At 43.7% G+C, this 1,153,433-nt stretch overlaps 8 protein-coding genes and 1 long non-coding RNA gene across 28 annotated transcripts in view; 3 read left to right on the forward strand and 6 right to left on the reverse strand.

Moving 5' to 3' along the window:
• The first annotated feature begins 41,879 nt into the window (after positions 1-41,879).
• Positions 41,880-142,220, forward strand: PASD1 (PAS domain containing repressor 1). 11 transcript variants are annotated; one of them, XM_083595709.1, is made up of 20 exons: positions 41,880-42,339; positions 91,518-91,574; positions 92,859-93,013; positions 94,400-94,491; positions 97,487-97,576; positions 101,025-101,145; positions 102,647-102,760; positions 104,917-105,035; positions 107,072-107,154; positions 113,360-113,466; positions 116,410-116,557; positions 118,364-118,445; positions 126,364-126,487; positions 126,900-127,009; positions 128,335-128,433; positions 130,349-130,507; positions 132,199-132,417; positions 133,551-133,804; positions 135,978-136,176; positions 136,416-142,220. In XM_083595709.1, exons 2-20 carry the CDS (start codon positions 91,543-91,545, stop codon positions 136,581-136,583), a joined length of 2,475 nt encoding a protein of 824 aa, XP_083451835.1. In that variant the 5' UTR covers positions 41,880-42,339; positions 91,518-91,542; the 3' UTR covers positions 136,584-142,220. The 11 variants fall into 11 exon arrangements, with proteins under 11 accessions (XP_083451835.1, XP_083451836.1, XP_083451837.1 ...); XM_083595710.1 differs by having other exon boundaries at positions 133,557-133,804; XM_083595711.1 differs by having other exon boundaries at positions 133,560-133,804.
• Positions 142,221-143,768: 1,548 nt separating this feature from the next.
• On the reverse strand, positions 143,769-199,041 carry TBC1D8B (TBC1 domain family member 8B). 4 transcript variants are annotated; one of them, XM_083595689.1, is made up of 21 exons: positions 198,352-199,041; positions 187,095-187,205; positions 185,064-185,182; positions 184,057-184,282; positions 180,446-180,686; positions 179,160-179,367; positions 177,621-177,788; positions 176,719-176,868; positions 175,646-175,796; positions 173,803-174,017; positions 172,232-172,349; positions 170,036-170,321; positions 166,293-166,422; positions 164,001-164,099; positions 161,838-161,906; positions 159,186-159,426; positions 157,803-157,868; positions 157,018-157,101; positions 154,610-154,666; positions 152,581-152,678; positions 143,769-148,696 (listed from the first exon to the last, which is right to left on the reverse strand). In XM_083595689.1, exons 1-21 carry the CDS (start codon positions 198,479-198,481, stop codon positions 148,283-148,285), a joined length of 3,381 nt encoding a protein of 1,126 aa, XP_083451815.1. In that variant the 5' UTR covers positions 198,482-199,041; the 3' UTR covers positions 143,769-148,282. The 4 variants fall into 4 exon arrangements, with proteins under 4 accessions (XP_083451815.1, XP_083451818.1, XP_083451816.1 ...); XM_083595692.1 differs by lacking the exon at positions 198,352-199,041 and adding an exon at positions 194,440-194,532; XM_083595690.1 differs by lacking the exon at positions 185,064-185,182 and having other exon boundaries at positions 198,352-198,585.
• A 5,658-nt stretch (positions 199,042-204,699) lies between these two features.
• RNF128 (ring finger protein 128) lies at positions 204,700-240,097 on the reverse strand. Its single transcript, XM_083595747.1, has 7 exons — positions 239,390-240,097; positions 218,421-218,668; positions 214,274-214,345; positions 211,568-211,650; positions 208,393-208,489; positions 207,762-207,930; positions 204,700-206,122 (listed from the first exon to the last, which is right to left on the reverse strand). Exons 1-7 carry the CDS (start codon positions 239,829-239,831, stop codon positions 206,004-206,006), a joined length of 1,230 nt encoding a protein of 409 aa, XP_083451873.1. The 5' UTR covers positions 239,832-240,097; the 3' UTR covers positions 204,700-206,003.
• Positions 240,098-263,441: 23,344 nt separating this feature from the next.
• RADX (RPA1 related single stranded DNA binding protein, X-linked) lies at positions 263,442-285,941 on the reverse strand. The gene is made up of 14 exons (XM_083595702.1): positions 284,363-285,941; positions 283,420-283,580; positions 280,110-280,302; positions 278,238-278,343; positions 276,399-276,490; positions 276,191-276,313; positions 273,695-273,802; positions 272,650-272,817; positions 271,153-271,445; positions 269,764-269,873; positions 268,377-268,432; positions 267,115-267,387; positions 265,276-265,434; positions 263,442-264,258 (listed from the first exon to the last, which is right to left on the reverse strand). Exons 1-14 carry the CDS (start codon positions 285,168-285,170, stop codon positions 264,152-264,154), a joined length of 2,757 nt encoding a protein of 918 aa, XP_083451828.1. The 5' UTR covers positions 285,171-285,941; the 3' UTR covers positions 263,442-264,151.
• A 5,608-nt stretch (positions 285,942-291,549) lies between these two features.
• On the reverse strand, positions 291,550-424,157 carry NRK (Nik related kinase). Of its 3 annotated transcripts, XM_083595685.1 has the most exons (31): positions 423,531-424,157; positions 413,714-413,779; positions 398,213-398,269; positions 391,266-391,391; positions 388,172-388,282; positions 386,885-386,975; positions 385,703-385,833; positions 384,189-384,243; positions 382,757-382,835; positions 381,591-381,766; positions 380,086-380,158; positions 378,610-378,817; positions 376,924-377,085; positions 376,206-376,370; positions 371,163-371,315; positions 361,244-361,375; positions 360,413-360,480; positions 359,560-359,675; positions 358,926-358,999; positions 356,814-356,938; positions 353,816-353,909; positions 342,212-342,391; positions 338,142-338,271; positions 335,829-335,987; positions 324,635-324,778; positions 320,959-321,093; positions 317,742-317,842; positions 315,752-315,901; positions 308,412-308,571; positions 297,638-297,777; positions 291,550-294,373 (listed from the first exon to the last, which is right to left on the reverse strand). In XM_083595685.1, the coding sequence occupies exons 1-31, from the start codon at positions 423,585-423,587 to the stop codon at positions 294,290-294,292; spliced, it is 3,702 nt and encodes a 1,233-aa protein (XP_083451811.1). In that variant the 5' UTR covers positions 423,588-424,157; the 3' UTR covers positions 291,550-294,289. The 3 variants fall into 3 exon arrangements, with proteins under 3 accessions (XP_083451811.1, XP_083451812.1, XP_083451813.1); XM_083595686.1 differs by lacking the exons at positions 391,266-391,391; positions 398,213-398,269; positions 413,714-413,779; positions 423,531-424,157 and adding an exon at positions 389,468-389,525; XM_083595687.1 differs by lacking the exons at positions 385,703-385,833; positions 388,172-388,282; positions 391,266-391,391; ... (1 more) ...; positions 413,714-413,779; positions 423,531-424,157.
• On the forward strand, positions 347,088-349,302 carry LOC310754179. Of its 2 annotated transcripts, XR_014543657.1 has the most exons (3): positions 347,088-347,669; positions 347,803-348,482; positions 348,776-349,302. It is a non-coding gene; the product is annotated as an uncharacterized lncRNA (long non-coding RNA). The 2 variants fall into 2 exon arrangements; XR_014543658.1 differs by having other exon boundaries at positions 347,653-348,482.
• A 36,629-nt stretch (positions 424,158-460,786) lies between the features above and the next one.
• IL1RAPL2 (interleukin 1 receptor accessory protein like 2) lies at positions 460,787-951,866 on the reverse strand. Of its 4 annotated transcripts, none has more exons than XM_083595723.1 (11): positions 951,401-951,866; positions 924,115-924,215; positions 678,240-678,513; positions 658,338-658,524; positions 649,221-649,374; positions 578,495-578,569; positions 494,260-494,389; positions 488,642-488,787; positions 480,450-480,593; positions 476,817-476,987; positions 460,787-463,501 (listed from the first exon to the last, which is right to left on the reverse strand). In XM_083595723.1, the coding sequence occupies exons 2-11, from the start codon at positions 924,194-924,196 to the stop codon at positions 462,801-462,803; spliced, it is 2,064 nt and encodes a 687-aa protein (XP_083451849.1). In that variant the 5' UTR covers positions 924,197-924,215; positions 951,401-951,866; the 3' UTR covers positions 460,787-462,800. The 4 variants fall into 4 exon arrangements, with proteins under 4 accessions (XP_083451849.1, XP_083451850.1, XP_083451848.1 ...); XM_083595724.1 differs by lacking the exon at positions 951,401-951,866 and adding an exon at positions 949,561-949,665; XM_083595722.1 differs by lacking the exon at positions 951,401-951,866 and adding an exon at positions 926,482-926,689.
• Positions 951,867-1,104,684: 152,818 nt separating this feature from the next.
• FAM199X (family with sequence similarity 199, X-linked) lies at positions 1,104,685-1,116,828 on the reverse strand. Its single transcript, XM_083596718.1, has 6 exons — positions 1,116,433-1,116,828; positions 1,113,017-1,113,236; positions 1,112,602-1,112,751; positions 1,111,927-1,112,088; positions 1,110,085-1,110,345; positions 1,104,685-1,108,718 (listed from the first exon to the last, which is right to left on the reverse strand). Exons 1-6 carry the CDS (start codon positions 1,116,633-1,116,635, stop codon positions 1,108,548-1,108,550), a joined length of 1,167 nt encoding a protein of 388 aa, XP_083452844.1. The 5' UTR covers positions 1,116,636-1,116,828; the 3' UTR covers positions 1,104,685-1,108,547.
• Positions 1,116,829-1,122,343: 5,515 nt separating this feature from the next.
• The window catches only part of COMMD5 (COMM domain containing 5), a 32,429-nt gene continuing 1,339 nt past the window's right edge, over positions 1,122,344-1,153,433 (forward strand). Inside the window, exons 1-6 of the mRNA XM_083595760.1 lie at positions 1,122,344-1,122,591; positions 1,137,530-1,137,690; positions 1,138,916-1,138,944; positions 1,142,541-1,142,591; positions 1,143,388-1,143,483; positions 1,148,318-1,148,393. Coding sequence (XP_083451886.1) covers positions 1,122,426-1,122,591; positions 1,137,530-1,137,690; positions 1,138,916-1,138,944; positions 1,142,541-1,142,591; positions 1,143,388-1,143,483; positions 1,148,318-1,148,393 — 579 coding nt within the window. The 5' untranslated portion in view covers positions 1,122,344-1,122,425. The remainder of the gene's footprint in view (positions 1,122,592-1,137,529; positions 1,137,691-1,138,915; positions 1,138,945-1,142,540; positions 1,142,592-1,143,387; positions 1,143,484-1,148,317; positions 1,148,394-1,153,433) is intronic.

Genomic DNA, 1,153,433 nt, shown 5'->3' on the forward strand with positions numbered 1-1,153,433 from the left:
CCTTGTGGTCTCCTCCAACTCTATGATTCTATGATAAAATTACAATAACAGAAAATGGCCAAAATAAAGTAATGCAGTTAAATAATGAAAATATCTGAGCAACGGGGGGGGGGGGGATGTGAATAAAATCACAGGCAGTGTGGTGAAAGTGCTTAAGAGTGTCAGGCTCAAAACATGAGAGACAGAGATTCAAAGCAAAAATGTTGTGTGAATCAGCCCTTGGACTGCATATCATCCATTGTTTAGTAAGCTCTAGGGATCAAAAGTTTCTATCCCTGGAGCTCTTTGCCTTTGATCTTCAGGGGCCAAAATGTCTAATGCCAAAACTGCAACCTACGTAAACCAGACTGGCTTATATCGCACACTGAAAACATCTTTAACTTTTATGAACACCATTTGAACATTTAGGAAGCTGCTTTATACAGAGTCAGACCATTGCTACATCTAGCTCAGTACTGCATGCACTGACTGGCAGTAGCTTTCCAGGGTTTCAGACAGAAAGTATTTTCCCAAGCTCTACCTGGAGATGCTGGGGATTGAACCTTCTGCACCCAAAGCAGCCCCCCACCCTTTGGTTCTGTCAACTTCATGATTACTTGCAAATCTCTCATTTTGGAGGAGCTTAGCACATCCTTTTCAAAAACAGCATGTGCAATTTCTCCTCCTGCATCTGCTGTGAAAGAGCTTTCGAGTGTTCTGTAGTTGGGTTGCCACCTCCTCTCACTGCCAAAATGCAGAGGTGATAATGATGTAGGTCATTGTGGCCTTCCTGACCTACATATGTCAATGCTCTTCTGGGGTGTTACTCACAGTTACAGATGTAGAACAGACTGAATGCTGTTCTACATCTGGACCTATTATCAGTTAATGAAAAGTCTATTTGTGTATTACCAGGTTATATAAAATAGAGAGCCTGTGAAATACAATAGTATATTCACTTGTTTCACTCTTCACCATAGTACTTGGACTGAATTTTCCATTCAACAGCATTCCATTTTAAACCAATTTCCATCCAGAAAAGAAGGGCTTCCCCCTTCTTATGCAGACACAGTATCTATCCCAAGATCTGGCCTGAGGCAGATGATGTAGAAAGTTTGCTGAACCAAAGCAAGCCTGGTTCTGTTTCTGTCTGGAAGGTAGATCGCTGGATAACTCCTATGGTTGCTGCCCTCAAGTTCATAAAAGAAAGAGAGGGAGAGAGAGAGAGAAAGGATACAATTTTCTCTATTTTTGATATTCAATTGATAAATTCCAATGATTATATCACCAAAGTGGCACCACCCACATAGTAGGAGAAGGTATCAGCTACCTCGCAGAAGCTTCAAGGTTTGCAGAAGTACAAACAAATATTTCAAACGTTCCCACCCATGACCATAACACAGCCCAATTAAGAAGCTATGGAATGCTGAGTGACTGTCAAGAGTGGGGTTGGAATAGAAAAATGGATGAAGAGAAATTGAGTGGCTGGTATCTTGGACACTTGGTGCTTCACACTGCAACCTTTTGTTATAGACCTGTGTTATAGACCTGCCTTTCTAAAACCAGTAGAACCAACAATGGGAGGAACATGCCCCCCCACCCATTCACAACAAAATGGAAGTGGAAACAGATTTCACCCTGACACAAAATAAGGCATGCTTAGAATAAAGTAGGAAAAATATAGCAGGCACCCTATTTCGATCAGGGAAGATGCACTGTACCAAAACACCAATAGTTTCTCCACTGCACAATCATGAACAATAGGAGATTTGGGTTGTAGTCTATATTTCCCATTCGAAAAAGCTGAGAGGAAAAGAGTGGTGATTTTAAACATTGGCAGACGTTTGAGTAGAGTGAGCAGGAAGTAACACTGGTGGAGGGAGGAAGTGGCAGGCTTGAGTACAGTGAGAAGGGAGTTTGGAAAAAACTGTTGTGTTGGCTTTCTGGTGTTAGTTTCTGTGATGTCATCCTTTACTAACAATCCCTTAGTTCTAGTTACAGGTAGGTAGCCATTTTGGTCTGCCATAGTCGAAACAAAATTAAAAAAAAATCCTTCCAGTAGCACCTTAGAAACCAACTAAATTTGTTATTGGTATGGGATGAAGTGTGCATGCACACGAAAGCTCATACCAATAACAAACTTACCATATTGTTCGCTCTATAGGACGCACTTTTTCCCCTCCAAAAATTAAGGGGAAATGTGTGTGCGTCCTATGGAGCGAATGCAGGCTCCTTGGCTTCAGCGATAGCAACGCGAAGCCTCCGAAGCGCAGAGGGAGCGCTCCCAGTCCCACCAGGAGATGCTGGGGACTGAACCTGATGCCTTCTGCATGCTAAGCACTTGTTCTACCACTGAGCTATGGCCCTAGCTCACAATATTGCTGTCAGGATAAAATGGAGAAGGTGGAGGCTGAAGTGTGTATGCTCTGTGGAGGAAAGGTGGGATACAAGCATAAGAAGGAATAAAGTGTGTAAATTAGCCTATAAGTGAATAAACTACAGTATATTTTAACTTACTCTCCTAATAATTTGTATATAAATTATAAAAGTGGTATATAAAGTTTGTTAAATAAAAAAAGAGGAAATGTTCAGACTTTCAAACAGTATGTTATTCCTGAGCCTTCATTACTGAAACTCCCAACAGCATTTTCATGCTCACAAACACCTGATGAAGGAACCATTGTGACATAACCCATTCAAGTAGAGTGAAGGGGCAACAGGCTGTCAACAGTGGCAGTAGTTGGGGGCTCCCATCTATGAAAAGGCTTGAGGAATTAATCCCTTATTTAACATTCATAATTGCTGGATCGATTTAACAGGACTGGAGCTAACATTTGCTTGGATTTGGCACCATTGATAGGGAACTGCCTGCTGCATCCTCCGCTTTGAAGTCACCCTGGTCTTTGGGCCTCCAGCACCTTCTTCAGCATGTCCAACCCATCTAAGAGGCGTATGATACTGGTGTTCCACTGGGTTAGCAAGAAGCCCCTGACAGAAAAGCCGTGCTCTACCATCTCGGCCAGACCTTCTGCCTCTGCACCAGCTTGCAACACTCCTCACATTTCACCCTACTTCACGAGGAGCAAGACACAACCCGCTCCACTCAGGAGGTCCAGCAGGCGCAAGGTGCTGCAATTGCCGAATCTCACCGACCCCAAGTTTTTAAGATCTGTCATTGACAGCGTTGGCCGGAAGAGAGCCCACAGGTGTGGCAAGCAAAAGAAGACTCCAGCGGGAACAGGAAAAGGGGTGAGGGCTAGGCTAGAGGCAAGAAGGCTCCAAAGCTATTTGTGGGGTGGGATTGCTTTGGAAGATGCCTTCTCACAATCTCTACCCTTGAACCACGTAAGGACATAAGAAGTGCCTGCTGGATTGGCCTGTCTAGTCCAGCATCCTGTTCTCACAGAGGCCAACCAGAGGCCTGTGGAAACAAGAGCATTCTGTATTCCCTTCCTGCATCTTCCAGCAACTACTATTCACAAAGGTTACTGCCACTGACTGTGGAGGTAGAGCATAGCCATCGTGCCTAGTGGCCATTGATAGCCTTTCCCGCATAAAACCATCCAAGTTGGTGGCCGTCACAGCTTTCTGTGGGATTGAGCTTCCAGAGGGGTAGCTGAGCATGCCTGCTGCAGGAAAAACAGGCATTAAAAGCTCATTTCTCCCAAAGAATCCTGGGAATTGCAGTTTGTAAAGGGTGCTACAAATTGTAGCTATGCGGTAGAAGGGTAATATACAGTTCCCAGGATTCATACAGGGGAGAAGCGATAATGCTTTTAATGTATGGTGTGTACACAGCCTCAAATTAGCTCCACCAGCCCTGTAATACTAGAGCAAAGATTATAATGTTGTTGTTGTACTTTTATAAATATTATAAAACCCATTCCTGCAAGCCATGTAGTCTGGAATAAACTCAGTCACCCCTCCCATCATTAATTGTTTCTACTAGGTGGGGAGGGGTGTTGGATCTGCTTCCCTGCCTTGAAGAAAGGTGCAGGTCAGATGTGTGCCCAGACCTGGCCACGCTTCGCAAGAGAGGTGTGTTGGTTCAAGGTGGCCACGCTGCCTGCAACTTGCACTCCTTCCTGACGTGTCTTCCCCAAACCCCTTCTTCCAGAGGCTGTGTTGAAGTTTTCCATCACGTGGAACACAAACTGGTGGAACTACCTCAAGACTCAGGCAGTGGTGGAAACCCTCCTCAAGCATGAGACGCCAGAGAGCCTCTTGCAATACGAAGGGATCAAAGCAGCTGTGGAGTCTCTCCTACTATACACGGCACTTCCAGAGGCTGGGCCGGTTACTGCAGGCCTCCATGTTCCTTGATTTCATGTGACAAAACATGAAGTTGCCTGACGCCGCCAAGTGGGACGAGGAGATGGACATGTGATGAGCTGTATTTATTATTAATTTTATTGAGTACAAATTAGAAAAAATACAAATATACAAAAAAAGGAAAATACGTGTAACCAATAGAAAATTAGAAAACATTTTACCTCTTCTCATAGTTACAATTATTTGCACCTCTACAAAACAATATTCACAATAAAGAAAAGAAATGAAAGGTAAAATATAAAAGAAAAGAACAAGAAGAAGATAAAGAAAAGGAAGAAATAAGATCAAGAATGAGAATTTTAAAAGTAGATAAGTATTCACTATACACAGCCATTTCCAGTCTATATTTATGTTCAGTTATGTCATCATATCATTATCTATCTTAATTAAAATATTTCTAAAAGACTTCCACTGTTTGCCTCACGCGTTTTTGGTAGTCCATTTGTCAAAACCTTAGTGTTACTTCACCCCTGCTTTACTCAAACCTCTGCTGCTGTTAAAAACTGTATGAGATAAGCAGTCCAATCTAACAATGCATGTTCTTGCTAGTTAGCATGTGGAAGGGTTAACACCATAGAGATGTATTGTTGATAGGCAAACTCAGACCATAGAAATGAAATTGGTAGAGAAGGCTCTGCGTGATGTCCTTTCCCCTCTGCTTCTGAGAAGGAAGAAGCAAAAGAAGTATTTCCTGTTCCTTCCTTTTATCTCTCTCTTTTCAACCAGCCAGAGAAACAAATGTCTGTCCACTTGCTCCAGTAACATCAGGCACATGCCTGAAATGGTTTTTGCTGTAAACACAAGTATTTTTCCTGCACTTATTTGTACTGCTGTTGCTGCTAAAGACAAATACTTGGCTGTAAGTAAACTATATGTTTGAACTTACTTTTCAGTCTGTAGCCTGTTTCTTTGATAAACAGGCTAAAAAAAGGGGGAGATCAGCCTTAATGGCTAATTCCTATGCCTTCAATTAATAATAATAATAATAATAATAATAATAATAATAATAATAGTAATAATAATAATTTATTATTTATACCCCACCCATCTGGCTCGGTTTCCCCAGCCACTCTGGACAGCTTCCAACAGAATATTAAAATACAATAGTCTATTAAACATTAAAAGCTTCCCAAAATTAAACTGCAGAAGATGGAATTTAAACTCTGCTTGGCCCCACGCTTTTAAAATTGATCCTTTTGTCTGTTCACCCACACATGTGCGTCTGTGGAGGAATAAAACATAGTTAATTATATTTCCTCACCTACCTAATAAAGCCCATACAAACCAAACACTTCTTTCCTCTCAGTGTTTCTCCATTGTTGCTGTACTCATATGTCTCCCTCTTCCATTCCTCAGTTGCCTTATATGAGACAGATAAAGGATGCTGAAGCCCCAAATATTATACAGTACCTTCACAGAATGTATTTCACTCCTGGCACCATGTGTTGTTTTCGATATGGAGTTCCAGATTCAGCGTAGTGATTCAGAAGAGATGTTTTATTAACAAGCAACACCCATATATGTGTAACATCCATCAACTGAACAAGCTGACAGGCTTGCTGTTAAAGATTCTATTCATCTTAAAGATGCAGCAACATATATCAGCATGGGGTGTTAATGCAAATAAAACTGCAGAATAGACGAGAGGGTGAGGCATGGAAAATAGGGGTACCCTGTGTGCAAGGGACAGCTGAGAAAGGTAAGGAGTAGGGGACAAGGTAAAGGGGGTGAAGGTGAAAACGGGAGGTGCAAAGTGGGTTACAAAAAGGACTAAATAGTTTGGGGTGAAAAATGAAGGCAAGGGCATCAGAGGGTCTGGAGAATAGGAAGGGACTGTGGCTTCATAACTGGACAAAATATGAAAAAGGTGTTTAGCAGTTGCGATGTGTGGGAGGAGGAGGATGCAGGAGGTTACCATAGGGGTGCTTTGTAGTGAATGGAGGGTTGCACAAAAGGAGGCACAGACACGGGTGAAAGTGGAAACAAGAGTGCCAAGTGAGGCCGCAGAACAGACTAGAGAGGCAGCTTCAGAAATGTGGCTGGGAAGGTGGCAAGGAGTTGCACAGAGTAGGAAGTAAAAGCTCTAAGGCAGAACTTTCCAAACTCTGTGTCACAACACATTAGTGTGTCAGCTGCAGTGTGTTGTACGAACGCTCCCCGTGCTGCTCCCCGGGCTGAAAAGGGGTTAGTTTAACCTCTGGTTTGCTAGTAAAGCTGAATTACTGTGTCACGAAATGATGCATGTCTAAAAAGTGTGTCACCAACATGAAAAGTTTGGAAAGCTCTGCTCTAAGGGGTTAGTGGTGGGTGGGGAATGACAAGGGAGTTGCCAAGTGGAATTATTATTATTATTATTATTATTTTGAATTTATATCCCGCCCATCTGGCTGGGTTTCCCAAGCCACTCTGGGCGGCTTACAACATATAAAACACAACAAAACATCAAACATTAAAAAATAAGATATCCTATACAAGCAACAAACAAACCAATAAATCAAGAAAAACCAATAACATTAACAACAACAATAATAAACAGTTTACAGTTATACCCAAATTAAAGTAACCACCAACCCCAACTAAACATTCAACCAACCCATCCCAACAAAAATGAAACAGAGGAACCTAAAATAGAATTGTTTAAAACATTTTAAAACAGCCAGTTGCCCCAGCCCAAGAGTTGTTCCAACAATGTCCCAGTGGCCTTCCGGGAGCCTCTTTTAGCTTTCCAGGGCAAGTCTGGGCTCCACCCCCTAGGCCAGGTGGAAATGGGTCTTGCAGCAGGGAGTCTTTCTTCCAGCACTCCCAGCAGCCGCAAGGAACAAGCAAGGGAAGCCTGTAGTGCATGTGTATCTTCTTCTTCTTATTCTTCTTCTTTGGTGATCACTCATAGCTGAGTAAGATTGTCTTTCATAAACATGGTTTTAACAATGAGTCCGTAAGTGACTGTGGAGGCCAATTCTGGATCCACACATCCTTCCACAGTGGGGACATTGGTTTCTGGGCTGGAGATGATCATAGTGAGGGCTTGCCAAATGTGCTTTCCTCTTAGCATGTTTCTCCCTTTCATCCTGAGTTTGAGCGTCTTCAAAGTCAATGACCACCTTCAATAAAGGCTGTTCTCCCATTGGAGCACTCGCAATTCCATTCTAATCTATGAATAGCTGGACAAGTTTCTTCTTCCATCCAGGACACACTCAATAGGAAGCCACAGCAGGGTTTCACTTCCCAATATGTGGACATGGAGCAAAAACCTCCAAATCTAAATAAAGAACTAAAACAGCAAGAGTCACTCAAAGTGTCCTTTTTTCTTTTTATTTCTATTTCCTATATTTTCCCAGTCACACTTTCTAACTTCTCTAAACAGAGCTTAATAAAACTCACAGCTACCTCTTTTATAGTTGTGTGAGCTCATTTGTTTGTAAAGTGTGTTGAAATGGGGCAATCTGAAATGCATATATATGTGTGTGTGTATATATATGCACTGTTGTAAATCTTAACCTCATTTGGCGAATACCTTTATTCACACTTCTCAAACTGTTAAAGCTGCAAAAATCAGGTGCCGTTATTGTCTTGTTTACTTTTTCTTCCTGTGAGATTTATTTTAAGGGATAGCTTTGGAATGCCACACTTCAGTGTATTTCCCTCTTGTTGCATACACTGTGAGAATTTCTTAAAAGACACAAGATGGTCCCTAGCCAGTCCACTGGTGGGGGGGAGCCTCCCCCACAAGCAAACCATAACCCCAAATTGCCAGCTTTCATTTTACAAAGAGTATGTTCCAAAAATGTGTTGTTGTTGTTGTTTAGTCATTTAGTCGTGTCCAACTCTTTGTGACCCCATGGACCAGAGCATGCCAGGCCCTCCTGTCTTCCACTGCCTCCCGCAGTTTGGTCAAACTCATCCTATGCAATATTTTTCTTTACAGCATTGGACTTTCCTTTCACTTCCAGGCATATCCGCAACTGAGCGTCCTTTTGGCTTTGGCCCAGCCACTTCATCATCTCTGGATCTACTTGTACATGTCCTCTGCTCTTCCTCAGTAGCATGTTGGACGCCTTCCGACCTGAGGGGCTCATCTTCCAGCATCATAACTTTTATATGCCTGTTGTCTTTGTCCATGGAGTTTTCTTGGCAGGGATACTGGAGTGGCTTGCTGGTTCCTCCTCCAGGTGGATCACATTTGGTCAAAACTCTCCACTATGACCTGTCCATCTTGGGTGCCCTGCTCGGCATAGTTCATAGCTTCTCTGAGTTATTCAAGCCCCTTCACCACGGCAAGGCAGTGATCCATGAAGGGGCCACCTGAGATTTCAGGAAAAATGTACACCTACTATTCTTCTCCTTCTTTTGTGAGAAACTGGCCTGTTCCACCTTTCAGTTTTTCACTTTGCTGCCCAGCCCCGGCACCAAATCATGCAGAGGGGTTGGATGACTTAGAGTTAAAGGAATCCCAAGTTATCTTTTAAGGGCACAAAACAAAGGATGATATCCAATGCTAGTCATACTCAGACTAGATGAGAAACAATGGGTTGCAGTAACTTAAATAATTAATTTCAATGGATCTACTCTGAGAAATGACTTGGTTAGATGTCACTAAAAAATAATAAATTGTTATTACCCTCCACTGCATAACATTTCAGGCTGCTGAGATGCCTCTCATTGGAAAGGCTTTCCAAAACTTGGGTATCCAGCTACAATTCCCATCATCCCTGACCACTGGTCCTGCTAGCTAGGGATGATGGGGGTTGTAGTCCAAAACCAGCTGGAGTTTGGGAAATCCTAGTATAAGGAGAGCCCATTACTTATAGAGAACCCAAAACACTTAGAATAACACCTTACTTGTTGGTTGGGAATATTTCAAACCCATTTGCTTCATGTACATAACACTTAGTACGGCTGAGCATGGACTCACCCTAGGCCCATATTCTGATATTAAAAGGAAATTGGAGTATACAGGCATTTAACTTTTTTTAAAAATGGAAATGATTAAATAATGACCCTGTAAGATTATTAGTTATTGGTTCCAAATTCTATACGTCAAGAATCTGGCCAATGGAGACTAGATAGAGGAGATCATAGTGATGGGAGCCCCTCTGCTTTGGACGCCAAATGGAAGTAGCTGGGAGGATGGAGAGAGAGGTTCCACCAAAGACGATTTGTCCACCTAGCCCACTGTTGTCTACTCTGACTGGTAGTAGCAGTCCATATGGACATAGGAAGCTGCCTTAAAGTGAGTCACACCAATGGTCCATCTACCTCCCTACTGTACAAATTGACTTCCAATGCCTCACCACAGTTTCATTCAGGAGTCTCTCCCACCCTACCTGAAAATTCTTGGGTTTGAGCCTTGGACTTTCCACATTCAAAGCATGTACCATCTTCCAGTGTCTGGGGATGCTAAAAATTAGATCTGGGGCCTTCTGCAAGTCTTTCAACACCTCCATCTCTTTGTCCCCTGCTTAATCAACTGAAAACTTTCCATCAATGAATATCACCATTTTAAGTGAATGAACACTGTAGCCCTACTTTTAATGCAAGGGTTGCCCTGCAGTGTCATGAGGCAATTGGTGAATATATATTGTTAGCATAAACAGAACTGAGGTCCAGATCTGGAGGTGCCTCCTGCACCTTTAAGAATGGTACAGAATGGAAAATTCCACAGGGTGTGGCTTCTCCACCCACTGCACCACTTAAGCATTTAAAACGCCCAACAACCTTCTCATGCCTATGCAACACTTAAAGGCACTGGAACTTAATCCAGGTCTGGACTTGGCAGCTGTGCTGAATAAGCATTGGGATGAAGAAGGGGCAGCTGCCTCCCCAAGCAAATGAAGGCAAGAGTAATTGAAGTTGTTTGGAACAGGCTGTATGCAGGTTTGGAGCAGGATCATGGGCACATTCCTTTCCTTTGGGTCCCCTCCTACCTTGATGGATCCTGACAAACTTCCCTGCTGCCAGGGACAGCAGCAGTGCTCTGAAACACAGGCAGCTGGAAACCATTTAAATTACCCACATGCCCTAGACCATAGGTCTTCAGCCAGTGAGTCAGGGCCCCCAGGTGGTTTGCAAGGCCACACTTAGACTGACCCAGACCAAAGGAACATTGCATGCATGCCTGGACTAGGACATGTTATTCTGGTGAGATGTTTATTTTACCAGTTTCCATGGCAGAAAGAAAGGCACAAGCCGTATATATAATTCAGTATATTCAATATATATAATTCAGTAGTAGTGCTAAATCAACACTATGGATATTGCTATGTTAATATCCATTTTAGGGTTAATAGTGTGCCATCTCCCGGTATGCCCCACAGAGAGCCTCAAGGTCCATAAATAACAACACCCTAGTGGTCCCGGGCCCTAAGGAAGTTAGATTGGCTTCACCCAGAGCCAGGGTCTTTTCAGCACTGGCTCCGGCCTGGTGGAACGCTCTGCCTCATGAGACCAGGGCCCTGCAGGATCTGATTTCTTTCCGCAGGGCCTGTAAGACAGAGTTGTTCCGCCTGGCCTTTGGCTTGGAGCCAATTTGATTCCCTCCCTCTCTTTCTTTTTTCTTTTCCTTTCTCCTCCTGCGATGAGGCTACATTTTAATATTTTAATGTTTCAATATTTTAATTTTGTTTTTAAGTTGTAATGATTCAACTTGTTTCTTGTTTTTATTATTGCTTGTTAGCCGCCCTGAGCCCGGCCTTGGCTGGGGAGGGTGGGGTATAAATAAAAATTATTATTATTATTATTATTATTATTATTATTATTATTATTATTATTATATTAGCACTATTAAATGTGAATCAAATGTGGAAATGGGCCCCATGTTTCAGCATTGAGTTAAGTGGGTGGTCTTGGGTCTGGATCAGTTGAGGACCACTGCCCTAGAGCAGGGGTGGGGGGTGTTTTTCGGCTCAAGGTCTGCGTTCCCTTCCAGGGCCTACAAACCAGTGGGGTGAGGGGGAAGGTGCTGGCTGGAAAGGTGGGCAGAACATTGTATGCGACTCTTTCCTTTATAAAGAAGGTTACATTCAGCCGTCCAAAAGGCAGAGATTTCTACACTCGCACATGCCTCCATCCACCTTTTGAGCCAGCAAGAGGCATTATCCCAGTTTAATGACACATTCCAGGAAGCTGTGTGGCCTGATGGAATCCCAAGAACCAAGCAGAGAGGCCTGGAGGGTTGCATTTGGCCTCTGGGCCTGAACAATGCTAAGCCAGGAGTGTTGTGGAAAATTAAAATGGCGGCTTCCCTATCCAGATAGTCTAAAAGAAAGGCAGGGCTGTTGCCTGCTAGTGTCAGGGTGCTAACACTGAGGCCAAATCCACACCATACTTTTCATGCAGTATCCTACCACTTCAGGCAGTCATGGCTTCCCCCAAAGAATCCCGAGAAGGGCGTTTTGTTAAATGCGCTGAGAGATGTTGGAGCAGCCCTATTCAGATCTACAATTCCCAGAGTGGTTTAATGGTCAATCCCTCTTCTCAGGGAACTCTGGGAACTGTAGCTCTCTGAGGGGAACAGAGCATCTTCTAACAACTCTCAACACCCGTAACAACCTATGGTTCCCAGGATGGTATTATGCAGCCTAGATCTGAGGAGAATAGGAATGTTCTGGACCTTGGGATGCTGGGCTCTAGGCCCAGAGAGGGGACAAGCTCTGGACAGTTGCCACCTATGGCCTCACTGGCCAGGTGCGATGGGAGTCCAGGCCAAACTGACACTTGTTGCTTTGTGCATAAAGGATGTGCACATGTTTGCTTCAGTGCGAACAAGCCATCTCCTTGCTGCGGTATCCATCCCACATCTGTAAAAGCTGTGAGACATGGCAGGCTGCTTTACTGTAAGCCTACATTTTTTCCCCTTTTAATAAAGCACTAGAACTGATTGCTCTGGTGCTTTTGACATCCTTCTTTAGTATCCCTGCACTCAAACACTCCCACAAGCCCTTCTTTGGGCTTAGTGGATCAGGACAATCAGACATAATAGCGCCTCTGCTTGGGGAGGTAGCAGCATTCTTTCTGAACTCCCTAGGTATTCACCTCTGTTGGAGGGAAGAGGTGCGTGTGTATCACAGATCCTGTTTTGCACCCACTTAGGTATCCTGCTGCTGTTTGCATTAAAGAAAGAATAACCTTCCAGCCCAGGTGGCTTCTGTACTTGGGAAATACGGGGGGGGGGGGACACACCATCTTGTCCTTTGCTTCAGGTAGCAAAATGGCTGCTCACAAGTTATCCAGAAGCAAATGAAACTGAAATCATTTTACCACAAGGTTATATATGAATTTATGGGTTTAGTTTGTACCTATTAAAGTGTACCATTGTTTGCATTTGGGGTTCCAGTTCTCACACATCAGATGCCTCTGAGAAGGACTGTGTTATCTGATTAGACTTTGTTCACAAAGTTGTGTGTTTACTCTCAAAGTTTATGAGAAAAAAAGGAAAAGTACAAGTTACGTGTTTAGAAGTCATGGCAAGTCTTATGAAATTAAAATGGCCACAATCCAATGGAGAATTAAGTATCCATAAGTCTTTGTTGGATTGCGGCTGTTGCTTCTTGGATTTGTTTTCTTTGAGAGATCAGGAGGACAAATGTCTCTTCTCTGTGAATTGCTGAAGTCTTTGACTTGCGCATGCCTCACAGTTGCATATGCCAAAAGTTAAATAGGTGTGTTCTAGTAAGGGATGAAACCTGCTCATTTCACTTTCTGTGTCAGTCTTGAAATTCTAGAAAGTCAAGTCTTCAACCTACTATACAATAATAATCATAATCTATGGCCTGGTAGCTAATCAACTTACTGTCACATGGTTTTAAGAAACTAAACTTTGCACCGTGTGCTCCTGGAAGTGATTTGCATGTGGTTAGCCTTGGGGAAGTAACAGAAAAGGGGCTGTCTTTCTCATAACAGCCCAGTGCAGGTGCAACAAACCTTGCTTGCCTAACCATGGTTAGCTAAGTAGGAGTCATCCATGTGCTCCTCCCCTTTCCTTTCCTTTCCTTTCCTTTCCTTTCCTTTCCTTTCCTTTCTCACAGAAATCCCTACTTCCTTTTAGCTTCAGAGCTAGCTTTGTCTTATAAGCACATTTCCTTTTGGGTTGGGTGGGTTTTGTTAACCATGGTTACCTCCAAACTGTTTGATTAGGTGCAAATCCACAAGCCATACTTTCAGCTAACTAAAGTTAGCAAAAACACTGATGACAGTGTTACACTCACAGTAACTGGCTGCAATACTGAAAGTGATGCAGGAATGTCCCCTCAAGAAGGGAGGAGGAAGGACTCTGCAAACCCATTGGGTGTTTTTAAACTGCAGAACCATGGTTAAGCAGAATGATGCCTGCATTGGGCCTCTTCTGTGTGAATGAATTCCTGGGACAGATTCTGCAGAACCTTGGAGAGCTCCCCCCAAAAGGCAGATAATCCTGGTTTGAGGCCATTTCTAGAGTGGTCTTTCAGCCAATCTGTATAGGACAAGATTGTAAAACTTTGAAATCCCATTGCTTTCAATGTATTAGCATTCCTGTGTTAGTTTTACTGGTTATAATTCTAGTACTTCTGTCTTGCATTCTAGCATTTCTTTTACACTGCAGTGTTACACTGTTGTGTTATGGAACTGTGGCTTTTTTTTATTCATATACCGCCATGCCATGCTAAATTTTAAATTGTGACAAATCACTGTATGCCAGAATAGTGCTGCAAATTTCCTTTTGGGAGCAGCAGTGGTGTGATCATGAAAACTGTGGGGAAATTACAGTGTAGAACTCCTACAATTTTCTGAGTTAACCATTTTTTCTCTCTTGAAACAATTAACATGAAAATTTATTTATATTCTATTTATTTTCTATACCTCCCTTCATCCAATGTTCATAGGGCAGTTTCCAATATGAGCACTAAACTTCTGCTAGATTCCACTAGATTCCAGAACTGCTTATACATGAAAAATCACTTAAAGCACAAAAAATAACACATAAGGAACTAGGAAGACTGAATAAAGTGCTGTCTGAATGCAGCCAAAGTAAAGCATTATTCTATGTGCTTCACTCTCTTTCTATCATCATATTTAGTTGGACTGAATAGCACTTTCCTTTGGGCAGACTTTGGCCATATTTTTTACACACAGTAAACATTTGATTGCATTTCATTCATCAGGAAAATGCAGTAATGAAAAAAAGAAGTTGCAAAATGCACATGAAAATGGATGATATTTTAATGGTGCAATGAAACATTTCTATTTACTAAGATGGTGTAAACCATTGAGAAAAAAATAATTTAAATAGTCTGTATCTGTGTGTGTGTGTGTTAAAATAAATAAATAGCATTACAAATGGTACCTGGAAGATTCACAATGAGAGAGAGAGATGTAATTATTACTTGTTAAAATTAGGAAAACATTTCTGAGGCAAAAAGAAACACAATTAGTTGTAGGTAATGGAAGGTAATGGAACTGCCAACCTAGCAGTTCAAAAGCATGTCAAAGTGCAAGTAGATAAATAGGTACCACTGCAGCGGGAAGGTAAACGGCGTTTCTGTGCACTGCTCTGGTTTGCCAGAAGCGGCTTAGCCATGCTGGCCACATGACCCGGAAGCTGTACGCTGGCTCCCTCAGCCAGTAAAGCGAGATGAGCGGCGCAACCCCAGAGTTGGCCACGACCGGACCTAATGGTCAGGGGTCCCTTTACCTTTACCTTATGTAGCAAAAGCAGCACTGGCTACACACACAGGAGAGAGAGAATTGTCAGCACTCAGTCTTGGGGCAACCCCAGACCACCCAGTGAGGGCTGAGCATGCTCAGTAGCCATGGAACACTGAACGTCCCAGGACAGGGGACAGACTGGGGAGGTACCAGGATGTAAAGGTTTGCCATATAGAATACCTGCTGTGTATCTGAAGGCGACCCATGCTCTCATTTTTCAAACCCACCTAAAAAAAATCCCAATCACAACCATTCTGAATTGTTTTAATTACTTTTAAAAACTGTTTTAGTTGTTATGACAGGCTTGTTTCATTGTATATTTTAATTATGGATGTTTTTCATCTTTTGATTCAATGCTTTATTCTGTGTTTTAATTATGTGTGGATATTTTACAGTTGATCCTTGCGCGGCATCTTGGCATGTAAGTGGTATTATTACCATTATTGTTGGGTTGTATTTAACTAAGTCCTACTCAGAGTAGACCCACTGGGAGCATTGAACCTTAGTCATGCCCATTAACTTTGTTGGACCTACTCCGATTAGGACTAACGTTGAATACCACCCTACACAGTCAGTCATTTCTGGTTAATAGGCCTATATCAAATCAACATCAACTTTTGGTTTTAATATTAGCTGTGGTTAATCACAGCGGTTCCTACTTTCTTCACCAGAGGCTGAATTGTGTTTCTGGAGATGAATAAGCTTGTCAGTGGGCTAGGTTAATGACCTGACATCTCATTCTGAGTCAGACGAGACTTGCTAGCTGCATCTCTCGCAATAAACAGAGGCATTGCTCTGGGGAACAAAGCAGTCTGCTTGTAGCTTTCATTAAGAGAAAAGTACCGTTTTGGCTCCACTGTGTACTCCACAGAGGATTGAAGTCAATGGCTCTTGCACTGTCGTTGAACTGGCTGGAGGTAGTTGTGATGAGATTATATATATATACTCCAGACAGTGAATTGATCCAGGCAATAAAAAAAGAGGTTCTGTGCCAAGAAAAGCCAATTTCTGCTATCAGGATAGATAATGCTGCTAAGATATGCTTTGAATAAATTTTGGTTTTGCAGGTCATGGGGCATCAATGTTAGAGCCTATGCAGAGCCTAGGAAAATTAATGGGGTGTACACATGATGGAGCAGGATAAGGTGGTAGAATAGACTCACCACATCAGACTACAGGTGTGAAGTGCCATTTTTAACTCTTGTGCATCATTTTAAAGAACCCCCTGCAAACTAGCATGTCAGAGAGAAAGGTTCTTGACCATCACTTTGCCTGCTCTGCTGGCCTTCTAACAGAAGGGAGTTGCTCACACACACATAGGGACATTAAAAAAGGAACCATTCAGAACATTAGCTGTCTGAAGTAATCCATTCTACCACCTCAGCTTCTGACTATTTCATTCTTCTGCATGTGTTGATCAGGTTCATCTTTGGTCACCTCTCACATGGCTTCTGTGATAGTACCAAAAATAGTCTGCACATCTCTTCAGGTGTACCTTAGCAAGCATAAGGGACTTGTTTTCATTTAAACATTTGTTTTAAATGAAAGCTGAGATTCTCCAGGAGATCAGTTCTGCACCGGTTATTGCTTTCTGCATTTTCTTTTCCCCTGCACTGGTGGTTTTGCAGCATGCACACTGACCTCAGACAGCTCAGTTGATTAGAGAGTGGTGCTGATAATGCCAAGGTTGTGGGTTCAATCCCCATTTGGGACAGCTATATATTCCTGCATTGCAGAGGGTTGGAGTAGATGATTCTGAGGGATCCCTTCCAACTCTATGATTCTGTGATTCTATGACTGCTTATCACAGTCAGCCTTCCTCCCTTAGCTGAGTATGTGGTTGAAATGGGCTGGAAGATCCATTCCTTTGAAGGGGACCCGGAAACTACAACTAATCCAGAATGCAGCAGCTAGATTGGTGACTGGGAGTGGCTGCCGAGACCACATAACACCGGTCTTGAAAGCCCTACATTGGCTCCCAGTACGTTTCCGAGCACAATTCAAATTGTTGGTGTTGACCTTTAAAGCCCTAAACGGCCTCAGCCCAGTATACCTGAAGGAGCGTCTCCTCCCCCATCATTCTGCCCTGACACTGAGGTCCAGCTCTGAGGGCCTTCTGGCGGTTCCCTCACTGTGAGAAGCGAAGTTACAGGGAACCAGGCAGAGGGCCTTCTTGGTAGTGGCGCCCGCCCTGTGGAACACCCTCCCATCAGATGTCAAAGAGATGAACAACTACCTGACATTTAGAAGACATCTGAAGGCAGCCCTGTTCAGGGAAGTTTTCAGTGTGTGACATTTTGATGTATTTTTAATCTTTGTTGGAAGCCGCCCAGAGTGGCTGGGGAAACCCAGCCAGATGGGTGGGGTACAAATAAATTATTATTATTATTATTCCAAAGCCCTGTATTACCAACATTGCTGGGTAAAATGTTGACATTACACTTGTGTGACAGAGCACAACTGTACTTGGAATCCTGATGCCTCTTCCTTGTAATATCTCCTAGCTGTCCTAAGAGCATGAACCAGCTGCAGCAAGGGAAAAGAGAATACTCTTCCTTCTTATTCCCTCATGTATTCCAGGACTGCTTCAATCTGCCCAACCCAAATTTTCTAAGGCTGCTTTTGCAACATGCAACTAAGCCATCCAAAAGAAGCCACCAGCTATCAATTGTGACCTATCAGGATATTGATGAGCCCCAATTTTTTGTAGTCCCTGTTTATTAAGGGATGGTTATGCATGACACTTTCAACCATCCCCAAACCCCCTCAGCCATCACTCTCTCCTTCTTGGAGATGTTGTACTTTCCTGAAAAGTTAATTGAGCTAGCAGAAAAAGGAGACATGCAATTGGGTTTTTTTTTGAGAGCTGTAGATGAAAATAGCACAAGAGCCCCTTTAGATGAGAACCATCTTGTTCAGCATCCTGATCCAGTGGTCACATCCACACTGTACATTTAAGGCACATTTAAGCTTTCCCAAAAGAATCCTGGGAACTCTCACACAGTTTCAGCACTGGGAAGCATGAAACTGTGGTCTGCAGAGACGAGAGCAATGGGGAAAGGGCACTGCGATCAGTGGAGATGCAACCGTCAGAGGGCAACCTGTTTGACGTACTCGAACTCCACACTGCACAGTCCCCAGAATAATGCAGTTGTCATGGCAAGCATTTGAATTTCCCTTAGCAACTGCGGTGCTAAACAGCAGGAGAAAAGTGCTCCAGCCAATTCTCACAGGACATCCCTTGGCATTTTTACAACTTTGCTTTTCTAAAAGAAATCCATCTTTTCTCGATATTGTGCTGCAAAACTGTTGTTTTACATTTCCAGTATAATTCATGAAGTGGCAGCCAAGCCTAGAGAGGTTGCCACATGGAGCTGCCATTGCTCTACAATTGCTGCTCAACACCCCCCCCCCCCGCCCCACCAAAGCACACACTTTTGTAAATGTTGTGTTCCCCCCACTCTTTCTTTTTTCCCTGGGCATCCACTAGGGTTTGTGTGCTTGTGCCATGCGTGCATGGATGCATGAAATAGTTGCCTCCAACTCTGATTCCTGTGATCCAAAGACCCCTGCTCCATTTTCATGCTGGATTCTTCTGTTTCCATTTTAATGGGTGCTGCTGCTGAAGGACCTTGGACTAGATACCCTTATTGCAGGATGGAGAAGCTTTTAGAACCTGAGGGCTACATTCCCTTTCTGGCAAGCTGCCAAGGGCCACAAGCTAGTGGTGGGTGGAACCAAAGGCCAAAATGGACAGGACAACAAATGTAAATTTGTACCTTACTGCAAAGCACTACTTTCTACACACACTCTCTATTTCTCCAGAGAAGCAAGAGGCATTTTGGGGGGCTCAAGGACTTTTACCAGCCAATCAAAAACGCTCAGGTTGCAACGCAGAGCCAGGGAGTGGCGCAACCTGGGGACAGTTCTGAGCACATGGAGGTGCTCACATTTGCCCTCCTGCGGTTCCCCACCCAGCCTTATTGGGCCCCCTCCACAAGCAGGGTCCATCTCCTCCTCACCACTGACATCACTGCTCCTTTCATTCACTTTCTTCCTCTGGGACCAATCCATGTGGCAGCCAATGGGGAGGGAGGACGAAGCGAACAAAGGGTGCCGCCCCTTTCCCATTCTCCTGTTGATCACTGCGTGCTTATATAGAGAGGACTGTTGAACAGGCAACCAAGGGCAGCCCAAGATGTTTTGGCACCTGAGGCAAAACGCCTTGCTGCTGCCGCCATAATTGTGATGTGGGTGTGGGTGTGTAAGTGTGTGGGTGTTCTGCATGGGCTTCCCCATAGCCAGTAACATTATGTGTGCTTGGCTTCAAATGCAAGAGGTGGGAGTGTGCTGGAGCTGCAGTAAGCTGCAATGTGTACACAGCCTTAGTGTTGCCCTTTCAGAACTTGTCTAAAAAGAGGATGGGGGTAAAACTGGAATTAGCTGCCATTGGCTTTGGCTCTGGCTTTTGTTGCCTTCCTAACCTTCTGCCTCACCAGTTCCAATAGACACCATCACCACCACTGTCCATTGCAAGAGGTCCAAGGAAGTTAGTTGTCCAGTACAATTTTCATAAACCTGGTGACCTCCTGACGTTTTGAATTGCAACTCCCAACAGCTCCAGTGTTGGCTGGGGCAGATGGGAGTTGTTGCCCAAAGCATTTGGAGACTGCCAGGTTGGCAAGGACTCAGTCAGTGCACAAGTATTTGCCAGAGTTTCCTGCTTGTTCCTCTGTGCCACTTGTGTTGAAGGGTGGAGTAAATTCCTGTAGCTGGTGGCACCCAGAAGTATGCAGATAGACAGTTTTTATTTAGGACCAATAAAGCAGCTGGGACAAAGAACAAATGAAGGAAAGGTACACTGCACCAAAATATATGCGCTAAAATAGAACCAACTCTTAAAAAAATATGTATTTCTAAGTTTTGAAGCAGGGGAAAAAATAAACCCTGAATCTATTTACCTTTGGTTTTTGTGTGTGTACAATGAGGTTATAAGAGCACATAATTATAACCATGCAAATTAACCACAATCCTATTTCAACCCTAGCCCTGCCTTAATTAGCTCTTGACCAACACTGCTGATCCTGAAATTCCTGTTTAGGTGGGGATATGCCTATAAAACTTTCTCAGAAATTCCCTGCTTGGTTAGAAACAAAATAAATACTCATAGAAATATAAGGACTCGTTGTTTGCACAGCACAAAGTGGACTAATTGTGGCAATGTTTTGATGCGAATCTGCTAATTCTTATGAACACAGTACAGTGGTACCTTGGGTTAAGAAATTAATTCGTTCCGGAGGTCCGTTCTTAACCTGAAACTGTTCTTAACCTGAAGCATCACTTTAGCTAATGGGGCCTCCCGCTGCCACCGCGCCGCTGCTGCACAATTTCTGTTCTCATCCTGAAGCAAAGTTCTTAACCCGAGGTACTATTACTGGGTTAGCGGAGTCTGTAACCTGAAGCGTATGTAACCTGAAGCGTATGCAACCTAAAGCGTATGTAACCCGAGGTACCACTGTACCTTTGTTGACATTAGCAGTGAAATGCCATCTGACTACTGAAGAAAATTCTGCTTCATTCATAAATGGCTTTCAACACCAAGGTTGCAGCATTTGGGACTTCTTAGTTTACAGAAAAAAGCACGTTGGAGGTGACAAGATAGAAGTTTATAAAATTACGCCTGGCATGGAGAATATGGATAGAGAAAAGTTTTTCTCCGTCTCTTATAACACTATTACTTGTGGGCATTCAGTGAAGCTGAAAATTTCAAAACAGATAAGGGAAAGTACTTCATGTAGCACACAGCTAAACTATGGAACTCGCTCACATATTGGAGAAGTGGAGAAATTCACGGAGGATAAAACTATTGATGGCTTTATGCTAGCCATGATGGCTCTGCTCTGCCTCCAAGGTTGCAGGTGAAGACCCCCAAACCCCCTCCAAAATAAATCACACAGGACACAGAATATTTGTTTAAGATTTTTTTTTGGCGTTAATTTGGCCACAACTTTATTGATTACAGCATGGGAGTGGTTGCTTAGGCATTGGTTCGGACTACCTGAACCTGTACCGGCAGGAACAGGACTGACAACTGGAACCTCCAGAGGTCAGTAAAGGAAAACATACTGGGGGAGCACAGAGGTGGATTTCCACCTCTTAGTTCACCCCCAGATGCTCCCAGGAACTCTGGCCTGGCCCTACCCCTGAGAGGGGATTGGACAGAGCAAATGTAGCCCATGGATTCCTTTAACGGAATTCCCTAGCAGCAACAACAAAAATGAGGGGCAGGCACAGCCAATCCATAATCCCCTCCACCAAAGAATGAACCAATGCCTAACCACCAAACTTACAAAGTTGTGACTATCTGCTACATGGTAGGCAAAAACCAAACGGCACCAGCCAATCATCCAAGTGGCAAAATTCCTACTGGGCCCCTGCTCCAAAAACAGATGACCCCTAGACAGGCATAGCAAGGTCAAAAACACAACCTTAAATTATAGGGAGGGAGGGAGATCCGCTGCACGATGAGAAAGAGCAAGTACTTCACCTCGTGCAGCCCCTTAAATAGCCCCTTAGTTGCCAATCAAACCCCAGAAAAATTTTCCCAGCAACAAAGAGGCAACCAATGAGGTGCGGAGGTCATCCAAATGGGCCCGCCCCAGCAACAAGAAGGCAGTTGGGTGATCTCACCACAACACGTGGCTCTCCATGATTTCGAGGACACGATTTGCTGGAAACCTCAGGAGGGGAGAGGTCTCTTGTGCTTGGATCTTGCTTGTGGGTTTCCTACATGCGCAAAACAACAACAAACCTCTGGTTATTTGAAACATATTCAATAAACACACAAGACGTAACTGGCTGTATGTTTGAAAAAATAATATACCGGTATAGTAATCATTGTATTGAATTGTAGATTTCAACAAAACAGCAGCTACTGCTATGCTATAAGATCCACTGTCCCATGATATCATATATGAATTTGTACTACTGATGAAGCCCAAGATGGCGAAACAAGGCTAATATTCCAGAAATCCTTGTCTTAGACTCTTTGAAAGGATTTCTGTGGAACTGCAACAACCTCATGTGGTTGTTGGACTCTATGAACAGACAGGTGGAATAGACACTTTCACATATGGACCTTATGCATAAACTGATTAGAGAATGTACTGATCCATTGGGTCTTCTACTTTTTTTGTTGAACTTTATGAGCTACTTCTGTTGAAATCTACAATTCAATACAATGAATAGTATATATTATTTTTTCAAACGTACAGCCGGTTACGTCTTGTGGGTTTATTGAATGTGGGTTTCCTACAGGCATCTGAGAACAGGCTGATAGGCTGGATGGGCCCCTGGCCTAATCCAGAAGGGCTCTTTTGTTCTTACCTCCTCCGATCACATGGGAATGATGTGCTCTTTAGTGTTTCTGAATGGCTGCACAATCCCCCTCCACCACATGCACCCCTGGACACAGAGGGCTTCCTGCACTGGTCGTTTCTTACGTTTGTTGCTTTGTTTTTATTTTGTATGACACCCAGAGAGCTTTTGTTAATACAAGGGTAGGAAACCTTTCTTCATTCCAAAGGCCACATTCCCTTCTGGGCATGCTTTCAAGAGGAACATGTCAATGACAGGTAGGGCTGAAAGCAAAGCTGAGTAGAAGAACGGATGCAAATGTTACTTTTCTACAGCAGGCTAGCTTCTTTGCTAGACAAACATGAAGCTTTATCAGAATTCAATGACACATTCCAGCCAGGAAATAACATTTAGGGTGTGAAGTAGAGCCAATAAGGGATGTGGTTTGGGGACAGATCCGGGAGCCAGATAGGGAGGCCTGGGGCCTAATGGGCCTGAAGGCTCCCATCCCTGCATTAATACAATAAATAAATAAACAAACAACATAACACTGGGCTACTTGTGAAATGTCTCTATAGCCATCCCACCCTCTTCTGGCAAGCTAGAGAGGGATGCACTGTGTGGACTGTGGTTGCTGAAACGTGACGGACTTATTTGAACAAACTGGTGAAGCAGGGTATAAATTGCTAAGCAAACGCCATATAAAATGTTCCTGGTGTCTCCACACTTGTGATCTACTCATGATGTCACAACTAAAATAAGCACACACCCTTGCCATTTCCCACCAGTCATCAAATACTTTTCTGTGCCAGTGGGTTTTTGCTTCATTGCCTTACATAAGAAGTGGTTTTAGGGTGGCACAGGTGGTGCTGTGGCACTGGGCATTAGCTGCAGGGGCACCATAACAATGCTGTGGAATGGAGCGAGAGGGGGGGGGACACACACCTAATTTTAGCATCAAACAGGGTGCTGCTGAAATTTGAGAGCCCAATGTGCGCCACCACTTAGGTTAAGCTTTGCATGTAGGATTGTTTGTTACCTGCCACGCTTGTCTTTTTATTTTTGTGCTTTACCAAGATGTTTTATTGTGATGGCTTTTTGAATTTACGTACGTTATCTTCAACAGACCTCAGAAAGGTGGGACAGAAACCTTGTTAATTGTTTTTTTTTAAAAAAAATGTTACTGTACTAGAAGCATACATTGCCACAGTAAAAACCCATTAATAATAAATTGCATGTACTAAACAAACAAACAAACAAACAAACAAACAAACAAATAAATAAATAAATAACAGGGAGGGAGATATGAATTATAGCAGGAGTGCCCAAAACATAGTTTGGGATCTACTGGGTGATTTGCAGAAGATGAACAAAGGTTTCTGGTTCTTGAATTGCTGAACTACAAAATTATGTTTTCCACCCAAATTAGGCTACCGTGAAATGCAGAAAGGTAGAACGAGGAGTAGAATTTTATGTAGAAAGGTTCTGAACGCAGTTCAGTTCTGGTTCAGAGGCACCATGTTCTTTAATTCTAACTGAATGCCTCTTGCTCTGGTTGGCAGACCACAGAGCTCCAGTAGGAACCAAAGTCTGACCACCCCTAAAATGCAGTATCTCATGAGATTTAGCTGAGGAATGAAGCAAAAACTTAGACCTTAAAAAAGCAGGGCAAATGTTCTGCAATATATCAGCAGGAGGGGATGCAAAAACAGGAAGGGAATACCGTAACACATAGTTTACACGACTTAATGTCAAGGCTTTAATATTTTGGTTCCACAGCGATGACAGAGTTGATTTCCAGCAGCTGCTCCCATGCTCAGCTTACAAAACACTTGCATGTAAGTTCTAGAAGATCCATTATGGATTCCCTTTCATGGGTGTACGCACTTGAACTTTGCATTTGCAGTCATTGTTTCTGAGGAAGCACACTCTCACTTTTAAAGAAGCCAAAGGTACCTTTGCCTCATGTTTTTGTTACCTTACCTTACCATACATTACCTAGCTTGTGTTGGCTAAAATACCTGCATAGACAATGCCATATGAGGAAAACTGTTCTGTACAGAGGAGGCTTCCAACCTCTCAACATTTTCAGGTTGGAATTCAACAGCATGCCAGTAAATTCAGGTCTTGCAATTATAGTTGATGGGGGGTGTATTTTAACAAAGCCACTTCCCCAGAAGATCAGGCTTTTGGTGATTAGGCAAATAAGGGAACTGCAGTGTATAATGTGAGGTAATGCTTGCTTTGATGCAATGCCGTCTAGTCTCCCCACAAAAAAATCAGGATGAATTCTCAGTAAGCAGGTTGTCTGGAAGCATGCTGAGTCAAGCTACAAGGTCATCTAGTCAAGTATTATCTACTCGGGCAACATCTCTACAGCACCTGCAACTTTATAGTCAAGGCCTTGTGCCCATTGGTTTCATTAGGACAGTCCCAGCCCATATTCTGCAGTTGCATCGTGGAAGACACTCCCTTATGGGCAGGTTTCATAACACTCCAGTAATAACGTCTGACTTAGGTGGAGAAAACAAGGCAGCTTTGTCATCTGGTTGATAAACATTGGAGGAGAAATTAACAAAATCAATTGTCACAACCATGTGGTTCTTTTTTGCATTGGCTGTTTTCCTTCTTCCAGATCATGTGAGAAACCAGGTAATTCACCACATCCAAGCAGTTCCTCCATCTGAAACATATAGCTGGGGAGCCTGCGGTCCTCCAGGTGTTGCTGGATTGTAATTCCCATCATCCCTGACCATCGGCCACAATGGCTGGAGAAGATAGAACTCAGAGAACAACAAAATCAGGAGAGTCACAGGTTCCCCATAACTGATCTAAATGTTATGACTGTAGAATTGGGACATGGAGAGAAATTAAAGGTCTGAATAGGCAGCCACCTGCACAAAGGGCTCCCCCCCCCCCCGGAGATGTATGCTTAGCTGAATAATACAATGGTACCTCGGGTTACATACGCTTCAGGTTACAGACTCTGCTAACCCAGAAATAGTACCTCGGGTTAAGAACTTTGCTTCAGGATGAGAACAGAAATCGTGCGGCGGCACCGGGAGGCCCCATTAGCTAAAGTGGTGCTTCAGGTTAAGAACAGTTTCAGGTTAAGAACGGACCTCCGGAACGAATTAAGTACATAACCAGAGGTACCACTGTATGGCACATTCGTACTGAGACAATGGCAAAATAAGAGTGGACTGGACTGTATATACTGCAGCTTGCTGCTGTGATTTGAAAAAGAGCTTTGTGATTTTCGAACTCAACATGTATGCTTGTGTGATACTCCAAATCCCAGTGCTTGGGCAGCATCCCTTCAGACCTCAACTTCCCCAGGGAGGGGAAATTGCCTGCAATTGGATGCATCACCAGATGGATCTGTCATCATGTATAAAACTTTGCTTTCGAAGACCAAAGTAAATGGAAGTGGCAATTCAAATTGGAGCTGACTCACTGCATGCAAGTTGCAAGCAAAGGAGATAAAGCTATTTGTTCAGCAGCTATTTGTACACTAAATGAAGATGTGGGGGTTGGAGAGGGTATTCTAGCAAACAGAACACAAGAAATATTAAGTCACTGGAGAAAAAGTGACAACAGTGTTTGCTAGTTTGAAACAGTTAGGACCAGTCTTCTCAAATGTGCTGGCTGGGGCAGACAGACATAGCAGTCCATAGCATCTGAACAGCACCAATTTGATAAAGGCTGTTCCAGATTATCTAAGGGGCAAACTAGAAATTATGCTAAAAGTGTCACTTGCATTCATCTCAGACTTTTTTTTAAAAAAAATACATGTTGGAGAGCTGAATTCTATTAAGACTACAGTGCACAGTGGTGAAAATACCCCCACCCCCACCCTGAACCTGATACTATATTCTGGTATCAAAACCTTCATTTTCTGTTTCACAATGAATCTGCTTGCCATAGAATCTTAGAATTGGAAGAGACCCCAAGGGTCATCTAGTCCAACCCCCTGCAACGCAGGAATCTCAGCTGAAGCATCCATGACAGATGGCCAGCCAACCTCTGCTTACAAATCTCCAAGGAAGGGGAGTCCACCACCTCTCGTGGGAGTCTGTTCCACTGCCAAACAGCTCTGACTGTCAGAGAGTTTTTCCGAATGTTTAGTTGGAATCTCCTTTCTTGCAAGTTGAAGCCACTGGTTTGAGTCCTACCCTCCAGAGCAGGAGAAAACAAGCATTCTCCCTCTTCCATGTGACAGCCCTTAAGATATTTGAAGATGGCAATCATATCTCCTCTTTTCCAGGCTAAACATGCCCAGCTCCTTCAAGCGCTCCTCATAAGGCTTAGTTTCCGGACCCTTGATCATCTTGGTTGCCTTCCTCTGCACACGTTCCAGCTTGTCAACATCCTTCTTAAATTGTGTTGCCCAGAATTGGACACAGCATTCCAAGTGTGGTCTGACTAAGGCAGAATAGAGTGGTACTATTACTTCCCTTGATCTGGACGCTATACTTCTGTCGATCCAGCCTAGAATAGCATTTGCTTTTTTTGCTGCTGCATCACACTGTTGACTCAACGTTAACCTTGTGGTCCACTAAGACCCCTAGATCCTTTTCACATGTTTCGCTAGTAAGCCAGGCATCCCCTATCCTATATTTGTGCATCTGGTTCTTCCTGCCTAAGGACAGAATTGGACACAGCATTCCAAGTGTGGTCTGACTAAGGCAGAATAAAGTGGGACTATTACTTCCCTTGATCTGGACGCTATACTTCTGTTGATGCAGCCTAGAATAGCATTTGCTTTTTTTGCTGCTGCATCTCACTGTTGACTCATGTTAAGCTTGTAGTCCACCAAGACCCCAAGGTCCTTTTCACATGTACTACTAAGTATCCAGGTGTCCCCATCCTATATTTGTGCATCTGGTTCTTCCTGCCTAAGAACAGAACCTTACATTTGTCCATATTGAAATTCATTTTGTTAACTTGCGCCCAGTTCTCCAATCTGTTAAGGTCATTTTGAATTCTGTCTTCTGCAGCATTTAGCTACCTCTCCCAGTTTGGTGTCATCTGCACATTTGATGAGCACCCCCTCATTTCCTTCATCCTAGTAATTTATAAAGACATTGAACAACAACGGGCCCAGGGCAGAACCTTGTGACACCCAACTTGTCACTTTATTCCAGGACAATGAGGAATTTGTAGCTGGTTCAGTCAGTCAAGCAGCTACAAATCCACTTAACAGTTACCTTGTTCAACCCACATTTTACCAGCTTCCTCGCTAGAATATCATAGGGGACTTTGTCAAAAGCCTTACTGAAATCAAGATACACTGTGTCCACAGCATTTCCCTGATCCACCAAGTTTGTAATTCCACCAAAAAGAGAAAGAAAGAAATCAGATTGGTCTGGCATGACTTAGTTTTGAGAAACCCATGCTGGGTCTTAGTAATCACAGCATCCTTTTCTAAATGCTCACAGACTGACTGTTGAATTATCGGTTCTAGGACCTTCCCTGGTATCAATGTCAAGCTCACCGGTCGGTAGTTACCTGGGTCTTTCTCCCCCCCCCCCTTTCAAAATGGGGACAACAATTGCCCACCTCCAGTCTATAGGGACCTCACCTGTTCTCCAAGAATTGTCAAAGATAATAAAGGCTCTGGAATTACATCCGCAAGCTCCTTTAGTGCCCTTCGATGCAGCTCATCAGGCCCTGGAGACAGTGGCGTAGCGTGGGGGGTGCAGGGGGGGCGGGCCGCACCGGGCGCAACATCTGGGGTTAGGGCAAATCCATGGGTTAGGGGGCGCAAATCCACGGGTTAGGGGGCGCAAATCCACGGGTTAGGGGGCGCAAATTACTTGCCTTGCCCCGGGTGCTGACAACCCACGCTACGCCACTGCCTGGAGATTTGAATTCATTTAAAGTGCCGTATTTTTCGCTCTATAGGACGCACCCGACCATAGGACGCACCTTGTTTTAGAGGGGGAGAACAAGAAAAAAAAATTCTCCCCCACTCTGCACAGTGCCCCTTCAGCGAAGCGGCAGGAGAAATGGAGCCCCTTCCATTTCTCCTGCCGCTTCGCTGAAGGGGCGCTGCGCAGAGAGGGGGAGAATTTTTTTTCTTGTTCTGCCCGTCTAAAACAAGGTGCGTTCCCGCTGCACTCTGGAGGCTTCAGGCAGCTACCTTGGAATCCTGGAGAGCGAGAGGAGTCGCGGCTCACTGACCCCTCTCACTCTCCAGGCTTCAGTGAAGGCAACCCAAAGCCTCAGGAGCGCAGCGGGAGTTTCTGCTGGGCTCCGGAGGCTTTGGGTTCCTTTCGACCTGCTCTTTGGGGCTGGCGGGGGGGGGGAAGCGCTGCTCAAAGACCGCCAGCCTCAAAGACCAGGTCGGGGAGCAGCGCAAAGGCTGCGCACCGCCTTCCCGCTGCCCCCCGAGCTTGTGGGGCTGGCAGTGGGGGGAAGCGCTGCTTTGCCCCACCGCCAGCCTCAAAGATCCCTGAAGCCTTGTTTCTTCTTGTTCTTTTCTTTTATATTTCACCTTTCATTTCTTTTCTTTATTGTGAATATTGTTTTGTAGAGGTGCAAATAATTGTAACTATGAGAAGAGGTAAAATGTTTTCTAATTTTTTATTGGTTACATGTATTTTCCTTTTTTGTATATTTGTATTTTTTTCTCATTTGTACTCAATAAAATTAATAATAAATAAATAAATAAAGCTCATCACATGTCCATCTCCTCGTCCCACAACTTCATGTTTTGTCACATGAAATCAAGGAACATGGAGGCCAGAGGCCCAGCCTCTGGAAGTGCCGTGTATGGTAGAAGAGACTCCACAGCTGCTTTGATCCCTTCGTATTGCAAGAGGCTCTCTGGCGTCTCATGCTTGAGGAGGGTTTCCACCACTGCCTGAGTCTTGAGGTAGTTCCGCCAATTTGTGTTCCACGTGATGGAAAACTTCAACACAGCCTCTGGAAGAAGGGGGTTGGGGAAGACACATCAGGAAGGAGTGCAAGCTGCAGGCAGCATGGCCACCTTGAACCAACACACCTCTCTTGCAAAGCGTGGCCAGGTCTGGGCACACATCTGACCTGCGCCTTTCTTCAAGGCAGGGAAGCAGATCCAACACCCCTCCTCACCTAGTAGAAACAATTAATGATGGGAGGGGTGACTGGGTTTATTCCAGACTACATGGCTTGCAGGAATGGGTTTTATAATATTTATAAAAGTACAACAACAACAACAATATGCATTATAATCTTTGCTCTAGTATTACAGAGCTGGTGGAGCTAATTTGAGGCTGTGTACACACCATACATTAAAAGCATTATCGCTTCTTCCCTGTAAGAATCCTGGGAACTGTAGATTACCCTTCTACCGCAGAGCTACAATTTGTAGCACCCTTTACAAACTGCAATTCCCAGGATTCTTTGGGAGAAGTGTGCTTTTAATGCCTGTTTTTCCTGCAGCAGGCATGCTCAGCTACCCCTCTGGGAGCTCAATCCCACAGAAAGCTGTGACGGCCACCAACTTGGATGGTTTTACGCAGGAAAGGCTATCAATGGCCACTAGGCACGATGGCTATGCTCTACCTCCGCAGTCAGTGGCAGTAACCTTTGTGAATAGTAGTTCTGGAAGATGCAGGAAGGGAATACAGAATGCTCTTGTTTCCACAGGCCCCTGTGAGAACAGGATGCTGGACTAGACAGGCCAATGTGGCCTCATCCAGCAGGCACTTCTGATGTCCTTACGTGGTTCAAGGGTAGAGATTGTGAGAAGGCATCTTCCAAAGCAATCCCACCCCACAAATAGCTTTGGAGCCTTCTTGCCTCTAGCCTAGCCCTCACCCCTTTTCCTGTTCCCGCTGGAGTCTTCTTTTGCTTGCCACACCTGCGGGCTCTCTTCCGGCCAACGCTGCCAAAAACTTAGGGTCGGTGAGATTCGACAATCGCAGCACCTTGCGCCTGCTGGACCTCCTGAGTGGAGCGGGTTGTGTCTTGCTCCTGGTGAAGTAGGGTGAAATGTGAGGAGTGTTGCAAGCCGGTGCAGAGGCAGAAGGTCTGGCTGAGATGGTAGAGCACGGCTTTTCTGTCAGGGGCTTCTTCCTAACCCAGTGGAACACCAGTATCATACGCCTCTTAGATGGGTTGGACATTCTGAAGAAGGTGCTGGAGGCCCAAAGACCAGGGTGGCTTCAAAGTGGAGGACGCAGCAGGCAGTTCCCTATCAATGGTGCCAAATCCAAGCAAATGTTAGCTCCAGTCCTGTTAAATCGATCCAGCAATTATGAACGTTAAAGAAGGGATTAATTCCTCAGGCAGTCTGAAAAGACTTTTTTTGGCTTTTGAATAGATGGGAGCCCCCAACTACTGCCACTGTTGACAGCCTGTTGCCCCTTCACTCTGCTTGAATGGCTTATGTCACAATGGTTCCTTCATCAGGTGTTTGTGAGCATGAAAATGCTGTTGGGAGTTTCAGCAATGAAGGCTCAGGAATAACATACTGTTTGAAAGTCTGAACATTTCCTCTTTTTTTATTTAACAAAATTTATATACCACATTTATAAATTATATACAAATTATTAGGAGAGTAAGTTAAAAATATACTGTAGTTTATTCACTTAGAGGCTAGTTTACATACTTTATTCCTTCTTATACTTCTATCCCACCTTTCCTCCACAGAGCATACACACTTCAGCCTCCACCTTCTCCATTTTATCCTGACAGCAATATTGTGAGCTAGGGCCATAGCTCAGTGGTAGAACAAGTGCTTAGCATGCAGAAGGCATCAGGTTCAGTCCCCAGCATCTCCTGGTGGGACTGGGAGCGCTCCCTCTGCGCTTCGGAGGCTTCACGTTGCTATCGCTGAAGCCAAGGAGCCTGCATTTGCTCCATAGGACGCACACACATTTCCCCTTAATTTTTGGAGGGGAAAAGGTGCATCCTATAGAGCAAAAAATACAGTAGCTGGGTGGTCCCTTACTGGCTCTTTCCCTATAGTGGGCTGCAGCTCCCTCCTTACATCATTTATTTAGTTATCACCAGGTTGGGCATCACTTTCCTTTTGGGTGAAGACAGAGGCAAAGTAGCTGTTGAGTAGTTCTGCCGTTTCTCTGTCACCCAATTGCATTTCTCCATCTTCCCCACACAGAGGACCTACCACTTACTTGTTCTTCCTCTTACTTCAGACATAGTCGAATAAATCTTTTTATTTTTAACCTTTCTTGCAAACTTGAGCTCACTGAGCTTCAGCCAGCCTGACTTTCCCCCTGCAACTGTTGGCTGCTTGTGTATACCCCTCCTTTGTGATTCTCCCTTTCTTCCATTTCTTATACATGCCCTTCTTAACTCTCAGCTCATCTGTAAGCTCCTTATGCAGCCACACCAGTTTCCTTAGATGCCTTCCACTTTTCTTTCTTGTTGGTTTTGTCTGCATTTGGGCCTTCAATATTTCTCCTTTTAGAAACACCCATCCTTCTTGGACTCCCTTCTCATTGAGTATTTCTGACCATGGACACACACCCAGTAGCTCCTTCAGCTTTTTGAAACTGACCTCCTTAAAGTCCAGAGTGTGTGTCTGACTACACTCAGTTTTCCCTTGCCTCTGTATCCTGAAACCCAGGAGAACATGATCACTTCCTCCCAAGCGCTTCCACCTCATCAATCACTTCCTTCCTATTGGTGAGAACCAGGTCCAAGATAGATGATCCCCTTGAATGCCCCTGTTTGCGAGGTCTGGTCACAAGCTCCCAGGATCTGCACTGAGCTAAGTTTGACCGCTGCTGGTTGCTAATTCCTCCCCCTCAGATCCTGTGTTCCCACAGGGCAATCAGCCACACACACCCTCAGGCCTGCAAGGAAAGGAAAGTAACCAGGAAAAGTAATCAAGCCTCTGGCAGAGCACTCAGCCACTCCCTGAGTCCTGCTATCAATCTATCAAACTTTTAAAGAGCTCAGAAAAAGCAAGCAAGCAAGCAGCCTTACTCCAAAAGACAAGCTCACCCTCTTCTGTCTCCTCCAGCAATCCTTGTCCCTGTTTGAGAGGTCTAGTCACAAGCTCCCAGGATCTGCACTCAGCTTATTTTTGACCACCTTTATCTTCCAAGGATCTCAAGGTGGTGTACATGGTTCTCCTCCTCCCCACTTCGTCCTTGTTAGCAGATATATGCTCATAGTAAACTCATTATTCACGTATGGATCATTATGTAACCAAAATGCTACCATCAATATGCAAAAGAGCAGTATCATCAGGCTTGAAGAGCCCCAAGATATGAAGTTGAAAAAACAAAACTGCAGAAAATAATAAATAAGAGAGGAACCCCTTCTGAAACAGCCAGATGAGGAGTGAACATGCACAATACCTGTTTGTGGGTGGGAAATGGGGAAATGGGGTGGAATTAGAGGGGAGAGAATAAAGCATTTTGGGAGACAGGATGGCTGGAACTCTTAACAGGAGCATTCCACGCTTCAAAATTTCATCGCACTTATCACTGCATTGAAGATGCAAGAAAACAAATTGAGAGATAGCACTTTGCCAGCAAAGGTGCTTCAAAATTGGGGCTTCATATTGCAAACAGATCCGCCAGATATTACGAGCGAGTTATTGGCAGCAGTCCCCCAACACTTATTAGATTTTCCTGTGAGAAAAGATTACATGGTGGCTGTAGGAATATGAGCTGGCATTCTGATCGCTAAGGGATGGTTTGAAAAACTTGTATGTATGAAGAGCACGGACCCCACAGTAAACACTCACAGAGAAGCAGCCAAGAGAGTTCACAGTTGAGACTTCCCATATAGCACTGTCCAAACCATGTTTCAATGGGACATACTCCCATGTTCATGTGCTTGATGTCGCAACCATGCAGCAGAAATCTAACCATGTCTGCTCAGAAGTGCGTAAGTTGCATTGAAGTCAGTGAGGCTTCCTCCCACAATTACAACTGAGGTCAGGATTCACCATGATTCTGAACCAGCTTTTGCCTGGTAATCTTTTTGCCTAAGGGAAAGAATTCAAAATAAAACAAACTGATAAATATGTTCTTTGTTCATAGTATATAATGCATTTATTTTTGTAAAGGATGGTGCCATTATTTTTTGGAGGGATAGGTTGGCTGTCTGTGTTCCTTCCCGAAGTACTTCCTAGTTGAAAAGAATCAAGCTGCCACATTCTTCTTTATTCCACCTGTTTGCCCATCTACTCATCTATTTGAGAAACAGAGCTCTCTAAACAACAAAGGCTAACATTATGCATAGCAGAAAGATGCACAGAGGAATGTATGTGCTGCAGGGGGAGAAATCATGACAATGGGAGGGGGAGAGAGTAAAAAAGGGCGCTATGAAGAAGGAAGGAGAAAATGTTAAGTTAGTGACTCATAACGCTGTGTGACTAATAACCTAGAACAGCTTGTTTCAAGGGTGGGATCTGTAGAAAATGTCTTGCTGAAGAAGCTGAGAGGTTATAGGAACTGATGTGTGGGTTCAGCTTGGGCAAAGAGTCCCCATGCGCCATTGACCGTGAAGGACACTGCTTCCTTTTCTATGCCAGAGTCCTCCTGGGTTCATTTGAGCAGATTTTTCAGTAATGACATCACACACACAAAATCTTTGGGAGATGCAGTTTTACAGCCAGAAGGGAAACAAAGAAAATGCTTAGAATAATGTTGCTAAATTGATGTGCAGTTCCATCCTGTTCGTGTTTAGTTGGAGGTGAGATCCATTGTGTTTAGTGGGAGTTTACTTCATAGTAGGTTACATGTTTAGGACTCAGGTAGGTAGCCGTGTTGGTCTGACGCAGTCAAAATAAAAATTTTAATTTATTTTTTTTAATGTCCAGTAGCACCTTATAGACCAACTAAAGTTTGTTCTGGTATAAGCTTTCGTGTGCATGCACACTTCTTCAGATAGTCTGAAACAGAAGTCACCAGACCCTTATGTATAGTGGGAGGGTGATATGCTAAAGCTATTTTTGCTCATCTGCATGCTATCCCTTGCTTTTTCCTGTTGGACTAATTGCAGTCGTTAACAGTCATCAACAGGTTTACCATACCCATTGAGTCAATCACCCATCTCCTACTACCCTTCTGAGAAATACTCCACCCCACCCTCCCACTATATATAAGGGTCTGGTGACTTCTGTTTCAGTGTATCTGAAGAATTGTGCATGCAGATGAAAGCTTATACCAGAACAAACTTAGTTGGTCTATAAAGTCTACTGGAAAATTTTTAATTTTTAAAAAATGTTTAGGACTGCAACCCAAGAATGCAATCTTTAGGTCTCCTGCCCAGTTCAGGTGTGTGGCTTACAAGGGAAAGGATACACTGATTATGAATTACTTTCCTGTGGGATAGTCACCTACCTGGATGTGATTTCAGTGACAGGAGACATTTTTATTATTATTTCCCATTGTGGTGCTGAAACATTTCCGTTTTGATTTGTTTTATTGGTCATTTCTGCCCTGGGAACCTCTTGAGGAAGTAAGATATAAATCCTCTACAGAACTAACCTAGGCAGGCCTACTCAGAAGTAACTGCTACTAAGTTAGTTTTAGTTAGCTGATTAGTTAATTTATATACTGCTTAGTGCCATAGTTTCAAAGCAGTGTACAATGGGGGGGCGGGGTTCGCAATAGTGGAACACCATAAAATGAAGCAGAAAGGCTCACTTGAAATTCTTGCTGATATAATTATGATGAAGCTAATGATAATATAGTCTTCACCAAGAGCTGTAAGTTCAACCAGGGATAAGGCCTATTTGACCTCAGTAGGGAGTCTTGCTCCCAAGTTAAGTGTGGACAGAATTGCAGCCTTAAATAAATAATAAAATAGATAAAACCACACAACTAACCTCTGTTTGAACTCTCCTAGCTCTCATAAGGGTTTTGTTGTTGTTTTTAAAACAAGGCCTTAATAGTGGGAAATTGGGTCCTCCCTTAAAGAGGGCACCTGAGACCTGGAAAACCGACACCCTGTGTTGTGGGTGCGTACGATTGGTCAGCCACAACACCCGATTGGTAGGTCCCTCGTAGCTAGGTGCAATCTGGCCAATGGGACGGAGTCCAAACGGTTCGAGGGACCTATTTATACCCATGCACGTGACCCAGAGCTTCCTCTTTTGGTGCGTGCATTTGGAACACCAACAGAATGCCCTCTGCGAGCCGAGAGAGCAAGAGCGATTTACCTTCGACGGACCGTCCTGGTGATAGCTTTCCATTATCCCTTCTTTTAATTCCTTTCACCCTCTTCCTTTTCCCTTATTTTGATTTTGATTTAATCTTCCCCATCCTTGCCCTTCCCTTACTAAGAGGGGCTTTCGCCCCACGGGGCTTGCAGCCCCTTAGCGCTCCGTTTCAGAGCTTTTCGTTCCTTTAATTTCTCTACATTTGTCTTTAGGGTGTCCCCTGAGCACTCCCTTTTCCAATTCTGCATTTGTGGCTTGTGTAGCGATTGCTATTCCCTTAAAGTGCTTTAGCTCTCGAGCTTGTTGATCCAGGGACTCCCGGTGTGCGGTGTTGCTGCAGTGTGGAAAAAACCTCTGCTCAGTAGCACCTCTTATTTGTTTTCAGAGGAGATTTTGCCCACAGGGTTTTGGCCTTTAGCATTTCTGGCTGTGGAGTTTCCTCCATTTCCCTGGGCTGGGAGCAGCAATTTTGAGCAGTTATAGCCGCGTCTTTATTTTAAAGAGCCTTGACTTCAGTTTTAGTGGGGCAAAGATTTTGAGTTATAGTGATTGTTTTGTTTGCTGTTTTGGCTTTTGAGAGTTCCCTCTCTGTAAGCTTGGTGAATTCTGTACCCCCCTCCCAATTGGCTTAAGGTTGGTTGGGGAAATTCCTGGGGCTGGCAAGCATTTTCCCCAGCTTATTTTGGCGGGAGCGCCATCTTGTGCCGCCATCTTGTTTTGGCGGGAGCGCCATTTTAACGGCTTAAGACTTTATTTATATATTTTGTATTTTGGGAGAGCTTATTGAGACGCCTGTTAAAAGGAACCCTAGTCCTGCTTGCCCTTCGAAAAGGGTAATTAGAGGCCTGTCTCAGTCGCTGCGTTCAGTGCAAGCCCCAGCAGTGCCTCAGCAAATGCTGGATCGTCTGTGTGCTATTGTGGCCAATATGGGCTCAGACCCTGCGGCCTTGACAAGGTTTAATTCGGAGCTTGAGTCATTGGCTCAGCAGTTTGGGAGGCAGCCTGATTCCCAGCCTGGCCCCTCCTCATCTTCTACTGGTTATGAAGCTCATGGTCCCTCTGATGCGAGTGAAGGGAGAGAAGCTTTTGATTCTTCTGGGGCTTTGTTTTCCCAATTGCAGTTTTCCAGGATTCCAGTCCCAGCGGTCGTCCCAGGAGTATGGGTGTCATGGTTTAGCAGGCCTTTCGGTCTGGACTGCCACATTCACAGTCGGCACCCCTAGGTTCTGAGAGTCCAGGGCTTCCAGCAGCGCAGCTTATGGGGAGAGGAACTTCTTCTCAGCCAAGCACCGCACATGTTTTTACTTCTGTTCAGGTGCAGCCGGTTCATTCGAGGGAGGCGCTCAGCATCCACTCTTCCAAGGAGGATCTTCCGGTGCCCATAGTGCGGCAAAAGAGTCGTCGCTCCATGCGCAGGGCCAAGAGGCGCAAAGATACCCGTACTTCTACGGGTACGTCTTCTGAGACATCTGATGATGAGTCAGATGTGGTCCTTGGTCTGTATTAGGGCCACGGCGAAGGGGCTTCGGGCCTTCCCAGGTGGGCGTGGCAGCGTAGAGCAAATTCCCACAGGGCTAGGTACAGCCTTCCCCTCGAATGTTTAGATGGCAAACCACTCAAGGATGTTAAAGTCTCAACCAAAGCAGTCAGGGATATTATTCCTGGTGTGCACTTGCCATCTAGGATCCGGAAAAGGATTCTCGATGGCCAGTATGTTGACATTTTCAAACTCCTTCCCCCTGAGGAATGTCCGGATAAGGATGAGCAGGTGGTAGGGAAAGGTAAGGCCGGCTTCCTTAACGCTGAGAGGTCTTTTGAGAAATGGCTTGATGCCTTTCAGGTATTTGCTGGAGTTATTTCTGCAGTGTATCCTCAAAAAAGTTTGCACCTGTGGATTTACCAGTCGTTGGTGAGTAAGGATTTTGCATTGGCTGGTCAGGCGGCAGCCATAAGAAGAGTTTTAGATGTCATGCCGCCAGGATCCCTTCTGCTCGATGGGATCAAAAAGACCTCGATGTGTGGACTACTTATGTCTCTCCGAATTTTGAGAGCAAGTCCACTGAGCAATCAAAATCCAAGCAAGAGGTTAAGAAGCCAGAAAGGTGCCTTATTTGTTGGGAATATACCGCATTTTTCGCCCCATAGGACACACTTTTCCCCCTCCAAAAATGAAGGGGAAATGTGTGTGCGTCCTATGGGGCGAATGCAGGCTTTCGCTGAAGCCTGGAGAGCAAGAGGGATCGGTGTGCACCGACCCCTCTCGCTCTCCAGGCTTCGCGCAGATCTCCGCAAGCCATGGAAGCCCGGCGCTGGGCTCCCATGGCTTGCGGAGAGTTGCCTGCATGCCAAAGGCTGGGCGCGCTGAGCTCAGCGTGCCCAGGCTTCGCACAGCTCTCCCCAAGGCGCGGGAGCCCGGCACCGGGCTCCCACGGCTTGCAGAGAGTTGCCTATTCTGGGGGCTGGGGTCGGGAGAAGCTCGGGCTTCCCCTGCCCAGCCCCACGCCTGGGGGGGAAAAATATTTTTTTCCCTTTATTTCCCCCCCAAAAAACTAGGTGCGCCTTATGGGACGGTGCGTCCTATAGGGCGAAAAATATGGTAATAAAGGATCCTGCTAGCGTCAAGGTTGCAAGTTTTCCCACATTTGTGATAAATGTTTTGGGAGCCATTCTGCCGCTTCCTGTGGAGTCAAGCAGCCCTTTCGTGGGGCAAGTAGAGGTTCTCAGTGGGGTCAGAAAGGATCCTCTCCTCCAGCAGTCCACGATGTTAAGTGAGGTCTTATTGGCCCTAGCTCATACTCCCATTAAGTTGCCCGCCTTATGGGGGCAGGTGCCCTGATACAGCTGCTGCTTCCTATTTGTGGCTTGGATTTTCTCAAGGCTTTCATATCCCAGTGGTGTTCCCGCCTAGGGCTACCGAAGTTGAAAATCAAAAATCTGTCAGAGAGTTGCCTGTTGTCTCTAGGAGAAATATCAGGAAAGAACTGGCTTTGGGTAGGATGGCTGGCCCATTTGCGTGCCCTCCCTACCCAGATTTGCATCTTTCTCCTTTGGGTGTAGTACCTGAAAAGGCCCCAGGTGATTTTCGCTTAATTCCCAACTTATCTTACCCACAGGGTTCATCAGTAAATGATGCTATCCCTCCTGAGTTGTGTTCTGTTAAGTCTGCCGTCTTTGACCAAGTGGTCAAGTTGATCAGGAGTTTCGGGAAGGGTGCAGTTCTGGCAAAGTGCGACGTAGAAGCTGCCTTCCGCTTACTTCCTGTTCATCCACGATTTTAAGTTGCTGGGGTTCCAATTGGATGGAGCTTATTATGTGGATAAGGCTATGCCTATGGGCTGCTCTATATCCTGTGCAGCTTTTGAGGCCTTCAGTACATTTTTGGGACTGGGCTTTGTGTACCAAAACAGGTTTTAGGGGCGTCACCCATTACCTCGATGATTTTTTATTAAATTCTACAGCCAATTCAGAGGAATGCTTGCTTCTTTTGCATTCTTCTGTTTCCGGCTTTCCTCTTATCCAGGTGTTCACCCTTGGCTGACCTATGCTGGAACCCTGGGTCAACGCTACCTGCATGGCAGGGAGCTAGTTGAACCAGAATCTATGCAACCATTCACTTTGTGTAATCAATAAAGTTGTGGCCTAAATTCTGCCAAAAACAAACAAAAATTTGAGCCATGTATGAATTTATTTAGGGGGCAGGTTTCTGGCTCTGAACATGCAAAACACTGATCTTAGAGCATAGATGACAGACATAAAATGCTGTTTCTTGGGTGACTTCCTCCACATTCAGTAAGAACACACCTCTTTCTGTCTTGGTTCAAACTCTGAAATACCAGTTCTGCTAGTTTTCAGAGTGGCTCAGTTTGAATCTGAGGGAAAGCACCTATTGGCCTGCACCTGTGCCATCCCATAAAAAATGTTTTTTTTTATGACCTCCCTAGGGAAGCCTACCTGGTTCCACCTTACCTCACTTTTCTGCTAATTGTTAAAGCATAGCTATTTCAAGCTCTCTTTTTTCCCCCAAGGCTTCATTCTAATCGTTTTTGAAGTTATGCGCTGATGTAGCTTCTTAATTACTGCATTCTTTGGTTGCATTGTTTAATGTGTTGTTGTATTATTAATAATACAAATCAAACGGGTTATTAGCTGCCTTGTATACTAATTTTTAAATTTTCCTTGTATACTAGAAATATTTTAAATAAATAAATAAATCATACTTACTGACCTTCAGGGTTTGTTGTACAGTATAAATTATAATGGAGTGTATTTGAAATGGTTTGAACACCTTGAATGAGTTAATTACGATTAGTTACCATGCCTACACGCAGAGCAATACTTCACTCTGGTCAAATTTCTAGAAAGAAAAATAAATTAAGGTGGCATCCCTAGCAATGAAGGAAAGGGGAAATTGCTGTCTCTGACTGTTCACAAAAATAGATGGGGCTTAACTCAGTCTTTCCCTGCTCTGGAATATTTTCTTCCTGTGAAAGAGGGACTTTTTGTTAAGAGAAATGGCACTTTCCATCCACTGCAGGGCATTCCTCCCCGCCCCCGCCCCCGCCAGGCCAGTTCTTGTATCGTGTTCCAGGTTTGAGAAGTGGCATTAACAACTTATCCTAATATTTACCTTTTAACAATATTTAAGTTCGGAAAGATTTCATGTGATTGTGTCTGCTAGGCTAATATATGCAAAGTACTGGAAATGAGCAAACAACTTCAAAGAAAAAGTAATCCAGCATTAAAGGAGTGGGTCACAAAATTGGAACATGTCTGAATGAAACTGAAAATGATTTACATCTTACTGGAATGTCAAGACGAAAAAATACTGTTGTTGTTTTTTCCCCTTGCTTAGAATGGGAGTGTTAAACCACTCCCTCAATAAAACGGTGTGTGCCTCTGCTTAAGTTATTTGCTTATTTTTGTGATATTATTCTCCTATTTTATTATTTTGCTCATTCACCCATTTCAGTGCTTTAATGTTTGCAAGTTGCTTTTAAACAGAAAAGATGCAAATTATATATATTATGTATATATAATTGTATTACATATATACAAGTGAAGCCTGGGCACACTTTGTACATGCTTGGAGGAACTGTTAGCCCAGCAAGGTTGTGGAGCTGTGCCATTTGAAGGGAAGGCTTTGTAGCTCAGTGGCGAAGCACCTGCCTGGCATGCAGAAGGCCTCAGGTTCAATCCTTGGCATCTGCTTAGTTGGGGCTCAGTATATTAAGCTGAATAAAATCAGTTTTCCCTCCTCCTTGGTGTGCCAAAAAGCAAGAGAATGAGAAACAAATTTTGTGTGGGTTCTAATGAAGCCATCACAAATACACACAGAGAGAGAGAGATTCAAAACGGCGGGAAAGGAGCAGCCCGTTTGTTCGCCTCGTTCGCGCGCGCGCTACCTTCCCGAGCGGCCCTGGAGCGCTTGGGCTCTCTCTCTTCCTCTCTGCCTATGTAGCTGTTGCCACCGACGCTCAGCTCTCGGGCTGACCTACTTTCCACGCCAGATTCCCAGCGTGCCAACCTGGGGAGCGCGCAGCACAGGAGCGCGCAGGAGCGCGACAGAGAGAGCACCGGGAGCCCTTGCTTGTCAACTCTCCGCGGCGGCAGCTCATCCTCGGATGGGACGCCCTGCTACGCGGCGCTGCCTGCTTGATGCTGCTGCCGCCGCCGCCACCGCCGCTCCTCGGTCCTTTGGAGTTTGGCTGCCATCACCACTTCAGGAGGGATGTTCCTGAAATGTGTTCTCCCTCCTCCTTGGCTGTGCCAAGCGAGACAGATAAATAAATAGCGCGCGTGCACCCACACTTATACCAGGGCTCACTTTCAGCGCTGGTGGCACTCTCTAGCCACCTCCGCCTGGCTGGGCATGATTGGGATGGCTTCAGTTGAACCCTTCCCCGCCTCCACACACACCCCCCATATAGCAACCCGGCTTCCATTACTATCCAATATCTGGACGGGGTGGTGGGGTGGTGGTCCGGCTCTCTTCCCATTAAGGCGCGCTCCGTGGGAACATTTCCCCCTCATGCCCAGCGAGTTCCTTCTGCCGGTGCCTGAGGATGCGCTCCTCCTCTCCTTCACGTGCACGAGTACTAGGTCTCTCAGCCTATCTACCTAAATCTCCCCTCCTCTAAAGTAAGGGAGCTCTTCGTTATGCGCGTCCCACAGCACAGCAGAGGTTCGCTTCCCCGAAGCGCGCCGCCGCCGCCGCCCTACTCAGCGCTTCTCGCTTTTGGCACAGCTCTTGGCAAAGCGCGCGCTCTCTTCCTTCCTTTCCTCCAGTCCCGTCCTCCGCCTCGGCCCTCCCTTCAAAAGATGTGGCTGGCTGACTAAACTGACTGGACTTCTCCGCGAGCTAGAGGCGCGCGCACGCGCTCCCGGGTCCTACTGACCCAGGAGGAGCGGCGGGAGCGCGCCCGCAGCCCGGGCGATGATGCCAAGGGAGGACGGGCTAACCCCAGCAAGCCGTGCATGTATGTGTGTGTGTGAGTGTGTTGGGGAGTTACACAACCAGTCAGGGCAGATTGCGTGCTGCAAATGTGAGTTTTCCCCAAGTAAGCCAAAGCTCCCGTCTATCTTTCTCCACCTCTTACTTGGACCAACCCCGTCTTCTTGTTTTTATTTCTAATTTTTTTGGGCGCCCCTTCAAGTGCCCTCACTGTTACCACTTTCTGGAGACGTTTCCCTCCGCCCTCCCTTAAACAGTTTTCGTTTTTATTACGGCTGTTGTTGTTATTCTGCTTGGGAAGGCGAGAATCGAAAAGATGATATGTGGTTCCTTCTCCTGGAGGCTGGCACCAGAACTGAGGACCCTCGCTGCTGTTGGTCGGGCATCTTCTTAGAAGAGAAGCTGGGTAAGTTCTTGCACTGGGGGCAGTTCGACTTTCTTTCAAACCGGGGTTCTCCCCCCCCCCACCCCCACCACAGCGCGGTATGTTTGTTTTGCATATTTGCCTGGCATGTGCAGGCAGTCTAGGTGCCCGATGTGGGTGGCAACTTACTCTGTGAGGCATAAAAGTTTTGGGTTCTGGGGGTTGTCGGGGTTTATTTGCTCCCCTTGGTTGCAAGGCAATTGTTTTGTTTTGCAACTGCCTTTCCCTTTAATGAAGATGCCTGCAAGGTGAAGGAAACGGATGTGTTGGAAGATTCCCGGTCCGTCCTCGTTTCCTGATCTCCCAAATCGCGCTAAAGTCCTGTTGGTAGGACCTTTTTAAAACTCGCAGCAATGTGTTTCAGTCTGAAAAGTAATTTTCTTTCTTTCTTTCTTTCTTTTTTCTTTCTTTCTTTCTTTCACAAACCAGTGGAATGTGACAGGTTTTGACATCCAGGGAATCTTTAGCTAGACCAGGGCAGATTGAAATGGTCTTGCTAGGTGTGTATTATAACTTTGAATCAAATCAGAACCATGGAAACAAATGGAGAAGCATCTTTAATTTAAAGTCATCAAGGCTTACCTGTGTCCGAGTAGATTTTGGTGAACAAATAGCATAATTAATTAAAAATTCTATGCATAGTTTGAGTTACAAAGGTATCATATAAGGTATCATATAAGGAAGAAGGCTGTTCCATAGTGTGCCCAGTTTGCTGTAAAAGAGAGTGATTTATCCTAGGTACAGATGAATGTGGTTGTGATGGATGTTGCCAGCTTTCTCAGTCTTTCATTGCAGAAGTCTATTAGAATGGTCCAACAGCAAAGAGGGAAAGCTAAGTCATATTATGGTATATAGATGTTTGATGCTAGGTCAAAAAGTTACTCCCTGTCTGACTTTGCAGACTGCTTATAAACAGGGAATTGTGGAAAACTGCTTATCAGCTGCAAAAACTGTAAATTGATTGTTCTTGTGAGTGGTTTGTATTAGAAATGTACAGCTAAGCCGTGCCCAGGTGACTCAGGCAGTGTCATAACCATCTTACAGAATGCCTGGCCTTTGTAAAATTACACAATCCCAAATGTCAGATCTGAGCCACCAGATATCCCGTTTTACCAGTCTACCTTAGATCCACCGTAAGTAGATTTAGAGAAGCAGCCCTGCAATGAATTGGAGAAGGAGGAGGAGGAGGAGGAGGAGAGGGGCAGTTGAGATGACATGATAATTAGTTGGGCTGTGATCTTCAAAACATACTTGGGAATAGTGCCATGAGCTTTAGTGGGAATAGTCAAGAACAAGTGGACTGAAAACTACAACTTTAAACAATTGAACAAACATCCTCCTGTTTCAGGAGAGATTTTAGGGGGATGGGGTTGGTATTAGCAAACCTTTTTAGCAAGGTGCACTTGAAAACAGACATCATTATCCTCAGACATCCTTAAAAAGGGTGCAGTAGGAATATGCTAAGAGGGAAGAGATTTATTACAGGGAGATTATTTTACCTTGCCCAGTAAAAGCAGTGTTGATCTAATTAGTGAGACAAAATGTTCCATTTGTTCAGACTCTGAAATGTCAGGAGTCATTCTGTTTCTTAAAAACAACACCAAAAACCCATACTGTTAATTCACCTGTAGTTGCCTACCCTAATTTATGGGATTCTTTTCTGCTAATACCTGGGGCTTTGGACAGGTCCATCACCTGATGAAATATATCTTAGCTGATTGGTTGTATGAATTTTAATTGATTCACCAATTAATTAAAGGCAGACGAATCTGCAAAAATGCGCATGCAAGGAAATCAATACCGCTGCAAAGAAAGTAAGTAAAACGAGTTACTTAAAAAGAGGGATTAGCTCCTGTGTGAGGCAGAATAATGTGGTATCTAATAGCAGATTTTTTAAAAAATAGATATTTTAATACAGAAACTGTGCATAGAGTGTTTTGCAATACATAGTTTTTGTAAGCCCTTGTAACACTTTTTTTTCAAAAAAAGTCTGCTGTTAGTTAATCAGCGTTAACATATTTTTAGTAAATCAAGTTTTTTTTAAGAAAAAAGAAAAAACACACTGATTAATGTTAAACCATTTAATGGCCTAATAGTGCACATCTATGCTCAAAATAAAGGCATGCTGTGTTCCTTGAAAGTAAAGCCCATTGAACTCAGCGTAATTTACTTACAAATGTTACAGCTCTAGTTTTGGATTAGTAAGCAGCTTTTAAGATCCAATATCAAAATTGGTACGGACAAGTTTGATGCAAACACTGTACCATCTTATGGGGGGGGGAGGAAAAGCACTTGTACAGTATAATAGGTGTGGGGAAATCTGAGGCGCCAAATGCAGCCCCCCAAAGTCACTCTATTTGGCCCTTGAGATTTGCTCCAGGCCGCACCCTTTTACAAGGTCATGCCCTTGCCATGTCAGGCCACATCCCTCTCTCAACCAGCCCCGCCCTGCACTCTCAAGTCGTTTTGACTGACTGGAGCAGGCTTCCTCAACCTCGGCCCTCCAGATGTTTTGAGACTACAATTCCCATCACCCCTGACCACTGGTCCTGCTAGCTAGGGATCATGGGAGTTGTAGGCCAAAAGCATCTGGAGGGCTGAGGTTGAGGAAGCCTGGTCTGGAGTGTATCAGTGAAATGTAATAATGCCTCTTGCTTGCCTAGATAGAAAAACAGTGTGACTCTAAGGGAGACTATGAAAAGATGTGTGTGGTGTAAAAAAAAACAACCCCTCTGACTATACAGCCCATGAGCTATGAACATCCTTGTTTCCTTAGATTCTCAACCTGTGCACAGCGGCGGAGGAACCCGCTCGGGTGCCTGGGGTGAGCTGCCCATAGGGGCGGGGTGAGCCATCCATAGGGGCAGGGCGAGTTGCCCATAGGGGTGGGGTAAGGGTGGGGTGAGCCACCCATAGGGGCAGGGCAAACCACAGGGCCTCTGGAGTCTGCCTGCTTCCTCCCACTCAGCCGCCCTACAACTGGGAGGGCGGCAGCAAGTGGACCGTTTGGGCAGGAGAGACGCATGGCTCGGGCACGCTGCAGGCCCCGCAAGTGCCACCCGGCATTTTGTCACCCCACCTGGGGTGACCCGCACCCACCACCCACCCCTTCCTCCACCCCTTCCTGTGCATTTCAAAGGCTCAGAAGTGATTTATTGATAGAAAATGAAGGCGTTGGCATGTTCAGATGCTTGGACACTGGTGCAGAGTGGTCCCAGAGACCCATAGCCATCAGGATTTGAGCTATTATATTCATCAGATGCTGTGGCCTGTGTGGGGTAGTGGTTAGAGTGTTGGATTAGTGCTTCAAGTTCAGAAGGGGATTTTGGACTAGTCAATACCTCCCAGCCTAAGTTACCTCCCAGGGTTGTTGTGGGAATCAAATGAGGAGGTGAATCATGTGCGCCACATTGGGCTCCTTGGAGAGAAAAAAGCGGGATATAAAAAATAAATATAAAAAAGCACAGGTGGGCAACTTTGTCACCCAAAGGCTGCATGCATCCCTGATGTCATTTTATGTTGTCTTCTTAGGATCATAGAAGGCTTGTCATATACCAAGTTAAATACAGATGGTATTTAACACCCACCAGATTGGCGAAAATGTCTTTAAAAAGTAAAAAAAGGTATTATGTTAGAAGTGTGAAGAAAATGAGGGATCCTTTTGCCACATTGGTGGTCCTGTAAAGTAATTAAGGAATATTGGAGAACTATATATAATGAATTGAAAAATATATTTTTTAAAAAAACTTTCCCCAAAGACACCTAAGATTTTCCTCTTGGGGGTGGTAACAATGGACATCTCCCCCCCCAAAAAAACCGAAAGAGTTTATTACTATACCCCATTGCCACAGCTAGAACCTTATTGGCACAAAGGTGGAGAACAAGTCTAGTACCCACTAAGGAAGAATGGGGGGGCACTAGGTGGCGCATCGGAAGATGGCTGACAATAACATCTCTCCGACCCACACGAGGTAATTTGGAGGCTATGATGGGGGTAATTAGCCTCCTTAACCCTCCCAGGATTGTGGGGGAGATGGCCCTTGCCTGCTGTGCCCTATACCACCCCTGAATTTGTGGGGGTGGGGGCACTAGGCACAAAGCCCTCCTGTGGGATTCCGGCACTTCTGGACGCCGTCCCTGATTCACGCCGCTAGTTGCAAGCATCTTCAAAAGAAACAATTTGGACGAGATAAATTGCACATGCTTCAAGGAAAAAGGGGAGTAAAGACTGCTGACAGAAGAGATCTCTGATAACAAGACAAGAATAAAATATGAGAAGATACGTCAAGATACGGTATGACTGAGGGGGAAGGGGGGGGAAACCTGCCTTCCTTTTTCTTATGTGATTTAACAAGAATCCCCTCCCCTAATGAGTCAGAAACTAAGGACTTAAGCTGTGGATTTAAGGCTGTGTGGAGATAAACCAAAGCAATGTTTCAAGATGAAGCTGGAAAGCTAAGAGTTTTGGAATGACGCAGTTAAAAATGCCGTCGCCATTTTGGGAGGCATTGTTGGAGCTCTTGGGTCTGGGAGGAGAAAGAGAGAAATAGAGTTGTTTACATATCGTGGATCAACTTCTCGGTGGGACTTAAGAGCGACAAATGCCAAATTTATGATGGAAAGAGCGATGCTATCTACAAAGGAGATATATGGAAACCATCTGGACTTAGTGGAGGAACGGGAAATCCACACAGGATTATTATTTTGCTTATCGGCTTAAGGAGACTAACAGAAGAGATCGTAAAGGAAAAATAGAAATTATATGAACAAGATATGATGTGGAAACACCAAGATAAGACTGGATAGAATTATGAATTTTGTTTGGACTGATTGGGACTGATTTGGACATTAACGCAGTAATAAGAAGATGATCTGAATCCCCCTTTGGATCTTGAAGTATGGGTTCCCCCAACAAAATTTAAAAATTTGGCTTTGTAATTTGGAATTTATGTGATGTGATTTAATTTGATGTGATTGGCCAGTTAATAAAAATTCTTTAAAAAAAAGAAAAAAAAGAATGGCAGTGTAAAATGCTCTAGTATGCTGAACTGTCTGGTCTGATGAACAGGATAAGAGAAAATGAAGATAACGATTACAAGGAGGAATAGATAATGTTTATTGACTATTTCAAGAACTAGTATAGACAAATACACAGCTTAGCAGCTCTCGAGTAAATCCAGCAGAGTTGAAATATATATTTTTAACAGATAACAAATTGGATGATTAAAAAGGTGTGGATTACATGGAGTAGCAGAAAAGCAAAGGAACCAGGAAAAGTGTGGAAGGGAAGTCATACGGTATATGTATACATACTGTATTTGGTACGAAGATGTAAGTGGGACAGGGGGAGAGAAGGGGGCTTAAAGATGCTCTTTGTTCCTGTTTTGGAAAATGCAAATTAAAAAAAAATGGAAAAAAGAACATTCGTCTTTGTGCACTGTACACTGACTGGCTCTCCAGGGTTTTAGGCAGGAGGCATTCCCGGCTATACCTGAAGATGCCAGGGACTGAACTTTGTACCTTTTGCAGGAATAGTAGATGTTCTGCTACTTAGCCGTGATCTTTTCCTATTCCTACATCCCATCAGGGCAGCTTCCTTCCCGTTTGCATCCTTATTTTCCTGGACTTTTAAAAGCTTTCCCTCACTCTTTCTGTGCAGTTTTAGATCGGTTGGAAGGGGCAGTTTTTCGCATCATGGAAATAGACGGTTTTTGATTAAATTATTGCTTGTGTGGCTTGTATATGTTTTATTCACCAGCTGTCTGAGAAAAAAAGTGCATAGGCTTCTACCATACATGTGTGAGTTACTACTTTCACTTGAAAAGCAATATACATATTTGAGAGTAACTGCTTCAACCCCAGTGGGGCTTACCTCTGAGTAGAACTTCGTAGGATTGAGATTCTCAGTTAGTCATAGAGAAAACTAAAGCAGAGTTCCTTCTCACTCCACCCATCATTAGCTCTGACTCTGCCCACTATGGAATGGGTTCCTAGAGGAAACAATCAATCAATCAATCAATCAATGTTACCCTTCCTGATCCAGACCACTCCATTTAAAGTACATTACGGCAGTTTTGTGTGCAATCCTAACCATATCTACTCAGATGTGAAACCTATTGAATTCAATGGGTCTTACTCCCAGATAAGTGGGACTAAGATTGCAGCCATTTTTATTTTTATTTTTATTTTGGTGAAGACAGCTTGAATCAGAAAGCCTTTTGGGTGGAGTTGGGGGCAGGGATGTCAACACAAATAAAATACTGGAGGGGGGCAGGTAAGCCCCACCCCACATAATTGATCACAAGATGTGGCATTCACACCATTTGAATAGCCATGCCTATCGACTTTGGGGGTTTTCTTTTGGGGAGCGGGGTAGGATGAAAGGACCTCGGCCTCCAGGAGTTGTCATAGCAAGTAGGCCTGATGACCACTCCGGTGTCTTTTATATTCTTTATTTATATTCTTTATTAAAAATAAAAAAAAGAATTATAAGACGAAAGAAGAAGAAAAGGGAGAGGGAAAACTTATAAACTTACAAGATTGTTATTATACTCATCCTAAACCTGGAATAGGGGACGCGGGTGGCACTGTGGGTTAAACCACAGAGCCTAGGACTTGCCAATCAGAAGGTCAGCGGGTCAAATCCCCGTGACGGGGTGAGCTCCCGTTGCTCAGTCCCTGCTCCTGCCCACCTAGCAGTTCAAAAGCACGTCAAAGTGCAAGTAGATAAATAGGTACAGCTCTGGCGGGAAGGTAAACGGCGTTTCCGTGCGCTGTTCTGGTTCGCCAGAAGCAGCTTAGTCATGCTGGCCACATGACCCAGAAGCTGTACGTCGGCTCTCTTGGCCAATAAAGCAAGATGAGCGCCGCAGCCCCAGAGTCAGTCACAACTGGACCTAATGGTCAGGGGTCCCTTTACCTTTTAAACCTGGAATATTGCACCACTTGGAGATTGCGGTGGTATGCAACACTATTTTAGCTTTCTCTTTAACTAGCCAGTTTTCTGCCTTGGAGGCCTTTCCATCCTTCCATGCAGGAGCATTTGGGCATCTTGGTTCTAGTCGGAAGTTGCACAGTGATTTTTTTCCTTCCCCTACTGCGTAGTAATAACAATCTACGGTTTTCAGTGGTAGCTTTCTACTTTAAGCCCCCCCTCCCTTTTTCACCTGACAACTGCCGGCAAATATTGAAGTGTTATTGAACCAAGTATCTTCTCCCCATATGCATTGCTCTTAATTTACTGTCCTTCGTATGTATTTATGGTGGTGTAAACGCCAGCAGGATCTGCCCGAATGGATTTCAGTTTGCCAGTAACATCCAGGCTTGTACCATCGATGCTGGAGAAGACTCACCATTCTGTATCACAGCTGTACTGCCAGCCTCTGAGACAGAAGCATGCTGTTACAAGTATTGCTCTTTGCAAAAGCACTTTAAGGAGGAAATGAAAGTTCATTGAATTTAACAAAGTTTTCTTGTTTACTTCAGTGACTAATAATGTCCTGAACCATATCCTAAACCCATCAGCTCTCTTACAGCGGTTGATATGTTCAGGATGCTATTAGGGACATAGAACTAGAGAACATTTACCTCTGTTCTATTGCCATAGCTGTGTTTCCTCCCCTATGTTTTTTACACTCAGTGGGTTGTAGTCAAGAGTAAAACCCACTGAAACTAATGAACATAATTTACATGGGCATATCAGTTTCAAGGGGTCTACTCTAATTTAGTTAAGCACAACCCCAAATCTAATGCCAAATGAATTCTGATCATGTTTAAGTAAGCGTCTGGAGCCAAGATTACAATCTGAATCACTGGGACTTACTTCTTCTTAGATGTGCATAATTTTGTACTTTTAAGAACATGGAGAGTGACCTTTTATCTGATCAGACTGTGTCTGCTCTGCTGGGTTTCAGAAAGAGATCTTTCCCATCATGTGCTAACCCAGTGGATGCCTTGAATGATGGTCAGGGGTGCCGCGGGCAACACTGGCCTCTGTCCCTCTTTCCTTCCCTCCCTCCTCTGATGCCCTCTTGCGTCTCTGCCTCCCAAAGACTTGCACAGTTGTTTGTTGCAGCAGCCCTTGCTACAAGTGAATGGTGCCTCTGGGGCTGACCAGGGGGTGCTTCCCAAGCCCCTATGGGGCAGTGTGAGGAGACACCTCTCTATGGGGCTGGGCTGGGGCCAGCTTAGAGACCAGGGATGGCAGCAGCGACTGCCCAGAGGACTCCCAAGGAGAGGAGAGAGGAGAGAAGGCTGAGGGAATACTCCACAAGGGAGGGTGCTCAAAAAGGGGTAAGGGCTTACCAGCTCTGCAGGCAAGGGGTGACTTAGCTGGGCTCCTGAACCCCAAAGGGGTGCCGTAGAAAGAATGCAGTTGGTCAAGGGGGCCGTGGACTCAAAAAGGTTGACAATCTCTGAGATGCCTGGGGTTAAATATAGAACTTTCTGTATGCAAGCGAACCTTTTCATACCACTGATCTATTACTCTGTCTTATTGGTTGGCTGCCCCCCTGCTCACCACCACCTTTGCCACTCATTTTCAGTTCCGTATGGGACTGGACTTGGATTCAAGTGGCTCTAGTATTCTATTTTAATTTAGTGCTGTGGCCAATCATTGTGTGTGCATGTGTATATATATGCATGTGTGTCTTAAGGATCTGAATAGTAAGGCTATTGTACACATTAAAATGCAGTGGGGTTGTTTCCTCCCACTGTGTTGCAAGACACATTTTTATGTTTTTGCGCATACCAGAGAGGGGGCAGGGAAGTCTTCAACAGACGCACATTACTTCTTTGGTTTTCCCATGCTTGCAGCCCTCCTGAACTCCTTTTCATAGAAGCTGCTATCTGCACATGTGCAAAGGCTGTCTCAAATGTACACACCTCAGCCTAACCACAGCTTACATCAAGCTGGTTTGAGGGAAAGCAAAGCAAACAAGAGTGTTTCTCAAGAAATTGCATATGGATTGTAGCTAACATCATGCGTAGTCACCAGCAGTAGCAGCACACTGGAGCCAAAGTTAATGATAATGTGTACACAGCCTATATCCTTGTCAATGTGTATACATAAATTACTAATCATGAAAATCTACAACCCCCTTTTCTCATTTGCATGCCCACATGTGTCATTGTGGCACATCAGTGGCCTGGAACCAACTCTGTTCTGGTTTAGATAAGCTTCATTGCTTTAATTTGCTGAAGAAGAAGGCTTATTCACCGTAAGCGATCACTTGAGTGCTCATTCATTCATTTCACGCATTTCTATCCTTCCTATCAGTTTTAAGCTGTTCAAGTTACCTTCCAACATTAAAACCACACATAGATTGCAATTAAAAACACAGGAAAGAATGTTGTGAAAATACAGTCCATAAAATAGCATTGGCGGTAATAAAAATGCAGAAATCACCGTTCATTAAAGGCAAATGAAATTGTTTTGCATTGGTGTCTAAAACCCAAAGGATCTGGAACCAGGCATGCATATCCTGGAAGCCAGTTCTGTAGACTGGGTGGGAGTAAATTAAAAAATGTAATTTGCAGTTGCCACCCCAGTTTTTGTAGTCCCATCAGCACTCCCCCCTTCCCTTAAAGCAAATTCCATCTTCAAGAGAGGGGTTTCTACAGGACCTCAACCATAAATCACCACACACATACCCAGCTGATGCAATTTCTTCTTTTTTGTTTTAAAGAAAACCCTGCATGTTAGACACATTTAATGGTTGGTTCTTCCTGCCCTCTGCAACTCGTGTGCAGTTTGCCCAGAGATGGCTCTCGTCCACTTATTTCTGATCATGAACCAGCTGCACAGACTTGTTATTTACATTTGCATAAGGGAGGTGTTTAATACACCCCCTCACCCCCTCCATCGTAGTCCACCATGTACTGATGCATTCTTCTGACCCCCATAACAAGGCTGTAAATATCTGCAGAAAGTAAAGGTGGGGGTGCATGTTAATTGTTTGGGCTTGTTTTGCCTGTGTGTGAGATGCTTCTGTCAGACCAGAGGTGAATGTGTTACTCCTCTTCTAGTGCACATCAGGTCCTTTAAAAAATGGGCAAAGGGAAGCACACAGCACATAAAACTGCACTAGGGTGTGAAGTCTTGGATGTTCTTCCTGCAGAGGAACAACTGTTTTTTCAAAGGAATTGTGGATGTAAAATATACACCGCCTCCTCTTTCTGCTAGGAACTGAAAACAATTTAAGATTCTTAGCCTGGAGCATAGATTTGACAGCTGATAAGCTGTCCTCTTCCTAGAATTTGAAATAGCAGTGCACTCTCAGAAAGTAATAAAAGAGGAAGTCTGATTTACCTCCCTCTGGTAAGTTATCTGATCTTATTTTGCTTCTCTTACTCTTGAAGTCAGGGGCAAGGCTTCCAAGTTTACATTTTTACTATGTGCCTCTCAGCAGATGCAACACGTGTTATTAACTCTTCAGTTACCACGACGACTTGCATGAGTCAGCATTTTCTTTAAAACAGTAAATCTGATCTTCTCTTTTGCAGCGGACAGCAGTTTAGAGACTGTGGTTGATATTTCCTGTTTTCTATATTGATTTAATGACAGGGAGTCAATGGGCAAAGAGAGTTGCCAAAAATAGTAATTTATGGCTGCTGTCTGCTGATTGATGTTTGTATTGAACAAGTCACATTTGTTAATACTGGAAGATTGCCGGACATCTTAATTTAGGAGTTCTCTACTAACTGAATAATGAGGCACTTAATTTTGCAAAAACCACAAGGCTATTATTATTACAAGTGATTGTTTTGATACAGTAATCTCTCTTCTTCGGCAGGGGTTTTGTTCCAAGAGTTCCACATACAGTATACACAAAAATCATGTATAGTATACTGAAACTTTTGGAGCTGCCCCATGGCTAGCTGTTGAGGGGAATAAACAGAACATCTTTAACACTGCCCAGCCAGTGTGCTGAGCCAGCCTTGGCCAGCAAGCAACGTGGAGAGCTTAAAAGTTCTCGCTTGGTGTTACCCAGTGCAAAAAGAGCTTTTAAACTCTTTGCCTCGTCCGCACAGCATGCTGGCTCTTGGAAGGCTAGGGATGCTCATGAGAGGTCTCACCTGGATTGCCCTGCAAAATCTCATGAGAGCATCCCAGAGCCAGTACACTGAGGGGGGCCTTGCATTTGTGCTGGTTAACCTAAGTGGACCCCATGAAAATAGCCTTTAAGCTCTCTGCTTTGCTTAGCATATGACTTGCACAAATTCAACCAGCCCATCCTCAACTGCATTATCAGAGGCAGCATGACCGGTTCCCCCACAGTGGGTACCTCACCGAGGGGGGTGCTGCAGGGCTTTGCAACTATGATGTAGTAGTAAGTGCAGAACAGAAGGCAAGAGGTGGGATGGGGAGCACCAAATTTTGGCCTTGCACAGGGTGCTGCTGAAATTTGGAAAACCAAATGGTTGAAATTGTGCAAGACAGGGGGTTGGACTAGATGACCCTCAGCGTCCCTTCCAACTCTACACATCTATGATTCTATGAAATTGAATTTTAAATTGTGCTTTGTTTTTTAATTAATCTGTTATAGTTCTTATTTGCTTATATTATATTTTTCTGATGTGTGTGTGTGTGTCTTGACATTGATTTGATTTTGCTTTGTGAACTGACCAAGGGATTTATGCTATGGGATAGGCAAATATATATGCAACGGGAATCTTTGAATTCAAGCCTGTGGTATAAGGTTGCCAACTTAACTTTGTACAGTACTTCAGGAATGTAGTTGATTGCAATTAATAAACAGGATCATATGAGTGAAGGTGGTTCTTTAGCTAGCTGGGTCAAAAATATTTAGTGCATCTTCTAGAATTCTCAGTAGAGCTCAAGTTGGTGCCATCACTTAGTGGACAAAATAGCACACCTATAGAGGGCAAATATACTTTCTTCTTTGGTTACTTGACTACACCTTGTGTTTGCATTTATTTATCTCCTTCACAGCTCTTTCTCTGTGTTCTTGCCAGGTTCCCCCATCTGTTTTGTTTTGTTTGTATTTTTACCATGTGTCCAATTCCTTAAGGCAAGAGCAGGGAATCCCTGTCATTCTGAGAGCTGCATTCTTTTATGGACAACGTCAACCTTTTGGAGGCTGCATGCCAGTGGTGGGCAGAGGCAGAAACTGGTTTTAGCCAGAGGCAAAACGTTTGTGAGTGAGTGAGCGCAATGGTTCAGGACCAGTTTTTAGACTGAATTGTCCTTGGTCCTCAAGATAGATGACTCTTCAGGAGAGGGACATGGGGAGTGCAATGCTGTTGCTCTTGCTTTACATCTCAGTGACTTTCAGTACTGTTGACCATGGTATCCTCTTGAGTTGGTGGCACTGTTTTCAGTGGCTTCACTTCTACTTAAGGGGCTGACTCAGAAAATAGTGATGGGCGATTATTGGTTTGTCCCCTGGCAGTTGTGCTGTGGGATGTAGCAGGGCATTATTTTGTACCCAATATAAAATAAATAAAGCTGGTGACAATGGTCATTATGAGATTTGGGGCATGGTGTCATCAGTATGCTGATGATACCCAACTCTGTTTCTCTGTTAGATCTCATTCAGGAGACGCTGCAACTTTTCTGAGCTGGTACCTGGATGCAGTGGTGACTGGATGAGAACCAATAAACTGAGACTGAATCCTGGTAAGACTTCATGTGTGAGCAGTTCTCAGGATCAGAAGTTGGGGAGTTTTTCAGTTCTGGAGCACTTCCTCTGAAAGAACAGATAGGTAGTTTGGGAGTAGTCCTAGATCTGCCTTCATCACTGGATGCTCATTAACCTCAATGGTGAGGAATGCCAATTATCAATCTAAGTTGGTACACCAACTGTGATTTCTTCCTGGACAGGAATAGCTTGACCACTGTGAATTATGCATTTGTAACCTTGCAATTAGTCTTCAGTAAAGCACTCTGTGGGTCTTCCCTGCACCTTGAAAGCTGGTGCAGAATACTTCAGCCAGGTTATTCAGTGGTGAACCTGGAGTGCCACCTTTTTCATCTGTGCTAAGAGAACTGTGTTGGCAGCCAATTAGCTACCCAGCAATGCTCAAGATCTTGTTATTAACATACAAAGCTCTGAACAACAAACCTGCAAAATTGCTAGAGATCTTATTTGGGGGAGATTTTACTTGTGGTACTACACCAGTGACCTGATACTGTATAACATAGCTTTCTATTTTTGTATATATAATGTCCCTTTAAAAGCAACCCCCATTCCCCACTTATTTTTCTTCCCTTAGAAAGCTGCCTTATAACAAGTCACACCAATGGTCCAAATAGCTCCGCACTGCCTACAGCATTGGTTCTCAGGCTCCCCCCCACCCCCGGCTCACATTTTCAGAATATAAATTTGCTCATGCCACTCTGCATTTCTTATTGATAAGAAGTACATTGGAAAGCAAAAAAAGAAACAACTTCTAGCAGTGCTTGATTTTGAAAAGGTATCTATCCATATTATGCAAATAAAATAATATTTTGATGCGATACCATATTACACTGAAATGTTTCTTTGTTTGTCCCTGAATCTTCCTGCCACACTTGCAATCCTCTCCTGCCAACCAATGTGGCATGCCACAACCTTTGAGAGCCATGGGTCTATGGTGCCTGAAAGTAGCTCTCCTAGGTTTCAGTCAGCCCTACCTGGAGATGCTAGGAATTGAATGTGGGTCTTTCTGAACACCAAGCAGGTGCTCTGGCACTGAGCTACATTCTGTTGATTCGAATAAACCCTGCTTCAGACCTGCCAGGGAACTGTGCATAACCCTTTAAATAAACCCATTATATTTACTTAATGGGGAACGACAGACAACAAAGGTGCCACCTTGTCCTAACCTTAACAACTCAGAGAAGGAGGAGGTGGTGGTTAAGAATTCTTTGGCCAACAACCCGTTAGCCCCTCCATAAAGTGGCCAGTTGTCAAAATCCTTGTTGTGCTATGTGGCTTAGCAGCCTTTTGCCAGATGTAATGTCGTTAGGGGGTGCGGGTGGCGCTGTGGTCTAAACCACTGAGCCTAGGGCTTGCCGATCAGAAGGTCAGAGGTTCGAATCCCTGTGACGGGGTGAGCTCCCGTTGCTCGGCCCCAGCTCCTGCCAACCCAGCAGTTCGAAAGCACGTCAAAGTGCAAGTAGATAAATAGGTACCGCTCTGGCAGAAAGGTAAACGGTGTTTCCGTGCGCTGCTCTGGTTTCACCAGAAGTGGCTTAGTCATGCTGGCATATGAGCTGGAAAAACTGTCTGAGGACAAACGTTGGCTCCCTTGGCCATTAAACCAAGATGAGTGTTGCAACCCCGAGTTGTTTGCAACTGGACTTAACTGTCAGGGGTCCTTTACCTTTTTAAAGTTGTTAGCAAAGACAAGAGGCCCAGAGCCACTACCAAAATTGATGCTTTAGTCCACATATTTTCTTCCCATGCAGATGTTGCTAACTGTTAAGAAGGCCATCTAGTTTTGTCTTAGTGATTCTGGGGGTGGCTTGCTGCCCAGCTCTGTTTGAATAGCGAATATCTAACCATATTCCACTTTCTGCAATTAAGCAGAGAGAAAGGTGCAAAGCCCTTGCAAAATAAACATTCAAAACATGGGTGTCATTCAGATATACTGATCTCTGTGCAAATCTTTTTATCTTTATTTTTACTGCCAAGTCTTAATGTAAGGCAAGGAGATAACATAAATGCAATGCAAGTGCTAATGCAAGGAGATAACATAAATAAAGTACCTGTTTCATTACTGTTTTCCAATTTCACATGTAAAACGCTGGGAATGATGTTCCACAATAATGGAGTGTGGCTGGAGTTTATTTATGACTACATAGGGCAGGCTTCCTTACCACCCGAGGAGACAATTCTTGCTTCTTCTGAAGCTGAAAAGACACATGTGCATTCCTTGAAGTCAGTCTGCTTTTCTTTAACTGTGTGTGCGCATGCGCAAGCACTGTAAGCCCTGCGAGTAAGCTCCTTGAGGATTTCAAGCTTGTTTCATCACCATGGGGCTCCATTCCAGCTATTAGAAAAGCTCTGCTCAACTTCCAGAGTCACAATTTACATACAGTGGTTTGCCAGGCACCATGTCTTAATGCATTTTTTTCCAGCAGCTGTAGTATGTTATTAGAGCATAATGGTTGATGCCGTCGGTATCGGGTTCAGGCAGTTTTGCGGCACTATGATTTATATATATTGCTACCAGGCAGTTGTCAATGCCAGTATCTTCGCCATCTCAGGGACACGTAAGATTTGTCCAAAGACAAGTTGGAATGTGGTTAAGTGCTTTAATTAGCTGATTGTATCACTCTTCAGTTTTGCCGTCGATTTTCCAGACACTTTGTAACAACAGATTGTTTTTCGTTACGCACCAGGGTGTTCAGATTATTTTGCCGTTCTCAAAACACTGCCAGGAACCCGAGAACCTTCCTAGCTTTCCACTTGCAGGCAGGAAGGAAATAGGAAAGCTTTGTTGAATGTCTTCTGGGCCTTCATGCAAGGCAAGTAGGTTTGTGTGTTTGCTTCTTCTTCTTTTTTAAAAAATAATGTTCCCAAAGATGGGAAGAACATGCAATGAACCATACACTTGTAAGGGCATGCAGAGAACATTTTGTGAGCTCCACCCTGGTGCAAGAATTCTCATTTCACGTCAGAAGTTGGCAACCCTATTTAGGTAATGTACCTGTACCAGGATGGCACTGTGGTGTGACATATGACTTGTATTTTATGCTGCTTTATTTCAGTGTATGCCTTTTACTGTACAGCGGTGTAACACTTTGGGATTTTTAGCTGTTTGTAAATGCTTTTAATCATCCATTCATCTTTATTTAGTTAGCTTAGTTCAATTCTATTCCATTTTACACTTTTTTTTGGGGGGGTGCCCTGTAAGCAGCTTATAGCATGTCTTAAAACAAAACAAACAGAACATTGTAAAATATCAGAACATGACAAAGCGTGTTCTCCTTCATGGAGAGCACGTGTTGCAGTGGGGGCCGCCAGGACACTCCAAAGTTGTGGGGCAGGCTGATTGACCGTTGGCCATTGATGCGATTGGGGCTTCCCTTGTCGTTGGGAAGAAGTTAATGTTGCCATTTGTTGATTGACATCCAGAAATGCTAAAACTTCTTGCACAAGGCTAGGGCTTCCTCTTTTCGCCCATGCATCGGATTGCCTGTCCCTCCCTCCCTAGAATAGGGTTGTTCGCTCTGACCTTGCTATGCCTGTCATGGGGTCGTCTGCTTTGGAGCGGGGGCCTGGTAGGAATTTTGTCCATCTGGCTGATTGGCTGGGGCCATTTGGTTTTTGCCTACTGCGTAGCAAATCGTCACAACTTGTAAGGTTGCGGTTTGGCATTGGTTTATGGTTTGGTTGGTTGAGGGGCATGGATTGGCTGTGCCTGCCCCTCTAATGCTGCTGCTGCTGCAAGGGATTCCGTTAAAGGAATCGGGGGGGGCTAACTATTGCTTGTCCACCCTGTCAAGGGGGCTCGGGCCACTGCAAGAGCTCCTGGCTGCATTTGGGGTGGGCTGAGGGCAGGTTCCCTGCTCCATCGCTAGCCCCAAGTGTATTCCCCTTTCCTGACTTTCGCAGGCATACGGAATGTCAGACTGTCCCCCACGGTGGGGGCAGCTAGTTGCAACCAATGCCTAAGCAACCACTCACATGTTTGTATTTTAATAAAGTTGTGGCCAAAATTATGACAAAAACCTTAAACAAAAAATTTGGTGTGATGTGTGAGTTATTGGGGTGGCCCTGGGGACCTCGACACGCAAATGAAAATCAAGTGCAAAACCCCACCATCACATTTAATGCAGCATAATTAGCAGCAAAATAGAATACCCCCTTAAACATCAAAAACACTGCAAGTAGAAATCAAATACAATATTTTAAAAAATATCACGTGTTAAAGCAGGAGTAGACAATAGGCTAACTTCCAAATGTTGTTTGAAGTCCCATGTCCAATTGTCCATTCTCTGTTGCTTGCTTCCTGCATCCACATAAGCCTTGCTGTCAGTTTTAGATCATCCACCTATCACATAGGTCTCCACCCCCTTAGTCTTTTGCAATTTTAGGGTCTCCATACTGACACTGCTTTATTCCATTGGTCTGAACTGTCTCTTGTCACATGTTCTTCATACAGCAGCGTAGCGTTGGTTGCAAGTGCCCGGGACAGGTGGTCATGTGCTGGGTGGGGTGTGTGAGAGCCCAGCCCTCACCATCAATGCTGCCAAAGCGACCTCACCCCCACTAGAGCAAAACAGGGCCACGATGAGCTTGCCTGCCCACCCGTGCAGAGGGGAGCCCAACTTTGCCAAAATGGCCCTTGACGGACAAAGAGGAGCACCAGGCCAGGCTGTGCTGGGGGGGGGTGCCTGGTCCGCGCCCAGTGCCATGCCCCCCCCAGCACCCCCATGCTATGCCCCTGTCTTCATATGTTCATTTTAACTTTTCATGGCCTTTCCCACTGTATCCGTAACTTTTGATTTTTGTCATATCCAATTATTTGTTTTTCTATCCTTTAATGTTATTCCTAACATTGCATGCCCCATGGCATATGGTGGTACTCTGTCGTGTTTCTCTGCATCGTGATCTTGTTTTCTGCTCCATAATGCATCACAGGTAATGTACATGTATTGACCACTTTAGCTTTCAAGTCTAATGAAACATTTTTAGTTTTCATTATAAAGCTGAGTTTTCCAAAGGCTGCCCAGGATTGTTTTATTTCTCTGCTTTATTTTCACTGTTTGATTTTCTGTGCCCAATATGACTTTTTATCCTGAATCCTCAGCTGCAGGGCCATCTAATCTTTTGCCATGATAGCTGCGCTGTACCTGCATTGCTGTGGGGCAATGCACCTCTGAATGACAGTTGCTAGGAACTGCAAATGATTATAGATATATTTTCCTGCCATACATTTAACAAATTGAAATGCTGTTCACATGCTGGCCAATATTTTTTTGTTTCGCTTCACACTTCATGGGTGGTTTAATGTTGTTGTTTCATTTATCTCGTTATAATTCATATGGCTTTCTTGTTGGTTTAACAATCAGCTTGCTATAAATGAATACCGGTAATTGTAATTAATCACACCATCATCTCTATAAATTTTGCTCTGCTCTGTTGAGATGAATCGGATAATCTTTTTATGTTCTGAGTCCTGCCCCATCCCAGAAGTTACTTGAGGATTAGTATACGGGAAACATTTCAGGGCCAGACAAGAAGAATGCTTTTTGGGCATTGAGATGATGATGATGATGATATTTATACCACACCCATCTGACTGGGTTTCCCCAGCCACGCTGTGCAGCTCCCAACAAAACACTAAAAACAGAATAAAACTTCAAACATTAAAAACTTCCCGAAACAGGGCTGTTTACACCTCCCTCACAATAAACCTCTTCTTTGGCATCACTGAAAGGTCAGGATCTATATGTGATTTTGAAGTAAAAGGTAAAGGGACCCCTGACCATTAGGTCCAGTTGTGGCCTACTCTGGGGTTGCAGCACTCATCTCGCTTTATTGGCCGAGGGAGCCGGCGCACAGCTTCCGGGTCATGTGGCCAGCATGACTAAGCTTCTTCTGGCGAACCAGAGCAGCGCATGGAATCTCCATTTACCTTCCCGCCGGAGCGGTACCTATTTATCTACTTGCACTTTGACGTGCTTTCGAACTGCTAGGTGGGCAGGAGCAGGGACCAAGCAATGGGAGCTCACCCTGTCGCGGGGATTCAAACCGCCGACCTTCTGATCGGTAAGTCCTAGGCTCTGTGGTTTAACCCACAGTGCCACCCGCGTCCCTATTTTGAAGTAATGTAGTACTATTGAAATGGTTTGGTTGAAATCATAGAATCATAGAGTTGGAAAAGACCACAAGGGCCATCGAACAGCTGACAGTAAGAGCTGTTCGACAGTGGAATTTGCTGCCAAGGAGTGTGGTGGAGTCTCCTTCTTTGGAGGTCTTTAAGCAGAGGCTTGACAACCATATGTCAGGAGTGCTCTGATGGTGTTTCCTGCTTGGCAGGGGGTTGGACTCGATGGCCCTTGTGGTCTCTTCCAACTCTATGATTCTATGATTCTATGAAATGGAGTTATAATGGTTCACTTTCAACAAAGTTGTGTACTTTCTGTTATTTCATTTCATATTTGGCTATCAGGACATATATTTATGGACTTAAGCTGGATGGAGGAAGCTCTCACTCAATATATTGCCATCCTATGTTCCTAAAGACTAGGGAGGGACTTCAGCTTAGAGGTGGAGCTCATGTTCTGCTCAAAGAAAGTCCCAGATTCTATCCTATGCATCTCCTGACAGGACTGAGAAAAAAAACCTCCGCCAGATGTTTGGAGGATTGCTGCCAATCAATGCAGACAATACTAAGCCAAATGCACTAATGATCCAAACTTGTGCAAGGAAGTTTCCTATGAGTTATTGACTCCCAACTTGTGATCATGATGAATGGGGTTCACTCAACCAACCTGCCAATTTCTGTCTGGTCCCTAAAGATCCACAGCAAACTATGTGGCCACATTGGTCAGTGATGTGAACTGGATCTTCAGGAATTTGTGACTGCACACTGACGAATTCATACTCTCTGGACATTTTAACTGTTCCTTCTCCTCTAGCTAGGTTTCAAGGGCTCTAGCTAGGTTTCAAGGGCTTCTCCTCTAGCTAGGTTTCAAGGGAGCACACTTGTTTTCTCCTGTTCTGGAGGGTAAGACTCAAACCAGCTGCAAGAAAGGAGATTCTGACTAAACATTCGGAAAAACTTTCTGACAGTCAGAGCTGTTTGGCAGTGGAACAGACTCCCACGAGAGGTGATGGACTCTCCTTCCTTGGAGGTTTGTAAGCAGAGGTTGGATGGCCATCTATCATGGATGCTTTAGATGAGATTCCTGCATTGCAGGGGGTTGGACTAGATGACCCTTGGGGTCTCTTCCAATTCTAAGATTCTATGATTCTTTTTATACTCTGAACTTTGCACAGGTTTCTTTTCTTTTTCTTTGCAAAGGCAATAAATAAACACTTACAATTTAGAGAGAGATGATTTAGAGGGGTGGAGGAGAAGGTTCTAAGTTACATTCTCTTCCCTGGCATTGTGGAATCTTGTAGAAACCAGGACTCTTTAGTTAAAGGTCACAGACATTTTTAACTACTGCTTCTGGCTCCTTGCTATACATATGATTGTCCACTATCTCATTGACCTTGACAGTGCTATGCGGTTATATTTTCACACAAATGAACTCTTTCTGAACCGTTTCTCAAGTTGCATGCATTCATTGCACGAAAAAGGGCCATAGCTCAGTCGCAACTGCATGCTCAGCATGCAGAAGATCCCAGGTTCAACCTCTTGGGGAGCAGGGCCGGGGAACACCCTGCCCTAAGACCTTGGAGAAATACTCCTGAATTAGACACTGGTTGTGTTTGCATGGAACACTAGGTGGACTATATGCACAAGCAGTGTGCAATGGCACACAGGGCCTTTGTAGCTGCTATGTGCCTCCAATATGTTAGTGGCTAATAAGCTGAGATCCTAGGGTCCCATCTTCTGGGAACCCAGAAACCATGGTCAATGGCTTCGAAGCAAGTGAGGGTATGAAGCCATGGTTTAGAGATGACCCACTATCCTAGGTTGTTTTCAGTCTATAATTATAGTTCCTGGGCTCACACATAATGGCTGCATTTGCAGATTCCAAGAATCTGTGGATGGCTCTCTCCCAAGCAGGAGCAGGAGCAACAGGCCACAACCCCTGACTTAGCATGATTTCCAAAATGGAGATCAACATTTGTTTTGCTCTAAAATGAACCATGGTGTGAAGCCAAGGTTTACCAAACATGGTTTGCTTGAGTGAAGCTAAGCAGGAATCCCAACCTTGGAGAGTTATGAGCCAGGGATTGTGGTTTCATGCTTGTGCATGAAGGGAAGAATGAAGCAGGAGCAATCTCCGCATTCAGTGTAAACCATTAATTATGGTTAATCATGACATGCAAACGGGAACACTGGGAAGCTATGGTTAAGTACTGATTTCTGGCTTGTTCAGCCACTCATGCAAAGGAAGCAGTCAAGTGGCTGTGAAGGAGTTCTTGAGTATCTGAACAAGCTTGTGTATATTTTCCTCCTTATTTTTGACTTAGCTTTGGATGCAGATAGAGGGAGTGATGGACTAGAGAAGGACCAGTGGTTTAATCAGTAAAAGGCAGTTTCACAAAAAAAGTATATTCATTTAAGGAGGAGGACTTGGTATACATTTGCATGGCACAAGCTAGGGTTTGGTCATATCATTAGTTGTAGCTGACACAATTCTTACCTCCCCAAGCATTTTCTAAGTCCTAACCAAGGGAACACTGGGTTATAAACATGAGTTGTGCTTTACAAAATGCACAAAATGTGCTTAATTTACATCATTTTTTTTTTAATTTCCAGCCTGAAATTTGAAAAGATTTTCAATGAACAAATGTAATGGCAAGATATGCTTGGTAACTTTGGAGCCATCCGTGATGATGGCTGTTAAAGAGTACCCTATTTCTTTCTTCTTCCTTTATGGGCTCCTTGCTAAAAGCTGCAGTTTTGTACTTTGGGGGGTATAGTTATAAACCATAAATGCATGCCAATTATGGTTAATAATAATAACCATAATAACAACAACATTATTTATACCCTGCCCATCTGGCTGGGTTGCCCCAGCCACTTTGGGTGGCTTCCAGCACATATAAAAACATAATAAAACATCAAACATTAAAAACATTTTTAAAATAGTCTTTTAAAAAAATAAATAAATCAGAAGTTCCTGTTGATGCTGCTCCCATGCCGAGTCATACATTTTGTTAGTTCAGTGGTCTGATTAACCACCCAGCCATGCAAAAGAGCTGTAGAAAGAAAGACATGTATAATTTAAATAAGGCTCATCAAAGCCCAAGGTCTTTCTTATATAGTATTTATGGTAACAATTAGGCATAATGAGTGGTCATTATTCCAAAAGGTTAGCTTAAGTTGAGTTTACAGATGCTTGTAAGACAATGCAGCTTTTCAATATAGATGTTTTTGGTTTTTTTACAAATTTTGAGATAAAACTGTTCTGCCTTTGATCAGACATACGTTAATCATACGGGCAGGTGGAGCTTAGAACTCCCATATTATTTAAACTGGTTATTGATTCATTTCGAAGCCTAATTCAAAATTCAGGTTCTTACCTTTAAAATTCTAAATAGCTTTTGTGTGTGTGCTTGTGCGCGCCAACCCCCTGCCATGAAGGAACCTTTCATCCAACATGGGACTCAAACCCATGCCCCGGAGATTCAAAGTCTAATGCTTGACCAACTGAGCTATTACCTGCATGCACTTTTCAGCTCTGGAGGCCCAGTTTCCTTTTGCAATACAGTGGTACCTCGCAAGACGAATGCCTCGTAAGACGAAAAACTCACAAGACGAAAGAGTTTTTCGTTTTTTGAGTTGCTTCGCAAGACGAATTTCCCTATGGGCTTGCTTCGCAAGACGAAAACGTCTTGCGAGTTTGTTTCCTTTTTCTTAAAACCGTTAATACCCAGGGAATCCGTGCTTTGCAAGACGAAAAATTCGCAAGACGAAAAAACTCGCAGAACTAATTAATTTCGTCTTGTGAGGTACCACTATATGAGATTCAGCACATAAGACAAGGCTTTCTCAATCGCTACACCTCAGCTGCAAATGCACTCTCCACTCCCAAGCTGGCCGAATTGTTTAGAAGCACAGTAAACTGCCATACAGCTCAGCACTGCATAATCTGACAGGCAGCAACACAGGCAGAGATTTAATTTGGCATGGAAAACAGTAACTTTACTGCTAAGCTAGTACGGCTGCTCCACCCACTATCTCTATATTTTGTGTGTCGAGGTCCCCAAGCCACCCCTAAATAAATTCACACTTCACACCATAATTTTGTTTACAGCTTTTGGCATAATTTTTGGCCACAACTTTATACAATACAAACAATGTGAGTGGTTGCTTAGGCATTGGTTACGACTATCTGTCCCCGCCCAGGGACAGAACTGACATCCGCAAGCCTGCGAAGTCAGTAAGGGGAAACATTTTATGGGGAGTAAATGGAGCTGGGTACCAGACCCTTACCTCTCCCCAAATGCTCCCAGGGGCTCTTGTGTGGCCCTATCCCCCTTTACAGAGGTGCAGACAAAAGCATGGTGAGCCCCTGGATTCCTTTAACAGAATTCCCTTGCAGCAGCAGCATTGGAGGGGCAGGCACAGCCAATCCTTACCCTTCCACCAACCAATTTTTTAACCAATGCCTAACCGCAACCTTACAAGTTGTGACGATTTGCTACGCAGTAGGCAAAAACCAACTGGCCCCAGCCAATCAGCCAAATGGACAAAATTCCTACTAGGCCCCTGCCCCAAAAGCAGACGACCCCATGACAGGCATAGCAAGGTCAAACATGACAAATGCCCTAAAATTAGGGAGGGTGGGTGGGTGATCCGATGCGCGTAGCGAAAAGAGGAAGCTCAATGCTGCACACAGGAAATATATTCAACCAAGGCTGTCAATCAAAATTGGCAACATCAAACTCTCCCCAGCAACCCGAGGAGTCCAGTCACACTGTGGGCCAACCAAACCAACTTGCCCAGCAAAAGTGTGTGTGGGGGGGGTCTGGTTAACCCCACCGCAACCTGTGCTCTCTATGAAGGAGAACACGCTTTGTAAGGGATGCTGCATTTTGATTGCTGTTGGGGACAGGACTGGTCCAAAACATTTTGACACCCGAGGCAAACCACAAAATGCCACCTCGCTTCCCTGCCAGGAAGAAGGGGTGATTAAAGATCTATGTCAGGAACCAGGTGGGTATAAAGATCTACATTAGGCTCTGCTGCCCCTGTCGAGGCTGTCACCTTGCCTTGCCTCTTCGGTAAAGGTAAAAGTAAAGGGGCCCCTGACCATTAGGTCCAGTCTTGGCAGACTCTGGGGTTGCGGCGCTCATCTCACTCTATAGACCAAGGGAGCCAGCATGTGGCCAGCATGTGGCCAGCATGACTAAGCCGCTTCTGGCAAACCAGAGCAGCGCATGGAAACGCCGTTTACCTTCCCACCAGAGCAGTACCTATTTATCTACTTGCACTTTGATGTGCTTTCGAACTGCTAGGTTGGCAGGAGCAGGGATTGAGCAACGGGAGCTCACCCCGTCGTGGGGATTCAAACCACCAACCTTCTGATCGGCAAGCCCTAGGCTCTGTGGTTTAACCCACAGCGCCACCCACCTCTTAGGTAGACAAGCCTTATTTGGGGATATGATTGAAACGCTTCTAGAATCTCCATTTATATCTCATGTTTTCTTTCATATACTTGTTTTATCATTTGTTTTGTTTGATTATCTAAAGAGATGATAATGTTTACCACCTTGAATATCAAGACGTATAGAAGGGTGGGGAATCTTTGTAATAAATAAGTTTAATATTTTTTTATCTGTATAGCTCTATATAGGTAGAGACAGGCATTGTTAATAATGCAAATACTTTATATATAATTGAATAGCCTACCCACAGGAGTTTTTGAAGTAACTTCAAATAAATCCACCTCATGAGCAGAGATTAATGGGTGCATGAGCTCAGAGGAGGGGAATTCTTTTATTTCTCACACACTTTTAACCATGCAGTCCTGCGCATGTTTACTCAGAAGTAAATCCCTCTGGTTTCAGTGGGACTTTATAGTTATCCTTAAGACTGCAGCCTAAAGCTTAATTACTGTAAACGTGTGTGTGTGTGTGTGTGTGCGCGCCTCTGAATTTAATTGGGTTACAATTAAAGCTAGAGGCATCAGGGGACAAGTAAATCAGTGGTCTTTGTGTCTTTGAAGCCCCAAACGCTTACCCTATGTAAGACATGATGGCTGGTTGTCATCAGCGGTGAGCAAAAAGCATTATTTGTTTTTGCAAAACATTATCCTTTGCAGAATTATTTGAATTGTGTTTGAAAAGTGAGGCAGGGGTGCCTATTGAGACACCATGGTGAACATGCATGTCATGCATGAGTTATCCTGCTCCTTACATTCATTGCCATGGAATCTTATTTTTGAAATACTATTAAAAATTCAGGCAACTGTTTTCTTTCTTTCTTTCTTTCTTTCTTTCTTTCTTTCTTTCTTTCTTTCCAGTGCTTTTTTTCTATAAAAAAAATAATGTTTAGGGGTACTTTCATTTTCCTACTCATATTGAGATACTGCTCCTCAATGAGGCCAAACTTAGATTCACAAAATGTTTAGGGATATGCGTACTCCTGCGTCCCCCCAGAAAAAAGTACTCTGTCTATCTATCATCTGCATTTAAATCGCATTTAATATTTCAAAAAGTATCTAAGCAGTGTATCAAAAAGCAAATGTATATGCATTAAAACAAAAACACAACCTGACTTACGATCAAACCTAATTAATCAGCAAATGCAATAAGTAAAAAAATCAACACACACACATATATATATGCACCGTGGTTTCTGTTTATTTCCTGTATGGAGGCCAATTGAGCTTCCAATCAAATTCTAATCAAGTACAGTTACCTATATATTTTTCTGAGTTTGTGGCATATGTCATCTGTAATTTATATATGGCCTAGTCAGTAAACTTGTTGTACCGCAAGCATGGTATATTAAGGATTGTCATACAGTGGTACCTCGGTTTATGAACAGCCCTGTTTATGAACTATTTGGGTTACGAACTTCCACAAAACCAGAAGTCTATGAACTTTACCTCGGTCTAGGAATGGAATCCGAATGGTGGAAGGGCACCAACGATGGGAGACCTCACTAGGGAAAGCGAGCCTCGGTTGAAGAATGGCTTCGGTTTCAACCTCTTTCACCACCAAAGGAACACAAATGAACAGCAGAGAACCTGCACGAGCAACACTGACACCAAACCCTACATACATTAAGCAAAATAGAAACATCGCCGCCTGACCCCCCCATCTCCACCCCTCCACGTCTCAACAAATGAAACTGATTTGTAAAAATGTTGTATGGAAAAAATATGAGAGACATTACACATACTTCTGTAAAACAAGAAAATCTTTAATTAAAAGAAAAGAAAAGAACGGACTTCCGGAACGGATTAAGTTTGTAAACTGAGGTACCTCTGTATTTACTCCTTTAGTGACTTTATTGTATTGCTCTCTGCGTGCCTGAATCTTTAATTCTACTTCAGAATAAAATCGCCCCATTAAAAATTTTAAAAAATAATATTATAAGAACAAACAAGAAGAATGCTGCATGACAATACAGCAAGATCGCTAATTAAGGGGAAAGGTAAAATCACTATATCCTTTGTAGGCTTGTGGGACAAAAAGGCTCAAGTATTAACTATTACTTAACATTTTTTTAGGGCTCGTTGAGCTAAAGCTCAGTTCTTGGATTAAGCCCTGGGCTAATGTCTTATTCAGCTTTTTGAGGCTGCACCACTTATATGACCCACATATTACAGATAAGGTTTATTTTGACTGTGACATTTTCATTTGCTATATTTGTCACATGCATTTGTCAAGTCTTGTTCCTGGTAAATAAGAAAATGAATCTTCCAGGACCTGGTGGCCACAGGAAAATCAAAAATACTATTTCTTATTGTAGATCAAGGGCAGGAAATCTGTGGTCCTCCAAGTGTGGCTGAAGAGCAGCTCCCATTATCCCTAACTATTGGCCATGCTGGCTGGGGCTGATGAAAGCTGGAGTCCAGAAACTCACAGAGATCATGATAAAGTTGATTTGCGATTTACGTGTGTTGAACATATGTGATATCAACATTACCTGGTTGAAGACTAGCCAGTTGAACTACACAAATTACCGTAAATGCTGAGAAGGCGGAGAGCTTAAAAGCTCTTTTTGCGCAGAGTTTTCCCAACACAGAAAGAGCTTTTAAGCTCCTTTGCTTACTGGGCTCTGAAAGGCTCTTGTGAGATACTGGATAGGCCTGTGAGATCTGGCAAGAATATCCCAGTGCCTGGTAAGAAAGGTGGAGAGTTGAAAAAGTTTCAGCCTTGCTTGGAAGGTAAGATCCATTTGGTGCACCGGCTCCGGAAGGTAAAGATTGCTTATGTGGGGGCTGGTTCCAAGGGGTTGTCTTGACTTTTTAATATTTCAGCTTTACGTGCTCTCCCTGGGACCCAACACCATGCAGAAGGTGAGAGTCAACTGCAACTCTGGGTTTATGATGCGTGCATAATTGCAAGTGTGGAAGTTTATCCACGTGTGTCATTGACATTTTACATTTCCAAGTTTATACTTGAAACACCGAGGGGAAACAACGTGTGCCTCACCACTTAGGAAAGTTGGTTCACAACATAGGAAGCTGTGTTATGCCTTGCCAGAACATTGGTTCGCCTCCCTTGATGATGCCTGCACTGGCTGGCAGTGGTTCTCCAGGGTCCCAGGCAGGAGTCTTCCCCACCTATACCTGGGCATGAACTTGGCACCTTTTGCACACAAGACCACATGCTCTGCCACTGAGCTATGGCCTTGCCCCTTGAGGCATCACTTGACATTTCATCACCAAAGGACTTAGGGCATATCCACACTTAATAATAATTTTATTATGTACACTAGGGTTACCAGATTTTTTTCAATGAATCCGGGGACACTTTTCAAAATCAATTGAAATTGATTTTGTATGGGGACTGATTTGTAAATCTGGGAACTGTCCCCGGGAAATGGGGACGTCTGGTAACCTTAATTTACACCCCACCCATCTGGCTGGGTTGACCCAGCCACCCGGAGTGGCTTCCAAAACATATAGAAATATAATAACACATTAAACATTAAAAGCTTCCTGAAACAAGCCTGCCTTCAGATCTCTCTGAAAGGTCATATAATTGTTTAACCCTTTGGCATCTGATGGGAGGGCGTTCCAGAGGGAGAGTGGCACTGCTAAGAACGCCCTCTGCTCCTCTCTTTCCAGGCATAGATTCATACTTAAAAGCTCTGTGTCTGCCTCCACGAAAAGCTGCTCTTTAGTGCTCAATTGGAGTTTTCCACTTATGTGATTGAGCACTAAAGGGCAGGTTTTCATGAGGAGCAAAAAAGAAAAGAAAATACACTTGGACCCACAGCTTTAAAACATGAACCAAGCCTGGAAAGAGCGGAAGAAAGGTTAAGTGTGGCTATGCCCATTCTGATGAATATTTGAGCTGGCCACACGGGCATACTTTCTTTCAAAACACTCCGTACAGTTCTTACATTTATCATAATGATTTGCAATTAAAGAGGCATGATATAAAAGCCGAGGAAAGGCAGTGCGGAAGGGAATTGCATTCTGCCATGTAATCCAGTTGCAAAATGTCCAGGTGGAATGGACAGGAGTCTTGAAGAATTCACCCCCCACCCCACCCCATTTCCCCTCAGTGCTTAATTTTTTCTGCAGGAAAACTTCTGTCTCACAAATTCATTAGCGACAACAATTCAATGCCAATCGCAAATAAGTATTAGGCAAGCTTGGCTGTTGCAACGCTTTTACCTTTGTTTGATCCAAGCAAGTAAAATAAACATTCTACATTAGATCACTCTCTAGAGCATTAGAAACATTCCTGATGCAATCTGAATTTTTTGTGATGCATGCGCACAGCTAGTTTGCATAGGGTAATGTGAATCACAATATTATCAGTTTGCATCTGGAGTGGCATGGCCTAGTTTTCATAGTACAATCTTCCAAATCAAAAATTTCTGCAAAATCCACACCACTGATAAGCAGTGCAGGGGATGTTTTCAGGAGAGGGGAACTCAAATAGCAACTGGTTCTAGCCACAAGCCAAGGGAGTGGGGCCTTGCTATCACCTCTCAGAGGCACCCAGGTGGAAATGACAGCTGATTAGAGCTAGTTTTAGGAGGGGAGGAGCCAAATAGCTCTTGGTCCCAGGTGGAAAAGTGCCAATGGAAGGAGATTTGGGAGGGGAGGAGCCAAAGGACAGCAGTTTCCCCCACCAGGCTGATATGAGGGGTCTTGCTGTCATCAAAGATGTGTATTCGATTGCTGAAACAATTCTGAGCAATGAGCTTCCTAATAATAGTGTTAGCCGCCAGCACTCAATCATTACACTTCAAATAAGTGGGCCCAAAATGTCGGGGGGGGGGGGAGTGAAATTACTTATTGAGATTTAAATCGTAAGCCAAGAAGAGGCTTGATCAGATTAGTCAGGGCTGAATAAAAATAGCACTAAGTAGAATCAAGTAAATGTGTTCAATATATTCCAGACTAGGAGGACTGACAGCTACAGGGTTTGGATCTTCGATGGTGTAGCAGAGGGCCTGTCTCTCAAAACAGTCCAGCTATGGTTGGGATTTGTTCTTCAGCCCCGCACTACCTGGGAACCAAAGCCAGCTGATTTTTCTGCTATCATTTCAACTTCTCAGCAGCCTTTGTAAAAGGAGGCAAGAAGAGGCTCTGGGCCTCTTGCACTTTTAATAGTTACACAGTAGAGAGAATTTCAACATGTGTAGCTTGCATAGCAATCAACACCTACTGAAATTATCCCTTTTGCAACAACTATTAAAGGAGTATAAACTCTGTCCATTTTTTTTCATTTGGCCACAGCTGCGATAGACAACCAAAGATGTCCTCAGGCTTCCAATAAGCACAGACATAAAACAAGAACAACACATCCTTTTATCTGGATATCAATCAATCAAGGCCTAGAGCCTCTAACCGTGAGACTCGAAGCCCAGAACCTCTAACAGCAGCCAGCCATGTTATCAAATGAACATCCAGCATTTCGCATGCTGCCTCTGAAACAACCAGCCCTTTCTACGGTTATTAACTCTTTAACTCTGGTGCATGCCTGTTTGCACAGCCAACAGCTGATAAGAGTTGCTGATGGTTTGGCCTCCTTATACCCTCAACACTTCTCTGGAAACAGCTTTGGCTGTTTACCGATCCCATGCCAATATTTCTGATCCAGCTTTGGTGGGCCACCTCGTGGCTTCTCTCCCACCAGTATGTACCTGCCCCTTTTCCACCGTGGCAGAGCAAATGTGGCAAGAGAACAGCAGTTGGGAACAAGTTCTTGCATGCAAGCGTGCCTGAGGAATACAGCGTCGAATCCTCCAGGCAAATTGCTGCATGCATGCCCACAGAACCCAAAGCAACATATGTGGGTGAGTTTCTTCTCGATGCGAGTGTTTTGATTTCCTTCTAGGATGTGTGTATGTGTTTTCGAAGCTTGTGAGTGACGGAGCGCATTAATGCCATGGCCTCCACTCCCCTGGGGAAGGGGAAAACCTTTCCATCCTGAGGGCCACATTGCTTCATGGGCAGCTTTTCAGGGGCCACATTTGCCAGAGGCAAATGGAGCCGGCTCTTACTTTTTGTGAAGTAGGCTGCATTCCAGCCACACACAAGTCAGGTGTCCCTACATGCGTGCATACGCACGCACACACATCTCTCCATGGTCCTCCAGGCAAGCAAGGGGCATCGTCGCTGTCCAAGACACATTCCAGGCAGGCACAAATACAGAGCAAGGCTGGCGAGGGATGTGGCTTAGTAAGAGTGGTTGTGGCCAGGGAGAGATGCTTGGAGTGCCACATTTAACCCTTGCTGTAGAGGAGCCTCTAACAGAGAACACTTGGCACCTCATCACAGTACACTTACCACATTTGTAAACCACTTTGAGGTTTACAATCAATCAGCGGCAGAAATAAATAAAATAAACAAATGATTCTTTGGAGGATCCATGACAGTTAAACATGTGCCAGGGTCCAGCTGCACACTTGCATTGTTGATTCTTCATTTGTGGTTATCTGCTGGGATTCTTATAGCTTGGAAAGTGATACGATGAAACCAATTAAGATATACCCTCCAACATCTCCAACATTTCTCTAGTGAAAATAGAGATGTCTATTATTATTATTATTATTTAATTAATACCTCATCCAGCTAACTTGGTTGCCCCAGCCACTCTGGGTGACTTCCAACAAATAAAAAATAATAATTTAAAATTAAAACTTCTCTATTCAGGGCTGCCTTCAGATGTCTTCTAAAGGTTGCATAGTTACTTATCTCCTTGGCTCGGTGTTCACATGACATTTCTCTGATGAAAATCAGGGCATCCTAAGGAAAAGTGGGACATTTCAGGATCAAATCAGAAACCAGGACAGCTTCTGTAAATCCAAGACTGTCACTGGAAAATAGGGACACTTAGAGGGTCTGATAAAAGTTTGTAGCAAAGGCATAATACTAGTTTTCCTCTGTGTTTATAATATCTTGGATCTGCTACGTTGGCTTTTTCACCACTCAGGGCTGCGTGTGTCCCTTTCTCTCTCATCCCCTTTGCATGGAGATTGATGGGTGGGGGTGTGGGTGTGGCTGGAATGTGGTTTGTGGGTTGTTGTTGTTGTTTTGCTTTTGTTGTTTTTAAGGGATGACATCCAATTTCGTTGCACTTGTGCAATGTTGCACGTGTGTAATGACAATAAAGAATCTATCTATCTATCTATCTATGCTAAATACTTTCAGGAGTATCATGGAATGACTCCGCAAGATAAGAATGGCATGCCTATAGGAAGGATGGCATAGCAGTGTCCTTAAGCTATCAATTTCCTTCCTCTGCCTTCTGACACTCCATCCCTGCCATCTCACCATCAGCTTTAAGATTATTTCTGTGGCATCAGTAAGGTCGCTGGGCCATGAATGGGGAGCTCAGCTGCAGAACAGATGTGAACCGGATCATTTCAGGATCTCTGAGCCAAATGAGGTTAACAAAGAATTGTGAGCTGTAAGGCTTTATATTCTTTCAGGCTTCTGCGCTCATTTGTTGTACCTGGGTCAGGATAATGCAGTGCTATGTGTGCTTTTATTTGGCTTGAATTAATATGCACAGAGCTTAAAAATAGAAGATGAAGCCAGTTAATTCATCCCTGCTGTGACTTCTTTTGATACTCATTTCAACAGGCAAGCTGATAAAAATCTGTGGGGAGTATCTAAACTTTAATCCTTTGAGTTTTTATGGTTTTGTGGCGGCTCCTTCTGATCACCTCCTTCCGCTTGCTTTGCTAGTGTAAGGATCCAGATGCATGTTTGCACTAAGTTCATTCTCTCCCCCCCGCCCCCGCTTTCTCTATATGGCTACTTGCCAGGCTTTAAATATTATTTAAGATAAGCTTTGAAGTCAGTGAATGACTTCCTGGTTGTCAAGAGTTCTAGGCATTCCACCGCTAATACATGCACATGAAGATCAGATAGCAAAAAAGGAATTGTTGAGTAAGTTGTTCAGCTTTTGGGAATTACTAAGGCATTAGAATTGTTTCCCTCTTCCCCAAGTATTTTATTCTGTCCAAAATCAAAATATATTTATTGTACTGACCGTAGGACAAAAAACCAGTTACATATAAACAGTGTATACACAATCATTTTAGTCTGGCTCTCTGTTGGTTAATATTGCTACGGGCCACCACAATCTTTGATGAGCAGTGCAAGATCCTAGCCCTCTTGGTGCACATTTCCTTTGGAATGAGGCATGACAGAGACTGCATACCCTCCAACAGTCATCCGGTATTTTTTTTTTTTTTTTTATTGTATTGAACTTTATTACGGCCATTGGCCCATCACACAACAGTTTCCCATACCAACATAATGTACTTAAAACTCCAATTTTAAAACCACCAAAACTTACAAAAAACAGACAAGAACCAAAGCAAAATAAAACAAAAGACCAACATCATACATTACACTAAATTTGTAACATAAACATCGCCCTCTACTCATAAATTAGTAGAAGACATCAATGGTGATATCACCTAATTACATCCTAAAACATAGATCATAGTTTAGAGGGATTATCCGAGCCGCACAGGAGTCCGTTTCTCTTCTTTAGGGATAGAACGCTGATCAAGAATCTGGCAACCATGAGTGATCTTAAGGGGTCATCATCATTTAGTAGATATCTCAGTTTGGCTTCATTTGTATCATCGGCAATTCCCTTTAGATATTGAGCAAGAAACTTGCTCCTGGCCGATGAATGAAATGCACAATCAAAAATTATGTGATGCAACGATTCCGGTGCCCCACAATTACAATCACATAAGAGCGATATCTGTCCATTGGAGAATCTATTTCTCAGCACGTTCGATGGGAAGGTGTTGAATCTTGCCTTTACAAAAGCATATCTATGAGGCATGACAGAGACTGCATACCCTCCAACAGTCATCCGGTGAAAACGGGGACATCCTATTCCATAATAATGATAATTTTATTATTTATACACCATCCATCTGACTTCCCCAGCCACTGCGGGCAGCTACCAACATATAGAAAAACATAATAAAACATTAAACCATTTACAGGACTGCCTTCAGGGGTCTTCTGAACGTTGTATAGTTATCTCCTTGGCTTCAGGATCCTCCTTGGCAGGATCTTAGCACCCAGCACTCTCTGCTCCTGTGGTTTCCAGCAACTGGCATATGGGCTTTAAATGTACTTTTATTGTGTGGTGCATATGCAGTCAATGTTTCTTGTATCTGTTTTATTCAGTAGACTATTCTGAATTCTGGAGGGATGGAGAGCAGTAATAAAGTGAAACTGCTTTAAATTAAAACAAATAGAATAATAATACCGACCTACCTACAGGTTTGAAAAGATTGCTGAAACAAGGCATATGAAGTGCTTTGAAACTCCGAGAGCCGAGCATTTGTTCAGAGAGGGCATGCCATATTGGAACGCAAACAAAATGCTTTGCATCTGTAAGTGGAAAGGAAACCCCACTGCAAGGAATAGCAGGGTATTGGAAGAGACAGACTAGATCTGCTCAGTGCCAGCTTATACAGTGGTACCTCAGGATACGAACGGGATCTGTTCCGGAGCCCCGTTCGCATCCTGAACAGAACGTAAGACACGTCTGCGCATCGCGTTTCGCCGCTTCCGCGTATAATGTCATTTTGAGCATCTGCGCATGTGCAAGTGGCAAAACCTGAAAGCATAGCTGTCAACCTTCCCCCTTTTTGCGGGAAATTCCCTTATTCCATCGCCGTTTCCCGCTGCTTCCCGCTGCTATCCCGGATTGTTAGATATCCCGTAGACTGTCCCCGAGACAGGTGAGGCTGCTGATCCCTTATTTTCGAGGCTGCTGATCCTTTATTTTCAAATCTGAAAGTTGACAGCTATGCCCAGAAGTAACACGCTCTGTTATTTCCGGGTCGCCGCAGAGCGCAACCTGAAAATACTTATCCTGAAGCGTATTTATCCCGAGGTGTGACTGTACTGAGTTTTCCTCAAGAGGGACAGTTAGAATTGGGACTTCCAAGGATGCATTTCCTATCTCTAAACCACTTTCTAGCTATTAAACAGTCTGATACAGGAGTCCAGTAGTGGAGACAGCACTGCAGGGGGAGTAGGCCTCAGGGGACAGCGGGGAGGAAATTATGTCCTTCACTCTTTCTCTGGTGTCTGAACAATAGCACTCTTAAGATTCCTATTCCAGTTTATCATTTCTTCATGTCTGGAGCCAGGAACAGTGTTGTGAGATGGAAAATATTTCCAAGGAAGCACTTTTTTCCATTCCATAAGTTCATTAAGTAGCAATGAATGTATGCTATTTGCAAATAGAATTGCTGTATTACGCAAGCTTGGCAGTTTCAGAGTTTTTAGCTCTGTTTACTAAATACAGGATAAGTAAACATGCTAAATTAGATCACTTTCTAGGGCATCAGAACATTTTTTGATGCAAATTCCCCTGTGAAAACAAGTCTAATTTGCACAGCGACATTTTCTGGAAATCACTCACTCTGGGGTGGGACAATACTGCAACATTTTGCTGCGGGTACTATTTATATTTATTAGTCCAGTTCTGATTCCCGACCCCCACCCTTATCGTGTGAAAATACCCAAGCAAAAGAACAACCCTGAAATTACTACTTCTCCTTTTGGATCGGTTAATAATCTTGACGTCTTCATTTTTGTTGCACCCCCAGAATTCTATGAAAACAAATCAGCGGAAGAATTAATTTCATAAATATTTCTTCTGTTATGTAATCCCAGAAACCTTCTTCATAAATAATTGCTTCAACATTGGTGTGGCAAGAATTCTCCAGCCTGCTTGGTGAGGATATGGCAGGCATATCCAAGCTTTCCATTATTTGCAATATCCATGACACTGTCTCTGTGTGAGTGATTGATCATGTGCTGGTGTTGATGGGGAAATGGGGAAAAAACAAGGTCCGGCTGGGCCCTATAGGACTCATTAGCACATGGGCACTGCAACTGCCTTTGAATGGTCAGAGCCCATTGTGGGGATGGGTGAATCTGTCCATTTCAGTTTTATTCAGTTTCCCATTTTTACAATCTTAAGTTCAGCTCTCCATGTTTCCATATGAGTTTGCATTATTGCATGGCAAGACCCCCAAGCCGACCCCCCATTAGAATAAAGAAATTCACACAGACACGGATATTTTGTTTAAGGTTTTGGGGCAAAATATTGGCCACAACTTTATTGATTACAGGAATGAGAGCGGTATTGGCTTAGGCATTGGCAAGACTGTATCTGACTCCTGCCCGCTTTGCAGGAAGTCTGTAAGGGTAAACCACCCAAAGGGAAATTGCCGCTTAAAGTGACAGCAGTGTTCCCCACCAGGCACCTCCACTGCCCTCTCATTTGGATCAAATATTGTCTGCACAGGCAAGCAGACGCCGGTGCCCATTCCCATGGCAGTATGTGCCCAGGAGTGATGTTGCAGCAAAGCCCAAACAAAGCACTTTACCATACTGGATAAATTGTAAATATAGAACATATATAAGGGATTAGAAGGAGATAGAACCACTCCTTCCAATAGACTGCAGTAAAGCTCCAAAGCGATGCCCTTAAAGCCTAACAGATGAAAACACGTGTGAGCGTGCGAGTGATAGTGTGTATGTACAAACTATTATTCACCTGTTGAGTTATTTTCATGAATATATGTATCAAACCTATTATCAGTACTACTACTACTACTACTACTACTACTATTATTATTATGTAAATTCCATGCAATGTAAGCAACCCAAATTGATTATGCTAAACACGCCTGGTCAGGCCAATGCAATTAACCAGGAGCTGATTGCTATAAATTTACTCGTTAATTTGACCCAAAGTGTGCGCTTGCAGCATCATCGACACCACTCCAACCCGCTAAGCAGGGGTGGGAAATAACCCAAACGGCCCTTCAGAGTAGCGCTGAACAACCAGCGCCAGTGAAAGAAAACAACAGAACAATTAAAGGAGCCTGCAGGCCGAGAAATGTCAAAAAAAGCAATCAGTAAAAGTAAGCCCTTAAATTAAGTTACTTGTATTCGGTACACATGTACAGCTGTCAGCGCAGAACAGAATTATTTTTCTACGCAATTTCACCCAATGCACACTTTTTTTGGAGAGAAAAATTTCCCTAGTACAATGCATTTTTGTATGTTGTTTTTACCAGCATATGTTTTACTACACACACTTTACCCAGGTTTGTGCATTTTTGTGCATTTGGCTGGAGAACTGTACTGCAGATTTTGCAGCTGTGTGAGTTTTGAAAGATGGCTGTGTTCAGTTTGCATATTGTTGTGGAATACTGTACTGTATTGCGTTCTTTTGAGTTTACCTAGCAAATACTGATCCAACGCATACCCTTACCTATTGCTCTGATTGCCTGAGATATATATTTTAAGTCCTTATACTACATACAGTCAGGAAGTGTAGTATGTTCCAATCCAGTAATGTAGTAGTTCTTACATGGTTATGTTTCTGCAAAGTCTTCCAAGTTTTCTAGAGCAAGGAAGAGAGGACTGAAGTGCAGCAGACTCTCTTGAAGGTTCTTTACGCTGCTGCTGCTTGTATCTAGGTTAATGAAACAGGCTTGTGCATGCAATAAGTTAAGGAAATGTGTTACTGGGGCACGAGAATTCCTGTCTACCTCTCCGTCCCAGAAGAGAAGCAGCAAAACTGTACATCTTCATTCCTCTTTGACATGGAGACATGGCAACTTTGGCCACCCTCCAAAAGTGTCTGTGAGTGCATGCTTTACTTTGGCTAGCTAAATGTCATTCTGAGTTTGCAACAGTCTGCCAACAGCAGGAGGCAAATTTTAATGCTGCATGTATAGACTCCTTAATTACCGCATTCTCAGTGCTTAAACCAGCCATAAGGAATATGGAAGCCCTGCCTGCTGTTGAAATGTCATCTATAAAAATGAGGCATAATTGAATCAGTAACACTTTACTGGAAAGGTTAAACTCACACTTTTCTTTTAAAGTCGTTGTGCATTCAGATGTCAGACGCAAGCTGTTTCTTTCTGCCTATAGTTGAGCTTGAATGGCAGACCCTGATTGATACTATAGATGTGTGCAGCCATAGCGGTTCAGAGAGCTGTCCTCCCTCCCCAAATGTAGTTTTAACGGTATGCTTATTGTAAAGGAATTGTGGCAATCCCGTATGTGCTCTGTTGCATAAGCTCGTACTCGGCTTTATGGTTCCATCATTGGAAGCCACCCAAAGACCAGGAAACCTCAAATTGCTTTGAAAGAAAGTCATGAAAATGGGTTTTTGTTAAGGACCCATCAGAATGAGAGTTAAGCTTTGCCTAAAATTCTGTGGATTGGAATGAGGCATCTGGGAAAATTATAGTACTTTGCTCAGGAAATAACCTTCGTTCAGAGGTCTCCTCCTAGCTGTTACTAAGGTATGAACACTTTCCTGAGTATTCATGCCGTCCCCTCTGCTCGTGTATGTTTTTATAGGGCTAGGATGAGTACCTTCTTCCTCTGTGCTTTGATGGATGGTGTGAATTAGATTGAGAAGCAAACATTGCTACTACTATTTAGCGCGTACATGCTGCTGACAATTTACAAAGTGCACCACAATCTTTCTATCATATATTTGCCATCACAGTAACCCTCTAATCTGGTTGATGCGACTTCTACTTTGCAGTCAGGAGGCAAAAGGTCAAGGGCTAATGATATATAGGACTGAGTCAGATTTTTGTCGAATGTTGCATTTAGCCATGAAACATTGTTTTGGGGGAAGCATGAGGTTTTCTCAGGGTCATCCAAAGGGCACAAAGATCAGCTTTTGCTGTGAAATTAGAACATCCCGCCCTCGTTGGCAGAGCCTTGCCAAGAGGAAGGAAGCTATGCCACTGAGCTTAGCTGTTGGCATAGTTCGACACTCCTAAGTTAGTTTATACAGCAACTTTAAAGGGAGGCAGTTCACAGAAATATATTCAGAACCCTACCCGCTTCTCTTGGTAAGAGGGAAATTATATTGCTGCACTTTGCTTCTGTTAAAATGTCTGTTACAGTTGCTCCCTTTGGCAAGTTTGGAAAAGTTAGGGGACAGCAAAGGGAGAGCATTAGTCTCTCTTGTGCCCATCATGACATCATCAGTGGTGCAAGTCGTGGCTGATTCAGCAGAAGTCCAGTTTTGAAATCAGAGGCATTTAAGTTATCCAGACGATGCCATCCAAATTGTTTTCCATTTAAACAGCCCCATTCCAAACTGGATGTGGGTGGGTCTTTCATTACTAATTGCAGCATGTTGCAATTCTGCAAGCGTGCTAATGGTTGCCAAAGTAGCTTCTCATTTTGCACATAGTAAACTTTTGTTACACCTGCAATCTGCAGTTTACAAACAGAGAGGCTATCACCCTATGACCTATGTGCACGGAACATGTTAATTCCCCTGGAACTAGGTAAAAATGCTAATATCTACATAGAAATGCTTCTCTGAATAATTTGGTAATTAGTATTCTTTTTTATTATTAATTTGTGTACCACCCTTCGTCTGAAAATCCCAGGGTGGTTCACAACAGAAAAATACAAAATTAAAATACAAAATACATAATAAAACCAAACCAAAACAATAACCCCCCAAACACATTTGAAAAGCCATAGAATGTTAATCAGCCAAACTCTAAGCAGTCATTAGTAAGCCTGTGACTTTAGGACAAAATGCAGGAAATGCATATTACAGATCTTACACTGCAAAATTTTGCTCCATATTGCAATTTTTTCTTTTGGGAGAATTACAGTAGCCAGTCAACATGCTCTTATTTATTAATTTGCAGAATTTGTATACTGCTTTATATCCAGAAGTTGCAACAATGGGGTTTACAATATAGTTTTAATTAATTAGTTAATTTATGAAGCATCCTGAGTAAATCAGCACAGCAAGATGGAAGCAACCCCAACAAAAGCCAGTATCAACAAGAATGGAAAAATAAGGCTGGGAAGACCAAAAGCTTTCCTAAATTAAAGCGCCTTTTCCCACTTTCTGAAAAGCAAGCAGGAAGGAGCATTGAAAAGCCTCTCTGTAGGAAGGGCATTCCAGAGAATCGTAGCCACAACTATGAAAACACTTCCTTTTCAAGGGCTTAATTTTGACTGGGTTGTTGATTGTTTGACTTCTGTTGATTATGCAGAGCAATAAAAGCAGCACTATTTTTCTAGAAAAAGAGGTCCCTTGTTTTCTTATACAGTCATACCTCATGTTACGTTTGCTTCAGGTTGCCCCTTTTCAGTTCGCATCCCACGGCAACCCGGAAGTACCAGAAAGGGTTACTTCCGGGTTTCGCCGCTCGCGCATGCGCAGATGTGCAAAAAGACGCCACGTGCATGCGCAGAAGTGGTGAATCGTGACTCGTGCATGCGCAGGCGCAGGTTGCGTTCTCTTCAGGTTGCGAATGGGCCTCCGGAACGGATCCCATTCGCAACCGGAGGTACCACTGTAATGGCAATGGTGCCCACCTGAGAGGTTATCCCTGTTTTCCAGGGGCAGTCCCAGATTTACAGAAACTACTGGTTTCTAATTTGATCCTGGAATGTCCTGCTTTTCCTTCGGATGTCCCTGTTTTCACCTGAGAAATGCTGGAGGGTATGCAGTTGTATGACCCCCAAACCAAGGAGATGAGTAACGATACAACCTATAGAAGACCAGAAGGCAGCCCTGTATCAGAAAGTATTTTTTTATGTTTAATGTTTTATTGTGTTTTTATATTTGTTGTAAGCCACCTAGAATGGTTGGGGCAACCTGGTCAGATGGGGAGAGGTATTAATAGCAAAAGTGTTGTTGTTGTTGTTGTTTGTTGTTGTACAGGACATCCCTATTTTCATAGGGGAAATATTGGAGGGTTAGGGTGCAGGGCCATCCCCATGTTTCGGGGAGCCCTGGGACACTGGGAATCTGTGGGTGCCTTTGCCCGCTCTTCTTTCTCAACCATTCCCCTCCTGCCTATTGGCCTCAGCCCTTTCAAGTAAAACCAAGTACAGTATTGACCTATATGTCAGCCCGTTGTCAAAAACCTGCTCAAATCTGCTGCTTTTAATGGTAGTTCAAATTTAAAATATACAGTGGTACCTCGGTTTAAGAACAGTCCGGTTTAAGAACAGTCCAGTTTACAAGCTCTGCAAAACTGGATATAGTATCCCGGTTTGAGAACTTTACCTCGCCTCGGTCTATGAACGGAATCCGAACAGTGAAAGGGCACCGACGGCGGGAGGCCTCATTAGGGAAAGTGAGCCTTGGTTTAGGAACGGTTTCGGTTTAAGAATGGACTTCCAGAACGGATTACGTTTGTAAACCAAGGTACCACTGTATATGTTTTTAATTGCCTATTATTTTACATTTTAAATGTTTGTTTCATATCTGTTATTCAGTTAGAGGTTCTAATTACAGTCAAGCCATAAAGAAATTATGACCAAGATAGGTAATACAAAAAGAAAACTAATCATTTGAATTGCACTGATTGCTTTTGAAAATAATAATTAGCAAACAGTATAGCTCGTGGTGCTTTTTCTCTAAAAAAATGTTTAGGGGTACAGTGGGAACTCGGGTTGCGAACGTGATCCGTGCAGGAGGCACGTTCGCAACCCGCAGCCCCGCGTCTGTGCATGCACAAAGCACGATTTAGCGCTTCTATGCATGCACAAGCATCGAAACCTGGAAGTAACCCGTTCCGGTACTTCCGGGTTTGTTGCGGTGTGCGACCTGAAAACACGTAACCTGAAGTGTCTGTAACCTGAGGTACCACTGTACTCCTATTTTCCTACACATATTGAAATACTGCCCCTCAATGAGGCCAAACTTAGATTCACAAAATGTATAGGTGTATGTGTCCCCCTGCATCCCCTCAGAAAAAAGCACTGCTCAGAGGTATAACTTAACGTGCAATTTTAGGCACAGTCACCCAAGAGTAAAGTCAATGGGAGGACAGACATGTCATTCATTGAGATTATCCCCCCCCGCCCCAATGGCAAGGGTAGCTTATCTTTGATCTAATCCTTTCACCTGGACTTTAAATGGGCACAGCACAGGTAGATGGGCAGGTGGATAGAATCACACAGTTACAAGTTTGACCACATCTTATGAAACTTTTCTGACGTATCTTGAATCGATTCTATTTAAAGATCCAGCTTAAAACAAGACAGCGAACACTTTGCACTCAATGTAGCCCTAAACTGTTTAATCCAGTTAAGAATATTTTGACCTTATTTGTACCATCTAGGCCGATTCTTTTTACAGCTCAACATTCTGCTGCATCATGGCAGAAAAGGCTGTGTGTGTTTTGGCAAACATTTTTACATGCAAAGCTATTCCCCCCAACTTGTGCTTCTAGCCAAGTAAATGTTAACTCCAGCTTTCTCATTTATTTAGCTGTTCTGCTCTGGCACTCAGACAGTGCAAAGTAATTTGAACACTTGAAATGAGCTCTAATATATATATATATATATGCTGATTATCATTGTTGTTAGCACTGGAGCCTTAAAAATTAAGGATGCAGTCCTAACTCCCTGGTGCTGATGGACTCAAGGAGCATTGCTTTGCCATAAAAAGCCTCTATCAACCTGTAGCCCTCAAGTTTGGAACTGGTGCCCCACACTTCGAGAGCCATGGTTTCCCTATCCTTTCACTGGGGCCTGCTCCGAGACGTTCTCAAATTCTGTGCCCTCCAGATGTTTTAGACTACAGCTTCCATAATTGGGCATCATCTGAGGTGCACAAGGTTGAGGGAGGCTGTGCTGGAGCTCACATAGGGCATACCCAGAGATCCAGTGTTTTATAAAAAAATTGTCAGTGTGGTCAAAGCGTCAAACTTACTTAAACCTCCCCTACTGCAGCAAAACTTACTATAGGTCCTTGGGACACTTACACTCTCTCAGCCTAGCCTACCTCATGGGGATGTTGTGAAGTGAAAGTGGGTTGGAGGTGGGGGGACGACGACAATGACCACAAACACTTCCATGAGTTCTTTGGATGAAAAGCAATAAATACATGCAATAAATAAATATATATATATATTCATTCAGCTTTTTTGATATGCTATTTTAGTCTTGCATTTCTTGCTTTAGTGTCTTCCCCACTTTCTGTTATGTGTAAAAGTACCTCTGCAAACATGTAAAAATTGCAGTTAGCCATCGGCTAATTAAATGATCTATGGCCTTGTAAGGGACGCTGGTGGCACTGTGGTCTAAACCACAGAGCATAGGGCTTGCCGATCAGAAGGTTGGCGGTTCAAATCCCTGCAATGGGGTGAGCTCCCATTGTATAGTCCCAGCTCCTACACACCAAGCAGTTCAAAAGCATGTCAAAGTGCAAGTAGATAAATAGGTACCACTCTGGCAGGAAGGTAAATGACGTTTCTGTGCGCTGCTCTGGTTTGCCAGAAGCGGCTTAGTCATGCTGGCCACATGACCTGGAAAAACTGTTTGCGGACAAACGTCAGCTCCCTCGGCCCATAGAGCGAGATGAGTGCGCAACCCCAGAATCGTCCGTGACTGTCAGGGGTACCTTTACCTTTACCTTTTATGGCCTTTTAAACTGGGGTGTGGGTGTGTGTGTGTATGTGATAATTCTATGTATTTTTGTGCTTTTAAATTGTAAACCGCCCTGTGACCCTGGAATGAAGGGTGGTATAGAAACATATAACATACGTGGCTTTTTAGTTTAGATTAAAGACGACATCACAGGCATGTATAAAATCATACATTGTGTGGAGCATAAACATAGAATTGCAGAGTTGGATGGGACACTGAGGGACATCTAGTCCAACCCCCTGCAATTTAGGAATCTCAACTAAAACATCCAGCGAAGGAGGGTCCACAATTTCCTGAGGGAGTCCATTCCATTGCCGAACAGCTCTTACTGTCAGAAAGTTCTTCCTGACGTTGAGTCGGAATCTCCTTTCTTGTGACTTGAAGCCATTGGTTCAGGTCCTACCCTCTGTGGTCTACTATGACCTCTAGATCCTTGTCACATGTACTACTAGCAAGCTAAGTATCCCCCAACTTATATTTGTGCAGCCGGTTCTTCCAGCCAAAGGGGAGGTGGCGCTGAGGTCTAAACCACTGAGCCTCTTGGGCTTGCTGGTCATCAGGTCAGCAGTGTGAATCCCCGTGATGGAGTGAGCTCCCGTTGCTCTGTCCCAGCTCTTGCCCATCTAGCAGTTTGAAAGCATGCCAGTGCAAGTAGATAAATAGGTACCGCTGCAGTGGGAAAGGTAAACGGCACTTCCATGCTCTCTGGTTTCCGTCATGGTGTTCTGTTGTACCAGAAGTGGTTTAGTCCTGCTGGCCACATGAACAAGAAGAAGAAGAAGAAGAAGAAGAAGAAGAAGAAGAAGAAGAAGAAGAAGAAGAAGAAGAAGAGGAAGAATTTGGATTTGATATCCCGCTTTATCACTACCCTAAGGAGTCTCAAAGCGGCTAACATTCTCCTTTCCCTTCCTCCCCATCAACAAACACTCTGTGAGGTGAGTGAGGCTGAGAGACTTGAAAGAAGTGTGACTAGCCCAAGGTCACCCAGCAGCTGCATGGAGACTCGAACCCGGTTCACCAGATTACAAGACTACTGCTCTTAACCACTACACCACACTGGCTCTCCAGAAAGCTGTCTGTGGACAAATGCCATCTCCCTCGGCCTGAAAGTGAAATGAGCGCCGCAACCCCATGGTCGCCTTTGACTGGACTTAACCGTCCAGGGGTCCTTTACCTTTACCTGTTACCTCTTCCAGCCTAAGTGTACACAAGTGGATAGAGAACAATTTATCTCCCTTATATCGCAGTGCCATTAAATTATGGAATTTGCTCCCTCCACAATCTGCTCAATGGGTCAGAGAGGACGTTCCTCTCAGGAGCATGCAATTCCTAATTATTTTCACGGTGATCAAGATTGACACTGACCTCAGTGATACCTAGCTAAATCATTGAGACTCCAGATGTGCCTATATGTCCCTGTCCTCTGCTTTTCCTGCAACTCCCCCCCCAAAAAAACCCCCACTCCCGTCTTAATAATTTTAAAGTGTGGGCGTTTTCAACATGAGTAGAGGATGCAACAAAATTGGCTAATTAAGCAACTGCTTCAGAGAAATGATACGTCTTACAGATAGACAATAAAATGATTTGGGGCAAGGAAAGGTCCTGGCAAATTAAAGCAATTAAAGATTTAATGTAACATGGAGAATCTTATAGATCAGTGGGTGGTACTGCCTCCTGGGGGGCAGTGGGATTAGCTGGGGGGCAAGGAGGCGGTGGGAGGTGGGGACTGGGGGTGTAAGTGACTACCAGGCTTTGAAAAACTGGTGACACTGAAACAAGTTAATCAGTTTTGTTGACTTAATTCAGCTAAATAGTTTTAATTGGACATTGAATACATGTGCAATTAGTTGTTACGGTTTTGAATTCTACTGTGCTGTTATTTTCCTTAGAGGGTTGTACAAACCGCTATTCTGAATAATGCTTTTTTATGGCTGCAACCTAGCAGTCGGGTGGGGGGCACCAAAAGTAGCATTGTAGCAGCACTGAATGGCAGAGTATAGCTGCCATAGTGCCTGAGAGGAACATTACATCATAGAAGTGGGGGGAACCAGGGCGGATTTGATTTAAATCAAATCAATTTAAATTCCCTTTTTTACAGAAAGGTTCAACCTTGCTGGCGTCCTCTTAGTATTGACAATCGGAGCAAGGTTTCATTTTTGGTATAATAAATTTTCAGAATAGTATTTACAGTTCTATCAAAAATTACTGATTTGGTTCTACTATTAGAAATACATAGACAGATAATTATGAAATTATTGTGAGGTTTAATAAGTTAACTGTTTATATTTCGACAACTTTTCTGCTGTACTTTGTTGGAAGGAGAAAAATAACCATTTCCTTAATAACAATTTAAACAATTAACTAAAACAGTAACATTATAGCATATGCAGTGCTTTTTTTCCTAGGGGTACACATACCCTAAAACATTTTGTGAATCCAAGTTTGGCTTCATTAAGGGGGGCGGTATTTCAATATGAGTAGGAAAATGAGATTTTTTAGGAAATATTTTTTAGGAAAAAAACACTGAGCATATGTATCCATGTTTGTTAACTGATGTGGTTAAACAATTATTATTATTATTATTATTTTAAACTTAGACTGAGTTTGGAGAGGCTGGCCTTCTTTTTCTAGCGGGGAGGAGAGATACACTTGGTAGGCGTAGGCTGCAACAGGCTTGCAGAAAGAACAAGGAGGAGGAGAAACAGGCTGGTGGAAAGCTGGAAAAGGGGAACCAGGGACTGGAGCAGAGAACTTCAGGGATTCCTGGTGCAGGACTGAAGTTCCGGGTAGAGACTTTATTGTTTGGACATTGCCAGGCGAGCCCTGGGAAGAAGGGCCTGGAAGCAGTGAACTCTTTTATTAGTTGACTGGCAAGCACTTCAAGGTCTCGCCAAGGACTTAGAGATCCCAGTTACTATTTCCACACACCCCTTTGGCTTTGCTTCTACATTCAGGTGCCCATTTTGTACAGTTAAGTGTTAGTGCAGTTGTTGGAACCCAGTGCGACTGGGGAAAGGTTGCACTTGCCTCAAGTCTGAGTTGCACAGACATGCAACTGACCTGCACAATTATTACACAAAGATCCCAAGACTTGTGGAGTATTCTGCTCACAAGGCTGCACTTTCATTTTTACTGCTTCTCACTTAGCTACTTGTGCAGATCTATTCCACTCCAAACAATCTATTCATTGAACCTCTTGGAACTTAGCCTTTAAGAGGTAAAGGGTCGATTCTGTGTACATAAATTTGCAAAGGAACAAAATGGGATTAAGGTTTTCCCCCCTCAACTCTGTATGTTTATTATATAACATTTTTCCTGTGAAGAAAAGGCATGTTACCTCTGCAGACACTGTTTCACACTTTTGAGAACTGTAAAAACAAGCATCTGTGAAATATCTTCTTGTTAGAAAAACTGCCTCAAATAATCTTACAGAAACCTCTGGAAGAGCATGACATTGTGAATGGATGAATGGAATTCATTTACCAAAAAATTTAAACATGGCATATAAAGCCTCATAATTAAAAACACTGTCCAACCATCTCGTCCTCTCGTCTCCTTGTGCCCCCAATCTTTCACAGCATCAGGGTCTTTTCCAGGGAGTCTTCTCTTCTCATGAGGTGGCCAAAGTGTTGGGGCCTCAGCTTCAGGATCTGTCCTCCCAGTGAGCACTCAGGGCTGATTTCCTCCAGAATAGATAGGTTTGATTTTCTTGCAGTCCATGGGACTCTCAAGAGTCTCTTCCAGCACCATAATTCAAAAGCATCAATTCTTTGGCGACCAGCCTTCTTTATGGACTATAATGTAACCTTATAGCCTTTGGTCTATAATGTAACTTAAATAAAAAACTATCTTTAGAAATATTTTTTTCCTCCAAAAGCATTCTATTTTTAAAAAGCCAATTTAAATAAATTTTTTGATTTAAATAAAAAAATCCAATTTAAAATTTAAAAATCCATAATTTATTTATTTTTTTTAAAAAATCATTGATTTTTATCCTCCCTGAGGGGAACTGAAATGGAGGCTAGTTGCCTGAGCTTCTTGCTAGAACCCTGGAAGTTGCTTAAGAATGCCAGGTACTAATGTCAGCCCTGTCTATGCTAACCTAATCTAATTCAGCGTTTGCATGCAATTATTTTCAAATAGGTTGAGATTTCTTACTGTCAGCCAAATTCTCAAATATTTGCCTATTTTTAAACCAGACATCCTTTCTAAAAAATTTTTTGACTGCTTATCCATGTTTTTAACCAACATCTTGGTTTTATCTGAATTTATTTTGAAACCTGCCACTTCTCCAAACCTTTTAATTTCTTCTCATGCTTTGGGAACACTCTCCAAGGTTTGTTCTAGAGTCAACAGCACATCGTCAGCAAATGCCCTTAATTTATAGACTCTAGGTCTCAATACCTTTAATTTTCCTGTTTTCCCTTATATTCTGAAGCAGTATTTCTAAGGTCATAATAAACAACAGCGGAGCCTTTTCTTCACTGCTATTTTTCTTTTTAAAAAAAGGAATGCTGGAACTCACCATGTTCTCTTAAAATGGCAACAGTGCCCACCTGAGAGGTGCCGGAACTGAGTTCTGGCAAGTTCTGGCTGAAAAAAAAGAGCCCTACTTTTCTTCCATATTGTTCTCATGAAGTTTTAAAACTTATGTAGCTGTTAAATCATTTGAGGTGGCGGTTGCCATGCAGCAAAAAATATTTTGCTGCACCCACCTAAAAAATTTCCTGGGGCGCTAGGCGTGGTCCTCTGGACGCACCGCTGAAAGTGGCTTGTGAGTTCCTGGGGTTGTGATTGGTTCATTACAGTCACTGATGGAGGATGTTTCTGATGGCATGGCTGTGATTAGTTCTGGTTGGGATTTTTTCAAAAGGGAGGATCATTCCCAGCAGTGTAAACGCTGGTGAAATCAAAAGGGTGTGGAGACAGATTGTGGCTTGGTTTGCCTGCCACAGCCCATCTGTCAAAACTGGGATGTGATTTCTCATAATCAGTCTGAACCGATGGATTTAATGCAAGTCGTCAGCCGAGAAACAATTTGTTACATAGCTGTTTTCAGTGAGTTCCATTGAGCTCAATATGTGATTTCACCCCCCATTTTTTTCTGTGGTTTTTGAACACGTAAACCATGTTCGAGATTTGCACACGGATTTAGCTTTCTGATATAGAAAAGCAAACTTCTCTCTATCTGACATGGGTTGCACTCACACGCCATACTAAATCAAATCATGGACTAGTGTAAATGCACCGGCTGCTGAGTAAGAGATCTCATCTGCTTTGCTCTTCCCTGCGCTTTAAATCAATGTGGTGTGGCAATAAGCAAAGCTGTGAACCCCGGATCGTGGTTAACCATGATCTGTAGCCAAGGCTTGTTCTATGGCTAACTGGTATCAGCTGTGCAATGCTAACATAAAAATCGCAGAGAGGGCAATGCACTTGCAAGCTCAGGCCTATCATGATGTGTGAACCAGGTTGTTGTGTTTTCCTTTAGGAGAGGCATTTTTAATGGTTCCCTATACACCTGAGGTGTGGGTGGCGCTGTGGGTTAAACCACAGAGCCTAGGACTTGCCGATCAGAAGGTCGGCGGTTCAAATCCCTGCGATGGGGTGAGCTCCCCGTTGCTCGGTCCCTGCTCCTGCCAACCTAGCAGTTTGAAAGCACGTCAAAGTGCAAGTAGATAAATAGGTACCGCTCCGGCAGGAAGGTAAACGGTGTTTCCATGCGCTGCTCTGGTTCGCCAGAAGCGGCTTAGTCATGCTGGCCACATGACCCGGAAGCTGTACGCCGGCTCCCTCGGCCAATAAAGCGAGATGAGCGCTGCAACCCCAGAGTCGGCCATGACTGGACCTATGGTCAGGGGTCCCTTTATCTTTTATCCACCTGATGATGGGCCGTGGGTGGGGCTGTGGTCTAAATCACTGAGCCTAGAGCTTGCTGACCTTAACTGTCAGGGGTCCTTTACCTTTACCTTTTTTTATACACCTGAGGGCCATATTATGATCTCTGTAATCCTCATCTGCTGTACAGAGTTTTCAACACTGAAGTAAAACTTCTTTGTTTTCAAGGGCTTCATTGAAAGGTGACCCAACCATTCTGAGGTAGTTACTCTGATGTTTTATTATATGTTTATTTTATGATTTATGGTGTCATATTGTTTACTGCTTTGGTATTTTAAAATGTAAGTTATATGCAGATGTTTATATGTAGATAAAATATTGAAAATGGTGTAGTTGGGTGTTTTGTTTCTATCTATCCTGAGCTTGGGTCAGACAGGTTATTTATCTAAATGAATCAGCCAACAAATACAGCAGCATCAACAATTATTGGTTGATGAAGCTGCCACCTTCATAGCGTTGGGCAATTGCCACCTTCAGAGCATTGGGCAATGTTTCTCATGCCTCTCGTATTCTCCTTGTGTTCCAGAACTCTGTATTGTGTAAACGAGCTGATGGACGAAGATGAGAAGGACAGGGCAAAGAGGTATGGATATAGGCGCATGTCATTCTCCAAGCTCACCTGTCCTTATCTGAAAATGCAACAATAGTTAACTATACCACTTCTGATAACAATGACTCAAAGCCCAAAGGCCCAGAATGGAGGGTCATTTCTCACTCTTGTTTCTTATTCTGTAGTGGTACAGATTTGTGTACCATGCAAGATGGCATCCGTTTTCATCATGGCTAACAAGGGTGAAATTATCAAAATTATAAAAGTTTATTAAAGGATAAAACTATCAAAGTTCATTAGCCCCAAAAGTTGCTACATGCAGCTTTTTGATGTTTTAGAAACTGTGGGTGAATAACTGAAATGTGGATCCATGTCATAATTATTCCACCCACACTTTCCCCTAGAATTTGGTTCTGCTGGAGTCAGGACACTGGGCTGGAAATAACTCTTTCCTAAGGATGTAAGATCTTCACAATCCTGTTGGGTTCATGCAAGTACAATTGGCCAACATTGTGTTTCCAATAGGGGCAAAGCCAAATGACTGCAGTAGGCTTCCCCCTAACATTTAGTATCCAGCTGTGCAGTGCCTAAGGTCAAGTGTAGTATCTGTTCTTATCAGTTTAAAAAAGCACTTATTTCATATTAGGTTTCCTGGAGATTGCACCTGTAGACCTCCTCCCAAATTCAGGGAGTTGCCTCCCAAAGTGGTTTACAAACCATACACCAACACATACACAATGAAGCATAATATTAAAACCATTTCAAACATCAAAACAGTGTTAAAAGCCAACATAAACCATACAATAATACTTACCAGCATAGATCTAATATTCCAGAGCCAGAGAACAGTATCGTATATATGTAACCCAATCACAGGTTGCTTCCAGATGACCTGTTTCTTGAGCACTTACCCTGATTTGTTTTCGCAAAGTTTGCAGAGAGGTTAGATGACACTGACTACTTATTCTTACTTATTTTAAGGGAGGTCATATAATGTTACATCAAGCAATTGTTACTTCATTTTCCAATCTGTTTCCTTATTGCAAGAAACTCACTTTTGTGGTGGGTGGGAGTGGGTTTGTGCAGAAGAATGCTGTATCAACTTTAATTGAAGCACCCGAATATGCCAGTATCTAATTGAATCCCACCTAAAAATAACCATAGTCTGGAATCTAGCTGTGAAAGGCTACGGTAAGAAAACAGGTTTTTATGGCTGTTTTTAAAATGTTGAAATGATCACGACCTAAACCTCGATTTCACAGTTCTTTCATTATCCCTTCATTATTTTCAATGCATTTTTGTGTTTTGATTGACTAGGGCATCACGCAACAAGTCAGAAAAGAAAAGAAGAGACCAATTCAATGTCCTTATTAAGGAACTATGTACCATGCTGCAAGGCCATGGACATCCACTCAAGATGGACAAATCCACAATACTGCAGAGGACCATCGACTTCTTACAGAAACAGAAAGGTACCTGAATTGCCTGCAGGCTCCTTTTCTCTGCCTCCCTTCTTAGTAGTGCCATTGCTATTTTTACTGTTACTGAAGTATATTGCACTACAGACATCTTAAAATGCATATCACAAGCTTTAAAAGGTGTGCAATGCCTTGCGATAACCCACCCCACCCAGTTAGCCTCTTTTTAAAGAGCACAAACAAACAGGATATATAATCTCTAGTTTGGGGAAAGAGGGAAGAGGGCATGTATTCCCAAGGCAAATATATTTTATAATAAGCTTTTGAAATGACAAGGATGTGGCTCTTAACATGGTAAGGCATAAAAAAAGGGAGAGCCTTGAGCTTTTAAAATAAATACTTTAAAAAGAGCTGCATGAGTACTTATGCAAATTAACACTCAACCTTTGCATTTTTTCCCCTTACAAACTTTGTAAAACCCTTGTATGAACACATGGAGCTGCCTTATGCTGATTCCTAGCCCTTTGTGCCTATTCTGTTTGGCAAAGACGGAACTGTAGTACTCCAAAACATGTTGCCCTCCATATGTTTGGACTTCCACTCCCATCATTCCTGACAATTGGCTATGCTGTCTGCGGCTGATAGGAGCTGTAGTCCAAAGCATTTGGCAGGCTTCAGATTGGGGAAGCCTCAGACAGAGCTTACAGAGCCTCAGTCAGAGGTCTTACAGAACATCTGTTACGTGGTCTTTCTTAACTGGAAATGTCCAGGACTTCTGCATGCAACTCCTTAGAAACTGTTCCAAAACTATAAGGGCGTTGAAGAGAGGGAGATTATTTCATTGTCAAAAATGTCATGCAACCAGTGCTTTTCTTCTAAAAAAATGTTTAGGGCTACTCTCATTTTCCTACTCATCTTGAAATACTGCCCCTCAATGAGGCCAAACTTAGATTCACAAAATGCTTAGGGGTATGCGTACCCCTGTGTACTCCCCAGAAAAAAAAAGCACTGCATGCAACTAAAGAGGTTTCTGGATTGGGAATCATGGACACCAGTAAGACATGAACATGATTGAGGATTGAGTATATTTATGGGATGTGTGTTCAAATGCATGTTTGCCTCAGCGGTCTTATGCATTTGGTCCCATGCCAACTAAAACTGGATTTGGGCCGTGGCATTATCTGCATTCTCCTGTTTCCTAGTCAGATAAATAATTATTTCTAGTCATTAGAGATGATTGTCAGGTTTTTCATCACTGTTTTGTCTATAGTTAGATTATCTTCTAGTACAGGGCTAGAAGATATATAATAAGGGGTGATATATAATATGTCTAATTTTCTGATATTGCTCCCTTTAAATGGGCTTCATGTTTCACAGTGTTTGATACTCCTGTGCTGCTCAAAATCATAACTTGCCTGCCCTCCTTGTTTTCTCTTTTAGAAATCACAGCACAGACTGAGGCCTGTGAGATTAGGCAAGACTGGAAACCTTCATTTCTTAGCAACGAGGAGTTCACTCAGTTGATGTTAGAGGTAGGATAGAATTCAAATCGTACAGAATATGGGGGTGGGGTGCTGATGTTCAGTTCTCTTTGTCACCAGGTCATTAACCTGTTGTCCTTCTGAAAGGTGCTAGAAAAACCACACCCAGCGTAATACGGAATGCCATCTGCCAACAGCTTTATACGTGTGACAGTCTGGCTGTGAATTTCACTTTTCACAAACAACTTGGCTGGCGATATGAAGAATTAAGATTTGAAGCATCATTCTGGTTTCCAAAGCCTGACATCCAGTTGTTTTGGCAGTGAATAAAATGCCTAACAGCCCCTCTGCAGTTTGTTTAACCATATGTTCCCAACTATTTCCTATGTTTACTGCGGGAATTGGGAAGTTCATAAACCTTACACTTGAGCCACCCTAACTACAGATATATTTGGACATTCGCCAAATGATTTTTTTACGTGTTCTGTGAATCATCCTATTTGGGTTTCCATTCTCAATCAGGCTTAGTGGGAAATAAGCACTCTGCACATTTTTATATATAAAAGAGTCCATCTATCTGCCTACTAACTTACCAACCCGTCTTGCTTTTAATTGTTTGTTAAAGCAAGGTTTCCCGTTGTTTTCAGACAGTTCTCCGCTTTTGTTTCCCCTGCCAATGTTTAAGGGTGTGCACTGCCCTAGAATTGCAGTCTCTTGATTATTTCCTTCTCATAGAGATGTGATGACTCACCTTCTTTGGAAAAGAAGGTATGTTTATCTCCATCTGCAAATGCCTCTTGATGAGCGAGTCAGTCCATTGCAGTTCAATCAAAACAGGCTCCTGCCTGAGACGAGACAAGCTCTTCGCAGGCTTCATTTGCAGATAGAGGACTATTTAATGAACCTTCTCTGTGCTGAGGGTTCTTTATTTTTGACATTATTTTAATGATTTCCCCATGAATGTGAGGGAGCAGAATAAATTGGGGAGTGGGAAGGAAGGGTACTGGATCCCGCCCCCCATCCAAGCTGCTCGTCTTGGCTCCCTGCTGACCTGACAACAACAACACTTGATCTCAAGAATATGTTGCCATGTGTGCAGCACTCATCAAAACTCCAAGCCTTTTACCGCACTGACATAAATAAGAAACATTGACTAGGGAGAGAAATAATGAAATTGAACGAATTAAGTCAGAATAAAGGGAACAGAAAACTTTTGCTGCTGTGGACTCCCAGGTCTCTGTGTTGCTGTTTCAAATAATACGGCTGGGACTTTTCCATGTGGCTTGTGAAAACCTGGTGTTTTTTAATTTTTAAAATACGGTGATGTTCTGGGGGAAACAGATACATGGATGAAGGTAAAAAGGAGCAAAGGTTATTGAGTTCACTAAAGTTCTTACCAAATAGCCTCTGAAGTAGTTCAGGAATAAACTGCTGAAAGGTAGTTATTATCCCACCTGAACTCTTTATTCGCCTTCATGGCTTTGATTCTAAAATGACAAGTGGCACTGAAGAATCTGCGGAGCAGACAAGCACTGGCTCCCTCGGCCTGTAAAGCAAGATGAGCGCTGCAACCCCAGAGTCGTTCGCAACTGTACTTAACATGCACATAATAGCCTTTACTCCCAAGAATGTGTAAATAAGATTGCAGCTATTATCGCAAGGACTTACCACTGAGTAAATGTACATAGGATCAAGCTGCATAGCTGCAGTATTATACGTACTTGCTAGTCTTCCATTGAAGACATACTTTTAAATAAATGTGCTCACAAAACTTTTCGAAATCAGTGCACAGATGATTTTGCATGACATTTAAAATACCTCATGTTAAAGGAACAAAACCATTTAATTGCTAGCAGGGCCTCTTTATAAAAGGTACATATTGTCACATATGGTGGAGTTGCCCCAGAGTTTTACCTTTCTGGAACAATGCTTTTCATGTAGTGGGGGGTGAGGATCACAGATCAAAGTGTTTCAATTGCATCTTTAGCTTTATTATATATACTAAGAACAGCATGATAAACCCAGATTAAAGATTATATTAGTTATATATTTCTGACTGCTAATGACATTTATCTAAGGGACATGGGTGGTGCTGTGGGTTAAACCACAAAGCCTAGGGCTTGCCGATCAGAAGGTCGGCGGTTCGAATCCCTGCGACGGGGTGAGCTCCCATTGCTCGGTCCCTGCTCCTGCCAACCTAGCAATTCGAAAGCACATCAAAGTGCAAGTAGATCAATAGGTACCACTCTGGTGGGAAGGTAAACGGCATTTCCGTGCGCTGTTCTGGTTCGCCAGAAGCGGCTTAGTCATGCTGGCCACATGCCTCGGAAGCTGTACGCCGGCTCCCTCGGCCAATAAAGCGAGATGAGCACTGCAACCCCAGAGTCGGTCACGACTGGACCTAATGGTCAGGGGTCCCTTTACCTTTAATGACATTTATCTATAAGCATATATAAATGGTATTCTAAATTACAGTTTATTGAACTAGCAGAAAAGGTAACACAAAAACTACAGTTAGATAAAGGACAAATAAGACATCCTTTCTGAAGGATGGTCTAACTATTATTTTTAATGGAAATAAGGCAGAAACCAGAAGAACACTGACTGTAGAAATGACTGAAATCTCAACAATCTCACAATAAATCAAAAATAGCTTTTGAAAAAGATCTCCAAGTAATTAGAAGACCCTGTGGGGGGGGAATCGATGAATAAAGCAACATATATAAAAATAGAAAATGTTTGTAAATGTTTGTGGCAGCAACAGACAACTTGGGGAAAGAATTGCAGAATAAAAATAACAATTGTATTTGTTTCTAATTTATATATTTTGCTTATTATATTATTATATTAAAAATCCATACCCAAATAAATCATATTCAGAGTAGACCCATTTAAATAAATGGATTTAAATTGCTTATGTTCATTGATTCCACTTAGTCTACTTTGAATAAAACTAACGTTGAATGTCACTCAATAATATTATTTCTCTCACACACAGGATGGAAGCAGGGTTTTTCTCTAAATTATTTCTTCTTTTTCCATATAGGCATTAGATGGTTTTCTCATTGCACTTACCACTGATGGGATTATTATTTATGTATCTGATAGTGTCTCTTCTCTTCTTGGGCATTTACCGGTAAGTTCTCACAACATAATGTCTGAAAATCTTACTATTTTCCTTAGGAATGTCAGTATGGATGAAATGCGACAACCATGCATGCAAAGTAATTTTTCAGAGACGTGGATTTAGTTTAATACAACTGTTGTTGTCCCTAAGTAGATATATTTGGATGTTGCTGTCTTTTCTAACCCATGGTTTTCTAGAAGCATGACAAAAACTTGCAGACAAAAACTTGTTTGGTCAGAAATTGCAGGGGATAATAATGGGTTCTTACCCCATGCTGTCTTTAAGTCTGTAGAAAAACTGTCATCCTCATCCCAATATGTACAGTGATGTTCTGAGATTTTGCACGTAGAACTGCCATAGTGTAGTCTAGGGAATAGACAAATCGATAAATTTTGGTCTCTCTTGGTCTCTAATTTTCCCATTCTTAAGTGCACTTTGCCTGAATTCCTCATGAGGAGTGTGCATTGCTTTTTCTTAAAAGTCCACATGACAGTTTGTGTGCATTTTCAGGTACATTCCCTCATATGGGTACATTAGGCAAATTTGGTATCTTTCAGGACATATGGTTTATTACACATATATACAACCTGACCATACGGTAGAAGAGTTCATAGCATTGATGCCCCAAGATGGTCTCGTTTCTCCCATAGCCAGCAGAAATCAGCCATGGCTCTGACCCTCTCTCCAGCTTGCCGCCTTTTCCAAACTGCAACCTTTTCACTCCAGGTCACATCCCAGCCAACTGATCTTTTCCTTCTCAGAGCCAGAGGGGGCCCCCTACCCACTTGCCATTAGGCACAGAGCCCCTCTCCATGGCTTTCTTGATAAGCCATTGCCTTTCCTTTATTTTCTTAATGGTTTATTTCCCAGGCGATTAACCCCTCAGGAAACTGGCCTGGCTTATATTTTGCCTTGTCTAAAACCTGACTCCCGCTGGATCCAGGAATTTAGGGGAGTCTGGTACCCACAAGCTCATAAAGTGGGTTGTAATACATAAATGATATAAAATACCTGGAACATGTAAACTATGCCTATAATAAGAAATACAACATGATACTTTAAAATATGGAAGTTAAGAGGGAGTTGAAGAAAAATAACCAGATTAAGAATTGTAATATATGAGAGAACAGCAGCTAGACAGGCTAGGTTTAGCCAGGAGAGGCTTCCTTTTGTGTTTTTGCTGCCAGAAAGAGAACTCTAGCTACAGTCTCTGTTAATTGTTTGAACCTGCCAAAAGGTAGTCCAGATACCAGATGTTAGCGTCTAAAATGCCCACCAGATAGTAATGCAAGATACTCCTTAGAGAGAGTGCTCATGTGCTTGACGCCACCTCTCTTAAGTAGGCGTTTTGTTTGTTTCGCTCTTTCCCTGAGTGTATGGGAGACATTTCTCTAATTAACTGTGCTCTAGACTATTCTCTTTTCCATAAGGAGTGCAGATGGCTTGGCTATCTTTTGCAGCTTTGAGCAAAACTGACTGTTTTCTATGGGTGCTTTTTAAGGCCATCACATTAACACCACCACCACCACCATCATCATTAACGTTGCGCAGCCGAAGGCCCACTTTTTTTTTTGCTGGTGATATTCAGTTGGGTTCTTCTTTGCCTCCTTGTTCTCTTTGCTTTAGAACAGCTTTCCCTCACTGTCGGCAGAGACCCAGGGTAAATGCAGAGTCAAAATGCAGTCGGCACATTCTAACTTGGCCTTTTCATTTCTGGCCTACCAACTTCCACACTTCTTGTGTTCTGTTCTGCCCTGTGCTGAAGCGTTTTCTACCGTGGTTCAGTTGACAGCACATTGGCTTGAAATAGATCTGTGTTCTTGGCTGAGAGACGCAATTTTTTCAAGGGTGTTCCCTCCTCCCCCATTTAAAGCGTTATCACTTCACTCTTTAGTCAAAAAAGGCTCCAAGAGAGGATTATAGATCAGTAAAAACAAGACAGACCCTCTTCTCTGGCTTAACAGTGTAAAATTCACAACACCAAAGGGAAAAATGGGATGCAGAGGCACTACTTAAAGTTGCAGCTATTATACAGGGATAGAAACTGGTCTGGCAGCCTGATGGAATAGCTGCTGCTAGGTGACACCTGAGCAGCAGCTAAAGAAACCTGGTCTCTCAACAGAGTGGATAGCATTTCCTCTGCTTTATTTCTCCCCTTCTGCTTTGCAGCCTGATGGAATGGTGCAACTATGGTGGATAGTTGAGTGAGAGCCAAAGGCACCTGGTCTCTCAAGAGCCAGCTGAATAGTTCTGCTTCCTTTTTCTCCAGCCTTTTCCTAGATATTCTTGGGCAGGCTACTCTTTCCCAAGGTTATAATTAACAGGTCATAAGCCTTGCATGGAAGGATGACGGTACTGACTATGTCTCAAGGGACTGAATGCTGCTCCATACAAACAATTCCCCTAAGAGCGAAAGATAGAAATCGGGATGTATTGCGTAGCCTTCTCCCTGACATCTTGTTTTCTAAATGTTTGAATGTTTTCCCCCCTAACGGGAGAGACATTCCGTCATGCACTTTGTTGGCATCGGTCTGTCTCTAGAAAAATGGAGTGTACCTCTGGGGGTGAAGTCACACTGCTGGAGAATCACAGCACCCGCTGTGGCTGCAGAGACCAATTAACTCACAACCGCTGCCTCTGATGCTGTTTTTGCTGTGTTAGCAGCACTGAAGTGACCTCCCCGGGGCACAAGCCTGGGCAGCGTTCATGGAGGTCCTAGTTTTCCTTGATGACAAGACCCCCCCTTGGCCTCCTTGGACCCCTTGATGTGGTCCTAAGGAAATCAGAGCAATATATTTGGCACCAGGTTGGCTGCAGGAGTTGCTGGAAGGAGGTGTGCAAGATGACATCAAATAATATCACATGGACAATGGTTTACTACCTCAGGTGCTGTTCATGAGCATTCGGCCTCAGTTTTCCATATGCAATTTGGCAATAGTAGTACCCCGAGTAAATTGTTGTGAGGATGATAGGGAAAAAAGAATGCACTATGGTTGTTGGCACATTATTAGGGTTAAAACCCTTTCCCTACATACTCACTACATACGTAAACAAGATTTATTGGCACAGAGGTTATAGCATCTCAAAACTGTTATTGTAGTAATTAATAATCATCCTCTGTCTTCTAAATCTTTTTTCAAAAGACTTGTGTGTACATGTCTGCCTCTGAACCAGCTCGTGTGTGTGTGTGCCCATTATTTTCATGCAGCATCATTGGATGGCTTGCATATGTGAACACACACCAGAGATCTAACAACACCAGCAAATCATTTATGTCACCTGATGTCAACATAAATCCGAATTCCTTACAACAGAAGCAGTTCCCATATTTGGCTGAGGGTCTTCAAGTTTTGAGTGACTATTCAGTGCTGTTTTTAAGTGTGAACCAGCCCTTTCATATGTTGTGATCATTTAAACACACTGCCATCGAACATGACAAAGTGTTCTTTTGTATCAGTCAGATTTGGTGGACCAAAATATATTAAACTTTCTGCCTGAACGTGAACAGAGTGATGTGTACAAGCTGCTTTCTCCACACATGCTCATGACGAACGCTGTGGCGACAGATTTCCTGAATGGTAGGTAGCATTTTGTTTATTGTCTCTTTGATAGGAAAGAGAAGACCTGCACAGCAAGGGCGCATCCACAGCATAAATGTTAAGCACTGTGATACCACTTTAACAGCCAGCCTCTGAAATTCACAGGTCTCTGAATTTTGCAGTGCAGTTCTTGCAGTGCAAGAAAATAATACAAAACTACAGAGATAATGGTGTAAAATTTGCATACAAATACACATAAGAGCAAAAACAACATACAAAAATCCATTCTTTTAGGGAAATTTGCTTTGCAAAAATGCATACATTGGGCAAAATTTCCCAAAAACATATGTTAGGATGAATGTATACTAAAATCCTGTTGAATTTTCGTGATGACTATTTCTCTCTTTTTTTAAAAAAAATCACAAATTGATGTGGAAATGTGAAGAACTGAATTTAAAGTGGGGAGAACGGGAAACTGAAATAAAATAAAATGGACAGATCATATCTGCAAGTTCAGTAGTGTTCATCTGCCATGAATTTGTCTAATCCTCTTTTAAAGCCACCCAAGTTTGTGGCCATCACTTCTTGTGTTACCCTAGCCCCATAAGTAGGACAGAACACTATGCAATGGCTTTAATTCTGCCAGGGCAATGTAAGAACCTCTATTAGGTTTTCCTATCCTTGCTGAAAGAACCGAATCTCTGTCCAGTGATTCTACAGACAGCTTAATTGTCATGTAAGTACTGATTAAGCTGGCAAAATAAGCCTTCACTGGGACTTAAGAGGCACACACGGCTTCGTATATCTTGTGCCCTCTGCCCTATTTCAGCCTTGAAGAAGGTTGCATGATTGAATGATTCAGGTGCAGGGTTAATCTAGAAGTCTTATTTAATTCCTGCAGCATGCTGTTATTAACGTGAATGTGCTTTGGAGAAAGGTGTTGGCAAATGCAGACCAGTAGTTCTCAATATAACTGTTAGTCCTATGGCAATCAAAGGAAGAAGCTACACAGGCAAAATGATCAGATTTTAAACTTGTGGAGATGTGTCACTTAACCATAGTTTGTTTTTGCTGGCCGTTATTAAGCATTGCATCCAATTGTCAGAAGTCAGAGTTCAGGATGGGCTCTAAACCTGAAGGCAAAAGCACGGTTGAAGTTTTTCCATAGTGCAAAACATCTGAATAGAGCAAACTGGTTGTAGTGACTGGAGGGCATTTGGGTTCTAGTTTGTACAGTGCCAAGCTACATTAATTGCTGCTGTTGTTATTAATGCTAATAGGATATTTGTTGTATTTTATTTTTTTTACTTAAAACGTTTCTGCAATGCTCTTTGCTAAAATTGGTTCAAGAGCAGTTTACACAATTAAAATTTGTTGCAAAGAAGTGGCTTTTTCTTGCCATAGAGTGCTGTCATTTTGTGCCCATGTCATTACATTTCTTCTAAAATATTTTATTTTGGGGTCGGATATCCAGAGTTTTCTGAAGGGATGAAGTTACTATTGAAACTTTAAAAACATTTTCTCTCTCTTTCTCTTTCAGCTGAAAAACAGATAGAATTTTGTTGTCATTTAGCCCGAGGAAATTTAGATCCAAATGAACCCATTACATATGAATATGTGAAATTTGTAGTGGAATTTAAATATTTTACTAATGGTAAGCCATTGTATTATCACTGTCCCTCTCCCCCCTGCCCATATGCTCATAGAGTTGCCTTAAACCTGTTGAACCTCTAAAGTTTCTGGTGCTGACAGTATGTTAATCGGGATATTATTATTTTTTAGTGCATGTGGGGGTCATCATTTTTTGCATTGTGCAATAAAGCCAGGGCATGGCATCACAGTGGACATCCACAGTGGACAAAATCTTTCCCCACTTTCCTTCTGTTTTCTACCAGATCGTTTTAGGTCTTCCAAATGTTTTTATTGTTATTGAGCATTCATGATGGTTTGTGCTCATGATGACGGTATCAATACTGTTTGCACATTTAGAGGTTTCCCAGTGGACCTACCGCTTCATTCGCAATCAGTTTATGCTTCATAGTTTCCTGCTGAAATCTTTTAACATTCTGTATCACTGATGTTCTAGTTTATTGCCCCCAACTTGTGTTGCACTGAATGAATGAACTTTATTACGGTCACAGACCAGGATAAAAAAAACAACAACATATAAATAAAATAGCAGTTAGGATTTTTTTTTTTTAACTGATAAATGTTGGAGCAAATAAGAACAAAGAAACAAGCATAGGATAAAACATCTGAATAAAATACAAGATTAAACACGGATAATGGATGGATAAAAACTGATAATTAAAACAGATAAGAACTAAAAACAAATAAAAACATGCAGTTAAAACAACTGTAAGAGCGCAAGAACTAAAAGACTCGCAGTTAAAACAACTAGAAGAGGCTGCAGAGTAGAAGCCTCTGAAATAGATGACACTCACAGCATTAGAAACTGATGTGCAAATGTGGTTAAAACAGACAATTAAAACAATGTACAACAATAAACTATCCCAGGGGGTTGACTCAGAGTCACCCATGGAACCGAGTTTGGGGATTTTCATGCCGGACTATTTTGAGTTGGGCGATGGTCTGCGCCTACAGATTTGTACACAGAATCTGGCGACCATCCAGGTCGTCTTCTGATCTTTGCTTAGCAGCAAAAGGTCAAATTTTTGCTTTTGTGGGAGGTTGTGCTGCACTGTGTAAGGCAAGAGTTCCCTTCCAGACGGTAATAATTTTAATGGAGTAATAATGGAGTAATTTTGGAAAAGCATTTCAAAACAACTAATAAAGCAGAATGATGTGTGGAGAATCCAAAGTAAATTAGCTACTAATGCTCTATGATTGCATCAGGGACATACAGCCCTTGCCCCTGCCCCAAAGAATCCAGTCAGGGTGGGGGGAGGTCCCTATTTTAGTACTGAATAGAGTTGTTTTCTTTTCCCTGTCCAAGGTCTTCGTGACCTTTTTGCAGCTCCGTTTCACAATCTTTTCCAGTATAACAATGCTACGCCAACATTTCTGAAATAATCTCTCAAATAAAAGAAGTCTTGTTATGCTGGATGTTCATAAAGAAGAAAGTTTAGCTGGCTTGGTTTTATTGGCACTGGGTGAATATTGAGGGGGATGACAACCAAAAGTAGACAAGAAAGTTTTGGAAATGCTGTCTTTACTTAAGAACCTAACAAGAGCCCCAGTGAATAACACCAGAGGTGCAAATAGTTGAGCGTTCTGTTCTCACTGGGGGCAACCAGATGTCTGGCACCCTTCTGTCTCGAGAGACAATGGAGTGTTCCTCCCAGGGCGAAGTCAAATGACTGCATTAGCAGAATCAAAGTAGACCTCTCTGGGGCGCAAGCCTGGCCAGCAGTGTGCATGGAGGTCCTGGGCTGCCCAGACAACAAGACCCCCCTCTCGACCTCGCTGATGGAAAGCAGAGCAAGGTGTTTGGCACCAGCTGGGCTGCTGGAGTTGCTGGAAGGAGGCGTACAAGTTGCCGTCTTAGGGACTCCACTCTGGATTTGTGTAGGGTTTACTCCTTAGCCTTTTCTTCTCCCAAAGATGTCCTGCAAGGCAGAGAAGCTATAGGGTCAGAGTTTTCCATGTCTTCTGCCTTCCCCAACTGCCCCACTGTAGTCTATGGGAAGCCCAACAGCACTCCCGTCAGCTCTGATTCCTAGCACCCACTGTCTGACAGTGGAGGTGGAACATAGCAATCATGCTAGCCTTACCCTCCATGATTTTGTCTCATCCAAATAACAATGAAAACTCAGCTTCTGAATGATCGTTTTGTGCTTTTGCTTTCAGTGCCTACATCTTCTTACAATGGCTTTGAGTCTGCCATCGCACGAGCGTTCCGATCGGCCAACGAAGAGCAGATCTGCCTAGTAGCAACAGTTCGTCTCGTCACTCCACAGTTCTTGAAGGTATGCAGTCTCTCTGATTAGTGCAGTGTTGTCATAAACCAGGGTAGGGAACTGTTTTCAACCCCGGGGCTGGGGTGGGGGGCTGCATTTCTTTCCTGGGCCACTTAGTGGTGGGCAGGGCCAATGGGAAAAGTGGGCTGGGGCAACAAATGTGAGTTATACCTTCGCATTTTTAGGCTGGTTTCTTCACACAGTTGCACACTCCTCTCTGCCCTCCATGCAGGCAAAGCAGTAGGCACTATTCCAGCCAGGCAAAGTCACTCAAGGTGTGAATCAGTGGAAGTGAGCAGCGTAGCCAGGGGAGGCTTCTGAGGGCCTGACAGGGAGCCCCAGAGGGCCACATTGGCCTGCTGGAGCCTGAGGACCCCCACCACTGTCTTAAAGGGGCAGGCTCAGTGGGTGAGAGGGGCAGAAGAGAGCTAATGAGTTTCACAAGATCAGCATCTGTTTGTTAATTTTATTTAAGCTATTTGTATACTGCTTAATTACCAAGGCTCCTAACCCAGTGTACATAAAAAATTACTGAAACATCTCAAAAGTCATATGAGAAGCTGTGGAACTCTGCCGCTTCAGAATGCACATGCATTTTTCATATAACAACTGGCAAAAACCAAACTTCCCCTGATATCCTGGTTTTCCACATAAGCAGGAAGGTTTTGCTTTTGTTTTAGTATGGGGCAGTACTCCAGAAGTGGTACCATCCCAGAATGACTCTTACATATGACTTTTTATGAATGCATAGTCCAGTTATAAGCCCAAAGAAAGTACTTAAGACTTGAAGCCAATTCTCACAAGCAGCAGATGAGCAAAACCATTAGCACTTCTGGACTTGCATGACTGAATGCTCATCTAAATAAACAGGTACACAAACAAAATCCCCTGTACATAGAAAACATACATGCAAATGAGAAGAGTTCTATCCTAGCCATCTGCCTGATCTGCTAGTTTTCTTTGGGGGGGATTATTGAACCCCACTTCATATGAGCCACACCTGTAGCCTGAAGTGGAATAGTCCAGATACCAGTTTAATCACCTTATCTGCTGAAAGTTGGTTTTGACTGTAGAATCATGGGAACTTGACTGAATTTTCATACCTCATGGATTCAATCCCCACAGTAGAAACTGGGGCTTAGTTATTAAAAAAAATATAAAATTGCTCAGTGCAAGGCCTGCTGTGTAACTGAGGCCCTTCTTCCCAGGAGTATCAGACATGCCCTTCTGTCTTCTGTCAGCTAGAGTTCACTCATATGTTCATGCTATTCGCTTCCTTAGCTATATACAGCAGCCTGGTATTTAGGCTCAAGCCTGGTAGCAAGAGGTGAGAAGGAATTCCATGCAGGGAGGAGAGAGAGAGAGAGAGAGAGAGAGGGAGAGAGGGAGGGAGGGAGGGAGGGAGAGAGAGAGGGGGAGAGCACTCCATCCCTCCTAAATGGCCAGCACAGGAATACAGCAGACTGTTGCAGAACAGACATAGTTCTCCATCCCTTGCTCATCTGGCTAGTAAAGGTTTTGGCAGGCTAGTGGAATTTGTAGGCTTATTTGCAAGGCTGTAGGTAAGGGCCAACACATGGCTACACAGTGAATCTATATGTGGGATTTCCAATGCCGGTGCAGAAGCATCAGGTTGCATGATGTTTGTGACAGAATAGCCATGTCCTTTGCCAAGTGAGCCTGCAAACCTTCTCCATTATCATGTTCACTTGAGATTTCTCATCCTTGTTGTTCAGCAGCTTTGGGCCAATAGGTTGTAATGCTCTCTCTTGACACTGACTCATTTAACAACCTTGGCTAAGTTAATGCAGCCTTTTGGTCTGCACCCATAGAAAAATAAAATAAGCAAGGAACGTAGAGGAATGTAGTTGGGAGCAATTTTCATCAGGTTTTTTCAAAGGCCTGCAAACCCAGAAGCCTCATTCACCATATGGCCCATGTGTTTGTCAGAAAGATGTATTTGTTTTCCAAGAGCTGCATTTATAAAATGGGGGGGGGGGAGGAAAGAGGAGGAAAAAACCTTGTCCTACCATCTGTTTCTGCAGGAACTTTGCAATGTGGAAGAACCGTGTGAAGAATTCACATCGAGGCACAGCCTGGAATGGAAATTTTTGTTTTTAGACCACAGGTGAGATGGATACGTTTGTTTTAAATTAATGCATTTTTAAGGGGAGGGGAGAAACCACCTCAAGGTGGAAGTGGGGGGGGGGAAGAGTTGGAGAAGACAAACTCATCTTAATTCCTAACCAGGATTTGGATTCATAGTCGAATTAAGTAAATTTGAGAGCATTAAAATTGACACAAAATTAAAATTGGGTCAAATGTTTATTAGTTCAGCATTCTCTCCTTTCACAACATCTGCTATTGATTCCCCAAGTTATAATACTCAGATGTTAAGAGTTGGTTCCAAAGATTCCCTTTTTATAATAGAAGGGCTTCCGTAACCCAAGGAATGTATTTTTTTTAATCTACCTTATTTTGTTGCAGAGTATGGAGGTTGCATTTGTGACTACCATTGCTCACAGCCTAGCAGACACAGAGCTATGCTTCATATGCTTATCATAGCATTTTAAAAACACTGTGTGAATGTGTGCATGACCTTTGCAGCATCTTGTGGCCATGAGTACCATAGGTAAATTGCACGCTCGGTAAATAATTGCTCCCGTTTCTGTAAAGGAAACAATGACCAAGTTTGGCAGAAAGCTCTGAAGGGGGGGTGGGGCTTCTTGAACACATTTAACTAAACACACTTAGAAATTTCCATGCACTTGTGATCTCTGACTTTTCAGGATTTGTGCCTAATGCACAAAGGCCTGAGAGAAGCCCTGTGCATGCAGTAGAAATATGCCTCCTTGCTCCTCTACACATGTTTAACGCTTGTGTATTCTGGCAAAGCATTTGAAGACAACTCTAATTAAGGTTTCACCTTGTGGTTTATATGCACAACCTGTTGTTTGACTAATGAATGTGCCTTTGGGGTGAAGCCAGACCATTGGAGAGCTAAAGTACCTACTGTAGACCAATATGGGAGAGACATGTTTTGTTGCAGCTGCGGCACATGAATTGCACAACCATCATTCTACAATATGTGGGAAAGCAAGGGTAGTTATCACTCACGGCTGCACTTGTACTTCACACCCACTAAACCATGGTTTAACGAGACATGTCGGAGCAGGAAAAGAGAAAATGAGAGTCTTGAGAGTGCATAGTTCTGCCTCCCACACAGCCAGAAGTAGAACATGGGTTTTGGCTTCTGTTTAAAACAAGCTGAAGAAACCATGTTTTGAAGTTAGCTTCTGTTGAAGCTGTCCAGGGTTTGTTACTAACTGCATCCTGTCTCTGTGCAAAACAAGCCAAGGGAAAATGAGAAAAACCTGCTAAAATCTTCCTCTTGACCACATGGGAGGAGGAAAGTGGAGAGGTTGACTTACTATACTTCAAATCAGATCCTTAGCTAATGAAATTGATGTGGTATGAAACTGGGCCAGAATTTTTTTATATTCTTATTAAAAAGATCTAGTCGATTTATAGACCTCTTAGTATGTTTTTCTATTAAAAGGTCAAATCTGCCAAGACAATACAAGCAATTAATTTGCAATAAAGTAGTAAACCAGACACAGGCAGCCTTAAATAATTTACATGGAAAGGGGAGAATTACAAAGACAAGATATGGATTGTATACAGTGCTCTGGGGAGGGGGAGTATTATGGGAAACTGTGTTACTATTTTAAACAAAAAAAGTCACAGGAAATCCTACCTTGAGGCAGTGGTGTGAAACCACTCATATACAGTGGTACCTCAGGTTACATACACTTCAGGTTACAGACTCTGCTAACCCGGAAATAGTGCTTCAGGTTAAGAACTTTGCTTCAGGATGAGAACAGAAATCATGCGGCGTGGCAGCAGCAGGAGGCCCCATTAGCTAAAGTGGTGCTTCAGGTTAAGAACAGTTTCAGGTTAAGAACAGACCCCCAGAACGAATTAAGTTCTTAACCCGAGGTACCTCTGTACTCAGCCTCTCCCAGTTGGATGCATATTATTCATGCTGTCTAGGCATGACTATCCTAGCTTTCAGAATCCACAGGAAAAAGTCGTGTATATTTCAAAGTACAGTTGTACCTTGGAAGTCGAACAGAATCCGTTCCAGAAGTCCGTTCAACTTCCAAAACATTCGGAAATAGGATTGCCATATTTCAAAAAATGAAAATCTAGACACAAAAGTTGTTGAGCTTTTTAAGGAAATTCAGCAAAATAATAGGCTTCCTGGGCATTTCAGCGATTTCCAACACTGCTTCCAACTGCTATATTCCGCTTATGTCCAGGAAATTCCGGACATATACCAAACCTGATCCTCCAGACTAGAAGATACTGACAAAGGGCTGTGGCTCTTTAAAGCTCGCTTTGAAGCCATAGTTTCCAGTTCATGTGCAATGGGAAGTTATGGTTCACTGTGGTTCCTGGTTTGTTTTGATACTCATGTGAAGGGAGGAGCAAAGTGTCAGCAAAGGAACTGCATGCAGGCGTACAGCCTGACTTATAAAGCTAGATTTGGTCGGGTGAACGTGCGTTTTGTGTGGGATGGGGCAGGTTAATACTGTGTCTTTGCAGACTTGTGTACGTGTGTGCCTGGATGTGCAATATCCTCCTTTAGCTGTTTTATTTGCATTACTTGTCCTAATTCTCCATTTTCCCAATAGTACAATAGGACACTGCAATTTCTGTGTTACTTATTCTTGCATTTCATACCATGCTGAGTCACCAGTTTCCTATTCGGAAATCCTAAGAAGAATGTCCAAATTCCAAACAGCACAGGAAGTTACAAGCAATGAATAACCTAAAAATGAGGGGGTATGCTTTTCAGCTTGTACTGCTAATACGCCAACTCATTAGCAGATCACAGCTAGGTAACTGTTAATACTTTTGTTATTACTTGAAGGATCTGTTCTCCTTCAACAGTACAGACAGTTCTGAAATCACTTTACGATCTCTCCACAGCATTTTCTGGCAATTTGTTAACAACATGGCCCTTGTATTTATAAGTGCTGGACCAAAAAGAAAGTTTGACTTTTGCAGCGAATTAGGGGATTTCTTTGGGGGGGGGGAAAGATTTTTAGTGAGGTAAAAGAAATGCTACAAAATTTGGGAACCTGATAATAATAGCTAAACAAAGTATAATCAAAGACACTTGTAATTCGTGATCCTATGCATGCGTACTCAGAAGCCTCTCTTAGTTTTCCTAGGACTGCAGCCTTGATAAACTTCTCTATGGGAAATAATTGGCTTTGCATCAGAGCAACTTTCTGCAACCTGGTGCCTTCCTGGTTTTTTAGACTACAGCTATGTACACACCCCACCATTCAAAGCTTTATGACTGAGTAGGGGTTTGAGCCCACATCTCCCAGGTTTTAATCCAACGCAAACCACTATAACACAGTGCCTCTTTATGCAAAGATGCATAGGATTGCATGGTTAGTGAGATAGTCCCTCAGGCAAATATGGAAGCACTCAGTAGTTTTGCTCTGGTGTTCCATAAACATCTATCGATATGCATTCCATTGCCAACATAAGAAGAGTCGTGCTAGATTAGTGAAGCCCAAAATCAGGATGGAGACAAGCAACTAATACTCATTGAGGTTGAGGTCATGCTGCCTCTCAACCTGAATATTCCATTTAGTCAACCTATGCATGTATTCCGGTAGTGAACTTATTGTCCCAAGAGTGGATCCCTTCTGTAGCCGAAACAGCACCATGCACGCACAAGGGAGCCCCAAGACTTTCAGAAGTACAAATAAAAAGTTTAAGGGCCCTAATGGAGGGAAATCTTAACATCAGCCCTGTGAGGACTGACCATGCTAAATAGCCATGGAATGTCTAGCTGAATGCTGAAGATGGGAAAGTAAGGCAGGTGGAAGGGAACAACCTGGAAAAGGGCATGGATGGCTGGAAACCTGAGCAGGAACAGTTTATACTGCAATGTTTTGTTCAGATTTTGCTTGTCAATGTCTAGCAGCTACTGATAGACCTTTCTTTCCTGTGTGAAGCTCTGTTTCACACATACAATAGGATGGCTCACATGTTGTGAGCCACAGTTTCCATCATTCCTCACAACTGGCCATGCTGGGAAAATCTGGAGGGCCACTGGTTAGGCAGTCCTGTTATTTAAAGACAACCCACTCAGCCAATCGTAGGTCTCCAATGAGCATATCTGTGTGAAACCTTTGAAAATATTAGGCATAAACCTAAGAAACACACATAATATGCCTTCATATTTCTTGTACCATTTTTGCAGGGGAGGGGAGTATTCACTTTGGGTTGATTCCTGTTGCCCCAATACGTAGCACATTTTGCAACGCACCGCCCCCCCAGCTGAATTCAATCTCACTGGTTTTTATAACCTATTTGTAGGTTGCTTTGTGACACTTGCCTTTCCTCATGCGAAAAGCATACTGAGAGTGACTAAAAGGAAGGAAGATGTTATTCTGTTATGCAATAAAAAGCCTCCAGCTTGTTCTTGTGAATGCCGTAATTTCTAAGAGCATTAACTATTTCCTCAGTGCATACACACACATCTCTACCCTGAATTGTTTGCCCAAAATTGTGCAGAATTTGCTGTCAACTGTTCCTTCTGAGAGCTGACACAAGCTCTTTGTTGAAAGAGTGTTTGCAGTCCTGTGCATGTTTTTACTTACCTGGGAGTGCAAAGCAAGACTCAGGTTTTAGTAAACAAGTTTCGGCTTGTGCTGAAAGGCAGGACTGAGGGCATGAATGTGTAGATTGCCAAATTATGCCTTATATAGAAGGGAAGGATATGTTGTTCTGCTTGTGACTTACTTATATATTGGCCTGTTCTTAGGTGTAATCAGAACAATTATGCAGGAGTCATTGTATACATTTTGTCACACAGCTGTTCGAAGATGATTCTCTGACAATAGGAGACTTGGCTTAATGAAAAGCTTTCCCCAGTGGTGGTGGCTGTGCTCACAGACAAGTTTACTGTGTTTTGTTGAGATTGGGGTTGGTGTGGGAAGTGGAGAAACAACCCAGCCTACTAGTCTAGTATGCCCTTAACAGCAGGTTGATTTGATAGGTGGCCATAGATGAAGCTTCTCCAGGCAGGGACAAATCCACGGCTAAAGCTCCACTAGCGCTGGTTCAGTCCGCATTTGGGCCAACTGCATATTCCTGCATATGTAGGGGGTTGGACTAGATGACCCTCAGGGTCCCTTCCAACTCTATAATTATAAGATTCTATGAACAGCTGGGGCTTCTGGGAATTGTAGTCCAACAGCATTAGGAGGGCCATAGGACCCCCACTGCTGTGTTAAAAGGTGATTGTTAGATTAATTGATGGAGGGAACCTCTATCAATAGGTGCCAGCCATGATGACTGTAAGCGACATTTAAATTCAGAAACAGTAATAATAAATTTAATTTATTAAAATGAAATTTAAAAATTAAAAGATGGTTCAAAACAAGTATCACCTGTTATCATGATTTACCCTTACTTTGCATGATTTCTTTATTATTATTATTATTATTGTTATTATTATTATTATTATTATTAAAAAACAACTTCACATAAATTGTTCCTTCTCTGCTTTTCATGGGGGATGGGCGGACAAGGAGCTAGGGAGGAAACGGAAGCCCCAGACTTCTGACCACATCAAAACCCCTGGTTTTGGCCATGTTCTTTCAAGACTATGTGCTCATAATGGGTAGAAATATGATTCTTTGTTTAAACAAAAGGGTTGAGAGTCTTAGGAAGCAACTTCTATAATCATGGCATGTACACACAGCACTAACCGTAGCACATAAATGGTTAGGTTCCCTATCTGGATACCCTGAGCGTCTGTCAACTTATAAAACCTCCCAGGCATTTGGTAACGAATGACTCACTTCCCTCTCCCCATTTGCTGCTTAAATCCCAAGAAGTGAGTAAACTCCTTAACAACATACGTAGGAAGCTGACTTGACATCGGCTCAGGGCATTGGTCCATTTAGACTAGTAGGGTGAGTTCTGATTGGCTCTCTCAAGGCCTAAGGCAGGTTACTTTTAACAACAATAATTATTTACATTGCCATTCATCCTCTTAAGCAATCTCTCTTTAGCGCTAGCTAAGATATGGTGCAATCCTATGCTGTCTATCCAGGAGTAAGCTCCACTGAATTCAGTAGGACTTGTTTCCAAGCATATTGCAGATAAGATTGCAACCAACACATCTTTCTTGCAAGACAAGATAAAATAATTTCAGGATAATGCTCCCCCCCCACTCACTAAAGAGCAATCAAAACGGCAAACTTTGTACTCACAGCTTTCCTCCCCTCTTGTTCCAGGGCCCCACCTATTATAGGTTATTTACCCTTTGAGGTGCTTGGGACTTCAGGTTACGACTATTACCATGCAGATGACCTGGAACTTCTTGCTCGGTGCCACGAACACTGTAAGTGTCTCTGTTCACTACATGCAATGGACGGTCAGATGTGTGTATTTTAATTGCATTTCTTGTTCTCCCTCTCCACCCTAAGCTTAGGACACCAGTGCAAATCACTGCAGCCATACAAAACCCATTTGTGATGTGAAACTTAACTGTAAAATGATGTCAACCCAGAGCCAAATTAGACTGGACATTAAACCTATTTTCGCATTTAGCATGCAGGGTTGTTTGGCTGTTGTTGTTTTTTAAAATGCAGATTGTATTAGCTTGGGAGTACCGATAATGAATGGAATTAGAACAGGCATAAAGGGAATTTACTCTGCTGTGATCCCAAGGAAAATGCCTTATTTGAAGTTAGTATCTTCACTGGGAGGAAATATCCCTCCCCTGCCGCCATTGGGTTTTTCTGGAATTGGGAGAAAACCCCTCACTGACTCAAACATAAATAGCAGTTTCAAAGGACGGATGGAAATCCATATCATTATCAGCCTAAACCCCCAGATGGAGCTGCTATTATAATCGTAATGGGTTTATTTGTTTTAAAATTGCCTCTTCTGTTGTAACCTTCCCTGGGACCTTACGGTGAGGGGTGTGTACGAAATTGTGAGAGGCAGGAAAGAAATCATGTTTTAAAAAAAGGAAGAAAATGAAAACACACAAACAAATTAATATTTGCATTTTTAAAAGCGTTCATGCTAAAAGCAAAGATGTATTTAACGTCAAATCTAGTTTGGGACTCAGCCTTCTTATGTTACCTCTCTACCACCTGTGCTTTTGAAGCTGTTTCAGAGGACTAAATTGAAGAGACATAGCCTTTATTATTAATACCTTACTTTGCTCAGTGGTTTACAAGGCACATGCTCCTTTATATATATATATATATATCTTCATACTTAGGATGATTTCTCTTGGATCTTGTAATGATGGACCAAAAAAGCCGCACCAAGCCACGGCAGCATTTGGTTTCCACATGAAAACTCCAGCAGGCCAATAGATGTATTTTTGCTGCAGGGACTGGAGGGAGAAAAATTAAACTGATCTCTGCCGCAGTGCTCACCCTAACTCCTGGCAGTGTCTGGATTGCATGACCTGTTACAGAGTGTGCTGGATGTTCTCGTTAACCAGATTAAGAGGCGTACTTAACTCCCTGCCAAGTTTTGTTGTTCGTTTCTCTTTTAGGTCTCCTCAGGCCTCCACAGACCCTGGCTGTCTCTCTGTAACTGCAGAGGTTCTAGGCTGCTTGCTAATACTTTGGGGTGGAGTGGCTGATTCCCGCCCCCCATTAGTGCTGCTACCATGCCTCTAACAGCAGCCCAATGCATGTAAATTTAACAGGTGGAACTAGATGCCACCCAAACCCCAGGATGCCAGACTTTTGTCTATGCCAAGCTGCTATTAACATATAAGAGGAGAGCCTGTAGGAAAAAGGGGCAGCTCTCACTTTGGGGTTGAAGCTGGAGGAGATAGAAATATATGAACATCTTGCATTTTGTTACTTGTCATTGTTAGGAAGCTTTTTGATATGTTTGTTTGTTTGTTTGTTTGTTTTGATCAGGGTGTGGGGTAATTGCAGCATTTAGGAGCTTCAGATTTCAGCTGCTTCTCTCAGGGTTCTTCACTTTGCCAGTGTATTGGGGAATTGTTTCCTCAAGTGCATATCCCTGCAGTGCTAACACAGGATTCTTCCTGATCAACTCTATGTAGAGTTGCCTGGTTGCAACACAAAGATTTGTGCTGAAGCTTTAGAATTACAGTGGTACCTCGGGTTACATATGCTTCAGGTTACATACACTTCAGGTTCCAGACTCCGCTAACCCAGAAATAGTACCTCGGGTTAAGAACTTTGCTTCAGGATGAGAACAGAAATCGCACGGCGGTGGCGTAGCAGCAGTGGGAGGCCCCCATTAGCTAAAGTGGTCTTCAGGTTAAGAACAGTTTCAGGTTAAGAACGGACCTCTAGAACGAATTAGGTTCTTAACCCGAGGTACCACTGTGCTAGTTAATTAGGACTGCTGGAGTGAGTTGGGCCCCAATCATTTCAAAGAAGCGGAACCTATGGCTCTCCATGTGTGTTGGACTCCAACTCCTGTCAGCGTTACCAATAAACACAGGTGATGGGACTTGGAATCCCCAACTCTGCCCAGCAGTAAAAGGGGAAAAAGAGTGTACAACACAGAGACAATAATAATGTTGCAGCGCTCAGGGAAGAAGCACCAAACAGCTACTTGTTTTTCAGGTTCTTGAGAAGTCCTACTACCCTTGTTTTTTCAAACAAACAAGCATACCCCAGACTTGATTTTTCTTGAAACCTTGGAATTATTTGAGTTTGGTGGGTCACAAAATGTACAAGCCCCTTATGGAAGGACAGAGCAACTTGCCAGTGTGCAGTCTAGCAACTGTGCTTCTGTCTTTCAGCTGGTGTGGGAGGTGAGGGGGGGCAGGCCTGTTTACAATTTTCGAAGTGCGAAAGCTGTGAACATTTTGAATTAGCAGCTATGCTTTTGCTTTTCAGATCAAATTTCTGCCTCTTTCCATTTTCCAGCTCTGAAAATAGACAGAGGTGTACTTAGATGGTTTGAAAAGGAGGCAGTGAATTTCTGACAGCAACAGCCCGCCCCTGCCCCCCGCTGAAAAACAAGCTTAAAAGTCAGAGTGCAAAAGCAGCCCCAGATATGGCAGGGCAGGGATAGAAGTGGAGCCAGGAGATATTTGAATGTACCGGGGGGGGGTCAGAATCCCACCTGACACATTCAAACTCTTTTAGACAGGCCTTTTATTCACTCTATATGAATTTTGGCCCTTACAATGGGTGTTATTTTGGCATGCACAGAGATTATGCACAGCTTTTTATGCACATGCCCGGAAGAGCATTAATGTTTCTCTAGATCAAAGATTACGAAAAGCCTAATACGTTGGTGATGTTAACTAAGTGGTTGTTTTCATATGCAGTGATGCAGTTTGGAAAAGGCAAGTCCTGCTACTACAGGTTCTTAACCAAAGGCCAGCAATGGATATGGTTACAAACACAGTACTACGTCACTTATCATCAGTGGAACTCCAAGCCTGAGTTTATCGTGTGCACCCACACGGTTGTTAGGTAAGAAACGGCACACAATTTCTGCTGCCATTTATCTGCGCCTTCAGCTATGTCTGCTCAAATATTTGGCTATGTGTATTGGCTCGATAAGGCGCTCCGTTATATAAAATGATTAGGGTTGGGAAGTGGGGGAGAATGTCACTGTATTTTTATTACTCTTTTATTTTTGGCAGCCGAGAGAGAAGCCTAGAAACAGTATCAGCTGCCAATTTTACTCTGTTCTAGAGGGTCCCCTCTCCCAAGCAATTTAATGGGTAAATGAGAAAAACTGATAACAGGCAGCAGCACAATTAGCGACTTTTAAAGCAAACGGTTCTTTAGAATAAAATCATTTCTCCCTGTCTGTCATCGTATTATATATTAATGATGGCTGTATTCAAATGCAAAGGTAGAATGTGATTTAGTGTTGTGCTGCTTGAAGAATTATAAATAATAAACATTATGACAATGAGCAGCAGCAGCTCATATACTCTCCTCCTCATGAGTGAGGGGGAGATCAGAAGCTTTTGCTTCCAGTTTAGGCTAGTGACAATTTATTCTGATGCCTGAAACCATGCAGACTGTGGTTAGGCTTAGCTGTGATAAGTGGAAACAAACTGGCTTCAACCATAGTTTACAAAGCAAGCTCCCCTGCCCCATAACCATTGTTAAGATTCACTATAGTTTAGGATTTAGACACAATCTATAATGGAAGTGGAAGCTTCTGATCTCTTCCTCATGACTTCACCAGAATGAGAAACTGTGTAAGTCCAGTGCTTGCCACAGCACAAACTGGCTATGGTAAACCATGGTTTAGCGTTAATGTGCAAACTGGGGCAATAATTGGCAGCCCAGCTCTCCAACTGTAGTTTTCAAATTGTGTTTGAGCCTATGTTCAGGAACACATAACAGGGAACCCACCTAACCCATCTCCCACTTCCCTTCTGCTACCAAACTATGATGTTGTTACAGCAGGCATTTGATGAGTTTTGGGCAGATTTTGCCTGATCTCCCTTTGCTCTTACACTTGCTTTTATAGCATTGGTTTTTCAGACATGTTTTATAATTGCAGATTGTTTTAAGCCACTCTGAGCACTGTTCTTACAGTGAATGGGTGGGATATATAATATATATATATATAAAATGGGATATATACAGGTCTCTTAAAGCCCTGTAAGTCACTCCGTTTAAAGATTTTAGATTACCTAAGAGAGCCGCTGCCAGTCAAACTGCTGGGCTTGATGGACCATTGATCTGACTTCTTATGAGACAGCTGTCACGTGGTCCCATTGCTCTGATCCAAAGTCAGTGTTCACCATAGGAAAGTACTGTGCTAGTGGTGAAACTGGGTGGAATCATTAATGGCATACAAGCTTCTGCAAAAGGCAACTTTGCCTACCTCTTCGTCTGATCTTCTGCTGAAATGTATAGTCACTGAGGGTGATGGGTGAGTTTTGGTGACAATCCTATATGACGAACTGAGTGTGCACTCTAGAACATCATTTCCGAACCTGGTACCCTCTAGATATTATGGACTACAGTTCCCATCATAGTTCCTTGCATCCCCAGTGGTCAGGGATAATGAGAATTGTAGCCAGCAACATCTGGAGTGCCACAGGTTCATGACAACCAAACCTGCTGTGTGGATCCATTCAGCCTTTATGACCAGATCTTGAGTGTGTCATTGCATTCCAAGATATGGTTGGCATCATGCAAGAGGGCTGTCTCTGAGGTGGTGCCCCAACTGTGGAAACCCTAACCCAACTTCTCTATTCTTTTCCTTTCCTATGCGATATATACATATATATCACACACACACATATATAGTTATGCTGAGGTTCGAGCTGAAAGAAGAAGAGATCTTGGCCTTGAAGAGTCATCCATTGAACTAGCATCTTCGTCTTTGAAGGTATTGTGTGCTGGGATGAGCAAGTAAGAACTGTTAGAAATGTGTTTTTGCTCTTGGTGGCAAGATGGCATTTTGGGGACATGAGAACCATCATCAGCATCAACATCATTAGTTCCTCCAGGTGTTACTGGACTCCATCGCTCCCACCCAGTCAAGGATGCTGGGAGTTGTAGAATAGCAACTTCTGGAGGGTGCCAGGCTTCCCATCTTGGCAGCAGCTCTTCCAGGTTTTGTTAGGATGCAATTAGTCTTTTTCTAAGCTTCCCCCTCCCCTCCCCCTCCCCCTCCCCCAAAATATTTTGATATATGATGCCAGGGATTGAAGGAGGATAGGAATGGCCTAAAAAGTTACATTTGGAACCTTTTTTTGGGGGGGGGGAGACGACATTTGGGTGAGGGACTAAGGTGGGGAGAAAACTCTGGATTCCAAAGTTGGGTGAGCAGGGGTGGGCATTCATGTGCGCCAGGGTGTGTGTGTGTGTGTGTGTGTGTGTGTGTGTGTGTGTGTGTGTTACACATGGCAGTGGTTACAGGTAAAAGCTGGTCTATGGAGGAAGCCAGATTCCACTGATTTAAGTAGCTTCAAAAAGGAGGGGAGATTTGAAAGTCTACCTGACAGCTCCCGGAGTCTGTTACTGATAAAAGTTGGCAGTTACTTTCATGGGTTGAGCCTTTTTATCAGAGTCATTTGATAATTAGAGCTCCTACTCACACGGCAGAGACTCAGTGGAGACTTGACCAGGTGCCATCATCTCCCGGAAGTCTGTTTAATACTATGTTTTTTAAAAAACAGAAGAAGAAGGAAACTTTCTCCCCTCCCTTACCCACGTGAATGTTGCTGATTTTCCTACTCCTACTGTTGAAAAGAAAGATTTGTTGAAGGTGGGACAGGGACCTTTGTGCCGGGAATGTTTTAAGGGCACAGGAAAAGCCCCTCTGGGTCAGATCCATGCCCCACCCAGCCTAGCATCCTGTTCTCACGGTGGCCAACCACATGCTTGGAGGAAACCCACAAACAGGACCTGTTTTCTGCCTCTGAGCTATGGACAGCATATAATGTGTACAGTCCCATGCTACCCATACGTGGAATGAGACGACTGGAGGCCAGTTGGCAGCATTTCCAGAAGCTACATCTGTAGGACTTTTATGCTGAATCACCTGTTCTAGCCAGACAAAGATTGGAAGCGAAGGAATGATTTATTGATCTGTTTTCTCTCTGGATTGCTGCTGTGTTTTTAAAGGCTAGGCAGAATGCTGTCCAGAGGGTGGGCAGAGCTGTGGTCATGACAACAGTTTCCATTGCCTTTTTTTTTTTAAAGAAAAGAAATCAATCGAGCATCGTCATAGCCTGCCCAGTTAATAGGGTCAACTCAGTTAACATTTTAAAAATAAACCTCGCCAGGATTTTCATAATGAGATGCCGAAGCAGCATCAGAAATAAAATCCAGCGAAATGGATCCACGTATCCAACTACCAAGTTGTCAGGTGATGTGCTTGCATGTTCGAATTGGCTCTGTGGCTGCCCCTTTGCCATATCATCACAGAGGCATACATTAGGATAGGGGGACCTTCACAGTCGTGGCAGTTCCTGCGCTGCGTCACACTAACATACAGCTGACCCACAGAATTCACACTGCCGGCTGGCACCATCACTAGTCTCTGTGTGATCAGGATCATTAATCTTTTATTCTGTTTTGTTCAGTGGTTAAACACAGACACCACCCACTCTAGTGTTGTCTACAGAACCCCTCAAAGTTGTACTTTTGTTGTGGAGAACAGCCTTAATGTTTTGTACTTGCGAGGTAATTGCATTTCCCCAAGGTAATGGAATCAATATTGTGTTTGCTACGTGGGCGGTTGTTGAATGTGATTGTACGGGCAACATGATGTTCGAATCCTATACATTAACTTAAATGGAGGGCTAACTAGAATTGGCTAAATACAGCGAGGCCATTTTGCTGCTACGTCTGATGGGAGCTACCAATTAAGGGGCTAATGAAGCTCACGAAGGATATTGCCAGTAAACTGACCGATTCCTTTTTCACCTTCCATACTCATTCCACTCTCCGTAATATGTTTTTTTTTTTTATAATATATTTATTAAAGTTTTCAAATAAAACATATATCAAATAAGCACTTATCGTTGTCCATTTAACATCTTTCAATTGTTACATGGGACTCCCCCACACCTCCCGCATACACTTACATCATTATTAAATTATTTTCAAGCAAATTATCATTTAACTCATCTTAATTAATAATCTTAATTTGGTTTGACATATAATTCGACTTTAAATCTATTTTAATGGTAGACAATTGTCTGCACTGGCATCCTATTCAGCACTCAGCCAAATTACAATATTTTTGTAAATAAGTCTTAAATTTCCTCCAGTCTTCTTCCATCCTTTCTTCTCCCTGGTCTCGAATTCTGCCGGTCATCTCGGCTAGTTGCATATAGTCCATCAGTTGCATCTGCCATTCTTCCACAGTGGGTAGCTCCTGAGTTTTCCAATTCTTGGCAATTAATATTCTTGCTGCTGTTGTTGCGTACAAAAAGAATGTTCTGTCCTCTTTTAACACACTCTGGCCGACAATACCCAGGAGAAAGGCCTCTGCTTTCTTAGTAAAGGTGTATTTAAACACCTTTTTTAATTCATTATATATTTTCTCCCAAAAGGCCTTCACTCTAGGGCAGGTCCACCAGAGGTGAAAAAATGTTCCTTCATTTTCCTTACACTTCCAACATTTGCTATCAGACGAATGGTATATTTTAGCCAGTTTGACAGGGGTCATGTACCATCTATACATCATTTTCATCACATTTTCCTTCAACGCATTACATGCAGTGAAGTTCAGCCCAGAGGTCCACAACCTTTCCCAATCTTCAAACATAATATTATACCCAATATCCTGCGCCCATTTTATCATTGTTGATTTTACCATTTCGTCATGTGTGTTCCATTTCAGCAGCAAGTTATACATTCTTGAAAGTACCTTAGTCTTAGGTTCTAACAGTTCAGTTTCTAACTTTGACTTTTCCACTTGGAATCCTAACTTTTTGTCGTTTTTAAACACTTCTTTAATCTGAGCATAGTGTAACCAGTCTCGCACTTTGTCTCTCATCTTTTCTAAACTCTGCAATTTCCAGTTGTCACCATCCTTTTCTATTATCTCCCAATATTTTGGCCAATTGGCCTCCATATTGGCTCTTTTCCGAGCCTTAGCCTCCAGGGGTGACAGCCACCTCGGAGTTTTATTCTCCAGTAAGTCTTTATATTTTGTCCAGACATTAAAAACTGATTTTCTGACAATATGGTTCTTGAAGGCCTTATTTATCTTAGCTTTATCATACCATAAATATGCATGCCATCCAAACGCATTATTAAAACCTTCCAAATCCAAGACATCCGTATCTTCAAGAAGTAACCAATCTTTTAACCAGCAGAAAGCTGCAGCTTCATAATACAACTTTAAGTCTGGCAGGGCAAAGCCCCCTCTTTCTTTCGCATCTGTTAATATTTTAAATTTGATTCTGGGCTTTTTGCCCTGCCAGACAAATTTAGAGATATCTTTCTGCCACTTCCGGAAGCACTCTGTCTTGTCTACAATCTGCAGTGTCTGAAACAAAAATAACATTTTTGGCAATACATTCATCTTGATGGCAGCTATTCGGCCTAGCAATGAAAGTTTTAATCTTGACCAACTATCCAAGTCTCTCTTAATCTCTGACCAACATTTTTCATAATTATCTTTAAATAAACTCAGATTTTTTGCTGTTATGTTTACCCCTAGGTATTTAACTTTTTTAACCACATTTAGTTCTGTCTCTTTCTGAAGCTGTTCCAACTCAATATCTGTCATGTTTTTCCCCAGAACTTTAGTTTTTTGCTTATTTAACTTAAATCCTGCCACTCGACCAAAGTTTTGAATCAGTTGTAGTACTCTTTTCAAACTAGACTCCGGCTCCTGTAATGTCAGAACTAGGTCATCTGCAAAAGCTTTAAGTTTATATTGTTTCGCTCCGACCTGAATCCCCTCCACCAACCGGTCCCCCCTAATCATATTCAGGAGCACTTCCAGAACCGAAATAAACAGTAATGGGGAAATCGGGCAGCCTTGTCGTGTACCTTTTTCAATTTTAAACTCTTCTGTAACCACATTGTTAACTATCAGTTTAGCCTTTTGTTCTGAATATATTGCCTCAATCCCGTTCTCAAACCCCCGTCCCACTCCCATTTCTTTTAAGTTCCCCTTCATAAATTTCCAAGAAATGTTGTCAAAGGCTTTCTCCGCGTCTATAAAAATTAAAGCTGCTTTGGTGTTTATGTTTGTTTGTAAAAGTTCCAATATGTCTATAATGTTCCTTGTGTTAGTAAACATATGTCTGCCCGGGAGAAAGCCTGCCTGGTCTTTATGGATTATCTCACTTAAAACTTTCTTAAATCTTCGTGCCAAAACATCTGCAAATATTTTGTAATCCACATTTAAAAGGGAGATGGGACGGTAATTCTTAAGTTGTGTCTTTTCAGTTTCTGACTTTGGAATCAATGTGATAAATGCTTCTTTCCACGATTCAGGCGCCTTCTTCCCCTCCATTATTTCATTACTGACCTCCAACAAAGGTTGTATCAAATAATCCTTCAATGTCTTATAGTAGTTAGAGGTCAGTCCATCTGGCCCTGGTGATTTGCCCTGTTTCAGACTCAGGATGGCCTGTTCAATCTCTTGTTGTGTTATTTTGCCATTTAAAATTGTTCTGTTTTCTTCTGACAGCTTTGCTAATCCATTTCTCTCCAAAAATTGTGTAATCTCTATTTCATCTTGTGGCCCTTGAGTATATAACTTTTTAAAATACCTCTGGAAGCACTTTCTAATCTCTCCCGGGTTCTGAATGTTCCTTCCTTCAACCTCTAAGTTTGTTACTGTATTTAATCTTTGTCTCCTTTTCAACTGCCAAGCTAGCAGTTTCCCACATTTATTTGCCGATTCAAAAGTTTTTTGTTTCATTGTTTTAATCTTCCATTCTATTTCCTGATTTATCAGCTTGGAATATTGCGCCTGATAAAGTTTAATTTCTCTCAGAATCGGTTGGGACTTCGGGTTAGATCTTAACTTCTTCTCCAACTCTTTGATACTTTCCAGAATTTTATCTTTCTTTTCATTTTGCAGTCTTTTCTTTAAGGAATTCTGTTGGATCAAGAACCCTCTCATCACAGCTTTACTTGCATCCCAGATAGTTCTTTTTTCCACCGTAGTGTTCAAATTAATCTCAAAATAGTCCTTTAAGGTTTTTTGGGCCTTCTTTACAATTCTTTGATCTCTAAACAGGCCATCATTCATCTTCCATCTAAAGGAGCCGATTGGGATCAATGTCATATCCATTCTCAAGGCGTTATGGTCGGAGCATGTTTTGGGGCAGATTTCCACCTTCCTCACCTTAGGTGCCAGACTTCTAGTTATCCATATTTGGTCGATTCGTGTCCAAGTCAGTTGAGCTTCAGAAAAGAATGTTCCTTCTCTTCCCAAGGGGTTTCTAACTCTCCAGATGTCAACCCAGTCCATATTGTCAGTCATTTCAAAAAAGGTCTTAGGTAGTCTTCCCTCTTTAGTAATGTTCTGGTTCTGTGACTTATCCATATTTGTTGATACGACCCCATTCATGTCCCCCATCATGATGACGTTGTTGTAATCCAGATAGTCCAGCATGATCTCGTGCAACTTCTTATAAAAATCCGATTTTCCTTCATTTGGAGCATAAATTCCTAATATCAAAATTTTTTCTCCTTGATACTGTATTTCTATTGCGAGGATTCTTCCACTTTCGTCTTTAAAGAGAAATTTTGGTGAAAGGCTCTCTTTTGCATAGATCACTACACCTCTCTTTTTAACTGTATCCGATGATATAAATTCTTGACCAAGCCTTTTATTTATTAACACCTTTCTATGGAGCCTAATCACATGCGTTTCTTGTAAGCATATAATGTCCAATTGTTCCTTTTTTAAAATATGAAAAATTTTAGACCTTTTTTCGGGACTGTTACAGCCATTTATGTTCCAACTCAAAAGCTGCAGAGACATCCTGGATAGATCTGGTTATTCTTTCTGGGGTGGTACCTTGTTCTCCGGTCCTTGAGGATCCGAGGGGGCGGGCTCCCCTGGAGGTTCTGGCGCTGGCAATCCAAGTCCTTTGTGGAGGTCTTCTCCGTGTGCTCCCAAAAACTTGTCTCTATCTTCCACTGTTTTGATTTTGATCTTTCTCCCTCTGTAGGTAAAGGATAATCCTTGTGGAAACTCCCACCTGAAGATAATTGCGTTGCTTCTCAACAGTCTTGCCAATTCCGTGTAGTTAGATCTAAGGTCCAGCAACTGCTTAGGAATGTCCTTGTAGATTTCAATTCTCTTGCCCAAGATGTCTAGTGACTTTTCGTAGTGCAGGCCCAAAATCTTGTCCCTTTCCTCCTTTGATCTCAATGTTATCAAACAATCTCTGGGCTTCTCTGTCCTTCTGACTCTGCCAAGCCTGAAAGCAGATGCAATTTTAAAGTCTTTTTCCTCTAACTCCCAAAACTTGGCAAATTCCTTAGTTAGAAATTCAATAAGATTATCTTCTTCCACCTCTGGTATTGACCGTATCCTCAAGTTGGTCTCCCTGTTTCGCAGTTCTGTCATCAAAAAGTAAATCTGATGTTCTCCAACTTGTTTGCTGAGTGGTCTTACTTCTTTCTCAAGTTCTTCCAATCTTTGACTAGTATCTTCAGCCAGTTTACGATTTTCACCTACAGCCTCCTTTAATTCTCCAATGGATTGGGCATTCTGTGCAACTTGTCCAGTCAGCTTATTCAAACTTTCTGTGTTCTGTTCAATTTTAGCTGTATGCAAATCAGCCTTCTTGTCCAGAGCCTCCAGTTTCTCCAAAATTTTCTCCAAGACAGAGCTACTTGTCCCTGAAGCCATATCTCCCAGGTGCAGCTCCTCTGTCTCACCCTCCCCTGCCTGTATTAGGGAGGCCGCCTCTATGTCTGGAGGCAAAGTGGAAGGCAAGGCCGGCACACTCTCCGTAATATGAGTCCTCAGCAACCCTACTTTTCTAGTCGGCCTCCCTAATTTGGCCATTTATTCATTAATTCTGCATATACTGTTGAAAGCCTGTGACATGTTGAGAGAAAGTGGGCAGAAGGGAGCTAATTATAAAAGAGTGTTTCTATTTTTATGCACGACTCTGTCGTCATACGGCAGTGATGGGTAAAAGCGATAGGGGAGCAGAAGGACAGAAAAGCCACAATGTTGTACCATGGAAAATGCACCTGGTGCTTGGCAACAGACAGCCTTTCCACCTACTTCCCATAGCAGTGATATGAACCAGTTCACCTGCATATAGCAGGTTTCTATTCTTGCAGATATACTGCATTGGCATGGATTCACAGAGAGCTTTGTTGCTTTACCATTGGGGTTATGTTTCCGAGAGATGCCTATGTGTCAAGTAAAACATCAGTAGATAAACCCAGGGCACTCCCCCCCCCCCGCCAGAACTCACTGCGGCTCAGTTCCGGAAGCTCTCAGGTGCACACCATTGCCATTATAAGAGAACTCTTTAATTTCCTAGAAAAATAGCACTTAGATAAACCTAAGACAGGAGTGAGGAACCTGTGGCCCTCCAGATGTTGTTAGATTCCCAACTCCCATCACCGCCACCCAGCATGGCAGAGGTTGGGAATGATGGGAGTTGTAGCCTGGAGACACACTTGGGAGAAGGTGGAAAGAGGAATTGAAAAATCATTTGCTCCAAAGAGGGCTATCTACCTCCGTGTTGGAAGAGCAGAGCTTTGCTGCTTTTGCTGTTGTTGTTTGTTAAGCATGTGCTGATCTCCGCTGCTAACGATACAATGCTTTCTTTTTGCCTGGGCTTGCCTCTTTCCAGAGTCACGGTAGCTACATTGATATCCGGCAATGTGTAACCAACCAAGAAGCCAGCCGGGAAAGGGTGTCGGTGTCATCTCATAGCTCTCGGCGATCTTCTCACACAGCGCTCTCGGACTCTGCATGTAGGTATCACGTGGGACAGCTGTGATACCAAGGGGTGGTTGTGGTTCTGATGCAGCTGGCCAGTGTTCAAGAGCAGCATTGGAGTCACCCCATCCTTCTCTGATTCTGTTTGCCACTCTCCATCCTCTGTAAAAGGACGGAGGCTGGCAATTGGGTATAGAGCAGATGGGTCAAGAGCCTTGGATCTCCCAACCACTTCAGAGTATCCCTTGGCAGCATGAAAGCTTTGTGCCTTGGGCTCATTTGCACATCCGCTCTCCCCCTGCTAGGTTGGGAGCAGAGACACTGGCAACAGCTCTCCCCCATGTTTCCCGCCTACTCTGGATGGAGAGGCTAATTTCTTAGTTCCTCGGGAAGGGGTTTTCGGATGCTGCCTTCCATGCATCCTTGAAAGATGCTTCTTTTTTTCAGCCACGTCATCTGTACGGCACACGGATGCCAGCACCCCTACTAGGCAGTCGTTACCGATGGGCCAGTCGGACAAAGCACCTCTAAGACTTGCCTCAAGTAGCAGCACACAGGTAAGGAAGCAGCAGCAGCAGCATCGCTCCCGAGAAAGGAAGCCAGGGAAGGGGATTCACCCAAAGAACAAGAGTGCAGATCTTTAGAACACGAGGAGGAAAGCATCAATGTTTCCAAAACTTCTAATCTGAATTGGTACGGTGTATCTGAGCAGTCGGCTACAGTACCTATCCTGGCATTCAGGTAGTTAGTGGGCAGGTTACCTACAGGTTATCCAGAGAGTGAGGGGGAAATGACCTAGATCCCAGGAGTTGGGATTGCTCAATCAGTAGTATACAAGACTCTTAGGGCTGTGGGTTTGAGCCCCACTCTGGGCAAAATATTCCTGCATTGCAGGGGGTTGGACTAGATGACTCTCGTGGTCCCATCCAGCTCTTCTGTTATTCTATTATTCTAGTCTGAATATGTGCCTTTAACAAGCAGCTTGATATTCAGAAATCAGCATTTCTGACAGAGTTAAAGCAGGCATTATTGCCTGTAGAATAAGCTGCTGTTGAAAGCACATGAGGAGAGAGAGAGAGAGAGAGAGAGAGAGAGAGAGAGAGAGAGAGAGAGAGGCTGGTAAGAAATAATAATAATAACTGTCAAGTATTGGCTACAGGGCTAGTGGTCAGCTGACCTGCAGAAGTCTCTCACACAGGTAGGTTTTGGGAGTTTTAAGGGCTATATAAAGGGACTGAAAGGGGGGGGTTCATAGGAACATTGGGGATTGCCTTATGCTGAATGATAAAGATAAAAAATAAAAAATAGCGCCAGTTGGTCAATCTATCTCTGGCTGGCAGTAGCTCTCTTGGGGTTTCTTCAAGCTGTACCGCAAGAGGCTGGAGATCAAGCTTGGGACAGATGTTATACCTCTAAGCTGCAGCCACCACAAGTTCTGTAATGAATACTGGCCTGGGCTGGGTGCAGAAGTTTAGTCAACACTTTTAACAGGTTAGGAAGGAGATGGGGCAGGGCAGATGCTGGGCATCTATTCTAAGGTCTTTTGCTTATCAGATGCCAAATAGGAAGGGAATCTTTTGCTTAGTTCTCAACTAACATGGTGAAGCTGTGGACTGAACAATTGTCAACTGCAGGTTTCTGCTTCCATAATTGAATGCTGCTCCATAAAACAATTTCCCTGTGTATAGAAGGGAAACTTCTTCCTGACATGCTGACACTACTTTTGCATGGAGGACTGTCCAGTCATGTGCATCTTTATTGCCTTAGTAAGAACTAGAGCTTTGATTAACAAGGAAATACTGTGGCAAATGTTGTGGCTAGATAATCATATTCATCCTTGCACTGGGTGCATTATGATCCCCTATTTCCCCCCCTCCTACAGGGTATTATAACTCCTCAGACGCCCACTGAACATCTCACTGAACATCTCGCACAGCACCATATGGCACAGACAAGTGTCCCGGCCCAGCAAGCGGTTATGGTATGTTGGGATGGGGGAGAAACTCCGCAATTTGTTTCGCAATTTAATGCAAGCCTACCTAATTCACACTTTGCAGAACAATGTGCTAACTGAAACACAGCTATCCTTTGCAGTTCACATTTTCTCCAACCAATGCGTGCAAAAATAATCTGGGTCTTTGGGAGTTCTTTGTAGGTGCTTCCAGTCAGCATCTCCTTTTAGATGAACTAGATCTTCACCTGCCCCACACATAGTGTCATGTTCCCTTCAGAGTGTCAGTATTTTGTAAGAGGGATTCAAGTGTATACCGAATCTTCAGGTTTGCTCAACTGAAGTGGATTAAAGGGGGTCTGCTTGCCTAGTGTTACACATCCACTTTTTAATATACAGTGGTACCTCGGGTAAAGTACTTAATTCGTTCCGGAGGTCTGTTCTTAACCTGAAACTGTTCTTAACCTGAAGCACCACTTTAGCTAATGGGGCCTCCTGCTGCCACTGTGCCGCCTGAGCCCGATTTCTGTTCTCATCCTGAAGCAAAGTTCTTAACCCAAGGTACTATTTCTGGGTTAGCAGAGTCTGTAACCTGAAGCGTATGTAACCTGAAGCGTATGTAACCCGAGGTACCACTGTATATAAAAAGAGATGCACTGCAAAGCATAGCTTGGATGAATGATTGACAGGAAGGCATGTTACACCATACAAGTGATTTGGGATGAATGCTTGTTGTCATTTAACTTCCCCACAAGCAAATCTGAATGCATGCTCAACCTCTGCATGAGGCTTGTGCAAGTAAATGAAGATGAATGCGCAATAAATAGATGATCTGCAAGAGATCATATTGTCCTTTCTACATATGAATGTACAGCTTACTATCTGAAACAGTTCCCAAGCATCCCCCCCCCCAACATACGGCTAAGGTTAGCTTGACATATATTCTTTAAACACCAGTCAATTTGCACGTATCTCCATTCATCTCCTCACAACAGTCCCATTTTCCTTCTGATCTATAATTTGCTCTCCTTATATCTTAGCCCCCTGCTGTTGTTAGGTTTGCATTGTGTAAAATAAAACAAAAATGCAATAAAAGTGTACTTAAAAAGAAACAAAACACCATCAACCCAGCAATACCAGGTGAGCCCCATAGGCGACTGGAGGGCTGCAGTGATCATGGTGTGATAGAGATTGCTTAATCCTGCTTGCTGCAGACAGAAGATTCTGACCTTGACATGTTTTTGCATTTGATTTCAAACGTTGCAACAATTAGTTTGGAGACCATTTTGGGTTTTTTTGTCTTTGGTATTATTTATAGCCCAGTAAAATGTTGGTTACTGGTTTGTTGTAACCAAATCCTTAAAGCAAAGTTTTAAAAACAATGACAATGAGCCCAATGAGTGGTCTGGGATCACCTGACACTGCAAAGTTGCTAAAGCTCAGCAGGTGACAGATCTCCAGTGTCTTATAGAGGAGACCACAGGTCCTTTGAGGAATGCCTGGAACAATAAGTTACATTTTTAGCATGGAGAAGAGGAGGTTAAAGGGAGACAGGATAGTGGTCGTCTTAATATCTGAAGAGCTGTGGACACACAGCTGGACGATGGAGCAGACTTCATTACTCCAGAAAGCAGGACCAGAACCCAGTGGGTTGAAAATTGCAGGAGAAGCAGATTTCGGCTGAATGTCGTTAGGTGTAAGAACTGTTTGATAATGGAACAGACTGGTGGTTTCTTCTTCACTGGGCATTATTTAGGCTGAGGCTGCCTGGGTCAGCGATGCTGTAGTTACCTGTTGCATTGCAGATTCTTAGGAACATAGGAAGCTCCCTTTACACTACATCAGGTCATCGATCCGTATAGCCCAGTTTCTCTGAAGGTGGAAATAATAACTGCATGTAAAAGTTGCAGATTGGGTAATGCTCCTTTCTCATCTATGCTTCCAGCCAGTGTATCACTTCCCAACTCAGATAGGGATGATGCATCATTTGAAGGAACAGCTTGAGGAGAGAACGCGCATATTGCAGGCTGACATCAAGACGCAACAAGAGGAACTGCATGTGATCAAAGAGCAGCTTCAGCTGGTGCAGGACTCCAATTTGCAGGTATTTCCTATATAGGGAACCTCAGGCACGGGGGCAAAATGTGGTCCACAGATATTTTGCAAGTCCATCTGTCCACATGTGTTCATGTCAGTCATTTATTGTGAAAGAAAAAAAGAAAAAGTGGTGGGGATATCAACTTTTATAAAGCTTCCCTGACTGCGGGTGATTATTACTTGCTATAGATGCAACTGCTGAATGGCCCACACTACAAACCTGAGTGTACTGAATAAACATGCTTAAATCACACAGAGTTGCACCCCTCTTTTATAAATTGCTTGGGTCACAGCCAAAAGAGAGGGCCTTTTCCATGTTGGAATATAGAAAGCTGCCTTTTATTTCTTTATTAAAATATTTATGTACTGCTGCGTCACAACAATATATCACAGCGATATAAAAGTTTGGAATAGAAAAACAATCAAACCAGAGTGTAATATCATAAAAAAGTTTTAAAGAATTTTAATGGAAAAGCAGCACTGTATACAAGTATTTTAAACAAGTAAATAAATATACTGGCAACGCTCTGCAATCAGGCATGCTGGGTCCCTCTTTTCTTCAGCAGGAGTCACTGTGCATACGTTTGTTCCATAAGGCTACACAGCAATTCATTCACCTGACCTTGCAGTATTGCTAATTATGTGCAAAATAACCTCTGATTGCTCAAGTTATTTCTTCCCCAAAAGCCTTACATTTTCTCTTCGGAGTATGTTGGTGTAGGGAAAAACAATGACCTGCAGCGATTTGGAAATTGGGGGTTATAAGAATAGAGTCCCATGACACCTTAAAGACTGATGAATTTAGTGTGGCATAAGCCTTCCTTATTCATCATATGTCATGTAGGAGCTACAGTTTGCTCTAGCCCTTTCATTTCAGCATGAGCAAGACTCGCTGTCTGTTAGACTGAAACTACCAGAGACCTTTTTCCCACCAGCCTCTGCTGATACAAGCAGCATCCTGCTTAGATAGATGCCCAACTCCACATGAGCGTCGAGGGAAAGTGGTTATTGCTTGACAAGTAGAGAAAAGGGAATTTCCTTAAAAGTAACAGTTCTGGGTGTGTTTTTAAAAGAAGTTTAAAAATGCGTGTTTGCGTTAAAATATAACCCATTTCCCCCCCCTGGTGTGCCAACTCTAAGTTTTAATCACTGATGGGTTAACATGAGAATATGTTTGATGCTTGGGTGACACCTAATGGCTGTTCTGGATGTTGCTGCCCTTGGCGAATTCTTTTCACAGCACTGTGCTTGCCACAAGCTTAACAGCCCCTAAGGTGTTTTCTGCAACATGGACACAAAAATAGTGCAGTAGTGGTGGGTTTATTCTGCCAGAGGGGCAAGAGTTGGACAAAACTAAACCAAAACATTTGTTGCATAGAATGTTACAGGAATCCAGCTGGAAGTTACGGGGTTTGCACTGCTTGGAAACGAAACAGTGTGACAGCCCCAAAACAACAGTATTGAAAGCAGAATTGAATGTGACTGCAGCAATAGCATCAGGAGCATGAATCATCGCAAGTGCACAATAAAAATGATGTCTGGTTGGCCAGCATCTACAGAGGTTACTTTATCAACCTCTGTGAGCCCTGTTTAGTTTGTGCATGCCAAATTTCAAGCCACCATCTTTGTAGGCGTTCCCATGTGTGCATTGCTAGTGACAACCCCCAATGTCTCTCCCCACTCCCGCTTTTCCGATAGATGCTGATGCAACAGCCTATGCCCATGGTCTTCAGCGGAGTGCAACACCAGAACCCGAGGAGGCCTTCCCAGCAACAAGCAGCAGCAGTTGCGAGCAGACCAGCCGCATCAAAGAAATCCCAGCAGCAAGGCCTTATGGGATCAAAGCAGTTCTGCGGCACACACCTGGCATCGCCTCAGCAATTCCTCAGGGACCCTTGTGTCACATCATCCCAGGTGGTGGTTTTTGTTCAACATTGTGCTAAGTGCATCACCATTTTAAAGCTGTATAACCTGGGGTGGATCTACACACCGGGGGAGTCAGAAATTAAATAGTTAAAACAACAGAAAAAACGCTATGGAAAACCACTTAGAATTTTATTTATTTATCTTGCTCTCCAGCACCATCTGGTGTTGCATGTTCATAACACATTCAAAACACTGATTTTTTTACTGATATAGCTGAGTCCCTGGTTACTGCCTGCTCCGCTATAGACCTACTACCCTGACTTTGTAGGGCCTTCATAAGACTTGCAGGGTCTTCTCGGGGGCGATACTGCAGCTGTGGAACCCACCCCCATTGTGCTGATTCTTGTTCCTGTTTCTTAGATAAAAAAGTGTTTTTATTCTAGCAGCCTTTGTAATTAGGTTGTTTTGGATATTATATTGATTGCTGTATTTGATGGTTCTTTTGATTCTAGCTGATTACAGGGTTTAGTGACTGATAGTTGAACTTAGTTCACAATCACCACATTTTTCACTCCATAAGACGCACCTAGAATCATAGAATCATAGAGTTGGAAGAGACCACAAGGGCCATCGAGTCCAACCCCCTGCCAATAAGACCTGACCATAAGACGCACCTAGTTTTTAGAGGGGGAAAGCAAGGAAAAAAATGTTCTGTGCAGAGCATGTAAGCGGCTCTCACTTTTCTTGCTTTAAAGCAAGCAAAGCGAGAGCTGCTTACATGGCTTCTCTCCCGCTTTGCGCAGCTCTCACTTTGCTTGCCCATCCCTCCTCCTGCCTTGCTGTAAAAGAGGAGGAGGAGGAGACACCGCGACAGGTACTCTTTAAAGGGAGCGCTGAGCAGAGCCTGTGTGCGGCTCTTGCTGGCTTTTCCGGGAGGTGGGGAAGGGACGGAGGGCTGCCGTCAGGGTGCAAGGGAGCCTGCTTGCGCCCCTGCATTGGAGATGGTATTTTGGCTGCATTAGGCTCAACACTCAAGAAAATGGTTTTCCTATTCGTATACCAATTTGCATGGTTGCAAGCTACTCTGAGCCCTCTGTGTAGCGGAAGAGAAGGATGTGAACATACCAAACAAACAATGTGCTCATTCTGACAAAGGGGTGTGTGCATTTATGTATCAGGTACAGCAGCAGCAGCAGCAGCAGCAGCAGCAGCAACAGCAACAGCAGCAGCAGCAGCAGCAGCAGCAGCAAAAGCAGGCCATGAGAGGAAAGCAAGTCCAGCAGGCCTGCTTGCCAATGCAGATGAGCATTGCGATGCCACTGTACAACAACCCAATGGTGTTCTCTCAAGCGCACCCTATCACTGCCTCTACTCCAATGTCAGCTGAAATTGGTGAAAGGCAACAGCAGTCCAATTACAACCAAGATCGGACTCTAAGGTACGGATGCAGGTATATGTATGCTGAGAAGTCCAAGTAGGGGACGTTACTGATGGTATTATTATTGTTTTTGCTCTCTCCTGGCGATGAGCGGATTCCACTTCCCTTCGCAGTTCGTTCTGGCAGCCCTCCCCTACTGTGGCTCTCCACATGTTGCTTGACTACAACTCCCATCTTCCCTTGGCTGTGGTGTTGATGGGAGTTGACATCTAGAGGGCCACAGGTTGGAGAAGGCTCCATTGCTTTGCTTCTCCTGGGCTCATTTGTATGAGTGGTCCTTCCAATAGCCAACTTTCCAAGCCAGATTGTGAAGTGTTAGGTACGTCCTGCACTGTTTCCCTGCCCTCACCCAAGGCAAATAATATCAACAGTGAGGTGTGATTGTGGGGAAGGGGCAACCGTTTCTGCCCCTGCAGAAGCCCAGATGAAAATCCCTCCTGGAAGCTGGCATTTGCATTGGGAGGAAATCCCTTTTTGACACTGTGCAGCACCATTTTTTATTTTAGGAGAGATTTTACTCTTCAGCCTCAGCAGGGGAGGAAGGGTTTAAAGCAAAACAACAGCAACAATAAGCACTTCAGTGCTGGTTTGGTCCCAGTGGAGGGCAAATGGGGCCCTGCCCCATCAACTTCAGCTTGTCCTGAGCTAGCCCCAATTTGTCTGCCTTCTTACTTACAATTGGTCTGGTAGAGTGACTCTGGCTGCCAGCTCCCTCCTTCCCTGCCTTAGTGCTGCGCCCTTGAAGAACTTACAAGGGAGGAGGAGGTTAAGTTGTGGGTGACCATATCAGATGACACAGTGATTCTTCAAACAGCTCTTGTTTATTCAGAGACCAGAACAGAACTGAACTGAAGGGTTCAGTCAGCCTGCTTATATAGAGCTCCAGTACACATAATTGTAACAACTTTCTAAAACTATCCAATCACTGAACGTCACTTTCGATCCCTTATTTGCATAACTATCTACAGTATCCCCCTGCTGGCCCAGGGTGAGAACTTCAGTACATAACAGAGGATGCAGGCAAAATTAGAGTGAGTTGGCTCTGCCTATCATTGGCTCTGGCGCCACCTTCCTCTTCCTCTCTTCCTCCCTATCAATCCCAGTGTGCACCACCCACCAGTCTTTGGTCCCTGGTCTCTGAAGAGACAAGCAATGGCTCTGAAACTGTGCTGGCAAGAGGCTATCGAACCTGCTCATTGCCACGTTGTTAGGTCAGCCTGTGCAGCCTGCAACATCTGGTGCGCATGGGAGCAATCAGTCTTCACAGATCAATACTGGCAGACAGAAGGCAAAAAAAGCCTTCCCACAATTAAAACCAAACAATTTCAGGGTAAGAAGCCTCTATATTAGAGGCTGCCTAGTCCTTTCCCCTGCCTGGCACAGGAATCTTTTAAACTAGGATTCCCTGACATGTGGCTGCACAGCATCTTCATAGCTACTTCCTCCAGCTCCCAAGATTGCTCTGCTCTGTTCCACTCTTGAACAAAACCAAAGCAAAGAGGGGATGTCATGGGAAGCATGTAGAGGACGCATAGGCTGGGCTGCCTTCCTGTCAGAAGTACAACACAAAAAGGGAGGCTAGTACCTCTAAATGGGCAAACCTGACCCTAGACTTCCATTTTCAATTTCCACAGTAGTTAAGATATGAATGCAGCCTGGGCTATGTGCCCTGCATGCTGAACAAAAGATTATGTACCCAGGCAACCTAAACTCTCTGCCATGAAAAGTTGGATTCTGCCAGCAGCATACATTATGCAGGAGAGCTCCCATTTCTGACTTTGCCTAAAGTATTCTGCATTTTTAGAATAGTTATAGCTGATTTTATTCTGTGGTTTGGTGACTACAAAAAAAGGGGAAGGAAGAGCACTGAGCCTTTGCTTGCTAGCCGCATTAAACCCTTGTCCTGCCATCACTCCTGCTTCCGAGGGTTCAGAGAGCATTGCCACATCTTTCAAGCAGATTGTCACAGCAGTGAGAGCTGGAAAAGGTTGCACCAGGGGGTGGTTAACCAGTGGGCACCCAGATGTTGCTGGGCTCCTGGCTCCATCAGCACCAGATCTAGTTCAGCGACATCTGGACGGGGCACCGGTCGGCCACCACTGCTGTGGAAAGGGTTGCGTTTTGAGGCAACCTCCGGTGGTTTTTGATCTGTTACCTGCTACCTGTGTTGCAGATTTGCTCCGGAGCAGCAAGGGCTGCCTGCTGCAATACAGATGCAGCCAATCACATGCACTGCCACTCCGTCACCCGTCTTCACCTCCTCTGTGATGATTCCACGCGCCAACATCGCCCCGCAGCAGAGCCACCCTCCTCCCAACACCCTCCACCAGTGGCAACCGCAGCCAGTTCAACAGCATCACCTCTACCTTCAGGTAACAAGCTACTAGTTTCCAGTGAGATTGTGGAAGGCGTGATGACTGATAGGAATGCCAAGGTGGGAGGCAAGGTCTATAGCTTTAACTATGCACTATGTGAAAGATTGCTTCCTTTTGCTAGTCCTCAAGGCTCAGCTTTACTGGGTGACCCAGTCTTCCAGTATTATGAGAGGAGGGGTACATATGTGGGAGGGCTGGGCGTTCCCAGTGCTAAAGGCTGTTGCATTATCCCGCAGATGCAAGGTGCGGCTGAGCCGGGCCAGAACCAGCGCCTGTTCCAGCAACCTCATGTACCGCCGCAGAACGCCACCATGGGATATTTTCACCACCCGCAGCCGCAGAGCCAGCACCTGCAAGGCCAGCCTTGCAGTTTACAAGACCTGCCTGAAATGCAGCTGCCTTGAGGCCTTGGTGGTGGAGGCAGTCTTGGGGGTAGCGGCTGTGCTGAGCATAAGTGAGTGGATGGAGGGGCAAAGCACAGAGGAGATGAAGGTCCTTCCTTCCTGGTACGCCTGGAAGGTGAGGAACATGCCAGAGCCGGGGAAGGGCCCTGGCTGGAGTGGAGAGCAGGTTGGGAGTTTCTTGCACTTACTTGGAAGGAAAACAAACAAAGGAACCACCCAGGAGTGACACTACTCCAGCAAAGTGGGATCAAAAGCCAAACTTGGCATTTCTTAACCGCTTAAACTGTGTGCAGCTAAAGCATCTCATCTGTACATCCTTTGGCTAGAGATGGGGGGGTGAGTGGAGCTCGGGGGCAAGGCTGATTCATTTTTGGATGCTTCTGTCTGCCAGGAAAGGTTCGCTGGCAGATAGGGTTCCTTGCTCACCTGCAATAATTAAAACAAAAATGAACTTAACTTGCCCAAGTGAGGGGGAAAGGATTATTTTTCAGGAGACCAGCCGCCTTTGTGTGCTGCAAAGCCATATATATGAATATTAGTTATATTTATAAATATGGTAGATGGAATTCTAGCCTGCAGGTTTTTTGTTTTTTAAATAAAATATTAGTAAAGTTTACACGCTGATGCGTTATGCGGCAGAAAACCACACACCTGTGCAGGAGGCAGCCAAGTCTTATTTTTTCCTTTTTCTAAAATAATCGTTGCTGAAATTCACTGTGAATCACTGTGAACACAGATGGAACTGTAAGCATCAACCCACGACCATATAACTTTTTTTTCTTTTATGGATGTATTTGTGTATATACAGATTTCATTTTTGTGTAGTAGTTCATGTGTGGATTACTGAACATATTCCCCAGCACTCTATCCCATTACCCAACCATTTCCCTATATGTGAATCCCATAGTTTCTTTGAATAATTGGGTAATGCTGCTGCTGCTGTTTATGACACCACTCTTGCCTGAATTTCTTCTTTTTGCACCAGCCCCTTTCACTGTTAAAGAGTTATGAGAGTCATGATGTGTCTAAGAGTTTCTCTTATTTTGTTGCAAACTCCAGATATATAAACCTACCTATTTCTACTGCCCATTTAGCCAAATATATATATTTTTCAGGGGGTGCAAGAAAGAGATCCTTCCCTTTCTTTCTCTCTGTGTATATCCAATGAACCTTTCTGTGGGGGAGGTATCTTGATGCCCAAAGACAAAAGCAAACTTTGTGGTTTTGCTACTTAGTAGGTAGAATTTGGCAAAGTGGAGTTTCTACCTAAACAACACCTACGATGTTACAAGTCAGTAGCGTTAGCAATAAATTGTATTTTTTTAAATGGTCACTTTAAGTGTGTTTATATATTTATGAACGTTTTCTTTAAAAAAAAGAATATATTCTTCAGTGGGTGTGTATACCAAAGTGTCCCCTACTGTTTTGTGTGTTTCCAAAGGAAAATTAATAATTAATTGTTAGGGGCATTTTTTGTTTTGTTTTTGCAAATGTAAGTGTGCTCGACTTGTACATTTTTTATATGCTGGGTGCAGAAGGCAACTTTCACTAAAACTTCTTTAAAGAAAAGAAGAAATGAGGTTGCATTTAGGGATCTGGTTAACAACAACAACGTCCACCTGTTGCTGGCTGTTAGGAAGAGGGTTTTTCTACCTGCAACATCAGAGTAGATTCATTTAGTAAAGGTTCAGGGCCATAACTTCAATGAAAAACAAAGCTACAATCGTTTGAAGCATAGTAGCTCTGTATTCTGAAGATTCTCAGGCAGCACTAGAGATCAATCACTGTGTACAAAGGGCCTTTTCCCCTTTACTTACCAGTACAGTGGTACCTCTGGTTGCGAACAGGATCCGTTCCGGAGGCCCGTTCGCAACATGAAAAGCCCGCAACCTGAAGTGCCGTATCTGTGCAAGTGCGCAGCATGATTTGGCGCTTCTGCGCATGTGTGAGCGTCGAAACCCGGAAGTAACCCTTTCCTGTACTTCCGGGTCGCCGCGGGATGCAACCTGAAAAAAACGTAACATGAAGCAAACGTAACATGAGGTACCTCGGGTTACAGACGCTTCAGGTTACAGATGCTTCAGGTTACAGACACTTCAGGTTACAGACTCTGCTAAGCCAGAAATAGTACCTCGGGTTAAGAACTTTGCTTCAGGATGAGAACAGAAATTGTGTAGCGGTGGCAGCAAGAGGCCCCATTAGCTAAAGTGATGCTTCAGGTTAAGAACAGTTTCAGGTTAAGAACGGACCGTTAATTCTCTACTACTGATGTGCAAACACACACAACTAAAATTTCACAGGCCCTTCGAAAGTGTACAGGTGTACTTTGCTTGCTTTAATTGCAATACATAGTCCAAACCTGCAGAGAGTCTACGGGGGGAAGTGGCCCTCTCAGCTTGTCCCGTGTCTTTTAAGAGGAGAATGTAAGACATTTAAGAGGAGCTTGGAACCATCTTGCTTTCAAGTGTAATGCACAATGTATTGCTTTGCATTAGGAAAAGATGGGTGGGTACCTAAAGGAGAGCTTATATCTCTCTCCAATTCATTTCCCCCAGTCAGTCTAAGGAAGGAAAGGCAGAGCAGTTGCCAGAGCTTCCTCTGGCTGGTACTTCCCAGTTTTTAGTGGCCCTCCCTTCTCCACCAAGGTGTATGTGTGAGAACGGAAAACACAATAAATCTGGAACCAGCTCCTCTATTTGTTCCTTGGCAGGCCCAGGGTATAGTAGACACCTAGGCCAAAATGCCAGTTTAGAAAACAATCAAACAGCATTTCAAAGAATGTAGAATATGGTTTTCTTTATCCCCTTAGTAACTGCAGGAGAAAAGGCTGGAGCAACTCTAGGCTTGTCATTATTTCACTGATAGCTGCTCCGCCACCCCAGCAAAATGTTGAGGCTTGCAACCAGCTACAGGGAGCCTGTTTCAAATGTTCGGATTTGTGGCTTTTATTTTTTGAAATAATAAATGTATTAACCACATGTAAGAAACCTAAATGAGAACACACTAAGCACCAACAATGTCAGCTTGTCTGCCATTTCTTGGAAAAAAAGGCGTAGGAAGGCATTATTAAACAACAACAGCAGCTGTCTGAAAAGGGTTTCACATGTGGGCGCTGTAATGTTGTGCCGGTCTCTGCCAACGAGCTCAGCACTGATGCTCATTTGTTACAACTACAGATGCAATGGACCTAAGGCATTATTAGGCCAGGGTTTGGAATCCAGTGGCCCTCCAGCTGACGTCTGATTCCAGCTCTCATTAGCCCCAGCCAGCGATCATGCATGAAGGGAGTTGCAGTTGGGAGTCAAAGGTTAGCCACCCATTATGTAAAGCTGTGTCTAGTTCTAAATGGGCACCACTGCCATTTCAAGTTGAGGGTTCTCTCCCCTCTCTAACCTGGAATAGGGTCACTTTGCTCCTGTAAGTAACTGGCTTTTGGTAGTGCTAGCTCTCCCTTCAGAAAATGCTACTGAAATCATCCTACGCAGGGGAGAAAGTTTCCGGTGCCAGGTACAAGGCAGTGGGCATCTGCTTGAATCACTGAATCATAGAGGTGGAAGCGACCTTGAGGATCATCTAGGAATTTGCAGCTGGATCAAACCTGCAGCCTTGGCGTTATCAGCACCATGCTCTAACCAACTTAGCTATCCAGCTGAGACAAGAGACATCAGTAGGACCACTTTTAAGAGGGGAGGGGTGCACATTAGCTGGACACCCAGTTCTGCTGTGTACTTGTATCAGTAGTGATGTCAAGGCCACAGCAATCCAGTCCCCCAGCGGGATAAATCCACTCCCAAGAGTAGTGGTATCAACACTTTCGGTGCGAGTGAAGGAGCATCCTCTGTCACTCTTAGGTCCTTTGTTCCGTTGTCACTTTGAGCACAGGGATAACAACCTGCAGAGGTTGTTGACTCTAACTCCCACCATCCCTAGTTAACACAGCCAATAGTTGGGGGTGCACAGCCTCTTTCACAGAAACACACCAATGTTACCTTTCTCCCCCTCCCATCCCCTATCTTCATGCACTTTAGAACACCTGGGGGGGGGGTCAACCTTAATAAGTTTTTGCAGCAAGTTGTCAACGTGACATCCTTCCCCACTTCCATTTTTTTTTTAATGTGACAGACTCAGCAGAGGCTGTGGAGAGGAGGTCTGTATGCCCTCTCTGGCATCTACAGCTGGCTCTTTGTCTCTCTCGCAAGGCACTTTGGAATTTGAGGGACAAGAGGGAGCTCCTCATGCAAACCCAGTAAGTGGGAGAGCTTGACTGTCTTATTTTAGCTATCTGCACTCAAAACTTTAAATCCGGATTTTGTGGAGAAGGCTGGGCATGTTGGTGAACAAAATTAGTTTTGGAAAACACCCCAGTCAAACAGAACCAACATGGTTTGGCATGTCTAAGGAGGGATAATTCATGGATCATCTTACAGTCTTGCAGGGCATTTGGATTTCCCCCCTCTTTTTGAGCCTGAGTTATGCCCGTTTCCCCACAGCTATACAGACCTATATGAGACTACCGTTTGTGGTGGGCGAGGTAAAACCATGCACTTTATTAGTAAGGAACTTCTTCCTTCATAAAACATTGCACAAGGTAGGAAGGTCGCTGCCTGGTGTTGATTCATTGCATGCACTGTTCAGGGGAGGAAGAAACAGTATGCCAAAATGCACGTTCCATTTTATTGTGAAGTTTGAACCAGTTCTCCCCTCCCCTGACAAGAGAGAGAGGGGCCATGATCCGGCACCTTCCCTTCAGTGTTTCTGCAGTGCCTTACTTAGGCAATTGCCTAGGTCAGCTCTGCATTGAGGACTTTAGATTTAGCTGCCACCCACCTTCAAGCTTTCTTTCTTTCTCCCCATCCCAAAACAGATATATTTTTTAAGAAACTGATGCTATCCAATGGTTTACCTCTGTGTTATGGGAGAGAAGAGTTTGGAATTGGATAGAGTTAATTAGCCTGGAGAATCCAAGGGGACAGTTCTACTGGTTAACAGTTCCATATTAGATATAATGGGCCCATGGACTCTTCGCTGGTGTTTATTTACAACTCTGGCTCAAGAGTTTCCCATGGCGCCTCGAAATACAAATGTGAGAAGGCTATAGCCTCATTTTGATGTATAAAGAGGATTTGTTAACGCAATTACAGGCTTCAGAAAACAAAGGCACATTTCTGAAGCCTTGCACTTTTAAATGCATTTTGTACATAGATATAAATATATATAAGCTAACGGCTGGTTGATCTGGCCAGGTTTGGTTTGACAGATACAGATTCTTCTAACGTATGTTGTCTATATCGTGGCATATTAACTATGTAAAAAAAAAAAACCACATGAAAAGAAAGGACAGAAATGAAAAGATTTTTAAAAAGCAGCAAAAGCCTTAGAATTGAATATTTAGTTTATTTTATATGATGTCAAAGATAGATACATTTATAAATGTTCCTATTCATAAAAGTATTTTGTAAAATGGGCAGGGAGGGGGTGAGGAAGTGTCTTATGGGGGCATTTAAGAATTCTAGCCTGGAATACTCACGCTGTTGTGAAGGTCCATTGGCCAAGAATCAACATGTCTCCCATGTGCTTTAACAGATTTGTACATAGTATTTTGAAAGAAAAATAAAAATGTACTTTTATGAACTCTTACTGGGTGTCTACTCTTTTGTACTTGGTGAAATGCACAGAGTTTCCCCCATTCACGAGAACAGAGCAAGCCGGCTGACCGCTGAACAGAAGTCATCAAAAAAGACCAATTCAGGATTTCTAGCATATTACTATAGACAGATTATTTCTACCCCATTCTGCTTACATTCTCGTCAGTTTTCAGAGTTTGTTACTTGCGCTTAGCTCAGTGATGGTTGACCTGATTATCTTTTTTTTTTGAGAGAGAGAGAGAGAGAGAGTTAAAAGCAGGTTTATTGGGGGACGGACGTGGTCGAGGCTGCCATGTCCAGGCAGCACCTCTGCGGAGAAGAAGAGATGAGTTAGGATTTGATATCCCTCTTTATCACTACCCATAGGGGCCTCAAAGTAGCTAACATTCTCCTTTCCCTTCCTCCCCCACAACAAACACTCTGTGAGGTGAGTGGGGCTGAGAGACTTCAGAGAAGTGTGACTGGCCCAAGGTCACCCAGCAGCTGCAGGTGGAGGAGCAGGGAAGCAAACCCGGTTCACCAGATTACGAGTCCACCGCTCTTAACCACTACACCACACTGGCACCGACTGCTTCTCTGGCCTAGCGGTACTTGGAGGTCAGCACAACGCCGATGCAGCGGCTGCCGATGGAGACGCTGACGCCTGGACCATTGATGTCCATTGCCGCCAGGAGGTATTGGTTCGGCAGCCTGAAGTTGACGGGGTCCGCAAGCAGGTTCTGGGTGGGCAGGGCACTCAGGTTGCCAAGAGCGCTGGCGATGTTGGTGGTGGGGCTGGCCTCGAACAGCCTGGGCACAGCCTGGACACCAATGTCAGCAGAATGGGACAGGATCTCAGCCCAAACGGGCTGCAAGTGGCTCTGGTTGGCTCTGCTCAGCACTATCCTTGCAGTTCAACCTCTTCGGTGCTGTTGGAGTGCGGGCAGCCATTTTATCACCGTCCACCCCGGCCTCCCCATCCCCCCAAGTGGCCTCTCAGTGGCGTCTCTCTCGGGCTCTTCCTTCCATTAGCACTGCTGCCTCTCCCGTGTCCCAGGCTCCCACGGCCTTGGCTGGGATCCGGGACCCCTGATTACCTTAACAGGGAGTAGTAAAGGGGGGGGACACAACCTTGCCTCTGCTTCTTGATCTCTCTGTGGCTTCCAGTACCATTGACCATATCCCTTTTCCAGGACCAGATCTGTGGAATGGGAACTGGAGGCGCTGTGCTGCAAGTCCAGAGCAGGATTTTGAGTGTTGTTTCTGGACTCCAAATCCCATCAGCCCCAGCTAACATGGCCAGTAGTCAGAGATTATGGGAGTTGTGGCCCAGGAACCTCTGTAGGGCACTAGGTTTTTTAAAAAATTAAAAGGCTTGTGGGAGGGAAGGGGGTGGGCCATCTTCCTTTTCTCTAACAACATCTGCCCCCTAACCACCACCCAGTCACCCAGTTCTCTCGCATTCCCAGCACCTACTCCTTTACAATGTGAAGAGGGTCTACTCTGAACATCTCCCCTCTGCCTCCCTCCCCAAGAAAACACTACTGAAAATCCTACCATCAACATTTTAACCATGGACAGTCAGAGGCATATTGTGAGCCAGGTTTCCACCTGCCCTACTTCCATGAAATGATCGTTTATTCATCTCCTCTCATTAAAGATACAGTGAATTTGCTGTGTACAGAACATGGTCATCAAAATACAAAACGCCAGCACATAAACATATTTTATTTCCTTGGTAGCAAAAAGGATAAAATAATCCAGTTCCTCTGGAAAACATACCATATTCATCTTATTTAGAAATTTATTCTTAAAGACAATTACACGCGTATTTTTTTGTAAGCTTATTTCAATATCTCTCTCCATAAGTTGTTTGTTAGACAGCCATTAAGATGAGGAACTTTGAAGAAGGCAGATAAATACATCTTTTTTTTCTCTCTTTTTTTTTGTTCTCCCTAAGAAATTACAGCTGCATCTTTGGCAAACTGTATTATAAAAGTTGCAACTTGTGAGGCAACAGCACATGGCTATACACACTACAGCAATGAACAATCATTGCAGTTGTTAGTGAAAATTTATCTCTGGTCAGGTGACCTACAGTGAAGTCACCTGATACTACCCCCACCCTTTAGTGGAATCCCTGTGCAATCAGATCTTACTAAAAAGGCTCTCTGCCCACCAGACTTTTCTACCTGCGCAACAGGTAGAATCCCCCCACCCCTGAAAACTTTGCTGGAGTTTGCAATAGTGTGAGAAATCTTCGCTTTGACAGGTATTTGCTCAGTAACCTGCTCTGAACAGTAAATGGCAGCTGATAATCTAACCCTCTATGCATCCCATCATCCCCAGTGTTATGTGCCAAATGACCTCATTATTTTGCAACTTAGCCACCATGGATCTAAAGCTTCACTGCTCTGTTCTACTGCCTCTCAGCTACAAATATTCTATATTCAGCTGCATAGAATGCCTAGAGCACCTGTGTGTGATAGAGAAAGAGAGAGTGCATGCATGCATGCTCTGGTAACTGCAGAGGCAACTCTCAGGAAGATATTCAGATATTTGGATTGCAGCAAGTACCACTGGAAAAAACAACAACAGCATGGCACAAACATGAAACCCAGACCCAGTGGACTTCCACCATCTAAGCACACTAAGAAATGGATGGTAGACTTTGATCAAAACTAGTGTCAAGGAATTCAATCCCTAGAGTAGGTTTAATAGAAAAGAAAAATGCTTTTCATGGAAGGTGTTGATCCCAATTTGCCCATTCAGAGCCCTAGGGATTGCTTTAAAGTTCTGTCTTAATAAACTTCTTTTTATGTTGTGAAGGAGAGACTACAGCAATCCCATCCAACACAAAGCCAAAATACTTGTTTTTTTACCAGAGTAAAGGGACTGGAGTCCCTATGTTAGAAACATCCTCTCCAAGGCTAGGTGCATGAAACAGACTGTGGCAGTAGAATAGACTTCCTCACCCTGGCAACAGGGTGATATCATTTCTGCAAGTTCTCCCACTTTCTGTTTTTAGAAAAAAAGGAAAACCTGCAAGTAGAAAACTAATGCATCAGAGTGAAGCTTTTAAATTTTTTTTCCTGCTAAGCTTCACATTAATAAGGAGTCTTTCAAAAATGTCACTTCCCAGCTTGCATGCATAAAGCTGAAATAGATATGCATAGGTATAATGCTGCCTGCTAAACAACAGCTGTGAGGTCCTGTTTAATTCCCAGGTCAGGACTTCTGTTGCTTCCTGGAAAACATCGACTGAATGTTTCATTTCAGGCAGCCAAGTGGAAAACAACTGGATTTGGGTAAATAAGAGTTTCCTGTAGGAACTTAAAAATGGAGTATTTTGAAAGGGGTGTGGGGAGAAATCAGGCTGCATGGTTTGCCCATATTGAACTGAGCAACTGTTTGGAAAAAATAAATCCAGAATAATATTAAGAAAATGGATCTTTTTGTTTTGTTCTCATCCCTGTGGATGAGAACTCAAGATTCCATCCTTAAAGAATGGGAAAGAGATAAGGGGAAAAGACGCGTAAGCGTGGAAAACAAGTTTGTAAAGAATCATCTGCTCCAAATATCCAAGCTGCATTCATTGGCAAGGTGTGTGGGTTGTGATCTAAAGACCCACCTCCCTGGGCAACAGAGACAAACAGAAATCAGTCCCTTTTAAAAGGCAACATACGCCTTCCACAGTGCTGGTGTATTTGCATAGAATTTAGACCGGCGGAAAACTTTGGACTTGTTTCAAAATATTCATAATTAAGATTAAGCCTTGTCAGGGATGCAGATAGAAAGGTCCAAAGAGGCTAAGACTAAGTGGACTGATTTCTCCTCCTCTGCCTTGCCAGTTGTTAAAGCTTTTTCCTTCAGAGCTGGAAAGCTCATTCTTCCTTGTCTTGAGCAAATATGCCCATTGCTAGCAAATATCTACTTTGCACATATCACCAGAGGCTGTTTGGTTAGATAAGAAGTTTGCACATTTCAAATGCTTTTTTTAAAAAAAAAGACCTGAGGGGAGACACAAACACAGAGAGAGAAAGAACCCTAAACACAGTACCTCTGTCACTGGTAATCAAAATCTGATTAGTACCTATAATATGTATGCTGGTCATTCTGCATATAAAAGATTGTACCTACAAGGTTCTGGAAGATAATTTGCTTACAATTTGTAAACAGATCTATTGGATGACATGCTTTGAAAATAAAAAGAAATTGGTCCACCTGAGCCATGGAGAGTTATGGATTCGCGAGGCTTTCTCATCACTCAAACTGCACTAGGAACATAGTTCTGAATTGGAACTGCCCTTTCCTCTTCTAGCATCAGCTAGCTCCATTTGGCTGAGAAAAACCCTGCAGGGACACTGGAGATTATTTGGGAGGAAGGGGCATGTTGAAATTTTAGTGCTTCCTATAACCATTATGACATCAGCAATGTCAACAAAAGAGAGACGAGTGAAGAAAGAGACCATAAGCCCCATGTGTGCGCACGCGCATGTGTGTTTCAATTTAACAGGTACTAGAAACTGGCTTAGTCCTAAAAGCCTACAGAGATATACAAGACACCAGCAGGGAACAGTTCTCCACAACAGTGTTCACCTTCACTTCACAATAATCCTTCAAGTATCATGCAATCTGTATTACAAAACTGCTTTGTGATGGCCTTATTTCTACCTCAAAAAGGAAGCAGATGATTTTAAGGAAGGCTGCAGCCCCAGGGACCTGATGCAACCTCTGTCCCAAGCAATGCACCCCCCACTCCCCACACCAAGACCACACCAGTTTGGGCAGTGGCAGCAAAAAGAAATACACACTGCAGACATGTTAGCCAGGGTGGGCAGAGACGTTTAAGCCCCTCCATACGGTCCAGCACCCTGATGTGGATGCAAATCACCCAATTCTTGGTCATGAGATGCATCATTTGTTGAGTGGACAGTAACCCCCACCCCACCCTCCCACCCTCAACTGATCAACATGAAGGAGAGGCTGTGTGTGTGAACATTTTAGAGTGTGGGGTGCCTACACTTTGGGCTACGCAGTGGGATTTGGCCCCTGGAGCATTGTCCAAGGGTGAATGTGGCCCTGAGTAGAAAGATAAACTAAAATGTTAAACGCCCCCGATCTAAAGCCAAATCCACAGACTAGCGCTGCATCACAGGAGCACGTCTCCTTCGTTCTTCCTGGGGGCACCTGAGTGGAGACACCAGGCTGCAGTTCATGTCTATTCTAGCGCCACCTTCACTAGATGATGTTGACATGGAAAGAAGCCATGACATCTTCCCTTTACCAGAGTGGATTTGGGAAGGAAGCCGCCATCGCGATGTGGCCTCCATGCCGCTGTGAACTGGGCTTATCTAGGGTAAGCATGGTCAAGGAACCACAGGACTTCCCACAAGTAAAAGGGTCTAGGGCCAGAAATTAAAACAGTGGGGAGGTGAACTGGGTTTGGAAGCTCCCCAAGATTGTATCAACTTGCCACTTTTTAAAAAACAACAGCAACAGTAATGATCAAAAGCAGCACTTGGTCCCATTCACAGAAACAACACAGCTCCCCCCCCTTTTAAACAGCCACGCTCAACTGACCATCAAAAAATATCTCTCCCAAAGCAGGAAACAAATTCTACATTCAGAGCTTAAGAAGCAATTCTTTGGAAATCCAACCAACAGTTACAACAGAATAGGTAAAGGCCAACACCACTCTGCAGCAAAAGTGGCAGACATTACATTCAGCGTGAGAACTATTAACACGAAACGGTGGTTTGGGAAAACAACAGCCACGAATCACCCCCAACTTTGCCCCTGACAGACCAGCTTGCTATTCCCTTCCAAGTTGGCTTGTGTTGGCTGATGTGGTTTAAGTCTCCCAGGTGTACTAAAAATGCAAAATTAGGTGCAAATTGTCCTTCAAGCTATGCTTATTTTAACTTTGCAAAAACACAGACAACCCTGCCTATGGCATAGAAGGGGATCAAGCTGAATCTTCAAACCCCCCAACTCCTGACTAAGTCAAGATGCTGAGCTCACAAATGGCCCTCCATCTTTCCAAGTGCCTCTGTGCAGAGCATCAGGCAGGTGCTATACTCTGGCCTTCGCTTTCAACTGAGAAACTTTAGCATTTTCCAACTTGGCTGAGACATCTACTGGCTTCTCGAAAAATCTCACCAAAGCAGGTTCATTTAGTAAAGACGCCAGCAGTTGCTCAAAGGCAAACGACCATTCGTCAGGTCTGCGTGGGCTCTGAGGTCCACCTCTTTCAATCTGTGGGGTAGGCTGAGCCTCTGGGGGCTTCTGGGCATCTTCTGCGCCCAAGCTGGAGGTGGAAGGGGCCATGCTCTTGGCTGACAAAGTGGGGCTCTGGAGTCTTCGGCCAACCTCCTCCATCTTCAGCAAGAGACTGGTGACGGTGGCAATGGCGCGATAGAGCAGCTCCTCTTCTGGGTCTCCGTGAAACAAGTTATACAAAGTCTTTGAAAACTGGATGAACTGGGACTGGGGTGGGTGGAGAAGGGAGAAATAAGAAGGTATATTTTACAACCTCCTGTTTCTTTTTCTAAAAGCCTCTTAACATATTTACAAAGAGTGCTTCTAAGTGGGACATGCTAGCACGATCTGACAAGTTGGCAGGTACCAGAAGTGTAGCCATATTCAGCTAAGTTTGGCTGCCAAACAAGGCCTTAAGGACCACATGCAGCCCTCGAGCCAAGTGTCGGACCACCCTGGTCTAGATGTTTCAAGCTGCTTTAAATTGCTGCTGGTTTTATATTTTACAGTTACTTTTTTCTTTTACCAGCTACTGATGCTTTTACTTGATTCGGAAGGTTATGCTAATGCAGTTTTAGTTAACTGTGCGTCTCTGTGGGCGTTCGAGTGTCTCTATGTTTGTACATATTGCACAAACACTTAAACCATTTTTCATGTTTTTATTTTGCAAACTGCCTTGCAAAGATTTTTTTTGCCACGGCATAAAAAATACTTTTAAAATGGAGCTGTAAAATAAATAGAGTGCCAATAACTGAATGGCTTTCACAATGAGGACGTGTTCTCTCTCCTGATCTAGAGCTAAAGTTGTAGGATGGTAGATTTCCGCAGAACATGAGGATAGGCTTCTTGACAGTAGGGCAGTTTGACAATGAACTGATTACTTTAAAAGAGACAGTCATGCCTTGGTTGTCGAATGCCTTGTGACTTGAGCGTTTTGGCTCCCAAACGCCACAAACCCGGAAGTGAGTGTTCCGGTTTGCAAATATTTTTTGGAAGGCTTGGTTTTCGAAAGTTTTCACAAGTCGAAAGGACTTCCAGAACAGATTCCATTCGAGAACCAAGGTACAACTGTACAATAAAATAGGATGGATTAAAAGAAGCAATACAAGTACAATTAAAAATTGATATGGATATTTAAGGTGGACTGCATGAACAAAGCTCACAGACTACTAGTGGTCCATTTGCCACAGTCTTGGAACGCCTTGACTAGGACTAGTTTGGGCAATAGTACAATATATGAAAATTAGGGTGCATTTCCCTATTAGGAGGAAATACAGTGGTACCTCGGGTTACATACGCTTCAGGTTACATATGCTTCAGGTTACAGACTCTGCTAACCCAGAAATAGTACCTCGGGTTAAGAACTTTGCTTCAGGATGAGAACAGAAATCGTGCTCTGGTGGCATGGCAGCAGCAGGAGGCCCCATTAGCTAAAGTGGTGCTTCAGGTTAAGAACAGTTTCAGGTTAAGAGCTTCCGGGTTAGCGCCATCGGCGAATGGCGGAGTTCCTCCGACCGGAGGAACTGGCTCCGTGGAAACTGGGTCTTCCCGCCGCGGCGAAGGTGGGGACCCGCTAGAAATCCCAGGTGGAGGAAGCCTGGGAACGTGGGGTTCGGCAGGGCACCAGGAGTGCCTCCCCTACTTGCGGGGAACCCCATTTGGGGGCTCCGGAGCGAAGTGGGGTGAGCGGCACGGTGCTGCGAACTGACTGCTATTTTCACGGAGGGAAGCTGCATAGCCATTGCCGGAGAGCGCTGACTTTTTCCTGTGGACAATTGGACTCTAAACAAGTACCCGTGAGTAGAAACGGAAAATTGGATTAAGAAACACTCTAATTTGGCACCGAAGCGGGAAGGTTTAAAACAGGAAGTCCGCCTTCCGCTTTTTGTAAATAGACTGAAGCAAAAACCTTGTAAGCTAATAGCCTGGAAAGTCGTTTGTAAAGGTCGAAATCTCCTTCATTTATAACCACTAAAACCCCCTTGGAAGCAGGAGAAAAGGGGGGGGGGATTTTGACTGTTCAAGCCTGCAGGAGAGAGAGTAAAAGAAAAATAAGTTTCCACCATCTCGGACATGGCAACGGGGTGTCAGAGACAGAAATTGTTGGAGACGTTCATTGACTGTGAATGGAACATTTTGACAGGTAGCTAAAAAAGAGAAACAAACTGATTCCGATGTTGCCTTTTGCATTCTAAAGAAACAAAATATTTGAAAAATGAAAGTAACTTTCCTTTGTTGGATATGTTTTTTTAAAAAATGGACACAAATAGAAATTGTCTCCTCTAGAGGGAGCTTGTTAAATTGTTGCTGCAGTCCACTAGGGGACTTTACAGCTGCGAGATTAAGATCCTGGAACCAGTCTTCTGACCTTGAATAAAAATGTGTTGGGAGGAAGTCTTGGTGCAGGCTTTCTGTAAAACAAATGCCTTGCTGGAGCATCTGCATGAGAAGATGGATCTGATGAATGAGAAGTTGGATTTGATGACTGTTGTAGTCAGTAAATGTGGACAAACAGGGAATGCTGACACAGAGATCATACAGGGACCAACTCAGGAAACTGGTTCGACTGGGCAAATGCAAGGGCAGATGATAATGGAGGAGGTGGCGGTTGCACCTCAAGTAATACAAATGGAGAGATCCGAGGCCCTGCAGGAGCATAAGCCGCTGTTTTTGAAGATTGAATTTGGAGTGGGCCAGGGGGAGCCTGGAGCTGAGGAGGCTATTAACTTTGGAGGGACTTTGAAATATGCTGTTAATTATTTTTTGGATCACATTGATGACTGCGGGGAGTGGGACTGTGGGGAATGGGTTGGTCTGATGAGGGGAGATGGAAATAATTATCGGCTGGAATCCCCCAGAGATCTACTCCTCAAGGAGAAAGGAAAGAAATTAAGAAAGAGACCAACAAAAGACAAGGAAAAGTGCAAGTATAAACAACAAGAAGAAGATCTGCAGAAGGGGCATGGAAGAGATTTAAGGGCCTCGGACATAAGATCACCAGGTTGATGGACTGGATGGAATGGACAGTAAGGACTGACATGACCCGAGACCAGGAAGAAGGGACGTTGGATGAAAATTGGAAGAAAGTTTATGAAGAAAAATTTTTATTTTGGGAATTAGTGTTAAAATTAATGAATATTAGGGAAAATGTTGGAATGAAACTATCTGGCTTTAGTAGAAAGGATATAAGGAGTTATGCATAAATAAGTATTAAGTTTTTAAGTTTTAAGGTATTTTATGGTAAAATAAGGTTAAACAAATTAAGGCAGATTGAATAACAGAATGTGGTGAAAGATGGAAAGGATTTGCTGAGTTAATTAATAGGTTAGACTGTCAAGATAAATTATTCAAATAATAATTGAGAAAGATGGAAAGAATTTGCTGAAATAACTAATTAAGTTAGAATACAAAAAGGGAGGAGGTCAAGGAAATAAGCAAATGAAAGATGTAATATGGGATTTGTATTTTTCTTTTTTGTTGTGGTGTATTGGCTTTTATGTACTTTTTCTTATTTTTTCTTCTTTTCTTTTTTGTATTTTTGAAACTCTTAATAAATATCATTTTAAAAAAAGGGGAAAAAAAAGAACAGTTTCAGGTTAAGAATGGACCTCTGGAACGAATTAAGTACTTAACCCGACATGCCACTGTACAGATAAATGAAAACAGGGAAATGGCCAAGCAGCACAATCCATGTTTATCCAGAAATATGCCCCAATGAATTCCACTTACCAGGTAAGTGAGTAGAGAATTGCGCCCAATCATATTCCAAGGATTCATGCCCAAGCCCCACCTACACACGTATGTACAAGCACACAGACAGATGGGCATAGCTGGGAGGGGGAGAAGTACAACTGTACTGGGCTTTCCTGGACACCTTCGAGCAGTGGCTGGCCACAGCGGTCTGCCAGGGATGCCTGAACTCTGAATTTCCTGCATTAAGAAAGGAATTAGACTAGATGCCCCCACCTTCCTACTCTATAATTCCTTCTTTATTTTAATGACCTGTTACCCTGTTAGCATGTGTCAGGCTCAGGGGTCATTGTTTGCTCCTACCAACGAACCAAACCCCAGATAACACCCCCCTTGCAAGTTCTCCCATAGGTGAGTTTTACCTGGTCCATGCGGGGCAAATCCTTAATGCTTTCTTCTTTTTTTAGCAATTCATCCTGCCACTGCTTCAAATAGGCCTGGATGTCAACCTTTCCTTTACCTAATTGGAAGGCAACAAGACACAAATGAATAGTGAAATCCTCACTCTACCCACAGCAGTCTCTATGTTGCTCTTGCAGGATCACACTGGGGCTTTGCAGCAGGGATGAGGACTCCCAAAACCCTCATCAGGGATGGTGGGAGCTGCAGTTCAAAGATATCTGGAGGACATCATGTTGGCATGAAAATAGTTCTCTGGGTGCCATCGTTTACATAGCCAAAGCAGCACCACTCAGAGGTTATCCAACAGCCTCGAGGGAGACCCAAGGTTTACAGAAGTGCAAAAATAAAATGTTTAGGTTTAAAATTCTGGGGTGGGGAAGAGACAAAAGCGTCCCAATGAAGACTGAGTATGGTCGGTGGCTATGAAATGCTGTTTTGCAACAGGCAAAAAGGTGAATAGGGGAATGGAACACAATGGAACATAGGAACCTGCCTTATCAAAGTCAGGTTATTGGTCCACCAAGCACAATACTGTCCACACCGACTGGTAGCCGGTCTCCAGGATTCAGGCAGGGGATGCTCCCAGCCCCACCTGGCGATAGCAGGGATTGAACCTGGGACCCTCTGCATGCAGGTAAAATACCCTTCACTCCATGGAGTGCCTAGAATTCTCAGCATCTGGGTCCCCAGATGTTGCTGAACTACAACTCCCATCACCCCTAGCTAGCAAGGCCAAAGCTCAGGGATGATGGGAGTTGTAGTCCAACAACATCTGGGGACCCACAGGTTGAGAACCACTGCCTGATTGCTGCTACTGTACAGACTTTGGTCTTCCAAAGTGAGATTTCTGTCTTTTTCCCCCCTGGGAGGAGCAGAACTTCCCCACCCTCGCTGCCTTTGCCACCTGGAGAACTTGACCTTTGGTGGGCAGCATATGGACTGCCCCCATCCTACATGCTACCCTGAGATCTCCAGAGGACAGGCAGGACTCAAACAGAGGAAGAAGGCTAGGTAGATCAATAAAACAACCCAATTTCTCTGCTCTCCCACACTTTCTATATTGTCAGCTGCAACATCTGGAAGAGGAATTTGGCGGTTCAGGAGGGCATTCAAATTTCACGACAGCGTGCTGGCTGGAGGGCAATGGAAGCTGAGTTTCCAAAAACTGGAGTGCAGCATGTTAGCTGCTCCCAAGATCAAGGGTCTGGAAACCAAGTCTTATGAGGAACGGTTGAGAGAAGATTCTAACTCAACAGGAGGAAGAACGTTCTGTCAGTAAGAGCTGACAAAACTCCCTTGGAAGGTGGTTGTGGACTCTCCTTCCTTGGAGGTTTAAAGCAGAGGTTGGATGGCCATTTCTAATGTGTGCACTAGGTGAGATTCCTGCATTGCAGGGGGGTTAGACTAGAGGATCCTTGGGACCCTTCCAACTTGAATATATATATTATCATAACTTAAATATTACAGCACAGAGTAGAAAACAGCATCTTCCCTGCATGATATGTGTAATGGTTATAGGGGTTGCTCGTGCGTAAGCTGCCACCACTCCTGGCTAGGTTGCCTGGTTAAACCTTTTCTGTCTGGACAGCCATTCACTTCGTGGCTGTTTCAGTCGCTAGCAGAATCCGTCAGTGGGCGTTTCTTTAACTTCTTCCAGCAAAGAAGTTCTTTGACGCCAAGTCTACGCCTACTTTCCCTGCGCGGAAGTCTTCTGCGCAGGGTGGGTGTGGGCAGCGGAGGACCCGTGCTCTCCCCGCTGGTCTCCGGCGAGGAGTCCTGGAGCCCCCTCGCCGATTCCCCCATCTGCCCCCCTTTATCCCTGGTGTTACGCTGATTTCCTTCCCCAGCGGATGAGCTGCCTCTCTCCCTGCTGGGCCCTTCTCCCGCATCGCTTGGGAGCCTTGCCTCCGCCTCTGGCTCTGATGTCAGTTCCCTGACAATATGTATAGATTGACGCAAGTTCTCTGGATATTAATTAAGTTCACCAACCTTTTTCTGGGCTCCTGTTTAAAGCATCAGCACCTTCACGGTCCTCAGGAGAAGAAACTAGGATAGAAGAGGAGGATAAAAATGGACATAGGAAGCTGCCTCAAACCAGAGAGTTTATGGGTTGGTTTGGACAGAATGCTAAATCATACAAGAAAGAGCTGCAATGAGCACTGGGCTCATAACTTTCCCACCCCTCCCCGCAACCTGGCCACTTTTGCTTCGATCTTTTAATTACAGTATTTTTTCATAAATATTTTATTTATTGTTATTCAATTTTTTCCTAACCTGATAATAAATCTGTTCTTAATTTTGACAATGGTTTGCTGAAACAGGCCAATATCAAACCATAGTTTAAGAAGCTGGCTTGTTTCAACAAACCACTTGGTTAAGACAGAGGTTTTCAACATTTTTGGGTCCACACCCCCCTTGACCAAGTACATTCTTTCTGCGGCCCCCCTGTGGGGCTCAGGAGCCCAGTTATGTCACCCCTTGCCTGCAGAGCTTGCAGCCTCTCACCTCCCTTGTGGAGGGTTCCCTCAGCCTCATCTCTTCCTCCTCTCCCCCCTCCTTGGGAGTCCTCTGGGCAGCTGCTGCTGCCGCCCCTGGTCTCTGAGTTGCCCCCTCTGCCCCAAACAGAGGTGCCTCCTCACACGGCCCCACAGGGGCCTAGGAAGCACCCCCTGGCCAGCCCCAGAGGCACCATTCACCTGGCGAGCTTGTAGCCAGGGCTGCTGCAACAAACGGTTGTGCAAGCCTTTCGGAGGCAGAGATGTGAGAGGCCATCGGAGGAAGGGAGGGAAGGAACGAGGGAAGGCCAGTGTTGCCCATGGCACCCCTGACCATCCCTCAAGGCACCCTCATGGCTAAAGCACACTGGTTGAAAACCACTGGCTTAAGATGAACTACAGTTTAGAGTTCAGATGTTACACTTAACTTAAATTGAAGTGGAAGCTCCAAGCTCCTTCTCAAACCATGGTTTAGTGTTATGTGTGAATAAGTTTTATTCATCCACCTAGCTCAGCACTGCCTGTGTTGACAGGGTTCTTCAAAGCCTCAGCCAGAGTTATTTCACAGCAGGTGCTACTTAAATCTTTTTTAACAAGAGATGCCAGCATTTGAACCAGGGACTTACTGCGTGGAAAGCATACAGTCTGCCCAATGAACTTTGGCTGTAATGTCTGAATTTTTTACAACCTGAATTTTTTATAGAAAAGAGAAGCACTGGAAAACTACAGGGTCCGTCCCCCCCAGCTGTGATGCATCAAATGCCTTTAAGTTCTGAAAGGCAGCTAAAGAAAAGGGGTCTCAGTTGCAGTCCACTCTATTTTTCTGGTGTCTGTTTCACATCCTCAGCTGTCTATTGCTTAGAAAGATATGAGCTGCACACTTTAAAAATTCTCATTTCCTCCCTCAATGGGACAGGCAAATGGTTGCAAATAGTTTAGCTATTACCAAATACAATTTGCTGCATTTTTTTTAAAGGTAAAGTTTATTAGTGGTTCTGAGCCACTTTTGCAAAAATGGAGCACCCTTGCCACTTTAAATTACCCCTTTCTCCCAATTCTGTTTAAAAGAAGAGAGGGAACGAGGAGAGAGAACAGGATATAACAAGTCCTGATAAAACAGAATAAACGGTATTGAAGCAGGATCGTATAAACCCACCCTGATACTGTCATGAACACAAATCATAATGAATGCATGATTTTTAAAAAGGACACCTGGAGGGTCCCAAAGTCTAAACATGCTGTGAGCTTTGTACAAGTAAGGTAAAGGTAAAGGGACCCCTGACCATTAGGTCCAGTCGCAGACGACTCTGGGGTTGCGGTGCTCATCTCGCTTTATTGGCCGAGGGAGCCGGCATACAGCTTCCGGGTCATGTGACCAGCATGACTAAGCCGCTTCTGGCAAACCAGAGCAGCGCACGGAAACGCCATTTACCTTCCCGCCGGAGCGGTACCTATTTATCTACTTGCACTTTGACGTGCTTTTGAACTGCTAGGTTGGCAGGAGCAGGGACTGAGCAACGGGAGCTCACCCCGTTGTGGGGATTCAAACCTTCTGATCGGCAAGCCCTAGGCTCTGTGTTTAGACCACAGCGCCACCAGCGTCCCACACAAGTAGTTCATGACAAATGCTTATCAGGCAGTCTGGTGCAGCTCTAACAGTCTCACTTCAGTCAATTCTGGTTTCGGTACCTTTAAATGGCAGGGTTCAGTGTGGAGGCAGCTTCTATATGAAACTACAGACCTGAACATCCTGCTTCTTTTGGCTCTCAGAAGTTGGAACCTAAAATTCATTTCTTGGCACTTCAAGTTGGAGTTCTGCTGCCGGTCCCCTTCCCAGCGGAATGGGTGGGGGGAGGATTAATCTCCGCCTGCTTCTATAAACAGAGCATGCTTGAGGCTTACCATTTAATTGGCTAAAGTGGATCAACTCTTCTTTAGATAGCTGAGTCCCTTTGGAAGGGCTTAGGGATTCCACTTCAGTGAAAGCTGCAAAAAAGGAAACAGAATTTTGAGGATAGCAGAGAACCACTGTCGCTAGAACTTTGCATTTGCAAAGGACGGTCCACACAAAAAACTTTTGTTTAGTTTATCCTTGCAGCCCATTATTCCCATTATACAGATGGAGAACTGAGTCTGAAAAAGATCATTCTTGTCTCAGGCCACCCTGCCATACAGCAAGCAGCAAAATTGTTATCCTGTTCTTCCTTGAAAGAGCTCGGGGATATATCTCCCCCCTCTGCCACTCTCATTTTCACTACAGCCCTGAGAGGTAATTTCTTAATGAAAGCAACCTACTTTTCTACACAAAATAGTCAAAGCAGCTAATAAGGTATAAGCATAAAACAATAAAATAACTGACATATTAAAACAACATGATAGCCAGCAGTGATAGGCTAGGACCTGGGGCGGGGGGGAGGGGACGGGACCAAGTTTCAAATCCAGATTCAGCCATGAAGTTCACAAGCTGATCTTGGGCCTGTTAGTGTCTCTCAGCCTACCTTGCAAGGTTGCTAAGCAGATAAAATGAGAGAGAAGGGGAACTACGTATGCCACTCTGAGCTCCTTGGAGGAAAGCAATGAAGCCAATAAAATTGTATTTAATAAACACAGAAAATGCAAGCGAGATCCTTCACAATCCCAGGCAGGCAATGGAACAACTAATACATGATCTCCCAAAAGTGACTCACCTGGAGGTATGTGCAATTTGAAAAGCAGCTTCAGCTTTTGGGTAAAGCTCCCATGATACATGACATCTAACAAACAGAGAAGGATGGTGGGGGCGGGGAGAGAGAAAGATTATTCATATTCAGAAGTCTCAGGTGTACAGGGGAGCGTTATCCCCAACTCTTGCTGCCTGGGTGTAATGAAACTGATGGTAAGCATCTGCTTTGCATGTAGAAGGTTCAATCCCCGCATCTCCAGGTAGCCCTCGGAACTGGCCACTGCCTAAGACCCCAAAGAGCTGCTGCCAGTCAGTGTTGACAGTACTGAGGTACATGGGCCAATGAGTCTGGCTCAGGATAAGGCAGTTTCCCAGGTTCTTAAGTGGACAATAATGGGCATTATGGACAAATAGTATAACCTGCTAAGATTATTAGCATATATAGAAACAGCTCTCTAAAAACGAACAGTGGGTCACAATATTTGGTTTCAAATCGAATAAAAATAAATTCAAATCATTTTACAAAAAATTATATACAAAGGAAAACTTGAACCTGGGGGGGGGGGGTTCAAGCTGACAATACTTAGAAACTAAAAGGTCAGAGAAAATTAAAGGTAAAGGGACCCCTGACCATTAGGTCCAGTCGTGACCGACTCTGGGGTTGCGGCGCTCATCTCGCTTTATTGGCCGAGGGAGCCGGCGTACAGCTTCTGGGTCATGTGGCCAGCATGACTAAGCCGCTTCTGGCAAAACCAGAGCAGCGCATGGAAACGCTGTTTACCTTCCCGCCGGAGCGGTACCCATTTATCTACTTGCACTTTGACGTGCTTTCGAGCTGCTAGGTTGGCAGGAGCTGGGACCGAACAATGGGAGCTCACCCCATTATGGGGATTCGAACCGCCGACCTTCTGATTGGCAAGCCCAAGGCTCTGTGGTTTAACCCACACAGATGAACAAAAACTGTCCTTAGTAGCACCAATAAAGCTGAAAGATATAACTAAAGCAATAAATAAATTTAAGCCACGTAAAGTGCCAGGCATGGATGGTATACCTAGATATTTCTATAAAAAATTATCTGAGACGTTATTGTCCCATATGCAAAGATTGTTTGACAGCATATTGGCTGGCAATATAGTGCCTAAGTCATGGAAAGAGTCTACAACTGTTGTTATTAAAACCAGGTAAAAATCCAGAATCATACAGGCCTATCTCATTAAAATGCAAAAAAACAAATCACTGGCATTTTAGTGGATAGAATGGCAAAAATACTACCAAACATAACCTGTTGAGGCTGCTTCCACTGCCATTCTTGCCACCCCAAATGGACAGCGAGTCCATTGGCAAATATAACCAACCCAGCCCAAGACTGAGGAGCACATGACCCTATGGTATGCATTCAGCAGTGTACCCAGAGCAGAGGCAAATTCTTTGAAGTTTATAAGCCCATCTAGGTTCTCATCCAGCAACCGGAACGTCCACAGAGCAAGGGAGTCCCTGTTTGCACAATGCGCCCAAGGGCTCAGGAGATGGTAGAGGACACGGAACTGCTGGCAGTCGATGCGATACTGGTCCAGGTAGGGGAGGCTGGGATCATGGTGCTTCAGGGCTGGGCTGTCCATGCTCCAGTAGCAGGAGAGAAAATGCTCCTTCTGCAAAATATGCACAAAAGCCCATGTGTTAAATAAGAGCAATACTTGCGGGGGAGAAAGAACAAGGATAAGAACACATTGCTTCCGTGTTGTCGCTCAGAGGTAACAGCGACAGGTAATTTCCTATACCTACAACTTTTTGTTGATGTCTTTGCTGCATACAAAAACATGTAGCCATCCCCCCCCCCCAAAAGAAGAGAGATGGAAAGAAGACACAGTCCCTACCAGAGAAGAATGGCAGATTGTACTGATTCTCGGTAGTGGCACCCGCCCTGTGGAACACCCTCACACCAGATGCCAAAGAGAAAAACAACTACCAGATTTTTAGAAGACATCTGAAGGCAGCCCTCTTTAGGGAAGGTTTTAATGTTTAATAGACTATTGTATTTTAATATTCTGTTGGAAGCCGCCCAGAGTGGCTGGGGAAACCCAGCCAGATGGGTGGGGTATAAATAAATTGCTATTATTATTATTATTAGGACTATGAAGAAATGGCAAAAAACGACCGGAAGAATTAGGAATCAGGAAGACCAAAATTTTAATAAGGAATGGGGAAAATATGTAATTTATGTTGAAAATCGTTGTAAGCAATTTAAATTATTAGTAGGACTTGAACGTTGGACTATGGTTGCAATGGAGATTTAATAGAACTGGATCAACAGAGAAGATGCAGGAGGAAAAAAACTTAACATAAGGACCCACAAAGGGGAGGAACGAAGTTCATGGGAATTTATGGAATTCATTTTTATTTTTATTTTTTTTGGTTGCTTGATGATTGTTTGTAAATTTGAAAATTAAATATATATTTTTTAAAAAATAAAGCAAAGAAAAAGAAAGAAAAGGAACACAGGAATGTCTTTTTAAATTTATTTTTACAACTGAAAACCAGCATACAAAATTACAATCTTACTTCACTGAGTATCTGGTGGTATTTATTAACCATAACGAAGAATGAGAAGCTTGGGGAATATGGAGGTATCCTGCCCTGTTAATATAGTCAGAGGAGAAAAACAAATATGCCCTGAAATTGTCAGACTGAGTCTCTCTCCAGCATCCATCTGTGTTCAGGTCAAGCACCCTGGCAAACTGATGTTCCAGACATTTGTGAACCATGTTTAACATAGTAAAGCATCAGAGATAACACTGAAAATGTCTGATGGTCAGTAGAAACACTAGTTGTGCATTCAACTAGTAGTGTTCTGCCTGAAATCACAGGTCGTAGTTTGTGGGGAGTGCATCTTTAAAATGATATTGCACACGCACACACACACACACACACACACAAAATATCATTTTAAAGATGCACTCCCCACAAACTCTGACCTGTGATTTCAGGTGGAATGCTACCAGCTGAATGCCTAGTGCCTAAACTGGGGGGGGGGGGGAGGAGAGAGAGTACACCGCCTAGAAATTATAAAAATATGAAGTGACTTGATAAATGCTTTAAAATAAGTAGCACTGCCTATTGCTCAGGGACTGCAGAAGCAAAAGGGGAGGAAGAACAAAAAGTTGCTGGTTGCTATCCAAGCAAACTGGAAATAAATGTGCATATTTACAGCTCCTCACTTTATTCCATCCTTGAAGCACTAATTGCACTTCTCTACTTCTTCTTGTGTCCCTTGTCTTTTCAGTTTCCAAGCCCTTGGCAGGGCCTGTATCATCTGCTCGCAGTGTCTTTACACAGTGGTACCTTGGTTCTTGAATTTAATCCGTTCCGGGAGTCTGTTCGACGGTTCGAAAACCAAGGCGCAGCTTCTGATTGGCTGCAGGAACTTCCTGCACTCGACTGGAAGCCGTGTCAGACGTCCGGCTTCTGAAAAATGTTCGCAAACCGGAACACTCACTTCCAGGTTTGCGGCATTTGGGGGCCGACTACCAACTACCAAGGTACCACTGTATTGATATCGGCCCCTTTGGGAAACTATGGTTTGCGGTTTGTATCCAACGGAGCACTACGTCACCAACCGGTCGATACAAGGATTTACACTTGCACAACTGGACTTCTGTTGCCTCTCCTCCCTTCTGCACACACCCCAAACTTGTTCTAGGGTTTCCCAAACTGCCCAGAGATTTGGAGAGAACATGGAGTGCATGAGGGACGAGAAGAGTGTTTGTGGGGGGTGGGGGGAGTCCCTCTGTACAAGCACAATTCTTTTCACTGACAGATTGGTTACTTAGCACTGTATTGGATATAAACTAATAACTGATTCGGGGGAAATACAGTACAAATAAATAAATGATATTTATTATTATTATTATTATTTTAAAAAGAAGATCAAGAAGAGCTAGCCAGTTTCTAGGAGTTAATCAATTCTCCTCTGTTCTGTCGGAGGTGTGTCACAGTAGGATACTCAAGGGGGAAACAAAGAAATTTTGGGAAACAAGCACATTAGGCAAAAACAGCTTCTCACCTTGAATAATTCATACAGCTCTTCCAGGTTGCTAGGACTTATTTTCACATCCTGGGAGATAACACGCAGCTACAGAGGACAGAATGAGAGCAACCAAGTTAGGAGGATGTAAATCTCATTTCCCCCTCAGTTCTTTGTGCTTTGACATTAGCTGATTTTCAGCTCGTAAAAGAAGAGGCAGATTTCATCAGGCACAGAAGCAAAAAGCTGAGAACCTCTTGTGCACTTGGGTCGAAACACTTTTAACTTAACTCTTCCATGTCTCCTTCAACCGCTGAATGCAACCGCCTCAAATTTCTGAGCAAAGCCATTTTAGGGTGGAGACAAGGTGCATCTGTGTTCATTAGGAACCCCAAGTACCAATGCCTCTCTGTCTGGCCCTGTATATCACTACACCTGTCTTCAGGCGATGTCCCTCGCAGACCCTGCTTCACACTCTCTGTAGAAAAGGAAAATTCTCCTTTGTGGCCTGTAGCCCTTGGGAATGTGCCCCTCAATATGAAAAAGGTTCCCTACTTCCTTAAGAACAGAAACAAACCAATAAAGCCACTTCCGAGCTCGAGAGGAGGTGGAGTTGCGGGCCCACCCCCTCCCACACATGCGGGGGCTGGTTTTAGCCCCCGAGAGAATGAGGGAATCCCCGGGCGTGTCTGTGACCCGGCCCGCCAATCGGCGGGCTGGGGAGGCGTGGCCTAGACCATTTAAGGCCGGCGCGCCCGGGGACCGCCCTCTTTGCCTCCATTCAAGCTGACAGGTTTTCCCGTCCCATCCTCCCTCTAGGTTTAGCTAGCTTTGACCTTGCTATGGACTTCGGTTGGTCGCCGCAAGGGGCCTGGTAGGAATTTTTCCACTTGGCGCACTTCCAGCCATTTGGTTTTTTCGCCTACCTCGTAGCAAACGTCACAACTTCCTCGGTATTGGCGGTTAGGCATTGGCAGGGTTAATTGTTATGCAAATGAAGGGGGAAGGAAGCGCCATCACCTTCCCCAGGAGGAAAGGGTAGTCCAGTAGAGGACTCCGGGGGGCGTTGCCCTGTCCGAAACCTAGGGAGGTGAGGGCCTCCGGCACGCCCCCGAGCGGTGACACCCGTGGGATCCTAGTTGGCGTACTTCAACAGGACTCCCACGGCTGGTGGATAACCCTTCCCGGTCCCCATGCCGGGTAGTCGATAGGAGCCAATGCCTAAGGCCAATACCTTCCAATTCCTGTAATCAATAAAGTTGTGGCCTTATATGCCCATTAACCTTAAATAATGTATCCAGTGTCTTCATTTCACTTGGGGGGAGGCGACTCGCCACGCAACCTTCCACCACACACAGTTTAAAAGGCAATAGCTTAATCAGCCAAAGGCCTGGGAGAAGAGGAACATTTTTGCCAGGTGCCTAAAGGTGTACAATGAAGGCGCCAGGCGAACCTCCCTGGGGAGAGCATTCCACAGACGGGGAGCCACTGCAGAGAAGGCCCCGTTCTTGTAGTGCCACTTTGTGGACCTCATGTGGAAGGGCCTCAGATGATGATCTCAGAGTCTCAGGGTCTGGTTCGGTTCATATGAAGACAGGCGGTCCTTGAGGTATTGCAGTCCTGAGTCATTTAAAGCAGTGTCAAGCCACTTTAAATAGCCACCCCAAAGAATAGGCTCCCCCAAAGAATCCTAGGGTGCTAAAGGTGCTGAGAGTTGTTAGGAGACCCCTGTTCCTCTCACAGAGCTGCAATTCCCAGAGTGGTTTCACAGTCAACCCCTCTTCCCAGGGAACTGTGGCTCTGTGAGGGAAACAGGGAGGTGTCCTAACAGTTCTCTGCACCTTAACAAGCTACAGTTCCCAGCCTTCTTTGGAGGAGGCCATGACTGTTTAAACTGGTACGATACTGCTTTAAATGTATAGTGCGGATGAGATTTAAGTCTAAGCACGTGCAGCTGAAATAACCACATAGTTGCCCTCTGCTTCCCTTATTGGATTTCCGACTGTAAGCGCCTTGAGGCAGAGATCCATCCACTTGTACTCTTAAAATAAAAAAGCAAATTATTATAGCAATAATGCACAGCCAGCAAATAAAATGACGACAACTACGACGAACACATTGTGAAGTTACCATACAATGAACAGGATGGCTAATGTTCTTGTTCCACACAGCTCAAGGTATCTGAGCATGTAGTTCACTCACCACATTTTGCTTCGTAGTGACCTCCAGGGTCTGAATGACATACAGCCTGTTACGGCGCCGCATGCTTTCTACTTCCTCAAATCGGATGTCACCATATTTCTAGGAGAAGAGCAGGAATCCATCAGGCTGCTTCCAGGGGCAGAGCTAACTGGATTGGGATGCTGTAAGGTTCTGGCTACCTGAACAGCAGGATGCAAGACCCGCAATAGGACTGGTAAGCCTCTCCTACCAGGGAAGCATTGGAAGTGCAATAGCAAGGATCATTCTATTAGGAACTAAAGGGTTAATTCTGTTATCTGTAAGAAGGCTAACCAGGGGGCGCGCGGGGGGGGTGTGTTGCTTAGCAACCAGACAAAGTGCCTTGACGTTTACTGAGGTAGGTGCCCTGAACGGCTGTGCAGTTCTGCAGGAGCTTTTCCTCTGTATGTTTAGTTAAATGTCTCCCAGCTTTGTACACTGCCTAATGTCAGAAAGACAAAACCACTCTGTTCCTTTCCCCTCAAATTATGTAAAGGTTTTGTTCAGTTTTCCTCAGTAAAATGCTCTCAGAATTTCTTTTCTCTCTGGATTATGTCTGCGTTATTTACGCAACTGTACTATCAGGAAGCAGTTTCTAAGATGGGAGGGAACCCCCAGCTCTCATAAAGCCTGGTTTACTTTTGGGGCTAGGGTGTCCAACTAGGACTTGAGGGTAAAGGTAAAGGGACCCCTGACCATTAGGTCCAGTCGTGGCCGACTCTGGGGTTGCAGCACTCATCTCGCTTTACTGGCCGAGGGAGCCGGCGTACAGCTTCCGGGTCATGTGGTGAGCATGACTAAGCCGCTTCTGATGAACCAGAGCAGCGCACAGAAACACTGTTTACCTTCCCGCCAGAGCGGTACCTATTTATCTACTTGCACTTTGACGTGCTTTCGAACTGCTAGGTTGGCAGGAGCAGGGACCAAGCAACAGGACCTCACCCCGTCACGGGGATTTGAACTGCCGACCTTCTGATCGGCAAGTTCTAGGCTCTGTGGTTTAACCCACAGCGCCACCCGCGTCCCTAGGACTTGAGAGACCAGGGTTCAAATCCCTACTCAACTATGAAGCTCACTGGAACAGTCACCGCCTCTCAGCCTATCCTACCTCACAGGGTTGTTTTTTAATTGATTTATCATAAAACATACGTACAAACTGACACATAGCCATACAAACAATAACAGAGCCATATACATAGCATATTCAGCATAAAAAGCAAATTATTGAGATGCAGTTAAATATATTGCCAAGTTTTAAAGATGTGTCTATATAGTCCAACCACAATGAGGAGTCATGGGATGAGTACTTATTTGACTCTCCCTATTTATATAATCCAAAAATGGAGACCCTTTTGGCTTCACCCCAGACTACCCATCTACATCTGAACCAGCGGTTCTCAACTTGTGGGTCCCCAGATGTTGTTGGACTACAACTTCCATCATCCCTGAGCTCTGGCCTTGCTAGCTAGGGGTGATGGGAGTTGTAGTCCAACAACATCTGGGGACCCACAGGTTGAGAAAGGCTGATCTGAACAGACGTTCAGATAAAGCAAATGTTCCATACAGGTTTCTTGTGGGGATTAAATAAGGGGCAGGACCATGTGTTCCACCCTGAGCTTCTTGGAGAAAAAGTTGGGATATAAATGCAGTAAAATAAAATAGTCCTGAGGTTCTGCCCCAGGAGGTAGAAGGATCTTTCACTGGAGGTATTTAAGCAGAATCTGGAAGGCTATCCCATTAGGAATGCATCCTAGAGCCTGTGCTGAGCAGTGGAGCTAGATTACTTCTAAGGCCCCTGTTATGTACTGAGTTGAATAGGATCCAAAATGCAGCAGTCTGATTGGTCCTAGAACAATAGGATCCAAAATGCAGCAGTCTGACTGGTCCTAGAACAATAGGATTCAGAATGCAGCAGTATGATTGGTCTGCAGGAGCCACCCAATCCAGCTCCAGGTGGAAGTGAATCCACAACCTGATTGGCCTACAGGAGAATTCCGGAATTAGCCAATCACATGCAGCCCATTGTGTAAATAATGTATATAAAGCAGATACTTTGGGGGAGCTTTCATTCCTCGTCCCACTATGAGCTGAATAAAGAGCATGAAATCCACTCTCGACTCCGAGTATATTTCAGCCCCTTTCATTCTATTATTAGATACCTTGAAGGAGAAAACAATTTTACCCACAAGAGGTGGCTTGTTGAACAGGCAGTGGCAATGCAGGAAAGAGCAAAAAACACCCCCCACCCCCCTGAAGCCAAATGACTTTACGAACCTCGTTTGACTCTAGAATCAAGTCCGTGATGTCCACTTTGGGGTGAGGGCTCTTGCCTTCATTCGCACCCAAGGCCTGCTGCACTGCTGGAGGCAGAGGACTGTCCTTGTTGGTAACACTGTCAAAAAACCTTCATTTGAAATAAAGGGGGGGGGCATGTACAAAACATAGTGAATTAAAAGTGAGTAGAAATGAGGGACTAGCAGAAATGACCGGCAGAATCCGCGACCAGGGAGAAAAGTCAGCAGAAGAAGATTGGAAGAAATTTAAGGAATATCTACAGAAATATTACAAAATTAATGAACTTTGAAAAGATGTTGGTTTGAACTTTGGTGGTCTCTAGCTGTTATGATAAAGATAATGGGGACTATAATTGTTTTTGTTATTAAATTTAAAAAAGTTGAGTGGAAAATAAGGTGATATTCTAAAAGGAATGTTAAGAGATTAGGATTTGCTGAATTAACAAATTGAACTAGAGAACAAGAAGGGGAGGTATGAGGAAGTCAAAGAAACATGTGATTGAAAAACTGTTATTGAAACTGAATTGTTTTTAATATTTTTCTTTTTCTTTTTCTTTTTGTGTTTATATAAAATTGGAAAATTTAATAAATATTCATTTAAAAAAAAAAAGAAATGAGTATTTAAAAAAAAAAAGACTGCAAAGAAAAACCTTGTTGTGCATGAATAATAATAATAATAATATAAATGTGCCAACCTGCTATTTTATTTATTAGTGTTGAGTAGTGCAGCTGTGGATATTTTATAGTTTTTGTTGAGGAGGGGTTATCAGCACAGCGCCTGGGGGTGGGCAAGCCAATACTGCCTATAGAGCCCATGAAATTCCTCAGTAAGCACCTCCTCAAAAATGGATAGTGCCGGAAAGACGGTTTGCTCTTCCTTCCCACAGTTCCTGTTTGCTAACTTTTCACTGGATGCCAGGAGGGAAAACTCGCCCACGCTTTTGTTCAGAACAGAGGAGTAAAGAGTTTTTGCCCGTAAGCGAGTGATTTTTGTCTCTTTATTCTGCATTTTTATGTTGTGAACCACCCTGTGATCTTTGGATGAAGGGTGGTACACAAATTTTAACAATGATAATTCTGATTGTAGGTGCCCTTCCCCCCAAGCCCCACCATAAAGCACATTTTGTAGTCCAATCTTTTAGATATGGCAGCCATTTTGTGTTACACTGAGGCATCTGATCAAGATCTGTATTATGAGGCATCTGATCAAGATCTGTATTTTAAAATGAGCTTAAAAAATATATTTGCAAATGTTTGTATCTCTCATGCCAGGCATAAAGCAGGTGGCTGAATACTCTGGCAGATGTTTATCTTCCTGTTCAAGGGCCCCATTGATCTATAGCAGTATTTCAGGGTTGTAAAAGGAAATTACAGGCTGGGAGCAAAAGGTCACACTGACCATACAAATTATAGAATACAATCAAGCTACAAAAACACAATTAAGAATTGGTAAATAGTAATAATTATTGTGCCTCCCATTAAACTTGAGCCACATCTTCCTAAGGTTAAAAGGGAAAGAGCTAATAGAAACAGCAGCTGGCTTGAAAGGGGGGGTGTAGATCTAAGGGGTTGCTTTCAAAACTGTTTTTATTAAGTTCCGTTTTTACTTTGAAAAGGCCTTTCCTTTCCTTCTAAAAAGCTATATATGTTAATGTATGAAATATATTGGCTTAAATGTAATTATGCAAAAGATTTAGAAAGTAAGAAATGTTAGATTCTTATTTCATAGAATCATAGAATCATGGAGTTGGAAGAGACCACAAGGGCCATCGAGTCCAACCCCCTGCCAAACAGGAAACACCATCAGAGCACTCCTGACATATGGTTGTCAAGCCTCTGCTTAAAGACCTCCAAAGAAGGAGATCTTTCATTGATAATGTGTGAGAGGAGAACCCAAGATCCTTTTAAGATAAAAATTAAAAAACCATGCACCATCTGTTTAACCATCTGTTTTGCAGTGAATAGGGCAATAGGGCAAAAGGTGAAATGTTAATTAAGGTATAATAATTAAGGTATAATAATGTTAATCTAAGATATATGACTACTTATTTGCCATTTATAGATAGAAGGAAATATAGCTCTTTGTCTCCCATAAAAGGCAATAGGAAATGGGTGTATCTTTTATGATTGGTTCGAGCAAACTGCCAATAGGAATTTCAACCAGGCTGATTGGACAGAGGCAGCCAAAGGAGGAGCAAGGGGGCTGAGCTGAGGAAATATAAGTGCTGACCATCAGGGCTGGAGTGGGCAGAGCTTTGGTAACCATATACCACTGTGTCTCTCATTTATTTGTCTGACAAATAAATTATTATTTTAATTTCTCTATTGCTGTGTTGAATATTTCATTCCAGCTAAGCGTTAACCACAAGCAGGGTGCTACAACACCACACACACAAACACTGCAAGCACAACACATAATGTGTCTTGTGTCAGCCATTTTGTGATTGGCGCCCACAGCATTTTCTCAAAACTCCACTGCCTTGCTGCTGCTGGAGCTACATTTTTTTCACAATGTAATTCACCCAGTTTTTATTGTGTTTTGCTGCTTTCGACGGGAAGCTGCATTGTGCTGCTCTTCAATTAAAACAGAAAGCAAAAGGTTATTAGAAATTCTGGCGGGGTGTGGTTGGGGATCCTAGACAGAGGCCTAATCTGTATAGGAGAAAAATATTCACATTACTCCAGTTGTATTCAAGTTACAATCCTATATCACTGGATTCCACTGTGGTGTCGTTTCTAAGGTGGCAGTGAATCACCCTGTGATCTTCAAATGAAGGGTGGCTTACAAATTTCAATAATAATAATAATAATAATAATAATAATAATAATAATAATAATAATACCAATTGTTGTTGTTTTGGGGATAAGAATGTTGGACTAGGACCTGGAAGTCAAGGGTTTGAATCCTCACTCAGCCACAAAGCTCACTGGATGACCTTGGGCCAGTCACCATCTCTCAGCCTAACTTAACCTCACAAAGATAAAATGGTGAGCAGGGAACCTCTATGCTACCCTGAACTCTTTGGAGGGAAGGTGGACAATGAATGTAATTGTAAATAAATTCAGCCCAGACACTGAGGTCCAGTTCCGAGGGTCTTCTGACAGTTACATCACTGAGAGAAGTGAGGCTACAGGGAACCAGGCAGAGGGCCTTCTCGGTAGTGGCGCCCACCCTGTGGAACACCCTCCCACCTGATGTCAAGGAAATAAACAACTATCTGACTTTTAGAAGACATCTGAAGGCAGCCCTGTACAGTGGTACCTTGGTTCCCGAATGGCTTAGTTGCCAAACAAATCAGCTCCCAAATGCCGCAAACCTGGAAGTAAGTGTTCCAGTTTGCAAACATTTTTTGGAAGCTGAACGTCTGATGAGGCTTCTGTGGCTTCCACTGGAGTGCAGGAAGCTCCTGCAGCCAATTGGAAGCTACGCCTTGGTTTTCAAACAGTTTCAGGATTCGAAAGAACTCCTGGAATGGATTAAGTTTGAGAACCAATGTACCACTGTATTGGGAAGTTTTTAATGTTTGATGTATTGTGTTTAATTTGTTGGAAGCTGCTCAGAGTGGCTTGGGTAACCCAGCCAGATGGGCAGCATATAAATAAATTATTACTGGTAGTAGTAGTAGTAGCAGCAACAAGTTGAACCAAACAGCACTTATTTCTGAGTCAATATGCACTGACAGGTCAAGCATTTTAGGTTTTTTTTTAAAAAGGCTCTGTTACCTGTTGAGGACAGTCACAGCTTCTGCATCATCCTTACAAGTCAGCAGCCTGTCCATGTTGTAATCTAGCACAGCCAGGCCCAGCTGCAGAACGGCCTTGATCCCGTCGTAGAAGAAGCAGTCGACCACATTGACCGCGCTCTCGATGGGCAGCACGCTGATGAACAGAGTGAGGAACCAGGACAGGGAGACGGAGGAGAAGAACGTCATGTCTGTCATGTGCTCCGTCAGCTGTGGCAAATAGTTCCTGATCAGCTCCTCAAACACCGCTTGGTCTACCAAGGCACCTGCAAGATATGATAAAAAGGTAAACGGACCCCTGACCATAAGGTCCAGTCGCGGACAACTCTGGGGTTGAGACGCTCATCTCGCTTTATTGGCTGAGGGAGCTGGCGTACAGCTTCTGGGTCATGTGGCCAGCATGACTAAGCTGCTTCTGGCGAACCAGAGCAGTGCACAGAAACGCCGTTTACCTTCCCGCCGGAGTGGCACCTATTTATCTACTTGCACTTTGACGTACTTTCAAACTGCTAGGTTGGCAGGAGCAAGGACTGAGCAACGGGAGCTCACCCCGTCGCGGGGATTCGAACTGCCAACCTTCTGATCGGCAAACCCTAGGCTCTGTGGTTTAGCTAGCTAGCTATAAATCGGATGGTTGTGGGCAGAGTTTTGGAGAAGCTCGTGCACGGACTGATGGCCATGGGGCCGTGCAAACTGAGGCTACCTGAGTGATTCACTTTGCCGCTTCTTGAGGGCTTCCAAGTGGCAGGTTGAAGTGCTTGCTTGGTACATATATAATGCTTGCTGTATAGAATAAAATTTTTAATCTTCTCACGCACTTGTGTTTTGTATGACTTCTGAATCTCATTTTAAAAGAACCACCTTGTACTGGGCAAGTCACCTGCACAGGGCACTGAGACAAGAGGGTGCCTTCCTGCCTCCTTCCCAAAGCCTAGTAAGTGCTTAGTTCAGAAAAGAGGTCCTAGAATCCTCCTGCCTCTTTGCCAAAGCCTAGTTAGCACTTGTCCAGCTTTAGGAAGGAGGTAGGACCCTGCCAGAGCCTCACACCTTCTTCCCAAAGCCCAGTATCTCACTTAGCTGGCTTTGGGAATGTGGTGCGAGGGCTGAGTGGGTGGGGCATCAAATTTTGGTCTTGCACAGGGCACCATATTACGAAATTCCTCCCCTGCAATGGATTCAAATTAGAAGGAAGGAGATTCTGACTAAACATCAGGAAGAACTTTCTGACACTAAAAGCTGCTTGACAGCAAGTTCCTCAGAAGGTGGTCGACTCTCCTTCCTTGGAGGTTTTTGAGCGGAGGTTGGATGGCCATCTGTCATGGATGTTTTAGCTGAGATTCCTCCATTGCAGGAGGTTGGACGATGACTCTCGGGGTCCTATCCAATTCTATGATTCTAAGAGAAGGGGAATGACTGGGTTGTGTTCGGGAAAGTGTATTTAAGCTGATTGAAATACCAACTTATTTTTTTTATTTTTTTTGCAAATGCCCTACAATAAAATGATAGCCCTGCAAGAGAAGAAAGCAGAATCGACAGCAGGGCCTACTTCAGCTTATCTTTTCCCCTCACGCACATGGCCAACCTGCACAATCTTCCCTGTAAGAAGGAAGAAGCATGGGAGGCAGGCAGGAAATTCAACAACAGAACCAGCTCCGGTTTGAATGTCCTCTTCCCCATCAAAACACAGGACCAACTGTACATTTTATTTATTTGTGAACTGCATGGGGTGCCTTTGAATTAAGGCATCACTATAAATGGAAGGAAAGAAGGGAGGGAGAAAGGAAGAAAGGGAGGGTAGGAAGGACTGGGACTGTCCAAACGCCCAAAGAGTCACTGCTACTCTATGGAAGCAGCACTTATCTGGATGGGCCAGTGGCCTCAGCTCAATATAGGGCAGATTCCTATAACCCAAACATGAAGTTCTGGCTCCAGATGTTGAGAGGCCCCTTGGACAAGGAGCACTCCATGGGTCCCCTTCCCTAAGCAGGCACCCTGCTATCTCTGCGACCTGTTCCATATGAACTGCCTGCAGCACCGCTCGTTCCAAGAGGAAGGCTCTATTGCCATTGGGACTTATGCACTGGGAATCAAATGCTGGCATCTATTCTTGCTGCACAGCACGTTCTCCTGCCTATTCCTTTCATGTGCGAAAGCGATCATTAAAGTGAAGCAGTACCAATGATTCGGCGGTTGAAATAATCGGGCAGCATCCTTTCGCACACAGCAACCAGGAGCCAGAAAGCTTCTTCCTCCTTGGCGTAAAGGAGCAGCACTGATGTCAGAATGTTCATTGCCTATCGAGCACAGTAAGCAGCGTTAGGAGGGAGAGAGATGTACGTCATTTCGTAAAAAGGACATCAAGGACTCATTCTACTCCTTGCAAAGCCTGCTTAGCCCTGAGTGTGGCACTTCCCGAATGCACAACAACCACCTGATTCTTGAGCGTTTGGGAAGCACTGTAAAGGTAGGTAAAGGTAAAGGGACCCCTGGACGGTTAAGTCCAGTCAAAGGCGACTCTGGGGTTGTGGCGCTCATCTTGCTTTCAGGCCGAGGGAGCCGGGGTTTGTCCACAGACAGCTTTCCAGGTCATCTGGCCAGCATGACTAAGCCGCTTCTGGCACAGTGGGACACCGTGATGAGTGCCAGAGTACATGGGAATGCCGTTTACCTTCCCAATGCAACGGTACCTATTTATCTACTTGTGTTGGTATGCTTTTGAATTGCTAGGTAGGCAGGAGCTGGAACAGAGCAACAGGAACTCACCCCGTCGCAGGGATTCAAACTGCTGACCTTACGATCTGCAAGCCCAAGAGGCTCAGTGGTTTAGACCACAGCGCCAACTGCCTCCCACTGTGCGCAGGGCTGAGCAGGTTATCTCCCAACAACCTACCACTGGCCAACTTTGACAGGTGTCTACATTCCGACATCACTGCGATGTCAGGTGATTGACAGGTGGGTGTGTCAAAAATCATTCTCCTTACGTGGCCAAAAGCAGCGAGAACCTAAGCACAATCCCTAACAGGATTAAGGGAACTCTAAGGTTTGCAAAAAATAAAAATAAAAATGTGCTTTGTACCCCAAACAGCTTGGTGGGGACTGAGCATGCTTTTTTGGCACAGAATGCTAAGTAACTGGTTAAGAGAGGAGAACAGAAAACGAGGGGGAAGGAGGATGAAATGGAAAGGGGCATAGCATCCCTGGACAGGTGCAACCAGTGTGGAACTGGTACCATTACAAGCTCCACAAAATACTCCTCCTGCACTTGCAAGAGATTGACCTTTCCTTTGTGCGGTGGTGCCCACACTCTGGAACTCCCTGCCGATTGATATCAGGCAGGTGCATTCTCTGTAGTCTTTTCTGCACCTACTTGAAACATTTTTGTTTAGGCAAGTCTACCCAGACATATAGAAGTTACATGTGTTTTATTTTTTAAGCTGATTTTAATAATCTTTAGAATGCTTCAAATACACCTTTCTACTGTTTCTGCCCTCCCCACCCCGGAATTTTAATGCTCTGTTTTATATTTTTGCAACCCCCTTAGAAGGTTTTTAAAAAACCCCACAATCAAATAGTATATACTTTTTTTGTTAAACAAAACAAAACCTCTGCTGCCAGCCTTTTTTCTCCAGGTCCCACTTGTACATATACTATGAACAAACAAAACAATTTAAAAAGAAGAAGAAGAAAAACAAAAGTTAGCAGTTTGCAGACTATACAAGGATGGCCGGGGTCACAGGCAAGTCTCACCTGGCAATATCCAATCTTGGGGTTCCTGTAGGCGTACGCCGTGAGAACCCTCCTCAGGGCAGAAATGCCTGTGTCACTCTGGAAAGCTGGATGCTCGGGCAAGGAGCGGCGCAGATCACGTTCGATTTCATCCGTTGCCAAAGTGCAGGTGCCGAAGGACCTCTCCACCATGTCGGTGTAATAGCCAGGGTTGGTAGCCATGTCATTTACAGCGCCTGCCAAGGTGTTTAGGTCACACTGTTACAGAACAACCAGGAAGAGGACATTTGCATTTCCCCTGCAACAAGCTGCGAGTGTCCTTATTCCAGCCACCATGTCGGAATAAGGGCTCAAGGCTGATTTGCACCCACAGATTTGCTCCCCACCTTTGATGCAGCCTTTGCCTACCTGGTGCCTTCCAGGCGTTCCAAACTATAACTCCCATCAGCTCCAGCCAGCACAGGCCAGCACTAAGTTGGCAAAAGCTCACCAGCAGGGATCATTTTAAGCAGTCTTCTAGGAATAAACTACCTAGGGCCAGTGCTACTCAAACTGGGATCCTGACATGCAGTGCTCCTGCGTGGGTCACACAATTTTTCTTTCCCCATCGTTCCAACCCTCCACTTTAACTGGGCTAGCACCAAACTATTAACTGCTCTGCAGCCCCTCGAGACACAGGCAGCGCCAGGGGGCTGGTGTACTTGGGGGGGGGGAAGCATCCCTCCAAAACAAGGGGCTCACCCTCTATTTGCACCCCCCCCCCAATTCCTGCATTCCTATCATCAGCATATGCTGATATTTTTATTTCTCGCTCACCTAAAAATATACTTCGCCCGTTCTGTGCCCCCACCTCGATCCCCTCCACTGCCTTTAGAAGACAGCATCGTTCTCTCCCATGCAAAGCTTAAATTCTGTCTAAATACGTATTGCCTATATATATATACACACATATACCTTAATGTTTAGTATGTTACATGGTTTTTATCGGACAGTTTTACAGACAATTGTTGCAAACTGCAACTGGACAATTTTTAATTTTTTAAATTTTTTTATTTTGACTGTGTCAGACCAAAACAGCTACCTACCTGAATCTCGCTGCATTGTGGTTGTTTTTTTTTTTAATGAATACTGTATGTAGATAAATAAACATAACTGAAAACCTTCCGAAAAGCAAGAAAAATCCAATACAGTAGTACCTTGGAAGTCGAACGGAATCCATTCTGGAAGTCCGTTCGACTTCCAAAACGTTCAGAAACCAAAGCGTGGCTTCCAATTGGCTGCAGGAAGCTCATGCAGCCAATCGGAAGCCTTCGAAGCCCCGTCAGATGTTTGGGTGCCAAAGAACGTTCGCAAACCGGAACACTCACTTTCGGGTTTGCGGCATTCGGGAGCCAAAACGTTCGAGTACCAAGGGATCCAAGGTACAACTGTATTAAGAACACTTGATTCCTTAACTTTGGAGGCAACCTTGTATGTTGTATTTTCAATACTATTTTGTTTGTAAGCTGCCCAGGAAATATTTATTGATATCAATGTACGGATGCCCTCCCTGGCGAGGCGAGCCTGTCTCCCTCACTACTGACTTTCGGGGAAAATTGAAAGGCAACCCCATAAACCCCAGGCTTTTGATGGGCCCATAGATGGCAGCCTTGAAATTAGGGTACGGGGTTGCTTTTAAAAGGTTTTAGATGGTTTTAATTGCTTTTATATTTGTTTTATTTTTAATTGTTTTGTTTTAACATTTTGATGTCTGCAGCCTGGGCTCCTTTGGGAGGAAGGGTCGAATACGACCTGAATAAATAAAATAACACTGCAATATAATAACAACAACAATGCATTGCCATGAGAACACAACCGATAGTACCTGAGAAAAGAAGCCAAAGGTCTCCTCGTAACACCTCGGGTATCCCTTTGACAATCAGGTCCCTCGTCCTCCTCGTCCGAAACATACTCACACCACGCCCACATTCTACGAAAAGGATGTTCCAGGACTGCTCCTTCATTTTTTCTTTCAACTAGAAAAGCAAGGTATCATGTACTAGCAGTACATGTGAAAAAGATCTAGGGGTCTTACTGGACCACAAGCTTAACATGAGGCAACAGTGAGATGCAGCAGCAAAAAAAGCGAATGCTCTTCTAGGCTGGATCGACAGAATTAGAGTGGCCAGTTGAAGGGAATTATAGTCCCACTTTATTCTGCCTTAGTCAGACCACACTTGGAATACTGTGTCCAATTCTGGGCACCGCAATTTAAGAAGGATGCTGACAAGCTGGAACGTGTGCAGAGGGAGGCAACAAAGATGATCAAGGGTCTGGAAACTAAGCCTTATGAGGAGCACTTGAAGGAGCTGGGTATGTTTAGCCTGGAAAAGAGGAGACTGAGAGGCGATATGAGCGCTATCTTCAAATATCTTAAAGGCTGTCACATGGAGGAGGGAGAATGCTTGTTTTCTCCTGCTATGGACCAATGGCTTCAAGTTGCAAGAAAGGAGATTCCGACTAAACATTCAGAAAAACTTTCTGACAGTAAGAGCTGTTTGGCAGTGGAACAGACTCCCACGAGAGGTGGTGGATCTCCTTCCTTGGAGGTTTTTAAACAGAGGTTTGATGGCCATCGGTCCCGGAGCACGTTCTGTCATGAGCACATTCAGGGGGAACAGAACAGCTTGGGTGGGGAAAGGGATGGGACACTGGGTGGGATGGAATGGAGTGTCCTAGAAGATGTTGCCTGGCTGCCTCCCTGAACAGGAACACACCACAACTGCAACATTTTGTTGCAGATCCCATTTTGGGGGAGGGGGTGGAACGTGCACAAGAACGATGAACTCTAGGTGCATAAAACAAAACCCAATGCGAAGTAAGCAAAGACGACAAGTTGGGGTGCGGGGGGATGGAACAGATGTATTTCCATCAACAGGAGCTGCTTTTCCTTCTTACCATTTTAGCGTCCAGATTCTCCGCATCCTGAGGGTGGAAGACGGTCATGAGGGCTTCGGTACTAACCATCTTGCTGTTGTCTTTGTGGCTTGCTATCGGCTGCCCCTCAAAATAGTCTGTGAGAGGCTCAGCATTCGAGCCAGCAGCAACCTGCAAAAAGCGCATTTACGACAGGAGCTGTGTTTTAAGAGAAGAAGAAAAAGAAGGCGCACCTCCGAGTGACCTCCTAAACCTTCTGAAAAGTCCCCCTGTTCTGGCATTAGGTGGTATATGAACTAACAACAAGCTCCTTCAGTTTGCAAACATGTGCCTGGTCCCCAAAAGTTTGCTAAAGGTAAAGGTAAAGGGACCCCTGACCATTAGGTCCAGTCGTGGCCGACTCTGGGATTGCGGCGCTCATCTCGCTTTATTGGCCGAGGGAGCCGGTGTACAGCTTCCAGGTCATGTGGCCAGCATGACTAAGCCGCTTCTGGCGAACCAGAGCAGTGCACGGAAACGCCGTTTACCTTCCCGCTGGAGTGGTACCTATTTATCTACTTGAACTTTGACATGCTTTTGAACTGCTAGGTTGGCAGGAGCAGGGACCGAGCAACGGGAGCTCACCCCGTTGCGGGGATTCGAACTGCCGACCTTCTGATCTTCCCTGACTCAAAGGAACATAAGGAGAACTCTGTTGGATCAGCTCAATGGCCCAACTAGCCCAGAGTCTTCTTCTTACAGAGGCCAACCCAGGTGCCCATTTTTTGGGAGGCCCACAAGCAAGGTCTGAGAAACTATCCTCCCCTTCATTTTCCAGCAACTGGAGTTCAAAAGCATAGTGTCTCCAATGAACGCAGCTGTCATTAAAGACCGCCCTCCCCACCCCAGAGTCCTGCAATGAATTAGACAAACAGAGCCTTTACCTCTGTGCTCATGCTATGCTGTTGGCTTGCTGTGGTATCACATTTCTTCTTCAGTGTCACCACCAGTTGTTCAAAATCCCGCACTTCGGAGAAACGGAAGGCTCTCTTCCCTCTGGTAGCGATGCTGACAGCTTTGCTACCAGGATCAGACACCTCGACTGATACAACCTGCAAGTGTTTGCATGCACAAAGATGGCAGTAAAATTCCACTCTTACAAGGCTCGTTCTCACTAAATTTGGTCAAGCGGTTAAGGCTTCAAAAGCCTCATTCACTCCGAGGACAGCTAGGGCCTACACTACAGCTGAGTCCAGGAGGTTTGCCCTCTTTTAATTTTGCTTTCACATCAGAATCATACCGCTTTAAACAACCATGGCTTCCCCCAATGAATCCTGGGAGATGTAGTTTGTTAAGGGTGATAGGAGCTGTAGCTCTCTGTGGGGTGAACTACACTTCCCAGGTGTCTTTGCCAGGGGCGAGATATGCTTTAAATGTATAGAGTGTAAACCCACAACTCACGAGCACATTTGACTTGTGCACATTCAGCTTTACGTGCTTGGCAAAAAAATTAAAATAAAATAAATAGGGAGCGGAAAGGGGACGGGAAAAAAGACTTCGGCAATCCCACCCGCCATTGAATCCAATGTTTTGATAATACATGGATTTGGCTTTAGGCACGATCCCCGGAATATAGCCCTCATGTAAGTTGCCGGCTTGCTGCTTGTAGCCATACTCGAACATAGCTCAGTCGGTAGAGCATGAGACTCTTAATCCCAAGGTCGCGGGTTCAAGCCCCACGTTGGGCAAAAGAGTCCTACATTGTAAGGGGTTAGACTAGATGGCTCTTGTGGTCCCTTAAAAGGTAAGGGACCCCTGACCATTAGGTCCAGTCGTGACCGACTCTTGGGTCATCTCGCTCTATAGGCCGAGAGAGACGGCATTTGTCCGCAGACAGCTTCCGGGTCATGTGGCCAGCATGACTAAGCCGCTTCTGGCGAACCAGAGCAGCGCACAGAAACGCCGTTTACCTTCCCACCGGAGTGGTACCTATTTATCTACTTGCACTTTGACGTGCTTTCGAAGTGCTAGGTTGGCAGGAGCAGGGACCGAGCGACAGGAGCTCACCCTGTTGAGGGGATTCGAACCGCCGTCCTTCTGATCAGCAAGTCCTAGGCTCTGTGGTTTAACCCACAGCGCCACCCGCGTCCCCTTGTGGTCCCTTACAATTCTACTATTCTTTTGTCTTTTGGAGGGGCACCAGGATGGGGCCATCTGGCACCCAGAGCCAGAAAGTACCAGTCTGATTTACTGAGTGCGTCTCCACCTGGCTGCCAACAATTTCAAAAGGACTGCAAAAGTGTTGTTAAGATCCTAGCATTAAAATAGTAATAATATCACAACTTCTGGTAAAACAATAAGATGAAAAAAAGCAGTTAAACCCAGTAACAAGCCCCTCGACTTGGATGTTCGCTAGACTGCAGTTGCTTTGATTCTAGAAGGGGAGGCAGACTTAAGTTAGCCTTGGCTCCCACCTGACTCACCTCTCTCAGAGGGATGATTACGCAGCACAGGCAACCATCCTGGCTGGCAAAGCAGACGTAGTTCTCCGAGATGCACATTTTCCCCAGAGTATTGTAGTGGCTGAAAGGCACCCATAAGAAACACTCGTGCACTTCCCGCAGACACTCCTCCTTCGGCAGCCTGAAGAAGGCATTAAACTGCTCACTGTGGGCTCTGCTCTCAAGCCCTCTGGGGAGGAGAAAAAACAAGGGGGGGGGTAAAGAAAGAAGTGTGGTGAGTTAATTATGTTTGCCTTGCAAAACAGAGGCAGGAAGAAAACATGGTTCTTTCCAAGTTACCTGTGTTTATTTTGCTTTTGTTTAGCGAGATTTATGCACTGTTCAATCAAAAATATAAACAAACTTATAAGTGGTTTGCATTTTAAAATGCTGTAAAATATTCATTTAAAAAAAAAAACACACCACCAAAAAGAGGCTATACAAAAACAGTAGGCCTAATAAAATGATCAAAAAACAAGGGCAGGGGGGCAGGTTTTTAAAAACTAACGTCCCTACATAATAAAATTACACATCTGGACAGAATTAAGTTAGGTGGGGAGGCTAAGTGGCCTAAACAAAGCCCCACTGAGCCTCTGGACTCTTCGGGCCTTCCTTCGCCCTCAATGAAGTCCTCTTCTGAGCTCCAGGGAGGGTCTCCTCGTGAGCCACAAGGGCTCTCTAGCTCTCCTGCCATACCCTGGTATGATTCCATTTATTACCCCGCTACACATATATGTGGTTGCACTCGAATAGAAGTCACGTCAGAGTGTGTGTGTGTGTGTGGAATGCCTGTAAATCTCTAGGTAGTGTACAAAAATAATATAAAATCACCATCATAGGAAGATCACATGACACTGTTTTATGCAGTGTCAGACAACTCAGTATTTCCCAAACTTGGGTCTGTTTTTTGGACTACAATTCCCACCATCCTTGACCACTGGTGCTGTTAGATAGGGATGATGGGAGGTGTAGTCCAAAAACAGCTGGAGACCCAAATTTGGGAAGCACTGATCTAGCTGATATGGTCTACACAGGCTGGCAGTGTAGGGTTTCAGGCAGGGCGTCTATCCCAGACCTACCTGAAGATGCTGGGGATTGAACCCAACACCTTCTGCTCACGAAGCAGATGCTCTGCCAATGAGTTGCAGCCCCTTACTAGAATATCATCCCCAGCTCAGCTTTAGAAGCGAGCAGAAGCAGAAGGTCTTTTTCATTATTATAATACACACACACACACACACACACACACACACACACACACACATTACCTCTTAGTGATTTGCAGGGGATCATGGAGGACGGGATCATTATCGAACGTCTCCTTGTCAAAGAGTCTTCGAACAGCATACAGAGCCAGCTGCTCCATGAGAAGGAACGTTTCAGTGATGTGCAGGAACATGGAAAAATAGTGGTCCTCCCCCCGGGAGCAGACGTGGATGCTCTCTGTCAGGATGACGTTGGACGACTTTTCGAGCACTGAGATTTCATCCCAGGATAGGACAAGTTTTACTGCAGGTGGGAACAAAAGAAATATGTTCATGCCTTTCGGCTTCACGGTGGCCAGCTATTTTCCTTCGACCCTAAAGGGAGCATCCCATGAAATACTTTGTGTTTCCACAGAAAGATACCACTGCTTCACATTAGTCTTAAAACATAACAGCATTAAATTTCCTCTTTTAAGCGCTACACGTCCAGCTTTGACAGCCTGGTGTTTCTGGCCACATTCAGACCATACATTTGAAGGACGATGATGCCACTTCGAACAGTCATAGTTTCTCCCAAAGAATTCTGGAAGCTGTAGTTTCTCAAGGGTGCTGAGAGTTGACAGGAGACCCTCCATTCCCTTCCCAGAGCTACAATTCACAGATCAATCCCTCTTCCTCAACAATGTTCATTCGGCATTCCAGTCTCACTGAAAATGCCCAATCCTCATTGGGCTGTTTTTAGGAGTTTGGGGGTGGACATACTGATTTCTCCAATCCAATTTTGATTTCTCCATTGTTTTCTATGGGCAACATACACTCTCATAGTTGATGAGATTTTAAAATAGCTTCTAAGGTAAGTCCTTCAATGGCTGCGCTCGTTTCTCTCTGGTCGGGGACAGAGGGTGGCGCTTGGGGGGGAATTGTCATCGCGCCACTCCTTGGTGTGTGGAGTACCTCAGGGTGCGATACTCTCCCTGATACTTTTTAACATCTTTATGCGCCCCCTCGCCCAGCTTGTCCGGAGTTTTGGGCTGGGCTGTCATCAGTATGCTGATGACACCCAACTCTATCTGTTGATGGATGGCCATCCTGACTCGGCCCCAGACACACTGACCAGATGTTTGGAAGCTGTGGCTGGATGGGTACGTGGGTGCCGGTTGAAGCTAAATCCTTCGAAGACAGAGGTCCTGTGGCTGGGACGGGACGATATGGGATTGAGGGGGCAACTCCCATCTCTTGCGGGGGCGCAATTAGTGCCAGCACCGTCCGTTAAGAGTTTGAGTGTAATCTTCGACACCTCCCTTTCCATGGAGGCGCAGATTACAGCTATAACAAAGGCGGCATTTTTCCGTCTCCGCCAAGCTAAGCAGTTGGCTCCTTACCTCTCTCGCCCTGACCTAGTCACTGTGATCCACATGACGGTCACCTCCAGACTGGATTATTGTAACTTGCTCTACGTGGGGCTGCCCTTGAGACTGACCCAGAAACTCCAGCGGGTGCAGAATGCTGCAGCGAGACTCCTTACAGGGTCTTCGCTGTGAGATCACATTCACCCGGTGCTATACCAGCTGCACTGGCTCCCGGTGGAGTACAGGATCAGGTTTAAGGTGCTGGTTTTAACCTTTAAAGCCCTATACGGCCTAGGACCCTCGTACCTACGGGACCGCCTCTCCTGGTATGTCCCACAGAGGAACTTACGGTCTGCAAATAAAAACATCCTGAAGGTCCCAGGCCACAGAGAGGTTAGGCTGGCCTCAACTAGAGCCAGGGCTTTTTCGGCTGTGGCTCCGATCTGGTGGAACACTCTGTCACAAGAGACTAGGGCCCTGTGGGACTTGACATCTTTCCGCAGGGCCTGCAAGACAGAGCTGTTCCACCAGGCCTTTGGCCAGGGCACAGCCTGACTCCCTCCCTCGGTAATCTTCGCGGAGCTCTGGCCCAATGGCTGCCAGTGGCTTGATTTGAATTTTATAATGAATGGTTTTAGAGTGTTGTTTGTGCTGTACTTTTGTACTGTTTTATTGTTGTTAGCCGCCCTGAGCCCAGCTTCGTCTGGGGAGGGCGGGATATAAATAAAATTTATTATTATTATTATTAAAGGTAAAGGGACCCCTTAGGGGTTTATTAAAGGTAAAGGGTAAGGGGATCATTAGGTCCAGTCGTGGTTGACTCTCGGGTTGCAGCACTCATCTCGCTTTATTGGCCGAGGGAGCCGGCGTACAGCTTCCGGGTCATGTGGCCAGCATGACTAAGCCGCTTCTGGCAAACCAGAGCAGCACACGGAAACGCCGTTTACCTTCCCGCCAGAGCAGTACCTATTTATCTATTTGCACTTTGACGGGCTTTCGAACTTCTAGGTTGGCAGGAGCAGGGACCGAGCAACAGGAGCTCACCCCATTATGGGGATTCAAATCGCTGACCTTCTGATCGGCAAGTCCTAGGCTCTGTGGTTTAACCCACAGCGCCACCCGCGTCCCAAAAATAGCTTCTAGAAAACAGATTTAAGGACAGCACAAATATCCAGGACATAGATTCAGCAGCTGGAGAAGGTTGTCAGGACAAATATGTCTCTATATGTTTCCAGAAACTACAAGGAGTGGGGTACCTGTTGTATCTCAACAGGGAGGCTGTCCCACAAGACGGGGCAACCACAATGAAAAGCTCTGCTTCAAATGCAGAGACCTAATGGGCATGTGGAAACAGCTTTGACTGGCTGGCTAACCCAGATGAGGGTATCCAATGGGTCTCAAACCTTCAGCGAGTTACAATAGCAGGTCCAATGTCAAGAAGGCAGTTTCTGCATTCTTAAGAAAGCAGTTACAGTGGTAACTCGGTTTTCAAACAGCTTAGTTCCTGAACAACTCAGAACCCGAACACTGCAAATCCAGGTGTTCCAGTTTTCGAACTTTGTCCCAGAAGCCAAACGTGCTCCTGAGCTTCCGTTTTTACTGTTGCACAGCAAATTTGAGTCCCCCGCATAGAAATTAAGGCTTTTTTATTCCCATTTTACCCTTAAGCAGCAAATTTGAATGCCTCCCCTCTCATCGTAATTAAAGCATTCCATTTCTGATTGCAGTGTTCTGAGGTGATATTTGGTGCTTTTCTTTTTGCTATTTTTTGTGTTTTTGTTTGTGTGGCTTTTTCATTTTTGTGTCTGTGGCTTGTTCTTCATTTTATGATTGATTGATTGATTGATTGTGTGACTGTGGAAATGGATAAAAGCCCCCCATCCAAACAATGACTATAATCAGTGCAGGTAAGAAAAAAATTAATTTTAATTTTTATCATCTACAATGCTGTCTTATTTATTTTAGAGTTCAGAACATTGATTATTGCTTTCATTTTATGGATCAATGATCTCGTTAGATAGTAAAATTCATGTTAAATTGCTGTTTTAGGGGTTGTTTTTAAAAGCCTGGAACAGATTAATCTGTTTTGCATTACTTTCCATGGGAAAGTGTGCCTTGGTTTTGGAACGCTTTGGTTTTGGAATAGACTTCCGAAACGGATTAAGTTTGAGAACCAAGGTACCACTGTACTTCCCTTTATCTTTATGTTATGTTTTTTGATAGACAGTTGTCTTTTAAAGATAAATATTAATTAATCCACTGGTAGCTTCAGACATAAAGCTCATTTTGAAAGGGAATCACGGCGAACGGCAGGACTCCACTTACTTTCAGCTCCCAGTAGGAAGGAGTAAAAGCTCAGAAAGTTGGTGCTGAGATACAGCCATCCTTGGCAGGGCACCCGGCCTCTCCAGTAGCTGCATGAGTAGTACGTCACCAGCTTCTCTTGTTCAGGTAGCCCGAAACACTTCCCGAACTTCAGGTGAGCCTCACGGAACTTCTCGGGATCCTCCTCTCTTATTAAGGACCCTTTTCCTTCTTCGGCAATCAAACCCTAGGAAAAAAAGGTGAATGAGGTGATGATTGCCAGGTAATCTACCCAAGTCACTCCCCTGAAGCCAAGAGCCTCGGGCCACTGCTTTGTGATGGGGCCAGAGGCAACAGCAGGCAGAGCAACAAGTATGGGCAGTAGGCTTATTTCAGAACCCCCTTGTATAGCTTCTCTATCCTGTACCCAGAAGTGTTGTCAGAGCAGAAAAGCTCAGGTCCAGTTAGGGGTGCAGCATAGGGAGGGTTTTGAGGGCCAGGCAGCAAGGCCTAGAGGTCCAGATTCAGTCCCAGAGCCTTTCAACACCCTCCCCTCTGCAACTTTTCTGCATTCCACCATGGCCCCTGGATGCTGGGTAGACATCTGGTTTTCAACATCTTGATATATCACCAACAAAACATCGTGATCCACCAATATATTACAATGTCTAGAATAAGGAGGGAGCTATGTAGAGGCACTGTTTGGCTTCACTGTCCCCCGCCCCCATATTGTGATTTTTGCTGGTGCCGCTGCCCCCTCCATGAGGCAGGGGAGAGCTAAGCCAGCAGAGTTAACAGGTGTTGCAGGAATCAAGAGAAGCATCGGCTGGCTTCATGGTTTTCCCCACACTGTGATTTTTGCATAGCACACACGCACACACATCATGATTTGAAATATATTGCCCGGTCAAAAATTATGAAACTGTTATCACGGTGTGGATTTTAAAGTCGTTTTGGACGATATATCACCCAGCCCTAATACTGGGTGCAGGAGTCCCAAAGTTGCTTCGAACCAGCTTCTAACGTACTCTGATCTTCCCATGCACAAAGCTGGTGATGTCCTCACTGGAATCGAACACAGAGAGAGTCGTCATCACATTCTGCTCTAGCCAGTCCCAGTGCGCTGTTATTTCTTCTCTGCTGGCTCCTGATAGAAAACATTAACTAGTATTAAATAAACTTCACTGGGTACACTAGAAGATCCTCCACCAGCTGGGTAAACAAGAGTTCCCCCTTTTTCCCCCCAGCGACAAACTCCTATCTTGTTGCAAAGTGAGAAAAAAGAGCACTGAGTATTCTGCTGATATTATTCTCTATTAGCCCTTCTGTCTTTTTTAGTGCAGTTGCCCCAAGAAAAGGGACTTGGGGGAGAATCAGAAGTAATTGAAATTGAGTTGAAAATAGGCTTATGATCACAGGGGGCTGCCTTACAGCAAATCAAATGTTTGTCTTGCTGAGTATCATCAAGGGCCCCATCTGTACTATGCATTTAAAGCAGTATCATATAACTTTCAGCAGTCATGGATTCCCTAAATTAATTCTGGGAGTTATAGTTTCCTAAGGGTGCTGAGAGTTGTTAGGAGACCACCTATACCCCTCACAGTGACAATTCCCAGGGTGGTTTCACAGTCATTCCCTCTTCCCAAGGAACTCTGGCGATTGGAACTCTAAGAGAAGAATTGGGGGGGTGGGTCTCTTAACACCTCTCAGCACTACAGTTCCCATAATTCTTTAGCAGAAGCCATGACTGCTAAAACTGGTATGATGCTGCTTTAAATGTATAGTGCAAGCAGGCCTTACATCAGGGATGGAGAACCTATTAAGAGGACTTGAGGATGAGCTTCAGAAAACAATTTCTCATTGGCTTTAGGGTGACACGTCCTTTGGTAAACAGCTCCCAGGTACTGCAGGAAGACAAACATGATTCTCGCTGTGCTTCTGAACAAAAAAAACAATAAAACGGATTTCTCTCTCTCTCTCTCTCTCTCTCTCTCCTTTGTGTGTGCTTTCTTGGAGTCACTGAACAATTATCTGCATGAGGTTCCAGAGCACACAAGATTCAAGTGTCAGCAAGGCAAGCATTGCACTTAATATAATAGCACCTGGTTTTCTCATGGAGGGGATACGGTGCGGGGGGGGGGGCATGGATGGCTTGGAGGACCCTATCCATAGCTTCACGCTGAATCCAAGAGAAGCACATGCAAACAGTTGTAAAGGGAGCATAGGAAGCTGCGTTTAGCCCTCATTTGCGCTACAGATTTAAAGCACCATGCTACCGCTTCAAACGGCCATGGGTTCCACAAACAATCCATGCAGATGTAGCTTGTCCAGGGTGCTAAGAATTGTGAGGAGATCCCCTATTCCCCTCACAGCATAGCTGTCAACTTTTCCCTTTTGTAAAGGGAAATTCCCTTATTCTGAATAGGATTCCTCGCAAGAAAAGGGAAACGTTGACAGCTATGCCTCACAGAGCTGCAATTCCCAGAGCGGTTTAACAGCCAAGCCTTCTTCCCTGGGAACTGTAGCTCTGTGAGGGGAATGGGGGGGGTGTCTCCTCACAATTCTCAGCCTACCTTAGCAAATTACAGTTCCCAGAATTCTTTGGGGGGGAGCTACGACTGTTTAAAAAGTGGTATTGTGGTGCTTTAAACATAATAGCGCAAATAGAGCCTGAGATTATTTGGTCCATCTAGCTCCATACTGCCTGTTCTGGCTGGCAGTAGCTCTCCACAGTCTCAGGAAGAGGTCTTTCCACATCATTTGCCTCCTGACCCTTTTAACTGATGAGGCCAGGGACTGATCCTGGGTCCTTCTGCATGCAAAGCATGTTCTCTACCACTGAACTACCCTCCTTCCCAAAGAACCGGGGGGAAGTGATGGGAACCCTGATCTGACCCAAAGGTTTGATGTCCCCCTACCTCCCCCCACCTCCCCCATGCTAAACTAAGTGAAGTCTTGGTTCTGTATCAGGCAGCATTTCTTCCCCACAATGACAAGGCACCCCAAGTTATCACTGCCATCCTGCTGAGCTCGGCTCAGTTCTAATTGTATGTACTCACCACATGCAATAGACCAGTAGACTTGAGAATCTGGTGTCTGGTGCAGGATGCGAAAAGGGGCAACTTTTGACGTAGAGTCCAAAACTGCATCCAGGGTCCCCACCAGGATGCCTGTGGGAAATAGGACAAAGCTTGAGAACACAATATATACAGTCATACCTCATGTTACGTTTGCTTCATGTTACGTTTTTTCAGGTTGCGTCCCACGACGACCCAGAAGTACCAGAAAGGGTTACTTCCGGGTTTTGCCGCTCACGCATGCGCACAAGCGCCAAATCGCACCGCGCACCTGCGCAGATACAGCGCTTCAGGTTGCGGGCTTTTCATGTTGCGAACGGGCCTCCGGAACAGATCCCGTTCACAACAAGAGGTACCACTGTACAAGGTATGGTTTGCAACGTCTGTTAGAGGCCGGGTTTTGCCTTCCATATGGTCCAGAGAATGATGTATACTCTGGAGCAAGGAAGATGGCAGCTGAGTGGTACATAGGGCCAGCTTTGGGACTGGGCTAGGGAACAACGGTACTGGAAGAAGGTTAAACAGCAAGCTTGCAAAGATTTACCATTTGCCTGATAATAAATGTTGGAAATGTAAAGAAAAGGAGGGTACATTTTTTCACCTTTGGTGGACGTGCCCGAAGATTAAGGCATTCTGGGAAATGATCTATAATGAACTTAAAAAGGTATTTAAATATACTTTCCCTAAGAAACCAGAGGCCTTTCTCTTGGGTATTGTCGGACAGGGGGTGTTAAAGATGGATATAACTTTCTTTTTGTACGCTACAACAGCAGCTAGAATGCTTATTGCGAAGTACTGGAAGACACAAGAACTACCCACACTGGAAGAATGGCAGATGAAGGTGATAGACTATATGGGCCTGGCAGAAATGACGAGCAGAATCCGAAACCAGGGAAGAGAAGCAGCGCAAGAAGAATGGAAAAAGTTCAAGGACTATTTAAAGAAATTCTATAAAATTAATGAAAGTTAGAATGATGTTGGACTGGAAAGTAAATGGTTACTATTAGCAAGGGTTAAGACAAGGAGAATAAGGAAGATTAGATTAAATTTAAATTAAAATAAGGGAAGATTTGCTGAGTAATTGATAAGAATTTGGAATACAGAAAAGGGAGGCATGAGGAAGTCGGGGAAGAAAGGTATAAGAAATTAAGATATGAAATGGTACATGTTTTTTGTTTTGTTTCTGTTTTTGTCTGTTTATGTATTTGTTATATGTTTGTTATTGTTATAAAAACCTTTAATAAAAAATTACTTTAAAAAAAAAAAATAAACAGCAAGGTAGGTATTATCTATAGATACATATACAGCTATAGCTAGGGAGGGTGGGAATCACGGGTGTCCTGGCTGTATTTGCATTCCCTGGCTTTCAAGGACTGGAGTATAGAGTAGAACAGGGTTTCCACAACTTGGATCTCCAGCTGTTTGGGGACTACAATCCCCATCATCCTTGACCACTGGGTCCTGCTAGCTAGGGATGATGGGAGTTGTAGTCCCAAAACAGCTGGAGACCCAAGTTTCGGAAACACTGGACTAGACCGTTCTCCCCAATTTGAAGAAGGTAAAAACTTTTTTTTACCAGAGGGGAAGGGAGAATAAGTTGCAAGTGGGCATTTCTAATGAAAAAAAAAGTGTGCTGAATCCCAAAACATTGGGCTGCATTTTTTGTTCTTATTATCTTGGTGGCCAAGTTGGAACATGGCCACCAATTTTGGTTACTGCGTGCAATCACACCTATCTGCCATAGGTTGTCATATCACATTTTGTAGCCACCTTCACTAAGATTACTGAAGAGTTTACATTTTAAAAATTGGTCCATAAACAAAAAAGTTAATGGCATTCTGCCCCCCATGTTGCCATTTTTCCAACTTGTGAAATTCACGAAAACCCACTTGCAACCAACTCTCCCAAAATTCATTCAAGCTTTTTAAGAGGCCTTTTCAGGATTCTGAACCAGTATAATGGTCAGCATTGCATTGCATGATTCCATGTGTGTATTACCAATGGTGCTTTGTACACCTTCTGACAACTATTCCAGCCAAACACCTTGCTCTGCTTTCCTTTGGACCACATCAGTGTCAGGATGTCCATACACACTGCCCAGGCTCGCATCCCAGAGGCGTCATTTCGGTGCTGCAAATGCAGCAATTTGAATTCACCCCTCAGAGGCGCACTCCGTTGTCTCTCTGGATACCAAGAGCAGTGTTGAATTACCACTGGCAGCTGGGGCCCATTAGGACTTCTAGAGTGGAAAGCAGGAAGACCAACCATAGGTATAGCCAGAGCTAATGATGGACAGAGCCACCCCCTTACTGGTTGGTTGGATGTAAGAAGGAAGGCAAGTGAGTCTGGCTGAGAGCAGGCTGAGATTGGTGGGGCAGTACCCTATTAATGGACCAGCTTCCATGGTGCGTTACACAAGAGGAAATCCTAAAACCCCAAGTGTTCAACTTGACGACACCATGAGTCTGCTGAAATGCAAATCAGGAACCAACTGTTGCTTAACCAGCCAGCATGGATTGTTCCCTACATTTCATTGCCACATAGTTGGCCTTCAAATTACAGATCACAGGAACGTAAGAAGAAGAAGAAAACCCTCCTCCTGTGCTGGATCAAAGGTCTATTCAGTCCATGGTTCCTGTCCTACAGCTGCCAACCAGGTGCCTTTAGGAAGGCTATAAGCAACCAAGTTCAACGTCCGTCTCTGAAAAGGGAGGTTGCATGTAGTCAACATGACTAACAGATCTGGAGTGACCTGCCCTTGTGGCATTGAATTCTGCAGAATTCTGTGAAAGGAGCACTAACATTTTGCCTACCCTGAACTAACCAATGACCAGGTACACTGGATGAGCCCGAACTCGTAGTGCGAGGGGGTTATGGGTGAGAGCATCTTTTCTCAACCGATTCTCCCCCACCACTTCCTGCTGCTCATGCCAAGATGCACGCAGCACACAATGAAGCCCAAAACTGGCTTGCTAAAAGGAGGGAGCTGCAAAATGAACTCCCCCCCCCCTTCACCCCACAACGATGCACAGGAACCACAGATCAATTCCTTAACATTTTAGAATAGCCATTAGTTGCTAAAACGAATCTGCGGCTCTCTTAAACGTTTGATAAGGGATGAAACACCCACACAGAGGGATCAATAAGTTGAGTCAAGCAGACAGACCTCATCCGGGACGGCGTCAGAACTTCGTATCGCTGGACGGGGTTGCCAGGGCTCCAGCCAGCTGACTCTCCAAGTGACCTGACATAGCATCACTCCAGGGGATTGTGGGAAATTCGTCCCAGCATTGCTCAGAATGCTAGGTAGTCATCAGCAGTAGGTTGTGGAGGAGCCATTGGAGGTTGCCCAGCAAAGCCAGGTACCAACTCTGGCTCTAATGTAATCTACTAGCTTGGCTTGTTGCATTGCTCAAATCTGTCATTGCCAGATAAACCTAAGGGGGCCTAGCAGCAGGTGAGGGTGCCCAGCATTAGAGGAACGCGCTCCTCAAACACAGAACCAGATTTGAATTTCATTTCAGGGAGGGAGAGAGATAACGCTTGCAGTCCGAAAACTAGAACTATTGCTTTTCCTGCATGTGTAATCTAATCTTCCCCTCCACTTCAGAGCCCTTAACCGCGACATTACGGATTACATCTAGATTCATTGGAAGAACGCTTCCTTGCTGAATTATTCATCTCGCCAGGCGCGTTTTGCAGCTGCCTCCATCTTCGCAGAGACTTCTTTTATCAGAACACCTTCTAATCTATTCCCGTTGCCCAGTTCCCATAATGATCATACTATAGGGCAGTGGTACTAGTCCACGTTTCTCAGAATGCAGAACTCCCAAAGGCAGCTTCTTACGGCAACGTCTCGGGAAAAGGAAGTGTTCTTGAAACACCAAAACATGCTCTGTATCAAATCAAGAGGGGCGACATTTCGTCAGCATGAAAAGGCGGCTTGCAAATTACCTCGCAAACTTATGCACTGCCTCTTTCCCTCACACATGCCTGCTTCAGCAAGGGGAGGAAAACCAATTAAAGTTGACAAAAACTTTCCTGTTTGCCTGGTCAACGAATGATTGAAAATGGCATGGTGCTGGGTTTGCCAGGCAAGCTGTTCATTGAGCAATCTATCCTGATTTGCTGGCGCAGAGGTCAAACTTGTCCACATCAATCAATAGTTTATCCTGTACTCTTTAGTTTATCCCAGAGGCTCCCAATCTTATTTGGTCTACCGCCCCTTTTTCAGAAAGAAAGAAAGAAATTACTCAGTGCCCCCCTGGAAATCTACCTTCTTTAAGTAAACAAACAGAAAGATGCAGCGACAAATTTGCGTTCTTTTTATGTACCGATATTTCTGCCTATGTCCTAGTAGAGAAAGATGTTGTAAATAAGACACCTTGAAACTTGAAATTATACATTTAAAAAAAATTTAAAATCTAACCATAGTAACATTTGCATTGCACACAGAAAATTAAGGTAACAAAGGATAATATTAAAATAAAAATTACAATCTGCTGGTGTTGCAGCCCGCCTAAAGGTAAAGGACCCCTGACAGTTAAGTCCAGTCGCGAACAACTCTAGGGTTGCGGCGCTCATCTTGCTTTATAGGCCGAGGGAGCCGATGTTTGTCTGCAGACAGTTTTTCCACGTCATGTGGCCAGCATGACTAAGCCGCTTCTGGCGAACCAGAGCAGCGCACGGAAACGCTGTTTACCTTCCCACCATACCTATTTATCTACTTGCACATTGACGTGCTGCTTTTGAACTGCTAGGTTGGCAGGAGCAGGGACCAAGCAACGGGAGCTCACCCCCGTCGCGGGGATTCGAACCGCTGACCTTCTGATTGGCAAGCCCTAGACTCCTACCTGCCATTGGCCAAATAGGCATGCAAGCCTTGATCCACTTCCCGGGTGAAGCCGAACAGGGTTTACCCAAGCCCGGGGGAGGGGGGGAAACCCCCCACCTCCAGCATGACAGCTGGAACCAGGGGAGGCATTGCCATCATCCCACAACAGCATCTGATCTGGCGGTCAACGTCTTTCTTTCTTTCTTTCTTTCTTTCTTTCTTTCTTTCTTTCTTTCTTTCTTTTATTTTCATTTCTATACCACTTTATATTTTTAAGAAAAATCTCAAAGCGGTTTACAGCATATTAAACATCAATAAAACAATCCAAGAACCAGAGGTGGGGAGAAATATGAGCCTCCAGATTTTGGGTTCCAACTCCTGTCAGCCCCCAGACAGCAAGCTCAGAAATAATGGGATTCCCCACAACCTCAGGCCTAGACACTGACTCTGTCTCACACAACATACTTATCAATGAAAAAATTGTGCAGAGGGAATAGTTAAAAGATGTGATGTTATTTTCTTTAAGTCCCAGAAGTGAATATCCTATATTAATATAAAGGGTATGAATTTTGGCAGAAAGCATTTGCACTGATTACCGGATTACCGCCTTTCACCAGATAAAAACACAGTTTCTAACTGCAATATTAGTCATAAAGCAAAGGGGGGAGGGAATCTCCGTGAGTCAAAGCTAGCTACAGTGCTTCCAGCTAAATTATTCTTTCTACATCCCCTTTGGCACTATTCAATATAAAACAAACTGCAAACTCTAAGATCCTGGCCTCACACCAACAGGCAAGCTCATTAAAGTTTCAAAAGCGCGGAGTAAAATATCATAGCTAGGTATCCCCCAAAGCCAAAAAGGGACGCTAGCAAGTGTGTCTGTACATGTGCATATGTATGTGTATAATGCATTTGTGATCATTATGTTACCTGAGATAAACGGTTGCTTTATTAAGGCTCATGCTCTGGGTCAGTCTCATCAGCCTTGCAAATGCCCACTTGCCTGGCAGCCTGTGGTGGGTATCAATTGCTTCCAGGCATAGAAGAGAGTTTGTCCATTAGAAAAGGACAGGTTCCTACCCCTCCCCAACCCACGCCCTATTACAGGCCATCAATCTGCTACAAATGACTAACACAAGCGTAGGTTGCTGTGCCGATGGGCTGGTGACGCCTTTGGACGGATCCGCATAGCAGGCATAACCCTATGCACGTGGCGATTGCAAGGACAAAAACCGGGCAACCCTCTCCACTGCTTATAGGAAGCACAGCACACAAGCAAGATGCATGTGGCCCAGTTCAACAGCCTCCTGGGGGTTGCATCAGCAGCAGAAGAAAGCCATTTTTTTTCTGACAAAGCACGCTGCTGCTGCCTCACTCAAACAACCACCTGCTTTGAGAGCAGGTGTTGTGCAGTGGATTAAGGTTGAAAGCCAGGAAGAACTGGGCCATCAGTTGCAAACTCTGTGGCAGCTTCAGGGCACACCCCCCCCCCAACAAACAGAGAAGGCAATATTGGCTTACTGGAAACTGCCTCAGACCAGGTAAGGCTCTTTGTGCAGGTAGCTCAGGTTGTACCCCGAGATTGGCAGCAGCTCTCCAGGACTGCAGGCAGAGGGCGGTTTTCCACATCACCTGCAACCTGATCTTTTCTTTTAAAACAACAACTTTATTCATTTATTTATTTATTTATTTAGAGATGTACAGATAGTTAGCCCTAATATAGAGGCAGCTTTCTCTTTAACCTATGACTAATGGTTCTTTGTGTTTGAACCAGAAGCTGCAGCTGGAGAAGAACGATGGCGAGTGGAACAATTGGTCATAAGCATGTTGCTTAAAACATTGCACGGGCTGCCAATTTGCTAACATGCCAAGTTCCAATACTGTTGAAGACAAACGAATCTCCATAACGACCTTGGACCACATTGTCTGGGGGAATGCCTTTCCCCAGTATAGATGGCCTGATCACTACAATTGTTAGATCAGGCCTTCTAACTGTCCTGCAGCCTGTGCAGATCCATCTGGAGACAACCAGGAGAAAGGTTGTGTTGGCACCCACCTTTCGGAATAAAGTCTCAAGGCGACCTTGCTTGGGCTTCGACTCAGAATGGGGAACATGCGCATCTCCAGTCTCCCAAGTCCCATCATTCCCAACTACTGGCCAGGCAGGCTGGGGCTGATGGGAGTTGGAGTTCAACAGCATCCAGAGTAGTGCAGGTTCCCCTTCTGTGGTTTAGATGCTCATTCAATACCTATTTACTCAAGTATTTGATGCCACTGTTCATCTACTGCGGATAATTTGCATTTTCTGGTTTTACTGTACTGGCCTTAAGGAGATAAGCTTGCACACTTGCCTGGGATGTAAGGCAGTGGTATAAAAATGAATTATGAACAAACAAACAAACAAACCTTTGCAATGTACTGAATGGGGCTGGCGTTTCTTATGAACAAGCATGTTTAGCAAGTGTGTGCTGGGGTGTGTGCGATGTAACTTACTTTTAGCACCACAGTCAGGCCATCCTGAGTCTACATGCTACTTTTGCTTCTCAACATGCTGTTTCTGTTGCGGATGCAATCCCTAGGAGGCAACTGACCGGGGCACAGGTATTTAGGTAGTTATCTCACCTGCAGGCTTTCCAGTGGGGAGGGCTATACCCCAAACATAGATAACATACTGCCTTATGCTGAGTAAGACCATTGGGCCAACCTAGCTGTGCATCACCTACACTGACCGGCAGCTGATCACCAGGGTCTCAGGAGGGAGTCTCTCTCAGCCTTACCTGCAAACTGACCCTGGGATCCTCTGCATGCTGCGCTTGAGCCCTGCCTGGGGGGGGGGCTACAGCTCAGCACAGAAGCAGAGGCATTTCCGCAGAGGAAGCTCCAAGTTCATTCTCCTCCACGCATGATGAGCCGCTGCAGCTGCTGACCCTACTGGTCCATGCAACAAAACTAATGGGTGGTAGGCAAGCAGCCAAGTAGATTGACAAAAGAAACACATTTCCCCCACACACAATGCATAATCAGCTCATGGAATTTCACCAGCACCAACTTAGATGGCCAGTAACTCTTTTGTGTGTGCAGGGCTGTGCTTTTTTTAAGCGTTTATCAAACTGAAGGGGGCGCGGGGATTCAATTATTAAAGGCTCTTTGCTTTGTTAGCTTAATTGAACCTTCACATTCAGTGGCCATGTATCTCTGAACTCACCAGGTGCTGGGGAAGAACATGGACAGTCATCAACATCATGTCCAGAACATGGGAACAGAACACTGAATTAGATGCGGGCGGGTTTTTTTTAATCAGGGCAGGGAATGTGAAGCCTGGGGGCTGGTGGAGGCTCTCCATCCATCTCCATTTGTATCCTTAGATCAATCTCAAGACCCTGACTGGTCCGGCTTCATACCACAAGTGCTTTTTTGCCTGGCTGGAATCACAGAATTGAAGAGTGGGAAGGGACCACGAGAGTCATCGAATCCCACCCTGTGCAATGCAGAAAGAACTTTTGCCCAACATGGGGCTAAGATTAAGAGTCTCAGCTTCTTGCTTCCCGGGATGGATGATGGAGTGCGTGAAAAAACTAGCCTACCATGCAAAGTTAAAATGCACTCAACTTCTCCACACCTGCATGTGGCCCTTGAAGGATGTTGCAGAAGGGTATGTTTCCTGCAGGCTGGACAAGGATTCTCTGCCCTTGGTTTTTGTTATTCTTCAGTCCCTGTTCCACACTGTAACTAATCCTCAGTACACACCACAGAAAAAAAGATGCAACTGGAAAATTGCTTTCCCTGCCTCCATTTGGCTCTCCTTTCTCTGTGGTTTGTCCTACAGCAAATGTTCTGATTGTAAATGCCTTGGGGCAGGGGCCTGCCCTCTTGTGCTTTGTGAAACTGCCATGCAGATTGAAGACACACTTATGAGTAGTTATAACAGGAGTTTTAAATGTTGCCTTGAGCTCATTTGGAAAAGTGAGGAAAGCGTAATGACAGGAACAGCAACAATCAAACAGAACGAACAACAATTAAGAAGAATTTCGCCTGACCAAGAGAAGCAATTTATTCTACACAGCTATTATGAAAAATTGTCTCACCCCTTATATACTCAATCAACCACCATGGTTGGGCCTCCTGCAGGGCCTCCTGCAGACACCAGGTCTTATCAGGGGATACATTCCACAAAATGTAGGAGCAGGGTCTTTAGTGTAGTGGCTCCTACTTGGTCGGTAGAGAAGACGACTTAATTTCATGGCCATGGGTTCGAGCCCCATGTTGGGTGAAAGATTCCTGAATTGCAGGGGGCTGAACTAGATGACCCTTATGGTCCCTTTCAACTCAACAATTCTATGAATTTTCTTTGCTTGACTATTCAGCGGACACTGTCTTTTTGGCACCTGCTGAAGACCTTCTTCCAACAAGCCTTTTAATAGCAGAGTTCCCTCCCCAGACTGCATCTGTATTGGAACGGCTTTTAGATGTTTCTATTGTTTTATCGCTTGTTTGTTTACCACCCTGGGCTCCTTGGGGAGAAAGAGTGGAGTATATATTTAATAAATGAATGAATAAAAGCATAGGAACCCTTGTCCTCACTTAGAATCAGGGGTTACCAGGTATTCTTTTATTTTGTTCATTTGTTTGCTTTGCTTCCTAGGTGTTTTAAGAGCTGCCATGCTACGGAAAACGCCAGCAACAGAATCTATTCTTGACCCGGAGATGCAGAAATGGGGGGAAACTTCGGCTGCCCACTGCGACCTTTCACACATCTCTGCAAGAAACCAGTTGCCTGCCCATTATTATTATTATTACTATTATTAAGAAGGTGGCGACACCCCGTGGTCATCTTAGCAAGCTAGAACTTTTAAGCACACCAGAACACAGCCAGTTAAAAATGACGGCAGCAGCAACACCATACCAAGCTGAGAACTAGAAAGTGTTTTCTTTTGCAAAGGTTTGCTAATCTGCTCCCTCCTGTGCTCTTAAATGCACCTGCTTCTCCAGACATTAGCAGGTAAGCAAGCTTTTATCCCACAGTCCAAAAGCTTCACCTGCTGGTCTCTTCACTTCAAGGGCAAAAAGGCGGTACCAGGCTCAGAGTGGACAAGAGGCAGAATAAAACACTGCTTCACACCAAGCTAGTTAAAACCTATGGAACTGACTGCCACAAAACACTGCAAATAGCCAATAAATTATACTGTTCCCCCCCACTTTTTTTTTTAAGAAAGTAGATTAATTCAGAAGTGGTCTCCACCTTCGGCAGCAGTACAGTGGTACCTCAGGTTACATACGCTTCAGGTTACATACGCTTCAGGTTACAGACTCCGCTAACCCAGAAATAGTGCTTCAGGTTAAGAACTTTGCTTCAGGGTGAGAACAGAAATCGTGCTCCAGCGGCCCGGCAGCAGCGGGAGGCCCCATTAGCTAAAGTGGTGCTTCAGGTTAAGAACAGTTTCAGGTTAAGTACGGACCTCCGGAATGAATTAAGTACTTAACCTGAGGTACCACTGTATACCTCTTGAACAGCAAGTGCTTGAGACATACTATATAGAAAACCATTAGGCACAACAGTTGCATAGAGCTTCCCCGTTCAGGAGCAGTCAGTAACCCCTCGCAACTACCAGATGATGGCTTTGAACCCTGTTTCTGGGCTTTTCCTAAAAATATCTGATTGGCTACTGCTGAAAACAATATGCAGGGCATAACGAGGTGTTGCATTAGGCCATGTGTAGGGGGACCTTTGGTCTTCCAGATGTTGATGAACTACAGCTCCCACCATTCCTGGCTGCTGCCCTTATTTGCTGGGGCTGGTGTAAGTTGAAGTTCAGCAACATCTGGAAGATGAAAGAACCCCCCACCCCGCATATGCCCTAGACTGGTCCTTTGGTCAGATTCATAGGTGGGACTGTTTTTGCCTTTCTGGACAGCTGACCACCTCATCTGCACTCAGAACCCCACCACAGCCAGGGTGCAAAAACAACTGGTGCAGCGAAGCGGACTAGGGCACCTCAGGGCCAAGAAGGGGGACACAGGTTCGAATCCCCCCTGCATGTCCAAGTATCTTTCAGCATTAATCTACCTGCCTCGCCAAGGTGGTTGTTGGAATAAAATCAGGTGTGGAGGGAAAGACCCATACCCGGATCTCACCCTAGAGTTCACCTGGTGTGTGGCCTTAGCTCTCAGCCTAACCTACCTCTCAGGGCTGTTGTGGAGGGTAGGACTCGAACAGCGCGCGTGGGGAGGGGGAAAGGGAAAGGGAGGGAGAAGACCCAAGTTGAAATCCCAGCTTGCCCTTGCAGGCGCAAAGCAATAACTCTCAGTCTAGCCCGGGCTCCCTCGCAGGGTTGTTGTGAGAATGCAAGGGAGGAATCTAACCGGGAGGGGCGGAAAAGAGGGAGAGGGAGGGAGCCGCTGCCTTACCGGTGAGCCCTCCTCCGCCTTCCTCCCCACAGCCTCTCCTCCTCTGCAGGACGAAGTACCGGTTGGAGCGCTCCAAGACCCACAGTTTCAGCGCGTTCTTTAGCAGCACCTCCTCGGGAGTCAGCCACATTATTGCTGCTTGCAGAGGCAGCTCCGCTCAGCCTTCCATGCCCGCCTCCCGCGCTGCGCGCTGCTCCTCCCGGGCTCCCACGTACGCAGACAGCCGGCCAGAGGCTCCCCGGGAGAGGCAGAGGGAGGGGGCGGGCAGGCGCGCGCGAGCTGCCCGCTGGGGACTGTAGTTCCAAAGGCTGCTCCTCTTCACGCCGTGCGCCTCCGTGGCGCACTACAAGCCCCGGCAAGCCTTGCGCAGCCAGCTCCCCCCCCCCGGGCTGCTGACTCTCCTCTAAGGGGCTGGCCGCCTTTGCCTTGACAGCTGGAGAGTTGGGGAGGGAAGGTTCCCCCCGCCACCGCACCCCAGCTCCCTCCCTGCGGCTTCTGTTTGTTTTCAAAAAGTGTCCGACTTCTGCGGTTTGTTTTCTTGGCTGAAGCCCTCCGGGGAGTGTTGGCCAACTCCGTTGAGGTGGTTAAGTTTGCCCCCCGCCATGCACGTCCCACGACATTGGCAGGGCTGGATCGTGTGCAGAGGAGGGCGCCCAAGATGGTCAGGGGTGTGAATACCAAGCCTGATGAGGAATGGTTGAAGGAGCTGGGTGTGTTTAGCCTGGATAAGAGGAGACTTGAGAGGAGATAATGATAGCCACCTTGAAATATCTTAAGGGCTGTCACATGCAGGAGGGAGCATGCTTGTTTTCTCCTGTTCTGGAGGGTAGGACTCCAACCAATGGCTTCAGGCTGCAAGAAAGGAGATTCCGACAAATAGGAATAACTTTCTGACAGTAAGAGCTGTTCCGCAGTGGAACAGACTCCCATGACAGGCGGTGGTCTCTCCTTCCTTGGAGGTTTGTAAGCAGAGGTTGGATGGTCACCTGTCTTGTTCTCTTTTTTGTTATTACTTGTAAGATGGAAAATGTGGTATTGTTCACTTGCAAAAATCCAATAATTATACAGTGGTACCTCTGGATGCGAACGGGATCCATTCTGGAGCCCCATTCGCATCCTGAAGCGAACGTAAGACGCGACTATGCGTCTGCGTGGGTTGCGTTTTGCCACTTCCATGCATGCGCATGACATCATTTTGAGCATCTGCACATGTGCGAGCGGAGAAACCCAGAAGTAATACGCTCCGTTACTTCTGGGTCGCCGCGGAGTGCAACCCGAAAATATTTAAGCTGAAGCATATTCATCCCGAGGTATGACTGTATTAAAAATTAGCCCACACTTTTATATCTTTATTATTATTATTGCCTTTATATCCCACCTTTACTCCAAGGAGCTCAAGGTGACATATTCCCCCCCTCCCCATTTTGTCCCTCCCAACCAGGGGTGCATGACGCAGTGCGGTGCATGCACACAATTTGAATGGCAATGCCCATAAACTTTGGGGGGGCAGCTGAAGACCCCTTGGCCCCTAGGAGTTGGCTCCTATGCTCACAACAGCATGTAAGGTAGGCCACACATTCTAGTCATAAGGAATCTAGTCCAACCCACACCATTGAAGGATGTCTGCTGCCAGTGATAATAACCCTGTTGACTTAAGAGCAAAGGCCCACCTCATTTAGCATCCCCCCCCCAAACAGTGCTTTCCCTGCTTGTGGCTGTCCTCCAAGATATTTCATTGGAGGGCCACATTTTCTCACAGATAATCTTCTGAGGGGGCCACACAGCAATGATGGGCAGTGCAAGCAAATGCAACCTCTGCCCATTGGTCTTCTAACTGGTGATTCTGGATCTGCTATTCAGTATTCCAGATTGCCATTCAATATACAGTAAAATATCAATAAATGGGTTCCCAAGTGCATATTTAAAAGTGGGTACAGTGGTACCCCAGGTTACAGACGCTTCAGGTTAGTCTCCGCTAAGCCAGAAATAGTACCTCGGGTTAAGAACTTTGCTTCAGGTTGAGAACAGAAATCGTGCTCCGGCGGCGTGGCGGCAGGAGGCTCCATTAGCTAAAGCGGTGCTTCAGGTTAAGAACAGTTTCAGGTTAAGAACGGACCTCCAGAACGAATTCTTAAGCCGAGGTACCACTGTACTGGCTCTGAGAAGGTTGAAGATACTGTATTTAGACTACCCTCCAGCCAGAGACCCATGCAGGCATGCAAGCCACCAGCATGGAGCATGCCCACTGAAGGTTGCATCCTGGGGAGAGTCTCAAGGACCAGAGAGGCCCATATTAGTGGGGCAGGAGAGCTGAAAATAATGCCAATATATTTCACTTCTGGCAACCAATGTGCCCCCTTTGGTTTCAAATAATACGTGGGTAAGCAGTCTAAAAAGCCCGGGACACTAATTTTCAAGGCCCTCTAGTGGCTATGGTGGCTCATTTACCAGAATTAATGTGTTAATTCTGGAAGTATATACTCAATTCTGACCAAACTAAGCCTCCTAGAGCAAAATATACAGGGGTGGGGGGCTTAGTTTGGTCCGAATCTACACGATAAATGCAGTGGTACCTCAGGTTACATATGCCTCAGGTTACACTCTGCTAACCCAGAAATAGTACCTCGGGTTAAGAACTTTGCTTCAGGATGAGAACAGAAATCGTGCTCCGGCGGTGCAGCAGCAGCGGGAGGCCCCATTAGCTAAAGTGGTGCTTCAGGTTAAGAACAGTTTCAGGTTAAGAATGGACCTCTGGAACGAATTAAGTACGTAACCAGAGGTACCACTGTACACTTCTGGTAAATGAGCCACCATAGCCGCTAGAGGGCAGTGAAAATTTGTGTCTCAGCTTTTTAGACCCCTCTGCCCATGCACTATCTGAAACCAAAAGGGCACATTGGTTGCCAGGTGTGAATTGTTCTTGCCAGCTCTCCTACCCCAGTATATCGCCATATTTGGCTCCCAGATGTGATGTTCCCCCACCCCTAGGGCCAGAACTCTCGATTAGGCCTAGGAGACCAGAGTTCAAGTCCTGACTCAGACAAAATGCTCACTGCATGATGTTGGGGCCAGTCGCTGTTCCACAGCTTAACCTACCTAGATGAGGGTGGAGAGAACCATGTACAACTCCTTGTCATAAAAGTGGGATATGAATGTATTAGTAAGTAAATAATCCCTTTTAAACACCGTCTAAGGAGGCATCAGCCATGGGTGGCAACAAATTCCATAGCTTTTGTGTGCGTGCGAAGGCCTCCCTTGTGTCCTGAAGCTTCTTGCTTAGTTATTTTAGGGCAGAGGCATCCTGCCAGAAAACAACTTGGGCACCTTATTTCCTTTGGGGGAAGAAAAGGCCATAGCACATTGGGAAAGTGCGGACAGAGGAGTTCAAAACCTTGTTCAACCACCCAAAGGCTCAGTGGGGTTTAGCATCAGGCCTTGGCCATGTCGCTCTCTCTCAACTTAACCCACCTCAGAGGAAATCTTTCTAGGACAGGGTTTATTCCACTTTATCCAAAGCCTAATGGAAGAAGGGTATTAGAAAAGCAGCTGAGTGTTCCTGCAAGGCTAAAGGGAGAGGTTTTGTTTTTAGAATAGCCAATTGCCCATAGTTGTAAGGGAGAACTAATGCAGAAAAGCCAGAACCTAGATACAGGTAGAATTGAAACCTGCACAATATATATGCTGACATATATAATGGTACCTTGGTTTTCGAGTATCTCAGAAGCCAAACGTTTCAGTTTTCGAACACCAAAAACCCAGAATTGCTTCCGTTTTTGAACGCGCCTCGGAAGTCGAACGGCTTCTGTTGAGTGTTTTTCAGTTTTTCCAACTGAACTTGCAGCCAGCCCTTTGCGCCTCGGTTGTCAAACATTTTGGAAATTGAACTGTCTTCCAGAACGGATTATGTTTGAGAACCGAGGTACCACTGTACACGCTTAATCATATTAAATATTGTTGCAGTGCAAAATTCTGTACTTTAAAAAATGAAACCTAAGAGCTTGTGAGTTGTCTAAATACTTTTAGGGTCACTGGCAGAAACACTGGAAGGTAGAACAGCTTACCTAGGCAACTAAGAACAACATACATTTTCCTCCCCTCACACCCCAAAGGAAGAGTCTTTTAAAATAAGAACAGTGAAAACTTAACATGCAAGGTAAAAGTCCTGGGATATATCTGACCATTAAAACAGCACCACCACACCCACCAAAACAAGAAACCACCAACACCAATGCCTCAAAACAAGTTTTTGCATCAAGGTGCTGCTGAGCAGGTCTCTAAACCTTGGCATGGTTTATTTGGAAGGTAATTTAATACCTGCTTTCACAATCTACTGGGAAGTCCCATTTCACTAATCCTTCTTTTGAAACATACCAGCTACTTCCTCTTTCATCCATGCTTGTGGCATCCTAAGTGCAATAGGAGGAGCCCAGTGGTTGTTGTTTTTTAAAGCGAAAGCAGTATCAGTGATCTTATGGCAACAGCAAGCCAGACATGCCCTCCTTTTGCAAGTGAAGCTAGCAATTTTGCAACAAGCTGCATCTCTCCCCCCCCCCCCCCCCCGCAAAGCAACCATTTAGCAACTCTCTTTACTAGCAGAGTTAGATTTCTCCAACCTTTTAAACTAATGGACCATTAGGCCTGGATGTTGCTGTGGATTTCCCCACGTGAACCGTTATGTTAGCTAAACTTTGTTCTTGACACTATATAGTGTTTCAAGGCCCAGTAATTACAGAGAAAGTTAATCAGTTTGCAGCAACATGATTTACAAAAAGAGCAATTCCAATTCAAGCACCAAAATTAGTAATTTGTTAGATTTACAGCCTACACCATCCTAAAGATGCATAACACAGGGATATAATCTCCAGCAAAACAAGTTAATGTCCATCATATGAAGTAATCTCTTTACATCTGTCTTTGGACCGATTTTCAGGGGCTACTACATAAGGGGCTGCATCTCCCAGGTGGATTTTCCTGAATAACTCTCGCATGTTAGCATGGGGTACAGACATTTCTGTCCCAAAGGGGCCAGAGGTGGTGGACCAGAACTGGAAAAAGGCACTGCTGGCCACAAAGCCTACCCAGGCCAGCAGTGGATGTTGAATCTAGGAGTATCTCAAGCTGCCCAGCTGCTCCTTCCAAGGGAACACAACCCTGTCCAAAAGAGGCTATCTCCTGGATGCAACAACTCAGGTCCATAACAGCTGTCCCTTCAGGATCAAGTACAAGTGGTTAGGCAACTGAGCCTTCTCCCATCCAATATCATTAATATATATATATTCACCCTTAATATAGTCCTCATAACAGTAGCATCTTGCTATCTGTTATCTCCCTGTTGCAGCTGTGCCAGTTAGTCTCTCTCCATTGCTGAAGGCACAAAAGTCTTATATACCGTATTTTTCGCACCATAGGACGCATTTTTTCCCTCCTAAAAAGCAAGGGAAAATGTGTGTGCATCCTATGGAGCGAATGCAGGGGGGAGGCAGGCAGGAAAAGCCCCCAAGAGCCGCACACAAGCTCCATGCGCGCTTGTGGGCTTTTCCACAGGAGGGAGAAGGGACTGACTGGCCGCATCAGTCCCTTCTCCCACCTCCGAGAAAAGCCAGGAGAAGCCGCGATCTCTTTAAAGGGGTTGCGCGGCTTCTGCGGGCTTTTTCGAGAGGTGAGGGAATCCCCCCCACCCCCCAGTAAAGCCAGGAAAGCCCTGCGCAGCGTCTCCTGGCAAGGAGAGGCTGCATGGGGCTAAAGGGGAAGCCAAAACAACGAGCGGGATCCATCCCGCCCCCTGCCTTGGCTTGCTCCATAGCTGCGCGCAACCCCTCCGGCAAGGAGAGGCTGCATGGGGCTATGGATTCTTTAGCCCGACGCAGCCTCTCCCGGGAGGGGGAGGCTGCACGGGGCTAAAGGGGAAACCAAAACAGCGAGCGGGATCCATCCCGCCCCCTGCCTTGGCTTGCTCCATAGCTGCGCGCAACCCCTCCGGCAAGGAGAGGCTGCACGGGGCTAAAGGGGAAGCCAAAACAGCGAGTGGGATCCATCCCGCTCGCTGCCTTGGCTTCTTCCATAGCTGCGCGCAACCCCTCCGGCCAGGAGAGGTTGTGCGCAGCCTGTACGCTGCTCTTTGGGGCTGGGGGGGGGAAGATTTTTTTTCTTGACTTCCCCCCCTAAAAACTGGGTGCGCCCTATGGTCCAGTGCGCCCTATGGTGCGAAAAATACGGTACTTGAGATTATTACACATTAAGTTAACAAGATGGAGGTTATTTAACACTCTTAACTGTCTGAGGTTCCCCATGATGATGATGGTGGTGATGCTGATGTCATTCAAAGAGAGTTAGACTCTGAGACAAACCTGCTTATAACACAACTGCTTTTATTTATCAAAAATAAGGGAACATCCTAAATGGGCATTAGAACAGCGTCATTTACATTTTGTATCCAACGCGGTGTTCTTGTTTTTAATAGAAATCAAATATTTACAGCTTTATTCAACATGATGCAAAAATGAGGAGGGGAAATGTACTGTTTTCTCCTGTTAAAAATCAAAACATTAAAAAAACACAAACGAGAAAAAAAACACACAAAAGGCCACTTCTGCTAGTGCTAGGCATTAGAAACAGAACCACAGGAGATGCAAAATAAACAATAAAGTGCATTATTCACTTTAGCAGATGAGTGGATGAAGTTCCACGCTCCATCCTAAGGCACCCTGAGTACCCCCCCCCACTTAGCTTCATATCCAAATTGCTGTCTCACAAATCAGAAAAAAATAATAACAAAAAGTTCACCCATTCAGTAATTGCCATCTTAGCCATGTTCTCACCCGACCAACACCATTTGGGAACATTCATTTAACTGTTCCTTCAGAACAATGGCAACAAAAATTCCCTCTGAGTTAGAAATCTTCAGCCTTCATAAAGGCTAAAAGCAGCAATATCTAAAGTGGACAGATTTCTGGGCTACGCCCATGTGTTTGCACCAGTTAATTGTAGTCCACAGTAACCTTTGGTGAAGTATACGACTGTATGTAGCTATTTTTTTTCTGTATAACGTGCAGATTAAAGGCATCTTAACTTTTTAGTCAAGGACAGCTCAAGCATTTTTGCAAATTTTAACCCTCAAATCCCATAGAGTAGGTGCAGAAAATTCCTGATATATTTTATAGGTACATCTGACTGGTCCCAGTAATTTAATAAATCAAGAGATGCTGCACTGACTATAAGGCCACTCTTGTGGTTTTATATATAAAAAATACTTAACCTAGGCTCATTAAAATGAAAAGAACACACCCTACTAGTTAACTAAAAACATACGTTCATAAGAAAGCTAACTATGAGACTTAAAACAAGCTAATTCAAAACCAAAATGAAACAAATGAAATTCTACTGTATCAAAAGTAGCTGAGCTCAAATGGCTTTGTGTTAAGATTCTGTCTTCCTTGTTTGCACTAAAAAAAAACCTCCTCACAAATCTGTACTCGAGAGTACTAAAACTAATCCCACAAGAAAATAAGGAAATGGTCAGGTCACTCAATTTAATTGCAACCTTAAAATTTATCTCAATATCAAAGTAAAATTGCTGCTACAACAGTCTTATCGGTTCTGTCATTGTTTGATGCTGGTTATGTCAAGTAGATAGCAGGTGCTGCAAGAGCTGCTTAGGCTTTCTCTTCACGTACTTCTCCTTCGTCAGCCTCAAAACCTGGATTGTCCAGGTGTGGAAGGACATCTACAGGTGGAGGTCCAGTTGCGTTGTTCACAAGTTGCAGATTATCACCTTTTAAAAAGAAAGGGAGGGGGAAATAAGTTTAGAAAAAAAAATCCCACCCAATCACAACTTATCAAGTTTATATTTTTGTGACATTTCTATGCCTTTGGAAAGTCGGTTCCAAGAAGTTATGCTAAATTGGCTCTTTTCTGAAGCTTTCAATTTGGGCTCTGTTTTGGCAACATGTCACTTTTCCAGCCCACAAGTTACAAGGCCGCTAGTAGAGCATAAGTGTCACAGAGAAGGAGCAGCAAGCACTATTGAAATTTCACCAGAGGGGCCTGAGGCAAGCCAATTAACAACGGATATACAGTGGTACCTTGGGTTATATATGCTTCAGGTTACAGACTCCGCTAACCCAGAAATAGTGTTTCAGGTTAAGAACTTTGCTTCAGGATGAGAACAGAAATTGTGTTCTGTCGGCGCAGCGGCAGCAGGAGGGCCCATTAGCTAAAGTGGTGCTTCAGGTTAAGAACAGTTTCAGGTTAAGAGCAGACCTCCGGAACGAATTAAGTACTTAACCTGAGGTACCACTGTATCGAGTACAAGTTTTTGTTTTTTTTTTAAAAAGCATACTTAGCTATGTGAAGCTTTAAAGCAATACAAAACTAAATTGAAGCCAATATTGGAATTGTTGCCTGTAGAGACAATGGAATGTGCCCCTGGGGGTGAAGTCAAACTGCAGCACCAAAGTGATCTCTCCGGGGTGCAAGTCTGGGCAGTATGTCTGGAGGTCCTGGGCTGCCCAGCCAACAATACCCCTGCCTTGGCCTCGCTGGTGTGGTCCAAAGGAAAGCAGAGCAATACGCTTGGCACCAGCTTGGAAACCCTATGAGATATTTCACATGTAGCATCTGTGTCCATTGAGTCTATGAGTATGACAAAGTTAACTAACAATAGAAGAAACTTGACACCTGACTGTTTTTATGTACAGTGGTACCTCGCGTTACAAACACTTCGAGTTACAGACTCCGCTAACCCGGAAGTAGTACCTCAGGTTAAGAACTTTGCTTCAGGATGAGAACAGAAATCATGCGCTGGTGGTGCGGTGGCAGTGGGAGGCCCCATTAGCTAAAACGGTACCTCAGGTTAAGAACGGTTTCAGGTTAAGAACGGACCCCTGGAACGAATTAAGTTCGTAACCAGAGGTACCACTGTACTTGCGATGTAGAATTAGTATTTAATCATTTCCCCAGATGCATATATAACCAGGCAACTTTTTGAGTAGTACCACCATTAGCTGTGACCCTGCCACCTTAATGCAGTATTTTTGTCAGAAATGAAGTATTTTAAGTGGGCACAATCTGCTAAAAAAGGGAAGAGCTCCAAGGCTCATGTTGGAGGACTGAAGAGAATACACTGGAGTTTACTGGATGTGAACCTCCAGAAGGTGGCAGCAAACACTAGTATTTCTTCATCATTTTTAACGCATGCCTGCAAAAGCTTAGGGTTCACACTCCAGTGCAGATAATTTAAAAATAAATAAATAAATCATGGTCCTTTTTGATTGGAACAGTGAAGTATGCAATTACTAGTGATATGAAGTGCACAACTGCTCTGCATTGCATTGTACTTTGTACTGTTGTTTAATGTTACCATAAAAACATAAGACTCAGAAGTGCTACTGCACAGCCATTAAAATACTTACTTTCTGAAGGGGCCACTTCCTCTTGAACCGGCTCGTCATTCCCCTGGACAGAAGCATATCCAGATGATCCTGTCTCACTAGGATTCTCCTCATCGGTGTGTGAAGGCATGTTAGAGGGTTCGTTGGAGACAGTGGCTGGGAGAGACTCCACTCTCTCCTCTTCATCCACCTGCATCACACAGACTTAATGTCAGGGAGCCTCTACTGTAAAGATGCCACTATTTCTAACTGCCAGCTATCCTCCCACCCTTTTCATGTATCGCTGCTGTTAAGCGGTTTGCAAAAGTTGGGATGTTTTAATGCCCCACAACGTAGCTGCAAATGTATTAATTATATATAGATTTTATGGCTGTAAATGACTTAGAAACTGTTTTGGGCAGTATATAAAGAAATAACGCAAAGTTGCTCAGCACTGACAAGCCAGCCTGGAACACAATGAGGAGATGCATATGAAATATGCATATTTTGTTTAGTAAATTGGTGGTGGAGGAATTTGTCTCACTGCACCTTTCATTGGGCCCAAATGCCTTCACAAACTTACTACAGCAGCCAAATGTTCAGTTAAGCTGCCGCCTCCTGTCTAGAAGCAGCAGCAAGCCACATGATTCTTAAGCAGGAACTGCAGAGGTACCTCAATTCCCAGTGCCTTGAGTATGTCACATTTACACATGGGGCATGTCCTGTGCTCCAGCAGCCAAGGATCAATGCAGATCTTGTGGAAGAGATGACTGGAAAGGAAAACAAATATTTGTAATGTGACTCAGCAGGTTACAGTAAAACAGTGCTTGCTGAAAAAGAAGACGTTTGAAGCGAATGACATTGTTCAGGAGTGGCCCAGAACCTCAGGTAAATATCCTAAGCCACACAAACACTAAACCATGAAGCATTTGCCTTTTAGTGATACAGCAGCATCTTATTGGGAGAAAAGAAACTGCACAAGCTTTGTGGAATTTTGGGGAAGTGGGGAAACACGCGTAGCTAGGATGCAAACTTGTTGATACAGAACCTTGATGGGAAACTTTGGCTCCGAGTAGGGAAAGGGCTCTGTGTGCTCACATGGAGGGTGTGCTCACAGGAGGGTGTTTTGAGTGTCTGCATGTCTGTATGACAAGACCTAGAACAAGTATAAGGGACCTCTGACCCTCCAAATGATGCTGAACTTCAACTCCCATTCTCCCTGGCCACGCACCATGCTTGCTACGCCTGATGGGAGCTGCAGTTCAGCAGCACTTGGGAGAGCCACTCCTCACCCAGAGACAGCAGAGACAACGATGTAGGGCAGCCCACCACTAGGGAACTACAGAGGACTACTTCTACATTCTGCTTCCCTATTCAGCTTCCCACCCTTGTAGACTCTCAGTTGATACCACAGAGCTACAGAATGCCACTGCAGGCTCCTCTTCTCTGGTTCCTCTTTATGGCATTCCATGTGCCTGAAGAAAATGGTTTTGCTTTTGAAAATTAGCCCTGTATGCACGCACGGGAGTGTTCATGAGTTTGCAGGTTTCCATTTCAGTTTTGATATTAATCTGTCTGCCATTTAAGGTGGTTAATCTGTCTTTAGTCCCCACTTTCGGAGCAGGACTAAAATAGCACATGCAGAATGCTAGGAGAAAATGGACTTCAGTAATATGCAAACGGGCTGACTTGCATCAGAGCATCTGAACAATTTCTCCACCCGTGAGAGGCTTCCACCGAGCTATCCACATGTTGTTAAGATGTGAAGCCATGGTCATTTTCTAAGCACTGAAAAAGTGTAATGCAGCCTTAATGTATAGCTACTTTTTTTACAAATACTACGCATGAACTGCTAATCTGTTAAAAACATTGTCTCTTTCAGATTTTGTTTATGTGCATGCACCTGATTAAGGGGAGTGCAGAAGTCATTCAAGACATGTGCAACAAGTCATACACTTTGCCACAGGGTATGGTTTTGCTGACATGGTTCGTCTCAGTGAGTAACATTGTACTCCTGAACTTTTGATAGCAGAGGCACACTAACACCCAAAAACTTTTACTTGTGGAATGTGCAAGAGAAAGAACAAGTTCAGTCCTTCTGTGTCTGCATTACTCATTTTCTAAGCATGCCTCCTTCTCATGGTGGGCAATACTGCCACATCACTGCACAGGGAGTGACAGAATGATTGAGTGGCATCCAATGCAGACACACAGTAGAATTACCTTAGCTGACTGGAAGGAAGAGAATGCTACAACACTCTTGTGGCAGGCTAGTGTGCTCAACAGAGTGTGGAAGTTACTGAGTTGGCCAGTTTTACAGGGGCAGGTTTACAAATTCTAGGAAACAAATAATATCTGTCACTATTTAAAAGCTCTCTTTTCTACATATGGTAATTTTGTTAGTGAAAATTTTACTTAATTAAAAATTACCAAACAATTGAAGCAAGTTTTCTTTTATGAATTTGCAGCTAAAATATTTACCATTCTTGAGTGCGCTCAAGGTTTTTTGATTCTTGTTTTGGTATAACCACCAATCTGCTGCCTTAATTCTCACCCCCATCAATGTCACATCTGCCAGTTCTTTTAAACATACTCAACCAAGGCCTTGTGCCCTATTGCTGCATCAAATTGTTGCTGCGATACACCAGAGATGCAACATCATTGCTCAAAGCCAACTGCTCATATAATCCTTGGTTCCTTTTAAAAGCTTAAAGCCTTAATCCTTTGAAAACATTCAAGGTCTTGGAATTAAAGCATGATAGTAAATCAGGCAGCTGTAAACCAAGTCTGAAAGTAGCTAGAGCAAAGCTAGCAGGTAAATTGTCAAGTTAGCTAAATCAGGTTCCATCTGTAAAGTGCAGTAAAAGTTATTGTGTTTGTTGTTTATTCAGTTTATATACCACCCTTTCTCTGAAGATCCCAGGTAATAATTTACATAGCATAATAATAATTTTTAAAAATCATAGAAAAAAATTTAACAGTCCCTTTTAAAAGACCATAGATTGTTTAACAGCCGAAGGCCTGGGTAAACGGCAATGTTTTCATCTGGTGTCTAAAGTTATGAAGTCATCACCACCACCATCATGCTTTTCCTTCCCTACTCACAAACTGCCAGCAGCAAATGGGAAAAGGAAGATTAACAGGGGTTCAGGTGAACTTTTACTACTTTTTCCACAATGTGCATCCCTGAGTCAGCAACCCTGTGCTACTCATAAAATTAAGATATGCCTTGAGCTACGGACAAGCTGCTATGTAATATAAATGCCTCTGGCAGCAAAACTATCTGGCTTGCCTGAAAGATTATTTGGGCTGGAAATTTTCATCATTGTGTTTTAGAAGCTAGGTTTCAACAGGAGATACAATAAAGGAAGTTCCTGAACTGCCATAAACATCACACCTATAAGAATCCTCCTTTGGGAAGACGCCCAATGATGCCAGCAAATAACTGGACTCCTGTGCAAACCCAACTTGAGAGCTGTAGAAATATGAAATAAAAAGCCCTCACAATCCTACCTTTTTGCATTTACTTCCTGGCTCTCCTGGCAGAAGAACATGATTGAGAGCAGGGGAGGCCCATGCGATGCTTTCCAGATGTTGTGGGTTCTAACTATGTTCACTGAAGAGTAAGAGTTGTAGTCCACAACATCTAGAGAACAACATGTTGGCAGCACCCACTGATCTACAGCTTTGGAAAGTTAACACTAACCCTGCTCATCTGAAGAGTGGAATAAAATAAATAAAAGCCTTTACAACTTCAGTGTATATAAAGAGGGACGAAGACAGACATGACAAAATGGTCAGAATGTTTTAGCATGAGAATGTAACTGGGGGGTGGGGAATTAACCTACTTGCACGTTAAAATTCGCACAACATCATTTGGCTTGTACACTTCAATGCACACAGCACAGGTATCAGCATCAGCACCGGTTTCCTAAAGAAATGAAGAAAAAAAACATCCTTGTTAGAGACCTTTGTTTTAAACAAGCATGATAGCATTTAGCAAGTGTGGTAGTCACAAAACAAGGAGTGGAACACTAGACTTGCAGTATTCCAAAATACTATTCTACAGTTGTGGTGAGTTTTAAGAATACATTTTTGCTTTTTGTCTCCAGAGCGTTAAGGGTAACAATACAGTGGTGCCTCCGGTTAAGTACTTAATTTGCTCCGGATGTCCGTACTTAACCTGAAACTGTTCTTAACCTGAAGCACCACTTTAGCTAATGGGGCCTCCTGCTGCCACCGCGTCGCCGGAGCACAATTTCTGTTCTCATCCTGAAGCAAAGTTCTTAACCTGAAGCACTATTTCTGGGTTAGCGGAGTCTGTAACCTGAAGCGTATGTAACCTGAAGCGTATGTAACCCAAGATACCACTGTATCTATAAAACGTGCTTTAGCAAAAAGGAAGACCAAAATATATGTAATTCCATCTATTCCATCAAAGCAATTTTACTTTTGCAGTCTTGTAGAATTCAGTCTAGTATAAAAATACTGCAAAAAGCCAGAGTTGGTTCTAAAACTGAAGCATGGCCTTTCAGTGTTCCTCCTCCAAACAAACTATAAATGTTGTCTATCATTTCCACCCAACCTTTAAGTAAGGACTATTCAACGGCGTTAAAAAATGTGCAAAGCAGTTTTAACAGGCTCTTATCCTTTTATACCTATTTGGGAAATTCATGGCTACAAAAACATCTCTTTGCTGCGGATAAAGAGGGGTCACAAACTGACCTAGTGTTATATTAATCTTTCTGTATTATAAAACAAACAATTTCTGCATGATTATATTAGGAATGTCATTAGGATTAACAAAATATTTTAAGACCAAGAGGAGTTCTAAGTAAGCAGTTTTATACCTATGGGGCACTCAGAGGAGCTTCACAGAATAAGAAAAGTAGAACAAAAATTATTTTTTAAAAACCCCCAAGAGATTTAAAATGTTACCATAACTAAAAAACAGCAACCTAAAATGCAAACGTGGCAACAGGAGAATATTAAACACTAGCTACTTGCTGAAGTTTCCAAATTACTGTGAAGGTAGGTCAGAGAATGTGCACGGATTTTCAGCAGGATATTCTAGAGCATGTTCAGGCTTGAGTCTCCAGATGTTGAACTACAACTCCCAACATCCCCAGTCAGTTTAGCCAATGGGTGAGTGATGATTAGTTTTAGCCCAGCAACATCTGGCTATCCTAGGTTGAAGAGCACTGTGGCATCACCACTGATAGTTTTTGTCTTTCATGTTCTCCCAACAGACATCCTAATATGATGGGACAGGGAGAAAGAAACTCAAAGTTGATCTTAAGATCTGGTACGTGGGGAACCTTTGGCTCTCCAGATGTTGCTGAATATAGCTCCCATTATCTCTAGCCATTAACAATGCTTGCTGGGGCTGATGGGAGGAATTGTAGTGCAGTAACATTTGGAGGGACCAAAGGTTCCCTATACCTTGCCTAGCAAGTCTGCATGGGAGCAGAGGGTCCTTAAGATAGCTAGGCCCTAATAAGACAGGAGTGCCTGGCGTGCTCTGGTCCATGGGGTCACGAAGAGTCGGACACGACTAAACGACTAAACAACAACAATAAGACAATTTAGGGCTTTAAAGGCCAAGACAAGCACTTTAAATTGAGCTCAGAAACAGGAAACCTTCAAACAATATGGGACTGGAACTATATAATCCAATTGATGGTGCCAGACACAACTCACGTCTTTGTATGTGGACTGAAGATTAAGGTATAATTTTGATAGAGGGCTATATACATATAATTTTGTGTATTATTATTATTGTTATTATTATTATTACTACTACTACTACTACCCTTACTGGTGTTGTCTATGTTTCTTATCTCTCTGTTCTGTCCGCCCCCCCCCCCTTTTCTTTTTCTGTTCTCTTTCTCCTTTCTTTCTTGTCTTTTTGATTCTATTTGTTCCAGATACAGTGAACGCTCGGGTTGCAAACGTGATCCGTGCAGGAAGCACGTTCGCAACCCACAGCACCGTGTCTGCGCATGTCAGGTTGCAATTCAGCGCTTCTGCGCATGAGCAAAACGCTTCTGCGCATGTGCCGAAACCAGGAAGTAACCTGTTCCAGTACTTCCAGGTTCAGCACGGTGCGCAACCCAAAATCGCACAACCCGAAGCGTCTGTAAACCGAGGTATGACTGTAGTATTTTATTGTATTGTGAAAACTTTAATAAAAATCTTGGTGGGGCGGTGAGAGAGACACAAGTCTGGCTGCTATATTTTGGAGTAGCTGAAGGTTGGGCTATTTTTAAAGGTTGCCTTATGGGGAAAGCATTGAAGTTGTCTGTTCTGGAAGAAACTAAAGTGTGGTTAACGGAGGTAAGTTAGTCTTTGGAGAGGCCAAAGGAGGTAAGTTAGTCTTTGGAGAGGCCAAAAGCAGAATAGCAGTACAGAGTTGGTAGAAGGGTCTACAGGCCACTGCCAACAGCCGAGCACTCAAAGAAGGTGACAGGCCTGAGAACCCGCCAAATTGTTCCATCAGTAGAAGCGCAACCCCACCCAGAGCACCATGAACCACTTTCTCTCAGTTACATTACCTTGTCTCCCTGCTTCAGTGTACGTAACTGAAGCTGTCCAATGGCTTTTTTGGCATCTGCTTTCAGCCGTCTCTGTAACAGACAAGCACTAGGTCAACACGAAACTTGCTCTCCCATAAAAATCTATAAACACCAACTGCTACACAATTCATTAACGTTGAATGAGGTGTTTCCATAGGCACATGGATAACTCTTGCCTAACAGTGGCAACCGGAAGATAATTATGAGCCAAGATATGCATGGATGTTTAACTGAAGTGTTTATTTAGCATTCCTAAAGAACACTGGAGTTTATTTAGCAGGCAACTAAAGGACATCAAAGTTCTCAAACACAATTCCAATGTTTTCAGAAAGTACTTCTCATTAAAGTATTAAAAAGTCCTGCGGAGACTGAACACCCCCCCCACTTGTTTCAGAATCTCTAATATTCCTTGCATTGACCTCATGTTGGCTATACACAAAACAGATGCAAACAGGATCTTTTTGTTCCAGTCATTAGCTTGCAATCACACTCTTGCAAGTCTCTACTGTGTGTTGAACTAAGCCTGTATATCAGTTAAACAAAGTCACCCACCGCCCTTAGCTTGTTTGAAGCAATTTCTAATTGGAAAGGGAAAACGTGTGCATTTGATCTAATCTGGAAAGCTGCAGGCTTTTCTATTCTCTTAATGACAGGAATACTCAAGTATCATGGAGTCTGGTTTGAAATGCACGAATGCATCCTAGCCACCAATCAACTGGAATATTGTGACTCTCTTCCATTTAGCTGATAAGGAAATTGTTACTAAATTTATCGCCCCACCCTTCACCAGCAGGTACAGTAATAGGGTGTTTACAACAATGTAAAAATTTAAAACAGTTAAAGCAGATTACACTCAGAGGAATAGGCTGGGTCACAGTTGCCACAATGTCAGAAATGAAACTGGATAGGTGGCATTCTCCTCCTCAGCCAACAGAGACTGGCAGATGAGCACAGGCAAGCTAATCAAGTAACTCCTATTGTCCTCAATTTTTGTTTCAGTAGGCCAGCTCCAATCAAAGCTCTGCTTAATTGCCAGGAATGCTACAGCCTTACAGCCTAACTCACCAGTCTTTTATCAAAGCTGACACAAACCACTCCCAGATCTGCTCTGATCGGATACAAGCCATAGAACAGGAAAAGATGCTAAAAGAACAAGGAAGTTGTTCTCAAGCCTCATTCATCTGATGCTCATAAAACTTCAAGGAAATAGTAAGCAATATTTGAAAGAGCATCATATTAGGAGCTTTTGGAAGCCTACAAGATCTGCTGGCAACAGGTTTCCAAAACATGCAGGCGCTGAGGTGTTCAGGATATTTGCAAAATAAATTCCTATATGAATGCTGATGCAGTCTTCCCTGCAAATTGCTTCTTGGTTTCTAGCACCTCTCCTAAAACCGAAAGCCAACAAGCAAACACAAAGGCAACAAATCACCTATGGGTTCACTGCTTAAATTTGCCACTAACATTAACTGAATATACAAGATGAGGTCCTTCCCTGATACAAGAAGAGTCTTTCAGTGGCATGTGGCAGAATGGAAATTGTCTCTCATTTACTTAGAGATTAATTGTCATAATGAGCCCTAAAGATTCACATCCTTTTAGGAGGCTATAAATACTGATGAGCCACAATGAATACATTTTTGCACAAATACGACTCATTTATCATCACAACTCGTAATTTCAGCTAGGTTGGTAAGAAGCAAGGGAAAGGCTGTAATTATGCACTAGAAGAACCTGAATGGTAGCTAGATGCCTGCAGTCAGTCACACTGCTGTCTCTCAAAGAGGAGTCAAACCCATTTAGGATGGGGAGGGCACTACAAATTGGACACTTGGCCTTGGCTCCTATCATTGGAAAGATGTGGTACCAGGAACAGTTGCTCTTACTCCTGCAGTAACTCAAAAGATACTGTTTGAGCATTTCCTGGCAAAAACACATCAAAGAACACCAGGCATTCATTAACAGTCCTTGAAAAGTAGGTGACTGCTTGATACCTACATATATAAAAAAAGAACATAAGTTAGAAGGTAATTGATTTTCAAGAGAGGAGCTTATTACAACAAGGTTATTTTCAGCCAGACCAAACTGATCAGTTAAAAAAATTATCACAAGGCAAATACCCTTCTCTGTCTAAAAATCAGGAAGCCTGAACAGTGTAAATTTCATCTGCCAAGCAAGCACTCTAGTCCCTGTTGTGGTTTGTATTTCCCACATTAGATATTGCATGAATAGAATGCTTGAGAGGGGACCTTAATTACCAACACAGAATACACAAAGCTGACTAGCCAGGAAATACTAAAGAAACACAAAATAAGTGGGAATATTTTATCCCTTTCAGCCTCTCATCATGATAATGCTAGGCATACAAAAGAAACTGTTATGCAGTTGTAGCAGTGAAATCTACCATAAGCATTCAGATTTCAGTAGAATAGAGGTGTGGAGATGCAGAAAGAAAAGCCAAATGGAACCACTAGTACATTTCCTATACTGGTGCCTTTATAGGCAAAGGAGTCCAAAAATTAGTAGGAGGGAGTCTAAGTACTTCACATCCCTATCACCTCTCAGTGATCAAGCTAACCTCCCTTGTCCAAGATAAACGACTGGGCTTGTCAACTTTTGGGGGCCTGTGGGTACCTCTGGATTAGGATTGATGTCCTAATCAATTTTCCTTCCCCTATCTTCCCTGGAACTTTTTGCATATAAATTAAAGTGTATTGCAATAATTGCTAGTCTTTATTGATGCCCCCAAATAAACTTTCCCTATGTTCCCATGCCCAGCGGCAGTCCTTACTTGCTATGGTCAAGTAGCTATAAGACTACAATAGGCATTCCCGGTTGTCACATCCTACCCCTTGTAGCGGGATGCGGGTGGAGCTGTGGTCTAAACCACTGAGCCTAGGGCTTGCCAATCAGAAGGTCGGGGGTTCGAATCCCCGCGACGGGGTGAGCTCCCGTTGTTCAGTCCCAGCTCCTGCCAACCTAGCAGTTTGAAAGCACATCAAAGTGCAAGTAGATAAATAGGTACCGCTCTGGTGGGAAGGTAAACAGCATTTCCATGCGCTGCTCTGGTTTGCCAGAAGCGGCTTAGTCACGCTGGCCACATGACCTGAAAGCTGTAGGCCGACTCCCTCGGCCAGTAAAGCGAGATGAACGCCGCAACCCCAGAGTCGTCCGCGACTGGACTTAACTGTCAGGGGTCCCTTTACACTTTACCCCTTGGAGCACCCAGAATCACATTACATGAAGAATTCACTTTTCATATAAGGAACTTCAAACAAATATTTAAACCATCTATTTATTAGAAGCACAGCTGATTGGGAAACTGGGAGACACTGCTTACTGGGCTCTGCATGGGTGATAAAGAGCTCTAGAGAGACTACTAGACTAATTAGCAATTCCCTGCATAGACTTTGAAAATCCAAGACAACACTCTCAATGTGTAAACATCACAGAACAGAGCTAACTTGTTTAGTTAATGAGATTCAAGCCTCCTTCTTAAGTTGCATATAAAGAGGTGAATCCACCATTTAAGACTCATGGAACCATGATTAATCTTAACACAGATTTTATGTAGCATGCTGGCAGAAGTGAGTTGTGATAAACAGCAGCAACTGACCCCCTGAATCCAGCATTTTCTACACACCTGAGAAAAGTAAGCTTTAGCAAATGTCTTCACATGTCTTGAGGAGTAGGGGTGTAGATTTCACCATAAACATGAGGCTGTGAGAGAACCAGTGTCTACTAACAAGCAGAGGCAAGTTGGAGCAAAAATACTGGGACAATAAAGCCCAGAAAATGCCCTGTTGGGTCAAACGAAAGGCCCATCTAGTCTAGCATGCTGTTCGCAGTATTGAACCAAAGGCCGACTACATGTGTGCATCAGAGATTCCCAGCAAGTGGAATTCAGAGGCATCCTTCTGCCATCCTGCGAGGGACTATTACTGAGGCATCCGTAAGTCCAGAACATTGCCTGTAAGGCCTCAGCTGCTAAAGCAAGATCAACTATAGCATGCTGGAGCACTTAGCATATGTTATGTCAGTGTTACATCAGAAGGCCAGTGTTGATTTTGCTATGTAAATTGGCACATCCAGACTCTCTAGTGAAGAATGCATATGAGAAACTCACCTGTCTCCTGTTCTGAGCCCTTGCAAGTCTAAGCCTCCTTGCAGAATAAAATATAAAGTACCCGACAGTGGCTGCTGTGACGATGAAGAAAGACACAGAAACAAAGAAGATGGAGTAGTTATTCATCCATGATCCGTGTTTTTTCCCCACTTCAATAACCATGGTCACTTGGTAGCCTTGTTCCAGCCTACGGAGGATTTCAATGCCTTTTGAATGGCTAATCATAATGGCCACAGTGTTTCCCGTACCTGTGAGAAAAAGACAGAGGTCTGAGAGTTAGATTTCCCTACCAAAGTTGAGTATTAACCTATAAAAGCCTATTTATAAGTGTTCTATATCTTGTTCTCCTTTAATTTTAGGCAATATACGTAAGGACAGTTGCCTTGAATGAAAAACTGTGGCAGGCATGTCCAACTTTCAAGAGACTGCAATCTACTAAAAAAACTGGCAGTGGTACATCCATTAAATTGACCAAAGTTGTTGAGGTTTTTTTTGGGGGGTGGCAGGTCCCACAACTGACCACGATCAACCCCAGACACCCCCCAATCAGATTGTGATTGACCTATTGGACACTCCTGAACTATACCCTCCTCCTCTGCCAAAAAAACAACAACAAAAAAACCTTAGGGCATTTTTATGGGATCTGCTCCTGGATTTGTTGGAGGGCGCACATGGGTTTTTTTTTTGGGGGGGGGGGTTGTCAAAAGCCAAGGTGGCATGTTACTGACTCTTGGCATATTTTTGCACTGAGGCTATTGATTGGAGGGCCAGGATGTCTGATAGTTTAGTCCAGGGTAGAAAAACCTTCCTTCTGTAAAGTACACCACAAGACTCAACATCTATTTTTGTGCAAGGTTGCTCACACTGGAAAAGAACATAGCAAAGCAGCAGTTTAAAACAATGGCCAACCAACAGTATCTGCTGGGGACCTTGGAGAGCTGCAGCCATGGATCTCTCTAAACAGAAGACAGTCTTGTCTACTCAACTGAGAAAAAGTGTGCTCTTTCTAATATATCACTATTTAGTCTGTGCACAAGCAAGGTACATGCTGATGCCTTTTATTTATTTACTCTGCCATGTCGGCGTGGGATTACTTCTTACACAGTGCTGAGTACTGTTTTACTTAAGAACATTATTACAATTGGAAAGGTCAGCTATTGTTATGAAAGTCAAGCCACAGACCTGAGGATATAATGAAAGAGCGAGATGACTTTAAAAAAATAAAATCCCACTGTGGATCAACAGAAGCACAAACTGTCTGAAATTGTGATTGAATTGCAACGTATCTCTGGCTGCTAAGAACTAAGCTTAAACTCAACAGAATACAGAAAGGGGCTCTTCTCTGATACATACAGAGAAAATATACAATAGCAACATCTAACAAGGACAAACACTTCATGGGAGCATAATTTACTGCACAATTATGACAGCAAGTAAACCCAGCAGTGTCAGAATAGAACCACAAAACATTACAGTTCCTCTTACGACAGTCAAAGTCAAAGGCGTCAAAAGGGTTTCAATACAGTGGTACCTTGGGTTAAGTACTTCGTTCGTTCCGGAGGTCTGTATTAACCTGAAACTGTTCTTAACCTGAAGAACCACTTTAGCTAATGGGGCCTCCTGCTGCCGCCGCACCGCCGGAGCACGATTTCTGTTCTCATCCTGAAGCAAAGTTCTTAACCTGAAGCATTATTTCTGGGTTAGCGGAGTCTGTAACCTGAAGTGTATGTAACCCGAGGTACCACTGTATATCTCTTTTCATATTGCTGCATATTTGTTAATAGAGACTGAATATGTATTACTAATTTGTGATAATTGAACCACCATTTTAAGTTCAAAGAAGTTCTTTAAAAGTGCAGCTGTGTTAATATAATCTTTGACCAATATTGTTTTATTAGATTATTAAGAGACTAGACCTAAGCAGCTCAATTTTATCGGCAAGTATAGAACAGCTATTCAGAATTAAACAAAAGAAAAGCCCCACAAAAGCAGCTAAGGTAACCGCTTCCATGAGAATGTAGGAAAGAAGGTTAGCCCAACATGACAATTTGATAAAACATTTCCTTGTATACCCCATTTAAACTCTATACACTAATCACCGATTAAATTATACAGCATGAGGGCTAAACTATGAGTTTTGGTATATGTTTTGAACAGAAACGCAATAAATTTGATTTAAGCATTGGTCAGCTGGGGACTGAAAAAAAGGACATTTAACATTTCCTGGGACTGCAAAGCTGTAGGGAAGCAAACTAAGGAACAACTCGGAGATCCACTCTTGCCTCCCGGTAATAAATGTCATTGCAAGGGGGAGACCTGCCGGGTCTCACCCAGAAGCAGCAGCAGCTGACTGGTACTGGCTTCCCCTGTCTTTGCCCACAAGAATACTTGGCTCCCAAATGTTGCTTGCACTGAGATACAGAGCGCAACAGAAGCTTACTCTACCACTATCAGCCAAAGAACAAACAGCTATCATGAGGGGCTGCACATCGCTTCTCCCAGGAAGAACGCTCTGTCACAAGAGACTAGGGCCCTGCGGGACTTGACATCTTTCTGCAGGGCCTGCAAGACAGAGCTGTTCCACCAGGCCTTTTGGTCAGGGCGCAGCCTGACTCCCTCCTTTGGCAATCTCCACAGAACTTTAGCTTAATGGTTGCCATCAATTTGATTTTAATTATTTTTTATAATGAAATGTTTTTAGAATGTTGTACTATGTTATTCTTGTTAGCTGCCCTGAGCCCGGCTTTGGCTGGGGAGGGCAGGATATAAATAAAATTTATTATTAACATAGTAGCATGATAAAAGACCAGACAAGTTCAATGTTTGGGACAAACAATGTTTGGGACAAACTTTCTGTGCTTTTTTCTTTCTTCCATCCTAAAAATGTCAGGCCCTTTAAAAGTATTATTTCAGGAGTATTATTAAGTATAATTCAGAATACAGCAAAGGTGCCTGCTTAAAACATTTTTGTTCAGGCAAGTCTATCCAGACATGTAGAAGCACCTACATGTATTTTCTCTCTTTTTAGCTACTGGTTGACTTTAAAAATCTTTTCACTGTTTTAAAATATCAATTTCTAACCGTTTTTCACTGATAATTTATCTGTAAACTTAAGAGCTTTTCTTATGGCTATAAGAAAGCAATATAGTGGTACCTCGTGTTACATACGCTTTAGGTTACAGACTCCACTAACCCAGAAATATTACCTCGGGTTAAGAATTTTGCTTCAGGATGAGAACAGAAATCGTGCTCCGGTGGCACGGCAGCAGCGGGAGGCCCCATTAGCTAAAGTGGTGCTTCAGGTTAAGAACAGTTTCAGGTTAAGTACGGACCCAACAGTAGTCATACTTTGAGCAGACGCATTGAAAGCAATGGACCTACCGTATTTTTCACTCAATAAGACACACTTTTCCCCTCCTAAAAAGGGGGAAAGTATGTGCGTCTTATGGGGCGAATACAGGCAAGAGGCTCTGCTCAGTGCTCCCTTTAAAGAGCCGCTTAGAGTGTGTGTGCCGCACACAGGCTCCACACACTTGGGGGGAGTCTTAGCCACGCGCAGCCTCTCCCGGGCAGAGGGAGAATTCATCCTGTTGCCCAGGAGAGGCTGTGCACGGCTATCCCAGAAGCCAGGACAGCAAGCGGGATCACGGAGCTGTGATCCCACTTGCTGTCCTGGCTCCTGGGATTCAGAATATTTTTTTTCTTGTTTTCCTCCTCCAAAAACTAGGTGCGTCTTATGGTCTGGTGCGTTTTATAGAGCAAAAAATACGGTACTCCAAGTTAGACAATCATGTATTATTCAGTTAACAATTTGCACAAGGTGAACAAAACTGGAGGCATCAAGTCTACTCTAATAGGAAGTTCTTTTGGGGGAAACTTGCCACTAAGGGTTCCTGAACACTTCACAGCAGAATGTATCTGGGAAGCAATTCCAGAAACTGATTTTCTCACTGAACAGCTGTAAAGCAGTAGGGAGGAAATAATTTGCAGCAGAAGAGCAACCATTCCCCCTTGCAAGCCCCTTCTTTTAGCCATTTCCAACTGCTTTGCAGCAAAAATGTTTGAAATTGGCAGCAGGGGAGAGGTACACAGAAAGAGTCAGGATAAGCAACCTTTCCCACCCAGGCACTTCAGCGCTCTAGGGCAGGGGTCAGCAAACCTTTTCAGCAGGGGGCCGGTCCACTGTCCCTCAGACCTTTGGGGGGGACATACAATATTTTTTTTGGGGGGGGGAATGATGCAAGAGAACCACAAGCCCCGGTGGCTGCTTACCTGTGTCTTGCAAGCATCAGGGGCTGGCGGCGGCGGAGGGACGATGAGCAGAGCACGAAACGGCTCCAGAGAGGGGCTGCTTAAAATGGCGGCCGCTCAAGCACTTGCTGCTGCTGGCACCAACAAAGCCCAGCCCCCTCCATCCTCTATGCAGGGCAGGGAGAAGCCAGGAGGATGGAGGGAGGAGGTGCCGCCGCCACCATGTGAAGGAGAGGGAAAGAACACATGCACTGGTGATCCACACAGTGATTCCCGGACCGTCTGCGGGCTGGATCCAGAAGGTAATTGGGCCTGATCTGGCTCGTGGGCCTTAGTTTGCCTACCCATGCTCTAGTCCAGGGGGGCATACAAGACTGGCAATCAACACTTGCTCAACCAAGAAATTCAATAAAATTTCAAGGCAAGCTCCTAGACTCATCTCCATATCTTTCAGCCCATAGATTCAAGAGCCAATACCAAGAAGTTCAAGAGTCTTCCTTGAGACTTTCCTCCTTTTGAACCTTTGCCCCCGACACAAGCTCTGTACTGTGTTGTGGCAAGTAAGCAGCTACACCAGCATAGTTCTTAAACAATGTTGAGAGGCATCATGCAAAGACACCTTTGTAAAATGCCCCGTTATCCTTGGATGAATAGTGGTACTGTATAGAATTTTTTTAAGTAAAATAAAATATAATATATATATGATGCCTTACCTAGGTGTATTCACTTAATTTTTAGAAGGGGCCATGCTACCACTACAAAATGTGCGTTTCACACTTATAACCTCCTAAACTTCCAAGTAAATACTAATTTTCGTAGCACTGCATTGTACTTCCAGCTTAAATGGTATCGTTATTATCTGATGTAAATACAGTCATACGTTGGAAGTCGAATGGAATCCATTCCGGAAATCCGTTTGACTTCCAAAAAGTTTGCAAACCAACGAGCGGCTTCTGATTGGCTGCAGGTTTTTGATTGTTCGGGAGCTGAAATGTGTGAGTTCCAAGGCGTTCAGCAACCAAGGCACGACTTTATTGCATTCAGTATACCTAAGAAGAGCTTGGGACTAGAAGTGATACCTTGCACAACTCACTTTGGATTCAATGAGTCTGCATTGCTATGAAAGTGTCTTAAAACTATCCAGCTGAACCACAAATTATTCCTTTAACCCCGTGATTTTCAACCAGTGTTTCCTGGCACACTGGGGTAGCTTGAATAATGATCAGGGGTGCCATGGGCAACACTGGCCTCTGTCCCTTTTTCCTTCCTTCTCTCCCTCCTCTGATGCCCCCTCGCATCCCTGCCTCCCAAATGCTTGTGTGGATGTTGCAGCAGCCCTGACTACAAACTCCCCAGGCTGGCCAAGGGGAGCAAGCAAGCAGGTGAGGGAATGCAGCCAGCCAGTCCTTGCTCTTGGGAATGGACAGACAAGTCCCAGGCCCTTGTGGGGCAGTGTGAGGAGGCACTTCTCTTTGGGGTGGGGTGGGGGCAGGAAGCTCAGAGATTGGGGCAGCAGCGGCGGCAGCTGCCCGGAGGACTCCCAAGGAGAGGGGAGAGGAGGCTGGGGGGACTCTACAAGGGAGGGTGAGAGGCTGCCAGTTCTGCAAGCAAGGGGTGACATAACTGGGCTCTTGAGCCCCACAGGGGTGCCGCAGAAAGAATGTAGTTGGTCAAGGGGGCCGTGGACTCAAAAAGGTTGAAAACCTCAGCTTTAACCACCTTGAAGTAAAAACTGAAAGGTTGTTCCATATGCACAACGATATAGTTGGCTCCCATCACCATCACATATTTATTGAACAACTACCAGCAGCTCTGACTTCACAGGTCGCTATTCTAACAGCACTCAGTGCCTCTTCTTAGACATTGTTGAAACTAGATTAAACAGCTGATCATTAAACCTAAATATTCCTAGTAATTAAGCCATTGAACAGTTTTTTCATAGCCTTAGCAAACATTTGTCACCCATCACTCAAAACCAATCACCCACCCCATATCACATACCACAGAATAATCTAACCTAACCTCTCTGGTAAATTCTCTCAAGAAGTTAGAGGAGAATCAAACCTCATCATTTTTTATTACAGCTACTGTACATATTTGAAAAACGTAGAGTAGCCAGTCTCTGCTGAATACTGCAGAGGTAAACTTTAGGCTTTGCTACTTCAGATGGCAGATGGCACACTATTGCACATATAAAGCCCAATGTCATGCAAATGAGCCTGCTCCAAAATGTTAGCTTTCTAATTGAAGGTTTTTGGGGTGTTTTTTAAACCAAGGAGCATTCAGACATGCAAACCCCCAGCAGCAGTGTGAAGTTGTTCAACAGATATCTGGACAAAACCAAATTATAAAAATGGTTCATTTAACCATTAAGTAAACAAACGGTGTTTCCGTGCGCTGCTCCAGTTTGCCAGAAGCAGCTTAGTCATGCTGGCCACATGACCCAGAAGCTGTCTGCGGACAAATGCCGGCTCCCTCAGCCTATAGAGCGAGATGAGCGCCGCAACCCCAGAGTCGTCCGCGACTAGACCTAACGGTCAGCGGTACCTTTACCTTTTACGCCTAATGCCAGTTGCCCTATCAATGTAGTAGCACAAACATGCTATCACGGCTGCTTCGAAGTTAAGAAAAAGGAGGTGGTGTCATGTCTGCTTTGGCCCTGATCATAAGACCTAAGTGACAAAATGGTGATTACTGGCAAAATGGCCAAGCAGCCCTATAATCCCCCAATGGCAACTCTACTCTTGGTTTTTATAGGTCGGATGAAGATGAGCAGGATGCATCGGCTCCAGCGCGAAAGAAGCGCAAGAGAAGTATGTGTCTTATTCCTTGAAACCTATCTGAGTGCCAGCCTTTTATATTAAAATAAGCAGCACCGGAAGCCTTAGCAAACTTAATATGCCTTCCTAACCTTTTACAGTAACGTTATATGTTGTTTAGTTAGTAAAATTCTATCTAACGTGTTGTTTTTTAATCCTGGCTTAGTTCCCTAATGCCAAACGGAGATGATGGAGGAGAGATAACCTTGCTGCTTCAACCAAAACCTTTCATTTTAATTTCAGTGAATCTTCCTTCCAGAGGCCCATATGCTACAAGGTCTTATGTTACAAGGTCTTACCCTGTTATTGTGAATAGCAAGGTGATTTCAGTTACCGTAGCTAAATTGCATACGTGAATTATCTAGCTTGGATCTTCTACATTTCCTGCTGGCCACTGCTGCTGCCCCATTATGGAACCCTAGATTTTAATTCTAGAGTACAAGGCAGCTGCTTTTAAAAAACAACAACCCAGTGCCTGCCAGAAAGAAAATTAATTTCTAGAGCTCTGCTGAGCAATAGCAATTTTAATCAAGTAACTGATGTTTACCACATCGTTGCTAAGCTGAAACAACTATTTTGGTTTTCTGATTTTAAAGGTAAACGTTTGCCTCCTAATTCAAAATTAAGTGAATTAGAGTAAAGGGCCAATCCCGGAAGTTTATCAGAAATAAATCTTGTTTTAATGGGGCCCTTGCTTGGGGTGAACAGTGGTTTAGAAATATATCTATAAATAATTTAATGTCAAATACAGAACATAATTGTATTGATTTATTTGGATTTTTAGCCTAATCTTGGTGAGCCCCAGTATACATAAAAAGTTAACAGGAATAGTTACATAGCATAGATGTCTGCTGTCAGGATAATAGCACCACTCAAATTAAAATCCTGGTTTCTTAGCTCTAGTATTGAAATCAGATTATCACAGAGGAATATCTAAACTGTTAGTCTGGACACTCATAAGTTCTGTAACAAAGTTGAACATTAGAATTATCACATAGTAAAGGTAAAGGTACCCCTGCCCGTACAGGCCAGTCGTGTCCGACTCTAGGGTTGTGCACCCATCTCACTTAAGAGGCCGGGGGCCAGCGCTGTCCGGAGACACTTCCGGGTCACGTGGCCAGCGTGACAAAGCTGCTCTGGCGAGCCGGCACCAGAGCAGCACACGGAAACGCCGTTTACCTTCCCGCTAGAAAGCGGTACCTATTTATCTACTTGCACTTAATTGTGCTTTCGAACTGCTAGGTGGGCAGGAGCTGGGACCGAATGATGGGAGCTCACCCCGCCGCGGGGATTCGAACCGCTGACCATACGATCGGCAGGTCCTAGGCACTGAGGTTTTACCCACAGCGCCACCCGCGTCCCAGAATTATCACATATGGGCAAGCTAAAAATCCATTTATCCCAGTCTCCAGCTGTAGTCAGCCATCTGCTTTGGATGCAAAGGAAAGTTAAAACACTTGAAAGTCAACTGGGCTTTCAGAGCATCCTTTGATAGTGAATTTGGTTTATCCTGAACTCACAAGGAGAATTTTCTGGTACACTGAAAATGCATATTCTGTGCTGTATTTCAGTATGGAAGGAACATAGGAAGCAGACTTATTCCAGGTTAGACTTCATGCCCATAGTGTCCACTTTCGTAGCAGCTTTCCAGGGTCTCTGGAAAAATCTTTCCTGCCTCACCACTACAATGAGTCCTCACAACCATTTATTTAATTAATTGCTAAAAACCAAGCTACAAGTTTCCGGAAATACTCAACTCTTAAAGGTAGACAGGCTTCCTTTGAAGAGAAGACAAGAACAGAGAGCAATTAGACATGATGGGGGGGGGATGTTCACCTCATAATTTTGTAGCTCAAAGTAATTTTGGTTATACCCATTTCAACTGTGCCACCACTATTATCCCCCTTCTCCTCATCTTAATTTATTACCGCCCTTCACCCTAAGATCCCAGGATGGGTTACAACAATTTCAAAATACAACTTGAAGCATATCCTACTGCATTGTGGGCAATATGAGCAAGCAAGGGATCAACTGATCAAACTCTTACTGGCAAATTTGCCCGGAAAATCCGAAGCCTCCCATATTAAATATCTTTTGGAAGACAGGTCAAATGGTATTACACTGGCCGTGGCAAAGTTTCTTTCTGAGGTTATAAGAAACAAAGATCATTATGCCCTAGATAAAACAAAATGACTGCCTTGGTTTCTTCCATCTGTCTGTCTGGTCGTTTTAACTGTATTTAGTTTTGAAATTGTTTTGTGGGTCTTTGGACCGCAATAAAGATTTGAATTTGAATATAACTTCAAAAACAGTTTTAAAACCAATTATACTTCATTAGACAAAGTAGATGCAATGTCGGGATATGAGTGGACTACCTGTGGCCTGCATGCATGACCCCCACCCCCTTCTTTCCCCAATCCAAGTCTAGAAAGAAACTGCTCTCAAGCAAAGTTTTAGAGCAATGTGGGAAATTTGCACACAGCTTTTTGCAAACCAACCAATTTGTTCTCTCTCACACCAATATGGCATCACTTCCGGGGTTAAAATGAGTAATCATTTACTGCTCATTATAATCAAAATGCTCAAGTCTTGTACAATAATCCATATTTGAGGAACGCAATATAGCTAATGGGGAAAGTGCCTTAGAAAAAAACACACTTTGTTCTGTGGGACTGTTTTTAATCCTTACCAATACAACAGCTTGCTTCTGAAGGTCAATACAGATTACACAAGAAGGGCAATTATCATAGTTATATACTTGGAGACCTGCCGTAGAAAGGTACCATCTTCCCTCAGTAAGCAGGTGATAAGATTCTGCCCTTACAAGTTCACAAAGCAAATATTTATTCTGAATTTGTTAAATCCTGGGCATCTTGCCCTGAAAAAAAATGTATTATCATTATCAGCCAACATTTAATAGCATTTTTTTTTTTTTTATGTTAGAGATTTTAAGTATCAGGCTGGACAAGTTATGCTGCTTCCGGACACTCGACTCAAAACAAACTGTAGTAATCATCTAACTATTGTAGTAGGCTAGCAAGCCAAGTTACTATCCTAAGACAAAGGTTCACATTATTATGACTTCATTTGGCCTGAAATGAGCAACATTCCTTCTGAAATGGGTGCTGCATGTAGCTATATCCACTTACCAACTTGCTTGGGGTGAGGGTCCCTGCTGAGCATGACACAAGAAATCTCCCAGAACTCTAGAGATACTGACCTGGGCTTTGAAGCAGGAAGAAGCAGTGAGAAAGATTCATGCTTTTTCTGCTTGCTCCGAAACCCCATTGTAGCAAAGCTCTCTTTGGCATATAAAGAAAGGTTTGGAAGAAGGAAAAAAGGAAATGCTAAATTTCAGCAGGCTGCTGATGCTCCACTATAAACAAATTTATGTATTATAAACCCCTCAATTTACTGGCACAATTTCACCCATACATGGTTGAAATTGCGCAACTCAAATCCCAAACAAGGCAGAGAACTTAAAAGTTCTTTTTCTTCTGGGTTCATCTGGGTTTAGCTCTTTAGCTCTGGAAGGCTTAGGGGTGCTATGTCTCCCTTCCCCCACCCACTCCCTAGCTATGGGGTGGCTCCAAGGGTTTGAATATATGTTATTTTCATGTATATATGGAACCCTTAGAACAGTGTTAGAAACTCAGATATATAATCCAGGCGCCAAATGGCTCCTTAAACCAAGGGTTACAGTTGCCAAAACGGAATGTCTAGTTGCCGTTTTTGGCTCTAAAGTCGTATTTATCAAATGATGAATTGACTATGATTGATTATCAGTTAAACATCTGACTAGTTCATATGACAACCCTGAGCTAGGTTAAGAACTTTGAGAACTTAAAGAAAAGTTACTTGATCCAGTGACAGTCCACATATACACTGGCTTTTTCCGACCTCCTTGTCTTAAAAGTGACTGTTCCTGCTGCACAGAAAAAGCATTTTGGTTCCAGAAATTCATTCTAATTGTGCAGATAAACTATAACTGATAGAATTCTACAGAATGGGGTACTAGTGTGTGAAAACAGTCCATATCCAATGATCACCAGGCATGCACCTCCCGATGATGGAGGTGTGAGGCACCATCCTGGCGCTCAGGCATTTTCACCTGGTCCAAAGTGGTCCAAAGCCAGGTGCAAAAAAGCCACCTGACTAATTTTGAACACTGCCTTAGAACAGAACTGCTGTGTAAGGTGAAGGACTACTGTCCTTCAATTCAGAAGATGGTGATTTTCTAACAGTGGACTGATAGTCTATTCTGTGAATAGATTGTTGCTTCAAATGTCAACACCTCCTGATATCAAAACCATAATAAATACAGTGGTACCTCGGGTTAAGACCTTAATTCATTCTGGAGGTCCGTTCTTAACCTGAAACTGTTCTTAACCTGACGTACCACTTTAGCTAATGGGGCCTCCCGCTGCAGCTGCCGTGCGGTTTCTGTTCTCATCCTGAAGCAAAGTTCTTAACCTGAGGTACTATTTCTGGGTTAGCAGAGTCTAACCTGAAGTCTCTGTAAAGTGAGGTACCACTGTATTATCCAACTGTTTAAGTGAGGGGTGGGGAACCTAATTAGGCCAACCAGTCCTCCCCATTTGCCCCATGAGACCATTTTGATCAGGCCACACCCACCTGATCTAAATCAGACATCATGTACAACATCAGATGTAGGGAAGGTAACTGCAGGGCTTGTTTAAAACAGTGTTTGCAGCTGATCAATAGTGTTTGCAAATCATAGGGCAATATATCACTTTGAGGGGAGCTTGATCCTCAGAAGTCCAGTTCAAAGTGATGCAGAAAGGTAGTCCGGTGTCATTATAATGCCAGGTGACTGACAAGTGAGCAGCTCTACCCATCATACATGGCCCATCAGGGTAGGGGAAGAGAAAAGCCTATCCTACCAGGCTACTAAGGAAATGCCGTGTTCCCTCTTCCGCATCTTACCTTGACAAATTCACCCATTGCTCCCCAAAGCAACAAGAAGCTAGTTAGTTTCCTTCCCTGGCCCTGAAAAATGAAAGTTAATGGAACTTGGACAAAAATGAATTTTTGTATTCCTAAAGGAAAGCAGTTGCTTTGGTTTCTACCCTACCTTCTAAGAACATCCAGTTTTTCACCATTTAGCCCAGTAGCAAGTGCTGCAAACAGTTGCTCTTGAGAGTCGCATAGGATTTTATAAACTCTATAAACTCTGCCTTGTGCTTTGACAACAACCTGCTTAACACAAATCCCAGACTCAAAAGAGGTTTATAGTGTAGCTGCCACCTTAAAGGGGGACCCGATCGTCAAGTTTCTGTTGACACAGCAAGACTATGTACATTAGCTGAGAAACAAGTTCCGCCCCCACATGAGAATGCCTTTAGGCTATCCATACACTAGCCTCCTGATCTTTGAGCCACCAACAGCTGGCTCAGCCAGTGCTAGCCTCTTCCTCCACCCCCAATGCAAATAGGAACCTGTGTAATTTTCCCACAGTCATTAGACATCTGACATGCAATGAAAACACAGTTGCCCACCAGGCACCAGCAACATTGGCACATAAGCTTGCTGAAAAGTCTGCAGAATTCAGAGGTTTGCATTGTGACCTAGGCAAATGAAACACATTTCTCCTTAATTTCATTTTCGTCTTATGGTTGATTTTGTTTGCTCAATGTGGTTTATAATTTGAGAGGCACTAGAAGTTACCTGCTGAGTTTTGCAGCACAAGCAACTCCTCTCCTGACGTGGGAGGAGTAGCAGTATGCAACACCTCCCGGGCAGCAGTATGCAACACCATTAACAAGGAGTCTGCATGCTACCTCTCCATCTGGAACCTACTGTATTTTTCGCTCCATAGGGCACACCTGACCATAGGGCGCACCTAGTTTTCAGAGGGGAAAATCAAGGGAAAAAATATGATTTCCCCCCCAGCTCTGGGAGCAGCGGACTGGCTGCGCTTCTCCCAGACCTTCTCCCTGCTTTTGCAGGAGGTGGGGGAATTCCCCCATCTCCCGCAGAAGCCCACAGGAGCCACGCACCCTTTAAGGAGCGCACGGCTCCTGCGAGCTTTTCTATGAGGAGGGAGAAGGGACTGACATGGTCAGTCAGTCCCTTGTCCCCCCTCGGGGAAAAGCCCCCAAGAGCGGCACGCTCTTTAAAGGGTGTGCGGTTCCTGCGGGCTTTTCTACGAGGTGGGGGAATTCCCCCACCTCGTAGAAAAGCCAGCAGAAGCCGCACACCCTTTAAAGAGAGCGCGGCTTTTGCGGGAGTTGGGGGAATTCCCCCATCTCCCGCAAAAGCCCACAGGAGCCGCGCACCCTTTAAGGAGCGCACAGCTCTTGCGGGCTTTTCGACCAGGAGGGAGAAGGGACTGACATGGCCAGTCAGTCCCTTCTCCCTCCTTGGGGAAAAGCCTCAAAGAGGTTGGGGAGCAGCGCAAAGGCGGCGCGCCGCCTTCCCGCAGCCCCCCAGCTTTTGGGGCTGGCGGTGGGGGGAAGCGCTGCTTTCCCCCACCTCCAGCCTCAAAGATCCCTGAAGCCTTTGGAGCACAGCGGGACCTCACGTTGCGCTCCAAAGGCTTCGGGTTCCTTTCGCTGACCCAAAGCCTTTGGAGTGCAGTGCGAGTTCCCACTGCGCTCCAAAGGCTTGAGGCTTCTGGGACAGCCTTTGTAGCCTCCGGAGGGCAGCAGGGTGAAGGCACCCCGCTGCTCTGAGGAGGCTTTGCGAAGCCATCCCCAAGCTAGAACAGCGAGACAGAGCGCTCCGTCTTGCTGTTCTGGCTTCGGGGGCAGGCTTTCTAGCCTCAGAAGGGCAGCGGGGTGAAGGCACCCCGCTGCCCTGCAGAGGCTTTGCACAGCTAACCCCAAGCTAGAAGAGCGAGACGGAGCATTCCGCAGCGCTCTGTCTCCCTGTTCTGGCTTGGGCTTATAGGACTCACACACATTTCCCCTTCATTTTTGGAGGGGGGAAAGTGCGTCCTATAGAGTGAAAAATATGGTAATTTGGTTTATAATACAGTGGTACCTCTGGATACGAACGGGATCCATTCCGGAGCCCCGTTCGCATCCAGAAGCAAACGTAACTAGTGACGGCACGTCTGCCCATGCACGCGTCGCTTTTCGCCGCTTCTGCGCATAACGTCATAGGGAAACTTCTCTCCATAGGGAAATTAAAATTATAGAACTCCAGTATTTAATTTACAGTGGTACCTCTAGATGCGAACGGGATCCGTTCCGGAGCCCTGTTCGCATCTAGAAGCAAACGTAACCCGTGTCCGCGTGTCACGTTTTGACGCTTCTGCACATGAGCGTAACGTCATTTTGAGCGTCTGCGCATGCGGTGAAACCCAGAAGTAACGAGCTCCGTTACTTCCGGGTTGCCGTGGAGCGCAACTCGAACGCACTCAACCCGAAGTGCATTCAACCCGAGGTATGACTGTATAGCAAGTAGCCAACTGCTAGCACCCCAATGCTGTTCTTTTAAAAGCCTGTCCCTCTGAAACACCCAGTCAATCAGAACAGCCACACCAATACGATTTGGAAGTTTTTTTTTCAAAACACAAGTGTTATTTCCTACTCACCATGCTTCAGCTCTCCAACTAAAGAGGGCCAAACAAACCCTCAAACATACATATGCATCTGCTACCTCCTTCAGCAAATGTAGTATGCATGGCTGTCTTAAAAAAAATGTTCAGTTCTGGACATGCTAACACTCGGTAAACATGTGATCACATTTACCTACCTTTCAGATTTCCCCATCTACCTCTGACACTCATAGCCTATTTATGCCTCCTGGGCTCAGTGGACTTCCAAGGTCTCTTAGCAGGAGCTAAACATGCAAAGCTCCAGTCTGGAGTCCACAAATGTTGGTTTGGCTCTCTGGGTAACCTTTCCTTGCTTTTGCCACCACCAGCAACAATTCATTTGCACAATTGGGGAAGGGGGCTAGGTGTTGCTAATTTTGCATAAAGGGAGTAAGGCGACTCTCCTACTGCTTCTTCCATACCAGCATGCAGCCCCTCACCTGTCCCAAAGTTCTCTGAAATTTATAGGGAGGAGGGATTTAAGTCTGAGATAGTTCATTCGGTAGAGTACAAGACTCTCAATTTCAGCGTCATGGGTTCAAGTCCCATGTTAAGATTCCTGCATTGCATGGGTGACCGTCATCTGCCCCTCCAACTCTACAATGCTATGATCTGGCAGGGTCTGTGGGACCCTGCTCTGGTCCTCCTTTTCTTCAGCTCAATAACTACAAACAATCTCTCAACACTGCTTTTCAGGCTCCCGCTTCCTTTGCCCCATTCCTTTACTCACTTGCCCCTTGACCAGGTTTCTTAGAACTCCTTTGCCCCTCCTCCCCAAAATAGCATACAGCCATTCCTCACCTTAAGAATGATGCAGTGTCTTCAGAGATTCCCTGCTGCTTCACTTTTCCATGCCTCCATCATTAGCCTCAATTCTTCCCTTCTGGCTATCCCCCCTTAGTTCATTGACTATTCACTGGCCTTTCCCAAAGTTCAAGATTCCATTTCAACTGTGTAGCATCGTTTTATAGGAGAGGATGCAAATGTTTCCTCAGAATTGTTATGATGGTACCACACTCATAGTCATTCTAAATAGCCCAAGTCCTGCATGCTTCAGAAACAGTATTTTTCTGTGCATGCGCAATCACTTTAGCATTAGGAGAAGGCTTGCTATGGTCCCTTCAATTCAGGAGACGCAGGAGAGTTCTCTGCCATAGTCCCCACTCCTCCTCATCAACTCTGAGATACAGTGGATTGATATTTGATGCTTATCTTGGTTTAATTGCATGTCAAAGTACGTTTGATAAGATAAGAAAAAAGCATTTGGCTTTGCCCTGGAGTGGCCCTTTCAAGGAACGCTGCCTGCCACTACTGATCTTTTCAGGGAGAAATGCTTCAAATGAACCCCATAAACCTCCATAACTCAATCTGAAATCTCAGTGGCTTTATAGATCAATTCTATGTATGTTTTATTCAGAAGTGCCCCTGTTGTATTCAGTGGAGCTTACTCCCACAAGTGGATAGGGTTGGGGCCTGCACATACACATGGATCAGAGCCTAGGATAGATGAAAGCAGTGTAAGTACCGTAACATTAACACACAATACAATCAATTACGTTCTCCTTTCAAGGCAATTTAACCGTTCTGCTCTACGCTGACTTTTTGTCTCGGCCAAAGCCAATCAATTTATTTAGCATCTGTACAGCCAATCAATTTCTTGTACTATGTAGGCCCTCTAAATGATGTCAAGGGAAACTGATTTTCCGACTAGCTATTCATTAGCTGAAGCACTTGTACTACATTAGGGGATCTGGTTTATTCAGTTCGCAAGGAGCAGGCGGCAGCGGGGGCGGGGGGGGGGGATGCAGAGACGTCAAAGGCATGCAGCAGCAAACACAAAATATATTTTTTTAGTAGTGTTGATGTTTGTGCACAGGCATGGTCCTCACAATAAATGGATTTGACATTTGATTTTTTTAGTCCACTAAAAGCCACATCAATTACCCACATTTGTAAGCTCCACCCACATTCGAGGTTCATGTTAACTAGAGTACAATAATCCCATGGCACATATGTTTTAATGCCCCTCCACAATGATAACATGGAAACACTAAATAAATAAATAAATCAGTGCATGTTTAATAACTCCCAGAAGATAATAGGCATCTTTTCAGTATTGTTTCATAGCCGTGAGGGACATGCTACAGAGGGAAGTGAGGCCAAGTGTGTTGCTTTCTTTTCTCAAAGGAAAACATTACTACGCAAGACTATTGGTGTCCCTGGAATTCTTAAGTGGAAATTGTTTGTATATTGCTTTTATGCATATCCCCGTCACTGCAACAAATAGCAGCACAGTAAGCATGTAACTAAGACAACTAACTCATTCACAGAAAAACGTGAGGCAACAGCATGGCATTAGCACACTAGCATAGCAAACTCAGAAGGAAGGATGGTCAGAATGTTCATACTTCTGTGATTCCTAATCATTCCTACCAATATACAAGGCAATCCAAAGAACTAGAAAATTAGAATTATTTTCCTTGTTCAAACAAGTGATGAAATCCTTCCAGAGCTTGTCAGTGAAAATCTATGAAGAGCACTGCATATAATTAAAATGCACTGCATAAATGCAAATTATTGTAATCCATATTTGTAATGTTAACATACAAATGAGATAAGCCATTGCAACTTGATTAAAACAGAGTACTAAAGGTTGAGCTGCCTTGTAGACGTGGTGCAGGTGATACCAGGGTCATGCCCAAGTTACTACTATCTCTCAAACCACACGCTTCACATGCAAACATGGGTTAGAAGAATGATTTACTACTACATTAATATTGCATATGACACATGAGCAACAAGGGTTTCTACATATTTTCTGGAAGAGCTCTTATGCTTTAGGCAGATGCACATTGTGTAGAATTTCAATCACAGCCAATGTGAACCTATTTTACTTACAAGAACTCTCATCTTGGACTGAATGCTCTTGAACATGTGCAGAGCACCTTTCAGGCTTTAAATTTTCTTCATCTGGCAAGCAGTTAAGATACTAAAACAGAATCATTAGTGGCCAGTACAATCATCAGAATGTACAGTGGTGTCCAAACTTTTTTCAAAGAGGGCCAGATTTGATGAAGTGAAGGGCCCCGAGGGCCAACCAAAGAACCAAAGGGCCAACCAAACTTGTTAACCTTTTTTTAGAATTGAAGATGTTGAGCTTTTTTTTTATTATTTTACCCCAAAGTTGTTGAGATTTTTTTAGGACTGAAGTTGTTGAGGGTTTTTTTTTTTTTTTAGGATTTAACTCCAGGAAATAAACTGCCACAGGGGCCGGATTAAACCAACAGGCAGGCCAGATTAGGCCCCCAAAATGGACTTTACACATGCCTGGTTTCAGAGGATATCTTATCCAATTTTTATCTGTGCAGCTCCAAAATGACGATTTAAATTTCTACTATCTTTTTCGTATTTGTTAATATATTTTTAGAATGTCACAAACTGTTTGCAGATTTCACCAACATATGATGCAGTATATAAATTGCCTAAACAAATAAATGATACAGAAGCTTCTTAGATGGCTTTTACTCACTGCAAGCAATAAAGCAAGGAATTGTTTGCTGCCCTTTTGCAACTGCTTTGGAGTACCTTCAACTTGTATATAGTGGCAAGACAATTGCTTTATTCAGGATGGTGAGTTGAGTTCAGTAGGAACCAAAACTTGGGAGAGTATCTCCAGTTAAGATACCTGCATTTTGGATCTATATGCTATGCAGAAGATAATTTTGTGCTAGCTGAAGTGAAGTAGTGTGGACAATGGAGGAACAGCATTAATGCTTTTGAAGATAGCGTGTGCTCTAGGTTTTTTCCAGGGATTATAACCTCAGGAGCTGCCCAAATTGTTCTTAGGATCTTCTGCCTACTAGAAGTACCAAAGAACATAAGAAGAGCCTGCTAGATCAGGCCACTAGTCCACCAAGTCCACCACACTATTCTCACAATGGCCAACCTCTTTTAAAGCCATTCAAGTTGGAAGCCATCACTACTTTTTGAGGGAGTGAGTTTCAGGATTAAAAGGATTTCCTTTTGTCTGCCCTGAATCTTCCAACATTTAGTTAGTTACTTGCAAAGTGTATTTATGACTGGAGTCTAACCCTAGATGCAAGGTGGTGTGCTCCACTCAACTTACTGGGACACTTCTGTGTATGCATGTGATTGCAGTGAGAACCTGGTGGTGCTTCCCACACCAGGGGGAGGAAGGAGTTAAGTGGAGTGATTCACAACAGTAATATAGCAACAGCCATGGTCAAGAGAAGCCTTTGCAGTAGACAGTCTGATCCTGTGGACTAGCATCTTTAATAGTCAAGCAACTCCTGGTGCTGTTTTACAGCAACTTCTGCCTCTGGAGGAGAAAGCCTAGAAACTATACACTTCTTAAGATAGCACACCCATTGCACACTTAAAACCCACGACTTTGCTCAAAGAGTCCTGGGAACTGCAGCTTTTTACGGGTGCTAGGAATGTATTAGGGGGAAGCTACAGTTCCCTGGATTCTTTGGGGAAAGTCATGTGATCAAGTGTGTGGTGTACGTCTGCCCTCAATTTTCAATAGCCAAGGACAAAAGTCTCTGAAGCCGAATTGGAGAAATACTTCTGTGGGTTGCCATCTTCAACATCAGTGGTCCCTTTAACCCTCTTGCTGCACCTTTCTCTAGAGACTTGGACTATGATGTCACCAACTGCCATGGCCCACAAGAATACAATACCCCCTTCTCCGTCTTTTCCCTCATATCACACCTTCCAACAGATTTTAACTAAAAGCAGCCCTGAGAGCTAATCTCAGCTAAAAAGCAAGATATAAATTTCATATACGACAGCAGAAAGGTATCGAGGCTGCAATCGTATGTATCCTAAGATGGAAGCAATACATTAAGGACCCACAGATATATGCAAGGCCCAGATAAGACATACTTTACAAAGCAACCACACATCAGACAAGTGCTTGTACACCAAGCGCAAAAATGAGCAATTTTCTTATCTGATTATGGCAACTGAAAACTGCCAATGCCACAAAGAGGCTGTAGAATACTTAAGCAAAAAGAAGAGAAGCTAGGAAATGCTTCTTTCTACTTGGGTGTTCAAACACAGAAAAAGAAGATGGATCATATCTTCTGAGTCAAGCAGAGCATACTTCATATGAAAGATTCCTGCACTGCAAGGGGTTGGGCTAGATGACCCTCGGTGTCCCTTCTGACACCCTCTGAAGCTCACTCTGGGCCAGTTCCCATCTCTTAGCCTACCTCCCAGGGTTGTCATTAAGGATGAAACGGGGAGGAGGAGAGCCATGTTCCCCCCCCACCTCCCCCGAAATATAAAGGTGTTATATAAATGCATTAAACAAGCTGCATATCTACACACAAACACACAATCATATCTATATCTCCCAGGGTAGCTCTGTTGGTTAGAGCGCGGTGCTGACAAACGCCAAGGTGGCATTTTCCATCCCCTTATGGGGGCAGCGGGCTTATTCTTGCGGGCTGGACTAGATGACCCTCGGGGGATCCCTCTCCCCAAACCCCACCAATTCTGTGCTATGCAATACAATGCATTTTTTTTTATATAAAAAAAAGCCAGGTTTTCAATCTCGACCCAGAGGGACCCGATGCCCAAGCGAGGGGTGCGTCCCGGAAACTGTCAGGCTCCCTCCCTCCACCCCCAGGGAGCCCCCCACAGGGTAGCTCTGTTGGTTAGAGCACGGTGCTGACGAATGCCAAGGTGGCATTTTCCATCCCCTTATGGGGGCAGCGGGCTTATTCTTGCGGGCTGGACTAGATGACCCTCGGGGGATCCCTCTCCCCAAACTCCACCAGTTCTGTGCTATACGATACAATGCATTTTTATTTTTTAAAAAGCCAGGTTTTCAATCTCGACTCAGAGGGACCCGATGCCCAAGCGAGGGGCGCGGCCTGGAAACTGTCCGGCTCCCTCCCTCCCTCTGCCACCCACCCCCAGGAAGCCCCCCACCCACCTCCCCCGACCCTCCCTCGGAATATAAAGGTGTTATATAAACGCGTTAAACAAGCTGCATATCTACACACAAACACGCAATCATATCTATATCTCCCAGGGTAGCTCTGTTGGTTAGAGCGCGGTGCTGACAAACGCCAAGGTGGCATTTTCCACCCCCTTATGGGGGCAGCGGGCTTATTCTTGCGGGCTGGACTAGATGACCCTCGGGGTTCCCTCTCCCGCAACTCTGTGCAATACAATACAATGCATTTAAAAAAAAAAAGCCAGGTTTTCAACCTCGACTCAGAGGGACCCGATGCCCAAGCGAGGGTCGCATCCCGGAAACTGTCCGGCTCCCTCCCTCCCTCCGCCCCCCCCCTTTTCCTCACCCGGGTGGGTCATGGGGTGGACGTCGTTCCCGGACCCCCCAGCGTAGTTGTAGATGACGGCGGCGGAGGCCTCCCTGGCGGCGGCCACGGCAATCTTCTCGGCGAAGGTGCAGCCGCCTCCGCGCTGGATGAGGGCGACCCACGGGGTGGGCGGCGGCGGGCTGCTGAAGTTGGTGAGCGGGCTGCAGGCGTTGGCCGCCCCGGGCCCTTCGGGGGCCACCACCAGCCCCGCCGCCCGGCGCAGGGGGGAGTCCTGCCCGTAGATGCCGCTCTCGCCCACGTTCCAGTAGCTCTCGTTGCTGCCGGGCATCCTCCACGACACGTTCAGCCACGCCGTCCACACCGACTGGGCAGAAGCCCCGTGGCGGAGGCTGCCGGGGCCGCCGCCGCCGCCGCCGGCCAGGAGCAGCGCGAAGAAGGCCCACGAGGAATGCCGCCACATCGCCTCAGAGGAGACCCGCCGCACCACGGAGAAAGAGACGACGCGGGGGGAACAACAACGCTCCCGCCGCCGTTTGCCTCAGGCGAGCGACTGGCCGGACTGCCGCGCTCTTTACCTGAGCCCATTCCCCGCCCATTTCTGGAGGGCGGGGATTCGAGGGGAGGGGCGGGGCACGGTGGACGGGAGCGGGGGGGGGGAGAGACAGACACGCCCCTCCACACTCCTCCTCCTCCTCCGCGGCCGGCCAGGGAGGCCCACGTGCGCGCAGGCGCGCCGCCGCCGCCGCCGCCGCGTTCCGAACCTTTGTCCCGGGATCGAAGCGCGTGGTTGGTATCAGTAGTACTCAATAAAAATGCCTAAGTAACTGAAGTTCCGCACACACACACACACACACACACCCCAACAAGAGATTTGTAGTCTCATGCTGTATGGACTGATCTATTCCAGAAGTTATCTTGCAGGAGCCTACTAGTAAAAGCTGTCACAGTGTCCGTTCCAAAACCAAGGTGCGCTTTCCCGTAGAAAGTAATGCAAAACGGATTAATGCATTCCAGACTTTTAAAAACAACCCCTAAAACAGCAATTTAACATGAATTTTACTATCTAAAAAGACGGTTGATCCATAAAATGAAAGCAATAAACATTGTACAGTGGTACCTCAGGTTAAGTACTTAATTCGTTCCGGAGGTCTGTTCTTAACCACTTTAGCTAAGGGGGCCTCCCGCTGCTGCTGCCTGTTTCTCATCCTGTTCTGTTCTCATCCTGAAGCAAAGTTCTTAACCTAAAGCACTATTTCTGGGTTAGCGGAGTCTGTAACCTGAAGCGTATGTAACCTGAAGCGTATGTAACCCGAGGTACCACTGTACAAGGTTAAAAATGAACAATTAAGGAATTTACAATAACACAAAATATTATAATAAACTGTGTGCTCTTAAGATTGTCATCTGTTGTTCCAATGGCGAGTCGGGGAGGGGGGGGACGACATGCTTCAGCATGAGGGTGGGGGTCATAGCTGTCAACTTTTCCTTTTTCTTGCAAGGAATCCTATTCGGAATAAGGGAATTTCCCTTTAAAAAAGGGAAACGTTGACAGCTATGGTGGAGGTAGGGGCTAGGATTGCAGTCTTAGCAGCCCAAGTTTTAGCAATTTACTCAAGAGTAAGCCCCATTGATTTATGTTAGATGTAGGTTGCCTTGCAGTGCTTTGCTCACCTGGTTTGGGAGTTAGCCCCACTTACCCATGTAAGGGGGAGGGGAATAGAATTGCATTGCCACTGTTTCATGTTATTGCTTGTTTGTTTCTTTATTCATTTGTCTGGCCAAAGCCATTACAAAATTGTGCGTGTGTGTAAAATATACACAAAAACAAAATACACCACACAGTTAAAATAAGGCATTTTGTCATATACAGTCACATCTCAGGTTGAATGTGCTTCGGGATGAGCACGTTCGAGTTGTGCTCCGCGGCAACCCAGAAGTAACGGAGCAGGTTACTTCCGGGTTTCACCACATGCGCATGCGCAGATGCTCAAAATGATGTCACGTGCATGCGCAGAAGTGCCGAAACGTGACCCGTGCACGCACAGACGCGCAGACACGGGTTACATTTGCTTCTAGATGCGAACGGGGCTCCGGAATGGATCCCGTTTGCATCTAGAGGTACCACTGTAATAGTTTGCTACCCTGAAGAATTTAACCTATCATCCCCACAAACATTCCTCCTTAAAATTGATACTCTCAAATTGCTAAACAGGCCACTTTTTCAGAAGTGTAGGGGGACCTGTCGCCTAATGAAAAATTAATTAGATACCCAATCAATCTCCCAACTGGAGATTTACACCTGTGAACAAAGCCGCTCTTAAGTTCTTGTAAATAGTGGAGTAAGTATGGGGGTTAGTTCTACTTACTCGCAGGTAAGGGGGAAAATACATAGAACTGCATTGTAGCTATGCCAGCATCTCAAGTGTGTACTCAGAAGGGATCTCCAATGATTTACTAATCTTGAATGTACCTACTTGTTCTGTGAAATCAGCTGGTGAAACTAATCATAGCTTTAGTTCCACTTATTTTTAAGGGAATGAAAGTGCAACTAACTTCCTTATTATTGAGGCTTTTTGCAGCTGATTAGTGTGTATCATCTGAGAGATTTCCTTCCCCGCCCCCTTATCAAATGATTGACTTGGGAAGGGACAATTTATATCCCCATCAGCTATAAACCTCTCTGTCTGCTCCAGTGCTGTGTCTACCTTGAATGCATTTTGGTTTTGCTACCACTGCCAAAATCAGTGAATTCTTTTTTGTGAGGGGGGACAGAGAAGAAAAAAATTGCTTGAGAGGCCACACCAGGCTCCTTGGGCTAGGGGTTGACCACATCTCGTCTAGATCAGCTTCCCCAAACTTGGGTCTCCAGCTGTTTTGGGGCTACAGTTTCCATCACCCCATCATCCATGACCACTTGTCCTGCTAGCTAGCGATGATGGGATTTGTAGTCCAAAAAAAGATGGCTACCAAGTTTGGGGAAACCCTGATCTAGATATTTTATTGAAGAATTTCTGTACAAGTTTAGCCCAGCAAACATTTGTGAAGGGAAAAAACAACAAATGGCTGTAGGCTGATGGTTTACACAAAACAGCACACCTAGCATCCTGTTATTGTCTTGGGCCACAAGCACTGAGACAATTCATGAAACCAAGTGTGGTGTAGTGATTCAGCAGCCTTTCTCAAACTTGGGTCGCCAGATGTTGTTGGACTACAATGACCATCATCCCTGTCCACTGGTCCTGCTAACTAGGGATGATGGTAGTTGTAGTCCAACAACATCCAGGGACCCAAATTTAAGAAATGCTGGATTAGAGTGTCCTGGGCGTGTCAGTGCCTCTCAGCCTAACCTTCTTCAAGAGTTGCAGGCATTAAATGAAGAGGATGAGAACCATGTATACTACACTGAGCTCCTTAGAGAGGTGGGCTGTAAATGCAAGATGTACATTACTGGCTGAAGCTGGTGCAAAGTTACCATTCAACTGTCTACTCTGTGCCCAGATGATGTGGCTCACTATTGCACCACACATGGCACAGAGTCAGTTTATACATGCATTGGCATCATTTGCTCACCAACCATTTTGGACCCAAGTGCACACTTGCAAACTGGAGAAAGTGTTGTTGTGGAAGCAGCATGCACTACAGCCTGATCTGCTATGATGGCTCGCTCACACACACACGTGCCAGTCACTTCTCGATACTGTGGTCCTTGAAATATGATGATACTTATATGATCCAGTCAATGCTAAGCTGGCAAAGAGCTCAAGAAATATGGCAGCTGCTCACTTGTGCTCACTGTCAGTGCAGTAGCAAACTTCACAATGCATTAAAACGTTTGTTCTCCTACATCTGTCTCAGTCTCATTGACTTTAGAAATTGTGCTCTACGGTAAATGGGTTGTAGATTATATTTTGAGAGAACCGCAGTGGCGTGGCTGTCTATTTAAAATGAAGCACTGTTGAAAGTTCAATCAACAGAAAACAAAATATGTGCATAACATTAAAAAGTAATAATTTCTAGTAGGGTAGTTGTATTTGTATGCCAGTTGTCTTTGTCCATGGAGTTTTCTTGGCAGGGATACTGGAGTGGCTTGCCGGTTCCTGCTCCAGGTAGATCACATTTGGTCAAAACTCTCCAGTATGACCTGTCCATCTTGGGTGGCCCTGCATGGCATAGCTCATAGCTTCTCTGAGTTATTCAAGCCCCTTTGCCACGGCAAGGCAGTGATCCATGAAAGGGAACAAAGGTCCGCATAGTTAAAACTATGGTTTTCCCAGTAGTGATGTAAGGAAGTGAGAGCTGGACCATAAAGAAGGCTGAAGAAGGCTGAAGATTGCCGAAGAATTGATGCTTTTGAATTATGGTGCTGGAGGAAACTCTTGAGAGTCCCATGGACTGCAAGAAGATCAAACCTATCCATTCTGAAGGAGATCAGCCCTGAGTGCTCACTGGAAGGACAGATCCTGAAGCTGAGGCTCCAATACTTCGACCACCTCATGAGAAGAGAAGACTCCCTGGAAAAGACCCTAATGTTGGGAAAGATTGAGGGCACAAGGAGAAGGGGACGACAGAGGACGAGATGGTTGGACAGTGTTCTCGAAGCTACCAGCATGCGTCTGACCAAACTGCAGGATGCAGTGGAAGACAGGAGTGCCTGGCATGCTCTGGTCCATGGGGTCACGAAGAGTCGGACACGACTAAATGACTAAACAACAACAACAACAACAGTTGTGTTCGTATTGCAGGAAAACCAACGAAGAGTCATCTGGTAGCTTAAAGACTAATACGTATGTTGTTTGGGATAGGCATTTGTGGACTATGCTACACTTCACAGTCATCCTATCCATGTTTTGGTGACATCTAGAATTGACTGATGCCATGTATATGTCAAAGACTGCTCAGAAACTGCAGTTAGTTCAAAGTACTAGGCTACTGACTGGCGCCAATTAGTACGACATATATTATGGATATTGAATGACCTTCACTGCCTTCCAGTCCATTTCTGAGCACAATTCCAAGTGCTTAGGAGGACTCAAGAACCTAGGGGAATATCTGCTACCATACCAACCTCACAGGATGTTAATATAATATTTGGAGGCTCTCCTCCAGGATAGTGACCAGAGAGAGAGAGCCTTCTCAGTGGTGGTTCCCTCTTTGTGGAATTCCTGCCCCAAGGAGGCTTGCTTGGTACTGATATTCCTATCCTTTTAATAATCCCAGTCCTTTTAATATATTCGGGTGCTTTTAAAACGTTGCTGTGATTTATTGCACAGCTTGGATGTTTTCTTTCTTTCTTGTTTTTATAAACCACACTGGAAACTCTATAACCTTTTAAATCAGCCAAATAAATAAAATACAATATCAGGAACAACCAACAACTCCAGTATCAGAATATAAATGCTGTCTACCCTACCATACTACAGATCAAGACTGCCACATGCTATAAAGACTTTATGGTGACAAACAGATATCCCACAAATGTTTAAGTCATGGAGACCTGTGGCTGAAATCTCACTGCCTTCAAAAGAAAAAACTGTTGGAAAGTTTGCTCTGATTGTTTGGTAAAGTCAAAGATGAGCTGTATTAATGGTGCTGGAAAAATGGGGCAGGGAAATTCCAACCGATAACATTCATTCCAGCATGAAATTATATTTGCTGGCAGATAACTTATGTTGCTCCAGGCTCTATTTGACAACAGTTCTAACTCCCAGTGACCTAGTCCAAAACCCCCACGCAATCATGAATAGATCTTCTTCCTTATGTTACACTTAAGTAAACCAATTGCTATTGAAACTGCCTGCCTGTTGCATAAGATGAATGAGAATCAAGAACCTCTGAGCATGGAAGGAAAACTGATTGACGTGACCTGTTTCTTGCACAGAGATGTGGGCAAGGCTTGTGCAATGGAAGAATTGTCAGCTCACTTCCTCGTGTGTCCAGCTATTCATGAAAACATATTTACTAAGCAGGTCACAAGCAGGACAGGGAGCTTGGTGCTCGAGGAAGCAAGCAGATGGGGACTTTGCCACCCACCAGTAATCAATAATTTCTGTAGCAGTTGCACAGGCAGTATGCATTTTACTACAACTACTATACATCAGCCTAGGGCACAAATGATATGCAGGACAAAAGTAGGGAGCAGCCTTAATAAAATCAACAATCCCTGAACCCCAACTCCTTTCAAATTTTCCTCAAAGGATGTACACATTCAGGGCCATCTTTACCTGGGGGTGCAAGGGGTGCAGGGCACCCGGGTGTTGATTTCTGGGGGGCATGGGGCACCCGCTGCCCGCCACTGAAGCCGCCTAAGCTCTTAACTATCTACCTGTTATGAAATAATAAAAAATTTTGATCAGGCTAGAAAAACAAAATACATATATACCTAGGTATTACCGAAATGTATATCTACTGTTTCTCTGAAGGACTTTCGACTTTGTGTGCTCATTTACCAAAGACGCGCCACACCAGCAATAGCGCTTGTCATTCCCAACCGCGGCGCTTGACTCAATGACGGCACTTGTCATTCACAAAGCGGCACTTGTCAGACTCAGCAACGGCGCTCACAACTAAATTTGGGGGCGCTGGGCGGATCTTTGCACCCCAGCAGTGCATATGCTAAAGACTTGCCTGCACACACTTTGCTTTTGCTAAGCAAGGCTGAGTCGGGTTGGTGCCTAGATGAGAGACTGCCAAAAATCCCTGTAAAACCAACTTGTCTGCCACAATAGAAGAAAAGCAGGATATAAATCTGCTAAATAAAAGCACCCCTTTCCTAGCCTTAAAAAAACAACAACAGCTAAGGAGACTGTCCCCATAGGGAGTGAGATCAAGCCCGCCTCTCAAACAGGGCTGTACCCAACTAAGTTCTAACAGTAGGCCCATTGAAGTTATTGGGTCTAAGACAGTCGTGCCCATTAATTTAAATGGGTCTACTCTGCATGTGACTAATGCTGAATACAACCCCTGGTGATTCAAGCACCGTATCCAGTCTTAGGGGCATGTTAGGCTGAAATACAGTGACTTGACGTATAGGATAGCCAGTATATTGGGGGGGGGGCTGGATTTGAAACTGGGCTTCCCACCCACAGCACCAAACTGAGCACTCCCATTTCAATGCAAGTTTCTTCACTCGTAAGGCTCAACGTTGTTCTGGCAGAGGCAGATTTTGGGGCACATGACTGGTTGGGTTGCAATGGGCACCACAACTATGATGCAGAATGGAAGGCAAGAGGCAGGGAGCACACCAAATTTGGGCACTGCACAGGGCCCTGCTACTGAAATGTGAAACCTCAGGGTCCATCACTGGTCCTGGGAATGCACATGGGATTGTGGGGAGGAAAAGCCTGGTGATTCTTTTGACCATTTTAATGGCAAAATTGCTGCCTAAGAATAATGGGTTGGATCCAAACTAAGGTGGCGGGGGGGGGGGGAGGAGAGGAGCAGGAGGCAGCGAGCAGCACACTCTTGGGGGGCCCAGATCTGCCCCCTCTTCCAAATGTCCCCAGCCAGCTGCCTGAGCTCACTGACCCTAATGGATGGGGTGGCAGAGCCTCCAAGTGTCCCTATTTTCCAGGGATGTCCCTGGTTTAGAGAAGCCGTCCCGGTTTCTGATTTGATCCCGGAATGTCTCACTTTTCCTTAGGCTGTCCCCATTTTCATTGGAGAAATGTTGGAGGGGATGGAGTTATCTGACCCTTGAGCCATCTAATGGAAATCCTGTCTAGGCAGTGGCGTAGCGTGGGGGGTGCAGGGGGGGGCGGGCCGCACCGGGCGCAACATCTGGGGTTAGGGCAAATCCACGGGTTAGGGGGCGCAAATCCACGGGTTAGGGGGCGCAAATTACTTGCCTTGCCCCGGGTGCTGACAACCCACGCTACGCCACTGTGTCTAGGGAAGTTTTTAAACAAACATTTAATGTTTTATTATGTTTTTATAAATGTTGGAAGCTGACCAGAGTGGCTGGGGGAACCCAGTCAGATGTGTGGGGTATAAATAGTAAAATTATCATTACGGAATGAGGTGTCCCTATTTTCATCGGAGAAACATTGGAGGGTATGGGCTGGCGTTGACTTAGAGCTGGTTTGGGCTAAGAAACTATTTGGAAGAAGCCTTTGGCTCAAGCTATTATCAAGTCAAATTAATGCTTCTAGAAAACAATTAGATGTGTTCCTTGCTAATGTGTCTCCTTTTCACTGTTTCTGAACTCATGGCAGTTAATTTCCAGCTTTTATCTGTTAATTTAGGTGCTGTGCATCAAACAGTAATGAATGACCTTGGCTGGTTTATACAATCCGCTTCCACAAGGTAATTTACTGTCCTTGTAAAGCTGGTCTAATTGTATTTCCAGGTACATTTAGTAATAATGGCTTTACTGAGAATTTTGATTTGAAAGCCCAAGAAATGTTTGTGAGCAAGGCACTGCAGATGAGCATGTCGCAAATTAATTAAAACAGGGTTGAAAAAATAACAGCAGGATTTTTTTCACCATGGAGACAAAGACATATCCACTGCAAACCAGTTGAGTGGTGGTTAACCTCTTAAGGAGGCATACTATGGAAGAGTTTGCTCTCAATTTGTTTGACATTTCAAGAGGTTATATAAATGATATTGATTTGTGTAGTTTTCCTTTGGCAAAGGAGGGAGTAAAAATGCCATAAATTACTATTTGTAGGTAACCCAACAGTGTCTTTAGAGTTAATTATACAGGAACCCATTCCTCACTGAATAAAAAAAAATCTCAGACAGTTTTCAGTCAGCTTCAAAGAGCAAAGTTGTTAGCATTGAGGAAAAGATCGTGGGAAGAGATTGTTCGCTTTTGAACATTAATTAGCTGCTAGTCTTTTCCCCTTTCTCTTCAAATTAGACCTGATAGTCCACACCTGCACATAAGAGGAGGAACTTTAATCTTTCGCATTTGTAACAGCTGGCCCTTCCTTGTAACGTGCAGTTTCTATACAGTATTGCCAATTAAGTCCTGACAAGACATGTGGGCAGAGAGCTGCGCACCCCTTGTTTTTAAAAAAGAATTCTGCAAAAGCACACAGCCAGGGAACTGCAAATTCTCAGCAAGTTTTTAGGCAAATCTGATGAATCAAAAGAATCTCCTCCATTCATGCAGACACCTCCTGAATTTAGGAGCAAATCTAGAAAAAGAAATGAAAGCAATTGCAAATGATCAGAATGCAGTTTCCAGATTGCTGCCAATGTTTGGCGTAGGAATTTTTTTTATGTGGTTTGCTCATGCAATTCCCTGGTTTTTGTGCAAAACTATGGGATCAAAAGAGGAAGCAATAGCCACTTTTGCTCAGGAGCACACTGGAAATACTTACAAACACAGTTGGTAAAGAAATGAAAGCACTAAGGAATAAGTGAGTGGAAAGGGGAGTAGCAGAAAGTGAGGGATGATCTACCCATTCAAAAAGAACTGTAACTATTAGTCTGTGATCCGGAGTGGTGATATTTGGACCCCAATCTTTCCCATTTTATTAGATTATCCCTGTGCTGGATAAGGAGGTTAGATTGGTTTCAACTAGGGCCAGGGCCTTTTCAGCACTGGCCCCGACATGGTGGAATGCTCTGTCACAAGAGACTAGGGCCCTGCGGGATTTGACATATTTCTGCAGGGCCTGCAAGACAGAGCTGTTCTGCCTGGCCTTCAGCTTAGACCCACTCTGGAAGTGGCAAGCATCTGCAAACACACAGTAAACTCTGGTGTGGACAAGCCCTACGTTATGATTAATGGTTTGACACTCTCTCTCTCTCTCTCTCTCTCTCTCTCACACACACACACACACACACACACACTCATACACACACTTTAAGAAATAGGAAGCATAGTCCAACCCTTTTCAAGTAGAAATAGAACAGAACAGAACAGAACAGAACAGAACAGCGAGTGCCCCGATAGTCCCATCCTCTGAGCTAAGTTAGCCTGGCAAAACGGTGCACCCTGCACATGATGCACAAACAATTCTATGCCCCATGGTTGTAGCCCCAAAATACAGCACTGTGACCTGCACAGTGGCTGGACAGGAGTTTCAAGGCAATTTGCAAGGACATGTCCTGTGAAAAGTATAGCCATGCATATCATTTTAAGGTGTGGAGGTGGACAGAGGCACACAGCTCAAATTTTGTATAGGAAAAGGTGCAGCAACTGCAGCTGTATGTTAAAGGAACCACTTCCTCTTCTCCTTTAGCCTGGCACCAATCAAAAGCTCCCTGATCGACTTATATAGCAAATGGCCTCTTCCCACCCCCGCACTCTCAGTTGTGCAGATGTAGTGCAGTACCCAGTGGTAAATTTGCTGACTCATTACAATACTTACTTGTCACAGACTGGCTGGGTGCAGAGGTGGGAGGCATCAGCTGGGGAACCCCCCGAGGGAACCCCCTGGGTAGAAGGCTCAGAGCCAAAGGATTGGTGGTGCGATGATGATGTGCGGTTAGAGGAAGCAGACTTTGCAACACACAACTATAACATGAAGCTGTTGCTGATCCCCACAATATTTACCAGTAGTGGGTCAAGAAGGTGGTTTCTGCAGATGGGGCAGGCGGGGCTCGTCAACCTGAGAAAGTAGCCTGTCTAGGAGAAGGAAAACTCTGATCCTAAACCTCTGCTGCCTTGCAGGATATCTTCTAGAGAAGAAAAGGGGTAAACCCTACACAAATCCAGAGGGGAGTCCCTAAGATGGCTGGATGGTGCCTTGTACGCCTCCTTCCAGCAACTCCTGCAATATGTCAAACATATTGCTCTGCTTTCCTTTGGACCACAGCAGTCAGGCCAAGAGTGGGGGCAGCCCAGGACCCCCAGACGCACTGCCCAGGCTTGCACCCCAGGGAGGTCACTGAGAGGCTGCTAACACAGCAGTTTGACTGTGCACTCCATTGTCTCTCAAGACAGACAGATGCCAACAACAACAACAACATGTGCCATGGCTGTTAGGATATGTCCACATTACCTCTTACTACACATCGAAATTGAAGCTGTTTTGAGAAAAACCATCCAACAGAAGCTGCAGGATTGATTTGGATTGTGGCTATCAGTGTGAATGCGGTTTCAAAAATTAGCAGTGGGAGCCCACTGGATGGGGAGTAAATGGCAATGTGACCATGCTCAATTGGTTTTCCACTCACCCCTCATTATCACTGCTTTTAAATTCCCTTTCCTCTCCCCAGTGTTAAAGTTTGGGGCGGCATGGGAGTTTATTTTGCTTAGGTTGCAAGGAACTGTGTACATCTATAACACTATATTAAAATGCAATGTTCAAGAATGAGAGGAATTTCTGCAGAGAGATGAGATATTTATGATTTACTACCAGAGGATATGTGTCCAAACATGTTTGGATGGAAAGACTGGATGTGTTGATTCATCAGGGTCTTTCACTCAAGTCTGGTAGAGTTTCCGTTCGCTGGGGCTGAATCAGAAAGTCTTGTTTCCCTCCCCTCTTCCCCCTTTGGGGAGCCGATTACACAAGAGTGGAGCTCTAGGTCTCCCACATGATCAAAGAAATGACACAGTAGACTGGACAGCTCAGAAGCATCAAGTAACTGAAAGTTTGCAAATGGGAGGGGGCATGTCTGGACATGTCAATATGGGGCTATATATAATATGCACACACACACACACACACACACACACACAATATGCAATACAATTGACTAAATACAGGCATGTGATATAAAGGCAATCCACACTGGGGAGGAAATCACCCAAATTCCAGGGATGCACTTTAGATATATATTCACCATTTTGTAATATTTGCATGCAACATTCTGGGTCTGCAATGTCGGGTTTCCCCATCTCCCTTTATTCCCTAAAGTACGAAGGGGTCAACACAAGGTTTGAAGTTTATAAGATACTAGGTCCTTCTGGCGGTTCCCTCACTGTGAGAAGCGAAGTTTCAGGGAACCAGACAGAGGGCCATCTTGGTAGTGGCGCCTGCCCTGTGAAAATGCCCTCCTGTCAGATGTCAAGGAGATAAAAGAAAAAACCTACATAACTTTTAGAAGACACCTAAAGGCAACCCTAGAAGGGACGCGGGTGGCGCTGTGGATAAAACCTCAGCGCCTAGGACTTGCCGATCGTATGGTGGTTCGAATCCCCGCGGCGGGGTGCGCTCCCGTCGTTCGGTCCCAGCGCCTGCCAACCTAGCAGTTCGAAAGTACCCCCGGGTGCAAGTAGATAAATAGGGACCGCTTACCAGCGGGAAGGTAAACGGCGTTCCGTGTGCTGCGCTGGCTCGCCAGATGCAGCTTGTCACGCTGGCCACGTGACCCGGAAGTGTCTGCGGACAGCGCTGGCTCCCGGCCTATCGAGTGAGATGAGCGCACAACCCTAGAGTCTGGCAAGACTGGCCCATACGGGCAGGGGTACCTTTACCTTTTAAAGGCAACCCTGTATTGGGAAGCTTTTAATGTCTGGTGTATTTGTGTGTGTGTGAATACTTTATTGTAAGCTGCCCAGAGTGGCTGGGCAACACAGTCAGATGGGTGGGTTACAAGTAATAAATTGTTGTTTTTGCAATATCTGAAGAAATGGATGAGGGGAGAGGGTATAAAATACTGTATTTTTTGCTCTATAAAACTCACTTTTTCCCTCCTAAAAAGTAAGGGGAAATGTGCGTGCGTCTTATGGAGCGAATGCAGGCTACGCAGCTATCCCAAAAGCCAGAACAGCAAGAGGGATTGCTGCTTTCGCTGTGCAGTGATCCCTCTTACTGTTCTGGCTTCTGGGATTCAGAATAATTTTTTTCTTGTTTTCCTCCTTCAAAAACTAGGTGCGTCTTGTGGTCTGGTTTCTTATAGGGCAAAAAATACGGGAAATGGGGGCTTGAGAATTCTATTCTGTGATACCTCATGTTCTTACCTAGTGCAGCTCCACTCAGAAATCCTTGATTTTAAAAGTACTGTATTTTCATTAAGCTGCTGGGGGTAAAGTAAGTGGAAAACAGGAGAGCAAGCGCAGAAAGAGGGGCGCATGCTTTCCCTTGAGCACTCTTCACAATAAGGTCTTAACAGCTGGTGACTTGCAGTACCATGCATGCTTTGTAAAGAGGAAAGAGCACTTGCGTTTTGAGAGCAGAACCGACTGGTTCCAAGCTGAGTACAATCTGATAAGAGAGCTTTAAACAAAAGTAAGTGACAAGCTGCAAAGCAGTTCAGTGTGTTGCCTGGGTGGGGGTGGGGAATTACCGAGCAGCATAACCTTTCCCTACCCCAAAGTCATTTTACTAGAGCTAATTATATTAGACAGGACCAATCCTGAGTTTGGATGATGCACTAAGCCACAAACTGGTGGTTTATTTACTGTATTTGTATCGGCCACTGAATAATATACGCCTGTTCTCTGAGTGACTTAGAAGAGTACTTACTGCAAGAGTTTATTTTTTAATTCAGTCCACGGTGAGCAGATTTCCTGTCCCTGGAAGAAGCTTGTATGAATGGAACAATGGACCTGGCTTCAGCTGAGAGATAAGAGATGAGACACTCCCTGCCTTTTTGTTCCTTCTCACAAATGTCTCTGCCATTGGCCAATCTACCAGGATGCATTCAAGGGAGAAATGAGACAGCAAAATTATTCCAACAGCTGGGACTCGCTGCCCTTTGGTTCTTATTAATGCTTACCCCTATGACATTATGAAATCCAGGGCAACCGAGTATGTGTTCAGGATCATAACCAGATGCACAGATATAAGATGGGGGACACCTGGCTTACCAGTATGACATGTGAAAAGGACCCAGAGGTCTTAGCAGATAGATAGATAGATTTGAAAAGTGTTGATGATCAACTCTAAATTTATTGTTTTTCCATGTGTGAAGGCGTTGGCTCTGAAATGATACCAGGGTTCAAGAAAAAAATCTATCAGTCTGCTGCAAGTCCACTGTGTGATTGTATTGGCTCAGCTTTAAAGTTCTTTTTTTCCACACAGGATCAAACTGCACTTTGAAAAACAGAGCACAGGACATTGGTATTTATTATGGTGCAATATCAGACTAAGCAGTTGAGATTGCTGAGGAAGATGAGGTCAGAATACGCAACCCAGGAAATAACAGCAGCCATAAATATATCTGATAATCTGGAAGATTTTTTTTTTAAAAATGGAATATAAAATAATTAGAAACAGAACTTCTCAGGACAACAGAGCAAAGTTTGCCATCTGTCTTCAAAACAAAAGATAACGTCAAAGACGAGCGGTGCACAAATGCAGCCCGTGCACCGTTGTAGCAAACTAATAAGGGCCTATCTCGAAAAAGGTTGAGATAAGGCAGAAGGCCTGAAGCACAATTTAAAGATTCAGTACCAGTTCTCCCTTGTAACTAATGGATGCACTGTACTGAGTTTTTACTCCCCAGTTTTTTCAAGGATTTTTCCTTTTTTTAAACTCTGAAGTGTGTTAGTGACTGATGTCTCTGCAGCAATGCGTTCTGCAATGCAGATGTAGCATTCCGTGTGTGGATCTGCTCCTATGGAGTTATAACAAGTTACAGTGGTACCTCGGGTTAAGAACTTAATTCGTTCTGGAGGTCCGTTCTTAACCTGAAACTGTTCTTAACCTGAAGCACCACTTTAGCTAATGGGGCCTCACGCTGCCGCTGCGCCGCTGCCACACGATTTCTGTTCTCACCCTGAAGGAAAGTTCTTAACCCGAGGTACTATTTCTGGGTTAGCGGAGTCTGTAACCTGAAGCGTATGTAACCTGAAGCGTATGTAACCCGAGGTACCACTGTATATTGCAAAGGGGAACTCCTATTTCAAGCAGCTTATACCCTAAGGTTTGGGGCTCAGCTATAGTGGGGTCCAAAACCAAGGGATTGTCAGGCAGGTAGTCAGTCTGTTCCACTCAGTTACAAGACAACCAGGTACCCTAGCAGCCCCTTGAACCAATGAGCCAAACTTCATGACTCTAAGCAAGTAGGGGCAGAACTATGCATGTATTTTATAACATTAAGGAAGGGTTAAGAAACGGTTACCACAACGTATTTGGACATACAGTGATACCCAGGAAGTTGAACGGAATCTGTTCTGGAAGTCCATTCGACTTCCAAAACGTTTAGAAACCAAGGCGTGGCTTCTGATTGGCTGCAGAAAGCTCATGCAGCCAATTGGAAGCTGCAGAAGCCGTGTCGGACGTTCGAGTTCCAAAGAACATTCGCAAACTGGAACACTCACTTCCGGGTTTGCGACATTCGGGGGCCAAAACATTTGACTCACAAGGCATTTGCAAACCAAGGTACGACTGTATTACATTTTGCTTGTAACATTAATAACACGTTATTAAAATGTGATGCCAGAGAGCGCTGCAGAGCAACCAGGAACCAGCAGTAAGGGAACCTGCACTGTTGCAGAGGAAACAGGTAAGGAACATTTTTATTTACCAGTATGCCCTGTGACGTTTTAGACATATCGTTCTAATGGCATTAAAAGGGTCAGTGTAGATCCAGCTGGGGTTTCTGTTTGCCACTCCCTCTATCTCGGGCTACCTTCAATGGCACACTAGGCTGGCCTGGCAACCTGGAATGGTAGGTTCCTTTTACCCTATGCATCAGATCTGTTCAAAGCAAAGTTCTGCTTGTAATTCACTGGATCAGCAAGAGTCTTACAACACCCAAGTTGTTGTTGGCATCCATCTGTCTCGAGAGACAATGGAGTGCACCTCTCCAAAAAGCTGTGCCAGCAGCCCCAAAGTAGCCTCCCCAGGGCGCAAGGCTGGGCAGTGTATTTGGAGGTCTTGCCCAGACAACAAGGCCCCCACCCCACCTTGCTGGTGTAGTCCAAAGGAAAGCAGAGCAAAATATTTGGCACCAGCTTGGCTGCAGGAGTTGCCGGAAGGAGGCGTACAATGTGCCATCCAACCATCTTAGGGACTCCACTCCAAATTTGTGAAGTCCATCCCTGGCTCAAGTGTGGCAGAAAATCCTCAGGGCTGGGAGTTTGACAGCACTATGCAGAAAAGGTGTTACGGTCAACCTTCACCAAAGAGGCACCATGAACTCTGAGCAAAACTTAATTTGGAATGGGGGGATATAAAAACACGAGGAAAACCACAGGTGTACAGCAACTCAATACAGCAATACGGCGTTACATACGTCGTACTGGACATTTTCTGGCACCGCTGTCGTTGTAAACATTGTTGAACACTCTGTGGAGAGTAGCAGTGGAGAATGCCCTTTCTCCTGTCAGAATGAAGCACACTCTACCACAGAGAGTTCCATTCAGTCTCTCTTTCTCCTGCTTGTAGCATCCAATTCTTCTCTCCTCTCAGTATTCTTCTACTATCTACTTGCTAGTCAGAACGTGGCAGTGAAGGGAGCACTAGGCCTGGAGAGCACTAGGTAGACCTATTGTTTGACTGGGCTGCTCCCAGTGCTTTTTCATTCTTTCTGGGGGTACTCAAGGGTACACAGTACCGGCATATCTTTTTCTAGAAGAAAACCACTGGCTGCTGCTATCAGTGATGCCTTTGCCTGCTGCCATCAGCTGCTTATGCTGTAATGGGAAAGGAACGCCACCCACCTACCGTATTTTTCCATCTATAAGACACCCCCATGTATAAGATGCCCCCTATTTTCAAGGACTCCAAATTAAGGAAACATCCCTCAGCACTACCCGTGTATAAGACGAGCCCCAATTTTAAACCTAATTTTATGGTAAAAAATCCTAGTCTTATACACAGAAAAATACGGTGATCTGAATGATGAAGCTCAGGTTGGTAGGATTCTGGGGGGGGGGGAGAAGTTGCTAATAATCCAGCAGTGCCCATGTTGATGCAGTCCTCTCCATGTGGGGGCCCAGGGCCATTGCTCCCAATGCCCTGCATTGAAAAGAGCCTGCCAGCACCCCCTCCCCACCTCCAAATTCAAATTAGCTGAGAGGTTGAATATTCAAGGAAGGCACTTTTGGAGCAAGAGTATTCATACTCAGCATGGTGGGTAAAAAAGGTAAAGGGGCCCCTGACCATTAGATCCAGTCGTGGCCGACTCTGAGGTTGCGGCACTCATATCGCTTTACTGGCTGAGGGAGCCGGCGTACAGCTTCCGGGTCATGTGGCCAGCATGACTAAGCCGCTTATGGTGAACCAGAGCAGCGCACAGAAACGGCGTTTACCTTCCTGCCGGAGAGGTACCTATTTATCTACTTGCACTTTGACGTGCTTTCAAACTGCTAGGTTGGCCGGAGCAGGGACCGAGCAACGGGAGCTCACCCCATCGCGGGGATTCGAACCGCCGACCTTCTGATCGGCAAGTCCTAGGCTCTGTGGTTTAACCCACAGCGCCACCCGCGTCCCACCGCATGGTGGGATCTTGATGCAAAAGACGAGCAGATGGATTGTGATCTTGTAAAAGTTACCAGGAACTTAAGCAGATGTGGAGGAGCAGAGGAGAAGAGAGACGAGTGGAGGAAAAGCATTGCTGAACTTCTTTTCTTCTACCTCTGTTGAACCACATACACAAGTGTAAAAGACTGATCAAATGAGATGCTTATTTGCATGTTCATTACTGGGATGCAATTACTGTGGCCTATTTGGTTTTAGCAAGCGTGTTTAATTTGCATAACTAAAGGTGGCCAGTTGAGGGCGCTATTGCACCAGGATAGAAACCAAAGGAAGAGAAAGTCAAAACTTACTTTATTTATGAGACCCAGGTGGAGCTCAATGGCTTTTTTCTTTTCCAGCCTCAGAACTGACCAATAGCAGAGCAGTGTGGAAATGCTCTTCTGCAAAAAAATCAGTACCTTTGCCACCCAGTGTTTTTATTTTTTATTTAAATGAAAGAATGGATGGATGAAACTCCAGCCAACATCATTTTTTCTCTGCTGGACAGGTCACATAATGGGAGGTTGTGTTTTGCATGGACAAGAAACAGGGGCACGAGGGTCAGAGGCAACGGATGAAAATTATTCAGGCATGTATATACACACAAACAAAACTCAAGGATCCCTGATGCCAGAATAGCAGCTGATGGTGGGGGAAAGGAAGGAGAAATAGTTCAACTTCACAAGGTCATAAAGGAACATTTATGCAGGAAGCCATCATCTGCAAAATAAATAAAAACAAGAGCAGCCGTTGGAAGCTTCAGTGGTCAAGCTGCAGCTGCCATTTCATGTCCTCGGCCTTTTTCATTTTGATAAAATTCAGCCACCCAGGCTGCAAATTAAAGATAGTTAGATGTATATTGTATCTGGTGAGGGGGAGAGATGGGAATACAGACTCTCTCCATCACCTCTGCCGAAACATCTTCCTCTCCTTTTTTAACAGCTGGTCATTCCAGCTTCTTTTCCTGTTCTTTCCCCTAATTTTTTCCTTTTGTCTCATGACTTTTAGACTATAAGCATGAAAGGCAGGGACGTAAGCAGCTCTGGAAGGCTTTTTCAGCCAAACAGCATGATATAAATCAGGGTTCAGCAAACTTTTTCAGCAGCGGGTCAGTCCACCGTCCCTCAGACCATGTGGTGGGCCGGACTATATTTTGGGGGGAAATGAACGAATCCCTATGCCCCACAAATAACCCAGAGATGCATTTTAAATAAAAGGACACATTCTGTTCATGTAAAAACACGCTGATTCCCGGACTGTCCGCGGGCTGGATTGAGAAGGCGATTCGGCCGAATCTGGCTCCTGGACCTTAGTTAGCCTACCCATGATATAAATGCTTTAAATAGATAAACAAATGTTTTCTTCAAGGGGTTTAAGGTGGCAAACAACACCTTCCTTCCCACTTTGTCCTTACAACAACACTGTGAGGTAGGCCAAGGCTAAGAGAAATGTGACTGATTCAAAGTCATGAAGTAACCTTCATGGATGACTAAAAATTTGTTGCTGGTCTCTACAATCCTGGTGCAACATTCGAACCACTGTGTGCCCTCAGTTCAGACCAAAGCAAGGACCTAGGTAACTTTTTGCCTCACCAGGAAAAAAAATATGTGGTAAGTTGTCACCTCAGACAAGAGACAAGCCAAGCTTAATTAGCTTTTGGCACTCCAAGCCTTAATCAAATTATAGCGCCTACTGGACCAAGAAATTTAAGGGAGTCTTAACTCATAACAATATATCGGTGAAAAGAACACACACAAAATGTATTATTTTAGGAGAAATTGCTTGCCAAAATAAGGGGGGAAATGTACACTGAAATTTTGATAATTTTTTATGAGGACTTAAAAATAAATCAATCACAAATTGATTTTAAAATGTGCCAAATACAATTTAAGATTGGGAAAAAATGAAAAACAGAGAGAAGCTTGAATTGAAAACCTGATCCGCCCTGAGTGGTGGCTGCTGATTTTGGCAGCAACCCCCTATATGCTTATCTGAGAGTAAGACCCACTGAAAGCTACATCAGAATGAAAATGGACCGGATTTCCGCTCAACAGGCTTGGGAGAGGAACAGATGGATTAATGAAAAGTAGATCTATCTGTGACTAGTCATCTTTAACAGAAACCTATGGAGGTGGTGAGCAGGTGCTTTTCATCAACAACAAGGGATTTATCTACAACCTTCATCTCTTGTTCCTGAGCATCAGGAGGTGTCAAGCTGACTCCTTTGCGATCAGAAAAATAGATTAAATGGACAGCAGGCGCACATAACAATATGTGCTTTTATATACAGTTAATCCCTTGATGTTTTATCGCTGAAGGTTACTGGGAATTTGGAGGCTTCATCAAACCTTGAACTAATCCTGTGCAGCAGTTCACAGGTGTTCAATTTTTAAAGGCCGTTTAGCTCTCTTTGAGTCTCCTGTGTTTTCATCTCACGGGGTTGCTTCTGAATTTCCAGTCTGTAAGTTTTGATTATCCGAGAGAAACGATTCGAATCTGCAACAAAATGTTGCAACATGGGAGTGCTTCCTCTTCCTGTCACGCACCCATTGCCAATTTTCTGCCCTCCCCCGCTCCCAACAGTGTGTCAACATTCTATCGCATCTGAGGATACACAATCCCCATTGGACTGCTTTTGGGTCTCCCTAAACCCCAAAGGTTATTTCCCCCCCCTTTTTGGGGGGGTAATTCTCCAAACCTGCTCCTGCCAACCTAGCAGTTCGAAAGCACGTCAAAGTGCAAGTAGATAAATAGGTACCGTTCCGGCGGGAAGGTAAACGGCGTTTCCGTGCACCGCTCTGGTTCGCCAGAAGCGGCTTAGTCATGCTGGCCACATGACCCGGAAGCTGTACACCAGCTCCCTCGGCCAATAAAGCGAGATGAGCACCACAACCCCAGAGTCGGCCATGACTGGACCTAATGGTCAGGGGTCCCTTTACTTCTGCAAACCTTAGCTGCCCAGGTTTGCTCATACCCACCCTCCCTCTTATGTGTGGGTGATGTGTTTTTTTATAGTTTTCATTAAATATTTTCTTGTGCTACAAAACAAACAAACGGAAAGTACACCATTTGTCTCCACTTTCAATTCATAGAGTCTTTTTCACAGTTCGCTTACATGTAGTGAGAGAAACTTTTCTAATAGACATCTTGCGGTTGGGGGAAAAGAGAGGGGATATATATCTATATGGGGGTTATTGTTCTTTCATTCTGTTGCATAGTGCTAATGTAGGGCTTTTTGTCAGCATCATGCGGATTTATCCTTTGTTTATATATATGTTTGGGGTGGGATGGGGGATTAACTGGGTGATGCCATTTTAGCTACATAAACACTCATAGCCTGAACAACAGAAGGATTTATGCTAAGAATATATTTCAGTGGGATCCAAATGCACATTGCTGGCTACCACCCAAAGAGAGAGAGAGAGAGGTGTGTCTCTGTAGTTGTGGGTGCAAAGGTATACAGGATTACTCACAGTATCTAGTTCTCTGTGGAACTCAGGACATAGGAAACTGCCTTTTACTCCAGCCCAATACTGTCCACACTGATTGACAGCAGCTCTCTCCCGGGTTTCAGGCGGGGTTCTCCCCCAGTCCTAGCTGAAAATGTTGAGGATTGAAACTAGCACCTTCTGTGTGCGAAGTCTACTACCAAGCCACAGCCTTTCCACCAAAAAAATCATTATAGCGGGGTTACTGTATTATTATTTTTAGAGGACAGAAGGCAAACAGAATGTTAAACTTGGTCTGCAGGGAGCTGCGCTCTTATGTCAGCTCCATAATGGGTGAGCTTGGGGACTGTTCTATCTCAGCCTCAATTCCCCATCTGTAAGAATGGGTTCTAATTTCACATGGTCGTTGAAAGTGTAAGGAGCAATGGGGTAGAATGCAGAATACATCCATCTCAATAGGAATACATATTTGTTTGGAAGTCCTGCTGAGTTCAAATGGACATCCCTAAGGAAGTGTACATTGAGGCCACTTCTCTTGCATACTACAAGTGCCATAAAAATGGTTGATAATCACAGTGATCTATGAATCCACTCAGAGTTGCTCAAGCAGACACGGTCAACAACAGAAGGTTATCTCTCTGCCACCCCCAATCAGAATCCATTGGCTGAATCTTATTTGGGATCCATCTGTCAGACCCCAGATAAAGGGGGGTCTTCTGCTTTAAATTATTATCTGAAGCGATCATTTCAGATTGATTTGGGAGCTGCTAATTTATGTGCTCCTGTTACAGATGCTGAGATAATAACTTTCCTAAATGGAAAGCATGTGTTTATCGGGGCAGAATATTTCCTGCATGGAGACATGATCATAACGGGACTTACCGGGATGTGCCATGGAAGCTGTGCGGTTACCATGCGAAGGGGAGTTGTAGATTACAACAGCTTCTGCGCCCTGCGCAGCTGCACGGTTGATCTTCTCTGAAAAAGTGCAGCTGCCTCTTGCGATCAAGGCAACCCATGGTGATGCGGCGGCAGCAAACTCAGTGTTCCAAGTGCAGGCTTGGTGGTTGGTGGAATTGGGAATGACCACCAACCCCCTCGCATCTGCCACAGGAGAGTCCACCCCAAACTGACCGCATTCACACCTGTCACTCTCTGAGGTGTTGTTAAAGGCGTTGAAATAAAGCAAGCTCACATTGGCTTTGACCCCAAAAGCATGTGCAGCTCCCAACAGGCCAGTGAGAACCAGGAAGCAGGCAGAGCTGATTTCCCCCACTTCCTTCATTGCTTGATCCCTAAAGCATTTGTAGGTACTTTCTGTTGTTGTCAGTCTGCTGCTTCTCCGAGCGGTCTGAAATTTCAATCCGAGGCAGGTAAGCAACACCACTCCTTCTAGCTTCATTAGATCTTTCATTGCGTCATCTCCATTTCAGTGTACTGTACTTATCTCAGGGGAATAAGCTGCCTGATGCTAGAGCCATAGTGCAGAAACCTGGGTAGGTAGCCTTCGCACACATGCACACACACCTATATTTCTGACGCTTTTCTCCTCTACACTGAATCACATCCCTCCTCACCCCCCTTCATTGCCACAAAGGGGCTTGCTATAAAGTGGTTTGGGTTAAGGGTTCTACACAAGGCTTTTACATCCTGCCTATTCTCTACTCCAAATGAGACAGAAACGTCCGTTTTTCTTTGGGGAATTGCCAGCAAGCAACAAATCAGGTGGCTACAACTGAAAGAAGACCACCAGGTTGGATCTGGGGTGGAGGTCGTGGTAGATTAAGCCTAAGATAAACCATTCGGAATAAACTACTGTATTTTTCGCTCCATAAGACGCACTTTTTCCCTCCTAAAAAGTAAGGGGAAATGTCTGTGCATCTTATGGAGCGAATGTGTGTTCCCTGGCAGCGGTGGAGCTGGGAACTTTGGTTACGGGAGTGGCAGGGGCGTGGCACATTGCCCATGTGAGCATCCTAATGGCGGCACCCGCGCAAGGGGGTGGGGAGAGGCGAGGCAGGGAAAGAGGGCTTTAGAACACTCTTTAGAGTTTGATCTGTCTGAGGGGCTCTGTGACTTGCATGAGAGCAGCCAGGAGCCAGGGCAGAGGGAGTTCTTTCTCCCTCGCACATTCTGTCAAATTGGGATGAGGAGCTTTTTTCTTGCTTTCCTCCTCTAAAAACTAGGTGCGTCTTATGGTCAGGTGTGTCTCATGGAGCAAAAAAATACGGTATATAGCCTTATGGTCTTGCAAGCACAAAACAAGGTGAATGCACCTTATGCAGTACGGTGGTACCTCGGGTTAAGTACTTAATTCGTCCTGGAGGTCCGTACTTAACTTGAAACTGTTCTTAACCTGAAGCACCACTTTAGCTAATAGGGCCTCCAGCTGCCGCCGCGCCACCACTGCACAATTTCTGTTCTCATCTTGAAGCAAAGTTCTTAAGCTGAAGCACTATTTCTGGGCTAGTGGAGTCTGTAACCTGAAATGTATGTAACCTGAAGCGTATGTAACCCGACGTACCACTGTATTTAGGAAGGTTAACAAGACTTGGGTCCACCCTCCTGCCCCCCCCCCCGTGGTTCTGTTAGGTAACTCTAGACTCTGAATCTATATTTTTTGGGGGGGGGTCAGGCATGTGTGTGTGCCTTAGATGCTAATATGCATTACTTCCCTTATTTTGAAATGTGGGAAGATAGACCTTCTTCAAAAATAATAATTTCTGCCATGCATTCCCTCCCCTATCCCTTTAAACCCTCATTCCAACTGAAACAAGCCAAAGTGCACATAATTTGCATTTGCATTGTACCATGCTCCTGGTCCCCACCTCACCCCGTTATTTCCTCCATTAACCCTGATGTATGGGAATCCTTTGCAGATGATCTCAGTGGAGACAGTCAGTCAGTGACCAGACAGCAGTGACCAGAGGAGAAATGACTGCTGGGAGGAGCACAGAGAGAAGGAACACCATGGTGCATCTGCATCAGCACAACCAGATGCCTTCACCTGCCCCAGCTGCAACAAAACATGTCTCTCCCACGTCAGTCTCTACAGCCACAGCAGGCGCTGTAACTCTCCATCAGTTTGACTTCACCCCCAAAGGCCCACTCCTCCATTGTCTCCCAAGACAGAAGGAAGCCAATAACAACAAAACTGCTGCATTTAATGCTAAATTTTATTTTATTAAAGATAGAAGATACAGATAAGTCCAGAAAAGATGAATATCGAAAGTATTAAGTATCATTTAATAACTTGAAAATTTCAATTTGAGAAAAAAAAACAATAAGACATTTTTTAAAAATCTACCTTAACTATCTTATATTTCTATGAAAAGTATAAACCTTAATACTAAAGGGGGGGGGGAACCAGTACTAAGTATTAATGCATTGTATAATTAAACTAATTTGTGAACCCTCCCAGCTGTTTTCTTTAAATTTAAATTAGTTTTCTCTCACTTACTGCAAACTGCTAAAAAATCTTAATACAAGGAAAAACCCACCACCATATGTGCAGTTCTGAAGTAAATGTATTCGTACGTGTTATGTACTGAGTTGAATAGGATCCAAACTGCAGCAGTCTGATTGTTCCTAGAACAATAGGATCCAAAATGCAGCAGTCTGATTGGTCCTAGAACAATAGGATTCAGAATGCAGCAGTCTGATTGGTCCTAGAACAATGCAGCAGTATGATTGGTCGGCAGGAGCCACCCAATCCAGCTCCAGATAGAAGTGAATCCACAACCTGATTGGCTTACAGGAGAATTCCAGAATTAGCCAATCACGTGCAGCCCATTGTGTAAATAATGTATATAAACCAGATACTTTGAGGGGACTTTCATTCCCTCCTTACCACTATGAGCTGAATAAAGAGCATGAAATCCATTCTCGACTCTGAGTATATTTCAGTACGATATTGTACTTGTCAGTAAAATGCAATACAGATTTGCAAAACAAAGTGTAGCAACATGGAAAACTGTGCTCTCCCAAGGCCCAAAGTTGAACGTTCCACCTGTCTTGTTAAATTACTCTGTGGCCAGATACACTTTGTTAAGAAAGACTTCAACTTTGTCTTCTCCCAAAGAGCAGACATCCAGGATGCAGATCACAGGTTTTCTCACCAGCCCACCACCTAGTATGCAAACACAAAGATATGGACGTTAGTACTAAAAAACAAATGCTTAACAGTTGCTTTGTTGTTACGTTCCCAGGAGTATCATCAATGTTACACCCAAAACAGGTAATAAAGCAGAGTGGGGAAGGCAGAGAATCAATCCCTCCTGCTTCCAACATGATGGCAAAGGAAAATACTCTCACAGAAAACCAATCCCCTGTGCCTAAAGCAGGGAACAAAAACATCTGGATGAATCCTCCTCATCCAGGTTACTCAACAGCATGGATAAAATCTTCAGAATTTCAACTCATTTCAGTGTTTGGCCAATAAATAAATAAATAGGAAGAAAAGGGGGGAATTTCACTCTTGTTTGGAATTATTAACTCAGCATGAAGCAAAATAAATAAGTAAGTAGCAACTGCTTCCATTTCAGAAGATTACTTTAACACTGGAGTTTAGGGTGTTATCTAACAGCCACCCAGCATATCTGTAGGCTTCTAGTTTCTGAAGATACAAATTCTAAGATTGACACAATAAAGAATGCTTCCAGTTCCTTTTTGTTTCACATATCCAGGAAGACAGCACGACACAAGGAAAGCTGGCACTAATAAACAGAAAAGCATAATTTGCAATCTTCTATTAGGTTGCGGGTCAAATATTCAAAACCAGTTCCTTTGCAGACACAATTATGCAGGCAAACACATGCAGAGAAATATGCTCATTGAAGCATTTGTGCACTTTATTGCTTACTGTAATTATTTACAGTTGCCAATTAGCAAGTGGTTGGAATTCAGAAGAACCACCATTTAACAGTGTTTCTATCTCTTCAGGGAAGAAACTATGCATTTAGACATATACTGTTTAATACTGCAACAAGGCTAGGCAAACCGTACTAGATAACAAGCGATCCAGGAGGCAATTCTAAAATAAAGGTTTTGTATTAAGGTCTGTTACGTGGCAAACCTTCATTTACAACTACGCTTGCTTATTTGGGGGCATGTAAGCAAACCATCAATATCATCTAGAAGTTCTTACGAGAAAGTGCCTGGGCAATCGTCTTCTGACTTGAGGTCCCACTTGTGTTGGGCAAATCCACTGTAGCACACTCCATGCCCGCTGCTTGAAGTAAACCTGAATTTTCAGTGTAACACACAGGCAGGAGGGCAACATCTATAGCTGTGTCACGATTCATTCCTGTACAAAAATGGATATATTTTGTTACCATCAGCTAGCATAAAGAACTATTTAGTTGTCTTTAACAATCCTTTCAGCACAGGGAAATCGCTCATCCAAATACTGGTGTCTACTCTTTTAATGGCAACCTGACAAAGAGTTGAACCAAAGACTTCAAACTTAAACATCAGAATCTTGATTCGCAATGGCCCAGACATTTCCCTGAAAACCTATAAAAAACCACCACTTCTATTGCATTCCTCACTTCTATTTGATTCTATTTGATTCCCCCCCAACATACAACACTAATCATTGTGTAGGTAGATACTGCAGATAGATGATAGATAGATAGACATGGATCGATCTGTTCATCTCCCCCATAGTTGTCTTTTAAACAAGTCCAATTTAGGTTGAGATGTGACTTAATTCTGGCTCATGCCCCAACAGCTGATGACCCAACATACTGACTACGCACACAAAGTTTCATCGGCATGCTCTTCCATTTACATACTTTAATACCCTCACAGGTTTTCTTTGTATTATTTCCAACAATATCCTTCTAGGACCAAACAAAGTTCTCTGAGTGATATACTACTGGTGTCAAGCGAAGTGATAATCTCTCTCCCCCTGCTTCAAGACTTGGAAATTGTGCTCTTGTTAATATAGGGCAAGACAGCATTGCCCTTCCACCCCACCCCACCCTATCCATATTCCAAGCTCTTTAAACACACACACACCTTAATACTCAATTTAAGCTCAACACCTGTATTGAAAATGCTGCCATCTAATCAGATATTCTACCTTCTTGTTCTTCCACATTTGGACCCTCTTACAAGCATATAAATGAATGTGTCCTTGTTCAGTTTCCTCCCCACATCTTTGCACTGTTCTGCATTTGCTATGATTTTGAAATTGCAATCTATCTAAAATCATTCCACTAAAATGCAGGGCTGGTTTCTTTGGAAATGCAGAGGACGTTATTTATGTATTCAAGAAGCAAGTGCTGCAAGTTTGAAAAAAGCATACTATGGCTGCTGTCCAAAGAGTTATTTTTTGGGGGGGGGCGGGGGGGGAAAATTTCCTGAGTTTCAGCAATTACTTACCATATACAGTATGAGAGGCCTGCTATTTGAAGAACACAAATCCACCCCCCCTCGAATGTGCAGAAGTAAAAGCAGGTTCTTTGGATCCTAGACTATTCCCCTTACAGTTGCTCTATTTATTCTTCATTAACTATGTTTTTATATCCCATCTTTTCTCCCTGCTCTGTCCATTTTATCCCCCAAGCAAACCTGTGGAGTATGTTACACTGTGAGATAAACACCAGTCCAAAACCGCCAAGTTGCCTTTGAACCCAGATACCCGCAAACTCTGACCTCTTGCTCTCTCTAACAAAAAACCAACCACACCATTAGATACATTATCCATTCCCTCTTAGCTCTGTGCAACAACCATTATTCTTTCAACACCCAGACAAAACTGTTAACATTTCCCCAGTGGCATAGCAAGGTCAGGTGGTACCCGGTACAGAAAATTTCTTGTCACCCCCTCCCCCCACATTGAAATTTTTTTTTTTTGCCTGCAAAAATGGTTTGACTTTATTTCATATTTTGGGGGGGAGCCAGAGTTGTTGAGCCTGCATGCCCCTGCACTTCCCAATGGGATGCTGAATTTTGTTTTGCAGAGATGGTGGTTACTTACCGACAATAGTCACTTGATAGTATTCATAAGGACAGGCATACTCAGTTTGATCTTCTTGATTTGGCACATATCTGTATTTGGATGCTTGGAGATTGCACAGTTGCATGAGAAAATCTCCAGTTTCATAATTAAATTTTGATGGAAAGCTTTCGGGGAAAACTCTGCTGTAATGCAAGTGCTGCTCCAAGCGGTCTTTTATTTTATCCCAGAGGCTACTTTCCCAGGAACCTGGTGAACGTTTTGCAGACCAACCGTGCTTCTTTTTGGAAGCTCCTAATATGAAGATAGTAAGTGTGTTGTTAATCTCCATTTACTTCTATAATATTATTCTAGATTTTCAATAAACCAGAAAAAACCCTCCCCAAATTGTGTGCATGTGGAATTAGTACAGCAGCACAGTGGATATAGGCTTTTATTATATACTTTCAAAAGAAAATAAATACAAAGTAGCATTAGCTAGTGTTTCCTGCACTTTTCAAGTTGTAAACTTTCAGAAAATCCAAGTTCAGCAAAATGATTACTATTCCAGAATGGATTTTTTGTTTATTTCACTCAGTTTATTTCACTCTCTTCCATGCACTGCATTTGCTGAGTTTACATGTATAATAAATGGGAATCCTATTTCATTTAATTTATTTTTTTAATGTAGGCTTCTTCATTTTGTTTTTTCTTTAAAATAAGTACAATCATACCTCAGGTTACAACCACTTCAGGTTGCGGTTGTTTTGGGTTATGAACCCGCCGAAACCCAGAAGTACCAGAACGGGTTACTTCTGGGTTTTGGTGGTCGCGCATGCGCAGAAGCACTAAATCAGCTGCCTTGCACTCTAGAATTAAAATCTAGGGTTCCATAATGGGGCAGCAGCACTGGCCAGCAGGAAATGTAGAAGATCCAAGCTAGATAATTCACGTATGCAATTTAGCTAACTGAAATCACCTTGCTATTCACAATAACAAGGTAAGACCTTGTAACATAAGACCTTGTAGCATATGGGCCTCCGGAAGGAAGATTCACTGAAATTAAAATGAAAGGTTTGGTTGAAGCAGCAAGGTTATCTCTCCTCCATCATCTCCGTTTGGCATTAGGGAACTAAGCCAGGATTAAAAACCAACACTTTAGCTAGAATTTTACTAACTAAACAACATATAACGTTACTATAAACGGTTAGGAAGGCATATTAAGTTTGCTAAGGCTTCCGGTTGTGCTTATTTTAAAGTAAAAGGCCGGCACTCAGATAGGTTTCAAGGAATAAGACACATACTTCTCTTGCGCTTCTTTTGCCCTGGAGCCGATGCATCCTGCTCATCTTCATCCGACCTATAAAAACCAAGAGTAGAGTTGCCATTGGGGGATTATAGGGCTGCTTGGCCATTTTGCCAGTAATCACCATTTTGACACATAGAACTCTCAGGTTGTGGCATTTTATTTTTACTGACTAAAACAGTCACTTAGGTCTTATGATCAGGGCCAAAGCAGACATGACACCACCTCCTTTTCCTTAACTTCAAAGCAGCTGTGATGGCATGTTTGTGCCACTACATTGATAGGGCAACTGGCATTAGGCGTAAAAGGTAAAGGTAAAGGTACCGCTGACCGTTAGGTCCAGTCGCGGACGACTCTGGGGTTGCGGCGCTCATCTCGCTTTATAGGCTGAAGGAGCTGGCATTTGTCCGCAGACAGCTTCTGGGTCATGTGGCCAGCATGACTAAGCTGCTTCTGGTGAAACCAGAGCAGCGCACAGAAACACAGTTTACCTTCCTGCTGGAGCGGTACCTATTTATCTACTTGCACTTTGACGTGCTTTCGAACTGCTAGGTGGGCAGGAGCAGGGACCGAGCAACGGGAAAAATCCAATGAAATCAAGAAGTTACTGAGAATCTGCCACTTGTGCTATTTTCTTGCTTGCTGCACTAGTGAAGTATGAATAATCAGTCAGGCAACATTTTATTTAGTAGGCAGCTTTGGTTTTCTTTTGATAAGTTAAGTAGCATCATATGACACACAAGGGCACTTTCTGGAGCCACAGTCCTATCTAGAAGCTATATTGGATTCTGCACATATTCACATGCACCCACAAAACATTAAAAAGTTAACTCATTGTTAAGAGCCATCTAAAAAGAGGTGAAATAAATTATTTCGAATCAATCAATCAATCATTTAAATGGTCTCTTTGGTAATGCAATCCTGATGCTTTGAACCTATTCCTGCCCAGGTCTAACTACCTCATTTAGCAAGGTCTTTCCCAAATATCTATCCACATCTAACCGGTGGGAACATGGTGCATCTGCCATGGTGCATTTGCAACAGCACAACCAGATGCCATCCTCTGTCCCAGCTGCAACAACTGTATCGGTCTCCACAGCCAAAGCAATCACTGTAACTCTCCAGTGGTTTGATTTCACCCCCAAAGGAAAACACACCTCCAGTGTCTCCCAAGACAGAGGGAGGCCAGCCATGGTATTGCAATGCAAAAGTGATTTCCTTTGCAAATGATAACCTAAGGCATTTTAGAACATTGATGCAGCTCATTTGAAAAGTACACAATTCCTCTTGCTCAGAGGGAAGTCAACAGAACCAGGATTGTGGCCTAACGTAGACAAATGCCAACAAAAACGGAAAGGGAATTCCATTTTAGAGAAATAGCTTACTCCACAATCCTATTCTTTCTCTTTGCTTTACACTTTCTGGGTCCTGTAGGTTGCTGTTCGGGTGGCTGGGAGGTTTGTGCAGAAGTGCCTGCTGCAGGTTCCTGGCTGACCTGTAGAAAATGAACAACAGGAGATATATTGCCTTATTATTCAAAAACAAAGAATTCAGCAACTTCTAGGTAGCCATTCTTCACATATACACGAAAATATATATGAAGTTGTTGCATACATAAATAACCTTTTCTGACACCTGGGGATTTCAGTCCGAGTCATCCCCAACAGAAAGGAAAGTTATTTTGAACATGTTTTTTCAGTTCATTATAAATCATTTCCCAATACCCTTTTACCATTTTAAAATGTCCACCAAATATGAAAGAAAGTTCTCTCCACCTCTTTACACTTCCAGCACTTATCTGATTCTGTCTTGTACATCTTAGCAAGCCTACTAGGAGTTAGAGACCAACTATGAATCATTTTCAAATAGTTCTCTTTCAAAGAGTAGCATGCTGTAAATTTCAAGTCACTTTCCCAAAGTTTCTCCCAGAGGTTAGAAATCTATGTTGTGCCCTATATCTACTGCCCAGTGTGTCACTGGGGCTTTAACTAGCTTGTCTTTTGTTTCGCATTCTAATAACAAGTCATTTTAGACTATTCTGTCTACCTAATTTAAACATATCATGTAACTGATGATATTGCAAACAGTCCGTAACTTGGCTCCTTAGGTTTTCCATTGATTTCAATTTGGGTTCCCCCCTGTGAAATGCAGCAATTCCCTGTAGGTCGCCCATTGTCCATCCATATTAACTCTCTTAATAGTACAGTGGTACCTCAGGTTAAGTACTTAATTCATTCTGGAGGTCCGTACTTAACCTGAAACTGTTCTTAACCTGAAGCACCACTTTAGCTAATGGGGCCTCCTGCTGCCGCCGCACTGCTGCCGCATGATTTCTGTTCTCATCCTGAAGCAAAGTTCTTAACCTGAAGCACTATTTCTGGGTTAGCGGAGTCTGTAACCCTAAGCATCTGTAACCTGAAGTGTCTGTAACCCAAGGTACCACTGTATTTTAAATCCTAATCTAGATTCAACTCCAGTAACAGAACCATAGGGATTAGTTTATAGGATATCTATAGTCTTTCAAATATGATCTACTAAATAAATTGTTCTGCCTACCCCCCGTTTAGTTTCTCGATTCATTTCCACCTTTTTCTCACATGTAGAAAGTTTTAAATATCAGTTTGAATACTCTTTTTCTTAAAAAATGGAACATCCACATTAAACCTTTAAAAACCTAAACTAAGCCTTTCAAACTCTATTTCTTCTATAAAAATGAAAAAAAAAGTAAAACATAGTATCCAAATACTTATACTGTTAATTCTCAAGCACCATACCTGTTCTGGTGCCTCAACTGGAGCCTCAACTGGCGCCTGAACTGGCGCCTGAACTGGCACCTGAACTGGCACCTGAACTGGCACCTGAACTGGCGCCTGAACTGGTGCCTGAACTGGTGCCTGAACTGGCGCCTGAACTGGTGCCTGAACTGAGGCATCAGGAGATACGATGGTGCAGTCGACATATTTTACAGCACCAATTATCCCCCGAATAGCAATGCGTTTGTGCTCCCTGTAGTGCAGTTTTCCAATCTCTTCCCCAATTTCATTGACGGTATTCAACACTGGGTCAACTGCAAAATAATAATAATAATAATCATCATCATCATCATCCCCCAAAACTTAGCTTTGAACAGAAATGCATCCAATCCACCACACAGTGAACCACTATAACTAAAATGTATTAACTGGAAGTTGATTTGAATAATTGTATTAATTGGGAAATAATGGAAATTGTTATAATTTGGCTAAAAATAAACTTAGTTTTAAGGAAACAATACTACCAAAAATTATGAATGTGGGATTCAAAAGATTCAAATGGAAAAGCACTTAATGTTAAATTATTCCTTTTAAATTGGTACAGATAAACCTCTGATTGATTTTCATTACTGACCACCCTTAGATACAAACAGGAAATAAAAGTCCCCACTGCTCACCCACTATTTCAGCACTGCAAGTCCTTGGTACATGTGAAATGTGGGGGGCCTTGAGATCAGAAGTGTGTGTTCATCTTAATCTTGTACTGGAATAATTTCATTTTACTGACTCACATATATATTATTGAATTCTACCCCACATTGTGGTGCACACATATATATGTAAAGAGCTGGGGAAACTATATAGAAATCTTTGTCTAAAAACCCTGCTAACTGGCTTGCTCTGATAGTTTAATATTTTTCTTCTTCGTCAATAAACTTCCCAAACAAATCCCCCATTCCTCCTCTATCTTTTGGTTTAGTGTATGACTGTTACTGAGACGCGGGTGGCGCTGTGGGTTAAACCATAGAGCCTAGGACTTGCCCATCAGAAGGTCAGCAGTTCGAATCCCCACGACGGGGTGAGCTCCCATTGCCCGGTCCCTGCTCCGGCCAACCTAGCAGCTCGAAAGCACGTCAAAGTGCAAGTAGATAAATAGGTACCACTCTGGTGGGAAAGTAAACGGCATTTCCGTGCACTGCTCTGGTTCGCCAGAAGCGGCTTAGAAGCGGCTTACTGGCCACATGACCCGGAAGCTGTACGCTGGCTCCCTCGGCCAGTAAAGCGAGATGAGCGCCACAACCCCAGAGTCGGCCACGACTGGACCTAATGGTCAGTTGTGACCATTTACCTTTACCTTTTTATGACTGTTACTGGTATAGTTTGTTGTTTAGCATTGTGATCATTTACTAAAAAGTACAAATAAGTGAATAAAGCTGCACAGAAATATGTCGTTTAATAACATGACTATTGCCAAGTGGCAAGCATGACTGAATGAAAATGCAGAATAAAACACATCACCTCCAGTAGTTTTACAGCACTTCAGAAAAGTGTCTGGGGCTGGTGGCAAAGGATAATATCCGCCAATGAAAGTTTCGTTGGCATGCGAAGATCCCTCCTGAGTTCTCCTCCAGTGAGCAATGCTTCTTACTCTGACTTCATTTTCATACGGCTGGCCTCTGTGCCACTCTGTTAAGAAAAAACAAACAAACAAAAAAAGGCTGTGAAAAGCCTAATAAAAGTATCAAAATATTAAAGCAACAACTTTTTATAAGTGACTGTGCCAATAGAATTATAGAATCGCAGAACAGGAAGGGAACTCAACAGGTGGTGGCTCCGTGAAGAACATTATAGAATTAATAAATGGTATCGGGAATGTTGGTGATGAGGATTCTAGAGACCGTGCAGGGATAGGAAAGAACTGCAGCAGTTTCTAAGCTACCTAAGAGGCTCATTGCACGCAGACCAGTCTGTGGGATAGCTCAGTCAGTAGAGCATGAGACTCTTAATCTCAGGGTTGCGGGTTCAAGTCCCACCTTGGGCAAAAGATTCCTGCATTGCAGGGGGTTGGACTAGATGACCCTCACGGCCCCTTCCAACTCTACAGTTCTATGATTCTAGGAAGTTATCGTAGTGCACCATTTCACCAGAGATTTAATATTCTTCTGCAACTTCTCTGTGACCCTGGCTTTATTTCCAACACCAGAGATGCAGTACTCTTGCTAGAATCCCACAGATACAGACCTAACATGAGACCAGGCTTCCTCAATCTCAGCCCTCCAGATGTTTTTGGCCTACAACTCCCATGATCCCTAGCTAGCAGGACCAGTGGTCAGGGATGATGGGAATTGTAGTCTCAAAACATCTGGAGGGCCGAGGTTGAGGAAGCCTTTAAAGCAAATAAAATAAAATAAAATAAAATAAATTACAATCAAAAATGAAAAACAAAATGGCTGAAGCCCAAAGGTAAAAGGAGAACCAAAAAATGTGGTTAAGATGTACATGAGCACTTGAAGGTGTATGTTACAAATTGCATGTATTAATTATGAAATTAGGGTTTATTTACCGCAAATAAACATTTGACTTTCATTAGTAGTTCTCAGGTAAGATGGAAAGGAGCCATTCCCTGCAATCTCTCGGATCACCTTCAGGTGTGTACATACGAAAAGTGACCCTGGAGATGGAGAAAGGATGCATCATTTTTTCCATAAATGTTATTTCATTTCATTTATTTATTTCACACATACTATTCAGTATTTATGTATGTTCAGAACTATCAGGTTTTAAAGCAAAAGATACAAATGGCAGCATTTTTATTGTTATTTATTATTATTATATCATTATTATTGCACTTCCTACAATTCCTAGCTCAGCCAAACTAAAACTTTTGTTCTACCAAGCAGTTTTTTTAAAAAATATTTTATTAAGGGTTTTCTTGTTTTACAGTGTGAGTGTAATGCCTCGTATTTTTTTCTTCCATGTAACATTTTTACAAATCCGTTTCATTTGATGAGGCATTAGGGAGAGAAGAAAAAAGAAAGGAAAAAAGAAAGGGGGGTGGAGGGAGGGGAGATGGATGGGGGTGGGGTCGGGTAGCGGTGTTTCTATTATGCTTAATGTATGTAGAGTTTGGTGTCAGCGTGCTTGTGTTGTTCACTTGTGTTCCTTTGGTGGTGAGAGAGGTTGGGGCTGGCCTAGGGTGTGATTGTTTGTTTGTGGTTGGCTGTGGTGATCTTTGTTTTCGTGTGTGAGTGAGGTGGGTGTTTTGGATCAGGTTAGCCATATTGATTTGTATGCTGTTGGTGGATTATTGTCGTTGTCCTGTTGGCTGTGTATGTGATAAAGGGGAGCCATACCGGGGTGAAGGTGTCTTCTTCTGTTTGTCCCCGTGTCAGTTTCAGTTTATTAGTTAATTTTTCTAGTAGGGCTGTTTCCCATACTATTTGGTACCATTGGTCCATGCTTACTCCTGACGGGTCTCTCCAGTGTCTGGTTATGGTGTTTCTGGCTGCTGAAAGTAGGTGGGTTATGAGTTCTTTGTGGTGTAAATGGGCATTGTTGTCTTGGAAGATGTTTAGCAGGGCCAATTCTGGGGTGAAGTCTAATACTTGTTTAGTTATTTTACATATTTCTTGTATGGCTGTTGTCCAGAATAGTTGGATTTTGGGACACTCCCACCACATGTGGAGGTATGTGCCTGTGGAGGTGCACCCTCTCCAGCATTTTGGTGAGGTTCCTGGGTGTATTAGCGCTAGTTTCCTTGGTGTTAGGTACCACCTGTAGGTGATTTTCAGTGTGAGTTCTACCAAGCAGTTAAAACTATGTGACTTGGTTGTCGTTCTCACAAACAGCAGATGAGGAGAAAAACCAGTTACTGGTTTGCATCACTTTAGATTGCATGCATGCCTCCTTTGTGTTGAAAATAGTTCTCTGTATAGAAAAATCAAATGTCAGAGGTGTTCTAGTCTAAGCATCTTGTGGATGCAAGAGTGTTTTTGTGTAGCAATAGTATCTGCAGAGATAGTATTCCAGCACATGAGCCCTCACCTGCAGTTTCAAATAGTACTCACCAGATCCTAGTTTATTACATTTTCTGCTTGGAGAGAACTAGGTAGCTGAGGTGGAAGATTACAGATTAATTGTGGGCTTTGCAGAAGCATTTATCTGTCCGCTGTAGGGACCCATATCCAGTACTCAGTCTACTCAGAGCAGGCAGTGAAATGAAGGAACATGACTGACTTAGGTCCATTAATTTCAATGGATCTACTCTGAATAGAATTTAATTGGCCCAGGATGTTGTTGGACTATGTGGACCCTTGGTCTGTTGCAATATTGCTCAGGCCAAAGCCTCCACATCATCTCCGACTTTTAACTTGCTATTTATTTTTTAAAAGGTCAAAAGTCTTGCTAAATTCCCAAATCCTGCTACACACCTAAACATAACTCTTTGGATTATGATTTAAGGCCATGAAATTTACACCAAAGCCACTCATAGATAAATGCTAGAGAGTACTTCATATATACCGTTTCTCGAGCCATAAGACGCACCAACCATAAGACGCACCTAGTTTTAGAGGAGGAGAACAAGAAAAAAATATTCTCTCCCTCTCTGCTCAGAACCTCTCCAGCAAAGTGGGAGGAGAAATGGAAGGGGCTCCCGCTGTGCTCAGGAGGCTTTGCGTGGCTATCGCTGTGCGCAACGATCCCTCTTGCTCTCCTGGCTTCAGCGATAGCTGCGCAGTCTGCATTCGTTTCATAAGATGCACACACATTTCCCCTTACTTTTTAGGAGGGGGAAAGTGTGTCTTACAGAGCGAAAAATATGGTAGTTCTCCCTTCAGAAACAAGGGAGAAAATATATATAAACCTGCCTGAGCACCATCACATGCAAAGATGCGCAAGTTTCAGTTCCTCATTTCTACTATTCTGTCAGGGGCTTTAGAAGGAGCTGCAATGGTATTGTCTGCCAATACCCAAAATTAAAGCAAACTTTTAAGGAAAAGGGTATTACAAGATTTGGGGTGGGAGAAATGCAGAGATATTTTTTAAAAAAAACAAATACTTGGGTGAATTCTCTCAAATATTTCAGGCTGAGATGAAGAAAACAATTGCAGGATGAGATTCTTATCTGAGGTTCCATCAGCAACCAGCACCCAACGATAGATCAAAAAGTCTTCTCCATGCTCTGTAAGGACAACAGAAACGTTGAACATTTTCAGAAAGTATTTTTAAATTAATTGTTCATTAGCACAAAAATATTTAAAAATAACCTGTCTTCCTTGTGCGCTGAGTCCTCCCCACAAATTTCACAAGCCCAACTACATCACAGTGTTCAGTGTATGGTGTGACAAGCAGCTTGGATCTGTAATACAGAAAAGTACAAGTGATATTTGCAGCACACAGTAATCTCACCATGTTTATGAACACAGTGCTCCATCTCTCCAGTTAACCTGAATCTGGACAGGTTGTTGAAGCTGTTGGACTGGTATCTGAAAAAAATGGCTTCATGGGAGCCAATAAACTGAGCCTAAATCGTGATAAGACAGAAGTGCTGTGAGTAAGCAGTTCCCGTATCTAGGAATTAGGTGAACAACATGGCTGCACTCCTTCTAGAGGAACAGGTTCATAGTCTGGAAGTGCTCCAGATTCCAATGGCTCACCAGATTCCCAAGCATTAAGGAGTGATGATGACCAATGTATGTAAGTTGTTTCACCAGCTATGACTTTTCCTGGACTGGAAAAGCCTGGCCTCAGTTGTCCATGCTTGAGTGACCTTCCACCTGGATCATTATAATCCCCATTAATTTATTTAAATCTTTATAACACTGTTCATCCAAAGATCACAGGGTGGTTCACATCATAAACATGCAAATTGGGAACACAAAATACATCATAATAAAACAAAAATGAACCAATAAACACTGCTTCCACAAAAACATTGAATGCCAAAGGCCTGATGAAGAGAGATGCTTTCTCCTGGTGCCTAAATATATGTAATGAAGGTGCCAGGTGAGCCTTCCTGGGGAGAGCATCCCACAAAAAGGGAGCCACCACAGAAAAGACCCTTTCTCATGTTGCCACCCTCCGGACCATTCGTGGAAGAGGCACACAAACATGATTAGTTTTATCTTTCCTGAAAGGCATGAGGGCTTTGGTCTAGTCTTGAGAGTTCTTGTGCCTCCAGCTCAGGGGTCTGTCCTTTAAGACACCCTGGAAGCTGCAGCTGGTGCAGAGTGCAGCACCCAGATTGCTACAGCCTGACAAGGCCAAGTGTAAGTAGTCCTGCGGGTGATGCACTAGCTAACAGTGAGCTACTGTGCCCAACTCACAGTGTCAGTACTAGCAGGCAATGCCCTAACCAGCTTGGGATCAAAGTACCTGGAAGAATGCCACCCCTGTTGCCAATGGGTTACACATGGTTGATACTGTCCCATAACGGGGCCTTCTTGGTGACAGCTCCCCATTTATTGAATGCTTTCCCTGTTTGAGTCTTCTTCCTTAATGGCATTCAATTTTATTTTTTATTTTTTAAAAATCCTATTAAACAAGGCATTTGATGTATGCAAGATACTGTTCATGAGAAGCCATAAGGATCAAGTTGAACTTTTAAAATGCTATTAAAACTTTTAAATGTTTTTATTTACCGTATTTTTCTGTGTATAAGACACCCCCATGTACAAGACGACCCCTATTTTTTTGAACCCTGAATTAAGAAATAAATATTTCTTGAGCCGTTGAGCTGCCAATCCCTCACTCGCCCACCCGCTCGCCACATCCAATCACCCCCCACTGCATTCACTACCCGTGTATAAGATGACCCCCCCCATTTTTGCCTACAAAATTTTAGCAAAAAAAAAAAGTCTTATACACAGGAAAATACGGCATTTCACTTTCAATTGTATTGCTCTTCTGCCTCGTTTGCTGCTACTTTGGTAGCAAAAGCAGGATAGAAATGCAATAATAAATAGATAATGCTTAATGACAAAGCCTTTTTTCCTCTGTTACTTTCCCCCTCCCTCCTCCATCCCACTTTTGTTACATTATTGATTCCTGCCTTGTATATTGCTACAACACATTGTCTCCAAAAAAGAGAACATATAAAACCTAACCTTGTGATAAACTGATACTGAATGTTGGGCAATCTCCATTGCACTTTAACGTCATCTTTTGAAATGATGGTAATTGCAGGTCTTTGCCCAGCGTTTAGTGTTAGTTCTAGAAGAAAAAGAAATTAACCGTGAGAACACACACTGAACAACTGAGATCCTGGCTGCCTAAGTAGTTCTGCTACTCCTGTATGTATAACAAACACTGTTATCCCCCAGACTCAATTCTTTGGGTAGCACAAGGGATTTAAAATCAGATAGAGTGCCACTACGTTTGGAGCTTTTCTGGACAATCTTCTCACTGACAAACTATTTAACAACTGCCTCCCTCGGTTTTGCCTTCCAAGATCAACCATAAATAAATAATGTGAGTGGTTATATCAAAGGGAAGAAGCCTGAATCCTTAACAGCAGAAATTCAAAACACAGGCTGAATAGCATTTGAAGATTGAAGATGGAGAAATGTTAGACTGGAATTTCTTCAAAAGAGCTTCAATGTTAAAAATGGTTTCCCCCCTCCCTTCAATGGAGTAACAGAACATTAAGAATCTAGCTAACACCCAAGAATGGGTGTACTGTAAATGTTTATGGTGTTCTCTAGATTAAGAGGAGGGACCAAGTATTTTGTTTTATGTAGCTCGTGGGACTTAACAACGGGTATTTGAAAAGCCAGTGTCAGGGCTACCGACCTAGTGTCTTTTACAAAATGGGGGTCTTTCCATCATGAGCTGCAAAGCCCTAATATCTATTTCTGAATCGATACAGATATCTGAAATATCAGCTGAAATAGTTACGCATAAACTTCACTCAGTCTTAGCAACACAGTACCAAGGCAGAAGCAAGGTTTCACTTTCAGTATTACTCTTTAAACAAGTGAGCAAAGCAGTACTTCTCAAGTTACACAAAGAGAGTTGTGTGTGATCTCACAACAGGAGAGGGACACCTGTGGCCCTCCAGATTCGTTGATCTGTTGTTTATGTGGTGTTATAAAATAATGACATTTTAAAGTGAACTTTGAAACAAAATTACATGCTAATTACAAAATTACATTCCAAAAAGAACTATAAATCTGGGAGATTATTTCATGAGCTTTCCATGAATGCTGTGGGAAGATCAATTCTTCTGTCAGAAATTTTCATTATTTAATTTACATTGTTCCTTGTTAGTTTCATTTGGCCGTTTTCCCTCTCCCCTATATTATTTGTTATCTCTTCATGATTACACAGACTTATTTAAGATGTGTAAAAAGAAGAAACTTTGTTTCATCAGTCCACTGAGAATATGTTTGTAAATAATAATAATAAATGTCTTAAATTGACAAATTGTGACTTGCACTTCTCTTTCCTCCTAGCCTGAAGAAACATCTCACTTTCTCCCCAATGCATTATATATACATATGTAAAGCAAAATAATTTGAAGGTAATCATACTGGTTACAGAAGGCGTGATGGGGGTATCAAAGACTTTTGTGGATTTAAGGAACAACAACTGAAAGTTACTATTACACAGCAGATGAAAAGTGTGGTTGACTTGGGACAGTAAGGAATTTCATCTTTTAACACTTTTGGGGGGGAAACACCAAAATGATTAAAAAACCCACATTTTTTACACCTTAGTTCTGCAGCCAAGGCAGTAAAATTTTACTTTCTGTTCTAGGGGCAGTTGATTTTTTAAAAAACGATAGTGCTATTTTCCCCTCAAAGTGGTCAATGTATCCCTTCATGAACTAGGTATAGATTTCAATGTGCCTTAATACAGTTATAATCAATGAACAGCCATATGCTTTCAAATGGTCAGTGAAACTAAACATACGTTGCCACCTACTGCAAAAAAAACAACACATTGTTGAACAACAATTAATATTCAAAATACTTAACCTATTGAGAACAATTTCTTCACGCCAATGGATCCAATAATGTGCTGTGTTTTAAAAAGGCAGCTTCTTTTAACACCATAGTTTTCAAGAAGCAACACAGTGCCAACGTTCATACTGTTGTACCATTCAAGACACAAGTCGTTCCACAGCACCATGGTCATAGAACCAGAACGATCAGCCACAATGAAAGATGCCTAAAAGAGATTAAGAATATGAGCCACAAGATCTCAGCAACACTGTGGAAGAGTGAAAAGTATTGTTGAACTGCTCTTTCAAAATGCCTGTGGCTAATCTGTACTTTTCTGATGGCATCCTCCTCCTCCGTTTATCAGCTGTGCATAAGGTGCTGCATAGGAACAGAAGCAATGCTTCCCCCATTCAGAAGGCTTAAAGTCTAAGGTGGCAACCCTATGGACATCTGCGCAGTAGCAAACCCCATTCAGTGGGACTTGTATGTGGGCCCAAGTTCTGTGCAGTAGTGCGGAAGCGGTCAAAATAATGGCATACACAAAGTGGAGTTGGATTAAATTAGGCTGCAACTTTATTGCACCAGGTTTGGCACATGGTCAGCCAGCTTGCTGGCTGGCTCAACAAGCTGTCATTGGACAGCTTGAGCAAGCCATTATTGAGGTCCACCATGGTGTGAACTGTTTCTGGAAGAGCTCATCTAGTCCCTGGCAGGGGACATCATGGCCTATCAGCCCTCGACTAGGCTTCTGAACAGAAAGCACCACACTCCAATATCCCTTATGGGGGTCCTCCACTGGGCTGAGGCATGGTGCCCCTCTCTACTAAGGATCCAGCCCAATGCCTCATCCACCATGTGAAAGTTGTGACAGTTGCTATGAGGTAGGAGAAAGCCCATAGGACCCAGCCAATAAATGTGCAGGTGAAATTCCTCCTTGGGGCCTGCATCCAGCGACTGACCTCCATCTATAGCAATGCACTTACACCAAAAAAATTCAAACAGTGTGAGACCAACACAAATGGTGAGAATGCATATTATATGCATGGGTGGAAAATTCAGGCAAAGACTATAGAGGGGAGGTTGGGAAAGCCTGCCTTAGATGCTGCTAAAGTATCTCTTACAACTCTACAGTTATATGAAGCAAACGGATTTGGAAGTACTCACTTCCAGCCATCTCTGGAGTCTCTCTCCTCCCTCCCACCCCCCACCCCCAGGAGGCCAGCAGTAATTCATTCCCAGCTCTCCAGGTAGACCCTGCCCACTTTCCAGCCTGGGTCTGCGTCGTGCCAAAGGAGCCAGAAGCAGCCCCACCCCACCTGCACCGAGCTGCAGAGACCTCTCTGAGTAAGCTGAGAATGGCACATTCTGAACAAATGAACAACAGAGCTGGGAGGCAGCACTGCAAATCTAAACATGGAAGTTACACAGAAACTACATTTTTGTTATACTTTTGAGTCAGTATAACAGAATCAGAGAATTGTTATACTGACTTCTACAAAAATAACAAACCCAAACCTGCACAAGAAATGTAAGACAAACTAGGGGACACCCAAATACCCTGGCTAACACACCACCAACTGCACGCCTTCCTAAACAACCCAGCAGAAACGGCAGCAGCGATTACGCCTTTGACCACTTCCGAAAACCTTCTCCTGACAGCAGAAGGACATGGCAAGGGCATGGTACCCACAATATATAAAATACTGCTCCATAATCCTACAACACCCGCCCCATCTCAATCAAAAAAACAATGGGAGCATGACATAGGTTACAAAATAAACCTACCCAATGGACTAAACTGTGGTCTAAAAAACCCTTTAAATTCATCTCAGCAAAAAGAAGGGAACTCACATTGAAACTTATCTATAGATAAATCTCTTTCACTGCCAACAAAAACCAATAAATGAATAGAAATAGAACCTACCCAAATAATGACACAAACACCTTATACGTACACTATGTAGAGGAATGAAAGTTTACTACCCCCTCTTCTTCCCTCCCTCTCCCCCAAATTTATACTGTCTATATAACATCAGTGTCTCACACTGAATATGAATGAATTGTGTGAAAGAACTCTTTGAACTGAAAGCAGAGACGCTGTATGTACTTCTGTAACCCAAGAAAATATTTAATAAAAACATTTTTTTAAAAACCACCATAGAATTGTAGAGTGGGAAGAGAACCAAAGGGTCACCTATTCCAATGCAGGAATGGTATATAAGCGAAGGCTAACAAGTGAAAATAGGAAGGGAAAACAGGTTAGAGAGAGTTATGGCTTCATAAAGTTGTAGCAAAGAAAGTGGTGTGTAAAACTGGTAGCAGAAAGCTTAACATATGGCTTCGTAATAATAATAAAAAATAAAAAATAAAAAGTAAAAAAATTAAAAAGTAAAAAAATTAAAAATTAAAAATTAAAAATTAAAAATTAAAAATTAAAAATTAAAAATTAAAAATAAAAAATAAAAAAAATAAAAAAAAATAAAAAAAACCCTGCTGTTTAGCAATCGGAAGGTGAAAAGAAAGGCAACACAATAGGAAGTGAGGTTTTCTTCCAGCCACTAGAAACAGCAAGGGGGGGGGAGCAAGGAAAAAGGGCCTGTGAAAGATGGGTTTGTGTGCTATAGACAAGAGTAATGTAAAACCACAGAATCATAGAACTGAGGAGTTGGAAGAGATCACAAGGGTCATCTAGTCCAACCCCCTGTAATGCAGGAATCTTTTGTCCATGGGAAAAACCATCATTAAAAGGGGTTAAAAATAAATAACGTAAGTGATTCATGGGGAGCCACGTAGGGCAGTGTGTTCTGCAGTCTGCATGTTGTTTCAACAGAATTAAGAACACTTTTAAAAACTTCCATTAGCAGTGGCATCATGATTCAGAATTATGAAATTTTGAAAAGCCTTTGAAAGCCGTTTTTGTGTGCTCAGGATATTGAAGAAAGTCTAATCAGAGTAAGGCTCCACAAAAATCAAGCCATTATTTCACAGGTAAATTGTAAATTAGTACAATATGTATTAGCACAGTGGTATATTCATCAATAGAACTGTTTCCATTTCTACCTATATCAAAGCAACAAGATACTCTCGAGATACAGTCAATGAAATAAACAAGGAGATACATTTAACTCAGTTCATTTTGACTTTAAAAAACCAAAAACAAAGCCTGAACTCTAAATAACTGCCATAACAAAATATAATTATATTACCATTTACAATTGTATTTCATTGTGGCTGTTATTTAGAGGAAGGATTCAGAAATAAGAATTAAGGTTTTTATCAGCATAGCAGATTTAAATGGACGCACAACAAGACGTAAGCATGTTAAGATCGGTAGATAGCCTACCTGGAAGGGCTTATCAACAGCCAGACTGGGCTTTCCGTAGTACTGAAGTCTCCCCCTGTGGGTTATTTTAATGATAATAGGATGGGTGCCAGTTTTAATCCTATTGCCTGTTTTGTGGCCAAAGTCTCTCTGCAAATCTCGCAGAGTTTTAACTGCAGAGTCTAGGAAAGCAAAAAGAGATTCAGAAGTGTATAGGTGACATAGCTGGTTTCATCAGCACTGCCACCACTACAAAACATATTGCCGCAAATGGATAAGTTACAAATAACCAAGCACTGCTGATCTTAAAAACTGGTCCTGCCAAGTTGGCTACTCCTAAAGGTTGCTCTGGTGCTGCCTCAGAAGAAAACAGCCCAAGAATTCCAAGGTGTCATAAATAAAACGAATGAAGTGCACAAGGTGAACACAAATGCACAAGTACATAAACTGCACGTCTAAAATGGTGCAGGAGAGCATATTGACTCTTAATGACCCTAACACCCAGAATATGCGTATTCCGTACCTATTCAAAGCCTAGAACCGAAAAGCTGTACTGTAAGCCTCCCGGAGTGGCTGGGGAAACCCAGCCAGATCGTTAGGGTATAAATAATAAAATTCTAATAAAATTATTAAAAGCACACTCTATCAGGTTTGGGTCCCGGTGCAGTGACACACAACACAAAAACACACCTAAATAGCCACCATGTTGGACCAAAATATACCTGAATAAGACAATACACGACACCAAACATATTCCCTCGAATTCAGCTTGTGCAAACCAGGCTCTCAACCGAGAATCTGACTGTTCACATTAAGCCAGACTATAGATTGTCAGTGCTTAAGTCTAAGAGACAAATTTATTGAACCCAGTAACAACAGCGGTATATCCCAGACCATCCTACCCATTGGTCCCATGCGTCTAACAACCCACTATTGATGACCCACCCTGCAGCAGTCAACTCACCATGCGCAAAGTCAGCTTCTGGATCCTTTTCCCCCCGCCATCTGTCCCCACACGGATCTTCATTATTCCACAGTGGAAGATAATACTTCCACCTCCCCATCAGCGGCACGGGCGGCTTCCTTCTGCGTTCGGGAAGCTGTTGACCCCGGACAGCATCACTTCTACTGGCCGCGCCAAGAATTTCGAGCTGCTCGATGCACATAATCCAGCTATCAAACTTCTGAACGAAAGCGCACGAAAGCTCTGTGATTTGCACCCGCAGGCCACAGCGAAGGGCATTTGTCTGCACCAAGCGGTTCAACTCGGGGGCCAGAAAGCATCTCTCCCGGTACACGCCGTCGGAAATAGTCATATCATAGAGGTATTGGAAGCCAGTACGCTTGGGTACCTTGATGAGGGACGAGGCACGAAGGCGCACCTGCCTGGCGAAAGGATCGGGCTGCTCGGTGGAAGGGCCAGGAGTGTCAGCACGAGCGGCCACTTCTCCGTAGGAAGAGGCACGCGTGGATATATTGCTAGGAGAAATGTAGCTGACGCGTGTCTTCTGGCTGGCATCCTTCAGATACCTCTCCAGAGATAACACGGTCACCGGCGGAGCAGCTACGAAGGTGGTCACATAGTCGTGAACCACGGCAGCTCGGCAGCACGCCACGAGTATCCAGGAGAGCCGACCCGTCCCGTTTTCCATGTTCCTCCTCCGTTCGTGTGTTTCGGAAGAAGCGTCTTCAAGCCATAGCTCCAGCACATCTTCTTCTTCATCACTTGCAATGGCATCCAGCCCGTCCCTTTCGGGGCTGTATGTCCCCATGATCAGACTCTCTGGCCCGCCACACACAGACCCACAACAGCTGCCCAGTCAACTTTAGGCGAGTAAGGCGGAGAAGGTAGCTGTCGGTCTGTCTGCAGGTCCAAGAGCGCAAGGAGAGAACTTCTTGCCGATTTTGAGAGCGAGCGGGATAGAGAGAAAAAAACCCGAACAAATCTGTCCAATGAGCGGGCTCGAGGCGGAGTTTCTCTGATGCTGAAGGGGATGAGGGGCGGGGGGAGGGCGGGGATTCGCGGTGGAGAGCGCCTGTTGCGCTTTATCAGAAAAAGAAAAAAACCCGGGCGCGTTTGTTCTTCTGTTACAGTTCTGTGATTCTAAAAAAATTAAAATAAAACCACACACAAGAAGGCAGCAGTGTGCTGTTACTGGGGAGTAAGTAGTACTGAACACTATGGGACTTGCTTCTGAGTTGTTTTTGCACACATCTTATCAGAAGTAAGTCTTCTGGAGTTCGGTGGAACTTGGCCCCGAATCAGTTTCCACGAGGTTATTTCGCTTTTTGCTGCTGATTAGCTCAACTGTCTCCTCTGGAATATAAGAAAGGGATGTTTTAGACACAACAGCATGAAGCGCTTGGGATCACTGATTTAAAAGTGAAAGGGCTTAAAACCGTTTCGGTGTCCTTCAACTACTGACTAGTTTTTAAAGGCAAATGTTTAGTTATACGGAGGTGTATTTAATATTTTTATTTTTTTTAAAAAACCACACAAACCAAACACGATGTTGCTTCTTGCACTTCGTCCTCGCGTTTCATCTTAGTTTTGCAAACTGCTCTAGAGTCATTTCTGAAAGGTGGCACAAAATTTTTCGTTTCGTTGAAGTCAATTAAACAAATTTGTACACTATGTACAAAATATTAAACGGCCGTTGATAAGAAAAACAGAAAAGCATGTTTTAAAAATAAAAATCTAAGACTTTATTCTATCCACAACATTAAAAAGAAGACTATTACATAGCTGGCATTTGTATCTTTACATTGCCTTGAAACCCGCCCCCCCCGCAAATTTTCCCTATACTGATCACTCGACAAACAAATGAACTGAGTTAATCTTTTTCAAAATAACACCAAAGCATGTTTTCTGCAGCTATCTTTTTACAGGTTCATTATGACATATGTTTTGCTGATTTGGTGCCCAGTCAGGTGTATTTTGCCTCATTTGGATATACGTATTATATGTATTTGTGAGTAGAAAAACGGGAAAATGCCAGACACGGGGAACAAAAACGCTATTACATGCAAGAGAGCCGTTTTGTGATATATCTGTGTACAGTCCCAGTGTGTACAGGGTAAGCAGAGCGACTATTCTCAATTACTATTGGTAGTAATAGAAGGAGACCTATTCCACTGGCATAGTAAGTGGAACATAGGAGAAGATGCAGGGTCCATTCTCGTGGAGGATCTTTATGCATGTTCTTTGAATGCCTGGGAGGGAATATGACCTTTCCCTGCTTAGAATCTTCCTAACTTTGCTTTGCTAAGGGTTTATTTAATTTGTATGCTGCCCTTCACCCAAATACGAAACAAAAACAAACCAATACCCCACCCCACAAACACATTTTAAAAGACATAGGATGTTAATCAGCCAAAGGCTATGGTTAAAGAGGAATGATTTTTCCTGGCACCTAAAGGTGTATAAGGAAGGTGCCAGGCACATGTCCTGGAGGAGAGCATTCCACAAGCGTGTAGCCACTGCAGGGCTGTTCTCATGTTGCCACCCTCTGGAACTCTCATGAAGGAGGCACATGAAGAAGGATGCCAGAGGATGAAAGCAGGGTCCAGGTAGAAAGGTGGTCTTTGAGGTATTGCAGACCTGAACCAGTTAAGGCTTTGCAGGTCAAACCAGCACTTTGAATTGGGCCTGGAAAGTAACTTTCATCCAGTGCAGTCAGGCCAGGATTGATGGAATGTGCTCAAACCATTTTGCCCTGGTGAACAATCTGGTTGCTGGATTCTGCACCAGCTGGACATTACTAATTTAATACTCTTAATTTTAATGGTTTTATCTGAGTATACACAATACTTTTAAGCACATAGCTTCCCCCCAAGAATCCTTGGAGCAGTGGTTTGTTAAGGGTGCTGGGAACTGCATATTTGTGAAGTGTAAACTACTGTTCCCGATATTCTTTTGAGGAGGAGGAAATGACCTTTAAATCTTGGAGATAATTGGTACAACTCGGAGAATGGGAGTAATTTCTGTATTGTTTTTTCAAAGCACTGGCTCATGTTGAATACTGTGCTCTTTCAACAGAAATAAAATTGAAGGCAACATCAGGTATGCTTAGCTCTGTGGTGCTCTAATTATACTTGACATTATATTAGTTATCACCAGAATGTAAGGGTTAAAAGAAATCCAGTTTTCTGCTCAGAATATTGCTTTATTTTTGCTGTTACAAATATACAATTTGGACATTAAAGAACAATTAGTATAAAATAAAAAATTCCCAATGACATACAGTACATAGCATTTATTGTTTTCACTTTCAGGATTCACAGGTTTGGGCTAGAACAATGCAACTTGCAAAATAAATGTAAGTGCACAATTTATTGCTTTCATTACTTTTTTTACAACAGTAAATTACAAATATGGAGAATTCTTTTAAGAAAAGCAGTTGTGGGAATGACTAGGACATCAGTACTGCTGGATTATTATTAATAATTATATTCTCTCCCTAGAGCATTTTGTACTGAATAATTATTTCACTTGAATTTTGTTTTCAAAAAGCAAGCAAGCAAGCAAGCAAGCAAGCAAGCAAGCAAGCAAGCAAGCAAACAAACAAGAGCAGAGTTTTTAAGGCTGCAATCCCAACTCTGGTGGCCTGAAAATAAGCCCCATTGAATTAAATAGGGTTTAGTTCTGAGTTAGAATTGCATTAATCTTTTCAGGGCTCCCTGTGCATGTATCCTACCTGACTTGCTTACACAGCGGCTAGATTACGCCTGGTATCTATAGAACATTCATTCTGATTTGGTAGCTGGGAGGTTATAATGATAATCAACAGTTATCCTGCTTCACTTGCTTGTAATCTTCCCATTGACCTTAAGTCTTCATACGTCTTCCTGTTAATCAATTCTCAGTATGTTTCCATGCAAGTAACTGCAAAAAGTCATAAAAAAGGGTAAAATTGTTGGGCAAGGACTGGGAATGTTGTGTCTCTGAAACCCTGAAAGGCTGCCAGCTGTCAGTGCAGCCCATATTGGTCCAACTCAGTGGAAGGTCGCTTCCTGTGTTCCTTTTGTGTGCAATTTTACTCAAAAGTAACTCTAATGGAGTTGAAACTTGCTTGCAAGAAATTGGGTATGGAATCACTCAGCAACCTGATAGTTCACCAACATTCGCCTTTCTATTTTCTTCTTCTTACTGACATTTCACATACCCTTTGTGACCATTTACCGTATTTTTCGCTCTATAAGACGCACCAGACCACAAGACACAACTAGTTTTGGGAGGAGGAAAACAAGAGGGAAAAAAATTCTGAATCCCAGAAGCCAGAACAGCAAGAGGGATCGCTGTGCAGTGAAAGCAGCGATCCCTCTTGCTGTTCTGGCTTCTGGGATAGCTGCGCAGCCTGCATTCACTTCATAAGATGCACACACATTTCCCCTTACCTTTTAGGAGGGAAAAAGTGAGTCTTATAGAGCAAAAAATACGGTATTCATTTCTCCCTACTGGCATTGATTGACTCTCACAGCGTTGCTCTTCCTAACTGTTGCATTAAGTGTGAACTATGAAAAAACCTCGGCTTTTTGATCTACCATGCTTAGGAATGACCGATCCCTATCAACTAGCTTTTGTTAATCCCATACCAAAAGAATAATGTCTAAAGACTGCTTATCCCACGGCAAACTAATAATAAAGATAACAGTACATATTCTTACACTGCAGTTCTATGTGTTTTCTGAGGCATTGGTTCTGCTGTGGTCAGTGGGGCTTCCTCCTTGGTAAGTGTGTGTAGGGATGCAGCCGTAATGTCCAGTTTGTGTTCTCTGCAAGACCTCACAGACTACAGTTCCCATCAGCCACTGCCAGCATTCAGTCAGATATTTAGTCTACTAACATCTGTAGGGTGCCATGCTGGCCATCCCTGCAATAAACCATCATTAATTATTTATCATGAGTGTACAGATTGCTCCTGTCTTGCTAGTGCATGGGAGCAACAAACCACGATTCTTAGCTTAGCTTGGCAATTGAGCCAGGGCTCATGGTTTGCTTTCCCTAAAGCAAAACCTGATATGCAAGCCAAGGTTTGTTCTTGGCATAACCACTGTAGTTTGCTTGGAGCCAAACAACCACAATATCTAGTTCAGATGCAATCTCAGCCAAGGGTTGTGGAGTTTTTTTTCCTCCCACTTGCAAAAAGGAGGGGAGCGAAACACAAGCAATCTGCATGTTCTCAATGAACCATTAACCAAAACTTACAGTGACACGTGAATGCAACATGGAGAGGTGGCAACTTAAATAAAATATTGGGTGGTGTGTGGCAGGTAAGCCCCACCCCACAAAATCAATCACGGAACACAGCACACACATACCATTTGAATGGCAATGCCCATCAACTAGGAGGGGGGAGGACTGGCCCCCTCAAATAATTTATGGAGGGAGCTGAAGGGACCTTTGCCTGTAGGAGTTAGCTCCTATCGCAGCCTGTATATCTGCTGTTTTTTGGGCGAACTTTGAACCATCAGAGACTTGGGAGAGAAAAGCTGGCATCCCTACACACCCTACATAACCTTTGCCACACATCCCCATACCATCCTATTTTCTCTACTGATAGTTCTGTAATTCAGGAGGGAAATTCTGCTGTTGCTCTTTGCCCATCCCATAGATACACGCTTATAAAAAAAAGAAAAGAAAAAAGTTAGCAAACCAACGGACTGAGCTACATAGGAAGCTGCCTTAAATCAAGTCAGGCCAATGGTTCATCTGCTAATCAACACTGGCTGGGAATGGCTCTCCAGGGTTACAGACAAGGGTCTTGCCCTAAACATACCTGGAGAATTCACAGATTGAACCTAGAACCTTTTGCATGCAAAGTGATGGCCCAACTACAGAGCTAAGACCCTTTCCCAGCCACGTAGCTCAAAGTGGAGGAATCATTTATCTCATTATGTATACCTGAAGCCTCTGAAACTTTTATATACCAATTACAACTGATGATATTAAATCAACTGAAATTTCCCCTTTTCATTTTAACACATTTTTTAAAAAAGCATTATAAAAACAAGTTGGATAAGTGCTGATGAACACTTGGCTTTCAGTGATGACCATTTGTTAACTTAAAGTACCGTATTTTTCGCCCTATAGGACGCACTTTCCCCCCTCCAAAAATGAAGGGGAAATGTGTGTGCGTCCTATGGGGCGAATGCAGGCTTTCGCTGAAGTCTGGAGAGCGAGAGGGGTCGGTGGGCACCGACCCCTCTCGCTCTCCAGGCTTCAGGAGAGCCTCAGCGCCAGCCCCACAAGGTCGGGGGACAGCGGGGAGGCGGAACGCCGCCATCCCGCTGTCTCCCGATGTGGTTTGGAGGCTGACGGCGGGGAGACGCGTGCTTCTCCCCGCCGCCAGCCCCGCAAGCTCCGGGGACAGCTGGGAGGCGCAGCGCGTCTTCCCACTGTCCCTGGACCTGTTCTGCATGCGGGCAGCGGGGAGAAGAGCGCTTCTCCCCACTGCCTGCTCCGCAAGCTCCGGGGACAGTGGGGAGGCGCAGCGCGTCTTCCTGCTGTCCCCGGACCTGGTCTGCAGGCGGGCGGCGGGGAGAAGAGCGCTTCTCCCTGCTGCCCGCCCCGCAAGCTCTGGGGACAGCTGGGAGGCGCAGCACGTCTTCCCGCTGTCCCCGGACCTGGTCTGCAGGCGGGCGGTGGGGAGAAGAGCGCTTCTCCCCACTGCCTGCCCCGCAAGCTCTGGGGACAGTGGGGAGGCGCAGCGCGTCTTCCTGCTGTCCCCGGACCTGGTCTGCAGGCGGGCGGCGGGGAGAAGAGCGCTTCTCCCTGCTGCCCGCCCCGCAAGCTCTGGGGACAGCTGGGAGGCGCAGCACGTCTTCCCGCTGTCCCCGGACCTGGTCTGCAGGCGGGCGGTGGGGAGAAGAGCGCTTCTCCCCACTGCCTGCCCCGCAAGCTCTGGGGACAGCTGGCCCCACAAGCGCCTGGGGGGGAAATAATTTTTTTTTCTTTATTTCCCTCCAAAAAAACTTGGTGCGTCCTATGGGCCGGTGCGTCCTATGGGGCGAAAAATACGGTAGTTTTCTAAAAGAGAAAGCAAAAGATGGTTTCAGAATGTCAGGGTGACTTGCAGCTCTGCTGGTCCTTTGACTGAAATTGACAAAATGCTAACAGATTTCAAGCCCTTTCTTCACAAAGTACCACACTGATTTCCATGCGGTTTATTTGCAGATGATAGTTTCAACCAAACAAGGGCCATTGCAAGCAAGTTCAGCTAAATATCTTAGGAAGTTAGAGGTTTTTGGCATTTGATGATCTGTCTCCCGAAGTTCACTTTTGTGTGTGTGTGTGTGTACAACTGCCTGAGGCAGTTCCCCCGACAGTTGCGAGACATCTTTTCGCATCTATTTGCATCCAAATGCCCTGGAAAATACCTGGATGATCATGGATAAACTCCTTTCTTGAGTCTCAGCAACTGAGTTAGAATAGTGGACTGACTGACTCAATTAACTCAGTCAGTAGAGCATGAGACTCTTAACCTCACGGTCAAGGGTTCAAGCCCCACATTGGGCACAAGAGTCCTGCCTTGCAGAGGGTCAGACTAGATGGCCCTCATGGTCCCTTCCAATTCTACAATTCTATGATTCTATGAAATCACAAAAGGCAGGAACACAAACCATGTGACAACACAACTGGACTCCCCTTCTGCAAGTTAAAGGTACTGCAGCAAATCACAACTTCACAAGTGACCTACAGCCCATCCTTGGGAATACTGAGAAAAGCAGTTGACGGAATACCAAGACACAGACAGCTACCCAGCTTGAAATTACCACTTGCTGGCAATCAGTTGACTAGGGGACACATCAAGGGGTGGGATCCTGTAGCAAACCAAAGAGCCCTTTTAAATAATTAGATTTTAAATCATTAGATAAGCTCACAAACCACTTCCGGTCATTCATATATATGTGTATATATATATATATCTCCTTATGTCAGTAATGTTCAGATGAGATCCTGATCAAGAAAGAGAATGACTTGACACAAATAGCAAGAAGGCCAACCAACCAACTGATGGGTGAACCTTTGACTACTCTAGCCATTCCATCAAGGGCCTCAAAATGGCTATCTCCTCCACCAAATTCTGGGAGGAAGATACAGTGTGAAATTGTGCAATAGGAGCAGATGCAAAAAGCAAACAAACGTGCAATTTCATGAAGCAAAGATCACAGTGGGGAGTTTTCGCTTCTTGTAAAACACGATGGAAGAAATAAAAGGGGCATCGCTTTAAGGTGGAAACTCTAACAATGAATATTGCTTCAGCATCAGCTTCCTTGCAGTTGCTTAATCTGGTGTACTTAGCCGCACTCAGTCAAAGCTTCAGCTTGTAGAATAAAATCAAAGAACTTTCTCAGACACCTGAAGTCAACCTGATCAGAACACTCCAATATCTGTTCTGCATATTTTAGCAATTACCGGTAACTAAAATTGCTATAGCTTTGCATAGGTACATACATAGGGAGTTGCCTTAGTCAGGCTAGCTAGTGCAGTATTTTATGGTTTTGACAAACATTATCTCTCCAGTTTTTTCCAGTCATACTGCTGAGATAATGCCAAGGACGGAATCTGAAACCAACCGCAAACATAAAATGTGTTACCGAGTCACAGTGTCCTTTGAAAATACATCTGACTGAACACCATCTGAAGGCCATCTTATGTGACCTTGCAGCTTCTGTTCTGGCACATCTCTATATTAATTTTAAAATACTTAATTTCCCCAACCTCCTATTCCCCTCCACCCCCACCCCAATAAAGACTGCTGTATATCTATCTTGGATAAAAAATATTTTGTATCAAGTTTTCAGTTATTATATAATCATAGTATGTAGTACTTTTTATAGTGCTTTGCATTTTTCAAAGTATTGCATGAACTTTAGCTAAGTCACAATTGCACATGTAAACCTGAAAGCTGAAGTCTAGAGTAGCCCAAAATATAAACCCCTGAGAATATAATTTCATGGTGGAAAAACACCAGTGTGTCACTATTGCTCAGACATAATTCATACACAATGCGTATCAGGAGTTTTCTTGTTTTTAAAGGCTAATCAACTGGCAAATTCTGCTGTGTTAAGCTCCCACTGAAATGAGCAGGAACCACCCCCATTTCAGTAAGAAGTCCCCAGTGAACTGTGGCCCTTGTTCCTTTGGGTTGAGAAAAGAACATATTTACAGACTTATACATAAATAGCAATTTCTATTGAAACCAGATTATGTCACCCAAAAAACTAGAAGGAGCTTGGATGCTGCACTTGAAGTAAGGGCCACGAGTGCAAGCAAAGTTTGTAGGATCCATCTACAAACACCCCATGTCTGTAAGCAATACATTGCTGTTTAAAATATCATTAGAAATACATTATACAGTAATAGTGTATATAGCAGTGTACTGTCATTACGTATACAAGGTTTCAAAACCTGATAAAAACCAGGATGTCTCCAGGAGAACCCAGCAGCCCCAAATGACTTACGGGTAACAGATCACTGGGGACTTCTCCTGGACTTGCCCCGACTGAAAAAAGAATCCAATAAGTCATTTTTGCAGAGAAGTAAAAGTTATCACTTGTAAGTTCTGAGATGAAGATGAATACTTCTGGCTAAGATTTTTCAAGAAGAGCAAAAGGATACAAAACCAATTTAACATCAAGTGGATTTCCAGCTCACAGCAAGAGATATATCTACATATTGTTGTCCAGAATGAAAAAACACTTAGCAAAACAACATTACAATATTTATGTGAAAAGAAAAGAAAATCGAACTTTTCCACAGCTGAAGGACGGTATAATGATGGTAGGGTTCTTGTTACTCCTTGTGGAAAAATATGGAAACGTCTGCAACCGGCTTCCTTTTTACATCCAGTGGGAAAGATCAAACAATATTTCATCCTGATGTGATTTACCAGTTGAATAGTATGTTCTGGCCAAGTGTCATAAAGTATATTTGACTGCTGCCTCCAGACTGCACAGATGCAAAGAACACCTTGAGAAGAAATTGGGGGGGAGCTAATGTTATTTTATGTTGATAAGAACATTTTAGCCATATCTGAGAATGTGGCATATACATCTACACACACCCACACACGCACACACACACACACTCCATGTTAATTCAAAGAGATATGCACTTCTTTTACTGTTTTAAAAATACAAAAACTGTCTACAGTGGTGCCTCGCAAGACGAAATTAATTCGTTCCGCAAGTTTTTTCTTCTTGCGAGTTTTTCGTCTTGCGAAGCACGGTTTCCCATAGGAATGCATTGAAAATCAATTAATGCGTTCCTATGGAGACCGCCTTCAGACCAGGTCCGGGGACAGTCTGTCCCCGGACCTCTTCTGAAGGCTGGCGGGGGGAGAAGGACTTTTCTCCCCACCGCCAGCCTTCAGAACAGCCTTCTGAAGGCTGGCGGTGGGAAGAAATGCCCTTCTCCCGCCGCCAGCCTTCAGAAGAGTTCCCCCAGGGCTGCCTAGGCTGCGGATAGCAGCCTGCTGCCCCGCGCGAGGGGCGCTCTTAAGCAGAGCGCCCCTCACGCGGGGCAGACATTCGCAGCTTGGCGAGCCCTGCAGGAGTTCCCTGCAGGGCTCTCCAAGCTGCGGATAGCAGCCTGCTGCCCCGCGCGAGGGGCGCTCTGCTTCGGAGCGCCCCTCGCGCGGGGCAGACATTCGCAGCTTGGGCAGCCCTGCAGGACTTCCCCGCAGGGCTCTCCAAGCTGCGGATAGCAGCCTGCTGCCCCACACGAGGGGCGCTCTTAAGCAGAGCGCCCCTCGCGCGGGGCAGCAGGCTGTTATCCGCAGCCTAGGCAGCCCTGGGGGAACTCTTCTGAAGGCTGGCGGCGGGAGAAGGGCTTTTCTTCCCACCGCCAGCCTTCAGAACAGCCTTCTGAATGTTGGCGGTGGGGAGGAAAACCTTCCTCCCACCGCAAGTCTTCAAGACAGGTCGGGAACAGAGGAGAAGCGCTGCGCACCTTCCCCTCTGTTCCCGGACCTGTCCTGAAGGCTTGCGGTGGGAGGAGGGCTTTCCTCCCCACCGCCAACATTCAGAATGCTGTTCTGAATGTTGGCGGTGGGGAGGAAAAACCCTCCTCCCACCGCAAGCCTCGGGAACAGAGGAGAAGCGCTGCGCGCCTTCTCCTCTGTTCCCGGACCTCCCACCGCAAGCCTTCAGGACAGGTCCGGGAACAGAGGAGAAGGCGCGCTGCGCTTCCCCGCTGTCCCCGGAGATTTCCCTGTGGGCTTTCGTCTTGCGAAGCAAGCCCATAGGGAAATTCGTCTTGCGAAGCCGCTAAAAAATCGGAAAACCCTTTCGTCTTGCGGGTTTTTCGTTTAGCGAGGCATTCGTCTTGCGGGGCACCACTGTAGTTGAATCAGACCAAATTTCACCAGCTCCAATGTTCTGCATCTAACAGCAGGAAGCCCAATGAACCTTGGTGTTTACAAGCAATACATGAAAGTTTGTCCTAAGGATCTGGCATAAAGATGTGCGCTGCGGCAAAAGGAGATTCAACTCAGTGACCAATACTGGTCCTAGGCATCTTTGTAATTATTATTTTTTCCCTCATTCATTTTTTAAAGACGTCAAAGTAATGAATCTCATAAGTTAATTACACAGAAGCACTTCCTTTTGTTTGTCATGCTGATTATTATTAAAAGGGCTACATTAATTGTCACTGCATGATGTATTCTCCATTCACACGCATCAGAAAAGAAGATACCTAGAACCATTTATCAACGGTTTCAAGTGGGCGGTATGGAGTGTGGCTAACGTCATGTGTGCACAGGATGGATTCAAAAGCCACTGGTAGGAGTAAATGGTTATGTGCACAGATAGCTCTGACGTTCAGCTTCTGGATCTTCAGCAACAGAGTAGTCTGCCCAGACCACAGGGCTGTCTGGGCCTGATAGGAATTGGAAGCCCAACAGCTTATGGCATCAGCTTCTAGAAAGCTGGCTTAGACCCTGCTAGACTTGATGGACCAATGCTGGGATTCAGCAATTGACAAATGAGTGTTAATGGTGGTTGATGGCTTTTCAATAGATCAAAGGGCTAGAAGAACATTATTGACTGATTTATTGATTGGACTTATTAGCTGCTTGTTACCCAAAGGTCTCCATGCAATTCACAGCACATTTAAACATAAGCAAAGACAAATTATACCATAATCAGGCACACACAACACTCCTACAATTCATTTGCGTATGGATGTTCCCCCCTGGGACCATGGGGGAAAAGAAGGGCAAATAATAAATTAAAATAACATGACACCACCACCAAACAACGCCCCATTAAAATCGGGAAATTTCTCAAGATGTTCTGATTTTTATTTATTTTTTTAAAAAAGGGAAAGGAAATGTGATGCCTTTCCCAAGCCTGAGTGTATTTGTGTAAAATAACAGAAGCAGGTTTTTGGATATTAAAACAAGACAAAACAAAACAAAAGACAAAACAAAACTGCAGTTTGAGAGAGATTCAGAGAGAGCTGAGTTGGGAGGTGTAAGCTGAAAACATCTGGGGATGTGATCACAAAAAGCAGTGGATCTGCTACTTGCAGGAGTGCTTAAGTTATTCGTGCTCTGCCTGTACATGTGTGAAAAAATCCAAACATTACAAAACACCAAGAGGTTGGCAGTGATCTTGGCTTTCTAAAGAAGCCAAACTCAGGCAACATCTCACTGCTTGGAAAAGTGGAAAGTGCCCAACCAGAGCCGTCTTACCCATAGGTGCTAGACGTATGGGGCACCCGGGAGCCAGGCTCTCAGGAGCGCCAGGCCGAGAGTCTGGGGCCCGAGAGTTGAGTCTGGGGAAGAGCCTGTCTGCCTGTCAGAGTGCTGTGGTGGGCTCTTCTGCAGCAGACGGCTCTGCGCCATGAGTTGGGGGGCGACTGAGCCAGCGAGACACTGAGGCGGCTGGCCGGCTCTGCCCTCCTGCGCACCTGGGACTGGGCAACCGGGGGGCGGTCACCGGGTGGATCTTTGCACCCCGGTGTCACATATGCTTAAGACAGCCCTGTGCCCAACAATAGGTTCCCCTTTGCAGGGATTTTTCAGGCAGGCAAAGGTACTCCAACAATACCTTCTGAGAGCAGAGCTCCCTCCCTCAGCAGCTGTAAACAACTGGCAGCTTGCTGATCCTCTCCCAAGCCCCCTCCCCAATCTGATGTAGAGCCCTGCCTCTCATGAAGAAGAGAACCAACACAACTAATTGTTTTTCTTACGTTGGCGTGTGATCTTGCAGCGTTTAGCACACGTACCTTATCGTTCCTTTCACAAAGAAACTTCAGCTTCTGCGCTTTCTTGTGCATAAACACACCTTCCAGGCTTCCCGTCTCCACTGAGCGCAGTTCAATAGCTTTCTCTCCCCAGCCCATAACTTGGTTCGATTGAAGGTAGGCTTAAAAAACACACAAAGGAGCGCATGTTAGTAGAGTAAAATGAAGAAACAAAGAAGGCAGGGAGGGACAAAAAGAAGAAGAAGATCATTCTTAGGGTTTTTTTTTTAAAGGGAGTTTGTCAAGGATGTGGGAATGTTGTGGTTGGGGGTTTTTTTTGGTAAGCAATATAAAACAAATAACTATAAACTATACAAATTGTGCATTATGTGTTGAATATGAAACTATGAATTATGTAGACCAGTGAAAGTTCAGACAGGGTGGAGGGTGAAAAGTTACCTGAGAAATTAAGATTAATCATGGTTCTGATTGGTTCACAGTGCTCATGGGAGCACAGAGTCCATTGATGTCAACCCAAAAGCCCAGGTCTGTCCCGATACTGGGATATGCAGTTATTGTAGCTTATAGTGTCCAAAATCAGGCATACTGTGCTGGCCATGCAATTATTCTGTTTTATCATTGCTCTCACAGCTGCATGATGCCAGCAGTGTGGCGAGGGGCAAACCATAAAAAACAACCAGAGGAAATTTGCAAGCTTGGTTTAGTCCCCTCCACCTACAAGCTGATTGACCCGTTGAAATTAGGCCATCCTGCCAGGCCACTGTGGCTAAAGTAGGGGTTGCCAGGCATCCGCTTACAGCATGGTCATGCGGGAAGAAGATGGCAGTGGAACTGGGCTATGGCTGGGGGGCAAACATCACTCCCCGGAGCCCCAGGTGAGCAGAGATTAATGTAAAATAATAATAATAATGCCAAGTTGCATAGAATGAGCCTGCACCATCGGGTCCCTTTATAACTCATAACTGATGTCTTCATTTTCCAGAATGCCTTTATTCTGACCAATCAAAACATCTCAAAATGGTCCTCAAACATTTGAGTTCACCAGAACTCTTCGTCAGGTCCAATGTTAAGCAAAGCAGTGTGCAAGTATGACAAGGAAGCTGCCTTGGAATTGAAGCCATAATGTCTGCATTGATCAAAGGTTTGTTCTTGTTGTCTAGTCTTAGAAGGGGTGTGGCTATGGACTGTCTGTCAGAATTTATCTCTGCATCGCACTTTCCCAATAAGAGAGTCTAGAGGATGGCTCAGCTCACTAAGAGTTGGCATTTGCATTGCTTCCTCCCTTAATATGCAGCCAGAGCTTCATATGCTAACAAACAGAATTTTGGGTTGGTCAAGATTCTTCTCCTTACCCATCTCCCATGTGTGTGGAGAAACTATTATGAATCATGGTTCACCTCCTGCTCCCTTGCCCTAGGCAGGACACTTGAAACTGGTTTAGTGGTACAGTAACAACATCTCCCAAGGGAACAGTAAATGTGTTTGCATTGGTATTGTGGAGGAGCCCTTATATCTTTAACTGAATTCTCATTGCCTTCAGCAAGTAGAACTCTCAGGATTCTTTGAGCAAAGGTGTCACAGTGTTATACTAAATTTTCCAGGTTAAATATAATTCTCAGGGAGGCTGCAACAGTTTGGGCCAGGTTTCTTCCATTTCTACAGAACAAGGCTATAGTTAGCTGACATTTCTAGAGAGCCACAAAGCATCCTCAGAATGTGCTGGCAACTAGAGAACACGGGATGTGTGTTTCCTCCAGGGCAAGTCTGAACTTGCCTGATCTATTGTTAATGTTGTAGCTTGGTCTTCCTATAAATATATAGCTAACTCTGTTGTTAGATGCTTGAGAATCAGTCTCCGTACCAAGAGATTCTGGATTTCTAACCCAGAAACTTCTGGGTGGGTTTGTTTTTTACTACAATTCTCCTGCAATGAAGTGAGATACAATCTAGTTGCCTATTACTCCAGTTTTTGCTGATACAAAATTCTGGACATTTGGAGCACAGGAAACCACCTTACACTGGGTCGGACAAATGGCTGTGCAGCTCAGAAGTGCCTACACTGACTGGCAGAAACTGTATGGTGCAGTGGTTAAGAGCGGTAGACTCATAATCTGATGAACCGGGTTCATGTCTCTGCTCCTCCACATGCAGCTGCTGGGTGACCTTGGGCCAGTCACACTTCTTTGAAGTCTCTCGGCCCCAATTACTTCACAGAGTGTTGTTGGGGAGGATGGGAAAGGAGATTGTTAGCCACTTTGAGACTCCTTCGGGTAGTGATAAAGCAGGATATCAAATCCAAACTCCCCTGCTGCTGCTTCTTCTTCTTCTTCTTCTTCTTCTTGATTTCAGACAGGGGACATTCCTAACTCTACTAGCAGATGCCAAGGATTGAACCTGGAATCTTCTGTATGCAAGGCAGATATGCTACCACTGAACCATAGCCTTTCTCCATGGTGACCCTGTTAGGACAATTCTACTTCCTTTGTGCATTTGTAAATTTCTTCTTAAAGTAAATCTGTGCATTCCATTATTTTTGCAAGAAAATAATATGGAACATTTTAATCAAATTTATCTGCCCACTTGTATTTTCAGCCACATTGCTAAGGAAATATAAGAGGGATATGCAAAACTAAGCATGGTTTCAAACTGGAGGGGGGAACCATGCGTTGAGATTCCTGCATTGTACAAGGTTAGACTAGACGACCCTAGGGGTCCCTTCCAACTCTACAATTCTATGATCATATCCCTTCCCACTATTTTATCTTCGCTACAATCCTGTGAGGTGGGTGGGAGACAGTGAATGTCCCAAGATTTCCCAGTGAGTTTCAAGTTTCCCCACCCTAATCCAATGCCTTTAACTACAATATTATACTGGCTCTAACTGTTAAAACTCATTACCAGTTTTGATTTCTTAACGAATGCCGCTATTCCTGATAGTAAGAAGAGGAGACTAAGAGGAGATATGATAGCCACCTTCAAAAATCTAGAGGGTTGTTACATGGAGGGTGGAGCAAGCTTGTTTTCTCCTGCTCTGAAGAGTAGGACTCAAACCAGGACAATGAGAAGTAAAAACTCTCCCACGGATTCCAGAGACATTATAGAAGCCATGACAGTTAACTACGATAGCTAGAATAAAACGGATATATGCTTGTAGTGTAGATTTGGATAAGGTAAATTTCAAACTTTCAGCTTCTGTTTCCATTTGAGAGGGGATGTTGTGCTTCTAAAATATCATCCTCTCTTCCTGTCCGACAAAGCCCTGTCTTTTAGTCGTACACCTCTAGAATAGTCAATAAATTAAATACTGGAGTTCTATAATTTTAATTTCCCTATGGAGTCAAGTTTCCTCATTCCAATTACTAAATTGGCTACATACCTTCTGTCAGCTTAAAATGAGTAAGATGGGTTTTCCTTGACCTGCATCTATAAATTATATTTCATCCCTTACTAATTTTTGCAAAGGCCTAGACATTTCTTTTTCTTCCTAACATTGTGTAAGTAGCAGCTAGTTGCAATTCAGAGCTAGTCCATATTCCTACAAACTTCAAGACAATTGGGTGGCTATGGGGATCTGTCAAAAAGAACAATTTAGCCTTTAAACGGCTCAGGGCGGCAACATCTCAAAGACTCTCTCTTCCCATATGCAGTGACCCAAGACTTGCAATCGTCATCTGAGGCCCTTCTTCATGTGCTTCCTCCATATGAGCTAACGCCTAGGGGCTGTGGGGGCTCCAGCCCCCACAAAGAATACTGCAATACACTCTACACGGGGCTACCTGTGAAGGTGACTCGGAAACTACAACTAATCCAGAATGCAGCAGCTAGACTGGTGACTGGGAGTGGCCACAGGGATCACGTAAAGGATCTTCACTGGCTCCCAGTACATTTCCGAGCACAATTAAAAATGTTGGTGCTTACCATTAAAGCCCCAAACAGCCTCGGTCCTGTATGCCTGAAGGAGCGTCTCCACCCCCATTGTCCAACCCGGATATGAGGTCCTCCTCTGTGGGTCTTCTGCTGGTTCCCTCACCGTGAGAAGTGAAGCTACACGGAACCAAGCAGAAGGCCCTCTTGGCAGTGGCACCCGCCCTGTGGAATGCCCTCCCATCAGATGTTAAGCAGATAAAGTATTACACAACTTTTAGAAAACATCTGAAGGCAGCCCTGTATCTGGAATTTTTTAATGTTTGATACTTTACCATGTTTTCTATATCCTGTAAGCCGCCCAGAGTAGGAAACCCAGCCAGATCGGTGGACGGGGTATAAATAATAAAATTATTATTATTGTTTATTATTAGTATTATACAGGGTTTATTGTCTGTCTCTTTGGTTATAAGTCACTTTGAGTGGCCCTGGGCAAGACAAAGCTATTGAGAAACTTAACCACAAATAAACAAGGAAAGAAAGATTTCTCTTGTTGGAACCTAGTCAAGCCTAGTAAACCCCATTAAATAATGTCAATGGTGCAATTTACAACACATCATTTTGCATTGTTGTTGTTTTTTGAACAAAGGAATTTAAGAAGAGATCTGCTGGGTAAGACCGAAGCCCATCTTGTCTATCTTCTTCTCGCATTGGCCAACCTGATGTTATTATGTTATTGTTATATCTACAGGAAGCCTGCAAATGGGAGTGAAGTGCAATGTGATTTTCCAGAAACTGGTATTCAGAGGAGTACCACTTCCAATATGGGAGGTGGTCCACAGCTGTGGTTCATGATTAGTTGCTATTGGCAACCTTATCTCCATGGTCTTGTCTTAACCCTCTGTTAAAATCAACAATGAACTAATTCTCACAACATTCTAGCAAATTTGGTTGATCCATGACACCCTCCAACATTTCTCCAATGAACATAGGGATGTCCTATTCAATTAATAATAATAAGGATGATGATGATGATGTTATTATTTATACTCTACCCATCTGACTGAATTGCTACTCTGAGCAACTTCCAACTTATTAAAAAAACACACAATAAAACATTAAGCATGAAAAAAACAACAACCCTTCCCTATGCAGGGCTGCCTTCAGATGTCTTCTAAAGGTTGTATACAGTAGTTACTTATCTCCTTGGCTTGGGGGTTGCATAACTCCATACCCTCCAATGAAAATAGGGGCATCCTAAGGAAAAGCTGGGCATTCCAGGATCAAACCAGAAACCGGGACACCTGCAAATCTGGGCCTGTCCCTGGAAAATAGTGACCCTTGAACTTCCGGTCAGCGCCAGCAACGGTAATGGCGGATTTCCTCCGATCTCCGGAGGAAATCTGCTTCGTGGAGCTAGGGTTCTACCGCTACGGCGAAGCGGGGACCCGAAATAAATCACAGGCAGGGAAGCCTGTGTACTGAAGGCTCGGCGGGCTCCATTTGCTTCCCCCCCGCTGCAAAGGAGCCTTTTTAAAGGCTCCGGAACAGACCGGGGGTGAGCGGCGCGGAGCTGAGAGCTGTTTACCCGTCTCCGCGAAGCGAAGCCGCATGCCATGGTTGGAGAGCGCTGACTTCTTCCTTTGATCATTTGGACTAAAAGTAACAACCCGTGAGTAATATGGAAATTGGATATTAAAAACTTCTTTTTTGATTTGGCATGAGCGGGGAAGGCGCAAAGAGGAAGTCCGTCTCCCCCTTTTGTAAACATTTTAAAGCAAGGACTAGATAACTAAGGTTGAAAAGAACGTCTTCTTCGTGAGAAGTTAAAAGTAATTAATTTCACGTTTTGGCAGTATAAGTGAATGTGCTGGAGGATAAGAGTTAACTTTGAGAGTGGAATTGCTACCCCCCCCCCCAGGACCCGGGAGCGATCCGTGAGGGAGCCTGTTGAAGAGATATAGAAGACTTTGACAGCTGTCAAACTAGCTGTCAAAGCTGAGAGGGAAAAAAAAAGAGAGAGAACTTTGTTTCTATTGCCTCGGCTGGCTATATTTGTTACATTTAGGCAACAAATTGTCGAAAACAAAGGAAAATAAAGGACTTTTGGATTAGAACTGGAAGGAATACTAAGTAACCAGTACTCCCCTAGAGGGGGCTCTGGGACATTACAGAATGGCTGTAAGTGGAAAAATACAGATGGAACTGGAGAAAATCTTTCTTCGTCTGGGAAAATTTCAAGAACAAAGCATTGTTTTGGCTAGAAATGCTACAACATTGAATGAAAAAGCAAATAAACTTGCGGAAATTGGAAGGGACCTGACTCAAGCCTTTGTACCAGAACAAAAAGACTTTGCATCTGAGCTAAAAACTCTTGCAGCTGAACAAGAAAATAAATTTGAGAAACTTGAAAAAGTGGGAGAAGATACACATGACAATTTAGAGGGAAAGGAAGGAGGAGCTATAATGCAGCAGAGGATTAAAGAGAGTCAAAGGCCTGCAAAGATGGATATAAAGGAAAAGACAAACCTGATTAAAGTGGAAGCAGGAGTTTCTGAGACACTTGGACTTAAAAGAAGTAAAAAACAAGATTTGGATTACAATTCTAAATATGGAGGCCTGGCAGGCCAAAGGCCTGTAAAGATGGATTCAAAGGAAAAGACAAACCTGATTAAAGTGGAAGCAGGAGTTTTTGGGACTCTTGGACTTAAAAGAAGTAAAAAACAAGACTTGGATTACAATTCTAAATATGGAGGCCTGGCAGGAAGAAACATGGACCTTATTGGGACAGAGCTTCTCCGAGATTTGGTGTTTATCATAAAGGACTATCAAAAAAACCGGCAGAGAGGAAAGGAGAGAGATTTAAGGGCTTCGGACGTGAGGTCACCAGGCTGACACCAGATGGATTGATGGACATCGGTTGGAGATTGAAACCGGGAAAGGCGGGGAGTGGGGTTTTGGGTATCCAAAGGCGGTACAAATATATTTGGTTGGGTTTTTTTTGTAAATATTTTGTTTTGTTACTTAGATTAAAATGGGGAATTCGTGAAATGGAATTGGGGTTGACTTTAGAAAAAGGTATTAAGAATAAGTTTTGATGCATAAAGATTGAGGTTTATGTTAAAATTGGTTAAGTAAAAGGATTTAAATATAATAAGGTAAAATTTGGGGATAGGAACTTGTTGAATTAAAAACTGAATTGGAATACAAGAAGGGGAGATGTGGGGAAGTCAAGGAAATATGTGATTGAAAGTTATATGTCTGTTTTTTGTTCTTTTTTTGTTTTTTGTTTTTCTTTAAATTTTTTGAAAATTTCAATAAATATTTAAAAAAAGAAAAAGAAAATAGTGACCCTTGGAGGGCCTGCATTCTTTATATCAAAATCAATTCCAGGAAAACCTTGGCTATACTTTAGAACCACAGTAACCTCAAAGATATTGTTTCATGTGATATTGCAGCCTACTAGGGCCTACCCAGATTTTTTTTGTTTTGTGATTTGGGGGTGGGGGGAAGCCACCAATATGGCAGAAGATGGTCATCAGGTGGGGATGAGCAAGCAAGCATTGGACCACATTCGTCCTCACATCTGCCATTAGTTTATCACCAACCCCTTCTGGGACAGAGGGAGACCAGCTGGTGAACAATGCATATGGCATTGGTAAGAGAAAGGAGGTTCAGGGAGGTCTCAGTTGTGGGCTGACTGTTCTGACCCCTCAGTGCCGGTTGGCTACCAGTACCAGGCAGGAGAGGGGAAACTTATGATGCTGTGATACCAAGGGCATAGGTAAATTTATTATTCTTATTCACCCTCACCACCACCACCATCATAAATTAGCAGCTCAATGCCAACCTAGACTTCTAAGCAGTTTATGAAGTAAACCCTAGTAAGCATCCTAGTTCCACTAAAGCAACATACCAATTTAAGCAGAAGACTCAGTTGGAAATGAAGGAAATGCTTCTTTAATTGTACTAGAAGGTCACAGAGTGAGTTAATTGGATGTTGCTATTAGAACGCCACAGCTGCATCATATCAGTTTGAGGGTGTTTTATGTGGGAACAGATACTAGAGTAAAATAACTTCAGAAACAAAAGCCATCTGTCTGTGAAAAACAAGTTTGTTTTCTCAGTCATTATCATCAGGTAGTGTCAGCAATGTAGGATGGACTGAATTGGGAAATGTTCCTTATAGGGGGAAAAACGCTGTCTGAAACACTTCTGGAATAAAATACCTTCTTGTTTTTTCTTTCTTTTTAAAGAGTCCTTCAAAGAGTCTTCTAAGGATGCAGGAGGGTTGTTAGGAGACACCACTTCTATTCCCCTCACAAAGCAACAATTCCTACCAGAGTGGTTTAACCCTGGGAACTGTAGCTCTGGGAGGGAACTAGATGTCTCCTAAAAGCTCTCAGCACCCTTGACAAACTACGGTTCCCAGCAGTGGGGGTCTTCATGTTTTGCTCCCTTTCTTCTCTGCTGCACCACAAACACTGTCATATATTCCTAATTTAGGCCAATGTGAATTAGAGAAAGATACCACAGCACAGAGTTTGCTTAGAAATGTCGGCCGTGGCATGGGGCTGGGGGAGAAACCAGCTTGCACTGCACTGGAAAACCTTTGGAAAGTGGATCGCAGCCTGCAGATTGGTCCATTTCGTTTGGGAAACAGTTCCAAGAATACTGACAGAATCTCATTAGAGCATTGGGTGGGGAGCAACAGAGTGATCTTGGCATGGATTCGGGAGCCACCAGTATGATCCAGTAGATGAGAACTTTGGTATTTTCCCTAGAATTTGCAACACTAAAGCAATGATGGCATACTAAAGGAGACTCTGAGCTACTCTGGTTCATAGGGATTAAAAAAAAAATCAAAATGCCGCTGATGCAATGTGGCTGCAGCTTTGTGGAGGAAGCAACATGTATGAGACAGGGCTTGGAAGCTAATGCCTGAACCTTAGGAAATCACATTTGCATGGTTTTTTTTTTTTTTTAAAAAAATTTATATCCTGCCCTCCCCAGACGAAGCCGGGCTCAGAGCGGCTAACAACAGTAAAACGATAAAACATTCTAAAATCATTTCATTATAAAATTAATTCCAATCAAATTAATGGCAACCATTGGGCTAGAGGTTCTGTGAGGATTGCTAAAGGAGGGAGTCAGGCTGCGCCCTGACCAAAGGCCTGGTGGAACAGCTCTGTCTTGCAGGCCCTGCGGAAAGATGTCAAGTCCCGCAGGGCCCTAGTCTCTTGTGGCAGAGTGTTCCACCAGATCGGAGCCACAGCCGAAAAAGCCCTGGCTCTAGTTGAGGCTAGCCTAACCTCTCTGTGGCCCGGGACCTCCAAGATGTTTTTGTTTGAAGACTGTAAGGTCCTCTGTGGGACATACCAGGAGAGGCGGTATCTCCCTCTGAAAGGGAGGCAGAAATAGAAAGAGCGGAATGGCAGGGACACAGAACCTGTGGCCTGTGTATTTAAAATATATTTAAAGAGTTATGGGAACTGTGGGTTCTCAAAACTACAATTCCCAGCACCCTTAATGAACTACAGTTCCCAGAATCCTTTGGGGATAAGGCCTGAGCTTTAAATGTGTAGCATGTACATAGCTCAGCTACCACTAGCTCAAGTCAGCTTGTCCCTTAAGTCAGGAAAAATGGAAAACGGAGTTCAAAAACAACATCCATAGTGCCACAGGTTCCCCATCTCAGCTCCTCTGGTCCAGGCTTCAGTGCAGACACCTCTGGCTCTTACATGGCTTTCCCACATGACTCTGGCAATGGATTTTTAATGGGGGCTTGGTGATAGTAGGCCCCTGAGAGTGGGGGAGAGACTTATCAATGCCTGTAAGCAAGTATCCTGATTCTACCCAGCCCTGGTGCAGATGACTGATGCTATTTCAGAGAATGACTGGGCTTTTATGTGCACAGTCCAATTGCTCCATTTAGTCCAGCATGCTATTCCCACAGTAGCCAACCATGACTTTACATGCCCTAAGTCTCATACCTGTCAGATTTTAAAAAAGGGATTTATGTTGTTACCATTCCCAAAAGAAAGGCTTCTGGTTTCTTGGGAAATGTTCTTTATTTTATTTTTAAATCATTATAAATGAATTTGTTTAATCCTCTTTTAAAACCATCCAAGTCGGTGACCTTGTGGGAGTGAGTTCCACAGTTTAACTGCGCACCGTGTGAAGAAGGAGTTTCTTTTGCCCACCCGGAGTGTCCCAGCATTCAGCTTCTTTGGTTGTCCCCGAGTTCTCACATGAGAGGGAGATAAATGCTCTCCATCCATGTGCCGTGTGCATTTTCCCCAAGCAGAAAAGCCGGTGTACAGACAATAGGAGCAGGATGATCTGGGGCACCTTTCAATTTTCTGTTTTGTTTGTTTAGAAAAAACAGTGACTTACAGGAAGCATAACAGAGGTTTATTGAACTGTTCACGGAGTGGAGAAAGCAAAGCAATGTTTTTCTCCCTCTGTTGTAATACTGGAACTCAGAGGCATCCATACGTTGTGAACTACCCTGAGATCAACAGCTGAAGGGCTGTATGCAAATTTTAAATTAATAATAATAATAATAATAATAATAATAATAATAATAATAATAGGCATACACCTTCACTGTCCTCTTTTGGGAACCAGCTAAAACCATTTTCGTTTAGGCAAGCCTTTCCAGTTATGTAGAATGTTGACATGTGTTTTAATCTGGTTTCAGCTTATTGTTGGATTTAATTATTATGTTTTGATTGTTTTAGATAATTGCTTTTGCTGATAACTTCATTGTTTTGTTCTTTTTGAGGTAGCTGTTGTTTAAGGATCAAGTGGCATATGATTCAGCTGGCCACTGTGAGAACAAGATGCAGGATTAGATGGGCTTTGGGCCTGATCCTGCTTAGTTTTCATTTTCCCTCCCTCCCGGCAGCTGTGTTCTTTTCATACTTACCTACAGATGCTGGCATTTCTCCCCACTGCAAAACATTTTCCTTTGAGAAACGTCCATATATGTTGATGTAGACCCCTTCATCTTCGTAGGTAAGAAGTAGCTCCATTCCGCTGGTATTAGGGAGTATGATAACAGCATGAGGGTGGATATTCCCTTGGATCTGAAACAACATTTTATCGAAATTTATATCATGGAAAACACTGTCATTTTAGCAACCGCAGTCCACCAATCCTGGCTGAGCACTAAGACCAATGAAGATTCTAGAAGCCACAATAATAATAATAATTGCTTGAAAAAGGTCATTATGCTCCCCACTGCCATTTGGTGATCTAGACAGCATAGAAATAGCAATAAATACTGAGCTACCAAGTGAAAAGCCAACATGGATGGCTTCAAAAGAGAATAAGAAAATTTATTGAGTGTAAGACTATTAATGGCAACTAACCACACTGGCTATCTTCTACCTCCACTGCCAGTATTTAAAGGGGAAAAAATATTTAACTATCAAAAAGCGTACAATAGTCACTGTCCAAGTCCAATATTTCACTTTGTATTCTGTGTCTTGTGAGCAAAGAGTGATTTCAACGCAGTAAGACTAATAACGGCATTATAGAAAAAGATTATACATTATACTTCAACGTAGTGATTGTCTTCTTTAAAATATTTGCAAGCAAAATTTTAGAAACCAAACACTAAACCACATAAAACAAAGTCTAAGTTGACAAAGTAATATTAAAGCTATATAGACAGATACAGATAAATATAGATATGAATGGACAAAGAATAAACTTTTGTTTTTCTTTTCTCTTAGTGTTTTTCACCAGCATAGCAGACATACTTCCTGCTTTACAAAAAGTGAGGGGAAAACTTGGATTAGAATTTGTTAGGCAGTGTGCGGATTTCACATTATCTGACCAACATTGTTTCCTTTCCAGAACTAACCACTTGGGTGGTGACAGTGATCTAAGGAGGATTTGGAGAGTCGACTCACTTGGCTTCCCTGTTTAAATAAAATTCTGTATGCATTGCATTTACTCATCTATGAGCTAGAGGCACAACGAAGATAAAAAATTGGTGCATTAAAGCTTTGCAAGAGAGCTCTGGATAGTCTGCATATATTAAAAGAATTCAGCATCTAAACTTGCAAATATGCAGACAGTGCAATAACACAGCAAAGCTCCCATTGCGTGTCGAGACCCCGCAGCCACCCCCATGTTGGGAATAACTCACACAAGGACATGGATATTAGGTTTATTACCTTTGAAGGTGACTCGGAAACTACAACTAATCCAGAATGCGGCAGCTAGACTGGTGACTGGGGGCGGCCGCCGAGACCACATAACACCAGTCTTGAAAGACCTACATTGGCTCCCAGTATGTTTCCGAGCACAATTCAAAGTGCTGGTGTTGACCTTTAAAGCCCTAAACGGCCTCGGCCCAGTATACCTGAAGGAGCGTCTCCACCCCCATCGTTCTGCCCGGATGCTGAGGTCCAGCGCCGAGGGCCTTCTGGCGGTTCCCTCATTGCGAGAAGCAAAGCTACAGGGAACCAGGCAGAGGGCCTTCTCGGTAGTGGCGCCTGCCCTGTGGAACGCCCTCCCATCAGATGTCAAAGCGATAAATAACTACCTGACATTCAGAAGACATCTTAAGGCAGCCCTGTTCAGGGAAGTTTTTAATCTGTGATTTTAGTGTATTTTTGGTTTCTGTGGAAGCCGCCCAGAGTGGCTGGGGAAACCCAGCCAGATGGGCGGGGTACAAATAATAAATTATTATTATTATTATTATTATTATTATTATTATTATTATTATTATTATATTATGTTATTGGGCAAATTTTGGCCACAACTTTTTTGAAATTACAGAATGTGAGCGGTATTGGCTTAGGCATTGATTGGACCTGACTACAGTGGTGCCTCGCAAGACGAAATTAATTCGTTCCGCGAATTTTTTCGTCTAGCGAATTTTTCATCTTGCGAAGCACGAAATCCCATAGGAATGCATTGAAAATCAATTAATGCATTTCTATGGTCAAAAAAAGTCCAAACAAAGCCAAATTTTGTACAACAAGAGTTTATTAAGTGCTCTTTAAAGTCACACATACTGTAAAGAGCATTTCAAAATTCAAACCCAGAATTTTTTTTAAAAAACAGCAGAGTGGCCCAATGGTCACAGAAAATCATAAAAATGCAGGAAAAAAAACAAGCTTCCAGATTCTTGCAAACCTCTCCCCAACTGTTCCCCCAGCCACCCAGCACACAGAAATTCAAATCCAGATTTTTTTTAAAAAAACAGCAGAGTGGCCCAATGGTCACAGAAAATCATAAAAATGCAGGAAAAAAAAACAAGCTTCCAGATTCTTGCAAACCCCTCCCCAACACCAAGTCCTTGAATTCCAAACACCCCAACCCAAAATCCAACCCCCCCAAAAGTTTTAAAAGCTTAACTTACCAAATGGCTGCAAAAGAAGTTTTGGAAAAGCTTCAAAAATCACCAAAGTCTTTAAAAACCTCAAAAAAGGCTACTATGTACACTGCGTTCTATGAGTTGCTCCTCGAAGTCAAGTCGCAACTGTATTAACGGTGTTAAGAAAAAGGAAACAAACTTGCAAGACGTTTTCGTCTGGCGAAGCAAGCCCATAGGGAAATTCGTCTTGCGAAGCAGCTCAAAAAACGGAAAACCCTTTCGTCTAGCGAGTTTTCCGTCTTGCGAGGCATTCGTCTTGCGGGGCACCACTGTATGTCTGACTCCTGCCCATTGTGCAGGAAGTCCCAGTAAGGGTAAGCCACCGGTAGGGGGAGCCCTGTTTATGTGAACCAACTCAAGCTCCTCCTGGTGTTCCTGTCGGGGTCGTGTCAAGGCCTTAGCCCCCCAGCCAGGCTTCAGACTAGATCAACATCCCCGGATTCCTTTAACGGAATACCCTTAAGCATGGAGGGGCAGGGGCTGGCCGGGCTCTGATGTGGCCGGGATCCCCCAGGCGACGGTGTCCCCCGCCCCCCGTGGGGAGTGGGTGGTCATGCGGTCCACCGCAACTCCTCCCCACTGGGAAGTGGAGCGGATTTGTTACAGAACAGTTTACTAGTCTGGCTGTCATATTTAGCACGAGCTCAATACACAGTGTAGCACTATTTATTTTATTCTAAGCACCATTTCCTATTATTCAACCTCTTTCTTCCACTTTGGAGGGAGAGATTGCCAGCTCCCTTTTCATTGTTAGCCTTCGGCCCTGATAGCTTTTATCTCAAAAAAATTCTGCGCTATCTTTAAAAGATGCACTGCACAAAGGTCGATATATCTGTGAGTCAAGTTGGCTACTGCGTGGGAAAACTCTCTCAATCGCCTTGGGAAGGAAGGAGAAATCAAGCAGCCTCCTACACACACCTGTAGCAAATAGCAGTGTTCAGATAAGAAGCACTTAAATGAGGGTACATTAAATGGGGTACAGTTAATCTCCTTTTCTCAGCATCAAGGCCCTCATGCGAATGTCTCCTCAGAGGTTTGTTAACCAGAGAAAGAGCCATGTTTACATTCCCCTCTATCTGTGCTGTTTGTTTGGGTCTGCTCCAGATGTTGGCTACAAATTCCATCACCCCTGACTATTGTCTACGCAGATGGGGTTGATGGGAGCTGGAGTCCCAACAACATCTAGGTTGGGGGAGGCTGCACATATTGCTCAAAGGTCATTCAGAAGCTTATGTTCAAAGCAGGTCAAACACACACACACACAAACAAATACAGAGGAAAAGCAAGCAGTGTTGAAGAAAATATACGCATTCAACTCACTCTCAGAAAAACCTGGTGATTCATACTGCAAAATATTCAAATAACTTTAAGCAGTTTAGAATATCTCAAACCCCTAGCCCACTTCCTGAGAAAGATAGGGAGAGAGAGAGAAAGAAAAATGATTTGTAGTACATGCACATGAAAGAGGGCTGTGCTTTGTTTTAAGAAACCTTGAGATAAAAACGCATACTGAAAACAGTCCTACCCCGTCTACGGTACCAGGAATAGGATTAACCTGAGTATCTAATTCAATTCTGAAAGATCCATGCAATTAGCATTTTCACAAGGAGAACAAACACCAGAACTCCCCTATTGCTTTTCATGAAGTGCAAAGGCACATGCAACTCGAAGGACATCCATTTCTCTACCACCTCAATGCCACGTTTGACCCATAAGGGAACCACAGATGCTTTACTTGCCAAAGTGAGTATACCCATTCCAGCCATGCAGTCTGGTGTCTCTGCAGCCACTATCCGTAGTACCAGGACAGGTATCCAGAGCCGGAGAGCAATTTTGATGCGTTGCCTTGGTATTACTTGCATGACCAATTGATGCGAAAGACAGACAGACAGAGAGAGGGAGAGAGAGAGAGAGAGAAAGTGGGAGCCAGACGCAGATGTGTCTACACCTAGTCTGTTGCCTTTAAAAGAAGCCTAGGATGCTGATTCCAGAAACCTCCTTGAAGAAAATTATATAGCGAACCTCTCACATTCGGACCCTTCCTGGAACAACAAGTCCCAGCAGCTGCAGGAATGACACACTTATTTAAGTTCCTGCACTCTTGGGGGTAAAGTGTATTTTTAGTGCACTCTGTCTCATGGTGGACGAGTGAGCAGAATAGTCACAACCATCCATGGGGAGCTCTCATATTGAGGGCATTGAGCTGGGAAATATTGCTTCTCTACATATCTAATTAAATTGGAGGCTGCTGCGACCAGCATCATTTATTTTTTCTGAGGCCTTGTGACATTTTCCCTTCGCCATTGTACCACCTTCTGCTCAAAATGTGGTGTCACCTCTCATCCTCTCTTTACAAACTTTTCTCAAAACTCATTCATGCCATACCCTCCTACAGGTTGCAACAAAAAACCAGGACACCATCTTCTGGGGCCACACTCCCATGTAAGTCACGTGACCTATGCGAGATTGTGCCCCCTCAAAAAAGGTGGCCCATGTGAGATTGTGCCCCTCCCCAAAACTTTTTTTTTTGGGGGGGGGGGAATCACAGTGCAAAATTGTGCAAGATCACAGCAAGACAAAACAGGATGTCTTGGGTTTACCAGGGGATTAACCATATGCGCAATACACAATCTTGTTTTTATTAACACACCCTTTCGACAAAATAATAAATTTAAAACATCATGGAGGCACCCTCAGCTGAACCACTGGCATCTCTTAGACTATGTAATTGTCCAAGCTGAAGATCGCCGTGATGTGCTCCTTACCAGAGCTATGACGAGTGTTGACAAAAGCAACAATCGCAGATAACAACAGCTCTCAAAGTGAACCATTAACATTAGGATCAGGTGTTTAACAGGGTTGTGTTAGCATCCCAACTCTATTCATTATTTTCATTGCCATGATTCCACACATTGTCAAATGGAAACTCCCCACCGGAGTAGAAATCATATATCGAACAGATGGAAAGCTTTTCAATCTGAGTAAGGTTACCGTAACTTCTGTCAGAGAGCTTTAGTATGCTGACGACAATATAGTGTACACACTCAGAGGATGATCTCCAAACCATCCTAAATATCTTTGCAGAAGCTTACGGAAAGCTTGGCCTATCTCTCAACATCCCAAAAACCAAAGTGCTGCACCAACAAGCACAAAACAACCCCTCTGCAGCACCACAAATCCAACTTGATGGTGTAACGTTGGAAAGTGTTGGTCACTTCTCCTACCTGGGCAGTTATCTTTCCACAAGGGCTGATATTGATGCCAAGATCCAGCATCACCTGAGCTCTGCCAGTGCAGCTTTCTCCTGATTGAAGTGCAGAGTGTTTGAGGACCAGGACATTTGCAGGGAAACCATAATGCTTGTTTACAAAGCTACTGTACTACCAACTCTACTGCATGCTTGTGAAACATGGACTACTTATAAACGCCATCTCCAACTCCTTGAAAGATTCCATCAACGGTGTATCCGAAAAAATGTACACATCACTTGGGAAGATAGGCAAACTAATGCCAGTGTACTGGAAGCAGCAAAGATCACCAGTGTTGAAGCAATTATTCTTCAACATCAACTTTGTTGGACGGGTCATGGTGTTTAGATGCCTGATTATCGTCTATCAAGCAACTACTCTATTCTGAACTTAAAAATGGAAAGCGTAATACTGTTGGTCAACAAAAGAGGTTTAAAGATTCTCTCAAGGCGCATCTAAAAAAATGTAGTATAAACACCGACAACTGGGAAACAGTGGCCTGCAAGAGCTCCAATTGGAGAACAGTCTTTACCAAAAGTGTCATGGACTTTGAAGACGCTCAAACTCGGGACGAAAGGGAGAAACATGCTAAGAGGAAGGCATGTTTGGCAAACCCTCACCGTGATCAACTCCTGCCCATAAACCAATGTCCCCACTGTGGAAGGACGTGTGAATCCAGAATTGGCCTCCACAGTTACTTACAGACACACTGTTAAAACCCTGTTCATGGAAGACAATCTTACTCAGCTACGAGTGATCGCCAAAGAAGAATGAGGGGGGGAAATGATAGCAGGCCGCCTTAGAGTAGAAGGTCCTTTTGGGCCGGTCCCTGTTCTATTTTTCCTGTGCAAATTCATTAGCATTATTCGCTCATGGCACTATTAATTAAATGGAGTAGGTGTACTAAGATCAGAGGAGCTTAGGCTCAAATCTCTACCCAAATCTTGGGCCAGACACTATCTCTTAGCCTAAGCTTTCACAGGGTTGTTGAGAGGAGAAAACTGCATCAGTGGGAAGGGGAGAATCGTGTATGCTGCCCCCAATATATTGGAAGAAAAGCAATGGCCAATCAACCAATCAAATAATTAAACAACAACAATACCCAAACTGCATGCACAGAGAGGACCAACATAGATTTATAAAGCTCTGTATATCTTGAATGGTGCCACAATCAACAGGGAAACTAGATGTTAAAATATTTTTCTTTAAGTATATTTTCTGTTATCTTGAATGGTTCCAAAATCAACAGGGAAACTAGATGTTAATTTTTTTTCCTATCCAGACATGTAGACATTACCTTGTTCAAACCTTTTACTGCTAATTTTAATTATCTTTTAAAATGTTTTTAAATTTCTCGTTCTTAACTGTTTCTACTTGATGGCTTTAATATTTATTGCAAACGACTTGGAGTTTTCGTTACATTTATTGCAATAAATCTTGTTAAACAAATGAGAATTTCTGGCTTCTGTGGACCCACATGGATGGAAATGTGGAGTAGAAAAAAATATTCAAATAATGATAATAATCACGGCATTAATAGTGATGAGACCCACTTTAACTGTATAGGCTGAAGAAGAAACCCCCCCCTGCAAACTGTCATGATTCCTGAAGAATGATGTATCTTACATGTGTGGGAAGGTACAGGTCATACACTGAGCCAGAGTCCACATCAATAGCATGAAATCCAACTGGTGAGCCATAGATCACTTTTAACCTCTGTCCATTCTCAACCGTCAAGTCAACCAACAGTGGTTTGTGGTGAAGTGAAGTGAAGGACTGCAAAAAGAAGAATCAGACACTGTGCATCTTACTGTTAATTAAACATGTAACCAAAAAGAGTCCTGATTAGCATTTCCCTTTGTCTTTTCACACAGGTAAGGTAAAGGTAAAGGACCTTTGGATGGTTAAGTCCAGTCAAAGACGACTATGGGGTTGCGGCGCTCATCTCACTTTCAGGCCAATGAAGCCAGCGTTTGTCCACAGACAGCTTTCTGGTTCATGTGGCCAGCATGACTAAACTGCTTCTGGTGCGACAGGACACCATGACAGAAATCAAAGCACACAGAAACATGTTTACCTTCCTGCCACAGTGGTACCTATTTATCTACTTGCACTGGCGTGCTTTTGAACTGCCAGGTTGGCAGGAGCTGGGACAGAGCAACAGGAGCTCACTCCGTCATGGGGATTTGAACCGCTGACCTTCTGATCAGCAAGCCCAAGAGGCTCAGTGGTTTAGACCACAGCGCCACCTGCATCCCTTTTCACAAAGAATGACTGCAGTCATGGACTATGAGTTATGAGAACAGGATACGATGAATAGCTCAGTTGGTTAGAACACAGTGCTTACAATGCCAAGGTTGGAGGTTTGATCCCCATAAGGGAAAGCTACATATTTGTGCATTGCAGAGGGTTGGACTAGATGATCCTCAGGGTCCCTTCCAACTCTATGATTCTATGACATATCTATGAGATAGCCCAAGTTATGTGAGCTGAATTCATGTTCCCATAAAGCTCCCTATCTAACCCCACATCAAAATAAATGAATGAGAGAAATAGTGAGTTTGGGCAAACACATTCTACACTACAAATTTATAGCAGCCTTAGACCACTTTCCTGTCATGGCTTCTCCCAAATAATCCTCAAGACTGTAATTTGGTAAAATGCTGAAAAGCCTCTTGTTTGAAATCTCTAGCCTACCTTCACAGAACTATGGTTCTCAAGTTTCTCTGGAAAGAGGGAATGGGCAGTGAAATCAGTTTAATACCATGGTGCAAATTAGGAAGTGCTGCAACCTTTGCCTGATTAATCAATGAGATTATGAGATTATAAATCATTCTGGTCAATGAAGAAGGCAGCAGATTCTGATTATTCTGGTTTTTTAAAGAACTATTTTAATGCACCAGAACATATCTGCCTTTTACCAGGCTAGTCTGTTTTCCTATCTAAACCGGTGGTAGTGGCTCTCAGGAGGTGGATCTAGACACAGGATAGTTATAAAAAAAGAAAAAAGATCTCTATGGAAAATTGCATTTTAAAATTTTCTGCTGTCTGGCGCAATCTTGTGTTGCGTGTTTATAGTGCATTCAAATCACTATTTCTTTACTAAATGTAGCTGAGTCCCAGGATTTCAGGCAGAGAAGGGTCTTCCAACTCTACAGTTCTATGATTCTAAGTATTGAATCCCCAAGAAAGCACTCCTGTCCAGCATTAAAGGCAGCATAAGACATGCCAGAGACTAGGTGATAACCTAGTTTCTGCCATGTTTGGCTTACCTGGGTTTAGCAGTTACACTATATAAGGAAGGGAACAAAAGCCTGGAGTGGGCACGCCTTCCTCTGCCTTCCATTACATTGCCTTCATGTTCCCCTTCATATGCAAATTTATGCAACTTTAGTTCAATTAGGTTACTAAAACTAATATAAGCAAACATAAATATTTGGGCACCACCCCATAGGTTATTTGCCACTGGGAGTCCAGTAATTGTCAGACAATGATCTTTTATCCTTACAGGATGAAACAGGAACATGATTAGAACTCTGTTCATGTGTGTGTTTTGGGTGCACATGTGTAGAGAATACTATGGAAAGCAAGCATGAATCTCTTCATATTTACTTACCTTGAATGCCATAAATTTGTGATATGGTTTAGGAGCCCAGGCGTAGACTTCAACTGAGTTTTTCACAGCGATCACAAGAAACTTGATCCTCTCGTATTTCACTGAAAAGTAATAGTTTTCTTTTTTTAATGAGCTAGGCACAGAAATTGGGAAAGGTTCTCCAAATCATTCTTTGCACAGCGAAAGTGCGAAGAACAAGTTTTAAAAAACCCAGTTTTCCAACAACAGCAACCACTATTCAAATCATACAAGCTAAATAATAACTAATCAAGACAACGTGTTCTAAGGGGGAGGGGGAGGGGGAGGGGTGGTGAGAACAAACCCAGAGCCCAGACATTTAAGCAAGTAGACCTGTATAAGAAGTCCGTATATCAGACTGAACATAATGAATTTGGCTTACAATAATCTTACATGGCTTGAATGTTTACATAGTTATCTATCCTGATATTTCAATCCCAAGACCAATCATAGTCTTCGATTTATCCACACACTCAGGTTCACATTAGAGATGAGACGACAGTCATAAACCCTCTACCAGAATTGTTATGTAACCATTTAGTATATAATTTTATTAAGTTTTCTGTTGTACAATTTAAAACAACTCGTTTTACATTCTTAAGATATCAATGACTTCCCTTCTTCTCTTTCCATGGGTCATTTTACATATCATAAATATCTGTATATTTTACAAAAACAAAACCATTCAGTATTCCATTATTGCATCCATCAAAACTTGTTTACACTGTTTAATTTATCTTAATGCTGCCAGCGTTTTCAGCTGTGCACAATTATTTCCCATAAACTTTTCCCAATCTTCTTTAAATGTATGTTCTGCTTGTTCTCTTATTCTATATGTTAAATCTGTGAGTTGTGCATATTCTGTCAACTTAAGCTGCCATTCTTCTTTGGTTGGAACCTCGCTCGTTTTCCATTTTTGGGCTAACGAAACACAGGCTGCAGTAGCAGCATACATAAACAACCTTTTTAGACACCTGGGAATTTCAGTCTCAATTATCCCCAACAGAAAGGACTCTGGATTTTTTTGGGAAAGTAATAGTAGTAGTAGTAGTAGTAGTAGTAGTAGTAATAGTAATAATAATAATAATAATAATAATAATAATAATAATAATAATAATTTATTATTTATACCCTGCCCATCTGGCTGGGTTTCCCCAGCCACTCTGGGTGGCTTCCAACTGAATATTAAAAACCATACAGTGTCATACATTAAAAACTTCACTAAACAGGGCCGCCTTCAGTTGTCTTTTAAAACTAAAATAGTTGTTTATTGCCTTGACATCTGCGGGAAGGGCGTTCCACAGGGTAGGTGCCACTACCGAAAAGGCCCTCTGCCTGGTTCCCTTCTCGCAGTGAGGGAACCGCCAGAAGGCCCTCGGTGCTGGACCTCAGTGTCCGGGCTGGATGATGGGGATGGAGACGCTCCTTCAGGTATACTGGACCGAGGCCGTTTAGGGCTTTAAAGGTCAGTACCAACACTTTGAATTGTGCTCGGAAACGTACTGGGAACCAATGAAGATCTTTCAGGACTGGTGTTATATGGTCTCGGCGGCCACTCCTAGTCACCAGTCTAGCTGCTGCATTCTGGATTAATTGCAGTTTCTGGGTCACCTTCAAAGGTAGCCCCACATAGAGCGCACTGCAGTAGTCCAAGCGGGAGATAACTAGAGCATGCACCACTCTGGCAAGGCAGTCTGCAGGCACGTAGGGTCTCAGCCTGTGTACCAGATGGAGCTGGTAAACAGCTGCCCTGGACACAGAATTAACCTGCGCCTCCATGGACAGCAGTGAGTCCAAAATGACTCCCAGGCTGTGCACATGGTCCTTCAGGGGCACAGTTACCCCATTCAGGATCAGGGAGTCCTCCACACCAGCCTGTCCCCCATGAACAGTACTTCTGTCTTGTCAGCATTCAACCTCAATCCGTTAGCTGCCATCCATCCTCCAACCACCTCCAGACACTCACACAGGACCTTCACTGCCTTCACTGGTTCTGATTTAAAAGAGAGGAAGAACTGGGTATCATCTGCATACCGATGAACACCCAGCCCAAACCTCCTGATGATCTCTCCCAGCGGCTTCATATAGATATTAAAAAGCATGGGGGAGAGGACGGAACCCTGAGGCACCCCACAAGTGAGAGCCCAGGGGTCTGAACACTCACCCCCCCACTTTCTGGACATGGCCCAGGAGAAAGGAGCGTAACCACTGTATAACAGTGCCCCCAGCTTCCAGCCCCTCAAGATGGTCCGGAAGGATATTATGGTCGATGGTATCAAAAGCCGCTGAGAGATCCAGCAGAACTAGGAAACAGCTCTCACCTTTGTCCCTAGCCTGCCGGAGATCATCGACCAGTGCAACCATGGCAGTTTCAATCCATGGTGAGGCCTGAATCCCGACTGGAAGGGATCCAAATGGTCCGCTTCTTCCAGGCGTGCTTGGAGTTGTTCAGCAACCACTTGCTCAATCACCTTTCCCAAGAATGGAAGATTTGAGACTGGGCGATAGTTGGCCATAGCCATTGGCCGGGTCTAAAATTTTTTTTGAGAAGCAGTTTAATGACTTCCTCTTTCAGTGGGCCTGGGAAGGCTCCCTCACAGAGGGAAGCATTCACCACCCCACAGAGCCCATTGCCCAGTCCTTCCCGGCTTGCTTTTATCAACTAGGATGGACAAGGATCAAGAAGACAGGTGGTTGGTTTCACTTGTCCAAGCAGCCTGTCCACATCCTCGGAGGTAACAGACTGAAATTGATCCCATATAACATGACTTGACAGGACTCTAGCACTCTCCCGCTCCTGCTCCTAGTTGACAGTGTCTGTAGTGTATGTTGTTCCACACGCAAATAACCTATTTCAGCATGTGGATCTGAATAAAAGGCCTTAGAAATCTTGCTCATGTAGACAATAGCTATATTATCTCAGTGGTGTCAACCTCTGAATCTGGTGTGTTCAAATAAGCCCTCAAAGAAGGGGTGAGGAATCTCCACTCTGCAGGCCCATTTTGCTGGAAGGAGGTGTACAAGATGCCACCCAACCACTCCAGATTTTCACAGGGTTTACCCTTAGCTTTTTCTCTTCCTGAATTAACAGGAAACTAAAACATTATTTTAAAGATCTCGAAGTGAAACAGAGTAAACAACAACAACAGAAATCTTGTACTGAAATTGGCTATTAGCAGCCCACAAGGGGAAAACTCACCAACTTTGTAGTGTATGCAGCCTTCTAGGTCACCCACAGACACCCATCCTTGTCGCTTTTCCACATCTGGATCATTCCGCAATATCTTATTCCTCAGCCAGGATAGATAGTACACACGTAGCTTGTTCTTTTTGCCTGCCAATTTAATGGAGCAGAAATAGAAAAGGAATTTTGTTTAAAAACTTAACTTCTCTACATGACTGTGGAGTGCTAGGCTGTATCACACCACCAACTTGGCTGAAAGTAGTTTTGAGGGTGGCGCTGTGGGTTAAACCTCAGCGTCTAGGACTTGCCGATCGTCAGGTCGGCGGTTCGAATCCCCACGGCGGGGTGCGCTCCCGTTGCTCGGTCCCAGCACCTGCCAACCTAGCAGTTCAAAAGCACCCCCGGGTGCAAGTAGATAAATAGGGACCGCTTACTAGCGGGAAGGTAAACGGCGTTTCTGTGTGCTGCGCTGGCTCGCCAGAGGCAGCTTGTCACGCTGGCCACGTGACCCGGAAGTGTCTGCAGACAGCGCTGGCCCCCGGCCTCTTAAGTGAGATGGGTGCACAACCCTAGAGTCGGACATGACTGGCCCGTACGGGCAGGGGTACCTTTACCTAATATCTTAAACTAAGAGGAAAGATGCCTAATATCAAGCCAGTACAGTGGTACCTCGGGTTAAGAACTTAATTCATTCCGGAGGTCCATTCTTAACCTGAAACTGTGCTTAATCTGAAGCACCACTTTAGCTAATGGGGCCTCCTGCTGCCGTGCCGCCAGAGAACGATTTTTGTTCTCATCCTGAAGCAAAGTTCTTAACCCAAGGTACCACTGTATTGCCTATTCTGGCGGTGTAAGCACCATTCCATTAGGACACATTTAAAACATGTAGCTTCCTTCCCCCCAAAATCCTGGGAACTGTGGTTTGCCCCACACAGAGTTGCAATTCCCAGCACCATTAACGAAGCACGGTCCCCAGGGTTTTTTGGGAGCAGGGGGAGCGGAAGCCGAGTGCTTTAAATCTGTGGTGTGCATACCAAACCTCTGTCTTGCAGCTGTTTCCGCAAAGACTCGGGCAGAGGTCTTTCTGATATCTACTTGACTAATATCATTTTTAGCAGAGATGTCAGGCAGCGAAGCCAGGGTTTTTCTGTGTGCAAAGCTCACGCTCAGTGACGGATCTATGTTCTCGGATCATCGCAGTCAGACAGAAAAGCAATAGCACCACCTTGTGGTGAGAGAACGTATGTAAAAAAATAAACGAATACTTGTGTATCTGTGCCCTCAGACGTGTTCCTAGTTCAGTTAAGCTTTCGTTGTGTGAGCCGAGCCTTCTGAAAGGCCCCACTCCTTAGTATCACTAGCACAACTGCAGCTCAGGGTGACATTCCAAACAATCTGTTTTGCACCCCAGATCTGTTTGTTGGATCTCCTTTGTTTACTTTGTAGTAGCTCCTTCACTCCACACCCTGTAAGGCGAGGGGTGGTGAACCTTCAGCCTGGATTTGTATTCATGTGCAGCCCAGTGCTGTGGTGGAGATTAAAATTGCCCCATCTCAGCACTGGGCAGGGTGGCGTGGTTTAAACTGTAATGTGTGGTGCATCTATGTGCTTGTGTGCATGTGTGTGGGTGGTGCTGTGGGTTCAACCACAGAGCCTAGGGCTTGCCGATCAGAAGGTCGGCGGTTTGAATCCCTGCAATGGGGTGAGCTCCCGTTGGTCAGTCCCTGCTCCTGCCAACCTAGCAGTTCGAAAGCACGTCAAGTGCAAGTAGATAAATAGGTACCACTCCAGCGGGAAGGTAAACGGCATTTCCGTGCGCTGCTCTGGTTCGCCAGAAGTGGCTTAGTCATGCTGGCCACATGACCCGGAAGCTGTACGCCGGCTCCCTCGGCTAATAAAGCGAGATGAGTGCCGCAACCCCAGAGTCAGTCACGACTGGACCTAATGGTCAGGGGTCCCTTTACCTTTTATAGTATATTGCCCTATATCATGTGTGGGCAGGGCAGAGAGAGGGCGTGTTGCTATGTATTTATTTATTTCCAAGGTGATGTAAATGGTTGCTGTGTGGTCTGCCTGTGTGCTGAGTGCGTCTGCTGCACACGTGTGTGCATGCATGCATACATGAGAGTGTGCTTTGTAGCCCTCAGTTGGCAAGCATTGAGCATGGGCCCTCGTGTGTGTGTGTGTGTGTGTGTGTGTGTGTGTGTGTGTCTGTGTATGTGTGTGTGTGTGTGTGTGGAAAGCCCCATTACTTCATCTTTCAACAAGTCTTATTTACTCTGTTTCAATTTTGTTGGTTCAAAACATGTCTTAAAGGTTGAGGGCATTCTGTTTTAGTGAGTCGTCCCCCCCCCTTTCTTTGGTCGTAAGCCATAATCTTTGTGCATCAGCATTGTTCAGAACAACAAAAAAATATGGCCACTCCTGTAGCTATAGGAGATAACTTTGCACGGGAGAGTTATGGGTCTTATCATGAAAAACCACCTGGATGGGGTTAATACCTGTCTTTCCATGCTTTTGACATAGAGCAGTTCGTAATGTGGAAGTCTGAACACTCTAACAGTTTGTTCCCATAAAAGTTAGTACTGTATATAATTTGCAAACTTTAGTGGAGAGTCTAGGGCTAGATCGAAACCCACCTTTTAAACGTTATTAGAACAATATTAAAAATATCATTCTAAAACGTCAAGGCATTTGGTTTCTTCCTTCGCTTCGTTTCCCACAAAGTTTACCAGGTATTTTTTGGGATAGAGATAGGTCTGCAGCGCCCTCTGGTGCCACATTTAAACAGCACATCACTAATGTTTGAAAAGAACTTCCTATGGCAATATGGTTATCAGAAATTCATTTTTAGCATCAAAAACCATGAGTGCACATCCACCCTAGGCCACACCTACCACCATCATGATCATAACTATTAATGTTAAAAATGTATATTGTGCTTCCCAGTGCCCAGGTGTCAAAGCAGCTTGTACAGGTACAAGATGCAAAATTTAAAACATAAATTAACTTTCAGAAATTTAAAGCCTCAGAAATTTAAAACCTCAGAAATGCAAACAAACAAAAAGATTCTAAAGCATCGGAGAAGTACTCATGATGCAAAACCCTCCTGAAATAAAACAGTTTTAACCAGACGTCCAAAATCAGCAGCGATGGTGCCTGTCTGACTTCTAGTGGCAAGGAGTTCCACAAGAGTAAGACTCATAAGACTGAAGGCATCTCTTCTTGTTGGCGAGAGTTGTGCTAACAGGACTCCCTCAGATGATACCAGTGATCGAATGGGGATGGCCAGGGTAAGGTGGCTGTGACCCATAATTTCAGAACACTGGTATCAGACATATACATGCCTAGCCTGTGCCCTGGGAGGAATAATTTAATGGTTGCTGCCATCAGCTTCCAGGGCAGGGATGGAAGCCACATTAGAGAAACAAACACAGAGAGATTGATGCTGTTAGACTCAGAAGCCAGCTTTAAACTAGTTTTAAGTATCTGGTGTACTCTATAAATCTTGCAAACCACTTTGCATACTAAGCAGGCAATGAAACACCCTGAATCACATCTGCCCTAGATACAAGGATTGTAAGCATCAGGAGGAGCCGACGAGTTTTTACAACTCAATTTGCAGTCTGATCTTCTTTGTAATTGCTTCTGGTCCTACTGTAGGTCAGATGGTTCTAGGTACCAAACAAACCTGAGATGGTAATTAGCACGTTGAGTCCTTCGAGCACATCCATCTGTTGGAACCGCCTCCTGGTTATCAATGAGTAAACTCTTCCTTGTCCGCTTCTGTCTAGAAGCCACAATCCATTCTCAGTCCCCACAAGCAAATTCACCCCTGTTAAAATATGGAAGAACACCAAAATCAGCGCAAGTAATCCTGACAATATAAAACCATCTAAAGGCAATTTGGACCACTTCCTCACTGGAGAGTGAATGGATGGAACAGCACTTTGGTTACTATATTGGTATTCAACAGCTCTTACTAAAGACAGGTGGGACCTGCAACGTAGCCTGGGAACACATTACTGCCTTTAAGCACTGCTAGGCTGTTTTCTCAGTTCCTGTGGAAGCTGGTTTTGGTGGGGAAGTGCATCAAAACACAGCATTTAATACTCATCAGAGAATCGTTGGAAGGGGTCACTGAGGGTCATCTAGTCCAACCCCCTGCAATGCAGGAATAATAATAATAATAAGTTATTATTTATACCCTGCCCATCTGGCTGGGCTTCCCCAGCCACTCTGGGCGGCTTCCAACAAAATATTAAAATACAGTAATGCATCAAACATTAAAAGTTTCCCTAAACAACTAAATCTTGGCTTCCGGAGGTGGCGCCAACGGCAATGGCGGTCTCCTTCTAAACTGGAGGGAGAAGCTCCGCGGAAAGTGGGTCTGTCCGCTACGGCGAAGCGGAGACCCTTTTGGAAATCACAGGCAGGGGAAGCCTGTGAACGTGGACTCGGCGGGCACCCTTAGCGCCCCCCGAATTGGCGAAGGAACCCCGCAAGGGGCTCCGGAGCGTAACGGGAGGTGCGGTGCTGAGAGTCAATTGCTCCTTCCGTGGGGTGAAGCTGCACAGCTGTTACTGGAGAGTGCTGACCTTTTTCCTGTGACAATTCGGCTGCTAAACAACTACCCGTGGGTAGGTGAAGCTTAAGAAATTGGGACTAAAGGAAGAAAAAAGGGATTAATTTGGCACTGAAGCGGGAAGGCGTAAACAGGAAGTCCGCCTTCCGGTTCTGTACACAGATCAAAGCAAAGACGCTTCTAAGCTAAGACCTGGAGAGCGGTGCTTTTAAAGCTCTAAATCCAAACGTCAAAGTGAAAGAACTCCCCCCCCCCAGGTTAGTGGAGGGGGGGAAGAGTGAAAAGTGACTTTATTTCTTCTGGGAAAAATAGAGACAATTATTTAACTCCTGGGAACGGACTGCCAGGTTCACTAGAACTGTTGCATTGAGAGTCGCACTATTTATAGACATTGTAACTTTTTTATGGTTAACTCTGCAAAGGAGATACTTGTTGAAGGTCTTCTCTGGACTTGAAACTGTTGCTTGTTTTTTTTGAGGGGACTTAAGAAAGTTGGGAAAGATTTTTTATTGTAACTTTAATGACTGCTACAGTGTCCCCCTAGTGGAACATTGAAGCTGTACACCCAGCTGGGGGATTTTTCCACTCTGGACTTTGGGGATTTTCCATGGCAAAATTTGGCCGTGGGAACGACCTTGATTCATAGACAAAAGTGTGATGATGGATAGGACAACAAGATCGGGCAAGGCCAGAGTCCAGCAGCCCAGTATAGTTTCCCAGCAACGCAGATCATCTGTTCCCGGCCCTCCTGTGACACAGGGGGAAGATTTTGCACAAGCTGAGTCAAAAGGAATGGCTTCAGAAGGGGATTTTACTTCTGTGTTAAATAAAATTTATGAAAAATTGGAAGGCCTAAGCAAACAAGTTACGGAACAATCAACCAAAATAGATAATCTGGGACAGAAGGTGAACTCCAATACAGAATCTATTGGAAAATTGCTGGAAGAATCTGCGTCTAATCGAAAAATAGCTGAGGAAGCAAAAGAAAAAGCAGTGGCTGTAGAGGAAGAAATAAAACCTATGTGCAAACAGATTGGGGATCATCAGTCACTTCTGTCTATGATTGAACTGAGGGAGAAACAGACCAATCTGAGGATCAGGGCAGTACCGGAACTTGAAAAAGATAACCTAATTGACTTTCTTACGCAGGAATTTGGAAAATTTTGGAATTTGGAGCTGGAGAAAGACTTCAAGATAGTAAGTGCGTTCAGACTTGGAAGAGGAGGGAGAAAAAACAGGGTGAGAGACTGTTTGGTTACCCTCCGAACGAAAGAAGAGAGAGATAAAATACTGAGTGCGCACTTCCAGAAAACTTTGGAGATCAACGACTCGAGAGTGGAAATTTTTAAGGATATACCGAAACATCTATTGGATCTTAGAACCAACTACGGAGATCTGGTGGCCCTACTGAGAAGAAACAGAATTGTTTTTAGGTGGGAATTCCCCCAGGGACTATCTTTTAACTTTAAAGGGAAAAAGTTCAAAATAAGATCAGTGGAAGATAAGGAAAAATTTTTGAGAGACCACGAGGAAGACCTGCAAAAAGAAGTATTAGAAGAGCTAAGAGCTTAAGATCAGGAGTACTAGACATAGCACCACCACCTTTGGGACTGGACAAACAAAAAAAAGCGGTACCACCGTCAGAACAAGAAGAACTTTTGGGAGCAGTTGGAGGAAAATAGAATAACCATATCATGTCTCTGCAATTATTAAGTTGGAATATTCATGGATTTAATTCCCCGGAGAAGAGGAAGAAAGTCTTTCATTTATTGAAAAAGGAACAATTGGACTTAATTTGTTTACAGGAAACTCATGTGATAAGGCTGCACAGGAAAGTACTGACTAATAAAAGATTGGGTCAAGAGTTTATTTCATCAGACAAGGTTAAAAAGAGAGGAGTTGTTATTTATGACAAAGAAAGCCTATCACCGAAATTTGTTTTTAAAGATGAACAAGGAAGATTTGTGGCAATTGAGATTCAATCACAAGGAGAAAAATTTTTGATTGTAGGAGTTTATGCACCAAATGAGGGGAAATCTGAATTCTTCAGGAAATTGCATGAGACATTGCTTGACTACATGGACTTTAACATTATTTTGATGGGAGATATGAATGGAGTGGTATCTACAAATATGGATAAGTTGCAGAGACAGGTTGTAACCAAAGATGGCAGACTACCAAAAACCTTTTTTGAACTGACTGACAGTATGGACTTGATTGACATTTGGAGAACCAAGAACCCCCTTGGAAGAGAGGGAACATTCTTCTCTGAAGCCAACATGATATGGACAAGAATTGACCAAATATGGATAACTAGAGGACTGGCACCTAAGATTCGAAAAGTGGAAATTTGCCCAAAAACTTGCTCCAACCATAATGCGGTGAAGATGGAGATGAAACTAACACCAATCGGTTCCTTCAGATGGAGGATGAATGACACCTTATTTAGAGATCAAGAGGTTACCAAGAAGGCCCAAAAAATCTTGAGAGATTACTTTGAGATAAATTTGAAAAAAGAGTAATCTGGGACGCAAGCAAAGCGGTCATGAGAGGGTTTCTGATTCAACAGAACGCAATAAAGAAGAGAATTCAAAATGAGAAAAAAGATAAAATCTTGGAAAAAATAAAAGAAGGAGAGAAGAAATTAAGAGCGAAACCAAAGTCGCAAGAGATTCTGAGAGAAATAAAGCTATATCAAGTACAATATATGAAAATGATAAATCAGGAAGTAGAATGGAAAATTAAGCAGATGAGACAAAAGACATTTGAATCGGCTAATAAATGCGGGAAACTGCTAGCCTGGCAGATGAAAAAAAGACAAAAATTAAACACCATTACAAATTTGGATGTGGAAGGAAAGAACATTCAGAATCCATTGGAGATTAGAAAGTGCTTCCAGAGATACTTTAAACAACTATACACACAAGGGCCACAGAAAGAGACTGATTTAGACCAATTTTTAAGAACAAATGGATTACAAAAAATCTCTCAAGAAAATAAGATAATGTTGAATCACAAAATTACAGAACAGGAGGTTGAAAGTGCCATCCAGAACATGCAGTTGGGTAAATCTCCAGGGCCGGATGGTCTTACCTCCAAATACTATAGATCTCTGAAAGACTGGTTAATTCGGCCACTAAAGGAGGTCTGTAATGAAATTTTGGAGGGGAAAAAGGCGCCAGAGTCGTGGAAGGAAGCTTACATTACACTTATACCGAAAACTGAGTCTGAAAAGACACAACTTAAGAACTACCGCCCCATATCCCTGCTTAATGTGGATTACAAAATTTTTGCTGATATCTTGGCTAATAGATTAAAAAAGGTATTAGTTGAAGAGATACATAAAGATCAAGCCGGCTTTCTCCCAGGTAGACATCTGTCTGACAATACGAGGAATATAATTAACATTCTGGAGAAGCTGCAAGTGAACATCAATACCAAAGCAGTTTTAATTTTTATAGATGCGGAAAAAGCTTTTGATAATATTTCTTGGAATTTTATGAAGAAAAATCTTCAGGGAATGGGGGTGGGCCAAGGGTTTGAAAATGGTATAAGTGCAATTTACTTAGAACAAAAGGCTAAGTTAATAGTCAATAATGTGATGACAGAGGAATTTAAGATAGAGAAAGGGACACGACAAGGCTGCCCAATTTCCCCATTGCTTTTTATTTTGGTTCTGGAGGTTTTGCTGAATATGATTAGAAGGGACCGTCTGATTAAAGGTATTCAGGTCGGAGCCAAACAATATAAATTGAAAGCTTTTGCAGATGACCTAGTTTTGACGTTACAGGAGCCAGAATCTAGTACGAAAAGAGTATTAGAATTGATTCAAGAATTTGGTCATGTGGCAGAATTTAAGCTGAACAAGTCAAAAACTAAAGTTCTTGAGAAAAACTTAACACCGATTGAGAAAGAGAGGTTTCAGAAGGAGACAGGTTTAACATTAGTTAAGAAAGTAAAATATTTGGGGGTTAATAAGACTGCTAAGAATTTAAATTTATTTAAAGATAACTATGAGAAATGTTGGATAGAAGTGAAAAAAGATTTGGAAGTATGGTCAAATTTGAAGCTTTCCCTGTTGGGTCGAATTGCAGCTATAAAGATGAATGTATTGCCAAAAATGTTATTTCTGTTTCAATCATTGCAAATTTTGGACAAGATGGACTGTTTCAAGAAGTGGCAGAGAGACATTTCCAGATTTGTCTGGCAGGGCAAGAAGCCTAGAATAAAATTTAAAATATTAACTGACGCAAAGGAAAGAGGTGGATTTGCCCTGCCAGACCTTAAAATTTACTATGAATCAGCAGCATTCTGCTGGTTGAAAGACTGGCTGCTTCTTGAGAACACAGACATTTTGGACCTAGAAGGTTTTAACAATGTTTTTGGATGGCATGCATATTTGTGGTACGACAAGGTTAAAGCACATAAAGCATTTAAAAACCATATTGTCAGGAAAGCATTGTTCAATGTCTGGATAAGATACAAAGATTTACTGGAAAATAAAACCCCAAAGTGGTTGTCACCAATGGAAGCGAAGGCTCAGAAAAAACTCAATATGGAGGCCAAATGGCCGAAATATTGGGAAATATTGGAACAAGAAGGAGACAAATTGAAATTGCAGAGTTTTGAGAAATTAAAAGATAATGTGCGAGACTGGCTTCATTATTATCAAATAAGAGAGGCCTATAATTTGGATAAAAAAATTGGCTTCCAGGTGGAAAAATCAAAATTGGAAACAGAACTGTTAGATCCCAAAACTAAGATACTTTCAAGAATGTATAACTTGCTGTTAAATGGAATACGCAGGATGAAACGGTTAAATCTGCTATGATCAAATGGGCACAAGATATTGGTCACAACATTATGTTTGCTGACTGGGAACAGTTGTGGACCACCGGTATGAAATTTACGGCATGTAATGCCTTAAGAGAGAATATTATGAAAATGATTTACAGGTGGTACATGACACCAGTCAAGCTTGCAAAAATATATCATTTGCCCGATAATAAATGTTGGAAATGTAAAGAAGATGAAGGTACATTATTTCACCTTTGGTGGACGTGTCCAAAGATTAAGGCTTTCTGGGAGATGATCTACAATGAAATGAAAAAGGTATTTAAATATACCTTCCTGAAGAAACCAGAGGCCTTTCTCCTGGGCATAGTCGGCCAATTGGTGCCAAAGAAGGACAGAACTTTCTTTATGTATGCAACAACAGCAGCAAGAATACTCATTGCAAAGTATTGGAAGACACAAGAGTTACCCACCCTGGAAGAGTGGCAGATGAAGGTGATGGATTATATGGAATTGGCGGAAATGACTGGCAGAATCCAAGACCTGGGAGAAGAGTTGGTGGAAGAAGACTGGAAGAAATTTAAAGACTATTTGCAGAAACACTGTAAAATTAATGAATGTTAAAATGATGTTGGATTGAAAATAAGTGGCATTAGCAACAAAGTTAAAAAGAATATGCAAAAATGAATTGATAATGGATGAAAATATAGAGCTATAATATGTTAAGATATAGAGTTAAGATAAATGAAAGAGGGTAAGGATTTGCTGATTTGATTATTTAAATGGGAATACAAAAAGGGGAGGTGTGAGGAGGCCAAGGAAACAAGCAAATGAGTTTAAAGTTACAAAAAACGGATTTGTTTTTAATTCTTTGTTATCTATTTGTTTTTTGTACTTCGTATTTTTATTCTTCTTTTTTCTTTTTTATGTATGCTCTCGTTTTTGTATCTTTTTCTTTCTATATGACTTTTTTCTATTTTGTAAACCTATGTTTTTGTAAAACCTCAATAAATATCTTTTTTTTAAAAAAATAAACAACTAAATCTCAACTAAGATCTCAACTAAAGCATCCAAGACAGATGGCCATCCAGCCTCTGCTTGAAACCCTCCAAGGAAGGAGTGTCCACAACCTCCCAAGGGAGTCCGTTCCACTGCTGAAAAGCTCTTACTTCCTGATGTCTAGTCAGAATCTCCCTTCTTGTAACTTGAAATGGCAGGACAGATATGGATGCAGCTAATGTTGTGTGCATGCCGCTTCCCAAACCAGCAGCAAGAGTGCACTGGATGCAGATTCAATGGGAGTGTGTGCACGGCCTTAATGTTGCAGTGTGTGGCCTGTTCCTATTCAGGGTGCCAGCCAGCCAGCCAGCTGACCAGCTGTGACCTTTCCTAGAATGCTCCATTCTCTTCCCCCCTTCTTGCCATCTCAATAGAGAGCATTCCATGGTCACTGAGTATGCTCAGTCCTCATTAGACTGTTTGGAGGCTGTTCTACTCCGCCCCCAAATGATTTTGATTGGGTTTCGATAACAACAAGAAAAGCAGTGTTAACAAAAACTGAACTAAGCTAGCAGAGACATCTTATCATATGGGTCTCACAATGCACATATTGTGAGTCAAACTACTCTTTGTCCATTTGAGTCATTTCCTCCCCTTAGTAAATCTCTCATTTGTCCATCAGGAAAAGGGCACTTTTAAAATATAACCCGTCCACAGATTGACGACTCGAGTTGTTGGAAGTTCTAGTAAATTCCGATTCTTATTGACATATGCCAGAAAAGGCATCCAAATCACATCAGATTAGTGATTTTTCTGCCACCCCTCCAATTACTGTTTGCTATTTTTCTGCCATCCGTCTAATCATACTATTGTGGTATGTCAGCCTTTCAAAGAAGGCCAAGACTTGGATATTATCTAGCTACCCTTTGGCCATAAATCCTGTTTTCCGGTGACTTGCCAACTCAGTATGTGCTGCCGCAAACAATAGTGCTACCCTACTGATTCTTAGAGAACTCTACAAGAGGTTCAAGCCTTGATCCCCCTCCTAAAGTATTTAGAACCTTGGGGTTCCCCTGGGCCTGCTGGTGCCCCACTGTTGTGCATGGGCATTCTGGTTTTGGCTATATTAGTATATTCAGTGAAAGTTTCATTCAGAGGTAGCATGCCAGGGAATAACCCCTGCTGTGGGGCAGATGTGGGGTGGAGCAATCTGTCCTCATGTTCTGCTTTGTGGGCATCTGGTCGGCTACTACTGTACTAGAATCAGGGTCCTGGACTAGATTGTTTGCTGCACTGATCCTGCAGGAGTCTATGTTTGTTTTTTGTTTATATTTATTTAATTTGGGTTGGGTTTTTTTGTGGGGGGGGGGGGAGATTATTTGCATTTCTCTAAAAGGGTGGCACTGTGAGTTAAACCACAGAGCCTAGGACTTGCCAATCAGAAGGTCAATGGTTCGAATCCCCGCGACGGGGTGAGCTCCCGTTGCTCGGTCCCTGCTCCTGCCAACCTAGCACTTTGAAAGCACATCAAAGTGCAAGTAGATAAATAGGTACCGCTCTGGCGGGAAGGTAAACAGTTTTTCCATGCGCTGCTCTGGTTTGCCAGAAGCGGCTTAGTCATGCTGGCCACAGGACCCGGAAGCTGTACACCGGCTCCCTCAGCCAATAAAGCGAGATGAGCGCCGCAACCCCAGAGTCGGCCACGACTGGACCTAATGGTCAGGGGTCCCTTTACCTTTACTAAAAGCATTTAATAGGGACCAGTTTACCTACGAGACTGCCTTACTCCACATGCACCCAAATGACAGATCAGTGGAATTGGCATTGCAGGTGCCAAATAATACCGTTTCTGCATTTCTAAGAACTCATTTAGTGTGGCATCACTTGCACTTTGGAACTCCCTGCCTATTGAGATCAAGCTGGCGCCTTCACTGTACTCTTTTTGGCGCCTGCTAAAAGTATATATTCATGTTTAGATAAGCCTACCCAAATTCTTAGAAACACTGGTGTGAATTTTAATCTGTTTTAGTATTTTAACTTCTTGCATGTTTTAATGCATTGCCATGTTTCCTGATTTTATAGTTTTATCTTTGAGGGTGTTCTTTTTGTTTTTTTTTCTACAATCAAGCAGTGTGTAAATTTTGTTAAACAAACAAACAAACAAACAAACAAACAACTTAATATCTAAACATCTCCAAATGGCATGTAAAAATGATATGAAACAATCAAAGTGCCATAAAAGCTGCAAAACGACACTATGAAAACAGATTTTAAAAAGTAAAAAGATGATTTCAGAAAAAGTAGGGTTCAATTTCATAGGTCAGGAATAGTCTAGGCAGAAAGAGATGCCTTCACAAGATGTCTGAAGCAACTGATGGACGATGCTTCATGAATGACATTCCACAGAGCAGAGACAACGACATAAAATTCCAATTTTTGGGTCATCGCGCAGTGATAATCCATAGAGTGATGGCCTAAGTCAAGACCCAGGGGGAGCAGGCAATATGTGGCATTTAAGGCTTACGTCTGTCATCCCAACCCATGAACCTAGGATTAAGTACCACTGACTTCAATAGGACTTACTTCTGAGTAGGCATGGTTAGGATTGCTCTGCCAGTTAGCTTTTGTGGGGAGAGAAGGGCCCATTGCAAGGTAACAACTTTTGAGTTCCCATAGATTTGTCATGAAATGTCACTTGGAGTGGGGTAGCCACTCTAGAGAAACATCCTAAGAAGTTAAACAAGACTTTCAAAATTTCTCTGGGTGAGACCCTCAAGTATCTGTCTACAGTTAAATTGTTTTCAAGCCAGAAGAAGTGCTGAGGGGACTGCGGATTCGAGCTGACACCCAACGGGCGAGGCTTCCATTTGGTTGCCATGTTTGATAAGCTTTCTTATCGAAGTGTTCCTGGCGGAAATAATGAGATGGCATAAGGTATTACGCAGCACAAAAAAGAGAGAAAAAGCAGTGGAATGCTAGCAATGGGCTGGTAAGAACATAGCGTTCTCCACCTCAGCACACATATCATTACCAGCTTTGCTATGGTGCTCTGTTCTTAATTTAAAATCTTGGCCTCCTCCAAACATACATCACATGAAACCCAGAGAGCTGTAAACTGTAAATCTACATTTCCTGGGATAATTTCTTCCGGCATTTCATTCATTTATTTTGTTTCTCATTTAAGGCTCGAATCAAGGCAGGAGGTGTGGGTAAAATATTGTATCAGCTCCATGGAGCTTGTCGGCGTGCTGTCTGGTGTCAGGAAGATGGAAAATTAAAGCTGATGGGGAGCAAAGGCATCAATAATGAGGATGGATCTTTAAGTGACAGGCAGTGCAGTCCATCCAGCATTTTGGTATATCACACTCAGATGTAGGAAACTGGGCTTCATGTCAAGGCCAGCTCAGAGGCAGAGAATTGCACTGAGGATCATAGTACATTCTAAGACCAATGGTAGCTGAGATGCACTGGTGGACGCCACAAGGCTGCGATCCTGCAAACCTTCCAACACCCCTTCCAGGATTTCTGTTGCAGAGTGTTCTCCACTTTAGAAAGTGATGGGCTCAAGTTACTGCCCAGGACAGAAAATGTACTGGTATCACAAGACCTCCCATCTCTGGGCATGACTTGAGAGGCAGAAAGAAGCAAAAAACTGACACATGCTCTAGACCATGTCCCTACTGATGCTCCAGAAATGGGTAAGACTGGGTTACGAAAACTCAGTTGCTACCTAGCTGTTGCTTGAGCAACATCTCCTTTTGGACAGTTTCTCTGATGCTTTAGTGCACTTTGTATTGAACCTGATCTTGCCTTGCTAGTAAGTGCTCCAGCTGTATTCAAGGACACCCCAACAATCAGGCTGAGCAGGAACGGGGCAATTTACTGAATGGGAACAGAAACAGGACTGCAATACCTCAAGGACCGCCTCTCTCCCATATAAACCGTTCTGGACTCTGTGTTCACCCTTCTTTGTGTGCCTCTTCCATGAGAGGTCCAGAAGGTGGCAACATGAGAACGGGCCTTTTCTGTGGTGGCTCCCTGTTTGTGGGATGCCCTCCCCAGGGAGGTTCGCCAGGCACCTTCATTATATATATTTTAGGTGCCAGGTGAAAACGCTCCCTTCTAACCAGGCCTTGGGTTGATGAATATTTCAAATGTGTCTGTGGGAAGGGGGAGGTTATGGCTTTGCTGTTGTGTTTGAATTATTTACTTGTTTCTATCCGGTACTTTATTCTGTGAACCGTCCTGTGGCCCTTTGATGAAGAGCAGTATATAAATCTCACAAGTAATAATAGCAACACTGGCTACACTGACTGGCAGCAGCTCTCCAGGGTTTCAGGTGAAAGTCTTTCCCAGTCCTACCTGGAGTCCTACCTATGATCATGCAAAGTAAGTGCTCTTCCAGGGTGCTTTGGCCCTTCCCCCTATATTTTTAAAGATCTGAACAAGCCTCTAAGAACCTCAAAATCGCAAGCCATCTATTCCTGCTTCAGATAAACCTTCTTACCCCACAACGCGGAACACAAGATCTCAGAGTTGAACTTCTTTTTGTATTTGCGGATTTCCGGGCTGTCACTCTGTGGGCGGATATTGGTGGGGTTCACGTTGACAACGGAGCCTTTCCTTGCGTTTTGCCTGCTGGTGGGCTCTGGTTTCACACTGGATGCTGGGGAAGAGAAGCAGAGGGTTTTTATAAAATGATTATTATGTTTTCTTGCACAACACATGGCTTGTGAGGCAACTGTGCCCCACACTCTATGTGTGCCCCTCATGAAAGCAGGATTTCTAATCTCTTTTTGAATGACATCTAATATGTCACATCCACAATATACATTTAACGCACATTGCTTCCCCCAAGGCATCCAGGAAGCCACAGCTTTGTGAGAGAGCATTTGCTTTAAATTTATGGTGTGGATGTGACCTAAGGGCCAGACCGCAAGTGATGCTATTCATTTGCATTTAATGTGCACATTTTAAAAATACAAATAGCAACTACTGGAAGGAGCCTGATAATGTTTAGGATCAGAACAGGTGGGGTACAGGGAGTTTTGTCAGTCTTGACAAAAATCATTCCTTTGAAGCAACTATTTGCATGGTATTCCCTATGCAATGACATCCCATATTGGCACCAGTAAATGTGACAGACCAGTGTATTCCCCCCAAAGAACAAAGAATTATCTAAGTAAATAAGGTGCTTGCCTGCTGGGAGAAGGTCACTGGAGTCTGCCTTCTACCAGGCGAATTTGCAGGTCACAGAAAACCACACATAATGGTTTACCATTCATGGTTCACTTGAATAAACCATGAATGGGAAGCCAAAACCGAAGTTTGGCTTGGAGCGGAGGTGGATTAGAGTAGTGCGACCAGTTCTGCCGCACTGGGCACTGGGCCTAGGGAGTTCTCCGGAGTGTTGCAACTATGATGTAGTGAATTGAGCAGAACAGTAGGCAGGAGGTGGAAGGGGCATCAAATTTTGGCCTTGCATAGGGTGATGCATAAATTTGAAAGACCCAAGTCTACCCTTGCTTGGAGTGGAGCAAGCCATGATCCTTATAAGGCTAAGACAGGGATTCGGATGGGTGACTATGTCAATTTCAGTTTCTCCCAGTTTCTCATCTTTCTAATCTTAAGCCCAGTTCTCTGCATTTCCACATCAGTTTGTGATTTAAAAGACAACATTTCAGTTTAGTCCTGATATACACCTTTTTGTATGCATTTTTGCCTAACGTACATATTTTTCTCAAAGCAATTTCCACCATATGTAGTGCCTTTTTGTACGTCCTTTTCACTAATATATGCATTTATATGCACACTTTTGTTGTTCATATGTGTATTTTTGTACACATTGCTTGACTGGAGTCCTGGTTTGTAAAATTTGGAGAAGGGCACATTATGAAGGATGTCTGTGCTTTGGTTCATGCATCGTTTCAGAAAGTGCAAATTAGGTAAGTTCATCTTTAGATGTGCAACCAAACTCAATTTCTCCCTTATCCCTACTCAGGAATTGCGGTTTGTTCCACTAGTGCCAGGGGAGAAGCAAAGTAAGTCACCTGATTATGGAAAACCATTGCGCTTCATTTACAAGCGAATGCTACCATTGAGGACTAGCTCCCTGCCATGCAGGTAGCGCTGACCCAGGGCACCAGCATAGGTCAGCCAAGGCTGAACACCTGGATAAGTGGAAAGCCAGGAACAGGCTATCTCCGTCACCTGTATGTCCCCCTGGACTCCAGCACGGGCACAACCCCCTCTCAGGGGTTGACCAAACCATCGAGTCACTGGATTCTTTTAATGGAATACCCTTCACATAGGGATGGCGAGAGCGTTCTCCCATCCCTATCACTTGAACCAGAGCCTATTTGCAACCTTACAAGTTGTGACGATTTGCTAAGCGGCAGGCGAAACCCAAATGGCAACAGCCAATCAGCCAAGTGGGGGAAATTCCTGCCGTGCCCCTGTCCCAATGACAGATGACACACGATGGCATAGTAAGGTCAAGCGCAAAGCCCTAAAAGTAGGGAGAGGTGGGCGGGTGTTCCGAATGCATGCACCGAAAGAGAAAGTTCTGGGTTATGTGCATGGGCATAAATAGGTCCCTCAATCCATTTGGACTGCGCCCCATTGGCCAGATTACACCCAGCACTGAGGGACCTGCCAATCGGGTGTTGTGGCTGACCAATCTTACTCACGCACAACAAAGGTGGTCAGTCTCCAGGTCTCTCCGCCACACATGCCCTCTTTAAGGGAGGACACTATTTCCCTCCTCCCCTCCAAAAGAGGCAAATATGGCATGTTCTGCAATTAAAGCAACTGTACTCACGAGAACCACAGTTTGGTCCAGTTGGACTTGAAGGAGGTGACATTTGTAGAAGCCTAGGATCTATGAATGATGTGAATGATGTCGTAGATGAGGAACTATTTTTTGAGGGAGTGTTGTTAGTGCTCGGTGCCTAAAATGGAAAAAAAAATTAAGATGAAACAAAGGAACTTAATCACAACTGACTGCATTGATGGTGCTACATGTATACTATACGGTGACCTTTCCCAGCCTTGGACCCCCAGATGCTGTTGGACTACAACTCCCATCATTCTTAAGACAGCAGAACTGGCAGTCAGGGATGATGGGAGTTGTAGTCCAACAAGATCTGGAGGCCCAGGGTTGGGACAGGCTGCTGTCTCTGGGATGGATGGTTCTACTTCAACACCCTCCTTAAAAAAAACCCAAACGAAACTAAAACCTTGCTTTGAAAGTGATACCACAACTTAATTACAGTGGTACCTCGGTTTACGAACTTAATCTGTTCCGGAAGTCCATTCTTAAACTGAAGCTGCACTTTCCCTAATGAGGTCTCCCACCACCGGTGCCCTTCCACCATTTGGATTCCATTCCTAGACTGAGGTAAAGTTCATAGACTTCTGTTTTTGTGGAAGTTCGTAACCCAAAGAGTTGGTAAACAGGGCTGTTCGTAAACTGAGGTACCACTGCAGAGCTTATGCACGTTGCATTCTACTGGGTTGCTGCACTAAGGTACCCTGCGGCCAATGCTACTAGAAAGCCACCTAGGCTGTGAAGAAGAAAGTGTGGTAATATGGGAAGGAGCAGTAGATCTGACCAGAGTCCTAGTTGAGTGGACTTCCGGGTTAGCGCCATCGGCGAAATGGCGGAGTTCCTCCGACCGGAGGAACTGTCTCCGTGGAAACTGGGTCTACCCGCCGCGGCGAAGGTGGGGACCCGCTAGAAATCCCAGGTGGAAGAAGCCTGGGAACGTGGGGTTCGGCAGAGCACCAGGAGCGCCTCCCCTATTCGCGGGGAACCCCATTTTGGGGCTCCGGAGCGAAGGAGGGTGATCGGCGCGGTGCTGCGAACTGACTGCTATTTTCACGGAGGGAAGCCGCATTGCCATTGCCGGAGAGTGCTGACTTTTTCCTGTCGACAATTGGATTCTAAACAAGTACCCGTGAGTAGAAACGGAAAATTGGATCAAGAAATATTTTAATTTGGCACCGAAGCGGGAAGGTTCAAAACAGGAAGTCCGCCTTCCGCTTTCTGTAAATAGACTGAAGCAAAAATCTTGTAAGCTAATAGCCTGGAAAGTCGCTTTACAAAGGTCGAAATTTCCTTCATTTATAACCATTAAAACCCCCTTGGAAGCAGGAGAAAAGGGGGGCAAATTAAACTGTTCAAGCCTGCTGGAGAGGGAGTAAAGGAGAATAAGTTTCCACCGTCTCAAACCTGGGAACGGGGTGCCAGAGACAGAAATTATCGGAGACGTTCATTGACTGTGAATGGAACATTTTGACAGATAGCAAGAAAAAAGAGAAACAAATTGATTCCACTGCTGCCTGTTGCATTCTAAAGAAACAAAGTATTTGAAAACTGAAAGTAACTTTCTTTTGTTGGACATGATTTAAAAAGATGGACACAAATAGAAATTGTATCCTCTAGAGAGAGCTTGTCAAATTGTTGCTGCAGTTTACTTGGGGATTTCACAGCTGCGAGATTAACATCATGGGACCAGACTGTGATCTTGAATAAAAATGTGTTTGGAAGAAGTCCTGGTGCTTGCTTTTTTGCAAGACAAGTGCTTTGCTGGAGCAGTTGCATGAGAAGGTGGATTTGATGAATTAGAAGTTGGATTTGATGACTGTTGCAACTAGTGAATGTGGACAAATAGGGAATATTGACATAGAAATTATACAGGGACCAATCCAGGAAACTGGTTCGACTGGGCAAATGCAAGGGCAGATAATAATGGAGGAAGCTACGGTGCTACCTCAAGCAACACAAATGGTGAGACCCGAGGCCCTGCAGGAGTATAAGCCGCTGTTTTGGAAGAATGAACTTGAATTAGGCCTGAAGGAATCTGGAGCTGAGGAGGATCTCAACTTTGGAGAGATTTTAAAATATGCTGTTAAAGATCTTTTGGATTATATTGATGACTGTGGGGAGTGGGACTGTGGGGAATGGGCTGGTTTGACGTGGGGAGATGGACATGAGTATGGATGGAAATTCCCCGGAGACCTACTCCCTAAGGAGAAAGGAAAGAAACAAAAGACAAGGAAAAGTGCAAGCATAAACAAGAAGAAAAAGATCTGCAGAAGGGACATGGAAGAGACTTAAGAGCCTTGGATATCAGACTACCAGGTTGATGGACTAGATGGAATTGGATAATAAGGACTGACACAACCCGAGACCAGGAAGAAGGGATGTTGGATGAGAACTGGAAGAGTCTATAAAGAAAAATTTTTATTTTGGGAATTAGTGTAAAATTAATGAATATTAGGGAGGATGTTGGAATGAAATTGTCTGGCTTTAGCAGAAATGATATAAGGATAAATAAGTATTAAGTTTTTAAGTTTTAAGGTATTTTACGGTATTTTATGCTAAGATAAGGTTAAGGTATTTTATGGTAAGATAAGGTTAAATAAAGTAAGGTAAATTGAACATCAGAATATGGTGAAAGATGGATAGGATGTATAGAGTTAATTAATTGGTTATAAGATAAAATATAGAAAGGGTTTGCTGAAACAATGACTGAATCAGGATACAAAAAAAGGGAGGTGTGAGGAAGTCAGGGAAATAGGCAGATGAAAGATAGGATATGGAATGACTGATTTGTTTTTAACTATTTTTATTTTTATTTTTCTGTATTTTGTATCTTTTTGTCTTCTTTTTTTCTTTTTTTTATATTTTTGTATTTCCTCTGAAATTTTAATAAATATTATTATATTAAAAAAAACACAGAGTCCTAGTTGAGTGAGTAGTAGAGTCTGGCCCACTGCTCTGAAACCCCTTCCAGACATCCAGTAAGACTGGATACTTATCAGGGCTCTGGAATGGAAGGTGTGCAGAAGTTCCAGCTGGGGTAGCTCTGTTGGTAGAGCATGTGGCTCTTAATTTCAAGGTGATGGGTTCAAGCCCCATGTTGGGCAAATAGATTCCTGCATTTAGACTAGATGATCATTGTGGTGCTTCCTAACTCTACATTTCTGTGATTCTCTGATTCTAGAAGGTGGAAGTGGATCTAACTATTAGAAATCTGGATGATTAGAAGTGGATTGTACTCTAAAGCTTCATTGGAAAGGAAAACAAAAACAAAGGGTAAATAAATCTAGTTCTTTCACATCTATAAAAATTATACAGCAATAACATGTGTTGGGCAGGTTATTTCTCTTCACCACTACACAGACACCCATGATTCACCATTAAATCTCCCTTCCAAAACAGCTGAAAGGAGAAGACTGAAGTAAATGAACATAAATGCTTTCCTTTAATTTGGAACGTATAACAACCTCAAGTAACTGGCACAGCCTCCCTGCAGATCCATAGCAATGCAGACCAAAACTTCTGGCAAGATGCAATGGAATGCTAATGGCCAATATCTATCACCCCTCAGGATAAAACAGAGTTACTACAGGGCTTCAAAATATATGACATTTTAGACACTGCTGGACATCTAAAACTAACAACATCATCAACAACTCAATAGTCACGTTGTGCGACATGCTCACATAACTTGCGCAGCATGTGCATAATATGCCAGGCGACATGTGCAAATGATGTCAGCAAGTCATGTGGAATATACACACAGCATGAGCATGTTGCAAGGCGGTGACGTCAGCACATTGGTGGTGCTAGTCCCCCTCAATCACAGGGTCAAGCCAGCGCAACTGTCCTGAGATAAGAATTTTTGCACACAACTTCTCCTATTACACATTTTTGCAAGGCATTTCCCCTAGTAGTTTTGTATGTTATTTTCATTACAATGTGCATTTTTTGTGTGTATACTTTTTTGATTGGAGAACTGCATCATATTATTCAGAGAAGTTTGAATCTCAAAAGAAGGACTGCATTTCAGTTTGTTTATTGTCATAATATGTGACATTTACCTTGTTGGGAATAGGCTGGCTCTGAGGTTCCGGAAAGTGGTTCTGAGCAACTTTCAGCTGGTTTGCTGAACAATTCGAAACCTGGCTCTGTTGCAACAGGTCTGGGAGAAGATAGTTTTGGTTGCTCATGCCCCAGAATCGTTCCTGAGAACTGCAGCTGAGCTTTCCTGCGACACAACCCTGCACACAACGACAACTTTTTAAGAGCTGTTCTGTGACCAAAGTCAAGCTATTCTCCCCTCCCTTCCTCCCAGCATGCAGCGCTGCTCACTTGTGGTAACACTTATGGTAACAAATGCTGGTGAATGTTGGAAGTCCAAATCTCTGTAGTACATCACAGCTAATGAAAATCAGATTATGGCAGGAAAGTCAGCGCATCAGGAAAAAAATGTAATAAAATAAAATGACACTGGAAATGGGATTCTGATGGATGGGAGCTGCTTAAAGGACACTAGTAATGCTCCATGTTTATACAGTGAAGTTCATCTTCAAAGCACTTCGCAAATGATATCTAATCCATCCTCTCAGGCCCCCATGACACAGAGCCAAAGAAGCATTAGCATTCCAGCAGCAGGGTAATGAGGTGGAGTCTCTTTAAGAAGCCAGCATCAAAACTAGAAGAAGGGTGAATTTCAGAGATTGCTTCACCTTGCAAGTGCGCCTCTTACGATCTTCTACTAGGGAAGCTCTACCCACAACCCCTTTCTTCCAGATGAAGCCAGAAAGGTGGCTAGGAGGAGGAGGAGGACCTTTTTATTTGGCAGTGGTGCTGAGGTTTGGTAAAGGTAAAGGCAGTGGCGTAGCGTGGGTTGTCAGCACCCGGGGCAAGGCAAGTAATTTGCGCCCCCTAACCCGTGGATTTGCGCCCCCTAACCCTAACCCCCAGATGTTGTGCCCGGTGCGGCCGGCCCCCCCTGCACCCCCCACGCTACGCCACTGGGTAAAGGGACCCCTGACCATTTGGCTTACAAACAATAAATGACAATGACATGATAGAACATCACAAATGCAACATGAAGCAGACAACATTAATCTTATGTACAGGATTAGTCTCCATGAGGCTGAGCCTCAGTGCTGGGAGAACGGCTGAGTTTTGCTTCACTTTCAAAGCGTCTCTACTTATCCCTACATTCCAAGCAGAGATCTTCGTTTAAAAACAAATTCTTAGTCAGTTTTGTAATAAATCGGCTTATAACCGTGATTCATGAAGCTGGTTCCTCCACTGAGAATATATGTGCTAAAGGTGGGGGAGAAAAGACAGGGTAGGACCACAACCAGCAACTGGAATACTGGAAGATGCTGTTTTCAACAAGAAAAAAGGAAAGGAGCAGAAGTGGAAACCAGACCTGAAGTCCTACCCTCTGATCTGAAAACCCAGGTCCTTGGTTCCAGATGGTAGGAGTAGGTGGGCTCACTATTGGGGGTTTTCCTGCATAGAATTGGTTAAAAATACATTTCACTGCCAATGTGTTTAGCACTGCAACATGTGAGCAGATTTGAAGGCTCAGCCCTAGGAAGTATTATCATGACATAAATTTGGGAGTACTGCAGAGTCTTTTGGTCTCAGGACTGATCCTGCTGATGGCTTCACTCACTGCCGTTTGTTTATTTGAAATACTCAAAATCTTTCCAACAACTGCTCAAGATAGCTCACAGCATCTATTTAAGACCATTTCATTCAGCAAAGACAAACCTAAAGCTGAAAACATTTTTTTAAAAAAAACTTTAAAAGAACATAAAGTTGTACCTTGGATCTTAAATGCCTTGCGACTCGAACGTTTTGGCTCCCAATTGCCGCAACCCCAGAAGTGAGTGTTCTGGTATGCGAACATTCTTTGGAAGCCGAACGTCCAATGCAGAGCCGGATTTAGGTTTGATGAGGCCCTAAGCTACTGAAGGTAATGGGGCCCTTTATATGTCCAGCTGTCCTTTGTCAACAACAAATTGCCACTGTTTTTTGTGTTGAATATATGCTACATGGTAATTTATGGACCTCATAGGTATCTAAAGCCGTTTGCACATAACAAATAGGAGCCTGCAGAACACAAAACACTCTTGCTGTATTTTGTTTTTTATCTTCTATTTTGGCAATGTACATCCAGGGGAGGCAGCCAACTTTTGGAGCAATATTTTATCCCCCCTGCTCTGTGAAGTCATCCTCTTAGAAGCACTTGAGCTTCCCATTCCTGGTTCCTAGGAAATTGGGGGAAGTCAGCTGTAGGTTCTCCTCTCTGTTCTAAAAAGCAGGTGTCTTCCCCCAAAGGATCCTGGGAATTGTAGTTTGTTAGGGCTTCTGGGATTTGTAGGTCTGTGAGGAGGAGGAGGAGGAGGAGGAGGAGGAGGAGGAGGAGGAGGAGAAAAAGAAGAGTTTGGATTTGATATCCTACCTTTCACTCCCCTTAAGGAGTCTCAAAGTGGCTAACATTCTCCTTTCCCTTCCTCCCCCACAACAAACACTTTGTGAGGTGAGTGGGGCTGAGAGACTTCAGAGAAGTGTGACTGGCCCAAGGTCAGCCAGCAGCTGCATGTGGAGGAGTGGGGAATCGAACCCGGTTCACCAGATTACGAGTCCACCGCTCTTAAGCACTACACCACACTGGCCTCTCTGAGAGGGAATCTGCAATGCCCAGGATCATTTGGGGGATGTCATGTGCTTTAAATGCTCACTGGATGCACTTTAAATCAGAGGATCCTAGAATTGTCGAGTTGCGAGGGACCCCGAGGGTCATCTAGTCCAACCCCCTGCAATGCAGGAATCTCAGCTCAAGAACCCATGGCAGATGGCCGTCCAAGCTCTGCTGAAAAACCTCCAAGGAAGGAGAGTCTTACCGCCTTCCGAGGGATTTCCTCCCACTGTCAAACAGCTCTTGCTGTCAGAAAGTTCTTCCTGGAGTTGGAATCTCCTTTCTGGTCACTTGAAGCCATGGCTTCAGGTCCTGAGGGCCTCTGGAGCAGGAGAAAACAAGCTTCCTCCCTGTGACGCCCTTGAGATATTGACAGGGCTCTCATATCCATGTACGGAGGGACAGGGAGCAAAACATCTCTCTCCCCCCTTTCCCCACCCCATGCAGAATGGCAAGGGGTCTGTGCATCCGGCAGGTAAGAAGGTGGTGGGAGTGTGGAGCCCAGCCAGGGGCTGGCAGTGGACAGGATCCTTGCACTGCCGGGGGTTGGACTAGATGACCCTTGGCATCCCTTCCAACTCGACCATGCTAAGATTCTCTCGAGCAGCTAAAGGAACGGGCGGGGGAGCAAGGTGCAGAAGGGGAGGCACAACGACACACCCCAACAGCCCCCTCTGGCCTGACCCACGGTGGCCTCATCCCAGCACACTTTGACCCCCCTGGTTTTAGTTTTCTTCATTCAGCTGCCGGACAACCCAGCAGCCTGGCCCCTGTTTGCCCACTGATGTCACGAAGTGCTGCTTTGCAAGCAAGCCTTATAGTGCCCTGCAAGGGGGATGCCTGTCAGATGACAGTGAGAGTTGGTAGAGAAAGATGGATTCTCAAGATAGGAGGCCTAGAGGAGATGAGTGGCAATATTATTATTGTGAGGTGATGCTATTACAATTCCAAAGGGAATGTCAAGCAGGGAGGGAGGGGGAAGAGAGAGAGTGGAATTCTGGTAGAGACGGAAGATGGAAGGAGGCTTGGAAAGGGAGTTTGAAGGGGGGGCAGGTGAGAGTCGGTTGAAAGCGGTTGGTTCTAGAAGGGGGCACGAGGGGGGGGGCTGAAGCTGAGCTGGACTTAGAAGCAGAGCACAGCCACCATTGCTCTCAGCATGTGGCCATTCAGTGCTGAAAAAACGGGGTCTCTCCCAACTTGGAGGCAAGAGGATTTTCTTAACTCAGGTGAGCCATGGAGCCAGGGCTTGGCTTGTACAGAAATAGTACCTTAGGTTAAGAACTTTGCTTCAGGATGAGGACAGAAATTGGGCGGCGGCAGTGGGAGGCCCCATTAGCTAAAGTGGTACCTCAGGTTAAGAACAGTTTCAGGTTAAGAACGGACCTCCACAACAAATTAAGTTCTTAACCCGAGGTACCACTGCACTGCTAAAACCCAGATGCCTCATCTCCCCCTCCAAGCTTCACAGAACTGGGCTATGCCTGATTATCGTCTCCCAAAGCAACTTGTTGTTGTTTATTCATTTAGTCATGTCCGCCTCTTCGTGACCCCATGGACGCCAGGCACTCCTATCTTCCACTGCCTCCCGTGGTTTGGTCAAACTCATGTTGGTAGCTTCGAGAACACTGTCCCACCATCTCATCCTTTGTCGTCCCCTTCTCCTTGTGCCCTCCATCTTTCCCACCACCAGGGTCTTTTCCAGGGAGTCTTTTCTTCTTATGAGGTGGCCAAAGTATTGGAGCCTCAGCTTCAGGATCTGTCCTTCCAGTGAGCACTCAGGGCTGATTTCCTTAAGAATGGATAGGTTTGATCTCCTTGCAGACTCAAGAGTCTCCTCCAGCACCATAATTCAAAAGCATCAATTCTTTGGCGATCAGCCTTCTTGATGGTCCAGCTCTCATTTCCATACATCACTACTGGGAAAACCATAGCTTTAACTATACGGACCTTTGTTGGCAAGGTGATGTCTCTGCTTTCTAAGATGCTGTCCAGGTTTGTCATTGCTTTTCTCCCAAGAAGCAGGCGTCTTTTAATTTCGTGACTGCTGTCACCATCTGCAGTGATCATGGAGCCCAAGAAAGTAAAACCTCTCACTACCGCCATTTCTTCCCCTTCTTGCATTTCCTTCTCATTGGAATGATTTTCATTTTTGTTTTCGTTCTCGGTCCACATACGGCTTAAGCCTGCCTTGTAGAATTTTAAGCATAACTTTGCTAGAGTGTGAAATGAGTGCAATTGTGCGGTAGGGGCTGTGTTGGTGGTTGCAGTCCCGTCTCACCCCAGCCCCTCGCCCCCCTCCTTCCAAGCCAGGGGTCAGGCGCCCAGGCAGGAGCAGGTTGGCAGCCTGTGGTGATGTGGACATGGGCAGCCTGGCAGGGGTGCTTGTTCTGCCCCCCTAGAGAATACAATGTCCTTCTTTGCAGGGCCGTGGTTTGGGGAACCAGCAGCAGCCCAGCGGTGCAGGGAAACCCAGCAAAATCCGGAGGTATGTTGTGACCTTGTGTGGCAGGGGAAGGGTTTCCCAGTGATCTTGGGGGTGGAGGAGGAAGGCCTGATTTAGAGATCCCTATAGTTTTATGGAGAGGGTTTCTCTGTGGTCCAAGCAGGGCCCTAGCTAGGGGGTGATGAGGTGGGCCCCCGCCAGGGGCGCAGGTGAGGGGTGGGGCACAAAATTGGCTCATAAATATGTCTAAATATATAGATGATAATAATGAATATTATCATCTATATATTTATCTGGTTCCAAATCCTCCAAGCAATCTGACTAACAGAGCTTGTTTCTTCCTTAGGTGAGAGGCCCGCCAGAATGAGGGGGGGAAAGGCTCCCACTTCAGGTAAGTGGAAATGCCAACTGAGTGCCCCATATATTAGGAATGTTTCCTTCCCGTGTCCCCCCTCCCTCATGCGCCAGACTGGTGCTGTCATCTGGGATCCAGGCGCTTGCTGATTCCTCCATTTCCTTTGCAGGGAGGGAGCCTTTCCCCAACGTCTACTTCATTCTGGCGAAATCCCTGGAGGGACTGGTGAACATGGCGAACATCAGGTACTGGGACAGAAGGAAGGAGCCCTTGTGGAACTTCTTTTGGGGGGTCATCAAAAATGGGGCAGTAGTTTTTCATCTGCCCCAGACCCTTCTCATCAGATGCTTCCTGCTTCCTCCACAGGACCACGCCTCCAGGGATGAGGCTCCAGCACCTGCTCCCGGGACGAAGAACCGGGACGACCATCACGGCGGTTCCCGGCCCCTGATCCTCGCCTGCCTCACCCTCCATCTGTTCCCCGTGCGGGCATGGCTCCTTCCCGGCCGTACTTGGTGCAGACAAGGTTCCCCCCCCCCATCAATAACACCTCAAGAGTTATTCCGGAGCCGGGGGAGACTTTGGCTGCTGCCTCTGCGCCAGGCCGGTCGGGACGGAGCCCAGACGCCCGCACGGAGGAGTTCAGGGTGGGCCACTTATAAGATCAGGTAGGATGAAACACCCCCTTCCCAGGTCCCCACCCTCCTGTCCCAGACTGGGGCTCGCGTGGCTGGGAGCCAGGCGTCGGCTGAAGTCTCCCTTTGTTTTGCAGCAAGGAGAAGGTTCAGCCTGGGAGCCGACGCATCCCAGGAGGGACTGGAGCTGAGACAACGGCCTCTTGCCTCACAGGTAAGGGGACAGGTGGATTTCATTGCTTTGCTGCTCTATGCTTTGCCGCTCGTGATTTGCGGGTTTGGGGGTGCGGGCAGGGGGCGCATTGGAATGTCACCCCCCTTCAGGATGGCACTTGGGGCAGCCGCCCCCTGCCCCCCATTGGGACGGCCCTGGCCACAAACAGGATTCGAGCCCAAGAGCCCTCTGCTCACCTGGGACTTCCTGCAATGGCTTCTTGAAGCCCCGTCCCTGGTCGTTTGGTCTGTGACAGACCATTCACACATTCAGGGATTCCTTCTTTCTTTCAGGGTATGGCTTCTGCACCACTGTGGCTGCTGCTGAAGCCCCCTCCTCACAAATAAAATAGGTAAGAGGAAGAAGGGAGAATTTGCATGGAGCGGGGAGAACACCCTGCTCCAGACTTCCAGACCAACTCTCTGACTTAAAACCAAGGCGTTCCTACAAGAGCCAGTATCAAAATAACATGGAAGCAGTACAGAAATGGATAAGGCGGAGCTATAGCTGATAAGGAATGCAGTGCTCAAGATTTGAGCAAAGGAGGACAGACCTGGGATAAAATGAGTCTTCTTCTCCCACAGGCCACGTCATGTATGCATCTTTGGAAAGACTCTCTGAAGAAAGCAAGTAGTGCTGATAACTATCTGTTTCTCCTATAGGAAATATTCCACCTGGAAACTTCGGTGAATTTCTGAAAAGATTTTTTGAGGTTTTTTCCTTGGAAAATGTACAACTAGACCACGAGTCAAACCAAAACCACATGTCTTGTATGAAGTCGATGTCTATATTAAAAGTGTTCTCTTGTGGCTTACAAAGAGTCCTGTCTAGGTTGTCACTGTGCATTTTGCAAAACTGATTTGTGGGCAGAAGCTTCATGCCAGTATTTGAAATTAGCCAGGCGCATTTTGTACCTGCCTGTTGGCCACTGGTGATTATTTAATGGCCAAAGGCCTCGGCAAAGAAACATGTAATGATGGTGCCAAGGCGAGCCTCTGGGGAGACTCCCCCGAGCTGTCAAAACAAAGGGAGAAGGGGGGAAGACCGCCGGCAAAACAGCACAGCTCGCCCCCTTATCCTGATGGCTTGGGGTAGACTTGGGAGTTGCGGGCGGGCGGCGCGCCAAATGTTGCCCCCCTCAGTCTGTGCGTGTGGCTACGCTTGAAGATGTGCTGCTGCTCATGAGGCAAGGAAGGCCCCGCCCAAGGGCGGGACATGGGCGGGGAGAGCCTGGCCTATCGCCGGGAAGGGGACGCGTCGCAATGCAGCTCAACCCTGCTCTGTTCCACAGGCAGCTTGAGTTGCATTTTGTCACCCCACTGTTTATCAGCTCTATCTGGTACGCAAGATGAGACCCTCCCTGCCCGTAGTGGTGCATGCTCTGGTTATCTCCCGCTTGGACTACTGCTATGCGCTCCATGTGAGGCTACCTTTGAAGGTGACCCGGAAACTGCAATTAATCCAGAATGCGGCAGCTAGACTTGTGATTGGGAGCAGCCGCCGAGACCATATAACACCGGTCCTGAAAGACCTACATTGGCTTCCAGGCTTCTGTCTATACATAGAGCCTCCATCAGCGTGTCTGCTCTCTCTGAGCGGCTTAGTCATGCTGGCCACATGACCCGGAAGCTGTATGCCGGCTCCCTTGGCCAATAAAGCGAGATGAGCGCCGCAACCCCAGAGTCGGCCACGACTGGACCTAATGGTCAGGGGTCCCTTTACCTTTACCTTAATAATAATAATAATATGGCGGGACCCGCCAGGCCTTTATTTTATTTTATTTATTTATTTACGGCTATTAGCCCATAAAATATGTACAAACATAAAAACACAGGGACATAAAAACAGTTATATCCGACAACAGAAGGTGAACACCACGATGCAAGGGTGGGTCATTGAGCAGAGCCAAGTGACCGCCAGGCCTTTCTGCGACTACAATGGCCCCCCCAGGCCTACCTGTGGCTGTGGCAGGCCTTGTAGGGTAGGCCCCAGTGAGCCTCCCTGTGGCCCCCAAAGTTGGGCAGAACCCTGTGTGGGTGCATGAGCACAAATGCGGAGCCAGTTGCAAAGCTGGTAGGTAATTAACCTACTGCCACCTGTGAGGATGTACAATGTGCAAGCTTATTTTAATTAAAAAGCCCTTTTTTAAAATTAAGATTTGCAATAGGAGCAGGCCTCTTCTTATTTTCTGAACTCCAATGCTCTGCCACATGGATCGTTTATGGCGAGTGCATGCCATGAAATGAGTGGCTATGGACCTGGCTGCCAGTAGGTGATCTCTGACCTCTTCCAGTCCTCTGGTCCCATGACAGCTGGAATGCTCCAGATGCCTGTGAAAGCTGCAGTGTTTGAATGCCTGACAGTTCTGGGAAGGACGAGGCTCCTATTAAGAACCAAGATGGATGCTGATAGCCTTTGCGCAGCCGTTCCCCCTCTAAGCTCTGCTGAAGCAATAACCCACAGAGATGTGTTTTATGGCTGGCACCAAAGATAGAAACCAGTCTTCTGTGTGGTTTGCTACAAGAGATAAACAATGGACTGGAGCTAAGCATCTGCGGGTGCCAGCCTGTATGTTTGCAGGCAAACCGTGAATCTTAAGTAGGAACAGCCTGATGTTTCAAAAGCCAAATCGCTAATTGGAAAATGTGGAAATGAGAAGGAGGCCAGGAATCATTTTGCCTCCTGCTTAGCATTAAGAAACCACAAAAGTAAAACATGAATTGCAATTCTTTCTCTCTTACGAGTTCTGCAAACCTTCTTACAGATTCAGCTCTTGGAATAGGAGCAGGGAGGAGGAGGAGGAAGAAGAAGAAAGGGAAGAAGGTTTGTATGCCTTCTCCTCTCCTCCCCCCTTGCCATGCTCCGAACTCTGCTTCAATCCACTGGTGCCTTTTGAAGGCTTGGGCAATCTTCACACCCCCCGACTTTAGGACCTATCTACATCACAGCCAAATTGGCTTAATAGCCATTCTCGAAACCCTGGAAATTGTAGACCTGTGATGGGGAAGGAAAGTATCACTAACCAAATTCTCAGAATGCCGACCAAGCTCCAATCCTACAATTCTTTGAGGAGATAATACAATCCCCTTAAATTTACAAAGTAGGTACAAACTCAGCATTGTGGGGTCCATAACCTATCATCAAATGTTGCAGAGCCACCTCGCTCTCAAACAACGGCTAAACAGAAGAGCAAGCTTAAGTGATAGTTACAGAGGAGGGCTGGTTTCTTGACAACCACAGAATTTGTTTCAGAAACTGGTGCTTCTAGAAGAATTGAGATCTTCTGCAATAAGTGGTTATGACCTAGGTCACATCCACAGCATACATTTAGACCATGGGTGGGGAACTTTTCCTCCCCTCCACAGGCCAAATTTGACAGGTGAGTGAGGCCACACACCTGCCTGTCACCTGATGTCACTAATAATGTCAGGGGGTGGGGTGCTTTGAAGTCCTGGAGTCAGACTCTGGATTTCACCACAAGGGGAGGATGTACGTCTGGTCGAAAAGGCCTCAGTCTGCTTCCAGCAGACTGGGACTTCCTGGAACAAGTTGCTCACTTGGACTTATCTGTGGTCCTACAACTTCTGACCCGCCTTGCCTTCTTTTCCATGGGACCCAGAATCAGCCAGGGAAGACAACAATGGCTGGCTGGCAAATTCCTATTTATATAGGCCTGTGGGCTTAATACTTTCCTAGGTTGTCTTGCAGGGATTCACCTTAACTGGCTGCTGCTCTGTTTTCATTGGAACATCAGCTGCCTCTGAGACTCTTAAGCACAGGATCATGGGCTTGAGTCCCATGTTGGGCAAAAAGATTTCTGCATTGCAGGGGGTTGGACTAGATGACCATTGTGGGCCCTTGCAACTCTACAACTCTATGAATTTTTAAAATACCTTTTCAATCTGATTACTCCAGTTTTCACAAGTCAGGGATGAGAACACATTTCAGCCTGAGGGATACACTTCCTTCTGAGCATCTTTCTGAGGGCCACGTGCCAGTGGTGTGAAGGGCCAGGGTCAAAAGCGAGTGGAGCAACAGACATACAGTTCAGAAGGCTAGTTTATATACATGCTCACACAAGGTTTAAAGCAGCTCCATTTTAAATTCAGGATGCTTTGCTGTGCCACGGAAGTGTAAATGAAGCATTGATCTAATAGACATTTAATCTGGTTTAATAACCTTTCATAATTCCCTCCCTTAACCTGATTACTCTAATTCTCATAAAATGTAAGGATAAAATATGGCTAGCACGTTTAGCACGTTCATTCCAAAGTATGAGTAATTAGGGGTAGAATCCAAATGTACAGACTAGCATGCAGAAAACTGGAAGTACAGTGGAAGCTCGGGTTGCGAACGTGATCCATGCGGGAAGCACGTTCGCAACCTGCAGTGTCCGCAAACCGCAGCACCACGTCTGCACACACGTGGGTTGTGATTCGGTGCTTCTGCGCATGCACAAAGCACGATTTAGCGCTTCTGCGCATGTGCAAGCACTGAAACCAGAAAGTAACCCTTTCCGGTACTTCCAGGTTTAGTGCAGTGCGCAACCCGAAGCGTCTGTAACCCGAGGTATTACTGTATCAGTTCCTGCTTTCCAGCCAATGAAGACAGTGACTGCAAATTATTATGGGATGCAAAGCTCACCTGTAACATTAGGGGTCAGTAGAAACTACATGGGAGACTGTGGGACTTTAGAATGGGTCAAATGAAGTCATCAATTTGTCTTGGGTCAGCCACTATTTTTCTGCCTTAGTACTTTCCCAGGGCCAGTTTCTATAGCACTCCATCCATGTATGATGTTTGCAAAGGGTAATATTAGCAATATTACCACAGAAGATGGCAGGATCCCCAAGGGCGTGCTCTATGGGGTGCTGGATTCGGGCACTAGGTCCATTGGCAGACCGACTCTGCATTACAAAGATGTCTGCAAATGTGACATTAAAGCTGGCAACATCAACCCCGCCATGTGGGAATCCCTTGCGGATGAACACAGTGCCTGGAGACAGAAAAGTTGTGCAGCCCTAGTAGTGACCAGCGGAGGAATGACCACTGCGAGGAGCGAAGGGGGAAGAAACGCCATGGCACATCTGCAGCAGCACAACCAGATGCCTTCATTTGCCCCAGCTGCAACAAAACATGTCTCTCTTGTATCAGTGTCTACAGGTACTGTGCAGGTGGTATGACCTTCTGACAGTTTGACTTCACCCTCCATTGTCTCCAAAGGCAGATGGATGCCAACCAGCATGGCTGCAATATTAGCAATCAGAATTTGATCTCTCTAGTTCTATGCACAGAGGGATGCCCCTTTGAAATGGGGGGGGGGGTTGAATTACCTTCTGATCCACTACAGAACTCCGAGGGTTCGGTTCAGTCTCATCTGGAACTCTTGCTCTTGAGAAACCCATCATTCCATTGCTGGGTAGTTGCCTAGTAACAAATGCCAATTAGTGAACAGAGATGGGGTAGGGCAGGCAAGAAAGAAAGAAAGAAAGAAAGAAAGAAAGAAAGAAAGAAAGAAAGAAAGGGATGAAGGAAGGAAGGAAGGAAGGAAGGAAGGAAGGAAAACTCAAAAGGAAAAATCCACATGCATTCTAAGCAAAAATAAAATAAAGTTACTCAATAGGAACAAGTGTCTTGCCTTTCTTTCATTCCCTACAGCACCAAGCCCATCAAGAGTAAAATTCACATTTTACTTTTAAATTTTTTATTGATTTATACAAATATTTGTATACCACTATTCACAATTTTTTATATATATAAAAAAATCAAATATATTCTCAGAGTAGACGTACTGAAAGACATGGCTAACTTAGGTTGGACAAAACCACTAATTTAAAAAATGCAATATGAATCGCCTCTGATCTTGGATGGTTGAGATGTGAAATCAGATATCGAGGGCTTCCTGAGTCCCATGAAGTTTGGAGGGGCTCTGCCTGCTTTCAAACAATCATGGCAATTTGGGCAGCGATCAATAGCAGTTAAACAGGATTTGCTCCAAAGATATACAGTCCTATCAACCAAAAGTGCCTTTCAAAAGGAACCAAGAACAATGTTCTTATCTTTTGTTTCTCTTGGTCCAGGGGTGGGAAACTGGATCCAGAAAGATGTGACTACTGACTTTTCAATCACTGGCATCATAGGGCATCAGGTGAATAAGACTTTGGAAGGAAGAATTGGGAATGTACTCAAAGCTGCCTCTGAATTATTCCATGAACCCCAGCTTTTGTTTACATTGGGGATGCAAAGGAAGAAACTATACAGCTGTGGGCTTGAATTCAAGCTAGGGCTGTAAAGATTCCCACTGAAGTGGGGCATTGGTCTCAGCATGAATTCAAACCCAGCACTGACTGCAAACACAGCCTTCTGCAGGAGGTCTCAAGTGGAAACAGTCCCACTGAGGCTGGCATTCAGGCCAAATTTAAAAGGCACCATAAGCAAGCTCTGCTTGCCGAAGTAGAACCATGAACATGCTTTAAGGTTCCCAATTGCTTCCCTTTGCATTTATGGAGCAAGTGTGGGACAGGTGGGTTTGGCCAGAGGAAAAACAATACCGTGAGACAAATCAGGACCCTTAGCAAGCTTATTCCAGCCCATAGGCTGGAGGTTTCCCATGCATGTATTAGCCCTATGCACCCAACAGGAAATGATCCCATGGTGAGGAAGCGGAATCTAGCATTTAACTTAAATGGCAAAAGACACTGGTGGTGTTATCAATTGCAACTGACACACATGCTTTCAAATCTCTGGCTGCAATATGTATGAACATGGTTATAAAAGGATAAGTCCTTCCATGTTTGTTGCTGGGAAGTGTTTGTTTACCATGTACCACAGATGGTGTCACTCATTCTTTCACCATTTCAGTTCTGAACAGGCATTTTACTGAGAAGCACAAATATATGGATTGTTTCTTCCTAGGGCTTTCTAGTTTTTTGATGCAGCACACCGAGACCAACAGTCACGTGAAAATTGTGCTAGGAATGAATGTTGGTGGTCAGTGTTGACAGACGGTATGTGAATAAAAGTCACACGGACCCTCCTGGTATGATATAACACCTTGTCTTTGCAGGAACACTAAACTGAAAGAACTAGAAGCCTTTAGACTGGAATAGGGTACATTGGAACTACAATACCTTGCAGAGGTATGCCCCTGGTATGCCCCACGGAGGACCTTAAGGTCCACAAATGACAGCATTTTGGAGGTCCCAGGTCGCAAGGTGGTTAGATTGGTCTCAACTAGGGCCAGGGCCTTTTCAGTACTGGCCCCGACTTGGTGGAACGCTCTGTCACAAGAGACTAGGGCCCTGTGGGACTTGACATCTTTCCACAGGGCCTGCAAGACAGAGCTGTTCCGTCTGGCCTTTGGTTTGGACTCAGTCTGACCCTTATGTTTTTCCCTCCCCTTACGGTTTTGATCTACGGGCTACTTTTAAAATGAGGCTGCATTTTAAATTGCATTTTAACCTGTATTTTAAATTGGTCCCCCCCCCATTATGTTTTTATTTTACTGGTGTTAGCTGCCCTGTGCCCGGCTCTGGCCAGGGAGGGCAGGGTATAAATAATAATAATAATAATAATAATAATAATAATAATAATAATAATTACAACAAGTGCATCTTAACTACCCTCCTTAACTACCCAATTTTTATGGAAGTTTGTTCTCCTAGTGCAATATGAGACTAACTCCAACCAACCATTATGGAGACAGTTCATATCTTTTTTTCCCCATGCTCCAGGGGTATATAATAAATGAAATTAAAATTATAAGAGTGCATTAACTTCTGGTTGATGCATTAAATGTATTATTTGTCTATATAAAGGGTCTGGTCCCACCAGTGGATGAGTTAAGTATACATATTCTAACTGTTGCTCCAGTAGCAATATCCAATAACCTTAAAAAATCATGGGCACTTACCGTATGTTGTAAACCCCGGGCTGAATATAAAGGGTGTTGGGGTTTGCATATAAGGTAAAATTAAGCAACATGGTCAGAATGAGGGAAGGCAGGCAACTTAATAATTTTTTTAATTAAAAATAGATTCTTTAAAAAATGCATAGGTAAAACAAGATGTAAGAAAATATCTGCCCATTTGTACTGCTGGAAACACAATATGAAAGAGTATTTTTTAATGAAGTCTCTGACCTTTTGCTGGATTATGGAAGTGTGTTTGTGTTTATGTTTTTATACATACTGTATGCGTATAAACACCTGTGGGATGTTTCTTTATGCTTCATGCTTGCATTATGCTCTGATACAACAATGGGGGGAGATGGAAAATCTAACTAATCTTCAATTTACAATGCATGGACAAAGGAAAGAGTAGAAAAGCCAACCGTATCTGATTGCCATCGTTGTCATCGTCGTCACTGCTGCACACCTCATCACTGGAGGATGAATATTCTGATGATTTCTGGAGCAAGCTGCCACCATCTCTCCCCTTGCCAAAAAAGGGTGGACTCTGGAAAAAAAAGAAGAACTTGATTGATTGCTTCTGTCCACACTGGAACTCACATCATATGAGGAGCCCAGTTTAATTTTTCTTTCAGGTTGTCCTAGAATAAGGGCGATCATTCTAGAATTATACTGCAACCTTCCTCAACCTGATGCCGTCTTCATTGGGCTACAATTCCCACCAGCATGAACACCATGTTGGGGAAGGCTGCCATAGTGGAACCAGATGCTTCTCAGGGATTAATCCACTCAGGAGGAAGTTTTGAACCCAGGACAGAAAAGTCCACTGGATTCAGTGGAGAGCTAAATTAAGATTAAGCTTCTCGCTGAAGAGTTAAGATTAAGAGTTAAGATTAAGCTTCTCGCTGAAACCTGGAGAGTGAGAGGGGTCGGTGCGCACCGACCCCTCTCGCTCTCCAGGCTTCAGGGATAGCCACCTGAAGCCGGGAGAGCAAGACAGAGTGGCTTCAGCAGAGAGGGAGAGCTGCGCAGCGCCCCTTCAGCGAAACGGGGGGAGAAATGGAAGGGGCTCCGTTTCTCCTGCTGCTTCGCTGAAGGGGCGCTGAGCAGAGAGGGGGAGAATTTTTTTCTCTTGTTCTCCCCCTCTAAAACAAGGTGTGCCCTATGGTCGGGTGCATCCTATAGAGCGAAAAATATGGTATTTGTTTAAAACTCAGCTTGTGGCAATCATGTATAAATAGCTTGTGCCTCTCCGGTTTTTAAACAAAATGAATGCACAGGTTAGGTTAGCCAAACCATCACTCTTCCCACTGCTTATCACCCCAGTGCCTTCCCCAGACCCCCGTTGTCCCCACTCCCAGACAGGTTCCCTTACAATACTAGAGGCCACCAAGGCAGAGGGAATAATACTGGGCTGCAGGGAGGTCAGCTATGAAGAGCTTGGCACCTTATTTGCTCAAAAAACATCAATACCTAGTTGCCTCAACCCCTGCTTTATAGGCGATTGGAGAAGATCCATATTTAAACAAATAGGTCTGTTGCTTCCATGTGTAAGGTAAAGGTAAAGGGACCCCTGACCATTAGGTCCAGTCGTGGCCGACTCTGGGGTTGCGGCGCTCATCTCACTTTACTGGCCGGGGGAGCCAGTGTACAGCTTCCGGGTCATGTGGCCAGCATGACTAAGCCGCTTCTGGCAAACCAGAGCAGCACACGGAAATGCCGTTTACCTTCCCACCAGACTGGTACCTATTTATCTACTTGCACTTTGACATGCTTTCAAACTGCTAGGTTGGCAGGAGCAGGGACTGAACAACAGGAGCTCACCCTGTCGTGGGGATCTGAACCGCCAACCTTCTGATCGGCAAGTCCTAGGCTCTGTGGTTTAACCCACAGCTCTACCTGTGTCCCCTTCCATGTGTAGGGTGACCCTAAATTAAAATGGCAGAATGGTAGAGAGCATGCTTTGCATTATCAAGTGCCTGGGTTCAATCCTTGGCATCTCCAGGAGGGTCTGGGAAACTCTGGCAACCTGGTGCCAAAAATCATAGACACCACAGAGCTAACTTGGTGTAAGGCAGCTCCACACATCCACATGATTGGCTTCGTCTAGAAGGGGAGAGTGGCTAATTCTTATCAAGATATTTATTTTAAGCACATAGCTCAAAGGTTCCCTTGTCTACAATCCTCTCTTTGAAGATAATTTGTCACTGCAGCAATAAAAATAAAATCTAATTTGCTCTGCATGGTAGTCGAAGCCTCATGATCTAAATCTTGGAATATTCAAAACACCAACTGAGAGGCAAAAAAACAAATGAAGTATGCTGCTTGCTTTTGATCTGTGTTACACACTTACACACACCACACACACACACACACACTGCCCCATTGACTGATCTATTAAAAAGACAAAAAAAACCATACAATCAATTAAGGGTGTGTTTTACTTTAAAGGGCAACAAACACAATCCTCAGAAGGAGATGAAGAAGAATTGCAATAGCTGAAAAATATGCTTACAGTAAAAAATAAAACCTACTGAAATATGAAACTGATGAGATGCATTTCCAGGTTTCATGTACGACTGGTGGTGGCTGTTTAGCCTGGATGACCCTGGGTGTCCCAAAAAGAAAATTTCAGAGAGAGAGAGAGAGAGAGAGAGAGAGAGAGAGAGAGAGAGAGAGAGATATTAGTTCATCAATCATATCGAACATGTAAATAAGAGGATCCAATCTCAAGGCATGCAAGGGAGGGCTGGCCCAATGGCCACTGCTGCATCTTGTGAGAGCTGAGTCTGTTGTTTGACTATTCACTGTGTGAAGAAGTGCTTCATTTTGTCCCTTAACAGTCACTTCCATTGGATGGCCCCAAGTTCTGGTATCACAAAAGTACTTTCTCCATAGCATAATTTTATACACCTTTATCATGTCCTCCCTTACACATTTCCACCACCACCCCATACTAGAAAGAAATAGCAGGTTGCTGAAACTATATATAGAACTATATATTTTAAAAATCCCAAAGAAGAAAACCTGTATCAACAAACAAGAGGCGCTTAGCAAAATTATATTATGAATAGAATGGCCTTGCTATCATACCCTGTCCCACTGGGAATGGAAGTGCCTCACAATAATTGCTTGTGTGGACAGAGAAAAGTGTGACCTGTGGATTACCTGAAGCCGATCGCTTGTTCTGATGAGATGCCGACTCCCTTTGTCTGCTGCTGCTGGAGTTGCAGCAGCTGTTGTTGGTTTTCGTTGCGGGTCCCCCCAGGGATGGTTGCTGTGTGCTGTAGAGAACAAAGACCAGAAAATTGTGGGGGGGGGGGAGCAACAACAGACGATGAGAACTCCCACTGCACATTGTTCCAGGGTCTCAAAGCCACTTCTAAAAACAGCCCAACCAATGCTCACAATATCCTTAGGTGGTAGCTATTATAATATCCAGGTGGAAACTTAGCATTCCTGGAATGGCATTCACGTTTAAAATATGCAACAATATTAGGGACACTTCCCCACTCCCCAGACATGGAAATAGGCCTCTTGGGGACATGTAATGTTTGACTCAAATATTAGATGAGCTTCATGACCCTTCAATTCTTCTCTGGCTTGGATTGCAATCTGAGTTGGGGGGGGGGGAGGGAATCCACTTCTCTCTTCCACCTACCCAGTCCCTATCAAAATCCTCTCAACTCTTTCTGTCTCTATCAAGTGGTTTAGGGACACTGATGTTTTCTACCTCTCCCACTCCCACTAGCAGCTACCATTATTGGATCAGCAGCAACACCTGTGCACAAGGGTGGAGCAATGTAGGAGGCTTATCCATGCATTTATTTATTTAAAGGATCACTGGGGAGTGATCAGGTGGGATGGCCTCAGAAAGCAAAGCAGAATGCCTGTTATGCCATACTGTTCCCTGATTATTTGGGGGAAATGGCTCATAGGTGGCATCTGCCTGCTACACTGCAATGAATTTGTACAGATATATATCAAAGTAAGTTTAAGGAGGAATCACCAAGGAGCTTACCTTGATGGGTAACTCTGGTGACCAAGATGATCTCTGGTATAAATTTTTGAGGTTGTCCTTTCAGGAACCTTAAGGATCAAAGCAAATATGCCTGTTTACTGTTCTTATATACACACATGCATAAAACAGTGCATAGCCACCTGCCTATAGTCAGTATAGGCACAGAGTATTAAAAATGTAGCCCATCACAATCATTTTACTGATATTCAGAAAACCTAGTCCCCAAGACCCAAACGGAAAATATGTGAGCAATGTTTGGTTTTATTTAAAAGGGAAAAGGGGGGGAAAGCACAGGGACTTCTAGTGGGCAATGAGTAGGAATTCAAGGTTCCATAAGAAGATCTCAACTGGATCAAACCAAAGGACCATCTGTCCCAACAACCCGTTCTCATAGTCACAAGCCTCATGCCTATGCTAATCCTACAAACAGGCTTGTCTCTTGCCTTGGCTAGTGTACAAAAAGTAAACTACATAGAATAGGCAAATCACCTTCATGAACTTTAGAATCCTACTATTTCTTCATATAGAACAGTTTTGGCCAACCAGTGGTCCTCAAGATGTTGCTGGGTGACAACGGAGATGATTAATTTGGTTTATTGCCTACCCTTCAGCATATAATCCCAGGGAAAGTCACAACAAATGAAAATTCAGTTCCCATAATCTCTGACCATTGGTCATGTTGGCTGGGGCTGATGGGAGCTGGAGTCTAGCAACATTTGGAAGGTCACAGGTTAGCCACAGCTGACAAAGGACTGGGTTTACTTGGGAACAGAAGTTTTATATTTTTAAACTCTTATTAATCTATGGACAATCCAAAGAATTTCCCAATACCTTTGGAGGTTGCTCTTCACTTTGACATATACTCCAGAAGACATCGTCCTGACTGGGGCCCGCTGGGGTGCCAGCCACATCAGACAACGAACTGCTGTGATACATATCTCGACTGGCCCGTAGGTTTTCACTCTTCAAACAAACAAAACATACATCAAGTTCATTTGTCATGGGTTGCACCCAAATAGTTTTTACTCAGTGTAGACCGAATGATGGCCCAGCATCAACCAGAGCACCAAAGGTCCCCCATCCCTGAGGGGGTTACTTTCAGGGCAGGCACCAGGGTTTGGAAGAAACTCAGCAGGATGTAGTCTAGCGTGCCTTGCTAGCTAAGAATCTGAGTGGAAGACCTCCTTAGTCAAGAAGGTTGTGTTGGAGGTTCCCTGAAATGCAGTACAGTATAATGCCTGATTGGTTGTGGCTTTTTTAAATCATTGTGGGTTTAAAAACAACCATGGCCACCATCTCACCAAAACAAGGGTTTCAGGAAAATAAAAATGGTAGCCGGGAGTGCCAATACCTCAGGGACCAGAATGCAGGGTTCAAGCAATAGTAGGTGTTCTCATCGTTGGAAGGCTCTGGCATTTACTAAACCAACATTCATGATTGTACTGTGGCTGATTTAGACAAAAAGCTCCGCATGATGGGGGAGATTTGAAAGAAAAGAGCTTCACGTTGGTGTTCTGGAGGCAGCTCAGTTCTTAGAGCCAGAACATGCCTTCTTTGCCAGTGTTTTTGCACCGACTGATTTGAGAAGGTAAACCTTTCCTTATTGGGCTTTCTCCGCTTTGTACATTGGTGTAGTTGGGGAGATTTGGGCAGGTGCAATTTGTCACAAACTTCAACTGCTGAAATCTCTCATTAATAGGTAAAGGATGGAGTTTTGACAGAGCAAATACAGCATTTTGCAGAGCAATACTCTAAGGTTGTTTCTGATAGTTTAGGGACAAAGCAACCTCAGAGCAGGCCTGGATAGCTTGCAGGCAGCAATACATTGCTCAAACTGAGGAAATGGGCCATAGCTGAAGGCTTTATGGAGCTGGTAAGACTCTTATTAACCGCTTTAAACCACCTTATAACTAGGGATGGGAGAGGAAATTAGATACAGATCACAATGAAAGGTGAATCCACTTAATTCACACTTGGTAGGGGGGGGGGAATATGAGAAACAAAACCCAGCCATGTTTCAAAAGTCACAGCTATCTGAATTTTTCAACCCAGTTCTCCAGTTCTACAAAAATGCATGAAATGTCCATAAAAATGTGCACTGAAAATAACAGGAAAAAGCAATGTATCAGAGGAGATTGCCTTGCCAAATTGTGTATTATGCAAAATTGCACACAAACACAAATATTAGGAAGAATTTGCGGTAAAATGATAATGAATTTTTATGACTTTCTTTTTTAATCACAAACTGATATGAAAATGTGGAGAACTGAACTTAATGCTGGAGAAAAGGAAACTGAAATTGCCAGATTTCATGGGTCATAGCACCCATGAAAACGTTTGACTGGTGCCACTGGGCAGGCACCCTAGGAAGAAAGTTATGGTGCAAAATGTGGAGGTACCTTCTAAGTGATTTCATGAAATGTGAGCGAGTGTGATTTGGTTTCCTTGTATATTTTTTCCTCTCATAATAGCACCTCTCTCTGTGTGTAATGAATATTGTGCGATCCCCACAGTCAGGGATACTGGGATGTAGCTTACTTTCCAAGGTAAGCATAAGGCTGTTGTTGGTAGCTTCTCTCTGACTTTTTGGTTATGCCACTCCCCACTCTACGGCAGCCATTTTGTGACTGGCACCACCAACACTTTCTCAAAATTCAAAATGTGTCCTCTGGTCCAAGAGGGTTGGTGACCCCTGGTCTAAGCACAACAGAGGACAGGTCAGCAGATGTGGTGACACTGAAAATATGGTGCTTGAGACTGCCTGCCAGAGTCCAACAGTGAGAAAGCAACCTCCTTACCTGTCAGGGACTGGGCAGAGGAGGACTGGTGGAGACCACCTCCCCATCCTGACCCTTCCAGGGAGGAGGAAGAGGAAGAGAGTATAGATTTACAACAGGGGTTTGAGGGAGGTCGCAGCGCAGAGGCAGATGAGGGGACAAGCTGGGAAGTCATGGGAGAGTTGGAACAACACTCAGATGACAAGTTGTCATTAGAAAACATTTCAAACCCTCCATCTCCCAGAACCCAGTAAGCCTTAAAGTAGGAGAGCAAAGAGCTCAAAGACAGAGGGCACTTAGGAGCACCCATAGAGGAGGTGATGATGATAATGAATGAGGAAGTGGGAGGGACGGGGCGTGGAGATTCACTCAGGACAATGCCATTATCCAAGAGGCTGGGTTCTATAGCCTCTCTCTGTAAAGATTGAAATAAAAAAGGACGGTAAGAAACTTTCCCTTGTCTTTATACTTTCTTGGGCAACCAGCCGGGAGCCACTGACAGCATCCTGAAACTACCTGTGCCTTACAACTTACAGCTTATTCCGCAGCCTTGGTACATAAACCACTTTATACTTAAATACAGTCAGGGGTAGGGTGGGGGAAATATGGCATGCAATTGCAAAATAACACCAAGAGAAGTCTTGTCTTCCTACCACATAGAAGCCTTTTATACAACACACCCTCAAGCAGGGCTTGAGATGCCAGGCTTCTGGCTCAGCATGAAACAGGACTACTTTGAAATCCATGCATCCATCAGGTGATGGGGTTATGTACATGATTTAGATACTTCAAAGGAGAACACCAAAAAAGAATCTGTTCAAGAGATGTCAATCAACATTCCTGGATTCCAGAAATGAATGGTAATATGAGGGCCATGGTCTGGCTGCATTTTTTGATGGTATGTGCTGCTAGGACAGCCCTCTTGAGTGGGCTGATATACAGGGGCTGGGTTTCAGGCACTGTGTGTGTGTGTGTGTGTGTGTGTGTGTGTGTGTGTGTGTGTGTATGTGTGTGTACCAAAAGCCAGAATGTCTTCTCCAGTTCAAACCCCTGGAAGTGAACAACTTTAGCTTGAATATACAGTGGTGCCCCACAAGACGAATGCCTCGCAAGACGGAAAACTTGCTAGACGAAAGGGTTTTCCGTTTTTTGAGCTGCTTCGCAAGACGAATTTCCCTATGGGCTTGCTTCGCAAGACGAAAACGTCTTGCAAGTTTGTTTCCTTTTTCTTAACACCGTTAATACAGTTGCGACTTGACTTCGAGGAGCAACTCATAGAACGCAGTGTACATAGTAGCCTTTTTTGAGGTTTTTAAAGACTTTGGTGATTTTTGAAGCTTTTCCAAAACTTCTTTTGCAGCCATTTGGTAAGTTAAGCTTTTAAAACTATTTTGGGGGGTTTTGGATTTTGGGTTGGGGTGTTTGGAATTCAAGGACTTGGTGTTGGGGAGGGGTTTGCAAGAATCTGGAAGCTTGTGTGGTTTTTTTCTGCATTTTTATGATTTTTTGTGACCATTGGGCCACTCTGCTGTTTTTTTAAAAAAATTCTGGATTTGAATTTCTGTGTGCTGGGTGGCTGGGGGAACAGTTGGGGAGGGGTTTGGAAGAATCTGGAAGCCTGTTTTCCCCCCTGCATTTTTATGATTTTCTGTGACCATTGGGCCACTCTGCTGTTTTTTTAAAAAAATTCTGGGTTTGAATTTTGAAATGCTCTTTACAGTATGTGTGACTTTAAAGAGCACTTAATAAACTCTTGTTGTACCAAATTTGGCTTTGTTTGGACTTTTTTTGACCATAGGAACGCATTAATTGATTTTCAATGCATTCCTATGGGATTTCGTGCTTCGCAAGACGAAAAATTCGCTAGACGAAAAAATTCATGGAACGAATTAATTTCGTCTTGCGAGGCACCACTGTAGGAGCTTATAGGACAGCTGATAGCAGTTGCTAGAGAGCAGGGGGTGGGGAGGAGAAAAGGCTGCCATCGCCACAGCCCAACCCCACACTATGTGCCAGCTCTTTCTAAAATTTATTTATTGTTGTTGTTGTTTAGTCGTTTAGTCGTGTCCGACTCTTCGTGACCCCATGGACCAGAGCACGCCAGGCACTTCTGTCTTCCACTGCCTCCCACACTTTGGTCAGACTCATGTTGGTAGCTTTGACAACACTGTCCAACCATCTCGTCCTCTGTCATCCCATTCACCTTGTGCCTGCCATCTTTCCGAACATCAGGGTCTTTTCCAGGGAGTCTTCTCTTCTCATGAGGTGGCCAAAGTATTGGAGCCTCAGCTTCAGGATCTGCCCTTTCAGTGAGCACTCAGGGCTGATTTCCTTAAGAATGGATAGGTTTGATCTTCTTGCAGTCCATGGGATTCTCAAGAGTCTCCTCCAGCACCATAATTCAAAAGCATCAATTCTTCGGCGATTATAAATTAAATTTGATTATAAATTAAATAATCAATTTATTTATTAGTGTATGTTTTTCTTTTTGGAAATATAAAGGTAAAGGTAAAGGTACCCCTGCCCGTACGGGCCAGTCTTGACAGACTCTAGGGTTGTGCGCCCATCTCACTTAAGAGGCCGGGGGCCAGCGCTGTCCGGAGACACTTCCGGGTCACGTGGCCAGCGTGACAAAGCTGCATCTGGCGAGCCAGCACAGCACACGGAACGCCGTTTACCTTCCCGCTGGTAAGCGGTCCCTATTTATCTACTTGCACCCGGGGGTGCTTTCGAACTGCTAGGTTGGCAGGTGCTGGGACCGAGCAACGGGAGCACACCCCGCCGCGGGGATTTGAACCGCTGACCTTTCGATCGGCAAGCCCTAGGCGCTGAGGCTTTTACCCACAGCGCCACCCACGTCCCTTTTGGAAATATACCAAAGAATAAATAAAATTGGGATCCATCTCAGGATGGTGGAGGGTGTGTTCACTGTGTCCCATTGGTGGCACTCACCCTTCTTCTGATAGGAAATGCTCTGTGGGGGGCAAAAATGGGGGGGGTCGAGGGGGGTCAGTCGGCGGGGAGTGAGACATGTCCCTATTTTCGTCTGAGGAATGGTAGAGGGTATGGTATCCTCCAGTTGGAAACTGAAGGACAGGAGAGTGCTGAGAAAAAGGCTGCAGGACTAGATGGGCCACTGCCCTGATCCTGCATAGCTTTTCTTATGCTCATGGCTGAAACCCAAGTCTCTGACAGACACCACAGCCCTCAGAACAGCACAATGCAACAACTCAGGGAAGTCCAAGATCTGAATCTCTAAAGGCCCCCTTCTGCTTCACTCCAGGAGACCCAGTGCTGCCTTTGCATTCCCTTGCCACTGCTGCTGTGAGCCTGGTTCATACAGTTCCTATAACCTGATGTGGCCCTGACAGAAATATGGAGAGGGATGCCCAGAGCTATACCATCTTGTTCTGCTATTCTGTCAGATATCACATGCTGAGAAGGAGCGGAGCTCTCAAAAGGGGTATTCTTTATTCATTAGCAGACATTTCCCTCCTCTGAGTCACAACCGATTCAGGGTCACAATGCGCTGATAACTGCTGTGCTTCAAACTCACTCCTTCAAATGCAAAAGAATAAAATATTTTTTATGAAGATGCCCCCCCCCCCGATCCCCTGTAGCTCTTAAAGATACCCTGGCAATTTTTGCAAGAATAAAAAAAGAGTTTAAATGAATGATAATGCTACTAACAAAAAATAAAAAGCCCTTCTGTGGGGTGTGTGTTCTTTTTTTTTTTAAAAAAAAGAAAACACCTGGGTGAATAATTCGGCAGAAGCTAGAGTCCTAAGCACACTCAAGACATTCCAGTTTCAATATGCAGCGTCTGTCTCCATCCCCCCAAGATAACCTTGTAAGGAATCACACAACTAAACCAATTTGGAAACAAACAAACAAACAAAGTAACTAGGGATTTCAAAGTCTGCAATGCAATGTACGTTTAATTTGGAGTAACTTCTGCTGGGACTCCAAAGGGATTCATTTTTGAGAAAATGTGCTGTGTGGCTGCTAGACGTCCATAGGGAAGTGAAGACAAAACTACAAATTGCATGTAGCCCCACAGTTCTTTGGGGAAGTTTGCTCTGCTTTTAAGTGGAACACTGCTGGGAAGGTAGACGGGCTTCTAAAGCCCATTTTCGTTCAGACTGTATAGCTCTTGAAATTCTCTCCCCCTTCCCCGAAACATTTACCCCCTCCTGGGGAAACGATGGGAGTATTTCTGGCCGCTTCCAAACTACCTGCTCATTGTGAGTTCATCCTGTTTTGTTTGCTGGGTGGCTGGACAATGCCAGCTATTTACTGGGCATTAATTCTGATTTGTTTGTTTGGAGGCTAGGTGACCTTGTATCAAGCAAAAGTTGCCCCACGCTTTCTAGTGCATATCCTCTCAGTTTCCTTATTGCAAAATAAACACCTCTGGTTTGGGGTGGGGAGAACTGGGCTCACTGCACAAGAGTTCCGAATCAACTTGAACAGGGTACCCTGAATTTGCCAGTATGTGATTGAATTCTTACCAGAAAATAGAGACGGACCGGAAGCATCCTGTGCCTTTCCTCCAGCAAAGACCTGGGGGAGGCGTCTGTCCCTGGAAAAATAGCACAAAGGCGAAGTGTCCTTTGCCCTTGTGGTGTTTTTTCAGGAAAAGATTCCATGTGTGCTCATGAAAGTACTGGAGGTCTTTGAAGTCGTTCCTTCACCTGTGTTCCAGAAGGAACATAGCAGAGTGCTGATGGTAGAAATGTGAGTCTTTACTTCCCTGCACTTGCTGCAATGCTAAGTGGGGCAGGAGGGGGGAGAGAGAGAGATCTGTTACTACAGACTTCTGCTCTTGCCTCCTCATCCAGCAAGGTGTTCAGCTGTTTTATCTCAGTTCTTGGCAAATATTTTATCTTTTTCCAGCAAACAGCTTTTTCAGCAGGAATGGCATCTAATAATATAGTACTTAAAAAGACTTGTTTTCCTCTTTTTTTGTCCAATATGATTGCAACTAATGATAGTATTTATTTAACCAGACTAGTTTGTAGTGTCAAGCTGTTCTCAAAAAGCAGCTAACCCTGGTATGAGAAGGTAGGCGTTATCAAGCCTGTTATCAAGATGCCTGTCATTTTCCCAGAGCCTGAGTCAGCAAAAGGCTTAAAGCATTTTCCGAACTGTAAGCCGTTCCAAAGGAACAACTGAAATCAGCAGAAGGAGCTGCTTGCATGCTTGAAAGTTCGTGCTGCCAATAACTACCTTGGTGACCTGGATGGGCAAGTTGAGCGGCATCTGGGAACAGCCCATGAAGCATCCAGCAAGCAGCAATTTGATGAGTTACGAAACAAGGGCTGAGTGAAAATTGCTGTCGGTTTCACTGCCCCACTTGCAGGTATTGTAATGGGGGAGCCCTTCCAGCAATTTAAGGGGTTGTTGTTTAGTCGTTTAGTCGTGTCCGACTCTTCGTGACCCCATGGACCAGAGCACGCCAGGCACTCCTGTCTTCCACTGCCTCTCCCGCAGTTTGGTCAGACTCATGCTGGTAGCTTTGAGAACACTGTCCAACCATCTTGTCCTCTGTCGTCCCCTTCTCCTTGTGCCCTCCATCTTTCCCAACATCAGAGTCTTTGCCAGGGAGTCTTCTCTTCTCATGAGGTGGCCAAAGTATTGGAGCCTCAGCTTCAGGATCTGTCCTTCCAGTGAGCACTGAGGGCTGATTTCCTTAAGAATGGATAGGTTTGATCTTCTTGCAGACTCAAGAGTCTCCTCCAGCACCATAATTCAAAAGCATCAATTCTTTGGCGATCAGCCTTCTTGATGGTCCAGCTCTCACTTCCATACATCACTACTGGGAAAACCATAGCTTTAACTATACGGACCTTTATTGGGATGGCAGATAAAACTTAGCCAGGAGGGAAGTTCAGGAGGCTGACAATTGCCATTGCATGACACAGCAGGATAATGAAGAGCGCGTCCACATAGCAACTTCCTGTGGACTGCTTGTGCATGCGGGTTTTGCATAGCATCCTCACAATATCATCCTTTGGATGAAAGATGCAAGGGACTGGTTCATAAGATTTAGCACCTTCAAGTGTTCAAAACACTTCACAGCACTGGAAGAACCCCAAAAGTATCTTCCTCGGGATGAACATTTGGGTGATTTGCTTGCTCCGCTGGGGGGCTGTGTCTTGAGAAAAGCTGAGATCCCATTTTCAGGAGACAAGCCCACAATGGTTCTTGAACTGGCGGCCCAGGAGATAATCAGGCAACAGGTCAACTTGCCTGCCACCACCCACCTCAGGCCAAAAATGAGGGAACTTTCAGGAGTTTAGCCGTGCTAGCAAAGATACCTCTTAATTCTGATGGACTAAAGTGGGTCAGGTGGAACCTCAACACCTTCTTATGCTTCCAAGTCAGGAAGTTTACCAGTCTGAGATGCAACTAGCAAGCTTATATGGAGTCAGAGCATTGGTCTAGCTAGTTCAATATTGCTTAGACTGACTGGCAGCAGCTGTCCAGGGTTTCAGGATGCAGTCTCTCTAAGCCCTACCTGGAGACACTGGGAACTGAACCTGGGGCCTCCTGCATGCAAACAGATGCTCCAGCACTGAGCTACAACCCTTCTTCCGCTCCTCAGCTCACTGATGGGTGCTGCTTGTCTGTTTTCTAACCTCATGGGGAGCAGAGTCTGACACAGGAAAGCCACAGCCCAAGCAAACAGAGACAGACCCTCCTACCCAACCTCCCTCACAATGACCTCTGTAACTTGGCCCTCTGGGCAGAGAACCTTCCTTCATTCTTGCTCTGCCAAACACAAAGATACATTTATTGTGCACTATGAATTATGCACAATAAAATATTTCCAATGGAAATACAGCAGATATAGTGGGCCAAGGCTTTTTGTGCAACATGCAAGAATAATATCCTGAAATTTATCCAGTCAGGCATTAATGTCATCACAAATAACAGTCATCTACGCAGACCTTGCTAGGCCTGCCTTGCATCTCTCGCTTATCGTTCAGCAGGAAATGGAAGTATTAACAAACAATTGATTGTCACAGCCCAATTCTGTCTGAGTTCTAGGCCAAAAGTGGGGAGAGAAAAAGAAAAATATAGAAGGGTTTCTTCTCCATTTGGCCACTGCAGAAGCTGACACGAATTTCAGGAGAGGGCAACTGTATTTCTGGAAAGGGATTTAGTGGAACAACATCTGCTTTGCATGCAGAAGGTCGCTGGTTCAATATCTGGCATCTCCATGCAGGAAAGACTCCTAGTTTGAAATCCCAGAGAGCTGAAATTGATATAGACTATAGTGAGCTAGATGATCTGATTCAGTACAAGGCGGCTTCCTGTGCTCCTGTATCACCTGATTTATTTCCTTCTCTGTAGCACAGAAAACATAAAAGGCAGAGAAACTGGACTGCGCCATTGAAAAGAGGACCTTTTTAAAAGAAGAAGAATTGAAACATATGTTTGGGGAAGAAATATTGTTTGGAGAGGGTAACAAACCAAGCTTTCGCATCATGCCTAAACCATCTCTAGGAAGAGGGGAGAAATTTGATTCCATTTACATTTAAAGGAAACTTACCTAACGTAATTATTTCCAAAACAAGAAGCAAAACAAACCACAAAATTCTTCAATTTTTACAGCGCAATTCCCCAGCCAAGTAATATGTACAAAAATGCATAGAGTAGCATATGCATATAAAGTGTGCATTTAAATTAATAGAATATTGAAAACAGTGTAGAAAAATGCATTATATTTGGAAAAAATAGCTTTGCAAAAATGTGTACATTAGGCAACAATGCCTGGAAAAATGTAGAATAAATTCACACTAAAATGTTAATGAATTATCCTGAAGATTTTGTGTGTGTGTGTGTGTGTGTGTGTGTGTGTGTGTGTCAGAAACTGATGTGGAAATGTGAGAGAAACCAAAATTGACAGATCATCTCATCTCATAGACCTCTACACCTGTAAATAACCTCCAGTGGGGATCTCCTACCTGAGCCACCACCGCTCTTTGCAAAGCTGGAGTACATGGGCTGGAGTTGCTTCCAGAACCTAGTCGACCATGTGAGGTGGCATCATGCCCAAGAACGGCTGCCCAGTTGAGATCAGTTTGGATACCATCACTCTTCTCACGCTTGCTCTCAGTCTGGAAACAAACCAATAGAGACAGACATATTCAACAAATTCAACAATGAGATGGGTGTCTGTTTACCCCTGTTTTTGTTGAGTTGCCCTGTGTATAAGGAGATAAGGTGCAGACATCTGCAACATTTTCTTGCTTGTGTTTTCTATATTTGCTGTTAAATCAACAACGTTAAAATTCCAAGGGCTATCCGACAGCACTGGGTATGTAAATGAAATGGTGGCTTTGTTTGCCTTCACAGCGGAGACTCCCCCGCACCATGGGCATGTCATGAATTGTTCTAATGATCGATGACCGTATGGGTTTTGACATCCTGTGCCCATTTTATCAGATTATGGTTTTCACCATGACCTATGGTTCAGACAAATCCATATATGATGTACCTGTGCAGGCCCCTGCCATTTTGGATTTTATTTTGCCCTGGTAGCTCAGTACTGTTGTTATGGCTTAAGGCCAAACCAATAAATCTACTTACTTCTGATATTGCAGCTAGGTCTTATGCGGTATGATGTACGCCTGTGTAGATACAAAGCCCTACTTTCTTCAGCTAGACTTCCCTGTGCATTTTCTTCTGGCTTCACCCCCTCAACCCGGTTTTAAATTCATTCTTCACTAGTTACCACAACTCCTCCTCCTATTTTATAATGATGCCAATTGAAAAGGGACTGCTAGATCAGTACTAGAAGTTAAGTAGCAATCATGGGATTCCCAGTTCTGTATCTGCACCTACCATGATTGGAGGTGGAGCTGTTTGGAGGGGAAGTGGAAGGCAGGACATTGTGCATAACCCTTCCTTTCTGGCATTGCTGCTGACTGGTGTGTGTGTTTATGATGGAGAAATGGCTAAGGATGAAGGAGATGAGGTGGAGAAGCATCAGGCAGAGGAAAGTGATATATTCCTTCCACCTGCTGATTCTCCCTTGCAGTCATCTTGAAAGGCTTCTCCATGCTCACCTTAAAGGGTGAAACATGGGGTTGGGAATCCAAGAACTGGTGAATAGCTTTTGCTTCTGCCCTTGGCTAGGCTAAGACAGGGGTAGAAAATCTTTTGCAGTCCAAGCATCTCACTCTCTTATGGGCAGCTTTCTGAAGGCTGCATGGCATTGATGGGTGAAGCAGGGCAATGGGTGTGATTCCTACTTTTGTACAGTAGGCTTCATTCCAGCCAGTCAAATGCCATCTGTTTCTACACTTGTACACACCTTATACACAGCAAGAGGCTTTATTGCTGTTCAAGGACACATTTCAGCCACCCAAAAGCACTCAGAGTGGGTGTGTTCTCCTCACATATCCTCCAACATTTCTCTGATGAAAATAGGGATGTCTTTGCCATCACCATCCCTTTATTATGTATACCCCACCCACCTCGGAAATAAGCAACTATCCTACTTTTAAAAGATATCTGAAGGCAGCCAGTTTTTAATGTTTTATCATGTTTTCAATATTCTGTTGGAAGCCACCCAGAGTGGCTAGGGAAACTCAGCCAGATGGGCAGAGAATAATAATAATAATAATAATAATAATAATAATATGCCCAAGAGCTAGACAGAGAAGCCTGAAAGACAAGGCCTGAAGCCAGACTGTGGCCTTTAAGGTTTCTCTATGTGGTCCTTGTGATTTTCCACACCCCTTCCTTCCCAAATGCCTAATGGCTCTGCTTTGCCCCCTGAACGTTTCCACCAAGCTGGAATGTATCCAGAGACTCTGACAAAGCCCCTAGCTTGTATGGATGGAGGACAGAAAGTGATGTGTGAGTGTGCACAGAACCTAGCCTCCTGTGCAAAAGTAAAAAATTGCATTAGTTCGTACACCCACTTTTGCCTCTGACCCCCCCATAATGTTGCCCAGACAGGAATGCATCCATGCATCTGGAGAAAGATGATATAAATAGTCACTGAATAACTTCTCTCCCCAAAAAATGCAGGCCCACATTTTATTTTATTTTTCGACATGCAGGCTGCCATGCTTTCCTCCAAGCAGATGGCGACAGCTTCCTTGTTAATATAACGCCAGGAGATTCACCTAAATGACAACCATCTTGATAAGAAGTAATTATTATTTCACTGGGGGGAAATGGTTTGAGTCAATGATTTTGTCCCTGTGAATCCTAACAACTCCCCTCCCTCCCCGAGCAAAATCGACATGGTGCCAAATGGGATTAAAGGAACTGAACAGGCAGAACCACAACGGCGGCGGCATAGTGTTGGAAACACACAAGGCACAATCAGCACTTGCAAGAGAAACTGCGTATTTATGTCAGGCCCAATTTGCTTCCTTTTAATGCCGCACACTTCCAACAGAGACTCACTGCCTACAACTGCTAATGTCAGAAATCCACAACAGTACATTTCGATTAAAATTTAACAGTAATGGCATGGACTAAATTTTACAATGCGTTTCATTCCAGTACAAAGAGGTCATTTATGGAATACATGTCAGCGACGCAGATGAATATTGGAGCTGGCATTTTGCGATGTGTGTTTCCCTCCCCTCGGGCTACAGATTTAAAAAAAAAAAAAAATAGAGGAGAAAGTTGAAGCAATGAAGCAGAGCAGCATTTCCCATCCCTTAAAGCAGGATTGGCTAACCTGTAGTCCTCAAATTATGCCTGTATTTCCAACTCTTACTATCACTGACCATTGGCCTTGCAGACTGGGGGATTGTGGGAACTGCAATCTAGCAATATCTAAAGGGCCAAAGGTTAGCCACTCCTGCCCTAAAGCTTAGAACAGGCATAGGCAAACTTCGACCCTCCAGATGTTTGGGACTACAATTCCCATCAACCCTAGCTAATAGGACCAGTGGTCAAGGAAGATGGGAATTGTAGTCCCAAACATCTGGAGGGTTGGAGTTTGCCTATGCCTGGCTTAGAACTACCCAACTACCCAACCAACCTCTAATAAGTCATTTATACTGACTCTTTGCTGAACTCATGATTTTGGGGAGCCCCCAAACTAGAGACCACCAGTGGCCTTTAACCAGAGAGCAGATCAGAGCTTTCCAAACTTTTCATGTGGGTGACCCACTTTCTTGATGTGCATCATTTTGTGATGAAGTATTTCAGTTTTACTAGTAAACCGGAGGTTAAACTAACCTCTTTCCAACCCTGGCAGGAGCACGGGGAGTGTTTCCATGACACACCAAAGTCATTCAGGTTTACTAGCAAACCGGAGGTGCACAAAATTCCTGAGCATCATCTACCCAAATGACTTCTGCAAGGAAGCCGAGCCATTCATCAAATTCAGTTCCCACCTATCTGTAGTATCTAATGAAAGAGGAGTTTTGTCATTCTCAATCCTATTGCTGGCTAAGAATGGTGTCTCTCAGTCAGCTGCATTATCTAGACAAGATGCCCGTCTTTATATATTCTGCACTCATTCACTTGAACACACACCCTGGATGCATACTGACAAACATCAACAAGGATTAAAACCCACAACCCACCTTTCAGTATGCATTGAAAGTATACTTTAAAAAATTTATTACCCTAACTGGGAGTACAATAAGATTGTTCACTTAGTTCTCACTGAAGCGGTAAATTTCTGTCTCAGCTGTAAAATTCAGACTACTTGGGATGGGCAGGGCTGATGTTTGTTTACTTATTTAAAACATTTTTTTTTTAAATCCTACTCTTCATCTGAAAAAAGGCTTCCAGAGCACCTAACAATTATCAGTAATAACATGGGCCCTGCCACCGGTCCCTAATATAAAAAACACAACATAAATGGAAAAGGAAGAGGAAAAAAGTTAACATAGAAGCTGGAATGGAAAGCATTCAAAGGGAGGAGAAGTAAAAACTGCTCGTTTCTTTGCAGGCCTATCTCTCCCTCTGCTACAGCCTGATTAATGCTCTTCTATGTGCACACAAAACACTCCATGCACTTAGAAATATAGCATATCAGGGATAGGCTTAGGCAAGAACACTTCTCCATGGCATGCTAGTTTTTTCTAGGCAGATTTTTTTAATTTCTTGCACCGAGGAGCATCCAGTCACTTCAGCTCACACTGAAGTGGTTGAATTCACACTGGTCTGAATTTCTACAGTTGTTCCCTCTAAGGCTACAACCATGAGGAAAGCAACAAAACTCCTTAGCTTTTGTTTAAAGGTTTTAACCAGCTTCCTTTAGCTTCTTCAGAGGATGCCTGTGGATCTCAAGACCCAGATAGCTGTCCTTCTTCCTCACCCCTTAGAATCCAGGCTCCTAGGGCCTTCCATGTATTTGCAGAAAATGGCAAGCTTAGCTACCCACAAATGGTTTCTTCTTCTTTTTTTTAAGCACCTGCTTTTTTTTTTTCCAAAAAGAAAACCAAATTCTTGGTTGAATTTCTGTACAGCCCAAACAACAATCCATTTGTCTGCAGCCTTGAAGTAGAAGCAAATGGTTACCAACCATGTGATAGCTTAAACCAGAGATGGGGAACTTTTTTCCAGTCTAAGGGACAGAGTGTTTCCCAGGCAAACTTCTGGGAGGGTTGTATGCCTATGGTGGGCAAACCAGAAGCAAATGTGAGTGCTGTAAGGGATGTGATTCTTACCTTTGCACAGGCCAGCCAAGTCAGAGGTTGCTGCAAATGTGCACATACACACATTCTCCAAACTGACATGCAAGGGGCATTATAATGGCTCAAGCTAAAAGTATGTGAGGAAGGTGCAGAGGAGAGCTAGAGATGCATAGGGCTTGGGGAGAATCCCAAAGGCAATACAGAAAAACATCAAGGGCCATATTTGGCCCCTGAGCTTGAGGTTCCCCACTCCTGGCTTAGATAAACAGAGAATCTAATGGCTTCCTTTTTCTCCAAGTGAAATTTTGAGCATGTTTTAAAAACCCCACCTGCCCAAGCAGATCATTTTCAATCCAGAGAACAACCCATTCCCAGAGAGCTGCAATGTACCTCTTTGCTTGCACTGTTCGATGGGAGACGGGTTTGGGGGCTGAGGAGCTTCGGGGGATCTTTATTCTTCTGCTTGTGGTCATGTTGGAGAGAAAGCAGCTGTGTTTGATCTTTAGGAAGAGTCCGATGAAGCTTCTTGCCATGATGCACTTCTTCAACTTTTTTCTAGGGTGGGAAAGAAGCAAGAAAACACTGTGAGGAAAGAGGAACCCAAAAATTTATAAACCCAATGGACTTTTGGCTAGGTCTGGTGAACCATCTCTTCCCTCTAAGGACGAGTCCAAATGCCTGAATCAGGTGCAGGGTTTGATTCAGGCATTTGGAACCATGAGAACATGGTGGCTCAGAGTAGACATAGTGAGGACATGTGCCTAGTAGAATTCAAATAAGTAGGACCCACAACTAGGGATGTGAGGAAGCAGCAATTTCTGTCCTGCCCTGGGTTTGTTGCAATCAGCATTGCTTCCATTCCACTACAGTTTAGCTTCAGTTAAAACTTATGCTAACTGTCTTGCTACCCTCTGTGACTGAAACGTACGGAATAACCTGGAAAACCACCACCACCTGGGTTCCTCTTTTTTTTCTGTTCACCCTATTTGCTTCTGAACGATTGGGAGAGGAACAGGGTTTTGTTTTTCCATTTTTCTTTCAGGCTTTACATCTCACATTTGCCACAGAAAATGTGGAGATTTTCTCTTCTGCAAAACTACATCCACACCTGATAATTTTCCAGTTTCTTGTCTCCTTCCACTTTGCTCCACTCATCTTCATGACTTTGCAGGACATCTTTATCCTTCTCCATTTTGTTTTGCGCTGCCTTGATCTCCGGACATCTCCTTTCGAAGTCCAAATGCTTCCGAAGCTCTTCTCTCTTCTGGTGCTAAACACATGCCAGGAAATAATATTGGTTTCATTTCATCTCCCATCATAGATTGCTCATAAAAGGAATTGCTATTAAAGTCAAACTGCTGCTATGGCTAATTCTGTGCAAACATGGCTTTGAAAACAAGGAGACCCATGCTCTACAATAGCTACTAATCTACAAAAGCTGGAAATGTCTTCTCATCTTTATTAACTTGTGTTGACAAGCTAACTAGTAAGCGATCTGAAAGAAATTGCCCTGAAGTATCCCAAAAGAGAACAGCTTCGCTGGGAACATCAAGATGCCAATGAACCCTTTGCTCTTGCCTTTGTGGTGGAAGCAAATACACCAGTAAGCCTTCCATCAACCAAAGTTTCCTGTTTCATCTGATCTGGGAAACTAGGGTTATTGGCTCCAAAACAAGCTGGGATATGGAGGTGTTGAGTTGAAGTTGGCTTCATAACCTTCATTAACCAAACTTTCCCAGTTCAGGTGAACTGTAGTCAGCTGAAGTGATCCTAGCTCATTTGCTTCCATCACAAAGTAGGCTACATTTGTGGCCACAAGATTCATTCATACATTGGCTGGTTAAACCAAGATGTGATAGTTTAAACTAGTTCATCGTCACTCATCAAAAAGTGTGAGCACTAACAATAACATTTATAAAGATAGGAGTTCAGTTGTGTAAGTGACCTACCTCAGCCACCAGTAGCCTTGCTCTAGAACAGAGTTTGGAACAGGGGCAAATTACACCAGCACCATTTACTCTAGTGTAACCTGCACTTGCTTCCTATATTTTGGATGGCTCTGCACACATCCCTCCAAACTGAGACAAAGTTTATACACATAAAACAGCATTCCCTGCTACCTCTGTCCAGCAGTGGAGAACCTGTGGGCCTCCAGATATTGTTGGACTAGAACTTCCATCACACTTGATTATTGGCCATACTGGCTGGGGCTGATGGGATTCTACCTGGAATCTGGAGAGCCACAGATCTGCCACCCCTGCCTCTGTCTTTCTCGCCTCCACCTGCTGCCTTGCCAATATCAAAATGCAGACCATAAGCACCTTGGGGTCCACGGCCTGGCCTTTTTGCTATGATTTGCATAGGGTTACACTTAAGCCACTCTTCATATGTGCACTGCCAACACTAAATAATAGCAGGAATCTGTTTAAAAACATCTGCACTGTACATTTAAAGAGGCATTGTACCTATTAAAATGGTCACAGCTTCCTCCAAAGGATCATGGGAACTGCAGTTTTTAAAGGTGCTGGAAGTTGTTAGAAGATCCCTCTTTCCCCCTTCACAGAACTACAATTCCCAAGTTCCCTGGGAAGAGGGGCTAATTGTTAAACCACTCTGGTTTACAGTTCCCAGGATTCCTTAGGGGAAGCCATGGCTGTTTAAAGCATCAAGATGATGCTTGAGATGGAGTGCAGATGGGGACACAAGAAACATGGCTTCCTTTCTTATTTGATATTTGTAATGCAGTACTACTGTCATGCAGGAAAAAACAAACAAATCTGAATCCAAATCGTACATCCTCCAACTTTTTCCTCTGCAGCTTTTGTTCCACAATCCGTTTCTGCCTCTCTTCCGAGAGCTGCTTTTTGTACTTTTCCTGGTCTTTAAGCTGCTGCTTCTGGATCTGCTGCTGTCGCTGAGGTTCGGAATGGCTTTTGTTCTCTTGCTGAAGCCTCAGGAATTCGCGGCGGAGGGTGGATTCACCAGGGAGATTAACAATGGAGCTTAATTTTTTTTTCAAAAAAAAGAGGAAATATCTGTTTGACTAACCATAATATTAAGGCGACAGAGCAAACACAGTGCCACTGGGGAAAAGCTTGCTGTCCTAGCTTACAGAAGAAGAATGTTCCGGGGGGGGGGGGGGAAATCACAGAATCTCTCTCCCCCACCAGCCCTCCTCTATATTTACAATGCCTCTGTTTTAACAACACTTCAGAATCCAGGCTAAAGCTGATTATCTGTTTGTTCACTGGAGATTTTACTTCACTGTTGCCTTCCCAAAACAAATTTTAGCATCTGTTCACACTTTATATTCATCAGCAAACACTGAATGGGAACAAGAGACAATTCAGAGAGATATATATATTTGAGTTTTCATGGAATTCCATTTCGATGGCAAGGGACAGGGGGAGCACCAGGTCAACGCTTCAAACTCTAGTGGAGTTTCCCTCAGATTTTAGCAGCCGAAGTAAGTAAGATATGCAGCATGATTATTTTGTTTATTAGGAGTAAGAGCTGCTTCCTCTATTTCCATAGAATCCTAAAACTGCTTACCTGATAGTAAATGTAATTTAACTTAGTGGGATTTGCTTCAAAGTAGGCATAGTTGCACTGTGAGCTTTTAAAGTCTGGCAAGCACAACCCCAGCCTCCTCAAGTCTTCTGCAATTTCCTCAACATGGCAAATCATTGGGGCTTACTTCTGAGTAGGCCTATTTGGTTGAGGAGGTTGGGTGGCTCACAAACTCTGTGTCTTCCTTTCTCAGGAAGAAGAGAAGCTGTAGCTCCCTCTTCTCTGAGTGAGATAGATATGATTGCTGTGAACCAGCCCTGCTCACTGCATCTGTATCCTTCAGGGAAGAGGGAGAAATAGTGACCAGACGTGGCTGACAGGTTTGAGTGCCTTTTCAGCCAGCTGCCTTTCTCCTCTTCCCAGTGGCAGCGGCGCACTGTGGGTGGTGGCAGGCGTGGACCACAGCCTGCCACCTGAGATGGTAGCCTTATCAACGGGCCTCAGTGAATGCCCAAACATGCCAACTCCTGATGAAACATGGCCCTATGTGGCTCCTTCTTCCCAGGGTAGAATTTCCAGGCCCCCTGTGCAGGGAATCATGCATGGGAAAGAGCAACTTAATTCTGCCACTCTATCCAAAATAAGAATGCATCACAAGGAAATGACTCCAAAAATTGCTCTGGAAGTGTACAGATCAAACTTTGGAGTCATCTCTCTCCTGGGTGCAACCTAGATCTTATCTACAAATGCAAAATGTAACCTTGGTTCTCCTTCATCTTCATTCAGCTCATCGGCTTCTTCCTCACTTCCACTGTATTCATATTCTGTTTCATCTGAAAGAAGAAGGAAAACCAAATCTAGCTAGGAAACTTTGTGTGTTACAATCTGCCCCCACATTTATTGCAACGAACGCTGGAAACTGTCAAACATTTTAAACATATGAGCAGCCTGACATTCACTTGTTTTCTGCTTAAATGCAATATTATCTGATTTTTGATCTTACTGATCTGTAATGATGATGAAGTCTTGTAAATGCCTAATTGCCTAATCAATCTTTTACTAATATGTATATGCAGCTATAGTCAGCTCTCAGTGAAGTCCTACTTCAGTTTAAAAAAAAACAGCTTCACACACAAGCTATTTCAGGTACACAGCTAAAAATGCAGTATGTGAATGCTTTGAATGCAACCATCACATTTGCACAACTGTCTATCAGGTTGTGTGCTAATCAGGGAGCCAGAGTTGACCGAGGCTCCCTTCTGAATGTACATTCAGGGGCAAACCCAAGTTGGTCAAAGATAATGTGTGAAGGTAAAGCTGGGACAGAATCCTGTCTGAAATTCTGGAGAGCTGCTGCCGTTCAGTGCAGACAATACTAAGCTAGATGGACCAATGATCTTCCCAGTATAAAACTGCTTCTTATGTTTCTTTGTTCTCTTCCATGCAAAATTTTGCTAAGGTTAACAGGGAGGAAGCTGGCAGCAATGTATTTATTCAATTAATTAATTTCATGAAATTGACACCCCTCTTGATTGTAAAAAGCCTCAAAGCGTTTTACAAAAGATAAATCAGTAAAGTCAAGAAAGAAAAAATTAAAACCCCGCTTTAAAACATACAAAAGCTAAAATACTAAAACAAATAAAAATTACCTCAACTTCTTAAGCACCTGGGCAAAGGTAAAGGGTAAAGGGACCCCTGACCATTAGGTCCAGTCGTGACCGACTCTGGGCTTGCAGCGCCCATCTCACTTTATTGGTCAATGGAGCCGATGTTTGTCCGCAGACAGTTTTTCCAGGTCATGTGGCCAGCATGACTAAGCCGCTTCTGGCGAACCAGAGCAGCACACGAAAACACCGTTTACCTTCCCGCTGGAGCGGTACCTATTTATCTACTCGCCCTTTGACGTGCTTTCAAACTGCTAGGTTGGCAGGAGCAGGGACCGAGCAACAGGAGCTCACCCCGTCACAGGGATTCGAACCGCCGACCTTCTGATCGGCAAGTCCTAGGCTCTGTGGTTTAACCCACAGCGCCACCCGCATCCCTCAAGCACCTGGGTAGGTTTGTCTAAACAGGAATGTTTTTAGTAGGCACCAAGGGAGTTCCAAAGTACCACACTAAAATCTCATTCTAACAAATGTGGAACAGGTATTATGTAGTCCCTGCAGCAGTGCCAATTCTCCCAACTGAAGTGGTTGAATTGGCACAGGTTCGCTAAGGCGATCCCATAGGTAATCTGGTCCCAGGTTATTAAGCTTTAGTCCTTACCTTTCTCTCCCTTCTTCTTCCTGGTCCTATCTAGATGGTCTTTGAGCAAGATGCGCACCTGTCGTTCATTCTGCATGTCTCTGATAAAGGAATGTTTAAGCAGGGTATCTGTTGCTGGGCGATGCACGTAATTCTTAACCAAACAGGTGTCCACAAAGTTCAGAAATTTCTTTGACCTAAAAACACAACAACAACCTAAAGACTTCTTTTCACTCAGGACTTCTCCCTTGCAATTCCTCAAACGGTTTAGAAGAATATCTCAGCAAGTCTAAACTACTGCAAGGCACTTTATGCAGGGCTGCCTTTGAGACTTTCCCGAAGCTGCAGCTAGTGCAAAATGCAGCAACTGGACTATTCTATCGCATCTCCCATCATGTGCGCATTACATGGCTCCTAAAGGAGTTGCATTGGCAGCCCATAAGCTGCTGGGCTTTGGTTTTGACCTACAAAGTCCTAAACAGTTTGGGACCAGGATCCCTAAATAAGAACTCTCCTTCCTTACTGCCTTGCACTATTGCAATGATAACTGATGAGGCCCTCTTGGCTGCACTGTAACCTTTGGAAGTTCAGTTGGCGGCAACCAGAAAGTGCCCCTATCATGGAGCTATCTCTCTTCTGAGCTTAGGAATGCACATCAGATTGGTGTCTGCTACTACATTCCATGTTGCCTGCTAAGGAGATGTCAGGGATTGACCTTGGGGCCTTCTGCATGCAAAGGGTCATCTACACTGGCAGTCCTGTACTATACCCCTGAGTCACTCCCTTGCACTGCTTTAATGTAAACCCTGTATGCACAGAGGCCGTTGCAACAACAGACAAAACTTCCAGTGCAGATAAGAGCTTGGAAGGAATCAATACGATCACAATATCTGGGACGCGTAGAAAGCTTTCAATAGTCTGAATCGAAACAGCTGCCAAAATTGTGCTCCAAGCCAGCATATCAATGACTACTAGCCATGATGACTATACAATACCTCTGCTATCAGAGGCAATATGTTGATGGAAACCACAGGTGGGCAGAGTGCTGTTGCACTCATGTCCACGATGCAGGTTGGTCCCTGTGGAAACAGGAAGCTAGACTAGATGGACCATTGGCCTGATTCAGCAGGCTCTTCTTATGTTCTCCACAAGTTAGCATTTATTGCCATTTAAGGGAAGCCTCTTACCATTTTCTGGATTTCAGTTTTGGGGGAGGGTTCCGTGGAATGAGAAACAGAGCCCTCATGGGATGCATGTCACACAATGCTGCAAGAAGACGAGGAAGAACAAGCACACATATGCAATCTGTTAAAATGGATACCTTCAGCCTGGCTCTCCCAATCCTGCCATCATTTGATTTCTCTATATTTGATTGCATTACATGCTTGATGAGAACATGTGAACAGACTTTGCTGAAAAGCACTGGGTTGGATCCAGACTTAATCGTACTTGCAACAGCACCAACGGGGTTTAGGTTAGTCATGACTCACAAGTCCCATTGATTTCAATGGGCCTGCTTTAGGTATGACTAAGTGTGGTCTATTGTGTACAAGGCAATCTGAAAATGCTATCTATGTTGTTCTAGCTGTGATGTCACCTTCAGACAAATGCAAGTGCCTTGTGAGTTAACAAACAGCACACAACATTTCATGAGCAACTCGCATGCCTTAACTAGCCACTGATGACAGCAAGATGAATGTATAAACTGGCTCTACTTATAAGGCTTGAGTTTCTGACTGTGTGACATGATGCGAAAATCGTCACTGTGGTGCTTGATCCATGTTGTCCCGAGTCTTCACTAGATGTTATAGCTATCATGTGATGAACATGCATATGTGAGCCAGCCCTTCCTCTCGCTACATGCTTGGCTCTTCTAGCAAGCCAAATGCATTTCCAGTTCTGACTTTCTGCATTTTACTCCATTGGCTGGAGTCTTGTTATTTTGTAAGATTCTATGTATCATTTATCATGGAAAACCACAAGCCTTCACAGCTCCGGGAGGGGTGGGTGGGAGAATGGGATTTGTGGAACAGGCAAGTATGTTGCCAGGGGTGGATTTAGGGCTGTGTGCTGGGCTTTGGGAAGGAGGTGTGAGGCTCTAAAAGGGGTTTAGAGTCCTTCCATCTCATTCCCAACGCCTAGTTAGCACTTTCCCAGCTTGGGGAAGGAGGTGGGAGGACTCTAGGACCCTGCTAGAGCCTTTGTGCCTCCCTCCCAAAGTCAGACACCTCCTTACCCATCTTTGGGATGGCAGTGTTAGGGCTGCTGGTGGGAGGGGGGAGTCTTGGCCTTGCATAGGGTGCCATAGTACCCTAGTCCACCACTGATGTTGCATTGGTTTTCCATCACACAATGGCTTCAAAAGGGTTGGATGGAAATGGGCTGCATGAATGAGTAGCAAAAAGTCCCTTGCTTTGAGCAACAGTGCTGCTGCTGCTATGTGTGTGTTTACCTCTAGATACAAATAAATCTATTATTCGGTTTAGTAACCACAAGGACAATTTACTGGAGGCTATGTAAACTTGGAAATACACATATTCAGCCAATGTTCTACATTCAACAAGGGCACTGACATTAAGACTGAACATGTTATAGAAGGCAAAACAAAACTAAACTTACGAGGAGCCCCTTCGGCCATCTCGATAGCTGTGATTCCCAGTGACCACAAGTCACTCTAAAGGAAAACAGACAATGCATAAACATAAAGGGACAGTAGAGAGCAGGTTGGCACCACTTAGGGCCTACCAAGTTGAATGCAACTCAACCATTGCATAGGGATGGGCAAATGTGCTGATTTCACTTTCTCTTTTTCTCATCTTTCCAATCTTAAGTTAAATTAACCACATTTACACATCAGTTTGCATTTTTTTCAAAGGTCCTCATGAAAATTATCAGCATTTTAGTGCAAATTTCTTCTAATAAATATATTTATGAATGCAATTTTGCCTAATATGCACATTTTTGCAGATCAATTTTTCCTAATACAATGCATCTATTTATGTTATTTTCATTCATTTATGCACACTCTGCTTTAGTGCATCCATTTTTGTACGCTTCACCTTTCTGGAGAACTGCACTGCAAATTTCAGAGAAGTGCAGATTCCAAAGGATGGCTGTGCTTTGGTTTCTGAATTGTTTCAGAAAGTGCAAATTTGGTAGGATCAACTTTAAGTGTAAACTAAAGCAATCCTCTCCCATACCTACCAATGTATGGGTATAGGGATAGGTTTAAAAAAAATAAAAAAATTGTCCAGTAGCAGCTTAGAGACCAACTAAGTTTGTTCTGGGTATAAGCTTTTGTGTGCATGCACACTTCTTCAGATATAGGGATAGGTTTCAATCCTTAGCCGCCCTGAGCCTGGCTTCAGCTGGGGAGGGTGGGATATAAATAAATAAATAAATAAATAAATAAATAAATAAATAAATAAATTATTATTATTAGCCTAACTTTCACTGGCAATTACTTAGGATTAACCCCAGACAGTGTTTAATTAAGGAACAATAAAAATAAATTCTCAGGTAAACTGAAATCTCTGATGAACAGGATCAGAGCTACTAATTTCCTAAACCCATTCGCACCCAAGCAAACCACTTCCATCCTCTCCCAGTTGTCAACTGTCACTTCCCAACTGTTGTAAGTTTTAAAATGTTATACTCCAAGGGCTCTTCTCCTTCCTTTCCCCTCTCATCCAAACTCAGTCTATTACAGCAACAAAACACCTGCTTATTTTGTTCATTGGCCAAGGTTTTAAGTGAGAGCAAAGTGACCAAAGGGGAATCAGAACTGAGCAAGAAAACAGAGGGAGAAAACAGCAGTGAAGGTGTGATGTGATCAAAACAAAAAACAGGGAGCTGACTTTAGATACAGAAGGGATGCTGTGGAAGAAATAGCAATGGTCTGGAAGGCGGTGTAGGGGACAAAGGAGGGCTGGATACAGAAGAGTACATAAGGCAATATTTATGAGGTGGAAGACTGTTGTGGTGCAGATCACAGTGGTTGATTTCAAGAAGTGGAGGAAAAAACCAAACATCTTTGTTTCCAGAGCAAAGAAAAAAGTGAGAACAAAGCATGTTTTGGCCAAGTGCTTGGATAGGAGGTGGGCAGGAGGTCAGCCAGCAGCAACAGGACTTACTCTGTAGTCATATGTTGACTCTGGGTTTTCATCACAAGCAATGACCTCCGGTGCCATCCAGTAGGGGGTCCCAATGAATGTGTTCCTTCTGCCAATTGTCCTGTCTAGTTGGGCACTCACTCCAAAATCCACTGCAAAAGCCAAGCAGGCACAAGCAATGAAGCAAGCGAGGGGTGCGTGGAACCACACAGCTGGTTGCAAAAAAGCAGAGCACGACCACAGGGAAGGGCCCTCATACACTCCTGGTGACGTGCAGCTGAATGCATGAACGGAATCCAGTCAAAACATTGTGCTTGAGGTGATGAGGGGGAATAAAATGCTCAGTTGATCAAGCAATTACATTGTGTCACGTCCAATGTACTGCTAAGTTAAAAGTCATTCAGCGATATGCTTGCTCTGCTGGTGAAATGCTTTGCACTAGCGAAACACCGTTGCACAACCAACCTAAGCAGGTTGCTGGCAACTTTGTTGTGAAATAGATTGCACAATCTGTTGCACCAGTTTCTGATAGTGCAGCTATTGCAATGCAGCTATTGTACTGGTTTCTGCTCTTGCACAACAATAAAACTTGCATTAGCTGAAAATGAACATTGGATATAGCCCATTTAATTGAGACTGATTAAAAACTTGGTCCAAGTGGATCAGGAAGGTGTTTGTTTTTTTTAAAAAAAATGTTAATGCTTTTTAGAAATGTAAGTAAAGCTCCACATTCTAAGAAGAGTCATTCCTCTTCTCTTGGGCAGGAGGGAATCACTTTTCAAATACCCTCTTAGAATGGACATTCCTAGTTCTTCATCACACAATGATGCTTCTTGCATGTTTTTGAAGGGTGAGAATGCCTCTTCAAACGCCCTCCTTTGAAGAGGCATTCTTCTTTTGCACATGAGGGAGTGTCTCTTTAGAGATGGTGCCTGCTATGCTAAGCCTTTTGGAGCTGAGAACTACACCACAGAATTCAGAGATATGAGGAACCTGATTATATTCTGAGCCCCACATTAGTCTGGGTGCTGTGGATCAGGGTCTGCTTGCCCCAAAATTCACAAATGTGAAATCCTTCAAGTGTCCCTATTTACAACACTACAGTTACCTCTGAAGCTTTGCTACTCGTTGTGCGTTGTAGTGGCAAGGGATGCATTCAGTAGCACATAACAGTCCCCATCAAAAAAGACAAGGAACACATACCCAGCTTCACTTCAGCATTTTCTGTCAGGAGCACATTCTGCCCTTTAATGTCTCGGTGGATAACATGATGAGCATGTAAGTGTGCTAATCCCTGGAAGATAAAAAAAAACCACACTGAGCTATCTTGCCCCTTCCTGCTTCTATTCAAACTAGACAACAAAGCTTGTATCTTGGAAGAGGAAATGACCTCTCTCACTGCCTCATTCATTCATCATCTAAAGATAATCATCCAGGGTGGATAGTGGGAGGGAGGTCCTTGAAATAAAGAACATATTGCAATGCAGTTGACTGTATGGTGACTTGCCCAATAGTGTTGACATTGTGCGCTGTCTAGATAGGCTAAGGATAAGGACCTAAAAACATAAGAAGAGCCCTGCTGGATCAAGCCAAGGCCCATTTAGTCCAGCATCCTGTTCTCACAGTGTCCAGCACCAGATGCTCTGATGGGAAGCCCACAGTCCTCAGCAAGAGGACCAATAACTCAGGGAGATGACAGCAGCCACGGCACATGCTGGCACCACTTACGTTGAAAAATACAGATTCTAGAAGCAAAATTTAGGTTGCTAGGTAAGTTGTTTGTTATGTACTGAGTTGAATAGGATCCAAAATGCAGCAGTCTGATTGGTCCTAGAACAATAGGATTCAGAATGCAGAAGTCTGATTGGTCCTAGAATAATAGGATCCAGAATGCAGCAGTCTGATTGGTTCGCAGAAGCCACCCAATCCAGCTCCAGGTGGAAGTGAATTCGCAACCTGATTGGCCTACAGGAGAATCCCGGAATTAGCCAATCATGTGGGGCCCATTGTGTAAATAATGTATATAAAGCAGACAGTTTGGGGGAACTTCCATTCCTTGCACTATGAGCTGAATAAAGAGCATGAAATCCACACTCGACTCTGAGTATATTTCAATGTTGCAGTTCTCTGTGGTTTAATTTTAAGAAAGGGTGCTACCTCCATGTATGGGGCCAGCTGCTCTTCTAACATACTGTCTGACTTCTGCCTCCCCTCCTCACAGACTGCCATTCCATTACCACAGAGCAAGCTCACTGGGCTACATGGAATCCCCGCTTTCTCCTCTCTTTCCTACTTCCGAAAACATCAGAATTCCCCTGAAGAGTTGCTGATAACTTTCTCATTTTCCAGTAGCTCCATAGGCGAAGTCATCATAGCACAGCTATTGAGTTCACACTTAGAACGTATGATGGTGTCAGATGCATGCCATCCCAAGTCTGACTCAAACAAAAATTAATGTTTGCTTCTGTATTTCATGGAGGTGACTCCTACCCTGAGAACTTCTCTGCATATATACGCAATCCAGTCTTCTTTGAAACAGTTTCCTTTTGTCTTCTTCACCAAATCCGTCACAGAACCAGCTCCACAATATTCCATCACCAGCTGGGGAAGAGCAAAAGCACAGTTATTATTTATTGCTGAAAAGAAGAAATTTAAGTAACAGGCACATTATTATTATTTACCTGGCTGCAGTTAAATGCAACATTTTATTTATTTATTGGTAAGATCCTCCCCCTATTGTGTGGGCAGGTGGTCCCTCCCCCTACCTGGCCTGATCACCTTGGCAACACCTTTCCAGGTGGGATTGGGCAACTGGCTGAGGTAGGCGGAGACCTCCAGGTATCCCACCTGGGGGGAGGCGAAGCCAAGCCTGAGCTAATGGTGCCACATAGGGTCCAGGGGACTGTGCGCGACCACACAAAGGGCGCCCCCATTTAATGTGGGGAGCGGTCATTACTTTAATTTAAAGCAATTTGCTTAAGGTTTGACCAGTGTCAAATTGGTTTACCTGCCATGGCTTCAATATTGTATGCTGTTGGGTTTTGTGGTTTTATCCTGTTTTTACTGTTTTCTCATATGATGCCCAGAGAGCAATAGCTACTGAGTGTCTAATACATTTAGAAAATAAACAATCACTGTCCCTGGGAGACAAACTGTGGTTTGGGCATGCCATCTGAACTGAGTGCATGTTAGCTTCCTGTGCATGTATGGCTAAATAATTACTGTGTTCCTAGCACTTGCCAAGTGAATCTAATGGCTGGCAAAAGGGTGGGGACCACTATGTTGTTATTCCATGCCATCTCAAATAATGAATGGGCTGGATCTGCTTTAGAAAGTGACTGTTCAAGGATGGAAGAAGAGTACCTTGAAGCTCCTGTTAATACTAGAATTTGACCAGTTCTTAATTTTGGAGTGTCATCCACTTGGTCTTTAGGTATCACTTTTGCCACAGGTACCAATCAAGCACACAAAACAAACCCTGTAAACTAATTGGCAATTATTTTCAGCAGTGGCGTAGCGTGGGTTGTCAGCACCCGGGGCAAGGCAAGTAATTTGCGCCCCCTAACCCGTGGATTTGCGCCCCCTAACCCGTGGATTTGCGCCCCCTAACCCGTGGATTTGCGCCCCCTAACCCGTGGATTTGCGCCCCCTAACCCATGGATTTGCCCTAACCCCAGATGTTGCGCCCGGTGCGGCCCGCCCCCCTGCACCCCCCACGCTACGCCACTGATTTTCAGCACATTTACCAGGTTTATTTATTTATCAGCAGCAATTTTTTTACCATGCCTTTTAGCCACAAGAGCTCCCAAAGTGACTTGTCTAATATCAGTTAAAAGAAACACACACAAGCCAGTTCCTGCTTGCAATCTAAAAGACACGACACATAAAGAAGAAAGGATGAGGAGGGAAGAGGAAAACACACATATTCAGACCCCAGTTCGTAAAAGCTCCATAGCAGCTCTTATAAAGACCATCTGGAATGGAAAATGTTCAGAGAGAAGAGGAGGGACCAAATGAAGCTGGTCTCTCAGCCAAGCTGATGGTGAGATCTTGCTTTCCATCTGCCTGAAGAAATGGCTGTTGCTAGATGACAGCTGAGGACAGAAAGAACCAGATGGAGCAGGCGCCTTGGGAGAGCCATTGAAATTGCCTTGCCTCTCTCTCTGCTACAGCCTGATGGAATGGCTGCTGGTCAACAATAATAAAAACAAACATACTCATGCAGACACACACTGCATTAAGTTGCTAATGTTCCCGTTGTTTCCATCTTGCCTGTAATAACCTTTTAAAATATGTATATATAACTAAAGCACCTTCTAATGCCACAGTCAACATTTGCATCTATTAGATTCCTTTGCTCTGGTCACAACTGCTAATTTCATGGACAACTGTGCAAAACGGCAATTACAGTGGCCATCAGTCGGCTTCCAGATGGTCGATAACCATGGCTGATCTCCCTATGCAGCCACAAAGTTACAGGCATGGAGAAGACCTGAAGGCCAATGAGTCCCATGTTCTGCACTAATGTATGATCCTCCCTAACAAAATATTAGCCCATGTCTCCCAGATAGTAAACTGCAGGCAGGATAAGCCAAATAGCTTCCTGATCTATGCACTGGTGTCCCTTGTGAATAGAGGGAAAATGGAAGTGTTTCGCTTCCCAGGACAAGCACGGTTCACCCACTCCTCATTCTCCTTTCCTTCCTTCTGACCTAGATTAGTTACAAGCAGAAAATGTGGAGTGCCTCTGCTCACCTGTGACTGCTGCTTGGCCAGATTGCTGCTGCTTGCTGGGAGGTGGAAAGGAAAGGTCAGCCAATGGGGAGGTTGGTGCAGTGCAAGCCAGTGTGGCCTAATGGTTAGAGTGCTGGACTAGGACCTGGGAGAGCAGGGTTCGAACCTGTACTCAAACCATGACGCTCTCTGGGTGGCCCAGGGCCAGTCATCATATCTGAGCCTAACCTACCTCACAGGGTTGTTGTGAGGGTGAAATGGGGGGGGGGGAGACCTTGAGTTCCTTTGAAGATAAAGGTGATATATAAATGCAATAAATAGAAATAATAATAAATAATAGGGTAACAATCTCCACTTAGAAGACTTGCTGAAAGAGGAAAGTCTTCAATAGGTGCCAAAAATAATAGAAATGGTTCCTGTATGATACGTTTCAAATGGTAGGTGCCACCACACGAAAGGCCTGATTCTCATTTCATGCGGAACAGACTTCCTGATAAGATGATATTTGCAGAGTGCAATGAGCAGCTGGGTATGTAAAGGAATTTTCGGAAATTCTTCTACACCCTGATTCTACAAACTGGTCCCAGTAGTGGAAGCTTCTACCAGTGCAGTGGAAGGGGAAGGGAATTGTTCTGAAATGCTTGCCCTGACAGAATGTTGGGGAAAGTGTGACACCGAATTACTCTCTTAGTTCAGGAATAAAGGAATGAAGAGGGGAGACGGAGAGAGAAAAAGAGAGGATATAAAGGAGCTGAATGGGGGGGAAACCTCTATTCCCTAAATGGGCACTGAGAGTAACTGATTAAACAGGGACCTTTAAAGATGCACAAAGAGAAAACTGGATACCTACCCACAGCTGGTCATCCTGACCCACAGGACTTTTCTTTACAAATGCTCCATAATATGTTGCAATGTTCCTGTGATGGGAATATTTCTTCAACATGTTTATTTCCAGTTTGATTTCCTCTTCTTCATCCTAGGGCAAAAAGAAGGGTAGGGAGATTACAGGGGCATCAATATACAGAGAGAGTTCTCAGAAGCCTGACCTGAGCCCCGTGAAGAAAGACTACTCAAGGCAGTGTTTGTGGAACTCACTGCCACAAGCTTGGAGAGCTTTAAAACGAGACTGGACCAGTGCTTGGCAAACAGGTCCACCAACTGCTAAGGGCTTAGTTGCACATGACTGTTATGTACTGAGTTGAATAGGATCCAAAATGCAGCAGTCTGGTTGGTCCTAGAACAATAGGATTCAGAATGCAGCAGTCTGATTGGCCCTAGAACAATAGGATCCAGGATGCAACAGTCTGATTGGTCCTAGAACAATAGGATCCAGGATGCAGCAGTCTGATTTATCCACAGGAGCCACCCAATCCAGCTCCAGGTGGAAGTGAATCCGCAACCTGATTGACCTACAGGAGAATCCCGGAATTAGCCATTCGGGGGCCCATTGTATAAGTAATGTATATAAAGCAGACATTCTGGGGGATCTTCCATTCCTCCTCACCACTGTGAGCTGAATAGAGAGCATGAAATCCACTCACGACTCTGAGTAAGTTTCAATGACGTTAAATGCACTACTTCCATATGTCATGATGTTGATGGAAATTGCTCTCCAATGCAATGAGGATCAAAGCACCCAGAATTTGCTTAGGTAGTATCTGGCCTGTAAACAACAGCAGGACCAGTCCAAGGCATTTTGCTGTCTGAGGGAGAGAACCAAATGGTATCTTACACCTCACCCATCATGGTGGTACATATTGCCCAAGGCTAGCCAAGTTACTCTGTAACCTTGAAGCAGAAAATCCTACAAGCACCTCCCCACCTCCCTGGCAGTAAAAAATACTTGGATCTTTTAAATGTTGGTCCTTCTCAAATTACACCCATTAATGGATATGCCTCACTTAGGTCCATTAATCTTAACTGTATGCTCTCTGCTCTTCCAGAATCAGTTTTCTGAGGCCACTGCCTCATTTTGCCCTACGGCAGAGCCGGCTTTGAGCAAACTGTTGTTCAAAGCAGCTCTGACATGCGAAGGAGATGTTGCTTGCTTGACATGTGTTATTTCTTGGGTTGATGTTTACATTCAGAAACCAATCTGAAACCTACCCAGACCTAAGGTGCAAAGCACACGCCTTTAACCTCAAAAGAAAGACATTCACATTATCGCTAACTTCATTTCCGATGACCTCCTCTATAAGTATTATTATTAGTATATATTTATTCATACCCCACTTTTTCCCCTGACAGGGACACAAGGCATCTTACAGGTAAAGAAAGACAGCTAAAAACAGACAAAAAAAACCCCAAATCATAAAAAACATATCTATCATCTATCTATAATCTATCTATCATCTATCTATCTATCTATCTATCTATCTATCTATCTATCTATCTATCATCTATCTATCTATCTATCTATCTATCTATCTATCATCTATCTATCTATATCTATCATCTATCTATCTATCTATCTATCATCTATCTATCTATCTATATCTATCTATCTATCATCTATCTATCTATCCATCATCTATCATCTATCTATATCTATCTATCTATCTATCTATCTATCTATCTATCTATCTATCTATCTATCATCTATCTATCTATCTATCTATCATCTATCTATCTATCTATCTATCATCTATCTATCTATCTATCTATCTATCTATATCTATCTATCATCATCATCATCATCTGTCTGTCTGTCTGTCTGTCTGTCTGTCTGTCTATCTATCTATCTATCTATCTATCTATCTATCTATCTATCATCTATCTATCATCACATGACAACATTAACTGGCAACATTAACTCCACCATGTGGAAAGCCTTGCAGACGATCACAGTGCCTGAAGACAGACATTTAAGTTATGTATCCACAGCAGTGACCAGAGGAGGAATGGCCACTGAGAGGAGCACAGAGAGAAGAAGCACCATGGTGCATCTGCAGCAGCACAACCAGACACCTTCATCTGCCCCAGCTGCAACAAAACATGTCTCACCCATACTGGTTTCAAAAACTACTGCAGGTGCTGTAACTCTCCAAATGTTTGACTTTACCCCCAAAGGTACATTCTTCCATTGTGTGCTGAACCAAAGGTGAACTGTTCTGGAAGCTCTGCAACCGCCATCTTGGTAGTCAAGATAACCCCACAATTAATTGGAAGGTGTTGTAGCAATGAGCTCATATATGTTTATATGTGCTTGCTTTGATACAGGCTAATTGGCTTGCTTTGAAGTTATCCTTTTCTGGGGGCTTGGGGTGTTGGGCTCTGAGCCCAGAACAGGGAACAATGTGCAAGATTTGGGTATTTGCCACATGCCCTCATCTGGTCAGGTGCTGCTTTGTTTTCTAAAGTACTTATAAATGTTGCTTAGGTGTGGACAAGCTATCCCCTTACCACAGTGTCCTTCTGTAAACCTGGCAGGGTAATTTCCTGTAAGTCTACACCTTTTTGTAGATGCTACTTTTTTTGAGAGCCTTTTTCTGGTATACCTGCACCCAAGCACTCCCATGAGCCTTCCTTTGGGCCTGCAGTTCAGAACGCATTGTCTCCTGAGACAGACAGGTGCTAACTCAGAATATACTGTTAAAAAATATAATCACCACAAAAACAGCATAGCACCAGACCCCTCATTAAAAGCACATACCCTCCAACATTTCTCCACTGAAAATAGGGGCGTCCCATTCCATAATGATAATTTTACTATTTCTACACCACACATCTTACTGGGTTGCCCCAGCCATTCTGGGCAGCTTCCGACATACATAAAAACATAATAAAACATTAAACATTTTTTTAAAAAAACTTCTCTATAGAGGATTGTCTTCAGACAGCTAAGAGGTCAGATACCTTCCAATATTTCTCCAATGAAAATAGGGACGTCTTAAGGAAAAGTAGGACATTCCGGGATCAAATCAGAAACCGGGACGATTTCTCTAAATCAGGGAAGTCCCTGGAAAATAGGGACACTTGGAGGGTCTGAAAACAGTCAGTTCTTAAAACCACATTGGAACAAGAAGGTCTTAGCCTGACAGCAGGACAACAATGAGGGAGCCAGTCTAGCTTCTCTAGGGAGGGAATTCTAAAGTCTGAGAGCAGCCACCGAGAAGGCCCTCTCCACAGTGTGGCTGTGGGTGGCAGAACTGAGAGGAGGGCCTCCCCTGAAGGTATTAGAACCTGGGCAGGTGCATATGAGGGAATACAGTACAGTGGTACCTCGGGATGCGAACGGGATCCGTTCTGGAGCCCCGTTCGCATCCAGAAGCAAACGTAACTAGCGGTGGCACATCTGCGCACATGCACATCGCTTTTCGCCGCTTCTGCGCATGTGCGTGACATCATTTTGAGCGTCTTTACATGCACGAGCGACGAAACCCGGAAGTAACACACTCCGTTACTTCCGGGTTGCCGCAGAGCGCAACTTGAACACGCTCAACATGAAGCATATTCAGCCCGAGGTATGACTGTACAGTCTTTCAGGGAGCTTAGACTTTCAGACTGTTTGGACTTAAGTCATATAGGGCTTTATAGGTCATAAATGGCACTTTGAATTGTGCTCGGAAACAGACAGGTAGCCAGCCAGTAGAGCTGTTATAACAAGGGAGCTGCATGCTCCCAAAGCTGAAGTTTCCGAGCACTTTTCAAAGGCATTACAAAGCATTACAAATCTTTCCCCAATTTTTCGAGAAGCAAAAGCTGTGCTTCGCATCCACCATAAACTCGCTAGGTGGGCTGGATTTAGATTCGCAAGAAGGCTACCCAGCAACCACCTGGAGCACAGGGCTCAGAGGGGTACCTGTCACAGGCTATCAGCTCAGCTTTCTGAAAAATAGTACAAAGCAGCTGGTCTTCACTTGAAAACCTGGCACCCATTCACTGCGAAGCCATTGCTGCGTTAATGTGCTTGTAAAAAAAAAAAAAAGGTGTGAAAATCTACCACAGATTCAACAAACAATGTAGCTGATCCTACTTAGATGCTTGCACGTTTATATGGAAGGGATAAACTGTGCATGCAAATTGTGCATCTGTGTTGTGAAATGGACTACACTAGCAGCATTAAAATGCTCCCCCCCCAAAAAAAAGACACCTATATGTAGCTATTTGGAGGCAGATCATAGTTCCATCTCACTTGGTATTGTTTACCCCAGGAGTCAGCAATCTTGGGTCTCCAGATACTGCTAGACTTCAACTCCTAACACCCCATCCTTCATTGCCAGAGTGATCAAGGGTGGTGGGATGTGTGGCCCAACAACATCTGATGACCCAAGATTGAGGAAGGATGTTCTACAACATGTGACGGCTGCTTTTCCATCCCTACATGGAGTTGCTGGAAACTGAACCTAGGATCTTTCAAATGGAAAGTGTGTACTGAACAACTGAGCTATTGTGCCACCGTTATCTCAAACGCAACCTCCAACTACACTTTAGGGCTACTAATCTTGGGTATCTTACAGAGCCGCTCTTATTGACATAATGCATATAATAAAAAGCAGGCACCTTCAATCTTTTCAGGCCCCAGACCCATTTAGGGTCCAGATATGCCTTTGAAGACCCATCTCTTAATCTTCTACTATACATTTGCATGGTGGGAGTGCTCCTGTTGCAACCCACCTTGAATCAGGCTACGATCCACTGGTGGGTCCCAGCCCATCAGTTGAATAGCAGCCTTGAAATCCACTGTGTGAATTTACGATTAGTTTGCAGTACTTATCTGGCATTATGAATGGAGGAACACAAAGGAATAAGAGCCGAATGAACTAGAGTGTCTGGCAGCTGCCTTCGTTATATCCGTTTCCCCTCAAAAAGAAGAATGCAACCGAGACTTTGATCTTGTCGAAAAAGCGCCCTGCCCAGTTAATTCTGTCAGATAACAGGAAGTGCGGGCGCTGGGGAGATGCTTGCAAAAAACCACACTGACTCTCATATCCAATGCAGCAGACTGAAAGTTCCCAGGCCCCTCCCAAAAGCTCGACACTGAAGCAGCTCTTCCTGACAGATGGGCAAATCGTCCCAGGGTGATCACCACAGCATCCTGCTGCCTGAGCAGTTTACAATGAAGTGGCTCAAGATCAAAGCTTAAAAATGAAGGGGGACCCAGAGCCACTAAGCTGCCATAGTCCTTCAAACAGAGCAAACTACACTTCACAGCCACTTTAAAAGCCGAGGGTGCAAAAAAAAAGGAAAGAAAAGAAAAGAAAAGAAAAGGCCTTTTCAATGGCAGCACCTCAGTGACAGAGCCTTGTACCCAGAAGATCCCAGGTGTTGATCTGGGCCCTGCTAGGCCTGCAATGTGGACCACACTCAGCAGTTATGGTATGTTTTGTGCACACAGAAGAACAGCCGTGATGGATCGAAACGGATGACGCTGTGCAGTGTCTGTCTCCCCTCTACAAGCTGATCAGTTTGCATTTCTGCTGCTTTTGATAATGGCTCACAGAGACCTTGGCATTATGATTAGAAAAGCAGCCGTGTCGCCTAATCAAGAGTGAGAGCATAACTTGTTTTGGCAAACCAATGCAAAAGGTCCCTGAGCAGGGAACCGCTGATGCAGCAGGGGGTCCCAATTGGTCAGATTTCTCCCTCCCAGGTCAATCATGGTAATTCATAGTCCATGTTTTATTCCTTCTTTTTTTTTTGAAAAAAACTTCAGTACAAAACCTTTGACAGCTACCACCAGTCAGAGAAGCCAACACTGGGTCAACCATCTAGCTGGTAGAAGGGAGCCCAGCGTATCCACTCAGATTTGTAGTCCTGCCACACCAATTTGCAAGCTGGGCGGCAGCAAATAAAAACTGTCCCCCCCACCTCTTTCTTTTTTAAAACAACTGGTGGGGTGGGGAATTGAAAGATGTATTTGCATCAGCAACTTGTGGGTTGCCGGCCTGTCTACAGTGGCCTAGATTTCACCGAGCAAACGGCTGGTATATGCAGGGGGCAGTGATGTTATGAAAACGCAGCAGGTGCTGCGGTGAACCGACAGGAAATCTTCTATTTGCTATCTCTGGAAACAGATAATCACCCAGAAATAAGTAGGAAGAGGCTCCATTGCTTCATTATTATAGACCAGAAAAATACACACAACTAAGCATCATCCATTGCCATGCCCCAATTGCACAAGCATGATTGAAAACGGGACCAGCTGCCTATATAACCATCCTCAGTTGCCTTTGGAAAAGGGATGTGTGGTGCAAAGAACTGTATTTATACAAGCAGATCATTTTCTCCCATAAAGAAGCCATAATTTTAACACTCAGGGACGGGTCCCTTATAACGCCCCTCTTGTAACTTGTAGTATTAACCAGTAAACTCCTAACAACTCTCAGTTCTCTGGGCAGTTAAAATGTAGGAAAAATGGCTGTGCTAGAGTTATAAGCATGCATATAAATGCATATATTTGTGAAAATGGCAAACAGAGATGCATTATATTAGGAAAAGATTGCTTTGCAGAAATGTATAAAAATGAATATATTAGGAGAAACTTAAACTAAAATCTTAGGAATTTTCACGAAAGCTTAAAAACAAGCCAGAAAGCCAGCAAACAAACAAACAAACAAACAAACAAACAAACAAACAAACCCATAAGCTGTTAAATTTGGAGAGCTTAATTTAAGGCTGGAAAACCAAGGCTGGAGGAACCAAGAGAAACTGAAATTGCCAGATGTTGCCACCTCTAAACAACCTTCCGTTCCATTTCTTCTTCAAGCTAGAGTGTAACAGAAAGCTAGAAACTGCTTCTTTTCCGTAGAACCCCCCTCACCACTTCCAGAAAAGCCTGGTGATCTCTCTGCTCACCTCCGTCACATTCATAACCTTGATTGCTGCAAGCTGCCCAGTCTTCACATGGCGACCCTGGGAAGGCGATAAGAACACAATACAGGCAAATAAGCACACAATGCTGGCATAATTATGCAGATTAATGACCTGTGTAAGCCAGTGAATCAAAGCACCAATTTTTCAGCAAACACAATTTTAAAACTGCTCAGCTGAGCGAAAGTCATTTGTACAGCATCTGACAGTGGACACAAAAACTTCTAGGATGATAGTCCATGACGTGGCTAGCAGAAGCTGAAAGTGAGGATGTGAAACCCTCACCCTACATCTGCCTATGTCCTGTCCTTTGGGTGATACTGAAAGAAGATTAGACAGATTTCTGGAGGTAAAGGCTGTCAAAGGGGACCAGCCATGATGCCTATGATCTGCCTCCATAATCAGTTATGCTTCTGAATGACAGCTGCTGGAAACCACTGGAGGGGAGAGCTGCTGTTGCAATCAGGTCTTGCTTGCATGAGCTGGGTTCAAGGTTCTTGTATTGATTTATAAAGCCCTGACAATTTGGGTCCAGGATATCTCAGGGATTGCCTGAAACCTTATATGTCACTGAGTTCATTTGCAGGAGTGTCATTGGTCATCCCCCAAGTTGGCAAGGCTCATTTGACAACATTGAGAAATCAAGCTTTTAGTGTCATTGGCCCAGCCCTGTGGAACTCCCTGCCAATAGAGATTCAGTGGGCACCTTCTGTGCCAACTTTTAAAAGCCTGCTGAAAACGTTTCTATTCCTCCAGGACTATGCAGCTAGTTAAGAATGCACCCCCCACAATGGATCTACAGTGGTACCTTGGGTTACAGACGCTTCAGGTTACATACACTTCAGGTTATAGACTCTGCTAACCCAGAAATAGTACTTCGAGTTAAGAACTTTGCTTCAGGATGAGAACAGAAATCACGTGGCGGCGGCGCAGCGGTAGCGGGAGGCCCCATTAGCTAAAGTGGTGCTTCAGGTTAAGAACAGTTTCAGGTTAAGAACGGACCTCCAGAACGAATTAAGTTCTTAACCCAAGGTACCACTGTACTGATGTTTGTTTTTAATTTCCTTTTATCTAGTTTTTAACCTTTTATGATTTCATTGTCTGGTTTCACGCTTTTATATTGTTGTAAACAGCTGTGATATATTTTTCATGATAGAGCAGTATATGAATATATTTATAAATAAATAAAAATACAGCCTCCCCCGCCCACCTCTAAGTCAGAGTAGCAGACAATGCTCTGATTGGCAGATTGTTCAGATAAGTAAGGAGTCTGAAAAACCAGTATACTCCAAATTCCAAGAACTCAGGAAACTGTCTGATACCAGGTCAGTCTACTTTGTCCATCTAGCGCAGTGTTGTCTGTTCTGACAGGCAGCAGCTGTCCAGGGCAGTAGAGTCTGTGGCTGTTGGGTCCCCAGCAATGGCAAAGATGGAATATCAGGTCCACGTAAATCCTGCATCCCACATGCAGACAGGCCACACAGAACAAGCTTCCATTGACAGTGAGACTGAATGTTTCCTAGGATTCCAACACCCAAAAAGTGCTCAGCACCCTGACACCACCACCAAAGCTTCTGCCTGATTTTGGGTGCTAACGCCCTTCCACCAGCAACCCTCCATGGCCCATTCCTCATTGTAATGCTTTGGAGAGGCTTCCTGGGGGATGCAGAGAGAAAGAGGAGATGGGAAACATTATTTCTATGAATCTCCTCACACACACATACTTATCAGTGTGGCTGTCTGTAGCAGAGCTACTCCTACCATTGGGCTAAGTGAGGTGACTGCCTCAGGAAGCAGATGCTGGGGCAGGGGAGGTGCATGGCAATAGACCCCTTGCTGATTTTAAGTTCCCATGACCTGTCCTGGCCACCCTAAACTAGACTGCTACTTCAGGTGCAGGGGAAGATGCTAACACTTCACCGGTGCTGTGTAATGGACACATCAACACCATAGATTTAAAGTACCAAGGTACCATTTTGAAAGTCATGGGAACTGCCACTTCTAAGGGTGATTAGATACCTCTCAGAACTACAATTCACAGCACCCTTAGCAAACTACAGTCACCATGGGTTGTTGTTGTTTTTTGTGGGGGGTGGGGTGGAGGGCCATGACTTTTAAAGTGGTATAACAGTGATTTCAGTGTGAGGTGTGCATGTGACCTGAGATTCCACTGCCATCCTGTATGTATGACTTCTGTATCTAGAATGGAAAATGGACAGCACCATACTTTTGCCCCAAGCAGCAAACTGCAGTTTTGCAGAGTTGGCTGCTGTCTGAGACAGAGGAGATCTGCGCTTATTTTGTACCCAGCCAATGCCACTCACCTCCACATTGCTTCCTACCACAGCTCCTGCTCCTTTATGGAAAGCCATTGTTTGCAAATGTTTCCAGGCATTGAAAACTTCACAGTATAGTACGAAGCCCTTCCAGACAGGCTGGCACCCTCATTTAAAGCCCAAACTTTCCCTGGCTATTTTCCCTGGAACTTGAAATGGTTAATATTCTTTTTCTTTGAACACACACACACACACACACACACCAGGCTTCCATTGCAATAAATGGCCCATTTCTCAAGGATCACACCATTTTAAACCCAGAGCAAATGATTCACATCGCCCATTGTGACAGCTGGGCTGGGGGTGAAAATCCATCACTCCATGGCAGTTAATTAGCAAGGATCTTTCACCATAAAGTACCCAGATGAGTCCTTGATGGGTTTATGCAGTTCTGATGAAGGACTGTCCCTTTTGTTTTAATCACCTCCTAAGAGAGCCTGGGAAGGAGGGAGAGGGAGAAAGAGATATGCTGGTATTATAAACTCCCAACGGCAGGCTCCTATTGTTTGTGTGTTCTTTGCTTTCTTGATTCAGCATAATCAAATCAGAACAGAGAGATTGTGTTTATACCATCACTTCACGGATGCAAAGCACAGGTAAAGTTTGTAATTATAACAGGTGGTTTCAGTTAGGGAAAGGGCCTTAGCTCAGTGATGTTCTGCCAGGGTTCAATCCCTGGCAGATCCAGGTAGAACTGGAAAAAACTCCCCATCTGGCATCCTGGAGAGCTGCTGCTAGCCAGTGTGGACAATAGTGTTCAAAATTCTCATTGTTCGGGTGCATTTTGCGACAGGGAATTTCATTAGCACGAGCAGTTTCTGAACTCTGGGAACAGTACCGCACCTAAGATTTCAGATTAAAACTGCAGAGTGGAAGGAAAGAAGGAGCTATTTCTGCCTCCCCGCTTCCAGCTATTCTCTGAAGACTGGAGAAGAGACCCTCTTATGAATATTAGGTGGGTGGGCAGGGGAAGGATTAGACCATGTGAAAAATGAACATAGTATTTCAGCTGCAGTTCATTCATCTTCAGCTTCGTATTCTTGTTATAAAAAAGTGTGCTTAGACATTCCATTGTTGCACCCATAACTTAGGTTTAAGCTCCTAGCTAGCTCCTAGCTTTCATATCTGTTTCTAACACTAACAATACTGAGCTAGATGGACCAGTGGTCTGACAATTATAAGGCTGCTTCCTATATTCATAATCTTAAAGGACCCCTGGATGGTTAAGTCCAGTCAAAGGCGATCATAGGGTGCGGTGCTCATCTCACTTCAGGCCGAGAGAGCCGGCATTTGTCCACAGACAGCTTTCTGGGTCATGTAGCCAGCAGGACTAAATCACTTCTGGCACAACAGAACACTGTGACAGAAACCAGAGCGCATGGAAACACTGTTTACCTTCCCGCCACAGCGGCAGTACCTATTTATCTACTTGCATTGGCATGCTTTCGAACTGCTAGGTTGGCAGGAGCTGGGACAGAACAATGGGAGTTTACCCTGTCACGGGGATTCAAACCGCCAACCTTCCAATCAGCAAGATTCCAAGAGGCTCAGTGGTTTAGACCACAGTGCCGTCCTTCATAATCTTACTATGCTATTACTATAGAACTGAGTGGTCCATAATAGACATTGTAAATCACGAACTGTGGAGAGACTGAAAATGTCAGTCTCAAAACTGTAAGAAGCCAAAGTTTGACACAGTTGTATCCCAAAGAGATGATCTGGTTTAAATTTAGCAAATGAGCACAGCAAAGTTCAAGCTGCTAAAAACTGTTTCAAAGCAGATTCTGGCCTGCTTCTCAACAATTAACATGAGTCACCCATCCTACAAGTCAACTAGGGCTGCTTTTCTCACATTGCCATTGTGTCAGAAGCATGTCAGTATTCAGAACTTTACAGGTTTGTGAAGACTGAGTGCATTTAGGCAAGGCAGGAGCAGATGCAGCATGGAAAAAAATGGGAAGGGGTGTAAAAAAATGACTTGGTCAGGAGTACACAGTAGGGTAAGCAACCAAACCCGAAGAAGAAGGAACCTACCACCAAGCTTGGCTAAGTATTAAGAATGCCATGGCATTTTAATAGGACACAGGAAGGAATTCTCCCCAACTATGATTTTGGTTTCCCCACACACACTGTATGAGACAGTACATATGACCACAACTGAAGATGGAAAGAGTTGACAGAGGAGACTTATACCATGAAATTAGAGGAATTGGTTTTGGTGATGCTGTATCCGCCTCCCCCAACAATAGGCAGAGGAACCACGAAACTTGTTTTGCATTAGGTGTTGCAGTTTGCATCTTTGTAATGACATTGTATAAAGAGGGACTACCAGGTGGCCTAGTGTCATAAAATATTCCCCTGGATGCTAAATTCCCTCCTTCTCTCTCTCTCTCTCCCCCTCTCTCTCACACACATTTTAAAATTCAGGGATTACAACACATTTCACTCTAACATATTAAAATAGCCAGCATTTCCCACATAAGAATACGGTTCCCAAGGCAGCAACAAACACTGGCTTATGAGGGCTTTCCTCTTGTCTCTTGTGCTTGCCTGAGGATGTTTAACCTTAAAGAAAGGGGTGTTGATGCTCTAGGGGCACGAAGACCAGATTCCTTTAAGGGCAACTTTCCAGGGGCCACATGCCAGTAGTGGGTGGGGCCAGAGGCAAAAGTGGGTGGATCAATCAATGCAAATTTTACCAGGGTACACCAGGCTGCTTTCTTCACACTCCCCTCCTCCTCCTTGGGATGTCTGCATTTGCCCCCTGGCCTGCCTTGCCCTATGGAAAGAGGATAAAAAGGTAAAGGGACCCCTGACCATTAGGTCCTGTCGCGGACGACTCTGGAGTTGCGACACTCATCTCGCTTTATTGGCCGAGGGAGCCGGCATACAGCTTCCGGGTCATGTGGCCAGCATGACTAAGCTGCTTCTGGCGAACCAGAGCAGCGCACGGAAATGCTGTTTACCTTCCCGCCGGAGTGGTACCTATTTATCTACTTGCACTTTGTCGTGCTTTCGAACTGCTAGGTTGGCAGGAGCAGGGACTGAGCAACGGGAGCTCACCCCGTTGTGGGGATTCGAACCGCCGACCTTCTGATCGGCAAGTCCTAGGCTCTGTAGTTTAACCCCCAGCGCCACCCGCATCCCATGGAAAGAGGATAGTCCCAGGTAAAAGGGCAGCCTGGCCCTGAAGCTACGTGCCTTGCAGTGTGTTCTGGCACAGAGGAGAGACCTGTGGGGAAGGTGGCAATCCCTGTGCTGTTCTTTCTGTGTGTGAGATGCATAACTTGTATTGACCTTCAGTGAAGTTTAAGCAGCTTAACAGCGTCTAGAGCTGCAACATCTGGGCCCCAAAGCATTTCCTTCCATTGTAGAAGTGGAAATGCAGAATGTGTCCTTTGCTTAAGGTTTCTTGAAAAGAGAGAGAGGGGGGAAAGCACAAGCAGAAGGGAGTATGAAGAGGAAGGAGTGGAATGACTAGAAGATTCAAAACATCACCAGCACCAAAATGCGCATAATGACACTTTGCATGGGGTAGCAGTGGGGGACAGCCTCTATCATGTGCTTGCTGCCACATCAACTATACATCTGTCAATATATTTGATTTAGCATTTCAGTTTTAAAAGGCTGTTTTTTTAAAGGCTGAAGAGAGGTTGTTAAATAGCCACACCCACTAAAATCAGTGGTGTTTTAATTCCGATAATGATTAAATAGGGACAGCCCATGACATTTCGCTGTCTCCGATGGAAAACCCATCTATAAACTGAATGTGGAGCATAACCCAGTTGGAAGTTCTCCCAAACAAGCTTTTTTGAAACGGTCCTGGCACAAAAGTTGTAATTCCACTGCCCTGCTAAAGCTAAGCAGCAGCAGGGCTTATCCACATCATAAATTTAAAGCCCTTTCAAAGCACTTGGCTTTCCCAAGGGAATCCTGGGAGCTGTAGTTGGCTAGGAATTGTAACTCTCTTTATTATGAAGTAATAGACCCAAACAGGTAAACTACAGTTCTTTGGGGGGATTCTTTGGGGGGAGACCATGTTTTCCAAAAGTGTGTTCAATGTGCCAAGGGCCTTCTGGCGGTTCCCTCGTTGTGAGAAGCCAAGTTACAGGGAACCAGGCAGAGGGCCTTCTCGGTAGTGGCACCCACCCTGTGGAATGCCCTCCCACCAGATGTCAAAGAGAACAACTTTTAGAAGGCACCTGAAGGCAGCCCTGTTTAGGGAAGCTTTTAATGTTTGATGGATTATTGTATTTTGATATTCTGTTGGAAGCTGCCCAGATGGGCGGGGTATAAATAAATTATTATTATTATTATTATTATTATTATTATTATTATTATTATCATTATTATTAAAAGATATTATCAAGGCGTTTAGAAACCAAGTCTTATGAGGAACGATTGAGGGAGTTGGGTATGTTTAGCCTGACATAAAGGAGATATCTGAGTGGAGGGCTGTCACATGGAGGATGAAGCAAGCTTGTTTTCTCTTGCCCCAGAGGCTTCAAGTTACAAGAAAGGAGATTCTGACTAAACATTGGTAAGAACTTTCTGGCAGCAAGAGCTTTTTGATAGGAGAGCAGACTCCCTCAGAAGGTGGTGGACTCTCCTTCCTTGGAGGTTTTTAAATAGAGGTTGGAAGGTCATCTGTCATGTATGATCTAGTTGAGATTCCTGCATTGCAGGGGGTTGGACTAGACCAGTGTTCCCCAAACTTGTGTCTCCAGCTGTTGTTGGACTACAACTCCCATCATCCCTAGCTAGCAGGACCAGTGGTCAGAGATGATGGAAACTGTAGTTCATAAACAGCTGGAGACCCAAGTTTGGGAAACACTGGACTAGACCCTTCCAACTCCACAAGCCTATGATTCTCTGTTCCTGCCCCCAAAGAGTGTGTTAAATGAGTTTTAAATGTATGATGTGGACACGTCCGTACAGAAGAATACTATACTGAGAACTGAACCTTGCTCTAACAATGGTTGCAGGACAGTATACACCACTGCACCTGGGGGCAGCAGGATCGTTCAGAGATTAGCAAGGCAAAGGACATGGTACACACAGCTCTAATTTCCAGCAGAAAGAAATAGATGAGCAGCTGAAATGAAATGAGTGGAGTGGTTTGGCTGCCACTGCCTGCCACTCAGCCATGCACCCACCCCAGCAACTTCTGCTTAAGGCAATTAGAATTCTCAAGAGGAAAAACAGCTGACTGGGCAGTTCCAAGAAAACAGCTAAATATACAATGGCAGCAGCCTGACCTAATGACTAAACAAGAAGAGAAAGAGAGAGGGAGAGAGAGAGAATGCTGCTCTTTCTGGCAGCATTAAAGGAACACAAACAAGGAACACAAGCTTTGCCGAGACAATAAATCACATACTTGGGATGCACGTTTCTTGGTCCAAACAACAAAATGACTTCCCCAGATTTTGCAAGGCGAAAGTAAAACTTGCAACCTGGAGACTGATTTGAAGATTTGGAAGCCAGTCTTCACCAACTGCTGCCTTCTGGATGTTTTGAACTACAACTCCCACCAGCTCTGCCCAGCACTCTGGGGGCTGATGAGGGTGCCCCCATCTGGAGGGTGCCAGGCTGGGAAATGTTGCTTTGAATTGAGTTGGGGGGTCCTTGGCCATTGAGACATTGCTGAGCTGCAACTCCCATCTGGGCTTGGGTCAAAAATTCCCCACCTTGGCTTTAAAAGCACCCACTGAATGGGGAAATATGAAGGTTTGTGACATCTTCCATCTACTTTCCTACCTTGCTATCCAGATGTGAACTGCAATCCCGCCCCCCAAATCTCTACCTTAAATAATTGCATTTTTGTGATCACTTATCTGCAGAAGCAGTTTGGCCTTTCTTTTTTGCAAATGGACTGCTTGAACAGATTTAATAAATCTTTTATGTTAAGATGGAAAGGGCAAACATTACAGGAATGTTATTTCTCTTTCAGCTTCTGTTTTTTTTAAAAAAAAATTGTCAGGCTCACTGCAAACTAGATGTGTGGACACTGCACATAAATAAATCACGGAGTCTGTTATCTAAATTAACAGTAAATTTATTTTATAAATGTGGCTTTCCTTATATATTTTGGGGTGAATGTTCTCAAGAACAAAGTTATAAAAGCAAGATGTCTGAGCGAATGCAGCGTAGCAGAAATGATCTGTAAATTGTTTATTCATTGTTATTTTTTTCCATTTAAATTCCCAAGTTTCTTTTAAAGAAAACAACAGAAGAGAAACCCTCATAAAATTTTACTCAACAGAGCCAGAAGCTTTCTGGCATCAAAAGAATGCATTGCTTTTTAAAAAAAAGAAAAAAAGAAAAGAAAAGAAACTAGAGAGAAAAAAGTATTTTATCATATGATTTTCTCCAAAAAGAACTACCCCCTCTCTGACTAAATTACTTAAGTGCTACTCAAGATGCATTTGTAAGGAACAAATCAAGTTCCTGAGTGATGATATAAGCAATATATGTGGATTCCCTCCCCACCCCCACCCCCCTAGGACAAAATAACGTGTTGTTATTTTGCAAGCCAAGCAGAAGTCAATGAAGGGCTGATTAAACTTGAACATATATCTTGTGTGTGGCTTTGGTCATAAAGCATGGAGCCAGGGACCAATTTATAGTGAGATTGGCATGGCACTGTTCTACGTTTTCCATGAGAGACAATATGCTTCTGAATACCCGATGCTGGGAATTGCAGGTGGGGAAGAATGCTGTTGTGCCCTGGTCCTCCTTGCAGGCTTCTCAGAGGCATTTGGTTGGCCACTGTTGAGAATAGGATGCTAGACTAGATGAGCCATTGGCCTGACCCAGCAAGGTCTTGTTATGTTACTATGAGAAAAGCGCATCTTCAGCCAGAACAGGTTGCACCTTGCATGATGCTGCAGATAACCAGTGGGGAGCAGTTGCAGTTTCCAGGGTCTCAGACTGAGTCCTATGCTGGAAAAGTACATTGCATCTGCTTTTCCTCTAGAAGATCCCTCATTCAATCAACAGCATTTCCAAGGAGCAGTAGGGAAGACTTCTGCCTGAAACCCTGCTGCCAGTCCGTGTAGACATAACTAAGGTAGATGGAGCATACTAAGCTTGTGAGCATGCTGAACAGCAAACAGGCACAGGCAAAACAAGATTAAGATGAAGAACAAGATATCCTTCCTTGGAGATTTTTTAAGCAGAGGCTGGGTGGCCACCTGTCTTGGTTGCTTTAGCTGAGATTCCTGCATTGCAGGGGGTTGGACTAGAGGACCCTTGGGGGTCCCTTCCAACTCTATGATTCTAAGTCCTGCCATGTGCAATGGGTTTAATTAATTTTGGTTAAAGACACTAAAAGCTGCAGTACTTAACTCAAATTTACCTGGGAGGAGTAACCTTCATTTAACTCGGGACTTGCTTCTGAGTAAACCTGCAGAGGAGTGTCCTGTGGCTTTGGTTGGATCACACACAGGGTAGTTTTAAGTGACTCATTCCGTTAGGGCAAGGATTTCGTCCCTGTACAATTACAGAACTTCTGCCTCCTCCCTGGGAACTCCCGGAAAGCTCCAGATTTGGGGAGGATGCATTGTACATGCAGGGGGAGGAGAGTCCCAACGCACAAGCATGAATCCTTGTGCTAACGGAACGAGTGCATTGGGTCCCGCCCACAAAGCTATCTTATACTGCTCTCCCTGTGCATAACGGTTTCTTTTCTGGCTTGTGGAATAAACAGGGTTCTGTGGATTTGATGGAAAATAAAGCTGTCCTCTTCCACCACAAAAGGATGCCAAATGGTAAAGTGGCTATATCCATAGGACTCTGTGGGAGCCCTAAGACCCCTACGCTGATCTTGCCCCAGTGACTGTGGTGGGATTGAGACCCTCCGGTCCAATAGGATATGTGCCATTAATAGGCCACATAAAGGGCCTTCTGATTATATAGTTTCTGGATGTGTTGGCAAGGAAAGAGTAAGAACCACTTCCAGCAAACCAAAGGAGCGGAAATGCTACATGGTTTCCTCTGTGTGTGTGTGTGTGTGCGGTTTCCTCTAAGTTGTTTCCGTCTACTGGTCCTAGACATTGTTGGGAAAGGAAAGGAAAGACACACACACACACACACACACACACACACACAGTCTTTAAAAGCTGTTAATAACTATGCTTGAAGAGGAAAGCCCTTGTATTCAGGGTTTGACACATGCTAGGACAATTAGTGTGGCCATCTGCAAAGGAAGACCTAAAACTGTGATGTACCATTTTTTACATGGCATGAATGTCTATGGGGGAAACAAACAAACGCTAAAAAATAAATAAATCAGGGTTGGGCAAACATTTTACCTACTACTGGGTTTGGGAGGGAAGGAGACAATCAACCCCACCACCATGACTTTCTTTGAGCTGCCATTGTGGCTAGAATCCACAGGTGCTCTTGGCCTCCATGAATTTGTCTAATCCTCTAAAGCCATTCAAGTTGGCGGTCATTACGAGTAGCTCTTGTGTATGAGCAAATTCCATAGTTCAGCTCTGTGCTACTTCCTTTTGTCTATTCTGAATCTTACAACATTGAGCTTCACTGGATGTCTAAAATAAGAACCCCTTACTTCAACTCCATATGAGAAACCCGCCCCCCTTTTTCTCCAGGATCATTAGGAGGTTTATTTGAATTGTTGCTTTGGGAGCCATTTTCAGACTACCAGACAATGGTTTAAAACTTTTAAAACACCGATTGGATGGTTGACGGGGGCTTTTGACCAAAGCAATGTAAAGGAGCCATCTAACTTTTGTTTTCTCCTAAAGGTCACTGAGTGGCATAAATCAGCCAGTCGTCTCCTACTGTCCCTCTTGGTAACTCCACAGCTGTCCTCAGTTGGAGTGCTCAGTTGCAGGAGTGCTTGCAGCTCTGTGGCCAAACCTACACTTTGTTTGCAAGGGAGTGCCTGGTTTGATCCCTGACATCTCCACTTTAAAGCAGATCTCAGGTAACATACCTGATAAAGTTTTTGGAAAGCTGAAGGGACCCAGAAGACAGAGCCAGAAAGATGGACTGACATTGACATTAAAATGCTACTTAGGGCCCCTCCATGCAGATGTTTTATTATGGGTATATTGGGCAAAAGGTTCTTGACGCAACCATGGTGGGTCTATTCTGACAGAATAGCTGTTCTGTGGTGCTTCCCCAAGCTACTGCATTAGCCACATTTACACCATCTTTTAAAGCACTATGATACCACTCCAAACAATCATCATGGCCTGCAAGTGCTACAATTGGAGAGTAGCCTTCACCAAAGACATCATGGACTTTGAAGAAGCACAAATGCAGGATGAAAGGGAGAAACGTGCTAAGAGGAAGGCACATTTGGTAAACCCTCACTGTGATCAACTCCTGCCCAGAAACCTACGTCCCCACTGTGGAAGGACATGTGGATTCAGAATACAGAATATGACAGTCATGTATAGACACACCAACCATGTTAATGGAAGACAACCTTACTCGGCTATGAGTGATCACCAAATAAGAAAGAAGTAGTTTATTAAGAGTCCTGAGAGTTGTCAGGAGTCCCATATTCCCCTCACAGAGCTACAATTCTCAGAGTTCCTCATGAAGAGGGATTGGTTGTTAGACCACTCTGAGAACTGTAGTCTGTGAAAGGAATGGGGACTGCCTAAAAACTCTCAGCACCCTTAACAAACTACAGTTCCCAGGGTTCCTTGGGGGAAGGCATCACAAGTGGTATCACAGTACTTTAAATGCATGTTGTGAATGTGGTAATTATTGCCGCACAACAAAAGCAGGGCAAAAATAAATTAGAAATATTCTTGGTAAACTTCGCAGGTGCAAAAGGTATTCAAACAAAGCATGATCATGTATGGCTGCCCCAATAGCACCATGAGCACGAATCATCATGAATGTGCACTGAAAATGGTGTCTGGAGGGGCCACAGTGGTAGTAGTGTAGGCACCCACAGGACTTAACCCTGGGATCAAATGCTTTCCAATAAACCAAAGCTGAGACCATATGAGATCAATAGGCAGGAAAAGAGAGGGGTGCAGGGCAGATGAGGCAGCAGTGGAGAGAAGGATGGAGTGGGGAAGGGGAAGGAGACTGAAGGATGTGGTGGTGGGAGAGGAAGGAGGAGGAAGTGGTATTGCACCAGCCCTGAAGAAGTATTTGTTTATTGCAAAGATTTCAGGGATTACAATACAGTAAGTCTCTGTGCAGCAAGACATATATTTCTGCCCCTTGTGGTCAAGGTTGGACAGAAGATTTTGTCCTCCCCAAAACAATAGTCACAAGTGCAGTATTTAATGTTTCTCTGTGCAAGAGCAATGGGGCACCCTCACAGACACAAGGGTGCAAGCTAAACCTTCTCTCTGCCCTTGGGGACTACAGTGACTATTAAAAGTAGCCTGTTCTGTTTGCATAGCCCCACCCCTTTCATTCGCATAAAATTGATTCCTCTCCATACACCACCACACTTTAATAGGAAACAAAGCTGTCTTTTCCACTGTGAGCTTGGGAAAGCTTTCTTCAGTCATGGTAAAGAACAACAACTTTGGAGAGGAAGATGCACAGTATCTGACTAGGGACAGAGTAGCAGTTTTAAAAAATAAAAAAGTAAAAGACTGCTGGACAATTAAGTCCAATCAAAGGCAACCATAGGGTGTGGCGCTCATCTCGCTTCAGGCCGAGGGAGCCGACGTTTGTCCACAGACAGCTTTCTGGTTCATGTGGCCAGCAGGACTACACTGCTTCTGGTGCAATGGAACACTGTGATGGAAACCAGAGCACATGGAAATGGCGTTTACCTTCCCACCACAGCGGTACCTATTGATCTACTTGCACTGGTGTGCTTTTGAACTGCTAGGTTGGCAGGAGCTGGGACAGAGCAATGGGAGCTCACTGCATTGCGTGGATTCGAACTGCTGACTTTCCAATTAGAAAACCAAAGAGGCTTGGTGGTTTAGACCTCAGTGCCACCTGCTCCTTTACCTGGCTCATGAGTAAAAGCAGGAGATCAGGCAAAGGAACATGCAACTCTGTCTTATGCTGAATCAGACCATTAGTCCATCTAGTTCAGTATTATCTGAATTGAATGACAGCAGCTCTTGGGAGTTTCAGATGTAGAATCTTTCCCAGCCCGAACCTGATATGTCAGAGATTGACTTGAGGATCTTCTGCATGCAAGATAGATGCTTTACCACTGAGCCACAGCCCTTTCCTGAGTGAATGAATATATGGGAGGAGCTTAGAGAGGATGCCAAGTCAAAAGGGCGGAGCCTAATGATTCCATCACAGCACAAGGTCAAATGAAACCATTTTCTAACCCCTCGAAATACTGGATTTATTCAAGAAAGTACTCAACACTGAAGGTCAAAATGCAAAGTGGGTGGAAAATATACCTGGCAGTTGGTAACGGTATCTAGGGGAGGCATGCAAGAAGTTTAAGGCTCAAGACCACAGCCCAATGCATTTGTCCTTCCAGCCTGCTCCCCCCCCATTCTTTTTGCTCTTGGGCGTACATGTTTCTTAAATTTAGCCTTCCAGTAATTGCCTCCGGTGCTCCAATCTGCTCAGGCTTTCTGCACGGCACACAAGCTGCTTTCACACTTCATAATTTAACAAGGCCATGCGATCCATTGCACTCTGCCCATATTTCTCTCCCCCCCCCCCCGCACCGCTGCCCAAACAAAAAGATAGTTTTATTTATTTATTTCTCTGCTCCAGAGAAAGGCTAGTCTCTCAGTTGGCTGCTTTTACACAGCCCCAGAAACACCATAAGTGGGGGAAAGAAAGTCCTTTCCGAAACAAAAAACCAAGAGCTCAAGTCTTTCCTTCCCAGGATCAAAGGACGGGTCTTGCCATGCTAACTGTAAAAGTCTGCCTGCTTCAGACAGGACAGTCCTCTATTTGAAGGCACCCTCTAGTTGAAGAGCTGTCCAGTCTAAGGCACTTCTTTCTGCCCAAAGGAGGGTTTGTCCAGTGCTGTTGTGCGGCCAAGCTAATCTGCAATTAATTTTAAATTGCTCACAGTTCATAACAGAAACAGAGAGAAAACAATGCAATGTCAACAGCAGCAACAACACCACACCCTCAAAAGACAATGTTCCAAGTTGTTGTGGGTTTTTTTAGTCCACTGGCAAGCATCTATCAGGGATAAAAATGCATTCTCATCATGACATGCCTGCTCGCTTGATTTGTCTCCCAACTGTAAAGGAACCTGGAAGGATAGTCACGAGACTGGGACTAGCAGAGAATGAACAACCAAACAGCCAGGGTGAAAGATCACCTACCAATCAAAGAAGCAGGGAGGAAATGACAATGAAACCAGCAGTGCACACAACAGCTTTGTTGTGGATCAGATGGAAATCAGTTACATGACACCTTGCAGGAAAACACAGTTAACAGTTTACCATGAATGCACAGAATGTTCCTGCTTTGCTCAACAACATTCTAGCCAGCAGGCATAACAAACCATAATCTCTAGCTTGGCATTATGACTGAACTGGGGACTATGGCTTGTTTGGAGTAAAACAAGCCACAATCCCCAGTTCAGACATAATGCTAAGCCAAAGTTTGGTCTTGGCTTACCAAACATGCAGAGCCAATCATGACTTCTGGTTCATAAGGAATGCTAAGCCAAAGGCCATGGTTTGTTGCTCTTGCTGGTGAGAAAGGAGGAGTGCAGCAAGAGTGAGTGCCACATCCACAGGCCACCATTAAATAGGGTTTACCCATGGGCCATTGACTCAATTCAGACTTTACTCCAAATTGTGGTTTGTGATATTTAGAACCCACACCATGGTTTGAGTTTACAAACATATAGAAGGCAAACCATGGTTTTGATGTATCTGTTTAATTATTTTTTTTCTTTGGCTCAGAGCTCACCTTCATAAGTTCACTCCTGTCCCCATGGTGCGGCAGCTCTTGACGCACAGCAGTGGTGTGTCTGTGAATTCAGAAAGATAAGCAAACCACCCCTAGCACAAATGATGGCTTTAAAACCAGCTTTGAAACATGGTTTCAGATCTGGACTAGGGAAGCCCTCATGAACTATGGTTTGTAAGCAGGCTGGCTTGCCAGACCAAGGTTTGGTGTAATGTCTGAGTATAGCCATTATGTCCAGGATTTCAGTTTTGTCAATATGCCATGAAATATATTGAGTTTTGTTCATTACCTTATAGACTTGCCCGTACGTCCCATTTCCAACAACTTGTACTAGTTCAAATATCCCTGCTGGATCCTGAAAAAAATAACAATAAAGAAACACGTTGATTAATTTTACTTAAAGAACCAAGCTATTTTCTCCTATATGATTCCATCTCTTGGATTATGAAGAATTAGGGGTACAACTTATTTGGAAGGTCTCCTGCACAAGATTATTTGAAATGAATGGGACCTGCACCATAGCCAGTTGGGCACATATGCACACATGGTAGATGTGTTCTATTGCAGTCCTATTGCAGCCCTACCCAATCTGGTGCCATCCAGATGCTTGCATGGCCCATGGTCAGGGGTGATGGGAGTTGTAGTCCAGCAACATCTGGAGGGTGACAGGTTGGGGAAGCCTGCCTTTTTCAAACTCATTGGGGTGAAGGAAGCATTTCCTCCAAAGAGTTAATGGCGTAGCTATGTTAAAAGCCATGTGGGCCAAAGCAGGTCCTGGAATGTGGAAATGCCAGTGTAAGGGAGCCACAGCTATTCTTGTAAAGCATGGAGAGAACAGAAAATTAAACTGTGCTCAACCTCACCCAAGCCAAAGGCAGGCAACCCAGTTTTCTAAAAACAAAAAGTTTGGAAGGAAGATCATGGGGAAGCCTGTCCAAAATCACAGAGGAGCCAGTGCCAAATTGTTGCAGTACAAATACTCTGGGGTTTCAAAGGGCAGTGCCTAAAAACTTGACCAGCAAATGTTGCTTCATTTGAGACTGCAAAAGAGGATTGTTTAAATTAAGGCTACCAGATCTTTTTCAATGAGTCCGGGGACGCTTTTCAACTTCAAAGGATTTTGTAGGGGGACTGATTTGTAAATCCGGGGACTGTCCCCGGGAAACAGGGACGTCTGGTAACCTTAGTTTAAATATCACCTCCTGAATTTAGAAGTTGGATCTACCTGCTGCTTCTGTCAAGGTCACCAGCTTGAAAGTAAAAGAAAACTATCCAAAAACAGTTTCGGTGCTTGAATGCTTACATTTCAGCAAGACAGCAAAGCCAAAAGGACAATCTTGATAACTAAAAATGTGCTTTTGTCCTGATGTGGTTGATTTCCAGCTATTATCTTGCAAAGTCTAAACCATGCGTAGGTAAACTAAGGCTGGATCAGGCCCAATTGCCTTCTGGATCCGACCCAGGGACGGTCCAGGAATTGCTGCATGGATCACTAGCGCGCACATTCTTTCCCTCTCCCTCCCATGGTGGCGGCAGCAGCAGGACCTCCTCCCTCCCTCCTCCTGGCTTCTCCCCGCCCTGCCTAGAGGAGGAAGGGGGCTGGGCTTTGTTGGTGCCAGCAGCAGCAGTGCTCGAGTGACCGCCATTTTAAGCAGCGCCTCTCCAGAGCACTTTCGCGCACCGCTCATCATCCTCCCGCCACCAGCTCCTGCCACTTGCAAGACACAGGTAAGCAGCCACCTGGGCTCGTGGTGCTCTTGCATCATTTCCCCCCAAAAAATATTGTCTGGCCACCCACAAGGTCTGAGTGGGACAGTGGACTGGCCCCCTGCTGAAAAAGTTTGCTGACCCCTGGTCTACACTAATGTGCAAGAAACCCTTGACGTTCCATCGTTCATTTTATATACAAGAAAGTTTACCGGTAAAAGAGTTTTGGAACAGCAATAACCTTCAAGTCAGAGAGAAAATACTTAGCTGTTTTATCCTAAGAAATAAGAGCATCCTGATTACATCTAATTATTTAACTTGACAGATTATTTGGGAGGTGCAGGGTACTCTTTACAAAAGAGAAAGTAGGTTGTTTCCCCTTTTAATGTTGTTGAGTTTATTTGCATTTTATTGTAAGCCCCCTAAGATCTGATGGACAGATTGGACAATCCAAAAACAAACAAGTTAATGATAGGATTTTATTTATTTATTTTTAAAATCAATTTCTCATGCTTTCAAGCATAAAGAAAACAAAACCAAAACTGCAAAGCCTTGGCTTCCACCTGGTTTAAATATAAAGGAAACACAGTATGCTCTGGTTTCCTGTACAGATTTCTGTCTTACAATTTTACAGAGGAGCATGAATATGGCAAGTTAGCTTTCGTGGCATCCAGGTCAGCTGCCTTGCTCCAGCCTTTTGGACTCCTCATCCAATGATAAAGACGAAGCAAGAAGAGCAGCATATGGTACAGTGCATTACAGTAATTAACCTCAAAGTGATTAATGTTTGGGTCAGGATTTTGGCATCTGCCAAAGGAAATGTAGCAAACTTGGCAGTAGCTGGATAGCAAGGGGCCATACAGACCCTGGAATACCAAATGCTGTTGGAGAGGAAGCTCTATATCAAAGACACGTCCAGCTCTGAGACAATTAGGAACTTGGCCTGGTTGGAAGGCTAAGCTGTAATAGACCACAGAGTGCTCCAATCAGAACAAGGACAGATCCAAGGACTAAAGTCAGAGCCCAGCATAAGGTGTCTGCCGTCTGTAACACAAGGGCCAACGGATGGCAAAACGTCATCTCCATTTTCAAGCAAGCTTGTGCGCAGTGACTTGCTTATGATGAGTGAGAGCTGGCCTCTTTGCAAACAGGAGATGGAATTCCTGTGTACTGTGAGAACTTCGGTTCCTTTCTTAGCGAAGGAACTATGTCCAAGTGGTAGAACATAAACTGAAGGCCCAAGTTAGGATGGGTCCTTCCATGATGGGTAAAAGGACACCCCTTCCATACTGATGCCAATTAGACCATGAGTAAGCAAACTAAGGCCCGGGGGCCAGATCTGGCCCAATCGCCTTCTCAATCCGGCCCGTGGATGGTCTGGAAATCAGCATGTTTTTACATGAGTAGAATGTGTCCTTTTATTTAAAATGCACCTCTGGGTTATTTGTGGGGCATAGGAATTTATTCATCCCCCCCCCAAAAAAATATAGTCTGCCCCTCCAAGGTCTGAGGGACAGTGGACCAGCCCCCTGCTGAAAAAGTTTGCTGACCCGTGATTTAGACTGACAGTTCAATCTTACTTCAGCGGGTGGAAATAGGACAGCATCTTTCACCTGAGTGCAGAAGGATCGCTTACCTCCAACACCTTGCTCCTTCTCACATTGCTCCACCTTGTGCCTGCTCAGACAAATTCTGCCAGCATCTGTCACATGGACAGACCAGTGTGTGCTTGCCTGCTATGTTGGCCAGGAACCTTTCCCAACACTGTCTTGACTACCCAAGACAGCTAGATAGCCTAGGTCAGCAAAAATGAAGCATCGCCATTGTCAGGTGCTGGCACAGGAGGATGGGAATGGTTCAAGAGAATGGCACTCAAGCATCCACTAGCTGCTATTTACACTTAAAATCCACCTTTTCTCCAAGAAGCTCAAATTGGCATCCATGATTCTCTCCTTCTCCATATTATCCTCACAACAACCTTGTTTCAGGGACCTTGTTCCCCGGAGACCCACAAAACACATTATGCCAATCCGTGTTCCTGTATGCACCACAACTTATAATAGTACACATCTATAAAACACACACTTATTAAATGATCCACAAATTAGTCTAAGCCATGGGAAGTGGTCTTCAGTTTCCTGGAGAATTTGTAAACCAAATGAAGCTTCGCCATTCTCCTGCAAAGTTATCTTTGTACTTTGATGCACTTGCCAATCTTAATTTGTGAGTCAATTTAGCAGTGAGGGCAATATGCCATACTCTATTGCATCAAGCATTTAAGTTTACACCTTTTAAGTCCTTCCAAAATGTGGGTATAACCATACATGCAACAGTTAAGAGAAATCCAATTAGTAGCACATCCACCAAGTCCTGATTCTTGTTTAATTACAGATTCAGTAATGCAAGTTCTGAGGTCTTTGTGACATGCTGATGTGTAATTGTACTTATCTCATTAAACACTCACTCCCCAAAATTGGCCACCTTCAGGCACGTCCACCACAAGTACCTATAGCTGCCTCTCCCCACACCCTCACCAGCACATTGGTGAAATATGCTCATGCATAGCTGAAAGTTTAACTGGGGAGCAGGGGCAAAGTCCTGCAGAACAGAGGTGTGTGTGCCCTCCTAAGCTAGCCTCCTTCCCTCCAGATGCTGTGGATGATACAGATGAAGTGGAAAATTCTTCATAAAGGCAAGCAAAGAAACATAATTAGAGTTCCAGGATACATTTCCAGCAATGCAAACACATTCAAGGATGCTGCAAAGCAAAACTGGGGATGTGCATGGCCTGGGGAGAAGGGGAGAGTCCTGCGGACCAGATAGAGAGGCCTGGGACCTGAGGTTCCTTATGCCTGCCCTAGTTAAGCATCCTTAAGATTGCAGTCATGCCGTGCACACCTATATGGGTCTTTTCAGAAGTGAGCCCGATTGGGTTAATGGGACTTCTCAGCAAGCATATGACTAAAGAACTGATGTCATTAGTTTTGCAGCAAACTCTAGCTGGACTGAAGCCACCTAGAAGAGACGGGTGGAAATACTATGCAAAAAGCGAAACAGCAGTGGAATCAAACTTGGACAGATTGTGCAAAAAAAGCTTCAAGGTGATCAGCTGCAAACATACAGATTGCAAGGACAGGTGCTGGAAAAACGACCTGCAAAATTAATCCTATTTCACAGAAACCTCCAGCGATCTCCTCCAGAAGAAATTAGCAAGAGTGATAAATTATATAGCCAGAAATCAAGGAATTGGACTCTGCAGGTTATAAATATATACATAAAGTAAAGGTACCCCTGACCATTAGGTCATCCACGACTCTGGGGTTGCACACTCATCTCGCTCTGTAGGCCAAGGGAGCCAGTGTTTGTCTGCAGACAGCTTCCGGGTCATTTAGCCAGAATAACTAAGCCGCTTCTGGTGAGCCAGAGCAGCGCACGGAAATGCCGTTTACCTTCCTGCCGGAGCGGTACCTATTTATCTACTTGCACTTTGACGTGCTTTCGAACTGCTAGGTTGGCAGGGACCGAGCAACGGGAGCTCACCCCTTTGCGGGGATTCGAACCGCCGACCTTCTGATCGGCAAGCCCTCAGCTTTGTGGTTTAGACCACAGCACCACACGCCATATGTATATACATACATACATACACACACACACACACATCTCCAACAAAATTTAACTGAAGTGATGGACTTTGTACTAGATGTACCAGATGTTTCTTCCTGGCTGGAAAAGTCTGCAAGATGTGTGATGGAATCTTTTTATTTAACATGATGAACAAAACACAGCAAGAGTTATGGTGGTTCCACATTGCAGGGTGCATTCATATGACCAGTTTTTTTCTTTTCACCCATGGGGCGATGCTTATTGGAATCCCTTTATGACGGAAACCCCTTGTCCATCCCAGTCCTGGGAACGACTCGATATGCATTCAAATCACAGGACTAAGCAGAACTTCAGCCAGGTTTTCTTTTTATATATATGTAAAAAAAACACAAAACAAAACTCTGCCAAACTCATGTTTGCTGATGATAAGGTGGGAAAGCAAACCTCTCTTACAAACCCAACGGTTCTCTGGCCACCACCCTTCTCAGTGCTTTTGGCCAGGGATTGGTTGAATAAATAAAGGGAAGGACTAAACTTTGGGTGGACCCCATCTAGAAACTGCTCTGGAGCTGCAGAGCAACTGAAGTCTGTTTTCTGGTGTGTTTTTTTTAAAACAAATACAAAGTCGCTATTCTCCTGCCAAAAGATCACGGGTGGGGAGGGCCGATGAGCTCTTCAAACATACTGGCAAGGCTCACCTTCAATATAACAGGACCCCTGAATATCTTTCAAAAGCACAGCAGGTGTGGGGGAGATTGGTTGCCCAACTACGATGTTGCTGTCACCCCTGGCTCCTGGCCTGGTGTGTTTAATGGGAGTCGTAGTTCAGGCTCATCTGGAGGGCCACACAACTGAAGAGCAGGAACCTATCCTGTGTTACTCATTCTCAGAGGACACCTATTGAAATTATTAACACAACTAGCTTAAGCCTTTTTTGCACTTGCCATACGAGGCCCTTCTCTATGTCCTCCATCCCCAAGAGGTCTGGAGGGTGGCAACACGAGAACAGACCTTTTCTGTGGTGGCTCCCCATCTGTGAATGCTCTCCCCAGAGAGGCTTTATATGTTTTTTTAGGCACCAGGCAAAAAACATTCCTCTTTACCCAGGCCTTTGGCCATGAAATAATCTATGGCCTGTTAAAGGTGGTGGCAAGGCTGCTATTGTGATTATTTTCTTATTATGCTGTCTAGTGTTATGCTTTGCATTCTGTTTTTTATTTTTATTATGGTCCACAAAATATGTTTTCAATGTTGTACACTGCCCTGGGATCTTTTGATATAGGGTGGTATGTAAATCGAATAAACAATAAATAATAACAGCATAATTTTGAATGGTCTACATGGTGTGGAACTTAGTTGGAGGCATCCCAAAGCCTTTAAAGACATAGAATCATAGAATCATAGAGTTGGAAGAGACCACAAGGGCCATCGAGTCCAACCCCCTGCCAAGCAGGAAACACCATCAGAGCACTCCTGACATATGGTTGTCAAGCCTCTGCTTAAAGACCTCCAAAGAAGGAGACTCCACCACACTCCTTGGCAGCAAATTCCACTGTCGAACAGCTCTTACTGTCAGGAAGTTCTTCCTAATGTTTAGGTGGAATCTTCTTTCTTTTGGTTTGGATCCATTGCTCCGTGTCCGCTTCTCTGGAGCAGCAGAAAACAACCTTTCTCCCTCCTCTATGTGACATCCTTTTATATATTTGAACATGGCTATCATATCACCCCTTAACCTCCTCTTCTCCAAGCTAAACATGCCCAGCTCCCTTAGCCGTCCCTCATAAGGCATCGTTTCCAGGCCTTTGACCATTTTGGTTGCCCTCCTCTGGACACGTTCCAGTTTGTCAGTGTCCTTCTTGAACTGTGGTGCCCAGAACTGGACACAGTACTCCAGGTGAGGTCTGACCAGAGCAGAATACAGTGGCACTATTACTTCCCTTGATCTAGATGCTATACTCCTATTGATGCAGCCCAGAATTGCATTGGCTTTTTTAGCTGCCGCGTCACACTGTTGGCTCATGTCAAGTTTGTGGTCAACCAAGACTCCTAGATCCTTTTCACATGTACTGCTCTCAAGCCAGGTGTCACCCATCTTGTATTTGTGCCTCTCATTTTTTTTGCCCTGACATACACACCAAAATGTGTTGGCTAAGTCTGCTTAACTTTGAGAGTTCAAAGCTTCGGAGAAAAGGTGGTGAAAGGCGTGCCTGCAAGCAGTGCTGGTGGTGGGGCTTAGGCAAAAAGTGAGTGGCGCTAGAGGCAAAAGTAGGAGGAGCAACAGTTGTGCCTGTTGCCTTTGTACAGTAGGTGGCAATCCAGCCACGCATACACCAAAGCCTTCCATATATACACAAACATCTCCATCCGCCAACCTGGCAAACTAGTGGTATCGTCTCAGGACATATTCCAGTTGAGCAAAAACAACTGGGGGAGGGCATGGTGCATGGCAGTGAGGGCCATGGCCTGGATATTGGGTGTGGCCTCTGGAGCACCCCAAGAGCTGGAGAAGGAGTCCTGGGGTGCACAATCGGAAGCATCTGTTATGTATTACCAGCAAGTCACTACTTCTCAACCTCAGTCCCACCCCCACCATCATCTGTGACTAGACAATAAAAGTTTTGGACTAATTTATAAGATACTGTACTTGAAAGCATTAGAAAAGCAACACCTGCATGAGCTGCTTTGACCATATGAATTCTAGAATCTATGGCTGAAAGCTTTTTAAAATATAATTAAATATATTTGCATTGAGCCATGATGAGAACTGGAATGTTCCAGATTCATGTCTGACCCCAGCTATTAGTACATCAGATGGGATATGGCATGCTAATGTTGCCTCAGCCCCCTGAATCTGCAGAATGGGCTCAAGAAGGAAGCAAGGTTGGGCAATTGCTTGGGTTCCCAAAACTGGTCAAGAGCCCAGTGGCATGTACCAGCACTCTAACTGCACCCAAGAAAGTCAATGTGTTGGATTTCCCAGTCTACACACTGCACCTGCTCCAGTTGCCTATCGGGATAACCACACAGGCTACATTTCAGGGCTGTTGTACAGATCACTGAGATAATGTTCGTGTGAAAGGGCAAAGAATTCTCATAGCTCGTTTTGCCTCTTCTGAGTTTATAACAGGCGCTTTATCCAAGTTTCATCTCTCTACTCCATCCCAGATACAGCAGGGAAAATAATCACAAACATAGAACCCTACCTTTCAGGGCTGTTGTGAAGTTTTTAAGAAAAAGCATATAAAGCATGCAGTCAACTTAACTGCAGATGCCTCCGCACAGGTCCCCCCAGCCCCTCTCAGAGCATGCACAGCTCATTTGCAATAAGGTGGCAGGAAGATGGCTTCCTTAAACCAGGTCACACCATAAGCCCATCAAACTTAGTATTGTCTACTCTGACTGGCAGCTGCTTTCCAGGGTGTAAGGAGGTTCAGGTTGTCAGAGTACAGGGTTCAGTCTCCTGGACCTTTTAACTGGAGATGCAAGTGATTGGACCCTGAGCAAGAATCCTTGCTTTCCAAGGCTGAGATGAGGGGCTGAATTCATACCGAGAGAAACTCAATCATGTCTTAGCTCAAATCCCACTGATTTCAATATAAACTAGGTACAACTTGGAGCCTGAGGTAATCTTTGTGCTTTCCCTCTGTGCCGGTTTCTGTGTGGGTCCCTCCACAAATTGCTAGGAGAATCTTGACAAGAAAATGGGTCTTCTCAGTGGTCCCTCCACCCCCATCAATGAAGGCTTGTGTGATACCAATGTCAAAATCTTTCTAGCAGCAGGCAAAGACATTCTGGTTCTCCCAGGCCTTTGTATATAAATTTCATTGCTGTGCTGAACTAGTCTATGTTGAGGGGTAGGTTATGGAGGCATTGTTTTCATTGTTTTATTACTTTAATACATATATACCGGTATAATGTACAACTTGTTTCATTTTGTAGACTGCTTTGAGAATTTAATGTAATGCAACTGATAAGCTGAATAAATAACAACAACTTGCAACAGGTTGCAATCCTGAAACCATTCACCAGGGAGTCAGCTCCACTGAACTCAGCAGGCATTACTTCTGAGTAGACTTATATATAGGCATATGCTGTTAATATCCAGTCCAATGCATGCAAAGCTCTTCAAGCCCTAATAATAATAATACCCAATTATTTTTATTTTATTCAGCCGAACTCACGAGAACTCAGTTCCAGCACCTTTCATGTGGGCGCCATTACCATTCTAAGAGACCAAGGGAAAAATAGAACTGATAATACCAACAAACTGGATTGAGACTAAGTTAGTTACACGTAGTTCTCGCTCAGGTCTTAAGTCATGGTTAACTTGCTTGTTTCAACAGTTCACCCAACTTAGCCTCCATCCAACACCATGCCGCCAACTAAGAGACCCAAAGCATGCTTTGTAAGAGCTGAGCTGCCAGATTACAGCAAGAGATCCTTGCAAGACCACTTCTCCCTGAAGAGCAAAAGTGACATCTAGGAAGTGACATCTTTTTGCTGCCGCCAGCCCCCTCTGGAGGCTTATGAAGGAGCCAGCTGTAAGCCCTCTAAGAACACAGAAATCTCAGACCGTTGGGTCCATCTAGTTCCTTAGTGTCCGCACTGACAGGCAGTGGGCTCTCAAGGGTTTCAGGCAAGGGGTCTGTCCAAGCCCCTACCTAGAGATGCCATGCGGGGTAGGCACCCAGGACTTTCCGCATGCAAGGTCTGCCGCTGAGCTGTGCCATGTCTCTCCCCATGGCTCCCACGTTCCAGCTCGTCTCTCCCTTCCCAGCCAGGACATAGGCACTTACCCTGAGCGCAGACAGGTCGATGCTGTCCAGGCTCCTCGCCGTGTAGTCGCTGGCCATGACTTCTTAACGATGCGGTAGCGGCGGGTCTCTGCGCTGCGCTTGCCAAGCGCTCCTGGGGCACGGAGAGCCGTTGGGGACGCAGCTGCAGTTGCTAAGAAAAAGAGAGGGTTGTAGAGAAAGTCCCCGGGCACGGGATGCTTGCTGGGGTTGAGGACTTGATCGGCTCGCAATCTCTTCTTCTTCTTCTTCTTCTTCTTCTTCTTCTTCTTCTTCTTCTTCTTCTTCTTCTTCTTCTTCTTCTTCTTCTTCTTCTTCTTCTTCTTCTTCTTCTTCTATTTATTTCTCTCCTTCCCTTGCCAGTCTAACGGTCCCAGTGGCTCAGCCCTTGCCAGGCAGCCTGTCCATACTAGCCGTTCGTTTGTGACAAACACAGGAAACCTGACATGCAAATCCGAGGGGGAAAAGCGAGAATGGAAAGGAAAGGGGGGTGAGAGAGAGAAAGGTCCTTCTCTTCCCCCGCCCCCCGCAGTCAGAGGGCGAGGAAACAGCCCCACAGCCTCCAGCCTTTGAAGACAAACAACTTTTGCACGGGCATATTCTCGGGAAAGTTTGCAAGGAAGTGACGTGCCACGGAGGATGGGCTCAGCCGGACTGAGCTGGAGAGTTGAAGGCGGGTGATAGTGGGGAGATTGATGCAACAGCTGGATCTGGCGGGAAGAGGGGGCACAAGGGGTGTCCGTGCTGCAGGAAACAGGTCGGGTATTCTGGCTCCTTCTGCTACTGCCCAAAGGGGACAGAAAGAGTGCGTTTTCCCATACCCACTGACACCCAGAACCAGATAGTTGGGGGATGGGGGAGCCCTAATTCAGATGTTGTTGAGCCCTAAAGCAAAGAAGAGCAAGGGTGAAGGATGAGCCATGTATCAAGGGCCGTCGTTTTAGCGGGTGAAACTTAATTTTTGCAAATTTGCAAATTTAGATGTGAGCAATTCAAATCTGCTATTACTTTTGTGATTGGACAACATTTAGCTTGGTAGGTCTGTGTTTGATGGAAGAAGCACATTAGCTTTTGGAAAACCCAAAAAACTTTAATTTTACCTTCTGAAAATGTCAGATAATGATAATAATAATAATAATAATAATAATAATAATAATAATAATAATAATATATTAATATATAATATAGCTGCAAGTCCTTGGCAATCGTTTCTAATGATTTCTATGCAACATTGCACACTTTTTTTTACCAAGCAAAATTAATTATATTAATTTAACCAAAATAACTTTTCCAAGTCATGTCACAACTTTTTAGCACCCCTCATCTTTGGAATGTGAAAATTGAAAAAACTAAACACACCCTAACCAGGTATTGAAGTGCCAGACTAGGACCTGGGAGAAACAGTGTTCAAATCCCCACTCTGCCATAAAGCCTATTGGGAGTGACTTTAGATCAGCCACTGCCACTCAGCCTCACAACATTGCTGTCAGGATTCAGTGAGGAGTGGACAAACCATGTACACCACATTGAGCTCATTTGGGGGAAAGGTGGGATATGTATGCCCCAGGTGCCCAACCCATGCCTTAAGGACTGGCAGATTTGGTCTAGCAGGAGATTTGCAGTGGACTAAATGTATAAAGCGTCCTCCCTGTTTGACAGATTAGTTGTTGTTGTTAATTGCAGTTTTATTGCCCAAGTTTATTCCAAAGATAGCAAGGCTGTTCTTACCTTCTGTCTTCACAAGTAGAAGTAGAAGCTGCAGGCTCACAGCCACCCAGTGACTCAGCTCGCCCTGCCATAATTTCAGCATGCTAACCACTAAAGCCTGCAAAGAAGACTGTAACCAGTGGAGGTTCTGCTTGGCCTGTTTCTACATAGCACTCAAATGTATACAACAGGCAAAGCTGACACAAGCACCATAGCTTCACCCCCCCCCCCCGCCTTTTCAAAAACCTACAATTTTCCTTCTACAGGGCTTTTTACAGTAGGGTTCCTCAGATGTTTCCACTGCAGGGGCTTAGCCTTGGAACTTACAGAACGAGAACCCACAAAACTGCCCCCTGAGCAAGCACAGAGTGCATTTCACTCAGCACTCACTCACCACTCCAGGGACCTCGATAGCTCAGTTGGTTAGATCCCCATATGGGACAGCTGCACATTCCTGCATTGCACGGGGTTGGACTAGATGACCCCCAGGGACCCTTCCAACTCTACTTTCCTAAGATTCTATGATATAGGGTGCCCTTAGTTTCCACGCATTTGTTTCATCCTCTTTTAAAGCCATCTAAATTGGTGGCCATCACTAGGGGCTGCATGACACACACACCCCCTACAGAATCCTGGGAAATAGTTTGTCTCATTGAGCTACAATTCCCAGCACCCTTAACAAACTATAATTCCCATTATTCCTTGTGGGTGGGAGGGGATGTGCTTTACATATTATGGTGGGCCTGCAGCCTCAGCATGTCTCTTACAATGCTGAGAAGAGGCATTCTCTACTCTGTGACTGAGGCTGCCTCTCCTAAGATAGCAACCACCATGGGTTTGGATGGCCTGAAGGAGACACCTACTTGTTGAGGAATGCCTGCCCGGTGCCTTCGGGTTCAGCCTGTATGAACTGACTCAGCACATCAGATCCCCTGCAAGCCACAGTTTTTCTTCCATGTTGTGATTTTAGCGAGAGGCTTGAGCCTGAGTCACGAAGTGTGTGTCAGCTCTCTATTAACACACATGGTTGTGGCTGCGGATCCAAACAGCTGTGGGACAGAATGCTGCAATAAATCATGAAGCAATTTCCTTAAAAGAGATTCCAAGAGGCTTCTCCGGACTTCAAAGAAATCCCGCACTGTCACTCTGCACACACACACACACACAGCATGCTCAAAAAAACCTGCACAAACGACACTGACACAAAAACCCACACATACAAAAACCCACACATCCCTCACCCACCCTCACCCACCATGGCCCCCTCCACCTCCCCCCTTTTTTCTTCCTAATGTAACCCTAATGTCTCAACAAATGAAACCGACCTATGGAAAATGTAACTTGAAAAAAGAGACATTGTGCATACCTTTGTAAACCAAGAAAACTTTAATAATTTTTTTTTTTTAAAAAGCAGCACTGGTCAGGGTGGGTTTTCATACCCCCCCACACCATCTTTGTTCTAGCAAGTAGCACCACAGATGAACCAGCAAAAGAAGAAACCCACTTAAAAAAAATAAAAGAGAAACAACAACAACTCCAGACTTATTTAGAAGAGGAGAGAAATGATAAGAACCCCCATGTTCAAAACTATAGCAAGAAAAGTTACAAATATTAAAAGAAGATGCTAAAAAGAGAAGCTGTAATCCTAAAAAAGGGAGGTCATTGGAATTATTATTATTATTATTATTTCCTCATCCTTCACCAGCGGGTCCCAGGATGAGTTACAACAACTTACAGTTTAAAATTATAAATGAAGCAGATTATAATCACAGTAATAAGAGTGGGTACTGAAAACATACTTCTCAGGTCTCAAAGAGGTTTGTCTTCCCTATACAAAAGCTGTATAGTGAAGAAGTCAGGTGCACTGCTGTGGGGAGGGAATTTTACCATTTCAGAGCCACCAAGTAGCCACCTAGGCCACTACCACCACCTGAGCTACCAAGAGGTGGAACTTCAAAGAGAAGAAGAAGAAGAAGAAGAAGAAGAGTTTGGATTTGATATCCCGCCTTTTACTCCCTTTAAGGAGTCTCAAAGCGGCTAACATTCTCCTTTCCCTTCCTCCCCCACAACAAACACTCTGTGAGGTGAGTGGGGCTGAGAGACTTCAAAGAAGTGTGACTGGCCCAAGGTCACCCAGCAGCTGCATGTGGAGGAGCGGAGACGCGAACCCGGTTCCCCAGATTACGAGACTACCGCTCTTAACCACTACACATTTCTCTCTGGTCGGGGACAGAGGGTGGCACTTGGGGGGGAATTGTCATCGCGCCACTCCTTGGTGTGTGGAGTGCCCCAGGGTGCGATACTCTCCCCGATGCTTTTTAACATCTTTAAGCGCCCCCTCGCCCAGCTTGTCCGGAGTTTTGGGCAGGGTTGCCATCAGTATGCTGACGACACCCAATTCTATCTGTTGATGGATGGCCATCCTGACTCGGCCCCAGACACACTGACCAGATGTCTGGAAGCTGTGGCTGGATGGTTACATGGGAGCCGGTTGAAGCTAAATCCTTCGAAGACAGAGGTCCTTTGGCTGGGACGGGACGATATGGGATCGAGGGGGCAACTCCCATCTCCTGCGGGAGTGCAATTAGTGCCAGCACCGTCCGTTAAGAGTTTGGGTGTAATCTTCGATACCTCCCTCTCCATGGAGGCGCAGATTGCAGCTATAACAAAGGCAGCATTTTTTCATCTCCGCCAAGCTAAGCAGTTGGCTCCTTACCTCTCTCGCCCTGACCTAGCCAGTGTGATCCATGTGACGGTCACCTCCAGACTGGATTATTGTAACTTGCTCTACGTGGGGCTGCCCTTGAGACTGACCCAGAAACTCCAGTGGGTGCAGAATGCCGCGGCGAGACTCCTTACGGGGTCTTCGCTGCGAGATCATATTCACCCGGTGCTATACCAGCTGCACTGGCTCCCGGTGGAGTACAGGATCAGGTTTAAGGTGCTGGTTTTAACCTTCAAAGCCCTATACGGCCTAGGACCCTCGTACCTACGGGACTGCCTCTCCTAGTATGTCCCACAGAGGAACTTACGGTCTGCAAATAAAAACGTCCTGAAGATCCCAGGCCACAGAGAGGTTAGGCTGGCCTCAACTAGAGCCAGGGCTTTTTCGGCTGCGGCTCCAACCTGGTGGAACGCTCTGTCACAAGAGGCAAGGGCCCTGCAGGACTTGACATCTTTCCGCAGGGCCTGCAAGACAGAGCTGTTCCACCAGGCCTTTGTTCAGGGCACAGCCTGACTTTCTCCTTTGGCAACCTTTACAGAACTTTAGTTTATGGTTGCCATCAATTTTGATGTTAATTAATTTTTATAATGTTTTTAGAATGTTGCACTATTTTAGTGTTGTTAGCTGCCCTGAGCCCGGGTTTGGCTGGGGAGGGCGGGATATAAATAAAATTTATTATTATTATTATTATTATTATTATTATTATTATTATTATTACACCACACTGGCTCTCTGAGGGCCACGCTCTGCCCACATCCTTTTGCCTCTGGCCCATCAACCTTTGGCAGGTGACACATGGAAAGTTAGCCATGAGGACTGCAGCCCTAGGACTGAAAAAAGATTTCCTGCCTCTTCCTTACTGGAATTCAGTGGAAGATAATTCCTCTGCAAATGTCTCATTAGATGTGGCTGGACCTTCAGGCCATCTTCAGAGGTTCTTCTTTAAGCTCAATTTCTTTCCAAACAAGGTGCTGGAGGGTGACTACATAAGGAAGGGCCTTGTCTATAGTGGCTCCCTTGTTTCACAGCTCTTCTCTATGGTCAGGTCTTTGAGTGCTAATTTTGGTTTCTCTCTCCTGCTGTGGCTGGTTTATGCTTGATCTGTGTTATGCTTTACTGCAGAGCTTTCCAAACTTTTCATGTTGGTGACACTCTTTTTAGACATGCATCATTTTGTGACACTGTAATTCAGTTTTACTAGCAAACCGGAGATTAAACTAGCCCCTTTCCAGCCCCGGGAGGAGCACAGAGAGAGTTCTCGTGACAGACCTATACACTGCAGCTGACACACTAATGTGTCAGAACACACAGTTTGGAAAGCTTTGCTTTACTGTGTTTCTGTTCTGGTTGTTGTTGTTGTTGTTAATGTTCATTTTTTTCCTGTATGTATAATAATTGAAATTTAAATACTTATTTGTCACTTGTACAACTTGTATACAGTGAGATTACACGAGCACCCTCCACTCAGCTCTCTTAGTCTTAATTCCCCTCGTTTACTGAGGCACACCCACCAAACCCGAAAGTCATTTGCTTGTTGTTATCTTTTCATTCAGCAGCCCACGGATAGAAGCTGTTCTTTACCCCGTTGGTGCGACTAATCATGTTTCTATATCTTCTGCCTGAGGGCAGGAGATCAAGAAAGTGCCGGCCAGGGTGTGAATCATCCCTGAGAATTTTCCTCACTCTCCTGAGGCAACGTTCTTCCTCTGTTTCATCCAGCAGATTCACGGGACAGCCCATAATATCTTGTGCTGTATTCACCACCCTCTGTAGGCACTTCCTATCAGATGGTGTCAAACCAGCGTACCACACCGTGATGCAGTATGAAAGGACACTTTCTATTGTTGACCAGTAGAAGGAGATCATCAGAGGTTGATTGACATTGTTCTTCCACAATACTCTGAGGAGATGGAGTCTCTGTTGGGCTTTCTTAACCACCTGGGTTGTATTTATTTTCCAAGGTCTTCACTGAGATGATGATGATGATGATGATGATGATAATAATAATAATAATGATGATGTCTGGTTGTGTGGTTAAAGGAAAGAGACAGAGAGGAAGCAAGGAGCCGCTGGCGCCCCCGCCCCCCACCTCATTTCATGGCAATCCTCAGAAGAACGCACCTTGTGCTTCCTTTTGATGATCGCCAGGGCACCTTCCAGGAAAGCTGAGGTCCCTTTGGCCCCTCCAATGAAATATTTGAGGAAGCCCCCCCCCCAAGTTGATGGGCATTGCCATTCAAATGGTGTGCATGTGCCATGTCTTTTGATTGATTATGCCAGGTGGGCCTTATCTGCCACCCTCCCCAAAAAATATTTTATTGAAGTTGGCACCCCGATCTTGGTTCAGATTTTCTTCCAGTATGAGAACATGCAAACAAGTTTTACTCAGGGCTCTTCCTGACACCGTGATTATTTGCATTCATGATGTGTATCAGGGTGGTTATATGGGATTCAGCGTTCATTACCGTTTGTGCCTGTGAAACCTTTGGGTCTAGCATACTGGTTCATTCCCAGTCGGGGCATGTCCCCTAACTTTCTGATGAAATCCAGTGATTTGCCATACCACTAATGTTCAGCTTAAGTTCGTGTCTTGCTTTTGTTGCCCTATAGTGCAAGACTCCCCTCCCCATAGATGGCAATAATGCAACAACATTGGGGAAGCATCAAAATTAGCAATAACTAATAATATCAACTGATGTGTGCATGGTCTAGTATAAATTCATGACGAATGCACTATTACTGTGTCAAAGACATGTTACAGTATACACTCCTGCTGCAAACAAAAACAAACAGAAAAAACCCAGTGTGCAGGGGCCCATAAAAGTAAATACCACTGAGGCCAAAGAAACTTCCTGCCAAGTAAATGTGCATAGGATTGCAGCCAGAACTGTAATAAACAACAATAATATATACATGGGAAAGTCACTGTAGTAAAGCACGTCATGGGAATGGTTGTCTTCTACCTGAGACCCTGGAGAACTGCTTCCAGTCAGAATAAAAATAAAATAATACTGGGGTATATGGAAAAATCATCTGTCCTGGTAGCTTCCTAGGTTTCTATGGCGAGGCCAATTTTTGATTCATGTTCTCTTTGCCTTCCAGATGCTGTGGGTTAAACCACAGAGCCTAGGACTTGCCGATCAGAAGGTCGGCAGTTCGAATCCCCGCGACGGGGTGAGCTCCCGTTGCTCGGTCCCTGCTCCTGCCAACCTGGCTGTTCGAAAGCACGTCAAAGTGCAAGTAGATAAATAGGTACCACTCTGGTGGGAAGGTAAATGGCGTTTCCTGGTTCACCAGAAGCGGCTTAGTCATGCTGGCCACATGACCCGGCAGCTGCATGCCGGCTCCCTTGGCCAATAAAGCGAGATGAGCGCCGCAACCCCAGAGTCGGTCACCACTGGACCTAATGGTCAGGGGTCCCTTTACCTTTACCTTTACCATGCAGGTAGTTTTGACTTAGGGACAGTGAACCACAAGCCTGAGGGCTGAATGAACCCCTCCAGGACTTCAGGAAACTCCCCAGGCAACCTCCCACTGTCCCTATTCTACACTCTCCATGAATACCTTTTGCGTGGCTGGAGCTGTGCCCTTGAACTGCTGCAATACCTCTTGCTTGCCTGTATTGGACAGGGCTCAGCCAATGCAAAAATTTAGCAAGCAAAGATGCCCCTCCTACCCCAAATGTTGTTAAAGTAATAGCCAGAACTTGGCCCACATTGAATTTCTGTTTCTCCAGCCTCTGTTAAAGGTTAAGAGCAGGGGCAGTCAAAAACAAGTAGGCAAAACCCATGATGAATCATTTTTACAGAAATGCAGAATGCTGGAAATAGATTTGCCAACCCCCATTGCATGATGGCTGGTAAAAAAAGGGGGGGGGGAATTCAATAAACCCTACTTTAAAGCTAAAGGATGCTTGCATGGAAAAGGGAAGTGAGAAGAGGAACTTTGCTTCGTTCAGCAGAGGAAATGTGATTTTGCCCAAGGATTGGCAGGGGTGGTGGTGGTTGGTGGTAGAGAAGGAAGAGAAATCCAGTTCAGTTTGTACTTAAAGGCAAAGCTACCCAATTCAGAGTTTCCAAAACAATGTGAAGAGCAAACATAGCCGTCCTTTTGAAATCTGCACTTCTTTGAATGTAGCAATGAAGTTAACCAGCCAACTAATGTGCACAAAAATGCTGTTTTAAATTGTTTTTAATTGCAAATTTTGTTGCTGTTGTTTTTAATGTTGCAACCCGCCCTAGGACCTTAGGGTGAAGGACAGGTGATTGATGATAATGATGATGACACTAGGGTAAACACGCATTGTGTTAGAGAACATTGCTTTCCAAAAATGGGTATATTGAACAAAGCTGTGTACAAAATGTGTATACTGGGACAAATTTGCAATAAAATGCTGGCAAATTTTCATGATGAGTTTTGGGGGAGGGGTTTTAAAAAAATCCAACTGATGTGGAATGTTGTTACCACTATTAAGGCAGGAATATATTTGCCCCTCGCTACCCTGCAGTAAGAACGTAAAAAAGAGCCTGTTGGATCAGGCAAATGGTCCACGTAGTTCAGGTTCCTGCTCCTACAGTGGCCAAACAGATGCCTATGAGGAGCCCCAAAGCAGGACCTGAGCACATGAGCACTTTTCCTTCCTGTGGTTTCCAACAAGTGGTATTCAGAAGCATTTCTGCCTCTGGCTATGGAGGCAAAGTACAGCCATCATGGCTAGCAGTCATGGATAGCCTCTCTTCATCCATGCATACACACCACTGAGCATGAGAAAAGTCTTAAGGATTTATGGGAGTCTTCCATCCCAAAATATGTCTGGAAAAAAGGTACAAAAGTCACTCATAATATTAATCTACCAACAGGTTATTATTGCATTTATTAATTTAACAAGCTTTAGATACCACCTATTTTTTTTAAAAAAAATCTCTAATCAGTTTACATAAAACAGTGTAGAATGTTGATTAAAATAGCAATGAAAGCAGGCTCAAAAACTGTAATCAATAAAGTGATCAAAATGTAAATAAAATCAATAGATTTTTAAAAAAATGTACAAAAAGAGTTACATGTTTGGGTGGGTTTGCCTTAAAAAAACTTTTTAGTGGGCATCACAAACTGCAATGAACACAAATGCCTAATATCTATGGACAGGGAGTTTCATTTTTAATTTTGAAAAGGTGTTTAATTTATTTTAATAAAACACAATTTAAAATAATGAAATTAAAAAAGTGGCTAGGCAGAATCACCCCACTACAGCTTCTCCTTGGTTCTGTACTGGAGGTTTACCCAGTAAGGCCTTCCTTGGAACTTCAGGCCCAATTCACACCCATTCTTAACTCATCCAGGTGGGTTGGAACATGGGCTACAGGCCAGAACAAGTCAAGCCCTAATACAAGTGCAGCCTGGTCCATTAGTGCAACTGCCCCATTGCCCAGTCTGTCCTCAGCCAATCTCCACCTGCCTGTCTTTTTTCTTAAAACCAGTAAGGGTGTTGCTCTCTCTGCTGCTGGCTCTGCCTGCCATTGGCTCCAGGCTCCACCTACTGTGGACTCTCTGCCTTCCACCTTCCTATACCTAGTGAGAACAAACCAGCCCTGCTTAAGACTGGATGGATGGATGAATGGACAAACCAGAAGAAAGAGCCAAAACCCAGCACAGCTCTATTATACCTTGCTGCTCAGACAAAGCTTCACTAGGAAAGGAAGACTATTTCCTCACTTCTGGGGTATAAGGATCCAATGGTCAGCTTGGGTGGGTGGAGTCGGCCCAGAATATTCTTCACTGACAAGCTGCCACCCACAGTTCTGTAATTCACACACAAGTTCAATCAGCTGCTAGAAACACCCTGCATTAGGCAATCTAAAAGGAAGTATTGTGGTGCTAGTTACATTAAAGTCCTCTTCTGTTAGGTGGATTGTCATCTCCATATGTAGTTCCTGCAGACACGTTCTCACATACTGGTCACACAGGCACAGAGTGTGTCATGCCAGCTGGCATGTAACCAAATATCTCTGTCTCTACAGACTTAAAAGAGCTGCCTGATTAATTCTCTCCTGCTTGAAACAGGATGAAGAACCCACCATGAATGTTAGAAGCACCCATCATAATTCTCATGATCTCACAGTGTTTTTGGAGTGGCTGGATTTGCAATGATGGTGCCAGTCCTGTGTAGATCTGCAGGCATGTGCACCTTGAAGCTCCAAAATGCTTAGTGTAAAACCCCAAGAATAGGGGGTTGGAAACCATTCAGACTTTTTAAACCATGCACTTCTGCAGACTCCAGGAGACCCGTGGAACAGTTGCTTCATTAGACAGGCAATTAAACAGGACTAGCACTAAGGCCCGCTTGCTCAGAACTGAACTGGCAGAGGGCTGAAAAACACATGTGCACACAACATAAACCCCATCCACTGGGAGAACCAATGTTTGCAGTCAGTCTCCTTTTAACCCTTTACACACCATATACCACAAGGTATGTTCTTACGTGCACATAAAGCAATTCAAGGGAATTCAAGGGAACCATGTGCTGTCAGCCACAGCTCTATGAGATATAAATAATAACAACAATATGTTGTGTTTATGCTTTTCTTGCCAGTTCTTGTGTGTACATCTAAAAATGGAACAGGTGCATTGGCCTTCAATATATTCGGCTCACAGAGAATTCAAGCAGAAAGTACACAGGTAAAGACTGTACACAGGTACAATAATGTGTACAGCCTATTCCTCTAAAGCACATTCAAAGCACTTTCTTTCCCTCAGAGAAATTGGGGCACTGTAGTTTGGTAAAGGTTGCTAGGGATTGTGACTCTGCAGGGTAAACTACAGTGTCCAAATTTCTTTGAGGAAAAGAATGTGTTTCAAATGTGCTTTAATAGGGTGTACACCACCTGAACTTCAAAACCACATGTGATTCTAGAATTTCCTGCATCTTAGAACATATCTTGGAGTGAGGAAATAGCACAATCACTGATTCAGTAATAATTGTTGAGCAGGCTGTTTAAAAAACAAACATATTTTTCTTCTGCTAGATCCTGGATGTAAGGATACACAGGATATCCAAAAGGAGATGATAAATGAGCAGCTTCCTCTCTCACCAGTTCCTGAATGGCCAGACAAGGCAGGAAGAGCTGCTCCTCAGCAAGTTAATGATTGAAATGCATGTCTGGTGACTCTACAGGACTTCCCCTCCAGTACAGCAAATATCAGTCTGAGGTTGTTTGCAGCATTACCTATTACTATTAGGGATGGGTGGGAAATTGGATGCAGGTCATGTTTAAAGGGGGACCTACTTGATTTGTGCTTTCCAAAATAATGCACACACCAAACACAGCCAATATTTGAAATTTGCACTTCACTGAATTTTGCAGTGCAAGTCTCCAGCCAAGTAATGTGTACAAAAATGCATATACTTAAGCATGCATAGAAATTCATACGTACGTAAGTAAAAACAATGCCAACAAACGCATTATATTAGGGAAATTGCTTTATAAACATGCACATATTAGGCAAGATTGCAGACCAAAATGTACCTATTAGGAGAAACATACACATAAATGCTGGTTAATTTTCATGTTGACCTAAGAAAAAGGATTGCAAACTGATGTGGAAATGTGGAGAACTCAACTTACAATTAGAAAATGAGAAATGGGGAGAAATGGAAATTGACAGATTTTCCCATCTCTTTCTCTTATTTTAGATGTTAGTTGAGATTCCTGCTTTCCAGGACATTAGACCAGATGACCCTTTGCATCCCTTCCAACTCTACAATTCTATGTTTCTATGGGTTTTAGGCCTGTTTGGATTTGCCCATGACCATCTAAATGACATTTCAGTTTAATTTGAATTCTGTCTTCCTTGAAGCAGGATAACTTTGCAAGAAGCACATTACTAAGCAGAATATTATTTTTTTTTAAAAAAACATACATTAAAGGGGAAACCTGCCAATGGAGCTCATCAAAAGTATTTTTGAGCAAGCATGCTTAGAGCTGTTGTAAGAAGCACACATATTATCGCAGATGTCTTTACTCAATAATTAGGCTTATTTCTGTCTCCTGTGTTTTGTTGCAGACCCTATGCAAGGGTGAGGACCCTGTGGTCCTCCAGATGTTATTGAACTTTGAATCCCATCATTCCTGACCATTGGCCATGCTGGCTAGGGCAGATGGAAGTTGTAGTCCAACAGCATCCAGAGGGTCAAAGTTTCTCCTACCTCTCCTACAGTTCTTCCCTAACAGTTCAGAGGTATACACTGAGGTTCCAGTTACATTTCCTGGCTAATAGCCATTGATAGCTATCCATAGGTAGTCAACATACTGCCCTCCAGATGTTGGAAAGCTTCAATCCTCTGCATACCGACTTGGCTTGCTGATCATACTGCTCATCACTGGATCTGCCTCTGCCCACAATCAGCTACAGACTGATTGACTTTTCTTGCGGGTCCTTGGACACTTTATAGGATAAAGATTCCATACCTCTACCTTAATCCATCTTGAAAGGGTCAAGATATTCCATTTACTAAATGTGCATGACTGCCCCCTCCCCCACTTTCTCACTCTCTCACACAATATCTGTTTCCTTTCTCTTTCTTCTTATTCTGTGGTGGGTACTTCTGAGACACTTCCCACTTTTAAAAAAATGATGAAATGGAGGCCAGTGCAGAAACACCACTTGGGTTAGCTCTGAAATAGTTACCTTTTACTTTTTAGGATGGGGGTTGGTTTGAGGTTTACCCTACAGAGACTGATTATTGTTTTGCAATGGCATGCCTGCTTGGACAGATGATATTCTGCTTAACTTACAGTATATAAGCAGCTGTGGGTTTTCCCTTTACACTGCTGTGAAGAAAGTTCAGTGGCTTGTTTAGCAATCATTCCCTCTCCCCACCACCACCACCACTTCCCCAATTCTCATGGATTTTCACTAGCCTCCACTGAGCTCAAGGGCAACCAGGGATGCAGGGACAACTCTCAAGGTCATATCTACACCACACAACCTTAATACCTGCTTAACAGCAATTCCTGCTCTCCAATGATCCTGGGGTTTGTGAAGTGGTCTAGATATCTCTAACAGAGAATTCACAGCAAACAGTGCCATTTCTATCATTAGGCAGAGTGAGGCGACTGCCTCAAACTGTTGATGCTGAGGGTTGCAGAGCAGGAGGGTGTCTTAGGAATAAATATAGAAAGCAGTATAGAAATAAATGGAGGAATAAGAGGATAGAACTGTAGGGGCCACATGATCTGCTTTGCATCCTCTAAGCTAGGGTGCTGCTCCCCTGTGCAATGGAGGTCCCAGTCCCATTGCCAATAATTAAGTAAAATTCAAGTACCAATCTGCTTGGCATGTATATGTGAAATGTGGGGAAGAAACCTTTTCAGGTTTTGCCTCAAGTTCCAAAATGTCTTTGGTTGGCCCTGTCAGAAACCTACACTTCCCAGAGTTTTTGGGAGGGAAGGATATAACAATTAATTTAGGGATGGGGAGAATCACACAAGAATTTGGAGTTAACCTCCCCAGACTACATCTGAAATTGTGCCCAGATCAGAACACAGACACAGAGATCAGTTTACATGTCTACAGACCTTTCTGAGAATGGTCAGCTCCTATTTACTGTTTTGCTGCTGCTCTTGTATAGCTATGAGTGAAGCCATCTCTTTCCCTGTACAATGCCCTTGGTATACTAAGATTTTAAGTACTGTATTGGCCCGAATATAAGCCGCACCCGAATATAAGCCACACCTTTAAAATTCAAGAGGGAAAAAGAAAAAAAAGACAATACCCAAATATAAGCTGCTCCCTTAAAATTCTGCAGGCACTCACACTTGTTCCATTTTACTGTATGTCTGTTTCAACAGCAATACCGTAAAAGCCAATTTTTGTAAGGTCACAAATTTAAGCTGCATTTTAACTTTTCATGGTCAGAATTTGGGGGTGGGGTGGGGGAGTGAGGCTTAATTCAGGCCAGTATAGTATTTGATTGAATGAACTACTCATGTGCAAGCAAGGGACATGAACCAGATTAAGAAAGTTCCACCCAACCATAACAGCAATAACAGTATATACTGTGGACATTAAGATTAGATGCTTTCAAATGTTTTTAGATATTCTAAATGGTTTTAACTATGTTTTTTAAAAAATATATTTTTAAATGTTTTAAATATGTTTTCAGATTTCAGCATTGCTTAAACATTTTGGTGTTTACTGCCCTCTGCTCCTTTGGGAGGAAAGATGAGATACAAATGTAAAAATAAGTAGGTAAGTGAATGAGTAAATCAAACAAATGAGATTCCTCTGGCATCCTAATAATTCCGAATAATTCTCCCACATTCCAGCCTACAAATGATGCTCCAGTTCATGTGCCAGATCTAGCCACCCTTTCATTGGCAAGGCAAGTGGAAAGGATTCAGACACCTTTCCACCAGGGACTGAACTGAGATCAACAACTCCTTTCCCCCAAAAACCATTAGATTGTAATTACTTTGGGCACTTATTCCATTGTTCTGCTTGGCAGGATGGAAGAAACCACTGATTTGGAGGCAAAAGGCCTGTGCACATTTTTCTTTTTTTAAAAAAAATTAAAAAAATCCTATTAGGGCTGACTTGAGCCAAGTCCCCACTGGATAGACTTAATGAAATGAATTTTGCCAGTTGTTACTAAGCCCCTGGGAGGTATGGTTGTTTGAGTCCTCTCTGACCTCTTTCTTGGCTGTCTCAGCTTGATGTTTTCTATTACAATCCATTACAAATCACTTTTGCTTTCAGAACAGAGGCCAGCAGTGAGGCCTGCTGGAGAAAAACAAACCACAGCCCAGCTGCGAATCAATGCACAGTTAGAGTTATCTGATGCAGATCTGAAATGCCAGCGGCATATATTTGGATACAAAGGTTGTCGGATCATAAGGAATTTTACAGCTGAAAAGGACTGCGGTGGAGTGCCTGCAGGATCAGGCCAGAGGTTCATTTAATGCAGCATCCGGCCAACCAGACACCTACGGGAAGCCAGTAAGGAGGACCTGAGCACAACAGCACTCACCCTACTTGAGACTCTCTGCAAATGGTATTCAGAGGCATACTGCCCCCAACAGTGGAGGTAGAAGGTAGCCTTCGTGACCAAGAGCCATTGTTAGCCTTATCCTCCATGAAGTTGTCTAATTCTTTTTTTTAAGCCATCCAAGTTGGCCATCTTTATCTCTTGTCAGAGCCATTTCCACAGTTTAACTATGTGTTGCCTGAACTTTTGCTTGTCCTATTTTTCCAACATTCAACTTCATGGAATGTCTCCAAGTTCTAGTGTTATCAGGGAATAAAAACTTTTCTTTCTCCACATTATGTGTGATTATGTATACTTCTATATCGTCTCATATTCCTTGCCTTAACTCTGAACTAGAAAAAAAAAGCCCCAGATGTATCCTTTTTTCATAGGGGAGCTGCTCCATCCCCTTCATCCCTCCTTCACACCCAACTATTGGGGGGGGTGGCATTCCCATTCTGTTGGATCATAATGACTCAGGGTAGCTTTATCATGTCACATTGTGAAGACAATGGATGATTCACCCATGTGGCGTTTCTATCACAAAACATCTCAGAGATTGACTAGGTCTATTGCCAACTTAGCTATTTGCTTTGGAATTGACATCATTCATTCATCCATCCATCCATCCATTCAGTTGTTGCAAAGAATCCGGACAACGCTGCTGCTAAATTATTGCATGCCTATTATTTCCTTTCTGTGTTCCGATCTTTTCAAAGATCCAGTCTGTGGCAATTTTTCTGACTATGAATACAATTGCAGTGTGCTCGATTCAGCAGCACATATCCTAAAATTGGCAAGATGAAACCATATTGCCAGGAAAGCATTGTTTAATGTCTGGATAAGATATAAAGACTTACTTGAAAATAAAACCCCAAGGTGGTTGTCACCAATGGAAGCAAAGGCTCAGAAAAAGCTCAATATGGAGGCCAAATGGCCGAAATATTGGGAAATATTGGAACAAGAAGGAGACAAATTGAAATTGCAGAGTTTTGAGAAATTAAAAGATAAAGTGCGAGACTGGCTTCATTATTATCAAATAAGGGAGGCTTACAATTTGGACAAAAAAATTGGCTTCCAGGTGGAAAAATCAAAATTGGAAACAGAATTGTTAGATCCCAAAACAAATATACTTTCAAGAATGTATAACTTGCTGTTGAAATGGAACACCCAGGATGAAACGGTTAAATCTGCTATGATTAAATGGGCACAAGATGTTGGATATAACATTATGTTTGCTGACTGGGAACAGTTGTGGACCACAGGCATGAAATTTACGGCATGTAATGCCCTAAGAGAGAATATTATGAAAATGATATACAGGTGGTACATGACACCAGTCAAGCTTGCAAAAATCTATCATTTGCCCGATAATAAATGTTGGAAATGTAAAGAAAATGAAGGTACATTCTTTCACCTTTGGTGGACGTGCCCAAAGATTAAGGCTTTCTGGGAGATGATCTATAATGAATTGAAAAAGGTATTTAAATATACCTTCCTGAAGAAACCAGAGGCCTTTCTCCTGGGCATAGTCGGCCAATTGGTGCCAAAGAAGGATAGAACTTTCTTCATGTATGCTACAACAGCAGCAAGAATACTCATTGCAAAGTATTGGAAGACACAAGACTTACCCACCCTGGAAGAGTGGCAGATGAAGGTGATGGACTATATGGAACTGGCGGAAATGACTGGCAGAATTCGAGACCAGGGAGAAGAGTTGGTGGAAGAAGATTGGAAGAAATTTAAAGACTATCTGCAGAAACATTGTAAAATTAATGAATGTTAAAATGATGCTGGATTGAAATTAAGTGGCATTAGCAACAAGGTTAATAAGAATATGTAAAAATGGATTGATAACGGATGAAAATATATAGTTATAATATGTTGAGATATAGAGTTAAGATAAATGAAAGAGGGTAAGGATTTGCTGAACTGACTATGTGAACGGGAATACAAAAAAGGGAGGTGTGAGGAGGTCAGGGAAACAAGCAAACGAAATTTAAAATATGAAAAAAATGGATTTGTTTTTAATTTTTCCTATTTACTTTTTCTGTATTTTGTATCTTCTTTTTTTCTATGTATTTTTGTATTTTTTGTATTTTTCTTTTCTTTTTTCCCTCTTGTTTTCTTTTTATTCTGTAATTTTCTGTTTTTTGTAAAACTCTAATAAATATTTTATAAAAATAAAAAATAAAAAAATAAAATTGGCAAGATGAATGCAATTGTAGTGCCACTGTGGACTGATCATGTGCTATTGATGCACTTGGTGGGAGGAGTGGTCTAGGCTGGTGATGCTCTGCTGCTCTGCATTGTGTGGGAGTCATAAAGCCATGGCAGAGGCTTGTAATACTGCAGGGTGCCCCCTGACCTCGGCTGACTCACACTCTGTGCCTTACAATGTATTATAATGTATTGACCTTATATGGTGATGGGCGTAGCAAAAGCCATGACCGGATGAGGTAACGTGAGACATTGGCAAACGGCCATGCGGCTGGGGAAAACAAAGGAGAATAAATCGGAGGAGAGCAGAGAAAGGAGCTGCTCTTACCATCCTGAAAATATAGCTGGCTCTCTGTGTCTTTTTTCTATGCTGTGCGCCATTTAATGACGGCTGGCCTCCGTCAGCATTGCTTGCCCTGCATTTCCTGACTTTACTGTGGACTGAACTTACCTGGAAGACTTTGGAGATTCGTCTTAGGAACTATCAGTCTAAAGGGAGGCTCCTTAATAGAATACTAGAGTGGGTGGAGAAGGCAGCACTGGCAGTCTGCAATTCAGGGAGTTTGATCTCGGGAGGAGAGACACCCAGAAAGGTGCCAGCTGACATTATCCCCTCCAGTGACATTTATTAAAGCAGAGAAACAAGAGTAAAGTTGAGAGTTTAGCAAGTGCTTCTTCCTTCTTCCAGCATTTTTTGATAAACCTGTCAGTTCGGCCCTTCCCACACCTGGAACTTGGACCCTGGGTGTATCAAGTACACTGCCAGCACCCCTGAAATTCCCACCATGGGACCTGGTTGTTTGGGCTCCTGGGCAGCTCCTGAAACTCCCACCCCACCCCTGGGGCCACAGAAGCCAGGCAGGAGATCTGGGGTGTGTTTGCTCAAAAGTAAGCCCCATTCGGCCCTTGAAAATGCTTGGAATTGCAGCCTTCAATGGTTTTCCCCATTTGGAGAGGATTAAAATGACTTCAGTTTGTCCCAGCCACTGGCCTCACTGACATTAGCCCTTTAATTAGTCATTTCCTGAACCCATTCCCTACAAACCACTGGCATGATCGAGATCAGCCCTTTAATCACTCATTTCCTCTTTGTAGCCAGAGGAATCCTACCATTTTCTTAGCTGTTTATTTTAGGGCTCATACACACTTCCCGACATCTTTTCTTATTTCAGGTGTGAAATGTGTCCCCCCCCCCATCCCCTTTGCTGTTTGCTCTGATTAAAGCCTGGATGCCAGCAGCTGAATCAGGTTTTATGAGTCCCAGGGAAAACCTGTAGAGAGATTTGCCCCACTTCCTAAACCCTTCCAAAAATAGCTCCAGAATGGGATTCCTTTTGGCTTTGAAGACACATTCTTCCATTGTCTCTTGAGACAGATGGATGCCACAAATGGTCTATCCCTCAAAGATAATTTTTTTCAGTTGTCTTTCCAGCTTCTGGAAAGTGTGCTTCCAGTTTTCAGTGCTGCTGATGTGATCTAAGGATTTTTATATATTTATTTAAAGATTCCCTCTTTGGTTTAGTGTTCATATGAAAACTTTGATCATATGATATGTGCACAAAAGCACAAGTCTGCTGCCTTTGCAGTTTATTGTTTCTTCTGATTTTATGCTTGTTTGTTTTGAAGATATCTCTGTTATTTGCATGGCTCAAACCAAGCAGAAGACCAACAACACTGCTGTTCCAGAAGCTGGATCTGCAGGTGCTTCTGGCCTGGCAACAAATGCAATGGAAGGCAAAATTGCAGTGGGTGTGAAAACTGTGGGGCACAGCTGCATAAGGTACTGCTGACATCTAAATGGAGACAGCTCAAAGTGTTTTGGTGCCTGAGGTGAAATGCCCTGCTACCACCCCATGATGCAAGAGGTGTGAGGCTCTGCAAGGGCTTTCTCTCAAGGGCCCAGAGTGGAAAAGAACAAACTCCACTAGGGCTTATCCTCAAGGAAGTAGCTGCTTCACATCACTTCATCTATGGCAGGGGTGGCCAACAACCAAGAGACTGTGATCTACTCACAGAGTTAAAAACCGGCAGTGATCTACCCCTTTTGGGGGGTTCAGGTCAAAGTTGTTGAGGGTTTTTTAGGCAGGAGGAAGGCCTGTTTCTGAGGGATCCAGGTCAAAGTTGTTAGGCTTTTGTTAGGGAGGAGGAAGGTCTGTTTTTCAAGGGTTCAGGTCATACTTACTGAGCTTTTTTTTATGGAAGAAGGAAAGCACAGTTTTTTTTGGGGGGGGGGTGCAGGGCTAAAATGTTGAGCTTTTTTAGGGGAGCCAAAGTTGTTGAGGTTCTTTGGGGGAGTCAGTGATCTACCAGTAAATCACGATCTACCTGTTGGACGTGCTGATCTGTGGGCTCTGAATCAAAAGAACTGGTGTTAGCTGATTCAGAGCTCAGAGTGCTGGCTGAAAGCAGTTGCAAGAAGGCAAAAACAAAGTACCTATCCAGGTTATTATTTCCAGTCCCCAAACAGCAAAAGCAACAGTAACCATTCTTGGAACTCTTCCTGGAGGTTTGAAAGCAGAAGCTTAATTTTTTTGGGGTGGGGGTGTAGAGTGTGTGTGTGGGGGGGGAAGGGTTGGTTGAATGTAGAACCATAAGGCAGGGTGCCACTAGTGGGCACACTATTATTTTTTAACTGCACTAGGGGGCTTGGCTTATCTAGAGTAAGGGTATATCTATACGCCACTCACAGCACTTGTAGGAAGGCAGAATACCTCAGGTCTCACTGCATTTGGTATGAAGACAGAATCCCTCCCTCAGCCTTTGAATGTAGCAAGTGATCCAAACACAGCACAGGTGTGAAGTGTAGGCACCTTCCCGTAGACCCAGGACTTCTGGCCTTACCACAAGTGCAGTGAAAGGCAAAACCCTGAAGGGTAAGGGGAAACTGTTTATGACCTAGTAATGCCAGGACAGCAGTGCCAGCCATTGTGACCAACTGGAAAACACAAAGAAAATGGTGGCTAGGGACATGAGAAGGTGCAGGCACATGCAGAACTGTTGGGGCACAAGGGAGGTGTCAGGAAACAGCTGGAAAGTTGCAGGAACCAATGCGACAACCCAGAAGAGCCTTAGAGCTAGGGAGATTTCTATTTAAATTGGGTTGTTCTTTGTAGCCCCCAAAAGCAGAAGCAACCATTCATTGAACACAAGGGGAGACTTTATTCTTTACAAAAGCAAGCAAGCAAGCATAAGGGTCTGCATGCTGCTCCTGCACAGGTGGCACATGATAGCTGAACACACCTCCTCCCCACTGCATGCTCCCAGATGCTTACAAATCCTGAAGGGCTCCCCACAGAAGGCAAGCTCCAAAGAGCATGCACTTCCAGTCCTGCCATTCAGGGCCTCTTTTGTAGCCTTGAGGCATCTGATCAAGGCCTGTATTTTAAAATGAGCTTAAAGATTTGCAAATGTTTCATGCCAGGCAGAAAACCAGCTGGCTAAGTACTTTGGCAGATGTTTATCTTCCTGGACAAGCCCCCCCCCCCTGATTTATAGCAGGAGCCAAAATTCTCAAAGTTGTAAAAGGGAATTATAGGCTGGGAGCAAAGGTTACACTGACCCTACATATTACAGAATAAAATCAAGCTGCAAAAACACTAATTAAGAGTTAGTAAATAGTAGGATTTATTGTTTAACAGAAAATAATACCATGTGCCTCCCGTTAGAGACTAGCCACATTTTCCTAAGGTTAAAGGGCAAGAGCTAATGGGAAAAGCAGCTGGCTGGGAAAGGGGGGTGTAAACTGAAGAGTTTTACTTTGCAAAGGCCTTTTCTTCTAAAAAGCTATCTGTGTTAATGTATGAGATTTGTTGGCTTAAATGTAATTATGCAAAGGATTTAGAAAGTAAGAAATGTTAGATTCTTATGTTAGATTCTTATTTCATTGATGGTGTGTGAGAATGTGAACCCAAGATCTCTGTTTAAGACAAAATGTAAGACCATGAGCCATCTGTTTTAGCCATCTATTTTGGAATGGAGGGGCAACAAGGGCAAAAGGTGATCTGGTAATTAAGGTGCCTTGTCGAGGCAAATGTAAGATATATGGCTACTTGTCTGCCATTTATGGATAGAAGGAAATATAGCTCTTTGTCTCCCATAAAAGGTAATAGGAAATGGGTGTATCTTTTGTGATTGGTTCTAGCAAACAGCCAATAGGAATTTCAACCAGGCTGATTGGACAGAGGCAGCCAAAGGAGGAGCAAGGGGGCTGGGTTGAGGAAATATAAGTGCTGGCCATCAGGGCTGGAGCATGGGCAGAGCTTTTGGTAACCATATACCACTGTGCCTATCATTTATTTGTCTGACAAATAAATTATTATTTTAATTTCTCTATTGCTGCGTTGAAAATTTCATTCCAGCTAAGCGTTAACCACAAGCAGGATGCTACAGTCTCACACATGTTATGTAGAATAACATGTGGGCAAACAGCAGGCCAAGTGTCACCTGTGGCTCTTTAAACATCTGAGTGCATGCTCTGCCATGTTATGGCACCGATTAAAATATCTGCTTTAAATGCAGTTGATTCTCAACTTATAGAGGGCTTGCATTCTGGGGAAAGTACATAATGTCAAAATCTTGTACAGTCATAACACACTCTCCCTGCATCTCCAAATGCTCTCCCAATGTAGGTGCAATGGCAGATGAGATTGTCCATGTTATCTGCCCCGCTGGACACTGACCCCTTTTTATTGTTTTCTATTTTTTCAGCAAAATGCATAAAGCTGAATGCACACAAATTGCAAATGACCTGTATGGTGGAGCCGCAACTTATTCTCACTTTACAGCTTTGCATTGGGGGTGGGGGTAGGAAAATAAACAAATGGAGAGTGGGGGAAACCTGCCATGGAAAGAGCTTCACTTACTGGAGCTCTTGCGTGTTCCTCCCAAAAACCAGTAAACAGTCCTCCAACTCACTAAAGATCTTTGGGAAGGTTCCTTTGATTCTGATAAAGGTGGAATATAATCAAACTTCCATGCAAGTTTTGTGCAAGCAAATCAGGATGAATGCTTAATAAATGGATTGTCTGGAGGAATCCCATGTACATGGGCACAGTTGCCCTCTCAATAAACCCTCCCAAGTTTTGATGGCTGATATGTGGTCTGAAATAGTCCAGCTGATTTTATGATTCCATTTATATACCATATATATATAGGGGCGTGGGTGGCGCTGTGGGTTCAAATCCCCACGATGGGGTGAGCTCCCATTGCTTGGTCCCTGCTCCTGCCAACCTATCAGTTCGAAAGCAACACAGTGCAAGTAGATAAATAGGTACCGCTCCAGCTTGAAGGTAAACGGCGTTTCCGTGCGCCGCTCTGGTTCGCCAGAAGTGGCTTAGTTATGCTGGCCACATGACCCGGAAGCTGTACGCTGGCTCCCTTGGCCAATAAAGCGAGATGAACGCCACAACCCCAGAGTCGGCCACGACTGGACCTAATGGTCAGGGGTCCCTTTACCTTTATATATACTGTACCTAGAACCTGCCTCCCAAAAACACAAGTTTTCTCTCTCTGCTGTGCTATAATGACTCCAGTGGCCACTTGGCCTATGCTTGTAACCTCATTCCTCCAAGAAAGGCAAGTCCTAGGCTCCCTTCAGTGCCTGTAACTCACCTGCCCATTTGGAAAAGGAAACTGACTTTGCTGGGTTCAGCAAGATCTCTGGATCTGATCTATAGACTTTTCTTTGCTCTCTGGAGGTGGGAAGGGACAGAGAGCATATATTCTTTCTGAAATACATCGTTTTGACTGCCCAGTAGGGAAATGACGAGTGAGCCCAAAGGTTATTTGAGCAGGCTTTTGCAACAGTTATGTCTTTTGCAGCTTATATTGCTGATTCTTGCAGATTTTTGGTAACATTCCCACACCCATTTGTACCATATGACTCTGGTCTGTGCCAGCGTTGTGTGTCAGGAGACGCTGTTGTAACAATATTCTATTTTCTCCACTTTCCCTGTCCAATAGTTTGTGGCTGAAGGTGTTTCGCAGCCATCTGGATGTGCAAAATAACAACAGGCAACTCAGTCCTTGATGCAACTTTGAAGACCTCAGTCTTTTGCTTAACAATGTGACAATGCCCTGAATTGAAGGAAAATAAAAAACAACAGCAGCTGCTGCTTTGTGTCTTGGAAAATCTCCTGCAACGTTAGCACACCAGACTTCCAAAGAATGGCAGAATATGTTGGCTGTCAAGGGTAGCAGTTAAACATTAAATAATATTGAAGTAATTCGTGACAGGACGTGGGTGGCAGTGTGGGTTAAACCACAGAGCCTAGGACTTGCCGATCAGAAGGTTGGCGGTTCGAATCCCTGCGATGGGGTGAGCTCCTGTTGCTTGGTCCCTGCTCCTGCCAACCTAGCAGTTTGAAAGCACGTCAAAGTGCAAGTAGATAAATAGGTACCGCTCCAGTGGGAAGGTAAACGTCGTTTCTGTGTCTGCTCTGGTTTGCCAGAAGCAGCTTAGTGATGCTGGCCACATGACCCGGAAGCTGTACACCGGCTCCCTCGGCCAATAAAGCGAGATGAGCGCCGCAACCCCAGAGTTGGCCACGACTGGACCTAATGGTCAGGGGTCCCTTTACCTTTACCTTTAATTCGTGACAATGCCACAATACTTTATATGAACTTCATGGGGGCTGGCTGTTCCCCTTTCCCTGAAGACATTTTGAAAGAGAGAGTTCATGGTGTTGTGGGCATCACACCTTCACATCTGGAAAACAGGTTTTGCAGTTGTGTGTGTGGGCAGGGTATTTGGTGCTCTTTCAAAAATACACCAAACCTGCTTGACCAGCGGCAGTTTTGGGACAAAAGAAAAATGGCACTACCTCAGGGCCTCTCTATCACAGCTGCAAGTCTATAAAGGACTGGGCCTGGGGAAGACTCCTGAGGAAGGCCCACAGAGATAGCAACAGTTACAGGCTAAAAAGCTTTCCCAAAATAACCACAGACAGCCCAGCAAATAAGTGAGAAATGGATGAATGGGTTAATATAAGAAGGTTGCCAGTAGATGGAAAGGAAGAATCACATATATCTCTCCAATCATACCTGACCATTGGCCATGCAGGCCGGTGCTGATGGGAGCAGTAGTTCAACATCTGGCAGCTTGAATGTTCCCCATCCATGGCCTTGAGAGAGATGAGGGAGCATTGCAGGTAATTTTAGACCCTGGATAAATTTTAGACCCTTGGCCATCTTTAGATGGTGATGTGCATTACTTCACTTAAACAAAGATGTTGTAACCCAGACCTCCTGAGACAGGCAGCCGAAGACTCTGCGCTGCCTCAAAGGAAAAGATGGCACTGCCTCCCATTCCACGTACAGAAGCAAACTGAACTGGCTGATGGACCTTCAACACTGGGCAGCATCTTCTACTGTACCTGAGAGCCAGGCATAGCACAGGGCAGGCCACTCCCAGCTCTGTGATCCAACGTCTTGCCATTCTCCTGGATCTGCTGCTTGAGGCAGACCTCACTCTACCTATTGGAAAGGTCGCTGCCTGCTGTATCTAGGGACCCTCCTGCTTTAGAACAGAATAGCAACCTGCTGGATCAGGCTAATGGCCCATCTAGTCCAGCATCCTACTCTTACAGTAGCCAACAAAATGCCTATGGAAAGCCTGCATACAAAACTCCAAGAACACTTTGTTGGAGAGAGAGGTTTGGAAGAGAGATTCTTACTCTCTTGTAGCACAGTTAGCTGAATGGATATTGCTCCAAGCACATTAAAACTTTGTTAGATGTACATCTGCCCTCATTCACCTTTAAGCAATTGTTCCCCATGAAAATACTTAGGCTAGAATAAATCAGACACTTGACTTTGCAAATAAGTGTATGCTTTACTCACAGAGTTTCAGAAGTTACAGCAAACGAGTCTCCATTGGCTGGCAGTAAAGCAAAGAAGAAAATGTTCCAAATGACTTGGTTTCCTTACAGAAGAATCATGCAGTTTTTGTGTTAGCAAAGAAACAGGCTGTAAAAATCTCCTTTAAGAGAGATTCATGCACTTGGTTTACTACATGAGCTGGGAGCCATGCTTGGCTGCAGCTTCAAAGAAGCAACAGAGAGAGGTGGGGAATCAAAGGCTGCTGGGAGCCTGCTATGTCGCACCCATGGTCACTTGAGCTCAGGGCTCAGGTTAACCATTTCATGCACACAAGTGTAAGCTAATAACTGTATATTACAATAATTGCCCTTCTCTGATGAGCACATGCATAGATATACAAAATATAACATGTTAAGAACTCCCAAATCCCATCTTGACCTCTTTTCTTCTTTTTTCTGTCTTTAATTTTTTTATTTATATGCTGACAGATAAACTTGACATACAAACATAACAGTTAAACATAAAAAGTGAAAAAATCATAATAAAAATATGTTAATACACAAAACAGAAAAAACCCAATCTTAACAATATTAACAAAAAGAAAAAAGAAGAAAAAGAAAATAACGATTAAAATAAACACATATCTTAAAAATAAGCGATATATGTAACCAAATTTCATATCCATTTTCTTTGTTGACTTCCTTCGTCCTCTATGGGGGGGTCTAATATCAACTTTAGTAATCTGTTTCCATTTGTCTACTTATTATCTCTCTTTGTAATTCTTTTTAATTATCTTTTTTCTAATCATATATCAATTTGCAGAAGTTAATTGAAACAAATCCAAGCAGGGATTTGGTTTTTGAAGAAATGAAGAAAATCTTTAAAATCTTTGACTTGCAGGTTCTCAAAGCTGTCTCTAGGTAGAGGTTTGGTCAGTGTGCTGGCTGTCCAATCTCTTTCACTGAGAGAACCTGTCTTTCGGCATAAGATTCCCACTGTGTCTGCAATGCTTGGTCTACAGTTGTAGTTAAGTACAGGAGCTTCCCTAGGGCTGATCTGAACTCAGTGTTGTCTGGCAACAATGTGGATTCATCCTTCCCCTTTTCAAAGTCCGTGGTCATGGGTGTATGTACTGGTTTAGTGTCTTTCAGTCCAAGGGTGTTTGGTAGATCTATGATCTTCTGTCTCTGGTTCAGAAGAGAAGATCTATCTCACTTTTTTTCTGTGTGAACCTCAAAGTAGAAATTCACATTCCCTAACTATTTGATTTCCACTTGTTTATTTAAATAGTTCACAAGTTCTGTGTAATCTTTTCAAGCACATGCACAAATCAGGTTGTCAGTGTAGCACTCCATGCTATGCCAGAGCTCCAGGGTGGCTTCATCCTTCCGCTGGGTATGAGAAACACCTGCTACCTCTTGTCAAGCGATTTGCTTCATAGATGCCATTACAGTGGTACCTCGGATTACATATGCTTCAGGTTACAGACTCCGCTAACCCAGAAATAGTACCTCGGGTTAAGAATTTTGCTTCAGGATGAGAACAGAAATTGTGCTCTGGTGGCGCGGCAGCAGCGGGAGGCCCCATTAGCTAAAGTGTTGCTTCAGGTTAAGAACAGTTTCAGGTTAAGAACGGACCTCTGGAACGAATTAAGTACTAAACCCGAGGTACCACTGTAGTTAGGTTTGTTTCAGCATATAAAGCATCATCTTCAACTTGGCATTTGCCCTTCTCAAAGTGCACTGCAAACCCTTTCTTGTTCAATGCAGAAACATTTAGCCTATTGCAGATCAGACTTGGAACATGTAAAACATCAACCACATTATTGCCTCTTGGATCTGCATCTTTACTCTGCATCTTAAAGTGCTGGATCTCTTGCCTTGGATCTACATTGCATTCACCCTTAGCAATCACAATGTTCCAATTTGTGGCTTCTAGACTGTTAAAGACTGCCACAGTCTGTTTTGGAATTTAGTCTTGGCCCAAGAAGTTCCTTCACCCATCTGGGCTGAAACCGCTTCCTAAAAATGCCAAATGCAAATTCCAGTTTCCTTAAAACCTCATTTGCGGATTCACATTGTTTAGTCGCAACAGGGGAAAAGGTGGGGTATAGATAATTAATTAATAATAGCAACAGCAGCCACAACAACAACATGGATCTGCATGGATTCTCTAAGCCAGGGTTTCCAAAGCTTGGGTGTCCACCTGTTTTTGGACTACAACTCCCATCAACCCTAGCTAGCAAGACCAGTGGCCAGGGATGGTGGGATTTGTAGTCCATAAGCAGAAGGAGACCCAAGTTTGGGAAACCCTGCTCTAAGCTTTGTGCAATGATCCTCATGGCAAAATAACTTTCCCTAACATATTTGCATGCTTCCTCATCATATGTGGGTCTGGGAATTCTTAATGCATTTTAATGCCCCTTTAACAGGATCTCCAATCTCATTTTCCATTGGGCATATGTGGAGTTAGTAAGCTTTGCAGGGGTGAAGCTATGCCTACTCATTGGATTCTGGGATGCTTTGGTAAAAATACAAGTTACCCCAAAATGCACAAAAAAATCCAACCAAAACTGAAAAAACAAAAAACAATGCTGAAAAAATATATTTAAAAAGTGTATAGAGACTAGATTAGCCTAAATTGGGACACAAAGCTGGTAGATGGGGAAAAGAAAAAAGAAAGGGGGGATGGGTCTCTAACCTCCTTAGCAAGAACAAAAGAGCAAAAAGAAGTCTCAAAACAAAACTCAAAACTCAAAAGGCAAACCATGTCTCTCAACAATCTACATACTGCCTGGGCCCCAAACCTGATGTTAGAGAGAGTGATTTGGAAAAGATATTCTTACTCTTTCATAGCAGAGTTAACACAGTGGCAATTGCTCCAAGCATACTAAAACTTGGTTAGATTTACATCTGCCACCATCCACCTTTAAAGAAATGTTCCCCATGAAAATACTTAGGCTAGAGTAAATTACAGACACTTAGCTGTTCAAATAAGTGAAGATTTTACTCACAGAATTTCAGAAGTTACAGCAAACAAATCTCCATCCATTGGCAGTAAAATAAAGAAGGAAAAGGTTCCAATCGACATAACAAGAAATAACTTGGGTTTCCTTACAAAAGAATCATGCAGTCTTTGTGTTTTTGCAAAGATGCAGGCAGTAGAAATCTCATTTTAGAGAGATTCATTCACTTGCTTTTCTACATGAGCTGGGAGCCGTGTTTGGCTTCAGCTTCTTGGAGAAAGCACAACAGAGTGGGGGAGAAGAGAATCAAAGGTTGCTGAGAGCCTGCTTTGTCCCATCCATGGTAACTTGGGCTCAGAGCTCAGTTTAACCCTTTCATGCACACATGTGAGTCAGTAGCTTTTCCCTTCTGTGGTTTCCAGCAACTGGCATTTGGAAGCATGGTACCTTCAAGCCTGGAGACAGAGCATTGCTTCTTCTTCTGAGGGGGCTTATGACTTCTACCCCCAAATTCTTCCCCGGTAGCACTACTGGCTGCCGGGGGTATAGGAGAACTCACGAGCCCTGATGATTCCCTGCTCTCCAGGTGGCTGGGTCTGTGAACCACAATTTACTTTAAAACACACACACACACACACACTGGACAGTCAAGGTCATAGTGATAAATTAAAACAGCACCTTCTAGCCAACCTTGGGGAACTGCTGCCGCCAGGTATATCCAAGGGAAACATGCCTTACACCAATTCCATTGACTGGTGGCAGTTCTCCAGGGTTTCAGACTGGGTTCTCTCCCAGACTTACCTGGAAATTTGTGGAACTGACCTGGGGATCACCTGCATGCAAAAGTGCATGCTGTACCACTGAGCTGTGCTACCTACCCAAAGCTTATCCAAAGCAGCTGTCAGAGAGTACTTTTCACAGAGTGTCATTGAACTTGGAGACATCCTTGGCTGTAGTTCATTCCTTCCTCCATAGAATTCACAGGAACGGTTTAGCCTCAGAGAGCCCCTCTGAGGTGGTTATTAAGCTAAGAGAGCATGACTTGCCCAAACCACTTGATAAAAATGCCCTTGTTTTATTAGCTGGCCTACTCACTTGCAACTGGATGCAAAAGCATATTTCCCCATATTTTTATTTCTAAGTCACATAAATCTTTATATGCTAAATATTGGTGCAAGCACTAGGCTCTATTTTAAATTGTGGTAACCTTTCACCACCTAAATTTCCTAATCTGATTATCTCCTGATCCCACTACCTTTGTAAAACACTTATTTATATTCCAGCTCGGCTATATTGCAATGCAATAAAATGCTGGCAGCTTGTTATCTGCTTTTATTGGCAGGTTTCCCACTTTACAATTTAAATCATAAATGGCTTGAGGGGAGAGAAAGAGAGAGAGAGAAAGAGGGAACTTCTGATTGGCTTCAAATATTTTGAGTTTTCCCTTCAAAGTGATCCCATTAAACTCTGCTTTAATTGTCTTCAAGCAGGTTGAATGAATGTTACATCACCGTCTTTGTGAATATTAAATGCTCCTTTCTTGTAATTATGTGTGCATGAGAAACCTGGCATTTTTCACTGTCGTCTAAACATTGGACTCAAATTGGTACTTCAGCCCAACGCTTAATGAAGAAAGGGAAGGAAGGTTAAGTGTTCCTCAACAGCAAGGAAAACAGAATCAACATTCCTCACTTGTTTGTAGGAACACAATGAATTACTGCACTCTCCCATCTCTTTTCATGTTTCCTCTGTAAAGTATTGTGCAATTTTCTCCATCACTTATAAAATATTCAAAAGCCCTGTATTCTCACCATTCATTTTAGTGATTGGCTCTGGCAATGCCATGTTTGAAAATCTATGGGAGCTAACATTTCTGAGGAGTTAGTAGAGACAATTGTCCATTAAATGAATTCTGCGAAGTGGGTGACAGTGCAACTCTCCCAGGCCAGGTGAAGAACACTGAAATCCCAATCCCTCTTGTGAGGGATTTTTTGTTTACAGTGTATTTCTGCACACTTCCATTTTTGGTGAATTTTAGAATCCACCTTCTATGAATAATAAAATATCTATCTGTCTCGCACCCAAAGGAACCTGGAAATATTATGAGGATAATTAACAGGATTACCTATGGTAAGCTTAAAGCAAATGAAAATTGAAAAAAAAAATCAGTATGACAAGGAATTGAATATACAGCTGTATAAATCAACCTTGAAAACAGGTGTTCTGCCATTTCCCATGCTGGAAAACAATGGGTGACATTCAGTGTTACAGTAGGTGCATTGATTACGGCGTGTCTACTCTGAGTATGACTTAGTTGGATATCACCCATAGGTTCTCAAATGCATATGAAACTGCTTCACACCAGGTCAAAGTATTTGCCTCCTGCAGAGCTTGTCTAAGGCCCAGGGCAGGAAACTTGTTAGAATGAAACCACGAACTTAAAAAAAGAAAAAGAGAAGTGGCCAGTCCCTGGTGGGGTCCCCCAGTTGGTTAACCCCTCTGAGGCCTGGAGCAAGTGTACCCAGCTGTCCCCCAGCCCACTCTGTACAGGCCCGGCAGGGCACATGAGACCTCAGGCTGGGAAGCTAAGCCTCTCCAGCTGGCTCTCAGGACTTTGCCCAGGCTACAACCCTCACCATTTCTGTTTAGCACCCTTCTCAAGTGTTTTTGCCTGGCTTGACTATGGCATTGGATTGATAAGCCTGGAAAGGGAAAGGTGTGTTAGTGAGTGTAGAAACTTGGCTATTGTACAAAGGTAGAATTGACATGTGGTTCTTTGCCAACGTTTGCCTCTAGCCTTGCCCACTGCTAGAATGTGGTTTCTGGATATTGCCCATGGGTGAATGTGACCTGTGTTGTAGTGTCTTTTCCTCACTAGTTGCTATGCAAGCCTTTTAACCCGAGATTCTCTTGCAGGATCCAAGAGTACGCAAAACCTCTGTGCTATGTCGCTACCAATTGGGTGGGTGGGTGGGGGAGATGTAATCATATTTTAGTTTAAATGGCTGGTAAGTCATGCCCATAACCTTCCATTTGGTTAAGAGAGTCCTTGCCAAGTGAATGTCATGGAGCCATTTTGAGAGGAAGAAAAGTCCTCTCCACCCAGTCCTCCCCACCCTCAAAAGCAAAAGGGGAAGTGTCATGCCAAGATCCCAAGTTATGTATACAGTGGTACCTCGGGTTACAAACACCTTGGGTTACAGACTTTGCTAACCCGGAAATATTACCTCGGGTTAAGAACTGTGCCCCAGGATGAGAGCAGAAATAATGCGCCGCTGGCGTGGCAGCAGCAGGAGGCCCCATTAGCTAAAGTGGTGCTTCAGGTTAAGAATGGTTTTAGGATAAGAACGGACCTCCAGAACGAATTAAGTTCATAACCAGAGGTACCACTGTACATTGTTGAATTATGCAATACACAACTTCGAAGTCTCTGATGTTATCTAGATCTAAGGTATACAGAGATACAGAAGACAATCATAACAGTGAAAATGGTAAAGGAAAACTATATTCAAAGAGATCACTGTACAGTAGTAAATGGATGGATCAGGCAATTTCAGTTCTTTCCATTTCTCATTTTCCCATCATAAATTCAGCTCTTCACATTTCTAGAGCAATTTGTGATTAAAAAAGAAGAATCGTCATGAGAACCCATCAGCATTTTAGTCTGAATTGCTCCTAATATACACAGGTCAATGTGCACATTTTTCACGAACAATTTTTGTATATTTTTTTCATGAAAACATTCCATTTTGTGACCCTTTCTCCAATAAATGCATTTATTTTTCATAAACATTTATTGGTTGGCAGACTGCATCATAAACATCACATAATGCAAATTTTGAAGGATGGCTGTGTTTCGGTTCTCATCCCATTTCAAAAAGTGTGAATTTGATAGAGCCACCTTTAAATGGAAACTGAGCAGAATTTCTCCACCAACTCTACCAAACATTGCCAAAATATACTTTGCAATTGAAGGTCAACTTAATGGATCATGGCCACGGCTCCTGAAATACAGGATGCTCACATTCTGATCATTGCAAAATAGAATAAAATAATTGATTAATAAAGCAGAAGTCCTTGCATCTATTTTCATGCTCAATATAGTGCTCCATGTTCCTTGTGAAAGAACCAGAGCTTAAACAGTGCGGAAATGAAAATGAATGAAAAACACAGTTTCATTTAACCATATACAGCTCTTTTCATAGAGAGTTCCTCATCTCTCCCAGTCATTATAAGCTGCACATTTTCCCATTTACAAGAACATAAACCAGTGTAAATACATTTTGGGGAGTAGGATTCTTAAAAAAAAAAACCACAACAGTGAAATTTTTGAAAATCTCATTTCTCCCTTGTGATATAGGGGTAATAATGGCATAATGATCTCTTTGACACTCCATAGAAAAATATATTATGCAACCTAGCGTGCCTTGGGAGTTTGACTACAAAGGTTAAGAGTTCTGTGCTGTGTAATAAATTAAAATTAATTTCATAGTTTTGTGTTGGGATAAAATGAATGCATAGCAGACAGGAAACAGGGAGTGGAGGGGGAAACTTCCAACAATTCTAGCAACAGGAAAGGTGAATAGCATTTGAAAACATATTTTAAGGATTACAGGATAAGACCTGGGAAAGTAGCTACAGAGGAGCACAGGACTTGAGTGGATGGATTATTGGGGTCAGTTCTTATGTATCTTGGGACAGCAGATTGATTTGCTCTTCACAGCACACACTGGCACTTGTTTAATATTTTAATAGGTGGGTGATGGAAAAAGCCACTTGAGACCATTTCAAAGGGGATTCAGACGGCTATTTACTTAGTGGCAGTGACTTATACATTTACTTGTCAATACAGCCTGCAAAATACAAGCATCTGAGTCCGGATGCAAGAGAGGGCTGGGCCCCTGTACCTTTTGCAGTTGACTAGAAGAGTTTCAGCAGAGGGAACTTGGCACCTGGAAGCTGCCTCTCCCCTAATCCTAGGATTGCTAAAGCACATGAAGGGAGATGTCCCATTCAAAGCCCATCTGCCATGTTCCATCTTCAGGCAGGTTTCTGGCTGCTATCACAAATCTCCCTCTTCCTCTCAAGCGAGTGATGGGTGAACTCTGACTGGCCATTCTGTAGCATGTGCACCTTGGCTCACTGGTGTGCTGGCCAGTGTCACAAGGCCAGCTTCGTAACCTAGGATGGGGTAGACAACATGCACCGAAGGGTGCCAGTTTGCCTCCCAGTACAGCCTATGATGCCTTTGAAAGGTCTTACTAAATATCCCCTTAAAAATCCACAGAGCACATGTGACTGCTTGTTCTTCCTGCTTGAACCCCCCTGATGAAACATGACCAAATTTCATTCGATAATCCCAGGACTGGGCACCCACCATTGACTCTGTTCTGATGTGAGGAGAGGGGCAAAGAGCTTCTCCCTGTAAGCAGTGACTGGTGAAGTGTTTCTTCACCACTGTTGATGGTGGTGGTGGTGGTGGAGATACCACAGCAATTTGTGCTTCTGTCTCATTTACTGCTCTTTTAGACATGGCAGTCATTTTGTGCAGTGGCGGAGAACAGGCGGGGGTGGGGCTGGTGCGCATCCTGGGGACATGTCGTGCCACCCGTAGGGGCATGGCGCCCAGCATGGGCGGGGGAGCAGCTGCGATGGCAGCCTGCTGGGATTGCACTGCCGGGGGCGGTGCACTCTCCCCCCCCCGCATGCCTCTTCCTCCACCAGTGATTTTGTGGTATGCTGGGCCATTCATTTTGTGACTGCTGCCCATGCCAACTCTTACAGAGGCAGCTTAACAAGGTGATAAACTTCCTCAGTAAATTGGCAAGAAGCAAATGTCTTGTCCAAAGCAAAAAAGTGTGAAAACAACTGGAATGCCATGGAGGGCTGTCTTCTGCAGCTCCAGGCATGCATTTCCAAGCTTTTGCATGCCTGATATGTGTTTGGATATAGGCAGCACAGTTATGTTTGCTAAACCAAGTAAGAGATGCTGAGCTGGATAAATCTGTCCCTTTTGGTTTCTCTTCATGTTTCACTTCCCCAGCCTTAAGTTCAGGTCATCCTATTCTTAAATGCTCGGCCTTACACCCCCACCCCCAAACCCCACAACAACTTGCATGCATATTATTGTGCATTTTCATTTTGCAATTTCATGCACATTTCTCTGTTTATATGCATTTTTGTACACAATAATGCCTGGCAAAAAACAATTAGCAGGCACAATTCCCCCTTCCATAGGATGCCCTTTTGTATGTTATTTTCACTAATTATTTATTTTTGGCATTCTTGTGGTTAGAGAACCTTTTCAGAAAGTGTTTGGTGAGCTCTCTTTACGTTGTAATCAAACTTCTCTCTTGTCCCTAAGTAGATGCCGCAAGTGCTTTCTATGCCATTCTATAGTTATATGGAAGCTAACAACTGAATCTATTGCTTGGCCCCATCTGCACTATGATACCACTTTCAACAGGCATGGCTTCCCCCCAAAGAAGCCTGGGAAATGTAGTTTGCTAAGGGTGCTGAGAGTTGTTAGGAGACCCCTATTCCCCGCAGAGAGCTACAGATCTGAGAGTTCCCTGGGGAGAGAGAATTATTGTTAAGCCACTCTGGAAAATTTTAGCTCTGTAAGAGGAAGCATTGGAGAGTCACTTATAGTTAGTGTAGACAATACTAAGCTGTACATTGTGATTCAGTATTGGCCAGCTCCCTATGTTCCTGTGTACATGTATGTAAAAGTGCACACATTGACCAAAAATGCCAGGTTTGCATCCCATTGTTACTTCCTTTCCAAACAGGAAACTTCCCAGCTGGCTTTGCAAAGTAGGCACATACTTGCACAGGGGAGGGGGATCTCAGAGTGTGAACCATTCTGTCAACACAGGGGAATTACAAGTACATAAGAGCAGTGGCGTAGCGTGGGGGGTGCAGGGGGGGCCGGCCGCACCGGGCGCAACATCTGGGGTTAGGGCAAATCCACAGGTTAGGGGGCGCAAATCCACGGGTTAGGGGGTGCAAATCCACGGGTTAGGGGGCGCAAATTACTTGCCTTGCCCCGGGTGCTGACAACCCACGCTACGCCACTGCATAAGAGACTCCCAGTTTTCATTGTGACAGTAGTTCTTTCTGGTAAGCATTGATAGTTCTCTGCAGAAACTAAGCATGCACGATGAGCATGGAATTCATTGCAGCATATGCACACCACCCAACCAAGGACATCAATATAAGTTCTACATTTGCCAACTAGGAGATGCATACAAGATGGTGCATTAAACATACAGGACACAAAGTTAGTATCTGGTAAACGCCAGCTCTTACATTAATGGAGCAAAAGAGGTGTTCCTCCACGCAAGCTGATTTGCGCTGCAGCGCCAAGAGACACTCTTGCTGATTTTCATTAAAGTAATGTTGGAGGGTATGTGGCTCTGCTCCACAACTTCACACAATAGTTTTTGCTTGGCTGCTTCCATGGAAGAAGGACAGAGGGGTGTGTGTGTGTGTGTAAGTTATCCTGCTATACAAAAGTTACATTCACATTCATTGCTCTGCCCACTTTTGCCACTGGCACAGGTGCTCTGGAAAATTTTCCAGAAGGGAATGCTGTCCTCAGGCTATCAAGCTTCCCCACCCCTGACCTAAAGGTTAGTGTAATGGTGATGAGTACCCATCCCACTACAGTTGTGCTGGGAGTAGAGCTCAGGCCAGCGTCAGAAGACCCTGTCTCCTTACTTTGGAGACACATCAGGGTCATGGTGACAACAAAGTTTGACGGGCTACCTAGGCAAGCCAAGATCTGCTGAGCCCCACCTTCAGGTAAGGTAAGGGCAATTAATTCGTATTGTTTTGATTCATAAATTTATTAAATTAAAACATAATTCATATCCTCCAACACTTCTTAGATGAAAATAGCGACACATCTGAAATATCCTAATTCTTATGCTAGCAATTGTTTTGTAGGCTGCTCTGCAGTTTTTTTCACACATTGCTAAAGGTTCTGGTCTGCTGTGTTACTTAACCCTACAGTAGCCCTGTCCAATGAGGTGTATGTTTGGTTTAGCAGTAGCAGTAGCAGAGGGTGGGGCAGCAGCATTTTCCTGTCCGGGCAGCAAATTCATTGCTGCGTACTAGGAAAGTGGGAGGGGCAAGGTGGTAGAGACGTTAGCGTTGTGCAATCATACTGAAGAGAACAATTATGTTGCACAGTGCTGACCTCCCTACCGTGTTGTCCCTCTCCCTCCTCATAAGCAGCAGTGACCCGCCTACCTGGTCAGGTAAGCACCACTGCCCTACCCAACATCCTATACTAAATATGTTATATCAACAATTCAAAACATACCTCCGCTGCTGCAGCACATACTCTGCTGAGGTAACTATGCCTTAGTGTGTATTAGAAATACATATGTATTTCTTTGCATGCAGGCTAGAATCAGGGTACCCCCAGCACAAGCACTCATTTAAAGGCTGAACTTCTAAATCCTCAAGAGTGATCATTTTAGTGACTCACACGAGCTTATTGGAACAAGACATCCCACAGTGGCAGGAAACAGGGACAAAATAGTGGTTTACAAGGGCCAAATTAAAAGAAAAAGAAAAAGGTGTGCAGTCTTTGGTTGGGCAACATGTTAACTCGGATAACCAGAAGTGAAGAGAGATGGATAATTCTCTCATGCCAGCTCTGAGATTCTTAAGTGCTCAGTGCAAAGCCAGGTGGTGTTGGGGGAAGTTATCCAGTCTTGGAATACTTAGTATCACTGCCCTCTAGAGCCTATCTTGTGAGAGTGGGAGAAATCACGTGGGACAGGTAGGAATGGGGGACAAAAGTTTATTCAGTTTGTATTTACAGGTGAACCGACCTAATTCGCACTTTCTGAAACAATATGTGAACCTAATACACTACCATCCTTTGAAATGGGCACTTCTCTTGTGTTTTGCAATGCAGTTTTCCAGCCAAGATTTGATTTGTACAAAAACACACATACCAGGATAAAATGTGGGTAGAAACACATATATTAATAAAATAAGATACAAAAAGGAGAAGCATACATATTGGCGGCGGGAGCGGCGGCGGGGTGTTCTGCAAAAATGTGTATATTAATGCAAAATTGCACTAAGCAGCTGATGGGTTTTCAGGAAGATTTAAAAAAGAAACGTGTAAAAGTGTGGAGAACTGAACTTATGACTGGAAAAATCTGAAGCTGAGAGAAACTGAAACTATCAGCTCCACCCACTCCTAAGGACAGGCCACAGGGTTCCTAGCATGAGGACACTCTGAGTCTGCACACTGCCGAGAACAGGCGATACCGTTGCAGGATGCGGCCACATTGTCGGTCCTTCCCCTGTGATGAAACTCCTCATAACATTATTGAAGTGGCATGGGATGGAGCCACAATGGAACAGCAACCACGTTGCTCTTGTAAAAAAAGAACCAGTGGTGACTGGTCCCTTGGGGCAAAAGGGGCATTGCCTCACCAACCTGCCTGCCCTCAGCTAGCACCTGCCTGCCTGCCTGCCTTTTTACAGGCACCCAGTCAGGAGGTGGCCAGTCACTGGCTCTGGTTTCACCTGCTATCCATCTTCTTTTCTTCCACCCCAACAATCACAATGGGCACCAGCCATCACTGATCCTAAGTAGCCCACTGAAAGCAATGCAATGGGACTTGCTCAGAACAAATCTTTTACAGGGTTGTACCCAAGGGATGCAAATTCTCCTTCTGTTTTAGATGATTATCAACATGACTGAAGTTATACCACTGGTAACCCGAACAATGCAGCACTTTTGTTTGTGAGTATTGCTGTATTTTTTTCTTTCTATTGCTGACATTCTCTGTCAAATGTCAATTTGTAAGCTGTTACACCTTTAAATCTGGAAAACAGAGGGAGGGGGGAATAATAATATTCCTGTGCAAAACTTACATTACCATTAATACAAATTTTACAAGGTCAAGAAGTCTAAGAAATGTTCCAATCGGCAGCTGGTTAACAAGACAATACCATTGGTACATAAAATGCAAAAGGGAGAAAGTTCTTAAAAACCTGCAAAGCCAGTTTAAACAAGTTTAAAAGAAAAAAACCCTACAGAAACAAAACTGTTGTTAAATGTCCTAATTTCTTTAAGAAAAACACAATGGCAGCCACTCAGTTGAATCGAGAAATATCTTGAGGATGAAATGATGGAGGAAGTGAAGTGGACAACGTGTTCTCCAAGCGTAGGATTTGCTGAATGAAAACTAGAGGCTATCACCTGCAAATGTTCATTCACCTGGACCACCTTCCAAAACGTATTGGTGATTATCTTATAAGAAAGATGTCCTAAAATATTTCCTTTACAGGAATGTGTCCTTCAGGCATGATTTGAAAATACAATAATTCATTGTAGCTTGTTATGTTTCAAATTTTCAAACTGTGTTGTTGTTCTTACCTACCTATGTTCTTTCTATTAAAAAAAAATCCATTTATATCTCTGAATTACTAATATATAAATACAGACTATCACATATAGCATTAAATGTCACTCCATTGTCAGGCTGTAAACTCTACTTCAAAATACTCTCCAATGCCCTCATATATATATATATTTCATATAAAGAAGCATTAAAACTGTACATTAAAAGATATGAACTTATTTGTGAACTACAAAAGTAGGTTCCTCCACCACTTGCTAATAATTTTTGAAATGTAAACAAAGAGGTTCAAGTACAAAAAGTGTGTTACTTGTGACTTGGCAAAATATTTTGGCACCTGATGTTATATGGGTTCAAGGTCCTTTTAATAATTTGTCTCACTGATGCTCAATAAATCAGTTTCAAAATGCTTATATCTTTGCTACCATATATCGCTGGTGAAGCTAAGCTCCCTTGTTGACAATGGTAGCAGGGGGTTGTTCCTATGGAATTCCTGTGTTTCTTTCATGCTGCTATTAAGAGGCAGCTGTCCATTGAATAGCGTCAGGGGTATGTTACAGTAAGTGTGGTGATTACTGCTTATGGCAGCTAACGGCAAGGTTGCAGACTGCATGTCATACTCATATCCTCTGCAGTAATGTCTGGTTTGCACTGGATCCGGTTGTTGGTAATCGGTCAAGTCGGCCTGAGAGGCAACCAAGGAAGCAGAGGTGTCCGTCACAGCAATGGAAGGCACCGCCTGAAGATCCCCAAAGAGTCCCTGTTCAGCAGAATCTAGGACCTGGCGCCGAGATAAAACCTCTTTTTTCTTTGCAGGCATTTCATAGAGCAAGGTCTTCCAAAACTTTGAATTCAGTTTGTTGCTTTTTGGGCCACTCCACTTGATGACTGAGGAAAGTTTAATAGTGTGCTTTAAAGATTCCACTTCCTGGTAATTCACTTTGCTTTTTAATTCAGGGCATTCAATGAAAATCACTTTGATATCTCCACTGACAAGCATGTTATGCAGTCTGTTTTCCATCTCAAAAATACTCCACCCTCTCCTGAGAACGTAATCCGGAGTTAGGATGATAATGAGTCTTCGGCTTTGTTCTATGCATCTGGAGAGATCGTCAAGGTATGCTGTAAACAGGAAAAGCAGAAAGACAGTAAAATAGAGAAAAATATATACTGCACCAAAGTAACAATTAAAAAATTAGCCTTGCAATTTAAGTAGGGGCTAAGCACTCCCTTATACCTTGGTCAGCTCTACAGTCTTTCTAGATTATCCAAGAGAACTCAGGAGATGACTGTGCCTTCTCTATGTCTTAAGCATTCTCTGTTTTCACATATCCTGTGGAGAAGGCATGAGCTTCTGCCCAGGTAGATCAGTCATCTCTTGCTTCACAGATATCCTAGTGGTTTACATGTATTTGTTGCAGTAAAATGCCTCAAATGCAAAGAGCAAATGCACATCTCCAAACAGGCCATGGACATGTGCATGGGAGTCACAGAAAATCATAATTTACTAGTGCATGTACTTTGTGTTGTATCCAATGAGGTGATGTCACGTAGTGGTATACTTGTTCTGATGGAGAAACATTTTGAGCGAGTGGAATGCTGTTGTGCAATGAAATACACAAGCAGATTGCTGGTAACTTTGTTCCACAATAGACTGTGCAATGTGTTCCACAACAAGTTACCACTAGCACAGCTGTTGAATTGGATTCCTCTGTTGCACAGCATTAAGACTCCTGCACAATTAGTGCATGAAACAACTAATTCTACTTTTGACACCACCTTCCTCTCTGCTGAGTTCTACACGGATTAAGGAGGAAGAAGCTGACAAGCACCACCACCCCAGGGCCATCCATAAGGAGGAGGGCTGGCGGAGAACAAACTGGTAGGGCAGTGCCCCATTTATGCAAGTAGACCAGACTCCTCTGCTTTTCCTTCAACCACAGCAAGGTACTTACTGGGTCTAATCCCTGGATTGTCACTTCTGAGTCCTTCTTCCTGGCTCTCTCTTGGCAGTTTTCTGGGGCCCAGTTTGGAGAGCTGGCCACAAGTTGAGAGCCACCATGATTATAATCAGGAAGCTTTCAACCTGCTGCCTCTTGCACTGAGCTGATCAGGGCTGCAGACTGAAGAACAGCCTGGAAGAGGATGCCTTCCTCTCCCACCCCTCACCCCCCAGGCTGCAAGTTTGTCTCCTTTGGCTTGGGAAGGCTCCAAAATGTTCCATGTAAGCTCTGGGCTTTGCCTGAACGTTGGTACCCCATCTCTGGCACTTATTCCACCATCTGCTAGCTTCCCCTAAGATATGGGTCCCAGGAATTTAGGCCTCTGGCTCCGTAGCCAGCTGTGCCTCAAATTCAAATGTGGCTCTATAAGCCTGATTGCCCTCAGAACTCTCCTTAGACCACAACTTTACCCAGTCACACTACTGACCCTGCTCTGTTTCCTTTCCAGGTAACACACCTTGAGTGTTTTACCTGGTTAGAATTGCTTGTCTGGATGGATGATAAAGGTGTGTGTGTACAAACTAGCTGACTGCCGAAAATAAAATTTACATTAATTGCCCTGCTCACTTTCATTTCTAGCCCCACCCACCACTGGCTTGTGGCCCCTGGAAGGTCAATCAGTAGGGAATGTGGCCCTCAGGTTGAAAAAGGTCCACCCCTTTCAGTTTTCTAGTCTTCCTACAAGCTCAGGATCATGACACCACTTCTGCTTCATTGCTCCTCCCTGCATGACCAGGAACTGCAGAATAAATTATGCAAACAAAGGGAAAATATATACATTTGCAAAATTTATTTGTTTGGAAATATAAAGTTTATTTCTTCTAGTTTTTCTTGGTGCACAGTTTCAATTTAATTTGCTTTTTTTAAGAAAAAGCACAGGAGTACACATTGCTTTGCTGACATATCAATATAATGCTGGTAAGGCATATTTATTGTAAGTCAAATGAGAATTTTGGAATGCCAGCTCAGGCAACCATTTTTGAAAATGCTTCTGACACATAAGATAAGAATGTTTTAAGGTGTGTGCATTTACACTGGAGATGGGTTCAGGGAGGAATTATCTGGCAATACAAATGCAGGTGGCATTTTATAGATATTTTATGAACTGCTCTTGCCTAGGATAGGCCACAATGGGGAATTTGCTCTTTATGATGATCCAGTGATACTGTCCAAATCTATTCTTTTCATAAGAAAGAGATTGAAGGACAAAGAGAGAGCCAGTTAACCAAATACACAAAATATTAAATTTTCCTCCCCGACTACTATTGACAAGACAATCACTCCCTTCCACTGCACAGAGTTTTGGAACTCAGACTTATTGACTCAGGTCATATCGGGGAAGGGCCATAGCTCAGTGGTAAAGCACCTGCCTTTCACACAGAGGGTCCCAGGTTCAATTCCCAGCATTTTCAGGTCACGCTTGGAGAGATTGCAGGCAGAAACCCTGGAGAGCTGCTGCCAGTCAGTGTAGACAACACTAAGCAAAGTGGAACAATGTCTTCCAATGTTTCTGTTCCTATATTTAAACTGCAGATATATTCCCCCAAAGAATCACAGGCATTGCAGTTTGGTGGGCAGACAGAGAGTTTTATTAGAGATTCCTAGCCCTACTCCACAAAAATATAGGCCGGTACTTCATGCCAGTCATACTCAAGAGTACACCCACTGAAATGAATGGACATTACTAACTTAGGTCCCTTTAATTTCAATGGGTTTGATTTCAATAGGCCTGATTTTGACACAGAAACTGCTTGGGCCGTCTTGTTTGGTGACTTACGTTGGGAGAAAGACAAACACAGCCCACTTGTGTAAGTATTAACCTGGTGTTGAAGAGCTTGTCACAGCAAGGCCAGCTAAAGCTCTAAAGGAAGAGCACTTCCAAGAAAGCCACACCACTCAGGGAAGGGCCTTAATTAAGATCTTAAGGTACCAATGGTGAAGGACAGTATGGGAACATGCACTGTACTCCAGCTATTTGGGTCCCAAGCTTTTCAGGGCTTTAAAGGTAAACATCAGCAATTTGACTTGGGCCCAGCAGTTAAGAGGCAAGTAGTGTAAGCCTTTAAGAATTGGTGAGTCTTGCCACATATGGACTGTTGTCTAAGGTCACCAGACGTCCCCGTTTCCTGGGGACAGTCCCCGGATTTACAGCTTTCTCAGTGTTCACATGTACATAGCGAACAATAAGTGTCCCTGGATTCATTGAAAAAAATCTGGTAACCTTACTGTTGTCAGGCTGTTGTCTTGCCACATATGGACTATATGAAAGCAAAGAAACTGAAGTTCATTCCAGGTAACACTGTTCCCTAGACAGGATGGGTGGGAGGTGTCCTACTCTTGATGGGGATACATTCCCTCTGTGCAAGTACATAGCTTGGGGATACTGTTGGATCCTTTGCAACTGCATGAGGTTCAGGTGACCTCGGTGGCCTTCCATCAGCTTTGGCTGGTGGCCCAGCTATGCCCTTATCTAGATAGGCGTAGCCTAACTTCTGTTGTCTACACTCTGGTAACCTCTAAATTAGATAACTGCATTGTGTTATATGTGAGGCTGCCTCTGAAGATGGTTCAGAAACTTCAGCTGGTTCAGAATTCAGTGGCTAGGTTGCTCACTGAGACAAGAAAGTCTGAGCACATGACACCAATCCTGGCCCCACTGCACTGGCCACCAATCAAAGTGCCCCAATTCAAAGTGATGGATTTGCCCTATAAAGCCTTAAATGTCTTAGGGCTGCTATACATCAAAGACCACCTTTCTCAATATAAACCAACATTGACCCTGAAAACATCATCTGAGGCCGTTCTTCATGTGCCTCCTTCATGAGAGATCCAGAGGGTGGCAACACAAGAACAGGCCTTTTCTGCAGTGGTTCCCCATTTGTGGAATTCTCTTCCTGGGGAGGCTTGCCTGGTGCTTTCACTACATATCTTTAGGCACCAGGTGAAAACAGTTCTCTATAACCGGAATTTTGTCTGGTCTTTTAAATCTGTTTGTGGGTTACTGGTTTGTTTTTGTTTTGGTTATATACCTTGGGATTTCATTTTGTATTTTTATGTTGTAAACCACCCTGTGATCTTTGGATGGATGGCAGTCTACAAATTTAATAAATAATAAATGAATAATAACAAGAATTACTCTGAGTAGGACTTGGTTCCCAGGCCAGAGGAGGGACGAAAAACAAGTGGGGTTTTTTTTTTTTTTAAAAAATTGCACCCTATATTATTTCCATATATTGTGAAATTTATTCAAAATAAGGCCTCAAAAGTTCCCCTGCATCCATTTAGGTTTTCATAATAGCAATAAAACTGCATGGAAACAAAGTTGGGTTATGTATGAATTAAGAGCAAGCCATTGCCCAGCCTGATTGTTGCCCTCCATTGGATTGTAAATATGACAGGAAATGGAATCTTAAAGCCAACATACTGAACCAGTTTTGTTTCATATTATTATTATTCTTATAAAGCACATGGCAAATATATTTTCCAAATGTCAAATAATTCCCCCCCCGCCATGATCCAGACAGCTTCACTGTACTAGTGACTTGCTGTCCCCACAGATACCTCTTTGGCAGGAGGGCAGACAAGAAGAGCTGGGCAGACAATCCCCTCCCATTTCACCCATGCCCCCTGGTGGAGAGGAGGACTAGCCAAAGTCCTTCTCTACTTACTTCTTTCAACTCTCCTTCCATTGGAAGATAGGGGCACCAGTTGGAAGAAGAGCCTGCAGAAGAAAGAGCACATTGTAGGGGTTGTTCCAGGTGGAACTCATCCCACATACAGTTTTGGCTGTGCGGTTCAGCATATAATGATCATGATAATAAATGGTTTGGTGGTTTTATGGGCTAGTAGGAGCAAGCCTCAGGGATACCTGTGGGCTTCAAGATGTTGTGGCTCCCATCAGCCACATTCCACATGGCCAATGACACAGGGTGATGGGAGTTATAGTCCAACCACATCTGGAAGGACAAAGGTTCCCCACTCCTGCTTCATACCACTGTTTTGCCGAATTATTGGTGTAGAAGACTCTTAACTGCTGCACCATCATCTTGATTCATAGGATGAAATGTACATCAATATTCAATTCTTTTTATTAGATTCTTATCACAAAGAAGGATGGGAGAGGGAACCAGCGAGCCTATCAAAACTCTGGTGAAAGCCCTAATGATTCCACTGAATTTTAGGGTCCATTCCAGTGCAAATATCAGTTTGCCATTGAAGCACTGCCTTCAAACTGCATTATATACACTTTGTATGAAGTGGAGAGTAACACAACCACATGCTAAGATGCAGCACAAATTGCCCACATAGATTCATGTGCATCTGCTTTGCTTTCCTCCCCAGAAGAATAACATGGTGCTGGAAGCTTGCAAGCCTTATTTAATGCCTCACTGTGACACAAGAGATTAAGGATAAATTCTCAACCTTACTGACTTCCCCCCTTCCCTGACACCTTCCCAGGGTACTGGACAAACTGCAGCACAAAAACAGGGCCTATTTTCTTAGCAAAGGCACAGAAATAAACATAGGTGAACAAAGGGGGGGGAGGGTTGATCACAAATGGATCAATCAGAATTAATGTGGTGTAGTGGTTAGAGTGTTGGATTAGGATCTGGGAGACCAGGTTTCAAATCCCTACTTGCCATGAAACTCACTGGGTGACCACGGGCTTGTTATTGCCTCTTAGCCTAGCCTATCTCACGGGTTGTTGTGGGGATTAAATGAGGAGGAGGAGAACAATATACATCACCCAAAGCTCATTGGGATATAAATGCAATCAATCAATCAATCAATCAATCAATCAATCAATACTAAAAATCCACATCATGGCTGAAAGCTTGTCCACACTTATGGGGTTAGCTTTGGATATAGACGAGCCACAGTTTCATCTGTGATATAAATGCATCTTTTCTGGTGCCAATTGAAAGTGGAATTCTAGCTGCTTAGGCAAATTTTCATTAGACTGCTTGCTAAATTTCAGAACAGCCTAGATCCTTTATTTTCCATCTCTGTGATCTTGGTGGACTTTGAAGAGCCACCACTATTGCACAGGGGGGAATTCCTATACAGTATTTCTTGCAGCTGCTCCAACCTGTACTTGGAAAACCTGCCAATCACCCATTCCCACCACCCTTCTGAGTAATACCCCTCCCCACCTTCTCACTATATAGAAGAATCTGGCAACTTCTGTTTCAGTGTATCTGAAGAAGTGTGCATGCACACGAAAGCTCATACCAAGAACTAACTTAGTTGGTCTTTAAGGTGCTACTGGAAGGAAAAAAATTTTTTTTGTTTTGGAAAACCTGTGTGACAAAGTTTCCCACTCACTTCAATGGAGCTGGCTCCTCAGTTGAAGTGAACAGGAAAACTCAGCTACACTGGTGTTCTATCACATATTTATGAAGCTGTGCAGAGGGAAAACACCTCCAGCAATGTGTCTGATGTTAAAGCACAAGTGCATCTCGAGCTGCTTTGTAGTAAACAAAATCAAGTGGGCTGCAATGGACCACTCTGTTCTTATGGGGGCAAGGACAGTATGAACAAGCTCTTGGGAGCACAATTATCACTTTGGAGAGTATTGTACTCCACCAGGTTCTGAACAAACACTGCAAATAGGAGTGGGAGTAGAATGTTGTTAAAATTGAAGATATTGGCATGGAGATTTGGACTCCATGTAAGCAATTTTTTCATGTGCTAACCCCTTTCCAGATCAGATACAAACAGATTAATTGCTGAATGTAGCTAATAAATGGACTGGGATTCAGAGGCACCATCTTCTGAAGCACACTGAGGGCGCCTGACGGAACGTCCTGACATCACATGTATAACATCCTGACGTTACGTGTGCAATGTCACACATCGTCCTGACATCGCTCTGTGCCTGGCTCCAACAATGGGGGGCCCTGCCCCCCAAAACCCCCATTGAGGAGGCCCACAGTTCCTCGGCCCCTTGAATTCAGTGCCTATGCTAGGATATATGTTGCCCTAAAGAACAATTTGACAAAAGGTATGTTAGTACCATCAGCAGTATAAAAACACAACACATGCTTACACTTTTCTAAATTTATGAAGATCCATAAGCCATTTTAACATTTTCTCCACCTTTATAAAAAACAAAATAAAAACCATTAGTAATTTGTTGCTGCGAGATGTGGAGATGGTCACTTGTCTAGAAGGCTCAAAAAATTAAATGGTGAACAACCACCATGCCTCTTTCCTCATAGAGTTTTCTTTCCAGTGCGTGTCTTCCAAAATGATTATGTATGATCATGGATGTCCATCAGTAATTATAAACCATGACAGTTAAGCAGAACCTCCATATTCAGAAATGGGATACCTCTGAATACCAGGTGCTGGGGATAAACAAAATGGAAGGGCTATTCCTCGCCATGGCATAAAATTTATGGCAGTTCTCAGGAAGTTTTGCCAGTCCAGAAGTTGCTGGGCTACAACTCCCACCATAACTGGTCATTGGCCATGCTTACTGGGGCTCATGGGAGTTGCAATACAACAAGATCTGGAGGACCACCAGTTCATTATCTGTGCTATTAAAAAAGATGCAAGAATACTTTATACTGTAGAGGGTAGTCTATAAACATACCAAATAAAATAAAATAAATAAAATAAAAAAGACTGACTTTGACCCTTAAGTGAAATTATGACCAATTATTTGACAGCACTGAGATTCATTTTTGGTAGGGATCAGGAGCAGCCCCATAGTGAGCCAGAATGAACTGTGTGGCTCAGGTGGCAGATCAAGAGGGTGTGTGGATAGCATCTCCCCAACCCAATTTCCCACCTGCAAAGCTGCCTTTTCTCATCACCACCACACCTGCTGGTTGCTGTTTCTGCGGACAGCTGTGGCACAGGTGCTGTCTGAGGCTATCTGACTCACAATGCCTTCCTCAGAGTGCAGCCCAGATAGGAAAGTGTGGTCCTGGGAGGTGGCAATTGGTAGATGAGTGGCAGCTGGCTGGTGGTGGGGAAGCAGTGGCAGAAGATGGTGGCAGCAGGTGGAGAGAGAGAACTGGTGTTAAGAGTACCTGGGAGACAGGGGTTCAGATCCCTACTCAACCATGAGGCTCAGCCTAACCTACCTCACAGGGTTGTTGTGAGGATAGAATGGGGAGGAGAGACACATGCACCCCACCCACTAGGAGCTTCTTAGAGGAAAAGGCAGAACAAAAATGCAATATAAATAAGAGGGCAGCAGTGAAGCACCTCAGGTGGCACAGTGTCCCGTGCAAGCCCTGAAGGTACAGATTCACCACCAGCACATTATGCAGCTCAAGATTTTGTGCTGTGGTGGCTACAGCCATGCAGTCTGCTTCCACTGTGTACACCTCTATGCAAACAAGAAAAATGTTACTGGACACTGAGACAACCAAGGCATATAAGGCTTCGGCTCAGCATGCCTTTCCCCAGGGCTGGCACTGCAGTCAGAACTGATAGCTTACTTTCACTGCTCTTCCCCTTCTTGCTGAGCATCTTTCCTCAAGGGTAGCAGGTGGAACCCAATGCCCTGTCTTTTGTCACCCTGGCCAAATCCACAGGCTTGCAAAGAGCAACAGGGGGAAGCTCTGGCTGGCTTGTGAGGCCAGACCTAAAGGCACAATCCGACAAGCTTAACCTTTCCTTTGTGAGAAAGAATTAAGTCATTGGTGTGAACAAGATGGCAATGCCTGTTTTTACAGATCACGGCAGCTTTAGAAAAGGACCAGTGCACCAGCCTTTTCCTGTCTTCCATCTTAGTGGGCACGTCTTTTTTCTGTTCTTTTAAAATAGAGTTTGGAGTAGCATTGTTTACCCTAAGCATCAGGTATCAGAAGGTATACTGCTCTGAATGTGGAGGTTCTACTTACCGAATCGTTGGCCTGTCCTCCATGAATAACTGTGTAGGCACCTCAGGTATTGACTTAGAAAGGAAGTTTTATTTCTCCACTAGAAATAAGGGGTCTATTTACTGCAAACTCAGGGTTTTTCTTTAAAAAAAATTTTAAGAAACCCAAAGCAGCCTGCTTTCAAATTCATATTCTGCATTGTCATCATTTGGTGGAGATTAAGCATTCCTTCCGTTCTGCATGAAAGAATCAAAATCCTTTCAGAAACCATGAATCGTCCCAGTTGCAAGGGAGGGAAGTGACAGGATATATCACTCAATGCTTCGCAATGAGAACTGACGTCCTCAGGTAGTGTATATTTCTGATGATGGTTAATGACTCTCTGAAATTATGCTGATGAGTCTTTGCTGCAGTGCCTGAATGACAGGTGGACACAAAGAAAAATGCCATCCCATCTAGAGAGAGGCACCTGCAAGGATGCCGATTCATTTGAAGCATTTGTTCTCTTCAGAGAAAATAATAATAATTGTGACTTAAAATACTTTGATTCTGCTCACTCCTTAAAAAACAAAAACAAATTACGCCTGGGAAAAACAGCAGCTGTACATGAAACAAAAAATAATTGTTCCCATAATTGGCTTCATGGAGTGTATAGTTATACCTCACGTGTGTTTTAACTTGTTATGTGTCTGCGTCTAGATAAGCAGTTGTGATGAACCAAAGGTGAACTGTTCTGGAGGCTCTGCAACCACCATCGTGCTACTCAGAATAACCCCACAATTAATTGGTAGTTGCTGTGACAATGAGCTCAGATATAATTATATTCACTTGCTTTGATATAGGCTAATTGGCTTGCTTTGATGTTAATCTTATCTGTGGGCTTGGGATGCTGGGCTCTGAACCCAAAAAGGGGAAACTATCTGTAAGATTTGGGTGTTTGCCACCTATGCCCTCATCTGGTTAGGTAAAGTGATGGGAAGTCTAGGCCAAAGTGGCGTATGTTGCTTTGTTCATAAAAGATGTGTACATGTTTGCTTTGATGAGAACAAGCCATCTCCTTGCTGCAGTGTCTGTCCCGTGTCTGTAAAGGCTGGGAGACCTGGCAAGCTGATCTGCTGTAAGTCTACACCTTCTTTTAATAAAGCACTAGAACTGATCAATCTGGAGTTTTCGACATCCTTCTTTGGTATCCCTGCACCCAAGCTTTCTGACAAGTCCTCCTTTGGTCCTGTGGTTCAGAACAGCAGTACACCAATAATGAGGAACAAGTGCCTCTCTGGATGTTGCTAGACTACAATTCTCCTCATCCTTGATCATTGGCCATGCAGGATTGGACTGTTGGGCTACATCAGGGACAGGTGGCTCTCCAGATGCTATTGCACTACATCTCCCATTATCCTGGACTATCCTGGATGCTGGCAGGTGAAGATGGGAGGTGAAGTTCAGGAACATCTGAAGGACACATGGTAGATTTGGGGAAGAAATTTGATTCAGTTTGTATTTAAAGATGGACCTACTAATCCACCTTTTTAAACACGATTTGAGAACTGAACCATGGGCATCCTCTGAAGTCGCATGCCTCTAAATTTTGTGACGCACTTCTTAGGGGGCAGTGTGTACATTAGCATAAGTGCATATGCAAATGTGTATATTAGGAGACAATTCACTAAAATGCTGATAAATTTGCACAAGGAGTTTTTTCCCCTAAGGAAAAACTGCAAATTGCAGTAGAAATGTGGAGAATTGAATTTACAATTGGAAAAATGAGAAACTGAGGGAACCAAAAGAGATCTGTCCAACTCTCTTCTGGATCACATCATTGCTTGACCACAATTCCTACCACCTTTTGCCATTGGGCCATGATGACTGGGGCTGATGGGAATTGGAGTCCTACCACCCTGGGAGGCACCAGATTTCTCATCCCTATCATAGTATGTGACAGGGACTGAGGATGAGTCTGAAAGACCTGCTACATAGGCACAGGGGCAATGGCCTTTCACCATTCCAAAATATGAATGGGATACCAATACAATAAAAATGTACATACATACAATCTACTTCCCTTCATTAAATGTTTCTGCAGCAAGGTGGGAGGGGCAGGAGGTGCTTCACACAGTGGTTTAGCAAGCTGCTGTGTGAAGCACCACTCTGCTCCTTTAAATGGGTGTGGTGCCTGGGGCAGGAGGAGCTTGGGACAAGCTGTTGGGGATATCTGAGGGGTGGATGAAGTGTAAAGGGAGGAGGTTTTGATCAGGTGTGTGGGAAGGGCAAAGGAGCAGGCAGAGTTGGCTAATGGAGTGAGCAGGGGTGGCAGCCCCTGGTATGCAATACATATGGTGCCTGGTTTCCCCCCCTTACAAGAAAACATGTCTGCAAAACTTTTTTTTTTTTTAAATGCAACCTGATTTGGCAGAGCCACCAAGAGCCAAATGAAATTACTCTGGAGGCCTGAATGTGGTCCATAGGCCATGAGAACTCTAGTCCTGAATGAATTTAGTAGCATTTCCCAAGAAGGTAATGGGCTAGTCTTGCACAATGGCATGCACATCAGTGTTCACTTGAACAATGGCAGAACAGGTTGTAACACTTCTCTTCCCTTGGCTCCCAAAATCATGTTGTTAACTTAATTTGAATGCTATAGAAAAGGCAGAAAGACAACCTGTTTTCTGCATGCTATTTGTGCCAAAATCCATTGGTTGCTAAGTTCCAGGGACAAACAGCTCGACTTCCAATTCATTTGGGGTTAATTAGGATCAGTGCTGCTACTACCTTCATCAAATTAATCTACCCAATGAAATTTAGAGAAAGGGTATTCGCAAATAATAAAGTAATAAAATCTTTGGCTAAGCTATTAAAACATACCCTTTAATACTAACAAATGTTTGGGGGTGATTTCTCCTGTTGTTAATTCTTTTTAATGTCTGTTTGCATTTTATAATTGTTATCACAGGCAGAGTGCAGATAGAATATTCTCAATTGCCTAACTATGGTTAGGAAGTTTGCTATGTTGTTATAAGCCCCACAAATATTTTCCCTCATGCAAATCCTCCACAGTTTCCAGTATTAAAACGAACAATGGTGCATATTACTTCTGTAACAGCACTAACCAGATTCCCTTGAAAACACACTTTAAATCCTAGTTTAAAACTTTCATCCTGAGGAGAAAACCTGATCACTATGTCTTTGTGTCAGTGGAAATTAAATGCAAAAGATGTAAAGGAAAGGGACATTTATTTGCACAGTAGAAGGGTTAGTGGATGGAAGCCATTCTGATACCACAGAAATTCACAGGGTCTAATTGCCTGCTTTTTCTTTCTGGTGTAACATGATTGTAGAAAATATACTGGCCTGGACATTGCACCTGCTCTGTGTTATTAGGACTGAAACTCTTAAGAACTTGTGTCTGAGCTTCTCCCTCCCTTTCATTCCTCCTTCCCTGTGTGCCATGGCTTTTTTAGATTGTGAGCCAGATGCAGGGACCATCTTACTACTGATATTTAGAAGGTGCTTCCTTGGCTAAAGGACAGGGTATAAATACTGCAAACAAACAAAAAATTGAATGTGACAAATGTAAAAGCAAAAGCAAATAAGAGCTGCATTTTTGCTAGACCTTGGCACTGTAATTCTAGTTGACAGAACTGATTTCAGAGGTTGACATCATTGGGCACCTTCCAAGATCCACACCTCTGCAAAGGGCCCACTGTCAACTCCCAGAGTCTCCAGGCTCTGCTTCTTCTCTTTGCTGTGCTGGTCACCAACCAAGCTTGCATGCAGAGAGAGGGGCAGGTGAAGAGGCAGGGACAGCAATGAGTGGCAGACTTTACACTTTCTCACTGGGCAGGTGTGCAGCTTGGGCCCAAAGGCAGCGAGGACACCAGTGAAGAGGAGGTAAGCTCATGGGTTACCTCGTTCCACAGGGCCCTCCAAAACCTAGAGCTGGCATGGCCAGTCACCAGGAGATTGTCTTCTCCAGAATTTCCTTCCTTACCAAGTAGCCTTTTTCTGACCCAGAGTCTCTACCTTTTAGCTTTGCCAGCACGTTGTGTCGAACCTGTGCCTTTCCAAGTGTTGTTGGATTCCAGCTCCCATCAACCCTAGCTAGAATGGCCAATGAATAAGCAGGGGCGATGGGAGTTGCAGTCCAGCAACTTCTGAGAGCCACAGATTCCCTGGCCTTGGGTTAAAGCTGAGCCCAGCAGCTACCCCTTTTGTAAAGCTCATCAGTCATGCCTCGTTGTTGTTGGGACTTTGTATTTCGTTTTGGAGAGGGCCATACAAAAAGGAAGCGGAAGCTTATGAATCAGCATGCACTTTTTTTGTAGCATGGCTGGCTATGCCTGAGGTGAGCAGTTGCCTCAGGGTGGCAGACTCCAGACAGCTGGGAGCAGCTGCAGATCTGACCTCCCTGGAGCGTGCCCTGAGATTGTTGGCCTCCTCCTTCTGCCACTGGTGGGGGGCACACAAGGGCAGGCACACAGTGGAACTGGCAGTGGTGGGGAGCCAGCAGTTTTGTCTTCAGCAGTCAAATGTCTGGGGCCAGCCCTGCTTAGCAGAATTGCACAGGTAGTCTCATACCCCAAGGTGACGGGTACTTACTCCCAGTAGGGATCAGGTCCCTGTCCGGAATGAAGAGTTTGTAACCGTAATGCTTCTCCAGAACATCTGGCAAGATTTCAAGGGCAAATTGTTCCTCTTCACTGTTGTCGCAGTCCAGTGTGTCTGGATCCACTTTTGTGTAAGAGAGATAGGCATCGTATTCCTTGTTGTCTGTAAATAAAACCACAAATCACTTTTAAGAAAGAAAAAGAAAGAAGAAATACCCTTGTACTGGTGAGTTATGTCCTTGTACCGGAGAGATAATGAAGAATGCCTGGGTCCGGTGCTAGCTAGCAATATAGGCAGCTGCCTCGTGCCAAGTAAGATCACTGGCCCACCCAGCTCAGCATTCTCCACACTGACTGGCAACAGCTCTTCAGGGTTTCAGACAGGGGTCTCTCCCAGCCCTCCCTGGAGATGCTGCTGGAGAATGAACCTGGAACTGTTCACATATTATGTACTGTCAGTTTGTATTAAATATATTAAATATTGATAAGTTGTCAATGAATGTCAAGCATCACCATGTGTTTCTTCTCCACCCCTGTACTTCTACATCCAACATTCGTAGCAAGTTTCAAAGGACTGGGAACTTTGTAAATGAAACCAGCAGACCTAAACAATTACATTGCCTGTATTAACGCACAACTACATTGTACATGCAACTGGCTTAATGTATATATTGAATGCATTTATTTACTGGAGCTTTTAATGCAGAGGCACAAAGCTTTATATCACTTCTCAGGTCTGCTGAGGGCAAAGACGTGGCTGAGACAGGTAGTTCTGATAAGTATTTGTGAGAAGCTACCATTATTAACAGAAAATGAAAAATGGAACAGTTAATGCAGTGAAGATAAAAGTACAGAATGCTCAGAATGCGGCCTAGGACCCACGTACCTACAGGACCGCCTCTCATGGTATGCCCTGCGGAGGACCTTAAAGTCCACAAATGACAACATTTTGGAGGTCCCAGGTTGCAAGGTGGTTAGATTGGTCTCAACTAGGGCCAGGGTCTTTTCTCTACTGACTCTGACTTGGTGGAACGCTCTGTCACACAGAGGATCTTAAGGTCCACATATGACAACATTTTGGAGGTCCCAGGTCGCAAAGTGGTTAGATTGGTCTCAACTAGGGCCAGGGTCTTTTCAGTACTGACTCCGACTTGGTAGAACGCTCTGTCACAAGAGACTAGGGCCCTGTGGGACTTGACAGCTTTCTGCAGGGCCTGCAAGACAGAGCTGTTCCACCTGACCTTTGGTTTGGACTCAGTCTGACCCTTATGTTTTCCCTCCCCTTATGGTTTTGATCTATGGGCTACTTTTAAAATGAGGCTGTATTGTAAATTGCATTTTAACCTGTATTTTAAATTGGGTTTTCCCCCCTATTATGATTTTACTGTAATTTTACTGGTGTTAGCCACCCTGAGCCCGGTTCTGGCTGGGGAGGGTGGGGTATAAATAAAAATTATTATTATTATTATTATTATTATTATTATTATTATTATTATTAACAATCATCAACAACAGCAACTGGGGATGGAGGATAAGAAATCATTAGCAGCAAATCTAAAAGAATACTTTGCATTAAAAAAGGGAGGCTAAATAGCCACTCATATGTGTCCCCCAAAGTATGGCAATTACCCAAATTTTCATCAGGTGGATCTGGCTGAGACTTGTGAGGAGAATCAGGGAACATGCAGGCATTTCTTTTCTCAGCTAGAGAATTGATTCCCCTGCTCTTCCTATTGAAGAAAACAAGGTGTTCCAGTGAGCTGCTACTGGTTTTAGCAGGGTTGGCATATTTCAATATGAGAGCAAGGCTAGATGATGGATGGGCCGAGGTTGGATCCTGGCATGGTTCGCTTAGCAAAAGGAAATCAGCTTTTAAACCCCCAAGGAGCGTGAAAGTCTTTCGCTTTCCTGGTAAACAATGGAGTGTGACGCAGCAACTGCATGATGGAAACTCTGGTTTATAGGAAGAATATCCCACCCTGTTGTGCAATTAGATGTATGGTACCAGTAGTGGGTGGCTCTGTGGTGTAAACCACAGAGCCTAGGGCTTGCAGATCAAAAGGTTGGTGGTTCGAATCTAGCAGTTTGAAAGCACATCAAAGTGCAAGTAGATAAATAGGTACTGCTCTGGTGGGAAGGTAAACGGCGTTTCCGTGCGCTGCTCTGGTTCGCAAGAAGCGGCTTAGTCATGCTGGCCACATGACCCGGAAGCTATACGCCGGCTTCCTCGGCCAATAAAGCGAGATGAGCGCCGCAACCCCAGAGTCGGCCATGACTGGACCTAATGGTCAGGGTCCTTTACCTTTTTAGAAGTAGAGGCTTGTGCCCCTTGGGACTACTAGAGCAGAAGGAAGGGAGCCAAAGTCAAGGGTACACAGTGCCAACTAATTCTAGTTTTGTCATAGAGTTGTAAGGGGGCTTCTAGTCCAGCCCCCTGCAATGCAGGAATATGCAGCTGTCCCTTATGGGGATAAAACCCATGACCTTGGTGTTATCAGCACCACACTCTAACCAACTGAGCTATCCCTTGCCCTCATCTTCCTCCCTGCTGAGTTCTACAAGGGCAACACAGAGACTAAGGAAGAGGCAGATGACAGGCTGGGCCACTCAGTTTCCAATCCTCTTCCCTTTTGCCTGTCCAGCCAACCTCAAACCAACAGAACCCATCACCTTTCCCCTCCTGTCCACTTACTTAGTTGCTGCTGCTGCCCCTGCTTAGTGTGTGGCTGCTGCTATGCAGCATGTCAGACACCAATTTTCCCCAAGGAGTTTGAGACAATGGAGTTTCCCCCAAGGATTACTGTCCGCATCCGAAGAAACACCTGTTCCCGCTGAACTCCTGACCTGAACCTCCTGTTTCAATTGCTGTGTGCTGTTTTAATGGGCTTGTTTCACTGCACATCTTAATTGCAGGAGGTTGTTTTAATATTTTGATGGAACTATTCTGTTGTGCATTTAAATTATTCTTGTTTATATTCTATCTAAGTGATATACCTAAGGGACCTATCTAAGCAATATACCTTGAGGGACATCTTTCATCCCAACCCTATCGCTGGGGTATTCAGGGAAGTTACTGTTAGTGCCCCCCAATGGCTCCGATGCACACCTCATATCTACCAAGAGCTGTGTGCTCAGTATTGTGGGTCCAGTCTTGTGGAACTCCCTGCCAGTTGATGTCAGACAGTCCCCTCCCCCTGCTGAAGTTCCTACACCTATTGAATGCATTTTTTTTAAAAAAAATATTCCAGCAGGCATTTTAATTTAAGTTTGATGTCATAGTTTTAACTGATTTTCATTTTTTGTATTGTACCTTTGCAATAAAGACCACTGCAGTTAAGTGGTACATAAGTAGTTTAACTAAATAAATTGTGGTTATTATTTGATTCCTAATACTGTGCTTTTTGCACAACCCCTGTTAATGTCAACGGTGCATCTGCAGACAAACTTCCCAGTGGATTGTGCCTGTTGTTGTTGTTGTTGTTGTTGTTGTTAATCAATCTCCCCCAAAGCCCTTAGTACATTTCACATCTATTCTCCATTCCAAAGGAGACAATAGCTATTCAGCATTCTGGATGCTCAACAGAAAACAACAACATTTGTCATAGTTTTCTGGAAGTGCACTTACCATCCATTGCTTCGTCACCTCCAAACATCTGTCTGTAACATAGCATCAGCTCTATGTTGTAGCATTTGTAGATCGTTATAAGTAAAACCAGCACGAGAAGGATGGCTCCCAAACCTCCGGCAAGTTCAATTTTTGATATCAGATCTAGAATAAAGCAGGGAAAAGATGGATGGGCTAGAAAATGGAAGGTTGTTTCTGCTGCTGTTGTTTGCCTTTCTATCATGCCCTTCCTCCGAGCAGCTTAGGGCAGCATTCATGGGCTTTGTTTATTTGATTTATAACCCACCAAATCCCCAAAGCAGGGGTCAGCAACCTTTTTCAGCTGTGGGCCAGTCCACCATCCCTCAGACCATGTGGTGGGCTGGACTATTTTTTTTGGGGGGGGGAATGAACGAATTCCTGGGCCCCACAAATAACCTAGAGATGCATTTTAAATAAAAGCACATATTCTACTCATGTAAAAACACGCTGATTCCCAGACAGTCCATGGGCCGGATTGAGAAGGCGATTGGGCCATATCTGGCCCACGGGCCTTAGGTTGCCTACCGCTGCCCTAAAGCTTCTGGGAGGGTGGGGGATCCCTAGCACAATGGAATACAATTCAGCTGAAATCCCCCACTCCTTTCCTAACTTAACCATAGTCTCCAAAGGTCAGTCCAGACAAGGAAGTGTTGCAATGCTTATGAAAGATGCTCAGGCTTGGACATGAGTGAGTCTACAGGAGAAAGGAGTTCCATAACTGAGGAAAGCCACCAAGAATACCTGTCTTTGTGCCTTTACGGTCTGCATCTGACACAAGGGTTGTGTATTTGTGCATCCGGTTATTTGTGCATCTGGTTATTCATGAAAATGTCCACGACACTGCCCTCCAGAGGAATGAAGCCCAAACATTAGGCTGGTGGAAATTTGTTGTGCAACAGATGGCACGATTTGCTTTGCTACAAAGTTACCAGCAACCTGCTTATTATGCATTCTCTTGCGCAACAGCATCCTGCTGGGTCAAAACATTTTGCCAGTAGAGAAAGTATCCCACCCAATGACTTTTAAATTAGCACTACAAACCAGATGCACCCCAATGCACACCCAAAAGTAACAACAATGCAAAAGCAGATGAGACATTTCATTATAGTACACAATACTACTAAAAACGAGTGCCTAAAGACAGTGCCCAGCGTGGGATGACTATTCCAAAAGGCAGATGACATCTTCAAACTAGCCCCTAAAAGAAACCATAAAAAGTAGATTTTTAAGGCCAGTCCACCTCTAGTTTCCAACACCAATTGTCAAACATCAACATGATTCACTATGACCATATCTGAATGGCACTGAGAAGCACTTCTTAACGGACTGACATGCCGTTTCAAATATAGCACAGGCACCCGATGCTCTTAACCTTGCTTTTCAGTTCACCCAGCCATTAAAAATCACGAGGAGCCTGTCTAATACTATGAGAGATACTTCCAAGAAGATGTATTAATTTACACCCTCTGTCAGTGCAGATATTTATTGCTATGATAAATAAGCATTGGAAAAGGCATAAAACTCTGGCGATGTAGCGAATGAAAAGAGGCAACGTGAAGCTTTCCAAAAGCACAGGCGATGCAATCGGTTTATACACCATCAACGTCGCCTTAAAGTTTACCCAGAAAGTTCAGGAGTCAACTTTTCCCCTTGCAACTTATCCTGCTTCTGTAATTTACGTCTGAAAGTATTTGTTTATATCACGGTATCAGAGAACAACAGAACAAAGAGATAGAAATGCGTCCTCGTGGTAATTGTTTCTGGAGCCCAACCATGGCTCTAGCCCACTGGCTATATTTTCCCCCTAAAGCTTTCTGATGTGACTGGGCAATTTCAATTTAAAGAAAGGACAACATGCAATGTGTTATTAATCCATGGAACCTGCTGCCACAAGATGCAGTGTTGGACATTAGCTTAAATGGCATTAAAAGGGAATTAGAACCTGGCAGGTAAGTTTATCAGAAAGGCTATAAGGAACCTAGCAGCTTCATATATATTAGGGGCAGCCAACATGGTGTTCTCCAAATGTCATTGAATTAAAACTTGAAGCATTTCTGACTATTGGTATGATATCAGAGTTAAAGTCCATCAACACTGGTATGTTGGCCAGCCCAATATGTTTAATTCATTCATTCATTTAAAGTATCTACAGCTTGCTATTCAGCCAAAGAGATCCCAGAGCAGCTCATTTGCCAATAAAAGCAACACAAACAGGCTTATAAAGCATGATATCAAAGGAAAAACGGAATGGAGAAGGAAGAGGAAAGAGGAAAGCAAGCAAACAAATAGTGGACTCATTCTCTTGCCAAAATGGCAATATCAAGCAGACTTGAGGGATTCCTCAGGGAAGAAAGGGAACAGAATATTCTGGAACAGGGCAATTTCTAGAGTTCCTTGGGGAAAGGGATAGACTATTAAACCACTCTGGAAATCGTAGGGGGGTGTGGGTACTAGGGGTCTCCGGACTCTCATACTCTTGACAAATGATTCCCAGGATTCCTTGAGGGAAGCCATGGCTGTTTAAAGTGGTATGATACTGCTTGAAATGTATAGTTAATATGGGCCCTGTGACAGTGGTAGATGCCATTCACATTTAAAATGGAGCTGAGCTTGTAGTTTAAAGGCCACAGGGACACATGGGTGAATTGTGTGTGCTGAACCTCCATTTAGCCATGTCTAGACACTAGACAGCTTTCCTGACAGCCGGGATCATGTCTGGTATTGAAACTGGGATAAGAGAAATAGTGCAGACCCTCCAAGTATCCCTATTTTCCTGGGATGTCCCTGATTTAGGGAAGCTGTCCCGGTTTCTGATTTGATCCCAGAATGTCCCGCTTTTCCTTAGGATGTTCCTATTTTCACTGGAGAAAGGCTGGAGGGTATGGAGTTATCTGACCTCCGAGCCATCTGAAGGCAATCCTGTATAGGGAAGGTTTTTTTATGTTTAATGTTTAATTATGCTTTTATATATGTTGCAAGTTGCCCAGAGTGACAGGGGCAACCAAGCAAGATGTGTGGGGTATAAATAGTAAAATTACCATTACAGAATGAGACGTCTCTATTGGAGAAATGTTGAAGGGTATGAAAGTGCAGGCAGTGGGAAAGTCCAGCAGTTCCAACCCATGACCTGCTTTGATCCTTGTGATGAACCAAAGGTGAACTCTTCCAGAAGCTCTGCAATCACCATCTTGGTAGTCCAGATAACCCCACAATTAATTAGCAGTTGTTGTAACAGTGAGCTCATCTATGTTCACTTGCTTTGATATAGGCTAATTGGCTTGCTTTGATGTTACCCTTATCTGTGGGGTGCTGGGCTCTGAGCAAAGAAAGCAAATCTGTAAGATTTGGCCATTTGCCACCTATGCCCTCATCTGGTCAGGTGAAGTGATGGGGAGTCCAGGTCAAAGTGACATATGCTGCTTTGTGTATAAAGAATGTTTGGGCATGGATAAGCCATCTCTGTGATGTCCATCCCATAAAGGCTGGAATACCTGGCAGGCTGATATGCTGCAAATCTACACATTTCTTTAATTAAGCACTAGAACTGATCTCTCTGGTGTTTCTCACACCTTTCTTTGGCATCCCTGCACCCAACCACCCCCACAAGCCCTCCTTTGAGCCCTGCAGTTCAGAACTACTCTTCATATTTTACTCCCATCCCTTGATCTCTAAATACCAGTTGCTGGAATTTTCATGTTGGGAGAGTGCTACTGTGCTCAAGTCCTGCTTTTGAACTTCCCATACAGTCGGCCACTGTGAGAACAGGGGACTGGATTAGATGGGACCTTGTCCTGATCCACCAGGGCTCTTCCTACATTCTTAATGTCTGATGGTCAGTAATAAGCTAATGGTGTACAAGCATCCCTAAAACCAGCTAGGAGCCTTGTATAAACCTTCCTAGAGGAGTTGAGCCAGACACTCTTCCAGCATGTAAAAGATGCTTTGCTGCTTTCAGCAACTTGAGCAAAATGTTGAAAAGATACACCTGTTATAAATGACTGCTTTGTGGTCATGGGGATGTGAGGAAAGTGGATTTTTGGTGGGGAGGGGTTGTTGTATCTGCTCAAGTTGTTACAAAAAAACACACAAAACAAAACACTGATAAATTGTTTTGTTTTGTTTTTAATCAGAAAAAGAAGAAAAGAAAATATGTCTCTAGGATAAAAATCCTGGAGTAATCCCATATTCTCTCATCTTATTTCTAAGTAGTAAAAAGTAACACAAAAAGTTTCCTTATACTGAGTCAAACCATTGGTGCCTCTATCTCAGTACTGTATACACTGACTGGCAGTAGCTATCCAAGCTTTCAGAACAGGAAAGCCTACCTGGAGATGCTGGGGATTAAACCAGGGACATTCTGCATACAGGCCAGATGTTCTACCATGGAGCCATGGCACTTCTGACACTGTATTTCTACTTCTTTGGGATATGGGTGAACAATGCAATACTTATTATAGACTGGACGGTAACAGCATTAACTCTCACGCAAGGGAGCTTTGGCTTTATACTTTAGGCCAGAGGTTACTAACCTAGAACCCTCTAGATCAGCCTTTCTCAACCTTGGGTCCTTAGATCTTGTTGGACTACTACTCCCATCATTCCTAGCCATCATGGCCAGCAGTCAGGGATGACAGGAGTTGTAGTTCAATAACATCGGTGGTTCCCAAGTTTGAGAAAGTCTGCTCTAGATGGAATACAACTCCCATCATCCCCACCCAGCTAATGGTCAAGGATGATGGTCCGACACATCTGGAAGACACTGCAGACAGAGCAACTACTTCCTTTAGCCACCTTGTGGGGAGCAACTACATTTTCAAAAGCTGAGAGGTTCACAATGAATTCTAAACACTGATTTGAATTACCAACAGTTCTTTGCCAGCAGACTTCTAGAAGTAATATATTATTTGGAACACTAAGGTGGTTTCAATATTTTAGTGTACAGGATAAGCACTGAGCCGAACACCAGATGATTAAAATGCAAAAGGTAGATTCCTGCTTAGAATATGAAGTCCCCCAAAAAACACTTCACTCTTGTCTTGCATGAAGCAGACATTCTCAAGCGCAAGTGCTAAACTGACACTGATGTCTTACTTCCTTTTAATCTGCAATGTGTAACTTGTCAGGAACTGGCGGAGCAAATCAGCCTGTACTCTTGAACTGAAAGACAAGTTGTTCCTCTTGTAAGATGTTTATAGAGTAGTTAGAGTTATTTTTTTTCCTGCATTAGGGAGAAAATGTTCATAAGAGGCTAACTAGTAAAGGTAAAAGGTAAAGGTACCCCTGCCTGTCCGGGCCAGTCTTGACAGACTCTAGGGTTGTGCGCCCATCTCACTTAAGAGGCCGGGGGCCAGCGCTGTCTGGAGACACTTCCAGGTCACGTGGCCAGCGTGACGAAGCTGCTCTGGCGAGCCAGCACCAGAGCAGCACACGGAGACGCCGTTTACCTTCCCGCTATAAAGCGGTACCTATTTACCTACTTGCACTTAGGGGTGCTTTTGAACTGCTAGGTGGGCAGGAGCTGGGACCGGAAGACGGGAGCTCACCCCGCCGCGGGGATTTGAACCGCCAACCATACGATCGGCAAGTCCTAGGCGCTAAGGTTTTACCCACAGCGCCACCCGCGTCCCTAAGAGGCTAACTACACCCTGCATATATTTCCTGAAGCAAACATGGTTTTGAAATCTTGTGGCAGTCGTGGTAAGACAATTAGGGGTGGGGGAGAGGTGGGGAAACAGCAATTGGCAGAATGGGTGGCTTGGCAAAGGGTTAAGCACTCCTCCCCTTCACTATTTCGCCACTCTAAATTCTCCCCTGAAACAGCTTTTAATTTTAACAACAACAATAATGTTGGGGCTCAGTTAAATCTATAGGCATATATCATGTTGCTAGCTCCTAAGATTATTTTCTCCTTCTCCTCATGGAAGTCTTAACCAATTTCCTTGTTCTGTATGGAGTGGAACTGTGACTAGGTAGATGGGCAACAGCAGAAGTGGTTGCTCTGCATGACCCCAGCAAAAAAGTATGTTCAGGCAGCATGGAAGCAGAGACTAGGTAGAAAAATCATTTTTATAAATTGACAAAACCAGTTTTTTAAAAACAACAACCAAGTCCTGTGAAAGATGCTAGAAGGGTTGCTGACCGTGGGGTATAGAATATGAACACCATGATACAATCATTTGGTTTATTATGACTCCAAGTCTTTGGGGAGCAAGTGCTGGATGTGTGCGATCACCCAGCACTGAGTGCAATGAGTCACAAACAGGTGGCTGAATTGCTGGGAGGAACTCTGAAATCCTCAGAGTCCGGGGAAAGTCTGTACCTGGAAAAGAAACATCAGCATCACCTTAGCTGGCCAGCATTTGTGGCCCTCTTTGAGGTACAATCTTAGCCAGAGCTACCAGCAAATTTCAAAGTTCTCATGGCAATTTTAAAATGCATGTATGGTCTACGTAAAATATTGATTCAGTGGTTCAACAATATAAAAATCACACAAACTACGTTGCATTGTAGTCTCAGTCAAATACCTACAGACAACCATAATCTGGTATTTCCATATCCTTAATTATTGCAAATCCCAGGCTGCATGTAGTGGTTTGGCTTCACCCTCAGAAGCACACTCCATTGTCTCTCAAGACATATGCCAACAACTCACCCATCTATATTCCAAACAGGGGTGGGGGAACCTGTTGCTCCCTTGATGCTGTAGGACTCCAACACCCATCAACCCAACCAGCATGGCCAATAATGAGGGATGATGGGCTCTGTAGTGCAGTAACAGCCGGAGGGCCACAACTTCCTCACCCCTGCTTTAGAATATGCTTCACTTGATCCATATTTCTGAGGTCTGTTCTCTCCACCCAACCCTGTGAGATTAGAGTGCCCATATGCTTCACTATTTAGAGGACACTATACAGAGTCCTCTATCCAAGTCCAGTTTAACGCTTAAGAAAAAAAAACATAAGGGGCTGTGAAGCGACCCACAAACAGTAAGATTGCAATACAGTTGTTGAGCAGGCACATTGGCCAATTTGCATCTCTACATGTAAGTTAACATATGCACAATTTATGCAAATCTCTGTCCTCTTTAATCCTCTGTTTGGGTGATGCATTTCCTCTTTATTTGGCAGCCTATAAGCAGCTACCTTAGTAGAGGCAGCCTGTTTACTTAGATGCTTGTGAACATGCCAGTTCCTTTGTAAATCAAAGCTTATCACTCAGAAACAGACACCTTCTGAGCCTCCTCCTTCCACCCCGTTAGATAAATGATATTAACAAGTGTGAGTGACCTGGGAATGGTTAAAGGAAAGTCTGGCATGTTGGGAGGCTGTGCTGTGTGTGTAAGTGTAAAGTCCAGGGGTACTCAGAGAAGGGCCTCTGAAGATGACCTGATAAGCATGTGAATGATTTTATAAGGGGTTTGATGCACTTTTAACAGTGCTAAATTTTGATGGGTTGACAGCTGGTTAAGCTTCTTGCACATTTTAGAGGTCCCTATATTCTCATTTGCTATAGTTCTTCAAAATTCTTTGTACAGTGGTACCTCGGGTTACAGACGCTTTGGGTTACAAACTCCGCTAACTAGGAAGTGGTTGCTCCAGGTTAAGCACTTTGCCCCAGGATAAGAACAGAAATTGTGCACCAGCGGGAGACCCCATTAGCAAAAGCACGCTTCAGGTTAAGAACCATTTCAGGTTAAGAACAGACCTCTGGAACGAATTAAGTTCTTAACCCAAGGTACCACTGTAATGTGTAGGGATTCTGTAGCTTGGTTGATGCCCAGAGTCATACAGGGAACTTGACAGCAGGAAATACCGCTGTGCCATGATGGCGAGTTGTACTGGTGGAATAAGATGAAAAGGTGGTGAAGCAGGTTTTCATCAAAGTAAGAAGTGGGTCAAATGTCTTCCCCATTTCTGCTTAAGGAGTAGCCGCGAATGTTGAGAAAATGAGATGGAGAAGACTGGGAGGAAAGCAAGATGGCAAAGGAGTATATAATGGCTCAAGAGTAGAAAATAAATTTGTGTATTTTATTTGCTGGGCAGTAGAGCTCTGGAAGAAATCACTGGAGATATTAGTTTGTAAATACTGTGGTGGGGGAGTTACCAGCTTAGTTTCTTCCAAAATCATGGTGTGGCCACAAAACAGAAAAAGGAGTAACACCCCCCCAATACCTCTTTTACGCAGAATGATGCTTGCACGTTTCCGTCCATTTCTGTTTTCTACGTGGCATGTATAATTGGCCAGATCTGGCTCCTTCACAACGTCAAAGATTAATGCCAACTCCACTATTTTTTCTCCAAGATGCTCTTTGAGAAGCCTAAGAGAAAGAATCATTTTTAGAAGATTGTCAGGCTCACATTGGCAGGGAAACTGAAGATGGATTGGATTTATTCACAAAGCATCTCTCTCCCTCTCCCTCTCCCCCCCCCACTTCCTCTGGATTGCATTATAGTATGAGTGCAAAAATTATCTTGTGGTGGAGGGGAAAGTGGGTCAAGGAAAAGAGGTAGATGAAAAAGAAGGGCAATAACATGCTTTCATGCAGAAGGTTCAGTCCTTGCCATTTCCGGTTAAAACAGGCCCACCAGATGTTTCTGAAGTATAATTCCTATCATCCCTGTCCATGGGTCATGCTGGCTTGGGCTTATGGGAGTTGGAGCCTGGCAACATCTGGTGGGAGTGATGACTGTTTCAGATTCTGGACAGCTGCTACCAGTCAGAGTAGATGATACTGGGCTAGGAGAAGATATAGTCTGACCTGATATAAGGCAGCTTCCTCTTTTAGTTATGCAGTGACCCTTTCCCACAAATATGCTGGAGGAAACTGCAGTGATCTAAGAATGTGATCTTCAGAACATCAACTCCCATGCATATCCTGAATTATGATTGTGGAATTGGAAAACACACACAAACAGTGGGCCGGATTCAACTAATGAGTCCCACTTGCGGAAGCCCCACAATAACATCTGTTTGAGCAGTAGGGCTTTCCGCCTCCCTCCATATGCCCTACCCAGCGCTGGGGGGTTGGTAGAATCCCCCCCAAAAAAAAAACAGTGGGGAGAGAAGAGGGGAGATCATTCTGTCTGGCAATCAGAAATGCTTGAGCTAATGGTAGGATTGCTGTAATCCTATGCTGAATTCCTCTTGGAGTTATATCATAAATTACGACATTTCACACAAAACTGTTGTGCTTCTTGACACAACATTTGGCAGAAAAAGACATTGGGTTGTATCCTTAATCTGGTACCCCAGACTACTTGGGTACCCTAGTAAAGGGGTCCACGGATAGGGTTCTGTCTGAAAGCCCAGAGGTGGGCTGCTGGCCCATAGAACTTCCCTGAATGGCATCCTGGTGGGATTTCCCCATTAGATATGCATCAATAGATGGTGTCCATTTGCCAGGATTGCCCCTGATGGAGATATCCACCAGCAAAAGGTTTGGCTGATTCAGGATGCTTGCCCTGTGCCTATTCCAAAATCCAGTTTACATCTGCAATCAATAAAGCTTTGGCCACTTTTATCCCAAGCTGGTGTCATGTCTTGTTACTGCAATACACAGTTGTCAATCTCCTCCCTTGGTAACACTGGCCTGCTGCACTGTGGCCCTTAATCAGGTCTTGAGTTTACAAATGCATGAATGGTAGGGCCAGCCCTTGAAACACAAGCCTTGGGAACAGTGGCAGAGCAAGACTGGGGTGCCTGGGCCGTGTGTGTGCCCTGCGCCCAGGGGCGGGGCCAGCTACCCGTGGTGCGGGGCCAGCTGGGGTACGACGCTCTGCGGGGCCTCCGAGAAGTCTGCCTGCCTCCTTCCACTCAGCCGCCCTACAGCTGGGGGGGAGGCAGTGGGCGGACCATTTGGGGCAGCGCGGAGCCTGCGGGTGCCCACGCCACCATGTCACTCCCAGGAGAGATGTGTGGCTTGGGCACTCTGCAGGCCTTGCGGTGAGTTCCTCCCAGCATTTTGTCACCCCTCTCAGTGGTGACACCCGGGGCGACTCGCCCCCACCACCCCCTTCCTCTGCCCCTGCTTGGGAACATGTTCTTTGTATCCAAACCAGTTATGAAGATGTTGATGAGACCTGGTTTCATATATGACTAGCAACGACAGAGTGCCACATTTACATCTGTATCAAATTTAAGCTCAAGGCCTTTAACAACTTTGATACCTTCCCCCACCCCATGACTGAGTCATACAGATTTTGGTACACTTAGACTGCATATTTTCTACTTGCACCTGAAAGCTTCCCATGGAAGCATGGCCTCTTCTCAGAATCTAACAAACCATCTATGTAACAGCAGTGATAAGTGTTCTCACTTTGTTGCTTTGCTCCTTCCTATAATTCCTCACGCTGTTGGAGGTTTCACTATCCCCCTCATTATCTCATGTGGGTGAGAGTGCAAAGAGGTAAATTAATCAAGGAGGGGTAAAATAAGGGTTTAATTCAATGTGCCTCCATCCTCACCCTTCACGCAACCCAGTATGAATCTCATTTTTTCTTATCTTAAAATAAAATAAACAGGAAACATGGTGTGCGAGGGGGCGGGTAGGGGACCAGAGATGGATAGGAAATTTAATAGTTTCTGGAAAAGCCTCTTGAGAAATTTGTACACTGTTTTATGGGCTCAACCAAAGAAAGAGAAAAATTAGCAACTGATAGGGTGATTTATATGCAGTAAAATTCAAAACTGAACAATTTTCCTCTGTTACAGCAGAAGCGGCAGTATTGAAATTCATTGTGGGTTGCTTCCCAATCAGACACAATTCACAACCCTCCAGGCAGGCTTAAAGACTATTATTCCTTGTTTAAGAGGACCAGTTCGATTTACACAATGTTTTTATTACAGCTCTTAAAAACCCACCTGGCAAGGAGATTTCATTCTTCCCTCTTCCATGCTCCCCCCACCCCTCCCAATCAGCCATTCCTTTCAGCAGTGGATCAGCTTGACCCCACCATGTCAGGGAAAGACCTCAGAGTTGATCCCACATCTTGCTGGATGATGGCAATATAGGCTGGGCTTTTCTCTTAAAGAGTCAGACTTCTTGCCTCTGTGCTACTGGTAAGACAGGTTGCTGGTTTTTACTGTTACTTTAACAGTTAGGAAGCCAAAGAAAGAAAGAGGGGTGTGGCTAAAAAGAATGGGTATTGCACTGGGTCTGGGGCTTTCTTCAAGGAGCAGATGATTCAACTGGGGGAAAGCATAATACTGGTGCCCATAGCACTTCTCAGGAACCCCAGGCTCTCAACACAGCTTGGGATAGGGGGCAGTCCCCTACAGACTGCTCTCTTCCTTCTTAGCATTCCTTCACTTCCTCCATCTAAGAGTGAATAAGCTTGTAGTAAGTTACCTGTACCAGTGGGAGCTGATAGACAAAAAGGCAACCTCTTCCCCCTCTTCCCTGATTCCTTCTCTTCCAGTAACTACTTGCTGGTAAAGTAGATCACTTCCTTTAAGGCTTTGCTTCTTGCTTCTTCTCCAAGTTTAGTTTGCTCAAGTCAGTATGTATGTGCCAGCGTGTGCTGTTTTTAACTTCTTGACTCCATCTTGGCAGCATGCAAGACCTATACTCAAGGCCCGCAGTTTTCTTTCTTTATTTCAACCAGCGGTCTTATCAGACTATTCCACCCCCACCCCCTGTACACTGCTGCAATATATTTACCATGCTCCGACACTTTCCCAAAGCTGCAGATCCACTTGAATGCATCTAAATATCCTCTACTCCTGCTCCCTCCTTCCTCTTCAGGCCTTCATGCCCTCCTTGTTACAGTGGCCCCTGCCACCCGCTCATGGTGAGGCAGGGCTGGGGTGGAACAACCATTCCTCTGGAGCAAAGGTGAGGCATCTGTGGCCCTCCAGGTGTTGCTAAAACTCTAACTCCCATCAACACCAGCCAGCAGGGCAAAGGGTTGGGATGATGTGAGCTGAAGTTCTGCAACACCTGGTTCTCCACCCCTGCTCTGGAGGCTGGGAGTTAAAGGCTGGGAGGGTTTTATGAGACTTCAAAGCCCCACCCAGAGTATAGTTGTAGGCCTTTCAGTTGGTCATGAGGAATATCTTACTTGTGAATAGCCCAATGGTGGGGAAATTCTGGTCAATTCAGGCAAGCCACATCTAGCTTTCCTCCACCTAATGCAATACCTGATGCAACTGGGCACTCTGCAATTCCAAAAAAACAGCTGATCTTTGGGGCTTGCATAAGATTGTGCCTTTACCTGCAGGGTTTGACTGCAAACGGCATGTGCAAAAAAAAAAAAGCTCATTTGATGTCATTGTGATGTCAGGTGGCTGACAGATGGTCAAACCCAGCCAACAGGGCACAGGCAAGATAAAGACCCATTGGCCAGATTCAGTTACCCATTCCCATTTTCCCTAGTCTTTCCAGCTCTTGCCTGCCTTCTACAGATCCCGAAAACCAGTCTCCCTTTAGGGGCAGATGAATATGTCAATTTCGGTTCTCATTTTCCTATCTTAAATTTAGTTCTTCACATTTCAGTTCTTCATATATGGACCCTGACCATTAGGTCCAGGTTGGCAGGAACAGGGACCGAGCAATAGGAGCTCAACCGAGGATTCAAACCGCCGACCTTCTGATCGGCAAGCCCTAGTCTCTGTGGTTTAACTCACAGCGCCACCCATGTCCCATATATATATATATATATATATATATATATATATATATATGAATGAGAATGCAAATGAAAATTCAGCAGCATTTTAGTGCACATCACTTCTAATGCATGCATTGTTATATGCAGATTTGATAGTTTTGCAAAACAGTTTTCTCTTAAACTGTTTTGTGGGGTGTTCTCATTAATATATTGACTTTTAGGCACATTTCACCCTAAGCTTTTTTCCAAATTTACCAAAAGCTTTTTTTTTGTACATATTGTGTCTTTGGACAACTGCATCACAAAATATGGCAAAGTGTAGATATTGAAGGATAGCTGTTTTTTTGGTTTGCATGCAAAAGTGCGATTTAGGTGGTTTCTAATAAAAATGCAAACTAAACTGTATTTCATTTCCATCCCTATCTGCCTATGGTTGCATCTACTTCCTGTGGCCTTGTGAGTGCTTGTTAACTGAGACAGAACCAACCTTGCCACTGCTACCACCCCAGGTATGGCATGCTCCTGAACTTGGCCAAGGTCTGACATGCTATCTCTCCCTGCTTTCAAAATCACTTTACAAAGACATGCTTGCCCTGAGTGAGAAAAAAAAACAGGAGAGGGCCATGCTGAGGCTGCAGAGATTGCAATTGTTCCAGTGCAACAAGGGATATTCACCACCCATGCACCACTTAATAGCAAAGCCAACAGAATTAGTAGATGTGAAAAGCACAGATTAGATGGTGAAAGCTGGGCACACAGTTGCTGAATGCAACATGTGGGTAGCATGCTTAGTTCAGGGGCAACTGAAGCTATATTTTTCTCAAAGGATGCCATCCATCTTTCAGATTACATCGATACGGTGCAATTAAGACAGTTTCCCAAGTGTTGTGGCAGAGGCCAACAGCAGGCTGTGTTAAAGGCTAAAGAAGGTCCCCAAATCCAAGTAGAGATGCATTGGCTTTAGACAAGGGACTCCAGAGACATCTTTGCAGAATCTCTACAGTTTCTTCAGGAACAAGAAGGAAGCACAAGCCCAAATGATGCTAAGGAGTTAGCCATCTATCAATCAACAGCTAGACTAGGGAATGGTTCTCTGTTCAACACAAGCAGCCTGCTAAGTACACAATTTTGAGATACATGGTTGTTGTTGTTTTGTTTTATTTTGGAGTGGTGCCATGTACCTGATTTCCCCTTCTTTAATGTGATTTTCAAGCTCTTCAATAAATCTCTCTCCTCGTGTCCAGTAGATCATTGGACCAGACTCTCCGCTGAACCCAAAAAATGCTTTGCAGGCAACTGTTAGTGGTTGACCTGAGAAAAGACACAGAACAAGGAAAGTTAGATGGATGGTTGTAAGGATGAGAGCACAATGGTCTATACATTTCTTCTTCAAAGAGGTTTTTTTTAATTTAAAAAAATCAGTTTTGGGATATAGCGCTGATGAGTTTTCCTTAAACCAATGAAACTTTCTTTTAGCCTGAGGCAGGCATAGGCAAACTCGGCCTTCCAGATGTGTGGGGACTACAACTCCCATCATCCCTAGCTGACAGGACCAGTGGTCAGGGATGATGAAAGTTTTAATCCCGAAACATCTGGAGGCTCAAGTTTGCCTATGCCTGGCTTGAGGGCTGCATTCCTTTCTCAGCAGCCTTCTGGGGGCTGCATGTAAATGATGGATGGGGCCTTTGTACAGCAGGCTTCTACAAATACACATCCCTCACTGTCTTCCATCCAGGGAAACAAGAGGCATTACCAGAGTTCAAGGACACATTCCAGCCAGGCAAAACCACTCAAGGAATGTATGAAACAGGGCCAGTGGGACTAGGGAGAGGCTGAGGAGAGTCCTGAGGATCAAGCAGAGAAGCTCAGAGGGCTGCATTTGATATAGCTGTGTGTGTATGTGTGTGTGTTTGGCCTGAGGATAGAAATTTTGTGACACTTCTCCACACATTAACCCTATCAATTGGCTCATGCATGCCCCATTCTTTTGCCCCATGCTTTCTAGGCAGAGGTTTCCAAGCATTTTTGTTTTGCCTCATTGCTTTCCCCAGGAAAACTCAGTCATTACTGCTGAATTGGAGTAAATTACATACTGAGTTTCCTGCATATTGCCAATTGCTCCAATTTAGTGATAAAGAGCAAATTTTCGATGGAGGGGTGGGGATGCTGTTGGACCTTGACCTGGGAAGCCTGGCCCTGTTCCTAGAAATGCAGAGCAAATGTAAGTGATAGTGAACTCTAAGTTTTTGTTCCACAGTCTGCCTTGAACTAACAGAGGGCATCTCTATAAGGTTGCAGTTTTGTGCACAACTACTTGGGTGAAAGCTCCCTTGAACACGGTGCAATTTCCTTCTAAGTAATTTTGTATGCAGCTGTGCCAATTAATATGCTTTTTAGAAATGTTTAACATGTGCTCATGAGTGTATATACAGCTCTTCTTTGATTTTTTAGGGAGAGGCACTTATAGCAATGTGAGAAAGGAAGAAAAGCCCTGAGTGGTGGTCAATCAATATTGACAGCATCTGCCCTTTCTACAGTATATCACACTGGGAGGTACCAGTCAAACAGCTTAGGCTGCATGTTTCCTATTAACTGACCCACCAAGGTTTCTTTTTTTAAACCAAGAATTCAATGAGAGGAAATGGAAATATTCCAAAGAGATGTCTGATTTCTACAAAAGCAGAAAACATTTCCTGAAGGGATTCACACTGTTAGAAGAAATAAAATAATGATGATGATGATGATGATAAACATTATTATTATTATTATTATTATTATTATTATTATTATTATTACTAACACAAAAATGCTGTAGGAATAGTTCGCCCCGTTTGCTAAGCAGACAGATTTGCAATCTGGCATGGAAATTCACTTCCTGAAATGTTTATTAAGTGCTGAATTTAAAGTGGTTAGGGCAGGGGGAGTGAGCAGACGAATCCTACTCATCTTCATCTGGAGGTGATATTGCTGGTTTCAAATGGACTTTCTGGTTCAGCTCTAAACTGCATTGAAAATGCTTTATAAGAAAACCTATCAAGTTTTTAATACTTGTGTGCTGAACCATGCTTGGGGTTTGTGAATGGAGGAAATTGGGGATGAAATTTATTGGCGTAAGGAATGTTGAAAATTTCGGGGAACCTGGAATGAACATGGAATGGGCTGGTGGATGGAATTTTATCAGTTGAAAGCTGGAAGAGGGAACAGGTTGGAAGAGAGGTGGAATTAGCTGATTACTAGGTCTAGCAGGGTTCATCCAAGACTTCTCAGTTTTCTGCGAATTTTTCATGACTCCTCAAACACTCTGGGATTTGTGGGCAAAGGCACTTAAATAATGCAGCTGAAATCCAGAGAGAAAAGAAATCCTGATAACACTTTACAGATCAAAACTGAACAAAACCTGGTGTATAGTATCTGGAGAGACAGAGAACCTTTGCCTTTCTTAAGCCAGTCCTTGTACATAGCAGAGTGACATTTAACCAAATAAACAGAAGGAGACTCTCTCAGAACTGTACAGTCAATCAGGGCATGTGCTTACTTGGCAAATATCATGGAATTGCCTGGTTGCTAAGCAGTACCCCACCAGTGGTGGCCCTTGTGCTCTCAAAGCACCCTGTGTTTTGGCACCCCCTGAAGGGTAGCGCCCAATGTGATTGCACCAGTCGCACTACCCTAAAACAACCTCTAATCCCAGCCTAGGTTAGCTGATGTTCTGTAACCCTTAAGTTACAAACATAATGATCCCTGCTGCACTTTCAACAGGGTTAAATCAAAGCAACTCCATGCTTCAGACAGGAAGCTGCTGGTGGTGCTTAGGATTGAACAGAACTAGAGAGGAAGCTCTTTTCTTTCCTTTGTTGCTATGCAAGAAGATGACTTCCTGTGCAGAGTAGCTTCTGCCTCTGTGCTCAACAGAGGTGGAGATGGGTGTGTGTGTGGGGAAGAGCACATACATCATGCACAATCTTTGGGGTGCGCCCCATGGGGGCAATTTGAAAATTGGGAAATGCTGCTTCGACAAAGGTCCTCTTCCCTGGCTCTTGGGGCATTGTCCAAGGTTTCACATGCAGTTTAATTGCACTGTGTATTAGAGGAAAGCACTTCGCAGCACTCTGGTTTTAATTACTTTCCTTTTAATATCTCCCTTGGTTTATCTAATTAAGCATCAAAGGCCTGCAGAATGCATACAGCATCTTTGTCTCAGATCGATGTCCCTTTTGGCCATCAGAAGTGTAGTCCAATAGTTTAAAGATGCACTGGAGGAAAAATGGGAGCAGAGTCGGCACATTCCCGACGCATTAACATTTAATAGGATATTTCAAGTGGCAAAAAGGAAAGGTGGGCTGAGTAGAGTGTTAGAACGTCATTAATTCTCCACTTTAAAGTGGGGTCACCTTGTTACATGAAAGGCCCTCAGTTCCCAAGCTTGAAAAGTCTTCTTTAGCTTTCCTTCTTCTGTTCTGTCAATCAGGCCTGTTTGTTTCAAACTCCCTGCTGATAAGATCGTGAAGGGCCTCCTCACTGGCTAAAATGACTTCTGATAACTTGATTGCATTATGCGTGCTTTGCTGGGGCACTTGCTCGGTGAGTTTGTGCGACTTTTTGCGCAGCGCACGATGACATCGTTCATAAAGAAACAGGAAGAAAAATGGAGTGCCAAAGAATTGACAGGTCTTGGATGCAGGCGAAATAACCTCTGCTGATTTCGTAACAGGCTCAAAACAGAGTTTGAAATGATCCTATAAATATTATATCACTTATCACATCTGTAGCTTAACTATTGCTAACTGACATCACCCATTAAAAAAAGTGACAATCTCTGGAAGGCTGACCAGGTATTCTTTTCTATTGTCATCCTTTTGACAAGTGATGCCAGGTAATTTTCAAATACTTAAGCATTTGGCACAGAACGGGGTGGAGAACCTCAGGCCTGAGGAATGAAGCAAGGTTTGAATTTGTGCTGTACCCTACAACTATGCCCCCTACCCCACCCATTTTTACAACAATCTGCAAATGAGGAATTTCCCCCACCTAAGTGCAGCAATACCGTCCCTCCCTCACTGCATCCCCATTTATTTTTGCTCAATATCCAGCATAAAAAAATATGCACTGGGAGTTGTTAGGAGACTCCTATTCCCCCCTACACAGCTACAATTTCCAGAGTTTTTTAAACAGTCGATCCCTTTTCTTAGGGAACTTGGGATTGGAGCTCTGAGAGGGAAATAGGGATCTGCTAAGAACTCTCAGCACCCTTGATGAACCACAATTCCCAAGATATTTTAGGGAAGTCATGACTGTTTAAAGTAGTATGATAGTGCTTTAAATGTCTAGTGCAGATGAGGTTTCAAATGCTTTCTGATGCTCTTGTGGCTTTTTACGGGAGAAACATTTTTATTTACTTGGTCCTAATAAAGGAATTGTCCTACACTTAAACTTCGGGGTTCTATGATGAATATCAATTTCCATGCAGCTCATTTCAAACGATAAACTATAGGTGCAATAAGTCAGCTGAAAGATGCTGATCCTTAAGCAAAAGACAGCATATTTCAAAATATAAGCCATGGAACTCAGCAACTAAAGAAGCAAAGCAAATGAAACCAAGGATGCCACAATTCAACATTTGCAAAAAGTGAGGTGGTGGTAAAATTTTGACGTTTGCAGGTCAACATATCCTTTCATCGCAATCCACACTGAAAAAACACTTAGTTCTAATTCCTTACATTCTGAAATTAATGGTGCTTCCAGGTGGTTACTAATTTTGAAGTTGGATTCAATCACATTTCAGCAAATTCAAGTTGTACATTTAAAATTGGTCTGGTGCTCCTCTGCAAGAAACAGCTCCCCTCCCCCCGACTTTTTGTAATCAATAGGTAAAGCAACACGAAAAAGCACTGGAAAGTGTGGGATAACAATTGCTTGATATGACATCATATAACCTCCCTGCAAGCTTTGTGCAAACAGATTAGGATGAATGGCCAAAAACCAGATCAGCTGGAAATGACCTTTGCTTACATTCAGAGCTTGCAACTTTATGATAAGTGGAACCTTATCATAGTTCCACTCCCTTGATTAACCTTCCTCCTTGCCACCCAGTCTAGGCTGCAAGCCCCTAGGAGCTAAGAACCTGCCTCTTGCTTATTTCACTCTGCACTGCACCATGAGCACATATAGATTTATTTATTTTTTGCTAAAAATCCACTTGAGTTTAGAACGATAAAGTGTGGCATATATTTAACACTAGAGGGTGCCCTTGCAATCTAAGAACATCCTAGATGCTGAGAGAAAGGATGTGAAAGCTGCTTCTCTGCTCAGCAGGTTTAGAGAGCTGCATGTAAAAGAGACCCTACTAATCACAAGTGTAGACAGATGATTTCTGCTCTGCAAAATAGACGCTGTTTAGCTATACAAAAATGTTTTTTGCTATTGCCATTAAAAACACACACATTATTGCTGTTGTTGTTTTATTGCTGTATAGAAATGCTAGTCAATTAATTGTACACATTTTTGTCAGTTAATAAATGGATTAAATCACCCTATATTTGCATAGAGATAACAATAGTTCTGGGAAAGAAGAGGGCATCCCAATGAAAAAAGAAGAATGGCTCGTGAAGATGATGGAATAGATGGCTAGACTAATTGTGAGAGTTAAAGAACAGAATGAAGAAAAATTTCTTGAAGAATGGAAATATTTTTCAGAATATTTGAAAAAAAAGTCATGGCTATGTTAAAATGTTAAAACGCATGATTTGAAGTACAACAGCAGATGAGAAGTGGTAGTTTAATAATTTATAATTAGCACATATAATGGGTATAATTATATACAGCAGCTTTATAAGGCAAGACAGTGGTTTTCAACCAGTGTGCCATGAAACCCCTGAAAGATGGTCATGGGTATCGCAAGCAACACTGGCCTCTGTCTGTCTTTCCTTCCCTCCCTCCTCTGATGCCCTTTTGCATCTCTGCCTGCCAAAGGCTTGCACAGCTGTTTGGTGCAGCAGCCCTGGCTACAAGCTCCCCAGGTGAATGGTGCCTCTGGGGCTGCCCGGGGGGTGCTGGTTGCCAGAAGATGAGGTGGCCTTGGAGTAAGCAAGCAAGTGGGGGAGGGAGCCCACCCAGCTAGTCCACCAACCCTTGCTGTTGGGAATGGACAGACAAATGGGAGGCAGGCACTGCGTTGGCTTTTCTTGTACTTGCTGTGTGCAAGGCCTGCTTGGGAGCTAAGTGTCTGGTGCTGAAGGGGAGCCTTTCCACCATGCAGGCCAGGCAGTGCCCATTGCTGCCACTGCTGCCTCCCAAGGTGAGTAAGGTGCTAGCCTCACATTCACCTTCGGCCATTCTCTGTCAGGCCACTAAGGCTGAAGGCATTCTCTTCCCAGGCCCCTGTGGGGCAGAGCAATAAAGCACCTCTCTTTGGTGCAGGGGCAGCAGCTCAGTGACCAGGGGCGGTGGCTGCCCGGAAGACTCCCAAGGAGAGGAGAGGAGGCTGAGGGAACCTTCCACAAGGGAGGGTGTTCGAAGAAGGTTGAGAGGCTGCCAGCTCTACAGGCAAGGGGTGACATAGCTGGGGTCCTGAGCCCTACAGAGGTGTTGCATGAAGAATGTAGTTGGTCAAGGGAGCTGTGGACTCAAAAAGGTTGAAAACTTCTGCTTTACAAGAACTAAGGTAAGGTAGGGCAATATTATTCCCCACCCCCCATATTGCAGACCAGAGTGTAGGAGCTAAGGCTACTTTGCCCAACTCCACATAGTGCCATGGAGTGAGATTTCACCTGTGGGCGTATGTGATCCAACTTTTCTCTGCCACAAGGAGTGGAGAAGGAATTTCCCTGAAAACTGATGAACTGAAGAGGCCAGTTCCACACAGCCGTACCTATTGGCCCTAATAAAGGCACTTTCGTATGAAATAGTTTTGCTCCTCTGCCTTCCGGCCTTGTTAAATCAGTTTAGCAACACTTAAGAATATTTCTGCAAGACGTTCAGTGGCTCCATTCCTCTCGCCAAACTCAGCCAAGCAGTACTATAAAAGCAGCCACTGAAAGTCAGTCCGTAGTTCAAATGACATTTGAGTTAACACCATGCAAATGGTACTTTTGGCAGTTGTGTCAATGAGCATGAAGTATACAATGGGTTATTAAGTTACAAACCTGTACATTTGCTTGCATGTTAATTTACACACACACATGCACACACTTTAAAGCATCAGCTCTAACAAAAGGCATGCAGAAGTTCTTGGCAAGAGAAAGAAAATGCAAAATAGCTTGTGCTTGCTTGTCCTGCTTTGACCTGCACTGCTTGGTGGCTTAGCAACACGTTACTTCGTGTGCATACAGTGGGGACGGGAGCCCTTAAAAGCTCCCGGGCCTTAAAAGAAATCTTGTGTGAGATGCAACTGTAGAGTTAGAAAGGACCGTGAGGGTTATTTAGTCCAATCCCCTGCAACAATGCAGGAATCTTTTGCCTAATGTGGGTCTTGAACATACAATCCTGCTCTACCAACTGTCTCAGAGAAGAGAGCCAGTGTAGCATAGCAGTTCAGGAACATGCTATTGCACTCAGGTCCTGCATGTCAGCTTCCCATTGGAATATGGCTGGCTAGTGTGAGAACAGGATGCTGGACTAACTGGGCTACTGACCTGATTCAGTAAGGCTCTTCCTCTGTTGGACTAAGACCTGGAGACCAGGGTTCAAATTCCCCTGAGCCATTCACCAGCTCTCAGCCTCTTATAGGATTGTTGTGAGGATAATATGGAGGTGGGGAGAGAACCATGTAAACCCTCTTGATCTCATTGGAGAAAAGTTGGACTATAAATTGTTACCACCAAGGTCTCCCGGTGATTTATAACACCTGTGTAGGTAAACACATGTGACTCTCAACCCTGAGAAAGTTGCTTCGGATGCTCTGGTACAAGGCTGTCTTAGGCGTGCCCCTAAAAACATGCAATGTGTGAAACAACCATCCAGTTTTGTATTCCCAAGTGGTTCCCCACTGCAGTGTGTGACATGCGAGAGGAAAGAAGTAGGGTCAATTTAATGTTGCAGAGGAGTCATACAAGTGCAAGCTGAGATTGTGCTCTCAAAATGTTACTCCACTGGAAGGGTGACACACACATCCTTTGGAGCAAAGCTATCACTTGATGAGCATCTGAAGAGAACGTGCAGTTAATCTGTCTTCTTCCCTTTGACACAACAGAGCTAGCTTCCACCACCACCACCACTATGAGCCAGCCAAAAAGGTGCAGATTGCATGGGATTATAGGTCAGCCACAGACCGCTGGAAAGATACAGAAGTGGAGTGGCACATTGGCAGGGTGGCACATTCCACCTACTTGCTTTGCTGCAGTGCCAGCTTATCAAAGTGTACCAGCTCGTGGATTTAAGAGAAGGATTTGACGGTCATGCCTTGAACACCACAGAACATGTTTTCAACATTTTTAAGCATGAGCACATAATGATGGATTAGGTTGTTTAGCAGCCAGAGGGGAGTGAAAATGACCACTCCAAGGGCTCTACCTTGTTTGTCAGAAAAACCAGCCTGAGATACAGCTGATGTGGTGTTGTGTTTAGTGTGTCAAGGTAGGACCTGGGAGACCAGGGTTCAAATCCCCACTTGCCATGCAGTTGACTTTGGATCAGCCACTGCCTCTCATCCTAATATCAGGGTCATTGTGGGCATTAAATAAGGGGTAGGGTAGGGGGGAAGCACCATGCAACCACCTGGAGCTCTTTGGAGAAAAAGCATGGGACATAAATGATATAAGTAGATAAACAATTTGATTGACTACTTTTCCAGGGAGAGAAGAAACCATTTTTTGGGGTGTGGGTCTCTCGAACCAGATGCCTTTGAGAAGTCTCTTGGAAGCCTCCCAGAGTGGCTTGGAAAACCCAATCAGACGGGTGGGGTACAAATAATAAAATTATAATGATGATGATGATTTTTGTACCCAGGATCTGAGTGAAACAGAGCTCTGCTCACCTACAATTTCCAGCCACTGCTATTTTGAAACATGCTGCCTTTTTTAACCCCCCTTCTGCTGCTGCGATATTAGCAGCAATTATGTTCTGCATCCCCCACAATGCCCAGCACACTCTTGGGTGTCGTAGAGGAAGAATGGTGACTACTCTACCAAAAACGGTGGAAAAATTATTGTATTTTTGTGAGGGGTGGGGGAGAGGAAATTTTCAGAAATTTTCAGCTCAACTCTACTTGCAGCCCAGGGAGATGTAGACATATGTAAGGCTGCCTTTCATCCAGAAGTGTGTCTGTGTGTATGTGCACATGTGTGTGTGTGTGTGTGTCTGTGTGTGATATTTACTATTAGTGCCGCTTGGAGCATGGGAGGGAGCACTGATTTTCGAAGCAGTAACAAGCCCTTCAGAATGAGATGTGCAAATGAAGAAAATTCATCCTCATGTCCTGACATGCTCCAGCCAATCAAATAATCATACCACCAAGTTAAGGCTGCCATTTGCTTCTGTCAAGCAGCCAGACAATTATGTTAACACATTGTTTCTGATCTGATGGTCTGCACTTGAACCCAAGCAGAGGTTGCTCTTGTTGATTAGTCACAACCCAAGATAGTGCACCTGAGACTTGGCTGATGGCTGGAGTGGAGTGGAATGGCAGGAGACTGGCTGGGAGATTGTTCTCTCCTTGTCTGGTTTCTTCTGTTGCATTCATTGTGCAACCTTCTTCTCTCTTCTGGGTTTCAAGTAACAAACATGCCTCTCTCTTAAAGGCAGGTTTTCTAGTTATGTCTGCTTGCCTTTTTATTTTATTTTATGTAGAATGGGAAGGAGGACAGCAACTTCTTGTTTGCCTCAGGTAGCAGAAAGTATTGAGCCAGCCTTGCACAAGGATCATAGCGCAGCGGTAGAGCATCTATTTCACAAACTTCAACACCCAGCATTTCCAGGTAGGACTAGGGATGTCTTCTGCCTGAAATCTTGCTGAGCTGCTGCCGGTCAGAGTAGACGGCACTGAGCTAAATGAACCAATGGTCTGACAAAGCATCTTCCTCTATTCCTAAGAATGTGTGCAGGAATCTTCTTTCTCTCTGGAAAATCTGTTGATGGAATGATGCCAGGCACATCTCAGGCAAGAAAAAGAAGAAGAAAAGAAAACCCATCTGAGATCCTTGTGTCTGAGGCAGCCTTTTGCTTCAATTAAGTTGTCAGCCTGGCCCTTCATCTTAGCATGCCCAGAAGGTCACCGCAGAGAGGGATTTGACTCAGAATTGGCTTGAAGTGAAAGTAATCAATGCAGAAGCATCAAGTATAGTCAGAGCCACAGTTGGTGATTGTTGAAGGCAGAAGGGGAGAAGAAGCAACAAGCAACTTCAACAACAATGGCTGATACGTCAATGCAGCCTTGTATAAATCTTCGTGTGTGTGTGTGTGTGTGAAATTGGAATCATGCCTGCTATTCTACCTTCCATCCTTCCAGCAACTGGTATTCAGAGCAAACTACCTCAGACAGCAGAAGTAGAACATAACCATTGTGGTTAATAACCCTTGATAGCCTTATCCTCTATGAATTCATCAAATCCCTTTTTAAAGCCATCCAAGAAAGTGGCAATCACTGTCTCCTGTGGGAGCGAGTTCCATAGTTTAATTATGCATTGTGCAAAGGAGTTCGTTCCTTTGCATGTCCCAAACCTCCCAACACTCAGCTTTTTATCATCATCATCATCGTTAAAATTTGTATACCACCCTTCATCTGCAGATCTCAGGGCAGTTCCCAGCATAAAAATACAATATAAAACCACAAATACATGATAACCACAAAAACAAGAAAAAGCAAACAAATAAATAAATAACCTCCTTCCCACACCTTATCGTTGATAGTCCTGGGTTCTAATGAGGGAGAAAAAAGCTTTTCTCTATTCACTTTCTCCACACCAAGCATAATAATGAGAATGAAGCAGATACATGAACATGGCTTGAAATCCCTATCAAGCACCATGCCTGTTCCCAACTGTGCAGAGAGAGCCTATGAATGGACAAGTTGTGCTTGTGTGTTCAGATATTCAGCTGCATGACTTGAGGTCAGGACAGGTGGGGAGAATAGGTAGAGTTCTAATCAATCCCCTCCATCATTGCAGATGACCCTCATGGTCCCTTCCAGCTCTACAATTCTATATTGACTGGTTGCCTATATAGGGCTAGTGTTTTTGTTAAACGGGTGGCAACTATTTTAGGTGCGTCCAATTGATGCATGATTGCTGATGTTTGGGTCCTTCTGGACCTGGAAGAATGCAGAATGGGGGCATAGTAGGGATAGGGAGGGTGCACTTATGCATGCCCTGCTGATGCATGCAGGGGACCAGGGACAGAACCGCTGTGTGAAATGGTCACAGCCTGTATAGCAATGAAAGGCCAGACTTTGGACTTTCAACTTCCAGTTGCACCCTGTGCAAGCCCAACATCCAGCCTCTTGCCTCCCTTTCTGCTCAATTCACTATGTCATAGTTGTGAAGCCTGCAGCATCCCCTAGGCTCTGTGCCCTGTGCGGCAGAGCCAGTCATGCTGCCCAAAATCGGCTTCTGTAGTAATGTGGCACAGACCACCCCCAGCTTATCCAGGAGGGGCTTTATCAGGAGAGTACTTAGCACATCTTATCAGTTGAGTATAGAACACCCACATACTCATCTACAGCTGTTAACTCATCCAACAAAGACAGCCCTTGATCCTCTCTTGACCAAGTACCAGTACATTTCTATTCCACCAGTGCTATTTAGTTTCACCCTGGCCTGTCCCTGCATGTTCACTGTAACCTTCATTTCCCTCACCAAGAGTTCTGCTTCCACAGTAGGGTTACCATCAGTCTTCAGCAATCAGCTGGTGACATGAAGACAAGAAGCAACACCTGCTAATGTCTGCAGAACAAACCTGGCCATGGCCTTCTTTTGGGAGCTGGTGGCACAAATGTGTAGGTAACCCTTCTATTGCCCTAGCCCTGACTCAACCCAACATTGCACCACAAGAGCCAATGGACAAAGCCAGAGTGTCCAGACTTGCAAATCTCCCTGCTATGCAGCCTTTGTCTTTAGTTCAGCATCGAGTGCCAGCAACTCAAATATCAGCATAAAAGAGTTAAGAATCTGAAAGGAAAGCAAGAATCCGAGGCAGAGCACAAAGGCAATGTGGTATTACCCACCCCACCCCACCCTTTGTTGCAGAGACCTCTGTGCGAACCCTTGGTTCCATTTCGGAAAGCCATTTGATCCATTAAAACAGGTGCTGTCTGATGGCAATGTCTAAATTGATCTGCCTGTGCTTTGGGAACATAGGCCATTGGGTAGTGTACATTAAGGGAAGGGATGTTAGCAAAGAACTGGCTTTTAAAAAAAATAGTAAAGGGGGGTAGGGAAGGGTTGTGAACAATAACACACATTGTGCTGAGCCACATAACTCATAAATGCTTTGCATTAAAAAGGGACAGAAGGAGCCTCCCAAGGGACCGATGGTGTTCTTCGGAAACAATAGTGCAAGTATGCAGAACACATGGCTTCCAGATGTTGATGGACTTCCAAGCCCCATCAGCCTCAGTCAGCATATATGGTAGTCTGGGATATTGGGAGTTTTGTCCAGCAACATCTTGAGGGCTACAGATCCCTCCTCTCTAGAGTAGAGGATGAAGGGAAAAGACAGGTGCAAAGCTAGGCAAGAGATGCTGGCAGAGAAGATAGAATAACATAGATGAAGCCATTGGGAGTGGTTATTAGGAGTTTCGGAGCGGGGTGCCATCAGCATGCTGAGGACACTCGGTTCTATTTCTCCATAACACCTGAATCAGGAGAGGCTGTGCAGTCCCTGGGTTGCTGCCTGGACAAAGTGGTGAAATGGATGGGGGGGGGGGGGAAGGCTGCCATGACAGAGGCACTTTGAGTGAGTAGCTCCTATGTCTAAGAAATTGGTCATTCACCTACCCTGGGTGGGGTTGCACTCCCCCTGAAGGATCAGGTTCACAGACTGAGGTCTCCCAGATCCAGCTGTGTCACTGGAGGCCCAGGTAGCCTCACCGGTTAGAACTTATGTTTACTAACTGTGGTTGGTTTGACAGCTTCGGCCATTCTTGGCGTGGGAAAGCTTTGCCACAGTAGTTCATGCACTGGTTTCTCCAAGGCTGGATTGCTGCATTGTGTTCTATGTGGGGCTTCCCTTGTGTTTAATCTGGAGGTTGCAGTTAGTCACTGCAGCATGATGTCAACACATGAGTGAGGCCTTGTCAGCACATAACATCTGTGCTCAAGAGATCTGTACTGGTTACCAATTTGCTACTGGGCCAGCTTCTATTATATACTATTAGTATATAAAACTTTTAACAACTTGGGACCAGTTTGCCTACGAGATCACCTTACCCCACATGTGCCCACTTGACCGCTTCAATCAGTGGAATTGGAACTGCTACAGATGCCACATCATTCCTGTTCTGCATTTGTAAGAACTCCATCGTTTAGTGTGGCATCACTTGCACTTTGGAACTCCCTGCCTATTAAGATCAAGGAGGCGCCTTCACTGTACTCTTTTTGGTGCCTGATAAAAACATCCCTGTTTAGGCAAGCCCATCCAGATGCTTAGAAAGTAGAGATAATCTGTTTTAGAATTTTAAGTTTTGTATGTTTTAAGTTGTAATTTCTATTGATTTTACTGTTTCATCTTTTGTAAACTGCTTCAGGGTTTTATTTTATTTATTTACAATCAAGCAGTGAATAAATTTTATGAAATAAAAATAAATAGGAAACAGCGTTATGCTACATTGCACCCTGTGGTGTAATATATTTATGTTTTTAAATGTAAGTTGCTTGGAAGACTTTTAGGTAACAAACGACTATAATTATCATCATCATCAACAATAATAATGTTGCAGCCAAGGCACTTAGAGTAGACCCATTGAAATTAATGGACCTAAGTTAGCCATGTCTACTGATGGCAAATGTCAGACCATTTAGTCCATCAAGTTCAGCATTTTCTACAATGATTCGCAGTGACTCTCCAATGTTTCAGGCAGGGTCTTCTCCATTCCTACTTGAAGATGCTGGGCGTTGTGTCTACATTTAATATTTTAATGTTTCAATATTTTAATGTTGTATTTTAATCTTGTTTTTAAGTTGTATTCATTCAACTTGTTTTTATTATTGCTTGTTAGCCGCCCTGAGCCCAGCCTTGGCTGGGGAGGGCGGGTTATAAATAAAAATTATTATTATTACTATTATTATTATTACTATTATTATTATTATTACAAAACTTTGCAATGCAAAGCATTGGCTGTACCACAGAGCCAAACCCTTCCCCCAAAACTAACCCTCAGGCTTGAGATTTCTGGGGAAATTTACACTTGAACCATGTTTTTCAAAAGGCACAACAGCCCCAGAATTGTAGCGTGCAAAATGGGCAGTGATGGTGGCTGAGGAATGGCTGGATATAAGGGAGAACAGAATGACAGGACTTGTTTCTTCTTATGAGGAAGAAGGAATTTCAGTGGTCACAGCCTGTCAGGCAGAGTTGGCGAAGGCTGAAATTTCCCTCTTTGTACAATTCTGAGACTGTAGAACAAGCCAGAAAGAAAAGCAAGTATCTCTTTATCACTGCTTGGCAATGTGTGCATAGGGGTGTATCTAGGGGTTGACGGGACATGGGTGGCGCTGAGTTTTAAACCACTGAGCCTCTTGGGTTTGCTGACTGGAAGAGTGGCAGTTTGAATCTGCATGATGGGGTGAGCTCCCTTGCTCTGACCCAGCTTCTCCCAACCTAGCAGTTTGAAAGCATACCAGCGTAAGTTGATAAATAGGTACTGCTGTGGCAGGAAGGTAAATGGCGTTTCCATGCACTCTGGCTTCCTTCATGGTGTTCCGTTGTGCCAGAAGCAGTTTAGTCCTCTGGCCACATGACCCAGAAAGCTGTCTGTGGACAAACGGCAGCTCCCTCGGCCTGAAAGTGAGATGAGCACCACAACCCCATAGTCACCTTTGACTGGACTTAACCATCCAGGGGTCCTTTACCTTTACCTAGGGGTTGGTTAAGTTGGCCCCTGCCAAGGGCGCAGGCCTGGAGGGGGTGCAAAAAATGTGCCTCTCCACTCCGCTGCTTTGGGCAGCTAGGATGGGGGGGCACTGATACAGCTCCTTGCCAAGGGTGCAAGGGAGCCTAGATATGCCTCTGTGCATGCAGGACCTACTGTTCTTTGTTTTTCTGTCCAGGCTTCTGTGTAAGGCAGGCAAAAATTCAGCTAGTGTGTTGTCGCTCTCCCCCACCTCACATTCCTGATCAGAAGCAGACTTGAATAGTTTTCACAGAGGCCAGGGATCTCTTAGCAAGCAGGCTGGTGTGTGGGTATGTGTGTCCCTGGTTGCTGACAGAGGTGATAGCAAGGTGTCGTTTCAAAGAAGAGGAAGAGCAAACAGCACCAGGCCTCTGTGAAAAATGCAGAATAATAAAAAAAGGATTTAATACTCTCTGTGTGTGTGTCTGCTGTACCCAAGAGTCCAAATATTAATATTATCCAACATTCATGCATGCCATTTTTAGGAAGCATTATGCTGCACAAGGTTTTTGCATTTCAGATGACCCCCATCCCTTCTCTCGGCAAAACCACTCTTCAAAATTTCACTGCATAGTATGAGTCTCATTATTTATGGGGAAGGAATTGTAAGGTGGAGATGGAAAAAACAATATGAAAGCTTAATACTGGGCTTGAGCATCAGGCATGACTTTTATTCAAATATTTCTAATAAGTGGGGAATACTAATGGAGAGGGGGAAAGCTGAAGCACAAATGTAATCCAAGTGCCATAAAGAAACCAATAAGGGCTAAATTGGAACAATCAGGAGGATAACTTTACATAATGTAGCGGGACCACCCTGCAAGCTTTCAGTATAATTTTGTGCCTACAGTCAAACAACCATTCTATTCATTGTGAGCAAATGTGCAATAGCTACAGAGGTCTGTAACTGATTAAGTACACTATAAAATAGCTGCTATTTACAATCTTGTGGCATCAGTTTAAAAGCTTGGACTATCCAGAACAGAGCAGAATTCAGATATACACTATCTGACCAAGTGCAGCAATGTCTACCTACTTTCAGTAGTGGCAACTCTGCAGTAATTTGAAGTTTCCTGTGATAACTCAAACAGAGTTTTACACCAGCATTTTAAGCTATGTTACATACTCTCTCTCTCTTTTTTATCTTCCTCATATTATGACCTGCTTTCCTCAAATAAACCTCCCCCCCCCCATTGCTTAAGATTATGTTTCTGTTTTGCCATGGGATATTAAAAAAAAATCTCTGGCTTGTCAGTGTGAACCTTATTGTTACTTGATCCTAAACTACTTGGATGTAATACTCCTGAGGAGAGAATAGTGAGGTTGGCAAACACCCTGTGTTAAAATAAGGAAGTGGTTCATGGATTTTATGTTATTTCCAGGCACTCCAATTTTAGGGTTAACCAGGCACCTCAAGCCATCTAGCCCTGAGTCCATGAACTGTTTTTATAAAGAAGGGCTACTCACTCTTTCATTTTAACTCGTGTTCAAATTGAGAGAAAGGGAACTGTTGCATGAGCATGCCATAAAGGTCACAGGCTAAGGGTCACCTGCTCTTTAAGGCTTGGGTTCCTCTCCTGTGGATCATGGCACCCTCCTCTGCTAAGACACACAAAGATGAAAAGCTTGTGTGCACAGACCTCACTTTCCAAAAGGGATATGGGCAGTGTAGCCTTTTAATGCCCTCTGCACATTCTTAAAGGATGCATGCGTACAGAGGTGCAGGTTTCTTTTCTCTAGACCACAAGTAACCAATGTAACCTTGCCGTTTCAGTTTCTGAAATGCGTTTTTTCTTCTCTCAACCTGTGTCTCCAAGCGATGTTATCTCAACAACTGACTACCACAGGCTACTCGCACAGAACAAATCAGCTTATCCATTTCAAACATAACAGAAGTGGGGTGAGGGGAGGGAATCTGCATCTCAAGAGCATCAGAAGGGTCATCTGCAAACATGGAAGGAAGAGGGAATCATGAAGATTCTGCTACCATGGCGTGACCAGGAGAGACAGCCCCAGCATCCGGGGAACGTGGGAAAGGAAATAAAGACTCTGACAACGTTATGGAATTAAAATTAGGCCACAACTTCATTAAACTTCCGAATGCAGGAAGACCTTGGCTTAGGCCTTGGGTGTGTATCCCTCTCAGCCCCCCAGCCAGGGACCTCGGGCACATCAGGGTAAATGGGATATGGGGGTACTCTGCAAGATGTAAGCGTAGGCAGGCAGCCCAGCCCATATCCCTGCACGCAGGGTAGTTCACTGACAACCTTTCAGTTGGGCCAGTGACACCCATTTATGTAACCCCTTTATTAGGGGACCTTGGAATTGCTGCCGCAGGGGGGTGAGTCACTACTTCAAACCTGCTCCCCCATTATAGGGAAGGAAAGACTAAAGGATTCCACCCAAGGCCATAACTGCCAAAGCTGTGACGAATTGCTACGGGGAAGACAAAACCTGCCAATGCAGGAAAACTTTTTCCCGGTCCTTCAGCAGCAACCAGTAAAAGACCATAGCAGTGCCTGCTAAACAGGAAGAAAATGTTAACCTGTAAACAAGAAACATTAACAAAGGGATGGTAGGGAGGGTGAATCTCCAGAGCTGACTGCCTGGCTAATACCAGCTCCTCCCCCTACTTATAATGGGTCTGGCCCCACTTCCCAGGAAACAAAACTTAAAGCTGAGGCCGGGCTTGAACCTCTGAATAATACACTGAGAAGCAGGCCAGCCCCCTTCTACTAGCAAGTTCCCTGGGAACTGTAGCACCACACGCAATCCCGCAAAAGGCACCCACAATATAGTGTGAGTGCTCATTTCTGCACTCCCATCTCCCCAGAGCAGGTAATATCTGTCAGAAGGCATAACATTCCATTCTGTCCTGTACTCACTGAATGCAGCACTGTTTCTCTTCCACCGCAGTTTGCCTTTTGCCAAAACCTACATTATTAGTCTCGCTGCCTGTTGTGGTGAAGTTACATAACTTAGGTAATTAATTACACAAACTACATTGTTATTATAAATTTAAAAAATTAAGAAATTTTCCAGTAGTACCTTAGAGACTGACTAAGTTTGTTCTGGGTATAAGCTTTTGTGTGCATGCACACTTCTTCAGATACACACACAAAAGCTTATACCCAGAACAAACTTAGTTGGTCTCTAAGGTGCTACTGGACAATTTTTTTTATTTTTTTATTTATTGTGTCAGAGCAACACGGCTACCTACCTGAATCTATATTGTTATTATGTTTTTCAACCCAATACCTTTCAGTGCAAAGGAAGCACAATGTGTGTGGGTGTGGATATAAGGCAGCTTCCTATGTCCCACAGGCAAGGATTGAAGGCAATAGATCTTTATGTTGCTTCCTTGACACCTGACATTCAACAGCATACTATTCCTGAACACGCAAGTTCCAGTTAGACATCATACTAACTCGAGTCCCTTAAGAAGTATTGTTGATCTCCAGGAGACTCTGGGGGAGGAAAAAGGAGTTTGCCAGAAGTCAACTGCCTCCTGATAGCAGCCATTCCATCTGGCTGTAAGAAAGGAAGCAGGGTCACTGTATCAGCTCTCCTGAGAGATCAGCAACTTCTGGCTCCTCCTCCAGTGGCGTAGCGTGGGGGGTGCAGGGGGGGCCGGCCGCACCGGGCACAACATCTGGGGGCTAGGGTTAGGGGGCGCAAATCCACGGGTTAGGGGGAAAAAATTACTTGCCTTGCCCCGGGTGCTGACAACCCACGCTACGCCACTGTCCTCCTCTCCTTGGAATATTCCCATCACAGCTTGCAAGTATGGATGGAAAAATCTATCAGCTTTGGTTTGTCTTTTCTACAGTCTTAAATTCAGTTCTACACAGTTCCCTATCAGTTTGTGATTAAAAAAAAATAATCTTCATGAAAACTCACCAGCATTTTCCTGTCATTTTTTTCTACTTGTAAGCAATTTTGCCTATATACACATTTTTGCAAAGCAAGTTCTTTTCACTAATACATGCATTTGAACGAACACTTTCTCCAAAATTCAGAAAAGTGTGAACTTCAAAGGATGGCTCTGTTTCAGTTCACATATACTGTTTTGGAAAGTACACATTTGATAGGTTCGCCTGCGAAGTGAATTGTATTTCTCTTCCATGCCAACTTGCAATGAGGAACTGGTTCCTGAGTTTGTTTCTTTCTCCCCCCCCCCCCCGCCAATCCATTTTCCTTTCATGTCGAGCCTTTCACGTTGTAAGCCTGAGGGCAGGGATTCTGCCACCTTGTTTCCAGTGATCTGTACCCTCTGTGAGAACATCTTCCCTCCCTTCTATGTCTATTTTTCATAGATGAGAGAGACCTGAGCTTCCAGGAGTACATTTGATTTCTGTATTCGAGACATGCTCTGTAGGATGCTGGGCTGTTAACACAAAGCAAGAGTGATGAGGCAGAAGCATTTGTGTTGGTGGAATAGCAGAGAAATGCCTCTCTTCTGCAAGCACAGGGCTTGATAGTTCTCTTTCATGCAGACCCACATCCACACCAAGCAGCATAACAGAAATGGATGTGAGCGAAGCCCCACGAAGTTGCACTGGTTGTCAAAATGGTATAATGCAGAAGAGGATAAAAGTGCATGCCGGAGCCAATTTGATGGCCAATTTGAGGCGGGGAATAGGGCTTAGAAATGTATAAAGCAGTAGGTGGCTACACCGCAGGATACGGCCCCCTGTACACCAATATGATTCAAATGGAAAATTGAGCCATTTTCACTGCTGTTGAATCTTTTCTGTTTTACTAAGCATTTCCAGTGACTCTTCTTTTTTTGTTTTCTTCAAAAAATTGCTTTGTATGTATTTTCTCAAGGTTCCCCCCATGCTTAAAACACTATTTTGGGTTGCATCAGTGCAAAGTGTTGAAGGCATGATGTGGGCATACCTACTATCAGATGGTCCTGCAGCTATCCAGGATCTTTAGCCCTTACCAACCCTGTTTATTTACTAGTAAGTACAGTTTGCCTTGGATGCGGGTGGTGCTGTGGGTTAAACCACAGAGCCTAGGACTTGCCAATCAGAGGGTCGGCGGTTCGAATCCCCGCAACGGGGTGAGGTCCCGTTGCTCGGTCCCTGCTCCTGCCAGTTAGAAAACATGTCAAAGTGCAAGTAGATAAATAGGTACCGCTCTGGCGGGAAGGTAAATGGTGTTTCCGTGCGCTGCTCTGGTTTGCCAGAAACGGCTTAGTCATGCTGGCCACATGACCCGGAAGCTGTACGCCAGCTCCCTTGGCCAATAAAGCGAGATGAGCGTGCAACCCCAGAGTCGGCCATGACTGGACCTAATGGTCAGGGGTGCCTTTACCTTTACCTTACAGTTTGCCTTCTGCATACAGAGACATGCTCCTGGGTTGCCACAGAGAAGCTTCCTTCCCCCTAATTTGAGAATTGTTTAAACATCATCATCATTTATTTATTTATTTATTTGTTAGTTAGTTAAATTGATATACCATCCTTCATCTGAAGGTCATAGGGGGCTTTTATAGAATCATAAAATTGTAGAGTTGGAAGGGACCATGTGGGTCATCTAGTCCAACCCCCTACAATGCAGGAATCTTTGTGCCCAACATGAACCCACAACCCAGAGATTCAGAGTCTCATGCTCTACAGACTGACAAAATGCATAACAACAAACAAACAAAAACAAACAAACCAAAACCACTCCTATACCCACACCCACACGTAAAAGTCCAAAGAGTGTTAAATCAGCCAAAGACCTGGTTATAGGAAAACATTTTTGCCTGGCACCTAAAGGTATGTAATGAAGGTGCCAGGTGAGCCTGACTAGGGACAGCATTCCTTAAACGGAGAGCTACTGCAGAAAGGGCCCGTGTTGCTGTGCTAAAGGCCTTTTGTGGAGGAGGTGGTTGCTGCATGGTCTGGGTTGGTTCATATGGGCAGAGGCAGTCCTTGAGGTACAGTATTGTGGTTCTGATCAAGTTATCTAATAATAAGATGGCATGGTTATTCCAAGAGGCATTTCTGAGAGGGAAGGAACCAAAATAGCAGCTCGTTCCAGATAAACTGATAGAAGGGGCCTTGTCTCACCCCTCCATCTAACTGAGTGTGATGAATAGCCGTTGGTGGCGTCAGCTGAAGACTAGATGGCTTACATCATTGCAGATGGGCAGTTGGTGGCTTGCACTCAGCGGCATGCTCAAACACCCCTTCCTGGGCCATTGATGGCCTAATTAAAAACGTTTTCCAACTGTAAAGAGCAGGAACCCCACCCTTTAAATGTTGCACCTCTCTTTTGGATGTGGGTGCAATGTGCATAATATATGTGTTTGTAGATAATGCTGCACCTGAGCAAATGTGCTCCATAACTGGGAAGCCCTGACTGCTGTATAGTGCTGCTAATGAATTTAATTATTACCGCAAAATGAATTATCACTCGACACCGGTGAGGTCCATTGATTTTCCTGATAGATGAATGGCTCAGGAAAGTATGGTGTGACAAAAATAATTAAATTAACATACTATGTATGAAACAAAGACAATCTGCCCAAGGTAAGTGATTGTTTTGAACTTTATTAGCTTCCCTTTGTTCAGTGTGATGAATTGCACTGTAAAGAATCCGTTAGATGCTTCTCCTCCTTAATCTAATTCAATATTATCTTTTATATCTCAGTATTTATCTTAATCATTGCAGTGTTATGAAATTTGGTTTATTGAATTTTTTTTTTCTTACTGTGAAGGCTTTCTTCTGGTTGTGTGTGTGTGTCTTTTCTATGTAAATGAATCAATAAGCTGTTTAAATTTTAAAAGGCAGTGCCAGTGTTATTATGAACATTTGTTTGTTTGAGACATTTTTTTACTCCACTCTTCAGCTGACAAGGCTCCCAAAGCGGCTTATGTAAGATCAATAAGCCTATCATTAAACTGTAAAAATAGACGATAGCCATATTCACAACATACATTTAAAGCACTGTGATACCCAAAGAATTCTGGCAGCTGTAAAGCTCCTGAGAGTTGTTAGGAGACCACCTATTCTCCCCACAGAGCTACAATTCCAGGAGTTGTTTAACAATCAATCCATTTTTCCAGAGAACTCTGTGAGTTCTGTGGGAGGGGATTAGAGGCCTCACAGCAACTTCCAGCAGCCTTAACAAGTAACATAATTATTTGAGGGTAGCTCATTATTTTGGTTTTTCACTTCTCCAATCTTAAATTCAATTTTCCAGATTTCCACATCAGTTTGCAAATATTTCTTGAAAAGTTATCACAAAAAAAAATCATTAGGATTTTAGTATGCATTCATCTGAATATATGTACATTTTTGTATGCTATCTGTCCTAATATACACATTCTTGCAAACCATTTCGCCTTATACAATGCATTTCTGCATGTTATGCATGCATTTTGTTTTATATCTGCAGTCTTGCACACATTATTTTGGCTGGAGGACTGCACCATAAAAATTTAGAGATATGCTCATTTTGAAGGACAGCTGTGTTTGCATATTGTTTCAGGAGGTGTGAATTAAATGGTGACTATGGGGTTGTGGCGCTCATCTCGTTTTCAGGCTGAGGGAGCCAGCGTTTGTCCACAAACAGCTTTCTGGGTCATGTGGCCAGCATGACTAAACCGCTTCTGGCGCAACGGAACACCGTGACAGAAACCACAGTGGTACCTATTTATCTACTTGCACTGACGTGCTTTTGAACTTCTAGGTTGGTAGGAACTGGGACAGAACAGCGGGAGCTCACTCCTTCGTAGGGATTTGAACTGCTGACCTTCTGATTGGCAAGCCCAAGAGGCTCAGTGGTTTAGACCACAGCGCCACCCACATTTATGAATTAAATAGGTTCATTTTAACATGAAAACCAAACCAAATCTCTCCTTGATTCCTGCTGGTTAGTACTTGCAACACCTTTTTCTCTCTGAAGTTGAATACTGAATTGTACAAGACTCCCATTCCACTCTTTTCAATTCTTCTTTGAATTGGCATCTGCAGCAGTGACTTTTGACAGCACACAGCACACACAGAGACATCTGCATATTAACAAAAGAGTTGTGGGAAAGATGCCTGGAAATTTGGGGAGAATGCACAATTCCTCAGCATTGCAGGACAGTTTCTCTCCCTTCCATTTTTTATTCATGGAACATGAGCATATTTCCCTGAACTGCTTAGAAAATGCACACCGTAGCTTTAGAGGCAACACTGACATGGCACAGTGGAAATGCTTATTTTATTGGACCTGCCAGACGTCCCATGCGGCGAACAACCTTTCCTTCAAGTGCCCACTACTGTTCTTTTCAGATGTTTTCTTCTCATTGTTCTGAACAGCTGGCAGCTTCAAAACTCAATGTCTGATCAAGGACTCAATGCCAGGAAAGGAATAGTTTGAAAGGATGTTTAAGAAGTTGGGAAAGCAATGCAGTAATTATCCGCCACTGCAGAAATCAGGATCAATATCCCTCTGAAGCCACAAGTATCCTGACAGCGTCCTTTGATGTAGTGAAAGGTGCACGGTGTCAGGTGCATAGAAATTAAGCACACAACCCATGTATAACTGCCAGCAAGACATATTCCGTGTTTCTTGATGTCTCAACTAATCCCAGCCACTACATTTGAAGCATTGAACGGGTTTTAAAAAATAATAAAAAGAATTCTACATTTCTCAGTGTTTTGGTGGTTGCTGTGGGATACTGTCAATGAAATTACCAAATTGCTGCCTTGCTGCCAGATGTGCTGAAGCAATGCTTGCTGACAACCTCAGAGTTGGTGGGATGGAGTGGTACCTTCACTCCATGACAGCCCTGGACCTGGGGGCTGATTTGTCGTTACTCCAGTGCTTCCATGTGCCCAAAGGGTTGGCACTGGAGCTCCAAAAGGCTAATCAACAGCCTACACCTCATCTGTTCTTATATTTTAGCCCAGTGGCAGCCAATGTGATGCCTTCCAGATGTTATACTGTAGCTCCCATTATCCCTGACCATTGATCATGCTGACCCGTTCTAGCCCTTCTTGATCCCACAGCTCCCTAGAAATCTACCTACCAGTTCCCACCTATTTTGAACTCTTCTTATCCCCTGGCCTTGTGGTTGTGGTGGTCCTCCTGCCCTTCCTTCTTCACAAATCTTCAGGCATAATTGTGTTGCTAGGCTCCTCCCAGACTGTGTCATGTCTCCAATTGTGTCATTTTTCTGTTCTGCAATCTACCCTCCATACTGAAAACCTCCCCCAGGGACCTCCCAAATCATTAAAGTCAGTCGAGGTTGCTTGACTCTGCATACCATTAATTCAGAAATGTTAGGTCGCTGGGATGTTCCTTGCACTTTCTCCATCTCCAAACAAATGGTATAAAAACAACTCTGTACTATAGCTCAAAATCTTGCCTAAACAAGAAAGGCTTCGCATGAGCCCAGAGTCTGCAATTGAGGGAAGGGGTGAGTTCTAGAGAGTTGGAACTCCCCCCCACATACCTAATTGGGACCTGAGCCACACTCTGAGCCTGCATTTCAGAAGCACGCATGATGCTTTTATTCTTGAGGCAAGATATTGGGCTGTGGGCTGGGTTGGTTTGGAACTATTTATTTATTGAGAACATTTGTGTGGTGTCCTTTGGGACACATATCCTAGGGCAACTGACCATAGCAAAACAAAACACAAGCAACATGAAAGGTGCTCCAAATGCCCCCGAGTGAAATCACCCAGGACAACTACCAGTGTCTTACCAGTATTTCAGAAGTAGTTTAAAAGTATGAGCAAATACCCAGGTTTTAGTCTGGTATCTAAATGAGAGCAGGATGAATGCCTGATAGCATCCTTGGTGGAGAAAGTTCCATAAATGGGACACCATCATTGAAGAAGTCCCTGGTCAAACCCCACTTTTAAAGCCTTTTTTGGAATCAGGTGGCCTAGTCATTAATTGGCAGGCACAATTCACTGAGCAAATAAATCCATAACCATGAATTAAATGTGGCCATATCCTGGCCACTGGCTTACACTGAAAATCTAGTATGCTAATTTGCTAATTACATGTAGGAAACATATTATTGCAGTGCTGGAACACTGGTGGATTGTTCTAATTTTCATGGTGCAATAAATCATGTACCCACAACTTTTGGCTATTGAATTCTTTGTCTTCATTTTGTTGTTTCTACACCAACCAGCACCATACCCTCTTGTTGATACAGGATTTCAAAGGCCAAAAAGAACTGTCTAATAACAGAGTTCATGCATCCCTGTGTTAGGATTGGCAAGCTCTTTGATTGAAGCCTACCAACATCTTTGTTGAGCTGTGCTAAGCAAGCTGTGCCTTTGCACTTCTGATCCATTTGGAGAATGCAACAGCACCTGACATCAAAAGGGCTCCCAGTGGAAAGAGCCCCTTCCTTAGTCCTGCTTACACAGGAGCAGAAGGCATAATAAGCACCTGGGGGATACACCAGGCAAGAATCTTGTTGCAAGGCTCCTGCCTGTGCTGGGAAAGTTAACTTTCCTAGAGATTAAGCACTCAGTGATGTGACTCGGTGAGTACATTTCAGAAAGTTGTGTGCAGATTTCTCGAGGTGCCGATCACAGACTGGCAGACTGCAGGGAACCAGACTGATCTTCCTGGCATGCACTCATGCTTAACAATATATTTTCTTCAGGCAGAAAGTTGTGTTCTGAGCAAAGGGAATGGCCTAGAAGCTGTTGGTTTTAATGGCAGAGCTCTTGCTGTGTGTAGTGGTACAGTAAGAAGGCCCCAGTAGGGTCCTTTGTTAATCCTATTATAGTCTCATTTCAACTGTTACTAGCACATTTGGGAGGACACAAAGGGGTTACTAGCACATTTGGGAGGACACATTTGGGGCCACACATTTAGCCCCATCATGAAGCTCCATGGCTCCTCTTCACCCACCATATGGTTAGGGGTGGCTAAGGAGTATGTTCAACCCATGTGAATATCCCATGTGTCATGACTCCCTCTGAGCCCTGATTCAGACCAGGGATGGGAGGTATCTGATGATGAGGACCTGGCAACAGAGGGGGCAACAGAGATGAGAACTATGAAGCAACGCCCCACTCTGCTCCTGGATGTGCCTGGTGGGAAACCCCCAGCCTATGGAGGATGCGGTGGAGGGCATCCCAGCAGCCCAGCTTGCCAGGACAGCAAGGGAGAGTTCACAGGAGGTGGTATGGCTAGTGATGTCTCCCAGGGAGATGGTGCATCAAGAGAAGAGAAGAGAGGAGACATACAAACACCCCGAAAGAGTGCTCACCATCATTCAGGTTTTCCCTCGGGGACAGAGATTCTTACAAATAACTTAGCTTTTTCTGCCTCTGTTTGAAATCTCAATAGATATGCAGGGGAAGACCCCCAAGTTGTTGCTGCCACTGCCCACTCAATTAAAGGAGAGGTGTGGAGGCAGGTGTTTCAAACAGCTTGTGTTCAACAGCTCCTGCAAGTTGGTGGGTGGTGGTGGCTCTTAACATTCACAGACAAATTGCATGAGGGGCTTCAAATAACTCCATTGAGGAGTGCTGTAATACTTGCTCATCAGTTGGACAAAGGTTCAATCCTGCTGCCTTGGCTGTGCGATCCAGTGCCCTGCTGAGATTAAGACACACAGCCATTGCAGAATGAAACCCCGTCCTTCTGCCAATCAACTGATGAGTGGGCAGGTGTGATTTGGGGGAAATGGTTCTGTGGGCCAAAATCAGCTCACAGATCAGAAGTTCCCCACCTCTGCTATAAGTGGTGAAAATCACAACCAAAACCATGTATAACAAAATACTGCCTTATACAAGGCAATCTATGGAAAAAATAAAATCCATTTAATATTCATAGATAATTTCAAAAATTAAAGGTAAACATTCCCCTTTCTATTCACTACAATTTTGTGACTCATTTGCAATTCCTCAGTTCATAAAAGTATGCTGAAACCATCATTGCAAGTCACACCGGCAATTGTTCCTGACCAGAAGAGAACGTTTAATGAGCTATGCTGACCTGCTTCCACCTCATTAATGCCTTTTAAAAGCCGCCTCTTACTTCAACATCAAGATCTTAGGGGGAACTAAACTGACATTGCATGTACCGTTGTGCTAACAAGCAACAGGGCCTGCACCTCTCAGCCTTTGAGAAAACTTTTTTTTAAAGGAAATTACCCCATTTTTTCAAGTAAAGTGATTCCTAAACATTAGCATCTCAGGTGAAGGAGACTTAACTTCAAGGTGTTTCAGGATTAACAGCAATGACCGCTCCCCACATCAAATGTGGGGCACCTTTTGCATTTTCGCATGCAGCCCCCCAGATTCCAGTACGGCTTCCGGTAGTACAGGCTGGCTTTGCCCTCCCCAGGCTGGATACTGGAGGTCTCCGCCTACCTCAGCCAATTGCCCAATCTCACCTGGGGAGGCATTGCCAGGGGATTGGCCAGGTAAGGGGAGAGACCATCCTGCCCACACAACAGAAGGTGAATCTTACCTGTGAAGTGGCAATTGGCTCCAGAGCTTCTCCCACCCTGCCCTCCCTCAGTTAAGCCTTCTTTTGCAGGTTAACCTCTTCTCCACAGGTACATGGGCACTGCTACATCAGGGTCGCTGTTGAAGGGCCGGAAAGGAATTTTCCTGCATTGGCAGGTTTTGCCTTTCCTGTAGCAAAACGTCACAACTTTGGCGGTTTCAGGCCTTGGGCGGAATTCTTTAGTCTATCTTCCCTAAATGGGGGGGGGTATATGTGTGTGTGTGAAGCAGTGACCCACACCCCCCTTGTAGCAGCGATCTCAGGTTGCCCCGTTAAAGGGGTCTTGAGGGGAGGCATTGGCCATACGCCAAAAGGTTGTCATTGCTCTCCCCTCCAAACAGCGGTGAAATGGAGGGTGGGCTCTCTGTTTAAACATATGCCCTCCAGAGCCAGCCCAATCCCCACACATTCTGGATAACCTTGAAGTCTCCCAGATCCCCAGCTGGGGACTGAGAAGGATAAATGCCCAATGCCTGAGCCAAGGTCTCCCTACATCTGAAACTGAATAAAGTTGTGGCCAATTTTAATCCCATAGCACGTTGTCCTGAGTCATTATTCTGCTCAGGTTCGCCTGGGGTCAGGGGGACTCCGCCTGTCCACGCAAATGGGCCTTTGCATTCCTTACCTCTTTGTAACAGTACTGTCTGCTCATCACAAACCAATAAAAAAAAATTAACTAAGAATTCTGTCTGTTTGCCTTTTGCCCAGGTTGAAAACTAGGCAAGGTCTTACGATGGGGGTAAATGTCAGGAAAATAACAGCAGGGTATCATTCTCAAGTGACGGAGCCAGTTTCAGATAGTTTCTTAGATTTCAGGACCAGGGAGAGCTCACAGGGCCAACAGAAGCCTCTTCAAGAAAGCCCGCATTTTTCATCTACAGTCTGCTCAAAAGGAAGTCCCACTGAGTTCAGTAGAAATTACACTTGGTTAAGCAAGTACAAAATTGTTAGAGGTCCTGTTCTCTAGCCTGCCATTAGTTAAGATCAGATTGACAGGTGCCAATGTCAGGGTATTCACTGGTGACACCAGACTCAGCTATACAGCTGTAAATAAAATGTTTTATGTGTGTTTTATGTGTAATATACAATGTGACACTAGATGGCAATAGTGAGCTTTATGGAAAATTCAATGTATTTTTAAAAAATAAGTGTTTAGATTCCACCCATTATTGTGGAACCATGTCCCTGGGGAAATACATTAAGCCTGGCCCTCATCATCATTTTTAGATGGGCCTTAAAACTCTTACTATTCCATCAGACATTCATAATGATTGGTTTTATTCTTTCTGCAGGTTATATACAATCAAATGTTTATGTCTTTTTCACTTTTTCAGTGGTAAACTAGTTGGTGCTGTGTAGTTTTAAATGTTGTTGTTGTTTTGCTTTTTGCTTTCTCTCTCTACCTCCACACCGATGTCCCCTGGCCACCTTGGAAACATTTTTAACAAACAATTGATGATAAACAACAGTCATGATAATGTACAGTACACAATACATAATTTGTAACTTACAACAACCATAACTAACACTGTGAAGGTATAGTACATTATTAATACAAAGTAGGTGGTTTATAATAATGAGGATTAAATACATGGCTGGTTTTTATCTTGTAATTAATAGTGCCCCATAAACTGATGAAGAGAGACCATTTTTCTAGAAATGTATTGGCTTGAGAATTGCAGCTGACTACTACCAAAATATATTTTATTCCAAAGAGAGAGCAATTTCCCAGATTCTTCTGATCCACTCTATGATTCTCAACTTCTGTGGATTTGCAGTGAAATGTAATGCATATCCTTGTAGTGTCAATAAATTCAGTACTAATTATACTGGCTGGTTCGTATGCTTTTATTGGTATTTTTAGTGTGGTTTTCTTGTTATTACTGAAACTTATATGGTTAGCTGTTCTGGGCTCCCACTGGGAGAAAGCGCAGGGTATAAATCTATGGAAAAAAATAAGTAACATTCACTAGGCTGTTCTTGGTGTGGATTTCAGTATAAAATGGCTGCATAGAAATCGCATGAAGTCAGAGACGTCAAAGTGGCCATAAATCAGTGGTAGGTAGATCTGAAGGGATCAATCTATTTCTGGCCATATTTTTTTTAAAAAAAATCTCCATTCATAATTGTGTTTCATCCCTTTTCTGCATTAATCTGCCTTTTAAAACAACAACATAATCTGCCTGGAAAATAATGTATCACAAAATGTGTGTTCAATTATGTAGTTCCTCTGACTGTATGCATGCCTAAAATATATGATCAACTTTGGCTGGTAGCCCAGCTGGACTTGTATCTCAACAGGGATAACCTAACTAGTGTTGTCTGTACTCTGGTATTCTCTAGGTTAGATTAATGTGTTATACATGGAGCTCCCTCTGAAGACAGTTCATAAACTTCAGCTTGTGCAAAATTCAGCAGCCAGGTTGCCCACTGGGGCAAGGCAGTTTGAGTATACAATATCAATCCTGGACCAGCTGCCAATTAGTTTCTGGGCCCAATTCAAAGTGCTGGTTTTGACCTGTAAAGCTGTAAATGGCTCAGGACCACAATACATCAAGGACCACCTCTCCCAATATGAACCGACCTGGACCCTGTGATCATCATATGAGGTCTTCTTTCATGTGCCTCCTACACTAGAGGTCCAGAGGGTTTCAACACAAGAATGGGTCTTTTCTGGGGTGGCCCCCCACTTGTGGAATGCTCTCCCCAAGGAGGCTCAGCAGGTGCCTTCATTACATATCTTTAGGTGCCGAATGAAAAACATTCCTCTGTAACCAGGCCTTTGTCTGATAAAAGAATCTGGGACCTTTTAAATGTGGGAAGGAGATACTGTTTTTTCTGTTTGTTTGTTTGTTTGTTTGGCTTTGTTTTTTAATGTATTTTGTATTTTCCTTTTGTATTTTTATGCTATAAATCATACTGTGATCTTCAGATAGAGGGATACACACACACACACACACACACCATTTAAATATGTATTTTGGTATGTTTAGGGAAGTAAGAACTATATTGATAAACTTTGTATGCAAAATAGCATCTCACCCCCTATATACCAAACTGATCACTGCGTTCTGCAGGAGAGGGCATCTTGCATATACCATCCAGTGAAAAGGTCAATTCCACACAATATTGGAACATGGCCTTTAGTGTGGTGGTGCCTATCTTTGGAACTCCCCTCTGTTACATATCAAACAAGCACTGTCTCTATTGCCTTTCAGGTGCATTTTGAAGACTTTCCTCTTTCAACAAGTGCTATCTTGTTTGGTATCCGCATTAGATTTGAAATTGATTTTATAAATGTAACTGATGTTGTGGTTTTCAATTGCTTTATATGTATTTCTTGTTTTTGTTTTTACATATGCAATAGTTTTACTATGTATATATCTCTATATATAGTAAATTGCCTTGAGATGCCTCATAGGAAAAGCAATTCATCAATGAAATAAATAAACACACACACACACACACACACACACACACACACACACACGTACTACTACCAATAGCAAATTTTAGACAAGTGTAAAACCCAAAGGACAATTATTGTTCTCCTGGAATAATGTGCAAATCAGAACATATCAGGAGAGCTTGTAGCAGAATGCGCAGAAACTGAACCCCTCAGGCATTGCTAGAAATACAGCACAAACCACATTCAACCCTTTGCACCTCCTGTTACAAGGAGCAGGTTGAAATTGCTAGGAATACACCTGAAATCTATCAGTCTAAGCATCAAAGAGACATAGAGGTTACCTCAAGAAATTAAAGATGCAGGGATAGTCAGGGAATCTGGACATCCCTGTTTTAACCCACAAACTAAGTCTTCTGCAAACTAAGTTGCACCCAAATTTCCAACAGTCACTTTTGTCAGATGAAGATGCAAATTGTATGTGAATTGCTCCTTATGCGTATCATCACAACAATTGGTTAAACAAAGAGTAGCAAAGGTGAACGTGATGCATCCAGCGCCAATGTGCTCATCTCCTAGACTTCTCACAGTTCTGGGTTTTGCAGCTTCTTTGGGTACTGATATTTCCAGCAGAGAAGTAGTTTGCGGTAAGATTAATGGCATATTTATCCAAGAGGTGCACTTTGGATTCCAGCGGCCATCTGGAGTGAACCTCACATTCATCAAGCTGTCCCCACCGGGGAGACAAGGAAGTTCATTTATCCTGTGCTCAGGTCTGATAGTGTAATTGCATTAGGAAAACGTAGTTTACCTACTGGATGCCATTAGCGAATTCACGTTTGTTGCCCTTACCTCTATCTGGTGAAGGAATGCTGCTATCTAGCATTCAAGGAAATCTGCATGTCGTTTAAAATATTCAGCACCTAAATGGGTGATGACAAACTGCTTCCAGCAGGGATACACACTCCTGCTGATCTGCCTGCCATCTGACAGCTGCTATGTGCTTAGCATCACTTTCTCAAACTGGTCTCTCAGCTGCGTCCCAGCACTCCACAGAGAACTCTTTTTCCCCCTGGGTGCTCCTCTTGTAAGGTCTCTTCATGGAGCTCAGCCACTAGTGGCCAGCTGCTAAATGCTGTGTCTATGTGGCAGTTGCCACATGCAGTGAGCTGTTTCACAGGCACTGGAGAGCACGAGGCATTGTCTGCCTCCTCACACACCAGAGTCCACCTGTGCCAAGGACTAACTAAGCCCTAGTTTGTCCATGTGGCATTTGTACATGGCTCCTTCTGCAAAGCTGATTTGTTTGCTCTGCAGTGCCACCACTGGAGATGGTCAGAGAGTGGAACTGCAGGCCCCTACCCAGGAGGGATCAGGTGACAAAAAAGAGCCAATAGCGGACAGAGGAATTTAAGATAGAGAAAGGGACACGACAAGGTTGCCCAATTTCCCCACTGCTTTTTATTTCGGTCCTGGAGGTTCTGCTAAATATGATCAGAAGGGACCAATTGGTTAAAGGTATACAGGTCAGAGCCAAACAGTACAAATTGAAAGCTTTTGCAGATGATTTAGTACTGACATTACAGGAGCCAGAATCTAGTACTAAAAGAGTATTGGAATTGATTCAAGAATTTGGTCAAGTTGCAGGATTTAAGTTGAACAAGTTAAAAACTAAGGTTCTCGAGAAAAATCTAACACCGATTGAGAAAGAGAGGTTTCAGAAGGAGACAGGTTTAACATTGGCTAAGAAAGTAAAATACCTGGGGGTTAATATGACCGCTAAGAACTTAAATTTATTTAAAGACAACTATGAAAAATGTTGGTCAGAAGTGAAAAAGGATCTAGAAATATGGTCAAACTTGAAGCTTTCCTTGCTAGGCCATATTGCTGCTATAAAGATGAATGTATTGCCAAGAATGTTGTTTTTGTTCCAATCATTGCAAATTTTGGACAAAATGGACTGTTTTAAGAAGTGGCAGAGAGATATTTCTAGATTTGTCTGGCAGGGCAAGAAGCCCAGAATAAAATTTAAAATATTAACTGATGCAAAGGATAGAGGTGGATTTGCCCTGCCAGACCTTAAACTTTACTATGAATCAGCAGCATTTTGCTGGCTGAAAGAATGGCTGCTTCTTGAGAACACAGACATTTTGGATCTAGAAGGTTTCAATAACGTTTTTGGGTGGCGTGCATATTTGTGGTATGATAAGGTCAAAGCACATAAAGCATTTAAAAACCATATTGTCAGGAAAGCATTGTTCAATGTCTGGATAAGATATAAAGACTTATTTGAAAATAAAACCCCAAGGTGGTTATCACCGATGGAAGCGAAGGCTCAGAAAAAGCTCAATATGGAGGCCAAATGGCCGAAATATTGGGAGATTTTGGAACAAGAAGGAGATAAATTGAAATTGCAGAGTTTTGAGAAACTAAAAGATAAAGTGCGAGATTGGCTTCATTATTATCAAATAAGGGAGGCTTACAATCTGGACAAGAAAATTGGCTTCCAGGTGGAAAAATCAAAATTGGAAACAGAACTGTTAGATCCCAAAACTAAGATAATATCAAGAATGTATAACTTGCTGTTGAAATGGAATATATAAGGATGTATAATATATAAGAATGTATAACTTGCTGTTGAAATGGAAGATTTTTTCATAGGGGAGCTGCTCCATCCCCTTCATCCCTCCTTCACACCCAACTATTGGGGGGGGGTGGCATTCCCATTCTGTTGGATCATAATGACTCAGGGTAGCTTTATCATGTCACATTGTGAAGACAATGGATGATTCACCCATGTGGCGTTTCTATCACAAAACATCTCAGAGATTGACTAGGTCTATTGCCAACTTAGCTATTTGCTTTGGAATTGACATCATTCATTCATCCATCCATCCATCCATTCAGTTGTTGCAAAGAATCCGGACAACGCTGCTGCTAAATTATTGCATGCCTATTATTTCCTTTCTGTGTTCCGATCTTTTCAAAGATCCAGTCTGTGGCAATTTTTCTGACTATGAATACAATTGCAGTGTGCTCAATTCAGCAGCACATATCCTAAAATTGGCAAGATGAAACCATAATGTCAGGAAAGCATTGTTTAATGTCTGGATAAGATATAAAGACTTACTTGAAAATAAAACCCCAAGGTGGTTATCACCAATGGAAGCAAAGGCTCAGAAAAAGCTCAATATGGAGGCCAAATGGCCGAAATATTGGGAAATTTTGGAACAAGAAGGAGACAAATTGAAATTGCAGAGTTTTGAGAAATTAAAAGATAAAGTGCGAGACTGGCTTCACTATTATCAAATAAGGGAGGCTTACAATTTGGACAAAAAAATTGGCTTCCAGGTGGAAAAATCAAAATTGGAAACAGAATTGTTAGATCCCAAAACAAAGATACTTTCAAGAATGTATAACTTGCTGTTGAAATGGAACACCCAGGATGAAACGGTTAAATCTGCTATGATTAAATGGGCACAAGATGTTGGATATAACATTATGTTTGCTGACTGGGAACAGTTGTGGACCACAGGTATGAAATTTACGGCATGTAATGCCCTAAGAGAGAATATTATGAAAATGATATACAGGTGGTACATGACACCAGTCAAGCTTGCAAAAATCTATCATTTGCCTGATAATAAATGTTGGAAATGTAAAGAAGATGAAGGTACATTCTTTCACCTTTGGTGGACGTGCCCAAAGATTAAGGCTTTCTGGGAGATGATCTATAATGAATTGAAAAAGGTATTTAAATATACCTTCCTGAAGAAACCAGAGGCCTTTCTCCTGGGCATGGTCGGCCAATTGGTGTTAAAGAAGGACAGAACTTTTTTTATGTATGCTACAACAGCAGCAAGAATACTTATTGCAAAGTATTGGAAGACACAAGATTTACCCACCCTGGAAGAATGGCAGATGAAGGTCATGGACTATATGGAACTGGCAGAAATGACTGGCAGAATCCAAGACCAGGGAAAAGAGTTGGTGGAAGAAGATTGGAAGAAATTTAAAGACTACTTAGACAAATACTGCAAAATTAAGGAATGTTAGATTGATGTCGGAGTGAAGTTAAGTGGTTTTGGCAGCAATGTTATAAAGGAGTATGTAAAAAGGGATTGTTATTTGGTGAAAGTGTAAAGTTATAATCACATTAAGGCAAAGGGTCAAGATAAAAACAAGGAGGGAAAGGATTTGCTGAACTAACTAATTGATCTGGAATACAAAAAAGGGAGGTGTGAGGAGGTCAGGGAAACAAGCAAATGAAATATATGATATGAAAAGATTGATTTGTTTTTTAACAGCTTTTTATTTATTTTTCTGTACTTTGTATTTCTTTCTATTTTTCTATTTTTTCTTTTTTTCTTTCTCCCTTTTTCACTTTGTAACCTTCTCTTTGTAACCTTTTTTGAAACTTCAATAAATATCTATATAAAAAAACAAACAAAAAACAAACAAAAAAGAGCCAATAGCGTTTCATCCAGCTCTACTCAGCAGTTCATTGTACACTCTGAATATTTAGAGGATGCTCTCAGACCACCCAGTCTGTGAGCACCCAGAACCTGGAGGACCTGTGGCCCTCCTGATGTTATTGGAGTCCAACTCCCATCAGTCCCAGCCAGCATGACCAATGGCCAGAGAAGATAGGAGTTGTAGTCCTACAACAACTTGGAGAGGCGGAGGTTCCACAACCCTGAAATAGGGTATTCAGAATCCTCTGTTTCCAAAATGTCAAAGATCAAAAATTTGTTGAGCTACTTTTATATTAGAGTAACCAAGGATTTGTCAATTTCGGTCCTCTCAGTTTCTAATATTTCCAGTCTAAATTCAGTTTAGTGGTACCTCAGGTTACATACGCTTCAGGTTACAGACTTCACTAACCCAGAAATAGTGCTTCAGGTTAAGAACTTTGCTTCAGGATGAGAACAGAAATCATGCGGCGGCGGCAGCGGGAGGCCCCATTAGCTACAGTGGTGCTTCAGGTTAAGAACATTTTCAGGTTAAGTACGGACCTCTGGCACGAATTAAGTACTTAACCTGAGGTACCACTGTATTCACATTTGGAAACCAAGGCCTATCAGAAACAGTTGAAAGAACTGGGCATATTTAATCTGGAGAAGATTTAAGGAAAGACTTGATAACTGTGCTCAATATATCAGAGTGCTGTTGTGCAGAAGATGAGTAGACTTGTTCTCTGTTGCTCCAGAGTACTAGAACCAGTGGGTGGGAATTTGGGGGGAAGCCAATCTTGGCAAAGATTAGGAGGAATTTCCTAATTTTAAGAGCTGTTTGACAGTGGGTCAAGGATGGCAGTGCCTTGGAAGGTGGTAGGTTCTGCTTTGCTGGAGACATTGAACAGAGGCTAAATGACCACCTGCCAAGGATAATGTGGTTGAATCTGCGCTCTAGATCCTGCACTGAGAAAAGGATTCAGCTTGGTGGCATCCAATACCAATCTCAGTTCTCTTGACACTGAGGTTCACATATCTGAATCCGCCTATCCTGAGGTTCTTATGTTAGTTCACAAAGCACCTCAACAACTCTGGTCCAAAGTACCTTAAAGACTGCCTCCTTTCTTACGCTCAAACAGGATCACTGAGGTTTTCTGATGGGTCACTTCTACTGGTTTTCCACACATCTGAGATCTGATTGGCATTTACCAGGGACCAAGCCTTTAGTGGACACAACTTCTGTCGATAGAGGTTTGGTAGGAGTCATACCTGGCTTTAAAGATCTTCTGAAAACCGTATTATTCAGACAAGCCTTTAGAACCTGAGATTTCTTTTCCCAGCCAGCGTTTATTGATGTGTCTGACTTTATTTCCATTTTATTATAGTATTACATTTTTAAAGATATTTACCGCCTGTGTGGTTTATAAATGTTTATATATATAAATTCCTGCAGCAAGGAACATATGTTTGTGACTGCAGGATCTTCCAGTATTCTATTTACTCACTACAGGCAATCCTCATTTTGTGCGGGGGTTCCATTCTGGACCCCTTGTGTGCATCACTGGAGCAAGCATAAGCCTGCTCTGCCCCACCACACCCTTCTCTGTGACTTTTTTGGGCTACTTCCAGTTTCACTGCTGAGTGTATGTGCACAATTACGTGTCATCCAGACACATCTAAATCAGGAGATGCTTGTACTAATAAATTCCAGATTTACTAGCACTGTACTACAATGTCAGATCGAAACTGGGGCTGAATGAAAGAAGGTGGCAATCCCCTCTTTACAAAAAGGACACAAACGATGGAATTGCATTTCAGCTCTACATTTGAGGTTTATGCACATAATAGATTGCATTACTCAAAGACAGAGATCTTTATATTGCTGTCAGAAGCTGAAGAAGCTTTACCAGTGAGTCTGAGATATTGGTCAAACTTTGTTAATCTCTTGGGCTGTCTGCCTGTCAGAAGAATTATATGGATTAGCAGGCAATAGCTCATTAACAAGCTAATTATAACAAGGTCATGGAAGCAATACCGCTTTCAAAATTTATGGAGAAATGAAGTTAATAAGGGCAGCATCTTTACATCTGAATGCAGATTGGGGACAGAAAATATTGTCTTACTTTAGTTCTTAGTCAAGGAATGATGCAAACCAGCATACTTTATGTTTAACTGAATGCTTCATAGATTCATTTGGTCAGAACTGAGGAGCAGTCTTTTCCAGATATTAGAATGCTTCCCTTATTAACTTCACTTCTCTATATATTGCTTGTTTTAATAACATGATGCTCTTCGTACTTTTCAGCTTGACAAAGAGCTTTGTGAGGCTCAGAGGTTTATATGTCATCTACCCACAAACATTAGAGTCAATTAAAAATGCCATACTATGTTCAGACAGTTTGTTTGTTTTGTTTTTGATATCCTGGCTTTCTTCCAATATGATACTAGCATTAACGCTCTCTTGGACAGTGGCAGCTATAAATAAGTTCTAAAATGAATATACCTTTGGGTCTGCTGCTTTTTCAAGTAGCAACGGCCATAAAATTGGATGGCTTTAAAAGAGGATTCGACAAATTCATAGTGGATAAGACTACTGATGGCTCCTACTAGCTATGAGGACCAAGTCCTACCTCCACTATCAGAGGCAGTATACCTTTGAATACCAGTTGCTGGGAAGCACAAGCAGGGAAAGTGCACTAAGAACCTGCTTGTGGGCTTCCTGTTAGGGAATACGGTTGGTATCTGTGAAAACAGGATGCTGGGCTAGATGCAACTAGATGGACTAGATTATGGTTACCAGATTTTTTTTAAACGAATCCGGGGACACTTTTTTTAAAAAGTTGAGTAGCAACAGGGAGTCAGTAGTGGGGATAGTGAGGCAAAAGACCCTGGGCCCAAGCACACACGCATATTGTATAAAGGTGCAAAGCCCTTCTTTCGCACCCTGTGAAACATAAATGAGCAGAGTTTTTTAAAAAACTGGGCAACGACGCGCTGCCTGCCCGTGACTCCAGAACCTTCCCTGATCCCCTTGCCCCTTTGTTTTGACAGATCAGGGGACAGTGGCGTAGCGTGGGGGGTGCAGGGGGGCGGGCCGCACCGGGCGCAACATCTGGGGTTAGGGCAAATCCACGGGTTAGGGGGTGCAAATCCACGGGTTAGGAGGCGCAAATCCACGGGTTAGGGGGCGCAAATTACTTGCCTTGCCCCGGGTGCTGACAACCCACGCTACGCCACTGTCAGGGGAGGCTCGGGAGTCATGGGCAGGCGGCTGTTGCCCAGGAGGGGCCAGCCTGGTAGTGCAGTTGGCTCTGGCTGGCTTCAGGAGCTGCTCGCTGCCGTAGCGCAGGAAAAATGGCAGGCGCCACGGCAGTGGGCAGCAAGCAGCTCCTGAAGCCAGCCTGAGCCAACTGCGATAACAGGCTGGCTTTGGGCTGCTGAGGCTGCTGCTGCCATGTTTCCCGGGGACCGATTTGCAAATCTGGGGGCATTCTGGGGATGGAATTTGTCCGGGAGCAGATTTGCAAATCTGGGGACTGTCCCTGGGAACCCGGGATGTCTGGTAAACGTAGACCAGATGTAGGAGGCTCTTCTTATGCTTTAGATCTGGGGGCTATTGTCACTTTCTGAACCTGTTTCCCATATATTCTTGTCTTCAGCCCCTGTGTATGGGACAGTTCACTGACTGGCTGCTGAGCAATGGATAGGAAAGCTGGAGGAGACTAGGGATATGACAGCACAGTGGAGATGGAGTGGCCCACATAGGTCATATTTCCATTAAAATGGCAGGTGACCTTCTTGACCAAGCCATTGGTTTGAGGATCAGGGCTAGAGATGGCAGTGGACACAGCCAGCTGCTAAAAAGGATGCCAGCTGCTGATGCTGGCCCTGGGAGGAATTTTGGCATATGAAGAGAGATGTGACAAGTATGTTGCTATTGTCATCTGTGACATGTTGAGAGGGCAAGCTATCAGTGGGGAGTAATTTGGGGAGAATTTTCAGATATAGGAGCACAGGAACCTAGTAAGTTGCCTTATACAGTGTCAGATCATTGGTCCATCAAGCTCAGTATTGTCTACACTGACTGGCAGCATCTTTCCAGGATTTCAAACCAGGTTCTTTCCCAGTCCTGCCTGGATAGGCTGGGGATTGAACCTGGGACCTTCTGTATGAAAAACAGACGCTCTACCACTGAGCCATGTTGCTTCTCTGCGGTACTGCTGGATGCTGTCACCACCAAGTGTGTAAACCAGGTGAGAAATGCACCTCCTCAGGCATTTATTTCTTATATCCTTTCTTCCACAGATGTATCATCAGAAGCAGCTCCATCACCAGCTCTTCAAGAGCAGTGAATATAACCCATCTGATGTACAATTTAAAGGTAACTGCAGAACATATATAACTCTTACTGGGAATCTGCTATGGTTTCTGAGCAATGGATATGCGATTCTTTCGGTCATCCCTGTGGAATTTAGTTTTTTATTAATATTATTTTGCATCAGGTCTCTGCTCAAAGCAAAGGGAGTTTGCACATACGGCATAGCTGAGCGAATGTTTCATTCCTGCTCCTTATCAGAGACATGCATTCATTGATCAGAGGGGAGAATTTAGCCCAAATGTTAACACAAACAAATCTAATGATGCAAATCAAATAGACAAATAGGCTGAGGGTGAATTTCAAAGCTCTTTCCAATTTAGAAACACAGCTCTGGAGCACTGTGCCAAGCGCAAATTGCAATGAATTACGAGCAAGCTCCAAAAAAGCGACTGAGAAAATTGTATGATTAAAAGGCAGTCATTTTGAGCAACAATTGCCTTGCTACAACACACAGGACTTCTAAATTATACACATCAAAGGGGGCAATTCACTGCTGGACAATAGCAGGGAAGTTAGTCCAGAATTCTTTCAATTTGTCTTGTTACCCTATTGAACTTCAGGCCCTTTTTTTTGTGCAAACTGATCCAGCTTTCAAAGTCAATTCCATGGGCAATTAGGCCTTCTTCACACCTGCTCAGAGCAGCATGAGGGAGCCACTTCCATGCAGTGTGATTTCATGCTCCAGGGGTGTGCGCATGAGAACACTATGACCATGTGGGTGGTGCCAATTGCATGGATCTTTCTAATCGGATCAGTGCTCTTTGCCTCAGTGGGATGCAGAATGCATGAGAAAGACCTGCACAGTATGTCCATGTGATAGTATTATATGCACAAATGCCTGCGCAAAAGCGGCTCCCCTGCTCCTCGAAGCATGCCCAGAGAATGCCTCAGTCTTGAAATATTCTGATGTTGCATTCCTTTATGACTGAACATGCAAGTATAGGCAAACTTGGGCTAGCGAATCCTGAAGGTTGCTTTGTGTCCCTGCCACCACCACCACCTCTTTGCAGAGCATAGTGTAGTACAGCAAGCTGGAAATGCAACAGCAGGGATCATTCCATTTGCAACATAAGGGTTAATTCTGTTAGTGTTAAAGTCAACTAGCCAAGAGGCAGAGTGGCATGAGTTTCAATGATACACTACGTGCTCTGATTGGCTGTGTAGTTCTGAGGGAGCTTTCATTTGTATGTTTTTGCTTGCATGGCTGCTGCTCCCAGGCTCTGGAACTCCCTCTCTAGAACAGCTAGACTGGCTCCCTCCTTCCTGTCCTTCTGGCAGCAGCTGAAGACTTTCATGTTCCAACAGGCTTTTGGGAACTAACTGCTTTTAATGAAAGAGCTGGTACCGTGCTGTCTTTATGGTAATAATTGGTATAGATTTATAGATGCATATAGCATTATTTCTATCAATGTTTGGGTGCTTTATAAATGATAGGTTTTTCTATGTTTTCAGTGGTTCTTGTTTTTATCTAGAAGCTGCCTGGAGTTCCATCAGGGAAAAAGTCAGGGTATAAATAAATATACAGTCATACCTCAGGTTGAAGTAGCTTCGGGTTGAGTGTTTTCAGGTTACATTCTGCGGCGACCCACAAGTAACAGAACGCATTACTTCCAGGTTTCGCCGCTCGCGCATGAGCAGACGCTCAAAATGACATCACATGCATGTGCGGAAGCGGCGAATCGTGACCCACGCACATGCAGACGTGGGTTATGTTCGCTTCAGGATGTGAAGGGGGCTCCGGAACCGGAGGGTTTCACATCCAGAGGTACCACTGTATATCAATAATAATGCTAAAGTCACTTCCGCCCTGCAGAGGAGGTGGGATTGCGGGCATCATGGCCCCACTACGCGCGCCATGGCTGGAGCCCAGCCCCTGTGCGATTGGGAGAATCCCCGGCTGTGTCACCCCCTGGCCAGCCAATTGGCTGGCTTTGGGGGCGTGGCCCACCCGATTTAAACGCAGGCATGGCTGGGAATCTCCCTCTTTTCCCGCATACCAGCTGTTCCTGTTTCCTACCCTCCCGCCCTTTAAGCTTTTCATTCCTTGACTTGGTTTTCACCTACCTCGTAGCAAATCGTCACAACTTTCTTAGTACTGGCGTTTAGGCATTGGTATTGGTATTGTTTTGTAGATGGAAGAGGGGAGGAAGAACCATCACCTGCCCTGCATATTGAAGGGTAGTCCGATAAAGGATTCAGGGGGCGTGGCCCTGTCCGAAGCCTATGGAGGTGAGCGTCTAACGCACACCCCCAAGCGGTGACCCCGGGGGAGTTCCTAGTTGATGTGCATCAGCAGGACTGATGGTTAACCCTTCCCGGACTTCAAGTGGACATGCTGAAGCCAGATAGTCTGTTAGGACCAATGCCAAAGCCAATACCGCTCATCACCTGTAACCAATAAAGCTGTGGCCATATTTAGCCCATTAACTTTAAATAATTGTGTCATGTGTCTTTATTTCCACTGGGGGCGGGGACGGGAACTCGCCACGCAACGACAATAATGACGACAACAACAACATCTCCCATAGATAAAACCTCTCTTTCTTGTCAAATTATACACTACCCCCCATAGGAACCTGTTTGGCCAGTGTGAGAACAGGATGCTGGATTAGATGGGCCACTGGCCTGATCCAGCCAGCACATCTTATGCTCTTAGGTGATGATGACAGCAGGTAGATCAGCAGTGAAGCATATCCTCTGCATGCAGAAGCCTCTGGATTCAATCCTTGGTATGCTGGCTCAGATCATACCTGCATGTGCATTGTTTCATCAGGGTGGTGCATGCCCTGGTTACCTCCTGCTTGGACTACTGCAATGCACTGTACGTGAGGCTACCTTTCAAGGTGACATGGAAACTACAACTAATCCAGAATGTGGCAGCTAGACTGGTGACTGGAAGCAGCTGCCAGGACCATATAACACCAGTCCTAAAGGATCTCTACACTAGCTCCCAGTATGTTTCCAAGCACAATTCAAAGTGTTGGTGCTGAACTTTAAAGCCCTAAACAGCTTTGGCCCTGTATACCTGAAGGAGCATCTCCACCCCCATTGCCTAGCCTGGACACTGAGGTCCAGCTCTGAGGATGAAGAAGAAGAAGAATAAGTTTGGATTTGATATCCCACCTTTCACTCCCTTTAAGGAGTCTCAAAGCGGCTAACATTCTCCTTTCCCTTCCTCCCCCACAACAAACACTCTGTGAGGTGAGTGGGGCTGAGAGACTTCAGAGAAGTGTGACTGGCCCAAGGTCACCCAGCAGCTGCATGTGGAGGAGCGGAGACGCGAACCCGGTTCCCCAGATTACAAGACTACCGCTCTTAACCACTACACCACACTGGCTCTCCACACTCACCACACTGGATCTTTTGCTGGTTCCATTACTGCGAGAAGTAAAGCTACAGGGAACCAGTGAGAGGGCCTTTTTGGTAGTCGTGCCCACCCCACAAAATGCCCCCCAAGCAGATGTCAAACAGATAAACAACTATGTGATTTTTAAGAAGAATCTGAAGGCAGCCCTGTTCAGGGAAAATTTTAGTAGTTGATGTTGTATTGCGTTTTTACTGGTTTTTGTTGGGAGCTACCCTGAATGGTGGAGGTAACCCAGTCAGATGGGCAGCATATAAATAAATCATCACCATCTCTGGTTAGGGCAGTCTGAAACCTTAGAGACCCACGGCAAGACCAGAGAATTTGAATGCTATGTGAGATGGGCTAGGGTTTCTGCCTCAGCATAAGGCAGGTTCCTCATGTTCCAATACATTTCCAGGAAAGGGCAAACAATAATAAAACGTTGAGGTGTTCAAGAGACTTTAATCTTTCTCTGGCTCTCGATGCACCTTAGCAGCCCTGGAGTTGACAAATGCAATAACCTTCACACACAAGAATTCTGTTCCTTTATTCTTTCTCTCATCTGTTCTGCTTCTGGTGCTATCTGGCAACGGCACCGCAGCCTTGGCGCACACTAGTGACGGCTTCTCGGCCCCATGCACTGCTCCATCTGTTTGCGTGTGTGAGCGGGAAAGGTGCCATTGTTGGAGTCCTTGTGCCATGAATTATACATGCTGCTGGCAGCTCTCGGCAACACTCTGGGTCAAGAAAGCCACAGGCCAGTTGTGATGCGGGACCAGAAATTGGCGGATAACCTTGCAACTCCATTCAAAGAAACAGGAAGATCAAACTCTCCTGCGATCTCAGTCAGAACAGTGGCATTCATGTGTTTCAAGAGTTGCCTTATGGAAACTAGAAGCACTGAAGGAAAATGCTCCTTTATTGCCACCAGGAACTTTAAACAGGAGGTAATGGTTATCAAGAAAACTGATATGTGTGCATAGCAGGGTTGAAGAAATACCTAAATAAATCACTCCTTCTATTAGCAAACTCAGCTGGTGAATGCCAATAGAATTGTGTGGCAAGTAAAAAACAAGAGAGGGTATTGTTATGCTTGAGGGAAACCCAAAGTTTGCAAAGGCACAAGAATATTGATTGATTGATTGATTGATTGATTGATTGCATTGGGCAACCTTCCCTGTCCTCAAACAGCTCAGTGAGGACTGAGCATGTTCAGTAGCCAATAATTTGCTGATGGGGAAGGGGAGGCAGGAAGGAGAGAATGGAGTGTCCTGGAAATGGGGATGGGTGGCAGGCTGAAACCCTGTGAGAAGGACACCTGACAGATGTGGTTTCTTAGGGAACTCCTGTCTCCAAGAGGTTCTTAAATCTTTCTGGGCTGCTCTCATTATCAGAAAGGGTCAGGTTAGAATGAATAACATTCAGCCTTTTGTATTGACATGGTTCTTAAGTAAATCTATAATGCCCTTTTGTGAGGGGGGCAAGGGGGGCAAAGAGAAATATTGGGGATCAGTACATTCTAAAAATCAAATAACCTGTGCCCCTTTCAAGCCTCTGCTGTTTTTTTCTGGACGTCTCTCTTCCTTGCTTGACATTTGACAACACTTTCAAGGGGAGCATAGGTGCCACTCTAGCTGTGGGATGCTGCCAGACAGCTATAAAGATCAGTTGTTCTTTGATGTGTTATCTTGTCCTTCAGGGTCAGCCTGTAATCTCCAGCTTAGGAGTTTAGCGGGCTGCAAAACATCTCTGGTAAAAATGACAATTTTCCAAGGGGTTTATAACGTGTCTCAGATTTATAACACATTGAAAGCTGATGCTCATTAAATTCAAGCTTGGATCAAAAAGTCGCTTCAAACATTCACATAGACATTTGCTTCTTCCTGGAGCACTGAGCATTGTCTGTGGTCAAGTCAGCTTCTTTGATGAGCTACTGGAGAGAAGTAGCTAAGAGGCTGAGCTGTGAACCAATCAATTCCTTGCTCAGATCTTGCCTCTGCCGGAGATGGTTTTATGTGGGTGCCCTTTTCTTTGGGAAAGGTCATAGCTTTGCATGCAGAAGGTCTCAGGTTCAATCCCTAACATCCCTACTTTAAAGGAGATATTAGTCAGTAGAGCTGAAAAAGACTTCCACCAGGGAGTTTGGAGATCAGCTCCTAGTGAGAGAGCAAACAATACTAGGCCACCAGTAAGAGGAGATTCCAAGCAGACGAAAGCAAGTATTTCTTCACACAAAACATAGATAAATTCATTACTACACAATGTGGTGACAGTCTTCAACATAGATGGCTTTGAAAAGGGATTACACATATTCATGGAGGATAAGACTATTGATAGCTACTGGTCATGGTGGCTATAACCTCCAGGAACAGAGGCAGCATGCCTCTCTGAATACCAGTTGCTTGGGATCATAAGCAAGAGAGTACTCAGCTCCCTGGTGAGACAACATTAGCTGTCCATGGTCCTGACTTCTTCCTTGATTGTAAATTGACCAGTCATTGCCTGACTTGCCCTAACCAGAAAACACTATTTGACACAAAGTGAATTGGGATTTGCTACACTGATTTCCATTTGAAAACCCAGTTCAGAATAACACATCTATATACAGAGATGGATGTGATCCTGCTCATTTTCACTGCAAAAGTCGGAGAGCACAGGTTTTTTCCTCCTGAAACTATTTGTGTGATGCAGCCTGAAAGATATCCTAATAACACCAGCATACGATGGAGATGAATACAAAAATGTTAGATGCAGCAGAATAAATGATAAAACTGCTTTTTATAATTTACCCCAGTAAAAGTGGCTGAATCATACTTATTTTGTTCCTAAAACCACACAGGGGGCCTTTTGGGGGAGGGGGAGGGGGAAGCACAGAAAGCCATGCTGACTAAACCAGGAGGTCATCTGATTTGCTCAGTTATTACCAAACCAAGGATTTTAAAGCTAGCATTACAAACAGAAGAAATGTGTTTTGGTCTCTGCTTGTTGAGTCTCTGTAGCATTTTTGTTGTGGCTTACCTATAGCAGGAGTGGGTCATCCACTCATGTCTCTTTTTCAGCAAGAAAAGAGAAGAGAGCTGCTACAACAGGGTGCCAAATTCTTATCTGCATGCATATTTAAATTTACAACCCAGTACTGTGGTCCCTATTTAACTGGGCGGCCCAATTTGTTGTATGTGCAGGGGTGAAGGAAATGCGTTAGGTTCGGATGCGACTGATAGCCTCCTGGTTCGGGATGTTGCTCTGCCATGCTGTGACTAAGTCCTCCCCTGGGAGCCAATCAGCTCTCAGAAGGTGCAGAGGAACAGATGTGAGGGAGAGCCTTTTTCTCTTTGGTTTGCTCCCAGGCCAAGGGAGGCCAAGCTGTTTGGTATTGCTGTCACCAATGTAATTGCTGTTTTGATTGTAAACCTCTTAGAGGTTTTATTTACAGTGATTAAGTAGTATAAAATGAATGTGAAATAAAATACATACATTTTATTCCTCATCCTGTTTCCCTCCCAAGTGCTTATTATTGGAAATGACGGTAAGGCTTCTGCCTAAAAACCTGCAGAGTAGCTGCCAGCCAGTGCAGACAATACTAAGTTAGATCAATCAATGGGTCTGACTCAGTGTAAGGCAGCCTTCTATATTAATAATAATAATACTGCTGCTAATAACCTGCTACTACCAATCAAAATGTCCTTCATCACAAAGATTGGTAACAGCCGAAGCAAAACCTTATTTCACTTTCAAATGGAAGCTCTCCTTGTTAGTATAGCTGGTAACTGAATGCAGAGAAATCAAACCACATCCCAAGCTTATGGACCCATGAAGTCATAATTTTCAAGACAGGCTAATGGGCAGCATAGATTTGACCTCCCATTCAAGGGCCTCTTTAAACAGATAGGAAATCAGGGTTGCAGAGGTGGCAGCCTTTGGGGCATGTAATCAGGTGTGCGATTCTTAAGAAACTGTCCTCAAGATTCAGTTAATTAGATTTCATTATTTCATTTATTAAGACAATAAAGTGAAGTTGTCGTAGTCATGCAGAAGAATCTGACAAGTCTACTTTACAAGAGTACTGTACATTGCATTGCATTAAAGTTTAACAAATGAATCCACTATGAATGGACTAAAAGAGATGTCCACTAAATTGAGGAGATGTATGGAAAAGTGACTTTGGATCAGGTGAGACCTTGAATAATGAGCAGGATTGGCAGAGAGGGTTTTAGGAAGGTTAGGAACATGGGAAAATGCATTGTATTAGGCCAGGCTATTATGGCACATCCGCTCCATAAATTTAAAGCACTCATACACTACTTTAAGCATCATGGCTTCCCCCAAGAATCATGGGAACTGTCATTTATTAATGACCTCCTTACAACTCTCAGCACCCTTAACATACTACAATTCTCTGTATTCTTTGTGGGGTGTTGTCTATTCAGGCAGCAGCTCTCCAAAGCCTCAAACAGAGAAATGCCTTCCTAGTCATCTGCTACCAGAACCTTTAAAACTGGAGATGCCTGGACAGAACCCCTTCCCCAATTGCTTGCTTGAAGATATAGGACCCGGCTTCCCCAAATGTCCTGCATATTGCCTCTTGGATTTGGGTACAAACCACAGATCTGCTAGTTATTATGTACCTAATAATGTTCACCTCATTCTCAAATATTCGTTTCCACAATGCATTCTTAAGAGCAGGGTGAAAGGCAACCACAAGCTTGCACCAACTAGTCATCACACATTAACAATGTTTTGATTGCCCAACTGCAGCTGAATTAGGACCTGTGCATGACGTCTGTGGGTGCATGTGTTTGAGGAGGGAGGGACGGAAGGGGAGAAAGGGAGAAAAGGAAAAGAAATGTCTACATTACAATGTGCTGAGGACAGAAGGAATATGGGGCATTCTTATCTGTGGCATGCAACAGTCAGCCTACCTATTCCAAAAAGTTCTTTTAGACAAATGTGGTCTGGATCACAATGATACCGAAGTCGGAGGCAGGCCAGAGAAATGGTGTTGTGCATCCATGGGAGGAAAATTGTGCTTTTGTAAAGGCAGATAAATCCAGTTTAGGATTAACTCCAACACAGAGTTGTGGAGTTTGTTTAAATGACCACGAAGCCACAGCCCGCCCTCAGTCCTGGTTTTGTGCCATTTTGGCGCAAGAGCTCTTTGGAAGATGAGCTTCTGGACTTAGCTATCCAGGTAAAATGGCCTTAACCGGCAATCACAAATACAAAAAGAGACAAGATGGTGACCCAATATAACAAGCAAACAAGGGTGACTAAACACCTTGGAAATCTCAGTGCTTAACCCAAGAAACCCTCCCCACCAGATTTCATAACCCCTGGAACAACTTCAGTATTGCTGAAAGATACAAGCATAAAAATATACATTTGGTCTGACTGTCGGCTGTGCCATATCCTTGCAACCTAGCTCCCTAAGGAGTGGCTCAGAAATGCACGTCCACAACATGATGACTATAATATTAAGGACTGAACTACTGCAATATGAAGGATGATTCACCATCACACTGCAGGTTTACGGTATCTCAAAAACAATGCTTTTCAGTGGAGTCACACAGTTCATGTATTTGCAGGTCACAGGAAACAACAGATAATGGGTTACCATTCATAGTTCACTTGAGCAAACCAGGGATGTGAACCCAAGAAGCAAACTTGGCTTATCATTATGGAATAAAACCTTGATCCATGGTTAAAATGTAAATTAAGGGATGGGTGAATATGCCAGTTTTGATTTCTCTCAGTTTCTCATTTTTCCATTCTAAAGTTCAGTTCTCCACATTTCCACATCAGTTTATTTTTTAAAGGCCCTCAATAAAAAAATCAGTGTTTTAGTGCAACTTTCTCCAACTATGTACATGTTTCTATGCAATTCTACATATTATAAACAGCTTTACAAAGCAATTTCCACATCTTACAAAGCATAACACATATTGGTACATTATTTTCATCAATATTTGCGTCCTCACGCACACTTCTCCCTAATAGATGCATTTTTGTGTTGATTACTTGGCTAGAAAACTGCAGCCCAAAATTTGGAGAAGGGAACATTTTGACAGATTGCTGTGTTTTGGTTCACAAATTGTTTTGGAAGGTGCAAATTAGGTATGTTTGCCTTTAAATGCAAATTGTACCAATTTTTTGAAGAAGAGAGGACACACTTCGCCAAGCATTCCCTAGGTTATGTTTCACTCCTCCTGAATAATAATAATAATAATAATAATAATAATAATAATAATAATAAAAACATTTGTATACTGCAAAGTATCCAAAGATTACAGGGCAGTGTGCAACATAAAAATACATAATGAGAACACAAAATACATGACCAAAAAACAAAAACAAATGAATAAGTCCCCTCCTACAAACACAATTAAGGAGCCAAAGGCCTGGTTATAGAGGAATGTTTTTGCCTGGCACCTAAAGATATGTAATGAAGGTGCCAGGCAAACCTCCCTGGGGGGAGCCATCCACGAATAGGGAGCCACCACAGAAAAGGCCTGTTCTCATGTTGCTACCCTACAGACCTCTTGTGGAGGAGGCATTCAAAGAAGCACTCAGATGATCACAGGGTCCAGGCCAGTTCATATGGAAAGAGGTGGTATTGCAGTCTTCAGCTGTTTAAGGCTTTAAGGGTCAAAACCAACACTTTGATCTGGGCCAGGAAACTGATTGGCAGTTAGTGCAGTTGGGCCAGGATCGGTGTAACATGCTCAAACCATCTTGCATCTTGCACCATCTTGGCTGTTGAATTCTGCACCAGGTCCAGAGTGTGGCCTGCCACATTCGTTGGGCTGATGACATGTTAGAACAGCCCCATGGTTGCCGTGGCAGCCATGAAGTCCCAAGCCACTCCAGAGCCAGGGAATGTTTATTTAATCATGTAAACCAAGGGTAGTTAATGTAATGCTCCCCCAGATGTTGTTGCACTATAACTCTCATCAGTCACAGTCAGCATAGCCGATAGCCAGGAATGAGGAGTTGTATTCCAGCCTTATCTGTATTGCTACCGCTAATGCAGACTAGCTCTGTTTAATAGCTGCTTTCTTTTGGGACCAATGGAATTTTTAGTGGTAGTTTGCTCATATAGTCTGCAAGCTCAGAAAGGGTTCTGAAGAAAGAAAACTACAAGAAGTCCACTCTTGTTGCACTGTGTTTGATTAACTCGAATGGGGATTCTCAGGTCTGGGGACCAAATTTAGCTCTCCACATGTCACTATCTGGCCCTTGAAGCTCTTTTTCAGACCACACCCCTCAATGGCCCTGCACCACATCCTGAATGATTCTGCCTGGCTGCAATATTTATTTGAAGCGTGACCATGCTTCTTGGTTGCATGGATAGAGGATAGATAGGGGTGTGAGAGTATGTATAGAAATTAACCTATTCAACAAAGATAGCCTTCACGTTTCTTGCCCTGCCCATTTGGCCTGTAACTCTGCCCACCGCTGGCATGAGGCCCTTGAAAGCTTGCCCAGAATATCATGTGGCCCTTGGGATGAAAAAGATTACTTGCCCCAAGATTAATCAATCAGCATATCATTCAGACACTTAGCATGATAATCTTCATTATTCCAAACTGTCGAACACGAACTACAGTTCTATATTTTGCCGAATGTCCAGGATATTTTGCCTTTGGCTCTCAGTTAACAAAACGAGTTTTTTAAAAAAATAATTAAACAAATGCACTCAAGAGATAATTAATTCAATCATGGCATTTTTAGGACTTGAAGGTACCTTGAAATGCCATTCAGGTCTCATTTGAGTAGGACCAATCATGCTGATTAAACATTCCTGGCAATTGTTTCTCTAATCTATTATGTAAATGTCTTCCCTTGCTTTATCACTTGAGTACTTATTGGGGTTAGAGGTACTCTCATTTTAACCTTATTTGCCTTTAATTGACTAGGACAGTGGTCTAGCAATTGCCCCGAGGCTGCAATCCTAGCCATACTCACATGGAAGAGAGTCCCAGCAAGAACAATGTAAATTTATTCTGAGTAGGCATGCATGGGGTCATGTTTATTAGTCACTGAGAGTAAGTCTGGCATGGACAGTCACAGGGTGATGTAGTGAAAGTATGTGCATAAGAATGTAAGAAGAGCCCTAGTGGATCAGGCCATGCCCATTTAGTTCAGCACTCTGCGCTCACAGTAGCCAGCCAGATGCCCATGGGAAGCCTACAAGCAGGACCTGAGGGCAACAGCGCTCTCTCCAATTGGTGATTCCCTGCAACTGGTATTCAGAGGCATAGAACATTTTCAGAACAATGACAGGAGCCATTGATAGGTTTATCTGCTATGGTCGAGGCCAGCCCTAACATTAGGCAGCAAGTGAGTACAGCCAAACATGGGAGTGGCTCTCTTGACACTCTTCCACACACATTCTCACATGCAAGCACACTGGGCACACACAACAAGAAATTCCAGCACAATATCCAATTTTCTTTTCTTTTCTTGCCTACATTGGTAAACTTCCTAAGGTCTTGGGAGGGACCAGAAAATATTGCTTGAGGAAATCAGGACGCCAGATTTGGGGAGGGGAAACTTAGCCACCCCTGCTTTATAGGAATGCCATACTTTAAGAGGCAGATATGAGAGTCTAGCAGAATTTCACCCCCTGGTATTTTCTCGGTGATATTGATATGACTATGCTGCATTATCTTGCTGTTCAGAAGCCTTCCCCAGCCTGGTTCCCTCCAGATATCTTGGACTACAACTCCCATCAACCACGGACAGCGTGTTCAGGACACCAGGTTGGGGGTGTCTGCTACTGGGCGCCCCTAGTAGATACACTACGGATCCCCAGTTTGGATCTTACACTTCCTACGATTTAGGAGGAGCCCTTATGTATCTTTTATCACAACCATGGTTATATACCATCTTGCCATTACTTTGTAATAATTATCTCCGACTGCTGTATTAAGAGATGATAGTTCTCAGTCCACATATTGAAAGGGACCTTTCTGGCATTAATCCACACCTTCCAAATGCTGTTGAACTACAACTCCCATCATCCCTGGCCATTGCAGGGGCTGATAGGAGCTGCAGTTCATCAGCTTCTGGAGGGCCAAAGATTTCCTGTACTTAATCTGGACAGCAGATTGAATGATTCAACTGTCTGATCCATATACTAAAAATACATCCCAGATTATATTGATATGACTGTACATGAAACCTGCCTGCAACCACTTCTCTCCTTACAGTTGCCAGTGTATGGTAGGGCTGTGGGATCTTTTCCCTTCCAGATGTTGTTGGACTATAACCCCCATCATCCCTGATCATTGGCCATGCTGGCTGAGACTGATGGGAATTGGAATCCAGCAATATCTGGAGGGCCAAGGCTGCCCAGCCTTGATGTGTGCAGAGGGGCAAGAGGCCTTCTATTAAGAAAACAACAACATCAACAATTTTATTATTTATATCCCGCCCATCTGGCTGCATTTTCCCAGCCATGCTGGGGAAAATAAGTAACATGAATTATCTTGGAAGCAGGCCTTGAATTATTCTCCCCTTTCAATCATTTCCCCCATAGATATTGCTGTTGCAAGCTGGCTTTCCTGTTCTTGCTAGTTAAGTAGGTGGATAGATGGAAATAAGGGGAGTTTGAAGAAGTGGAATAAGACATGATACAGTTAATTTGCTTTTCAGCTATTTCAAGGTCATTGAACAAAGGCAAATGGAATTGTGGTGGGTTTTTTTAAAAAAATCAGGTGCATATAGTCAGCATTCACACTGTTCAACACATATAATGGGTGCAAAACCCACAGGTGTTTCTTCAAAGGAAATTCTAATTTCCTACAATGCAATGCCTCCAGCATAGTGCCACTTTGTGGCGTTGTGGGAAACTAAAAAGAAACATTTTGTTCAGGCAAGCCTACCCAACCTTGCATATCTTGGTTTTTTAAAACTGTTGACTTTGGTCCACTTTCAACAAAGTAGGTGCCCACTAGCACAACAGGACTCCCCACATCCTTTTCACTCGTGCACCACCCCCACCCCCAATTGGCTCAGGGGTTTTCCAATGGGACTGTTCCATCAGGCAATCTGAAATGCTTGTGCTGATGGAGCAATGGGAAGAATGTGATGTTGAATGGCTGCCTACATCTATATTTTGAGAGCATTTACATGTTTTTAAGGTCTGTTGGTTGTATGACCATTTTATACTATTATATGTAAGTTGCTCTGAGAGATATTTTAAATTATCTGTAAGCAACATCTAAATCTTGTCAAATAAATTAAAAATAAAATGCCAACTCTCAGATTCTGCCACCTGGCTTTAAAAAAGAGAGAAGGAGAGGGAGAGGGAGAGTTCTCTGTGATAGGTCCCTGCTTGGGCAATGTGACTCCAGCAGCTGCCATATGTAGATATATGACAATACTTCTTTGAAAAGTAGTAACGTTTCCATCTGAATCCTCCTTTGCTTCCATTCCCCCTGCCCCATGACATCCTCAGATGAAAACAGGGACATTTCTCAGCCCCCCCAAACTGACCCTCCTCAATTCCCCATTTTTTGTCATACCCTCCAACATTTCTCCGGTGAAAACAGGGATGTCCCATTACATAATAATAATTTTACTATTTGTACCCAACATATCTTACTGGGTTGCCCCCAACACACAGGGCAGCCTCCAACATATATAAAAACATAATAAAACCTTAAATATTTTTAAAAAACACTTATTTATGCAGGATTGTCTTCAGATGGCTCGTGAGTTGGATAACTCCATAACCTTCAACATTTCTCTGATGAAAATAGGGACATCTTAAGGAAAAGTGGGACATTGTGGGATCAAATCAGAAACTGAGATGGCTTCTCTACATCAGGGACATCCCTGGAAAATAGGGACACTTGGAGGTTCTGCCCTCCCTTAGTATTCCCTATAGGAAGAAGGCAAGTGCCACCACTACCACACCAATGGAACACAGCGCACACGTCCTCCACCGTTCTGAGAAAACCCCTTCATCCTGATTTTATTTTATTTTATTCTTTGGTAGATTTAGAAACAGAAAAAACACACCAATACTTTTTTTATAGAAAGGGGCAAGATTAGATGCGGTTGCTCAAAACATTTCTTTTTTCACACATAAAATCAATACTCCTTGCACTCTGGTCCCCTTTTCTTCCTGCCGTGGGCAACCCAGCCCTCTGCCTACACCTCAGAGCCAGTGCATCACACAGGGCTGTGCCTCGGCAGCTGTAGACTCTTCCTCCTCCTGGCTCGTTCTCCAGCATCTGTTAAAAGCTGCCCAAGGGAAAAGGCCAGCAGCGGTGGCCATGGAGAGGCAAAGGGATGCTTCCTCGCTGCCACTGCTTGGGACAAGTGCCAGCTCATCCTCCTCCCAGAGCTTGGTGAGGGAAATAGGGACAATTTGGGATCAAATCAGAAGCTGGGATGGCATTTGTAATTCTGGGAGTGTCCCTATGAAGGTATGCCATGAACACAAGTGGAGTTAAGCAGTGTAAGCAAGTCCTCCCTAACAGGATGTCATCCAGAAGTCGTTGGACTATAATTTTCATAATTCCTTATTATGAGCCATGGTAGCTGGAGCTGATGGGATTGTTTGTCCACTAGGTGGGGAAAGGCTAATGTACACTATTCACCACAAAGGGTAACAACTTTGTGAGTGAACCTTGCCTCAAAATAACCAGTACCTCCATGCACTTAAGTTTTCCACAGATTAATTCTCTGGTTTATTGGTTTGTAATTAAGACTAAGGAGGGGGACCAGGACTTATGTTACCCAGGAGATGAAGCTCTATATGGAATCTGTCAGGACCATCTACGTGCATGTTTACTCATAGGTAAGTTCCATTTAGTTTAATGAGGCTTACTCCCAGGAAAGTGGATATCGGATTGCAGATGGGAGGAGTTATCAGTTTCATGGGCTTTGTTTCTCATTCATTGTCACAATCCATTGGACAGGTTGCAATTTTAGAATCTTGTTAAATAGAGAAGAACAGCTTTCGATATGTGACAGGATCTGCCTCTTTCCCTCTCAAGATGTCTCTTCAATTTTTTTTCCTGGCATCAATTATTAGAAACTCAACACTTGGAATGAAATAGTGCAGCAATTTTCTTTGAAAGTCTAACAACTATTTATACCAGTGTCACAGTCTATTCCTAACAGATCCAGATCAACACAAAAGCCCCTTTATAGCACTCATTACTTGAAAGCCAGAGAACCAAGAAGGCACAGACAGACACACTATATTCATGCCCCAAAGATATTTCAGTTTTTAAAAAGTGATGCCAAGGGGAATAACATTTTCAGTCTGAGTCCTAATGAATTCATTATGAATTATATTGGAAAAGAGCTAAGTGAGATTGTTTGAATGCTTCTCATCTTCTTACAACAGGGATTTTGAACCACCTCAGGCTGCATACATAGCATACACTTGAAGCACATGCCCTCCTTCAAATCCTGGGAACTGTAGTTTTTAAGGGTGCACGGAATTGCAGCTCATTTATGGGTAGAGTTCCCAGGTTTATATGGGGGGAAACAATGCGCTTTTAATGTATGGGATGTATGAAGCCTCTGCTGAAGAGCTGCTCATCACTGAGGATTCTGGGAAATGTTCCAAGATGCATTCTCTCTGTTGAGGGGGCAGGGATTGGGTCACATGATGTTATTATGTATGCATGGAGGGCACACCCTAGTGCAGCAGTCTTCAACCAGTTCAGACCTGGGACATACCTTTCACAGTATCACACATTTGGAGACCCATCTCTCAGCTTTTTTGCCATCTATTTGTGCAACCTTAGATAAGGACATGACATGATATTGGGTCCAGACCCACCATTTGAAGAGCAAATGCTCTAGAGCACCCTCAGCATTCTCCATTGCGGCTATACGTTTTAGTGGAGTCGGTAAGTGACTTTCAGAGAAGCATTTAATTGAAGAAAACTGCCCAACTTACTTCTAAATGCCATTTCAAAGCCATTGGCTTGGAACCATGAAAAATGAACATTTTTGAGGCAGAGGGAGAGAGACCAAGAGGAATAGATGGAGAAAGACTGAACTGGGAAGCTTGTGGTTTGCATGCTACTCAAGGCTGCAGAGTCAACATATTATTTTTACTATTGAGTTGTAGCCAACGTTAGTCCCATTGAAACTAATAGATACAACAAACCCAGGTTCATTAATTTCAATGAATTTACTCTGCGTGGGACTAGCATTGGATTCTTCTTCTTCTTCTTCTTCTTCTTCTTCTTCTTCTTCTTCTTCTTCTTCCTCCTCCTCCTCTTCCTCCTCCTCCTCCTCCTACTACTACTACTACCCTGCCATCCAAAGGAGACTAGGGAACTCCACAACATATTGCCCTAGCAAGTCTCAGCAAGGTCCCACCCAGTGTTTGAATTATGGAGGGAGAGTCAGGGGCCCCTTTAAGAAATCCACAGTTCTCACCTCCTATTCGATATAATGGCTATGTTTCTCCCTCTACTGCTGGAGACACTTGGGCCACTTGCTGGGAGTCACATGTGGGAAGGGTACTGCTGTGTTCAGGTTCTGCTTGTGGGCTTCTGGTTGGTCACTGTGAGAATAGGATGCTGGACTAAATGAACCTCTGGTCTAACACAGCAAGACAGTTTTAACGTTCTCTCAGGTTTATTCAAATCATGGCCACTATATTTTTTAAAAACAGTAGCTGGGGGAGGCATCAGAAAAGAAAGAGGCCTAGGGCACCTTTGCAAACACCCCTACTCTGTAATTTGATCAGTGGCTCTTCTGAGACCATCCTAGTCACCTGTTGATTCCAGTTGACTTGGCCTTGTGACTAATCCTTCCAGGCCCCGCCTTGGTCTTTGCTTGGGCAACAACCAGGCTCTCTGGCTTTCTTTTCCTCCTCTAGCCTATCTCCTTGCCTGCCCCCTTCCCTATTTTCCTCCCGGTCCTTCTGCTTGCTGCCTGGTTTGCAATTTATTCTTCTCTGATATATGCATTGTAGTTTACCTCCGAGTGAGCAACTGCTTCATTTCCTTTTTCCTTCTGTCATAATTTGTCACTATTCATATCTGATAATGTAACTCCAATTTCTAAAGGGCTTAGAAGGCAGATGGTGGTGCTTAGGGTTATATGGAGAAGCTCTAACTTCTTTTATGCCATGTAATAGGGTTAGATGACATGGCACCTTATCCAATTAGAAATGTGACAGGCACATAGTGTAAGTGAATGCCAAAGAATTTCAGACAAAGTCTAACTGGGACAATCTGTACAAAAGCAAGAGCTGAAAATCACTGCTAACATTCCTCCCTCCCCCCTTGCACTTTATAATAATGCAGTAAGAAAGTGAGATTTCCATCCTTCCTGACTTGACTCGGGCTGTGCCAGCAATAGCAAGCTTTCTTGGATTCACTGTCAGCCATCCCTAGAGAACTTAGTCTTGCCTGGGCTACACTGGAGCCCATTTCCCCTGCACAAGAGCTCCTGGGATTAAGGTAATTGCTGTTTGCTAGGACCTGGTAATGGAAGCTCTGCTGGCAGAAGGATGTGTTGATTATGTTACATACCAGCTGCTGATATTCCTAAGTTTATATGAATTTGGGGAGCCTTTCTAAACTCACTTCTGCCTACGTGAGGAAACCTTACCATTCCAAGGACTGTGTTTCCTTTTGGACTGTTAAGAATTTGGTAAATATAGTGCAGAAAGAAACAGTCTGATAAGACTGCTAGTTGAAAGACAAAGAAAACTTACAGGTCTATTACCCACAGCAAGCAAAGCTATTCTGAATACAGGCATTTAACGTGGCCAAAGTGGAGGCACTAGAACACACAAGCTCCTACAGCTAGCTCACACTGTAACTAAGGAGGAAGTAAAAGCCATAAAAAATAATAATAATACACTGTGCCAACAATTAATACTAAAAGAGAAGGCATCATTAAGGAGGTTGCCTTTTGGTCCATTGCCCCCTACTGGTTCAGGTGACTAACAACAAGTCTTGTTGCTTTTATTCCCAACACAGAGAAACTTCTGAGAGCTGTTAGTGGGGTGGGAGAGCTGCCTGGGGGGAAAAAAATCACATCTGGCAATCACCACGCCCCTTGGGTTTCAGATGAGTCTAAAAAGCCTGGGACACAAATTTTAACTTCCCTCTAGCCTAGCAGCTATGGTGACACATTTACCAGAAGTAATGTCTTTACTTATGAGTATTTACTTAGCTCGGGCCCTGCTCCTGCCAACCTAGCAGCTCGAAAGCATCTCAAAGTGCAAGTAGATAAATAGGTATCACTCCGGCGGGAAAGTAAACGGTGTTTCCGTGCACTGCTCTGGTTCACCAGAAGCAGCTTAGTCATGCTGGCCACATGACCCGGAAGCTGTACACTGGCTCCCTCTGCCAATAAAGCGAGATGAGCGCCGCAACCCCAGAGTTGTCCATGACTGGACCTAACGGTCAGGGGTCCCTTTACCTTTAAATGCTTAGGAGACTTAGTTTTATCAGAGTTGAGTGTACATTTCCAGGTAAAGGTAAATACATTACTTCTGGTAAATGAGCTACCATAGGTACTATAGGGCAGTGAAAATTTGTGCCCTGGGCTTTTTAGACTCGTCTGCTATATGTTTTGGCTTTATCTGCAGTCCCCATAATGTAACCCCCATGTAAATTGCACGCTCATTGTACACAAAACTGAAGGCAGGTCATCTCTGCTGCATGCATTATGCGATCCTTAAATTATGCATGGGATATAGGTGGACATTTAATGAAACTCACAACTCCCACCCCAACTTCCTGCAATATTACCCAACTTTACCACCCACCTGTAGTTTTCACAAAAACAGTAGCTACAGGTGACATCACAGAAGGCAAAGGTATGGGCCCTCTGAGCAAATTTGAGCAATGACATTTCTATTTCACATGCCATTTCCCCACTTACATAAGTAAAGCAAAAACCCAAATGACTTCTTCAGTTGCAAGACTTAGTGAAAAGCAATGTGTGAATCAAGCTTAAGGTGCAGAAATGTCCCTGTTTAAGAAGGAAAGATTTCCTAGTATCTCTACCCAGGCAGAATCACCCTCCTCTCCCTCTGCCATGCCTTTCCTTAACTCCAGGGTTACCTTCTTCCCTGTGACTATGGCCCCATTTATTATTTGCAAGGGTCCTGCCAGCAGCAGGAGCTCCTGCCATTCTGATGAAGCCAAGGTGGCTTCTATCTCAGATCCCATTAGTAGTGACAGCACCAAAGCCTTCTGGGCTGCATTAATGCCGCTGCTGCTGCAGCTGTTGCTCATAGTACCCAAACTGTAGATGGAAATAAGATTCAGTGCCACTGGAGATAAAAACAGTTGGGTACTGCAGGCAGGCAGGCAGGCAGCGGGCAGGGGGGCAAATAAGCTTGAACAGTCTAGAAATATACAGGCCACTTCTACAAATGCATTTCTGTGTGTGAATATCAGTAAGCAAATCATTCAACTCTATGCATTTTCACTCGCGTTAACCACATTCTCTGAGGAGGAGGAAGGGAGAAGCTATGCCTGATGCTCCAGATTTATCCTCTCCTGGACAAAGAAAGGCTTTGCCACCAGTTTTTAGGCCTATCACTGAACTCTAATTATACCACTGCTATAATTCATTCTGTTTGGGGCTGTTCTCATGGGGAAGATTGTAGCTAAGTGGAAGAGCAGAGCTTTTGCTTGCAGAAGATCTCAGGTTCAGTCCCCAGCATCTGCAGGCAGGGCCGCGAAAGACTCTTGCCTGAAACTAGCCCAAGTATACTGAGCCAGGACTGATCAGGTCTGTGGTCAGCACACAGCATACTTGGAAAAATGTTGGACACCCAGCAGGACCCAAAACCACTGCTACTGCCAGAGATCAGTACATCCTACCTGGGTGATAACTTTGCCCCTGGAAAGTGAGAAGTTGCTTCTAGTTATGCAGGCCTCACAGCTATCTTCACAAATAAGGCTGGTTCTATAAAGAGCACTGTCGGGACAATTAAATAATAATAAAATTTTAAAAAATTAAATTCCTCATTTTAGCCTTTTGTTATGAAATATATATTGTCATGCCTTAATAAAAACAGGAGGGCTTAAAAAAGTAATGATGGATTAACAGGCAATAGTCCATGCAAATATAAGTGATTCATTTTGCTTTGCTGTTTAAGCATTTTAATCTTAAGGAAGGAAGATCTACAAAGCACTGCCACACATGTCTTATCCATTTCCTCCTCCAGTCTAAGTCATTCTCCTCTTGCTCTCACCCAGCCTGCATAAAGATCTTGAGGTTACAAGTTAGTATCTCAGTAAGAAAGTCTAGCCAGTCAACAAGGCCAGTTGAGCTGGTCGCTTCTCAGGCACCAAGATAATACTCAGGCCCCATCCACACTATATATTTAAAGCAGTGTCACAGAATCCTAGAATTGTAGAGTTGGAAGGTAGGCTGAGGGTCATCTAGTCCAACCCCCTGCAATGCAGGAATCTCAACCTCACCATGGTAGGTGGCCATCCAGCCTCTGCCACTTTAAACAGTCATGGCTTCATGAAGGAGTTAGGAGAAGGTTAGAAGATGCTGTGACAGCCATCTTTAGATACAGGAATGCTTACCTCTGAATTCTTGCTGGGAATCACAGGAGCAGAGAATGATGTGCTCAGGTTCTGCATTCTAGCTTCCCACAGGTATGGTTGGCCACTGTGGGAACAGAGTGCTGGACCACATGGGCCCTTGACCTTATTCAGCAGGCCTCTTCATGTGTTTCCCCCCCTTCCTGGTCTCCTCCACCCCTTTTCATGAAATGAGACGCTTGGACCATAGGTTGCCCACTTCTGTGGAAGCACGTTTCATTGAAATCAATGGCTTGTATCCATTGTTTGTCATACTTGGAGAAGACCCACTCAAATTAGCAAGCATTACTCACTTTGGTCCATTAATTCCAATGGGCCTACTCTGAGTAACATTTGGTTGGCCATGATACATTGGGACTTAGCTATAGGCTGGAGCACTGAGGATTGCTTTTGCAAACTGCTCCAGCAATTCCTGGCTTGGGAGAATTTGCTCATTCCCACCCTCTGAACTGTAATTCATCATAAAATGAATAATGTTCATAAGAAATGATAGGTTAGATCTGTGTAATCTTTGTTTTTGAATGACTAAGCCTCACCTCGGTCTGTGATTATATTAATCCACCCACCGTGATAGCAAACTTTCTCCTGTGTTGATACTGCCCAGACATCAGACTACTGAAAGCCTGCCTGTCTCCACCAAGAGAGGAACAGGGAAAATTCTTTGTATGAGATGCTGGGCTTTCCACTACAAGCAAAATGAGTCACCAACCTTCTCATGTTTGATTGTGGGTGGGTGGGGGGAAGACTTTGGGATATAGAATTCTGTTTGAGCCAGAAATATTTTTAGCCTGGCTTCTTTAAAGATTCAGTTGTCAAAGAACATCAAACATTGGCTGAGAACCTATTACTGGCAGCCAAAATGTTACAACCTAAAAACTGGAAAACTAAAGAAAACTGGGAGCGCTTCACATCAGAGGGAGGGAGAGGGAGAGAATAGCAGGAAGCAAGAGATGCAGGCAATCATTTATTGCAGAAATCATTTATTGCTGGGCTAATTCCCAATGCATCTTGAATATGTTTTTTTTTAAGCAGCTCTATTATTTTCATACTTACTGGATTAGTGCATTAATTAATTTATTTACCTTGGTGTAATACATGGAAAATGACAAATCAGATGAGAAGATTACTTCTGCATTTTAATTTTTTGCCCTTAGGAAACACTGGCATTTTTGAAATGCACTGGGAATTAGCTTGCACTAGAATGTTTACTGGTAATTGTTGGGTTTTAGAGGCTGTTGGCATCTAAAAACTGAGAAAGCGAACTGGTCACAGGGCCCAGAAAGTCTGATGATTGATATAGCACATGAAAGAGGAATGTTAGCAATTTTAGAGTAGTATTTTGGCGGTCTGAAAGTACACCTCCTTACCCCAAAGCTGCACACCTTTCTTCACAACACAAGGAACATTATTTAAGCTTCCCACTAGGGGTGAATGACTCTGTCGATCTTCAATGCTCTCAGGTTCTCATATTCCCAATGTTATGTCTGGTTTGCTCCATTTGACATTTTCTTTCTTAAAAGTCTGCAGGAAAACTCATGCACATTTTTGTGTGAACATCTACTAATATTTTTATATGCAATTTTGACCAGCTTATGCATTTTTTGAACAATTTCTCTCTAATAGCATACATTTCTGTATGCCATGTTACAGATCTCAAATGATCTGAACCAGATAGCCTCGTATTTAGCCATTCTGGTTCATATCTGATTCTGATTAGTTTGTGACTCCATGCACATATTATATGTCTTCTGTTTATGAATTATGATGCAGTATAGTGTTATAAAAATATTGTCCGTATATTATTATTTCTCCCATTCTGTGAAAGTGGCTGAAAATCCTTTGCAGGGTGTGGGGGCACATATCTCACAAATGTGTGTGTGTGTGTTTAGAGTGGGGGAGCAATGTTTTCAGCCCAGCACTAAAAAAGAGTTTTGGCCTTGACAGATTGTTATGCCAGAGAGAGAAAAGATGTATCTTCCATAAATCCCTTTCTCTGAATTTTGCAGTGCAGATCTCCTGTGTGTGTGTGTGTGTGTGGTGTGTGTGTGTGTGTTTAAAGTGTGCATATAATTGCACATATTAGTGGGAGAAACATACAAAAATGTGTTTATTCAGAGAAATCCAAACTAAAAAGCTGGTGCATTTTCATGGGGATTATTTTAACTAAAATGCACAAATTGCTGCAGAAAGGTGGAGAATGCAGTTTAATACTGGAAAAATTGAGAGAACGGAAATTAAGAGTTTCCTCCATTCCCTTCCCCAGGTAGCTATTACTTCCCTTGCTACTAACACCCTCCAGTACTAGTAATTCCCTTGATACTAGCGTGCGCTGCACCCCTTTCCGCTTGGCAGCCAGTAAGTCCCAGGAACTCCCTCCCTACGGATTCATTACTGATCCCATAATTAAAGATGCATTTCAGGATTAAACAAGTGGTGTGCGAGTTATATCTAAAACCCTCATAAACTTTAACTATTTATATATGTATTTTCCAAATCCCCACTCACAAAGCACATTTGGCTCAGAAATCCCCTCAAAAGCCTCCTCCCTGTGAGGCAAGCCCAGCCATAACTCATCCTTAAAAGACAGCTGAAATATGCGCTGCTCTGAATTGTTTTAATATTGCTCACAAGGGAACGGGGAGGAGAATTAAGTGCCTTATGCTGCCGGCTTCTAAGTATCAAATGGATCATCATAAAGCTGAAAACGTAAAAATCATTTGGAACCCTTTTAGGACCATATGCTCAGCTTTGTAGATGATCATCAACTATAATGTTGCGCACTGCAAAGCTGACGGATAGAGAGATTATCGGCACCCATTATAAAAGGCGGTTATATAATCAAAGTATACCAAAATCTTTATTGTGCCATTTATGGCATGCGTATGTGCCTGTGTACACATGCAAGCAGACCCCTAAGCTCTTTGAGCAAAATAATCCATAGGAGGCACCTTAGTTCAGTTTTTGGGGTGGGTGGGTGTGCATGCACATATGAAGCTGCAGCAAACACACTGCAATATTGGGCAGCAGGGAGCCCAACCTCCCCAAAAACAGTGTATTGTATCAAATGTGTGTTGGTCATAGTCAGAGTAGACCCACTGAAATCAACAGACATGACTTGGGCTCCATCTGCACTATACATTCAGAAGAGTATTATGCTACTTCAAACAGTCATGGCTTCTCCCAAAGAATCCTGGGAACTGTAGTTTGTTAAGGATGCTGGCAGTTGTTAAAGGTAAAGGGTAAAGGGACCCCTGACCATCAGGTCCAGTCGCACACGACTCTGGGGTTGCAGCACTCATCTCGCTTTACAGGCCGAGGGAGCCGTTTGTCCACAGACAGTTTTTTCCAGGTCATGTGGCCAGCATGACTAAGCCACTTCTGGCAAACCAGAGCAGCGCACAGAAACACCGTTTACCTTCCTGCCTAGGCTCTGTGGTTTAGACCACAGTGCCACCTGGTACAGTACTATGCCACTTCAAACAGTCAAGCCAAAGAATCCTGGGAACTGTAAGAGTTTGTTAAGGGTGCTGGCAGTTGTTAGGAGACTCCTATTGCCCTCACAGAGCTACAGTTCCCAGGGTAGTTTATCAGTCAAGCAGTTAATTCCTCTCCCCAGGGAACTCTGTGAGGGGAATAGGGGTTTTCTTAACAACTCTCAACACACTTTACATATCACAATTCTCAGGATTCTTTGGGGGGAAGTCGTGGTTGTTTAAAGTGCTTTGAATGTAATGTTGCATATAGGACCAAACATAGGTTCATTAATTTCTGTGGGCCTCTTCTGAGTAGGAGTTGGATACAACTCGGTTTGTTTTAAGAGTAAGGGTTAGGGTGAATGTTCTAATTCCTCAGAACAGCTACAAGTCCCATCCTACTGTACCATTGGTCCTGATGGCTGGCGCTGATGGGAGTTTGAATCCAACAACATCTGGATGGCCATACATTCCTATCCCTGGCACAGGCAAGCCTTTTCTCAAGGTAAGGGATTTGTGCCCTTGACTATGGTTCTCATTCTGAGGAAACAAAATGGCATCCCAAGGCAGTGGGGAACTGGGAGGAATGACTGTGAATGTTAAACTCCTTGCTTTCGAATAGACAAAATTCCCCCTCCTTTTATGGCTCGCATAAAGGTAAAGGTAAAGGGACCCCTGACCATTAGGTCCAGTCATGGACGACTCTGGGGTTGCGGCGCTCATCTCGCTTTATTGGCCAAGGGAGCTGGCGTACAGCTTCCGGGTCATGTGGCCAGCAGGACTAAGCCACTTCTGGCAAACCAGAGCAGCGCACAGAAACACCGTTTACCTTCCCGCCTAGGCTCTGTGGTTTACGCCATTTACCTTCCTGCTGGAGCGGTACCTATTTATCTACTTGCACTTTGAGGTGCTTTCGAACTGCTAGGTTGGCAGGAGCAGGGACCGAGCAATGGGAGCTCACTCCGTCGAGGGGATTCGAACTGCCGCCTTCTGATTGGCAAGTCCTAGGTTCCGTGGTTTAACCCACAGCGCCACCCACGTCCCTATGGCTCGCATACTGGGTTATAAAATGGTGTCTATTTTTGCCCAACCCTGGCAGAAAGCAGTACTACACATACCAGTTCTCTGTTGTGTCTGAAGAGGACCGCCAGGCCTGAACACATACAGATCCATCCAGCTAGCTCACAAAATTAAGCCAAGCCTTAGACAACAAGGTTTCATGTTGAACTTCAAGAAGCTTTGGCTCCAGCTACTGACCCACCTGGCTCTGTAGCTCAAGCTTTTATATAAGGCATTATTTCATCCGTAGAAACTCAGCTTCCAGCCCCCCATGTCAGCCCACGTCCATTAATGGGAACTGTCCCTGTTTGCATTCACACCTATCTATCTGTTTACTCACTATGCAAATTATCTACTGAGCATGTTCATATTTTCACCGTGGTCCAAAAACAAGGCTTAGTGTATGCAAACTGACTGACCATGGAAATGGAATAAGCACCATGCATGAATTGATTTTTTTAAAAAGCAAGTGTAATGAGTTTGGAACCAATCCGGGAATAAGATTGAATGTCCCTAGATGAAGTGTAGAAATATATATATAGGGGGTGGTAGAAATTCACTGAATTTTCAAGTGTGCAATTGCAATTTTGCTCAGTGCACATATGAGAGAACTATTAATTCATGCGCTGAATGGGGAAAAGTCAACTAAAACAGGTGGTCTATTACCAGTTCCATTAAACAAGAAATTTATGCGTTACATATCCATCTTGAGGCAATTAGGCTGATCTCCCTCCCCCCCCCCTTTTATGGCTTCATTGAAAACTTCTGGCAATGAAGCAATTAAAAAGTAACTATCCAAGCATTTATCTAGGATATCAAAGACAACCAGCTCAGCCTTTGAATCAGAACCAAGTTGCTTCACTCTCTACTGGGGGTGGGGGGGACTATTGACAACTGATAAAGCCAATTTCTCAGCTGTCACGCAAATATAATGCAAATTTTATCCACTGTCTGCCAAAATCACACAGTGTGGAATTGCTTACTCATTATCTGCTTAATTTTCTGTATGAAAAAAAATATTTTAAGGCAAAGGCTCTACTCTTAAGGGCTGGTGGTCTCTAAATCAACAGGAAGAGGGAAATACTATATGGCTATGCTCTGCCTCTATGGTCAGAGACAAAAATGCTCCTAAATACCAGCTTTTGGAAACCTCAGATGAGGAGAATGCTCTTGTGCTTTAAGAAGCCTAAATTTGTCTGTGCACGTAAATAATCATATGCAAATTCAGTGCAAATTTATGACATGGGCCCATGCCCTGAAGTACCTAGCAATGCCCTTACAGCAAAAGGAACAGGTGGCAGAGTTAAACTACACACAACTGTTCAGTGGGAGTCAGAAGCTCAGAACCAGGAGGGTGGGACCAAAAGTTAGCCATTAAAGCTAAGGGGTTGAGCTGAGGAATACACCTAGAGTCAGAATAAACCAGAGCTTTGAAAAGCTATCATTGCCCAGGCAAACTTCCCTCCCTCCTGTTGCAGAAAGCCTGTACAGGAAGAATGAATGAAGAATGAATACTTGGGAACATTCTGTGGTGTGGTGTAGTGGTTAAGAGCGGTGGACTCATAATCTGGGGAACCGGGTTCGCGTCTCCGCTCCTCCACATGCAGCTGCTGGGTGACCTTGGGCCAGTCACACTTCTCTAAAGTCTCTCAGCCCCACTCACCTCACAGAGTGTTTGTTGTGGGGGAGGAAGGGAAAGGAGAATGTTAGCCGCTTTGAGACTCCTTAGGGTAGTGATAAAGTGGGATATCAAATCCAAACTCTTCTTCTTCTATTGTCTGTGGAGCTCCTGCAGCTTAGCTCTCATAGTTTACCACATTGGTCAGCCATGAACCAAGCTGGTGGCTTTCAGCTTCATCTCTGGTAGCTCCTGATAATAGGGGTTAGCACTACAGAGAAATATTTTTACTACTGCAGTATAGCGGTGTTTCAGATTGCATGTGCAAATGCTTACAGACACTCAGGGGCAGCCATGGAATTGACCCCAAAGGAAGCATTTTGAAAGCAATTGCTGCTAACCCTTTATCTCGAGAAGGGAAATGGAACGAAAACTATATCTTGCGACAGGAATTAATATAGCATCAGTAAGACAGAACTTTATCTGCTTTTGTTTAGACATGTAGGTGGCCATGAATCTTTCAGGAGGCTTTTTGCAGAGACTCTAACACAAACAATCTGAGAAAACTACTTGGGCAATGGCTGCACAGGATGTGAGCAAGCCCTAAAGCAGTTCAAGATGAGAGAAAAAGAAATAGGTATGTGTGTGTGTGTGTTCCTCATGAAAACCCGCCTGCATTTTAGTATTTCTCCTAGTATACATATTTTCATATGACATTTTGTCTGATATACACATTCTGATGAACAAGTTTACTTTAATATAACATGGTTTTCTATGTTGTTTTCACTAATTTATGCACTCTTGTGGACATTTTACCCCACCATATGCTGCTGCTGCTTCTTTGGCAGGAGAACTGCACTGCAAAATTCAATTTTGAAGAATAGCTAGGTTTTAGTTCTCGTACTGCTTTGGTTGTAGCCTAGGTTTGCCTTTAAAAATGAGTTGAATCAAATTTCTTCCCCCACCCCTAGGACTGGAGGGGCAGTTGAATATAATTTCAATATTGCTAATGGGATGTTCTCCACCGCATCCAGGACAACAGTCTAATTGTGGGGTGCAAGACAATCTACCTGGCACACATAGCTCTGACCCTCCAACAGAAGTATAGAGCCAAGGGGCTTAGGAAGAATAAATAGCCAGGGGGCTGCTGCAGCTTTTCCCAACATCTGTTGCCAGAAGCAGGGGACACACTCTGTCAAATGCAGGGCTGGGAAACATTTGCCCCTCCGGATGTTGCTGGACTACAACTCCCATCATCCCTGATCACTGACCACACTGGTTGGGGCAGATGGGAATTGGAAATCCAGCAACCTTTGGAGAGCCAAAGGTTCCCCAGCCCTGTTTAATGGTATAGCCGTGTGTGTGTGTGTGTGTGTGTGTGTGTGTGTGCTAGGTTCCATTTTAGGTAAAATTATCTGTTTCATGCACTTGCTAGCATTTCTTCCCCTTCCCAACTGTGAAAAGTGTTTATATTTATGTAATAATCCATACCTGAGGCTCATGCTGAGTAAGTGTTATGCTGAGCCTGGCTGATAATGATTAATACGCAGTTTAAGACTCCTTTGGTCCTGCCGGAGGAAGTGCCACTGCGGTTGGGTGAGATGCTAAAACTTTGCTTGTCCTGTTTGTAGAAATAACAGGCAGCTGGCCACATTGCTACACTACAATGGAAGGCCATGCTCTCGTCAGCAATGATTCATGCATGGTATATATTTGGCCACTGTTTTGCACATTTATCCTGAGATCCTATACACCAGGGATGCAGAACTGTGGCCTTCCAGATGTTTCTGGACACATCTATCCCATGGCCCAACATTCCAACCCCATGCTGGTCTTTCATTTAGAGGCAATCTAAGCTGCTTGAGTAGCAGTCAACCCCAAAGGGCAGCTATAGCCATTTGGGGAACTCCACTCTAACCCTAAGTTTCAAGATACCTTCAGTTACATGTGTACCAAATTCCAGCTTTCTGGTTATCATGAAACTAGCTTAAGCAGTTTTCACCTTGGGCATTTTGGAAATAATGGGTTGTATTAAACTAAGTTCTACTCAGAGTAGTTCTACCCACTGAAATTAATGAACCTAAGTTATTCATGTCCATTAACTTCACTGGTTCTACTAGCATGAACAGAACTAGCATCAAATGTCACCCAATCTCAGGGATAAGGAACTTGTGTGCCTCTAGTTGTTGCTAGACTTCAACTCCCATTATCCCTGACCATTGGTCATGTTGGCTATTGGGAGTTGGAGGCCAACATGACTGGGAAGGTCACAGGTTTCCCATCTTTGGTACACACACTCACCTAACTGAAATAAGTCCCATTGTACACAACAGGGCTTACATCTGAGTGTGCATATATAGGTTTCTGCCTTATTGGTCTAATGACATGAGCAGCACAACATGGAAGATATGATGCAAGTTGAAAGTATCATGATTATTGATTGTTTTATTTATCACCATTGCTAGCCCTTTTCACATGGTCACCACATAGGCTGTATGCTTGGAGGGTAGGGGAATTGCACCCACTGCTCCCACATCTAATCACCACACATCTGTAGGCTATGACAAAGAACCGATGAATGTGTGGACATTGGGAGCAGGGACAGAATGTGCAATCTCCTGGACCTGCTGTGCAGTGGTGGCTGGTGCCTGTTGGGACTGGCTGAGAGGAAAATGGGGAGATCAATAGCAGGAGGTGCTAAAGCAGGCAGAGCCATTTGTCCCCAGGTTTGTCCCCATGCTCCTTCCTGCTAAATTATACAAAGCCAAAGCTGTGCGCACATCCACACCACACTTTTCAAGTACATTCAACACCTATTTAAAGCACATGGCCTCCTCAAAGAATCCTGGGAACTGTAGTTTGTTAAGGGACCTGGGACATAGGAATCTGTGAATGGGAATCTGCAGTTCCAAGTATTTCTTTGGGAAAAGTTATGTGCTTTAAATGTGCATTGAATGTTCTTTAAATGCATGGTGCGTATCTGCCCTGAGATTGAAGAAAAGGCAGCAAACAGCCAAGACCACTGCCATGACTGATAGTAAGAAGGCAAGTAGGTCAGGGCTGGTTGAAGAAAACTGGATGCTGGTGGAGCAGTGCTTTGGATGCCCTAATGGACCAACCTTCACAGCTTGCAAGTGTTCAGCCCACATGATTTCCAATCATGTGAAAAAGGGAACAGAATATGAGTTTTATAGAGTAGCATAGACAGAAAGAAAGATGGTAGGTTGATGTCTAAAGTATAAATGTTTGCAAGGGCGGAAGGGAGGGAGGGAAGGAGGAAGGAAGGAGGGAAGGAGAGATGAAATGTAACAATGGTTGAATGGAAGTCAACACATTCAGGGTATGGTCTGAAGGCACACAAGGCCACCAACTTGCCAAAGCCAAGCAGGTCTGAGCCTGCTCAGTGGCTGGATGAGTGATCACATGTGCCTTCAAACTACTTGTATGCCATCTTAGGTTCCATGACTGAAGAAAGATGAGATACGAACTTAAGGAAATAACATTAAAAACAAATAATCAATATTCAAGTTTCATTCTGGTTGGAAATGGAAAACTAAAGGATTATGCAGTTGGATTTCCTGAATTTCGAGGAGGGCCTTGAAGGACAAGAATGAGGTGGAACCACCAAACTCCTCAGGGAGAGAGTTCCAAGCGCTAGGGACAATGAGGTATGTAGTTGCTTAAGGAAGCAGGAGACATTTGACTAGTTGTGAGTGTTAAGGGATCTGAAAGTCATAGGCAAGCATATGAAACAAAAATAAGAGGAGAAAACTGGGATGGTCCATATTTCCCATTATAGCTCTAGCTGTGAACTTTGCTCCTTCAACTCTATTGCTCCTTAGGTAATTCAGTAAGGATCAATCTATGTTACAGGATAATGAAACAGCAAACAGGAGGATTAGTTCCAGACATCTGGTCCATGCCAAGAATAATAGGTCCCCAAGGACTGACTTTCTTCACTGCAACAGGATTCATCAGATGTGCAACAGCAATTATATGAAATATAATCATTGAACTTGGCCACGCCATATTGGCTGCTCTTGCTGCCTTGCTGAAACAAAGGCTGCTGGGGGGGGGGGCTTCTGTGCTGCCACTTCAGGATTTCCCACCACACCCCAAGCATTTGCGCGTGTTTGCTTCAGCTGTCTGTAAAGGAATTTGTTCACAAAGTATAGAAACTGAGAACCAAATTATGTAACCACCAATATTTTACAAAACAAAAGAGAGGCGGTGTTATATAACATCCTTATTTTCAAAGGATGGATCGCATAGAGTTCTTCCCTTCCCACCCGCACTATGGCACTTTTCTAAAATCTCTTGTTTGTTCTCGTCTTACTTTACAATATCTTGCCTTGCAATGGCTTTGTTTTTTGTTTTGCTTGTTTGTTTTGAAAAAGAGAATATGCTTGTAATTGCTTCATGAATGCAAGGATTTTCTGCATTCATCACTGGTCAACAGTGATGGTCCTGTCATTGCAAGAATGCTTTTTTGGGGATGGGGAGTAAGGTGCAGTATTTCAGGTCTTGTAGAATGTGATAAATATGGGCACCAGGCACCCAGCTTCTGTATCCCATGGCCAAATGAATGAGATATACATTTGTAGCTGCAGAGGTTGGAGGTGGGCTTCTGAAAAGAGATGCTAACCCTATTGGGAATGCTGTTTAGTGCAAGTTCTTCAACCTCAAGTCGCCCAATGTTGCTGGAGTACAACTCCCATCATCCCTGACCATTGACTAACACTGGTCTAGTACTGCGACCACTTGGACCACTGCATTTCAGTATGAACAGCTGTCATATCTATGATGGGTGACCTCAGTCTTCACTGGCAATGAAAACAGACTTATGCTCCTTCCAGGCTCTAGGGATTCATAGTAATACATTCTTATGCATCTGTCACGCCATAAAACAACAACAATGAACAAGCCCTGACAATCAGGTAGCTTCATGTTAGAGCACACAGAAGGTCCAAGCTTCAACCCTAACATCTCCAGGTAAGACTGGAAAAGTCCCATATCTGAAACTATGGTGACCTACTGCCAGTTGGAGAAGATAATGAACTAGCTGGAAGGTGGCTTCATGGTCCTGGCCTTGAGCTGAGACTAGGAGGAAGAAGAGCCAGCTGAGCACAAGGCTGCTGAACCACCAGCTGCAGAAGTGAACTAGATCCCTAATGCTGATGGTTCAAAGGTGAAAGATATTGAGCCTGGTGTTCTGCAACATGAAGATCCCAAACCAGGACTCTGAGAGATGCCATCCTCCCAGCCTTACTCAGGAGATGAATGGAGGGCATCCTGTATTGCTATGCCTGCCCAACTATGCAGGGAGCTCACTAGGTGGGAGTCCAGAGAAAGGTAAATAAAGTCTAATCTTCAGGCCATGGCTGGAACTTTATGAACCATAGTATCCAGACCAAGGGAGTGGAGCTTGGCAAGGAGGAGGAGAGAAGCAAGTTGCTTGTGTGGAACTGTCCATGGTGCTGTATTGACCCAATGGATACATGGAACAGTGGGAAAAGGAGGACAGCAAGTGTCAATCCAGCCCCCTACTTTCTATATAGTTGATTGACAGGAACTTTGAGGGGTTTTTTTTATTTAAAAAACACCATACATAAACTTTTCCATTTCCTCAGAATTTAGGAAGGCGTCCAGGAAGATACTTTTTATAAAAAAACCACAACCCTCCAATTTTCTTTTGTTCAATGTCTAGCATCAAGTTGTCAGTGCTTACAAAGTCTCTTTTTATAAAAGGCTACAGCTGGAACTTTCAGGGGGAAATGCAACACCATTTATTTCAGGGATAAGGGAAAATGCAGCAGACGTTGCCTAGACTTGGAACACGGCATTCATTCGTCAATACGTATCAATCCTGCTAACAATCATGACTCCAAGCCAGCTTGTAACAGACTTAGTGTGATAAGAGGGAACACAGTACGGATTTCTTGGCTTCTCTCCATCCCATAGTTTCCTAGGCAGGATAAGTTTAAGTGACTTTTGGAAGCACTGCAGTGAGCTGTGAATGATGGATGAAATGAAAAATCTTTGCTCAGTGCACAGAGAGTAGAGGCGACGCTCGCCAAATCCCTTCTCTGCTGTGTCACTTATTATCTAGACACTTGATATGTGTCTTCGTGCGAGACACATTCCCCCCGAATCCCCAGCAAGCCCTACCTTTTCAAAAAGAAAAAAAAAGAGGGAATATTTAAATGTAGTTTTCCCCTCTGATACTTCTGCATCATTTATTAATGTGCTTTCCTTGCTATTCTCTGCCTATTTTGGTGACCTTACTAGCTACAGAGGCATTATGTACACAAGGATCAAACTGTTGGCTACAGTTTGCTTTTGGAAAAAGATTAAGAGCACTTGAAAAGTAAGCCAGGAGATGTTTATGGGTTTTCATACCATTACATACACAACAGATCAACAAGACAGTCTGTTCTGCAATGAGTACAATCAGAAACAAATACGAGGATTATTTGTGTGTGAAATCTGGCCCTTTACTTCCACAGAGATTCCCACTTTTCTACCCCATAGTCTTGGATATCCACATCCATGTTATAGGAAATCTTGGAAATCCCTGGAAATTGGATGTGCATCCTAATGTGGGATTATTTTCAGTAGGATACTGTAATGGCTTTAAGGGTTGCTTGTGCGTAAGTTGCCGCCGCTCTGGGCTAGGTTGGCTGGTTAAACCATTTCTCGCTGGACAGCCATCCACTCCGTGGCTGTTCAGTCGCTGGCAGAATCCGTCAGTGGGCGTTTCTTAAACCTTTTCCAACATAAAAGTTGTTTGACGCCCAGTCTCCTCCTACTCTCCCTGCGCGGAAGTCTTCTGCGCAGGGAGGGCGTGGGTAGCGGAGGACCTGTGCTCTCCCCGCTGGTGTCCAGTGAAGAGTCCCAGAGCCTGCTCTCTGCTTCCCCCATTGGCCCCCCTCTATCCCTGGTGTTGCGCTGATTTTCTTCCCCAACTGGAGACCTGCCTCTCTCCCTGCTTGGCCCCTCTCCAGCATCGCTGTGGAGCCTCGCCTCCTCCTCTAGTTCCGATGGCAGTTCCCTGACAGATACATATTTCAATGGAGAGCCTGCCTCTCCATTGACTTTCCGTGGGATGTGCATCAGCATGCAGACTGAAGCATGGCTGCTATCCATTACTTCTGGGATGCATGTCAAAGTTCACATCTAAATACAGGTGTTCTCACTTGCTTTCACTGGGGTGCATCACATTTCTAGCTTTTTATCATTCCCCCCCCCAAAAAAGAAAGCCCTTGGGGAAAGCTAGCCAGATAGAATTGGTGGTTTCTGGTTAATTTTCAGATCAGAAATTGAATCTTCCAAAGTATCATACCATTTTTAATCAGGACTCTGTGCCAATCCACAAAAAATTGAATGTCTGGATAAGCCAACACATAGACATCACTAGAGACAGATATGTCAACCCATAAATAATAATTTTGAACAAAGATACTTTACATATACAGTGGTACCTTGGGTTACAGACGCTTCAGGTTACAGACTCCGCTAACCCAGAAATAGTACCTCAGGTTAAGAACTCTGCTTCAGGATGAGAACAGAAATCGCATGCGAGCAGTGCGGCGGCAGCAGGAGGCCCCATTAGCTAAAGTGGTGCTTCAGGTTAAGAACAGTTTCAGGTTAAGAACGGACCTCCAGAACAAATTAAGTTCTTAACCCAAGGTACCACTGTATGGACAACAGTCATCAGATGTTGAGTAAATCAGCAATGGACACACATGTGTGAGCCAGACTTTAGTCTCCTTTCAGAACAAACTGGGGAGGGGAAATGCAAAGAGGCATTTTGTTGGTGAAGCTAAGATTTTTAAAACTAGGGAGGAACTGCTGGAGCTGATGCCAAAAAGTTAAAACTGTCCAGTGACCCAAGCTATTCTTAGGCACAAACCAAGGGTTGGCCAGATTTGCCTGTTTCTGCACAAAACAGGTGCGCTGAGACCAGAGACATAGCTTTCTGCTCAGCTGTTTGAATTACAGGGGGCATCCACTACAGTTACCCTTGTGTCTCATTCTGATTTGAATCAGGATCTAAATTAGGTTCAAAACAATCAGCTTTAGTGCTGAAAACTGGTGATTTCAATCAAGAATGTAGTGGAAAGAAGTAAAACAAATAAAAATGATAGACTTAGCCAGCTGTTCTATTTCTCCCTTTTTTAATCTCATAATCACCCATTATTGTCTTCTAAAAAGTCAGATGCTTTTGATTTTCTTTTCTTTCCTTTTTTTAAAAAAAGATCATCTATGATTTCCAACCCCCCCCCCCAACAAAGTATATGTTGTCAACAGTGCCATGTACAGAGGGTAAGGTTCCTGGATCAAAATTTCATAAAAAAGGAGACCCTGTTGCATTTGCAGTGCTCAGAAATAAGTGGCATTCACCAATGTCCCATAAAAAAATGTGGTGTTCCACAGTAAGATCTGTTTGTTTCGGAGGGAGGGGAACAGGAGGGAAGGGAAGTGTTTCTTGTATCACTACTTTCAGCAGCATTGCTACTATGAGATGTGTGATGTTTACCACCTGCAGGCTTACAGAGCAGAAGTAGCAGAACACCTAGAAGCACTTATCATTTACAGTTATCATTTGACAACCTAAAGGTGATAACCTGCTATTAGACAAGCTAATCTACACAATGAATAATAAAGAGAAGAGAGATAGAAGAATACGAGGTCCTCTCTCACAGATATGTCTTTAACTTTTGCCCCATTCAGAAAAAAAGATGTGTTCTCTAACTATCCATCCATCAGTTGTGCCAGCAAACATTCCTCATAACAGCCCGATATTCAATCCAGGTTAATATCCATTTATTCCTCCTTCTGCTGATGTTTTCCCAATGTTCAGTCCAGGCAGCACAGATTCATTACTTTTCCTTCCCATCCAAGAAGTCTAATAGAGATTCCCCAATTTTAATTATAAATAAGTGTCAGCCATAATACTGATCCAGTCCAACCTCACAACTTCCAGGCTAACCCCCCCCCCCATGAATTTCTTTGCGGTGTTTATATAATATAACAATATTCCACTTCCATTTCCAGTTGCCATAGTTTTCCATCCTTATCTTTTAGAAAGGAGCTGCTATTATAGCCTATCAGTAATCACTGATCATTTCCTCTTATCACGCCAAACGATTAACTACCAACAAGAGTCAAGCTGGGAGGTGATGATAAGCCAATCACATATTGGCTATCTCTTGTCAAGTGCCTGCTTTCCTCACTACCACCACCCTCTCCAGGTATCAGTTATCATGTAAATTAAGCATGTGGATTCGGGGCACAAATCAACACATCTGTCATCCTAGCATCTCTTTGCAAATGTAGTCATCTAATGAAAAAATAGCATGCCCAGGGAGAATGCTCTTGTCAGTTTCCATACTGTCTACTGCTAATCAAGGCCATTTGGCAATGAGACTACCAGCCCCCACAAGAGATGGCAAAAAGGCAGAAAATAGCCTGGGACATGATACATTTTGGCACCTGAGAAACACAAAATGGGTGCTCCCCCACCAGAGAAGAAGGGGGTGAGTGAATATCTACATCTGGAACAATGGAGGCAATAAAGATCTACGGGAACAAGGAGGGAATCAAATCAAGTGGGAATTAAAGGGGAGCTCCCACCATTTCTTCCCTAGAGTTGGGAGGAGGGATTGGGGGTGTGTGCCAAAGAGGAGACAGATCCAGCCTCCAAGGAGTGCACCACAGCCGTTGCTGCCACTGTGGCAGCAGTAGCAACAGTAGGTGATGCATTCATAGAATCACAGAACTGTAGAGCTGGAAGGGACCCCAAGAGTCATCTAGTACAACCCCCTGCTATGAAGGAATCTCAGCTAAAGCATCCATGATTACCCAACCTCTGCTTAAAACCCTCCAAGGAAGGAGAGTCCACCACCTTCTGAGGGAGTCTGTTCTACTGTCAAACGGCTCTGACCGTCAGAAAGCTCTTCCTGGTGTTTAGCCTAATCTCCTTTCTTCTAACTTGAAGCTTGGAGGCCAGATCTGCTGTCCCTGTGCCTCTCGCCACCCAAGGCTGCAGCCTCACCTTGCTGCATGGGTGGGTTGGCCCTGCCTGGGCATAAGGTACTCACCAGAATGAAACTTAAAGATGTAAAAAAGTCTGAGTGTATGCTTTGCATACACTCCAAGCAGCCTGAAAAAAGAATTAAAAAATACATGAGAGTTGTCTGCTGTATGGCCTAGGATGACTCCAGGGGTCCAGAAGGATAGGCCTGGGTATCCCCCAGAAGTCTGAACTTTCCTACCCTGATATAGAGCCTAAGGACCAGTAGCATCACCATGTTACTGTTCCTGTCCAAACACAAACACAGCAACAAGTCCTGCCTAGAAGCGGGTAGCCCCACCCCTGTATTTGTAGAATCTAAAGCTGAATGAGCAAATTCATTAGAACACCTTATATAAAACATCTCTCAGTTTTTAAGGGCCTAGACCCATCAATCATGAAAGGGAAGCAGACCATAGAGGAAGGCTGAAAGTTCCCATCAGAACATCCAATTTCTGGATTAGATATAATGAATGTTTGCCAGGAGTCAGGCGAGGTCTGGGCTGGCTAGGCAGACTTATTTACCAAAATCATTTGAATACACTGCAGAAAACCCCGTTCTGTCTCTACATGTCCAATTCGCGAACAGAGAAGAAGGCTGAAATCCACTGAATAAATTACCTGTTGTTAATTAATTATTCACCCAGCTCTAGTCATTGTCTCCGGATCAGTGAACTATAATTTGTAGCTTAATCATGGATGGCTGTAATATATGTAAATTCCGTACCCATAAACTATTCAGCTTGGGCAGTGAAGGATGGAAAATGCTTTGAGTTAGCAGAGAATCGGAGGAAGCTTGAGCAGTAAAGCATGCAGCAACATTTGCGAGCCACATAATTGGAGTCCCTTGAAGTAAACTGTTAGGCTGGAGCGCTGCTAAAATTAAACTGATATTTATTTACATGCTGGCCAAATAGATCTCTATTGGAGGGGGAAGCAAAATGAGGGTCAGAACTTTACAAGGATTCCCCCCCAAAGCCAGAATGGACATCTATGAACTTTGCACATAGAGATGCATTGTGACCTCTCTGCCCACAGTTCCTGTCCATGCCCAACATCAGCACATGACATTAGCAGAAAGCTGTTAGCACACAGTGCTCCAGCATTGCCCCCAAGCCCTCTGTTTTGCACTGAGCAGGTAGGAATGGTTTTATCTGTCAATCCTGGTTTCTTTCAGTTTCTCATTTTTCCAGTCTTATGTTCCGTTCTCTGTATTTCTAGATAAATATGCAAGTCCTCATGAAATTTCATCAACATTTAGTACAGATTGCTCCTAATACACACACTTTTGCCTAAAGTGCACATTTTTTTGCAAAGCAATGTTCCCCAATAGAATCCATTTCTTTGCATGTTATTTTCACTAACATGTGCATTTTTATGAACATTTTGCCCTAGTTATGCATATGCATTTTTTGCACATTACTTGGCTGGAAAACTGCAGTGCAAAATTTGGAGAAGTGCAGATGCTGAAAGGTGGCTATGTTTCCGTTCGTGTATTTGTTACAGGAAGTGTGACTTTGGGTAGGTTTCCTGCTCAGAGCTTTTTGGAAGTATTTATCAGTATGTAAATGTTTCTAAATAAATGAATCAAGTTTCCATCCAATCACTATGTTCAAGCAATACTGCCAGCTCTAATTTCTTACAGTGCTCTGGCTGCATTGCTCTGGTGCAGGGTGGTGGACCTCAGGCCCAGGCCCTCTCTGTCTGGCCCTCAAGAAAATCTCTTTAGGCTGCACACCTATTCAGTCATACCCCTCACCTGACTTCCTTGACATCCTCCTTGAGTGTTTTTGTTTGGCTGGAATGCGCCCTTGAACTCTGATAATGCCTCTCACCTGCCTGGATGGAGGATAGAGAAGGGCATGTGGATTTGTGTCAACTGCTGCTGACTAAAATTGAAGCTAGGCCATAGGGCAGCCATTTTGGGACTGGCACCCACAGCACTTTCTCCGAATTCCAAATGTGCCAACTCTGGTTGACAATCCTTGCGCTACACAAAGTGGCAAGCATTGATGCCCTCGCTGTATGTTAAAACTGACAGGGTGGCAAAGATGACCAAGTTACCCAAGTTAGATCACCTGCTGGCAGCACCCAACCGTGTGACTTTTCTGCCTAAGGAACCCAACACCATATTGTTATACTCTAGGGGAATTTAATTAACACTTTCTCATTATTAATGCTCTATTGTTGCCCTATTGAAACCAATTAGGAAATCCCATTTCCCCCCTCCCTTCCACTCTCATAAAAAGAAGCCCATTAAGCTAATCTAGATGCCCTAATCTTTGATAGCCAACTGTGGGGAAAGTAGCATGATGCACGATCTTGACCTTTACCAATACTGTATATTTTGATTGGCTGCCTGTTCTGCCACTTCTTGTCCATTTAACAAAGCTGTAAACAAGGGAAAATGCTGAATGGCACAGCCTAGCAAATTGCAGAATGTTGAAAAGGTCAAAATAGCACAGCAGAATGTTACTATCCTGTAATTTACAGAGTATATGAGCCATTCACATTCTAATAACTCATTCTCATGACAAGCCCAGCAAAAAGACCATAAAAGTCACAGTGTGAATCCATTTCAAAAGTTGGATCTTTTCTTTTCTTTTTTTTCTAATAAGGGTGAGAATGGGATGCAAACTTAACCAGTTTTAATTTCTGTTCCTCCCTCTAGCACCTAAATGCAAACCTCCACCCCACCCGCAGCAATGCCTCAAATAACACCTCATAAAAATGAACGTTGGCAAGTTCTCAAAGCCTAACCATGAGCAAGAAATACATTTCAGCCGATATCATTTTCTATTTGTTGTTTTCTGAAAACAGGTTGAATTGCAAATCGTTCAAGTGCATTCATTAATGTAAAACAGAAAACCTATTGCGTTGGCAATGGGAAAACTTCTCCACCAATAGACTTCTCTCCCCTCCGCCCCCATAATCAAGTTAAGTCTGCCAGTTTTCTGGGAGCTTCCCAGGGACCTGTGTGTGCTAACCTTTAAATGACTTCAGGCAGAAAGGATACATGTTTCTCACCATCATTGACACCACTGGTTCTATACAATAGGGGCTGTGATACTGATATAACCACATTCCAGGTACTACTTCAAAGTTATGTGGGGGAAAGACAAGCATTTATCAGTAGCAATATACCCTGGATTGGGTGTGGGATTAGAAGGGCCTTTAGTCTGATGACCCAGCAAAGCTCAACTGCCACAATGGGGGCTTGCCAGGCCCATGCAGAGCTTGTTTGAGGCCCAGGGTGGGAGTCTTGCTATAATAAAGTTATAAACACAAACAGAAAAAGCAGGCAGTCCCTAATGGGGGCCCCTGATCCTCCAAGGCCTGAGACAAGTGCATGCAGCTGCCCTCCCCCTCCCCCCGGCCTGCTGCTTGCTTCTGGATTTTGAAGTTTTGTCTCATCGATATACACATATATAACATCATGCAGTATTATGTGGATTTTCATGCAGACTTCCCCTCAATATATGCACTACATGCACATTTTCTGATTGGAGACTTTCACTGCAGTTTTGAAGGATGCTTGCGTATCAGTTCATGTACTATTTTGGGAGGTGTGAAGACAGGTATGTTCACATTGAAATGCAAACTGAAGCAATTTCCCCCCTCTCACTTCTGCAGAGCTCCCTTGTTTGCCAGGAAGCGAGCTTGTTCCAGGTTTTTCCCCTGGCAGAAGAAGGTGCCCTTCTTTCTGGGGAAACCCAGTCAATGAATGTCAATGTCCTGACCTGGGAAGCATGGCTACATGAATCTGGAACTGTTGAGGGAGAAGCAATAGGTGGATATTCTGGAGAAATACAAGGAGTAGGGACCTTGAGGAATCATTCAGTGGCATAGCGTGGGTTGTCAGCACCCGGGGCAAAGCAAATAATTTGCGCCCCCTAACCCGTGGATTTTAGTAGGGGCAGAGAGCTGCGAGTGTGAGCGCCCCCCCGATGTTGCGCCCGGTGCGGCCGGCCCCCGCTGCACCCCCCACGCTACGCCACTGGAATCATTCTCTGGGGCTGTGCCCCAGTCAGAGGAGAACCACCTGTCACCACCAGCATCAATAATCATCATCATTACCCATTTGATTAAAGTGACATACGTGGTTCTCCCTCTCTCCATATTATCCTCACAACAACCATATGAGGTAGGTTAGACTCAAGGGCAGTAACTGGCCCAAAGTCGTATTAATGGCTGAGTGAGGATTTGAACCCTCATTTCCCTATAGTCCAACACTCTAACCCAGCCTTTCTCAACCTTGGATTCCCAGATGTCGTTGGACTACAGCTCCCATGATCCCTGACCACTGGTCCTGCTGGCTAGGGATATTGGGGACCCAAGGTTGAGAAAGGCTGTTCTAACCACTACACATGCAAGTTCTCTTAGAATAGAGAACTTGTACTACAGCTCATTACCCTGAAAGAAGGTAGCGGTGAAGTCACAGTTTTCTGTGAACAGTCTATAAGTGCTTCTGAGTGTTACTGGAATAAATATATTCAGTGCTTTTTTCGGGGGGGGGGGCGTGCGCAGGTATATGCATACCCCTAAACATTTTGTGAATCTAAGTTTGGCCTCATTGAGGGGCCATATTTCAATATGAGGAGGAAAATGAGAGTACCCCTAAATATTTTTTTAAAGAAAAAAAGCACTGAATATATTTAATTGTTAGCAAACCCCATAGCCCTCTTTGAAGTGTGACAATAGATACTGGGGAGTTCAAGATACCCTCCTTCTGGATTACTTTTGATCTAAGCCAACAGAGCTGTTTTTACATTTTTAGTGGGAACAAATACTAATGAATTGGTAAGAGCAGGATTGATCCCAATGCTGCTACACGCAGCAATGAATTTTCCCTGGCTCCAACTAGGCTCCAAAGGAAATCTTTCACCTCCTTATCAAAGTGTTGGAGAGCCCAGCCATGTCCATTATGGAATCAGATCTTTAGGACTGAAAGCTTTGAGCAAATCAATCAAGGCTGATGCTTTGATTTAAGCACACTTTAAGGAACTTTCCAAATGAATAATGGACTATCTAAATATTTTATCTATAGGAAAATAGCGTGGGGAAGTTTGCAGAATTGTTCGTATATTGGAAATTCTTTTATTTTTTAAAATTAGTTTACGTTTTTAGCATTAAGTTTTCTGATATGTTTTGCAGGAAGTCATTAATAAATGGAACAAATGGGTGAATAAAATTCTGGGAATTTCTCAGTATGTCAGACCAAATGCTGGTCAATGAAACAATGGCTGAATTTTTAAAAACCTCAATCCTAAGAATGTGAAAGTGTTAACAAATGCAGAAGAGAAGGATGTTTACTTCTGATAAGACTAAGATGCTTTACAAAGTAAAATAAGTTCAAATGGTACATAGAGGAATGCTCTTTTAATCAATCAAATTTATCATCCATAGTGATGGCAGTGGCAATAAAATCATAGACAAGACTAAACAAAAACAAAAACCCACAAATGTAGTGAATGAAAAGCAGAAGAACAGGTGAAATGGTTGGGCAGAAGCCACCAGGAACAGAAAAGCTGTTCCAGTGGCAAAGCATCTTCTTTTCATATGGAAGATTCCAGGTTCAATCCCCAGCATCCCCAGGAAGGGCTGGGAGACATCTCTGCCTAAAACCCAGGTGAGCTGCTGGGCAGTCATTGTGCTCAGCACTGAGCTATATGGACCAATGGCCTGATGGTATAAAGCCACTCATTGTCTTAGGTTAGCTCAAGCATAGGAGAAATGGAAAGGGGAGTTTAGCTTGTACACAGAGTGTCGCCAAGGCTGGTTGGTTGGCATCCGTCTGTCTCGGGAGTCAATGGAAGAGTGCATCTTTGCTGGGTCCCCAACCAGTGGTAGATTTTGTCCTTTGAGACTGATTGGGCACACAAAGGAGTCCAGTGGTAAGTAGAGCCAGAGCCAATGACAGGTAGAGCCAATTCGAGTTTGTCTCCATCATCCTCCCTGCTGAATTTTTGAAGAGTTAGCTGACAGCCAGTGCCACTCTCTGAACTGATTATAAATACAGGTGGAAAGCAGACTGAGATTGGTGGGGCAATGCCCCATTTACTCTAATAAAGCTGCCCCAACTGGCCCCAACAACTGCCCGCAGTTGCCACCTGTTGAGAAGTCTGCCTAGTAATACTTTTCATATTGTTACACCCACTGAGATCCTGTAGGATGGAGCACCCTGACAACCACACATCTGTTAATACTCTTTCCTGACTTACCAAGGCAAAATGAGTTTGCAGTAATGTGTCTATTGTCAAAGGACTATGTGATCTTTCTAAAATAACTGTGAGACAGAACTTATGAATGTGAGATTGGCTGTCCTCTTGGGATTAACTTATTGTCTGCCTTAGCATGGCAAAAGGAAATTAATATGATTTGGAGAATCTTCTTCATTTTGTAGCTCTCTTGAAATCTTATTCTAAATTTCGAGCACCGTATAATGGGAGCTGGGGAGAGAAAATATGTGGAAAGCAACTCCAGCTTTCAGTTTCTGTCTCAGTTTGACAGGATTGTTTTGATCTTTGTCATCATATAAAGGAATGGAAGAAAATGCTTCTTAGTAAGAACAAAGCCAACTTTAGGTATTATCTGAAGTCTAGAGACTGCAATTAGGTCAGATAACTGAAGAGCCTGCCTAGATTCCATTTATTTTGTATGTTCCTTGTTCCAAGTACAGCAGCAGGGATCATTCTGTTCCTAACTCAAGAGTTACTTCTGTTAGTGTTGAAGCCTACCAAGAGGAAGACGGGCGGAGGTGTTGCTTAGCAACCTAACAGAGTGACATGATGTTAGCTGAGGTAGGGTGTGCCCTGATTGGTTGTGTCATTCTGAGGGAGTTTTATGCAACAGAGCACTAGGGGGTTCAGCCTCCTCCTGGGCTACATTGCTCCCTGGGGCCGCTTCACATCCTCAAGGGCTGCCCACTTTTGCCTTGTTACCCACCAACTTTGGCCCCTGGTCTCACCCAACCCCAGTATGTGACCCGTGGAATGTTGGGTTGGGAAAAGTTCCCTTCTCCTGTCATTAACTCCACTGTGCATTGTATGAAGAAGCCCATTCTTTTGTCTGTCCTGGTTCTCCTGCAAAATATTTTCATTAGATGACTTACTTACTAGTGATATGGGAGAGAAAGGAAAACCCATCTTTCTCTCTCTCCACTTTTTCCATAACTGAATAATTGTCTATCATGCCCCTACCCTGAGTACTGTTAAGAATACATCATTTTACAAGCATGTTTGCTCCATGCACAGTAAGAACAGGCTGTTGCATGTGCCATTTCAGACACCTGTGACACCATCCATCATCTTCTCCAAGGACCCACAGGCCCGTTGTCTTAAATAGCCAGTTAGCAGAGTTCCTTGACACTACGCAAACCCATTTTCTGCAGCTGTTGTGGCAATAAATTCCACCCTTATAAACGAGAGCACTGCAAATTGACTTGCATGTAGTAACGCCGGCAATAAACTTTTCTGGCTTTATTCATTTTCTCCAGACTGTTATCCCCCCCCCAAAATGCAACTTACCCAGCTGGACATCTATCATGCTCGTCTGGTTCTCCATAGGATACATAGGCTGAGGAGGCCTCTTAGTGACTAAGGCTAGAAGAGAAAAATGAGACAAAAGAGGGATGAAGGAAACTTCAGACAAATGGCAGAATAAGGAAAACAGCTGTCACAAATGGCTGCATTTTTGTAGTCTTGGTGCAACAAACATTTATTATATTTATTGTTTTGGTAGTGTCAGACTGCAGCAGGAATATAGGGACATAGAAATCTGCCTCATGCTGAGTCAGACCATTGGTCCACCCAGCTTAGTATTTCTGACACTGCCTGGCAATTGCTCCCCGCGATTTCAGATAGGGGCTTCTCCTAAGCCTGCCCAGAGATGCTGGCAATAGAAGCTGAGACCTTTGGCATGGGAAGCAGATGCCCAACCACTGAGCTATGGCCCTTCCCCCTAAATAAGCCCATGTGGGCAGCTAAGATTGGACAAATCTGTTAATTTAACTTCTTCAGGTTTCTATTTTTTTAAAATCTTAAATCCAGTTCTTCACATTTGTGCAACAATTTGCTTTAAAAAAAATCCTCATAAAAATTTGCCAGCAGTTTAGTGCAATTTCCCCCAATTGTGTTTCTGTATAACAACAACAACACCTTTATTGTCATTGTGCAACCTGTGTACAATGAAATTAAACGAGTGTGAGTCATCCCTGAGAATTTTTCTTGATCTCCTAAGGCAATGATCCCTTGTGATGTCATCTAGCAGACTCAAGGGACAGCCCGTATCATGTGCTGTATTCACCACCCTCTGTAGAGTTTAGAATGGCATATACTGCCCCCCAAGCAATTTCCCCATATAAAGCATTTTTTATTTTGTAAAAAAAAGTTCTCCTCTTCCCTTACTATCTCCTTCCATCTGCTTCCATCATTTCTAAATGGCCTTGGCCCAGTATATCTGAAGGAGTGTCTCCACCCCCATTGCTCAGCCCGGACACTGAGGTCCTCCTCTGAGGTTCTTCTGCTGGTTCCCTCACTGCGAGAAGCCAAGTTACAGGGAACCAGGCAGAGGGCCTTCTCAGTAGTGGCACCCTCCCTGTGGAACACCCTCCCTTCAGATGTCAAGGAGATAAAGCACTACATAACTTTCAGAAGACACTTGAAGGCAGCCCTGTATCAGGAAGTTTTTAATGTTTTACTATGTTTTCACATAGAAAGTTGCCCAGAGTAGCTGGGGGAACCCGGCCAGATGGGTGTATTATTAGTACTATTATAACCCCTTCTCAAAACTCCTTCCCTTCCCCCATTTTTTCTGGTCTCCCCACTTCCTTGCTCTCTGTCTCCCTAGGAGCCAATCAGCCTGAAGGGATGAAATGGGAACATAAAAATAGCCTGCTGGATCAGGCCAATGGTCCATCTAGTGCAGCATCGTGTTCTCATAGTGGCCAACCAGATGCCTGTGGGAAACCAGGAAGCAGAATATGAAGAAGAGAAGAAGAGTTTGGATTTGATATCCTGCTTTATCACTACCCTAAGGAGTCTCAAAGCGGCTAACATTCTCCTTTCCCTTCCTCCCCCACAACAAACACTCTGTGAGGCGAGTGAGGCTGAGAGACTTCAAAAAGCATGACTGGCCCAAGGTCACCCAGCAGCTGCATGTGGAGGAGCGGAGACGCAAACCCGGTTCACCAGATTACAAGTCTACCCTCTTAACCACTACACCATGCTGGCTCTCATATGACTGCAGGAGCCCTCTCCCCTTCTATGGTTTCCAGCGCAGCTATTTGGAACCATTGCTGCCTCCAACTGTGGAAGTAGAGCATATAGCCATCATGGCAAGTAGCCATTGATAGCCCTCTCCCTAGGTATTTGTCTAATCTTCTTTTAAAGCCATCCAAGTTGTTGGCCATCATTGCCTCCTGGGGAAACTAGTTCCATAGTTTAACTATCTGCTGCATGGAGAAATACTTTCTTTTATCTGACATAAATCTTCCAACATTCAACTTCAGTGGATGTTCATGAGTTCTAGTGTTATGAGAGAGGGAGAAAAACTTTCCACTTTCTCCATGCCATGTATAATTCCATAAATGTCTATCATGCCTCCTCTTGCTTGCCTTTTCTCTAAGTTAAAGGGAAGGTATTTGGCTAGCATAGATACCTGCTTCCAAAAACAGGTAAGAGACCAACCCCTGCTGAATAACAGTGGCTTTACAGGGTTTCAAAGAGGGTGCATTGCCAGTCCTACCTGGAGATGCCACTGATAAGCATTCTGTGCAATCTCTGCCCAAAGCCCCTACCTGAACCCAGAAAATTCAAGTGGCAGATCTAGACTCTTGGAATTATAATCACCTCACCAAGCTGAGGTGCAGACCTATAGAAGCTCTACCTTCCCCAATCCACTTCTAATAAAATAACATTCCAGTATTCGTATCAGACTTTCAGAGCAGATTTTCAGTTATCTCCTTCCCTACATACAAGCAGGATACATTCGGATGAAAAGTTCTGTTTACCCAGGCAGAATAATCATGAGTGGATCTCCTAAGACTTATGTTGCTTACACGTACAATTTTATTAGAGCAAAATGGGAAATTCCATTTGTAAGAATGGAATTGGCGCAAGGCACCTCATTCCAAACTCAAAAGTGACAGTGGGCCCCTAGGAAACATCCAGCCCACTGAAACAATTAAATTACTTTTGGAAAAGCTGAGGAGCAGAAAGTTGATGGCAGGAACCTAATAATCAATTTCTTTTGCTAACGCACTCAGGACCTCTGAATGCTATTAGAGAAAGAAGGAAGAGCTGTCATTGCTACCTAATCATATATGGTGCTATCTCTGTTGAGAATTTTCAAAAGCTGTGGGATGGATCATAGCACAATTCTCAAATCCTAATTTGCTTCAGTATAGATACTAAGGACTAATTTATGTGACTTAAAATTGGCTCTGGCCAAAGAGTTCAATCTAGGACACAATTCAAGAGACTGGTGAATGGTTTTAAAGCCCTGAATGGCTTAGGACCAGCCCTGCCAACTCCCATATCAACTTGGCTGCTCCCTAAGATCTGGTGCAGAGACCCTGCTCTGTGTCCCACCTACAGTGGGAGCAACAATGGGTAGCAAGAGTTTTATTTCCACACTCCTCTCTCCTAATCCTTTTTCCCTTTGTGCTGTGCCTTTTAGACTGAAAGCCTGAGCTCAAGGCCTGGCTTATTATTTAAAGTTTGGATGAGGAGTAGGGTGAAAATAGGGGGGAATCCTTCAATCTAATATAAAATGAAGGAGCTTAGGAGATAGAAGTACCTGGACAAATCTGTCAATTTTGGTTCTTAGAGTTTCTTATGCCCCCCCCCATCTTATATCCCATTCTCTAATTTTCCAGAACAATTTACAATTCTTTTTTTTTAAAAAAATCCTCAGGAAAATTCATCAGCATTTGGGGGGCAAATTTCTCCTAATAAATGCATGTTTGTATGTAGTTTTGACTAATATACTTTTTTTTTGCAATTGATTTGTGAGTTGCTGTGCCCATCAGTTGAAGCTGGACCACAGGGTGGGAGCTATAAAGGTTCCCCACTTTGGATTAGCATGTAAGGTTTCACAAAGTCTAGGAGTCGGTGGGTTGATAAAGGGGTGAGGTTTGCTGTAGGTGGTAAGGAACACAAGCAGAAGCAAAACATGCATGTACATATATATGTGTGTGTGTATATCTTTGTGTGCATGTATGTGTGCATTCATTTGATATTGCTTGAATTTCACTTCCCCTTACACGATCATTCTTCTCCTGAAAACTTGGGGCATAAAAGTCAAGTACCTTTGAACCAGAAGTGCATAAAATTATCTATAACCTAATAGCAACCATTTTATCTAAAGCAAACTCTTCAGGAGAAATCTTTTGCTCTTTGGTTTTGGCTGACTGCAAAGATTCTATGTGTACTTATTTTCCTTTCTTGAGCACTTGAAGCTGGGGTATGGCTTACTGCTAAAGGTAACCAATTCCTGATAAGTTTGCATGGTGTTTCCCACCCTCCCCTGTAATTTTTGTACAGCTTTTTCCTTTTGCAGGAACTCTTGGAGAAGAGGCAATCTGCAACATGGTGAAACAGTAGGGTGCTATTGTGAAAGGACAGCAGAAGACACAAGGACCATTGACATCCATCCTAAAGAACGTAATGAGCTGTCGTTCTGCAATGGGCAGAAGGAGCCATTATCCCTCATTCTGATATCGAGGTCCTGACCTACGCTAGAAAGTATCGAATCCTAGTATGCTCCATTCTGAAGAAAAGTAGCTCCATTAAGAGACTGAACTCGTATATGAAGTAGCTCCAGAACCTGCCGTGTATATATATGCCTGTGTGAATGAACCCTTAAGAGTTTTAAACCTCAGACTTGGGAGCACTTTCGAACAGAGGACTGCCCTAAGGAAGTGTGTAGGCATTTCTCCCTATCAGTAACTGGCCACAAATGGCTGTTTGTTGCTGAACAAATGAGTGTTCTTCCTCAGGTCTCTCCTTTTACCTCTCCAAACTTAGATATGAGGTAGTATCACAGGGTAGTGTGATTGCTGTGTTTTCTTTTCGGTGCAACCGTCAGGCCTGGGTACAGTGAGGTGAGAGAATTTGACAAAATGGAGGTCCACACTTTAATACAGTAGCACGAGGGGAAGGGAAGAACAACCGCTTAGCAGGCAGAAGATCCCATGTTAGATTACTGACAGCTCTGGGCAGGGCTGTCCCCTGTCTGAAATCCTGAACAACATTGTTCAAAACATATTTGAAATCTGAGAGCACGGTTAGGATCCTGGGTAAGCCCAAAACAGCTTTCAGGGGTTGTAATTCCCCCCAGACTCAGGAGAGGCGTTATTAATTATACCCTTTTAACACTCCTTAAAGGTAAAGGTAAAGGGATCCCTGACCATTAGTTCCAGTCGTGACTGACTCTGGGGTTGCGGCGCTCAACCAGAGCAGTGCAGGGAAACGCCATTTACCTTCCCGCCAGAGTGGTGCCTATTTATCTACTTGTACTTTGACGTGCACTTTGATGTGCTTTTGAACTGCTAGGTGGGCAGGAGCTGGGACCGTGCAACGGGAGCTCCCCTCGTCACGGGGATTCAAACCACTGACTTTCTGATCGGCAAGTACTAGGCTCAGTGGTTTAACCCACAGCGCCACCCACATCCCTTTAACACTCCTTATTTTATTCCAAATGGTTAACTTCAACATTGATTTGCCAAAATGACACAGGCATTTAATTTTGGAAGGAATCCTTTTGTGTCCACTTGGCCTATGAATGTCTTATTGCTACTCTGCTGGCAGAGCAAAAAACCTCAAAGGTTTTCTGTTTTTATTTTTATTTTTTTAAAGAGAAGAAGTAGGGGGAAAACTCCTAAACTGGTATTTGTCTGCTCCCTTAAGAAACATCTATTATTTAGCAGGAATGCACAACAGCAGTTTCTGTAATTCTCTGCATAACTTCATAGAATAAAGTGGTCCCATTTTTCTGCACCTATTGACAGGGGCAACTAAAAGTCCGTACGGTTAAAATATGTGGCGAGGCTTTGATAAACTAAAAGTTATTATATTGTTATCCCCCTGGTTCTTAAAAAAAAAAAAATCATTCCCCACAAGCAATTTAGAGAAGCCAATTAAGAGCAGGCTACACAGAAGCCCCATCATTAAACAAGCGACTACTCCTGGTGCTCATGAGGACCCAAAGGAGGAAATGCATTAGGTATCACTATAAAATGATGTGGAAATATTATTTCTCTATCTGCAATTCAGATGAATAGCAGGTGACAACCTCCACCCCCTCAGGTGTGCTCAGAGCAATTGCAGTAATGCTGGGACTATTAAAAGAATTGTAGACCTATTTCCCAAATGCAAAAAAAAATGCAGAGGCAAAGAGACCTGCCTTTTGCCAGGCAGAACATGGCAAATATTAAAGAGGATGTGTGTGTTCATTTTAAGATTGTTAATCCACTGCTACCATTTCAATTTTACTTCCCTCCCCCCTCAAAAAAAAATCACCAAAATGGCCTCCTCCGAGCCTTGAACAACTCGGAGTCCCACCTGAACCCTTATATCCCAGGTTGATACCACATCATCCGGAGGGCTGCTGCTAGACACAACCTGTGGAACAGAGATTGGGCAGATACCCTTCCTTTTCCCTTTTAGTGAAATACTTCATTATGCCAACGGCTCATATGGAGCTGCTTAATTTTTATTCTATTTTTTTAATTTTTTTGGAGTGCCCAGCCATTTTAATAACTGTTTTATATTTGTTGTGTTTTATACTCTGGGTGTTGGAGACGCGGGTGGCACTGTGGGTTACACCACAGAGCCTAGGACTTGCTGATCAGAAGGTCGGCGGTTCGAATCCTGGCAATGGGGTGAGCTCCCGTTGCTCGGTCCCTGCTCCTGCCAACCTAGCAGTTTGAAAGCAAGTGCAAGTAGATAAATAGGTACTGCTTTGGCGGGAAGGTAAACAACGTTTCCGTGTGCTGCTCTGGTTCGCCAGAAGTGGCTTAGTCATGCTGGCCACATGACCTGGAAGCTGTACGCCGGCTCCCTCGGCCAGTAAAGCGAGATGAGCACCGCAACCCCAGAGTCGGCCATGACTGGAACTAATGGTCAGGGGTCCCTTTACCTTTATAACCTGGGTGATGTATGGATAGTTTTATAAATAGATAAATATTATTTCAATAGCGCTTGACTGGAAATACCTGATTTCCTCCCTTCATTAGTATGGAGACAATACATAGAGTATAGTGAAATATGGATCATGATATCTCACTTAGAAGGGAAAAAGTACACACAAGATGAATCCCACCCTTCTATAGTCTCTTAAACTTAGCATCATTTCGTTTTGCTTTCAACTATTTTCTTGGGGGAAACTGTACAGCAGAGTTTATCTGGCAGCAAAATCCAAAGACAGCTATCAGGAGACCCAAATGCATTTTCTGGCTCTGGAAATGAATTAGTGGTGGATGTTCGCCAAAAAATGTCAAGCTTTCTCAGTTGGCCCAGTAGTGATATGATTGAGCCAGAAAAATAGATATAAATATTAGGCAAGGAAGGAGTTGCATGGTCCTGTTGAGTACATAACATTTGTAGGCTTGGGACTCTGAAAACCGCTTTGCTATACACGGCCTGCTGGAATTCACACTGATCTCTTTAGGCATTTTAAACATTGCTTTCATGAACGGCATAAAACACTTTCAGGGAGCAAGTGGTCACTGAACCAAACAGATACGTGAAATAAGTAACCCATGGCTGAATGAATTCAGAGACTATTTTCAAGGTTGGAAATAGCACACAAAGGTTAGCTGTTTCGTCCTAACAGCTTATGAGGGGGCTTTATCTTTGTGCTGATTGGTAATGGTGGATCAGATTCCCTAAAAGGCAATTTAGCTGCCGTTATTGATCTTCGGCAACGTGCTGTCTCTGGGGGGTAATGGGCATGCTTATGGTGTCCTTCAAACAAAGGTGTGGGGGGGGGACACCTGTGGAACTTAAGGTGTTGTTGGACCCTAAGTCAAAACACCATGGCTAGTAATTATTCCTAGAGCTGTATCCACCTTTTGCCATATGCTGAAGAGGCACCTCATTAACCTGCCCTATGACAGTTAAGGTATTTTGTTTTGTAAGATCCCACATCTTGCTGAATTTACAGTGCTGTGTTCCAGGACTTGCTCTGTAATAATTGTAATGGGTAGAATTGCACTATGGTAGACATTCCATCTGAGCATGTATTGCAGCTTGTCAGGCAGAACAATCCCATCTCTCATCCCCTTGCATCATGTTCTGGGGGTTCTACCAACACCCTCCCCCCAGCCAATTTTGGGAGCATTGGGGGATGTGCAGGAGAGGATTGGGGGTGTGAGAAAGCTTCATTACTCAAGTGGAAGCCCTTTCACAAGGTTTCCATCAATGGGGCTCATTAGATGAACCCACTCAGTGGTTTTATTGGTTAAAATTGTGCATATTCTGTTGTGGTAACTCTCCATAGGTGTTTCTGCTGAAGCAGTGGTAAGAAATATTATACAGTGGTACCTCGGGTTAAGAACTTAATTCATTCTGGTGATCTGTTCTTAACCTGAAACTGTTCTTAACCTGAAGTACCACTTTAGCTAATGGAGCCTCCTGCTGCTGCCACTGCATCGCCGCCGCACAATTTCTGTTCTCATCCTGAAGCAAAGTTCTTAACCCGAGGTACTATTTCTGGGTTAGCGGAGTCTGTAACCTGAAGCGTATGTAACCTGAAGCGTCTGTAACCCGGGGTACCACTGTAATGGATTCAAGTTTTCCCTGCGAAAAAATCTCCAGGAAAGGTTGAAAATTTACTACAGGCATCCCCCCCACTTAATGTGTATCCCATTCACATGTGACTGCATTTACATGCATCACTGTGAAATAAATAAACAATTTGAACCAAGAAATGGCACCAAAATGGCACAAAAGAGCTGGAGAGAGCTGAAGAGCAGGGGAAAACAGCTTGTACAGCTGCTCCAAGTGTCTCACCACCCTCATTCAATCACCCTCCATGGGTTTCTTCTTCCTGGCCAGCAGAAACATTGCATGGGGGGTGTTGCTCCATTCTGCCACCCACCTACCTGTCAATTTTGTTCCTAGGGTCCTTCTACCCTCCGATTGCCATCAGCCTCCCCACAAACAGGCAGCAGCATTATTTCTGGTGGGTGGGGGAGAAACTAGATAAAAATAAACCATCTCAAGCAACTTCCAAGACTAACAGGGAGAGCACTGAGAGGTCCTGCAGCAGCACTGGGCGCTGGGAGCTACCCTGCCACTGACCCACTGACCACCTCCCAGCTCAACTTTCCATTCACCAGAGGCAGGCAGGGTGCGTGTGCATGCGCAAGGTGCCTTGCTGCTTGGGGAAAGGATTCGCAGAGAAAAAGGCACTTCCCAGCCTCTGTCAAGAGCGCCCTCCACACTTTACATGATTTCATGTATAGATGTGAAGCCTGATAACATAACCCCTGCATAAGTAGGGGAACGCCTGTACAGTGGTGCCTCGCAAGATGAAATTAATTCGTTCTGCGAGTTTCTTCGTCTTGCGAAGCACGGAACTGCACCTCTTCAAGCAATGCGCCCGGTTTTAAGAAAAAGGAAACAAATTCGCAAGACGTTTTCGTCTTGCGAAGCAAGCCCATAGGGAAATTCGTCTTGCGAAGCAACTCTAAAAACGAAAAACTCTTTCGTCTTGCGAGTTTTTCGTCTTACGAGGCATTCATCTTGCGAGGTACCACTGTACTTGTTGTGTAAGCAAAGGGGAGCTCACCCATAAGTAATCCATAATACAAAATGGGATCTGCAGTTTTTTGTAGGAAGGAGAAATATGGAATAATTTGCGCATTATGCATCAGGCCGTAAGGCTCCCACTGAGTTCAGCTGAGTCAAATTGCAGTCCTTGGGCTCATGTATTTTCAGTGTGTGGCAAAATACACACTAATTAGCACAACTTTGAACCCTTGGCAAAACAGTTAATTTCTTTCTGAGGGAGAGGTAAAACTTAATTTCCAGTACTCTGCTTATTGTGATAACAACTGGCAACGCATGCAGTAATGAATAATTGATATCTGTAGGTACTGTGAGTAGATTTATTATGGATATTTGCTGTTGTTTTTTTTAAAAAACTGTTGATAGTTTCTATATTTTGATAACTTAACTATGTCTACTTCTTTTTAATGTCTCTTGATTTTATTGGTATTTTCTTATGAATATTTTATATTATTTTATGCAAAGCACTTTGAGATTTATTTTTATTAAGTGATATATAAATCTGGTTAAATAGAATAAATAAAAATAGATTGTCGTTTTGCTGTTGAAAACTGAGCTGGGCCTCACGGCAAGCATTAAAAATGAAGGATTGCTAAATTATGAGGATCAGCAGCAGCATGGGGTGGGTGGGTGAGCTGAAGAAAATGTTTCATTTCCTTCCATCTTTACAAAGAAATGCCAACTTCCTTCCTCTAACCAAAAACTCTGGCACTGTCTCCCCATTAATCAGCAGAAGGCTTCTCCTACTAGTTATTCAGGAGGCTGGCATCCATCTTGACAGCAGATCTTGTACATTTGAATAGCATCCGCTGGGGGCAAAATCATGGCATGCCAAGATTTTTTTTGCAGAAATTAATTCATCTCTGAAGTTAATTCTATGTTCGTGTCCAGCTCAAATACACAACCTCCCAGATAACATTTCAGTACGAATTTTATGCAGTACGATACTCTTGTGACTGACAAGGGAAGCAAACTAACCGAACAGAACACAGAGGGAAAGTAATAATTTTATGCATGTTACTGGGTTGGGGGCGAGGGGAAGCCCCTGGGAATTAGATAATCCACTGGGAAAGGAAACTAATGCTGCCGAAGACAGAAGTGGGATTCAATGTGACCTTGGCAGATTGGAGAACTGGGCCCAAACTAACAGAATGAATTTCAATAGGGACAAATGTTTTCCTGCATTTAGGCAGGAAGAACCGGCTGCACAAACATAAGATGTGGGACACCTGGTTTACCAGTAGTACATGTGAAAAATGGTGGCCCCATTTCTGCTCTAGTCCTGTCCGAATCAGCACGCAGTGAACTAAGTTTGCTACTGTAGAGGAAGTGGTGGTGGTACTGATGGCTAATCAAGATCTAAGTATGTCTTTTGGTTTCCTTGAATTAGAGCAGTGTTTTCAAAATGTGATGTTGGGAGCATTTTTGTTTTCCAGAAGCTTACTTCAATTAGTCATGCCAGGTAAACTTCCCTGAAAGGCAACTTTCCCATCAATCTGCAAGCTTTCATGAAAACTGCAACTGCACGAAAGTATTCTTCTGACACATACTCAGTTTGCATAGTATGGCATTGGGGCCTAAAAGACCTCTGTAATGTTGTGCATGAAGTGCGTGTGCACCTTAGAGCATTTCCCATAATCCTCTTCAATACACAGCAATTTTATGGCAGATATTGCTTGGGAATAGGGATGTAAGGAGAAGGCATGGAAGGGGCAGCCAAGTGCACTGGCCCCTGGCCTTAGATTGCTAAACTAGCAGGAGAGCCCTGTCAGGATCCTGCCGGACTTACATTGTCATGCCAAGAACAAGACTCCCACCTCATGCCTCACAAGCTCTGCATGGGCCTGGTAAGCAGGTGCAATCTGCCCTGTTTCTGTCCTGCTGCAGCTTGGCTTCTGCTAAAACCTACTTTGCTTGTTTCATTATTTGTTATGGCTGAAGCCAACATAATTAATTAAGTAATGAACTACACAATTAATTTCAATGCATTGCAATAGAATGGAAATGTCAAAAACAATGCAGAAAAGAGCACAACTATTTATGTAACCTTTGGGGGGCCCCTGTTCCCCTCACAGATACAGTTTTCAGAATTCCTTGGGAGGAGTAATTGACTGCTAACTACTCTGGGAATTGTGGCTCAGTGAGGGGAATGGAGGTTTCATAACCAAGCTTGGTACCCAAAACAAACTACAGTTCCCAGAATGATTTAGGTGAAGCTATGGCTAAAGACGCCTGCTTCTTGGGAGAAAAGCAATGACAAACCTAGACAGTATCTTAAAAAGTAGGGACATCACCTTGCTGACAAAGGTCTGTATAGTTAAAGCTATGGTTTTCCCAGTAGTGATGTATGGAAGTGAGAGCTGGACCATCAAGAAGGCTGATCGCCGAAGAATTGATGCTTTTGAATTATGGTGCTGGAGGAGACTCTTGAGAGTCCCATGGACTTCAAGAAGATCAAACGTATCCATTCTGAAGGAAATCAGCCCTGAGTGCTCACTGGAAGGACAGATCCTGAAGCTGAGGCTCCAATACTTTGGCCACCTCATGAGAAGAGAAGACTCCCTGGAAAAGACCCTGGTGTTGGGAAAGATTGAGGGCGCAAGGAGAAGGGGACGACAGAGGACGAGATGGTTGGACAGTGTTCTCGAAGCTACAAACATGAGTCTGACCAAACTGCGGGAGGCAGTGGAAGACAGGAGTGCCTGGCGTGCTCTGGTCCATGGGGTCACAAAGAGTCGGACACGACTAAACAACTAAACAACAACAACATGGCTAAAGTGGAACTATAGTGCTTTAAATGTATAGTGCAGATGAGGCCTTGGAAAAAGTGATGCCCTTTCTTTCTACTCTGCAAGGATAAAGATGACCTAAGGTAGACTATCTGTGCCTAATGCTCAGGCAAGGGCTTCTTTACTGCTTGCATAAAATAAGCTCTGACAAGTTGCACCAGGCAGGTGTACTGCCCAGGGCAAGTAAAGCATTAAGAACAGATACGTAGCATTCAGCCTTAGGCTGAGTCTGCCCCAGATGCTCCCACCAGCCTAGTGTGACAAGAAAGAGACTTGCAGCATTCATTGTCACTCTTAGATCTGAAATTGTGTGCACAGGGCTCAGCCTAATTCCAAATCAGGGCACTTTTGCACAAGAGAAGTCTATGCCCTCTAATGAGCAGTCTGCACTGTAACCAGGGAAATTATTCTGGGGAAAAGCCAGGTAGGTCTCCCCACTGCCAAGAGGCATTCCCATATAAACAGTGGAAAGCCAGCCATACTACAGCTTGTATCAGACTCAGAGAGAGACTGTGCCACAGTGACAGAGCAAAAGTTTGCCTTGGTTAAAATACTCTTCAGTTAAAAGAGTCATATAGTACAATGACAGAATATATGAACTGTATGTAGGAAGACCTAAGTTCAGCCTCTTGCATCCTCAGTTAAGAGCAGGGGAGGAGAAACTTCTTCATCCAAGGGGGCCACATACTACTGACACATGGATTCTGCTCAGCAGCTGAGCATGTATCAGTGTTGATATATGAAGCATATCTGCACCCTGATTCTTTTAGGGGAGGTCCAATGCCTTCTATTTATTTTTACAGAGTTATTCAACAACTTCTATATACCACTTGATTGTAGGAGAACTTGTCAGGTTTGCTGAAGTTAGTTGATTTTTAGCGTGGTGTCCTTGTTATTGTTAAGCATGATTTATTTTACTTGCTATTTTTGAATTGGGCCTGGAAACTGCTTGGCAGCCAGTACAGTTGGGCCAGGATTGGTGTAATATGCTCAGACTACCTTGCCCTGGTGAGCAACCTGGTTGTTGAATTCTGCAGCAGCTGAAGTTTCTGAACTGTATTCAGAGACAGCCCCACATACTAGTTTGAAAGCAGCAGTAATAAAGCCCTTGCCTGAGAGTTAGGCACAAATACGGTATCCTTCCTATAGTGTTCTATGAAATTCCTAGGGATGGTGCTGTGGTCTAAACGACCAAGCCTCTTGGGCTTGCCGATCGGAAGGTCAGCAGTTTGAATTCCTGTGACGGAGTGAGCTCCCGTTGCTCTGTCCCAGCTCCTGCCAACCTAGCAGTTCGAAAGCACACCAGTGCAAGTAGATAAATAGGTACCACTGTGGCGGGAAGGTAAATGGTTTTTTCGTGTGCTCTGGTTTCCGTCATGGTGTTCCGTTGCACAAAAGTGGTTCAATCCTGGAAAGCTGTCTGTGGACAAATGCTGGCTCCCTCGGCCACCTGAAAGCGAGATAAGCACAGCAACCCCATAGTTGCCTTTGACTGGACTTAACCATCCAGGGGTCCTTTACCTTTACCGGTAAAGGTAAAGGGACCCCTGACCATTAGGTCCAGTTGTGGCCGACTCTGGGGTTGCGGCACTCATCTCGCTTTACTGGCCAAGGGAGCCAGCATACAGCTTCCGGGTCATGTGGCCAGCATGACTAAGCCGCTTCTGGCAAACCAGAGCAGCACATGGAAATGCCGTTTACCTTCCCGCCAGAGTGGTATCTATTTATCTACTTGCACTTTGACATGCTTTCGAACTGTTAGGTTGGCAGGAGCAGGGACCGAGCAACAGGAGCTCACCCCGTCGCGGGGATTCGAACCGCCAACCTTCTGATCGGCAAGTCCTAGGCCCTGTGGTTTAACCCACAGCGCCACCCGCGTCCCACTTTTACCTTTACCTTATTTTAATTCTGGACCATGGTTTGTCAAGAAATACTCAAATAGCCTATTCCAACTTTATCACAGATTTGTTTACTATGGAACAATCAGCTGAAAAGGTTCAACTCTCAAGAATTCTTGACATGGATACTGGTGGCTGCAAAATGGAAAACATAATGGGACTTGCAACTTGCACTCTGATATAAACATAAGTGGAGTTTAGCACTAGCAGAAAAAATAATGCATGTTGATGGGATGTTATATAAAACAACAAATATAGACACACAGCACTCCCTCTCCATGACACAACATGAAATTTGGCTTTTCTAATGGTTTTAAGTACTCTGCTTATCTGATTCAAGTCTCTTCCAGATATCCTGCACTGCTTTTTTAAAAGTATTTGTATTTGTACTATTATTTTTGCTTTATTGGATTGTTTGGCCTGCTTCACTAAAATGTTTAATGAATAATAGAATCATGGAGTTGGAAGGGACCCCAAGGATCATCTAGTCTAACCCCCTGCAATGTGGGAATCTCAACTAAAGCATCTATGACAGATGGCCATCCAACCTCTGCTTACAAACCTCCAAGGAAGGAGAGTCCATCACCTCTCGTGGGAGTCAGTTCCACTGCCAAACAGCTCTGACTGTCAGAAAGTTTTTACATATGTTTAGTCGGAATCTCCTTTCTTGCCACTTGAAGCCATTGGTTCAGGTCCTACCCACTAAAGCAGAAGAAAACAAGCTTGTTCCCTCCTCCATGTGACAGCCCTTAAGATATCTGAAGGTGGCTACCATATCTCCTCTTAGTCTCCTCTTTTCCAGGCTAAACATTCCCAGCTCCTTCAAGTGCTCCAGAAATGACCAGCAGTGGTGCTGCTTGGGCTTTGGAGAACTCTGTTCCACCCCTTCACAAAAATCCTTTCCCCTGCTAAGCAGCCCTCTGGGCTATTTATGGAGATATACCTATAGTAACACTTCACATGGTTATCATGAGGATAAAATAGGAAGGAAGGGGAATTATTTTCAGTATCAGAATGATATTTGTACTGATATGGGTGGGGATTTGACCTGAATGACCTCCAAGCCTTTAGACTGCTAGACTAATGAAGGTTGTTCCATTAGGGCAAATAGGGCTCTGCCCCACTAACATCAAGCTGCCTTCAGCCAGATCCCACCTGTCTATCTTCTTAGAACAAGACCAGGTTGTGGAACTGGCTATCAGCTTCCTCCTCTTTAAGTTCCCCAGTGTTGCCTTTGTAGAACTCATCAAGGAAGGAGTTGCGGTCGAAACTAGAATAAGTTGCCTTTCCTTGCCATTGGTTCTAGCGCAACCTACCGTTGGTCTCCCTGCTTTCCTCCCTACCAATCCCACTTCTCACCAGTCATCACTGTTGCTAGAGTGAGTCAAGCTAGTTGGGCAAGTACAGCCCAGCATATTCTCTTTCGTTTGGAGGGGTGGAACTGATGGGTTTGAAAGGCAGGACTTAGCACAGAGTAGGCAAATGGCTGGAGATTTCTCTCTGGGAGGAGGATCCCTTTCCTTCCCCACTGACTGTCACTGCTCTCTGCAAATTTGTTTTTTGGTTGTGTAGCTTTGGGAAGATACCATGAGAGACAGAGAGGAGGCTATACTGGTTCTCTGCAAGAACTGGATGATGCTAGCATGTTCCCTATGAATCTGACCGGGAGCAGTTAATTTGGAGCTATGATGTGTCTCCATCTGTGCTCAACCAATAGATGATAGATGATTAGATTAGCTAGGTAGGTAGGTAGAGAGGTAGATGATAGATGATTAGATAGATAATAGATAGGTAGGTAGATAGTAGGTAGATAGGTAGATGATGATGATAGATAGATGATAGATAGATAGATAGATGATAGAGAGTAGAGTTAGAAAAGTGGGATAGAAAAGTTAGGAGCCAAATGGCTTCTGGGACCTGGGTTATGGGCCCCAAAACAGAATGTCTGGTCACCAATGGGGGGGGGGTCAGCAACACTTTTTATTTATTATTTTGATAGGCATGAATTAATACACAATTCACATAAGTGACCCATTATTAATATCACATTTTAGCACAAATTATTAATACATGTCTAATTTGGTGTTTACAATAAAAATTATTGGCACCATGCTTCAGTTTTCAAAACACTCTTCTCTTTATAACAATAAAGAGACTTCTTAACATATTGGCTATCCTTATGATGTACTTCAAGGCTTCAAAGCACATTCATTTCAGTCATCCTTGACTGTCAGCCAGGCACAAAAATATATATATAAAAAATGGCACCCAGACTTTTTAAGGTGCTCGCAAATGGAGAATCTTTAGGCGCAAAATGCACCTGGCCCCCTGCTAATTTTGAACCCTGATTGATGATAGATATCAGTGAAACCATATTTCACACAAACTCCACAATCTGCCCCCCCCCCACGGTCACCTCATTCAAAGGATATTTGTCTGAACCCCTGGAACCTCAACACCACTTTGACATTTAAATTTATTTTAAAATTTGAGACTCCTGCATGGAAATTAATATGGAAAAAGGTAAGAGTCATCCAAAGTGGTTCATTTGGGAAACACACAAAAAAACAAAAACAAAAGGCACCATTGTTGCATTTCTGACTAATCTGGTAGCAATTTGGCATTCAGGAGATTGAACTGCCTTTCCTTTACTAACACAGCAATATCAACCTGACAAAATGATTACGCCTGCATCCGTCATTTGAAAGAGCTGAAATAAAGTCACTATAACACAGTGCTGTCAGAGGATAAATGTCTCCGGCTTTGAAAATAAACATCTCACACTTATTTTCCATAAAATGTCTCAGCATTCAGCTGGGAGCAAGGGAGACATCATTATCCTGTGACATAGTTCTGTTCTATTTGAATTTTTTTATTCAAGTAGGAAATCCATCACTTGTCGGCAACAACCGGAGAGCATAATGATTCTCGATTTTAGATTCCCTGTTCCAGCACGTCTTGCTAACTTTGCATTAAACTTTCAGTTTCTTCTCCTTGTGTTGGAGAGGCAGCTTGGCTGAAAATCTCCTGCTATGTCGCTGAGCAAATAAATAAAGCAGGGGATCTCCTAGATTGGCTATGTTTTTCCCCTTCCCTATGTGGAGACAGGGTACACACATCAGGCATCTGGTTGGCTACTCTGAGAACAGGATGCTGAATTAGACAGACTAATGCCCAGAGAACAATAGGCTCTTCTTATGTTATTAGCTACGCATCCGTTTGTCAGTAAGGGATTCCTAGACTGATTCTGCTTCTTATGAACATAAGATTGTAAGAAGAGTCCTGCTGATCATACCAGTAGCCCCTCTAGATACATATGAAAAGCCTGCAATCCAGACAGGAGCACAACAGCACTGTCCTCTCATGTGGTTTCCAGAAAACACTATATTTTATTGTTGTAACTTGAAACAAAACTTGCATCTTTCTTAGCTTTCACTGCTGCATTGGGTTTGCAATACTCCTCATCTTTGGTTTAGAACAATGTGTGGGGGGGGGGTGAACAGCCTGCTCCTCCTGGCTTAATTGCATAGAATTGCATGTTTCTATTGACTCATGCAGGGGGGAAAACGCTATCATTTGAGGAGAAACATTTTTCACCCTTTCCTGTGGCTTGTATGTAGGTCGGGGAGGGGAGCCCCAGGCCAAAGGCTCAAATGCCCCCTTCCAGACCACTATAAGGCCCTTGGGACTGTCTCCAAGCCATACTCTCCACCGCCAGCCCTCCAAAGTTCCACTTCCCCAGCCTGTACCCCTCTCCAGTCTTGTTTGTGGTCTCAGTGTGTTTCTGGCTGGCTAGATTGTATCCTTAAATTATGATAACGCCTCTTGCCTGCGTGGATGAAAGGGTGTATGTGTGTAAAAACCACTTGCTTTTGCATGGCTGGTATGCAGCCTCTAACACTCTGTCTCTGGCTGTGCCTATTACTTGCATGTGGTCTCCAGAAGGTTGCACACAGTGGAATGCAGCCCTTGGATTGGGGAAAAAAGGTTCCCTGCCCCTGACGTAATTGGGGAAGTGAAGCTTAAATTTCCCCTCAAAATTCCTCTGTATTGCCATTGAGGTTCAGCTGCTCTGGGATCCTTTTCATTCATATTCTTCCTTTTTATCCCCCATCCCCCACCTCTCCTCTTCAGGAACAGTGTAATAGTAGTGTTATATGCTCAAACCATCTTGCCCCAGGGAGCAACCTGGCTGCTGAATTCCACCCTAGCTGATGTTTCCAAACCATCTTCAAAGTCAGCCCTCCACACAACACGCTGAAGGTTGCCGGAGTGCAGACAACAGAAATAGGTTATCCCTGTCCAGATAGGGGTGTGCTTGGGCCACCAGCCAAAGTTGATGGACGGCACTTCCACCAAGGCCACCTGAGCCTCAAGCAACAACAGTGGATCCAGAAGGACCCACTAGCTTCTTCGGAAGGAATGTAACCCCATCAAAAGCAGGCAACTTCACATCCATCCGGTTTAGGGAACCACCCACTAACAGTGCCCCAATCTTATCTGGATTGAGCTTAAGTTTACTGGCTCTTATTCAGTCCATTACTGAAACAAGACCAGCAGATCAGTCCAGCAGTTCTAGCGACACATTTGCAGTTGTCATGGGGAAGCAGAGCTGTGTGTCATCAGCATATTGCTGACAATGTACTCCAGAACTCAGGGTGACCCCCCTCAATGGTTTCATGTAGATGCTAAACAGCATGGGGGATAGAATTGAACCTCACATTGAAGGCTCCACAGGGCTGACCCACTAAGCATCATCCTCTGAAAACGACCATCCAAGGAGGACTGGAACCACCACAAAGTGGTACCACCCACCCCTAACTCAGACTGCTGCAGAAGGAGACCATGGTTGAAAGAATAAAAGGCCAATGAGAGATCAAGAAGAATTAACAGGGACACATTTCCTCTGTCTCTCTCCTGAAAGAAGTCATCATACAGGGTGACTAGAGCAGTTTCCATGCCAAAACTGGGCCTAAACCCCAGTTGAAATGGATCTAGAAAATCTGTTTCCTCCAAGGGCACCTGGATCTGGTCCATGACCACCAGTTCAAGAACCTTGCCCAAGAAGGGGAGATTAGCAACTGGTAGTTACTTCGATATTCTGAGTCCAGGGAAGGTTTCTTAAGGAGTGGTCTTACCACTGCCTCTTTCAAGCAGACACAGACCACCTCCTCTTGCAAGGAGGCATTAATCACCTTCCTGGCTCAGTGTCCATGAGGCATCCTGAAGTGATCAACAATATTTTTTATGATTCTTTTTTCTTTTCTTTTTTGAGGGGTGATGCATGCAGTACATTACTATGAAGTACTATGTTTTAAGGATTGCAGCTTCTTTCACAGTGAAACCAAAGGGAATTAATTAAAAGTGTTTAAACACGGGTTTAATTGTATAGATTAGCTTAGGTTCTGATCTTGTCTGGCAAAAAAACATACAGGAAGCTTACATCAGACATGATTAAGTTCTTCTAAACTGTTGCACACACACACACACACACACACACGTAGATTCTACTTTTTCACTGTAAAAATGATTCATTGATGTCAGAATCAAAATTTCACTTCAGTTAATGAACTAAAAAGATGTTTTACACAGTAGACGCACCATTTCATCTCTACTCTAAACACTTTGGACTTTGTGTTGAGCAACCTGTTATCCTTCATTTCAAGGATATATATTCTTAATTCCCCCCTCCCCAAATTCTTTTCATCTTACTAAAAAGGGGGAAAAAACAAAGCAAAGTGGTGACAGATGAAGCAAGGGTCCACCATCCATCTTGAAGGGAGAGCAGGAGACTTTGCATGCAAATGAAGACTATCATTCACGCCAACCTGACAACTAGAGCATGGAAAATCTGCATTCAATTAACACTCTATGACCAATAAGACCACTTCTTACAGACATCTCTTACATAAATGACAATTATGAGTGGATTTTGAAGTCTTGGGGTGCAATCCTAACCCCAGCTGTTGCCTGCTGGGGCTTAACAGAGCAGGGGGAGGGCACAGCTGCACTTGTGGGGAAGTGCAGGCTGATCACTGCACCAGCTTGAATTGCGCCCCATGCCATCACATGATGGCAGTGCAGTTGTCTCATGAGCCAATGGATCCCTGGCTGATTAAGCCACTCCCTCCCTCTCTCCACCCCCCCCCCCCCCGTTTCTGAGCTTTTTGCCTGCCCATACATTATGCATTTATGCATGCATTGAAACTTTGAAACCAACTTTCTGCAAACCAATCGAGAAAGTATGCATCACAACACTAAAAAAAGGGTGTCCTATAAACATCAAGGCAATAAAGCATGGTTAGAAACATTAGCACCAGCAGCAAGAGCACTATACTTATTTTAAAGGTCTTTAAGTGTGTGTGTGTGTTTTGACACCTTTTCTAAAAGCTGAGAAAAAGAGGGTGGGAACTGGACCATAGCTCCACAGGGAATGCATTCCACAATATAGGAATGACACAAGAGAAAGCCCTCTCACACTTGTCTGTAAAGAAGACTTTTGTAACGATGAGCTGTAGCTCAGTGGTACGGTATCTGCTTTTCATGCAGAAGGTCTCAGGTTCAATCCCTGACATCTCCAAGTAGGGTTGGGAATGTCCTCTACCTGAAACCCCGGAGAGCCACTGCTGGGCAGAGTAGACAGTGGTGAGCTAAATGGACCAATGATCTCACTCTGTATAAGGCACCTTCCTCTATACAGCAGCCAGGAGGACAGTGCTCTAGGGACAGAATGAGCCCCCCCCCCACCTTTGGAGCTGCAGCAGGTTCCCAGAAAGTCAACTTCTGAAACCAACTCTGCAATGAACAACACTTCCATCTATCCATAATTCTGGTCTAAGGCTCCTGAAAGCACATTTAGATTGGAATACCATTCCAGATTTGCAGCTGGTGTTATTCATGCTCTCTGCACTCTGCAGGTGTGTTTTAGGCTAGAGCAAACAAAAACCACAAAGTTGAGACTTGGGCACTTGATAAGTTATATCAGCTCCGTGTTGCATTCTTTGGATAAGCTCAGCTCAGCTCAACCAAAGCAGCAGGTTGCTCACTCTCTAAATCCCAAACAAAGTCAGATTAAACACTCCCATAAGCACTTCTCATTAGGGCTTAAGCCTTCAGAGAGCAATTCTTTGTACATGCCAAACCAGATGAAGGTACTTTGCAGGGAGGGGCACCTCCAGCAAAGCAAGAAAATCCACCCTTTTTCTTTAGGATGAACTTTTAAATAAATAAACAGACTGCATAATAAAATAAACACACTGCAGCCCATAAACATGGATGTAACTAATGTTTGACAGGGCTGGGCTGGGGAATCAGATGGTGTTATTTCGTATGAGAATATGGGTGTTGCAATTATGGATGGGGGAGAAATTCAGTTCAGTTCACATCTGAGGGGAAATCCTGGAACACTTCCTGGAACACAGATATCCATTCAGATTTGCACTTCTCTGAGTTTTGCAATGCGGTTCTCCAGCCAAATAATGTGCACATATTAGCTGGAAGTGTGCATAAGAATGCATACCTTAGAGAAAACACACAAAGGTGCATTATCTCAAGGGAAATTGTTTGCAGAAATATTAGGCAAATTGGCCTACAAAAATGTGTATGTTAGCTGTATGTGGAATGAGGAGAAATGGATTCAAGAGTTTTAAAAATGAGAAACCAGGAGAAACTGGAATTAACAGATTTGCTCACCATTAGTTACAAGCAGGTCTCTGTTTCCACCTGTGAAACACTGGAGTAGATGTAGGTGATGACCAGCTTTGCACATAAAAGATGAAGCAACATAGTGCTGCCCAGCCATAGGCAACAAGGAATTCCATGAAGGTGACTGAGAGGAATGGCAGAGCAGGGATAGAGGGATCTAACATACCTGTGTGCCCAGCATAGGAGCTGAAAATCTACCAGAGGACAGAAACCCTTAGGCAAGTTCAATGTAAAATTCAGTGGGCTGCTGATGGAAAGATGGAGCTCTCCACTCTACCTCTTCTTGTCTTCAGTAGGCTAGCACTGCACCCCTTGCCCGTGACTATAACTTTTGTGGGCTTCTTTAAAAGGCTGAATAGGTGACAACTGTGACTCCTATTTCTGGCCCAATAAAAATGTACAATAACTCCTATATAGCTTGGGTGCACTGATAATGGTAGATTTTAAATAGCATACCCGCCATGAGGAGTTGGGGGGGGGTTGCCCCAAGAAACCTTACTATATCGAGCAGTGATGGAAAGACTGGTCTATTTTAAGTTCCTTTCCCTTTCACATATCTTCATTCATAAGTCTGTCCCAATGCAGTGTCTGCATCAATCTGCAACTTTTTTGTCAAAAAATTGTGTGTATGTATGTATGTTCACATACACAACACACAAACATGCATTTTGTCCCCCAGTATTGTCAGGGAACTGCCATCAGTGCCGGAGGGAGAGAGCAAAAGCCAGAGGGATTCCAGAGAGCATCCAGGGATCGGGAGAAGCAGCCCATCTTCTGGGGAAGAGAATCAGCGTAGCACCAGTGGAGAAGGGGGGCAGATGGGGGATGCGACGAGGCGGTCCCATGACTCCTTGCCTGGGACCAGCAGGGAGAGTAGGGGTCCTCCATTGCCCACGCCCTCCTTGCGCAGAAGGCTTTCATGCAGAGAGAGTAGGAGGAGACTAGGCGTCAAAGAGCTTCTTTGCTGGAAGAAGTTTAAGAAACGCCCACTGACGGATTCTGCCAGCGATTGAGTCAGCCACAGGTGAGTGGCTGTCCGGACAGAAAAGGTTCACTTTGGCAACCCAGCCAGGTGTTTGCACCCAGCCGGGGAGATAAGCACCGGCTTACGCACAAGCAACCCCTAGAACCATTACAAGTATGTATTTATTTCCTCATCCCCCATGCATATTAACCTAAAACTGTTTTTTTGCAACAACAACAAAAAAGAAGCAGGAAAATTTAGAGAAGTGGGAAAAATGAAGGATTACCTTGTTCCGGTCTATGTATTTAGCCCAGGAACTGCAAATTAGATCAAGTAACTTAAACATGTAGACCATATGAAATCCTTGAGGATTCCTGGGATCAAGCAGAATACATGATCTGCCACTTGGGCTTCCCCTTAAGGGCAGGGCTGGTGCTCTTGGAGGAGGAGTGTGCTCACCCCTGTTTTCTGCCTTCCTCACAGTGTCAAGAGTTATTTTAATCAAAGAACATCCAGCTAAGGCTTTCTGTTCAAAGAAAGCTGCTTGCGGGCTTGGTTGGTTTCTTCCAGATAGAGTGTGCGATGTCTGAGTAAGCTTGTCTCTAATCTGCATCTCAACAGGTATCGAGGCAATGCTACTCTCTTAAACAAGACTCAAAAAATATCCCCCAGTAGGAATGAGGTATTTTATAACAAGACTGGGGGTGGGGGAGAGAAAGCACCACAACACATTGCTATGATGTTCTAGAAATCAATGCATGCTTATAGCAGAGGGTGGCCCATGAGGGCACTGCCTCAGCAACCTCAGTTTCCCCTCAGCCAGCCTTCCTTCTTGCTTACAGCCAGTTCAGTGGCTATCACTTTCCTTCTCTTTTGTCTCATAAAATCATAGAATAGTAGAGTTGGAAGGGACCTCAAGGGTCCAATGGGGACTGAACCCACGACCATGGCAATATCAGTACCACACTCTAACCAACTGAGCTAACCAGTATCTCAAGAGTGCTGCCCCTTGTAAAACCAAGCTGGGGGCGGGGGGGGGGGGGAGAGGATGCTTGGGAGACACTGAAGAACTGAATAGGTATAGCTACACTACAGATTTTGATCAGTTTCAGGGCAGTTTAATTGTTGCAATTTCTGCTGGTGCATTTGCATGGTGCCAGTCTCCTGACTGCCTTGCCCCTTCCACTCTCCCTCCTGGTAAGCAGTAGCAACTCTGCTGCTGGGGGGCCAGGTTAGCAATGCAGCGCCACTCCACCACCTGCAACAGCCATTTCCTGGTGCTGCACATATACATGGTTGCGTGTGACTGGACCACGCACAAGTGGGGGAGTTGTCTGCGTAAATTTTGGGAACCTTAAATATAGGTGCTTCTGTATGCAAAGTGTATGCCCTACCCCTCAGCTATGCCCCCTCCCTGCAGATGTTACTGTTTATAGCCAAGACAACATACTATCCATGAAGTCACACATACACACACACAAACAGGATCTATTCATATTACATCTGTCAGCAAGCATAATGTACAAGCAGAATCTGGGTCCCTTCTTTCTGCAACTGGCACCTACCAAGCTGGCAGTGAAAGATATCTGGTTGCTGGGCATGCACACACATAGACTCTTATATGCAGCAGTGTGAAACGTATTCTGCTGCTGGGTCGGTTGTGCCCTAATTTCTGACGGGTGCAAACTCCACTGATCCTTGGGGCTGAGCACTTCTCAGACTGAAGCAAACAAGAAGAATTTTATTTTATCATTTCTGCAAAGTAAAAACAAAAACAAAACCCAAGCCTTATCTTCAGCACTTCTCTATAGAGTTTTCACACCTCATTACCAAAGTACCATAAAGGGAACTGAACTAACACGCCATACGGCTAAGTGCCACAAGTATCTCTCCCTTTGACGGGACTGTCAGGCCGTCATTTCAGTGTTGCAGGTTTTAGGCTGAGGAGTTCAGAACCTTTGCAGGCAAAAGCCTTGCCCTGCTTTTCAGCCTTTAATTGGCACAGCCCCTGCTGTTTGCAAATTGACATGGTTGGGGATTTTCTTAGTCTTTTGAAAAACAGACGGTGGGGTTTTGCTTTGCTGTTGCCTTGAAAAACAACGTAGGCAACTGATGGCAACAAATACTGATATTGTTGTTATTGTTATTATCAACATTATTTTTATTATTCTAGGAATCAAGAAACTCCAAAGCGATTTCGTATCAAAGAAATGTAGCCTCTGGCTTCTGCATCTATGAATGATGAGAAACATTACTCCCAGTGACATCTCTTTGTCAGACTTGCTGAGGCTAAAGATAGACAGAATCCATTTGTATAAATTGCAGCTTTGCTCCTGACGGATTACAAAAATATATGGTGCTCGGCTTAGGTCTCAAACCATTAATATAGTTAAAATATGCCATCTTTTTTCTCCCCCTGGTGAGTACCTCCAAAGCTATCATCAATCAAAAATAATTCACTAAATATACAATTTAAGCAGCAATAGAAAGAGAAATATGGCACACTATATCACCTGTCATTGCATCAAATGTCTCTATTTGTCAACCGGAGCAACAACTCAAGATTTTCAAGGTCTGTGATATGCACAATTCATAACCAGATTCCTTCCTACACCCAACCAATCAGCGTTGCAACATTCCAAAACAGCCTTCCCTAACATGGCGCCATCAAGATGTTATTGGGTCATAACTCCCACTGTCCCTGACCATTGGCCATGCTGGCTGGGGCTAATGCAGTGGAGTAGCACAGGTTGCCAGGCTCAGGGTGCCAGAGGAAGGATGGCAGTGCCAGATCAAGACCTCACCACTGAGTTGTACCAGTCTGACAGGAGATGAAGGAGACCGGGCAGCATGTGCAGAATGAGGCAAAATGAAGGGAGGGAGAAAGAGGCTTGAAGCCACCCCGTGAGAAGGGCAGACCTGAGGGCTGTGCTGCCCCATTCATGAAGGAGGAGGCTGACAGAGCCTCTTGCCTCTCTTTGGTGGGCAGTGGCAGCTGCTGCGGTGTTCTCCTCCTCCCTCTTGAGTGGCCCAAGGATGGGGTGCCTTTGAGCATCCCTTCACTGCTCACAAGGAGGAGATGCCACCCTGAAGGCCCGGCCCAGGCCAGGCATGGTTTGGCTTGCCCCCTTGCATCTCCAGCCTTGGTTAGGGAGCCTGTTATGGGGGCAGCTGGTTGCGCAGCCTTGTGCTCCTTCAAAAATCTGTGCCCAAGGCCACAGCCCCCCCCCGGCCCCCCCCATGTCACACCCCTGGGCTTATGCAAGTTGTCATCAAGAAACACTTGAGGACATCAGCCTGGGGTCAGCTGATTTTGGGAGTTTACATGATCTGTGTATGAGGAATTCATTGAGTCCACACACACACCGAAGCAAACTTAACCTGATCTTCATCGATGGCAACTGACAATTTCTTTTTATTTCCCACAGTGTGAATACATGTAATATGCATTACACTGTATGCCAATAGCAAAACCACCCTCGCGAAATGTGGATACTTATGTGGTCATAACAGCGCCACCCATGCAGAAGAGATATCAGCAGGCAGACTTTAAAGTGGAGACATGAGAAGGGGTACATTCCAAAACAGCCCAGTGAAAACTGAACATGATCACTTGATGGGAGCGTTTGTGTAGAATGGAAAACCATGGGAACAAAATGGAGCTGAAAGGGAACATGACTGGCTGGAGCCCTGAGCAGGAGCATCCTGAGCTGCAAAGTTCAGCTGCAAGGCCAACTTACATATTTGATAACTCATCTGTTCAGAGACTTGTAAACTGTGTCCAGACACACTGTCAGACTTTCCTGCAATGAAATTCGTTAATATGGCACATCCTAGCTGCAGTGCCCTTTTTGCTGCATGACATTGAGCTACTCTTCTCTATACATTTTAGCCAAGCAATATGTTCCTCTCTTTTAAAGTTTATTTTAAATATCAGTCATGCACATAGTCTTCCATCGAAAGAAAGCCATCCCTCTCCTGTCTACTCCCTTCCCTTGTTTGAAGCTTATTTTAATCAAAGTTGGAGCAACATTCCAAAACTTAAGCACTTCAGCTTGGAAACGAGGCTCCAGTAACACAACAATGCCTACAGCATCCGGATAAATTACTTGGCATGGGTATTCCTGTTTACTTCAACTTCAAGTGAAGGAGGCAGAATTAGTCTGCTCCCAGAGGTTAGATTAAAAGGACCTCATTTAGCAAAGTCATGGACAGAGCAGAAAAGCCAAGTGTTTGTTAAGTAATGCCGAATTTGCCAAGTGCAGCACCAGTGATCCATGCAGCCAAGAATTCCCTCCTCTGAGCAAAACTGGCCAATCTCTGAAGTGCTCAGGATGGCAAAACTGATTCTCTAACACAACACATCTGCACCTGGCTCAGCAAGGAGAGATGGGAAGGGTGTGTGTGTTCTCTTCTTTCCAAATCCCCTGCCCCCAATATCTCACAGGCAACCAGCTTGAGCCTTGAAGCATGAAATACGGTTGTCTTTGCTTGGATAGGCATTGAAGTCATTAATTATAACCCAGATTGCAATCCCTGTCTGTACATTGGTCTATACATTTTTAAGATGCTTTTCATTCCCCCAAGGTACCCTACAGTACAGGGCCTGTTTGCCTAGTGATGAGGAAGAGCTGAGCTCTCAACTCTTGTGCCTTCCAAGAGGCACTTGAGGCCGTAAACTGCCCTCAATGTTTTCTCATCCCAACAGCATCTTGGCCAAAGTCTGTGCCAGAAACGGTGGGTGGGGAAAGGGGAGAGGGAGAAACTCTATAGTGAGACCACCATCTTCCTCTAGTTTATTTATAAAGGGCCTACAATCACTACGTGCTAAACAATCCATTTTAAATATGCAATACTGTGCCTGCAGGCCCACAGTGGGAAATGGACTGAAATTATAGGAAGAGAAAGGGGGTGGACAAATAGGGTAGTGGCAGAAGTCCTTTAGCCTTTACACTATTCTAAACTTAGATATTGTTACTGGTGAGTTTGAGTAAGGTAAAATAAGCATACAGAAGAACAATCCTTACTGAAGCAGAGACAGCATGGCTGCCTCACAAATCTTAAGAGTTATTTCAGAGTGTCAACAAGCATATAGGGAGAGGTGGTTTGGTTAACATAGTATACTTGGACTTTCAAAAAGCATTGACAAAGTAACTCACCAAAGACTACTGAGTAAGCTTAACAGTCAAGGAATAAGAGGAGAGGTTGTTTTGTGGATCAGGAGCTGATTAAGTTGCAGGAAGTGGAGAGCAGGAATAAATGGACAGTTCTCCAGATGGAGGGATGTAAAAAAATGGAGTCCCTGAAGGATACTGGGACTTCTATTTTTTAGCTTGTTCATAAACAACCTAGAGTTAGGAGCAAGCAATGAGGTGGCCAAGCTTGCTGATTATACAAAATAATAGGAATAGGGAACTAGTGGCCCTCCAGATGTTGCCAGGGTTCAACTCCCACCATCCCACCTGGGGACGATTGGACTTGGAGTCCATCATCAACTGGAGGGCCACAGATTCCCCAGCAGAACAAAAGCTGTGCAATTGCTCCAAAGCATAGTAAAGTTGCCATCAGCTGCCTGGCACCACTCCCTAATTTGCTATAGAGTGGCCCAAATGGAGTATTGTTAGAGAAAAGGTGAATGCTGCTATAGTAGAACCAAGGACTTAAAGATGTCATGCTGATAGGCTGGCATGTAGGTCACCATGGGGCGCTAGCGTATTCCACTGGATTAAGCTTTTTTTTAAAAAAAAAAAAAATGAGACCACATCCAAGGGATTCCTGCCTGAAACAGGCAGACATGAAGAATAAGGCTATATTTGGCTACAACTATGATGGTTAAGTAGGATGTCTCTAATGTCAGTTGCTGGGAACCAGAGGTAGGGAGAGGGTTGTCTCACTCAGGTCCTGCTTGCATCTGGTTGGCCACTGTGAGAAAAGGGTGCTGGACTAGGTGAACATTTGGCCTCATCCACCAGGGATCTTATGTTCTCAAAGTTGGTTGGAAGAACCCAGGTAGGTCAACACGGGTCTCCTAAAAAATAGCTGAGAAGCTCAGCTAGGGCACAACTGAGCAGGTGGGAACGGCAGAAGAGGAAATTCACCAGCGAAGGTGAAAAGATCAAAGAGGCTGCTGTATCATGCATGAAAGGAAGACATAGGTCAAAGGGTTGATTTGAGTTCTTTCCCCACTTTTAAAGCTGAATATAATGTGCTTTCATCATAAAAGATGTGCGATCACACTTTTGAAACTTGGTGGTATGGTTACCTCCATGTAGGTGGATACACTTTTTAAATGCATCTCTTTCCACCTGTCCCTTACACTAGAGTTCCCTCAGGTTTTTGCTTTTGTTTTAAATGGATAATGATAACCCCGGATTTGGAAAGCTTCCCAGACTGTACATCTGCCCTCTTTTAATGCAGTGAATTTATTCATACTTGCTAACCTCTGAAATATTTGAAGGTGGATCAGCTGAGAAATCAGACTGAAAGCTAGCTGGCTGGCATATGCAATCTAAGGCCCCACCTGCACAATACATTTAAAGCAGTATCATAGCACTTTGAACAACCGTGGCTGAAAGTTGCTAGGAGACCCCTATTCCCCTCAGCTCCCCAAGTGGTTTAACAATCAATTCCTCTTCCCAGGGAACTCGGGGAATTGTATATCTGTGAGGGAACAGGGTTTCCTAACAACTCTCAGCCCTGATTGTGTTGGATCACCCACATGACTGGTTCAGGAAACATGGGGGGAACATGGGAGAAAGATTTATACCAAACAAAAGCATGCAACATAAACAACAATGGTTTTAATACAGTAGATGAATATCGACAGTATCAAAAATGCTTTGGTAAAAATATTTCCAAACTATCAAAATTGATATTTTAATCCTAAAACTGAAACCATACCAGTAATCTGAGTTCTGTTTAATTTGCTGAGGCAAGTCTGTAGAGAAGCACTTGGTTCAGATTTTAGGCAGATTTAATTGACAAAATGACACCATATAGTTGCAGAAAATGGATTATATTATTTCTAACAGGCTCTGGAGCAGTTTGGTGGAAACAGAGCAAAACAGCACCTCTCTGTTGACTTCTTCATTAATTTTACGTCCCTCAGAAGAGATAACAAAAAGTACATTGTCCATTTTTGAGAACTACCAGGGCCTATTATTTAGAATGGAAACTGGTTCCAAGTGTGCTCTGCAACAATCCATCATCAGATCCAGGAACAGAAAAGAAATTAACCTTTTTGCCACCATAGTAAATCTGGAGGAGAAGAAGTAGTAGAAAGGAAAAAATGTAAAATGAACTAAAACTCCAAAATGTAGACAGCTGGAAATGTCTTGTTTTCCTCATATATTGTTCCCCTCCAAAATCAAAGAATGTGATCAAGCAACATGGAACTTTACAGAAGGCCACCATTTTTTATTTATTTCTTTTAACAAAATCATTAGAGGAACAGTGCATACATGCACCAACTCTTAGTCTGTTTCCAAGTCCAATGTCAAGTGCTAATTTTAAAGTGCTAAACAATTTGTGACCAGATTTTTAGGAATATCGCTTAAATAATGTAGTTGGAATCCAGAGTGAAAATAGAAAACTGAACAGAAACAATGTAGGATTTTAGGAAGGCTAAACAGAGTGGTTTTGTCTTTCTTGAGTCATGCTTTGTGCATAGCAGGGAGGGACATATTCAGCTAAACATACATAGGAAAACTCCCTCTAAACTACACAGCCAATCAGAGCATATGCTGCCTCACGATAGATCATGTTACTCTGCCTGGTTGCTAAGCAACACATCCACCCATCCCTCTGGCTCCCTGACCTTGACACTAACAGAATTAACCCTTAAGTAGCAAACTGAATTATCCCTGCTGTTGCACTTCCAGCTTAAATAGAAGACACCCTTCTCTCATATGTACCTATCCCAAACTTAAGGTCACATATTCTGGGTGCCTCCACTGTAGGAAGGCAGAAGAGGACCTTTATGGTACTTAGCTCCCTTCCCAGAGAGGTTCACCTGGTACCATCATTGCAGTTCTTTCAGCCCGGCAGAGATTGTTTTACCTAAACCAGGCCTTTTACCTAATTAGCCAAAATTGGTCCTCTCTTTTATTTTATTTTTTTAAGGATCTGTGTTTTAACTTTGTGGCTTTGTTTTCTTGTTGTATTTGGGTTGTTTTGATTTCTTGGGTTTATGTCTTGCTCTGTATTTTGAATTGGTTCAATACTTAAATTTCCAATAAGCTGCCCAGAGATCTTCATGTGACAGGACAGCATGCAAAATGTTGTTAATAATAAAATAAAATAAAATAAAATAAAACACACCTGAGAATGTCAATGTCACCTTGTCTAGGGCTATATCCCTATGGGAATGACCCCCCATTCTCCTTCTGGACAACAGGAGAAGGGTCTTTGTGCCTTGCTTACATCCCAGAGAATTTGGATGTGGATGGACGTTTGCCTGACCAAGCAAGAAAGTTCTTTTGAATTGCCCAAGTTTTTTCCCTTCTTCATCTTTTATAATCTAACAGTTACATGTTTCCTTGTGAATGCCAATCTTTTAATGCAAGGAAGGTTCCACATTATCTCCCCCAAATACGCTGATACCAGGAACTGAAGAACGGAAAAAGCACAAAGCCCGTTTCAGTCAGTACATTACCGCAATTTCTTTAAATGTGCTACATTCTTTCAACACTCTTGGCTTTAACAGCCCTTAATGCAACATCTGGCACAGGAAAAGAAAAGAAAAATCAAATGAGAGATGATTGGGGGAGGGGGACCGCTCAGGAAATGCAAAACTTCTCTTGCTGTCATTCTCAATAGGATAACATCTTTTGCTTCTGTGTGATGCAAAGAAAAGCCGATTGGGGGGATCTGATGTATCATCTCCAACAAAATGATTTATCAGAATTAAACATCTACTTGCAAGTATTTTCTCCTTGGCCAAATCCTCTTGGACAGGCATCCAGTGCAACAAAAGGAATTTAATCCTGATGCAAGTGAAATACTAGTTATGAACAGGCAGCAGGAGGAAAATCCAATCTGATAACATGAAACATATGCTTTTGTTCCTTTTTAAAGATTTCATTTACTGATCCAGCATTTCCCCTTCAGTTGGAAATGTTACTGCTCCAAAGCAGCTGAATCTGCAGTAACATCAGATTTGTAAAGTTGTTACCCAGTAAGGAATTGTTGGCACATTTTGCCTACTACTATCACACTTAGCATGGCTCTTCTGAAACTGCTTCTGGCACACAAAGATGGAATCTGGTGCCTTTTAAGTAGTTACAGTACTGTATATGAACGTGCCTTTTTAAAAATAGACAAGTTGGTGTGAAGCTTGATTGCCCATTTCAAAGGTTTGCTCATTCCAGAATTTCAATGCTCCATCAACAAACTCAAATTTTCCAGGTCAAAGTCCATTGCAAAGTCCAAAGACCCTGTGGCGGTCCATAATTTGAATACAGTGGTACCTCGGGTTACATATGCTTCAGGTTACATATGCTTCAGGTTACAGACTCCGCTAACCCAGAAATAGTGCTTCAGGTTAAGAACTTTGCTTCAGGATAAGAACAGAAATCGTGCTCCAGCGGTGCAGCGGCAGCAGGAGGCCCCATTAGCTAAAGTGGTGCTTCAGGTTAAGAACCGTTTCAGGTTAAGAATGGACCTCTGGAACGAATTAAGCACTTAATACGAGGTACCACTGTACTGTGGACTTGGAAAAAGTGGAGAGGAACAGAGAGGATTTTTTCCTCTCTCATATCAGGAACCATGAACCACAGTTTTGGTGAACAGAGACTCCAACATCCTCTCTATATGCCAGAGTTAAGATTTGTTCAGCTCAAGTGAATGATTGTTTCAATTTATATCATTTTTTTTTTAATTCAAGAGCCCCATCCATAGCTGTAGTTAATACACCCCTTTTATGAATTTTAACCTTGTGCCTTTGAGATATCAACCAATTTACATAACAGGCCTTCTTGCCCATTAAGGTGATATGCAAACAAGCCTTCTAGTTGACAGATGGGGCTGGGGGCTTTATGCTTAATTATAAACAGAGAGGCACTTCCAACATAAAGGTGAGTCTGCATTTACATTTAACCCTTGGACATGAAAACTTGTGAGAAAAGCTCGGAAGCTCTCTGCTACTTAACTAGTGAAGGGTTGTTGTAATGGCTGCTTCAAAGCTGCAATAAAATTTGAGGATGGTGAACCTGCTAACATCACTTTAATATGAGCCAACAGTGTGACGCGGCAGCTAAAAAAGCCAATGCAATTCTGGGCTGCATCAATAGGAGTATAGCATCTAGATCAAGGGAAGTAATAGTGCCACTGTATTCTGCTCTGGTCAGACCTCACCTGGAGTACTGTGTCCAGTTCTGGGCACCACAGTTCAAGAAGGACACTGACAAACTGGAACGTGTCCAGAGGAGGGCAACCAAAATGGTCAAAGGCCTGGAAACGATGCCTTATGAGGAACGGCTAAGGGAGCTGGGCATGTTTAGCCTGGAGAAGAGGAGGTTAAGGGGTGATATGATAGCCATGTTCAAATATATAAAAGGATGTCACATAGAGGGAGAAAGGTTGTTTTCTGCTGCTCCAGAGAAGCGGACATAGAGCAATGGATCCAAACTACAAGAAAGAAGATTCCACCTAAACATTAGGAAGAACTTCCTGACAGTAAGAGCAGTTCGACAGTGGAATTTGCTGCCAAGGAGTGTGGTGGAGTCTCCTTCTTTGGAGGTCTTTAAGCAGAGGCTTGACAACCATATGTCAGGAGTGCTCTGATGGTGTTTCCTGCTTGGCAGGGGGTTGGACTCGATGGCCCTTGTGGTCTCTTCCAACTCTATGATTCTATGATTCTATGATTCTAATACATAGGTGGGGAATTGTGGCCCTTCAGATGGTACCATTGTTCCTGATGAGTATCTATAACTTATGATTACTGAAGAAAATAATGTTATGCTTATAAACTTGCAGAAGACAGGTGCTGACACCCTAAGATAGAGAAAGGGAAACTGTTGTTGGACTACAGCTTTTCCATCATCCATTACCTGTTAGCCGTGCTAGCTAGGGCTGATGGAACTTGGAACCTGGAACATTTTGGATAGAACATCTGCAGGGAACTTGGGTTATTCACCCCTGCCATAGGCTCACACAGGCTGGATTTAAGAGTGGCTCTGACTCCCCCACCCCACTCCTGCTCTTCATCTTCCCCCTCCCACCTTCCTATTCCCCTTCAACCCACTTTTTCTCCCTTCCACTTCTCCCTGCGTCACTCTGAAGGACCAAGGGAGAAGGTCCTTCCTCAGAGCAAGGCATTCTGTGTGAGGTGACTGGGGAGGGCCTGCAGTGCCACCACAGGTACAATGACTGTGTAAAACAGCATTTCTACCCAGTGGTGTAGCGTGGGGGGTGTAGGGGGGGCGGGCCGCACCGGGCGCAACATCTGGGGTTAGGGCAAATCCATGGGTTAGGGGGCGCAAATCCACGGGTTAGGGGGCACAAATCCACGGGTTAGGGGGCGCAAATTACTTGCCTTGCCCCGGGTGCTGACAACCCACGCTACGCCACTGTTTCTACCCACTGTGGAAAACTGTAGCAGCAGCACTGACACTTTCCTGGCCACTTCATCCATAATGGCTTGTCTCTGAGGAATGAACTCCTCAGCAGCAAGGGGCGGAGGGCTGGAAACCTTGCCAGAGGTAGTGATGGGTGGTGTTGGGAGTAGTTATAATGAAGGCCAGAAACTAAGGGAGCAAGTGAATGAGCTCCCCACCCAGAAGGGCCTAAATTTTCCACCACCCCTTCATTTTAGACAGTTGTTTGAGTTTGCCTCGTGATAGCACCAACCCTGGATTTGTACAGTGAGTGTAGATAAGCACACAAATATCAATGCAAACATCCTCATCCCTTGTGAGGATGTCTAGCAATAGGTGGCCCAGGATGCAGTTCATGTCACTACCTGAACTTTCCCCATCTCCCGTCTCAGGGTCTTTCTTCTCCTTCTCTGACAAACCCTACCAATCCTGCTCCAGCACCACTGGGCCCTGGCCCCATTCAGCTCCCAAAGTAAGAAGGAGCAAGAGACAAGCCCTTGCATCTTCAGATGTTGATGGACTACAAGTCCCAGCCAGTATGGCCAGTGGTCAGGGATGATGAGAGTTGTAGGTAGCATCATATGAAGGGCAAAAGGTTCCCCACTTCAGTGTGAAACCAGCCTCACTTAGCAAGGTAAGATTTAAAAGCAAGTAACAAAATGCCTTAATCATGTTCCCATGGACTGCAGTGCAAACAGAACAAATAAATCCATTATTGACACTTAGAGAAAGCAAAACGTGTCCTCAGAGATTGCCCTAAGCATAATCACTGAACAATACTAAAAAAAAAAAAGATGATTAATGGATCATCCATCTGTAGCGGGACGCACTTACTTTCGGTGCTCATCCCAAATCGTTCCATAAACTGTCGGATTCTGTGTACTTTTATATAAATCAAGCTTGTCTCTAAGAGTAGGGTATCATCGCAAACCTCATAAAACAGGTTTCACTGAACCCAGAATAAGGCATGATTAACATAAAGATATTATTGATTTTAACAGAATTGAAGGGGAAACGAGGAGGTAAGCGTCCTACATTTCAAAACATAATATCTCAAAATGTCATTTGCTTGCATGAGAGACCAGGAAAATAATATTGTCGAATTCCTTTAATAAACAGAGCGTGGATGCCCCATAATTCCTGCTTTTTGTTTTTGTTTTTACAAAGAAAACATTATAGCAAATTCTTAATATTTTAGAATAATTCTGCTTGTAAACAAGTTATTGGGAGGGGGACAGAAGCCAACCAAAGCCAATGTTTTTTAATTCACCATACTTTTAAAATAATTGTGCCACTTTAAACAGTCATGGCTTTCCTCAAAGGATCCTGGGAAGTGTCTTAAGAGTTGTTAGGTAAAGGTAAAGGTACCCCTGCCCGTTCAGGCCAGTCTTGCCAGACTCTAGGGTTGTACGCTCATCTCACTCTATAGGCCGGGAGCCAGCGCTGTCCGCAGACACTTCTGGGTCACGTGGCCAGCGTGACAAGCTGCATCTGGAGAGCCAGCGCAGCACACGGAATGCCGTTTACCTTCCTGCTGGTAAGCGGTCCCTATTTATCTATTTGCACCTGGGGGTGCTTTCGAACTGCTAGGTTGGCAGGCGCTGGGACCGAACGACGGGAGCGCACCCCGCCGCGGGGATTCGAACCGCCGACCATGCGATCGGCAAGTCCTAGGCACTGAGGTTTTACCCACAGTGCCACCCGCGTCCCATTTTTTAAGAGTTGTTAGGACGCCCCTATTTCCTCTCACAGAGGGGAAAGCCATGACAAACCCTCTTCCCAGGAAAGTAAGATACTTCCACTAACCATAACTAGTTTTGAAATGGCACTTCAGCCTACTATGTCAAAACATCCAGGCACTTGCTAAAGTTGAAGTTCATGGTTAAATCCTAGATAACCACAGGATTACTGCCAAACTACTCTCCCCTATACGCTCATGGGGTTCAGACTGGCAGTAACTGACTAGGACCAAGGTCTTGGATTTTCAGTGGATAGGCTTGAGGACTACATTGACCCAGTGAGTGGCAGCTGTGAAAAAAAGGTGAATTCCATGCTCCGGATCATTAGGAATGGAATTGAAAATAAAACTGCTGATATACAAATCTATGGAGTGACCACATTTGGAGAGTCACAATAGCTATGCCCTGTCTTCCACAGTCGAAGGCAGCAGTCTGAATACCAGTTGCTGGAAACCACAGGAGGGGAGAGAACTCCTGGGCTCCAGCCCTGCTTGCATGTTTCCTGCAGGTGTCTGGTTGGCCACTGTGAGGATGGGGTACTGCACTAAATGGGCCATTGGCCTGATCCAGCAGGCTCTTCATATGTTCTTAGAGTAGGCCAACTGAAAAACATGTCCTTTAATTCTGGTGTGTCTACTCTGTGTATGACCAACATGGGATACAAGCCATGTTTAATGAACGTCTCCTAAACTGAACAGTATTTTGAGAGAAGGGCCAATTTTAATGGAAGAATACTCCAGCATGGCAGAGTGTTCCATCAAGTTGCCACTGAAATTTCATGGAGGGGGGGAAAGTGAAAAGGAATTTGTGATGTGCATTCTTAGGCAAAGGTCTTATGAATTTCAAAGGAAGTAAACATGCCTTTCTTTTTACCCCTTATTTTCACTTAATATTAACGTATCAACTCATGCTAAGATGGGAAGTCGTATCTCAGTGTGAATGTGTGGCACATGCTATTTACAGACAGATTTCTTGATGCATTTTCATTCATTCATGAAACTCCACTTAAAACCTGAGGGAAGCCCTCTATATTTGAAAGAAATCTCTGTGTTGGGAAAAAATAACAAGGAAATAAATAAACTCCGCTAGAAATATTATCCCACAGAGTCTGCAAAATACGTTAAATTATGGAGAATTGAAGTGAGATGTGAAAGCTGTTGAAACCATTTATTTCCTGGAGAGTAGTAAACACCACATATTCTTTATTAATCTATATATTTCACATAAGCACATCATGACTTGATTTAATCTGTGAGCATACAACACTGCAAAGGCATTAATAGGGGGCACAATATGGTAGATAAATATAGGCTCTGGAATAAATTCTGCAAAAAATAATAATAATCAAACCCAATAGACATGGTATGGGGGTCACCATCTACCCTCTGCTTACAGAAATGATATTAATTATTTTTAGACATTATAATTAAACACCAGCTGTTACGATAGGAATGCTGTCAGTAAATGCAACACCCCTCCCAAAATATTGTTCTAGAAAATAGCTTTAAAAAACATCTTTTGCAGTCTCTTCAGGACTAGAAGGAGAAAAATGAAAAACTCTTCTGATTAGAAATTAGAATATTATTCATTTGTTTTCTAGCATGATGTTATGAACTCCTCTTTCACCGACTTGTCTTTGTGATATTACAAGCCAGTTCTAGTTCTCATTCAGTCAATGTGACATCATCATATTCTGCTTACATTGTGTCTGATTAGCCAGGATTCTTTCTGCAAACAGCCTTGATTTGTTTGCTGCTGCTGCTGCTGCTGCTGCTGCTGCTGCTGCTGCTGCTGCTGCTGCTGCTGTTATTAAGGCACTGAAGCTATACAGGGATAGCCAGTGTGTTGCCCTCTAGTTGCTGCTGGAATCCAAGCCCTACCATGTTTGATGATGGACCCCGCTAGCTGGGAACAGGGGCATACGAAGGGGCGCACGGAGGGGGTGGTCCACCCCAGTCACTGCCCTGGAGGATGACAAGATGGCCCGCTGCCTCCCCCCAGCTGCAGAGCAGCAGAGGGTGCACACACAGTTAGTGTGGGCACCACTCGCACTACATCCACACAGCATCCATGCAGCATCTGTGCAGACATCTGTACAGGCTGCCGCTTGCACACGGCATCCGTATGGGTGTCTGTATGGGCTGCCACTTGAATGGCAACCATACAGGCTTCTGCATGTGCGCAGTCTGTACGGATGTCATGCATGCATCACCAGGCAGTTCGCCCCACTCCTCGCCATCCCACCCTGGGTGACGGAGAGGGTTCCTGCGCCACTGGCTGGGGAGTTGGAGTCCAACAACCCTTGGAGGCCACCTCATTGGTGATGTGTCACAAACATTTTGTTAAACTTAAATTTATGTATTTATTTAACAAAAGTTATATATCACATGATCGCAAGAAGACTTCTATGCAGTTTACAAAAAAAGCTGATGGATACACCATTCAGTTGGCTGCAAAAGACTGACTCCTCCACAATTTACAAACTTATTACAAGCACATGCAAATCACCCTAACAGACTCCACTGTATTTCTAAACCCTTTGGTACTGAAGTCTAGAGTCAGGCAGTAGTTTTTGCTGGTGTCCCATCACAAGAAACAAGAAGTGCATGCAAGGTCAGCTCAAGGTGAAGGGGAAAACAGAGCCCCCTCCCATTCATACATCATTTTATCTGTATGCTACCTATCCACTGTTAAAACCATGCTCAAGACTGCTTACAACAGGAAAAAACTAATCACACAATTCAAAAAGTTCAAAAATCATTCCATAAACAAGCTTACTGGACTGAATTCAACACTGGTGATGGGGCAGACAGTGTCTTCCACAGCATCTGAGGGCAGCAAGCTAGCGTTAAGGTCACAGAGCAGTGAACATAGCACAAATAGCTCTATTCTCCAACACAGGGAATGGCAAGCTCTGTTTTCCCCATGCACTGACCAATCACTGCCTGAAGCAGCTGCCTCCCTTTGCTTAATGGTAGGGCTGGCCCTGAGTGCATATGAGCATTGCTGGTACCTAGAAGAAGTGAATTCCCCCCACCCCATATTTGCAAATGTTTCAAAGTTCTCACATTCATGGTACTGAGATATTTGTAAATTCCAAGACTCCTTGGCAGCAAAAGTTTTCAGGGCAAGTAACAATGCTGTGAAACACACACACACAGAGAGAGAGAGAGAGAGAGAGACAGCGTAACTACAGGTATTAAATCTATGAGTCTGAGAATACCATGGCTTGCCAATGCTGATTTATGGATGCTGTTTTGCTAATGGAAATAAATATATTATCTCAACTATAGAGGATAAGGCTCATAACGCACTAACATGTAATTTATGCCTTTTAAAATATTTCACTGTTAAGCTACCTCCTGGTCTCTTTACATCTGCATCACAGATCACTCTGAGGCTCCAATGTAAAAATTATGTGTGATAATACATATTATCTCACGCATTATCCAGATACAGCATTTCCTTGATAATCCAAGTAATGAAATGCTTCAAAGCTTTTGTCATGCTTTCGCTTTGTCATATTCAAGCTATCACAGCACAAACAAAATGGGTAAAGGTGTGTGTGTCCATTCATATGCATTTCAGTTTTTAGCCAGCTGTTGGGCAACTGATATTGCTGATAAGAAATGGTTAATGCTTTACAAGAAGTTTGATTTAAAAGCTGAATGACTCTGCCACAGTTCCAGACCATTAGACCTACAATACAATGCACAGATTAAAGAGATGGATGGATGGATAGATAACTAGATAAAGTGGGATGTAATGCTATATATTTTACCCTGGGTAGCCTTTGAGAACATAATTTGATCCCCATGATTAAAGCTGAAAGTTTCTTTCGATAAATGCCTATTGCCTTACATATATATGCCTAAATGGACTAGCATATTTTTTTTTGAGATTGCTCAAATGGCTTGTGATTTAAACCCAGTGTGTTCCAGCTGCAATAATGGTGATGCCATAGCTCTCTTAAGTACAGCCCCCTCTGCTACTGCTTTTGTTCACTGGGAAAATTGCTAAATCACATCTGAAGGAGGTGCTTACATCCCCTAAGGTTGTGAGTATAGGCATTACTCTGAGTAAATGCAGCTGACCATGTACAAAAGGATACCTTAACCACAGCGTGAAAGAAAATATGAAGATAATTGCATGGCTGCTCAGAAAGGAGCAACTCCCATTCATATCAATGGAGCTGCCTGCTACAAAAGTGGGGTTGTGAATTTCAGCCTTATACAGTTAGGTAATGGTCCATCTAGTTCAGCATTGTTCACTTTGCCCGGCAGCTGGGTATAGCCCACTTCTAGTCTGTTTTACTTTTCCATGCACTCATACATTTTTGTTTTTTTAAGGCATGAAAATCCACATTATAATACATATTTCAAATCATATTTTCTCTTTAAAAACATATCATTTCCTAAAAGTGATTTTTTTTCAGTATATGCATTTTTACATGTCATTTTTATATGCAGTTTTTTTTGAGATTTGCACATTTTAGGTGCTTGTGATATTTTTAATTGTTTTTATCTTATTTTAAATTGCATCACTTCACTGTTTTGGTGTTTGCCGCCCTGGACTCCTCCGGAAGGAAGAGAAGGATAGAAATTTAATAATCATCATAAGGATTTAAGAACACATTTTGACATGTTTTTTTCAGCCAAGAACTGTGCCGCATCCTTTGGAGAAGCACTGTTCTTATCATAACCCATAAAGACAGAATTCCTCTGTCTATCAGTGGCTGCTATCCATGGCAGAAGCAATGCTCTGCCTCCATGGTCAGAGACTGAACACCACTTGCTGGAAACCACATGAGGGGAGAGCTGCTGTTGCACTTGGGTCCAGCTTGTGGGCTTCCCATAGCGGTCAGTCACCATGCAAATAGGCTGCAGGGTGAGGCTGGATTTTGGCCTGATCCAGCAGATCCTTCCTATGTTCTCAAATGATGGTGGTTGGGATTCTTTGCACCCTTTATTCTGATTTTCTGGCTGCTTTATTTCATGCATTGTTTTGGCGTGTTGTATCTATTTTATTATATCCTATTTTGTTTTAAACTGTTTAGCGTAATTACCTCCAGATTAGATTATGATTTAAGAAATACAAATCACTAATTGCCTACGTATTAGTTTATCAGCTGGTTAAGGAATGCACTAACTAATGAAATCCCTACTGGTAGCAGTTCTCAAAGTTCCCAGGCTAGCTCTCTGGGGGTTTTTTAAGTGGAGATCAAACCTGGGACCTTCTACACCCAAAACAACTGGCTCTGCTACAGAGCTATAGCTCAAACACCATATTCTGCCATGCTGCAAATGTTCCTCAGTTTTACATCTCTTTGTCCATGTGTCTTTGTCCTGCTATAGTGGTTAGCTCCCATAAGCAGCTGAGGCCAAGCTGAGTGTATGGAGAAATGCTAAAGTAGCCTCAATTATCATAAGAACACACAATAAGCCCATCTAGTCCAGCATTCTGGTCTCACAGAGGCCTACCAGAAGACTATAGGAAACCCAGAAGTATTCTCCCCAGTTGTGATTGCCAGCAACTGGTATACAGAGACGTACTGGATCTGACAGTGGAGTTGGAACATGGTAATCAAGACGAGTAGCCATCGATAGTCCTCCATGAAAGTGTCATCTTGACACACACACACACACTTCTGCCGTGACTGATTTCTAATCACAAACAGAAGCTCCCTTTCTCAATTGGTAGAAATCTCAATTGACTTTAATAAGAAACTAATTGCTGAAAGATTAGAGCCTGTTTTATGTAACAAGCTACAAAGCAAATCAGGACAAGATGATAACAAGATGCAATCAGGAGGTATTAAAGACAGCAAAATAGCAATGAAGGGCTGGGAGGAAGCTGCAGTAAGCAAAATGATTTTTTAACACACACCCCTCCCTGCAAACACACATCACATTGCTACAAGGAAACTGAATGTTCCCCCTAATTAAGGAGCTGCTTCACATTCTGGATCATCCTTCCAAACCAGTACAGCAAGCAAGATTAAAAGTGTTGGAAGATTTGCTGTAGTTACTGAGCTGCATATTAAGCATGCAGCATTATTAGATCTTGACGCATGCTTACCTTGAGCCTCCATTTACTTTTCACTTCTTGAATGCTTGGGTGTTATGAGCTCAGAAAGGAGTTGATGGTGTTTCTAGCCTGCCCTGTAACTTCCTGCTCCTTTTAAGAGGGAGTTCTCAATTGGATCACATGAGTAATTGCATTGGTTTGATAATGAACTGCAGTAGGGAGGGGACAGCCAGTGGACAGGTTGGTGATATCCCATCTTCTAAGCAGCATTATCTGCATTGCCAGGTTCTAATCCCTGCAGGGCCACCCAAGACGGACAGATCATAGTGGAGAGTTTTGAACAAACATGATCTACCTGGAGGAGGAACCGGCAAGCCACTCCAGTATCCCTGCCAAGAAAACTCCATAGAAAAAGACAACAGGCATATAAAAGTTATGATGCTGGAAGATGAGCCCCTCAAGTTGGAAGGTGTCCAACATGCTACTGAGGAAGAATGGAGGACAAGTACAAGTAGATTCAGAGCTGATGAAGCGGCTGGGCTAAAGCCGAAAGGACGCTCAGTTGCGGATATGCATGGAAGCGAAAGGAAAGTCCAATGCTGTAAAGAAAAATATTGCATAGGAACCTGGAATGTAAGAACCATGAACCTTGGTAAGCTGGGTGTGGTAAAAAATGGGATGGCAAGAATAAATATTGACATCCTGGGCATCAGTAAACTAAAATGGATGGGAATGGGTGAATACAGTTCGGCTGACCATCATATCTACTACAGTGGTACCTCGGGTTACATACGCTTCAGGTTACATACACTTTAGGTTACAGACTCCGCTAACCCAGAAATAGTACTTCGGGTTAAGAACTTTGCTTCAAGATGAGAACAGAAATCGTGTTATGGCGGTGTGGCAGCAGAAGGAGGCCCCATTAGCTAAAGTGGTGCTTCAGGTTAAGAACAGTTTCAGGTTAAGAACAGACCTCCGGAACAAATTAAGTACTTAACCCGAGGTACCACTGTACTGTGGGCAAGAATCCCATAGAAGAAATTGTGTGGCCCTCATAGTCAACAAAAGAGTGGTGAAAGCTGTACTGGGATGCAATCTCAAAAATGATAGAATGATCTCGATATGAATCCAAGGCAGACCTTTTAACATCACAGTAGAAGGGACGCGGGTGGCGCTGTGAGTTAAACCACAGAGCCTAGGACTTGCCGATCAGAAGGTCGGCGGTTCAAATCCCTACGATGGTGTGAGCTCCCGTTGCTCGGTCCTGAAGGGGAAGAAATGGAGACAGTGAGAGATTTTACTTTCTTGGGTTCCATGATCACTGCAGGCGGTGACAGCAGTCACGAAATTAAAAGACGCCTGTTTCTTTCCCAGTAGTGATGTATGGAAGTGAGAGCTGGACCATAAAGAAGGCTGATCGCCAAAGAATTGATGCTTTTGAATTATGGTGCTGGAGGAGACTCTTGAGAGTCCCATGGACTGCAAGAAGATCAAACCTATCCATTCTGAAGGAAATCAGCCCTGAATGCTCACTGGAAGGACAGATCCTGAAGCTGAGGCTCCAATACTTTGGCCACCTCATGAGAAGAGAAGACTCCCTGGAAAAGACCCTGATGTTGGGAAAGATGGAGGGCACAAGGAGAAGGGGACAACAGAGGACGAGATGGTGGGACAGTGTTCTCGAAGCTATGAACTTGAGTTTGACCAAGCTTCAGGAGGCAGTGGAAGACAGGAGTGCCTGGCGTGCTCTGGTCCATGGGGTCATGAAGAGTTGGACACGACTAAATGACTAAACAACAACATCCTGGTCTGATCCAGTGTTTGCTTGCGGGTCTGCTTGCAAAGCCAGATCAGTTAACAGTGCAGTCCTAACCATGTCTAAGTCCTATTGAATTCAGTGGGGCTTACTCCCAGGTAAGTGGAGTTAGGATTCCAGCCTAAAATAACCCTTTTAATGAACTAAAAAGCATATTGATTAATTCAGCAACACATTTTAAAACATGATTCAAAAGCAGCGATTTGGTGTAGTGGAAATCTTACAGTGTATTAAATCATGTCTCTCTGACTTAGGGACGGGGAACTTTTGGACCAGGGGCCAAATGTGGCTCTTCAGGCCCAGCCCTCTGGTGCTCAGGACTCTCCTCAGGTGACACACCTCCCTAAGCATTTGCCCGGCTGAGATTTTTCTTTAAACTCTGATAATGCTTACTTATCCAGGTGGACGATAGAGAAGAATGTCTGAGTATAAGGAAAGTAGCCTAGGTAAAAGAAAGGTACATTTCACCTTTGGTGCTTTTCTTATTTTTGCTTCTAGCCCTACTCATCACTCACATTTGCCCAGAAGGGAAGGTTTCCTACACTTACTGTCTACATGCATGCTGTTCTCCATTCAGATTCTCCTCCTCAGCATGCATACCCAGAATTGACGTCGCAGGCAAAATGTCTGAACATGGCAATTTCTGGGGCCCAAGCCTACCAGATGTTTAATTCTGCCCTCTTCACCAAGGACAGAACACTATTTCAGCCAAACAAGCACCTGTGCTTTTCTGCCAGAGCTAATGTAAAAAGCACAGCACTGAGCTATAAATCAGGAGAATGATGACTCTCCTTAACAGTTCACCCATGTTACCCATTTGCTTGGGATTTCTCCCTAATACTTTCCTTGACTGTATTTATTTACCTACACAGCCTGCCAGAGATGTGGAATTTGCTTCTGGTACTGCACATTATATTTTATTTAAACTAAGGAATGCCAAGCCCCCACAACTTGCAATTTCACAAAGTGCAGGGCAACCATTATTTTTCCCTAGCAAACCTTTTAGCCAAAATAACGAATATCCTCTAGGCTTTTCAATTGAAGCTGTTGGATTTTGTTGCCTAAATGAATAGAACATCAAACAGAGCAAGGCTTTCAGCTTGTGATCCTTGGTACAAGAATGGGGATGCTGCAAGCATGCCCCTATTTTTGTTTGTGAAATGTTGGTGGATATAGTGGTTCTCCTTGCACTTTAGATCAGTGGCAAATAGAGATGCAAGAAGCCATTGCTTTCCATATCACTTTGTTTTTGTCACATACAGCACTGTTTCCATTCCACTGCAGTTTGTCTTCTGCCCAAAACCATGTCAATATGACAGAACTTACATTGCCATTGCATTATTCCACCCCATTTATTTCAGTGCAAAGGAAACATAGCAACCAATTATGTATCGTTTGCAGGCTGAAAGCAAGAACAGCAGCAAATACCGATCATATTCACTGTATTAATTTCCATTCCAAGCGTGAGATGAATAAGTGAACATCAGCAATTTCCACTCACATTTCCGTTTTTTATCAGAATTCTCTGACATCCCTAGTGGCAACAACCACCCTATTTCTCTCTTCCCCCTCTTTTGTGAGGGCTGAAATCACAGTCTTATGCAGATTAAGAAATACTGCAACAGTCAGGGATTTATTTTTTAGCCAGAACTCTCTGGAACTCAGTTCTAGCACCTCTCAGGTGGGCACCATTGCCATTCTAAGAGAATAAGGGAAGCATTCATGGTGAGTTTCAACACCTCTTTTTCTGTAAAATAAAAATATAAAATAGTCCTGTCAACTCTGAATACCAGGCCCTGAAGACAACAGGGCAGGAACATCACCTCTTGATACTGTTGGGAAATAATGCTAGACTAGCTAGGTCTAGTGGACTAAGTGAGCAGCAACTGTGGCTTTTGGGTCACCCTGAAGGACAAATCTGGGCTGAATTTGTATGCTATCATGGTCAAAAGTCACAGTTAAGGAAATAAAGAGTCTTGCTGAATTAAGTCAGTGGCCCACCTAGTTCTCAGTGAACCAGCTGCCTAAGGAAGTCTGCAAGTAGCAGTCTCTCCACTTTCCATTCCTGGCATCTGGTAATCAGAGCTATGCTGAATACTCTTGACAGTGGTGGCAGAACATAGCTATGGTGACTAGTAGCTACTGATAGCCTTATTGTTCATGAATGTCCCTAATCCTCTTTTAAAGCCATCCAGGTTGACAGCTGTCACTACAGCTTGTGAGAGTGAATTGCATGAAGGAGTACTCCTTTTGTTTCTGCTGAAATCTCCCAACATTCATTTTTGTTGGGTGACCCTGGTGCTAGAGGAACCTATCTGCCATGAATCCTACTTTGAACCATCCTCCTGTCTTTGTCTCTTCCATGGATACAATCTGCGTGCAACCCATCAACCCAAGTCACCAAAGTGCTAGGCCCAACCAGCTCAGAGGGACAGTACACCCAAGTCTGTGCGCAAGTCATCTGCAATGTGAAAAACCCAATTCTGGAAGGGGATGTGCCCTGAAATCTGAACACACTGAGCCCAATGTTTGTTGCAGTTTGAATCTTGTCTGTGAAGTTACAATTTAAATATAGGTGTCCCCACAATTATGGAGGGGTTATGTTCCAGGCACCCACATGCATAAGTGAAATTGCATAAAGTGGGTGACACCCTCTAAAAAGCCTCTAAAAGCCTATTTCCTCTGCTTTCCAACCTTCTCTCTTGCTCTGTCTCCATTCCAGACCAAAATATCTAGAACTGAAGCTCTGGTTCTAGCTGGAGGCAGGAGGATGCGTGGGAAAGTGGCTGCTGCACTGCCCCACACATTAGCTGTTAGGCGGGGAGACTGAGCAGCCTAAACAAAACCCTGCTGCTTCCACGGTATCTTTGGGGCTTCCTCTGCCCTCTTCAACATCTTCTTCAGACTCCAGGGTCTCCTTGCGAGCCACAAGGATTATCCAGCTCCCTCACGCCATTTCTTAGTATGATTTGATTTATATATTTATTTCTCAGCACCACACATATATGCGGTCATGCGTGTGTAGAACGTGCCTAAGTTGGGGGATGCCTGTACATCCTTGTGTCTGTCCTAACTCTGTTAAAAATAGGTGCCAGATGGCATGAACCGAGTAGCTGGATAAGCAAACCCTTTTGGTGATGCTTCTGCTCACAAAGGTTATTACAAAAGATGTCAAACATTCATTTTAATTTGATTGCTTCTTTTTAAAAAATAAGCACCAAATTCTGTCACATGAATGAGGTTTCTGGATAGCATGTATAGGATGGGAGTGGGGGAATCTCGGGCTTCGGGCCAAATGCAGCCCTCCAGGTCTCTCTATGTGGCCCTTGGGACCCACCCCAGGCCACACCTCTCACTGACCCTGTTTTGCAATCCAAAGGTTTTGGCCTGTTTGGAATGTGACCTTGAGCTGTGATATCCCTCTTGGAGAATAGAGAACCCTATGCATAGAAACCAGACCCTCCATTTCAAATTAAACATATTTTATTATACCAAATATTCATTGACTTCCCTCCCTCCCCTTCCAAGGTTCGTTTAACTTATCGAGCATTCCTGCATATTTTAATATATTCATCTAATTCAATTTACCTTTCTCACATCACTTCAAAATATATTATTGAATTACTTTAATACTGCCAGCGTTTTTAACTGTGCACAATTATTTTCAATATACTCAACAACAAAAATTCCACTTCTCTTTAAATACCTCTTCTTCTTGTTCTCTTATTCTACTTGTTAGACCTGCTAACTCTGCATATTCTATCATCTTAAGTTGCCAATCCTCGTTACTAGGGACCTCTCTCACTTTCCACTTTTGGGCTAACAAAATCCAAGCTGCTGCTGTTGCATACATAAATACAGTTTTTTTGCTCTATAAGACTCACTTTTTCCCTCCTAAAAAGTAAGGGGAAATGTGTGTGCGTCTTATGGAGCGAATGCAGGCTGCGCAGCTATCACAGAAGCCAGAACAGCAAGAGGGATTGCTGCTTTCACTGCGCAGCGATCCCTCTTGCTGTTCTGGCTTCTGAGATTCAGAATATTTTTTTTCTTGTTTTCCTCCTCCAAAAACTAGGTGCGTCTTGTGGTCTGGTGCGTCTTATAGAGCGAAAAATACGGTAATCGTTTCTGACTCCTGGGAACCTCTGTCTGAACAATTCCTGGTAGAAATGCCTCTGGGGTTTTTTGGGAAAGTTATTTTAAACATTTTTTCATCTCATTATATATCATTTCCCAATATTATTTATCTTTTTTGCATGCCCACCACATATGAAAAAAATTCCCTCTGCTTCTTTACATTTCCAACGCAAGTCCGATTCCAAATTGTACATCTTAGCCAATCTACTCAGAGTTAAATACCATCTATGAATCATTTTCCTATAGTTCTCTTTCAATGTGTAGCATGCGGTGAATTTCAAATCATTCTTCCAAAGTTTCTCCCAGAGGTTTAATTCTATACTGTATCTTATATCCATTGCCCAGTGGGTCATTGATGCTTTAACCAGCTCATTTTTTTCTCATTCCAGTAAGAAACCAGACCCTCCAAGTGTCCCTATTTTCCAGGAGCAGTCCTGGATTTACAGAAGCCATCCCAGTTTCTGATTTGATCCTGGAATGTCCCGCTTTTCCTTAGGATGTCCCTATTTTCACTGGAGAACTGTTGGAGGGTATGGAGTTATGCAACCCCTGAGCTAAGGAGATAAGTAACTATACAACCTTGAGAAGACATTTGAAGGCAGCCCTGTATAGGGTAGTGCTTTTCTTTAATTTTAAATGTTTTATTATGTTTTTATATATGTTAGAAGCTGCCCAGAGTGGCTGGGGAAACCCAGTCTGATGGGTGGGGTATATATAATTAATAATAATAATAATAATAATAATAATAATAATAATAATAATAGAAGAATAGGGCATCCCTGTTTTAATCAGAGAAAGGTATGGCCTAGCTGGTGAACAAATGTAAGGTTTACATTTGTTGCTCCACTCACTTGGCCTCTGCCTTCCCTCCATACATGCAACCCCTGGAGGGTGCCCACAAGGGAATGCAGACCTCAGGCTCCCCATCCTTGGTATAGGAAGGGACACAGGTGGTGCTGGTGTCTAAACAACTGAGCCTCTTGGGCTTGCCGATCAGAAGGTTGGCGGTTCAAATCTCCGAGATGGATTGAGCTCCCGTTGCTCTGTCCCAGCTCCTGCCAACCTAGCAGTTCAAAAGCACTCCAGTGCAAGTAGATAAACAGGTACCGCTGTGACGGGAAGGTAAACGGCATTTCTGTGCGCTCTGGCCTGCATCACAGTGTTCCATTGCATCAGAAGCGGTTTAGTCCTGCTGGCCACATGACCCAGAAAGCTGTCTGTGCACAAACACCAGCTCCCTCGGCCTGAAAGCGAGATGAGCGCTGCAACCCCATAATTGCCTTTGACTGGACTTAACCATCCAGGGGTCCTTTAGCTTTACCTTTTATATTGCTAAAGGACAGCAGTGTTTAAGTAGGCCCTTATCCTTCTGGGTCCTTTTGCATCAGGTTCCCACTGTCTACTTTCCCCCCTCAAGTGTATTGCAGCCCAGATTAGATTAATCCATCTTAACTTTTCCTGCTGTTTGTAATGAAGGCCTAACAAAAGCGAAAAGTGCCACAGCAGACAATAGGTCTATTTCCCCCATACAAAAGCAAGGCAGATAAGTTGTACATGCTAATTATATGCTGAAAGGCTAGAAGACGTTTGTCAGATCAACTGGAATCTGGCATAATTGTTTTGAACAGATGATTATGTGTCTAGTGTTAAAAGAAAAGAAAGTCAGCAGATGACTTTTTTAAAAAAAGAAAATAAAACTTGTAAGTCTGAAAAGTAATTACATCTTCAGTAAAAGCTGTGTGTGTGTGTTAATTATAGAAGGAACATGCATACCATTTAAGATAAATTCTTCAGACAAAAATGATAGGTATTGTTGCATAATCATTTCCATTTTTCCAATTGATACAAGCAAACATTTGCCTTCTTCCGTTTCTCCTGCCATGTCAGGAATAATCCTTGTGAAGTCAGCAGATTCACACCACTGGCATAAGAAGAATTGGGAATTTGCCTCCCCAAACATTAAGATATTCTCCAGAGGCCTGGATTCTAGGACTCTGTCCAAGTGAATGAAGTAAGGTAGCTGACGACCCAAAGACAAGGCCTTTTCGTAAAGGCACCCTTGTTATGGAATAGCCTCCCCAAAGAGTCTTGCCTAGCACCTTCTCTATGTTCCCCCCCCCCACCAAAGCTTTCTAATTGTGTTTTAAACCCAAGCAGTAAACAATTTAGGCTTTCACTGTTGCAAGGCAAGTTGTCTATGCTGAGATTCCTGCATTGCAAGGGGTTGGATAAGATGACCCTTGGGTCCCTTACTACTCTACACTTCTATAATTGTATGATTATGTACATCATTATGTATGATTCTTTAAATATTGCCTTGTTTGTGAGCAGTTTGAGGAGCATTTATAGATGGGTGGCAATGTACATTTAATAAGCAAGTAAACAATGAAAAAAATAGTTTTTTATTGTTGAATTTAATTATTGTGTGTTATAATTTGCAGGACAGTGACAACACCATCCCTGGATTCGGCTACCATGCTTGAGGCGAGGGTTTTTTTCCAGGCTTGGGTGAATCCTCTTTGGCTTCACCTGGGCTCAGGAAGTGGACCCTGGTCAGTCTGTGCAATTGGCCAGAGGCAGGCCAGTTGGAGTGCTGTCCCTGCCCCTGGGGCAGGTAGGATTGAACCAACAGGTTTTGCTCCAGTCTGCCCCATGGGGACTTAAATCCAGGGCCCTATTCCACCTCCAGACCACACAGCTTCATCAAGGTACTGGGTTTCTTCAAGATCAGGGATCATCTAATAATAACTCAGAAATCCAGGTCAGGTTCATTAGTACTGATCCTGGATTCTTTTCTAGCGAAAGATGAAAAGCCACTCTTTCACAACCGCCCACGCCCCATTAAAAATACCACGCCTAAGCCATTTGGCCAGTGATACAAAACACTGATGGTTGTCAGAGGATTCCATTGTCATTTCGGAAACTGCTCACCTTAGGTTCAAGGTGCATAAACTGCAGCTACCTTTTCTCCACCCCACCCCCTTTTTTTGCTTTACTCTGCATGAGGATGAAGTTCCTTTATAGTCAGACCATTAATGCATCCTTTTGTAACCTTGGTGTTATCTCTCACCAGTACCTTTTCTTTCTCTGCTCAAAATCCCTTACGTTGTTGAACTGTGCAGATGTCACCTTCGGCACAGCCTACTCTGAGAAGCCACATTGTTAATAAGACAGGGATTCTGGGGAGGCAGCATGATGTGTGGGGGAGCATGATTTTGTTATGGAAATGGGAAACACTGCTTCGTTTGTGTTCAGTGCCTGAATTTGCAAACCAAAGCAGTTTAAAAATAAATAAATATGCAGACATCCACAGGAAAAGTAAATACCATTGCACTTCTCTGAGCAGTGAGAAGTTCCAGTGGTGAATCACCTACCACTGGAAGGCTCCCTTTGGAAGGAGGTCCATGGAGGGTTAATGGCATTTCAAAAAAATGGATACTAGGGGTAGGACTAAAGGTAAAGGTAAAGGGACCCCTGACTGTTAGGTCCAGTCGTGGCCGACTCTGGGGTTGCAGCGCTCATCTCGCTTTATTGGCCGCGGGAGCCAGCATACAGCTTCCAGGTCATGTGGCCAGCATGACTAAGCTGCTTCTGGCGAACCAGAGCAATGCACGAAAACGCCGTTTACCTTCCCGCCAGAGCGGTTCCTATTTATCTACTTGCACTTTGACATGCTTTTGAACTGCTAGGTTGGCAGGAGCAGGGACCGAGCAACGGGAGCTCCCCCGTTGGATAAAACAACACAGATGGCACAATGAGTTCATGACACTTCAGCAGGTTGTTCAGCTCTTCCTCCTGCCAGATCACACAGGCAGCCACAGAAATCCACCCCCAGCCAGCCTTTGGATGTTTTGGACTACAACTCCCATCAGAAATAGCACTCTCAGCCCCAGCCAGCATGACCAGATTTGTAGTCATAGACACTCAAAGGTCACCAGGTTGGAGAAGACAATTGCCTTACTATACCAATACCCAACTTCACCTGATTTGTATCCCTGGAGACATGTGCATTCCCCAACCTCACCCAAATTGGCAGATCCAACATCTGACTTTCACTGAGATGAGAGGTCTGAAGTTTTTTCATCTGAAACCAGGCACACAGATAAAAGCTTAAGACTTGAACAGTCTCACCCTACAATTTTACTGTTCGGGTCTCGGCTGCTATTCTTCTTATTCCAAAATGTTGTCTTCTTTCCTGCCCATAAACTGCTTCCTTCAGCACAGGTTTAAAATACCCACACAAGGAATTGCAGAGCACCGTCAAAACAATACCAAAATATAACCAGACAAGCCTGTTTTGAATACAGATCGGTCTTGGTTATTTCTAGCTTTTTATAGGCTATCCCTTGCATTATGATTACTTCTTCAGTTTATATTTGAAAGATCAAGGACTGTTGTCATTTCCTATTTTCCTCTTCTATGTGATTCCTCTAAACCCCCTTCCATCCAACAATATTACATCCGTAAGAAAAATAAAAAATTAATATTTATGGCACTAGTGCCACATTCCCAATCTACATCTGGGAACAAGGCATCATGAGTTCTCTAGACCTTGGTTCCCAATTGGTGGTCTGTGGACCCCAGGGGTTCCGCATAACCCACCCAGGGGGTCCGCAGCACAATTCAAATAACAAAAAGTACCATAGAGATATCAAATTTTTCAAAAGCAGGGGAGTACATGGTTTGGCTTTTGGAAAAGAGGGGGTCTGCAGTACTTAGCTAACTGGGGAATCCACTGGGCTCTGTGCCATTCTGTTACCAAGGAAAACTTTTAAGGATAGCCCAGTTTAGGCATCCTAATAGAGGATGCAGAGTAGAGGGTGCTAGTTCCACCCCCAATGCCATATCCAACAGTGTTGGAGTCAGCCATGCTCAGTCCTTAAACCTGGGCCTTTTCAGAGGAGAAGCAGGGCCCACCAGGAAAGTTCCCCAACACCAGTGAGCCTAAGGAGCCACTCTGTACCTAGACACCCCCAGAGCCACCAAGCAGCAGTGGAGCTGGTGAGCCAAGCAGACCCCCAGCTGATGCACTTGAGGCTTTTTGGAAGTAGGGGAAACTTTATGAGAGCACCTGAATGCCAGGAAAGGGTGAGGCTTCCAGCTCCTACATAAGCGCTCAGCCTGAGCTGTCTTATTGTTGAAGCAACAGCTCCAATGCAAAGTGTCCCTGAAGTGGGGAAATAGACAAGGACTCTCCATGAGTTGGGAGGGATGACTTCAACTCATTCAACTCTTGATGCACACCACTTCTATGGCTTCAGGCTGTGAAACAGTTTATAAATCAGTTAACGAAATTAAAGGAATAAGTGAGTCACCTTTTGCGACTCGTGTAGATTCCCCACACAGCATGGAATCCTTATCTCTTAGTTTTCTAAATTGCATGAGGAGCCTAAATGGGTATAAAAAGCTTCCCCACTGCAGACCTCCAATGCGTGCAGGTGAGGATGCTGCTGACAGGATGTGTGTCAGGATGCTCTTCCCAGCGTCTTTCATGTGATTCTTAGAATGGCCACTTTATGTAGGCATCTTAGGCTGGCCATCCTATCTAGCATGCATTACTTGCATGCACAAATGAGCCCCCTGCCACACATGTCAATAACACAGCTCACATCTCACCTTAGCAACAATGCTTTTTGACAAAGTCAGCTCACAAGCATCAAGCAAGGTGCAAGCACCCACAGAGGCCCCAGAAACCAATTGCTTTGCAGAACTCTGACTTGACTTATTGCCATGTTTTATTTATTGCAGGCACAGCTCTTTCTTTCCTGCAGAACGAAAGGATATGAGGGATTTTGTGTTGTATTTTAACAATCTTTATCTAACAACACCCAAACAAACTAGCAAACAAAAACAAAAAAAAATCCAGCCAGCAACACGCAAGCTGTTCCCCACCCCCCTCATCTCTTCAATTTTTCAGGAACTTTTTATAATGCTTGGTTAGCTCTAAAGCAGATCTGTTTTAAGACTTCACACTTGGGTAGACTATGCCACGGACCTTGAAGAGGGAGAGTTAGTAATTCCTGACGACTGAAATCTGTAATCAGGAAGTGGAAATTCAGGCTAGGCTGTCTCAATTTTGGGAGGACCTGCACAGTCTTATGCAAGTAAACCTTCTTCGACTCAAATGGACCATTTATGGACCAGTGGCAAGCACTCCTGAATGACCCCAAATGAGAGCAGCTACCCAAGGACACTCCTTTGCTTCTAAGCAGCAAAATGTGCTGGTAACCCTACATATCCCATGTTCTTTTTCAGGTTGCACAGACAACTTGACATTTTTACCAGACTTCTAGTTTCCTTTAAACTGGGGTGGGGAAATTCAGGTCAAATGTGGTTCTCCTGGTCTTCCTACCTCACTCTAAGGACTTGACTTGGCTTTCCTCCTAGGCCACACATCTGACTGGCCCCACTATGCATCCTCCTTGAGACTTTTTTGCCTGGCTGGAATGTGTCCTTAAACTTCCATAATGCCTTCTGCATTCCTGGATGGAGGATAGAGAATGTGTGCAGAAGCGAATCTACAGCACAAAAGCACGATTTGCACTCATTTCCCCATCAATTTTTGCCTCTAACCATGTCTGCCCCAGGCATGTGCCCCCCCCCCCGGTTGTACGGAGGGGGATGTGGCCTTCAAGCTGAAAAATGCCCCTGCTTTAATCAAATTTCTCAGATGTTTTGCCTGAAGATCAGCCACCAAAATATCAGTGGCAACCCCAGGATTAACAAGATAGCAATTTGCTTGGTTCTACTTTAAATATGATTTGGTCCACTGGGTCAGATGTGGAAGCCAGTGGTACGTGGAAACACTTACTGAGATGTCAACAGAATCAGCCATTTTGGTATACACACTTGGTATAATGTACTCCCTCCCCCCTCCAAATGCTTTCACTTGTACTCTAAAGTTTATTTTCAGCATGTTTTTGATGCTTTCCCATATATACAGAATTAGTTGCTTTATCAATGTGCAAAAACTGAGTTATACACAGAGGCTGCTTAGCAGATCCCTTTTGGCAGGCTTTTCCAGAGAGTAATTTCCTACACTGTAACTAATTAGGGTGCACTCCTAATCCTACTTACCCAGCTGTAAGCCCCACGGAATTCGATAGGACCTTATTCTGAGTAGACATGACTAGGATTGCACTGACATGGTTAGGATTGTAAACACTGAATCCAATGCCACTCCTACTCAAAGTATACTAAGTAATAAAGTGGAATGATGTGTGGGTGGTCCAGTATAAATCCAGCATGATTGCACTATTATTGGACATGCTTAGGACTGTAAACAGAGGGACATGGAATAGAGGTCAACTTGTTGTTCTTACCAAAGAGCAAGTCAGTACCAGAGGCTAATCAGAATACAGAAAAACACCCTGGGTTAGGAAGGCTTCGCCACTTAAGCAAGGCTCACCTGCAAAAGGAAGTTCTTATCTACTCCTTCATGCCTAGAAAGATCCAATGTTCAGTCTGAAGAACCTCCCAGAGTGATTCTAGAAGGTTCTTCAGTAAGGATGCTGATACCTGAAGTTCAGTGGTTCACCACAGGGGACAGTCCTACATGTATATCAGCAGTTCCAGACTGATCTCCAGTGCTATGACTCATCCGCCACTAGGATGTATCCTTCATAATTATTGTAGTTGCCAGAAAGCTGGGACACTACAGGAGATCAGAACCCTGTCCAGCTCCCTGTGGAGACTGGATGCAAGGCAGCTTTGAGCAGCAAGCAAAGGACATTGCTCTGATGGATTGTCCGGAGCCAACTGTGCGGCATCCATTTGCATCCGAACACAGATGAAATCAGCTCCTTGGTCTCAGCAACTATCATGCAAAACTTTAAAGTTTAAATCAGTGCAGTTTCAAAAGGTTCAGTCTGCCATCTTGATTCAAAATGGTGTCCAAATGTCTTCAAACCTAGACGATCTCATTGATATTTCAAAATTTCAATATTTTAAAAAGCAGTATCTTAAGAAGTGCCCAAATGCACAGTAAACAGAAAAACTAACAACTTTCTAAAAATTTGTAGTAGTAGATTCATTGTGGTTTGTGCTCATGATGGTACTGGGTGGGGCGGTTATAAACAATCCCAGCTTCAACACTGTTTGAGCCTGCTAGAGTTTTAGGGTGGTCCTGCTGCTTTGTTTCCAGTCCTTTAGCTTTTCATCCCTCAAATGTTCTGGGGCTGGGGAGGATTGTCCCACTTTTGCCGTGGTATAGCGCAAGAGTACCGCTCTTGGATAAGCATTGCAGAACAGCTAATAAAGTGGAATGGTTTGTGGAAGACCAGTGTAAATTCACCACTAATGCCTTATTATCGTGACATAGTGCAGAATGCACTCCCCTCCCCCCCAAAAAAAACCCCCACCAGTCTGGAGGGGCCCTAACTGGAACAGCTTGCAAACTGATTCTGTTTCAAGGCATGGGACTCAATTTCACTGGCCGTTCTAGTGATGTGGTTCTGACAAATGTCTCTGTTACCCATTGTTCTCCCTTCTCTGTTAGATTATTTTGGAGCCACTGACAGCAAAAAACCCCTGTGTGACCTCAGAGCCTCCTGAAAACTGCAACAACGGCTCTGTTATTGTAATGAAAGAGAAACACCAATCCCCACATGTAGCAAAATATTTTTAGGATGGCTATTTACCTTCTATAATTCATCAGCTAAGTACAACCCCTCTCCAAAGCCCTATGCACTGAGCAGGTTTTTTGACAAAACAGCATTTGATGTTGTTAATAATTAGCAAGAAAGGTCCGTGGAGACTACAAGAAGTATTTGTTCTCTGATTTTTTTTTGCTCTTCTTTTCTTATTCTACAGTGACAGCAGAATCATGCAAAATGGAAGTTAAAGCTAAATTAGAAGCAGCTTATTTCATATATTACTTCAACGAGGTGATATTAAACCTGTAAACACTATAGGTTTAATGTATTTCTTAATTACACTTACCTCAGGGTAATGTGCATTGGTTCTGCCCCCGCCCCAATACATACCATGTTCTCTCCCCACAACAACCCTATGAGGTAGGTTAGGTTGAGAGAGATGGATGCAATTCACACATAACACTAAGAGTACTCAGCAATATAAAATTGTGACTGCTTTGCGGCTGGTCATCCTGCTGCTGAACTATCCAAAAGCTAAGCCATGGTTTGTCTTAGCATTTCACCAGAACCCATACACACGATTTGCCCCACTTTCAGCCAATGTTTGTTCTTGGCTCACCACCCATGGTTTTTCTGGGGAAGACAAATTGTCAGCTGAGCTTAAGGCATAGCACTAAGGCTTAGCTACAGTTAGCACAACACGAAGATGGCTAGGGGAGGACTGAAAGAGTTTCAGTTTCCACTGTAAGTACTGTACTCACATGCTTGTGTGTTCATGTGTATGCCTGAACTGAGCCATTGACTAGCCCAGGGTTACCCCGTGAGCTTCATGGATGAATGGGGGTGTTGGATTTCCCCTTGTCTCAGCCCAAGGTGCTACACCACCGTTACCTCTTTCAAAGGAACCTTATGGCTTATCAACTGGGCTAGGAAACTGGAACAGAGAATCCTTAGCATTCCAAATAAATTCCAGGATTCTTTGGAAGAAACCATGGCAGGAAAAAAATTCTGCAACACCAACACACATTGGTAGCCCACAAATTTCAGCCTTCTCCAACCTGCCCAAACAGCTGCACTCCAGATGTTTTGAAGTATAAAGTCCCATCAGCCCCAGCCAGTATGGCCAATAGTCAGAGACAATGAGAGCTGTAGCCCAGCATTTTCTGGGCTGAATACCAAGTGGCTGAAGCGTTTATTGCCCTTTTCCTGATCTGTGGGACATTAATGGCTGCCTTGGGGGCCAAGGAGGACCTTACTGAGCATATCTTGCATGCTATAAAATGGAAGATGAGGTTGAAATGAATTGTGATATTACGTTTATTATGCTAACCATATTGTTATATGGTGAATTTTAATTATGGATGTTTGAGTGGAATAGATTTATTGTGCAATTTAATTATGTATGGTTTTTATAATTGATTTTATAACTGTAAACTGCTTAGATGTCATTTTGGCATATAAACGGTACATAAATTAAATGATAATGATGATCATGCAACTTCTCCACTTTGGCAAAAAGCTCAGAAAAGGATTATAGCCACATTAGGACGAAAGACTGAACACAAGAACCAGTGGTCAAAATCTACCAGTTACCACTTCAATCCATTAATTGCATTAAGATTCTAATGAGTTTTAAAAGCATGGACTACATCCTCCATCATGCATGACCACGGGCCATGATGACTGGGCTGATGGGAATCAAGAGTCCAAGAACAGATTATCTGCCCCTGTCTACTTAAACAACTTTGTCTTGGCCTACTTCCTAAAAATATAAAGGCATGAGTTCTGCTAGAAATTCTTGGGAAGGAATTCTATTATTGTGGTGTCAACACTAAAAAGACCCTGCTTCATGCTATTAAGGAATAATCTCATAGATGAATCTATCAAGGGTATGGAATCTGTGGCCCTCCAGATTTTGTTGGACTCACAGCTCCCATCAGTACCACCCAGCATGGTCAATGGTCAGGGATGATGGAAGCTGTAGTTCAACAACATTCAAAGAGGCATAAGTGGATGGAACATGAACCAGTGCATTTCCACTTGACCTTAAAACCTGAGTGGGAGACTGGGGGGCATAGGGGAAGAGGCCCCCTTACAGACCCCATTCCCATGTGATCTGACTAAGACTTCATGTTCAGGGTGAAAACTGACGCAAACACTTCCACAACGGTTCCTTGATAGAAGCTTTAATTCTCGGCATCTGTGAACTCTATATAACATCCTGAATTCATTTCCTTTACTCTCATAATACCAATCTATCAGGCAGGTCTTAGCCAAGCTTGCCATCAAAGGGTGAACATGAAGAAGCAGTAATTGCCATGACCTCCAAGAAAAAAAGCCTGGAATGCTCCAATTTAAAACATGGTCATGTTCTGCAAAGTGTCTGAAAGTGAGATTGATAATATTCTTGAAATGCAGTCATTTTGTCAAAATGGAAGTAGCTACATTTTCTTCCCTCTGCAACTCGGAATATGATTTGGGCAAAAGGACAACCCATTGCAGTTAGCAGAAAATAAATGTGATACATAATGTGACCTCTTTCTTTGTTTAAATCAACCTTTTTTATTTCTGGTAAGGTGTCTTATTGATCCATCCCCTCAAAACATGCTTTAGCCAGGCTTTCCCTTATAATATTTCATCACTTTTCATTTGGATGCTTAAGGTACCAGAGATAAGACGGGCTCAAATGCAAGGCTCAAATGCAAGGCTACTCTTCAATGGGGCTGCATTTATTCATTTAAAATATTTATATAGCACCTGTCAGGGAACTGACATCGGAGCCAGGAGTGGAGGCAAGGCTCCCAAGCGATGCCGGAGAAGGGCCCAGCAGGGAGAGAGGGGACTCATCGGCTGGGGAAGGAAATCAGCGTAACACCAGGGATAAAGGGGGGCGGATGGGGGAATCGGAGAGGGGGCTCCAGGACTCTTCGCCGGAGACCAGCGGGGAGAGCACAGGTCCTCCGCTACCCACACCCACCCTGCGCAGAAGACTTCCGCGCAGGGAAAGTAGGCGTAGACTTGGCGTCAAAGAACTTCTTTGCTGGAAGAAGTTCAAGAAACGCCCACTGACAGATTCTGCTAGCGACTGAAACAGCCACAAAGTGAAGGGCTGTCCCGCCAGGAAAAGGTTTAACCAGGCAACCGCGCCAAGAGTGGCGGCAACTTATGCACGAGCAACCCCATATAACCATTACAGCACCCTTCATAAAAGATGGATTCCAATGTGGTTCTAAGTTAAACAACAATTTTAAAATACATCCCCAGCAAAACCATAAAGCACAGAGGCAATTGCAGCCAATGAAAACTCACAAATAAATCGTATTCCAAAAGCCTGTGTTTCCCCTATGTTTTGTTCATAACACATTGTTCTGTCAGTCATTACTGTACAATAATCAAGCATAGAGAAAAGAAGCAATGCTCGCAAGTCTCAACAGGGATGGGCAAACCTGTCAGTTTCAGTATCCCTCCGTTACTCACTTTCCCAGTCTTCAGTGCTGTTCTCCACATTTCCACATCAGTTTGTGGGCTATTTTAGCGCAGATTTTTCCTAATATGCATATTTTTTTGTATTCAATATTGCCAGATAGACACTTCTTTTGCAAAGCAATCCCCTCTCATGCAATGTTTATTACTTCTGCCAATATATTCCTTTTTCCTGAACGCTTTACCCTAATATTTGTACACAGTACTTAGCTGGAGAATTGAAATTCAAAATTCAGAGAAGTGTGGATTTTGATGGATGGATATGTTTCAGCTTGTGCATTGTTTTTATAAAGTGGACATTCCCACTCACTTGGGGCTCCGTGGGAGCAGAGCCTGCTGCTCAGTCGCAGCCCAGCTCATGCTCACCCTTCCTTATGGCAGGCTGCCTCATACCAGATTCATACCCACTGCATTGGCCATACCCTACTTGCATGCGTAACCAATAAAATTTGTGGCCTATTTCAACTCAAAATACCAATCTCCTGTGTTTATTTCTGTGTCTTTCTGGCCCTTGCTGCACCTATGACAACAGGCTAGATAGGTTTGCATTTAAATGAAAACTGAATGGAATTTCTCCCCCATCTCATCATCATCATCATCATCATCATTTTATTTGTATGCCGCCTTTCCATAGTTAAAACAATGCTCAAAGCAGCTTACAACATGACAAGATATCCATGTAAGAACAATATCTAAAGGCAAATATTGGTTGGTAAAAATCAAGTTGGACTTGAATCCTTTTCCTATTAATTATTATTCGATACCCACAACATCATGCATGTAATCACCAGATTGATTGGCGCTTATAGGCCCCATTGTCCTAAAATGTCTGGGCTTTGCACCAGGTTGGGAAAAGACTGGTCTAGGAATGCTTGGGTATCTCACCAACCACATTGGGATATTTGAACAGGATGACAAGCTGCCAATGCTTCATTACTGTACTATGCAGAGACTGGAGCATGCGAAGGTTCCCCTCCTGATGACCTTGAGATGTAAGGAGATGAATTATTGTGGCTTCTTTGTCATCTAGAGATGAAACACCAGTGTCAGTGGCCCTAGCAGTAGAGACGCCTCATCCTAATAAGCAAAGCCTTCTTTTTTCCTATGCCAAAGACATACTGCCAGGGGAAGCGGGGGGGGGGGGGGACCTCGCGCACTACAGCAGTATAATATTTAAGCCTTACAAACTCTTTATTAAATGTGACAGCAACATCTGTAGCAGCTAGAACACAGGCAGAGCAAGGAAGCAAATAAAGCTATTTAGAGGTTTGGGGAAAGTAGCATAGTTTTAAATATTAAGTAGTCTATCCTGAGCTGATAGGGGTATAAAAAAAATGGCAGCCAGTCAGAAACTTCAGAGGGTGTCGAAGATCAAATGTTTTCTTTCATTTCCCTTCCTCTCTTCTTCATCACATGTCTACCCATTTCCTTTGGAGGGAAAAGGAAAATTTTCAAAGGTCTGTATAGTTAAAGCTGTGGTTTTCCCAGTAGTGATGTATGGAAGGGAGAGCTGGACCATAAAGAAAGCTGATCACCGAAGAATTGATGCTTTTGAATTATGGTGCTGGAGGAGACACTTGAGAGTCCCATGGACTGCAAGAAGATCAAACCTATCCATTATTAAGGAAACCAGCCCTGAGTGCTCACTGGAAGGACAGATCCTGAAGCTGAGGTTCCAGTACTTTGGCCACCTCATGAGAAGAGAAGACTCCCTGGAAAAGACCCTGATGTTGGGAAAGATGGAGGGCACAAGGAGAAGGGGACAACAGAGGATGAGATGGTTGGATAGTGTTCTTGAAGCTACTAACATGAGTTTGACTAAACTGCGGGAGGCAGTGGAAGACAGGAGTGCCTGGTGTGCTCTGGTCCATGGGATCACGAAGAGTCGGACACGACTAAACGACTAAACAACAACAAAACAACATTTCTAGACCTTGCTTAATTGAAATGGATTTATCTGCAGATTCTCCAAAGTTTCCTTGAGCCAGACCCAGGATGCACTGACGGGCATTGAACCGAAGAAGACCCCTGCTGGATCTGAGCAAAGGCCCACCTAGTCCAGCATCCTGTTCTGACAGTGGCCTACCAGATGCAGGAGCTGAGTGCAAGAGCACTCTCCCCACCTGTGGTTCCCAGCAACTGGTGTTTAGAGGCATTTCCTGCCTCCAACAATAAAGGTAAAACAGCCATCATGGTTAAGCCACTGGAACAAATGAAAGCTAGGAAGGAGGATACTATTAATTCGGGAACCCTTTGACTGGGCAAGCCTTGGTTAAGGAAATTTAGTAAGGGGGTTGCGGGAACAGGGTTGGCTAGTAGAATGGGGGAGCTTCCATGCCCTGCTAGCTTTTTTAAAGTACCTGTGCAGTCCCACAACCCTATATCAAATTCTTCTTATCCAGCGGAAATACAGAGTACTATCAGCTTATAGAATCAATCATCTTAATGGCCTGGGGCATGAATTATTGAATCTGTGAGATGAAGAGCATAATCTGAGGGGCGAGGGGAGAGCCAATCCGATTCCTTCATGCTTATAAAACACTTCATGATCCACAATTTCACATTCACTGATGATGCTGATAATGACGAATGTGATTATTTTTTCGCCACTTGAGCTTCTCCTGGTTCCTTGGCTACCTGGTTCATACCCAGGACCTATCCTGCAACTCCCTTTAGCTTCCATCCCTTCTTGTTTAGTAGGTATAACAATTAAGACATCACCTATGGTGTGACAGATACCGTAGTCCAGGGTTGGGGAATCTGAGCCCTTCCAGGTGGGGGTTGGCCTCCCATCAGCTCCCATCGGTGCAGCAGAATTTGCACCAAACTGCAGAAAGTTTACAGATCACATCTGTCAGATAGCAAAAGGTCATCTGCACTGCTTTGCATGCACAAGGTCCCAGTTTTGATCGCATGCTATCTCCAGGCAGGGCTGGGGAAAACTCCCTGCCTGCAACCCCAGATAGTTACTGCCAGGCAGTGTAGACAGTACTGAACTAGATGCACCCAAAGCCCTGGCTCTGTTCAAGGCACATTCCTATGTCCCAAGAAACATAGATGTGATTCATCGCCAGCATGCAAATACAGAACGAACAAAGCATATCCATATGTCAACCAAGTATATCGGCAAAGCACCTGAGAAATGCCTGCAACTCAAGGAGATTAAATGTGCTTGTGTGTTTTTCACCTGTCCTTTCATCTTTAAAATTGCAAAGGACAAAGCCAGCATCTGTAATTTATTAGCATCTGCATGTTGGGGAGGATCATGGGGAAACAACAGTTGCCTGCAGCGATACCAACTAGTGCTCTGATCCTGTCACATCTCATATGCCAGACTCCAGGTTTAGGCTAAGTGAGATCTACTTCTCACTGAAATGGTAAACCTGGCTCTGGGCTATAATACTTCAGACTGCAGGGGGAGGTTATCACGACTGGATACTCTTTATACAAAATCATCGCCATCCCTGCAGACAGAAAATTAGCAAGCCAGAGAGAAGAGTTCTTATCCAGCCTATTTTTCCTGACATGCTATGTACAGAGCTTTTCTTTATATTGAGGAGCATCCAACTTTCAGTCATAATTATCTGTAGTCTGCAGTGGAGCAGCCTAGAAACATAGAATTGGGAGGAACCTCAAAGGTCATCTAGTCCAATGTCCTGTCCATGCAGGGCACCCACTACTACACAGAGGCTCTGCTGCTATGCTCCGCTTAAGAGATTGATCATATCACTGAAAATTAGGTCTTAGGAGCTGAACTGGAAGTCTGACCTGCTGCATTGTCAGGAGCTGCTGAACCTGTGTGTGTGACTATGTCACCAAGGACTCAGCTATACAGCTGCAAATAAAATGTTTTAAGTGTATTTTAAGTGCACTATACAATGTGACACTTGATGTTGAGCCTCATGGAAAATTCAATGTATTTTCAAAATGTTTTATATGTGTGTAGATTCCACCCAAGTTACAAACTACATCTGATATGGCATTTTTCAGAAGCGCCGCCCCCCAAAAAATTTTCTTTTCCCCACCCTAGTAAGAAAAGAACTTTTGCAGAATTTTGTTCCACTATTCTCCACCATTATTGGGGTGGGCGGGCACTGCTATTTTCCACCCATACTGACCCAGAACAATAGTAGGTCTGGGGTGTTGTGGAGGATGCAGAATGGTGGCCGGTTTTCTAGCAAAGATGTCACTTGGGCTGCCACCACTGAATAAGAAATTACGGCAAAAGATATAATACTGTGCCACTGGCAACAGTAATGGTGAACCTCAGCTCCAAGAGCTTCTCAGAGAAAATAAGAAGAAGCTGATGGATCCATCCTATACTTACAGTAGTCAACCCAATTCCCCTAGGAAGACCACAAGCGGGCCATAAGCACAACATCATTCTCCTCACTTTTCCAGCAGCTAGAGGAATCATTTATACATAGGAATCATTTATACCTTTTGTCCTTGCCCTAGAGAAATTCAGTGAACACCTCCCCCCAGTTTACCCTTCCCACAAACAGGGTGGAGAATTTGTGCAAGAGTCCATTTGTGCAAAGCTCTATCATCTGCTGATTTAAGACATGAGAGCAAGGGAATTAAGTTGACTAAAGAAAGTGATGGAGGAACCCATCACAGTATGATAAAAGAGAACATTATTTGCCATTCTAATTACTTTGCATGTTCACAATACAGGCAGGCAGCTTGGGAAGCTGTAAAGCAAAGCACTCGGAGTAGCTGGGTGATATATAATTCATAGACTGCAGCATATTGCTACATTTCTCATTGCGTCTTTTACAGTACTTCTAAGGGAAATCTGGCATAATACCCCCCTCCATTTGTCTTTTGGAATCATTTCACATCAACGAGCATACAAACAGCTCCTACTCAGTCAACAGGCACATCTCTTATCTTTATTGACTTGGGTACCAAAAATTAAAGAGCAGCTTTTATTGAATCATCCAGAACACTGACACATTTTCTTCTCAATAACTTTGATATGCTGAGGTTGTATATTTCTCTCTCTCCGTTTTGAAGTCCATCATTACCTGCAAATGAACACAACTGCTTACCCTGCTAATTTACCTGCCCATCTTGCAGGCAGTATATTATCTTGATGAAGATGGGTAACTTTGCCTACCTGCCTCCTGTTGCATAGGGAATGGCGGAGTGGTTCCATTTCTTCTGCTACAGCAGGGATGGGGAACCTGAGGACCTCCAAAGGTTGTTGGACTCCAACTCCCATCAGCCCCAACCAGCATGGCCAATGATCAGGCATGATGGGAGGTGTGATTCAACAGCACCCAGAGAGCCACAGGTTCCCTATCCCAGTTCTACAGGGATGGTTCACCTGGGCATACTCAGCGCCAAACAGTGATTGTGAGATCAAGCAAAGTTGGTAGTGGCTAGAATGCTGAACTACGATCTGGGAGACCAGGCTTCAAATCCCCATTCAGCCTTGAAGCTCACTGGGAGATTTTGAACCAGCTGCCATCTCCCCATCTAACATACCGTATTTTTCGCTCCATAAGGCACACCGGACCATAAGGCACACCTAGTTTTTAGAGGGGGAAATCAAGAAAAAAAATATTATTTCCCCCCCAGCCCCAAAGAGCAAAGAAGCCAAGACAGCGAGCAGGATGAATCGCGCTCGCTGTCTTGGCTTCTTTAGCCTTGCACAGCCTCTCCCGGCTGGAGAGGTTGCGCGTGGCTATGGCAATTCCCCCACCTCCCGCAAAAGCCCACAGGAGCCGCACACCCTTTAAGGAGCAGGCGGCTCCTGCGGGCTTTTCTACGAGGAGGGAGAAGGGACTGACTGGCCGTGTCAGTCCCTTCTCCCTCCTGGGGAAAAGCCCGCAAGAGCCGTGCGGAGCTTGTGTGCGGCTCTTGGGGGCTTTTCCTGCCTGCCTCCCCCCTGCATTCGTTTCATAAGACGCACACACATTTCCCCTTACTTTTTAGGAGGGAAAAAGTGTGTCTTACGGAGCAAAAAATACGGTATGTTGTTGGGAGGATATCATGGAGAGGGAGAGATGCATGTATGCCTCCTTGAGCTCCTTGCAGGTAAGGCAGAAAGTAATAGTGGTAGTAAAAGTGATACCAGAAACAGAACTGCAGAATAGCCTTGCACAATTTCACATTGTTTCTCAATGGAGTTGCTTCACATATTCAGAAGACTACAATTCACCAGGCATCTCCTCTTCACATACTCACAACCACCTGATGTGATTGCATGCAGCTGCAGCACATGTGCGCTTCAGTTCAGAAGGCACTACCCATACATGAGAAAAATACAGTGGTACCTACGGTTAAAGACGCTTCAGGTTACAGATATTTCAGGTTACAAACTCCACTAACCCAGAAATAGTACTTTGCTTCAGGTTGAGAACAGAAATCGCACAATTGCGGCACGGCAGCTCTGTTGTGGGAATGGGGGATCTCCTATCCACTCTCTGCACCCTTAGCAAACTACAGCACCCATAATTCTTTGGGAGAAGCCACATCTGTTCAAAGTGGTATGATAATGCTTTAAATGCATAGTGCAGATGCAGCCTAAGTCTCTGATCCATGACTAGTTCTGTTCAAGTGTTATATTATTCCTGTGTTCACAATACAGTGGTACCTCGGGTTACAGACACTTCAGGTTACAGATGCTTCAGGTTACAGACTCCGCTAACCCAGAAATAGTACCTTGGGTTAAGAACTTTGCTTCAGGTTGAGAACAGAAATCGCACAATTGCGGCACGGCAGCAGCAGGAGGCCTCATTAGCTAAAGTGGTGCTTCAGGTTAAGAACAATTTCAGGTTAAAAACAGACCTCCGGAACAAATTAAGTTCTTAACCCGAGGTACCACTGTATAGGCAATTGACCCTGCCTTAGACACCTGTGGCATTCACACACATACCACATCTGGAATCCCACTGAGTTCAATGGCATTTAATCCCAGGCACAGAGAAGGCAGCCTTAATATTTTGATCCAACCCATTGGTTCTTGTGCAAGATCATAATATATAATAGCAGCACTATATTTTAAAAAAAAATCGACCTGAGAAACGCCACAACATATCTAAATGCAAAAAGCACTGAATATTTCACACGATGACTCCTCTATAAAACCACATATCCCAACTCTCCATATTTACCAGGACCAGTCTCTAGTTTCTGGCACTAGTCCTAAATCACAATCTCTATGTCCCCTTTTTTGAGAAATGTAGGGAGAAGATGTACAACTTCTTGACTCTATGGTGTCAGGATCAGTCCCTGGCACCTCCAGGTAGGGCTTTGAAAGATTCCAGGCTTGATTGGTTGCCTCACCTTGACTCATAGGTGGGCCAGCCCTGGAGGAGATTCTCCCATCAGCCTCAGTCAGCACGACCAATTGTCAGGAACAATGGGATCTGTAGTTCAGCAACATCTGGAGGGCGATTGTTTCCCCAACGACCCTCTGCTTCATGTGTGGCCAAAGTGGTGCCCTCCAGATGTTATGGACTGCACCTCCCACCATCCTTGACCATTGGCCATGGATGTGCAATGCTACCACACTCCTCCCCTTGCACTCTGCGCTTCTTTTACCTATCCAAGATGGTAAAATGTTGCTGAAAGTATTTGAGCTGCATCTATTCCATAAGAAGAGCAAAAAGGTCCACAGTTGAATTCAAACTCCCCATTTAATATTTTCCCTTAATAGGAAGCTGTTCTTGCCAATTTAATGTCAAACAGATGGGTAGGAGGAAGGCTTTGGGGATGTTGAAGGAGCTAGGGAGAATGTAGCTTTGGTAGCCATTCTTTTTGGGGGAGAAAAGAGATATTTAAGGTGGCCATGCACCCTACATCAGGGAGAATAGTCATCTGTCCAAGGACAATCCTGGTTCTGGGGAGCTGCCTGGATGAGATAAAAACCTATCAGTAGGGAGAGTAGGGGGAGCCTTGAAGCTACCCACCAACAGGGAGCATCTAGACACTAAACTAAGTAGGGGCACAGGGCACAAGGGCACAACCTTCCTCACTGTGGTGGGATGTATTGCATTTCTTTTTAAATCACAGTGGTCATTTCTAGTTTTGCACCTAGACAATAAATTAGCTTATTCAAATTTCATGCAAATTGCTGCCATCTGCACAAAAGACAGCTCTGTGAAATATTGGGGGGCGGGGGCACATCCTACATAGCACTTGAAAATAAGATATGGATGGTGCAAATCCCAGCTGCAAAGAATGCCATGGTCGTTTCTCTGCCATCTGTGTCATCACTTGACCTATTTCTCTGTTGGTAATGGAAGCAGCTTTCTTTCAGAAAAATCAAAATGGTAAGCATTTTGCACCTTTATAAGAAATATGGTAGAGCAAATGCTTGCAATTACATCCTGTCAACTCATAGGGCTTCCAGCGTCCTGTGGGTGAAAGCTGGGATGAGTCAGGTTCAGGAGGTGGAGCCTGATGGGTGTTTCCCCCAAATTACTGCTCAAGAGAATGTTTTAAAACTGTTTTTAGAATGTTTGTGACTGTTAGAATGCTTTCTAAAATGTGCTCTTTATTACTGGTGTATTTGCTGACCTAGGCTCCCTCAGGAAGAAGTATAATTTAAATGGATATATAATACCTCACATCTAAGTATGGAAGAGTCTGACTAGGTGATCTGTGTGCCTCGTCTGTCTAGGTCAAGGGTAGGCAACCTAAGGCCCAGGGGCTGGATGCGGCCCAATTGCCTTCTGGCCCACGGATGCTCCGGAAATCAGCATGTTTTTACATAAGTAGAATGTGTCCTTTTATTTAAAATGCATCTCTGGGTTATTTGTGGGGCATAGAAATTTGTTCATTAAAAAAAAAAAGTCCTGACCACCACATGGTCTGAGGGACAGTGGACCGGCCCCCTGCTGAAAAAGTTTGCTGACCCCTGGTCTAGGTGCTATCTGCTAATGAGAATCTTCATGGGGTCCACTGGTCTCCATTCTGGAGGTACCTACTTTTGTTCTAAGTCTGACTGGGGAGTTTACTTTGATATTACAGCATGAGAAAGATGCTGGGGTTGAAGAAGATATGCTTGCTTTGGTTTGTCATCCAAACTGGAAAATGGCACTTCCACACCATTTGTCTTTGGCTGAAATGAAATTCAGGCAGATTGCTCCAGTTAAGAAGGGCATCCAATACGGAGCAACTACCACGGCAAATTCCCTCCCAATAACAGCAGGCACAATTTGAAAATTAGGGAATTAATGAGATTTAAGAGAGATTAAATGAACAGGGAGTTCAAGCAGAAGCATTCAATTGATGTAATTGAGTGGAATAATTTGTCATGGCCAGAGCAACTGATTGTTGCACACACAAATTTCAGAAGTAACCGGGCAGTTTAAATTGGCATTTGAAAGAAGACCAACAAGAGGCAGCAATGGAGATGGGACACTGTCTTCTGCAAAACTACAGTGAAAAGTTGGGGCAAAGGGAACCACTTCCTGCCCAGCAGCAATGTCATAAGAATTCAGTGTGAGAATTTATGAAAACAAGTATTCCATTTGTAGTTTTCTGAAGGTAGATGGGAAAACAAGCTATGCATTTCAATAATGTAACCAAGGTGGATCATTGGAACACCTGCTCTAGACATAGGAAGGTGGGTGTGCCACATGCCTTCAGATCACACAGGCATCCCCCACACATCCCACACCTCCAAAAAGACAGGTGAAAAAACAGGATCTTGCTCAGTGGTTTACCAAGGGAAGCTGCTCAGGCAGACTTGAACCATTCTCATTGGTCCTAAGTCTAACACAATAGGTTGGCTATGAAGAGCCAAGTGCAACATTTGAATACTTCTCACCAACGAGACACCCCAAACTGCATATGAACACATATGGTTTTATTAGCTTTATGCACATGCTTTAACAAGCTCAAAATGCTGCACAGTGTCTTCCAACTGCAAAAAAATGGTGTAACAGCAGCTTCTGGAAATGGAGTCCTCAGACTTGGTACAAGGAAGCTTCCTGCATATTCCTGTCTTTCAGGGCTCACTGATTGATTACACAAGGATCAATGAATAGGGAATTCAAGTGCCAGAGATCCCACCAAAACACACTGGGATCTTGGTGCTCGAAGCTCCACCAAAATCTGGAGTTAGCTCCGTAATTAGCTACATTCAACATCAGACTGCTTGTGAGAGCCAAAAACAAAACAAAACAAAAAAAACAACAACCCAGATACATGCAGTATTGGACACCAACAGTGAAGGGGTTTTGCTGAACAGGAATCCTTATGAGTAGTGAGAACTTTTAATTTCAACATCAGCACCTTTGAAATATGGACATGCACCAGTGCTAGTTCTTATGGACTTGGTGGTCCTTTGGCCTGATGCAGCACAGCTCTTGCTATGTTCCTATGTTGATAAAATATTTGCAAATGGTAGGGGCATGGATTCCCAGGCTGCATTTTTATGGGAAAGGTGCCCTGATGAGCTCTACCTCTTTCAGAGAGGTTATCTAACTTAATTTTCTGCTCTGCTTCTACTAGCTGACTTTTGAGTTACCTTGTACTTTTGCACAGGTTATTTGCACAGATGGGCTGCAAATATATTGTATGATGTTCAGTTGATGTCTGGTTGTTTGATGTTCTGTTGATGTGTGTAGTGCCACTTTGGAATGTAAGATAAGGCAGGGTAAAAAAAAAGTTCTAAAAAATCATTCTAGGCATCAGTTTTTCTGACCTCCTACATGTCATGCTCTTTCCCTTCAATTTCACCCCAAAAGATTCTTACCTGTAACTTTGAACTCAGTTGTTCGTCGTATCAGCTTTCCTTCAAATTTTAGCTCACAAGTATAATTCCCACCATCTTCTTCCTGAACATCTTGTATTAGTAGAGTGTTCTCTTTCTGAACTACTAGATTTCTCCACATTTTTGGCTTACACTCCTGCAAAAAACAAAACAAAAAACAAACAAACAGAGTCTTAACTTGGCATGGTAAAGTAATGTTGCATGAAATAGAGCGTCCAGATCAAGGAAAGTAATAGTGGGCACTCTATTCTGCCTTGCTCAGATCCCACCTAGAGTACTGTGCCCTGCTTTGGGCACCATAGTTTAATAAGGATAACAAAAACCTGGAATATGTACAGAGGATGATGACCAAGATGATCAAGGGTCTGGAAACCAAGCCTTATGAGGAACAGTTGGGGGAGTTGGGTATGTTAAGCCTGAAAAATAGTAGACTGAGAGGAGATATGATAAATCATATTAAAATATCTGAAGGGCTGTCACATGGCAGCTTGCTTTTTGCTGCTCTATAGGGGAGGACTGAAACCAATGGCTTCAAGTTACAAGAAAGGAGATTCCAACTAAACAATAGGAAGAACTCTGTGACAGTAAGAATGGACGGAATAGGCAGAAGGTAGTGGAGTCTCCATCACTGAAGGTTTTTAAGCAGAGTTAGAGGATGCTGGACTAGTTGGGTCATTGACCTGATCCAGAAGGCTCTTAGGTTCATCCCCTAAACTGCCCTGACATTGGCAGGCCTTATGGGCACTTCTTCTTTTTTGTATCTGTATAGGGTTCCATTCCCAGTCTCCCACATGTGTTGGCAAAGCACTTATAAGTGTGCCCCATCCTGTTATGCCCCATTACGCCCTGCCCCCGGTTCCTCCCCTGCTTTGCCTCCATCTGGCTCCAAATGGACTCGCGCATTGGTGACCGGACGTCAATTGGACACACCTAAAATGGTCGCCGACTGTAGTTTATCAGCTTTTCAGACCCACAATCTGGTTACCTTTCAAAGCCCTTAGTTTTATCATTTGGGCCCATCAATTATGGACTGGCTGGCAAACCCAACATCAAACTTTTTGAATAATTGGTATGTTTGTTATTGTAGCTACACCTTCTCTGCCTTGAAATTGCTAATACCTCTTCTATTCTTGTCTCACAAAAGTCACGTTAACGACTCCCTGCCCTTCACCTGCCAGTCTGATAGGTTTTCTTTCAAATTTTCTTGTCTATCTTCAATAATAAGAGAAGAACCGAAAGACAGATCACATATTGCTGCCTAAATTCCACCCCCACTTCCCATCTCTCATCCCCCCACTCCCACTCCCACCCCTCAGAGGAGAACAGCTTTTCTATTTAAGCCTTGCTCATTCAATTACATCTTGACTCCTGCACTCAATCCATGTTGTCACAACAATCCTTTAGGCCTAATGGCGCTACGGAAACAGTAACAAAGACCATAATTGTGCAAATCCTTAAGAGAGCCATTTCACGGGCAACATTTCCATAATAAAGAAAACTTACACTATAGTTAAATATAAGGGTTTTGATGGAAAGTATTCCGCCTGGAGCAAATGTTTGGATGTATAAACACAATCATGTGTTAAGTACTGTGGACTGGGCTTTTCCCCTTCTAGACTGATACTTCAAATGGCAGGAAGTCATCTCTGCATAAGACGAATACAGATATTGGGGAAAGTCCATGGCTCAGTGGCAAAGCATTTGTTTTGAATGCAGAAGGTCCCAAGTTCAATCCTATGCATCTCTAAGTAGGCCTGGAAATGACCCCTGAAAGCCTACAGAGCCATTGCCAGTCAGTGTAGACCAGTGTTTCACTGTTTGGGACAAGACCCACCAGTGGGTCTTGAGCCATTTTCAGGTGGGTCTGCCCATGCCTAGTGTCTCTTCAGTTGCTTTCTCCACCAATAGCAGAACTAGCAACTCCTTGCATGCTGAGCAAAGGTGGTCTGGAGATAGAGTGTTAGATATTCTTCTGTGAGAGAATCATTTGTTCCAGAAACAGAGAAGAACAGAAAAGTTTCAAGAAGCAACAGAAGGCTGAGAAGGTTTCGCCTATGCTAGGACGTTTTCTGTGGGAACTGTTCTTTAGAAATGCACAGTGCAACAGGAAGCACTGATAACAATGGTTCTGTGTAGATTCTTGTGAGTCTCTTGCTTGCATCTTGCAGTGAGAGAAGCAGAGAGTCTTAGACTCTTGTTGGACTCTAAGTTTCTTCTTCTTCTTTGGTGATCACTTGTAGCCAAGTAAGATTGTCTTTCATAAACACGGTTTTAACAATGAGTCCGTAAGTGACTGTGGAGGCCAATTCAGGATCCACATGTCCTTCCACAGTGGGGACATTGGAGTTGATCATGGTGTGGATTTGCCAAGCATGCCTTCTTCTTAGCTCGTTTCTCCCTTGCATCCTGAGTTCAAGAGTCTTCAAAGCCCATGACACCTTTGGTAAAGGCTGTTCTCCAGCTGGAGCACTCGCAGGCCAGTGTTTCCCAGTTGTCAGTGTTTATACTACATTTTTTTAGATTTGCCTTGAGACAGTCTCTAAGCATGGCAGTGACAAATGCCTGTATATATTTCCTACCAATATGCTTTTCTGCCTGTCAAGTAAACCTCTACTGAATCTTTATGGCATCCATGTATGTTTATCACCTACTGTGTGTACCTTCAACCCCAAAGATGCTTCCAAAGAAGGAGCTGTGTTGAGTTGTAACTCTGCTGCGTATGGATACTGGCACACACATACAGAGAAAGTGATGCTGGACCTGATCCTACTAAATCATCCATCAGAGGTTGATGGATTGATCCAACATACAGATCTTAGAATCAGAGAATTGTAGAGTTGGAATCTAGTCCATCCCCCTGCAATGCAGGAATCTCAATGAAAGCATCCATAGCAGATAGTCATCCAATTTCAGAAGGTCTCCTTTCTCTGAGAGAAAGGGCCAGGGGTTATGTGTTGAAAGAAATTAGACAGAGAGGTAAAAGGTAAATATTTATCAGCAGCAGAATTATTATAGTGTTAAATAATCTAGGGATATAAATAAAAGAGATAGGAAAGGAAAGCTGTTATAGAAGGAGAAGGTGAATGCAAAAGGACCAGAAGAATGAAAGAAATTGGTCATTTGGTGTGGACTTCTGCAAATAAAGTACAAGCCGAGTATGAAAGGAGAATGGCAGAAGAAATTACAGGAGATGGGTAAAATAAAAAACACTTTGAGAGTAATGCAGGAGTGGGAAGGGGAAAATATAAAAAGAAAGGCCTTCCCCACTTCGAGCCACTGGATCAGCACCTTTTGTCTAAAATGTGGAGGCTTAGTCATGATACCTCCAGAGCAAATGTCTGCACTTAGCCTGAGGAAAACTGAGCTATGGAACTCTTTACAACAAGGAAAGCACTGTTAGTGATGCCAGTAATTTCCAGTTGATTATGCCAAACTCTGCCTCCATGTGTCAACATTTTGTGACTGGCAGGCCTCAGCATTTCCCACCTATCACAAGGGGGACCTGGGGGTAGTACGTCTGTGAATTCCTGTTGTAGACAGTACTGAGACCAGTGGTTCAACACTGTGCAAGATAACTTAATGTGTTGCTGTGAACCTCAAGAGTTTTGCTTGCCACTGTCAAAGAACCCAAACTGCAGGGTTTGTTCTGCCATTGCAAGACCCACTGGGGTAAATTCACAATTTCAACATGCATAAAATATAGGAACCCAGGGGATAGTCTGATGTGTTCCCTTCCCCACACAGCAATCGTTTTCTTCCTCCTTCTCTTTTTTTAATGTCTTGTTGCCACATTGCTCTTTTTGATGTACAATATCAATTCTGCTCAATTTAATCAATGTGACAGCTTAATAGTTAGCTGTCACCCATCAGGCAGATGTGGTATAACTTATGTGGGGCACACTAATAATGAAAGAGGAAAGAGTTTGGAGAGCTGGTGTAGTGCAGTGGCAAAGCGACCAACCTACAAATAAGAAAGCTGCTGGTTTGAATCTGGCCTCTGCCATGAACTCACTTAGGCCAGTGTTCTTAAATCTGGGGTCACCATATGTTGTCAGACTACAACACTTGTTGTTCCTGACCATTGGCTCAGTTGGTTGGGTCTGATGGGAGTTGTAGTCTGACAGCAACTGGGGATTCAAGGTTAAAGGGCACTGCTTCTGGTAAGCCATTCTCTGTTAGCTTCAGTTTCCCCATTAGCTTCAGTTTCCCCATCTGCACTATGTAGGTTAACAATATTTACTTAGTATTTATGTATAAAGATACTTGTACATCGCAATTTTGAAAAAACAAACATAAAAAACATAAAAGTAGTTTACAACAATTAAAACCACATGAAGTTTTAAAATCATAGATCACCAGCTAACTATTATAGGATTTTTATTATTATTAATTGACTGTGTAAGGCAGGCAGCATAGAGCAATTTTCAGCAATTTTTCAAGAAGACATGCGCTGAAAATCTATTGGAGTGGACCAATTACACTAGAGACCTGATTTCCTATCAATGTCAGATGAGCCTCACCAACTCAGGAGACAACTAGTGATGCTCCTATAGATTATCTTGGTGGTCGAGCTGGAATTTAAGTGTTTGGATAGTCCCTAAGGCACTCTGGACCTCCGCTTTTCATGGCTTTATAAATTAGCACAAGGACCTTGAAGCTGGCTCAGCAGTAAGTGGACAGTGAGTACAGATGCTTTGCACAATGGTATCACAGGTTGTTGACCAGATACCCCCACCAGCAGTCTGTCTGGTCCATTCTGCACCAGCTGGAGCTTACAGACCACACTTAAGGGCAACCCCGCATATAGCTGGGGTTGGTGAGAAAAGAATTGATTGAAAAATCACTTTGACATTTTAAAATGAAATTGTGGTATACAAGTGTTTTTGAAGACCTTGTCCAACTCAAAGCCCCACTGCTCTTATATTTCCAAAATGTACTCAGCTGTAATCTATGACTGGCTTGGGCATTCGGCATGATGAACCACAATGGCACCGTCAAAGCACATCATTGGAGCAGTAGCTCAGGGGCTCACACAGCAGACAGAAACACAACTAATTTTTAAGTGAAGTAATACACCAAGGATGCAGAACCATTTTCAGCCTGGGAACCACATTCCCTTCTTGGCAATAGTGGGCAGATCTGGAGACAAACGTGGGAAAAGCAACAAATTTCTGCATTGCAGGGGGTTGGACTAGATGACTCTTGGGGTCCCTTCCAATTCTAAGATTCTATGATTTGCAAATTTACCTTTGTACAGCAGACTAGTTTCTACACACACCCCTCTCTGCCTTTCATCAACACAAATAAGAGGCATTATCAGTGTTCAAGCGTACATTGCAGCCAGACAGAAACACACAAGGAGGGATTCAGGGGAGCTTGACCGGGGAAGGGATCCAAGGGCCAGATAGAGAAGCTGGGGACATGTTTGGCCGTGAGCTTGAAGTTCCTCACCCCTGTAATGAATAGAAGTCTAACAAGGGGACCTTCTACTAAGACCTTTAAAATCATGAGCTGTAGCCAATGTTAGCCTCATTGGAATGAATGAATGAAAATGACTACAGGTGAAACTCGGAAAATTAGAATATCGTGGAAAAGTTCATTTATTTCAGTAATTCAACTTAAAAGGTGAAACTAATATATGAGATAGACTCATGACATGCAAAGCGAGATATGTCAAGCCTTTATTTGTTTTAATTGTGATGATCATATCTCATATATTAGTTTCACCTTTTAAGTTGAATTACTGAAATAAATGAACTTTTCCACGATATTCTAATTTTCCGAGTTTCACCTGTAACTTAGGTCCATTAATTTCAGGGGGGTTACTTAGTTAAATACAACCCTACATAGCCACTACCAGTGGAGACTGGTCCATTAGGATGAATGAGGCATTGCTCCCACCAAGCTCAGCCTGTCTTCAGCTAGCCCCCAACTTTCCTATTCACCCTCCTTTGTCTCAGCATTTTTTTTTTATGAAACTCAGTAGGGAAGAGTTTGGGAGCAAAACCAGAAGTGGGTGGCTCTCCCTGCTTTCTGCCCTTCTACCCCCAATAGGCCCCAGCCTCCACAGACTACACCACAGTCCATGGAAGGGACTCTTCTTCCTCTTCAATGCACAGGGATATGGTTGCTCCGTCTTACAGTTTCCTCTTTAACTGGACCAGCTTGTATAAATTTCTCCAGACGTTTGGGGGCAAAGCTGCCTTAATAGCTGACAAGATACAAGAGAAGAAGAAGATCTCGTTTATCCTTGCCCCATGTCACAGTGCATGCTTTTGTCAGCCTTTGTTGAAATATGCAGGGATCTTGTGAATGAAAAAACAGACTGACAGAGCATCACTGGGCTCCCTGCTCTCTTCTGACATATCATGGCTCCCTGCATGTCATCCCAGTTCCAAATAAATTATTTGTGCACAAACCGAACACAGTGAGGCTGATGAGATGGAACTCAAATTGCCCAATTTCACATTGGCAGCTGTACTCAAACAAAGTGGTGCTGGACTGATGGAAACTTCCTGCTTGACATTCCAATTTATGTCTAGTAAAGAAATTTCTTGCCTTGTGTGGCATTCCATTATTTTTATAAATATATATAAATGCAAATTTGTATTACTTTTAATTTTTTGCAATAACTCCCTCTCCCCAAGAACTACAAAAGTGTTTGGTGGCCTCCAGATGTTGTTTGACTACAATACTCATTATCTCTGACAAATCACTATGCTCCCTGGGGCTGGTGGGAGTTGTAGTCTAACAGTCTCTGAAGAGCACTATGCTGGCTAATCCTAACCAGAAGGAAGGAAGGGAGGGAGGGAGGAAGGAAGGCTAGATGAAATTAATGGGAAAGAAGGAAAATGAAGAAAGGAGGTGGATCAGCCCATGACTAAAGGAAATTCACAAGCTGCAGTACTTCAAGTTTATCATGAAATTCCAATCTAGTAGGTATAGGTGCCTATCTAGTACAAATAACAATGATGTAAATATCTTATTATCTGAAACAATATGAGAATTGAAATACAGTCATGTTTTGAAGTTTGCGGTTACCCGAATTTTGTGATGAAGTTCTTCAACTGACTAATGTTTACAAAATAAAATATCCTATGAGAAAGTGTGCATAAAAATGATTATGTTAGTGAAAGCAGCATAAAAATGTATTATATTACGGGAAATTACTTTCAAAAATGGGTAGAGCTGTCAAAGCTTGCATACCAAAATGTGCTTTTTTGTTGTTAGGGGACCCCAATTTCCCTCACTCACAGTGCTACAATTCCCAGAGCAGTTCAACAATCAATCCCTCTTCCCAGGGAACTCTGAGAATTGTAGCTCTGTGGGGGGGAATAGGGATCTCCTAACAGCTCTCAGTGCCCTCAACAAACTATACCTGCAGAGATCCTGAGGGTCCTACTCCTGCCTCTCTCTGCCAGGCCTAGGGTGGGGCCTGACAGACTACAAAAGGGCTGCTGCTGCCCAGCAGAGAGTACTGTTTACATTATTTTAAACTGCTTTTTAACTGTGGTTTTTATTTTACTTTTTAAAACTGTTTTTAATTGTTTTGAACTTTTAATGTGTTGGGGTGGGAGGTTATCCAGCTGTTTCTGTTTATATTTTGATTATGTGTTTTCTGTTTTTATATTGTAATTTTATCTTGTGAACCACGGTGAGACCTGCAGGTATAGGGCTGTATACAAATAAAATAAAATAAAATTACAGCTCCCAGGATTCTTTGAGGAAATCCATGACTGTTAAAAGTGGTATGATGCTGCTTTAAAAGTACAGGGCAGATAGGGTCTAAATCCTATTGATTTCAGTGGGGAAAACGGGGTTAGGACCACAGCATTAATAAAGTAGTTTGCCCACCAATGTTGGCCAATTAAAAGTGCAAATTTCAAGAGTTCCACTTCTTTGTGGGCCTCCCTCCTGAACAGGACCCACCTTGCCCCCACTTTACTGGTAGTCTACTGTGTGGCAAATGCCCTTTTTATTCTTTTTAAGAAAGGCTTTTAACTTTTACCATCTGTCTCCTTGTGCTTTTACTCTGCAACTAAAGGGTCAACCACTGAGCCTCTTGGGCTTGCCAATCAGAAGGTCAGTGGCTCGAATCCCCGTGAGGGGGTGAACTCCTGTTGCTCTGTCCCAGCTCCTGCCAACCTAGCAGTTCAAAAGCACGCCAGTGCAAGTAGATAAATAGGTGGCAGGGAGGTAAACAGCATTTCTGTGTGCTCTGGCTTCCATCACGGTTTCCCGTTGTGCCAGAAGCGGTTTAGTCCTGCTGGCCACATGATCTGGAAAGCAGTCTGTGGACAGACGTGGGCTCCCTTGGCCTGAAAGCGAGATCAGCACCGCAACCCCACAGTCGCCTTTGACTGGACTTAACCACCCAGGGGTCATTTACCTTTAGCTTTTACTCTGCAACTACCTTTACTGTGAGTGTGTTCTGCTGTTGCTTTTAACAAGCCTCGTTCATATTTAAAACTGTTTGCATTTTATGATGAGCACTTGGTGTTTTATGCATTCTGGATGTGCGTGAGTTTTTTTCTTTCCCTTTGCCACCTTTGACTGCCAGGAAAGGAAAGTTATAGACCAAAAAACCCCTACTAATCAAATAAATTGAAGCCATTCATGTCTACCCAAGCTTTCCTTCACCCATAATTGTTATTAATACTCAATGTCTGTGGTCATTGAGTGATGATATTACTGATGATTCTGTATTATATTATTGTGTGGATGGCTTTGCTATTTCCTTTTGCAAATGAAAAGCAACATAGAAGTCTTCAAAAAATATATAAATATTGCTAGGTTTTTCTTCTCGCACACCAACCTCAGAATTCCCTCTTCCTTGCAGCTCAGTTGTAGGAGAATGGTGAAGCTTCCAGGACTGGAAGTAAACTTCTTTGCTACTAAAGATGCTCTTGAACCCATAAAATACCACATTTAGAAAGTGACCACAAGGACTAGACATAACCCAGCATGAATCCCACTAGCATTAATGGAACTTCTTTATTCCCTCTGCACTACAAAAGTCTTTCCAGCCTGGTCATGGTGAAGAAATTCGCTGTAAATTGGAGTGCATTAACAAAAAGACAAAACCTATTGCTGTATTACCTTGTACCATATTACATCTGGTTCTTGGTTTCCTGTTTTATAATCCTCAATATCTGGGCAGGAAATTATCTTTGTTCTAGTGATTTCTGATTTTTCTAAGTAGCGAATTGTGCTGTTGTAGCAAAGCCCAGATTCATTTTCTGCAACTGTCAAGGACATCGACACCTTCATGCAATACGTTGAATTTCTGCAGAGAAACAACAAAGGGTAACGTTAGTAATGCTATAATAATAATCATTTTAATAATAATAGAGAATTTTTAGATGCTTTGCTGCTTCATTCACACAAAGCAATGAAGGAAAATCAGGATGTTAAAATTGACTACAATATAAAGGTGATATACCTTCTTAAAAAACACAGATAAAAATACTTTAAAAATCCTAGCAGCATTCAGAAATTAAAACATATGAGAAACAAGGTGAGGAGGAGATAAAAACACTACCACTTTGACAGGTCTTCCACTATGATTTCATACAAACTGTTGTATAAATTCTGCCAAAGGCTACAGGGTTCAGAAGAAAACAAAGGATTACAACAGAACAAATAATTCATTTCAAGTGGATAACAAGAACCACTCTGGGATCATCAGGCTCTAGCTCATCCTTTCTCAACTTTGGGTCCCCATATGTTCTTGAACTAAAACTCCCATCATTCCTGACCACTGGTCATGCTGGCTAGGAATGATGGGAGTTATAGTCCAACAACATCTAGGGACCCAAGATCGAGAAAGGCTGTTCTAGCTCTCTGAGCTCTTCCTACAACTTCCTCTTGGTCTGACTACCTCTTCTAGGATATCTCTACAGAGCTTATGGCATCGTGGAACACATTGATATAATCATACACATTTCTACTCTGAAGAAATTTACAAAGATCCAGTAGGTAGGTGATCGGAAAGACCCTTCCCGAGACCCTGGAGAACTGCTGCCGCTCAAAGGAGACAAGCTTCCTCAACCTGGTGCCCTCTAGATGTTTTGGACAACAATTCCCTTCTTCTCTGACCATTGGTAATGATGGCTGGGGCTGATGGGAGTTGTTGTCCAAAAACATATGAATGGCTCCAAGCTGGGGAAGGCAATACCGATGTAAATGGACAAACCCTCTAGCAAGGTAACTGCATTCAGATGTTATCACCTATGCTTGAGGGGGAGTGACTAATTACTAGGATATATGATATTCAGCAATACTATTACCAAGAAATATTGTGTGGTAGATACAGACCAGGTTGAACAAACTTCATGTTCATTGAAACTATAAAGTTATGACTAATTTATACCATTTATTTCAATGGAACCCATGTTCAAGTAACTTGGGCTGTGTACACATTACTCATTTTATTCCTGCCCCAGCATGCACCCTCTGCTGGTGTCTGAAGTCAAATGCACAGGACATCAGCCACAAGCCATGGGTATCCTGTAGCTTCTTGAGAAATACTCCTTTTTGATGCACTTTCCTTCAAACCAGCTGCCGTCTAATATGAAAATGGAAGCATGCTTAAGCAAAGGTGTGTACATTTCACACAGCCATTACGTATGCGCAGATGACAGCTTCAGTGAACTAGAGTTCAGTGTGGGGCACAAAATCAGGTAATGGGCATTGGGTTAAGACATCCCCACCCCCTCTCAGGTGTATACAGAAGTGTACACGTGTGACTTGAAAAGCCACTATGATATATACATAGCGTTAGTTTAGATCCAACCCATGTTATGCTATCCATATTATATACAGTCATTATAGACTAGAACAAAAAATGAAATAACACAGTCTCTAAGCCTTGGGTGCTGTTTTGCTTCCTCAGAAACCCATGCCCATAAAAACCAGCTGTTTTCTTTTTTAGCCTTCCATAATTATTCACACCCACCCCATCAAGATGACAACCCCCTCCCTGATGTTGTTGGACTACAACTCCCATCATCCCTGGCCATTGGCTATGCTGGTTGGACCTGATTTTATTTGGTGTCCAACAGCATCTCAAGAGGCACAAGCTAGCCACCGCTGTTTGAAATCGTAAGATGAAATATTAAGGGTGGGAAAGTGGGTTTAAAATGCTCACCTTTCACTGCGCTAGACAAACACCGTTAAAACAGCTCACACTGCTACTTATTATGGTGTTATCATCAAGTATTTACAGACCGCACAGGAATGTTGCAACCCAATCTGTCACATTCTGAGTTTCATTAGGCATGATAGGAAACACAGCCCTTTAAGAGCAGAGTACAAAGGATGACAGATCTCTTAATGAGGACTGTATTTCCCCATCATGCCTCTTTTTGTCACTTTAATTGGCTACACCAAAGCCAAAGGGGTTTGGAATAAGACTGACATGTTGGATGGTTACAAACCATCAAAGAGAAACCCTTGGGAGGAATTTGCCACAATAGGAGATGCCAGATCCTGATGATCGGTACACCATGTTGCAACTATATATTCACACACACACACACACACACACGAATCAGTGTTTCAAAATTATTTCTGTGGCCAGAGGAAGAGGGCTTATAAAAGACAATATAAAAACAGGAGAAGAGACCTGTTGGATTGGGCCAAAAGGCCAACATCCTGCTCTCACAGTGGCCAACTAAATGCCTATAAGGAAGACCACAAAGAGGACTTGAGTGCAACAGCTGTCACTTGGGACTGTCAGCAACTGGTATTCACTGCTTCTGACAGTGGAAGTGGAGCATTGTCATTACAGTTGTAGCCATTTATAGCCTTAACACACACCCCACCCCGCCCCATGAATTTGTCTAATCCTCTTTTAAAGGTTTTTTGACCATCACTTGCTGGAGTGAATTCCACTCAGCATTTCCCAAAGTGGCACTGTGGGGCACTGGGATGACACACGGGAGTAATAGGAGCCTCAGGTGCAATTTTGAAAAATGACGCTTACCTCCAGGTTGAACGCTGTTGCAGAATGGCAACAACGCCCTCCGCCCCCCGGATCCGGCAGTTGAGCTGGAGGCGAGGGGTTTTCCTGGGCTGGTAGATCACAACTAGCCTGCCTATTTATAATTTCAAGCTTTAATGTGTCTTATTTACAACAACTTTATTTACAATGTTGTAGGACGTAGGAATAAATATACATCCCTTAAAAAACGCAAAATTGTCACTGAATCTTTGGAAGAGAAGGCTGGTCACCAAAAACTCAATCATAGGCATGTGTAATTGAACTGCTAAGTCTCACTGAATTTATTGGGAGTTTGGTGCAGCCTTACACTCACAGCAGAATGAAATCAAAGATATCCTGAGGTGGTAGATAGGATTCTATCACTTCAGAGTCTAAGTAGGGGGTTAGGGATGGAGGAAAAATTCAATTCAGTCTGGATCTAAAGGCAAATCCAGGCAATTCATACTCTTCCAAAGCAACATGAGAACCAAAACTGTCATCCTTCCAAATATGCATTTGTCCAAATTTTGCAATGCAGTTTTCCAACCAACCAGTGTTTACAATCATGCATCTATTAGGTGAAAGTGTAACTAAAAGTGACCATGTTAGTAAAAACAGCATACAAAAGTGCATTATATGAGAAGAAATTGCTTGCAAAGACTGTACATTAGTCAAAACCACATACAAAACTGTATTTATCAGGGGGAAAATACCCACTAAATGCTAAAGCATTTTCACAAGGATTTTTTAAAAAAAATATCTAATTGCTGCAGAAGTACAGAGAACTGAATTTATGGTCAGAAAAATGAGAAATCGAGAAAACCGAAACTGCCAGATCCTTCTATCCATAGTACAGGTGGAGCAACACCACAGCACAAATGCTGTGCCTCCATCCTCCCACTCAGAACTTACTGCCTAAAACAATTTTCCTTGCTGCTATGATTTGTTTCTGGGCTAATCCAGAGTGGAGGTCTTAAGATTTAAAGCCCTTGAGGTCTTGGGGCCCAGTTATCTCAGGAACCACTTTTCCCTATATTCTCCTCCTCACATGTTCTGATTGACAGCTGGGGCATTGCTCCAAATTCTTCAACCACAAGAGGCGGGGCTAATAAAAAGGGGTGGAGCCCCTACCATTATTACACCTGCCCTATGGAATTCCTTGCTGAGCGAGGCCTGCCATGCCCCATCACAACAATGCTTCGGGCAGTTGATAAAGACTTGGAATTTTTAACAGGCCGTTAGTTAATTTGGTGTTTTCTGCTGGCTCAACTCTATGCTATTTTCATGCTGCTGAATTTTGTTTTCATGACAACAGTTTTCAGAGGGGTTTCCACACACAATCTCTCTTGCCACTGTGAGGGAAATGGGGGGTCCCCTAACAACTTTCAGCACTCTTAACAAGCTACACCATACATTTATCTGATGAAAACTGGGATGTCCTAACATACTGTCCAATATTTCTCTGATGGAAATAGGGACATTCTAAGGAAAAGTGGGATGTCCCAGGATCAAGTCAGAAACCAGGACTGTCCCTGGAAAATAGGAAAATTTGGAGAACTTGGAGGGTGTGCTACATTTCCCAATTTTCTTTCAGGAAAGCCATGACACTTTAAAGGGGTATGATCGTACTTTAAAACTGAAGTGCAGGTGGAGTCTCAGCCTGTGTTGGATTAACTCCTGCTATCCTTGAGAACTTTCTCAGGTCTCCTAGGCATCCTGCTATTGGCCATACTTGGCTAGAAGTCAGTTTTCCCCAGAACATGCCCCAGAGAGAGACTTTCAGAAGTCTTTCAGAGGGAAATCCACGTTTTCCAGCTGCCCGTGTGTCATAATTCAAATTCATTATTTATATAATCAGCAGACTTGGAGCATTTGATAACAATTAACTTACCTGGATGATTATGGATCTTTCTGATTACAAAACGAAAGGTCAAACAGATTGGAAGTCTGGGTAAATAAGGAGTTCATGAGAAGGTTGGTTTTTTTAAAAAATGAGCATTTGGTCTAATTTAATAGCGCCATATTTTTCTGCTAACAATCTTGCATTATTTAGCTCATATTTTCAACACTGCCCATGGCAGTTTCTATTTAAAGTGCTCTGTGGAACAAGGACCTAAAAACGCACAACTCCCCTCATTAGTTACAATTAAGGGTGGGCAAGGTTGAGAAAACTGACTGTCTGATTAGCAAAACACTGTGTACACGGCCAGGGGGGTGACAAGAGGGGATTAATAGGGCACACACTTCAGAAATAGGAAGTGTCCAGTATATGTGCTATTACCCATGATCAGCAAAGTAACCAAATGGGAATGTGCTTGGGCATTCCCATGAGTACAATTCTCAAGGGCATCCCATTCTGGCTCAAGACAGAGGATTGCTGGGATGAGTTTTGACATGCAAAAGTATGAATAAATATAGGGCAGCTGGGGGTGGAGGAAAGGATGCATCAGTATAACCAACGTAGCTCATCAATTGGTCGGATATTGGGAAGGACGATGGACCAATGGCCTGACAGTGCAAGGCAACTTCCTACAAGCCAATTGGAATCCACCAGACCCTCTAAAGTCCTAACATCCAGGTCGCCTGGATTTTTTTTTAAGCAGGAAAGGGCAATAGCTCAGTGGTACAGAACTTGCTTTGCAGGGAGAAGTTCCAGGTCCAATTCTGGGCATCTGTAGGAAGGGCTGGGAAAAACCTGTCTGAAGTTCTGTCTGAAACTCTGAAACTAAAAATGCAGTTGGTGGGGTCTGACTAATGGTGACTGCTTAACACATTAGTAACTCTAGCTTTGATGTTTCTTGAGGCTCCAGTGTTGCCTTCCCAAGCCTACTGGGACCCTCCCCTGGGTCATCTAGTTCTAACTTCCTGAGCTCCTCCTATCTTTCTTCCTGATCTGACCAATCCCTCCAGGACACCACCACATGGTTTATGGCAAGTGCTACAGTAGTGAACCTCCTACATCAGTAGGGGTTTGGACTAGAAGATCACTGAGGTCCCTCCCAATCCTAGGATTCTACTGTATGCTTCTAAACCTTGTCTTATTATTGTTCTCTCACTGCTTTTCTAAAAATAAATAAATAAGATGATGCCTCTCAAAAGGCATGGTTTTCTCCCCCTGCTCCAGTTACTTTTAGTTTTGGAACCAATGGATTTCCTTGAAAGTACATGTTGGGTGGCTGCTGTTATCCTTATTATTACAACCTCTCTCCTCATTTTGCTTAAATAAAAGGTTATTTTATTTGTTCTCTTGGGGAAAGGAATAATTGCTTTATATTTGTTTTCATTAGACTCTCATAGCTTTTGCTGGGTGTTATTTGCAGTGGTCTGGGGTCAAGGAAAGAAATGGATTTGCACTCACAGAACAAATAAAAAAAAAGGGAAGAAGATCTTCTTGCATGGCTAATGTGTTCACTTATGTGGGTGGCTGACAAAAAAAAAGGACCCCAATCTCCTTTATTATAAGGTGAAGGTGTGAAGAAATGACCTCAGTAAGAACAGACACTATACTTTGGAAGGTTGTTCCAAAGTGGAGGTAGGGAACTTCAGCTCAAATAAATGAAGACCTAAACACATTGGAGAACACCCAATTCTGCTTGAAAGAATGAGGTTCATGACTATCAGATTTTGAAGGCGCACGACTATCCTAGTCTCTGCTAAGAAATCAGACAAGGTACTTGAAGGTTGATCTTATAAAGGAGCTTTTGGTTATTCCAACGTGTCATTCTGCCAACTATCCTGATTCCCATTGTGTTGCCTTCCAAAGGCTGACACTTGTCTGCACAAAAAGGATGTGCATTAGCTGAAAATGTGTGTGCAATTCTGAAAGTTTTGGTTTGTGGGTGGAAGGATCAAACACAATCCATTTTCATTTTTTAGTTTATCATCTTCAAAAAATTGCAATTAGAACTTCAGAATAAATTTACTTGCCCAGCCCATGGGGTCATCTAACCCAGCATTGTGGTAATGCTGTGATAATGACCATGATTAATATTGAATAAAAAGTACTATATAACATGTTAGCATCTGGAAAATAATTTTCAGCTCCTTATTGCCTAAGCCCCTTGGTGGAGGCATTAATGCAGGAGCTCAAAAACTATCAAAACCACAACTTTATATACCTCACTATCAGTTTATATGGTTTTGAAGGCTGGTCATTACCACATTCACACCATACATTTAGAACACTATCATACCACTTTTAAAAAGTCAAAAGAATTCTGGGAGCTGTAGTTTATTAAGGGTGCTAAAAATTGTTCAGAAACCTTTGTTCCCCTCATAGAGTTGCCATTTTCAGAGTAGTTTCACAGACAATCTTTCTTCCCAGGGAACTCTGGTAACTGCAGCTCTGTCATGGGAATGGGGGATCTCCTATCCACACTCTGCACCCTTAGCAAACTACAGCACCCATAATTCTTTGGGAGAAGCCACATCTGTTCAAAGTGGTATGATAATGCTTTAAATGCATAGTGCAGATGCAGCCTAAGTCTCTGACCCACGACTAGTTCTGTTCAAGTGTTATATTATTCCTGTGTTCACAATACAGTGGTACCTCGGGTTACAGACGCTTCAGGTTACAGCTGCTTCAGGTTACAGACTCCGCTAACCCAGAAATAGTACCTTGGGTTAAGAACTTTGCTTCAGGTTGAGAACAGAAATTGTGCTCTGGCGGCACAGGAGCAGCAGGAGGCCAAATTAGCTAAAGGGGTGCTTCAGATTAAGAACAGTTTCAGGTTAAGAACGGACCTCCAGAACGAATTAAGTTCTTAACAAGAAGTACCACTGTCATAGCTGTCAACTTTCAGATTTGAAAATAAGGATCAGCAGCCTTGAAAATAAGGGATCAGCAGCCTCACCTGTCCTGGGGACAGTCTACGGGATAGCTAACAATCCGGGATCATAGCTGTCAACTTTCAGATTTGAAAATAAGGGATCAGCAGCCTCACCTGTCCTGGGGACAGTCTACGGGATATCTAACAATCCAGGATAGCAGCAGGAAGCAGCGGGAAATGGTGCTGGAATAAGGGAATTTCCCGCAAAAAAGGGGAAGGTTGACAGCTATGACCACTGTTTATCCTAAGTGACGGTCAGATTCCTCCTCCATCATTCAGTATTGCCTGAGCAGGAAGGAGGATGGGGACTGAACTCAAATTAGTTGGTGCTGCCTATTGCAGAAAATGCCACTACTGCAAATATACAAGTTCAGCATGAATTGTTGCTAAACTCCACTTATGCTTAGCCTCTCTGCCTTCCACTTCACCGGTTGCAATGGGTAGCCACCACAACTGCCATTGCTTATTATCTTTCTAATATGATTCTGCTCATTGAGCTACCACGTTTTAGAGCAATCACTAGTGTTCTTCTGTGCCACACCTCCAATTCCTCCCCCTGCACCAATAATCCAGATGAGTCAGCATGTAAATTCCTCGTCTTATAAAACAGCAAAATAGCACATATATTTTTGATGCCTTTATTGCAACCCACCTTAATCCTTTGGCATTGCTCTCTCTTTCTCGACAGGGTTTTGTGCACTCTTCACTTACCGCACCATATGGTTCTGTCACACTCTCTGCCTCCCATTGTTGGAATTCAAGTTTATCATGGAGGCGGGGGCAGGGGGGGACTCAAATTGCCAACACAATCACTGGGGTGCATGCTCTAGAATCCTAAGGAAATCTCCCACTGACCAATGAGGTTAAATGTAATCAGAGAAATGTCACTACAGGCGAATATAAAAGTTTAGCATGAATGTTGGTTTTGACATCGGATCCCCCAGAGGCATTTCCATGGTTCAGTTATCAGGAATATAATTCTTACCAAGGCAACAGAAAGGACAGGGGAGGATTCCTTGTTGGTTTTCTATCTTTGATGAAATGGGTTTTTATATAAAAATACACACGCACACACTCACACACATACACTGCAGTGCCTAAGCTTTAATAAAATGCTAGATAAATTTGGATCCTGATATTAGAATATTTGCCTCTGAATACCAGGTACAGGAGGGCTATAGCCTTCAAACCTTCTGTGTGGAATTCCTGGAGCTGATCGCTGTGGGAAGCAACACACTGGATGAAATGAACCCTTGGCTGATCCAGCAGGGCTCTCACATCCCCTTGATATTGTGAGGGCCTGAACAGGTTAATAGGCCCTCCCTCTAACAAACCCTCCAAAATTTCTTTGATGAAAATAGAGATGGCCCCATATGTTCCAACATTTCTTTGATGAAAATAGGGACATCCTAAGGAAAAGCAGGATATTCTGGGATCATATCAGAAACCGGCTTCTGTAAATCTGGGACTGTCTCTGGAAAATAGGGACACTTGGAGGGTCTGACACAAAAACATTATAAAACATTAAACATAAAAAAAACTTCCATATACAGGGCTGCATTCAGATGGCTTGGGGGTAAGATAACTCCATGCCTTCCAATATTTCTCTGATGAAAATAGGGACAGCCTAAGAGGGATGTGGGTGGCGCTGTGGTCTAAACCACAGAGCCTAGGGCTTGCCGATCAGAAAGTTGGCGGTTCGAATTCCCGCGACGGGTGAGCTCCCGTTGCTCGGTCCCTGCTCCTGCCAACCTAGCAGTTCAAAAGCATGTCAAAGTGCAAGTAGATAAATAGGAACCGCTCTGGCGGGAAGGTAAACGGCGTTTCCATGCGCTGCGCTGGTTTGCCAGAAGCGGCTTAGTCATGCTGGCCACATGACCCGGAAGCTGTACGCCGGCTCCCTCGGCCAACAAAGCGAGATAAGCACCGCAACCTCAGAGTCGTCCGTGACTGGACCTAATGGTCAGGGGTTCCTTTACCTTTACTTAAGGAACAGCAGGACATTCTGGGATCAAATCAGAAACCAGGACAGCTTCTGTAAATCCAGGACTGTCCTTGGAAAATAGGGACTCAGAGGATCTGCTCTAATACTGAACTTCGGCAAGATATGCTTGATAGCTTTGCAGTTAAAGTAGACCCAGTCCACAAAAAAGGAGGCATCTGTATGTACATGGGAGCCTCAAAGTAAGTAATATGGTGGGAGAAACCCTAACAAATCCCCTATAGGGAAGAACACCCAAGTTTCTTGTTTTTTTCTGATCTTAAGCTCAGTCCGCCACATTCATGCATCAGTTTGCATTTTTGAAAAGGCCTTGTGAAAATTTATCAGCATCTTAGTGTGCCCACTGTCCCCTAATACATGCATTTTTGCACACATTTTGTTTGAACAGGGAAGTGCACCACAAAACTTGAAGAAGTGTGCATTTCAGTGGATCACTGCATTCTGGTTTGTGTATTGCTTCAGAAAGCACATATGAAGTTAGTTCATATGAAGATGTGAACTGAAATGAATTTCTTGCCAATATTTATGTATGCAACTATGGCGGCAAGGTTATTGATTGCCCAAAATTGGAAAAGCAGCAGCCTCCCAACTAAAACAGACTGGTTATCTAAAGTGATGGAATACTTCCATATTGCCGAACTAACAGGGAGGATAAGAGGAGATATGGTACAAAAAGTGAATAAGGAGTGGGCTATCTTTAAGGAATACAGTCATACCTCAGGTTGAAGTAGCTTCAGGATGAATATTTTCGGGTTGCGCTCTGTGGCGACCCGGAAGTAACAGAGCGTGTTATTTCTGGGTTTCACTGCTCGCACATGCGCAGACGTTCAAAATGACATCACACGCACGCGCGGAAGCGGCGAAATGCGACCCGCACAGTCGTGTCTTACGGATCCCGTTCATATCCAGAGGTACCACTGTACATCAAAAATTATGTGGAAAAAGTAGAATTTCTGACAGATACTGAGTGAATCCAGAAAATGATTAGAGTGAAAGGAGAGTAAAGTTAAGATACAAGAAGAGATTAAAGAAATAATGAAATGCGTTTAAGCTAGTTGGAAAAATAAAGTAGCATAACAAGATCAGCTGGAAGTCAAGTCACTTGGTGGGTGTCCGTATGGGGTAGGTGTGTAGGTATGTTGATATGTATAGTATAGGTAGGTATTATATAGAGTAATGTAGGTATGTTTTGTGTTATGAAAATTAGGTAGTGTGTTGTGTACGTGTATTGTGTAAATGTATATGTATGTGTTTTATATGTTAATAAAAAAAAAGAAAAAAGAAATGAATTTCTTGCCAACCCCTAATCATGGCTGGTGACTGAGGCTGGCATTTCCTGCCCCCACCCCCAAAACACACTTAAAAACAAAACAAAAACACCTGATAGTGCTCCTGGGAAATATTCTGTGTCATGTCACAAGAGTCACACTCATTCAGGCATTTAGAGTACAAAGGTAGCAAATGGGCTGCCAGCTGGAACTCAACTACTGCTTTAAGCCTGTCTTTGTTGTTTAAAGGGAATAAAAAAATGTTAAGGAGGACACTCTACCACATCAGCTCATGCTGAGAGGGGGGCAGAAAGAGCACTGCTCTATTGTTTCCAGACCCCGTGCATCTACCTGCTCACACTTTTAAAGTTTTGAATTTAATGACCTCTTTATCTAAGTATGCACACCTGAACTTTGGTTGTTGCAAATCTTAAATCCTTCCCTCATCCTCCACAATAAATTGCCATACCTTCTGTTGCACCAAATGTAGCATTACCAGCCTAAAATCAACTGGTGAAAGATCCACAGTAATAAAACTGGTTGACAACTCATAAAACTCAATACCTTTGTATTGTTTGGGGTTGCCATTGAGGGGGAAACGGAGCTCTTCTACCTGCAAGCATGGCAGAAATCCAGCTAGTCAAATCCAGCTAGTTCACTCCAGTGAAAGAGGGTGCAAATTTGTGTATGACGCAACATATATGCACATTTTTTTTTGCAGCCCTCAGCAACATTTGAGGCTCTCGCACTGCCAAAAGCTATATAATTAAGTTGCTGGGGAAATCATGTGAATTCATCAGCTGATCGATATGTGTGTAACTGGTTTAATTTCCAAAATTAATAAGAGCCAACTGGCAGCACTGCAGGGCTGTAGCACAGCAGTTGGGCAAGGAAGAGGTCTGTGAGAGCCCCTGCTTTCCCCACATACTAAACAGGCACCCAGACAGCCTGGCCACACTATTGTGTTCCTATTAAATATGGTCCAGGGATAGGAAACCTGTGGTCCTCCAGACATTGCTGAACTACAGTGCCCATCATCCCTGTCCATTGTCCATGTTGCCAGGGATTCACAGGGGTTGGGGTCCCAACAACATCCAGAGGGCCTCTGGATCTCCATCCCAATTAAAGTCATGATTTCCAAACTCATCTATAAATTGGCATACAAAAATTCTGTGCAGATTGGTGCTCTCTTTTGGCCTCTCCCCCCCTCCCAGCAACGGAGGGAGGGTCCCTGACTTCTAATGTCTTACCTAGCATAAAAATTGGCAGCCATATTTGCAAATGTGTCAGGAAGCAATCACCGTGCACAGCAGCCTTTGCTGCAAATGCAAACCAGGTGTGAGAATCACAAGGCATGGCAAAAGAATCAGTGGTGGTGGTGGTTGTTTTTCCCACAGTCTGCACCCAATGGCAATGAAGTGTGATGTTATTACAAACTGCAAGGAGTACTATCTAGCAACTCCCTCTGGGGCTGAGGTTAGCAGCAAATCAGCTTTGTTCTTAGCTGAAGCTGTGGTTTTCCTTCCTTTCAGGAGAGCAAATTTTACATCTTTGTTTTTGTCCCCTAAGCAGATTCACTCAGGACTCTGGATGGTGATCAACGCCGACCAGCATAAACTGAACTTTTATATCTGCTAATAAAAATAGCAGAATCCATATTTTAGGCAAAGGTGCAATCTTTATTTCTTTTTTTAAAAAATCACAACCTAATGTGGAGAACTGAATTTAACATTATAAAAATGAGAAACTGAAAGAAACAGAAATTAGCAGATTCTTTCATCCCTAGTGAATTCCGAAGTCCTACAGTTGAGTTGTGTGGTAATACAACAGCCTGTGGTTTGCTAATGCTGAATTTGCAAATCATGTGGCTTCATCAGCTGATCAATATGTGTAAAATTGGTTTAATATGCAAAATTTATATAAAGAATTTTACAAAATTATTTATTATTAATAATACTAAAAGTGCCTGGAAATCTCTGGGCTACTATGAAGTTGCCAGAACATGCATCCACAGACAATTTGTGCTGATGAGTTTTAGCCATCACGGATTTTGGATTTATGTTTTATTTCAACCAATTATGGTGGCAGATAGTTTATTTCCTGGTGCTTTTGCCTGAAATGTTTCAATCCAGAGCGGAATATTTGCAGCTGATTTGTTAAGTTCTTGAAAAATGAGGCCTTGTAATGGAAACGCTGACAGTCTTAAACTACGATAGCATCAGCAGGCAGAGGAAGATTAATGGCATACCGACACGCTGCAGAATGCATTACTTTCTATACTCTGCTCAGAAATGTCAAGGTACCCAAGCTGTGTCTCTTAACTGTGGTTCGTGTTGGGCGACACAACATCACGCGGATGGTTGGGAGACATGAATTGGAAGCCAGGGTGAATTATGTTCAGATCACAATCGTCACGCTTCCTTCTAGCATCATGACAGAAACGAATCACTGTCAGGGTCATTAGGACTTCAACTATGGTGGCTGGAACCTGGGCTAGTGAGGACCTTTAGGCTGTGTTAGTAGAGTGGTTGTGTGTCCTGTGTTAGTCCTCTATTTGAATGTCTGATGAGTTAAAGATAAAGACGCATAACAAGGGATTTCAGGGGCCATCAGCACAGGCTCTGAACCTAGTCAAACCATTGGCTTGTCTGGCTCACTGCCGTCTATCCCAGGGATGGGGAATCTCAGCCCCAAGAGCCAAATGTGGTCCTCCAGGGCTGTCTGTCTGATCCTCAGGACTCTTCTCAGGCCATGCCTCTCACTGGCCCTACTCCACCCTCTTCTTGGGTGATTTCGCCTGGCTGAAACCTGTCTTTAAACTGTGCTTTTTGTTTGCCTGGATGGAAAGATGTGTGGCTGAAGAAGGAACAGCCAGAGTCCACCTCACTCCCACACTCTCCCTCTTTTCTTTCTCTCTGTCTCTCTATTGGATGGAGAAGTGTCTGGCATCTGGTGACTGGAATGTAGCCTAATTTATAAAGGCAAGAATTTCATACCTCGCTCCACATACTTTTGCCTCTGGCCTTGCCCACTACTAACACATAATCTCTGAAAAGTTGCTCATGAGGATATGCAGTCATTGTGCTGAAAAAGCCCCACACCTCCCTAGTCCATAAGGACTGACAGCGTCTCTCCAGGTTTCAGACAGGACAGGCATCTTTTCTAACCTTACAAGCAGTTGGCCAGAGATAAGAGTCTGAGACCTTTTGCATGCAAAACATGATGTCATGGACTGGTTGGGCACAGAGGAATGGCGGGAGGAACCATCTGGGGAACCGTCATGGGAAGAAGGCTCTGAGCCTAGGGATTGGTGGTCGGACAAAAATGAGTGATCAGGGGAGAAGGGGAAAAACTGGGAAGAGGAAGTGTTAGAACCTGAAGATGTTATAGGGCTTAGTTAGCTGTGGGAGTCTGTAGCAGAGAGAAGCCCAGAATCAAGGCAGAAGCTGAAGCAGGAAAGTGGGATGAAGGAGGCCAAGAGGCAGAGATGAAGAGTTCCGGCTGGTGAAGAGTCTGCAGCCTCCTGCTGCAACAGGCTCCCCTCCTCCCCTGTCTCCCAGAACCAGAAGAGGCATGAAAAAGGTGGAGGAGAGGTTGGCTTCACGTAGGCTTAGACCCTGATTGCGTGGGGAAAACCCTGGAGTCGAGGAGACCTAGACAGCTGTGAGGAGTCAGGGACTTCCATTCTCGGCAACTGCTTTTCATGGAGTAAGTCCACTGGGAATGAGCTGCTCTGCTCAATAAGCCTGACACTCCACCAAGTCTGTGGAGATTGTAATTTTGCTAATAAAGAGTTAATGCCAACTTTGAAATGTGTGATTACTGACAGGCACACACATCTGCTGTAATACTGGGCTACAACCCTTCTTTGTAACTATAGCTCCATTTGCTCCAAATATTCTAGCTGTAGGGGGTTAATTTCACCAGCATTTGGACCTGGGTACCTAGCAATATAGCCCTCTCTGCTGTGAAGAAAGCCAGCAGACAAGAGCAGTCTATTAAGTACAAATGTAAACATCTGCTTACTCAGAAGAGAAGTATGTTGTGTGCATATATCTACATATCTATATCTGTCTGGAATTACGAGATCAGTGGCATGGGCATCCAGGGGCTAATACATTATTAACCCCCCAACACACACACATTTAATGAAATGAAAATGAATTACTGTTAACTGAATCCTCCACTATTTCAAGCCACCTGCAATTTGATAAACAAAGAAAATAAGAGCACATTGCCAAATTCTGGAAAGGGGACAAAAAAAGAGATAGATAAATGCATTGAAGCAAGAAATGTGGTCTTATGTATAATTACAAGAAAAAATGCCAAGAAATGGAGTACTCAGACATTTCTTTTTTTAAAAAAAATGGGAAAGGGGAAAGAATAAAAAAAATCCTCCCTGTATAAAAAGCCTTGGCTTTAACAAAATTATTATTAATGATCAATTATATAATTGTACGTAATGATGATGATGATGATGATGATAATGATGTTATCCATACAGATCCTGAATAATGGAAGTTTTCAGGCAAGGTCACTGTTGTGCTCAGTCAGTTTGTATAGGTGGCAAGAACTCCAGGATAATCAGAAAAAGTCCTAGTGGGAAACACAGATTCCTCAGAGCTCAAGGCCTCAGATGCTGGGAGGCAACTGTAGCCCTCTAGATTTCATTACATGGCTCTCTTACTCATGTTACATACAGCCATGTGGCTTGCAAGTGTCCATTCACCTGCAAAAGGCAAGTGTCCAAAAACTGCCCCAACCTGAGAAGACATACAAGTCATCAGCTTTGTAGCTGATGCCCTCCAAAAGTTTTGAGCTACCCCATGAGCCTTAGACAACTTGGCCAATGGTTGGGGGTGGTAGGAGTTGTAGTTCAAAACATCTGGTGGGCACTAGGGTGGGGAAAGTTGCCCTATTGGCTTTTAATGTCACCTGATTCTGGTTCGGTGGGAACCTCAAGTACCACTCACCAGCCATCCTTTAGCAGCAATGCTGCAGGGCTGTCAAATAAAGCCAGTTACATAAAGTCTCCCACTTGCAGCAAGCTGCCATTTTGGCGCAGGAAGCAGTGAGGTACCTAAGCTCCACCAACTTAATGGGAGGGAACTATTTTACAATCACTGAAATACTCAATTATGCATCAAATCCACTGCTTATAGCACTTCAAGTTTAACATTTTAATACAATAGCCAATCCTATTAAATGCTATCCCATCAGGGGGCCATGGGAGACGCAGTAATGGACACAGGTCAGGCAATGGCATATCAGAGTCATGACCCAGACTGTTCCATTTGTTTGCTTGTCAGTCTCTCTGCCCTTGGAGCAGAGGCAGTTTGGGCTGGAAGCACGTTCAGACCTCTTTGCATTTTAAAGTTCTCCTGGGTGAACTTAAAGGCAAACTCATTCATTTTAAAAGAAGATCGCATGACCTCCTTGGTCCCCAATGTAAATGTGTGTTTAGGAGAGGTACTCCTCTGCTTGTTAAATGGCCCCTATTCAGCAAAGCTCTGAAATACATCATTTTGAGTGTGAGATCAAACTCATCGACTTGAAGTCACAAAGCAATGTTGGACTGATTTGAGACCGGCAGTGGCAGTGCATGCACAAGAAGTAAGGATAGCTGACTCAGTTTCTCTTTCTCTTGATTTCTCATTTTTCCAAACTTAAGCTCAGTTCTCAACATTTCCACATCAGTTTGCCATTTTTAAAAAGCCTTACATAAAAAACTAATCAGCACTTTGGTGCTAATTTCTTCAAATATACACATTTTTATAGGCAAAACAGACAGATTTTTACCAAGCACTATACCCCAGCGGGTGGTGCTGTGGGTTAAACCACAGAGCCTAGGACTTGCTGATCAGAAGGTCGGCGGTTCGAATCTCCACGACGGGGTGAGCTCCCGTTGCTCGGTCCCTGCTCCTGCCAACCTAGCAGTTCCAAAGCACATCAAAGTGCAAGTAGATAAATAGGTATCATTCTGGCGGGAAGGTAAACAGCATTTCCGTGTGCTGCTCTGGTTTGCCAGAAGTGGCTTAGTCATGCTGGCCACATGACCCGGAAGCTGTACGCCGGCTCCCTCGGCCAATAAAGCGAGATGAGTGCCGCAACCCCAGAGTCGGCCATGACTGGAGCTAATGGTCAGGGGTCCCTTTACCTTTACCTTTATACCCCAGTTTAGCATGTTAATATATGCAGTTTTATGTACTCTATTTGCCCTTGCATATGCATTTTTGATACACATTACTTGGCAGGAGTACTGTATTGCAAATTTCGGAATACTGCAAATTTCAAAGGATGGTTGTCTGGCTATTCACACCTTGTTTCAGAAAGTGTGGATTAAGTAGGTTTCCTGTTAAATGCAAACTGAATTCAATTTTCCCCCATCCATAAGTGCTGGTCACCATTGCCTTGAAGCAACTTGAAAGGATGAGGGAGGAGCTGGTTTTTTTTGTTTTTGTTTTTACAACAGACTGTGTATGTGCAAAAGCCTGCCTGATTATGTACTTCCAAAACTTCATTTTTCACCCAAGCAAGAATGAGGAAAAGAAAGCTGTTCTTCATGCACAGAACATAAGGCAGGCCCATGGAGCATAGCTGGTGCATGTGTGCAGTAGGACAAATCTTCAGTGGTGGTACCTAGCAACACACTGCACACATATCCTTACAGGCCACAACATTTTGTAGACCAGACACACTATGAAAAAACAACAACTAGCAGTGTGCATACAGGAAGAGAAAGCCCTCTTGGAGACAGAAAACAAACTTTAATCTAACAGCAAATGTTCGTAGTGTTGTGACAGTCACAGAGAATATCCAGAGATATGCAGAAGTATGTCTCTTCTGAAATTCCCCCCACCCACCCACCTCAGAGCCATATACATGGTCCCCATGTATGAATGTCATAGCTTTCTCCCCTTTGTGACAGCTGACAAGTCTTTCCACCCTGGGTCTGCATGCCATTTGTTTGCTTTTCTTGTGAGGCTATTTTGGCTGGCACATCCCTCATAGCAATTGTCACAGCTTGTTGGTGGTTAAGGCATTGTGTTGGATCCTTAGCCAAAGCGGAGGGTGGGAATCAGGAAACCCACCCCACTCCCACTCCAGGGGACCTGCGTACTCCATTAAAGGGGTCCAGGTGGCCATGCTTCTGCCCAGTCACCCAGACAGGGGCTGAAGGGCCATAGCAACCCCCCTTCACACACACACACACACACACACACACACACACACACACACACACAATGGCCTGATTTGATAGGATGATCCTCAACCAAGGATTGACCCTTCTGATCTATCAACTAGCAGGCGGGCTAGATGTTTCAGGATACACACCCAATGCCTACACCAAAGCCTACGGACATCTGTAACCAATAAAGTCTTGGCCTCTTTAATCCAAATAAGTTTCTCCCATGATTATTTCATCCTTCGTGTCTTGTTCACCCCACACCCCTGGCGCCGCTGGCAGGCTCACTGCACCTGGGCCCACAACCATCACTAATACGTTACCATTGCATCAATGATGTATTTCAAAATGCATACACACACACACAAACCAAGTGTAGAATGACTTTTTTTTTGGTCGGGTGCTCAAGTAAGCTTTGTCAGAGGTGTGAGGGGACATCTCTGTGACCACTTAAGATTCACCTCCTGCCACAGAGATATTCCCCTCACCTCCTGGCTTTGCAGAAATACAGGGAAATGTCTACCAATGTCACCTGTCCCACTCCCACTAATATAATGGATTTCCCAATTCTCTGTTTCCTCTGTAGTTGCCATAGAATGGTGCTATTTTAGCTACATAAGAAACGTTGGTTATGCCTGAAAAGCAGAAACAGAAAGGACTGTATGTCTAAATCAATGATGGGGAACCTGCAGGGCTCCAGAGGTTGTTCAACTCCAGTTCCCATCATCACTAGCCATCACGGTCAATGGTCAGGGATGCTGGGAGCTGCAACATATTCCTTATCCCTGGTGCCAATCAATCTGCAAAGATGTTACTCTGAGAGCTAGTTTTGTTGAATCTGCTATTTTGTAAGGCTTGCTTTACTCATTTGTGCTACCTAAAGTAGGTATCCAACAGAAGTGGGCGTAATTATTATGAATGGTATGAATAGTACCGGGTGTGATTATCTGTAAATACACCATGTACAGCACTGGTTCAAACCTATCCCTCATGGTTCTCTCCCATTCCTCTGCTCACTGCTATTTGTTTTGCATGCCTCCACCTCTTCCTTCCCAACCATTAAAATTTAGGTTGTAATTGTAAGATCCTTGCAGCAAAGACCCTTTATCCCCTTCTTCTTTTTGCTACATTGACAATGCTATCTTAAATATAAAATTAATCAGGATTCCCAAAGAAAGAAAGGAAAATGAGAAGCAATACAGATTAGCTGTTTCTATGATGCATACATAAGCAGTTTTATATGGGCAACAGATACCCACTTCACATCAACTCAGTATGACTGCCCCTGTTCTGTGGAATAGCACTATTGTTGAGATCCTGGCTATCTGCACTTTCCAGAAACAACTGTTCAAATTTCTGTAAGAACAAATTTCTGTTCTTACACGCTTTCCCAGCTAGAAGAGTGGGTTTCTGCCATGCATGTCTACAATGCTTTCCTTTTTAAGTATTTCTGCTGTTTTTATCTATTTCTATTGTACATCGTCTAGAGATGCTTCCACGGAAGGTGATTAATAAGTGAATTATTATTATTATTATTATTATTATTATTATTATTATTATTATTAGGCTCGGGCTTGAAAGCTGGAGTTTGAAACATTTGGAACCAGACTGGTGAAGCTATTGCACCGTGTTTCAGAAAATGTGGTTCAAATTCCCCACAGCTCTGAATCTTAAATCAAAGCACCGTTTCAAAATGCATTAAACCTGCAATTATAGTTTAGCATGATACACACCTTAGCACGCAGGTGTAGAAACCACTGTCTTGAACCTCTGCTGCATGAAACCATATGGAGTCTTCGTCTTTGCTCATTCTGACTTCAGAGAAGATAATGGGTTCTTCCAAGTCTCCTTTGTTTTTGTACCACATAAGACGAAGGCCTGTGCTTTGAGCCATGCTGTAGTTGGTCCTGATGTAGCTGTAGAAAAGGGCGCATTTCACTCGAACGGGCTCACCTGCCAAAGCCATGTATTTCTTGAGATCCACTAACCAGTCGATGCAACCATCCACTGCAAACAAAAAGAATAAGTATATATACAATATGTGTGTGTGTGAGTGTGTGTGAGTTTGTGTGTGAGTGTGGGTGTAAGTGTGTGAAAGTTTCAAAGTCTCTAATAGGACAGAACCCATTGAAATTAATATATCTAAGCTAGCTTTATGCCTATTAATTTCAGTGGGTCTGCTCTGAGTAGGACTAACATTGGATCCAAACCATTGTTCCCTACCTGTTGGCAGTCCTACCAGTAAAACATGGAAAATGGAAACACAAAACCACTTAGGAAACTGATATAAATTAATCTCATCCCTAAAGAAATAACAATTGAAACAATGCTATTTACCACTCCATGATAAGACATGAGACTAATTAAAAAGTGATGGTTTACATTACCCATTTTGACATAAACACTCTAGGTAATTATTAGAGGGCTTTGGTGGCTTCACACGTTCCCATTCCCTTTTCTATGTTTCTTTCATTCCTGCTGCCAAGATGCACCATCCTTAATTAATAATTCTAGAGCTTTCACCTCAACCACTTGACCCAATTGACCAGTTTAGTGATTGCAATTTTCTTCCAATAGAAAAAAAAACACCTAGAATGGCATCTGTTCTCAGAACCACCTCTTCCACTTTCTTTTTCCTATTTCTAGTGAGCTATGTTTTCTGTAAAATACTGATTAGTGGTGGAGACAAAATCCACACCATGTTTAATTTTGACTTGAAGGCAACCCTGCAAGGCATTTATTAGAAACCAATTAAGATACATACTTGAGTGTACAAGGACTTGAGAGATTCCGCAGAGAACATTTATAATTTTGGCAGAAAAGAGGAAGAGGCTAACTTTTTGTGTTTCATGCAATACCTTAGTCATTTAGCTAGTTTTCGTTCCCACCCCGAGGCCCCTTTTGTGCTTTCATGGTGACATGAGTACCACTGAAATGTGGCTCTTTCCCAGGCCCACCCGAGAAATTCCAGGCAATGTGGGAGGAACTCTTTGAGGCAGGGCTACAGCTCAGTGAAAGTGAGAGTGCATCTCATACCCTCCAACTGCCCCCAAAACACCAGGATCGTCACAAAAAAACATTAAGCCATCAAAGCTTCTCACTTTTTCAACACAGAGTCCCAAATTCCCAAAGGGCCTTCCCTTCAGTACAGTGTTTCAATGTGTTACTGGAAGCTCAGATGTGTGTGTCTCTCTAACACATTTCTTAGATCTATGCCTCCCTCCCTTCCCTCCCTCCACTTAATATGGTGCCACTTCCTCTTTTTATGAAAACAAGATCTGGGTCACCGGTGTTTCCCAAACTTAGATCTCCAGCAGTTTTTGGACTATGGCTCCCATCACCCAACCACTGGTCCTGGGAGTTATAGTCTAAAAACAGCTGGAGATCCAAGATTGGAAAACATCAAGATAGATCAATACTCTGTGTAGGGCAGATTCCTATGTTACAACTGTATACTGTAGTTTGCATGGAACTTAACCCTGCTCCCTCAGTCAGCTGGTCTCCCATATAGAAAGGGATGAAGGGAGTGAGGTCATTCCCATCAGCTCCAACCAGCACTACCAGTGGCCAGGTATTATGGGAATTTTAGTTCAAAACATCTGGAGGGCAGCTCATTGGCTTACCCTGGCATAGTTTTTGATTATAAGAGTTCTCCAGTGTGAAGTACTTGTGGAACCCATTTTTCTACCATTATGATCTGGCAACTCCGGCAACTAAGCTGGTGCCAAACATCTGCTTTCCTTTGGACTGCATCAGCAAGGCCAAGAAATGGGTCTTGTCATCTGGGCAGCCCAGGATGTCCATACACACTGCCCAGGCTTGTGCCCTGGGGAGGTCAGAAACAATGTGAGAGGCAGCAGCTACAAGTTACCAGTCTCCACAGTAACAGAAGGTGTTGTGATTTTTCCAGCAGTTTCACTTCATGCCCCCCCCCCCGAGGCATACTCAATTGTCTCCATTGTAGACAGGTGCCAACCAGTGGGCAAAAGCCATTCTGGTTTCTTACGACATCCCCTCCCCCCCCCCGTAGTGTTTTAGGGTGGAATGTTTCATTGCAGCACTACTCAGTTCAAGCGATTTTGCTACATTTAACAGCCCGTTCATTCCCTTCTTTAAAAGCAGAGATAAAAAATAGTTGAGGCAGAGAGAGAGTGAGTGAGAGAAAGAGAGTTGCAGCCCAAGTCACTGCAGCCCAAGTTTCCTACCCTTCTCCAGGGATGAAGCACCAGGGACCCTTCTGATACTGCTGAGCTACTGCATCATCCCTGACCACTAGCCATGCTTGGCTATCAGAGGATGGAGTCCACCACCTCTGGAAGTCCACAGTTTTCCTCATCCCTGCAATGCAAATGTATTATCTACAATCGCCTTGTGGGGGGCTTATGGCTTCATGAATGTAGCAGTAGTTCACTTGCATCTCAAGCATCATGAGCTTCCAGATTCTTCTGAGCAAAAGGCAAGAACTCCTTGCTTCCCTCACCAGCAGGCTGACTTCCTCCCTCTGTCTTTCTATCAGACCCCCCCCCCCCAAAAAAAAACCTCAGCTCATAATGCTGAGTGGCTGGGGAGGCCTGGTCAGATGGGTGGGGTATAAATAATAAATTATTATTACAAATTATTGTAATGGGAAAAGATGAGTAGTCAGAACTAGCTAATTGCATCAGGCTCCCCCCAAAAAGCTCAACAACTTTGATCAAGCCAATGGGTAGATCACAGCCAGTTTATCTTAGATTTTAATCTTTAAGCTGTTGTACACTGCTTTAAATGTATATTTTATTCATGCCTGGCCTAAGGAGAAGGGCCATCAAGGTGTAATTGCTGGACAGTGGCCAGTCAATGATGCACTTGCCTGAACCCTGGGTAAATAGCAGAGTTGGGAGATGGAGGTAACAGTGGGCGTGATGTCACACAGTAAAAATGTGTCCCTTTCAAATTTAGAGATGGGCTTGATGAACTGTTGTGAAAGCCAAAGCCTTCTTGGCAGACTGGCTGAAGGCAGGCTGGGAGAGAGACATGGAGATGTCTGGAATCCAGTGCTGGGCTGCTTTGAAGAAATCTCTCTCCACTGAAGATTTTGCTGTAAATGTGTCTAAATAAATAATATCTCAAAGACACTGCAGACTCCTCTGTGCCTTATCTTCCCCAAAGGAATATCGACCCTGGTTGAGTGCCGAGACGCCTTGGAATCTCATGCCCCACTCAGCAGAAATTGGGGTGGCCAGTACCACTGGTTATGATTGCACTGTTGGCGTACAAAGATCTCTCCTAAATCCATCACTTACCAAAATCCCAGCCCTCTTTGACAGTTCTCTCTAGCTCTTAATTATTTTTCTTTAGTTACTTTAAGCTCCTCTCAAATCCCTTCAAATCCAGGCTTAGAAGACTAATTTCCAAATCACAGCATCTCAAATTTAATTACAGTGTGGTCACTTGAACTGAGCAAGTGGACCATATTTCAAATGCATTTTGCATGGTTCAGCTAAATTTCCATTTGTAAACCTTTGTCATGTAAGGTTTCAAGACAGGTTAAGTTCAAGAGGCAGCAGGCATGATCTGAAAACTAACGCAAGAGTCATGTGTAAAATAAAATAAAATAAAATAAAATGTTCTTGGCGTTAATGACACACCAAATCCTCTTTTTCAGAAAACGTAACTGAAGTATTAAAATGCAGAGCCTGAAAAATCTAGCCACGCTGTCTGTCCTCCTGAATAAGTAGATACATTTTCATTATAATCCTGTAATATTGCACTGACAAAAACATGGATGCTCCTGGATATGAATGGGTGGAGCTAAGGCCAGAGTTCACAGGTCAATTTCTGACATATCAGGGTAGGACTGGGAAAGACTCCAGTCTGAAATACTGGGGTCATGCTGCTATTCATTGTGTGGTCAGTATTAGACCAGATCAGTGCTTCCCAAACTTGGGTCTCCAGCTGTTTTTGGACTACAAATCCCATTAACCCTGGCTAGCAGTCCTGCTGGTCAGGGAACTGTAGTTATAGTCCAAAAACAGCTAGAGACCTCAAGTTTGGGAAACACTGATATAGACCAATACTCTGTGTAGGGCAGATTCCTATGTTACAACTGCAAACTGTATCAGCAGAACAATTTGCATGGAGCTTAACCCTGCTTCCTCAGGGAATAACCTTTCTGAATATTCTCTGCATTATGCATCTGATGGTTAAACAATCACAACTTGTTTCATGGCATCATAAGATGGTGAATAAGCATAGATATGAAGCAAATTAGATTAAATAAAAAAAAGGACCTCAGAGTGACCTTAACAAGGGCTGAACATTTATCTTTCATTGCTTAGAGGTTGCTTGTTTGAACAGCTTATTAAAAGTGGATCTTAAGGTTGCCCTAAGAAATCAAATACAGCTAACCCTTTAGACCAAGAAAACAGGCAGTCTATATTCATCCCTGTCCTTGGTTGAATGGTACACGTGGCTTTGGTTTGTGTAAACAAAGTCTGCTTGATTTGACATTTAGGGCAGTGCTTGTACTGAAAGCATCCTTGTTGTTGCTTTCAAAGTGAGAGATCAAGAACAATCCATCGTTTTCATGTTATTTCACCATTCATAGGCTTGATTGTCATGATAATGGACTTCTTCCGCAATCCTCATCAAGCTTAGACTCTTGGGTAGGAATAGGACAAAAGCCATGATTGTAACCATCTGCTCAAAAAGAGCAGGATGAAGAGGGGCTTCACATAGCCATAATGGGCAGCTATGCCCTTTCTACCTCTTCCCAGCCATGCCAGGTGCACAGCAATGGGCAAGGACAGAGATGACATACCAAGATTCACCCCCCCAATAGGGAGATGGCAGAGCTCAATGGTAGAAGACATACTCTGCATGAAGGGGATCCAGAATCTACCGTATTTTTTGCACCATAACACTCACTTTTTTCCTCCTAAAAAGTAAGGGGAAATGTCTGTGCGTGTTATGGAGCGAATGCCTACGGATGGTGGGGGGATCTGCTGCAGTCGTGAGCAGAGGATTCATGGTTCCCCTTCCTTCCCTCCTCCGTGGCGCGCTTTGATATATCAAAGCAGGAGAAGAGCCGCTGAGTGGGGAGGAGAGAGGGACAGAGAGCCTGCTTGCTTTAAAGGAGCAAAGCGGGAGAGGAGAGGAGCTGCTTACACAAGTGTAAGCGGCTCCTGTCCGGTTGGCTCCTTTAAAGCAAGCAGGCTCTCTGTCCCTCTCTCCTCCCCACTCAGCTCGCTAAATAGCAGCAAAGTTTTTCAGCGAGCTGGGAGGAGGGAGACAGCTCGCTAAATAGCAGCAAAGTTTTTCGCAAGCAGGCTCTCTGTCCCTCTCTCCTCCCCACTCAGCTGGCTAAATAGCAGCAAAGTTTTTCAGCGAGCCGGGGAGGAGGGAGAGAAGCAGAGCCTGCTTGCTTTAAAGGAGCAAAATGGGAGAGGAGAGGAGCCTTCTCCTCTTATACCCCTCTTCTGCATTATTAACAGCATCCTTCTCCACCCACCCCACACATGTTCCTTGTCCCTTGAGTGCTTTTCCTTCCCTCCCCACTTAAAACGTGGTGACAAAGCCATGGATCCACATGGATCCTCAGGATTTTTGCACTGGGTCACCCCAAATTCACCATCAGATCACATAGCATGTCCATGGCTACAGCTTGCACCAAAAAACACACACACCCACTCAGTGGCGTAGCGTGGGGGGTGCAGGGGGGGCGGGCCGCACCGGGCGCAACATCTGGGGTTAGGGCAAATCCATGGGTCAGGGGGCGCAAATCCACGGGTTAGGGGGCGCAGATCCACGGGTTAGGGGGCGCAAATTACTTGCCTTGCCCCGGGTGCTGACAACCCACGCTACGCCACTGCACCCACTGTTGCCTGGGGCCGCAGTGGTGCAAAAACGTGGTTACAAAGCATGGATCCACATGGATCCTCAGGATTTTGCATTGGGCTACCCCAAACTCACCGTCAGATCACATGTCTGTGGCCACAGCATGAACCACCAAAATCATACATCCACTGTTTCGTTTAGAATATTTTTTTTCTTGTTTTCCTCCTCTAAAAACTATGTGTGTGTTATGGTTGGGTGCGTGTTATAGAACAGAAAATACGGTAGTTTACATTTCTATCCCACCTTTCCTTCAAGGAGTTCAATATTGTCCTCTTCCTCTCCTTTTTATCATCACAACAACACTGTAGGTTAGGCTGAGAGTGAGTGATTGGCACAAGGTCACCCAGTGAGCTTCATAGCTGAGTGGGGACCACCGGCATAGCAACTGCCACCAGCCCCTAGGGCACCCAAAATTGCTGAGCTTTTTTTCAGAGATAGCCCTGCACAAGCCAAGCACCCGGAAGGGGCAGTGACTCCAGGGCCCTGCAGCACATGTGCCACCCAGTGCCCCCCTGGCCCCCCTGGCCCTGCTACTGGTGGGGATTTGAACCCTGGTTTCCCAGATCTTTTTCTAACACTCGATTCACTATACCACACTGGCTAGTATCTTAGGGAGCACAGCTAGAAAAGCATGCTCTCTGCTTGAGAATCTAAAGAGCCTCTTTCAGACAGGGCCAACTAGCCAATACATAAAATGGAAGATTGCATTTTATGAGTTTGGGGTTTTATTTTTTGAAAACAGCAGGCATGTGGGGGGCAGCGTAGCGGCAATCAAGACCAAGAGCATTCTGTGCAAAAAAGAAAGTTTAATATATTCCCTGCCATGCTATGGCTCCAATGGAAATCTCTCTCACTACCTCAAGCTGTTATTTCCCCTGGGATGGAATTTGGCATTGTTAGGAAGGACCAAAATTCAGAGGTAGAGCTCATGTTATATATGTAGAAGGTCTCGGGTTCAATCCCTATGCACCCCCAGGTATAGCTGCGTAAGACCCCTGTCTGAAACTTTGGACATCTACTACCAGTCATTGTAGATATAATGCATTAGGTAGATCAATGGTCCAAACTAGTATAAGGCAGCTGCTTATATGCACATGAATATGGTTTCAAGGTGTGTGTGCTTTACATCAGGACCAATTTGTTGTTGGCATCTGTCTGACTCAAGAGACATAGAGTGTCGATCCCGGGGTGAATCTAAACTGCTGGAGAATCACAGTGCCCGCTGTGGCTGCAGAGACTGGTAACTCATAACTGCTGCTTCCCTGGGTTTCCCAGACGACAAGACCCACCTCTCGGCTTCACTGATGTGGTCCAGAGGAAAGCAGAGCAATATATTTGGTGCTTGCTGGGCTGCAGGAGTTGCCAGACCACAACTGTAGAAAAACAGGTACCACAAGTACTTCATACTGGAGAATTTTCATCATTAAAAACTGTTCCAAGGTAAGCCACTATGTTGTCCTCCAGATGTTTTGGACTACAATTCCCTTCATCCCTGGCCACTGGTAATGCTGGTTGGGGCTAATGGGAGTCATAGTCCAAAGCATTACTTGAGGAACTGCCTTATCCCTTATATACCCAGCAGATTACTGCAGTATGCAGGAGACTTTTTCCTAGCGGTCCCAAAGAGATCCGAAGTACCGTATTTTTCGCTCTATAAGACGCACCAGACCATAAGACACACCTAGTTTTTGAAGGAGGAAAACAAGGGAAAAAATATTCTGAATCCCAGAAGCTAGAACAGCAAGAGGGATCGCTGCGCAGCGAAAGCAGCGATCCCTCTTGCTGTTCTGGCTTCTGGAATAGCTGTGCAGCCTGCATTCGCTCCATAAGACGCACACACACTTCCCCTTACTTTCTAGGAGGGAAAAAGTGAGTCTTATAGAGCAAAAAATACGGTAAGTTGGAGCAGGTCTTTTACTGTGGCTGCTCCTGCTCTGTGGAGCAGTGTTCCGGTTGAGATATGACAGGTGGAGACATTTTTGTTTCAATAAGCTTTCTCGGTTGGATAGATATTTTTCTGCCATGGGTGCCCACTTTGCATTGATTTTTACATTCATTTGCTGTTATTTCCTGTGCTGTTTTAAACTGTTTTTATTATATTGTGCACATTGCCCAGAGACATATGTGGAAGGTGACATAACCTCAACATCTGGAGGGAGCCACATTGGCTAACCCAGAATTATACCATATTACTGAATATGTAACAACTCCAGAGACATCCTGGGGCAAATTGGGGTCTTTTTTTCTTTTTCTTTTTTTTTAAAAAGTGACATAATACATTTCCACATTGACAAGTCTGTCTATTTCTTCAGCTGGGTCCAAATATTATTACAATTTTGTACCAAGCACAGAAGTTAATGATGGGAATAATTAAAGGATGTGGATGCCTCTGTTGAAAGGGAGCAATGTATGTAAGCCATGATTCTTCATTGTTTCTGCCTGGCTTGGAGCTCTTTCATTTGTTGCCTGGCTAAGTCTTCAACGAGCTCCAAGGAGATAATTACAAAGAGCAACATGTTCTGAGAAACTGACTGAAGACTATTTATAACAGGGTACGTAACATTTGATGACATTTAGGGGAAGGGTGGGGGGACTTGAAATGAGCTTGGACTAAATCATAATCATTGAAGAGAGGCTAATCAAACAGAAGATGACTCCCCGCCCGCCCCCCCGCCCGTGTCATTTTCTCTCATCGAAAGCCACATCAAGAATGTTTCTTCTTTTCGTAGCTATGCATGGGCTCAAATCTAGGTCAAGCTCTCTAAAGCTTATGCTGTAAAGTAAGATTCCCTCCCACCCAAGATAGTAACTGAACTACCCGTCATTGGAGCACAAAAACCGCAAGCTTTATCTGAAAAATTCCCCATGCTATTATTTTAAACATGATGGGGGCTACAAAAATGGAGTTTCATATGCTACTATCATTCTATCTCACCCTTCCTTCAAGGAGGTAAGGGTGGTATAGCTGGATCTCTCCTCCCCACAATTTTATTCTCACAACCCAGTAAGGTAGGTGCATCAAAGCAAGTTTACCATCATTTTTCTCCTGCCCATCTTTCAAGGAGGTAAGAGTAGTATATCCCAAAGTCCTTAGCTCAGGGGGGTACCATTTGCTTTTCATCTAGAAGGTCCCAGGTCCAATGTCAGACATCTCCAAGTAAGGCTTGGAAAGAGTCCTAGTCTGAAACTCTAGGGAGCTGCTGTCAGTCAGTGTAGACAATACTAAGCTAGATGGCCCAATGTAAGGCAACTTTCCATGTTCCTATGCAGCATCTCATCCTCACAATAGCTATGTGACACAGGTGTGTTAATGGTAATCTTGCCATCATTTTATCCTGCCTTCCTTTAAGGATGGTCTGCCTTGTTTCTTTTCCCCATTGTTTTATTCTCACAACAATCCTATGAAGTAGGTTGGGTTGAGACTGTCCCAAAGCCATTTGAGTTTGGGTCAACCTAGTTCTGATTAGATACATTAATAATTACAACATACAGCTTGTTTCAGATTATGTCTATACCAACCTATTTCCATACAAGCCAACTCCTGGGATGCGTGCCCGTGACATTTTATTCCAGAATCATTGGAAATTGTTTCTTCTAGGCAGCCTAGATCTACTGCATTTTTGCCACCAAAAAGTGCTTCTTGAGAAATTGGTTTCATTCTTAAAATAATAGCTCTTTGCAGATTAATTCTGCATTACCTTGCAGTGGGGACATATGAAAACAGATGAGGGCATTTCCAGCAATGGGAGTTGATCCACACCTGCCCAATAACAACCGCTACTTCCTTATTCATTCTCCTGGGGCATGTGCAAGGAGGAAAAGGTGTAGATAACCTAATTGTCAGGATGCTGATGAGGGTGCACCAGGGGGCAGCGGGGCTGGAGTCCGACTCAGGAGAGACATGTAGTACTTTCTGGGGACCCATACCAGCCAGGAGGCAAGAATCAGAAGCAGGGGAAGTTTCAGAGCTGGAGGGTGGAGAAGAGGAAGAGTCAGGTCAGGCAAGTGAAGAGCCAGGTGCTTCCCCACCCTCTCCTGAACCACTACCACCCAGAACCAGGAGGGGATTGAAAAGGGAGGAGCAGAGGAACAGAAACAGTCTCTGGCTACATGTACACAGCCCTTTGGGAGAAGATATATAAACCATTGGAAGGGGAATGGTCCCCAACTGCTGCAACTGTTCCATAGAGCACAGACCTAGCAATAGCTGCCTAGCAGTTGTATTGGTGTGCGTAGATATCCAGAGCTGTAGAAGCGACCGTGAGTGTTACCTTTGACAATAAATACTTAACTATCTGCCATGTGCATTCCTTTGGCTGGTTTCAAATGCATACCAAGCAACCACAATCTACTCTGGTTTCAGGATCTAGAATCAACCCAGATTGAAAACAGCATGTTGAGGATGAGCATGATTCTGCATTGAGGAAAAACTACATTTTTTTTGCTACAAACAGGTTAGTGCGCACGGAGCCTTGGTCTGGTCAGTGAAGGGAGACTTGCCTCAGGAACCCCATGTACCATGAAGAAGACTAACATAGAGTGCAATAAATAAATAAAAGGGAGTAAATAATGCAGCACACTGTTACAGGGTGTAGTGACTGGCTGCCAAACTCAGAGGGTGGTATAGCACAGGATATGTATGCAGGAGGTCACATCTCCAAGTAAGGAATACTTGTATGTAAAGCCTGTGTCAATGGCATTTGCTTTTGAGGGCCACAGGTCTCCTCCATGCCGGATGAGCATCAGAACCAGCAAAAGGCGTTGCATTGCCTGAGGTGGGTAGGCAGGGGCTGTGTTGCCTCCACAGCTACTCACCTCCAACTGCTCACTTCCTCTTCCTACATTGCCTCCTTCAGGCAGGCATGAGAGGGAAGGAGGGAGAGAGCAGAGTGGTGGTCATCAGCAGTAGCAGCACAAGCAGATGGGAGCAGTGCAGCAATGTTGGCCAGCCACACTGAACACAATGAAGTTCTCTGAAAGGGCCCTTAGGATCACACATTCTCCTTATACACACTTACTTGAGAGTAAATACCATTGAACTCAATGGGACTTGGAAGTAGACATGCATCAGATCCTGCTGTTAACGTGCAGAAGCCCTCAGAATATAGCCCTTATATCAAGCAACTAATCATGCTCCGAGTTTCAGGAATAGATGAAAAGGAAATCTTGAAATCCGACAATGGATTGTCAATGAACTTCACTGCTGGCAAGCCAGAATATATATTTCTCTATCTGCAATAATTGTACAACATGTACGCCACATTTCAAATGATTTGCTGTGGTTCATATTTTAAATAAATCCAGTGGTCTAGGGATTCTGGGTGCATTTTAGCATGAACCATAATAATTTATGAGCAATTATAAGAGAGCGTGTACACAATCACTAAGTAATTTGTCTCTCTGCTTGCTGTCATATGAATAATCTTTACATTCCAAATCTGCCTGTAACACTTTTTGTAAGCAACTGTCACCCGAAGCAATTCATAATTGTGGGACTGTTAGACGTGTCAGAATTTTTAAGCTCAACGTAAAAATGAAAATGAAAAAAAGTTACACAACTCATGCTATTTTACTGTTGCATATGCTCCAGTATATTGCAAGCATGCCCCATCAAATCACTTCATGCTGTTCCTTGTTTCCAGTAGGAACAGTTGAATCTGGTGCAATTGGGGAAACGGGGCACTGCTCCACCAACCTCAGCCTGCTCCCTGAGAAGTTTGGAGAATGGAGAATGGAGACAAAACCAGGAACAGCTGGTAAGGTTCTCCTGGCTTCCCAACCCAGTGGATTACTAAGAGGAGAGGAGAGAGGTGCAAGGAGCTTGATCTGGTACAGCATCGGGTGGTGGAACCAATTCAACACTCTAACCACTATGTTTTGCACTGGGCCAAGCCCTCTGCTTGTTACCACTCCCTTCACATTCTTTGTAAGTGCCAGCAACCAGCTGTGTAGGGAAGCCAGGAGACCAATAGTGCCTCAACAGCACGACCTCATGCTGGATACTGTGCCTGACATTGGCTTCAGCTCCCATCTATCATTGACTTCTCTGCTTTCTACCCCACCCATCCAAATGGGCATCAGCTGAGTAGGAATTTTGCTGTAAAAGTCTACAGACTTAAACATGGAACTGTAGAGTTGGAAGGGACCAGGTGGGGGCATGTAGTCCAACCCCCTTGCAATACATGTATCTTTTGCCCAACATGGCGCTCAAAACCATGACTCTGAGATTAAGTGTTTCATGCTACACTGACTGAGCTATTACAAAAGGTGAGAGCCAGCATGGGGTGTAGTGGTTAGCTTGTTACACTCCAGCTGAGAAGATCCAGGTTCAAATTGCCACTCAGCCACAAAGCTCACTGTGTGAACTCTCAATCTAACCTACCTCACAGGGTTGTTGATAGGAAAAGCCAGGATGGGTGGGCTACACTGCCTTGAGATTTTCAGAGGAAAGAGGGATACAAATGTAATAAATATAATCAAGGGAACAAGGATTATACACGGGCACATATGAGTGTATTCATATACCTACACACATATGTCCCAAAACTACAGGACTAATTCAAAAGACCCAAGGAATCTTTGGGCTCAGGTTTCTCAAAGAACAGCCCTTCACACCACAGGAAGAACCTCTTTAGAAACCAAAGAAAGTTTCAATGACAATTTCTAGAATTGCAGAGAAGGTGGGGCAGTCTGTGGTTCAAATGACAAAATGTAAACAATGTTGTTTGGTATGCCCAAACCTGAAATAGCAGCTTGGATCCTACAGCACAAGATCCTAAGAAAAGCCCCACTGAATTCTGATCAAAGGCCCCTCTAGTCCACAATTTGCCTATGGGAAGCCCACAATGTGATTTGAGTGCCTGTAACAGACAGTGAGGTGGTGCACCACTGCCCACTAAATCTCTGGTTGCTTGCATTGCTGCTGCTTACCAAGGGCGAGGCACCAATAGGGTTGGCACGGTGCAAACCCACCAGCAGGTCCACAGAATTGACTCTGCTGGTCCATTTGCACCACACTGACCTTGATACTGCCCTCTTCATTCCCCTCTGCCTCCTGATAAGGAGCAGCAATATGCTTGAGTGGAGGGCAGGTGGCACCCTACCATTCTGCCTGTTACTAATGAGCACAGCAAGCACTCTCATTACTCATGATCTCCCACCTGCGAGTCCCAAAAACTAGTAGAGGCAATATACAGTCATCATAATTAGCAGCTGTTGATATCGTTATCCCCCATAAATTTGTCCAGTCTTTTGGTAGATAGACTCCATTGTTTGTGCTGTTTGAAGAAGTACTGTACCCTCTCTTTTGCCTGTCCTGAATCTCCTTGGCATGGTATTCAAATTATTCCTGGTCACTTCTTCATTTGCTTATCTCATGTTGTAGTGCTAGGATGGTGAGGCTTATGGCTCTCCAGATATTGTTTGACTGCAAGCCACCATTGGCCATGCTGACTGGGGCTGATGGGAGTTGTAGTCCAGCAACACATGGAGGGGCACAGGCTCCCTGCCCCTGTACAATACCTTTACTAGGAGAAAAGCTAAGTAAAGCAAAATCTTGACATTCCTGTTTCTGTTGCTTTTGAGCAGTCTAGAATACTGAGATGTTGTAAACCAGGGGTAGATAACCTTTTTAGAAAAAAGAGGGAGGGGAAATGTAATACCTGAAACAATATACAGTTAATTTCTATATTGCTTCCAGTTTAGGGGCTTCCTCCAAGGAAATATACCTAAGATTGCACCTCAAGTACTGGAACCAGCAAAGGCAGTGCTATATCCAAATATAGGCTGGCTCTGTCCTCAGTGATTTCCATTCAGTTCTGTGGACAGGTGCTACCCAGAATGTAGCTGAGAAGAGCAAAGCCTCACCCCCAAAACTACGTCCAGGGACTCCATCCCAAAACTGAGTATCTCTTTCCTTCCCTGCCAGTCCTTTCTGTGGACAAGCTGAAAAGTGCTTCATTTGAGGGCACCCTTTGTGGGCGAGGTCACAACTTGTTCCCTAAGCCCAGTAGGGGGCTATTTGCATGGAAGTCTTCAAAGTGCTTGATAGCCTTTGGTGCAAGGTAAAGGTAAAGGGAACCCTGACCATTAGGTCCAGTCGTGACCGACCCCAGGGTTGCAGCACTCATCTCGCTTTATTGGCCGAGGGAGCCGGCGTACAGCTTCCGCGTCATGTGGCCAGCATGACTAAGCCGCTTCTGGCGAACCAGAGCAGCACACGGAAACGCCGTTTACCTTCCCGCCGGAGCAGTACCTATTTATCTACAGTGGTACTTCAGGTTAAGTTCTTAACCTGAAACTGTTCTTAACCTGATGCACCACTTTAGCTAATGGGGCCTCCTCCTGCCGCGCTGCCGGAGCCCAATTTCTGTTCTTATCCTGGAGCAAAGTTCTTAACCTGAAGCACTATTTCTGGGTTAGCAGAGTGTGTAACCTGAAGTGTACGTAACCCGAGGTACCACTGTAATTGCACTTTTGACATGCTTTCGAACTGCTAGGTTGGCAGGAGCAGGGACCGAGCAACGGGAGCTCACCCCGTCGTGGAGATTCAAACCACCGACCTTCTGATCGGCAAGCCCAAGGCTCTGTGGTTTAACCCACAGTGCCACCCACATCCCAACCTTTGTTGCAAAGCATAGTGCAAATGATTGCATATGTTGCATATAATTAACTATACCAAAGAAAAAAGCTCACCCCAAGATTTCAGTAAGCATCAAGGTCAATACCTTTAGAACACCCAGTTCTGATTTCAACCGCACTATATTGTAAAGGCTATGAAACAAACACCCCTTTCTAGCTGATTGCTCACTAGCAGCCTATTAAGGTTGGGGCCTATGATAAACCTACAATCAGCCTAGGTAGGGAAGAAATTAGTGTTCTGCACCATGTAGAAGAAAGAAAGACTGGTTTAGTTGTAATTTAAGCAATTTTTTATTTATTTTTTGCACCCAGCTTGAAAGCAAAATTTTGCAGGGCTCCCAATGTACCCTGTTCCTTTTAGGTACCAATGCTGATTTACAAACTAGGGGGGTCACTTATGGCATCACTAAGAGAGAGAGAGAGAGAGAGAGAGAGAAGACACATATCTGCATACAATTTGTATATGCTAATTCACCTGCATATGTTATTTTAATTTAAATAGAAATACAATGCAGCTCACTTTGGTGGAGAGGACTGTGACCAGGTGACCTGTGTGCCTGCCTGCTCAGTATAGGTGGTAGCTATTTATGAGTGACTTCAAGGATGCTCCCTACTATAGAAAGGTAAATTTTACATCCAGTACCTTGCTCACTTTTGCCTCTGGCTCATAGCCCCTGGAAGCTTTGCAGAAGCAACTGTGGCCCTCAGTGTCAAACACTGAGCTGGCAGTAAATCACACCTTTTAAAGTTGGAGTTAACTCTTTATTAGCAAAAATACTATCTCCACAGACTTGGTAGAGTGCCAGGTCTAATGAGCAGAGCAGTTCATCTCCGGTAGGTCTTGCCCCATGTATTAGTTCCCAAGATTGAAAGCTCACACCTCCCCACAGCTGCCTAAGACCCCCTCTCTCCAGGGCTTTTCCCAAGGGGAGACACCTATGAATCTTCACCAGCCTGACTCATCTCTGCCTCTTGGCCTCCCTCCACCCCCTGCTTCAGCTTCTGCCTCTGATTCTGGACTTCTCTCTGCCACAGACTATCCTGGTTCACTGAGCCCTGTTACCCCTTCAACTTCCAATACCTCCTCTTCCCAGTCTTTCCCCTCTACTCCCTGTGGCCACTCACTGTTGTCCGACTACCACTCCCTGGGCTCTGAACCTCCTTCCCTTGTTGGTTCCCCAACTGGTTCCTCCCACCAATCAGTCCATGACCCTCAGGCTGAAAAAAGGTTTCTCTACTCTGTGTGGAGCGCTCTTGTTCCAGCACTCAGCTCTTCTGAGTGAAAAGCACATCTGTACAGAGAAATCTGTGCATTTTATGATGGGTGATGATGGAAAACAGCTCCACACTTTGGATTCTACTGTAGTTAGATAGTCATCAATGAAAATGAGGGGAGAGCAGTCAATTGTTATGTTGCTCCTCCAAGGATATGGTGGAAAGCAGAGAAAGGGAACATATATATTAAAAGGCTACCTAAGCAGCAATTCTGTGCATGAGTCTGGCATATTCCATCAGGAGAAGCATTAACATAGCCAAACTATCTTGCCAGTGAAAAGGAACAGATGAAAGGGGGAGGGGGAGAGAACGGAAAATGTATATTCCTTTCTGACTCTCATCCACTAGACGTGTTTTAATAAGGTACCATTTGATAATATTTCATATTTTGATCAATTAAAAGCTGCCCATGATTCTGACTCTCTTTTCGTTTTAAATTGCATTTTGCTCTGAAGCAGACAATAATTCTGAGGGAAAAGACTGAAGCACATTGGACTCTCCGCTGTTATCAAGCAAAATGACTTTTTTGTGATTAGAGTTGGATGAAAAGAGCACATGTAAACTGTCAGAAAGTTTGTCTTGAGTAAGGGGATAAGTACAGCAAGTACATTCTTCTCACAAGCACACCATAGTAGTTTTATAGCACCATATTGCCCAAATAACCCATGTTGTTGGAGTGGTGTGATTTAGAAGTGCATTATTTGGTCACATACAAAGCAGAAAATATACCCCACACTGCCTATTTGACAGTGACCCAGCTGGACCCAGAAATACCCTGTTAAGGATGTAGTGCTTAGTGTGTCTAGAAGGACACAGCAGCAGATGAGAATTGTGCTTTTGTTTAAATCAAGGGCTCTGTGAAGAGGCTGCTAGGCAAGTGGTCAAGCAAGCTTGCCATACTTTGAAAAAACCCATTCAACTAGACTGATCCCTAATGTGTCCCTTTTAGGATTATCACAACAAGCTGCAGTTTGGTATTAGAGGATAAGAGAGCTTGTAACATTTGAAAGAAAAGCTTGTGCATTTGATTCCCCGCCCTCTGTTACCTAGTTACTAATTGCAGCTGCTTTTTCTACTCTCATACATGTGCTGTGAAATTGACTGGACCAGGCCACAGCAAGCGGCTTCTACTGCAGTAAGTATTAGTCCTTATTGAGCAAAGAAACACTGAAAGAAATCAATATTCTTCAGTGGCATGGATCCAAGGAAGACTAGTCCTTCTATATGCTTCACAAGAGTATTGCAAATACTTCTAAAATAGTTCCAAATAGAGGAAGCGCCCGTCATGACCTATGACTTTTGCACTACAATGCATGTATATCTGTCACATAAAAGCTGGAAACTGCTTTTGAGTTTTCCAAAGGCTACAGAGCCCTAAAATAACAAGTTCAAACAGATAGTAAATACAAAAATTAATACTGTGGACATTTGTGCCCACACCTGAAATAACAGGCAAGATGCATCGCACTGAAGCAAATCTAGCCCAGTCACTAGACCATGGGACTCTTAATCTCAGAGCTGTGGATTCAAGCCCCACATTGGGTAAAAGATTCCTGCAGTGCAGGGGTTTGGGCTAGATCGTCCCTTCAACTCTACAATTTAATGATTCTATGATAAAAAACCCTGGAAGACCCCGATGCTGGGAAAGATGGAGGGCACAAGGAGAAGGGGACGACAAAGGACGAGATGGTTGGACAGTGTTCTCGAAGCTACCAGCATGCGTCTGACCAAACTGCGGGAGGCAGTGGAAGACAGGAGTGCCTGGCGTGCTCTGGTCCATGGGGTCACGAAGAGTCGGACACGACTAAACGACTAAACAACAACAAATGATAAATGCATTAACTTGTACACAGGAAATCTGCAACAAATCTGCAGAGTGGGCAAATCAGGGGGTAGAGACAACAGCAACCTAGTGAGCATGCATCTCTCCTCAGCTATGGATGAGCTTAGTCCTAGCTCAGAAACTGAGCTCGAATTCTGATTCCATTTGTATTTGTGTTGAGAGAGACTTGACCACACACACAGAGGGGGGAGGCGCTTTCCCAGAGTTCTGGGCATGTGGTCTTCACAAGATGGAGAGAAGTTCTGTGCCACATGCCCCAGCATGTGCAACCCTGAATTGCAGGTCAATTAATGAGGACAATGATAACTTGAAGAATTTCAATGGAAGATTGAAGGGTTTTGACAAGATGAGCTAAATGGTCTTGAAGGTGCACAGGACATATCTCAGCTGCAGACCACAAACTTCATATTTAGATGGTCCCAGGCTCAGTCATCAGCATCTTTGGGTAGGGCTAGGAAATGCCTTCTTTTAAAAACCCTGTAAAACCACACACGGTCAATGTGGACCAGCCTTCTCCAACCTAATGCTTTCCAGATTTTTTTGGCCAGCATTCCTTTGGCCAGCATTCATCCTTGACCATTGGCCATGTAGGCTGGAGATTATGGGAGATGTGGTCCAAAACACTGGGAGGGCACCACATTGGAGAAGGTTGACATAGACAATTCAGAGTGAGAGAGACTGAATTTTTGATGTGGCTTCTTATTTATCTGTTTACCTTAATTTAATTTCCATACCTTCCTTTATCTGAGGATAACAGGGTGGGTTTACAATATAAAAACACAAAAATACACAACATAGTAATGAACAAAAACAATCCTTATCCCCCCACCACAGTTTACAAGGTCATAGATTGTATAATTAGTCAAAAGCCTGAGAGAAGAAGAAAGTTTGTGCCTGCCACCTAAAGATAAGTAATGAAGGCACCAGGCAATCCTCTCTGGGGGGAGCATTCCACATTTTTATGCCACTACACATGTAGACCTTTCACTTCAGAAATAAAAGCTGCAGCAGGAGACTTCACTGAGTTCTACTAGACAGGGCTCTATCAAAAAGTAGAACCCAGCATGTCTGCCAGGCAACCTGACAGTTCTGATGGCAGCTTTTTACCAGGGTTGGGAGTGGGTAGGGATGTCCAAGAAGATTCAACTGATGGAGAGGAGAGCAAATGAAAACTGGCAGGTTAAAGATTGCCCGAGATGAGAATGCACAATCTAGTGTGCTTTCTGCCATCTTTTCCTTGTGGTAACCAAAAGATGTTCCCAGATACAGGTTACCCCCAAATGAACCTTCTCAGCACAAGGTTTGCCACTTGAAAGGAATGTGTTTTCCACACCTGGCACACACTGCAAACCTCAGAATCAAATATTTATTCTGACAGAAAACAATAGGCCTTTAAAAAATATATCAGCCATTCTGAGTGAGGAAAAGATTATTTCTTTCTCTCAACACATCAGAGAAGATGTACAGGTAGCACAATTATTAATGTGTATGGGTGGCCTAGGATAGCTGACATTCAGGAACAGAGGAGACTACGACACACAAGTTCTATTTTCACAGGGCAAAGAGATGAAACAGATGAATATGAGAAGTCTCAATTCTTGCAGACCTGCACCACTGCAGGACTACATTTGGGTAAACTGTAAGAAGACAAGAGCTCTGCTAGATCATTCCAAATCTATAGTGGCAAAACAAAGCCAATGTTGTTCAGACACAATATGTCATGGAATACCAGTTCCTAGGGGACTACAACTATAGAGAGCTATTGCCCTGACTGTGGGCTTCTTTGGAGGATAGGAGAAGGGACATGGTTCAGTGATGGAGCAACTGTTAAATGCATTATTTTACAGGGAAAGACCCATGGTTCAGCAGTAGAGCATCTGCTTTGCATGCAGAATGTCCCAGGTTCAATCCATGGAATAGCAGGTTGAGCTGGAAGAGACTCCCCATCTGAAACCCTAGGAAGTCACTGCCAGTCAGTGTAGACAAGACTGAGCTAGATGGACCAGTGGTCTCTCCTGAGATGGAAGATTCATGGAAACAGGATGCTGAATTACCAGGTGGCTGTTTGGTCCCATCAAGCACTGTTCTTAAGTCAAGAACCACTGACAGTGTTTCTTAGAGGAAGAAATGAAAGGGGGAAATGTATCTGGTTCACATTTTAATGAAACCTATCCAATTTTCAGTCCCTGAACTAATATACACAATACCCAACCCATAATGCAGCTAGCCTTCAAAATTAGCACTTCTCCAAAATTTGGAATGCAGTTCTCCAACCAAAATGCATATATTAAGTGAAATGGTGCATAAAAATGCCAATGTTGGTGAAAATAGTGTGCATCCAATACATTGATTTGATTGAAATTACTACTTACAAAAGTGTGTATAAAGTAGGGACAATGTGCATGAACATGCATGCAGATTTCCATGCAGCCTTTATAACAGAGAAAACCAAAACAATGCAGAAATTAGCCAAGCTAAATTTAAGATCGGGAAAATAAGATATGAAGAAAGATCAAAATCCACATATTCATCTATCACAAATCAGAGGTTGATAGGCCATGTACAATGTTGCTAAAGCTCCATTGATATCAATGGGATTGAAGCAACTCAGTTGCACACAAGATCACAGCCCCTCTTCTTTACTGCCAGCCATTACTCACTGAACAGTTTCTTTCCCTCTCTGTTTTATGCCATCCCATCCCAACATCTGGTAGAGCTAATTTCAACTGCAGTGAGCCAATTAACATTTCCACTCAAATGACTGGAGGACCTTTGCTTGAAAAGGTGTTGACCCTTTCTTGAGACTAAGGTTTGTCATTTCTTCTCTCATTTCAATTCATTAGCTGCATGCACACTGGAGAATATAAATGGCTTCTGTGATGAGAACATATAAGTACGCATTTCATTACACCAGAAAAGACACTTTCAAATAAAAAAGGAACTTCAGTGTTTGTTTGGTTTAAAAAGAAAAGAAAAGAAAAGGAAGCATAATTATTGTTTGATCAGCAAGCGTCAGTCATGGGTATATTAATTCACATTGATTCTATTTTGAAAAATAGCAATGAAAGAATTGGAAAAGAAATATTGTTCCAAAATACCCTACAGAAAACTCTGTAACTGCTCTCTGGTTCTAAATGTATTTGTCCAGAATTCAGGCATGAGCAAGACTACCAGAACAGATTATACTAATACTACATCAACTACATCTCTTACTAGTTCATGTCTAGGCTCAATTTTAAAGTGTAGCTGTTGACTTTTAAAGGCCTAAGCCAGCCTTTGGCAATCTGGGACCTTCCTGGTGTTTTAGACTACAGTCCCAATTATCCCAATTAGCTAGCTGGGGCGGATGGGAGCTGTAATCTACAACAACTTGAGGCCATTGGGTCGGCAAAGGCTGCCCCAGACCCTTAATATAGCCTTCCCCAGTCTGGGTGCCCTCCGGATACTGTTGGACTGCAACTATCATCAACAACCAACCAACATGGGCTGTGATGGGGGCTGATCAGAGCTGCAGTCCAAAACATCTGCAGTCCATTCATCTGGTTGGTGAATACCAGCCTAAGGGGCTCTCCAGGACCACATCAACCACAGTTTGTTCCTTTGAGGAAGGACCCTTCTTCAGACGAAGGCACAGACAAGACAGTTCTTTAGGAATAATGCTGTCCCTCCAATACACTGGTGGTACTCCTAGAGGTCCAGGGAACAGCTGTTGGATGGGGAGAGGACAGGGCAGTGACTGGTTGGCTGGCCAGTAGCACCAGTAGCAGTCACCATAATAGCAAGAGTAATGACACAAGGCATATATGAGAAGGAAAGGAGTTATTTGGGGTAATTCTTCTTCCGCCTGCCCCAGCTAGCAAGGACACCCCGTCCTCCCCAAAATTGGTCCAGAGAGGGGAGTAAATTTATACAATATATGAGAGAACATTGTAAACCTTTGAAAATGTTTGCAGGTTTGAGTTAAAATATTTTGTAATGCTAATTTTTGGAATCTCTTTACAATTAATAAGGTAAATTTTATAAGCATGAAAGAAGGTAAATAGGTTGATATAGAAATGCTAAGTTGTAAGTGAATATTTATGAAAGCCAAGTAATGGGAGGGGGGAAGTCGAGGCTCAGTTTGAGCAAGATTATAGGTGATGTTATGATTTTAAGGGATTGTGATTATGGTAAAAATAATGTAAACTCAATAAAAATTATTATAAAAACAAAAAACAAAATTGGTCCAGAGAGTCACTGAATTGCTTCCCTCCCTGTGCTGCAGACAGGTTCATTTCAAAAGTGGCAGGACACTAACTGCATAGCACCCTTTGATTCTGGGAACACTGTTGACAGTGGGCCAGTGTAAATACATACAGTAGCACTCTGTTCCCACAGTGGCTATCCAGAGGTCTGCAGAAAGCTCATGAGCAGGGTTTAAGGGAAACAACCCTGTTGTTCCCCAGAAACAACTTCACTTTCTTCTTGGTATTCCTAAAGCAAGGCCCTCCATGCCTCTCTGCTTGGTCCTCTGAACTCTTCCCAAGCCACACCTGCTCCCGAGCCACAATCTCCAGGTCATGCTTCTTAATCTCAGCCCCCCCCCCCCACTCCTCAATGTGTCTTTGAACTGTGACCATCCCTCTTTCATGTCTGGATGGGTGATAGAGTGGGTGTAGTGTGTGTGTGTTGAAACTAGTGTATTTTACTCTACAAAATTAAGGATTGCTTCACCCAATTTTGCATCTGGATCCAGACATCCTTTGTCACGTGGCCCCCAGAAGATGGCCCAGATGCAAATATAGTCCTTTGGCTGAAAAAAAGTTCCCACCCTCCGACCCAAAGCTATCATCATGAGACAGTTTGTCCACCATGGAGGAGTGGTCTGTCAATGTAATTCTGATCTAGGAGACACAAAGCAACTTCATGGTTCTAGTTTTAAAAACCCACTGCTGTCCCCGATACAGTGGTACCTCGGGTTACAGACGCTTCAGGTTACAGACACTTCAGGTTACAGACTCCACTAACCCAGAAATAGTACCTCGGGTTAAGAACTTTGCTTCAGGATGAGAACAGAAATCGTGCTCTGGTGGTGCGGCAGCAGCAGGAGGCACCATTAGCTAAAGTGGTGCCTCAGGTTAAGAGCAGTTTCAAGTTAAGAACAGACCTCCGGAACGAATTAAGTACTTAACCCGAGGTACCACTGTATTATCAAAATTATTATTTTTCAACCAAATTAAGAGAGACATGAAAGCCAGCACCACTTTATTTCTCCTCTGCCTCTTATGAAAGAAATGGATATTTCAGCTTGGTCTTGACAGTGTAATAAATGCAATTATTACGATTTACATATTAAAGCCATTATTATGATGTCTTCATTGCAAAATGCCTCCAACATGATGACTTTGAAAAGAATTCCCTTTGCAAATGTACTTATGTCAGATCCTGCCTAATCTGAAATCAAGCTGTGTCAGGGCTGTCAGTTTTAAGAATTCTCTGATGCTTCCCCAAATCTCATCTTAATCTCTTTTAAGAGGCACAGGAGTCCATGTAATTGAAAGCAACCAGCAGTTGTGGTGTCTTAATGTTTATGCAAGGCAAATAATAGAGTGGCAAAACTCCCCCTCCAGCCAACTTTTTTGAAAAGCCTTGCTAAATCTTCAGTCTCCGTGACAGCCCGCCTAAGGCACCGTAGCCCATTACAATGTAATATTTTGCTAGTTTAAGGCCAAAAACTTTTTTTAAAATGTCAACAAAGGTGATAAGAACTGAAGCTTTCCTCTTTCTTTCTTTCTTTCAGATGGATCAGTATGCCTAAAGTAATCAGTGTCAGGAAATATAAGCTCATTTGTGAAGAGATGAGAGCTTAAAATAGCAATTTTTACACACTCGCTCACTCACACACACACATCTGTGCATGTGTGCATGTGCAGTTAAAAGTAAATATGCCAATTTCATGACAGCTATCCTGTCAAAACAAAAAAAAAGATTGTAAGGAACTTGTGGGGGACTAAGGGGCAAAGAAAAGTTTGTAGCAGATGTAGGTTTAGTTTCAGAGGCCTAGCATTGCCAATCAGCAGCTAAGGATGCCAATTTTTCATTCTGGAGCAATAGTGATGCTTCTTGACTAGTTGCTAGAATTTTCATTGGGGAGGCCAACATTTTAATGATTTAAAACATTACCCTGTCCCTTATGTCAGTGATTTTCAACCTTTTTTGAGTCCATGGCTCCCTTGACCAACCACATTGTTTTTGCGGCTCCCTTGTGTGATCCACTAACACTGTGGTTCTGTTACAAGACCCCTTCAGAGAAGGGGTTGTTCCTTGCCCCTTATGTGATGGGGTGGGGCGTTTATACATTGAAATCCAAATTCCCCCAGGGCCCTAGCTTAGTGAAAAAACATCTGCTCTGCTTACAGAAGGTCCTTAGCTGTCAACGTTTCCCCCTTTTTTTTAAGGAAAATTCGCTTATTCCGAATAGGATTCCTTGCAAGAAAAGGGAAAAGTTGACAGCTATGGGAAGGTCACATGTTCAATCCATGATATACAGGCAACTCTCAGTTTACATGGGGGTTACGTTCCAGGGCACCACACAAGTGAAATTGTGTATATTTGAAACACCACTGAAAAAGTCTGCAAATGGTGGGGGGAGGGTCTTAGGAATAATGGCCATGGGAGCTGCCACTGCTGCATCCCCACAGGTACGCACCCAAGAACCTGAAGCCTGATACAGTTGTCTCATTCTGACTAATGGTAAGACCTGTTGGCATCTGCCCATCTTGAGAGACAATGGATTGCGCCTCTGAAGGTGAAGTCAAACTGTTGTATTAGCAGTGACCTTCCCAGAGTGTAAGCCTGGACAGTCCGTATGGAGGCCCTGGGCTGTGCAGATGACAAGACACTTCCTCCCTTCTTGGTCTCACTGAGGTGGTCCAAAGGAAAGTAGAGCAATATGTTTGGCACCAGCTTAGCTGCAGAAGCTGCCAGAAGGAGACACACAATGTGCCATCCGACCGTCTTAGAGACTCCATTCCAGATTTGTGTAGGTTCCCAAAGATATCCCACAAAGGCACTGGAGGTTTAGGATCAGAATTTTCCTTCTCCTAGCTGGACTCCCTTCCCAGGTTGACGAGCCCCATCTGCCCCTCACTTCCCTCTACAGCATATGAAAAAATCACCCTCTTGACCATTGGACCCACTATTGGTCTCATCCGCTCAATCTGCCAGAGCCTGTTTTTGTATGCAGAGGATAGACAAGTCCCTAACTCACCAAGGGTTTGAGACCCATCGGCTACCTTCACCTGGTAAACTGCTTATTGTGTTTCATTAAGTGATACGTATGTTTTGCTAAATAATTATCCTGTAATATTGGAAGCTGGGGTGTACAGGGTGTTAGGGGAGGCAGTACTTTTTGTGGGGGGACACCTTGTGCTCCTTCTGGGGTAGTTTGTCCACCTTTGGTCCTCGCCTGGCACTCAGCTCTCACCTGTGGCTCCTAGAAGCTGTCAGCATGTGACAGCAGTGGTAGAACCAACCATTCTCTTATCTCCAGTACTCTCCTTTCTTGGATGTGCCTCTCCAAGCACCCATGAAGATTTTGAACTGGATTTTATGGTTTGGACTTAAGTTTTCAGCCAACTTAAGATGTCAAACTAGGTTAAAAGGAAGCCCTTCAAAACCCTACTTTCTAACACTCCAGCAGTGCAATCTTATGCATGTCCACTCATAAGAAATCCTTGCCAAGTTCCCTTGCCTGGGAGTAAGTCTCTTTGAGTAGACAGGCAGAGGATTGCAGAGCAAACTAATATTTACTTAGCAGCAGTATTCCTGCATCTTGTTCAATAGAATTGTGTGTGGCATGCTGCTTCAGATCTCCACAAACAACACAACTCAAACTGAACCTTGGACTGTAAAGCCAAAAGTTAATGAGATTTAAATTGGTAACAGCCAAAGCTTTCCTTTAAAGAAAACATTATCGATTTTAAAAGGGCAATTTAATGAAAAAGAATGAGATTCGTCCGGATTTTGCATGAACTGTATTAGCGATTAATTTTAAATAAGGATATGCATCACAACAAAATACGCAGAAGTTATTTACATATTTCGGACCATTTAACTGCACGTTCTTAAAGTGCCTAATCACCCAGGAACCGTTTTCTTAATTGGATTTTGGGCACAAATGAAATCTAAGACCAGAAAAGCTACTGCAATGCAACACTCCGTACAACATATAGCTTCTTTCTTGAAGTTAATGGCTCACTTTCTACTCAGCCCTGGGACTCATAAACATGGGAAACCAAACCGTACTCCTTAGTTTGATAAATATCTGCCTGGTTGCATTAAGCAGAGACAGTAAATTAGATGCCAGAGCCTGACTGAGCACAGATATGATTCCCTGCCTAGCAAAAACCTGCAGCAAATGTGATTACATGGGACCAAAGCCAGAATTTGAACCCATGGCCACTAAAAAAAATAGTTGAATTGATAAGTTGGCTCTAAGAAGAAAATGTCGATGCGTAAGTGATATTTCCTCCAACTGTTCTCCCTCCCATCTCTTCTGCACTCCACCAGTTGCAGTTCTTGGCCTCATAAATGCAATCTATACATCACAATTAAGATTCATTCCTAGAGAATGCAATTTTCATTCCATTATTTCCACTTCAACCAAGCTTGTTGTTTCCCAGGGCAACAGAAATGAGTGTCATGACCACACTTCATTATGGGTGCCAAACATGGCAGAGTCAATGGGAATCTATGCTGTTTCTAGTCAAGACATGGAAGTTTTGGGTTGACATGACCAGTGGCGTAGCGTGGGTTGTCAGCACCCGGGGCAAGGCAAGTAATTTGCGCCCCCTAACCCGTGGATTTGCGTCCCCTAACCCGTGGATTTGCGCCCCCTAACCCTAATCCCCAGATGTTGCACCCGGTGCGGCCGGCCCCCCTGCACCCCCCACGCTACGCCACTGGACATGACCCCAAGCCCAGGAAGCATGACGGACTCTGACCCTAATCTGGACAAGAAGAAGTCAGCTGGATCAGTCAGGGCCAGAGGCAGAGATGCTAGATCCAAACTCAAGCCACTCATGATGACCACTGGGCCTGACTCAGAGCCTGGAACTGTCAAACTATCTGGGGTTGATAGGGGCTGTAGTCCAAAATATTTGGTCACTAGGTTGGAAAAGGGAGAGAGAGAGAGAGAGAGAGAGAGAGAGAGAGAGAGAGAGAGAGAGAGAATATCATCTGCCATTAAATCTTCTACTGGATTGGTTTGACTTAGGTCACATCCACACTTAAAGCACTTGGCTTCCCCCAAAGAATCCTAAGAACTTTTGTTTGCTAAGAATTCTGGGAATTGTAACTCTGTGAGGGGCAAACCACTGTTCTCAGTATTCTTTGGAGGAAACTGTGATGGTTAAAGTATAAATGTGTTTTAAATGTGTTGTGTGTTGTGGATGTGACCTTGTTTGATTCATTCCCCATCGGCTTGTTCACACATGCACTTACACCACCTTATGACTTCACTCAAGTGTGTTATATCTGTGCATGATCTATCGCAGGTTATTTCTATCATTTCACCTTGCCCCAAAGACAATGGAATTCAACAGAGACAGGGTTAGACCCAGAAACAGCAGGCGTCATCCTTGGGTAGCTGCTGAGGAAGCAGGACCCTAGTAGAGTCCTCCACCTCCTCCTCCTCCTTCCCACTCCTGTAAGTTTCAGGTAGCCACTATCTTTGTTTCTGAATATGTCCCAGAACTCCCAAAGCTTTGCAGAAGGAAGAAATGGTTGCTACTTGGAACTACCAGTCCCACCAAGTCAATTCTACATAGGCCTCCCACAAACCACAGGAGGACCACCATTGCTGAAATAGGACTCACTACACTGTACTTTTTCAACACCCTCCCCCTCAGCCCTGAGCAGAATACACGTTCTGCTGTAAGCAATCAAATGATTTGCTCATGGCCAAGCCCAATTCCCTTTTGATCTTTGAATGCTCAAAGCAGAAACTCCACTTATTGTTAGCACACTACATGAACAAGTAATCTCTTCTTCTTGGATCAATTTCTTTTCTTTTTTCCCCTTTAAATAAGATATTTGTAACATCCAAGCGGAAAAGATTATGTCACTTACTTCAAGGGAGATGAAATACATATGCTATTTGTAGGTAGCAAGATTAACATGCTAATGAAACTCCACGTCTGTTAAGAGTGCACTTTCAGCTGTGCTTTCCTTTTGTTAGATAAAAAAAATCCACTGAAGGTGTTGTCAACTGAGCTTGGTTAACACAGACACACTGGAAGGGCGGGGGAAGAAGGGGAACCAGCTATGCTAATACGACATTTCTCCATCCTCCAAACAATGCGCTGTGACAGGTACCCTACAAGCCCTGAGTATTGGACTATTCTGACTAGTGTAATGTCACTGTCAGCTGCCTTTGCTGTCTTTTAACATACCGGGCGGAGAACATGCCTGGCCTTTGGTGTTCAACACAAAGAGTGTCATCTGGACAGGAGTCAGTTGCATGAAGGTTGTGATGCCCTTTGTAACAGAATGTTGGCTTCCTCAAGCAGCAAATGGCACCAGGGCTTTAAAAAGGTAAAGGTAAGGAGGGGCCACTAGGGGCGCATCGGAAGATGGCTGACAATAACATCTCTCTGACCCACACGAGGTAGTTAGGAGGCTGTGATGGGAGTCAGAAATGCCGTTTTAATGACTTAAGCTGTGGATTTATGTCTGTGTGGAGATAATTTTCTAACCAAAGCATGTTTCAAGAAGATCGTGGAAAGTATAAGAGCTTTGGAATGACGCAGTTAAAAATACCGTCGCCATGTTGGCAAGTTCTGTCGGAGGACTTAAGTCTGGGAGGAGGAACAGAGCTGATTTTATATTGTGGGTGAGACTCCTCAGAGGGACTTAAGAGCGACAGATCTGTGAGATTAATGATGGAAAGAGCGATGTTATTTATGAAAGCAATGATATATGGAAACCATCTTGATACGAGGATTGGACGAACGGAAAATTCACACAGAATTATAATTGGTGTTTATCTGCTTAAGGAGATTATCAGAAGAGATCATAAAGAAAAAAAGAAACAATATACGAACAAGATGAGATGTGGAAACAGCAAGATAAGACTGGATAGAATTATGAACATTATTTGGACTGATTTGGATATTAACGCAGTAGCAAGAAGATGATCGGAATCCCCCTTCGGAACTTGAAATATGGGTCCCCTCAACAAAAATTTAAAATTCGGCTTTGTAATTCGGAATTTATGTGATGTGATTTGATTTGATTGGTCAGCTAATAAAAATTATTTTTTAAAAAAAGAAAAGGTAAAGGACCCCTGGCAGTTAAGTCCAGTTGCAGATGACTCTGGGGTTGCGGCGCTCATCTCGCTTTACAGCCCAAGGGAGCCGGCGTTGTCCGCAGTCAGTTTTTCTGGGTCATGTGGCCAGCATGACTAAGCCACTTCTGGCGAAACCAGAGCAGCGCACGGAAACGCTGTTTACCTTCCCGCTGGAGCGGTACCTATTTATCTACTTGCACTTTTTGGCAAGCTTTCGAACTGCTAGGTGGGCAGGGGCTGGAACCGAGCAATGGGAGCTCACCCCGTCGTGTGGATTCGGACCACCAACCTTCCAATCAGCAAACCCAAGAGGCTCAGTGGTTTAGACCACAGCACCACCTGCATCCCAGGGCTTTATTTTTCCATTAAATAAATCATATTATTTAACACGACTGCCCAGAGCAGTGGTCCCCAAATTGCCTGCCCCCATGAACCACTTAAAAGTTACTGAAATGTTTGGCAGAACACAACATGGGTTTTTTCCACCTGTTGTAGCAACTGTAACAATAGAATTACAGAGTTGGAAGGGACCCTGAGGATCATCTATTCCATCCCCCTACAATGCAGGAAGATGGAGCTGTCCCATATGGGGAACAAACTTGCAACCTTGGCATTAACAGCACCATGCTCTAACCCACTGGATTTCAACCAGTGTGCCATGGTACCCTGGGGCACCTTGAAGGATACTCAGGGGAGCCACAGGCAACACTGGCCTCTGTCCCTCTTTCCTGAGGCAGCCTCAGAGTAATCAAGCTGGTAAGAGAGCCCAGCCAGCTAGTCCTCCAGCCCTTGCTTTTGGGAATAGACAGACAAGTGGGAGACCAGGCAGGCAGGCAGGCAGGCACCGCGCTGGCCTTTCTTGTGCTTGCTGTGTGCAAGGCCTGCCTGGGAGCCGAGTGCCTGGTGCCGAAGGGGAGCCAGTCTGTCTTGGCAGTGCCTGCTGCTGCCACTGCTGCCTCCCAAGGTAAGGTGCTGGCCTCACGTTCACCTTTGGCCAGTCTTCATTGGGCCCCTAAGACTGCAAGCATCCTCTTCCCTGTGGGGCAGTGTGAGGAGGCACCTCTCTTTGGGGCTGGGGGTGGGGGTAGCTCAAGAACCAGAGGCAGCAGCAGCGGCTGCCCAGAGGACTCCCAAGGAGAGGGGAGGGGAGGCTTGGGTAACTCTACAAGGGAGGGTTTTGAAAAAGAGTGAGAGGCTGCCAGCTCTGCAGGCAAGGGGTGACATAACTGGGCTCCTGAGCCCCACAGTGGTGATGCAGAAGGAATGTAGTTGGTCAAGGGGGCCATGGACTCAGAAAGGTGGAAAACCTCTGCTCTAACCAACAGAGCTATCTAGTATTGTTGTATGGTTTTTAATTGTATTTTTACTGCTTCTTTTATTTCTTATGTTGCATTTTATTGCATTAGAATTTGAATTCTAAAAGATTCAAAATTTAAGTGTGCTTCACAGACATACCAGGATTTCAGGAATGTGTCTCTTTCTGCCCTGCCTGGAGATATTCTGCTCTATCACTGAGCTCAGGGGCAGAAGAAGGGGGTATGATGCGGGTGGGTTGCCCCGGGTGTCATCACTGAGGGGGGTGACAAAATGCTGGGCGGCACTCACCGCAGGGCCTGCAGCCACCTGAGCCACACATCTCTCCTGGGAGTGACGCTGTGGCTTGGGTGCCCACTGCCTCCCCGCTAGATGTAGGGCGGCTGTGTGGGAGGAGGCAGGCAGACTCCTCGGAGACCCCGTGGAGCACCTGCCCTGGCTGGCTCCACCCCATGGGTGGCTGACTCCGCCCCTGCAGGCAGCTGGCCCTGCTCCTGGGCACAGGGCACACACGCCACCCCAGGTACCCGATCAGCTTGCTCCGCCACTGACTGAGCTATAGGTCTTGCTCTGTTAAAAAAACCAACAACTTTAAAAACTATTTCTGTCTATCTATATCTGAACTTTCACATTTCTCTAAAGGAGCAGAGGTAACGTAAAATTTTAATGACAACAGAAATAATTGCCAGCTGCTCTAGGTAGAATTTGCTGTGTTTGCACTCTAACTCTGATACCCTTGCCCAATGGGACAAACATCTCATGGAATATAAAGTGTACAGCATGCCAATCAACATTCAATCTGATCCTTTTTTTCCTGAGCGATCTACCACATTTTCTCATCTTTCACAGTTATGCAGAGGATACCAGGCCCAATCTGTATATGTCATTTTACAAAAAAATCAAAAGTTTGTGTGTGTGTGTGTTAGCAACAAGAAATTAATAAGCCTCATCAAATTGGTTTTACTGCCCTATTATAATCACATCCTGCAGTCATTTGTGTCAGCTACGGTAACTTCATAGAAGAGAAGCGGAACTAAATTCCTCCCGTAAGTGTTTCATTGAGAGTTCTTTTTCTGTGGCTGAACACTTTTGGCTGACCTTTATAATGTCCACAGAAAAATTTGGTCATATTGGCAACAGCAGAGCAAGTTATTCACATAGAGCTGCACGATTCAACTTTTGCTTAAACATTAGCTGATGAAATTAGTAAGGGTTTAGATTAGAGAGAGGCACAAAGGACCTCTTAAAATTATCCACCCTATTGCTAGGTGGTGAAATGGAGCAGGAACCCACCAAATATCTCCAGGGGGAGGAAAAATTATCCAAGAACTTATCATGGGTGGTGCTTGCCATTGGCAGCGATTGTAGCACAGTTCCTTTCCTTTCCCAGAGTGGCAACAGTATTGGCTCTCTTGCCAGCCTGGCAGCCACTTGTTCTGAACAGCCCTGTGATCTTCAGATGAAGGGTGGCATACATATTAAAGAAATAATAATAATAGTTTTGAATCCTACATAATGCCCTGGACCTAACGATATTCCAAAGCACCATGGGAAGAAAATGACAGCCTTACATGCATGCCCTGCCAACAGCTGTATGTAAAGCTACACGTAGGAATATAGAAAACTGCCTGCTTTTGACTCAGGTCATTGGTCCATCTTGCTAAGCATTGTCTGCAATGCCTGGGAGTGACTTTCCAGGATACCAGGCAGGGTTCTCCATTCCTGGGGTTCTCCATTCCAGAGTTCTCCAACCAGAAAACTTTCTTGTGCAAAGCAGGTGTTGTACCTCTTTGACACAACACTTTATAGGTCAGGGAAACCTATTCCACTATGAAATCACCAAAAATGCCCTTCTTCACTTCCTTCTAATAGACCCATGAAATAATGGGGGAAGGGTTTTCCACTCAATGCTAGAATTGGTCAAGCTTCCTGTCCTCCTGAAACTGTCCTGCTGAATTTCTAGGACTATCTAGCAGAAGAGACAAAAAATTACTAATGAGTAGGCAGTCCTCCTTTGGTCAGGAAGAATAAACAGGATGCTTTGATCTACAGGGGTAGATTTGTGAAGAGGATAAGTGATATTGAAGGGCACGGGCAGGAAATGGAGTTTTCTTTTTTAAAAAGAAAAAGAAAAAAGGCGAACTTGATGTTCTGCAAGATGGAGAGAAAAGACTGAAAGAGCCATTGCCATAGGCTGCTTGCCAAAGGGCTGTTTCAATGTCATTGCACAGGAAAAAAATAAATAAGACACCAGTCGTGACTGATTAAAGTTTAATTGACTTCTGCTTGCCTCAGCTCCGTTAAATCCCACAATAGCCATTAAGCATTGCTGGAAGCCAATAGAAAGGACTTGCCCCTAACGGGTTTATTTGTTATTCCTAGATTTTTCGAAGCAGCTCCCATTTAAGCATGCAGCACTTAAACTTTCACAAAAGAGGATTCACCCCTACAGTTCAGCCGAAGCCTGATCACTGGCTAATTCGAGGAAAGCTGCTGGCTTGCACTTTGGAGCTATGCCCACTGCTTCAGATCACAGTTAGCAACCTTATACCAGGTCAGGACATTGGCCTATCTATCTCGGTGTTGTCTGCTCTGAATGGCAGAGGGTCTCCACCATTCTTAAAACGGCTGTGGGAGTCACTTTAAGAATGGTGACTTCCAGAGCTATGCAAAGCACAATGCACTCCTCCTCTTCCTGAGATTACCACCCCACGCCACCCCCGCTAGTTTCACTCCACAAAATTTCACCAAAATGAACGGGCCTTTTTAATGGGGGCATGAAAAAACACTCCTCCCATTTCAGCTCAGTCCTAAAGTTGTGGTGCACAAAGAGTGCTTTCCAAAAACAGTTCACAAAGACCTCCCATATCAAAGAAAATCACACAAAGCAGCATTAAGAGCATTTACACCTATACGCACGCTAGGGTAGCACCGTTGGTAGAGTAAGAGACTCTTAATCTCAGGGCCATGTGTTCAATCCCTGCACTGGGCAAAAGATTCCTGCATTGCAGGGGGCTGGAATAGATTACCCTCGTGGTGACTTCTGACTCTACAATTCTATGCTTCTGTGATTTGGTTACATCTCCCACAAATATACAATCCAAAACACACAAATAAACACTCACTAAAGGACGCGGGTGATGCTGTGGGTTAAACCACAGAGCCTAGCACTTGCCGATCAGAAGGTCGGTGGTTCGAATCCCCGGGACGGGGTGAGTTCCCGTTGCTCAGTCCCTGCTCCTGCCAACCTAGCAGTTTGAAAGCACGTCAAAGTGCAAGTAGATAAATAGGTACTGCTCTGGTGGGAAGGTAAACGGCGTTTCCGTACGCTGCTCTGGTTTGCCAGAAGCGGCTTAGTCATGCTGGCCACATGACCCGGAAGCTGCACACCAGCTTCCTCGGCCAATAAAGCAAGATGAGCGTCGCAACCCCAGAGTCGTCCGTGACTGGACCTAACGGTCAGGGGTCCCTTTACCTTTACCTTTTAAAGCCATGAGGGAACCAATGCTGAGGTTATCAACCAGTCAAGCATAAAGAAAAGAATGAAATAATTCAGTCAGCCTATAATATCACTTGATAAAGCCACATGAGTTGATGTAGGAAGCTAAGCATGCTCTTTGACCAAAACATATTTTAAAAAACAGTGGACAAAGAGTGTTCAACCATTGTTTGGAGGCAAAATAAATGCCCAGTCATATAACACAATGAGGCATAGGTACCATTACCCCAGGACTCTGGGTGCTCGGGTTTCCACATTTTTATTTTTATTTTTGCTGTGGGTGCCTGTGGTTGCACGACCTCTGCTCCCAGCTCTGCATACCTCCCCGCAATAGCAGCTGCCACAGCCCCTTCCCACTGCCCTTGCCCTGATGCTCACCTCTGATGCCCTGCTTCACTTCTGATGCTCTGGTGCTGTGGTGGCGACTGGACCAGGGGCTGGGTCTCCTCCACAAGGCCCCACGGTGGAGGCTCAGGCCCCGGTCCAATCACTGCCGCAGTGCTGGAGCACGCGCACCACGGCATCAAGACAATGTCACATGATGTCGTCACATCATGTTGTGATGTCATCACATTGCGGCACAATGTGCGTGTGCTGGGCACCCACAATGAGGGGCCCAAGTCAGCACCCCTGCAATGAGGGGGGGCTTGGGCAAGTCTCTTTCTGTCTCCCTCTCTGAAGATCAAATGGGATACCCTGTCAGGACCCAGTGGGGCCAGGCTCCAGGATATCAAGGTTTGTTGCACTTCCTGACTCCTACACTCTTATTAGGTGTGTGACAGAATGCTGTCAGCGGCTCCCTGCTGGTTGCCCAGGAAAGTATAAAGACAAGGAAAAGTTTCTTACCATTATTTTTAATTTCAAACTTTACAGAGAGAGGCTATAGAACCCAGTCTCTTGGATAATGGCATTGTCCTGAGTGAATCTCCACGCCCCCATCTCTACTTCCTTATTCATCATCATCATCACCTCCGCTACAGGTACCTCTAAGTGCCCTCTGTCTTTGAGCCCTTTTCTCCCCTACTTTCAAGGTTCTGGGAGATGGTGGGTCTGGAATGCTTTCTAGTGACAACGTGTCAGCCAGCTGCTGCTCCGGCTCTACCTGCTCCTCCTCTCCAATTATTTCCCAACTTTTCCCCTCATCTGCCTCTGAGCTGTGACCTCCCACAAACCACTGTTGTAAATCTATACAGTCATACCTCGGGTTACACACTATTCAGGTTACGTTTTTTTGAGTTACAGACTGCTGAAAAACTGCTTGGATAATAAAAGCACAAGCATCCTTTCCACAACATCCTGAAGGTCAAGTGACTCAGGATTCAAAAATCCTGCTCTGAAAGTTGAACTAAAGCTTTCTGGCAGGTCGTCATGATGTGGAAACAATTCTGTTTAATACTTCATTGAAGCAGCGGGGCACTGCCGTATTACCCCTGGCAAAGGTCTTCCATATTGGTGGAGTGGAAAGGGAGGGAAGCAGCCTACCACTTTCTCTAGGTAGGCAGAGCTTAAGTAACAGGGCCTGAGTGAAGTGTTATGGAGCCGAGAGAGAAGCTAGTGATAGGTCCAAAAAACAAGTCTCTTGCATAACAGCCATTGGGGGGTGGCTGTGGGGAGATAGTAACCTGAGGCAAATGAGGGCCTGAACCAATTTTAGCTGCCGCCTGGAGGTTTGACATCATCTTCATGGCATTCATTGAAAACTTGTCCATGGTTTCAGTCAAAAAGAATGTGGGGCATGTGGGGAAATGGTGACCAAGCAGTCTTGAAGTCCCTGTGTGCCAGTGAATTATATTCAGGAAAACTGTTCTGCGACTATGTGTACATTAGACAAAATTGTATACAAAAATGTGTGTACTAGAGAAGATTCGCACTAAGATGCTAATGAATTTTCACAAGTTGTGGTTTTTTTTTAAAGGACACTGTAATGGTTCTAGGGGTCGCTTGTGCGTAAGTTGCCGCCACTCCTGGCTAGGTTACCTGGGTTGAACCCTTTCAGCTCGTCCTTCACAGTTGGGGACAACCCCTCCTCAAACAACATTTGAATACGTTCAGAGTCCAGATCCCACCCGAGCCGGTGGATCAACATCGCAAAGCGCGACCAGTAGTCTCTAACTGACTGGCTCCCCTGCTTGCACCCCATCAGTTCCCGCCGAGTCACACTTTGCTCCACTTCACTGGAATACATCGCATTCATCGCCTGGAAAAATTTCCTAAGGTCCTTCAAGGCAGCATTTTGCGTCGCCATTAGGGGCCTGATCCATTTGCGTGCCCCATCCTCCAGATGCCCCACAATGTAGGCTACCCTTTCCCCATCATCAGCAAAGTCATTATGCTGCAGTTCCAAAGCGTACTCTATTTCCGTTCGGAACGCATTGTAGTCCTGGGGTTTCCCCCCAAACTTGTGTACCAGCCCCGGTACCTTCCTTGTGATGGGGGTGGGTCTGACCTGTGCATCCTGAGTCCGTCTTTCATCCAGCCGCGCCGTCAGGAGAGCCACATGCTGTTCCAAATCTCGGTTCCTCGCCACCAGATTTTGCACTCCAGCTGCTTGCTCTGTCTCTCCGGCTTCCCTGGTTTGGCTCATCGTGCTGCCTCTCTGGAGCTGCGCACAAGCAACGTTGGCGACTGACGGATTGGTGTAATGGTTCTAGGGGTCGCTCGTGCGTAAGTTGCCGCCACTCCTGGCTAGGTTACCTGGTTGAACCCTTTCTGTCTGGACAGCCTTTCATTTCATGGCTGTCTCAGTCGCTGGCAGAATCCGTTAGTGGGCATTTCTTGAACTTCTTCCAGCACAGAAGTTCTTTGACGCCAAGTCTCCTCCTACTCTCCCTGCGCGGAAGTCTTCTGCGCAGGGAGGGTGTGGGCAGCGGAGGACCCGTGCTCTCCCCGCTGGTCTCCGGTGAAGAGTCCTGGAGCCTCCTCTCCGATTCCCCCATCTGCCCCCCTTCTCCACTGGTGTTACGCTGATTTCCTTCCCCAGCAGATGGGCTGCCTCTCTCCCTACTGGGACCCTCTCCGGCATCCCTCTGGAGCCTTCCCTCCGCCTCTAGCTCCGATGGCAGTTCCCTGACAGACACTGATGTAGAAAACAGGAACTTAACATTGGGAAAATGAGAACTGAGAGAATCTGTAATTCAGAGAGAAAGGAAGGGAGAAGATTGAGTTGTATAATGGCATGGCACAATAGTTGGGGTGGACAAAGGTGGGCCACTTGTGAATGGTCTGGATTTTCTTCTTGTGCACTGCTGTACGGACAAAAACCTAGCCAAGCAATGCACATTTAAGGGACAGTGAAAATCACTGCAAAGAGCTTATGCAGCAAGTCAGCAAAAATGGCTCTCTGTGAATGTGGTGGAGGGGAAGGGGGGCAGAAAAGAGGTCAGATACAGTCTGGGTCAGAGCTGGTGGTGTTGCGGCTTTTCAATTTGGTTTTAAATGACCTAAAGAAAGACTGTCTTTGTAGAGAGTGGGAAAATGCTGACACCATGAAAGGACAGGTGCCATGAATACAAAGGAGATTGCACACTGGAGTGTAGATTGCTGAAGGAGGTAGATTATGTGGCATCGGCTGCTATTTCAATAATATCCAAAACCTAAAATAGAGAGGCTAAAGTACCCCAATCTACTACAGTTTAATAGCTCTTTGGCCAAGGCTGAAACTATACACAAGGATGCCGGCACAAATGGAATCCTTCAGTCGAGAGACAATGGAGTGAGCCCCCTGGGGTGAAGTAAAACTGCTGCATTAGCAGCACCAAAGTGCAAGCTTGGGCAGCATGTATGGAGATCCTTGGCAGCCCAGATAATGACCCCCCTCTTGGCCTTGCTGATGTAGTCCAAAGGAAAGCAGAGCAAGATGTTTGGCACCAGCTTGGCTGCAGGAGTTGCCGGACAATAGCATACAAGGTGCCATCCAACTGCCTTAGGGACTTCACTCCGGATTTGTGTAGATATCCCACAAGACAACGGAGGTTTAGGATAAGAGATTTCCTTCTCCTAGATGGGCTACCTTCCCAAGTTAACGAGCCCCATCTGACCTTCCCTTCCCTTTACAGAATGCGCAGAAGCTGCCTTCTTGACCATTGGACCCACTATTGGTCTCATCCACTCAATCCGCCAGATCAGTGACACCATCACAATATGCATTTCTCCACCAATGCCTTTCAAGGACAGGAACAGGGAAATGTATGCTTTGATGAAACCGCATCACATGGTGCTGTATTGCTTGACAATTAGCAGCACAACCCTGCAAAGATCTCAGAAGCCCATTCCACAGTACCTTGGAGCAAGGCTTATAGTGGGTCTGACTCTGTTCCTGTCAATATACAAAAGGCAACCACTAGCTGCACTTTCTGGAAACCATGACATTTTTGTTCTGACATTTTTTTCCCTAGTTGGATGAATAGGTCTCTGCCATGGGTGACTAGTTTGTACTGTTTCTTAAAACCGCTCTGCTGTTATTTTTCTGTGCTGCTTTTAACTGACTCCAGCTGTTGTTATTGCGTTTTGTACATTGATTTGGAAGGTGATAGATGATAGATAGATAGATAGATGATAGATAGATAGATAGATAGATAGATAGATAGATAATGATGATAGATAGATTAGATAGATAGATAGATAGATAGATGATAGATAGATAGATAGATATAGATAGATAGATAGATAGATAGATGATAGATAGATGATAGATAGATAGATAGATAGATGATATAGATAGATGATAGATGATAGATAGATAGATAGAAAGATAGATAGATGATAGATAGATAGAGAGATAGAGAGATATAGATAGATAACAAGACTACTCAGAAGTAAGTCCTATTGAGTTCAATGTGGCTAGTATAAGTCTGTAGCCTGAGAGAAAACTCAACAAAAATATGCATTTTAAAGTAGTGACCTTGAGTCTCCAGCAACATTTATGGGTTGGATATCTTAAGCCACTGACCCTATGCTAAAAGTATGGCCAACCCTACAGCATGACTTATTTTAATATTGGTGTAGAGATTCAGATCAACTTCACAAACATGTTAAAGCAAAATGGGAAAAAAGAACCATCATGATCACTGACTTTATCACATTTTGAGGTTCAGTGACAAAGTTGCATTGTACAATCCCAACCACAATCCAAGACAACATGTTTATCTTGCTTTATTTCAGCTTGTGTTCTAGCAGAAGATGATAATAAATTTGCTGGGGAAATGTCAGAGGATTCTGCTTTCCATGAAACTAGTCATATGTATAACAGAATGAGAAGCAGCAGGTCACAATCTAAGGTTGCATGGGAGAAGATAATTATGCAAGTACCCTACCACCAGAAGAGGGAGAAGTGATAGCCATTTATACTACTATTGTTACATATCCTCAAAGGATTTGAGGACAAAACAAGTTCTGGCACTAGATCAAATAAAATCCCTAGCAAAAATCGAAGACATTCTTGCACTGGACCACTCTGGCTATATAAGTTCCACAGACAGAACAGCAAGCAACTCTATCAGAACAGAAGTACTACCATTATAATCAGTGAAACTAATTAGACCCCAGGTGTGAATACACCCAAGATCAAGAAAAAGTGCCCTCCCTCCAGTCTCACCCCTTAATGCAATCCATCTAAGGTTTGTCAAACTGAAGTTCCCTGTTACACCCTTACCAGGAAGCTGTGATCCAAGCTCTGACTAGAAACAAAGCTGGTAAACCATGGTTTCATCCTGGTTTGCAAACCAGGGTTGTAGTCAGAGCACAAACAATGATTTCCCAGTTATGTATGAATTGTGCCTAAGTCTTGCTTAAAACTTAATTTGGCAATTCACACATGCATGCACACCTATGCATATTGAAAGAGTCCATACAGCAGCCAAATATATTAGGAATGCTTCCCCACTGTCCACAGAGATAAGGTCTTCTTGAGCATAGTGATGTATGGGTGGGGGGAGAGACTCTAGCTCAATGAAGACCCAGAGATACTCTTGGTTGGTGGCAAGGAAAAATGCCAAAAATAATACATTGTTCTCAAAAATCTCCAATAGGAAAAAATATTTTGCCCAGTTAACTAGGGAAGTTCAATGTGTGAGGTCTGAGCTGGTTGCTCCAAATTCAGAATGCATGGCTCTTACAAGCCACCTCTGACACAGATGCTATCAATGTGTGTGTGGTGGGGGGTTGTGTAAACCTCCCTAAAGTCTGACATATTTCATTACAGCCAAATTGAACCTCTCCAACATTCCTTAGAAGTTCACCAGCTGGTGACCTCCAAATTCAACCCTATTTGTCCAAATGGATTCCAGTATCAACTCTGCAATATTCAAAATGTGCTCTCCTCCACTCCACAGTATATTCAGCTCATTTTCAGCTGCAATCCTATATGCACTTCCTTGGGACTAAGCTCCAGGGAATCATTAGGACATGCTTCCATGTTAATGTGCTTAGAATCACACAGTTATCCACCCACTTTTATCACCTCCTCAACTCCATCAGATGGTGCTGGCACTTCTAAACTCACCTGAAATCTGATTGCCCTTTAGGTGAAACTCAACAGCAACACTATCCTGCTGCCCACAGGAGCCCCATCTGCTTGCAAATATTTTGGTGCAGAAACTCAGCCCCTCCAATGTACACAGCAACAGAAAAACCTTGTTATCTCCCTGTTAAAAGATAATGACCTTCGAAAGATTGCCTCTGGTTCCAAACACTCTCGTGTTTCACATTACCCAACGGTAAGCGCCTCTGCTATATGACTCCATGCCGTCATGGGACCAAGCATGAGACAGACTTCCTCCAGGTAGCAGAGATTCAAACAGATGGCTAAACCATGGCTCTTTCAGAAGCAACATTCCATGGGGTTTCCTCTAGCCAATCTTACTGTCTCGGAGGAGAGCGGGCCGATACACCTGACACATCTGTGCTCAAAGACCCCCTGCCTTTAAAACGACTTTTCAGAGTGTTTATTGGAAACAACAGCATTAAGATAATGGCAAGGCTGACAGTGAAAAATGCTCCGGGGAGGGAAAATAAATGAAATCAATTAGTATTATAAATACAGGCCGAGTTCTTGGTGTCCTGCACGTCAGTTCTTTAGACCAAACATTCTCAGACTTAGCAGAGAACAGCAAGCAGATTTGGGATGTGATCTTTGTAATGAAAGAGAGTGGGGTTTTTTGGGGGGGTACAGACAGTCTGCTGCTAATTTTAATTCTTCCCATGGTTTTTGTACTTTACATAAGGGGAAAATTAAAATGTTTCATAATGTGTTTGTATGTTGTGCATGAGTGGACCTTCGTGCCTTCTCTCTAAGACACAACATTTTCAAGGAACAACACAGCAGATTTCAGAATGTGTCGGTCAGATGGGGGGGACAACAGTTATTTTATTGACTTGGAATGCTTCTCCTGTTCATTTGAAAAAGAAGAGGTGGACCTAAACAACAACTCTTGTAAAATGAATGAAGTGTCTCTCTCTTTTTTCAGGTCAGTTGTCACTCTTTCTGAATTGGTCCCTGAGCAGATCACACAACAGATGGAAAAGGCCGTTTTGACATGACTCTTTGGCTTAATTATAGCATTACCAGGACAGCATATGGACTTGGAATGTGCAAGAGGATTTATCAAAGGAAGCTTTGTTTATGGATAAATCCAGCATCAGGAATCTTGCTCATTCTTGAACATTTACATTATGGCAAATATCCCCAAACTGGTGAATGCCAGAATTCATATCTTTGCAATCTTCCCTGTATGAATGCCCCACAAGTATAAATAAACCAATGGGTTTTGACAGTCACCTAAGTGTGACTGTCATCATTCACTAGTATTTGTCCAACAAGTGGGGATATATGACTGACAATCATGACATTTGCCTGGGATTATCAGCATCTGTATGTGAATGTCAGCCGTCATCACAATTTTGATCATGGGTTCGGATCCTGAGGAAGTGAAAGAAGGAAAAGTTTCCATTCCCTTACCCTTGCTAAGTACTCTGAAATACCTTCATGGCTGGGTTGCAAGGGAATAATCAATCAAAAAGGAAAAGGTACCTCCAACCTCATTTTGGGAGATACCTCCTTCCCCAGGGGCCATGTATGCCCCATCCAACATGATTCAGGATGATCCCTCTGGTGAAAACTGTGTAGATGGTACAGTGGAGAAGGAAAAATGAGAAACTTGCCTTTCATGAACTTCCTTCTGTTCACTCATGTTAGAATCCTAGGTATTGACTGTGACACATCATTTAACTGCTACTCAGTCTTTTTAATTGCCCTAATCCTGCTAAAGAAAGAAAAAACACTTTACTAATCAAATATTGAAAATCAGTAGTTTACATTGCTGCAAACAATGTGGGGAGAGAGGAACTTACTACCACTTAAGGTGCACATGTACTAAGGTTGGCCGGGACTCTTTCAATGCAGGGGTAGCTAACACGATACCCTCCAGATGTTGTTGGATTCTACTTCCCATTAGTCCGAGTCAACAAGGCCAGGGATGAAGGGAGCTGCAGTCTAACAGCATCCAGAGGGCAAAGTAATCACAGGGTGAGTTGCTCCTCTTGAGTCTGCAATAGTTCCCCACCCCTCACCACCCATTAAAGAACAGTTTAACAAGTTCTTGGAAATTTTACTTATGAACAAGATTTTGAGAGGCAAGTGATTTCTCTTACATTGGTGATTTTCTTCAAAGGTGGTGACCGTTTCTTACCATTTTACCTCTACAAGGGAACCTCTGACGCTTACTTCAATATTTTGTGATATGAAATGAGAAAATGAAGTTGTAATTGTCTACAGACAATTGAATATTGTCTGTAGCCTTTACTGTAATGAAAAGTTGGCTGCTTTTTGCGGGTGGTGAGGTGTGAGAGAAAGACAAATTATAAGCTGCCTTGTGAGGACAGTGTCCTAAATGGCAACCCACATACATAGGTTTACGAATAAAATAATATTATAGATGGCATTCTGTTAAGAATTATGGTTTACAGTTCAGGGCTACATCTATATAACGATGGTGTCCAGTGTTCTCCACTATGTTCTTTCCTACTAGGCAGCTTTCTCCAGTCATATACCCTCCAGATATTATTGGACTACAGAGCCAATCATCCTTTGACTACACTGCATTGAGCTGATGGGAGTTAGAGGCCAGCAACATCTGGAGAGCCAACTAAGGGAATGCTGTCATGGAGTTTCGGAGGCCCCAGATCCTTTTACCCACACAATTTAACTGAAAAGCAGCAGGGCTGTAGCACAGAGCAAAGCACACTTAGCTTGTGAAAGGCAAATGCCCTTACATATAAAGAGGAGGTTTGGAAATATCCCTGCCTTCAACCCACAAGACCTGCTGCCAGTCAGTTAAAAACAGCACTGAGCTACCCTGGCTCAGTAGAAGCAGGCTGTCATACTGTCTAAACAGCTGAGTTTATGAATTAAGCGAGGTGGGGGGAATACTGAGTGGGTAACCCTCTTTCTCCCTATGCATCAAAATAAATGAAATATTGAGTTTGTTGGGGTCAGTTAGAGCCCTAATACCGTAGAAGCATAGTGTTTCACTCCTGTTTACTTTAATTGGGGTCGAACTGATCCCCGGTGATATTTTCATTAGTGAAAACCCCCAAATTAAAAAATACAACAGCGTAAGAACCAACTCCTAGCAGCTGAGGTCCCTTCGCTTCCCCCAATAAAATATTTGAGGGTGCTGGGCCCCTCCAAAGTTGATGGGCATTGCATTCAAATGGTGTGCATGCACCATGTCTTCTGATCTATTATGTGGGTGGGACTTACCTACTCCCCCCCCCCCAGTATTTTATTCAAGTTGGCACCCATGCAAAACAACAAAGTACAAAACACCATGGACTGTGAAATAGCTGGATCCTTAGTGCTGTGCAAGCACATCTTAGGTGGAAGACATTTTATAGTCCTTTGGGGACTGTTGCAATTAAAAAAATAAAACCACTCTTATCAATAGTATATCAGCATCTCCTGGAAGTTGCGTACTAGGTATAAGGAAATCTGTCATTTTTTGATCCTTGCAGTTTCTCATTTTTTGCAATCTCCACATCTGCACATCTGTTTGTGGATTTCTTTTTAAATCGTCGTGAAAATTCATTGTCACTTTAGTGCGAATTCCTCCCAGCACAAACTCTTTTATGTATGCAATTTTGGCTAATATATCCCTTTTTGCAAAGCAATTTTTCTAAAAGTAATGCCGTTTTGCACATTACTTACACTATTATTTTATGCAGCTGTTACCCTGGTATGTGTTTTTGTGCACATTACCAGGTCAGAGAACTGCACTGTAAAATTTAGAGAAGTGTAATTTTTTAACCGTGGATGTGCTTTGGTTCACATATTGTTACAAAAAGTGTGAACTTAACAGGTTTGTTTTCAAGTGTGACCTGAAACGGATTTCTCCCCCATCCATACATGGAGCACACTTCTGAATTCAGAGTCAAAAGTTGCACCGCATCACAAGGAAAGTTTTAAGAAATATATTTTCGAACAAACTTCATCCATCCCCTCCTCACCAACAAAACTACCAGCGTCCTTCCAGCTTCCTTGTTCTCAGCAGTAATTGTGTCAGGTCCCAGGAGCAGACAGATGATTGCACAGAGGCAGGCTGGTTTAGCGATACAACAATGCTCTGTTTTGAAAGGCTGGGGAAAGGAGGAAGCTTGTTCTCTCTAGTTTTGAAGGAATCCATGCCTCTTTCAAGTTAAAAAAATACAGAGAACTCATTGTGCATTTGATCAGCAGCAATAAGAAAGTCGTGTATTCTAAACTAATTTCAAAGCATTCTTTTTTAATACAATGAAATACTTTTACCTTAAATCCATTTTCTAAAAAAATAAAATAAAAATAAAAATCTCCAAGGACTGCCTGACTTTACTCAAAATCTGGTACACACCATACTGGAGAGCAAGGAATGACTCAGAAATGTGGAATGTTTGAGCAGAACTTGAGCCTAAGATTAGACTACTAAGCTGAGGTCCAAATCTCCTTCAACCCAAGGGTTCCTAAATGAACCCCCAAAAAGCAGTTGCAGCAGCTAGTTTAGACATACTAGGAAGCTATGTCCTTAACAAAAAAAGGGCCGCTTGGTCACTTTATCAGTATTAAACAATTCTTCAAATCAATTGTTTGACACAACATAGATATGTCAAAACTCAAGAAAGTAACTAGATCTGAATGAACTGTTGTTTGTTGTGTTTTTATTAAACAAAGACAAAGGACTGAGCTAGACTGGTAAAGAAAAAGTGATTTATATGTGCTGTATGTGCAATATAATATTGTGCCACCAGATGGCTATGTGGAGTCCCGTTTTTCTCTACTTCTTTTCCCTGTTTAAATTTACAATGCTTTTAACTGAAACGCTTCTTTGATGTGTCTAGATCCAGCCAAAGTTTCCATCATGCAGCAGCACTGTGCTAGTGGATGCTTTGGCATAGCGATGTTTTGATGTGAAAAAAGGTGTTAAGCACGTGCCTGTACAATAATGAAATGTGACAGACGTAAGCCTTCACTGAACAGCAAGTTCTAAAAAGGATTGTAAATACTGCTTCAAGAATATACAACTGTACACAATTACTCTCCAGAGACAAATGCAATCTTGAAAGTGAACAGTTTCTGAAATTCCTTGGCAATTACTTTCTCTCAAAAAGGAGGAGGTTGAAGGCAGTTTTCCTTAAAGTGCATTTGTCAACAAGGAGCTGCTGCTGCTGCTGCTGCCATCATTGGGGGAATAGTCTGATTTCAAATAGACTTTGGAAAGGGCAAGAGAGATTATATTGCTACATGCTTCTAGAGATGTGGGGAAAATTGGTTAAGTTTGCATTTTAATTTGAACCTCTGTCATTTGCAGTTCCTGAACCACCAAATTGAAGACTGGGGGGCGCGGGGGATTGAAAAACCGAAATTGACACATTCATCCATCCCTAGTCACTTCCAACAAGTGATGAAAATGTCCACTAGTTTATGGTCTTTCTAAGCAATACTTTGCTTATGTAACACATATATATGGTATACATTGGTAGTCTCCATCCTTTTCAGACTTGTTTGGGTTAAAGGCCCACCTTTAGCCTGAACATGCATTTACTGGCCCATTTCATAAATTTTACCATGTATTTGTATAGTGGTAGGGCTACTGTTGCAGCCCACCTAAGATCCAGCTGTGACCCAATAGTGGATCCTGACCCACCAGCTGAAGGCCAGTGGTGCAAAGCAGCACCAATTCCTCCCCCAAACAAACAGCCTCTTCACCCGTCTTTCTTGCTGGGTGGGCTGCTTCAGTCCCCATGGAGGCATGTTTCGTGTGGTCCAGACACCAACCATGAAGGCTCATTGTTGCAGAAAGATCTCGCCCCCATCATCATCAAGCAATCCAGAAGATGGTTCCTTGACAGCCATTGAATATTTGGGGCACGTGTGTGAAACCTTTTTCAGCCCAGGGGCCACATTCCCTCTTGGTCAACTTTCCAAGAGTGGGAGGAACAGTGGCAAAAGTGGGTGTGGCCAGAGGCAAGAGAGGGTGGAGCAACAGAAGTGGCATCAGTAAGCCATGAAAGAGGTTTCTATACACAAGTACATCTCTCTGCATCCTCCATGCAGGCAAGCAAGAGGCATTATCCCAGTTCAAAAACACAATCCAGCCAGGCAAAAGTACTCAGGGGAATCCAGCGCCAGTGAGAAGCATGGCCTGAGGAGGATCTGTGGAAAGTCCTGAAGGACGAATAGGGAAGCCTGGTGGGAACCTTTGGCCCTCATCTCTGAGGTTCCTCATCTCTGCTTTAGAACATGTCTGCAGGATGTGATGGTGGTGAGAAGAATCACTGAATCATGTAGAGTTGGAAGGTTAGTCCAACTCCCTATAATGCAGGAATTCTGCCCACAGTTGTTCCTGGGTGGGCTTGAACCACCAACCTTCTGGTTAACAGCCAGAGGAACTGACCCATTTGCACCAAAGGGATGGAAGAAGGTGCAATTTTCTATTCTGCCCTGTATTTGCCACATTTTCTGTTCTGCTGCGGTTTGACTTCTGACAAAAAACCTACATTATTCATCTCACTGTCCACTGTGGTGCAGATACCTTGTCATTACATTATTCTACCCCATTTATTTCAATTAAAAGAAAATGCAATGCAAATTGTGTGGGTGGGTGATCAGATACCAATCAACTGCAAACTGAAAAAAGTAACAACACCAAAAGGAATAAATACTGATCATATTCACTGGATGGATTTCCATACTGGACATGGGACAAATAAGTGAAAGCTATTCCTGCTTCTGCTTTCAGTGGAATTATCCAGCTTCCCTAAAACAAGGATCACATTCACATGCATGCATATCCCCACATGTAGAAAATCTACTTGGGGTGCAATCCTCTACCACCACTTTCAGCCTGATGTGATAAAGCCCAGCAAGAACTCCCCCAATTTATTTATTTTAAATATTATTTTTAAAGCATTTTGCTAAAGTTCTATGTATGTTTCACAAAATATGCCACTGAAGCACAGTGTACTCAAGATAACTTTAAAGGAGTACCTTTGACATTTGAAATGTTCTTGCTGAAATAGTTGCAGTGCACAATTCATGTTGCATTAACTTGAACTGACTGTGTTGCAACTGAGCGAAGGAAAATGTATAATGGAGGAGCTTTGGATGGTCTGTCTGCTGACTCTATCTGACCTTAAACAATAGATACCACTGTAATCTGATGCAGAAACTGCTGCTCCATTGGTGTGGGCAATTATTTAGAACTTTCATTGTGTCTGATTCCATACAATTTATTTTCTGTAAAGGAGGGAAATCAATGACTGAATATGGAGGTTTGGCAGAGAAGGAGAAACACAGGCTGCATGCAATTCAGATTGGATACATGAGCATGGCTATCTCTCAGGGGGTATAAACACACACATGCACAATGCCATCAACAACTGGTCACATGAAACTTTGCAAAAATGAAATCTGGATTGGGGTTTTATGGGCAAAGCCTATATTTCAAAGATTCCTTTAAGAAAATCATTCAATGTTCTACCCCCAAAAGGACTTCATTCACATTCAGTTTACCTGGTAACTTTGGGAGCAACTTTTGGGTGCAGTTCAGAGATATATATATATATTTTAAAAAAACCTAATTCAGTGAAGCTCATTAAACCAAATAAGTTCATTCCAAGCACTGGAGGGAAGTGGGCAGAAAGTGTGTGGCAGAGAAAGAAGGAGGAATCTGCCCTCTTTTTAAATTGCCCTGCCCATTTATTACTCTAGCCTCACCCACCTCTGTCATAAGGTCCCTTGATGGAAAAGAAGTCTTCCCACTCCTGCCTTAAACTGATGAAATACTGTGTTTTCAGAAAAGCCACAGAATTTTTGACTTGTACAAGAGGATCCTTCACTTTTATTTATTTACTGGAGGCTCAGAAGCATTTTCCTCGAATGGTTCTGAAAATCAGGTTACCGCGTCACTCAAATTCTTAGTGGCTCCAAGCCAATTCCTGCCAAACACAATTTGCTTTCAGAAAACAAAACCTGCTGAACCTGTCTAATGTGGATCGCAAGAGATGCTTGTCTTGAAAGGTTCTTTAAAAATGGCTAGCATGTTTGCATTGTATTTTTAAACATCTGGCTGCTGCAGAAGAAAATACACTAAAAAAGCACAACCTCAGCGCCATCAAAGCTACCTTCAAAGACCATAAGACATGGAAATTATAAAAGGTTTTGTTAATGAAGGCTGGAGTCAGGAAGGATGACTACAAGATGAGCCACTGTTGGAGGAGCTGAGCCTTAGAGGAAAAAGGAGTATAGCTATCCAATGGAAAAGGACAGCATGGAAGACAAAAAAAACAGAGGAATCTCTGGATCGAGACACCATATTACTATCAGGGCTGAAAAGATCTGATGATTTCAGACATCTTGGTTTCTCATTTTTCCAATCTTAAATTCAGCTCTCCACATTTCTTCAGCACTATGTATTTTTTGTTTTAATTCCTTATCAAAATTAATCAGCACTTTGGTGTGAATTCATCCTAATAAACAATTTTTGAATGCATTTCTGACTACTGTATTATTATTATTTTGCAAAGTTTTCCTGAACATAATGTATTTTGTATGTTTCTCCCCTTGAATATAATTATTTTTATGCGTAATTTACCCTAACATGCATTTTTGTAAATGTTGTTTGGTTGGAGAACTACATCACAAATTCAATACAAGAACAAATTTCAAAGGATGGCTGTGTTTTGGTTCCACATTGTTTAGGAAAGTGTAAATTTGATAGATTTGCCTTCAAATGCAAACTGAATAGAATTCATCCCACATCCTAAATACAGTAGAACAGAAGGACTTCTTTCGGACATAACTTGGCCAAGGTCCAAAGACTCATTCATTGGGTGCTTCCAAGGGACTGGTCATAGCTGTAGGGATTTTTCTTTCTTTCTATCAGTACCAGGCCCTTCTTTATCACAAACAGCTGTTTGGGCCACCTTCTGTTTCACAAGGAGGCAAGCAGGTTGTCGTGCAGCATGGGGTGGGGGGTGAGGTGTGGCTGCTGCTCAAGAGCAGGTCCAGCTCATGACATTTGGCACCTGAGGCTAACTACAACATGGTGCCCTCCAATACCAGGGAAGAAACAGGGAGTGAAGATATACACTGGGAACAAGTAGAGAGGGGATTCAAATCAACCTTATCCAATGGTTAAAGTGGGAATCAAAGGCTGGGGGGGTTGGGGGGGCACTCTGACTCATGCCTTGAAGGTGCAGACCCCAGGAGATCCCAGAAGGGAGCCCCTGCCATTTAATCCTTAGCATTGGGAGCAGACCAGAAGTGCCTCCTAGACACCAAGAGGCCACTGCAGAAGTGGTATGGGGGTGGGTGGGAGCTGCTGAACAGTCTCCAAAGAGCATGGTGCATTTGTCACTGCAGAAGACAGAAGTGCCTGGCATGCTCTAGTCCATGGGGTCTCGAAGAGTCGCACACAACTAAATGAGTAAACAACAACAACAACTGTGACAGCACTAGCAGCCATGGGCAATGCGTTCCTTGGAGGCTGGATGTGCTGCCCCTGTGGATCCTGCCACCCAAGGCAGTTCCCTCACCTTGCTTCCTGTGTGGGCCGGTCCTGCTCAAGAGGCTCACACCCAAAGTCCCTTGTAGCATGCTTTCCCAAGCAGAGCTGCAAGACCTATGGTAGCGCTTACTTAGGCTGCATCACCACTACAGAGTTAAAATGGGTTTAACCTGAATTATTTGGTTGGGAAGCATTTTCATTTATAGTTTTGGGGATCATCAGCAAGGAATACTAGCCAGACTATAATTGCCAAGGTTCTTTAGAAGAAGCCGTAACAGTCAAACTGGTGCAGCAGCAAGCTAAGTTCATGGTGGCATAGATAAGCCCTCATTTAAACATATTTTTGTACACCATCTCTTTAACCTCCACATTGAAAAGATCCCCACAGTACTCCAGTTTGAAAAAGAGTCCGCTAAAGCATTTTTGAATCGATAATAAAAAAGCCACCCTGGTTTCTCTCCCTCGCCTTACTAAAATCCTTTAGGGAGGAAAAAGCATCGAAAAGTAATCTAATCTTCCATCAACCCCTATAGGAGCGCAAATTAATGGGTTTTACCTGTCACCCAGGCATCCTTAAAAATAGCAACACATTGTTGCAGTGCCCTGGGCTCTTAGATTCCCAGGTCATCACTGAACACACACACACAGAGATTTTTTTGTATCGCAACCGCATTCTTCATTAAACACAAGTAGCTAACACTACAGTGCTTCTGTCTTGCCTCCTCTCAGGTTAAAAGGGCAGACCGTTATCTTTAGAAGACTAGCAGGGTGTATTTAGCTCTTTGATGCAACACCACCAAGTTTTGCAAAGGGACACAGAAAGGCAATGTTTTCATAGCTGATGCCGACAGAGGACCTTGGTATCATTTCTTGGAGAAGGAGCTGAAGAACCTCCAGTAGAATCTGCTAATTCTTGCCATTGCTAATAGTGATGGGACAGTAGCTGTACATCACAGAATGAGTACATAATAAAGTCAATAAGTTGGTCCAAGCCGCCATGCAAAGAGCCACAAGCAAACATAAGAAGCTGCTTCTGGTTCATCTAGCCCATTATGTTCTACATTATTCTCTGCACTGACTGGCAGTGGCTCTCCTGTCCTAGCACTTGCCCCAAACCAATGACAAGTGCACTTAGATGAAAGGAAAGAAATGCTCCGTCACCACAACTAGAGGCAGTAATTCTTCGGAATATCAGTTGCTGGAAAGAACAGGAGGGGAGAGAGCTCTTGTACTTGAAACCTGCTTGCTGGTTTCCCACAGGAATCTGGTTGGCCATGTTGGATCAATCCATCAACCTCTGATGGATGATTTAGATGGAACTGGGTTCGGCATCACTTTCGCTGCGCATGTGATCCAACAGGCCACTGTGAGAACAGGATGTTGGACTGGATGGGCCACTGGCCTGATTCAGTAGGCTCTTATTGTGTTAAAGACACAAGCTCATTCAGGTGCCCTTACAAGAAAAAGGAGTAGCAACAATAAATCTAGTCCTGGACCAAGGGCTGAGATTCACAAGCCTGAGGTTAGTAACAGGAGTTCCAAGAATGCCTAGGCACCGCAAACTTGTTCCCATGGGTTTTCCTGCCTACCCACCAAGCTTTTAAGAAGAGGCAAAGAATACATACAAGAATCCCTGCAGGAATTCCTGCCCGCTCTGACTAAGACATCACCTCTCCTTGTTTTTCTTGATGTGCCATCTCTCTCAGGAAAACAGCACTGGGCCTGTCTCACCCTATGAATCCTGTGCATATTTTAGAACCAAATACATTTTGAAATGCTTACACTGCGAAAAAATATGTATAAATACGGGTTTTATTTTTTTTTTAAAAAAAAGAATTCATAGATTAATGCAGAGATGGGATGCAAAATAATTACGGCCTTTCTGCTCTTACCACTTTAATCTGATGTTTTCAAGAGTGAATTTGCTGCTGATTGTCTGGTCACACGCTGCTGTTATCCAAGACTGAGTGCAAGGTTTTCCTTTCTGACCTAATGATAGGTTGTGCCAGAACTGAGAGAAGTTATGTGACTGTTCTCACACACCTTACATACCCTTGTGTTCCTCTGGTCTGCAAATGTCAGAGTTATGAGCACCTGCACAGTTAGCACTTTCTTTGCTTTTTTTTTAAAAGTGCCTAATATTCTGGAATTCTAATGTTGTGGGAGTATAGAAGGTTAGAAGAGAAACTACATGCCTGTTTGGGCTATGGCAAATCCTGTTATTGTGATGAGATTTTGCACTATTGGGAAACTGCTCAAATACATACATGAACTAATAGCTGCAAATCAGATTCAAAGATTGCAAGGAGACAGTTTCCCAAGCTGTCTACCCCCAAGGGAGACTGAGCTAACAATTTATGTACTCATTTGTCAAGGCACTGGTATAAGGTCAAGTCACTGTTTCCATGATCCACACAGCCAAAATATCATGTAACAGTGTGAGAGCAACTCTAGCTTCCTTCGACTGCAAGCTGCATTGGTTCTTAAGCTCCACCCTTTTTATCTCTTGCTAATTACTTTTCTCCACAAAAAGACATTGCAAAGGACCACAAAAAAATTAATGTTTCTTTTATGAGGCACTGATAGTGGAGGCTAGGCCACTGGGGCCTAGCCTTCCATCAACTTCAGTCTGCCTCCACTTGCTTGCCTTCTTATTCACAGTACAGCAAGCAGCATGGGCTGTCAGCTTCCTCCTCTTTAGTCTGTTTGGCCCTTGCAGTTTGGCCCTTGCAGAACTCTTATGAGAGGAAGACGGTGGCAAATCTAGATTTCATTGATTCTGACTGTAATTGATCTCCCTGACTTATTCTCTGCCAGTTCCAGTGGGTACCAGCCATCCCTGGGAATTAAGCTTGCAAGAGGAAAAGCTAAAAGCAGATTCACTTATTGCAATTTGGCATTATATTAATTTACATCATTCATACACTGCCAAATTAATGATGTCCTCTGGATGGGTAACAATATATGGCAGGGAGGTAGAACATGTGTAAAACAGCAGAACTGGCAGGTTTGAGTGTTAATGTAATTCAATGTTGGTTTTCGTCCAAAATAACACAGGCAATCATCCACCATATTCACAACAGAGCCGCTTCTACTCCTGTTCCTGTGGAGACCTGTTTATGCCTATAGGTAGATCATAGAATGATAGAACTGTAGAGTTGGAAGGGACCCTGGGTAGGCTTGAACCACCAGCCTTCTGATTAATGACAAGACACACTAACCCACTGCACCACCTAAGGACTAATAAAAGCAAGGAGGAGCAAAAGCCATGCTAGGGTATGGCACATAGCAGTTGAGAAAATTTATTGAGTCCACATACACACCATACTTAACCGAAGAGGTATGGTGATATCATTATGGCCAGAACTAGTAGGTTCCATTTCTCCTTTGTTGTTACTATTGCCTTTCAGATTCAGAATGAATTCCGATTCCAATATGGGCATGCAGGCTTCTCAACATGTGAAATGTTGCAACAACATTCACCCAGATTCCAGTACAAATAATAGTGATTGGGCCACCAACCCTCTATCATTCCCACACGCAGGACAAGAAATCTCCTTATATACAGATGCAGATGTTGTTGTGCAAACTATGAATCTCACTGACCTCATCCTGGTGCCTGTCTTAATATACATGAGACAAACCTGCTGGATCAGACCAATGGCTCGTATAGTCCAACATCCAGTTCTCACAATAGCTGACCAGATACAATCAGCCCATCCGATATTCCCAGTAACTGATACTCAGAGGCATAACGCATCTGAGACAGAACACAGACATCATGTAGACAAATTAGTGCAAAGACAAGGAAGGGCCATCATTTTGCAGGGGAAAATGTGCGGGGTTCAATTCGAGGGCTGGGAAAAATTGATGCCTGTGATCCCACGAAGCTGCTGTCATGAGAGCAGATAATACAGAGCTAGAGGGGCCAATGATCTGATAATAGATAAGGCTTCTTCCTGTAGTGCCTTGAACAGTAAGAGGAACACAGAAATGGGATCAAAACAACCAAAATGCACCTGACTAGAGAAAATGGGAAGTATTTTTATATTCTCCTCCCCTCAAAAAAAGAATAAAAAATTAGATGCATTTCAGCTCAGTCACCATGAAAAATGTCAGCATTTCAGCAACATAGTTCCTCCCCCAGAAACACAAGATTTTCCAATCCCTGGATCAAGCCAACCAAGGGCACAGCAGATAACGATTTCTATGTACACATCCAGTTTTATTCATGCACAACAGCTTTGCTGGATGGCAGCCCTAGCCTTTTGATCTCTGATATGCACTGATACAGTGAATTTCCTGTGGCATAGAATTAATCCAGGACGTTGTAGCTGACATGGTCAGCTTACCATGTCATGCATTTTTGTATAACATGATTTTCCACCTGCCAGTCTTCTTCTCTGGTCATATTTTCTTTCCCTCCCCAAAAAAGTACCCAGCAAACTATAATTGAAAAATGGACAACTTCCTAAATCAAATGGGACTCTGACCCAAATCAGGAGGGGAAGGAGCCATAATTCACTCTGGCACCCTAATTAATTATCACACAAATTGCTTATTGATTTTCTTGTATTCACTCTGACACTGTATGAAGCACACTCATTTCATACAAAAGTGCTGAGAGAATGGGGAAAGGGCTGGAAGGCCAAAATGCATCTGAGTGTTTGGAAATGTGAAAGAGGGGCATATGCAGACATGTCACCAAGGGTACAAGTACCTGTCTTTTAAAATAAGGCATTCCACCATCAGGCAACACACAGTGTTTCAGGCAAGCATCTTATCAGCTAGGCTGGTTCCTAGACATCTGATAGGTGATGGAACTGTCTAGTTATTAGGATCCTTTGGTTTAAAGGCTGGCCCAAGTAATGAAGACCCATATGGGGCAACAGGTTTTTTTTAGGAATGCCAACGTTCTAGGGCAGGAATGGGAAACCTGTGCCCCTTCCCCAAATGTTGCTGGATTACAGCTCCCATCATCCCTTACCATGGGCCATTCTGACTGCTGGAGGTGTTGGGAGCTGAAGGACTCAAGCAACATCTGGAGGGATACAAGTTCCCAACCCTGATATGCTGTGTCACTGCCAGCTGGATACAGGGAACCAATCACATACCACTTCCTGCTCTATAAATTCCTAGTCATGTTCAATTTCTCAGATAGAATGTATTGGCCTAAGTCAGTTTATTAATCCTGATATTGCAGGCAGGAGACTGAGGCTGAAACGTGATGGCTTCTCTTAAGTCACCTAATGGCAAAGGTAAGATTTCCAGTTGACAACTCAGTCTAAGCACTATTACACCACACCAGCTCCTTAAGTTTGAATGCCTTCTAAAAGCTTTGTTGGACTGAGAGTTGCACGCAGAATGAAAGCTTCCGCATTTCTTTACCATCAAATTAGGAAGAACTTCCTGACAGTAAGAGCAGTTCGACAGTGGAATTTGCTGCCAAGGAGTGTGGTGGAGTCTCCTTCTTTGGAGGTCTTTAAGCAGAGGCTTGACAACCATATGTCAGGAGTGCTCTGATGGTGTTTCCTGCTTGGCAGGGGGTTGGACTCGATGGCCCTTGTGGTCTCTTCCAACTCTATGATTCTATGATTCTATGAAATCCTTCATTTTGTTGACCCTTATCCAGTATGTTATGGAGGCAAGACATCAGTCCAGCATATTGTCATCAGCATATTGCTGACAACTTACTCCAAAACTCCAGATGACCCCATTCAGCAGCTTCATGTAGATGGTAAACCTTCTTGTGCAAGAAAGATGGCAACTATACCCATTTTAGGGGCAGGGACAATGAAGCAGAAAGGCAGTGACTTGCCCAGGGCCACCTACTGCATTCAAGTCTGAGCCGACTTTCCAATTTAAGATCCCCATAGGAAACTATTTCAAGCTGTTAGGCATTTGGCCAGCAAAGACTTTCAGGCAAGACTCTCTCTCTTGCTCCAAAGCTTTAGAATCAATAATATCAGGAAAACAGAGCTGGACAGTAAGACTTCTGGGATTGGACAATTTGCAACTAACTTCCTTTAAAAAAATGTTCCAAGGCATTGGGGGGGGTGACTGTCAGAGGTTGTTTCCTTTCAGAAAAGCAAAGGCAAGCTTTTAACACATCAACAAATAAAATAACCAGCAGAGGAATTCAGAATTAGCAACAGCATCAACTCATATGAAAGCAGAGGTAGCTAACTCCCAGCTCGGGAAGCCTTATCCAGCGCCCCAAGCTATATTTTCAAGTGCAGCTGTGAGAGCCTTCAGGATTGTTCAGATGTCACTACTTCCTGAAAATGTAAGTGAAACACATTGTGGGGATTTTCCTCCCTAAACCAGAGTTGAGGAACCTGTGCCCCCCCATCAGTCCCAACCATTGTGGCCAATTGTCAAGGAAGTCCTACAGCATCCAGAGGGCCAGAAGTTCCCTGCTCTAAACTGTCCATGGGAGTAGCTTTTGCTTTATGTAATGCATATAATGGAAGTTTGAGAGGGCGTTGTTCTGGGTCTTCTGCTGACCTACCACAACAGGACAGATTGTGTCTGTAGGAGGCAGCTCCATAGCATGGCTCGTGGAGGGCCAGTTCATAATACGCCCCAGACTCAAGTGAAATGTAACACTTGGGGGATTCCATCAGGGAGCATGAAAATAAGTCTTTACCTACAAAAACAGTATTCTGGGCTGACCTGAACACAATATGTTTCCCATTGGCAGGGAGCTTTATTAAAACACAGACATATATGTGGGAGCATATGATCTTGAGATCTCTCCAGCTACATACTGAAGTGATGCAGCCATGAGAGAGGCCGAAACTCAGTGGTAGAGCTTTTGCATGAAGGAAGTCACAGGGTTACTCCGCAACAACTCCAGGTAGGGCTGTCTGAATTCATGGAGAGCTACTGCCAGTCTACAGTGGTAGACAATACTGAGTTAGAAGGACCAGTGGTCCATTTCAGCAGGAGGCAGTTTCTGATGTGCCCAAGAGACAGTTTATGCAAGCTGATTGTATAAACTGGCTCTGTCTTCTTCCTCAGTTTATTCCTAAATCTCCCCAAGTCTCCCCAGCCCACAACCAGAACTGCAGATTGACTAAGAAGGAATTCTGTGTAAGAGATTATAAATACTTAATGGGTTTGGCAAGCATGGAAATACAGTGAAGAATTACCTCATTTTCCTATTTTCTGCTCTAAGTCCTGGCCAAAAGCACAAACACCCAATATAAGCTTAACCCAATAGATTGCTTGCAGAATTCTCATGAGAATAAAGCTAATTCAGTGCAGTAGCGGGAGTGAAAGTAAATGGGTAGATTAAAGGCTCTATTCTAAAAAAAAAAAAAATACTTGTACACAATCGTGTTGGAAATAATGGTTCCACAATCATTCTTGACTGAAGACAGTTGTCAACATCCTGCCCCACTCTTGCAACGTCCCTTCACACTCTAGATTGACCATGATACAAACTCTCTCTGTACCCCAAACAGATCTAGGCAGACTACCTTAGTAAATGCTTAGGTAAGAGTGCCTTTGTGTGGGGCCTGGGAAACTGGCATGAAGTCACTTCTGGTCTATGAAGCTGGCAAGTTCCAGCATAGGAGAGAGGTGGAGAGAGGATATTTAAGGCCAGGTCACCCACCTCCTCCTCCTTTCTGAGCACTCAGTCAGTATGCAGTATGAGTTTAACTGGTTGCCACAGTTTGGACCAAGTAGCAGTTGGCTTATTTTAGTATTTTTCTTTTACTGTTCTATAGAGGGGAATTCTTTTGCCTGTTCCACACTGGAGTAGGAGCAGTTATGAGTGGATGCTGGATAATTAGGTAACTTGGTTTAATTCCCATGGGTCCCTTGGAGGTGTGCTGGGAAGGAAAGAGGTTCAAACAGATGGTGACTACCCTGCAGCATGTTTGAGGTGAACAGTGGTGCCAGAAACTTGCACATTAGGCTTTGTGACCCATGGGGCAGGGTATGGGTCGCTTTTGAGGTTAACATGTGTCACTGACTTGGAATTTTTCAGCCCCTACAGCAGGGGTCAGCAAACTTTTTCAGCAGGGGGCTGGTCCACTGCCCCTCAGACCTTGTGGGGGACCAGACTATATTTGGGGGGGAATTAATGAATTCTTATGCCCCACAAATAACCCGGAGATGCATTTTAAATAAAAGGACACATTCTACTCATGTAAAAACACGCTGATTCCTGGACCGTCCGCAGGCCGGATTTAGAAGGCGATTAGCCTGTATCTGGCCCCCGGGCCTTAGTTTGCCTACCCATGCCCTAGAGGGTGTGAATCAGGAATACCTCCCTCTTCAACTTAAGGGGATATTAATATCAACTTAAAAAGCAGAGACATCACCTTGCCGACAAAGGTCCGTATAGTTAAAGCTATGGTTTTCCCAGTAGCGATGTATGGAAGTGAGAGCTGGACCATCAAGAAGGCTGATCGCTGAAGAATTGATGCTTTTGAATTATGGTGCTGGAGGAGACTCTTGAGAGTCCCATGGACTGCAAGAAGATCAAACACATCCATTCTTAAGGAAACCAGCCCTGAGGGCTCACTGGAAGGACAGATCCTGAAGCTGAGGCTCCAATACTTTGGCCACCTCATGAAAAGAGAAGACTCCCTGGAAAAGACCCTGATGTTGGTAAAGATTGAGGGCACAAGGAGAAGGGGACGACAGAGATGGCTGGACAGTGTTCTCAAAGCTACGAACATGAGTTTGACCAAGCTGCAGGAGGCAGTGGAAGACAGGAGTGCCTGGCGTGCTCTGGTCCATGGGGTCACGAAGAGTCGGACACGACTAAACGACTAAACAACAACGAAATATCAACTATTGGGGATATTTACTACTCACAGTTTTCATTTCCCCCGTGCAGTTGCATATGTCATTATGTTCTGATGCTATATTTAATAAAGTGGTCCTAGTTTTACCCCATACCTTGTGTCTTGCCTCATTATTTCCAGTATCCTAATGTCATCCAGTTCAGCTTTTAATGATTTCATTGTGGAACAGCTCCAGTGCTATCATGAAGTCTTTGGTTTATTGAACACCTCCCTGAACTTGTCAGTAAACAGTGAATATGATCCACACAGCAGCAGGGGTGGGTATCAGACAGTTTCCCAGATGCAAAAGCTTCTTGTGTTATCCCTCAGCATGAAGGGCTGTGAAGGCTACAAGTTTAAGCTGGGCCTTTTGCCTGGGCAATGATAGTCTTTCCCAGCTGTAGCTTGTTCCCACTCATGGCACTTTCGCTTTCTTGATCTCTTTGACCTGTTTCCTGGCTGATGGTATGGTTCTTCTACCTACAACCAGGCAGAGCTGCATTTGCAGTAGAGCTGAACCACAATTTCTCCATGGAGATTTTTCTGAGAAAACAACAGGGATTTTCCTGTGCCTCATGCATCTTGAAAAAAAATGACTGCTTTGCATAGTTTTCTCTAAATATTTTCAGATATTTGTTATGCGTACCCCAGAACGACGCCACGTCCTGGGCATTGTGGAAGATGAAGAAAGGGGGAAAGCTGCTGACACAGTTGCTGCTGCAATTGCTTGCAACACACACACACACACACACACACACACACACACACATGCACAACCTGGGGAGTAGGGTGAAACAGTAAGAAGCTGTGCCACTGCCAATGGTGAGTCCCATACTCAAGATAAATGGCTGGGGGTGGGAGTCTTAAGAAATATAGTGAAATGGTCTTCTCATTTCTTTGCCCACCAATAAGAAAGGGAATTCTGAAACACAGTGATTGGTTTATGAACACTTGGTAGAAAATGAAGCTATCGGTTGAAAGAGGTAACTATAGGTCTGGATGGTGATAAAGAGTCAAGGAAGCTTCCCCATACCTGTCCCCTTCTGGAAGGAAAAAAACGTAAGTAATCTGTTTAACATGAAAGTCAATTTTAGATCTTCTTTTATTACGCTTTATGGCCTGTGAAGTGCCTTCCCTTTCATGCTTTCAAGTGAATGGTATGCAATTCCTGCATGGATGATAGATTTCCCTTTAGAAAAAGAAGTGAAGGTCTTAACTTTTTAATACAAATCATTCCCCAGGAATCCTTAGCTGCAGTTCAAGCTGCTTAATTCAAAGAGTTATATCGCTCATTTTAAGAAACTTTAAGTGACATTAATCAGGCCCAGCTATTTTTATTATTCATGTATAACAATGCTAATCTAGCATGACTAGACTCTTTAACCAGCGTATTAAAAGCTTTTCCTCCCTAAAGTGGGATTTAGTGGTTTAAAAAAAGCATTATTTTTTTTACATAATCTGCTTACGTGTGTGTGCTGCATTTACTGAAGATTAACAAAAGGGTTTCATTATTAAATAGCCATTAACTATTCAATTGTCACTGTTCCATCCTGATCTTCTGAAAGGCAAGATCATCACACATAATTGTAGGGTTCGTGACAGCTCCCGTAACACACCGCATACATTTTTTAAAATGTTCACTTGTCCCTATCTCCCAATGACAATTTTCTATCCACCCACTAAACTACGCAGCCTTTGTGAAGCAATAGCCGAACCGAAGTTTCTTAAGCTAGTCTCCTTTTCCCACCAGAGCTTCAGATTCCTTCTTTCTAACCCAGGGATGGAGAAACTGCGCCCTCCAGATGCTGTTAGACTCCAGATGCAAAAGCTCTCCATGTTCAGTTCGGAAGAAGTTTTTCCATGGAAGGAAATCCCCTTGAAATCCCCCTTACCTTTTTAATGCAGTTTAGTACTGCTTGCACAACCCGCCCCCCTACCCACCTTTTACAGGTGGCCTTTTCTTCTCTGTTTCAGATTCCAGCCAACCCATGGTTAATGTGCTTGGGGATGGGGAGCTGGGGGTTCTCCATATGTTGTTGGACTCCAACTCCCATCAGCCCCAACCAGCATAGCCCAATATTCAAGGATGATGGGATTCAGAATCCAGCATATATGGAAGGCTACAGTTTCCCCATTCTTGTTCTAACCCCATCTGACAAAAACCTCAAAACTGTGAAGTATGCTGTCCACCTAATCCAGGATTACCTCTGGGCAAGGTAACACATGAAAGTTTCTCTGTTGAGGATGCAGCATCTAATGGTGACTTGGACAGGCCACCACACAGGTCAACAGAACTTTCACATGATCTCACTTTTCAGTTGCAACATTCACCTATGGAAACGGTGAGTGATATGTCTACAAATGTGAACCAGTCTTCAGGCATTTTGCTTTCCAACTCTGTATTGTTACTGATTACCAAAGAATTGGATTTATAAATGATGAATGGGAGAAAGATCTAGATCCTTGAGGTTCAAGAGATCAACAACTCCATATTCTGGCATACTGTCCCGGTTTTGATCAAGTCCCAAGATCTCATTTCTACTGCCCAAATCCCCATCCTAAATTTGAAATCAGGAATCCTGCTTCCAATCATTGGAAGAGGAACCCAGATCCTAGAAGCTTAGGAGATCAATGCTCCCATGCTCTGGCCTTTTCTTCTGATATTGACCAGGCCTTCCTTGAAAATTTGTTTCTACTGCTGGCAAAATCACTTAAAGATTATGGATGGAGTCCAGAGAGAAAAGTATTTGTGCCATTCTACTTGGGAGGCTGAACAAAACACAGTGTATAATCTGAGAAGAAAGGAACAGAGAGGTTTTGTATTTCTTAGTTCAGGCCTTGTACATAGCAGGGAGACATTCAACTAAGCGTACAGAGGAAGAACTCCTTCAGAACTACACAGCCAGAGCACATGCTACCTCACTGAATATCATGCCACTCTGCCTGGTTCCTAAGCAACACCCACCCACACAACTGGCTGACTGTAACGCCAACAGAATTAACCCTTAAGTTACAAATTGAATGATCCATGCAGTTCCAGTTCCAACACCAACTGCCCAGTTTCCAAAATTTGAAGTAAGGACTCCTGCTTCCAATGCACTGCATTGTTGTCATCTCTCTATCTCAAGAGAAATGGAGTGCACCTCTTGAGATGAAGTCAAACCACTGGAGAATCACATCACCTGTTGTGTCTACAGAGAACAGTAGCTTGCAACCGCTGCTTCCCGTATTGTTTTTGCTCCGTTAGCAGCACCGAAGTGACCTCTCTGTGATGCAAGCCTGGGCAGTGTGTAAGGAGATCCCTGGGTTGCCCAGACAACAAGTCTCAGCCTTGCTGATGTGGTCGAAAAGAAAGCAGAGCAATATGCATTTGACACCAAGTGGGCTGCAGGAGTTGCCAGAAGGAGGCTTATAAGATGGTGTCCAACCATTTTAGGGACTCCACTCTGGATTTGTGTAGGGTTTACTGCTTTGTCCCTTCTTCTCCTGAAGATGTTCTGTAAAGCAGTGAGTATGCATTTTTCCTCAGGGTTTGATCCCAAAGCATTTCTCCTGAATGAGTATAATAATAATAATAAAATTTATTATTTGTACCCCGCCCATTTGGCTGGGTTTCCCCAGCCAGCCACTCTGGGCGGCTTCCAACAAAGACCACAGGTTTAGGATCAGAGTTTTCCTTCTCATAGACGGGTTCCCTTCCCAGGTTGACAAGCCCCATCTGCCCCTTGCTTCCTTCTACAGCACGTGCAGAAACCACCTTTTTGATTGTTGGAGCCACTTTTCCAATGAGTGGTAGAGGGATCCAGATCCTTGAGGTTCAGGAGATCAATTCTCTCTCTCCCTCTCTCATACTCTGGCATACTGTCCTAATCTTGACCAGACCCGAAGATCTCATTCCTACATTCAAAAGGAGGACTTCTGCTTCCAGTGAAGAGAGTGATCTCCCCTCTCAACTATTCCCATCTTATTATGCTGGTGTCTTGAACTAATGAGGCTCAACACTGCAATGAGTGATACACCCCCCCTCCCTCAATCTTATTGTTTCAGCATTTGCTTCAACTAATGCAGTCTGACACTTTCTAATGTGATCAGTCTTTCATACCTTAATGATGACAACTAACACTAATTCAACCTGATTCTAATAGGATATGATGTGGAAAGTTGTTGATGTGATGAAACAGAAAAGTTGAGTAACTTCCAGTTCACTTTCCAAGAAATTGATTGAGTTGTACTGGTACAGAAGAAAACTGGTACAGAAGAAAACATCTCCTACATAACCACATATCTAATACTACTGGGGTTCTTAACCTGTGGGCCTCAGAAGGATCATGAACCAGGTGCAGATATAAATGATTTTTCCAATGCAATAAAATAAATTGTAGACAAATGTTTGTGTATATTTTTCAAGGAAGGGGGCCCCATAGCTTTCATTAGATTCTCAAAGTGGTCTGCAACCCAGAAGAGAACCACTGCTCCATTAGATCATGTGTAACTCATCTACAATTAAAGGGGTGGTTTATTTTTCTTTTGCTACTTCATCTTAGCACTGCCATCATGGCACGGCCAGATGTCTATGTGGTTGCTTTCACTGCTGAGAAACTGCTTTCAAGGAAGGGGCGCAGTTCAGTGGCAGAATATCTGCTTTGCATGCAGAAGGTCCCAGATGCCACCTCCAACATCTCTAGGTAGGACAGCCCCTGTCTGAAACCCTGGAAAACAACTGACAGACAAGGTAGAAAATACTGAGCTAGATAGACCAATAGTCTGACTTGGTATAAGACAGCTCCTTGGGGTTTCAGACAGGGGTCTGTCGCAGCAGGGAGACAGCAGGGATTGAACGTGGGATAGTCTACATGTAAAGCAGATTCTCTGGCACTAAGCTATGGACCTTCCCCAGAAAAAGGGGCTTCTGTGGAAGTTACCAGGATCTGCCATGTTGAACTAGGCATCTCATGGACTAAGCCTACTGCTTAGGACTGACAGTGCTTAGACTTCAGAACCTCTTCATGCACCTCGAGAAAGGGCTACAGCTCAGTCAGCAGAGCATCTACTTTGCACGCAGAAGCAACAAGCTTCCATCCCTGTGTGGGAGAGACATCCGCCTGAAATATGGACAGCCTCAGCCAGGCACCTCAGATAATAGTGAGTTAAGTGGATCGATGGTCTAACTTGGTGCAAGGCAGTTGCATATGTTCTTGCCTTATCCATGTTGAGGTGGCTCTGGGCAAAGTGTACTCTGGTAGCCTGGTGACTGTTCCCGGTTCTGGTGGCAGAGTAGTACTGGGTCTAGCCATGCTGTAAATTTATGCTAGATTGGACTTCCGGGTTAGCGCGATCGGCTAATGGAGGATTCCCTCCGAGCTCCAGAGGGAATCGGCTCCGCAGGATCTGGGTCTTGCTGCTGCGGCGACGCGGGGACCCTCAGAAATCACAGGCGCTGAAGCCTGTGAACCTGGTGACTCGGCGGGCACCATTTGCGCCCCCCGACCTGCGAAGGAGCCTTTTTAAAGGCTTCGGAATGGGGGACGGGGTGAGCGGCGCGGTGCTGAGAGTCGATTGCTCCTCCTGCGGAGTGAAGCCGCATGCCATGGTTGGAGAGTGCTGACTTCTTCTTGTGAACAATTGGACTCTAAAAGTAACAACCCGTGAGTAGTACGGAAATTGGACTTGTAAAGAATTTTTTTTTGGTGAATTTGGCACGATCGGGGAAGGCGCAAACAGGAAGGGCGATCTGGATGCGACATCTGTCACCCCATTGATCGCCAGGGTTGATTCGGCTGATCTGGCTGGCTAGGCGGGTGTCCCCTTCCTCCCTCACCGCTCCATGTGCGTCCCTCCCGAAGCTGCGCGCTCGGTGGAAGAGGACGACCATCTCAGATAGAAGGAGTGTACCGTTCTTCGGTCAAGGGTATACGATAGCTGCGCTCCCCTGCTAGAACCTCCAAACAAGCTCCCCGTCTTGTAAATAATTTAAAGCAAGGACTAGTTAACTAAGGTCGAGAGAATTTCTTTTTCTTTATTGGGTAAAAGACATTAATTTCACGATTTGGCAGTATAAGTATAAGTAATTTTATTGGAGGATAAGAGCTAATTTTGAGAGCTGAAGTGCCACCCCCCCAGAACCGGGAGTGATCCGCCTGAGAGCCTGTTGAGGAGATATAGAAGAGTTTGACAGCTGTCAAAATTAGCTGTCAAGAAGGAAAAAGAGAACTTTGTTTCTGCTGTCTCTGCTGGATATATTTGTTGCAATTTGGTTATATTTTGTTGAAAACAAGGAAGAACTTGGCTGGAAGGAATGTGGATGCTGTTGGGTTGGAGCCTCCCCGAGATTTGGTTTTCAATATTAAAGACTATCAAAAAGACTGGCAGAGGAGTCATGAGAGAGATTTAAGAGCCTCGGATTTAAGATCTCCGGGTTGATGGTTTTTTGAGATTGATGGATTTATGCTGGGGACTGAAACCGGGAAGGGGGTATGGGTGGAATGAAAATTGGGAACTCAAAGTGTATATAATATAAGTTGTTTTTTTGTTTTATTTTTATAAGAGTTGGGAAATTCGTGGAAGGGAATTTTTTTTTTCCTCGACCTTAGGGAAATGTCTTAAGAATAAGTATTGATATTTAGGTTTGGATGAGAGTAAAGATCGGATAAAGTAAAAGTAAAAGTGGCTTTTAAAAATATTTTAAAATTAAGGATTTTGTTGATAAGATGTTTGAAAAAGAAATTTATGTGGTATGGGTAAAAAGACATAAAGGATTATTTTAAAACAAATTATTAAGATAAAAATTAGGTTGGAAGGATTTGCTGAAACAACAATTTAAATTAGAATACAAAAATGAGAGGTGTGAGGAGGTCAAGGAAATAAGTAAAGGAAGAAAGTTATGTAAAGGTTTGATTTGTTTCTTTTTCCTTTTTTAATGTTTGTATTTTTTTCTGTCTTTTTTAAATTTCTTTTTTTTCTTTTTTCTTATTGTAACTTTTAAAATCTTGAATAAATATTATTTTTTAAAAAAAACAAGATAATGTATAACATTACAAGCCCAATTAATAACAAATACATTTTTGAAAAGAAAAAAAAAATACCGTATTTTTCCCTCTATAACACACAGATTTTTTCTCCTAAAAAGGAAGGGGAAATGTCTGTGCGTGTTATTGAGCGAATGTGTGGTCCCTGGAGCCAAATGGCAAAAAAAATCAGGCAAAAATCAAATCGCGCGTCTCGGAGAAGGGAAACCTGAAAAGAGGAAGTGGCTGCTTTCCTGCATTCTGCCTCAGGGTCTTACTGCCCACCCTCCTCTGTTTCCTTGCTGTGTTTGCTCAAACGGAACAAAGAGCAGGGAAAGCCCCTCCCCTCCAGGCAAGCAGAGGGGAAAGCAGAGTGTCGTCTCTGTGCTCCGGTGCTGCTGAAAACATGCAGGAGGGAGAGAGAGAGAGAGAGAGAGAGAGAGAGAGAGAGAGAGAGAGAGAGCTGGCTGGCTTGGGTGGGTAGGTGAGGGAAAACTTTTGCCTTCCTTTCCTCCCTCCCGTTATACCCCTCTCCTGCATTCTTAGCCAGCTGCTTCTCTGCACACCCCTCTCGTGCTCCTTGTCCATTCTGTATTTTTCCTTCCTTCCCCACTTAAAATGTGGTTAAAAAGCATGGATCCACATGGATCCTCAGGATCTTTGCATTGGGTCACCCCAAATTCACCATCAGATCACATAGCATGTCCATGGCTACAGCCTGCCCCCCAAAAATCACACACGCACTGTTGCCTGGGGCTGCAATGGTGCAAAAATGTGGTTAAAAAGCATGGATCCACATGGATCCTCAGGATCTTTGCATTGGGTCACCCCAAATTCACCATCAGATCACATAGCATGTCCATGGCTACAGCCTGCCCCCCCCCAAATCACGCACCCACTGTTGCCTGGGGCTGCAATGGTGCAAAAACGTGGTTACAAAACATGGATCCTCAGGATCTTTGCATTGGGTCACCCCAAATTCACCATCAGAGCACATAGCATGTCCATGGCTACAGCCTGCCCCCCCCAAAATCACCCACCCACTGTTGCCTGGGGCTGCAATGGTGCAAAAACGTGGTTACAAAGCATGGATCCACAGGGATTCTCAGGATTTTTGCATTGGGTCACCCCAAATTCACCATCAGATCACATGTCTGTGGCCACAGCATGAAGCACAAAAATGATACATCCACTGTTTCATTCAGAATGTTTTTTCCCTTGTTTTCCTCCTCTAAAAACGATGTGCGTGTTATGGTCAGGTGCGTGTTATCGAGCGAAAAATACGGTAAATTTATGCTAGATTGGAGCATTGTGGTGAGTTAAAATGATGACTAGACCTAGGCAATTGACACTCTGCAGAGTGCCGGTGGGGCAGGGAATTAAGGGTCCATGACGGGCATCAGCATTGGGGTCCTGCAACTACTCAAGGATGGCATGTACTGGTGCCAGTCCTGAACATCACCTCATTTGCTTAGCAAGCAGGACAAGGCTTCGGGCTGGTCAGGCCAGGTATGCATCCTTTCTCCTCCTGCATCTGCAGCCTTTCTCCTCCTGTGTTTGCCTAATTAGCAGAGCAGGGATTCCTGCTTACAGCATTACCAATCCCAGATATGGTTCCAGCAACAGACTACGGTCAGTGGCGGAGCTTCATGCTCCAGCACCGGGTGGCGGAGAACAGGTGGGGCGGGGCTGTGATGGGGTGCGTTTTCTGGGGGTGGGGCACCCAACGCAGGTGGGGGGGCAGCTGCAATGGCACCCTGGGGATCGCGCTGCCGGGGGTGGTGCGCTCCCCCCACACTCTTCTTCCTCCGCCAGTGACTACAGTGGGTTTGGGGCTCAAGAACTCCTACAACAGATCTTATTTTGGAAATGACCGTCTGAAGGCCCAACCATCCTAAAGCAGAAAAAGACATCTGCACAAATACCTTGTTCTGGTTTTACATTTGCAAAGGCCTTTTGCTCCACTTCGCACACTCACAGCTGTGGCACAATGGGTCAGTGTGTCTGGCTATTAGCCAGAAGGTTGGCGGTTCAAGCCCACCCAAGGGTGGCTGTGGGCAGAATTCCTGCATTGCAGGGGGATGGACAAGATGACCCTCAGGGTGCCTTCTAGCTCTACAATTCTATGATTCTATGATTCTCCCCTACTTCAGGGTCTTTCTGCCAATGAGAGCAGAAGCATTCTGTGCCTGGGTTCATTATTATGTGGGCAGCCTTGATGATAACCAGCCCTTTGTCCTTTGAGTTCAAGTGCCAAAAGGTCATGCTTTTAAGTACTCAAGATCTCATGCAGAAAAGCCCACAGGCTACACTTGGGAAGGTCGTTCCAGTCCCTATGACCCCATTTTATTTATATCTCAATGTCATTGCAATGAAATTTCAGTTTGGTGGCAGCGCGTGTGTGTGAAACAAGGGTACCAAATAATACTTCCCCAAGAATGCAGAATCAATCTGGGAATGTGCTAAAGATATCTCAGCATAACCAATACTTTTTTTCCCAGTCGGAACTCACTGGAACTCAGTTCTGGCACCTCTCAGGTGGGCGCCATTGCCATTCTAAGAGAACAAGGGAGGCATTCATGGTGAGTTCCGGCACCTCTTTTTCTAGAAAAATAGCACTGAGTATAACCATCTGATTTGTATGTGTTCCCTCACATGGTATTGCATATTCAGGATTCTTAGATGCAAAAGAAGATACGCATATGTTGCTTTTGGAACTGCATGTCTGTTAAACAACTTACTTATGGCATCTTGCTCCTCATTCATAACAACATAATGATTTTCAATGGTTGTTTTTTCTATGCTTTTAGTGGTTCTTATTTGTATAGGTGGGACGCGGGTGGCGCTGTGGGTAAAACCTCAGCGCCTAGGACTTGCCGACCGCATGGTCAGCGGTTCGAATCCCCGCGACGGGGTGAGCTCCCGTCGTTCGGTCCCAGCTCCTACCCACCTAGCAGTTTGAAAGCACCCTTAAGTGCAAGTAGGGAAATAGGTACCGCTTTATAGCGGGAAGGTAAACGGCGTTTCCGTGTGCTGCGCTGGTGCCGGTTCGCCAGAGCAGCATCGTCACGCTGGCCACGTGACCCGGAAGTGTCTGCGGACAGCGCTGGCTCCCGGCCTCTAGAGTGAGATGAGCGCTCAACCCTAGAGTCTGTCAAGACTGGCCCGGACGGGCAGGGGTACCTTTATTTGTATAGGTAAGATGCCTTGAGTCGTGTCAGGGGAAAAAGTGTAATAATAATTGTAAAAACAGCAACAACATAAGAAGACCCCTGCTGGATTAGGCCAAAGGGGGCCCCAGACCAGCATCCTCTTCTTGCAGTGGTCAACCAGATGCCTATGGGAAGTCCACAAAGAGGACCTCAGTGCAACAGGTCTGCCCCCACCTTGGACTGCCAGCAGCTGGTGTTCAGAGGAATACTGCAAGCTCCTAGACTTTTCCCAGTGTCTATATGTGTGTGTGTATTCTAAAATTGTTCCTGTTATATATATATATATATATATATATATATATATATATATATATATATGGACGGATCGTGAAGCTGAGGCTCCAATACATTGGCCACCTCATGAGAAGAGAAGACTCCCTGGAAAAGACCCTGATGTTGGGAAAGATGGAGGGCATAAGGAGAAGGGGACTACAGAGGACAAAGTGGTTGGGCAGTGTTCTCGAAGCTAACAACATGAGTTTGACCAAGCTGCGGGAGGCAGTGGAAGATCACAAAGAATCGGACATGACTAAACAACAACAAATATGTATGTGGGGGGGGGGACAATTTTAGAATAGGGCCCTACAAAACTTCATTTGGGAGATCCTCCAAAAGTCTGCTCACTCAATACTTTCCCTGACAGAGGGTGGATTTTTCATGATCACAATCACCCTCTAATAATTTAGTGATCCTGGAAAAAAAACAAAAAACACAGCCTGTAGAGTTAAATGTTAGAACTTTGTATTATGGGCTAGAGTTAAGACTCCACCCATTCAACCTTCCTTTGCTCTGCTTTTCAGTTTCAGTTTTTGCTCTCAATGCAGCCTGCAAACAAGATGCATGCTTGTTTGCCTGCAGCGAGAAGAGTTTGTTTATTCTGCAGTTATTACAATTAGCAGAGCAGCATTGTGGGGTTACTGCTAAAAGGTGAGATAAAGAGTTAAAGTGATCTGGGGGGGGGGAACAACCCTACTATTTACCCGTTACTCTTTTGAAACACTCACTACATTCAAATTATAGTGGCTATTTTTCTTCTCTTTCTTAAGTACTTGATGGGGAAAGATGAAAACAGCTGTAGGGGAACAGAAACACTGCTGTGCACACTATGGATAGCTGACAGACTAGAAACCTCGGCTGTAACAAAGGCCTATTTTTTATTTTCCTAATCTTTGCAGCTCAACATGAGACCTTTTTAGGGTTTCTAGACATAAAAATCGACTCAGCAACCAGTTTAAAAAATTCCAGTTGCTATCCACATGTCCTTCCCTAAACTTGGAATATAGACGAGTTTGTTTTTCAAGTGGAATTTAAACCTGAGGTAACTAACCCAGCATCAAAACCAACCTCAGAAGCTCACTGTCATTACCAAAATAATTCAGTTCGTGATGAATCAGAATGCAGGGACAGACCACAGGTGAAAGAGAACTGGAGCTAAAGGCAAAGTTAAACTTTTGAGACTGGTATTCCTGAGGATCTCTCGTAAGGGGTGAGACAATTCAACAGATTTAACTTCATTCATACCCAGAAAACAGTGTGGGGTTGTAATTTCCAACAAGAATGGTTTCAAAATTATGAATGGTTAGAATATTCTCTACCAGCTGATACAGTTTCTGTCTATGCTTGTCTAAACCTCCAGCCAAATATGTAAAAATAAGATGTCTTTACTTTGAGAGGTTTCAAAGACTAGAAGAAGGCATTTGAAAAATCAAGAGGGTTTCACAAACATGGTTCATGTTTCAGTAATGTTTACGTGGCATGAAAAAGAAACTTTTGGTGCATGTTTTGGTATCGCCTTGTTTGCTGTATCCTTAACATTCCTTTCTTAGGAAACAAAAAAATGCCAGTCATTTCATTCCTATCATACATACTTATTCTTCTGTTAACTTATATAAAGGGCTATGTAAACGTAGGGTTGCCATATTTCATTAAGTAAAAACCAGGACACCCCAAAGTTGTTGAGCTTTTCCTTTACAAAATTGCCCCCCCCAAACCATGATTTTTCTGTTGACTTGCCTAAGATCCAGGAGAAAGTGCCACTTTCATAAATTCTCCCCGGACAGCAATTCCACCTTTGAAATCCCAGTAATGTTTGGGAAATTCCATACATGTGGCAGCCCTAGTAAATGTCAAGTTAACACACTTTCTGTATGGGGGTGGGAAAGGCCCCTGTCTTTCCCTTTCCTTGGGTTGGCCTTTGCATCTTCTCCCTCTGGAGAATGGGGAACTGGTTGGCACCTTGTGCTTCCCCCCCCGCCCACAAAAAATGCTCTGACTCTAGGGCTGATACTCTCTCCAACAGTGTGGAGAGAACACAGCTATAACCGCTGGCCCACCAACCTTAGTCTATTTTCAGGAAGCTCCCACTTGCCTCCTTACTAGTCCAAGGGGTGGCACTGGCTGTCCACATGCTCCTCCTCAGTCCCTGTGTTGTCTTTGTAGAACTTTGTAGAACTTAGAAGGAGGATGGAGCACATTGGCTCTAGCCCCACCTACTGTTGGCCTCCGACCTTACACAACATCAGTCCCAGCCACCACTGGGTGCTGGTGCCTGCAAATGTATCATAGCACAGTTTCACATGTCAGGGAGTAAGGAAAAGGGAGAGTGAAACAAAGAAAGAAGCTCCACAGTGGTTGCCAGGTAAGAGATGTTGAAGGCTCACAGTCAAACTTAGTACTCTTGGGAATATACAATAATTTCATTAAATTTTATTAAATAAGCATACTGCCCTTTATCTTTTAATTTCAGGGCAGTTCACATGGTGTTTAATCTACCATACTTTTCTGGATTTCATTTCCTGCCACAACCTCTCAGCATTTATGAGTGTGCTTTTTGAATAATGTGGGTGTTATGATATTGCAATGGCCATACTAGACATACCATATTTTTTGCACCATAACACTCACTTTTTTCCTCCTAGAAAGTAAGGGGAAATGTCTGTGCGTGTTATGGAGCGAATGCCAACGGATGGCGGGGGGGATCTGCTGCAGTCGTGAGCAGAGGATCCATGGTTCCCCTTCCTTCCCTCCTCCGTGGCTCGCTTTGAAACAGCAAAGCGGGAGAAGAGCCGCTGAGTGGGGAGGAGAGAGGGACAGAGAGCCTGCTTGCTTTAAAGGAGCAAAGTGGGAGAGGAGAGTAGCCTTCTCCTCTTATACCCCTCTTCTGCATTATTAACAGCATCCTTCTCCACCCACCCCACGCGTGTCCCTTGTCCCTTGAGTGCTTTTCCTTCCCTCCCCACTTAAAACGTGGTTACAAAGCACAGATCCACATGGATCCTCAGGATTTTTGCACTCAGTCACCCCAAATTCACCATCAGATCACATAGCATGTCCATGGCTACAGCTTGCACCAAAAAAATCATGCACCCACTGTTGCCTGGGGCCGCAGTGGTGCAAAAATGTGGTTACAAAGCATGGATCCACATGGATCCTCAGGATTTTTGCATTGGGCTACCCCAAACTCACCGTCAGATCACATGTCTGTGGCCACAGCATGAACCACAAAAATCATACATCCGCTGTTTCGTTTAGAATATTTTTTTTCTTGTTTTCCTCCTCTAAAAACTATGTGCGTGTTATGGTTGGGTGCGTGTTATAGAGCGAAAAATACGGTACTGTGATATGACACTTATCAAGGTGGCCTTAAATTATGCCACCTATCAAGCACACATACAAACAATGAGACGTTTTGCTTCTTCAACTGTAAACAGCCTGCAACTTTTCTTCCAAGCTGTTTTTCAATTCTACCTACCCCCATCTAAATATTTCTATTTAACTCCCCTGCTCGGCACATAACCACTAGACAGTTCCATTTGCTTCACTGAACACAAGTAACAATCAAGAAAGATCAAAAGCCATCCTGTTTTGGAGATAGTAAGGGAAAAGACAACATCCCGGCTGAAAGTATCTTATATAATCCCCACCAGACACAGTGAGTAAATAAATTGGCAAAATCTTCTTCTTGTTGTTTTTTAATGTCACTGCGGAAAAACATCATCAAAGGCAGAACAATGACAAAAACGATGACAGCGACCGTTTGGGGAAAAGGGCTCCTGTGGCCGATCCTCAGCTGGTGTAAAGTAGGATGGGGCCATGCTAAAAGGCCAGCCAAGTTCAATGGAAACAGCAAGACTTTCCATAAAACTTAAAGATATGCTGAGTACTGGCAGGGAAAGGTTGCAGCAGCTAGAGAGGCTGCAGGTAGCCAGAAGTTGGTGCAGTTGGCTAGCAAGGAGTCTGGAAGCAGGAAGAGGCAATAGTGGGCTAGCAGCCAGTGAAACTTCTAGAAGTACAGATGAACAGTTAGCACAAGAGTTAGAGACCAAATCTGGCCCTCCAGACCTCTCTATCAGGCCCTTGAGAACCTGCCCAGGCCTCACACCCTCATCAGTGTGGGACATAATTACAGTCAAAGCCAACAATTCATGTTTTGCTAGATAGGCACATGAAGAGTCTGAGGCTCAAAGAGCTTTCCTTGTAAAATTTGCTAGAGAGAACTGTGTGAGATCACTTCCTTTATCTGCCTTAGGAGGAAGCTATAATACTACACATACCTTGGGATGAATACACTTCAGGTTAAGCATTTTTGGGTTGCGCTCTGCGGCGACCCGGAAGTAACAGAGCGCATTACTTCTGGGTTTTGCCACTTGTGCATGTGCAGATGCTCAAAATGACGTCACACGCATGCACGGAAGCGGCAAAACGTGGCCTGCACACGCGCAGACGTGCAGACGCGTGTTACGTTCACTTCAGGATGCGAACGGGGCTCCGGAATGGATCCCATTCGCATCCAGAGGTACCACTGTACTTTCTTCCTATCTAGGTCTCACTTTCTTCATCATGCCTCCAAGCTGACCACACATGTGTGTCTGAGCTCTGCAGCTCAGACACCATTTTGAAATTAGATATTTGTACTTTTGTAACTTAGATAGCTTTTATAAACCTGCCTCCATTTTGCTACTGTAACTGCTGCTTCAAGACCTAGATATGTAAGGAAATACTTACACAAAAAATGTGTTTGTGTGCGTGTCCCCAGAACCTCTCTTCCTGCACAGCCACAACCACTGGGTTGTTCAGATTACAGTTCTTTGTTGGGGACAGGATGTTACATCACACACTACCCCATATACTTTAGCAGCAAATTGTTGGAGTGCCACTTTCCCCTGTGGCCTGTCAGTCCCTCAAATTCCTTCTAGACCCTCTCTCATGCTGAGCTTTGGCTCAACCAGAACTTCTGGCAGATCCTTTCTGCCCTATCCATTTCCTTCCTCCTCAGTTATAAGGAACTCTGAAGCCACACTGTCAACCAGTGAATCTCCCCCCAGATGTTCCTTATCTGTTTTATCAGGCCACACTGCAGGGAGGAGAATTGGCAAGTCTTGTCTGGCTGCAGGCTTGTCTCCCAATCATTCTCCACCAGCAAGCCCTGCTAACTGGGTTACTGATCCTATACCCACCGAGGACAGATGCACAGAGAGTAGTGGGGTGGTCCTTCACATCCTTCTTCATGTGGAAAGAACCCACTCTGACTTGGTGCATCTCAGCCAGTACCTGCAAAAGCCGCTAACTGGACTACATTCCATGGTCCATCCCTTTCTTCACTCCGTTCCCTAGGGATCTATTTGCACCACCAATACAAGGTCTTGCTGGCCAGAAAAGTCAAATAATTAAAGTTTGACAATGCTCACAAATGCCCATAAGTGAGCCCACTCTGAAAACTATTGTATAAAAATAAAATCCTGTTATCCATTAACATCTACCTCCCTCTCTCCTAAAGAAAAAGTTAAGAGCGTTCTAAAAATGGAAGCAAGTTCAATTTGACTCAAAGCTTTTAAGAAAACTTTGCTCCAATAGACTTTTGAGTGCACAGCAAATAGAGCCACACACTTGTTAGGAGCTCATTATATCTTTTCTGACATTTATCTTCAATCAGTTTCCTACGATTCCATTTAGAGATTATTAAAAAGAGAGGAGAGAGAGGTGGGGAGGGAAAGAATTGTGAAAGTGAAATGAAGGTGAAATGAATCACTCTAAAGAGCATGTATCAAAGTGGTTATTAAATGATTTTTAATTGTTGATGGCCAGCTTAACAGCGTCAAGTGGACAGCAGCGAGCTGAATATATATATATTTCTGGAATTTCCACCACTGCAATCCTGCCTGCTTTATTGCCTCTGAATAGGACTAAATGGCTTTTGAATTGTTGTTGTTGTTGTTAGTTGAATTTGTATACTGTCCTTCATCCAAAGAGCAGCAGCATCATTATTGCCATTTATAGACTAACTGGAGATCTTGAAGCAGTTTACAATAGATAAATGTGTGTGAGTGACTGAGATTGTGTGTGTGTGTAACACACACAAGCACAGTACATACAACAGAAATGATGCTAAATATTCTTGAAATATTTGAAGATGCTTCTCAATACCCATTTTGTGCCTCTTTTCCAAAGCTAAAAACATATCCAGTTCCTTCAGTCCTCCTTCCTAAGACTTGGTCTCCAGAGCCCAGCTTCATCATCTTGGTCACCTTCCTCTAGTTACATTCCACACATCTCTCCTTCTCCTTCTACCACCCCTTGTCCCTTGCTTGATCCTTCCTTATAGCAAATACTTCTGTCCTTCCGTCCCTCTGCTCTGCTATCTTTGAGCAATAGAGGCACACATACACACTGAGGTTTTTTGCAAGAGGGGGAAGCCATGTCCATCTGCTGCTACAGCAAAAGTGCCGCCTTGGGCACCTGCCATGGGGTGCTGACTCATAAGGCAGCCCTCATGGGAATACTTTGTGCCAGCACTTGTAGCAGCCTGAGTGTTTGTGTCACTCCCGGCCCTTTGTTCAAATTGAGGAAGAGTCCCTAAAGGTATGTTTCCCATTTGCACACAACAACAAAGCAGAAGGCTTGCTTAGGAGTGCTGTGATTCATTAAATACCAAAAAGCAGTACTTAACTCTATTTTCATCTTAATAAGTATGCTTATGGATGGATTCCTTCACATAGAATACCAATTAGGACATGCCATAGAACTTCACCTGCAATGTCCTTTGGTTTCCTTGGGCTACGAATGAGTGTTGTTAGCCCTCTAGAGCTGTTTATATAAAAGGGAAGCTGCAAATGCTTTAAATAAATACATGCATAAAACTTCAGTAAATCCAAAATCAATGTTTCTCAAACATTTCAGAGCAAAGTTGCCACCTCCTCGCAACTAAAACCATAGGTTCCTCGTCATTCATACACTCCCTTCCCTTGAAATTTGCTTAAAGGCTTCTTAAGAATAAGAATTACCCTTTGTGGGTAGAGCCCACTCCTTATATTCCGAAAGAGTCACTCTTCTGTGGACACATCTCTCAACTGGAAAGAGGCAGCTTTAGAACCCAGAATCACAAAAAGGGTGTTTAAATGAGTGTGCATCTGTGCACCCAAATAGCTGAGCTGTATACTCGCAGTTATCCACATGTAACATCCAACAAGCGTGCAGTCTTGAATGTGCACACACAATAGCTGACAACAATTATGCTGTACAATTATACACACCTCTGTACAAACACTTGGGGCATGTGCACAAGCTTGTGCTTGTCTTCATTGTAACGTGTGAACAAACCTAAAGAGATTCAATGATCACCCTCTTTTGGGGGTGGCAATTCTGTTAGATCATCACCAGTGCTGTCTGGGGCCACTAGAGTTGGCCTACAAATGAAGTAGATGAACGGCCAATGGAGCTAGAACCAATAGCAGGCAGAACCAACTAATTCTAGTTTTGTCCCTATCCTCCTCACTGCTGAGTCCTAAAAACGCCACACCGAAACGAAGGAGCAGGAGGCTGACCGCCATTGTCATCCTGTGGATGACTCAGAAAACAGGCAGTTAAGGGGTGACATTGATGCTGATGGACTAGCCTCCACTTTAGGAGTGATTGACTACTCCAGTGGTATCTCAAGGTAGAATTCCCCATCCAGTGGGTGGGTGCTAAGTAGAATCATGCAGCCTCTTCTGTGGGTAGATGGTCCACTGAATTTATTTTCTCCTTGAGGCACACAGTTTATGAAATCTCTGCTCAAAATTCTTGGGGTGATTCAGCCATTAGTTTCTGCTACTTGAACATGTTTTGCTTTTCCGTCCTCCTGAAACTTTGGCAAAAATGCCCAAAAATAGTTCTTCCTTTGCACAGTGAGGAATGGGTACTACTTGTTGAATTCATCCTCTGATTCACCTTTCCTTTAAATAATTTAAAGGGAGATCTAATATGCATTTTAACAGGCTGATGGAAACAGGCAAATGGCCTAATCTTTTGGAAGTGCTGCTTACTCACAAATTCAGCTGAAATCGAAGGAGGCTACAGAGACACTGAGCACTTTGTAAAAAACAAAAACAAAAAAACAGGGCGACTGATTCTCCAGTTCCATAAGAAAAAGTTTCTCAGTGTTTCTTTATTGCAATATCATTTCCATTTACAGTGGTAGCTCGGGTTAAGAACTTAATTCATTCCAGAGGTCTGTTCTTAACCTGAAACGGTTCTTAACCTGAGGCGTGCTTTCGCTAATGGGGCCTCCCGCTGCTGCTGCACCGCTGTCGTGTGATTTCCATTCTTATCCTGGGGCAAAGTCCTTAACCTGGAGCAACCACTTTCTGGTTAGTGGAGTTTGTAACCCGAAGCATCTGTAACCCGAGGTACCGCTGTACAAAAAAGGAAAACATTTCAAGCACATTAAAAGCTACCAAAATCCTATTCTTTTTGCTTTCACAGTCTCCAAAGTTAAGAATGCTTGGCTAAATCACACACTCCACTCACAGCAAGACACAAGGCTTCCTGCAACACCAGGAGGTGAGAAATGGGAAAGGAGATGGGTTGCCCGAAAGTTGCAAAAGCCAACATGTCCATGAGGCACCCCAACCCAAAAAAGAATCTGCATCAGATTCCATCTAGGCAACCACTACAGCCCACCGAGAAATCACAAGGGAATAAATAGAGCCCTGCTGGATCATAACAATAGGGATGGGGGAGGTATTAGATTCAGATTGCATTTTAAAGTGTACCAATCTAATCTACAATTTCCAGAACAATACATGGACCATCCTTCAAAATTAACATTTTCCCACGTTTTGCAGTGCAAGCAAGTGCAAGTTTAATTCTCTGGGCAAGTAATGTGAAGAAAAATGCATATACTAGGGTAAATGAGCTGTGCATGAAATGTATATATTAGTGAAAATAATATACAAAAATATGCAAAAACAATTTTCTGCCTGCACATCAGACTTTCTGTCATGGAGCTATGGCCCCTCAGATAACAGTCCTAGATCAGTGGCAGAGCATCTACTTTGCATTCAGCAGGTTGCAGTTTCAACCTAGAGGTAAGGCTGGAAGAGTCCCTGTCTGAAACGCTGGAGAGATGCTGCCAGTCAGTGTCAGCAGTACTGAGCTAGGTAAACCAATGATTTGAATCATCATAAGGCAGATTCTTGGGGCAGAAAATTCCATCTGGCTGGGCCACTGCTGGAATTGGAAAGTTTGCCTACAATAGGGATGGCCAAAAATGTCAATGTTGGTTGCTCTCAGTTTCTCCTTTTCCTAAACTTACGTTCAGTTCTCCACATTTTCAGATATGTTTGCATTTAAAAAAGAAAAAGAAAGTCCTTATGAAAATTCAATAGCATTTTAGTGTGAATTTCTCCTTCTAACACATAACACATTTTTTGTACGCAATTTTGCCTAATAATCACATTTCTACAAAGCAATTTTTGCTAATATAATGCAATTTTGTGCAGCATTTCCAATAAAATATGAATTTATATGCACACTTTACGCTATGCATTTTTGTACATGTTACCTGACTACACTGCAAAATCTGAAGAAGAGTGAATTTTGAAGGATGGCTGCATTTCAGTTTGCATCTTCTTTCAAAAAGTGTGAATTAGATATGTATATAAAGGCAAAATGATTTTGATCTAGATGCATCTTGGTTTGATCCAGCAAAGTAATTATTATGTCTTCCCAGTGCTAATATATATATATATATATATATATATATATATATATATATATGTATGTTTAGGGGTCCTCTCATTTTGACTCAATGAAATCATCATTTTATAGTTCAAATCAGGAAAAATAAATACAGTAAATGGACAAAAGTACAAAGATTCACAAAACGTGTATACGTACCCCTGTGTACCCCCAGAAAAAGCACTGTGTCTTCCAATATACATAAAAATGTAAGGCTGTCACCACTCAGCTCCCATTGGAGGATATGTACTACTGCATCACAGTCCTGGGTTTGCATGAAGTCACAGAGCAGCATGAAGCTGATGAGCAACATGAGCAGGGCAACAGCCTTTAGTTATATCCATATATGTGTAGGCTGTGGGCAGGTATCTGAATTGCACAGAAGCTGGCACATCAGTGTAAATGCACAGGAGCTGCAGAATTGACCTCACTTTGAGGTTTAAGAGAACAGTTTAATAAATGGGAAGGGGGAGGAAAAGCTGTATGTCAGTAGCCTCTTTCATCTACCAGTTGGAAATGACTTAAATTGGTATTAGAGGCCACTGTGAGATCATGCCTGAGGCACTGATTTCTTTCCAGTGCTCCTGATTAAATTAACAGAAAAGAATTTCACAATGAGTATCAGGCAAAGCTGTCCTGACAATGGGATTGCTTCAGGCTGAAAATGCCTACATCATCCTACTGGGAAGTCCAGCAGAGTCTGGGCCAGCTGAATCCATGCTGGAAAAACCCCCCAAAAAATACACCATGACAAATGAGGGAAAGCAAGAAGCCTTGATTTGGCAAGGATACAGAGTAGTTCTACAACATATGCAATTTTCTATCGCAATTTTCTTTTCTAAACTAGAAAATAACCCTTCAATTCAGGCTCCTGCTCTTCTCCTGCCTCCATTATGCAGCTGTCATCATGCAAAAAGCATACAAAGAGAATCACCTAGATTCAGAAAGACATGCCCTGGGTGAAAAATAAAAAGTAAACTACACAGCAACCCAAGGCAAGCCAGGGTAATCGCACTTAATAATTGCAGCAGGAGATACTAATGTGTTTCCATTGCATAATTGCACTGAACTCAGTTGGTGGGATTTTTAAGAGCAACAATGGTAGACAAGCCCAACTGACTTTCAGTAAAATTCATATGTCACTTAAATGATTAAAAGTTATGTGCAGAACAAAGAACCTTACAGTCTATAGACAAACTGAGTAGCCAGTGCAATGCAGGGGACCATTCCCTTTGTCTTAGCTCAGTGGCAAAGCATCTGATCCACATGCGGAGGTTCCCGGGTTCAATCTCCAGGTAGAACTGGGACTGTCCTTTGTCTGAAACCCAATAGAGGAATTGCCAGTGAGTCTAGTTGGAACAGTATGTCTGACACACACTTCTGGTTGTACTGTGCTTTCTTAGAATTTGCACTGGATCCGCAACACTACCCCAAAAGCTTTTCATTTATATCCCAACAAAGAAACATTTTTAAAAAAACAAAAACACACGCTTTTTACTGCTGTATCAGAACAAATGAAAAACCCCTTAAAACCCAAATAGAAATTTGTTCCCCTTCTGATCTGATCCTTTCCTGGGCTCTTTCTGCCCACGCCATGAGTAAAATTTGCCAGTTGTCTCCAGAGCACGTTGCTGTGCACTCCCAGTCCTCTGCCCCACACTATTTTTTAATGTGTCCCCCTTTAGCAGTCATACAGGCATTGTGTTCAACCACATATATGTGAGCGAAAGCACTTTTCCTTTCCAGTACCCAGTGTGTGTCAGATGTGTGACCACAATGCAAAAGTTAGGAATGACTTCGGATGAATGTACACTGTCCAAATTGCACCCTCGTCCCTTGGCTATAAGGGACACGGGTGGCGCTGTGGGTTAAACCACAGAGCCTAGGACTTGCCGATCAGAAGGTCAGCAGTTCAAATCCCCACGATGGGGTGAGCTCCCATTGCTTGGTCCCTGCTCTCGCCCACCTAGCAGTTCGAAAGCACGTCAAAGTGCAAGTAGATAAATAGGTACCGCTCTGGCGGGAAGGTTTCCGTGCGCTGCTCTGGTTCGCCAGAAGCGGCTTAGTCATGCTGGCCACATGACCCAGAAGCTGTATGCCGGCTCCCTCGGCCAATAAAGCGAGATGAGCGCCACAACCCCAGAGTCGGTCACAACTGGACCTAATGGTCAGGGGTCCCTTTACCTTTACCTTGTTGGACTCCCCTCTTGGGGTTTCCGGAGAAGTGACAACATGATATTAAGTGCTTGTGTTCAGGAACACAGTGAACTGCAAGAATCCCCGGGAAAAGAACAACAGAAAAGGAGGGCATGTGCAGCTAAGCTGAACCACAAGGGGGCAGAGAAAGAGAAACAGTGGAACAGCAGTGGATGGAATATCAAATGTTTTCAGGGATGCCTCCTTAAAACATTGCAGTGTGGCATGAAGAACAGGATTCCTGGACAAAACTTATGGCACTACTGATCTTCAAGTGGGAGGGGGGTAGATGTGAGAGAAATGGAAGTGTGGTTAGGCCCTCAGAGCATGGCATCTTTATATCTTCCTATGCTCCAGTGATGGATGACCCCTTATAAAAATAAAAATGAAGGTGTCATGTCCAAATCCGACAAAAAATATCAATACACATGCTTGATATTTTGAAGGAAACAGGGAATAGGCAACTGCACTGCCAAGCTAATTAAATATCCTAAATTCCTATTCCAACTACTGTCCCCTATTTAATGGCTCATTGATTTTTGAAGCCAAACCAATTTCCTCTTTCATTTTCATCAGGATAGTTACTGTAATGACGTGCCATAAAAATTAGACAACATGCTGAAATGTGATTTAAAAACATCTGTACATTCAATAGCAAGCACACATTGGACAGAAAAAGAAGCTGGCAAGAGAACACTTTGTCTAGCTTGGCAAGAAACAAGCACCACCAGCCAAGGCACAATAATCAGACTACAATAAGAAAACATATTGAATACTGAAGGTAAACAGATAGCTAATGTTAAGAACCTAAAAAGAGCCTTGCTTGGTTATGCCAAGGGTTCATCTATCCCAGCCTCCTGCTCTCACAATGCCCAATCAGAACCAGGGGGGCGCAGCAAAACGTTATGGGGCTCAAGCTTCCTGGATGTCCCACTGACAGTGCTCATGGTGATGGGGATAGAGTTATACTGGAGCAAAGGGACAGAATGCATTTTCCACAAGCTCACAGAAGACTATATCTGAAAAAGCAAGAACAATCAGAGGCACACACAAACACTACAGTGAGTGGGTCAGTAAATTGCCTCCTGCAGTCCAGCCACAGGCTTCAGCTCAATTAATTTCAGAAGCACACAGAGGAGTCCAAAATACTATAACCCAAGCTTTCTTAGCCATTGATTTAATCAATCAAATAAATCAATGCGTTACTCAGGGCTATTAGGAAAGTCAACAGCAAACCATAATTATTCACACGAAATAATGAGCAACATCGCCATGACTACCTACTTAGTGGACAATGTCGAAGACATCAATGCCTGCAACAGAGGCATCTTTCACTCTGACAACCTCCCCCTCCATCCCATGTGCAAACACGAACTAGATTGGCATTTAATCCTTACTTCAGCATTGGCGGCACCCTCCATTTCACCTGCTAGTAGACAGCAAGCTGGGCTGGTGGGGCTCACCTGACTTCCTAACGGATGAGTCCGTGCTGCTTTCTAAGAAGGAGAAGGGGAAGGCAAGGCAGTGGGGGGGATGGTGCAAACACAGTGGCAAGAGCACTGGATTGGTATTTGCACCATGCTGACTTCCCCACCACTTTGCCCCTCCCCATTTCCCTCTCAGGAAACAGAAGCAACTCAGCTGTGGGGAGGTCAGCCAAGTGCTACCATTCCACACTATGTCCTAAGTGGGCTAGCTTAGAAGGCACAAGGCAACCATTTGGCACATGCAGCTATGTCTAGCATCCCTCCATATCTGCTGCCTTGTGTAGCTTTCTCACCTTGCCTAATAGTAGGGTTGGCTTTGTCAAGCACCCTTTCTCAAACATTCGCAAAATCACTAAAAATGGAAATATTTTACTTTTGACTGCTTTTCATTCCCTATGTCAGAGCTTTTCAAACTTTTCATGTTGGTGACACACTTTTTGGGCACGCATCATTTCACAACACAGTAATTCAGTTTTACTAGCAAACTGGAGGTCAAACTAACCCCTTTTCAGTCCCAGGAGGAGCGCAGGAAGCATTTGCGCAACACACCAACACACTGCAGCCGACACACTAACATGTCACGACACACAGTTTGGAAAGCTCTGCCCTATATGTGATAAAAAGAACCAGATCAGAACTGAGAATTGGTCCCAAAGAAAAAGAAGTAATCTTAGTGTCTCTAAGCAGCAATAAACAGGTCACTGTTCACAAAGGCGTAGGGAATGTCAGAGGATCATTATAGGGGGAAATAACTTGAGACCTGTCTGGGGAAGGTTGAGAGAAAGGGATACTTTATAAAGGATATGCTGATACAGCTTTTAACTATAATGATGTGAATTCAGCTGTTATCTAGTAAATTTTGTAGGAAACAGTGTATCTAACAAACTAGGTCAGGAACCTGGGAGAGGGGATACTTTTCAATGTGCTTTATTTCATTTTAGGATTCCTTGATAGTTTCCCAAAACTGCATAATGGAGCATTTTTCACCTTTGGGCTAAGTGCTTTCCAAAAATGCACAAACTACAGGAGGAAAATGGCTTCTAATAATGGAGGCCATGTGTCACAAATGCCATTGCGAAAGCATGCCAATTTGAAGACTGTTTCGCCTTTGCATTCTGCTTCTGCCGTATTGCTAACACTGAGGTTTAGGCAAGCCTCGTGCCTCATGTGGGAAAAGCCCTTGTAAAGCATGATGCCTGAGGGAAAACTCAAGCCAAACCATTCCCCTACTATTGCCAGTACCATAAATCATTTGTGTGGTGGCGAGGTAGAGAATCAACAGGAATGAATCAAGTATGATGGAAATGACTGAAAAGTATCTCAACTACATTAAGCCTGGACAGCCAGGTATATCATTCACCATACTGCTAGTACTACTGCCCAGTTAAGAGTTCTACTCACCCTTGGGGTTCCTTCCAACTCTACAATTCTATGGTTCTATGAAAGCTGGCACCTAGTCTGAAACTAGGATCTGTAGAAGCAGAGCTTCAGCTTGAGCCTGGAAGTGACAGTGGAGGACCACTCAGGATCCACATCCTGCTATTGAAACTCTTAAGGGAGATCAGACCTAGGGGTTGAATGTAGCCCTCCATCCCTCTCTAGTGAGTCCTCAAGGCTCTTCACAATCCACATCCTCTTTCCCCAAGCCACGCCCCTTATTTTCCCTGCTGCACACCCTCCTCAAGTGATTTTGCATGACTGGAATGCCTCATTGATATGTGATGCTTCCTCTTGCTTGCCCAAATGGAGGTTGGGTATGCACCTACATGCTGTACATGCAAGGGGTGGGTGGGGGGAATTTATGCACAAGCATGCAGAAGACTCCAGGTTCAATCCTCAGCATCTCCAGGCACGGCTGGGGGACACTCTTGCCTGAATCTCTGGAGAGTCACTTTAAGTCAGTGCAGACAATGCTGAGCAAGGTGGACCAATGGTTCAAATCAGGTTCCTGCTTCCCTATGGCTTTTGCTTAATTGTAATTCAGCCTACAGAACTAAAGTAGGTGCAATTGCCACATCTGTTACACTTTTGCCCCTGCCCTGTCCACAACTAGCATGCAGTGCCTCCATAAGGTTGCCTTGAGCAGAAAACACTTTCCTTCCCTACTCGAGCTCTGCCACAGCACAGAAAAACCCATGGCTTTGGCTTTGAGCCAAAGGCTGCTTGCCAGCCTTCCTACAGGTCTCCTGTAGTGACTGCCTATATCTCTCCACCCATCCAGTTCATATGTTCATGCCTAAATACCTGCCTGCTGTCATCCTGTATGTTTCCCCCCCTTTCATCCACCCTACAGATCCTAGTTTCAGACTAGGTGCCAGCTTTCATAGAATTGTAGAGCTGGAAGGAGCCCTGGGGGTCATTTCATCCAATCCCCTGCAAGACTGATAGTTCTTTTATATTTTACAGTTTTGCTAGAAACCGATTTCTTCTCCCGAGGAAAGTTCAGAGATGTCCACACTGTATTCAAAGCAAAACCACAATTTATTTCTTGTTAGTAATTAATTAATTACTTACCTATTATTCTCCAGCAGGTCTCAGGGTGGGTTACAACAATGCAATGGAGAAGCTAGCCCATTGAGCCATGTTCAGTGGATTTCTAAAGGGACTGGAATTTCATTCTCAGTCCTTTCTACACAGACAGGACCCAGGACTGTGTGTATAACACGGTCCTCCTGAAGCATGGAACGCTGCAGAATGTGGTATTGGTTGCAGAAACCAGTTTCCTAAATATCTCAGCTTGCTGCTGCTGCTTTCCTTTCTAAAAAATTACGCCTTTAATAAATCTAGCCTTTATGATTGCAGTGGGCAATACCAAACAAATCTTAGATCTTAGCACCTCAGTGAATTTATCCATCACTGTGGGGAAGCATATAGACCTTTGAACCTCTCTATGACTACTAGAAGTGAAATAAATTGTGCAAAATAGTTTTCCTTTAAATAAAAACACACATAATAGATTATACAAGACAGGAAACAACATGCACATTTACATAGTTACAAAAGATGGCCAACACTGATGCAGAATTTTGACCAATTATTATTAGTTTTTAGCACAGCGTACGTACAGTCTTTGTCCGCTTCTGCCAATAAACTAAGACTTAAGTTTTAGAAAGCAGTGAAGCATTTCATGTAGTTTTTAAAAAGAACACATTGGAGGGAAATGCTACTTAATTTGTAAATACTAACACCCAAAGGAGTATACATCAGTTTTCCTTGTGGGGCATGGTTTGGCAAAAGCTCAGCCTGCCACTCTCTCTCTGCCCCTGCTTTTCTGCCATGTGGCAAACAAGAGGGGAAAAGCTTTAACCTTGCTCCATTGAGCACACACTCCAGATTGCCACCTCAGCAATTTTGATGGCAGCTGTCAATTCAGAAAAAGTTAATCGGAACCGAGAGATGACAGGAAAACGCTGAGCCGATGCGACGGTGATGTCAAAAATTTGTTAAGGCACACTTCCCTGAAGGAAAGAATTCTGCACCCTAGCAGATGGCTAGTGGTCAGGGAGAACCCTTTTTAATAACCAAACTGTGGGAAACTGATTAACCCTTGTCATGCATGCATAAATATACCTGACTAGGTTTCCAGAGGGCAGAAGAACCATTCTGGAATCAGATGTACTGATGTCTCATCTCTGCCAACTTATTTTGTATAATGCATTTTTTAATTATTATTTTTGGTGGGAGTGTGGGGGGATGCTACTTCGTTTTTGATGAGCAAAATGCAAATGGTAGTAAACTAAATGATTTTGTATACTCAGCATTACTGGAGCGTAAGAGGATTCACTCACCCCTGGGAGGTTAGACTTCAGTAAGGAGAGCTGCTACCAGCAGAGGCACAACTAAGAGTGACATGATTTTTGGCATGTCCCCAGAGTCAACCCTGAGTGAACTTTCAGGGGCAAGATAAGGGGAGGCTACATTGGGACCGTAAGCACGAACTGCAAGGAAGAAACAAGTGGGGGGGGGGAGCTTTTAGAAAGTGATATGATGGCTACGGAGCTGGGGTCAGGGAACAGATCAGGAGTCATGAATCTGGGGTCACAGGCAATCAAATGCCCTCCAAAACGAGCCCTTCAAAAGCCTCCGTAAATATCCCTTTAAAACTTCACAGTGCACAAGATATTGGTTGTTCTTCCTGCTCAGTTCCTGCTTGTAGTGGCTTGGCTTCTCCTACACTGAGCATACGCCCTGCTGCACGCTCACGTTACATTGAATGTCAGCACTGGAGGCATAGCCTATCTAGTCTGAACAGAGGAGAGGTGCAAAGATACATGGCATAGGTGTAATGTAAATGCCTGTGCTTTCTGTGGATTGTGGGTACTGATGTGGAGGGGCATGGCTATGCCATGTTCTGTTCCTATCTTTTCCCATGCTCCTTTGTTTAGGTGTGGCAGCTCTTTTGTGTTATGCCATAACACGATGGCAGATATTTTGTGACGGATGCTCACTGTACTTGCACATAACTCCAAGTGTGACCAGTGGCCCAGAAAGAATGGCAACCCTTGGAATAGCCTGGAGTTGAGAGGTATGTCCAAATATCAAATAGTCCGGCCCCTGATGCAGGAAACCCATTGCAACAGCATCCCTCATAGTTTGTCATCAAGCCTCTTTTTAAAAACCAAAGGGGTGGGAATGAAAGGAGAAAGAGAGACTAAGCATGGTGAAAGGAGAAGCTAGAGAAGCCATGTACTCAAATCAGAGTAAGCCACACCCCCTCCACAAAACAAACCCTTTCCAATAGTGGACATGGAGTGGGGGGGATTTCATAACTTTTTTTTTTGTCTTTTTCCTCTTCACATTCTGTACCACATCCTGGAGATGCAGGGAAAGAGCTTGGAAGAGTGAAGCTGTTTTATTTATTATATGGAACATTTCATAAACTTGTAGAGTTGCAAGGGACCCCAAGGGTCATCTAGTTGAAACCGCTGCACTGGAGAAGTCCTACCCACAGCCGTCCCTGGGTGGGCTCAAACCACCAACCTTCTGGTTAACAGCTGGACACAGACCCATGGCGCCACATGTAACCATAAAGGTAAAGGTAAAGGGACTCCTGACCATTAGGTCCAGTTGTGACCGACTCTGGGGTTGCGGCGCTCATCTTGCTTTACTGGCCAAGGGAGCCGGCGTACAGCTTCCGGGTCATGTGGCCAGCATGACTGAGCCACTTCTGGCGAACCAGAGCAGTGCACAGAAACGCCGTTTACCTTCCCGCCAGAGCGGTACCTATTTATCTACTTGCACTTTGAGGTGCTTTCGAACTGCTAGGTTGGCAGGAGCAGGGACTGAGCAACGGGAGCTCACCCCGTCGCGGGGATTTGAACCACCGACCTTCTGATCAGCAAGTCCTAGGCTCTGTGGTTTAACCCACAGCGCCACCCGCGTCCCACTCAGTAATAAAAGCATCTGCTTTGCATGCAGAAGATCCTATATTCAGTGCCTGGTCAGCAAAGGCTGGTCAATCAGAGCAAATGGGGCACTGCCCCACCAACCTCAGCCACCTGGCTATATCCAGTCTAGGGGGTAGCACTACCTATCAGCTACCTCCTTCTTGCATTGCCCTTGCAGAGCTCAGCAGAGAGGAGGATGAGGACAAAATTTAGGATTAGTTGGTTCTGCTTCTCATTGGCTCTGGCTGTGCTTGTCATTGGCTCTGACTCCACCTGCCATTGGCCTCCCTGCTTTCTGCACCACCGGCCCCAATAGGCATAGTCGCCACTACACTGGCCTCTCTACTTAAAAGGATCGGGTAGCAGCTGATGGGAATGATCCCTTCCATTTGAGATCCTAGAAAACTGCTGCCAGTCAGAGTAGACAATGATACACTAGATGGACAAAGAGTCTAACCTGGCGCACAGCACACTCCTCTGCCCCTAACATATCTGCATAGTGTGAAACCAGCAAAATGCTTGTAGCTGGCATGATGGGCACAGAGGTGCCACCTTCTCTGGAGGATTGAGGGGGCTCGCGGGCAATGCTGCATGACGTCCTGACGCCATGCACACTGAACATTGAGGAGGCCTGGATCCTTCAGAAAAAGAAAAAAAAAGATTAGTGGGACCCATGGTGCCTTGGGCCCCCAGGATCCTGCACCCATGGATGGGTAAATGGAGACATGGGACCTGTACACTTCAGGAGCTCCTGCTAATTTGCCACCTCTCACAAAACTTATGTGAGAACCAATACAGACTGAATCTGCATAGTCCCACCGCTTCATTTACATAGCCCTGCCCTGTGTTCTATATTGTGGGGTATATTCAGACATGGGGGATATTGCTTGCCGGATACTACTACTACTACTACTACTACTACTACTACTAATAATAATAATATTTATTATTTATACCCGCCCATCTGGCTGGGTTTCCCCAGCCACACTGGGCGGCTTCCAACAGAACACTAAAATACAATAACCTACTAAACATTAAAAGCTTCCCTAAACAGGGCTGCCTTCAAATGTCTTCTAAAAGTTTGGTAGTTATTTTTCTCTTTGACATCTGGTGGGAGGGCGTTCCACAGGGCAGTGCCACTCTTTTAAATCAGAACCAGTGAAGGCGGTGAAGGTCCTGTGTGAGTGTCTGAAGGAGGTTGGAGGATGGATGGCGGCTAACAGATTGAGGTTGAATCCTGACAAGACAGGAGTACTGTTTTTGGGGGACAGGAGGCGGGCAGGTGTGGAGGACTCACTGGTCCTGAATGGGGTAACTGTGCCCCTGAAGGACCAGGTGCGCAGCCTGGGAGTCATTTTGGACTCACAGCTGTCCATGGAGGCACAGGTCAAATCTGTGTCCAGGGCAGCTGTTTACCAGCTCCATCTGGTACGTAGGCTGAGACCCTATCTGCCTGCGGACTGTCTCGCCAGAGTGGTGCATGCTCTGGTTATCTCCTGCTTGGACTACTGCAATGCGCTCTACGTGGGGCTACCTTTGAAGGTGACTCGGAAACTACAACTAATCCAGAATGCGGCAGCTAGACTGGTGACTGGGGGCGGCCGCCGAGACCATATAACACCGGTCTTGAAAGACCTACATTGGCTCCCAGTACGTTTCCGAGCACAATTCAAAGTGTTGGTGCTGACCTTTAAAGCCCTAAACGGCCTCAGTCCAATATACCTGAAGGAGCGTCTCCACCCCCATCGTTCTGCCCGGACGCTGAGGTCCAGCGCCAAGGGCTTTCTGGCGGTTCCTTCATTGTGAGAAGCAAAGCTACAGGGAACCAGGCAGAGGGCCTTCTCGGTAGTGGCGCCCACCCTGTGGAACACCCTTCCAGCAGATGTCAAAGCGATAAACAACTACCTGACATTCAGAAGACATCTTAAAGCAGCCCTGTTCAGGGAAGTTTTTAACGTGTGATATTTTACTGTATTTTTGGTTTCTATGAAAGCCGCCCAGAGTGGCTGGGGAGGCCCAGCCAGATGGGCGGGGTATAAATAATAAACTATTATTATTATTATTATTATTATTATTATTATTATTACTACTACTACTACTACTACTACTACTACTACTACTACTATGGAGAATGCCCTCTGCCTGGTACCCTGTAACTTGGCTTCTCATAGCGAGGGAACCACCAGAAGGATTACTAAGCTAGTGCTTCTGTTCCATGTTTCTAATGCTTCTTTCATGCTGCAGTTGTGCTGTGGAACTGTGGCTTTCTGATGGATATACCATCATGTTGCGCTACATTTCATTTACACCAGTGGGTGTGGTGTGGCACAATGACCGTTACTGGATAACATTGCTAGTCAACCACCCTCTCCGCACATGCCTACTTCTGTTCCCCCCTGAAAGTGGCAGGAAAGAACCTTGAGGTGGAACACCGCCCTAAATTTCATCACTTTACTCCTATGATTTTCCAGCTTAAGGGGGCTGGAAACAGATTTAAAAAAGAAAAATCAAACAAAGCAGAAATGAGTGCTTAACAAGCAATATATTCCATACGGAAGTGTTTTTTGCGCTGTGTCAAGGCTCAGAAATTATTTGGAAACTAGTGTTGGGATAAATGGAGCAAACTGTCACATGAAAGCAGCCTTGGTCATACTATTGAGAGATCAGGAACTGCTGTTAGGAAATGTTGTCTATAGGTGGACAGATTAATCATCACAATTAGAAATCTCACAGGGGAAGGGTATGTAATAGCCAAGTCAAGATGATGCAAAATAGAGGGGTTGAGAGAGGGCTCCAGTGGGATGTGGAGGACTCTGCTGGAATTGGGGCAGCCTGATAGTGGGGTGGGGGTCCTCAACTTGCTCTCTCACCTCACCCATCTCCAAAACGAAAGCCTCGAGCCCCACCTCCCTCTCCATTCCCACTTCCCTCCCCATAGCAGTTGGAACCTTTCTCTGAGCCTTCCTTCTGCCGTGGTGCTGTCAGACGCTGGAGGTAGCCCTGTATCTCTGGAGGTGGGTGGTCCACTGGCACTGTACTATTATACATTCATTTCTACACCACTTTATAATTTAAAGAAGAAAATCTCAAAAGAGGTTGACAGCCTACATTGAAACATAAAATAAAACAATCCAGTATAAAGCATTACAGAAAAAGGTCAAGTATAAAGTATACATTCAAAAACAACAAAAGTAACAGAAAACTAAAATATTATCTTTACAATTTTGAAATAAAACGTTACGGTACAAAGGTCAGGTATGGGATGCGCATTTAACACAGCAAAGTTTAAAAAACAAAAAACAGAACCTTGAAATGTTTCAAGAGAAAATGCTACTAAAGGAAGAAAAATGTAAAACAAACATTTAAAGCAGCATAATTAGCAAGGGAATAAAATATTATCATAAGCATAGAACATATTTGCTGCTGCTGCTGCTGAGAGTTCTTTCAATGGTATTTCATGGCAGATGGCAGATGTGGAAGCTCAGGACTGGTGACCTGGGTCTGCATTAAGTGGCTGAGCGAGCACATGTGGAGTAATGCTGCAAGTAAATTGGTCCCAAGTTCTTAAGGATTTTATATATCAATGGTAACATCTTGAACTTGCAATATTGTCTCTTAAAGTAGAAATCTAGTCCCACTTGGAGCTAGACCTTTTCTTCCTGATAATACTAGTACTTGCAAGGAGATTCTTAATATGAGAGAACTTTTGCAGATAATAATAATAATAATAATAATAATAATAATAATAATAATAATTTTTTTATTTATACCCCGCCCTCCCCAGCCAAGGCCGGGCTCAGAGCGGCTTACAAGCAATAATAAAAACAAGATGAATGATTACAACTTAAAAACAAAAATAAAATACAACATTAAAATAATGGAACATTAAAATATTAAAATGTAGCCTCACCGCAGGAGGAGAAGGAAAATAAAAAAGAAAGAGAGGGAGGGAGGGAGGGAATCAAATTGGCTCCAAGCCAAAGGCCAGGCGGAACAACTCTGTCTTACAGGCCCTGCGGAAAGAAATCAGATCCTGCAGGGCCCTGGTCTCATGAGGCAGAGCGTTCCACCAGGCCGGAGCCAGAGTTGAAAAGGCCCTGGCTCTGGTTGAGGCCAATCTAACTTCCTTAGGGCCTGGGACCACTAGGGTGTTGTTATTTATGGACCTTGAGGCTCTCCGTGGGGCATACCAGGAGAGGCGGTCCCGTAGGTACGAGGGTCCTAGGCCGTGAAGGGCATTAAAGGTCAAAAGCAGCACCTTAAATCTGACCCTGTACTCCACCGGGAGCCAGTGCAGCTTGAAAAGCACTGGGTGAATATGCTCCCATGGCAGAGACCCCGTGAGGAGCCTCGCTGCAGCATTCTGTACCCGCTGGAGTTTCTGGGACAGCTTCAAGGGCAGCCCCGCATAGAGCGAATTACAGTAGTCAAGCCTGGAGATGACCGTCGCATGGATCACTGTGGCCAGGTCGGGGCAGGAAAGGTAAGGGACCAACTGCTTGATGCGGCAAAGGTGGGAAAATGTCACCTTGGCTGTTGCTGTAACTTGCGCCTCTATGGAAAGGGAGGCATCAAGGATTACACCCAAACTCTTAACGGAAGGCAATGGCACTAATTGGGCCCCCGCAAGAGAAGGGAGTTGGTCCCTCATCCCCATGCCATCCCGACCTAGCCATAGGACCTCTGTCTTTGAAGGATTTAGTTTCAATCGGCTCCCACGAAACCATCCAGCCACAGCTTCCAAGCATCTGGTCAGTGTGTTCGGGGCCGAGTCGGTGTGGCCATCCATCAGCAGATAGAGCTGAGTGTCATCAGCATATTGGTGACAGCCCAGCCCAAAGCTCCGGATAATCTGGGCAAGGGGGCGCATAAAGATGTTAAAAAGCATCGGGGAGAGAATTGCGCCCTGCGGCACTCCACACACCAAGGAGTGGCACGATGACACTTCCCTCCCTAGTGCCACCCTCTGTCCCCGACCAGAGATAAAAGAGCACAGCCAGTTATGGGCTATGCCCTGCCTCCCCACGTCTGCGAGGCGGTGGTCCAGAAGATCATGATCGACCATGTCAAAGGCTGCTGACAAATCTAAAAGGATCAGCAGTCCTGACCCGCCTCGATCCAGTTATCTACGGAGGTCATCTGTTAGGGCAACCAGAGCCGTCTCCGTCCCAAAACCAGGACGGAAAATGGACTGAAATGGATCTAATGCTGATGTTTCCTCCAGAAACCTACCAAGCTGTTCAGCAACCGCTCTCTCAATTACCTTACCCAGGTATGGAAGATTTGAAACTGGGCGGTAATTGGATAGGTCTAAGGGACCTAATGAAGTTTTCTTTAAGAGTGGACACACCACTGCTTCCTTCAGTTCCCCTGGGAATGTCCCCGTGTCAAGGGACAAATTGATAATTTCAACCAGGGCGGTCCGCGCAACATCTGGACACTCCCTAATCAGCCAAGACGGGCACGGATCAAGGAGGCAGGTGGTGGGTCTTCCAACTTGGAGGAATCTATCCACATCAGTAGGGAGTATCCGATCGAAATGGTCCAACACTGGACCTGAAGTCAGTCGAGGGGCCTCCAGTTCAGTCACTGTATCTAAATTGGCAGGGAGGTCACGGCGGAGCAACAGGACTTTCTCCGGAAAAAATGAATGCCTCACAGCTGTGGGTCGAATTTGTGCTTAAATTTGGTTGTCCTCCTAAGGACGTTATTGACCTAATTATTCTAAAAAGTTGTGCTGGGCGAGAGCTAGCGGATGCAATGGAAGCTGCAAAGTAAGATTTCTTAGCAGCTTTCATAGCCATCTCATAGGCTTTCATAAGCGTCCTATAAGATGTTCTTGAGGCTCTGTCACGAGTCCATCGCCATACTCGCTCTAGCTGTCTGAGATCCCGCTTCATTTTCCGGAGCTCCTCAGTAAACCAAGGTGCCCGGTTTCGACGGGGTCGCAGAAGGCGCTTAGGCGCGATCTCATCAATGGCTGCCAAGAGCCGGTTATTCCAGTCCTCAACAAGGTCATCTAATGAGTCGCCAGGAGGAGCAGGGTTCCACAAGGCTTGTCGGAATCTATCAGGATCCAACTGGTCAGGGCCAGTTGCAAGAAATAGCAAGCAGGGAGTAGGAAGGAATGAGATAGGTTTTAGGTTATGTTATGCCTTTAAATAGGTTATGTTATATTCTGGATTATGTTATGTTTTATAGATTATGTCTGAATAGGATGAGAGTGTTGGAGATACGTGTAAATGTGTATGTGAACCCGGTCTTTGGGGGGGTGTTTGATTTTCGTTGTTGTGTATACTGTGTATATACGGACAATGACAATAAATTTATCTAATCTAATCTAATCTAATCTAATCAGTTTTCGCGGACGAGCCCAAATAGGTTCGCCACCCGAGCTGGGGAGGAGCGGGAAGTCAATCTTGGCTTTCAGAGCGTAGTGATCAGACCATGGCACTTCCACAGCGGGGAGCATGATCACATCTATGCCAGCCCCAAAGATCAGATCCAGCGTGTGGCCTGCTTGATGAGTGGGGCCCAAAACAAACTGGGAGAGCCCTAGTGTTGCCATGGAAGTCACTAGGTCCAGAGCCTGTGAGGAGGGAGCGGCATTGGCATGGACGCTGAAGTCTCCCAAAACCAGTAGGTTTGGGAACTCCAAGGCCCAGCCCGCCACCACCTCCAGCAGGTCTGACAGGGTGGCTGCAGGTGTGCTGGGTGGTCGGCACACCAGCCAGACAGCCAAGCTCTCCTTGGTGCCCCACACGAGACCAACACATTCAATGCCGGCGATCGCCGGTGATGGCAGAGCTCTGAAAGAGCAATCCTCCCGGAATAACAACACTACTCCTCCCCCCGACCCACAGTCCACGATTGATGGAGGACAGAGAAACCTGGGGGTGTTATCTCATGTAGGGAGACTACTTCGCCTTCCCGTACCCAGGTCTCTGTCACGCAAGCCAGGTCAATCGCCTGTGAGACAAAAAAGTCACACATGGTGGCGGTTTTGTTGCCTATGGACCTGGCATTGCACAGCACCAATGACGGAGGTGTGTAATCCTTGCTCTCCCTACCCTCATCCCTTGGGATGGGGCGTAGATTGGAAGGGGTTCGAGGATCACTGCATCTCGAAACCCTTCGCCGATAGAGATATCTAGCCCCACCGCCATTCCTCCCTAGCCCTTCAATTGTGGAAATCCCAGATCCCATACTAGCCTCCCCAATAGATGGGTAACATCCCCTCAATAACAAGTCATCCTTGGGCCAGGACTCCTGGGTCAAAATGGTATGGGAAAGAGGTGGAGGTCTGATAGGGTAAGTATCCCTAGAAGATAAAACCCAACCAACCGCACCCCAAGCGGGGGGGACAGTCCCATGGTGTTTCATTAACTGTCAATCCCTGTCTCCCTCCTGGGTTAATTGGAGGATTGTTGGTTCTATCTGTGGCTGTGGAAGTATTAATGAGGTATGTGTTATAAAATGTGGATCACTGGCCAACAAAGAGCCAGATTTGAATTCGAAAGATCTGTCCATCCTGTCTCGCCAGGAGTACAGTAGAGAAGGCTGATCATTCTGATAAGTTTTTGGAACATTAGGCAAAGGTCCAGATGTAGATTTGGTGCTGGATATCTCCAGATTGTCAGCAACATAGAGTTCTTTAGGTGTTGTTGCCATAGAAATGTCGGAGGCGCCAAATTCCTCATCTAATTTGGTGTCGTTTGAAAAGGGAACAGGGAGTTGCACTGATGTCTTTCTATGGGATAAAGAGCTGTTGGACATCTTTAAATATTGTGCTCTAGGCTCTACTGTCCTTATATTTTGGGTAGAAATCTTAGTCTTTATACTCATTAGCCTCTTCTTCAGGTCTTGTAATTCTAGGCTTACAAAGTTCTTTTCTTCCTTCGGGCAATTAGTATTTCTAGTGTTGAGCTTGGTTTCCTTTATCCACATTAGCTTTGACTCTATGCAAGGGACCAATTGCCTCCTAGTTTCGTCCTTAAATACCCTCACTGGGCGGAGAGAATGGAACCACCATAGGGTATCCTTTATCTCCATGAGTCGAGATGGGAGGGTTGATGACCTAAAGGTCATAAATAGGCGCATGGTGTTTCTCAAGGTAGGCAGGAAGTCGAAATTTTCTAGATCTACATTTCGGTAATGGTAATTCAGGAGCTGAGACAAGGACATAGTAATTTGTCTGCGGTTCATCCACCTATGAGTGTATCGGTGAATCTCAAGCATTATCTGGTTCGTTTGCAAGACTTGACAGGACCTCACTTCATCCATAGTCTGAGTTGGCGAGTTATTAACAGAGTCATTTCTTATCATCCTTTTAAGCCCTTGGGCATTTAAAGGGGAGGAACTAGTATCCAATTGTTTCTCAATGTTAACTATTTTAGTGAGGATTTCATCCAGTCTTTGGAGAACCAGAACCATAGTTTCTGCAGACAACATGCAAATCTCTTGGTAGGGGTGCGTATCCCAAATTGGTTGAAAGCAGGCTCCTCTGATATCTTGTTCTAGAGGCATGGGTGGGTCAGTGTTAGGAGTGGGAGGAATCCCTCCTGCTCCTGCTCTTGCCCTCTTGGACGGATTAGCTTTTTCTGGGAGGAGGGGGGGTCGGGTCATTGACATCCTCCTTAAGGGGGGGTGAGGTTCCCCCAACGTTGTTACTCACTGTTTGTTCTATTTGCTCAGTTTTCTCGGTTTCCTCAACCCGCTCTATTTCTGAGTCAGGGCAGATGGCGTTGGCTCTCTGCCGATTCTTTGTTTTAGAGGAATTGTGAGTCTCAATAATGGTCTTCTGGCTCTTTGCACCTCGTTTTCTCCTTCCGGCAGGCATTCTCAAATGGCATTCTCCTCCCCGCCGCCCCCAGTGCCTTTCATGGCCTCCTCTCCTTCCATGATTCTAGCTCACCAGCCTCTGCTACTCATCTTCCTTATAATTCCTACTACCTGCTTACTGGTCAGATACAGAGCCAATGAGCAAGCAGGCAGTGGGAGTTGCTGTTCCACCTTCTCCATATGACCACTAACACTGTTGTCTGGCCAGGAGTGAGAGGTGGGTGACAGAGCTGGTTGCAGTGGTGGATGAACAGGTCTATGTGGCTACTCTTCTTAAGTGGGTGGAACATTTGGGATATTAGAGCAAGGAACTCAGGATGCAAGGGAGAATGTGCTAAGAGGAAGGCATGCTTGGCAAACCCTCCCCATGATCACCTCCCACACAGAAACCAATGTCCCCACTGTGGAAGGACGTGTGGATCCAGAATTGACCTTCACAGTCACTTATGGACTCATTGTTAAAACCGTGTTTATGGAAGACAATCTTACTTGGCTACGAATGATCACCAAAGAAGAAGAAGAAGGACAAAATTGGTCCACTGAGTTGCTTTAACTTTTTATCATCCTCCCTGGTGTTCCAAACTTAATCCTGTAGACAAGTGGGCACATACCTTTTTGACTCCAGCAGTCATTACAAACGACAGCTGTGAGAGCGTTTTACATGTTTCCATAATAAACCTCTCTGTCCTGATTAAATATTAATGCACCATCTCTCCCCATTACCTATTATGTCATCAGTCACATCAGCTGCAGCAGGAAGGTCACCAATAACAAGATAACAAGGATGCCTCTCTCTTTCTTCGAAACAAAAACAAAAAAACTAAATAAAAAGAAACCCCAAGCCGCACTGTTTATAGCAACTAATAAAACCTCTGTGAAGACAAGCGCTATTTATTAGCATAACTGATATACAAGCGCGTGGGAGGGGGCATAAATAGGAGGATGCTTCCCTGCCTTAAATTTGTTTATCGCACTTATAAATATTTCAGACGCGCTGTATTTTCATCCGCAAAAACCAGCACATAGAAACATCACATAAGGTGAAAACAATATTCAGAGGTCTTTCTCCATGAACCGTTTCATTGCACTACAGAGCCTTTGGATGGAACCAGACAAATAGTTTGGTGCTAGGGCATGTGTTTTGCAATCAGAAGGGTCAGGGGATCAAAATCCCTGGCATCTCCAGTGAAAGTATCTCAGACAGCAGAGCTGGGGAAAACTACTATATTACAGGTGAAACTCGGAAAATTAGAATATCGTGGAAAAGTTCATTTATTTCAGTAATTCAACTTAAAAGGTGAAACTAATATATGAGATAGACTCATAACATGCAAAGCGAGATATGTCAAACCTTTATTATAATTGTGATGATCAATATATTAGTGAAACTAATATATGAGATAGACTCATAACATGCAAAGCGAGATATGTCAAACCTTTATTATAATTGTGATGATCATATCTCAAATATTAGTTTCACCTTTTAAGTTGAATTACTGAAATAAATGAACTTTTCCATGATATTCTAATTTTCCGAGTTTCACTTGTATATCCTGAAGACCTGTTGCCTGTTAGTGTAGGCAGTGCTCACCTAATGAACCAATGGCAGCTCCTATGCTTCATGTGGGTGGATGAAGCAACCAGTGCAGATCTTTCTACACTGGCATAATATGTGTAAAGCTGAGTGTCCCACTACTAAGGCTGTAAGGAGGCAGCCATTTCTATCTTGTCCTGTCTTCCTCACTATCAGAACAGTTTCCATTCTGCTACAGTTCAGCTTCTGCTAAAATCTGTTTTATTCATCTCACTATCTGCCATGGCCAAAACAAATAAATGTCAATGCATTACAATGGAAGGGAAACGTCTAAAATAGTGCAGATAGTACATGGCTTGTGTATGACATTTGTGGGCTAAAAACAACTAATGATACCTGATACCAGGTTGATTCACTTGCAAGATTTCTGTTCCTGACTTGCCAAATGTGGAAATTTCCACTCTTGTTTCCTTTTCTGATAGATTTCCCCCCATATCACTATCCACTGAACAACAAGCAGCTGCACTACCACGAGCAACTTATTTTCATCTTATTCACTAGTGTCTTTCCTCTGGTGTCAACACTTCTGACTGATGTCCTTTCATATAATACCTCAAGGACCACCTCTCCCCATATGAATTGACTCAGACCCTGCAATCATCCTCTGAGGCTTCATGGACCCCTTTCCAGAGAACGGCAATGTGAGAACTAGCCTTTTCTGCAGTGGCTCTCCCCAGGGAGGCTCACCTGGAGCCTTTGTTACATATTGTAATGGGAAGTGGGGTTGCTTGTGCGTAAATTCCAAACTGCTCCCAGCTGTTGGGGTAGCTAAACCTTTCCCTGATTTGACAGCCCTTACAAGGCGACTGTCTCAGTCACTGGCAGAATCCGTCAGTGGGCGTTCCCTAAACTTCTTCCAACATAAATGCTGTTTGACGCCAAGTCTCCTCCTAGCCTCTCTGCGCGGAAGTCTCCTGCGCAGAGTGGGCGTGGCCAGCGGAGGTCCTGGGCTCTCCCCGCTGGACCCTGTGGAAGGGTCTTGGAGCCCTCTCTCCAAAGACCCTCCTTCCTCCCTTTCTTTCCTGGTGTCACGCTTATTTCCTTCCCCAATGGAAGTATTCTCCCTCTCCCTGCTGGTCCCTTCTCCTGCATCATCGGAGAGCCCTACCTCCGCTCTGCGCTCCGATGTCAGTTCCCTGACACATATATTTAGGCTCCATACAAAAGCATCCCTCTTCTTCTAGGCCTTTGTCTAGCTGAACAATCTATGGCCTTTTAAACTGTTGGGGGAAGGAGATATTATTTTTGTTCATTACGTACTATGTTATGTACTTTTGTATTTTATATTGTAAACTGCCCTCTTATCCTTGGATGGAGGGCTATATAGAAAAATTATTATGATTATTGTTGTTGTTATGGTTATTGCTATTAGTATTCCCTGTTAGCTCAAATAAGCTACCCATTCTGAGTGATTGTGATATGCAGAAGGTCTGGCTATTGGCACCAAATAGTAAGCTAATACTAATTTGTTAAAACTGTTGGCCTTGCTTATGAATGAATCATACCTTCCCACTTAGAAAGCATATATAGAGATGTTCTACAATCTGCATCTTGATGTACAAAGATGTAGCACATAATATGATACACTGCCTTGAAATGATCAGTCAAGCTGAGTGGCCCTAGACATCCAGATAGCATTTGTGTACTATCACTTTGCTTAACAAGGAAACAGCTTACTAATCAGCACAGAAGATGAATCTTTATTAAGGTAATTAGAATGAACTAAACGGCGGCCTGGAAGATCAGAATCCCAGAGGGCAGAAAAACACAGAAATGACTCCATCACAAGGAAGCCCTGTTGCAACAGAATTGTGAATTTCACAGAGCATCTAATCCTTGTAAGACATTAATTGTGGGGGAAGGGTTATGTGTACACTGTATTGATATCAATATAACCTGAAAGCCAGTACTGTTGATGTGCAAGCAAATAATCAGAAAAGCAGAGTTGGACATCTTGCCAAAGCAGTGGATTTAAAACCATAATTAAGAACACGAGATGAGGCCAGTTGCCAATCTGCTCCAGCAACCGGTTCTCACAGTGGCCAACCAGAGGCCTGTAGGAAGCCTACAAACTGGACACGAGTGCAAAAGCACTCAGCTTACCTGCCATTCCCAGCCACTAGTATTCACACGCATATTGTATCTGACAGTAGAACAGAGGCGTCATCTGCCAAAGAATATTGAGGGGTGCAACACAACATCCTGACGTCACTCCGTGCCTGGCTCTGCATTCAACCTCAACCATAGGGGAGCCCACCCCCCTCAAAATAAAAGATTGAGGGGGTCCAAAGAGCCTCAGCCCCCTGGAGCCGGCACATATGCAGTGGAGATGGAAACTAGCAAGCATGGCCAGTAGCCTTGCCCTCCATAAATCTAATTCTCTTTTAAAGCCAGCAAGGTTGGTGGGAATCACTGCCTCTTGTGGAAGTATGTTCCACAATTTAACTTATGCTAGCAAAGATATCACCTTGCCGACAAAGGTCCGTATAGTTAAAGCTATGGTTTTCCCGGTATAGTGGTACCTCGGGTTCAGTACTTAATTCGTTCCGGAGGTCCGTTCTTAACCTGAAAGTGTTCTTAACCTGAAGCACCACTTTAGCTAATGGGGCCTCCCACTGTTGCCGCGTGATTTCTGTTCTCATCCTGAAGCAAAGTTCTTAACCTGAGGTAATATTTCTGGATTAGCGGAGTCTGTAACCTGAAGCGTCTGTAACCTGAAGCGTATGTAACCTGAGATACCACTGTAGTGATGAATGGATGTGAGAGCTGGACCATAAAGAAGGCTGATCGCTGAAGAATTGATGCTTTTGAATTATGGTGCTGGAGGAGACTCTTGAGAGTCCCATGGACTGCAAGAAGATTAAACCTATCCATTCTGAAGGAAATCAGCCCTGAGTGCTCACTGGAAGGACAGATCCTGAAGCTGAGGCTCCAATACTTTGGCCACCTCATGAAAAGAGAAGACTCCCTGGAAAAGACCCTGATGCTGGGAAAGATGGAGGGCACAAGGAGAAGGGGACGACACAGGACGAGATGGATAGTGTTCTCGAAGCTACCAGCATGAGTTTGACCAAACTGCGGAAGGCAGTGGAAGACAAGAGTGCCTGGCGTGCTCTGGTCCATGGGGTCACAAAGAGTCGGAGATGACTAAACAACTAAACAACAAATTGCATGAATAATGGTTTTCTTCTGTCGGGAATCATCAAACATTGAGTTTCACCAGATGCCCATGAGTTCAAGCGCAATGAGAGAGGAAGTAAACTTTACCCACTTTCTACATGTTGTGCATAGCTCAATACATTTCCGTCATGGCACCTCCTACTTGCCTTTTCTCCAAACTAAACACTGTCCCAAATGGTGCAACCTTTCCGCATAGGGGAGTTGCTCCATCTTCTGGATAATTTTGATTGCTCTTGACTGAACCTTTCCCAACTCTGCAATATCCTTTTTTTGAGGTTTTATTATTTACATGCATACATGGAAGGCAATTCTTGTTTATCTTTATTCACTAAACTGTGCTGTTGTGTGAGGAATGCCCAGGCACATCCACAAGCAATTAGCTTCCAGATACTGGCAATGGCAGCCCTTTTTCTCTATTCACACAACTGAATGGAGAATGGCATGAACATTCTGCTCTTTACTTTAGATTTGTACCTCACCCACCCTGAGCACTTAAGAGCGGATTCTGCTCTTCTCCTTTCTACATTTTATTGATAGCTAAGAAAACATACAGTGGATTCCAACAATTTTCTGACCCAAGAGAAAGTATTTCTTTTGCAGCAGCTTTAAACACACACACACACACGAGTCAAAATAAGTTTATCAGAAAAAGTAATATTTTTTTCTTTTGTAATCAAATCTTTTTCTCTCCACACAAATGAAAACGTTCACTTGATGTAGCCTGCTGATGTGGATGGGAGATAAGTGAGTCCTCTATCTGAAGGTCTGTCCAGTTCATGTTTGAGATAAGTGAGTCCTCTATCTGAAGGGCTGTCCAGTTCATGTTTGACTTAAAGCTTAAGAAAAAAATTCTAAGAAGGGAGAGCGGGGTGGGGTGGAGTGGGGTGGGGTGGGACAGATTTAAGATCCCCATCCACAGTTAGCAGCTGGATAGCAGTGAGGAAGCTCACAGGTCACAGTCTTTGCCATAATGAAAGGGATTGTATTTCTATTTAAAGTACTAATACTAATAAATAAATAAATAAATAAATGTTATTGCACCAACCTGGAGAACCCATTCAAAGAAAAGCAATCTTTGCCAGGAACAAATACAGCATGTGAATGTTGATTTTCCCCCTCTTTATTTCCCAAAAGAACTGAGAAAAGAATCTTGGGGGCGGGGGAATCAGAACATGCATTCAGCTTGTTGTGGGGTGAGGGTTAGGAATGGGTTGAAACAGAAAGCAAACATTAATCTGGCAACTCCTACACTTTATAGTAATAGTTAGCCCCCCAACTGAAGTTTGTCCTCAGCAATGTTAGACAGCTAGCTCTATTAATAACTTAATGCACAATAAATAATACATTATTCAGAATAGCTTGTACTTTTACATTTGGTACAATACTCACAGGCTACTGGCACCAGCTTACACATGATTGCAAGTGACACCTCAAAGCCTTTCAAAGGGGGAAAAATCCACTACATTGAAAACAGGACCCACATCTGCCCAGTGTAATGCTCATCAGTGCTTCACAGGTATCACTGAGAGGCAGAAGACCTCCTGTCATAGCACGGGCCTCAAGCTTGGAGAAGAAAGAGAAATCAGCTGAGTTCAGCTGGGGAACTGAGCCAGTCTCCTGATTCTAGTATGTAGTTCACAGAGCTCAGAATGCTCTGAGACTGATGGTTCAGAGCCCTTGTGACTTAAAAGCAGTGGCCTGGAGCCTGCAGAGGACCTTCACAGATGCTGCCTCTAAAGAAGCCTGGCTCACCAGACAGAGGTGGATTTAGGAAAGTGTGACTGGTTTGGTCACACTTGACGCAGAGACTTGGAGGTGCTGCAACTGTAATGCAAAACTGAAGGTGAGAGGTGCTGAATTTTGGCGCCACACAGGGTGCCACTAAAATTTGAGAGCCCAAGGTCTGCCACTGCACCAGAGGAATGGAGTGCCTCTTGCACTATCATGCCTGCCCAAAGGTGGAGGTTGCAGGTTGGAGGAAGGCAGAGAGAACCAATGAAGTGCTCATCATTTGCACCAGGAATGAGCCCTTTCGACCAAAGAGCTTGGGCATGGGAAATGTGGATGGGAAGAAGGGATTCACAAGACCTCAGTTGATCTTGAAGCTTTTTTGGAGCAAGCCACTCAGAGCTACCCATGGGACTGCAACCACTGGCTAGTCTTGATCACGCAGATATCTGATATTGAAGGAATAAGAACCAGTGGATGATATATTCTGGAAGAGAGGAGTAAACACTGGAAGGGATAAGTGACATTCAGTTCAGGTGTGGTGATGTTATGGCCCTCCACATGTTGGTGGACTCTTGTTCTCATTAGCCCCAGCCAGCATGGCCAGTGGTCAAGGGTGGTGGGAGCTGTAGTTCAGCCATGTCTAGAGAGTCACAGGTTCTAGTTCAAAAACCTGCTCTTCTCCACAATGGCAACTCCAGGGACAAAGTGTTCTCAAGTAGGCCCCCTCCGTCTGTCAGGGAAGCCTCCTGATGGGCTTTCCCTACTGCCAAGCAGTAGTGATGGGTCTAGTCGATGTTGGAACACAAGGCCTAGGCAGAACTTGGTTTCATTTGGCATTGCACTGTTGTTCTAAGCAAGAGTGAATACTCAGGATCATTTAACTCAAGTCCTGAGCCTGCAGTCATGAACTGTAAATTTACCACACATCAGTGAATCACAAGGAATCCAGCAAATAACAAGCAGAGTTTCCAGGGTAGAAATCAGCCCATGCCTGCCATAAAGTAGCACACAAGTGGACAAAGTGCATAAGCCCAAGATAACAAGTGGACCTGCAGTTAACTGTTGCAACATAGAGAGCATCTAGCCAGGACTTCATCAGAAATGTGCAATGTATCAATGGAGGGAGATACATGGCAGCCCCTTCCCTCCCAAAAACTGTGGAACATTCAGACCCTTCCTCCACACATGCTCCAGACATCATAACAACATTTATCTTGCTCAATAACAATCTAGATCCTCTTGGCTTTGCTGCAGTGTCAATGCCTCCAAAGACAAGCTACAAAGGTTTCAGAAAGCTAAACAGCTCTGATCTAAGGTGACGTTTTAGCAAAAAGAGCCATGGCTCCAAAGCAGGGCTTGCTTTTCTTTCCTTTCATTTACAAATGCCTTCCACATGAAAGAAGAACAGTTCAGAGGATCAAAGCAGACCACCTATGCAAAAGGGGACAGCAATGGCACTGATCGGTCGCTTCCTCTCACCTTTGCTAAGGTTTAGTCGGGTTGCTATGGCGGGGAGATGGCCACCCTTCTATTATCCAGAAAGAATCGTGGAAATTCTTGGCATGGAACAATGTCACTCAAGCCTGTTCTACAATTTTCCTTTCCAGACTCTGATCAATGATAAGTGGCAATGCATCTGCAATAATGCATAACAAAAATAATGTTGGGGGGGGATTGTTTTCAGATTAATTGAAAAATAAGAAATGTGCAACCTTTTGAAGAGCCACAAATATCCAGAGAAGCAAGCAGCAAATGCTCATTTCCACTTGCAGTACATCTAGTTCAACTAGATTAGGCCATCTAATGCAACCCTTTGCAATGTAGGAATTCTGCCCACAGCCTTCCCTGGGTGGGCTCGAACCACCAACCTTGCGGTTAACAGCCAGACGCTCTGAACTAAGGTCAGGCTCAATGCTCCATTCTCAGGGGCCTCAGAAAACATTAGCAGCGCCTCAGACCTAGAATGGGAGGATAATTCTGATAGGAATTTAGAAGTCACCAATTCTTCCTGCCACAACCAAGGCTTTGTTTCTCCTCCTTAAGGCATAGACTACATCATGCACAAATCCCTTTATGCAAGCATGGCACTGGCAAGATATCATCACATATGCGCACGTACACACAGATGTTATTCCAGAGCTGTGTGCTGTGGTTGGATTCCTATAGTTCATTTCGCATTTTTCTTTGTTCCGCTGCCATCATACACTACTGTATTAAACATTCATGCTGCTGTTCCATCTGGAGAAAAACCAGGTCAAGGCCCAACTGTATTAAGGGTTACCAGCCAGGATCCTATGCATTATGCATCTCCATGCAAAGAAAACATGCCAGAGCCACCTCCCTTTAGCTTAGGTTAAAGTGTTTTAGCTCAGACTCGCAGTGAACACACATACATTCAGACCATGCACTCTGAATCAGCAAGTCAAGACTGCTGAACTTCCACCAATTCAGTTTGCATCCAGAGTGCAGATTGATCCAGAATGCTGGGTTTGCAGATAGATTTCTCCCACAAGGGAACAGCACAATGTCACCTCATGCCAAGAAAAAGGATTTGCAGCACTTATTTAGGCATCATGTTAAAATTATAAGTCCCCACCCCCCCCTGCCCAAGCCCCCAACGTTCCTATCTCTGCCAGGGATGCTTTCAATTGCAACAGTCCAAAAGCGGCTTCTTCAATGTGTCCAGCTGAATGCATTGACAGTCCGACCCATAGTCAGGAACCTTGGATTATCAAGGTTCCAAACTGCATGGAACACACTCAGGCTGCATTCACACGACAGTTTGTTCTGTTTCCCTGACATTTATCTAACTGTTGATTTCCACTTTATATATGATCCTTCACATGATGTGAAAGCCACTTCTCAAAACCTAGCAGAATATAGTTGAAGTTCGGCACTCATTTCCATGTTAATCGCTTAAAAAAATAAATACCTGTTTGCAACCCAAACAACCCAGAAAATTGCAGGAATAAAGCAACAAAACTTGGATGGAATACTGGCATACAATTCTTTCTTTCCGTTTTCATGGGGGGACAGAAACATGCATGTGCAGAAAGGGTGGGGGAGTAGTGTTGTTGTTGAATGATCCTTGTTGCTGTGTCACATGACCACACCCCCTGCTGTGAATGAAATTTTGCCTGGCATGCCACTATATTGCTGTAAAAAACAACAACAACAACACACACACACACACACAATTCCACAAAGCAGCAGATACTGCAGTATGAAAGGAACATCAAAAACAGGACAGAGGCACCAGCATTATTATCAGGGAAACTAATGCAATATTCCCCATGTCTGAATGCACCCTTAGAAGCCACCTTCTGACGCCTGTGTTTTCACACAAAGATCAAACATGAAACCACCAGGGATTAAGAGGGCATACATCACAATGTCCCCAACACAAGTTGCTTTTAAAGCAGATAGCATATTGCATCCGTCACCATCCTACAGATCTCAAAATATTTTTGACTACAACTTTGGACTGCAGCCTGACTGGGCCTAATGGGAGTTGTAGTCAAAAACATCTAGAGAACTCAGGCTGGTGAATAATGCCTGAATAGGGTTACTGTGAATCCAGTAATCAAGTCATTTTCTTAACAGACATCTTACATAAGGTCAGATAATACCACCTAGTGCAGTGCTCTAATGGGCAGTTGCTCTCTAAACTGGATAATGTGGCCTGATCTTTTTAACTGGACATGCTTGGAATTGAATCTGGGACCACCTCCATGCAAGGTATGTGCTCTAAAACCACACTGTGGCACCACGGGGCACCTGGTGGGCCACTGTGAGAACAGGATGCTGGATTATATGGGCCTTTGACATAAATGGGGCCAGCCCTCTCTTTTTCTTTCAACAACGCCCCCGAGAATGATGCTACCCTATAGTCTTATAGCTAGTGTTGCCATGTGTCAAACTTTACGGTCCTCTAAATGAAAATGTTCTTTGCTTGGAGAGATTCCAGTCCGAGTCCAGTTTTAAAAATAAAGACCCAGAAGAAGAAGGGAGGGAAGAGGCCTTGAATTTGCCAATCAGCATTTTGCACCCGGACATCAGATTGAGCAGCCACGTGGATCAAATTATCTGCAATATTGTGAGACGGCTTGTATTTTAATTTAAATTATAAAATATAAAGGTATGCAGCCAGACATACAACTATTATGCACATCTGGGTCTACGTTTGTCCTTTTCCCCCGGTGATGAAGAAGTACTCACCCTAATGGCAGCATCATTCCCCTTCTGTAGGACAGAAGGAACTGGACATCAGGAGATGCTGGAACCAGGCCCTGTGATAGCATATCACAGATCTGTGGCTTCAGCCTGCACCACAGTGGTGGACTGATGCTACACCAATGACAGTCAGGGACCCAATTCGACCACATATAACAACACACAGGCAAATGATTTTAGCCCATGCATTACCACATTTTTCTTTTCTTTTCTTTTTTTAAAGGCCTGGCTTTATCAAACAGCCTCCTCTGTCCTCTGCTTTCATTAAAATACTATTCAGTTGGCTGAAGTAAACAAAGGAAACTTAAGAGCTCCCTGGTCTCCCATTAAAACCCTTGGCCCACTCTAAAAAGCCATTTAATTATCAGTTCAGAAGCCATCCCTTTATTTACCTGACTGAAATGAACATTTGCTCTTAATTAGCCGACTGGCTGAAACTCAAGGAATCAAAGGGGGTGGGGAAGCAGATAAGCAAATTGCAATACAGATACAATCTGCCAAGCAGGTTGGTCAAGAGAATTAGATTCATACCATCAGAAACTGCCAACGCTCCAACTGTTCTCATGTACTGGAGATGTTTTGCATTGCCTGATGCCAAGCCACATCAGACACTGCTGCCCCCAGTTTGATCCCTACTTTGCCATTTTTAAATATTGATAGCCAGGGTGGTGCAGTGTCCTTCTGTACAGAGGACAGCCCTCTCTTTGAAAGTCTGCCTAGTTTAACAGCAGATAAAGAAATAAATGAACACAGGAAGGGACAGTAGGATGGGCCTTACAATAATACAGCACATTAATTGGGGGGGGGGGTCACCAGGACAGAATACAAGGTCTTCTAAAGAGATGTTATATTTCTATTTAACTTTTTCTTATTCAATTTTATAGCAAGTTTAACAAACAAACAAAAGAAAGGACAAGAAAAAAAGAAAAGAAAAAGCCAAGGAAAACATCAGTTCACATTAATAATACAATGACCATTAGTATATCCACCTTGGTTTAAACATGTAAGTCAATATTTGCCATCCAGATGCTCTGATATATATACAAATGAAATTGATGTTTACCAGAAGAAGAAAAAACCATTCAAAAGTAGCAAAGGCAGTAAGGTCCTTGGCCCATTGTATAATTGATGGTGGGTGTTCATCTTTCCAGTTTCCATATGTAAGGGTGCATACATACCTTGCATTTAAAGCAAATTCAAAGCAAATCTCCCCCCCCCCCCAAAAAAAAAATTCCTGGGAACTGTAGTTTACCCCTTGAAGCCTGACATGTGGTGTAGCATTGCTGATCACAAACTCTGTCACATACACTATTTCAGCTGCTTAATTTTCAGTATGCAGACTCTGGCTCGTTCATGTACAACCTGTTCACCTTGCTCCTTAGATATCTCTTATGACGATCCATTCCAGCTAGCTGCCTATTTTAGGAATCTGCATGTTGTTAAATACTGCAGAGCTCTTATTCTGACCAGAATTAATGTTCTTCCATCCCAAGTACTTTGGGACAGGTAAGCTGCCGTCCCTTTTCCCTTCAGGCTATGCACCTGTAGTAATAGGAAGCAGAGTCTATAGAACATGTCTTTCTCTCCTGTAATTTCTATGCTGGACTTCATATGATTGGCCCTTTGCTTACCAAACTTCCAAGAAGGTTGATTCAATTTTATATCCAATGAAAGGTAAAAATGCAAAGGTGTCTCTCACAGTGGCTGAATTAATTCTGGTAGCAGTGAGGACAAGAGAACAGTTCAACACCTGAAGCTGAAAGGACAGGCTTCAGGGAATCACTCAGTATTATTGTTGTTTTATATCAGGCATAGGCAACCTCGGCCCTCCAGATGTTTTGGGACTACAGTTCCCATCATCCCTGACCACTGGTACTGTTAGCTATGGATCATGGGAGTTGTAGTCCCAAAACATCTGGAGGGCCGAGGTTGCCTATGCCTGTTTTATATGATTGTTCTTCTTTTGCACCTTACAATCTGGTTTTCCCTTAGTCTTATGTGCTATGTGCTTTTAAATTTTTTAGTCCATTGGTTGCAATAAATTGCTTGTTTGATTGAATATGCCCACAGAGTTGCAAAATGAATGGTCCAGTGTGGATTGCTGCTGTTCTGGGAGCAGGTTCCAGATAACTGGGATTGTCATAAGATGATAGGAAACTGCAAAGTCATACTCTTTGTCCGTGGACCCCAGAATTGCCTTACTGTGGACATTGAAGGCTCATCTATTTCAGATGGATTTCTTGTAAAAGGAAAGGAGCTGCAGCCCACTGGATTGCAATTGGCTGTATGGGTTTTAAGGCTTACTTGGTTTAAAATGGTATTGTGCCGGTTGGGTCCTGTCTTTTATTACTCTGGCAAGCTTTATGGTTTTTATGTTGTGGCATAGTATGATAATTTTGTAAGATGTCTGCTGTTGGGTGGTCCTGAGTGTGTTTTAATAGAAAGAATGAGGGGGGGGGATTTGATTCAGTTCACATTTAAAGGCAAAACTATCTAATTAATACTTTACAAAACAATATATGGGCTGAAACACAGCCATACTTCCACACTTGCAGTTCCCTGAATTTTGCAATACAGTTCTTTAGTCAAGTAATACGTACACAAATTATTGTTGCTATTATTAGAATTAATTACCCACTCTTCGGCAAGGTACCAGGATGGGTTAAAGCACCTTGACATACAATATTTACTTCCAAAACAAAACAAAAAGTGCATTCTAGGGCAAAGTGAACAGGGAAAATGCACATAATTGTGAAAATAACATGCAAAATTGCATTGTATTAGTGGGAAATGGCTTTGTAGAAATATACAAGTTGCATACAGAAGTGTATATATTAGACAAATGTGCATACAAAGATACATTAGGAGAAATTCACACTAAAAATCAGATTCGAAAACTGATATAGAAATGTGGAGAACTGAATTTAAGATTGGGAAAATTAGAAAAGATAAACTGGAATCTCTGTTTAATTCTATATGGAAGCTACCTTGTGGCTGCATATTTATTTTTTTAAACAAATAGCTGATTAAAGCTCTGGCTCACAGTGGTTTTCCAGGGTCACAGGTAATGATGTTTCCCATGATGTGTTTACCTGATAGGTGACCTTTGAGGTCCCTTCCAACTTTATAATTCTATGGTCCTTTTGAATGGAGGCTCCAAGGACTGAACCTACTCTGCTGACTACTATAACAATGAACGTATTACCAAGAATGTTATTTTTGTTTCAATCAATTCCGGTGGGAGAAGAGTTTAAATTAAAAGAATTTAAGGATTTCTCAAGAAAGTTAACAACATGGATACAATATCATTAACTGAATGAAGTATTTAAGAAAAATAAGAACTGAGGGTCTGGGGAACAAATATCACAAATGGAGAGAGATCTGTTGGAATGTAATATTAAAGTTCTGTCTAAAATGTATAAGATATTATTGGACTGGGAAACAAAGGATGAAGAAGTAAAATCAATGATGCATTGGGCAATAGATATTGGTTATAATATAGATATGGAAGCATGGGAATGATTGTGGACTACGGATATAAAATTTACAGCAAGCTATGGTTTAAGAGAAAACTATATGAAAATGTTATATAGATGGTATCTAACACTGAGTAAACTGGCAAAAAAATATAAATCAAAATTGAATAAGTGTTGGAAATGCAAAGAGAAAGAAGGTACTTTTTATCATATGTGGTAGTCTTGCAGTAAGGTTAAAGCTTACTGGGAAATGATATATAATGAATTGAAAAAGATGTTAACATTTGTAAAAAAATGTTCCTTCTGGGAATTATAGGGGTAGAACTACCTAAACAGTATAGAAATTTATTGATGCATGCGACTACAGTGGCAAGAATGTTATTCGCCCAAAAATGGAAAGAAGGAGTCCCAATGAAAGAAGACTGGATACAAAAAGTCATGGACTGTGCAGAAATGGCTAAAGTTACTGGAAAACAAGAAATCAAGACAACAAACCTTTTATAAAAGAATGGAAATGGTTTATTGATTATGTACAAATAAATTGTAAACAGATAAGGACACTGGCAGGAGTATTGAAATAACCTGAAGTTTCATAAGAGTAAATAGTTAAAGTAGATGAATAAAAGAATAAGTTAGGTTAACTTAGAATATGCAGGAAATGATAAATATAAATTTAAGGAACCACAGAAAGAGGAGGAAGGAAGTCAAGTTTTGTTAAAATGACTGTAAAACTATTGAAATGCAGATAACTGAAAATTACAAATAAAAAAAAACCAAAGCACCTGCTCTGCCACTGAGCTACAGTCCTTTCCCAAGCCAGGTCTGACTGACAAGACACCATTCCCCTGTTGCCATGCCGTTCCATTGTGATTAACAGACCAATACCTCAGGAGCGCAAGCACGAGAGCTGCCACACTGGGAAGTCTTAATTGGCATTAACAAATATTTCAGGATGTGATGTTTTGCTAATTAAGAGAGGGAAGGAAAAGTAGGCACTCTGTTAAAGTTTGCTTTGCAGTAATAGTGCCCTTCAGATGTTGGCAGCGATGATGATAAAGCAGTAACGCATTTGCAAACGCCAGTTCCTCGAAAGTATGAGCCTCTTTATAGCTTTTTATGTGCCTACAGCAAAATAAAGTCTCATTAAGACTCTCAAAGCAACTGCTTGCTGTTCTAAGTGGTGGGGAGGTCCCCTACTCTCTCTACCCCTTCAGACACTCAGATGGTTTCATTTTAAGAGCTACCAAAGCTGCTGAAACATTTAAAATATAACAAGTTATCACTGGGCTCAAAGGTGTCTAGGATGGAAGTGATGTGGGGACGTTTCTGCATTCCATTAACCCAGACATGATTGTTAGCAATCTGGCTAATCTTAAAGCACATATTTGGGTCTTCATCTGTTTTTATTTGAAAACCACTGTTCTGGTTCAATCCAAAAGAATATGGGATGGAGGGAAAGTATTAAGTTGACAGGAATGCTGTTATTTATTTTAACTGAGCAAAAAATTGCCCATGTGAGAAAAGTAAATAAAACAGTAATCCTTCCGAAGGGGTGGGGTGGAGAGAAAAGAGGGGAACTGCAATTTAGAAGGTGGTCTTATTTGCACAGAGGAGTAAGGTGCACAGCCAGCTTACAAACGTTTACAAAAGGGATCCTGTCAATTCTGTCTTAGTGACAATTGATGAAAATGTTTGATAGGGACACTAGAATGAGTGAGGAAATTGCTGCCCAAAGAAACTGCCAGTTAATCTGCCAGCAATATATATATCTCCTTACCTGTGGTCAAGACAGATTTTTTTAAAAAAGAACCCAGAAAGGTGAAACACCAACAGCAATAAAAATCGTAATGAGAAATGTTTGCCCTGAAAGCACAAGAGACACGGGTTAGGGAGAGGGATAAATACCTCCTTTAACCTTCCTTTATTATCCGAGAATGGTGGGGAAGGGAACCTATGGTAGCTTCCACATTACTGCTCTTTCATCAGTAATATGAGGACACAAACAAGATTTATTACTACCTACAACAGACAGCCATAGTGCTCTGCTTTGTGCCCAGTATGCAGAGACTCCCAAGCACATGGAGAAAAATAAACACTTGTGTGTTTTTTTAATTTGTATGCATACTGTTTCTTCCTCCAAATTAATGCAGTTTTCATTGATTAATCTTCAGCCTCTTAATAGTTTGGTCAACTATTTAACTCCAATGAGATGCTTCTTGCTTATGGTGAGGGAGCAGGATGCAAAAGTATTAGTTGGAAAACTTCAAGTGCCGTATTTTTCGCTCTATAAGACGCACCAGACCATAAGACGCACCTAGTTTTTGGAGGAGGAAAACAAGAAAAAAAATATTCTGAATCCCAGAAGCCAGAACAGCAAGAGGGATCGCAGCGCAGTGAAAGCAGCGATCCCTCTTGCTGTTCTGGCTTCTGGGATAGCTGCACAGCCTGCATTCACTCCATAAGACGCATACACATTTCCCCTTACTTTTTAGGAGGGAAAAAGTGAGTCTTATAGAGCAAAAAATACAGTAACTGAAAGCAGGGATCTTGGAGGCACTAATGTATTCAAATATGTACCATACAAATCTGGGAAATTATCTGTATTCTAAGTTTTGTATGGATGATCATGGAACAAGCCAAACACTCGGCATCCTGTTTTCACAGCGACCAACCAGATTCCTGCAGGAAGCCCGAAAACAGGACCCCTGAGTGCAAGAGCACTTTCCTCTTGTGATTCCCCAGAGGCACACTGCCTCCAACAGCTTGTTTCATGAAGTTTCCAAACATTCATGCAATTTCCAAACCCATGTTCTAGCATTATAAGAGGAGAAAAATACATTGCTGTCCACTGGATCCATCTCATGCACAATTGTATAAATCTCTTGCCAAGTATTTTTTTTTTTAATTGTCTGAAGCTGGCATAAGGGATGGAGGGACGAATTTTAAACAACTATATACACAAGGGCCACAGAAAGAAATCGATATAGATCAATTTTTGAAATTAAATGGACTACAAAAAATCTCTCAGGAAAATAAGTTTATGCTGAACTATAAGATAACTGAACAGGAGGTAGAAGGTGCCATCCAGAATATGCAATTGGGTAAATCTCCAGGACCGGATGGCTTAACTTCAAGATATTATAGAGCCTTGAAAGAGTGGATAATACAACCATTAAAGGAAGTTTGTAATGGAATTTTGGAAGGGAAAAAAGCACCAGAGTCGTGGAAGGAAGCTTATATTACACTTATACCGAAAACTGAGTCTGAGAAGACACAGCTTAAGAATTACCGCCCCATATCTCTGCTTAATGTGGATTACAAAATTTTTGCAGATATTCTGGCTAAAAGACTAAAAAAAGTGCTAGTGGAGGAGATACATAAAGACCAAGCAGGCTTTCTCCGGGGCAGACATTTGTCTGACAATACGAGAAATATAATTAATATTTTAGAAAAACTACAAGTGAACATCAATACTAAAGCAGTTTTGATATTTATAGACGTGGAGAAAGCCTTTAACAATATTTCTTGGAGTTTTATGAAGAAGAATCTTCAGGGGATGGGGGTTGGTCAAGGTTTTGGAAATGGTATAGGTGCAATTTATTCAGAACAAAAGGCCAAACTAATTGTTAATAATGTGGTGACGGAGGAATTTAACATAGAGAAAGGGACACGACAAGGTTGCCCAATTTCCCCATTGCTCTTTATTTCGGTCCTGGAGGTTCTCCTAAATATGATCAGAAGGGACCAATTGGTTAAAGGTATACAAGTCGGAGCCAAACAGTACAAATTGAAAGCATTTGCAGATGATCTAGTACTGACATTACAGGAGCCAGAATCTAGTACTAAAAGAGTATTGGAATTGATTCAAGAATTTGGTCAGGTTGCAGGATTCAAGTTGAACAAGTTAAAAACTAAGGTTCTAGAGAAAAATCTAACACCGATTGAGAAAGAGAGGTTTCAGAAGGGGACAGGTTTGACACTGGTTAAGAAAGTAAAATACCTGGGGGTTAATATGACTGCTAAGAACGTGAATTTATTTAAAGATAACTATGAAAAATGTTGGTCAGAAGTGAAAAAGGATTTAGAAATATGGTCAAATTTGAAGCTTTCCTTGCTAGGCCGTATTGCTCCTATAAAAATGAATGTATTGCCAAGAATGTTGTTTTTGTTTCAATCATTGCAAATTATGGATAAAATGGACTGTTTCAAGAAGTGGCAGAGAGATATTTCTAGATTTGTCTGGCAGGGCAAGATGCCCAGAATAAAATTTAAAATACTAACCGATGCAAAAGAAAGAGGTGGATTTGCCCTGCCAGACCTTAAACTTTACTATGAATCAGCTGCATTTTGCTGGCTGAAAGAATGGCTGCTTCTTGAGAACACAGACATTTTGGATTTAGAAGGTTTCAATAATGTATTTGGGTGGCATGCATATTTGTGGTATGATAAGGTCAAAGCGCATAAAGCATTTAAAAACCATATTGTCAGGAAAGCATTGTTCAATGTATGGATAAGATATAAAGACTTACTTGAAAATAAAACCCCAAGGTGGTTATCACTGATGGAAGCGAAGGCTCAGAAAAAGCTCAATATGGAGGCCAAATGGCCGAAATATTGGGAGATTTTGGAACAAGAAGGAGATAAATTGAAATTGCAGAGCTTTGAGAAACTAAAAGACAAAGTGCAAGATTGGCTTCATTATTATCAAATAAGGGAGGCTTACAATTTGGACAAGAAAATTGGCTTCCAGGTGGAAAAATCAAAATTGGAAACAACTGTTAGATCCCAAAACTAAGAACTTGTCAAGAATGTATAACTTGCTGTTGAAATGGAACACTCAGGATGAAACGGTGAAATCAGCTATGATTAAATGGGCACAAGATGTTGGACATAATATTATGATGGCTGACTGGGAACAGTTATGGACCACAGGTATGAAATTTACGGCATGTAATGCCTTAAGAGAGAATATTATGAAAATGATATACAGGTGGTACATGACACCAGTCAAGCTTGCAAAAATCTATCATTTGCCCGATAATAAATGTTGGAAATGTAAAGAAAATGAAGGTACATTCTTTCACCTTTGGTGGACGTGCCCAAAGACTAAGGCTTTCTGGGAGATGATCTATAATGAAATGAAAAAGGTATTTAAATATACCTTCCTGAAGAAACCAGAGACCTTTCTCCTGGGCATGGTCGGCCAATTGGTGCTAAAGAAGGATAGAACTTTCTTTATGTATGCTACAACAGCAGCAAGAATACTTATTGCAAAGTATTGGAAGACACAAGATCTACCCACCCTGGAAGAATGGCAGATGAAGGTGATGGACTATATGGAACTGGCGGAAATGACTGGCAGAATCCGAGACCAGGGAGAAAAGTCGGTGGAAGAAGATTGGAAGAAATTTAAAGACTATTTACAGAAACACTGCAAAATTAATGTATGTTAGAATGATGTCGGAATGAAGTTAAGTGGTTTTAGCAGCAATGTTATAAAGGACTATGTAAAAATGGATTGTTAATAGGTGAGAATGTAAAGTTATAATATATTAAGATAAAGGATTAAGATAAAAACAAAGAGGGAAAGGATTTGCTGAAATAACCAACTGAGCTGGAATACAAAAAAGGGAGGTGTGAGGAGGTCAGGGAAACAAGTAAATGAAAGACAAGATATGGAAAGATTGATTTGTTTTTAATTGTTTTTATTTTCCTGTATTTTGTATTTTCTCTTTTTTTTCTCTTTTTCTTAATTTGTAACCTTTTTTGAAACTTTAATAAATATCTTTTCCAAAAAAAAAAAGAATTTTGTTTTTATTTGCATCTTAATGAAAAACAACCTAATCCACACTTCTTGAACTAATACATAAACTGAAACATAACTATCCTTCAAAATATGCCCTTTTCCAACTGAATAATGTGTGTGAAAATGCATATATTAAGGGAATACAGTGGTACCTCGGGTTACTTAATTCGTTCCAGAGGTCCGTTTTTAACCCGAAACTGTTCTTAACCTGAGGTACCACTTTAGCTAATGGGGCCTCCCGCTGCTGCTGTGCTGCCGGTGTGCAATTTCCATTCTCAAAGTTCACAACCCGAGGTACTATTTCCGAGTTAGCAGAGTTTATACATAACCCGAAGTGTTTGTAACCTGAAGTGTTTGTAACCCGAGGTACCACTGTATGTGTGTTAAAAATATGTTAGTGAAAATAGCATACTAAAATGCATTATATTAGAGAAAACTGATCATACACACACACACACTGCAAAAAAAAATCTTTTTTAGGAAAAATTCACACTAAAATGCTGGTGAATTTTCATGAGGACTTTTATTTTTTTTTAAGATATTTATTTAACTAATTTTAAACAAAAGACCTCTAAGCAGTTTACAAAACTGCTGTGAAATTCTACTTCTACAAGAATATGCATAGATTTCCAATGTTGGCCTCAGAATTGCGACTCACACTCAAGCTGAATAGCTACAAATCTCCAAGCCATTTTGATCATTTCCAAAATGATAGTGTATTTACATGCCTGCTTATTCCATCTTGTTTTCTCCAAGACCTCCAGGATGAGCATGAAATAACTGGCATTTAAAACCTAATCATCTTTGTGAGCTATTGTAGAATCACTGGGTCGGGGCAGACACACACACACACACACACACACACAAGCTACTGAGTTTAAACTAGAATAATTTAATTCTCAAGTACAGGTGGTTTAAAGAGCTTTTTAATACATGACTCACTGACCTTCCACCATCAAAATGAAGAGGAGAGTGGCCTGAACTGCAGTATACTATTTATAAGATAAGATGATTAACTGGGTGCAAGAATATTTTCTAATCAAACTTGGCTCTAGGGTAACACCTTTCCATCAGCTTATAAGCAATAATGAATTGTTCTCTTGGGGTGGATTTTGTCACCTTGATTCGCACCAACGTGAACCTACAGACTAGAGCTGTTTCTAAACTATATGCACAACATGTTTAATTTTGGACAGTCAGGCAACCTTCTCTGAATTATTTTGCTTTAAACTGTCTAACCGCGCAACACTAGACACGTCTATCCATAAGTAATCCCCTCCACAATACCCTAACTGGTTTCAACAGGACATTCTGAGGTGTAAGGGTGTGTGTGATTGTCTTAGTCAACCAAGGACCTGACCTTTTAAAAATAGGTACTGTACTTCAGAAATTATGAAGCTGTAACATTTTAATGAAAAGACTTCCATCTACATTAGGCTATCCATTGGCTGATATAGGGTCCAGTCTCCTAAGGGAATGATCGATCGGTTTGAGGAAGATGTGACATCCTTAGTTCACACACCAACTCCCCACACACCCAATTAAGCATGTACTTCCTGAGGGGGGAAATGGTATTTTGAGACCAGGCTTCTTAATTTTTGTCCCTTGAGGAAAAACCCTTGCCTCCTTCGCCTTCATCCTTGAGCCATTTATATCACAGACTCTTTAGGGGCAACATCCCATGTCCCTATTTTTTTCAGACAAAATGTGCCACATTAAATAGGTGTTGTGTGAAGAAAATGACCCGATACATTTTGCTGCGCTCAGGACCAGCAACAGACATTGAAGAGAGGCATAGATGTCAGAATTACTGGGGGCGGGGAGGTTTGATAAATTGTTTTCAGGGACGGAATATGCTTCTGTCTGCTTAGGAGCACAGAGAGCTGCCTTAAACAGAGTCAGATCATTGGCCCATCTATTCAGTGTTGTCTGCACTGACTAGCAGGGGCTTGTCAGGGTTTCAGGCAAGGAGTCCTTCCCAACTTAACCACTCCAGGGATTGAAGCACTGAGCTACAGCCTTTCCCAAACAGAAAGACATTTTGATTCTGCATGAGAAGAGAGTGGGCAAGAGAGCAGTTGGAGAGAAACCTGTTTTCAGTTAATCCAGTCCAGCATCCTGTTCTTACAGTGGCCAACCAGATGCCAAAGGAAGCTCAGGAGGAGGATCTGAGTGCAACAGCTCTCACCCCACTTGCCATTCCCAGCAACTGGTATTCAGACTGCAGAGATAGAACATAGCCATTATAACTAGTAGCCATTGCAAGCCTCATTCTCCATGACTTGGTGGTCATCATTACATCTTATGGAAGCAAATTCCATAGATTAGCTTCCAAGATTCATGCTTCCAAGAGAGAGTCTTGGTCACCCAATGGAACTGACCTCCAGGGAAGATATAAGCTGTGTGTCTTCACAGCTGGTGAACTATTGCTTCCAGGGCTGCATTGATGGCCACCAGTTTACATGGCTTTTAAGAAGGGATCTGGGTCCATTCATGGCGGCTAAGCCTACTGGTACCCATTAGCCTTGGTAGCACAGCGGAACCTCCATCTTAAAAGGGTTATATCTTCAAGTCTCAGATGCTGGGGAGACACAGCCATAGAGGATTCCTGCCTTCATAGGGTTTATGATCTTCCCAGAGTCACCTACCTCCAGGCAGTGGTGGACCTGTGGTACTATAGCACTCTGTACAAGGCCAAAATCTGTCAGCCCCTCCCCCCCGTCTTTGTGCTGCCTTCACAAAGCCAGGTAAGTATGGGATGGAGTGACAGCCAACTGAGTGCTGCCACCTATCGGAAGCAGTAGCTGTCATGTTGGGTCTACTGGGAGAGGTCTACTGGGAGAGCAGTTCACAGGTCACTGCAGGGGGTGGTCTGTGTCCATTAGCAATGCTATGCCAAGGACCTGGCACCAACCCTGATTTTGCTGCCCACTTTTGAAAGCAAAAGCCTGTTGTAGGTGAGCCTGTAGCCCTGATCCAGTAGAACTGTTCTTAGGGACATAAATATACTCCCAGGACCATAAAGTTCTTACTGTTCTTGTACATGCCATTTTTGGCTTTGTATGACTTCCATTCAGTTTCTCTTTAGACAACCCTGGACTTCCAAAAGCAATTATCAAGCCGTTTAACTAATGAGAGCTGACTAATTAGTTTGCTACCTGCTGCTTCCATCAGATACCAGTTCCATGTCCGCTGATATATAAATGCTCAGCATCTGTCCATTCCCCAAGTAAAATATAACTTCCAGCAACGGTGCAGGGTGATTTTTTTATTTATTTTTTTGAAGATGTCCTTCACAACTATTAATCTTATAAACGTCAATATTACAGGCAAACACACAGTTTTATTTAGATAGATCATTCTTCCCTCCCTCCATCCCCAGCTGCATCCCCTCCTCCTCCAGGGCTGCAAGTATCCCCCTAATAGGGTGATTTCCAAGCAAAAATTAAATAGAGGAGACAAGCGGGAGCTGAAAAGGGCACTGTTGATTAGTGGGGTCAAGCTATTGCAGCAAAGCAAAGAGCCCTGATTCAATACCAAAAAAAGCAAATCTATTTCCCCCAAACACAGATTGTTCCAATGCAAGTGGATGCCATTTGCTGCAGTCAACTCAAAGGGACGTAATTACCCACCAGTCATTTGAACTTAAATGTATTAAGCTATGCAGTGGCTGTGATATATCTGCAGGAGCAGATCTAACCCACAGCCACTTATTCAAGTACCCACAGAACAAGAACCAAGGGTGTTGCTCTCTAGCAGATCCAGGGGACCTGCCACCCTAGCCATGGATTTCTTGCTCCTTCCCCCTTCCTCTTTCAAAAACTTTAACACACACAAAACAAATGTTTTTGGCTTTTAGAGCAGACTTCCTCTGAAAGTCAACCTAAATTTGCATCTATACATATGCAGGGCTCTACATGGGGCTACCCTTGGACCTGGTCCGAAAATACTGTGGCTAAACAGCTGGCGGGGGCAGATGACCGCCAGCACATAACTCCAGTGCTTAAAAGCTTGCACGGGCTGTGCATATGTTAATAGGCAAAGTACAAGGTTCCTGTAGTAATTTGCAAAACCCTTAACAATGTGGGTCCAAGATATTTCAAGGGCCTCCTGATCCCTTATATCACTGCCTGATCACTGAAATATCTGGGGGGGGGGGTCTCTGTTAGTAGTCCCACATGACTCAGATAAATGGCTCATATGCCCCAGGAGCTGTGCTATCGGCATTTTGGAATGATTTCATGGAACCCCCTCCAAACTAAGATCAGATAGGCCCCATCCATGTGGAACTTAAGGCACTTGTTGAAGACCCTTCTGTTTCAGCCGTCTCTTCAAGGACCTTTTCTGTTTATTACTACTTTTAAATTATCTTATCCACCATGTGGTTTTTTTAAAATTATTTTTTGTGCATACCACTTAGAAACACTAGTAATTATGCAGTACATGATAGTTTAAATAAATAAATTGCCTCCAAAAGGTCAGCAGCCACTGCACTCCCTGGACCAGTGAAAAAGAGTCTGTGAAAAAGATCCAGCAGTTCAAGAATCTTCCAAATTCTTGAACCAAATCTCATGCCACTGACTGCTACCTGGCATCAAGATTTGCTGCTCCCCTCCTAGTCCATTGAGATTGTTGTAAAGAGAAGCAACTAGCCAAGGCGCCACTACCACCCTCTGCATTTCCATACTTTTTTGTTGCTGGCTTTTCTGCCTTTCTTTCTATCCCGTCCTGGTCAGTTTCCTGCCTCCTCTTGCTATGCTCTTCCTTACTTGATAATTATTCAATCCTTTCTTCAATTCCTTGCCTACTTATATTCTCAGTTCTTACTCAGTGTGTTGCTATTCTGCACCCTTCTTCAAACACCACTGTGCTTCCTCTGTAATCCAATCCAAACAACCATCTCAGCCAGTTTCCATTCTCTCCTGGAATGTGGACTATGTACACCAATCCAAGGCTTATTCCTAACCAAACTGGCAACTGTTTTTTCACTCATAGAAGATGGACTGTGAACATGATGCACTACTTGCATGTACACAATAATCAATACTGCACATATTTCCAGTCTACATGGATGCATTTATTCCTCCCCATACTGCTGGTATTTACAGAAGCTTAAATGCAAAAGAAATCCCACCCACAGAGATAATCAACCTGTGCACCACAGCATTTTTGAGAGAATAGATTACTGTCCTTTAACAATGTACCAAAGCGGTGAGGCAGCACAGGTCTTGTTCAAAGCTCATGTCTTTTTATATCCCCACTAGATCCCTCATCCAAGCTCCACGACCACAACAAAGCAATTGCTAATCGGTAGTGACCTTCTGCATTGACAGTCCCCACTTGTGGGGATTAAAATTGATTTCCCCCCTCCTCCTCATCCTGTGCATATAAAAACCTGGTGACCTGCCTTCATGTCACTATTTGAGAGCATGCAGTGACACCCAGAGTGGAAGAGCTGAAATCAGCCGTTTCTTTCGAAACAGCAACATCAAACTGAGCATGAAGGAAGGAGCAGCTCCAAAACATAATGGCAGAAGCCTGTCCTCAGAAGATGCTTTTTAAGCTGCACCTGAAGACCTGCCTCCTGCCAAAACGTTGCATAAAGAAAATGAAACAGAATGTGCAGGAAAGTTTATTCCAGTAATTAATCCTCCAGAAAACAATATGCAAGACTGGGATTTGTTTTGTTTAGTATACAGAACAGCCTTCAAAATACAGATTAAGGGGAGGGAAGGTAATATTCTCTCAGTTGTACCACATACTGTAAGGATGTCCATCAAGCTGGCCCATAAAGCAATTCTGTTTCGTTGTTGCTTTTGCTGCATACCACGTCCCAATCTCTGAGTGGTGTGATATTCCAGGGGTTCTGGGTTTCTACTGGCACTCCCCAGTAGTCGATTTATAAAGCCCTATATATAGCCTGGGAGCTTAGCTACCTGATGGAATGCCATCTCTTATATAGCCCAGCCTATGCATCAAGACTATGGGGAAGCCCTCTTGTCTATGCCACAGTTGGCCAAAATTTGGTATGTAGCAATGTGAGAGAGGGCTTTCTCAGAACCAATGCCCCGATCATGGGATTCCTTCCCCTCACAGATATGGCCAGCACTGGGCTCTGTTGCGCTGACGACTCATTTATTTTACCCAGGCATTTGGAGGCCTCTGCTGAATTGCGGATCATCCTGTTGGCTTTAGGCTGTTGCATTAATATGTGCTTTGTATTGATTTTAACGTGGCCCACTCTGGGACTGCCTTGACAAGGAGGAATGAAGATATATTCTAAATAAAAGCTAGGGAAGAAAGTAAAGGCCTGACTTGGATGGCAATTCTAACCCTATTTACCTAGGAGTAAGTTGTTAGAAGACCCCACACACACATACCTTGCACAGTTTTCAGAGGGGCTTAACAGTCCATCGTACTCTGGGAATAGTGGCTCTGTGAGAAGAAGAGGAATCTCCTAACAACTCACAGCACTTGTGGCAAACCACAATTTCCAGGATTCTTTGGGGGAACTTTAAAGAGCCATGATACTGCTTTAAATGTATAGTGCAGGCAGCGGAGGACCTTGTGGTACAACACCCTGTGTGGTGCTAAAATTTTCCTTTTTTTTTTTAAAAAAAAAGATATTTATTAAAGTTTTACAAAAAGAAGAAGGTTACAGAATAAAAAAGAAAAGAAAACAAAAAGAAAAATACAAAAAGTACAAAAATACATAGAAAAAAAATACAAAATACAAAAAATAAATAAATAGAAAATAGTTAAAAACAAATCAATCTTTTCATATCTTAGATTTCGTTTACTTATTTCCCCGACCTCCTCACACCTCCCTTTTTTGTATTCCCGTTCACATGGTTAATTCAGCAAATCCTTACCCTCTTTCTTTTATCTTAATTCTATATCTCAACATATTATAACTTTATATTTTCATCCGTTATCAATCCATTTTTACATATTCTTATTAACCTTGTTGCTAAGGCCGCTTGATTTCAGTCCAACATCATTTTAACATTCATTAATTTTACAATGTTTCTGCAAATAGTCTTTGAATTTCTTCCAATCTTCTTCCACCGACTCTTCTCCCTGGTCTCAGATTCTGCCAGTCATTTCCGCCTGTTCCATATAGTCTATCACTTTCTCTGCCTGTGTGGTGCTAAAATTTTCCCCAGCACTCACTTTCCATTCTACATCATAGTTATGACACCCCCTGCAGCACCCCCAAGTTGTGACCGAACCAATCATACTCTCCTAAATCCACCTCTGGTGCAGGTGCGACCAAAGTTTTATCTCCAAGCTTTCTTCATTTCATTTTAGCGGGCTGCTTTGTTGTTGTTGTTGCTGCTGCTGTTGAATAACTAGGAGTCATAAATCCTTGCAGATCTACTGCAAATCACCCAGTAGATCCTGATCTACCTTCTGCCCATTCCTAGGGTAGATTATGAACCACCATAATCATGCATTACTTACAAAAGCTCCCAATACATGCTAGGTGCTGTATATACACAAAAACAAACTGCCCCCCTGTCCAGATGTTGTCAGACTCCAAGTCCCATCAGTCCCAGCCAGCACAGCCAATATTCAGGGTTGATGGAGTTGGGACATCTGTGTGGCTACAGTTTCTCCATTCCTGCTGTAGAGTCACAATCTGTACAACATTTACACAAAAGCAGGGGATCTGGAGTGAGATATGGCTCAGAACTTGTGGAGTGTTGATGCTTGTGGAATGTTGATGCTCTGTGGCGTCCTCTCCTTTGGGAAACAAGCCACTGATTCATGCTCATGCATTCTGCAGTGCCATAAGAGAAGGGCAGCTACTTTGTGCGCAATTTTATCACTCAGATATTTCAGAGCCGGCTATTTAAGGGCAATGCATTCACTCTTGCTCATTAGCATTTGACCATGAACTGAGGCAGAGCTTCAGCTTGCAAGGATAGAGGATTTTTCTTTCATTAGAACAGCTAGCAATGGCCGGTAGAACATTGCTGGGCGAAAAGCATTTGTTGTGTTTTTAAGGAGGAACCAAGGATTCATTTCCTTCAGCATCATTGCTTACAATCTAGAAAACCACACTAAACGACCAAGAAGGATACTGTGATTTCTGCTGAGCTTTATAACGTCAATACCATTCCCCACAATGCTGATCACAATCATGACGTCCAACATAAATCGGTCATGAGCTATTCAAGAAGGTTTCAGATCGTATTTGTGTCAAGAAAGGCATAAGTGGCCAGGATATTAGTGCAATTTCAAATGCTTATGGAGATGTTGTACCCTTTGCTGTCAGAAACATGTTCAAATAAATGCAGCCATAGTTTCCCAGGGTAACTTATTATACCCCCCCCCCCAAATATAGGAGTGCCTTTTAATTTTTTGCTACATTTTGATGGCACCCTTCCTCCAAGTTGCTCAAGGTAATATACATGCTTGTCCCCCTGACCTTGCCATTCTCATAACTATCCTCTGTGGTGGATTAGGCTGAGAGAGTGTCAATGGATCAAGGTCACCTGGTGAGTTTGGTGGGAATTTGAAAAATGAGTTCCAGTACTTCACACACAACACTGTGAGAATACTGAATGCAACCATAAGCAACAACTGAAATGCACATAATGCTACATACAATGGGCACTATACCAACTGAACAGGTACAAGTGGTGGTGAAGGAGAGGGGGAAGGGGGGAACTGTATCATGCATAACACATTGTTCTATTACATGGACTGTCTCCTAGTTGAGATGTTATTACTGACCCAGCTTCATTAAGAATAGGGGTCGTGGAGACCATGTCACCTCTAACTTCAACAAAATTAAAGCTGGGATATGGAAGCTGTGGTCCTCCAGATTTTATTGAGACTCCAATTCCTGTCAGTCCCAGATAGCATGACCAACAGTCAGAAATGATGGGAACTGTAATCCAGTGATTTCTAACAGCAGAATGAAATCCCAAAATGAAAGTGTTTCCATCTTTCTTTATTTCCTGAAATCACTGTGTTAAGGGAGCAAGACTTTAAACAGGAAGGTATAAATTATGTTTTTCCCTTCTTCTACCAGAAATTAGACTGTGGGTAATAACACTATTATGCAAGCAAACTCTGTAATGTTCTCTCTCTCTCTCTCTCTCTCTCTCTCTCTCTCTCTCTCTCTCACTCTCTCTCTCTCTCTCACACACACACACACACAGAGAGAGAGAGAGAGAGAGAGAGAGAAATCTGACTAAAACCCAACAAACAATTGGATTCCCTATTGAAGCTTATAGGTGGAATTGTCAGAGACTGCAACCTTTTAAGCTGCTTATTTCCTCCCTTTTAACTAATTGGGAGGGATCTACATTTCAGTTAAAAATGCCCTTGACATTACATTTAACACCATCATTTTTTTTTCATTAACCAAGTTCCAATGCTCTTATAAATCTGTATATTCAGCAGTACAAAAGAAACCTGATTCAGCAAAGAAGTCAAGGAAACCACCCAATTCTAGGTGTCCGCCCAAGCTCCTTGAAAGCTGTGAGACTTGCAACTCCACATTGCCCAGGACAAAGCTAAGATGCTTGGGGTTTTAGCTGATCACAGCAGCCTATTTAATTGTTCACCAAAACTGGCAGAGCAGAGACCGCACTCCACCAGAAAGGATGGAAATTTGTCATGAGCACCAGTCCTGCTTACGGGTGCTACAGACTTGATGCCTGCAGCTCAGAAGGTCCAAAACCCATAAGAACTTCAACTCAGAAGGTCCCAAACCCAATAATAATCTTGCTGAATAAAAATGAAGATCTGGCATCCTTCCTCTGAAAGTGGCTAACCAAATACCTAAATACAACTACTTTCTTTTGTTTGGCCTGAATTTAACACCATAACTTTAAATGGCTATCCTCAAGTTTTGATACAGCAGATGTTGTTGTACTACAGTTTGTATAATGATTTACCATTAGCAATGCTAGTTGGAGCTGATGGGAATTGGAGTCCAACAGCTCCATGCTGGCTACTTAGGTACAGGGCAGGTATGGTCCTTTATCACATAAGTGGCATATAAATTTCTTTGTTCACTTTCTCAATGCCATGCCTAATTATATATGTCTCTCTACCCCCCATCCCACCCCATACCTTTTTTTCTGAACTCAAAAGGTCCACACATTTCCTTTCCCTTGCTTGGAATGTGCTCCAAAGCCTAGCTTATTCTGGCCTCCATTTTCTGACCAGTGTCTCAGCAGAGCCAGCCCCACAGGGGCATCTGCTGAGACTCTGACTGGCAAAAGAGCAGTCATTCTTGCCCAAAGCACCCAAGAAGGTCAGAGTTGGTGTGAGAAAATTGTCCATTTGCTCAGGTTAAGGACCTATGCTGAGTGTGATTTTTCTAGGTCCCCAACCCACCCAATAAGCCTAGAAGTCAGCACAGCTAGGCAGAAGGGGTATGTATGTATATATGTATGTATATATGGTCCTCAGTTACCTATACTAAAATGGGACCACAACTCAATGAAAGAGAGCATTGATTTGTACATACAAGGTCCCAGATTTAATCTCTGGCCTCTCAAGGTGTGGCTGGAAAAGTCCCCTGTTTGAAACTATGGACAGCTCCTGCTAAATGAGTGTATGCTGGATGGGCCAATGTTGTTGTTGTTGCTGCTCTTCTTCTTCTAAGATTTTTAGAGTGCTTCACAGCATAAAAAGCCATCAAAATTGTGTACATTATGAAAACAGAATAAAACTCAGAAATGCAAACTCTAAATTCCACCCATACAAACTCTTTTTAGAAACTGAAACAATTTCATCACATATATAATTGATCTTCCATAAAACACTGGGTTTTGCCTCGGGGAAAGCCTTCCTAAACAAAAATGTCCTCAGTAGAGAAAGATCCACTTTCCGCCTCAGTTTACTGCAGTTTCATATGTCCTATAATTCTTACGGGACATTTTTCCAATCTCAAATTCCATTCTCCACATTTCCACGGCAACGGGCAATTCAGTAGCATTTTAGTGTGAATTTATCTAAATAAACACATTTTGCAGTTCTGACTAATATACACATTTATGCAAGCAATTCCCCTAATGCAGTATATGCATTTTTTTCCAAGCAATTTCCCAAAATATGTGCTATCTGGGGTTGTTGGGTTTTTTTTCACTTTTTACCCAGATACATGCATTTTGTTCAGTATAAGACTTCAATGCAAAAATTCAAAGGATAGCTATGTTTCAGTTCACATATTGGTTCGAGGAATGGGTAGCTCTCATTAAAATGAAAACAAAATCAAATTTCTAGTTCATTCCTAATAATCATACAATTTCGCACAGGCACATCCAACAACCTGTTAACTCGCTAAGTGCCCAAGGGGTAACACTCAGGGTTTTCCTTGTGAGGCAACCATGTGTTTGCATAACTGAAGATGCCTTACTGCTTTGCTTTTTGTATTTTATTCTGTGTATCAAGTTTTTTTTAATAAGACACCATTAAGCAGCACATAAAATAAAATAAATCACATTGAGAAGAAACTTTAAATTGCGTGTGCCATGGTGTTTTTAGCAATTTAATTAACCCTGACTTAGGAGGGGGAAACTGGGTGGGTTTGTTTTTTTAAAAAAACAGCACACACACAGCTTTTCTGTACTTAATTACAGAGGGACCTGAGATTTCTTTAATGCAGACTTATTGCACTCCCCTCAATGCACGCACACCCTTTGATCATAAGCATTAAATGCAGTACATAGTTTAATTTTTAAAACCTCTTTGGTAATGCAGACTGTAGGCCCATTTTTGTGTTTAATTTTTAAACATCACTTTAGCCCTTGACTTTACTGCTTTATTTTACTTTACTGTAGGGCCTTTCAAGAAGGCTCTTACAATTTTAAGTAGGCAGAATATTTCCCGGCATTCTCATCAACTTGCTACGAACAAGATGCCGAAGGGAAATTACTACTCAAGGGAGCAATTCTGCTTGCAACAATAGGATCTGCACAGAGAGTTGTGATGTGGGCGTACACCCGTGTTGCTTTGTTTTCACATAACGGGGGAGGGGGGTATCTGCTTGAAGTGGACAGACTGAAAAGATAATATATGCTAGAGAAAAATATAGTGGAGAACTAGTTCCTTGAAAGTAAAGCAAAAAGCCACAAACTAATTTGGAAGCTGTGTCAACCCAACATTTATTGCCTGAATAACAAGATGGTTCCCTGCATTTAATGTACAGCCTTGGCCGTCCTGTAACCATTAGGTCTAGCTGGATTACTTAGTAGCTGTACTTTATGCTCTGGTAACATCCAGAATGGACTACAGCAATGCACTCTATGTGGGGCTGCCTTTGAAGCTGATTTAGAAACTTCAGCCAGTACAAAACATAGCATCTAGGTTGCTGGCTGGGGTTCCATAGCTTGCTGAATCAGGTCACTGACCCATCTAGTGGAGCATCCTGTTTTCACAGTGGTCAACCAGATGCCTGTGGGAAACCTACAAGCACAGGAGCACTCTCCCCTGGTTCCATAGTTTTCAGAAGCTGGTATTCAGAAGAATTTACTCCTTCCAACCATGAACACAGAGCATGGTTATCATGGTTGGTAGCCATTGATAGTCCTTTCCTCCATCAATGTATCCAATCCTTTTTCAAAGCTGCCCAATTTAGTGACAATCACAAATACATGGAGAATACAGCCATCAATGGCGACTAGCCACAATAACTATGTTCTACTTCCACTGTTGGGGGACGCGGGTGGTGCTGTGGTCTAAACCACTGAGCCTAGGGCTTGCCGATCGGAAGGTCAGTGGTTCGAATCCCTGCGACTGGGTGAGCTCCCATTGCTCGGTCCCTGCTCCTGCCAACCTAGCAATTCTAAAGCACGTCAAAGTGCAAGTAGATATATAGGCAGAAAGGCAGACGGCATTTCCGTGCGCTGCTCTGGTTCACCAGAAGCGGCTTAGTCATGCTGGCCACATGACCTGGAAAAACTGTCTGTGGACAAACGTCAGCTCCCTTGGCCAGTAAAGCGAGATGAGCACCACAACCTCAGAGTCATCTGTGACTGGACTTAACTGTTACCTTTACCTTTTTTTACCTCCACTGTTAGAGGCAGTGTGACTCTGAATTCCAGTTGCTAGGGACTGCAGATGGGGAGAGTGTTGTGATACTCAGGTTCTGCTTGAGGACTTTGCGCAGGCATCTAGTTGGCCACTGCGAGATCAGGATGCTGGACTAGATGGCCCTTTGTCCTGATCCAGCAGGACTCATATTCTTTTGGAGCTGGTCTTAGAGCTAATGGAACAGGCCCTGATTCCCATCTGCCCCACTATGACAACCTGCTGGACTTGCAGGGAAGATCGTCACAGGGAAGATGGTAGCAGACTAGTAAGTTGCCTTTCATTCAAGAAACGTTTTCATCAATTTCTAATCTTCAGTTTGTGGAATGTATTGTTAATCTTCTGACACCTCACAGGGTTTCAATGAGAACACTCTTAAGAGTCTACAGAATATGGTTGCCTGGGTCCCTTCCCACCAAACAAAACTTCTGCAGCAGAGAAAGCTCTTTGACCCAGTCTGTCAGATGCACCAAATTATTACTTACCCAGCAACAAGTGCTGTCAGAAGTTCAGAAATCAGAAATTGTCTTGCTTGATAGAATCTGAAGGTTAACTGGGGTAATGTGTGAAAAAGCAGGGATTGGGAACTTTTCCAATTATTGCCCCATCAACTGAGGCCAGAAAGTTCTTCCTGGGCCAAGAAATCATGTTGTATTTTTTTTTTTAATGTTTTCCTTCATTGTTCCCAAACCAGCATGACTTGAATGAAGGGGCTGGAGAGGAAGTCAAAAGTTCACATCCAGACTTCCTCCATATGGCACTGACTCACTATGTGAATCTTACTTCTCTGTGTGATGAGAAGGGCTCACTGTCAGGATGAAGCAAGCTGGGGAAGAAGAAGAAGCCTGGGGAAATGGGTTAAGAGCAGCAAAGTACGGATCACAGAACAAGATTGTGCCCTATGCACGCTTCCCTGCTGCCCTACATAGTAAACACAATTCAGGGCTTCAAGAAGACCCAACATTCCCTGCTCACAACTATCATCTTTCCCACAAGCAAATATATTCACTGAAGTGTGCATCTATCTACAGAGCTGCTTTACGCTACATATGCTGTACGATTCCCACTGTGGGATCCATGGAATGAAGAGCACACACCAAATAATGCAAGTGGTTTTAGATGCATGGCTAACATTCCTTCATTTATTTAAAACCTTAATTCCCACTTTTCTGCTGTTAATATCCAGGGAGGTTTACATAACATTCCTATTACAGAAAATATACTAAAACCAGCAATAATTGAAATCCACAGAGACTTGTGTGGGAAGGGAGAAGGGAGGAAGGATTGTTGTTGTTGTTTTACAAAATATTATAAATAACACAGGAAAGTTTGGAGATATTCTTCCTGATTCTGACTGTTGTGCAAGAGAGGTTGGAATAGCAAATAAGCTCTGGCAGGGATAAGGAACCTATTGCAGCCCAAAGGCCACATAGCTCAGTCGGCAGAGCATGAGACTCTTAATCTCAGGGTTGTGGGTTCTAGTCCCACGTTGGGCGAAACATTCCTGCCTGCATCGCAGGGGGTTGGACTAGATGATCCTCGTGGTCCCTTCCAACTCTACAATTCTATAATTCTATGATTCCCAGAAGGGTAACCATCCAGAGGCCACATGCCTGTAACAGCACTCTCACAGAGGAACAGGATGACTGTTATTCATTCCTCTATATGACAAAGGTAAAACACTGCACATCAGAGGTTGGACGGCCATCTGTCATAGATGTTTAGCTGAGATTCCTGCATTGCAGAGGGTTGGACAAGAAGATCCTTGGGGTCCCTTCCATCTCTACAATTTTATGATTCAAGGACAGTGATGAAGTAGGGGAAACGCTTAGGAACACAGGAAGCTCCCTTACAACAAGCCAGTTTATTGGTCAGCACTGTCGACACTGACTGCCAGAGGTTCTCCAGAGTTTCACACAGCGGACTGTACCGGGAGGTGCTGGGGACTGAACCTAAGTTGTCCTGCATAAAAAGCAGATACTCTACCCCTGAGCCACAGCCTTGCCCCAATCTTAACTTGTTTGCTGATCTCAAGACATCACATTGCTTCTCTCCTCTGCCCCTTATCATTTCAGTTGGATAACCCCATGGCTGTGGCACAGTGGGTCAGTGCGTCTGGCTATTAACCAGAAGGTTGGTGGTTCAAGACCAAGGATGGCTGTGTGCAGGATTCCTGCATTGCAAGGGGTTGGACTAGATGGCTCCCGGGGTCCCTTCCAGCTCTACAATTCTGTGAAAGGGCTTCAGCTAGCCTTATTTTAAACAAACAAGCAAACAAACAAACCTTCTGATTGTTAGGTATATTTTTTAAAAATTGCTTTGGATGGAGAAATGCAAAATAAATAAAATAAATTTATTCAAGCTCTATGTTAAACAAATACCAGTGGAGCTTATAACAAAATTACAGACAAGCAATTTGAGTTCTCTCAAGGGCCTTCCATACTTCAAGGAAAACATCTTCCAATTATCATAAAAAGCTATCTCCAATTTTCACAGTTCATCTATAATACGCTGATTGAAAATGTAAAACAGAAGACTCAGGTATCCCCATATAATCTACTGTAACCATATCCTCATGAGTAACAACAGCCAACTGAAACAGCCAGACTGATACCTTGCTATTTAAATTCAGATTGCTGGGTGTTTATTTTAGAATCCCCAGTGGAGAAAAGAAACTAAATATTTGAGAGGAACAAGTATTTTCTCCTTTGTATTAAGTTTCTCTCATTTGAAAGAAAATGAGAAATAAAAGAGTTGCAACAAATTAAACAGCAAATACAGATGCACTAAAACACTTTTCAAGAATAATCAACAGCCTATCCATTGCACATTCAGGAAGTGAATATAGCATTTTGATTTAGATATGGGGGGAAAACCTCCAATACCCGAATCTTACTTCCAACCCTACAGTCACCAAAAAAGCCATGTTTATTTGCTGTGTATTCATGCAAACACCAGAGATTCAGTCAGCTGCCATGGCGAAGCACACATTTTAGGTAGAAGTGTGAAAAAACCTGCTTAAGCATTGGAGGGGATTTTTTTTTTTAATGTTTCAAACCAGCTCAGTCATCATTGAAGGACCAGATCCTCAACTCCATAGCAACCCTGTGATTACCATTTCCCAAATGTCCAACGGCAGAAGCCCCCACTTTTTTTGCTGAATTAAAACTGGAGGTGCATTTCCACTGCTGCACCCCTAAAGGTTTAATTTTATAAAGTGTAGGAGAATGAGTTTCCTTTCCCCATGAGAGTCCACCCCTTGAGTGCCCGTGTGATCATGCCACCTGATGGGAAGGAGACCATGGCCACAACCATGATGGGCAACTTCCCCCAAGGGTGGGTAATTCTGCTGTGCCTTTGCATCAGTAGTAATGGAATGATCTGATCCTACCTGAGACAGAGGCAAGGGCTGAATCATCCAGCCTTAGAAGAGCCTGGTGGGAAGGAAGCATGGCATGTAAAGAGACACAATGGGTAGCCTTTGTCGAAGGTGAGTAACTCTGAGTTAATGGGAGCCTTTAGCTCACAACTGGGCAACATGCAGCCCTGACCTATTTTTAGGTGGCCTTCTGAAGCTGCCTTATTCTTTCATCCAATCAAAAGTTTCTTCTTTCCTGTTCAATCCTTCCCTCTTGCCAGATCTTGTTGGCATAGGACACTAAAGCCTGTTGACGTTTTGTGCTCTGCATTCTTACAGGCCCAGGCATTGTGCTCCCCATACCCAAACCCATATAAATAAGAGACCAATAAGGCCATTTTGGATCAAAACAGGCCACAACTTTATTGAATGCAGATGAAAGAGTTTTGGCTTGGGCATGGGCAATAAAAAATAATTCCGGCCCACCTGCTGGAAGTGATGCATGCTCAATCCATTTAGGGGGGCTTACTAAGAGTTACATCAAATAGGGTGACCCCCGCAGGGACCACTGACTGGGGGGAGTGCCTTAGGACCTGTCCCCACCTGGGTACGTGGACACGACCACTTCCCCCAGATCCCTTTAACAGGATACCACAGCGTTTAGAGGGGCAGTTGGAGACTGCAACCTCCCCTCCATCTAAGACAAAGGATTGCCCCAATGCCCAACCAGTTGTAGCAATTGCTATGAGGTAGGAAAAACCGCTAGGTCACTGTCAATTAGCCCAGTGAGCAAATTCCTAACTGGCCCCTTAAATAATGGTGACCACCGTAGCCACAGCAAAGTCATTGGCTATCATCTTAAACTGAGGGTGGATGGGCGGGGAAACCCGACAAAGGAACAAACAGGTAGTGCCCCAGGTGCTGGCTGCTTAAATGGCCAAGAGGCAGAGCCAATGGAAGCCTTCCTGCTCCATGGCTCTACCCCATGGCACAGTTCAAGCCCCAGCCTGCATGCTCACTTGCCAAAGCAGTGTGCAGGCTAGGATCCAGCTCTGATAGGAAGGGCACTGCAGCCATGGCTCCCTCGTTGAGGCCCCAGTGGAGCCACTGCCGTCCTGCAATGCCGCCACACCAAAACGGGTGACCAGACTTATATGGCAGACCCAGACAGTGGGGTTTACAGCTACTCTGATGGGGACTGGGATTTCTAATCTGAGACACATTGCCCCTGAAGGAATGGGGCACTCAACAGAGAAATGCTGGCCCATCCTTACTTTAACTAATCACTTGGATGGTACATGAATGTGTACCTGTTCCCATAAGATGATATGGGAACATAAGAATAGCCCTACCAAATTAGCTCAAAGGCCTATCTAGTCCAGCATCCTTTTCTCATGGTGACCAACCAGATGGGGCAAGCAGGACCTGAGAACAACAGCTCTCTCTCCTCTTGTGATTCCCAGCAATGGGTAATGAGAATCATCCTGCCTCCAAGCACATAGCCATCATGGCTAGGAAACTACTGTTTGCCTTACCCTCCACAAAATATCTTTTAAAGCCATCATAGCTGGCAGCCATCACTATATCTTGTGGAAGTGAATTCCAGAGTTTGCACACTAATGAAGTGTTTTTTAAAAAGCAAAAAATGAAAGGTGGGCATTCATTATTTGCTAGTGGCCTCTGCAGTGCTACACAGCACTGGCCAGGGCACAAACTGGTATCATGTGAAAAAAATCACGTCACTGTAAACTAAATATTGATGCAAAAGAGGCTTTGTGCTTCAGCAGCTTTGACAGATGTTTCTGACTACACATCTGCCTTTAATATGCAAATCTATCAAAAAGCAAAAACATCCCTCTTGCAAGAAAGGTAAAGGAGGGGAAATATTATTCCACAGAGCAGAGGAATGGTCTCATCGGCATCTTTCCAAAAGTAGCGAGAGTCTTCTGAAACATGCACCATGAGTGAATGGGGAAAGAGGAGAGATTATTTAAATCAGGGGCAAAGAAGCTGCAACCCTCCAGATGTTGGTGGACTACAACTCCCATCATCCTGACCATCAGCCATGCTAGCTGGGGTTGAGAGCAGTCAAGAGTCTGCTAACATCTGGAGATCACAGGTTCCCCAGCCCTGACTGAAAGTGAGAGTTGTAACCTCAGGAGTTTGAGCCCCTCGTAATGTATTTTTCAGTTTGTGGCACCACATTGACCTCCCGCTTACCCACTCCCTAAAACATAGATATACTATACAAGCCCTGCTGGATTAGACAAACAATCCATCAAACCACAAAGCAAGGGTGAATAACGTGCAGCTCTCCAGATGTTCTTGGAGTCAAGATTTCATCAGCCCCAACCAGCATGGTCCATGGTCAGAAGTGATGGGAGCTTGTAGTCCAAAAACATTAGGAAGTCCTTGGGTTTCCCAGCCCTGATCTACTCCATTTAAACAGATGCATTTCAGCTAAAGGCAACATTCCCTCCCAAGCCCACCTGCAGATTGCAGGACTCACTTTCAGGCCCAAGCATTGCAATGACTAGCTGGGACTGAAGGCATCCTATCTGAAGACAGGGCAGTGTAGGAGTCAGATGAGCAGTGAACTGCCAATAGATTCTGGATTCAACTAACTAGTCCCACATGCAAGGACTTCCACTAGGGCAACAGGACTTTTTCCACCCTCTCTTTCCCTCTACTACACCCCAAAATTGGCTTATGTGGGTATCAGAAGAATTCCCCAGAACAGCATGCACAGGGAGGAGAGGGCAAATTGTTCCATCAGGCAGGCAGAAACTGGATCTGCTTATCACTATGTTGAATTCCTCCTGTTATATGTGTGTGTGTTTGCTTGCATGCATGCATGCATGCAGTGGAGGCAAAGAGAAAAAGACAATATCATGAATCAGTCTGGGAATTGTAACTGAGAATTCGGTATAGAAATGGTATAGAAACTATGGAGCAGGAAAGAAAAGCAGAGCTGGGCTCAGTCTCTGCTAAACAATTAGCAAGAACTAAGAACATGAAATCTGGGAATCAATATTAATCTGAGGCCCTCTAGTTAGTTTCAATTCTTGGAGACCTAATAGAAGTGCCAATGGTACAACTCCGGTTACCAATTATAGCCCAATCCTAAGAGGGCTTTTAAGATGTCTCAAGTGACTTAGGAATGACTTCATCCCTGCAGAACAAGAAAGGGACAGGCTTCATTTCTCTGATGCACAAAGTTGTTGTTTTATTAAAGCAACAACAACTGGACTTCAAAAACTTCATCGGAAGGCTCATCTCCACTTCATAGAGTAAGTGTGGGTTCTGAACCAGAGGTGTTGATTCCTACTGAGTAATGAGGATATTCGCTGATAGCATCATCTTTTGCAAAAGTGAAAACATCAGTTAACTCTGCTCCAACGGTATCACCAACATCAACCCTTAAGAACATTAGAGCCCTCTTAGATCATACAAATGTTTCATCTAGTCAGCATCCTCTTCTTACAGTGGCCAAATAGATGCCCATGGGAAGCTCCAAAGCAGGACCTGAGCACAACAGGACCCCAAAGTCCTTAAATCTGACAGATGTTTGATTGTACAACTGGCCGTTCTCATCAGCATCTAATGTACCGCACTGTACCTCCTGGATCCCACATCCTGCATGAAGAACAGGTGTTACTAGTCAGTTAAACTGCCTAAAACAATAATAATACCTCTCAGCAGCAAAAGAATCCACATTTCTGTGGTCATCAGCACAAGTGGAGATAGTAATATTGAAAGAGAAGACCTTATAATCTCGATTTTAGCTGTAAAATTATTTGATGGTTTTTTGGGGGGATCAAATAGAAAAGTTATTTAGGATTCACTGAGAATCTAGTTCAGTGATATTTCAGGAGCCAGATCCATTCAATAAGACCACATTAGATCTGCAAAGCATTATAGAACTGCTAAGATGCTTCCCATACCCCTAAAACTAATTTCACACCCAATGAATCTTGCACTTGATCATGCCTAAACAGAGGGAGCCCACAAAAAAATTCATCAAGTGTGAACTTAGTAAGCATAGCAGAGCAATACTTCAACAAACACCACCTTTTGTCCCGCATTTCTGAAGAATGAATTCAACCACACCATGTACCACTACCATACCCCAAGATGCTCCTGAAATCATCCCCAGGCAAATTTCTCTGTGAATTTTGGCATTCTGCATTACTTGCTCTTGCTGAATCAATGCCATGGAAAATCTCCATTATTCCATTAACACACCCACACCCACACACCCACACCATGTATTTTGTGTGCATCATTGCATGCACAGTTTAGAACACATATCAGTTTCTTAGGGAGCAATCCTATGCACAAGGAGCCAATGTTAGTTAAGCATTTTTAGAGTCCGTTCTTCATCAGTCTCCACTAAATGCACCTCTTCACCCTAGCTTTGACGCCTGAGGTGTATATTTTTAGGATCCACCCAATTGTTTGTAAGTCATTTTGAACTGTTTTTAAGATTGAGTTTTAAATTGTTGTAACCCACCCTGGGATATTAGAATGAAGAGCAGGTTTTAAAAAATTAATAATGAAATAATAATGAATAATATTGATTATTAGAAATTGCATTCGAAAATTATCAGTAATCCCTCCAGTCACTTGCATTCTTCCCAGTCTTCCTGGGTGCCTGCACTTCCTGAAAAGCCCATGTTATCCTCAAGTGGACTTAAGTGAAGGAAACTGGGGAGACTGCCTACCATGCCCCTGACTGATAAAAGGAAGGATTTCCCTTGAAAGCAAAATCTGCAAGCATACCCATTGCAGATATTCAGCAACCAACCTCTCTGGCTTACTGCACCTCAGTTAAAGCCCAGGTGAACATATCATGAGGTAACTCCTCCCCTGGGGCTTTTTCAGATCAGAAAACACAGGCAGCCAGGGAGGCTGCAGACCATCAGACAAATGTTTAATGTAAACACAAATCACCACCATCGCCCTTGGCCACCTCACACCTAATGTCAATCTTGCACATGCCAGAAATATAAGGGTATTCTAAAACAAATTCTTAAGTGCCCTGTGAATGAGAAAGAAAAACAGAAGCTTATTTAATGGGGGGGAAGAACCCTCAAAAGAATTTTGAGGACAGATTTTAGCATAACATTAGGTGATATGGAACCAATCCACAGTTTCTTTGATTTCTTCCACAGTCAGATTGTATTCCACTCCCATAATAAATGGCCAGTCTGATTCATACATACAACTAAATTAATGTATCGCATAGGCAAAGCTAAACCACAAAGCTAGCAGAGTCCCTGGGACTTATTTCTCTTTGCCCCATGCCCATGAGCATTAATTCAATAGCTCTTTTAAAAAAATGGAACGTAACTTGCATAATCAGATAAATTATTAGAGGACCTATAAATCATTACCACCTAATATGACTGCAGGCAGAGTCAATGCAATTTGCAGATAAATATGAGAAATGACTGCTACTTTTTACTGAATTAAAACTGGCAAAAATTCTCAAATGACAAATGATTAAGGGAACGTTCCATTTATTTGTGAAGTAAAAGGGGAGGGAAAGCAGGCAAAAGGCAGGAATAAATCTCCCTTTTTCAAAAGTTTGTTTGCGATTTGTCGCCAAAGCTAAATATTAATCACAAAATGAAAACCCCCCAATATTAATTACAGGTCAGGTAGAATCAGAAACTTGAAAATGCACTATAAGTCTTAAGAGATTGTTAATAACGTTTCCTGAAATGAAATGCTAGCTAGCAATAAAAAAAGGTAGAAAATGATGCCACTGGAAACTAAAAATAAAAAATATTGCCTCTGAGAAATGGAAGTGCATGCAAACTCTGGTCTACATCAGCACCCTGAAAAACAGCACTATTATACTCTTTATTATATCCTTGTCATCTCAGGGCTAGCTAGGAGAAACTCGGCATCTAAGACTTCATTGTTCAACCTGTTCCTATCAACAAACACAATGGCACTCAAAGTAACTTGTAACAAACAGGAGTTTTTATGGCCGTCAGATACAGCCATGGGGCATGGGCTTAACTTCACAGTGGGCTCCAGTGCATCCTTCCTCTCCATTCTTAAGACTAAGAGTATGTAGCATAACAAGCAGTGGCCAATCCTAGGGCTGTGTGTGCATTCAATTCAGCTAAAGCTCAAACGAATTCAGGCTGAGTTCGGGGGAATCCAGGTATCATTCGAATCAGGCTGAGATAGCTGAGGTCACCACAGGTTGGGGTCTGCAACCCAGTGCAATCTAGGGTTGTCAGGGGGTGAGGCATTGGAAGGAGAGGCAGACATGTGGGCAAGAAGGAGAAACATTCAATGGGTAATCAGAGAATTTTATCCTGTGAAGTGCTGATTGCTACAGCTTCCAGATCAGCTTCTGTAGATGCAAAGAGCAACATCCTGCAGGTCCAGAAGGGGGAAAGGAAATGTAGTCTCTCCTCCTTCCCCTGCTGCCCTCCCAATCATATGCTAAAAATTTGATTTTAAAAACCCCATTTACTTTGGGGGTGGTTCCAGGCAGTGGCGTAGCGTGGGTTGTCAGCACCTGGGGCAAGGCAAGTAATTTGCGCCCCCTAACCCCTAACCTGCCGCCGCTGCCAGCTTCTTCTTGCTGCTGCCTGGTCTGGTCTGGTGTGGTTCTCTCCCGTGCTCAGTGCTGCGCTGGGCGGCCGCTGCACTGTCCCTCCCCCAGATAGCCCCTCGCTCTCTCTCCGCACTGCACGCCTGGCACCCACCCCCTCCACAGTGGGCGGCGACCCGGTGGCTCGGATCAGATTCACACAGCCAGCACTGCAGTGAGAGAGAGTGAGTGAGCCAGGTAGGGGCAGAGAGCTGCGAGTGCGAGCGCCCCCCCCAGATGTTGCGCCCGGTGCGGCCGGGCCCCCCTGCACCCCCCACGCTACGCCACTGGTTCCAGGTTGGGGCAGGGAGTCCCTAGTCTGACCCATGGCTGAGAATCTGATCTGGGGGGGGTAGGTATTGGGGCCACAAGGCAGAGTGAGGGTGCCATGCACAGCCTTAGGCAATACAGTGTGGTACCTCTTCAATCGGGGAGATGTTCCCTGAGTTGGGCCTGCTGGAAGTGCAACAGCAGGGATTATTCATTCTGTAACTCAAGGGCTAATTCTGTTATTGGCAACTCAGCTAACAAAGAGGTGGTGTAGAGGTACTGCTTAGCAACCAGGTAGAGTGGCATGATGTCTACGACATCAGAGCATGTGCTCTGTCGGTTGTCGGTAGGTCTCAGGGAGTTTTCCTTTTTGTGTTTGGTTGTGTGTCTCCTTGCTATTTACAAGGCCAGATGTAGAACCATAGAATTGTAGAGTTGGAAGGGACCATGAGGGTCATCTAGTCCAACCCCCTGCAATGCAGGAATCTTATGCCCAATGTGGGGCTCAAACCCATGACCCTGAGATTAAGAGATTAACTTCTTCCTCCTCAAATTACACAGCATTTTTTGCTCAGTTTCCGCAGTAAAGAGTTATCAGGATTTCTTTTCTCTCTGAACTTGGTCTGCATTATTTAAGAGACTTAGCTAACAGCATGTTTTATACTATGCTGTGGATTTAAAATGTTTGATAAGCAGTTCTGGATATTTTGTAGAAACACTTTGTAAAAAGAAAAGATAAACTAATATACTAGATAAATTGTCATCACCTCTTTCCTGGAAAAAAGGTGACTGTCACTTAAGGCCCCCCCACACCAGTGCATGTGTGAAATTAAAAGCAGTAACAGCTCGCCAGATGGGGCAGCATAATCACAATAACTTTCCAACAGGTAGGTTGCTGTTGCTTACTGTGAAGGAGAAGGGAGGGGAGGCAAGGATGACAGGTAAAGGGACACCTGACCATTAGGTCCAGTCGTGACCGACTCTGGGGTTGCGGCGCTCATCTTGCTTTATTGGCCGAGGGAACCGGCGTACAGCTTCCGGGTCATGTGGCCAGCATGATTAAGCCGCTTCTGGAGAACCAGAGCAGCTCACGGAAATGCCGTTTACCTTCCCGCTGGAGTGGTACCTATTTATCTACTTGCACTTTGACATGCTTTCGAACTGCTAGGTTGGCAGGAGCAGGGACCGAGCAACGGGAGCTCACCCTGTTGCGGGGATTTGAACCGCCGACCTTCTGATCGGCAAGTCCTAGGCTCTGTGGTTTAACCCACAGCGCAGGTAGCATGGTGCAAATACACTAGCAGGAGCAAGGGATTGGCTCCATGCCTCTACCAGTGTGTTTGCACCATGCTAACCTCTCCACCATCGCACCTCTACCCACCTTATCTGCCAGGAATGAGTGTAGTGGCACTGCCCCACCAGGCATGCTACTTCCCGTGAGAATGTAGAAGCTGCACCAAACCAAAAGCAATAAGATGGCTCTTTTGTGCTAAATAGGAAGGCAAAAACTAAACCACGCTCCTGCCTTGTAAACAAAAAACAAAACACCTGCAGACTCTGTAGCACAGCCATCCACCATGCATGGAGAATGAGATGACACAAAATCTTATAGCTGGTCCTATGCAGATGAGACACCAGGAGAAACTTGCATTAAAATAAAACTCATGTCTTATATCTCCAGTGCAGCTGTATGCTGACCACAAGGTCTGCAGGAGCCAGAGACAAAGAAACCAAAAGGAGCAGAAGGACTGAAAATGAGATGACCCTATCAGCAACCTCAGTCCAGTGGCAGAACTTTGCAAGGTGCAGTTACAGGGTTGAGTCCCTGGCACCTCGTATTTATTTATTTTTCATCTATTTATTATTTAAAAGGATTAGGGAGCAGAGAGTGGGAAAGACTTCTGCCTGAGAACCTGGAGTACAGCTGCCTGTCTGCCAACTCATAGGGAAGAGAAGGAACCACTATGTTTTCATATGAAGCTGCCTAATTTGAAGTTCCTCAAAGAACACAAGAAAACAGAAATACAACGATTCTTCCAAATTCGCCCTTCTCCAAATTTTCTGATACAAGCTCTCAAACAAATTATTACAAAAATGCATTCATTAGGGGAGAAAGTGTGCATTAATAATGAGAAACAGAAACAGAAGCTGACAGATTCATTCATCCATGTGTCTTTTTATTTGTTTGCTCAACAAAATTTTATAGACTGCATCATCCCAACCCCCAAATTAATGCACAGTAGAACCTCATGTTACGTACCGTCCTCATTGTGAACACTGCAGATTACGAGCTCCACTAACCCAGAAATAGATGCCCCTTGTTGTGAACTTTGCTCCGGGATGCGAGCAGAAGTTGTGCAGCAGCAGCGGGAGGCACCATTAGCGAAAGCGCGCCTCGGGTTATGAACGGTTTCGGCTTAAGAATAGACCTCCAGAACGGATTAAGTTTGTAACCGGAGGTACCACTGTAAGTGGTTTGCATAACCACAGAAGGTCACCTGTAATTGCCTAGACAGAGGGCTCCTCTAGATGTCCTGTCTATTGTGCATTCATGATCATTTGTGCTCATGCTGGTACCAGGGTGGTGGTTATACCTTATCCCACTATTGAAACAGTCTGCACAGGCAAAAGATTTGGGGTGGACATATTGCTTCATTTATGAACGGTGGATGTCCCATAACGCCCTATTGAAATAATAGAATTGTAGATTTGGAAAGGATCATAGGAGTCATCTAGTCCAACGCCCTGCAATGCAGGAATAATATATCCTGTAATGTTTGTGTTTGTGTGTGTAGTTCTGATTTATTTACTTTTCTTGCACAGCAGCAGTAGGGTCCCCCTACAGATGACAATAATGCAGTAGCATTGGTGAAGCATCACAGAACAACTAATAAAGTGGAATAATGTGGACCCAACAGTAATGCACTATTAATGGCATCAATGACATGTTGCAAAATACACTTGCCAAAAAAGGTCGGGAGGCTTCTTCTGTGCTGGATGCTTCGTTCTGAGAAACACCTCTCCTCACATGGAGATTAATAGTGAGTATGCTTTTTCTGTATGCGAAGGGTTGCATGGAAATTCTCTATTGCTGCTGCAAATACATTGTAGCTGCTTAAGAAGGCCGATAAATAATATTTATGTGTGGCTACATGGCACTGTGCTGCAACATCCCCTCTTGGTGGTGCAGGTCACCTAGTCCTTCCTCTCACTTCATTTGCTGTTTGCAGTAAACATGCCATCTCCCTTAGAGAAATGTCCTCCAAGTCAGGAATTAACGAGTGGCTGCCCTATCGCTGCCATACCCTTTCTTGCCTGAAAGGAAGATGGGAACTAGATATAGCAGGATGTGTGTGGTTGCTGCCAAAGAAAGAAGCTGGTGTCAGAGAGAAGGGAAGCAAATACCTCGTGCCCCATTGCTGGATCCGTTGATGACTGGTGTCCATTGGGACTGGTATGGCGAAAGGCAGAGAAACCATAAATAGGTGGTGCCAAAGCCAATGACAGGCAGAGCCAGCTGATGGTAGTTTAGTCCCCATCCTCATCCCTGCTGAGTTCGACAAGGGCAACACCTTAGTCTCTGTTGGTTTTTGTATTTTAGTTAAAATGGGAAAATAGATATTAGGTACAATAAAGAGCGAGAATTCCCTAGATGCCTAGATACAGGTTTTGGGCAAGTAGTCTTTGGTGAGGGTGCCCCATCAGAGATTTAAAATCACAAAACATACAGCAAATGTGGGGGAAATAGGCTATCAACCATTTAAAATATCCCCGTCTAAGTTGCTTCCCACTTTTCTTTGCATAGAAAGCCACCACCCCTTTGCTAAGTTAAAAATGGTTTACTTACACACTCTTCAAAGATCAGATTTATGTGCTTTTCCATACAGCAGCAATAAAAGAACGGCAGCGTAACTTAGGTTTCATGATGTTTCTGAATCATTTGTATAGAAACACAAAGATGGCTTGCTAAAGCCACGTGATCTAAGCTTGGAGCATCTAAGTTTAGACATCCTTACTGGCAGGGTTTACATGATTAGGTAACCCTTCCTCCAACAGTAAGGTGGTGCGATCTAGCTAAGCTTAGCAGGACAGCATACTCTATGGTATTAACCCCTCCATGCATTAATTAGAGTAAAGATGTTGGTTATATGAGGCTGGATAGAGCCCACAGTCTCAACTCCTTTGTCTCAACTAAGGTGGAAGGAGTTGACAGAAAGTGCCACTCCTTCGGTTGGTTGCAAGTAGTGAAGTAGGCAGGTGGATTGGATGAGGGCAGACTGATGTTGGTTAAACAGTGCCCCTATTCACCCTAATGCAACAGCCTCCACTGGCTGGATCTTGTGTTCATTTGAAGGAGAAACACTTTTCATATGCACAGAGTTCCCACTTATATGGATGGCATTACCTAGACAGGTTCCGTTCATTTGGTGATAGACTTGGGGTGGGAAAGATTAATTGGCTCCCTTTCCAGTTACAGGCATTCAGCTCTTCCCCTATAGTCTTATCTCCTGGGGAGGAATCCAGATGACCATTTCTGCAGCTTCTACTTAAATACTGCCAGTCAAGGAGAATACACAAACTTCCAAGACAGTCCACTCCACTGTCAAACAGTTCCTACAGTTATCTAAGAACTAGAGGCAAATATAATCAACGTACCAATCAACTAAAACCCATGCAGTTCTACTATGTACATGAGTGTCTGCATATGTTTGTTGATATGAATATAATTTATGCCAAGAAATGGAAGAATTTAGGAATAAATTGGGTAACTCTTTGCAACAGAAAGCTCAGTCTCCAACCTCAAGTAATTATTTGGGCTGACCAATTTATCCTACTCACTCTTTATATCATTTGGAATCAGATGATGGGCATTGCTTAGGCATTCTGCATACCTGCTCATTTTTAGACCTTATGAGATTGTTTTATATTCCCATAGAGTCTCCACCCCCTGATAAATGGATGGCTCTGCTGGCTTTTCTGCACAACAGCCTTGATAACTTGACTTAATTAATTTGTTTAATTTATTGATCCAGAACATAGGAAGAGAGCATTCTCTCTTAAACAGACTCTTCATCATGTTGACTTTCGAACTAAATGTCTCTTTAAAAACACACACACACACATTTGAAATTTACTTACAGTCCAATGCCTATCTAAGACAACACATGCAAATCAAGATTAAATACAAATTGGTGCCTTGATTTTGCAACCAAGAGGTCAAGTCCTAACGTATTTTCTTGCTGCCTGTTGCACTCAAGGCTTATCCACACTTATCTTTTGCCCTTCTCTTTCCAGGTACAGCTCTGCACTTTAAACTTGGTATTATTATTATTATTATTATTATTATTATTATTATTATTATTATTATTATTATTGCTCTGGAGCTTTCCCCACAAAAATCTGTTCTTTAAAGCTGCATCGGGTTTTCTGTGGTTTGCCTTTTGCTCCAATACAGCTTTAAAGAGCAGGGTTTTTTGTGGGAAAAGCTCCAGAGTGGGTGGGGAAGGCATTTAGGCATGGACCTTGAAAGTGCTGACTATACCTTGAAAGCACAGAGGAAATATATGTGTGGATAAGTCCTTAGTGTGTCTTTTGAAATAAATATGCTCAGACCTACAGCTAAAAGAAGATGTGTAGAAATATAGGACAATCAAGGTTCTTTTTTCTAGTTTCATAGGCTGCGGGGTCCCCCCCCCGAAAAAAATGATTCCAGAATGCACTTCCCTCAGAAGACCCAACGCAGAGCCCAAAGAAGATATTGTCAGGCTCAAATTTCTCCCTCATCTCTATCAGTGAAATGAGGCAGGGAACACTCAAAGGAAGGGTCTTTTTAGTGGTGGCACCCTGCTTATGAATTGCCTTCCCCAGATAGGTTCCCTTTGCACCTATGCTATAGTCTTTGAGGCACCAGATATTTCATTCTCTCAGGCCTTTTTCTTTCTTTCTTTTTTTACAATTGATTCATTTACTCTAGTGCTTTCATAACTTTGCACTAACTTATTCCCCCCTGGTTTTATACTAGTTTTAAATTGTTTTCAGCAGTTGTCATCGTTGCTGGTTTTAGCTGTTTTGATTTATTTATATTTGGTTTTAATATTTCATTACAGCTTAAAATTTTAATTGTATTTTTAATGGTATGTAAACCACCAGGGAACTCAGGGTGATATAAAAATGTAATAAATAAAGGAAGGTAGCTGAATTTAATGGCAGGCAACCAACTAAGGTGCCAAGTTCAAGAATGCCCATTATGGACTACTTACTCAAATATCCTCTTTGTTATTGAATTACTCAGTCTCGCTGGCCTTTTGAGCTTCCTACTCTAAGTGCTTAAATTCTAGCTGTTCTCGCTTTGCCTAGAAAAACCTGGCAAAGCAAGAAAAGGCCGCAGCAAGAAAGCTTAAGCTCATAGCTGTTAGCCTCAACGGGATCACCTCTCACCAGCCTCACATAACTGCATGAGAACCCTGGGTATGTACATGTTTCCCTTTTGGCCAAATTCAGAACAAATCATCTAAGAACACACTCGGAATGAAGTCCTCTGAGAGCTCATTTGCAATAAACTTTGCACCACCCTTAAAGCACTACCACTGCTGGCCAGTCCATTAAGAGCTATTAGCATGTCTTCAGAACAGGAATTTGCTACCAGAGGGATATACAGAAATTCAATTTATCTACTCACGTCAGTTCCTAGTTAGTCACAAAATTATTTTCTCATCATTATCATGTCATGGAGAAACCACTCCAGGTATATTCTGACCTATGAAAGGACTCTTCAGTCAGGTCCCATTGTTCAGTCCTGGATGAGCTCTGAAGAGATCCATTAAATAATAACAACAACAATGGTGGAAGAAAGAAACTACGTATGCCAGCCCACATTAAGTATGAGCCATGAATCCTAATTTATAATATGTATTAACACAGGCAGTCCATACTGTATATCTAAACAGATATCCAAACCAGGTTAAACAATTCTGAGATATGCATTCAAATGCAGAAAGGACAGTAAGATCTTGAGACCACTGAGTAATGGATGGAATGGACTTATAAAGGAAACCTAAGAAGCTGCCTTGAACTTAGACCATTAGATCATTAATCCATCTGGATACAGTCATACCTCATGTTACGTCCGCTTCATGTTACATTCTTTCAGGTTACGTCCCGTGGCGACCCGGAAGTACCAGAACAGGTTACTTCTGGGTTTCGCCGCTCGTGCATGCGTAGAAGCACAAAATGATGTCACGCGTGCGTGCAGAAGTGGCAAATCACAACCCGTGCATGCGCAGATGCACCGCTGTGGGTTGCGCTCTTTTCATGTTGCGAACGGGCCTCCAGAACGGATACCATTGGCAACCAGAAGTACCACTGTATTATCCATACTGACTACCAGTGACTCTTCAGCATTTCAGACAGGGAACATTTCCAGTCCTACCTGGAGATGTCAAGAACTGAACCTGGAACCTTCTGCATGCAGAGTAGAATATCTAATACTGAGCTATGGCCCTTCCATTTGACCAAAGGAACACATGTGAAATTGACACAGGTCAGAAATAAACCAGTCATTTCACCATTACTACCATGTCTATGCAACACTGTGTATATCCCACATTGGCCATGTTCACAACATATAACTGGGTAAAATAAGCAGCAGTTACTGCATCTTATACTCACAGAAAGGTTACGATCTAGCACAGCAATCCAATCCAGATGGCGAGAAGGCAAAAACATCCTATTTTTATCCCCTCCTCCGAGTCTGTCTGCACTGAACAGACAACCGAGGCAAACACATTGCAAGTGATTAATTCCATCAGTGAATAGTAACCAACTGTTAATCTTTAGAGACATCCTGTATTCGGGGCTAAAGGTCATTTTATATCAAAGAGAGAGCGAGAAAAAAGAAAATGCAACACCAAGAAGAAAAAGAAAACACCAAGGAAAATTTCACACCAAGGAAAACAACTTTGCATACAAGTTTGCAACTTGTTTTTCTTGCAAATTTTACTTTTCTTCTACATTTCAGAGATTGTCAAAGCATTTGGCATATTTCTGGTAGAGCTGGGCCAACACTTTTGACATTTTTCCCCCACTAGCTGTAAGGGGTGGGTGAATCTGTCAATTTCATATTCTCTGCATTTCTCATTTTTCCAGTCTTAAATTCAGTTCTCCACATGTCCACATCAGACATGTATATTTTTGTAAAGTCCACGTGAAAACTCATCAGCACTTTAGTGCAAATTTCTCATAGCAGGCACATTTTTCTATGCTATTTTGCCTAATAAACACGTTATTGCAAAGCACTTTTCCCTAATATAATGCATTGTTGTATGTCATTTTCACTAATACGTGCAGTTTTACTCTGGTGTGGGCATTTTTGTACATATTACTCAGCTGGAAAATTTTGCATCGCAAATTTCAATGAAGTACACACTTTGAACAATGTTCAGATTCATATTGTTCAGGAAAGTGTGGATTAGATAGGCTCACTTTTAAATGAGAACTGAATCAATTTTCTTTTTTCTTTTTTTTAAATAATTTTTATTAACTGGCCAATCACATCAAATTAAATCACATCACATAAATTCCAAATTACAAAGCCAAATTTTTAAATTTTGTTGGGGGAACCCATACTTCAAGATCCAAAGGGGGATTCAGATCATCTTCTTATTACTGTGTTAATGTCCAAATCAGTCCCAATCAGTCCAAACAAAATTCATAATTCTATCCAGTCTTATCTTGGTGTTTCCACATCATATCTTGTTCATATAATTTCTATTCTTCCTTTACGATCTCTTCTGTTAGTCTCCTTAAGCCGATAAGCAAAATAATAATCCTGTGTGGTTTTCCCGTTCCTCCACTAAGTCCAGATGGTTTCCATATATCTCCTTCGTAGATAGCATCGCTCTTTCCATCATAAATTTGGCATTTGTCGCTCTTAAGTCCCACCAAGGAGTTGATCCACGATATGTAAACAACTCTATTTCTCTCTTTCTCCTCCCAGACCCAAGAGCTCCAACAATGCCTCCCAAAATGGCGACGGCATTTTTAACTGCGTCATTCCAAAACTCTTAGCTTTCCAGCTTCATCTTGAAACATTGCTTTGGTTCGAAAGTTTATCTCCACACAGCCTTAAATCCACAGCTTAAGTCCTTAGTTTCTGACTCATTAGGGGAGGGGATTCTTGTTAAATCACATAAGAAAAAGGAAGGCAGGTTTTTTCCCCCCTCCCCCTGCAGTCATTTGTCATACCGTATCTTGACGTATCTTCTCATATTTTATTCTGGTCTTGTTATCAGAGATCTCTTCTGTCAGCAGTCTTTACTCCCCTTTTTCCTTGAAGCATGTGCAATTTATCTCGTCCAAATTGTTTCTTTTGAAGATGCTTGCAACTAGCGGTGCGAATCAGGGACGGCGTCCAGGAGTGCCGGAATCCCACAGGAGGGCTTTGTGCCTAGTGCCCCACCCCCACAAATTCGGGGGTGGTATAGGGCACAGCAGGCAAGGGCCGTCCCCCCCACAATCCTGGGGGGGTTGAGGAGGCTAATTACCCCCATCATAGCCTCCAAATTACCTCGTGTGGGTCGGAGAGATGTTATTGTCAGCCATCTTCCGATGCGCCACCTAGTGGCCCCCCCGAGAACTGAATCAATTTTCTCCTTCTTTCTGACTCTGGGTGGTCCAGAGTGCCCAAGAGAGGGAAATTCGCTTTAGCATAAATTTCTATACTTCCCAAGGTACCAAAATACTTGGTACCAAAGGTACCAAAATACTATCTTGGCTCCACCCAAGCCCAGCCTTCCGTTGAGATGACTCCACAGCTTCTCTCACTAAACCAGCCTGTTAAGAGGTGGCTGTTACTTAATTACTCAAGAGCTCAGAGCCCAGCCAGGGCAGCATTGATCTCTTCTATTTAATTATTCAAATAAAACCTTAACCCACCTTTACGCATTGATTATGTGCTCCTAAGGCAGTGTACTGTAATTCCCAATAAATTAGCAGCATTATAAAGTGTTCTGTTTTTCAGGCGGTGAGTTGTAATTTGGAGATACTTAGATTGAGATGCTGAAACTTATCTGCTGTCTGACAGGCTGATCCCTCAAGCAGCCATCTTTATTCAGCACACATGTAGAACACAGCATTCTTTCCCTAATAAAATTTGATTATTATTTAATGAATTAATATACAGCTCAGATGGCTTCTAAGCGGTTTAGAAAACATAAAAGCCTGCTGTACAACAGTTGGTAAAATACACTTTTTTATAATTAAAAAAAGTACACAATAAAACAATCTCATCTCAAAAAACATTAAAATATAAACCACCATAATTAAAATGCCCAATATTATTATTATTATTAAGGCAATCCTGATAAAGCAGTGTGACAGTTAGAACAGCAATTACAACAGGAGATTCAGGTCAAGAGGGAAAATGCCCCGGTATCTTTCATACAAAATACATGTGTGCCATTTGCTAATGTTTTGTGCTAGACACAGAAAGGTGAAGATCACTTCAAAGAAAACTGCAAGAAAAGTATGATTGGGTAGAAACTCGTGCCGGGCGGGGGGGGGAGAGAGAGACAAAGGGGGGATGGGTCTATCTCCTAGAAATAAAAGGGAAGATGCTTCCTTTGAAAAAGAGGGATTAGTGTAAACTACTGCCTCATGTTCTGGAAATCCCTGGCTTTTCAGAGCTGCATTGACTCCCGCAATTTGAAGTCACTGGAACTTACTGACAAGTACAGGATAAGGTTCCTTGCATCACAGCTTCGCTCTCCATTGCCGATATCATTTTCCCCCTATCTTGTATTTGTGAAAATCCAGACAACTTTCCTCTCAAGCTGTCGCATTCCTGCCTTTTCCTTGGGGTCATTCGGTTTTGTTTCCAAGCAGCAGTTTTGTAGTGACATCTTTTTTTAAAGCTGCCAACACAATTGTAGTAGAAGCCTTTCAGATGGGAACCGCCGAAATGCTAGCGTCTCACCTGCCTGAAGAATGTCAGGAATGTAGTTGTTTATGTGAGGATGTTTATCTCACCTCTCAGCCAAAGCAGGCCCCAGGGGTGGCTTGCAATAATTAAAACGTAACAATAAGATATAGGACACAAACTACAAGACACAACAAAGCAGAAAGCAGAGAGCTAACACAACAAAGTAGAGAGAAAGAAAAAATCTAGAGAACTTAAGCCAAAATCGGCTAAAATAAAATAATTAAGAGGGGTGGATGCAAAGAATCACACCAAAGGCCACAAAAAAGAGGCCTGGGACTCTCAGGGGGAGTAGCCCACAATCTGGGGAGCCAGTGTGGTGTTACAGTACCAGTAGACAGCCATTGTGCTGCAGCAGTTAGAGTGGTGGGCTAAGGACCTGGAAGGGCCGGGTTTAAATCACCACTCAGCCATGAAGCTGATCTTAGGCCAGTTACTGTCTCTTAGCCTAACCTACATCACAGGGTTGTTGTGATGATTTAATGGGCTTGAGTCTCTCTCCTGGCCACATAGCCTGCTTTTCACTCTCACACACACTCTTTATGGCTCCACTTTTGCACCCTCCTCAAGTGTTTCTGGAGGGCTGCCATACGTCCGGGATCCGCCTATTGAAAATAGTGTCCAGGCTAAAATGTCCATAAAACCCGGATGTATGGCAACCGTTCAAAGTGTTCAAAAAAAAAAGAAAAGCGCTCAACAACTTTTTACCTTGGCAACCCAACCATAATGTCTGGGTTGTTTTGTCCCCACTGGTAGTTTGGCAACATACGCTCCGTCATTTCTCCAAGCAGATCTTTGCAAAAGGGATGGGGACTGAGCACCGTGGGGCTCAAGCTCCCTCTGAGCCAGTGGGAGGACGTAGGGAGGATCGTGGGCTCTGCAAAGCTGTTTATGTTGGCAGAGCCTCCTGCATGCCCCATGGCCACTCTCTCCAGTGTTGGATGGCTGGTGGTGGTCTCCCTCCCTTTTGGGGGAGGGGGAAGAGAAAAGAAGAAGGCAGCAGGAGATGCAGCCCCTCTTTGCATGTCTCCTCTCCAGCAAGGAGCATTGTTTGGAAGGGTTAAAGGAGCTGTGTCCTTTCCCTTTACCTGAGCTTCCCCACAAGGAGGATGAGGAAGGTGGCGGGTGGTTCTGTTTGGAATGTGCCTTTGAACTCTGATATTGCCTCTTCCTTGGCTGGATGGAGGATAGAGAGGTTTACTTGTGTGTGCAGAAACCAGCCTAGTGTACAAAAATCAAATCCACATTTGTTGCTCCACCCACTTGTGCCTCTGTCCCCGCCTCCTACTGGCAGTGTGGCCCACGGAAGGTTGTCAAGAAGGAAATGTGGCCCTCGAGAAACCAAATGTGGTTCCCCATCACTGACTGCAGGTTTTCAGTCTCTTAAGAGACTGAATGCTTATATGGCCCCCTTCCAAAAGCAAAGAAAAAGCAGCTCAGTTGCAGAGCACCAACTTTAAACACAGGAGGCCCCCGACAAAAAAGGGCCAGGGTTGCGAAAAACAATGTGGTTTAAGTAAAGGTTGAAGGAAACAGGTGAAGACCAGGAGTGGGGTGAGGGGGGCGTGATAGCATTCTTCAAATATCTGAAGGGCTGACCTACAGAATAGGCCAGAATCTCGCTCTCTGCCTTGCCCAGAGGGAAGGAATAGGTCAGGGTTGCCATATTTCAAACAGTGAAAATCCGGAGAGAAAAATTGTTCAGCTTTTTTTTTTTGACAAAGTTGTTGAGCTTCTTGAGCAAATACACATGGCAAGCCTAGAAGAGGTGCAATATGCTTATGATATATTTTAGTTGAGCATTAAGGTAAAGGAAAAGGGACCCCTGACCATTAGGTCCAGTCGTGGCCGACTCTGGGGTTGCGGCACTCATCTCGCTTTATTGGCCAAGAGAGCCGGCGTACAGCTTCCAGGTCATGTGGCCAGCATGACTAAGCCACTTCTGGTGAACCAGAGCAGCACACGGAAATGCCGTCTACCTTCCCACAGGAGCGGTACCTATTTATCTACTTGCACTTTGACGTGCTTTCAAAGTGCTAGGTTGGCAGGAGCAGGGACCGAGCAGCAGGAGCTCACCCCGTTGTGGGGATTTGAACCGCCAACCTTCCGATCGGCAGGCCCTAGGCTCTTTGGTTTAACCCATAGCACCACCCACGTCCCAGTTGAGCATTAGGAGACATCTATTGATGCTAAGAACAGTTTAATAATAGAACTCATTAGTTGGCATGGGCCAGGGTGAGCTCTCCCTAGCTGAAGATCTTTAAGCGCCATGCTATATAGCTCTGTGTTCCCCAGTTCAAGCAGGAGGTTGGACTAGGCTATGAGAAACAGGTGGCTGAGGAGAGCAGGCATATGCTAATAATTATGGACAGGTTGCCATGATCTGTGGAATGCCACAGATGTGGGCAGACTTTAGTCTACCAAGTGTTGTGAAACTGCAGCTCCAATCATTCCTGGTCATCGGCCATGCTTGCTGGGGCTGTAGTTTGGCAAACACCAGGTGGTACACAGGGATGCCATTTAGTCATTGCTGTTGCTAGACCTCAGGGAGCCATAAACTGGTCTTCACCCAGACAGCTGCCGGAGATCCATGCTCACTTTCTGCTTGCCCCCTAACTAAATAATAATAGTAATAATAATAATAATAATAATAATAATAATAATAATAATTTATATCCCGCCCATCTGGCTGGGTTTCCCCAGCCACTCTGGGCGGCTTTCAACAGAATATTAAAATACAATAGTCTATTAAACATTAAAAGCTTCCCTAAAGAGGGCTGTCTTCACGTGTCTTCTAAAAGTCTGGTAGTTGTTTTTCTCTTTGACATCTGATAGGAGGGCATTCCACAGGGCAGGTGCCACTACCGAGAAGGCCCTCTGCCTGGTTCCCTGCAACTTGGCTTCTCGCAGCGAGGGAAACCGCCAGAAGGCCCTCAGAGCTGGACCTTGTGTCCGGGCAGAACGATGGGGGTGGAGACGCTCCTTCAGGTATACTCGACTGAGGCTGTTTAGAGCTTTAAAGGTCAGCACATATGCTCCAACATTCATATTCTCCGACATTCCTCAGATGAAACAGGGGCAGTTCCCACACACTGATAAAGGACATTTTAGAAAGGGGCAAGATTAGACACAGATGTACAAAGCATATATTTTTTTACTAAAAAAAATTAAATAAGTCTCCTTGCGCTCGACTCCACTCCCCCTTCCTTCCCTCCCAGAGTGGCCCTGCCCTCTGCCTGCCCCTCAGAGCTAGCAGGCCTCTGCAGCTCCTCACCTGCTCCCTAGCAGCTGCCACGAGCTGCCCAAGGGAGGAAGTCAGCAGCCATGGAGAGGCCCTGGAGAGGCAACACTTGGGAGAAGTGACAGCTCATCCTCCTTCCTGAGCTCAACGGCTGCAGCACTTGCAGGGAAGTAGAGACATTCTGGGATCGGATAAGAAGCCAGGATGTCTTTCATGATTCCAGGACTGTTCCTGGAAAATCGGAACACTTGGAGGGTATGCTAGATGCAGGGATGGACTTTGCCAGTAGGGTGCTCTGAGTAAGGACAAAATGTGGCACACCCTCCCCCACCCCAATATTTATTATTTTCACAATAATTCCTTTTGGTAGAGTTGCCTTTTATGGATCTTCTCAGTAGGTACCCATGTAAATATACAGTGGTACCTCTAGATACGAACGGGATCCGTTCCGGAGCCCCGTTCACATCTATAGGTAAACGTAACTAGTGATGGCACGTCTACACATGTGCACGTCGCTTTTCGCCACTTCTGTGCATGCGCATAACGTCATTTTGAGTGTCTGTGCATGCGCAAGCGGCAAAACCCGGAAGTAACGTGCTCCGTTACTTCCGAGTTGCTGAGGAGCGCAACTTGAACGCGCTCAACTAGAAGCGTATTTAACCCGAGGTATGACTGTATGTGGTTGTTGTTTTGTGCCCCCTTGGCAGGGGAACTGCCCACAGTGCCCCAAATCTGGCACTGCAAGATGGACACACAATTTCCCCAAATCTGGTCCACAAGGACCACCCATTCAAATCTGTGATTCTAAGTTCAAGCCCTGCCACTGACAATTCGAAGGATTTTTTGGCAAGAGAACTGGAAAAGAATATTATTTTTTTTACCTGAGCCTTTGGAAACTGCTGCCAGTTAAAGTAAACAGCAGGAGACTAGAGGGAACAATGGTCTGACTCAATTTGTAGGGCAGCCTCATATGAGATTCATTTCTGTGGTAGTAACAAAAGTAATAGGAGACTGGTCTTTAGTCATGACCTTTATTTTAAAGCCAGACACATAACTCTATTTTGCTTAGATTGCTTTGTAAATCTCAGGAGGGCATATACTACTATATTTCAATTATTTAAGGATCTGTGAACATTCTACAAGGCTCCTGGCAACCACCTATTTCCATTATGAATTCACCGCTCACACACACAAACACACCCCTCGCTTATCCTTATTATGGCAGTAAAATCTGCTAAGGTGCTCATGCATTGGGAGAGTGATGGGGAAAGTCTATCCTCCTTAAATGACACTAAAAAAACTGGCCTGAAATTGTTGTATGAATACAGTTCACGTGGTTTCTCTTTTTTTTTCTCACCATGTCAGTATTGCACAGCTCAGAAATGTAGGTTGTGCTCCATGAGAGACACTTTAATAATGCAGGACCTTACAAGGTCACTGAAAAAAACCCCATCAATATACTTCTTGCTCTTTGAAATGCTAGCTCTATCCCCCTCCCCAACACATATGTACAAAAGGTTAATACGCCCCTTCGAGGTTGGCAATGTACTGCTGCAAAGTTGGGTTTGCTGGGGAAAGGTTGCCATCTGACCATCTTTTTAGCCCTGCAGGACCAGCACCTAAAATTGCAGAGTTGCAGTCAGATTAGAAAATCATGGTGGATCAGGCACCAGAACATCCAGAGTATGTGCCTAGTCCAAAATTAATCCAAATCTGCCACAATTCTATTTGGGGCAGCCCAGATGCTTCCAAGCCAGCTCCATTCAGCCCTTATTGGTGCAAATTGGATCACCCCACTGCAGTGCATGCAGGCACAGTAAATCAACTATTCACTCTCTCACTAAAGACAACTCAGTCTCTCTGCCCCCTCCCCACAGCCACGTCTACATCACCACTTACTCCCTCGAAAAAAGAAGATTCGTCAGCATTTCAGAGCAAATTTCTCTTAATATACATGCATGTCTGTATGCAATTTTGCCCAATGCACATTTTTCTAAGGCAGCTTATCCCAGTGCTGTATAATGCATTGTTGCGTGTTATTTTCACCCACATATGCATTTTTATTCACATACCTAGTATATGCAATTTTGCATGCTTCACTGCACAGCAAAATCCAAAGAAGGGTGGTGTCTTTCAATGGGCATATGTGCTTCAGTTCGCACATGGCTTGGGCAAGTACCAGTTAGGTGGATTTGCTTTTAAATGTGAGCTGGATTGAACTTCTACCCAATTCCTATTCAGAATCAAGAGTTCCGGAGCCCTGTTCACAACCTGAAAGGAATGCAACCCATGTCCGTGCATGCGCAAGTCACGATTCGCTGCTTCTGCGCATGTGTGTGACATCATTTTGCGTGTCTGTGCATGCGCGAGCAGCGAAACCCGGAAGTAACCCTTTCTGGTACTTCCGAGTCGGCGCAGGACACAACCTGAAAAGATGTAACCTGAACTGAACGTAACAAGAGGTATGACTGTACAGGATTGCACCACAAACACTTTCATCAAATGCAGCCTTGGGCTTTGTGACAGAATCTCCACTGTTATGTATGTGTGTTTTTGCACTGCGATTAGTATGACAATCCTCCCAAGCTCAAAACCTCTTTCTGCTGAGTAATGAAATTGACTAAAAGGCAAGGAGGAGGAGGGGGAAAGAAGCCAAACCGTCTAGTGTCACAAGCTGAATAGATCACACATCTGAGAAGAATGCAAAATTCTTTCTTTATCAGACCAATTGCAGTGGTAAATGAGATCAGGTCAAGAGGTGGAGAGGAGACCAATTTTCATTTCTGAGCTACCGCAGAAATAGATCCAGCAGGGCTGCAATCTTAACTTCACTTTGCAAAGAGTAAACTCCATGAAATTCAATAGGCCCTTGCTTCTGAGTAAACATGGTTAGCACTGCAACTCATTTTCTGGAAAGGTGCAACGATGTATTTTGTTGCCATTCTGGGAAAGATGTCTGCTTGACAGGACAGGAAATAAATTGAGAGAGGAAGGGACAACAACATGAAAGGTTGTGCTTAATGTAGCTCCCTGGATTGTGGCCCTTTGTCTGTAGGGTGCTGTATAAATTGGTTTTCGTTTTGTTTTGTGTCTTTAAAAAGCATGAAACATTTACTGCTCTCAGCAACTTTCGGAGATCTAAGCTTATTGATTTACACATCGATGAAACTTGTATTTTGCCACCTTGAGTGTCCTGTCCTCCCAGCCCTGAGCCTGAGTCAAGTGTGCATGAAGCAAAAATGGAATCCCCATCAGGGATAAGCAGGAAATTCAATATTGTTTACAGTTTAATGAGATACTATCTAATTCACTCTTTTCAAACCGGAACACAATTATCTGTTGAAATTCCAAACTGAATTTTCCGAAGCAGTTCTCCAACCAAAAAAGATGTACAAAAATGCAAATATTGAGGGAAAGTGTGCAATAAAATACATATGCACACAACACATAATATAATGTAATTTTATTAGGAAAAGTTTCTTGCAATGTTAAAACTGCATACAAGGAGTTTTAACTAGTCCTGCTCAAAGTAGCCCCAATTAGTAGCAACCACAAATTTCAGCTGATCTACTCTAAGTCAGACTAATGTTGGATATAGCCCAAAATCATATATTATTTGAAATTTGCAGTAAAATGCCAAAGAATGTTTATGGGAACGTTTTCTTTAAAAGAATGCAAATTGCTGCAGGAATGTGGAGAACTGAATTTAAGATTGTAAAGATGAGAAACCGAGAGAAACCAGAATTGATAGATTTCGGCTGGTGGAGAATAAGACTCTTAATCTCAGGGTCATGCAAGCACCATGTCAGGCGAGAGATTCCTGCATAGGGACCTTATGGTCCCTTCCAACTCTACAATTCTATGATTCCATAATCTGTCCCTAATCCCTGTAATTCACCAATTCTTCAGATTGTGCTGTAGTGCTGGCTCCTATAATGAAATCCTATCCATGGGCTAAAGTTCAACTAGCTATAAAAATGCTGCATGTTCCAATTTTCTAAGAATCGGGTGAGGAATTATGTGGGGAAATAAAATCCATATTTCTGGGTAGTCTGGGAGTACCTTAATCATTTTGAGATATGCATGTCCACCCCACCACCACCCCAACCTGAATATGTAAGCAGAGTCATATAGCTATCTCCCCTTCAGACTTTACTAGTATTCAGAACACCTTACACCACACACCATCAATTTTTTAGGTCTTTCAAATGAATGACTCAGTGGCTAAATCAGATGTAGGTTCTGGATTTAACGGTCCTATGGAAATTCCCTTCCAGTAGAAAGGAAGTTACTGTCCCTGCAAAAATTCATACATCAGGTCAACACAGTCGTACTTCAGGAGCCCTCCACATATGAATGCTGCTCTAGCGATCTTATTTCCTAATTTGTTTTTAAAATTGTGTGCATTATATGTTTTATATGCTTACTCTATGGCATTAAGCATGTTGGTTATCTGAGGCTGGTTATCCTACAGGCTTGACACTACATGAATGAATCATCCCTGAGTTTGTATGCTCCTTCCCCGACCCTTCCCCTCATGTTCTCTGTTAAATTTGTTACGTTCTGGTTTGCAGGAAACTATAGCTTGACATTACATCTGAACAGGCAATCTGCAGCCTGCAGTTGCCCTGAAAACTAGGATGGTAAATCAGGATCTGATTTTAGTTTGCAGACAAACACAAGCCGTTATTTGCTGGTGCAATCCTCTACATGTCTGCTCGGAAGTCAGTTTCATTCAGTGAGGCTTCCTTACAGATAAGTGAGCACAGGACTGAAGCTTGGAGCTCATTCTTGGACCATTCATGAAATGTCAAAATGTGATTTGGTATGACATATGAATAGAATCACTAAGTAAGATGCAGGTGTCTTCTGTATCTAAATGTCTCACCCCACTGAATTCCAATACTCTTTGCAAAGTATTTTTAAACACTTAAAATTAATAGCAAGAATAGATAAGACTTAAAAAAAAGATCAGTTCTGCCTCACAGCCATGTTAAATAAATAAGAGATTCCATTACTAAGGGAACATCTGGCGCAAACTAGCATTTGTTTGGGGGGGAGGGATAATAGGGTCTATTAGAGAGCAATCAGCATTAAAATGTCATTATTTACCCACAATTAGCACTCCTTGGGACTGCTAGCATTGTAGCTGTAGTTCATTTGGAATAGAGCAAATAGAATTATAACATCTCAGTTGACCTTGGGTAATGTTGGTTATTTGCAATTCACCGGTTGTATAAACCATGATTTGTTCACCTTTTATCTGCACTTTTGTCAGAAATCACCAACCATGACCTCCATCAAAAAAGAAAATGTCATGAAATGCAAAATTAAGAACAATGCAACTTAAAAGCAGCAAATCAGGTTTAAAATCAATTTAAACCCAGTTTCAAGCTGCAGCAATATATATGTATGCACACACACACAGAGAGAGAGTACTGTTTTGAATTTCTATCTAACAGGAAGCCTGCCAAATCTCGACCTGGAGGATATTTCAGAACCACGGTGCCACCACAGAGAAGGCGCAGATCTTTGTGGCCATTCACCAAACCGTGCAGAATGATGGCAGAGTGAGCAAGGAATTCCAAGGTTTATCTTAAAAGCCTGGGCTGCTCTATATTTCCCCATATACTTTTTATTCACAAAAGCAGCATCACAGTTGATGACAGCCAGAACCACTATATTTTCCCCTATCCGCCTCCCTGTTGAGTTCTTCAAAGGCAACACTGAGGCTGGAGAGGAGGAAGCTGACAGACAGTACAGCCCCTGTACTGGTTGTAAGAAAGAAAGCTGGCAGGTAGGGGCAGGTGCAAGTTGGTGGGGCAGCGCTGTGTTGGCTTTAATAGACCAGCTTTGGTTGACACCAGTCCTCCACTCAAGAAAACAGCCTGTGTGGCTGCTTACCAGGAAGGAAACGGAAAGGAAGAATATGCACAATATGTCACATCCAGTTTGGGCCTCCCCTTTGCACTCATGGAGGGTTTACTTTTGGCAGGGGAAAACTACAATAAGATTTCAAGTGATCCTGCCCCTAACAAGTGAAAGACCAGGTGAGACACCACAGGACAAAAGACTGCAAATGTCCAAAGATCATGTGACGCTGCCATCAGTGCATGTGTTAACTCCATATGTTAAGCTAGAGAAAGGGAAGAATGGGTTTAATCAGGACAGTGCTGAAAAAACGATTCAAGATATTTGCATCTCCCTGAAGCTGCAAAACTACGAAATCCGAGTTTGGGACATACAGAAGAAATCATACAGTGGAAATTCAGCTTTAAAAACTCACAACTGTGGTAAATCATCTTCTGTAACTTAATTCTTACTGGAAATGCAAAGGTCAGGAGATTTCCTTCACCTTTTCAGAAGGTGTTAAAGATTGTGCTGTGCTTGAACTTTCTGGTGACTTTTTTAAAAAGGCGGTATAGATTATCAGATATGTGAGGAGGGGAAAGAGAGCCTAAGCATTTTTTGCACTAATAAATTACTTTGAGCAAGATCAAATTTCCCAAAAACTCTTTCATGCCTCTTGAATGAGTACATCATTCTAAGTGCCATCACACCTTTGACTACAAAAAAATATAAAAGTCCTCCAGATATTCTCAGAGGCTTTGAAAATTTGAGTCCCAAATGAAAATTGTTGTATAGTCGCATTTTTAAAAGAGGTCCCAGTGATAAAAATGTCAAGGGAGTCAAATTAACCTTTCTTTGATTGACGACTAGTCTGCCAGGACAGATGCATATTTGAAGTTGTGAAGTCCATGGAGCTACACAAACCAGCAAGGCCAAAATCAATAAGAGGTGAAAATGAAGTGTTTGTGTATACCAAGAGTTGACAGCACTCCCGCATGTTATTTATTCATATGGCTTTGTGAAAGAAATCTGCCTGTAAGGGTGGGAGAGCAGATTGATGAGACTGATGGTTTGGACCTGGCGGGAAGCGGGGGGTGGGGGGGACTGAAAACAAATCATATTATTAGCATTAGTTTTTGCCAGGGTTCTGGGGAATTCAAACCTCTCTCTTGCGAGTGACACCCATCTATAAATGTCTGGATATTCAAATTGTTATGGCCTGTCAAGGATGCTGTACAAAAGAAGGAACTCCAGAACATTGGCCTGAAGGAAGCTCTTTTCAGAAATAACTAGTCGTATGCCTGCCAAAAAATTCTCCTTCCTCTTCCTTTCACCCAACCATTCTTGCATGTGAAAATTAACTTTCAGGAGGTATTTGAAAACATTCCTGTTTACTCAGGGATCTGGTGGCTGAAGAATACTGTTTCTGGCAACCTTGAGATCATTGGATGGAGGTATGTTTTTAATTGTAATTGTTTTATAAGATGTTTTAATGAGCATTTCTAAAGTGCCCTGAAAATGAGGCAAAAAATAAATAGATATAAAAGTTTCTCTCCACAAGGTAAGGAATCATTTGAGAACCTGAAGGAGAGGTATGGCACAGTACTAAAAATACACTTTTCTTGAAGAGGCATATTTTGTAGATGTCATGATGCGATAAGCATCTCTATTTAAAATGTGCCTTGGAGTCTGTTTCAGTTTAAAATATCTGTTTGGTTTCTCCTCCATTCATCCAGCTTTGAGACTCAACAACAGCTGGGATGGATCAGGGTAGGGCAGCCCAGCTCACCTGGCCTCCCAATATGGAAGTCACTGCCAGTATCCAAAAGGGAACAGTGGACAGGGAGGGCAGCACGGTGAGGGTGCAGCAGCAGAAGCTTTGGGTGAACTCCGCTGCTGCTGCCACACCATGCTGACCTCTTCACTGCCTTGCCTTTCTCCAGCTCAGTTACTGATTGTGATTTCCATATAGAGAAGCCAAGTTAGCAATGCTGCATCACCTTATTCTGCCACATTGGACATTACTGTTGAGACTAAAAAACCCAGAAGGCAATGTGACTGTGAGAAAAGCACAGATATATCTAGATGTCCAAGAGACTATAAAAGGAGTAAGCATTAGTTGGCAACAGCAAAGGAAGAGCTGCAACAAATGGTATCGGCCAAAAGTCAAAAGAGGCAGATGGATTTTCTGATGCCTGGAGACAGGAAAGTAACTCTGAAAAAACAAATTTGACTTAAGGGTTTGCAGACTTCTGTAATATAAATGCTGGAATAGGAAACAACTATTTCTGCCTAAACTGCTTAATCCTTATCTGAATTTTAATTTCATGCATTTGTCTGAATTCCCTTGGTAATGCATTTCCTGCTAGGTTCGATGGGGTTCAGCCCCATAATGTCTTTTTCAACATGAGAGCTCTGCAATAGGAGCTGTGGAGTTACATGCACATCTTAGGGCTAAAGAACAACAGCCTCTTGGATCTTAAGAGCACATTCTCCAAATACTACTATTCACATAAAGAGAGCCCTGGTGTATCAGTCCAAAGCAGTCCAACGTCTCGTCAAGTACCCTGTTCTTCAGCATGGTTCTCTAGATGCTACATGAGTGGAAAAGTGTTCTTCCAGTAGTGATCCCCACCACACTGCCTCTGAGCAGGGAGCTAATAATTATCCATCATGTCTAGTAGCCACTTATGGCCTAATCCTCCACGAATTTGTCTAATGTCCTCAACACTGTTCACATTGGTGGCCATCAGCATATCTTGTCCATAGTTTATGTGCTATGTAAAGAAGGTTGTCCTCTTGTCTGTCATGAATTTCCCAGCATTAAGCATCATTAGATGGGCCTGGATTCTATCATTATGAGGTGTGCAACTGTTTACCCAGAGGCCCTAACATAACTTCCAGCTAGGTTTGCAGCCAGGTCACTATGTGACCAAGACGTTTTGCTTCCTGGGGGAAAGAATGAGATTCCCCCCCCCCCACCCCAATGATATGTACAGAAGTTGAATGATCTGGCTGTTGCATTTTACTCCAACAATGGCAGTGGTGTCCTCTGGTGCACCTGAGGATAGTAGGGTATTTTAGGGTGTGTGTGGGAGGCCTGTAGCACATAGTTCTGATATTTCAGCAGAGAATTGTGAGGAGGCTCAGAAGGAACAGCTGGAATGCGCCTCCAGGCTTGCCACCGCTGCATTTGTTGCCTAAGGTACTTGCCTCACTCAGTCTAATAGTGGAGCCAACCCTGATGATAGCTAGAACAGTTAGGAAGAGGTCATATGTTTTAATGGCAGGCTTAAACGACTGGTAAATGCTGCAATCCTATAAACACTTACCTGGAAGTTTCCCTGAAACATGAGGGTCTTACTTTTGAGTAGACAGGTATGAGATTTCACTCTGCTGTGATGTCAGTAAGACCTGACAAGATTAAAGTAATTTAGAAACATGGCCCTGAAAAAGTTGGCCAAGCTTTCAAGCCACATTTAATTTCTTACTAACCAAGGAAGTTAGTGGCAGCTTTCCTTGTAATTATTCTGCCCAGCCTTAAACTTCTATTTACCTTGGAAAATGACTTCGGTGTTGTACTATTAATTATTTTCAGAGAAGGCCTAATGCAATTGGTGGTCAGAACTGATGAGTGTGTTTTTAAAAGAGAGCTAATTGGGGATCTGGGGACCTTATTAAAATCTTTTCTTTTCCAGAAAAGTTGCTTGCCTTTTTAACTACTAAACTTCTCTCAAAGAGCCAGCTCCATGCCATCATTTCAGGAGACACGTTTAGTGGAAGAAACCTCAAAGAATAAAAAGAATTGACAACAACAAGTGCTTTCATAGGGAAACTGACAGATTCCAAGCGGGGAGGGGGGAGGCAGTGCAGGATTAATAGGACTGAAAACACCTACTCAAATGTCGAGGTGGGAATTTTTGCTCACATATTCCTTAGAGGCAAAATTCTTATCAAAGTGCCACTGTTCAAAAGCAATTCTCCAGAGGGGAAAACAGTTCAGAAGGTGGAACCTCTTCTTGAAGTGTGAAATCTAATAGGATAATGAGAGCATACATGCTTACCAAGTAATTTTTCAGCTTTGAAAAAAATAAAAAATAAAATCTGCAGTTCACAGAATCTAAAAATGTCCTGAGGAGAACTAAAGCCAGAGAAACCATGGATGGCTAACTTGAGGCCTACGGGCCAGATCCAGCCTCTGATGAAATGACAAAATATAGTAGGTAACTTATATAATTTGCAGCCATGAGACGTGATTATATCCACTGGCACAGTATGGTATCAATCAATTAATTAATTTCCTAAGGTGGCAGTGGATATTACCACATCTCATGGCAGCAAATTCTGTAATCAATCAATCAATCAATCACTTCCCATAAAGCATCCTCAAACCATTTATCAATCAAAACATTTAACAGGCATGACCTAACTTTTCGTGTGCATGCACACTTCTTCAGATACCGATAACTTTGGTATCTGAAGCAGTGTACAAGGACACAAAAGCTTATACCAAGAACAAACTTAGTTGGTCTCTAAGGTGCTACTGGGCAATTTCTTAGTTTTTATTTATTTATTTTGACTGTGTCAGACCAACACGGCTACCTTCCTGAATCTTTGGTCCATGAACTTCAGCAGGTCTGCTCTGATTAGGACTTACGGTGCATTCACACGTGGTAGCTATTGCATTTGTTTTCCTGAATATTATGGTAGTGTTTCTGTACCAGTATCTCAACATCCCTTTCATACTGCAGTACCTGCTGTGTTATGGAACCATGGCTTTTTGACTGATATACCAGCATGCATTGCTATATTTCGTTCACACCAGTAGGTGTGGTGTGACACAACAGTGACTGTCACTCCTTCCCTACCCTTTCTGCACATGCATGCTTTCGTCTCCCCCTCCCCATGATTCAATCATGAAAATGCAGGAAGCAACTTCACGCAGGTACACCACCCCAAATTCATACTACTGCCATCCTTCAGACTTCTTTTTACATTGCAATTCTTTAGCTATTGTTTTCTACCAACATTTACTTGGGTAAAGTGTGAATAAAAAATGCATTTAATTGAGAGAGAAAAATACACAGTGCATTATTTGCCAGGCAAGCATTCACCTGAACTTCCTGATTGAATTGTTTGAATTGTTCTTTTGATTGTTACGCTTTTTAACGGGCTTGCTTTATTGTGTATTTTAATTATGTGTTGATATTTTATGATTGATTTTTAATACTTGCAAACCATGTAAAAGCCATTCTGGCATGTAAATTTAATAATAATAACATGTGAAGGAGGAAAGAAAACTGAGTGGTGTGTGAACTGTGGAAGTAAGTTGTGACAGAGAGAGAGGGGGCGGCGGACGGAAATTTGGTATAGAGACAGTCCAGGGAGGCAGCTGTAGGAAAGGAATCTCTTGGTTTCAGATTTAGCAGTAGCCAAAAAGAAGCAGACCCAATCAGACTGAGAAGATGCAGTCACAGCTGCTGGAGTCTTTTCCCCCTTCGGGTCTACAGAAGCCACAGTGACAGGAACATTCCTAGAGCATCTGCAGCCCAGAAGAAGGGAAAGAGCAGCAGCAGCAACACGGCATTCATTTTTTAAAAACCAAACAGATAAAGAGCAATGAGGCAGTGGACAACTTGGCCACAGCTAGCCAGGCTGAATTTAAATTTTGGGTCCCTGTCAAGAGTTACGATAGTGGAAAACTGGAATCTGAATCTCCAATGTGTCATTTTCTCATATCTAGTGTGCTTGAGCCATGGAATACTTTTTTTGACCTCTTTCCAAAATTCCACACAAACTCATATGTCCATGCATTTCATTTCTTTATTTGCCTGGCACTTTCCCACAAGGTTTGTGTCCAAAGCAGCTCACAGTATATCTAATGAACAGCAACAACAATTCAGGAAAAAAACCCTAAGAATTACAAATCATCATTACAAAAAGAATTACAAAAAGTCAATGCACCATTTTTTAATCTATATATATATAAAAAAGTACAACAATGCACAACATTGTAAAAATAAATCCTACAATTGGTTAGCTTACAGAAGTAAAGTTGTTTGCCCCTCCCTTCTACAGTCCCCTGAGAAGCCTTTCTGGGAGGTAAGTTGGGCTCTCAAAACATGCTGAATGGGACACAGAAGACAAAGGAGTGATAAACTTTTCTTTCGTGGATCTTCCTTAAGCAAACTTATACTAGGACCAAAACATGATTTGGAGCAATTCCCCATTCCTCAGGAAACCTCTGTGTCCCATACCAAATTGGCCATCAGAACCTCTAGAGTGGGTTTTCAAGGGTACAGATGGCTGTGGAGCAGGGTGTGGGGAGAGCACAAGTTCCTTCCATGAACTTCCATTTAAGTGAGCTTTATCTCAGGATCTAAGGCAATGCTCACACCCCTAATTTAACATCTTGAAAACTAAAAAGGAGATAGAACAAAGACTAATGCAGAAATGACATCACTCTTCAATTGCCCCTCTGGTCAAAATGCCCTGTTGTCAATCCCCAGCCCTCTGCTTCTTCCTCCTGGGAAATCCTGACTCATCTGTGCACTCAATCCTTCTTCTGCCAGAATCCATTTCATAGATGCATGGAGTGCAATACTCAATTGACAGGTGTGTGTGTGTGTGCGCGCACACACACACATACACACATGTACACACACACACGTGTACACACACACACACACACACACTAGTACAAAAGTGGGTGGGATGTAAAGGTCAGAGCTAAATGGCAACGGAATTCAAGGAACAAAGCCTGTGACAGTTCAATTTGAGCATAAATGTATGCCCAGTGACTCTTTGCAGCAACCGTGGTTAGCTTTAAGTGATAGTTTGCAACACAGCTTCGAACCCTGATTTTGAAGCTAACTGTAGTTAGAATGTAAATAGATTTAATGCACTGCAAGGATTAATCTTTGCTACGGGCCATAACTCAGTGGCAGATCATCGACTTTCCATATATATATATATATATATATATATATATATATATATATATAATTTACATTTCCGATATATTTCAACACAAGAAAAAAAAGCAACCCCCCTGAGTGTAATAGGAAATAGGAGAAAGAATATTACATATTACTTATTATATTACATTTTTAAAATACAGTCATGGGTGGACTTCCCTTCCTCTCCTTCCATGGTTCCTTTTATCTTCCACTTCCTCTTGCGTTTTCTTAGTTTCCCCAATCTTTCTCTGCTTCTCCTGTTAACTCTAGTTCTAACTTGCGCTGCTGAAAATATTACCATCCTGCTAGGCTACAGCATCTGCTTCCCACATAGAGAGCCCCAAGTTCAATCCTCAGCATCTCTAGGTAGATCAGGGAGAGGCTCCTGTCTCACATCCTAGAGAGCCACTGCTAGTCAGCATAGACAATACTGAACTCAATGGATTAATGGTCTGGCTCAATCTAAGGCAGCTTCCTATGACCCTATGGACAAAGTATACCTGTTGGATAGGGCAGCAAGGCCTGGATCATGGAAAATGTGCTCAACTCTTCTCCACTAAAACACTAAAAATGCAGCATGTCAAGGAAGCTAACTGTGCATCAGCATCAGGCACCTGCTGAGGGTCACATCCCATCTGAGGATGTACACACACCTAGAAGCAACTTGCTCAGTGGGGTGCAGCCAAAATGCCAGCTCCCTGGTATTGGGGTTGCTGCTGCTGACTGGGAGAGACAGGGGAAGGAGCCAGGTAGCAGGCAGGTCAGCGCAGTGTGGGTGCACCAGCTGAGCCAATCTGGTGCTCTTGCTGGTACCAACCTCCCCTTGGTAAGCAGCAAAGACCCTACTGCCAGAAAGCTGGCATTGCACTCCAGGCAAGCATCTCCTGCCTGGAGCTTCTGGCCATTGTCCTCATCTTCCTCCTTGCTCTTGCTATCTCTTCACTTGCCCTCTATGTATGCACACAGTAACTAGAAAGCTCAACTCGGCATAAACAGATGGACTTGAGGGCAAGGGAAGGGCCGTCAGCTTATGGGGAAGAAACAAGGCAGCCGCTCTGTTGCTAAATTGCTAGTATTGACAAAACAAGGTTATCAATAGCTGACAGCCCTTCCTGTAAGTAGGAACAGGCAGCAGAAGTAAGAAGCTGCAGATCGATTAAAGGCTAATTCATGTGTGATTCAACAATTGCTGTGAATGAGTGGCAATGATCTATGGGCTGGGCTTCAGCCATGGTTCAGAAGGACAGTTTTATCCTGCTTGTCAATGCTTGGCTATGGCACGGGTGGCTGACCTGTGAGTCTCCACGTGTCATTGGGATCCATCTTCCATCAGCCCCAGTCACAGTGACCAGCAGTAAAGGCCAATGGGAGCTAGAGCCTAAGAACCTCTGGAGGGTCACATGTTAGCCACCTTTGGATCTACAAAATATCATCTTCCCCTTCTTATAATAGCTCACAGGACGAAGGAATCACATGACCAATTCATTGCTATGGAAAGTCACCATTCTATAGTGATGCTGCAATTCAAAGGGGGCAACATTCATTTTGAACAAAACCCAGTGAAAAGGCAGCAAGAGGGGGGCGGCATTTGTTGCTAAAAGTGCAACGAAACTAGGTTAGCATGACAGCGCTGGGCAATGGAGGTAAACGTTGTGGAAAACTCTAAGATGGGGGCAGCAGATAGGAAGATACGCAGATTTGTGACCAGGCAGATGACAGCTGTTCAGAGCAATGATCCCTTTTTATTGTAACCTGATATGGGTGTGAACAGATGGCAGCTGCTTGCATTCTGAGCACCACATTTTTGTGCTAAAATGCAGTATTCTTTTTTGTTGTTGCTGTGGCACAGAAAGAACAACGCACAATCCTTTCAGTCATTGGTGGCTGGTCCTCATTGGGACTGGTGGAGCAGAAGGCAGAGAGTCCATCTGTTGGTGGAGCCACAGCCAATGACAGTCAGAGCTCAATAATTCTAGCTTTGCCTCCATCCTCCTCTTTACAAGAGGCAACACTGAGACTAAGGAGGCGGAAACTGGCAGCCAGAGTGTGACCTGCTGGGCTGGGTGCAAGTAAAGAAGACTGGCAGGTCAGGGCTATGGGAGAGCCGGCCAAGATTTGTGGGACAATGCCACGTTCACCCTAGTAGACCAGTCTTTACAGCACTGCACTTCCAGCTGCCATGGCTATCTCACCTTGCAGACTAGGACAAAAGGCAGTGTGGGGAAAATATTCCCAAAACAAGCAGCTTCCTCACTCCATTGGTAGAGCCCCATGGCTGGGTGTGCTGGGAGGTTTTCTGTATATAATTTTATATACAGATTGGGTGGTTTGTTTGCTTTTTCTTTCTTTCTTGTGCTCATGACTGTGAATTTGTATTGTATAGGATTTAATGTTTAAGCCACCATGAGGACACATGACTCAACTGTGCAATAGAAACAAGCCTACATGTTATTTTCTTTGGAAATAAAATAAACAGGAGCCATAAAGCAGAGGAACTGCTCCCCATTGATCCAGGCTGCGACCTAGAGGGAGGGAAGTGCTATTGAACCCAAGGGGTAAACATGAAGAGGATTGGGCTGCAAGTCCAGCTGCCCACTGCAATCTGCTGTGCTTTGCAATGGCTGCAAGGATATCTCCTCCTTCAACCTGCTTTTGTGTGGGGAAGGGGTTCCAGCTGCATCACTCTGTCCTCCGAACGCAATTGGAACCGAAGGACTTTTAGATCTAGAAGCTCCGAATGTGGCCACAAGAGCTGCGTTTTTCAACATGCAGGCAAAGTGGGAAAGTAGAGTAGAGTGGCTAAAGGAAGAAAGAGGCTAAGCAAGTAAGGTTCAAGGAGGGCTGGAGGAGGAGAAAGAAGGTGGAGGGAGGAGGGAGCTTGGAGGGAGCTAGGCTAGTCCCTCTGGTCCACGGACTGCACACCACTGGTTCAGAGTCTTAGTGGACAATGCACAAATGAATTCATGTAGACCTGCAAGATTGGTGTTGTTTTTGAAAGAAGCAATTTGCAGTACCAGAACATCTGATTTCCTGCAAAAAAAAAAAAACCTACAAAAGGACACACGAAAATGTTCAGTAATCCAATAAGGCCAACAACTGCAGCTTTGATGCATCCCTACTGTCTCTGCATCATCTGACATCACAAGTGCAATTTGAGCACTGTTCATCTCCAGAAAGCAAATGGTCCCTGAAGGATGCACAAATATCCACCACCCTTCTATTAAGTTGCACATTGTCTGTGAAAAAAATAAATAATGCACAAACATCCACTCCAATCACATGAGCACCAAATACCTATTTTATTATCTTAAGCTATGTGGCCAACCATGCATAAAAGCAGCTCATGCTGCAAGAAACCACAGTGCTAATCAGTATCTCTGCATACCTTATCCCTAATGGAAAAACTGCTTGTACGCATGCACACATTGAAAAGGAAAGTTTTTTTAAAAAAAAATCACACACACCAAAAAAACCCACCCAGATAACTTTTGATATGATTCAGAGGGAAAAGAGGAGCTTTGCCAGTTCTTCTGCTACCATCCACCCAAAGCAGATGTATAACATCTGAAGGGCTTTGGTCGCTTTCCTTGAATATTTGCAGCACGAAGCCAATGGATTAGGGTGCCAAAACAGGAGTGTGCATATGCACCACAGTTCCATAGAGGCACAGGGAAAACAGCAGAATCAGTGCAGAATTCAGCTTCAAGTTCCTGGCACTTATGGTTGTGAAAATATGCTTGAAATAACTTCATGTCCTCCTCACTTCTCCCAACACTGCCTTGGTGAAAGAAATCTCATAAGCCAGAGAGAGGAATTAGATTGTCAGGGATTTAATGGCAGAGGCATCAGTACAGCCTGTTTTAAGCCTCCCTGCTTATGGAAAACTAGGGTTTAAGGAATGAAGATCCTGCCTATTCCTCCAGAAACACAGGAGGCTGCCATACCACAGGTCAGACTGTTGGTCTATCTAGCATAGTGACTGTCAGTGACTTTCCAGGGTGTCAACTAGGAAGGATCCTCTCACATCAACTGCTACACAAGATCCTTTTCATGTGCTCTACTCACTGAGCTATGGCCTCTCTCTAATGCACAAGGGAGGGGTGTTTGTTTTTGCTTTGTGTACATTAAAATATGCAATTCAGCCTCCGGTATGAAATAGTATAGCAGGAATATAGGAAGCTATTTTATACTGAGTCAGGCCTTTGGTCCACCTACTTCATTGTCCACACAGCTGCCCAGGGGGCATTCCCAACCTGGAGATGCTGGGGTTTCAACCTGGGTACTTCTGCATGTAAAGCCGATCTTCTACCACTGAGCTAGGACATTAATTTTGCTGAATATATTAGTTGGCCCTCTTCACTCTCAGTGATACAGCCTAGGCAACAACACAGAAAGACAGGAGCCATGATCTTGGAACTAGCAAAGGCAACAGAAGGCATGTTTCCTTCTGATCTTACGTCTAATTTATTTCTCATTCAGTACAGCGTTTGAGGAAGCTTCTGACACGCTATCTATTACAGGGAAGGCATCGTAGAGATGGGAATAAAAACAGCTCATCACTGTGCCCTTGGCATAGGCATCTCTTGATGTATTTGTTCAGCTCTGCCAGTATCAGTCGTTTCTTTGTTGCCTTGACCGTGAAAAGAAGAGCTAGGGAGGGGGGGCAGCATAACAAAGACGATTCACTTGTAGGAGAATGTATACCTCGCTTCCTCTCAGTTGCTTAATTGCTATTATTTGGCACATGAAACAGCTGTGCAGAGTAGGTGGGAGGAATGCATTCTTTTTTCTGTCAAGTTATCCCCTCTTAAACTATCTCAGTTCATAAGAAAATCTCTGAGCCCAAGTCTCTACATGCCACCTTCCAAACTTCCAGCACAAATGAGGAGGTTCCCTGACTTGAGAGGTGGACAACTGGTGGCCAACAGTCCAGCTCATGTGATCTTTGGTGCCAGGCTTCCATCCCACAAGTCAATGATAGTGAGAATTACTCAGGAGTGTAAGGAAGAGTTCTTTGTTCTGGGTAGTAATGGTGCAGGCTCAGCAGCCAGCACAGGATCCAAAAGACATGGTTTCAAGGCAGTAGGGCAGGATACCCAGAACTGGACAGAAGCAGTGAAGATGCCTTAACAGCCACCAAACCCTTCCTCCCATGCTTTCAAAGACAAAGGGAGGACAAGCTCACTCACAAGACTATGGGATTGTCACATATTCAGATGTCCACTCCATCAGGGCTGGTGCATCTGATTGTACCTCCAGAGGAAGCAACTGGTTCTGACTGGCAACACTGTGTCCTGCCCTTCTGATCCATCTCTGCCACCTGCTCCTCCTCATCACCCCTTCCCACTAGCTGGTTGATGTCCACGTGTTCTGAACCGCAGGTCCAAAGGAGGACTCATAAGAGTGGTTGGGTGCAAGGATACCAAAGAAGGATCTCAAAAATGTCAGAGAGATCAGTTCTACTGCTTTATTAAAGAAAGGTAGATACCGCAGGAAGGAGGTAGCTTGTCCATGCCTACACAAACATTCATACATTCTTTAAACACAAAGCAGCATATGTCACTTCACCTGACCAGATGAGTGCATATATGGCCAATACCCAAATCTGACAAATAGTTCCCCATTTTGGGCTCAGAGCCCAGCTCCCTAAGCCCACAAATAAGGGTAACATTGAAGCAAGCCAATTAGCCTACATCAAAGCAAGCTAATATATGAGCTCATTGCTACAACAACTACCAGTTAATTGTGGGGTTATCTGGACTACCAAGATAATGTTTGCAGAGCTTCCAGAATAGCTCACCTTTGGTACAACACTCCCCCCCCCCACACGCTCCAATGAGACTCTGCAAAATCTAGAGTCACAAGAGGAGATCCTCCATCCTGCATTCTCCATCCCACATCCTCCATGTCTGGGTGCTAGCCTTCAAGCCCTCCCCACTTCTCCTTCCTTCTTTTCCATCTGGGATTGCCAAACCACTTGCAATCTTGATGGCATTGAGGCAACCATGACATCTGGCCTAATATCATGAGAATGATGAGAGAAATGAATGAAAGGGGTGCAAGCAAGGGGCAAAGTGCTGCTGAGAATCAACAGTGGTGATAGCACTATTTCACTCAAGTTGATATGTAAGAATGCATAGTTTTTTTCATTCCACCCTGTAGTCATTGCATGCAGCATTGTTTCTGTTGCACTGCAGTTCAGCTTCTGTCAAAAGCTATGCTATTCATCTCATTATCTGCTGTGGCAAAATTGCATAATTTACCTATTTCGTCTAATTAATTAAATAAAGAAATCATGTCATTTTGTTGTCGTTAGATTATTCCACCCTATTTATTTCAGTGCAAAGGAAACACAATGCAAATGAACTGGGAGGGGGAGGAAGAAATCAATTATATATTATTTGCGGACTGAAAGCAACAATAACAGCAGTGAATACTGATCATATTTGCTGGATTGGTTTCTGTTCCAGCTGGATTGGTTTCTGTTCCAGACACAAGATGAATAAGCAAACACCAGCAATTTCTGCTCCTGTTTCCAATTTCATCAGAACCTTCTGGCACCCCTACACTCAAGAATGGTTTGCAAGATTTCCATGAACATCTGGTTGGCCACTGTGGGAAAAGGATGCCAGTTTCAATGGCCTTTTGCCAATCAAGCTCCTCTTGCATTCTTAAGTAAAAAAAGAAAAGAAAAGTGACACATCCCTTTTTGGCCCTGAATATGCCCACCACTGGCTTTGGTGCCACCCACTACTAGTAACAGATTACTCCTGGATGAATGCAGTGTGAGACAGAAAAGTTTTTGAACCCCTGCCTTGCTTATTGTTTAATTTGGAAATTCACGATCACTTATTGTTTGTGGTAGATTAAAAACTGACCCCACAAAAAGTCTCACTGTCCTTTCCAGATGATAATGTATCTGGATGGTTGCAGCTATTCTCTCCTACAGCCATATCCGAATACTGGGTAAGAGGGGGCATAGAGCTGGTTTAGTTATTCGATGCCTGCAACTGCAAGCAATAGTTGTTTTTTTGTGATGGTGCCCATTCACACAACAACAAAAACCCTTTTATATCCCCATACATAAAATAGGATTCTTTTCATGGGACACGGTCCATGTATTTGTCAGATACAGAGGAAGCAATATGCAGGTGTGAGCCTGAATAAATAAATAATAATGCTCAGTTTATTTCACAGCTTGGGTACAAATAATTGGCTCTCTGCCACAGTGGCACCCGTTTCTCAATTACCATGGTGCATTTAGTCTTATTATTTTCAGACTGTCCCCATTTCTGAATATCCTGGATCAATCCAGGTAGACCCAAACTGTCCTGGGGCAATCCAGGACTGACCCAACCCAGTCAAATTCCAGGTCAGTCTGACTAAGCCTAATTCAGTTTGGAAATCCAGCCTGATCCAGCCCTTCCACAGGTTCCTCGCACCTGTTTTAAATTCTCAAATACCTATATCAAACAACTTGAAAGAGACAACACGGCAGGGTTGCCATATTTCAAACTGAAAATCCAGACAGAACTTTTTTGGCAAAATAGCTATTTTAAAAATGCCGTTTTTGAGCTGTTTTTATGGAAATTCAACAGAAACGTCACTGCTGCCATAGGCTGCCATACGTCCGGATTTCCCCGGGCATCCCCCCCCCCCCGGATTACTGCCCAGACACTGCTTCTGACTGCAGTATTCTGGACATGTCTGGGGAATTCCAGACGTATGGCAACCCTACAAAATGGAAGCTAAACAGTTTACTAATGAATACATTTCAGATTTTCCACCTTCCCTCCATTACTTACAGCTTTTGCTTAGGCAAACAGCCCACCCTACAATTGTGAAATAGATCAATTTACAGGCGCCAAGAAGCACTATATTAAAAAGTGATAGTTACTGTAATATATTCCATACGATGAATACAATGGCTGGTATTTGAATCCACAAGAGCATTATTATTTACCTCCCTTCTATTGAATACTGATCTGGGGGCTTAGCAAACAGAAAGCTGTTTAATTAAGTGATTTTTATCTCAGGGAACTCTGATTTAATAATAAGAGGTGGTTTAAATATCAGTTGGCATTTTCATCATTCAATTTCCCCCAGTTATTATTAAGAATAGAAGCAGTGTGATTGCAATAATGAATTTTCCCCCCAAGTCTGTGGAAATGACTTTTAAATATGTATTCATAATGGTACCATTTCCTGGAACTTACTCTAATCTCAAACACTCAGTGTTTGAAAGTGGGACTCTTAAGTGGAGATAAGCCTCTTCTTATTGCACACAATACTGATTTCAACAAAAGACTGCTGCAAAAACATTCCTGAATGGCTCCAATAATGGCATCAGAACTGGTCTGTCACCAGAAAAGGTTGTTGTAAAAGGGTAAATGTATTTAAACAAAATGGCAGCCACCACATTAGGTCCATCACAGATTTCCTCCTTTCACATGTAATGATTGTGTCAAAGGGGGTGTTAGAGTCAGAGGAATCTTGCACCTTCTTACACCTTACCTTTGGTCTTTCGAACTTCTGCGTCTCCCTGCGCAAAGCCAAATTTCAGCGCTCCACCCACCTCTGGCCTTCTGTCCTGCTCAGTTTACTATGTCAAAGTTGGGACACCCTGATGTTCCCCCAAGACTCAGTGCCCAGTGTGGTAGAACTGGTCACGCTGCCCTAAATCCACTTTTAGGCACATGAATAAACAAAAGAGCCTTCTTTGGTTGTGCATAAATGGACAGACTGCCCTCCTTCCCTCTTCCTCGCTTTGCCATCTGGCACACCTGAAGTATTGCGAGTGCTAGAAAATGCTGTCCTATGTTGATAGGAAATACTGAACTTGCAGGCACTGGAAGACCAACTGAGTTGCTCATTAATATAAATGAAAACAAAAGGGGGGAAATGATGAGTGGCAAAAATGAATTTACTACGACTGAAACATGAATGAAATTATTATAATGCCAATGAATGAAGAATAAAATAAATCAAACAATTAGAAGGTGGGTTGTGATTCACCTTGCAATCATATCCACAAGCCAGATTTGACCCATATGCAATGGTTGCCTAAGCACTGAAAAACCTCTTGCAGTGCTGCTAGGTACATAGTGCTTAGAATTTCCACAGCTGAAGAAGAACTATGTTCCATGAATTTCATTGGGTAGCCTTGAGCCAGTCACTATATGACAACAACAACAACAACAACAACAACAACAACAACAACAACAACATTATATTTATACTCCGCCCATCTGGCTGGGTTTTTCTAGCCACTCTGGGCGGCTTCCAAAAATTATTAAAATACAATAGTCCTTCAGATATTAAAAGCTTCCCTAAATAGGGCTGCCTTCAGATGTCTTCTAAAAGTCAGGTAGTTGTTTTTTCTTTGACATCTGGTGGGAGGGCATTCCACAGGGCGGGCGCCACTACCAAGAAGGCCCTCTGCCTGGTCCCCTGTAACTTTGCTTCTCGCAGTGAGGGAACCGCCAGAAGGCCCTCGGCGCTGGACCTCAGTGTCCGGTCTGAAAGATGGGGGTGAAGACGCTGTTTCAGGTATACGGGACCGAGGCTGTTTATGGCTTTGAAGGTCAGCACCAACACTTTGAATTGTGCTCGGAAACATACTGGGTGCCAATGTACATCTTTCAAGACCAGTGTTATGTGGTCTCAGCGGCCGCTCCCAGTCACCAGTCCACCTGCCACATTCTGGATTAGTTTTAGTTTCTGGGTCAACTTCAAAGGTAGCCCCACATAGAGCACATAGCAGTAGTCCAAGCGGGAGATAAATAGAGCTACCTGGCAAGACAGTCTGTGGGCAGATAGGGTCTCAGCCTACATACCAGATGGAGCTGGTAAACAGCTGCCCAGGACACAAAATTGACCTGTGCCTCCATGGACAGCTGCAAGTCCAAAATGACTTCCAGGCTGCGCACCTGGTCCTTCAGGGGCACAGTTAAGCCATTCAGGACCAGGGAGTCCTCCACACCTGCCTGCCTACTGTCCCCCCAAAACAGTACTTCTATCTTGTCAGGATTCAACCTCAATCTGGTAGCTGCCATCCATCCTCCAACCGCCTCCAGACACTCACACAGGACCCTCACCGCCTTCACTGGTTCTGATTTGAAAGAGAGGTAGAGTCTCAGAATTTCCCACCTCCAAGTATTGTCATGAGCAGGACTCACCCAGCTATAGAAATAAACTGTGATCTAGTCATAAAGGCACATTTTGGTTTGTGGGTGACAAAATTCTATGGGCACCTTCCTCAGCATTGCCTCCACCTTTGGAGGATACACACACAAGCAGCTCATCAGCTAACAGCCCTTGCATTTAAAAGCAGAAATTCAAGTTGTAAAGGGAAATGAAGAAGTAAAACAGGTGTCAGACAACTCTGATAGATCTTGTTCCAAGAATCCTATTATGGCAGGCAAGAACTATTGAAAGGAGGAATCCCTATTTGCTTCCTTGACCAAGGGCCCAAAGTTTCTTTCAAGGGCCAAGCTGTCTAAAGCTGGTGCCAACAGAGGCCAACAGTTCATAACTTAGCAAGAAAAATGTGCCAGGGCAAAAGTAACGGTCATCTTTCACTTTGTGTGAAAGGAATAGGAGGATTAATGCATAAAGGAAGGGGAAGGGGAAGATGGACAGAAGGCTGTGCAGAGATGAATGAGCAAACCATAGACACTTGCATGCATTGGAGATAATGGGCGGATGGAGGGGGATGGCAGAGTGAATTGATAGCTAGATGATTGTGCTTTGGAGCGCATAGCTGGTTAGATGGATGGGGGACTGGACTGATGAAAGGTAAAGGGAGGGTTAGATGAAGAGTTGTACATCACAAAAGGATGGATGAGCAACCCTTGCAGTGCTAAAAGAATAGACTTGAAGTAGTCCTCAGCACATGGAGCATTTGAAAGCCAACCCAACAGCCTTCATTCTTTGCAGTTACATCCTCGAGCTATATGGATCCTCTCACAACATTTAAATCACAGAAGGTAATATGTAAGATAGGGGGCACTGAACACAGCAAAGGAACCACAGAAGGCACATGCAGCAAACATAGGACATGGGCTCAAGGAACATCCAAAGGCCATGATGGCCATGTTCTACCTCCACTCTCAGAGGCAGCATTCAGAAGTAGAACTTAGCCATCATAGCTATTAGACATTGAAATAGTGATCCTCTGGATGTTCCCAGACTACAATTCCCATAGTCCCTGTCCACTGGTGATGTTGGCTGGGTCTGATGGGAACTGGAGTCCAGCAACTTCTACAGGGCCACATGTTCCTCCCCTAAAAGGTCCTTTGCATCCAACAGAGAGGCTTTCTCAATGTCATAGATAAATTTTAAATGATTTTATACAAAAGGGAATCCCATTGAATTCAACGAGGCTTCACTGAATTCAGCGGGGCTTTCTTTTAGAAAACTGTGCATAGGGTTGAAGACTTGTTCCCTTTATCCAGGATGAAATACAACATTTGTTGAAGGCGGGGGGAAACACCTCTGAAACTTGTTTTCTCACTCTAACTTTGAATTCTTATCCCTCTCGACACGCACAAGTGGTGGAGCTATTAGCTATATTAAAAATGGTAAAACTGCACGTTCTAGGGTTACATATATATAGGCTTTCTGCAATAAGAACCCTAAAATTGTGTAGAAACAGCCTCACTGAGAAAACGGTGCATAATTAGAAAAGCTGTTTCACAGGCTTTGAAGTGAGAGTTTAGGCCCCTTTTGCGAGCTAAGGAAAGCTACTTTGCCTGTCAATGTATACATAAATATATACACATATGGGTTCTTTCTACACACATTAAACAAATCAGCAATCCTCATGTTGTATTTAAAGGTCAGGAGGGATTGTTGTTTTCTGAAAGGCCTCCAAACCCCATAAAGGGCTGCAGCTAAGTAGGATTACTTTCTTGCAATGTGTGGATACAAAATGTAAGCTGATTAGGAATTTCATGACCTACATCTGTACATGAAGAAGAGCAACCGTATTTTTGTCATTCCATCACCACCTTCCTTCCAAAGATTACAAAACCAATTTGGATAGTTTCTTATTCTGCATCTGTGCTCTTCTGGTCCCATTCCCCCTCCTCTCTCTCTCTTCTGGAAAAAATAGATAATGTGCTCCAACAGTGTGCATGTACCCAGAAGCAGTGGTAGAGTGTAAGGATGAACGAATCTGTCAATTTCAGTTTCTCTCAGTTTCTCATTTTACCATTCTTAAATGTAGTTCTCCACATTTCCACACTGGTTTGCAAACTTTTTTTTTTTAAGGTCCTCATCAAAGTTCATCAGCATTTTCACGCAAGTTTCTCCCAGTTTACATGCTTTTCTTTTTACATGGCCTTTAATTTGAATTCAGCCTGATCTTTTATTTCCCTTCTCTTCCCTCCCCCTCCTCTTTTATGAAGATCACCCGCTCTGAGACCCCACAGCTAATTCTCCTCTGGCCCAAGTAGGACCAGTTCAGCCAGCTAGCCCTGGGGATTATCTAATTGATTTTTGAATTTTATTGTTACTCATGTTTTTGTACTGTATTTTATGCTGCTTTTATAATTAAGTGTTTTAAAGTGTTTAGAATTTAGTCCACACGAGTGCCACAGAAAGAACGCAGTTGGTCAAGGGAGCCGTGGACACAAAAAGGTTGAAAACCTCTGCCATAGAGTATTGAGTGTATTGGTGAGTGGGGAATCTGGAAATGGTGTGTGTGTGTGTGTGTGTGTGTGTGTGTGTGTGTGTGTGTGAAATGTCTGCTTAGAGGGAATAACTGGTTGAAATTCTAAATATGACCCCTTCCTTGTGAAGCAAAAATACACTGGAACATTTTGCTGTTCATCCCACCTGTTACCTGGATTTCCCAGCAGCAAGCTTGATTTTCTAATACTTCTCCCCATTGGCTCACAGAACCTGTTTTGCCTTTTAGGGTTTAATTGGCATTTTTCTTTTTTTTTTTTTTAAATAATTTTTTTATTGGTTTTTCCACACATAATACAAAACAATACAACACAATACATAGACATACAAACATATAAACACGTATACTTTCTTAACCTTTCTTTTCTTAAACCTTCTTTCAGCGACTTCCCCATACCTTCCCTTTCTGCATCCCTGTTATCAATCTTTTCAGCATCCCCTAATTTCAATATAACACTTTCTTTAGATCTTATTTCTCATATCCAATTGTTAATCGCTGCAATTCTATTTTACATTACCCAAAACATTTTAGCATTCATTAATTTTACAACAGTTCTTAAGATAGATTTTAAACTTCTTCCAGTCTTCTTCCATTTCTTGGCATTTTTCTTACAAATTACCTGCACCCATTTGAATTTGCCCAAGCCCTAAGATCATCACCATAAGTCCTGCTCTCCAACCCACCAATAAATTATGTTACACTAGCAGGCAAAAGAGACAGGGTATTTTTCTGTGGTGGCCCCACATTTGTGAAATGGCCTCCCAGGAAATATAAAGCGAGCCCCATTCATTCTGGCTTTTAAATGGGGTTCAAAGACCTATTGGCTTCCAAAGGGTCTTTCAGACGAGATGTTTTCATTTAGTTCACATGGGCCAGTCTTGCATTATTTTAATGGGTGTTCATTTGTTTTCTAGCTGGTTTCAAATTGTGCTCTTACTGGCTTGATTAGTTTTAGGGACTGCTTGGCTGGATGTTGAGTTTACGTTACTTATTGTTCTGAATTGTGGGATTTTCTTGAAATATGTATACAACACAAACACACAAGTAGGCTGCCTTGCCCTGAAAGGCACCCTTAAAATATCCAAGCAAATAAATCTACAAAACATTTACAGGAGACCAGATAAGAGGCAGGAGGAGTGGCAAGACAGCTTCTAGCTAGAATTGCTGAGCTGTAGGAAGAGCCACAATGTAAAGTCAATGGCATTCAAAGCACTAACAGCAGGGGATCAGTTGAGGAGATGAGGGGGAAGAGAAAGGAAGGTAGTCAAAAGTGTGAATCTGGAGGGAGATACAAGGTCAGAATGGCAGGTGGGGAGGGGAGAGGAATTGGAGTAGCAGAACAAAACCAACCCTTTCACATTCAGAGCACATCATCCATGCAGCAAAGGTTGCTATGATTCTAGCCTGCCCTCTTGCTACCCTCTATAATGCCTCCGCCTCCTCGCAGCCAAGAAACCTACCCTCTGCACTATGCTAACTAGTCCTGGCATGCCAACACACAAAACACAACCGTGTTATATAACAACAAAGCATGGATTCTTGAGTAGGAAATAAAACACATGCAAATCTATATATCAAGTATACTTCCTTTGTATATTGTAAACTAATTGTCCGAGTTGGCTTCTTTAAAAAAATTAAAAAAAAAGGAAATCTACGTTGTACAAGTGAATGGGGATGTTTTTGTTGTTGTTTAAAAAAAGGACACAGTGATAAAGACTAGTACGGAATTGTAGAAGGTTGCCAAAAAAATATTTATGCTGATTTATAGCCCACGCTATCCCTAGGGCTCAGAGTAGGTTGCTGCAATTATTCAAATATAGGGTAGGATGACGTTCTCCACCCCACCCCCACAGGCCCGCAAATTAATTTAGACAAGGCAATAGGGTAGGAAGCGTTGAGACAGGAGGAAGCAATGGAGAAGGAAGAGAAAATTAAAAGAACATTATACATCTTTATAATGAAGAGATAATGAAAAGTTCATTGAGTTGAGAGCATCATTAAGCTGCTCTTTTAAGAGAACTAGCTGTGAGCCAGTAAGCCTATAGTTCACATCTCATCCCAGTCTTGAATTACCAGGTGGCCCTGAGCAAGCCATAACTTGAGAAGAACCATAGCTTAGTAGTGGAGCTCATGCTTTGCATGCAAAAGTTCTCAGGTTCAATCCCTACCACCTCAAATTTAGGGGGACCGGGAATCCGATGGTAATAGGTGATGGGAAAGATCTGCCTCAGAACTTGGAAATTTGCTGTCAAATAGAGTAGTTAATAGTGGGGTAGATGGACCAATGGTTTGACTTGGTAGGAGGGATTCTCCAGATGTTGTTGGACTACAGTCCTGATCCTTCCTAACTGACCATGTTAGCTAGAGATGATGGGGTCTGGAGTCCAATAGGATCCCCTGGTAGAAAACAAAGATGCTCCATAGTAGACCATCTGCTCTGCATGCAGGTTCAATCCCCAGCATGGAGACCCATGCAGGAAACCCTTGAGAGCTGCTCTTGCTGTGTAGCCCAGTGTTACCAACTGTTGTTGGATTACAACTCCCATCATCCCTAGCTAGCAAGACCAGTGGTCAGGGATGATGGGAGTTGTAGTCCAACAGCAGCTGGGGACCCAGGTTTGAGAAACACTTGTGCAGCCAATACTGTGCTAGACAAACCAATGGCCTGACTCCGTATAAGGCTGCTTCCTGTATTCATTTATTTATTCATATTTATATTCTCGTTTTCAGCATTTACACCTTGCCTTTTACACACATGCTTTACCAGGGTGACTAGCAAAAAGGGAGCAATAAAAACACAATAATGCAGTGAAAGCACAATAAAATTAAAAGCAGCTGGTAAAAAAACAGCAGCATAAAAAAACCTATTGTCATATATATTAACAGCAAATTCAGTTCTCCAAGTGCTGGTCCTAACACAGTGAAAACAGAGAAAAGGGGGTTGGGGTTGGTGAGAATATAATGCTGGCTAGCTACTGGAGGTGGAAGGAGTTATAGAATGGAGTGCCCAGAAACATAAAGAGGAGTACTCCGCACTGCAACATTCTGCAACATTCTGTTGCAGTTCCCAATTGTCAGGCCTTCAAAGTTCACATTTAAATAGCCTGGGGATCTTTAAGGTTTTTTGGCTGGTGCTGAAATTACTGTATTTTTTGCCCTATAAGACGCACCAGACCATAAGACGCACCTAGTTTTTAGAAGAGGAAAATAAGGGAAAAAAAATCTGAATCCCAGAAGCCAGGACAGCCAGCGGGATCGCAGCGCAGCAATCCCAGTGGCTGTCCTGGCTTATGGGATAGCCGCACGCAGTCTCTCCCAGGCAAGGGGAGCCTAAGGCTCCCCTAAGAGCCGCGGTCCCTTTAAAAAGAATGTGGCGTGTGTGTGCAGCTCTTGGGGGCTTTTCCCCAAGGAGGGAGAAGGGCAGCCCTTCTCCCTCCTCGAGGAAAAGCCCCCAAGAGCTGCACACACACTCCAAGGGTCTCTTTAAAGGGAGCACTCAGCAGAGCCTCCTGCCTGCATTCGCTCCATAAGACACACACACATTTCCCCTTACTTTTTAGGAGGGGAAAAGTGCGTCTTATAGAGCGAAAAATATGGTACATCAGAGCAGGGGACTGGACACCAGCTTGCTTTGCAGGCCTCCTGTAAGAATTACTGAAACACATAGTATGCATAACATTTGGAGCACTTAGGAAAGTGTGGCACGCGAACAGCATCACCCTTTCCATTTGCAAAATCAGGTGGTGAGTGCCAGCAGAAAGGGAGCCAAAACAGGACTACTGACAAACAAGAGAGAGGTATTGACATTCTCAGGAGAACCCCAATATTTGCAGAAGTACAAAGCCTATTAAAAATTAGAAGAAGAATGCAAAAACCTAGGAGTCCAATAAGGGCATGTTCATTAGCTCCAGTAGGGTGACCTCATGGCCTACTTTACAGGGAACAGTCCTCTACCTTGAAGCTGCTACCCCTGTTGGAATTCTGTCTTCTGCACAATGCTTAAAGGTGCACAAGCTCTGTGCTCTTTTTCCACCTGACCATCAAAAACACAACATGAAGTGTGAAAAGAATGAATCCTGTCTAGAATTTGCAGTGTTGACACTCCAAACTCTTATATATATTTTTAAAGAAGAAAATGCCCAGTATTCAAATATTTCTAATGCAATTGTACAACCTTGCCAAAAATCCATTCCAATATTAAAGGTGAGGGATAAAATGTGCTGCTTGTAGCATGATCCTCCCCCTCCCCCTTCCTCTGACCAGATTAAGAGCTGTTCAATAGAGGTATAATAGAATCTGTAAATCTACTACAACTCAGAAGCAGTGAAGCTGACATTGAAGATGCAGAGCTGTCATATTGGAGATACCCTGCACAATGAAGAGTTGCCATCCCAGTCCCGATAATATATCATCTGGCCATGGTAAAGTGAGAATAAAAAGAAGAAGAAAAGGCTGGGTTTCAACAAAAAAGAAAGAAAGTCAGATTAGACTGTGACACAAAAGCAACCAGAAGTTCCATGCTGAATAGGGATCGTGAGGTATTAAAAAGGCAAGATGGGGGGAAAGTGGTTGGCATTGTAAAATTTCGCACATGCAGAAAGCTTGCCGGAGACATTATTACCTGCCATTCAGAAACTGCTGGCCTAAAATTTCATTTTCATCCAATGTAACAAAGGGCTCGCTTTGTCACAAACCATCCTGTTCCTGGAAACATCTTTGGTCTTGAATCTGCAACTGCCCCCCCAACTTCTCATGGTTAGAGATGGGGAAACGGTGAACCTCCCCAGCTGTTTTTGTATAGGAGCTCCCATCATCCCCAACCACGGCTATGCTGGCTGCAGCTGATGGGAGTTGAAGGCCAGCAACATCTGGAGAGCCTGAGGTTCCCCATTGTTGCCATAGGCTAAGGTAGAAGAGCAGCCTTAGGCCTGTTTTGAAAATTAATTAGACCCTTGAAACCTTTCATGGAATGTGCTTGAATGCTTGAAAGGGCTCAGTGCCTCATCCACAAAGGGGAAAACATACACCTTGAATTCAGGACAGTTTAGCTGGCCAGTGGATGTAGCTTCCTCAGTAGTGAAAGAGGTCCACTGGTCTCCTTTTTTCCCCAACTCTGTAAAATGAAGATGCTGATAATGCTAGCATCTCTTTTTTTTCTGCTGGACAGGGCTGACTCCACCATTAGGGGTATCCCTCGCCATCTCCCTCTGTTGGAAGACAGCTGTTTGTGTGCCATGCAAACTACCTAAAGTGACCTGCTGCCGTCAAGTGTGCTAGATGATGCTACCCTGTTTCCGGTGTTGAAATCAGATTCAACTGCCAAGCCAGTCATCTTCCTATGGCAGAGGGCCATAGGAACATAGCCTTATACTGAATCAAACAATTGGTCAGTGGCTCTCCAAGGTTTCAGAAAGGGGGACACTCTTAGCCAGTGTTAGAAACTGAGGTATGAAAGCCAGGAGCTAAATGGCACCTTAAACCTGGGTTATGGGCGCTGAAACGGAATGTCTAGGTGCGCTTTTTTATAACAAGAATGCAAAGCTGAAAATGAATGAACTGCAGCTAAAATCTTATGTTCATTTTTCAAATGGTCTAGTCCTCATCTGAAGACTGAAAAAAACAAAGCCATACTTCCCCTGCCCACCCCCTAATATTCTTATGAGGGTCCCTTCTCCAGTCCTCAGAGATTGGCTGCAAGTGGGGAGGCAGAAAAAGGTCCTCCTTTTGTTCCAGCAAGTGGCAGCTTTAATCTGAAATCTTAGGGGCAGTACTGCTCCCAGAGCTCAGAAACTGTTCACATTACTGAAATTCTCTGTCGCAAGATGTGCCTAGAACAATGGGAGTTTCGAACGCTGCTCTTAGCCCTATCTGGAGATGCTAGGGATTGAACCTGGAGCTTTCTGCATTCACAGGAAATGTTCTACCATTGAGCTATGGCATCTGAAAAATCCTGGAGAGCTGCCGCCAATCAATTTATACAAATCTGAGTTAGATGGACCAAACATCAGAGTCTGTATAAGGCAGCTTCCTTTGCTCCCATGTGATTTTTTATTGTTTTGTTTCTTAAAAGTAATGGCTATGAACTTGCACATAAGAGGGCAACGTGGGCAAAATTCAGTCAGGTCAGAACCACCAAATTCCTTGTAAAAGTCCATTTCAAATTGATTCCTTCACCATCCAATGTGCTCACTTGCAGGAGACACAATTCCCCAATAGCATATCCACAGCAAGCACAGTTCCCTTGCTGAGCATATAACCACCATTGAAGACTACACACAAGATGCAACACTGCTGCCAAGCTTTGACTACAAGACATCATGAGTGCACAATTTATCTTATTTTAACTTTTTCGGTATTGTGTTTGAACTCCTTTTCCATTGCCTCATCTCAATCCTTCCTCTTCTCACTCTATATATTACATATGAATACACACACACACACACATATATATGAAATGATAGTGATCGTTTCTGAACACACAAGACCAGAAATAATAGAACATCATAAATTATTGAAGATGCAAAGAGCTCTGATATATAAAGCACTAACATTCCCCTCAGCTAGATTCGGTGTACAAAGAGAAAATCCAGGAGAGAGAAAATTAACCACTAAGGCCTTTGTGAACCTCCAGGCTAGACTACTGCAATGTGCTCTATGAGAGACTGTCTTTTGATTACTATTTGGCGCCTCAGGGGTGATCCACCCACACTATTTCAGCAGGACAAGACTCTAGATGAAACCCTTTCTTTCCACAGAAGAAAGTCAGTGCAGATTCTGGGGAAACTGGTACAATACACAGCCTCCAAAGATCTAGTCAGTGGGGACTGCAATTTCTCTATTGTACAATGGCTGTGTTGTCCAAATGTATGGAGAAGGGGTGAGGGGGAGATCAACGTACTTCAGAACTGCTTTAAAATACTAGCAATGCAATTTGAGGCATGTTACACTTAGAAGTAAATCTTCTTAAATTCAATGGGGTAGGCTCCCAGGTAAAGAATATTAGGATTGCAAATGATAGGAACATATCCAAAACAACTTCATTTGATTTGATTTGTTTTAAACCCCTTCAAATTCAATAGTACAGACTAGAATAAAAATATCCACTTGGAAGGCTTCATTGTTAAAAAAGGAAGCTATTTGATAGCCCCTGAAAATAAAACAGAGATGGCATCTGACTGGTATGGAATATTATACCATATCATACTAAGGTGGACCATTGATCAGTTGACCTCAGTATTGTGTATAGCAGAATTAGCCAACATGGAGGCTTCAAAATGTTACTGGACTAGGACTCCCATCCTCCTTGACTATTAACCATACTAGCTGGGATGGAAGGGATTTGGGGTTCATTAACATCTGGAAGGTATCATGTTGGCTACTTCAATCTATGCTGACTGAGAACAGCACTTCATGGATTCAATCAGAACCCAACCAGCAGCCTCTTTGGCGCATGCCTTATCCTTTAGCCCTGCTGAGCACTTCCAGAAAGGCTACCATGGAAGGTTCATGGCTGAGCAGAAACTTGAATAGCCAATGCACCATGCTTTATATAACTCTCTATTCCAGGGGACCAAAAGTCCCACACTACCAAACTAGCGGTGGGTGGGGGCGGTAGACCCACACGCAGGAGTAACAGAATATGCTTAACTGCAAGGCATACATATAATCAAAATGATACAGTGGAAGAACCTGAGGCTGCAAGCAGAAGCACTCATAATGTTTGTTAATGGCTCACCAAGCTCGGTCTGCAGGGTATTGTCTCTGGCATGCAGAGACATCAGAGTGACAAACTCCTGTGAGAAGTACAGAAAGATGAGTGCTGAGGCATTGGCAAGCCTGCCTGCAGCACTTCTGGCACATGGTGTCATTGTGTCAGAATTAGCAGAGGTGCTAATTGGCAACCCCTACTAGGCCTGATGAATGGGCAAAGAGATCTAGCTTGAAACGGAACACTCAGCTAATTTCAAAAGATGAGCAAGTGTAAGCTGTCAAACACATTCAGCTACCACCCTGTCATATTTCAAAAGATGTGCATACATAAACACACAGAGAGAAATACAGCTTTCTCCAGAATTGCTATTATTTTGTTGTTATCTCTGTATAATGCCACTTAGTTGATTATACTGCTTGTTGTTTGGCTGAACTTGAGGAAGTCTCCAGCCCCCACAACACCATTAGTGTGAACGCACACAGAGAGAAAGAGAAATATTCCAAACCAAAACAGATAATCCTTAATGGAAGCTAATTTATTCTAGCCTTCTGCGGCAACTAACCATGTTCTACTTCTAGAGTTGGAGGCAGTATGCCTCTGAATATTGGTTGCTGAGAATCATAAGTGTGAAGAGTGCTGTTGTGCTCAAGGTGTTGCTTGCCAGCTTCCCATGAGACATCTGTCTGGCCACCGTAAGAACAGAATGCTGGACTAAATGGGCCAATTGTTTATATTCTACATCAGGGACTTTTTTTGGAACCCCACTGCAGGGGTGGGGATAAGGAAGGTGTTTGGGTGATTTGCAATAGAATGTCAAGGGTTTCTGCTTATGTTGTATTGTCTTGCCCAGGATGTGTATTCTGTCTGGTGGAGGCTGGTTCATTAGGGTGAATGGAGCACTGCCTCATCAACCTCCATTAGTCCCCACCAAGCCCTCACCCACCTGCATTTCTGTTTACTAGTCTAGGGTTTGGCTCTGACTGTCAACTTCCTCTTTAGTCTATTTTGTAGAAATCAGCAGGCAGGGGGATGTCAATTAGTTGGTCCCACCTGCCATTAGCTCCATCTCCACATATTATTGGCTCTGGCTCCACCTACTGTTGGCCTCCCAGCCTTCTGCCCTATCAGTCCCCATGTGCACTGATTCTGTCCCTTGGTTTACATCATCCTGTATTCAGCATTGCGAGGCAAGACAGGAGGATTCTGCTTTTCCCCTGAACAGATATAGAATGTCTGCAACATTAATCCCTCAGAAGCTGACAGAAAGAGTGTGAGAGAGAGGGCGGGGGGAGAGTCTTTTCAAATGCCTCTCCATCTTCCAAAGAAGCAAACGGGTTGGTGATATATTGCAGCAAGGAATACGCAAAAGAGCTTCCAGGTTTCACCATCTCTACAGAGAGGCTTCCTTTCAGTTCCTCTCGAGTGAACCTCTAAGCTCTATTACAGGCGCTTGAGATTATGTTGTCATAACTACATCTTTGTGTCTGAAATGAAGTGTGGGCTCTTAGGTGCTGCTCTTTTTATTAGATAAAAATCCTTTCAAAATTGGTAAATTAATGGCTATGTACCACAGACATACGAGCTGCGGAGATAAAAGGGAAAGAACAGGCAGAAGGCAAGCCTCCTGAGTTCATTCTAAAAGAAACTTCACTCGCAATAACCCTTTCAGGACAACAGATTTGAAAAGAGCCACAGAGTGGTTTATTCTTAGAATCTTCAAATGCAATTTTTAAATAAAAAAAAACCTATTCTTGTCTTCTAATAAGAATATGAAATTGAATAACCGGCAAAGCTTTTAGAAATGTCACATGCTGAACAACGCCACTGAATTAAGACTTAAAATTCCATAAGTGTTTTAAGGCTGCCAGAGCAACAATTGGGTTACAGCAGAGGAGAGGAACCCAGGCCCAGGGGCAAGATATGGTTCTCCAGGTATTTCTCTCTCTGGCCCCTAGTCAAGATGCTCTCCCCATACCTCACCTCCACTCCCCAGCTCCACTCATTCACTGAGAGTCTCTGTCTAGCTGGAATGTGTATTTGAACTCCTACAGGGCTCTGCAAGTTTGCCAAGAAGGTCCTCAGGTTGAAAAGGTTCTTCAAAATCCAGGTTCAAAAGGCTCTCTCCTCATTTATGTCCCTTCACAAACTAAAAAGTTGACAGAACCGGCTTGACAATTTCATATGGCAAGATAAATGCCAAAGAATGCTAGTATTGACCCAGGAGGAAGAACTGGGTGGTGGTAGTAGGTGGTGGCAATGAATATCTTAAAGGAAAGGTTGGACTCAGTAGATTAGCTGGAGGGAAAAGCTATTCTTCTCACAGAGCTACAATTCCCAGAATGTAATAACAGTAAATTCTTCTTCCTAGGGAACCCTGGAAATTGTAGCTCTGTGGGGGAAATAAGAGTCTCAAAAAACTCTCATCACTCTTAACAAACTACAGTTCCCTTTTGAGGACACCATAACTGATTAAAGTGGTGTAAGTGTGCTTTAAATGTAAATTGTGGGTAGATCCCTGGATTGGGTGGTCAGGATTATTCTGTATCAATCAAGTGGACAGGGCCAGTCCAAGGCATTTTGCTGCCTGAGGCAGAGCAGGGGAAAAATTCACCCTGTCCCCACAACAAATCAAGGTGCATTAAACCTGAGGCCACAAATCCCACAAGTGCCTGTTTAATCTTCTCAAATTTAATCTTGTCAAATTAAATAACTATCAATTTGCTGAGTTTCATGACACCCAATGTGTGCTGCCTGAGGCAGGTGCCTTACCCTGCCTAATGATGGGGCTGGACTTGCAGGTATATAATTTGGTACAAGGCAGAGAATAAAAATACTCAGGAATCTCAACTTCCATTTTCTAAGAAGAAGAAGAAGAAAAGCAAGTTACCCGTTTTCAGCCAATATATAATTTGATCAGAATGTCATCACTATATCTGGTATTTTAAAAAAGAAAAAAACCATCCAAATGTATTACTGCAGTAGGCATGAAAGGATTTATTCTAATCATAATGAGACACAAATGCTTTGCCAAGAATGTGCATCCATTGTTTCGTTAAATCCCTTGCTTTGTGTTTAAGTCATTTTCAGATTCAACTGCCTATTGGCGAGGTGAGACCCCCTAAACATGCAAACATGTTAATTGAGTTTTGCTATCCTCAAAAGACTATAGAAGAAACCAATTATCACACACATTTGATGGACTGCAGCAATCAGATACCCAGTTGCAGGGGAGGCGGGTTTGCTTCTAGTGGTGCCTCAGCCAACTGGCTGCATGGTTAGTTTCACACAATGGGAAGCTGCAGTCAACGTGTCCACCAAAACAGCAGGGGAGTTAGCAAACAAAAACAAATCAAATCAATACAAAACAAATGTTTTTATGAAAAGCAAAAGAGAAAAATCATACAGAGTTTCCAAAAAAAAGTACACGGGGGATAATTAGGACACTTTTATCAAAAGGCATCAAAGGAGAGGATAACTTTGTATCACTGACAGCTACTGTAGGAACGGTTTCAGCAAAGCTTAAAACAATTAATTCCCAAATTGCACACCATGAGGAATACAGTCATTATATAATTAAGGGCTCCTTGTAAATCCTGTGCAACAGAGGAGGTCATCTGTTGCCTCTCTGTGTGATTCACCCACCCACTGTTCTGGCCTTGCCTTCTTGCTCATAAATGATTCTGCAGCATCTCTACATCATGCAGCAGTAGATCATTCAACCACTCTAAGTACAAGGTCATGCAGACGAATTAGCTACCTGCAGAGAAGTGGGTATGCAGAGAAGTGGGTCAGGGCTCAAAATGGTGACTCAGGCAGATGTATGGAGGGCAAGCCCTGTTGAAGGTGGGTGTAATGGCCCAAGCTTCAAACTCAAAAGAGGAAGATAAGTCAGCCAAATCCAAGGCTGCTGTGTAACTGACTGGGAAAATGGACTAGGCCCCTCACTCTAACCCTGGAAGACAGCAGAACTAGATAACCCTTGGGGACTTTTCTAAGAGCTTGAGGAATTTAGTACTTCCTATATTACTACAACCACTGAACAGCACAGGGAGCACTAGAGATGTGAAGGGAGGGTTTGTTTTAGTCACCATTTTAAGAAGAACATCCCAGATTCATAGTTTCTGAACTAATGCAGAGACTGAAGCACAGTTCCCCTTTGAAATGTCTCTGTCTCCCAAAGCTTTCCTGGCTATTTGTGGCAAATAGTGCCTCTGGAGCTAGCATGGGGATGCTGGCTGCCGGGAGCTGAGGTGACCTTAGAGTAAGCAAACAAGTGGGTGAGGGAGCCCAGCCAGGTGGTCCACCAGCCCTCACTGTTGGAAATGGATGGACAAGTGGGAGGCCAGGCAGGCAAGCAGACACCGCACTGGTCTTTCTTGTGCTTGCTGTGTGCAATGCCTGCTTGAGAACTGAGTGCCCAGCACTGAAGGGGAGCCTTTCTGCCTTGCAGGCCTGGTGGCACCTGCTGCTACCACTCCTGCCTCCCAAGGTGAGGAAGGTGCTGGCATCTTTGGTCCACCTTTGGGTCAGTCTCTGTTGGACCACTAAGGCTGGGGGCATCCTCCCCCCCAGGCACCTGTGGGGCAGTGTGAGGAGGCACATCCTCTCTTTGGGGTGGTGGTTCACAGACCAGGGGTGACTTCAGCAGCTGCCCAGAGGACTCCCAAGGAGAGGGGAGAGGAGAGAGGGAAGGTGTTTGAAAAGGGGTGAGAGGCTGCCAGCTCTGCAGGCAAGGGGTGACATAACTGGACTTTTGAGTCCAGTTGAGTTTCCACAGGGGAGCCACAGAGAGAATGTAGTTGGTCAAGGAAGGTGTGCAACTGGCTTGCTGGGAGCTGTCCATAGTGCTGAATCCAATGGTCTGTTTTGCAAGTCTTCTCTGCCATGCCTGCATTGCATCCCTGAATTGTGAATACAAGCTACAGACAAATCAGAACAGTAGGCCTTCTTGCTATTTCATAAAACTTAAAGTAAATCTTTCAGGATCTAAGAAAGAAGTGTACTTCCAACTTTAATTCAGAAAAAAAATGGCCCTTACTTATCAGACGTTTGAGGAACACTGGCTTAGATGAATTGCCCAAACAAGGCTTAAGCAGCCATTTCCCCAAAGTGTGAAGGTGGCAATAAAACAGAGTTTATCTTTAAGAGATAAGCAGCAGATGACCCTATGGCTATTAATCCTCAATATATTTTTGTAGTGGTTCAGAGATCAATTTGCTAAATAAGAGAACATTGATTTCAAGACTTTCTGTCATTACACTTTGACATCGCTGGCTAAGTAACCTCTGCAGCTAAAAAAAAGCTGATCAATCCCTGGTGGCAAGCAGATAGAGGGGGCATGGCAGAACACATGCTCTGCATGCAGAAAAACCTCTATTTCCATCTCCAGAATCTCCAGGTCAAGGATCCCAGGTAGCAGAGCTGGGAGAATGACCTCTGCCTGAGGCCTGGTGATCCACTGCTAAACAGAAGAAACACCGCCAGTGATCTGACTAGGTATAGGACAAATTCATATAACTGAGTATGAATAGCAAGCAATCAGTACATTACTTTACACACATCACCTGAGTTCCACAATCCTGACAATGCAGATGGGAGTGCTGAGGCCAAGAGTTTGTGCAAGGCCCAAAAAGTGAGTTTGCAGCTAACAGGTGGCATTTAATAATTGACTTTGTTCCCTGCCTTTCATCAGATCCCAGAAGAGGCAACAATATAAGACATTTGTAATACATGCAAAAAAGAATTAAAATAATCAGTTACAATTATCAAACACAACACACACCCATTATTAAAATACAGCAGTAACCGTAACCAGTTTAAAACGGATGCATCAAGGTCACAACTCCTGACTAAAAGTCTTGGAGAAGAACCAGCATCAAAAGTCTGACATTGATGGTACCAGCTAAAACTCAAGGGGCGAGGACGTTCCTGTTTGTTTGAAAGAAAAGTTTAAATAATTTCAATAAGATTAGCAACATTCCTCAGGAGGGTTTCAACTCATCTCTCTTATTTCTACAAAGCAAAGCTTGGAAACTTTTAAAAATCTTTGTCCCTTTTGCAAGGAAACTTCTGATCCTAAGCAGAGTTGATGTAAAGCAATTTTGTATCCAAATGGCATCACAGCACACCCATGCAAACTAGCAGAACACAATTTTTATTTCATTTATTTATACATATTTTTTTACAAGCTACTCTATAACAGAAGTTTTCTGGGTGGCTTGCAGAAACAAGACCCACGTTAAAACCATCCCAATTACCATAAAAATACAATAAAATGCAGCAAATAAACACATTTCTAAATCCAAAAAGACGACTTCAAAAACAGATAGCAAAGTCACCAAGTTCTGCAGCATTACGCTAAATCTAATTTAAAGCGCACACACACACAGTGCTTGTGCATTAAAAAAAATCACAAAACTAATACAGTACTAAGCCACCATAATAAATAAATAAATATAGGTAAGTTGTTTGTTTTTTCAAGCCCTTTGCTTTGTGCTAGAAATGCATTAAAGTTGGGAGGGGCTATTGAAAAAACTGTTTCGCATGTGGCTGCCCAACAGAACCCATGTGGCAGAGGTACACAGAAAAGAGTCTTCGATGATTATCTCAAAGGCACAGGTAGGTATTTGTGTGAAAAGGCAATCTTTCAGGTTCTGAAGGTCCAAGCCATGAAGGGCTTTGAAGGTCAAGACAGCATACAGTTCACTGCAATCAGCAGAAGCCCCATTGCAATGACAAAGGAGCTGGAGAAGAGCACAGATTTGTTTCATCCTCTGGCATTTGCAATGTCCCCAAAATCCAACATTTGATCTAATCTCATGATTAGAACATCTAATTCTGCACAAGTCCATCTTTTCCAAAATGCACCTAATGCATCACGACTATTGCTCCAAACTCCAAATGAATCTCACCCTTACTCTATTCATTACTCCCCTCTGCAGAAGACACAGGTTTCTAAACAACAGAAGGACATGCTGTTTAGGGATATGCCCTCCAGATATTTTGGACTACATTTCCCAGCAGTTCCAGTCGGGATGACCTAGGTCCTGGATGATGAGAACTGTAGTCCAAAACCTCTGGAGGACACCAGATTAAAACTCTGCCACACATCTTAAGGTGGCAACCAATCATGAATTCAGCATGGCAACTATTTAAATGGCTCAGAAAAACACAACAGTTCACAGGATTCCTTCCCTGCTTTCCCTGGTATAGAGTGAGTAACTCCTAACAAATGGAGCTGATTAATTTTTCTGTTTGCCTAATGTTTACACACAGATCATACTGTTCTCTAATTTATTCATTACTCAAATTATGCAAACATTTTGTCAACCTAGACCGCTTGTGCTGCAACTCTTTCAAATTGCAAATTGTGACTATTACTTTCAAAATGGAAATAATGCAATTCAGTGCTACTGCACACCAACTAATTTGTAGGCTAGCTAATTTGTGTAACTTACACAACTGATCTAGCTAATTAGCACTGAGAGTGTGTCTAGTTCTTACCAGTGTTCATTGTATTATAACAATATTTAACATATTATAAAGACTGCTAAAAATGATATCTAAGCAACATCGCATGGCTTCTGCCAATAACTAAAGGCTGATTAATCACAGATTGTTAATCACTTAGTGATTCATGCACCCAGTGATGGAAATCAATGTATGAAATCATAGATTTACAGAATCATAGAACTGTATAATTGGAAGGGACCACAATGGTCATTTAGTCCAAACCCCCACCCGCAATGCAAATATCTTTTTGCCCAATGTAGGGCTCAAACTCACAACCCTGAGATTAAGAATCTCATGCTCTACCGACTGAGTTATATCCACTTGCAATGCCCAGTAACAGGCATTCAAAGGCATGCTGCCTCCAACATTGGAGGTAGAACTTAGCCAACATGACTAGTAGCTGACAGATAACCTCAGTGTGCCCCTTTCCTCTTTACACTTACCTCTTCCTCACCACTGTTGCCCATTTGCTTGTCTGTCCCTCTGAAGCCAACCCCCCCACCCCACTTCTCAGAGGAAGAGAACCAAGGGTGTTAAGCCTCCTCCCAATTGCTCCTACTCCTTGTAGGCAGCAGATAAGCAAAAGCAACAGGAGACTGGCAATACCAACGCCATACTCTGCCCTTGTTTCCAACAAAGCCCATTTACACAGCCAGGTGCTGGTTGCCAGCTGTCAACCAATTGATATGTATCCATGTGTGAATCAAGCCTACAATCTCATTAACTGAAGAGCCAACAGCTTATATTAGTACTTTTGTCAAATAAAATGGAAAAACTTAACGCGAATTAAATGCAGTCCTAACCTCCCTTACTGGGGAGTAAGACCTATTGAATTCAGTATGACTGACTTCTGAGTGGCATGGTTAGGACCATACAGTAATTGTGTTTAGAACTGCAGGCTGAGTGACCATTATTTTAAACAGTTACATGACCTGTGTGCTAAGTGGGCATATTGAAAGCAAAATGTATTTCCTTAAAAGAGGGGAGTGACCGCCCTGTGTTTATTTACTGCTACTATTATTGTGATTAACCACAAAGGAGATTCTTAAAATACAACTTTCTTGCACTTTACATCATAAATATATCTGTGAACCTTTGTTAAGATTCTTGCCTTCTCTTTTCTGAAACCTTTCCCCTTCTGAAATCTGCATCCACAGCTGTTAAATTTCCTGAAAGCAACCTTATCTGTAATTCCATATCTGAGGGAGCATCAATATATTTCAAAATTCACTGCAAGGTTTTACAAGATCCACTCCCCATCCTTTTACTTAAGAGATGTCTTCAATCCATTCTAAAGAAAATAAGCTCAATTTGTTATTCAATAGCATTTGTGCAAAGGTAATTTTAACACAGCCTTCCTACACACAACTTTTAGCATCGTTCGCATAGAACTTTGGCTGTGAAAACTAACTTGAAGCCTCACTCATTCACTCTGCCTCTTTAGCATTCGCCTATCACATTGGGAAGGAATACTAAAGTTACAAATCTGTGACTAACTCGGGGTTTCAACCAGGTTTCTGCAATGGAAAAGCTTTCCCATTAAACCACACTTCACTCTTCTTTCTAATAAAGAAGATAGCAATGGCATGAGTTGCTAATAACAATGTTCCAATGCCACCATGAATTTAAATCTCTTAGAGGAGCAACCTCACAAATAAGTCTACTTACAGTGCCACCCCACTCAGTTGGGACTTCCTCTCAGGTGGAAGGGTATAAAATTGCACGGTAAAGTTAGTACCCTAAAGCAACATTTACATGCCCCCACTGCCCACATGTACCAACCTCAAGAGAACAATTTAAATCAGTTTTTAAAAGCATAAAATCCCCACTGCAGTTTAGTTCCAAGCAATATAAAAGACACAGGTGATATCCAGTTTCAGATCACTTGCATGGTCTCTAGTTTGTCCCAATGGCATCCATTTGGGGCACATTGATGTCTGCAAAATAATAAAAGAAGAATTAACTTGTTTCTTGATTGCAAGAGTTTCCCAGGTCTGATCCCCACAGAGGTGACACCTACTCACCATAGATGACCAAACATGTTACAGAAATGCTGCCCACTATTACTTTCTTTTCACTGGGGAACCTATGAAAAAATCTTGCCAATGTCAGTAACAAAATATTAGCAATATATAGTATATTGCAATTAGTGGTCCGTCTGGATCGATCCAGGTGGAACGGAACTTTCTCTAGTTAAAGCTCTTGATATTATTGTAGGATGAGCAATAAAGTTGCTCTCAGGGCCAGGGTCAGTGGCAAAAAGTGCATACGCCAGGGGTTTGATAAAGATCAAAGGAAGCAGACTAAAATAAGTGTTCATCTGCATGATTCTTGTTTGCTCATATCGTAACGCATAGCTCATTCAATGTCTTCACAATAATTGAACGAACAGTCACAAGACATTTAGATGTTAAATCATAAATCACTATTCTCTTTTGGTGTGAGGAGGAAATGAAGGGGAACAAAACAAGTGGAAATAGTCAAATTCCAATACCAAAGTGTCTCCTCTTATTGAAAGCAAGACCTTGATATGTGCTGGCTGTGGTTCAAATATGAATTAACAATTGCACCATGTAGATAGATCTCTCATTCAACTGAATAACACAATTCATGGAAGAATTGCCTACACCTACACCTGTGAAGAATGCAACAGCTTTTTACACTTATTCCTCTGCGCCCATCATATGCAAATTCTAGTGAGTTGTTATGGTAAAAGAAGACCACGACTTTACTGATTACAAACAATGTTTGGCATAGGCATGGAGTATGGATCTACTGACTGGGCACCCTAAGTGCTGGTCAATGCACTGTCAGCCCACAGTGCAATTTGACTAATGTTGGGGTCTGTGGTGGCATAAACCACTTCTGCTGAGCCCCACTGGCAAGCCTGTCAGCCTCTGCCCTCCAAGATCCATTAAGGGGATCTCTCCTTACAGTGACGCAGACTCCCTTACCCCCCCCCATTTAAGAACTGAGCCCAATGCCTCTCCCACTATCACAAGTTGTAATGAGAAAGGAGACAATTAGAACACATCCAGTTTGCGATGACAACCCCCTGCCCCTACAAAACCAAGGCCAGGCAGGCAGCAGGTAAAAAGTTTCTCTCTGCCCCTGAGAACCAGCAGCTGACTGATGACCATTAAAAATTCCCTTTCCATCAAGAGAACCAACTGAATGTGTGTGTGTGTGTGTGTGTGTGTGTGTGTGTAAAAAGGGGTGGGTGGGGAAGCCCTTGACAATTAAGGTGAAGAGAGCATTTGAAGTTCCCCTTTTATGCTCAGGGAGTAGACCAGTCCAAGGGACCCTCCTTCAGCTATTGCCCTCATACATTATTCAGTAAGGATAACAGCAGATAAAAGACTGCTTGGATTTTAACATGTCTTTTACCATTTTCCAAAGTTTCTGCCCCTTTTTTTTACAGGATCACCATGTACTGTGGGGGGGGGGTCAACTTTTGGAGCCTGACACACCCACCACTTCCCTTTGCTTCCCCCCACTTACTTATTTATTTCCTTTTCCACACGGCCCAGTGCCACTGAACTGCCATCTCCATGCAATTCTCCCTCTAATATATTGCAACAGAAAAACTGGAACTCTTGTGAAGTGAAAACTGCCAAACCACTCTTGGAATCTCTCTATTCAAGTCTTTCTTCCATTCTGCTGTATGTTTATGTGTTGGCATCTTACATATGTTAACAAATTTATAAAGCATCCAGGCCTGTAGGTCTACAGCAAGGTTTCAGTTTTGGTCATATCCCACCATATCTCTTGACGTCTAATCAATCCATCCCATGGGCCCAATTAGGCCAGCAGGGATCCTAACTAGGCCCACAACGAAATTTCCCCAAGCCACATTGATCTGCCCTACACCTTATGCCAGGGCAGATGGGGCAGATAAGATGCTTCTCCTTGCCTGAATAATATTTGCATAGTAAATACCTGCAAATCCCAATACCTGTGCTCACACAGTATGATTTAAGATAGCAAGTGTAGAGGTAAGCATGTGACCTGGCATCACAATGGTGTCAGATGATTGACAGGTTAGGCAGCCTTTGGATCCACATCCACCTGTCAAAATGGCCTTTGGATCCATTGAGTGGCCTAAGGATGCATCACACCAGATGGAAAAGGTTTTGCAGTCCTGATACATGGGACAGGGAACTGGAATCTACTCTTTCATTTCTGGTAGCAAAATACTGGAGCAGTGGCCTCACTCAGCAACAAGTTAACCTTGAATGAAGGCAGCAAATCTGGGCATGGGCAGTGGCCCAAGATTGACTCAGGGGTCACATGGTGACCAAGATGAGAAGGATTCTGGATTATCATGCTATCCCTGCTCATCCTTCCTGAAGATCTCTCCTCCAACCTAACCCCCTTATGATATAAGGAGCCAGTAAGCCATACTTTACCTGCAGCCAATTTATACCCCACAGCACCCAGCAAAAGATCACAACCTACATCCTCACAGCCCCCCGCAAAACAAAAGATCACTCAACATATCCAGAAGTCTGAAAATGCATTTAAACAACTAACTTAAAAAAACAACCACGGGTTTGTGAAGTCAATCACACCTTTCTTTCTCTCTTCAAAGACCCGAGTCATTATTTTTAATCACTTGAACTGGCAATCTCTTCTAGGATGGAGGCAGCAGTGAGTGCACAACTTTCTCCCAGGGATTATCAATGCAACATCTTCTTTGCACTCTTCCAGCGACTTTTAACAAGGACCCTGTGAAGTGCACCATCAGGAACCCAACAGGAACATAACAAGCTGCCTAATTTCTTCCCAGATTTCCAACCCCCCTTTGAATCCTTGCATTCTTCAAGAGTAAGCCTCTGATTCTCCCTTTAAAAAGCCTCTGCACCTCAGATTTTCATTAGAACCGCAGAAACAATTTGCCTTCCGAGAGTGCCTCATTTGCCTTTTCCACAAGTGCCTCATTTATTCAGTTATTTGAATGGAAATCCTGACTGTGACTTCAAATGCCCACTGACCTACCTGCTGCCTCATAATGCGAGCAATCATCTCCCATTTTGCCCTTTCCATACCCTCCGGCCGACTCAATTCATTAGCATACCATTAAGCATTTCTGGCAATGGGGAAATGTCCCATTCTCTCTCACTACATAAATATCCTCTCTCCACATTTAACTCATCATTCTTAATCAATGCTTGTACCATTCCACTACAAACTTCTTGAGATGCTAAGAATGTTTTTTTCTTTTCTTTTTTAATTGCCCCTGCTTTTGTTCAAAATCTTGTTTTGTCCCCACACTGATCCATGTCAAAAATCCACAGCATGTGCTAGGAGCCTACATATTTGGCCTATTTTCATTCCATGACGTATTCACATGTGCAATGAATCATAGGCCCATTATTTTAAAAATAAAATGAAATGAAAGGTTTGCATTAAAACCATATATGCTTTCCCCTTAACTATGCATTTTGTATGATTTTCAATGCATTTCCCCCTAAAGCATGCATTTTGCTTTTAGAACCATAAGAGCACCACAAAATTTAGAGCAGCGTGCAATGTGATTGATAGCTGCATTCTGGTCTGCATTCAGGTCTAGGGCTGGTGAATTAAGCTGGTTCACTTTAAATGCAAACAAAATGAATTTCCCCTTCACCCCTAGCATATCTACTCCCCACTATCAAAGAGACATGCTTCCAAGTGGAAAAATCTGTTGCATACCCTCCAACATTCCTCATATGAAAACAGGGGCATGTTCTACAGCCCGCCCCATGCCTCTTCCTCCTCAGAGGCTGGGGGCAAGAACGCAGAAGCAGTGGCTGAACAAAGCAAGCTGGAGCCAAGCGAACATAACAGTCACTCTTTAGCAACTAAGACCCCTTTGCTCCCCTCATGGGCAGGCCCTACCCTCTTTGTTCCCCCACTTACCACTTTCTTTATGGCAGACCAACCAACTGATGAGCAGGAAAATGATGGAAAACTTCCTTAGGGGCATTCAAGTGACCCAGACATTTCCCTGCCCCCATAAAAACAGGAAGTGGTGCCATATTGAAGGGGTGGAATGGGAGGTATAGATCTAAAAAATGTGGTGGGACACACGGATCTGAACTTCCAGTAACACCTTGAAACACGGTACTGAAGGGAAGGCCTCAGGAGTTCAGGACTCTGCATGACAATGTGAGGAGCTGTGATGGCTTAAGAGTTTTCATGAAGATCCCATTACTTTGGGGCAGTTGGAGTATTCTGGAGAATACAAAGCTAGATAGAACCAGATCTGCTCTGGGGCTTGTTTTCCTTTTACATGATAGTCCTTCTGTGGCTGATTCCTCTTGTGTAATATCGAGTCCAGTCCGGGTGCTCATCCACCCATGCACAAATCACCTGCAGAAGTGCTCAGAGCTACTGACTATGAGCCAGCAGGCATCATACAAAAGGCATATATTATAAAGCACTGGTGACTGAAGACTAGGAATTGAACCAAAGGTCTTATGAAAAAGGTGGGTTTTGAGACACCTCACACCAGGGATTACCAACACTTTGGGACTGGTAGGCACACCTGCAATTTGGAGAAAGTACTCTGCTAGCCACATGACCCGGACAGTCCCATGTCTGTGGACAAACGCCGGCTCCCTCGGCCAATAAAGCGAGATGAGCGCCACAACCCCAGAGTCGGCCATGACTGGACCTAATGTTCAGGGATCCCTTTACCTTTACTGTGGGCACCAGTCACAAAATGGCTGCCATGGGGTGTGTATGCTGTAACACAAAATGGCTGCCACATCTAATGGAGTAGAAAAAGAAACAAGACCAAAAAATAGTGTGGGTTTGCTTGCCCATCAGCTACCCCACCAATTGAGAAAATGCATCTACATCAGCCACTTCCACAGCGGCTCACAGAGGCATCCTTCTTCTGTCCAGTCCTGACATTCAGTGAAATATGGACATGTTTCAGGGGGCATGTTCAATACAGGAAAGGCTGCTCCAGAATAAACAGGAACAGAATAGACAATGAAACAGATTTTTACACATTGTGTGGTTGCTTTTTCAGAGGATACTTATTAAGACCTTTTGCAGGCACTGGCAGAGAGTGTGGTGACCAGAAGCACCACAGGGATGACGCTTGTTTTACATAGCCAATTCTGAATATACTTTGCCCAATGATATACAGCAAGAGCCCTATTTTAAATTTTTAAAAAATGAGGACATGTCAGGATATCAAGAAAGACCAGGAACATATTCTGCACCCCTCTATTTTTTGAATGCACTTCTAGTGCTCAAGAGATAAACTCAAATTCTAATAAAGCAATTTGCGGAGGGGGGGCAGGAAAGCTGGCAGAACCACCTTCAAAAAGAGTTGAGACCTTGGGATGTTGAAGGCTTGTATACACTTATTACGATCACTTGGGCCACAATGCTGGTGTCACAATTAGCATGCATAATGAGGCAAAAGTATTGGTTGTGTATAAATTTCTTTGCTCCTTCAATTATCCAGCCAAGAGGCCACTTGGCAATTAGCTTTAAATTACTCTGTTAAATTACTACCTGTGCTGCCTTTTGTGAAAGCAAATGTCTTACCACCTTGTTGTGCCTCCCTTTTGAGGTGAACTTCCAGCAACACTTCAACTTTGAATGAAAACACCAAAGCCAGCCATCTCCATTGACATGCATCTGGGATAGTCTAGCAGTCACTGCAGGCTTTCAAAGTGTACCTCCGCTTAACCCTGGTGCCAAGTCCAAGAAGGTGGGCCTCAGGTCACCCATCTAATACTCTCACTAATTCCATGAATTGAAAAGGTGATTTTTTTTTTGAAGGAAAAATATAGGTATACTGCACCTAAGCTAAACAAAACAGGTAGTAGAAACCAGCTTCAGTGAGTATACTAATGACACTTATTTATGTATTTAATTATTAAATGTGTATCCTGCTCTTCCTGCCAAAGGAGACCAACTCTGCCCCGCTCAACCACTAAAGTCAAAGTGATATGGATCAGAACAGCTTCCTCACCCACAATCAGATCATGGATGAAGATGGACTTACTCAAAATTGACCTGGCATTCAGAAGCAACAGCCACAGACCCAAGGACTGGCTGATAGGACAACCACAATTCCTTGGCTTAGAGGAAGGGCTGGAACATGGCACAATCACTAATTGCATGTGCCCCTTACTAGACCTGCCCCACCCTCCAAACTATACCTGCCCAGAACCACTGAGACTGGGGTCCCCTGATATAATAATAATAATAATAATAATAATAATAATAATAAAAATTATTTATATCCCGCCCTCCCCAGCCAAAGCCGGGCTCAGGGCGGCTAACAACAATAAAATAGTACAACATTCTAAAATCATTTAATTATGAAATTAATTCAAATCAAATAGATGGCAACCATTAGGCTGGCTGATATCCCTGGCTACTCGTTTATGACCTTTAATTTAAAAAGCAACAAAAATTCCAAATTTAAAAACACACAAGTTAAAAAGCAGTTAAAAAGATATAAAGCATTTTAAACAATAAGGGCAAGGCCACCCCTAGATAAATGATGTTATGGGGATGGCCATGGCACCCTCATCAGCCCAGGTATTGAAACAGCCCCTAATCCTTTTGGGAGTGAGGTCAAGCTGCTGGAAGCTGCTGCAACCTTCCAACAGCTTGACCAAAGGCACCCTCTTCCATTGTCTCCCAAAACAGATGGAAGACAACCCCTGGTAGATTGAGCCCAGGTGCACTCTCAGTCAGTCAGTCAGCAGGGTGTGGTTGGGCAGGCTTACCTTTGCTAGACAAAGGTGTAAAAAGAGGAGGATGGACTCCAGCAGCTGTGGAGTAGGGCCGGAAGAACAGCTCCCCTCCTCCACTGATGGTCTCTGACTGCTGCTACTTCCTAGAGCAAAGTTGTCCCACCAGGTTCTACCACTGAGATAAAGTCCTTCCTCTGGGAAATCCCCATATATATACATTACTGTGCTTGTTCGAAGATGGGGAGAACACAGATCATCCAGTTCAGAGGTCTGCTATGGGGTTATAAAATAAGATGCGTGTTATACACACACACACACACACACACACACACACACACACACACACATATCCATTTATCAAAGCAAAACTTTAAAAACTTGGAGAAAGGCAACATTTGGATTGATGAAACTCCACAGAACCATCTGAATAAAGAAAGTAAACACATGGGGGTAATAGGTGAGTCTTCCAATAATGTATTTCTCCATGGGGACTTTTTTGTTTTGTTTTGTTTTTTAAACACCTTGATATCAGATTTCAGAGGTCAGACACCAATTTCAGGGATCAAATATCAAGCCCACAAAATTGATATTTGCATTTCTGCTGGGAAATCTGTTCCCCAAATACTCCATTTCAAATGCTTGTCTTCATAATTCACTGTGACATGTTCTTTAGCAATCTTCCAATACACAATTCATTGCCGTGCCATGCCAGGATCTAAATGCAAGACATGAAGCTGCATCCGTTGCGGTGGAAGAAAATCAGCTTCAGCTGTTATGAAGCTGTGTTTTGATTGATATGTGTATTAGTACTGGTCTGAGTACTCTTCCTATATGTCACAACAGAATGCACCTGGGGAAGTAGCTAAATAGCCAGAATGCCATTGGGTGCTATACATGGGGCTGCCTCTACAGATGGTTCAAAAACTTCAGCTGGTGCAGAATTCAGCAGCTAGTTTGCTCACTGGGACAAGATGGCTTGAGCATATAATGGCAGTCTTGGTCCGACTGCACAGGCTGCCAAAGTTTACGGGCCCAATTCAAAGTGCTGGTTTTGATCTATAAAGCCTTAAATGGGACCACAATACCTCAAGGACCGCTTCGCCCCATATAAACCAACATGAACTCTGTGATCACCATTGGAGGCCCTTCTTCCACAAGAGGCACAGAGGGTGGTAACACGAGGATAGGACTTTTCTGTGGTGGGTCCCCATTTGTGGAATGCTCTCCCAGTGAGGCTCACGCGGCAACTTCATTTTACAGTCGTACCTTGTTTTGCGACCGGGATCCAATCCGGAGCCCTGGCCACTAGCCAAAAAGGACGCAGGGCAAAGCGCTGTGTCTGCGCATGCACACGGAGTGGTTTGCGCTTCTGCGCATGCGCGAGTGGCAAACCCGGAAGTAACCCATTCCAGTACTTCCAGATTTTGGTGGTCTGCGACCCAAAAAAACCCGCAACCTGAAGCGTCTGTAACCCGAGGTATGACTGTATTTTTAAATGGAAAATTAGGCGGCTCTTCTGCTGCCTGTAACTTTAGTGTCTTTCTCTTTCTCTCTCCCCCCCCCCCCCGCCCCCAATAACCTCACAACTGACCTGGCTGCTGCTAGGATAAATTAAAATAAACTTAAGAAATTCATAGATGCCCATTCCAAACTCATTTGCTTCAATGTCACCCATTTCTTATTGAATAATGAATGAAACAACAGGAGCCATTCATTTCATTTCTTTTTTTTATTCATTAACAAATGAAGGCACATCCTGGATATGCTGGATCCTATGAGGCACAGCATCCGATGCAGTACTACACAAAAGGAGGCCATTTGTCTTCCTCCAACAACAGCAAGACCCGTCAGCTTAGAAATCAATCTTCGCGTTGTCTTCAAGAACCTTGGGAAGATATAGCTGCCTTGTCTTTGGCTTACCGAAGATCAGTAGGACAAAACTGTAGGACTGCCAAATATAAACCGATAACATCCATGACACCAAATGGACAGAAGTCCGTCACTTAATGGTAGGTTGTATTATTTCCTCAAGCATCCAACCAACAATGCTGTGCTGGCCGAAGCTGGAGTACAAAGCATACGGAGGGCATCAGCAGGGGCATAGCATGAGGGGCCCACAGGGGCAGTTGCCCCAGGTGTAAAATTGTTAGAGGCGCAAAATTTCAACAGCCAGTGTTGCCTCAATACAGCTGCACACTTCTGTCACTGGGCTCCATTGAAAACAGCTTCTCCATACCAAGCAGGAAGTGACCTCTCCAGAAAACAGAATGACTCTTCTTTTCTTATCTCTGTGGCTATTATCTCCTGGGTGATGTGGACACCATCAGGAATTTGAAAGTGCATGCACACTCCATCTGTTTGTCTCCCACCCGCTCCATGTGGTCCTGGGCGCTAGGAACCCATGTTATACCACTTGGTATCAGGCTGGCGAAGAATGATGTGGGAGGTGTGCATCAGTCCTAGATTCCTCAAGCAGCCCGGGGGGCCACCAGGTGGCGCATTGGAAGATGGCCGACAATAACATCTCTCCGACCCACATGAGGTAATTAAGAGTCTGCTATGGGAAGTATGCAGTCTTCCCGACCCCCCAAGGAGATGGGGGAGACAGTCTTGCCAGCGGTGGCCATAATGCACCCCTGGAATCGAGAGAAGGGGGTGCCGGTCACTTGGCACAGCCCTCGGTGAAGTCGGCTCTTCCCGGACGCCGTCTCCAATCTGCGCGTGCTTGTTCGCTTTAGCTCAGAAATATAATTGGAGATATAATTGGAAAGGAGCTGAAGCACATACATCAAGCAAAGTTCGAGAGATAAGGCTGCTGATTAATGGATCTCTGGGATCAGAGCGGCGGGAGAGGACAAATAAATCAAGCGATGAAGCGCCATTAAGAGATTGGTATGTTTGGAGAGAAGAAGGGGGATGGAGGAAAAAACTTTTCTTTTCTTTGCCCTATGTGAGTATTAATAACCCTCCACCCCAAAGAAAGAAGAATCGTCGTATTTTATTTATCATAAGCAGGAATTTAAAAACTGTGTGGGATGAATTAATGATGAATGAAGAGAGGATTGGTAAATATCGGAGAATGGAAAATTCTATGACGCAGTTTAAAATGGCGTCTCACAAGACAGGCTTGTTTAAGAAAGACAGGGGGAGGAGAACCAGGACTCATTGGAATGTGAATGATGATTGAATTTGATTTTAACCTGGCAGAGCCCTCTGTGAGATATTTTACAAGCCTGGGGAAACTAAAGGGCAGACCGAAGATAAATCTTTGAAGGAGGAAGGGAACGGCGGCTGTCCCGAGATATGACTTGTGGAGTGTGTAAAACCCACACAGACGATGTTTGCTCTAACCTGCTTGTGAAGATTATCAGAGATCGCAACGAAAGGAATATATGACAACAATAAGAAGATGAAGAAAGTAATAAAGAGACTATCTGGATAGAACTGGATAGAACTGTTTAATTAAAGCAGTAATAGAAGTGATGTTTGGATCCTCGTTCGGAGCTTGATGTATGGGTACCCCCAACAAAAATTGAAAAATTTGGCTGTATAATTTGGAACTAATGTGAATTGAAATAATGTGATATGATTGGCCTGTTAATAGAAATTATGTTTTTTAAAAAAAAGATTCCTCAAGCAGCCCTAGCTTAGTATGGAATGATAGTACTGTGGATGCAAATGGAACCAAGATGGCTTCAAGGTGGGGGTTTTTATATATTTTATTTATGATTTTCATTTATATACATTTCAGTGGTAGTTTAGCAGTAAATCAAACATTTCAAAATTCAAATTCCTTCCTCCCCTTTCCGCGGTTCATTAAATTTTTTATCACCATTCTCTGCATATCCTACTTATATTAAATCATTCTTTTCTTCATCTATTTTCATATACCTATATTTTATAGTCCTGGAGGTTATTACAATTGTCCAGCCAATGCCAATGTTTACAATATTTTATAGTAACTGGAGGTTATTACAATAGTCCTGCCCAGTGGCGGAGGAAGAGGAGTGCGGGGGGGGGAGCACACCACCTCCAGCAGCGCGATCCCAGTGGGGTGCCATCATGGCTGCCCCTCGGCCTGCGCTGGGCACCACGCGGGCAGCGGGCCACACCCCCCAAGACACACACCAGCCCCGCCCCTGCCTGCTCTCCACCCCCTGGTGCCGGAGCATGAAGCTCCGCCACTGGTCCTGCCAATGTTTTTATCTGTTTGCAAATTATTTGTAAATATTCAATATGCCATTTCCATTCCTTTATTAAAAAGTTTGTTATCCTGATTTCTTATTCTTCCAGTAAGAATAATGCTCAGGCAAGTGCATTACTTCTTTAGTGAACATTCACAGTTCATGACCTTAGAGATCAGTAGCTGCAGCTAACCAATATAACTGTTCTCTCCAGTCTTCTGGTAACTCATGTGACAGTGTGCTTGGTTTGCAGAGTCAAGTACACACATAAAGCAATGTTTGAAACAGCTATTGGCTTGCACCCTAAGTTTTCTATCCTATGGCAGCAAGGAATGTATTGGTGGTGGTGAGGACCCTTCTTAGCCAAACACTGGAAAATAGGCCAGCTGCTTCAGAATTATTTGAAGGAAGTCCTAGAAATTGCTGAAATGGATGAAATTGGCAAGCAGATGGGCTTTAAAGGGAGAAAAGTGCTCTGCATGTTCCAGTTGAATTATTGAATAAATGTTTTCCTTCTTTATTAGTTACTGGAGCACATATGGTAGAGGAATAGTACTGGAAATATATAATATTTATACAATGACATAACATGCATGGCACTATGCAGAGTCTTATGTGCAAAAAAAGACAAGTCCCTGCACACAAGGAGCTTGCACTCTTAAGGTGCAACTAATAAGTCCAGTTAGTGGAAGCCCAAACATGGACTTCTGCTTATGCAACAGGGCTTTCCCCACTCTCCTGCCCTTTGCACCCTCCCAAATTGGTTCGAGATGCTTGGGAGGACACCCCAGAAGAAAGGAGGGACCATTCTGTCTGGCAAGCTGAAACACTGGCCCTGATAGAACAATCAACATAGCAGTGAGGAAGATCAAAGTCGAAGGGAAAGGAGTGGAGAGACAAATATAGGAAAGGATGGATGTAAGAAAATAAAAAGTATATTTATTTAATGACATTTATCATTCACTTCCCATAAAATATTTCAAAGGAATTTCACAACAAGAAGCAAATATCATGATTTTTTAAAAGTATTTGGTGGTATTCAGCTAAGTCTTAGTCAAAGAAAACCTGTTGAGATTAATAGACCTAATTGTGTAATGTCCATGAATTGTAATGGGTCTGCTCTGAGTATAACTTATTTGAACACCACCAACTTTCGGCAGGGCACCTTCTCATTTTGATGGCATAACTGTGGACAAAGCAGAACCTATTTTCATTTATGGTGTACCAGTCCTATGGCTGTAAAATTTTGGGAAACAATACAGAAGGAAATTCTTGTGACTTTGAATGACAGATAATGCCCAGGCTGATATGATTGTCCTTATTGAAAGCTTCTAATCTCACTGTTAAAACCCTTGATTTAATACCCTTTCTTATTAGGGCAGATACACTGTCCACAGCTCAAACATGGGAATCTCTGGAAAATCTGAACTTGACTTTATGGCCCATAAATGTCTAGAAGATGGTGATAGTAGAAAAGCTAACACATGAAATTAGACTGGTGAGAGGTGTAGGAGAAGCAAGCAATTTCTGTGAAGTGTGGCATGCTAATAATACAGAAATGCAATACCCTCTGTCAACAACTGTAACACATATCTAGAACCTATGGAAAACTAAAATATTGTCTTTATGTTAGGTGGCATGTGATGTGTTGTTGTTATTAATAATATTTATATATAAGAACAGAAGCCATGTTGCATGGAAAACTGATTCCAAATCCAATACAGATGTGGCCTGGGAGAAAGATCTCCACTTAAAACGCATGCGGGGGGTGGGCGTAGAAAGGACTTGGAGAAGCACTGAAAATGCAATATGGACAACCCCTGTCTGATATGCACTAGAAGGGCAATCCAGTGAGAAGGTGCCACCACACTAAATGTCATGCAGAATGGACCGTTTAGTTTCAAAGGTGAGCTTTATGGGGTATAATAATAATTAATAATAATAATAATTTTATTATTTATACCCCACTCATGTGGCTGAGTTTCCCTAGCCACTCTGCTAGGCTGCATAGAAAAACTAAGGTTTGAAGGACTTAATGAAGGAGGGCTTACGTATTTGGAAAGGAAGTTTCTTGCAGGAGAAGCACCTAGGGAGTACAGTATGCATAGAATTATTATCCTGTGCCCACTTGGGACCAAGTCCACTGAACTCAATAGGAATTAACTTCTAAGTAGACAAAGACAGTGTTGTGCCTTAAGGGAGCAGGGTTTTTATAATGGTCTAATGGAAAATATTAAGCGATGTTGAGAACAATATGAAAAAAAATGGCAGTGGCGGATGCCTCTTAGGAATGGTAAGGCAGAAGACAGAGAGCTCAGTAGTAGATAGAGGCAGAGCCAATGAGAGACAGGGGCTGTCTAGTTTCAACCCCATCTGCCTCTCTGCAGAGCTGTGCAATGGCAATACAGATAATAAGTAGGAGGAAGATGCCTTATATCAAGTTAGACCAGCTCAGTATCATCTATTCTGACTAACAGTGGTTCTGCAGGGTTTCAGGCAGAGGATAATCCCCAACCTATCTGAAGTACTAGAGATAGAACCTGGGACTTTCTGAGTCCAAAGCAGATGCTCTTGCACGAAGCTGTGGCCCTTTCCACAGGTGTGGGCTTGCTGAGGGCAGACTGACTTTGGTGGGCCTTTGCCCCACTTACCCTAATGGACCAGGTTCCAATCGAAATGACGTAAAATTGTTATCTATGAATAGCAGAATAGCAGACCCTGCAAATTAAGACTTGTGATGGACATTCCTCCCTAACTGAGAATGATTGAGGGGTAGTTTTCTCTTCAGTGCCCACCAGTTCTTGGGAAGTGGGACCGACCTCCAATTTCATGCCATTTTGCCCATCGTACCATTGCTGCTGAGGCATACCAGCAACTGGTCAATGGCAAAAATGTGCTAATAGGTATTGTTCAGAGCCTGGCTCTGCACATTTAAATAACTAAATGTAAATGCCGGAGTCACTTGTTACCTAAAACAAGCTGACATCAAATAATCAAAACCACTTAACACTACAGCGCCAAGTGACAGCATCCAAAAATGTCAAAATGAGGGTGCTGACATGTCCTGCTCATTACAATTTGCAAAATGGATGCTGCCAGGTTGGGTGTTGAGTGCAAGATCCCAGCCCCTTCCCACTCTCATAGATCTTGTCAACCTCTTGCTATTTTTGCAGCTCTTTAAGCATGAAATGTAGGGCTGTATTTATACTGGTGTTTTTTTAAAAAAAGGAAAGGGGGGGAAGAAAATTTATATCTATAGATGAAAAAAAGGAAGAGGACTTGCAGGAGGGTATTTTTTTCTGTTTTGGCACAGGATATCTGGAAGGCACCAGGATAGTGAAGGCTGTGCAGAACGAAACTTAGTTATATCCAACAGTCTTCACACTTCCTGAATGCCCATTCCAAACTCATTTCCTTCAATACCACAACTTCTTTCTTTCCCCCTAAGTGTTGTTCCCATGTTGGCACTTCAAGTGGCAGCAGTTGCAACTGTGTTAGCAGCCTGGCCCCCCATCTGACATCCCCTACATTGCCTAAGACCTAGCACCTTTTCAGGGTATTGTGGCAGGGAACTGACAGCTACTGCGAACACAAAATGGTGGCTGGAGATTGTATATACCAATTTCCCCCTGTATGCCTGCTGCTCAAGCTATCAGTTTTGTTGTTGTTGCCAACACACACATCATGTGTGCTCAAGTGGGAGATATCAGCTGAGTCACACCAAGGTTTGCAGAAGTACAAGCATTAAAGTGGGGGTGGGGGAAATAAATGGAACCACAAAAACTGTCCAGTTAAGACTGAGCATGCTCAGTGGCCACAGAACGTTGGCTGGCTGTTGGGGAGAAGATTCCTGCATTGCAGAGGGTTGGACTACATGACCCAACTCTACAATTCTTTAAATCTAAGTGACTTTAACCTAGCACTGCATTGGATATAAACTATTGGCACTTTAATTTTGGGGGTGTGGGAGCACACTTGGCAGGACATATAGCCTGCTTCATGGCTAACTGACCAACCTATTTGCTGGGAGTACTTCCGGAACATGAAAATAAAAGACTCGTAACAAATCATGATGAACAACAGGAGAGGAAGTTTTGCTCATGCAATATGTCAGAACATCTGGGGAGGCTGCACCACTGCTTTCAAGAAGCATTTCATTCTGATCCTTCTCATTAATTCAGTCAAACTTCACAGAGCTCTGCACTTGGTTAAACTTTGTTCTGCCCATTAATCTGTGCCCGATGAATCTTCAATACAGGTGCACTTCGGTTAGTAATCACACTGTTCTATTTCACATGCAGATTAGTCTTACCCAAATCTGCATAAATTTGTTATGCATCACAGCAGAAATGAATGCTCAAGCAACTTTTATTTTTATCTAATCAAGGAACTGCTTAATGAAAAATGAGCAACTGAGTTCATGAGATGCACCAAGAATGGACTCAGGGGACTTTTCTTACCTCAGAGGGACAACAAACAACCATCTCCAGTGTTGAACTTTGAGGATGAAAATCCACAAGAGTGAGACATTATTTTATTTTTTTTGCCCTTATGGACAATGGACTATTGTAGAGAGTATCTTGTCGCAGTTACCTGTAACTACTGTTCTTTGCATGGTTTTCTCTACAGTCACCCCACATGTGAAGTCCAGATTGGGGGGGGCGACAACTGCAGGAATTATGTACTTTGTCCTTGACTGAAAAGACCAGACCTCAGTTTCCCAATTCGTCTCCAACATTGAAAAAGCATGCCAAAGTATTGCCCAAACTGCCTCCCCCAATTTGGTGTCCTCCTGCTCTTCTGGACTCTGACTGCCCTCTGACTGCCATCAGCCCCAGCCAGCAAAGCCACTGGTCAGGGACAATGGAAGTTGTACTCCAATAATCACTAAGGTGTACCAGGTTAATGAAGCAGATCTCTCACGCGCTGATCTCAAACTCAGAGCCATCATCAAGAGAGGAAGAATGTTGGGATTTTCTGGAAATCTTGACCTTGAGGGTATTTCCATATATATTTCTAGTTCCCATCTTGCTCCTTGCTCTCTATGAGAAGCAAGTTGTTGTTGTTGTTGTTGTTGTTGTTGTTGTTGTTGTTGTTGTTTTGTACTAGTTCCAAACTTTGGAATACATTCGCCCTGGAAATTAGGATAGTACTGACAATTCATTCTTTTAGGTACCTCCTAAATTACCTTTTTATTCAACCAGGCTCTTTTTTCAGGGTAAGATTGTGGGTATTATTTATTGATATGTTATGTAAATAGGTTTTATACTTTGATGGTAAGTGGGCATATGTTGTAAGCCACTTAAGTGCAGTTCACTGTAGAAAGGTGGCATATAAGTACACAAAACTTACTGTTTTAACCTTGGATTTGATTGGCATTTATTCTTAGTACACAGCCACAATATTTTTCAAATATCAGGCAGTTGATAAATACCTATTTAAAGGAGCAAGACCAGGTTGCTGATTTGCAAAGAACTACAAAGAATGAATGGCCTCTGCCTGTTGTACCAGACAGTACTTAAGTTCTTACAGAGTAAGCACTGAGCTTCAGTGGACATTGTCATAGGGAACAGTTGTAGCTAAGTGGAAGAGCTTTGTATGTAAAAGGTCCCAAGTTCAATCCCCACCTTCTCCAGGTAGAACTGGTAGAGGCCCCTGCCTGGAACCCTAATGAGATTCTGCCAGTCAATGTAGACAATACGGAGTTAAATGGACCAATGGTCTGATGCAGAATAGGGCAATTCCCTATTATTAGGATATCCATAGCAAAAGCAGATAGCCAGGACAGAGTTCTACCATGGTGCGGACAGTAATAGACAGTCATTAGTGAATGGGCTAATGTGCACATTCTGGTGTAGCCCAATGCTTCTTCTGCAGTTCCACATTGACACAATCTGACTGGCTTCACAGTCAGCAATGCTTTTGAATACCAGTTACTGAAAACCACTGGAGTGGAGAGTGCTGTTGTGTTGAGGTCCTGCTGGCATCTAGTTCACCACTGTGAGAAGACTGAACTAGAGGGGCTATTATTCTGATCCAGCATGGTCTTACTGCTCCAAAGCTTCAAAGCAGTGAGACTGGGCCCACAGCAGACCTGCTTGTTGCACCTAGCTTGATCTCATTGGATTTGTTTAAAATTTAACTTTGGATACCCACCCCCCCTTCAGTTGCTTCAAATCTGTTTGCACAGGCAAAGCAGAACTGGAAGGTAATGTAGTGTAAGTCAACAAACTATGGGAAACTTAAAGGCCCTGGGCTTATTTCTCATTCATCATAAGTGATCATGTAAGCAAAGAAAGGTTTCTTCTCTATCTTGGGTTGAGTTCACCATTCCACAGAGAATTGTAGGGTAGCTTCTTACATCCCTTCATTTCCTGACAACTGATTACTTCAAACTGAATGTCTGAACTTACTCCATTCAAAAGCACTGCATTTCAACTACCATCAGGTCACTACTTGATTCATAGAATCATAGAATTGGAAGAGACCACAAGGGCCATCGAGTCCAACCCCCTGCCAAGCAGGAAACACCATCAGAGCACTCCTGACATATGGTTGTCAAGCCTCTGCTTAAAGACCTCCAAAGAAGGAGACTCCACCACACTCCTTGGCAGCAAATTCCACTGTCGAACAGCTCTTACTGTCAGGAAGTTCTTCCTAATGTTTAGGTGGAATCTTCTTTCTTGTAGTTTGGATCCATTGGTCCGTGTCCGCTTCTCTGGAGCAGCAGAAAACAACCTTTCTCCCTCCTCTATGTGACATCCTTTTATATATTTGAACATGGCTATCATATCACCCCTTAACCTCCTCTTCTCCAGGCTAAACATGCCCAGCTCCCTTAGCCGTTCCTCATAAGGCATCATTTCCAGGCCTTTGACCATTTTGGTTGCCCTCCTCTTCTGATTCTGCAATCAATGAGTAAATTGAACCTGCATGTATAATAAAAGACAGCCCATAGTCAGGGTGACAGAGTTACCAAGACTGTATGACTAAACAACCTAGATTCCCTGAGTGTTTTGCTTTTCAGACAGGAGTTGTCTTCAAGTTGAAAAATGCTTTTTAAAGTATAATGCCAGGCTGCCTCTCCTGCTACAGAGAGACCGGCATTCCTGGAAAATGTCTCTCTGAACCTCGTAACTTAATATGCTCTTATCCTACCATTTGTTTGATGGCAGGAAGCCTGTTTTATGGAGATGCATCCACTCCAGATGTTAGAATCATAGAATTACACTCTGGAGACTAAAGTCCCATCCCCCACCACCACCCGTCCGTCAAGCTCCTGGTAGATTTCCAAGTTCAGCAAGCCATCTCTTACTGCATATAACTTATATGTAATTGCAGCAAGATGAGAAAACCAGAAGTATTCTTCTGGGTGCAATCCCCTTCAGGCCAACCCAACAAGATGGAGGGCGACCTTGGAATTTCAAAGGACAGCCGGGTTCATTGCAAACAATTTTGTTAAATATCAAGTATTTGTTGGTACAGAGGATGCAGTCCACAAGGCGGATTCCAGGGAGTGCCAATGAGGCTGCCAATCTCACTCAGTGTCCATCTGAATTTACAGCTAATTGAGAGGGTTATATTCCCCAGATTGCTATGACCCAATCAGCATTCCTGGAATGACCAGTATGCTTCCATATATTCTCCGGCCACATACAACCTAATGGCATTTGTTGCAGCTAAAGCAATTCCTTGTCCGAGATGCTGAACGCTGGAGAGCCACGCACAAGGGCATTCAACTGGACCTGGCTGCTTAATAACCCTGGGGTCAGAACTGCAGATGTCTACATTAGCACAAGATTCAGAGGGCAGCAGATGGTTAGGAAGCCCTTACTGAGAAAGCTCTAACAGTATCCAGAAAGTTTGTTTTTATTTTTTTTAAAACACAACCACAGCAAGTAGCTTTAAAAGAAAAGAAAAAAGTGTAAACGATGTTCAACATATGGTAAGCCTGACTGAATATTGGAGACAAAAATCAAATTATTACAGTGAGATTGAAGAAAACCAAAAACCAATTAAAAAAGCACAAGCAAGCTTTATGATAAATAATGGAATGCACTCATAGGAAATAATGCCAGTTCTATTTGAAAGTGAAACAGGAGGAGAGAGACAAATTGGAAAGCATTCATAAGTGGGTAGATACAAATCCCATTACCATTTAAAACTCACAGCCCTGGAAGTACACCTGAACAAGATGAGTGACATTTCTAGGTATTCATCACAAATTATAAAATAGTGCCCTGAATACAAAAGAGGAGGGAGACGCATGTTTACTTAATAAAACTGTGACTACAAGCTGTAAAGTTGCAAGGGCCGTGGACCATCACAGCTTAATTATGAGTTATTGTTACCCCTGCCCAGGCTGTAATACTTCAGGCAGCAATGAAGAGGTTGCTTTTGTGTGTGGCAAGGGATGATTTGGTCTCGCAAAATAACACCCAAACATTTGCTTTCCATAAAAGATAGGCCTGAGATCTGCAACAAATGGTTGCAGTGCTGCTGTTTAAGATTCCATCTGTTGCATTGCCCCCTTGGGTAAAAGGTAAAAGGACCCCTGACTGTTAGGTCCAGTCACTGACGACTCTGGGGTTGCAGTGTTCATCTCGCTTTAGTGGCCGAGGGAGCCGGCGTTTATCCGCCGACTGCTTCCAGGTCATGTGGCCAGCATGACTAAGGCACTTCCGGCAAACCAGAGCAGTGCACGGAAACACTGTTTACCTTCCCGCCGGAGCGGTACCTATTTATCTACTTGCACTTTGACGTGCTTTCAAACTGCTAGGTTGGCAGGAGCAGGGACCAAACAACGGGCGCTCACTCCATTGCGGGGATTCGAACCGCTGACCTTCTGATCGCCAAGCCCTAGGCTCTGTGGTTTAGACCACAGCTCCACCCGCGTCCCTGCCCCCTTGGATACTTACCTGTTAATTTTATTTTCAGTTGTATGTATTACAAATAAATATTATATAAATATGTAATAAAACAAATGAAGCTCTTAAATCTCTGGGTTTATAAGCTTTAGACTGTCTTGTACCCATCTGTATGTGTTTTATGCCATGGTTACTTTGTTGCCGTTTTTATTGAGTTTCATTTTAATTTTATTGTACACTGCTTTGGCAGCCCATAAACCTGAAGAGAAGAACAGCTGTAGACATAACACTGGGAAGGCCAGTAGTGGTACATTGTTGTGGGTAGGGTTTGGTATTCTTGCTGCAAATCTTAAAAATTTTGCTTATTAGATGCTTATTGCTGCATATCAATGTTTTGGTTGTTGTGGATTGTATGCTCTGATTTCATTATGTGATCCACCCTAGGATTATTTGAGTGAAGGAGGGCGGGATAGGAATCCACACAAGTAAGCAAAACTGATCATAACTGATCACAACGCAGAGCACCCTCTCAGTATTATGTTGGTACTCCATGCTTGCTCACTTTTACAAGTGGAAGGTAATGTGTACAGGCTTTCCAGTGCAGGTGTCTGTGCCAATAAGCAAATGTCCAAGGGGCATGTTCAGTGAAAATATTAGATACATACATACATAATTTTATTTGTATGCCACCTTTCCACAGTTCAAACCATGCCCAAGGGGGCTTTCAACATGTAACTACAACCAGTGGCGTAGCGTGGGTTGTCAGCACCCGGGGCAAGGCAAGTAATTTGCACCCCATAACCCGTGGATTTGCGCCCCCTAACCCTACCCCCCAGATGTTGCGCCCGGTGCGGCCGGCCCCCCCCCTGCACCCCCCACGCTACGCCACTGACTACAACACAGCAAAAGCAGTCATAAACAATAAATAATACATAAATAAATACATAGCCAAACTGAACAATTTCCACATAAATCACAAGATCTAAAATAAGGTTCAAAAGAAGCAACAGCCCCCTCCAAAACAAAATACCCCAAACACCCCAACATTAGCATCAGCATGATCCTGCTGCTCCTTTTCTCTGCACATAGAAGCTACACATGCAGAATGCCTGGATAAGTGCAGTGTTTTGAGAACCTCCACAAATCAGAGGATGCACCATTCAGAACAATAGGAAACAGATTGGTTCAAGCACACATGATCATACCTTGATGTCTGCAACATCAAATGATACAAGTAACATGTGTGGGTTTTAAATATCACTGTTATATTTATGTTTCACCTACCCTCCAAGGCACACAAGGCAAAGTACTTGGCACTTCTTCTCTTTCCCTCAACCTCTTTTACCCTCAAGTGCTTTGATTCCTTTAACAGGTGTGTGATTGTGTGGCCCAAGGTCAGCCAGTGAGTTTCATAGTTAGGTGAGGATCTAGGGTCTTGCTGTCTTAAAACCTCTAACCAGCACACCACACTGGATCTGAGCCATCACAAATCTTGCACCTTTCACATTGCTTCCTGTCACTTCAAAGCACAATGCTATTCCACAGAGTCCATTTACACATTTAACTGCCAGTCATCAGCTGCTAAAGGAATCATAGCACAGAGAAATCAAGGGATGTAAATGTGTGTTTGGCTGAACCAGCTTTGTAAATGTTAGAGCAGACTTTTTCAACCTGGTAGCTTCCATTTGTCATTGGATTACAACTCAATTTATCCCTGACCATTGGCCATGCTAGCCAGATCTGGTGGGAGTTCTAGTAAAACCTATATCTGAAGGGCATCAAGTTGGGAAAAGCTGTGCTAGGGGAACTGGAGTTGCTTGCTCATAAACCTAACTCCCTGCAAGTAGCTGCAGCAGTTAACTCCAAACCAACCAAACCAAGACAGCTGAAAGTGACGAGGTTGTAGCAGAACACTCACCATCTGCTTCTAGTGGGGAGGCTGGGGCTCAAGCTACAGAGCACTCCCAACTGCCTGCCCCTCAAAGTCTTTCAGTAATGCCAATAACAAAATGTGGCAGGAGTCAGCTTACATTGCACGAGGTCAGTGTGTTTGATTAACTTCCCCTGACAAGAGAAATGACAAGGGCTGCCTCAGATCACTTGCAGGATTTAAAGGGAATCTGCACTCTTTCTCCCTCTTTCTTGCAGCAGGTAGCAAAAGGAACACATTAACTAAAATTAAAACGCATGACTGTTCTGCTGCATCCTGAAAAACAATTTGAGTTGTACCATACAGCCACAATAGTGATGTCCACCAAAGACAGGAGAAGATGGTGACCCAAGCCGGTTGGAGACTAGTAGGCCCAAGGGTTCTGAATTAGGAGGGAAATCTAGACAAGACCAGGACCCTGGACAAAGCCACTGAGTCAGGACCATGGTTAGCAGCCTTGCTGCTAAGGCACTGTCACAGCACTGTCCTGGAGCAACATAAAGAGCTTTATAGTCTAAGGTATGTAGTGTAAGGTATAAAGCCCTCTCCCGAAGTGCTGCATCTATTGAATCAAAAGTGACCATGCATCTTCTGCAGCCACTGGCTTCTTCTAAACCAGGTGCAGCCAATGTTGTGCATCCAGTTGTTGGACACAAATTCCCACCAAGTCAGAGATGTCACCACTGTCAACCACTAAGCCAAATTCACCCGTAAGATGCTGCAATGCTCAGTCTTTGGAGCTTATCAGAAAGGTAATAAACAGACTAAGCAAGGAAAATGACAGCAGTGTGTTAAGCAAAGCCCTGATAGCAATGAGGAAGCAGAGGCCCTGCAGATAAAGTTGGACTGCAACTTCAATCATCCTGACCATTAGCCATGATTTCTGAGGTTGATGGGGCTGAAGTCCAACAATATCCAGAGGACCACAAGTTCCCAGTCCTTTCCCAAGCACTGATTTATAAAAAGGTCATGCATTCACTATCCTATGATAACCATCCAGATTGTGTACCTCTGAACCGTTGCAAGTAATGCAAGAAAATAAACTTGGAAAAATAATTTAATGCTTGCCAGGATTGCTACAATTGCTGCTGCTCACTAAAATGATTTGAGCATAGATATCTTTATCACAGTTACATTTATCCTTGTCCTGCCTTTGCTTTTCATGTAATAGGCAATGAATAGCAATAACCTGCCAAGCTATTCATCTCAATTTGCATATGGTAACATTTGCTTCTAATCAGGTTTCTGCCCGCAGTTAATACAGTGGCCAACGTCACACCCATTTGAAAGAGAATGCCAAGTGGGCAATCAATATTTTCTTGTGCTTGCAGAAGAAGTGAGGCCTTTGACACCAATTGCCTGAGTTGCTGAAGTAGCACAAAATTTTCAGACATTCTGGGTGCTTATAGAACAAAGCTCTACCGGTATCAAGTATGAGGGAAGGGAAAGCTGTCAGTCCAGCTGGAATTAAAGCCTAAAACTAAGGCCAGGAATAGCTTTGTGGGGCAAGTTGAAGACTGGTATCACAGAAGCATAGAATCCAGAAGCACGAGAGCTAAAGGGAAGAAAGAGTAGCCAATTGATTGAGCAACAATAAACCTACAGGACATGATTTTTACCGCTTGACAGCTTCAAGAAAAATGCAGAGAGCAAAACCAACCCCTGTATATGGCGTTTTTGATCTGACTAAGGTCTTCCACATTGTAAATCGTAACGCCCTGTGGCCTGTCCTTCTGAAAATTGGCTGCCCAGATAAATTTGTGAACATCCTTCAACTCCTCCATGATTATATGACAGCAGCAATCGCAGATAACAATGGCTTTCAAAGTGAACCATTCACGGTGGAATCAGGTGTTAAACACAGTTGTGTTATCGCCCTGACTCTATTTATTATTTTCATTGCCATGATCCTACACTTTGTCAAAGGGAAACTCCCCACTGGAGTAGAAATCATATACTGAACTGATGAAAAGCTCTTTAATCTGAGTAGACTGAAAGCAAAGAGTAAGTTTACCGTAACTTCTGTCATAGAGCTTCAGTATGCTGATGACAATGTAGTGTGTGCACACTCAGAGGATAACCTCCATCAATGGTGTCTCTGGAAATTTTTACACATCACTTGAGAAGACAGGCGAACTAATGCCAGTGTATTGGGAGAAGCAAAGATCACCAGTGTCAAAGCAATGATTCTTCAACATCAACTTCATTGGACTGGTCATGTTGTGCGGATGCCTGATAATCATCTTCCAAAGCAACTACTCTATTTCGAACTTAAAAATGGAAAATGTAATGCTGGTGGTCAACAAAAGAGGTTTAAAGACTCTCTCAAGGCAAATCTTTAAAAAAAGTAGTATAAACACCAACAACCGGGAAACATTAGCCTGCGAATGCTCCAATTGGAGAACAGCCTTTACCAAAGGTGTCATGGGGTTTGAAGATGCTCGAACTTGGGACGAAAGGGAGAAACAACCTAAGAGGAAGGCACATTTGGCAAATCTACACCATGATCAACTCCCACCCGGAAACCTATGTCCCCACTGTGGAAGGGCGGGTGTATCCAGATTTGGCCTCCACAGTCACTTACGGACTCACTGTTAAGATCATGTTCATGGAAGACAATCTTACTCGACTATGAGTGATCGCCAAAGCTGTGAGCCCCTACATTGTTGGCTCAGATTGTATACATGTCTAAATAAACCACAGATCATTGAGACACCACAGTCTCTGCTGTTCCTTATTCCAAGGAAATTGAAACCTATGCCTGGGAATCCTTGAAATTCCGCACCATTCAGAGATTGGTATGGCGTGCAGCACTATATACAGCACTAAGACCACATATTTAGCAACTGCTGTTTCCAAGTTCCTTTCTTTAAAAAATGCATTATCTGAATGGGTGTGCTAACAATCCCAGGTTGCTGACTAATTAAGTTTAGGTATATCCTCCAAAGCTGCTTGTTTTGCACACTAATTGAATTTACAAGCAGTCAAGACTGGCAGGTTCCACAATATCTGCCAGCTCCCTTTCACAACATTTTAAAATGATAGAAGACCAGTCAGCATGTCACTCCCTGGGAATATGCAACACATTGATGACATTTCTGCCCCAATCAAGCAATAGCAGATGGACCAGTTTGCATTCTGTCTGAACTGTCTGTCCCAGATTTTTTGCAAAGATGTTTATTTCTCCTGATAGATGAAAGTCATCTATAAGATGCTTTAAATCAGGGAGTGGGAGACCTCAGACCTATAGGACAAACGTGGTCCCCCAGGCCTCTCAATTTGGTCCTTGGCACACTTCTGAGCCCACACCTCCTTCCAAGGCCATATCTCTTCTCCCTAAGCTACAATCTTAGCTTGGAACTTCTCTTAGAATGGAACAGGCTCTGTTCCAAACCCTTTCAAGCACCCTGAACTGTGATAATGCTTCCTGCTTGCTGTCCTGCATGGATCTCTGCCTTTTGCATGGCTTGAATGAAATCACCTGTGCATCCTGTACAAAGGTGCATCCATTGCCCTGCACTCTTTTTACTGCTGACTCTGTCCATCACTGGCATAAGGGATCAGACCTTCAGATGACTGCTAATAAGCAGCGTGCTTACTAGCTACCCTAAGTATCTTTGTTAACTCAGAAAGAGATATAATTTCACCTTTCTGGTTCTCCTCTTTTCCAGACATTCAGTAAATAGCACAGGTCAAGCTCTCTACAGGAGCATTGCTATGCCCAAGCAATGAAGCACAGCTTGAAAAGACAACTGCAACGAAAGAGGGAGCCTGAGATTCTGGAGCTTCTATGACCCTTGCACTTTTCACATCAGTGCAAAGAGTGCCTTCCCTGCATTGTCAGATCTTTCATACCGTTAGCTTTTTTTACTGCTTTAACAAGCCTTCAGCTGTTTACCCTCACTGGCTGGCTGGTTGGCATTGCAGTGTTTTTTCTATTTGGGGGGCCACAGAGACTGCAATTCTCTATCCATGCTCTGGATTTCAGGAGTTTTACAGCAGAACATACCTTTTGTCTCCAGCTTCTATGTTCTATCCAAAGGTTCCTCTAGCTACACGACAGACCATGCAGCTATCCAATGCAGGAGATGTGGAAGGAGCCATTTTTGATTGAGGGTCTAGTTAGATGCAACTTTGCATTTAAAGTGCGTTTGAAGTGCAGGCTTCAAAATAAAATTTTCCATATTCACTTGTGAGAAACTTTGATCACAGCTTGCATGGGGGGGGGGAGGTTTCACCCTTTCCTTTTGTGCTAAAATCCTGAGGAAATGCCCCTTTTGAATTTGCCTTGCGTGCACTGCACACAGCTCCTTTAACATGTAAGGTGTGCTGCCCTACCACCTCAGCCTGCCCACACCTGCCTGCCTTTTTTATTTTTTTCACTTTCAACCAACCCAGACTATCTTCAGTCAAACTCTTGCTCTCAGAACTCAGGAGGAGGAGGAAACAAGGAGTAGTTGCCTCCTGAAATCACTGGCTCTGGCTCCACTTACTGTTAGTCTCTCTGCCTCCCACCCAGCCAGCCCCAACATGGACCCATCACCACTGCTTGTGGCCGGGGGGTGGCTTATTAACACCAACAGAAGACTTCCTCTTAGTACCAGTTTCAGATATTCCCTCAAAACACCAGGAGAGGGAAAAGTTAAAGCAACCTTCCACAGGATCCTAGGTAGCTGCCTTATGCTGTGTCAGTCCATCAGTCCATTTAGCTCAGAATTGACTACACTGACTGGCAGTAGCTCTCCATGGTTTCTGGGAGGGTTCTCTCCAAAACCTAACTGGGGATTAAATCTAGGACATTCTGTGTACAACATTTTTCTTTTCCTTCCTTCCTTCCCTTCACTTCCCTTCCCTTCCTCCTCCCTCCATCCTCCTCTCTCTCATACACACATGCACTACAGTTGATGCAATTTACACTATAAAAAACAACAACCCCCCCTACACATTAAATTCTAATTCAGCCTTCAGTTTGGGACAGGCTAAAGAAACAACATCAAAAAAACGAAGATCATGGCCACTGGGCCCATCACCTCCTGGCAAATAGAAGGGGAAGAAATGGAGGCAGTGAGAGATTTTTACTTTCTTGGGCTCCATGATCACTGCAGATGGTGACAGCAGTCATGAAATTAAAAGAAGCCTGCTCCTTGGGAGAAAGGCAATGGCAAACCTAGACAGCGTCTTAAAAAGCAGAGACATCACCTTGCCAACAAAGGTCCGTATAGTTAAAGCCATGGTTTTCCCAGTAGTGATGTATGGAAGTGAGAGCTGGACCATAAAGAAGGCTGATCGCCGAAGAATTGATGCTTTTGAATTATGGTGCTGGAGGAGACTCTTGAGAGTCCCATGGACTGCAAGAAGATCAAAAGTATCCATTCTTAAGGAAATCAGCCCTGAGTGCTCACTGGAAGGACAGATCGTGAAGCTGAGGCTCCAATACTTTGGCCACCTCGTGAGAAGAGAAGACTCCCTGGAAAAGACCAGGGACGAGATGGTTGGACAGTGTTCTCGAAGCTACAAACATGAGTCTGACCAAACTGTGGGAGGCAGTGGAAGACAGGAGTGCCTGGCGTGCTCTGGTCCATGGGGTCACGAAGAGTCGGACACGACTAAATGACTAAACAACAAAGAAACAACAATGACATGCCTCCTGGATAAAATATAGACAGATTTTCCATTTCTTGAAACAGTTCCATTTCTTGAAACACCATCTTCTTGGTGGAATAAGATGACGAAAAAGGAAAATCCAAAGCTGGAAGTGGCTATCAGCATACCTCTGGTGTGGTCTCTTTACTATATTTAAGGTGTTATGTACTGAGTTGAATAGGATCCAAAATGCAGCAGTCTGATTGGTCCTAGCACAATAGGATTCAGAATGCAGCAGTCTGATTGGTCCTAGAACAATAGGATCCAAAATGCAGCGGTCTGATTGGTTCACAGGAGACACCCAATCCAGCTCCAGGTGGAAGTGAATCCGCAACCTGATTGGCCTACAGGAGAATCCCGGAATTAGCCAATCACGTGGGGCCCATTGTGTAAATAATGTATATAAAGCAGACATTCTGGGGGAACTTCCATTCCTCCTCACCACTATGAGCTGAATAAGGAGCATGAAATCCACTCTCAACTCCGAGTATATTTCATAAGGGATGCGGAAACTTTGGCCCTCCGGATGTTTCTTAACTGTATTTCCCATCAACACCAGGCAGCGTAACCAATAGTTAAGGTTGATGGGAAATGTAGTCCAGCACAATCTGGAGAGCCGAAGGTTCACCACCTCAATATGCAATCCAGAGCCACTCTTTGGAATAGAAGCTTCTCCTCATGCATGATATCTAGGGGTTGGTTACTCAGGGATAAGCAACGTGGCCCAGTGCCATGGAGTCAGCACCATCAGGCAACTGCTCATAGCCCAAGCCTTCATAAAGACCCACGACCACCAACTGTCCTGCCAACCCCAAGCAGACCCTCAAAGGACACATGGCATATAGTCAAATGCCAACTACAGCAATCCTTTCTATGTTAGGCAAGGGGGGGCAACAGCCACACGTTTTTATTCCAGTATCAGTTTTTGTGAACTAGAGTCCATTTCATCAGATGCATAGAATGTGGTCCTCAGCTGACAGGTGAATGGATGGATGGATGGATGGATGGATACAGGGCTTTTTTTCAGCCGGAACTTACTGGAACTTAGTTCCGGCACCTCTCAGGTGGGCGCCATTGCCATTCTAAGAAAACAAGGGAGGCATTCATGGTGAGTTCCAGCACCTCTTTTTCTAGCAAAATAGCACTGGATAAATGATAGATAGATAGATAGATGATAGATAGAGATAGATAGATGATAGATAGATAGATATAGATAGATAGATGATAGATGATAGATAGATAGATATAGATAGATAGATGATAGATAGATAGATAGATGATAGATAGATAGATAGATAGATAGATAGATGATATACAGATTACACACACAAACACTAGTGCAAAGAGTGGTGGGATGTAAAGGAAGGTCAGATCCAAACGGCAACAGGATTCAAGAAAAACAGCCTGCAACAATCCAGTAAGAGCAGGGCTGTCCAACAGGTTGATCGCGATCTTTGAACCCCCAGCAAAACACTCACAAAAAACCTCAACAACTTTGGCTCCCTAAAAAAAACTCAACAACTCTTACACTGTTTGGAAGTTGAACGCCCCTGAGTTAGAGCGCAAAAGTAGGCCAAATCACCCTTCACAACAACTGTGTTTGTAAGACAGTTTTGAACAGTGATTCAAAGGGTAACCATTGTTAGTGTAAGCATAGATATAATGCTGCACAAGGATTAACGTTGGGGAGGGCTCATAGCTCAGTGGTAAAGCATAATAAGTTGTTGTTGTTGTTGTTGTTGTGTTGTTGTTGTTATCCACTTTGCATGCAGAAAGTCCCAGATTCAATCCCTGGTATCTCCAGATAGGGCTGGGATTGTCCCCTGTCTGAAATCCTGGAGAGATGTTGATGGTATGTACAGTGAATCATTGATCTGGCTCAGGACAAGTCAGCATCCTATGTTGGAAAGGAAAGGATAGGAAATGATGTTTTTTTAATTGCACCTTTGAGCCAGTGAGGATTTGGAGAAACTGCCCGTGTTTTCTGCTCTCTCTGACATCCTCTTGCTGGATGGCAATATTCATGGCCATCCTAAAATTCAGCTGAGAAGTATGGATCATCTCATTTCTCCCATCTGCTCTTCAAAGAGCTCACAACAGCTTAAAAGGAGAAATGTGCTCTTAAGATTAACACAGGGAGGAGATTAGCACAGCAACACCACTAAATAACTGAAAAGCTTTGTTAATTTGCAAGATTACATTTGGTGTGTGATACATCCCCTCCAGAGACTCTTTAACACTTCCCTTTGCAGTAGGATTTAATTACTGTAACAGCTTATGAATGAATATTTAACTGTACAGATTACTAACTATCATGCATTACTACAGAACAGTTGTAATGGGGGGGGGGGCTCCTGAGTTTTACCTTTGCCCTGGGTGAAATTGCCATAAATGACTTTTATTTAACATTGCTTCACAGCTAAAAATGTAAGGTGTGTGTGTGTATTATATATATATATATATATATATATATATATATATATATATATATATGTAACACATTAGGAGGCCACTTGTGAAATCTGAAATTAGAAAGCTGCTCAACCCCCAGTATAGCTAGAGGCAGAGAAAAATTGTAATGGAATTTCACCGTACAAGTCAAAAGCCTTCCTTTTTGAATTGGATATGAATTGGCTGAAGTAGTTAACTATTTCTGAATGGGAAAAGGTGGGCAGGTGAAGCAAAAGGGGTGTGTGGGCAGCCTTTTTAAGTAGTAACAATGTTTCAATACAGATGTGACGTTTCCTGACCACAGTTAAAAGATCAGAATCATCTATGGACTCCAACATGAATTTTCACTTTCTTCAGCTTCTTAGCATTATTTTATTTTATTCACTGATTTAAAAGACTTCTTGCTGCCCTTCACAATAAGGTCATAGGAAGGGCTACAATAAACACCTGTTCCAAATGGAACTGAACAGGATAAAGAAGTGGGGTCCCCCCCCAGACCCCCGCTCAAGAGACTATCTTAACTGTCAAAAGCCACAACCTGGGCTACATCAATATCATACATTTTAACAGCCAATACACTGCTTTAACAGTCATGATTCTACACCGGCCACCCCCCCTCCAAGAATCCTGGGAGCTGCAGTTTGTTACAGCTGACAGTTGTTAGGAGACACCTATTCCCCTCACAGAGTGTGGGCCCCAGACTTCCATGTGAAGATAAATTGTCTGTTAAACTACTTGAGAATTGTAGCTCTATGAGCGGAATGGGGAGGGGTGGGTCTCCTAACGGTTCTCAGCAACACTTAGCAAACTACAGCTCCCAGGATTCTTTGGGTGAATCCATGAGTGTTTAAAGTGGTGTGATAATGCTTTAAATATATAGTGCAGGTGTGGCCCTGGTGTCCTTTTTTTTTTCTTTGTACCAGTTCCCATCACTACAAATATTGTCCATGCTGATTAGGGCTGATAGGAAGCTGGAATACCCTCCAGGTTGGAGGAAACTGTGTTACACCCTCCACAACTTCATAAAACAGAACCACAAGATGAACTTGCTCTACAAAAAGACAGAAATCTTGCCTCATATTCAAAGACACAAAAGTCACAAGATTCCACAAAGATGTAATTTCCTTACAGAAAAAGCAATTAAACTGGGATGTAGACGGAAGAGGACTTTCCGATCTTGGATTTAACTTTGTTCTCTGTAGCAGCCAAGAGTTGGGAAGCGGAAAGCTAAGCAAATAATTGTTTTTAAGTAAGCTCAGTTCAGATATATTTACAGCCTATATATCTCTTGCTTGATATTCTACATATTAATTTACTCTCTAACCAGGCACATTTCTGCAGCATTTTAATCCACAGGTTGCAAATACCCTTTAAGTCATTGTTAGTTTCTCAAAACTACTGTTCCTTCTATGGCTACCACCAAGTGAGGGTGCCTATATAAAAAGGAATTTAATTCCAGCATCAATTCACGAGGGGGGGACGACCCTAAGGTGAACCAGAGAAGCCAAGCAAGGAGCCACAATTAGAAAAGAGTAATACCTCTTACAAAAAAGTATTAAGAAGGGAATTAAGCTCTGCCATAGGACAGTGTGAGTTACACAGCAATTAACTGCTGAATAATTGGAATCAGCTGTAGTTGTGGACATTCAAATTTACTGAACAGTAGCCAAGTTCAGTAAAATACAAGCAAGCCCATAATTACTAAAGAAATTATCTGATGTCAAATTAGCCACTGCTTTTAATGATGTTAATCTTCAGGCATGTTAAACCATGGATTGCGTTGGTATTAAGAAGCCATATTATAAAATGCTTAAGCACCAATTATAATTGCATGTTTTAACAATGTTTCGTTAACTGAAACCTAGAAACTTTCCGGTGTTCTCAGCCCACATACCTATTTGAGACAGAAGTTGGCAGGAGTTCATTTTTTACAAAGTGGGTGGCAAGAGCACAATGTATATCAGGAAGCAATAGCAACTTGCTGGTTGGGGTGGAGCTGTTATGTTAGCCTCCCAGCAGGAGGGACACTGTTGCTTAACCGAGGGCAAGGGCAAGGTGGCCCAGAGGTCAGCTCTGGTGGAGCCAATTTGGCACTCCTGCTGATGTGCTTGCACTGCACCAAAGTCCCTGCCACTTCTCCTCCCAGTAAGCAACAGTGACCCACCTAACAGGAAGCTAATAGAGCAGCTTATTCTACTGGAGTTGGTAGGGCAGAAGACACAGAGGTCAATGGTAGGTGGAGACAGAGCTAATGACAGACAGAGCCAACTAATTTTAGTTTTGTTCATATTCTTCTCCCTGCAGAGTCCTAGAAAGGCAACATTAAGTCTATGGAAGAGGAGGAGAGCTAGGTTCATCTCCTGGACTGCTTATAAGTAAGATGGCTTGCAGGCTGGAGGCAGACTGAGGTTGGGGAAGCAGTGCCCGTTAGTCCCAGAAGACTAGCCCAACACCACCCAGTGCAGCCTTACCCCAGGTTGTGCTAAACTTACATTTGCTACTACTAGAGATGGACAAATCTGTCAGTTTCACTTCTCTTTGTTTCCCATTTGTTCAGGCTTAAATTCAGTTCTCCACATTACCGCAGCAATTTCTGATCTTCTTTCATCAGCATTTTGTAACAAATTTCTCCTAATAAACACATTTCTGTATGCCGTTCTGCCTATATAAACTATTTGCAAGTAATTTTCCCCAGCCTAGTGCATTATTGATGTTAGTTTCACTAATATATGCATTTATATGCACACTTTGCACTGATAATATGCATTTGTGTGCACATTACTTGGCTGGGGCAGATGGGTCTCATCAACCTGGGTAGGTAGCCCGTCTAGGAGAAGAAAAACTCTGATCCTAGACCTCCTCTGCCTTGCAAAAGATCTTTGGGAGAAGAAAAGTCTAAGGAGTAAACCCTACACAAAATCCAGAGTGGAGTCCCTAAGGCGGTTGGATGGCACCCTGTACACCTCCTTCCAGCAACTCCTGCAGCCATGCTAGTGCCAAATGTATAGCTCTGCTTTCATTTGGTCCACATCTGTGAATGTGAGAGGGGGTATTGTCATCTGGGCAGCCCAGGATCCCCATGCACACTGCCCAGGCTTGTGCCCCAGGGAGGTCACTTTGGTGCTCCTAACACAGCAGTTTGACTTCACCCCTGGAGGCGCACTCCACTGTTTCTACAGACCAACAACCTAGCTTGGGAACTGCATTGCAAAATTCAAAGGAATGCAAATTATGCAGGATCTCTGTACGATTTGGGTAAGTTCACCTTCCCATTGAAAGTTTGCCTTTAAATATGAAATGAGTTGAATTTCTGCATCATTCCTGTTTGCTACTGAAGTACTTCCTCTGAAGCACAGGCCTCTCCTAGAACCCCAGTCAGAACACAGCACTGTGAAAATCCAACCACCTCTTCAGAATGCAAGGTTGCATTCACAACAGAATCACAACAAGCCAGCCATTTGATCAAACCTACTAAACACACACCCAGATGTTGCTCCCACAAAAACTGCCACTTCCGTACAATATTGGAACCATTAAGTCCTAGCTGCTGTCAAAAATAGTTGACAGGTAAAAGGAGCAGAAGGAACCAGGTGTCTCTCATTCATATATATATATATATATATATATATATATATATATATATATCTCAGAAAGATATTTACTTAAATATATTTTTCTGTTTTGCAGTGAAAGAGCATCTCATTCCAGTTGTTGGGGTTGTCTTGCATTAGGCACACTAAGGTATAATATACTTGTAAAAGTCAGATCTCCTTTAAGGGTCTTATTGTGTGCATGAAGGTTGTGCATTATTACTGGTGTAATTATGGGGATAATTTAGTACTCGTGCTGTGCCTTCCAACAGGGAGCTCTAAAAGGTAATTTTCAACTCCTTAAATTTTGTTTAGGTTGTTAGGAAATATTTTTAGATCTAGAAGAGGGAATTTTATTTTTGCATAAACTAATAGCCCCTTAAGGATGTGCTCTTAAAAACATCATCAATCTGGTATGGGATGATGCAAAAAGAAAGCAAACTAAGCCATGATTCTGTTTAATGGTGACTAATTTAGAGGGTTATTAGATTTCGTGACCAGAATCTCAAGCAAGAACATTCATTGCCCAGTATAAGCCAAACCCTGAACGAACAAGGCTACTTTGCACAAAGAAACCATCTGAAAAAAAAGAGGAAATATTTGTTGAGAGGAGGAGAGAAGGGGGAGAAGTTGTGTATAGATTCACTGTTCTCAAAATGTCATGATGGCATCTCCATGGAGGAATAAAGAGTTGCTAGGGAAGGAATGATGTCTTCCTATGAACTGGGGGGCTGTGACACACAGCAGAAGAATGAAACAAAGGGAACAAGTACGAGAGGATGAACTTAAAAAATTGCTACAGAATTTCGAGAGCATCCATGTTCTTCAGATGCTGTTGGCATCCATCTGTCTTAAGAAACAGTGGGGTGAAGCTCCGGGGTCAAACTGCTGTCTTAGCAGCACCAAAGTTACCTCCCCCAGGGCAGAAGCCTGGGCAGTGTGTCTGGAGGTCCTGGGCTGCCCAGGCTACAAGACACCCTCTCAGCCTCATGGATGTGATCCAGAGGAAAGCAGAGCAATACATTTGGCACTCGCTTGGCTGCAGGAGTTGCTGGAAGGAGGCGTAAAGGGCACCATCCAACTGCCTTAGGGACTCCACTCTGGATTTGTGTAGAGTTTACTCCTTAGCTTTAAAAAAAAATCTGCAAAAGAACAGTTGAAGTACACACCTTGTTTTAAGGTCACCTCTAGCAAAGCAGCCATGACCTTGTTCACCATTCCCCAACCTGGTGCCATCCAGTTCTTTTAGGACTACAATTCCCATCATCTTCAATAACCATTGGCCATGGTGGCTAGAGCAGATGGAAGCTGGAGTTACAACAGTGTCTGAAGGGCATCAGGTTGGGGGATGCCAACTTAAATAATAAAATCAATGTCAAAATAAGCTGCTCTCTTCAGGTCAAATATGTACATACCCCATTTAACTGGTCCAAGACACAGCTACAAGCAGGGGGATAAACTATATATTGTGTGCCAAGGCCCCATGCCCTGCAGTTCCTTATTAAAAACACAGAAACACAAGTATTTAGGTTAATGGGCTAAAACAGGCCACAACTTTATTGGTTACAGATGTGAGCTGTTTGGCTTAGGCATTGGTTGAAGCAATAATAATAATAATAATTTATTATTTGTACCCCGCCCATCTGGCTGCGTTTCCCCAGCCACTCTGGGCGGCTTCCATAGAAAACCAAAAATACACTAAGATATCACAGATTAAAAACTTCCCTGAACAGGGCTGCCTTAAGATGTCTTCTGAATGTCAGGTAGTTATTTATCGCTTTGACATCCGATGGGAGGGCGTTCCACAGGGCGGGCGCCACTACCGAGAAGGCCCTCTGCCTGGTTCCCTGTAGCTTTGCTTCTCGCAATGAGGGAACCGCCAGAAGGCCCTCGGCGCTGGACCTCAGCATCCGGGCAGAACGATGGGGGTGGAGACGCTCCTTCAGGTATACTGGGCCGAGGCCGTTTAGGGCTTTAAAGGTCAGCACCAACACTTTGAATTGTGCTCGGAAACGTACTGGGAGCCAATGTAGGTCTTTCAAGACCGGTGTTATGTGGTCTCGGCGGCCGCCCCCAGTCACCAGTCTAGCTGCCGCATTCTGGATTAGTTGTAGTTTCCGAGTCACCTTCAAAGGTAGCCCCACGTAGAGCGCATTGCAGTAGTCCAAGCGGGAGATAACCAGAGCATGCACCACTCTGGCGAGACAGTCCGCGGGCAGGTAGGGTCTCAGCCTGCGTACCAGGTGGAGTTGGTAGACAGCTGCCCTGGACACAGAATTGACCTGTGCCTCCAAAATGACTCCCAGGCTGCGCACCTGGTCCTTCAGGGGCACAGTTACCCCATTCAGGACCAGGGAGTCCTCCACACCAGCCCGCCCCCTGTCCCCCCAAAACAGTACTTCTGTCTTGTCAGGATTCAACCTCAATCCATTAGCCGCCATCCATCCTCCAACTGCCTCCAGGCACTCACACAGGACCTTCACCGCCTTCACTGGTTCTGATTTGAAAGAGAGGTAGAGCTGGGTATCATCTGCATATTGATGGACACCCAGTCCAAACCCCCTGATGATCTCTCCCAGTGGCTTCATATAGATGTTAAAAAGCATGGGGGAGAGGACGGAACCCTGAGGCACCCCACAAGTGAGGGCCCAGGGGTCTGAGCACTCATCCCCCACCACCACTTTCTGGACACGGCCCAGGAGGAAGGAGCGAAACCACTGCATATAGCAAGGCTATATCTTGACCCCCACCTGTCTGCAGGGAGTCGAATTAAGGGTAAACCACCAGAAGGGGAAGCCCTAAGACTTACATCAAATAGAGGCACCCTGACCGGTCCCCACTGGGGTCGTGGCATGGCCCTAGCCCATGTTTGGACTCCAGGGAGGATCCACACACCCCAATCCCTTTAACAGGATAGCCTTAACGAGGAGGGGCAGGCAGAGGCTACAACCTCCCATCCCTTAAACAAAGGCTTACCCAATGCCTAACCTTACAAAGTTGTGACAATTGCTACACGGTAGGTGAAAACCAAATGGCCGGTGCCAATTCACCAAGTGGAAAAACTCCTACCCAGTCCCAATAAGGCGGCCGAAATTTGTCCATAGCAAGGTCGTGTCATACCAAAGCTTAAAAAGAAGGCAGGTGGGTTGGGAGAGGGTAGCCCCCCTGGCCGTGCCATGGTTTAAAACACCCACGGCCACACCCCATGCTGCCATAGATTGGCCGGGTGGGCCAGACACAGCCAGTGGTTGGCATGAGGGGGACGTCAACCCCCCACCCTTGAGCTGGATCACTGTGAAAGCCCAGATGCCCGGCCGCAACCACGAAAGGTGAGCAGTCTTATACTGCAGCCATGTGTAATGATGGGTTTCTTTGTGTATCAAACCCAAAGATTGCACCAGGGTCTGATATCAGGTGATGCTGGACCTAAGCAGGTCTAGGGGTGGTTAGTGACTGGATGGGAGACCACCTGAGAAACCCCAGTACACTTAGGGTTTAACAACACTTACCTCTCCTCCATACTTTCAAGGCATAGTGCATGCTTTAAAGCTCTGTGTCCAGGCGTGTCCAAGCACACTTCCCCCATGAAAACCCGCTCTTTAAAGCTCAATCAGAAAAAACAGAAATCTGCAGAAAACCCCTATTGCCATTTGTTGCATTTCAGATTTAAAGAGCGGATTTTTATGGGGGAAGCTCTGGGGCAAAAAAAAGAATAGTGGTCGGACATGGAGCTTTAAAGCAAAGACCAGTGCCAGGAAAGAGTGGGGCAAAAGTAAGTGTGGATAAATCCTTATTTGAGTTTCATGGTGGAACAAAGGTGGGATACAAATTCTGGGATGGAGAACCCTCCAGATGTTGCTGGATGTGGCCCTCCAGATGTTGCTGGATTCCAACTCCAAAGGGTCAATGGTTTGGACTGGTAAGAGTTGGAGTGCAACATTTGGATGGCTGCAGGTTCCCCATCCCCAAACTAATCTAATTCTATTAAAGAAAACAAATGAATTAATCCCAGGTCTTCTTGAGCCATTCACTGGTTCTAGTGAATCTGGTGGCTGTGCTCTGGTTTGCCAAATGCAGAGAACTGTTTAATGTTGGGCCAAAACATTTCCCGACAAAAAGTAAAGCAGAGCAGTAATGAGCAGATTTGATCACTCCTAAAGGAAGAGCGGAAGTCTGTAAGTAATGGGTTGCTGAGTCACTGTTAATAAGAGTTGTGTTGACCTACATAGAAGTTCCATTCTGGAGGGAGATTTTTTTAACTGAAGGCCTCAGATTTGCCTAAAAATTACAGATGTCATTTTGAATAGAGATATTATAGTCCAATAACTGCACTGTTCTTCCATGTTCATCCCATTAAGTTGAAGGTCCATGGTTCAGTACCCAGAATCCCAAGGTAGAGTTGAGAATACCCCTGTCTGTAACCCTAGAGAGCTACTGCAAGTCAATGCAAACAGTGCTGAGCTAGGATGGCCCAAGAGGCCTGACTCAATGTAAGGCACCTTCCTAATTTGCAGGAGTGGGAGACCTTCAGCCTTCCAGATTTTGCTGGACTAAAACTCCTATCATCCCTCCCATTGAACACACTCGCTGGGGCTTGTAGTCCAGTTACATCTGCAGACCAACCCACTGCATCCCTTAAAACAAACATGAATTGTCTCAGTCTGAGTCTTCTCTGGCCCATCAAATCAGAACAAAGCATTCCCCAAGGTCTGAAGATCTGCAGGGAAAGAAGCTTAATTGCACAACATGTTAGGTTACATTGAAATGCAAACTGGACTATCATGTGGCAACTGAATGTTCTGGAGGCTGCATTGTAAGGAAAGACTGGCTGACAGGGCAGCCACGCGTTCCTGCTTTACAGAGGACAGCCCTCAATTGCAATGGCTGTCCAGTCCTAGTCCAGTTCAAAGGGGGAAAGCTCAAAGAAGGCAGAATAGGAGAGGCCCGGAAGCTGCTCATCAACAGCGCATACCTTCCAGCATTTCTCCAATGAAAATAGAGTCATCCTATTCCATTATTATTATTATTATTATTATTATTATTATTATTATTATTACTACTACTACTACAACATTTATACCCCACCCATCTGACTGGGTTGCTTCAGGCACTCTGGGCAGCTTCCAACATATATAAAAACATAATAAAACATTAAACATCAAAAAAAACTTCCCTATACAGGACTGGCTTCAGATGGCTTGGGGGACTGAATATCTCCACACCCTCCAACATTTCTCCAATGAAAACAGGGACGTCCTAAGGAAAACTGGGACATTCTGGGATCAAATCAGAAACCAGGACGGCTTCTGTAAATCCAAGACTATCCCTGGCAAATAGGGACACTTAGAGGGTCTGACAGTGACAGCGAGAGGTGCCCTATTTCTCTTTAAATTACAGAACTTATTTCTTAATTTGCATCCATAAATTAGCATATGTAAATCTGCATCCTCTTCTGTTCTTCTTTTAACGAATGCATTTTCTTTTTTGGGGTGACGCATTAAGATGACACCCTTCTGATTTAATAATGAGTTCACTTTGCTGCTCAGTAGACCCAAGAGCCTGACGAAGATGCAGCTACCTGACCTTATGCCTCTTGAGAGAGACCTTATGTTTTAAGCTCCAAAGATCACTGGTTCAGTGCTGACTGGAAACTCAACCCTAACCTAAATAGGACAGGTGACATTTGTCAAACCTTTGCAAGGGTTTACACACTAAAGATGGGATCTCAGGGACTGAGTGCATGTGTGTTTTATTTGTAGTACAAGTGTACCCTGAGGCTTCAAATGCAACCAAGACAGAATTGTGCTAGCAATGAGCCAAGTGGAAAGTGGAAGCAGTGTTTACTTTCTGCAGAGAAATAAAGGTCCACCACCACATTTAATCAGCAAGAGCTTAAACTGAGTTGTTCCGCTTTATTGACTACAGAGATTTCTGCCTAGGATCTTGGGGAGGTATTGTTAACATTCCTATAAACATATTTAATTATTTGTTCAAGAACCCAGAGTAGCTTTGAAGAATTACATAAATCTTAAAAAGAAAGGGTTTCATGTCTCCCACTGCTTAAATCCCAGATTAGCTTTAAATAATATTACGGCCGGTGCATAAAGCATTCACAGTAAAATACTTTTTTTTAAAAAAAAAAATTAAGCTAGCGTGTGAAAGGCCAATTTTCCCTACCCTAGATAAATCAGAACTCTACTTTTCCTGGTGAAAATTGCTCGCAGGCCAAACCACTCATTGGAGGATCTCAATCATTTTGAAAACACTCAGAGTTAACATGCCAAGCAGGAATAATTACTGAGATATCGTCAAACTGTGACCGTTGCATATATGGCATTCATTTCTTGAAGCAGAAGTTTAAAAGCACCTGCAAATGGCAACAGTGCACTTGTCCCCTTCATTTGTACTCAAGAATCCTCTTACACATCCAAATAATGTTTATAGTTAAGCAGGACACATACAAATCAATGTGGGTTTGGGGTGTATTTGTGTGGAAGGTGAAAGCCTAAGAAAAGCCAACTGTCCAGAGGGCTGCATTGCAGCCTCTCCTGCCCCACCATGCCTTCTCCAAAGGCCATGGGGGTTCCCCAGCTGGTTCCTTCCACCATTCCCCTGCATCCAACCAGTCCAGGACAGCACTGAAATCAGGACAGGGAAGGCACCTGCCTGATGTCAATAAGCAGAGGGTTCCAAAGCATAGATACTGCCATGTTAAATATAGTGGGGGGTTTTGCCACGTATTTATATGGAGGCACCACATGCCACCACATCAGGCTGTGACCTGGAAGTACAGTGGTCATCAGTGTGGTACCTACAGCTGCATATGCAACCACAGGTGCCTTCCCTACTAGTCACAGAATTTCCTCCATATACATCAAGAATAGGCTTGTAAGAAGCATTCCACTGTAGACACTAGAATAGGTTGCAGTGTGTGCTTAGCTGCTGTGTGTGTGTGTGTGTGCACTCGTGCATGCTTGCGTTGCCCACGACAGCTTTCTTGGTGTACCAATGGGCCCACAGGCCTCAAGAGGTTAGTGGTCCCTGTGGTGATAAGACTCAAACTTCCAAGCCACCAGCTTGGAAAACCAGTTCCTCGCAGTATGTTCCTGGGTGTTGTTTTTCTTCACAAAGCATCATAAGAAGCAAAAGAAAAGGGGGGAAAGTTGTCCATGTCTAGGCCACTTAGAGACCCACAGGGTGACTTATGAACTCTGTTTTACTTATGTGCATTGTTATAGAAACAAGTGGGAGCAGCAACAAAATGTTGCAGTACAGAGTGCCCTGAATTCCAGCTGCTTCTTTTCGTCCCCCTTCCCCTTTTCACCGCCCAGCTCCCAAGGAGTCGGTTAACGTTCAATGGCAATTGAGCACACTTAGCCCTCACTGAGCTATTTGGGAGGGGGGATTCCCTGCTCCTCTTTTTTTCTTTTTTTGGTCATTATTAAAAAGTGCTTTTGTACACCTGCAAGCCTTGGGGGTCCATCCTGCTCTCATTCTAATGATATGCTCTCCTGTGCACAGGTGGTGCAATTTTGGCAATGGAAGCACCAATGCCCATGGCAATTTTATAAACAACCGTCTGATGCTAAGTATTTAGGAGTTTATCAAATTAATTAATCTCAGCCACACCATACATCATGAGGGAAAACAGAAACCCATTCTGGCCTGCTTAACACATCGCCACCCAATAAAGACTCCCCTGTTTCCCAATATTGTCATTGGCCAACAAAGACCGCCTTTACACTGTTCATCCCTCTCGTGACAAAGCAGTAGGAAAGCACCCTGTTGTGTTCCGGTGAAGTCATCCATTTATTTTCCATAGCCAGCCAGAGGCTGTTGAATCTGCCAGAAATACCACGGCTGCTCAGCACTCTACAGATCTTTTTTGTCAACACATGGGTTACAGAGAGGGTAGGCAGTGTTTAACTCCAGATGCTGTTTGACTCCGACTACCATCAGCCCCAACAGCATGATCCATGGTCAGGGATTAAGGAAACTGTAATATAACAGCATCTTGAAGGCGCCTCTTTAGTTACCTGTGGGTTACATGATACTGGATGAATGTTAAGGATCCTTTACCGAGTGACAACTGGCCACAGTGTACAGGCAACCGCTTGGGGCAAGCTAGCCAATTCTGGGCCCTTCCAGACATGTTTTATATTGTGCATTCATTTGTACTCATGAGCAGTGCTGGTCCACTCAGGAGGCAGAGTGAGGCAACCAGCTCGGGTGACAGGATATACAGGGCAGCAGATCTGGTCTCCAAGGAATGCAATGCCCACTACTACTATTGTCCAAGTAGCAGCAACAGTTGTGACACATTGCTTGGAGGCTGGATCTATCTCCTCCTTGCAGCCCCTGTCCCAGTGCCTCCATCCTCAGTGAGCTCTCAGCATACAGGCCATACTGCTGGCCTCCTCTCCCCACCCCCAGCAGAGGGGTCACCTGGGGTCTGCACCCGCTTGTCATGGTTCACAGTGGGCCCCACCCCCACCCCAAACAGCCTTTGATTCCCAGTTCAGCCATTGAGCAAGGTTGATTTGATTCCTCTCACTTGTTCCCAATGTAGTTTTTCATTTACCCTCTTGTTCACCATGTATATCTTTATTCCCCACCTTGTTCCTGATGTGGATCTCCATTCACCCTTTCTTCCCTGGTGGGGGAAACTACATTTTGTGGTTTGCCTCAGGAGTCAAAATGTCTTGGGGCAGCCCTGCTCATGCTAGTGTTGGGTGATACACGCAATTCCAGTTTCTTTCTTTCTTTCTTTCTTTCTTTCTTTCTTTCTTTCTTTCTTTCTTTTGTATGTTAATATTTTTATTAAAGTTTTTTAACACTACAGTAAGATACAGAAAACTAATGTAACTTTTAAAAACAGCTACAGAATTCCAGAATTTTTTGTTTGTTTTTGTTTTAATAACTTTTTTTATTATTAAAGAATTTCGCCATACAATAAGGAAACAGCTACAAAAACTACAAGCAGAACAAGTAGAATACAGAGTCTTCTTCTGGAGGCAATTTTCAGCCCCCACCACATGCAGAAGGTAGCAGCCCCTCCCAGCATCTCACCCTAGGAGACCAACACTTCCTGTCTCCCACTCAGGGCCCTCCATCCACCATTCTCATGAATACTTAATCCATGGACCTTAATCCATGGACCTTAACAAACACAGGGCTCCAAAAAACAAAACAAAAAGGAGAGAGAGAGAACAAAAAAAGAAAAGAAGAAGATATGCAAAAAGACAAGAGGAAAAGAAACATTAGAGATAGATAACAAAAGACTTCCAATTTTCCATCTGCAGTTACATTAAAAAAAAGATTATTTAAGACATTCAGTCCATGTTAATAGCTACCTTCTCCACTTTCTGTTAAACAACATTTCTTTTGAATCAGTGTCTCAGAATCATTAATTTCTCTTTCCCCACAAAAAGTCCAAGAGGGATTCCCAAATTGTTATTATTATTGGTAATTAACTTTGCCTTCATTAATTCCCACCGCCATTCATCCATACTGGGTAATAATAAATTCTTTCATTCATGTTAAAATCTCTCCACTGTGATCACATATTGAGTGGGGGGGTCATTTTTTTCATTATATGAGCTCACTTCTATATGCTCAAAATCCACTTCCTTTTGTTTTTCATTTTCTGTTGTGTTTATGATAGTACCCTGATCTCCTCCTCTAGGACCTCCCACTTTTGTTTTTCCCCAGTCTTTTTCCAGAGATAGTTTCATGAATTTAATAGCATTGTTCTCTGAATTCACTCCAAATCATATGCAGAATGCTACATTTGAAGTTTTCCCAAAGTTTTCCCCCCTCTCATTTCCATCATCTCTTTCTCTGCATCTATGATTCCATCCTCTCCTTCTCCTCTAAACTCTTGAATGGAAGGCACTTCAATTTCACCATCTGCTTTCTCCCATTTTACTGTTCCCCATCCAGTTCTGCCAGTTTTTCATCAATTTGGTCTCAAGTCTCTAGATAGTCTCCATCTCCATTTTCCATTTCATCTCTCTCTGATTTATCAAATGTTGATCTGATCACTTTTCATTGTTCAGCCTTCAACTGCTGAACAATCCCAATAGTCACCGAAAGATTCAAAATACCTTTGCCATACTGAGAGTTTCTGTTGTTCCACTTTAAGAATACAGTCACAGTCAAAGTAAGATTTTTTTTCCAACAGAAAGTAATTCATTCATTCAGCCTTTATTGGCATAATAGAGAGTAATTTACTTTCAGTTTATCAGTGCCATTTTTTTTAAAGAATAAGAAGAAATAGATATTTTTCACACAAGGGGTCACCTCACCTATTTAATCTTTATTGCCAACCCTAAATCCAGTTTTCTGCTCTTGCTTAGACACTTTAACAACCAATTTTCCTTTATTATTCTTAGCGACAAAAGGTAGTTTTTGCAGGATTTCCAATTATAGATTTTCACCAGCAGACAGATAAATCTCTCTAAGACAGTTTTTTTCTTGTAGTGCTTGGGCACCATGTCAGGTCCTCTGCTTGCCAGCTCATTCCAACCCCTTCTGAACCCCTAGGTGCAGACAGCAGAGAACAGCAAGATTTCCGATTGTGAAATTTCATTTCTCTCAACGTCACAGAGTTGTCTTGTCTCAAAAGTGTTTAAGAAAGAGAGGGTGCAAATCAAAGGGATCTTATGTGGCGTTTGGATGCAATGTCAGTCCCTCGGCTCACCAGCTCATTTTAGGCCCCCTCTAATCCCCCCAGGTGCCAACAGCAGAAAACGGCTTTGATCAGACCATTTGAGGTTACTCACTCGATCACTCTTTATCACAGAGTGATTTGATAGTCAGAACTTCAGCCTGATTACCATCGATCACCACGTAATTATCTTCTGTCAGTGGAGAGCCGATAGAAAGACAGCCAATCCGCCATTTCCTCCCCCGGAAGTCTCCACAATCCAATACTGTTTGCACCTGCAAAAGTTTCAGGCTGTGCATTGGTGCATGTCCCATAGCTTCCTGCTGAAATCCTGTAACTTTTAACTATAGGTTAAAAATATTTACAAACATTTGCATGTAAATATATATTAGGTGGCATTCAGCAAAGCTTAACTCAGAATAGGCCTACTGAAATTAATGGATCTAACATAGTTATATTCATTAATTTTGATGGTTCTATCCCTGAGTAAAATTTAGTTGAATGTCACCCTTTAAGCTTCAGACTGAAGAACACAAATGTGGCTTGATAAGTGTATTCCTTTACTGGGGAAGATGATTGATTCCATCCTCTTAGCTTGTTGCAAAATTGTATCCTCTGAACAGTTTTCCTAGGTGTTCGTTTCTCCCCTATACAAGCCTCAACATGGCAAATTAGAGCAAATCCTCCCAGCGCGTGCCACTGAGCAATTTGGAGACAAGGCTCTATGTGCAACATCCTTCTTTTGAAAAGGACACAGTCACTAGTTATGCTTCAAGGAGCAGCCTTAAAATCTGAGAAACATAGAAAATCCATTTAGCACATGACATTATCGAAAGAAACATCAATAGCTTTGCTTCAGGTGGCAACCCTTTAAAAAAGGTTGTGAGGAAGTCTGCATTGATCAATAGACCCAAGATGTCACCTATTACACATATGAAACTTTCCTATATGCAGAGCTTGGGCTCAGAGATAGTAGCAAAAGCATGTATTTGCTTGTGAAATGCAATGTTAGAGATACATAAAGGGGTGGGGGGTTCCTTTCAACCTGCACCACCAGGGAGAAAAGACATTATTTACTCTTCTGTAAGGCACCTTGAAATAAGGTCAGTACTTATATAGAGATACAACTCTAGCCAAGTTGCACATCTTACAGAGTTCAGGTTTTGCCAACACAACTGAACCCTTAGTAAGGATCAAGTTAGGAGAGGAATTCCATTTCAAGAGGATGGGAGACAAGTCTTCCAGGACAGGCCCATGAAGCATGGGGCAAGATTGTAAAATGAAAGAAACTTGAAATGCACACACTCAAAAAGTATTGTCCTATTTAAAGTTAGGTCCAGCCTCCTTTTCATCTGAGTATGACTCAAGGTGGGATACACACCTTGCATTGGCTAGTCCTCTCCCTTCTGTAAGTAGAAATCAACCAGTTCCATAATCCTTGTAAGAAAGGACACTGCATATTTGTAAACTTCTACCATCTAATAAGATAAGGCTTCTTTCCCATTGGGGAAAGTGAAAGGACTAGCAGCAAAAGTGGGATTCAGAGCAAGTGGGCTTTTCTGTTATACACTCAAAAAAAATCCTTGAGATTTCCAAGCATTGCACAGGAATGCTTGGTGCAACTGATTTTGGGGTACTCACATATCATTAAGAGATCAGAGCTCTGATTGTGCCATATGTTACTTGCTAAATTGCTACTGATAAGCAATATGAATTCACTACCAAGTAGCACACACGCACACACACTTACACTTGTACAATTCCAACAAAAGAAGCACCCCACACACATCTAAGCAGCATTAAGGAAAGGGGTTTGAACTACTTTCATAATTTGCTTACTTTAGCATCGTGCAATATGTAACTATTTTACTCTTGCGTTAAACAAAGCACAACTATCTTAGCACCAAATATTTTCTATAGAGGTTGGCAAGATCAAGCCTTTAATACTGGAGAAAGAAGAATCCCGAACAAGAAATCACTTGTATTCTAGCAAACCATTATATTACACATGGGCAAATTTCACAAGGGATGCTTAAAAATGGTTGTTGCATTTCCTTGGCCGTCAAAGTATTGTTATAAAAAAATACATTGGCAAAAATGTATATTATTATGATTAAGCTTGTTAGTCACTTGTTAATTACGTAGTTCTTCAAACAACTCGCAACGTATTTTAGACATAGACGCAAGTAGAACACATTCACATAAAACATGCCATTTCATGAAAGATTCAGAAAGTAACACCCACCCCAATAGCAGCAGCAGAAAGCTTCAGCAGCACACTAACAGCAGACATAATCACCATCATAGTCCATGAAAAGAATAGTTCTAATCGGGCACCAAACAAAATGTCAGTAAAGGTGCTAGATGGACCTTGCTAGCGATGACATTCCACAAACAGGAAGCCACAACTGAAAAGGCCTTCCCCCTTCATCCTCCAACACTCCCTCAGACAAAGCACACAGAGAAGGGCCTCCGATGATCTAAGGCTCTGTGTAGGCCTTTATGTGGAGAAGCATTCCAGAAAACATTGGGGTCCACTGCTGAGGTGTCTTCCTAGAACAGAGGTCACCAACCCAGTGCCTGTGGAGAGCATGTTGCCCATGAAGGTTTCTCCTGGGCAAGTGCCCTAGACTCTGAACTTGCATTAAAAAAAAAAAAAAGTAAGTGCCTAGCCCTTCTAGAAAGAACAAAAGAAAGTTATGAAGCAAAATGTGCCGGTACCTTCTAAGCAATTTATGTAAAATGAGAGTAGTGTTTTTCCTGGTATGGAGGAATATTTTTCCTAGTATGGAGGAATGCTTCCTCTTGTTGTTATATATAGCTCAGTTGGTAGAGCAGGTTGTGGGTTTGAGTCTCACATTGGCCAAAAAGATTTCTGCATTGCAGGGTGTTGGACTAGATGACCCTCATGGTCCCTTCCAACTCTACAATTCTATGATAGTGTCAAGGGTGCTTCCCAGCCAAAGGAATGCAGATGGCAGATAGGTAAGTATTTATTGACAAAGATAATACAGTCGCTTCTACAGTTCTGGATATTTACGCACACCAATCTAGCATCACAGGCAGCAATTCGCAGATCCATGCTCTATGGGGCAGTTGCAGCAACATGGGGCCACTCCCGCTGCACCAGTTTATGTACCTTCCTCAACGGGTTGCACGCATGCAGCCAGAGACTGTGTCTGCACAAAAAACTCCCTTTTCAACCCCCTCCTGATTCTGGGAGGCAGTGGTGCAGGAGAGGGTGAGGAAGCACTGGCCCTTCACTTGCCTGACCTGCCTCTTCCTCATCCCCTTCCAACCCATCCTGTGCTCCACCCTCCAGCTCTGAAGCTTCCCCTGCCTCTGATTCTTGCTTCCTGGCTGGTACAGGTCCCCAGAAATCACTGACCCCCTCTCCTGAGTCAGAATCCAGCCCTCCATCCCCCAGAGCATGCTCATCAGCGTCCCACCAGTCCCTGACAGAAAGCAACACCAATAGCATCAGTGCTTATGTGTGTGAACTCTATGATAAGGACCTAGTTGACTTCCTATAAAAGGCAGAAGCTTATTGGGCGTGGTTCTCTCTTCTTCTTTTTCCATGTTATACGACATTTGCCTTTGCAGCCATTTTGTGTTATGCTATGCTCCCTCTGTGGCAGCCATCTTGTGACTAGCAACCCCAGCACTCACTGAAGATTCAAAATGTGCCCACTAGTTGAAAAGGATTGGTGACCCCTGTTCTAGAAAGAACATTTTCCCAGCAATAGTGGTGTTCAAAAATGAATTAAAATTTCCATAGTACTTTAAGTATTTTAAAATAACAACATAGTTATTTGGGGTTACGAAACGTTTCTGTGCCAGATTTGATGCAGATTCTGCTCTTTCATTTCATCAACAAATGACACAGGCTTGTCACTTATGTCTGTCTTTAACTTTTTAATAACTTTTTAATAGTTTTATTGTGTGGTTTTATATTTCATTACTTTAAAACACTTCGATAATTTTTTTCTAAATGAGTATACAATTATTTTTCTATAAATAAATTAAAAAATAATCCTGATTGTTTCCAACACTCACAAATCCCTTGGTCCAAAGCACTCTATATCTGACATTAACATTTGCAACTGATACACTACATCTAAAAGTGCATTCTTAGCAGCTGCTGTGGAACTACATCTGCTTAGATGTGAGCTATTTTGCCAAACACCTTTTTGCAAAGAAACGAAGGTGCTTTTTGAAGAAAAAGAAGCACTTTGCAAAGAGCCCCACTTAACAAAGCTCTTTAGCATTCCTTCCAAAAGGAATATAAAATTCAATGAATCAGTCATTCAGTTATTGTTAGTATTGAGGACACTGAAATAACAGCACCTCTATTAGTTGTCACCATTTAAGACTTTTAAAATAACACCTTCTTTTTAAACCTAATACTTATAGCAGAACACTGACTATATTTTAAAGAACCACCCTTTGCTGAATTTTGTCCTTCATGTGCATAGGCAAGCCTCAGCAAACCCTTACTATACAACTAAAGAATGCACAGCAGAATGGCTCAACAAGGTTACTGGAAGCAGCTTTCTGGAACTTACCTGAATTTCTCTTTGACACCAGCTTCACATCAGCGCTGAATACACTGCAACTCACAAGGAACAAGAAGATGGACGGCTTCATCTTGGAGTCCCTTTGGCAGCTGAAATAGAAACATGATATATAAGGTCCTTATCCAAGCACCACACATACTGAGTGTCCATGTGATCAGTTTTGCAGAGGGCAGCCTCATGCTTGAAGGGTTGTTTGGGTCCAAATCTGGTTGACATGTTTTTATTATTTAAAAAAAAAAAACTAAGAAAAGAGAGCAGACTTGGGTCTTTGAAGTTTCCTGTCTGCAGTTAGCAATTAGATGACCACTTGAGACAGCAGATCTTCTCGAAGCCTTACCCACTACAACAGGATGCATTTTTATTTAAATTATAAAGGTAAAGGGACCCCTGTCCATTAGGTCCAGTTGTGGCCAACTCTGGGGTTGTGACGCTCATCTCGCTTTATTGGCCGAGGGAGCCAGCGTACAGCTTTCGGGTCATGTGGCCAGCATTGCTAAGCCGCTTCTGGCGAACCAAAGCAGTGCACAGAAATGCCGTTTACCTTCCCGCCGGAGCGGTACCTATTTATCTACTTGCACTTTGATGTGCTTTCGAACTGCTAGGTTGGCAGAAGCTGGGACCGAGCAACGGGAGCTCACCCCGTCATGGGGATTTGAACCGCCGACCTTCTGATTGGCAAGCCCTAGGCTCTGTGGTTTAACCCACAGCGCCACCCGTGTCCCTTCATTTAAATTATAGTTACTCTTAAATTGACATCTATAGCTATTAGAATATGCAAATTGGTGCCTTTGTTCCCTTTCGGGTGATTATTTTTCTCTTTTGTAGCCACCCAAAGACACACACACATACAAATATCTAGTCAATACATTTATTCCTCTCTATTATTACTAAAATGCACTTATCAGTAGAGCATGAGACTCTTAATCTCAGAATCATGGGTTTGAGCCCCAGGTGGATTCCTGCATTGCAGGGCATTGGACTAGATGATGTTTGTGGTCCCTTCCAATTCTATGATTAATATTTCAAAGATCTCTAAGTGGTGTAAAGTCCCCCCCCCAAAAAAAAAAATCACATTGAAACTAAAGCTATTAAAATATGTCCACTAAAGCTTCCTCTCTGGTACAATGGCTGAAGCTAGTTATTTAAGCAGCCACGCTAACCCTACTCACTTGAGATAAACCCCAAGAAATTCAGCAGGACTTACTTCTGAGTAGGCATGGTTAGGATCGCACTGTTACAAGTCTGAATCTGTGCTCAAGTGAAAGATGGAGCGATCCCTCCCTCACTTCGCTTTTACATCAGTAGCCCTTCGGTAGTGACTCAGCCCATTCTGTCTGTTTTTCTCCCCCCCCCCCCCAGTCTTAAATTCAGTTCTCCACATTTCCATATTAATGTGCGATGGAAAAAAATCTTCATGAAAATACATCGGTACAGTAGTGCAAATTTCTCCTACTATACAAATTATTGTATGCAATTTTCCCTAATAAACACACATTTGCAAGCAGTTTTCTGCAGTATAATGCAATTTTCTATGTTACTTTCACGAATATATGCATTTTTAAGCATGCATTCCCACAATAAATACATTTCTAAAAACATTGTTTGGTTGGAGAACCTCACTGCAAAATTCAGAGAAGGGTGAATTCAGAAGGACAGCTGCCTTTTAGTTCATACATTGTTCAAGGAAGTGCATATTAGAGGGTTTCACATTAAAATGTGAACTGGACCAAATTTCTCCCCTATCCCTTTGGCACATACAACTCTATCTGCCCACACTTCACCACTGCTCACTCACCACAGTGCTTTCCCGCCTTCCAGTTGTACATGCAATCAATATACAGTACAATGGTACCTCAGGTTACATACGCTTCAGGTTACATACGCTTCAGGTTACAGACTCTGCTAACCCAGAAATAGTGCTTCAGGTTAAGAACTTTGCTTCAGGATGAGAACAGAATTTGTGCTCCGGTGGAGCGGCGGCAGCAGGAGGCCCCATTAGCTAAAGTGGTGCTTCAGGTTAAGAACAGTTTCAGGTTAAGAACGGACCTCCGGAACGAATTAAGTACTTAACCTGAGGTACCACTGTATTGCTTTTAGATCCCCTATTTCGCAAATCCTCTGGAAAAGGACATATTTGTATTGGGTCAGGACACCTTCAATATCTTACTCAGGATTTTAACGCCTGCAGTTAGCCACTCTCTTGGGTTTGCTCATTTCGGTTTCTAAACTGCCTCTGCTTGTTAACAACACTAACACTGCAGCCTACAAAAATGAACAGCATAAATTGTATACCCATCATGTCTAAAGAGTTAAAATTATCCCAACGCCTCCTTAATCGTGTCTATGAGATCCTACCTCAAAAGACGGTGCTTTGCACTTAGATGAGACAACTGAGAAGGAGTTTCACAGATGTAGGGGTAATCACCAAACACACCTCTTCTTAAAAAGAAAAAGGGAAAAAAATAGTTTTCTGAACAACAAGGGACAGAAATAGAACTAGCTTCAGGAAGCATCATTACTTATATTGCACTATTGACGCCCATGGTACTTTGCAATGCATGAGTGTACAACCTAAACTTCTCCACAGCAGAAACAGGGAAGAAATGAGAGAGACAAGTGAACAATGGAAGATTTGTTCCCAGAAATTTCAGGTTGGCCCAACCAGCGGCAGAGGAAGCCGCTCAGGCACCTGGGGCGGCGCACCCAGTGGTGGGGCGAGCCACCCATAGGGGTGGGGCACACCTCAGGGCCTCCGGAGTCTGCCTGCCTCCTCCCACTCAGCCACCCTACATGTGGCTTGGGCATGCTGCAGACCCCGCGGTGAGTGCTGCCTGGCATTTTGTCACCCACCTCAGTGGTGACACCCGGGGTGGACCACACCCACCGCACCCACTGCACCCCTCTTCCTCCGCCCCTGGGCCCAACTTGAGGATACCCACTTTTTAACACAATGAATAGCTCCTATAGTCCAGAAGAAGTCACCATCATGCAACTGACAGTGCAGACTCAGAAGCTAGTCACAGGCATCTGGTTCTGCATAACATTCAATTGCCTAAGGCATTTGGATGCTTGAAGTGAATGACAAGAAGACACCTCTCACAATGCTACTTCAGCACTGGTGATGCGACAGAATCAGGCAATAGTCCACAGTCAATAGGGGACTCAGCAGATTACAACACAACCAAGGACCAAAACTAGGAATCAGGTGCAAGGAGTCAGAGACCTGGGTTTTTTCCTCCAGCAAGTGGATGACTCTAGAGGAAAATCTTGTATAATCAGGCCTCCTAGATCACAGTTGTTGGGAGTGAATGAGTTCCAGTGATTGCTTAGTCATAAAAGGACCCATTATTCACAAGTACACCCTTTACTCCTGAGTAGCATCATGACTTTGGATACTTAGATATATGCTATGTTGATGTTCTTTAGTCAGGACCAGAATCTTTGTGCACCAGTATTCTCAGGGGCTGTGGGATGGCTTCAACTTCTCCTCTGAAGGCTGCAGAGGCTCTTCAGTTCCTCCCAATCTTCAACCTGTGGAGTATCTGACTCATCATTGAGGATGCCATGTCTGTAACCAGCTCAGGGTTGAGCATGACAGCCACCTTTCCAGGCACTGCCCAGACTTGCTTAAGCAAGGTGGAGGTCCTGTGTATCTTTAGACCAAGGGACCAGAGATGTGACTCCTCCCCATGCTGTTGAGCAAGGACTGTGAGCCCTCCAGATGTTGTTGGATTCCAGAAGCCACCCCCAGTCAACATGGACCCAGGGATGATGGGATTTGGAGTCCAACAACATCTGGAACACCACAGGTTGTTCCCTGCTATAAGGCTAGAGGGAAAGGGCTGTAGTTCAGTAGTGGACAATTGGGTATACATGCAGAAGGTTCCAGGTTGAATACCAGGTATCTCCAGGTAAGGCTTGACGAGAACCCTAACTGAAATTCTGGAGAGCCACTACCAGTCAGTGCAGACCATGTGTGAGAAACTTTGGACTTCCGGGTTAGCGCCATCGGCGAAATGGCGGAGTTCCTCCGATCGGAGGAACTGGCTCCGTGGAAACTGGGTCTACCCACCACGGCGAAGGTGGGGACCCGCTAGAAATCCCAGGTGGAAGAAGCCTGGGAACGCGGGGTTCGGCAGAGCACCAGGAGCGCCTCCCCTACCCGCGGAGAACCCCATTTTGGGGCTCCGGAGTGAAGTAGGGTGATCGGCGCGGTGCTGTGAACTGACTGCTATTTTCACGGAGGGAAGCCGCATTGCCATTGCCGGAGAGCGCTGACTTTTTCCTGTCAACAATTGGACTTTAAACAAGTACCCGTGAGTAGAAACGGAAAATTGGATCAAGAAATATCTTAATTTGGCACCGAAGCAGGAAGGTTCAAAACAGGAAGTCCGCCTTCCGCTTTCTGTAAATAGACTGAAGCAAAAATCTTGTAAGCTAATAGCCTGGAAAGTTGCTTTATAAAGGTCGAAATTTCCTTCATTTATAACCATTAAAAACCCCTTGGAAGCAGGAGAAAAGGGGGGGGGGGAATTAAACTGTTCAAGCCTGCTGGCGAGGGAGTAAAGGAAAATAAGTTTCTACAGTCTCAAACCTGGGAACGGGGTGTCAGAGATAGAAATTACCAGAGACGTCCATTGACTGTGAATGGAACATTTTGACAGATAGCAAGAAAAAAGAGAAACAAATTGATACCAATATTGCCTGTTGCATTCTAAAGAAACAAAATATTTGAAAATTGAAAGTAACTTTCTTTTGTTGGACATGATTTAAAAAGATGGACACAAATAGAAATTGTATCCTCTAGAGGGAGCTTGTCAAATTGTTGCTGCAGTTCACTTGGGGATTTCACAGCTGCGAGATTAACATCGTGGGACCAGACTGTGACCTTGAATAAAAATGTGTTTGGAAGAAGTCCTGGTGCTTGCTTTTTGCAAGACAAGTGCTATGTTGGAGCAGTTGCATGAGAAGGTGGATTTGATGAGAAGTTGGATTTGATGACTGTTGTAATGTGGACAAATAGGGAATACTGACATAGAAATCATACAGGGACCAATCCAGGAAACTGGTTCGACTGGGCAAATGCAAGGACAGATAATAATGGAGGAAGCTACGGTGCTACCTCAAGCAATACAAATGGAGAAACCCAAGGCCCTGCAGGAGCATAAGCCGCTGTTTTGGAAGAATGAACTTGAATTGGGCCAGAGGGAGTCTGGAGCTGAGGAGGCTCTCAACTTTGGAGAGATTTTGAAATATGCTGTTAAAGATCTTTTGGATTATATTGATGACTGTGGGGAGTGGGACTGTGGGGAATGGGCTGGTCTGATGTGGAGAGATGGACATGAGTATGGGTGGAAATTCCCCGGAGACCTACTCCCTAAGGAGAAAGGAAAGAAACTAAGAAAGAGACCAACAAAAGACAAGGAAAAGTGCAAGTATAAACAAGAAGAAAAAGATCTGCAGAAGGGGCATGGAAGAGATTTAAGAGCCTCGGATATCAGACTACCAGGTTGATGGACTAGATGGAATGGATAGTAAGGACTGACATAACCCGAGACCAGGAAAAAGGGACGTTGGATGAAAATTGGAAGAGTCTATAAAGAAAAACTTTTATTTTGGGAATTAGTGTAAATTTAATGAATATTGGGGAGAATGTTGGAATGAAATTGTCTGGCTTTAGCAGAAATGATATAAGGATAAATAAGTATTAAGTTTTTTAAGTTTTAGGGTATTTCATGGTAAGATAAGGTTAAATAAAGTAAGGTAAATTGAATACCAGAATATGGTGAAAGATGGATAGGATGTATAGAGTTAATTAATTGGTTAAAAGCTAGAATATAAGAAAGGATTTGCTGAAACAATGACTGAAGTAGGATACAAAAAAGGGAGGTGTGAGGAAGTCAGGGAAATAGGCAGATGAAAGATAGGATATGGAATGACTGATTTGTTTTTGACCATTTTTATTTTTTAATTTTCTGTATTTTGTATCTTTTTGTCTCTTTTCTTCTTTTTCTCTCTTTTTTTCTTTTTTACATTTTTGTATTTCCTCTGAAATTTCAATAAATATTATTATAAAAAAAGAGAAACTTTGGTCCTCCAGATGTTGCTGAACTATAACCACCCTGAGACCTCCAGGTATAGGGCGGTATATAAATTCAATAAATAAAAAATAAATAAATCACCTATGGCCACTGGCTGTGCTTGCAAAGGCTGACAGGAGAATAGCCACAGGCACCAACTCCAGGGAGCCCTGGGGGCCCGAGCACCCACAAAATTTTGTTGTGGGTGTTCAGTACCTGCTCTGTGGGGCTTTGGATGTGACTTCCAGGTCCTGTCTGAGGCCTCAGGGGGCCTTGGACACGATGTCCAAGGGCCTTGAAATTGGCACCCTAGACCTCACAGGGCATCTGACATCACTTCCAGGGGTGATATCATGTTATGTTGATGACACTGGGCACCCATGATCTGGGGCCCAAGTCGACACCCCTGAGCATTGCCAATGGCCAGGGATGGGAGTTGTTGTTTGTCAAGATCTGGAAGGCCATATATTTCCCACGCCTGGTGTGGACAATACTGAGCTGGATGGATGGGCCATTGGTCTGACTTGGTCTAAAGAAGATTCCTCTGCCCCCTGGGCATCCCACTGGACTCAAAGAATGAGAACATGGGTAACCACTTAGAAAGAATGCCGTGTTCCCAGAAAAGAGGGGGTGTCTGCTGCATTTTTCTTCCCACTCCCAACCAACATTTCAAATGGAAGCTTTATTATAAGACAACTTCCACTCCACCCCCCTCTTTCCCACCCTGAGCATCTTAGTGCCAGCATACTGCAAAGCGAATGTAAAAGGCTGTGTATAATCACTTACATGATAGCGATTACTCTGCTTATTCAATTATTTCAAAATTACCATGTACATTTTAAAGATTCTTTCTTCCCTTCCATATTATGGGCTATAAATATGCAGCGCTTCGTATTCCTGAAGTTTTTGTTCCCTTGAGCACTCAATGCTTTCTGGTTCCCTGGGGTTAGAGCACTAGAGAACCAAAAGGAAACTGGGAAAATTATGAGATGTGAAAGCTGTCCAACAATGGTTAATGAAGGAATTAGTATGCTGGGGGGGGGGGGGGAGTTCTTAACCTTTCCTCGGAGTATCAAATCCCAGTACAAGAAGGGCCATCTTGACAAGAGAGCAGTTTTTTTTCCCTTAAAGTAATTGAACTAAATCTTATGACAGATAATTGTAATGATGATGTTATGCTAGGATGATTTTCAAGTGTAGCTTTGCAAATTACTTTCCCCGCTTTGCTCTCTTCAGATAGAGACAGGTAACTTCCATAGTGCATTACAGCACGCTCATATAAATGTCTGATCAGAATTGAGTCCTATTGAGTTCAAATGGACTAAGTTAGGGTTGTATCCAGCATACTCTGCGTAGACCCACTGAAATTCAGTCCTTGGAGAGTAAGTATGGTGTACAGTGTCAAACTAGGACATAGGAAACTGGGACTTCAATCCCCACTCAGCCATAAAGCCTGTGACCTTAGGCCAGTCGCTGCCTTTCAGCCTAACCTACATCATAGGGTTGTTGTACAGATTAAATGAGGAGCTCCTTGGAGAGAGAAAAAGTCGGATAAAATATAATCAATAAATCAATCAATTAATAGTAAAAGCCAATTAATATCAATGGGTCTACACCACGTTGGACATGTACTTAGATCTACTTGGAATTCATTCCTACCACATTTATTAAACAGGGTTAGAAATGCAGGAAAATGGGGTTAGGAATGCGACCTCGCCTCCTCTTCCTGTCGTTCCACGACTATATACGTAAATGTGCAGAAAGCATGCTTGTTTAAAAAGGAGCTCCACCCCAAAACTCCTATAATCCCCATCCTAGCTAGAAGGGTATCTCAGTAGCCATCCCAGAATCCCACCTTCTACTAGAAAGACACACTCAGTGGAGACATTTCATATGGTATTGTAGGTAGAAGGAAAGACAAGCTACCCACCAAAATACAAGTACCCATTAAGCATGGTTACAGAATCGCTTTTCGCCAGGCAAGATGATCCTATACTCTGGAAGAGAAGGGCAGCCCCTTATACTTCACCAAAAGAGATTTGCATATGCTAAGCTTTTGGGCAAAGTAGTATCATTTAATGTGACCAGGTGACCTGTGTGTCAGGTTACTCTGCTGCCCAGAGTTATTGCTGCTGTTGATGGGCAACTTCAAAGCCCCTCCTGTTCCCCCTTCTTAGGGTTCTTTAACGTTAAACTAGACTTGGACTGAACTGTCCTTCAAATAGAGGGCTGTTCCAAAGCAAGCGTTCATAGGAATGCGTGCCTACAAATAAAATTCTATGAGCATTTGCTTAGAAACAATGTGCATTCAACAAGGAGCCAAATGGCATCAGTTGGTGCAAAGAAGCTGGGGTGGGAGTTTTAACAGAAAACTGGTATGAGGCCTTGATCCAGAATGTGGATCCAAGGATGATGTTTCTTAAAGCTAAAGGTGGCCACTTTCAAGACCCTAATAGTAGTTCAGCCAAAAGAGAGGAAGAGTGCCACTGTCCAGGTATTCCTTCTTTATGGATTCTAGAATAAGCATTATGACACACTACACACACACACACATTCTTATTTGTAGAAATATTAGGCATGGCAGGCCAATTAAAGTCTGCAGTATAATGGTATGAGTTTGTGGGTGCCAGAACCCTCTAATCCCTGGATCCAGCAAGTGTTAGAATTTAATCTAAGCAATAAGACTTTTATTGTGTAAAGTGAGTTAGACTGGGAGTTAGTGACTGGACCAGAGTCAACATCTCAGCATCATGGCTGGTGAGGTCTTTGCCCAACACTCTGTCCACCACACCATCCCAGTGCTGTTAAACTCCAGAACCACAAATTTGGAAAATGTCTTTAAAATGAGGTGTGCATTTTTCAGAAGTGAAATAAAAATTGGGGCAATCTCTCTCACACACACCAGAAATAAAAACTTTACAAGGAAGTCTGCAAAAACAATTTCTAAACAGTCTTTTAAAGCACACATCTCAGAATGAGGTTAGCAAAATTTCTTGCAAATTAGTTGTTTTTTCAAAAAAGTAATTGTCAGAAATAAATGAAAATAACTTAACCCTGCCTGGTTTCAGTTCTCAAAATGTCACTGTGATTTTGAATGATTGCCTCCCTCCGCCAGTCAATAAATGCACTAAGAATCCCATGATGCTGCTATCCCTGGGTAAAAAAGAGTTTGATTTTGGAATGGTTTGACACCTACATTCCTCTTTCGCCTCCAGCAAGCCTGACATTTACATATATATGTTGTAATAACATTAACAAATACTGGGGGCTGACGCTTAGCAACACTGACACGTACCTGTAATTAAGGCTACACATTATAATGTGATGGAGATTAATTTATTGGATGCAACAGATTTCACTGTTGGTTTCCTGCAGTTAAGGAATTGCAAAAAATATAATAAAATAAAATTCACGTGACAACAGAATCACAGCTAAGCAGAGTATATCCCAAGGCTTTGTGTTATGTGGCTTTAGGGTGCAATCCAGCTGCATTATGCTCAATGAAAGCTTTGCCCCTGACTTTAGAAGGGAAAGTGAGAAAGTGAAAGCTGAACTAGAGGTGACAAGTATGTGCCTGCTGCTGAGGAAGTCAGCCCAGTGTCAAGATCCCCCTCCTCTCTGCCATGAAAGCATAGTTATGAATATACATTACATTATATGATCACATTTTAACATGCACTATCCAGGGAACCTTCACTGCAGATTCAGGGTGCACATAGGTGTGTATAATGCAACAGAATAACTGAACAGGGTTATACCCAAGTCTACGACAGGACTCTTAGCACAGACCTGCGGCAGGCTTTCTCCTAATGCATGGGCAGCACTTGAAGAGCCATTGCAGTTCATTCACTCAGCCTGAATAAATACACATGACCTCTGCAAACAAAAAAAGGGGGCAGTGTGTTGCCGCTAAATGACATTGTTCACAGTGATGTCAGGAAGACAGTTTCATTAGATGACAGGATTGGACATCCAACTTCCTTTCTGTTCTGAACAAAGGAGAGGTGCAAAGAGCTTCTCTCTGTAACTGATGTAGGTGCCTTTTCCCCTATACTGGTAGGGCAAGTGCAGGGGGTGCGCACCCACACCATTCTGTGCTCTTGTTTCTTTCATAGAATCATAGAATCATAGAGTTGGAAGAGACCACAAGGGCCATCGAGTCCCACCCCCTGCCAAGCAGGAAACACCATCAGAGCACTCCTGACATATGGTTGTCAAGCCTCTGCTTAAAGACCTCCAAAGAAGGAGACTCCACCACACTCCTTGGCAGCAAATTCCACTGTCAAACAGCTCTTACTGTCAGGAAGTTCTTCCTAATGTTTAGGTGGAATCTTCTTTCTTGTAGTTTGGATCCATTGCTCCGTGTCCACTTCTCTGGAGCAGCAGAAAACAACCTTTCTCCCTCCTCTATGTGACATCCTTTAATATATTTGAACATGGCTATCATATCACCCCTTAACCTCCTCTTCTCCAGGCTAAACATGCCCAGCTCCCTTAGCCGTTCCTCATAAGGCATCGTTTCCAGGCCTTTGACCATTTTGGTTGCCCTCTTCTGGACACGTTCCAGTTTGTCAGTGTCCTTCTTGAACTGTGGTGCCCAGAACTGGACACAGTACTCCAGGTGAGGTCTGACCAGAGCAGAATACAGTGGCACTATTACTTCCCTTGATCTAGATGCTATACTCCTATTGATGCAGCCCAGAATTGCATTGGCTTTTTTAGCTGCCGCGTCACACTGTTGGCTCATGTCAAGTTTGTGGTCAACCAAGACTCCTAGATCCTTTTCACATGTACTGCTCTCAAGCCAGGTGTCACCCATCTTGTATTTGTGCCTCTCATTTTTTTTTGCCTAAGTGCAATACTTTACATTTCTCCCTGTTAAAATTCATCTTGTTTGTTTTGGCCCAGTTCTCTAATCTGTCAAGGTCGTTTTGAAGTGTGCTCTATCAGATGTGGCAGCCAGTTTGTGCTTTAACACACTCCAAGACACCCAGACCTCAGCTGGCCTAATCCAAAACTGTCTCCAAACAAGTTGGGTGGATCTCAATACCACCCAGATTTGGCCTGGCTCAGTTTGGACTTCAGCAGAACCTGGTGCACAGTCCTAACAGGAGTCATGTCCTCTTCTGCTTTCAGCTACTTTAACATCAGGCAGATTGATCCTGATGTTATCTGGGCCTTTCTGGGCAGAAAGAAAAAGCAACAAATGGGGTTGATTGTGCAAGGGAAAGCAAAGCTATTTCAATCTGAACATTTGACTCCCCAGAACGGATTGCATTGGACAATGAGGACATCCTAGATTTAGAGCAGTGGTTCTCAACCTGTGGGTCCCCAGATGTTGTTGGACTACAACTCCCATCATCCCTGAGCTCTGGCCTTGCTAGCTAGGGGTGATGGGAGTTGCAGTCCAACAACATCTGGGGACCCACTGGTTGAGAAAGGCTGATTTAGAGGGTCATGATTTAAAATTCGGCTGGCACACATGCCTTTGGTATGGGAAGGCAAAAAAATCTGTAAGAGTTTTATGAACGACATTCTTAGGAAGAATCTGGACAGAGTTTCGGAGAAATATAAAAAATCTGCTGGAAAGAAAAACACCTTTATAGCTATCTCCCATTGAAGCAATTACAATTAAAAGAGTTAATATGGACAGACAATGGTCGACTTACAGGGAACTGCTGGATTTTACGGGGCGGGGGGGGGGACTCAAACTGAAACCAATGGAAAACCTAAGGAGCCAAGTTATGGACTGCTTGCAATATCACCATGTACATGATGTGTTTAAATTAGATAGACAGAATGGTTTTTTGAACCAAAGCTCATAATTCAGGGAGGGAAGGATTCTTGCAAAACAAAGAAAAACTTTTGTCTAAAATGTATAATTAGAATGGGAATGGGAAACAATTATTATTAGAATGGGAAACAAAGACGAGCTTGTTAAAGCTTCCATTATACACTGGGCAATAGATATAGGACACAATACAGATCTTAACCTCTGGGAGAAACTTTGAAATTTACAGCATGTTATTCATTGAAAGAATATTTGATTTTAAAAAAAAAAATTATTTCTGATTTTTCTAATAACAACAATCTAATAACAACATCTCCTAGTATTCCTAGTAAAAAGGCCTCTGGTTTTTTTAACAAACGTATTTTTAAACTTTTTCTTCATTTCATTGTATATCATTTCCCAGAAGCCCCTCACCTTTTTACATGTCCACCACATATGAAAAAATGTACTTTCTTTATCTTTATATTTCCAACATAGGTTAGATGAATTTTTATACATCCTAGTAAGTTTTAATGGCATTAAATACCATCTATACATCATTTTCATATAATTTTCTTTTAGTGAACTGCATGCCATAAATTTTAAATTCTCTTTCCACAGTTTTTCCCATGATTCAAATGGTATGTTATACCCTATGTCTTGTGCCCAGTGTATCCTTACAGTCTTGAAAGAAAACTATTTGAAAATGATTCATAGATGGTACTTAACACCGAGTAGGTTGGCTAAGATTTACAAGACAGAATCAGATAAGTGTTGGAAATGTAAAGAGGTGGAGGGAATGTTCTTTCACATGTGATGGACCTGTAAAAAAGTAAAAGTATATTGGAAAATGATTTATAATGAAGTGAAAAAAAAATGTTCAAAATTACTTTCCCAAAAAAACAGAGCCCTTTTTGCTAGGGATCACCAAGACTGCTATCCCAGGTGTCAGAAAAGCTTATATATGTATGCAACAACTGTGGCCCGTTTTTTGTTAGCCCAAAAAGGAACGTGAGCAAGGTCCCAACTAAAGAGGATTGGCAACTTAAATTGACAGAATATGCACAACTTGCAGATTTAACACATAGAATACAGTGGTGGAGGAAGAGGGGGGCAGGGGGAGCGCACCGGCCCCGGCAGCATGATCCCGGTGGGGTGCCATCGCTGCTGTGCCCCCACCCGTGCTGGGCACCATGCCCCCACAGGCAGTGCGCCATGCCCCCCGGGATGCACACCAGCCACACCTCTGCCTGCTCTCCGCCCCCCGGTGCCAGAGCATGAAGCTCTGCCACTGATAGAATAAGAGAGCAAGAAGAAAATACATTTAAAGAAGATTGGAAAACATTTATTGAGTATGTGGGAAATAACTGTGTACAGCTGAAAATGCTGGCAGCGTTAAGATAAATTCAACAGAGTAAATAATTTTTGGGTGTAAAAGTGGAAAATTGATTTGAATGGTTATAGTAGAAAATGCAGGGATGTAGGATATGTAAAATGAACCGTGGAAAGAGAAGAAGGGAAGTTATGGGATATTTTAAAGTTTGTAAAATGTTTATCTGAAATTGTAAAACAGAAAATTTAATAAAAATTAGTATAAAAAAGAACATTTAACTCCCTGATCCTGTGGTCTTCCAGATGTCCCTGCACTCCCATCACTCCCAACAAGCAGAGTCAATAGTCAGGGGCAGGGGCATCATCTTGCCTTCAGGACTGTGGGTGCCCACCTCCATAATGCAGACGTGCGACATCACATGCACACACCTGGACGTTGTGCGCATAATGTCACATGCACAACACACAACATCACGTTTTGGGACTCCCCCCAAAATGTGATGTGATGTTGTATATTGTGCATGTGAAGTCACACACACTACATGCAGGCTTGTGTGTGTGATGTATCACGTCCGTGTTGTGTGCGGTGGCTGGCGTTGCTGGCTCCTCTTCCTCCTCCTCTCCAGAGCCAGAAAGGCACCCTTTTCTGTGGAGAGGGGTTCAGACTCAGGGGCAGAGAGACGGAGGGCGGAGCTGAACTGCTTCTCTCTCAGAGGCAGCGCTGCAGAGGCTGGCTGGCTCTCTCTGGCTTTAATGATTGACATTATGGGTGTCCAGCTCCTACAATTATGTTATGGCCCCTTGGAATTGGCTCCTATGATAAGGGATGAAGGGAGTTTGAGCCAAACAACATCTTGGGGAGGGGGCACAGGTTCTTTACCCCTGGAAATGGCAAAGAGATCCGTATTTCATTGCTAAATCCAATTACAGTTCCACCTCAAAAAATAATGTGAAACCTCAATATAAAAAATGGTATATATATGGAACAGTACTATAGTCCAACAGTACGACAGAATTTCTTTTATCAGGGTAAAGCCCTGTTCAAGCCTTATTAGGGAATATTTCAAGTGTTCCTTAAAATATTTTTTTAAAATCCCATTAAAATTATTGCTATTTTTGACAGTCTTGTTCCTGATGTTAACAGCACATTTAATATCATTGCAAAAATGCAAAGTCTGGTTTTATCCTAGATATTTCTATGTAATGTTGGACAGAGAACAGTTATGGGCCCATTTTTAGTGCATTTACAAATTGGAAGGGGGGGAGAGAAACCATTTAAGTCACAGTGCTGTATGATATTAATATTTTTTAAAAATAGCAGTACAAGCCCCTACACTATTTTCAATTATTTTAACTTCATGCATTCATAAACCCGATACCGACCGGAAGCGTGAGATGTCAGAAAGTTGCTCCAATTAGTGAAGGTATTAGCCACAGAAATGTGTAAACCACAGTAGCCTTCCTTCCATACAACTGTATGGAACATCAGTGGGTAGGGGCAGAGGGGAAATTTGATTCAATTTGCATTTATAGGCAAACCTACCTAATTCACAATTTCCTGAACATTCCAACTGAAGCACAGCCAACCTAGGAAATTCATAATTCTCCAGATTTTGCAATACAGTTCTTCAGCCAATTAACTTAAACAGGATATTGTAGAGTTGGAAATTGTAGAGTTCAGAAAAGAGCAACCCAAATGATCAAGGGGAAGGAGCAATCCCTCTATCAGGAAAGGTTACAACATTTGGAACATTTTAATTTAAGGAAAAGGCAAGTGATAATGTGATAGGAGCTTATAAGCTTATGCATGGCATGAAGGAAGTGGACAGAGAACTCAGGGACATCCAATAAAGCTCAGGAGAGACAAAAGAAAGCACATAGTTCAACTTTGGAACTCCCTCCCCCAGAAGGCAGTGGTGGCTACCAGCTTGGGTGGCTTTAAAAGAGAATTAGGCAAAGTAATGGAAGTAAAGTCTATCAGTGACTATTAGCCACAGTCAAACGCAGTCATGCCTCTGAACACCAGTGGCTGGAAACCACAGGAGGGAGAGTGCAGTCTTGCTTGGACCTTACTTGCAACTTTCCCATGGGCCTGTGGTTGGCCACTGTGAGAACAAGATTAGCCACTGGCCTGACTCTGCAAAGTGCAGCTTTAACAAGCTCTCAAAACACTTAGCCAAGTCTTACTATACTTAGCCAAGTCATGAGCTCTGAGGAGATGCCTAGAAGAGTTTGGTTGGATTAGGATGAGGAGTGGAAGGAGGTGAAAGAGTTGCTGGCTGACAATCCCAGGCATGGACCCAGCAAAGCTGTCAACTTTCCCCTTTTCTTGCGAGGAATCCTATTCGGAATAAGGGAATTTCCCTTTAATAAAAGGGAAACGTTGACAGCTATGGGACCCAGCAGGCTGGGAAAGGCCGTAGCAGGCCCCCATGAAACTGCACATCCTATTTCCATGAGTTCACATTGTGAAAGAGAACAAAAAGAATGAAACTTCTTTTCTTCCAGGTGAGGGGCGTGACCTAGCTGAGTCCATTATCATGCATTAACTATCCCTGTGCTTGCTAGTTATACTTGACTGTGATTTCCCACAGAAACATCAGAGCCGCCCGAGAGAGTGTCACAGCTGAGAAATCTGACTCAGGGGCGGGACCTAGCAGATTATCACCCTTCCGCTCCATGCTAGCCTTACCCCACAATCTCAGCTCCAAGTCAGCTTGAGCCAACCCTGCTTCTCACACTACCAATGGCTCAGTGGGACCTATGCCTTAGGCTGTAAAATGGCATTAGCCATTACACTACAAGTGCTCACACTGCAGCAGCAGCAGCACTAGTATACATTTCCCACAAGTTCATGGAACAAATGTTCTATCAATGTCTATTAGATATGATTGTCACATTGAACCTCCATGTCCAGAGGTTGTGGGTAGTATTCATCTGAGTCCAACTCAGAGTAGCCTGACTGAAATTAATAAATTTACATTAGCCATGTCCATGGGCTGCAATGTGTCTACTCTGAGTAGGCCTAGCACTGAATACCCCTCTGTACAGCCTTTATTCCAGATGCTTACAGCCACATGAATGCTTTTCCAGTGCCTGGTAAATTCTGTTCTTTGTTCTCCTACGCCTTTTAGCAAACAATATTTAAATACTGAAGCCAGCATTTTAATAACTGCTTTTATGGCAGTCAGGATAGGGAGCTGACTTTTACTGAGTCAGGCAATTGGTCCATCTAGCTCAGTAGTATTGTCTACCCTGACTGACTGTGGATCCCTAGGGGTTCAGCCAGGAGTCATTCCCAGCCCTACCTAGAGATGCCGCTGGGAATCTGCATGCAAAGCAGTTGTGTTAGCCCTGAGCTACAGCCCTGTGTCTGGCCTGACAAGGTTGCTTTAATTCTCCATTCTCAACTCATGGAATTGCTTTCCTTCCTTGTCTTTGTTTTATGGGATTTCAGTGTGTCTTTGATGGCATAAGATTAATCTTCTGTTTTAGACTATTTTTTGTTACACAGCATCCAGAGAACTGGAGTCCTAAGTTACTGGGCAAACAGCAGATATAGCAAACTAAAAAATACGGGCATGGCTTCCATAGCCTGCTTGCAAGAGGTTTCCAGTTGGCCACTGAAGCAGAATGCTGGACCACAGACACTCTAATCCAGTAAAGCAAGATGCTGGGCAAACATATACCTTGCTCTGTTATAGCAAAGCAATTCTAATGGGTTGCATTGGACCAAGTCATATTCAAAGTAGACCCAGTGGCAGCTGATCCACTGGGGCACTGCTCCACCAATCCCTGTATGCTGTCAGCCATCCCTCACCTGTCTTGGGGGCGGGGGGAGGTGGTCTTGCCTCCTTGAACTGTAGGGGGAAGACAGTGCTATTTATTTATTTATTTATTTATTTATTTATTTATTTAATTTCTAAATTGAGGGTCTGTTCCCCCAAATGCTTTCAACAGTTTGCAAATACCATAGATAGCAATTTCTGTTCTGTTTATTCTTAGCACACTAACTCTGCTATTTAACGAGGATCTTCCTTTCATCAGCTCCTCTGCTCCACAGACATCTCAGGTGCACCAAGACACCATTTTAAAAAAACAAATCCCAACGCCATCCCCCCCCCCCGGCAGCTGTGTTTCTAGTGTCACACACATGCTTCTGAAATGTCATGTTACAGACTTACAGATCACAGGCCCTGTTTAACAAACACCTGAAGCTTGACAGCATGAAAAGCAACCCAAAAGATCAAAGGAAAAGAACGTCTGTGCCTTTCACCAGCAGATCATCGAGCTTGGCTTCCTCCAACAGACATGGCACTTTCTTTGCACATTGGCAAGTAAGGATTTATTTTGGATTAATTCGCTGTGCGACTTTTGGATCACCAAGGTAATTAGACAAACATTTTCAGCAAAGTCACTGCCCACCTTCTCCTCTCCCCCCCCCACTCATTTATTCCCCATGGTAGCCCCCACCTCCTCCGTCTCTGACCTCATTGGAATGAGTGGTTGTGTCAATTTCAGTTTCTCCCAGTTTCTCATTTTTCCAACCTTATTTTCTTAAAAAAATAAATCTATTTTATTAAATTTCCACAATTTTCACATAAAATTCCAATGCATAATAAATTTTTATTTTGTTTTATCGACCTCCCATCTCATTTCCTCCAGTGTTTTGTTTAAATTCTATCTCATTGCTGCATCCTATCTTCACTCTGTTATAGCATAACCATAATACAACAATCCCTAATTATTTCTGCTGCTCATAGTTCAATAAATGTCTCCCATTTGGGATCTCATTTTTCCAACCTTAGCACAACCTCACATCAGTTTGTGATTTTAAGTCTGGGAAATTCAGCAGAATTTTAATGTTGATTTACTCAAATATATGCATTTTTGTATTCAGTTTCACCCAACATGCACATTTTCATGAAGCAATTTTCCTAAGCATTGCTATTTTCACCAACAAATCCATTTTTATGCATACTTTACTCTAGTACATGCATTTTTGTATACATTATTTGGCTAGATAACTGCATTGTAGAATTCTGTGGAGGGCAAATTTTGAAGAATGACTGTACTTTGGTTCACATATTGTTTCTGAAAGTGTGGATTAGGCAGCTCTCACTTTAAGTGCTACCTGAATCAAATTTCTGCCCCCACCCCAAACCCCAATGACCCATAAGCTCTGGTGAAATAGGGGTGGTTTTTTTCCTCCCACAAGCTGCCATATTTACTGCACAATTCTGTATATACTTATTCAGAACAGTCCATGCTCTTAATTAACAATGCAGCTCTTATGCATGAATGCAGTTTCAACAGAATAATCCATTTTAAATTTTATTTCAATGATTTATATGTTGCTTACTCAACAGAAGGTGTCCAAGCGATTTATTTAAAAAAATTAACCAATGAAAATCCTTTTGACTGAAAATGAACTGCCAAAAACCACAAGTGGCAAAGGCAGTCTTAGAAAAAGCACTTCTTCCTCCTGCCACAGGAAGGCGTGCTTCTTCCAAGTTGGTGCTAGAGTTGGGCCATGAGCAGAGGTCAAAGGTGAGTTAGGAGCCAGGAGCTAAGCAGCGTAAGAAAAGTCAGTACTGAAGAAAAATTAGGATCAGAGGGAAAGCAAGCAAATCGTGTCCTTTCTAAAAGAGGGCACGTGTTGCGGTGAGATCTGGAGACTGACCTCCTGGTTGTGGGTGGGTCTATTGGTTAGCCACAACACCCAATTGGTAGGTCCCTCATAGCTGGGTGCAATCTGGCCAATGGGACGGAGTCCAAATGGTTCGAGGGACCTATATAAACCCATGCACGTGTCCCAGAGCTTCCTCTTTCAGCTTGTGCATTGGAACACCCACCCACCTCTCCCTAATTTTAGGGCATTTTGTGATTGTCCTTGCTATGCCATCGTGTGTCGTCTGTCGTTGGGACAGGGGCACAGCAGGAATTTTCCCCACTTGGCTGATTGGCTGTAGCCATTTGGGTTTCACCTGCCACATTGCAGGTTGCAGATAGGCACTGGTTCATGTGATAGAGATGGGAGAACGGTCTCACCATCCCTATGTGAAGGGTATTCCATTAAAGAAATCCAGGAGCTCAAGTTGGTTTAGTCAACCCCCGAGAGGGGGTTGTGCCCATGCCTGAGTCCAGGGGGGCATCTGGGGAGTGAACAGAGTCTGTTCCCAGGCTTTTCACCTGCCTCAGGTGTTCACCCTTGGCTGACCTATGATAGAGCTCTGGGTCAGCGCTACCTGCAAGGGTGCAGGGAGCTAGTCAAACCAGAGCCTATGCAACTACTCACTTTTCTGTAAATGATAAAGTTGTGGCCTAAATTCTGCCGAAAACCAAAACTAAAATTTGAGTCAAATGTGAATTTATTTAGCGGGGAGGTTTCTGGGTCTGAACATGCAAAGGGGAACTAGAGCAAAGTACCCCTGGGACACGAAGTCTTCTTATACTCCTTCCTGCCCAAGAGGAGCCAATGGGCAGTCTGGGTGGACCCAGTCCATAAAATTCTTGCCTGAGAATCTGTAGTAACACTGCTTGCCACATAAGGTTGTGGCCAGCAGTTCCCAACAGCTGGTGCCAGCTTCAACTTGTGCATCACTAAAAAAGAAAAGAAAAAATTTTCTGACAGTCAGAGCTGTTTGGCAGTGGAACAGACTCCCACGAGAGGTGGTGGACTCTCCTTCCTTGGAGGTTTGTAAGCAGAGGTTGCATGGCCATCTGTCATGGATGCTTTAGCTGAGATTCATGCATTGCAGGGGGTTAGACTAGAGGACCCTTGGGGTCCCTTCCAACTCTATGGTTCTTTAGAACGTTTCAGATTAATATTTTAATATTTAATATTTTAATAAATAAGACTATAATTTATTTTCAATCGTAAAAGCCCTAGTAAAGGCCCATGGTTGCCTTCACTGCATCCCCTCTTCCCATTACTCCATTCACTTGCGTGGAATTGGAGCTGCAGCCTGGAAAAACCCTGAGAAAGGAAACCCAGCTCCAAGGCTTGACAGCAAACAGATGACAGGAGGTGAGCTGGGAGCAAAAGAAGAGGAGACAGAGCTGAAAAAGTTCCAAGTTCCAAGCTGCAGTTCCAATAGTTCGCCACATGGGGCAGCTGCAGGACACTGTTTTCCTGCCCTGACCAATGGCACTGCTGGACACTCAAGCATTATCTCAAGAGCTCATGTTCCTGATAGCTGCAGATGTGAGAGTGCTGCTGTTGCATGCATGCTTGTATATTTGCATGTTTGGTTGGTCTCTGCTATACATATTTTGGATCGGCTTGTAGGTATTATGCTAGCTGTTGCGGTTTATATCCGATGTTTAAGAGTCTCTCTTGGCTAATGGTTGCCCGCAATTTTTGAAAATGTGGAATGTTGACTGCAGTTTTCATTATTATTGTGAATTAAGCAAATTAAGATGGTGTGTCGCTAGGGTCTCACCAATAATGCACTTAGTAACATAGCCGGCAGCTTTGTAATAAAGGTTTTTTAAATGGGGAGGGCCAAAGAGAGAGTAAGAGAGGCAGCAGCTCTGAGACCTAGAACAAGGCCCTTAGGTGTGGGGGAAAGACGTCCTATCCATGGTATACATCAATGGTTAACCTCATCAAGTGATGCTCAAATCCACTGTCATTTTGTTCTTATGTTGTTAGAGTGTTAATAAACAGTGGTTCTTTAAATTAGAAGAAAATACTCTCAGAACCTTACAAGATCAGGTCAAAAGCTACAATCTTCCATCTGTGTGTGAACATTTATTTTTGTTAATTGTAAGATTATTCCTGCACAATAGTCCTATTCAGAGGACAAGTTTTCACCTGGCCCCCACAGTTGCTATGTGTCTAGCCTGTTAATCTCAGTGCAATGCAGAGAGCAAGAGAGAACCCACTTGCTTATTACATACATACTTTCCCCCATCAAATAAGAAAGAAAGAAAGAAAGAAAGAAAGAAAGAAAGAGTGATATATGAATTCAGGGAGGAATGCACAGTTGGAGATGCAGGCTTCTTGCCTTTTGCTCATGTACGTCAACAAAAATACGGTTCAGCCTCAAGAGTGTTGATCTGTGATCTTTCCCGGGACCACGTGGCTTTCGTCACCCAGCACCTCCCCCCACCCTCCTCAAGCAAGCCTTGTCAGTGTGAATCCCAACACACCAGCTGTCTGGCTTCTTCTTGAAAACACACACACAGATTTATTACAGGAAAACATAAGAGACTAGTCTGTTCCACTATTAACAAAACAAAAAAAAATAGAAGAAGAAGCAAGCTGTCGTCCTTGTATTCTCAGCCACCTCATCGAACAGACACCTCAGCTGCTCACAGAAAATTGAGATAGCTGCAAGCAATATCACAGGATTGTAGCTCAGAAAAAGAGCACATGCTTTGCACATGCGCACACAGAAATAACAGTCCCAAGTTATCCTCAGCTTTGTTTTAAGGTTCGCAAATACCTTGGAATGCTGGTGCCAATCAAGATAAGGAAGCCTAGATTAAGGGGTGGAGAAACAACGGCCTTCCAGATCAGGTGCAGGGGACATTTTTGGCCCAGTGGTCCAGACTTTTATATCTCCCCACACACCACACCATGACACCAGGTGACTGACAGGTGGGTGGGTCTGCCTACAGGTCAAAGTTGACCTGCAGGGGTGAATGGAGGAAGACAGTATCCAAGAAAGCAGCACATGGCTGGTCCTGTGACACCATTTTTCAGTGAAACAGTGACAAATACTGCAACAAACACAGAACAATCAGTTGGGATTTAAACAGGCCACAACTTTATTGATTACAGATGTCAGCAAATCTTGGCACAGGGTACTGGGTGTGTCTCCTCAATCAACCAAGTTGTCTGCTGGTTCACTATCTTGGCAGGGTTAACCAAGGTTGCAGATCACCCTGTGACACACACTAAAGCAGGGCAACCATGCCTGAGATCAGCTTGGTGGACAGAAGCACCTGCAGCTTGGATCCCTTTAAGAGGATACCCTAATTCCTTGGACTGGTGGAGATTCCAATTCCACCATCCAACTAGACTATAAGGATCCACCCCATCACCACCAAGTTGTGATGGTTGCTTCGAGGTAGGCAAGAACCCCAGATGGAGCCAGAGTGGTGTAGTGGTTTAAGAGTGGGGGACTTGTAATCTGGTGAACCGGGTTCGCTTCCCTGCTCCTCCACATGCAGCTGCTGGGTGACCTTGGGCCAGTCACACTTCTCTGAAGTCTCTCAGCCCCACTCACCTCACAGAGTGTTTGTTGTGGGGGAGGAAGGAGCCACTTTGAGACTCCTTAGGGTAGTGATAAAGCGGGATATCAAATCCAAACTCTTCTTCTTCTTCTTCTTCTCCTCCCCCAGACAGGCCAAAGCTGGATGGGTACCCACCACCGCAGCCTACGCCACACCACAGCCGCCCTCTCCCCCCCAGCTGACAGGTGTCATTTTGATTGTTACTATGTTTTGTAGTTTTATGTGTTTTTATATTGTAAACCTCCCTGTGATCCTCAGATGAAGTATAAAAATTGAACAGGTAAATGAAAACAATTCACACTTTCCAAAATGCTCCAAAAACTGAAACACGGCCATCCTTCTGTGACGCTATTCTCCAGCCAAGCAGCATATACAAAACATGTACAAAAACATACAGCCTAGGACAAAGTGTGTACAGAGGTACACGTATTACTGAAAACATAGAAAAAAAGCATTACATTAAGCAGCTGGTCCAAAATGTGAATAGTAAACAAAATTACAGACAAACATGTCTGTTAGGAGAAATTGCTGGTGAGTTTTCACACTGATTCCGCCCCCCCCCCCCCGGAAAGAATGCAAACTGATGTGGAAGAGAAAAAAGGAATCCCTTTGTCACTACAGATCTGCCTACCCACACCCACATCCCACTAAGGGTACCAGGCATGGCTTTCCATTACTGCTTTTAAAAGGGAGTTTAGCAAACGTTAAAGATTTAGCATCCCACGACATTTTAAAACATAAAAACTTCAGGGACATTACTCAAAGCCCAAATATATTCCACTGAAGGGGAAAAAACCCCTATATATGATTAATGCCATTTTCATACCAACCCCCCCACCCCCACCCCCCGCCAAGCACTGAGCTAGTGACATGTTTTGCACATAGGATTTTTAATATTTTCCTTCTAAAGGAAAGGCTTCGACTGAAGGAAGAGAGACCATTTTAGCAAAATGCCCCTTCACCATGACCCTCTGTGGCTCTAAGTAGTAGTCCAAGGCGGAAATATTGATACACTTTCAGCTTCAAAATGGGGTGTCGGTGATCGAAAGGGATGCAATAATATAGAATTCAAAAGGAGACACAAATACAATGTCCTCTACACAGACCTATCACTGCTCCTAGCACTTTGCAGAGTACTGCAGGCAAAAGAAATATCCCTGCTCCCAGGGAGTTTTATATTCTATGGTTCCATGAAATTAAGCTTCATTCCATTTATAGCTTTGGATTTAAAAGATTACAGCTGCAATCCCATCTGCAGTTACCTGGGAGTACATCTCATTGAACTCAATAGGACTTACATCTGATTGGACATATATAGAGTTGCACTGTACACTTCAAAGAGCTGATGGGATTTGAAAGAATATCTATGAAAGAGAACGGCAGCCAGTGTGGTTTTCTCCAAATATTGTGGACTCCCATCAGCCCTAGTCAGTATGGCCAATGGTCAAGTATGATCAGTGTTGTCATCAACAACATCTGGAAGGTGCCACCCCTGACTTGGGAAGCAGCTTCAGTAAGAAGGGGAAACAAAGGAGGAGGATTATATCCCTCCAGCCATTTTTAGTTTAAGGTTACCAGACGTCCCCATTTCCCGGGGACAGTCCCCAGATTTACAAATCAGTCCACATACAAAATCAATTGAAGTTGAAAAGTGTCCCTGGATTCATTGAAAAAAATCTGGCAACCTTATTTTAGTTCATGCCGTAAGAATACCGTAATTCAGCTTCCAAACCATTAGACAGAACCAGCTGAAGAGGTCAGGTATTGGTTATGCTTAGCAGTTTACAGAAATTATAATGATATCTCCATATTGAAGTGTGAAGATCTTCTGCAAATCTTATAGACAGTGGAAAGGACTAAAACTGTAACAAGTACTTTTGCAAGCATTTGTGCTATATAGGCACACTTGTATTTATATAGCAGAAGCCCATATACTGTTTCCAAGCACTTCACATCATTTATTACCGCAATGATATTACAGTAATGCACCACAACCCAGTAAGAAAGGATTGCTTGAAGTCACCTCATGAATGAGGAGGTGTAATCTTGAACTAGCGGTTTTCTCTCTTACCACTAAACTAACCAGTTCTTTTGGGCTAATTGCATTGCAATCTTTAGTTTCACTTTTCACACAAACCTGCCTTTCAACACATCACAGCACACAAAGATTTTACTTCATTTTATCTCATCCTTGCTCAATGTGGCATATGTGTCTCTCCCTGCCACCTAATTTATTCATAACCAAGCCTGCAAGGTAGGACAAGGCTCTCATCAGCTTCAGGAATTTTGAAGGAAAGGGTGTGTTCACATCACCACCTTAGAGGGCAGTGAAGCTGAAGGTTTCTTTCCCCAGTACATTTCGCAACTCTTCCCACACCCACACATAAAGCTGTTCACATCAGCACAGCTTCATTGGAGTCAGAGTCCTTTTCTGTTTGCGGACACACCAGGGGCGTCGACACATTGGGGATGTCTTTACCCTGTGCAAAGTGTGTCTGCAACTTGGCTAGATGTGAATTAAGAATAGCTTAAGGATTCCAACTGAATCTAAGCTAGTTTGAGCAACAACACATCAAACAGTAACACTTTATTAAAAAAAAAAGTCTGGATTAACATGGGTTAAAAATCCAGCATTAGGAACATGGTGTGGGCATAGAAAATGGGGGTGTGAATGCAGCTGAAGTCTCCCCAGTCCAAACCTTGACACTCATGGATGAGGAACCTTTGACCATCCATATGTTGTAGTTCAACTCCCAGTACCCCAGATGGACCACTAGCAATCAGAGGACAGGCTGGTGAGAGTTGGGAGCCCCAGTGACAGGCCACAGGTTCCCTAGCCCTGCTCTCTTCACAACTATGCCACCCTCACAACTACGTACACTTCCAATTCCTTCACCTGGCTTTGATACGGATCAGAAATCGACAAGTCCTTCCCCTCCTCTTCTGCCAGGAGATTTACACTCTCTACAGATTCTCTCCCAAGTTTTGCTTCCTACCTCCACTTACCTCTCAGATGAATCAGCCAGCAGCAAAAGTTAGAACTGGTGTTTTCAAACACCAGAGTCTGCAGCCAGGCAGGCTCCTAATCAAAGAAGTTATCGCAAGGCAGAAATCAATGTTCTCGCACCAGCCTGCCATCCCCTGGGCAAGAGACTCATTGACAGTGCCAGTTGCTGGTTTACTTAACTTCTCTGTTGACAAACTCTCCTTTTTTTTACAGGGAGGGAGTTTCTGGGTCTATCGGAATGGACCCAGACTACTACCCCACTACAATACAGTTTGTCTGCAACCATCCTACTGGAGCCAAAGAATCACAGATCAATATAAAAGCCATTTATTCACCCACCCACCCTGCCCTGCAAAAAAAACAAAAAAACCAGAAACGTAATAATTTTAGGGCTCAGTAGGTCTAAAATGCCCAAGTTTTCAGATTCCCTGCAATGTTTTAGTAGGCTGGATAGATCTGGTATTGATCTCATTTTGATCATTATTATTTTAATATTGCATTAATGTCTGGAATTATTATTTACAATATCCTGGAAGCCATGTTTGGATAAATGTTGAGGGTGTGTGTGCGTGTGTGTGTATGTAATTAGATTATTATTTCATGAGCAGCATCTATTTATCTCTGGGGGCGGGGGGGGGGGGGACTGGTAGGATCTATGAAATCAGCTGGGAGAATGTTGTCCAAGACGATACAGGCTAAGTCTGATCAAAAGGAGTGAACTATATGTCCACAGAGGTCACTCTCACCACTCTCCATTCCCTTAAGCAGTATGATAAACCCATAAAATCCATCCCCAGGGGAGCTGAGCGTATACAGAAAATCTGTCTTAGCAAGTTCAAAATTTCAAGGGGGGGCGGGGAATGGAGAGGAATATATATATATGCACTTTGGAATCCTGGAAACATTCAACAGACTTCCAGTAATATTAAGGGTGAGCTGAGGCTGCACAAAACACATGTGGCATGCTTTTTAAAAATGCACCCTGCATTTAGTCCATGCAACACAGAAGAGCGCAGTGGAAGGAAATTGATAGGCGAGACAGAGGGTCACACTCCAAAAGTGAACTACTTAAATATATGGTGGTGAACATCAGGGGGCTTTCCAGGTGATCCATTCACCGCCACTAGGACTGCCAAGTCTCTCCCCCCCCCCCCGCCCCTGCTCCTTTTCCTGCTCCTTTTCAACACCTGTGTATCAAGCAGAAATTCAGCAGGTGAAGCTCTCCACAGCATTCAGGTATGGTCCTGGAACAAGCTCCAATAATTAACCATCTGCTTGCGACACAGCTGTCCAAAGCACAGGACCACCACCACCAACCCCTGCTGCCAGGCAGCCGGAAACCAAAGCACGTTTGGGCCATTTAACGCTAAAACTGACCAACGGAGGCAAGAGCAAAAGTATACGGCATTTGGTCGTGCAGTGATTCAATCTACTTCCCAACAACAGATGAGGGTGCAGTTAATAACGTCCCTACAAAAAGAGAGAGAGAATGTGACAGGCAGTATCTAGCCTGCTTTGTAACCGCATACACTCTTGCTGTCAGGTGTAAGAGGCAGGTCTGGAGGACTCGGGAGTAAAAGGAAAGCACTCTGCGCATCCTCAGGGGTGCTGAGGTTTGTGATTTTTTTTCCACACAGGCTGAGCCCTAGGGTGGAAAACGGGGACCGGGAAGGGAGGCAAAGCTCTCAGTTCCCAGGGGGCTTAGTTCCACCTTTGCGCCTTGAGTCTGAAGAAGAGTTTGGGAAGCCCAGAGAGAATGAGCCACATGCAGAAAAGCCCATAAAACACACAGAGAGAGAGGGAGAGAGAGAGAGACGAAAGCCATGCAACGCATCTTACCTACAACCCACACAGCGGGGACCTCACAGGTAGTGGCGCTCCATCCCCGTACTCTTTGCAACAATCCACTAGAAGTAGTATCCGGATGTCCCCGCTCCCTAAGGAAACACAGGCTCACATCCCTAGCATGCCAGGAGAGAGAGAGATAGAGAGAGAGGAGTCCTCTCTGGGTTGAAGCAGCGTGTTGTTGTTCCCCCTTCTTCAGTGGCTCGAGCTAGCCGTGGAAAGGAAAGGAGACACCTCCGGACTCAGCAAACCCCAGAAGTGCCTCTGAAACCACGCGGAGTCCTCCCTTTTTTGCCTTGCCTTCTCCCTTCACCTGAACAGGCTCTGGTCACGCGATTGGCTTGACGACACATCCACGGGTGGAAGGAAACTTGCTTCACCTTCCCTGGGCATCTGTCAATCCAGCAGAACTCAGGAGCCTTGGATCCGTCTCTTCTCTCTAACCCCCTCCCCTGCCCCCGCCGCCGCCCCCTGCCGCGCTTCGCAGAATCGAAATAGGAAGGTTTGCTGTCTACACGTTTAGGTCCTCAGGTTGATTTGGGTTTTTGCTTTTGTTTGTTTGCTTTTGTGTTTTGTTTTTTGGCAAACGACGAAGACACCTAGAGGGGGAAAGTTGCCCCCAAGAAAGAAGGGAGCTTTAGAAAAATCCTATTAGTAGGCGCAGAATATAATAAAGAGTTCAGTTCACGTTCACGTTCTCTCTCTCTCTCTCTCTCTCTCTCTCTCTCTCTCTCTCTCTCTCTCTCTCTCTGTCCCAAGTGGTACTGGGCATATCAGATTCCTATTCAGAAGTGCTCCAAAAAATCCTATCCAACTGCTCCCGCAAACTCTTGAACTACCTCTCCCCAGACAAGGGTATTGTAGGGGAGATGGATAAACGAAATAGCTGCGAGCAAGTCTGTCCCCTTTTCATTAGCAAGACCGAGGGGTGGGGGAGGAAATCGTCCCTCCTAGAGGTTCTGGCTTTTTTTGTTTGCTTGTTTGTTTTTAAAGAAAACCCGCTCTCCATTCACAATGCAAAATGTCATTTCGCTTACTTACCTTTCGGAGGGATCAGCAAAAGAGCTGCGTCGCTGCACCGCCGCCTGGTGGGCAGAGTAGAGATATTCCGCTTCCAGGATTTCGTACACCTAAGCGTTTTGCGTCCGCGTTGCCTTAGTACTGTAGCTTGTGCAAATCCGGAGCTTGGATAGCAATCAAAAAGGGAAATTCCCCTACTCTCTTCCCCAGTGCAACCACCCTTTTCTCTCCCCCCCTTTTTTTTGGTAAGAGCGACTATCAGACAGTAACATTTAGGTTGAATGTCAAAGTGGGGCAACCAGATGCAAAAGAGGAATATGCTTTTGCACTTTTAATAGGTACACACCTATTAAGAGGGACGTTTTGGCAGGTGTGGTTTGTCATGCCTGTTGAACTTTCCTCTTCCACACACCTATTAAAAACGCAAAAGCCCTGTCCACCTTTGCATATGTCCAAGTATTTTGGTTCTGTAAGTTCTGCTTTTGATACACAGTTGGCTGGTGAAGACTGGTCCGTTAAAGCAAATGGGCCACTGCCCCCCAGCCAGCCGCCACCTGCCTGCCTTCTCCCTTACATACAGACCAAGCATTGCCTGTCAGCCTCCACCTCCTTAGTGTTGACCATTGTAGGACCCATCAGAGAGGAGGAAGAGATCAAAACTGGAATTTGTTGGGCCTGCTTGTCTCTGGCTTTGGCTCCATCTACTGATGACTTTCCTTCCTTCTACCCTTCCAGTCACAGCGGAGAACCAGCTGTGGCCACCCCTGTAGCCACCCCAACCCCTATGCTGATTTAAACAGAAGTTAGGCCCTTTGAATGAACTTTGCTGCACTCCCAAGTAAACATGTCTGGGTGTGCAGGTTTGCAGACCAATCCTAAGCATACATACTTGGAAGTAAGGATCCACTGAGTTCATTGGCATGTACTTCCAAGTCTAGGGACGGTGCTGTGGTCTAAACCACTGAGCCTCTTGGGCTTGCCAATCAGAAGGTAAGTGGTTCGAATCCCCGCAATGGGATGAGCTCCCGTTGCTCTGTCCCAGCTCTTGCCAACCTTGCAGTTTGAAAGCATGCCAGTGCAAGTAGATAAATAGGTACCACTGCGGTGGGAAGGTAAATGGCATTTCTGTGCACTCTGGCACTCGTCATGGTCTTCTGGTTTAGTCATGCTGGCCACATGACCTGGAAAAGCTGTCTGTGAACAAACACCAGCTCCCTCAGCCTGAAAAGTGAGATGAGTGCTGCTTCCCATAGTTGCCTTTGACTAGACTCAATTGTCCAGGGGTCCTTTATCTTTTTACTTCCAAGTAAATATGCAATGGATACTGCTGCACCCCTTTGTATTGTTCAGGTGGGAGAAAGTTAAGGTGAAGTGGTGTTTCTTCCTGCTGCTGCTTTTCATAATAATAATAATAATAATAATAATAATAATAATAATAAATTTTATTTATACCCCACCCTCCCCGGCCAGAGCTGGGCTCAGGGCAGCTAACACCAATAAAATCACAGTAAAAACATAATGGGGGGACCAATTTAAAATACATCTTCTTCTTCTTTAGTTGATTTCCAGCCCTTGGAGAGCCCAGTGTTCTAAAGAGGAATTTTTTTAAGTTTCCATTTGCTGGAGCACCACCTGGGAACATAACATTTTTACTTATTTCCCCCTACAGACCTGTGGCCAAGCTCCAGCTTATATCATCACCACATTCAGTTGGTAAAGCTTTGTTAAGCACAAGGGCCAGGAACCTCAGGCACAAAGGACAATTGGATGCAGGCTTCTCGGTTTTTCTAGATTCTCCTTAACCATGCCACATTTAAGTGGATCCACCCCACCCCCTCCTCCAGGGCCATTGGTCTATTGTGTTCTTAAGCTGTGCTTGCCATGCCCACCCAGCCCAAAACTATGTTCGAGTTAGGTCCATTGAATACAGTGAGATTTACTACCAAGTAAATATTAGAGCTGCGCAGAGATGCCTTGATCCACACCATAGCCCTGAACCAGGGACCCTGGAGAGGGCAGATTTGCTCTGTGCCAGTGGGAGCTACCCTCCCCTGTATCCAGCCATGTATCAATTTTGGGGGGGGGCTGGACTAATGTTTCATTTTTCAGGATATAGTCCTGAGAGATGCTGAATCTTCTTCATCCCCCCACCCCACCCACCTACCAAGTCAACTAGGCAGCCAGCTAGGGCACAGACCTCAGAGGGGCAGAGAACTGACCTTTGAAAGGCACAGCTTCATACACATTAGTTTTTGTTACGTCTTATACGTTTCTGATAGGACGCGGGTGGTGCTGTGGGTTAAACCACTGAGCCTAGGACTTGCCGATCAGAAGGTCGGCGGTTCGAATCCCCACGACGGGGTGAGCTCCCGTTGCTCGGTCCCTGCTCCTGCCATCCTAGCAGTTCAAAAGCACGTCAAAGTGCAATTAGATAAATAGGTACCACTCCGGCGGGAAGGTAAATGGCGTTTCTGGGCGCTGCTCTGGCTCGCCAGAAGCGGCTTCGTCATGCTGGCCACATGACCTGAAAGCTGTACGCCGGCTCCCTTGGCCAATAAAGCAAGATGAGCGCTGCAACCCCAGAGTCATCCGCAACTGGACCTAATAGTCAGGGGTCCCTTTACTTTTACCTTTACACATTTCGATAATGCATACCTTTTATATTTTGAAGAATTTCATCATTTTTGAAGTAATTCACACATTTGAATTGTTTTTATGTATGTATAAAATAAATAGATTGTTGAGTTTATTGGAAGTTACATTTTACACACACACTCACACAGTGAAAATGCACCTAATTTTAAATCTTATGATCACTTCTTACTCTTATTTAGAAAATGGTATTCATTTTACTAGTGAGCTATGGCTGATTAAAAAAAATGACCATCTGGAGCTCAGTGCCGCAAACGAAAGGCAGAAAAAAGCTAAGGAGCAAGCAAAGCCAGAGGGGTTCTTCCTGAAATACCTTTGTACACAACTGAAGAACAAGACTAGGGCTACACTCTTGCTGAAACTAGCAATGAGGGAGCTGAACATGGTGCTTCTACTACAAATGATAGAAACTCGAAGACAGAAGTTTCACAAACTGGAGACATTTCTAGAAAACACAGAGAGGAAAAAAGAGGATGTCAAGAAAACTGAGAGTACTGCAAAGTCTTGCAAAAGAAGATGGCATTGTGCCTGTCTTGAATTACAGTGACTCTGCTAACTAGCCGAACTATTGCAATGATTGCAATAGCTTGTAATGCAACATGGGCCACAGCAGGATGTATCGCATGGCTTCCCCAAAGACTTAAAAAATATATATCAAAAAATTCTCCATTACAAGAGGAGACTAGCAAATGGTGAAGAAGTGTGCTGTCAGTGGTTGATATATTAAACTTCAAAAGATATTTTCTTTGTGTGGCAAGATGTTCACTAAAAAATAAAAATAATGCATGATCCCTACAAGAAACAAGTTCAAAAGTCTGGAAGAACATTGGAACAATTCTGTATTCAAATGAGAGGAATACTGACCATTTAGAAAACTATCAGACCTGGAGAGAACTTGAATTGTGCTTATCTAAGGAACGATGACAAATCTTGGAACACTTGTTTGCTTTGGTCAGAGTTCTTGGCATGCAAAGCTTGGCATTCCGGGTACGAGTGAAAATTTTTTTATCCTGTCATGAATGAAGAAGAAGAGAAGAGTTTGGATTGATATCCCGCCTTATCACTACCCGAAGGAGTCTCAAAGCGGCTAACATTCTCCTTTCCCTTCCTCCCCCACAAGAAACACTCTGTGAGGTGAGTGGGGCTGAGAGACTTCAGAAAAGTGTGATTAGCCCAAGGTCACCCAGCAGCTGCATGTGGAGGAGCGGGGAAGCGAACCCGGTTCACCAGATTAAGAGTCTACCACTCTTAACCACTACACTACACTGAACATTTGCACAGATTTAAAGATCAAGAAACACTGGTTCACTACCTAGGAAAAGATATCCAAAAATGAGCTTATACAGTTTCTAGCCAAATGAATTTACACAGATTCTGCTATAAAGTAGAAATTTTTAGCACATGCAAACTCAGCCAAATACAACTAAATTATTCTGGACTGGGCACCTAATGTTAGTCATATTAAACAACATCGTTTTTAAGTCAGTCTTGCAAGCAAGCTACTACAGACTAAGGAAACTGATTTAAATTCATCTACAAGTGACCAAGAATTACCTTGCAGGTGGCAGGTGTGACAAGAATTTGCATAAGAAGAGGCATGCAAGTGAGATTTTGATGTGCCTGAAACTGAAATTTTTAAGAGATTTGATTTTAAATATCACAGTTCACAAGACTATTCAAAATGATTTGAATATTTCTTTTTCAGTTTTGTTTTGTTTTTTTAAAGATATTTATTGAGATTTTACAAAAACATAAGTTTACAAAATAGAAAAAAGTCACATAGAAAGAAAAAGATACAAAAAAGAAGACATAGAAAAATACATAAAAGAGAAAAAAGAAGAATAAAAATACAAAATACAAAAAACAAATAGATAAAAAAGAATTAAAAAAACAAATCCGTTTTTAGTAACTTTAAACTCATTAGCTTGTTTCCTTGGCCTCCTCACACCTCCCCTTTTTGTATTCCCATTTAAATAATCAAATCAGCAAATCCTTACCCTCTTTCGTTTATCTTAACTCTATACCTTAACATATTATAACTCTATATTTTCATCCATTTATCAATTCATTTTTGCATATTCTTATTAACTTTGTTGCTAATGCCACTTATTTTCAGTCCAACATCATTTTAACATTCATTAATTTTACAGTGTTTCTGAAGGTAGTCTTTAAATTTCTTCCAGTCTTCTTCCACCAACTCTTCTCCCAGGTCTAGGATTCTGCCAGTCATTTCCGCCAATTCCATATACTCCATCACCTTCATCTGCCACTCTTCCAGGGTGGGTAGCTCTTGTGTCTTCCAATACTTTGCAATAAGTATTCTTGCTGCTGTTGTTGCATACATAAAGAAATTTCTATCCTTCTTTGGCACCAATTGGCCGACTATGCCCAGGAGAAAGGCCTCTGGTTTCTTCAGGAAGGTATATTTAAATACCTTTTTCATTTCATTATATATCATCTCCCAGAAAGCCTTAATCTTTGGGCACGTCCACCAAAGGTGAAAGAATGTACCTTCATTTTCTTTACATTTCCAACATTTATTATCGGGCAAATGATATATTTTTGCAAGCTTGACTGGTGTCATGTACCACCTGTAAATCATTTTCATAATATTCTCTCTTAAGGCATTACATGCCGTAAATTTCATACCTGTGGTCCACAACTGTTCCCAGTCAGCAAACATAATGTTATGATCAATATCTTGTGCCCATTTGATCATAGCAGATTTAACCGTTTCATCCTGCGTATTCCATTTTAACAGCAAGTTATACATTCTTGAAAGTATCTTAGTTTTGGGATCTAACAGTTCTGTTTCCAATTTTGATTTTTCCACCTGGAAGCCAATTTTTTTATCCAAATTATAGGCCTCTCTTATTTGATAATAATGAAGCCAGTCTCGCACTTTATCTTTTAATTTCTCAAAACTCTGCAATTTCAATTTGTCTCCTTCTTGTTCCAATATTTCCCAATATTTCGGCCATTTGGCCTCCATATTGAGCTTTTTCTAAGCCTTCGCTTCCATTGGTGACAACCACCTTGGGGTTTTATTTTCCAGTAAATCTTTGTATCTTATCCAGACATTGAACAATGCTTTCCTGACAATATGGTTTTTAAATGCTTTATGTGCTTTAACCTTGTCGTATCACAAATATGCATGCCATCCAAAAACGTTGTTAAAACCTTCTAAGTCCAAAATGTCTGTGTTCTCAAGAAGCAGCCAGTCTTTCAACCAGCAGAATGCTGCTGATTCATAATAAAGTTTAAGGTCTGGCAGGGCAAATCCACCTCTTTCCTTTGCGTCAGTTAATATTTTAAATTTTATTCTAGGCTTCTTGCCCTGCCAGACAAATCTGGAAATGTCTCTCTGCCACTTCTTGAAACAATCCATCTTGTCCAAAATTTGCAATGATTGAAACAGAAATAACATTTTTGGCAATACATTCATCTTTATAGCTGCAAATCGACCCAACAGGGAAAGCTTCAAATTTGACCATATTTCCAAATCTTTTTTCACTTCTATCCAACATTTCTCATAGTTATCTTTAAGTAAATTTAAATTCTTAGCAGTCATATTAACCCCCAAATATTTTACTTTCTTAACTAATGTTAAACCTGTTTCCTTCTGAAACCTCTCTTTCTCAATTGGTGTAAAAATTTTCTCAAGCACTTTGGTTTTTGACTTGTTCAACTTAAATCCTGCCACATGACCAAATTCTTGAATCAATTCTAATACTCTTTTTGTACTAGATTCTGGCTCCTGTAACGTCAAAACTAGGTCATCTGCAAAAGCTTTCAATTTATATTGTTTGGCTCCGACCTGAATACCTTTAATTAGAAGGTCCCCTCTAATCATATTCAGCAAAACCTCCAGAACCGAAATAAAAAGCAATGGGGAAATCTTTTTCAGTTTTGTTATTTTGTATTTGAGGGGGGGGGGATAACCAAAGATTGTTCTATTACTTATTATTGCTATTTAAAATAAATTTTGCAGTTTCAAGTTTTGTGCTTTTCACACACACACACACACACACACACACACACCATATGTCTATGTCTGAAAATCAAAGCTAGTCATTTGGGGCCGGGGGTACAAGTAGCCTAGGGTGCAAAATAGCCTGGCACTTGTACCCCTTCCGATGAGAGCTGTAGGGTTTGATTCTGCAGGATGCTACTCATTGAACAGTTCCCTCCAAGGAAGCCCCTTGTGCAGTGGCGTAGCGTGGGGGGTGCAGGGGGGGCCGGCCGCACCGGGCGCAACATCTGGGGTTAGGGCAAATGCACAGGTTAGGGGGCGCAAATCCACGGTTTAGGGGGCGCAAATCCACGGGTTAGGGGGCGCAAATTACTTGCCTTGCCCCGGGTGCTGACAAACCACGCTACGCCACTGCCCTTGTGGAAAGCCAAGCATTCTACTCTGCATGGCACTGCTTCAGGGCTTGGGGCATCAGGCAGGAATGAGAGGTCCAGCAAGAAGCAGGCAGGTGGGAACTTCTACCTTGTCCCAGGAAGTCACAGCCACTCAGGTGTGACTTTCAGTCTGTTCACATGTCTAATAATAATAATAATAATAATAATAATAATAATAATAATAATTTATTTATACCCCGCCCATCTGACTGGGTTTCCTTAGCCACTCTGGGCGGCCTCCAGTAAAATATTAAAATACAATAATTCGTCAAATATTAAAAGCTTCCCTAAACAGGGCTGCCTTCAGATGTCTTCTGAAAGTCAGATAGCTGCTTATTTCCTTGACATCTGAAGGGAGGGTGTTCCACAAGGTAGGTGGCACTACCGAGAAGGCCCTCTGTCTGGTTCCCTGTAACCTCACTTCTCGCAATGAGGGAACTGCCAGAAGGCCCTCGGTGCTGGATCTCAGTGGGCTGAACAACAGGGGTGGAGACACTCCTTCAGGTATACTGGGCCGAAGCCGTTTAGGGCTTTAAAGGTCAGCACCAACACTTTGAATTGTGCTCGGAAACATACTGGGAGCCAAAGTATCTGATGTCTTCATCTCCTCCACCCACCAGCACCACCCATCAGCCCCAGATCCCTCTGCCCCATCCAACCAGCCTGCAGCAATCCAGGGGTGACTGAACCCAGTTCGAGCAATGCCTAGATCCCCTCACATCTTTGGTACAGCACTCTGACCTCAGCTGAATCCAGTGCACAATTACATTGCAGCACTAAAAAGCAGTCATTATGCATATGTATTTGAAAGTAAGGATCCGCTGGTGGCATGTATTCCCAAATAAACAAGCATTCAATCCACTAAAAGAGACCACTCACAAATCAAGAGTCCCTGAAGTCTGTGGGTGGATCTACACACGGGGGGGGGGGGAATGCTATAAATAAGCCAGAAATTAAATCGTTATAATAAAGGGGGAGGCACTATGGAAAAATCTTTTAGAATTTTTTTGTGTTCTCTTTCGCCATCTGGTGTTGCATGTTTATAACACATTCAAAACACTGTTTCTTGACTAATGTAACTGAGTCTTGTGTTTCATAAATTCTCCCTGAGACAAAACAATGGAAAAAAGATAGAAGTGCAGATGAAACTCTGGTAGAAACTTTAGAACTGAGATCTGTTAATTAACTGTTGCCCTCTTCTCCTGTGAATATGTGACTATTCTAAATAGAAACAAATAGAAAAATAAAAGCAGGTCTATTTTTACTCAAGCTGAAATTAATGGACCTAAGTTAATCATGTCTATTAATTTCAATGGGTCTGCTCTCAGTTGGGATACGAGCCGCAATGTGTGACTCCAGCCCTCCATGTAACAGGGAGCCTTTTAAATTCAGACAAGTTGAAGAACATGAAAAATATAGATCTTTTTTTAAAAGAGCACTTTAGCAATTCCAGGAGTGTCACATTGGTGATCACAGAAAGATTCTCCTGTATACAACAAATGAGCAAAAAATATTGTAGAACCAGAGTGAGTCAGAAGAAAATCAATAAAACAGCCAATGTTTAGTATCTGTATAAATCTTTCAACTAATTAGAAAGGCCTTGTGAGGTGGCTATCTTCATATGATCAGTTTTTTTCTCTCTCTCTCTTTATACCAGAATACTGGCAGTTTTAGTAACCATGTATAATATTTGACACTGGAGCTGGGTCTTCATTTCTCCTGGCACGATTATGGCATAGAAGTGACTTGCTTTAAATTATGTATCAAGTCGCTTGCGAAAAGCCACTTTTTAGCTGAATTAAGCTATTAGAGGTACCAGCATAGAACATCCCCTGGAAGTTCAAAAATATACAGCAAAGTGAAATTATACTTAATGATACCTTTGATTTATATTTTAATTTTAAATGACCTGATAAAGCACTATCATTAGGCAAACTTTAAGCTTTTTCTAATAAATCAGAAATACCTCTGTGATTATACTTTGCCGTAAGAGACAGCTACATTATGCATGAAATGAGAGGCTCACTACCAAAAATGGATTATTCTTTTTTAAAAAAATAAAAAACCCTCTGTATTAAGTCCTCACCTTTGCTTCATTTCAAGATGAAGGGATGTATACAGCTACAATTTTCTCAGAGTAGACCCAATGGATTGTATCCAATGTTAGTTCTATTCTGAATAGACTTATGGAAATTAATAGACATGGCTGGCTTGGATCCATTAACTTCAATGGGTTTATTAGGAGTAGAACTTATTTGAATGCAAGCAACCCACTGAAATTAATGGATGTAAGTTAGTCATATTCATTAATTTCTTTACTGAATGAGTCAGAGTAAATGTGGAAATATTGGGATGAGGAGTCATTACCGAGAAGCTCAGTTCTGCTGGAACTCTGCACATGCCCTAAAAATAGGTGTTTATTTTGGCTTTGATCTGAACAAAAGTGTGGCACCACTGGAAGAGGAAACCAAGAAAGCTACAGTAGTTCAAGCTAAGTATTCCCCATCAATGGGTTTGGTCGTGACCCATTGGTAAACATACTTTGTCACTTTAGGTTGTATCCTTTCTTGTGGTAACTTGAAGCCATTGGTTCAAGTCCTACCCTCCGGAGCAGGAGAAAACAAACCTGCTCCATCTTCCATGTGACAACCTTCCAGATATTTGAAGATGGCTATCATATCTCCTCTCAGTCTACTCTTTTCCAGGCCAAACATACCCAGCTCCTTCAACCGTTCCTCATCAGGCTTGGTTTCCAGACCCATGATAATCTTGGTTGCCCTCCTCTGCACACAATCCAGCTTTTCAATATCCTTCTTAAATTGTGGTACCCAGAACTTGACACAGAACTCCAGGTGTGGTCTGACTAAGGCAGAATAGAGTGGTACTATTACTTCCCTTGATCTGGACACCATATGTCTGTTGGTGCAGCCTAAGATAGACATAGCTTTTTTTGCTGCTGCATCACACTGCTGACTCACATTAAATTTGTCATCCACTAAGACCCCTAGAACCTTTTCACGTGTACTACTGCCAAGCCAGGCATACCCCATCCTATATTTGTGCATTTGGTTCTTCCTAAGTGCAGAACCTTACATTTGTCCCCAGGGCCGGATTTAGGTTTGATGAGGCCCTAAGCTACTGAAGGTAATGGGGCCCATTATATGTCCAGCTATCCTTTGTCAACAACAAATTGTCGCTGGTTTTTGTGTTGAATATATGCTATATGGTAATTTATGGACCTAATAGGTATTTAAAGCCATTTGCACATGTTGCTATGCAACCAGGTCATGCAGAATATAGGCACCCTATATATGGAAATGAGCAAACCAGTGATATTTTAGGGAGCAGGCTAACAGGTGTGGCCCATTACTTACATCATAAGAGCCTACACAACACAAAACACTGTTGCTGTATGTAGGTTTTATTTGTTTTTTATCTTATATTGTGGAAATGTACATCCAGTGTTTTTTTTTTCCTTTAATCTTTTTTGGGGCCCCCAAGTGAGCGGGGTCCTAAGCTATAGCTTGTTTAGCTTATATGTAAATCAAGCACTGTTTGTCCCTATCGAATGCAGGTTACATTCCAACTATGCAAAAGGTTTCTGTAACTCTCCTCCCATCTCATATTGCCATATTCCTTTCAGGTTTTTAAGCAGAGATTGGATGCTTTAGTTGATATTCTTGCACTGCAGGGGGTTGGACTAGATTCTCCTTGTGGGTATCTTCCAGCTTGACAGTTCTGTGGTTCTATGATTCTACTGTACACAGGTAAAATATCACACCTGTTGCTTCACCTGCATTTTGCTGATGTCGATGGGTGTACTCAAAGGAAATGTGGCCCTTGGCCTGGAATGGGTCCCCACACTTCCGCCCTGATCTAAAAAATGCTGTTAAAGAAAACATTCACCTGTTCAGAGGTTTTGCACTCAAATGAGTTTCCCACTGTGACAGCATGTTGTGCAAAGGTCACCACTCTTTTCTAGTTCTTGAAGTGTTTCATTGAGTAAGGGTGAGAGAAACACATCAAATTTCCTCTATCAAAGTGGATGGTGTGCTTTGCTCTCTGAAGAACTTCGTTTCTTCTCATTATTCATGTTAACACAGAGAGGCACATTCTGACAGCACTCTCAACGACCTCTGTCATACTGCTATTTTCTATTTTGTTGTTTCTTACATTCTGCTCAATGGAACACGTATCTGTTCAGCTCCACCCCCCTTTATATTTTTAAGTCTTTGACAAAGATTTCCTGTATTCTACTTTGTTCATTCAGGTGTGCCAGTCGACATACGTACTTGGGACATTTGGTATCTTCCTGCTCAGCATCCTGGATCAAAGCCATCTTAATTCTTCCAGGCCCCATCTGCACTACACATTGAAAGCAGCAGCATGCCACTTCAAATAATTATGGCTTCCTACTGTGGTTTGTTAAGGGTGCTGAGAGTTGTTAGGAAATCCCCTACCCCCCTCTAAGAACTACATTTCCCAGCAAGCCCAGGGAAGAGGAATTGATTCTTAAACTTTGCACAGTTTTGCACAGTTCCCAGAATTCTTTGGGGACAGCTATGGCTGTTTAAAGTGGAATGATACTGCTTTCAATGCATTGTGCAAACAGGGCCTCAGTTTATCCTGAGCAAAAAGTTTCCACATGGTTATTTATTTTGATTGTTTGTATGCCAATACAGTTGACTTTTTCTTCTACTTTGCCTATTTCCAATCTTCCATTTTCTCCTCAGTTGATTTATTTGCCCAAATGTCTATGTCACTCTTCTTTGACCTGTTTTTAGTGCCTGGTGAATGGAAGGGGTATGTTTTTCCCCCTCTGTCACTTGCTATTCTTTCCTCTTTCTTTAGCAGAACTGCATATAGATTCATCTCCTCTATTTTTACCGCATATTTATGCAGCTTTCCCTTCATTTACACTGTATAAACCTTTTGCATTCCTGATGGTATCTCACTCTCGCTCTCTGAAAATATAAATACCTCTTTCTTTTTATAAATATTTATTTATTTCACAAGATTCATATACTGCCTGATAATTTTAAAAAGCCTCAAAGTGTTTTACAAAAACAACAGAACAATAGAATCCATAAAAAGTTAAAAAATAACAATTTAAACCATTCAAAAATTAATTAAAATCAGCAATAAACCAAAAATCAGATTAAAACATATGTCAGTATTCTACACATCCAGATAGACTTTCCTAAACAAAAATGCTTTTATCAGGCACCAGGAGTTCCAAAGAAGTTTCATAGGAGATTTATTTTCTGATGTTTTAATCTATGTTTCAAATCTTGTACACTGTACTCTTTATTTTTTCTTTGTAAGCTGCTTTGAGGAAAAAGTGTGAACAGTGGGGTATACATTTGTTAAACAAAATGTATTGTTTAAAATGTGGCAAACTCTCAAGAGTCACCCATCACCTTGAAAATTAGAAATTTAGAGGGCCCTCATAAGCTGGGACCCTACCCTAAACTGCAGCTTACTTGGGTTCTGCATAAATCCATCAGTGCTGGAAGAATAAGGTCAACTTTCCCTGAGTCGTGGTCATGAGGAGGATTGTTGATTCCTCTCCTCATGTGCTTTGAATCAGGACCTGGATGACAGGACAGAAGTTTGTGGGGCAGCAGTATTCATTATAATGCTACTCACCTAACCAGTGTTGAAGCAACATTTGATCTTGTTGTGCTTGCTGTTGGACAGCTCCCCTAATATCATCAACTGCGAGATCTTAGACTTGCTGGACAGCTCCTAGTAAGGAAGAATTTGAGCCACTTAGCAGAATGGTGAAAAGGGAACACCAAACACTCGAGACGGGAAGGCGGAAAATGAGGCAGAATGGCTGGCGCAGCAGTAACATAAACTGCAATCCACGCCCACTCCAAGCCGCCCGGTTGGGCGCTTACCTGTGGGCGTGGGGCGCCAGCCAGGTGAGCGGGTGACGCAGAAATCGCGTCCCGCCCACAACACCTCCCCTCTTGGAGGGAGGAGAGGCTATATCTATGCTCAGGACACCCAACTTAAGTAATGTAGGGAATGGTGTGAGGCATATGCATTGTTCGCCATGCTTCGTGATGCACAGTATCACAGAAATTATTGCAGCATGCCTGAATGGAAGGTCAGTATCATTCACATTGCAGTTGGGGAGCTGAAGCTGAGAAAACAATGGCTGTTAAACCAGTTCAGATCTGTGGCACAGATCGTCCTTTATATGTAACAACTTTTGAGTCTGATAAGATTAAAACCCTTTGAGAAGAACCAATGACCTGGATAATTCGGAGCAGATATTTACAACAGAAATTCCACCTCCACCCCAACCATAGATTTCTGTACATTTTCTTTTCCTACTGTCATGTTAGGAACCTTGAAACTGAATGCTGACTAGGAGGAATTTGGTGCATACCAAGGTGGTAGTTGTCAGGTATAATAATTGCCAGTAGTTCATAGGAAGTTCATTAGTTAAATCTCATGGGTATTGTGGCATGCAAAACATTGAGAGTTGCTGACATGGACATATTTAATACTCTCCTGTAAATAAGCTCTAGTCTGCTTTTCTTTTCTTTTTTCAATAAAAAGCTATATTGACAAAATATTCATTATGGGTTGAAGCCCATACACTGTGTTATATAAATACCTTTTATCCAGCCAATGAAAATAAGCAAAACTTAGGCCCCCATCTGCATAGATTTCAAGCAGTATTATACCACTTTAAACAGGCATGGCTTCCCCCCAAAGAAGCCTGGGAAATGTAGTTTGTTAAGGGTGCTGAGAGTTGTTAGGAGACCCTTATTCCCCTCGCAGAACTACTATTTCCAAAATTCACTGGGAAGATGTGTCGTGCAGTTTGGGTGAAGTTTTACCTTAGTATGTTTCTGTTGAATGTCTCTCTGCTTATAAATAAAGTAAGAAACACAAAGCCTCTCCATTTCTTTCTCCTCTAATTATGCACTGTTTTTATTCCGTTTCCTAAGTGAAAAGTTATCAGGATTCATTTTCTGTCTGAACTCCATCTGTCTTATTTAAGAGATTTTGCTACGAAACACATGATGATGATGATCAGTAATTCTCCAAGACCAGGGACAGGGAATCTGGACTCATACCCTCACCAGCCTGCTGGTGGCAAGTTAAAAGTAGGTATAGAAAGGAGAATTCACTGGATGACCAGTTCCAAGTTTGGGGCAAGTATTCATTGATGACAGAACCCCAGCAGATATTTAAACTCGCCATAATATGCAGCAAAGTGAAGCATGGAAATATAGGCTGTTAGACCTTTGAAAAATGTATTTCCAAGTCAGTTCCAAAATAGTCCCCTCTTCCCCTAACACAGCAAAAGATCAGACATTTAGTAAGTTAAAAATGGTTTACTTAACAAACTCTCCAAAGGTCAGGTTCCTGTGTTTTTCCATTCATCAATCAGAAAGGCAGCACAGGCAGTAAAACTTAATTTTGTTCCAAAGTGCCTTACTTATTGGCATAGGAACTCAAGAGCGGCTTCTGAGAGCCATGTAGTTTGAACTTGGAGCAACCAGCTGAGACTGCCTAACATGCTGAGTTTGTCAGGTAGACTGGAGCAGGGAGACAAAGGCTTGATTGCCTAATCCATCCCAGAGTGAGCTAAGCCTAGCAGGACAGCTTACTCTATGGTCTTAACCCCTTTGTGCACTAATTAAGCATGTTGGTTATATGAAGCTGGTTATCCCATGTAGCCAGCATGGTCAATGATCGGGGATGGTGGTAGCTGAGATATAACAACATCTGGAGGACTTAGATGTTAACAGAAACAGTGCAGAAACAGTCACAGTGATGTTATTCATAGTGGTGTTCCCTGCCAAGACCTAGCTAGGCTAGCATGGGGAAAGGCTTGACTCTGTATGCAAATGGCCCATGTGGCTGCCAGGTCACTACCCAGAAATCCTGCCCTGCCCACTTAAAAGTTCCGAAGCTGTGGAAGTGTATGCAGCTATTGCTTTTCCTGTCTTTTACCCATGCTGTATTCCAGGCTCATTGCAGCAAGCACAGCTCTGAGTTTACCTACTGGAATAAGTTCTTTATTTTACTTTTTTAAAAAACCAGACACTGTTGGTCTTGATCAGGCTTCCTCAACCTCGGCCCTCCAGATGTTTTGAGCCTACAGTTCCCATCATCCCTGCCCACTGGTCCTGCTAACTAGGGATCATGGGAGTTGTAGGCCAAAAACATCTGGAAGGCCGAGGTTGAGGAAGCCTGGCCTTGATCTTGTAACTACACCCCTCCTCCTCTTGAAGATTGCCATCATTTCCAACTCATACTTACTGAAATCTGAGGAACAATTCAAGAGCAGGGGCGGGGGGTGTCAAACAAAAAACAGAAGCCCATTAACTGCATAAGCATCTTGTTTTGCCAAAATGCAGGGTTGAGCAGGGATAGCCTTTGGTTGTATTTTTTTCCCTCCTCATTGATTTCTCAAAGGCTTATGACTATTGACTGTGTCCACCTTTTTCAAATTCTGCAATGTTATCCAATCCCTCAGTGTACCATAAAAGTGATTAATGAACAATATGTGGAGTGTTTTGGCTCTGTGGACTGATGGCTTCATTATTGACAAAATTGCTTGCGACTAAGTGCCTGCAATTAAGAATCCATTTACTTCTGAGTAGTCCTATTAAAATGAATGAACAGCTGATAAGTGGGTTCTTGATTGCTTCTTAAAGTGATCACACTATGGGTAGGAGGCTGTAGCTGAGCGGTAAATGTTTTGCAGGTTGAGCAGTTCCCAGGTTCATCCTCAGCAGTGCTATTTAAAGGGTGGAAAGGGTAAACTCCCATTGCTGTAAGACCAGCAGCCAATGGAGGCTAAGCCATTAAGGCAAATTATTATTATTTATTATTAATTAAATATGTGTACCACCCTTTATCCATAGATCTCAGGACGGTTCGCAACATTAAATTACAATATAAAAATCACAAAATACATAATCAAATAAGAAAAAAAAACACAAAACAAAAATCCCCACTCCCACACACATTTAAAAGGGCATTGAGTGTCAATCAGCCCAAAGTCTGGTTGAAGAGAAATGTTTTCACCTGGCGCCTAAAGGTGTATAAGGAGGGTGCCAGGCAAACTTCCCTAGGGAGAGCATTCCATAGACAGCGAGCCATTGCAGAAAAGGCCAGTTCTCATGTTGCCACCCTCCAGACTTCTCATGGAGGAGACACATGAAGAAGGATGCCAGAGGATGATGTCAGGATCTGAGTAGGTTCATATGGAAAGAGACAGTCCTTGAGGTATTGCAGACCTGAGCCATTTAAGGCTTTGTAGGTCACAACCAGAGGTCAGCAACATTTTTCAGCCATCAGCCAGTCCACTGTCCCTCAGACCATGTGGTGGGCCGGACTATATTTGGGGGGGGGGGAAATATGAACGAATTCTTATGCCCCACAAATAACCCAGAGATGCATTTTAAATAAAAGCACACATTCTACTCATGTAAAAACACGCTGATTCACGGACCGCCTGCAGGCTGGATTGAGAAGGCAATTGGGCCGCATTCGGCCCATGGGCCTTAGGTCGCCTTCCCTTGGTCATAACCTATTGAACTGGGCCCAGAAACTAATCGGCAGCCAGTATGGTCAGGCCAGGATCAGTGTAATATGCTCAACCCATCTTGCCCCAATAATCAACCTGGCCACTGAATTCTGCACCAGCTGAATTTTCTGAACTGCCTTCAGAGGCAGCTGTACATATAATGGGGCACTGCCCCACCAACCCCAGTCTCCTCTCAGGCAGCCCACACCTGCCAGACTTTCCGCTTACAGCCAGTCTACAATTCACATCGTACTGCCTATCAGCTTCCTCTTCCTTAGTCTCAGCGCTGCCCTTGTAGAACTCAGCAGGGGGGAGCATAGGGGCAAACCGAGAACTATCATTGCCTCTAGCTCCACCTGACATTAACTCTGGTTCCACCTACCACTGGCCTCCTTGCCTTCCACCCTACCAGTCACAGATGCTCTCATTCTTCTAAGGATGTCATATGAGGAAGGAGGGGTGGGGACATCAAGAGAGAACGGTGTTCTTTTTGAGCAAGGATGAAGAACCTTTCCCAGCCCAAGGGCCATATTCCCTTCTGGGTAATCTTCTGAGAGCCACATGCCAGTGGTGGATGAAAGCAGAGGCAAAAGGGTACACAAGGCAGAAAATGAAAATGTTGCCTTTTTGCAAAATTTATACACACCCGCACAGAGCCTTCCCTATCCTCCATCCAGACAAATGGGAGACATTGTCTGACTTCAGTGACTCATTCTGGCCAGGTAAAAACTCTTGGAGTGCAAATATTGGTCAGGGAGGAACATGGCCTGGGGACCGTTTTGAGGGCCATACAGAACGATCTAGAGGGCCACATTTGGCTCCTGGGCCTGAGGTTCCCCACCCCCTCAATTTTACCTCATCGTAAGCCCTATTTTCAAATATATATGTTCAAAAACACCACCATGAAAGTAAAGTTATAAGTTTAAATATAAAATGAGTTGCCCAGAGCCAAAAAGACTAGCACTATTTTCAGCAGATGAGAACCACTTGGTATTTTTCAGCCATCTGCAAGCAATGTTTACCTGAAGCACCTCCACATAATTATATCATTTCCTTCTGCCTATATTGCAAGTACCCATCTGTCTAGAGTACAGCTAACTATTCTGTTTATGATCTTAATGATAGTGGGTTTCACTCTGAAATCAAGATGAGGAACAGTAAGCAAAGATTAATATGCTTTTGTGCTTTCCACTTCACCAGTCGATCCAAAGTTTCAGGAACATCTTACAGGGTCACTTCCTGTTCAGGATGGAGTACTGGGGGCTTGTGGGGTGTGGGGTGTTTATTGCAATATTTGTTTCTTGACAAACATATAGGTTGAGTAGGTGGGAAGAAAGCAGCCACAAAGACAAGCAGTGCAAAGCTAAACTTAAACAGATCTCAAAGTCCTGGATTATAGACCCTGTTTCATAAAAACGTAAAGGGACCCCTGACCATTAGGTCCAGTCACGGACAACTCTGAGGTTGTGCGCTCACCTTGCTTTACTGGCCGAGGGAGCCGGCGTACAGCTTCCGGGTCATGGGATCAGCATGACTAAGCCACTTCTTGCAAACCAGAGCAGCGCACAGAAACGCCGTTCACCTTCCCACCAGAGTGGTACCTATTTATCTACTTGCACTTTGATGTGCTTTCGAACTGCTAGGTTGGCAGGAGCAGGAACCGAGCAACGGGAGCTTACCCCGTCGGGGGGATTTGAACCACCGACCTTCTGATCAGCAAGCCCTAGGCTCTGTGGTTTAACCCACAGCGCCAGCCGAGTCCCATAATCGTGTTTTATTTAAAGTCAGCCATTCTTGCTGTAACCTAACCAAAAAGTTAGGTCTTATGAGAGGCCGATCTTACAAAGACAAGACATAAGGATCTTGATAGTGGGCCCCCCTCATAACAGTGCAAACATTTCTCTGTCCATTGGTCTTAGGGGACTTCTGCTTCATATTAAAATATGCAGTATTTCTAATGGGAGGGATTTACATCAGAGTAACTGAACTCAGAGTGCAGCCCACATTGTATTAAAAATGAAACCATGAAAGAAAAGCCATATCTATTTTCCTTTGGTAGTTAAATTGCTTTTATATTGCCATATATCATTTGGATCTTCCATTATTTTGTCACATTAAACACTTATACTATCCAATTCTCACAGGCTTTTTGAGCTGTCAAGTATGACACAACGCTGCAGGATTACAGACTAAATGTTATGCATGGGTGAAATCCCAAAAGATGATGTCAAGCATGGGAGAAGATTTAATCAGTGTTGGAAATAGCTATATTAAAAGGCAAAGTTAAATCTACAATCATTTTTTCCTCCCCTTACACTAACACCAAAAGATAACAAAGAGATATTGCAAAGATAGTACACATCAGATGTGCCCCAGTGTCTTGTTTCGTTTTGTTTGTGCTTAAAGAATTGTGCCTTTGTCAAATCTGCTTCAATGTCAACTTCGTTATTTGGCGAGAGAAGAATTCAGATTTTGTACAAAAATAAATAAATAAAGTGACAAATTTCCTTTAAGCTTATTTGAGCCTGTGCTCCATTGCATTGTCATCTAATTCTGGTAAATTCCACACATCCATAACTTAGTTACTTGGGTTTTTTTTTAATCCCACCTTTCCTCCAGGGAGTTCAAGGTAGCATACATGGTTTTCCCCCTCCCTGTTTTATCTTCACAACAACGCTGTGAGGTAGGTTAGGCTTAAGAGACAGTGACTGGCCCAAGGTCAGCAAACGCAGTCTGAGATTTCGCATGTAAACCAGCCCAGATCCTGTGATAGTCATCTGAGGCCCCTCTCCTTTCCCCCACTCCATGGCTGACAACATGAGAATGGGCCATTCTGGTAATGGCTCCCCACTTGTGGAATTCTCTCCCTAGAGAGGTTCACAAGACACCCTCTTTGTCTACTTTTTGGTACCAGGCAAAAAAAACCCCAACCCTTTTCTTTATACCCAGGCTATTGGCCCTTAGTCTGAAGAGTTTTAAAATATTTGTGGTCTCCCTTCCTTAGGATATTGTTGGACAAAAACTCCCAGAAACCCTGAGTTTGCTGGTCAGGACTGTTGGGAATTCAACAGGATTGGGAAGAGGAGGAGCAGGTTTCTGAGCCCTGATCTAAAAGCTGAGAGATACAAGGTCTTTCCTCAAAGGAGGTTGTGATTCAGCTGTCAGATACATGGGAGGCAGGAAGGGATAGAGGAGAAATATTTCAAAGTAAACATCCCTAATGAGCACTTTCTAAAACAATTTGAGAACTGAGACACGGCCTTCTTTCAATATTTACACTTCTTCAAATTTCGCAATGCAGTTCTCCATCCAAATTATGTGTACGAAAAAAGGCATATGCTAGAGTAAAACATGCACAAAATACAAATATTAGTGACTATAACATACGAAGTCACATTGTTTTAGGAGAAATTGCTTTATAAAATAGTATGAAAAATAGCTTTAAAATGCTGTTGAATTTTCATGAAACCATACCGTAGAACTGTGAAAAACTGAACTTAAGACTTGAAAGACCTGTCTCCACAAATATCTGAGAAAACTCCTTAAAAACTGTTATGCACTGAAGTTCTCACCCTGGGCCAGCAGGGGGATACTGTAGATAGTTCAGGTCCACATATGCAAATAAGAGATCGAAAGTGACTTTCAGTGATTGGATAGTTACAGAAAGTTGTTACATTTGCGTTGTACTGGAGCTCTATATAAGCAGGCTGGCTGAACCCTTCAGTTCTGTTCTGGCCTGTGAATAAACAAGAATAAACAAGAATAAACAAGAATAAACAAGAGCTGTTTGAAGAATCACTGTGTCGTCTGATATGTTCACCCACAACTTAACAAAAACAACCAGTCAGTCTTGCACATATAACAAGCTGCTTCCCCTTTGTTTTGTATGGGATGTAACAAAAGAGGAACCTTTTGGAACGTGTGGAGGTCTTGCAGACATGTGTCCAGTTGGGGAAGTGGTGGTGAAGCAAATTTCTGAAATAATAAATGTGCTGGTGCCTTTAAACCCCAAACTGTATCTTTTATCAATTCTAATGAGTCCAATACAGACTTAATGTGTAAACCACTTCTAAAAATTCTATTATAGCTGCTCATTAGACCATATCAAAGAGCTGGAAGGAGTCCTCGGGTTTTTCTTTAAATATTTGATTTAAATATTTCTTTAAATATTTGATTCAATAAAGGAATGTTTATTCTCATTACTAAGAAATTGAATTATAAATTAAGGGTACATATTTCAGAGTGTAGCTCAACCTTTGGATTTTGTCTCCATTTGGCAGCTATTTGTTACTTGTATGACAGGCCAAACACAGGGGTGGGAAATACCAATGAATTATGCCTTTATTTGGTATTTATAACATTTGCTTTGTATTCTTTCTGTACCAGGTCAGTTTTTGCTGTAACATCTAATTCACTGTGTAGTCTCTTGAGAACGTACTTTATTTTATGAGGTAATGGCTGGTTTTGTGTGTGTACTGGGGGTTTTCCTCTTCTTTTTCATATATCTTATTTCATATTTCGTATTGGGAGTTATTTTTAACTTCATAATAAAGTCTAAAGGATTTTTTTAAAAAAAGACTGGGAAAATATCAAACTGAGAGAAACCAAAATTGACAGATTTGCCCATCCACAGAGGAAAGGTGGGGCAGAGCTCTACTTGTACAGTGGTACCTCGGGTTAAGTACTTAATTCGTTCCAGAGGTCCGTACTTAACCTAAAACTGTTCTTAACCTGAAGCACCACCTTAGCTAATGGGGCCTCCTGCTGCCACCACGCCGCTGGAGCACGATTTCTGTTCTCATCCTAAAGCAAAATTCTTAACCTAAAGCACTATTTCTGGGTTAGTGGAGTTTGTAACCTGAAGCGTATGTAACCCGAGGTACCACTGTAGTTTTATTACTGCTTTTATTAAGTACCCACAGTACCTCTGCAAGGGCGTAGGACAGGGAGAAAACTAGGGCAAAATGACTCCATTTCCAGTTACTTCCCTTGCCAGCCCCACCAGGTCCATTAGTAGCCAGCCACCATTGATTAGACAGCAATAGATCTAACCCAAATTGTCTACTCTGATTGGTAGCAGTTCTTCAGGTTCTTGGATGGGTGCTGTCCTTAGCTCTGTTGGCTGATACCTTGGAGCAGCTGGACACTGAGCATCCCAGAATTGAACATATACACTCTACCACTGCAGGTGTGGAGGTCCACACCACATGCTCCACCATCTACAGCCGTATCTTGCCTGCAAAACATGCCATCTCCCACTGAACAATATGCCCACTTCAAAACAAAACAAAACTCATCACTGTTTCATTTCTATGCTGAGGAAAGACCTGCCAAAAAAGTTGAAAAACATCTTCATGCATGCGACAACGGCCGCGAGAGTTCTGATAGCACAAGGATGGAAGACTGAAGAAACCCCAACTAAAGAATCATGGCAACAAAAATTGATGGACTATGCAGAACTGGCAAAATTGACATATAAGCTACGGGACAATGATAACTGTGACTTTAAGGATGAATGGGAACCCTTTACAAAGTATCTGAAGACGCAACAAAGCGAACTGGACTCCTTGGCAGGTTTTGAATAAACATTCACAAACTTTTTATTGATAATAATCAGCTAAATAGTTTGAGGATCTATACAACTTTGTAACATGCAGAAAACAGCATTCTTAGAGAAACCAAAGACTGGAACTGAGGGAAGTCGGGGGGGTAGGGGGGTTGTGTGGGAGGGGGGAGGGGGGAAAATTGGGGGGAAAACAAGGATGATATGTTTTTGGATAATATGTCTTGTTATAATTTTGAATAAAAAAACTATAAAAAAGAGAATTTATATTTTTTTAAAAAGCTAAAGCTGATTATTAAAATAAAATAAGACCCCAAGCCTGGATATCTCAGTTGGTTAGAACATGGTGCTGGTAATCCCAAGATTGCAGGTTCGACCCCCCCCCCCCATATTCCTACATTGCAGTTGCGTATTCCTGTATTGCAGGGGGTTGGACTAGATAAGGGTTTTCCCAAACTTGGGTCTCCCAAGTGTTGTTTGACTACAACTCCCATCACTCCTAACTAGCAGGGCCAGTGGTCAGGGGTGATGGCGATTGTAGTACCAAAACAGTTGGAGACCCAGGTTTGGGAAACACTGAACAATATGATCCTCAGGGTCATTTACAAGTCTACAGTTCTATGATTCTATGAAATATCACTCTCTCCAGATCAAAGATCTTGTCATCCAGTTGAGTTCTGGACAAATTTACTGAGTTTAAAGAGCAAACACACACACACACACAGAGAGAGAGAGAGAGAGAGAGAGAAAGAATAAAACCATACTGAAAACCATACTGATGTTTTTCAGTCACCCTCCCCCTTAGCATCCACTGACCCCTTCCCCACAGAGCTTAATGTTATCAGCACATCCAAAGCATATACACTGCTTCAAAACCAGCCATCGAACCCATTATTCAAGCACACAGCACAAACCCAAGCATGTTAACACCAAAGTTAAGTCCTGTGGAGTTAAACGAAGTAACTGTGGGTAGGATTGCAGCCTGACTATACATTTTACTCTGAAGTAAGAACCACAGTGTTCAGCAGGATTTGCTCATTAGTAAATTTATTTGCGGTTTAGTCCTTAACCTGTTATCCAACTTCCCCATTCATTTTAACTCCCTTATATTGATCTTGCTCACATCCAATGCCACACAATTACCTCCTGACATCTTTTTTAATGGAGCGAAACAGGACGGTGTTGCTCAGTACGAATCAAGGAAAGTGCAACAGAGAATTTATTCTAAGATTGAGAATCCCAGCACATCTGAAGGGATACATGGCTGGCATTTATGTGCCCATTGCAATCAATGTGAATAGTTAGCTATGGCTAATTTAAGTTGCATTGATTTCAAGTGCAAACAATTTACAGTGTAATTTAAAACCATGTCTACTCAGAAGTAACTCCTGTTAAATTCAGTAGGGCTTAGTCACAGGTAAGTGGAGTTAAGACGGCTGCCTCAGTCTGGAAGCATCCTATGGTCTTGGTGACATGTGTGACATATGTGAGAGCCCATGTGGTGTGATGGTTAGAGTGTTGGACTAGGAGCTGGAAACCAGGGTTCAAATCCCCACGCAGTCACAAAGCTCACAGGGGGGCCTTGGGCCAGTCACTACCTCTCAGCCTAACCTAACTCACAGGGTTGTTGTGGGAATAAACGGGGAGGGTGAGAACCATGTGTGCCATCATTAGCTCTTTTGGAGGAAGTGTGAAATATAAAATGCAATAAATAAATAATATAATGACTAAAAACAAAGGCATCCAAATACTTGATTCAATCTATGTCTACACAGAAGTAAGTCCCACTGAGTTCAATGCTCTCAAATAAGTGTTTATAGCATGGGGTGGAGGACCCTCAGGCCCAGGGGCGAAATGCAGCTCTCCAGACTTCTCTGGCTGGTCCTTATGGCTCTCCCTAGGTCACACCTCTCACGGCCCCTACTTTGTACTCTCCTTGGGTATTTTTGCCTGGCTGATAATGCTTCTCACTTGCTGGTATGGAGAGGGGCACTATTTGTCAAGAGCAAGCCAGCAGTAAATCACACGAAGTAAGTGGAGTTAACTCTTTATTAGAAGAAACGATCTGCACAGGAGTGCCAGGCCTAATGAGCACAGCAACTCTTCTTCAGTAGGTCTTGCCCTTATGAAGCAGTTGCAGAGACTGAAGGTTCCCCCTCCCCACAGCTGTCCAAGTCCCCTCCTCCCCAGGGCTTTCCCCAAGCAATCTCAGACTGTGCCAGAATGAAGCCAACTTCTCCTCCACTCTCTTCATGCCTCTCTTGGTTCTGGGAGACAAGGGGAGAGGGGAGCTTGTCACAGCAGGATGGAGAGACACCCATGACTCCAGCCTGTGTCCTCTCTGCCTTTTGGCTCCCCTCCTCTCCTGCTTCAGTTTCTGCCTCTGATTCTGGACTTCTCTCTGCCACAGACTATCCCGGCTAACTAAGCCCTGTTACTTCTTCAGCTTCCAACACCTTTTCTTCCCAGTCTTCTCCCTCTGACCACTCATTGTCACCCCACCACCAGCCCCCATTCTCTGAAACTTCTTCCCTTTTCTCCAGCTGGTTCCTCCAATCAGTCCCTGACACTATTGTACAAAGGTAAAACTCACATTTATTGCTCTGGTCATTTTTGTCACTGCATGTCCTCCCCAAAGGGTTGCACAGAAGGGAATGTGACCCTTGAGCTTAATAAATAAATAAATTAGAAGGTTCCCCGGTCCTGCTGTGCATTGTTTTAAAGCCTAATGCCTGCAAAAGCTCTTCCTGGTGCAGCAGAGGCCTTTCACACCTCTCTACCAGTAATGGGGAACATGTGGCCCATCGGATGCTTTTATTTATTTGTTATTTGCGTCAACAATTTATATAGCACTTGTCTACAATTATCTCTAAGTGGCTTACAAAGATATAATGCCAAAAAGCCACAACTAAAACTATAATTAAAATGCATGCTGGAATAAAAACAAAGTATTCAGTAGGTGCTGGGAATTCTGTGGGGAAGGAGCTTGTCTGACCTCATCTGAAAGGAAGCTCCATAAAAAGTGGCTGGACTACTGCTCCTATCATCCTTAGACAGTGACTATGTTGGCTAGTGCTGATAGGAGTTGGAGCCAGTCACTCTGGAGGGCCAGAGATTCCCCATCCCTGCTTTATATAGGAGCATATTCTGTGGCCTTACAAAACAGCACAGCAGGATCCCCACACTGTGAGAAGTATGAAATGCAGTATCAACCAAGAAGTCTTTCCAAATTTGCACTGCCACCCCCACGCTTTCATCTATGCATCGTTGTTAGACAGCAAGATAATTCCTGCTCAGATATCTTGGCCTGGATCCTCTGAATCTATTTTGCTGCAGCATGATGCCAAACGTTCTTACGGCCACTGAATAATCACAGCGGATGTCAAATCAGTTCTGTGATGTGTCCTGAAAATCCCTTTTTGAAGCAGTTCCCGACACTCGTCACTTTATGACCAATGCAGTCGAAAGCTTCTGCATATTTCATGAACAAAGGAAAACTGACTTCTCAACACTGTTCCTTTTAATACTCACATGAGAGAGACAGAAAAGCACACTTTCGTAGATTCAGTAAGAACCCTCCTTAGGCATTTGCTTCTGAACATATGAAAGGGCCTGCAGGAACTCACAGGGCTCACTCTGACCACTTGGTGGTGGTGCATATGCCAGAGACTCTTCCAACCAACACACAATCAGCTGAGACTGAAGGGGTAACCTCCATAGTGCAAAGGTTTTCCAACATGGATGTTGGAATGTTAGGATGTTGGATGTTAGGAACCCTAATTGGCCACACCTGTGGAATCAACATGAAGCCCCTTATCATTCATTCAGGAACAAATGCCTGAAGAGAACTAATGATTTTCCCAAATTCAAATATGATTTTCCCAAATTTCAGTGTAGAGTTTACACTGCACAGCTGAGATTTGAAAGCTCCAGTGTCTCACCATGAAAATAAACTGCATATGATGGGGGGGTTGTAATATTTGAATTTGGGCTACAATATTCAGTGCATTTGTTTTCATCTAATTTCGCATGTTTACATTTATATTCACAGCTCCATACTTATTTTTCTCCATTAGTTTCAATTCGTATCAGACAATATACTTAGCTTGAATTCTTCATTTTCCTGTGTCTTCCAGCACGACGTTTATTCAACCACAAATTCTTCTCCACTGTGCTTTTGTTTTGCTTTTTGTACATTGTGGTGTTAGTCTGATTTAACTGCATGAATGATAAGGCTGGCTTCTTCCCAAGAAATTATTTTTAACTCATTGCATAATTATGGAATTCATTATCACAAGATGCTGTAATGGCCAAAGGGAGCTACTTTATACCAGGTCAGTGATATATTTCCAAATGCTCAGCTGATGGATTCAGCCTTCCCTAGCCTGCTCCCAATCAGAAGGACTTTGCTGCTCCCCATGATACTATTACCTTTAACCTCCTTCTTGCCATTCTCCTAAGCCAGCCAAGATCACAGATAACAACTCTGGGGGCCGAGCCACTTTGAGCCCCACAATATGTGTTTTTTAGGGAGCTGGGGGTACATTGTTCAGAGGATAGAGGAGGGCAAATGCAGAGCTAGGAACAGTGAGGCATCAATGGCTGGCAGCTGCTGCTGCCGCCACCACTGGCCAGGGGTGCCTTCCCCCCATCTTTCCCTTGTGCACGTGGTGTCAGGCCCCCACAATCTTTCTGAGAAGTTGATGCCTCTGGCCAAGATCAGTGCTCCTCATGCTGCTAGTACTCCATTCTCCAAAAGATCACTTACTTACAGCACCTGTTTATTTAACATTCATCCTGATTTGCTTGCACAAAGCTTATGTGGAGTTTAGACTGTATCTGGTCTTTATTTAGCAATTGTTCTTATTTGTTTTCAAGGTGTCAATATGTCTTCCTGTTAACCAGTCATTCATTCCACACTTTCCAAAGCATGTCTGCTGTTTGTGTGTTTAATGGATTTGTTGCACAGCACTTCAATCCACCTTAACTGCATAAACCTACTTTTCCTTAAAACTTTAGAAAGTTGCTCTCTTTTTTTAGCAAAATGGTTTGTGCATTGTTAATCTTCAACCCACCCACCCCCACCTCTAGTGTCAAACCCAGAACACTCCCACTGTTTTTTAATGCAAGCACTTCTTACGCTTTTGAAACCACCATTTGTTGCTTTCCAGAGTTTACATGGTTTGCACCAACGGTCTCTCCATTTTTCATCCAACAAATGAAGAACAATTCCATTTTTTTACTCTGTGGAAAGGGGCACTAAGCTATAGCCAGCTTCATGTTGACATTTGGCCATTAATGCATTTTGCTGCACCAACATAATGTTTTTCATAATAATAATCGGCTGTTCGTCTCTTGCCAAGACTATCGCTTTTGCTTTGGAGGGAGGCTGCAACCATTTTTTATGATCAGCAGAAGTGATTTTTCTGTTTTATAAAGCCTGTAGTTATCTTTAAACCTTTGTCCTACAGATTCCCTTAATGTATGCTGCTGTATCTTATTCCAAGGTCTCCCCAGCCTCTCTGCTTAGCAAGTCATACTCCATTAAATGCCTTCGAACATGGAGACCTTTTGGTTTAACTTCCTTAATGCCTTATCTGAGGTCTTTCTGACACCCAAGGCCGCCCCATCAGGTTTTTTTGCTTTGATTTGCTTTAGAATGTGACTTTCAGCCACATTCCTAAGTGCTTCTTTAATGATTCACTATAATTCATTCTCATGCCATTCCACGTTGATTTCTGTCAATACAGGAAATCTCTTTCTGACCTCAGTGTAGAAGGCACTGTAAGATTCTGAAAGTCTCCTGGAAAAGATAGGTGTCCATTGCATATACTAGAATTCAATGAACATACACATCAGCACATAATTCCATTGCTTAAAAGCTTGAACTGGCTACCCATATGTTACTGTGCTGAGTTCAAGACTGCTGCATTAATTTATACTTAACTTGGGCCCAGAAAACCTTGCTGAACTTCAGGCACATGACTAAGACTTTCTTGTTCCAGCAGGCATGTTTAGATAGTGTGTGGTTTTATTATAAAGTTTTGTTGTTTTATTGCTTCATTTTCTTTTGTGATTTGTTTCTAATGTACTGTAGTACCTCAGGTTACAAACAGCGTAGCCAGTGAACTTTTTGGGTTACGAACACTTCAAAAGCAGATATGTGTGTTCCAGTTTGCATTTTGTTTTCGGATTGCAAACATACTCCATTCAAGGGTACACTTCCGTTTCGTCGGCACAGCCTTCCCTCGTTCAGGGCCAGCTGCAGCAGCATCACCCAGAAGCAGAGAAGGGGTCCTTGATGCTGCAGTTATGTGTGTGACAGAGTAAACCCATATTGCTCGAGTGGTAATAAGCGCTGGGCTGTAAGTGTGAAAACGCGTCTGGTTTCTGGGGACTTCTCTGTGTGCGGGGAAGACAGAGAGACACTCTTATTGTTGGGCTTCCCCTGCAGAGTGAGAGACAGCTTGCCTCCAGAAGTGACTGCCATAGCATTCCCTTGCAGGGCGCAGGACAGAGTGGGCAGGGTAAGGGCTTTTATACTGAGTAGTAGATGGCAGCCTGGTCTATTGCTTTCATTTTTTGGATCAATGGTCTCATTAGATAGTAAAATTCATGTTAAATTGCTGTTTTAGGGGTTGTTTTTCATCGTCTGGAATGGATTAATCCATTTCCCATTACTTTCTATAGGAAAGCACACCTTGGTTTAAGACCGCTTTGGTTTAAGACCAGACTTCCGGAACAGATTACGTTCATAAACCAGGGTACCACTGTACACTGCTTAGAAATATTGGTGATTAAGTGGTATATAAGACGTGTGTTAAATAACATAGAAATTCAGTCAGTATTACAAACGTTGGGACTACAGCAGATTGTTGCAGCATGGAGTGCTCCTGTTCAGCTGTCCCTCTTGTAGGACACCGTGACACTAAGCATGTTCAGTCGTCATTGGGCTTTTCTTTGAGGGTGGGGGGAAGGTTGCTTCAGGCAACTTAACAAGGGAACCAATTCCGCCAGCAAGTGGAGGGACCCAGTTGATGAAGCATCTCAACCCCAACCCCAGCAAAAGTGTCAAGGTAACAGGTAAGTCAGGTGTCCAGATCAGACCATGGCAGATTATTTCCCCTGCCCTTTTCTGATATACGAAATACCAACCTCTCAAGAAACTTGATAAATATCAACAACAGGTAAGCAAGTAGAGGGCCAGCGGGGACGTATCCAGTGTATTGTACAGAATCTCATATGTATAGCTATCTCCCTGCTGGACAGAAATTGTAAGGGCACGCATGGTACAATGAGTGCCTGGGCCTCTCCTCTGAGAGGAGAGAAATTTGATTCAGTTCAAATTTAAAGGGAAACCTACCTAATTCACATGTTCTGAAACAACACACGAATGGAAATACAGCCATCCTTTGAAATCCACACTTCTCTTAATTTTGCAATGGAATTATCCAGCCAAGCAATGTGTACAAAAAAGTATTCACTAGTGTAAAGTGTGTATAAGCATGAGTATATTACTGAAAATACCATACATTATTTTTTATTATATTTCGGGAAAATGCTTTGCAAACTGTATGTATTAAGCAAAACTTTTCACAAGGCCTTTTAATCATCATCATCATCCACCAACTCATTTGGAAATGTAGAGAATGGAGCAGAAGATTGGAAAAATGAGAAATTCAGAGAAACTGAAATTGACATGTTCACCCATTCCCCAGTTGGGCCATAGATGTTATTTAATGTTGCAAGCTGCCTAACACTTTGCTTTCCCTCCACCCGCCACCGATCTGCCTCATATTCTTCTCTGTTCTTTTTGTTGTTATTATTATTCTAGCTGCTGTTGGGTCCAAATGAAAGGCACAGCTGTTTTGCCTCCCACTCAAGCCAGTTTTGCAACTCTTCCCTTCTGCCCCAGTTCACTTTGATCTCTCACAGTGGTTTGGACCCTTCCATGTTCCCGCCCTGCCGTCCAAGAGTCGCATTAATGCATCTGAAATAACTGAACAGAGTCCTAATGCAATTCCATAAATGGGCAGTTAAGTTCGTGTTCATAACCACATCATGTTTAATAATGGAGAGGCCATAATAGGCTTTAAAACAATTATCCTACTATAAAGTTATTCCAGTGCTTGGCCTTGGCTGCTAGTTTCCAGTTGGCATAATTAAAAAAAGGGAGAGAAGCAAAGTCTGATTTACAAGACATTATGAAACGAGCCATAAACTTTTAAAATTGGCTCTATCTTTTGGAACTGTAGTTAATCTTGAAGAACCCAAGACCGAGTTTGCTCTTTGAGCAAAAGGAGCTGTAAGAGTAATCAGTGGGTGGTTGGCAAAGCCAAGATGAAGAATTAGGGCAAGAAGAGAAGTTCATTCCCCATTAGATCGATCCCATTACCCATTTATCACAGAAAAATGTTAGTTTAAGACAAAAATTAAAATCAGTTTTCCTCATCTGCGGCAAAAACTGGTTATGCGTTGGAAGTCACTGAAGCTTTCCTAATTTCAACATCATTATTCCTATGCTCATATCAGAGGAGTCATTATATTTCAGATTCATTAAATTACATCACCCAGTGTATTTTTCTTGTAGCCAGAATAAGGCATGCTATTTCTGCAAACCTTTGTACAGCACATGAAATTTTCATTTTCCAAAATGAAAATCTTAATAAAGGTCTCCTGGAGCTACATTCCAAATAATGATGCAGTAAGGTCACCTTGAAGTAATAAGCCCAAATGAAGCTCTTTAAAATGCACACTTTTAAAGCATATCCCCCTTTAATTGGGGATGTGTCACCAAAGTGCATTGTTCAGATGTTTCAGCTTCTACAAGATAAAACTGTGTGTCTCCTATTGGGGAGAAGCAATACAGGATTTCTTATGAGAATTTTCCTAAAATTTCTATTTAAAAAAACACATTTTTATATGTTGTTTTGAGTAAAGTGCACATTTTTGGAAGAATTGTTCCCTGTCAGAATGAGTTTTTGTACAGTATTTTCATTAATATCTCCATTTTTATGCACACTTTCCCATAATATATGATTTTTTTGGTAAACACAGTTTGGTTGGAGAACTGCAACACAAAATTTGGATAAGTGCAAAATTCAAAGGTTACAGCTTGCATATTGGTTTTGGAAAGTGTGAACTGGATATATCCAGCTTTAAAGTGGGGTTAAAATGCATTTCTCCTCCATCACTACTCCAAAGCATTTTCACCAAATAAAGCCTTCTCAGTGGTGGCCCCCTGCATTTGTGGCTTCCTTCCAAGAATAGTTTGACTGGCATCAATCTTATTTTTCTGCCAGTTCCAAATGAATAACTTTTCATTTGCACAGGCATCTTAGACTTGTTTGTGTGCTTTGATGACCACTGGGGTTTGTTATTTCGTTGAAATTTGCTATATTCATGTGCTTCTACTTGTAAGCTGCTCTGACAGCCACGGCTAAAGAGGTGCTAATAAATAAATAAGATGTGGCTAGTGATCTAGGGTAAATGTAGATAACTACTCAGTCATGTTATTTATTACATTTTAAAACCCACCTTTTCTCCAGAGAGCTGAAGGTGGTGCTCACCAGTTTATCTTCACAGTGACCCTTGGAAGTAGGTTAAGATGGGCAACACTGACTGGCCCAAGGTCACCCAGTGAGCTTCATGGCTAAGTGAGGATTTTAACTCTGTCCAGCTCTGACATTCTAACCCAGGGGTGTCCTCCAGATGTTGCAGGCTAAAACTCCCATCATCCTGGATGACTGGGTCATGCTGGGTAGAGTTGATGGGAGCTGAAGTCCAAAACATTCAGAGGTTACTATGTTGGCTATCCCTGCTCTAACCATTGCATCACACAGACTCTCTACTGCAGGGGTCAGCAAACTTATGGCACCTCGAGTCAGTCTGTCCAGTGCCGATTGCGCTGCGGGCTGGAGGGCGGGGGAGCGCGTGCGCACACGCTATTTCCAGTGCACTTCCACGTTGAAGGAGCACTGGAAATAGCTTGTGTGCATGTGCACGGGCCTCCTCCGACCTGGATGTGCACCGGAAATAGCTTGCACATGCGCACAAGCTATTTCCAGTGCTCCTCCAACCCAGAATTGGGCAGCCAAGCAGCACAGCACCGATAAGAGTGGGCAGCAGGCAGCGGGGGTCACCGCAGGCCAGATAAACGAGTCCCTCAGGCCTTATCCAGCCCATGGGCCTTAGTTTGGGGACCCCTGCTCTACAGATTAACACCACTGTAACAGTCATTTGCCTTCACAAGACCACCTTTGGGAGTGGAGCTGGGGAAGTCTAACAATCTCGAACTGAGAATTCTCACCTGCTCCTTTGGATTAATTATGAGAGTAGAGCACCTTTTCATCAGCATTCCCCAGCCTGTTACCCTCCAGGTATTTGGGGGGTGCATGGCCAATTAGCTCCAGGCAGCAAGAGAAGCCATGGCATGTCAAGGCGGTATAAAACCAACATAAGTTACTATGTAGAGATACCCTGGCTCTCAAACTAATGCAACATAAAAAGATGCCTTAAAATGAGCCAAACCATTGGTCTACCTAGTGCAGTACATCCTACACTGCTTGGAAGCAGTTCCCCTAGGTTTCAGGCAGTGAGTATTTCCCATTCCTACCTGGAGATACTGAGGTCTGCACCTGGGACCCTCTGTATGCAAAGCAGATGTTTTACATCCCTTCCCCGAGCATTTATGTCAGGTTCTTCATCAAGGATAAGTTTCTGCTGAATTATCTTCGGAACATCTGTATAATAATGCATGCCTAGCGGGGAAGAAAGAACTCTCAACAGTGTTTTCCCAAAATGAACATATCTGTAACCCCACGTTGACAGGCAAGAGGCAATTATTCACAAAGGGGATTGTTGGCTGAATTCCCTTGACAGGAAGACATACTTTGAAAGAGAACACACCACGGGCATTTGGGCGGAGGGGGGCCAGGGAGAGCTTGCAGATTCCCTTCATTAGTACAGGGACAGGCCCTTGTTAGTTAAAGAAAAGGGAGTACTAAAAAGTGCCTGAAATCCACAAAAGTGAAGAAAGGCAAAGACAGCAATGGCAAGAATCTCAAGAATGAAGTCAAGCTGGGAATCACAAGAGTTGCAAGAGAGAACACAAGGGGGAAGTCTGGGAAGGACCGTAGCTTAGTGGTAGAGCATCTGCCTTGCATATAGAAGGTCCCAGGTTCAATTCCTGGTATATCCAGGATGGGCTGGAGAGACTCCTACATGAAATCCTGGGGAGTCGCTGCCAATCATTGTATTCAGTACTGAGACTGATGGTCATTGACCATTGATTCAATACCCTTGTTTTGATAATACGCTAAGCTGCTGAATGGAAGACAGCAACATTGCAGCTGACTTTCAGGGTTGGTGGTTGTACGACAGCACACAGAGTGTAACAAGGACTGAGAGATTGTGGGGGGGGAGGGGGATTCATTTAATCTCACTGTAAACAAGTGGTACAGTGACAATAAAGTATTTCTATTTCTAAGCCTTGGCTAACTATGGCTTAGTATGTTATCCAAACAACATTGTTAACATTGTCCAAAGTTGGTCAAAGGAGCTATCTCACAGACAATCAGATCAACTATCGCTTGCTATGTGACTACAAGCAGTTTAGTCATGCTGGCCACGTGACCTAGAAAATCTGTTTGTGGACAAACGTCGGCTCCCTTGGCCTGGAATCAGAGATGAGCACCACACCCCAAAGTCAAATTCAATTGGACTTAACCATCCAGGGTTGCTTTACCTGTACTTTTACCTTTATCAAGAATTATTCTTGGTGGGTCCTTCTCCACAGCTCCAGCCTGCTTTCCTTTTTCTGGACAATGCATCAGCGGCATAACCAGCTGGCTTGCTACTAGCTTGCTGGGCCAGAAAACTGGGTGGGGAAACCTGCACTGCAATTCCTGCAGCGCTCACCAGCCTGCTTCCTATTGGCCGGCTGGACAGACTCGCAAGCTAGAGGCATCTTTTGTGGCATTCCTGATTTCCCATTCACTTCTTCACCCTCCCTCCTCCCAGACACAGAATTAACCCCATCACTGCTGCATCCTTCACCCGTTTATTTTCTAATGCATGGCTTTTGTTTGTTTTTTATTGCCTTTTCTTTTCCCATTCATCCTGTGGAAACTGTATCCTGTGTCAGCTGAAATAATCAGGTGAGAAGAAGCAGTGGTAGAAACGCCCACCCCAGGAAGAGATATTTACCCTCCCTCACTGGCTTCCCCCTCACTCTAGTGAAACACACACACTTTTACAGAAACATTTGAGGGTTACCTCAACTAGGCCAGAATGATCTGAGGTGATGAGACAAGTTTCTCTTCCACACAGCTGACAGGAGAACCCCTCCATTCCTAAGGATGAGAATCCACAGGACATCCAGCTGAATGGGGAATATCATAGACACTTTGATCACCACACCAAGCAAAATAATGCCTCCTCACTCCACTTGCTTATTTACACCTTTGATTCCTGCTAACGTTCTTGTCAAACGAGTGTGGATTTACGATTTTAATTATGCTAGGCTTGGAGAGATTTAAACATCTGTTATAGGTGTTCAATAAGTATTAGAACAGCAATCAATTCCCCCTCTTTAAATAGAGCTAAGATTTATGGCTATCTGTGAATAGCTAAAACAGCGGAGTTATTTTTGAAAGGCAGGCAGGAGGGCTTTTTAATTAGCTCATAATTAATTCTATTTGGAATGACTAAGACGAAACATAACAGCATTACAAGACGCTATAGTCGCTTAATTACAGAATTTGGCGTGTCGTTATCAGATCCCCTAATGGTGGCATGGTAGCAGCAGCGCTGCCACCCAGCATTTTGCAAGCCATTTATGGATTATCTGTACTTCTTCTCTGCTTCACCTATAATACGAAGATTGGTTGTGTCTGTATTACAGAACGCTAAAGCCAAACCAGGGAAAGGGGCCATCCAACTCAAGCCTCATTCAGTATTCTCAAAACGGTTTTGCTCCTTAAATTGTTCTGTAGAGCTACATGTTGCTATTTGGTATGACAGGAGAGAGGAACCACATCCAGATGTTGGACTGGATTATTATCTTATCCATCCACCCACCCATAGGTCAACTTCATCAGGTGGGTGGAGTGGCCCACCCAGCCACCAGGTAACCCATTTTCAATACCATGTGTAGTTTGGGATCAAACCACTTCACACACAAGCAGCAGTGAGCAGACAACAGTCAGGGGTTTGGAAAGCCCAATGCCCTTGCAAATGTGGCTGCGACTGTCCTCCTGCTCACTTGAAAAGGAACGATTAGGAGCTCATTCTAAGCTCCCAATTCTTCCTAAGCAGTCAGGTCTTTTACCTGCCTTGGGATGAGGGAGAAATTTGATTCAGTTTGAATTTAAAGCTAAATCCAATGCTTTTCTCTGGGTGTGCTCAAGGGGACGCAGTACCAGCACCAGAAGAAGAAGTAGAAGAAGAAGAGGAGGAGGAAGAAAAGTACTGGTTAAAAGTGTGGTAGTTACTATAACAACTTCATGGTGAGTACCGGCACCTTTTTTTCTAGAAGAAAACTGCTGGCTAAACCTATCAAATTTGCATTTCCCAAAACAATATGTGTACCCAAACATAACTCTCCTTCAAAAACTGGACTTTACTGAATTTTGTGGAGTACTTGCATATATTGGATGAAGACGTGCATAAAAAATGAAGGCATTAGTGAAAACATAACATACAAAAAAGTAGTTTGTTCATGGAAATTTCTTGCAGAGATCTGTATGTTTGTCAAAACAGGACATGAAAATGTATTTAGGAAATAAACTCGTACTAAAATGCTGGTGAATTTTCACAACGATTAAAATAAAAATGCAAATTGCTACAAAATGTGGAATTGGGGGGGGCTGATTCATGTTAGGAGGGAATGGAAACAGACAAATCCTGCTATCCCTATACCTGCTCTACACCTGAAGTCACATATCAGATGTGAGAGAGGTGGGCATGGCTTCAAGAAATCAGTCTCATGGGTCTAATTGAAACATCAGTGTCATTTATGAAAACGAAAACAATGCAGATGGATTCCCTACAGCTTTATATAGTGGAACTTCACTCTAGCTGTGGCACAACAGCTCTGACTAATGTGCTACTCTAAAGGATACCACAAAAGACATAAATAAACAACTGAGACAGTGTAAGAAATTTCTGATGCCCCTCAGGAGCTGAATTCTCCATAATATAGAAAATGCATGGAACAGTGCTTCCTTTTCTCTGTCCTTTCTTGCATTGTTTTTTAATCTCTTATTTCAGAGACCACCACATGCTGAGCAAGTGGAATCTTCCTGAAAGACCTCCCCACCCAATCGTTCAACTGAAATTAGGTTTTTACATTAGCAAGTAAAAACTTTTATTTTGTGTTTTATATGTGTTGTGCAGAGGGTAGTGGGACAGGCTTATACACCAAGGTACAGATAACCAGGGAAATCATATTGATAATCCAGTTTGCTAGAGAGAAGCTGGATCAAGGAGGCGGGCAGTATATTAGGGGAAAAAAAATAAAAAAGCAGAGAGCAAGTGGGGGCATGACACGCATCCCATGTGCTGCATGCCACGCCCCAACAGGCGGCACATCACACCCCCAGAACGTGCACCACGCCCCTGCAGGCAGCGCACTACGCCCTCGTGGGTGGCGTACCATGCCCCCAGGATGCGTGTCATGCCCCCACTTGCTCTCTGCCCCAGTAGCGGAGCATGCAGCTTCGCCACTAACCCAATGCCCAGGGGACAATGCAACAGGGGGTCGGGGCGCCCCAGGTGCCATGTCTGGGGGGGGTGACAAGAAGGCACCCACAGGGGCTTGCAGCAGCACAAGCAGCCATCGCGCCACCGCAACTGCATGTGGAGGATCCTCCGTTCGCAGCTGTAGCGGCGACGGAGGGATCCCGGCACCGTCCATACGGCGCTGGAGCAGCAGCGGTGGCAAACTGCTATGTACAGCACATGTGCGGCACGCTACGTACAGTGCATGTGTTGTACGTAGCGATGCCGCACATGCGCCCTACGTAGTGATGCCCCGCCTTCGTTCGCCCCTGCTCATGCCTGGTCAATGAGCAGACACTGGATGGGGGACACATGGCACAGGGAGAGTTGGGCTTAGGAGGAACCTCCTCTGGGGTCCTGGTTCAGGAGTCTTGGAAAAGGCACTAAATCGTGCTTATCTGCTGGTGATTCAGGTGACATAGATTGTACCAGTTTCCCCACCCCAGTCCTCATTGCTCCTCATGATAATCACTTCCACCCAAAAGCAAGTCACACCTACTTGGAACTGTCTGGTTCCGGCTCCTTCTTCCTTAGCTGGAAAATTCAGTCCTACCTTCCTCTTTGCTTTTTGTTTTTATTAGGTTTTATTAAAGATTTTTCTTGTGCAACAAAACAAGAAAAAGTACATATAGCGTCTTCATCTTTGATTCATAAGACTCTTTTTCCACCTTTTGTTTATGTTCAGTATGAGACACTACAGTCACAGACATCTTGTAGCTGGGGTGGAAGACAGGAGAGAAAGGGACTTTGAGGATCATCTAACCTCCTGCAATACAGGAATATGCAGTTGTCCCATAGGGAGATTGAACCTGCAACCTTGGTGTTCTCTAACCAACTGAGCTATCCAGACCCCAATGTTCTTTCATTCTATTGCTATTGTGTCAGCGTAGGGTTTTGTGTCAGCATCCCATCCTGGCTGGCATGTGGTAGCCACCAACTGTCATGGGCTGTTGATGAAAGACCTTCTAGCTATTAATGACCACAGAGGAAGTATCAATTGATCATTACTTACCATTAGCAAGCAAGCAAGCCTTTAAAAAAAGATAATCTAACTGCCATTATAGTACTTACCCCATGATGACCATAGGCCATTGTATTCCCCCCCCATCATAGAACTCCTGATTATCCCTATTGATTTCCCATAGATCAGTGGGATTGCAGTGGATGAGTATTGACAAGGTGTGCTGTTACATCAGGCATATTATTGATCCCGCAATTAAACACTATTGAATGGGACCAATTAAAAATGAGAGATCCTATCAAGTGTGTAAGCCAAGGAGGCCCTTGGGAGATTGCAGATATACAAACTTGTGCATTGACACTCTCACTCCTACACACACACACCCCAATTCGGAAACCTCTGTGTGTCATTTCTCCATTCAACTCAGCTCCCATTTTGCAACTATCTGCTTAATTAGTCAGGTGGTTAAAGTTAGTGATCTATTTCATGAAGGTGTTTGTTCTCCAGCGGTTGCATCGCAAGCATTACTGTTTAAAGGTGCACTTTGCAGTTGACTGACACAATGAATTGGCCTGGTAAAAGAGAGAAATTCATTGCAGCTGAGAATTAAGATCTCCTTGAGACCCACAGCTACCAGCCCACAGACATCTATTGAATCATGATCTGATATTGTCCTTTCTATTTCTGAATTTCAGAGGTGAGAGTGAATCCATTTGGAGTCAAACAGCATCATCACTACACAATAATGTGGTATCAGGAGGATCAGGGGAGCACCAAGGTTTGCAGAAGTAGGGGGGCTGGAATCTTTAGTGAGGAAACAAAAATTTGGAGAGAACCCCAAAACTAGCCCAGTAAAGTCCAGGTTTGGTCTGGGATTATGGAATGCTGCCTGACTGTTGGGAAAGGGAAGCAAAACTGTGGGTGGAGGGGGATGTCATGGTCCCAGTTGTGTTGTATTAATGGCTACAGAAGTTGACTGATTGGGTACAGGAATGTCTCCCAAACTTGGAATTCCAGCTGTTTTTGGACTACCATCTTCCCTGACTACTGGTCTTGCTAGCGAGGGATGATGGGAGTTGTAGTCCAAAAACAGCTAGAGAACCAAGTTTGAGAAACACTGGGATACTGGAAGGGTCAATCCTTTTTCCATGTCTCATCTGTGTAAAAAGTTGGTAGTCAGCATGATTGATGTATCACAGGGCAAGGAACCCTTTTCAGCCTAAGGGACACATTCCATTCTGGAAAACCTTCCAGGGGGCCAAATGGTAGTGATGGGTGAAGCCAGAGGCAACAGTAGGCAGAGTAACAAGTGTGAATTGTATCTTTGTAAAGTTGCACATCTTTCTCTAGCAAGCAAGAAGCACTTTTGCCGGAGTTCACGGATACATTCCAGCCAGGTTAACATAACATATTTGAGCAGGACTGGTAAGCAGCGTGGATGTGGAGAGGGTATGGCTTTGGAAGAGTCTCAAGGGCTAACTAGAGGGACCTGTTACCTCAGTTTCCCCAGCCCTGATGTTGACCTAGCTCCTTTAGAGAAAGGGGCATGGCTCAATGGTAGGGCATCTGCCTTGCATGCAGAAGGTCCCAGGTTCAATCCCCAGCACCTCCAGAGAGGACTAGGAGAGACTCTCTGTCTGAACTCCTCAGGAGCCACTACCAGTCACAGCAGACAATACTGAGTGAGTTGCACCAATGGTCTGCTGGGGAGAGAGGTTTGGAGAAGAACTCCTTTGCTCTCGTGCAGCTGAGTTAGCACAATAGTGATTGCTATCAAGCACATTGGACCTTAGTTAGGCTTTACATCTGCCCTCATCCACCTTTAAACAAACATTTCCCAAAAAAAATCTTAGGCTAGAATAAATCACAGACACATAATTTTGCAAATAAGTGAAGGTTTGACTCACATATTTTCTAGAAGTTGCCACCCACTGGCATTAAAACAAAGAGGGAAAAGGCCTCAAATGACTTTAAAAGAAAAGAACATGGTTTCCTTACAAAAATGACCATGCAATCTTTGGGTTAGCAAAGATGCAGGTTATAAAATTTCCTTTTAGAGAGATTTGGTTCACTTGCCATGGCCGCACTGCTGAGGCCTGCTAAGCCACACCCACTCTGGTAATGAGCTTGGGGCTCAGGTTAACTCTTTCATGCACACAAGTGTGAGTCAGTAACTGTATTTTCCAATATGCTCTGATTATAAATAATAAAATGCATCATAAGTCATCCTTCTATGTTCCTCCCATCCTTGGACACAGGGAAACTTCTTCACTAAAGGAAACCTGAAAGCTTTATATTAGAAGTCAGCAGACAATAGCCCAGAGTTCAGGGTACACTACAGCAGGGATCCTCACGTGTAAGGAGTAGCTAAGATGTTGTCCTAACACCAGATGCGCACACCCTTCACTCTACCCTTAAATGAACAGGATAGGACCAGTCATTTGCATGCCTCTCATCCCAAATAAGAAGACTGTGCTTGTAAGCATGCACTTCTATGGGAGTGGGGGATTCTGTTTGCACAAGTTCAATAGATGGCACATACCTGTCTCCATTCAAAATAGGAGGCAGCTGCCTTTCCAAGTAATTGTGACTGTTTAATCAGTTTCAAACCTGGATGTTAAGAAGGAGAAGGAGAAAGAGAAAGAGACCCTCTCAGGACTTGACAATTTCAGAAGACCTGATTAGATTATACGAATCATGGTTCAAACTATTTTAGTATTCGACAAATGTTCTTTTCCCCAAAGTGCAGGAAAGGCACATGGTAAGTATCTCATACAGAACATCTGGTGCCAAAAAAGCAACCCTGTATGTCTTCAGCAGCTTCTGACAGCAGTGAAAAGATCAACGGCAGCCACAAAAACATTAAAGGATTCCTCCAGCCTATTGTCAGAGTAAAATGTATATTTAAAGCACCTCTTCTCAAGAGCAGGCACATTTCCCTCCGGTGTGGAGAGTCGTGTCATCATGTGTGTGAAGCTATAGTAATGGTCCAGCCACTGTGTGTTTGCTTTTACAACTGCTGGGGGTTAAACTAGAACTCAGAACCAGCAGGAGGATTTTTCCTAAAGGCAGTTCAAAGTAGACCCAGTGGCCCTTTGATCTGTGCTTAAAGCATAAAACAGGATAACTGTCACCATCCCCTTAGAGCAACTTCAGAATTCATCCCTCACATATGCTGCAAGCAGAGAAAGATATTGTCAGATATTGTCAGGAAACATTGTGGGCTTCACAGTGGTTGCAGGTTTGATCTCCTAGCACCTTTGGCCCACTGCTGTGCCACCTCACCCAGGTAAACAGTTTCATCTCCAAAGCTTCACAGCACCACCATTACTAACATTTGATAACCACATGCTCTGTATCTATGATGCACTTGCCTTTCATCAATAGGCAGAGTCAGAAGGTAGGATGCTTTTCACAAAAGTGAGCAGCAGATGAAGAGAGGGGTTAAACAGAAGCTAACGGGGGAGACCACAGGCCATGGGATTTTGCAACCTTTGTCACCGGGCTACTTGTTAAATAAATGAATTAAAAAGGAGAGGCTCCGCACAATCTGATAAGCCACAGACTACTGAAGCGCAGTGTCCACAGCTCAGAATGGACCACAAGCTTACATATATGGTGGACCTGTAAGAAAATAAAGGAATTTCGGGATGTAATTTATAATGAGCTCAAAAGGATATTTAAGATCTCCTTTATAAAAATGAACAAACCAGAAGTCTTCCTCCTGGGGATACTAGGCACAGATATACCTAAAAAAGCAAGGGGAATATTCTTGTATGCCACGGTAGCTGCAAGAATATTAATCGCTACAAATTGGAAAGGCGAAAAGATCCCGACTAAACTGGAGTGGCAAAGTAAACCATTAGAATACGCCAAGTTGGCAAAAATTACAGGGAAACTGAGAGGTCATAGTGAACAGACGTTTATTAAAGAATGGGACATTCTTTAAAGAATAGGACTAGCCGCCTGAGAAACAGTTTTTATCGCTGTGTAAGGTAGTCTCTGTGGGAGTATATTGTATTTAATTATGGGGTATCAGAGTTTTTAGGGGGTTAACCAGGCTGGGATAGCAGGCTTATTGGTTTTTGAATGCCAGATGTAGATTTTTTTCAATTTCGTTGTTTTGTATGGGACAATGACAATAAAGATTATCGTATTGTATGTACAAAAATATATCTTAAGGAACATTGTTATAACATGACATCAATGGCAGACCTTGAATGACTTCTGTGATGTTGTGGATACTTATAGGATAATAAGTCTTTAATGGAAATTAATAAAGGAAAATGGATAGTTGTTAGAAAAAATAAGTGGTAGAAGCATGATGGGGTGACGGGAGTTGTTATAGTTGTAAGAAGAATTTATTGTGATTTGTTGTAACACTTATTACTGTTTTCTTTCTGGGTGAATTTCTGTTCGTTGTTTTTCTTTAACTTCAATAAAGCATTTAAAAGAAAACAACAGAATGGACCCCAAGCTTTGTATGAAGAAGATGTCAAGGTTCTACTTCAGGAATTTCCAGCTAAAAGAATTCAGCAGTAGGTGATAGGCAGGATCTCTACCTGAGACCCGGAGAATCATTTCCAAGCACAGTAGACCAGGGGCAAGAAACCTTAGGTCTGGTCACATTTGGCCCCCAAGCAAGAGTTTCCCCATCCCTCCTACAAAGGGACAATGATCAGGGCACCAGGATTGTCTTCAGCTTCCTGTTGTCTGGAATCAGGTTGTTTGGAAGACTGTCTTCCAACTCATACTAACTTACCCTTACCACACAGTGTGGTAGTAGTCCAAGGTCACAGGGGGTCGAAGACCCATTGCTTTTTCTGCAGCAGGGTCCCTGCAAGGTCAGTGTCTCCAGAGTACTAGAGACACCCAACTGGCATGAAAGGGGAGCTTCTTTAGCTACTATATGCCCCGAAGCTCAGCTTTTAGAAAGAGTGAAAACACGGGGGCCACTAGGTGGCGCATCGGAAGATGGCTGACAATAACATCTCTCCGACCCACACGAGGTAATTTGGAGGCTATGATGGGGGTAATTAGCTTCCTTAACCCCCCCAGGATTGTGGGGGGGGCGGCCCTTGCCTGCTGTGCCCTATACCACCCCCGAATTTGTGGGGGTGGGGGCACTAGGCACAAAGCCCTCCTGTGGGATTCCGGCACTCCTGGACGCTGTCCCTGATTCGCGCCGCTAGTTGCAAGCATCTTCAAAAGAAACAATTTGGACGAGATAAATTGCACATGCTTCAAGGAAAAAGGGGAGTAAAGACTGCTGACAGAAGAGATCTCTGATAACAAGACAAGAATAAAATATGAGAAGATATGTCAAGGTACGGTACGACAAATGACTGAGGGGGGAGGGGGAAAAAACCTGCCTTCCTTTTTCTTATGTGATTTAACAAGAATCCCCTCCCCTAATGAGTCAGAAACTAAGGACTTAAGTTGTGGATTTAAGGCTGTGTGGAGATAAACTTTCGAACCAAAGCAATGTTTTAAGATGAAGCTGGAAAGCTAAGAGTTTTGGAATGACGCAGTTAAAAATGCCGTCGCCATTTTGGGAGGCATTGTTGGAGCTCTTGGGTCTGGGAGGAGAAAGAGAGAAATAGAGTTGTTTACATATCGTGGATCAACTCCTCGGTGGGACTTAAGAGCGACAAATGCCAAATTTATGATGGAAAGAGCGATGCTATCTACGAAGGAAGATAGCATCTGGAAACCATCTGGACTTAGTGGAGGAACGAGAAATCCACACAGGATTATTATTTTGCTTATCGGCTTAAGGAGACTAACAGAAGAGATCGTAAAGGAAAAATAGAAATTATATGAACAAGATATGATGTGGAAACACCAAGATAAGACTGGATAGAATTATGAACTTTGTCTGGACTGATTGGGACTGATTTGGACATTAACACAGTAATAAGAAGATGATTTGAATCCCCCTTTGGATCTTGAAGTATGGGTTCCCCCAACAAAATTTAAAAATTTGGCTTTGTAATTTGGAATTATGTGATGTGATTTAATTTGATCTGATTGGCCAGTTAATAAAAATTATTTTTTAAAAAAATAGAAAGAGTGAAAACACAAGGTGCTTCTGTTTCCAGAGAAAGGTGTGCAAGTTCTGTTACATACAATGGAATTTTAAGGAAAGCACAACTTAAGTCACTCTGGAAGAAGATACTGGAGTACTCCGAACCACTTATCTATGCCCGTGCATGGAAAATAATAGCTGAAAGGCAACACATGCAGATCTGCATTAATCATTGCAATGCATCCCTAATAGTTTTAAGTTGCACATGACTCACTTCCATAAAGCAATATGCTCAACATGCAAGCCTGGTAGGCCTTCACCTGCCCCAGCTACAACAAAACATGTCTCTACCGCATCGGTCTCTACAGCCACTGCAGGCACTATAATCATCCAACTGTTTAGCTTCACCGCCCAAAGGTGCATTCCCCCATTGTCTCCCAAGACAGACAGATGCCAACAACAAAAAGGCAACCCTAATTAATATAATCATTGTATAATTATAAAATTATTGCATAATCTTAGAAGACTGTATTGCTTTAGAATGGTTATGACTATTATGAAGAGACCCTGTACGTCTGAATCTGCCACTACAATGCTGGATCTACATCGGAGGGCCTGACTGTGTGCCCACTTGTAACTGCAACTCCCATTGGCCCTGACCATTGGCCTTACTAGCCTGGGCTGATGACGTCCAACGTTATTTGAAGGACTGCAGTTTGCAGCCCATGTCTTACACCTACTGCAGCACACCCCTTCTAAGCAGCAACCATCAATTGAATAGTTTACCAGTATGAATAAGCGTTGGGCAACTTAACTTTTAATGAGCCATTTCACACCATATACATCATCACAGCAGATCATTCCCTTTTATGCTCACTTTCCTCATAAAACAATAAAGACTCATTGTCTTATATAGACCTCCAATGATCATGACTTAAAACCTAATCACAATTCCTCAGGACTACTTAATAGCATAGATTAGTATAATTAATGTGCTTGGTTGAGGGTTTAAAATGACAGCTCTGTGATCTGGCCACAAACTGCATTGCCACCTTTTCTTCCCTCCCCCCCCCCCAATTCTGGAAATATCAGTTGTTTTAGGTGTATAAAATATTTCTACTAGAAGAGGGTGTTTTTTTAACAACTGGATTCCAGCCTTAGATATTAAATTTCTTAGGTTCATATCCTCAGGGACAGACTATTAAACTCATGCATAGTAGGTATTTGAGATTTGCAAGGACTTTTATGCCAGATAATGTTAATTCGCCTTCAGCATCATTAAGAAAATTGAACTATTAAATAATCTTCAAATGCATTAACTAAAGAGAAATCAAAGCCCACAGCCAGCAATTTAGCAGTTGGGAAATCTGCAAACAGGCGTCCTAAATCAATGTGAAACAGTCCAAATACAATTAATCTAATGTTATGACGTTGTGTAATTTATTAAATAATATAAATAAAGTTGTCATTTAAAAATATGTTTTATTAATTTAATGAAATGAAAAAGTAGTGTCATTTGCACTCATTTCTCCAAGTACTGGCAAACAGGAGCAGGTTTCTTTCTCAATGGAAGAATATGGTATTCACATCTTCCCTTCTATCTCTGTAACTATGAGAACTAGAGACTTGGGTTTTTCTTTTAAAAGAAAGCTGAGCGTTCAGGAAAGAATATTGCAAGGCAGGAGAAGCCAGCTCAGCGAGTCTCTGGATATGTTTTTGCATCGATTTTAGGGCCAATTTGCGGGTGGGGAGTGGAGTAAATGGTGGGCAGAAGAAAAGGGGCATACATCTTCCTTTCCAATTCCTAAAAAGCATTTTCTGAGCTTTTTACAGGTCTCAGAATCCAGCTGGAGAAAAAGTGGGAAGAAAGCAGGCAGGGAAAGAGCTGGTGGTTAAAGATGCTGGAGAGAAGGGGTGAAAGGAAAACTGCAAGTTGAAAGATAATACTAGAACCTTGCAGCTCTATCCCAAATATGCATGGAAACTCTGTCTGCTTTAAGGCCACATGCTTGGAAATTATAAATTCGTGCAGTGAAGGCTAATCTGTAAGGGCAAATGGAGCACTGCGCCCTTAACTCAACCTGCTCTTAGCCAACTCCCTACCTGCTTATTTACAGCTAGTCCAGGGGGCAGCACTGTCTGTCAGCTTCTGCTTCCTTCATTGCCTCTGTCTGCCATGGCAAGCATAGAATTTGTTAGCTCTGCCTGTCATTGGCTCTGTCTCCACCTACTTTTGGGCTCCCTGCCTTCTGCCCTACCAAACCAAATGGGTACTAGACATGACTGGTTTCAGTAGCGGGGGGCAGCACTTACTGGACCTCCTACCACCATTGTCACTGCAAATTACTGAGAAGGAGAGGCGGTGTTTGGGTCATGGCAGTGCAAACACACCAGTGGAGCTAATCTGGTTCCTTCAGTAGTGAATCTGCAATGTGCCAACCTCACCCTCTCAGTAATTTGCAGCAGCGCTGGTAACAGGTCAGGTAAGCACCACGGCACCGCCAACCTATACGGCATAGATTATCTCTGACCACACAAACCCAGTACAGTCGAATACTAGCACAATGTGGAGTTCCATCTTTCGCCAACATGATTTCCCACTTTGAGGTTTACAATGCAATTTTCTGAAACACTTTTGTTGATGTGTCTAGATCCAGCCTTTGTTGTTGTTTAGTCATTTAGTCGTGTCCGACTCTTCATGACCCCATGGACCAGAGCACGCCAGGCACTCCTGTCTTCCACTTCCTCCCGCACTTTGGTCAAACTCATGCTGATAGCTTCGAGAACACTATCCAACCATCTCATCCTCTGTCGTCCCCTTCTCCTTGGCTTTTACTATACAGACCTTTGTTGGCAAGGTGATGTCTCTGCTTTTTAAGATGCTGTCTAGGTTTGTCATTGCTTTTCTCCCAAGAAGCAGGTGTCTTTTAATTTCGTGACTGCTGTCACCATCTGCAGTGATCATGGAGCCCAAGAAAGTAAAATCTCTCACTGCCTCCATTTTTTCCCTTCTATTTGCCAGGAGGTGATGGGACCAGTGGCCATGATCTTCGTTGTTGTTGTTTTTTGATGTTGAGCTTCAGACCATATTTTGCACTCTCCTCTTTCACCCTCATTAAGAGGTTCTTTAATTCCTCCTCACTTTCTGCCATCAAGGTTGTGTTATCTGCATATCTGAGGTTGTTTATATTTCTTCCGGCAATCTTAATTCGGCTTGGGATTCATCCAGCCCAGCCTTTCACATGATGAATTCTGCATATAAGTTAAATAAGCAGGGAGACAATATACAGCCTTGTTGTACTCCTTTCCCAATTTTGAACCAATCAGTTGTTCCATATCCAGTTCTAACTGTATTTTCTTGTCCCACCTAGAGATTTCTCAGGAGACAGATGAGGTGATCAGGCACTCCCATTTCTTTAAGAACTTGCCATAGTTTGCTGTGGTTGACACAGTCAAAGGCTTTTGCATAGTCAACGAAGCAGAAGTAGATGTCTTTCTGGAACTCTCTAGCTTTTTCCATAATCCAGTGCATGTTTGAAATTTGGTCTCTGGTTCCTCTGCCCCTTCGAAATCCAGCTTGCACTTCTGGGAGTTCTTGGTCCACATACTGCCAAGATGTTTTCCCACTTTGAGGTTTACAATGCAATTTTCTAAAACACTTTTGTTGATGTGTCTAGATCCAGCCTTAGTTGGATACAATCTAATGAATATTTGTATCTGACCTTATTCTCCAACTTCCTCTTTCCTAGATTGCTTCAAGAGGACCTGTTTATTGAGCATTCATCCTGACGTGTGCAGGGAGATCAGATGATGTTGGCTATTTAATGAGCATTCGCTCTGTTTTCTTTGTAGGGAGATAAGACTGTGGTGCATCAAAGCAAGTGTCATCCCACGCTTTCCCAGTTCATTTTCTCATCACTTTTATCATCTCAAAACGTTTGACCTTTTGGGGAAGCAGGTTGGTTGCCAAGACCTCCCAGACAACTATAACTGTGCAGCTTTCATTAGCTAGTATAAATCCCACACTGAAAGCGCCCATAATCTATCACAAACAGTCCTAAAATATGAAAGCCTTGCTTTTACCTCATTCACTCTTTGTTGGTTAATTATCTTAGTGCTCTAGCAGATTATGTCATTGCTCTTGCCCCGGAAAAAAAAAGTTCTGGAACACTCCTCTCCTCCCCTATCTCACTGACTCCTGCCTTAGACATTCAGTTTTGGAGTTACTTTTTTCTATTTCTATAACAAATTCACAGCACATAACGCAATGTATTCTGCATCAACCCTCCACGCCCCTAAGCACTGTTACGTGTGGATCGCTAAAAAAAAATCTCACTGTACAGCTGCTATTACTTAGCATCTGTCAGAAACCCAAAAGATAAATGAATTGGGTGCTGACTAGCATGTCCAAACATCACAAGGCTTGGCTCATGTTTTGATCACCAGGCAAAAGAGCACTTAAGCAACATCTCCCTAACAGCTAGAGGGTGGGAAATAATCACATTTGATGGAGAAGCGGGGAGAGGAGTGGGGGGGGGGAGTCCAAACTCTCTTGACTGGTAATGAAGGCATGCTGCATATTTATTCAGAGGGCTAATAAGTGCAGAAGTTCAAAGGAAGCACCAGCAGGCAAATGTTTTCTCTCTTTTCCTTCTGACAAAGAAAGAAGAAGCACATTACAACCACAAGGCAGGATTTCATTGCCTTCTAAATATGAAAGATTAGAGAACTGTCTTTTTTTCCCCAAAAGAAAAAAAATCAATTTTGTTAGCTGACCTCTTTAAAGCTGACAACATCGCCTTCTAATCTAAAGTGATTTTCTCCCCAAATAAAAAAATAAAATGAAGCTTGAACAGTTTCCTTTTCTCCATCTCATCAATTTCCACAGACTATTGCAGTGAAATTAGCATATGAAACTGCCTGAGACTGAATCAGACTGTCAATCAAAGTATCTTGCCCAACCAGTTTTGCCTACTTTGGCAGGCAATAGGTCTCCCAGATCTTAGGCAAAGGTATCTGAGATGCTTTACCCGTCTTGATGTCTTGGGCCCTCCCCAAATACATAAGTCTATGAACATGGCATATACAGAAGAGCCTGCTGGATCAGGCCAAGGTGTCATGAGCCACACAGCACTAGTGGGATCGGGTCCTTCTTACACAGAAGGAGGAAGGAGACAAAGAGGAACCAGAGTGAAGCCTGAGTTGGAAGAACTTGAATTGGAGGAGTGGGGGGGGTCTCCCCTTTCCACTCCAACTTCAACCACTTATGAAGGGGTAACAGGAATGCTGGCTTTCCCCTCCAATCTTCCTATGAAGCAGAGAGCCTCAATGAAGGCTGAAGATGACTTTGATCAGCTGAGGTGGGCGGCTGAACAGGGGGCACCAATGACCAGATAGGAGCCTAAACAAGAGAGGGGGCAGACCTTCTGAGTCTTCCAAGTGAACGCACAGCATCTCAGATTTGAAAGCTATGCGGGGTGGGGTAGGGACTTCTTGGGACAACTTTGTTGAATCTAACAAACTCTGAACTTCTTGCTTTGCTCCTGAACTCCTGAATCATGACTGTTGAGCACTGTGTCTGCAGCTGTCATGGGCTGGCTGGATGCTGAGGAGTAGTGGGAGGCACTAGCCAGGGAACCCCCTAGGGAACCTCCAGCTCAGAGCCAAGGGATTGGTGTTATATAAATAAAATAATAATTTTATTTTTGGAGGAAAGAGAATAATGGCTTTAGTTAGCATACAAGATTCTTCTCCAGGTTCTCTGCCAACTGAGATGTGTGGCATGTGAGAACAAGAGACAAAGTCTTTCCAGCTGCAGCTCCAATATTATAGATGGCCTTTCCCATAGAAATACACTTGCCTCCATCATTGTGTTCATCAAGGTAAACAGGAAAGTTGGGGATGGGGAGGCTAGTTGGGCAAGCAGCTTGGCTGCCTAAATGGGGACAGGTCTATCACACCTAGCACCACTGACAATATTCAAGGTCCTTGGCCTTCTTCCTCTCAGGAAACCTGCCTTAGATGCCTTCATAGGTCTTAGCCTCTCTTTCAACTCCTGGGCATTGCTCTTTGATGCCTTCAACAGTTGCACCAGCCTCTTTTAGGTTACACAGTCCCTACTTCAAACAGGAAGCCCTAAAAACTTGAGTAATCCTTACAATGGTCTATCTGGAGGCTTATTGGGAATTCTTTTGGAATGTCAGTGATAGAACATCTGCTTTGCATGCAGAAGGTCTTAGGTTCGACACCCAGCATCTCCAGGTAGACCTGGGAAAGATTTCTGTCTGAAATCCTGGACCGTCACTGCTGGTCGGTGTAGGTAATACTGAACTAAATGGATCAATGGTATAAAGCAGCATCCTACATTTTAGTATCATGGCTCTTTTTGTTCTGCGGATAATGAAGACACATCGCTCACACACAGATGCCCCCAAAAAAGAACACGGGCTGCTCAAAGTCCATTCACAGATATGCCATCTGACAATTGCACTGAATATTTTCCCCTGCATTAGGGCTTAAGTGAAGTTGTTACTGAGAATATCTCCAGGAACAGATGGGAGCTTGAGAATCTCTCTTCCTCTCCCTTAGACGTGAGAGGTACGTGCATTAACAATTGCCACTCTTTATTTCATTTCCTCTCCTAGAAGAAAGAAGGGGGAGAGCTGAAGGGTTCTAAAGTGACTCATCTGATTATTATCAGGTGTTGCAAACTAATTATTGTGGCAGAGAAGAAACACTGAGAAAACCCTCCCCCCCCCATACCCCCCACACCCATTCTTCTTTTTGCAGGGGAAACCTGCTTGCTATCTCTTCTGGCAGATTTATTAAAAGCCGCATCTTAAATCTCAGTGTGAAACTTATTATGGTCATCATGTGATGGTCTTTGATCTCTGGGAAAGAGGCAGCCAAAACTATTCGAGCCTGCCATCAAAGCATCACTGCCAAACATTTATCTCAGAATAAGGTCAAAAGGGTTCCATTTTTATTTTTATTTTGAGCGAGAAGATTCCCACCACCACCACCATTGTCTGGGGTGGGATTAAAGCAGCAATCACAATTCCACAGCACAAGTGCTTCACAATCTCATTCCAAGTCATCTGTGTAACAATACTGCAGGGTAGACAATGACTACCTTGTATTTTATATGCAGAGAAGTCAAGCCTAAGCTTCCACCCTGAATTCTTTGTCTGCAAGATGGGTGTCAAAAGATGCACTTCCTCAGGACCACCTGCTCTGTGCTATCTACCTTGGAGAATTGTCGGAAGACACCTGTCAAGCATGGCATGATGGAGCCTGTGATGGAAGATATGAAACCATGGGTACAGTCAAGGGGAAGTGGGGGGGCAATATAAATAATACTTAACTGAAGTTCTTCTGCCCCCCCCCAGCTTGAAGCCTGCCCCCCCATGCCCATGTATGAAGCCCCTCTTAATTGTTCTCACCAGTCAAGAGCATAAGGTGGGCAGTGATTGTTTCATGGCAAAGTTAATCATAAGTATGTATGGATGGCTTTGTTCCAATTCATATACCACCACACAAGCTTCTGCAAACAAATCAGGATAAATGAACAGGTGGCCCAGAGGAGCCTTCCTTTTCTTGCATCCTTGTTGCAACCACTTTGGCTTGGAGCTCTCACCTTGGTCTCTGACCTCTCATTCTCTGCTTCTGGCTAAGTTCAGCCTAGAACCTCTTGTGACACCATTGTGCTAATATGTGTATGCGCTGCTTACTGGGCCATCTGTTTATGGGACCAGTTCTGAAAAATTGCTTCCTTCTATCCATCTCTTCCAGTCTCACAAGCCACTGAGACCTTCCCCTTCCTGGGAAGTGGAGAGGGCAGGAAGCCTGATTCAGCTTTCACTTCTTGCCCTCCTCCTGAAGTATAAAAACGCAGTAATCTATCTAGTGGGCTATCCTATTTTAACAAAATGAAAGAAAAAGTGCTCTTCGTGTCCTTTGAGCAAGTGACCTAGACACATAATTGATTCCTTGGACACTTGTGACAAGCAATCATTTTCAATTTTCCTCTGCCTGGATATTGCATTGATCCTTGGGGCACTCCCTATCAATCTCTAGGCTTTCTTTAGCAAAAGAAAAAGTCCACATTTCCATGAGCAGTGCCAATTCTAGGGTTTGATGTGCTGCCCCTTTGACCAAGATGCTCGCAGTGGGCCTTCCTCCAGGAGTTTACCCTCCTCCTCCTCCTCACCACAGTCCCTTTGATTGGGTGTGGGTGGAGGGAGAAGCAATCTACTACAGCACCTCCCATCAGCAAGAGAGCAAAGGGCAAGAGGCGACTGCTCCTTTGTCCCATCCCAACAGTGTCACAGCAAATACAGCCCCTCAGTTTTGTCTCATATAAATAAACTGTGAGGGACACAGGTGGCGCTGTGGTCTAAACCACAGGGCCTAGGGCTTGCCAATCAGAAGGTTGGTGGTTCGAATCCCCGTGACGGGGTGAGCTCCCATTGCTCAGTCCCAGCTCCTGCCCACCTAGCAGTTCGAAAGCACGTCAAAGTGCAAGTAGATAAATAGGTACCGCTCAGGCGGGAAGGTAAATGGCATTTCCGTGAGCTGCTCTGGTTCACCAGAAGCGACTTAGTCATGCTGGCCACATGACCCGGAAGCTGTACGCCGGCTCCCTCGGCCAATAAAGCAAGATGAGCGCCGCAACCCCAGAGTCGTCCACAACTGGACCTAATGGTCAAGGGTCCCTTTACCTTTACTTAAATAAACTGAAGTTGGAAATAGTGAGCAAAAGAAACCCCAAACCACTCAGGATTTTCTACTCCTGGTTTAGGAGCAAATTGCCATGTAGTTGGCTCTTCTAAATTTAGAAGTATTCCTGAACACACCACTACATTGTTGACTGCAGGTTTTGAATACTAGGGTGCTCATTTTGTGTAAGGCTACATAGTAGTTGTGGTCTATATTATATAGTGTAGAGGTATAATGAACAATTATTTACTTTCATCTCCGCATCATTGCATCAGCATGATTTAACCCTTAAATGGATAAGTGGGGTCATATTTACTCCACCTCTTTCCTATTTTTTCTATATCACCATGGCAACCACTTCAGCAGTGTTGACACATTTGGTACTAATGTACTGGATTTGGTATTATTTTGACCACTAAAGTATGGAAATATGACGACTTGTGTACTACCACTGTTACCACTACTTCTACTACCACTAAATTATTAGTATATAATATATTTTTTTTTATCTTAACGTCATTTTTCCTTTCTTCAGATGTAAAAATATTATTTTATAAATCATCTCTCCAAATTGTATTCTCATAAAGCATGAGCCCAAGAGAGAGAAAAGACAAGAAAAATGAAGGAAAGAGTCAACAAATGCTCTTTCCATTTGGATTAAGTGCAGCTTCAAAAAAAAAATTTTTTTCATTGAACTCCCCTTTAGAATTGGAGCAAGAAGAAACTATCAGAAACCTCATCCGCAAACAAGTAGCGGTTTATTTGGGTAATCATGCCCCTTTGGTGAAGGGGCAGATGCAGAAAATGGAAAGGAGCAGGCATACAAACACAAGTGGAAGTGAATTTGGAAGATAAGAGGAGTAATCATAATGTAGGGCTGGACACTGGATGTACCACAACCAAGTTTCCATCTCAAAAAGTATATTGCGAACGATGACTTCCTTCTGTCTAAAACATTCCCAAAAGACATCTGCAATCAAGTTTTCCCAGAAAGCATGCTAACATTTCAAAGCACTAATGTAAAAGAGTGGCTTGTCTGGAGTCGACAGAAACAAGTTTTATATTGCTTTCCATGTCAATTGTTTTGGCACAAGACAGTCAAGACTAGCACTTCTGCTTCAAAGTCTGCATTGGTATCTGCTGAACACTGGGAATCTAATGGAAAGTGGCAGGAACTTTCCTACAGGTTCCCAAAACATGAAAAAAGGCAATAGTCACAGAGAATGGTGAGAACTTAGGAAGGCACCTGCTGTGTGTGACAGGAGCTGACATAATCTTAGAAGCGTCAATCAAAACTGAAGCTGTGAAACGGTACAATCTTTTAAAGAGCACCACCAATGTGGTACTCTTCTTGGAAGAATGTGACCTAGCATTTTACTAGTTCATCCCATCAAATTCATTATTCAAACAACCGAAGCTTTTTATGACTCATTGAACTGCTCTCCAGGTGGGATCCCATCCTTCAGGAACATGTGCTAGTTGTCCAGGAGTCTCAGAAAAGGAGAGGGCTGCTTCAAGTTCATTATCTGAATCCAGATGATCAAATGTGTAACGTGTTGAATGTGTAAAGCCATTGCAGCTCACTTGACTGACATTAAATTAGCACTGGAAGACCTCCTAGAACTAAATTTGACCAAAACTAGAAATGAATTCCATGGAGTTTTATTATATGTGACATCTTTTGCCCGTGTGTTAATGTCAGCTGTGTGGTAAAAAAAATATTAGCTGGCACAGATCTAATACTCCAGAAGAGGCCTACTTCAGAAACCGTGTTTTATGTTATGGTAGACAATGTTATAGCATAATTAAATGTCCACTTCAATGTTGTTAAGCAGTTGGGGGGGGGGGAGAGGATTTCATGTGGAAACATACCATGTCTGAAAGTGATGTGGAGAGAAAAAGTTTTAACTTTATCAGAGCAATATCCAGCTGCCCTTAATGGTGATGGTTTTGGAACAGAAATGCAACAGCTACCTTCTGTCCATAAATCAATTTTTGCAAGTGCACAGTTAAAGCCATTACATCTGTTGAACTTGTTAACAAAGTACAGACATGGTGACCTGTTTTCAAATGCTTGTGTTAATTTAAAAATACTATTCCAGCAATAGTTGCTCCTGGAGAGAGGTCATTTAACAAACTTTAGCTAATTAAGAATTATTTAAGGTCTACAACGTCTCAGGAACATCTTGTGGATTTGGCCGGGCTAAGTGTTGAAGCAAACATTCCAGAACAATTAATTTCCATGCAGTGATTCAAAAATGTTCACAAAAAGGCCAGAAAGTCTCTTTTTAAAAAGTAAATAGTAAGTTTAACTACTTTTTTTATTAATACTAATGTCTTCTGATGATCTGATCTACATTGCAATATAAAAGGAAGTTGCAAAGTGAATTCTTTCTCCTTACCTGTATTGTTGTTGTTTAGTCGTTTGGTCGTGTCCGACTCTTCGTGACCCCATGGACCAGAGCACGCCAGGCACTCCTGTCTTCCACTGCCTCCCGCAGTTTGGTCAAACTCATGCTGGTAGCTTCGAGAACAACCTGTATTGTAGCATAAACAAAGATACTTAAATCAAATGTGATTTTTTATCTCTGATCCTCTTTTATTTTATTTATATTTATTGTGGAGGGAGTATAAGAACATAAGGCCTTAAATACTCTACTCTACCCCTCTCCCATCTTCCATACCCTTTTTGAGTTTATGGGCTACAGTAGGGTTCAAATCACAGAACTGCAGAGTTTAAGGGGACCATGAAGGTCATTTAGTCCAACCTTCTGAAATGCAGGAATCCATTGCCCAATGTGGGGCTCGAACCCTTGACCATGAGATTAAGAGCCTCATGCTTTATCTGGAGCTGCCGGGGATTAAACCTGGGACCTTATACATGCAAAGCAGATGCTCCACCACTGAGCCTTGAGCTCTGTTCCTGTATCTATGCCTAGAAAATCTTTACATGTATAAATCAGTCTATTCTACATCATGATACCATTATCCAAATTTATATCTATATCAATAAAGGTAAAGGGACCCCTGATCATTAGGTCCAGTCGTGGCCAACTCTGGGGTTGCAGCGCTCATCTCGCTTTATTGGCCGAGGGAGCCGGCGTACACCTTCCGGGTCACATGGCCAGCATGACTAAGCCGCTTCTGGCGAACCAGAGCAGCACACGGAAACATCGTTTACCTTCCCGTCGGAGCGGTACCTATTTATCTACTTGCACTTTGACGTGCTTTCGAACTGCTAGGTGGGCAGGAGCAGGGACCGAGCAACGGGAGCTCACCCCGTCGTGGGGATTCGAACCGCCAACCTTCTGATCGGCAAGCCCTAGGCTCTGTGGTTTAACCCACAGCGCCACCTGCGTCCCGTCTATATCAATATCTAGATCTATATCCTTCAAGAACTTTGTGACTCCAAGAACTTTAGCAACTGTATGCATATCCATGCACGTACCGTGTTTGTAATATAACAGTTTGCTTTAAAATATTAATTAAATGAATGACCGTTAGATTAACTGACCTTCAAAGACTTGCCTAACAACTGAAATTTGTCAGGGGGGGTTAGAGAAGAGAGAGACACTATTCCAAAGTTTTTACTTTGCAACAGGCATTTTGGTTGTTGTTGTTGTTGTTTTTGTTTTAATTTCTCTTAACACTTTTACAATGTCCCTGCTACCGTGTGGCTGCTCCATCTGTTACTTCCTTGCCATGCAGCCTGCAAAGAAATTTTCATTGCAAAATATTCCCAAGAAAACAGATCAATGCAACAAGCCATTTCAACTGAGATGGGATTCTGTTTTCTTTCTTCTGGTGCAGCCTCGCAAGGCCATGCATGAGGTTGCCTCCCATACTGTCAGTAGGGCTCTGGGCACATACTAGAAATTTAGGCTTGTTCAATTAAACTGGGGGAAAGTGCTCTGCAATCCTAGTGCAATAGATCTACTTTGTACATTCGTCACTGGTACCTGTCTCCCCCCAGGTCAATCTCTGCTTTGTGTTGGAGGTTGTGTGGGGAGTCAGGAATATACCTCCATAGGTGGTGGGACTGCCTAAGCATCAAAGCATTTGGGAAGAAGCTTTCTGAGGAAATTAACAGATTATACCAAGCCCTCAAATGGCTAGCTCGGAGTTGTGGGTTCAAGTCCCATGTTGAGTGAAAGATCCCTGCATTGCAGGAGATTGGACCCTTGTGATCCCAACTCTACAATTCTGGGATTATTAGCTCTACTTTCCATATTCAGTGAGGAAAATCTTGTTCTATTGTTTAAGGGTTCGCTTATATTTATTCTGACTGCAGCAAAATTCATTACTGCAAGATTTCGGAAAGCCCTCATTTCTAATACGTTTGAAATTTGTTACCAACAACTATGGTCTGTTGCTTTGATGGAATGACAGGCTGGATAAAGGAAGGCATGTATGATACTAATCAAACTGATAGTTTTCATGTGTACTGGTATAGATTGATAATGTTTGCTGCAATGGAGGGACAGAATTGCCAACCACCTCCTTACACATGGATCACTCTGGAAAGACATGCTTGGCCAACAAATATAAATGTTAACTCTCATACTGGAAACAAATGACTCATGACTAATGAACTTTGACTTAAAAGGGACCTGAGTGCTATTTATTTATTTGCTGTTGTTGTTGTATTTGCTTTTGCATGAAACCAAAAAAACATACATTACCTATGGGGTATGTTAGACTGCAAGGCAGTGACTTGCCCATGGGATCTGAACCCTGGTCTTCCAGGTCCTAGTCCAACACTCTGACCACGGCACCACACTGGCTAGAGAGCCATTACCAGCCAAGACAGAATAGGCTACACTGAGCTTCACAGACAAATAATGTGACTTGCAGCTTCTTATTTTTATTGATTTTAAATATTTCGGTGCCACCCTTTAGTAAAGCTGAACCAGAGTGGCTTACAAAAACAAGATGAAAGACAAATAAAATTATAATTACCCTTGTTTACTGGGAGGGGGAGCACCACATGCAAAATATCCCTAGCAGAATGAAGGGTAACGCATGGATGTCTTTAACTCACCCACTGGCAAACTATGTGAGCATTTGTTTCTGGCAATCATTTAAGACTTATGGGCAATTATCTCAGCTGCCTAACCCTTCCCTGTCACTCACAAAGGGACCTCGCTAAGTAGGAACTAACACGACATTTGGCTCATTTGTTCATCCTTAAAATCTGTAGACAAAGTAATTTTTTCTGGAGGAAAAAAACACATAATATTTCTGTGACAAGTAGACTTTAGAGAGGGAGGAGGAGAATGCAAGCTATTTTTACAACCGCCCCAGTCTTTCCCTTAGGGTGCTTTGTGCAGAGCACTCTGGGCAATTCCAGAGTGAAAAATCAAAAGCTTTGCGCATAAATATACATGCCTTAGCTTTCACCCCATATGTAAATTCAGTCAGCCGAACCTATTGCTTTGCTTGAATCTATCAACCTAACAAAACTGTTCATGCTCTGTATTTATTGGGGTTAGCTTGGCTCTTATTCCCAGGGATCTATGATGCAGGTGACCAAGCTAGATGCAGAAAATACAGAGATCTAGAAGTTAGCGTAATGTAAACTGCCCAGTAAACTGACTGAGAGAAAGGTTCAGAAAAAGTGTGCAGTTTTCTGGGTTTGTATCAGCAATCCAAATGTTCAGTGCATCAGTCTTGAGGTTTGTCCTTCAACAAGTTTTGAACTCATCAGGTGTGTGTCAGAAGAAATGGAAACAAAACAGGGCAGCTGGGCCTTCTCATTGGTTGCTCCCAGACTCTGGAACTCCCTCCCTGGAGAATCTAGACTGGCTCCCTCCTTGTTGTCCTGCTGTCAGCAGGTGAATTACCTTCTTGTCCCAACAGGCTTTTGGGAACTGACTGCTTTTAATTAAAGGGCTAGTGTCATGCTGTTTTTATTGTAAGTAGTGGTATGTGTTAAACAGACATGTTTATATTATATATTTTTAATTCTATTAATGTTTAATTGGGGTTTTTTAGTATTTCTTTCCTATGTTTTTAGCAGTTCTTGTTTTTATCTGTAAGCCACCTGGAGTCCCATCAGAGAATTGGTGGGGTATAAAAAAACAAAACAAACAATGAATAATAATAATGCCATCTGAGAAGCAGGAAGAAGGTCTGCAGAAGTAGAGTTTTAAAGAACTAAAGTTATGGAAGAACCATAAGAACAGCCTAATGGGGAGGGAGACTCAGAACACTCAGTGAGGAAAAGTTGTGTGTCAGTTGGAAAAGACATACAAGAAAACGGGGGGGGGGGCGGGCCACTGCACTGCAGGAACAGCTGGCTATAACAATGTGTAGGACCACTGAAGTTGCAAGATGAAGAATGAAGATACACCGCAACATTTTGTTGCAGATAGTTCTTGCTCCATGTTTCATAATAGTCATTTGGCGAAGCCTTCCAAATGAAAACTCTACCCTAGTCTGTGCTACAAGCTATTATGGGACCATGGCAGGTTTTTCAATGACTACAAACTCAACATTCCAAAATATTCACATGCAATTCCTCTAGAGGAATATTCTTCCTAAGGAATTTACCGGTCCTTGCAGTTGTTGTGTGTCTGTGTACACTTCTGCAGTATTTAACCACTATTTTTCATCCCCTTTTATGTTTTTCTAGATATCTAAATAAGCTAAGTAAATAAAAGCTTGCCTTCTAGCATAGGTCATAAAGTTCTCATCTTACTTTATGAAGCAATGTATTTTTATATATATATAAAAAATCAAAGACAGAAAAGGGGAAAGAAGCAAGGCAAGAGGTTTTCTGTGGTGTTTCTGGTAGAGAACTGGCTGTTTCCATGTCGTCTGTAACCTTTGTGTTTAACTCAAATGACACAGAACATCAAAAATTTAAAAATGCCCTCAGACTTATTGGAGGGCAACACAATTGTGACAACCCAAGGCTGCCACCAAGAGACAAAGGACATCCTGTTGGGTTGCAAAAACACAGTTTTCCATTAACCCTCAGAGCACTGATATGTACAAAAGATTTATTTGTGGTATTTGAGGAGCCTTCAGCAGGGAAAATGCATTATCAGAAGAATTCCACTTTGCAACAATAGTGGGGCTTTAATACAGCATACATTTTACCTGTATTAGTCCTATTGGTCCAATATGCACTGTGCCTTTAAAGCAGTATCCATACCACTTCAAAAAATCATAATTTTTGCCAAAGAATCCTGGGAGCCGTAGTTTGTTAATGGGTGCTGAAAGTTGTTAGGTGCTGCCGCAGGAAGAGGAAGCTGACAGTGGGACGTGGAATGAGGGCAGACTGAGGGTGGTGGGGCAATGCCCTAATTCCCCTGTCTGATGAACCTCCATTGAGGAGGAGGAGTCATACCTGGGCCAGCTCATGCATGAGGCAAGGTGAGGCAACTGCCTTGGGCGGCGGAATCCACAGGAGCCAGCCTCCAAGCTGCCACACACTCCTCAGAGGCCAAATCTCCCACCTTCACAACAGCCGCCCCCCACAGAGGCCTCTCAGCAAATAGGAGGTCTGCTGGTCTCCTCCCACCCATAGGGAGGAAACAGCAGAGGCTGCCCTCCGGGGGGGTCTCCTGGGATCTGCATTCACCTGGTGTGATTCAGAGCAGGGACCTTTCCCCACAAACACACACAATGGTCTTTGATTCCCATTTAAGCCATTGGGTAAGGCTGACTTGATGCCCTCCCTTGTTCCTGGTGTCAACATCTTCATGGTTGGCCAGTGTTGGGGGAGACATGCTTTGGTTCACCTCAGGTGTCAAAATGTCTTGGGACAGCCCTAAGTAATAATGTTGCAAGACAGGGACAAATGTTTCAGGCTACCAGTATGATCTTCCATTCTCTAGATTTTTGTACCCTCCCCCACCCCTGCCAAGTGTGGCCAGGAGGACATTGGTCACCCTGTAAACACCCCATGCCCCCTTCTGAAGTTGTGTGTATTGGAAGCAGTAAAATGGCCCTAAGGTACCCAGATATTGCTGGGGAGCCATTGGGTTCCCTTGGGACACTCCTCTGAATAAGATTTACATTGCCTGCCCAAGACTTGGGAGAAGGGCAACACTGGATGGATCTGATACTGCAGTGCCTGGAAGCAAAGCTGTATAATTTCCCAAAGAAATATTTCTAGCAGCAAACCACTGATTTTAATGTAAAGGTTTTTTAAAAAGAAGAAAGAAAACAGCATGGCATTAACACCTGGGTCTCATTAATATGTATGCCAACCTGTTTCCAAAATAAAGGAATCTGAGTAACCCTGAGAAGCTAACCCGCACAGAGACACACGCTAACCATTTCACATGGAGATTTTAATTTAACTTTAGGCTATAATTTGAGGTCTTTAAATTGAGCATCCCCCACAAAAAATAAACCCCAACCCATCACTTTGACTAATGATGACAGGGCAACCTAGACAGTGCAGACACAGTGCATAAAAAGGATAGCCTCCTGTCTCAATGTGTGATCTACAGAACATGGAGGAGAAATAAGAGAAATAGGAACATAAGAAGTTGCCATATACCAAGCACAAGGCATTTGGACAATCTAGTTCAGTATTTGTCAGGGACTGGCTGGATGAAGAGGAGTGGTAGGAGGCACCAACTGGGGAACCCCCAGAGAAGGAAGGCTCCCTGGGGATTGATGCTGGCACACCAAGGAGAGATCAGAGGAAGAAGATTGGGAGGAGGGCCTGGATGCCGAAGGGGCAACAGGGTTTAGTGAGCAGGAAGAGCCGGTGGCAGCAGTTTGGACTCCGAGGCTGAAACAGAGGAGAGGACAACTGTCAGGGGGCAACTGAAGAATCCAGGGAGTCTCCCTCTCTGGCTGCAACAAGCTCCCGTGCCCCCCTCCCCCATCTTCAAGAACGCACAAGATAACAAGGAATGCAGAATAGAGGACAGAGGTGTGCGGGTACAGTTTGAGACCAATTGGAAAACATCCAGGAGAGAAGGAACCTTAGAAAGGGTGGAAGGCATGGACCTTCAGTCCCAGTAGGGACCTACTGGAAAGGGTTGCTGAGCTATATGCCATTTCCTTGAATAAAGAGTTAACTTCACTCACAATGGAGCCCTGCATCTTTCATGCTGACCTGTGTGAAAGGTCAAACAATTCAGAAGGTGGAAGACAATACGGAACTCAAACTAATACAGAAGCTGCTTAACACAGGGATAAGGAACCTGTCCAGATGTTATTCGACAGCAACTTCTATTACTCCCAGGAGTGGGGAGCCCAATATCATTCAGAGGATCCTGTGCCGCATCCCTGCCTTATATGAATGTTAGATACGATCAGCATCAATGTGATCTACTAGGGACTAGCGGCCATTGGCAATTAATAACAGTAGCAATATTAATTGTGTAAACAAACACCTAAGAACAATTACTTTCTACAACAAAAACTAGCAGCTCCCAAGACTTGTTGATACCAAGTTCCACATTGTAAAATGTGGCAATGAATTCCAATCTGGCAGCTTTATGTTAAGCATTCCCCTTTGAAATGCTTTTTTAAGAGTACAGCCACTTTAATGTCTGCAACAGAACATCCTGGGAAAATGAAATGCTCCTCTGTTGGATTCTCTCTGTTATCATTTCTTATGTATGATTTGCATCCATTTATTCTCTGTCAAAGAGATTGATCTATTTTTAGCATGCCTAAATGGCAGACAGGCATTGTTAGCAGATGACAGCTTACATCATGTTAGTGACTGACGCCCTAGGTATGGCTGGTGTTTGTCTGGTCCCATGAGAGTGTTGCCTGAATAAGTATTGTGGGGAAACGATGCTCGAGTCAAAATATGAAATTCCATGTTTGCAAGGTGAGTTTCCTGTGAGGTCTGCCTGTGAGATCCTCTGCTTGCCCAGGCAGGAAGGCTAACAATAGGAAGAAAATCCTTATCACTTCCTCCAACCCAAGAAACAGACTCTTTCTCATCACGCAGCCATAGGCATAGGATGCAGGATCTGTGAACCATCTTCAGAGACAGCCCTACATATAACACATTGCAGTAATCTAACCTAAAGGTTACTGAAAGCAGCCCTGTATAGAGAAGTTTTTAATATTTGGTGTTTCGTTGTGTTTTTATATCTGTTGGAAGCTGCTCAGAGTAGCTGGGGCAACCCAGTCAGATGGGTGGGGTAAAAATAAAATCATCATTCATCATCATCATCATCAACAACAACAACAGCAGCAACTGAATTAGGCTATCCCTGTCCAGATAGAGGCATAGCTGGGCCACCAGCCAAAGCTGATGGAAGGCGCTCTGGGCCACTGAGGCCACCTGAGCCTCATGCGACAGCAAAGGATCTAGGAGTGCTCCCAAGCTACGAACCTGCTCCTTCAGAGGAAGTATAACCCCATCAAGAGCAAGTGAGCTCCCAGCCATCCTGTCCAGAAAACCACCCACTAACAGTGCCTCAGCCTTATCGGGATTGAGCGCTGGTTTGTTGGCTCTCATCCAGTCCATTAACAAGGCAAGACATTGGTCCAGCACATCCACCGCCACACCAGCAGATGTAAAGGAGATGTAGAGCTGTGTGTCATCCGCATATTGCTGACCACATACAGTGGTACCTCGGGTTACAGACGCTTCAGGTTACAGATGCTTCAGGTTACAGACTCCGCTAACCCAGAAATAGTACCTCGGGTTAAGAACTTTGCTTCAGGATGAGAACCGAAATCGCATGGCAGTGGTGCGGTGGCAGCGGGAGACCCCATTAGCTAAAGTGGTAGCTCAGGTTAAGAACAGTTTCAGGTTAAGAACGGACCTCCAAAACGAATTAAGTTCTTAACTAGAGGTACCACTGTACTGCAAAACTCTGGATGACTCCACTCAGCAGTTTCATGTAGATGTAAAACTGCATAGGGGATAAAATTGAACCCTGATGAACCCCACACTGAATGCTTCGTGGGGCCAAAGAGCACTCCCCAAGCATTATTCTCTGAAAACAACCATCCAAGCAGGACTGGAACCACCACAGAGCAGTGCCTCCAATCCCTAACTCAGCCAGCCGCCCTAGAAAGATACAGTGGTACCTCGGGTTACAGACGCTTCGGGTTATGCGTTTCAGGTTACAAATGTGCTGAAACCCGGAAGTACCGGAATGGGTTACTTCTGGGTTTCGGCACTCTGGCATGCGCAGAAGCGCTAAATCGCGCTTTGTGCCTGCACAGAAGTGCCAAATCACATCACGCACGTGCGCAAACTCGGTGCTGTGGGTTGTGAATGTGCCTCCCGCACAGATCACGTTCACAACCCAAGGTTCCACTGTACCATGGTTGGTGGTATCAAAAGCCACTGAGAGGTAGAAGAAAATTAACTGGGACACATTTCCTCTGTCTCTCTCCCAAGAGACATCATCATAGGGAGTGACCAAAGCAGCTTCTGTAATGAAACCCTGATTGAAATGGATCCAGGGCTGTGGGGTACCAGACGTCCCCGTTTCCCTGGGACAGTCCCCGGATTTACAAGTTAGTCCCCATACAAAATCCATGGAAGTTGAAAAGTGTCCCCGGATTCATTGAAAAATATCTGATAACCTTACTAAGGAGGCAACCTGAAGCTTATCCTCAGCAAAAGTCTCTGAAGCACACTGCAAGGTTCCCAGGTCATGACACCTGAGAGGCTTTATTAGACTGAGTTCTGTGTTACTCTTTCTGCAGCGCTCAAAAAAATTCCCCAGCCTTTGAACCTAATTTTCATTTTAAAATATTTTTAAAAAAAATAAATGGGTTGTGCAGCATTTTGAACAATTGGCTGACAGATGCTAGAGCTGAACTCTAGAACAAAGCTTTTTCTGCTCCCCCACCCCAACAAAAATAATTCAGAATGTTCACTTTCTGTGTATTAATTAAACTTCATTTCCAATGCTTTTATGTAAAGTAGTGCAGAATTAATGGCTTGTGCACTCGCAGTCTGCATAACTCTGCCAGGCCTCCACTGCTGCCTGTCTCCATTTTCCCATATTTTATGGTTGCCCAAAAACTATTTTCTCCAGCAGAAATTGCTCAACAAACGACTGTGTCACATTTAACCTAGGTAATAAAGAGCTGGCAGGCGTCACCCACTCATTAAGGTGGCTGGGCACCTCATTGGCATTTGTTAGTAATGATTGATAGGATATTATTAGAAGGAATAGTGATAAGCTAGAGCATTTCTAACAGTCTGGCCTATATCCATTCATTCCTTATAGCCATCAAAGAGGGAGTAGAAATAGCTATGGAGCACATCCCATCCTGTCTTTGCAGAACTACAGAGCTCTCATTAATGCAAAGATGCCATTGGAATTCCGGAATGAGCAATTGGCAGAAAAGCGCCCGCGTTCCTAAGCGTGCATTGAACATGTTTGCATATGCAAGAGAAATCATTTTAAAAATATTAATTTCCCCCCAAGGATGGATTGTGTTTCACTGCGATCCCAGGCTCCTCATTTATAAATTGCATGGTTATGGTAAGCCATGCTATGCTATTCCGGGTTTTTCATATATATAAAAACAACAGCACTCCATTGCAGAAGCCAGCTCAAGCAGGCTATTAAAACCATTGCTTTATAACCACCTAGGATGTCCTTGGAGCATCTGCCTCAAGGGGGTTGTAGAGGGAATGGGGTGAAGGTCACAGGCTGCAATAACACTTCAGCAGTTTTCAATAAGATATTGTAGTATTTCCTCAGAGCTTTCTTAAAGGATGGGTTCAGTTGCCCCGTGGCTCCCTCCCAACCAGAAAGTTCCAGCAGGGGAAGATCAGCCTGACCCCCATTCATAAGCCACAGGACAGAAAGCAGAAATGGGCTTGCTTCCCCAGGAGAACTTCATTCTGTGTCCAAATGCCTGTCAAAAACTCACCTCTTATTCCGTCATTCACAAAATGATCACCCTACTCTAACTTGCCCTATACTTCACTTCCCCTGTGCATTTTCAGACTGTCCCTCTCCTGCTGGTGGCATTCAACAACATAAGAGCAAATTCAAGTTGTGCAGTTAAAGTGGATTTGGGCTCTTGCGCAACAAAGCTACCCTCCACCCATTAAAAAAATCAGACTTTTTGCTGTAAGGAAAGAGATAGGGAAATGCACTGGATAAGCACAGGGAATACCCGCTCAAGGCAACCTCATATAACTTCCCCAGAAACAAATCAGAATAAATGCTCATTAATAGTGGGCTAGTGTATGACTCTGAGCAAATGTTGTGTAAATGAATTGTGACGAAAGCTCAGCAAACAGGCCATCTGGAAGGGACCTGTATCTCTGGCCCCAATTCATCTAAAGTCAGTTGTGAATATGGTTGCAAACCTATGCAAACTTATCAGGGAATCAGCCCCATTGAATACAGTCTCACCTCTGCTTACGTATCCCTCCAGTTACGTAAACTTCGGGATGCATAAACGGCAAACCTGTAAGTATACTTCCGGGTTTTTGCCATGCGCGCAGGTGCAGAAGCACTCTATCGCGCCGCACACGTGTGCAGAAGTGGTCCCTCTGGTTGCAGAAACCTTGGGATCCGACCAGAGCTCCGGAACGGGTCCCACCCACAACCGGAGGTACCACTGTATAGTGGGACATCCTTCTGAATAAATATGCATAGGACTGCAGTGTATGTCCCGCTGAAATCAATAGAACAAAAGAAACTCATGTCCCATTGCTTTCAGTGAAATAATAGAATTGTAGAGTTTGAAGGTACCACAAGGGTCATTTAGTTCAGCCCAACAGGTATCTTTTGCCCAATGTGGGGCTCAAACCCACAACCCTGAGTTTAAGAGTCTTATGCTTTACCAGCTGAGCTATCGCAGACTTTTGCTAGATTCGGGCCTTAGGTCATAAGCCTGAGGAAATGAAGATCTTCATTTTTATTTCTCCAGTTCCCCCAGTTTGTAGAACATCCTTCAACGTGTCAATGTGATTCTAATGTGATTTTGTCTTATGAATAGTACTTAAGTTGCAGAAATAAAGAAAAAGTATTGGAATACAACCTGTCTTTCAATGGCTACACATCCTCAATATCTAGAAGCAAAGGTAAAAGACCCCTGCATGGTTAAGTCCAGTCAAAGGCAACTATGGGGTTGTGGCGCTCATCTCGCTTTCAGGCTGAGGGAGCCCGCGTCTGTCCACAGACTGCTTTCTAGGTCATGTGGCCAGCAGGACTAAACCGCTTCTGGTGCAATGGAATACCATGACGGAAACCAGAGCACATGGAAATGCAGTTTTCCTTCTACCACAGCAGTACCTATTTATCTACTTGCACTGGCGTGTTTTCAAACTTCTAGGTTAGCAGGATCCACTACATCAAGGATGTAGAATTACACTACATCATGGTAGAATTCTGTGTCATTCTACTTTCACTTTTTCAAAAAATATTCTAGTTCTCATGAGTGCAGCTACATCTTTGAAAGTCGAAGCAACAGTTCTGCTTTTGTGCCATCAATCAGTTAATGAAGGAGTTAATATCATGAATTGGAAGACGACAAAAGCTTGGCACATTTGCTTGTTTGTTTATTTAAGGCGCCTGCTGTTTAACAGGCTCAATCTTGATTGTGAACATAACAATACTCTTGGTCAACCGGGTGGGTTGGCATATGTTGGATAAGCCTGGCAAAGCAGCACTTGCCCGATTTGCTTGACCCTTTCCAACTTCATGCTGATCTTCTGCAGAAAGCATGCAAGTCAGCTTGCAATCCTCTACATCACAGCACTGACCTGCCTCATTACGGACAGCCACATGGCTGACAAGCATTCACCAATTATATCCCAATCCTATAAAAATGTTGCAAGCAGCAGAAAAACATCCCTGCCCCTATTGTTCCCCCTCCAATGTGTGTGCATACTTCTTAAAGGCACCATCTGTGCATGAAATCCCCAAGTGCCCACTTAGCTTTAAGTGCTACAGTGAGTATGAAAGTAACAATTCCTGAGAAAGTTAAAAGGCAAGAGAGAGATTTCCTTCCTTGCTTGGGCCATGCTCACCATGCTGACTTTGCAATGGCCTCACCTGTCCGATTGTGGGGGCAGACATCATGGGTCATACTCAACAGAATGAGCAGGAGTGTCCCACAATGCAGCCGGACTGGCTTTTCACATTTTTAAACAAGTGAGGTAAAGCATATTACCATCTAAAGAAGAGGAGCCCAATATGTAAGACCCTGAAAGTCCTGTATACATCATTTTATATGAAGATGCCTTACATTCAGGTGGGCCATTGGCCTATTACAAAATCCTCAACTGTCCCATTTTAAGTGGGACATCCCGGAATCACATAAGCCAATCCCAGCTTCTGATTGGATTCTGGAATGTCCCATTTTCTGGCAGCTGGGTCGTATGAAAACCAGACTGGAAGATGCTTGTTTTTCATCCGAGCACTCTGACGTGTGTCAGTTGGGTTGTGCCAGAACACCGGAATGAAAGTCACTTGCTTTTTTGGTCTTGCAAGACCAAAAAAAGGAGCATCCCAATTTCAGTCCCAAGAATGTTGGAGGGGATGCTTTTATTCTGTGGAATATGAACCCCCAAGGACATAAGAAGAGCCCTACTGCACCAGACCAAGAGCTCACCTGATCCAGCACCCTTTGTCTTATAGCAGTAAAGCTTCTGCTGCTGTTCCCCAGCCACCATTAATGTTACCACCTTAATAGTGGCTGGGGAACAGCAGCAGAAGCTTTACTGCTATGTTCTGCCTCTGAACATGGATTCCATGGGTACAAATCTAGCAAGAGTGCTAAGCCCAAAACACTGAGGCATAGTGTCTGGAATAATGCAGGTGGTCAATGGGTTTGATGCAGACTTGGCATGAATTAGGCATACTTGGGTGCACATCCTATTCCAAATAAACAGCCCAAATGCACATAAGAAAACAGACAGAGGATCTACAGCCCACTCTGCACGTTACTGCAGCCTTACCAGCCCTTTCACCTCCCTTCTGCCACAAAAATAACAGGAGAAGAGCCGTCATGTTCACACTCGACATCTTTATTACAGTCTGTTCATTTCCTAATTACCACCACAAACTGTTTGCCCTGCCTGAGGGCTATCTTCTTCAAGAACCAACCAGGCAAATGTGATATGTTTAGCTAAAGAGAGCACTTTTTGAAGTCTACACTGCGAAAAGAAATTTATGGAAATCCTATTATACAGACAAGCTGAAACGTTGCTCTGTGCCAGCCTTCTCCAACCTGGTGGCACCCAGATTTTTGGGGCTCCAGCTTCCATCAGTCTCAGCCAGCATGGCTATGCCACATGGGGCTGGTGGAAACTGGAGTATGAGGGCAGAAATGGGTTGAAGAAGGCAACTTTATGCTAAATGCTGCTTCTCCTGACGATGATTTGTTAGTCACGTTATCTTGCCTAGGGCAACCCATCGTGGCTTACAACCAAACAAACTGACACACAAAAAACCACATAGAAACAGTAAAAACCAAGAGGAAATAGAAATACATTAAAAACATCCTTCCTACTTCTGAAAGGCCACAGGCCTAGTTACAGGAGAAAGCTTTTGCCTGGCACCTAAAGATACATAATGATGACACCAGGAGAGCCTCCCTGGGGAAAACATTCCACGTGGGAAGCCACCACAGAGAGGCCCCATTCTCGTGTCTCCACCCTCTAGGTCTCTCATGAAGGAGGCATGTGAAGAAGGGCCTCAGAGGATTGCAGGGTCTGGCTTGGCTCATATGGGAAGAGGTGATCCTTGAGGTATTGCAGTCCTGGGCCATTTAAAGCTTTATAGGTCAAAACCAGCACTTTGAATTGTGCCCAGAAACTGATTGGCATTCAGTTCAATTGGGCCAGAATTGTTCAAACCATCCTACCCCAGTGAGCAACCTGGCCACTGATTTTGTACCAGCTGAAGTTTCCAGACATTCAGCAGCAAGGCCATAGCTGAAGTTTGTGGTGCACTCAATAAATGGTTAAAGGAACGCTTTTTGCTGCTGCATGACATAAAAGCTCCAGTCTTCAATTCATTATTTCTGATACGTTTATATGACAAATGTCAGCACCACAGTGACCACAATCTTGTTTTCAGGTAGAACTGCCACGTAGTTCCTTGCGCAACAAGCGAAACACTGTAAAGCAAAATAAAAAATAAAAATGCTGCCAAACTAAACCATCAGATGCATCTTTCCATTTAACATGCAGGTTTGTCTGTCTTTAAATGCAGACTGGCATCAGCTGGAGGGGCTGATAATTAATGAGATCAGGGTGTGGAAGAGGGAATTTAATCTTTTTGTTCCCTGCTAGAGCCCTGAGGAAAATTAGGAGAATCCCTCATCACTATCAATTTAAAGACCTATTTAATGTCACATCAAGGGTATTTCCAGATGTCCTTTTTATAGGTTCGAAGCAAGAGGAAGAACAAGCAAGTGGTAGGTCCTCTGCGTGGAGAAGGTGGAGAAATGCTATTGGGTGACAGAGAAAAGGTGGAACTACTCAACACCTACTTTGGCTCCGTCTTCACCCAAAAGGAAAGTGATGCCCAACCTGGTGGTAACAGAATAAATGATGTAAGGAAGGATCTGCAGCCCAAGATAGGGAAAGAGGCAGTAAGGGAACACCTAGCTACATTAAATGAATTCAAATCTCCAGGCCCTGATGAGCTGCATCCAAGAGTATTAAAGGAGCTTGTGGATGTAATTTCAGAGCCTTTGTCTATTATCTTTGAGTCAGCAAGCACTTAGAAAAGGATGTGGTAATTACTCAAAAACAAGTAATGCCAAACGAATCTCATTTCTTTCTTTTTTTGATGGAACTATAAGCTTGGTGGATCAGGGGAATGCTGTGGACATAATGTTTCTGGATTTAAGTAAGACTTTTGACAAAGTCCCCTATGATATGCTTGAGGAGAAGCTGGTAAAATGTGGACTGGACAAGGTAATTTGTAAGGTAGATTTGTAGCTGGTTGACTGGCCGAACCAAAAAGTGCTCACTAATAGCTCTTCGTCATTCTGGGGAAATGTGATACACGGGTTGCCACAGGGTTCTGTCCTGGGCCAATTGTTGTTCAACATCTTTATAAATGACTTGGATGAAGGTATTAAGAGGATGCTCATGAAATTTGCAGATAAATGATAGTATGAGGACAGATATACATGATCTTTGCTTTCAGGGACTCCTACAAATGAAATCAAAATAAAACCAAACAATCATATCATGTACCATTCAATTACATCATATGATATTATATCATGCAATCAAATCACATATCATGCAATCATATATCATATCATACAATCAAATCAAAATGATGTGTAGATGGCCCAGTATGAATCCATCACCAGTGCGCTATTACTGCACCAATTGCATGCCACAAAATTTAGCTGCAAAACCACCACTATGGTGGTTCCCCACATGTGGCCCTCAGATGGTTATGTTGATCCATGGAACGGGGGAAGAGCAAAAATATAAAAATACTTTTTTATAAGGAAACATGCTTTCATTTTCTTCTAGCCATTAATTTTTATTTTATTTGTTTTAGAGAAAATGAGGATTAGCTATGATTGTTTCTTTATCCCAGTAGCCGCAGGTGCAACCTGAAACCTGTTAACAACTAGCAGCAACTAATCCCATTAAATCTGCAAAACTCCTCCAGGATTCCATCTTAAGCTGTTACAACTGCAGACTTCATGCCTTTCACATCATGCTGGCTTTTTCCTTGCCCTGTAGCTCTATGGTAGAGCACGTGCTCTGCACACAGAAGTTGCCAGGTTCAATACCCCTGTTTGAAACATTCAGAAAGCCTCTGCAGTCAGTATATATAAGGCAGAACTTGACAGACCAATGACCCAACATGATCCTATGTCTTCCTCATCACCACTCCATTTTGCCTAACACCCAGACTCAAAAGGTCTCAAAAGCTTGCCCATCATTTTATAATATTTTGGTTGGTCCTAATAACAGTACTGTCTGATGGCAGGGATATAGTAAAAGAAACTAATTTTGTGAAGGTTCAAAGGAGTGTAAAACAGGGGGTAGAAACAAAATTACTCATAGGAACAATGGGATCCCTGTTTGGTGTAACAACTAAAGAAGAAAGGTATTTGTTTTCCCCATGGCATGTCATCCTTCTATTGATACATCTGTACATTTCACTGTGGGAGAAATGCATGACTTTCCATTTCTGTGGTCCTCCGGGAAGTATGAAATGCAGACATGCACACCTCTTCTGCATACACTTTCCCTACTTCATGACAACATCCCAGCCTAGCCCAAGTCTTTATACAAGCCATGCACAGAAGAGTCACATGTGGAATGGTGCCACCACTACACAGCTTACCTGAAGAATTCTCACACTTGCGCCATTCATTGTCAACATTGCTATTTAAAGAATTTTTTGCTTGCTCTCCCAAAGCAGCTTACAGATCACAACAAGCAAGAAGGTCCCTTCCTTCAGTCTTATGAACTAAAAAGGGCAAGACACAAACGGAAGAGGAGGTAGAAGGGCAGGAGGGAATAAAACTCAGGCATTACCGTATTTTTCGCTCTATAAGACGCACCAGACCACAAGACGCACCTAGTTTTTGGAGGAGGAAAACAAGAAAAAATATATTCTGAATCTCAGAAGCCAGAACAGCAAGAGGGATTGCTGCGCAGTGAAAGCAGCAATACCTCTTGCTGTTCTGGCTTCTGGGATAGCTGCGCATCCTGCATTCGCTCCATAAGACGCACACACATTTCCCCTTACTTTTTAGGAGGGAAGAAGTGAGTCTTATAGTGCAAAAAAATACGGTACTTCTTCGTTACAAAGTTCTTGTAAGGAGAGCTGAAAGTTTTCAAGGAGGAGGAAGGGGAGCCAAAAGTTGTTGGCCTTTCTGGAGAGGAGATGGGGAGTCTTTACTAGGGTTGCCATATTTCAAAAAGTAAACACCAGGGCACCCCAAAAGTTGTTGAGCTATTCTTTTACAAAAATGCCCCCCAAAAGGCGCTTTCTTGATTGACTTGCCTAAGATCCAGGACAAAGCACCCTAGGCCTTACCATCTATCCCCAACAGCCCGACGAAATGGCAATTGTGGATATTGACAATTTGCAAGCATGTTCTCTGCACAGCCCTGCACGTTGCAGTACCCAGTGATCCACTAAAGGAGTTTACCGTGCAGTCCTGTGCATGATTATTTTGTCACTTTGTTGTCAATCATTCACCACCATGAACAAAAAAAAGCAGGCTCAAAGGTACATAATCCGCCTGAAATCCAACACTGCCAAAGGACCTAGGGACAAGGCCTTGGCTAGCCATCAAGTAGCCCCAGGTTCTAGACAGCTGCAACCAGGGGTCCACCAAATGGAGGAGTGGATGGGTAGATAGAGTCCACCCAACAAGAAACCTTATGTAGGCTGCTGAAACATGTTTCCTCATGCCACTGTATTCACAGGGTGCTGCTTTCAATTATCTCTCAAAATGCTTCAGAGCATTCATCTCATCTTCTGCTTTCCAACATACGGCCAGGCAGTTGGTGTATCAAATGGACCCGCATTGTCTCATGTGTTGTTATTTTTTTGCTCTTGCTCACCCTGTCTGTCCCATCCACCTGTTGCCTCTTGGCTTCTGTTCAGCTTTGTTCATTTTTCTCTAGAACAAGGACAAATGTTTTGTCAAGTATTTTTAAGGCCCGAATGAACAAAACATATCACGTTCTGGATCTAGAATTGGGTTTTCTTTCACAGTGGAGGGCGGGCCACAGCCTGTCCCTCTTCCCATAGGACAAAAAAAAAATTCAAACTGTGATTGTGGTGCTTATAAGCTTATAGGCTGGACATCTAAGAGGGTGTGGTTTGCTTCACTTAAAGTGGGACTTCCTTCCTAGTGGCTACTACTGATAGACCACCCTTGGACAAAGTTACTACAGTGGAGGGCAATAAACTACTGACAAATTAATATGGCACAGGATTGCATTAGAGAGACCACCTATTCCCCTCCCAGAACTACAATTCCCAGAATTCCCTGGGAAGAGGGTTTTGATTGTTAAACCACTATGGAAATTGTAGCTCTGTGAGAGGATGAAGAGTCTCCTAACAGCTCTCAGCACCCTTAACACACAGCTGTTCCAAATATTATTGGGGGGGGGGAGAGAAGCCATGCCCATTTAATGCAATGTGTTACTGTTTTCAGTGTATAGCACAGATGGCGGGGGGGGGGACTTACTTTGTTTAGAGCAGGGTAGCCCAGCCACTCAGAACAAATGTTTCTGCCCCAAGACCCCACTAATATTGATGACGGCAAGTTATTAATAACGGCTAATAGCTATTAATACCTTTTTACAAAAAAATTCCCGCAGGTAGCCAACATGGTTCCCTTCAGATGTAGCTTGATGAGCCAGCATGGCCAAAAATGGGAGCTGGAGTCAAAGCATCAAAGAATTGTGGAGTTGGATGGGGTCCCAAGGGTCATCTAGTCCAACCCCCAGGATTCCAGGACTCTCAACTGAAGCATCCATAGCAGATGGCTATCCAACAACTGCAAGAAAACCTCCAAGGAAAGAGAGTCCACAACCTCCAGAGGGAGACCATTCCAATGACCGACAGCTCTTACTGTCAGAAAGTTATTCCTGATGTTTAATCAGAATCTGCTTTCTTGTAACTTGGAGCCATTGGTTCAGGCCTTACACTCCAGAGCAAGAGAAAACAAGCTTGCTCCACCTTCCATAGGACAGCCCTTCAGATATTTGAGGATGGCTATCATATCTCCTATCGCTGTCCTCTTTTCCAGGCTAAACATACCTAGCTCCTTCAACCAACAAAACATTTGGCAGGAGCCATGTTAGTGCCTCATTTAACTAGCATCCATCATGCGAGGCAACATAATAAGAGCTTGCTGGGTCAAGGGCATATCTAGTCCAGCATCCTATAGCTCACAGTGGCCAATCAGATGCCTCTTCAGGGAAGCCCCAAAAGCAGGACCTGAGAACAATAGCTCTCCTCTCCTCACTTGTAACTCTCCTGAACTGGTATTCCTCAGCGTTCTGCCTCTGACAGCAGAGGTAGAACTTAGCCACTACACCAATTGCCTTTTCCTTCATGAATTTTAAAGCTAACCAGCAAATGCCATTCACTATTTTGCACACTGAATGAAGAAGCATGATGATTTAGTGGGCCTAAGTGCAGAGTGTGAAACAGGATGTATATTTAACTTTGGAGTAATCTGTGTTATTTCTGAGAATTTATTCTGGCAAGAAGGAAAGGGAACTATGCAATAAGCAAAACCATGCAAAAAAAAAAGTGGGGCATTAAAAGGGCATCGAGGAAGCAACAAGCAGGGCAGGAAGCATCACCCATGAGAAGCCCTGGCTGCAAACGGGAACGCAAAGCTAAAAGGACTAACAGAAAAAATATATATATGCATAAAATATGATGCAAGATGTTCAAGCAAATAATAATAAAAAATTCAAGTCCTGAACATGTAGGAGTTTGCTGTAGGAAAAGCAAGCTGCGAGGCTCAGTGAGATACTGCAGCCAAGCTAATTTATCGGCATAGCAAAATGACATTTCCTAAAACAAGCTAAATGAATTACTCGCCTTGACGCTCCCAAAGGGACCACAGGGGGAAAAGAAGAAGAAAAAAGGGAACTGACAGAAAATGACAGATCACCGCCTTCCCAGCATGGTACAAGAGAGCGGTTCTGACAGAGATTCAGGCATGCGGGCCAGCAAAAACCCTGTCATGTGGTCAATGCAAATGGCAATCAAGCAGGCATCGGAGGAGAGCATTTCCACTCGGGATGATGCCACAAGAATCAAGATTCCTGGCTGTCAGCTTTATAAGCAAAAGCTGGACCAAACACGCAAGGCAGCCATTTGTTTCCAGCCACACTTCAAAGAGTTGGTGATTTAGAGCAAGGAAGTTAACCTCTTCTCTCTCTCTCTCTCTTTGTCCAGGGGTTGCATTCAGCCTTGGTCAACCCTGCAGCCATGCAAGCCATGGGTGTGATTACCTCCTCAAGGTGTGACTACCTCTTCAAGGGGGGCAGGAATCACAAACTGATGTGGAAAGCAAACTCAAAACTGGGAAAAATGAGAAAGTGAGAAAATCTGAAACTGACCGATTTGTCCATCCTTACCAAGAGCTGATTTGAGTAACGCCCATCAACCATTGTGAAGGCAAGACACAAGAATAGCATATATGGGTGCTAAATATTTCTTAATACTGTCTCTGCTCAGCAGACTCTTCTTTGCCACTGTAGTGCTTTCCCAATAAGGTCTTGCAAAAAGCCAAGTGCAGCCTGCTGGAAAGGAACAGCATTAAGACACCACTGACGGCCCTGGAAGCAATGCTTCGCTGAAGCAGCTAAGACTGCAAAAAACACTCGCCAAATATAGCTCCTTGGACTAGAGAACCCAAATCCCAGGTGACAGAAGAAAACAGCTCTGCATGCGCTCCAAAACCGAATGCGAAATTCCTTAAGCAGGGCCAAGCCACAATCAGCACCAGGCAGTATCTGGTGATAGATGAGCAGTTCCCTATTTCGCATTAAGCAGGTAGCCCTGTGCTGTACTTTTTTTTTACCTAGCCAAAAACAAAAGCACTGTGGGTCTCATTGCTGTTTTAGTTATCACTATGCTTTTTCTCCTTTCCCCTTTCCCCCAACCCGTCAAGGAAATACACTGGTGATTTCAGTTGCAATATGGTCCAATGGTCTGGCTATGCATAATATCCACTCACCCCTCCAATGGTGACATGGTGTGTGCAGCCCAGTGTCCTCTCTACCACCATCTTCTGTGCCACAGCATGTGCCGGCTCTGGCAGCTATTGGGAAGTGTATTTACCTAGACGGCAGCCTTGGGCATTCAAATTTCCCACCCACGATATTGGACCAATCATGGGCCAGCACAGGGACATGGCTGCTGAAGGCAGAGAGACTACTGGGAAGCGAGACCAGCAGAATTTCCCACTCATCATGGTCAGATGCTTGGGGGGGGGATGGGGATGCCTATAATTACAGCAGCTCTCTCTACCCAACTCTCAAGCTTGCTCTGATACTCCACAGATGAGAATGCAGAGACATACCTAGGCTCTCTTGCATCCTTGCCAAGGAGCAATATCGGGACCACCACCCCTTCTCTTGTGCTCCTCCACCAGGGTGCCCAGAGGAACCTGTGTGTATTGCTTGGCCACCCAGAATAGTGAGGGAGCAGCCTGGGGAGCATGTGAGTAGCATCCCAACTCCCTCCTGAACCAAGATCAGAAATTAATTACATCCATATTGGAATGCTGACTAAATTGTATTATTGTATTATTGCTCAAATTGTAGACACCAATCAAACAGGGTTCATATCCAAAAGCAATGCTATTTCTCTAGAAGAAGAGGTGCTGGAACTCACCGTAAACGCCTCCCTCATTCTCTTATAATGGCAATGGCGCCCACCTGAGAGGTGCTGGAACCGAGTTCCAGTGAGTTCAGGCTGACAAAAAGCCCTGCCCAAAATAAATATTTCAGACCCGGTCCTAAAATTAATTGTGGTTTATTTGGCCACACATTCTAAATCTCCTTTGGCTGTTTTGTCTCTGGACAAAGCATTCGACTGTTTGGAAAGACCCTTTTTATTAAAAGTTATGGAGATACTCAAATTAGGTTCAAGATTTACTTAAGGACATTGCTCAACTCTACTGCAAAAACACTGATATTGTTTGCACAAACTCTACTGAATCAATACCTATGGAAATTCAATGTGGTACTAAACTAAGCCTGGGAGTCATTTTGGACTCACAGTTGTGCATGGAGGCGCAAGTCAATTCTGTATCCAGGGCAGCTATCTACCAGCTCCATCTGGTACACAGGCTGAGACCCTACCTGTCTGCAGACTGTCTCGCCAGAGTGGTGCATGCTCTGGTTATCTCCCGCTTGGACTACTGCAATGCGCTCTACATGGGGCTACCTTTGAAGGTGACCCGGAAACTACAACTAATCCAGAATGCGGCAACTAGACTGGTGACTGGGGGCAGCCACCGAGACCATATAACATCCGTCCTGAAAGACCTACATTGGCTCCCAGTATGTTTCCGAGCACACTTCAAAGTGTTGGTGCTGACCTTTAAAGCCCTAAATGGCCTCATCCCAGTATATCTGAAGGAGCGTCTCCACCCCCATCGTTCTGCCCGGATACTGAGGTCCAGTGCCGAGGGCCTTCTGGCGGTTCCCTCACTGTGAGAAGCAAAGCTACAGGGAACCAGGCAGAGGGCCTTTTCGGTAGTGGCGCCTGCCCTATGGAATGCCCTCCCATCAGATGTCAAAGAGATAAACAGCTACCTGACATTTAGAAGACATCTGAAGTTTTTAATGTTTGACATTTTAATGTATTTTTTATCTTTGTTGGAAGCCGCCCAGAGTGGCTGGGGAAGCCCAGCCAGATGGGCGGGGTACAAATAATAAAGTATTATTATTATTAAACAAGGTTTTCCACTTTCTCCTCTACTCTTTGCCCTCTCCCTCGTAATACTAATCTAATACACGTGTTATGGAGGGGGCGATGACAACAGAGCGAACATCTGTTAAATCTTTATGCAGTTGTCATTATAATGATGATAACCAAACCAAAAACAGCCATCCTGCAAGGACAGACAGAGCTCAAGCACTTTGAACAAGTGGCAAACCTAGGGATTAATTTTGACAAATCCCAGCTGATGTTTCTGAATATTGGTCCTCCGGACCTGTAAAATGGCAGGAATTCTAATCTGCTACAAATCTTTTCCCTGCCTGAGAGTCCAGATTCCTATTTTTTTATTTTGAAAAAATCTAAATTATTTAAACTAAACTACATTCCTTTAATCAATCAAATTTTAAAAATGGCTGCTAGGATGAAAAAAGTTCCCACGCCTGGTAGAATCTCAGCAATTCAAGTGAAAGTGGTCTCAGGTCTTCTCTTTTTATCTCATGTCCTTCCTCTCTCAACGCCCCCCCCCCATCTACTCTTTAAAAATGGCAGGCACTAATCAGTAATTATGTATTTGTTAACAAAAGAAAAGAAAAAGCTTTTAAACTGCTGTACAGAAAATGCCCTATGCCTTCTGATCTGTTTTTCTGTTAATGTGTTTACAAAATATTTGTTTTGAAACTGTTAATCAAAAGATTTTTTTTAAAAAAAAGAAAAGCAACACCTGTAGGGCTAAGGGCTAATTACAGGAGCAGCCCAATTCCTCTGGCTAGAGAAGGGGTTGGTACCCAGCACAGCTACCGCCTGTCTGTGCCATGACCCCACCTGCCTTGCCCCTCCTCTGACACCATCCCTCCCCTTAACCTAGATCATTGTTACACACAGGCACATGTCTATACCCAAGAACCCAGGTTTTAAAAACCTGGTTCAGATTTTTAAAAAATATGGGTTATAAACTAACAATATTAGTTCCAGCAAGCCTTTAACTGGGACCTGTGGCAGCCCAGCTATTGAGTCCTCCACCAAAAAACTGTCTAGCCCAATAGGGTGATTTATCAGCACAAAAAGGGAGGGTCACTCTCCTACCTGCAGTGATAAAGCCAACATTCTCAGGCATTCCCCAAGCAGGTAGGGAAGAGGGAGGGGGGAAATATGTCTATATATGGCACTGTGGTAGGTCCATCTTTACATATCAGCACTTTACATATCAGCACAAGCTGCAGAAAGGCAGTGACATCTTGTGGCAGCCCCCAGTATTTATGGGAAAAGCTCACCATAGTTGTTCTGTTAACACATTTCTTTTAGGCAAGATGCAGTGTAAAGGCAAGGCGGTTTGACTACTTCAGCATTTAAATAACTGGCACAAAATTAAGGCTTGGATCAGCATCATGCAGAGGGCCTTTTCGCAGACAGTCAGATCAAAGAGGGGCACACCTGAGCATTCTGTGAGATAGGCAGGCAGACGCAGACACAGACACACACAGAGAGAGAGAGAGAGAGAGAGAGAGAGAGAGAGAGAGAGGTGAATGAGGAAATTCTTGATTTTGGATTATAGCACAGGGCCTCCAAATGTTATGATATTCCATGTCCCTTCTACGTCCATTTCACACATTGCATAGCACATCCAGAGGATATGCTTCACAGGGTTCTGCAGCCATTTCTGCTGTCCTAACAAGCATAACTGTAGGATATGTGTATTTGCAAACACAACCCTTTTGGGGTGCCACACTGTACATGTAAACAACATGGCTTCCCCAAATGAATACTGTGAGCTGTAATTTAACCCCTCAAAAAGCTGCAGTTCAGTTCCCAGGATTATTTGGGGAAAGCTGTGTGCTTTAAATGTGCATAGAATTACAATTGTGTGTGTAAGAGAGAGAGAGAGAATGCAAGGCCACACATGCAAGGCCTCTTTCCAGGTACTCCTCCAAGCCATGCAGTCTGAGCTGCAGCAACCAGCTCAAAACCTTCACACACTGAGCTTCTCTGGTAGGTGAACAAAGGCTTGATTACCTAGTGTCCTTCACAATGTGAGATAAGCCTGGCAGAACAGCTTTCTCTATGACATCAACTCCTTCATGCATTAATTAGGCATATTGGCTACATGAACCTGGTTATCCCACAAAAGTACAGTAAAGATGTGACATAAGATTAAAGCTGTGCCTCTAAATTTAACTGAGTAAAAAAGTGAGTGTGTCTGCTGTCGGAAGCCTAGAAAATGCTGCTTCTCACACACAGAAACATATTACTACTCACAACATTCCCCAAACACATCCTCATTAATTTCACCCACCCAGCCCTCTCAAGGTTTCTCAAAGAATGTCACATTGGTTAAGGGGAGAAAAACAGTCCCCAGATTAGCTCCGACAAGAGAGTTATACAATTAAGGCTTCAAATTGCAGAGAGCTGTTAAAAAATATTGTCTTTGATTTATTGCACCCCTGATTCTCTGCCAGCCCTGCAAATGACCCGATTAATCAAGAATATGCTTATTCAGTCTGACAATATCTTCCACAGCCTCTCTTTGGAGGGAAGTTATTAAATCTCCCTTTGTAACAGTCATGTATTTCGCAGTTATTCATGAGCTCTTAAGCATGGCTTTTATACCTATGTACTTGTAAGCTGCTTTGAACTTATCGGAGAAACAGCCCAAACATGTTCTAAATCAGTAGTTCCCAAACTTCTGCAGCCCACTGCCACCTTGGTTCCATAAATTCATCCCTACCCTATAAAAAGAATTCAGAATAGCAGCTTGCACAACCCACTAAGAAAGATAATAACACAATAAAATTCAAAATAGCAGCAATTAATTGCATTTATTAAAAATCCAGTTAAATAAAATCGTGATATGGAATTATGAAAAACATTGATGATGATGAGAGGCAGGACTATGAAAGTGCTTCAGAATTCAGACCGTGGGGAGCCAAAACAAAAAATTATTACAATTTGGAAGACAATTGGACTTCTTTATTTTTATTGGATTTGATTTGATATGTTAATTGGATGTTCTTATTGGAAAATTAATAAACGCTTTAAAAAAAAATCCAGTTAAAACTACAGTCATACCTTGGTTGTCAAACGGAATCCGTTCCAGAAGTCTGTTTGACTTCCAAAAATGTTCAACAACCAAGGCACGGCTTCCAATTGACTGCAGGAGCTTCCTGCATTCAACCAGAAGCCGGGTCGGACGTTTGGGTTCCAAAGAACGCTTGCAAACCGGAACACTCACTTCTGGGTTTGCAGCATTCAGGAGCCAAAACGTTTGAGTTGCAAGGCATTCGAGATCCAAGGTACAACTGTATTACGTTTAATTGATTCAACAAAATTGACAAACTTGATCCACTGATGCCAGCTTTTCAAAGCCTGATAGTCATTTACCCCACCTGTGCCCACCCCCTGCTGCCCCTTCGCCTTTTAGTGCCCCCTAGGTAATCCCCCTCGGGTGGCAGTAACACCCACTTTGGGAGCCACTGTTCTAAATAAACAGTTCTGTTATCTCATGATTTGGTGAAAGGCAATTGAATATGCTGGCTCTATAGAGCAGAGCTTTCCAAGCTGTGTATCTGCTGCAGTGTGTAGGTGTGTTGTGCGAATGCTCCCTGCTCTTCTCCCGGAGCTGGAAAGAGGTTAGTTTAACCTCCAGTTTGCTAGTAAAGCTGAATCACTGTGTCGCGAAATGATGCATGTCTAAAAAGTGTGTCATGTCACCAAAAATTTGGAAAGCTTTGCTCTAGAGAATGTGTCTCTCTCTGGCCATACATTTTACAACATGCATTTAAAGCACTGTGATACCATTTTAAGCAGTCTTCGCTTCCCCCAAATAATTTGGGGGGCTGTAATTTGACAAGCGTGCTGAGGGTCGTCAAAAGACCCTTATTGCCCTCCCAGAGCTACAGTTCTCATACTGGCTTAACAATCTATCCACCTTCATAGGAAACTCAGGAAATTGTAGCTCTCAGCACCCTTCTTGGCACCCTTAACAAGCCACAACTCCCAGAATTCTTTGAGGGAAAACATGACAGTTTAAAGTGGTATCATATAGGTAGCGTGCATGTGCTCTCCATACGCTCTTGTTTATTGATGGTTCCCATCCACTTTTATTTTAATTCCTTTCTAGGAAAATATGTTTTTCAGAGTAGCTTAGAGAAAGACACAACAGAGAACGCCAAGTCCACTACCTCCCACCCGAAGATTAAACATGTTTTTTATGTCTTGGAATTATCTTTGGTCAAAAAAAACACATCGGGGCGGGGGGCGGGGGCCGAATGACCCATCCAGATAGATCAGCTATGTGTGCGCTTAGCAGTGATTCCTGTGAAGAGAACCACTTTCAAATTCTCCTAAAATATTATTGTTATGTCTCCAACCCTCGTAAACATCTGCAGTGGGAAACTAAATTTGCAATTTATCAAGCAATCCAGTTCTATTAAAATGGGTCAGAAGAGAAACAGAAGCCTTGTTTTCACATCATTGTGCAATCTCAGGCCTGGGAGTACACAGTTCTCCAAGCCTATCCACCTCACCCTTGGGGTCTCTCCTCAATAGCCCCCCCTTTGCTGTCCCTCCCCCCAAGTATTTTTGATGCTGGAATGTGTCCTTGGACACATCTTTTTTTGCCTGTCTGGACAGAGAGCAGTGTGTGTGTAGAGACAGACTTGCCTATTGTACAAAGGTAAAAATCTACATTTGTTTTTCCTCCTCATACCTTCTGCTGCAGGAAATAATACATGGTTTAGCATAGCCTTACATCCAAACCCAGGCTCATTATTTCTTTCCAATGAAAGAGGAGGGTTGCCCCACCAGCTGATAGCCCATGAGGGAATGTGGTTCTCAGTCTGATGGAACTTGAACTGAGCATATCTCCAGACCCTCCAAGTGTTCCTATTTTCCAGGGGCATCTCCTATTTAGAGAAGCCATCCCAGTTTCTGATTTGATCCCAGAATGTCCCACTTTTCCTTAGGATGTCCCTATTTTCAATAGAGAAATGTTGGAGGGTATGGAGTTATCCGACCCCTGAGCTGTCGGAGCTGCAATCCTGTACAGTGGTACTACGGGTTACAGACGCTTCAGGTTACAGACTCCGCTAGTCTAGAAATAGTACCTCGGGTTAAGAACTTTGTTTCAGGATGAGAACAGAAATCATGCAGCAGTGGAGCAGCGGCAGCGGGAGGTCCCATTAGCTAAAGTGGTACCTCAGGTTAAGAACAGTTTCAGGTTAATAACGGACCTCCAGAACAAATTAAGTTCTTAACCCAAGGTACCACTGTATAGGGAAGGTTTCTTAAATGCTTAATGTTTTAGTATGTTTTTATATACAGTGGTACCTCGGGTTAAGTACCTAATTTGTTCCGGAGGTCCGTACTTAACCTGAAACTGTTCTGAACCTGAAGCAGCACTTTAGCTAATGGGGCCTCCTGCTGCTGCCGTGCCGCCAGAGCACGATTTCTGTTCTCATCCTGAAGCAAAGTTCTTAACCTGAAGCACTATTTCTGGGTTAGTGGAGTCTGTAACCTGAAGCGTATGTAACCCGAGGTACCACTGTATGTAGGAAGCTGCCCAGAGTGGCTGGGGCAACCTAGTCAGATGGGTGTGGTATAAATAGTAAAATTATCATTATGGAATGGGACGTCCCTATTTTAATAGGAGAAATGTTGGAGGGTATGTACAAGTCACACATGTTTTGACTGCATCACAGCAACTCCCTTACATGTCCTGCATGGCAATTATGAAGAGGAGTTATACATCCTACTAGCCTTGCAAAATTGCCCATTCATCAGGGCTAGCAGGAATGGTCTTTGTGCCAAATTTTTAAAGCAGTTCACTATGACCATTATGTTGTTATTTATTTGCTGTTATAATTATCATTTAATTCCCATGTGGCAATCAAAGCAATTTGCAACACATATAAAACAGTTAACATAAAACTGCATATACAAGAACATTGATACATATTTTTAAAAATTATGAATATGAAAACAGTTTAAAACAATAGCACACATAAACATGATAGTTTTAAAGCCAAGACAAACAAGGCCTAGTATTGTATGTGCATACACACACAAGATGGAATGGCTTCTGGCCATTGAGAAACCAACCTTGTTAGCAACCTTGTTAGTCACAAGGAAACAACCGACTACTCCCCCTGCCTGCTCCTTAGCACCACCCACAATTCATTTGAAGCTCAATTGGCTTTCATTGGAGATTGAACATCTTTCCGCTTCTTTCTGTTTGAAGCAACATAACCGCCAAAGCAGCCTGACAAATCACTTGGCGAGCCCAGGAGGCAGCCGTGGTCAAGGATTTATAGTGTCTACAAGCTGTTAAATGACATTCTGCTGCATTCAAAGAAGCTTTTCTTAAAAAAAAAAAAGTGGAATAACAAGAGAAGCCTTAATGCACTTATAAATTGCAGAAGTCACATCCAAAATGCTTCAAGGCAGCTTGCTTTCCAATAAATACAGAACAGGGCAACAAGCTTCCTATATGAGCAAAGGCCCTGCAAAGTAGCAGTTATGCCACCACCTAAATAATAGCTAAGTGTGCGTTGAGCAATCAAGCAGATTTCTGCTCACCTGCCTATGTCCACATACACAGACCTTCCAAGTGTCCCTGTTTTCCAGGGACGTCCCTGATTTAGAGAAGCCGTCCCGGTTTCTGATTTGATCCCGGAATGTCCTGCTTTTCTTTAGGATGTCCCTATTTTCATTGGAGAAATGTTGGAGGGTATGAAGTTATCCAACCGCTGAGCTGTCTGAAGTTTTTTTATGTTTAATGTTTTATTCTGTTTTTATATACATTGGAAGCTGCCCGGGGTGGCTGGGGCAACCCAGTCAGATGTGTGGGGTATAAATAGTAAAATTATCATTATGGAATGGGACATCCCTATTTTCATTGGAGAAATGTTGGAGAGTAGATACATTCATTTCAGCCCTTTTTACTCTAGGTTTATAAACCAAGCAGCCCTTGGGTTTTCTCAAGGTACAGTGGTACCTCGGGTTAAGTACTTAATTCGTTCCGGAGGTCCGTACTTAACCTGAAACTGTTCTTAACCTGAAGCACCACTTTAGCTAATGGGGCCTCCTGCTGCCACTGCGCCGCCACCGCACGATTTCTGTTCTCATCCTGAAGCAAAGTTCTTAACCTGAAGCACTATTTCTGAGTTAGCAGAGTCTGTAACCTGAAGCGTATGTAACCTGAAGCATATGTAACCCGAGGTACCACTGTATGTTGGTTGCTAGGCAACCAGCAAATTGACTTAGGGTAAGGGTAAGGATTTGTATGATGGCTGCTGATGTCACACAGTCTCTAAAAACTCATTAAGCAAGAAATATTCCTCAGCGTCAATAGTTGGTGCCAATGGTTGGTGAACTACAACTCCCATTATCCCCGACTATAGGCTATTTTGGCTGAGGTTGATGGGTATTGTAGTCCAGCAACTGTTGGGCCACAGTTTTTCAACCACTGTCCTCCACAGCTCTTATGAAGAATTTAGGAGACTTTCTGTTAGGACAGCTTGCAGTTTGGGTGAGTTAGGATGGAATGATAATTAATTTACAATTTCTGGAATTCAAAGGCTTCATTCATGCAGGAGCAGATTTGTCTTGGCAGGAACTATTTACACAGGGCAGCTGCTCTGGTTCACCAGAAGCAGCTTAGTCATGCTGGCCACATGACCCAGAAGCTGTACGCCGGCTCCCTAGGCCAGTAAAGCGAGATGAGCACCACAACCCCAGAGTCGTCTGCGACTGGACCTAACATTCAGGGGTCCGTTTCCCTTTACCTTACCATAGCCCGGATTCAGCCGTCGGAAACAGCATCCAGGCGGAATCGCTTAAATGTCCTGGAAAATCTGGACATATGGCAACCCATATCGGAAGTGTAGATTTTGGAGAATTTCTTTAAAAATAGCTCGAAAACTTATTCTTTTTTGAGATCTTGCCAACAACTTTGCCAAAAGAAAAGCTTTCCTTTTTTGAAATACGGCAACCCTAATTTACAAGATGATTAGAGATGAAAGGGAGAGACAGCAACATGGTTCTCCATGCTGAGAGAACTTGGTGAGGGGGAGAGGAATCTTGTCTCAACTTTTTGAGGAAGGAGTTAACCTAGGGGGGGAAACGGTCTAAAGTAACACATGCATTAATTAGAAGGAAATGTATTTACTTTTCTTTGACACTTTTTTTCCAGATGAAAGGCTGCAGGCTTCTGAAATATGATTAAATATCTTCCCTTCTGTCTCAACTCTCCAATGGGACCTCTTTAGGCCACAAAGAAGTTAAAGAGGAGAAAGTGAACACGCATTATTGTAAAAGATAAAGTGTGACATGCAAACTCTCTAACCTGTTGGGGATGTTTTAAAAGGGCCAGATTGCCAGTACAGTGGTACCTTGGTTCTCAAACGCCTTGGTACTCAAACAGCTAGGAACCCAAACACTGCAAACCTGGAAGTAAGTGTTCCAGTTTGTGAATGTTTTTCGGAAGCCAAATGTGCTCAATTTTGAGTGTTACGCTTCCGATTTGAGTGCCACATTTCCATTTTGAGTGTTACGCTGAGGTCTGTCTGTTTTTGCTATTTATTTTGCGGTTTTGTTTTCGTGGCTCTTTTTGGTTTTGTTTTTGTGACTGTGTGGAACCCAGTTCAGCTACTGATTGATTGATTGATTGATTGATCATGACTGTAGTACATTGTTTATTGCTTTCATTTTATGAATCAGTGGTCTTGTTAGATAGTAAAATTCATGTTAAATTGCTGTTTTAGGGGTTGCTTTTAAAAGTCTGGAACAAATTAATCCATTTTGCATTACTTTCTATGGGAAAGTGCACCTTGGTTTTGGAACGCTTTGGTTTTGGAACGGACTTCCGGAATGGATTAAGTTTGAGAGCCAAGGTACCACTGTACTCAAAGCCATAAATAGTAAAATAGTATGAATAGTAAAATTATCATTATGGAATGGGGCATCCCTATGTTCTTTGGAGGATGCCAAATTGAACTGGTTACATTAATATTTAGTCCAGATTATTTTTCTATTTCTAGAAAAATAGGTTGTTACAGTAAGTGTCACACTTTTTAACAACAACAAAAAGAAGTGTCAGTACTGCGTACCCTTGAGTACCCCGGGGGGGGGGGTTAGCACTGCTCCTAGCTAAAAAACATGATTGCAGTTTTAACCACATTTACCTGGAAACAAGCCCTACATTGGTCAACAGAACTTTTAAATAGATATGGTTAAGACTGCATTGCAGATCAGAATACATGCAGAGTTATAGAGAAGACAGACACCAAGTAACCCACCAACCCCAAAAAAATCTAATTAATCTCCAAAGAGATGTTTCTGGACACACTTTTAGGCTCTCATTAAAAAGAAGATTTTGCACCTCTTCTTCCCAATTCAGAGTAATTGCAACATTTGACTGCTCAGATGCTTGTCAGCTTGGACCTTCCACACAAACACCCTGGACATTTGTAACGCAGGGCTGATTTGTCAATCCATAAGGCTAATATTGTGCATTGTTTTGTGGGAGGGGAAATTTCAGTAGCTCAATTGCCTTAACTCAGGGGTAGACAACCTAAGGCCAGTGGGCCGGATGCGGCCCAAACGCCTTCTCAATCCAGCCCGCGGACGGTCCAGGAAGAAGCGTGTTTGACAGCTTATTATGGTTAGAGGCAACAAAAACTAAAATGGATGCTAATAATTTGCAGGCACTTGGACATTTGACACATAACACTACTGAAAGAAGCTGCATAGGCTGTGTGTTTGGAATGACCACTCACTAAATTGCTTCGTATCTCATTTAACAGATCTATCAGCATGATGAAGTGACAACAAGCCACAAGTCAGCAGACAACAAGAGCATGGGAGGGGTTTAACATACAAATCAAAACATTCCTTCGCTGAAAACTATGATCTACAATATTCTTCTTTCAAGGGCCTTCTCGGTGGCTACTCCCAGACTGTGAAACTCCCATCCCATCCACAGGAGTGTCTGCTTTCTGTTCCCCTTCTGCTTTTGTTTCACCAGCAGGTACTTTTTGTATCCCAAGAGACCTTTGGCCACTCTGTTGCAGCAGGGTCTTGTGAGGGTGGGTGTTGTACTTCTGTGTGTGTGTGTGCATGCACACACTTTTAAGTGGCTTTAAGTGTTTGCAGTGCTTTTTTTTCATAGGGTTGCTTATATAATACTTTTTCATATCTATATTTATTGCACTTTGTTGTATCTGCTTTAGTTTATACTGCCTTGGGTGCTGCACAGAGAGAAAAGTGAGGTATACATACATTTCACTTTTCTTTCAAGGTCGTGTTCTAATGTTCCAGATGAAATATTCCAGATCCTACTGGATTGTGCTTTTTAAAGAAAGGCAGATCACAAACCAAGATGCTTTCAGATTTTTCCCACTTCAACACTGCAGACTTCAGGAATGGCTAATGCTCAATAATACTACACAATCAACAGCTTATGGGAGTTGGGAGCCATGTTGTATTTCAACTTGGAAGAGCTGTGAGTAGCTTGTGTAACCAAAACAGCAGGACCTATGCACAATATGGCTGTATCAGCATGCTCGAAGTAACCCCAAAGTTTTCAGAAGTACCGAAACCATATGGGGGACCCCCAAAACAGCCCAATGAGAACTAAGCATGCTCAGTGACCATGGAATGCTGACTGTAGTGGAACAAAATGAAAACTTGTGGCAAGCAGGGGGATAGGGAATGAAGAATGGAATAGATAGGATGAAATCTTCCACTTGTTGGAATGCATTCTTCAGCATAAAGCAGCTAAGTTCAAGCTTGCATAATTTGTTATGTGCCCACAAACAGGGTTACTAGTTCGCAAAGACCCCACAGCTTTGGTCCAGCAGAGCCAAACAAGGAAGATTAGTCTACCCCCCCCCCACCCTGCTCCCAGAATATCCAACAGTTTCCTAGCCTATGTTCACTACCATTTGTTTTTTCTGTTAAGTATGGTCCCTTAATTGTGCATTTGACTTTCATTTTGTAATATTCTATTTGATGCTTTAAGTTAAGTTGTAAACCACTTTGAGATTCCGCCCCCCCTTTAAAAATATAAAGCAGAGTGATAGTCATGTGAGAAAATAAAATAAATGAGACCCGGCACACACACCCCATTGCCTAAAGCTGCTTTTCACTACAATAATTAAACAAATGGGAATGGGAATTCAATTCAGTTTGCATTTAAAGGTAACACTACGTAAGTCACACTTTACCAAATAATAAACAGCCTGAAATTACAAATGATAATTTATGTTGGAAATGCAAAGAAAAAGAAGGTACTTTCTATCGTATGTGGTGGATGTGTCCTAAGGTGAAAGACTTATGGGGAAAGATATATAATGAGTTGAAAAAAATGTTGAAAAATACATTTATTAAAAAACCAGAAGCCTTTCTACTGGGAATAATAGGATTGGAATTGCCCAAAAAAGATGTTAGACTGTTTTTGTATGCCACTACAGCGACAAGACTTTTATTAGCTAAAAATTGGAAATCGCAAGAGATACCAACAATAGAAGAATGGCAGATGAAGATGTTGGACTTTTTGGAGCTGGCCGACCTGACTGGAAGAATCCGCGACCAGAAAGAAGAGGAGACACAAGAGGACTGGAAGAATCTTAAAGAATATTTGGCTAAATATTGTAACATAAGATAAAGAGAAATTTATTGGAAGTAATAATTAGGCTTAGGGGTAGAATAAGAATATGTTGTTAATAAATATTAAGGATGAGAATATTAATAAAGGAGAAGAAGTTAGAAAATGAAAGAAGTTAATATTGTTAGAAAATTTAATTTGGAGAACTGTGATAAACAGGTGATATAATGTAATTCAGTTAGAGGGGATTTGAGGAAGTCAGTTATCAATGCAATGAAATTAGGATTTGGAAGTAAAAATTCTTTTTTATGTGTTTTTCTTTGTTTTTGTGTATTGTAATGTTTTTCCTTTTCTTGTTTCTTTTTTACGTGATAAATGTGAAAAGCAATAAAAAAATTGGGAGGGGGGACAAAGGAGGAAAAAATAATAATAAACAGCCTGAAACACAGATAGGGAGAAGGCTAAAATGCTCCGTGATTTGTTTTAGCTTGTTTTATTTTGATTAGCTGCAAAAAAGCTCATGTGTTTTAATGATGCAGTTTTAATTATTTCACCGTGACCATTCTTGTGAGGGCAGCTAGTGTGGTTGCAGCTGGTGCGGTGCCATGTTGACCCAAAAGGAATGCTTCTGGCTGATTTGAAGGACAATGATTATCTGAGAGTTACTTCCACAAAATTTCTCAGATAACACATTAAAGCTGTGTACAGGCGGGAGGTCCGTGCTTCTCTTTCCAAAACACAAGATAGCCCTCAAAATTAATACTTCCCTGAGTTTTGCAATGCAGTTCTCCAGCCAAGTCCAAGTCCATATATGGGGGGGTAGAGTATGCATAAATATGCATAGATTAGTAAAAGGATCATACAAAAGTACACTATATTATGGGAAACTGCTTTTCAAAAATGAGTATGTTAGGAGAAATAAGCACTAAAGTGCCAGAGCATTTACGTGCAACATAAAGTTCGTCCCTTTGCTGCCTCCTGGACAATCCCATCTCCATGCTGTGAAAAGCTTTATTTGGAAGTATCTGCACAACAAGCTACTAGAAAAGGTGCAAGAGCACGGTTGTGTTCACCCACACTTTTAAAACACATGAGTTTCTACACACAGAGAAAATCCTGGGAACTGTAGTTTGTGGAGGATGCTGGTCACTGCAGCTCTGCAATGGGTCAGCTAACAACAACAGGAGAGCCAGAGCGTCCCAACTTCTGTATTACCAGCCTGGCCATGTCACTTATTTAAGTTAAGGGAAAGGACCATAGCTTTGTGCTAGAGAACATGGCTTTCATACAGTAGGTCTGACGTTCAGCATTTCCATGTAAGATGGGGACATCCAGTCTGAAACTCTGGAGAGCCATTGCCAGTGAGCATAGACACCAGTGAGCTAAGCAGACCAATGTTTTGATTTTGTATCCTATGTTCCCAAATCATGCTCCACTATCCATGTTTTCCACAAGAGGGACTGTAGGTTCATTTTCCCGGCAGTTTCTGTCCTCATAAACTGTTCTCATGAGATCATGACAACATTGACAATCGCTCCTACTCAAAACACGCAAAAATACGACTTCCACAGCCATATAAACAACTAGACCATGGGTAGGCAAACTAAGGGCCGTGGGCCGGATCAGGCCCAATTGCCTTCTGGATCCAGCCTGCGGATGGTCTGGGTCACCAGCACGCACATTCTTTCCCTCTCCCTCCCTCTCCCTCCCATGGCTGCAGCAATGGCGGCACCTCCTCCCTCCCTCCTCCTGGCTTCTCCCTGCCCTGCCTAGAGGAGGAAGGGGGCTGGGCTTTGTTGGTGCCAGCAGCAGCAGCACTCGAGTGGCCACCATTTTAAGCAGCCCCTCTCTGGAGCCCTTTCACGCTCTGCTCATCATCCCTCCACCGCCGCCAGCCCCTGATGCTCGCAAGACACAGGTAAGCAGCCACCTGGGCTCATGGTGCTCTTGCATCATTGCCCCCCAAAAAATATTGTCCAGCCCCCAACAAGGTCTGAGGGACAGTGGACCAGACCCCAGCTGAAAAAGTTTTCTGACCCCTTAACTAGACTCAACAGCACCCTAAAATCAGGTCACTAGGCCCAATGCTTTGAATTAGAGACACGCTGAAGCTGTCGGCAAGACTGGGCTAGTACTGTACAAATAAACCAGATGTGTCCTTCATATGTTGCTATAAACTACAGCTCCCTTCAGTCCCAGCGAGAATAGCCAGTGGCCAGAGAAGATGGGAGTTGTAGTTCAGCAGCAGCATCTGGAAGGCCAAATGTTCCCCACGCTTTATAACACATATAAAATATTTTCCAAACACAAACAAGGGAGAGATGAATTGTCTCTCCCCCCCCCCCCCCCAACTATTCTGACTAAACACCACTGGAAATCTGAGAGAGAATTGTTTTGAAGAGAAGCATCTGTCGAATAATACTTCTCTGCCCTTGAAGCATTTTTAGTGGACAAATAAGTGAGATAAAAATACTGGCTAACTAGCCAGCATTCCCAGACCTGGTGCCCTCCAAATATTTTAGATTCTAATTCCCAGCACGGTTATCCGGTTGGAGAAGACCTCAGTCCGAGAAGTGAACATCCCACCAGATTTAACCGGACTTAATGCTGGTCCACCGTGGCCGCTGAAATGCCTTCCAAATGTCAAGCAATTTTCTTAAAAAGATAAGAAAAGCATCTACACCTTAAAGTTACACATTCTTTCATTTCTCACGGTCATTTTGTGCTTCTGTGAACTTCCAGAGGTTCATGGAGACATTTCTATCAATATCCTTTTCTCTGGCCAGCCAGGTTTCTGCACCACTCAGTCAACCCTAATCCCAAATATAGCTATGGCAAATAATAATAATAATAATAATAATAATAATAATAATAATAATAATAAATAATTATTTATATCCCGCCCTCCCCAGCCGAAGCCGGGCTCAGAGCGACTAACCACAGCAAAACGATAAAACATTCTAAAATCATTTCATTATAAAATTAATTCCAATCAAATTAATGGCAACCACTGGGCTAGAGGTTCTGTGAGGATTGCTAAAGGAGGGAGTCAGGCTGCGCCCTGGCCAAAGGCCTGGTGGAACAGCTCCGTCTTGCAGGCCCTGTGGAAAGACGTCAAGTCCCGCAGGGCCCTAGTCTCTTGTGACAGAGTGTTCCACCAGATTGGAGCCACAGCCGAAAAAGCCCTGGCTCTGGTTGAGGCCAGCCTAACCTCTCTGTGGCCTGGGACCTTCAAGATGTTTAAGTGGCCGGGCAAGCCCGGGTTGGTTTTGGTCTGATAAATGCACGCATCCCTGGAAGTCAGTGCAGAGCCTCCAAGTGTCCCAATTTTCCAGGAACGTCCCTGATTTAGAGAAGCCGCCTTCAGTTTCTGATTTCCAGCTTTTCCTTAGGATGTCCCTATTTTCATTGGAGAAATGTTGGGAGGGTATGAAAAAGGTCCCTCCCATGTGTCTGTGGCAGTGTTTCTCAACCTTTTTTTTCCAACTGTGGCCCCCTTCCCACCTTGATTCCATCCTGTGGCATCCCTGTCCTACTGAAAGGTAGCTATTTAATTTTTTTTTGTTTGTAAACAGAACAGCACCCCCCACACTAACACTGCTGCAGCCACATACCTTGTCCATGACAAATGAGATGCAGATGGCTTGGTGCACGCAGTGGGAGAAGGAAACAGAAGCAACATTGCTGCAGAGTGCACATGGCGATGCATCCACTGGGAAGCACGGTCATTTCTCTGTTCCCTCTAGGTCTCTGTTTTCTATTTAATTTGCTTCTCTTTTTTTGTTTTGTTTTTTCTCAGTCTCTTCTCTATTTTCTTCACTTTTCACTTTCCTCTGTGGTCCCCCGGTCCCATGCCATGGTCCCCCATTTATGCAATTTTTGCCTGTGGCCCTCTTGGAATATTGTCCCCATGTTGGAAAACACTGGTCTATGGGTAGGAAAACCATGTGGCTGACATCTGATTTGCAGGAGGACTTGCTACTTCTTAGCCCAGGTTGTAAAGGTCCCCCATCCCTTCTGCTGCTATGGGGCCAATTGCAGCCTCAGTCTGCAACTAGTACAGATCCCCCAAGTGCAATCTGAACATATTAAGAGCTGTTTTCTTGAAAGCTGCATCCACACAGCCATAACTAGGCCCCAGGACTGTGTGTCTTTTCCCAGACATACCTGGGATTCGTCCGTTGGAAATAGTGTCTGGGCAGAATTTATGAAAATTGGTAAAAATGTCTGGGGAAATCTAGGTGTATGGTAACCCATGTTGGAAGTGTTTTTTGGTGAATTTCCTTAAAAACAGCTCTATTTTTTTTGCCCCCCAGCCAAAAAAAAAAAAGGCTAAACTTTGCCAAAAAGTTTGCTCAACTTTTGTGTCCGGATTTTCACTTTTTGAAATATGGCAGTCCTTGGAGTCCCTTCTAGTTCTACTGTTTTATGATTCTATGACTAATCCTACAGCAATTCACCCTCAATGAAAACACAAATTCCATGGATAATTATTTATGCTGAAAAAGAAAGCATGCTGGGCTATGTATATATATATTTTGCCCATGTTAGGCAAAAAGATTCCTGCATTGCAGGGAGTTGAACTAGATTACCTTTGTGTTCCCTTCCAACTTCCAACAATTTTATGAGCCTTATACTGCAAGCCTCTGCATGTCTACTCAGAAGTAAGTCCCATTTAACTCAATGCAGCTTACTCCCAAGTAACTGGGTAAAGGCTGCATTCCTACACACTGCAATCCTAAGCATTTTTACTCAGAAGTAAATCCCATTGAGGTCAATAGGACTTCTTGTTGTTGTTGTTGTTGTTGTCCATCTTTCCCCTGACAGGGAATCAATGCAGGTTACAGCTAAACTTTTATTTCATTCCATTTATCTGTCAAAGGTGATGTACTTAATCCCTTCCATCGCACATTTCTTCCTCAAAACAATCGTGTGAGGTAGGTTAGGCTGAGCAATTGTAATTGGCTCAAGGTGACCATGTGAGCTCTACAGGTCAGCTGTAATTTGAGCCTGATATCTGAGTATATTAGTATGTGCGTTGGGAAGGCAGGGACAGCAAAGAGCTCACATAATGATTATTTCCAGTATTGAAATAGGAAGGCTAGAAGGGGTCAGCAAACTTTTTCAGCAGGGGGCCGGTCCACTGTCCCTCAGACCTTGTTGGGGGCTGGACTATATTGGGAGGGGGATGAACAAATTCCTATGCCCCACAGATAACCCAGAGATGCATTTTAAATAAAAGCACACATTCTACTCATGTAAAAACACGCTGATTCCCGGACCGTCTCTGGGCCAGATTTAGAAGGCGATTGGGCCAGATCCAGGCCCTGGGCCTTAGTTTGTCTACCCATGGCTAAAAGCATGTAACCTCTTGAAATTTCCAGAGGGCACTAAACACTATGACTTGATTTTTTGTGTTTCTTTGTGTGGTGAATACAGTTATACCTCAGGCTACAGATGCTTCGGGTTGCATTTTTCCGGGTTATGGACCGCCGAAACCTGGAAGTACCGGAACGGGTTACTTCCGGGTTTTGGCGGTCGCGCATGCGCAAAAGTGCTAAACCATGCTTTGTGCATGCGCAGAAGCACCGAATCGCAACCTGCGCTTGCGCAGACGCTGCAGGTTGCGAAAGTGGTAGTTGGGAAGGAGTTATATAACTTGTTGAGTCCTGTTTTATGCCTCTTGTTACATTGCTGGAATGAAAATAAAATAAAAATTAATCTGTTCGCATTTTCCTTGTCTGGAGTGTAACATCGACTCTTGAATCTTCGGTAAAGTCCAATTTAGAACTCGTCTAAGCTCTGGCTGGATTCCCCTAACATTATATTTATTTATTTCAACAACTGGTACACTTAAACCGATATAATTATGGGGTCTGAACTTACCGCAACTGTCCAGAAAGCAGAGTTTGGAGTCGCAGTGGATAGCTCAAAGAAAGTGTCAACTCAGTGTGTGGTACCTGTCAAAAAGGCAAATTCCATGTTAGAGATAATAAGGAAAGAGGTTGAAAATAAAAACACAAACAGTATTATAATACTGTTATACCCATCTGTGGTGCAATCACATTCCGAATCATTCTGTTGTGATTTAAAAGGTAAAGGACCCCTGACAGTTAAGTCCAGTCACAGATGACTCTGGGGTTGCGGCACTCATCTCGCTTTACAGGCCGAGGGAGCTGGTGTTTGTCCACAGACAGTTTTTCTGGGTCATGTGGCCAGCATGACTAAGCGGAACACCGAAACCAGAGCAGCGCACAGAAACGCCGTTTACCTTCTCACCAGAGCGGTACCTATTTATCTACTTGCACTTTTTGGCATGCTTTTGAACTGCTAGGTTGGCAGGAGCTGGGACAGAGCAACGGGAGCTCACCCCATCGCGGGGATTCGAACCGCCGACCTTCTGATCGACAAGTTCAAGAGGCTCAGTGGTTTAGACCACAGCGCCACCCGCGTCTGTTGTGATTACTGTACCTTAAAAAAGGATACTGTAGGGAATGTTTCTGAAAAGAACAACCCAAATAATCAACTTGCTGGAACAACTCACCTATGAGGAAAAGTTACAACATAGTAATAATAAAAAAATTAAAGGAAAGGAAAGGTTGGAACTTCTTAGTTTAGGAAAAAAGATGGGTGAGTAGGGTATATAAAATAAAGGTACCAGTATATAAAGTAGTGAATGATATGAAGGGGATAGAGAGATAATTCCATTCTTCTTTCATAATACTGGAATCCCTTGGTCATCCAGTGAAGCAGAATGGTAGAAGCATAATAGACAAAAGGAAGGAGATCTGCTTTATAAGTTGTCCTACAATGCTTCCTCCCATGTTATTGCATTACAGTGGTACCTCGGGTTAAATACTTAATTCATTCCAGAGGTCCATTCTTAACCTGAAATTGTTCTCAATTTGAAGCACCACTTTGGCTAATGGGGCCTCCCGCTGCTGCCGCCGCGCCGCCACAGCACAATTTCTGTTCTCATCCTGAAGCAAAGTTCTTAACCCGAGGTACTATTTCTGGGTTAGCGGAGTTTGTAACCTGAAGCGTATGTAACCTGAAGCGTATGTAACCCGAGGTACCACTGTATTACCATTTGGAGAGGCCCCCTTCTATTATAGCGCAACAAAAGTGGGGAGAGGGGGAATAAATGGGAACATTTGTGATATAAAAATTTGCAAAGATCTCAGCAGGAAGTTACAGGACACACACTGATTGGAAATGAAGCAGCAAAAGCCAAAAAGCCAAAACATATGCAGGGGTAAATGCTATTGAAAGTGGGATAGTGTATAACCACTCCAATACCACAGAGTGCACAAATCATCATGAATGAGTAATAAAAAGGATTTCTGAAAAGACTCTTAACTGCAGCTCTACTGCCTCTGAGGAACTGGCACTAGAATCTCACTTCAGAGTGAACATTTTTAGAATCAGGCTGAAAACTTGAACTCCTTAACCTGAAACTAAGTCCTCATTGGCAGTATGACTCCTAATAAATGTGCACTTATTAAATGTGTTTGTTTATATTTCTGGCAACTCTTTTCTAGTCTTCTCTGAGCATCTCACATGGGAAACTATTGACCTTTGAAAGCTTCAGGAAACAAGTCAAGGCTTATCTGCTGTTTTTAGTTGTTTTATGGATAGTTACTCATTTCATTTCACTTTTAATTTTTATACCGCCTTTCTATATTACTACACACAAAGTGGTCTACAAGCTGAAGAAACAACAAAACAGACAGCAGAGATCACACACATAATAACAGTTAGTACCAATGCAAAAAAAGTTACAATAACTTTAAAATGAACAACATATCAAATAAAGCAATATTAAATAATCCATTAGAATATAATAGTAAACAGTAAAATAAAGTATCAGCAAAATATAATTAAACAGTTTACACTTTTCAGTTAAAATAAAGAACTACTATGGAAGGACAGATCCTGAAACTAAGACTCCAATACTTTGGCCACTTCATGAGAAGAGAAGACTCCCTGGAAAAGACCCTGATGTTGGGAAAGATGGAGTTTACAAGGAGAAGGGGACGACAGAGGACGAGATGGTTGGACAGTGTTCTCAAAGCTACCAACATGAGTCTGACCAAAGTGCGGAAGGCAGTGGAAGACAGGAGTGCCTGGCGTGCTCTGGTCCATGGGGACACGAAGAGTCGGACATGACTAAATGACTAAACAACAACAACAAACTAAAAACAATAAAAAATAACAGCAAGTCATGATGCATAAAACACCACAAAACATGGAACGCTATGCAAAAGGATCAAATTGAGAAATAAGGACTCACAACTTTGTTTTTTAAAAAACCAAAAAACTCTGCTGTTCTCAAAATCATGGTCTGGGGAAAGCTGCTAGGACTGGAGGGTGGGGCAAGGCAGGTGGAAAATGCCACTGCCTGATTAACTGCAGGAAATCACTTTCTCTAGAATTTTCTTTCTTTAGAAATGTGCTTCAGGGAAATCCAAAGCTCTGGATCAGGCTTGTAAACCTAACCTTCATTAGTGCTACTCTTTCAGGACTTGGAGAGAATCCGGATTCAGGTTGCATTTAAAGGTGAACTTCCCAGATTCATATTTCCTCGGTTTGGCTTCTTCATCAGGTACTTTCTTCAGCCACCTAGACATACATTTGTGGTAAAGCAGGTGTGGTAAATGGACTTACTTCCTGGGCAACTGGTTCACTGTCTCCTCTTGTCTCTTTCCTGGACTTTGGCACTTTGAAAAATTGTGTACACGTCTAACACCTTGATGCCTTAATGAAAAATGGAGGGGGGATATAAATTATCCTCCCTTTCTCCCTCAAAGGTAGACCCAAAGTTTTACACACACACAAATCTGATAAAAGTATCAAACCAAGTTCACTAATAAAAAACCAATAAAAAATTAAAATATAAAAGCTGCAAAAGGTAATGGCTGGCTGGAAACTACATACAACAGTAGAATAACTCATATACTAAATTACATTACAGTGGTACCTCGGGTTACATATGCCTCAGGTTACATACGCTTCAGGTTACAGACTCCGCTAACCCAGAAATAGTACCTCAGGTTAAGAACTTTGCTTCAGGAAGAGAACAGAAATCATGCTCTGGCGGCGGCAGGAGGCCCCATTAGCTAAAATGGTACCTCAGGTTAAGAACAGTTTCAGGTTAAGAACTGACCTCCGGAACGAATTAAGTTCTTAACCCGAGGCACCACTGTAAAGTCAGGATCCAAAGACAGCTGAAAAATAACCAGAGAACGTTAGCCAAAGAATTCTGGAAGACCTGAAAGGAATCCAGTAAAAGGACTTTCCACATTTCTTCCAGAAGGTGCCACTTCTGAAAAGGATGATAGAATTGTAGAATTGTAAAGCTGGAAACCCCTGAAACGCAAGTATCATGCAGCGCAGGATACATGTTTCTGGATACACTTGCCAAAAATGTGGTTCACCTGCCTTGCTGTGTATAGGGACCCTTCTACTCATTTGGGAGTGGGGTCCTGGGCTTCTGCCTGCACTACTAGGAGTGTAGCCTGAATTATGGTGCTGGAGGAGACTCTTGAGAGTCCCATGGACTGTAGTCCCATGGACTATCCATTCTTAAGGAAATCAGCCCTGAGTGCTCACTGGAAGGACAGATCCTGAAGCTGAGACTCCAATACTTCGGCCACCTCATGAAAAGAGAAGACTCCCTGGAAAAGACCCTGATGTTGGGAAAGATGGAGGGCACAAGGAGAAGGGGACGACAGAGGATGAGATGGTTGGACAGTGTTCTCGAAACTACCAGCATGAGTTTGACCAAAGTGTGGGAGGCAGTGGAAGATAGGAGGGCCTGGCGTGCTCTGGTCCATGGGGTCACGAAGAGTCGGACATGACTAAACAACTAAACAACAACAAACCCCACTGAAATCAAATGGGTTGACACACCACCTGTGTAGCTGTGCATAGGATTGCCTCAATCAGCTTTTCATGTTGAAACTGGGGCAGAATTTGAGCAATAGGAAGTGCTTTCTCTAGCATCAAGCCCAGGAATGCAGATGTGTGTGGGCGTAGAGGGTGGGAGCATATTCAACAGAGCATAGGAGCCAACTCCTAGGGGCTGAGGTCCCTTTGCCCTCCCCCCATAAAATATTTGAAGGGGGCATGGTCCCCCAAAGTTTAGGGGCATTGTCATTCAAATGGTGTGTGCGCACTGTGTCTTGTGATTAGTTATGCAGGGTGGGGTTACCTGCCCCCCCAAAAAAAATATTTTATTCAAGTTAGCACCCTTGCAACAGAGTGAAAGGTTAGAGGGCAAAGGCTGTAAGAAACCATCATAAAGAATGAAAAATATTTCACACTTATATCCATTTCATTAGATTTAATTTTAATTAAAGCACTAGCATCCTTGCTGTCTTGCAATTTTGCAAAGTCTGGTAATGAAATTCAGAAATTGCAGGGCGCTCATTTATTTATTTAAAGTATTGTTTAAATACCATAGGGGGTTATAAAAAAAGAAAAAGAAAAAATCTTCTCAAAGCAGTTTACAAAATGAAAACCTGAAGCAGTAATGTAGAAAGTTTTAAATATGAAATAATATTATACAAAATAGCAATATTAAACTATATATGTGTGTGTGTGAATGATTTGGAACACCATTTTTATGCTGTTGATAGAACTACATTGCGTTACAGTACGAGATTATTATTTCGGTAGAGAGGAGTAGAATAAAATAACAAATAAAAGTCAACAAAATGGGTGTTTCGACTTAATTGTACATTGCATGAAATGCAGTACAGGTGCTCATCTATACGCAGAAAGTCCCAGGTGGGGCTGGGAGAGAACCTTGTCCAAAATCCCACACAGCTGATGCCCTTCTGTGGGGCAACACCGAGCCGCCTTGACTCTCCGTAAAGCAGCGTCTTCTGTAGCCATATCAAGATACTTTTTAACCCCTTAAGAAAAAGCTAGGACATCTGCCAAATTCATGGAGAATAGGGATAGAGGGGTCGGAAATTCCCTGTTTTTATCCTTGCTCAGGTGCACCCCATCCATCGTCTCCAGAGAAAGATGGTCGAGATTCTAGAATCGGACCGCCTGGAAAGTAGGCACCCTTTACAGTAATAGTTTCTCCGACAGAACTTTCGAATCTGTCAAGCCACCCTTGGGATAAAAAGCAACTCAACTCATCTGGCTGGTAGACTACACCTCGGGCTGGATGCTACATTATCCGGAAGCGGTTGCTATTCGCGTTCTTCTTCCCAGGGGCCGCCTCGCACCCCCACCCCGCCCCACCCCACCCCCAGAGGCCAAGTACCTGCCCAGGGACGTTGCCGCGCCCGCCCATGAAATATAATACGGGCGTTGTCCGCTCCAATAAAACTCGGCGTCGTGCGATGGGCGGCTAGTAACTATGGAGAGCGCCTGCTCCTCCGCTGCCCCCGCCCGACACTCGCTCACCTCTTTCTTCATCGACAGCATCCTAGGCAGCCGGAGCCCCGACGCGGGACGCCACGGTGAGCGGCGGCGGAGGAGGAAAAGGATACGGTACCGGGGTGATCAGTGACTGGGGCGCCCTTCTTCTAACTTGCCCCGTCCATCAAGATGGAGAAGAGGGGTTTTAGGGAGACCCCAGGAATGCCATTGGGCCCAAGGGGACTGAGTCGGGGGGGGGGGCGGGTTATGTCCAGCGTTGCAGGTAGAGAACTCCAGGGTGGGAAAGTTGCTAGAATTCTGATCTCGGGGACGGGGGGGCAAAACCTATTCGCTCATCTCCACCTGCACCTGTTTAGGCTCAGCCGTTATCGCCGCAGCCCTAAACGCAAATCCTAAACGTCTTTGCAGCCAAGTTACTCCATCAAAACAGAACTTTACCCCCGCGTCCCCCATACCTTACGTAAGCGCAAGTGAGGCTTCAGCCTTACTTTATTCGGTGTTGTCGGGGTTTGCGCAGACTTTAAACACACCAAAAACTGTCCTATATCCTGCCCTGACTGGCATACATCACTTTTAGTTCCAAGCCTAAATTTTACTTTACTTGCCTATTTGCCGTGGGGGGGGGGGGGGTTAACAAGCCTTTCTTCTATCCCGCGGAACTCCCCGAGGCTTTACTTCCAAGTAAACGGAGCTGCGGCGGGAGGGGGGAGTTGCGGCGTGCGCTTTTTCAGGACGCGATCCTGACGCCCGTTTCACTCTCCGTAGTTACTCTCCAAGGGCAGGCACGGACGCGATTCTTACCTCGCCTCTACCCCTGCACTCACAAAAGTTCTCCTTTTCCCCTCCTGCAAGCCGGAGACCCCGTAGAGCCGCCGAACCCACCCCAGGCCCATCCGATGGCGGAAAAAATGGCCCCAGAACTCCCGGCGGGGAGCGGCGCGGACCAGGGGAAGGGAGGAGAGGAAGCTGGAGGGAGAGGCGCTCCAAACATCCCGGCGCAGAACGCAGCCCGCAACGCCGTCGAGGCTCCTGGGCCCGCGCCACCGAGGAAGCGCCGCTACCGGACAACCTTCAGCGACTCCCAGCTGGATGAACTGGAGCGCGCCTTCCGCACGTCCCACTACCCCGACGTGGGCACCAGGTAGGCTAGGTGCGCCTTCGGTAGCGGGAAGGACAGGTGTGTCCCCATCTGCACTATCCGTCTAAATACCGCGTTGGGACTGTAGTTTCATCCTTAAACGAAAGTGCCCAAGATTGGGGGAGGAGAGCCACGTGCTTCAAAAGTATGCTGCGGGTCTGCTCTAAGTCTGGCTTTGCGGTCTATATTGTCGGCGCTAACAGCCTCTCGCCAGGGTTTCACACGGAACGTTCCCATCTCCTACTCGGAGACGCTGGGGCAGCGCCGGATTTAGGGCGGTATGGGTGGTTCCCTTGCACAGGGTGAAGAGTCGAGAGGGCATGCAAACAAAATAATAATAATAATAATTATGCCTATACAGTGGTACCTCAGGTTAAGAACTTAATTCTTTCCAGAGGTCCGTTCTTAACCTGAGACTGTTCTTAACCTGAAGCACCACTTTAGCTAATGGGGCCTCCTGCTGCCACTGTGCTGCCACTGCACGATTTCTGTTATCATCCTGAAGCAAAGTTCTTAACCCGAGGTACTATTTCTGGGTTAGTGGAGTCTGTAACCTGAAGCGTAAGTAACCCAAGGTACCACTGTATCTATACAGGTACCTACTGAGAAGATCCGATTTTTAAAATAAAAAAAACTGTACAAAAAGAAATTGTTGTGAAAATGCAAAGGTTCCAGGTTCAATTCCTGGCATTTCCAGTTAATGTGGTACCTCTGGTTACAGACACTTCAGGTTAAAGACACTTCAGGTTACAGACTCCACTAACCCAGAAATAGTACCTCGGGTTAAGAACTTTGCTTCAGGATGAGAACAAAAATCGTGTGGTGGTGGCGTGGCGGCAGCGGAAGGCCCCATTAGCTAAAGTGGTGCTTCAGGTTAAGAACAGTTTCAGGTTAAGAACGGACCTCCAGAATGAATTAAGTTCTTAACCTGAGGTACCACTGTAAAAGGATTTAGAGATGTGATGGGGATGCCAGTTAGATATTTCAAGGGAAAGTTTAATTATGATAAAAGTGTGTATTGGCAATAAGTAATATGAAATCAAAATATGGAATAGACGGGAGGTTGGGTCTTTAGTGTTAAGACCAATTTATGTTTTATTGTTTGTTAAGAAAATAATGTGTCTATGGTTATTCCTGTGTGCAAATTTAGTATTTGTGTTTTTTCTTTTTTCTTTCTCTATCAATAATAAAAATTCATTCTGGAGGTCCATTCTTTTTATGGAGGTTCTTAACCTGAGGTACCACTGTAAAAGGATTTAGAGATGTGATGGGGATGCCAGTTAAAACTGGTTAGAGCCAAAAATAGTAGGCAAGGTGGATAAACAGTACAGGACAATTCCCTATGTTTTATATGTCAAGGTTGTTTATTGCATCACTCATTCCCCATCTCATCTTGCTAATGCCTCTCTGTTGCTCTCCACTCCACCTCACAGTGTACCTTGTTCAGCAATTGCTTATCAGGTGCAAGCCAGCCAACCATTATAGTTGGTGCATGTAACTCATTCCACACCTGTAACAAATTGGTCTTTTAGTGTGGTAGCACCTACACTTTGGAACTCCCTGTCTATTGATGTCAGACAACCAGCTGCCTTTGCTGTATGCTTTTTCTTTCAGCACCTGCTTAAAACATTTATGTTTAGGTGAGCCTATCCAGACACACAGATGCTGACACTGTGGCCTTAAAAATCCGTAACTAAAACAAGCAATGAAACAAACAATTATATAAAGCATAACTAGAGGTGCCATCTGGAGGTGGAGGGAGGGATGGACCATGGACCCCAAATATTTACAAAAAGAGAGTCAGCCCACCAAAAAAATTACACAGCGATCCTCAGGTTTCTCTTACACTAGAACAAGAAGAAAAAAATATAACACCAGTCCTAAAGGACCTTCACAGAGCTTCAGTGTATGTTTCCGAGCACAATTCAAAGTGTTGTTGCTGACCTTTAAAGCCATAAACGGCCTTGGCTCAGTATACCTGAAGGGTAATCTCCACCCACATCATTCAGCTCAGACAATGATGGCCTTCTGGCAGTTCCTTCTTTCCAAGAAGCGGAGTTACAGGGAACAAGGCAGATGGCCTTCTCGGTAGTGGCACACTGTGAAATGCCCTCCCACCAGATAAAGAACTGTACAACTTTTAGAGGACACTAGAAGGCAGTCCTGTGTTGGGAATCTTTGCATGTTTGACATTTTACTATTTTTTTTATGTGTTGGAAGCCACCCAGAGTGGCTGCAGCAACCCAGCCCAATGGGCAGTGTATAAATAAAATGATTATTGTTGTTGCTGCTATTATTATTATTATTATTATTATTATTATTATTATTATTATGTGAGCCCATTGGTCTATCTTGCTCAGTTTTGTCATCTCTGACTGGTAGTGGTTTTAGGCAAGGATCTTTACTTTCCTTAGTGAGGGATCAAACCAGACACCATCTGCAGAGCGTCTAACACAGGGCAATGGACCTTGCCCCCCACCATCCAGTTCCAGTTGTGATGGAACTCCAGCCTCTGCTTTAGCAGATCTTGTATTTATGAACACACCACACATTTAAAGCATGTGACTTCTCCAAAAGAATCCTGGGAACTGAAGTTTAACTCCCACAGAGCTGCAGTTCCCAGCACTCTTAGCAAACTATGCTTCTGATGATTCTTGAGGGGGATCTGATGTGCTTTAAATGACTTCCTCCACCTGTATCCCATCCCTCGGTTCTTCCCCTGTGTTGAATTATACTATAGATTGTAAGCTCCTTGGGGCTGAGACATTGCCCTCATATAAAGCAGGCCCACTGGTAGCACTGTACTGTATACAGAATGCTGCAATAATCATGTTCAAAATGCATTTTTTCCTCCATTGGCAGGGAGGCACTTGCAAAGAGCCTGGACCTTAAGGAATCCAGAGTTCAGGTAAGATACAGCTACTTCAGGTAAGCTGCCCAGAGTCGCTGGGGCAACACAGTCACGTGGGCAGGATACAAATAATAAATTTATTGTTATTATTATTATGTTTCTGTGTGCTCTGGCACTCGTCACAGTGTCTCGTTGCACCAGAAGTGGTTCAGTCATGCTGACCACATGACCCAGAAAGCTGTCTATGGACAAACACCGGCTCCCTCGGCCTGAAAGCAAGATGAGCACCGCAACCCCATAGTCGCCTTTGACTGGATTTAACCGTCCAGGGGTCCTTTACCTTTTACCTTATTACATATGCATATTTTATAGTGCTAGGTAAATCAAAGTCTGACTCTGAATGTGAGAAATAGAAAAGTGAATCAATCACTATGCCAGATCTGGATGTTACTACTCTTGTCTTCAGAATGGAATGGGGGTGGGAACTGTAGAAATGTCCCACAGGTACAAACCAGCCTTATCTCCAGAGCTTTTTCTGCCCCCCCCCCAAGCTGGAACTCACCAGAACTGCACGCCATTGCCATTATAAGATTTGGTTTGGTTTTAAACACAGTGTAAGGAGTCTCTATGGGAGTATATTGTATTTTAAAAATGGGGTATCAGAGTTTTTAGCGGGCTAACCAGGCTGGGATAGCTGGGATAGCAGGCTTGTTGGTTTTGAATGTCTTATGTAGATTTTTTTCCCAGTTTTGTTGTTCTGTATGGGACAATGACAATAAAGATTTTCGTATCATATCATGGCGAGTTCTCGCCCCTCTTTTTCTAGAGAAATAGCACTGCTTACCTCAGTCCCTCATCACAGCATTGGCTCATGCTCAGCCCCCCATTCCCCCTACCTCCTTTCTCCTTTGCTGACACATCAATGACTCCGTTACAGAAAAGTTGTTGTTGGTTCAACTAAGGCCCCATCTTCACTGTTCACTTAAAGCCAAGGGTAGGCAAACTAAGGCCTGGAGGCTGGATCCGGCCCAATTGCCTGGTGTTTTTACATGAGTAGAATGTGTGCTTTTATTTAAAATGCATCTCTGGGTTATTTTGGGGGCATAGGAATTTGTTCATTCCCCCCCCAAAAAAAAAATATAGTCCAGCCCCTCACAAGGTCTGAGGGACAGTGGAAAAAGTTTGCTGACCCCTGCTTAAAGTGGTATTTGTTGTTGTTTAGTCGTTTAGTCGTGTCCAACTCTTCATGACCCCATGGACCAGAGAACACCAGGCACTCCTGTCTTCCACTGCCTCCCGCAGTTTGGTCAAACTCAGGCTGGTAGCTTCGAGAACACTGTCCAACCATCTCGTCCTCTGTCGCCCCCTTCTCCTTGTGCCATCCATCTTTCCCAACATCAGGGTCTTTTCCAGGGAGTCTTCTCTTCTCATGAGGTGGCCAAAGTATTGGAGCCTCAGCTTCAGGATCTGCCCTTCCAGTGAGCACTCAGGGCTAATTTCCTTAAGAATGGATAGGTTTGATCTTCTTGCAGTCCAGGGGACTCTCAAGAGTCTCCTCCAGCACCATAATTCAAAAGCATCAATTCTTCGGCGATCAGCCTTCTTTATGGTCCAGCTCTCACTTCCATACATCACTACTGCGAAAACCATAGCTTTAACTATATGGACCTTTGTTGGCAAGGTGATGTCTCTGTTTTTTAAGATGCTGTCTATGTTTGTCATTGCTTTTCTCCCAAGAAGCAGGTGTCTTTTAATTTCATGGCTGCTGTCACCATCTGCAGTGATCATGGAGCCCAAGAAAGTAAAATCTCTCAGTGTGGTAAACTACCCCTTTAAACAGTCATGGCTTCCCCCAAAGAATTCTGGGAGCTGTAGTTTGTCAAAGGTGCGCTGAGAATTGTTAGGACATCCCAATTCCCCTCACAGAGCTACAATTCACAGAGTTCCCTGGGAACAGGGATTGATTGTTAAAGCACTCTGGGAATAACTTGCAGAGGGAGTATGCAGCCTAGGAGAAGCTGTGACCTGGAGATAGTTCTGAGGGCCAGTCACTGGGTGCTGAGGGCCACATTCAGCTGCCCAGGCCTGAAATACCCCATCCCCAATTTAGATTTAATAAACACTTTGGTAGTTTACACTTCAAAACTGATCTTTTTTGTTTAAAACCCAAACCCAACTGAAGCCAAATCTTGATCACTTTAAATTGAACTTTCTCTTATTTCTCTGTTTTTAGGGGTTCTCATATTTCTATGTAAGACTCCTTGAGTCCCTATCAGGGAGAATTATTATTATTATTATTATTATTTAGTCCAGGAATTGCTGAAAAATGCCCAGGTTGTATGGCAAGCTGTGCGCTTTTTTTAAAAAAGAATATTTTAAAAATCAAAGAAAAGCCCCCAAATGGGGGGGGGGTGTTCCCAAAAAAGATGTCCCCCTCCCCACCCAAAAAAACTCAACAACTCTGCCTGGATTTTCACTTTGGGGAATATGGGAAACCTACTATTATCATGATGGTTATGATTCCCTGTCTACTGAAGGTTCTCCTTTACTGCCAGTACTTTAGATAGCATGGCTTTAGGGGATAATAAGAATAAGAATAAGAATAATACCCCACCCATATGACTGGATTGCCCTCTTTCCTCTAGCTACAGCTCCCTGTAAAAAAAACCAGGTGCAACAATATTCATCAGTGACACTAAAGAAATAATAACAATCCCCAAGCCATTCAGCTGTGCTTTGTCTCTGTTCTGACCTTCACATCTTTTCCATGTGTACATGTTTCTTTGCTCCTAGGGTCATAGGCTCTGGTTTTGTTACTGATTCCCAAAGAGTGGTGCATTTGCATTAACAGCATTCATAGGCAGTTCCTTTGATTCTTTGGGGTGGGGGGAAGCTGTGTGGTCTGAATGTGATTCAAATGTATGGCATGTACACAGCCCTAACATGGCTTCCATCGCTGGCATTATTGCAGTCTTCGGGGAACAGAAGGTAAGAAGAAGGGGGATTGTTCTAGAGCAAGGACGAGAAATCTCCAAATGTTCTTGGACTCCAGTTCCTATCATCCCTAACCATTTGCTGGCTGGGGCTGATGGAAGTTGGAGTCCAGCAACATCTGGAGGGGCACAGGTTCCCCATCTCCTGACAGATATACAGGAAATGGCAAGAAAAGGAAATAAAAAGTGGGTCACAGCCCTTGGTGACGGGTAGAAAACCATTGGTCCATTATAATATTTCTGGGCTTTAGGCTGCAATCCTGTACACACTTGCCTGGCAACAAGTCCCACTGGACTCAAATGAGAGTTAACTCTTAACAGATATCTCAGATTGCACTGAGTCAATAATAATGATGGGACAATAATGGAAGTGTAAATAGAAGTGGTAACCATTGCTAATGCACTGCAAATCTCTCTCTCTCTCTCTGAAGGTTTGGTTTCAGAATCGACGGGCAAAGTGGAGGAAACGAGAGAAATCTCAAATTTTAAGGAGAAATCCGAACCTGGCCAGGACACATCCCTTGGGTGTGTACTTGGATGTGCCAATCGGTGAAACACCTATCCTCGACTCCATATGGAGGAGATCAGTGCCATTCCCACCCATGGTTATGCCAGCTTTGGCCCCACCTTTCTGCCCACCAGGCTTCACTCCCTTTGGCCTCACCTGGGCATCCGTATTCCAGAATCCAGTCATGAGCCCCCAGTTTGGAAGGTAAGAATCCAATCAATTTGAAGGCTGCATATTGAGATTAAAATGGGAGAATGCACATCTGACTGCCGGATCCTGCACAGAGTGAGGCATGCTTTTAAGTATCCTGATTTCAGTGGGCTTTGCTGTGTCTTAAACAGAGGTGCTGCAAAGAGCCTTTTGCATAGAGCCCTCGTTCTCCCACTCCTACCCTTGTTTTTTTAAATTTTTTTGTTAATATCAAATAGATAAGACAAGAATTATTTTTTATACTTTTCAAAGTCAGTCTAGATTTGCATCTATATGTATAGATTAGCATATGTAAATTTGTGTCCTAGGCCCATACCCTGTCTATAAGGACTAAGCAACCTTAGTGGTCTTAAACTCCTTGCAGCAGTGGTTTTTACCCAGTGTGCTGTGGCACCCTGGGGTGCCTTGAATGATAGTCACGGGTACTGCAGGCAACACTGGCCTCTGTCCCTCTTTCCATCTCTCCATCCTCTGATGCCCTCTCATGTCTCTGCCTCCCAAATGCTTGCACAGCTGTTTGTTGCAGCAGCACCAGCTATAAGCTCCCCAGGTGAATGATGCCTCTGTGGCTGGCCAGGGGGTGCTGGTTGACAGGAGATGAGCAAGCAAGCAGAGGAGGGAGGCCAGCCAGCTAGTCCTCCAGCCCTTGCTATTGGGAATGGACAGACAAGTGGGAGACCAGGCAGGCAGGCAGGCACCGCGCTGGCCTTTCTTGTGCTTGCTGTGTGCAAGGCCTGCCTGGGAGCTGAGTGCCTGGTGCTGAAGGGGAGCCAGTCTGCCATGCAGGCTTGGCAGTGCCCACTGCTGCCTCCCAAGGTAAGGTGCTGGCCTCAGTCATCTTTGGCCAGTCTCTGTTGAGCCACTAAGGCTGGGGTCATTTTCTTCCCAGGAGACTGTGGGGCAGTGTGAGGAGGCACCTCTCTTTGGGGCAGGGGTGGTGGCAGCAGTTGCCTGGAGGACTCCCAAGGAGAGGGGAGAGAAGGCTGGGGGAACTCTACAAGGGAGGGTGGGAGGCTGCCAGCTCTGCAGGCAAGGCTCCTGAGCCCCACAGGTGTGAGGCAGAAAGAATGTAGTTGGTCAAGGGAGCCGTGGACACAAAAAGGCTGAAAACCTCTGCTTTAGAAGATCAGGCTGTTATGCATGCAGAAGGTCACAGGTTCAATCCTTGCAATCCCCAGGTAGGTAAAGATTCCCTGTCTGAAACATTGGAGAAATGCAGACATTCAGTGCAGGCAATACTGTGCTTGATGGACCAATGGTCCTATTCTGTCTAAGGCAGCTTTCTATGTCCATAAGAAGTACATCATTAGAAATAACAGTTTCTCTTAACAGTATCTTAAGAGAATTGTTATCAGTTCAGTAAAAAGAAAGAAAGAGAAAGAAAGTTCAAAGCCCAGCAAGATAATGCCATAAGTCGAAATACGAACCAGAAGTATAAGTAAAAAAAGTGTTGTGGCATCGTAAAGACCTAATAAATTTATTGTGGCATAAGCTTTCATGGGCTCCAGTTGCCATCTCAGGCAACGAAGTTCTTCAAAATTGGGTGCCCTGTCCTATGCTGAGCTCCAAAGGGTAGCAGTGTAAACTTGTGAAGGTACTTTTATTAGACCACTGGAATATGGCCCCCTGCTCCTTTGAACAGCTTGAAGGTTGCCTCCAAACCACCCTGTTTCAAAAGCAGGTGGAGAAAAGCGTTGCTTTTGAAAAAAGAGCCCCATTTGGCTTCCTGGACTTTTATTTATTTATTTTTTTGAAGTTCTTTAGATCAAGAGCCTAACTGATCAGGTCATTTTATTTATTTACTTGCCAATCATGCCAGACAGCTTATAGTAGTATCCTTTGACTCGTTTCATTTGTCAGTGGTACAATGGCTATTACGAAACAGGATGTACAAGTATCTACAATCACAAATTGGTAGCAGATCTGAACTCCTGTCAGGACAAACATGAGGGAAGCAGGGACCGAGCATGGCACTAATATATAACACTAATCGTTATAGATTAACAACATAAAAAATACTGTTTTGGATGGTCCTTTTACAGCAGACATCCTTGGACAATGGCAGTGCGTTTTTTGAGCTGCTTCTGCAAAGATTCTATAATCCTTAGAGCATCAATAAAAGATTCTAACAGTATTTAAAGTAGTTTTTCCCCAAATAAAAGACATAAGATTAACAGTGTAATCCTATATCTCAGAAGTAATCCCCATCAGATTGAAATAGACTTCCCCATCAAATAAATACGTGGAGGTGTGTATGTTCCCACCATGGGAGAATGTTAGAAGCTCTCTTCAGGAAGGAGTCAAGTGACACGGAGCACACAAAAGTGGGCTTGGTACCCAAGGAAGTAATAAGCCAGGCTGGCACCAAGGATCAACATCACTGGGCAGCAGCCAAGACTCACATCCCAGCCAAGGAGCTGCTACCAGCTCAAAGAGCCCCCCACCCCCCATTCTGCTGTTCCTCCACATTGGCTATTTGCTGCTGTTTCTGTCCCCTCGTAGCCAATGACCCATGTCAGGCAGGAGCAAGGGGAAGGAGCAGTTTTCATTCCGTTCATCATGCCTCTTTTCCCACTAGGTGGCTCTGCAAACTGGAGCCAAACGGGAGAGATCGAGTGAAGAGACAGTGGCAGTAGCTGCAAACGCTAGACATAAATGTCAAGGATAGGGGAAATCCAGACTGGGAAAATAGCATGGGGAATATTGGGCTTTAACTCTTCCTTACCCTGTTGAAGTCACCCCTCTATCCCTGATATTTGTGCAAAAAAAAGAGCAAATTGAAGGGTTTTTTTGTTTTTTGCAAATAGTGTGGCTCAGGAAGCCCAGTCCAGATTAGGGTCACAGCAGACAGCAATGGGTTAAATTTCCTTAGCACCCACACCAGGATCCCAACCCAGACCAGGCCCTCTCTTGCCTACATTTTACTTTTTCAAAAGCCGTTCATGCAATTGCCAACATATCAGTGCCCAGCAAGATGAGGCACCATTCATGCAACTGATCTGTTTATGTTCCTCAGCAGCACCAGAGGGGGTGGGGATGGGCAGGGAACCAAGCACACCCCCAGACCTATAACTCCCCTCACTCAACTATGGTCCATGTGGTTATTCGAAGAAAATACACTTACGTCATACAAATTATAACTGGGTCACAAACTGGAAATTAAAATAAGGCTGTAGTTCAAAGCTTGCTACCTGAAAAGTTAACTCCATCAAAATCAATAGGATTTAATTCAGATATAAGCATATGTAAAGTTGGAGCTTGGGAGCAAAATACACAGTTATTCCTCTTCCAAAACTCCTAACATGTGAGACAAACTTCTCCCAAACCACACACGAAAAAGTTCCTTGTTTCTTCAATAAACCCCTATTTTTATGGCACCACCACTGTTTATGCTAGCTTTTAAAATAAACTTTTTATTAAATCATCATCCCCATCATCTGTAGCACCATGGACTTAACTTGGCCTGCAACCTCCACCTGGAAAATGAGCCTAACAGCCACAAGAGTTTAGTACTTTGGGTGGGGGGCAGTTATTATTGTTCCTTGTCTGCTCAATATGTGTAGCATCTTGCTTGACAAGGAGTTATGAAAGACTCTAAAGCTTACTCATTATTTCACGACACTTTGGTTGATCATGACAAAGGTATTGCAGATTTTGGAGTTTGACATATATATCAAATTATTTGCTCATAAAAAGCCACCCCAGACTATAGGCAAAGCAGGACGGAACACTCTTAAAAGAACAAAGATTTGGAGCAAATCTACCTTTTGTCTGGTGCCCTTCTGTTCTCCTTTGTAGCAACATGTTGTCCCTTAAAGTAATTGATATTGACCTTCTCTTTCTTCCCCAATGAATATAGCTATTTTGGTGGGTATGGTGGGTTAACCCCCTTTCGGACAACTGCTTTGGCTTCAATGAACGCACCTCAACCCCCAGTGGAGTCCGTTGCAACGGCCGTTGCTGAGCCCACCCCAGCTGAAAGGAGAGATTCAAGCATTGCAGATCTGAGACTTAAAGCAGAAGAACACGCCCAAAAAATCCCTGGGCCCACTTTTGCTAGTGCCAATGAGGATCTTCGTTAACCGCCTTCATTTGGCGGACTTGCACTCTGTTCTGAGCCTAAAGGGATCCAGCTGCAGGGCACACCTCATGATAGATGATATTTGCTGTCAAAATGCATTTTCCTGCTTGTAGCAAATCAGAATGCTGATATGTTATGATAACTTAATACGTTGCATCTATTGTCGCAGCTGCGGCATTAAAAATAAATAAATCCTTAGATATAACATTGACTTGTTACATACAATGAACAGTTATAATAAAATCCTAAAAGTAGAATGGATGTAGTTTGGATTTATTTATTTTTTAACTGGGGGTCCTTTGTTTCAGAGTTCATAGGGAATCATGCATGCATGCACCCATAGCGCAGGGGAGCCTTCTCTGCCCTCTAGGTATTAGGCTACAGCTCCCATCATCTCTTAAAGTTAGCCATGCTGGTTGGAGCTGATGAAGCCCAACAACCGCTGGAGGTCATTGGACTGGAAATGTGCAGGGGCTAAGGGATGCAATTCTATGCCTGCTTACTGCCCTTTAGATGTTGTTAGAATCACATTGGCCCCAGCCAGCAGGGCAAATGGCCAGGAATGGTGGGAGCTGTAATTCAATGGTTTCCAAAAGGCACCCTTTTTCCAAAGGCTACCCCTGCACTAGTAAATAAGGCCGTAGCTTTGTGCACGCTTAGCTGGGAGGAAACACCAAGGTATACAATTAGGAATCACTTCATTGCACTGTGGGTTTCCTTCCCCACTCTGTTGTTTTTCAAATAGATTTCTGCTGAACTTTTTTTTTTTTTAGTTATAATAGAAACAAAAAACAGAACAGTAGCAAAATACAGCATAGCTTGAACCATCTCAGGTTACCATCTCAGATACCAAAGGAAGCACTGAGCTAGGAGGAGAGAAAAAATTAATTAGCTACATGAGTTTGTCCAAGGACCTAGTCAAAACAAAAACAAAAAATTTTTTTTCCTTCCAGTAGCACCTAAAAGACCAACTAAGTTAGTTCTTGGTATGAGCTTTCGTGTGCATGCACACTTCTTCAGATATTTGAAGATACAAATTCTTCAAATTTTTTTTTTTGTTTTGACTATGGCAGACCAACACGGCTACCTATCTGTTCCAAGGACCTAGGTGACTTTGTGGAGTCAGTCCAGAAAGAAAGATGACCCAGTGGCAGCTGACGTGTCTTCCCCTTATTTTGGCATGGGAAATAAACCAAAACCAAACTTCCAGAAAAAATGTATTTTCAGGTTTCCCCTCTGGTCCATCTGCATTCTTGAGTTAACTTATCATCCAATGCCAACTGCCATATCCTTGCGCTCCACACCTTGACAGAGAACTTCCAAGATTTAAGACTATTCATTAATAGGATTGGTTGCAAGTGTGCACTATGATTCTGGAAGGTCAGATCCCACATTCTCTTTAGCAATTACTTGTAGCCGAGTAAGGTTGTATCTCATAAACACGGCCACAAATGCCACGAACACACCATGAAAGCCATTCCTTCTTGGGCTTAGCTCCCCATCTGCAATAGGGGCATATTTTATAGGGGTGTGGTAAGGATAACTGGGTAATGGAGGAGAAGCGTTTTGAGTGTCAGATAAGGCAAGCCCCCTAGAAAGCAGCAGTTTGGGGTGAAATCCTCTAGCAGGCACCGACGTAGCTGCAACCGATTTGAAGACCTTTCTTAAGAAAACCCAAGGCACATACTGCTCTGTATTTCTCCATTGCAGATTTTCAACTTTGCTTTTCAAGGATTCGTTCTCTGTTCCCAATGCCTTTTAAGAGGAAAACTTTTTCACTACTAATGCTTTGGAATTGATAATCAAAGCCATAGAAGGGAGGATGATACAATTGCCCAGAACATCCTGTTATCACTTTTAACTTGTTGAAGACACGGTTGGGGTACCCTGTGACACGTCTCAGAGAAAAATCAGCCCTAGTCAACCTATCCTCTTGGGTTTTAGACTGCTAGGAGCTCAGAGTCATTTACCCAGCCCAAAAAGAGTAAGCAGGGCAAAGGAAAAAGCTTCACACCCAAAGTCTAACCATCACATGCTCCTTCAAGCTTTACCAAAGCTTGGCCAGTGGAAAAGTAGCAATGGTGGGGTGGAAAGTCTGACAGGATGGCTGATGCCTTATGCAGAAGGCTTTCATTTTTCTCAGTGTCCAAAGAAGAAAGAAGCCAAAGGAAAAAGGTTTGCCCTGTAAGCCTCAGGTCCATAACTACATTCTTAAAGAAGCTACAACTGCGGGGGGGGGGGGAGTTCTCACTAGATGGGCCAGGTACTATTTTTCAGCCTCACCTACTTCACAGGCTTGTGAGGATAAGATGGGAGGAGGAAAATAATGCATGTCACACTGGATGAAAGCTAAGATATAAGATATAATGAATAAACAAACAGCCATAGCTGAATCCCAAACCTGTGTGTTCGTTAATGCCAAGGAACTCCATAGAATTTGAACCCCAGGAACTTTACTGAGAACTGCAGGCTTCAAAAAGTGTCATGCCAGCTTTCCTGTGAATGGTGCCTTCCGACTGTTGCTGGACTACAGTTCCCACTGGCCCACCAACACGGTCAAGAGGGATAATGGGAGTTGTAGTTCAGCAACATCAGAAAGGTCAGGAGTTTCCCAGCCCTGTGCTATACAAATCCTCAAATGACTTCTGTTTGATTAAAAAATAATAGAAACCAAAGTGCCCACAATGAGTAACCCAAGTTGGCAGATGGGTCAGGAACAGGGCCTTAGCGTGGGGAGGCATGGGGGGGTGCGCTGGGTGCAAAATTGTTAGGAGGCTATATCTGAAAGCCCCACTCTTTCCCTGCAGACCCTCTCAACTGTTAAGATCAGCAGGTGCGTCACTCTTGATAGTCCCACCATCCTCAGAATTGTGGGGAATGATGGTCATTTCTGACAGGAATTCCCTCCACACATAGATTTGTCCAGCATCATCATTGAGTTGCTTCCACCATGTGCTGAAGACATTTATGCTGACATTTTGATATAGTTCAACTGCAACTCCTATCACCCCTGGCCATTGCCAGTGCTGGCTGGCCTGATGGGAGTTGTAGTCCAACAACATCTGGAGAGTATCATGTCAGGTACCAGTGATTTAGGTAATGGTAAAGGTAAAGGTAAAGGGACCCCTGACCATTAGGTCCAGTCATGGGCGACTCGGGGGTTGCGGCGCTCATCTAGCTTTATTGGCCGAGGGAGCCGGCGTACAGCTTCTGGGTCATGTGGCCAGCATGACTAAGTTGCTTCTGGTGAACCAGAGCAGTGCATGGAAACGCCATTTACCTTCCCGCCAGAGTGGTACCTATTTATCTACTTGCATTGGCATGCTTTTGAACTGCTAGGTTGGCAGGAGCTGGGACTGAGCAATGGGAGCTCACCCCATCACGGGGATTCGAACCACTGACCTTCTGATCAGCAAATCCTAGGCTCTGTGCTTTAACCCGGAAACTGTGACAAAAAGTCATACTGATGGGAGCTTTTCTGGTTCTGGTGCAAAGAGCCCATTGCCATGTTGCAATCCTTCCCAGTCATAGTCACCCCACAGTCTCACACGCACCAGAGTGCAAACACACACACACACACACCAATCCAAATAGCAGAGGGTTAGGTGTAGAGGAGAAATCAGATTCTGTTTGCATTTAAAGCTGAATTTATCAGATATTCACTTTATGAAATGATATGAGAACCATAACATAGCCATCCTTTGAAATTTGCACTAATCTAAACTTTACAGTACAGTTCTTCAGCCAATGTTCAGAGAAATGCATATACATTAAGGGTTAGTGTGCATAAGAATGAACAGCCTTGTGAAAATAACATACAAAAAGGTATTATATTTGGGGATGTTGCTTGAAACAAGGTGTACAATAGCAAAAACTGCATATTAAAATGTGCTTAATTGGGAGAAATTCACACTAAAGTACTGAAGACTTTTCATGACTTCACAAATTGCTGCAGATATATGGATAGATGAATTTAAGTCAGGAGAAATTAGAAAGTGAAAGAATCAAAACTGATTCATCCACAGGCAAACACCTACTCTGCACCTGTGACCGCACCTGTTCTGGGCCTAAATGTTTGGCAATCTTAACTATATAAAGGGACTGATGAATCTGTCCATTTCCGTTCTCTATGTTTCTCATTTTTCTAGTCTTAAATTCAGTTTAAATTCCACTCTTAAATTCTCAAAATTTCTGCAGCAGTTTACAGAAGATGATGATGATGAAGAAGAAGAAGAAGCAGAGAGGAGGAGGAGGAGGAGGTGGTTTTTTAAGGGGGGGAGGTACTCACCATGAAGTTGTTACAGTAAATGCCACACTTTTGGGGGAACATTTGGGGGGGAAAGAAGTGCCAGTATTGCATACCCTTGAGTACCCCCAGAAAACCATCATCATCATCATCATCTTGCATTGCAGAGGGCTGAACTAGATGACACTTGGAGTCCCTCTTCAGTTCTATGATTCTATGAAAATTATTCTACATTTTAGTGCCAATTTCTTGTATGCAGTCTCGACTAATATATACATTTTGCAGGCATTTTATCCTAATATTATGCTTTTTATGTTGTTCTCACTATTCTCTATTCATAATATTATGCTTTTTATGTTGCTCTCACTATTCTCTATTGATTCATTACAATAATATATGATTCTTCTTCTTGTTTGCAAAAATTTGTTGCAGAACTGCATTGCAAAATTTGCATAAGTGTGAATTTCAAATGGTTGTGTTTCCATTCTCACGTTGTTCCAAAAAGTGCAGATTTGATAGATTTGGCTTTAAATGTGAATGGAACTGGATTTCCCACTCATCCCTACTCCATTCCTAACCATGTGAAACACTGGCATGACATTATGGTTTGTGACTGCGCTTGCACAGCAACCCTTCAGGTTCAGCTGGAGAGATGGGTGACTGCAGAATGCACGTGCTTGATCCTTTCCCAGAAACCAATCACCCCCATATCCCTGAACACATATTATTTCCAAAAGGTAAATTATGAAATCATTGCATGTGAGGAGAGAGGGAGGTGCATGGCAAAGAGAGGTGGAAGGGAGAGAAAGAGAGATGGAAGAGGGAGAAGGAGAGAATGTGTGAATAATAAGCCAGGTGTTTGAAGAGGAGACAAAAGCAGTAGCACAGTAGGGTGTTCAAACTCACAAATCTGCATTGAGAAAGAAAGTATTCATGAAGAAAATTAATTTAAGAAGTATGTAGCTCAGGTTCTGAGCCCGTTAAGTCCCTTTAAAAAACAGATTAGCAATTCAAACTTCTTCTTTTTTTTATTCTAGCAATCTCTTAAACAATTAGTGCAGTAATTGGAAAAGGGACTCTTAAGATTCAGATACAGATGGAGATAAAAGACTTTCCACCAAGGGCTTTTTGTCTTCGTTTTGTGAGCTGCAGGGATGCACCTGCCTTTAACAATCCGTGGGACCAAAGTGCTGAAGGAGGACACTGAATAGGGGCAGGGGCAGACTGAGCCACAACGGCATACAAAATTACTTAATTCACTTAAAGTTGCCATAATTGTTTTGATAGGGAATGCACGAGGAATCCTTTCAATGCGGGTTGCTGTTACATGTAAGTGACCACCTTGCAAAGTGGCCTGCCCAAAATGAATTTTGGGTGGGTGTGGTTTCCCTTTCTTTCGCATTCAACCACCCCCCCCAAAGGATATATGGGCTTTTAATTTACAGTGGTAACTTGGGTTAAGAACTTAATTCATTCTAGAGGTCCATTCTTAACCTGAAACTGTTCTTAACCTGAGGTACCACTTTAGCTAATGGGGCCTCCTGCTGCTGCTGCGCGATTTCTGTTTTCATCCTGAAGTAAAGTTCTTAACCCGAGGTACTATTTCTGGGTTAGCAGAGTCTGTAACCTGAAGCGTCTGTAACCCGAGGTACCACTGTATGTGTCCTAGTCCAACCTGTTGAAAGGATTGCCAATTGCTAGTCCACTAGCTGGATTTGGATTGCAAAGCAACTTTTATTTCATTTTTACATTTATGTCTCCTACATTTCAGTAGGAGGGCTAACATTATTTTAGTTATTTAATAAAGCATCATCAGAACTCTACAATTGAGAAACAAAGGGCTGTGCTCAACTAAAGTGGAATTCTACACACATTATTTTTAAAAATGCTGTGTAAATGCTTTAAAAATGTTTTGAAATACATTGAATTTGGCATAGCTCCCTGTAGCCATCTAGTGTCACCTATATTGCACTTTACAACACATTTAAAATGTTTTATTTGTAGCTGTATAGTCCTAAATCCTGCACAGAGGAGACCCAGTGACATTGATTGACCTCAGTTAGTCATGCCTATTAACTTCAGTGGGTCTACTCTGAGTAGGACTACCATTGGCTGCAACTCCAGCATCTTAAATAAATGTAGAACACTTCAACAGATCTTTACAGTGGTATAGTTTTTCTGGTTTGGGGTGCACAAGACTTTATAGCTCATCCACAGTTACATTTGTCTCACTACTTTGCCCCAGGAAAACCCGCTGTCAGGGAGCCAGCCAGCAATAAATCGCACAGAATAAGTTAACTCTTTTTTAGATTAAGCAAGGTCTGCTCAGGAGGCCAGGCCTAGTGAGCACAGCACTTGTACTGGTAGCTCTTGCCCCTATGAGGCAGTTGAGTAGGCAGAAGAGCCCTGTCTCCCCACAGCTGCCCAAATCTCCTCCTCCCCTGGGTCCGTCTCAAGCAATCAGAAACTACGCCAATACACCTGTCCCTGCCAACACACCTGTCCCTTCCTCATACCTCTTCTGGTCCTCGAAGATCAAGGGGGAGTGGAGCTTGCAGCAAGAAGGGGATACATCCTGGCTTCTTCACCAGCCTGTCTCATCTCTGCCTCTGGGCTTCCCTCCTCTCCTGCTTCTGCCTCTGATTCTGATTCTGGACTCACCCTGCTCCCTAAACCCTGTTGCCTCTTTAGCTTCTGACACCTCCTCCTCCCGGTCCTCTCCCTCTTCTCCTTCTGACTACTCATTGTCATCCCACTCCCAATCCCCAGCCGTCATTCCTTCGGGGTTCCCCAGCTGGTGCCTCGCACCATGTTTCTATGGCCAGCAGTCCATGAAACCTGCTTACCACTGAACTGGAACAAACACAAATTGGGTTTTCAATGGATTGACATTGGCTCCAGTTCAGCAGTAAAGAGCAGGTTTTCCCAGGGAAAGTGGCAGGTCACATAGAAAACTGCTTCGATTTGTGCTTCCTAGATGCAGGACAAGCAAAGTGTGGACAAGTCTTGAATATGTTGCTAAGTTTGTATCCCCCAAGTATAACGATTTGCAGGCAACTTTTACAGAATTATTAGGTGTTACTGGTTTTAATTTTCTCCTAATCCTTCTTAAAAAAATGTTACCAATGAAAACTGTGTCATTAGTGGGCTTTCTTGTAATTTCTGAGTTTCCTTTCCCCCTAAATATATGGAATCAAATCTATTTATTCATTAATTTTAGCATTTAAAAGTCTCTGGGCTGAACATCAAATAAAGCATGATTAGATTACCCTGGAAAATGCAGTTTAAAAACAAAGGCCACAGACCAATTTAGAAGAGGTCAATCTTGTTTAGCCACTCTCTCTCTAAAGCCTGGTAGAAAAGGACAGTCTATGCTGCTTTTTGATAGGTGGGGGTGCTTAGCCCATGTCCCTTAGAAAAGAGTTCCATAGAAGGTGTGCCACCTCCAAGAAAAATAATTGACTTACACCATACAACAGCAGCAACCAGACCTTCATTGCTCCTGCCATTGGTTTTCTCCAACCCACAGAATCAAGAGGTGCAACTTTTCCTGCACTGCATCATTTCTGGCTACAGGTGAGCAGGAAGGGATACTGTTGTATGCATGCTCCACCCCAAAGAGATAGAAGGCATGCCAGGGAAAAGGGCTCAGCCTAGCATTTCGACTGGCAGGCTATTTGCACATTGCAAAAGAGAGAGAGAGGCGCAGATGTATGCCCAGAAAGAGGACAGAGATTTCCATAGAAATCCAATACAGTCATACCTCGGGTTGCAAACATGATCCGTGCAGGAGGCACATTCGCAACCCACAGCATTCGCAACATGCAGCGCCGCATCTGTGCACACGCGTGACATGATTCGGCGCTTCTGCGCATGCGCAAAGCGTGATTTGGCGCTTCTGTGCATGCGGGAGTGACGAAACCTGGAAGTAACTCATTCCAGTACTTCCAGGTTTGGCGCGGTCCATAACACGAAAACGCGCAACCCGCAGTGTTCGCAACCTGAGGTATGACTGTATCCTGATATTTATGAAAACACGGAAATAATGGGGTTGTGTCCAGTGTTAGCCATGCTCACCATAGACCCATTCAACTTAATAGGCCTGAGTTGGGGATGTTCATTAAACTGAATGGGTCTACTCCAAATATGAATAACAGTTGGATACAAACCAATGTATATAATTTAAATAGGTATATGGTACATCTGCTCAAAATAGAGGAAACAGTATGCCTGTCAAGATGCAAACAGCTGATGGGCCACTTCAAGGTCCTGCTCCCCCCCCCCCCAGTGATTCATATATTTAACTATACAGTGGATGCTCGGGTTGCGAACGTGATCCGTATGGGAAGCATGTTCACAATCCGCAGTGTTGGCAACCCGCAGCGCTGTGCCTGCGCACGTGCGGGTCGTGATTCAGCACTTCTGCGCATGCGCAAAGCGCAATTTAACGCTTCCACGCATGTGCAAGTGCCGAAACCCGGAAGTAACCTGTTCCAGTACTTTCGGGTACTGCACGGTGCACAACCCAAAACCACACAGCCGAATCATCTGTAACCCAAGGTACACCCCTTCAAATAAAAAAAGGACTATCCCCTGATAGCTCTTGAAAAAAAGATTTGTCTTCAAAGAATTGTGGAGTTTGAAGGGACCCCAAGGGTCATCTAGTCCAACCCCGTGCAATGCAGGAATCTCAACTAAAGCACTCGTGACAAATGGGCAGTGATACAAAACCTAACAACAATGCTCCCTAATTTATTGCATACCATGCTTTTTTGAATTGCAATTTGAATTCCAAACAATTGCACACAACTAAAACCAGTATGAATATTTAATGCAATGGACGGGCCATCTCCAGTCTTCAGTCACAAATCCTGGTGCAGAGTTTATCTTTAAACCAGGGATGGGGAACCGTTGGCATTCCACCTGCATTTGGGTTCCGGTCTACCCCAGTCAACATGGCCCATGGTTAGAGTTCCGTGCAGTCTCTGGAATGCCCTTTCCCATGCTGCTCATGAGGAAGAAACAGCAGCAAGCTTTAAAAACCTCCTGAAAGACCCATCCATTTGGGCAGGCATTCCCTGGCTCATAAAATTCATCACACTACTCTATTGTTTATTTATATTTAATTGATTGTTTTTTATGGCTTCTCTGTTTTTACTGATGTATTTCTTTGTATTTTTGGTTTTAAATGTTGCATATATTGTATGTTTTTATTTTTCCATTATCTTACTGTGTTTAGGGATTTTGCATATTAAGTGGTATATAAATATTATTGATGATGATGATGAATAAATGCACAGACACACAGACCACACCAATGATGCTTAAGGATCACTGCTGGTCTGCATACCACAGTTTGGGAACCCCTGGAATAAAAAATAGTGTTGTTGTGAGGGCCGTCTTTAACATGCTCTGCAGGGGTGCAAAGATCCGCCCAGCGCCCCCAGATTTAGTGCTGCCCACATCTACACCCAAGATATACTTCTCCGCAGTTGCAGGCGAGGCCATGGCGGCGGCGGCCTGCTCTTCCGAGTCCCACTGCTGTTGCCCCTCAAGAACCGGGCACCTGAGCTCTGCAAAGGCATGCAGCTTCACATCCAGGCACTTTTAAAAGCTCCCCAGGAGCAGGAAGGAGAAGAAGAGGGACACAGCAGCCGCACCAACGCCTCTCCATGCAGGGTGGGACTCCGGGGAGGAGAAAGTGGCCAGGGTGGAGGAGGCAGCAGCAGCTGGCTTTGAAAATTATTTATTATTTCATAACGGGTAGATAGTTAAGAGCTTAGGTGACTTCAGAAGCGGGCGCCTGGTGCTTGCAGAATTCAGCACCTGGGTGCCCCACACCCAGTGAAGCTAAATAAACTTCAATGAAAAATTGAGCTTTTCTGACAACAATTTTACCCCCCTTTCCAACCAACTTTCGACACATCCATCTCACCAAAGAAAATCCCGCTTATTCAATCCTTACTTTCATGTAAAGATGTGAGCAAAAAAATCGATATAATGAAAAGTGGTGGGGTCAAAATCACAAGTCTGCCCAGCAATGAACCAAGCATCAAAATACTGGCATTAGAAACATACACTGAATGTAAGGAAGAAAAATCCATTTTTTTAAAAAAAAAAAAGTTGTCTTAACAGTCACGATCTTTAGAAAATGAGGACAAAAGTACTTGATATAGCCGATAAAAATAAGGGTTGGGGTTGGGGAGACAAAACACACACGCAACTTAACAGTGTTTGGAATGAGCAGCCTAGTGACATTATTGTGAACTAAAGCAGAAGACTGTGAGACAGCTTGAATTACAGTTTCATCTAGTTTTAAAAAAGGCTTGTTGGTAAAATGTATTTAGGTAATCTTCTAAAGAAAAGTAATATATTGCATTTTTGTAAGCATCCAGTTGCCACGAGAGACTTTTGACAAAAGTTGACTTTCACACACAATTAAACCGAATAATTTCAGTTTTCTAGTTTCACAGAAGCCAATCCAGACAGTGCCTTATCTGTGGTCCTATTTGGTGCTGATCAAAATCACAGGATTAATGTTTGTGGCAGAAGTCAAGAAAGGATGGCATTATTCTAGCCTTATTTTCAAGAAAACGAAGGCGTGAGGAGTGGGGCTGTGGAAGCGCAGGACTCCAGGTGGAAAACTGTACCCAAAGCCAAGCGGCCAAGAAGTGGTCAGAGAAAAATCTTCCTTACCTTTTCTGCCCCCTACTTGAAACTGAAGAAGCAAGGGGTTTGTGCCCTGTGCATCAATCAATTTGCATAGATACTGGGTGGGCCATAGCTCAGGGACAGAACTTGTGCTTTATCTGCAGAAGGTTCCCTGTTTGAACACCAACCTCTCCAGGTAGAGCGGATAGAGATCCCTGTCTGATATCCTTGACAGCTTCTGCCAGTCAGTGTAGACAATGCTGAGCTAGATGGACCAATGATCTGACTCTGCAGCTTCCTATGGCCCTATGTTCCCGTGTTCTATGAATCTGAGGCACAGCCACCTTTGCAGGCAAGTTGCTGTCTGCAAGATTTCAGCTTGCCCATCAAACTGACTTCTGTATGTGAACTTGGGAGGGAACATCTTGTCTATTCCCTCAGGTGGCAACACTCTTTAACAACCATTCCCCTCTGGGAACTGTACCTCCATGGGGGGGGGGGAATAGGGGCCTCCTAACAGCACCCATAACAAACTACAGCTCCCAGACTTCTTTTGGGAAAGTCACATTTAAAGTGGCATCATTTAAATGCATGCATTTAAATGCATCATTTAAATGCATGGTGTGAGTGTGGCTTTGGAGAAAGCTGTTATGCAGCTTGCTTCCCCTTGGAAACATAAGAAGCTTCCTTATACCAAGACAGACCACTGATTCATCTAGCTCAGTACTGTTGACACTGACTGGCAGCAGCTCTCTGGGATTTCAAGTGCAGGACATCCTGAGCTTTACTAGGACATACTGGGGATTGAACCTGGGACCTTCTACATGCTCTGCTCCTTCCACAATAGTGTGTTGCTTTATTGTATTTAATACGTATTACAAGCGGCCTCAAGAACTTCTGTTGTTAGGCAAGGTAGAAACACTCCAGGGGCTCATTCAGGGTGAGTGAGTTGCATTTAGTTCCCATTGATGGGGTATAAATGCAATAAATAAATAAACTCCCATCAGGAAATTGTGCCTTTGTCCAAAGCCATGGATGGAGCTACGTGCAAACAGAGCCAATACGCCAAATACTCATTTGCTTTGTTGAAGCGTGTTTTCAAAATGACACCACATTTTTATAAAAAGAACATTGCCAAAACTGTCTACCCCAAAGGAGGACATGAAGGGACTTGAAGCTTTCGTTAGCTCCAAATGGACATGGTTTTTCGTTTTGTTTATTTATTGTTAACTTTTGTTGTTACATTCTAAAAATTAAATAAAAACGTAAACAAAAATGTTATCATGGGATGCGTTTTTAAAACAACGCATTTTTATAAAAAATATTACCACCATTTTGACATTGTCTTCCCAGAAAGAAGATTTGTGGAGAGGAAAGTAAAATGATGATGATGACGACGATATGATGATGATATGATGATGATGACTGCCTGGGTCCATCTTGGGTGACCTACTAGGGATGGAAAGACCTGTCATTTTCAGTTCTCTCAGTTTCTAATCTTTTCTATCTGAAATTCACTTCTCCACATTTCTGCAGCAATCTGCAATTTTTTAAAAAAAAAAAACCTCATGGAAATTCTCCAGCATTTTAGTATGAATTTTTCCTTTTTATATGCACTAATGTACATATTTTTGCCAACAATTTCTCCTAATATAGTGCATTTTTTGTATGATATGTTCACTGACAGTTTCATATTTTATTCAAACCCCCCCCCCATATATTGCTTTCGTGAATAATATTTGGTTTGAGAACTGCATCGTAAAATTCAGATGTGCAAATTTCGAAGGATGTCTGTGGATTGGTTCTCATATTGTTTTGTAGCAAATGAATTTGGTACATTTCACTTTAAATGCAAACTGAATCAAATTTCTCCCCTACGCCTTTGTCCTACACTTCCTGTGCTGTAACATCATAGAAGAATGTCTTCATTTACACCTGTGTCTCCCTCAGATGCCTTGGTCTCAGTACTGTCATCCCAAGCTGCTAGGCAAGTTACTATGAGAGCCAGGACCTTTTAAGTGGCTGCTCCATTACTCTGAAATATCATCCCAGATAAAATTTGTCAGTCCCTCTTCCCCTTTGGGCAATTTTTTATACTGAGGTTGAAAACATTTTAATACTGGTAGATTTTTATTCTGCTTCTAGGCTCAGGGAAGAGCAATAACTAAGCAGCTGATTTGCACACAAAAGATATCAGGTTCAATTGCCAACATTTCACAGAATCACAGAGTTGGAAGGGACTCTGGGGATCATCTAGTCCAACCCCCTGCAATACAGGAATATGCAACTGTCCCACACAGGGATCAAACCTGCCACCCTGGTGTTATCAGCACCACTCGCTAATCAGTGGTGTACCTAAGGATTTCACCGCTCAGGGCGGTCACTGACTTTGCTGCTCATCTCACTGTTCCTCATCCAGGAGGCCACCGGTTGGCCACGGACCTCCCCTCCTCTCCACCTGCCCTTCTTTTCCCCTGCTTTCCAAGGGGTGGGAAGGAACTCTGTTCCCTTTCACCACAGACTCCTGCTCTTCTTCACTTTACTTGTACAGTTATACCTTGGTTGCTGAATGCCTTGGAACTCATACGTTTCGGCTCCGGAACAATCAAAACCCGGAAGTGAGTGTTCCGGTTTTCAAACAATTTTCAGAAGCTGAACATCCAAGCGTGGCTTCCGCAGCTTCTGATAGGCTGCAGAAGCTTCCTGCAGCCAATCAGAAGCCGCGCTTTGGTTACTGAACATTTTGGAAGTCGAACGGACTTTTTTTCTTTTGCTTCAAGCACAGACAAATACTACAAAAACGACATGATGTACAGTGGTACCTCGGGTTTAGAACTTAATTCGTTCCAGAGGTCCGTACTTAACCTGAAACTGTTCTTAACCTGAGGTACCACTTTAGCTAATGGGGCCTCCTGCTGCCACCGCCGCGCAATTTCTGTTCTCATCCTGAAGCAAAGTTCTTAACCCGAGGTACTATATCTGGGTTAGCGGAGTCTGTAACCTGAAGCATATGTAACCTGAAGTGTCTGTAATCCGAGGTACCATTGTATAGGGAAATAAAACACTATGCTTATTTTTTGAAGTAAAACTTTAATTCCAACTGATCTATCCCAGCTTGGCCTAGTCATACTTTTTCAAAACGCGCCCCTGCTTCCCTACTGCACATCTTGACACGCACATATTGTGCTGGTGTGGCGATTTAATATGCTTGCATTGGGTGTTCGCTGTGACCAAATGAAACCTCCTTTCTAGGTCTACCCCACCATGTCTCACTGATTTCTTTTTGAAAAGCAAAAGCTTAAACAGTACTTAAACAGGGGACGGACAAAATCATATATGCCTCCAGCACACAACCATCACAAAACATGGGACATATATGTTTCAGAGTGAATATGACACTTTTGACACGAGAATAGCAGAGAGACGTGTCCATCGCCAGTCCTCACATCTGGATGACAACACTTGTTTACCAACCAAAGCGCCAGTATCAAGAATATTTGTTGCAAAAGACTAAATAACTTCAGTAAGTATTTGGGTATAATTGCTAGTCTTCCTGTGAAAGCCTGTATATTATGTCTATGTCACATGCACAAAAACATGCTCATCATTTCTTTCATATGATTCACTAAGTACAGCAGTCTCCTTAGAGGAACAGAGTTCCTGGAAAAGATTTAAACTATGCAGAGCATTTCTCCCCAATTTGTGCACGTGCTATGGAAGGACACAACCTTCCAAGTCCTGCTCCTTAGCCCACATTTCAAGGGAAGCACTGGGAAAGATGCTACATCCCTGCCAACTCCCAATTCACCTGCATCTGCATTATTAAAGAGGCTGCTCGCCTTGCTCACCTTGTCAGGTTTGCATTATTTGGTACAGAAAGTAAACCAATTCTAATTAATTCAAGAGAGTTCTGGAAGCTTCTCTGGCTGATGCCAAGCTGGTGCAAGCTGGAAGTTTCAAGCTGATTAGTAAGTTCCTATTCTGCCTGGAAACAAGCAGAAGGTTTCTGATGTTTGAGTTATTCCTTCAGAAAAGATGAACAGCTGTTTCAAACTGGTTCTGTTACCTCTTTCTGTCAAGGTCATTGTGTCCTGTAATAAAAGGTCAGAAGGAGCCTGGGTTTCATTCTCTGTCTCTCTTTCCTTCTGGTGTGGTGTTTTGTACATACAGTCGTACCTTGCTTCTCGAACATAATCTGTTCCGGAAGTCCGTTCAACTCCGGAAACTATTCGAAAACCAAGGCACGGCTTCCGATTGGCTGCAGGAGCTTCCTGCACACAAGCAGAAGCCGTGTCGAACGTTCGGCTTCCAAAAAATGTTCAAAAACCAGAACACTTACTTCTGGGTTTTTGGCGTTTGGGAGCAAAAAGTATGAGTACCAAGGCGTTCGAGAACCAAGGTACGACTGTAGTATGTTTAAGTGCTAAGATTTTAGTCTTGTTGTAAGTTTAAGTTAAGTCTGCTGCAACTGGATTCTTAAGGACTGTGCCAGTCCTGAAGATGTATGGATTTGTGACCGTTAAGCTCATTTGCAATCAGTAGTAAAAAGCTCTGCTGAATTAAGCTGATTGTCTCAGAGTTGTAGTTTTTTTGGGAACCCTGTAACGTGTTTAAGCTTTTTGCTCTGCAAGCTATATGTTGAGACCTGCTCTGGATCGATACAGAGCAAAAGCATGACACACCTGCCCACCCCTTTCCTGCTCCTCTCCTTCCCAGCTTTCGGTCTAAAGTCCCTGGCTTTGCTAGGAAGCAGAATGTGTTATTGACAAAGGACCATCAAGCAAGCCTCTTTCATCTTCCTCCTCCTAACTCTGCATTTTGTTTTTGTTTTTTCCTTGGGAGTGCTAGATAGATTCATCCTGGAAGCGAAACCCCCAGGGACACCCCCATCCCTCCTGCTCCCGATCAAGCTCAAGACTTTTCCTCCAAGCTAACAAGCTTTTTGCAAGGCAATCTCAGATAGCCCCGCTGGGCCAATCCAAAGTGCATCAATAAATGGCAGGTGGAGCTTGGAGGAACTAGTGGGGTAGGTACTTGTTTTCCATATCCAAGTACAACTCTCTCGCTCTCTCTTTCTCTCTCTGATTCATCTTTTTTTTCCTGTAGAGTGGGGTGGGAAGAGGAGGTTCACTAAGGTTGTAGTTGGAGGTTTATTGCATGGCCCAGATTATGCATGCTGGAGGAAGAGCTTGGTGGCTTCTTGGTCCACTGGCAAGGAAGCAATGCCTGAGCCAGAGCAGGTTGTGAGCCATGGCTGTGGTGCCACCACGCACCCCTTAGCTACGCCAGTGCTAACTGAGCTATCCGTGTCAGGTTCAGAATGTCTCCTGCCTGAAGCCCAGGAGAGCCAGTGCAGTCAACGCAGACAATACTAAGCTACATGGATCAACGGTCAGATTCAGTTATGTAGCAGCTTCCTATGTTCCTAAAACTATTTTATTCTTGAGCTGCTTCCTTTTGATTGTGTTTTTCATAAATTAGTGTTTTTGTTTTAATGCTCATTTGTTTTTAACTGTGTTGCGCTCTGTATTGCTAACTACTTTGAGTGTTCTATGAGCAGACAAGTTGGGTAAATATGTAAAATTACTTTTTAAAAAAACCTAATTACAGTGGTACCTCGGGTTACAGACGCTTCAGGTTATAGATTCCACTAACCCAGAAATAGTACCTCGGGTTAAGAACTTTGCTTCAGGATGAGAACAGAAATCACGCGGAGGTGGCGTGACAGCAGCAGGAGGCCCTATTAGCTAAAGTGGTGCTTCAGGTTAAGAACAGTTTCAGGTTAAGAACGGACCTCTGGAACGGATTAAGTTCTTAACCCAAGGTACCACTGTACTCATTTAGAGGAGGAGTCTGTAGGAAGTCATTTTCAGCCAAGTTCAAAGGGCTGGTTGTGGTATCTAAAGCCTGATAAAGCTTGGGCCCAATATACCTGAAAGATCGTATTGCTCCAGTTGCATACCCTCCAACATTTCTCTGATGAAAATAGGGACGTGGGGAAGCTTCTCCCATGTTTGCTCTCGCCACAAACATACATGTCATATAATAATCAACATCTGTCGCCTTGAACCAAGTGCAACCTCTCAGCCTAACCTTCCTCACAGGATTGTTAAAAAGAAGCAACAACTGAACGAAGCAACAAATATTACCTTTGTACAGTAGGCTACATTCCAGACAAGCAGAAGTCAGAGGCTTCTTCATCTACGCAAGCCAGAGGCATTGTCACGATTCCACCGAGACAAATTCCAGCCAGGGAAGAGCATTTGAGGAGGGTGACCACTGATCATGCGCTTGAAGAGAATCCAGAGGCCAGACAGAATGTGCCCCCCACAGGCCTAAGGTTCCACAGCCCCTGATATATCGATAGAGACAGCCTTCAGAAAGCTATTTTAACATAGGAAGGCCTTACACAGTGCTGCAAATCCAGTGGAGATCACTGGAAAACACAAAGGCTGTTTTGAAGAAACCAGAGGCTTTAAGGGTGAGGGGGTAAATAAATACAAGCAGCAATCTAAACAAATTTTAAAATAATTTCACGAATGGTTTCCCTTTGGGGAGGATAAAGAACTCTGGCTACTTTTGAAGTCACTTTCGATTGATAGCCCTCTTATTAGACAAAAATTAGTGTCCAATCAACTGTGAAAAAGGCAAGCCATTATACGTTAGGAGAGCCGTCAAAGTGACATGGACCACTGTACATCTTGACACTTACTACATAATCAAAGTAAACTTTACTCTCCATTGCAGATCTAATGCAGCTGTTAGTTTATCACCTTCTCCTGCTCAAATGGGCCCATCGTGTCACCTAGGCAGAGATGACAAACCAAATAAATAAATTGCAATGTTATCTCTTTGCGCTGCTCAGGTACAGCAAACAGGAGGAACAGCATTTAGTATTCCGTAATGGAGTTAGGAGTAATTTACTGAGAGATAATTTCTTTTGGACCTAAAAGTGTCCTGCCTCCCTGCCGTGCAGACAAATAGAAGTGGCTGGCAGGAAATGGGGCATGATAATACCCCCCTTTAAATAGAGTAACAAAATGGAAATTCAATAGGCATGCATTACAAAATATACAGCTACCCGTTATTCAAACCTTTGATGTGTTGTTTTTTTTTAATAGTTGTTCACAGCACACACAAGGAAAAAAAATATTATATTCGCTCTTAGAGCCCATTTGAAATAGAAGGAAAGTTTAATCCACGTGCTGGGTGTGTGTTTTGGTGTGTGTTTTAAAGGACTTGCTTGGAAAAGTTACCGTATTTTTCGCTCTGTAAGACGCACTTTCCCTCTCCTAAAAAGTAAGGGGAAATGTGTGTGCGTCTTATGGAGCGAATGCAGGCTGCACAGCTATCGCTGAAGCCAGGAGAGCAAGAGGGATTGGTGCGCACTGATCCCTCTTGCTCTCCTGGCTTCAGGGATATCCCTGCAAAGCCTCCTGAGCGCAGCCAGAGAGCTCCTGCCTCTTTGCTCAAGAGGCTTTGCGTTGCTTTCTTGTTTCTTGTTTTCCTCCTCTAAAAACTGGGTGCGTCTTATGGTCGGGTGCATCTTATAGAGTGAAAAATGCGGTGACTAGCGAAGGAAATTTTAGGCCACCTCTCTGCACCGTATGTTTAAAGGACTCTTATACCACTTCAACAGTCATAGTTTCACCCAATGAATCCCAGGAACTGTAGTTTGTTAAAGGTGCTGGGAAGCGTAGCTCTGTGAGGGGCCATGTGCAAACTCTCAGCACCCTCAACAAATGACATTTCCCAGGATTCTTTGGTGGAAGCTATGACTGTTTTCAAGAAGCATACGAGCACTTTGAATGCATGCTGTGCTTGTGGCATTTAGACAGAAGACGGCTGGGAGTTAAAAAGGAGGACCCAGCTTGTTTCATGGAAAACTAAACAAATTATACATTCCCAGCCCTAGACATTTTGCTGCCTGAGGTGCAGCAGCAAATGGCACCCCATAACTGCCCTTACTCACGTCAGAGTGAGTAGCACTCAGGACCAGACATCTCACAAGTGCTTCCATCTCTCCCTGGCAGTAAAACTGCAATAATCATTCAATTTTGCTGCCCTTTCATGACAACCAAAACCAGCTACTTGAGGCAATAAGCAGAAAGGCCTGCCCTGGATTCATGCTTATAATGGATGATTGATGTACAAATGTGGAACCAACCCAGTTAGGCCTACTATGGATTTAGGAGTATAATGGATGGTTGTTGTGGCAAGGCTACCCCAATCCAATAGGCAGGTATGGGGAGAATCCTGTAAGAAGCAGATGGCCAGCTGCTTGCATTGCTTTAAAAGAGGTTTAGACAAAATCATGGACGATAACATGATCAATGGCTACTTTCCCTGGGGGCTATGTTGTACCTCTGAATGCCAGTTTCTGGGGATCACTGGTGGTGAGAGAGCTGTTGCATCCAGGTCCTGCATGTGGATTTATCATAGGCATCTGGTTGGCCACTGAGAACAGGATGTCATTGGCCTCGTGCGTCAGGCTTCATAATTTCTTATGAATTAGAAGTGGCCTGTTCATGCAGTAGGACCCCTTGCTTTCTCAGTACATCTGAACTGGGCCTCAAGTGCTCCCTGAGGAACAGTTTAATTAAACCATTAAACTGACTGCCACAAAATGTGGCCATCACCACAAGCTTAAAGGTAAAGGGTAAAGGGACCCCTGACTATTAGGTTCAGTTGCAGACGACTCTGGGGTTGCAGCGCTCATCTCGCTTTATTGGCCAAGGGAGCTGGCGTACAGCTTCCAGGTCATGTGGCCAGCATGCCTCAGCCGCTTCTGGCGAACCAGAGCAGCGCACGGAAACACCGTTTACCTTCCCGCTGGAGCGATACCTATTTATCTACTTGCACTTTGATGTGCTTTCGAACTGCTAGGTTGGCAGGAGCTGGGACTGAGCAACGGGAGCTCACCCCATCGTGGGGATTCGAACCACCGACCTTCTGATCAGCAAGTCCTAGGCTCTGTGATTTAACCCACAGCGCCTCCCGCTTAGATGGCTTTAAAGAGGGGATTCTCTAACTCCATAGTGGGAAAGGCAACCTATGGCTACTATGATGGCTCTGTGCTACCCATGATGCCTCTGAATAATACCTTAGGTCCTACAGATGTTGCTGGACTAAAACTCCGATCAGCACTAGCAAGCATGGCCAATGACCAGGGAAGATGGGTCGACAGAGCATGAGACTCTTTATCTCAAGGTTTTGGGTTGGAGCCCCATGTTGGGCACAAGATACCTTCATTGCAGGGAGTTGTACTCGGTGCTATTTTTTCTAGAAAAAGAGTTGCTGGAACTCACCATGAACAACTCCCTCATTCTCTTAGAATGGGAATGGTGAGAGGTGCCAGAACTGAGTTCTGGAAGCTGAAAAAAAGCCCTGTTCCCTCCCAACTGTACAATTCTATGAGTCTAAGAGTTGCAATCCAGCAACTTCCAGAAGGCCAAAGATTCCTCACAGCTGGCCCTAGGGATTAATTTATTTGCTCTGTCCTATCTCCCTGTCAGGTTTTCTTTCTTCCTTTTTCCCCCCTTTCCCTTTTCCTTTTTTGAATAGCTCTCACCAAACTTTTTTAAAAAATAAAAACCCACAAACATTTACTGTTTTTTAAGCAAATACAAATGCAAGAACCATTAAACACTTATCCAGCAGTACATCTAAATGGTGTTTGTTCTATCCATTGACTTTAGACACAAGCTCACACATTCAGTGTTCAAACCTATCAGTTAGAGCAGCTGGTATAACAAGGTCTTGGTTTTGGCCATTAACATGGTTAAAGGAAGGGGTCCACATTTCTTGGATGGGGTCTCTCTTTGTTATGCCTTCAATTGCCCTCCTGTGTCTGGTGGGACACTCAGACATTGCTGTATCCCAGATATTATTTTCCCATATGTTCAGGGGTATTTCAGCATGGTTATTCCATTGTTGAGCTATTGCTAATTGTGCTGTGGTCAGTAAGAAGCCCACTGGCTTAGCATTTAAGTATCTGCTTATAACCACAGCATATAATTTCCATCAGAATACTTTTGGATACCCAGTACAGAAGCTAAGCACAGATTTAACTGTTATTGGGAATAACTCCAATATTTGCATCACCACCCCACTGCCTAATAACAGCATCTTTCATAGGAACATAAGAAGTTCTAAACACCTACTTGTCTGTTTCCATCTTTCCCTTTCCCACCTCTGTTGCCCAGGGTGGATCTAGACACAGAAAAAAAAATCACTATAAATAAATCAGAAACTAGCTGCTTATAACTAGGGGTAAAATATATAAAAGTGAAAATCTAGAAACAAAACTTTTTGTGCCAAAGTTTTTGAACTTTTTTTGCAAATTCTTTTCCTTTTTTAAGTTTTGAGCTATTCTTAATGGCAATTACTGCCAATTTCTACACTTCTGACATGGGCTGCCATACACCCACATTTTCCCGGACATTTCATCAATTTCCAACTGGACACTGTTTCAGACGGCCAAACCCCGGCTAAGTCCGAGAAATTCCGGATGTACAGCAACCCTGTTTATAACAAGGGGGGGGAATCTCTATGGAAAATCATGTTTTAAAATTTCCTGCTCTCTGGCACCATCTGGTGTTGGATGTTTATAGCAAGTTCAAATCACTGTCTCTTTACTAATGTAGCTGAGTCCCCAGTCTGCTCAGGACGCCTTTCTTTCCAAGTTACTTTGATCACCGGTCCAGTGCCTTCATAGGTGGCAGGATCAAAAAAGAGCTACATGAGGCACACAACCTGGAGGCTTAGGCAGACCCAGTGGCATCTTCGACTTGTCCTCTTTGACCCTCCTGCCAACTTCCAAATTGCTTTCAAGAGTTCTACACATTTCAAAAAGTGGGTTCCCGTGTCACATGGGGAGCTGCTGTGCTGTTCATGGATCATGGCCATAAAGTCCCCTTGGGCACATAGCAGATCAAGTCATACAGTGGCCCTTTCGATCCCAGCCCTTGTTTTTAATTGAAAATATACAGAGACTTCCATCAGAATCTGTTAGATGGAACTTCAGTCTTGTCTCTCTCCCCAGATGACAAATTACTAAATTTAGGTGGAGGGGGGCGGGCAAATAGGGTATAAAGAGCTACTGAACCAAAAATGATTGGCATTAGCTTTAAAGCTAGTGATTCTTCCCCCCCCCCCATCCCCTTATTGATTCTAAACAGAATAAATCCGTAAATGGTAATAGAGTTCAATTTAAATTACTTACAGCAAATGCTGCTTTTCAGCTCTTGTCAGACAATCGTGCTGTCAAGTCCATTTTATTCTGACAAAGCAAATTAATGAGGATAAAAAACAGCAGTAATTTGAAGACAGTTTCTACAACTTAGCTTTTATGTAGCACTCTGCAGCCAGGATTCAGATTTCACCCCAGTGCCAGGAACATCTTTAGCCTAATTACCACTTTCAACCACCATATATAAAAGCTTGCCCAATAGGCAAGAATGATGGAAGTAGGATTCTAGAAACAGTTGTAAATGCAGCAGCTATCACTGAAGTATACCAATAACAACATATTGGGAAAATACAATAGTAGTAGTAGTAGTAGTAGTAGTAGTAGTAGTTAATTATTTATACCCCGCCCATCTGGCTGGGCTTCCCCAGCCACTCTGGGCAGCTTCCAAAAAAAATATTAAAATAATATAATACATCAAACATTAAAAGCTTCCCTAAATAGGGCTGCCTTCTGATGTCTTCTAAAAGCCTGGTAGTTGCTATTCTCTTTGACATCTGATGGAAGGTGTTCCACAGGGCGGGCGCCACTACCGAGAAGGCCCTTTGCCTGGTTTCCTGTAACTTGGCTTCTCACAGTGAGAGAACCGCCAGAAGGCCCTTGGTGCTGGACCTCAGTGTCTGGGTAGCACGATGGGGGTGAAGACGCTCCATCAGATATACTGGGCTGAGGCCATTGAGGGCTTTAAAGGTCAGCACCAACACTTTGAATTGTGCTCAGAAACGTACTGGGAGCCAATGTGGGTATTTCAAGACCAGTGTTATATGGTCTCGGCGGCCGCCCCCAGTCACCAGTCTAGCTGCCGCATTCTGGATTAGTTGTAGTTTCCGAGTCACCTTCAAAGGTAGCCCCACGTAGAGCGCATTGCAGTAGTCCAAGCGGGAGATAACTAGAGCATGCACCACTCTGGTGAGACAGTCCGTGGGCAGGTAGGGTCTCAGCCTGCGTACCAGATGGAGCTGGTAAACAGCTGCCCTGGACACAGATTTGACCTGTGCCTCCATGTACAGCTGTGAGTCCAAAATGACTCCCAGGCTGCACACCTGGTCCTTCAGGTTGCAGGTGAAGATATAACCACCACAAAATTTCAACAAGCACTTAGAAAAAATAATTATATGATTTGTGTCCGTCTCTACCCTACAGATGCTAAGTAAATTAGTTCAAAGATTTGTGCTTGTGCAATGGAACTTTCCAAAAAGATTTTGGAAACGGAAATTGGCCTAAAAATAGTTAAGAAAGTGAAATACCTAGGGATCTAGTTGACATTGAGAAACCTTAACCTATTCCAGGATAATTATATTAAACTGTGGAAAGAGATTAAAAAGGAGCTAGAGATTTGGGGAAGGATGAAGCTCTCCATATTAGGTAGAATTTCAGCTACGAAAACGAATGTGCTCCCTAAAATGTTGTTCTTACTCTAGTCAATCCTGATTGTTGATAAACCAAGTTGCCTCAAGGAATGGAAAAAGGATATTTCTAAATTTGTCTGGCATACTGACTGATACAAAAGTAAGAGATGGCTTTGCCCTGCCAGACCGGCAATTGTATTATGAGGCGTCTTGTTTGTGTTGGTTAAGGGAATGGATTATATTGGAGGATGCACATATTTTAGATCTGGAAGGCTATGATATGAAGTTTGGCTGGCATGCATGCCTTTGGTATGGGAAAGCTAAAATACAGAAGAGTTTCATGAACCATGTTATTAGGAGAAATTTCTATAGAGTCTGGGAGAAACATAAAAAACTGTTGGAAAGAAAAACACCCCTATGGTTATCACCAATTGAAGCAATTACAATTAAGAGAATAAATGGGCGACTTATAGGGATTTGTTGGACTTTTCAGGGAATGAACTCAGATTGAAACCAATGGAAGAAGTAAGGAACCAAGTTACTAAATCGTTACACTACCATCAATTATATGATATGCTTAAATTAGATAAGAAAAATGTTTTTTTGGACCAAAGCTCACAGTTTGAAAAAGAGCTATTGCTGAATAGCATAAAATTGCTAACGGAGTGCAAAAACCAGCAACAATAACTCCCTCTTCTGACTTCGTGATCGTGCACAAAAGAAGCACAGAGCGAGGGAGCAGGGTCGGATGCTCTTCTTCCCCCACAGAGGAAAATGACCCCATGATCGACCGCTAGCAGCAGGGGGTCGAACTATCGATTGTGGTTGACCGGTTGGACATCACTGCAATATAGCATTAAACCTCTGGGAGAAATTTTGGGAGGATGATTTGAAATTCGCTGCATGATAGACATTGAAAGAGAACTATAAGAAAATTGTTCAGAAATGGTATTTAACCCCAGTAGATTGGCTAAGATGTATAATGTGGAATCGGATTTCTGTTGGAAATGTTAAGAAGTAGAAGGAACCTTTTTTCATATGTGGTGGACATGCAAAAAAGTTAAAGAGTACGGTGGTACCTCGGGTTACATGCGCTTCAGGTTACAGACTATGCTAACCCAGAAATAGTGCTTCAGCTTAAGAACTTTGCTTCACGATGAGAACAGAAATCGGGCTCCGGCGGCGCGGCAGCAGCAGGAGGCCCCATTAGCTAAAGTGGTGCTTCAGGTTAAGAACAGTTTCAGGTTAAGAAAGGACCTCCGGAACGAATTAAGTACTTAACCCGAGGTACCATTGTATATATATCATGAAATGAAAAAAAAATGTTTAAAACAACTCCGCACCCCCACCCAACCCCACAAAAGAGGAATTTCTGCTAGGAATTGTTCAGACAGAGATTCCAAGGAGTCAGAAAAAAATTATTTATGTATGCAACAACAGCAGCTCAGATTTTGTTAGTCCAAAAATGGAAAGTGAGAGAGGTCCTTAGTAACAAGGATTGGCATCTTAAAATAATAGAAAATGCAGAGTTAGCAGGTCTAACAAGTTGAATAAAAGAACAAGCAGAACAGATATTTAAAGAGGAGTGGAAAATCTTCATTGAGTATACAGTGGTACCTCGGGTTATATACGCTTCAAGTTACACTTTGCTTCAGGATGAGAACAGAAATCGCGCAGTGGCAGTGTGGCGGCAGCGGGAGGCCCCATTAGCTAAAGTGGTGCTTCAGGTTAAGAACGGGCCTCCGGAATGAATTAAGTTCTTAACCCGAGGTACCACTGTATTGAAAATAATTGTGCACAGTTAAAAATGTTGGCAGTATTAAAGTAATTCAACAGTATAACATATTTTGAAGTGTTGTAAGAAAGGTAAATTGAATTAGATGGATATATTAAAATATGCAGGAATGCTGGATAGGTCAAACAAACCTTGGAAGGGGAGAGAGGGAAGTCAATGAATGTTTGGTATAATAAAAGATGTTTAATTTGAAATGTAAAATTAGAAAATTCAATAAAAAATATTTTAAAAAATTAAAAATATAATCTGTGGCGGTAGTTTGTTTGTTTATTCATCGCCCACAGGAGCTGTACAACATGCAGTAAAAACTGCTTAAAAGGTTTAGAAACAACACAGGAAGCAGTAGCAGATCTAAAAACAATTCAGAGTAGCTTTCAAGATGGAGCTAAAGTTTTTCGGAACAAAAAAATGTCTCCTATTCTTTCCAGAAAACAGAGATAGTTGTAACTCAATGGAAATGCTCTTCCGCAAAACAGGAGCCACCGCACTAAAAGCCCTGTTCTGAGTCACTATGGAGCAGGCGTCTGAAATCCATGGAACTTGTAAGAGAAGTTTTTTTCAGCGCAGTGGCGTAGCGTGGGTTGTCAGCACCCGGGGCAAGGCAAGTAATTTGCGCCCCCCTAGCCCGTGGATTTGCGCCCCCTAGCCCATGGATTTGCGCCCCCTAACCCTAACCCCCAGATGTTGCGCCCGGTGCGGTCGGCCCCCCCCTGCACCCCCCACGCTACGCCACTGTTTCAGCGGGCAAGAAATGTCATGTAGCATATACAGCTCTATCCACCCAAAAGAGGGGTACAGCCAGGAGGGCTTAGGAGGAACAGCCAGGGAAAATCTGCCAATTTAGGCAGGTGCCTTACCTTGACTAATGGTAAGGGCGGCTCTAAGGGACGCGGGTGGCACTGTGGTCTAAACCACTGAGCCTAGGGCTTGCCAATTAGAAGGTCAGCAGTTTGAATCCCCATGATGGGGTCAGCTCCCGTTGCTCTGTCCCAACTCCTGCCAACCTAGCAGTTTGAAAGCATGCCAGTGCAGTGCAAGTAGATAAATAGGTACCGCTGCGGTGGGAAGGTAAACGGTGTTTCCGTGCGCTGCTCTGGTTTCACCAGAAGTGGCTTAGTCATGCTGGCCACATGACCTGGAAAAACTGTCTGCGGACAAACGCCGGCTCCCTTGCCCTATAGAACAAGATGAGTGCCGCAACCTCAGAGTCATCTGAGACTGGACATAACTGTCAGGGGTCCTTTACCTTTACCTTTTTAGGGGCGGCTCTGTGGTTGGGAGAGTATCTGGAATTACTTAGATTGCTGTTTCTGTTCACAAATGAATCTTACTGCTCTCCAGGTTGAAAGGAGCTTGGCTGAGCAAAGCAGATAGGACTGGAAGAGGGCTTTTGGAGGACAGGAGATAACCAGGCAGGAAAGGTTATTGAAGTGCCCCTTTGCGGCAAGCATTCTCTTCATCACATGTAAGCAGAGTTGGAACTATGCCAGGTATATATATGCCTGGCATATATTAGGTGGAAGTTCCTGTATTTTGTACAGTATTTTGACAATAAATGCAGGTCCCACCGGACACAGGACTCCAGGTGGGGTATGATCAAAGCAACAGAGCAGAACTATTACTTCCCTTGATTGGGACATTATGCTTCTCTGCAGCCTAGAATAGCATCACATTTTTTGCTGCTGCATTACACTGTTGACTCATGTTAAGCTTGTGGTCTACTAAGACCCACAAATCCTTTTCACCTGTACTACTATTGAAATTCATTTTGTTAGTTTGGGCCCAGTTTTCCAGTATATTAAGGTTACCTTGAACCAGATTCTGCAATGAGTGTCTGCAGTCCTTCATCATCCCACCTGAATACCCTAAGCTATCCTGCTCTACACCTACTAAGCTAGCCTGCTGCCTTCAAATATGAGGCATCCATTTCCATCCCATGCTGTGTCCATTGCAATCTCTGTTTCCATTATGCTACAGTTCAGTTTAGGCTGAAACCTATCCTATTTATCTCACTATTCTTTAATTATCATAATCAATCATAATTAATTACTTGATGCATTTCAATGGAAAGGAAATGTCAAAAACAATTCAAAAAACAATGTAATTATTTGCATAACAGTTGCAGACTGGGGGGAGGCAGTGAAAACAAATACCATTCATATCTGCTTGCATGATTTCCATTCCTGACCTCAAACAAACATGCAAATTTTGGTAATTTCTCCTTCTATTTACAACAGAAGTATCTAATATCCCTGTTTCATATTCAGTAGTGGGTGCTGTGTGTTCAGATAAGGTTCAACTGATAGGGAAGATTCAGTATGTGGGATGGGAATTCTCACCACAGAGAGCAAAATATCGCAGGGCACTCCTGACCACTGTTTCTTTTTCATGACATTCCTTCTCTCAGAAGAACAATGTTCCATGCTAAGCTGATGCTTGTGATATAAGGTGAAATATAAACAGTAATGCTTAATCTTCAAAGGAACCCCTTGAAGATATGTATTGGTAACTAGACATTTACAAGACAGATTTTACTAACTTAAACAAAGTTAAAATTACAGATTGTCATTTCCCACTCCCCTGAAAACCTTCCATTTAGGGGAAAGCAAATAAAAACAGCAAGTCTCTTTGTCCTTCACCTCCTAGCTAGAAGCCAAACTGATGCTATAGCAAAAAAAGCATTAGTATCTAACAACTCAAGGAATTTCAGATTACTACATTGTCTTCTAAATTGCTGCAATCATGTTCGCTACATACGTTGCTGTAAGCAACTGTAAAGTCTCATGTTATTGGTTTGAATTGTTAAGAGATTACCGTTGCTCAAAATTCCTTGGATCAGCATCCGCTCAGGAAGGAAAAACAAAATATTTAGAATTTTGTTCTTAAGAAAAAAGCTTCAGACGGACATGGAGAACTGAACTGTTCATTGTTTTGTTTTGTTTTTTTAAAGTATGTGCCAAAGCTTAAATAGCCAGAAAGCAGAATACCAAACTTTTTTTTTTTTAAGTATAATTGTTAATGGCTTAAAACGGGAGCTGTTGCTCAATTAAAGACATTCTAATCTAGAGCAAAGGGACAAGTTGGATGAGGAATGTGTATTGAAACCATGCATGCATTACACTGGTCAGCGACAAATTTGTTGTCTGCATTTTTTCAGTTGATTTAGGATGAATCTGATGTGCTGAATCCAAAAATCACATTGGTTTTGCTCAATCAGGTCAAGTTTTTGAGCTATGGCCACATGTCATTTTTTTACGTTTTTGTTCACATGTACGCTTGTGTGGAGCATTTTAGGAGAAGTTGGTGGGGGTAAAATGCCATGTCGAATAATTGTTTTGATTGGAAATGATTATTTTAATGACAAGAAGTATTCAGGTCCAATAGTTCTGGGTGATTATGTCGAAAAGGGATCAGTTTGAAGTCATAAAACCTTGAAACCTTCCGTAAATTGGTGCGGCAAAGCATAAAGTTGCTTACCATGCTTATTTTGGTATTAAACTTGGGGACCAGGATAAAGCTTGGGCGCCACACATGGTGTGTAAGGCATGCACCGAGACTCAACATGGGTGGACCAATGGCAAGAGGAGTCTGAAATTTGAAATTCCCATGGTTTGGAGGGAGCCAACAAACCATGTCACTGACTGCTACTTCTGCGCTGTTGATGTGACTGGGATCAACAGAAAGAACCAGAGCAGCCTCAAGTATCCTGATCTTCAATCAGCACATCATCCTGCTCATTGTGATGAAATTCCAGTGCCTATCTTCGGAGAACTTCCTGACATTAGTGACGAAGATGCCTCCAGTGTTGAAGAAGAAGAAGTTCTTGAAGATGATGCTCCACATCCATTTTCCCAAAAGGAGTTGAATAATCTAGTTCGCGACCTCAGCTTGTCAAAGGACTCTGCCAAACTGTTGGCATCCAGATTGAAGAAAAAAAACCTCATCTCTGACAGTGCTCGCATCAGCTTCTTCCGCAACAGGCATCAAGAGTACCTCCGTTTTTTCTCGGAAGAGAAGGACTTGGTGTACTGTGCAGATATTGCGCAGCTTCTGCTCAAGCTTGGAGTGCCACAATACAAACCCAAAGATTGGAGACTGTTCATTGACAGCAGCAATCAATCACTGAAATGTGTTCTGCTACACAACAGCAACCAGTTTGCCTCTATACCCCTGGCTCACTCAAGTACACTGAAGGAGATCTATGAAGCGGTGAAGTATGTGCTGGAGAAAATTGGTTATGATCAGCATAAGTAGTTTATTTGTGTTGACCTGAAGATGGTGAACTTTTTGTTGGGACAACAGTCTGGCTTCACCAAGTACCCATGTTTTCTGTGCATGTGAGATAGGGACCGTGCTCAGCATTACACAAAGAAGGACTGGCCTGTGCGGGAGGAATTGGTGCCTTGCAGAAAAAGGAACGTCATCAACGACCCTCTGGTGGACAGAGACAGAATACTCTTCCCACCGCTGCACATCAAGCTCGGCTTAATCGAGCAGTTCGCCAAGGCTCTGGACAAGGATGGTGACTGCTTCACTTACTTTGCCAGGCTTTTCCAGGATTGACCATGGAGAAGTTGAAAGCTGGCATCTTTGACGGTCCTCAGATCCATCAGCTCATCAGAGATCCAGAGTTCGGAAACTCAATGAACAAAGTGGAACTGGAAGCGTGGAAGGCATTTGTTCTGGTAGTGAAGAACTTTCTTGGCAACAATAAGGCCAGAAACTACGCAGAACTTGTCAACAACATGCTGACTGCTTTCAGAAACCTGGGCTGCAACATGAGCGTCAAGATGCACTACCTATTTTCACATATGGACCGGTTTCCTGAGAACCTGGGTTCAATGAGTGATGAGCAGGGGGAGAGATTCCATCAGGACATGAAAGAGATGGAGACCAGGTATCAGGGTCGCTGGGACGCAGTCATGATGGCTGACTACTGTTGGACTCTGAAGAGAGACCTCCCTGCCGCTGAGCATTCCAGGAGTTCCAAGAAACAGAAATTCAAGCCCTGAAGTTTGAAAAATGGTAAAGCAACATGCAATTTACGTGTACTTACCTTTATCAATGCCCACCATTCAGTTTACAGTAATCAATGTTTCTATCAGGTAATCAATATATGTTGTTGGAAAAACATTATTTTCTCTTGAAAACGTATTTAGGATTATATGTGTTGACAAAAATCAGCTGATAATGCCACAAAAATGTAATCGATTTTGCCACACGATCTGATTTTTTTCAAATCAACATAGCACAAAAACCTGACCTGATGGAGAGAAACGGATGCCATTTCCTGATTCAGCAGTGCAAAAATACCCTAAAGCAGTTGTAGAAATCTAGACAACATTCAAAAAGTAAAAAATTGTTGCCCAGTGATTATTAGACTGCTGTAATAAGTTGTGCATGGGGCTGCCTTTGAATATTGTTTGGACCAGTCTTCAACAACAGCCTGCTCCCCAGTTTTTTGGACTGCAACTAGCATGAGTCCCTGCCAGATTGGAGTAGTAGCCCAAAACATCTGGATAGCATCAGGTTGGCCAAGGCTGGTTTGGAAACAGCAGTTGATTTAGAATACAGCTGTTTGATTGCTGTTGAGACACTTATAATCAGTTAACACTTTGTCAACTGCCCCAGGTCCACGTCTGTTTCCAGGCTCAGTAGAATATACTGGTTTTGTTTGTTTTTTAAATCAAAGCACAGTTTGTGACAAGGACATCCGAAAGATCAGTCAGTAAAGGCCCTTCCATAGATTTCTCCACCATCCAAGGCACCTGGGTGCAGTGGCCGTGCCATGATTGTGAAGTGTTCTCTTTAAGGACACTTAAAGAGTTCCATGCCCAGTGTCATTTCAGCATCTGGCAAAAATCTTTTTATACTCCATTTGATCTTTTTTATACGCTGCCACTAAGGATTTTTGCCTTTTTTAAGGGAGAAAATTACATATTTATAGGGAGATATCCAGTGTTTGCCATACAGAGTTTTCTTTTAAGTTGTTTTAACCAGCCCTGGAGCCTTATGGTGAAGGGTATCTAAGAAATCTCATAACTAAATAAAAAGACCCATTGAGAACAAAGGATGTACAGAACTTAAATCCATTTGTTTCAATGGGAATGACTTAGTTGCCAGTTTATTTTATTTTGTGTACAGTGGTACCTTGGTTCTCGAACTTGATCCATTCCGGGAGTCCGTTCGACTCCCAAAACCATTCAAAAACCAAGGCACAGCTTCCGATTGCCTGCAGGAGCTTCCTGCACTCAATTGGAAGCTGCGGTAGCCCCATCGGACGTTCGGCTTCCAAAAAACATTTGCAAACCAGAACACTCACTTCTGGGTTTGTGGCATTCAGGAGCTGACTTGTTCAGGAGCCAAGTCGTTCGAGAACCAAGCTACCACTGTAGTTGTAACTGCGTCACCCATCCTTGAAACTCTACTAAAAAGTGGAATATAAATATTTACTTCTGTGAAGAAGTGCTTTTTTTGGAATGTCACAATCTTCCAACATTGGGCTTCATCGGATGGCCCCAAGTTCTCACAGAACCCAAGGCAGCATACATGAGTTTCCTAGGCAGTCAGTCACACATTGAGACATCACTGACCAGACTCAGACCTGGACCTTTGCTTCAACAAGCTTGTCCTGCCATCTGGAAAGCAGAGTGCAATAAACTCCTTGCCCTTTTCTTTGTGAAAGCAACAACTTGCAATCTTGGGAATGGGTTCTATCAACAGGAACACAGGAAGTAGAACGTAGGAAGCCACCTTATATTGAGCCAGATTGCTGGGTCCGTCTAGTTCAGCATAGTATACACACTAACAGTGGCTTCCCAGCATTTCAGGCAAAGGTTTTCCCCACATTACCTGGATATGCCAGGGATTGAACCTGGGACCTTCTGCATGCAAAACAGATGCTCTGCCACTTGGTCTTAGCTATCTCTGTTCTTGCATGCTTTCCAACCAATATTTCCATCTTACTCAGATGCAGTCCTGGCCAAATGCATTTCAGTGGTTCCCAATTGACTAATTACTGATGACCCTCTATTTTTCAAAAGCCAAGCCACGGACCCCTCTACTTTTGCTAATGTTGATAACTCTAAATTGTGCAAAGCAATTCGGGGAGGGGGGAATGTGGGGTAGCCCCTAATAAGCAAAGGATTTTAGGTATACAGTGGTACCTCGGTTTTCAAACATAAGCCATTCTATAAGACCATTCGACTTCTGAAACGTTCGAAAACTGAAGCATTTACTTCCAGATTTTTGGTGTTCAAAAACCGAAACATTAGACTTCCAAGACATTCAAAAACAGAGGTACCACTGTATTAAAAAAAAACACCATGAAATTTTTGATATTACTGTGCAAAAATGACGAAGATTTAGTTGGGGGAGCAGAAATAAATTGAATTTTATTAACGTATAGTACAAGCGAACAAATGATGACATGTGAAGCAGCTACTAAACCTTAATAACAGATCTAGATCTAGATCCAGGGCTCTCTTTTTTCTAGAAAAAGAGGTGGTGCAACTTGCTGAGCTTTTTTTTATGGGAGCACCCACCCAAAGTTGTTGAGCTCTTTGTAGGGGGAGCAGCCAAAGTTGTTGAGCTTCATCATCATCATCATCATCATCATCTTTATTACGGTCACAGACCAGCATAAGTTAAAATAGAAACACACAATAATTTAGGAAACAGAGCAGATAAAACGGGTGAATGGGATGACTCAAAGAAGGGGGAATGCGTGAGAGAGACTTAAAATCAGCTAGAGGGTTAAGAGCAAGCAGATGCAAAAGCAACTATAGAAGGGAGGGTGCAAGAGAGGGAACGGGTCTTGCGACTGAGCCTTGCGTTTTGGTCTAGTGTGTGACCCAAACCATCACAGCAGTGGAAAATCTGGCTGAGTATATTATGTCTGGGTTTGCATCTTGAAGTAGCAAGGAGGTATAGAGTTGCTCTGTCCGTCCAGGGAATTTGTGTACTATTGGCAGGATGAACCTGACTTGTATGTCTCTATAATACTGGCAGTGGAAGAAGACATGTTCAGTAGTTTCTAGTTGCCCTGAGCCACAGGAGCACTTCCTCTCCTTGTACGGTACCTTCCTAAAATAGGGTTCCTGGATATGTGGAACAAAAGGGAACTAGACATTTCAAAGCTTTCTCACCTAACTTCTTATAATCAGTGAAAACCTTCACCCAGAATTGGTCCAGTCCACATTCTTTGAAAAATGATTTCAATGAACCGTCACAAGTCACGTCAACAAGTGCCTATTGCTCTTCCGCAGACAGAGCTGTTAGTTGTACATCACCACATTCAAAAGGATTCCTTATCCATGAGTTTTCAGGATTTGGTGCAGGGAAGTAATCTTCTGGTAGCAATTCTTTGTCAGTGGTCTCCAGTGTTGGGATGTTAATGAGGCTTCCACCTTCTACTCAGCTTGCCCATAACCTTGTTTTTTAAATCACTGCCTCAATCTTATCTTCAGCGTAGAAAATATTCACATCACTACCTTGAAGGCTTGTGTTGAGAGTCTTCAAGTATGTGAAAACATCTGCTAAGTAGGCTACCATACACAACCACACAAAGTGGTTCAACTGATCACATGGAAATTTTCAGAAAAAGTCATACTTCATCACGTAACTCAAAGAATCGCTTCAGTATTTTCATCCTTGACAGCCAACACACTTCTGTATGTAAAAATAACTGCATATGCAAGCAGGCAGGCATTGGTCACAAGCAGAGGCTGGGGTGGTCCATTGAAGGCTTTCACTGTGCAATTAACAAGATAAGTGAGTTCCCCAGCAGGGGATGGTGCCGCGGACCCCCAGGGTGCATTTCGCGGACCCCCAGGAGTCCCCGGATCCCTAATTGGGAACCACAGTATTAGATCATAAAAGGATAAATTTCTGTGCATGAAATCATTCGATAGAGATGCAAACCGAGTCCAGTTCTATGCCAAGCTCTGTAGGAAGCTGCTACAGAATCTCTGAGGAATGTGCATACTTAACAGCAGACGGAAGAACTCACTCTTGGTAACAATTAAGTGTTCCTCAAGAAAGGCCTGCAGACTTCTCCCTCCTTCTTCTCTAGCATGCATGCCCTGCCCCTTCTCTGGTTGATCTTAACCATGGTTGGATCGGTACACGCATTCATACTAAACCATGATGAAGGAAAGGGATGCACATGGGGCCAGCCCAGGACATTTTGCTTCCTAAGGTGAAGGACAAGGTGGTGCCTCCTCCCCCTTCCATGTACAAAAACCATTTGGATAGGCATTTGAATCTTACATCAACACAAGTGGTGGGATAGCATCCTCTTCTGCACCTGAAGCAGCAAGCTAGTTTAGGAGTGAACTGCCCTGCAACAGAAGGGGATGACTAAAAAAACTCAGGAGGAACAGCCAGAGGGATTAGCCACCACCACTGTCCCCCAGCATCTGCAGAAAGAATTGCTTGCTTCTCGCTGCCAAATGGTAGGACTGGCATTAAACAGATACAAGCTTGTAACCCATTCCCATTCAGTTATCTATCAAGAAGAGAGCAGCAGTGCTACATTGGTGTGTACCATGTGATTACAGTTGGACAATGGAAGGCACATTGGAAAGAAGAGGTAGGGTGTCCAATATCCACATTAACAAACACCCCAACATCCATCTTTCACAACTGTATAGCCGAAGCATATTCACAGCCCAACATAGGCTGGATGAACGTAAGATAAATGGACTTAATGCAACTAAGCAAACATGACATTTTCCTTGCACTGTGATCACAGATGAGTCATTAAGTAAAATGATTAATCACAAATCAATGTTACTAAGCTCCTTTAGAGACGATGTGGCCCTTGTCATGCAAGTATAAGCTCTCCATTTATGGGCTAATGCATTAATTCTCGCTCTCGGGCTGTTGTTGTTGGTCTTAAACATCACAGTCTGCCGGAAATTTGTGTGCAATTAAGCTCAAGTGATGACCTCCTTATACACATTTTGGCACTTTTTATCTGGTAGCATGCTGTGCAAATATATAAATGAATTCAAGCATTATATGGAATTGCATTAACTGTAATTTCCAGGCAGACAGATATATTTCAGAATTTTAATACATTCACCAACAAGGTATTCAGCACCATAAATTACTCATTTTATCAGTCTGCAAATAGTTTTATCGGTCAGTGAGTGGATTTGTTCTAGGGCATTATGATCGACTGTTTTGCAGCTGGACGAAACGCAGCTGGTTCCTTTCAAATGGTTGTTTTTTTTCCCTTTCCCCCAGATCTACTGGTTTGGAAAGAAGGAAGTAGATTTGTCTTAAGAATTACACAGAACATCCATTCTGAAAGGAGCATGCTGACTGCCAATCCACTACTGAGCCAAATTCAGGGTTCTTAAGTTGGCTTATAAAGTCCTTAAACAACACAAGGTTTGGATACCTAAAGGAGTGTGTCTTCTCCCTTAAAGATCTGCCCATGAGATCTTGGGGGGAGGTCCTTGCAGCTCTACCGTGGGCAGCTGAAATTCACCATGTGGCAATGGGTCTTCTTGGTGATAGTGGCACCGTGGCTACATAATTCTCTCTCTTTCCAAGATGCAACCGGCACCGATTCTTTTAAGCCATTAAGGTGGGTGGACATACACACCTAAACATGAGTTTGTCCAACTGAGAGAGCCAGTATTCGTGCACATGCTTTGAATGGAAAATAGGTCTCGGATTCAGTCCCTGGCATCTCCAATTAGGATGAGGCAGCAAGTGGCAGGAAAGAGCTCTGCCCGAAACCCTGGAAAGCTACTCCCAGGCTCTCCCAGGCTGCATACACAGTTAAAGCACATGGCTCACCCCAAAGAATTCTGGGAACTGTAGTTTGTTGTGGATGCTGGGAATTATAGCTGTGTTCAGTGCAAACTACGGTTTCCAGGATTCTCTGCAGGAAGCTATGTGCTTAAAAACAGCCCCAGAGTAGACAGTACTGAGACAGGAGGAGACCTGGTTTGTGACAACTTCCTATATCCACTGATCATTCTCCCTCATCGTTTAAAATAGGTTTCCTTTGAACGGCTGCATCTCAGTGACAGAGTAACTGCTTCATGTCCTTATTCAACTCCTGCAGTGTCCCATTAACCCCAAGGGGGGGTCAATAATTTGGGAGATGCTAACCTAGTGCCTAATCCTTGGTTCTTATTGCAACTCAGCCTAAACATGTGTAATTGAAATGATGACATAGTCTTCCCTTGCCCCCTTCTCTAATGTTTCACTGTGCCTCTTTTAGGCTATCGTACCCGTATTTTGGAAAGTACCAGGAAACTAAGATGGTGCTCTATCTTTAGAAAGGGGTTCCTAAACTGTGATCTGTGGCCCAAAAGCTTCATTCAGGTGATCCACAACATGTCCACATTTAACATCCATATTGATTCTTAATTGTATTTGTATTGCCTCTTTTTATCTTATACTTATTGCTCCGTATTACAATTTTTATTCTATGGCGTTCAAATTACAATACAATAAAAAAGTAATACTCAATAAAAATACAATTAAAAACCATGAGCCATTGAGCACAGTGCATTACAATTGCTACAATAGGCAATGATAATGATAATAATAAAATCAGTAACCAATTTGTAAGTGGTCCAGCAGGTGCGGTGAGTTTGGGAACTGGTCTTAAGACAGGAGCTACTGGACACTATCTGGCAGAGTGCTGACCTAAATGGCCTCCAGATCTAGTTGTCTTTCAGACTTCACATTTGGCATGTTAATTAGATGCCACCAGTAGAGCATGATCTCATTTTGCTAGAACATATTTAAAAACTCCATTTAACCTTTACTTACAGAAGCTGCCCAGTATCATCTTCCAAGGATCCTTATGCTAATACACATACCATTTGATATGTGTGTGGTACGGAAGCTGTACTACCCAGGACAGGATGAGGTTGTGCAGAGTTGTTAAGGCAGCAGAGAGCATTGTTGGCTGCCCACTCTCCACCTTAGAGCAGATTTATGCCACAAGGTGCCATAGGAAGGCACTGGACATAGTAAAAGATCCATCACATCCTGGTCACTGTCTCTTCGAGCTCCTGCCGTCGGGACGGAGATACAGGACGATGAAGACAAGAACGAGCCGTCTTAAGAACAGCTTCTTCTCCAGAGCGATCTCGGCCCTGAATGGGAAGCCTGGACTTTGAAAGTCATCTAATCTTCCTTGCTGTACTATACTGTATTGTTTAATTAGTGTTTTTATGGAGCAGCCAAGTAATTTCGTTGTCCCCGAGAGGGGGCAATGACAATAAAGATATTATTATTATTATTATTATTATTATTATTATTATTATTATTATTATTATTATTATATCTAAAGGATGGTCCACACAAGTATGTCCGGGATGAAATTTACGGCATGTAATGCCTTAAGAGAAAACATTATGAAAATGATATATAGGTGGTACATAACCCCAGTCAAGCTTGCAAAGATTTACCATTTGCCTGACAATAAATGTTGGAAATGTAAAGAAACTGAAGGTACATTTTTTCATCTTTGGTGGACTTGCCCGAAGATTAAGGCATTCTGGGAAATGATCTATAATGAGCTTAAAAAGGTATTTAAATATACTTTCCCCAAGAAACCAGAGGCCTTTCTCTTGGGTATTGTCGGCCAAGGGGTGTTAAAGACGGATGTAACTTTCTTTATGTATGCTACAACAGCAGCTAGAATACTCATTGCGAAGTACTGGAAGACGCAAGAGCTACCCACACTGGAAGAATGGCAGATGAAGGTGATAGACTACATGGGCTTGGCAGAAATGACGAGCAGAATCCGAAACCAGGGAAGAGAAGCAGCGCAAGAAGAATGGAAAAAATTTAAAGACTATCTAAAGAAATATTACAAAATTAATGAAAGTTAGAATGATGTTGGACTGGAAAGTAAATGGTTACTATTAGCTATGGTTAAGACAAGGAGAATAAGGAAGATTAGTCTAAATTTAAATTAAAATAAGAGAAGATTTGCTGAACAATCGATAAGAATTTGGAATACAGAAAAGGGAGGCATGAGGAAGTCGGGGAAGAAAGGTATAAGAAATTAGGATATGAAATGATACATGTTTTTTTTTCTTTTGTTCTGTTTTTGTCTTTGTATGTTTATGTATGTTGTGTTTATATGGAAAAAATAAAAATATTATAAAAAGAAAAAAAAAAAGTATGTCCGGGGGTGGGGTGGGGGGCGCACACGTGCACAAGCCATCACACGTACATTTTACCATTTAATGTAAACTGATTTACTTTACCTTCGACATTCTCATGGATAAATCAAGCAGGCAAGCACCTTTTTATGTGTCTAAAATTCTGCTCTGAGTGGTTTTGCATTCCAGAATTTTTATCTGCACCTACTTGATACATAGCAATAACTTTTGCTTTCTAAACCAAGCGCTTACTATTTGTGTGGTTGCAGCATGCCCTCTAGTGGAAACCAAAGATGCTAGCAAGCAAATTAAGATGGAAACAGTACAGTGGTACCTCAGGTTAAGTACTTAATTCGTTCTGGAGGTCCGTACTTAACCTGAAACTGTTCTTCCCACCAGAGCGGTACTTATTTATCTGCTAGTACAGTGGTACCTGAGGTTAAGAACGAAATTCGTTTTGGAGGTCTACTCTTAACCTGTAACTCTTCTTAACCTGAGGTACCACTTTAGCTAATGGGGCCTTCCGCTGCCGCTGCGCCGCCATTGCACGATTTCTGTTCTCATCCTGTAGCAAAGTTCTGAACCCGAGGCACTATTTCTGGGTTAGCGGAGTCTGCAACCTGAAGCATATGTAACCTGAAGCATATGTAACCCGAGGTACCACTGTACAGCACATTTTTAAAAATTCCTTCCGGCAGCATTAAGTAGTTGGTGCTGTTGGGTAGATGTCAAGGCTGAGGAGGGGCCCATGCTGACACACAAGTCCCTGTCCCTGGGAAAAGGTGTTGCAATTAAAGACAATAGGAAGAGCGCTGCAGAAACACTGTAAAGCTGCTACCAGTCCATGATGATACTGAACTTGGTAAGTCAGTAGTCTGACTTGATAGGAATCAGGTTGTAAGCTTCTTGAGAACAGGGACCTATCTGTGTTTCCTGACTCACTCTGCCAAGCACCATATGCAATGACTGTATAGTACACATAAATAATCCATTTATCTGTAGGAGCAATCCAAGTATGGCACTGAACACATATAGTTGCATTATTATGTTTCATTTTAATATTATTCCAAACTATCATATCCACTAATTTAAAGTACAATTAAGGGCTTAAGGGGGAGAAAAGTAAAACAGTATCCTATTGGGAAAAACCTTCACAACATCAAAAAATAAAGAAAGAACAGAGTTTTCCACAAACATCATAGTGAGCAGATACAGAATGTACAGCAAACAGTTGTATGTACATGTGCATTTCAGCATACAATACACTTTTGCAGAGAACCTGGAAAATAGTCCAGATTTAATATATCTATTTGTATTTAAGACCATCTGAAGTATATTGCCAAAGGTAAGCATCTTCTTTGCTTTGGTTATGAAGCACACATCCTCAGAATGCCAATGCCATTGGCCCTTACAAAGCAACTCTCAACCATGTTTCTGAACATATTTGATGCTCCCTGCATCTCTCTAATCTCCCCCCCCCCCCCCGGTCATAAACCATCACACACACACCCAATGCATTCTGATCCAGTATGATGCACATGATCTGATAACAGCTCAGGTTATAATGTTAATTGCCCCCCTGCTGCACTGATTTTGGCCAACATGACAAATAATAATCCAAAATAATCTGCAAGACACAGGGAGTATAATACTACTGATCCAACATGTTGAAGTGGCTAAACTGTGCATCCACCAGATGTGGTTGGACTTCACCTCCTATCAGCCTGAGGGATCAGCGGAGTTGCAGCCCAAGAGCATATGGAGGGCCACAGGCTAGTCACCCACAAGTTAAGGTTTCCAGATAAGTGATGAGAATCTGATCTACTGGGAAAACCTGTTTGCAAAAAGGAAGAAAGTCAACAGCATGCTAATATTTAGAAGGCAGGTGTGCCAAGGGGGTGGGGAAAATATGAGCACTAACAGGTCCTTTTATTTCAGCATTAGTAAGAAATTTGGCTAATGTCCTATAACATTTTCTACAACTGCTGTACACCAGCCTTAAGGGGTTTTTAAGTCATATATACAATCTGATGTAATATTTGTGTGAGAAATTCTCTATGGTTTTCTTTGACCAACATACAGAAAAAACAAAACAAAAACTTATTGCGAACCACAAGATCATTTTAAATGTTGAGATCGCCAACTTCAGCGAGCATTTTGAACAGAACCAGGGTATAGCATCCTATATCCTGCCTTACACAAATGTCACTGCTTTATTTCAGTCAAACATTTCTATCGGAAAATGAAACCAATGCAGATGCAAGAACAAGATGTAAAACAGATCTTATTAGGCTAAGAGAACAACTTTTTTTCCAATCAAGTTTTCAGTGCTCCTTCTAAGCTTTGTGAGATCAGCAATTCCAAAGAAGGTGAATTGTGTATTTGCTCACTTGCACTAGTTAAATTATTTATGCATCTTGTAAAGCATTCAAGATAAATAGGACCCAGACAAAAGTCTACCAAGCAGACCCCCCAACTTGCTTCCATTCTATAACAAGTGTGTATGAATGGGGTTGGGGCTCAGCTATAGTTTCATTTTCACTTACAATGCTAGTTTAATTCAAAATGAATGTTCACTGAGTGACCAGTGTGTTCAGTTTAGACAGAGAAGCACCTTAAACACAGTACATTATGTGCTCAATAAAATGGAGATTAATGGGGGTGGGGGTTTAAAGGGAAACTATAAAGTGTTATGCAACCATTCAGCTACAAAAATCAAGATCTAGGAGGGAGGCAAAATAGATCAAACACTCAAAAAAAATGCCATAATGATGAGTGGTCTTATCCTATTTACTCCAAAGTATTTTACCTGTGAGCTATGAGCTACTCCAAAACAAATGTTTCCTGCTTTGGGGGGAGGGGTATGTGTGTGTGTTATGTGTGATTGCCTAATGAAACAAGACTTTAGTAGAAACTTTTTAGAATTAGAGCCAGGAGTATCACATCATTAAGAACCGCTTTTAAAGCAGAAATCCCTTTATCTAGTGAATGTCCAACACTTGTAAGTACTTCAAATTTACCCACAGTATCATCAGTTCCTAAAAGTTAGATGTGATTCAGAAACATTAAACTACAGCTTAGCGTTACATGCATGAACCTGCTCCCCACTTCTATCTCTTTATCCAGTGTGGCCATACAGAGATCAGCAACATCCACTTCAGTTTTAAGCTAACCAGAGTTTGCCACGTTCACCTGAGTTGGGAACTATGGTTGCTTTTAACCATGGTTTATGCAAAAGAGCCAAGATCAGAAACCAACCTTTGAGCTGGCGTCTTTAGACAAACAGTAGCTTACACTAACCAGTTCAAAAACACTTCAAGTGAAATAAACAGAGGTTAGTCGGAAATGGAAGAAGGTGCTTCTTAGCTGGTATCGGAGGATGCACATAACGCTGAATTTACTGCATCTCCCACAGATTCACGCTATGAAAGCTAAACAATGTAGAGGCAGTAGTAATGAAGATGTGCAACGGGTCTTTTAAACACACTTGCTTAACTCTGTTATAGCAAATAATGTCATGAAACCACTCATAAATATTAACCAAATGAGATCACTTTAACCATGAAACTGAATAAAGAAATATGTGGTTTTATGCAAAAACATAAGGTCAGGATGGAAATCTCTCAACCGCTGCCTTTTTCCCCAAAAAAGCTGAACAGGGCTTTGAGAAATAAACATTATTATCTTTTTGAAACACCAGGAAAATGTTATCTGCTTAATTTCAGTTTTGCAATGTTCTCCTTAAAACCTTCACTTTAAAGAAGAGGTCTCAAATAAATTTTAAGGCACATGACACTACAGTGATTTGGAACATATACACACATGCATCTAGAGGGAGGAAATGTGAATTTGTTTCTAGAAGTTTCCTTCACCAGATTGTCCTATTGCTTTGTAACACCACATCAGGCCTTCACACCATGAATGACCCACCCGGCTATATGTAGCCATATTTCATGGCCTGACAGGCACTTGCAAGCACTTTCTGCCTGCCTGGTTTTGAATTCCCTGGCAAGCAGAAATGCAGGTTCAATAGTCCCTTGTGGGCCACGTATACGTTAGTCATGGGGTGCATTTGGCTTAAAAGGTTCCCCAGTCCCTGCAGTAAATGAAGCCATGGGAGAATTATTGGGGTTTCTTTGTTTCTGTTTTTATTATGTATTCTTTTTTTTATTGTAATTTTATGTTGCGAACCGCCCTGAGTTCTATGGGCATAGGGCAAAATAAAAATTAAATAATAATTATTTCAATAAATCTAAAAATGATTTTGTGTAGCCTTAAAGCCTTGATATGATTTGCAGTAGGAACAAAAATGTGCGACGTGAAACTGTAGTGTCTTGCTTGTGCAAACAGGACTTGCCCTTGTAGCCCTCCCCAACATTCCCAAAATCTGCTCTGCAAAAACTGAGGGATCCTTCAGAGCAGATGGGGAGGGCACGGGGCGAGGAGAAGGAAGGGCAATCCTGTCACATCCACTGGGAGAACGTGTCACCCACTAACTATTAATGGAGTTGCAGTTTTTTGTTTCGTTTTTAAAAGAAAATAACATTAAGCCATTCAGGCCAAAAAGCAGGTAGAGGGGGAAATACTCTTACCCAAAGAACAACTATTATATCTATCTGGTTAAGGCGGAATTACGAACGAAATGCAAACTTTTCAGTAAAGTACTCACAGATATTTGAAAGCAAAATAAATTAGCCTTAGTTTATTTTTCTTTTTTTTTAAGTATCCTCTTAATCTCTTATCACATGCCTTTTTTTGCTTTTAAACTATAGATGAGGGACACAGGCTAACTAGCCCCAGCTCCAATCAAAATTTTGGTAAAAGTATATGTAAACAATATAATAGGCTTAAGGCTTAGAAAGAACACTGATTTAAAATAAAATAAAAAATCACCCCTGTCACATCAAGACATCCACATCTCTTTCATGGTCGTCCTCAGTGACTTTTAAAGAAAGAACCTCTTCATTGAGGAACAAACCACTCAGTCTCTCCTTTCGAGCCTGCCGTTGCTCTTTCAGTTGTCTCTTGCGCAGAGCCTTTTGCTGAAGCTTGCGCTGTTTAGAACGTTTCTGTCAAAATAAAGGAAATGGCCAAAGTCAATCCCAGTCTCTACACAAAACTGTACACACCACTGTAAAACAAGACACATATTTAACTAGGACTTTGTACACACAATACATTTAAAGCACCCCTCCCCCAAGAATTCTGGGAACTGTAGTTTGTTAAGGATACTGAGCATCATAGCTCTAAACCACAGTTCCAACTAGGGTGGGAAGATGTGCTTTAAACAGATGTTGTGTATACAGCCAAAAACTAATCCAGTATTTTCAGGTAAGCATCTTTTACTGGGATACTGGGGTGGAAGAGGAAGAAAGGAACCCTCTTCTACATGCCTCGTAATATCCAGTTACATATGGCAATAATCTGATGATGCTGGAAGGCTCCACCCACAGAGATATGCCAACTCTATCCTCCCTACACAAAGTTCAACGAGAAAGGACTCTTTACAGAAATCTGCATGAAAGCAGATTTATAGCAAGATGGGTGACAGGACCTTTTCAGTGGTGGCTCCCTGGCTTTGGAATGCCTCCCTAGTGAGGCACATTTGTCTCTACCGTTATTAATTTTCAGGAGGAATTTGAAAACATTCCTGTTTGCCCAGACATTTGGTGGCTGAAGAATATTTGTTTCTGGCAATCCTGTAATGATGGGATGGAATAATGTAACTGTAACTGGTTTCCTAATGTTTTAAACTGTTTTAGAATGTTTTTGCTTTGTTTTCTTTTTTTAAGTTGCATATCTGTTTCCTGCCCTGGGCATCTTGAGGAGGAAGGGTGGTATATAAATCCAAAAAACCAACAATTTCTTTTTTGGAGCTATAAATTTAACAACAACATAAGACCATATTCATTGCTTTCTTTGGTTCAAAATGTGACTCGACTTGGGAATGGCTGCTTTCCTTCACTTTTGATTGTATAGATATAAAAATTTAAAAAGAAAACAAAAAAGAGAAATCTTAATGACATTTTCTTTGACTACAATCCAAAGTTAACAGCTAGTTTCCCTTTGGGGTCAGGAGTATCCTATGGCTTTCCTGAAGAAATATGAGTAATTGAAATTGATGGTGCTATACTGAAAGTGCTAATCTTTCAAAGTTCAATTGTCCACAATGCTAACAAATACTGAACTTGTTTGCTTAAGCTGTTTTAGCTCTTATTCCATACTTTCAAATCTGATGGCAAAATAAAAGAGCACTAGAGCTCATTAAGCTGCAAGTTACCTACAGGAAAGGTGGGCTACCCTTTTCTCCGGAATCCTCAAAAAATAACATTCATTGAGCTTTTGCAACATGTAAATGCATTTACATTTTAACTGCAATGATTCAAAGTATACTAATAAGGTTTTTTTAAAGTCCATCTGAATCTGAAGCTTTACTTTTGAATCCCTGATTCGCTCTGCAGCACTTGCAGATAAGTTGCTGTCGCTGTGAGCCCGGCTCATGTTAGCGCTGGAGTTTGAACCAGAGTTGCCAATGCTGGAACCGCTGCTGCTCGCTGAGCTGACCATGCTGGCGCTGCTGCTGCTGGCACTGGCACCGCTCACTCCACTGGCACTGCCACAACTGTAGCTGCTTCGCTTCCAGTTCTCCCTTGCAGACCGCTGCCGGGGGCCATGCTCCTTGATATAATTTCTGACCTAAACACACAAAGAAAGAAGTCAAGGCGAAGAGTCAAAGTGGCAAGTGCTTGGGTACACCTAGCCTTCAAAAGACTGAGGCCACATCCACACAATAACATCCAAAGCACTAGTTACAGGTAGGTAGCAGTGTTGGTCTGCCGTAGTCGAAACAAAATAAAAAAAACTCCTTTCAGTAGCACCTTAGAGACCAACTAAGTTTATTATTGGTATGGGCTGAAGTGTGCATGCACACGAAAGCTCATACCAATAACAAACTTAGTTGGTCTCTATGGTGCTACTGGAAGGAATTTTTTTATTTTGTTTCGATCCAAAGCACTATTATACCAATTTAATCATGGCTTCTGGCCAAAGAATCCTGAGCACTGTGGTTAGTTAAAGGTGCTGAGAATTATTAGGAAAACTGCTGTTCCCCTCACAGAACTAAAATTCCTAGGTGGTTAAGCAATCAATCTTTCTCCCCAAGAAAGTCTGGGAATTGCATCTCTATGAGGGGAACAGGAATCCCCTAATAATTCTCAGCACCCTTAAAAAACAAAACCCCACAGCTCCCAGGATTCTTTGGAGGAAAGCCATGATTGTTTAAAGTTGTATGATACTGCTTTGAATATCTACTGCAGATGGGGCCTGAATTAGTGCTGTATGGTCCACATGATGCTATATGAAGATTGTTCAGAAACTTCAGTTGGTTTTAAAAGCAACTACAGGGGGAACCCTACTAGACACACAGGTGCTTTACCAGGTCCAATGGCTGGAATATTCTAGAAGAAACTTTTGAAAATGGTCTTGAACAGAAAATTTCCCCAGCAACAGGTGCTCAACTAAGTCTGGGTCAGTGTAAATGAGTATGTGAAGGAGTCAGCATTAGGTCTCTGGCTGGATAGCTAAAAGAGAAAAAGATTATGTTGCTTTATTTGTTTTCTTTATTAAATGACCAGTGTAAAGTTTTGTAAACAATAAAGGCTCTGAGAAACAGAACCAAATGGTGTTTATTCCTGTAATGGGAATTTCACTAAGAGCTGCAATGCTGCTGCTGTAAGGAAGTAAAAGATGCAGGAAAACTTGTCTGTAAAAGGAACTTTGCTGCAGAAAGAAAGGAAAACCCAAGAGTAGATGCTCACCCACCAACACCAATGACTTCCCCTCCTTTTCAATATACTTTAAAGCCCTAAGTAGCCTGGGACCAGGATATTCAAGGATCCCCATCTCCAGAGAGTATGCTGATAGACGAGGATATCCACAGGCCACTACCTTCAATAAGTATCTCTTTATTAAGTAAGGTATGGTGGAAATGTTTTCAAGTAAACACATATGAATAACAACAAAAATCTGATGGAGAACAAAAGGGATGGAACAACCCTGACACAATTGTAGAAGTATGTATTCTTACTCTTGAGGGGCCCAACAAAGAGGGCTTTACCTTATGAGAGCTCATTCCAAAATAAAATGCATTAAGTCTTTCAGTTGCCCTTAAATTAACAACTAATTGTTACTGTTTATAGAAGTATGCAGCAAGATCATGCATACCAGAATAAGACAAATAGTTGGTTTAAAAAGAATCTCAAGCTCAGTTTCACATACCTGTTTCAGCTTTTCATCAGTGAGGCAATTTAGTTCGATAATAAACTCATTGTCTGTAGGAGAAATCTGAGCTGTGGGATCAATAATTTTAATGATGTCAAGCTGCTCTCGAAGCCCCATCTCCATGCTGACTTTACGACTCAGATATTCAATATATTCCACCTAAGAAAACAATGGAACAGGTAGTTAGTTACCAATGATGCTCACTGAGAATCCCACATTCAAGGGGAGCTGTGTTGTGAGAGGAGGACAGGGATTTCTTGGTTGAAGCCTCCTGCCTTTGGATTGCCCTCCTCAGAGAAATTTGGGTAGCATCATCTCTGCTCTCTTTAGACAACAAGCCAAGCCTTACTGTCTATCCTCCCCAATTCTTTCCTACCAGTTGCTATCTGCTAGTTATGCTTTATCCTCTATTTAGTCTATTATGGATGGCCTTTGGGGGGCTTTTAAAACATTTTTATTAGATGGAGGCAGGGTATAAATGTCAGCTCTTTCACAATTCAAGATACCTTGAATAACACCACAGAAAAATAAAACTTGAGAAATTAACCTCCTCTATATAATTAAGAGAATTAGCACTTACTGTTACAAACCAGAGTTTTATCTGCTATGAATAATTTAGCCCTTAAAAATTTGTTTACAAGCATGCAGTCTCCAAATTCAAAAAGGTTTTACCTGTTCATCGTTAGTCATTGCACTCCATGGAAGCTCATCAAGATTCCTGTGCTTGTTTTTCTTTTTTGGGAGCATGCAGGGAGAGCTTGATATACTGGGTATGATGTCAGAAAGCACATCACTTCCACTTGCAATGTCACTGCCAGGCAACTTATAGACAAAAAAATACATATATCCGATCAATTTCAGAATGAAGCAATGCAGTCCAACATTCAGCAACAAACTAAAACACTAGAATTAAATACGGAAAATTAAGGCTTCAATCCTAAACACACCTACATGGGAACCAACTGTGTTAGGAAAAGTAGCATTGATTTATGGCTACTGTCTAGCTGGAAACACAGTGCTTTCAATGTTGTTATACAGACCACGGCAGTTTATTAATGCATGGGACAGCCTATAAAAGCATTTTTACCTGCCATTCAAATTCACTGTCTGACCAGTCCCAATATGTACTAATGGAAGAAGAGACATCGCTGCAGACACTACCCTCTGGGAACAAATCAAAAGATGTCAGGTCCTGATCATCCAAAAGTGAGAAGCAGTCATCCTGGTCACCGACAGAGACAGACGAAAACAGTTCTTCACTGCATTCAGAGCTGGCTACACTCGTGCCACATGAAGTCAAGTTCCACCTGCAAAACAGAATGGCAGTCACATGTGACCTTAGTATTTCAGTAACATTCAATGTTGCTAGCTTACTTGGAATTAAAAGCCAGCTAACCTAAGCACCAGGATGAACAGCTGTTGACAGGTATCTGCTTAAGACCTTGAGTGCACAATAACATGCAGTAAGCAAGTTGTGTGTCCCCCATATCTTGCATCGAGCTTCAAAGCAGCCATTCAAAATATGCACCAGTTATGGGGCAACAAAGGGTACATGGCAGATTAGGGATTGTTCATGTTCAGCTCACAGTGAGCCAGACAACGGCCTCGAAGGATGACAAAATAAGCCCTAAGTTAGACCTCGAGTTAATAATTCTTAAGCAATGGTACCCCATCTATAAACTCCATTATCCCATCAGAAGTCCACAAGCTTAGCAGCTTTCCAGGCTTCAGAAAAGAAGTAAATGCACCTCTTTTTCAAATGAACTTCACAGACAAAACTTTAGGTTTCAATATGCTGCTGCATCCAGATGTGTTAATAACTGTAAACTGAAATTGTTTACATACATACACCATTTTATTTGTATGCAGCCTTTCCATAATTCAAACCATGCTTATGGCGGCTTGCAAAATGGGGGGGGGGTGCTCAACTACAAAGAAAAGTAGTCATAAATAATAAAACATCAAAAATACATGACCAAATTGAAAAATTTCCATATAAATCATAATCAGACCTAAAATAAAGATACAAAAAAAAATCAAGAACAACCCCCCCAAGCAAATTCCTGAGTATTGTATAATGCTTTATTGTTATAAGTATTTATCTTGCAATTTTTGTGTTTCAAACTGCTTCAGGGATCCAACAGGCAAAAAAGCAGGAATAATGTCTCACTGATTTCTATGGCCGCCATGAACCCTTCTGAAGTTTACCTTGTTTATTTTCTCTATCAGGGGTTCTGTACCTACAGGTGAAACTCGAAAAATTATAATATCATGGGAAAGTTCATTTATTTCAGTAATTCAGCTTAAAAAGTGAAACTAATATAGGAGATAGACTCATGACATGCAAAGCGAGATATGTCAAGCTTTTATTTGTTGTAATTGTGATGGTCATGGCATACAGCTGATGAGAACCCCAAATTAACAATCTCAGAAAATTAGAATATTAAATGAAATCAGCAAAACAAGGATTGCAAATAGAGCAGTATTGGACCTCTGAGAAGTAGAAGCATGCATATGTACTCAGTACTTGGTTTGGGCCCCTTTTGCATCAATTACTGCCTCAATGCAGCGTGGCATGGATGCTATCAGCCTGTGGCACTGCTGAGGTGTTATGGAAGACCAGGATAACAGCCTTCAGCTCTTCTGCATTGCTCAGTCTCATGTCTCTCATCTTTCTCTTGGCAATGCCGCATAGATTCTCTATGGGGTTCAGGTCAGGCGAACCAGGTTTTTATACTTCTGGCAGGAGATTTTAGAGCACTTCATGCTTTCTTCCGCAGACAAGCTTTATGGGGATGCTAACTAAAGTACCAAAACCTGGTTCAATGCCCATGGGATTACTGTGCTTGATTGGCCAGCAAACTTGCCTGACCTGAACCCCATAGAGAATCTATGGGGCATTGCCAAGAGAAAGATGAATAACAGCTGAAGGCTGTTACTGAAGCATCCTGGTCTTCCATAACACCTCAGCAGTGCCACAGGCTGATAGCATCCATGCCACGCCGCATTGAGGCAGTAATTGATGCGAAAGGTGACCAAACCAAGTGCTGAGTACATATGCATGCTTCTACTTCTCAGAGGTCCAATACTGCTCTATTTGCAATCCTTGTTTGGCTGATTTCATTTAATATTCTAATTTTCAGAGATTGTTAATTTGGGGTTTTCATCAGCTGTATGCCATAATCATCACAATTATAACAAATAAAGGCTTGACATATCTCACTTTGCATGTCATGAGTCTATCTCATATATTAGTTTCACCTTTTAAGTTGAATTACTGAAATAAATGAACTTTTCCATGATATTCTAATTTTTTGAGTTCCATCTGTACATGACAGGCAGATACAAGACAGGGCAGGCTTCACTCTGGTACAAAAAAAAGAAATGAACTTCTTGAATTTCTGCTTGTCAGGAAACATTTCAGAAACTTGCTTAGTGTGCAAATATTAACAGTGTAAAAGGCTTCCGTGGGAATATATTAAGGGCACAGGAGCCCTGCTAGAAAAGAAGTTGCCATCTCTACCCACTGCAAGGGTTGCCACCTTCTCTTCTGGCCCTGATCCTCTGCCCTGTACAGCAGTACTGCAAATAAAAAAACTGAACAAGTGACACTTTCCCTCGCACAGATATATCAGCAATGGGAACAGCTCTGCCTATTAATTTTCTGCATGCCAAGCAGGTTATTAAAAAAAGAAGTGGCAAACCTACCTAGCTTCTACTCGGCCTCAACCAGATCCATGTATTGAAGCCAATATGTTAGTTTTTAGTCCCGTCTCTCCTTAGTTTTATTAAGAAAACGTTTTTTAAAAGCCCATACAGTCCCCTCACCCACAGCAGTCTTCTTAGCCTCCTTGTACCCAAACACCATGTGCTTTTCAATGCACAATGCGGTTGCGACTGGTACCAATCCCCACCACTGCCTCTCGCCATTAATTTGTGTTGCTCTGAGACTTTTGGGGTGCAGGATTGAAATACCCCGTGGAGAGAATTCTCCTACCTGCATTCTTCCCCATGGGAAATCAATAAAAACAAAAATAGGGGCTTCTACTGAAAATGTTGCATTATTAAATACTACAGAAGAATTTTATTATTATTATTATTATTATTACGGAGGCCCTTTAGATGTTGAAGCAGAAGATGATATGAAAAGATAACCCCCTCGATTCATTCTTCCAGATAGGGAAGGTGTTACAATAGACATTCGGGCTTCCCACAAAGAAACGTCTAACTTTCCCCCACAGCTTCCCACGCAGTTAAGAGGCTTTTAAAGCTGGGGGGGGGGGAGAGAGAGAAACTATTCGGGGCATGATCCGCAGCACCTCACACCCATGTCGACGACCCTTTGAACTCCCACGGCTCTCCCATTCCCTTTCTTCCCAGCCTCCACAACAACCCTGCGAGGTAAGCGAGGGCCGGGGCCGCCACTGCATCGGGGGCCCACAAGACCACCTGGAGGCGCTCCCCCCACACCCTTCGCCGCCGCCCCCCCCACCCCGTTCTCGCCTGTGGGCGTGGAGGCGGCGCAGAGGGTCCGTGCGGTGGCAGGAGGAGAGGTGGCAGCCGAAGTCGCTGACGTCCAGGCAGGCGGACCCCTCATCGCACAAGCCGAGGCCGCCGCCAGCGCCGTGCGCGCGGGGCGGCGCGGAGAAGAGGAGGGCGCTGGGCTCGTCGGGGGCCAGGAACTTCTGCGGCTCCTCGCCGGCCATGGCGGAGGCGGCGGGGCTTACGCGTCCCTCAGGCGCCCGCGGGCCCCGCGACGGGAAGGCTCAGCCGAGCCGCCATAACGGGAAAGAAAGCGGTTCTCCTCCGCGATCACTGCCGGCTTCCAAACGGAGCCTCCTGTCAGAGATCCAGCGGCCGCTCGTACCGGAAGCCTCTATCGCCAGCTTCCTTGCTGAGCCGCGCGCCTGCCTAGCAGGGGGGAGGGGGGAGAAAGAAGGAAGCCCGTCTCCCCCCCCCTCTCTCTCTCCCTGCAGCGCCCCCTGCCGTGGAGGCGGACAATAGCAAGGGGTGCAGCGAGCTCAAGTGGGCGTAGAAAATAGAGCGAAACTGTGGGGAGCATGGTTTCCGCGCGAGTATTTGAAGGACTAGACGGCTGCAAATTTAGAGCCACGGATGCTCAATTTGTTGTAAAAAATAAGAGGGCACTAGCCTCGGTCTGGCTAGCTGCAGGCGATTGCAAACAGGAGAGGCGTGGGAAACAAATTATCTCTCCTGGTTTGGAGGCTTCAGCACAGCTGTTGCTGGGTGCTACTCAGGTTTGCAATAAAAAGGCTACGTGCTTTGTTGAAGAGGCTCACAACGCGCTGAGTAGCCTTGGGACAAAGACACAACGCTACCACCTTATCAGAAATCTCAAAATTTGAGGCGCTGTTGCTGGCACCAAAGCAGCGTTACGATGGAAGACAACACGGAGGACATCCCTGTGTATGAGGCAAATATATTTGGTGTTGATATGGGAACTATCAACGAGTTAATGAGAGACGAAAGCATCATAGACTGCTTTATCGTCAACCCGAGAGATGAAAGTTCCCTCATGGACTGTGACGACGACTTGAGTGACCTTTTCGGAGAGGGCGACCATGGCTTGATCCCGTTTGCAGGGCTTTTTGACGAAGACGAAGGAAGCATGTTGGGTGCCGAAAGAGCTGCTCCTTTGGAAAGTGAAATGGCCATGGTGGACCTCCCTCCGTCACCTGCGGATAAACCAACTGTGGCTCCAGAGGAGGAGGCGGCAGCAGCAGCAGCAGGTACCAAAAAGAGGGCAGGAGGGGAGCCGAGTGTGACAAAGGGTTTCAAGAGTACCGAAATGCTTCCATCCTCCGAACCGAAAAAGAAAGTGAGAAAGACAAATCGAGACGTGCCAGATGAGGAGCAGCCCTCCTGTAGCTACCAGGAAACCGCTTCCATAGCCTCACCTCCGTACAATGTGGAGCAAGCGGTTGCTGCTACAGAAGCGAGGATGAAGACTTTGGTGCCATTGCAGACAACTCCAGAGCCGCAGCTCTTAGGTGAAATGGGGGAAATTCTGTCAACCGAGGATGAAGAAGAGGAACACGAATGGAACAAGACCCCTCAGCAATTGCTCCGTGTTCTTCAGCAGAAAGTTGCCCAAACTGGAAATAAAACCATCAGCTTTTTTGAACTAACACATAATATGGCCTGCAAGCAAGTAGGAGCAACATTCTACTGTTTGTTGGAGCTTGCAAATATGCGAGCTATTGACATGAAGCAAGAGGACATATGCAGTGACATTACTGTAATTCCTGCCGACAAATTCTATGAGTTTTGAATGTTTGGCTTACTGCATTGTTAGCACAATTAGTGCCCACCTACAGGAGAAGAAAGGGAGAGTTTATTGCCTGCAGAGTTAATGACTTCGGGGTTTGACTTTGGAGTTTGGGGTTGTTGCATATCTTGCATATCTATTACTATTTTGCACTGGGTGCAACTGCATTGATGGGGAAAAAATAAAAAAAAATATTGGTTCACCTAACTATGACTAATTCACTTCTTTACAATTATCTGCTTAGTAAACTAGAATGCTATTGTATTTTAATTAACTACGTATTTTAATTTAAAAAACTAATGAGACAACAGGTTGCCCATTTTGGGTCTTCTGGACCCCAAATGGGCAACCTGTTGTCTCATTAGTTTTTGTAATAGAACGTTCCCCGGGAATGGAAGGTTTAGCGACCTACATTCCAACGTACTTTAAGCAGATGCAGGTCCTTGCAAATATCATTTAAGTGCGAGAAACACTGCGTGTTAGATTTTGCATTCCTTTACTGTGCATTTCCGATAGCTAGTTGCAAGCAGGGGACAATTCCACTACCGAGCAGAGCACAAATTGCAATTAAGTTTCCTTCTCCCCTTGTCGCTTTGTAAACTCTTAAGCATTTTCAAGGCTATGTAGAAATGCCATACATCCCGATTACAGGTTAAGGGCAAATTGCAAGCCTTGAGGGAGCGGGTGTCCAGGCGGCTTAGCATCAGTATACAGTGGACTGGGGTGCGGGGGGGAACCAGGCTAGTCCCGGGTAAATTGGTTACTAATAGAAAGGGGTCGTGCCTGATTCAACCGGCCTCCAGACACAACAAGAAACTTTGCAAGAGGCGCGGCGTGAAGAGGGTGAAGGAAGACCTTTCCTAGAGTCTACTCGAGAGCAGCCTTCCCTGCTTTGCGCGCCTCCCGCCTCACCACTTTCCTTGGCGTTCGGCGCCATTTTTGAAGGGCGGGTGGGGTGGGGAGGGGAATGGTAGTAGTGCCTCGCCCAATTCTACCCGCAGATTCCCAGGAACTGAATCTGGGGTCGAGCAGCTAGATGGTGAGCAAACAGGTTGAGAATAATAAATTAATAAACCGAGGAGGATTTACATTTCCGCCATTGCCCAGGCTAGTACAAAGAGGAACATAATTCTATATACAAATAAGTGAATGAATACAGCTACACGCTCGTTAGCGACTTAAGATGTTGCAAGGTGATTCCCTCCACACACTGCGTTTCATATGGGGTTTTTGTTTTGTTTTTAAACAAAGCTGTACTAGGGATGCAACCTTTGTTCTGGCATGATACGGGGCGATTTTCGTTTTCATTTTCATCTGGTGCTGAAGAAATCCGTTACGACCTATTTGCAGCCCAGCAGGACAGCCCGTCTGGAACTCGCTGCACACCTGCGCGCAGACTTACACCTGAATTTGTACATCTGCCTGTCCTTGGCTACCCCGAGCTTAGAGACATGTCCTTTCCCACATCCTTTCAAACACACGCGTTTCGGGAGCGCCCCTAACTTGTCGAAGAGAGACATAGAGGAGACCTGAAATGCAGGACAAAACTATCAATACGGGACGTATTTAAATATTTCAAATATTTCAGGTATTTCACATTTAAATACAGGGCAATCCTGCATCCGGCGGCAACCCCAGTGGGCACACCAAAGAGGGAGCGGGGATGTCTTCACCCAGGGTACATTACTGGGTTTGTTTTCCTGCATCAAACTCCCATTCAACGAACCTTTGTCCATCGCATGTGGCAAAGCCGGCCTCAAAGGTACACATCGCAGCTTAAAAACTGATGGAAGCTTGTTTGAGGGAAAGCGTATCAAAGAGGAGTATTTTGAAATAAACTACAGTATACTTATGGATTGTGGCTAATGCCGTGTGCATTAGACTTTAAACAACAGCAGCGGGAGCGCACTGGAGCCACAGTAAGCGGTAACGTGTACACAGCCTGTGTTGCTGGCGTAAATTCCCGCTACGGCTCACCTGTGCATACAAATATGCATTTATCTTTCACTGCGATCCTATATATGCCTGCCCAGAAGTAAGACCTTTATCTTTCAAGTGAACTTGTTTGCAGTTAAGTGGATCTGGACTGCAGGCTATATCAGCAAGTTAAAAATAAATAAGTACAGGCGTGTAACATTATTAGATGAGTGTGGTTTGTATCTATAAAAGGTTTTGTTTTTTTCATTTTAAGAAGATTCTTTGTTACAAAACAATTTACATAGAACACCTCATCTGACATTACATAGCCTTTAACTTCCGATTCACCTCATTGTTCTTTTTATAGCTTACTAGTGTATACGCACTTCATATTTATTATTCTTCTCAGTTAATTATCGGGGGGGGGAATTTTACTCTATAATTTCCTTGAACTTCAAGATTCAATCCGAATCTGTCAGGAGATTTGTGTTATTACAGTACTTTTAAAGATATTCTTTGTACATTATGAAATTACTAAATTTCTGGTTAGAGTTTCCTCTTATTCTCCCAGTCATCTTGCAAGTTCTGAATATTCTATCTTCTTTGTTTGCCAATCAGCTATTGCGGGATTACATCACATTTCCAATTTTTTGCTATTAAAATCCTCGCCGCTGTGGTTGCGTACATAAGGAGGGTTCTGGGGCGGAGGGTTGTATATCAATGGACATAATGCCTAACAATAAGGCTTCAGGGTGTGTTTTTTTAAAACGAAAATTTAAAGATCTTTTTGAGTTCATTGGATATTATGTCCCAAAATGATCTTATCTTCACACAGTCCCATCACATTTGCAACCGCTTTTTTGCATCTCCAGCAAACGTCAGAGCTTTTCTTCTACATCTTGGCCAGTTTGGTCGGGGTCAGATACCATCGGTACAGCATTTTCATTATGTTTTCTCTCCAAAGCCTTTCATATATATATATATATATATATATATATATATATGTCCTGGACAAATTATGTCCAGTCACAGCAACATACTTTTATAATAAATTGCTCTGCGCCATTAACTTTTATAGACAAGAAGTCAAGGAGGAAGAGGTAAAATCAGTTATGGTCCATTGGGCCCGGGACATTGGACATGTATGTCCAATGTCCCGGGCCCAATGGACCATAACTGATTTTACCTCTTCCTCCTTGACTTCTTGTCTATAAAAGTTAATGGCGCAGAGCAATTTATTATAAAAGTATGTTGCTGTGACTGGACATAATTTGCAAACCTAGCCATTATAGCCAAATCATATAATTATGAATGATGATTACTATTCTTATTTGTCGTCCTAACTTTATTCAATTCATAGGTGCAGATGCAAAGTACTGTTACGTGTGCCTAGAACGGTGACTGTTCAATTTGAGCTAATGTTGATAACTGTTTACATACATAGACGAGTCCGGGTTCACACATTTCTTGATTCCTCTAACAAGCAGCTAGCTGAATGGACCACACTAGAAGCACCCTTTCCACCTGAATATTATGTAACTGTTATCTCACACCATAATGTAAGAACTGGTACTTTATTTTTAGTAATGCTTAGGTTTTGGGGTTTTTTTAAAAGAAAATGACAAAAACTGGCTGTGATTAATTGGCAGCATTTTAAACAAATTGATGCAAACAAATTTAAAATATCTGGAGGGCACCAGGTTGGGTAAGCCTGTAATATCTGTGCATTATATGCGGAGTGTCCTATTCATGCCTCACAGGACGCTATTCCCGTTGCAGTCATCAAACGATGAATTTACAAGTATGCAGACGGACGCTCTTTGTCGGGGCGCGAGCTTTTACCCTTTACTTCCCGAAGACAGACAAATTCATAGAATCACAGAATCATAAAGTCGGCAGGGACACCAAAGGTCCTGTAGTCTAACCCCGCGCAATGCAGGGATCTCAACTAAAGCATCCAGGACAGATGGCCATCCAACCTGCAAGGAAGCAGAGGCCACCTCCTCTCGTGGGAGTCTGTTGCACCGTCAAACAGCTCTCACTGACAGAAAGTTATTCCTGATGTTTCCTCGGAATCTCCCGCCTTGCCGTTGGTTCGAATTCTGCGCTCCAGAACAGGAGAAAACAAGCTTTCTCCCGTCCTTCATTTCGGACTTTGGGCCATTAGGGGGCGCTCGAATGAAATAGAACGTTCCCCGGGAAGAGGAGAGTCACGTGACTTGACAGCCGGGCCTGCATTTTTTTTTCTCTTTCGTTTTTGCAAAGCCTTGCAGAGGGGGCTTCTGCTGCCATGGCTGCGATTGCGAAGGCCCTGTTGCCCCATTACCAGCAGTCGGGACTGGAGACTAACCTCAGCAGGGTCAGCTTTCTGGGGGCTCGGATACCCGCAGAGGTGGAAGCGATGGCCAGGAGCGTTCGGGAGCTGGACAAGGAAACCTTTCGCAAACTCCTCAAAGGTAAACAAACGCTTTGCCGGCAGGACAGGTAGAGGGGTGGGAATCAGTGCCCGCAGGGAGTTCTTGCCTTTGAGAGCTTATCCTGCTTAGGCGCTGGTTAGCTTAACCTCCTTCCAGCGATCCTGAAGTGAGCTTGGTCGTAGGCTCTGCGTGGCCCTTTCCTCACGCTCCCGTCAGTTGGTCTTGACAGCAGGACATCTTGCTGTTACTGCTTTTGTGCTTCTATCTTAACTGCTTAAGTTTCTTGCGGATTGCTTCCAGCTCTGCGATGTGAAACTGACTAGTTAATGTGATGGCCACAGGAAATATTGTTAATCAGTTTTGCCATTAAAACAGTTTATTACACTTCTTATAAGCTGGGTGGTATAATTTTACTTGCATGTTTCCGTTTGTTGCAATGTGCCGGCCAGTTGCATAGCCCCTTTTCCTGGGCAAGGATCTGGAGCAAGTGGTCACACACCAGATCCAGGCACTTTTGGAAGAAACTGATTTCCTGGAACAGGGTTTGGCCTGGTTTTGCCACAGAAACTGCTTTGGTTACCCTGTATGATGACCTTTGTGGGGAGAGAGAGACAAGGGAAACATGCCCCTGTTAATTGCTCTTGACATCTCAGCGGCTTTCAATGCCATCACCCATGGTATCCTTATTGAGTGACTCTGAACTGGGGGTGGGTGGCACCACTTTGCGGTGGTTCCAGTCCTACTGGGATGGTTGTTCCCAGAGGGTGTTACTTGGGGAATGCTTTTCAACCGTGTGGAAATTCAATGTGGGGTTCTGCAGGGCTCAATCCTATCCCCTATGGTGTTTAATCTCTACATGAAACCACTGGGTGGGGTTATCCAGAGGTTTGGAGTGCGTTGTCAGCAGTATGCTATTTCTCCTTTACATCTGCAGGTGAGGCAGTGGAAGTGCTGGACCAGGGTCTTGTCTCAGTAATGGACTGGATGAGAGCCAACAAACTGAAGCTCAATCCATATTAGACTGGGACACTGTTAGTGGGTGGTTCCCTAGACCAGATGGGTGGGAGATCGCCTGCTCTTGATGCGGTTGTCTATGCTCTGGTAACCTCAAAGTTAGATTACTGCAATGTGTTAGAGGTGAAGTTGCCTCTGAAGATGGTTTGGAAACTTCAACTGGTGCAGAATTTGGTGGCCAGGTTGTTCCAGGACCAAAATACAAGACAGATTTTACATATGTATAGAGTTTTAATTCTATTAATATTTCATTGCTTTTCAATGATAGCTTTTTCTGTTCTTGAATTCCGTCAGGGGAAAAGGTGCAATTTAATAAATAAATATAAAAGATAATAAAACTATATAATAATGCCCCCTGTAATGGCCTCTTCACAGATATTTTTCCCTGTGATCTCCAAGCTCAACAACTTTGATATCCTAAAAAAAATTCAGCAACTTTGGCTGCCCCCCCCCAAAAAAAAATCCTGGCTATACCAGGAAAGTGAAAGACAGAGCTATAGCCACACGTTTATTTTGTCACATCAAGAATAAAGGTTAACACTTTAGAAGAATTCTAAAATCCGTATTCGGACAGTCCCTTTACTAGGCCTGTGTAAATGCCATCAAATAGTGTGAAAAATAAAAAAAGTAAAGGACCCCTGACAGTTAAGTCCAGTTGTGAACAACTCTGGGGTTGCGGTGCTCATCTCTCTTTACTGGCCGAGGGAGCTGGTGTTTGTACGCAGACAGTTTTTTCCAGGTTATGTGGCCAGCATGACTAAGCCGCTTCTGACGAAACCAAAGCAGCGCACGGAAATGCCGTTTACCTTCCCGCCGGACCAATACCTATTTATCTGTTAGTACTCTGATGTGCTTAAAAATAGTTGAGTCTTAAAATTATTGTTGCAATTCTAGTTCCATTTTTTTCCATAAGGGGGAGTGCTTGCACAAATGTTCACAATGGACGAATTAATTACAGTCAGATTAAAGACACTTCGGGTTAAATCTTTTCAGGTTGCGTCCCGCGGCGACCCAGAAGTACCAGAACGGGTTACTTCTGGGTTTCGCTGTTTGCGCATGCGCAGATGCTCAAAATGACATCACACACAGGCACAGAAGCAGTGGATTGCGACGCGCAGACGCGGGTTGCATTCTGCTCAGGTTTCGAATGGGGCTCCGGAGGTTTGGAGTATGTTGTCAGCAGTATGCTGATGACACTCAGCTCTATTTCTCCTTTACATCTGCAGGTGAGACAGTGGAAATGCTGGACCAGGGTCATGCCTCAGAAATGCACTGGATGAGAGCCAACAAACTAAGCTCAATCCTGATAAGACTGGGGCACTGTTAGTGGTTGGTTCCCTAGACCTGATGGCTAGAAGGTCGCCTGCTCTTGATGGGGTTACACTTCCTCTGAAGGAGCAGGATTTACAGCTTGGGGGCACTCCTGGATCCTTTGCTGTCACTTGAGGCTCAGGTGGCCTCAGTGGCCCAGTGCGCCTACCATCAGCTTTGGCTGGTGGCCCAGAAACGCCCCTATCTGGACAGGGATGGCCTAACTACTTTTGCCTATGCTCTGGTTACCTCTCGGTTAGATTACTGCAATGTGTTAGAGGTGAAGTTGCCTCTGAGGACGCTTTGGTAACTCCAACTGGTGCAGAATTTGGTGGCCAGGTTGTTCCAGGAGCAAAATACAAAACAGATTTTACATATGTATATAGTTTTAATTCTATTAATATTTAATTGCTTTTTAAGGATAGCTTTTTCTGTGCTTGAGTTCCATCAGGGGAAAAGGTGCAGTTTAATAAATAAATGTAAAAGATTATGAAACTATAATAATGCCCTCTGTAATGTCCTCTTCACAGGTATTTTTCCCTGTGATCTCCAGGATCAACAACTTTGATATCCTAAAAAAAATTCAGTAACTTTGGCTCCCACCCATGCACAAAAATCCTGGCTATACCCAGGAAAGTGAAAGACAGAGCTATAGCCACACGTTTATTTTGTCACACCAAGAATAAAGGTTAACACTTTAGAAGAATTCTAAAATCCGTATTCGGACAGTCCCTTTACTCGGCCTGTGTAAATGCCATGAAATAGTGTGAAAAATAAAAAAGGTAAAGGACCTCTGACAGTTAAGTCCAGTTGCGAACGACTCTGGGGTTGCGGCGCTCATCTTGCTCTATGTCCAGACATTTTTCCGGGTCATGTGGCCAGCATGACTAAGCCGCTTCTGGCGAAACCAGAGCAGCACATGGGAACACCGTTTACCTTCCCACCGGAGCGGTACTTATTTATCTGCTAGTACAGTGGTACCTGAGGTTAAGAACGAAATTCGTTTTGGAGGTCTACTCTTAACCTGTAACTCTTCTTAACCTGAGGTACCACTTTAGCTAATGGGGCCTTCCGCTGCCGCTGCGCCGCCATTGCACGATTTCTGTTCTCATCCTGTAGCAAAGTTCTTAACCCGAGGCACTATTTCTGGGTTAGCGGAGTCTGTAACCTGAAGTGTCTGTAACCTGAAGCATCTGTAATATGAGGTACCACTGTACTTTGATGTGCTTAAAAATACAGTGGTACCTCAGGTTAAGTACTTAATTCGTTCCGGAGGTCCATACTTAACCTGAAACTGTTCTTAACCTGAAACACCACTTTAGCTAATGGGGCCTCCTGCTGCTGCCACGCCGCTGGAGCCCGATTTCTGTTCTGATCCTGAAGCAAAGTTCTTAACCTGAAGCACTATTTCTGGGTTAGAGGAGTCTTTAACCTGAAGCATATGTAACCTGAGGTACCACTGTAGTTGAGTCTTAAAATTATTGTTGCAATTCTAGTTCCATTTTGTACCATAAGGGGGAGTGCTTGCACAAATGTTCACCATGGAAAAATTAATTACCTGGGGAATGCTTTTCAGCCCTGTGAAACTTTCAATGTGGGGTTCCTCAGGGCTCAATCCTGTCCCCCATGTTGTTTAACGTCTACATGAAACCATTGGGTGGGGTTATCTGGAGGTTTGGAGTATGTTGTCAGCAGTATGCTGATGACACTCAGCTCTAGTTCTCCTTTACATCTGCAGGTGAGACAGTGGAAGTGCTGGACCAGGGTCTTGCCTCAGTAATGGACTGGATGAGAGCCAACAAACTGAAACTCAATCCTGATAAGACTGGGGCACTGTTAGTGGTTGGTTCCCTAGACCTGATGGCTGGAAGGTCGCCTGCTCTTGATGGGGTTACACTTCCTCTGATGGAGCAGGTTCACAGCTTGGGGGTCCTCCTGGATCCTTTGCGAGGCTCAGGCGGCCTGAGTGGCCCAGAGCGCCTTCCATCAGCTTGGGCTGGTGGCCCAGCTATGCCCCTATCTGGACAGGGATTGCCTAACTACTGTTGTCTATGCTCTGGTTTCCTCTTGGTTAGATTACTGTAATGTGTTAGAGGTGAAGCTGCCTCTGAAGATGGATTGGAAACTTTAGCTGGTGCAGAATACAGCGGCTAGGTTGGAGCAAGACGGTTTGAATATATTATACCGATCCTGGTCCGACTGCACTGGCTATCAATGAGTTTCCAGGCCAAATTCAAAGTGCTGGTTTTGACCTATAAAGCCTTCAACGGCTCAGGACCACAATAGCTCAAGGACCGCCTCTTTCCACATGAACCTACCCACACCCTGATATCATCTTCTGAGACCCTCCTTTGTGTGCCCTTGAGAGGTCCAGAGGGTGGCAACACGAAAATGGGCCTTCTCTGCAGTGGCTCCCTGTCTGTGAAATGCTCTCCCCAGGGAAGTTCGCCTGGCACCTTCATTATACACCTTTAGGCACCAGGCAAAAACATTCCTTTTTAACTAGGCCTTTGGTTGATCTGATTTACATACTGTGCCCTTTTAAACTGTGTTTTTTTGGGGTGGACACGCGCTATTCAGTTGTTGTTTTTCTTTTTATTAATATATTTTGTGGTTTTATAATATAATAAATTTAATTTAATAAATAATTTAATAAATAAATATAAAAGATAATGAGACTATATAATAATTCCCCATGTAATGTCCTCTTCACAGGTATTTTTCCCTGTGATCTCCAAGCTCAACAACTTTGACATCCTAAAAAAAATTCAGCAACTTTGGCTGCCATCCCTCCCAAATAGTCCTGGCTATATCCATTCACACAGTGAAAGAAAGAGCTATAGCCACATGATTATTTTGTCACACCAAGAATAAAGGTTAACACTTTAGAAGAATTCTGAAATCCATAATAGGACAGGCTCTTTACTAGGCCATGAAATAGTGTGAAAAATAAAAAAAGGTAAAGGACCCCTGACAGTTAAGTGCAGTCGCAAACGACTCTGGGGTTGCGGCGCTCATCTCGCTTTACAGGCCGAGGGAGCCAACATTTGTCCTCAGACAGTTTTTCCGGGTCATGTGGCCAGCGAAACCAAAGCATCACATGGGAACACCATTTACCTTCCCGCCGGAGCGGTACCTATTTATCTCCTAGTACAGTGGTACCTGAGGTTAAGAACTTAATTCATTCTGGAGGTCCATTCTTAATCCAAACTGTTCTTAACCTGAGGTACCACTTTAGCTAACGGGGCCTCCCGCTGCCACCATGCCACCACCGCGCGATTTCTGTTCTCATCCTGAAGCAAAGTTCTTAACCCGAGGTACTATTTCTGGGTTAGCGGAGTCTGTAACCTGAAGTGTCTGTAACCTGAAGCGTCTGTAATCCGAGGTACCACTGTACTTTGATGTGCTTAAAAATAATTGAGTCTTAAAATTATTGTTGCAATTCTAGTTTTATTTTTTACCATAAGGGGGAGTTCTTGCACAAATGTTCACCACGGAAGAATTAATTACTTGGGGAATGCTTTTCAGCCCTGTGGAACCTTCAATGTGGGGTTCTGCAGGGCTCAATCCTATCCCCCATGTTGCTTAACCTCTACATGAAATCACTGGGCGGGGTTATCTGGAGGTTTGGAGTGTGTTGTCAGCAGTATGCTGATGTCACTCAGCTCTATTTCTCCTTTACATCTTTTTTTTTTTTTATAATATTTTTATTTTTCCATATAAACACAATACAACAAACATAAACATACAAAAACAAAACAAAAAACATGTATCATTTCATATCCTAATTTCATATCCTATCTTCCCCGACTTCCTCATGCCTCCCCTTTCTGTATTCCAAATTCTTATCGATTGTTCAGCAAATCTTCCCTTATTTTAATTTAAATTTAGACTATTCTTCCTTATTCTCCTTGTCTTAACCATTACTAATAGTAACCATTTACTTTCCAGTCCAACATCATTCTAACTTTCATTAACTTTGTAATATTTCTTTAAATAGTCCTTAAATTTTTTCCATTCTTCTTGCGCTGCTTCTCTTCCCTGGTTTCGGATTCTGCTCGTCATTTCTGCCAAGCCCATATAGTCTATCACCTTCATCTGCCATTCTTCCAGTGTGGGTAGTTCTTGCGTCTTCCAGTACTTCGCAATGAGTATTCTAGCTGCTGTTGTAGCATACATAAAGAAAGTTATGTCCGTCTTTAACACCCCTTGGCCGACAATACCCAAGAGAAAGGCCTCTGGTTTCTTGGGGAAAGTATATTTAAATACCTTTTTAAGTTCATTATAGATCATTTCCCAGAATGCCTTAATCTTCGGGCAAGTCCACCAAAGATGAAAAAATGTACCTTCAGTTTCTTTACATTTCCAACATTTATTATCGGGCAAATGATATATTTTTGCAAGCTTGACTGGGGTCATGTACCACCTGTATATCATTTTCATAATATTCTCTCTTAAGGCATTACATGCCGTAAATTTCATACCTGTGGTCCACAACTGTTCCCAGTCAGCAAACATAATGTTGTGACCCATATCTTGTGCCCATTTGATCATAGCAGATTTAACCATTTCATCCTGCGTATTCCATTTTAACAGCAAGTTATACATTCTTGAAAGTATCTTAGTTTTGGGATCTAACAGTTCTGTTTCCAATTTTGATTTTTCCACCTGGAAACCAATTTTTTTTATCCAAATTATATGCCTCCATTATCTGATAATAATGAAGCCAATCTCGCACTTTGTTTTTTAGTTTCTCAAAACTCTGCAGTTTTAGTCTATCTCCCTCTTGTTCCAAAATTTCCCAATATTTCGGCCATTTGGCCTCCATATTGAGCTTTTCCTGGGCTTTTGCTTTTCAGCCCTGTGGAACCTTCAATGTGGGGTTCTGCAGGGCTCAATCCTATCCCCCATGTTGCTTAACCTCTACATGAAATCACTGGGCGGGGTTATCTGGAGGTTTGGAGTGTGTTGTCAGCAGTATGCTGATGTCACTCAGCTCTATTTCTCCTTTACATCTGCAGGTGAGACAGTGGAAGTGCTGGACCAGTGTCTTGCCTTGGTAATGGACTGGATGAGAGCCAACAAACTGAAGCTTAATCCCAATAAGACTGGGACACTGTTAGTGGTTGGTTCCCTAGACCAGATGGGTGGGAGGTCGCCTGTTCTTGATGGGGTTATACTTCCCCTGAAGCAGCAGGTTCATAGCTTTGGGGTCCTCCTGGATCCTTTGCTGTCGCTCGAGGCACTTGTGGCCTCAGTGGCCCAGAGCACCTTCCATCACCTTCAGCTGGTGGCCCAGCTATACCCCTATCTGGACAGGGATGGCCTAATTACTGTTGTCTATGCTCTGGTTACCTCTTGGTTAGATTACTGCAATGTGTTAGAGGTGAAGCTGCCTCTGAACATGGTTTGGAAACTTCAGGTAGTGCAGAATACAGCGGCTAGGGTGTTCACTGGAGCAAGACGGTTTGAATATATTACACCGATCGTGGTCCGACTGCACTGGCTACCAATGGGTTTCCAGACCAAATTCAAAGTGCTGGTTTTGACCTATAAAGCCTTCAACGGCTCAGGACCACAATAGCTCAAGGACGGCCTCTTTCCACATGAACCAACCCACACCCTGATATCATCTTCTGAGAACCTCCTTTGTGTGCCTCCTCCTCGAGAGGTCCAGAGGGTGGCAACACAAGAACGGGCCTTCTTTGCGGTGGCTCCCCGTCTGCGGAATGCTCTCCCCAGGGAAGTTTACCTGGCACCTTCATTATACACCTTTAGGCACCAGGCGAAAGCGTTCCTCATTAAGGCCTTTGGTTGATCTGATTTACATACTGTGCCCTTTTAAAATGTGATGGGGGGGGTTCCATTGAGTTGTTGTTTTTCTTTTTATTATATATTTTGTGGTTTTATATCTTGATTTTATTCCTTGAACTGCCCTGAGACCCCCAGGTATAGGGCGGTATATAAATTCATTCAATAAATAAATGAAATTAAATCAGATTTGCAATTAGAATAGGGAATTGCACTTCTTTCAATTGAAGAAGTGTGCATCAAAATGGATATATTGGTAAAAATAATATGCAAAACTGCATTACATTTGGGGAAGTTGCTTGCAAACATGTGTACATAAGTCAACACTGCATGTAAAAATGTGTTTATAAGGGAAACTTCACACTAAAATACTGATGCATTTTCATGAATTTTGTTTTAATGCAAATTCCTGCAAAAAGTGGAGAACTGCATTTAAGATTGGAAAATTGAGAAACTGAGAGAACCGTAATTGGCAGATCGTTTCTTGCCTGGTTACTATGCTGGTTCCTGATTTGAAGTTGGCTTTTTCCCGTGGTGGTGTGATATAGTCTCTTTAGGATTGGCTTGTGGGTTGCGTGGGAACTTGTTAGAAGTCCTGGAATAATGAACCTGAACACAGGTGCCTCTCATATTCGATGGACTGACTGTGATTGATTCTCAGTTGAACATTTGGCTAGGCAATAGGACAGTCTTGAGCCAAGTTAAGAGCTTTGAGAATTTAAGGAAGAAAAGTCAGTTGTTCCAGGGACAGTCCACATATATATTATCCTATTCTGACCTCTTTTTCTGTATGGTGAGTGCGCCTGCCCAGGCTGCACAAAAAAAGCAATTTGGCTGCAGAAATTCATTCTGATTGTGTAAAGCAGGAGTTTTCAACCTCTTTGAGTCCACAGCTCCCTTGCCCAACTGCACTGTTTTTGCATCACCCCTGTGGGGCTCAGGAGCCCAGCTATGTCACCCCTTGCCTGCACAGCTGGCAGCCTCTCACCTTTATTCTAACTTAACTGCTTAAGTTTCTTGCGGATCGCTTCCAACGCTGTGATGGGAAACTGACTAGTTAATGTGATGGCCACAGGAAATATTGTTAATCAGTTCTGCGATTAAAACAGTTAATTGCGCTTCTTATAAACTGGGTGGCATAATTTTACTTGCATCTTTCCGCTTGTTGCAATGTGCCGGCCAGTTGCTTATCCCCGTTTCCTGAGCAAGGTTCTGGAGTGAGTGGTCGCAGACCAGATCCAGGCACTTTTGGAAGAAACTGATTTCCTGGAACGGGGTTTAGACCTGGTTTTGGCGCAGACACTGCTTTGGTCGCCCTGTATGATGAGCTTTGTCAAGAGAGAGACAAGGGAAACATGTTCCTGTTAATTGCTCTTGACATCTCAGCGGCTTTCAATACCATCACCCATGGTATCCTTCTTGAGTGACTCTGAACTGGGGCTGGGTGGCACCGCTTTGCGGTGGTTCCAGTCCTACTTGGATGGTCGTCCCTAGAGGGTGTTACTTGGGGAATGCATTCAGCTCCATAGAACCTGCAATGTGGGGTACCGCAGGGCTCAATCCTATCCCCCATGTTGTTTAACCTCTACATGAAACCACTGGGTGGGGTTATCCAGAGGTTTGGAGTGCGTTGTCAGCAGTATGCTGATGACACTCAGCTCTAGTGCTCCTTTACATCTGCAGGTGAGACAGTGGAAGTGCTGGACCAGGGTCTTGCCTCGGTAATGAACTGCATGAGAGCCAACAAACAGAAGCTCAATCCAGATTAGACTGGGGCACTGTTAGTGGGTGGTTCCCTAGACCTGATGGGTGGGAGGTCGCCTGCTCTTGATGGGGTTACCCTTCCTCTGAAGGAGCAGGTTCACAGCTTGGGGGTCCTCCTGGATCCTTTGCGAGGCTCAGGTGGCCTCAGTGGCCCGGACTGCCTTCCATCACCTTCGTCTGGTGGCCCAGCTATGTCCCTATCTGGACAGGGATGGCCTAACTACTGTTGTCTGTGCCTTCATTATACACCTTTAGGCACCAGGCAAAAACATTCCTTTTTAACTTGGCCTTTGGTTGATCTGATTTATATACTGTGCCCTTTTGAAATGTGTTTTTTATGGGGGGGGGCGATATAGAGTTGTTGTTTTTATTTTTATTATATATTTTGTGGTTTTATATCTTGATTATATTCCTTGAACTGCCCTGAGACCCCCAGGTATAGGGTGGTATATAAATTCAATAAATAAATGAAATAAAATCTGCTTTGCAATTAATAATATATCCATGCTTCACATAGTGAAAGACAGAGCTATAGCCACATGTTTATTTTGTCACACCAAGAATAAAGGTTAACACTTTAGAAGAATTCTAAAATCCATATTAGGACAGTCCCTTTACTAGGCCTGTGTAAATGCCATGAAATAGTGTGAAAAATAAAAAAAGGTAAAGGACCCCTGTTGCGAACGACTCTGGGGTTGTGGCGCTCATCTCGCTTTACTGGCCAAGGGAGCCGACGTTTGACCACAGACAGTTTTTCCGTGTCATGTGGCCAGCATGACTAAGCTGCTTCTGGCAAAACCAGAGCAGTGCATGGAAAACGGAGCGGTACTTATTTATCTACTAGTACTTGGATGTGCTTAAAAGTAGTTGAGTCTTAAAATTATTGTTGCAATTCTAGTTCCATTTTTTACCAAAAGGGGGAGTTCTTGCACAAATGTTCACCATGGAAGAATTAATTACAGTCATACCTTGGGTTAAAGATAGTTCGGGTTAAATCTTTTCAGGTTGCGTCCTGCGGTGACACAGAAGTACCAGAACGGGTTACTTCCCGGTTTTGCCATTCGCACATGCGCAGGTGCTCAAAATGACATCACAAGCATGCACAGAAGCCATGAATTGCGACCCAGAGACGTGCAGACGCAGGTTGCATTCTGCTCCGGTTGCGAAAGGGGCTCCCGAACGTAATTTCCTGAAGCAAAGTTCTTAACCCGAGGTACTATTTCTGAGATAGCGGAGTCTGTAACCTGAAGTGTCTGTAACCTGAAGCGTCTGTAACCCGAGGTACCACTGTACTTTGATGTGCTTAAAAATAGTTGAGTCTTAAAATTATTGTTGCAATTCTAGTTCCATTTTTTACCATAAGGGGGAGTGATTCCACAAATGTTCACCATGGAAGAATTACCGGTAATTACAGTGGTACCTCGGGTTAAGAATTTAATTCGTTATGGAGGTCTGTTCTTAACCTGAGACTGTTCTGTCTCTGAGGACGGTAAGGAAACTTCAACTGTTGCAGAATTTGGTGGCCAGGGTGTTGCAGGATCAAAATACAAAACAGATTTTACATATGTATATAGTTTTTATTCTATTAATATTTCATTGCTTTTTAATGATAGCTTTTTCTGTGCTTGAGTTCCATCAGGGGAAAAGGTGCAGTTTAATAAATAAATGTAAAAGATTATGAAACTATAATAATGCCCTCTGTAATGTCCTCTTCACAGATATTTTTCCCTGTGATCTCCATGATCAACAACTTTGATATCCTAAAAAAAATTCAGCAACTTTGGCTCCCACCCACGCACAAAAATCCTGGCTATACCCAGGAAAGTGAAAGACAGAGCTATAGCCACACGTTTATTTTGTCACACCAAGAATAAAGGTTAACACTTTAGAAGAATTCTAAAATCCGTATTCGGACAGTCCCTTTACTAGGCCTGTGTAAATGCCACGAAATAGTGCGAAAAATAAAAAAGGTAAAGGACGACTCTGGGGTGGCGGCACTCATCTCGCTTTATTGGCCGAGGAAGCCGGCGTACACCTTTCGGGTCATGTGGCCAGCATGACTAAGCCGCTTCTGGCGAACCAGAGCAGCGGACAGAAACGCTGTTTACCTTCCCACCGGAGCGGTATCTACTTGCACTTTGACGTGCTTAAAAATAGTAGTCTTAAAATTATTGTTGCAATTCTAGTTCCATTTTTTACCATAAGGGGGAGTGCTTGCACAAATGTTCACCACGGAAGAATTAATTACTTGGGGAATGCTTTTCAGCCTTGTGGACCTTCATTGTGGGGTTCCGCAGGACTCAATCCTATACCCACACCCTGATATCATCTTCTGAGACCCTCCTTTGTGTGCCTCCTCCACATGAAGTCCAGAGGGTGGCAACACGGTAAGGGGCCTTCTCTGCAGTGGCTCCCCGTCTGTGGAATGCTCTCCCCACGGAAGTTCACCTGGCAACTTCATTATACACCTTTAGGCGCCCGGAAAAAGTGTTCCTTTTAAACCAGGCCTTTGGTTGATCAATTTACATAGTATGCCCTTTTAAAATGTGTTGCTGTTTTTGTTGTGTGGGTGGGCTATTGGGTTGTTGTTTTTCTTTTTATTGTATACTGCATATTGTATACTGCCCAGGCTGCACAGGAAAAGCATTTTGGCTGCAGAAATTCATTCTGATTGTGTAAAGCAGAGGTTTTCAACCCTTTTGAATCCATGGCTCCGTTGACCAAGTACATTCTTTCTGCGGCCCCCCTGTGGGGCTCAGCAGCCCAGTTATGTCACCCCTTGCCTGCAGAGCTGGCAGCCTCTCACCCTCCCTTGTAGAGTTACCCCAGCCTCCCCTCCCCTCTCCTTGGGAGTCCTCTGGGCAGCCGCTGCTGTTGCCCCTGGTTCTTGAGCTACCCCCCACCCAGCCCCAAAGAAAGGTGCCTCCTCACACTGCCCACAGGGGCCTGGCAGAGGATGCCCCCAGCCTTAGTGGCCTAATGGAGGGTGGGCAAAGGTGAACGTGAGGCCAGCACCTTACCTCGGGAGGCAGCAGTGGCAGCAGCAGGCACTGCCAAGACAGACTGGCTCCCCTTCAGCACCAGGCACTCAGCTCCCAGGCAGGCCTTGCACACAGCAAGCACAAGAAAAGCCAATGCAGTGCCTGCCTGCCTGGTCTCCCACTTGTCTGTCCATTCCCAACAGCAAGGGTTGGCTGGGCTCTCTTATCCACTTGCTTGCTTGCTCATCTCCTGGCAACCAGCACCCCCTGGCCAGCCCCGGAGGCACCATTCACCTGGGGAGCTTGTAGCCAGGGCTGCTGGAACAAACAGCTGTGCAAGCTGGGGGGGGGGGCAGAGATGCAAAAGGGCATCAGAGGAGGGAGGATGGGAAAGAGGGACAGAGCCCAGTGTTGCTTGCGTCACACATGACCATCCTTCAAGGGGTTCACAGCACACTGGTTGAAACCACTGGTGTAAATAAAATATAACATAGAATTCTGCAGTATCAAGTATTCGTGTGTGAAAACAGTCCAGATCCAATGATTCCCAGGCATGCACCTCCAGGTGGTGGAGCTGTCAGGTGTCATACTGGTGCCCAGGAATCTTCACTTGGTCGCAAGTGGTCAAAAGTCAGGTGCAAAATGTGCCTGGCGCCTGGCTAATTTCGAACACTGATTCCATTCCCTGCCCCTGTACACCCCTAACATTCTGTGGTCATAAAGTATGCTCAGTCCTCATTAGGCTGAATTTTTTGGGGTGGGGTTTGGGGGTGTAAAATGGTTGCCCCCTCACTGAAGTGTGTTTAGGATTTTTCACCCTTTTTCTTTTGTACTTTGCAAACCTTGGTGTTTTCCTGAGTATACGGATACCTCTCTTGTTTCTCAGTTTCCAGGTTTGGGTTTTAATCCTCTTGGCACTCAGCAGATGCATTTGCTGTTAGAGGGAGCAGTTATCCACAGTAGTGGGAATAAATGGGACCAGTGCTTTTTTTCTGGGGAGACACAGGGGTACACATGCCCCTAAACATTTTGTGAATCTTTTTACTTTTGTCCATTTGCTGTATTTATTTTCCCCAATTTGAACTATACGGTGGACGCTTGGGTTGCGAACGTGATCCGTGCAGGATGCACGTTCGCAACCCGCAGCATCCGCAACCTGCAGCGCCGCATCTGTGCATGCACAGGTTGCGATTCAGCACGTCTGCGCATGCACAAAGCGTGATTTAGAGCTTCTGCGCATGCACGACCGCTGAAACCCCGAAGTAACCCGTTCCGATACTTCCAGGTTTTGGCGGTCTGCAACCCAAAAAAACATAACCTGAAGCGTCTGTAACCCAAGGTATGACTGTAAAATGGTGATTTTCTTGATTCAAAATTAGAGTACAGTTGTGCCTTGGGTTACATATGCTTCAGGTTACATACACTTAAGGTTACAGACTCCGCTAGCACAGAAATAGTACCTTGGGTTAAGAACTTTGCTTCAGGATGAGAACAGAAATCATGCGGCAGCAGCGGGAGGCCCCATTAGCTAAAGTGGTGCTTCAGGTTAAGAACAGTTTCAGGTTAAGAACAGACATCCAGAACGAATTAAGTTCTTAACCCGAGGTACCACTGTACCCCTAAACATTTTTTTAAGGGGAAAAAACACTGAATGGGACTCTTCCGAAAGTTATTTACAGCTAAACCACATGGTTATGTTCCGCCTACACTGTTCAAGGTAGTTTGCCTCTGAATGTCAGTTGCTGAGAGTGACAAGTGGGAGAGTGGTGTTGCGCTCAGGTCCGGTTGGCAGGCATCTGGTGATGGCCACTGTGAGAACAGGATGCTGGACTAGATTGGCCATTGGCCAGATTCAAGAGGGCTCTTCTGAAGTTTGTATGCTGTTCTTTCCCATTTAAATTTCCCTCCCCTGTTTTGTGCACAAACCTCCTTCTTTAAAGCGCGACTAGATGGTGTCAGATCCCTAGATGCTGCTGCGGTTGCAAAGTCGCTAGTGTTTTCCCAGGGGCTTTTGATCATGCTGAAATTATGTGCTTGCACTTGCGGGACTCTGCCAGAGTTGATAACTTAACCTTTATTGTTATTTTGCCAAACAGTCACTGTCAGCGCCTTAGAAGGAAAAGACTGCAAAGAACTGGTAAAAGTGATTGCCGAGAATGCAAAACTATCAGATGAACAGCTTGCTGTCCTCATCTCTGGAATGTATACTCTCCTGCGAGAGGCCTTGAGGCTGCCCACAGCGTCTCTGAAGCAAGAAGTGAGTAGAAGGCATACACATTCCTCAATAAAAACTATGCATGTTCTAAACTGTGAGACGAGCAAGATGGTAGCTCCAAAAAAGGGATGGGAACCTCTGACCCTTCAGATGTTTTAATAGGGCCATAGCTCAGTCGTAAAGCAATTGCTTCGCGTGTAGGAGCTCTCAGGTTCAATTACAGTGGTACCCCTGGTTGTGAACAGGATCCATTCCGGAGCCCCGTTCGCAACATGAGCAGAACGCAGCCTGTGTCTGCGCGGGTTGTGATTCGCCGCTTCTGCACATGCGCGTGACGCCATTTTGCACGTCTGCACATGCGCGAGCAGCGAAACCTGGAAGTAACCGTTTCGGGTACTTCCAGGTCGCTTCGGGACGTATCCTGAAAGAACATAACATGAAGCGGATGTAACCAGAGGTATGACTGTACTGCTATTTCCCAGGTTAAAGGTAAAGGGACCCCTGACCATTAGGTCCAGTCGTGACCGACTCTGGGGTTGCGGCACTCATCTCGCTTTATTGGCCGAGGGAGCCGGCGTACAGGTTCCGGGTCATGTGGCCAGCATGACTAAGCCGCTTCTGGTGAACCAGAGCAGCGCACGGAAACGCCGTTTACCTTCCCGCCAGAGCGGGACATGCGCTTTGACATGCTTTTGAACTGCTAGGTGGGCAGGAGCAGGGACCCAGCAACGGGAGCTCACTCCGTCGCAGGGAATCGAACCGCCGACCTTCTGATCGGCAAGTCCTAGGCTCTGTGGTTTAACTCACAGCGCCCCCCCCCCCGTGTCCCATTTCCCAGGTTAGGGCAGGGAATTATTCTGCCTAAAATCCTGGAGAGCTGCTGCCCATCAGTGTAGACAGTACTGAGCTAGCTCTGGCAGGGGATACGTACTCCTTTTTCTGGGCAGTTTGTCCACCCTTGCTCCCCACCCTGCACTCAGCTCTGACCTCTGGCTCCTAGACGCTGTCAGCATGCAACAGAGGCCACACCCCGGGAACGGTTTCAACTGGTTGGGTGTGTGGTGTCAGCCACTCATGAAAGCTGCCTATCTTGGGTCACCCAGACTTGGCATACTCTCACCCTGAGGTTTGGATGCATCAGTTGCCGGGGGGGGGGCGGTTTCACTGTCTTCTAGATCCCTTTCCAGTTTCCCAGACGTCTGAGGGGCACCCACCCATGTTCTTGCAGAAACTCTCCTTGAACTCTCATTGTCTTTTCATTTTGCAGGTTTTTAAAGAAGACCTACAGGAGCTCAGGTATGCCTGTTTTTGGTCAATCTGCCAGTTGCTTGTGTCAAACACGATGGATAAGTGGTTGCTGAAAAGCAAGGGGTGGGAAACTTTTCCCCCCAGCCCAAGAAGAACTAGACTTCTGGGGGGAGCGGGACTGCATCCCCATGGTGGGTGATACCAGATGCAAAAGTAGTTGGAGCAACAGGTGTGACTCATACCTTTTGTACGGTAGACTGAATTTCTGCTCTCTCTTTCTCCACGTGGCACACACAAATACTTCTACCTCCCTCTCTCCCACCAGGAAAGCAAGAAGCATTATCACAGTTAAGAAATACTTTCCAGCTAGGAATGCATACCTGAGGGTAGCACAGCGCAGGGACAGTGACCTGGAAAGACTCCTGGGGGGCAGATGGAGAGGTTTGGAGGGCCACGTTATACCTGCAGGCTTGAAACTTCTCACCCCTGCCATAGAGCCCCTTCATGTGTTGCTTGGATGAAGCAAGGCTCCACACGTTGATGGGAGCAGTGGTTGGGGGACGCCCTGTTGGCCCAGCCTCCAGCATCCTTGAGGCATGGGCTTCAAGGCATTTTGAAACCACAATCAGCTCATGGGAACCTAAACTACGGATGCCCATTCTCAACACATGGATATCGTGAGCGGGCTAGTCAAGTGTGTGCGATATCAACAGGCAGCACCTACATTCCAGAGCACATGGAGGGGGCATAAGACTTTTCTGCTCCACTGCCCTCTGCAAAGAGAGAATAGTGAGGGCTTGGAAATGGGGCAGGTTTTCTTAAAATTACACAAACAGTTGATCACTCAGTGTTAGCGGAAGACAAAGGAAGACATATCATTAGCCCACAGTTAGACGTACACACAGAGAAAGAGGGAGAGAGCAGAACACACAGGAAATGGTTCTGGCAGTCAAAGAACTTGACAGATTTCAGGTTTCAGTTGTAGGCTGTCAGGCTTACTCCTACCAGCTGAAACACAAAGCACAATGGTCAAGAGTAGGACCTGGGAGAGCAGGGTTCGAATCCCCACTCAGCCACGAAGCTCCCTGGGTGACCTTCGGCCAGTTACCATCTCTTCGCCTAACCCACCTCACGTTGTGAGGAATAAATGGGTGGGGGGAGAACCATATGCACCACCTTTGAGATCCCTGGAAGATAAAGGCAGTATATAAAATACAATAAACGAATAAAACTTTAAGCGTAGGCCCCATCCACAATGTACACTTAAATCACCACAGTATCATTTGAAACAAGCATGCTGGTAACCGTAGTTTGCTATAAGGTAAGGGTACAGAAAGGGACGTGGGTGGCGCTGTGGGTTAAACCACAGAACCTAGGACTTGCCGATCAGAAGGTCAGCAGTTCGAATCCCTGTGACGGAGTGAGCTCCCGTTGCTCGGTCCCTGCTCCTGCCTACCTAGCAGTTCGAAAGCACGTCAAAGTGCAAATAGATTAATAGGTACCGCTCCGGCGGGAAGGTAAACGGCGTTTCCGTGCGCTGCTCTGGTTCGTCAGAAGCGGCTTAGTCATGCTGGCCACATGACCCGGAAGCTGTACGCCAGCTCCCTCGGCCAATAAAGTGAGATGAGCGCCGCAACCCCAGAGTCGGTCAAGACTGGACCTAATGGTCAGGGGTCCCTTTACCTTTTTAAGGGTACAGAGGGTCAGGAGACACCCCCCCACACACACACACATTCCCCTCACATAGTCACAATTCCCAGAGTGCTTTAATAATGCCTGGCTAAAATGGTATTGTAACGCTTTGGCTGTATAGTGTAGAAGTGGGCTTGGTCTCTGCTTCATCTCAGTTTTCAGGCAGGCTAATTTAGTAGCCTGTTAATATTACAAATCAGCTGATGAAATATGGCTGGCAGCTTCTTCTCCCCACCCCCAACTATCACAAAAGAGATTATTGGTACTTAGGAGAGAAGCATTGCCCTGTCGTCCCACTCAGATGGAATTTTGCATGTAATAGTTTACTAATGAGCTCATTGGAAGCCAGGAGAATCACCCTGATGTTGTATAACATGTCCTTTTTTTTTATGTGGTGCTGAGTGCATGTTATATAGAAATGGGCCTCTATCAGTTCTTCTAAATAATACCTTTCTCGCATGCATGTTAATTACCCACTAATACCTTCCCTCACACACACACACAAACTTTTTGTTGTTGTTGTTAATAGCAAGACAGTTGGTATTTCTGAATGAGACGCCCTGTCCTACTTTTAAAACATTTCCTTCTGTTTTCAAAGGACGGTGATATAACAAGCAGAATCCGCCTGTATTGTCTGGGTGTGATCGCTTGTTCTAATTAGCAAGCAAAATATGCCATTTGTTACGTGGACTTAGTCAAAATCTCTGCCGGGTGGTGCAAAGCAAAGGCTTTGCATAAGAACTAAAGTGCTGCAGAGGCTGCATTTGAAACATCCTGTCATTGGACATAGCAAGAGAGAGAAAATGAGAGAGAACTGCTGGCCAAGATTCGTCTGGGGTTTAAAAATGCATCAGCACTGTTGCATTAATGCTGTATCATACCACTTTAAACAGCCATGGCTTTCCCCCAAAGAATCCTGGATACTGTAGTTTGTTAAGGGTGCTGAATGTTGTTCAGAGACACACCCACCCCTTAACCTGCCTAGGGCTACAATACTCAGAGTTCCTTGGCAAGAGGGATTGATTGTTAAACCACTCTGGAAGTTGTAGCTCTGTGTGCGGGGTAGGGGTTTCCTAAATGCCAGTTCCCAGGATTCTTTGGGGGAAACTAAGGTAAAGGTAAAGGGACCCCTGACCATTAGTTCCAGTCGTGACCAACTCTGGGGTTGCGGCGCTCATCTTGCTTTACTGGCCGAGGAAGCATGACTAAGCCACTTCTGGCGAACCAGAGCAGCGCACGGAAACGCCGTTTACCTTCCCGCCAGAGCGGTACCTATTTATCTACTTGCACTTTGACGTGCTTTCGAAGTGCTAGGTTGGCAGGAGCAGGGACCGAGCAACGGGAGCTCACCCCGTCACGGGGATTCGAACCGCCGACCTTCTGATCGGCAAGTCCTAGGCTCAGTGGTTTAACCCACAGCGCCACCCGCATTGGGGGAAACCATGGCTGTTTAAATTGGTATGATACCACTTTAAACGTATAGTGGAGACTGAGCCACAGTCTCTTCTTCCTGCCACCATCACTGTTGGCTCCCCAACCCCTTCACCTCTTGCCTCCTCTCCTACCCTGAAGTTCTGGGTGAGGTTTTCACTCAGCTAGGGAAACTTTCCTGTTCCATTTACTCACCTTTTAAAAAAATGTATACCCCACTTTTCACCACCTGGGGCCCAAACGAACTTACAAAATACAATATACAGAATTCAAAACAGAAATTGAACATTAGAGGATTAAAGCATCGGAGAAGCGTTTGTGATAACAAAATCAGCTGTCCAAGACGCTGGTATAGTTTGACCACAAGGTTGTTGTGCTGGCTTTCCTTATGGGGGACTTCCTAAAAAGCAATCCCACATCCAGTAAGCTACTATCTTTTCTTCCTTTAATAACTGGGAGGAGGACATACTTCATAGTGGGGTTTGTGTGCCGTTTGCCTCAATTTGCTCTTTTATTTTAAGGATTCCAGAAGATTTCATTGTGGACTTCGCCACTGTAGTCTTTGGAAACAGGTAAGTTTGCAGGTTTTCAGTCTTTCCCTTTCCCTTTCTTGAGATTTGCATCATTCCCTAACCTATATTTCTCTCCACAAGGTCATATTCTTTCATTTAATATATTTCTGAACAAGCCATTCATCAGAAAGTTTATTGGTTCTGTCTTGGAAAGACTTTAAGGAGGGGGAATTAGGGGGTTACCACAGATAATGCCCTCACCTGTGGGTGGTGGAAGTACCAAGAGGATCCCCTTAATATCCCAGACACTGATACTGGCCTATGTTCCTTAGTCATGGCAGTATACCTTGCTCTTTAGATTATTCACTGAAGTCATACTCCAGTCTTCCCAGTTCATTGCCTCTGGAGTAATGTTGGTGAACTTTGGCCCTGGGGTCAAATGTGGTCCTCCCAACCTCTCTGTCTGGCCCTCGGAATTCTCTCCAGGCCACACACCCGCCTTATGCCACACTCCCTCCCTATGCCACACCAGTGTCTTGCTGTACACCCTCCTTGAGTGTTTTTGCCTGGCTGGAATTTGCCCTCAAACTTTGGCTATTTCTCTTGCCTGCCTGAATGAAGGGGGCAGACAGCTAAGTGAGTGTGTGCAGAAAGTTAGCTTGGTATACAAAGGTAAAATTTGCTTTTGCCTCTTGAGCTGCTTTTGCCTCTGATCCTGCCCACTGCTGGGTGCGGCCCCCTGGAAAATTGTCCAGAAGGCAATGTAGCCCTTGGGCTACCAAGGTTCCATTGCACCACTGCTCTGAAGAGTCTCGCTCCTGCTTTCTTGAGTGCCATTTATTTTTCTCACCAACAGGCAACCTGCTCTTGAAGAGGCCATTCAGAAGCAAGCTAGTAAGCTGCCTAGAATCGAAGACTTCAAGTGGAGGGTAGATGTGGCCATTTCTACCAGGTACAGGATATATGAAGCCCATGCCTGAATTTTCAGTGGGTGTCTGTGGAGGCTGGCCCAGTTTGGGCAGATGGCAAAAGTGCCCCCCCCCCAACTCAAATCTCCCCTCAGCCAGGTCCCACCTGGTTAGGAAAACACGAGCATGAAGATTATGTGTTACCTCCAGTATCTGGGGGTCATGAGAAAGAGAGTGTCCTTCTTGCAGGCTTCCCAAAGGCCTCAGGGTGGCCTTTGTGAGAACAGAATGCTGGATTGGACAGGCCTTTGTCCAGCAGAGCCGCCACATTCTTATAAATTAAGCACCTTCTCAGGCACATTTACACACAGACAGGAAAAGCCTAACCACCAGGACAGATGTAAACCCAGAGGGACCCCGATCATGTTCTTGTTGCCAATTGACAGCCTGCCATTCTCATAGTTGGTAGTTTTCCAGGCCGAAGCAGACAGGGAAGTAGGGAGCTGGTCTGCTGAAAGTCAGTCAATCAATCAATCCATTTATTGTGTATAGCTAAAGGCCTTTACAAAGGCAGGAGCAAGACTCTGAAATCACATGACATAACCTATAAAAGTTTGCAGCATAAAAAGTTTACAGCATAAATGTTTAAAATTAGGAAGCATTAATATAACTGGAACAGAGCAAATTTGGCTACCAGGTGTGTAATTTGTAGATCTTTTATCAGCTAAGCCTAAGCGTTCGACTGTCACTTCCTGAGGGGGATCAGCCTGAGAAGAGGAGATAAAAAAAAGTTGTCTGTGCATTGTACCGTATTTTTTGATCTATAGGACGCACCCAACCATAGGCAGCACCTTGTTTTAGAGGGGGAGAACAAGAAAAAATAATTCTCCCCCTCTCTGTGCAGCGCCCCTTCAGCGAAGCGGCAGGAGAAACGGAGCCCCTTCCATTTATCCTCCCGCTTTGCTGAAGGGGTGCTGCGCCTCAGCTGAAGGGGCACCTACGCTTCAGCGAAAGGAACCCGAAGCCTCCGGAGCGCAGCGGGAGCTCCCGCTGCGCTCCAGAGGCTTCAGGCAGCTATCCCTGAAGCCTGGAGAGCGAGAGGGGTCGGTGCGCACCGACCCCTCTCGCTCTCCCAGGCTTCAGCGAAAGCAACGCAAAGCCTCTGGAGCGCAGCGGGAGCACTCCCACTGCGCTTCGCAGGCTTCGCGTTGCTATCGCTGAAGCCAAGGAGCCTGCATTCGCTCCATAAGGCGCACACACATTTCCCCTTAATTTTTGGAAGGGAAAATGTGTGTCTTATAGAGCGAAAAATACGGTATATAAGGGGCAAATCAGCAGGTATTGCATGATACCCTCGACCTGATTGCATCCATAAATGCATTTGCGGTCCATATTGGGGATTCCTGGGTGTCTCCCTTCTAAGTATGCTGAAGGCATCTGTTGGAACCTTGGTTCAACAAAGGCTCTATGTAGTTGCCGGGTAGTCGGTGTCTCAAGGTACCATATTTTTCGGCCCATAGGGCACACCGGCCCATAGGACGCACCTAGTTTTTTGGGGGGGAAATAAAGAATTCCCCCCCCCCCAGGCGCGGGGGAAGCCCGAGCTTCCCCCGACCCCAGCCCCCAGAACAGGCAGCTCCCCACAAGCCGTGGGAGAGCTGCGCGAAGCCCGAAGCCTGGGGGCGCTGAGCTCAGCGCGCCCCCAGGCTTCGGGGTGCAGGCAACTCTCCAAAAGCTGTGGGAGAGCTGCGCGACTTCACGCAGCTCTCCCACAGCTTGCGGATAGCTTCCTGAAGCCTGCATTCGCCCCATAGGACGCACACACATTTCCCCTTCATTTTTGGAGGGGAAAAAGTGCGTCCTATAGGGCAAAAAATACGGTAATCTGCTGAACATGTTTTAGGTAGAGAAACCTGACCTGACAGGAGCTGTTGAGGGAGCTGGATCCCTCTATTTATTTGGAGTCAACAGTACTATCATAACAGTGACTTTTATTATAACGAAAGACTGGAGAACACATAGCTAAATATTCTTCACCTTAGTTGTTTTGGGAGGTGTAAACAGTCCTTCCTTGGAGAACGTGGGTTCCATTTTTGGGTTTTCTTCCTTCTTGGTTTCCATCCCTTGCCAGCTCCCCCAGAAACTTCCTGTTTATCCTCACCTACAGGCACGGGGAGAGTTCATTCTTGGCCATAGAGATCTTTGCATCTGCTGGTTTATTTTCTAATTTTGGTAGAGGCCAACTGGCTGGCAGAATGGCACACACAGTGATTCATTTTCTACTTCTGGGGAGAGTTCAACAAGGCTGGCTCCAGAAAGGCCCTTCCCTCACTTTGGTTGCTATAAGGTCCTTGTCCAGTTTTCAGAGAGATGGGTTTCTTTCTCAGCTGATGTGGGGTTGTCATTGTTTTGATAACTTTCAATCAGAACGTTTCCCCACATGGCCTAACTCTATTTAAATCTAATTTTCCGTGTTTCAATTATGTGTGCTTTTGGCTTCAAATCAAATCAAATCAAATTTAAACTCCTTCAGTTTTAACACCTTTCAACTCCCCTGCCGCCCCCTTTTGCAAATACAAATTCATTAATTTATTTTACAGATTGCCTTCCACATCAGGCTCAAGGTTGTTTACAAGCATAGCCATAAAAGCAACCAAACATAATTTTGAAAGCAAAGCAGCAGGAACACCTAAGCCAGAGATGTTCTCATCCAGCTAGAAAACCTTGAACAAACAATAAGGTCTCAAGGTTGTTTCCAGGGCCATGTGTTAGGTAAGGGGATGGTGGCCTTCACCTGCTTTGCAAGGTAGCAGAGAGTGAATTACTGTTTTTGAAACTGCCCAGTTTGAGTGATATCATCATGCAATCATCCTGTTTCTAATTAGCTTTATGAAACAGTGTATTTTCAGGAATAGAAAAATTTTCCGCAAATGAGAAACGCAGTGGTACCTCAGGTTGCATATGTTTCAGGTTACATACTCTTCAGGTTACAGACTCCGCTGACCCAGAAATAGTGCTTCAGGTTAAGAACTTTGCTTCAGGATGAGAACGGAAATCGTGCTCCGGCAGCACGGCAGCAGCAGGAGGCCCCATTAGCTAAAGTGGTGCTTCAGGTTAAGAACAGTTTCAGGTTAAGTACAGACCTCTGGAACGAATTAAGTACTTAACCCGAGGTACCACTGTAGTGGAAAACTGCTCTCCCCTGCCACCCTGTTGACTTCCTGCGTGCTAGTTTGCTGAGAGTGCATCCTTACTGAGGAATGCTAATGTTCATAACACTTTCAGAAATGAATCCCACTGCTAGGAGAGAGAGAGAGAGAGCAGTAGGTTGCATTCAACCAAACCTGGGCCCATTGAAATTAATGGGGCAAAATTAGTCATGCACATTAATTTCAGTGGTTCTGCTCTGAGTGGGACTTAGCTGGGACCAGCATTAAGGGAATTAAGGAATTTAGAGGGGGGCATAATACCAGGTTGAAAGCAGCTGACATCATACTATGGGATAGATTATAATGTTATGGAACCTTTTTTGGCTTGGTGGAAGGACCTTAGATCAGTCCTTTGCATCTCCAGTGAAAAACTTCTCTGATAGGAAGAAGAAAAGGCTTGCTCCTGAGATCTTAAAGAGAGCAGTTGCCTGTCATAGTAGGTAATATACTGTGTTAGTGGTCCAGCTGTTTGAGCCTTTGATAGGGCAGCCCCAGCAGTTTTTCTTTCATTGGGGGGTGGGGGGGAAGTATATGAATGATGAAGTCACAAGAAACAATAAAACGATACCAGCAATAATGATTATTAAACGATACCAGCAATAATGATTATTAAATAATGATTATTTAAGCATGTAACCATAGTCTCCAGGAATACATCTTGTTTCATGCTTTAAACTGTGGAGAGCTCGTCAATTATTTTATTTATTTATTAAATCTTATATGCTGCTCTTCCTCAGAGTATCACAAGGCGGTTTGCAGTATAAAAACACAAAAATACATAGCCTAACAATAAACAAAACAATAACACATGCGCGCGCATGCACACGGTTTAAAAGGCTGTAGAGTGTTTAATTAGCCAAAGGCCTCTGAAAAAAAGCAGTTTCTGTGCCAAAATGGGCCTAGACTTTCATTGAAATGGTTCTATAAAATCAGTTTCCTCCAAGAGTGCATGGTTTAAAGAACACCTGTCAGGGCCGTCTTAACCATAGGCGCCAAGGGTGCGGGGCACCCGGGAGCCAGGCTCTCAGGGGCACCAGGCTGAGAGTCTGGGGCCCGAGAGTTGGAGTCTGGGGAAGTGGCCACCCGTCAGAGCGCCGCCGCAGGCTCTTCTGCTGTGGGCAGCTCTGCCCCGTGAGTTCGGGGGCGAGCGAGCCAGCAAGGCACTGAGGCGGCCGGCTGGCTCCACCCTCCTGCACGCCTGGGATTGGTGTAGGGCCATGGAGAGGCCCGCACAGTGCATGCTGCTCACACCATGATGCGCCTGGCTTCGCTCAGTTGCCAACGCCTCGGGCTTGTTTGTTGCGCTGGGCTGGGGGGGGCGCCGGGCAGGTCTTTGCACCCCAGTGCCGCATATGCTTAAGACAACCCTGACACCTGTGTTTTTCATATAGTGGTTATATCTTAAGAAAATTTGCATTGTATTTTTTACCCATATACCCACATTTGCTTACATGTAGAGTCCAGCTGTTGTGGCCATTAATTGGATCTGGTTTCCTGTCCAGCTTAAAGGCACACATTCCCCTGGAATGTGGCAGATACTGCCTGTGGGGTTTTGTTGTTGTTGTTGTTGTTGTTGTTGTTGTTGTTTTGCACTACATGTAAAGGACTCGTGTCCAAGTCTTCCTTGTTCCCCTAGCAACTCTAATGGTAATAATGTGATTGATTTCAGCTCATTGGCTCGGGCTTTGCAGCCATCCATTTTAATGCAACTGAAGCTCTCTGACGGGTCAGCTCATCGCTTTGAAGTAAGTACTGCCATTGCTAAATAAGAGTGGGCTCGCTCTATATTCTTCGTACGACAGTGAATAGCTGTTTACTAGGAATTTTAGAAAGCCTTTGGAAGCAATTTATATTCATGGATTTGTATGGAGTTCTCTGAAAGACTGCTCTTAAGAATCAGGCACAGGGTGACCTGGGCTGCAAAACAAATTAAAGCTCTCAGAGCGCATTGCATTATCTCTATTTCCAATATTCATTGAGTGAGTGCTGTGGTTTAAGAGGTTAAAACAATAGTGCTGAGGCATAAGGGTTGTGTGCTTTAGGGAAAACTCCAAGAAGGAGACCCCAACAAGGGCTGAGCTTGATGGGTGAAAAAATGGAAATATACATCTCTTGCTCTTCTGGATTCAGAGAGAAACATGAAAAGCAAACAAGTCTGATAAATCCAACTGAATCGGCTCTGGCTCAGTGATAGAGCATGCCAGTTGTCTCAGGTCCAGTTCCAGATAGGGCTGGGAATGTCATTCATCTGAAACCTTGGAGAGCTGCTGCCAGTCAGTGTAGACAATACTGAACTAGATAGACCACTGGTCTGACTTCATATAAGGCAGCTTCATGTGTTTACTGTTTCCCATACATTTAGGTTGCAATCCTATACATACGTACCTGGGAGTAAGTCCCATTGAGCTTAAGGTACTTCCTTCTGAGCAGATCTTCATAGCAGTTCACTTCTTATGCATTCACCTTAATGGTTTATCCAGCTTACATTTAATTGCATTTTAAAAATAAATTAAAATCTTTAAGATTCCCTTGAAACTACACTTAAGCCTGCCACTTACGAACATCCATCAGTCAGTCAGTCAATCAAACAAAGTGTATTTGTTGTTGCGACCATCTCCTGGTCATTTCATCCAAAAAGGAAATGCAGAATACACCAGAATTATATTCCTATATAATAGGAAATAATTGATTTGTAGTGTGTCAGGCGTTGTTTAATAAAAACAAAAGCCACAGCTCATCATCTCAGAAGAAATTCAGCACAAAGTGTCAGTGTGGGTCCTCCATTTGTTGTTGGTCAACCATTTCTGAGGAGTGTATGGGGTGTTAGGGGAAAGGTAGCACCCCTGTTGGGGGACACATCATGCTCCTTCTGTGCGATAGCTTGTCCACCTTTGGTCCCCACCCTGCACTTAGCTCTCACCTGTGGCTCCTAGAAACTGTCAGCATGTGACAACAGTCACAACTCAGAGAACTGCTTCAACTAGCTGGCTAAACTAAGTGAGGGTAGCCAAAGGGTCTCAAACCTTTGGTGAATTAGGGAATTCCCCTGCATGTGAAGACAGGCTCTAGCAGATTGAGATGAAGAGACCAGTAGTGGGTCCAATGGTCAAGATGGTGGTTTTCTGAATAAGCTGTTGAAGAAGGTGAGGGGCAGATGGGATTTGTCAGCCTGGGAAGGTAGCTCATCTAGGAGAAGGAAAACTCTGGTCCTAAACCTCTGCTATACTCATTCGTAAGAAAGGCTTTGGGAGTAAACCCCAAGGGAAAATCCATCCCTGCTGCTTTGTGGGACATCTTTGGGAGAAGAAAAGGCTCAGGAGTAAACCCAACACAAATCCAGAGTGGAGTCCCTAAGACGGTTGTACTCCTCCTTCCGGCAACTACTGCAGCCATTGTTGTTGTTGTTTAGTCATGTCCGACTCTTCGTGGACCAGAGCACGCCAGGCACTTCTGTCTTCCACTGCTTCCCACAGTTTGGTCAAACTCATGCTGATAGCTTCAAGAACACTATCCAACCATCTCGTCCTCTGTCGTCCCCTTCTCCTTGTGCCCTCCATCTTTCCCAACATCAGGGTCTTTCCAGGGAGTCTTCTCTTCTCATGAGGTGGCCAAAGTACTGGAGCCTCAGCTTCACGATCTGTCCTTCCAGTGAGCACTCAGGGCTGATTTCCTTAAGAATGGATAGGTTTGATCTTCTTGCAGTCCATGGGACTCTCAAGAGTCTCCTCCAGCACCATAATTCAAAAGCATAAATTCTTTGGCGAAACAAAAAAAAATTTTCCTTCCAGTAGCACCTTAAAGACCAACTAAGTTAGTTCTTGGTATGAGCTTTCGTGTGCATGCACACTTCTTCAGATACAATCAGCCTTCTTGATGGTCCAGCTCTCACTTCCATACATCACTACTGGGAAAACCATAGCTTTTACTATACAGACCTTTGTCGGCAAGGTGATGTCTCTACTTTTTAAGATGCTGTCTAGGTTTGTCATTGCTTTTCTCCCAAGAAACAGGCATCTTTTAATTTCATGGCTGCTGCCAAGGCGGTGCTCAGATTTCCTTTGGGCCACACCAACAAGGCTGATAGGAGAGTCTTGTTGTCTGGGTAGCCCAGGACCTCCATACACACTGCCCAGGCTTGCATCCCAGAGAGGAGGCTCGCTCCATTGCCTCTTGAGACAGACTGATGCCAAGAGCAGTTCCTGTTGGCCATGTTGGCTGGGGTTTTAGGGGAGTTCAACAGCATCGGGAGGGGAGCCATGCTGGATTTCCCTGGCATTGTCTGCTGCTGCTGAACAGACTTTAATCAGCTCAGCCGTCTAAATATGCAAATAACTAATGAACATTTGAGATGCAAGATATAGTTAGGAGTGTAGGAAGCTCGCTTTATACCAAGCCAGACCACTGCTACATCTAGCCCTGCATGCTGGCTGGCAACAGCTCTCCAGAGTTGTCTCCTAGCCTTACCTGAAGATGTCAGGGATGGAACCTGAAGCCTTCTAGATGCAAAGCAGATGCTCTGCCCAGTGAGGTATGGTGCACGGCCTTGTAAATTCACACTAAGCTTTGCTTTTCAAACCTTTCTAGGGCCGCCACTCTGCTTTTGCAGAGAATTGCAGGGTTGTAAAGTGCAGCGGCCATGGAGAGGTGCTTGCCCACACAAACGGTGCCTTCTTGAAAGGGGGGCCCCTGCTAGTGGTTCACACATCTTTCTCAGAGTGGTCCCTGCAAGGCTGCCTTCGTGTTTAAGCAACAGGTTTTAGCAAGCCCATGTATACCAGTTGCTGGAAATTGCAAGCAGAGAACATTGGGTTGCCCCCATGTCCTGATGATGGACTCCCAGGCTTCTGGTGGCCATTGTGAGAGCTGGATGCTGAACTGGGTGGGCTTTTAGCCTGGTCCATTAGGGCTCTTGGGATGCGGGTGGTGCTGTTGGTTAAACCACAGAGCCTAGGACTTGCCGATCAGAAGGTCAGCGGTTGGAATCCCCACGACGGGGTGAGCTCCTGTTGCTTGGTCCCTGCTCCTGCCAACCTAGCAGTTCGAAAGCCCGTCAAAGTGAAGCAGATAAATACCGCATTTTTTGCCCTATAGGACGCACCGGCCCATAGGACACACCTAGGTTTTTTGGGGGGGGGGGATAAAGAAAAAAAATTATTCCCCCCCAGCCGCGGGAACTCCCGCAGGGCTCCCTAGGCTGCGGATATCTGCCCGAAGCGCGGGGCGCTCTGCTTCAGGGCGCCCCGGGCAAGCAGGCTGCTATCCGGAGCCTAGGGAGCCCTGCGGGAACTCCCGCGGGCTCCCCAGGCTTACAGATAGCTTCCTGAAACCTGGAGAGAGAGAGGGGTCGGTGCGCACCGACCCCTCTAGCTCTCCAAGCTTCAGCGAAAGCCTGCATTCGCCCCATAGGACGCACACACATTTCCCCTTCATTTTTGCAGGGGAAAAAGTGCGTCCTATAGGGTGAAAAATACGGTAGGTACCGCTCCGGTGGGAAGGTAAACGGCGTTTCCGTGTGCTGCTCTGGTTCGCCAGAAGTGGCTTAGTCATGCTAGCTACATGTCCCGGAAGCTGTACGCCTGCTCCCTCGGCCAATAAAGCGAGATGAGCGCCACAACCCCAGAGTCGGCCACGACTGGACCTAATGGTCAGGGGTCCCTTTACCTTTACTATTAGGGCTCTTAAGTTCTTCCCCATTCCTTTTTGGAAGGTGGGGGCAACATGGAACTGAGTGGGCAGTATTGCAGCTCTGCAGAAATTAGTGGAATGAAGTTGTTGTGGTGCGGACAAGAAATAATTCTCCAGAGAGCAAGTTCTCCTTTTTGCCTAAATTTGATTTGAAAACCCATAATGTAGGTCAGGGCTGGGTAGCCTGTGCCCTTCCAGATGTTGTTGGAATCCAGCCCCTATCAGCAGCACACACCACACCCCCAGCGTTCAGGGATGATGGGAGTTGAAGTCTAGCAACATCTGGAGGGCCACAGGTTTCCCAGCTCTGATGTAGATCCTACAAAGCTTAATCTGGAGTACGAAGTGTGTGATGTGAGACGTGAATTGGTATCGAACAGTGTGTCTCAAACCTTGGTCTCCAGCTGTTTTTTGGACTACCACTCCCATCATCCTTAGCTAGCTGGACCAGTGGTCAGGGATGGTGGGGACTGTAGTCCTAAAACAGCTGGAGATGCAAGCTTGGGAGACCCTGGTATAGAATCAAAGAATTGTAGAATTAGAAGGGACCCTGAGAGTCTTCTAGTCCGACCCTCTGCAATCCAGGACTCTTGCCCAGTGTGGGGCTCAAACTCACAGCCCTTACATTAAGAGTCACGTGCTCTACCTACTGAGCTGTATGTTTGGCAGCAGGGAGATAAGCAGTCATTTCCACAGATTATCTCTCATTTAGTTCATGAATCTAATGAAGGGATTTGACAAATAGATGAGGAAAATCCTTACTGCTGTTGGCAGGCTGAAAGAGAAATTGATCCTGAGCTATCACATTTTTCTAAGTCAGCATACTCATGTGATAAGTGGCCAGGTCGGATCCTGTACTCTCCAGGAGGTGGGGAAAACACAGAAGTTGCTGAAACTGCGGCTTTTCTTTATACAAAGTTATGCAACCAGCTTGTTTGTTTTGTTCTGGGTGTTTTCAGGAGGTTGTTCCATCAAAGCAACATGAAAGAAGTTTCCCCCCAATGTTTTTCAATGCATTTGGGTTTGTTTGTTTTTTTAAAAGTATTTTGGAAAGTTGTGCATTCGGACACCTTTTAAGATATCATTAGCACATTTTGGGT

The sequence above is a fragment of the Podarcis filfolensis genome (genome assembly GCF_964270895.1).
Source record: "Podarcis filfolensis genome assembly, chromosome: Z".
Taxonomy (NCBI): Eukaryota; Metazoa; Chordata; class Lepidosauria; order Squamata; family Lacertidae; genus Podarcis; species Podarcis filfolensis.

Coding starts and splice junctions, on each gene's coding strand:
- PASD1 (XM_083595705.1), top strand. CDS start 91,543: ATGGACGAAGATGAGAAGGACAGGGCAAAGAG. Junction 113,467..116,409: donor TGCTCGGTGCCACGAACACT/GTAAGTGTCTCT, acceptor TTTCATATGCAG/TGATGCAGTTTGGAAAAGGC. Junction 127,010..128,334: donor CCTCAAGTAGCAGCACACAG/GTAAGGAAGCAG, acceptor CCCCTCCTACAG/GGTATTATAACTCCTCAGAC.
- TBC1D8B (XM_083595689.1), bottom strand. CDS start 198,481: ATGTGGCTGACTCCCGAGGAGGTGCTGCTAAAGAACGCGCTGAAACTG. Junction 174,018..175,645: donor CCTTTGGCTTCTTTTCTCAG/GTACTATCGGTT, acceptor ACACCTTGGCAG/GCGCTGTAAATGACATGGCT. Junction 159,427..161,837: donor AGCTGTATGAATTATTCAAG/GTGAGAAGCTGT, acceptor CATATTTTGCAG/AAGGAGCATTTTCTCTCCTG.
- RNF128 (XM_083595747.1), bottom strand. CDS start 239,831: ATGTGGCGGCATTCCTCGTGGGCCTTCTTCGCGCTGCTCCTGGCCGGC. Junction 208,490..211,567: donor GTGCGAATTTTAACGTGCAA/GTAGGTTAATTC, acceptor TTTCCTTTCCAG/TCATCTCTTCCACAAGATCT. Junction 206,123..207,761: donor GGAAGTGGCCCCTTCAGAAA/GTAAGTATTTTA, acceptor TCTTTTTAAAAG/GTGATAATCTGCAACTTGTG.
- RADX (XM_083595702.1), bottom strand. CDS start 285,170: ATGGGGACATACAGCCCCGAAAGGGACGGGCTGGATGCCATTGCAAGT. Junction 278,344..280,109: donor GAAGAAATTGTTCTCAATAG/GTTAAGTATTTT, acceptor TTTTTCTTCTAG/AACTAACACTAAACGCTGGG. Junction 267,388..268,376: donor GCAAAAGAAGCGCAAGAGAA/GTATGTGTCTTA, acceptor TCTTCATATTAG/GAGCTTCCAAAAAGAAGCAC.
- NRK (XM_083595685.1), bottom strand. CDS start 423,587: ATGGCCAGCGACTACACGGCGAGGAGCCTGGACAGCATCGACCTGTCT. Junction 338,272..342,211: donor GCCAGCCTATTCCCAACAAG/GTAAATGTCACA, acceptor TTTCCATTTTAG/GCACCGAGCACTAACAACAC. Junction 335,988..338,141: donor TGGACCAAACTGTGGTTCTC/GTGAGTACAGTT, acceptor TCTCTTCCCCAG/CATCCAGTGTGAAACCAGAG.
- IL1RAPL2 (XM_083595722.1), bottom strand. CDS start 926,642: ATGATGCTTCCTGAAGCTAGTTCTATTTCTGTCCCTTGTTGTTCAGAA. Junction 658,525..678,239: donor TTCTACACCTGCGTGCTAAG/GTGTGTATCATG, acceptor GTTTCTCTGCAG/AAATTCAACGTATTGCATGA. Junction 463,502..476,816: donor GGACCTGATCCCTACTGGGA/GTAAGTACCCGT, acceptor TCCTGTTTACAG/CATACCTTGACGATCTCTCC.
- FAM199X (XM_083596718.1), bottom strand. CDS start 1,116,635: ATGGCCGGCGAGGAGCCGCAGAAGTTCCTGGCCCCCGACGAGCCCAGC. Junction 1,112,752..1,113,016: donor ACAGTGAATTTGAATGGCAG/GTAAAAATGCTT, acceptor TTTGTCTATAAG/TTGCCTGGCAGTGACATTGC. Junction 1,112,089..1,112,601: donor CAATGACTAACGATGAACAG/GTAAAACCTTTT, acceptor TTGTTTTCTTAG/GTGGAATATATTGAATATCT.